Source organism: Aedes aegypti, chromosome 2 (assembly GCF_002204515.2).
Source record: "Aedes aegypti strain LVP_AGWG chromosome 2, AaegL5.0 Primary Assembly, whole genome shotgun sequence".
NCBI lineage: Eukaryota > Metazoa > Arthropoda > Insecta > Diptera > Culicidae > Aedes > Aedes aegypti.
Window position 1 is genome coordinate 288,999,988 of NC_035108.1, and position 953,408 is coordinate 289,953,395.

Here is a 953,408-nt window from a genome sequence, read left to right on the forward strand (position 1 = left end):
GTTGTGTGGAGCAAAAACGATATTTTAAACCACCCTAATGGCTCATATTTAAAACACTCGACTTTTTATAGCGATTTTTTAACACAACAATCAAAATTTCTTCACAGTTTGATCAATCCTTCTATTATTCTAGTCCTCTACATTTAAAAGTTGTGAAAATATCAATTCAAAGTCGCCACTGTTCGGAATATGAGTCATTTTCGTAATTTGAGTCAAAAGGTATATTTGCGCAAGGAACCAAATGTTCAAATATTGGAGTTCCAATTCTAGGTACTAATCAATATCGGCGCCGGCTGCGTCGTAATGCAGGGCAATTTGGGATAGGGAGGAAATGTTAACGTGTTACTCGCGTTAAGGAAGCAAACCTCTGAACCGCCACGAGAAAATACTGGAAGTTTGGAAAATGGGAGAGGATTGAGGGTTCGCTTACACAAACGTCACGCTAAATTATAAGGCCCCTAAGGGCCATACAGAAATAACGCATCATTTTCAATGGTTACACGGACTCCAGTCATAGTAACGTAAACATCGATGCCTCAATTGAAAAAGTAATCTATCCATCTGTGCAATACTTGACTGAACGCACAATGTGTCGTTCTTCGATGACGGACCATTCAAAGATTTCGCATTAGTACCAAAAAACATCTATCAGTTTTTAAAGCAAAAGTCAACACTTCTAGTGACGAACTATCTAAAGATCTTGTATTGTTTTGAAAAAATAACGCATGTTGCATATAAACATTGTGCAAAACATGAAATAAGGTTTGTTCCGACTATTCACCGTTTGTTTAACAAATACATAAACGAAGTATCCTCTTGCCTGTCTCGATAATAATGCAAACAAAAAAAACTAACCCACTTGCTTGGGCTTTGCAAAGCGCACTCCCATACAATTTTTGTAAATTTTATATAGAAAAATAAACTGCTAAGATCAACAAAGGAATCCAACAGAAATAATTCAAGGAATTTTTCAAGGGCTCGATCAAAAGTTTCACTAGAAAAACCTGTGAGCATTTCATTGCCTAAGACAGGGATTCCCCAAGTAATTTCTAAAAAAAATCTTCATTTGTGATTTGAACATGTGAAATTGAGCTACTTCCAAAGAAGTGTTAGATATATCTCCCATAACTAGAATATGTGAAGGAATTTCCCCTGTATAATTTTTTTCGAGCTATTCTTCCCAGATTATTGTTTAAATTACATCAGGAATTACAAAAAAAAATTGCAGATAGAAATTTCTGCAAACTTTTTTGTATACGTGAAGTAATTTCCAGTATTTCCAGGCTATTTGGAATTGCATAAATGATTTTGGAAACTTTCAAAAGTACCTTCGGAAAAATTACTTGCTTCAAGTGATATAATTAGATTTCCAACAGAAATCATATCTAAAATTTATCGCAAAAAAAAATAAAAAAAATAGTTCCAGTTATTTCCCTTAAAAAAAAGTCTTATAGTTTTTCGTAGAATTCCTTGAAATATGCAAACAGGAATTCATCCAAAGGTGTATTAGGAAATTTTTTCATATTTTTTTCGAGACTTCGTTCAATGCTTTCTTCAGGTTTTAGTATTAAGAGATATTCTAAGAAAATAATCTAGTCAAATGCTTGGAGGAGTTCCTGAAAAGTTCTACATGGAAATTTATAACTCCTGAATGAATTTTGAAAGCACTATTGGGAAAACTTATTACTGCAACAATTCTTCAAATTATACTTAAAAAAGTTCTAAGGAGAACTCATGGGATATTTTTTCAATTTTAGAGCAGTTTCAGTGTTTGGATTTTGATCAGAATAAGCCGAATGAACCATATTCGGAGAGTGTAACAATTCGCGAACCATAACAGTTCGTGGCACATCGCAATCGGAGAGCTCTATGAATGTAAATATTCACTCTCTTGTTTGGAACGTGGCACGAGAGCGTTCAAGAGCAGCAACTCACACAGACTGCAACAGTATCGAACCATTCGGTTGATTTAAGTATTGCATGAAATTGGTAATAACTTTCATATTTTCTGGTAATGCAGCCTTTAACAACCTAATTATTATTATTTTAATAATTTCTTTATTAGTATCATTCAAAACATTACATTCTGTTCGGTCTCACCGCAACGACTCTCCCATTCATTGCAAGCAAGGCGCAGTAAGGTACAGCAGCAGCGAAGCAGTGCGTATTCAATTTTTCTCCTTTCGCCCCAGCTAGCAGCAAGCAGCACAATTCCTTTCATTCTGTTGCTTTGGGCTGCGTGATGCTAGCTGTCGGCGCACTGTATCTTTGTAACAATGCTACATGTAAAGCGAATATTTGCTACCTCTTGCATATATAAGCGACGCCCTTGCCTGTGATATTTAGCTGTAAGCTGTGATTGTAATCGTTCCGTACAGTATCCCCCACCGAGCAGGAGCACTGCCTCTCGGTGGTGGGTAATAAATTATCGTACAAGTAGAAGTCGTTCGTTCATTCGTCTGCCCCTTCGGGACCATTTAATAATCACAACGTAGGGCATGGTCAACCCTGGACGAAACACATTCATTTCTTATATCTAGGTGTTCTGTGTTATTAGACAACACTATCATCCTTATTTGGTAAAACAAATTTAAGATTTTATTAACATTATGTTAACAACATATTACATTTCATTTGCCGAAGCAGTTCAGATAGTTTACAGGTGAGTTGATTTCACCTGCTTATAAGAGAAAAAAAACGTTTTCAATTTACTTAACCTAACTCAACCTAAATATATAACGCATTAATCGTAGCAATCGAAGATTGTAACAATTTTTGCCTGAAATTATTAATTATTTTATTTGATATTTGTTCCAATGTTTCAACATTAGATATTCTATGTAACTCATTAGTACTGTACCAGAGAGGAAGCCTCAGAATCATTTAAAAAATTTTTATTTTGAATTCTTCAGAGCTTCTTCCTGGTATTACAACAGCTAGTCCATATTGGTACAGCATACAACATGGCTAGCCTGAAAATTTGTTTGAATATCAACAGCTTGTTCTTAAGACAAAGTTTTGATTTTCTGTTGATAAGAGGATAGAGATATTTTTCATATTTGTTACATTTGGCTTGAATGCGCTCAATGTGATTTTTGAAAGTTAAATTCTTATCTAGCATGAGCCCTAGATACTTAACTTCATCTGACCAATTTATTGAAACCCCCCTCAAAAAATATCCAAACTTTTTTGCAATCGACTACAGATGACACGCAGACTTCGTCCTTTGGCGGAGAGGCCTGTGTCATCCGCAAACAATGATTTTTGTCATCCCTGAGGTAACTCCGGTAAGTCAGATGTGAAAATATTGTATGATATTGGCCCCAAAATGCTGCCTTGGGGAACACAGCTCTTACAGGAAGTCTTTCAGATTTGGATCATTGAACACCCCTTTGGTTGCAAACATAGCACAGAAAATGGAAAATATTCGCCTCTGATCGACCCCATACTGTGGGTAATGTGTGTCTGTCTTGTTTTCGTTCATGGTTCGTTAACTTCCACGAACGATAAATGTTATGCGTGTTGTATGAATGCAGGCGGATAAATGGGATAAAATTATGGCTCGTTTGTCAATGATCGTTAAATTTTCCAAAGCCTGAGCAGTTTTCAAAGAAATCCGTGAACAAATTCCTATGAAAATCTCTGTACGAATATAGGTGATCAGAAAGAAATTCTTAGACTCGGTGCTGTTGTTGGTGCCAATTCTAGAAGAAACCTAGGAGTCATGAAGAATTTCTGTAGGATATACTGAAAGAATATTTAGAGTTATTATCAAAGATGTCTCTGTGGGAATTTAATTAAGTATCTTAAGAGAAATTCCTCAGAAAAGAGATCGATAAATGAACTCTTGATGGAATTCATAAAAATCCAGGAAACCTTGGAACCAGGAGTAATGTTAAAAGAAATATCGTGAAGATATCTTAAGAAAAATTTTAGATGAAATTTGAAAAAGTTCCTTCCAAAAATCATGAATTGATTCCAAGAAATGCTAGGTAATATCTCCCAATCGAGCTTCAGAGGAATTTCGAGTTTGTTTGCTGAACAAACTCGAGAGGTATTATTTGAAGGCTTCAGATGGGATGCATCGTTAGTTAAACTCATAGAAAAATACTAAGTGGAATCCAGGCAAAAATAGAAATCATTGAACTACTTTACGGAGGAATCATTGCTACAAATTTTAGTATAAAACGTATGTATTGTATCTTTCAAGCAATACATGCAATGGAATACCCTCAGTAATATTCAGACATATTATTGAGAGAGGAATACTTGCGAGATGCCTGCAGAAACTCGGGAATTATTCCTGGACGTGATGCAGGTGGAATCTATTTTAGGTAATACCTGGATGAACTGTATAAAATCTTATAACTGGCTATGATGCTGGTCAATTGAACATTTACCAATCGAAGCTAAAGACTTTTCGCCAATCGACTAAGATTCGAAATTTTGTAAGGCCTTTAAGTAACGATACTTTATTGTCCATCAATGGCAATTGAGTAATACCTCATGTACTACACTAAGGTCCTACCACAATAGATCTAAAAACTGGTCGCAGTTGCGTTTCAAATAGGAGTATAAAAGCTCGTTAACTTTACACAGAATATTTCTGTTTTATTATATATTTTTTATTTTATTATTTATAGAAATGAGCTACTATATGCAATGCAAAAAACTCCTAATTCCCTATTGTCTACATATGTCGATTATCAATTACGCAGTCCACTTTGGTCATCATTAATAATTCAATCAGCTCGGACCGAGTAATACAATGCGCAAACAACGATGCATACCGCGTGAAAACAACGCGACTACGACACCGGACCGCTATCACCGATACAGAACGCGAAACTGAAGGTGGAGATCAATGCGCATTGCCAATTCAATTCATCACAACGCGCATGGCATCCTAGAGTAGATGCGCCGGTTTTGCTCGTAGTACCAATTATTACTACAGTAGATTATGAACCGTTTGAACCGTCTGAAACAAATCGGCATTGATCACATCGTCACAGTATATCGCATTCTCATAACTTACCTAGAAAATAAAACGAAAAGATTCCTCTGTTGTAAGATTGATGGCGCCATATGTACGAAGTCCACTTACCCTGGAACTTAAAAATAGTATGTCTTACGACAAATGATCGAAAAACATTTGATCGAAAGCATATGGGACATGGTGAATTTAAAAATTGACGATAACAAACTTCTCAATTAAGTTTTGAATTAATTACACATTACTCTCATCTAGACCCGACCAAAAGATTACAAACATAATTTTTCTAAGATCATTTTGCCAGGAAATAAGGAATATTTTCGAGAACTTCTCCGAGTATACCAGTAATTCCTCCAAGGATTTCTTCAAAGAACTCATCAAGAAATAATTTAAATACAACCCCCCCCCCCCCCCCCAAATTCCTCCAGAGAATACTGCAGAAATTCTACCAAAGATTCGTTAAAAGAGAATCTTCCGAAAATTCCTTTAAGCATTCACCAAGCCTTCCTCCAGGAATTCCTCATGCAAATGTCTCCAGAGATACCTCCACAGTATTCCTCAATAAAATCCTTCAAGAAAAAGAATTTCTCTAGGGAAATTTCGCCAAGAAATAAATATCTAAGGATTTCAGTAATTCTTTCAAAGATTTCACCTAGACCTAGACATAATTTAGACATTTTCCAGAAATTTCTCGACGTATTCTTCCAAAGACTTCTCCAAAAATTTCTCAAGAATTCCTCCAGAATTCCCCCAAAGATTCCTCCATCTACAATTTCTCTCTTTTTTTCAATTGCACTAAAGAAGAACTCTCAAAAGGATTCCTCTAGGTATTTGTTTTAGGGTTCCCTCAGAATTCCTCCAAGAGCTCCTTCAGAGATGTTTAAACGAATTTTTCCAGTAACATTTCTCCAGGTAATATTTCAGAGATATTTTCGGAAACTTCAGGGTTTACACTACTAAACCTATTGTTATTATTCCAAAGATGTTTTCAAAGATTTCTCAAAGAGATTCCTCAATTGATTTCCTCCAGACACCCCTAAAGAAATAATTCAGGCATTTCAGATTTCACATGCACATATATCTGAATTCGATTTCTAGAAATTTCTTCAAGAATTCGTCCAGAGATTCCTCCAAGAGTTCTCCATTGCATTCCTTCAGAGTTCCTCAAGGGATCCCTCAACGATTTTTTTTTAGAAATTTGTCCTAGGATTTTCTCGAGAATTACTCCAGAAGCATCTACAAGGAGTTCTCAACGATTTCTTAAGAAATAATTCAAAAGGAAATGATTAAATCACGTTTCCGAATCTAGAGAATGCTTTATATCCTTCATACAATTTCTTCATACAATTTTCCATGAAATATTTGAGATATTTTCGAAAAGGTTACACTTTTTCAGGAATTCTTCCGAGAAATCCCAAAGGGACTCCCCATGGTCCCAGCATTTTTTTTTTTCAGGGATTCCTACACCGAATTGTTATAACTCCTCCAGGAATTTGTCAAAGAATTGCTTAAGGGAAATTTCACCGCTAAATAAAAAAGAGTATTTTCTTCGAAAAATTTCTTCAGAAACTCTTCCAGGGATTCCTCCGAGAATTCTTTGGATTTTCCCCAAAGATTCTCCCAGAAATTCTCCATAAGTTTCTTAATGTATTTCTCGTGGAATTTCGACAAGGAATAAGAGATATTTCCGAGTATTTCTTCAAAGATTTCACCAAGAAAGAAATTCAGATATTTTCCAGAAATTCCTCAGGAGACTTCTCCGAGAATTACTCCTGGGATTTCTCCCAGAGTTTCCACAGTAATTTTGTCAGGGATCCCCTCAGTAAACACTCTACAATTTCTCCAGAAAATTACTTCTATGATTCCTCCAAATAACGGCCTTCCTCAGAGTTTCTCTATGTATTTTTTTCAGGAATTCGTCTAAAGCTTCCTCCAAACATTTCTTCAGGAGTTTTGCCAGATAATCTTTAAGGAATTCGACTTAAATCTCGATATATAATCCCACCAATAACCTCAGGAACCCCAACAGAAACTTTTCTAGCAATTTCATCATGGATTCTTCCAGAAATTACACCTGGGGTTCTTTCAGAAACTCCACCAGCAATAGCTCCATTATTTCTGCCATTAGTTCTTTAGGGAGTTTTGCCAGTAATTTCTCGGGGTATTCCGCCAAAAATTCCTCGAGAAAATCCGTCAATTATCTTTTCAGGAATTCTTCCAGGAAAACTGCCAGTGATTTCTCTAGGAATCCAGGAAGCCACTCAAGGATTCTTACAACAATTTACATAATGATTTCACTATCAATTGTATCAGAGATTCCTCCAGAAGTGCCACCACATATTCCTGAAGAAATTCTACCAAGTGTTTCCTTCATTAATTCTGCCAAGGCTTGTTACAGTAATTTTACCAGGGATTGCTTCAAGAATTCCATCAGTGATTTTTTAATTTCTTCCTCAATTTCTAAAGGATTTTTTTCATTGATCCTTTTGAGAATTCCACCGGGCATTGCTCCAGGAATAGCACCAGAAATTCTACCAAAATGCTACAAAGGAGTTCTACAATTTTTTTCTGTTTACATTTTTACAGTTATTCACCCTCTCCAGATACCGCTCCTGGATATCTTCTATGGTGTTTTTCAGATATTTATCTTTGAATTTTTCAAAAGAACTTCTCCAAGAATACCTTCAGAGAATTTAAGAGATTTACTCCAATATTCCTCCAGAAATTGTAGATTCCTTCAGAAAATGTTCCATGTGTTCTTCTAAGGACTTCTCAAGTTTTTCCTCTAGATATTCCTCTTGATTTTTTTCCAGAAATCCGTCTAGTTTTCTACAGGTATGTATCAATCAGGATTTCTTTTAAAGATGCTTAAAGTACATACAACAAACCCGAGCACACTCATGTTTTATGTTGTATCTTTTTATCACATCACAGTCTTGGCTATTAATCTTAAATTACCGTTTAGAACATGATGTTACACTTATAAGAGTCTGCCAGGAAATCTTCAAGTTGTTACTCTTAGCTTTCTTGAAAAGTACCTTGAAAGTTTTCTCCTAGAACTACTTTTGAAATTCCCACATTATTTCCTGTAGGCAATTCTTCGGGAATTCCCCAAGTTATTATATTTATTCAGGAAGTCTTCTTTGTTCAAAAATTTCTCCAGGAATTCCTCCTGGGTTTCATACAGTTTATTCTTTTGAAATTTCTTTAGAAAAGCCGTCAGGAATTATTTGAAAAATTTCTTTCCCAGTGATTCCTCTGGGCATAACTGTATGATTTCTTCCAGGTTTTCTTTTTCATAGTACAATTTCTTCCATTAAAAATATAGAATTATCCAGAATATTCTTCTGGTATTTCTCCAAGAACTACTCCTTGGATTCTTCCAGTATTTCATCCAAGAATTTTCCAAGGTACCGTTTTGATCCATATTACGGACATTTAAGGCCTCAGGGAAGTATAACACAGCATAGAGCACACAAAATAAATCATTATGTATGATTCTTCAGCGTTATCGAGCTTTGGAAACCCTTATCTTTCAAATGGTGGATAAAGAATATGCATCCGCAACTTGAATAATTTTAAATAAATCGAAATGCATGGCCTTTTCATGATTCTTATTCCAGACTCTTCTTCACTTTTGCCTCACATACCGGACTTTGATTCGAATTCCTGACAGCTCATGAAAATCAGTAGTAGAAAAGTCAAATAATCAATTGAAATCGTTAACTCACTAAAGAGACCTCTAAGGCAGTTGGGCATTATAAATTTGCATAGATATTTAAGGAAAAAGCTTATCAAAACGAGCATCGAAAGAAACTTTTGAGCTACACAAATTGAAACATTTCGTGTGAAATGTTTCCCATACAAAGTCCGGAATTAGCTGTCCGTAATATGAATCAAAACGGTATTTTGATAGTGTTTTAAAATATTTTTTATTTCCAGGAATTTTTCTAGTTACAATGACAACGTATTCTGAGAGACTACTCAGGAAACTCTTCCAGAAATTTGTTAATATATGTTTATAGAAATTTCTCTTGGAAATCTGTCACAAATAGGGATGCTTCAAAGATACCTTTGAAATAGCTTCTTCTGGGAGAAATTCTAGAGGAATTATAAGAGAAACTCTTATATGATTTCCTGCAGTGATTCTGTAGGTAAATACTAGAGATGGTCGGGTTTCACATTTTTCAAACCCGAACCCGACCCGTACCCGACTTATTTTATTCCTTCAAACCCGGGCCCAACCCGAACCCGAGACAAAAATTTAAAAGCAAACCCGGACCCGACCCGAACCCGAAAAATTTTCGCTGTTCAAACCCGAACCCGACCCGAAACCCGAGAATTTTTTCTAAGAAAAACCCGAATAGAACCCGAGCTCGAAAAGATGATAAATTCATCGTTTCTGATGCATAGGGAAGCTTTTCGGTTGTTACTTTGTGAACAATTATCCCCAAACTCGACCCAAACCCGGCTAAACCCGCCTTTTTTAAGCCCGAACCCGACCCGTTCCCGATATTTTTTAACCTTCAAACCCGACCCGAACCCGAACCAGAAAAAATAAAAATTTTCAAACCCGAACCCTGAAATAGCTTCTTCTGGGAGAAATTCTAGAGGAATTATAAGAGAAACTCTTATATGATTTCCTGCAGTGATTCTGTAGGTAAATACTAGAGATGGTCGGGTTTCACATTTTTCAAACCCGAACCCGACCCGTACCCGACTTATTTTATTCCTTCAAACCCGGGCCCAACCCGAACCCGAGACAAAAATTTAAAAGCAAACCCGGACACGACCCGAACCCGAAAAATTTTCGCTGTTCAAACCCGAACCCGACCCGAAACCCGAGAAATTTTTCTAAGAAAAACCCGAATAGAACCCGAGCTCGAAAAGATGATAAATTCATCGTTTCTGATGCATAGGGAAGCTTTTCGGTTGTTACTTTGTGAACAATTATCCCCAAACTCGACCCAAACCCGGCTAAACCCGCCTTTTTTAAGCCCGAACCCGACCCGTACCCGATATTTTTTAACCTTCAAACCCGACCCGAACCCGAACCAGAAAAAATAAAAATTTTCAAACCCGAACCCGACCCAAACCCGTCGGTTTCGGGTTCGGGTCGGGTTTCGGGTTTGAAAACCCGAGACCCGACCATCTCTAGTAAATACTGCATAAGAAGCGATCAATGCAAGAATGCATGGATGTTTTCATGTATCACTCCTACAAGAATCCTATGCTAAATCGATAACGGAAGTCTTTGAAGATCCTTTGGAAGAGAGAAGGCCTGGAAAAATCTTGGCAAAACTCACTGAGAAATCATTGGAAAAAAAAAATGAACAGTACTGAACAAACTACATGAAGTCATTACACTTAAGACGAATGCTTCATACTGTTACTTCTATGATTTTTTAGTTTCTTCTTCGATTTCTCTTGGGATCCCTGAAAAAAAAATAATCCAAAAATTCATGCTAGAGGTAAATATAGATACATAACCGTGGGAGAAATTATGGATGTTTTGTTGCAGATTTTTATACAGGAAATTTAGGATGAATCGACGAAGGGAAACCCTGAAGATCGTTAGGAAAGGAAAGAAAGTAATCGCTTGAAAAAATATGAAAAACGGTAAACAAACATTTCTACAAGGAATACATGAAAAAGTCCCTAGAGAACTCTCCTAGGTTAGTCCCTAGAGGACCTCTTCAAACAAATATTCCTCAGACAACAAGAATTTATGTAGTCATCGTTGAAAAAGTTATTTGTGCAATCCGGAATAATATTTTCAGTGAAAATAATGAACGAATCACTAAAGGAGTTGTTACCAGTATCTGTGTCTATTGGCCAAAAAGAAGGAAAGGTAAATCAAGAATTTTATTAAAGAATACATATTAAATAATTAGGTAATTGAAATATCTTTTGAAAACAAAAGTGTATCTCTATTACACCCTACCGGAGTTAAAAGTAGCACGAAAAAATGCTAATTGAAATTCCGGAGAAATTGTATATGAAAGTTCTAGGGAAATCTATGGGTACCGTAAAACGGGGTGACGTTGATCAGCGGGATAACATTAGTCGGAATGAACCTCATCGTAAAAAGTGAGAATCAACATTTTTCGATGGAACATTTTCAATGTATGAATGGTGTTTCTCATTCTTATGTTTATGAGCTTATGAGAATTGGGATTTTTGCAATAATTCAATCATTCAGTTTCAGTTCAATCAGCAGGGTAACTTAAAGCTGCGTAAAATTAAATCATGCGTAACATTGATAAAGAAATATTTCAAATGAAATGTTTCTCCTCGGATTCTTTTGCCATGTCAAATGAGAAAATTATAATCTAGTTGTCCACAGTATACGTCAATAAAATAAGGTACCGTGGGGTAAGTGGATACAGAAAAATCAATAGTTAACTTCATTGTTATGTACAGCTAACATGAATAGTTTAACTCAAACTTTTTTCTGTTGATAACAAACAAGGGACTATTATACTTCAAATCGTCATTTATTTCGATTTTTCTGATTGTTATGTGTTGAGAATGAGAGACTTAAAAATTTGCGCCAAATGATCCACTTGCCGCACCATGGTGGGGTAAGTGGATCACCATTAAAAAAAATCTGTTCTCGAAACAAATATAGTATGATTATGTTTAATAAGAATGATATTACCCTCGCACTTGTTATTAGTGCTAATAATGTTACATTTTATTACTTTAAAATTAAAAAGTATCTTTATTTAATCAAAATATAATAAAAAGCATGTATATATTAGTTCATACTAATTAGAACAAAAAAAAAACATTGTAACAAGAAAAATTTGGAGAAAAGTCATCCATTTATACGCATAAGTTATACAGAAGTATTGTAGGATTATTCCTAACGATATTTTCGAAAAGCACTCTTGGTTTAAAAATATTAGTTACATTTACTTTTGAATAACAAATTGAAATCCTTCTGTTTTATTTATGAATATATGTGTATCATCTGTCTAGAACAATTTATATGGTCAAATAATGTACGAGACTATGCTTTCGATTGGAAAATTAGTATATTTTGCTCTTTTACAACTCAGCTTAGATAAACCACGAAAAGTTTCGTGTGAATTTTGAAATTATTATTCTTTTTATATTTTTTTTTATACCAGAAAGGTTAAAAAAAACTTTTAGGTGGATTAATTCAAATTTTCTATGGTCAATTTAACAAATTCAAGCTGGGAATGTAACAAAATGAAGGAAAACAACATTTGCGGGTATTGAAGCTTATTAAAATTCTTCTAATCAGTCTGCCAATAAATGATAATTATTCTTGATCCACTTACCCCACCCCACTAAAAAGTAGGGGTAAGTGTACCATGTCCAATATATTTGTATTTATTCATAAAAATGACATATTTTTCATTGTGATTCATTCAATTAGAACTGAAATGCTCACTATGTGTCGAAAATAATAATAGAATTTGATTTTAGACAGAGATACAATGGATTTTTGATTGATGGAAAACAATTTTCAAATTAATCTAAAAAAATGTGTCTTACACTCTTAGACGTCTGAAGGTCGTAGCTCATAAGATTTGAAATAAAATCGGACACATCTTGGTATTGAAACCGATGTGATTTGAAGATGTCTGGGTTTTATTCTGTTTGAAATTCAATACTTTATTCCATCCCTTAAAACGTAAATATCAAAACAATAATTCGAATGCTTCTGGTGATCTCATTCAAGGTATTTAAAAGGGAGGTAATCCAATGAGTCATATTTACCATTCCGCCATTTTGAAATGCCAAGTGACAGCTAGCAAGTTTGTTTTGTTCATTAACTATCACTACATACATAGACACATCATCCCATAAAACTTTATTATTCAGCATGGTTCGCTTGTCAGGATCATAACTTGACCAGTTTTCGGTTACATTTCACTAAATCGCTTCATAATTCACGGATTATCAGGCACAAAATACGTATTGAATGTTCCTTTAGACTCATAAGGTACACATAACCGGCGATTCTTCACCACCTTTCAAGCTCGTGATAACACTAAACAGTCCATCCTTAACCTTTCCGTATTTTGGAAGATATTGTTCTCCACGGAATCACGTTCTTCTGCTATTTAAAAAAACCGGAAGGAAAACTACATTAACGATAAAAATTCAATTCGCGACAGAAAAGCCCATCAATGCTGGAGAAAATTTTTACTTCACTGTTATGTTTATTGGAGTAAACATTCCCTAACAACCCCATAGAAACGGAAGAATGAAACACAGTGTACACAAACCCGCCAGCTAGCCAACTCGCCAGCTGTCACTTCCATCTTCCCCGCAGCCAACCACACCGCGCACCCACTGACTACTTAGCTGGTAAACCTGTCATTGAAAAAAACCTTGATCTCATTAATGGACCGATGCACGAGTTTACTAATTTGACGTTCGAGCGGTGCCGAATTCACTCGTTGCCATGGTCACGTAAATAACACGGCACCGCTCAAACGTCAAATGGTGAACTCGTGCACAGGTCCATTGAAACCAATGGCTTGTGATATCATGCATGACTTTTTCTCACATTCTCACCGTAGCTTATATCGTTTTCTTAATCTGCGCGTTTCGCTCATTAAAAATGGAACCAGCTTGGATTGAGAACGTTTCTAATCAGACATTATGTACAGTTATATGCTGCCATAGGCTAATGTTGTGATCCAGTTTTTTTTCGTTTATCAACATGTTCCGATCCATTTGTTTATTTGTAATCTTGACGGTTGTCAAGACCACCAAAGGGCTCGTGGATGAACAAATGAACAACTTCCAACAATCTGAAATGTTTCATTCGCAATTTAATCAATTGCATGAAATATTCAAGATACTCAAAGCAATTTACACAATTCATGGTGTTTTAAATTCGAAAATAACTGAAAAACTAAATTACATAGGAGAAGGTATCGACCGTGATTGTGCCTCCTGTATTTTGCCTGTGTTGGTAGCAAAGCTCAAAGCTTTGAGCCAACCCTTTTCCAGTAGAGAAGCTAGGCAAAATACAGGACGCTTCGATGCTTACTGACTTTAAAATGGCTTGCTCAATTTTCACCACCTAATTAAAAATTTTCAATCTTGTTGCTCCCTTGCGACGCCTATGCACCTATTCGTTTCCATCATTTGCTTCTATAGACTCCCTTTAGCTTTGAGTCGCATGACCGCTATAGCCGTAAAACAAAATAAAATATAAACTAAATTACTTGTAAGATTTTGGCTTTCATATTCTACTTCAGGGGCCAAGATTTTAGTAAGTAACGATATTTTCAATATTACCGAACATTGCTTCCTTGGGTGATCAATGTTATCCCATATCAGCTAAATCAAAAAATCGCCTAAAACAATTTTTAAACATGTTTGAAACATGTTTGAAACATGTAGAAAACGAAACACAGTGTACAATCACAAGCGATGAGAGCCAGTATTTGTCTTAAAAAATAAAAATTGCAACATTTGCTATTTCAAATAAATTTTTTTTGTATTATTCAAAAACTTCATCAATGTTACCACGGATTACAGTATTTCCTTGACCAAGATGACCTTAACCAGTTTTATTTATTTAAACCAGAACTATTCGAAAATCAAATTTAGAACGCCCCGGGGGGAGATGCAAAATTTTGGTTTGGTCTATTTAGCTGCCAATATTCAGGATAGACCACGACCGCTGAAACCGACCTAACCATACAAAAACAAGCGTCTAAAACTTTAAAAGATTTGTATTGTTGTTTGTGACTAGATGTTTGGCACAAATGTAGTTTTGAACTGATAACCAATGCATAGAGGCGTGGGCGCTGTAGGTGAAAGATACGGCATGAATGACAGTAAAACTGTGAAAAAATGCATCGGTGTCCCTTGACTAGATGCCGACTCACGGGACCATACTGAAATCGAGATTCGTATCATCATAGCGTTTTCAATGTAATGTACAGTGTACTCTAGGGCTCCAGATTGATATTGCTCTATATATACGGTGCATAAGTACAACTGAATGGATTGTATAGGAAGATAGCACCTTATAATCACATGTTTTTGTTCTCGTATTAGATACCCTAATATTTGAACTAAACTTAGCTTAGCTAAACAAGTTGATTCATACTAGTCTCTTGCTAGATAGATAGATGTAGCTTTCTTGAGTTGAAAAAGGTGGACTACTTTCAAGCACAGATAGACTTCGTGAAAAAAATCCGACAATTGAACCATTAAAAATCAGCTCATGTGACTGCTCTGCAACGTAAAGCTTTTGTTTGTCCTTGCCAAGTACCACATTGAAGCAGAAGTCTGTAATGCGATATCAAATTTACCAGCTGCTACGTTCCCCGTACAAACCAATTCTGTCTTGTGGTGTTGCCAATAGTGATCCCATAGCTCTAATTCCAGTGCAGCGAAAGCGCAAAAAACGATTACCGAGACGAATAAAAAAAAAGATGGAGTATCGTAAAGCTCTTGCGGTGGGGTTTCGGTAGCGCATGCCCGCGATTGTCGCTTTCACGACCACTGATAACAACAACAGTCGACCCGAGGAAAACCCATACCCGAGAATGCAGGAAAGCTTGCGCATTTCGAAAATTCCCAAAAGAGCTCACATAAAGCTCTTGTGCCGTTTTTGCTGGACCACCAAAAGAGAGCAATCTTAGCACAGGGAGAACCTAGGAGAAGCTTTCAACTTGATAGAGTCATCAATCTAAAGTGGAGCAACGAGACTTACGCTTACACAAGTAACACATTGACATTGCTCACGAGACGAATTTAAAGAATAACAAATATCCAACAATACATTTAAGCAAATCCTCTGTGAATGATAAGTATGTTATTGGTTCAGCGTTCTAGAGACTAGGGCGGTAATGGGAGATGAATAATTAAGTGAAGTGATTTATAATTATAAAGATTGTTATCGAGTACAGCATTGTTGAAAGTTTATTATTATACACAATCATGGTTAATTCATAAACCGAAATTATATGAACGCATTTGCGGGCTTCCACTGAGAAAGGAAACAATCACGTTTGGTCACTCCTTTTTTACAACATGCCGGTTAGGGTGGTCCCATCTTAAATAAAAACATAAAAAATACAAAATCCAACCCTCAAAGTTTAATAAGGACTCTATAAGCTACTGTTATATTTATAGTTATAGAGACGAAGAAGATACTTAGCGAATTTAAAATTGGTTTGGACAGAAATTACATGATTTTATATTTTTAAATTACTTTCTTCACAAACCTCGATTATAGACAAAGTTTTCATGCATAAATATCTTATGTTAATTTTTTAATTTGATTATCATTCCGTGTTTACAAAACATTGCAATAACTTGAAAACCATGTAATTTACAATCCCGAGCAAATTTAGGTCCACCCACTAAAAAAAAACAAAAGTGTTTTGTCCATATCTCTGTAATTACACGTCTAATTAAAACTCGTTATAGAGCATTCGAAAGGCAATAAGTTATTCTTACTTCGTATGTCTTTTCCGAAAACATTTTTTGAATTTTATATACTAAATTTTTACTTTAAGTCGTGACATTTTCCAAAAAACACACTGGAAAAACATGGTTAATTTTCTCAGCAATTTTAAGTCAATGTGTTAGAATGAAATTAATCGTAATCTTATACTCTTTTGTCGAAATTTTGTCGAAAAAATCTGAAAACTATTTAAAATAAATGAAACAGCCATTCAAGTCATCGTGTTTGGGTTCACCCCTCAGTATGGTGTATTGTGCAAAAGTTTGGGTACTCCTGAACTTTCTTAAAACACGAATTTTCTATGAAATATCAAATCAATCATGTACGCGACATTATTTACGTTTGAAAAAGCTATAAGCTATCAAATTCAGTTGAAAAATGACAGAGATGTCAATGGTGTCTAAATAATTTGCGTGTGGCTCACTGCCCATAACTGCATAACAGTCACATTCGACATTTTTGACAATTTCGAGTTAATACCGGGGAGAGTCATCAAATGACAAATACTTTCGATCAACTTACTAAAATCTGTGAGATTGTTCTAGAAAATTCGAAAAAATACCAAGTTGTTTTGTCACATTGGCAATTATAACCGCATAACAGTCACATTGAGATTATACATGAGCCTCGTAATGCAGCGGTAACGAAATTTCTATCAAAATTATTTTCTGACTATTCACCCAATAAGCGATGTGAGTTTTACAAAATTTCAGCCTCAAATAAGCACTTTTGAATTCTTAGTGATTTTTTGAAATATCAGTTTTCTCCCATACTGCAATAAAATGCAAACTTGGTATCCCATTTACTCAATGCCTACTTTTGTCGAATGTTACAAATATGCAGTTATGGGCAGCTCAGGTGATACCAAACTTTTACACAATTTGCATCATACTAAAGGGTGAACCCAAACTTTTGCACGATGACTTCAACGATTGTTTCATTGATTTTGATTGGTTTTCGGATTTATCCGCCCAAATTTCGTTAGTGCTCTTCAAAGAATATAAAATTACGATTCTAATGACACATTAATTTAAAATTTTGGTCGATTCAACGCTGAGGAAATTAGGCATAGTGTGTTTTTGGGAAAATGTAACAATTTTAAGTAAAAATTAGTAAGGTACCCCGGGGCAAGTGAGACATAAAAAAACGATAGTTCAAACAGATTGTTCAATATAATTTTTAAATGTCAATGTTTTGCAAATCCAACAACACAGTCACATTTTGGCAACATATATGCTGGTGTGTGCATGAATTTGATCGAATAATTTCGAAATTGTGAAAACCTTAGAAGAAAGATGGACAATGAGCCATTAGACGCAGTTACCGTGCTAAACGAGGCAAGTGGGAAACATCCAGTTTCATGCGTCAAACCACATCAGTAAGTCAACCGTTGCAATGATAGCATTGATAAATCATAGGTTTTTAATTTTGAGTACATATTTGATGTACATAAGGGATCAACCATAAAATACGTAGCGTTTTAGGAAGAAAACGTAAATTTTATGTTATTTCACAACACATTTAATTTTAACTGAAAACTCCTCACTAAAAGCGTAAAGAGGTATAAAACATGTTCAAAATATCTCATTTATAAGTTATCAATCGAAATGCACCACGTAAACTTTCAATAATTAAATTTTCAAATATATTATTATTTGTTATTACTGTTATTCATGGCGGAAAACCACTTAATGGGATGGAACTGTTTTCCGCAGAAATATCAAATAAAGTTCAATAAAAATAGTAAAGTAATCGTTCTCATGATGTATTTTAAATGTTATCTCTGTCTTCGTTCAATTTCAAATTCATATTTCAAAAATAAAAATAGAAAAAAATATTTTGAAAAATTAGGCATATTTTCTCCCTATTCAACAATTATGTGATATAAGATTGATTTTTTTTTTGATAAAAACCATTCGTTTGAATGTTTTAGTCCTACTTTCTAGGAAAATGTTTGAAACGTGTAGGAAAAGTTTTGATTCTGGTGCTTGTTTCGATAGGTCCCACTTACCCCGGGTATAAATATATTTCGGGGTAAGTTAGACTATAGAAATTTTCATATGAAATGAAAACAAAATACCTGTTTATCATAAGCAGCTTGTAACAATATTGCTGTTTGCATTTGAGATGCAAATCTTGACTAAATGTCCTCCAAATGCGGTAACACAAAACAATCGAAGGACACCTAGCAACGATTATAGAAATCACCGCCGCCCTAGCAAGAAAAATCTTTCTTTGACATCACATTTCTTGTGAAAAATCTTACCGCATTTGGTGTTCCCAAATTTGATTTTTGCATTTCAAACGCACACAGCAATACTTAAAGTTGTAACTTCTTCTTCTTATTGGCATTAACGTCCTCACTGGGACAGAGCCTGCTTCTCAGCTTAGTGTTCTTATGGGCACTTTCACAGTTATTAACTGAGAGCTTTCTTTGCCAAAGTTGCCATTTTCGCATTCGTATATCGTGTGGCAGGTACGATTATACTCTATGCCCAAGGAAGGCAAGGAAATTTCCATTACGAAAAGATCCTGGACCGACCAAGAATCGAACCCAGACACCTTCAGCATGGCTTTGCTTTGTAGCCGCGGACTCTAACCACTCAGCTAAGGAAGGCCCCTGAGTTGTAACTTACCGATGGTAATTCGATTAATAGCACAATTATTTTTTGCGAGCCAATGCAGAACGTGAAACGTGTCACAATTTATCATGCAAGTTGAAATGGTGCTGAGCTGACAACATGGTATTGAAAATAACAATATTTTTTGTACTATACACTTTCCTTATCATCAACTTTCTAGAAGAATACCCCCATGAAAAACTTTCCCTAAACGAGCTATGACGGAATGTCCCACTTACCCCGTATTCTTACTTGCCCCGGGGTACCTTAAACAACGTTCTTGGAAAAATACATATGAAGAAAGTATTATTCATTGCCTTTCGATTGCGCCATAGAGAGTTTCTATTGGACGTATAGTCACAGAGATATGGACAGAATACTTTTGTATGTTTTTTTTAAGGGGTGAACCCAGGGGTGCACGTACGTACACATCCCGAGCAGAAGCGAAGCTCTGACCATCGAATCGAGATATTGACTTGATCGACATAAGAGATTAAAGATCTGAAGATAATATCAAAATTTTATTCCAAAAACTTCTGAGGCATAGCAAAATTTGATATTTGCTGATCTTATGAATAGCTTTTGGTTAAACCTTTTTTTTTTTTTCTTATCTTTATTTGGCTAGCCACTCGTCCACTTTGGGCACCACTGAGTTGAATTGCTTTACGACTATTACTATTGTGTATTGTATCAGCCTAAGTTCTATTTACATTATGTGTACTCTTGTTCTTAGTCTCATCACGAGATGCGGAGAGTGTATCTGTTCTTTGTAGCTGCTGATGTGGGTTGTGGTTGTCTACCTATCGGACGGCGAAGTCTGTCTATTTTACCAAGCCATAGTCCATTGTTCGATGCCTGGTTTGTTTTGCCGTTTTATCTGAAAATGTGTGCAGGAATGCCTTCGAAAAGGGTCATTTTGCATCAGTCGCTCTCCGACCACAGTTGAGGATTAATGTGGGGGCTCCATCATCGCTCAATATTGTGGATCAATGAGCAACTAGGCATTTTTTTTTTGTTTGAGGGGGCTGGGATTTGGTTAAATCTTACAAAAGCTAAATATGATATGCTAATATTCCAAGAGTAAATATTAGATATCGTTTTCAAATCTTTTAGCTTAGCTTAACTTAGCTTAGACTGACTACACATATCAATGGTTGCTATTCCGTGATTGACCGAATTCAGTGAAGATGTACAGTATGGCCCATAAAAAAATGCGAAAATTCATTGAACGTGAATATAGCATCCACAAGCGTTATTTTCATTGTTTTTGCGAGTGAATATAATTTCTGATTATTGTAGTGTATTGTGAAATAACTTCGCTATCCAGGACAATTTTTGTCATATTTCTCTTACTGTGCTAAATAATGTAATAAAGCAAAGAAGCTCAAAGGTTTTGTCCGCCCAAAGCAAGAAACAGCGTCTGATTGTCGTATACTCTGGTGATAAATTTTCTACCTTAAAAAATAACACTTTATTGTTGAAAATTTTAGGTCGTTTGGTATCAGAGGATGGAGAAGTTCTTAGAGAACGTGTTTTTCATGATCACAATAAAATATTTTGCCAGGGTCATAGTTTTGAGGGCATTTGCGGCTTATAGGTTTGATATGACTTTATTTTTTGTTAAAGCTGAATAAAAAATAAATACAGAGGCATATAACAGATTTTTGATGATGAAATTTGTTCCTTCGGTGAGAGACAACTTGTATCAATACTAGCTCATTGTTTTTGAGCAAAACGGAGCCGCTTATCACACTTATATGAAGGTTCAATCAATTGATATGGGCATATGCTGGAGACAAGGCCTGTGAAGAAGCTGACGTCATCGTTGATGTTTTAGAAGCTTTCATCACACAGATATTGAACTCATTGTCAGCATGATAAAATTTGAAGGTATGCTTCGAATTCCTCTCTAGTAAGGTGAAAGTAACAGATAAAAATCATGTCCAAAGCGAAAAACTGAGTCTAAATAGATTGTACAATACAAGTAATGAATAATATTTATGTTTCATTCACATTTTCTATGTAAAAACTATCATAAAACATGATATGACGATTTTCGCATTTTTTTATGGGCCATACTGTACTCTTTTTATACAGGGTCAATAACGGCGCCGGCTACGTTCTTGTTAGTAATCCTTTATAAGAGAGATTCGCGGAAGCTGATATTTCTGTCAAAGTTTGAGCCAATCGAGCAGCGAGAGCTGTCAAAGTGTGCGCCAAACGAACATGCGTTATGTTTGTTTTGAACTTTTCTTGAAGAGTAATGTAATGCGCTTGAAATTATTTCGGTAAAAGTATTTTTGCATGAAGCAATAAAATGAAATATTTTTCTTTTTAAAATTTTTGTCAATGCGATTTTAGCTGTTGATTTTTTCGACTGTTTATTAGTTTGGATTTGTAGCTCAAAGATCTATAACGAAACAAAATACACTTTTGAGCAATGAGGAAGTCATGTCAAGTGGGATTGGGGGAAGGAATGTTAGTGTATAACCTTTGCTATTTGGAGACCGTGTTTGCCTTTGCATCTCCACAAAGATTACTGGGAGGGATGTTTGTTAACGGGAAGGATCGTTGGGTCATAGGATTCACTTTGATAAGCGATTAGAAATTATTTGTGAAATATAAACATGCCTCCAAATATTATATTTTTAATTGATTTGAAAAATTTCCCAGTGGGAGAAAATAAGGCCAACACTTAAAGTGACGAACCATTCAAAGTTTGTTGCAGAAAGAACTAAACGCACCATACCTGAAGCTGATCATATTTTATTCATATGAAAAAAATTCGATTGGCTGGACCATCACAGAACAGTCTTATGCCGACACTTACAGTGGCAACCCATTAAAAGTTCGTTGAATAAAGTAAAACTTTTGAATATCTACACTCATAGTGTCGAATCATTCAAATTATTTCTTTAATAACAAAATAAAAGTTAAAAGGAAAGGGGTGTCTAAATAAAACATGCAAAACAAATACAGTACTGACCCGATTTTGTCAGCCCCCGATTTTGTCTGCCCCCGATTTTGTCTACCCCCGATTTTGTCAGCTTTTTGACCCGATTTTGTCAGCCTATTTTAAATTTGTCAAAAAAATGTTATCGTCATGTTTTACCACGTTTACATTAAAATTGATGATGATGTTTGATGTCATGCACGCATGGGCGTAGCCAGAGGGGGCAATGGCAATGCCTTTTATTAAGTGTTAAAAATCGATATTACCATTATAAGGGAGGGGGGAGCTCCTGATAAAAAAAACTGGCTACGGCCATGTCCATCGCCCTCTTAAAAGTCCATTTAACCATGTAACACATCAAAATTTATAAAACAGGAATAAAATAAAATGACCCGATTTTGTCAGGTTCCCCATTTCGTCAGCCTAAAATACATCGAGGGGCTGACAAAATCGGGTCCTTACTGTAGTTTATAAATAAGAGTTTATGGCGTCACTCATTGTGACGAGTCATTCAAAGTTTGATGAGAAATCATATTTACGACTCTCCGCTGAACGATTTAATGTGGAGTTATACAAATTTTACAGATTTAAAATAAAAGCATGAAACGAGCTCATCAATTGATCCTTGATCCTTGATTGAGCAGCTTCACTTAACGCAACAATCCGGCGACGCAACGACATAAACTTCTTCTTGCTCGGGCGTTTCAAATCTTTTATCTCTCAAATCTATCAAGTCCATATCAAAATTTGCTATCACTAAGCTTTTTTTGCATGCTCGGGATTTGATCATGTTTTTTTTTTGTGACTTCGAATTGTGACAATACGGTTAACAAATCCGGTTAACAAATCCGAATACCAAATCCGAAGTGAACACTATCTTTGCAGTGTTGTTGTCCAGCGCTCTTGCAACATGTCCTGCCCATCATATCCTTCCAGATTTGGTAACCTTCTGGATACCCTGTGGGTTCGCCGTAGAGTAGGGTGAGCTCGTGGTTCATCCTTCGCAGTCAAACACAGTTTTTTCTGCACACCGTCAAAGGTAGTCCACCCGGCGTTTGAAGACTACAAGTGCTTGTAGGTCCTCCTCGAGCATCATCCACGTTTCATGCCCGCAGAGGACTATCGGTCTTATTGGCGTGTTCATGGTACATTTAGAGTGGAGGTGAATCGTTTTTTTTACCGCAACTTCTTGTCGAGACCATAGGACTTCCACTAGAGTGTCCATTTCCCGGCCATTTTGCTTGTCCCGGGATTCGGGATAAAAATTGATGATTTTTATATTACCATTAAAATCAGTATTTTTGCCGAAATGCAAGGAAAATTTCAGTCCTACAATATTTTATAGCGCGTTACGCACATAACAAGTGCGATTAGAAGTGCGGGATTGCGAATAAAATTGCAGGATTACATCGGATCAATTTGATGTCTTATTTATACTTATTCAGTACGAGATGACGAATAAGTGCGATGAAGATACCAGACCGATCCAATGTTATCCCGCATTTATATCTGCTATTTCGCATTTATAGGGAGGTCCAGTTAGCAATGCAATTTATGATAATGATTGAATTTAAAGAGAAAATAACTTGCCCCAAAAAATTAATTATAACATATTGGATTAATTTTATTTCGATGAAATAAATATTATTAAATCAAAACTTACCTTGACTAATAATGAGTATACTTGGGATTTGTTAAACATTTCATTTATAAATCTTCGAAAAGTAAACATGTTGTTTGAAGAGCAAATGTACTGTAGGGGATTATGTCAAATTTGTATAACTGAAAATTATCGACTGTAGACAGGTGTACTTTCCGATTGGTTATCTCGGCCTATAGGCTTGTAAAACAACTAATGTTATAGAGAAAAGCAAAAAAGAACTATGTAACTAGACTAATAAAAATATTTGTTACATAGTTGATAATTTGATCTTTTTATGAAATTTCCTATTAATTCTCCATCTATGTTGCTTTTCTATTTTATCGAAAAAAAGCTTGATCATAAGAGAAAAGTCATTGTTTTGCACACAAATTTAGTGGTTTTCATGAAACTTTTCGTTCATGTTGGGAATCCCGGGATTCCCGGGACTTTACAGCTTATATCCCGGGAAACGGGAAATCCTTAAAACTCTTAAATCCCGGGATATTTTGTCCCGGGATGTCCCGGGATGGACACTCTAACTTTCACTGATAATGCGCTTACGTATTTTACGACTAACATTATTTTCAGCCGTCGAATCAATGACAAAAGATCGAAAGACAAAAGGTCGTACAAAAAAGAAGGGACAAAAGCAAAAGGTCGAAAATCTTTTTTCAAAGAAGGAAAAAATTCCCATCAAGCAAGTAACTTTCGTCTTCTTGTCCTTTCAACCTTTTGTCTTTCGACCTTTAACCCTTTCGACCTTGTCGTAGTTCCCGGCGAGATACACATACACCGGAATGTTCGCCTGAAACCTTCACAAAATTTTGCACATCTTTCATCGTCGCTCTTATCAGTCTCGTGAGCGTCCCGGGAAAGCTGTTCTCGTCCATGACTTTCCATAGCTCTACGCGGTTGATACTATCGTATGTCGCCTTTAAATCGATGAAAAGGTGCGCTGGAACCTGGTATTCACGACATTTTTGGAGGATTTGCCGTACAGTCTGGTCTGCTGTCGAGCGGTCGTCAACGAAGCCGGCTTGATAGCTTCCCACGAACTCGTGACAGACAACGGAAAATGATCTGGGATAATACTTTCTAGGCCGCATTTAGAATGGTGATCGCTAGAAAAAGATCTCACAATCTAAATTGTCGCCCTTTTTGATAGATGGGGCATATTGCCCCTTCCCTTCACTTCTCCGGTAGCTGTTCTGTTTCCCAGATATTACCTATCAGCAGGCGCAGACAAATGGCCAGCCACTCCGGGCCCATCTTTATGAGTTCAGCTCCGATACCATCCTTACCAGCAGCTTTATTGTTAGTGAGTTGGTGAATGGCATACTTAACCTCTTTCAAAGTGTGGGCTGGTTGGTTTCCATTGTCCGCGCTACTGACGAAGGCATTTCCGCCGTTGTCTCGACTTTCATTGCCTGTGCTCTCAGCGCCATTCAGGTGTTCGTTGAAATGCTTTGCCCACCTTTCGATCTCCTCACGCTCGTCCGTCAAGATGCTCCCCATCCTTATCCCTGCTCATCCATATTCGCGCCCTGGGCTATTTCATCTCGAGACCAACGGCTTTATTTCCCTGCCGAAGGATGTTGTCACTATGACTTTTTGCGTCATAAGTCGTCTATGTCGGGGATGGGATTCGAACTCAGGTTCTTGGCGTGAGATGCGAGTGTTCTAACCACTGCACCAGGTCCGTCCCCCACGATGAGCTTCTGATACCGCCGCAGGCATCATCAATATCTATGATTTATTCTATTCACAAGTAGCTACTCTACAAATAACCTTAACAGTGAAGCATATGCATAGATAGATAAGAGGAACATTTGACGATTCCATGCATATAACGGACAAACATAAGTTTGTGCGAATGGATGTCACCAAGCACAAAAGAAAGCGCTTCGGGCGATGCTCCAATAAAAAGAGTCCTACGGTGCCAATGACGAGAGCCACTATAAAAATTCTTCCACGACATGTAATAGTCCTGGGATGTAGTGAAATAAAGCCAAAAGACAAAGACCAAATGAAAAGAGTTTTTTTTTTGCCGCACTTCTGCCACCAACCATTACACATGATGTGATAGAATCTCAAACCACTGACTGTTGGATCAGAATCGCAACCCTGAACTAACATGTTCAAAGAGCATCATTTTTATATAGGAGCCACTTGGGGGGTAAGATTTATTCTCATTGATTTCTCAATTATGATAAGAGTAGTAGTCCAGCTCGAAGGAGCAGATAGATATAGCTTTACGCGTCGTCTGGTCTGTTCGAATGGTTAGAATATAAACACACCTACAGATATCTTAGTCATGGAAAGAGAAGCAGTAAATTTGATACTGAATTCATTTAGGATTATTGAAATTGAAAATATGTGTATCTTTGTCTCAAATCAAAGGCACACAATATCAATCAATCAAACTCATGAAGAATAATCAGACACTAAAGAAGGCACATTTGTGATTCAGGAGCCCAGATAGCCGTAGCGGTAAACGCGCAGGTAAAATGAACATCTTAAGGATATCATTCTGTTTCTGATAGAAAAACGAGGAATTTGTACAGTTTTATCATTGATATTTTCACTTCAATTGACCTCTGTATTAACCCAAACACTCCGATTTATGCTCTAAATCGTCCGTGCGAGATAAAAATTCATTGAAATGTGTTTTTTCTTGGTAAAAGGCACGGTGTTCATTTTACCACCCCTGTTCATTTTGCCATCACTTCCCCTACGAATTTCGATCCCGCACCAGTCTTCAAAGATCATCATTGTTGCACAGATACTTTGAAAAGCATGCTTTGAAAAAATCAATGCTTTGCATTGGATTCACGCTTTTTGCATTTAATTGCTCCTGTGCTCACTTGATCAAAAATAATGCATAATTGATTCAAATAATTTCAAAGCAAACTGCATACTCTAGACCTCGGTAAGCATACATACAGTGTACAATTACGGTTTTCAGTTGAAGGTGTCTGCGATCGAGCCTCCTGGTGATTTCATTGATGTTCCTGGGCGTAGAATCTCCCACAGGTTATCACCCTTATTCTTGTTTACGGCGTATCCAACTTTCAATAGAATCTTATTCGTTCGAATCCGTGTCCCATAATATTTTGCTGACGTAAACGGCGAAACGATTTTCGATCGAAAGTGAATTCAAACGTCAACAAGAATAGGGAAATATAATCGTACCGTAAAACGGGGTAACTTTGATAATGCGGGTAACTTTGATAGTGCGAGACCCACAACATATTAAACGAAATAACGAAGTTTCTGTAAATCGGTTAAGCAAAACGAATGCAGAAGTAAAGAGTATTAGTATGACACATTATGTCAAAGATATTTTCGTTGGAATCAGGTGCATTTAAGGATTTTTATGCAAATATTAAAAATTTACCAGATTTTACCATTTTTGCAACGCTTACAAACAATCTGTTCTACGATCACTAATTGATGGAGTCATAATGAGTTCGTCGCTTATCCTTGACAGCCTAGTTATAGTAGAACATGAATTCGGTCTCAAATCTCTTATCGAAAGCCATTTTTACAAACTAGGACCATTTTTGTAATCTAAGTCAGAAATTTCCATATAGCGTTAAACGCCTAGAGGTATGTAACGCCCTATAAATGTTCCGGAATCCATTCAATTTTGTTCGATTTATACTCCATTATCAAAGTTACCCCAAAACTGAAATCCGACTTTCGATTATATGAAAAATAATATATCTATTCAGAATTAATATTTTAGCAATCTATCAAGTGCAATCGATAGCTAGGATGGCAGTACTTGTTTTAAAAATAAAAATTGTAATTCTTAGCATCAGCATGCATAAATATTGAAGTTTTCTTCGAAAAAACTATCAAAGTTACCCCGTTTTACGGTACCTGCAATATACAAAAGCTAAAAATGGTAACTTCGACAAAGAACGTTCTCAGTCAATAACTGTAGAAGTGCTATTAGCACACTAAGCTGATAAGCAGATTTTGTATCAATGAGGACGTAATACCAAGGAGAACAGAAGGAGAAAAATAAATTGGTGTACCTATCATGAGTGAAAACTAGTAATTTCTTTGAGTAACATAAATCGTTAAAAGATTACCTATATCTGTGAAAAAAAATAGTTTAGTTCAAAATGTATAATTTGTATGTAACGTTACTAGTCGAACTTGACAACTGAAACTGTTTGTGGCTGTAATAAAAAAGATTATATTAACGTCTATTTAACATGAGCGAATTCAACTGGTACTCAACAACAGCGTAGATCAACAACCCTACATGAGTTGAATTCTGAATATTTAGATGTTTCGGAAGAATCACTCTGTTCACTCAAGATCGTTTACCATGTTGAGAAATATTTCCACTTGTCCATTGACACGCACTTAGTGAAATCGCGATGAAAAGAAAACAGTATTGGTTGCTAGGCCTACCAACAATGTTCGTGACCCATCTATCGCATAGTCCACTTTGTTGAATGAGCCACAAATGATTCAAATAAATGATGCAGTATTTTCACAAATCAAAGCCTTGTTGGATTGAAAAATTAGGATCGCGCATTCTCCTTCTCCTTGTTTTGTGAATCAAAGCAACGCAAAGCAAAGGTAATTTTGAAGACTGTCCCGCACAATAGAGCGCTGCATATGACGAGCCTAACCTCACTTGGGCTTATTCTACGACTGGCGTGAGGTGACAATTGTCGGCGTCGTATAGCGAGGTGACAATTCTCGACTCGAGTGAAGTGACTCTCCATTTGATTTACACGGCGAGTCACTTCACTCGAGTCGAGAATTGTCACCTCGCTATACGATACCGACAATTGTCACCTCACGCTAGTCGTAGAATAAACCCAACTTATTTGACAGCTGCTCTGCCCATAACTGCATAACAGTCACATTCGACATTTTTGACAAAATGGAGTTAATACCATGGAGAGTCATCTAATGATAAATACTTTCGATCAACTTAATGAAATCTGTGAGTTTGTTCTATAAAACTCGAAAAAAATACCAAGTTGTTTTGTCACATTGGTAATTATAACCGCATAACAGTCACATTGAGATTATTAATGTGCCTCGTAATGTAACAGCAATGAAATTTCTATCAGAATTATTTTCTGACTATTCACCTAGTATGCGATATGAACTGTACAAAATATCAGCCTCAAATAAGCACTTTTGAGTTCCTGGTAATTTTTTGAAATTTTAGTTTCCTCCCATACTGCAATGAAATGCACACTTGAGTGATTCCAAGCAACAGCACCAAAATTTGGTAAAATTTTTAATTCATTTTTTTCTATTGAGCTGAAACTTTGCACAGTTTTCCAGTTCCATCTAAATCGTCATTTTCCGATATCAAATCTTCAAGTTGAGTCACGACTAACTTTTCAAAAGGGTGTATGTGAAAATGGTTCAAAAATATTCAAAAAGCTGCACAGCAAAAACGGTTCGTTCGATTGTTAGACAACTAAAGAAACAAAGTTAGACAACTAAATAAAGATTCCAAAAAAAAACACACAGTAAAAAAAAAAATTTTTGCATTAAAAAACATATTTTTTGACACAAAAAATCATAAAACGGTCCATTATACTAGCTATCTACCATAAAAATTTGGTGATGGTAAACCAATAAACAAAAAAGTTATGACATTTCAAACATGTCACAATTTTCACATTTAGTAGAAAACAATATTTTTTTTCGGTTTAAATTATTACGGGAACCGCAGTTTGTTGCTGATTTTATTGTTAAGGGCCTTGCGTGAATTAAACAAGTCGTTTTCATGTATTCATTAGTATTATGTATATTATATGTATAAATATTATGTATATGTATAAATATTATATGTATATGTATATATGTATAAATTAAAATGAATTAACAGATTACACGAAAATAATTTTTTTTTTTACCAGGATATTTTTTTAGAGTATGATCGATGAGTTTCTAAATGTTATATATAAACTTTAAAAGTTTTGGATTTGGGTATGCGTTATGAGATCATGAAAACATTTTATTAATACTTATTTATTTATTTATTGTTATTCAATTTTTTTACAATATCGAACACTTTTGCATCATTATCAGTACAGTTCGAGTAGTTTTGCTTTAATTTTATTTTCTGACAATGGAATGAAACAGTGAAATTTTTGGGTTCTTTGGATCGTTTTCGCGTTATTATATTGCTCGCTGAGCTCTGATGCCGTTAATTCGTACTCTTCAGTAGTAGTAAAACAAAATGATAATTTTGTTAAATCTTCTTCTTTTCTGCGATTCGCCCAATCAAATAGTTCTTTTGCAGTTTTAATTGGATGCTCACGTTCTTTGGCTAAACTTGCTCTTGTGGCCATGCGCTTTATGTTTCCTCCAATAGCATCACAAGGACCTTTGCCATGTGACGTAGCAAAGAAATGCCATTCTGCATCAATTCCGTACTTTGATTTAAATTGACATAGGCTCCAAAAATTCTTACGGTTTTTGTACTGCGATGCTGCTCCATCAGACATGAAATATATCTTTCTGATTTCTTTATCCTTATCAACGCGTAAAAAGTTAATCATTTTGGCAATGAACAAATTTACAGATACTGAGTCGTGTCTTAAATCTTCGGAAATTACAATAAAACTAAAATGTTCAATTTGCGTACTTCCATTGAAATAAATAACGAATGGATGAATTGTAGCTTGTTGTACGTTCCAGTGATGGGACTGCACTTCATCTTGCAATACAAAGCTATAGTTTTCAGAAAAATCACAAATGACTAAAAATTCACCATCTTGTAATGTATTTTTCGTATTTTTTAAAAAGCGGGATTGCTCTGTTTTAATAAAGTCGTGAGGAATTAAACTTTCTAATTTCAAGCAAAAAAATTACACAAACTCATCTACAGGTTTTACAATAGTTTCTAGGTCACGCCTATACGTGGTCACCCATTGCTCAAATGATAACTGATCAATATAATTTTCTTCAAACTCAGCGAATAAAGTATTTTCCAATGATGAAGAATCTGGACAATCCGAACAAGATCGTAGATAGCAATTTGATGTTGTATTTTCACACAAAAGACTACCAGTTAACATTTTAATATCCTTTGATAAATTGATTCTTTTCAAACTATGTAAGATTAGGTTAATATTTTCGTGTGTTGTGCACACACAAACATTATATGTTCCTGAATTGGATAGAAGCTTGCATTGCCTTGGACGAAGGCTTGCAAATGAGGAAAAACCTACCTTAATATTTTCGTTAATTTCCTTGAAGCGTGTATACGCTTCTTTCAAAGTAGTCATCATTAATCGTTTTTGGATTGCTTGACGCTTTCCATCTTTTTTTACAGATACATAATCTTTTTGGCCAGGCATAGCTCTACTTACTTCATCGTCTTCAAAATATTGAATTATTTTTTCTTTTGTCTCATCTGTTAATGAAGTACTCGACCTAGCATTTTTGGTTGCAAGACAGTTATTTTTTAATTGTTTTGCCTCTTTTGTTGTATTTCTATTGGTTTTGAACTCATCAATGGCGTCTTGAATAGACCACGAGCTTGGCAGCATCGACAAAATCAATAATTTTTCTTTCCTTGTCGTGGCTAGATTCGAGAACCTTTCCTTCATATTCATAATTACCTCATCGTAGTCTGTATTTTCCACATCCTCAGGTCCTAATTGGAAGAGGTTTCTTCGTACAGCTTTGTTGATTTCACGGTATTTTTTCTCGGGATAATTGACGTAACCCATCTTCGTCCATTTAATCGGAGTCACTTTTATTCCAGCTATCCCTTCGTTGAAGCGTTCGATGTTGACCTTCTGGATGCACTCATCTTCTGATTGATTTGTTGAAACAGATGTCGCTGATGGTACCGTGGCAAGACTATCTGCACTTGGTACTTCTGGTAACTCCTCAGTTGTTGTCGGTGCATCTAGTAATTCCTCAGTTGTTGTTGTTTTCGAACTTCCTGCAACCTGATCCACCGATGATGTACAGATTGCCCGTTTGTCAACGTTTAGACATTGGAGCATAACCAGCCGCTTTCAGTTTATCTATGGTGCTTTCGGTGAGATTTCGTAGCTCTTTCGAACACTTTTTTTCTGCAAACGGCCTGCAACAGTTGAGAAAGCGACTACTCATGTTGCTCGTTAGATTTTAATAAACAAAATCACTTTTAAGTTTTTACTGACTAGTTTGCTGTCGTTTGCTTGACTGAAGAAAAATTTTACAATTAAATCTTTTATAACCATAGTGGTAGTATATTTTTAGCTTTTTCGTGAGTATGTTCATGGTATGTACCTATCATGTTTTTGATGTTGTTGAAGTTACTCGCTTTCTCCCAAATATTAACAGATTTTAACTTTGTGGAGAAAACCAGCGCCGAGAAAACCGACCTGCTTTACGTATACTAGATCACCTGGGTATAGACCCGCCTTGTTCTCTACGAGGTAAACTTTTTGCAGGTAAACTAGTCGTATACCTGTAAACTTTTTTTGTAGCTTTTGTCTTCAATATTAGATTTCTTATAGGTTTCTTTTATCAAAAGGTTTCAACACTATTCGAGAGAATTTTTCTTCAGTTACGTACAATAAAAAATATGACACTATCAAGACTTTAGATCACAACACTGGATCGCGTCTAACTTTCTAATAGATGCTATAATAGTTATGAATAATTAAATAAAATATCATGAAAACAACTTGTTAACCTCATGTGGTACCCTTAACAAAAATTCAGCAACAAACTGCGAACCTAAAAAAAATTAACAATGAAAAAAAAAAAAAATTCACTAAGTGTCAAATTTGTGAAATTTTTGAAATGTCATAACTTTTTTGTTTATCATGAAAACAACTTGTTAACCTCATGTGGTACCCTTAACAAAAAATTCAGCAACAAACTGCGAACCTAAAAAAAATTAACAATGAAAAAAAAAAATTTCACTAAGTGTCAAATTTGTGAATTATTTGAAATGTCATAACTTTTTTGTTTATTGGCTTACCATCACCAAATTTTTATGGTAGATAGCTAATATAATGACCCGTTTCTCTCAAAAAATTACGTTGGTATTCCGATAGGGTTTTGAGATATTTGAGTTTTTGTGACAAAAATGATGTTTTTTAATGCAAACAAAAAAAAATTTTTACTGTGTGTATTTTTTTTGGAATCTTCATTTAGTTGTCTAACTTTGTTTCTTTAGTTGTCTAACAATCGAACGAACCGTTTTTGCTGTGCAGCTTTTTGAATATTTTTGAACCATTTTCACATACACCCTTTTGAAAAGTTAGTCGTGACTCAACTTGAAGATTTGATATCGGAAAATGACGATTTAGATGGAACTGAAAAACTGTGCAAAGTTTCAGATATTTTTGAAATGGTCGATCAGAATCGACTTGCATGCCTCCGTGGAATCCCTCACTTGGTATTCCATTTACTCAGTGCCTACTTTTGTCGAATGTTACAAATATGCAGTTATGGGCTGTGCTGGTCCTGTTGTTTACGTTTCGGACTTAGTCGTTTTTTCCATCATTTTTTCATCTTCGCATTTCTATCACCAGCATGCTGATGGTGACGATTTTCCACGGTAGGAAGATAGAATAATACGATCCGTGGGTATCTGCAGTGGATTTGACCTCTCCTCGCAGCAAACTTTCACGAAATTAAGAATGATTCGAAAAAAGTACTAACTCCAAACTGTAAACAACAGGACCAGTACCTGTCAAAATTGATGCGTGACGTCACAGTGCAGTGGAGTATAGAGATAGAAAACTATAGAGGACGAATGTCGCTATTGTTCCCTTTGTTCTCGTTCAGAAACATGTCGGGTACATAAGGGTCAAACAGCATACTTTTTCGCGTTGACATTTATAGTCCCACCTATCTCCGCCAGTAAAAGATGTTCCTGCAGCGACGCCAGCGACATTCTTCCTTTATAGTTTATTACCTCTATTTCCCGCACGGTATACCGCAGTAGCACAATATTATCCGTATATCACACTCAAAAGTTCGAAATTTCATTAGTCATATTGAATGTAATTGCTAAATATAATAGTAATTGCATACCGCAATAATAGGACGAAATACCGCAATAACAAGACAACGGAAGAGCTACAGATGTTGCTTTGATTACAAAATTTATTTCACTGTACTCCAGATAAAGGATTGTTTCAACGCTTCGCATTGCGAAATACGACAGTATTTAGGTTGTGGACACTGAAATACGATTTAAATTTCAACACCTATGCACTGGTACCCGCTGATGCAAACATTTGCCCCACTATGGGCCAACATTGGTTCCCTAACATTTATGTAAAAACTAATACATCTCAAAACTTCCTTACGATAGGCCTAGTTAAATCCTTACATAAACAACTTTTTTTATTTTGTTTTATATAATTAAATTTCGGCAAAAAAAAACTATTTTCATGGCTAAAAATAACAAATCGCTGTAACTTTCCCAAATCTCCATCGATTTCCATGACATTTGGAGTGAAAGGCCCTTACCTGAATACCATTCGAGCCACCATAACATTTATAACACTGTTCTTAATTAAGCTAGGAAACTCGAAAAGAAACTATTGCCCCACTTTACTCTACTCTTAAAAATCCATCGTTGCTTTTGAACTGTTGAAAAACACATAACAAATATTTAGCATTTAAATTACTTTTCAATGATTTGTTTTTAAGCAAATCGGTGCATGTCTAAATAACTGAGATTGTCCCTTTTAAATTTTACCATTTTGTATGGAAATTCCAAAAGTTGCAAATGTCTTGCCCAATACTTTATAAACAGACTAAGAAAAAATGAGAATATATTGTAATTTGTATAACGTTAATGCATCTTCAAGTGAATGCAAATATTTACTATTTACACATGTAAGAGGAAAACAATATTCGGCACACTTTACCATAGCAGTGCGTTGTATACCCGTGCCCATATAAGAAGCCACAAACTCTCCGTTAGCGGTGGTGGAGACTAGTGATCCTTTATAGAGAGATAAGCGGAAGTAAAATGGAATTATTTGGCAACAGACCAGCAGTGCTGAATTTGCTCGGCGTCGAGAATAATATTGTAACACGGACATGACTTCCTCATTGCTATAAAGTGTATTTTGTTTCGTTATAGATCTTTGAGCTACATATCAAAACTAATAAACAGCCGAAAAAATCAAAAACTAAAAATCGCATTGACAAAAATTCAAAATAGTAAAACATTTCACTTTTTTGATACATGCAAAATTACTTTTACCGAAATAATTTCAAGCGGATTACATTACTCCTCAAGAAAAGTTCATAACAAACATAACGCATGTTCGTTTGGCTCACACTTTGACAGCTCTCGCTGCTCGATTGGCTCACACTTTGACAGAAATGTCAGCTTCCGCGAATCTCTCTTATAAAGGATTTCTAGTGGAGACGATCGTGGAATAATTGATTGATACAAGTGAAGGAGAAAAAAAGGAAGATTGCTTTTTCCCGTGTATGCCGACCGTTTTCTTTGGACCGCCGACCCATTATGGTCAATTCGGTCACGTTTTTTTCCTGTCTCCGGTCATTCGTGTACATAAATATAATTCGAAGATCCTATATAATACATCTAGCTTTTCATGCCGCCCTGTCGTTGCTACAACTGCGGTCAATGAATGGGAGGCGTATCTTTCAAGGTTAACGGCTATTTACCTACGTTGTCATCTTCGTTCATCATTGTAATAAAAAAAGGACCATTGACCACCGATAGTCTGTTTTATGGCATACATATAGTGCCACCCACATTTCAATAGCGGTGTTGCCCTTCAATCCAGGTTGATGCCCAGCCATGAATCCCAGTTAAGACAATTTCACACTTGCATTTAAATGTGAGGAGTTTTACAAAGATTTGATTTGTAGTTGAAAGTTGGCACAACAATAATTTTTCATATAATCCAAAGTCGATTTTCGGTTTTGAGGTAACTTTGATAATGAGTAGGTAAACACATGGAAATCCAGAACAAAACTATCGTTTACCTTATTGCAGTTAGAACTGGATTAGATAATGTTAATAGAAAACATGGATTAAATTGTGTTCATTAAAGTTCAGAATTCACCTACAAAAGTGATTTAAGTTGCAACAAACATGACAATCACTATTATCTATCTATAGGAATATGAATAGTTATATTTCTGAACAGATATCCATTGATTCTCATGTTTGAACATTGAATTCAACATAGATCAATCTTTTTTTCTTTGAATATAAATTAGTATACAGCTTCCCCAGGAGGGAGGGAGTTGTTAGAATAAAAAATTCTTTCCCCTTTAGAGCCAAAAATTTATAAAGATTTTTTTGGTATAAAACGACATGGAATTTGAAAAAAATTCGGCAGCGTCGTCCTTAACAACACATTTAACCAGTATTAGATGATTTTTTTGTAATGGTTCATTACGCGAAGCTTTCTCATTACGCAACTGTTTTGAGTAGCGTAATAAATCATTACAGAACAATTTTTCAGAAATCGTAAAATAATGGTGAATGCATTCCGATATAATTTCTGATACCCAGCCGTAGCGTTGCCTCATGACGCCCTTGGCAAACCCTCATTTGAGTGCCCCCTAGTCAAAGTCAAAACTTATATTTTAAGTTCTTTTTTCGTTAAGGTGAAGATGAAACGAAGCCAAACTTCAAATTTTCAAGAGCACGAATCTGGAGAACCAATCATCGGTTTAAGATGAAAACTTAATCGATTGGTCACCACCAGCTAGTGATTGATCGAGTAAATTTTCATCCTAAACGGATGTTTGGTTCTGCAGATTCATGCTCTTGAAAATTTGAAGTTAGGCTTCGATTCATCTTCACCTTAAGGTAACACGGAAGACCGTGTTATTTTCCCTATCTTTTGTCTCATTCTAGCAATTATCATCAAAACTTTGCAAAAGCAAATCTCGAATTTCAGTGGTCCGATGAAGCTGCAAATTTAGTAGGTTGTACACTGCATATATACAATTATTAGGACACTTTTTCACATCGATAAATGGAGTGGTACTTGAGACTTGCTACTTCAAGTGGATAGGATGATTACAATGACTTCCCGTGCGGCCTTAAATCATTCAAAAAGGTTTAAGAAAGTCTATAGCGACTTCAATATGAACTTTTCACAGAAATCATGAAGAATATCTTATAAAGAAACTTAAAAGTAGATGGAGTACCGTGTACTTTTTAATTTCGCTCCTAAAGGAGGAGCGGAATTAAAAGGTACACGGTACTCCATCTACTTTTAAGATTCTCTATTTGAGATTTTGCTCAGAGGATTCGAACATTCATTAAAGAGAAGAATATCTTGTTAAAGCTTAAGAAGTATTTACGTGAAACTGTTGGTTGGAGGCTCAGATAGCCGTAGCGGTAAACGCGCAGCTATTCAGCATGACCATGCTGAGGGTCGTGGGTTCGAATCCCGCTGGTCGAGGATCTTTTCGTAAAGGAAATTTTCTCGACCTCCCAGGGCATAGAGTATCTTCGTACCTGCCACACGATATACACATGCAAAAATGGTCAATCGGCAAAGAAAGCTCTCAGTTAACTGTGGAAGTGCTCATGAGAACACTAATCTGAGAAGCAGGCTTTGTCCCAGTTGGGACGTTACGCCAGAAAAAAGAAGAAGAAGTTGGTTAAACATATGCAAAAAAGCTAAAAAATTTATTTAAAAGAACTGTTTACAAATTGTCTTATACGACAAAAGAGAATAACAATACAGAATATATGGGTTTATATCACAAAAAACAAACCCGCATAAACTACAAGATGCATTAGGTAAACATTACCATTTTAATTTTTAGTAAAATGTATTATGCGGTGTTTTGTGGAGGCTCAACAAATGTAGAAATCTGAAATTTCTAGTAAGAATCAACAGATAATCTCGTCAATGGAATTCTCAGTAAAAAAAAATCATTTAGCTCTGAAAAATAAGAGGTTTCATCGTAAATTTGTTGAAAATTTACCAATAATTTTTAAAATTTATTAATGTTTATGGTTTAGTTAGCCGTAACTAATCTTTTTCAACTTCCAGCGGTTTTGCGTCGTCCGATTGATTTAGCTGACGGATTCGCGCGTTTTCGTTGCCGGAGAATTTTTTCCCCCTGTTTTGGAGCGTCTTGCTGGGTAGTGCTTTGTGAAGCCCAAGCAGGACAGTTCGGTTTTGCGTCGTCCGATTGATTTAGCTGACGGATTCGCGCGTTTTCGTTGCCGGAGAATTTTTTCCCCCTGTTTTGGAGCGTCTTGCTGGGTAGTGCTTTGTGAAGCCCAAGCAGGACAGTTCGGTTTTGCGTCGTCCGATTGATTTAGCTGACGGATTCGCGCGTTTTCGTTGCCGGAGAATTTTTTCCCCCTGTTTTGGAGCGTCTTGCTGGGTAGTGCTTCGAGAAGCCCAAGCAGGACAGTTCGGTTTTGCGTCGTCCGATTGATTTAGCTGACGGATTCGCGCGTTTTCGTTGCCGGAGAATTTTTTTCCCCCTGTTTTGGAGCGTCTTGCTGGGTAGTGCTTTGTGAAGCCCAAGCAGGACAGTTCGGTTTTGCGTCGTCCGATTGATTTAGCTGACGGATTCGCGCGTTTTCGTTGCCGGAGAATTTTTTTTTCCCCCTGTTTTGGAGCGTCTTGCTGGGTAGTGCTTTGTGAAGCCCAAGCAGGACAGTTCGGTTTTGCGTCGTCCGATTGATTTAGCTGACGGATTCGCGCGTTTTCGTTGCCGGAGAATTTTTTCCCCCTGTTTTGGAGCGTCTTGCTGGGTAGTGCTTCGAGAAGCCCAAGCAGGACAGTTCGGTTTTGCGTCGTCCGATTGATTTAGCTGACGGATTCGCGCGTTTTCGTTGCCGGAGAATTTTTTCCCCCTGTTTTGGAGCGTCTTGCTGGGTAGTGCTTCGAGAAGCCCAAGCAGGACAGTTCGGTTTTGCGTCGTCCGATTGATTTAGCTGACGGATTCGCGCGTTTTCGTTGCCGGAGAATTTTTTTCCCCCTGTTTTGGAGCGTCTTGCTGGGTAGTGCTTTGTGAAGCCCAAGCAGGACAGTTCGGTTTTGCGTCGTCCGATTGATTTAGCTGACGGATTCGCGCGTTTTCGTTGCCGGAGAATTTTTTCCCCCTGTTTTGGAGCGTCTTGCTGGGTAGTGCTTCGAGAAGCCCAAGCAGGACAGTTCGGTTTTGCGTCGTCCGATTGATTTAGCTGACGGATTCGCGCGTTTTCGTTGCCGGAGAATTTTTTCCCCCTGTTTTGGAGCGTCTTGCTGGGTAGTGCTTCGAGAAGCCCAAGCAGGACAGTTCGGTTTTGCGTCGTCCGATTGATTTAGCTGACGGATTCGCGCGTTTTCGTTGCCGGAGAATTTTTTTTCCCCCTGTTTTGGAGCGTCTTGCTGGGTAGTGCTTTGTGAAGCCCAAGCAGGACAGTTCGGTTTTGCGTCGTCCGATTGATTTAGCTGACGGATTCGCGCGTTTTCGTTGCCGGAGAATTTTTTTCCCCCTGTTTTGGAGCGTCTTGCTGGGTAGTGCTTTGTGAAGCCCAAGCAGGACAGTTCGGTTTTGCGTCGTCCGATTGATTTAGCTGACGGATTCGCGCGTTTTCGTTGCCGGAGAATTTTTTCCCCCTGTTTTGGAGCGTCTTGCTGGGTAGTGCTTTGTGAAGCCCAAGCAGGACAGTTCGGTTTTGCGTCGTCCGATTGATTTAGCTGACGGATTCGCGCGTTTTCGTTGCCGGAGAATTTTTTCCCCCTGTTTTGGAGCGTCTTGCTGGGTAGTGCTTCGAGAAGCCCAAGCAGGACGGTTCGGTTTTGCGTCGTCCGATAGAGTTTGTTGACGGTTTCGCGCGTGTTTTCGTCGCCGGAGATTTTTTTTTTTTCCCTTTGTTTTGGAGCGTCTTGCTGGGTACGTATTTGGGAAGGCCCAAGCAAGACGGTTTATTTTCGGGACGCCAAGAAGTTTTGCTGTCAGTGTCAGTTTTGTGTTCAGTCGAGAATGGATGGCCAACTGGTGAGTTCGTTTCATGCTTATGATAACACATATTTTCTTGAAAGCGTAACTTTTATGTAATATTAAAACAAACTTTGTATGGTTTGTCACTATAGGTGTCGGCATTATGCTTTTTTCTTATACAATTTGAATATACATATATTTTTCTCTTTTTGACATTATTAAAAATTATCCTTTGAATTGTTCGACATTGTGAATGTTGACGTATTTTCTAAAACTTCTACCATATCGAGACAAAATGCACAGTAATACTCATATGTAATTTTCAAACAAACTATGTATGGTTCGTCACTACAAGTGTCGGCATTATTCCTGTTTCATATAAGTTAAAATATATACATGTAATTTTCAGTTTTCGTCATTAATAAAAACGTCTTTTGAATTGTTCGACATTATAGATGTTGACGTAATTTTTCCAAAAACTTCTCGAGACAAAAATACAAAACTAGCTTTAAATACAAGTCGTATATTTCCCCCTTGTCCATGGATCGCATCACCGACCAGAGGTGACTCCCAGATCTTTTCCTTCCTCACTAATAAACACCCTTCCCGTGGTGATTGTGGAGATGCAGAGGTATTCTCGGTCTCTAGAAGCAACAATCATTACACCCTAACATTCCTTCCCCATCCCAACTGACTGTAAGGACTTGGCCGGCGCCGTTATTGATCAATAATATTAGATCTGCTAAAATTGCACTTCGAGAGTAAGCGGAAACTCCCATCCCTTATTCATTTGGATCGTAGTGCAATTCTTACCAGTTCCGATCAATCACGGAGTAGCAACCATTGACATGTACAGTCAGTTTATGCTATGCTATGCTATGCTATGCAAAACACCCCTTTCTTTTTACCTTTATTTTTGTAATAAAAAAACTTTGAATGGTTGGACACTACAAGTGTAGACTTCCGAAAGGTTCACTTTATTCAACAAACTTTGGATGGTTCGTCACTGTAAGTGTCGGCATAAGAATAGGAGTGTTAGGAATGTTTCATTTAGGTATTTGTTCAACAAACTTTGAATGGTTCGTCACCCCAAGTGTCGGCATAATCATGTTTATATCTCACAAATAATTATTTATCATGGTCTAATTGCTTATCAAAGTGAATCCTGTGACCCAACGATCCTCCCCATTAACAAACATCCCTCCCAGTAACCTTTGTGGAGATGCAGAGGCAAACACGGTCTCCAAATAGCAAAGGTTACACACTAACATTCCTTCCCTCAATCCCACCTGACTGCAAGGACGTGGCCGGCGCCGTTATTGACCCTGTATAAATAGAGGCACTGAATTATGCACACTGAAGAAGATTATGGCCAATCCCAGTCAAACTTCTAGTTGATTCTTTGTGCATTTTCACTGACTTCGGTCAATCACGGAATAGCAACCATTGATATGTGTAGTCAGTCTAAGCTAAGCTAAGCTAACTAATCTTTTTCAACTTCCATGATTTTTCGTAAAGTCATATGTTGTAAAACAGTCAGTTCTGGATTCTTAAGGTAAAAGTGTCAGGATCTTGTGAAAATTCAGTCTACACTGAAATCGAACGACATTCAATCAGTAGAATTTACAATGAGCAAATATTGTCAAAGTTACTATAAAATCAGTTATAATGACCTTCATTATATTATTTTCAGAATTTGCTCGGTCATTTATGTATGAACACAATATCTTCAAAAAGTCCACGCATATTTTATTATTTTATGGGTCAATCCACTATATTCATTGTTGAATTTAGAATGTATTATGGTTCAATTCTCAATTCTACAATAATTAGAATTATAACTTCGAAGTAAAAATTTCCATTCGCTTTTGTTTACGTTCCACCATTTTATCATTCATCTGTATCCCTAATATTTACAAGTGGCAGAGAAGAAAAATTGTTTTGCTTCCGTCTTAATAGCATATAAAACCACTGTTATTTGTGAGAATAATAAGCGCTGAACTGAGAGCATAGAAGATTATATTGGGTAAGTCAACATTTCACATAAATTACTGTTTTCTTCATCTGTTTGCTGCTGTTTGCATCTCCAGGTTATCCTGCGAACAAGTTCGTGAAGCACATCGATTGTACGTAATATGGTTTTAAGGCTCAACGGATCCTAATACATAAAAATACCAGCTGACGAAATACCGTAAAATATGCGTATAATTATGGTTAGGTTTGTGTAAAATTTATCAATGTTTAATCCTGTTGTTGAGCATAAAATAAATATAAATAGTTTTCAATGACACAGTATTGAAGTTTTTTTTTTAAGTGATTGAACGCCATGAACTATGCAGCAGTTTCATCAACACAGTTCAAATAACAGAGTTGTCTAGTATATTTAACTAATCAATAGTAATATAGTATTCATTAGTGAAGCCAACAACCTCGACAAAATTCTTTCATAATAGTAAAAACTACAACACTTCTTCTTATGGTAATCATGAGATCACTTCGGGAGAAAATCGTTGGTGCGAGTCTGTCAATTGTAACCCCTATTGTAGTAATTTTCACTTCAAAGCTGTTTTCAGTGTAGGATTTCGTCAGAAAATTGGGTGGGATTCTTTGAAAATTGTACCCGGGACAAGAAGAGAATGACAACCGGGATTTTCACATTATTTTGCTCAGAAATACATCAGAAGTACTCATGCTAGTATTCTGTCAGAACTACACCAAGTATTATGTTAAAATCCATAGATATTGTGATTACTATGGTGATTGAGGTTGTGGTAATTTTGGCAATTTTGTTCTTTTGGTCATGCACGGATCTTTAAAACCGCTCTTAAGATTCGCATTTTCTGCATTAAAGTTCACCCCTCAGTCTTATATCAGATGATTTTTTATGCGAAAACCTTCATTACAAAAAATGCCGAAAATTCACAACTTCAATCCTTGCTCAAGATAATGTAAAAACTCTGCCCAAGATATTATAAAAACAGTATTGTATCTACGGTGAAATGTCTTCCAGGATTTCATTTGCTTCGTACTCAAGATTCTTTGAATATATATTTAGGATTTTTTTATAAATCTAGCCTATGATTCAGTAAAGTTGTGTTTAAACAACTGTAACGGCTGTAACGCGTTTCTTTGAAAGCTTGTGAAATAAACATAAATAACCATGTTCATTCATTCTCGGTTTCGAATCTTAAATCTAATTACATATTAGATTTATTTGTAAAACAGTAACAACGCCTATTCAATCTATGAAGAAGCATGCGTTGAAGCCTGTTGTTTAACATATTCATGTGCCAACTTCTGAAATTCATAAATTCAACGAATTTATATCGATAATTTCAAGAACATCTTCCAGGAGTTTCCAAATTAAGTTTTTTTATTGTTTTTTTTTTATTATCTAGCCGTACATTGAATACTGTCCTACTGTCCGAAGCTCACGGAAAGATGGCTTCCAAGAAGACACTATTGCGATCTGTCTCAGAAGGTTGCGGTAAAAAATGGGAAAAGTTTATGTCACACATTCACTTCACTTCACTCATACTGTCATAACTATCAAATCCCACTTTCACTTCACTTGATAAATATCATCGATATCACCAACATTAGAACCACGTCACTTTTATTATTACCATCACCATCACCATTATCTTCTTCTTCTTTCTTCTTTCTGGCGTTACGTCCCCTCTAGGACAGAGCCTGCTTCTCAGCTTAGTGTTCTTATGAGCACTTCCACAGTTATTAACTGAGAGCTTACTATGCCAATGACCATTTTTGCATGCGTATATCGTGTGGCAGGTACGATGATAAGGCCTGTTCATTTAAGAAAGTGGACACGTGTTTTTTACAGTAAACTGTTTATTTTCGAACAAATTCATGAGTTTACCTAAAATACATGGAAATCAACGTAATTTCGACCAAATTCACATAAATTTGAACATTTATTGAGCATTGCTGGAGAATGCTCTTACTTTTCTCATTATACCTCCCATAAGGTTCTGCACAACTTTTTTCGGAACTTTTCGTTGTGCTGCTGTTCGTTGTGACCACATTTTCTTGAAAAAATCGATGGAGCTTGCTTCTCTTCCATCCTTCTTAAGATGTCGTTTGATTATTGTTCAATATGTTTCAATGGGGCGTAGTTCTGAGCAATTTGATGGATTCGATCATTTTTCTACAAATTCGACTTTTTCCTTCTTGAGCATCTCCAAAGTAGCTGAAGCATAGTGAGCCGATGCTAAGTCTGGCAAAAACAATGGAGGCATGGTATGCTTTCAGTAGATGGGCAGAAGCAATTTTTTAATGCATTCAGTTCTGTAATTTTCGCTGTTGATTGAACCCGTCGTGAAATATGTAATATTTTCATACTGCAGGAGCAAATTGCTTGCCATAACAAATCATTTTTCCCAAATTTTTCTGTTGGGATGTATCGTACGTCGTCAGGCAGGAATATCTGTTTTGGCCGAAGCGTTGAAAAAATTCAATTTGGACACTTCGCGATTTTAGCCAAATCTCGGAACGACAGTTTTTCTGTACACCATTTGTGCAGAAAAAAATTGCGAGTCGCCATGTCAATTCGACCCATCGCTTGGAATTTATAGTTTTTTTATGTCAACTTTTGTCTGCTGTCAAAATAAACACTTGGGTACACACTGAAACAAAATTTTATTTGTTTTTTATGGAATTTTCACACCAAAATGTTGATATTTAGGTGTCCACTTACTTAAATGAACAGTCCTTACTTTTATGCTCTGGGAAGTCGAGAACATTTCCAACCCGAAAAGATCCTCGACCGGTGGGATTTGAACCCACGACCCTCAGCATGGTCATGCTGAATAGCTGCGCGTTTACCGCTACGGCTATCTGGGCCCCATTATCTACATCACTTTTATTATTACCAGTTAGGCCGGAACAAATCTTAAAATCTTCTTTTGTCACCTTCCATCAAAATGTGTCGAGGGGGGGACAATAAATAATAAAATGGAAGTTCTGGTTAATTTATCTTTTTTTATTCTCATATGTTGCAATACTATATGTTGGCTCATAGAACCGTCAAGTCAATATGTTTTGAGCAACAATTACGTGATTTTTTATTTTTCATTACATTGCTCGCAACATTTTTTATAATATGATTTTTCTTCACACAATGCTTTTTGAACCGTAATCTTGTGTTTTTATGAGAGAATATAAAAATGATTAAAATTAAACAAAACCAAAATTATGCTCAAGCAATTTACTATTTCAAGAACACTGCGAAAATGTTGCACTTATTTGCAACTTAAAATCAAATTCATATTAATTGAATTTGATTTAACATGTGTGTAACATTCTTTTAGTAAAAAATATTCCATTTGAATGAAATTGAAGAAAATTGCCACTGTGAAATATATTGCCCTTTTACGCCCACTTGTTCTTTGTAAATCTTAGCGACTGTGAGATAAATATGCATAGAACTTCAGTATAATAGGTTGTAAGTGTCCTGAAAAGCTGCTTTGAGGGCACTTATTCTACATACAATTTTATATTTATGGAGCAATTTCTGCCAATTTCTTTTTTTTTAACAAAATGAAGGCAAGATACAGTAGCACATTTGATACGCAGTTTGTGGATGATGATTACCAAAATTATGCTTTCAATATTCATTCATCAATATAAAGAAATTCATTAGGAAAACATGTATTTAAAAAAAAATAAGAATCTGAAATTGAATTGATTTCGCAAGATGTTCATTGAAGGTTTAAACTTTAAAGAATAAATAATTCATGAACATCAGTAAAATATTATATTTACAAAGGCTACACCACATACAAAGTAACAGTAAAACAAACAGATGTTGGAATAATCATCCAATAACACCTGTTATCTCATGTATTATTGTAAGGACGAATTACAAAGGTAGCAAAAAAAAGATGAAAAATAATGAAAACCAACACTAAAAACAAGATACTTTATTTATTTTCCCCTTCTCACTTTTTGAAAATTTTGAAGGGGGGTTGACAAAAGAAAAATTTTGAATTTGTTCCGGCCTTATTACCATCACAACTATAAATCAGCCACAACACAATACTATTGCTTCATCTAGATTTAAAAAAAGACACCGACACGTTTATGCTTCCAGTGGACGATTAAGTCACTCAAAATATAACAATAATCTATTGAGATTTCGAAAAATTATGACATTGTACAACACAATAACATTTTACACGTACCCCGAGTTCACTTGCTGAAACTCGCGGACCGGCCTTCGATGTTCAAGGTGGACTGGAACAACGACTACAAACACCGGGAGGCTTAACCCTCCAGTCGTCGCGTGGTTTGTCACCGTCAGAACCACCACGCTGATGCTATGTACGACAAGCGAGGTTTTTTCACCACTGTTATACAAAATACAACAGCGCGACGACTGAAGTGTCAATACTCGCGTATACTAATGGAATTTGGTATTAGCACTTTGAACAGATTCGTTTTATACTTCGTGGTAGGTTTAACAAGACAGACTTTATTCAAGAGTGGCGGTTCAGGTAGAGGAACAATATTTTAGTGTTAGTATTAGCCCAGTAAACACACCATCGTATATGATGGGATATAAGAGTACAGATGTGGAGGCGATATACGTACATCTTGCACAGAGCCTTATGGCGCGTGTGCGTATATCGCCTCCACATTTGTACTCTTATGCGCTATCGTATACGAGTTTGTGTTTACTGGGAGAATTGTTATAGCGTAGATAAGTATTATCTTTGCAATATAAAAATGATTAAAACACTATATAAGGCGTAAAACAATCAAATTTACTACAGTGAAACTTACATGACTCGATATTGAAGGGACTACCGACTCATGGAAATATCGACTCATAGAACAATTGCCAAAATTATTTATGTATGTGTTATTAAAAGATTAGGCAAGAAACATTTTATATCAATAAAAATATTAGTAAATCACAATTATTTAATATGATTGATTTGAAAGAATAGTTGTATTTCATTTTTAACTTTAAGAGCACACAATTTGCAATGTGATATTACCAAAACAGTACTAAACTGTAGTGAATTGAAAGCATTAGATTTGTTGTTTTATGTATTTTATAACTCTTAATTAAATATTCGATATTCAAAGAAAATAACAAATTAAAGTTGTCGATGGGAAATGTATCGATTGGAAAGAAACTGCTCAACTTTAAAACAAATGTTCAAACATTTTGATTGGAACATTAATTGTTGAATGTAATAGTGACTACAATTAAGTCGATTCTACAGTTGCTGCAGTAACCTCGAGTGGTGGTTCTGAAGACTCCACACGGCGTGTATATGGGAAAGGTTTATCACAAAAAATAGGCATCGCTAAATCCTTCACCATTCGAAAATATAGGTTTTTAGCTTTCATTTGACGTGTGCCCCAAAAAAATCCACCGAATGATCCCGAACATTTTTTTTTATTTAAAATTTTTGTTCTTTAGAGTACATTATTTTTAAATGTAATCATTGCAAAAGACAGCTTCGTTGGATAAAAGTTTTATTTCCATATAAAAGTTCATAAAATAAATATATATACATATCTATTGAGTTTCATTTTGTAAAAAACAAAACTGTCCTATGTGATTTTGAGGATTTATTGAGCTATAGGGCACTTACTCGATTAGATTTTTGTAAGTTCGACTGTTCACTTATTCATACTGTGGAAGTATATCTAACCGAGCACTGTTTCTTTTCATGGTTAGAATACATTAAATTAATTCTTCTTCTGTCTGGCATTACACCTCTGCTGGGACATAGCCTGCTTCCCAGCTTAGAGCTCGTTGAGTACTAAGTTATTGATTGACAATTTTCTTTGCCAATCAACTGTTAAAGATTAAAAGTAGAATGGATCAACATTAAAACGGCCTACGAAAGTAAATGGAATATGCTTAAAAGCCCTGTTACTTAAGCCTTAGCAAAAAGCTTAAAAAATCCTCATTAAGAATATTATCCAGGCACCCGGAGTACGTGACACTACACAGACTTTTTTAATAGTATTGAAGTTATTTTGATGTTTTTAGCTTGGAATTTCAAAATTTAATAAGAATATAGTGGAAGATATTTCCTGTTAAATCAAATCATAAAAATAATTCCACCGTGAAAGTGGTTCTCTGATAAGCAGAACAACAATAATACAATTTTCACAATTACTGCAGTAATAAAAACACGTAAGTAGCTTACAAACAAGAAAGTTTTATCATTTTATACTTTTTCTAGATTGATATCATATTCATATAATATATGTTTTCAACATGAAATATGGTTAATTATGTGATTATTGGCAACGGTAAGTATTATGAGGAAGAATAAAAAGTTAAATTTCATGTGCCCACTTCCCCGTAGAGTTGAGTAACTGCAATTTACAGTAGATTTTTATGACTTTATTCTAAGGGTTTCAATATCTCGAAGAGATACCTTCCCATTCGTGCGGACATCAGCGAATACAGGGTGCAATTTTTGCAATTTTTTGGGCTATTTCATGAAAGCAACATCAATCAAGTGACTGCATTTATTGGTCGTAGCAAAATGAGCTTCATACAGCATGCATTTTACATTACCTTTTGGAGCTTTTTGGGGGGTTTTGCGATGATAGCGACTCAAGAATCTGCCTTGAGCTCTGCCTCTGTTTTTACAGTAGCTCCATAACCTTATGTCAGGAGGAGTCAAATTAGGATCTCCAAATTCAAATCATGTGTCCCTTTTTTATGTCAGATTTCCATGGAATTTCCGTTGCAGAGACATAATGAACAAACTTCCAAAGATATCGAATTTATCGACTGTTTCGTACTGTTTGAAAAAAAAATGGACTCAATGATTCTTTTGGTCTAGTCCAAACTGTTAGTACTTACTTGGTCATGGAATGGCGTTTCTTGAATCTTGAATAGATTTTCTGTTCCTCAAATGTGGCATTTTTGCTTATTTATGAAGCCAGATTGTGCCTGTTGACCACGATATTGTTAAGGATATAACAGTTGAGTTAACACAACTGCAAGACTATTTTCAATTCAAAGAGTCACTATTTTGGCGTGTTGTTTTTTTTTTATATCATATTAATTGTGGAAAATATGACAATATTAACCCAGTGGCGGAATCTTCCATTTTTGGGTGTCTATGGACCAATGCACGAGTTCACTATTTGACGTTTGAGCGGTGCCGAATTCATTCGTTACCATGGTCACGTAAGTAGCACGGCACCGCTCAAACGTCAAATAATGAACTCGTGCATTGGTCCATGGACCAATGCACGAGTTCACTAAATTGACGTTTGAGCGGTGAAAAATTCATTCGTTACCATGGCCACATAAATAACACGGCACCGCTCAAACGTCGAATAGTGAACTCGTGCAAAGGACCATTGGCGAAACAGGTAACTTCACCGACATCGATGGTAGAACAAGGAACTTAGAAGTACCAGAGAATGCAGACGCTCTGGATGAAAACTTAGCGGCAACACCTTTGTCGGTGTGGAGGGTAGCCTCGCCAATACAAGAAATTACTTTAATTGGGGAAATGTTACAGCGTTGCAATCTTAGGCATAAGGAACTTGTAATAAAATTGTTTGGAGAGCCGGAATCTAACAGACAGTGTGTTACAATTTTGTGTCCTTTCATTCCATCAATTTTTACAAGTGCAGTCCGAAGAATTACAGTCATCGGGACACTAAGCTTCTCACAATTCATCATGCTTTTTGGAGCATCGATTGCAGGTCTTCCATGGACACGTCTGAGCTGAATGATCAACCCTTCGAAGACAGTTAAAACAAAATTCTGGATTTGGGCGAATGAAACAAAAAATGATCTCCATGACACATATCACAATCTTTTCGAAAAGAAGCGTTCTTAAAAGGAGAGATTCCATGGATAGACGAGTTTGTAGATCTTAGTCCAGGATTACGATTAATCTTGATCGGGCCAACAGGCTGAAGCACTTTCGCATAGTTTTGCAGATATTTTACCATAGACACGAACGACGGTAAGAATTCCTCATCATCCTCCTCTTCATCAGCGGTACCACCCAGAACGGCTACCACGTTGTCGAAATCGAGACGGACGCAATGATTCTCTGATTCCCTCAAGGTGTTCGGATCAAGGCGAATGGACAGCTGGAAAACTAACAGCGAACTCCAAGCCGCTTAAAGTGATAAATGCTGCTCGAAACAGTCGACAAGCTTAAGCAACTCTTCTGCCGATTCTCGTTTCATCGGCGGGGTATCAAGCAATGCTTTAATGTGGCAACGAATTATCTGACGCTTATTTTCGTAACGCAATTTCAAAACTCTCCACGCATCCACTATTCTCGACATTCGACTATTCGACAACCAAAGGCGGAATCGAAAGCATCTCGAAAAACACACCAGTCTTCGAGCCTTCCACTAAATCGCGGCAAACTTAACTCAGGATACCGAATGTGCGATACTGCTTGCGCGTTTCGTGTGGATGTCGGAGTAGGGAAGTTTTTTGTAGCTTTATAATAATGCCACGCATACCATAGTACGACTTTTCGAAGCTCAACTGTTCAATGTAGTAGTTCAATTCAGGGTGGGTGGGTGTCAAAAATGGTCATTTTTTGCGTTATGAAATAAATGAATGAGCCCTTAACTCGTCTCCTTTGTCATATATTATTGTTTTCAGTTGCTAAAACGATTCTAGCAAGTTCTTTTTCGTTCCCGCAAAAATACGGGATTCGAATCGAGATCAGTCTTTGAGGGTACACGAAACGGGTTGTTGCTTCCCGGGTCAACACGCGGGTCGACACTACCGATCCGGGACGAGCGACGAAATATCGAGTCACCAATTATTGAGTGGCTGTACGCGACTGCCGTGTGCAAAGAACAGGCATTGCAGAATTTGCTCTCATTTGAGTATGAAGCACGATCAAAGCAAGCGAAGAAAAACATCCCATCTGTTGCGGTCCACGATCGTCATTGTATCGCAAGGTGTAACAAGTCTGATAAAAGCACGGTAATCTTCATCCGCTCAGAAAAGAGTGCCGAGTACACAAAATCCAAGGTGGCGCAGATCATTGATGCGTGCCACTAGTTCTCTCTTTCATTCTCCCGCTGTTCTTTTTTTTTTTTTTTTAAGGCACTCCGTGCTTGTGGCCACTACTGTGCCGGAATCAGTTTATCTGTATCTTCCTTACCGATACAGCTCTATTTTTAACTAATCTATATTTACTTCTGCTTTTCACTCTCTTCTGCTCTTTTGCTCTCACACCGAGCAGGTAGGATAGTGCTCTGCTGTTGGTCCAATCGATTTCCATAAGCCATAGTCCATTGCTCTCGCGGTGGTTCGTTTTGCCGTGTTCCTGAGTCGTTTGAGGCTAGCTGCCTGCGAAGTGGGTCAGTTTGTCTCAGTCACCATCTGAAACTGACGGAGGATGGATGTGCTCCCCTCCTAAGCACGGTCCTCCGTGCGGCGTCTTCTGGTGGCTGGACGGGTTATTTTTTGGAGGGGCTGGGAATTGAATCCATGACCTTCCGCTTATGAAGCGAAAGCGTAACCTCAAGGCTACGCCCCCCCCCCCGCTGTTCTTATGCAGCGCAAATAGTGACGTCACTATTTGCGCTGCATAAGAACAGCGGGAGAATGAAAGAGAGAACTAGTGGCACGCTTCAATGATCTGCGCCTCCTTAGTAAAATCCATCACATTGCACAAAATCGGCCTCTCTTCATGCAGCCAGAGCTGCCAGATGATTTGATAGAAAATCTGTATCCACGAGGTTAAAAAACCTGTGTCCCATACAAAAAAATCTGTGTCCATACAAAAAATGTTAATATAAAATCTGTGTTCCATACAAATTCAATCTGTGTCAGAATAAAAATATCTGTGTAATACAGAGAAATCTGTACATGTGGCAGCCCTGCATGCAGCACAGATTCTGTGCAAAGGGGGCTGTACCAGGGTTGCCAGTAGGTTTTGGAAAATGTCTGGCGAGTTCAAAATAAAAAGTCTTGCAAAATCTTGCAGACACCATTGTGCAGGTATGCTCATAGATCCATATTGTACTATAACAAAAAATATAAAACATAGACAAATTCATCTAAAACTAACTTTGTCACTGAAACTTGAGCTTGGCCTTATTCAAATGCATGAGGCTGTATTGGAAAACATTCTAGTATTTTATCTATGGTATTTATCTAATAAATTCTTTATGTTTTATTAAGATCTTGGCACATAATATTAAAGACAACACGATGAATTTATGAGAAAATTTAGCAATGCCATACGCCTGTTTTCAAAAATCTGTATGAACTTCATAAATGAGAACTACGCTCTAGTAGAGTTGATCTGCATACAGGTCAACCCTTCTAGTGGCAATATCTTTTTCAACCAGAAACCAATATTTTAATTGCCATGATTAATTTGTTTTTCGATATTTTTGTACTATTTTTTTCACCAGCTGTCACACTTAAATTATTTCACCGACCTCAGTAAAATTTTTCGCCGAGAACTCAACAGCTGAGAGCTCGGTAAATTTAGACGCCGAATCTCGGTACTTATTTTTCCAATTCCAAATTTTTTGCCGAGATCTCGGCGAACGTTACCGAGATTCGGTAAACGTTTACCGAGATCTCGGTAAAAGTTTTACCGAGAATCGTCAAATTATTACCGAGATATCAGCTGTTGGGTTCTCGGCGAAACCGTTTAAGTGTGTAAAACAAAATTGTTTATTTATGGAATCTGTGTCAATATTGATCATTGATTACTTGGTTTATAGAATATTCCGAAATGCTTTGAGAGATCGACATCCCCTATATAAATCACCCTAGGCCACCAATTAGTTTTTACTCAATACCGAAAAAAAAAATTTAGCTAAACAATGGCAGGTCTCTCCAAAAATCATAAATATCGGTTGAGTTGTCCTAAAGAAAACTGCGCATTACAAAATACGCATAATCGATGATCGATGAGCAGAACCAAATACCTAAATATTCATTACTCAAAAATGGTTGCACCAATTTGCTTAATTTTTCACAACAGGCTCTCATCGAACTATAGTTTTGAGAGCAAGTCACCGAACATGGGAAAATTCTAAAGCCTGCGATGTCAATGTTATGAGTTATGACTAAGCGTCGGTCAGTAAAGTCTTGTTGGATTTGAAAAAGTCTTGCAGAATGAGTAGTTTGTCTTTTTCTCTTTTCGTCGATTAAAAGTCTTGCAGTGCCAGATTAATCTGGCATAATGGCACCCCTGGGCTGTACACAGTTTTGTGCAAACGGTGGTAAACAAACCGAATGAGTGAAATGCGCACAGAGGAGGAACGCTTGGAATGCGGAATTTGCTTCCATGTTTGTTTTGCTTCTGAAAACATTAAAAAAAACATTCCGATTTTAAAGTTTTTCAGAGATTTTTTCATTCGAATAGCCGAAGCGGAAGCAAATGGGGGAAAAACTTTCTCATTTGCGACCATCTTCCGGCTTTTCGCTGGAAAAAAATCCCTGAAAACTCCCCATCTTACCAACGGCCAACTGTTTGCTGCCTCGCGGGAGATAACTGACAGTTCCATTTCCATCGATCCGCGCACAGCCAATGGCCAACACATTGGTTACACATAGCATGAGTGCGACTTACACAGAATTTTCACTCAGCCAGAGAGTCCTGCATTGGTTGCCTCATTCTGTGTAGTTTTAACACATGCGCTGCGTTGAGCAGGCTTAGCGTGAGGAAGCAGCGAGCGGGAGCCCCAAAGAGAGAGCGATGATAAAATCCATTTTTCTCGCTTGTTTACCGTTGGGGATAGGTGTTTTTCTTTACTGGCACGATAAACAATCCACGAACTTCCAATAGCAATAGTGCCCCCCAGGCTTGGAGCATGTTTAGAGGGGTTTTATCATGCACTACTATCCCCCCAATCTGATCAAAGTTGTTGCAGTATACGATAAACAGTCTCTCATAATGTGCAGCATGTTATGAGTGTTACAGAGAGCGATAGCTGAGAGATTCTCTCAATTTTCTCAGGATTCAATCCCTGGCAAGGAATAAAAAAAGCAGGGTACTTACGCAGCTGTTGCGCTGGTGATGAAACGCTGATGGCCGCTCTCTTTGGATGAGGCGGCGCGCAAAAACTGGATGCCAGCTAGCGGAAACGAGTCTACTGTACACGCTGCAATGCCGGTGATAACACCACCACAAAAATCTCTGAATCACTTTGTCTCTTCAGCCTTCACTAACACTGTGGTTCCAACCGTTGCACGTAGTAATTCCGGGTGTCTTGTGGTGATCGTCCGGGTTTCTGATTCCACTCACAAAACCAGCGAAGCAAAATACGATCCCCACCAAGCGAGAAAATAACTAGGTACTACGGCGAGAGTTCCGAAATTCACTGCTGATAATTCAGCCACAGCGACTACGACGAATTAGCGAGTACACAACGAAACGAGACAAGTTCACTATCACTGTTGGCGCATAGAGGTTCCGGGTTTCTTGTAGGGTTCGTCCGGGTTTCTGGCAAGGTTCCAAATAATCGCATCGGTGAACACTCATCTCGATTTTTTGGCTGATAAGGATCACACATCTCAACGCGCCTTGTTTGATCGCTCCGGCCACGAACACAGCTGTCATATTTTTGCAGCTGTGAGCTTTCGTCGGTTTCAGCATGGTCTTATCCACGGGTGTACTAAACTTACTCGGTCGAAGAATTTTGACACTAGAGCGGGTCCAGATCACGTGGGGATCATACGGGAGCGTGCCCCGCTCAAGTGTCACAATGGTCTTATCCACTGGTGTACTAAACTGACTCGGTCGAAGAATTTTGACACTAGAGCGGGTCCAGATCCCGTGGAGATCATACGGGAGCGTGCCCCGCTCAAGTGTCACAATTTTCAGATCGAGTGAATTTAGTACACCGGTGGATTAGACCATTCTCAGACCGAGTGAATTTAGTACACCGGTGGATTAGACCATTGCCCGTAACAAAAAAGCTCTCGGACATTCATTCTGGTTCATTCAATTGTCAAATCTATCGGTCTCTCAATCGGCAATAACCAACGTTCATTCTCAGTGAAAATCGGGAACTGATTATCGCGGTTTATTTTTTTCACATAAACAGGTGATAATTAGTTGCCATGAGTGAAAACGGACAGTTTTTTAGAGATAGGTATTGGCAGCGTTACTGAAATATTGATTGGTCAGCTGGATAGACGCTGTAACCAATACCCGAACGACAAATACCCGAATGCGATATTCATTCGAAATTCTAGATAAAATCATTTTGGTTTCAATATAATCAGAAATCTTACCTGGAGTTTGATTTTATGGACTTCGAGTTAATTTTCTGATTTGAGTGATCTATTGATTACTGGATGGTTGTGATCAATGCATCGAATATTCAGAGTGATCGGCTGTGTGGTTATTTAGATTGAGTCTATAAGAAATACCCGAATATCATTTACCCGAAAGTGACATTTCCCTGAATTGTATATGGTACACACTTAAACATAGGATCATAGGAGTTCGGTAATGAAAATCACCGAAAGCGATCGGTAACTTATGAAATTACTGATGTTTCGGTAATTGGTTGATTTTTGACATTGCCGCTTGAACAAAATAGCTGAAGTTCGGTAAACTAGCATGGAACTGTCAAAAAAATACCGAAAAGTCTGTAAATCATCGGTATTACCGAAGGCGGTATATATAGAACCGAGTTTTCGGTAATCGTCCTATCAAGTCACCGAGTTCGGTAACTTGGCAGATTGAAAAGTCAAAACATGACACTTCCTTCAGATGTGTGGTGCGGTGAAGTGCAGATTCTACAGCAGAGGTAATTGAATAGCAATTAATAATTTTTCAACTAAACTGTATTGCTTGCAGCATGAATAAAGCTAACGATGGGCATCGTTCCGCTGTGAAGGCACTACAGGCTCCGCATTACTGACATAACGATGATATTTTTATTCTGGAATCAATTATTTCTGAGTGCAATTCCACGTATTATTTATATGAAATAAATCATTGCAGTAATCAAATGCCGTGGCTTCTACCTTTTTTCTCGATAAAAAAAAAACAAAACCCACCAAAAATACCGGTGCATCAAGCTGGGCACCGTATATCGATAAGCAATTACCGAACGGTCTGTAAATTTGACAGTTGCTCACCAGAATCCAATTTACAGACTGTTCGGTAATCTGTGAGTTTACCGAATCGATTGAACGAATCATGAGGTTACAAATAGTTTGATTGTCAACAGTCAGTTGACTAACTCCCGTTTTTAAAGTGACAACGCGCCTTATTTGACCCTCGAAAAGAATTAAGAGCCCTTAGCTTGAATCTACACTTTATAATAAGACTTTTAGCCGATGGCTAAATCGTTTCCGAACTATCAAATAGCAGAAAATCTTTCGAATTCTGTTGTAGCAACAATTTATAATATTAGAACTGACCTATGGTTTACGATCATCTCACCCTATGCAAAATATTTTGTACAGAATCTGTAAAATATGAACAAAGACGATTCTCCATCCTCTCTCCTCTTCTGTCTTGTTATATATGGTCTTCCATAATATGATTTATTATCTAGAATCACGGGGACCTCATTCGGATTATTGTCGCATTTGGGTGAATGTAGCATTCGGGTAAACGTCGTTCGGTTATTTGTCTTTCGGGTAAATGGTTTTCGGGTATTTTTATTGAATCATTTAGATTGATGCAGGAATGAGTCAACTTGGAGCTATTTGTTAGTTCATTATTAGTTCAAATGAAACAGAATCAAAAGGTTTATTATGAGGCAGAAGTACTAGTATTTGAAGATCGTGTCTGATTCACAATACTATATAAAATTTGGGTAAATGTTGCATTCGGGTAAATAGAATTCGGGTAAGTGTCGCATTCGGGTAAACGGTTCATATAATCATAGAATCGCTGGATAACATAGATAGAATCACTGAAAGCCATTGAGCGGCTACGAGCAGAAAACATTTTCCTAATTAATTTTTCTGTTCACAAATCAATTTAAAATTCCGAATCTATTTTTGATGTTTAATTAGTGATTGGCAAGAAATAAGCCTACAATATGCTCGAAACAACTTCACCTTGTAGTACTGGTGATATTTTCATTATGAGTGATAATCAGAATGAATGCTGAAAATCATTACGATAGAATCGGTCGATGAATATCCTATACCCAATGAACATTATTGCGAGTGAGGAAACTTATGATTCATCCCAAACAGTGAACTAGTATCTCACTGATTCAGAAGGAGTTCATTCATCTGTCTCATACATAAACAAAGAAGCTTTCATTCTCACCATGAACATTCACATCATTTGACAATGACAGTTGGCAATCGCTCTTCGTGCGCGACATACGTTTTCCATCAAAGCTCCCGATTTCGTGATTTATTTTGCGGTAGAATTTTGTGTTCTACCCAAAATGTCTACTCATCGTAAAAACACCTTGGTAGTGGATTTCAGTACCCTACCAAAACGTCCGACTCTAGATCAGGTTGAGGAGTTCCTGAAAAACAGAATCAACCTCGACATGGCCGACGTCAGAAGTATTCAACTTCCTCACCTCGAGAACTGCGTGTTCATAGAAATGAACAATGCAGGACTAGCACCGCGTCTACAAAAACTACACCATCTAAAACATTCCTTCATTTACGAAGGAGTTGATTATTTCGTCCCGGTGTATGTGGATGGCCCCAACACCATCGTAAAGATCCACGATCTGCCACCACAAATGCCAAACACGGTAATCGAGAATCACATGCAACAGTATGGGAAGGTTATTTCGATTCAAAACGACGTTTGGAAGAACTATTTCCCTGGGATTCCGAACGGCGTTAGAGTACTTCGTCTGCGAATCGAAAAACCATTACCATCATATGTTGTAGTCGACGGTCATCGTAGCTACATCAGCTACCTGAAAAACGATACCAATCAACAACAACGTACATCATCGAGCACAAATAAAAAATCGACAACGCAAGGCACCGGCAAAGAGAACGCAAACAACCATTGCGACGCACCATCGGCTCATCCCGCCGATTCAAGTGACGATGACGATGACGATGAGGACGAAAGCGATAACGATGACGACGGCAACAACAATAGCGGTAACGTACATGCGAACGAAACAGTAGAATCTACCGGGAAGAGACGGTTGTCGACTGAGACTAGTTGTGGAACAACAGACGACAACAATGAGCCGAAACGATCTTGTAGCCAGGGTGGCCAGAAAACCGGCGGTAAAAATGAACAAGAATGGAAAGTGTACCAAACTCGGTCAAGGAAAAAATGAATACGAATTTATTTGTAATGTTAACATTTTATTCATTACAGACACGAATGCACTTAATAGTGTAAAGTGTCTCTAATAAAAAAAAAAAAAAAATTGACAATGAACCTAATCTTGCAGCTGTAGTGAAAATTATCACGTATCATCAACCTTGGTTTCTGGTTCATCGAACAGAACCAGCGAAGAAAATGTGATCACCTACCGTAAGGACGCCATTCACCGCTCATTTAACAGCATTTCAACACATTAAATTCTGTCAAAAATCGGGTTTTCGTATTTTTTCGCAACTTTTTGCGCTAGACGCAAGATAAAACATTTGTTTTTGTAGGAATGAAGTTGAAATGTGAACAACGAATTATGGTACCGAATAACACGTATGCCAATGATACATGTGTAGGGCGCCATTCACCGCTCATCCTAAGTATGAGGCTATATATATACACAACTAGTTGGAATTAATTTACTTTCATTAGCTGGTTGTTATCTTTGTACTATAGTACAACACCATATTAAAGCGTGGCAGCTAAGAAGCATTTTTCAATCTGCCATAATAAAATCATTGTTCAACTCATGATAAGGAGGAAAAATACGACTTAAACTTAAAGCTAGTTTCGCATTTTGTCTCGAGAAGTTTTTGGTAGAAGATTTAAAAAATACGAAGATACGAAGATAAAAAAATAGACAAAGTTGTAGAATTGTCAATTTGAAACAACTTTGTCGAAGACACAATTTTTCTATCTCTTATACTTTTTGAGATATATGCCGTTGTATGTGAATGGCCCCTAAAAATCATATTTTTTATCATAACTTTTTTCCAAGGTTTTTAACATTTTTTGTGTTTTCTACAAAGTTGTTTGTCATGAAAAAACCCGTGTTTTTGCTGAACATATCATCACCCTATCTTTTGAAATAACAAAGTTATTCATGAATTACTCTTTTTTCAAGGGGTAGTTTGGGCCTCTATAACTGGCTACGGCGCAAAATGGCGCAGACAACTCTTACAAATCATGAAAGTACCATATCTTCCCTTTCGGCAGTTGATAAAAACTTTTGTCTATAAGCGTCTTTGCATGGGTTTTTACTATCAAACAAATAAGCCTTATTAAAACGAACTCGACTGATATTTTTTTTCCTTAAGAGATAGAGAGGTGTAATGTTCAGCAATAACACGCGTTTTAAGATATTTAACAACTTTGTAGAAGACATGAAAAATGTTAAAAATTTAAGTAAAAAGTTATGAACAAAAAATATTTTAAACGAATTTTTTCATGCAAATTTGTGTACTTTATTTTAAAAAATTTGTAACTCTTTTACAAGATTTTTAACATTTTTCATGTCTTCTACAAAGTTGTTAAACATCTTAAAACGCGTGTTTTTGCTGAACTTCGCACCTCTCTATCTCTTAAGGAAAAAGAATTATCAGTCGAGTTCGTTTTAATAAGGCTTATCTGTTTGATAGTAAAAACCCATTCAAAGATGCTTATAGACAAAAGTTTTTATCAACTGCCGAAAGGGAAAATATGGTACTTTCATGATTTGTGAGAGTTGTCTGCATGTTGGAGCATGTTTAGAGGGGTTTTATCATGCACTACTATCCCCCCAATCTGATCAAAGTTGTTGCAGTATACGATAAACAGTCTCTCATAATGTGCAGCATGTTATGAGTGTTACAGAGAGCGATAGGTGAGAGATTCTCTCAATTTTCTCAGGATTCAATCCCTGGCAAGGAATAAAAAAAGCAGGGTACTTACGCAGCTGTTGCGCTGGTGATGAAACGCTGATGGCCGCTCTCTTTGGATGAGGCGGCGCGCAAAAACTGGATGCCAGCTAGCGGAAACGAGTCTACTGTACACGCTGTAATGCCGGTGATAACACCACCACAAAAATCTCTGGATCACTTTGTCTCTTCAGCCTTCACTAACACTGTGGTTCCAACCGTTGCACGTAGTAATTCCGGGTGTCTTGTGGTGATCGTCCGGGTTTCTGATTCCACTCACAAAACCAGCGAAGCAAAATACGATCCCCACCAAGCGAGAAAATAACTAGGTACTACGGCGAGAGTTCCGAAATTCACTGCTGATAATTCAGCCACAGCGACTACGACGAATTAGCGAGTACACAACGAAACGAGACAAGTTCACTATCACTGTTGGCGCATAGAGGTTCCGGGTTTCTTGTAGGGTTCGTCCGGGTTTCTGGTTCATCGAACAGAACCAGCGAAGAAAATGTGATCACCTACCGTAAGGACGCCATTCACCGCTAATTTAACAGCATTTCAACACATTAAATTCTGTCAAAAATCGGGTTTTCGTTATTTTTCGCAACTTTTTGCGCTAGACGCAAGATAAAACATTTGTTTTTGTAGGAATGAAGTTGAAATGTGAACAACGAATTATGGTACCGAATAACACGTATGCCAATGATATATGTGCAGGGCGCCATTCACCGCTCATCCTAAGTATGAGGCTATATATATATACACAACTAGTTGGAATTAATTTACTTTCATTAGCTGGTTGTTATCTTTGTACTATAGTACAACACCATATTAAAGCGTGGCAGCTAAGAGGCATTTTTCAATCTGCCATAATAAAATCATTGTTCAACTCATGATAAGGAGGAAAAATACGACTTAAACTTAAAGCTAGTTTTGCATTTTGTCTCGAGAAGTTTTTGGTAGAAGATTTAAAAAATACGTCAACATGCTATACTGCCCATAAACGCATAATTGTCCCATGTGAATAGGAAATCCAGCAAACATGGGACTGACATGCATTTATGGGCAGAATATGTCGAACCATTCAAAAGATGTTTTGACGTTAACTACGTCTTACGGCAATATACTGGGTGTCAATTGAAAATCTAAAATGTTGCGACCGTCACGAAATTATGTAAGATTTTGAATGGTGATAACTCAGCCATTTATCGGTAGATTTTCAATATTTTCCCACCAATCGGTCGTAAATTTATACAACATTTTACTTAAATGGAGAAAACTTTTGAATTTTGACGATAGACTGTCGAAAATTGGGAAAATTTCGACCCCTTTCTTACGCAACCAAACTCGTTCATATTGTCTTCCACGATTCTTTTGGGTTGGGAAGCGCACTATAAAAGCAGACCATTTTCAGCTTATTCGCTCATTCTTCTTTTGATGTTAACTACATCTTACGGCAATATACTGGGTGTCAATTAAAAATCTAAAATGCTGGGACCGTCACGATATTATGTTAGAGTTTGAACTAAAGGAAGGCTGCAACTATGAAAATCGACTAAAATTCAAATGCAAAAAATCACTTGGCGTAGTTAACGTCATGCGGTCGTGTCTTGTACACAACCCCCTCTGATTTTTAGTAATGGCGAAAAGAGAAAAATATATGTATATATTTTAAATAATATGAAACAGATATGATGCCGACACTTGTAGTGACGAACCATACAAAGTTTGTTTGAATATTACAGAAAATTAATGCTGCCATGAAAAAATGTGTCATTATAAGCATGAAACGAGCTCACCAGTTGGTATCCTCACACAACGCGAACCGTAAAACTACTCGGCGTCCCGAAAACGAACCGTCTTGCTTGGGCTTTTCGAAGCACTGCACAGCAAACGCAACAAATAAATTTATATGAGCTTGTTCTACTGGTCTCAAACTAGAGAATCATCACTACTTCCGCGGTATAAATTATATTGGAGACGTTAAAATTGAATTGCAATTGACTGCCATTTCCTTGTTATTTGGTGACATATTTCAGCGAAACATTTCAACCAAATCGCCATACAAAAAACGAGTGTTCGGAATATGAGTCTGTTCGGAATTGGAGACAAAACGGTACACGGTGCCCCGACAGACCGTTATTATGTAAAAAAAATGTCCATCAAATCTGAATACAGGGCTCGATTCCTGAGGTCATGCTGCACGTCTGGGCAAATTCTTAAAAAATCCTAGGAAGAATCTCGAGAACTGATTTCAAGCTTTTGACAAAGAAATTCGATATAAACCATATTAAAATTACGCAATAGCACTAAAAAACCTACAAAATCGATTAAAAAGTTGGCCAAGCTGCTCTTAACTAGTATACAATTGTTACCGTTGTTATCATTAGAAATATTGACAATTGACTTAACTTACCGGAGTGGTTTAAGTAGAGGTTCTTGTCCCGGGAATCCCGGGACAAAATTCCGGGACAAAATTCCGGGATCTTAAAAATCCCGAATCCCGGGATATTTTCGAAAATCCCGGGATTTCCCGAAATTGTAGGTTGAACAAAAAAATACTGTAGTATTATTTTCTAATGATAGCACAAAACAAGCTGCATGTTTTAATGGTGACTGTTGATGCAAGAATGTATTTTAGTTATTGTATTTAGCTTACTCAAAAGCGTTTTTATTGATAGTGATTGGTATCACCTATACCTATACCTTAGGTTTCAGGTTTGAATTTCGTTTCAAATTAACTTTTATGAATGCCCATTGATAGGGGCCCAGATAGCCGTAGCGGTAAACGCGCAGCTATTCAGCAAGACCAGGCTGAGGGTCGTGGGTTCGAATCCCACCGGTCGAGGATCTTTTCGAGTTGGAAATTTTCTCGACCTCCCAGGGCATAGAGTATCTTCGTACCTGCCACACGATATACACATGCAAAAATGGTCATTGGCATAGTAAGCTCTCAGTTAATAACTGTGGAAGTGCTCATAAGAACACTAAGCTGAGAAGCAGGCTCTGTCCCAGTGAGGACGTAACGCCGGAAAGAAGAAGAAATGCCCATTGAATTCAACTACATACAGGTGAAATATTACTGAATGAAATCTAAGATAGCATTGTTTTTATCTATTTTAATTCGACCTAACCTTCAAAAAACAGGTTTGGTTATAATGAAACTGCTCTATAAAACTAAATGTTGCTTCAAAACCCGCTACGGCCATTCTATAGTCGTTTTGGAAGCATTTGATTTTTGTCCCGGGATCCCGGGATTTTGAAAAATAAAATCCCAAATCCCGGGATTTTTTCGAGTCCGGGAGGTCCCTCTAGATTTAAGTATGTTTTTATATGGCTCAAATCAGTAAGTTTAGTTTACTAAAATAAAATCTAAGAAAAAAAAATCAATATGATATTGATGATTTGTTCGATAAACGTGAATCATTCAATGAAGGTTAGTCGCTGTTACACTTGCTATCTTTTCCACAAAGTAGTGTGTGGTTTTTCGATTCCATGGCATGCTCCTCCAGGGCACTGTGTTTTATTTTCTCGATTTTATGCGCTTTTTGAATAGCGCCCAAACCGTTGATTTTAGCGATATAGTTTGTTCGGAGAAGTTTCTTGGTATATTAAAGCGCAACTTTTGACGAAAAAAGTTTTGTGATCAATCCACCTAGCAGTGAGATCGAAAAACTATTTTTTCAAAACATTTAGATAGACATATGGTGTCTTCGGCAAAGTTGTAGAATTGTCAATTTGAAACAACTTTGTCGAAGACACAATTTTTCTATCTCTTATACTTTTTGAGATATATGCCGTTGTATGTGAATGGCCCCTAAAAATCATATTTTTTATCATAACTTTTTTCCAAGGTTTTTAACATTTTTTGTGTTTTCTACAAAGTTGTTTGTCATGAAAAAACCCGTGTTTTTGCTGAACATATCATCACCCTATCTTTTGAAATAACAAAGTTATTCATGAATTACTCTTTTTTCAAGGGGTAGTTTGGGCCTCTATAACTGGCTACGGCGCAAAATGGCGCAGACAACTCTTACAAATCATGAAAGTACCATATCTTCCCTTTCGGCAGTTGATAAAAACTTTTGTCTATAAGCGTCTTTGTATGGGTTTTTACTATCAAACAAATAAGCCTTATTAAAACGAACTCGACTAATATTTTTTTTCCTTAAGAGATAGAGAGGTGCAATGTTCAGCAAAAACACGCGTTTTAAGATATTTAACAACTTTGTAGAAGACATGAAAAATGTTAAAAATTTAAGTAAAAAGTTATGAACAAAAAATATTTTAAACGAATTTTTTCATACAAATTTGTGTACTTTATTTTAAAAAATTTGTAACTCTTTTACAAGATTTTTAACATTTTTCATGTCTTCTACAATGTTGTTAAACATCTTAAAACGCGTGTTTTTGCTGAACTTCGCACCTCTCTATCTCTTAAGGAAAAAGAATTATCAGTCGAGTTCGTTTTAATAAGGCTTATCTGTTTGATAGTAAAAACCCATTCAAAGACGCTTATAGACAAAAGTTTTTATCAACTGCCGAAAGGGAAAATATGGTACTTTCATGATTTGTGAGAGTTGTCTGCGCCATTTTGCGCCGAAGCCAGTTATAGAGGCCTAAACTACCCCTTGAAAAAAGAGTAATTCATGAATAACTTTGTTATTTCAAATGATAGGGGTATGATATGTTCAGCAAAAACACGGGTTTTTTCATGACAAACAACTTTGTAGAAAACACAAAAAATGTTAAAAATCTTGGAAAAAAGTTATGATAAAAAATATGATTTTTAGGGGCCATTCACATACAACGGCATATATCTCAAAAAGTATAAGAGATAGAAAAATTGTGTCTTCGACAAAGTTGTTTCAAATTGACAATTCTACAACTTTGCCGAAGACACCATATGTCTATCTGAATGTTTTGAAAAAATAGTTTTTCGATCTCACTGCTAGGTGGATTGATCACAAAACTTTTTTCGTCAAAAGTTGCGCTTTAATATACCAAGAAACTTCTCCGAACAAACTATATCGCTAAAATCAACGGTTTGGGCGCTATTCAAAAAGCGCATGAAATCGAGAAAATAAAACACACTGCAGGGGGGTTAGTGGTGAACTCGCCAAGGGCGAAAAGCCACTCTAATAAAGATAAATAATACACAGTGCAGGGTGAGCGACAGAATCAAGACCAATCGTGTTGCGTGGTGCGAGTGCGAAAAAAATCGCGTTTCTAAGTTGGAATGTTTGCAAACATAACATGCATTAAGGTGAAGATTAATCGAAGCCAAAGTTCAAATTTTCAAGATCACGGATCTGGAGAACCAAACATCCGTTTGAGCTGAAAATCTAATCGATTGGTCACCACCAGCTGGTGACCAATCGATTAAGTTTTCAGCTTAAACGGATGTTTGGTTCTCCAGATCCGTGCTTTTGAAAATTTGAACTTTGGCTTCGATTCATCTTCACCTTAAAAGTATATTTTCGCGAAAAGGTAGTTTTGACCGGTTTTGATCACATGAAATTTTGGCAAAGCTTATTTTTACTTCCAAAGTCTTATAAGATTTTCATATAAACGCCAATGTTTTATACTTTCGTGAAAATATTAAGTGTAAAATCAGATTTTTGCACGGTTTTCACGGTGGTGGCACGATGAAGCATCCTTTATGAAGTTCTAAAGTTATCGGGGTCAAAATTTGCTTATCAAGTTCAAAGGTGGTTCCTATTGCCCGCCTATTCCTTTCTTCAAAGGCCGATTTATTTTTGGATTGTTACGTCAAGCTCAATTCATTTTCGTTAGATTTTATAATGAAGGTTGAAAAAGGACGATGAAGAATAAACTAGCACTGCAGATAAATACTTTGTTATCAGATACACAATAAGCATGCTCATCTCTTGTTTGTCGGTTTCGTTAGTTTTAACAGGTGTTTTTTTTTCTCCACAATAAAGTATAAATACCAATTATTCATTTAAAATTAACTTAAATTTATTTCAATGTTGTCTTACACCACAAGATCAATTCGAATCTACAACCTCGTACTTCGGAAAAGGGATCACATAACCCTCAGGCAGCTCATGGTAACCTTCGGGACCAGCAACGCGGGAAACATTCGGTACCATTCCGCAGGTGTCTTTGTGGGAACGTTTATGAGCTTGCAAATTCGATACGCAGGTAAATCTTTGTCCACATCCAGAACACATAAACCTTTTGACTCCGGTATGCGAAGAACGATGCGTTGACAAGGATTCACGATGAGCAAACGATTTTGGACAGAATTCACAGTGGAATGGTTTCTCACCCGTATGCTGTCGCTCGTGAACCTTCACTTGGCCTTTAGTGCGGTATGCTTTAGCGCAATATTGGCAAGAGTAAGGAAGCTCATCAGTGTGCAAAGTGTAATGATTTTTCAAAGACGAAGCGGTATGGAAACTCTTTAGGCAAACTTCGCATTGATATAACGGATTACGACCGCAATTAGATCGCTCATGATCGGAAACTGCTGCTCTTGATGAGAAACTTTTACCACATGTTGGGCAAACGTAATGATACTTTTTTATGATTTTTTCTCCAACGTGTTGATGGTTGCGATGTCTGACAAGTTTCTCATGTTCCCTGAATACTATGTCGCATTCGTAGCATAGTAACCGGTCCGGATGTTCCACTTTTCCATGATACAGCACTTCTTCTTCGGTTTCAAAATGTAACGCACAACATTGGCACTTGTGAATGAGTCGCCCATCTGGTCCGTGCAATATCACGTGCTTCTCGAGGGCCTTTTCGTTGGCATACATGCGCTCGCAGTACCGACATTGGTACTTCCTTTCCCGCGTGTACTCTCGGTCGTACTGTAGCGTCTTAAGCAACTCCTTCAGCACAATGCCGTGCTCTTTCTCCAGATGTTTCCCCGCAAGGTACGGACTGACGTATTGTATCGGGCAATGGTTACAGCGATAACAGTCCACGGAGATTGTCGTTACACTTTCCTCGTAAATGGCTCGCTGCGCTTCTATTTCACGTCTCTGTTGTTCAAGATCCAAAACAACGCTGAAATGATAGAGAAACACATAACATTAAATTCTATGTTCGACTGATTATTCTAAAATGCCGCCTGTTTTAATCTGTTATTGGAAATGGCATAGCTCTGTTGGGATTTCAGTTCGATATCACTTTCACGTTGGAATAACAAGCCTCACCTAAATACAGTTTCCACTTCAAATGGTTGTGTTATTGTCAAAATGTAAGCGAATAGGTGTTGTATTCAAAACAATTTCTGAGCCATCCAAGAACTTCCTGGAATATACCTAATAAGTAAGATCAACATTAGGGAGCTTCGAATACTAAAAATGTTTGAAAATCTAATCCCCCCTATATTCTTTACAATAATTACGATAAAAATAGTGTTCTGTGAAATTTTAAGCATTTATGTGGTGGTTTAAATACTATGCAGAAATTTTGAAAAATATTTCTAACACGTTAGTACTGTAATGTAAGTTCAAATTTATTATAGTGAAAGCCCATTCCTCAAACCTTTATAAAAGATGTTGCAGAAATAAATCTTTTCGAAGCTAATTTTGTTTGGGATTCATGCAGGAGTTTTCATGAATAGCACTTCTCCCATTCGTCGTATTGAATTGCTATCTCTAACAACTACCTTTACTAAGCTTTCAAGAACGAGTTTCCACTGAGATGATAAGTTTGCACTTACATTACAGTTCTGGCATATTAGGGAAATGTTCCAAAATTTCGCCATAGTAATATCCATATGAACCTACATCGTCTTTGGGCAACCTTTCAATCAGCTCCGAAAAAGCTGAAAATTTCATAGAATACTATTTTTATCATAAGAAATGCAAAGAAGGCATAGGAGATTGGATTTTTAAATTTTTTTGAATTTTGAACCGCCCTGATCATCATGTGTAATATCTTACATTTTGGAAGATTTTTGATGTATAGTATATGCGCTTATAGTAGATCATAAAATTCAGATAGAATTTGATGGGGAAAATGTTTGCGGACAATCTTGGTCATCCAAAAACACTCAGAAAATGTTTTTGCAGTCGTCAAAGTGAAAAATAAAATTTCTACCCGTTTTTCAAATCACGTAATATAAGAGAATACAATTTTATGTTCAGAAATGTAACAGTGAAAAGTGAAAAATGAAAAAGTGATTTGGTTGACTTGTGTCCTCGGTACAGTGAAACAGTTGGTTTTTGGCTGCCCCAAGCTCAACGAACCGTCCAGAAGTTACAGGCAACACATGATTTGAGTGAATCAATCCGATGATTTTGTTCCAGTATGATACTATTCCTTTTGTAATCCTTCCGGACCGTATTTTTTCGTGTCGTGGAACTTTTTTTTCAGTTTGCGCGTTCTTTCCGGCCGGGTGTTACGCAGTTAACAATCGCTTGTGGGAGCTTTTTAATGGTTCGATTACCCTGGAGGGATCGATTCTGCTTTTCATAGAATTCTGAACAGAAAAACAGACTGTGTAATCCTCGGGTGTTTGGATTGAACGCGCTTTCTTTTATTTCGACTATCCGTATAAATACCGTACCGCCGGGTTTTTTTTTTTTTTTTTTTATCTTATCATTTATTTAGCAGGCTCAAGCGCTCTTAGGCATTACGGAGCCGGATTCTATTGATTTATTTTACAAAATCATATTTGCTTCTTATTATCTAGGTTAGTTTTGGGGAACCGTAAAACTCGCGGTTGGGTCGAGGTTAAGGAGAACAATCATTTTTGGAAGGGATGGGAATTTTGGGTTTACTTGTTGATCTTCAACAGCAGCATATTGTAGTGGCGTTATTGGTGCTGATCAACGCAGAGTGGACATGACGACAACCTGTAACGGTACAAACAAACGGGTTTCGAGGGAAACAAGGTGGACATCCAAAAAACGGGAAGGGGTAAACGAGGTGGACAAGCGGAACAAAAAGCATATTATCAAACAAAAACGTCGATTTGCTTCAGAAACTTGTAAACAAGTAACATGTAGTCAAAGTCCAGTCTACCCAACACATCTCTAATGTCTTCCTTGTCTGGTTTTCCTCGGGCCCTGAGAGATATACATAGATTTGATCTGGCAATTCCGTATTCGGGACAGTACCAGACAACATGGTTGATGTCTTGGTAACCAGCTCCACAACCACATCGATTGTTATCTGCGAGCCCTATTCGATAGAGATGCGAGCCTAACGAGTAGTGGTTGGACATCAGCCGACACATTATCTTGATAAAGTCGCGACTCATGTTCATCCCTTTAAACCACGACTTCTTTGACACCTGCGGGAGAATGGAATGTAACCACCTGCCCAAATTCCCTTTATCCCATTTTTGTTGCCAACTGAGCAAGGTCTGCTGACGAGCAATTGTGAAAAATTCTTCAAAGGCGATTTGTCGATCATAAATATCGCCTTCCATAGCGCCCACCTTGGCGAGTGCGTCCGCTTTCTCATTGCCCGGAATCGAGCAATGCGAGGGGACCCAAACCAAGGTGATGGTATGATTCGACAAAGCACTCAATTTAGATCGTATTTCACTGAGAAAATACGGTGAGTGCTTTACCGGCCTCATTGAACGTATAGCCTCGATGGAGCTGAGACTATCCGTAAAAATGAAATATCGATCAGAGGGAAGAGAGGCAATTCGCTCTAATGCATAGTGTATAGCCGCTAATTCTGCGACGTATACTGAACAAGGGTTCTGAAGTTTGTGGGCGGCGCTATGAAATTCGTTGTATACACCAAATCCAGTGGAATCATTTGTTTTTGACCCGTCAGTATAAAACGTTCTGTCGCTGCTGACCTGGCCGAACTTGTTTGCAAAAATTAGTGGTATGAACTCCGATCGGAGTAGATCTGGAATTCCATGGGTTTCTCGCCTCATGGTCAGATCAAAACCTACAGTGGAGTTGAAGAGATTTGGGAAGCAACTACGATTGGGAGCATTCAAAGAAGGATTAATCTCCAGACTCATGTACCAGTAGTACAGTGTCATGAATTTTGTTTGAGGATTTCTTTCGATTAGCTTTTGTTACGTTTAGATATGATTTGCCGCAAAAGCCGTCGTTTGTATGCATCTAGTCAATAAGTTATCATGTTAGCAACATATAAGTTCCAACAAATATGATGCACAACGCAAAAGTAGTTGAGCACCCCTGTCAGAAATCTCTACACATTCCATCCATCGACCACATCTCTGCTACTACCGTTGCACGAGCAAAGAGCGTCCATCCTAATCGAGCAAGCAAACTCACACCGAAGCACAAATCCAATACCATACGGCGAGGGAGAGTGAGATTACGCTCGCAGTCGGCAAATGACCCCTCTCAGCATACCGGCGCAATACTCACACAAGCGAAAGCTGTGTGTTGACGATTGGTGAGAGAACAGAACAGTGGTAGTTCGAGTCAGTCCGGCTTGATGTGCGGATCAGTTTCCGAAAAGTGAAAGTTGTTTTCGTGAATTGCGGTGGCGGATTTCAAGTGCACATCTCGGTGCAGGTGCAGAAAATAGTTGGAAGTGGCAGATATCACGCCGATCAGGATCCACATCCCACGCAGGCCAAAAGATCATTGGCGATAAAGTGCGATCAGTGCAGGTAAATTTAACAAAGTAAGTTTGCCAAACACGTGCTAAAACAATGGCGTTCCACTAGGGTGTTGACGGACAATCCGCTAGAACCGAGCGCGGCATAATCCCGTTCCGCTCCATTGGCATACGGTGGACACGAAACGCCACGAGGAAAGTGAATCACAGCGGCCGACAGGAAGCGCAAAACGGATCTCCCAGGCAGTTGACGTTGATTAGCGAGGAAGCTTTAGGTGAGTCAAAAACAAAATGGTGGTCGATCAGCTTGAGCTTGAATGTGGGATAATTGCAGCGAACCGGCCTGTGGAAGACCGACGCCGAGAGAGACCGACCAACAGCTCGAAGGAGAAGAGACATCGGAAGGCCCCTTTAAGGGTGAGTGAACGAAAATGAAGCCGAATAAAGCACATCCGACTGAAAGCGTAATTACATCATTACAGGGTTTTTGTGTTCCATTTCTGGAACCACTTTTGCCATTGTTGGGCAGTCGCTCAGGCCGTCCGAGTACTGGGTCATCTTTCTTCGGATCCGAGGTGAGGAGAACTCCATCAAGGCAAGACCGTGTGATATTGTGCGCTCAGTTAACGACGGTGGTTGGATACGGCCCGAAACGCTTCAAGACGAACTCGGCCAGCGGCCGAAGGCAGCGCAGTCCCAAGAGACGGTCACCGTGAATCCCATTCATGCTGGGCCGCCCCCCGCCGGTTGAGGGCAAGTTCTTCAGCATCCATCAGTCAAGGAAGGATGAGCTGGCAGGATGGTGCATCAGTCGGGAGCGCGCGGTCGGTGTTAGTGCACAGAAGCGGTGCCGTGAGTACCAGCGCCTAGATTAAGCCAAGTTACGATGATTGGGACGGAGGTATTATGTTAATCTAGATATAAGACAAGCGAAGCTAGAAGTAGGGATCAGGTGTGATGCAATCATAATGGCAATCAATACAAGCAATTAAAATTATCACTGCGTGTTTGAGATTATGTTGGTGCCTTAGCCTTTCAGTGTCTGCTCTGTGGTTCGCTCCGGTAGTTCTGCTCTACCCATACCGGGAACTTTGCAACACTGGCGCCCAACTGAAAATCCACAAATTTTGTACTGCCGTTAGCGAATTTTTGGTTTGTGATTTAGCAAATTTGGTGTTGTGCTTTTGATTATCCGGCCTTGATAATCAACAAAATTTTTAGCCCTTACGCATAAGTTAAGATATGGATTACACACATTTGACGGACGAAGAGGTGACGTATGAGTTGGCCCTGCGTCATGTAGTTAATTTAGGACCTACCACCCATAGAGGCAAGGTCTTACGTCTCAAGGCACTCATGCAGGAGGAGTCCTTGCGAGACAACCAGCCCACAAGCTCATGCCATGTTATGAGTTCACAGTCAAACATTGAGCACTGTGAAACTCAAATACAACAGTTGCACATCAGCACGGAAGCGGCTATTCGCACTAACGATAGTGCATCCTTGAATAAAATCCGGACACGTCTTAATCACTATCGCGACCGTTTGCAATTGATCCGCCCTCCGGTCGAACTGCAGGAAACACACGCTATGTTGTCCATGCATGTTAACGTGCTGTTAAGCAAAGTGAATGGTACTAGTGTAGTGAATGGTGTACAAATGGGTGAAAGTGCGATGAGAAACACAACATCAACTGGAGCTGTGAGGAGGAACAACAACGACTCTGAAGGAGCTGTTGGAGGAACAGCGGAAGCCACAATCCCAGTTGGAAGCACCTCCATCCAAGACAATTCACCAACCCCAGCACCGCAACCACCTCTGATGTCATCGTTTTCGTGTGGACAAGGAAGAGGACTACTGTTTTCCAGTTCTTTCCAAGCAGACCACGAAGACAGACGACTAGCGGACGACAGACGACGGCAAAGCAGTTCACCACCCCCTCCCTACCTGGCCAGGGAGTATGCAGGATGGAATCAACAGGCAAGAGAAACACCATCACAAGAAGCGCTGGAAGTGAGAATCAGGCAGATGCAGGAGAGAGAAGAGCGGATGCGAGAAGAATGCTACAGGATGCGAGAAGAACTGGAGCGGCTGATCCGGCGAGAACGACCAGCACCGGAGCGAGCAGACGAGAGAAGGATGCAGAAAGCAGTGCATAACTGGCCATTCAAGTTCCGAGGCGAGAAGGACACAACCTCACTCAACGTTTTCCTGGATCGAGTGGAGACGTTTGCAAGGTCGGAAGGCATGAGTGATGCCACACTTCTGAGCTCCATCAAGCACCTGCTGCAAGAGGATGCCATTGATTGGTACGCACGAGCAACTTCTCAGCAACTACTGCCTACCTGGGACGATTTCAAGAAAGAGATTCGAAGAGAGTTCTTGCCTAGTGGCTACTCGCAAATTCTGCGATTGGAGGCCAGCTTCAGATTTCAAGGAAGAGAGGAATCGTTTGCGAAATACTATCGCGACATTTCTGCGCTCTTTCGCTTTGTGGATCCACCGATTCCAGCCGATGAGAAGTTCTTCCTGGTGAAGAAGAACATGAACGAAAACTATGCGGCCATCGTAACAGCAGCCAGACCCCGCTCATTGGAAGAAATGGTTGAAGTGTGTACCGGATACGACGAGACGAGGATGCTTCTGAACAGACAGCGTAGGATCCCGATTCCACACAGTGCGTTGCTGGAACCGAACTTCGCTACGCCTGTGGCGACCAACAGACCGGCTCCAATACAGCAACAACAACACCATCAACGCTTCAGCAGAGTCCATGCGGTGGAAATTCAAGATAGCGCTCCTAGATTAGAGACACCAGAAGATCAGGACGAAGACCATTGGCAGCACAAAATCGATGAGTTGGCAGAGCAAGTCAACGCGTTGAAGATGAACTTTGAGCGGAGAACTACGCGACAAAATTTCACGCCAGGAAACGGAAGGCAGCATCGGTTTCCGGATAGGTTCAATCGAACTGAAGGGGACAGCCCGTCTGGAATGCGAAAGCAGTTGAGAGACACGCAAATACCCGTACAACAGCAACGGTCGCAAGCCACTCCGTACCAGCCACGGCAACCAGAGCAGCAGCAAGAGCAGCCACAAAGGATGCAGAACTGGCAGACGCGACAATGGAGACCAAGCTCGCTGGAAGAGTCGCAAAACTACAACCAGCGAAACAACTCGTTTCAGCAAGAGCCACTAAGACTGGTAGAAAGCCAATCGGAAGAACAGCAAGAGGCAGAAAACCAGCAACGACTGGTATTGGTTTGCTGGAACTGCGACGAGGAAGGCCATAGGTTTATGGATTGTCCAAAGCCGCAAGCGATCCTTTTCTGCTATCGGTGTGGACGAAAAGGCTACTCGTTACGCAGCTGTTTTACGTGCCGTTCAGGTGCGGTAAACTACCCAGCGGAGAACCAGCAATAGAGGGGAGCAGCTCTCCGCACAGTATCGGAAACCCCTCCGATATTCCAGAATTTCGAAACCTGAACTCGTTAATCATCAATCCCGGAAGCGACAATCGACCGCACGCCGTCATATCTGTGTTGGGGAAGGAGTTAACCGCCTTGCTAGACAGTGGAGCAAACTGCTCTCTGTTAGGAGGAAATAAGGTCAATCTGGCAGAGGAGTGCGGACTACAGAGAGGAACCGTCTCTGGCGGAATAAAGACGGCGGACGGCACGAAACACAAAATCAACAATTTCGTGTACCTTCCCATAGTCTACAATAATCGTAACGAAGTCCTTCCAGTACTGCTAGTACCTTCGATTCCAGACTGCATCATCCTAGGAATGAACTTCTGGGACAAGTTTGGAGTGAAGGCTGTGTGCTGCACTATGGAAGCAAAGCAGGACGGAGAAGTCGTCGAGGATCATGCGATGAAGCAACTGACGTCCGAACAGCAGAAGCAACTAGAACAAGCGATCCGGAAATTCCCAAAAGCGGTAGAGGGCAAGCTAGGCCGTACAAAGCTGTATGAGCATCGCATCGATGTGGGTAACGCCCCACCTCGCAAGCAACGGCATTACCCAATGTCACCGTATGTTCTGCAGGAGGTGAACAAGGAGATCGACCGGATGATCGCCCTCGACGTCATTGAGGAGGCACAGTTCTCTCCATGGAACAACCCATTGGCTGCTGTCAAGAAGAAAACCGGTCAGTATCGCGTCTGCTTGGATGCTCGTCACCTCAACTCCATCATGGTGAACGAGGGATATCCTATCCCGCAGATAGCAGTGATCACAAACAATCTTCGAAGCAGCAAATACATCTCGTCGATCGATCTCAAGGACGCTTTCTGGCAGTTGCCACTTCATCAGACCTCAAGACCATTGACAGCGTTCACAGTTCCATCCAGAGGCCACTTCCAGTTCAAAGTTGTGCCTTTTGGACTGTGTACAGCGAGCCAAGCCCTAGCGAGACTCATGACTCATTTGTTCGCCGATTTGGAGCCGTTGGTATTCCATTACCTGGATGACATCGTCATCTGCTCGGAAACCTTCGAGGAGCATATCGCTCTGCTGGAAGAAGTGGCCCGCCGACTGCGACAGGCGAATCTCACGATATCGTCGGAGAAATCCAAGTTCTGCCGAAAGAGCATGAAGTATCTCGGCTACGTGATCGACGAACAAGGCTGGCGAGTGGATGAAGAGAAGATCCAAGCAATAGTACAGTTTCCGACTCCAACAACACGAAAAGAAGTGCAGCGATTCCTGGGCGTTTGCAACTGGTACCGCCGATTCATCGCCGGATTTTCACAACTAGCGGCACCGTTGACAAACCTGACGTCTGGTAAGATCAAGTTCCGTTGGAATCCCATTGCTGAAGAAGCTTTCCTCAAGCTAAAAGCCGCTCTGGTCTCGGCACCGGTGCTAGCGATGCCGGACTACAGCAGACCGTTCGCAATAGCGTGCGACGCCAGCGACACAGCGATTGGAGCAGTACTAACGCAGGACAATGAAGGCGATGAACATCCGATCAGCTACTTTTCGCAAAAGCTGTCAGCGTCCGAGAGGAAGTATTCGGTCACGGAGCGAGAGTGTCTCGCGGTGATCCGAGCGATCGAGAAGTTCAGAGGGTATGTAGAAGGAATAAGGTTCATCGTCTATTGCGACCATGCGGCGCTCAGCTATCTAAAATCTATGAAGAATCCGACAGCGTTGATGAGCCGATGGCTGTTGCGGCTGAACGCGTTCGACTTCGAGATCCGGTACAGGAAAGGATCGATCAACGTCGTACCGGACGCACTCTCACGAACGGTAGCCGAAGCAGTGTTCGTGGTAGACCAGGTGCAGGATCCGTGGTACAGAAAGCTGGTTGAGAAAGTGAAGAGCGACGGCGACCAGTTTCCAGACTTCCGCATTGCGAACGACACCCTATACAAAAACTGTCGCTGCAAGGACGAAGTCGGAGCAGTATACCACAAGTGGAAGCAAGTCGTTCCGAGAGAAGAGAGGTTGCAGCTGATCCGTCGGTATCACGATGAACCTGCAGCAGCGCACCTTGGCTTCTACAAGACGTGGCACAAAATTCAAGCCCACTACTACTGGCCACAAATGCAGCAGGAGATTAGCGATTACGTGAGGAGCTGTGTGACCTGCAAGGCATGTAAAGTGCCAGGAAGGAAGATGATGCCGCAGATGGGAAACCCCAAGCCAGCGAAGACTCCGTGGGAAATGATATCGGTGGACTTTGTCGGTCCGCTCACACGTTCCAAGCGAGGAAACACAGTGCTGTTGGTGATAGTAGACTGGGTCAGCAAGTATGTGATCGTCAAGCCCATGCGCACAGCGGATTCCCAGAAGATGGTGGAGTTTCTGGAAGAAGAAGTTTGTCTGAAGTTCTCTCGTCCAAGGCTGATATTGTCCGATAACGGGAAGCAATTCGAATCGATGGTGTTCAAATCATGGCTAGCAAAGCACTGGATTGGCCACATGAAAACAGCGTTCTACTGTCCGCAGGTCAACAACGCCGAGCGCGTAAACCGCGTCGTAGTAACTTGTATCCGAGCATTACTAGATGGCGACCATCGTGAGTGGGACGAAAAGTTGCCGGCAATCACAGCAGCGATAAACGGAGCGAAGCACGAAGCAACGGGAGTAAGTCCTCACGAAGCAAACTTCGGACGAAACCTGCTGTTGCACACGGACCTCTATACGCAACAAGAACTCAACACACCAGACGATCCGAAGGTAGCACAAGATCTCAGGCTGTCGGCAACTCGCCGAATCCAGAAGCTCATAATCGAGCGAATCAAGAACAGCCACCAGCGGGCGAAGCAGCGGTACAATCTTCGTACAAGATCGATAGCGTTCAAGGTTGGAGATCTGGTGTGGCGCCGTACATTCGTTCTCTCCTCAAAAGTGGATCAGATTACTAGTAAGCTAGAGCCGAAATTTGTTCCGGCCATCGTGAAGGACATCCTCGGGACGAACCTGTATCTGTTGGAAGATGTTCTGAGTGGTAAGAAAGGAAGATTCCACGCGAAGGACATCAAAGCAGACTAAGCGTAATAGTGTAAAGCTATGTACGCAGGCAGTGCCTGTCATACAAGAAGCGAAAGCTGACAAAAACACCAAATGGGAGCAGTGTCAACGAGCAGAGGCGAGCACAGTATCCACAATTCTGCTTCGCCTCAGCTATACCGATTAGGAGATTTCTGTAAGGATTTCCGTTCAAACGAACGAGGTTCCGAAACGTTCAAGCTATGTACACAGGCGGTGCCTGTTAACCAGAATCAGTAGCTGTCGAAAACACTAATCACCGGGAGATTTGACCACGAATGCTGAGAGTGAGAATCCGCTACAACAACGCTCCACTTCAGCAACCCCAATCAAGACTATGGCAAGGATTTCCGTTCATCCGAGCGAGGTTCCACAACCATAAAGCTATGTCCACAGGCATAACCTGTCAACAATTAGTACCATACTCCAAAACACGTACCAAGCGGGAAAATGGCAAAAGCCAGGTGTGATGAGCAAAAACTTCTTAACGACTACCTCTCCACCAGGACGTTTCGTCAGCTTCGTTGTAGCCCATAATCTTCACCAAAACTTGATTTGCGTCCACATTAGGCAGGGAAGAGAACCAAAATACGGTACACAAACACTTCCATCGCGCCAGGAGGTGTACCGTGCGCCGTTCGCGAAGCGGGAGAAATCGCACCCTACGTCACTGGAAACGGGGAGTAGGGATCTCGGCAATGCACCAGATGCATTCTCTGATAGGAGGAGTGGAGACCCGGAGATCGACGACCAAAAATCGGTTCGACGCGGAGTTGAAGCTTACGGCCACTATCGGGCGCAGTGAGACAGCAGCTGGAGGGCATTGCGAGGAGGAGGACGCAAATAGAGCCTACGGAAGGCACGGGAGATTGGAACCCTGAAAACCATAGTGAGTAGGGAGACTCCAAATACCATCATCAAGAAGCGGACAAGCAAGCAGCCTACGGAAGGCACGGGAGATTGGAATCCTGAAAACCGCCGTGAGTAAGGAGGCTCCAAATACCACTTCGAAGAAGCGCAAACGCAAGTAGCCTACGGAAGGCATGGGAGATTGGAACCCTGAAAACCATAGTGAGTAGGGAGGCTCCAAATGCCATCATCAGGAAGCGGACAAGCAAGTAGCCTACGGAAGGCACGGGAGATTGGAACCCTGAAAACAGCCGTGAGTAGGGAGGCTCCAAATACCACTTCGAAGAAACGCATACGCAAACAGCCTACGGAAGGCACGGGAAATTGGAACCCCGAAAACAGCCGTGAGTAGGGAGGCTCCAAACACCATCATGATGAAGCGGACAAGCAAGCAGCCTACGGAAGGCACGGGAGATTGGGACCCTGAAAACCATTGTGAGTAAGGAGGCTTCAAATACCTTCAGATCGAGCGGAAGAAGCACGTAGCCTACGTCAGGCATGGGAGGCTGTGACCCCGAAGTCCACAATAGGGAGACTCCAGACACCAGAAATAGACAACGAGTGAAGCGCACCGTAGACCGCGATCAAAGGCAAGCAACATCATTAAGCTATGTCCGCAGCGAGCTGCCAACCAAGTAGAGGAAGCCCCACATCACCGCACCACCACCACACACCAAGTGGTCATGCCGTTCGTCGAACGAGATAAATCGAGCCCACCAACAAGATTCGACCACCCACTACACTACAAGACTGGATGAGTGCACGCAAACCCTCAAGTGTTTCCAGTCGATTCAAACGCGTGGCCAAGGGTTAAAAATCTGGGGGTCGTCATGAAATCTTCATCCCAAGGTAACGCGACCAGGGGCGCGGTAAAACTCCATTCTCGGGCTCATGACGATTTAGTCGCGGAAATGCTTCTTTTCTCAGTTTTTATGCACAAACCAATACAAACCAACTTAGTCCTTGTAAAAAGTCTGTAAATATAGCTTCTATGTTTAGTGTGCGATTAAGCCTATTTTAGTCAATATAATAGGCTAGAATCCGATTTGAATGTTTTGCCGTAGTTTGCTCGGATTTGTGGAAGCTGGACAAGGACTGGTCAGAGACGATTTGAGAGGTCGAAGATTCTGCCAGGCGCAGCTGGCGTGAGATTGAGTCTAGGATTAAGATTATGCAGTTCAGGCGATAGTGGTGATTTGATTTGGCAAGCAACCAAGGCTTGCGTATATTGGTTATGATGTATAAGATTGAGGAACCAGAAGTAACTTGAGGTCTGCTCAAGAGTTTAGTTGACCGACTTGTCTCTGACCATCATCCTAGGAGGATGATTGAAGATTTTGTGAATTTTTCATAAATCGCTTTATCATCGATTTATGAAAAATTCTTCCGCTACGGTAAAGTTGTGTTACGTTTAGATATGATTTGCCGCAAAAGCCGTCGTTTGTATGCATCTAGTCAATAAGTTATCATGTTAGCAACATATAAGTTCCAACAAATATGATGCACAACGCAAAAGTAGTTGAGCACCCCTGTCAGAAATCTCTACACATTCCATCCATCGACCACATCTCTGCTACTACCGTTGCACGAGCAAAGAGCGTCCATCCTAATCGAGCAAGCAAACTCACACCGAAGCACAAATCCAATACCATACGGCGAGGGAGAGTGAGATTACGCTCGCAGTCGGCAAATGACCCCTCTCAGCATACCGGCGCAATACTCACACAAGCGAAAGCTGTGTGTTGACGATTGGTGAGAGAACAGAACAGTGGTAGTTCGAGTCAGTCCGGCTTGATGTGCGGATCAGTTTCCGAAAAGTGAAAGTTGTTTTCGTGAATTGCGGTGGCGGATTTCAAGTGCACATCTCGGTGCAGGTGCAGAAAATAGTTGGAAGTGGCAGATATCACGCCGATCAGGATCCACATCCCACGCAGGCCAAAAGATCATTGGCGATAAAGTGCGATCAGTGCAGGTAAATTTAACAAAGTAAGTTTGCCAAACACGTGCTAAAACAATGGCGTTCCACTAGGGTGTTGACGGACAATCCGCTAGAACCGAGCGCGGCATAATCCCGTTCCGCTCCATTGGCATACGGTGGACACGAAACGCCACGAGGAAAGTGAATCACAGCGGCCGACAGGAAGCGCAAAACGGATCTCCCAGGCAGTTGACGTTGATTAGCGAGGAAGCTTTAGGTGAGTCAAAAACAAAATGGTGGTCGATCAGCTTGAGCTTGAATGTGGGATAATTGCAGCGAACCGGCCTGTGGAAGACCGACGCCGAGAGAGACCGACCAACAGCTCGAAGGAGAAGAGACATCGGAAGGCCCCTTTAAGGGTGAGTGAACGAAAATGAAGCCGAATAAAGCACATCCGACTGAAAGCGTAATTACATCATTACAGGGTTTTTGTGTTCCATTTCTGGAACCACTTTTGCCATTGTTGGGCAGTCGCTCAGGCCGTCCGAGTACTGGGTCATCTTTCTTCGGATCCGAGGTGAGGAGAACTCCATCAAGGCAAGACCGTGTGATATTGTGCGCTCAGTTAACGACGGTGGTTGGATACGGCCCGAAACGCTTCAAGACGAACTCGGCCAGCGGCCGAAGGCAGCGCAGTCCCAAGAGACGGTCACCGTGAATCCCATTCATGCTGGGCCGCCCCCCGCCGGTTGAGGGCAAGTTCTTCAGCATCCATCAGTCAAGGAAGGATGAGCTGGCAGGATGGTGCATCAGTCGGGAGCGCGCGGTCGGTGTTAGTGCACAGAAGCGGTGCCGTGAGTACCAGCGCCTAGATTAAGCCAAGTTACGATGATTGGGACGGAGGTATTATGTTAATCTAGATATAAGACAAGCGAAGCTAGAAGTAGGGATCAGGTGTGATGCAATCATAATGGCAATCAATACAAGCAATTAAAATTATCACTGCGTGTTTGAGATTATGTTGGTGCCTTAGCCTTTCAGTGTCTGCTCTGTGGTTCGCTCCGGTAGTTCTGCTCTACCCATACCGGGAACTTTGCAACACTTTTCAAAATTTTCAATTACCAATGGATTCAATACTTCACATCGGATGAGGAGCCTGAGTGACACTTCCGCGAAATGATCTGATAAAGGAAGAACTCCTGCTAATACCTCCAAACTCATTGTATGAGTCGAGTTCATGCAGCCTAACGCAATCCGAAGACAGCGATACTGGATACGCTCAAGCTTCAGAATATGTGTTTTCGCGGCGGATTGGAAACAAAAGCTACCGTATTCGAGGACGGATAGGATTGTAGTGCGGTACAGCTTTATCAGATCTTCCGGATGGGCTCCCCACCATGTTCCGGTGAGAGTACGCATGAAGTTGATTCGTTGTTGGCATTTCTGATACAGATACTTAATGTGCTTTCCCCAGGTGCATTTAGAGTCGAACCAGACCCCTAAGTACATATATGAAAGATCCTGAGTTAGTTCCTTACCCACCATTTGAAGCACTACCTTTGCTGGGTTATGCTTCTTAGAAAAGACAACTAACTTGGTTTTCTCCGGAGAGAATTCGATACCCAGCTTTAAGGCCCAAGTAGACAAATTGTCTAGAGTATCTTGCAATGGTCCTTGCAGATCTTCCGCCCCTGATCCTGTTACAGAAACAACGGCATCATCCGCAAGCTGTCTAAGCGAGCAATTTTCCATGAGACAATCATCTATATCTCTGATATAGAAATTGTAAAGAAGGGGGCTTAAACATGAGCCCTGGGGGAGACCCATGTAGCTAATTCGTGAAGTTGTTGAGGTTCCGTGAGAAAAACTCATTCGTTTCTCAGACAACAAATTATACAAATAGTTGTTCAATAATGGTGAAAGTCCACAATCATGGAGTTTGTCTGAAAGGACGTCAATACATACTGAATCAAAAGCTCCCTTAATGTCCAAAAATACTGATCCCATTTGTTCCTTTCGAGCATAGGCCAGGTGAATTTCTGTTGAAAGCAGCGCAAGACAGTCGCTCGTTCCCTTGCCTCTGCGGAAACCAAATTGAGTAGCTGAAAGAAAGCCATTAGATTCAACCCATTTATCAAGCCGATGGAGAATCATCTTCTCTAACAGCTTGCGCAAGCACGACAACATCGCAATAGGGCGGTACGAGTTGTAGTCGGACGCGGATTTTCCGGACTTTTGGATGGCAATCACTCTCACTTGTCTCCAATCATCCGGAACAATGTTGTCTTCCAGGAACTGATTGTATAAGTTCAACAAGCGCCTCTTCGCGACGTCTGGGAGGTTTTTAAGCAAGTTGAACTTAATTCTATCCATTCCTGGAGCAGAGTTGTTACATGAGAGGAGAGCAAGTGAAAGTTCGAGCATCGAAAAGGGACTATCGATTTCGCTTCTCTCTGTTAAACCATCGCGAACCGTTCCATACACGGGTACGGAGTCAGGACATACTTTCTTGGCAAATTGGAAGATCCACCGAGAAGAGTGTTCTTTATCTTCATTTACCGCTGACGCGTTGCGCATTTTTCTCCCGACGGTCCACAATGTAGTCATCGAAGTTTCTCGCGAAAGCCCGTTGACGAAATTTCGCCAATATCCTCGTTTCTTCGCGTTGACGAGACTACCAAACTTGCGTTCAAGAGAGGTATAGCGCTCGTAGTTTTCCCTAGAACCACGTTTCCGGTATTCTTTAAACGCGGCGGATTTTTCCCGGTACACTGCGGTGCACTTCTCATCCCACCACGGGGTGGGTGGCCGACGTCGAACTTTCGATCCCGGTATTGGTCGACGCTGCGCTTGAAGAGCACTGTTGATGATTAACTCGGATAGGAACTGATATTCTTCCAACGGAGGAAGAGCATTGACCGACTGCTCGCCATCGGAAATCGCCTCGGCATATTTTCCCCAGTCAATGTGTTTCGTGAGGTCATATGCGACGTCGATCTGGCGGACCTGACACGAATTATTGGTGATTGAAATTTTGATAGGCAGATGATCACTACCATGGGGATCCTGAATCACTTTCCACGTGCAATCCAATGATAGCGAATTCGAACATATTGAGAGGTCTAAAATACTTGGAGGAGCTGGAGGTTTAATTCGTGTTGCTTCCCCAGTGTTCAAAATAGTCAAGTTGAAGTCGTCGCATAGGTCATATAACAAGGTTGAACGGTTGTCGTCGTACATTGACCCCCAGGCTGTACCGTGTGAATTGAAATCACCTACGATCAAACGTGGGGCTGGCATAGCGCAGCAGATGTCTGCTAGGTCTCTGCGAGATATCCTGGCACTCGGCGGCAGGTAGACGCTTGCAATGCTAAAGTTTTTCCCTCGTATAGTAACCTGGCATGCAACTACTTCAGTGCCTGTCATCGGGGGAAAATCAATCCTATAAAAGGAGTGGCGCTTATTGATCCCCAATAACACCCCTCCATAACCGTCCCCTCGATCGTGGCGAATAATATTGAAATCGTGGAAAGGGACATTTTTATCAGAAGTAAGCCATGTTTCACAAAGAGCAAATGCGTCACAGCGTGTGCTATGAACTAAAAATTTAAAAGCTTCAATATTTTTAATAATGCTTCTACAATTCCACTGAAGGATTTCGATCATATCTCCGACCTCGTTGGTTGAATTATCCATCGAAAGATATGAAAGATTCAAGAATCGGCCATTTTGAAGTCACTCGCTTAAGAAAAGGTTTTACTAAAGAAAGTGCCATGTTTATTAGGTTTCTTATTGCGGGTGAGACTTCCATTGTATCGAAGATGATTTCCACAATCCCAGAAAGCGTTATTTTGTCGGAAGTTTCGACACGTTCTTGTAGACTTGTGAAAATGTTTGATGGGTGTCTTTCCGAGCGAAAAACTGGGACATCTGGGGTTTTAGATGTTCCCGGAAGTGATGGAAAATCTCCAGGTTTCAATTTAAAGCCTGGAGGTATTTTTTTAGATGTATTTCCATCACCTCTTGACTTTTTCAGGGAGGGTGGAGAATTCTGTTGAGCAACAGGGTCATGGAAAGCTTGCTGACGGTGCCTTCGTGCTATAGCTCGTTTTCGCTTTGTTCCTGTTTGTATAACACTAAATTCTTCACCTGCCTCAGAGTCAGAGCCTTGATCATCATCAGGCAGGGAAGTAAAGAGGTTATGGTTGCGGGCTGGTGGAACAACAGTAGGTGCAATCTTCTTTAGCATTTCTGCGTAAGATTGCTTTGACCGTTGTTTCAGAGAGCGTATTTGATGTTTCTCCCGCTCTATAAACTTCGGGCACGCAGTAAGCTCATGTGGAGCTTGACCACAGCATGCACACTTGGGTTCAGAACTGCAGGCACCCTGCACATGTAGCTCACCGCACTTTGCGCACCGTGGTTTGTTGCAGCAGAAAGGTGATGTATGACCAATTTGCTGGCACTTATCACAGTGCATAACCGTCGGTTTATAGAGGCGAACGGGTAACCGAAGTTTCCCGATCACCAGGTAATCTGGAAGCGCCGATCCGGAGAAGGTTACGCAAAATGAATTCGAGGGCTGTTTTTTGCCATCAGGAGCCACCTGGTTCATTTGTCTGGCATCAAGTATGGCGACTGGAGGGACGGCACGGTTTTTAAACCCTCCAACACCAGATTTGATGTCAGCACAACTTAAATACGGTTCGGTGACCACTCCTGCGATCTCAATTTCTCGACTTGGAAGGTATACTCTGTACTCCATCGAGAAGAGTTTGTAGGCAACAATCTTATTGGCCTGTTCACGATCACTAACCGTGACACGCAGTTTGTCACGGCTGGGAGCATCTACTGATTCGATGCCCCGAAACGACTTTGCCAGATCTTTCTCAATTTGTAATTTGTTCAACGGTTTGCCTTTGGACCGGAAGAAAACCAGAAAGGGACCCTTAGATCCGGGTGGATAAGCTTTCAGGCGGGGGGTCGCTTCCTTAACCGTACCAGAAGAAGAGGAAAGCACCAGGGGTTGATTTGTTTTACGAGTGATGGAGGACGTATCCATTGGCACTTGATCATTGGTCAAAATTTCGTAAGAAGGAGATTCAATAGATTCAACATCTTCGGAAGGGTCAATGCTGGATGAACTGTTTGCGTGTTCTTCCGAGGCGACTGGAAGAAATGGAGAAAGGTTAACTGTATCAGTCGTCTCCATTTCGGCAATATGCAGCGGAATCAATTTTGGGACAACGTTAGAATGTTTCGTACTTGATTCATCATCCGAGGAAATTTCGAAGCGCGACGAACCCCCGCCTTTGTCTTTTGGTTCCATGGGGTAGTATTACCCCTTCAAAAGACAGTTCAAAATATATGTGCAAATAAAATAATATAGTGGACCAAGAAATGTGAACGGTGTTTGGCTGGTTTGCACTTAACGGTAGTTTTAATACCAATGAAAATAATACTAATTGCAAATAAAGGTAATTACAAAATATTTACAATAAAAAAAGGGGAATGCAAAATGTGATTGCACTTTGGGTAAATTAACCACAAATAATGTACGGATTAATAATTATAATAATAATGAAAAAAAAAATGTACAGCAGAAAAAAAAATAACGTTAGAAAAAAAAAACAAAAAGCAAAACAAGGGAATTGCCCTTTAGGGGACTTAATACTAATAATAAATTTATTATGAAAAATGAAAACGAAATTAACGATGAGAAAAAAAAATAGTAAGAAAAGTAATTACCGATGGTAGGTGAATTGATCACCTGCTAACAACGTCGGAGAAAGGACAGACCGTAGACAAAGAGATCGGCACAACGAAGTAAATACTTATTCAATGCATCCAATGTATGCTTCTCCGGTGCTGTTGTTTTCGATAAGCACGTGCTGGTCAGCAGATGGATGTATTGTCCGGGTGCTGCTAGGAATGAAGATTGAGCAGCCGGTTGGCAGCAAACGGCCGCCTGTTGATGTATGGCCTCTGGTGTGCTGATGATGATGGCACAGCGGATGGCCTTGGTTAAAGTTGAACAGTCCAGCCAGAAGACTAGGCTTAAGGCTGGCTGCTTCCGTGGTCCGGAACGCGGGTAAGCGATTATATGCACTATAAAAGTAACCGTAAAAAACCACGCAACGTGGGGAAAAAACAGTTCACTTTGCTGCAAGAATCACTTCACTTGACTCGTAGGTAGCAAGAAAACACGACCGACTCTGGCTAGCGTTCGGAGAGGAATGGGGTTTTTTTTTTGTTACGTGCTGTTTTAAATGTTTGTGTTTTACAATCCAATGACCCTGGAGGGATCGATTTTTGCTTTTTACTGACTATTGAGCAAAAAAATATTACTGCACAATCGTCAAGCATTACGCGAAATACTATTTTTACAAAAAATAAACTATTCTTTCTTTTTTGATTCCCGGCATTCAAAAGATTTAATTTGGAAACACTTAAACAACAAATGTTTACGGTCTATCGCCAGCTTTCTTGGCGAATCCTGATCGTATACCTCCCCCAACCTCCAACTCCGTAGCACTTATGGGGGTGTCGCTGAGTCGGTGGCCTCCAATTAAGTAAGAACTACAACATCAACATTTCCTTCCTCTATCCCAAGTTATGGTAAAGATGGGCGTGGCCGGGAAAAGCGATATTCATGCTTTTAGTATTCTTGTTTATGATTACAACAACTGCCTTGTTCATGAAAGCAGTCAGGATGAGACTATTAAAAAGAAACTTGAATATTGCCACTTTCCAATCTACTAAGTATATTGTAACTACGCTAACGCGAACTCTAATCTTGGTCATCCAAGAACACTCATTAATATATGAATTGTAATATTCCATGTGCGTGGATTTATGTCTGTTACGACTGGTTTCCGACCAGAGTGTTGCGTCAATTCCCGATTTTGTTTGTTTATCGATTTCGTGTTTCCTTTTCAATGTTTTGTTTCAGTGTGTAAGATTTTTGAAAAAATGACTAGAGCTTAGTGACATTTGAACACACGTAGACTAGCATACACTCGTCATACACAGTTTGTTTTTGTTTTCCTCAAAGAAACTTGCACACCCTTTCCAGACTCATCAAAATGCATATGGAAATATTACCCAATTTGAAAAATTTACACCCGGATTCTGGGTGTTTTTCGAGACAGAGTGCATATTGTTTTCCTCTAAGGTTCACAACTACTTCTACACTTGGGCACCCATACCATTGGGCGTGATAACCACTATTGGCATCCCTGGATAGAGGTGATTTTCAAAGTAAAACACACTGAAACAAAAAATTGAAACAGAAACACGATAATCGATAAACAAACAATATCGGGAATTGACGCAACACTCTTGTCGGGAACCAGTCGTCAAGATTTTGAAAAGTTGTCGCTCATATCGTATATGGAGTATTGTGCTCTGCAAGATAAATCCACGTAATGCGGAATGGAGCTTCCAGATTTTTGTAAAATGAGGCCTAAAAAAACTGGAATATTCTAGACAAATCTGGAAGGTGGCTCGTTGCCTCTATCTTGACACACTTCTTGCATCATTATGAGTTTGCTAACCGACACGTTCAGACGCGGAAAAATAAAACGTTGTAAAGTTCAAGCGCGTGTTTTATTCGGACGCCATTCCTACAACTTCAGAAGCGAAATCGAAGAAGTTTTGCTAAAAATGGCAGAAGGACGAATAGAAGAGCTCCTAAAGTGGCTTCAGAAGCACGAAGTTCGAAGTATCAGAAACTGCCTTTATTCGACACCTACGTGTGCTATACGATAGTCATCCGGCCAATTAGATCGCAAAAGAGCAAAACATCGGAGAAGAGGAAATATTGAACAAGTAGATCCGGACTCTCAAGAAGAAAAAGCAAATTGCTGATCTGTGGCTGGAAACGAAGTACTGTATGAAATGCCGAGTTTCGGCTAAAATGTATACGCAGATTGATGGAGCCAGGTAGGAGGGCCGAATGGTTTTTTCGTGTGGTGCGCTGAGTTCCACGACAATTTCGTGGGAAACTTTGGCCACACATTCACAGTGGCAGAAATTATCGATTAGCTGAGGAAAACATTCTCCAGCTGCTAGACATCAGTGATGGGTTATATTCTCAAGATGCAGGAGATTACTTCGCGTACTGACAGCTCGCCCGAAAGACTTAAAAAAACTATAAAATAAACGATTTCCGAAGTCATGTTCTACGATGTTGACGTATATGACGATGGAACTCAATGCAATTATCGTATTTTGTACAACAAAGAAATAAGTTTTCAATGGTGGTAGGCCATTTGGCATAAAGTCGTTTGGCATAATGGTCGTTTGGCATAATAGTCGTTTGGCATAACGAGTCTGAAACCAAGAATTTCTCAATTTTTCGTTTTTCATTTCTATAGAATCTTTCTGTTGACATCAGGCTTGTTTTGGAGTCAATTGGTACAAAATGACACTTTATTCAACAATCATTCACTCTTGAATAAATGTAAGCATATTAGGAAAGTTATTGCCAATAGTATTTTATTATTCATCCAGAAATTACCCTTCTTTCAAATAGTTTGAGTTTCGCTATTGGAACAAACTTTTGGATTGAAGAGCATATATTAAGCACAAATTTACCCTTCTTTCGAAGTCTCTTTTTTCCAAATATGATGTAATCATGATTATAGGTATGAAAACTGTTGATTTAAAATTTCAATAAATTTCTCCTTCTTTTATGCATAAGCTGTTCTTTGGAGCTAAATTTTCTAAGTATTTTTTCTAAGTGCTACTTTTCTCCTAATGTCGTTTCCCCCGAACGCCAGTTCCCCGAATATCCCGTTTCCCCGACTAGCCTCCTTCCCGGACAAGTTTTTAGCACTCATAATTGTCGTAACTTTATACATTTTAAGGTGGTGAACGAACACCCTTCTTTATTTAATTGTCAATTTTACCGTCCTCAGCATTTTTGCCAACATGCGTATAGCCGAGAATGACAGAATACTTCCTTTTTTTATTGCTTATCGTTCTTCCTCGTTCACTATCCAACCACTGAAGATTATTATAGCACCTATTTGAACTGCACCACTTTTCGTGGAAACCGGTCATTCGAGGACTGGTATTCGGGGAACCGGCATTCGGAGAAACGACATTCGGGAAAAGGTATCACAATCACTTCGATGAATCTGAACGCAATTGTTAATGTGTTTTCGTTTTCTTATGCCACAATATTTTTGGCGTCCAATCGTCGATTGGTTTAATCATAAAATTTGCCTTCTTTTAAAAATAGGCTGTTCTTAATATTTATACTGTTTTAAATTTTATCATTTAGTAAAGCTAAAAGTTAACCATTTTTATATTTTGGTGTTTTATCAATTCTTACAATACGTGTTGTTCTTCATCGAGATACGCTGGAAAAAAATATTAGCTCAATCACAAATTTTCTATTATTTCGATAATAGACGGTGTTTTTGATGTACACTCCCAAAACTAAAATTTATGTTGAATCATTGAAAAGTTTTGCCACAAATATTTTCTTTAAAAATGTGTTGTTCCTTTGAGTTATGCTGTGAGAAGATTTTTTGCGTTTGAACCTTAAACATTTTACACGAAAAATAATATGCTCTCGTATATAGCCTATTTTTGCATTATTATGCAATAATAAACCTTTGGATTAGAGCTTTGATAATTTGGAAATAAATTTCCCTTCTTTTATCAAGAAATTAACATCAAGTGTTACGTCCAAACTGGGACAGAGCTTGATCTGCAGCGAAATATTTATGGGCGTTCCCTTTATTAATGGATGCGAACTTTGTTGCCAATTTACTATTCTCAAATATGTATATTCCAACAAGCGAAAAGATCTTCCACCAGACCCATCACCAGTTTTATTTAGTAATGCTCTCTAATGTCACAACAATTTTTGACATTCATAGCTTGAAAATCTCTGAACGAACGCCACGTTTGTTGAGATCCCACCAAAAAAAATAATAATGGGCTCGGTGGTGTTGATCTCGGTAAAAGCTTCAAAAATGCCGATATTCATTATAAGTCAATCATTATGCCAAACGGCCATTATGCCAAATGACCATTATGCCAAACGGCTTTATGCCAAACGACCTTATGCCAAACGGGGTACAATCGTTTTCAATGGTTGGTGTTCTCTTCGAGTCAAATGAAGAATAAGAGTATTAACCCCTCTACCGGCAGCTTCATTTTTTACCGCTAAAATAATATTCAAATCGCGATTTTGTTTCTCGTTATTTTTGCACCATTTTTTCACAAGACCTCCAAAAACTCCTTTAGTTTAAGAAGCCGTGTCAATATTAATCATTGGTGATCTGGTTTTGAAGATATTCCGAAGTTCCTTGGGGGACCGACATTTTCCATATAAAATGTATCTGGCGGTGATTTTGTTTTTGGTCAATTTATCAAAAAAATAAAATGTGTACTATACAATACCAGTTAATTAGGAGCTACTCTGGAAAATTCATACAAATTGGTTAAGTATTCTTGGAGAAATCTGAAAATTACGATATGAGGTTTTTTAGAGCTTTCAAGATCTTTATTTGTCCAGGGTGGTACAGGTCGGACTGGATTATCCGGAGTATCGATTTTTTTTCACTCCGGATAATCAAATCCTCCGGATAATCGAATCGCTAAGGAAAACAAAATTGAAATCTATGACAAAAGCACTTAAATATTATCTTTTTTCGTTTTTTTATTTATATGATGCGGTGGTGTTAGCGTTAGCGTTAGCGTAGTTACGGTATACTTCGTAGATTGGATACTAGCAACATTCATGTTTATTTTTAATAATCTCATCCTGACTACTTTCAGGAACAAGGCAGGGGAGTATACCTTGTTCAAATCATAAACAAGAATACTAAAAGCATGAATATCACTATTCCCGGCCACGCCCATCTTTACCGTAGCTTGGGATAGGGGAAGGAAATGTTGATGTAGCACTTACTTAATGAGAGGCCACCGACTCAGCGACACCCTCATAAGTGCTACGGAGTTGGAGGTTGGGGAAGGTATATGGTCAGGATTCACCTAGAAAGCTGGCGATAGACCGTAAACATTTGTTGTTTAAGTGTTTTCAATTTAATCTTTTGAATGCCGGCAATCAAAGAAGAAAACAATAGTTTATTTATTGTATAAATAGTATTTCGCGTAATGGTTATCGATTGTGCAGTTTTTTTTTTTTTTTTTTTTTTTTTTTTTTCAATAGCCAGTAAAAAGAAAAACCGATCCCTCCAGGGTCATCGGATTGTAAAAACTAACGCGTAAAAAAACAAACATTCAAAATCGCCTGTTAAGATAAACAATCCCGGCGGTACGGTATTTTCAAAAAGAAAGGAAGCGCGTTCGAACTAAACACTCGAGGATAACACAGTCGGGTTTTCTGCTCATAATTCTACGAAAAGCAGAATCGATCCCTCCAGGGTCATCGAAAGGTTAAAAAGCACCCACGACCGATTGTTTGTTGAGTAACACCCGCTCGGGCAGAACGGGCAATATGAACAAAAATATCAAACTCCGAAAAAAAACATTTTCCGTCCAAGAAACGACCAGCAGTTCTACGACGCGGACAAAAACCATCCGGAAGACTTTCAAAAGAAAAAAATATCATTCTGGAACAAACTCACCGGATTGATTCTCTCAAATCATGTGCTGTCTGTCTTTTCCGGATGGTTCGGTGAACTTGAGGCTGCCAAAAACCAACTTTTTCACAGTACTGAGGACACAAACCAAACAAATCACTTTTTCATTTATCACTTTTCACTATTTCATTTCTGAATATGAAATTGTATTCTTATATAACTGGATATTAAAACGGATAGACAATTTTATTTTTCACTTTGAAGACCGTAAAAACATTTTCGCGTCCGATTTCTATTTATATGATGCGGTGGTGTAGCCAGAAATTTTTTCTTCGAACAGTAGGGGTCTTTTTACAAGAAAAAAAAAATTGACCGGCATACACAAAAAACCACTTTTACTAACTCCCCTATTCTTAAATACGTTCTAAACTGCAAAACCATTCATGTTGTATATTGCAATACCAAATTATCTCAGATTTATGCATAAAAATTGAAAAACAAGAACATCAAAAAACAAATTCCAGATAATCGAGTTTAAAATTCCGGATAATCGAGTCCCCGGATAATTGAGTCTCCGGATAATCGCGTCCGACCTGTACCAGAAAAATAAATGCTCATTACTCAAAGACGGCTGCACCAAATTGCTTCATTTTTTCACAACACACTCGCATTAATGTATCATTTCGAGGAGTGAATATCCAAATACGACAAAAAATCGGTAGCCTGAGATATTTACGTGGGTTATGGCTACGTGTCGGTCCCCCAATGAATTTTGGGATATCTCCGGATCCAGATGACCAATTATCAATATCGACACATATTCGAAAACTAGATGAGTTTTTTGAGAACTTGTGAAATAATGGTGCAAAAATATCAAGAAACAATAAGTTATCGCGACTTGAATATTTTTTTTAGCGGTGAAAATGAAGTTGCCGATTGAGGGTTTAATTTAAGTGAAAAAAATATGCCGTCCATTTTGGACGTTAAAACGTCATCTTGATTTTAAGTAGTAGAATGAGTATGAGATCACCTTGTTAGCACTTAACATGTTGTCGACATTCACTTATCGCTATCACTTACGTACCTCTGTTCCTATTCTTCTTTTTCCTGACGTTACATTCTTACTGGAATCAACCCTGTTATTCAGCAACGTTAGTAATACAAACTGGTTATAGAATAGGAATTCGCTGCTTACTTGTTGGAAAATAATGTAGAACACGTAAAAATGGCAAGTGCTTCTGATCAGGCGATTGATAGTTTTTCCAAGTAATTTTGTGTATTTTTCGTAGCTTGGAAATTAAAATGACTTTGTTTTTGATTTAAACCTTGGACCTGGGAGGGAGGCACCGATACTACACACGAAATATAGAACAATGTTTGTTTGAACTGCAAGATAACTCCAGCTTGCCAACAACAATCAAGGCAGGCTTGGGGAAAATCGCTAGTTTTCTTTTGTTGTGTACTTTCGATTTTTCCTGACAAACATGGAAAAAGGGCCACAGTTTTCTATGCACTAAATATTCATTCATATTGGAAAAATTAAATCGATGCGTTTTTCAATGCTTTATATTCAATCCGATTGAAAGGTGCTCACGTGACATTACTTGCATTGTGTGCATGAATTGCTTTTCATTCGATTTTTGTCACTTTTGATGAAATACGAAAATGTGTTACGCGCTTTTTCCATGTTAGTCCAATGTTTCAGATCTGGGCTCACAGTGACAGTTCGTGACAGCGGAATCCCGGCTCACTATGACGTACAGAAATTTTGTATTGGTTTCTCCCTCCCAGCCTTGGACTATAACACGCATTCCTTATATGTCGTTTAACTTATTAAAAATAAGTGTAAAATTATGCCGAAAATTTGACATACATTTCGGCAGTCTAGCGCAGATAAAATCATATTTAAACGTATTTATGAAATTCATAAGATAAATTATTATGATAACACTGGAGGAAGTTTCGTTTAGCATACAACAAAATAAGTTCAGCTAAACTAAATTGTAACATGGAGTATAACTCAATGAACCATTCCCATTCACTGACTATTGTAGAGTAAAAGCAAACATAGTCAAGCATATCACAAATCCTACTTACACTTTTTCTGGGTCGAGCGGTGGTGGCGGAGGTTTCTTTGGGCGACCGCGGCGTCTCTTCTCCGTCACAACGGGCGGTTTCTCCGAAAATGTACGTCGTATGCCCTTTGAGTCGTACATCGGCAGCTGGGGTTTGTAGTCATGTTTATCGTCGTCATCGTCCTCTAGTTCTACAAATTCATCTGCTTCGATGACGGTCTCATACAAAATTTCTTGCGATACATCTTCGACTACTTTGAAATCATTTTGATCATCGTCTTCTTCGACTTTTACTTCGACACAATCAATCGTCTCATTTCTCTGTAAACAGGAAAATTCGTAGCTAGATATATGAGGAAACAAAATCGAGCTTGTCAATCATTACCTGTTCAAACTCAGATTTAGAGTTGCTGGAGTCATCATACCTATCATCTTCATTACTGCTGTGCTCTACTTTCAAGTTGACCAAGCTTTTGGCTTTTGATGTGTTGGGTTTATACACCTTCGTATCATCATTCGAAGAATCACTGTCCCCATATTTGTCCATAGAAGTAATTCGTTCAGCTGATTGCTTGACCACCACTGGCTTTATATCCTCTCTGTCATCTATAGTAATACTAGGGCGATTACGTGGCCTTGGTGGTCCTGAACGTTGAAGCACCTTGCTGACATACACTTGACGATCAGTAAGATTTGGCATAGCTATAACATGGACATGCATTAGTGATAAATTCAACTTTAGAGTTTGTCTACAGTATTTACTTTTGATATTCGGCCTTGGTACAATTTTGTTAGTCAGGCAATGCTGTGGCAATCCACACGTGTCGGGTCGAGCTCGTCGATGTTTTAGAAGGTTACCTATTATTGTGTGATAGAGATTAGTAAAATCTAATGCAGACATACATTAAACCCGTATTACCGATGCAGGAGAAACGACTTCCACAGTAGCTGCAGTGGTAAGGTTTAATACCACTGTGTGTTGTAGAGTGCGTGATCAAACTTTCTCGGTGGGCAAACGCTTTGTCGCATTGCTGTAACGGTATAAATAGATATTTAACATAACGCATAACGTAACTTGCATAACATAACAATTATAACGTTCTTTCATACTGGTATTTCTTGTTAAGTCAATACATACATTACACTTGTAGGGTTTCTCTCCGGTATGCATTCTTTCGTGCACTTTGAGTTGACCCTTGTTCAGGAAGCTGGCTCCGCAATAGTTACACAGATGGCTCTTCTCTCCCACATGCTTTATCATGTGGGCATTCAATGAAGCCTGGGTTAGATATAACGAATTACACTCGCTGCATTTGTGCTTTTTCTCCGTTCCGCATTTGGACCCGATGTGTACCCTGTAAAAGAACGATTTTTGGTTTACCTCATAGATAATTTACTATAATTTCGTATAAATCATATTAATCATCTATGTCAGTGGCTCTCAGCATAACATCAAACGCAGGCTGCAAGTTGTAAATGGCTAGGTATCTAAAAGATTTCTATTTTTATGGCTTCTCTGAAAAAAGCATCAGAGGGATCAAACTTCAAGGTTAACATTAACCCACTCTTTCCAATGGTAGCATCAGAGCTCCATTGATTTTTGACGAACTTACTAGAATATAATTCCATACTCATCAGATCAATCCAAGAGTCAACCAACTGTTTCGATAGTAAAGCTATTGATGAACAATCAAAAAAAACAAACTGATTTCGAAAAATTTAGTCCATTTAAAACATTGTTTGTTCAAGCACTTTATACAAAAACTTGTTTTTTTTTCTTGAAGAAATAGTTGTTCAAAGTCGTGGGAAAGAAAGGGTCAATTGAGGATCTGCAAAGTGTTGTAAAACTTTATTAACACAGTCAAAACTTAAACAATAAGTACATCTAGGAGAAACTTCTTGTCTTCAAACTCCCCTCCAAAACAAGATACATCCTTTCATTTAAAGGCAAACAAAGCTTAAGAAAAACGCTGCTTTACAGTACTCAAATGCCTTTTACAACCTGAAAACAACAGTTTTCACAAGACTATAAAATCATGAAAAATTGTAGGAAATCCCGGAATCCTTGGTCTACCAAAGCTTTCTTTTCGGGTTCGAGAAGAAAATCAAAACTGATTTCTTTGACAGATTACAAGCTGTTTCTGATTGTGAACAGATTCAGCCAATTTCAAATTAATTTCAGATAATCATTTGAATGCTCAACGAGGAGAAATACAGAGAGCCATTGTTTACAACGCATATAGGAAACTGAACTGAAATAAAATATAAGACCAAACAGGAAACTACAAGAAACTCAACAGGAATCAGGAGATAAAAGTCTTCCTAAGGATTCCGAAGAGAATCCCACCGGATATATTTCTAAGAAGGGAGCGGACCTGGTGTAGTGGTTAGAACACACGCCTCTCACGCCGAAGACTTGGGATCGAATCCCATCCCCGAGATAGTCACTAAAAATTTCAGTGACGACTTCCTTCGGAAGGGAAGTAAAGCCGTTGGTCCCGAGATGAACTAGCCCAGGGCTAAAAATCTCGTTAATAAAGATAGACAAAAATATTTCTAAGAAGTTTTTTTTATAAATTATTCATGGTATTACACGTTGGGCGTAGTCAGGATTTCCATCAGGGAGGGGCAAGCGACCACGAAATTTCATTGACGGATATCACGTAAACACGATCATTATACACAATCTCTGCAATCTGTACCTTTCTACATAAAACGTCAAACTATCAAGGACATCCATCCTTTTTTTTTCTTTCGCGATGAGCGACAATGAGTTCGAAACGCGCCTTGGTTCCATCTGTTGGCTGAGTAACGCGTTCTTTAACAAAAAATCATGAATAGAAAAGTTTTTACATTTCGATTAATAGAGTTCCTATTGACTAGCAATTTCGCCCTGGCCAGTTATTGACACGGGTTATAAAAAATTCATTAAATTCCTCCATTCTTAACATAGCATATAACATACGATTTATGACATAGATTCCACTAAAATCGCTTCCGGGAATAATTTCAAAAATTCTCCAAGCGACCCTAAAATAGTTTCCGAAATATTTCTCCAAGAAATCGGTCTCCAGAGATTTTTGCAGGATTTGTTTTTTTACAGCTATTTTTTTTTTTACACTCTTTATTAAGCAGCTCTTCCAGAAATTTACCAATGTTTTCTATCAAATGTATACCTTCAAAAACACAAGGCGAGTGAAAAGATCCCTCCGTAATTCTCAATATATTTTTATATACATTATTCCTAGTAGTTTTTCTGGTACTCTGCCATACATTTTCGATGAATTCCATTAATAATTCTTCTATCAATTTCTTTGGAAGAATTTCTTAATAGATTCCTCATAAAAATGTACCAAGAACTTCTTCAAAAAATATTTTAGAGATAATTCTGAGAAAAAAAAAATGCTGAAAATCCTCGTGATATTTCCTCTATAAATTTGCTTGGATTCTTTCAGAGTTAATACCAATAACAAATTCAACAACTAGGGGGGCAACGTGGCGTAGTTGGCTACACGTTCGCTTCATAAGCGGATCGTCATGGGTTTGTTTCCCAGCCCCCCAACAAAAAAAAAATTCTTCGTCAGTTCGCTTGAAAACTACACGAGCTCCACCCGTCCAACACCATGGCCGTCTGAAAGCGCACTGACAACTGACCCTCTTCTGAGGCTTCTGAGCGAACATGCTCTAATGTACCTGGATAACATGACGATCGACCAACGGCAAGGAATAATGGACGTCTCTCTGGACTCTCTCTGGAAAAGCAACATCACAGGTAACGTAGGATCACATCACAAATAGGTTTCATCGATAAAGCAGATAGGTATATGGACAATGTACTAAAAAGAACAACTGTCAAATTTGAATTCGCTCTTCTTCTTCTTCTTTTTTGGCATTAACGTCCTCACTGGGACAGAGCCTGCTTCTCAGCTTAGTGTTCTCATGAGCACTTCCACAGTTATTAACTGAGAGCTTTCTTTGCCTAAGTTGCCATTTTCGCATTCGTATATAGTGTGGCAGATACGATGATACTCTATGCCCAGGGAAGTCAAGGAAATTTCCATTACGAAAAGATCCTGGACCCACCGGGAATCGAACCCAGACACCTTCAGCATGGCTTTGCTTTGTAGCCGCGGACTCTAATCACTCGGCTAAGGAATTCGCTCTAGTGATGCCCAAGCTGGCGAATAAGAGCTCAATAAGTTATGTAAATGGGGAATGAAAAAAAAACAAATTCAACAAGCCAAAATTACGATAGGAATTCATACATGACTTACTCCACGATTTCTTCAGAAACTCTTCCCAGGTATTTTCTCGACAAGTCTTCTTGGAATTCATTTGAATGTAAAATACACACACTGAAATAAATTGAACAGGCTAATCTATCAGAAATTGTATATAAGCTACACACTGAAAAAAAATTACGGATTACGGTGAAATTTCACCGTAATCTCAACAGCTGAAGTTTCGGTGAAAAATCACCGAACAATCTGTAAAATCGTTGAACACAATCATAAAGAAAAACAAGAAAATGGTTCAACCGGGAATCGAACTCCTGACCTGCCGATCAGGAAGCAGGCTTGCTACCACTAAGCCAGCTTATACTGCTTGAAAGTGGTGTGCAAAAACTGAAACAAAAGGAAGCTCATGCCTGCCAGAGCGGCTGTCACACGATTTCACAGAAGTTCGGTGAAAATAATGCTTTTACCGAACTGTTCGTTAGTATTTCACAGGGTTACAGTAAAATGGTTTGTTTCACGGATTTTTTCCGGTAAAATAGTAGATTTCACCGATTTCTCCGGTAAAATAGCTGATTTCACGGGTTTTGTCGGTAGAATAGTAGATTTCACAGGAAAATCTGTAATTTTACTGTTTACAGTTCAATTTCGGTGATTTATTTTACAGGATACTGCGATTTATTTTAAGTGTGTATACTGCCGTGAATCGCAAGTCAGTCCCATCTGCATTTTCGGCAAAATTGAGTTGAGTCAGATAACTTGACAGGTATTGCAAATTTCATTATACTTTCCGTTGGATCATATTATTGGAAGGAGACTCTCTAATTCCCGCGGCTTTCGCGTAAGTGTCTCTGCTTACGGGTCCGCCACACCCCATTTTGGCCCTTCATACAATGGTATGTTGAATTCAGATTGATAATGAAAATTGACTGTACTGTTAAGTAGAACCGCATGCAGAGCAAGACTCAAGCTAGGATGGTGATCGTAGGGAAAAACAAATTGTGAAAGTTTCATTAAAATTTGAACATGTTTAGATCGTCTGGAATTTTTTGAAAATTCGTATGGAAAACGAGTTTGGAAACTTCACAGTCCATTTCCTCAATGCCTACTTTTTACAGATGGGACTGACTTGCGATTCACGGCAGTATAGTTTCTGCGCAACATGTACATTTCAGAAGCACCTCTGTACTTCTCATTCTTGAAGCTTTTCGAATATAACAATAGTCAAATAAACATTAACGATGCTGGGTTCATACGTGAGTCATATGCTGCAAGCATTTACCTGGTATATGCTTCGTATTTAAATTTTTAAAACAGCCTGTCTCGTTAAATGTTATATGTTGGTATGTGCTGTAAAAAATAAGATCAAGATGCCTGTAGATAAAATCGTCCCATTGATGCTACAACTAGATAACTCGAAATTTGAAATTTTTGACTTCAATATGCCAAAACTTTTTTCTTAATTAGATCTGTAAAATACCTACAGCTCATAAGGGATGGTACACAAATTATGTCACGCTAAATGTCAACCTTTTTGACCCCCCCCCCCCCCTTTGTCACACTTTTTGTATGAGTCCTCTGAAAATTTTGTAAGGCTTGTCACGCTTGGCTCGACCCCCTCCCCCCCTTGGAGCGTGACGTAATTTGTGCATGACCCCTAAGCGTGTGATTCAAAATACACAAGTTAAAGTTTATTTTTGAACCATATCCTCTGCGATTAACCGTCACCTTGTAAAACGGTCTTATTTTCAAAGTTGCACATCCCAAAATTTTGATTTTCGAGTTATCTAGTTGTAGCATTAAAGGGACGAAATAGAACATCTATACGTAAAGTTCTGTTTTATATCATTGACATCTTTTTTAAGGTAAATAAATCATTAAAATGCTAAAACACAAGGAATTTTTAGATAAATAACATTTAGAAATCTATTTTCCAGATTCGTGTCTTTTTTTCCAAACTGGAAGACAAATACAATCGAAACACAACATCAAATCGAGTAACAGTCTTTTCAAAGGTAAACGTTATTCAGTAGTATAGACGGGATTCTGAGAAAACACATTTTATTCCTCCGCGACAGATTCAAGATTTCCTTCCGGTGGGCAAATGCAATTGAGGACCTAATCATATGAGTTGCATATAACTTGAAGTTACCTCGTCCGTTCTCAAGTCAATACTTTATGCGAATCCTATACTGCCCATACTCGCATAACAGTCCCATATTATATGGGATTTCCTATATAAATGGGACTGTTTTGCGAGTATGGGCAGTATAGTGCACAAATATATGCGTTACTAATAGCGTGTAATATCAGAATTAGCCCAGTGTAGGAAGCATTGGATTTAATATGGGGCCCAGATAGCCGTAGCGGTAAACGCGCAGCTATTCAGCATTGACCATGCTGAGGGTCGTGGGTTCGAATCCCGCTGGTCGAGGATCTTTCCGTAAAGGAAATTTGCTCGATTCCCAGGGCATAGAGTATCTTCGTACCTGCCACACGATATACAAATGCAAAAAAATGGTCAATCGGCAAAGAAAGCTCTCAGTTAATAACTGTGGAAGTACTCATAAGAACACTAAGCTGAGAAGCAGGCTCTGTCCCAGTTGGGACGTAACGCCAGAAAGAAGAAGAAGAAGAAGGAAGTATTGGACGAATTTTTGAAAGTCTCTGATCCATTTCCTAGTGTATCCTTGTGAGATTTACTGTCAAATTTTAGGAATTCTTGGAAATTTTCTAAATCTCTTTGAGAATATTTGAGGAACCAAATCTTTAATTAATAATAATTCGAGAATTAATGCTTAAATAAACAACCCTAAACAAAGTAGAAAAATGAACATGAGAAAATCCTAAATAAATTTCAATTATCAAAGGTGTTTTGCAAGAAGCCCAATCAACATTCCCGGCGGAATTCCTAGGATAATATCTTAAAAAATATTTGGTAAAATACTGGAAGAGTCCCTGGATTTCTTATGGAATAAGTGCCTAAGATGTTTAAAGATGTTTGAAGATGTTTAAAAAAGACACCAACACGTTAATGCTTCCAGTGGACGATTATCCTTTGAAGAAAGCACCAAACTAGACAACGGACTAGCATGCAACGCCCAGTGGCACAGTCGAAATACGTTCCTGACGAAAAGTTTTCCGGACTGTAGCGGGAATCGAACCCACACTCCTTGACTCGATGCGGCTAAATGCTTGGTAACACTAACCGCACGGCCACGAAGCAGTGATCTTAATAATATTCCAGGTTTTTTGTAAAATCTGTCTAAATTGAAGAAGGGAAATTTGTGTGTGTGTTTTTTTTAAGAATCTCTAAAACAGTTCTTGGAGGAGTTCTCAAAGGTACGTCTAACCAACTTTTGGATTAGTCAAAGGTTACATTGCACCAAAAAAAAAAACAGAGAAAAGAAATATAAATATTTTACGAATCTTGGAAGGATTTTATGGCGTTTTTCATGTAATTCTTAGGAATTATTTTAGAAGAAAATCCCAACCTAGTTCGAGAATGACTGCATGAAGAAATTTCTTGAAATATGTGTAGATGAATATTTGGAGGAATCACTATTAAATTCTCATTACGTGTTTTGCTAAAGTTGCTAAAACGATTTATGAAGCAATCCCATATATTTTAAAGAAAGTACTGTCAGGATTTCACAGATGAATTCTAGGAAGTGTGTCAAATTCCGTTTTGATTTTTTTTAGAGATTTCATGGAAATTATCTGAGGAATTCATGAACAAACTTCTGGAAAAAATCTAAGAGGCAAAAAATCTTGAAATATTGCTGAGTACTCATTGGCGAAATTAGAGGTATTCCCAGAAATGTATTGTGGAATAAATCCTGAAATGATTATTGAAAAAATCGTAAATCGAAATTATTATTAAAAAATTCGTGAAAAATTTATAGAATCTAGTGGAAAATATGAATGATTCCGAGTAGAAATTTCTGGCATATATGTGGAGTTATTCCTTATCTTATTTCTCAACAAACTCTTCGAAGAATAACTAGACAAATTAATTTTAGGATAACTTAAAAGATAGTTGGCAAAGACCTTTTGAGTTCCATACTTGATTTTTGGCAAGATTTATTGGAGATTGTTAAGAAAACCTTTCAGTGATTTTTAATAAGATCTTTGGAATCTCATTTTGAGTTGAACTCCAAGAGCTATCCAATTAGTTATTATGACGCAATTAATGCTGAAACAATCTTTTAAGACTTTTTTATCTTTGTAGTAAATCAGGTGTTTTTTCCCGTCGACCAGGATGTAAATTTCAATGATTTGCTATAGGAATTTCATCAGAAATTCTTTCAGGTAGTTGTCTAGTTTCCTTTAGATATCACTTCGAAGATTTTTTTTTTCAGGAGTTCATATAGTGATTCTCCTACGGCCTTCTTAAGGAATTTCTTTCACAATAACTTCATAAACAAACCCGAGATACTTTAGGGATATTAATCCAGGATTCCTCCAAAGATTATGTCAGAAATTTAAAACGAAATTCTATCATAAATTTATCCAAAGATCCTTAGATCAATTTCTCTAGGTTTTCCTACAAGATTTCTGTTTGAGACACTACAATAATTCAACCAGTAATTTCATCAGAAAGCTTTAAAAAAATTTCTTATGATTTCCTTCGAAATTATGGTTAAAGATTTCTTCAAGATTCAACCTCGAATGTCTATACTATAAGGATAAATTTAGAATCTACCATTCGTTCTTTCCCAAGAAAATTATCAAAAAAATGTCCAAGAATGCTTTCAGAGATGTCTCCTATAAATTATTAAAGAAATTCCTGAACAATATCCGGAACTTATTTCTAGAAGATATGCAAAAGTAACCTCTAATGAAACTTTTATAAAAAATCCTGATGAACTCCTGCAAGGATCTCTGGAAAAGCTCCTGGACTCTCGAGAAAGTCTTGGTTGATTTTATCGGAAAAATGATATAAAAAATATTTCTTTATTAAAAATGTTTTATTTTTTATGCAATATTCCATGGAACTACTTGCTACAGATATATTTCATGGTGCTTCTATGAAATCTTATCAAATATTAGCATAATTATTGAGTTTTATTCAAAAAAGTATTGCGTGGAATTAGGCCACGTCTTTTTTCATAATGCCCTAATTCCGCGCACTGTTCTTCGCATAACAACAGACAAGTAAAACATGCTATATCCGTCTTAACATCTGTCTACTTTTCTGAAAAGTAACTTTATGCATACATACGTTTCATGTACAAGCGGAATATCGGGAAAGCCCACTTAGGTAGCGTCCATAAATGACGTAGCATCTTTTGACCAATTTTTGACACCCCTTCCCCCTTCGTAGCTTATTTTCCCATACTTAATACATGGTTCGTAGCAAATTCGTAGACTCCCCCCTCCCCCCTAAAATGCTACGTCATTTATGGACGGTCCCTACAGGGAAAAATACCACGTGGTTTATGCACAGCCCCAACAAAATAGTCTATAGACACTTAGATTGTTTTCACGAGCTCGGCTGTGCGGATCTCGGTTGAAATTAGCCGAGATTCGGCATTCTAAATTAAGTGTGTACATCTGTGCGCACAAAATTTACTTAGCATAATGAACCACACATAACATTGGCAATGTATACTTGTTTATGATTCTTATTTATATTATACTATCCATATAGAATTATTGTAAAAAACAACATATCGTACACATGTTCAACAGGTCGTAATTTGTAGAAGACCCCACAAATTACGACACACTCTCGGGAAATGATTCACGGAAACTTTACGATCTCTACATAATTTACGAAGCTCCATACAAAAAGTATGATAATACCCTCCATACAAAAAGTATGATAATACGGGGAGAGGGATTGAAAATGGCCATATTTTGTGTGACGTAATTTTTGGATGACCCTTAGGTTCTTCTGAGGTTTCTTTTTGCTTAAAAAAATAAGTTTCAGTTACCCGTGGCATTAGTGGATACCATTAATTGATTTGCTTAAAACCCTTTGATTCCAAGCAATAATGCGAACTGGTCCTTGTATTGTATGAACAGTGCAGTTTGCTACAAAGCAAAGCCATGCTGAAGGTGTCTGGGTTCGATTCCCGGTCGGTCCAGGATCTTTTCGTAGTGGAAATTTTCTTGACTTCCACGATATATACGAATGCAAAAATGGCAACTTTGACAAAGAAAACTTCAGTTAATAACTGTGGAAGTGCTCATAAGAACACTAAGATGAGAAGCAGGCTCTGTCCCAGTGAGGACGTTAATGCCAAGAAGAAGAAGATGAGGGTTTTTTTCTCGACCGAATTGTCTAAAACTATGCAATAAGAAGCATATTTAAGCCAAATATGAGCTAGCTCTATATAGATTTCAAAAGAGTATTTCATTTCTAAACTTTCCAGTTCAGTGAATAAAATAATTAAATTGTTAGATTCTATGGGATAATTTCACAACATATAATAGGGTGCTCATATCACCCCATCGACGAAAAAATTCATTCGTTTTTTTTTTTTAAGACGACGGAAATCGTGCGTATCTAGTGTATTGATCTAAAAATTTCAATTATTACGACTTTTCTTAAGATGGCCAAATTGCCCCACTTTCCCCTAGACGAAATTTACACGTACCAATGCCACGATTTTGGTTATCTTTATTTCATGTGATAGACAAAAAGTTAATAAAAAAAAAACTGAACGTAGACTAAAAAGTTACGGTTCATACAAAACTCTACGTTTTCTCTTACAAAAAGTATTACGGAAGGGGAGGGGGTTGAAAATTTTCAATTTTAAGTGTTACGTAACTAATGGATGCAGACCCTTATCAAAATTAATGTTAATTTGATTGTTTCATGAGTGCGCGGAATTAGGCATTCTTCTGCGCGGAATATGGAAAAGCGTTTTAAAAATGCGCGGAATTAGGCAATTTCAACGAGTGAACTATTTAAAAAAAATCACAATTGTAAATTATGAATACAGTCTAGTTTATATTTTTCCCATAATCTTGAATAGATTTGCTAGCGATCCACCCATAAAGCTTTTTTGTTGATGCAATACTAATTTTCAATTAACAATTTGAATCGTTTTATTTCTTAACTGCGCTGAATTACGGCACTTTACGGTACAATCCTTGGATAATATTCTGTTAAATTTTATGAATGAATTCCCTGAAAAACATCGATCGTCTTACGTGTAAAAATTTGTGTAGGAATGATCGGGTGATTAGTATTCGCAGGTGTAAAACCTTGAAAAAACTATTGAAGATTCAATAGAAATGGGAAATTACTAGAAAAATATTTGGAAGAACTGCAGGAGTAGTCCCGAAATGAAGTGATTAGAAAATTCAAATGGAACTTCATGAGAAACTTATTGTAAAATTCTTGGAAGAATTCTTAATAGATTCCTTGGACAGAGGCTGGATGATTATTTTTAAGCAACCGTGGATGAACTCTTAAGGGAATTCATATGAAAATTGCTGGATACATAACTAAAAAAATACTGAAACTCAAAGGTATTCTTGTCTATTCTCGATCTTGTAATCTCTGAACCAATGACAAAGATTAAATAATTCGAAAATCCATAGTTTTGGAGAAAATTCCTGGAGGAACATTATCAGAAATCATTGAACGGATTCAAAGAAGTATCCTGGGAGAATATATGTCATGATTCCTGGAAAACCTTTCTGTAATAATTCTTGGGTACATACTCAGAAGTCTAAGGGGGGTCTGTAGCCTTGAGGTTACGCTTCCGCTTCATAAGCGGAAGGTCATGGGTTCGATTCCCAGCCCCTCCACAAAAAACCCGTCCAGCCACCAGAAGACGCCTCACGGAGGACCGTGCTTTGGGAAGCACATCCATCCTCCGTCAGTATCAGATGGTGACTGAGACAAACTGACCCTCTTCGCAGGCAGCTAGCCTCACTAACAGCAGAGCTCTCTCCTACCTGCTCGGTGTGAGAGTAAAAGAGTAGGAGAGAGTGAAAGTTGATGTAAATATAAATAAGCTAAAAATAGATCTGTATCGGTAAAGAAGCTACAGATCACCTGATTCCGGCGCATTAGTGGCCATGAGCACGGAGCGCCTTGAAAAAAAAAAAAAAAAAAAAAAAAAAAAAAAAAAAAAAAAAAAAAAAAAAAAACTCAGAAGTCTAAGTAAGGCTGTCTTTGTAATTAGAAGTACATACGAGTAGTTTGTACAATTACAAAATCTATAATACCTTTCAAATGATCCTGCAACAAAAAAAAATCCCGATTGAAAAATATATCCAGCTTTTTCCCGCAATGTTCCAAATGGTTTTTAATTCCCAAATTTGTCCTGATATTTCCCAAGTATGTTGCCACCCTGCATATGGTGGTCATGCTGCTTTATACCCCTTTTAAAATATGAAAATTGCACTAAAAATTCATTCGAATATTCCTCTTAGAATTCCTTCAAAAATTCGTACGGAAAATCCACCACAAACGCCGAAATTCAGTATACACGCTCAAATGATCAGAATGGATCTAGAATAATGGCTATTAGCCTGTAAATTAGCCAAAGAGAAAACTGCCCATAACTGCAAAACAGTCACATTCGACATTTTTGACAAAATGGAGTTAATACCATGGAGAGTCATTAAATGATAAATACTTTCGATCAACTTACTGAAATCTATGAGATTGCTCTAGAAAATTCGAAAAAAATACCAAGTTGTTTTGTCCCATTGGTAATTATAACCGCATAACAGTCACATTGAGATTATAAATGAGTCTTGTGATGTGATAGCAATGAAATTTCTATCAGAATTTTTTTCTGACAATTCACCTAGTATGCTTTATGAGTTGTACAAAATATCAGCCTTAAATAAGCACTTCTGAGTTCCTGGTAATTTTTAGAAATTTTAGTTTCCTCCCATACTGCCATAAAATGCACACTTGATAATCCATTTACTCAATGCCTACTTTTGTCGAATGTTACAAATATGCAGTTATGGGCAGAAAATTGATGGAGACAAAACGATCACTACAGATACGCCCTTATGCTTTTGAACGTGAGAAATGTATCTGTGACGAATTGGTATCATGTTACGCTAATAAGTAATCACTTTCTCCCTGCAAATACTTACTTGAGCTGGGTAGACGACTTGAATTGCTGTCCGCACGTCGGGCATATGTCGTACTCGCAGTCGCGTCCCTCATGTTGCTGCTGAATATGGTTCTTGAAGTCCGCTTCAATGGGATATTCCGCGGAACATATACGACACCGGTAGACACTATGCTCGTCACGTTTGTGTCTGCTCCGATCCCACTCGGTAGTAAACGTCTGATAGCACAAACTGCAAACGAATCCTCCCGGAGGCTCATGCCTCTGCGTATGGCGCAAAAAGTTCGCCTTGTGAAGGAAAACTTGGTCGCATATCTGATGGTAATAGAAAAGATGCCTATTGAGTGAAGGTTAGTTAAAAGGACCTCAGAGCTGGTAGCAAATAGTTATGCCAAAAATCGTTACTTAAGTGATCAGATTGAAGAAAATAGTGACGAGTTCTCAAAAATGTGACTTGGGAATCAAAAACACAATCTTACGGTGAAGAAAAAAACAACCGAGGTGATCTACTTCATGTTTTAGGTCTAGTCAAGTGCTGTTGATAAACAAATTTGGAATCACTTTTTTTAAGTGCTTTATTAAAATTATGAATTAGCCATTGCATTATCATGTTTTAAATTAAGCAATAAAAAAAAATCACTACAGTTCCACGCAATTTATGATAATTTCTAACTTAGTTATTGTTAACACTACAGTAACCGCGTTTAGTTCACCACATTATCCAAAAATTGGTTTTTATACACAGAATAAGCGCGATAGATTTGAAAGGTTCAATACTGCGAAATAATATATATTTTTGAACCGTTTTCAATGTCTAGAACCCACAATACTTATATTGATATTCAGGCACTATCATATGAGGTTTTTTTTCTAAATATTTGAAAACTTAAGAAATCGTTTGACAAATAAATTATTCGTGAAAGTGTACACTAACATAGTAAAAAGTTTATAAGCAAAATGTTAACATTTTGGAAGTACTGTAGAGTAGAAAAGTGACTCACCAACAGCCCTGCTAAAAAGAGACTCGCTACCAGCCCTGGATTTCAATTCGACATGACTTACCTCGCAAGCATAATGTTTTCCGTCCAAATCATCATCAGAACCTTTTCTCACCTTCCGGGGCGGCGATTCCTCAGATGTCGACAGATGACCGCGCTTTTTCATCTGGGAACTTGGTTCGTCCTCTTCGGAGCTCATTGTGAGACAACCCTATTTTTACCTATTTCACAAAGTAAGCGTCACTTTTAACCTTTTTAACCTCATAAAAGAATGTTTAAATTTTCCTACCAAATTCAACTGTTAGGTAAATTTTCACGAATCTTTTTCATTCACCGCAAACTTTTCCGTATCGGATCGACTTCAGTTTACCAACTTGTTACAAACAATGAATTTCGGGGATTTATGAGCCAAAATTAATAACACTGTACATTGTGAAAATTTTCAGAATCCATGTTGGCTTGCAAACGCGAAGAAAAACGAGCGAAAGAGCAGAGGTAACTGAAAAAGACAACATCACTAGCAGCACACACACACACACTACTAGACGAAGTAAACAAACGGGGGTGTCGGTGCCGTGAAGTCGAAAATGAAAACTTCTCGCGTTACAATTGTAAAGGGCCAATGATCACAATGTAAAAATACCCACTTTTTTCTGCACTGAACAAAATCGCCCGCCTTGAATTGAATGATTTTTGCTTCATCAGAGCCCCATGCATATTTTCAGACACGTTCAGGATGATTTTCATCTATGTCAAAACCATTTGTTTACAAATCACACTGGATGAAAATCATCCGATCTTGGAATGACTTTGATCGTTCCAAAAGATGTTCAACATTGAATGATTATCATACATAGATGTAAACAACCCAGTTCCATCCTTTTTATATTTTCAAGAAATTAAAGTTGAAAGTAAACAATTTCCAAACAATAATGGTTTTTCATGCTTAACTACATGCCTGCATTTAAACATCATGATATTTTAGTTTTTTATTGATCAATATCAGAAGTATTCCCATGTGCATTGCAATTTCGGATTTGTAAGTACTGGCGTCTCCTCAAAGCGTGGCCCGCAGTAAAAATGTCGTGATCCATGATTTCTGTGCACTTTATTCAAATGGGCGTATCTGACAAAAATAAACAAATTGAGTTAGAGTGTTTATTGGCATCAGTTCGTTCTCAAGTTTTATGAAATGTCATAAAATTCCAATATTATTGGTTTTAACATCAAGTAAACCATAAAAAACAAATAGGCGTAATTGAATTATGAGTTGATTTCTTCTTGAGTGCTATTTCGCCCTTTCTCCTACACACCAAACAGATGGTGACAAAAGGGCTTATTTAAACTTCTAATTCAATGTTGGGCATTTTACACGTTTGTGCTAATTTTTTCACATAATTTAACTTGTTATTAGTTTGGTAATGATAATTAAGATCCTAATGATTGATTGCATTGTCAATTAAACCCCAATTCCAAACTTTTTACAAATAAAATTAAAGGCTACATGAATCGACCTGGTGCATTATTAGCACTTGCCATGAGTTGAAGACAAAGTGCAGAGAAGTCATCAAATGCATTTCATTCGTAGTAAAGCGCGGTCCACAAATTGCTTAACCCTCCAGGGGGAGGGGGCCCGATCAACCAGCCTTCCAATTTCTTTATAGATCTTTGTCCAAAGATGACGATCGCTATCGAAATTACTGACTGGTTGACCAAGGAGTAGGCTCAAGCGTTAAGGCTCATACGAAAATTTGATTTTTTGTTTTTCATACAAAAACTGTTACAGAGAAGGGGAAGGAATCAAAAATTGTCAATTTTAGCGTTATCTAATAAATGGACGCTGCCTGATGTACTTTTTGCTGATTCCATTGCATTCCACTAGTAAATTTTGATAACATGATTTACATGTACTTACGGAGTCCTCTGAAGAGAGTCGACAATCTGGAAAACCTCGTCGCGGTGAGAGCAGCTCACCGACGTATCCTTTCACGGAGAATGTTGCCCGAATCTGGCTAATCATTTCTGGAGAATTATTGTATTACCAAGCATGATTTCCAACCGACTACACTGAACTGGAAGTTGTGCCAGCCGGATTCGCTTGCGGATTGCAGGGTTTATAGTGAACTAATTTTGAACTAGAGCGGGTTTCCTACGCAAGTAAAACTTTATCTTGGAGTGGTTGTCTTCCAGGATTACGGAAATCTTGGCCTTCAGTGGGTTCCTCGAACCCCTCCAAATTGTAGGCGGCAAACGTTTCGGAGCAATCCTATTCACCCATCTACAAAGTGTTGATTTATGCAATTATCGAAAAATTTGCTGCATTACAATGAGTATCAACTTACCTGCGACTATAATGTAGGCCTTGATGTAATAATATCACTTGGAAAGTACTTTTTAGCTTATAATTATTGAAAAAACAATCTAGTGCAGAAGGGCGCAATTACAACTGCAGAGAACAAAACATCAAAACAAACAGGCTTATTTGACAGCTAATTTTCCAATTGGACTAGATTTTTGGGCGAAATTACTTCATGTTTTGACAGCAGGCGAATTCAACAAGGGCGCATACATGAATGATGTTCAAAGAAAGGCACAGCCTTATTTTTATTAAATAAAGTTCCAGAACAGAACTAATTCATTGTGGGATATTGTTAAATTGCTAAAGCGAGTGATATTTAACATGACTAAAGATAATGCGGGTCAAAAATGAGTACTATAAGAAATAGAGAATTGAATTAATGTGTGAGAAATTCGATCGTCGATTTCTCATCTTCGCGTCGAGATCAATATCGCCCTTTTGAATAAAGTGCACAGATTTATGCACCAACATCACAGGGTAGAGCACGTTGTTGTTGTTGGTATTCTTGGAAATACTAAACAGATGCTAGAAATATCGATAAATATTGGTAATTATACACTTACCTATGACATACACGAAGAAATACCCAAAGCCACGTTGCTGGAGCCATATTTGTTTATTGTTTACAAAAATAATTTGACATCTACGATCATTATCTTTTCACACGACAACTCAGACGATAATTGAATGATTTTTGCTTTGGTACATGTGATAAGATAAAATCAGTCGAAAGTTGTATGTTTTCCATTTGTGTCACCTTAATTCAATTATCTAGTTAATGTCATACAGATGTGTACTAAAAGTCATCGTAGAATTGGATGATTTTTGTTCAATAGTTAGTAGATGCAATGCATCATACTCTTATATTTTCATTCAAAATAGGGAATATGCAGGTTTGCAGCCGAGTGAATTATGAATCATTCAATAAAGGACAGTAGTTTTCTTTCAGTGTGATATTGTCGCACTACCACCAAACCGGATCGCGCCAGTGAGACTCGCGACGCGCCTCAACTCGCGCGATTTTGTAATCAGTTTTTTTGTGTGGCGCTGCATTCTTACGATTTTTATGAACACAGCGCACTATTCACATATTAGCTGCGACGCACGGGGCCCGAGAAAACAATAATTATAAATAAATGTTGGTCTTGATTTCTACCGGATACATAATATATGAAGGTGTCAAAAATAGGGGTATTTAAAATTTTTGCATAATGGGTAAATTTTGCCCATTTGTTAGTACCAATGGTTTACTCTTTAATGAGTGAAAAAAATCTTTATCTTTCGTTGCGACCGAAGTCGTATCCTGATTGCAGGTTATTCAGCAGCATCTTGCAGGTTAGTGATAAATCGATATTTGTTATCCATCTCGTTCCTAATTAAAGATATATTGATATTCTTACAGGCAGGTGTGATATGGCATTGAAAATCCTCATTACGGCCTGGAGCGAGACGCCGCACAGAAAACTGCGACCATGTCCGAGGGCTAATTATATGAAAGGAGGCATGTCCAGAAGAACGTTAACTAGTTGTTAATTAATAATATTTATTTAAGAAAATCCTAATAAACCTCAAAACAAAACGCCCAATGATTATTCATTATTCATAACTATCAATTAATTTCATATATGATATATATAATAATAATAATATATATAATATATAATATATATAATAATGAAGTCATAAAAGAGAGTAAAATTTACTCTCATTCCAAACAAAATTCATTCGGAATAAAGGGTAAAAATCACTCGTTGATTTGACGTACAAGCGGTTTACTCTTTAAGGCCGGTTTGCTACTGACAAGAAAAGGAATCGCCTATCTCGATGCGTGGAAAATTTCTCCCAAGAAATGGTCAAGAAAATCACTTTTTTCTGATCGCAGTACGCAGTTGAGAAGAAATGTCACTTCAAAGGGGGCTCTCTGTAGGAAATTTCTTGACCCTTTCAGTCAAGGAATTTCTTTACTTTTCTTGAGCAAAACAGCATACTTAGCTTTAATGAGTAAAGGCCCTTTACTCTTTTTATGAGTTAAGCGAAGTATGCACTTCAACAGAAAAGTAATCGCCTATTTCGATGCGTGGGAAATTTCTTGCAAGAAATGCTCAAGAAAAGAATTTTTCTTTGATCGCAGTACGCAGTTGAAAAGAAATGTCAATTCAAATGGAACTCACTGTAGGAAATTTCTTGACCATTTCTTGGGCAGAAATTTTTACTTTTCTTGAGCGGAACAGCATACTTAGCTTTAAACTAGTTTTTCTCAAAGAGGGTACTTTTTTACCCTTTAGCTAAGTATGCTGTTTCGCTCAAGAAAAGTAAAGAAATTCCTTGACTGAATGGGTCAAGAAATTTCCTACAGAGAGCCCCCTTTGAAATGACATTTCTTCTCAACTGCGTACTGCGATCAGAAAAATGTGATTTTCTTGACCATTTCTTGGAAGAAATTTTCCACGCATCGAGATAGGCGATTCCTTTTCTTGTCAGTAGCAAACCAGCCTTTAAAGGGTACTTTGGTCTTACAGTGTGGGTGTACGGCTGTCAACTACAAACAAAGCTCGCCCAACAATCATCTCTCAGGTTGCTGCCATAGTAAACGCGTCTTGCGACGCGTGCGCGTGTGCGAGCCAGCAAAGCAGAATACCAACAATAGGAAATCCTTTGATCGCAACGCGTTCGCGCACGCAGACGCGTTACTATGGCCGCACCGTCACGCGGGCCGGCCCAAACAGCACAGGTCGAAAACGCGGGCCAAGCCAGGCAGCAAATGCTGATGCTTTTCAACACTCAAACAGCGGTATGTCTAGCAGCATTGTGAGCCACACGAGCATACCCACAAAACATGAACGGTAGGCGCACCTCGCTCCTCGCACCTTTTGCACTACCGAGGGACCAAATGCAGTACTAGAAGTGGTACCCAATCTGAGCCCGAGTGCGACGGACTTGTACGGACTTTACGGAGCACTTATTCAATTGCAGCGAGTGTTCAATAAAGTCGCATCATTGTTCGACTTCAATACCACCCGAGAGATGCCTCGCCTAAGGTTTTTACCATTTTTTTGACGAACGAAGAGTTTAGTTTAAGTTTTATCTCTTGACTGTTTAGTGTTTTTGTTATATATTTTAGGCATCAATGGGGCTTTGGTGGCATTGGGGCATCATTTGCATGTTGATGTATTTCAAATGAATAAAGAAAAACGCAAGTTTGTCAGTATTTTTTCACCTCAGGACGCAAGATTGCATCGCTGCCTAACGTTCTGAAGTGAAAAATACTAACAAACCTGCATCTTGTCACTTTTATTCACAGAAGAGAGGATAGACGAGAGATATCGATCATGCGACTCATGCCTTCATTTTAGCACACATATTGCGTAGTATGCACCTGAAACTTAAAGCGCTTAATTCTCTTTTTTGCCAAAGTAATTTTGACAGCTGATCCAGTATGGGCTCATTCACAAATTTCATAACGCTGACGGGGGTGGGTGGGTGTCCTGAAAATGTTACAGCTCATACAAAATTTAAAAAATACTCATACAAAATGCGTTACAAGGGGGTGGGTGGGTGTCAAAAATTGTCATTTTAAGCCTGGTATCCACATCCTAAGTAGAGCGGTCAAGTACAATTTGTTGCTAATTCCAAAGTAATTTTGACAGCAGATCCAGAATGAGCGAAGTGTCACTTTTACTTGCGGAATAAATGAGCGGCACATTTTTCCGTACGGAATAGTGACAGTTCCATTTGATTTGTACGGCAGGCGTTACCAATGTTACGAAATCAGCTCTACTTGTCAACTGGATACAACTCAAGTAATTTGGACAGCTGAAGTATTTCTTGGCCATTACTTGTCCTATCCTTTTGCACAGTACTTACGAAGTGGATACTACCCATTAGGCGTTATGAAATTTGTGAACAAACCCTATGAGCGAAGTGTCACTTTTACTTGCGGAATAATTGAGCGGCACATTTTTCCGTACGGAAAAGTGACAGCTTCATTTGATTTGCACAGCAGACGTTACCGATGTTATGAAATCAGCTCTACTTCTCAGCTGCGTACAGCTAAAGTAATTTCGGTAGCGGGATCGTTCCTTGACCGTTTCTTGTCCTATCCTTTTGCACAGTATTCATGATCAGCGTACCAGCCAATAAGCTCGCCCATAAGAATAGGCCTATTCACATGACGTTCAAAAACAGCTGATCGGGAAGCTCTTTGACAGTTCTTCTATGAAAATGACAGCCTCGTGTATGCACCGGTCCTCCACCGATGTAAGCAAATGCATAGACGGACCTGTCACATGAAAAGGCCTATAGTAAGGGCCCATTCACAAATTTCATAAAGCTAGAGGGGGTGGGTGGGTGTCCTAGCGATGTTACGGCCCATACGAAAATTGAATAACATTCATACATAAAGCGTTACAAGGGGGTGGGTGGGTGCCCAAAAAGGCCAATTTCAGCGTTATGAAATAAATGAATGAACCCTAAGGCGAGATTTTACTGAGGAATTTCACACGGGGAAAAATTCTGTGGTAAAAATAACTATTTTAGCTGATTACGCCCATTCTTAAAACTACCATGGAAATTCAGACCAATTTACTATGTTCACGGTATACCCCACCGCATTACTGGTACATTTGACAGAAATAATTTCCAACAATCTGATTCCAACTACAGACATGGTAAAATCAAGCGCATTTCTGGTCTGCTGAAAATTGCCGGTGCGAGCGCTTAAGGTGAAAGTTCACTGCGTCTGCAGTAAGGCAGTTCGTAGTATTCGTGAGATAAATTAAGTTTATTTGCAGTATATGTAGTAGTGACATCTTAGTGAGACTGACAGCCACAAAACATACATACCGGAGTAATATATTCGATTCCGTGAGAGCTTTTAACGCATAGTTTGTTCGAGCACAAAAGTGACGAATTCTAGCGTAACATTTGAAAAGGGCCTATCTGCAAAACGTAAACATTGAGAAATTCTCAATTGAAGATTCCGTACCATATTTAAAATTCCTATTTTAAACCCATTCGCATTTTTACTAGTTTCATACCTGTGTTCGACACCCATTAAAGTCTGTTGCGTGGCCCATTATGTTTCTAATCTCAAATAACACAACAACTCGTAAAAATTGTTGAATTCAAACATCATCGGCAGATAGGCCCTATTATGAATCTTCAAACCAGTTAGGCCCTTTCAGTTAGGCCCTTTGATTGAACATGGTTTCAGTTAGGCCCTTTAATAATTTGCTAATTTTATTGATTTTTGAATTGGTTTGCATAAATCTTGAACAAAATTTAGCGATTATGTGAATAAACACTATATAATAGCTAAATATTGGAAATTTTCGGTTGAAGATATTTATTATTCCTATTTCAAACCCATTCGATTTTTACTAGTTTCATACTTGGGGAAGATCCAAAAATGACGTCCATCGTTTTTCGGGATTTCTAGAACCCTTCTACCACCTCTGTCACGCTTTTTCTAATACCCAATCCATGCACTGTCACATTTTCGTACATCCCCCCATTGGGGGAGGCCCCAATTGATGGACGTCATTTTCGGATAACCCCTTGTGTTCGACACTTATAATGGTCTATTACGTGGCTCACAACGATTTGAATTTGAAATAGCACAACAACTTGTAAAAATAGTTCAATTCAAACATCATCCGCAGATAGGCCCCTTAACGAATTTTCAAACCAGTTAGGCCCTTCTTGAATTTGCTAATTTTATTGATTATTGAAGTGATTTGCATAATTCTTCGACAACATTTGATGATTATGTGAGGAAACAACACAATATCATACAAGCTAAATATTGGAAACTATTCTATACAAAATCAGCAACATATTGATTATTGATTTTTTAAACCCATTAACTTTTTTACTAGTTTTATACTTGTGTTAGACACTCATTATGGTTTATTACGTGGCTCACAACGATTTGAATTTGAAATAGGGTAGGTGTACCAGTTATGGACATAGTGGTTCCCTATTTCGCCATACGGGATTACTGGAATGTTTTCACATTTTGAAAAGTTGTGTGTGTTCTACTAGTAAGATTTAAGATATTTCTTGATGTTTAAACATTCAAAAATATTTGAAATGTGAAAGTTATCGAAATTTTACGTATGGCCAAATAGGGAACCACTATGGCCATAACTGGTACACTTTCCCTAGCACAACAACTTGTAAAAATAGTTCAATTCAAACATCATCCGCAGATAGGCCCCTTAACGAATTTTCAAACCAGTTAGGCCCTTCTTGAATTTGCTAATTTTATTGATTATTGAAGTGATTTGCATAATTCTTCGACAACATTTGATGATTATGTGAGGAAACAACACAATATCATACAAGATAAATATTGGAAACTATTCTATACAAAATCAGCAACATATTGATTATTGATTTTTTAAACCCATTAACTTTTTTACTAGTTTTATACTTGTGTTAGACACTCATTATGGTTTATTACGTGGCTCACAACGATTTGAATTTGAAATAGCACAACAACTTGTAAAAATAGTTCAATTCAAACATCATCCGCAGATAGGCCCCTTAACGAATTTTCAAACCAGTTAGGCCCTTCTTGAATTTGCTAATTTTATTGATTATTGAAGTGATTTGCATAATTCTTCGACAACATTTGATGATTATGTGAGGAAACAACACAATATCATACAAGATAAATATTGGAAACTATTCTATACAAAATCAGCAACATATTGATTATTGATTTTTTAAACCCATTAACTTTTTTACTAGTTTTATACTTGTGTTAGACACTCATTATGGTTTATTACGTGGCTCACAACGATTTGAATTTGAAATAGCACAACAACTTGTAAAAATAGTTCAATTCAAACATCATCCGCAGATAGGCCCCTTAACGAATTTTCAAACCAGTTAGGCCCTTCTTGAATTTGCTAATTTTATTGATTATTGAAGTGATTTGCATAATTCTTCGACAACATTTGATGATTATGTGAGGAAACAACACAATATCATACAAGCTAAATATTGGAAACTATTCTATACAAAATCAGCAACATATTGATTATTGATTTTTTAAACCCATTAACTTTTTTACTAGTTTTATACTTGTGTTAGACACTCATTATGGTTTATTACGTGGCTCACAACGATTTGAATTTGAAATAGCACAACAACTTGTAAAAATAGTTCAATTCAAACATCATCCGCAGATAGGCCCCTTAACGAATTTTCAAACCAGTTAGGCCCTTCTTGAATTTGCTAATTTTATTGATTATTGAAGTGATTTGCATAATTCTTCGACAACATTTGATGATTATGTGAGGAAACAACACAATATCATACAAGCTAAATATTGGAAACTATTCTATACAAAATCAGCAACATATTGATTATTGATTTTTTAAACCCATTAACTTTTTTACTAGTTTTATACTTGTGTTAGACACTCATTATGGTTTATTACGTGGCTCACAACGATTTGAATTTGAAATAGCACAACAACTTGTAAAAATAGTTCAATTCAAACATCATCCGCAGATAGGCCCCTTAACGAATTTTCAAACCAGTTAGGCCCTTTTTGAATTTGCTAATTTTATTGATTATTGAAGTGATTTGCATAATTCTTCGACAACATTTGATGATTATGTGAGGAAACAACACAATATCATACAAGCTAAATATTGGAAACTATTCTATACAAAATCAGCAACATATTGATTATTGATTTTTTAAACCCATTAACTTTTTTTACTAGTTTTATACTTGTGTTAGACACTCATTATGGTTTATTACGTGGCTCACAACGATTTGAATTTGAATTAGCACAACAACTTGTAAAAATAGTTCAATTCAAACATCATCCGCAGATAGGCCCCTTAACGAATTTTCAAACCAGTTAGGCCCTTTTTGAATTTGCTAATTTTATTGATTATTGAAGTGATTTGCATAATTCTTCGACAACATTTGATGATTATGTGAGAAAACAACACAATATCATACAAGCTAAATATTGGAAACTATTCTATACAAAATCAGCAACATATTGATTATTGATTTTTTAAACCCATTAACTTTTTTAACTAGTTTTATACTTGTGTTAGACACTCATTATGGTTTATTACGTGGCCCAGAACGTTAGTAATCTCAAATAGCATAACGACTCGTGAAAATGGTTGCATTCAAATATCATCAGCAGTTAGGCCCTTCAATGAATCTTCAAACCAGTTAGGCCCTTTCAGTTAGGCCCTCCGATTGGACATGGTTTCAGTTAGGCCCCTCCAGTTAGGCCCTTTTATTAAAATTAGTTCCAGTTAGGCCCTTTTGGAATTTGTAGATTTTATTGCTTATTGAAGTGATTTTCATAGTTTTTAAATAAAATAAAGCGAGAGAAAAACAATGTAATAGTTAAATGTTGGATATTCTCGGTTGAAGGTTCAGTACCTTATTGATTATATCTATTTCAAACCCATTCACTTTTTTACTTGTTTTATACTTGAGGGCCTTCCTTAGCCGAGCAGTTTAAGTCCGCGGCTACAAAGCAAAGCCATTCTGAAGGTATCTGAGTTCCATTCCCGGTCGGTCCAGGTTTTTTTCGTAATGAAAATTTCCTTTACTTTCCTAAATATAGAGTACCTTCGTACTTGTCACACGATATATGAATGCGAAAATGGCAACTTGTCAAAGAAAGCTCTCAGTTTATAACTTGGAAGTACTCATTGAACACAAAGCTTAGAAGCAGGCTCTGTCCCAGTGAGGACGTAATGCCAAGAAGAAGTATAAGAAGAATTCTTGCAGGGCTGTTACAAAAACAAACGAATTTGTTTTTGTGAAAATTGCGACTTTTGGAACTCGATCCACAACTAGAGGCAACAAATAAAAATTATTCAAAATTTTTAATGAAATTGATTTTTTTTCAGGATAAAAAATCAGTTTTTCAACTAACTTCGCATTAAGATTATGATAAAACTAGTAAAAAAGAGAATGGGCTTGAAATAGGAATCAATATAGTACTGAATCTTCAATAAAGAATTTTTAATAATCAATGTTGATTTTCTCACATACCTAATCGATTGATTTTGATCTAAAACTTTGAAAATCACTTCAATAATCAATAAAATTAATAAATTACAAAAGGGCCTAACTGGAACTAAGTTCAATAAAAAGGCCTAACTGGAGGGGCCTAACTGAAACCATGTTCAATCAAAGGGCCTAACTGAAAGGGCCTAACTGGTTTGCAGACTCGTAAAAGGGCCTATCTGCCGATGATGTTGGAATTCAACCATTTTCACGAGTTGTTTTGTTATTTAGGATTTAAAACGTTATGGGCCACCTAGTAGACTATCATGAGTGTCGAACACATGTATAAAACTAGTAAATAGGAGAAAGGGTTTGAAATATGAATAATCAATATAGTACTGAATCTTCAATAAAGAATTTTCAATATTCAATGTTGATTTTCTCACATAATCGATTGATTTTGTTCTAAAACTTTGAAAATCTATTCAATAATCAATAAAATTAACAAATTCCAAAAGGGCCTAACTGGAACTATGTTAAATAAAAGGGCCTAACTGGAGGGGCCTAACTGAAACCATGTTCAATTAAAGGACCTAATTGAAAGGGCCTAACTGGTTTGAAGACTCGTAAAAGGGCCTATCTGCCGGTGATGTTTGAATTCAACATTTTTTACTAGTTTTTATGTTATGTTAGATTTAAAACGTTACGTGGCCCAGTAATAGACTATGAGTGTCGAACAAAAGTTTAAAACTATTAGATAGCAATGAGTTTAAAATAGTAACAATTAATATGTTACAGAATCTTCAATCGAGCATTTCTCAATTTTCACGTTATGCTGATCACTATACAAGGGCTAAATATTGAAAAATATGAAGAAAAATTAAAAATGCACGGAAGGGCCAATCTGATTTTGATCGAAATTTTCAGTTAGGCCCTTTTATGACCAGTTAGGCCCTCTTAGTTTTATCATTTTCAGATAGGCCCTTTTAAATTTGAATAAAATTACCATTAATAATGCATTTTGCATGCCCGTAAGAGTATGTAGGAGTAATTTACGTAAAAAATGATACGAATAATGAATAATCAAGTTTGTTTACATTTTGCAGTTAGGCCCTTTTCAAATGTTACGCTAGAATTATTATATTTTCGCGTTGAAAAACAACTCCAGTCAAAAATGTGAAACATATAGAGTATTCCATCAAGATTTCATAGTGCTGCGATGTGTGGAAGAGCAGGTATAAACGGAAAACGTTTGTGTTTTGAAAGGGTACAAATGTTGTGAGAGAATTAGTGCATTCGCGAAGTGATTTTAATTCTTCACAAAACTAGGGATATATTGATAGTAGAGATCCAGAATGTGTCCGGATGCAAAGAATATACACTGTATTGATATGAGTAGCAAAATATACTCATTCTAAGCAGGTTAGTTGGTACATTTTACATTTTTCTTGGACGCTTTCAGTGGCTGTGGGAGAGTATGGATGAGGGGAAGCGTTTGGAGGAAAGGAAGCTGAGAGAGTTGACGGGTGCCATATTGACTGCCATCTTTGTACAATTGGGAAAATGTCCTTAAGTTAACTCCCTAAAATGGTACTTTTTACCGCACAATTTTTTTTGCGTGTATGATAAACTTATCATATTTCGACCATCACCAGCCAAACCCTGTGACTTTTCTGTCGTCATGTGCGTTTTGTTTGCAAACAGCCGGTAGCAACTCGTGTCGTGTTCACATCTGAGACGTTCGCATCTTTCACATAACTTTTTTAAATGTTATTTAATGTAAAATAATGGTACAACTACATAATTTTCTCACAGCCTCTGCCAAAAAAGTAGGTAATCATGAATTGAGTATTCAACTATTTGTACATAACTATTATTTTTTATTTGTAGTACATTAGAAGTCATTTACGTGGAAAGTTCCTCGACAGTTTACGACTGGCCGTGCGAGGTGGCCACGGAGGTAACGGATTACCAAAGTACGGCGGTGTTGGCGGCCAAGGTGGAGCAGTTTATTTCATAGCCAAAGAGGGCAAAACCCTAAAAGATGTCTTGCACAAGTATCGTGCCAAAAAGGTCACGGCGGGTAACGGAGAAGAAAGCAGCAAAGCTCGAATTCTGGGACGCCGAGGATTAGATGAGCAAGTTGAGGTCCCAGTGGGGATTCGAGTGTTGGAAGACGACGGGGCTTTCGTGGCTGAACTGGATGAGGAAGGAAAGACTTGCTTGGCGGCCGGAGGAGGAAGTGGTGGCTGTGCTGGAAATTCGTTTCTAGGGAAGGCTGGACAAACGAGAACTTTGAAGTTGGATCTCAAGTTGATTGCCGATGTAGGATTGGTTGGATTTCCAAACGCGGGTAAAAGTACCCTGGTGAAGGCCCTTTCGAATGCTACGCCAAAGATTGCTTCATATCCCTGTAAGTATGGGTGGTCTACAGTGACTCAATTTCATGTTCGTAAAGGGTACTTTTCACATCAAGGTGACGATAAACTATACAATGATATATCGTATTCAAAATATTTTATCAATAATGAAGGAAACAGTTTATCCATTTACTTTCATCTTGAAGGGGTGGTAGAAGATCTCATTTTAGATATTTGATCGTTGTATTGTGTAGTGTTGATTAGAGGTTGCATGATTTTCAAGATAATGGCAATTTTTTTATTATAATAATTAGATATTTTACCTTCTGATCTGTTTTTCAATTCCAAACATTACATTAATTTCTTATATCAAGGTGTTCTGTGTTGGAAAACACTATCATCATAATTTGGAAAAACTAAATATTTTGTTAACCACATTTCATTGGCCGTAGCAGTTCAGAATTTTTACTGGTGAGTTGATTTCACCAGAGAAATCAAAGAGTCAGAGAAAAAAAAAAACGCTTGCAATTAATTTATCCTAACTTAACCTAGATATATAACGCATTTATCGTGGCAATAGAAGATTGTAACGATTTTTGTCTATAAAATTTATTTAATTAATTACCTGAATTAATGAATTACCTGAATTGGTTTCTGTTGAAATTCCTGGAAAGCGTCTTGGAAACAGTTTATGATTGACGATGAATAGTTGACACATATCTCGCATAACTTCTGATCTCGCCCTAAAAGCCATTGGTAACCATGTGTGTAGCTCATTGTTTCTGAGGATTTGAATGTATTTTCATGTTATTTAACAACGCTATGGGGAAGAAAATATCATTATCTACCTGTCCGTGGTATTGGTTTGGGTGTTTATTCTTTCATTTGCTCAGAAACAACGAGCTACACACGTGGTTACCAATGGCTTTTAGGGCGTTATCTCAGAGTATGCGAGATATGACCTTCATTATTGATTGAGTATTGTAAATTCGATATCCCTGCCCTAGGACGTGTAATCTTGCCGCGATGGGTGGGCTTACCCCATTAGCACTTATATGGGAACCAAAGACATGTCCAGTCGTGGTGGTATCACATCAGGAAATATTTGTTTAATGCCGCGTGATTCTATAACATTCCCCAGAAAACCATTCCCCCGAAAACCATTCCCCAGAATTCCGTTCCCCAGAATGAACCATTCCCCAGAAAATCGTTCCCCAGAATGTAACATTCCCCAGAATTCCATTCCCCAGAATGCACCATTCCCCAGAAAGCTATATGAATATCCATTTTTTTTTTCTTTTTTTAATTATTGCTTTGCGTGAGTCACCTTATGTGGGGGCGCAGATTGTCGTAGCGGTAAACGCGCAGCTATTCAGCAAGACCAAGATGAGGGTCGTGAGCTCGTATCCCACCGGTCGAGGATCTTTTCGGGTTGGAAATTTTCTCGACTTCCCAGGGCATAGAGTATCTTCGTACCTGCCACACGATATACGCATGCAAAAATGGTCATTGGCATAGTAAGCTCTCAGTTAATAACTGTGGAAGTGCTCATAAAAACACTAAGCTGAGAAGCAGGCTCTGTCCCAGTAGGAACGTAACGCCAGAAAAGAGGAAGAAGAGTCACTTATGTGACAGGCTAAGGTCTGATGTGACAAAACAAATATGTAGGTAGGAGGGTTAGGGACATAATGAACACACGGGGCGAAATGGACACCCCCTTACTCTCTGGGAATATGCATATTTCAGCAAAACTTTATAAACTGTACGAAATCTGTATTGTATATGAACGTTTTGACGGTATAAAAGTTTACGCTTTGCTTCATTTGTCCTCTGAAATTCTACTATATTTTTTTCTCAGCTTCAAATTAGTTTATAAGCAAAGCAGAGGAAGCGGTGGATTTATTTTAGAGCAAAGAAACATATTTCCATTCTATGTAAAATAAGCATTTACCTAATGTGTCCAATATGCCCATAATCCCCCTATTCATGAGTATTTTGCATATTATTATAATACACCCTTTTTTTAATACATTCCCATAAAATATACAGACTATATGTTTATTTTTGCATATATAGTGATGCACCCTTCTTTCAGTGTTATCTCATTAATGATATAGGCAAAATATATCGATGGAGAGCCCATATAGCAAAAGGTCACTTGGCATAAAATAATTTGGTATAAAACCATTTGCCATCCAGCCATACTTATGCTCCTTCTTTTCAAAAAGGATGTTCTTCATGTCATGCCAAATGGTCATTGGTCAAATAACCATTATACCAAATGGTCCTTGATCATTTAATCAATCATGCCAAATGCCTTCTTTCCATTTGGTATTCTTACGGAAAATTTTGTCTATATCGTCAACAGGATAAGACTGAAAGAAGGGTGTATCACTATTTTGTGCAAAATTAAACAAGTCATTTGTAATTTAGACTTGACGCAAAGAAGGGCGTATCATTTTAATGTGCAGAATAGTAAGTTTTTATTCTGCCGAGTTTACGTAATCATTATATCGGAAACGTATAATATGATACTACGAACGTCTTTATTCTAATCGGTGTAGCCCTAAAAAGTAAGAGGTGATGCACCTTCTTAAAACATTGATGAAAAGCTGCATACATCACTACATTTGATAAAAATTGGACATACATGTGAAATTATACATTTGGAATCTACTATACCGAAAGAAGGGTGTAGCTCTATTTTGTGCAGAGTAGTGATGAGTTGTTCTTCTTCTTCTTTCTGGCGTTACGTCCCCACTGGGACAGAGCCTGCTTCTCAGCTTAGTGTTCTTATGAGCACTTCCACAGTTATTAACTGAGAGCTTACTATGCCAATGACCATTTTTGCATGCGTATATCGTGTGGCAGGTACGAAGATACTCTATGCCCTGGGAAGTCGAGAAAATTTCCAACCCGAAAAGATCCTCGACCAGTGGGATTCGAACCCACGACCCTCAGCTTGGTCTTGCTGAATAGCTGCGCGTTTACCGCTACGGCTATCTGGGCCCCTTAAGTGATGAGTTGTATATTCTTTTAAATAAATATTGGATATTGTGTTTCCCCATAGACTGATCTATCAGTTTTTATAAGTGCCAATAAAAGTGAAACTACTGTGATAGTTCATTTGCAAATGAAATTTGAATTATGCGTTAAGTGTTCATAATTAGTAGCACCAATGCTAATCTTCTCATGTACTTGTAAACAACTTTGTATGGAGTTTAATTTTCAAGTTTTTTAAATAGATTATTTCAAAACTTTAAAGTAGGTATATAATTTTCTGGGGAATGGTCCATTCTGGGGATTGGTTTTCTGGGGAATGGTTCATTCTGGGGAGTGAAATTCTGGGGAATGGTACATTCTGGGGAATGAGATTCTGGGGAATGGAATTCTGGGGAATGGGTTTCGGGGGAATGGTTTTCTGGGGAATGTTATAGAATCATGCCGCGTCATCAACCATCTGGCATAGATGCATCAATCTTACGGATGTGATCCAACGGTTATCCTGTTACCAGGCATCGGGGTAACAGGAGCCGTAGCCACGCTTCGATGCAGATAGGTTAGATTTTGTTTAAATGGTTATAATATTGACTAATGAGGAGAATGACTGAGGATCCATCGAGTAGAATGTGACACAAATGTTAATTTGTTATGCTTCTCTTATTAGAATCATAATAAAAAACCACATTTATTATGTTGGTATCATAAAACTACAACAACTTCATTCTCGCAAAATTATAATAAATAGATAGGGCTTACTATTTCTTTATTATTTCTAGTATAGTTTTTAACACATAGAAATGTATTTACGACGATTCTAAATGAAAACAGACGAGACCAGATTTGAATATGAATAGATGTATAAAACAAACTGATCAAAATCATTATTGACCAACATGACAAAAGTAGTAAACTTAAAATATTCAACTTGTCCAAGTACTAATAAACATGTTAAAAAGGACCTTTAGCAATACTGACCAACGGGACTGAGGAAAAACTAGATCAACAGTCAACACATAAAGTTTCCGATGTCGTTGACTATAATCAGCGATGTAGTCAAATGTAATTCAATGAAAACTCACTAAATCCTGTTTATTCCTAATACTAATAACTTTCTTTCTTTCTTTCTTTTCATGTATAACAACTAACAACAACACCATCACGAGGGAGCAAGTCGTCTGTCGTATGTATCAAACGTCGTGTTAGGAGCCGAAGCACATAGATCAGCACGGACACGGATCGAATTACCATCAAACTGAGGTAAAAACGATCCATATGCATTGGTGGGTATACTAATGTCGTTTTCGATTATTCCCGACGGTGCACCGCGCGAGTGTAACAATTGACACCGGAAAATAGAACGGTTTCGGTGCAATGTTTTGATAGCGTATGATGGTGTTTGTGAAGACGTCAATCAAAACAAAATGTCATTTTTCAAACAGTTGCTGTTATTCATGATTTTCTGTTTGGGATTCGAAAATATCAGATTCGTTTGTATTTTGTGTAGTTTGTTAACGGTGTTTACAACACTGGCTATGATCATTACTATGCCGTGGACGAAAATGAATGTTCGGTATATGAAAATAAATTAATTTTTCCTGGGAATTGATACCATAATACATGTTTCGTAATTCAATAAAACATGTTTAAAATTCAGAATTTTCTTATTTCAATACTGTAAAAACTTATTTGACTTCATCGATCCTCTCTCTCTGGGTAATAACTTCGCCAAAACTTATACTTCCGCAATGTTTCTAGCTCACAATACAACAGATGAATCAGTTTTTTTTTGTAATAATACGTAAAAATCAACTTAATTCGATCATTGCATTACAACCCTAATGAAAAATCAATGTGGATTCTTGTCAATCGATTTTTTTTTAAATATAGTACTAGAGATTCTGTGATCCCAGTTTAAAATATGAGATCTTACAACTCCAGCCGCTGCTGATTCTATTTTGTTGACACCCATGTTTTTTGTTGGTGGCTGTGCGCAAATTTCGGAAAATTTGACTTAAATAAAATGTTTTTAATATAGTACTTACTGGTATACATGTTATCCAAATATCTGAAAGAAGAATTCAATTTTCTGACATAAGCTGCTAAAGTTCATACTGATAGGACATTGTATTGTATTTTTGTATTATTTATAAATGCTTAGAATAATTCATCTTTAACTGAATAAAAATATTGAATTCTGAAATAAATCCATTTTATCCACGCAGTCGAAAATGAGCATAAATGAAGCATCTTGTTTGTTCGTTACCTAAAACAATCAAAACAAGGATGCCACTGACAGCTAAGAACCATATATGTATTGGTAAAAAGAGTGCATTACCTGCTACACCCATCTCGATCAGGGTGTAGGATTTTCTGCACCGGTGGCGATCGAGTGTAAAAACGGTGTGCTACCTGCGTAATAAAAGAACGGTTTGGGTGCAACTTTTGCTACACCGGTGGGAAAACGGTGCAGGCGGTGCAAATAAAGAAAAACGACATAAGAAAGGGGTAAGTAACATTTTTAGTTCTTAGCGAACACATATTGTATATCATTTCAGCCCCCTATATATTCATAATACCGTACCAATAATACCGTACCAATAACTTTGTCTATCCAAACTGTAAACTAACTTGAGACATTATTCAATTGAATTCTCATTTTGAGAAGACCTCAGAACAATAACAATAAGACGAACATAAAGCACATCGATGACCACACCAAACACATTTACTGTACATTTAGATTTGATACAGTTAAACCTCCATGAGTCGATGTTCTATGACTCGATATCGACTCATGGAACCATACTAAAAACGAAATTTCATGGTTACTACGATGGTCCCTCGAAACAGCTTTTCAAAGGATTCTTGTGACTCGATATTTCCATGAGTCGATGGTCCCTTCAATATCGACTCATGGAGGTTTGACTGTACTTCTCCTCATATTAATTATCTACAACTTGGATTCGGTACTACAAGGCAACATAGACAGTCATCTCTCCTAGAAAAGTATTGTATTGATTAGCATTCCAGTACGACCTTCGGAAGATAAAAACTATTTAAAACCAAAAACTTGATTCATATTTTGAAATTTATTCATATAGTATAACACATCACATTTCAGACTAGTAGCATAAACGACTAAAATACTAGAGAATACATGACGTACAATGACGAGGCACTTCAGATAGTTCTTGTTCGCGTATAGATGGAAGTACATTTCATGTTTTTCATTTCAATAACCTTCATTCATTCGGGAAAAAAGGTATCGTTTGATATACGACCGCATTCTGTATAATTAACATTTTCTGTCTATCATTGTCAAAAGATGCTTGGAGATGACATCTGTGCTACAATTTGTCAACATAGACTACTACAACATAGCTCTGTATGTTATTTCCAAGAAATGCATTAATTAATAACATATATTTTCATGTCGCTTCTCCATGCGTAAACAAGAATCCGAATTGCTCAGAACAATAGGATGACTATACAAACATGACTACGGGTGGGAAACTGAAGCAAAAACAATTTAATAAAACTACTTCTGCACAATATTCATCCAAAATAGTGTTAAAGCGGGCAACATAGCCTATTCCGTCTAAATATTGGCAAAAGTAGAGGTAAAAATTTGCACTACGGGGTCCAGCACAGACAACGAAGCTGTCATACAGCTCCAGCTGAGTACACCATAAAAAAAAAAAGTATTGTAAATTCGATATATCATTTGATAGTTTTTTTACCAACTTGACATGAAAAGAGTGCTCTTTAAAAATATGAGTCGTTGTAATTAAAAATTGATAGTTGATTTCCAAATAAAACTTGATTTTCCGCAGTCACAACGATACGGCCACAAATCGGTACTATTGAGTATGAAGACTATCGGCAAATAACGATAGCCGATTTGCCCGGGCTTATCGAGGGAGCACATGCCAATTTTGGAATGGGTCACAAGTTTCTGAAACATGTGGAGCGGACACGGCTGCTGTTGATCATAGTGGATGTTTTTGGGTTCCAATTGAGCCAAAGCCATCGGCGGCGAAACTGCTTGGAAAATATCTACGCGTTGAATAAAGAGCTTGAGCTCTACGATAAGACCTTGCTGGAAAAGCCATGTGTACTGCTAGTGAACAAAATGGACAAAGATGGTGCAATAGAGGAAATTTGTAAATACGATAAATATTTTGGGAAGCTGGAAGGTAGGTTTCAAGCTATAATGGTCTTACATTATTAAAGATTATTATTTTTATTGTAGATGGTCTTCAGCACTGCCCTGAGGAGTTGATCCCTAACCAAATAATCAACTTTGAGCGAATAATACCGATTTCCGCTAAAAGTGTCACGGAAATCGACAAAGTGAAAGTCGCTGTGAGAGAAGTACTGGACGCAAAAGCGGAAGAACGATTACGCAACGACGCAAAAGACAGCGATAATCTAGAAGCGCTTCGGGGGAAACTGCACGAGAGAGGGCCAAAAGTGGGATAGACTCTCTAGGATTAGGATCAATGTAGGAAAGTGGGAAAAATGTCCTAAGTGCTGCGTAGGGATGAATGAAAATATATTTTAGAATTAACACTTGAAGATGAAGGGTTTTACTAGAGTATACCAGGGTTGGTATCTGGTCTCTTTTCAGAGCCTCGGTTAGTATTTTAATGAAAGAAGTCGTCCATTAATTATAATTTAGTTTTAATTTTCATACAATAAGTCTCACCATGGGGGGAGGGGTGAAAAATGCTCAAAATTGTCTTACGTAATAATTTAACAGCCAAAGTTCATATTTGTAATGGATGGGAGCTCATTCCTTGCTGTGCGCTTGAACAAGACAGTTCAGTCTTTGGCAGACGGTATCAGGTATCAGAAGGCCGGCTCCAAAGGCACGTTCCCCACCAGTTGGGAGATTTGTGCCATCGCCATATTTGAGCCTATTTCATCATCTACCCGATGGGAGAGGAAAGGGAAGGGAAAGATGGGAGGAAATAGGAGTGGGGTCCCTTGAAGAGGGAAGATCGCATAAGCGAAATGAGAGCATGTAGCTCCATACCACAATGGGTTCGAACAGCGCACAGTGGCGGCCCTTTTAAACAAAGGTCGGACAAAACCTCAAATACGTCCCAAATCGCTTGATAATGGTAATCTATCAACTATCTTGGATACCTGATATCATCCCGTTGGAAACAACTGTCAAATTGAAAATTCGATTGTCTAGTGAAATTTGTCAAAACTAAGTTCTTTTATACAATCGAATAAAAAGGCTTTTATTACAAAAAAAAAAAATGATTATAATGTAGAAACTTGTGTATAAACCTAATTTAGAGATACATATTTAAGTTCCGTGTAGTAATTTCAGTAAAGTTTCAATTGAGTTAAGACACATTATACAGATTTTCATCATTCAAATCAGATAAATTATAATGAAAAATGAAAATTGAATTTTCACCTCTAGGGGCAAAGAGGGGCAAGAAAAATATTGCACGTTAGAAAGTATGGATGATTTGCTGCTTCATAGTGAGTGACTCATTTTCTCGAAACACTTCACATAAAACGGACGAAGTTTTGAAAATTTATCAAAATTTTGAAGAAAGATTGCAAGCAACATTTTTTGCTACAAATAACAACTTAATATGTTGAAATTTATGTTATTATAGCCAAGTCTAAGGCTTAATACTACGCTTTCAAATTAAGCCTAATGAGCCTAAATCGGTTATGATTTCGTTGAGATACAGCTATTTGAAGTTTGTTAGGTGACCCATAGTTGATGAATTTTGTTCCAAACGAAAAGCGTTCAGTGTAGCAGCGCCGACTCGCATCGCCCAATGCTGAACGCAACGATGTGCGTTTGGAAAGGAAGTAGAGAAACGCGCGAAAACGACGACACAACGGAAGAGGAGAAAGCGAGGGAAAAGCGAATGCGAACGCCATTATTAGTTCACCCGTCTACCGAACAGGAAGCATCGCGACGCGTTCGTGCAAGTTTAAATAAAGTTAAGTTTGTTAAAGTTAATTTCGACTACCGATTCATTTCCGACCGCGATCCGAAAGGAAATCCGAAATTCCGCCCGATAAGAACCGTACTCTGGAAGTCCCGAAAATACAGTCTACCGAAACACGATTTTTTCCCGACCGAACATATGGTCCGAATCGAACCGGATTGGACTTCCCGAGAGCGTGCCGCCCCGAAATCGATTCACGAAACGTGATCCTGCTGAGGCAGAACAGAGCAAAAAGTGAATTCCTGCTGCGGCAGAAAAGTGCGAAATTCCTGCTGAGGCAGAACAGTGCTAAAAAGAAGATTTCTGCTGAGGCAGAACAGAAAAAAAGGACGAAAACAAAATGTCGGAGAACGAATTCCGTGGGTTTGACGAAAACGAAATGGCTTCCGAAGAAACTGGCAAAGGTGCCAGCCAAGTACCCGTCGTAACAGATCCCGTTATAGCAGCTCGGCTCAAATCGCTGAATCGCCAGAGAAATCTGGCAATGAACAAGGTTCTTCGCATCTACGAAAACGTCAACGTCCGGCTTCCGATCGATTCAGCTAACTTGAAAGTGTACGCATCGAAACTACAATCTGCGTATGACGAATACTCGAAATACCACAGCGAAATTATCGCCATAGTCCCGGACGATGCGGTGAGTGCGCAGGAGGACGAGTACATTCGCTTCGAGGATTATTATCAACATACTTCCGTCGCAGTCGAATCTCGCCTCATGCGGCAACCGGTGAATCAGGTGGCCCCTCCAGCGCAAGTCATCGTTCACCAGCAGCCATTAAAAGCTCCGATCCCCACTTTTGACGGTGAGTACACTAAGTGGCCAAAATTCAAAGCCATGTTTCAGGACGTAATGGCACAATCCCGCGACTCGGATGCGATAAAGCTCTACCACCTCGATAAGGCGCTGGTGGGAGCAGCGGCAGGAGTATTGGATGCGAAGACCATAAACGAGGGCAATTACACGCAAGCATGGACACTTCTATCCGAACGCTACGAGAACAAACGAGTGATTGTTGAGACTCACATCCGTGGTCTACTTTCACTCAAGAAAATGGCAACCGAATCCCACAAAGAGCTGCGATCCCTTCTCGATGAGTGCATCAACCACGTCGAAAGTCTCGAGTACCTAAAGCAGGAAGTAACTAGTGTGTCCGAACTGATGATCGTCTACCTACTAACTGCAGCTCTGGATAAATCGACCCGAAAGCAATGGGAGCAGACTCTGAAGCCAGGCGAGTTGCCACAATACAAATCCACGATGGCCTTCTTGAAGTCGCAGTGTCAAGTACTGGAGAGGTGCGAATCTGCATACCCACAGACAACAACGAAACCCGTTCCGAGACAGCAAAGTTCGATACCGAAGGTCACCAGTCAGCGGTCACATGCAGCAACGACAAGCTCCGAGAATTTTATCGAGAAGTGCGATTTCTGCGCAGCCCCGCATCGAAATTATCAGTGCAACAAGTTGAACTCGCTCACCAGCGCTGAAAAGTTCGAGAAGGTTCGATCGGCAGGCATTTGTTTCAAAGGCCTCCGAAAGGGTCATCGTTCCAATGCTTGCCCATCTTCGAAGTCCTGTCAGAAGTGTCACAAGCGACACCACACCCAACTGCACGATGATGAATCGAACCCGAAACCGGAATCCACGACCAGCAACGTAGCAACTGAACCGAAACCAGAAGGTCAAGGACAATCGTCTACAGCGCCAGTCCCTCTGGCAATCCCATCGTCAGAAACAAACGTCACGACAACCTGCCACGTGAACAACGCCCACGCTCCGAAGACAGTGCTACTGCTAACAGCGGTGGTCCTTGTCACCGACAGTAACAACCAAATCCACCAGTGTTGAGCCCTACTCGATAGTGGATCGCAAGCGAACTTCATCACCGAAAGCATGGCCAACACCCTTGGCATGGAAAAGAAGCGAGCCAACGTACCGATTTCCGGCATCAACAACGTCAGAAGTCTAGCACGAGACAAGGTGGAAGTGCAATTCCAATCTCGGTGCAGCGACTTTCGTGCCTCACTGGAGTGCCTGGTGACTCCGAAAGTCACTGGAACCATACCGACAACCGACATCGATGTTACCAGCTGGGTGCTACCAGACGGTATTCAGTTGGCCGATCCTTTGTTCTTCAAAACGGACAAGGTTGATATGCTGATCGGCGCAGAGTTATTTTTTGCGCTAATGACTCCAGGACTCATCAGACTCGACGACGATTTATCAGAACTCCGCAACTCACACCTGGGATGGCTGGTCACTGGTGCCTACCGGCCAGTAAGCAACGATGAAGCGATCCAGTATTCCCATGTTGCATCTCTCGATTCTGTCGAAGGAATGATTCGACGGTTCTGGGAGACCGAAGAAGTTCCAAACGCAGCCACCATATCATTCGAGGAGCAGCAATGTGAAGACCATTTTTCGTCCACCTACTCACGAGACAACACAGGACGATTCGTGGTTCGATTGCCGCTTAAAGAGAACGCCGACCAGATAGACAGCTGCCGAAACCTAGCATTGCGACGCTTTTTCATGCTAGAAAATCGGCTCCAGCGAGATCCCGAACTGAAAGACCAGTATGTGGAATTCATACGAGAGTATCTGCATCTTGGTCATTGCCGAGAAGTGGATATAGCCAACGACAATCCAAACCTGAAGCCATACTACTTGCCGCACCACGCAGTATTACGCCCAGGCAGCTCGTCAACCAAGTATCGAGTTGTCTTCGACGCAAGCGCCAAATCTGCTCCTATGAACCTGTCTCTCAACGAAGCCCTGCTGGTGGGACCAGTAGTCCAGAGCGACATCCTCTCGATCATGATTCGATTCCGTCAACATCGATACGTCTTCACGGCGGACATAAAGAAAATGTATCGCCAAATCGTTGTTCATCCCGACGACACGCATAAGCAACGCATCTATTGGAGGGAGCATCCGAATGAAGCCTTGAAGATTCTGGTACTGATGACCGTTACGTACGGTATAGCTTCCGCACCCTTTCAAGCAACTCGAAGCCTGATACAACTCGCCAACGACGAAGCTGAAAATTTTCCTGTAGCAGCGGAAATAATCAAATTCGACTGTTACGTTGACGACGTTTTGTCAGGGACTGCTACGATCGACGAAGCCATCGAAGCACAGCGCCAACTGAAGGAGATGTTAGCACGTGGTGGGTTCCCAATCCACAAATGGTGCTCCAACGCCCCTCAACTGCTAGCACTCATCCCAGAGGACGAACGAGAATCGTTGAAACCGCTTGCAGATCGTCATGTCAACGAAGTGATCAAAGTTCTCGGCCTGCTGTGGGAGCCGACCTCCGACGAACTTTTGATTGCTGAATGTTCCAAGCCAGAAAATGAACGAGACCAACCCGCCACGAAGAGAATCATTTATTCAGAGGTTGCCTAACACTTCGACCCACTAGGACTATTTTCACCCTCCATTCTAGTTGCAAAGCTGCTTGTACAACGCTTGTGGCAATGCAAACTGGATTGGGACGAACCTGTGGACGCAAGAGCTCAACTCGAATGGAACGAACTCAAGGATGCGCTCCCCAAACTGCTGCTAATCAAAATTCCCCGCCAAGTAACGTTCCATGGCGCAATCTACTACGAGCTACATGGATTTGCGGACGCTTCCAATGTGGCATACGGAGCGTGCGTGTACATCCAAAGCACACTGGAAGACGGATCGGTCAAGTCTCGATTACTAATCAGCAAGTCCAAAGTGGCACCGATTCACCCACTCACAATACCACGCAAGGAATTATGTGCTGCACTTTTGCTCGTCAGGCTGGTGTGCAAAGTGCTACCCGTCCTCACCATTCCGATTCGAAGAGTCAATTTGTATTCCGACAGCGAGATCGTTTTGTCGTGGCTGAAGAAGCATCCTTATCAGCTACAGACGTTCGTGTGCAACCGCATCAACGAGATCCAGGTCAACTCGGAAGGGTTCTCATGGAACTACGTTCGCTCACAACACAACCCAGCAGACATCGTTTCTCGTGGGCTACTTCCTTGCGAGCTCATGGTTAGCGATCTGTTTTGGACAGGCGGTGAGTATATCAATTCACCTGTCGTCAGTACCGGAGCAGCAAACGAAATTCTGGACGATGATCTTCCGGAATTGAAAGCCAACGTGGTATCAATGCCGGCGCTCATCGAAGAGCCACTGGAAATCTTCGAGACGTGTAGTTCTTTTCGACGACTCCAACGAACGATCGCATGGGTATTGCGGTTCAGTAACAACACTCGCAAACCGAAGGAAGACCGCATCACCAGTAGTCATCTCAACGTTCAAGAACTTCGAAGCTCGATGATCGTTATTGTAAGAGTAATTCAGCACGTCGAGCTTGGAGACGAAATCCTTCGAGTGAAAACGAAAACGCCTTGCAAACGAATTGGGAATCTTAATCCGATTCTCACCGACGACGGCGTGCTAAGGGTCGGCGGACGACTCAAGCACTCCAACTTGCCAATCGAATCGAAGCACCAACTGATTCTCCCGAATGCAAGCCCGGTAACACGCTGCTTGATCCGTGATATGCACCAAGAGCTTCTTCACGTTGGACCTGCTGGACTTCTTGCTGCAATCAGACGTCGTTTTTGGTTGCTACGCGCCCGATAAACAATTCGACAGGTAAGTGGATCGTGTGTGAAATGCTTTCGCGCAAATCCAACCGACATTACGCAGCTCATGGGGGACCTACCAAAGCAACGTGTAACGCCGTCTCCCGCCTTCAACATCACCGGTGTGGACTATGCCGGTCCGATTTTGGTCAAGCAGGGTACTCATCGAGCCAAGGTGGTCAAAGCGTATATAGCTGTGTTCGTTTGCATGGCCACGAAAGCCATACACTTGGAATTGGTGTCCGACCTGACGACCGACGCTTTCCTTGCTGCGCTCCAACGCTTTGTGAGCCGTAGGGGAATAGTATCGGAGATGCATTCCGACAATGCAACAAATTTTCATGGCACGAATAACGAGCTACATAAGCTGTACGAGATGTTCCGAAACCAGCCCGACGTCGATCGAATCCTGCAGTTTTGCCACGTGAAGGAAATCGAATGGCATTTCATTCCGCCAGATTCGCCCGAGTTTGGCGGCTTGTGGGAGGCTGCAGTGAAGTGCACGAAGACACACCTGAAACGAGTGATAGGCGATAAAACGTTAAATTTCGAAAAACTGGCTACGATACTCTGTGAAATTGAAGCAGTTCTCAACTCGAGGCCGCTTTTCGCAATATCGGGAGATCCAGCTGATCCCGAAGTAATTACTCCAGCTCATTTTCTGATAGGACGCCCTATGACTGCGATACCCGAGCCATCATACCAGGACCTCAATATCGGCCGGCTTGATCGCTGGCAGCATCTTCAACTGCTTCGAGAGCAGTTTTGGAGGGCCTGGTCCCGTGATTATTTGAGCAGCCTACAACCCAGAAAGAAGAACTGGAACACCTCCGTCAACGTTCGACCAGGAATGATCGTCCTGCTGAAGGACAAGAACCGACCGCCTCTACAGTGGAAGCTCGGCCGCATCACATCTGTCCATCCCGGTCACGATGATCTGGTTCGAGTTGTGGAAGTTTTCAGCGAAGGTAAGACTTTTACGCGATCGATTTCCAAGCTGTCAATATTGCCAATCGAGGAAAACCAAGGCCAACCTGATCAACGGAAGAAAGTTGAACCGCGACGCTTCAACCCGGGGGATGATGTTCCAAACGAAAAGCGTTCAGTGTAGCAGCGCCGACTCGCATCGCCCAATGCTGAACGCAACGATGTGCGTTTGGAAAGGAAGTAGAGAAACGCGCGAAAACGACGACACAACGGAAGAGGAGAAAGCGAGGGAAAAGCGAATGCGAACGCCATTATTAGTTCACCCGTCTACCGAACAGGAAGCATCGCGACGCGTTCGTGCAAGTTTAAATAAAGTTAAGTTTGTTAAAGTTAATTTCGACTACCGATTCATTTCCGACCGCGATCCGAAAGGAAATCCGAAATTCCGCCCGATAAGAACCGTACTCTGGAAGTCCCGAAAATACAGTCTACCGAAACACGATTTTTTCCCGACCGAACAAATTTGAAGCAGTCCAATTTTGCTGACCTTCTCGCACTTACGATGCTGCCAAAAATCGAAAACAAAACAGATCAATCTCAAATTTTGAGGAATCGTCACTCAATGGTAAAGAAGTCTATAGAAAATAATAACAAGTGATTTCGAGAACATGAATTTTTGAGGTTTTGTCCGGCCATGCGCCACTGTGCAGCGCCCTAAAAAGGGCACTGCAAAACGCATGAGCGTAAAGAGAGCCTATAGCTCATTACCACAGCGGGTTAAGAATAACAGGATGTCCTGAAGATTCAGGCTTCTGTATTCAGTTTCACTTAATAAGTGTTTACCAAGTAATTGGAATCGCATTTGCGCAAAAACTGGACAGTTACATATCAGGTGATACGAAGTTCCATAATCGGAGTCACAACTATCACACACAAATGAGTCAGCACGCTGAATATTTGCCATGTGATAGTTGAGTCGGCAGTGGCCTGTCAACCCTCTGACCAAAAGACTGCAATTCTGCTTTGACAGATTTGTTAAATACTTCGCCACCTTTGGAGATGGCTCAGTAATATACAATTTTGTTTGACGACACGACTCCAAACTATTCCAATATTGCTTGTGCTGAGTTGCCGCCCAAGAGTTTATCTGAAGCTTCACCCAGCACTTCGAAATTGGAATAGCCGGCTCAGGGCCAATGAAGTCATGCGATGCTCCATCGCGAGCTAGCTCATCAGCCAATTCATTTCCAGCGATGGAAGAATGGCCAGGTACCCATACAAGGTTTACAGAGTTGACTGAATTCAGTTCCTTAATTTGAGTTCGACATGCGATAACAAGCTTCGACCTTGAGTTGGCCGAAGCAAGAGCTTTTATAGCAGCCTGACTATCTGAACAGAAGTATATGACTTTACCCATTACGCGCTGTTGAAGTGCTGATTGCACTCCACACAAAAGAGCAAATATTTCCGCCTGAAAAACGGTGCAGTTTCTACCAAGTGAGTAAAACTGATTCAGCCTTAGCTCACGAGAGTATACTCCTGCACCAGCTCTACCTTCTAGAAGGGAGCCATCAGTGTTACATACTATATTGTTAGATATACTTCTTTCCAAATAGCCAGACGTCCACTCTTCCCGTGAAGGGAATTGTGTGGTAAATGTCCTGTAAGGAAAGTGACAAGCAATTGTGAGATCACTTGGAGCAAGGGCAATTTTGTCCCAATTCACCAAAAGTGGAAACAACGAAGTGTGTGTAGATCTACGATTCACTGGATTTTTCTCCAATAGATCCAGTACCCACAAACGGTAAGAGCAAGAAAGTGCTTCTTGTTTAAGATGTATGTGTAGGGCGCAACGTCGAAAAGGGCCTCGAGCGCTGCTGTGGGAGTTGTAGAGAACGCACCAGACATCGCCATCAAGCACATCCTTTGGAGATGGCCCAATTTTGATTGGATTGTTCTCACTTCGCCCTTTTGCCACCACACAAGACATCCATATGCCAATATTGGTCGAACAACTGTTGTGTAAATCCATTTGATATATTTGGGTTTGAGGCCCCAAGTTTTACCAAAGGTTCGCCGCCATTGACCGAAGGCCATACAAGCTTTTTTGACTCTGAAATCAATGTGAGCTGTCCATAAAAAGTTTGGAATCTAGAATGACTCCGACATATTTTACTTGATCAGTCACATTAATCTCAGTGCCAAAAAGACGTAAAGGTCGAATTCCATCGCGGTTTCGTCTTTCCGTAAAAAGAACAATAGATGTTTTATTCGGGTTAACCGAAAGGTCATATTGGCGACACCAACTCTCGACTACCTGAAGAGCACTTTGCATCAGGTCGAATAGGGTGCTTATGCACATACCAACTATCAGATCTAGATAGTCGTCGGCAAATCCATAAGTTGGAAAACAGCAATTATTGAGTTGCCTCAATAGCGTATCTGCTACGAGATTCCACAAAAGTGGTGACAAGACTCCCCCTTGGGGGCATCCACAAACACTCAATTTTAGAATCGCTGCTTGACGCAATGTCGAGAAGAGATGTCGGTTTTTGAGCATTTGATGAATCCAATTGGTAATCATTGTAGGTAGCCCATGGTTTCGTGCGGCTTCCAATATGGCATCGAAAGACACGTTATCAAAGGCACCCTCAATATCCAAGAAAACACCCAAGCACGATTGCTTCTGAGCGAATGCTTTCTCGATATCGTAGGGTCAGTGTTCCCTTAGTGGACAGTCCCCTATAGTCGCACTAGTGGCTTTTTATGGCCGTTTTGCTATGAATCTTTTCAAAATATTTTTTGACATGAAGGTCAGGAGCTATTTATCAAAGTACCATTGATACACAGCTTGATTTTGTTCAAAAATGATCAAAATAATTAGTTTTGCTTAAAATTTGAGCTCCCTTGCGCCTATAGTTAACCTATTGTTCCTATAGTAGCACTACTGAGAGAAACTATTTTTTATTATACGAAATAATCAATGAATTATGTACTTTTTTTTTTCATCAAACGAAAGCTTTTGATCCACACTTTGAAGGAAAAATATAGAAGCTTTGTAAAAATACGGTTTTGATAAGTATTTTGCCAACGCCGTGATGCTAGTGCTACTATAGGAACAGAAATAAGAAATAGTGCTACTATAGGCACATGTATTCCTATAGTGGCACAAGCGATAATAAATGCAAACATATGAATTTTCGCAGTTTTCATATTTTTCCCACAAAACCAAGATAAAAAGCTTTCAGATGATGTAAAAATAATGACGCTAGCGTTATTTTTCGATTTTATACGAATATTTGTTCTTAGCTATGCGGCTATTGGTACATCGACCCTATACAACTTTGTGTAAAAGAGTCACAGTGGACTTTCCAGATTGGTAAGCATGTTGATTCACATGAAGAGGCATGTTTGCCAAATAAACATCACGGATGTGATGATCGATAATGCGTTCCAGACATTTCAGAAGAAAAGAGGTCAGACTGATTGGTCTAAAACTCTTCGCTTCCTCATACGACGCACGTCCTCCTTTTGGGATAAACTTTACAGTAATATCACAGACAAACAGACGTAACACTTAGAACAAATATCTTCAAAATTCATCGCCCAGTTTACACCATCAGCATGTAGTGAGCATGTTACACGAAAAGGTGTTTCGTGCAACAAGACCGGCAGATGGCGGTAGTGTGAAACGTCAAACGCGAAGAAAAACGATGCGCGCGCCTCTGGTTGTGAGATTTGTAACATAGCTAATTTGAAATGATCATTAAATTAGTGGTCGATGGACATTTCGTCAGTGTTACGTCTGTTTGTCTGTGGTAATATCACGCCAGGATTTGGGAATGTACCCGGTAGCAAAACTGCTTACAAGTAGCTTTTTCAAAACATGTTTGATAGACTCAAATCCCTTTTGGAGCAGAACAGGATAAATCCCATCCGCTCCTGGAGATTTGAAAGGAGCAAAACTATTAAGTGCCCATTGAATCGATTCAGTAGTTACGATACTGCGAGCCGAGGCCAGAGACTCGTAACTACATGAAAAGACATTTGGTTCATCCGTAGATGCTATGTCCACACATCCGGGGAAGTGTGTATTGAATAAACATTCTAAAACTTCTTCATCGGAAGAAGTAAAGTCACCATTAGGTAAGCGAATTTCGTTCACTTGGAAATCCTTAGATTTTGCAAGAATTTTGTTCAACCGACTGACTTCACTCAAACTGGAAACATTTGTACAAAGGTTTTTCCAGCCGGATCGTTCAGCAGAACGAAGAGCCTTCTTGTAAGCCTTGCGAGCCGACTTGAACGACTCTGATCCAGCTGAACGGCGTCTGTTCCAACTCTTTCTACATTGTTTCCTGAGTCTAGTCAGATCGGAATTTCACCATGGGGTCCCTCTTTTAGTCTTTACAGACCGCAGAGGACATGCTTCTTCAAAAGCTTCCATAATGTAGGATGTTGTAGTATCAACGGCATCATCCAGATCACTTGGATTTTCAATGGACGGAGAATATCCATGAAATTTGGTCGCAACCAATTCAATGTAGAGTTCCCAGTTTGTTGACCGGGGATTCCTAAAACGCAAAGTCTGCGCAGTTACATTTGAATGTTCAAAGAAGATGTAGCGATGATCAGATAATGATTCCTCATCTGATACATGCCAATTCGTCAACTCGTGACTGATTCTATTCGAGCAGAGCGTTATGTCTAACACTTCTTCTCTATTAGAAACCATGAAGGTTGGGCGATTGCCTATGTTAAGTAATCCAAGGTCTGTACTACTTAAGTATTCCATCAGACTGGAGCCTCTCAAATTGATATCCGAGCTGCCCCAGATGATGTGATGAGCATTGGCATCACTGCCCACAATCAGCGGAAGGCCTTTTGTTACGCAGTGTACGACAACTCGTTTGAAGTCATCCGTTGGGGATGGTTCATCATGTGGTAAATATACCGAACAATAGACGTATTTCCTGTTGAGGTCACCAACAGAAACATCGATTGTGACAGCACATACATCTCTGGTAGTTAACTCAGAAATGAGTGTAGCAACGATTGCTTTATTAACGAGCACGCATGCGCGGGGCATGGAGCGCGAGTTTGCCATTTCAAGCTTGCTAAAAGTAGCAAAAACTGGGTCCACAAGGTTACCTAGATAGAAGTTCCCTCTACGAAAGTAGGGTTCTTGAACTAGCGCCACTTGGGCTGCACCATTTTGCATGAGTCTGCAAAGATTGATCGTTGCTGTTCTTTTATGCTGAAGATTGATCTGAGCTAACCTAACCGTAGCCACTACCCAAACTAGGCAGGATTAAGCTTTTTGCAATCTCAGCACGAAAAAGACCAGCAACGAAAAAACCAGATCGGTATCTATTTAAAGTCGCCAAAGGCGAAAGAGCACAGAATACACTGTGTAAAACGCATAATGCGAATCCATATAGGTGATAATTTAAATTAAATGTCAACATATTCATAATCCCACCCTTATTAAGCCTCAAGATAGAGACTGAAGAAGGGCACCCGATTATCTCGGAGAAACACAAGGTCACCTGCACCATTGCTCCGGGTAGCACAGGAAGGACTCAATACTGTGGAGGGCGCCCTGGTACCCCACAGGCTCCGTTTGCGGTTAGGTTTTATTTAGACCCCCCTAACCATTCATTCTTAGGCACGGTACGCATCACACCATAAATTAGGGGTCACCTGTGATGTGGACTTTTACCACCGGAACAGGCAGTCCGTAGTGTTAATTCTTAGCCAGTTGAAACAACCGCTACCGACACTACGCGGCTATCTAGGCTGCTCGGGAAAAGGAGGTTAATATTGATGATTAACCCCTGACGTGCCCAAGCAGCCGCGTGTCACCATTAATTATAATTTAGTTTTAATTAATTATAATTTAGTTTTAATTTTCATACAATAAGTCTCACCATGGGGGGAGGGGTGAAAAATGCTCAAAATTGTCTTACGTAATAATTTAACAGCCAAAGTTCATATTTGTAATGGATGGGAGCTCATTCCTTGCTGTGCGCTTGAACAAGACAGTTCAGTCTTTGGCAGACGGTAGTTTTTTTTGTTTTTTTTTCTCCCACCGCTTGTGTGGGTTTTTACCAGTGCTGTTTACCTCTGTAGTGCTATAGACCGCGCACCGCGAAGGAAGCGAACCAGATTGGCAAGGGTCAACTGGTATCGTGCAACGAGAAGATATTGTCACCATCATCCCCCGGTGATTGGATCCCCCGTTTGCATCAGCAGCGAAAACGACACGTTTTTTCTGCCTACCTACGGTGTAGAATACCAGCTGCGGTCATCGAACGGGAACGGATAAGTATCAATTGTATACCTACTCCACATCCTTTTGAATTGTTTTCGCATCTCCGAACAAACAAGGTTGAGTTCAAGGTTGTTTTTCGGTTCACTTCTGTCTCTCTCCCGGTGCAAGTTTTGCCCGAATAGGGAAGGCTTGTACAAAACAGTCCACTGATCGGTTGAGTTTTTTTCCCGATATATTTTTTAGTATTATTTTTTTTTTGCCCGTATAGGGGAGGTGTGTACAAAATAGTCCACTGATAAGTTAAGTTTTAGGCATTTATTTTTGTTTTATTATTTGGTTGCGGTCGATTTTTATCCCGCATGGACGAATCGGATGGAGGCGATACGCCTCCTAAAGATCTCGTTGCTCGAACGCGGTTTTATCAACCGTCTTCGGCTGGGCCTTGGGTTGTCTATTTCCGGCGCAAAAATAAGATTTTAAATGTGCTCTCGATCTCTAGAGAGCTGACGCGTAAATATCCTGGGACTGTTATTCGTCAAGTGAAGCAATCCAAGCTGCGTGTAACTGCACCTAGTTACAAAGCAGCGAATGAGATTGCTCAGCATGAGGCTTTTACTGTGGAATATTATGTGTATATTTTGGCCAGAGAGGTCTAGGTGGAAGGGAAAATTATCAACGCGAGTCTGACATGTTAAGACATTAAGACTGGCAAAGGCGTTTTTGAGAACCGGTCCATTCCTGATGTGGCTATACTGGATTGTAAACAATTACAATCAGTTTCCATGGAAGGAAATGAAAAAGTGTTTTCGCCGTCAGCCTCGTTTCGTGCAACTTTTTCTGGTTCCGTTCTCCCGAAATTTGTTTGCATTGATAGTGTTTTTTACCCAGTGTGCCTTTACGTGCCGAATGTATTCAATTGTACCAACTGTACCAAATGGTCATAGTGCTAGCTTTTGCGACAACAAGCCCCGTTGTGGTAAATGCCACCAAGCTCATTTAGAAGATGCTTGCACACAGGAAACTGAAAAATGCAGCTACTATAGTAAGGATCTGCATGACTTGCAGAAATGCCCGGCATACAAAAGGCGCATTCGAAACGAGAGTCGCTCAATTGTGAAGCGCTACAAGAAGACGTATGCGGAAATGACGAAAGCTTTAAATCCGCCTGCAAAAGAGTCTTCATCAGCCATCCCAGTTGGTAACTCTTTTCAAGAGTTGTCTTCCGATGAAGCGAACGACGACGAAACCGATGGGGGAGATTCTTCGGAGGTACACGCACCTGGTAAAATAAAGTCTCCATCATCTCCGGGACTGCGCCGTAAGGTATTGAAATCTTCCCTCAGAAGTTTGCCTAATTCCAAAGGAGGTGGGGCATATTTGAAAATCCCGAAAAAACAGGTCTTTGATGCTTCCGTTCCGTGTTGCAGCAAAGATCTGCCGCCCCCGCCTCCACAGATAAAATACACTTCGAAAAGAAGCTCTAGACAAGAAAGCAAAAGAAATGCTACTGAAGTCCCTCGCTCTTCCTCGAAAACCGCCCGGGCTAAGCAAGGACTGATAACTTTTACGGCCCTTGTGGATCGCATATGTAATGCTCTCGGAGTTTCAGACTCATTCAGAGGCATACTCGACCTTTTTCTCCCCGCAATAGAAGAATATCTCAGGGAATTGACTATCTTATGGCCCCTCCTTGCTTCGATCATATCTTTCGATGGCTAATTCATCAAGTGAGGTACAAGATATGATCACTGTGCTACAGTGGAACTGTCATAGTCTAAAACCTAAATTAGACACATTTCAATTTTTGCTTCACAATTCCGATTGTGATATATTTGCACTCTGTGAAACATGGCTTTCTTCTGAAGATGATCTTAACTTCTACGATTTTAACATTATACCAGGCATAGAAATCGTTGCTTGCCAAATAAACGTAAAGGGTAAAGATCTTTGCGTGACACGTATTTCATAAGACGGCAAAGAAAGCCGTCTTGACCTGTCTTTGGGATCAAGTTCACTATCATTCGATTACATGTGGAAGGTTATCGATGATCCCTATGGTAGTGATCACTTGCCCATAATAACCTCTATCAGAACTAATTGTGAAAGGTCAGAACAGTCAATTCAGGTTCCTTTTGACCTCACTAGGAATATCGATTGGCAAAAATTTGCATCAGCGGTAACTTTTGGTATCGAATCATTCAACACTCTCCCACCGTTGGATGAGTATCGATTCCTAACAGAATTGATTTATAAAAGTGCATTAGAATCTCAAAAGCAACGAGTTCCAAGTGCATCCTTCAAAAGACGACCAGACACACCTGGTTGGGATGATGAATGCACTCAGTTGTATCGAGAAAAATCTAATGCCTTTGAAGCTTTTCGTAGATATGGTACCTCAGAACTTTATTTAGAGTACTCGAAGCTCGAAAGAAAGCTGAAGAATCTAATCAAAGCGAAGAAGCGTAGTTATTTGCGTCGTTTCATTGATGGCCTCTCGAGAGAAACTTCAATGTCGACGCTTTGGAGAGTGGCTCGCAACATGCGAAACCGCTCATCTTCAAATGAGAGTGATGAATACTCCAACCGTTGGATATTCAACTTCGCAAAAAAGGTCTGTCCAGACACAGTACCAGCTCAACCGCCTTTCTGGGAAACCCCAAGAGACGATCCTTTGGACAGACCATTCACTATGTTGGAATTTTCTATGGCTCTTGTTTCATCAAACAACTCCTCTCCGGAACGCGATATGATTAAGTTCAATCTTCTTAAAAATCTCCTTGATATCGCTGAAAGACGGTTGCTTGACCTGTTCAACTCATTCATGGAACACAACATTGTTCCACCTGAATGGAACCAGGTCAAAGTAATAGCTATTCAAAAGCCTAGGAAACCAGCGTCTGATTATAATTCGTACCGCCCGATCGCTGTCATCATGTTTAAGGAAATTGTTTGAAAAAATGATCCTATCGCGACTCGATCACTGTGTCGAAGCAAACAATATACTTTCCAGTACTCAATTTGGCTTTCGCAGGGGTAAAGGAACAAACGATTGTCTAGCGTTGCTTTCATCAGATATTCAACTAGCCTTTGCTGACAAGGAGCAATTGGCTTCGGTTTTCTTGGACATTAAGGGCGCTTTTGATTCTGTTTTCATAGAAATATTGTCAGAAAGCCTGCACAATAGTGGACTACCCGGAATGTTGAATAATTTCTTGTACAATTTGTTGTCAGAAAAACACATGAGCTTCACTCTCGGTCAACTGACAACTTCCAGAATTAGCTATATGGGTCTTCCCCAAGGCTCATGTCTAAGTCCCCTGCTTTATATTTTTTATGTTTAAGATATTGACAACTGTTTGGAAGAACCATGCACGCTTAGACAACTTGCAGATGATGCTGTGGTCTCTATGAAGGGCCCACGAGCAGAAATCCTGCAAAGAACATTGCAAAATTCCCTTGATAATCTATCCACTTGGGCTAGAAACTTAGGGATCGAGTTTGCTCCGCCAGAAACTCAACTGGTTGTATTTTCTAGGAAGCGGAATCCTGCCCAACTAAAGCTTAAGCTTTTGAGAACAGACATCGACCAGTCTTTGACTTCAAAATACCTTGGGGTCTGGTTTGATTCAAAAGGCACTTGGCGAACTCATATTAGGCATTTAACGGAAAAATGCCAACAAAGGATCAATTTTCTACGACCAATTACCGGAACATGGTGGGTAGACTGGCCCTTAAACAAAAAAGTTGTAAATCTCAACGGGGCACCCCCTAGATATATGCCTTAGGATAAGAAAAAAAAAAGCTAAGCAGTATTGCAAATCTACTTCAGATAGTTAAAACACCAACTTTCTTAATTTTAATCATGATACAATCTTCTACAATATTGTTCGCTATGGTATCAAGTAGTGTTTTTGACATTCTGGGTTCAATTGAACTTGATCAATAGTTCTCCTGAACCAAACAGTAGATGATATGTGGTTTCCTATATGTTTGAGCTTGAAATCCCATATTAATTTCAATTCAAATGCGCCAGCTCACGGAGCAACCGAATGAGCTGAAACTTTCAGGAAGTCTTTCTTTTACTCCAAAGAATAATCCTGGAGGGTGGGCTCCCATACTGAGATGGGCCAGTGGTGGGGTGCTCACCGGAAGACCTCATAAAACTCTATAAAACAACTATTTTATCTGTTCTCGAGTATGGCTCTTTCTGTTTTCTCTCAGCAGCAAACTGCCACCTGATTAAATTGGAACGAATTCAATATCGTTGTTTGGGGGTGTATTAATGATCCTTTATAAAGGATTTCTACGCTACACGTAAGAGGTACGTGGATTTTCCGGTAGCCTTTACGAAGCGTTTCAATAGGATCTAGATGGTTTTGCATTAAATTTAACTGTAATAAAGGCCAACCATATTTCTAATAGGCTTTGGAAGAAAACTAAATCCCAATTGGAAAATATAAACAAACTTAATGGATTGTGATATTATTATATTCAATCTGAGTATATTGAATCCTGTTTCCCAATTTGTGTGAGTTTGGTCTGTCTTGTTGTAGCCTTCGCGTGCTATAATTGATAGAGGTTATAAATCAGGTATAAAATATGGAGTAATGCTGGGATTCTTCGGTATTCAAAGCATTATTTACCTTGAAATCAATCTTACACAGGGTTTAAAGTTCAGCAGCTTCTGAAGTTATTCCAAAATCAAGCGGGCGCCATCTTAAAATTTGAGCTCAACACCGAATGTACGTACAAAATGCAGATGTCAAAATGAACTTAGGCACCTACGTGAATTTCACGTAAGTGCGATAGGTAACCTCAGTAACAATTACCGAGTCACTATTTGGTGGTTATGAATGGCTTAGTGATCTTTATATTGGTCAGGTGAAATGGAAGTGAAATGAATTTGGAATGATCTACGTGATTTTTCACGTAGCAATGACGTTTGGATTATTTTGAGTGCGGGATTGATGTTGATGATATGGGTCATTTCCATTTGAATTGCTTCTTGTGGAGCAGTGACTAATAATCACGATTAGGTGACCCATAATAGTGTGTACACGATCGATCGTATCATCAGATTGGCAGTCGGTCGCTTATTTAACGAAAACTTTATTTAGGATTTTAAACAACACAGTAACTGTTGTACTTTTATTGAGGAAAAGGTCATGTTTCCCATTTTATTCGCTTTTTTTCTACTACTAGAAACTTGCATAAACAAAAATCAATCACTTAAATCGAGTCTTAAACAACTAGCAAGCCCTATAAGCTCTGCAACAAACCGAGAATATAGCTACCCAGGTCTTCATCCTGGTTAACCCACGACACGCTGCAAATTTTGTTCAGTGTTGGGGCGTTTGGTGGTGGAGGAGGAACCGAAGCCGATCCCGCTGGTCCTGCGATTGATTCGTCTCCTTCGATTGTGATGTTGACCGATTCCACATTGATCGAGCCGTTTTCATTCATCGATACGGTCCAGCCCGATAAGCGCTCGTTCAGCAAATTGTACAGCTTTTCAATAGTCCGCAGAGTAGGGCCGGGATCGTCAATTTTCACTTTCGAAATGAACCTGCAAGTGGAGGAGGGTTTGAGTAACGATAATGTGTGAAGTTGATACAAGTAGACAAACCTGATAACGTGACGATTGATTCCGCATTCGCTAAAGATTTCATCGATGCTCATCAGTGAGATTTTGTTGTCCTTCATTATCAGCAGCCCATGGATGACACGTCTTCGCTTCGGATCTGGTGGTTCTGCATTGTACTTCTTAGCTTCTTCTTTCAAAATAGTCGTAGATGCTTCTACTGGGATCTTGATTGGGGTATTTATCACGCAGGTTTCTCCGTTTGCTGGTGTGTAACATTCGATGTGGAATTCTTCTTTGATCTTCTCCTTCAAGAATTCCATTTTGACCGCTTCGCCATGAACCAACATTACATTTTTGGGCTCACAGTATTGAATGAGCTGCATGATACCCTTGGCATCTGCATGTGCGCTGAAACTCATGTACTCTACAGACATTTTCACTTCAACCACCTGGCGGTTCTCAAACTCGACCTTCTTAGCACCTCCGAGAATTTTATGCCCAACAGTTCCCTGGACACAATAACCAGGCATAATTACCATGTTATTTTCGTTAGGCGCCCATTTCTTAAATATTTGCAGGGACAGCCCAGCGTGAAGCATTCCAGGCGTTGCAAAGACAACCATCGCTCCCGGATTATCAATGTAGCCCTTATCAAACGGTTTGATATGCTTGAAGTCGAACATGTTGCGTTGTACGAAAGTTTTGCGTATCTTCTGGTTGGTCCAGGTAATGAACATTTTGTAGTAGTTGTTGGCCTTTTCCGTCAATCCCACAGCGAAATAAATCGGGTATTTGAGGTTCATTCGCTCCCAATACGTTTCGAGTAGAATGCATAGCTCTTGTGCACGCCCCAATGCGAAGACCGGAATTAACACTTTCCCTCCTTTAGCGACGCATTCATGTACCTGGATGTAGTAATTAGAAAAGCATTAGTTGATCCACAGGATAATCGTTATTTAATGAATGGAGCATGAGTCCTCATTAGAGCGGGTAGTCCATTACAGGGCTGGTAGCTGCCAGACATATAATATAATCCATTTATTTATCTTTTGATAATATACATTAAATACGTACAAATTCACTTAATTATCAGGGGCGACTCGTAACCTCACTTTTTACCTGTTCTACAAAATTACAGATTTACAATCAAATGCAACAAACAATCATTAATTTTAAATATTTTCTACTTAATAGATGCATATTAAATATTAAATATTAAATATTAAAAATTTTCTTGTGAATATTCATGAATTTCTAAACGTAGAACAGGTAGATTTGAGGTTAGGGAATCGCCACTGTTGATTATTTACACTTTTTCTTTTTCCACATTGCACAATTTCTTTTCAATTCTGATACAGATCTTGCATTTCTAACTTTAATTGGTAATTCATTAAAAATTCTAATTCCATTATAATAAATTGATTTTTGAGTACTTGTCATAGTAAACGGCACAACACGTAAATCATCTCTTCGTCTAGTTCTATGGTATGTATATTTTGTCCTCGTATGATACTATTCGTCAAGTATTCTGGCAAGAGTTCATTGGTCAATTTGAAAATAATAGTTACAGCTAATGCTCGATAACTGGGTGCTATTTAACTGGGCTGCTTTTTAACTGGGTGCTCGCTAACTGGGCTGTAGCCCAGTTAAAAAACAGTTAAACGTCAAAAACTTTCACCATCCCGTAACTGACGAGGGGCGTGCAAATGCAAAATAAGGATTCGGCATTATTTTTTTAATTGTAAATTTGTCTTTTTTCATTTAGATTTTATTTTTTTTTTTCAATTCAATGTGCAATATGTCGAAATGAGAAATAAATCACAAATAGTTATTATTGCTTTGTTCTTAACTGGTTTATTGATATTCATACAAAATTCATGTGTGTACTTTAGAAAATTCATTTAAAAAAAATCGCTGCACTGGATCTACAAAGCTCGCTTGCGCCATTCGTTTTCGATCAGCTTTGTTCTCAATGACCTCAAGCGGCTTACATCGGCAGCATCATTTTGCACGAAGTGAAGTAAGTAGTCCAACGAATGCGTTTGCGGTTGGTGCCCGGTGGGATGTCCATTGCAGGAACGAAAACTGTTTTATTCACCTCAAAATTTACAAGACGGTACGATTAAAACGCGAATTCAATGATGGAATGACACGAACACGACGCGATTCCAAAACCGAATGACGCCAACCAAAACTTTGCATCTAAGTCCCCCTCGATTTTTATTTGAATGTGTGTGTGCGTTGGAATGGCAGTCCAGTTATCGAGCACTGCTCGCTAACTGGAAGGTTCTCTCAGCTCAGTTATCGAGCATAAGCTGTAGCACATTGAAAATTATACGCTCTTTCACAGAAAGCCATTGAAGCGCCTCTAACATGCTTAATATTGGAGTATACCTGTTACAATTTAAAATCAATCTCATTATTTTATTTTGTAGTCTTTGCAGTCTGTTTAGGTGCGTTTCACTAGCCAAGAATAGCACTGAAGAGCAATAATCAATATGTGGGGTCACTAAGGTTTTATATAAAAATAGTTTGCAGCAAACCATATTTTTTTGCTACTTTTTTTACTACGTTATCTATATGCGCTATAAATGTTAATTTTTGGTCAATTAGGACCCCAAGGTATTTAAAAACATCAACTCTCTCAATTTCATCTCCTTCGATACAAATTTTTAATTCTGAATTTGATTGCTTCCTATTACTTATTACCATCGACTTAGTTTTTTGGACGTTTAATTTAAGCTTTTTTATTTTCAACCACTTATTCAATAATTTTATATCACTTCTAATTTTCTTAATTGCTATCTTTCTGTCTTTATTTGCAATAAAAATGACAGTATAGTCTGCGAATAAATTAATATCACAATGCTGAATAGCTTTCTTCATGTCATTGATACATAAAATAAATAGAATCGGTCCTAAAACGCTACCCTGTGGAACTCCAAGCGGCACTGATTTTGGCGAAGAAATATGATTTCCGTATTCACATACTTGTATGCGATCAGCTAAATAAGACTCAAACCATTTGAGGACATTTCCACCCATACCATATTTACTCAAAGTCTTTATCATTTCCGGCCGTGATATAGTTTCAAATGCACGCTTAAGGTCTAAGAACAAAACAATAATAGTTTTCTTTTCTTCGATCATTCGCTTCCATTTTCCGATTTTGTCAACCCTAAATGCAGCATAGGGCTGACAAAATCGGGACATTACTGTATAATAGATATGAAACATCACCTAGGGACAGAGTATACTTAAGGGGACAGAATCCGTCATGGACTCCGAAATTTTCAAAATCAAGCAAATTTACACGAAAATGTGTTCACTGCATTCTATTTTCCAACCGAAACATAGTGAATACAAATTCATCGAATAATTTTAAGTTTGAACAGAAAAACTGCTTTTGAAGTTTCGATGATTACGATGACGCATTTTTGAACGTTAAACAAATCTGGTAAATCTTGCACGGGACGAATAAAAGATGGACAATCTCGGATTTCAACCATTTGAGAAGAGTTTCTATAAATTCAAAATTCATAAACTCTGAAGAGAAAAAATCGTGAAATATTAATGTCTTCTTCTTGGCATTAACGTCCCAACTGGGACATAGCATGCTTCTCAGCTTAATGTTCTTATGAGCACTTTCACAGCTATTAACTGAGAGCTTTCTTTGCCTAAATTGCCATTTTTGTATTCGTATATCGTGTGGCAGGTACGAAGATACTCTATGCCCAGGGAAGTCAAGGAAATTTCCATTATAAAAAGATGCTGGACCGACCGGGAATCGAACTCAGACACTGAACAAATTAAAGCATAAAAGCATAAGCATAGATGACCTACAATTCGTAGTTGCTACTCAATGATTAACCAGATCAATCGAAATTGCACAGAGAATTAATAAATGGGGCTTGGGATTAGCGAACCATTCTCAATGTGCACAATTCGAGAGGTCAACTTTTAAAAAGTTAATAACGGCGCCGGCCACGTCCTTACGGTCATCAGATCAGGGAAGGAAAGTTGATGTGACATTCATTGTTACTAGAGACCGAGATCACATCTGCATCTCCATGATTGTCACAGGAAGGGATTTTCGTGAAGGGAAGGGATAAAACATTACATGTTCAGGATTTACTTTGGTAAGGAGTGTGATCCATGCAACCTACACTTATTTAGACCAACTTTACGTAAAGAAATACTGTTCTATTTGAAGAACGATTCGAATCGAGAACATGCCGTAATTTTTAGTGACGAACTTTACTATGGTTAACGTGAGTTAAAAAAAATTATAAAGGAAATAAAAATACGCCGTCATCAGCAATCACGAACTGGTCAAAGCTTTGGATAAATACAACAATGGTGCAATAAAATAAGAATGCAAAAGAATGCAACATATTCTAATTTGGTTATCTTCTTCTCTACACTACGGATGTTTTCGGGAGCTGCTATCGGATTGACAACCTATTTGTTCATGCCTGCGTAAACATTAAAGGTGGCGGGTGATACATATGTTTAAAATACAACGTTCTGCAAATCTCGTGGTACAATAATCAAAAGGACATCAACCTTTTCATATGTAAATCTAAACAAATTGAAAGTAATTACAATTTATTTATCAATTCTGATTTTGGGAAGCTTCTGCCATAAACCTTTACCTGTAATTCAAAATTGTAAAAACTGCACCTTTTTGCAGTAAACAAGTTTTATTATGATCAACAGTATAGTTTTTGAAATGCTCATAAGCACAATTGACCGCAGATTACGCAACTTTTCGCTTCTGAGTTGATCGGAATAAATCCGATCACCTACCGTTTTGATTCATATTACGAACACTTAAGGCCCCAATGAAGTATAACCCCAGGAAGCATATAAAATAAAACAAACTGTATTATTTCTCGGTGTTATCAAGCCTTCAAAACACTTAACTTTCGAATGGTGGGTGAAGATTTTATTTCTGATACATGAATAATTTTAAATAAATGGAAATGTGTGGACTTTTTATGATTCTTATTCCGGACGCTTCCTTACTTTTGCCCCATATTCCGGACGCTTTGATTCAAATTCCGGACAGCTCATGAAAATCATAATAACACAAGTCATATCATTATTTGGAATTGCCAAATTACTAAAGAGGCGTCTAAGGCAGTTGAGTATTATAAATTTTCATAGATATCTATCGCGAAATTTTGATTAAAATGAACCTCAAAAATGTGAACTTTTGAACGGCAAAAATTGAAACATTTCATGTGAAATGTTTCCCATACAAAGTAGAGTGTCCGGAATAAGAAGCTGTCCGTAATATGAATCAAAACGGTATAGTCCTTAATAAAACACAGGCTATGAGAGACCCAATTGAAACGAACTCACCGGATCCAACATTCAACTGATAAGTTCCGTCGTGTAGAAATCGTTCAAGGGGAAACACGAGCGCGCTGACAAACCAACGTGTAGCGGTAATTCTTAGTGGTGGTATTGCTGCACAATATATTGTCGCGCGCCCACCAAATCGGAACGTGCGTGTGGGACACGCGACGTGTGACTCGTTCCCGACATAACTGTCATAATGACATGTGTGGCGCTGCATTCTTACGATGTTTATGAACACAGCGCACTATTCGAATACTAGTCGCGACGCTTGGAGATTGAGAAAAAATATATTAAATGTTTGTCCTTATTTCTGTCGGATCCATAATAACTTTCTCTGTGATATAACGATTGGCACATCAAATGAACGTACTTGAATCAACACGAACTAACTTGAATATTTTCAAATGATTACACACACTTATCTTCACGTATAGAAAACAAAATAAAACTTCAAATAGGATTTCAAAAAACTCAATCGAACCTAGACACTGGAAAAAAATCGGATTAATTTAACCCTTCAGCCGTCGCGCGGTTTGCCACCGTCATAACCACCACGCTGATACAGTGTACGATAAGCGAGGTTTTCACCACTGTTGTACAAAATACAACAGCGCGACGACTGAAGTGTTAAATAATTTTTGGTTGAGAAGTTTCAGACTTTTGTCTTGAAAAACTTGTTTTGAGCTTTGATCAAAAGGAAAGTCAAAGATTCCTACTGACTATAAACCGGAGATTACTTCAGGAATTTCACTATAAATTTAGTTAGAATTCGTCTTGGTTTTCTGCCAAAGCCCATTCAAGTACCTTCGCCAGAAAATTCAGGAGGCATTAAAATTTCATAACTTTGCTAGAAGTTTGATCACAAACTCCTTTCAAAATGTAACAAACTTCAGACAATCTATCAGAAATCTCTGCAAAATATTCAAATAAATTTTTCCAAAGGGTGAATCGGGGATGAACCAACTTCAGGCTGATTTTTTTTGATCAAATCTCGCGTAACTTTTCAAAAGGTCCTAAGTAACAAATGTAAACAAATCAAGATAATTAGTACAGAGCATTGCTTTTCAACTATAGAACGATGTACAAAAACACTTATACAGATACATTATTAACAAAATGAGAAACATAGGCTTACCAAAACTTCCTATGTACAATTTCCCATTTTTTTCAAATTTAGATGTTACATAAGACCTTTGGTTCGAAAACAATCGAACGCCCTAAGTAACGAACTGAACAAGCAAAATCCTTAGAGTACTTAAGAACTTATTAACTTAAGCTGAATTTAGGTGTTCTAAGCCATAACAGAAGTCATAAAAAGGTTGGTGATTTGAGTAATTTCATTGAAATAGATGTGTGACCAGAAAAGAGCATGCTATTGCTACGCAAACAAATACGCTATCTCTTTCAGCGGATCCCTCTGTTAATCAGCAACCAATCGCACATATTACTTTAAAGTTGTGGATTTGAAACTGAGATTTGCTGGTTCTTTTAGACATATTTTGTTGTAACAAAACTAGTCACTCTCCTCGGCATGAAAGCATTCTCAATTATGAGTATACTTCGCTAAACATAATTATCATCCTCTGTTAGAAGTAACGTAATTAAATACATACCTGCATGCCAAATCTCTTTACAAAACAAACGTACGGTTCCCCAACGACAAAAACAGCTGCAGACCATGGTCTGATTACTAATGATTTTCGATGATTTTTTCCTCAAAGAACATATTTTGTGTTAGAAAAACAATGCCCCACAAGAATAGCAATTGAAGCAGCAACAGAACAGAGCAGAAATAATGGTAACGATTCTGTTAATTCGTCCTGAAAACAAAAATAGAACTTAAAATTAGCAGTTACCGTGAACACGAAGGAGTGACCAATGTACACTTTTCCCTTTGTTTTGTTTCATTGTCAAGTTGGACATTCGGCGCCGCGACGCCGCTCTCATCGTATGTAACAATGTAGCCCGCAGAATCCGGAGCTGGACATAAGACGTTTTATAGTTATTTGCATTTACTGAATTATCAACTAAACGGTGTTGAATTGAAGCCTACGGTAATGTAATATGCGAAATTATAGAATGTAGGGTGTGTTGGGCAGAGGTGGACACACCACAACGCAGAACAGGGTCACCGAAGCGGAACGCGGAACCAGGATTTCGGTAGGAAAGAAACATCAACAACTCACTCAACTACTGTACGCAAGAGAACTTTAATAAACACACGTATGAACGGATCGAACATCACATTACGGATGAATGGCAAACTTTCCATTCTCCTTTCTTCCTTTGCTATTTGGCGCGCTCGCCGACTGCCCTGCCGGCGCATGCGTCATTCGCCATTCTCTACACATCAGTGTTGCCGCTTTGCTTACGAGGCACAACCATTGCATACTCCAACACTCCTCCTCAATGTTGTCCTCGTACTCGTCCGCATCCTCTCTGCCTTCCTTGCCGGGTTGATCTCCTCCTGCTTCAAACAACGTAATCAACCAACCGGCTGGGTCGTACTCCACGATTACTCCTCCTGGATCGCTGAACTTCCCTCCAGTCATCAGCATCCGAATCTGAGCTTCCACTGTTGGACTCTGCCACTTGCAGCGGCTCCACTTCCTCGCTTGAAGTGTCCACATCGAAATATTCATCATCTTCCTCACGTTCTTCGGCTTTATTCGGCTTCTTCTCCGAATACCAGCTCACAACATTGAATGGTGATCTTCTTCCACTCGTCGTCTCCTTTTCGCCGATTATCGGCCGCTGGCCCTCCACTTTCTCCTTTACTATCGCCAACTTCAGCCGATACAACGACCCTGACTTTTCTCCGATCACAACTTTCTTCCCGGATGCATTGCAAATGTCACAACCATCCTTCTTAAATTTCACCGAAAACTCTTTCGCCGTCAATTTGTCCACTGACACGAGTCCACTTGCCAATGACGGAACATACAACACGTCGGTAAGCTTTATTTCAACTTTGCTTCCGTTTCCGTCCACGCCATACACAACACCTTCGCCACAACCAGCGGCGGTAACCACTTTACCATTCGCTAACACTACACTCGGGCCTTTTCTTCCTTTCAGTGCCTTGAAAAAGTTCCTGTCGCCCGTCATGTGCCGACTCGCTCCACTGTCAATGTACCAGCACTTTCGCTGATCCAGTCCCGCCATGAAGCACACACTGGCACCCACAATTTCGTTATTCACTTGTTTCGCATTTTGATTCACAAGCACTCTGTCGTCCGGCTTCTTCTTCTTCTCTTTACACTCTCGTTCTAGCTCCTGCCTTGCTAGCAAGTACGAACGACAGTTGCGACGCAAATGACCGGGCTTGTCGCAAAAGTAGCATCTTCTCACTGGTGCTCTATTGCCGAGTCCACCCACGCTTTGCACTTCGTTTCGCACTACCACACTTTTCAACGCTTTCGTTTCACATTGCATTTCGCCGGAACGCTCTCTCCGACGCTCGACCTCATCGATCAGCTTCGATTTCACTAGCTGCATCGTGATGTCCGCATCGGCACGACTCTCCAACGCCGTGACCAAACCACCGTACGAATCAGGCAAACTGCGCAGGATCATCGCAATCCGCAGCGATTCCTCCAGCTGTTGGCCTGCATTCGTCAAACGGTCGAACAAATCGTCCAACACCACCAGATGATTCTCAAGGTCACCTTCTTCCGCGAGATTTAACGAGCACAGTTTCTTCAGCAAAGATACACGTGACGTTACCGTGTTCTTCTAGTGATAAGCACGCAACTGATCCCAAAACGCTTTTGCACTGTTTGCTTCCTTCACCAGTGCAAACTGGTTATCATCAATACACAATCCGATAGTGGCACGAGCTTTCCGGTCGTCCTTCGTCCACTGATCGGTCACTACAGCCGGCCTCGCATCACCGACCACATACCATAGTTCCTCTCTCGTCAGGAGCATCTCCATCCTGAATTTCCATATTTGCCAGTTTTGGTTATTTAACCTGGCAAACGCAAACTTGTTCACATCCGCCATTTTGTTCTTGCAAAATCACCACCGCGGAGAAACAACGCACACACACTCACACACGGCGTGATCACTTTCGCTCTCTCGGAACCTTTTTCCAACGCAATCCGGATCCTTCCCTTCAGCACTGCTGGGCCCATAACCTGTTGGGCAGAGGTGGACACACCACAACGCAGAACAGGGTCACCGAAGCGGAACGCGGAACCAGGATTTCGGTAGGAAAGAAACATCAACAACTCACTCAACTACTGTACGCAAGAGAACTTTAATAAACACACGTATGAACGGATCGAACATCACATTACGGATGAATGGCAAACTTTCCATTCTCCTTTCTTCCTTTGCTATTTGGCGCGCTCGCCGACTGCCCTGCCGGCGCATGCGTCATTCGCCATTCTCTACACATCAGTGTTGCCGCTTTGCTTACGAGGCACAACCATTGCATACTCCAACAGGGTGCCAGTGCCATTAGTGGACTACCTAAGCTATTATAAATCATAACAAAATAACGAAAAGCCCTAACTGAGATCTTTTGACGTTAACAGAAAGATTTCAACCTCTACTATATGGGAAAAATATAAAAAGAGTGATAAAACTAATTTTTTAACATAAAATCGCTTGAGCCACTATTGGTACACGTGTTCCAGTAGTTGCGCTATTGCTCCAGTAGTAGACGTTCGGGAATGATACAAGGAATTTTGAACAAAATGGTAAATTTTTACATAGGTTTAACATTTTTCCCTCGGAACAGCAACTAATATCTTTCGAATGAACCATTAAGATCATCTCTGGGACTTTTCTTCATTTTTATACATCCATTTTAAAAACTGCTTCCAACCGTTGATCCACTACTGGAACACGACGGCTACTATTGGTGCAAGGGAGCCAATTTTTTACGTAAACTTAATTATTTATATGACTTTTTGATAAGACAAAAAGCTGAAATTTGGCAAATCGACTAAACTAGAGGCGATCTATCCACCAAAAATAGCACATGTCGTTTTTATCGAAAAATGTACGTTTTATTCCATAGTCCAATCTACTGGTACATTACAACCATTGGTACCGGCACCCTAGTTAGCGTAAGACCCAATGCTGACAATTTAAAATCAATATATTAACAAATTGAACTAAAATTTAAAACGCCTAACATTCAGTTCCGAGCTACGAATGCTGCACTGTTACATAAGACGTTTGCGACGTCGCAGGATTTCATACGTCTGAAGTGACATGATAAACAAAACAATGAAAAAAATGTACAACGGTCCTTTGGAGAACGGTTTTGCGAAGAACGTTTTCTTTGTTTCCGGATGTGTTAAGCCATCAAAAAGTGAATAACTTTTGCGTCGTATTCCTTAGTTCGGTAAGTCCTTCTCCTGCAAGTCGGCGTGATAGAATAATTTGCCAAGCAATAAAGAGTTCTTTGACCATTGCAGACATCAATCGGCAGGAACGATACGGAACCTTTTTACTTGGGGAAAACTGTAAGCAGACTCCTGAGAAGATAATTCAGATAGTGTGGGGATACCGCACCAACGACGACGCACAGACATTACCCTTGGCCTTAGACCCCTTGAATATTTCCCCGGAACCATTTTACAGTATTATTCCGGGGAGAGGAGGGGAAACTAACATAAGTTGGCTGAGCTGTTACGAATAAGGTAAGTGTAATATTTCAATAATTTTACGCGCGCGCCGTCATACAACATTACGCATGACGGTTCACCCATGGAGTTTGTAACTATTGAGAACCAGCGTTTCCATTCCAAAACCATGATAATAGTCATCATGATACTGCATTGAGCCGGCACCGTCAGAATTAAGTAGGATCTTCTTTAAACTAGTGGTAACATTCGCAGCTACAAAGCAACACCATACTAAAAGTGTCCGGCTTCGTTTTCCGGTCGGTCCAGAATCCTTTCGTAATGAAAATTACCTTGGGCATAGAGTACAGTGTTCACACTATTACGTTCCTCCCACTATTATGGGTCATTTTCATTAGTATTCGATGTGGAACAGTGTGATTAATAATCGTGACTAGGTGACCCAAAATAGTGTGCCCAGTTTAAATACAAATGCGAAGATGGCAAAATTTGCTGAGAAGCAGGCTTTGTCCCGATAGGGTCATAATGCCAAGAAGAATAAAAAATCAGTATTATGTCGCTAATACTACCCAATAGGTAACTGAGAGACGATATGTGAGTTTTTTTTACCAAAAGAGTATCAATTGTGGCAAAAAAGCATCAATGTTCCATATGAAATCCCAAATCCACATCTTTTTTCATCAGCAAATATCATTGAACTACAGTGGGATTGCAAATTTATATGAAATACTCGCATTACATGTACTTGTATAAAATGGCCAATGTACTGGCGATTGTGACTAAATGTCCTATGTCACGTGTCCAATGTACATTGTAGTTGTGCAGAAGGTCTTATGTGATATTTTTGAGATTTATACCTATACATTCCGATTAAAATGGCACAGCAATTACTCTTCATGATAATACACCAATTTATCTTGCTAACAGCGATAACAGGGTTTTAAAATTGTACACCACATTGAAACAGTTTCAAATTGTTCATTCTATTTTTTTGAATGCGTTTTTCTCGGCAAGACCAATATGTTAGATTGGACCTTTAGAAAAGTTACGCGAGAAATCATTAGTTACCACGGCCACATAAATAACACGGCACCGCTCAAACATCAAATTAGTGAACTCGTGCATTGTTTCGTATAGTAAATCAATCAAACCAGAGAGTGAGATAAAAACTTTCGTTTCCTCAATACTTTGATGTTCAGATCGAATGTTTGTATTAGAATAAAAAAAGACACTAAAGTTTAACTATCCTGCTATTTTAGTTTGAGAAGCTGATCCAGATTATCGTTGCTTTATCTCCAGATACCGAACATAATAATTGTGACTTTAGTATCTAGGTAAAAAATAGTGAAATGACTAGAAAGTAATTCGCTACCAGCCCTGTAATTGGCATCGTTAAGTATAGGGGAGCCAAAGCTTTACAATTGGCATCAGTCTTTTACCCACCCTTGTGCTTATGTTCTATCTGATATTTGATAGAACTACCAGAAAACTTACCTTCTTCAAAAAGTCCCGCTCCCGACACCGCTTTGAATCCCGAATCGTCGTCGCATACGTACTCTCCGTTATCAGCAGATCCGGCTTGCACTTATCGATCCAGGCCGCTCCCAGATGGCGATCCGGGGTCATGTTGTAGTCCCCGGTGTAGACAACCGATTGCGACCCGACCCTGATCCAGAACATGGCCGCCCCCAGCACATGGCCCGCGTAATACGCCTTGATCTCCAGCTCACTGTCCACCATGACGCTCTGATGCAATGTTACGGCAATCACCTTCTTCATGCAATCCTTTATCATCTGCGTGGTGAAGAAGTTGCTTTCACCTTTTCTTTCCACCGCAACTTTTCGCATGTCTTCCAGCAGAATCGGGGCAATGGCCTTCGTCGGATGGGTCATGTAAATTGGCCCCGTATAGCCGATCATCTCCGTCATATAGGGAAGGGCTCCGCAATGGTCCAGATGGAAGTGCGATATTATGACGCAGTCGATGTGGTTTGTGATGGGACCCTCCGGAACGATGAACGAGAAATCCGGAAAGCGGCGCTCATCGTTATACCCCATATGCATGCCGCAGTCCAGCATGATATTTTTGCCGCCCATCGACAGCAGAATGCAGCTCCGACCCACATCCTGGCCGGCCCCCAAGGGCGTAATCTTGATATCGGGCATAATCACATCCACTAGCAACAAACACTGCACAAGTCCGGCGTTTCAGCAGCTTATGGAAAATTCCCAAAAGCCGAACTGGTTTTGGCTTCAGACGAAAATGTGTCTCCAAAGAAGCGATTAACACTCATCTATTTATTTGCAAATAGGTATTTGATTGAATATTAATATTCGACCGATGAAGAACACTTTGTCGGATCGCTAATTACTTGTGGCGAAAGGCACGAATAAGTACCTTCACGAGTACCAGCAAGTTGAGTTTTACGCAGGAATCAAAGCAACTTAAACGACTTAAACCGAACGCGAGACGGATGGCGACTGACGTCTTCTGAAGGCAAGAGCAAAGTATTTAAAACCCGAAAGGTGAAGTAAATTCTATATCTTCGCATTCGCACCCACTAGGGTTAGTGTACCTGGAGTATTGGTGCATTTTACTCTAAGGCTGTGAACCGTTTCACCAGTTCGTTTAACTTTTAGTTAAAACGCAGACAGACGTTTAAGCAGGAACAAATTTATTCAAAATTCCTGTGTAAATTCTACCGTGGTGTCACCTAGGGAGCAAATTGCTGCAGTACAATGACAGTTCGTAAAAGCACGTGGCTTCATCTTCTCGCTTACCACCCAGTCCACCACCCACTGAACAAAAATATCAAAACAATCACTTTAAAAATGATTCACACAATTGTGATATTTTCACGTCAATTTATTTTACATGAGTTACGATCATTCAAGGGTGTTATACTAGCATGAATCTGTGAGTAAATTAAATGCCAACTTGTGGTAAAAATTACAATGGATTTAATTAACTTTGTCATGAGAAATTAGAACCAAAAGGGAACATCACCCACCCAGCGCGAAAAAAAGGTGCATAGTTTTTAGCGTTGAGCACGTGGACTGAGGGAGCGGTTGTGTGTCATGCTGTCAACGAAATGTGATCAGGATGGTGGCGAGACGCATACGCCACGAACGCCATCTGTTAGCTTATTGCCACTTGGCGATTTGTGGCGGCCATGTTTTTACACAAGTGGCTGAGTCTAACTTGAACGTCTGTCTGCGGTTAAAATTTGACAGCTCGATAGTTATTTCCCCTTCGGTTAGAAATAACCCTGCTCTGGAGCATGGTTAAACTTGACAGTTCGAAAGTTATTTTTTGCTCCCGTGAATTTGAGAATAACTAACCATCTGTCAACTTTGTTCTGAAATAACTACTCGACTGTCAAAGCTCAAATGGGTCGACTGCGATGTTCAATTTAACCATGTGAGGGGAAAATAACTATTGAAATGTCAAATTTTAACTAATAGTTAAACGAACTGGTGAAACGGTTCACAGCCTAAAGAAGATGTGCAAAAATGAAGACCAAAACAACATGTCAATATATACTTCCGGATAAAAACGTACCATTCATTGAATGGAATAAATCATTATTGTACAATATACCGTATTGGATACAATACAACGTATTGTAATTGAATGTACCAAGCGTAAAAACACACTAGTCATTGACTTCAGTGTGCTTCCCGTTCGGCCAAGTCCGGGAATTCTCAAACAATTTCTTGACGAGAAGCTTCATCTCGACATGACTTCCGTCAAGAATCTCCAACTACACACAATTCGTAATTGTGCGCTCATCGAGATGCGCAGTTTGGAAGCAGCCGAGCGCATCGCCGCGTCTCATCATCTCAAACACTCTATTGTAGCCGAGAAGAAAGGTTTCAATATTCCGGTCTACATGGAAGACAACGCAACAGACGTCCGTGTGCACGATCTTCCTCCGGGTATATCGAACGCAGTTGTTGCCGATGTCATGCAACAATATGGAAAGGTGAAGTCAGTAGCACGAGAACTATGGAGAAAGTTTTTTCCTGGTATTCCGAATGGAGTTCGTGTGGTGCGGATGGAGCTGGATAAGAATATACAATCCTACATCCGCATTTCGGATCAGGTCTGTACCATCACATATCGATCGCAAGTTTCTACATGCCGCCAGTGCAAACGTATACACGCTTAAATAATTAAATACTGAAAAGCTTATAAGTCATTCTAAAACCATATTCGGTCTACTTACCCCATGCGGTGCATATCTTTGGATTAAGCATCCTAAGTATAAACTGCGTTTATCAATCTTAATGCATATTAGCATGATATTAGTCTTGAATGTTTAATATTGCAGTACGCTTTTGTTTACATTCAAAGTATTACGGAAAACAAACAAAAAGTCAATTGAATGAAACAAAATGATAAATATTAATTTATTTCATCATGCAATTTCTTTAGGGTTACATTTTATCACTAATTGAAAGCAACTATGAAAACGCTTGGATAGTGCACAAACTGCTGCACCTGCTGCTGTCCCAACTAGATGAAGTTGTTATCCTCCTGGAGTCCTCTTGGTTGTTTCCGACTGATAGCTGAGCTTTCGAGGATACTTCGTTGATAATTACGTTCTCCTGCACACGAATGAAATGCCAGATAACCGGGAAACGAAAGGGAAGTCTGAAAAAGTTGCAATGGAGTTGATTGGTGCGACGCTGATTGTATATTACTTCGGAACATACCGTGTTTTCGCGGGAAGTACTTTCCGACACAAGTTTGTGCACAATAGCCTGCTGCTTGCCACTTTAATCTTTTCAACGACACGTTCATTTTAAAGCTACAATTATGAAAATTCTAAATTTTTGCTCCTCGTCGATAGAGTTGCAGCCAGGGAATGTCTGAAAACTCAGTGCAGTGCCAAAAACATGCGGGTCACTCAGAAATTGATTGTGCGTCTCCCATTCTTTGCGAGTAAACTCAAAGCAAGGCGCAGGAGACAATTTGTTTTTGTGCGAGACAAGCAAAGCACAATCTCTACTCTTTCAGTCTCTTTCGTGAAAGCACATAATCCACTCTAGAATATTTTCAACAAAGTATGCATTGAAAGCGGACAAGCTCAATAAGTGCTTTGCAAAATCTTATTGTTGTGGATCTTGACATATTTGGTAAAGTCAGAAACATAAGGTGGTGACGAATTATGTTCAATGTGTTTAACAGTTTTGACAGTCACATATTAATGAAATGAATTCAAGTGAATTTGTTTACGCGTGTACGAAACGCAAAGAGTGAAAATGAGACAACTCGATACTATGCATCCCAAAGCACATTGCGAGTCAGCACAGCCAGGGTGCAGTCCAGAGAAAAATACTCCTGCACGTCTCTTTCGAATTTTGGGTGCTATCTCGCAGCAGCGCGTGTAGCACCGAAAGAGATTTGAGTCGCACCCAATCCCTGGTTGCAGCATCAAAACAAAAACAAACAAAAATAATGAAGTCCAAAGTTTAGCGCTGATCAACACAAATGCACGGCCATTAATAATTTCCGTAAATGCATAGTCAAGTATAAAAATAAATTTGGTGATGCATATTGTATATGATGACCAAAGATTAAAAAGCTTAAATGTGGTAGATGTGATAATAAGTACCCTAATTAGTATTTCCATTCTTCTCCGTGTATCTCATCTAGAAATCCTTTATAAGAGAGATTCGCGGAAGCTGACATTTCTGTCAAAGTGTGAGCCAATCGAGCAGCGAGAGCTGTCAAAGTGTGAGCCAAACGAACATGCGTTATGTTTGTTTTGAACTTTTCTTGAGGAGTAATGTAATCCGCTTGAAATTATTTCAGTAAAAGCAATTTTGCATGAAGCAAAAAAATGAAGTTTTACTTTTTTGAATTTTTGTCAATGCGATTTTTAGTTTTTGATTTTTTCGGCTGTTTATTAGTTTTGATATGTAGCTCAAAGATCTATAACGAAACAAAATACACTTTATAGCAATGAGGAAGTCATGTCCGTGTTACAGTATTATTCTCGACGCCGAGAAAAAATCAGCACTGCTGGTCTGTTGCCAAATCATTCCATTTTATTTCCGCTTATCTCTCTATAAAGGATCACTAATCTCATCCAAACAAAAAGTGCTCCGATGTATCGGGCGAGCCCAAAGAAAACAATCCACAATCATCGATTGTGCTCAGTGAGGCTGACAACCGACTACCGATGGACGTTACAATCGAAGAGCAGCAAAACGTACAACAAAATAAGCGTTCTGTGAGCAGTAGTGCCGCAGCAATTAAATCGCCACCGAGGAAAAGGCAAGTCGTGCGATTGAATGAGATCGAACACGTCACACTACCTGCAAATCAGCATACGACAACAGTGACTGACAAACAGAGTGAAATGGACAGGAGGAATGATGGAATGGAACCTCAACGCAACGTGGACGAAGACAGTAGTGATTCGGACTCCAGCCCTGATCCAGCTTACGATGACGTCGATGCGTGGACAATCAAACTAAATAAACGTTCGAGAAGGCAAGATAAGCGATTGCAGAAAATATTAGGAAAAATTCATGCAGTTTTTTTTAAATGTAATTTTATGCCCGACATGAATGCACTATCTCAGTGTAAAATGTCGTTAATAAAAGAAGAAGATACGGAGATGAACCAGCCAAGGGCTGAAAATCTCCCTAATAAAGATAAATAATAATAATAAAGAAGAAGAAGAAGAAGAAAATACATCGTTCGTATAGGGGTTCATTTTTAATTTGAACATCTAGTCACCCTGGAAATGTGTTTCTGGTTACCTCTTTCGCTGTTTTGTTTTGATTCTGCGTTCCGTTCCACAGCGTTCCATCATCTCACTTCACTCCGTTCCATGAGCTAAATGACGTTTGAACCATTTTTAATCTGAACGATGTGCAAATTAGCGGGGTACATATTAAAAAGTGTTCAGATTAAATGTGGTCAAACCGACGGGGGTACCCGGTACAATAATCGTTTCACCTTTCATAAGGAAAAATGTATGAATTCGATAGTCTAGTTCACAGCCACAGCGTGTCCTGCAGATCGTTCTCGATTATACGACAAAAAATATGTAAAAATAATTCGCGACCACGAAACAAAAAGAGATTCACAAAGCACTCACGGAAAACCTCGTAAGGAACTCGTAAGAAACATCAGCAGCTTCCTGAAGAAATCCTGAAGCAAAGAAAGCACCATGGAAGATGAACTGAAAACAAAAAATATCTATTCACATAACACTCGATTTCTAATCACTACTTTTTCGATCTAGTTTCCTAATTGCTAGTAATTTACGTTTTTTATTATTTTCCATACGTTTTGACAGCTCTCGATTACCATTCTTCCATGCGCTTGTGTTGGAAGCTTGAGAAATTTTAGAATCTAGCGTAGCGTGATCAGTGAGTGGAAACATCAGTGTCGCTGCTCGGTGGCCAGTGAGAGAAACTGCATGTTCAAAAGGTCTGTACTTTTTGCAACTGGCGCCAACTGTTAGCGATTATGAACGAAATAAACAGTCGTTACACGGAGAAATCAGACTACCCATTAATAAGTTCTTTAAACTCAAATTTTGGTAAACTGCATTTAGTTTTTACCCACGGTTGGGTTGTTTTGCCTCTCTCACAACAGCAATGTTGTCAAAAACAGAGAGAGACGCACTGACCCATCGTCGAAGTTCAATGGAATAAGCCAAATTTGGGTTCTTTTGAGATTACCTAACGTTAAGTTGTTTTTACCCATTGCGGAGACTTCGAAAGCTAACGCTGGGTTGATTTTTTTTGCACTGGGTTGTTTTTTTTCGCTGTTGTCAAACGGAAACTACCTAATGATAGGTATATGTCAGTTACCCGAAATTTGAGTTATCCCACGGAAGAGCCGAATTGCGTCAAAAGAAGTCAAAATTGGGTTGATTTGCAGCAAAGACACATTAAAGACCTTCATGTCCAAGGTATCTAGAATCTTGTTCATGTCCCTTGCAGTTGCCCACAATTTTATGGCTCATGAGGTAATCTAGAATGCCGTGAAAAGTGTACTGCGATCTGTCAAACTTGGGTACCTTTTGCACTACCGATGGACCAAATCTCGCATAACTTCTGATCTCGCCCTAAAAGCCATTGGTAACCATGTGTGTAGCTCAATGTTTCTGAGCATTTGAATGGATTTTCATGTTATTTCACAACGCTATGGGGAATAAAGGATCATTATCTACCTGCCCGTGATGTTGGTTTGGATGCTTATTCTTTCATTTGCTCAGAAACAACTAGCTACACACGTGGCTACCAATGGCTTTTAGCGCGTTATCTCAGAGTATGCGAGAAATGCAGTACTAGAAGTGGTACCCAAGCTCAGCCCGAGTCAGACGGACCTGTTTGCAGCTCGTGTACCCTATTGCCGTGATTGAATAGCGGTTTCTGCGCTCGTGTACATACACGTTACATGTCACCAACACTACTTAAAAAGTGCTGGTTGAAAATATAAACAAAGATCAGCTGTTCCCAGCAAAATCAATGGCAGTATTTTCAACCAGCAAATTTACGCACGTGTTCGTGCAAGGGGTGGATCACTTGTTCAGTGTACATCGAATGTACATCAAATTGCATCAGATGCATTTTTTCGACATTCCAATCAACTTAGCCCTGATCTGCACCATCCTGTCGTGCTATAGTAACGCATCGTTGTTTGTTGTGAAAGGATGAAAGTCTAATTTTCTTTTCTATTTTATTTATATTCTGCAAATAATTAAATAAAAACTTCATTCATTTCAGATTGCTGAAGAATGGAAAAAAACATACTATTTTCGAAATGCATGCATGTTCGATGCCGTTCATAGGTCTTTGAGGCATCAAGTTCCTGATTACAGTGCTGTTTAGAGCAGGAGTAACCGGAACATCTTTCCCGAAAAACTCATAGTCTGCGCCTTACTGGTGACGGATGGAATTCCACATCGAGCTTTTCAATTACAATCTAAGTGGAAATATAGCAACAAAAACTATGTTAATTATTGTTAAGTTTGTTTTATTTCCTTCAATGTTGATAGAGGACAAGTAGGGTACGATAAACTCTAGAGTCTAGGCCCACTTAACGCCACGTTTCACAACCAGGGATCCGCAGGCTCCCGGCCATGTAGAAAACTCGCTGAAAAGCAAGTCAACCTTCCGTGGTCGCCCAAGTTAGAAAACATGACGTTGATATGAATTATACCTATCAGATAAATCTTCAGGAAACATTGCCTTGAACTTTCCATTTATTTCTCTTTAACCTTCTCATAAATGCCAGCAAGTGGCCAAACAATCATTAGGCTGGCGGGATGTAACGGTATTTGATTATCAGGGTCATAAAGCACGTAAAACAGTCACTTCCGGATGCAGTCCTGCTTATAACAGACATAAAGCTGCGTTTCCCCGTAACTGAACTGCATACTACCCACGGAGAGATTTAACCCGTTTTGATGAAGCTGTTACCCAAATACCGATATCCGGTTCTCAATTTACTTTAAGGTACTGAATGTGTTTAGTTCCTCTGGTCAACCGTTTTTGAGTGAGTATGGAATAATGAGTTTGACACTTTCACAAAAACAACAACGAATTGTTGGAGCAAGCCATGAATTGAAAATTTGTCGAATGTGCATTTACGTGCATTTAAATGCATGAAATTATCCCGATGCATCAGATGCATCAGGAGTGATCCACCCCTTGTGTTCGTGACACCGCTCGGCGAGAGCTCAATATTATATTGCGCAGTTCCCACCTTATTGGACCCCGCACTTCAGAAGTGCGGGCGGGTTCATAAGTGCGGAAACGTCAAACCCTTTGTTTTCGCCGTTGGCGGGCAAGAAAAGGCAGTGAAGCGGTTTCGCGCCAACGAAAATTGTTTACGTTTTATCAAAAGCATGTGCTCTCAGCAGGGTTGCTAGTTTGTTTGTTTCATTTGTTTCACGAAAACTTGCTTGTAAAACATTTGTAAAAATATGTCAGCCATTTGAAATAGGCTTGTTCGATTATAATTAATTGTGACAATGATGCAGTCAAGTGCAAATCTGCATTTGGATAGAAAAACCAGTGTAATTTGTCGCGTAAATGTACATTTGAAGAACTTTCCATTTGCTTAGAAACATATTGGAACCACTGCTTGGTGACCTTCGAAGTGCGATACACAACATTCCCAATAATCCATTTATCAAAGCAAAGCACAATAAATTTAATTTACAACAGTGTTCTTCATAGTGGGTAAAACTGCGCACTTTCTAGCGGGTGCGTTTCATCAGTTTTATCCTAGGACAGGACGTGACAGCTCAACTAAGACTGCCCCATAGGCCTTTTCATATGACAGATCCGTCTATGCATTTGTTTACATCGGTGAAGGACCGGTGCTAACACGGGCCTGTCATTTTCATAGAAGAACTGTCAAAGTGCTTCCCGATCAGCTGATTTGAGACGTCATGTGAATAGGCCTATTGTTTTTCAGTCGATAACCTTGACGATGCAAAAGCCAGTGCTACCAGAATCCTTTTTAGGCAAATCTTGTGAACAAATTCAAAAATCAAGGCTCATAATTTGATTGTTTCTTGCACGTATCATTCATTCAATGCAATAGCGGATGCTAGCTTTTTACAAATCAGGTTTATTTTTAAAACCGACGTAATTTTTGGAGAAAATGGACGCATTTTCCATTATTTTGCTCTTAATTAAGTATTTTGTATATATTTTAACATTGTAGGAGCACATGCGGTAAACTTGACATCGAATATTATACGATTTGAAACAAAAACCGGCATAGAAAATCACAGTTCGACTTACTTTCCAAACCGTACGGTTTTCTTAACTGAAAGGGTTAATGTACCCTAAACTGTTGCTTTATTGCTGAATAATATGAAACCAGAAGCCTTCAACTATATATAACACTTTTTATTACATATGCAAAACAGTGACAGTTAATTGAACTGTGCACATAATGTTGAATGATATAGGGATGAATGTTCGCACAAAATAGTTGCAATATAACATTACAATTTGTCGAATGGTTTTAATTTATTCTTGCTGATCACACCAATACATGGCCGTTTCACTATATTTTACAATAAATGAATAGTTTGGCAAATTGTCATGCGCTCTATGTATTCGTCAACTCACATCGTGGTTACGTATATTCAATTTTACACTTTTCAGTTGCATGTGAGAAAAAAAAACAAAATGTGAAACTGAAAAATCTCAAGTGAAATACAAATATTCGTGTTGATCCGAAGAACAACAGCTACCGGAATTTGCACAGATACGTAACAAAATTGTGAAATAGACATCATCGCTGAAAGTGAAAAATTGTTGTGGAAATAGCTCAAACAAAGGTGCTGCTAGTGCCATCACGAACCTCTCCTACAGCCACAAAATGGGAAAAATGCTATACAGAGTTCGATTCAATTATGGAAAAGCTAGACCGGACAGGACTGGACTAGTTGAATCTGTCGGAAACATCAAATAGGTAAGCTCACGTATTCAGTTATAAGGGTTCATTCACATATCTCGTAATGCATTTTGTATAAATATTTTTCTGATTTTGTATGAACTGTAAAAACTTCAGGACACTCATCCACCCCTTTCAGCGTTACGAAATTTGTAAATAGACCCTGAAACAGAATGAGATTCAATTTAAATGAAGGAAGATTCGTCTTTCTTTTTATACGTTTATAGTTTTATTGCTTCTTATTCGGCATATAATACTTTGCGTCAGAAAATGGATAAACCAAAGTACCAAAGAGTATTTTCATTCATTTTGTCGCATTTTAAACACAAAAGGAATGGCAATGTGACAAAACAAGTAAAAAGTCGATTTTTGCTGGTTGATTAATCATTTTCTTACGCAAAGCAGTATATATTCATCCATTATTTCCATACAATGTAAACGTAACAGAACAGTAAGTAATAGGGTTTAAATACCATATGGCACCATAAATAAAGAGTTTCACTTACAGTATTTGTTTTTGTTTAATTTTTACATTTCAACTGTATCAAACCTGTTTCGTTGAAGGTAAATTAGTCAAAAAATGGATAGTATGTCTACCATTTGGCGAAATGTAAACGAAAAATTTTGTTCGAGAAAATCGTCATTTTTAAATGGTGACATAACTTAACCGCCTATTCTCCATATTGTTATTTTCCCGGTTACTGTTCACCAAATTGTAAGAACCGTTTGCTGTACTGTCGATTTATTGTTATTTTTGATGTTGTTCGATATTATTGATATATTGTTGCAAATAGTTGTGCACACTTTGGGATACAGTACGAATAGAGTTCTGGATTATGCGGGAAGGTTTCATGAAAAATGTTCAAACTTTTAGTAAAAACATTGATATATGAACTAGCAACACGGCCTGGCTAACAACAAAGTGCCCTGTTGCAATTCAACTCAATGGTGTGAAAGTAGGCCTTTGCCAAAACGACCAATGAGAAATGGTCTTTTTTGACAGGCAATTGGTTTCGTTTTTGTACTTCTATAGCTGTGTTCAACGAGCTGCTCGAACTTGGTTGCAACCACTTGCGAGTCAGCTTTTGGTGTTCATTGAGCCACTCCAACCTACTTCGAGTCGCTCGGGTTTGTGTTCATTGAGCCGAGTCCAACCAACTCCGAGTCGCTCGAAACAGGTTGGAAGCTAGAGTCCGAGCTAGTTCAACCAGCTCGCAGTAGCTCGTGTTTTTGACGTTTAAAACGTAAACATTGAGAAAAAAAAGCAAAATTCCGAAGCGATACGGATTGTTAAGTGCGCGAATTTTTTTTCACGTGGAATTCCGGTAAATTAGTAAAAAGAGTAAAAAGAGCGTTCATTGAGAAAGCAGCTTGGAGTTGCTCGAAGTAGCTTTGACAGTTATTTGTTGACAAAAAATACGAGCTAGTACAACCAACCCCGAGCAAGTTCGATCAAAGTCATTGAACACAGCTTATATATACCTGACACGTCTTAGTCCAGTTGTTAATTACACCTATCGTTTGTCTGGTGAGTTGCAAGCTTACTGTCAATGATGATGTCACGCTACACGATAAGTGTTCATCTGCAACAACCAGACAGCTCACCAATCCACCGCGAGGTGGATCGTGCTGAGTTGTTGAGTTGAAGGAGAGCGAAAGAAGGAAGGCACAAAAGTCTGTTTGACAGCTCTGCAGAAAGCGCGTGCGCACGGACAGAGCGCGTGCGCACGGACAGAGCGCGTGCGCACGGACAGAGCGCGTGCGCACGGAAAGAGCGCCAGTTCGGCTCGATTTGCAATGATCGGTTATTATTATTATTTTTTCGCTATTGGATATTCTATGGTTTGGTTGATCGATGTTAAAGTTTGTTTTAAAAGCAGCTCCACTTATTTTGAAACATATTGCCGTGTACAATAGTAGACAACACAACTAATTTAATTAAAATAATTTGAAATTATAATTAGTACATATACAAAAGGGGAAGAACGTTTAGGCTGGTTGTGCATTACGATAAAATTTCTTAACATAAGCAATGCTTGTTGTTGGTTCTTGTGGAAGGATCAACATGTTCGGCTTAACGAATCTTATTTTAAATATCGAATAACACCACATGCAATTGAACAAAAAGGATGTGATTACAACAGACTTTTGATATTTTCAATTCTGAACCACCGCAAAAAAAAATATTGGGAATCAAAATTCTCCTGAGAGGGATGATGTGGGGGAGGCTCATTCTAATTAATATTGTCGTTCAATTTTGGGGATAAATTAAAATTGTTATTGTTCTATACATACTTATTTATTATAATTACCTGTAAATATTGATACAGCACAATTCAAGTATTTAAATATCAAATAGCAAACATAGATATGGTCGGTGTTCAGACAGACTGAACCAAGTGTTTTTTTTTATCGAGTAAGAAAAATGTACCCCAAACATGTGAAACATCAAAATATTATAGATATTTACTATAATAATGGAACTTATCTATTTGATGATACATTTGTATCAAAATAACATGGAAGATTTAAAATTGATGGAGTTCTTTACGTATCCTTAGAGCTCCAAAATTCATCTAGTCTGGTCTGTCTAAACACCGACCATATGATTCTCAAAAACTCATGAGAATGGTATTTTACTCTTTGAACTGTTATTTAATTTGGATGTGTTTAAAAGATTTATAAATTTAATTTATTATTGATGTTACGAGCTATGTCTGTAGTTAAACTTAATGCTACACAAGAAATATATTTGAATCAAAGTATTTTTATATATAAATCATATGAAAAAAAAATGTTCCAGAAAGTACTCTAAAATTCTTTGGGAGCGTCTCCCGGGATTCTTCCTTAAATCATTCATGAATTCTTCAAATCCTCTCTGGGATTGTTCTGCTGAAAATCTTGAGATTATTTCTGAATTTTCTTCCAGATATCGCTTTGGGATTCATCCAAAAAAAAACGTTACCATTCCGGTATTACTTCTGAGATTCATTCGGATATCCCATTGCGATTATTCTGGACATCTTTTTGGATTTTTTTTTTGCAGAACTCTGTATGTGATTTTGCGTGTATCTCCTTAAGGATTACTTTTGAAATCCAGGAAATTAAATTCTTTGAAATTCTTGAAAATTGTTTTCGAAATACTATGGAAGATTTTACCATAAATCCTGATGCAATCCATTTGGATATTTAAAGAGGATTTTATCAAAAAATGTACGACTCTACTAGAAATTCTTCGAGAATTCCTCCGAAAATAACTCTAGATTTTTATCCGGAAATACTTCTGGTATCCTTATGAGAATGCCTCTGGTATTCTTCCAAAAATGACTTGAGATGCTTTCGGAAATCTTTCTGAAATTCTTCAAGAAATTCCACTGAGATTTTTACGCCAATATCTTTGAAATACTCCTGGGACTCTTACAAAAATCCTGTTGGAGTTTTTTTTTTTTCGGATATCTTTCTATTCTAAATTTTTCAATAAATTTTGCTGAGATTGTGCTGTAAAACCTGCTAAGATTCATCCAAAAATACGACTGTCATTCTTCCGGATATCATTCAAGAATTCCACCGGAAGTTTTCGTGAGATTCAACCGTAAATCGTGCTGGTATTTTTCAGAAATTCCATTGAGATTCTTAAAAATATCCTTCTGAAAAATTTTCTGAGAATTGTTTTGGGATTATAGAAGGATTTCCAGAAGAATTCCAAGGCGATTCACAGAAACATCACTTCTGTATGAAGGATTATCGTTAATATCTGAAATAATCCCATGAGAATTCTAAATCCAAATTACAGTGATATTCAAAAGAATCCCAGAAGTTATTTCGCCAGAATCCCTGAAAGATTTAAAGGATATTCACAGACATCCAGAAGATTTCATGAATATTTTCCAGAATAATTCCGATGTCCAGATGAACTGCAGAAAGATTCATGGAATAATTTCAAACGGGATTTTCGGAATCATTTGAAAGTAACTTTTAGAAGATCCTCAGAAAAAGAAATCAGTAATCAAAGTAATCGAAAAAATCTCATTATTTCAAGCAATGCTCGTTGGTTCATGTCGAAGGATCAACATGTTCGGCTTAACAAATCTTATTTTAAATATTGAATGACACCACATACAATTAAACTAGTATGTGATTACAATTCTGAATCACCGCAAAAAAATATTTAGAATCACAATCCTTCTAAGAGGGATGATGTGGTGGATGCACATTCTAATTAAAATTGTCGTTCAATTATGGCGATAAATTAAAATTGTTATTGTTCCATAAATACTTGTTTATTATAATTACTTGTAAATATTGATACAGCATATAAAAAGACATTGGTCCAGAAATTACTCCAGAATTCTATGGAATTTCCCTCCTGGGATTCTTCCTTAAATCACTTATGAACCTCTCTGGGATTGTTCTGGAAATCTAAAGATTATTTCTGATTTTTCTCAAAGTTCTTCTGGAAATCACAGAATACTTACAGATATCTCATCTAAAAACATCGTTAGCATTCCGGTACTATATCTGAGATTCTTTCGGATATCCTTTGTGATTCTTCTGGACATCTTATTAGAATATTTGCATAAATCTGTATGTGAGTTTGCGTTTATCTCCTTAAGGATTACTTTTGAAATCCTGGAAATCAAATTCGAATCGAAATTCTCGAAGATTCTTTCGGAAATTCAATGGAAGATTCTAACAAAAATCCTGATGCAATTCTTCTGGATATTTTTAGAGGATTTTGACAAAAAATGTACTACGACTCTACTACAAATTCGTCGAGAATTCCTCCGAAAATAACTCTGGCCTTTTTCCGGAAATACTTCTGGGATTATTATGAGAATACCTCTGGTATTCTTCCGGAAATCACCTGAGATGCTTTCGGAATCCCTTTAGAAGACTTTCGAGGATGCTTCCGAAAATCTTTCTGAAATTATTCTAGAAATGCCACTGAGATTTTTACGTCCATATTCTTGAAATTTGTCTGGGACTCTTCCAAAAATCCTGTAGGAAATCTTCCAGATATCTTTCTAGCATTCTTTCGGGAAGCCTTCTGGGATACTTTCGAAAATCTTTCTGAGGATCCTTCAAATCCTTCTGTTAAGGATTCTTGCAGAAATTCTTCCCGAATTACCTCTAGACTCTGGGAGTTTCCTGAATTTTTCAAGAAAACTGTTATTATTTCGACTATCTCTCTAGGATTCTTTCGGAAATTCTTCTACAATACCCCCAGATTTCTTTCTGTTATCCTGCTGGAGGACTTCAAAACATCTTTCAAAGATTCTTCCAGAAATTTTACTGGAATTTTTCAAGAAATTCTGCTGGGATTCTTCCGTAAAACCTGCCGAAATTCATCCGGAAATACGACTGGAATTCTGCTTGAATGATAAGCATTCAAGAATTCCACCGGAAGTTTTTGTGGGATTCAACCGTAAATTGTCCTGGTATTTTGTTTAAATACATTGAGATTCTTAGGGAAAAATATACAGGATTCTTAAAAATATCCTTCTGAAAATTCTTCTGGAAATTGCTTTGGAATTAAAGGAGGATTTCCGGAAGAATCCCAGGTCGATTTACAGAAGAACCACAGAGAAATCACTAAAATATTATCAGGGAGATTTCTAAAGGAATTATTTTAAGGATTCTCGTAAATTCCTGAAACAATCTCAGGAGAATTTCGAATGGATTTTGAATGTTTTTTTACAGTGATATCCAAAAGAATCACAGAAGTTATTTCGCAAGAACCCCTGAAGATTCAATGAAAAGTCACAGACATCCAGACGATTTCATGAATATTTTCCAGAATAATTACGATGTCCAGAAGAGCTCCAGAAAGATTTACGGAATAATTTCAAATGGAATTTCCAGAACCATTTAAAAGTCCTTTTCAAAAGATGCTCAGAAAAAGAAATCAGTAATCAAAGAATCTCATAGGTATTTTTTTAAAGTCCCAGTGACTGTCCGGTAGTTTTCTTGGAGGATTTCCATTTGAAGTCAAGAGGGATTTCAGAAAATTCTGCCAAGGATTTAAGAAAATTTTCAAGGAGAATCAATGATAAATCACGAAAAAAATCGAAAACACTTCCTTATGAATTTCCAGAAGAATCACAGAGTTTTTTTTTCTCAAAAAATCTTAGAAAAAAATTCTAAAGAATCACGAAGGAATATTCGGAATAATTCTGGATATACAAAATTATCTCAGGCAGAAACAATAAAATCAATAGCAATAAATCTGTAAGAATATAAGAAGGATTTCTGTAAGAATATAAGGAGGATTTACAAACATTTACAGAGGAATTTTCGGATGATTTCCATAAATAAAGATTTAAAAAAATCCCCGCCATCTGGAAGATTCTTAGCAGGATTTTCGGAAGTATTCCACAGGGATTTCTGGGAGAATTCCATTGGGATTTACAAAATAATTCCAGAGGAATTTCCGAAAGAATCCCAAGAATTTGCAAGGAAGAAAGTGAAGTGAAATAATAGATTTTTTTGATTATAGTCTCAGGCGTCTTTCCGAGAGTATTCTAGAATAATAGGTATAATCTAAGACATTTTTCGGAAAGAATCTCAAAGGGATTTTGAAGAACTTTCAAAGAGTTTCATGGAAGAAATACTGAAAAATTACGAGGAAAATATCATAATTTAAATAATAATTTCGATTGGATTTCCAGAAGAAATTTTGAGAAATTTTGTGAGAATCCCCGAACCCAGATTTTTAAAATAGATTCCATTACACTGGAAAGTAATCATTAAATCATTTTCGGCAGAATTCCAGAATTTTACGGCAGAATTCCAGAATTTTACAGCAGAATCCTGAAAGGATTTCCATAATAACCCAAGATGGGTTTCTGGGATAGTCCAATAGGAAGTCCCAAGGAGGTTATTGGAAAAATCAGAGCGATCAAAGAAATAACTACATATAATAATTTCAGAAGGGTTTCTGAAAGAATCTCAGTGAATTTTCAAGATGTCCTCTAGCAACACAACTAATATATACTAATATTTACAACTCAATACTTAATTATAAATTGCGTTAAGGTGATTATAGAACAAAGCCACACCTCAAATTTTCAAAAGCACAAGACTTGAGAACCAAACAGCTCTCACCGTTGAAAATTTATCCCATTAGTCACCACCAGCAAGCAAGCAGATTGATTGGTTTTCAACGCAAACTGTTGTCAGATTCTCCAGTCCTGTGCCCTTGTTTGGCTTCGTTTTATAATCACCTTAAGCTGAGTGTACGCCATCCAGTTTGGGGGCGGAATGACGGTATCGAAGTGGATTAAAAACAATTATAGGAGAACGTGTGGAAAATACATATGAACTGCGCAGAATATATCAGACCGATTTAGCATTGCTGCGCACTTCTAAAAGCATTTTATTTTTATTAAAATGTTTGATAATAGTAGAACGACAATGATCATCAGTTGATTTTCCGCTACTGTTTTTTTTAAATCACAATTGTTATTTCTTTCCGTGCAAGCGCTCGGGAAATGAATCTGGCCATGGTGCAACAACCGCGCTACATTCGATGAATCCTATGCGACAAAAATTGTCGGCGCTATCCGTCAAATTCGCTCACCAAAGCTAGTTTGGTGACTTTAACATCACAGCTCTTGTTTTATCGTTCCGACAAACGTCAAAACAAATCAGAAAAAAATATTGACGTGTAAGTTTTCCTGATGGGAGATCTGCGGCGGTCGTTTTCCAAAAACTCGTAGATTTCGAAGTGGAATTGAAGCTTTCTGGCGAAGATATTCAAATATTTGGCTCAGGCTGCAGCTGACGACGATTAATGAACTTTCTGAAAAGTGGTCTCCAAACGGTGCTGGGCTCGCAAGAGCCTGGCACCCTCCCAACGGGAGCCGAAACCGTAAGTTGGATTTGGGATGGGGGCTTATCAGTATCAGTGTACATATTAATTCAATGTTGTCTTATCACTATCCTAGGTGGAACGATTGGTCGAGCGTGTCAGCTCATCGACGTTGCTGGAAGACCGACGGGATGCTTGCCGAGCACTGAGGGCCTTGTCGAAGAAGTACCGTGTGGAAGTGGGAGTTCAAGGATTTCCGGCACTGCTGCAAGTCATGGAAATGGACCGTGCCGATCCGGAAATTATCGGATACTGTTTAGACACATTGTGTCATGTTACGTCAAGGGAACCGTTTGAAGAGGAAGCAGACAACCCCAACATAACGGTTAATATAGGAGAGCAATTTACGGAAATATTCATCAAATCCAGTGAAAACGTAACACTGGTGCTGAGCTGTTTGGAGGAATATGATTTCCGTGTGCGATGGTCAGCGATTAAACTGCTGACTGGGCTGTTAGCGAATAAGCCTAAGGAAATTCAGGAAATTGTTCTGGTTAGCCCTATGGGAGTGTCGAAGCTGATGGATTTACTAATTGATAGTCGGGAGGTGATAAGAAACGATGCTCTTCTACTGCTGATTCAACTGACAAAAGGAAATGCAAACATCCAAAAGATTGTAGCGTTTGAAAATGCATTTGATCGGTTGTTTGACGTCATCAAAGAAGAAGGAAGCTCAGATGGTGGAATCGTTGTTGAGGATTGCTTGCTCTTGATGCTGAATTTGCTGAAGAACAACCCGAGTAATCAGCAATTTTTCAAAGAAGGATCTTACATACAAAGGTTGGCACCGATGTTCGTCATTCCACCAGAACAAGAAGAAATAGGAATGACTCCTCAGAAGATTTCAAATCTGTTGCGCATGCTTCAGATAGTGAGGGCTTTGGTTAGTCCCAGCAATTCCCAACAGGTCGTTTCATCGTGTCAGAAAGCTATGCGAAGTTCCGGTCTTTTGGAAGGTCTGTGCAACATAATCATGGGCAGTGGGGTGTCTCCAGATATTCTCACCGAAACGATTAACACGGTGGCAGAAGTCATACGCGGAGATGTGAATAATCAGGAGTATTTCAACTCGGTAATGGCGCCAAGTAATCCACCACGACCAGCGCTCATTGTTCTCCTAATGTCCATGGTTAACGAGAAGCAGCCCCTACCGTTGCGTTGCGCCGTATTGTATTGTTTCCAAAGCTTCTTGTACAAAAATGAATCTGGTCAGAATGCACTCGTTCAAACATTACTACCGTCGACAGCGCAAATATCGTCACTCACATCTGGCCAGTTGTTGTGCGGAGGTCTCTTCAGTACAGATCCTCTATCCAATTGGTTTTCAGCCGTTTCATTAGCACATGCTCTGCTCGAAAATCCTACGCAGAAAGAACAACTGCTTCGCGTACTGTTGGCCACATCCGTGGGAAGCACCCCAGTGTCGCTTCTTCAGCAATGTACTCAGCTTTTACAGCAGGCCAACTGTAAATTCCAGAGCAAAGTCGCTCTACTCATGCTTTTAGCTGTTTGGTTAAGCCACTGCCAACTCGCTGTTAAAACATTCCTATCGTCTCCAGGAAGTGTAGCATATCTGATTGCGCAGATAGCTGCCAACGAGCACGACGACAACGAATATCTGATTCAGGGGCTTTGTGCCTTTTTGATGGGAATTTGCATCCAGTTTAACGATAACAGCGTCCAGGGTAGCAAACGCGAAGACCTCTGTCAGTTGCTGATCAAACGCATCGGACTGGAAACGTTCAGTGCCAAGTTGGGCGAAGTGTCCAAGCATGAGAACTACAGTCGTTCGGCGAAGCAGCCACAAATTAGGATACGATCCAGCACGGATCTGCTGCTGGATTATGAATTTTGCAAATTGTTCAAGGCACTGGAATGTAAGTGTTCAGTTCAATCAATTCGAACCGATTAAACATAATATTTTAACAATACGTTTCAGCCGTTATTACCATTACGGTAAATGGCTTTGGCAGTGGAGCTGACAACATTAACGAGCTCACCCTTAGTCAGGAAGCATCGGGACTGGTTGGACAGTATAAGGATATCATACGGGATCAGGATAGCCGATTACAAAAACTTCAAGAACAGATGAAAAACTTTGAAGCGGAAAATGTGCAATTGAAGGTATTTACCACCGGAAATGTTTATTTTTATTTTTCTAGTGCGATAACTTTTCACAGCGACGATCATAAAATCATTTCAATCATTCCATTAAATTCTTATATCAAATTTGCTTGTGTTGGGCAATGGTAAAGATTAAAACTATTGTTCATAATTCGATAATAAATAAATCGCACTCTCCCTGCGCGCGTGTATAGTATACATGAGATGGATGGATATGTGATATGAGAAGGATCTGCGTAATCTGTGGGGATTTGAATTCGAAAGCTTAGTTGGTTAAGCACTTGTCTAGCATACAAAGTCCTTTATCCATCTTTACCACGCGTAATGAGTTAATAAATTTGATTTGAAAGTTGTTGATGTTGTTAGAAGATAACCGCGCGAAAAAGATTGCGTTTTACACGAAAAATCAAATTTTGCACTAGTGAGCGATAATTGGGTTGTTGAGTGATGAAAAAATCACAGTTTTTAAAAAGTTTCATCGAAAGAGCACATTTTACTAAGTATAACACGACTTTATTGCGCTTCAATATCACAATTTTGATATTATAAATAATTATTAAAGATTTTATTCCGTCGATTCAATAACATTCCAATTTACACAATGACAGCTCGTCCCGAAGCAAAATTTGCCGAGGGGTGATTCAAACGTGATTTACATACTAATTTCAAACGTGTTTGGAAAAAAAAATCCAAGTCACAGCATTAATCGTAGCAATAGAAGATTGCAACGATTTTGCCTAACATTATTATTTATTTTATTTGAAATTTGTTTCAATGTCTCGACATTAGATATTATATGTAACCCCTTAATACTACCAGGGAGGGAGTTTCAGAATCATTTTCAAAATTTTATTTTGAATCCTCTGCAGAGATTTCTTCCTGGTATTACAACAGCTAGTCCATATTGTTACAGCTGGCCTGAAAATTTGTTTGAAGATCAAAAGCTTGTTCTTAAGACAAAGTTTTGATTTGCTATTTATAAGGGGATAAAGACATTGTACATAAGGACTGTTCATTTTATAAAGTGGACACCTTGTGCATGCTGTATCTTTCTTATTAATCAATGAAATTTCAATCGGTTTTTTGCACATCGTTCGACTAGTATTGTACAATGTTGTGATAATAAAAATTCTCCAAAATAATTAAATTTCACACGAATATGGAACAACGATTAGATCGGTCGATTTTTTTAGGTTATCAAAATCAATGATTGTAAGAAATTGGCTGGAAAATTCGACAATTTATATTTTTTACTTTCGAAAAAGGCTTGTTCTTCGAAAGCATCATCAATCAGAAGGCTGATGGAAAAAAATCAAGTTCTTTTTGAAACAATTATTTTACAGATACAATATATTTTTTAGAGAAAACTATTTTAAATTTGGAGGGAACTGATATATGTATTTTTTTTTGGTTTAAAGTACGTCCTGACGGAAGTCCTAGTAGAGTATTAATATGAAAAATAACTTACGCCTTCATAGAGTTACTTAGTAAGTCCCCACGCCACATTCAAAGCACAACAGAAACACAATTGTTTTATTCTTAGAAGACCTATCAAAGTACATTGACAATCATCAAAATTGGTAACACTGCTGTAATAAAATCGATTTTATTTTCCACATATTATTTTCATAATATGTTATTCTGAGATCACCAATTGAAAAATTCGGAGAAAACTGTTTACAATTTGCTGTAGATCGATAAATATGCGTACATGATTTTAAAAGTATGAGACTTTTTAGTAAAACTACCATAAACAGTAAAATTTATACTTAAGACTGTAGTTTCATCTCACGATTTAGCTTTCGTTTATACTAATATAGTTTCTTTAGTAATCCAAACTAGTTTTGAACACGCTTTTTACTTTTCTCTTTTGCTGGGAGTGAAAGGATGGTGTATCAGCAAATTTGGCCATAAATGGGTAAATCACTAAAGTTACCTAATGTCATAGAGTGGTGGAATATAATTGATATTTTTAAAGCTTTATTTTTAGTAGAATAGTAAAGGATACAAACATACAATTTGTTCATAAAAATAAGGATTTTTGTTTTGCGAAAAATAATGTTAAACTTTGACGGACAGCTTTTTTTAAGAGTTTTTGGAAAAACTATTTAGCTCTTCAACCAAAAGCATTTTCAAAGATTTTATATTTTCATAGCATTTTAGAATAATAGGTCAACGATACACAGAAAACCGATTACGATTTTATCAATAAATAAAAAAGATATAGCATAAACAAAGTGTCCACTTTATAAAATGAACAGTCCTTATTTGTTACATTTGGCTTGAATGCCCTCAATGAGATTTTTAAAAAGTTGGGACTAGTAAGTCCTAAATTTAAATTGTGCGCGCTTTCAAATTGCATAGTAATTTTGGAGCTTTTTCGCAATTGGTTAGTAATCATTTGTTTTCCTCTTTCAATGCCGGTATTGGCGTCTGAGGTTTTTTTCAAAATTTTAGATAATTTCCAAAAGGGCTTAGAGCCAGGGTCCAATTGAGTAATTTTATTTCAAAATTTTTGTTTCTTAATTGTGAAAAAGGTTTTTTTATTTCTTTCGGCAAATCCTGCCATATAATTTTCATATCAGGATTGCGAGTGCGTTAAAATTGCCTTCTCCTCACGTTTTTAAGACGGATCAAGAGTTTAAGATCATCGTCTATAATCACGGATTCAAGATTCTTATTTTGGAATTGCAATGCTCCTGGCTTTAACAATGGAATTTGTTAAAGTTTCAAGAGCATTGTCAATATCAAGTTTTGTTTGTAAATAAATGTTAACATCAAGATTGGAGTCAATATATGTTTCATATATATTCCAGTCGGCTCGAAAATAATTGAAAGTGGAGCTGATAGGATTGAGAATCGCTTCATGGGATATTTGAAACGTAACAGGGACATGATCAGAATCAAAATCAGCATGAGTAACTAATTGGCTACAAAGATGACTAGAGTCGGTTAAGACCTAATAAATCGTCAATGGATTTCTAGAAGAGGAAAAACATGTAGGGCTATCAGGGTATTGAATTGAGAAATATCCTGAAGAGCACTTATCAAATAAAATTCTGCCGTTGGAATTACTTTGAGAATTATTCCATGACCGATGTTTGGCATTAAAATCACCAATGACAAAATTGTTTGACTTATTGCGAGTAAATTTTTGCAAGTCTTTTTGGAGAAAATTAACTTGCTGTCCAGAGCACTGAAAAGGCAAATAGGCAGCTATGAAAGTTTATTTACCAAACTGTGTTTCAACATAAACACCTAAAGTTTCAAAAACTTTAGTTTCAAATGACGAAAACAGTTGATGTTTTATACGCTTTATACGCCTATGGATGATGATTACAACTCCCCCACATGCCCCATCAAGTCGATCATTACGATAAACAAAAAAGTTAGGATCTTTTTTAAGTTTGGATCCAGTTTTTAAATATGTTTTAGTTATAACTGCTACATGGCTTGCTTTAGTCATAGTGGTGGCTTTGAACATTGCCTCAAACATTAGATTCAATTGTTCAGTTAGAAAATTAAAATCAGAGGCAGACATATCACTTGAAGTGGGTACATTATCTGATGATTTTCCGTTTCGATAGAAGAAGAGGCGAAGTAGATGTTACCTGTGACGGCAGGGTTTTTTTTGCCATTTGATTTGAAACTATTAGAACGGGTACTCGTAGTATGGAAAGGGGAGGAGTTCAAATGACCTACGTTATGCTTATGCTACGATATCGGCAAAGGATTTTCCTTGGGTAGCTTTGGGTAGATACATTCGAAATTAAAAGATTCGAACGGCTACCCGACGGATTAAAATTAGTTTGTGAATGAGCATGATTATAATCTTCCTGATGGGTATGATTCCTAATCAAGCGATCGTTAACCTAAAAATGAGCATTGTTCGAAACTCTACCATGGAAACTCCGGACCGTTCATCTGCCTGGCACGAGCCTCGACGACTCGCCTACGCGATTTTTAGACTTATGATTGCACCGCAATTTGCGCATATGAACTTATCGGTATCTTCCTTCACTGGACAGACGTCCTTGGCGTGAGAAGAACCTCCGCAAATCATGCTTTTAGCATCCTTGCGGCAATTTTTTGTACCATGACCCCACTTTTGGCACCGGCGGCACTGAGTGGGGTTCTGGTAAATTCCTCCAGGTTTCTGGAAATGTTCCCATGTCACACGGACATCGACCATAAGTCTAGCTTTTTCTAAAGCTTTCATATTATTTAGATCTTTTTTGTTAAAGTGAACTAAATAATATTCTTGAGAAAACCTTTCCGAACAATGCCAGATTGGGTTCTCTTGTTCATATAATGATTACTTGGAATGGGTAAAATCCAAGTAAATCATTTATTCCATTTTTGATCTCTTCAAGTGACTTATAGTCACTTGAGAGACCTTTCAAGACGACTTTGAACAAACGTTCGGTTTTGTCGTCATAAGTAAAAAAAAAAATGTGCATCTTCTCTTCATGATGTTTGAGAAGAAGTTCGCGATCTTTGAGAGTTTCCGGCAAAACGCGACAGTCTCCTTTCTTTGCGATTTGGAAGGATACCTTGATTCCTCTAATGGAGCTCAAGATCTCCTGCCTAAACCCCGCTAATTAAGAACAACTGATCACGACAGGCGGCACTCTTTGTTTCCTCAATTGAATCAAAAAGCCTGGGCTAGAGACTTCATCGATTTGGTGTTTGTAAAATTTGTCTAGAGTATCGAACAGATTGCTCATTTCGATGCAATTATCAACATTACCCATTTCACCCTTGGAAGAAAGTTCGTATTCCGGAGAAACGTCCTTTATTCCTTTCTTGCCACGTTTAGCTACAGTTTTAAATCTCTATTTTTTTGGAAGGAAGTTGTGAATTCAGAGATTCACTCTTCCTTTTGTTTGTGATTGCAACCACCTTCTTTTTGCCATTAACGTCCCCACTGGGACAGAGCCGGCTTCTCAGCTTAGTGTTCTAATGAGCACTTCCACAGTTATTAACTGAGAGCTTTCTTTGCTTTGTGGCAGGTGCGATGATACTCTATGCCCAGGGAAGTCAAGGAAATTTCCATTACGAAAAGATCCTGGACCGACCGGGAATCGAACCGGCCGCGGACTATAACCACTAAGAATTGCAACCATGTTTAGTGAATAAAAAAGACGAAAGAAGACGAGACCTCCTAAGAGGTTCTTTCTCAAAACGGTGTCCAAGAAGGATTACCACCGCTAGCTTTCGCCAACAGGTCCAACGAAAAATCGAAGGCGCGGGTCCAAACAAGGATCATAAAGGGATCAATAGTAGAAAAAATAGTACTGAAAAGTACTGTTTTAGTAGCACTGAAAAGTACCGTTTTTAATTTTAGCACTGAAAAGTACTGTTTTATTGCTTTAGGTTGTTTTTTATAGAAAAACTTCCAAGAGCAGAGAGAAATCGTGTAAACACACTAATATCAAACTCTAATAATCATTTTCTTCTAGGTACAACTTGAACAAGCGCACAACACCAACGCTCAGTTGTCGGATCAGAACATATTGCTTAAGGCTCAACTACAAGCGGCCTCAGATCTGCAGAAAAGCCAACAACAATCTCCATTCCATTTACTTCCTACTCAAGGCGAGAACGTAAACCAACAAGTGGAAGCACTCGAAAGCAAGCTGGCGGCAGTCACCATCCAACAGCAAGATCAGCAATCGAGAGCTAGCTACTTTGAAGCGGAAAATAGGCGATTGTTGGGCGAACTGGAACAACTCAGGCAACGGGTAACCGAGGCGGAAAAATCCGCCGAAGAAGGTAAAAGCGACCTGGAAAAATTGCAGAAGGATCAGGAAGATTTGATGGAACTGCTAACCGATCAAGAGAACAAAATGAGAAGCTATCGGCAGACGTTGAAAAATCTGGGACACAAAGTTGACGACGACAGTGAAGAAGACGAACCAGATACCGATGGTAATAAGAACGTGGACCTTTTGCAATAAGTATTTCTCCAAACAAATTGATAGCTTGTTATTCCTTGTTTTTTTGCGTATACATTAACATAGAAATGTTGCATGTTCGACCTTGGTAGCCACATTGATAAATCAACAATATGCAGAACAGAAAACTTGCATATTTACCATCCGCTTATTAAAATAAAGTATTTCAACCCAAGTTTATTCTATTCAATAACCTGATTGAGAAAATCCATTTTGTTACAGGCTTTCTTTTCCTCTACCTCGATTAACGTTTGCTTCAAAATATTAAAACTTAATGATTATTTCTTACCTCATCATTTTGATCAAGGGAAATGTCGGATAAGTATTGCAGACGCCTCAAGCGCGCTGGTTGATAACTGGCATGATTACATTGAGCATCTGTAAAAATATTCAACACAAGAACTTCAAATATTAGCTTAATTCTTAAACTTTTATATTCATCAAACAGAATCTTACCTTTGTTTTGGTATTGAACTGGGCACTTATGCGGGACCCATCAATTTGGTAATCCACAAATGCATCCAACAGGTAGCCTTTCTTTCTGGCTTCCAGCAGGATTCGATCCTCGCCAATATCCAAGGTGATTTCTTTCGCCGAAGTCTGCAAAGTTGATCGTTTGTAAGTGAAAAACGATAGTCGTAATTTAAACAAATCTCGTAACTTACGCATTCCGGCAAGTAGAACTCTCCAATCAGTGTCTTCACTCTACCACTTGCAGGCTCACGGAACAATCGACAATCAGGTTTCTTGGAAGCAGCTTGCGAGATGGCAACCTTTGTCGGATCCGGCACGTACTCATCCTTGCCGGATAGCTTATTTTTGACGTCTTTCATTGTTTTAATTGTCACCGGATCAATCTCTTCAATTAGTTTCTTTTTAGGCTTATCAATACCCAGCTGCGGTGTTTCCAGTTCCTTTATTTTGCTCAAATCGCTTTCCGTCGGATATTTGTAGCTTTCCAGGACCGTTTTAACATCTCGGTTTTGGATGTTGTGGGCGGTTAGTTTGTCAACGAACTTTTTGTTCTTAAGCACCCGCCAATCTGTCTCATCGAGCGCGATGTTATACTTAGAATCGATCCCCTCCAAGACAATCGTAATTAGGAAGTCGCGCATCAATCCACCTGATTCAATTTTCTTAAAGAACGTCGAATTGACCGCAATGTCACAAACTTGACATTGTTTGTCTAGGTGGTCCTTCATGAAGCGGGGCTGGGTAATGCTCATGGGAATTTTAAAGGAACTCGGTGTGCCGTCATTCAAAATGGCCATCAGTTGATCCTCGGTGATGTCTTCCGGTGCCGGAATACCGTCAGTTTGGCAAACGTTTATGAAAAACTTGTTCCGAGTGTCTTTCCGAAATGCCTTGATGCAGAATCCTGACGGTAAAGCAAAAAAAAATGTTCATAAGAGTAATTCATTAACCCTCCATTACCCAATCCCGCCTTTAGACGGGGCACACTATGGTCCTTTGGAATGTTGTGTATATTTTCTTAGCTTGGGAATTAAAATGATTTTTTAGCTTAAACCTTGGGCCATAACACGCGTATTACGGAAGTTTTACCTATATGAGTTTTGGAACATTTATATAATTTTGGAAAATATTTGAAAAATTGTATTATTTCATAATTGTAATTGAAATTGCTCAATCCACACCCTGGCAGACAATTATCCGCCAATCTAGACACGGGCTGGGTGAAAACCTACCAAGCCTCCCCCGTTAACATGTCCTATACCGTTTAGCACACCGGGATCTTCCACAAGCAGGCGCCGAAATTAACGCGGTCCCACAAGTTTCAGATACATTAAATAGATATAGTCTCTCTGGCACTGAACCGAATGGCGCCCTCCGCTAGTACTGACTCTCTGCACGCCAAACACAATATCGAAAGTAGCGCGTTGTATAGCAAATCAGATGATTTATACAGTACACCACCTCCGACAGTATGCCAAATGTACAGGAAAGACAGCGCCAGTAAAAAAGCGGAAGGCGCATCCATTTGAAGAAGCAAATCTCAAGAACTACTCCATATATCAATGCGAAAAATTAATCATTTTATTCTATATATGTAGTATACAACCCATAAAATTTTCAGCTTCATCGGTTTACTAAAACTCGAGATTTGCTTCTGCACAGTTTTGATGATAATTGTTAAAGTGAGACAAAAGGTAGGGAAAATAACACGATCTTCCGTGTCACCTTAAAGTGCTTTTCATGTACTTTCAAGTCCCTGAGTAACTTGTAAACTCCTACGCAATTATGTTTTGTCGGCCTATACGTTACCTAACACACAATCTTTATTTAGCAAACTATTTGGATCCGAGATTTTAAGTGCAAATTTAGCATGTTTAATAAAACAAGCATCCAGTTTTCAGTTGAAGAAGTTGATGATACTGTTATTTATACCAGCTATATACAAGAATCCACTATTAATGTACTATACGGATATCAAAAAAAATCAACGCGCGGTTATGATACTTCAGTATTCGAGTTGTTGTATCGGTGTATGTAGTGGGAAACCTTGCTTGTCGTACATGGTATCAGCATGGTGGTCATCTATCAGCCTAATTTAATAATACCTACATTGGGTTGCAACAAGCATTTTGATTTTGAGATATTGATTTGCCTAATAAATGACAATAGTCACATGCTTACTATCCCATATGACAGTGTTGATGATTCTATTGTCTATCGCTCATCAGTTTCGCGTTACCCGGCAGGGACTTGGTCCACTGTACCCAATACTCTGCTGTGTCTTAACTTCACGCAATACATTCTTTAGATGTGTGATATAGTTTGCGGAATATTATGATTTGTCACTTCATTCAGATGAGAATTTCTGTTATGGGACCATATTCACATATCAGATAACTCCCACCTGAAACGATGTAATACATCGGAGACATGCAGATTTAGATATATGTGTACGATCTATGCCTAGTTCGGCTTTGATCGACAGGCAATCAATGTATTCAATTTTTCAACTAGCTTGAAGCGATGAACATTTCAAGACAAGCTCTCCACTATATCTGCTAGCAATCACCGGTCGTTGATAGACATTTCGGTTCTTTTCTGGTAAAGAAAGATCCGATTGTATGCCATGCTTTTCAATGCAGCTGGAAAAACAAGAACTACACCCAGCACCAAATAGTATATGTAACTATGAGGCGGACCGGAAGATTTGATGAGTAATCCTCACCTATTTGAAAAATTGTACTATTTTATAACCTACAAAAACCTAGGTCTAATTTGCCTGGTAAAAAATTGTGCATTTTATATTTTTCTACAATCGGTCTATCACAGAAAAAGGGTTTAGTGGAATTGGAAAAAAATCAAACCGGTTTTACGAAAAAAATTAAAATAAAATAAGTCTCAAAAAATAATAAATTTAATATTTTTAAAAGTACCGCAAACACTCAACTTATTATTATTGTCAAAAATCGATTCAATCAAGGAAATAAAAAAAACATATTGTTTAAAGTCTCTCATGTTTAGGAATCCCTTTATTTTCCAAGAAATTTCCTCAGGCGTTTATTCTTGAACTCGTTTAGAGAACAACATCCGACATTTTTTTTGGGATTTTTCATGAATCATTGCAATACATGTTTCGAAAATTCTTAATCCCATAGATATCAATATCAATTAGATAAAATCCAAAAACTGTACAGGCATCATTCCAAAAACTTCTTAGGAATTTGCTCAGAAAGTTGTCCAAGAAATTGATTGATCAGTGATTTTTTGTATTACTTCTTTTTTGAATCCATGTATTTTTTTGAATAATTTGTCTGAGAGTTTTCCCAGGAGTTCTTACTATGGTTTTACCATAGAGATCTTAAGGGATTCGTCCTGATTTTTTTCAGACATTGCTTCTCGATTTATATCAGGAAGTTTTCCAGCTATCACGTGCAAACTACTAAAAGAATATAGCTAGAAATTTCTCGAAAGATTTATGCAAGTATTTTTTTTACATATTTTTCCTATAATGAAGAAAGACTTTTTCTTCTAAGAATATCACTTGTATTTTTTATGATTTTGAAAGCATATCACTTTAAGCAAATAAGATTGAAGTTTTCTATGAAAGCTTAATCATCATAAGTGTGCTCAGATCGGGAAGAGGTATGGCAGTAATTGCAAAATCGTAATGGAAATTGACGTGATCGTACCTGCCACACGATGTAGGAATGTGAAAATGGCAGCTAAGAGCTATGAATAACTATGGAAGTGCTCATTGAACACTAAGCTAAGAAGCAAGCTTTATTCCAGTGAGGACGTAATGCCAAAAAGAAAACAAAGAAAAACGGTGAAAGATTTAACAGAAATAAATCTTGTCCTTTAAGATGTTTGTCCAATTCCTAATATCAGAAAAACTTAAACTTTCATAATTTGGTCATAATTTGGTTCGCCTCTACAAAAAAAACAAAACATGTCTGCTTGTTGGTCGCTCCTCCCTAGATGTTAGGCGCACTCACACATATTTTATTGGCCTTTACTGACCGGACGTATCGTGCGGAAGACCGATGATAGCGCTGACATGATGATCCGCTACTAGCACAAGCATTCGTAATTACTCCGTCATCGTTTCGTTGTCATTCGTCATCGAATGCCTCAGTGCTGCTCAATGCAATGCAATACGTATTCCGTTAGGCTGATCCACGCTTACACTTATCAAAAGATTGTGACTAACCTTACGCAAATGTTTTGTGAATGGTAAATACATATCATGAAAATACGAACTTTAGAGGCTTCCTGACTGAAAAAAAAACAGATAAAAGAGGGAACTAGGAGATAGGACTTTGATATCTTATACAATCTGACCAGATGATTCTCTAAGAATACTCTTCACGACTCCACTACAAGTACTACTGTTTTCTCCAGGAAGTTCTCAAAAAATGTTCAAGTATTGGATCTAACTTTCCTTCATATTACTTTAAATATTTTTTAGGCATTTCATTTACTTTTTTACGGACTGCCTAAGGAATTTATCCAAGAATTTTGTTGTAGATACCTTCTAGAATTCAACATTGACTTTTTTCTAAGGATAACAACAGAAATTATCTCAGAGATTACATCAAAAAATCCTCCAAAGATTTTCTCAGGAATTTTTAGAGAAAATCCTGAATATACAAGATTTTATCCAGTGATTTTCCTATGAGTTGCTACAAGATTAGAACATCTTCAAAAATTCAACCAGTAACTTCTCCAGAGATTTCTTTAACCTGTGTAATAGACCGGGCCAGCTCAGTATGGGAGAAAAAAAGTTGTATAATTCCACGGGGCACCCTCCAGGTCCTTGGGGTTAGAGGAAAGCTTCTTGAAAATTTCAGCTCATTTAGTAGTGTCATGAGCTGGCGTATTTGATTTGCAGGTCATATGGGATTTCCAGCTCACATATGGGAAACAGTACATCATCTACTGTTTCTGTTTGGTTCAGGAAAGTTATTGAACGCGTTCAATTGAACCCAGATTAACAAAAACACTACTGGATACCATAGCGAACAATATCGTAGAAGGTTGTGTCATGATTAAATAAGCATAAGCATTGATGACCGTATAATTCGTAGTTGCTACTTCGTGATTCGCACAAGGAACCAATTAATGTAGCGTGGGAGTAGCTTTTCATCTGTACACATCTGTACACTTTCGAGAACTCCAAACATCAAAAAGTCAATAACGGTGCCGGTCACGTCCTCACGGTCATCCATGAAGGGAAGGAATGTTAGTGTGACTTCCATTGTTACTAGAGACCGAAACCACCTCTGCATCTCCATGGTTGTCATGGGAAAGAGTTTTGTTAGTGGGGAGGGATCATAGCTGCATATCTAGGGGGTGCCCCGTTGAGTTTTACTACTTTTCCGTTTAAAATTATCTATGATGAAACTTGTGCATGACGAATTCCTACAAAGATGGTTAAAACTCTTCTGGAATCTTGAGAGAGTATTAGAAAAATGATTAGATATATTGCAAAGCCAGTCAAAAAAATATTAATAGACAAAATCACCTGTACAACAGTCAAATCTCCCTTATTCGATATTTCGTATCTAGATATCGAGTTAGTAACCATAGTAAAAATTGTATTTCCATATGATACGGAAAAATAAAAAAAACTGCTGGGAATACAGTCGACTCCCCACAACTCGATATTCTGTAACTCGATATACTCTGTAACTCGATGGATTTTTCAATCCCTCAAAATTTCCATACATCGTGCTCTCCGTAAGTAGATATTTCTATAACTCGATATCTCCACTAGTCGATGCCACGTGAGAGTTAAATTTATCTCCATAACTTGATATCTATTTTGAAATCCTTCTTATTCGAGGAAGCTTGGACTATTTTTTGTTTGGAAATGGCAAGTTATAATAAAATGTGTTTGAAAAAAATGTCAGTAAAAATAACGTGATTTTCTTTAGCATTTCGAAAAAAAGTTTTCAAATACTGTGAAACCTGCATGAGTCGATATCTGAAGGGATCATCGACTCATAGAAATATCGATGAATGGAACAAAAATGCTTTGAAAAGTTGTTTGAGGGGACCATCATAGTAACCATGAAATTAAGTTTTAAGTATGGTTCTATGGGTGGATATCGAGTCATGGAACATTGACTCATGGAGGTTTCACTGTAATATTTTTTTCAATACTATCAACAAAATAATACAGTCAACTCTCCCTAACACGATATTGAAGGAACCATCGAGTTAGGAAGATATCGAGATACAAAACACGTATTTTTTATTTTTTGAAAATTTCAATATTTTGAAAAAAAAAGTTCAATATAGTAATTTAAATGCGAAAAACAGTAAAATGTTAGCACCTTTATCAATGTTTGAATCATTTTCAAAAACATTCAAATCTTATCACTCTGAAATGGCTTATCGGCCTTTATTTACTATCAGTATAACCATAATTATATTTTTTTTGGAATTTTTATAATTTGATATTGTTTTGACTAACAGAGGGATCAAAGTATACTAGATTGAATTCCATCGAGTTAGAGGAAATATGGAGATACAGAATATCGAGTAAGAGAGAGTTGACTGTATTGCTTTCTTGAAGAAGTGATCATATATGTATGTATTGGAAATAGAGAAATTTGTTCCTTTGATTTAGGGATTTTTGTGTCGATATATTCTATAGTTTGATAATTCTATAAATCGATGCTCCCTTGAATATCGAGTTATAGGGAGTCGACTGTATAATAGAAAAAAAATCAATCTTCTTAAAATTTGCACCTTATTTCGCCATGGTGTTCCTGAAATCGCCACCCTTCATAAGAAATCAACATAGGGGGAGATCCCCCAGTACCGAACAGCACCCAATACCGGACAAAATGGAAAAATCATGGTTCAATTAGAATTATGTGTTAGAAGAACTATTACAGCTATTACAGAGAGTAATGTTTGCGTAGAATAACACATCATTGAAATATGTATGCCTTTTTTAAAAAGTAGAGATTTTTGAAAATCACAAACAAATTTACGTATCGTTTTATATTTGAGCATAATTAGTAATTATTTTGAATATAGCAAAATAGTTTGGATCTGAGAGAGACTAGCGAAGAGGAAAAATGTCAACGTCATATGCAGCCCAGATTCCGCTGTCACGAAACGTCAAATGCAGCCCATCGTTTCTATGGCTAAAAAAGTGAAAAGTATTGTATTCAAAATAAAATATCATTAAAAACCTCAGTCAGCGGAGTAGTTTTTCCTAAGATGCTGATAAATTTGAACACAAGACTAATTATTTATAATGTCTGCTACGTTTCCTGACATGAAATTTCACTCAAAATGCCGTTTATGCTTCGGTGTGATGCAAACACAATAGTTTTTTTTTTTGCTGAGATGGTCATGTGAAAGCTTGAACGGTTTGCGCAAAATTGATGTACTGAGTGGAATAAGAAAAGTGCAAGTGGTCCAGTATTCGTCACCCCAATTTTTAGTACAAAAACAAAGTTCCTGTCCAGTTCTCATATTTTTCTTGCTGAACAGGAATTGAAAGCTTCATTTTAACGTATTTAAGGTAAAATGTACACTGGTACAAAAACGTCGTAAGTAATTAAATAAAACAGTGTATAATTTTGTCATTGAATTTAATAGAAATTTCCTAGTTTTTAAACGTGAGCTGAAAGCATGCAAAGCAAAATTAAGGCAATTTACACGGCGAAAAAATGTTAAACATTTTTAAAAGACAGGTTTTCATCCTTTTTAAATATTTTCTCAAAATCGTTATGAAAGTTACTTACGTTGATTTGAAAAAAAATAATCGAAAAATAATAAAGAAATAAAAGTCACATAATTGAACTACCCATCAATTCAATTTTAAATTTCGAAGAGTTTACATCTGTAAAACACCTTATGTGCCAGTCTGTCACGCTATAGGGGGCACCGATTCACCATCGTAGCTAATCACAAACATCGAGCTGCCGCGCCGGTTGTTCTTACATTACATTGCTACGTATGTGAACCACGACGCGCACGCAGAGAGAACCGACGAATACTCAAAGCTAAGCGATTGGCAGTGACATTCAGTTATTCGCTGGAACTTGCCGCGAACGGTTCAATCCCTCGATTCGTCCATTCCCCCAAAAGTGTAAGTACAATATAGCAATTCAAGCCTTATAACCGGCGATCTACAATTCGGTTGACCCAAAGGAAACAACGCCGACCACGAGAGGAAATTCAAATTTCAAAGTTCGAAAACGGGGAATACATATTCAAGGGGAGCATTAATTGGTGGAACACGCAGAACAGCGCCAGAAGATAACTACTAAGTAAGGACTGAGAATGCGGCTGAGCGGATGATTTTCAGCAGCATCTAGACTTGATTGATTCGCTAGTAGTATATTACGTAATCGGTCAATTGCATCGCCGGCGAATGTAAATATAGAAGCCCGACATCGTTTCAGTAGGTTGATTGAAGTGATTCGGAGTGATTATTATTTTTAATTAGTGACGACCCTTAATGGAATGACCCGTTTGTAGGGTACGGAATTTTATAGAACGGACCATAAATCGCGTTCTATTCAGCATGTTCATAAAAGTGTGACCCTGGTGGATGAAGATAGCGAGTTAACCGTGCGAACTGGAAAAGAGGCAAATGAGAGTCGAAACAGGTTGTTTAGTGACTGTTTTTTTTTTGGAAGAAGAGACCAATAAAATGAGAATGAGTTGAGATTTGAGGAATGGTGACGTGATGCTGTTCATTTGACCAAAACCGGATTCTCTTAATTTGGTGCAAGTCACAAGCCGCGAATTCCGAGCACGAGTTTATGATTCTGAAGGCGTGTGTACACCTTACAAAGTGCGTAATGAGTGGATAATTATGTGAATGGAAAAGGCACAGCGTGGATTGAATGGACCTGTTGAGTCTTGAAACCTACATAGATTTGTAAATGACTCATAAGAGAATGACAGTGCAAACTATCTTAATTTCGTCGTGTGAACTCGTTTCAATAAACAAATATTGACTCTACTCGAGGTGCTCAGAAGAACGAATACAAGTTGTGAATGCGTTTGTTTGTTTTGCTAATATATAGCTGCCTGTGATTTGAATTGCTCCGTACGGGTTTCTGTGCGATATTGAAGGGCGTATATCGACGATTTCGATTGTGCCAGCGCTGTATTCAAGGGCGTATAATGCCAGCACCGGAAGAATAACAATACAGCAGCAGATTGATAATGCAGCCTACGGAATTCTCTCACAATCAGTTATGATGGAACACACATTCAATGGCCAGTAAGCACGTGTTGCTTGGAGTCAGATTAATACCCTCACTATAACCGATTTTTGTTATCGGAGCGATGAGTGATCATTCAAATTACACGATGACTTGCCAGATTGAATAGATTCACATATTCAATTCATGTGAGCACAAGAGACGACAAGTTTAACAATTGCCAGTTGTTGTGAAATTGCTTTCCACTAACTCCAACCGCATCTGCGGACATTCAAATCAGATTGTAAAATTATGGGGAGCTGAGGTGTGCACCGAAGCATATTCTACCGGCGACGACCGTGTACCCTTTTTTAACGGCGGTGGTGTTGATCGATGTAGTTAAAACAAACATTTAGCTAATACGAATAAGCTTTTCATTTTCTTTCGAGTTTGGTGAATTTCCCGACAGATTTATGATTTATCCCAGCAAACTACTACATGACTACAAGCAAGATCTTTGATTGTTTCCTTGCAAGATCCATAGTGTGATTCAGATGAACTTTTAGAAGTCTTCCTGACGATTTGGAGAATTTCTAAATTTGAAGATTATTGTGTAGATTCCGACAGAGGTATACAGAGGAATTACACAAAAAATTCGTCAAGTATTTGAAAAGGAATTTGTCAAACATTCACTTATAAATCTAATAAAGATCTCATATTAACCCTCCAAGCTCCGGGACAGACCTTTTATTTTCAATCGACGGGTGCTTCGAAACGAATAAGTTTAATCAAACTCGGTTTTCACTGATCAATGGGACTTTCTGTGAGTGGGTCGTTCAACCCGGAAGTTCAGGTCTGAACATGTTTTTCAACCGGAAATAAGTGTTCCCTAGTCACAACTTTAGCAACGAAACTAATATTTAAGATAGGGTTCTTTCTGGATGTTTGGACCTTGACGAAGTAAGCCACTTTGCATACCGTTTTGTCTCAAATTCCGAACAGACTCATATTCCGAACACTCGTTTTTTGTATGACGATGAGAATGTTTCGCTGAAATATCTATTTTATACCTCGAGAGTTATGATGATTCTCTAGTTTGAGATCAGTACAACTAGCTAAAATAAATTTATTTGCGAAACTATTTACATGGATATGATTTATTCATGGTGTTCGGAATTTGAATCGAGGAATATGAAACAGAATGAATGAATGTTGTTCGGAATTTGAATCAAAATGTTGTTCCATACTTTTACGTACAACAATACTAAACAAGTTTAAATACTTGTTTTTAATTATGAGTCGTGGTTTACGGCTAACCAGCCGAATGGAAGTTAAACAACTACCGAAAAGCTAAACATTACATATAATTTGCAATTGGATTAGATGGACAAATTGATGTGAAGATTTGCGAAAAAAGTTACACGTCTTCTCAGTGAGAATCGAACTCACGACTCCCCGATCTCTAGTTGGGGCGCGTTACCACTACGCTATGAGAGGACTCATGAACGCAGAAGTTAACCTGAATTCGATTTTAGCTCAATAATCACGTGGTCCTTTTTCGCAAAGTGCACCTCTTTCGGAAGAATTAGAATCCAATTGCAAATTATATGTAATGTTTAGCTTTTCGGTAGTTGTTAAACTTCCACTCGGCTGGTTAGCCGTAAACCACGATTCATAATTAAAAACAAGTATTTATCGAGCAACGGACTCATGTTCCGTAACCGGTCGTTTGAGAACGTCGCGACCCATTGGAAGCCCTCACAATAGAAACCTCAGCCAGTACAGTTGCTGGCTATTGTTGTGTGCTATTTCATTACCTAAAAAATAATGCGCTCTCGGGCTAGGCTTTGGATATTAATAGAAAGCGTTGTGTTTGGATGGGCATCTAATTCTTCCGAAAGAGGTGCACTTTGCGAAAAAGAACCACGTGATTATTGAGCTGAAATCGAATTCAGGTTAACTTCTGCGTTCATTAGTCCTCTCATAGTGTAGTGGTAACGCGCCCCAACTAGAGATCGGGGAGTCGTGAGTTCGATTCTCACTGAGAAAACGTGTAACTTTTTCGCAAATCTTCACATCAATTTGTCCATCTAATCCATTTGCAAATTTTAAATAATGTTTAGCTTTTCGGTAGTTGTTAAGTTTAAATAAACATTTTCATCGGCACACCCAACAGATAACAGTTAGACTTTGCAAAGAAATCCAAATTTTCACAAATGTGAGCTAATTTATGCCCCCCAGATGCAGTTGAAGTCACTGTTGGCCTTAAGTTTTCGGAATATGAGTCAAAACGGTACATAGTTTTTCCAAAATTTATCTGGAATATGTTTTGGAAAGGGCGTAACTTTTTTACCCGATATGATTCAAAATAATCGAATCGAAAAATGACAACTTCTATAAAGTGTTGTATGGATGACTTATAGATAATTGTCCTAATTTTTAAATGAAAATACGGAAAAAATCTTATGTCATTGTCAAACAAAACTAAACCAATGAATGTCACAATCATCTCAGAACTCAATTCAGCTAATTAAACGAGTCATCAGTTTACTTTAAAATATCGAGAATTCCATATAAAAATTATCCCATTTGTGACCTACACTAAAAAAATAAGATTTTCAAAAGTGACCTAAAAAGTTTTGTGACCTACACTAAAAAAAAGATTAAAGTCGATTAAAAAAAATGTACAGTTTGTACTTGGTTGACTTTTTTCTCAAGATAGGTAACTGTGTTTTATTTTTTAATATTTCTGGTGATATATCGGCTATAACATTTCGATATCGAAGCGATAGCCGGTAATTGAAATATGAAAAAAAAAAAAATTTCTCTCACATGTTATCACAATTTCAAAACAATAAAGGAATAATATTTTCGATAAGGTATCATATCTATTTTTATTTGTACTCTAAGAGTGTGGTGCCAACTTCGAATATAATGTGGCGAGAAACGCGTCCTTTTTATAAGGAAATCTCGATAATTTAGAGTAAACTGATTACACAAAATTGACGCGCTTATTGAGCTGAAGCTGAGATAAATGTGATTTTAACTCGTAAGGTTTATTTTTTGGAAATGATACGCTAAAAAAATGTATTTGAGAAAAAAAAGTTTTTGTTAGAAAAACTAGTTTTCCTTAAAAGTGCCCATCTAGCGATGTTTCGACGGTCGATAGAAGCCATTGCCTAACTTGAGACGCAATTTCATTAAAATAAAAAATAAACAATCGTTTTGGAACGACTAAAATATATTTTTTCAGTGTAGGCCGGAAATGAGACAATTTGTATATGACATTTTCGATAATTTAAAGTAATCTGATTAGACCAAATTGACTCTCTTATTGAGCTCCATTGAGTTCTGTGATAATTGTGACTTTTACAATTTGCCCTCGTACGCCAGCTAGCTAAACAGTTCGCGACAAAACATTTTTTTGGTAATTCTCCAGGTATTTCTTCACATGATGTGTCTTATATTTCCCATGGAACACATAGCAAGCTTAGTGGCATCGTATAGCGGAAGGATATAGCTTTCATCTAAGAATTGAAAAAAATGGCGGCCATTTTGAATTAGGACGCCATTTTGAATTTTGTTACAAAAACTGTTTTTCCACCATTAGCGCACCGCTCGTTTAGAATTCTGAGGTCACCATCAGAAAGCTGAGAAAAAACTGAGTGACATAGGCTACAAAAACTACGTGAGCAATGGTACCCTATGAAATGAAAGATTTTCTAAATCAGTTAGCCTTTCTTACTCAGTTCTTTTCTCAGATTTCTGATGGTCACCTCAGAATTCTAAGCAAGCGGTGCGCTAATGGTGAAAACACGGTTTTTGTAACAAAATTCAAGATGGCGGCCAAATTAAAAATAACCGCCAAAATGTTTTTAGTCTCAGATGAAAGCAATATCCTTCCATTAAATCTTGGAACGCTTAATTTATCAAAAATGGGCTTTTTCGCAAACTGTTTAGCTAGCTGGCGTACGAGGGGTCCACCAATTTGAGAAAATCGAAAGGACCACCCTTTAGTTATAGCATATACTAGCGATCAATGATATAAAATTGGAACTCTAACGATGGGTGCCGATGCCGGCCTGGTTTCAACGAGAATTGCTCATTCTGAAAGAAAAAAGAATTCTTAGAATCGCTAATAGCATATCACGAGCATGTCGAGGATCTTACTAGGAGTTTATCGGAGAATTCTCAAAAAGGATCTCGCTCGGGAAGAATCAAGCATGTTCTTCTTACAACTTCCTTGGGGGTCGCGACCCACAATTTGGAAAACTATGCTCTAAAGTATCTTGTTCGAGTAAAATTGTCTACAAAGTCACATTTTTTACATTCTTTGAGTAAAATATTGCGGCTTTAAAAATTTCTTTGAAACAATGTCACAGTTTCTATAGAAATACATTCTTAGAATCCTCGAAAATCCTCAAAAACTTTTTAGAGATTAGTTCAGGACAATATTCAAAGATTCCTCCAAGCCATCTAGAAATTCTTTTACTAATTTCTTCAGTCGTTTCCTCAGAAAATTATCCTAAAATTGCTCCAGTAATTTCTGAAGCAGTGCTTAGAAGCATTTTTTTAAGAATTTGCTCTATGAAATCCTTAAGGTGCAAGAAAAATGAAGCAAATGTCAAAAATTAAAAATCAGTTTTTGTCCTTGAAATTAACAAATCGAAAAAAATAAAAACACACAGCCTTTTTATTTTGCAAATAAAACAGCTGTGTGTTTTAATTTTTTTTTTCGATTTGTCGATTTTAACGTCAAAAACTGCTTTTTCACTTTTAGCATTTGACCCCTTTTTACTTGGGCCTTAAACATTTGAACACTAAACTTCAATGATCTTAACTCCAAAAGTACTCACAGGAATTCTTCCACCTATTCTCTAGGATATCTTTCTAATATTCCTAAAATTATTTATAAAACATACACAAGGGTTCGTTCTGGTGCTGCAGAAATTCGTTTAGGATTTAATCCAGAATATCCCACGAACATTTTTCGAAATTTTCTTACGACGACATTTTTATTAGTTCTTCAAGCTATTTTATAGGAATTTCTTTATAAATTCATCCATGGTTTGCCACATAAATTTTTCTACTCACTATTTCACAAACTATTAGGAACCCTTTCACGAATTCCTCAATGATTTTAATCAGATATTGCTCATGAAGTTTCTCCTAAAATTTCCTCCTGAGATGTTTCCAGTATTTCATCCGCGAATCCCCGCCTTATGGATTTGTCGACCACTATCTAGCTTTGATAGTTGGTATGTGTATAATCATGTGGTCAAACAAGCCTTAAGTAAAGTGCTCTTCAAGTAGTTGAGGGTGTGTGTGGCTAACTTGGCGTTTCGGTTAACGTTAACTCGATTAAAACATCTATTGTCTATTCACGTAAACACGAAACCGCGAAGAAATTCAACATTTACACCTTTTTTGGACGGAATCATTGTAGAATCTAAACTTTTCAAGATTCACCTTGCACGATCTTTGGTCAATGCTTTTGGTAAAACTTGGGCCTCGAATCCTAAGTATATCAAATGGTTTTACACAACTGTTGTTCGACCAATACTTGTGTGATGGCGAAAGGGCAAAATATGAACAGTGAAAAATTAAGCCATCTACAAAGAATAACAATGACAAAAAGTGTTTTTACGACTCTACTCCATTACACATGAATTTCGAAAAAGAAGCACTTCATTGGTCTTACCGTTTATGAGTATCTACTTTCGTAAGCTAAGGGTTCATCAATTTTACTCACTTGGTAATTACAGCACCGTTTTTAGATTGAAGTATGTGCTCTTATGTGTGGAGTGCAATCAATACTCCAACAGCAAGTAATGGGTAAAGTAATATACTTCCAAGAGTGGAAAATCTGTTTAAGTTGATTGCAGTATCCAGGCTGGCCACTGACTACACAACTATTACATGGTAAATACTTTGCGTGGTGACTTATTTATTTGTGAGTGATTGTGAATACGCTAATGAAACTGCTCAAAGTGGACGAATAATTCTATCTTTTAATTATGAAAAATCCAATATTATATCCAAAAGTTTAGATCCATAGGAAAACATTCAATTTCAAATGAAGTAATTTTAGCGTTCCTGATTTTAGTGTCTGTTACGCGCTCCAAAATGATAACCGATTGTTAAATATCACTGAATTAAATCATCTATTATCATTTTTGCTACCGCAAATTTTCTTAACATTGGCTTAACATTGGGTCAACGGTGACCACCCATTTATCTCTTTATATTTGGCTACAACCTTGAAAATAATTTACCAGCCATATAATCTGTTACCGAGAGCGTCGAAAAGAGAGGAAGCTACGATAAATGCAAGTGATAATGAAACGGTGGATAAAGTCATTCCATTAGTAGGAATGTGAATCTAGCAAATTAGTATCCAAAAATTATAATTTCTTGGCTATATTAGCTTAGACTAATATTGACCAATACTGGTCAAGTGAGTTGACTTCTTGCCTAATTTAAATCTAAATGATCGTCCTGGAAAGAACATTCTTTGCGGCATTTCAATAAATGATTAATGAGATTTTTTTTTATTTTTTTTTATTATTTTTATGTTTTAAAACAAAACAGAATGCAATTTATTTTGATTCAAATTCAATCAACAGATATTGATCACAGGGGCCCTACTTAGCCGAGTGGTAAGAGTCCGTAGCTACAAAGCAAAGTCATGCTGAAGATGTCTAGGTTCTGTTCCCGGTCGTTCCAGGATCTTTTCGTAATGGAAACTTCCCTGAGTATAATGTATCTGCTACACGATATAGGGTAAATTGGTATAATGCGCCCCAACCGGGCAATACGCCCCACTTCATTTTCTAGGGATTAAGGCTTATTTGACACGTAAATATGGTTACACACCTTGAATATCCGCGAAAAACTGATGTTGCACATATAAGATCTTTGAGAAGTATGAACAATCAATAAAAATACCGAAAACATCGAAAATCAGCTTTTTGGCGTAAAATTTTGGGTCCGATAGGGAAGCCTCGTTGTAAATGAAGCCCATCCTTTACTATTGTACTTATTACAAAAGCTTTTATCGGAAGAAGACTGCTAATAGACCCTTTAAAGCTTAGCAAATGTTGGAATTCTTCTTGAAAACATTTCTACAGCGCGAAACGTTTTCTACGGGAGTAGCATATTGCCCGGTTTGTTTTGAAACGTCAAGATTTGGACCGTATACAGAAAACGTCTTGTACTCTTTTTAGAAGTTACCTGGCAAGAGAAAGTTGCATGCAGAGCATGACCAACTAAGTAAACAACACTTTGACACCAATAACAATAGAAGTAATCCATTTTCCACTGCGATAGAGCAAGGGGGCGTATTATACCGGTTTACCCTACGAATGCGAAAATGGCAACTTTGTCAAGGAAAGCTTTTATTTAATAACTGTGGAAGTGCTCATTGAACACTATATTGAGAAGCAGGCTTTGTCCCAGTGAGGCCAAGAAGTAGAAGAAGATATTGATGACAACCAGGAGTATACTCTATCCAACAAGTTACACTTACAGCAAACCGACTATTGCTGGAAAAGTTTTCCCTTCATAATAAAATAAACAAAACAAAGCTCGTTTCTAGAAGGGTTTGTAGTTTTCTCGTTCGCCGTGTATGTTGCTTATACAGTTCTCTCGGGTGAACATGATGATAAAACGTATAGCTTTATCGCGATCCCCAATATAAACAACGATAACGGTCATATATGCGTGCTCCCCAGTGGAGGAGCTTCAGCACAGCAATACCTAGATATCAACAACACGCAGCACTTTTGCCAGTCATCACATCTTCAGGCAATCAGCTGATGGCATGGTAGCTGAAAGTTGACCGAAGTGATAAGGCAGGACCTTAGCTGCCATCCTCTCAGTTGAAGTGGCAGCTATCATTATTGTTGGGTAAGATAAGAGCAGTTTCGGTTCAACAATGTTCGATTTGAAGGCTATCGTCTAAATTTGACTGATAATGTTTGCTGACACTATACAGTAGAGTGGTTCAAAAAATCGTTTTTGCTCCACACCGCTCATTCGATTCAAGATCAAATTCTGAGTGTCCTCTCAAAATTTGAGCTCATTTGGATGAAAATTGAGACTACATAAGCCCTTCAAAGTTTATATAGGAATTACTATGGGAAAAGCAAGCAAATCATTCAATCGGTCATAGTATTTACCCATATGGTCTTGGGGATTAGAGCTACGTTGAAAATTTAAGATACATTCATTGCTATTCAGCATGACCATGCTGAGGGTCGTGGGTTCGAATCCCGCTGGTCGAGGATCTTTTCGTAAAGGAAATTTTCTCGATTCCCAGGGCATAGAGTATCTTCGTACCTGCCACACGATATACACATGCAAAAATGGTCAATCGGCAAAGAAAGCTCTCAGTTAATAACTGTGGAAGTGCTCATAAGAACACTAATCTGAGAAGCAGGCTTTGTCCCAGTTGGGACGTAACGCCAGAAAGAAGAAGAAGATAACTTGTGAGCTCGCCCTAAACGAGTGTAGCTCCTTGTTTCTAACCAAATGAATGGACGAAAATTATCACCACTGGGAGAAAGAGGAGGATCTTCTCCTCATCGTAGCATTGTAGAATAACGTGTAAATCCATTCATTTGCTCGATAACGACAAGCTACACACTTGATTATTAATGGCTTTTAGGGTGAGATCTCAAGTTATGCGAGTTTGGTCAGGTATTTTCAAATTTATAAAGCAATTTTTCTGAAATTTTCTCCAGAAATTTATTTGCTTCTGAAATTTCTATATCAATATTTGAAAAATGTCGAAAATGATTTAAGGGATTCCAGGGATCCTTCAAGGAGATGTTCATGTGATCATCCATGTTTTTCACTAGAAATCCCACCTGGTTTAAGTTGAGGAACTTTTTTCAACGAATTCATCCCAAATATGACTTTAGGATCCTTCTCGGATCTCGTGATTTTTTCTCAGGAAAGGATTCATTAGGTAGGGTGCCGGTGCCAATAATGGTTGTAATGTACCAGTTCCAATCTACTATGAAATAAAACGTACATTTTTCGATAAAAACGACTTTTTTTGGTGGATAGATCGCCTCTAGTTTAGTCGATGTGCCAAATTTCAGCTTTTTATTTCATCAAAAATTAATATAAATAATTAAGTTTACGCAAAAAATTTGCTCCCTTGCACCAATAGTTGCCGTCGTGTTCCAATAGTGGATCAACGGATGGAAGCAGTTTTTAAAATTGATGTATAAAAATGGAGAAGAGTCCCAGAGATGATCTTTATGCTTCATTCGAAAGATATTAGTTGCTGTTCCGAGGGAAAAATGTTAAACGTTTGTAAAAATTTGCCAATTTGTTTAAAATTCCTTGAATAATTCCCGAACGCCTACTACTGGAGCACTAGCGCAACTACTGGAACACGTGTACCAATAGTGGCTCAAGCGATTTTATGTGAAAAAAATAGTTTTATCACTCTTTTTATATTTTTCCCATATAGTAGAGGTTGAAATCTTTCTGTTGACGCCAAAAGATCTCTGCTAAGGCTTTTCGTTATTTTGTTATGATTTTTTATAGCTTAGATAGTCCACTAATGGCACCGGCACCCTATCTCTCATATGACTTCGCCGTAAATTTCCATTGTTCCGAGCAATTCTTAGGGATTTATTTCAAGACAATTCAATGAATTTTTAATTTTTTTTCAGAATTGTTTCCAGGATTCCCGCAATATTTTTTCCAGAGATTCTTTCAACTTCCTGTAGGATTAATATATATTTATTCTGCCCATAAAAGCTTAACTGTCCCATATGGAATTTCAAACCAACCATTTTTTCATGGTCAATTGGCATAGAAAGCTCTCAGTTAAAAACTGTGGAAGTGCTCATAAGAACATTAAGCTGAGAAGCAGGCTTTGTCCCAGTTTGGACGTAACGCCAGAAAGAAGAAGAAATCCGAATTAGGGCTCAAAAATCTTACAACTTGTTGATAAATCGGTCAATGTTGTGTTGAATGTTGTGAATTACAGAATATACCACATTAAACGCCTAAAGGTATGCAATTTTCCTTGAAATTAGCAACTTACTCACAAAAAGAGCATGTTTTTTCTCTGAAAATGAATTTTTATCCATAATGCAAATTCAAAATTGGGTTCACAGTACATGCCTGGAATGTATGAAACAGATTATTAAAATGGTGTCTTCATTTAGCCTTGGCAACAGTCGATGGTTTGGAGAAAAATCCTTCAATAGTTCATAAACCATTACCGTAATCCGGGGTAACATTGATCAGTTTTTGAGATATTTCTTAAATTTTTCATTTGAAAACACAAATGTCACAAGTTTTATATTTTTAAAACAAGTACTGGCACCCATAGTTCATGTCTATATACTGTATTTCTGTTTTCAAAAGATTTAAGGATGTTTAAATAAATGTTTTAAGTGATTTTTTGATTTAGCTGATATGGGGTAACATTGATCACCCATGTAAACCACGTTCGGTAATATTGAAAACGTCGTTACTTACTTAAATCATGGCCCCTGAAGCCGAATATGAAAACCAAACTCTTACAAGTCATTTACTTTTTGAGTTATTTCAAAAATAAAAACACCTCGAACCTCGGAATACGCCTAAAGGTAGGCAATTTCCTAAGGAAATTCTACATTCTTAACAGTTATTCGTCAATGTTGCCTAACTGCACATTCTTATGAAAGTTTTGACAACAGAATCGTTTTCGACAATGCCATTTTTAGCAATGCCGCTTGCACAACTTATATGAGACATGAATCTTCGGTAGTGTCATCTTTAACCATTGAAATCGTTGTTTCAAAAAGTTGTTAAATTTACGCATGAAGTAAATGCAATTTTCGAAAATATTTTAATTTTCATTAGCTCATGAATTTAGGAAGGAGAAGCGCAATTCATGCTTTGAAAATATTTCATCAATAAATGATGATACGAACTGTTTACGAGATGGGTACCCCGCTGATCAATGATAGACCGGATTACGGTACCTAAAAAAATCCGTTTTCCTATGGTATAATTATCTTGAATGTCAAAACGAATTTCAAAATCGATTAACAATGAATAACACAGCGTAACAAAAATGACAGTTTTGCGTGTCTCAAGGATCAAATTATGTATCTCTTATAGATTTGGGGTTGCTGTATCTGATGCCGTCCTCAGAAATATTCCAGCACGTCACAATTTTTGTATAAAACCTTGGTTTCATTGATGTTTACATTAAATTTAAAATATGATTTTCTCATACTTTTGTGTGATCTAAACCACCAAGCATGCAAAATAGGACTTAAACTTTCAATTAAAAAACAATTTACCTGAAATTGTACGATAAAATTTAGATTCAATGGATTTTTTCAACATGCTTGCAGTCTCCATAAAAAATTCTTCTTTTCTTTTATATGACAAAATACGTTACTTTTCGAAACGATCAAAAAAGAACTTTAAAAAATCGAAAATATCATAAAATTTGTTGATAATAATTGGCATGCACATGCAGTTTGAATTCTGTGGCAAATTAAGCGAATAAATTGCTATACAAGCTGGCAAACTTGCATGCAAGTTGGCTGAAATAGACTAATTTCGAATTTCCAACAGTCAACATCTCAAAAACTAGACGTGCTATGATATTTTTAAAAACGGCAATTAATTCAACAACACTTAATCTAGCGGTATTTTGGTGCTTGAGACAAAAACGTGTTCCGCAGTATAATCAATGGAATTCTACGCTTCCGCCCAAACATTTTGAAAATTTTCAAATGACGTCTTCATCTTCTGTGTGAAACGGGTTGTTACGGTTGCATGGGTGAACCGATTGAATTTAATTGATTTCAGTCAAAATAAAGATATTTTCCATGCACAAACGGTTGATGCAAGAGAAAAGAGTTCTATCTATCCAAAGGACATGGAAATGAGATGGTCTTTTGATTTACACTGGGAAATTTGTTGGAAAAAGGCCCAGAGGGTCCAAAATATATAGAGGTCCAAATTATATTGTTGTCCCACCTTTTAGGGTTAGGCAATCAGATAGTTTATTTATTTATTTATACACCAACAGACAGTAAGCCCCAATGATGTTTTAAACTAAAAAATACAGTAAAATACTAAGTTGAAACTTAACAAAACAAGGCAACAAAATGTCAAAAAAAAAACAAATGAAAGTCACAAATATTCACACAGAGAGTCGGGATAAAATTTCTACATAGTTACGACGTATTACTTGACGGGACAGGTGAAAATCAAACCATGCAGCAACCCTATTGAACACGCGTTGAAGACCGACCATAGCACTGTTTTGGCCATAGTTAGTTCGTCGCAATGGTAACCTCAACATAGCATTGTTACGCAACGTCCTGGAGTGAGCACTCGCATTGATAGATTCCAGGAGCGCAGGACAGTCTATTCTTCCTGAAAGCAAGTCAGCCACTACCATCGCTCTATTGACGTCTCTACGGGTCTGCAGTGATTCCAGTTGAATGAGTTGACACCTACTTTGGTAGCTAGGCAACCGGAACGGGTCTCGCCATGGAAGTCGACGGAGAGCATAACGGATGAAGCGACGTTGCACTGACTCTATCCTCTCCACGCCGTTACGGTAATACGGATGCCAAACTGCGGAGCAATATTCAAGTGTGGCTCGAACTAATGAGCAGTACAAAGATTTGAGACAATATGGATCCGTGAAATCCTTGGCAATACGGAAGATAAAACCCAATGTCCTGGAGGCTTTCTCGATGACATAGGACAGATGGTGTTTGAACGTCAACTGAGCATCCAGAATAACGCCAAGATCTTTAACATCTTCTACTCGTTGAAGCACCTTTCCCTTGAGCTGGTAACAGAACAGGATGGGCTGCAGTTTGCGTGAGAATGAGATAATCGAGCATTTCTCAGGATTAACTGTCAATCGATTCATGTCGCACCAAACTACAAAAACATCTAAATCATGTTGAAGAGCAACGGCGTCGGCGATGGTACGGACCCGCAGAAACAGTTTTAGATCATCTGCATAAGATAATCGAGGTCCTTTAATTACTGTGTTGACATCGTTGAAGTACAGCAAAAAAATCAGGGGTCCCAAATGGCTTCCTTGAGGTACTCCGGAAGTTGCCGTGAAAAATTCGGAAGTGAATCCTGCCAACTCCACAGTCAAGCGACGATCAGTCAGATACGAGCTGAACCAGCGCAACATTAGGCCCCCGACACCGAGCCTTTCCAACTTTTTTTTTTTTTTTTTTTTTTTTTTTTTTTTTTTCAAGGCACTCCGTGCTCGTGGCCACTACTGTGCCGGAATCATTTGATCTGTAGCTTCTTTACCGATACAGATCTATTTTTAACTTATCTATATTTACATCTGCATTTCACTCTCTCCTACTCTTTTACTCTCACACGGAGTAGGTAGGAGAGAGCTCTGCTGTTAGTGAGGCTAGCTGCCTGCGAAGAGGGTCAGTTTGTCTCAGTCACCATCTGATACTGACGGAGGATGGATGTGCTCCCCAAAGCACGATCCTCCGTGAGGCGTCTTCTGGTGGCTGGACGGATTTTTTTTTGTGGAGGGGCTGGGAATTGAACCCATGACCTTCCGCATATGAAGCGGAAGCGTAACCTCAAGGCTACAGACCCCCCTATCCTTTCCAACTTAGCGACAGTTATTGCGTGGTTTATTTTGTCGAACGCAGCGGTCAAGTCGGTATAGATCACATCCGTCTGGGCTCGATCAGCAAAGCTGTCGGCAATGTGTGAAGTAAGGCACAACAGGTTGGTCGTTGTGGAACGCCCCGATACGAATCCGTGTTGATCCTCACTAATGTAGTGTTTACAGTGGAACAGCATTGGTTTCATGACTATTAACTCGAAGAGCTTAGAAATACAACAAAGTGCTGAAATTCCTCGATAATTATTGACATCCTTACGATCGCCTTTTTTATGCACAGGAAACATAGTAGCAGTTTTCCAGGCCGCAGGAAATCGTCCACTATTTAACGATAGGTTGAATACATGGCGTATAGGAACCAGCAAATTGACGATGTGCGCCTTCAGCAAAACAGATGGAATTCCATCGGGACCGGGGTTCAACGATGATTTTAACCGTGCAGCCGCCTCGATGATCATATTATCATCGACAGTGAGCATGTTGAACGTTTCACCGAACAAAGGTACGTTGTTTGCAACATTCGCAACGTGTTCTTTGGATAACTCCTCTTCGCAGAAAACGCTGGAGATTTTTTTAGCAAAAAGGGTGCAGATATCATACCAATCGGAACCTACCTCTTCATCTAGCTTCATAACGGAGGGGAATAGGAGTTGTACCGACAAGAGTATCATGCAGTTTATCAGTTTATCAGCCACCAGAAACTCCACCTCAGGACTCACTTTTTTTATGGTGTTCAGTTGGAGCTGCCAGACAGCTTAACTTGTCAAGGCTGAACCCTCGGTCTGGCTTTTGCCAAGTTTCCCCTCTACCAGGACCAATACTCAGACGAACTAGGCTATGGTGCCCACATAAACACTGTTTTTATTAGTATTGTGCGGTGGTAGTTTTTTAAAAATACCCATATTCCCTTGCTTCTGAGAAAAGAAAGCATTGTGAAAATCAGCAGCTCCATCAGAATATTTTGAAAAAGTAGTGTAGTAGTGTCATTACTAATACTGTCTAGTCGAAATGGTTTTGAATAATTTGTCATTTAAGTGCTATTCTGATTACTCCTGTCTTTTACGTAAGATTAGAGTCTTAAGTGTCAATTGTCGTCAAGTCTTAACAAAATTAGGCTGTTTAGTAGTAATTCTAGTTAATTTCAGGTCTTTACATTCATATATCCTTAAAGAAAAAAGTCACTTTCCTTGTCTGTTCAACAATTTCTCGAAACTAGCAAGTGTACCCTAATGATCAATCACAGCGTCTTACTTTCCATAGTCATTTTATAGTGAATATTCAAGATTAAAGTTACCTTAGGCTTTTATTACAGTCTTCTACAAGATTAACTTTTCGGTGGCAAATGCAATGCTTCACAACGCCTACTTTCTACTTGTAAATTTTGCGAAAATGAAGCTGGATCAGATTATTTATACCGTTGTTACAAAAGAGGTATTTCTTATTATGGCAATTTAAAAACAACATTGTCGCCACTTATTTCTACTCAGTGTATCTACTAGTCATTTTCCTCAGAGTAATATTCCCTACGTCGTACATGATAACAATGTGTCTAGCTAGCTAATAGTAAGAGTGGGTACGGATCATTCAGGTTAGCAAAAGGCAAACTGATCGTCACCAATAGTATTAATGTCCACTTCGAATAGACTAGTTATTTGAAATGGGCATCAATTCTATCAATGACGCAGAATGTCCGTTGGATCACATCCGATATATTAATGCGTCTATGCCATATAAATTATGAAACGGCTTTAAGCAAAAAATGCCAAAATGTGATACCACCACTACAGGTCACGCCTTTGGTTTCCATCATATGGGCTAATGGATTATGCCCTCCCATCGCGGCAAGGTCGCATAACCAAGGGGAGGGAGGACATGACTCACTTTCTGCATGTTTATTCTACAAAAAAGATTTTCTGCACATTACAGTGATGCAGTTTCTTTAAAGGATGCATTAGGTACAGCATGTGGCAAACATAATATTTTACCGATATTACCATTAACAAAAAAAAAAAAAGAAAGAAGAATGTACCACTGTATTTGCAAAAACTATGTTAATCATCTTTTCTGGGGAATGTATTTAATTCTAGGAGACGGTTTTCGGGAAAATAGTGCTCAGATGAATGCTATAGAATCATTATCTGCATGTAAAGATATTATACAATTTGTGTATCAGATTATGTTTTGAATGTATCTTTTTTGAAGAACCTTGCCCTGGTCTCTGTGAGAATAATGTCAAGAACATAAGAATTTTAAAAAATATATAAGGAATCCAGGAAGAACTTTCGAAATTCAATTTAATTTATTACAAATTCTGGCCATTGTACTTTGCCAAAAATTTGTAAGATTTTTCCTTAACATTTCGCCTGTCCTGTTATGTGGAGAATTCTATCAACGATTTTAGAAGAATCGTGCTCAGAATACTCTCGGAAGTTCAACTAGGAAAATGCAAAAACGCTGCCCTGGATTTCGTTAGAACTTAATCACAAATTCGGTAGTAACCATACCTATGACTCTGTGGAATTGTGATTAAGATTCTGTGAGAATCTAGCCCAAATTGTGCTGGAAGAGTCGTGCGCAAAATGTGATTGGGAAATCAATTTGCCTAAATTTTATTATCATGCGTAAATTCCTCACACAATTGAGCACTATTCGAATATAGAAACTAAACATTGAATTCTTGAAATGTAAAGAATCACCAAAATAAAAAGTAAGAGGTTGTTTCCGAGATACGACCGCCAAGTTGACGTTGGATAACGTTAGCTTCTTCTATTTGCTGGCTTGAGACAGTCACAAACTTATGAAACATTTCTTTTGTTAAAAATCCAATTAATTTTCACACTATTTGTTGCATGTCAATTCTGATATATTATAGACATTGTGTGTTATTATTTTGTGTTAATACAAAATAATCACTTTACATGTATTCAGAACTTAGGCGATTATATTGAAGAATTGTTTTTCAAATGTATTAATTCAAAATAACTCTTTTTCATTGATTTTGTGGCCCTGAAAAGGGGAAATTAGGGAACATTACACAATCAACTCTTTAAAACACATTTGTTGGCTCTGAAAAGTGCCGATTGAATTGTTGAATTTGCGTAACACAGACACACTTTGACGGCGCACTGGTTTCAATCCTCCTTGCCCGATGAGATTTGCGGTGCGGATGACGATGTGCGCTTCAACAAGCGGCTTTGGTCGATTTTCTTCAGCCATCTCGTACAAATTAGGGAATATTACACGGACGGTGACGGCTGTGCCGCTCGATCTAATGAACCAGAATGACCGCGCTAGCCTCCCGCATGGCAATGACAGCGGAGCACTGGCTGGTAGCGACGATTTCTGGCCGAAAACGATTATGCTGGCTGGTGCACTCAAATGAGCGGCTTCAGTTGCTGCGGCTCCGAAATGCGTGGTTCTTCGGCTGTAATGCGTGTTGTATTCGCGTCCTATTGAAAACTGAACTGAAGACGCGAATGACTCTCGAAATTTTCTCGCCGACCGTGTTCACAGTCTGACGGCAAAAAGAAGAATGAGGGAAGAAGCAGGGTGCGGTGCGTTTTTATAGTGGGAAGCGGAACCAAAAAATGTGCTTGAACGTGATTGGTTAGATAAGAAAGGGGTCAACGTTTTACGATATTTCAATAGTTTGTTGCTAATAATCAATAGTGTCCTCCATTTGGATCGACGCGTAGATAAATTTCCAATCGATTCATGGATAAATATTGAAAATCTATCGATAAATGACTGAGTTATTAGCGGTCAAAACCTGACCATTTTTCGTTACATGCTCAATTTTTCGTTTTTCTGAATTGTACCCCCATATGTTGCCGTAAGACGTTATCCAACGTCAAAACTGATCAAAACGGGCAAGATATGAGACAATCATGAAACTCTTCGTGGCCCGCACAAAATGAAACCGGATGTGACCAACGGCCGTACGATGAGCATAACACCCTAACTACGCAATAAAGATCACACAAGATTTCACTTACCTGGCGTGGGCTTCACAACTTTGGATCGCCCGCTGCTGATGTCCTGGGCTTGTTCCACAATCGGTCCAAACATGCTGTTGAACTGTTCCTCCGTCTCGTCCTGAAAGTTACAAACAAACAAACGCTAAAGTGGAGGCATTCCCTTTTGGGCACCTTTTTCTACTCACCCGTACGAATCGCAAGTTCCTATCCATCAGCGATGAATCCGCCTCGAGAAAAGTGGACCGAGATCGCGACATTTTCACGAGTTTTCCGGAGTTTTACTACGAAAAATGGTTTTTGTTTTTGCACCACCAAGCAAAAGCACCACGCAATGTTTTCTGATTCAATCTCGGGAGCTAATGTCAAACTTCGGATTCGAACGATGTTTGCCGTGGTTTGTGCAAGATTGTTGAGTACCGTCGCGACGCTTTTCTCAAGTGGTGTGTGTGAGAGGCGAAGTTTCCAGAATGAGGTCCAATTTGTTTACATCATCAATGTTAACGAAATTATTATCAATTTACTTCGGCTTTAGAGAAAACAAATGCTTAAAAGTAGTTAAATTTAATTCTGGTTGCTTGAGTAAAATCAATTATTAATTACTTGAACTTTTCATTCATTCCAGACCCAAAAATAAGCGGCTTACTGTTTGTATACACAACCGAATGCGTTGGGATTGGTGCTGTCGACACACACTTGTTGCTGCTCAGCCGAAGGAATCCGAACAGCAAGCAGCCACTCAGCCGAGAAGAGTGACGCATCGTAATCGGCAGCAAAGATGGAAGCCCATCCGATGGACGAGTTTTGCGGTTCCCGATTTTGGGTAAGTTACGGCGGAAAAGTGACCAAATCGTGCGTGAAAATAGTGCTAATTGATACAGTTGTTGCTTGTGAATGTAGAAATGTAAAAATAGTGCGGTAATTCTGATGTTCAGTGACGAATATTCGAAGTTAAAATATCCATTGAATCTGGATGTAAGGTTATGTTGCTGGCGATAGACGTCAGTTTGCGTGACGAAGTTAAACTCCGAACGCCGAGGGGTGATTCGTGGTGTTGCTCGGCTCGAAAAGAGTAACGGGACTGTTCGTGAGTTACCACTCGTGGTATTGTTTGGGTTTGTGAAAGTACCGTTCAGGGGACGCGCTTTTGTTTTGCTTTCATTCATCAGCTGATCGCGCCGGTATTTAAAAAGCTGTACACACTTTCAGCAGCAATTAATGGTTTTATTGTATGCTGGGATTGTAATCGTGAATGACATTATTTATGATCTTTTTATTGCACAAGGTCATTTAGATTCTTGCATTACAAGGTGTAAGTTTCGTTTTGAACTTTTTCGATTTTCTGTACAAAATAAATGGTCAACTTTGGAGGCTTAGGGAAACTTGCAAATGTTGTAATGATGTTCCAATTTTATTGAATACGAGTTTTCTGGTCTGTTTTTTTTTTTTGAACTGACTAACAACCTGATTTGAGCTGTTCCAAATCTGGTTTGACACGCGTTTGTTTTCTAGTTTTTTTTACCCTGAACTTGGTAGTCTAGGATGGCGTTTCCAGAAGAAAGGCGATCATGAGGATTCCTGCAGGAATTTCTCCAATGATTCCACCACGAATTTCTACGGGATTAAATCTGAAGATTCCTCAATGAAGTCATCCAATAGAAATATCCAGCAGCTCTCTCAGGAATTCTACCGAAGTTTCTTCGATGTGTCAAACAGAATTTCCACCAACTCCTTCTTGAGTCCTTGGATTTCTTTCAGGAATTGCTTCGGCGATTTTTTTCCGGAATTCCTCCTGGGATTTGCTGCTGGAATTGCTCCGAGGATTTCCTCCAGGAAACCATACAGGTATTTCCATCACAAACTTCTCCGTGGATTTCATCCAAAAATTCCTTCGGAGATTTCCTCCAGAAAATCCTTTTAGGATTTCCACCAGGAATTTCTCCGGGGATTCCCTGTAGAAATTTCTCCAGAAATGTCTCTGGGGATTTGCAATTTCATCAATTCATTAAGAAATTTCTCTGCGAATTTTCTCCATAAATTTCTTTGGGATTCTTTTTTTTCCAGAAAATTTATCCATAGACTTCCTTAAGGAATTTCTCTAGGGATTTGCACCAGATTTCCTCAAGGGTTTTCAAGGATTCTTCTGGGAATATCCCTCAAGAACTTCTCCGGGAATTTCGTCCAGGAATTTCTATGATGGGTCTCACCAGGAATTCCTCTGGGAATTTTCTCCAAAACTTCCTCTGGAGATAATACCCAAGAATCCTTCCAAGGATTTCTCCCAAGAACTCTGCCAGGAATTTCTCACAGGATTTTCAAAATCAATTCCTGCGGGGATTTCGTCCAGGAATTTCTGTGGAAAATTATACCAGGAATTGCTTCTGGGATTTCTTCCAGAAACTCCTCCGAAAATTTTCTTCAGGGATTCCTCAAACAATTGCTCCGGAGATTACCTCAAAACATTCAGGGGATTTTGTCCAGAAATAATTCCGGGCTTTTCTTCAGGAATTGCTCCTGGGATTTCCTCCAGACAATCCTCTCAGGAATTCCTCCAAAAATTCGGGGGATTTCTACCAGAAATTATTCCGGGGCTTTCCTTCAGGAATTGCTCTGTGGATTTCCTCTAGAAACTCCTCCGATGATTTCTCCCAAGAACTTCTCCAGGAATTTTTCAGGGATTTTAAAAAATCAATCCCTGTGGGGATTTTGTCCAAGAATTTCTCTGGGGATTTCGTCCAGAAATATTTCCGGGGTTTCATTTAAAAATTTCTCCGTGGATTTTTTCAGAGAATTCATTCGAAGATTTCCTCCAGATATTTCTCTGGGGATTTGCAACAGGAATTACTCCGGAAATTTCCTCCAGGGATTCCTCCGGGAATTTCAAGGATTCTTCCGAGGTATTCCACAAAAACTCATTTGGAGATTTTTTCCAGAAATTTCTTTCTGGATTTTGTTCAGAAATTATATTTGGACTTTCCGTCAGAAATTGCTCCGGGGATATCCTCCAGAAGCACCTTCGGGGATTTGCCAAGGAATTTCTCTGAAGTTTTCCATCGGAAATTCCTCCACGGGGTTTTTTCCAGGAATTCCTCAATAGATTTCTAATAATTTTTCGAAGATTTCATCTAAGAATTTCTCTGGGGATTTACAGCAGGAATTTCTCCGGAGATTTCCTTCAAGAATTCCGGAGATATTTCCCAAGTACTCCTCCAAGGATTTCTTCCACGAATTCTTCCGAAAATTGCTCCGGAGAAAAGGTTTTCTGGGGGTTTGCTCTAGAAATTTCTCCGGAGATTTTTTTCCAAGAATCCCTTCAATGGTTTGCACCAAAAACTCCTCTGGAAAGTTTCTCCAGGAAGTTCTAAGGGTATTTTCAAAAGCATTTCCAGCGGGGATTTCGTCTAGGAGTTATACCGGGAATTTCATTAAGAAATTCCACCAGGGTTTTTTTTCAGAGAATTCATACGGAGATTTTCTACAGGAATTTCTCTGGGGATTTGCACCAGGAGTTTCCCGGAGATGTTCTGTAAGAAATTCTTTGGGAATTTCCTCCAGGAATTCATCCGAGAATTTCCTCCAGAAATTCATCCGAGAATTTCCTCCAGAAATTCATCCGAGAGCTTCTTTCAGGAATTTATCCGAGAATTTTCTCCAGAAATTCCTCCGAAAAGTTCAAGGTTTCCTCCGGGGATGTTCTCCAAGAACTACTCAGAGGATTTCTAATTGCATTTCCTCCTGGGATTTCGTCCAGAAATTTTTCCAATGATTTCCTCCGGGGATTTCATCAAAATTCCTCCGGAAATTTTTTGTAGAGAAATAATCCGAAGATCTCCAGGAATTTGCACCGGCAATTTATCCGGAGATTTCCTCCAGGAATTTCTCAGAGAATTTTTGCCGGGAATTCCAAAGATTCTTCCGGGGATATGCCCCAAGAACTATTCTTACAATTAGAACTTCTTTCAAGGATTTCCTTCGGGGGTTTCATTGAAAAATTCCTCCGGGAATTATCTTCAGAAATTCTTTCGGAGATTTTTTCAGAAATTTTATCCGGAGATTTCCTCTAGAAATTTCTTTGGGGATTTGCACCAGGAATTTCTCCGGAGCTTTCCTCCATGAATTCCTCCGATGATTTTGAAGGTTTCCTCCGGGGATATCATCTAAGAAATGCTTAGGAAACTTTCTTCAGGAATTCCTCAGGTGATTTTCAAGAGCAATTTATTCTGTGATTCTCTCCTGAAATTCCTCCGTAGATTTTTTTTTCCAAAAAGTTCTACGGGGATTTCCTCTAGAAATTCCTCAAGGGATTTCCAAAAGCAATTAATCCGGTAATTTCTTCTCATTCAACTCATTCAGATTTCCTCCGGGAAATACGCCAGAGTTCCCTCGAGAAATCTTCCAGAGTTGATCTGGGAATTCCTCCAGAGCTTCTCCAGGAATTCCTTCGCAGCTACTCCAGCAATTCCTCCGACGATCCTCTGGAGGTCCACTGGGAATTTGTCAGCAGTTCTTCCGAAAAGTCTCCGGAGCTCAACCGAGAATTCCTTCGGAGCTCTGCCGGAAATTCTTTCGGAGCTCCTCCGCGAATTCCTTTGGAATTGATCCGGGTACTTCTTCGGAGTTCTTTCTCGTCATAAACATAAGAAATTCGCTGGTTAAATCATTTTTTTTTGTTTTTGTTGATCACATTAGAAATGGTTCAAAAAAATATACAATAACCGGTGCATACGCGTGCGGTTTGGTCTATTTTTACCGGTCTATTTAATTTTGACTTGTCCAATTTTGGTGCAAATTTGAACCAAAAAATATACCATCGGTAAAGTTGCCCTTAGATCTGAGTTATTTATTGACTGAAACTTTCATACTTGTCCAATTTTGGTACAAATTTGAACCAAAAAATATACCATCGGTAAAGTTGCCCTTAGATCTGAGTTATTTATTGACTGAAACTTTCATAGTTACACAGTTCAGATATAACTTGTATATAACGTCATCACTTCTGAAGTTTCACTGAGAATCCCTTCGGAGCTCCTCCGCGAATTCCTTTAAATGAAAAAATACGATTTTTTCTTAAGAAATTTACACAAATCTGTGTTTAGTTTTACTATGGCCCGGAAAAAATAGATCTCCCAAGAGCAATCTTTGAAAACGCCACTATCTTTGATAGTATTTTTTACTAGAAATTGGGTCAAGGAAACTTAACATTGTTTAAACCACATCTATATACATTTTTCTAATGAATATTAATGTTTCAGGACCTAAATCTAACCTGGTATACGGAGGATCCGGATTTGACACCGTGTTTCCAACAGACCGTGCTCGTGTGGGCGCCCTGCGCTTTCCTCTGGGTTTTCTCGCTGATCGAGCTGTTTTACCTGCGGAACAGTCGTAACCGCAATGTTCCCTGGAGCGTGTTGAATATCACAAAACTAGCTATCGTTAGCGCGCTAATTGTGCTAACCATTGTCGATCTAATCAAAGCAATCTCAACAGACGGTACGGTGGCGCCGGTCTACTTTTACACCCCGGTGATAAAAATTGCCACTTTCGTAAGTATGAGGTTTTTTTCAAAGGGTTTTCAACAAACATTTGAGTGAGAAGCAATCAGTGATTACAGTTAATTACTTCAAATAAATAGGTAATCAGTAGTTAATTTCTGAGTAATCACAAAATAATTAATTGAAAGCAATGTGAATTGTGAAATAAGTAATCGAAGTTATCAAAATAATCAGAATTAATCCTTTAGAATTATAAGCAATCCAAAGATTACATATTTTATTTCTTTTTAAAAAATAATCAAAAATCAATAGTAATCATGAGTAATTATAAGTAATCAACAATAATAAATGTGTAATTAAAACATTATCAGGCAAGTGATGAAATGATTTACAGTATTCAAGAGTAATTCACTGTAATCATCAAGTAATCAGTATTAATCTTGGTAATCATAATAATCTTGGTAATCATTGAGTGATGAGGGTATTTTTTATGGAGGTGACAAGTAATCAACTCTGTTGGAAACTCCTTGTTTTTGCCGTTTGTCGTTGTTCTAACAACAAAGTCTATCTTTATTACAGGCTTATGTTGCCGGTCTAATATATTTAAACAAGTTCTACGGAATGCGAACATCCGGCTTGATGTTCCTCTTCTGGGGTCTCTTGGTTATCTGCAGCATTCCGCGCTGTCGAACGGAGTCTCGTGCCCACCAACTGCGCCAAGAAACTGACTCGTGGGCAGACTATCATTTTGTCAGTTTCTTCATTTTCTTCGCCGGTTCGTGCCTGATGTTCCTCACGAACTTCCTCATCGACAAACCGCCCCAGCAAACAAAATACGAAATAACAGATAAGGATTGTCCTGAACTGTCAGCTACTTTCCCGTCGCGACTGGTTTTCGGGTGGTTCGACAAACTGGCCTGGACAGGATTCAAAAAACCCCTGGTAAACGAAGATCTCTGGAATATGAAACCAGAGGATGCTTCTAAAGAAGTGTCTCCTCTATTCATGAAATATTGGAACGAAACTCTGGAGAAAACGTATAAAACTCGAGAGGTGCACGACGTAACAAGTACTGCTAGTTTCAAAAAGCAATCGGCTCGTGTAGATTTCAAGACGATCAAGACGAAAAAAATTGCGTCAATTCTACCGGCTCTAATTAAAGCTTTTGGTCCTACATTTGCTTTTGGATCATTTTTGAAACTAGGGCAAGATGTGTTGACTTTTGCATCTCCTCAAATCCTGAGGCTCATCATCAATTTCGTTGGCGGCGAGGAACCCCTGTGGAAAGGCATTTTCTTTGCACTTTTACTGTTTTTGGTAGCCGGAACGCAAACACTATTTTTGGCACAATACTTCAACCGGATGTTCTTCGTCGGATTGCGAATCCGTACGGCGCTGATCAGTGCCATCTACCGAAAGGCATTGATCATTTCAAACAGCGCACGAAAAGGTTCGACCGTGGGTGAAATCGTTAACCTGATGGCGGTCGATGCTCAAAGATTCATGGATCTGACCACCTATATTAACATGCTGTGGAGTGCTCCGCTGCAGATTGGCTTGGCGCTGTTTTTCCTGTGGGAAATTCTGGGACCGTCCGTGCTAGCTGGACTGGCAGTGATGATTATCCTGATTCCCGTCAACGGTGTCATTGCCAATAAAATCAAAACGCTGCAAATTAAGCAAATGAAGAACAAAGACGAACGTGTCAAACTGATGAACGAAGTGCTCAGCGGTATCAAGGTGAGTTTGGCAAGTTGGGTTCATATTTCTACAAGTTTAATTGTTCGTATTCTATTTAGGTCCTGAAACTATACGCTTGGGAACCAAGTTTTGAGCAGCAAATTCTGAAAATTCGTGACAAGGAAGTCAAAGTTCTCAAGTCGGCTGCTTATCTGAATGCTGGAACATCATTCATCTGGTCATGCGCTCCTTTCCTGGTAATGTATCGCATTCTTTTTCTTGGAATGATTTTATTGTTTCCCAATATGCCTCTTCCTCTGATATGTTCAGGTATCAACAGCTCTTTAAATGATTTTATCAATGGCTAGTGAGAATTATTTCATCCAACCCTCTATTGTTGGGATAATCCAATTTTGTGTATTCCTCTACCAAAGGTTTCCCTTATCACATTTTCCGTGTATGTACTGTCCGACGAGAAAAACGTGCTGACCCCCGTGAAAGCATTCGTTTGCCTCACGCTGTTCGATATCCTTAAACTTCCTCTGGTGCTCTTACCCATGTTGATCGTGTACATGGTAGAGGTAAATGACCTTCGAACATATTCAACTATGTTCCAAAAATATGTGAATGTATCCCCCCGTACATTATGCGCACGTGCTAAAAAGAGGAAGAGAGTTGCATTTCCCACCTAAAACCACGTTCAAAATTCTAACCAAAAGTTTCGTTTTCTGTTTTTCCGCATCTGTTAATCCAACCCATCATTACCATCATCGATCGAAACCAATCAAACCCACATCCTGCACAGGTATCATTAGTTACCTTCGCAACCTATGTCATGGTGGATGAGAATAACGTCCTGAATGCTACCACAGCTTTCGTCTCACTCGCACTATTCAACATCCTTCGGTTTCCGCTCTCGATGTTACCTATGCTCATCTCTAACATGGTGCAAGTAAGTGAAAACCCCCCGATATTCGAACTTCCATTGGACGCTTTTAACTATGCTGTTCCTGCTTATCTAAATATTTTTGTATCTATACTGACGATTCTATACAGATTTTCATTTAGACAACTCACTCAAGGACACGACAGTAGAATTGAAACATCTCATTCTGTTAGCTATCACACATTTTTCATTTTTTATTCATTTTTCCTCTCATTGAAAAGAGTTAGCAATCAATAGGAAGTTTTAATTGTTTGAAGCACACAACAAACGATATCTCTGTTGCTTTGTTGGATATGTATAGATTAGATACAGTCAGTGACATAAGTTAGTAACCAAATGCTGTTTTTCCATACAAAATGCCCAAGTTTGGGGTGCTGTATCTTAGTTTCTGGTAGTCCGAATTGGCTGAAATTTGGATGACGAACTACAAATAACTTGAAGTTTTGCCTGTAAGGGAATTATTACATTGCAGTCATTTTACATAGTTTCAGAGGGTTGTTCGAAGACAAGTAAGTAACCAAGAGACTTATTAATTTAATTCTAAAACGGTAAGTTGTGGATTGTTGGTCTGTTCCACAAAGTTGTTCAATTTCAGAAGTCACACAAATTTGCAGAACGCACCAACTTTCCACGACTTACCGTTTTCGAATTAAATTAAAAAGCCTCTGGGTTACTTACTTTTGTCTTTGAACAACCCTCTGAAACTCTATGTACCTCAGGTCTACTATTTTTCATAATGTCGTTTGGTATACATCGTTTGTTTGGATTCTACGTCACTAGCCCGAATATAACGTTAGCCTGAATTACACTTGCCTGAAACATTCCTCTACTGTCTAGCGATACGTTCGTGGGACAGAGCTGCTTCTCAGCTTAGTGTTCTTATGAGCACTTCCATAGTTGTTAACTGAGAGTTTTCTTTGCCGATTAATCATTTTTGCATGTATATATCGAGTGGCAGGTACGAAGGTACTCCATGCCCTGGGAAGTCAGGAAAATTTCCAACTCAAAAAGCTTCTTGACCGGTGTGATTCGAACCCACGTCCCTTAGCTTGGTTTTGTTCGAAACATAGTCCTAGTTTATTCTTCGGAAAAACGATTTTAAACTTTGACATTGTTTTTTTCTTTTCTTAATAATCGACTGTTCTTTCTGTACTCAAACTATTAAAGAGTTAGCTGAAATTGTTTCTCCTTTGAAACATATGCTGTTGTTTCGTGTTACATTTGTAGCAATAGTGGCATGAGAGCTTCTTATACTATAGTTAATGGTATTCGAGCTAGTATTGTAGAATCAATCCTAATGAATGATACCAAACTAAGGGACACGCCAAACCAATTGACACAGGAAGTGCTTGGCAACAAGGTCTAATTTAGATTTCAAACTGCGGAAGCGGCATGAAAGGAATCAATGAATACCATCAAACTTACTCGTTCATTACTCTGGAGGTTAACTCTTCTCATAATGTTTTTTTTTTTCAATTGTAGTTGTTTCCCAGGCAACTCCAATCCCACTGTAGTTTTTCACCCAAGACATTCTTCAAATTCTAGTTCTGAGTGTGCTTCCGAAAGCCCAAGAAAGCGAGTTCAGTTTGTGCGTCGCCGGAATGATTTTTTTTTCTCTCGGGCAGTGTTTTGGAAAGCCCAAGCAAGACGCCGAGAAGTTTTGCTATTCGCGCTGTGTGAGTGCAAACATTTATTCGTGTTCAGTTGAGGACGGATTATCAACTGGTGAGCTCGTTTCATGCTTATGATAACACATTTTTTCAAGAAAGCATTACTTTTATGTAATATGCAAACAAACTTTGTATGGTTCGTCATTACAAGTGTCGGCATCAAGATACATATATTTTTCTCTTTTTGACATAACTAAAAATATCTTTTGAATTGTTCGCTTTTTAAGAATTCCGGAAGATCCTTTGGAAGTTCCTTCACAAGTTTCCCCAGGAGTTACTCCGGAAGTTCTACTGAGAGTTTCACCAGAAATTTCAATGAGATTTCTTCTACAAGTTCCCTAAGACTACCTCCAGAAGTTCAACAAGGATTTCCTCCGAAAATTCCACTTGGAGTTTTTCCGAAAGTTTCTCTGAATGCTCCTCTAGGAGTTCCTCCAGAATTTCCCATAAGTTTTGGTCCAGAAGTTTCGCAAGAAGTTACTCCTGAAGTTCCACTGGAATTTTCCAAGAGTTTATTCTGGAATTTATCCTGAAGCTCCTCTAAGAATCACTCCGCAAGCTCCTCTAGGAGTTCCCTTAGAAATAGCTCTGAAAGTGTATGTAGATTTTTTTTCGAAAATTCCTCTAAGTTACGCAACGAATTCCTTCAGAAATTCTCCAAGGAGAATCTCTGTAAGCGAATATCTTCAGAAGATTCCGCCGCAAGTTTCCTTCAGAATTCCCCTGGAGGTCCTCCTCAAGTTTCCCCAAGAGTACTTCCGAAAGTTTTGCTTTTTGGTTTCTCCTGGAACCCATTAGGAAGCTTCTTCAGGATTTCCTCCGGAAATTTTCCGAGTAGTTTCTCTGGAAATTCTGATAGAAATTCCTCCAGAAGCTTTCAGAGGATTTCTGCTCTAGGATTTTGTTTAGAATCTCTAGGAATTTATTTGGAAATCCCTCAAAGAATTCCTAGAGAAGTTTCCAAGAGATTTACCACATAAATTACTGGAATGATACAAATAAAATTCTCGAGGCAATTTTTGGGGGAATTCTCGGAGCAATATCTTAAAGAATCTCTGGAGGAACTCTGAGAGAAATCCTTAGGGAAATTACCGGAGCATGTAGCTGTTTGGGGCATTGCACAGAAATCCCAGTTAGAAATTCAGAAGTGTTCATGGACTAATTCACTGATAAATATTCTGCAATAACGCAAAACAAAAAATCGAAGTAGTATTTCCTGAAGGATTCGCTGATTAATTCGCGGAGGAATTTTAAGATAATTCTTTGGCGAAATTCCGGAGTAGGTCTTGGAAAAATCCCCAGAGGAGTTTCTGAAGAAATTCTCGAATACCGAAAGCAATTCTTTGGAATATTTTTAGAAGTATTATAAGTAATAAATTACAATCCTGTCTAAAAAATATCAAGAGAAAAAGATATATCAGGGATGATTCCCACAGGATTCTTTAGCGGAATCCCCCGTAGTCGTAACGGAAATATCATTTAAGTATTTTCTGGAACTTCACCTAGAAATCCCTATATGTTTTTCGGAATTTATAGGGAAGCTATAATATAACAATTTATATATGTTCGTGAACAACTAGAAGGTGCGCAGTGGACCTTAATAAAATTGACAGCTAGTATAAAACTTTCTTCATCCGCCATCATTACTTCCGTTAGATCCATAAAAACATCCTTCGCCTCCAGCTCACTCAGCCATGGCCACCGCCAGCTCCATACGAACTACCTGCAGTTTTCCCTGGTAGGTACTTCAGATTCATCGTTGCTTAACTGTTCCCGCGGGCGTAACGGGTAAAAAAATCGAAACAAGAATGAACATAAACATGCAGAATTGCATTTCTATCAAATACTCGTAGGGTTGCTGCAAAATTTGTTTTCGAGCAATTTATATCATTATATTTAGGGCGGTCCATTTATTACGTAAGACAATTTTCGGGCTTTTTCAACCCCCCCCTCCCCCATGGTAAGATTTTTTGTATGACCCCCCCTCCCCCCATAAGCCCTTACGTAATTAATGGACCGCCCCTTATAATATCACGTTCAAAAGGTGATATTGTAGCTGTTAAAAATGTATGGGAACATCACGTTCCAGAAACCCAATATCATGAAAACCGCTTGTTTCATGATACAATTCCGTAGTCTGAACACAGCATTAGTCATACAAGACACTAGGAAATGGATTCACTCATAGTAACTAGTTTTGGACATTGTAACACCAACTAAGTATATTTGACGAAAAATTAAGCACCGACACGACGGACAGCAAACATGTAGGAAGACATACTTTAGATGGCACCTTATTAACCAAAGTTGATAGATTAACAGATTATCGCCATGCTTTGAACAATTCATTCAGCACCAATTTTTCCTTCCTTTTTCCGCGAATAGACCAGCGTTTCTGTGAAACGTATCAACAAGTTCCTGAACCAAGAAGAACTTGATCCAGACAACGTTACACACGACGAGAAAGAATGTAAGTTATGCTTTTTCAAAATACTCCATATAAAAGTTATAACCCTTTCTCCGCTTTCAGCTTGTCCGCTGGTAATTGAAGATGGTGTGTTCTCATGGGGTGAAGAAGAAACCACCTTGCGTAACATAAACATTAAGGTGCAGAAGAATGAACTGGCGGCTATCGTGGGTACCGTTGGATCCGGTAAAAGTTCGGTACTGTCTGCATTCCTTGGTGAAATGGACAAAATTTCCGGACGGGTCAATACGATAGGAAAAATAGCCTACGTCAGTCAGCAGGCCTGGATCCAGAACGCTACTCTGCAGGATAATATCCTGTTCGGTAAACCGATGGATACCAAGTTGTACAATAAGGTCATCTCGGCATGTGCATTGAAACCCGATATTGAAATGTTGCCTGGTGGCGATCAGACTGAAATCGGAGAAAAGGGGATCAACCTGTCCGGTGGACAGAAACAACGTGTTTCTTTAGCCCGAGCTGTATATAGCGATGCAGATATATACTTCTTGGACGATCCGTTGAGTGCCGTAGATTCTCACGTTGGAAAGCACATATTCGAACAGGTCATCGGAGAAAACGGATTGCTAGCGAAGAAAACTCGCGTACTGGTAACGCATGGTATTACTTACTTGCCGAATACAAATGTGATATACGTCATGAAGGACGGAGAAATTTCGGAATCTGGCTCTTACCAGGAGCTGATGGAAAAGAAAGGAGCGTTTGCAGACTTCCTGATTCAACATCTACAGGAAGTAAACGAAGAAGAGGAGGACATTGATGAGATAAAAGCCCAACTGGAATCTAACGTTAGCAACGAGGAACTAAAACACAAATTTGAACGTGCCATCAGCAAACGATCACGAAGCGGCAGCACGTCATCTGGAAATGAATCGTTCTCCAGGCAAAACTCTGAAATAAGTGGAAGCCAAACTAGTTTGAGACGACGAACTCCCGAAAAGAAACTTCCAGAAGAGCCACAGAAGAACAAGTTGATCGAACAGGAAAAATCCGAAACGGGAAGCGTAAGTAATCGTTTATGTTCTCTTACCATCATCTTTCAAAATTTGCATTTTCTTTTAAGGTGAAATGGGAAGTCTACAAACATTATCTGAAAAGCATTGGCCTAACGCTTTCAGTGGCTACAGTTTTTCTGAATATGATATTCCAAGGTTTTTCGATAGGATCTAACCTATGGCTGTCCAGATGGTCGACAGATGAATCAGCCGAAAATGATACCAGTGTTAGAGATATGTACTTGGGAGTGTATGGTGCTTTCGGTGCTGGACAAGGTAAGAAACGTGTATCCGGTGTTGTATCTATTTGTTAAGTTTTTGCTAATTTGATTTGTTATAACATAGCCTTCCAGTTGTACACACAATAATCATTTCAACTGTGCTCCAACAGGTCCCCGCTGAAATGGTTATTACTTATTATACTCCCACACACCCCAAAACATTAGCACATCAATCCTCCACATAGTTAACAGCACACTTCTAACTTGATTTCTCCTACTTTAGTTTTGGCTCAGTTTGTTGGTTCACTAACATTTGCACTAGGCGCTCTACTAGCGGCCAAAGCCATGCATGAAGCCTTACTCACGTATGTTCTCAAGTGGCCGATGGCAACATTCGATACCACTCCGCTCGGCCGTGTTCTGAACCGGTTTTCGAAAGACGTGGACACGGTAGACAATGTCCTGCCGCAACTTGTGCGCTCTTTTCTGCATATGTTTTTTTCGGTAATTTTGCATCCCTTACTAACTTATTTCTGTTTTCCTTTTTTCTTTTAGTTTAATTTCCTGTAAAATAATAAATTATGTATTTCACTGTAACAACCTATCACAGTACTGCATGCTATCAATTATGTTTGCTTTTTCTTACCCTGATGAAAATCATTATATTACTATTTATTTTGTTATTATTATTTTTCCGTACTAACAGTAGCTTAGTTTCACAAAACAGCACAGAAGCTTATGCAAACTATTAGTTTTAGATAAAATGTTAAACAAAAGATACAAACCTAACAGAATGCACTTCTTTAACCAACAATCATCACAGTGTTGGCCACCTTTGCCGCTTCGATATCATTCGCACTGGGTGCGCTCAAGGCATCCAGAGAAATGCACATCCTTCTATTGCGATACGTACTGCGTTGGCCGATGGAGCTGTTCGATACGACACCCTTGGGGCGAGTGTTGAACCGGTTCGCCAAGGATGTGGACGTCATCGATAACACATTGCCCCAGGTGGTGCGGTCGTGTCTCGTGATGATTTTTGCGGTAACGTGTCCCAAACTTTATGGAGTTCTATTGTGTTTCATGCTAGGGAGATGGATCGAGACTTTATCGTATTTTGTTAATTTATAGATTTATGATATAAATGTAGAAACGAACTACAGCCGAAGCTTGTTATAACGACATCGCAAGGGACCGTCGTAATAGAGAAATGTCAGGGAATAGTTACAACATTAAAATATTTTTCAAGGGACCAAAAAATGTCGCTATAGAGAGCTTTTGTCGCTATAAAAGTTGTCGTTATAACGTGCTTCGACTGTATTCTTTATCTATCGCTCTTATTATTATAATCATTTTTCATCATTGGGATTTCTTCCATCAAATTATTTTCTACACTACTATGATGTATGATGAATGGTTCGAATTCGCTTCATAATTTACACGATAGAATGTTGTATTTGTTAGCAGTAGCCGAATTTAGGACATGCTATTTTTAATCTGGATCCATCGCTCTAGCGGGAACAATTTTTCTTGTTTATAAAACATTTTCATAAGCATGCAATACTGTGTAGGATGCTTGTTGTAGGTTTGTCATCTAGATCGTATTGTAACACAGGCCTTGAATTTGACTCGAGCAGAAGGAAAGTGCTACTGAATACCAAATTAAGGTTTTCTATACCAGATAATTTTCTGAATGAGGTATGAATGAGTCCTGCATAAGGGTTCATTCGAAAATTACGTAACGCAAAATTGGTCAATTTTCTCACCCCCACGTAACAGCTTTTGTATGAACCGTAACACTATATAAGATTCCCTCCCTTCCCTGTTGCATTACGTAGTATTTGAACGGTCCCTACGAGGTAAAATACCTCAAATAATATCTCATGCATATTCTACAAACACCATACTTATAATTAGACCAGGTATTGTAATACCTAAATAATACATGATGGATTTTCATATACATGTGAAATTTTTCAATAGTATTTCAATACCTCCAGCAGTCCTCAATAGCTATCGAATACCAAAATTAAGTATTTTATATAGTTTAAAACATGTTTTTCCAATACCATTATAATACCAAAATGTGGTATTAACAAATGAACAATACCTAATTATAGTATGTGTCTTAAATATGGTATGCATAGATTATTGCGAGTTATTTGTCCCTCCTCGGGAAAGCTTGCAGGAAGAAAAATAGGTCAATTCGATTCGACATCTAAAAAATATGACCAGAGTATATTTTTTAGATACAATTTAAATGTTATTTGATACTTGCGGATTTATTTGTGGTGTGTATAAAGTTTACTTCATGTAATTCGAAACTGCCCTGTCTTACAGCTCGGATTAAACTGATTAAATCAAGCATTTATCAAGGTAGAAGAACGAAAGGCAGAGGCGTCACCTGACCTAATTCACTACCTGTGTACTCGTTACATAACTTCATCTCCTTTCTGCAATTTTGTAACAGTCATGCTATGTTTTCGAGTGAAGAAGGGGTAGTTGCCGTTCTCAAATATGTTTTATTCTCAGTCTTTCAATACATTATCAACATGTCGTATTTTAGTGGCTAACCGGGTTATTTGATTCAATGTATCATTTGAATTTAATAAGGGTACCCAGTATTTTACATTTTATGATTCTAACGTTAAACCGGAATCCAACATTTTTCGTACCCTGGATCTATTTTAAGACTCGTTTGGAATAGTAATGACATCAGTTTACTACTGGGCAAGTTGTCATTTGAATTAAGATGCCATTGAGCTTGGAAATTGAGATTGAAACCGTTTTTGGTTATCTAGACTTTAGAGTATCAAAATTAAATTTTCATATCTTACCAGTATAATAAGGTCCCGATTTTAGGGTTGGCAAAATCGGGAAAGAGCTAAAATTGGGAAAAAATGTCGACTGGTCCCAAGTTTTATTTTAACTTAGTTTTATGATTTTGATAATATAAACATTGTTTTTTTACTTCCATTATCTATGTACCGCAACCCAAGGAAACATTGACCAGTTTCTTGGATGATTATTGAAAATTTCAAATTTAAAAAGTTCGGTCTTTAGATGATTGTATAGACTTGGCCAAGGTCGTAATTGACTTTATGCACACAATATTGCCAGCATAGACGTGCTTACTCTGATTAAAATGAATTTCTATTGTAGGTTGACAAAATCTGGCAAAAAAGGATGCTGAAATTAGAGGTAGACAAAATCGGGTCAAAAGGGTGCTAAAATCGGGGGTAGACAAAATCGGGTCATTACTGTATTGTAAAAAAAAATAACAGCGCGACTGCTGAATGTCAACTCGTTAGCCGTTCGAAAAATCATGCCTGCGCTTCACATCACAAGCGGGATGTTGCTGAAGGCGCGAGGGCCACAAGAGAGCAGGGAAAATTGATTTCTCTCATGGATTGATTCCTTTCTTGTCTCTCCCATTCGCATGCTCGCACTAATCGAGTTGGTTGCGGTAGCGCTGAGTATATTGATAGCTATCAAATGTATGCTATTCACGACTGTACATTAGCGTTAGTGAGTTATGAACTTGTTCCGAATTTGTATGGAATTTGCAGTGTTTTAGATCAAGTTCAATAAATTTAGTTATAAGGGATAACAAAATATCGACAACTTGGCAGCATAATTAGTTATTTATCCGAGAGAGTGGTCATTTCATGAATTTCTTTTATTTGTGAGGGGTATTTTTCATGTTTCGTGACCCATTACCTCCCTTATGTTGCACATGTGGACGCGACGCCTGCTAAAAGGAAAGTATAATTATTTTAAAAGTCGAAAATCATTGATAGCTATAATACTGCAATTGATTCTATTACATGCTCCAGAAAACCATTTCCTAGAATAAACCATTTCCCACAAAAGTATATGTACAGTATCGGACATATAAAATGCACCAAAGCCGTTTTCCCATATAAAATGGCCAACTTCAGAGAGCTAATCTCCGTCGTTTCTCAACCGATTCTTTTCATTCTTTTTGTGATGAACTAAAAATTACTTGAATTTTTGATAACTGTTGAAAAATTTGTGTGAGAACTATTGATTCAAAAGTTACAGATAGGTTGAATTTTGACAAAAAAAATGCACCAAGACAAAAAGTGTTGTAGCAGACAAACTCCCGAGCAAAGTTGAGTAACATAACGATAACCAGTTATCCGATAACAAGCATTTGAAAACTTATTTTGTTTTCATTTTGGTTGAATAAGCAGGCAACATAACAAACGTGATAACAAAAGTTTATACTGAAGATATCATACAAATATCTCATTGTGTTATCATTTGAAACAGGTTGATAACAGGTTTTGTTATACAGCCAATTTCCATCATTGATAACTCATTTTATTATCCATTATAGTTATAAAGATCGATTTATGATAATAAACAATTGACGTCCTTCACCCGTCGGTGGCATCCGCGATCTGACAGCTCGAAATTCGTTGATAACAAGAGTCTTCCTATTGATAACAAAAAATAGCAAAATGAATTCATAATCTATATCATGCTATCACTATGATATGCGTTTGTGATTCGACTTTGCTTGGGTAGACCAAGCTGATGCTAAGCATAGTTTTCTTGCTGCATCATTTGCTCTGTATTCTTCTGGAGTAACTTGGAGAATTCCCCTAGATTTCTTCCGGGAAATACTACAATGTTCCTTCGGAAACATTGTACAAAGAAGAGAAATCTCCCAGAGTTTCTCATAGAATTCCTCTTTCAGACTGGAGTTCCTCCAGGAATTCCTTCCTTCCAAAATGTTTCCATAAATTCTTCCCGAGTTTCTCCTGCAATTCCTCGATATTTTCTTTGGAGCTTCACCGGAAATTCCTTCCGATTTCCTCCTTGGTTTCTCCAGGAATTTTTCCGGAGTTCCTTAAGAAATTACCTTCGGGAACATTGTACAGAGTTCCTCCGGGAAATCTACCAGCTTTCCTTTGGAAATTTATCAAAAGTTTCTCATAGAATTCCTCCGAATCTCTTCCAGACTAGAGTTCCTTCAGGAATTCCTTTCTTCCTTTAGCAATTCCTCCGAAGTTTCACCGGGAATTGCTTAAAAATGTTTCCATAAATTCTTCAGGAGTTTCTCCAACAATTCTTCGATAGTTCCTTTTTAGCTCCACCGGAAATTCCTTCCGATTACATCCTTGGTTTCTCAAGGATTTTTTCCGGAGTTCCTTTAGAAATTACCTTAGAGTTCGTACAGAATCGCCTCCGGAGTTCTTCTAAGAATCGCTTCGGAGTTCCTCTAGGATTTTTCTCAGATATCTTCCAGTGTTTTTTTTTTCAGAGTTCCTCCGGAAAGTACTTTGGAGCTCCACCGGTAATTCATTCAGGTTTTCTCCGCGGCTCCTCCAAAAATTCTTCCATGGTTCCTTCAGTAGTTTCGCTGAAAATTTCTTTAGACTTGCTCCGGGTAATCCTCCAGAGCTGATCTGGGAATTCCTCCGCCATTTTTCAAGGAATTCCGTCGCAATTCACCAATGCATTCCTTAGGAGGTGAAATATTAATGGAAAAGAAAACTCTAGGTATCCCTGGTGAAATTTTTGTATGAATCTCTACTACTTTTTATAAGTAAACACCTGGAGAAATCCAGAGTGGAATTATTGAAGGAATTGGAGATATCCCCAGGTAAATTCTAGAAGATACTGGAATAAAATAACTAGAGAAATTACAGTTAAAATCTCTGAATGAAACTCTAACAGAAATACGGGAGGAATTCCGATAGCATATTCTGGTAGCATTTCTCAAAGGATCAAAGGAATTCAAAGAAACTTTTGGATAAATCTCTGTACAAATTCTTTAAGAAATATCAATACGAATGATCGGAAGAATTTCTGAAACAAACCATAAAGAAGTCACTAGATCAATCTCTTCAAGAATACCAAGAATTTCTGACTGAATATCACGAAGAGTGATCCCGCTGGTCGAGGATCTTTTCGTAAAGGAAATTTTCTCGATTCCCAGGGCATAGAGTATCTTCGTACCTGCCACACGATGTACACATGCAAAAATGGTCACTCGGCAAAGAAAGCTCTCAGTTAATAACTGTGGAAGTGCTCATAAGAACACTAATCTGAGAAGAGCAGGCTCTGTCCCAGTTGGGACGTAACGCCAGAAAGAAGAAGAACTGCTGAAGAAATAATGGGAAGACAAAACCAGAGCCATCTCTTGAAGCATTTCGTAAGTAATACTTCAAGGCATTTATAAAGTAATTTTAGGAAGACACTCTGTAAGTATTGCAGGAAACATTTCTGGAGGAACCCTGGATGAATATTTTGAGGAAATTTTATAGTTATTCACGAAGGAGTTCTGGAGCTCACGGAGGTTTCTAGGAATAATGAATGGAAATATGCCTTCAAAAATTTACGTTTGTTTAACAGTTTTTCTACCTGAAACAGACACCGTCTCTAGTTTCTATTCATTTGAGGCAAGTGAAAACAGTAACCATATTTCATCACTGCTGTTTTTTAAACAATATGTATTCCTATGGAGAATTTGGTTGTCCTCAATTTCCGAAGTGAAGGTGTAAAAGTTAAGAGTGATTTTAGAACGAAGGCTTATTTCTCCGGGAAAATTCTTCAGGAATTTCTGCAGGAATTCGTCCAAGGATTTCACCACGAATTTCTACGGGAATCCATCTGAAAATTACTCAACGAGTACAAAAAATCTTCCGAGGATTTCCTCCAGAAATTCTACCGAAAATTTCGTCAAGGAATTACACCAGGAATTCTTCTGTGGTTTTCTTCCAAAAATTCCTCCGGTGATTTTCTTTAGCAATCTCTCCGGGGATTCGCTCCAAGAATTCTTCCAGAGATTTTCTACAGCAATTTCTCCAAGGATTTTTTTCAAGAATTCCTCCGGGGATTACCCCCAAGAACTCCTCCGGTGATTTTGACCAGGGATTCTTGAGGAGATTTCCAAGAATTCCTCCGGAGATTTCGTCCAGGAGTTCCTCTGGGGATTTCGTCCAGAAATTCATTAAGAAATTCCTCCGCAGATTTTCTTCAGAAATTTCTTTGGGGATTTTCTTAGAGAAATTATCTGTAGATTTCCTCCAGGAATTTCCCTAGGGCTTTGTACCAGGAATTTCTCCGGAGGTTTTCTCCAGGAATTCCTTTGGGGATTTTCTTAGAGAATTTATTCGGAGATTTTCTCCAGGAATTCCTTTGGGGATTCCCTCCAAAGGATTCCCAAATGCAATTCCTGCGAGGGTTTCGTCCATACATTTCTCTGCGGATTTTGTCCAGGAATTGCTCCGGGGATTTCATCCAGGAGCACCTCCGGGATTTTCTTGCGGAAACTCCTATGGGGATTTCGGCTAGGCATTCCTCCAGAAATTCTTACGGAAATTTGCTCTAGGAATTCCTCTGGGGATTTCCATCTTTCCTCTTAAGATTTTCACAAGGAATTCCTTCCTTTTAAAAACTTCAAAGTAGGTGTATAGTTTTCTGGGGAATAATGTGTTCTGGAGAATGAAATTCCGGGAAATAATACATTTCTTGAGAATGAGAATCTAGGGAATGAAATGTTATCCTGCTATTATTTTTAACAGATAAAGATGTGCATATTAGATATTCAACTGGAACAACAAAATGCGGGTCCACTTATCACATGTTTCTGAACCTTTTTTAATTTGACCAGGTCGGTACCAGATAGCATTTCCTTTCAAGGATGCTTAATACTTCGTTGGCATCACATACATTTAATGTTTTCTAGTTTATAGATGTAAAACGATGATTTTAAACTATTTCATTTTTATTAAGGTCAGTTTTGCATAGAAATATTCACAGTTTTTGAAGGTGTTAAAAATAATGTTGGAAATGTCAGGGCTAAACAATCCGCTAGTGCTAAGCCTGCATGCAAAATTGCATACATTTAGGCGTATTATGCAGATTTACAAAGTTTAATTTTGCAATGAAATGATGATATACATGAGTTGTAAGAATTTTGACATCATTTTCAGATTCAGGAGACCCAAATTTAGTAGATAGTTCAAAAAAGTTTTAAACCATGTTCCAAAAGATTTCTTTTAAATAGATATCGAGTTATGGAGTGAAATTTACTTCGCACGTTACATCGACTTGTGGACATATCGAGCTATAGAAATATCAACCCAAAGAGAGCACGTTTTATGGAAATTTGAACGGATCGAAAAATCCATTGATTTATAGAGAATAGCGAGTTGTCGACTGTATGTTTGAATTTCACAAGAAAGTATACAAATTGTGAAGATATGTTTAATATTCTATTATCAATGTTGAGTTTTAAACAAAACAATCAAGACAGAAAAACGTCCAACAAAACCAAACCATTGTAATATTTGTTATGGAACCTCGACTAAAACCAAGCGTGTGCTAGTATAAGGGCGTAAGTCGCATCATCGATTTCTCTTCATCGATCCTCTGTTCTGGGAATAAAGGTGACAAGATGCAAGCTTGTAGGCATTTTTTCACCTCAAGACGTAAGGTTGCATCGCAGTTAAGCGGTCTGAAGCGAAAAAATGCCAACAAACTTGCATCTTGTCACCTTTATTCACAAAAGAGAGGATCGATGAAGAGAAATCGATCATGCGACTTACGCCCTTATTCTAGCACACGCTTGAGATGTATTAACCATTGTCATAAGTAAAATTTTAAATGTACAGTAATTGTCATATAAATTCTCCAAATTTAATTAATATCGCGGCATTTCGCGGTATTCTCTAAATTTCGCGGCAAAGGCCAAATTTCGCGGATTTTGCGGCTTCCGCGAAATCGCGAATTTCCATTGACCCTATTCATTTGTAATTAGAAAGTCTATTAACTAGAGGATTCATCTTGCCCCATATCACCCTTGATTAATTTTCAATCTCTAATCTATAAAACATTAAAAAACAGCCCTTTTTTCTAAATTACACATGTTCTGTAACACATTCGTAAACCAAAAGCAAAAGCAGTTTTAGTGGTAACATCACAGTTTTGAGAGCTTTAATCACAGTCCTTCCATTTTCGTGTTCCATTTATGATTTTTTTATCAGTGTTCAGATTGTTCGCTGATTTCTCACCAATGTTTAAGGGGACACGGGAGACCGTGTTATTTTCCCTGTCTTTCGTCTCACTCTAACAATAATCATCGAAACTTTGTGGAAGCAAATCTCGAGTTTTAGTGAACCGATGAAGCTGAAAATTTATCGGGTTGTGCACTACATATATAGAATCATAGTGATACATTTTCGCATCGATATATGGAGTGGTTCTTGAGATTTGCTTTTTGAAATGGATAGGGTGATTATGATGACGTCCCGTGCGGCATTAACTGTTGAGATTTCGGTAAATTTTTACCCGAAATCTGCAAAATAATCTAATTTGGGAGCGGTTCGTAGTACAGTCTATGATCTTTTTGAACTGGACTTTTCCCCCATATTCTTTCGCATAAAATATCATTACCTAGTTGTCAACATTTTTATGACGCAGCATTTGTTTAAATAGTAAATGTGTTGAACGAAAAACTGCAAATTGAAAGATACATTGAAATAAAAATTACTTTGATTTCAATGTTCAATTAATTTTTACAACTTTCCTACACATAAATGAATCTTGTATTGAACGGGGAACGTTTTTGACTAATTTTAAGACAATTATTTGTTGGACGCTTTAGATATTCTGTTCGATAAAAGAATAACTGCTGTTAGATCCAGTCAAATATTTGTTACATGTTTTCAATACTTCCAAGATGACAAACACCTATCAAGTATGTTGTAGTGAGAGTAAAACCTTTTGAATTTTGTATTGTGTATGAAATTTATGTCATATTCTTTCTTTTTCGAATAAAATTCGTTATTAGGTAAAAATGAGAACGACACTGGTGTATGTGTGCATGTTTGCTTTGCGATTGATTTTATGGTTGTTGCATGTGTCGCTATTAACATCTCTTACCCATCGTGCTTCCATTGAGAGCATACGTCCCTCTTACATTAAATCAATCAATGTGTACGTGTTGTATAACTACGTTACTGTGGTATTGTCAGTACCATTTTATGTTTCCCCATTGTATTTTACATTTTTGTGTACATATGTGTTCGTTGCGTGTACTTCCGGTTCATAGTGTTTTCGGTGCTTCTGTCCACGTTGGCCCTGTATGTCGGGGCTTTGAGTGCATCACGTATCCTGCATAAGCAGTTGCTTCAAAGCGTGCTCCGTGCGCCATTGGCTTCGTTTTTCGACGTTACGCCGCTGGGTCGGGTGTTGAATCGCTTCAGCAAGGACGTCGACACGACCGACACTGATCTACCGGCCACACTTCGTGCCTGGAGTGCCTGCTTCTTCGGGGTACTGTGTGTTTTATGTACTATTTATTTGGAGTGTTGGGTATCGTTTGAGGTGCTGGAAGCTTCCATGGTTTTGGGTCTATTGATTGGCGGATAAAACTAATCTAGAGTAAACAGTAAACCTAAGGTAGAATCAATTCTGAACTAATGCATTTGCGTTTGCGTTTCTTACCCTCCTTTGTCTACATACATGCGTGATATTAAAACTCTAGTGGTGTCGCTGTATCTCGGAGTGCTAACCGTAGTGATGGGTGGAATCAAAGCCGCACTTGCCTTACACCAGCGTCTGCTCAGCAACATGATGCGGTTGCCAATGACGTTCTTCGACACTACGCCGAAAGGACGTATCGTAGCAAGGTTTTCCAACGATATTAATACGCTGGACTACAGTTTGCCCTTTAATATCAAACAATTTATACCGGCTGTTTTTAGGGTACGTTAGTACAGATTTGAGGTTTTCATTTTTTGATGTAGATTGTTGATAGTATTTTTAAGGTGAAGCAAAGCTGGAACATCGCCTTAAATGTTGTTTTTGAATTATTTTCGTGATTTTTGTTGCATAAATCTAGATTTTTTACATTTCAATAGTGGGTGACCCAAAAAATAAAACAAAAGTTTTCAAAATTGTTTGTTTTGCGGGAATAGTTTTGTGTTCTCCGGTTTTGCTTAGCCTTAACTTTTTTGTTAAGCTTGTATAATTGTAACGAATCAAATGTATTTTGTTTTCTACTAGAAATTGAAAAAAATAATAGCTTTAGCCACTAATTTTATGGATGTGTTGAATTCTGCCCGCAAAATGTTTGTTTACGGTTATGTTTAAAAATATTTAAAAAGAAAATTATATAATACAGTGCCTCCGATACTTCCTATCAGTTACAATACTATTGGAGTTCACAGTGTCACAGTTGCATACCTGACAATCAGTTTTTATATTCACGTGTTTTACAGAAAATTTCATATGGTTTTTATTATTGTCCTGTATACTTACATATTTCAGCCTTATTTGTCCTTTTTTTATTTAAATTCAACTGAAGAAACACAATGTCAAATGTAATTCTAGCGACTTTAACGATAGGAACGACCTTTTCAATTATGACTCATGGAATTGCTACACAATAACCAGAAATAGAAGTTCTGGACATTTTTTTTTTTAAATCTGGACTCTATCTTATGAAGCCAAATCACCCAACGCTGATGGTCACATTCCACCGAATCATTACTATACTATCTCTCTTACCATTACACATTCGTTACGCTAACATTCTCTCATCACTTTTGCACTGTAATAAAATAACCTTCAACGAAAGGTGAAATCACAAACGCTAAGGAAAGGGTACATTTTTACATCATCCCACCATCTGATTACCACTCTGTGTTTCTTTTGCATTCTAGCCATAACATCATTCTTCTGCGACTTGGCTCCCCAGCTGGGTGCTTGGAATGCGGCGGTTCACTTGCACAACTCATTGCTTTCTGCCGTTTTCCACCTGCCGCTGGTGTTTTTCGATGTGACCCCGATCGGGCGCGTTTTGGCAAGGTTTTCCAAAGATATCGATGTCCTTGATAACACACTACCCATGACTGTTAGCGAGTTGGTTTACTGTTTCTATGAGGTAATGCGTTTGCGCAAACTAGTAGCGGCTCGTTTTCTCTGTTGAGCATACTGCTTGTCCTCTTTTCTCTCCTAACTACTACTACTGCTGCTTCACTTGTTGATGGAACTTTCCGTGTAAGAAGCTGTAAGTTTGATAATCATAGCACAAAATAATTTCATGTTCGAATCATCTATTGTATTTTACAACATTATATAGCCTTTGCGTTACTATAAAATACAGTTACTTAATTGAATATACGTACCGAATTCATTAAATTGCTGTTAGAAAAAATAGAAACTTCGAAAATATAATGAAGCAATAGTTGCAACTATTTGCAAATGATTTAGATTTACTTGATATGTTTTATATTAAACAGCAATATGTTTCGTCCCTTTCCTCTAGTAGGCGTGGCCAGCAATTGAGGCTTCATTGCTTTTTTCAAGTGTGATTATGGTTAAGCAATAATTCGACAACCTCACACCATAGTTATGCAATGCTAAGAGGACGAAATACTTTATAAATAATGGATCGCATCAATGCCATTGAAAGGACTCAACGATAAAGCTTTCAGCACACGCTTTTCCAAATATCAATCATTTATTTAGCTCTGTATCAATCCATGCCAAATATTTCCCATCGTGTACTGATAGCTTAAGAATGAATTTCAATTAGATTCAGATTGCCAGTTTCCCAAATTACAAATCTAAAAGTTTCATTTATTTCACAAAATCGTGGTATTCATTCTAGCGGTCGCATCGATCACCAGTGATTTAGCGTCAGAGTTGGGTGCTTGGAAAGCGGCAAAGTTCTTTCACAACTCATTGCTAGCCGTTGTAATGCATTTACCTTTGGCGGTTTTCGATACCACGCCGATTGGACGTATTTTGGTGCTTTTTTCCAAAGACATTGATGTGCTGGACAATACACTGGCTGATACAATGATTGAAGTATTTGCCTGTACTTTTGAGGTAACGATTTGAACTGTTTATTTTCTTCGGTGAAAGATGCACCATTCGACTCATAAAGCACTTCCATTGTTTGTTTGGATGCTGGTAGGTATTCAATGTTTCTAGTTTTGGATTACATTTATAAAATCGCAAGTATTGATTGTCTGTAATCAATTCATACAATTTTCTGCACACCACATCTCCAACCATCGATTAAAATAAAAAGCGACCGTTACCTTTTTTAGCATTCTGGTGCGAATTCTAGAGGCTCTAGAGAAACCACACATTTCTAGAAGAAAATCAGAGAATGTTCTTCGAGTTTTGTTATCTCCAAAGATTTCTTCTGTAATACCACTTTCAAGGACTTTTCCAGGAATCATTTCAGAAATTCCTCTAGAGATTCCACCACCAATACTCCCAAGAATTTGTCCACAAAATTCTCTAGCAAATTATCAAGGGGTTTTAAGAAGAATTTCTCCAGACAATCTAGCCCCCCCAATGCTACTACTTCCACTACTACTAGTTTCCAGACTCTGAAAGATTTCTCAGAGATTATCTCAGGATTTCCTCCAGGAGTTTTTTCACTAACTCTTCCACCGATTTTTCCAGTTGTCACGCTAGAAGATCTTAAAATGATTCTTACAAAAGTTCGCTAAAAAAATCCTCAAAGGTTCACTCCAGAGTTTTTGAATAATTTTGATTTAGATTTTTCCAGGAATCTATAATAATTTCATCTTGAGTTCCTACGCCGATTACTCCAGTTATCCAACCATTTTTCTATGGATTCCTTCTATAATTCATCAACAGTTTCTCCCATAAATCATCCAGGGATCATTGAAAAAATTTTCTCGACCACGAATTCCTCATGAAGTGTCTTCAGATGTTTGTCCACACTGAAGATACGTTGCCTAAGATTTTCATTAGACCGTTCTTTTGCAATACTTCAATAGAAAACCGTATGTTATTTACATCGGAAAATATTTGGCGCACTTTCATCATAACTAAAAAGTGGAGAATACATCCTTCCTACCTTGTATCTGGATGGCTACAGCGTGGCGTCACGCCATTGTCGGGCGTATTGTAGAGTTCCATCTTCTTCGGTTTTTTGGCGTTACTTCTCCAGTTGCCTTTCATCCGACAATCGCACTAAGTGACCAGCCTACTGAAGTCTGACTTATTTCACACGCTCAATATTATTCGCATCTATGTACACTTTGACTCGTGATTCATTCGTCTGCGCCACACACCATTTTCCATTTTCCCACCGAGTGTTGTCCGCAGCACTATACGCTCGAAAACACCGAAGGCTTCCCGGTCTACCTCTTCTACGTCCACGCTTCGTGCCCGTGGAGAGCCACCGGAAGAATCAATGTTTTATACAGGGCGAATTTTGTTTCCGTTTGCAAGTTGCGGCACCTAAGCTGGTTACGTAGTCCGTAAAAGGCTATATTTGCAGACGCAACACGTCTTTCAACTTCGCGGGAAACGTCGTTGTTGCATGTCACAAGCAGGGATAGGGTGCGACTCAAAACTATTTCGGTGCAGCACGCGCTGCTGGGAGACAGCACGTTCAATTTGAAGGAGACGTGCGGGTGCAATATGAAGTGTGTTGCACCCATCCTTTTTTGTGTGCTAAAACTCCCATGTGCCGTTTCTATTTTGCAGAGAATCTCTCTGATCATTAGGCAAAGCACTCTCTAATAACATCACTTTGCATTGGTGACGGAGTACGGATAGACGCCACTCTACAAACGAACCACACAAACGTGTGTTTACTTCATACATGATTTCCCTTACACATATTAAGATAATTTCGACGACTTCGGTATACTTGAGATGCGAATTGCGAAGCGGCGAAGTTGATCAATTTTCAACGCGAAGCAGTATACATGTAACAAAATTTTCGCATAATTATTGTATTTATGTTACTGCTGTGTGCGCTTGAAACGCAAATATCAAATACCAAAAAGACCAAAAGTGGTATAAGATTTCTTACTGAGAAAGCTCAGTCAAGGATCGCTTTTCTTTGCTTGGTTGGCGGTGAATTTGATAATGGTTGTTGAGTGTCCTTTGATTATTTAATGTTGCCGCATTTGAAGCCCATATGAAGAGGATTTGCATGTCAAACCCAAACAGCAATATTGTACACCAAGGACTGAATTGCATTCATGTGACAGTTAATGCACCGCACTGCGTGTGACAATACAGTTTCACAAAGCATTAACATATTCACTTGTGCTTTTAAGAATAATACCACATCTCGCCCTTGACAGCAAAATATGCATTGAAGATTGTTCATCTGTTTCGCCACGAGGAAATGTCAATAATTTTGTCAGTTTTTTGACACTCGGCTCTCCCGTGGGAAAATTTTTTGTACAGTCAGGTCTCCTATTAGACACTACCACCCACTTTACGCCCATCGCAATTCTTCAGCTGTATTCCAATCGATTCAGGTGAAATTTTGCAGGTATAAAGCTCATAGTATGTGCTAGCCACAAACAAAAAATCAGCATCATCCTATTCAAATCTGCTGAGAAATTTCCGTGGGAGGAAAGTGGGTGGCAGCGTCTTATAGGAGACCTGACTGTACGAAAATTTGTCTGACACGTAAGAATCAACTTCCTCCCCCTCCACATAACTCCTTATGTAATTAATGAGCGGCTTCAAATTACAAAAGAATTTATGATCATTGTAAGAAATGTACGTCCTAGTTTGGAATTCACGTACTTGCGTGAAATGTGTTTAAAGTGTAGAGCAAGCAAAAAATGGTTCGACACCGCCGTCAGTCACATTCGTTGTTGTTGTTGTTGTTGTTTGAGAGGGACTTTAACCCGAAGGTCCTCAGTCACATTCGGTCTCGAATATGTCTTCTATGAAAAGCACCAAACGAAGCACATTGTGCTTTACTCTACGAGTTTCAAAGAGTAGAGCTGGAGCTATATTTTGTCTCTCACACAGTTGCAGCAGTACTCGCACCTTCTTTTGAGTCACTCAACAAAACCAGGAGACGCACGCAAAAGTCGGGTGCAGCACACGCATGTTTAGCACGGCTCCGAGTTTTCTGTCATTCTCTGGTCACAAGTGTAAAAAAATTCTCCCCACATCCCCATGAAACACTACCTTACCAGGTAAACATCTGGTCCGTTGTCAAGCGGCCCTCACGAAAACCAGCTTGATTTTCGCCGACGAAGGACTCCTCGAACAGTCTCAGTATTTTGTACGACGAATTCAGCAGGATAATTCCTCTATAATTGGCACACTCCAGTCTGTGCCCTTTCTTGTAGACTGGGCGTATGAGGCCATCCAACCAGCCGGTGGGCATTTCCTCGTCCTCCCATACCTTCAGAAGTACTCGGTGGATGGACTGGTAAAGCTGCTCACTTCCGTGCTTGAAAAGCTCGACTGGGATCTCGCCCTTCTTAGCAGCCTTACATTTCTTCAGCTCGCTAATAGCCTTTTTAATCTCTCCTATGGTCGGTGAGTCCACAGCTAGGTCATCCTGTTTCTCGCTACATTTCCATTCTAACCGTTCAACAATTGCTGAAAGTGCTCATTCCACCTGGCAGCCACCGCCGTTTTATCGGTCAGCAAATTCCCTTCTCGATCATTTCACATGGCGGGCAATGGTACGGTATTGTGCCGAGCGCATTGATCGTTGCATACAATTTTCGCATATCGTTCCCGTTCATGCTAACTTGAGCTTCAGCTACCACACTTTCTTCGTGCTGCTTCTTCTTCATTCGGTGGATTCGCTTTTCGTCGGCTCTCGCTGCTCTGTGCAGCTCTCTGTTCTGTCGGGACCTGGCCACAAGCATACGGCTTCTGGTGACATTCTTCACATCTGTCACTCTCTGGCACTCTTCATAGAACCAGTCGTTTCGTCTTAGTCGTTGACCAGTGCCAATCACTTCGTGCGCCGTTGTTGTCAGAGATTCGTAGATAGGGTCCCACAGACTGTTGACATCTCCAGAACGTTGATTCTTCCCAATTGTTCGTGTAGCTGCTGACAGTGCTGTGCAGCTACCCCATCCGTCGACAAGCGTTGGATATTGAAGCGCAGCGTTCTGTTTGTTCTGGAACTCGTGACGCAGGATAACTGCACCTGTATTTTAGCTGCAACGAGAAAATTATCCAAGTCGATATTAGGGCCTCGAATCGTCCTGACATGCGCAGTAGGTACTGCTGATTGCCATCCCTCTAGAAGCAACGAAGGTTACAAGCCTCAGACTAACGGAATGAAGGCTTTCCGTTCCAATGACGGGTCGGAAGAAGTCTTTTTTCCCAATCTATGCATTTGCGTCGCCGATGACTATCTTTGGGCACTCTCCGTAGGCCTTATCTAGGCTCTCATAGAACTCATCCTTCATGTCATCGTGCTGATCGCTCGTTGGCGCTTATAAGCTGATCAGGCTGTAGTTGAAGAACTTACCCTTCAAACTCAACTCACAGGTTCGGTCACTCATCGGTTTCCACCGAACAACTCGCTTCATCTGCTTCCAAATCACTATGAAGCCAACTTCACGTTCTGCTCTGTCGCCGCCGCTGCAGTAGATTTATTTATTTATTTGGTTCTATATCAATAAACTTGATAAAACCAAGAGCTCGCGGGTTCTCCTCGAGTATAGTCCACGTTTCGTACGCGTAGAGGACTATCAGTCTTATGAGCGTTTTTTAGATCGTGCATTTGGTGCGGGGGTGAATTTTTTTTGACCGCATTTTCTTCGGGAGCCCATAGAAGCACGACTTCGACAGATAATGCGCATTCGTATTTCCAGACTAACGCTGTTGTCAGCCGTCAGTAAGGATCCGAGGCAGATGAACTAATCGAAAGTATCTCCGTCTATCACTCCTTCCTAGGCGCTCAGTTCTTTGGTTTCGACGCATTTGCTTCGCGTTTCAGGCCACCGTTTCAAATTTTCTCCCAATAATATCCATGAAAATCGAACCTCGACTGTTAAGTCCGGCTCTCTGCATGACACCTTTGAGCGCAATATTGTACAGCAGGCACGAAAGTCCATCGCCCTGTCGTAGGCCCCGGCGAGACTCGAAAGAAACGGAGTGTTCGTCCGAGATCTACACGCAGTTTTGCACACCGTCCATCGTTGCTCTAATCAATCTTGTGAGCTTCTAGGGAAAGCTGTTCTCGTCCATGATCTTCCATAGCTCTACACGGTCAATACTGTCGTATGCCGCCTTGAAATCGATGAGCAGATGGTGCTCACGGAAAAATTCTGGCTGGTGACGTAGCCATCACCGTCGCTGCCGTGACCTTCTATGCCTGTGTTCTCTGCACCATTGAGGTGTTCATCGTAGTACTGCTTCCACCTTTCGATCACCTCGCGTCCGTCCATCAAGATGCTCCCATCCTTATCACATGCTCGCGCGACGAAACATTTGCGGGATGCGTTGAGCTTCTTATAGAACTTCTGCGTTTCTTGAGATCGGTACAACTCCATTTCTTGGTATTCCACCTCTTCCAGGCGGCGCTTTTTGTCCAGGAATAGACGGGTTTGTTAATTCCGCTTCAGTCTGTATCGTTCCACGTTTTGCCGTGTACCATGCTGCAGCTTTGCCGCCCGCGCTGTATTCTTCTCTTCCAAAACCTCCTGGCACTCTTCGTCGAACCATTTGTTTCTTGAACTCCGTTCAACTAATGGCTGATTTGACTGTCCTCTCTATCGAGGGGCCTTATCGAGTTCGGCTTCATCCGACAACGCTGCCTCAAGATGCTGCGCATACGCATTGGCGACATCTCGTTGTTTCAGTCGCGCTAGATTGTATCGAGGCTGGCGTCGGTAATGTGCATTGTTGATGATGGATAGTTTTGGGTGCAATTTCACCAGCGCCACGATAGGTTCTGACATCGGTTATACCGAAGAAGTGCCGTGGATCGTTCAAAACGTGGTCGATTTGCGATTCTGTCTGCTGAGGTGAACTCTAGGTGTACCAATACGGGAGGCTGCGCTGGAAGTAGGTGCTATGCGTGGCTATATTCTTGGAGGCGGCAAAATCTATTAGTCGTAGGCCGTTCTCGTTTGTCAACCGATGGGCGCTGAACTTTTCCAATCGTCCAATATCGTCATATCGCCCATCACTATAAAAGCTGTTCCCAGCTAACGCGTGTTGCCGCATCTCTTGTAGATGGTATGGTTACCTCTAAACGTTCGCACCATTGTCCCTGTCCAGCACACCTCCTGCAGTGCTACTATTCCGAAACCGCGGATCTTCAGTACGTCGGCGAGTATGCGTATGCTCCCGATGAAGTTGAGAGATTTACACGATTTACAGATCCACGTACCATGCTTCCAATCGCTAGTCCCTTTACGTCGCTGTGGTCTTCGCTGATTGTTCTGGTCCGTATTCTCTCGTTGACGTTCCTGTGGTGATGTATCTTTACGGGTGGCTTGCAGGGCCTGACACCAACCCCCTAGATTTCGGGAGGACCATTCTCCATAAATGTTCTGAAGGCCATAGTGCACAGTTTAGCAGAGTCCTTCTCTGGTACTCGGACGGTGATCAGCCGCCCCTGACATGGGGAACAGACGCTGTTGTGAGCCGCTCCTAACATGGAGTACAGACGCTCCAGGTTTGCAGAAGCGAACCCTCCCTTCCCTGTCAGCATACGGTCAAAGTTCCCACCGGGTTTGATAACCCGATCTTCCCTAAGGTAGCTCGTACCCCGGCCAGTACCACGAGGAGGTAGGGATAGGAGTTGCTGGGCAAAAGGCTAAAGATCACACAAAGGGGTACCAATGGTACAACATGTACAGCATTTACCGTGCCCTAGGATACTTTAAGATTGCTAAAACTGTATGCACCTGTATGCTAATATCATGCAGATTTTTTTGTCAAAATCGAACAATAGGGTAAAGGTCCTCTTGGGTACTACTATGATTCACTTTGACATGAAAATTTTCTCGCGGCCTAATGATCTGAAACTTTGTAATAAGGACCACTTCTATACGATCCCGATAGCTACTAAAACCCAATTCCGAAGTGATTTTAAAGTGCCAAGAATAGGATGCGACTCCCAATATTCGAATGAGACACTTTTTTAAAGTCGTACGTATCGGCGGATTGCGAGTTTATGAATTGTGAGTATTTTTTTTAACCAAAGTGAATTGAATGTGTAACGATTTGAAATAGAGTGAACTTCACTGGCCCATGATATGCGAAAGAAAAGAATCTACTATATTATCTCAAAGTATTGAAATTGAAGCATGGATCTTACTTGGCAAGACAATAAAGGTCTGATGGAACTACTTTTTTTTCTTACGTGTAATGTGATAACAGTTCATCGTACAAACATTTATCATAAGACACAAACACACACAGTACAACGACATCGGCTATACGAGATCATACGCAATTGGCGCCTTCCCAAATCATATGCACTGACTCACTACTTTCAGGTATTGTACGCATCGCTTACGACATTACCCTATTTCTGGGATGCTGGGCCGCTGCGGTTAGGGTACACGAATTTTTGTTGGACGGAGTGCTTCATTTGCCCATGCATTTTTTCGACACAACACCGACCGGACGCATATTGCAACGTTTTTCCAAAGACGTAGACGTTCTGGATACGAAGCTACCGGAATTGATTTCCGATTGGGTTATTTGTGCTGTCGAGGTAACATGATTGGTAGTTCGCATTTCGGCGGCTGCGGTTCTACCGGAAGCTGCTTGACATGTTTTGTTTCAAAATTTTCAATCGATTTACATTACATTTGTTACCTGTCATACAGATCACGTTTTTCATTGAATTTCATCTAAATTTCAAACATTATACCAATCATCCTAAGACTTTATGCATAAATCTTTTCTATGAATCATTTATGTAAAGAAGCGATTCTTGGTATCTAACCTAGATCTCACAAACCATTATTTTTAAGTAAATATAGCAGACGACAACGTAAAAACCACTTTAATTGACCGTAACAGCGAGATACAACTCAAATTAGCCATTTGTTAAGATATTGATGGAACAACATGAACATTTAAATTAGTAACTTTGAATTGTGTGATATCTAATGTTCAGTTCAATGGGTAATTTCCGCCCTTTTTCATGTAAGCGTGCCATTTGGCATAATAGCCATTTGACGTAACGGTCAGTTGGTAAACCAGAATCATATTCCTTCTCTCAAAATATGCCTATTCCTGATGAAAAACTGTTATGCCAAATGACCATTATACCAAGTGACCGTTATGCCAAACCACCTTCATGCCAAATGGCGTTATGAAAAATGGCCTTATGCCAAATGACTCAGAGCCATCTTATTTGCGTTTCTGTCCAACATATATTTTTACCATAAAGAACTATTGGAAAACTGCGGATTCAATTTGTGCGTTTTTTTATTATTATCTTTATTTAGTTGCTCTTTGGCGAGTTCCCCATTAATTTTTGTAGAGTTATTGTACTTAGTTCAATTTTCCGTTTTTTCCTAAGGTTCCATCAACATGTGTGTGCTAAGTTCATCATCCTGGTACTGACTGTCGATTTGCACTTATGTTTAATGCATGTGTTTTAGACATTGGTCTGTGATTAAGGGCCGTTCACTAATAACGCTCAAACAAATTCGAACTGTGTATATTTCGCGAAGTCATTTCATTAATAGTGGATGGCCCTTGGCATGACATTCGCCAATATCTGTTTCAGAACTTGTGTCGTTCTTTGTAGTCCTGTAATAGTATATAACAATTTCGAAAAAGAAAGAGTATAATTACCGATGCTTCTCGTAGAAAAAAACTTAACAAAGATATCAGTGATTCCACTGAATGTATTTGAAGTAGTATTGCTTGCTAGTTAGTTTGTTGTTAATCACCTGAAACATATTACATAATAATCTATTATTTTAATCTACAACTCCGTAAACCATAAAGGTGGTAGCCACGTTGGTGGTCATCAGTATCTCGACGCCAATTTTTGCCACCGTAATCCTGCCGATCGGTATCCTGTACTATGCCGTGCAACGCTTCTACGTGGCCACATCGCGGCAACTGAAGCGTCTGGAATCGGTGTCCCGTTCGCCAATCTACTCGCACTTTGGTGAATCAATCCAGGGAGCACAAACCATTCGTGCCTACGGTGTTCAGGATCGGTACGTTTCTCTTGTTATATTCGCTTAAATCATTTTATGCAATGTTGGCAATTGTAGGTTCATTGTCGAATCGGAATCTCGCGTAGACTTCAACCAGGTCTGCTACTTCCCGAGTATCATCGCCAATCGGTGGCTGGCCGTTCGTTTGGAGATGGTCGGAAATTTAATCATTCTGTTTGCCGCTCTGTTTGCTGTGCTCGGACGAGAAACAATGAACCCAGGTTTAGTGGGTTTGTCAGTTTCGTATGCATTGCAAATCACTCAAACTTTAAATTGGTTGGTGCGGATGACATCGGATGTTGAGACGAACATCGTAGCAGTGGAACGTATTAAAGAGTATGGAGAGACGAAGCAAGAAGCCGCGTGGGAACTTCCGAACAGCAACTTGCCACGAGACTGGCCGGAACAGGGCCGTGTAGAGTTCCAAGACTTCCAGGTGCGATATCGGGAAGGACTCGATTTGGTCCTGAAAGGCATCTCTTTTGCGGTAGACGGCGGTGAGAAAGTTGGAATCGTCGGTCGCACTGGTGCTGGAAAGTCTAGCTTGACGTTGGCTTTATTCCGAATTATTGAGTCTGCCGGTGGAAAGATCGTAATTGATGGGCAAGACATTTCTAAGCTCGGTCTGCATGCCTTGAGATCTCGATTGACGATCATTCCACAAGATCCAGTTCTCTTCTCGGGAACGATGCGAATTAATCTGGATCCTTTCAATGTGCATAGCGATGAAGATATCTGGAAAGCATTGGAACATGCTCATCTGAAATCTTTCGTGAAAGGTAAACTAAACGCTATTAGAAGGAAAAAAAACATTAAAATTCACACATTTTTGATCATTTTTAAATAGGTCTAACGGCTGGTATCAATCACGAGGTCAGTGAAGGCGGAGAAAATCTGTCCGTTGGCCAGCGGCAGTTGATTTGCCTGGCGCGAGCATTGCTGCGGAAAACTAAAGTACTTATTCTGGACGAAGCTACTGCTGCTGTTGATCTGGAAACTGATGATCTAATTCAGGTTGGTATTCGTTTTAACACTCTGCAATTTTGTCATAAACTACCCAAATCACAAATCAACTTTCCTTACACAGAGAACCATTCGCACCGAATTCAAGGACTGTACGGTGCTGACGATAGCCCATCGTCTCAACACTATTATGGATTATGATAAAGTGATCATTCTAGATAAGGGTCAAATCTCTGAGTTCGCTTCACCAAGTGAACTCCTTCAGAACAAATCGTCGGCTTTCTATAGCATGGCCAAGGATGCTGGATTAGTGTAATTATCTGTTTTATCGTTTTGTCTGTCTGTGACAATTTTTCTTGAACAATAGTTTAGGACAAATATTTAAACTAACATCTTCAGAGTGACGTTTTTGTTATCGTTCATTTCCGGCTACTAATGATTTCTCGTCACACTTATTAACCGTGATTCGTTTGAGCATTTATTTCATTCCTGTTGAGGGTTTCAACATCATAAACGTACTTATCAAGCGGGTAGAATTTACAGTATTCAGAAACATTAGAACGAATCTATCAAATTGGCTGCAACTTCGAAACATCATACTTAATTTCACATCTAGTACACTTAGTTTTATGCATGATATTTTACGATGTAATACTTAAAAAGTGATACTTACCGTTACGTGCAACCAACATCTCAATGCCAAAACGCGCCATCCGTATATAGGACTTCACTAGGTACCACTAAAACGTAGAACAACACTCTTTCAGTGGAATCGTTCTGTTGATTAGTAAGAAGTTTCCAAATGTGTTCAGTACAGTACACAACATTCGAGATATATACAATAGTGTAATAAGTAACTTTTACAATATCCCTTTCTACTCCACTAGCAGAAGAAGGTTAAGAATGAACAAAGAAGTAACTTAAACATTCAAGACGAAGCTATTTTGGTTTGGCTACGAGTTTACGTTCAGCAGCAAGAAAAAAAACTTGCACACTTTCTCAGGATACTCCACTACACACGGCTACTTGTGGCAGAGTTGGTTTGCCTTGGTCCGTCAGAATTGTACGGAATCCACCGGAATTCGTGCGGTTCGGCGAGCAATACGGAACAAGTTACTAAGTACAGTGTCTCGTGCTTTGTGTTTGATTTTAAAGTGCCTTTGTCGAAGCATTACTATTATGTACGTTAATATAGAGAAAATAACTGTCGCGTAACAGGTTTATACTTAACATATATTTGTTTGATGGCAAATAATTGTGTCTCTATTGGATAGAAATAAAGAATCTTTTTTGCAAAATAACTTATTTCGTTTTTGTTTTTAGCTTTACTAACCGTTTTGTGTGGAAATGCAGTGCAAATAGAGCTAACATTATTTTTCTTTTCCAGGAAATATCACTATTAACTTACGGGAACTCCGAAGAAGACTGCCTCTTGTTAAATATTAAGGTCAAGTTATTCAAATAAATACAACATTGATGTACGATCAGTTCATTCCTATTATGTTTATATTTTTAAAACTTCTTCTCAATTTACCTGATTCTTCTGCTGCGCTTAACACATTACATAACTAGGGAGATTTACGATATCGATAGCCCGAGTTTTCTCGGTTATGAAACTGATCATTTACAGATGTGTTCAGAATAATCGTAGTAAAAGCCGATTTTCATTCAAAATACTCAAATTTGACATGATTCAATGATTTTTTACAATTATTTATTACAAACTATTACAATTTTGGAAACACCTGCTGAAAAGTTTAGCATCAAGTAAAATTACTCAAAGTAATAGTAGTTTTAATAATTCAAATTACTATTTCAGATTGGTATTATTTTTGCTCATCATTTGCACATTTTTACCTAAGTTAGAAATGTATTAACAAGTCAATTAAAAAAATGTATTTGGATTTTTTTTTCAAATAGATCGCCGTCTATTTATTACGTAAGGTTTAATGGGGGAGGGGTTTGTATAGTACCTATAACAAAAAATATCCGATTGAAAAGCTTGTGAGTTTTTTTTTCGTAACAAAACGCAGGAGTCACCATTTTTCTGTTTTGATGCTGCCACGTAGAGGAAGAACATAAAACTACCATTTTAAATGTGGTATTACTACCTTCTCATGGATCTTATATCGATCTGTTTCTTTTAAAAGTTTTTGATAACTTTCCGTAAAGTGCGCTAATTTAATGTATTGCCTAATTCCACGCATTTTGTCCAAAATTTTACGAATTTCTAGAAAACTTAAACATTTGCTTATTTCGATACCTGTTTGTGCTGATTGCTCAACTTTTGCCTTTCTTGACTGGTGAAGAGTCTTCGATAGGCCACCTAACCAGGTGCTACCTACATCGTGCTAGAGGGGCTGCCTCCTCGGTGCTGACACGATACAGCAATGTCCGTTTGTTCTTTACATGATGACCACGGTCGTAGCCATCACAACCATCCACCTTCATCAGGGCTTTGGACCTGTAGCTCTGGTTCTCAATAGTTTCAAGTTCTTTCGGACATGCTACTATGGTGAGCCGTCATGCCCTAGCGGTGTCGAAGAGCAGGTCAGTGGAAGAGATCTTCGTGCCTCTGAAGACAGCGAGGATAGGCCTGACCATTAATTCTACCAAGACGAAGTACATGGTTGCAGGTAGAGATAGAGTCAGGCATGGTGGTGTTGGTGCTGAGGTAGTGTTTGATGGGGATGTGTTTGAAGTTGTTGAAGAATTTGTTTACCTTGAAACACTTGTGACATGTGACAACTACGTTTCCCGCGAAGTGAAAAGACGTGTTGCGGCTGCGAATAGGACCTTTTACAGACTACGTAACCAGCTTGCAAACGGAAATAAAATTCGCCTTGTATAAAACATTGATTCTTCCGGTGGCTCTCTACGGGCACGAAGCGTGGACGTTGAAACAGTCAGACCGGAAAGCTTTCGGTGTTTTCGAGCGTAAAGTGCTGCGGACAATATTCGGTGGAAAACTCGAAAATGGTGTGTGGCGCAGACGCATGAATCACGAGTTGTATCAAGTGTACAAAGATGCGAATATTATCAATCGTGTAAAATACGGCAGACTTCAGTGGGCTGGTCACTTAATGCGAATGTCGGAAGAAAGAATTGCGAAAATAATATTCAGCAGGGAACCAGGTAGAGGTCGGCGGCTTCGGGGAAGACCACGAATACGCTGGCTGTACGCAGTGGAAGAGGACCTGGCGACCCTAAACGTTCGGGGCAACTGGAGAAGTTTCGCCCAAGACCGACGAAGATGGAGCTCTACAATACGCCCGGCAATGGCGTGACGCTACGCTGTAGCCATCAGGGTATCAAGGTAGGTTGTGATAATTATACTTCATATTTTAAGAAAATGCGCGGAATTAGGATCTTTCCTGCGCTGTATTACGGCACATTACGGTACTTTCCATCACTTCTGCATTTATTGACCGAGAGATTTCTTTGCCATTTGCCTTTTTCGTCCAGTTTTTTTCACTCATTTTTGTGTAATACCTAGTGGATTAAGGGTTTACACATGGATGTGTGACCTTGGACACAAAAATGAGTGAAAAACTGTGAGCGAGCGACCTTAAGGTAAAACATCTCGGAATCATAGCGATCCTAATGACCAGCAATTTCACCCTGGCCAGTTATTGACACGGGCTATAATAAGTTCGAGGCTTTCAAAGGTTCCACCAACATTTATTCGTAAACCTTAAAAACACAAAGAACAAGTTCATAAATTCTATATCAACATTTGTTGCAAAGATTGCTCCGTGAACTACTCCAAAGATTGTTACCGTATGTTGACTTCAGTAAGTTTTGCATGAATCACAATGCAAAATTTATTAGAAAATGTAGAATTTTTAAGAAAAGCAACCTTTTTGTGAAACCATTGCAAGTACTCTATGGCCTCTATGACCGGACAAGTGAAAATGTTATCCTAATAACTGGGATCTAATTCATAATTCGTTTTTTTTCATACATTTAGGATACAATAAACGAACAATAACAAAAATGGAGCAAAAACAACAAAACTGTCGGTCTTTGGAGGCCTATTGAAAAGTGCTGTAAACATGATACATTTAAGGCAAATGAGCTCACAAGATATGATAAACAATCTTCTTTCCATAACTCGATAATGAAGGAACCATCGACATAGGAAGATATCGAGTTACAGAACACTATACCAGTGAAAATGCGATTCAATGGGGCCTTCTTAGCATTGTTTTGAGTATTATTTAACACTTCAGTCGTCGCGCTGTTGTATTTTGTACAACACTGCTGAGAAAACCTCGCTTTTCGTTCACAACAGCAGCGCGGTGGTTCTTACAGTAACAAACCGCGCGACGACTGGAAGGTTAAAAGATTCCTCCAGAGTGTTATCCAGAGATTTCTACATAAATTCTCCAAAAAATATTGTGCTCTGCAAGAAAAATCCACGGCAATATCTTAAAATTTTGATATACCGTCGCAGTGATTATAAAAATCATCAAATGTTTCAGATTTAGCAAATTTGGAACATTCTCGTCCTTGAATAACGAAAAAATCCGAGCCTACTTGAATTTTGACGTTGCGTTTAAATTTCGCGCTTATTATCTGCGCGTTACTGCCGCCGATGGATGTGGATTTAAAAGCGCCGCAATATCTACACAATCCGAAGGAGTTTCAACAGGAATTTCTGCTAAATATACATCAGAAATTATTTCATGAAGTCCTCGAAGTTAAAAAATCCTGGATCGATTTCTTTGCAACAATTTATAGAATCGAAGAAGAAATATCTAGAGAAATTTTCTTTGGATTCTTTGGCATAAAGTCGTTTGGCATAAAGCCGTTTGGCATAATTGTCGTTTGGCATAATAGTCGTTTGGCATAATTAATCTGAAACCAAGCGTTTCTTAAGATGACATTCATTTTTACGTTACTATTGAAATCCGATGACATCAGGCTTGTTTTGGAGTCAATTGACACAAAATGTTACTTTATTCAACAATCATATGCTCTTGAATAAATTAAAGCATATTGCCAGCCAACTAAGTTATCGCCAGATGTATTTTATTATTTATCCAGAAATTACCCTTCCTTCAAATATTAATTCTTCTTTTGAGTTACGCCTTTGGAATAAATTTGTGCACTGAAGATTTTGATATATTTAGCACAAATTTAACGTTGTTTGTTATTTTTTCTAAATATGCTGTAACCATAATTATAGGTATAAACATGTTGCTTTGAAATTTCAATAAATTTCACTTTCTTCTATAGATAAGCTGTTCTTTGGAGCTATATATTTTAAATATTTTATTGTTTCCATTTGACAAAATGGCGGCATTCGATAACATTGACCTGCTCAAATTTTAAGCACTCATAAAAGTCGTAACTTTATACATTTCAGGGTGGTGAACGAACTGGCCATCTAATATGCACCCTTCTTTAAATATTTAATTGGCGGTTCTTTCGAGTTTTACTGTCCTCAGCATTTTCAACATGTGTATAGCCGAGAATGACAGAATACATACCTCCTTCTTTTGATTGCTTATCATTCTTTCTCGTTCACTATCCAGCCTCTGAAGACTATTGTAGCACCTATTTAAATTATTCTGGGAAATGGCATTCGAGGAAAAGGGTCATTCGGGGAACTGGCATCCGGGGATCCGACATTCGGGGAAAAGTAGTACAATCACTTCGATGATTCTGAGCGCAATTGTTGATGTCTTTTCGTTTTATATGCCGCAATAATTTTTGGCGTCCAATCTTCTATTGGTTTAATCATGAAGTTTGCCTTCTTTTAAAAATAGGCTGTTCTTTATATTTACACTTTATTTGGTTCTATGCAGTTCGACCAAAAATTATAATTTTCTCCTCTAAAAACAACAACTAGCCGTAACTTTTCCAAATCTCAATCGATTTTTATGATGTTTGGAGTGAAAGTCTCTTAGTTGGGGGCTTTCCTTAGCCGATTGGTTAGAATCCGCGGCTACGAAGCCCGATTGGTACAGGACCTTTTCGTAATGGGAATTTCCTCGACTTCCCTGGGCATAGAGTATCATCGTACCTGCCACACGATATACGAATGCGAAAATGGCAACTTTGGCAAAGAAAGCTCTCAGTTAATAACTGTGGAAGTGCTCATAAGAACACTAAGCTTAGAAGCAGGGGTCTGTACTAGTGTGGACGTAATGCCAAGAAGAAGAAGAAGGGTCTCTTAGTTGAATAGGCCTTTTCATGTGACAGATCCGTCTATGCATTTGTTTACATCGGTGGAGGACCGGTGCAAACACGAGGCTGTCATTTCCATAGAAGAACTGTCAAAGTGCTTCCCAATCAGCTGATTTGGAACGTCATGTGAATAGGCCTTTAGAACCACTACGACATTTGTAAGTTTAGTTTTAAAATAAGCTAGAAATCTTAGGGCAGGGGTTCTCTTTGGAGATCGCAGCAAGTCGTGCGCGAGGGCGGCTGCGTTTTGAATTTTCTGTCACGTTTACCTCGGTTCCGCTTTATGTAATTTTTTGGAATTCAGCTTGTGCTTTGAAACAATTCTTTCCGAAACAAAGCTTTGCGTAGTAAAATTTGATTAAATTACAATTAGGGGAGGTGTACCAGTTTTGGCCACCCCAAGGAAAAATATTTTTTATACATAAATCAAACGACCTTTGGTTACTGTCAATACATTAAACGAAAGCTTTCAATCCATGCTCAGCAGGGAAAATATAAAAACTAATCAGAAACTTTGTTTTTGTATTAAGAGCCAGTTCGCGAGAGCCGCAACCCCTTCTTGTATTGATGTTCTCCGATCAGGCTGAAATTTTCAGGGATTGTTCTACTATATAAAAAATGATGTTTTGCAAAATTTTAGATTTTTATATTTGGGGGAAGTGGGACAAAATGAACCCCAATGATTTCATGTCACTAAACATGCAAAATCACAAAAACTGATATAACTATAGTAAAAGTGCACGGATCATGTTGAAATTTTGCATGAATACTCTACGTTATATGAACTTTGAGATTGGCATGGTATATGGATTTTGAAAGTACTTCAAATCGAGAAAAATGAGTTTTTCATAAAAAATTTAGTGATTTTCAAATCGATTTTTTTCTTACCAACCGAACTAGGTCAAAAAACTAAATATGACGTTTTGTAGGGTAACTCATGGGCTTTCATTTGAGGTGTAATCCAAATATGCCGTTTCAAAAATTTTCGAAACATTTTTTTTCCGGGGTAGTGTTTGAACTTAAGCCATTTTGCGAGTACCGCAACCGCCTTGTCTAGAGAGGTTGTATTGATGTTCTCCGATCGAGCTGAAATTTACAGGAGTTGTTTTCCTATATAAAAGAATATATTCCGCAAAATTTCAGATTTTTATATTAGGGAGAAGTGGTACAACATAACCACTAATAATTTAATATATAAAAACATACAAAATCAATTAAAGTAATAGCGATAGTAAAAATAAACGAATTTGCATGAAATTTGGCATGTTTAATTAACGTTACTTTATATGAACTTCAAAATGAACATGGTATTTGGATTAGAAATGTGTTTCAAATTGATAAAAAAAATCTGTTTTTTTTTTAATAAAATTAGTTTTTTTTCAAATCGACTTATATTTTTGTCAATCGTACTAGTTCAAACAACTAAATATGAAGTTTTGTAGGGAAACTCAGGAGCTTTCATTCGCGGTGTACCGTAGTGAATCAAAATTCGGACGGTACCAATATCCGGACGCTCTGATAATATTTACCAATAAAATGCTAAATTGACAACATTTATACAACTATATTGAATGAAAAAATAGCTGTTTTTGTAGTTATTACGACGTATTGGCCTTTCGGAGGTCTGTTCAACAAACTGAACAAAAACACACAATTTTCCGAGGAAATATGCAATTTTTAACAATCTTCGTCTCTCTTTTACTCTCTCGAGAAATTTGCAAACATCAAGGCTAGTAAAAGTTAAAATTCCATTCAAGATATAAACAGTACAGTGTCTCATAGCAGCCATATGTGCAGTCAGTCTAAACTAAGCTAAACTCAATTATTTACAAATTGATCTCTAGCAAACATACCATCATACACACATACATGTGACCCTCCTAATCAAACCCATCAAACATTATCCAAATTAAAAAAAAAGCGGTAGTTGATACCCATCCAAACAACGTGAGAAGAAACAACGCTTACTACTGAACCGCCGAAGCTGCTAACGAAAACATTGGTGCAATGACTTATTGTTATCCACATCATCACTTTTGCAAGAAAGTGACATTTCTTTCAGATACGGCAGCGGCAACACGGTATGATATAATCGGTATTACAACTACCGACAAGAGGCCTCCATACGCTGCTTATACCGCCCGGATTTTGATTTACCACGGTACACCGCGAATGAAAGCCCTTGAGTTGTCCTACAAAACTTCAACCTAGTTCGGTTGACAAAAATAAATCGATTTGGAAAAAAAAAATAATTTTACAGAATAACAGGTTTTTCTCGTTTTGAAAACTTTTTTATCCAAAATGATCATTCATATAACGTAAAGTAAACATGCCAAATTTCATACAAATTCGTGCATTTTTACTATCGCTATTTTTCTTCTTCTTTCTGGCGTTATGTCCCAACTGGGACAAAACCTGCTTCTCAGCTTAGTGTTCTTATGAGCTCTTCCACAGTTATTAACTGAGAGCTTTCTATGCCGATTGACCATTTTTGCATATGTATATCGTGTGGCAGGTACGAAGATACTCTATGCCCTGGGATGTCGAGAGAATTTCCAACCCGAAAAGATCCTCGACCGGTGGGATTCGAATCCACGACCCTCAGCTTGGTCTTGCTGAATAGCTGCGCGTTTACCGCTACGGCTATCTGGGCCCCTACTATCGCTATTATAGCAGTTTAATTAATTTTGTATTTTTTTATATATTAAATCGTTAGTGGTTATTTTGTACCACTTCTCCCTAATATAAAAATCTGAAATTTTGCAAAATATCTTCTTTTATATAGGAAAACAACTCCTGTAAATTTCAGCTCGATCGGAGAACATCAATACAACCTCTCTAAACAAGGCCGTTGCGGTACTCGCAAAATGGCTCAAATCCAAACACTACCCCGAAAAAAAATTTTTTTTCGAAAATTTTTGAAACGGCATATCTGGATTACACCTCAAATGAAAGCCCATGAGTTACCCTACAAAACGTCATATTTAGTTTTTTGACCTAGTTCGGTTGGTAAGAAAAAAATCGATTTGAAAATCACTAAATTTTTTATGAAAAACTCATTTTTCTCGATTTGAAGTACTTTTAAAATCCATATACCATGCCAATCTCAAATTTTATATAACGTAGAGTATTCATGCCAAATTTCAACATAATCCGTGCACTTTTACGATAGTTATATCAGTTTTTGTGATTTTGCATGTTTAGTGACATGAAATCATTGGGGGTCATTTTGTCCCACTTCCCCCTAATATAAAAATCTAATATTTTGCAAAACATCATTTTTTATATAGAAGAACAATCCCTGAAAATTTCAGCCTGATCGGAGAACATCAATACAACTTCCCTTGGAAAGGGGGTTGCGGTTCTCGCGAACTGGCTCTTAAAAATGGGGGTGGCGAACACTGGACCACTTGCACTGCCGTTATACGCATAATTGTCCCATGTTCCAAAATATGCAATCGACAAAAACGCGTATGCACTTCAACAGAAAAGTAATCGCATATCTCGATGCGTGGAAATTTCTTGCAAGAAATGCTCAAGAAAAACATTTTCCTTTGATCGCAGTACGCAGTTGAAAAGAAATGTCAATTCAAATGGAGCTCACTGTAGGAAATTTCTTGACTATTTCTTGGGCAGGAATTTTTACTTTTCTTGAGTGGAACAGCATACTTAGCTTAAAGATTTTAACACATTTAGGCCTCGTGTTGACCAGGTATGTAGTAAATTACATTAAAATCTTTACAATAGTATAAAGAATAGCGTGTTTATTAGAGCCAAGAGTTTGTATTACGGAAATAAAGTAAATATAGCTGCGAAATTCAAAGTGGCATTGTTATGCCTAGAAATACGGGGTTTTTAATGAATTTCTACGCATAACAGTCCCACTGATAGTAGTGACCAATTATGTGCTAAGCGTACTGCTGTAGATGACCGTTCTTAAGTATAGATTGTACCGAATGTAAAGGACGCATATCCTCAAGACTATGTTAAGGCACTTAATGAAGGCTCAAGTGACATGTGCCAAACGGAGCCACGTGTGGGGAAGAGAAGAAATACGATTTTATAGTTTGGGATGGAAAGGAAAGTTTTCTGTATGCGTGATAATGAGGAAATGTATGAGTTAGCGCAAGAGTGGATGAGTAAGTAAGAGAGTTAATAAAATGTAATAAACTCCTATATCGACTCTTCCAGCTGAAGGTTTGACCTAGGGTTTGACAGAAACTCGTCTGCGAAGGTTATTCTGCGGAGTAAATATTTAACTCAAAATTCACGACATAAATCTTCACACGATTTGACATTTCTTTGGACTTTGTTTGCAAAATCAATGCAAAACATTGCAAATTAAGTTTTAGAATCACCAACATATTTGCCACTTGCACCGAAGAGCCAATTATGCGGAATAACCCAGTATGTGGACAGGTCATCCAAAACCTTTTGAACTATTCTTCTTTTGACTTGACTTTGACTTCTTCTTGACTTCATCAAGTTTGATAACCTATCTCAGGACCGCCAATATAATGGCCACTTCCCCTGGGGAACAGGGTATCTTAAACAACCTGGCATGTTATCAAGTCATCCAAGAACCTTTGAAGTACCCTTCTTTAGCCTTGATTTGGGAATTTATGAAGTTTGGTAATGGGTTTCAGAACCAACAGTTTAGAGGCCATTTCCCCCAGGGAACCGGGAATTCGGAACAATCTGACATGTGGTCAAGTCATTCAAATACATTTGTACCACCTTTAGTCTTGAATTGCAAATTTATGAAAATTGATATGTCGCAAGCCAGGTTTCAGATTCGCCAATATAATGGCCACTTCCACCAGTGAACCGGTGTTCGGAATAACCCAGCATGTGGCCAAGTCATCCAAAAACTGTCGAACTATTTTTATTTGGACTTGGTTTGTTAAATCATGAAGCCATGGACTCGAAATTAAAGTGGTTACTGATTCTTCAAGTGGGATTACTTCAGTACTCCCCGTGATGAATCCAAAATTACGGTGAATTTCTAATCGTTGACCGCGGTTCCAAAACTAGAAGAATTTTGTGATTGACTCTGAAAATTCAACTGAAATTCATTGATAAACGGGTGTAAAATAATATTTTGATATTGCAGCGAATTGAGCGCAGCGAATTGTATAGTGTGACAGTTATGCGTAGAAATAGAGTAGTGGGACAGTTTTGCGTGGAAATTCAACAATGGGACAAATTGACTTGGCTTGCTTTTCATTGAGTTTCCGAACAAAGTTAATTTTTGGAAAGTGTTTTCTAAAATTATACGTAAAAACAAACTGTTTGATGACAAAAAGTTAATATGCACAAAAAGTAACATGGGACAATTATGCGTATAACGGCAGTGAACCAGTATTCGCCACGATTTTAATTTCGGTTCCTGAATTCGCCACCTACGTTGATTTCTTATGGAGGGTGGCGAATCAGGAACACCATGGCGAAAAATAGGCGCAAAGGAGCAAAATTTTTTTAAGGAAAATGATTTTTTTCTATTATTCTTTGATAAAATTTTGCGGTTTCCAAGAATGTTTCCGTATCATCTTAAGAGGAAAATAACCATCATCGTTTTATGAATTTTCAAAACCAGTTTTTTTGCTCAAAATCAAAACATTGTTCATGAAAATCTATCACTACATTACACTGGCTTCCCGAAATGCAATGATAGATTTTCATGAGGATTGCTTTAAATTTGGACGCAAAAACTGGTTTTAAAATATTGATGGTTGCTGATGACTGAATGATGGATTCTTGAGACTTAAAGCAATTTAGAGAACACTAAACAATTGGCAACCATATATGTCGTAAAACGGCATATAATTCGGGGTGGCGAATAACTGGAACATGGCGAATATTCCCTAGTAGGGTAAGTGTACCAGTTATGGCCATAGTGGTTCCCTATTTCGCCATACGTGATATCTTGAATGCCTTCACATTTTGAAAAATCTTTTGTGTTTTAGCAATAAAATAAAGGATAAATCTTGATGTTTAAACATTCAGAAAGATTAAAAATGTAAAAGTTATCCAAATTTTGCATATGGCCAAATAGGGAACCACTATGGCCATAACTGGTACACTTTCCCTAGTTAAAAAGCTACATTAGTGCAAAAAAATGTGAATCGGCAAAAGTGGAATAAATGGGCACCTGACGTGTGATCGATCATGAGCGTTTTCTGGCATGAGCGAAAGGGGATGGAAGCCCAGTAGATGGAACCTTACATGGCGATGACAGCTCCACCGTGGCCTTCAATCAACTGAGTGAGTGAGTTGCTCTGATTTTTATTATTATTGTTTTAAGTTTTATTTGCATATCAAAACAAATAGGGAAAGTGGTCCAAAATGCCACTAGATTTGTGGAGTTTTCGCGTGTGTTCGTTGTGATTCACTTTCAATTTACATACATAAATTGCTGAATCAGAGTACCTTTTATTTTCGTTTCAGAGAGCGAGTAAGGGCGCTTAAGGGGACACGGGAGACCGTGTTATTTTCCCTATCTTTCGTCTCACTCTAACAATAATCATCAAAACTTTGTGGAAGCAAATGTCGAGTTTTAGTGAACTGATGAAGCTGAAAATTTATCGGGTTGTGCACTACATATATAGAATCATAGTGATACATTTTCGAATCGATATATGGAGTAGTTCTTGGGATTTGCTTCTTGAAATGGATAGGGTGATTATGATGACGTCCCGTGCGGCCTTAAGCCCAGGCATCCTGGAAATACTGAAATTTCTTCCAGTATTTTCTTGTCAGCATTAATATTTGCAGCAAATCAATGATTTGATACAAATAATAAAATGGCCAGGCCCACTGTGCAGACTTGGGGTTTGAAGGTACAGTCATCTCTCCCTTACTCGATATTGAAGGGACCATCGAGTTAGGGAGGGATCGAGTTACAGAACACAAAATCAATGCAACTGCGATCCAAGGGACCATCGAGGTAGCCATGAAAACCAACTTTTACTATGGTTCTCTAACTCGATAAAGTGGGGATTCGCTCGTTGGGGGTCCGAATAAAACAGAATAGAATAGAATAGAAAATGAGCTGGACATCTTAAAAAGAAACTCTTGTCCCCGTTTCTCTACAGTTGGAACGCTTGAAAAGTACAGTTTGGAATAAATATCATAGAACGATGTTTTTTTTTCTTTTAACGTTATCTCTGAAGTCGTTTTTATGTTTTAAACTCAACTGTAATGCGACTGTATCATAAATCATTGCATTTTCATAAACATCGAGTTCTACAGTGGCGCCATTCATGCTTTGTTAGAGCTGGGAGCTATTCGAGATGCTTTTCTCTCGGGAGTATGTTTGACGTTTATTTCTAATGTTTTGTTGATGTTTGTTTGAAAATGTACGCTACTGATGTACATTTTGCAAACATTATGCATCAACGCCGGTGATACAAAACTCTAGTGATATTTTTTTTTAATTCGTTATAGGTAGAAATGAATACGCTGGTAAAAATGAAATAACACATAATATCATGTAATGATCTTTTACTAAATTAAAGAAATATAATTTCAGAAATCTAAACCACTAGTAGCGCCAAAGATTTGGAAGCGGGATGAAATTCTCACATTTTTAGATATCTTTGAATCAACCTTCCACGCTTCGGTTGAGGAACCCTTCGAATCGGAAGAGGACATGTGGAAATGTGTGGCAGATAAATTGTTGGAGCAGGGCATATCAGCCTCCGTTCAACAATGCATAAATAAGTGGAACTTTTTGTACAAAACATACATCAGCAATCAGAATCGACAGGGTGTTTTCTACGCGAAGGTGAAGCGAATTGTTGAATTCTCACAGGAACTCAACGAGCAACAGGAATCGGTGGAAACGGTAGCCGATGAGCAAGTAGTAGAATACGACTCGGAAGCATTCATCAAACAGGAGAAGCCATCTCACGATGCTGAAAGGGAAGAAATAGAAGACCATTTGAATGAGCATGAAGAAAACCACGATCATATTGAGGAGATCGTCACTAGTCACGAAGAAACGTTGGAAGAAAATACTGCATTGGACTTACATGATGTTCAACCTGAGTCTCAGTGTGATAGTGTAGCAGAAATGACTTATGCTGAAACACCTGCAAAGAAAATAAAATTATCAGACGATGTGGATACCGTTACTGGTAATTCTAGTCAGCAATCACCCAAACATTTCACCGAAGAAAATACAAATTTACGGGATATTCTTCAAACGATTCTCGGTAAAATAAATGCAATTCAAGATGAGCAAATCCGGCAAGGGCACCGAATTGCTGATATAGAAAAACGTCAAGACGAGCATAAATCCATATTATTGGATATAAAGAAGCACATTGGATTCAAGTAATTTTGCATTGTATCTTGTTTTGTAATTCCTCTTTATATGAAGGTTTTTTTCAATGTATGTTCTAGTACATCAAATAAACTATATTGTACCTGTATCTAGGTGTTTTTTGTATGAATAGTATTTCACGCAATAAACCAATGTATTTAACAAAACAAATCTTTATTTTTTTTTTATTTCTAGATTATTATTCTTGTTCTTATTACTTAGACCCCTGCTAGCGCTCTACGCTTTGCTGAATATATCAACACTTTAATTGCCTCTTGTCAATCCATGAGCGTTTGTTGTGCAAGCGACCTCAAAAAGTCATTCACAATAGTGGATTCTGCGCTCGTGTACATACACGTTACATGTCACCAACACTACTTCAAGAATGCTGGTTGAAAATATAAACAAAGATCAGCTGTTCCCAGCAAAATCAAACGGCAGTATTTTCAACCAGCAAATTTGCGCACGTGTTCGTGACACCGCTCGGCGAGAGCTCAATGGACCAATGCACGAGATCATCATTTGACGTTTTAGCGGTGCTGTGTTATTTATGTGACCATGGAAACCAGTGAATTCAGCACCGCTCAAACGTCAAATTAATGAACTCGTGCATCGGTCCATGGATTACCTGCTTTGCTCTTGTCTACAGTTGATCATCAGTAGTTTTCTCGTTTTATTTTGTATGGAGAAAGACATTTAACCTCAAATTTCTCGTAAATGAAAGCATTAATCATAAAATATTTGGTAGGCGTGATATTCGTTAACATAACGTACAATCAGAACCAAATATTTTTCCAATATAGTTCTCAATTTTGAGAAATCAGATACATTTCGCCATACAAATATTTTTCGGTTACCTATGTAGAGAAGGTATCGACCGTGATTGTTTTTAATATTATTTGTTATGGCTATAGAGCACATTGAAGCCTCCTGTATTTTGCCTGTGTTGGTAGCAAAGCTCAAAGCTTTGAGCCAACCCTTTTCCAGTAGAGAAGCTAGGCAAAATACAGGACGCTTCGATGCTTTACTGGTTCCCCTATGGCTTGCTCAATTTTCACCACCTAATTAATTTCAATCTTGTCGCTCCCTTGCGACGCCTATCCACCTATGCATTTCATCATTTGTAAAAAATCTTCTATAGACTCCCTTTTCCTTTGAGTCGCATGACCGATATAGCCATAACAAATAATATTTTTCGGTTACCTTTTAGAGATTTTTCGTGCATAGACACTAGCGCAAGTGCGTTACTATGTAAAGAGTAGCGAATCAGGCCATGTATGTAACCCATTATGAAGAACAATCGCCAATATTTTTTACAGTAAATTCTCCGATCGATTTCTTGCCTGAGGAATTACTCTAAAGGTTCGCAATGGAATTCATACAAGGATTATATCAAACGTTTCTCCAAATATACATCTGAGAAAAAACTCGAAAAATTCTTTTTCTAGTTCCTACAGAAGATCATCATGGAAAATCTTTTTTAAACTTACACCAACAACTACACTTAAAGAGTTATGTGCTTAGAAGATGAAATGTAGTTAGCGGTTGAGATCGTTTTATAACAGACCTATCTACATAGGGACGCTCGTCTGTATGGCGTTAGTGAGTGATATATTATTGTCGCACCGCCACCAAACCGGATCGCGCCAGTGTGACTCGCGACGCGCCTCAACTCGCGACATTTTGAAATCAGTTATTTTAGTGTGGCGCTGCATTCTAACGATTTCTACAAACACATCGCACTATTCACATATTAGCTGCGACGCTCGGGGCCCGAGAAAATAATAAATTCAAATAAATGTTGGTTTTGATTTCTACCGGATGTAAACATTTGATGCGATCAAATGTGATACCGACGTGATTTGTTCAATTGTGATACCCATAATCTTAAGAATTTCTGATCGTTATACTTTCATCTCAATAGAAAAAAGTATGTGTAATGAATTAAATAGATTCTAAAATTTGCATTTTTGGAAACATATGACCGAATAGTCCTTAAAAACGCATGAGAATAAGAAGAAGAAGTTTACATAAGAAGATCGAGTTTGAATTACGAAAAATCTACGCGTCCTCTGCTTTGGGGTGTGTACAAGTCATGTAGCATTCTGTAAAACAAGATAAAGACCATGCTGAAAAACGTATGATCGAATCCTGCCTGCCCAGGATCTTTTCTTGTGATGCAATTTTTTTCGACTTCCCGGGTCATAGAGTATCTTCGGGGATTTGTTTTGCTGCGCCATCGGAGTGATATTTTTTTCGGTTCCACATTTTTCTGGGCAGTGCTTTGCGAAGGTTCAAGCCTAATAATTTGTTTCCGCGCGTCATCGGAAAGATTTTCTAATCCAATTTTTGCGTGTTGATGCTAAGATTATGACATCAGTCGAGGATGGATTACCAACTGCTGAGCTTGTTTCATGCTGTGATAATACAAATTTGTATCGTGGCAATGATACATATACCTATTCAATCGTAATACAAATTATGGATGGTTCGTCACTCTAAGTGCCGGTATAAGCTTTTGTTCCTTTAAAATAATCAGATGCACGTACCTATTATTTTATTCATTCGTCACAATTACTCAAAATAACCCTAGAATAGTTTGGCATCAAACATTTCGATGCACTGAACTTTTTGAATTTAGGCTACATAAATCGCATCACTTACCAAGGTAAATCCTAATCATGTAGCTTTTGCACCCCCCCATTAATAAAACTCCTTCATGTAAAAACCATGGATGAGCACAGGTGATATCGGTCTCTAGTAGCAATGGATGTCACACTAACATTTTTTCTCTTCATCGATGACCGTAGGGATGTGGCGGGCGCCGATATTGACATTACTAAGTTCGCAGTTCTCCAAATTGTATTTTGAAGTTGGTATGCTATTGCCAAGCTGCATCTGTTGATTCCCTTACAATTTTGATAATTCCGGTAAATCATGAAGTAGCAATCACGAATTCCACGGTCATCAATGCTCATGCTTAACACCAACAAATGCACAGGAAGAATTTCTTCCAGATCACCAAAAATTCTACAAAGATGTATTCCTTGAATGATTCCGGAGGAGTTTTGTCTCGGAATTCCTCAAGTATAATTTGAAAGAATTCTTTCCTAATTCCATCCAGGGTTTCTACATAAATTTTCCCAAGAATGTTTCAAACATTCATGTAGGTGCTTTTTAATAACTCAGCGTAACAAACATGACATTTTTGAGTGCCTCAAGGATTAAATTATGTGTCTGGGGTCACTGAATCTGATGCCGTTCTCAAGAATGTCCTTGCACGTCACAATTTTTGGCTACAGGTCGCCAAAGTTGTATTTGAACACTGTTTTCTTTGATGTTTATATGAAATTTAAAGTATGATTTATCAAACTTTATTATGATCTAACCCACCAAGCAGGTAACATAGGATTTCATTTCAGAAATAATTCGGTTGAAATTGCGCGATAACATTTAGAATTAATCGATTTTTTCAACATGTTTGTAGTCTCCGTTTCTCTTATATGGAAAAATACAATACTTTTTGAAACCATAAAAAAACAACTTTTGAGCATCGGAAGTATTTTTATCGAATTTTACAAATGATTTTTTGGTGTACTAAGTGATTTTTATAGATAAACGATAGTGGCACCTTAAGTAAGCATTAGATGAAGTACTGAAAATATTTCTGAAATTGCTAATGCATTTTAGTAAGAATTATTATTTGAATTTTTAAAGGGATCCTGAGAAAAATAATTCGACCTTTTCAGGGGTGACCCATTTCACATAAACCAGTTCCAAACTACAAGAGCAGATAACATTTTAAAGAACGCTTATAATTCTCATTATGCCAAACGTCCATGAGGAGAAACGTCCACCCATAATAATATGCGAAACGCCCCACCCCCACTTTTTTCTTGGGAAATAACAGGATTAATTCCTGGAAATAAAAAATACGCTTTTGATGTCATTACTGAGTGAAATCAAAGTACACTAAGGTCTTTTTTACACGTTCCCCGTGCCGTGCAAAAAAATTCCGCGCAAAAAAAACCGTGCTAATTCCGGAATCTGTGTAAAAATAAACCATGTTAGTTCTGGAATCCGTGAAAAAAGTACCGTGTTAATTCTGAAATCTGTGTAAATAAGAGAAAAAAGCTGTGTTAATTCCGAAATCCGTGTAAATAAGTTAAAAAACCGTGATGATTCCGAATTCCGTGCAAAAAAAAGTACCGTGTAAATTCCGAAAGGCGTGTAAAAAAAGCCGTGTAAAATAAAACATGCAAAAATAAACGTGTAAAAAAAAAACTTTAGTGTATATCAGTTGAGTTACCCCTGATTTACTTCTAATATTTTATCCCGAGGGAACTTTTCGAAGGAATCCTGGATTGAATTCTTGGAAAAATCTTTGATAAAATCCTAAAGATTTGCTTGGAAAAACTTCTGCAGGAATCGCCAAAGGATCTTTTTATGTAATACCTCGAGTATTCAAAGTATAACCCTAAAAGGAATGTTCAAAAAAAAAAAAAAAAAACGGAGAAACACCCCAAAGAAATTTAAATTATCAGGTAATTCAAAGACTTCTTTAATAAAAAAAAATCCTAGGACAGTATCCAAAAACTATTTAAGGCAAATTACATTTAGAAAAATCTGGAGCAACTTATTGGGAAATCTCTGCTTAAGGTAATGCTTTTTATTCCTAATGCTATTCCTGATTGAATCCTGATATAGTTACTGTAGGAATCCTTTGATATAGGGTGTCCCATAAAGTACGGGCACGACTTTGATAATGAAAATCATGGTAATTTCCCAAATAATCAAATATTTTTATATTTTTGTATTTTTCTATAGGCTATTCCAATCATTATCTGTGATAAATTTGTTTGATTTAATAATCGTTTACATTGAAAATTTTGATCTTAGAAAATAAATTCTTATCTGGTCAGCACAGACATTTCGATTTTATTAACAAATAACTAGTAAAATATGTTTTTATCCAAATCTTTTACCGTAGTGAGTTCAAGTACATTGTTTCAAGGGTGTTGTACATATTTTTTTGTTAACAATTGAAAAATGCTAAAATTCGAAAAATATCGTATTTTTCTCAACACATAAGACAACATTACGAAGTTATAACTCTTCAGGCATTTTAAAAAGTAACAAAAATAATACATTTCAGATTTACGAAAGGTTAATCCCTATTCTCTTGGATAGGCAACTTTTAATTTTAATTAAATCATGCTTCTACGTAAATATAAGGATAGGTTTTTTTACCATTTTCAACTCGACCACGGCTGAAATCGAATTTTTAAATTCAATACAAATTTTACATGCCTAAAATTAATATTTTAATTTGAATAAGTGATAGTTCGATCAATTATCATATCTTCGCAGATAAATATATTTTTTCAGATTTTTATTATACTAACTTTCTAATATAGAACAATTTTTGTAAAACAAAGTCGCTCAAAAATAACGCGATTTGTGCAGGACTGATAAGAGATGCATCAAAGAAATGTTACGTAATCAACACATTAATAATTAAATTATTCAATAAAATTCGCAATCTACTCTTGTTGGATACAGTAATGAAATGTGTCAAAATCAGATTTTTATCTTCACTAGTCTTGAAATGGCAGTATGGTGAAGTCGTGCCCATACTTTCTGGGACACCCTATAATCTAAGTTTATGGTGAAATTACTCTGAATAATCATTCAAAATTGAGTTTTGTTTAAAATCTGTACCGTCAAATGGGGTAACTCGCAACAGGGGTGAAACTTGCAACACTTCGGCATGTATCCCAATTGTCGCTTCGTTCAGCATTGAGTTAAATTATTATAATTAATTCCACCATTTATTGACCTCAGGTATACAACAGAAGATTTTGGTGAGGATTTGGGTATTGTTTCTCTTTTGGTTGGTTTGCTGAAGGTGAAAATCATATTACAAGTTGGATTGTATACCATTAATGCTGAAAATCGTTCTTCGAACCACACAAATGGTAGAAATGATTCAACCCCATTACCCCGAATCCCATTACCCCGAATGCCATTAATCCGAACGCCATTACCCCGAATTCCAGAACCCCGAACGACCCATGCCCGAATGACATTACCCCGAATTCCAATATCATGGGGAAATCTCATCAATCATCATGTCAAGATAATTGTAAATTCGGGGAAATAGCATTCGGGGTGATGGAATTCGGGGTAATGGTACATTCGGGGTAATGAAATTCAGGGTGACGGCATTCGGGGAAATGACATTCGGGGTAATGGGGTAGAATCGGTAGAAATATGTCATTCGAAGCATTTGCTGTCAGTTACAGTACTTACAAGGGAAGGTCACGATGGTGTTACACGGGGTTTTCAACCGGACTATTTTTGTTAGATTCTACATGTCGAAATATGAAAAACCCCAAAGCCTTTCGGGTGATGGAACAGTGGTGTAGCCAGGAGAAGCTCTGAAAGGGGCAATTTTGTACGTATATTATATTATTAGGCTAATTGGAAATTTGACAAAAATATTTTTTCAATATATATTGTGATGGTAGAGAACAGAATTGACATTAATTTATGTTTAAAATGTATTTTCCATGCCATAGGCGCAATCGGGATGGGTTTAGTATTGGTATACTATTCTAATAAAACCAAATTTGTTTTGGTGTCCATATTCCATGATGGTTACGCCAATGGCATGGAAAATACATTTTAAACATACTTTAATGTCAATTCTGTTCTCTACCATCACAATAGATACTAAAAAAATATTTTTGTCAAATTTCCAATTAGCTCAATAGTATAATATACCTACAAAATTGCCCCTCCTGGCTACACCACTGGTCCATCACCCGAAAGGCTTTTGGGTTTTTCATATTTCGACATGTAGAATCTAACAAAAATAGTCCGGTTGAAAACCCCGTGTAACACCATCGTGACCTTCCCTTGTTAGTAGTGTACAAATTGACAATATAAAAGTTTTGATAATTTGAAGCTCAAACACGTTTTTGACTCCCTTTGTGGGGTAACTTGCAACAGAAATTTTGATCTCATTTGTTTGATATTTTTTGCCGTTTGTCATCGGAAACACATGAAAAATGGAGCAAAAAATTGTTCAGTAACATTAAAATTTCTCTACCTCAATCAATTCAATACACGTTTGGTACTAATTATAAGAAAATTTATATGAATCGCATTATCATTAGATTTAGTTTTATTTTCTTCATGAAAATAATGAATAATTTTAAAAATTGTATAAAAATTATTTTGCAGTTCTGCCATTAGGAACTTTCTGCATGAAATATTAAGAACGTTATGTCAAAGCACCACGAGAGACCATTTTCAGCCATACATATTAATATGTGATACGTCACTTCGATTTATCTGTGTATAGAAAATAAGTCTTGTAAAATTTAGCCTAATCAACATTATATTTTATGGGGGTCCGTAGCCTTGAGGTTACGCTTTCGCTTCATAAGCGGAAGGTCATGGATTCAATTCCCAGACCCTCCAAAAAATAACCCGTCCAGCCACCAGAAGACGCCGCACGGAGGACCGTGCTTAGGAGGGGAGCACATCCATCCTCCGTCAGTTTCAGATGGTGACTGAGACAAACTGACCCACTTCGCAGGCAGCTAGCCTCAAACGCAGGAACATGGCAAAACGAACCACCGCGAGAGCAATGGACTATGGCTTATGGAAATCGATTGGACCAACAGCAGAGCACTCTCCTACCTGCTCGGTGTGAGAGCAAAAGAGCAGAAGAGAGTGAAAAGCAGATGTAAATATAGATTAGTTAAAAATAGAACTGTATCGGTAAGGAAGATACAGATAAACTGATTCCGGCACAGTAGTGGCCACAAGCACGGAGTGCCTTATAAAAAAAAAAAAAACCATTATATTTGTAGAAAAGTTGCATTAAAATGTTTTAATGGCTTTCCAATAACTATCAAGACTTATGATATGCTATAATTTCCTCGTGTGGACGACCTATGCAATGAAAATTGAGTTTTCAATCGAATTGGTTTAATACTCCTAACTCAATCAATGATAATTAGTTTTTTTAAGAGTAGAGCAGCCTGTTTCATGCTTTTACTGCAGAGAATTATAAAATGATCATTATAAAACGATATAGGTTGAGTTTTTGATAGTGTACTTTAGGTAACACTGTGTGTTGCATATTACCCCACATCAGGGGTAGCATTGAAAGTGATTATTTTTCGTTTCTCCTGATCTGCCCATAACTGCATATTTGTAACATTCGACAAAAGTAGGCATTGAGTAAATTGAATACCAAGTGTGCGTTTTATGACAGTATGGAAGGTAACTAAAATTTCTGAAAATTACCAGGAACTCAAAAGTGCTTATTTGAGGCTGATATTTTGTACAACTCATATCGCATACTAGGTGAATTGGCAGAAAATAATTCTGATTGAAATTTCATTGCTATCACATTACTAGGCCCATTTATAACCTCAATGTGACTGTTATGCGGTTATAATTATCAATGTGACAAAACAACTTGGTATTTTTTTTCGAATATTCTAGAACAATCTCACAGATTTCAATAAGTTGATCGAAAGTATTTATCATTTGATGACACTCCATGGTATTAACTTCATTATGTCAAAAATGTCGAATGTGACTATTTTGCAGACTATGGGCAGTGATCCCAGAAAACCAAATGATGATAAAAATGTTACTGCGTGGTATTCTTTACGTGGTGATTAGGGTACCAGATGGTTTTGTTTCATCTGAATGCTAAAATTTTTCATCCACATAGCTTTGAAGTTGGAAAATTGTTGCAAGTTACCCCGTTTGACGGTAACAAATATTCCAGGAGAAAATATCTATATTTCTATAAGAATCTCTGAAAGATTTCTATAAGAATCTTTGAAAGAGTTCTTGGTGGAGTTCTCAGTGGTATTCTTGAACAATTTATTTGATTAGTCTAAGATTGCATTTCATCAAAATTTTCAGAGAAACTGATAGAAAAAAGGAAGGAAGCTTATAGAGTTTTTCATGAATCCCAAGAGAGTTAACAGGAGCAGTTTCTAAAGGAATAACTGAAAACAACTAAAGAAAAAAATGAAGAATTTTAAAAGAAAGAACAAAACTCTTGAAGAGGTTTCATGAACATACGTTATTTATATAACGAAATTCCCGGTATAATTTACGAAAAAAAAACCTTAGAAAATCTCAACAATTTTAACAAACATATTTAATGAAATTATCCACTTATTAACCGAATATCAAAACGTTGTTTTGTCTTAAAACCAAGCTCTTGAACTTCAACAAATTTTCAGGCCAGCTTTGTTGTACGGTGTACCAATATGGACTAGCTGTTGTAATTAGGGACGTTCCGATATATCGAATCATTTTGACCAACCAATTTCTTTTTACTGTTCGTGAACGTTCACTTTGATGTTTGTGCGTCATGCAACATTTTCTACCAATAGTTCAACGTACAAGGATTATCATAGTGATAAAAAAATGTTGGAAAACATTATTTTACTTTTGGTTTTTCGTATGATTTTCTTCCGATATTTTTTGTTTCGATATATCGAAAGAAAAAAATATCGAAAGGATTCCAAAACACAAACTTTTATTTTGTTGCGTAGGTTTATATTATTTCAATGCTTTTTAACAGATATGATGATCATTATTCATTACTTTATTGGATTGTAATATTAATTCTGCCAATCATATCGATTTGAGAAGCAGGAGCACGGAAAAAGGAACTAGTTGATGAAACTGATTCGATATATCGGAACGTCCCTAGTTGTAATACAAGGAAGAAAGCTCTGCAAAAGATTCAGAATAAAATTTTGAAAATGATTCCCTAGGCTCCCTGGTACAGTACTAATGAGTTACATAGAATATCCAATGTTAAAACAATGGAGCATATGTCAAATAGAATTATAAATAATTTTAGACAAAAATCGTTGCACTCTTCTATTGTCACGGTTTATGCGTTATATATTTAGGTTAAATTAGGTAAAGTTAATTGAAACTGTTTTTTTTCTTATAAACTAGTGAAATCAACTCATCTGTAAAAATTCTGAACTGCTACGCCAAATGAAATGTAATATATTGTTAACAAAATGTCAATAGAAGCTTAATTTAGTTTTACAAAATTAAGATGATAGTGTTTTCTAACACCGAATATCTAGATATAAAAAATAAATGTAATGTTTGGATTGATACAAATAAAAGAACTAAAAAGAAAAAAAAGCGACAAGAATACGATCATCTTTCAACCCTTTCCCCAACATGGTTTCGTACATTTTTGTCATTAACTCAATTATGCAACGAAATCCGATCCACTCCAGTCGCTCATGAACATCATGAAACATTTTCGCAAGAATCGGCCTTACATCGCCGGCCACGAGCGAACACCACACACAAGAAAACTTTCGATAACCAAATAACAGGTCCAATCGGTGGTGCCCACACGGTTGTCCGGCATTGGTTGTGATTGCAGCTCGTTTTAGTGAATCGATTATGATTCAGCGCACGTTTATGATGCTGGGTGCAGTTCAACATTATACACGTCATGTTTGGTAGGCAGGCACACGCGACAGCCAGTGAGTAAAGTGCCTTTCATTGATCAGGGCTGCACGTATGGGTCATGCGAAATTAGGCTTCATTTTTCGTCGTCGTCATATGGGTGCAAATTTCAGCGGTGCCAGTTTATGATAAATATGTTCAACAGGTCCAGAATGAAAATTCAATTAATCTTTGGGCCATGAAGGAAACTATCGAAAAATATAGGGGGCTGGGGCCTTCCTTAGCCGAGTGGTTAGAGTTCGCGGCTACAAAGCAAAGCCATACTGAAGGTGTCTGGGTTCAAATCCCGGTCGGTCCAGGATCTTTGCGTAATGGAAATTTCCTTGACTTCCCTGGGCATAGAGTATCATCGTACCTGCCACACGAGCTGAGAAGCAGGCTCTGTCCCCGTGAGGACGTTAATGCCAAGAAGAAGAAGAAGAAGAAGGGGCTGGTCTGTGGGTTGGGCCACCTCGATATTTTTCATTGCTTGAATGAAAACCTTTAATGTTTTTATGGCATATGAGTAGTGAGCAAATCTCGCTGAAACCAGGCTGCCATCGGCACCCATCGTTAGAATTCCAATATTATGTCACTGATCGCTAGTTTTCGATAAAACTTAAGGGTGATCCTGTCGGTTTTCTCAAATTGGTGGACCCTCGTACGCCAGCTAGCTGAACAGTTTGCGAAAAAGCCCATTTTTGAAAAATCTTGGGTATTTCTTCACGTGATATGTCTTATATTTCCCTTGGAGCACATAGCAAACTTAGTGGCATCGTATAGAGAAAGGATATAGTTTTCATTTGTAGTAAAAAAAAAAATTGGCGGCCATTTTGAATTTTGCCGCAGTTTTGAATTTATTTTTAGAAAAATTGTTTTTTCACCATTAGCGCACCGCTCGTTTTGAACTGCGTAAGATAGGCTAAAAAAACTAGGTGAGCAATGGTTTAATTTATTATTATGCAATCAATGCATACTTTATATTTTGTAAAACCAAGAAACAAGTTTTCAATCGTTGGTGGTTTATTCGAATCGAGTGAAGAATAAGAGTATTATTTTGAGTGATAAAATCTGTTGGCCATCTTGGATTTTGATGCCATCTTAATTTTAAGTAGTAGAATTAATTTTACACCTTGATAGCACTCAACATGTCGAATTTAGAGAAAACCAAGAAAAACAAGGTTACATATTTCTACTTATTATTATTCTTCATTTTCCTGACGTTACTTCCCTCCAGAAACCGATCCTGATAATCAGCTACATTAGTTATAAATATATGTTATTAAATAGCAATTTTCTTTTATTATGTAACTTTTGATAACAGAATAATCCTTCGACATATCTTTGAATTCAGGAATAATGATTGTTGACGCACAAAGCGAATAGGTCCTTTGGATAGGTAGGACTGAACAGATCCACTATAACAACCTGACAGATTGCATTTTCTATAGAGGAGCAGAGAAGAATAGCTCACATGTTTTTGCCACAAACTTTGCAATATAATTAGTTTTTTCCTTATTATTTGAATATAATTGTTAGCTAAGTTGCTTCTACTATTAAAATAACCTCTTGAGCATTATATCAGGTAAATATTGATTACATTGAATTCGTTATGTTGAACTAGATGTGGTATATCAAACAAAGTTTACAATTATGTATCAATTTAGAAAGAATCACGTTTATTTGGAAGAAGAGCATATTTGAGTACCCTTACGAACTTGCGATCAGGTGTTAACCGTGAGTAGCAGTTTGTATTGTAAAATGTCTATGCATTACATTGAAATACACAGGTATCTACTACAAGCTGTCCTAGCACATATTTAAGGTCGATTTCTACTACACCACCTTAAAACTTAATTTTAAGTACTAATTTTGTTAAAACTACACATTATTAACATGCAATTTTTGTCAGTCGAGTCTCGCTTCGCTCGGACTACGGAAAAGTTTAACAATGATAAAACAAATTCAATAAATGAAAACATTGACTGAAATAAGCAAACTTTTTTACCATATGCATTGTTGTTCATCGAATGAAGTTTATAGATTGCGCGTTGGGACATTAGTAAGTCTTGTGGTAATATCTGTAGTTTTAACGTAAAACATTGCCAAAAGTGCGGTACCGTAGTGCATTAATGGGACTCTTAAGGTGAAACATCCATCACAATGGCCGACTTGTGCCCCTACTCACGTTTTCAAAGGCACAAAAATGGAGAAATATTTGGCAAACGTTTCTGATCTTCTTATTTTAAGCTTTCTGCTTGTACACAAAGCCAAATTAAAAAGTTCACTGTTGTTGGATGCTTTCTTCGCGAGATTTGTGCCTTTGAAGTTTTAGTGCAATCTTAGAAGTTGATTCTAAACTGTGTCACCTTAAGTGCTTGAGCAAAAAAATCTTTGATTTTCTGAACCATAAAGTATCGTTTTTGCTACCGCCCAACTTACATGTAAAAAATAGCGAAATTGAAAGATGATAAGCAGGCTTTGTTCTAATTTGGACGTAATGCCAACACGCAGGTGTATAATTTTGAGGTTAAAAAATCCTGCGGCCATTTTGAATTTCGACGGGTGCGCTAATGGTGAATTATCGATTTTTCTTACAAAATTCAAGATGGTTGCCAAATTCAAAATGGCCGCCAAAATTTTTTTAACTTCAAATGAAAGCTATATCCTTTCTCTATACGATGCCACTAAGTTTTCTATGTGTTCCAAGGGAAATATGAGACATATCACATGAAGACATACCCAAGATTTATAAAAAATGGGCTTTTTCGCAAACTGTTTAGCTAGCTGGCGTACGAGGGGCCTACCAATTTGAGAAAACCGAAAGGACCACCATTGAGTTTTATCGAAAACTAGCGATCAGTGACATAAAATTGGAATTCTAACGATGGGTACCATTGGCGGCTGGTTTCAGCGAGAATTGCTCAGTACTATAATTTTCATTTTTTTTACTCAAGTTCTTTTTTTTTTTTGAGCGAATTCCGAAGACAGTCATTGTTGGCATTACTGGAATGACCGTTCGGGTCGAATCGCGATTGTGCTCGCAGCGCACACTATAAAACACATGGAGGGAGTCAGTCACATGTACGACAGGGGACAATTTTTGCGCGAGTAATTGCAAATCATGCATGTGCCATCGGATCGACCTGGTTTGGCCTATGACACTATATACCTTACCCAGTGAATCAGTCAGTCCGCCAGATAAGGGTTGCATACGGTCTTCGGTTGATTGCACCGGAGCCGGGTTTGAAGTGCCAAAGAGTTCAAGATCTGCGCGAAAAAAAAAAAAACTTTATAAAACACGTTTTCAAGTGCATAGTAATGGGTAATTATCGAATCGCGAAAGACGCGCGACGTATGCACTGCCCATATTCACGTAGATGGCGTAAGCGCCACTGACGTTTTGAGGATCTTGAGGATTATCGATATCAAATTTGCAATCCAACGCTGAATAATGAGGGATAGATGTAACAGGCATAGACATAATAATACCTTGTTTCGATATAGGGGAACTTACGTATTCTCGACAGCTTAAGCCGATGCCGTGCTTCTTTTGCAATTTTCTCGGACATCAGCAGATAAATTCCGTGTTTGTCTATTTACATTTATGCGTTGCTCAATCCTCTATCGATTCACACCGAAAGACTTGTCAAAATGCTTTTGCAAACGTTTTTACAACGCTGCGAACATCGCTTGTCAGTGTGACTATTGTCGGCAGCCTCATTCTCTTCGGCAACTTTCCCATAACAACTGCTGGTGAATCACTTCGGCAGCTCCAAATCAGTCGCATTTTGAGGCGTGCTCATTTGAATTGATGGTATCTCCGGCGATATCGTTTGTTTAGTCTCGGAAATCTCGCCAGCGGGAAGCGAGCAGAACAAAGAATCATCTGAATGTTTCCACTGATGTGTTTTGATAGAAAAATACTGTGTATTTGGCGTTTGAAATTTGGTTGCCGATAATAGTCGAATGGTGCCGAAGCCGTAAGTCTCCCTACGTGTTTATTCAATTGTTTTCATATTTTGATTTATTTCACATTAAACCATTCAAAAAGATCTCAAACGTGAATATTTTGGAAATTTCACATATGGATAACAAAGAAACAAAATAGCAAAAACCAGTACACTATCCCTAGCTGGAATTCACAAAATTGACAATGGCGCTTACGTCGACTTTGCCAATATGGGCAGTGCACGCACCACTAGCAGCAAAACTGTAGCGACCCTCGCGTAAGGCTCGCCGTTTCATTTTTTTTACATTCAATAGATGTGAACGGTCTCGACCGGTTTTAGAGCGATTGGTGCGGGTACTGTTGCTATTTTTCTCATGTCGCATTATTAACGGCTATCCTTTGGAGTTTTTATTTTGGATTGATCACTATCGCAATAAACAAAACATAGGTTTTTGCTCCCAACAGAATCAACCATTCAATTGAGTGATGTAGGTGATATTTGCTGTATTTATGTGTGGAAATGTAAGGCGTAAATTATACAATCAATGATCGATAATTGATCAGCCACAAAAAGTAGAAAATTTGAAAAAACTACATTCACATAAAAGAGTAGAACAACGGTATATTCGGTAATATGATGGGTCTGAGAAATTAAAACTGACTGAGACATACTGCAGTGGTACTAGTCGAAATGCAATTACATCCAAAATCATTTTTCTAACGCCTTCCTTTACAAATTTACACACGTCAAAGAGTTAGAATATAGTCAACCAAAAGTTACGAGACCGCATCCCAGTCGCAGAGCTCGCTTGATTTGGCACCATAAATTAATCTACTCGAGCTGTAATTTGTAAGATTTGTAAATGCCGGTTTTCTTTCTCATGTCAATTCACTTTAAAACACAGTGGTGCTTAAGGTTGGAATTGTGACTCCTTCATGTTAGTCGGCTTCTTGTACAGGTCGGACTCGATTATCCGGAGTATAGATTTATTTTTCACTCCGGATAATGGAATCCTCCAAATAATCGAATCTCTAAAAGAAAAATTAAAATCGGCGATAAAATAACTTAAATTTATTTTCTTTTCGTTGTTTTATTTATACAATGCAGTGGCGTAGCCAGAAATTATTTCTAGGAGCATTTGGGCTCTTGAGAAGTAAAAAGTAAATTTGACCAGCATACACAAGTATAGTGAAAAAACCTCGAAAAATCTAACACAATTTATATTCGAATGCAATACTTTAATAGCGACTTGATTTCATCAAGAATTTGTTAGCCAGCCTTGGAAAACTGATTTTTGTATCGAAAATTAGTTTTTCAACAATAGTGATGCATTCTTATAATTTTCGAACTGAACAGAAAATAAAAAAAGAAATAATAAATTTGCTTCAATTTTATTGACAATTTTGAAATCAAAATTTCCACAAAATCGAGGTATACCTGTAGTCGAGCACACACTGGTATTTTTTGTAGACAGTTGGTATGGAATGAACCGTAGGTGGTGCACAACCTTATAAATTTTCGGTTTCATCGAGTAAATAACCCAAGTAACCAATAGCCCGCTAATTCGCCTTTTTGACTCTATAGGGCTATTGTACGGCTAATATAAGACATATTAGGTGTATTATAGCACTATATTAGCACATAGGGCGAATTCAAGTGCTATTTGATTACTTGGAAAAACTCGGGGATTGCTTCTGAAAAGTTTCTATGATAACTGTTGGAATGCGACAAAAAGAAAATTGGAATATTTCGCTGATTTGATTATAATTTTACCATGTATACATGTACACGACGATGTATGTGTCAACTGAACATCTCATATATCCGGAAGAAGTTTAGACTGTGAAATGATGATCCCATGTGGATCCCCCGAAATGATGTGATCCCTATAAATTTGAAAGGAAATTAATATAACTTATCATGCTAAAGGAATGGAGGGAGATACCCGTAGATCTATATATTCTTGTAGAACATTTTATAATGGCGTTGATATGTTGTATTTTGACCACTCACTATATCACAGTGAGCCGTAAGTTGTGAGACGAATCTGAAAACTGATTGCGAAAAAAATGAAAACGATACGACGAATTGAGAATACGGCAAGATGCAATTTCATTGCATTACACAGCGTAACAAAAATGACATTTTTTCGTGTCTCAAGGATCAAATTATGTGTCTCTAGTAGATTTGGGGTCGCTGAATCTGGTGCCATTCTCAGAAATGTTCCAGCACGTCACAATTTTTAGCTACAGGTCGCCAAAGTTGTATAAAACACTGGTTTTATTAATGTTTAAATGAAATTTAAAGTACAATTTACCATACTTTTTTGTAATCTAATCCACCAAACATGCAAAATAGAACTTGAACTTTCATTTCAGACATAATTTGATTGAAATTGCGCGATTAAATTTCGATTAAATCGATTTTTTCAACATGCTTGCAGTCTCCATACAAAATTCTTCGTTTCTTCTATATGGCAAAATACAACAATTCTCTAAACCATCGAAAAATAACTTTTCCGTATCGAAAGTAACACAAACTTTGATGATAAGTATTGTTATACACATAAAGTTTGAATTCTGTGGCAAATTAAGCCAATATATTACCTTACAAGCTGGCAAACTTGCATGCAAGTTGGCTGAAATAGTCATTTTTTGCATTTTCAACAGTCAATATCTCAAAAACTAGACGTGCTATGATATTTCTGAAAACGGCAATGGATTCAGCAACCCTTAATTAAGTGAATAGTGGTATTTTGGTGCTGGAGACAAAAACGTGTTCCGCAGTGTTATTTGCAAAAAGACGATCAAGATTTATCAAAATCTTATTGAACAATGCGAAAGCCGTTTTGGGAATGAATTGTTTGGTATCGGTTTGTATCAGCATCATTCACTTATATTGGGAAAAATGCAGGTTCTCACTGATCAAAGCTTAATACGATGGATACTAGCACATCACCCTAAATATTTATGCTGTTTGACGCTATGATAAACAAGCAGATCGAGCTACAATGAAAAATAAATGGAAAAAAAGTACACGAGAATATATCAAAATTTACATTTTATGGACATAACTTCATTGAAAAATGTATGTTCCAAGAGAAAGTAAAAAGTTCTCGATTTTAGTTTTCGAACCACCGTGTGGTATTGCAGGCGTGGATGGACTCCGGCGTCTCCAGCTCTCCAATTTTGGCTATCTCGGTCGTTATTAGTGGCTCCAAGTGTCTCGCGCTTGTGCATTTTTTTCGGTACCTTTTCCATACTTTTACTGTGTGTAGTCAGTGGATGCCATTTTTCGTTCGTTCATGTTCACATCAACTTTATTGTGTGCCATATTAGGCATGAAGTACGTACCTCCAAGTTGGCGACGACGACGACGACGACGACGATGGCTGCAAAAGCTGCAAGATAAAAGTGCAAGATACCACCACGGACTGGTCGTCTACGGACCAGTACGCCATCGACTGCCAGGGGCCGCTCAAACAACTCTATCAAACTTTTGAACACAACAGTTGCCAGACAGTCGAGATCCAGCTTTGCTGACCTCGACTTACTTAGTGTTTATTGGAAGGTAAATTTAGCCACTTATGGACAGCAATAGCATCCAAATAGTTGATGAATGAATCGAGGCCGGCGAAAATAAATTCATTCATTCATCTGTTCGTGGTTGGTATCACTATATGTACTCACAGTTGTTGAGAGGTTTTCCAGCGAAAAAAATAATTGAAAATAAATGACCTACACTACCCCTAACGGCATAACTATCCCATATAGAAAAAGTAGGCATTAAGAAAAGTTTAAAGTTTGTCTTTCAATACAAATGTTCATAATTTTCTATTTCCGAGTAGGGTAAGCATTCCCTTAGTTGTGGGTGTTCCTATAGTTGCGGTAGTGCCGTTTTCAATAATTTTAATGCATTAGCCACAGAACCAACACTGCAAATCGACGTTTTGGCTTGTTGTACACGGAATAGTTGAAAAAAGCGTTCAAATTGCCTTAAAACTGATGAAATATCACTAAAATTGCTAAAACTTTTCTTGCTTGTACCAATAGTTGTGGTAAAGTGTTCCTATAGTGGAGGATCCCATAAGAAAGCAACGGATACTGCAACTATAGGAACACATATTAAAAATAAACCGCAACAAAAGGAACAGCGTACCAATAGTGGAGGTATTATTTTTCACTGACATGCCGTCGATTACTGCGATGAAATCATTTTACTCATTAAGTCAATGGTCGTTACTTCCCGTTACAACATTTACTTACTTACTTATTTGGCTTTACATCAATTATCTTGATAAAGCCTCGCCAACAATATTACGCCAATTCACTTGGTTCATGGCCGCTTCTCTCCATCCTCGACTGTGACCCATGCTCTCCAGGTCCTGGTGCACCTGGTCAATCCACCTAGCTCGCTGCGCCCCACGCCTTCTTGTTCCGACCGGATTCGTAGCGAACACCATCTTTACAGGGTTGTTGCCCGGCATTCTTGCAACATGCCCTGCCCAGCGTATCCTTCCAGCTTTAGCTACCTTCACGATACTGGGTTCGCCGTAGAGTTGAGCGAGCTCGTGGTTCATCCTTCGCCGCCACACGCCGTTCTCCTGTACGCCGCCGAAGATCGTCCTTAGCACTCGGCGTTCGAAAACCCCAAGAGCTTGCAAGTCCTCCTCGAGCATAGTTTCATGACAGATTGGCGTGAATCAGCCTATTACGATCAGAAATTGCAAAAAACATTTTTTGATATTTTTTACAAGACCCTCAAGGGTGTCAGAAATCATCCCAAGTAACCTAACAGCACTTTGATTCGCCCTCTGTGCTAATATAGGGCTTAGAGTGGTTCAAAAAATCGTTTTTGCTACTAGATCAAATTCTGAGTGTCCTCCCAAAATTTGAGCTTATTTGGATGAAAACTAAGACTGCACAAGCCCTTTAAAGTTTATATGGGAATTACTATGGGAAAACAATCAATTCATTCAATTGGTCATAGTGTTTGACCATGTGCTCTTGGGGATTAGAACTATGTTGATACTGTGAGATACAATGATCAGCTACAACTTTGCCGAAGACCGTTTTTGAATCGGACGCCCCGGTTATTAGTTATTGATTTAGTCAACAAATTCTTCAGCAGTGCAAATTTAACTTCTGAACATCTCAAATTTGATCTAGAATCGAATGAGCGGTGTGGAGCAAAAACGATTTTTTGAACCACTCTAATAGGGCTATTATAGAGCTGACATGCCCTATATTAGCCGTATAATAACCCAATAAGCCTAGTTGTTACTTGAGATATCGGGATGTACTTACCACTATTTGGCAATTTCTAATAATAGTTGGGTAATGATTCATTACGCAACACAAAACAAATGCGTTGCGTAATGACAATTACCACACTGCTGTTCAATTCAGTGTAGGAAAGTAGGCTGTTCCATGACTGATTGACGTGATGGGAAACAGAATAGCAAGAAAATGTGTTTTTTTTTTTTGCAATTTCTCATCGTAATAGGCTGTTTTTCATCACGCCAATCTATCATGAAACAGCCTACTTTCCTGCACTGAAGTATGCAGTGCGTGAATAGTCATCACGGAACTTAAACCAGTGCTGTAATGATTTATTACGCAACGCTTTCTTATTACGCAACTGTTATAGGTTGCGTAATGAATCATAACACAACAATTTTTCAGAAATTGTAAAATAATGGTGAATGCATTCCGATACAATTTCTGATACCTTCAAGTGATCATCTACGAAATTGCAAAAAATGTTGTACGTAACTCGTTGCAGAACTAGATTTTTACAGCACTCGTCGTAATTATCCTACCCGGCAAGCCTGTAGGATAAATTTACGATTCGTGCTGTAAAAATCATAATTCTGCAACTTGTTCCTTAAACTTCTATTGTGATTTTTCATCGTAACAGGCTGATTTAATTACGTCAATCTGCATTCAACGGCCTAGTATCCTGCACTGGATTATGAAGTGCGGTAATAGTCAGTTGCGTAACGACATATCACCTCAGATAGAATATAACCTCACCTAGACTTTTTTGTGTTTATTATAGAGGCTTTAAATTATTGAATTCATTCGCCTCTTCACGACCTCACCTTGATAAAAGTTCTCCTTACGAGTGTAAGGTTCTTGAACTAGCATTACTTGAGCTGTACCATTTTGCATGATTATATTGCTGTTCGTGTTTGACGTGTAAATGTTAAACTTGGCTTCAAATGCGGTAATACAAAGTAATCAATGGATGCTATGCAACCACGATCTATATCACCGCCAACTTAGCAACCTGGTGTTCCCGCATTTGATATTTGCTTTTCAAACGCAAACAGCAATACAAAGATTGATCGTTGCTGATATTTTATGCTGAAAATTGATCTAAGCTATCCTAACAGTAGCCACTACTATCCAAACTAGGCAGGATTTAGCTTATTGCAATCTCAGCACGAAAAAGACCAGCAGCGAGAAATCCAGTTCGGTATCTCTTAAAAGTTTCCAAAGGCGAAAAGCACAGAATACACTTTGTAAAGCACATAATGCGAAACCATAAAGGTGGATATGTAAACTAAATTACAATGTTTTAATAATTCCACCCTTCTTTTGCATCAGGCTTGAGACTAAAGAAGGGCAGCCGATTAGGGATCGTTCAAATATTATGTAACGCAACAGGGGGAGGGAGGGGGTCATACATAGTGTTACGGTCCATACAAAAATTTGAAATTTTTCATACAAATGTTGTTACGTGGGGGAGGGAGGGGTCTAAAATTGGCAAATTTTGCGTTACCTAATATTTGAATGAACCCTTATCTCTCCACCTTTATAATCGGTCTTCTTTGGGTCTTAAAGAGGGCGCCCTGATACTCCACAGGCTCCGTTTGCGATTAGGTTTTATTAGGTTATAATGAGAGCGCCAGGAATTACACATTGAAGATGCTACTAATCCTAAGGCTGTGAACCATTTCACCAGTTCGTTTAACTATTAGTTAAAATTTGTCATTTCGATAGTTATTTTCCCCTCAAATGGTTAAGGGGTCTATTTTGTAATTCGAGCGAATTCACGTGACTCGTCTGAAGTCATAGTCGATCAAAGTAAGCATGCATATTTCAGATGTCACCCGTCGACTCCCATAGTAATCCAGTCACATAGAGTGACGACTGTCTATAAACTCGAGTGACAGAGCCAAGCCGAGCGAAATTTTTAGTCGACAGTGACTCCAGTCGAGTCGTTTTTGATCGACTCGACTTATAAAATAGGGCCCTAAATTGAACTTCAAGGTTGACCCATTTGAGCCTTGACAGTCGAGTAGTTATTTCAGAACAAAGTTGACAAATGATTAGTTATTCTCAAATTCACTGGAGCCAAAAATAACTTTTTGCAATTCCGTTATATATTGGCCTACTTTTCATCAAGAAGATAGACTACATAACGGCCTACTTTTCTTAATCAAAGAAACAGTGCTGAAAAGTGCTACTTTTCAGCACTGTTATCGGTGCTGAAAAGTAGCACTTTTCAGTACTGTTTTGGTAATCCTCAACTAAATATCGAAGTGTCCGTGAAAACCATTCATCGAATTGCTCTGGTTTGTTCAATGATTGACATTTTATTTTACATCCGTTGAACGATCCAAATCCAACTCAGGAGACCGTTTCTGATTCGGAATAGGATCGTCTAGCAAAAGTAGATGAGGCAATATATTAAGCTATTTTACCCCTAAAAAGTCCGGCGCTTATTGCGTCTAAACCAAAGCTTCCCAAACACGGTTCTCGTGGTGCACCAGTCGTTCGCAGGATCACTTTTTCGCGCCGCGAAAACCGAGTATGGGAAGCGCGGGTCTACATGGTTCAGGATACAGGTGTAAGCAATTTGGCAAATTAAGAATAACTTTATAATTTATCCGATATCTTACCTGGCTTCTCTCGAAGTTTTGGTCATTTTAGCTTCGATGATGAAAATTTGTGACAGTCATGTAGAATGCACGAATCACAGCCTACCTGATTGAAAAATATTGAGTCTATACCAGTCTTGGGAACTGTGACCACAATTCACCACAGTTCATCGATTCTGCCATTCCACCAAAACACAAAGGAGCAGTAGCATCAATACCATCAGGCGTTGCGCTGCCAACGGTTCACACACTGCTTGACTGTTTTTGTCTCTCCACTATGACCATTTTCGGGCAGCCATTCCAAGCTGAATGATTGAAAAAAGTGTTAAATCATTCAATCGCTAATATTTTGCTTGTGTTTTCAACTAATTGAAATCTATTAGCTCTAACAGAAAGACCACAATCATTCCGTTACGATACATATAAACAAGTTCAATTTCATACTGCCTTTATCGAGCAAAAATGCAAAACCCCGAAAACCGCAAAAATCGTGTCACCACTGTGCTCGAGTCATTTCGCATTCGGGGTTGAAAAACGTTAGGAAGAAGAAGTTTACATTTTTGAAGAGCCGTGACATTTTTTTGTTTTGAACCGTCATGGTTTGCTTTGGATTTTGATGGTCGTGTAGAAAGATGTAAATGTAGAGGCGGTAAATGTTTGCTCCAGTACTTTTCTCATCCCTGGTCTATACTACGCATGTACGTCCACATGGGTTTTCTTGAAGCATGTTTGTGATCCTATATTCAATCCGAATGAAACGGTATTTTTTCATAATAGCAAAAAATGTTGTATGCAACTCGTTGCAAAACTCGATTTTTTCAGCACTCGTCGTATTTATCTAACTCGGCGAGCCTCGTTGGATAAATGTACAACTCGTGCTGAAAAAATCATTCTTTTGCACCTTGTTGCATAAATAACTATTCAAACTGCCAATTTTAACATGCTCTAGAACAGGGTTATTTCTAACCGGAGGAGAAATAACTATCGAGCTGTCAAATTTTAACTAAAAGTTGAACGAATCGATGAAACGGTTCACAGCCTAAGTAGCATCTCTTGATTCCCTGTGTAAGTACAGTTGTTCTTGCAATAATGGAGTAGCAACTGCGGGTGGTCAATCATGCTCATACTCATGCTCATGAAACAACAAAAGAACTTGCTCTGATATTCCCCGATTTTTTTAATTGAAGTATTTATCATATAATAACCTCAATCAATTTAATTAACCTTAACCTTTAACCCTAATTAATCATATAATAAGAGAAACCTTAAATCGTCCACTGGAACGTTTTATTGCAAATACTTTCACTTGGAGAAATTTTTCTCAAAATGTTCTCAAACCTACAAACAACTTTTAGTACTTCCTCCAGAAATTATAGATTCTCGAAAAAGATCGTTCTTATACAGTTCTATGGAAATTCCTATGGAACTACTGTATAAAAATTCCAAGAGTGTACTAAAAAATTACACAAGGAATTCCATCAGATTTTCTAACCGGAATTATACTACTTATTTTTCTAGGAATTACACCACATTTTCATCAAAGTATACTACGAAATATCTCAAATTTAACTTTGGACTTATTCTGTTTGTAAATACTATAATGAATCCAAGAACATTTAACTCTTTTTATTTTCCTTCTTCTTGGCGTTACATCCCCACTGGAACAGAGCCTGCAGCCTAGCTTAGTGTTCAATGCGCACTTATACAGTTAAGAACAGAGAGCTTTCTTTGTCAAAGTTGTCTGTTTCACATACGTATCTCTATGGGTAGGGAAATCAAGGGCATTTACATTACAATTAGGGGCTGTCCATTAATTACGTAACACATTTTTTGTGGGTTTTTAAGCCCCCCCTCTCCCGTTGTAAGTTTTTTTATTCTTCATCTCTCTGGCTTTATGTCTCAATCGGGGGAAGCCTCCATCTCAGCTTATGTGCATTTCCACAGTCAAAAACGGAGTACCTACTTTCTTTGCCAATTGACATTTTTTTGCAATTTTGTATCGTAAGGTAAACACGAAGACACTCCTATGCCCTGGAGAAACATGAGGAAATTTCCTTTACGAAACAATTCTTGACCTGTGGGATTTGAACCTACGATTCTCAGCTTGGTCTTGCTAAATGACTACGCGTTTACCGCTATAACTACTTTGATACCGTCTTGAATGCGAAATTGCAAGGTAGATATAATATCGAATCAACAGTGGTACGAACCCTTTGAGTTATTGAGTTGTTTGTGCATTAATACGTGTATAAAGAATTGCGTTGGAATACATAATTCAAATGAACATGAATGGGTAGGCACCGTGCAGTCGATTGAGAGTAATTTCCGAGGCGTCATCATTGCGATGCGATATCGTCACCACTCACTATAAGGGCTAGGGCTTGGAGGTCTTCGTACACACGTCGTCGACACATAAGTATGAATGAATGGAAAGCAAATGTTCCACACGCCAATCAACCAGCAACCACAACAACAAAATCAACAGGACCATGTGATATTTCGGCTGTTTTGGAACGATTCTCATGCGACCGGTCTATCTCTCTGTATGTTGTATGTTGGATATGTGGCGAGGGAACGCGAGAAAAACCTAGCATAATAACGGTGAGAGGAAAATGCGCTCGCAGTTTCTCAAAATGTGGAAAAGGTAAGTGAGTGAAAAGTGTTTTCGACGCATGTGCAGTTGCTCTTGTAGTCACCCGCCATGGTAAGTGCGTGCTAGCTGGCTGGTGGCAATGCATTTTTTTAAAGTTTACAATGCCTTTGTATTAGAATTTGAGCAAATTATCAACTCAAAGATCAATCTAGAGATTTGGTATTGTGGACCAAAATAATATGAAATGATTTAAGTAAATACATTGATATTAATTCATATTCCCAGAGAAAGGGGTTGATCCCTCAGTACCGGACACCTAAACTGATAAATTCATAATTCTAATATTATTGACATTGTGTGATTTTGTAAAGTGCTAGAATCAATTTGAAAACATAAATATTAATTTTTACATTCATTTTTAATTATGTATTTAAGTACCAAATTCAGTTATCATAGAGGCTACTTTTAAGCCAATACCGGCCATAATCTAAAATGTCTCTAAGTTTTTAAATGTGTACATCATTGAATATTTTTACTCTACGAATGGTAATCCATTGCCAATTGGAAGCTTACTTGATATATTTAACAAATGTTTTCAGTTGGCATATTTTCCTCACAAATGGAAAAATGCTAAGGTTGTACCAATGTTAAAACCAAACAAAAATCCTGCAGAAGCTTCTAGTTATCGTCCAATCAGTTTGCTTTCCTCCATCAGAAAACTTTTTGAAAAGGTTATTTTGAATAGAATGATGGCCCACATCAACGACAATTCAATTTTTACCAATGAACAGTTTGGATTCCGCCATGGATATTCGACCACTCATCAAGTTTTACGTGTAACAAAATTGATTCGTTCCAACAAATTTGAAGGCTATTCTACTGGTCTTGCTCTTCTAGACATAGAAAAAGCATTCGACAGTGTTTGGCATGAAGGCTTGATCGTAAAGTTAAAAAAAACTGTAATTTTCCAACAAACTTTGTTAGAATAATCTGAAGTTATCTGTCAAATCGTACACTTCAGGTTAATTATCAGAACTCCAGATCTGAAAGACTTCCTATAAGAGCTGGTAATCCTCAAGGCAGCATTTTGGGACCAACATTATACAATATTTTCACATCTGACTTACATGAGTTACCTCAGGGATGTCAAAAATCCTTGTTTGCGGATGACACAGGCCTCTCCGCCAAAGGACGAAGTCAGCGTGTCATCTGTAGTCGATTGCAAAAAAGTTTGGATATTTTTTCTTCATACTTGCAAAAATGAAAGATTTCTCCTAATGCTTCCAAAACTCAACTAATAATATTCCCACATAAACCAAAAGCTCTTTATTTGAAACCTTCAAGTAGACATGTTGCCACGATGAGAGGGGTTCCAATAAACTGGTCAGATGAAGTTAAGTATCTAGGGCTCATGCTTGATAAAAATTCACCTTACAAAAATCACATTGAGGGTATTCAAGCCAAATGTAACAAGTGTGTAGAATGTCTCTATCTTCTTATTAATAGAAAATCTAAACTTTGTCTTAAGAACAAGCGTTTGATATTCAAACAAAATTTCAGGTCAGTCATGTTGTATGCTATACCAATATGGACTACTAGAATATACTATACGCCTATGAATGATGATTGCAACTCTCCCACATGCCCCATCAAGTCGATCATTACGATAAACAAAAAAGTTAGTATCTCTTTTGAGTTTGGATCCAGGTTTCAAATGGGTTTCAGTAATAACTGCTATATGCATGTTATTAGCTGTAAGAAAATTAAACAGCTCGTCCTCTTTACCGTTCATAAAACGAGCATTCCAATTTAAAATTTTTAAATTTTTATTTATTTGATCCATTAGAAAAACGTAATCCAATAACAATTTGATTAGTAAATTTTACACCATCTTGAACTGCTTCAGTTATAGTGGTGGATTTGAACATTGCATCAATCATTTGATTCAATTATTCAGTTAGAAAATTAAAATCAGAGGCAGACATATCACTTGAAGTGGGTACATTACTTGATGATTTTCCGTTAAAATTTTCGGTTGATTAAGAGGCGGAGTAGATGTTACCTGTTTCGGCGGGTTTTTTTTTCCATTTGATTTGAAATAATTAGATCGATCTGTTTTGGAGCGTCTGGCTGGGTAGGTATTTGGGAAGGCACAAGCAAGACGGTTTGTTTTCGGGACGCCAAGAAGTTTTGCTGTCAGTGTCAGTTTTGTGTTCAGTCGAGGATGGATTACCAACTGGTGAGTTCGTTTCATGCTTGTGATAACACATTTTTTCTTGAAAGCGTAACTTTTAAGTAATATTAAAACAAACTTTGTATGGTTCGTCACTATAAGTGTCGGCATTATGCTTTTTTCTTATACAATTTCAATATACATATATTTTTCTCTTTTTGACATTACTAAAAATTATCTTTTGAATTGTTCGACATTGTGAATGTTGACGTATTTTTTAAAACTTCTACCATATCGAGCCAAAATACTCATATGTAATTTTCAAACAAACTATGTATAGTTCGTCACTACAAGTTTAGGCATTATTCCTGTTTCATATAATTTAAAATATATACATGTTATTTTCAGTTTTCGTCATTAATAAAAACATCTTTTGAATTGTTCGACATTATAGATGTTGACGTATTTTTTAAAGCTTCTACCAAAAACTTCTCGAGACAAAAATACAAAACTAGCTTTAAATATAAGTCGTATATTTCCCCCTTGTCCATGGATCGCATCATCGACCAGAGGTGACTCCCAGATCTTTTCCTCCCTCACTAATAAACACCCTTCCCGTGGTGATTGTGGAGATGCAGAGGTATTCTCGGTCTCTAGAAGCAACAATCATTACACCCTAACATTCCTTCCCCACCCCAACTGACTGTAAGGACTTGGCCGGCGCCGTTATTGATCAATAATATTAGATCTGCTAAAATTGCACTTCGAGAGTAAGCGGAAACTCCCATCCCTTATTCATTTGGCGTAGTGCAATTCTTACCAGTTCCGATCAATCACGGAGTAGCAACCATTGACATGTACAGTCAGTCTATACTATGCTATGCATTTGATTTGAAATAATTAGATCGGGTACTCGTAGTATGAAAAGGGGAGGAGTTGAAATTACCTTCTACGGTATCGGAAAAGGATTTTCCTTGGGTAGATACATTCGAAATTAAAAGATTCGAATGGCTACCCGACGGATTAAAATAAGTTTGTGAATGTGAATCAGTAACGGACATAATCGTTCATCTGCCTGGCACGAGCCTCGACGACTCGCATACGCGAAGGGCAAGTCCAAAAATTAGACTTATGATTGCCTTCACAATTTGCGCATATGAACTTATCGGTATCTTCCTTCACTGGACAGACGTCCTTAGCGTGCGAATAACCTCCGCAAATCATGCATTTAGCATTCATGCGGCAATGTTTTGTACCATGACCCCACTTTAGGCACCGACGGCACTGAGTGGGGTTCTGGTAATTTCCTCCAGGTTTCTGGAAATGTTCCCATGTCACACGGACTCAAACATAAGTTTTGCTTTTTCTAAAGCTTTAATATTATTTAGATCTTTTTTGTTAAAGTGAACTATATAATATTCTTGAGAAAGCCCTTTCCGAACAATGCCAGATTGGGTTCTTTTTCCATAATGATTACTTGGACTGGGGAAAATCAAAGTAAATCATTTATTCCATTTTTGATCTCTTCAGGTGACTTACAGTTACTTACAGACTTACAGTACAAGTTGTTAATTGAGAGATACACCCTTCTTTTTGTTAGTAGTTGCAACCATGTTTAGTGAATAAACAAAAGCAGACGTAACCTTCGAGAGGTTTTTTTTTTTCCAATACGGTGTTCAAGAAGGAATACCACCGCTAGGTTTCGCTAACGGGTCCAACGAAATATCGAAGGCACAGGTCCAAACAAGGATCGTAAAGGGATCAATAGTAGAAAAATAGTACTGAAAAGTACTGTTTTAGTAGCACTGAAAAGCACCGTTTTTTATTTTTGCACTGAAAAGTACTGTTTTTGTAGCACTGAAAAGTACTATTTTATCGCTTTAGGGTAGTTTGTGAAAAAAACTTTACAGAGCAGAGAGAATTCGTGTACGCACAGCACGGAGCTACGATGCGCACTGAGGAGAATGATATCACACCTCAGTTAACCCTTCTGCGATAAATATGTTTTTAATAAGAATATTTATGAGGGAATTGGTTGGTAACTGGCTAGTGTTACCTGTCTAGATGTTAACTAAATAAATGATGAGGGAATTATAAGCCATAATTCCAATGAAGTATGAAAAATATTAAAATATGAAAGAACATCCTATGATCAAAAGAAGGAAAAATCTCTTATACAGTACTGGACAGAATAAAGTACGCATTGGCCGTTTTTCCATACAAAATGATCAAGTTTAGAGTCTTATATCTCGGTTTCTAGTTGTCCGATTGACCTGAAATTTTCACCGCAGCTTGAAAGTAACCTCAAATTTGCTAGGCTAGAGATTCATAGTTTTTCAATAACGAACTTTTAAGTTATCGCAAATCTCAAATTTTGATAAAAATGACAAAATTTTAAAGTAAAAATAATTTTTATATGAAAATATTTAGAGCAATATGTCCTTCTGCAAAAATGTACAATTTGATAAGACACACAAATTTGCAGAACATCATTTTTCGGTAAAACTGATTGTTTTCAAAATATTTTCAAAACTAAATTTTGCAATTTTTTGCAAATTGAGAGATTTTCAATAATTTAAAAGATTGTGTTTCAAATGCAGTGATATTTTAATTGAGTAAAATCTATGTTATATCTAGGCTGTGGTGAAAATTTCAGATCAATCGGAACACTAAAAGCTGAGATTCAGATCTCCAAACTTGACCATTTTGTATGGGAAAATGGCCAATGCGTACTTTATTCTGTCCAGTACTGTAAATATTCAAGCAAGTGTAATGCAAATAATTATTATAATTGTATAACTACAAAGAATTACCAAGGATAAAAGAAGATAAAATATCCAAATAAAGTATAAGCCTAATTATCGCCAATAGTTATGGAATAATTACAAATCGTAAGAATAGCCTATGTTTAAAAGAAGGAAAAAATTCTGATGAAAATCGCTTTAAACCTTAGCACACCGCTCGTAACCCAGAAACAAACCAACCATCAGCTAAGAGCCTTGACGGGAGTGCACAACTTCGTTCTGAATCAACAGATCGTTTTGATTATTGTCATGGAGTACTAATGTAGCGACAAACATGACGCTCGACTACATCATAAAAATCAACAAATTGATTAGCTGAACAATTATTAAGCCACCCTTATGAATCCTACTCATCAGCGTTGAAGCAATTTTATTATTTTTGTTTGTTTGTAATCCGGCCAAACGGCATTTGGTCAAACGACCCGTTCGATCAAATGGCATTTGGCCAAATGGCATTTGGCCAATTGGCCGCACACCCCCTGAAAGCTACGTAGCTTAGCTTTCGGGGTGTGCACATCGTCACAAATTGTCAAACATCCTCCTTAAAGGTACGTCATTTATGAACGATCCCTAAGTAAATGAAACCCGAATATAGTACTATATTTTTATAAGGTATTTGGTAGGATTTCTTACATTATGTGCAAGGAAACTGTTTATGTTATTTAAAAACGGTTTTTAGATGCTAGGAATATTAAAATGTGGGTGTAGGAGTTGGACCTGACAGCACGGATAGTTATTATGCCCATTTCACCCAAATACCCCATTTTATCAGCTTTTTCATATGATTCATTATATTATACGCAGGTAAACCGTTCATTCACTATCGGCCCAACGTTTTCAAAGCGGTAATAGCCTAGAGAAGCGAGTGCATGAATTAAAACTTTTCAATAACTCATAAACAGTTTCCCTGCATATAAAATGAGAAATCCTATCGAAAACCTTATAAATGAAGGAATTCGGGTACAATGAGCTTGGTACCAATCAGTACGGTTAGTTTTAATTTATGCACTCGCTTCTCTAGGCTATTATCGCTTTGAAAACGTTAGGCCGATAGTGAATGAACGGTTTACCAGCGTATAATATGGTAAATCATATGGAAAAGCTGATAAAATGGGGTATTTTGGTGAAATGGGCATGATAACTTTCCGTGCGGTCAGGTCCAACTCCTACACCGACATCTTAATATTTCTTTCATCTGAAAATCGTTATCTTAATAGCTCATACACAGTTTTCCTGCATATAATGTGAGAAATCCTATCAAATACCTTATAAAAATGGGGGATTTGGATAAAATGGGAATTATAACGATCCGTGCGGACATCAGGACCACTTACATTCAATTCCTTAGATATCTTTACATAACACAGGTATTTTCTCAAGGATTGCTCGTTGCGTTCAGAAGATACAGAATTCTTCGTCGGTTTGTTATCTTTTTTTCCCACTGTGGCATTGGGAGGGAAGGGGATGGAACATGGTCCATGTTTGACAATTTGATTTAATTTATGGACTGTCCCATTCATTGTTTCATTTATTTACGACCGGGTTTTTTCAGCCAAATATGCATTTGAAATAACTTTGTCCAAAAGCCTATTATGGACTCCACCTGTGTCCCCATAATAGAAATGCTTACGGATTTTGACGTTTCTTATTATGAGCCTATGCATGCTATAAAACTTTTGACTTTTACTGTACGCCCTGTTTTCAAGATGCCCGTGAAAGAGAGCGAGACAGCACCAACACACAGCGCACAGTAAAAGTCAAACGAACAAAGGAATGTATGGCACGTACAGAGGCTCATTGACCATTCATTTGACTTCCTGTCACGCAGCCGATGATGACATTTATGAATACACCAGGAAAAGCTAATTATGGATCCTGTTGGGTTGTTTCCTATTACACAATTGTTAAAATAACTATACTGACCAAATATTTTGCTGGAACTGCTGCCTCGTAGTACAAGTAAAGTGCTCCAGGTGAATGTTTCTATGGAAATTGTGTTTGGAGTGTGTATTTTTCGTTTTTCTTTAGGGGGTCTAAAGAATCCATAACCGGCATCGACTCCCTACGAAGTAAACCATAACTACGCTAAAGCTACATACAGGATTCTAAGCACAGTTCTTTTTCTTATTATTATTACCATTACGTCCGCACTGGGACAGAGCCTGCCAGGTTAGTGTTCAATGAGCACTTCCACAGTTACTGAGAGCTTTCTTTGCCAATTTCGCACTAATATATCGTCAAGGAAATTTGCAATTCTGGACATCCCGGTCGAACCCAGACACCTTCAGCATGGCTTAGCTTTGTTGCCGCGGACTTTAAACACTCGGCTAAGGAAGGTCCCCGACAAAAAGGAGTTTATTTGATAGCTTCGAAGTACCAACGGCACGCAATGTCCAGCATTTGTCAATAAAAACCTAGTTCGCATGTCGTGATTTATTCAAAATCATGTTTGGATCTAGCAGTGCCCACGTGGTCCGTACTCTCTCGTATTCTTTTGCGCGCAATCACGACTCGTGAGTTCCATTATAAATTCCTCTCTCTCTCTGTTCACAAGTACTCGCCGTTATTGGAGAAAAGTGCGTAATTTGTTTTCATTTCGGCACATACAGCTAGGGCTTGAGAACCCAAATACGTTGATGCTGTGTGTACAATCCGCAGCTGAGCAGTTGAGATTCTCTCCGCGCGTCGTCGTATCCCGCTGGCACTATGGTCGGGTAGGTAAGTGGTAAGAAAATCGCACCAAACTCCAAGCAGTGGCACCACTAGCAGCAGCTGTTTTGCGCCGCTGCTCGGCATTTGGTACTTACCCCAACTATGTAACGAATGGTGGCGGCACCGATTGGGGTGTCCTCTCACGTTCAAACCTTGGCCCGCCAAGCAGACAACAGCACAGAGCCAGTACCGAGTAGAACCAAAGTGAGTGGCGAACGCTGCTAAGTGTAAGGTATTTCCACTAAATTCGCCGACTTGGGCAGGCAGTTGTGTTCGACCATTCAACCAGAACGGTTTACTTACCAGCGAGCGAGACTTAATTGCGGCGAGTAGTGCGCGACCCGCGGATTTGTACTGTAAATCCTTCCTCCCCCTTCTTCTTCTTCTACAGCTTAAGTTTGGTGTAGTTTGATCCCCTCTTGAGTTCCCCCTCGGTGTGGACCCCAAAAATGTGTGTTTTCGCCCTTCTGAATCAGGTTGTTTTGTTTGGGGCTTTGGACCGGAGTGGCTTCCAGCTGATGCTGGATCTGTGACGGGTAGTTGTGATTGGTTGATTGTTGGGTGAAGTGTAGAGCGGATTACAAGTGACAACGTCCTTCCTTAATTATGGCAGGTTTCAAGTGAAGTTTTGATACCTCCGATCAGGATCCAATCCGGTGACTGGTGCTGCTACAAACAACAATGTTTCATGTGCTTAAGCCAGTTTAGGGGGCAAGGATTTGTCGGTTCACGATCGAAGCTAACGGATTGAACAGCTCCGTCGCAGTTGTTGTAGAGAGAACTGAACTGTGCTTATTGAATCGCCGTATAATAACTAGTAGTGAATGAGAACTTTGAAGGAGGACACGGATCAGAAACTGGTTTTCCACGTTCGAGTAGTGCTGTTTAAAGTGTTTTAACAGGACTGTAAAAGTTGAGTGTGGTTCAAATTAAAGTTCATTAAAAATTAATAGCCTGAACGAGGCAGGCTGCAACGAAAACATGTCTGTCAACGGTTAAAATGCAACTTTCGCTCACATGTGTGGCCTATCGTTCGGTATTGGCATCAGATCGCGCACCTATTCGCTGCAGCATAAAATAAAACAGGCTCCAGAGCGCGATCTGTGCGTGGAATATGTCAATGGGCACTGTAAACGGTTCATATGAAGTAAGCAACGTGTGTTATGCAATCGACGGTCTTTCCTTCGATCCTTAACGTGCGCCGACCTTAACGTCGTCGAAAGCAAGTACCATTCATTGATGTTAGCAATTATTGTCAAGTAAATGTTATAATGGAGACAAACGAGAAAATCGAAGCAAATGCATGAAAAACGCAAAGTTAATGCAGTGAATAATTCATATAAATTTATTAACGACAATGAAACGAAAATAAGCGAACAGCGAGGATCAAGCGAAGAATGATGAAATATGAGTGAAGCGCAAAATCGGGAGAAATGAAGCATAAATAATCCCGAAAAAGAAGAAAAATTACGAACGTTCAGTCAAGCACCTAGATAGTTGTGTGCCAATAGAGAAAAAGCATTGCACTGCCTTGTGCGATTTTATGAATGGATGAGAGTAGATGAATAATAAATAACCCCCAAGTAGTGGAAACACGTGTGCATCGTGGAGGTTCCTCTGATTCTCAACTCAGTGTCATGTATGCTAATTGTACACCAATTTATGCACATAATCCAGTGTCGTATGTGTACTAGCAAAGTCCAAATCGTGTTTGTGTGTAAAATTGTAAAGTTAGTTTAGAGAAGCTGGCGTGGGATAATCCATGCAACGAATTGAAAAGAAAGAAGCCACTTGGCGAAGATTTTCCAGCCCTCCGTGAGAAGATTGAAAATAGGTGAAAAACACGTGCAATGCACTGAGAAAATCGCTTCTATGCTGTGTGTGGTTTGAAGAAAACCGACGATTTGCCGGTACGGTGAGCGTGTGGGGTAAATAAATGATGATTGAAATGGGCGAGGAGGTGCCGAAGTGAATTAATGCTGACAGATGTAGAGAAGCACACCGTGAACAACTGGAGAAGAATCTATGGGAAAATTTGAGTGTTTGGTGAAGTTGGTGCTGCTGGCGATGAAGCTGCATCTCATCTGGAGCAGCGAACTCGAGCATCCGACGGTGCGGTTGAATCCGATCAAGTTGGAGCTGTTTGTTTTGGCGGTGTAAGCGATTAGTCAATTTGAAAGTAAGTTACATTGTGCTGTTGGATTGGTGGGCGAGCGAGCGGGCGTTTGTCTGATTCCATGCATGAATCACGCAGATTAATTTATTTTCATTTCGCTTCGTCAGTTTCGTTGGTAGCAATTAGGTATTGGAGGATTCATTAAAACTAATTGAGCGGATAAGTATTTCAACTAATCATCATTAGGTGGTTTTAGTTATGGTTTTTAGATTAAATTATCCTTTTACCCAGTGGTGCTCAAGTATATTTTTTATCAGAATTACGGGTCATGAAATGGATTGTGCTACTACAATTCATATGCGTTTGAAATTGATGAACTCAGCGTAAACATTCGATAAATTTTAAAGAAATTGGCATGTCACATTATATTTTCATACACACATACACTCCCGTGCATAAGTTTGGGTTCACTCCCTAAAAACATGCAAAAGTGTTCAGTCCATATCTCTGTGATTACACGTCCAATTGAAACTCTCTAAGCCGAATTCGAACGAAAGGCAAAGAGTTATTCTTACTATGTATTCTTTGAACTTTGTATACTGAATTTTACTTTAAGTTGCTAATAGCTAATTTTCTCAGCATTGGATCGACCAACATTTTAGAACAAGGTTTCATTAGAATCGTAATCTTATATTCTTTGAAGAGTTCTTACGAAATGTTTGCGGAAAAATCTGAAAAGTATTCAAAATCAATGGACTGTGTCAAGCCATCGTGCAAAAGTTTGGGTTCACCTGAACTTACTTTAATCAGTGAAACCTTAGGCAGAGATATTGACAAAAAATATGTGCGTGCGGCTCAGGTGAACCCAAACTTTTGCACGATTTGCATCATACTGAGGGGTGAACCCAAACTTTTGCACGATGACTTGACTGACTGTTTCAACGAGTACTTTACAAATTTTTCCGCTATTGTTTCGTGGGGTTTCTTTAAAGAATATGAGATTACTATTCTAATGACACTTTGATTTAAAATTTTGGCCGATCCAATGCTGAGAAAACTAGATATGATTTTCCAGTGTATTTTTTGGAAAATGTTACAACTTCAAGTAAAAATTTAGTATACAAATTTAAAAAAATATTTTTGGAAAAATACATACGAATATAGCAAAAATAACTATTTGTCTTTCGAATGCGGTTTAAAAAAGTGTCAATTGGGCTGGTAATCACAGAGATATGGACAGAACACTTTTGTATGTTTTTGAGGGGGTGAACCCAAACTTTTGCACGGGAGTGTATATGCATAATATATTGCATATATTATTATAATCTCAGAGAAGTTGATCATATGTAAAGTTATGAAAATAAAAATGCAAAAAATGCTTTTTGGTAACGTTTGTGTGTTATTTGTGGTGGATTTATTTTATCCCTCTTGAAGAAATTCGACGCATAGTATGTTTGCTAGAACACGTTCTATCTTGATGCATTTTTATTGAAAAAAATTAACCTATCTGAAACCTACATTTGAATAAAATATTTTTACGCAATTTTTTCAATAGTTATCAAAAATAGAGACAATTTGTAGTTTGTCACAGGAAAATTGAAAAGAATCGGTTCAGAAACAGCGGAGATATAGCTATCTGAAGTTGACAATTTTATATGGAAAAACGGCTTTGGCGCATAGTATATGTCCTATACCGTATACCCAAACGATTTTTCTACTTGAAGAATATTTATAAATGCAATGTCATGTAACATCTAACATTAAGTCATATTTAATTTAAGAGAAGTGTCTACTTTATAAATTTACAACGTATTCTTTAACGTATGATTGAAATAAAATTTCCAAGTATTCATAGCATGTTTTTCAAACACAATGTTTGAATTTGATGTGTTCCAAAAGTGCAGCGACATTAGCATTCTTAGGTTAATGCTTCTACTATCGTGGCGAATACTGATGCAAGTGGTCCAGTATTCGCCACCCCAATTTTGATACAAAAACAAAGTTTCTGATTAGTTTATATATTTTCCCTGCTGAGCATGGATTGAAAGTTTCGTTTAATGTATTGACAGTAACCAAAGGTCGTTTGATTGATGTACAAAAAAAAATTCCTTAGGGTGGCCAAAACTGGTACATCTCCCCTATTATGTGCCATAGTAACTACATCAGTCCTAATAGACATAGGGGAAGTGTTGGTAAAATGAACAGGGGTGGTAAAATGAACACCGTGCCTTTTACCGAGAAAAAACAAATTTCGATGTATTTTTATCACGCATGGACGATTTAGAGCATAAATCTGAGTGTTTGGGTTAATACGTAAGCCAATAGGGTCCTAAAGCCCTGTCCCAATTTTAGTGCCAAACGCTTAAGTTTAGGCCAATAACACATGTTTACTCAATTTTCTAATGTTTTCCGTTGGTTTGAGTCCAAAAAACATTTTTTTTAGATTTTGTCACACTCCTTGGCTTAAACTCAAATTTTGGGTGTATTTTGTTTTCCGTGTCCCTTCCGAAATGTCAGATAGGAACAACCCCAGTGGTGAAACTAAAACCCCTGTGGTGTTTTTGTCGACTAAGCGAACGTCAAACATGATCTTAAGTGTCAAGGTTCATTTATGGATCCAATGTTTAAATTAAAGTTTAAACATGATATAGCCGTTATTTGAGCGGGAAATATTGCTAAAGTAGTTGCAGTAAGATGCTCTTTCTTGTTATTGAATAAAAACAAGATTTCATTAAAAATTTTAGGACCCAATTGAAGTGAAAATACCAAAGAAAACAAAGATTTTAGAAAACCACGTTTGAAAATTAGAACTGACGTAACTTTTAGCTCGAAAGACTTGAGGTTTTTCAGTGAGGTGAATATCGTTATGATATGATGTCAAATTTGATACCTATTGAATTCTTTTTGAATGGGTTACAATCATTAATGGATGTATTTTCGGTGGGACATTAAAAATTTTCAGAAATATTTGTTTTGCTCACGCTTTTTGCGTGGTGTTCATTTTACCACCAACCGCTGTTCATTTTACCCACATAGTGCAGGTAAAATGAACATTTGCATCGCTTTTTGATAGCGATGAAAATATGTGAAAATGTAGCTATTTTAGTCTGAATCCATGTCACTGCTTTAGATTACATCCCTATTTTTGATGTTGTGCGATAGAGCTATACACATTCCTTGTTTTTCTATCAGAAACAAGATGATTTCCTTAAGGTGTTCATTTTACCACCCCTTCCCCTACAGATATAACAGAGTTTTGTTTTACATTAGAGTAAGGTTCGACATTTTACATTTTTAGAGTTTTACATGGTTCGACATTTTTATAAAAAAAACATAACAATCGAAAAAAAAAATACAGCGTTGAGGGCCGTTTTACTACTAGTTACAGTTTCCAGAGCAATGTTATGTCAGATTATTTATTCATTTTCAATGGAAACGTTCCAAAAACTGATTATCAATACACACTGAACTACAATGAACTTTTGCTACATGAGTTTGAGACGAGTATGGAGAAAAACTTTGCTGATTATAACACAAGATGTTAATATTTATGTGACGGTCTTCATACTAGCCATAAAGTACTGTTTGCATAAAAATACCTACAAAACTTTGATCAGAAATTTACTTAAAAATTTAATTTTACAAGTAAGGTTGGACGAAAGTTTCCTTTGAAGATTTCTAAATCGATTCAACGCAAACACTATGAAGGTGGTGCAAATGCTGTTTGAGAATGACCTTTTCATGCCAAACAGTATATAAATCGATTGAGATTTGGAAAAGTTTTAGCTATTTGTTGTTGTTTTGATCTGACGTGAAAATTGTAGTTTAAGATCAAATTTCATTGCATGAAACAAAATGACATGGAAACCTTTTCGATAATTTTGGAAGTGCGTAGCTAGGCCTATATTGGTTAGTTTTCTTATCAAAACATAGTTTGTATTTTATACATTTACTTTATCTATATAAATAAAAGTGGAATGGTGTTTGTATGTCACGAAATGGCTTTAGAACGGGTCAACGAACTTGCACAAGTATTTCACTGTTGTATTTATATAGGGTTTTGACGTGATCGTGTGAAGACAAAGTAATCCTGTCATTTTGTATAAGAGATTTCATGGCGCTTTTCAACAGCCTATTTGATGGTAAGATAATATTTGTTGACACTGCTACTGTCCATAAAAGCCGAACTATCCTGTATAGATTTTCGAACCAACATCTTTTTTATCGCAACATTCATGTTTCATCATATACTTTACTACGCATATAAATCCAGGGACCATCGAACTAGGGAGGTATCGAGTTGACTGAATTAACACATTTGTTAGACAGTGATGTGGAAAAATATGAGGGTGGTAGATTATTTGGCAGAAAGTCGTTTGGCATAATGGTCGTTTGTTTTAATGGCCATTTGGCATAATACTCGTTTGGCATATTGAGCCTGGAACCAAGGATTTCTTAAGGCGACATAAGGCTGATTTTGGAATCAATTGTAAAAAATAACTCTTTATTCAACAACACCATGCTGACGATAATACTAAGGCATATTTCCTAAAATATTACCAATGAAATTTTATTTACTCAGAAAAAAAAACCTTATTTCAAGCATTAGTTATTTTTTTAGTTTAGCTATTGGGATAAATTTTGGCACTGAAGCTTTCCATATATTTAGCACATACCCACCCTTCTTTTAAACTTTGGATGTTCTCTCGAAATATGATGTAATAATAATTATAGATATTAAAACTGTTAATTTAGAATTTATATAAATTTTAACCTTCTTTTAAACATAGGCTGTTCTTTGGATCTATATGTTTAGGTATTTTTTTCCAACTGGTGTAAGGATGACAATCGAAAACGAGTTATCAGTGAAAAGTTCCCTTGATTACAACGGTCACTTCGATGATTCTCAAACGCAGTTTTTGATGTCCTTTCGTTTTTGCAATCATTTTTGTCGTTCAATCTTATTATGTAATTTGTTTTAATCATAAATTTTGCTTTTTTTAAATAGACTGTTCTTTTTATAGTAAAAGCTTATTGTTATACTTTTTATGCTGTTTTATCAATTCAAGCAAACCGTGCTGTTAGAATATTCTTTACTTTGAATCATACTAATATTTCAACATATTTTTACAAACGTAGGATCTTGTCTGGAGGTATACTGGAAATATTAGTATTTCAATCACAAATTTTCCCTTCTTTAAAAATAAAAGATTCTTTTGAATTTCGCTTCGAAAATTGAAACTAGAAAAAAATCCTCTCTTGTATATAGGCTATTCACACAAGCTCAAAGACACTCTACATATGTTTTTGGAAGTAGAGAAAATTATTGTTAATTAAATTAAAGATCTATGACCAGACCCGTAACGACTTTTATCCAACAATGCTTTTTAATTATCACTTGAAACCTGTTCTTTGATATATTTACCTGTTATCAATTAAAGTAAACCCCGTCGACATGTAATGCTGCAAAAATTTTGACATCACTTTATTAAATTATGTTAAAAAACTATTTTAGAAAGTAGATTTTTTGTTTAAAATGTTCAAAGCACCAATGCCAAAAAATCTCCACACTGCATAATTTGAAAGAACAACACATATTTCAAAGTAAGTATTTCTATAATTTAATTTATGAAGCTAACCATAACAATCGTTTATTTTTGAAAGAAAGGAAAATTTGTAATTGAAGTAATCATTTTCGAGCATATCTCGAAACAAAATCCAGTGTTTGTTAAAAATAAATGTTTGTTGAAATATTTGTAGGATTCAAAGCAATAGTTATTCTAATAGCAACGCTTGCAAGAATTATTCTCGAACAGCAAAATGTGAAATATATTAAATGGGGCTTCGAAAAATATTGTCCTATAACAATATAACCCTGAAGAACAGTTTATGTTTGAAAGAAGGCCAAATTAATTAATTAAACAATAGAAGATTGGACGCCAAAAACAATTGCAGCATGGGAAAACGGAAGAATAGTAAAAATTGCGTTGAATATCATCGGAGTAACTGCAGCAAACGATTTCATTTTATTGATTCTCCTTGCTGATAACCTGGACAGATTAATGCACTCATTTGTTACCTTTATTTCAGTAGGAAGTCTAATCTCAGCTACAATACCAAAAATTATTGGAACAATATAGCTCTAAAGAACAGCCTATGTTTAAAAGAAGGGTAAATTTATTTAGATTTCAACTAACAGTTTTAATAACTATAATTGTTGTTACATCATATTTCGAAAGAATAACCAGTATTTGAAAGAACGGTATATGTGACTAAATATATCAATAGTATCAGTGCCAAATTGTATCCCGACAGTGCAACTCAAAAGAATAAGTAATATTTGGAAGAAATGCAATGTGACCCTAATATATTCTTGATTTCAACCTCATTATGCCAAACGACTATTATGCAACATGACCGTTATGCCTAATGACTTTATGTCAAATGATCATTATAGCAATCGAATTCATGCCAAACGACCTACCACCGTTTGAATTTGCTTTTTCAAGATCGCTCATTATGTCAAACGACTTGATATCATGATAATGAGATTATGCCAAACGGCCTTATGTCAAACGACTTCATGCCAAACGGGGTACAATCAATATGAGATTGGTGGAATTGCATTGAAAAATAAAAACATAAAAGTTTCTGTATGAGCTTAAGACCCAAATAAAAAAAAATGTTATTGTGTTCATATATATATTTTTTGCTGATCAATAAAAGCAAAATAAATTATCTGTGCGGTGGTGCTAAACTATATGGCATATAGATATGTAATAGAAATTATGAACATTTGTATGAGGAAACAACCTTTGAGAACTATTTTCTCAATGCCTACTAATTTCATAGGTGACAGTTATGCCTTTATGCCTCTTTGACTCGCTGGTGGAGCAAAATAATCGAACAATGAATTTTGAAACTGTTTTAAATAAAAATAGGTAAATATTTTGACACAAGTTTGTTCAGCAAATTTTTAGCAAATATGCTGACGATCCACTGTGTGGTTTTTGTTTTCGTTATAGATTTTCTGAAAATATTGGTTATTCTATGGAAGTCGGACCTTTGCCCGAGTAAAATAAGAGTTTTAGAAAAACAAGGAATTTAAATGTCTTTTTTTTGTGCGATCAGGAATAAGTAAATAATACCGTTTTGTCTCAAATTCTGAACAGACTCATTTTCCAAACACTCGGTTTTCGTATGGCGATTTGGTTGAAATGTTTCACTGAAATATAACATCAAATCGCCAGGAAATGGTAGTCAATTACAATACTATTTTTACGTCTTCAAATCTATTTTATACTTCGGGAGTAGTGATTATTCTCTAGTTCGAGGCCAGTAGCACTAGCTCAGAGGAATTTATTTAAAAAATTATTCATTTAAATACGGTTTATTCGGTTGTTCGGAATTTGAATCAAGGTGTTCGGAACATGAGACAGAATGAACACAGTGTTCAACATTTGATTCAAAATGTTGTTCCATACTTTCGCGTAAAAACAATAATAAACAAGTTTAAATAAACAATTTTATCAGCAAACCCAACAAGTAACAGTAAGGCTTTGCGAAGAAATTAAAATTTTCACAAATATCAACTAATTTATGCCTGTCAGATGCATTTGAAGTCACTGTTGACCTTAAGTGTTAAGGTAAGTACATTTTTGACAATTTCGGTTTTTGTGAGATAGAACATAGCTCAAACATGTTCTCTGCTGATTTGCACTTTTGCCTTTCTTTGAGCTAAAATTTGATATTATTTTTTGCATTTATGTAAATCTAATGTATCTCAAAGCATCTTTGCAATAGGTTCAGTTACGCCAACATATAAATCAAATAGGCTATCTTTTGTATTTTCTGAAAACAGTAACATTCGCATTTGGTTAACTAGGTCCGAGCTCTAGAAAGACAGCAAAGAAAAATAAACATTCGCATTTGTGTCGATTAAGTTAATCTCGCTTATGATCAGCATATCATATGTATTTAGTTAAGGAAACCTGCAAGTTTTTTTTTCTATAGAAAAATCAAGAAATATGCCAAGTTGTTTTGCCGCTCTAGGACTTTTTAACGAATATAATCGATTTACATTTAACATTTTCTTGTTCACAACAAACACAACAGGATGCTGTATGCTGATGTAACATTTTTTTTCCCTAAGTTTTCAAATAGTCGGTGTTGAATCAGGCTATACCAAGTGCTTTTTAATTATTTAAAAAAAAGTTCTCTTAGCATTCGGGATCAGAGAATATATTGTAACTAATCTACTTGATAAAACATCTGTTCCAAAATAATCTCGATAAGATAACAAATCTTAGAGTCTTTGACTGATTGTTAAAAGATTTAAATTCATCTATTTTTTTTCTTCAATTTTTCTGAACACTGATCATATAAACACGAAAACTCGCATGAAGACAAAATTACTTGATGTTTTTTCGTGTCTACTTTTTGCAATTGTTACTGATATGCGATTATGAACAGTATGTCATGTAACCTAAAGTCAATTTTTATTTTAGGGTAACTTTGATATTGCAATAAGAAATTCCAGTATTTCCAGGATGCTTTTCAATATTGGCTGTGCAAGCGCTTAGATAAGATTAGGGTAACTTTGATATTGCAATAAGAATCAATTGAGAGAATCATCTTTCACTCAGATTTTCTACAACTTCAAAATAATAATTTATATGAGAGACAAGAATGTGAGATTTTAAATTTTTATTCATGCACTTTGAAGTGAGACTTTTATGAATAAGACTATTCAAAAGGTTTCATTTACTAGAATTCGTAAATGATTTATCAATAATAAATTACTAGCAGCATATCTTGATGGTGTTGATAATTGCTAGGAATCGTTCATTTAAGTTTTATACTAATATTCCCATTTTTCAGACATCGATAAGTCCCAACTAACGTTACGTATTCTTTTCTTCTACTTATTTACCGATATAAATGGGGCTCCATTGCCAAACAAAAAAAAATCATCGTTTGAATTCAACCCAAAAACATTAAGTTATTTAAAGACTCGCAATGCGATTGCATCAACATAAGGGGCAACATAATGGCGCTGACGTAATTTTCCCAACATGTATTCAGCAGCCTGGAGCGAATTTCAGTGCAACAAAGAATCAATGTTAGAGTAAGCAACTGCAAGTCCATGGTGTCTGCCAACTAGCAGATAGGCGCCGACCTGGATTGTTTTGCGGCATCAAAACGCATTTCCTTTCCTTTCATACGTACCTATACCGATGGCCCCTTCTTCGTACTTTTCGGATAAAATAGAGGGAAAATCGATTCCCCATCCCATCTGGTACCGTTTCCATCCGTGTAGGTCAAGTACATGTACGCAACCAGGCAAGGTTTATGCTCTGCACACGGAAGCAGTGGTAACTCCTACTGTAGCTTTTTTGTTCACCGGGGAAAAACCAAACCCCCGAGAGCAAAATCCCACTTCTCTAACGACGTTCAATCTGGCTTGGTGTTGACGTTAAATGTAACCTACTTATAAGCGATCATGCAAACGCGACGCCAGATTAAAATAATTTCCTCCAACAGCCAATGTCAGTTCTTCACCGACAGACCCGGGCGATCCCCCTCATAAAATATCATCCAAGCAAAATAATGACTTATGACTGGGTTTCTTCCCATTTCCTTCTCAGATTTAGGTTTATGGGGTGTGTTTGTAATTACAGTACAGTCGCAGAGCGAGGCAATGTGTAACTTGCTTTTCCTTCAAGAGGGACTTTCTTTATAGCATTGGTATCTTAGCGGATTACGGTGTTACCCGGTCCGACTAAGAGCAATGAATAATCGGAGTTCACTCTTTGAAATTAGAATGATGAGTCCTTTCTTTATTCAAATCATCTGTTTATATAGCGATGGGTCACAGTTGTGACATCGCATCGTTCTGATTTAACAATTAGTACAAAAGAAATAGACACCTGGAGCGACATTTTAATGTATCATACATTTTACGTGGGAACCAACTTGGACATTTTCATTTCGCCGAAGTCAGCAGAAAATGTCCACACCGGAACCATCTACACTGGTCGCATATTGCACCCGCGGTTGATGCTCATATTACTTTCATTAAGAGGTGCAATGTATAACGATGGTCAATGATAGAACAAACAATGATTTTGCATATTTTTATGACAATGATATTTTAGCAAAAGATGACGATCGTGGAGACCAGCACAAATGGGTTATGGGAAATTTGGCTGGGTTAATATTAGGTTTAGCCAGATGTACTGTATTCCATTATGCTTCTTGTAGTTTACTTGGATAATCCAGAACAGCCACATCTTTGCTGCATATGATAAAAACTATGTTTCGATGAATTTCTGCACTGTCTATAATCCTAAAACAAAATCTATTGTTGAGGCAATTGCATGAGGATTATAATACCAAAATGTGATGTAAAGTTCAAATCCGTGATTATAGACGATGATCTTAAACTCTTGATCCGTCTTAAAAACGTGAGGAGAAAGCAATTTCAACGCACTCTCGATCCTGCTATGAAAATTATATTGCAGGATTTGCAGAAAGAAATTAAAAAAACATTTTCTCAATTAAGGAACAAACATTTGGACAAGTTTGGACCCAGGCTCTAAGCTCTTTTGGAAATTATCTAAAATTTTGAACAAAGCTCAGAAGCCAATTCCGGCATTGAATGAGGAAAACAAATTATTACTAACTAATTGCGAAAAAAGCTCCAAAACTTGCTATGCAGTTTAAAAGCGCGCACAATTTTAATTAAGGGCAGTCCAATAGAAAATCAAGTTACTCAGGGCATCGAAAATATTTTCAATCAAAAGAACGTTTTCGAAAATTCCTGGGAAACTGATTTGGAAGAAGTGAGAACTATTATTAAAAAATTCAAAAATATGAAAGCCCCTTGCGATGATTGAATTTTCTACGTCCTCATCAAGAAACTTCCAGAAAGTAGCTTATCATTCTTAGTTGATATATTTAACCCGTATAGGCCTGAGTGAAAGCAAAAATACTGAAACCCTCACCGCTCAGCAAATTCGTAACGGATTCAAATGATATTTTGTCAGTTCACTGGCCCACTTAGCTAATTTCTAGAAGTAGCCAGAGGAACTCGGAAATATTCCTGTGGCCGGAGTTATTCTGGTGGGTCACTGGGTCAAGTCGGGTAAAAAAAGGCTATTTTTGGGACGTGCCAAGTTACCTTTATTTGTTTGCAATGATAACCATTTTAATTTGCATAAATCATTAAAATTTTATATTCAACATTAGAAATTTAAGAGTTTTACACCGTTTAAAATATACCAGATGTGGCCATTCGGACGTAATGCCCAGAAAAACCGGCAATAGATTTGTTGGATACTAAACCGTTTCAATTCTCGAAAAGTAGAAATCAAACATAATTGTGCACTAAAATGCATTCCCATAAGCTTGGCACCGATGTTCAGATACAAATTGGCCACTTTATCGTAAGTTTGAGGCGTCCTGATACCCGAAAATGGTTATTTGTAGGATTGGTCAAAAGAAAAACTCATAGTTATCCCATTCAACCGTTTCTCAAAAGGTTTACGATGCAATTTTCTTAAAATTCCGCCATGTAGTGGCCACATTATAGCCGATTCTGGAAATTATCTTTAACTTGAAATTTGCTTACCTCCAGGGGCACAAACGCACAGTACCCTTCTCACCCGACCTGACCCAGTGTATGCTTCAGAATAACTCAGGCCACATGAATATTTCCGCGTTCCTCTGTCCACTTCTAGAAACTAGATATGTACGCCAGTACACTGACAAAAAATCATTGGAATCCATTTAGAATTCTCTAAGCGGTGAAGGTTTTAGAATTTTTGCTTTCACTCAGGCCTATACGGGTTAACTAATGTTTTCAACAGGCATATTCCTCCTGACAAATGAAAAAATGATAAGGTTATACCAATTTTAAAACCAGACAATATTGCTGCAGAAGCTTCATGCTATCATCCAATCAGTTTGCTTTCCTCCATCACTAAACTTTTTGAAAAGGTCATTTTGAACAGAATGATGGTCCACATAAACGAAAATTCAATTTTTGCCAATGAACAGTTCGGATTCCGCCATGGACATTCGACCACTCATCAACATTTACGTGTAACAAATTTGATCCGTTCCAACAAATCTGAAGGCTATTCTAGTGGTCTTGCTCTTCTAGACATAGAAAAAACATTCGAAAGTGTTTGATTGTAAAATTGAAAAACTTTAATTTTCTAACATACATTGATAGAATAATTTCCATTTTTGCAAGTACGAAGAAAAAATATCCAAACTTTTTTGCAATCGACTACAGATGACACGCAGACTTCTCACATAAACCAGAAGCACTTTATTTGAAACTTTCAAGTAGACATGTTGTCACGACAAAGACAATGAAGGTTTATATGAAAATTATTATGGAGAAATTTTGAGATATGTTCCAAACACGCTAGTACTGTAATGTAAGTACAAACTGATTATCCCATATTAAAAACTCATTTTCCAAACCATAGTAAAGAAATTTGCTGAAGAGAGAAATTAAATCCGTCGAATAGCAGAAAAGATATTCATGAGTTTGTTTGCTATTATATAACTTAATATGGGATTATAGCCCTGCTAACATGTGCAAAAATCCCAAACAAAATTAGCTCAAAAGGGATTTGTTTCTTCCGAAACATGCTTCATTAAGGTTTGAAGAATGAATTTTCAATATGAGATGATAAGTTTCTGCCTCGTTACAGTACTAGCGTGTTTGGAACATTTCTCAAAATTTCTCCATAGTAAATTCCATATAAACCTACATTGTCTTTGGGCCACCTAGAAAGCTGAAAATTTCACAGAACACTATCTTCATGGATACAATGGTAAGAAGCATATGGGAGATTGGAATTTTCAAATATTTTTAAAATTTGAATCGCCCTACTCTGCACCCTATGTAGTCGAAACCTGATTGATGTAAATGATTTCTGTCGATTTTTTCGTTTCGATTAATAAATTTTTTGAATGGATGTTTGGGTCACTTAATATCGGATCGATCGATTTTTATCGATTACGATTTGTAACCAAAAATGAAAAGAATTGCTGTATTCTTCTTTAAGAGCTCGGCAGATATAAAAGTGATGTGAAGCAATCGTGCATCAACTCAAAAGGCAGGTTCAATTCCTTCAAACAAATATTTGAATTGATTTCAAATCATATTCACAAGAAAAGAATTCCAATATTCACAGATGATGTCGCTACATTATAGATGATTGTGTATATCTGTGACACAGACACTGAAATCAGAAATGAAGAATCTTCTAGATGATTATTTATTCATAAAACATAATTCACTCATTCCCAAACAGTTTCCAGCAGCAAAGCCGATTAAGTACAAATGAATCTGGAATAGCCACTCACGTTCCTATGCTACACTCGCATGGTATATCCACCACCCAAGTTGGACGTAGACACGTAGACTGGCAGCAACACCAGTGAGTGGGGTGTTGATTTGCCTCCGACTCCCGAATTCAATTAAGAGCCAGTTCGCGAGAACCGCAACCCCCTTTCCAAGGGAAGTTGTATTGATGTTCTCCGATCAGGCTGAAATTTTCAGGGAATGTTCTTCTATATAAAAGATGATGTTTTGCAAAATATCAGATTTTTATATTAGGGGGAAGTGGGATAAAATGACCCCCAATGATTTCATGTCACTAAACATGCAAAATCACAAAAACTGATATAACTATAGTAAAACTTCACGGATTATGTTGAAATTTGGCATGAATACTCTACGTTATATAAACTTTGAGATTGGCATGGTATATGGATTTTGAAAGTACTTCAAATCGAGAAAAATAAGTTTTTCATAAAAAAATTAGTGATTTTCAAATCGATTTTTTTCTTACCAACCGAACTAGGTCAAAAAACTAAATATGAAGTTTTGTAGGGTAACTCATGGGCTTTCATTTGAGGTGTAATCCAGATACGCCGTTTCAAAAATTTTCGAAAAAAAATTTTTTTTCGGGGTATTGTTTGAACTTGAGCTATTTTGCGAGTACCGCACCCGCCTTGTCTAAAGAGGTTGTATTGATGTTCTCCGATCGAGTTGAAATTTACAGGAGTTGTTTTCCTATATAGAAGAAGATATTTCGAAAAATTTCAGAATTTTATATTAGGGAGAAGTGCTACAAAATAACCCCTAATGATATAATATATAAAAAATACAAAATTAATTAAACTGCTATAATAGCGATAGTAGGGGCCCAGATAGCTGTAGCGGTAAACGCGCAGCTATTCAGCAAGACCAAGCTGAGGGCCGTGGGTTCGAATCCCACCGGTCGAGGATCTTTTCGGGTTGGAAATTTTCTCGACATCCCAGGGCATAGAGTATCTTCGTACCTGCCACACGATATACATATGCAAAAATGGTCAATTGGCATAGAAAGCTCTCAGTTAATAACTGTGGAAGTGCTCATAAGAACACTAAGCTGAGAAGCAGGTTTTGTCCCAGTTGGGACGTAATGCCAGAAAGAAGAAGAAGAATAGCGATAGTAAAAATGCACGAATTTGTATGAAATTTGGCATGTTTACTTTACGTTATATGAACTTTAAAATTATCATTTTGGATAAAAAAATATTTTTAATCGAGTAAAACCTATTATTTTGTAAAATAAGTTTTTTTTTTCTCAAATCGACTTATTTTTGGTCAACCGAACTAGGTTGAAGTTTTGCAGGGCAACTCAAGGGCTTTCATTCGCGGTGTATCGTGGTGAATCAAAATCCGGGCGGTATGAGCAGCCGGTATGGAGGCCTCGTGTCGGTAGTTGTAATACCGATTATATCATACCGTGTTGCCGCTGCCATATCTGAAAGAAATGTCACTTTCTTGCAAAAGTGATGATGGTGGATAACAATAAGTCATTGCATCAATGTTTTCGTTAGCTGCTTCGGCGGTTTCTTCTCACGCTGTTTGGATGGGAATCAACTACCGCACTTTTTTAATTTGGATAATGTTTAATGGGTTTGATTGGGAGGATTACATGTATGTGTGTATGATGGTATGTTTGCTAGAGATCAATTTGTAAATAATTGAGTTTAGCTTAGTTTAGACTGACTGCACATATGGCTGCTATGAGACACTGTACTGTTTATATCTAGAATGGAATTTTGACTTTTACTAGCCTTGATGTTTGCAAATTCCTCGAAAGAGTGAAAGAGAGACGAAGATTGTTAAAAATTGCATTTTTCCACGGAAAATTGTGTGTTTTTACAAAAAAATTTTCAGTACAATCCGTTTAAACGTTACAGTTGTTCCTGTGATTTTGTGTGTTTTCCGACACAAAAATATTGGGGGTCATTTTGACCCACTTTTCCCTTATAAAAAGTGTAGTTCTACCAAATGGGTTTCTTTTTAAATAGTAATGAACACATATTGTGTAAGCAATGTTTGTGATTTAGTTTTTTGGACAGACATGTTGGTGGATTAAACTGCAATCATCACTGATTGGTTCAATGAACGACGCACAGTATTGTTCTTATTACATATTGCTCATGTGTTGATGATGTTCAAAGTATTATTCCAGTTTTATTTGAAAATTGTGTACTTACGGCATCGAAACATACAATTCCAATACAATGTTCGGATTCAAAAACATTGGGCTCCAATGCCGGACAGCCTCTTTTTACTATTTTAAACTATATTTACAGCATATTTTTTCAATGTGGTGTCACTAAACTTTTAAACTATAACTTTGTGTATTATTATGTTACAATCACTACTGCTGCGACGATTGCCTCCATCTAAGCGCCCCTCGAACGCATAGATACCATCCATATGAATGAGTGAGGGAAATATCTAGTGGGGGAATGAGAATTGAAAAAAATACCTTCTCATTGTTGATTGATCGATGTGAACGCAAAAACGTTTATTAAGTTGATTATCATTTATATATTATTACTACATGCTTATTAAAACTGAATAATTACAGATAGCGCCCTGAATTACCCTAAATTAAATTTAAAAATTTGAATTTGTTTGCCTAGTAAGAGACCAAATGTAAGTAATAAAAATATGCTATACGATTATCTTTAAACAATAAATTTATACCTTTGAGCTGATCTCATCGGGGACATTGATGAGTTTGTTGAACAGACCCACGAAAGTCCAATACGTTGTAATAACTACAAAAACAGCTATTTTTTCATTCACTTTAGTTGTATAAATGTTGTCAATTTAGCATTTTATTGGTAAATATTATCAGAGTGTCCGCCCAGACAAACAGAAATCGCATGAAAGTTCACGTTACAACTCGTTCATTCATACTAATTACATCAAACCCGCAAAATATAGTGGATAATATCGTCAGATTGATGAGCTTCCTCGCATAAAACACTTCTTTTCTGAGTTCATTTGCACATTTTGTTTCGTAGAATATTTATTCACTCGCATTGTATGTTATTATTCATCACATAATATATGCACGCATATCGCCTCCACTTTTGTACTCAGAAGGGCTTTTTGCGACATTTTATAAGTGAAATGTTGCACATACAAAGCCTCCAGGCGATTTCGTTATACGTACATTTTGGTTGTCTGAATTTTGATTCACTACGGTACACCGCGAATGAAAGCTCCTGAGTTTCCCTGAGTTGAAAAAAAAACTAATTTTATTAAAACAAAAATAAAACAGATTTTTTATCAATTTGAAACATTTTTCTAATCCAAATACCATGTTTATTTTGAAGTTCATATAACGTTAAGTAAACATGCCAATTTTCATGCAAATTCGTGCATTTTTACTATCGCTATTATAGCACTTTAATTGATTTTGTATGTTTTTATATATTAAATCATTAGTGGTTATTTTGTACCACTTCTCCCTAATACAAAAATCTGAAATTTTGCGGAATATATTCTTTTATATAGTAAAACAACTCCTGTAAATTTCAGCTCGATCGGAGAACATCAATACAACCTCTCTTAACAAGGCGGTTGCGGTACTCGCAAAATGGCTCAAGTTCAAACACTAACCCGAAAAAAATTTTTTTTTTCGAAAATTTTTGAAACGGCATAACTGGATTACACCTCAAATGAAAGCCAATGAGTTGCCCTACAAAACTTCATATTTAGTTTTTTGACCTAGTTCGGTTGGTAAGAAAAAAATCGATTTGAAAATCACTAAATTTTTTATGAAAAACTTGTTTTTCTCGATTTGAAGTAGTTTTAAAATTCAAATACCATGCCAATCTCAAAGTTTATATAACGTAGAGTATTCAAGCCAAATTTAAACGTAATCCGTGAAGTTTTACTATAGTTATATCAGTTTTTGTGATTTTGCATGTTAAGTGACATGAAATCATTGGGGGTCATTTTGTCCCACTTCCCCCTAATATAAAAATCTAATATTTTGCAAAACATCATCTTTTATATAGAAGAACAATCCCTGAAAATTTCAGCCTGATCGAAGAACATCAATACAAGAAGGGGTTGCGGCTCTCGCGAACTGGCTCTTAAAATACCCACCCTCTGACTGCACGCTTTCTTGACCTATATAAATCGGTTTTGACGGTTGGCTGGCGGTTACGACACGGACAGTCAGCGAAGGTGTCGGCGGCAGTTTGCAAACTTTATATCGCATCCCTTGTTAGGGTGGGGCATATTTTCAAAAATCTTTCGCGGTCAAAATTTACAAAGTGAAAAATTATCAACAGTTTCAAAATAACATCCTGAAAAAAATGAGAAAATTTGATTAAGGTTTAGAAGTGGCACAAAGATCGTAAGTACCGTTTTGACTCATATTCCGAACACTTAAGGCCAACAAGGTCTTCAAATGCATCTGATTGTCATAAATTGGCTGATATTTGTGTAAATATTAATTTCTTCGCAAAGCCTAACTGTGAGTGTACCGATAATAATGTTGATTTAGTAAGTTTTAGTATTGTTTTTACTCAAAAGTATGGAACAACATTCTGATTCAAATGCCGAATCAAATCCAAATTCATTCTGTCTCATATTCCGAACACCTTGATTCAAATTCCGAACACTACGAATAAATCGTATTTAAATGAACAATTTCGCAAAAACAAATATCTGAGCTTATTCTACTGGTCTCAAACTAGAGAATCATCACTACTCCAGTGAAATAAATTATATTGGGGACATTAAAATTGAATAGCAATTGACTACCATTTCCTTGTTATTTGGTGACATATTTCAGCGAAACATTTCAACCAAATTGCCATACAAAAACCGAGTGTTCGGAATATGAGTCTGTTCGGAATTTGAGACAAAACGGTACATTTTTGTGATTTTGATTAATTCTTCTCAATTTTTGTACGCTTTTTTTGATTGTTTCGATGATTTTAAAGCGCTCGAGAACAAAAAAAGTGAAATAGGGTAGATGTACCAATAGTGGAGGAATTAAGCACGATTTACTTTCATATAACCGCCTAAATTCAAAAAGCGCAATTAATTTACATGTTAATATTTTAACGGGAAGTTACGGCCATTGACTCAATGAGAAAAAATAATTCATCGCAGTAATCCACGGCATGTCAGTGAAACATATTACCTCCACTATTGGTACACTGTTCCTTTAGTTGCGGTATATTTTTAATTTGTGTTCCTATAGTTGCGGTATCCGTTGTTTTCTTATAGGATCCTCCACTATAGGAACACTTTACCGCAACTATTGGTAGGAGCAAGAAAAGTTTTAGCAGTTTCAGTGATATTTACTCAGTTTTAAAGCAATTTGAACGCTCTTTTCAACTACTCCGTGTATCAACAAGCCAATACGACGATTGGCAGTGTCGGTTCTGTAGCTAATGTAATAAAATCAGTGAAAACGACACTACCGCAACTATAGGAACACCCACAACTAAGGGAACACTTACCCTATACACTCTTGAGGCGATTGTTGACCAAACATTTTCTAAAAAATATTCGTCCTTAAATAGGTTGCAATGTTCTTTGCTAGTAGAATGGAAAAAAATAGTAAAGAAGAAGACTTTACTATATTTTTTAAGAAACAATTTTTTTGAGTTAGGTTGAGAAACGGCAGTAGAATTGAAATATCTTCAAAAATAGTTAAAATTTAGTGTAGTGCAAGAGTCATCTTAAGATGGAAGAGGTGGTTCATTTTGTAGGTTGAAAATCTCTTAAATAAATTAAAAAATAAGCCTTCAAAGTTCCGCCAGAATTATCTATTGAACTTGTGACAAATGTTTATGCAGGAATTCTCCCAAGAAAAATATGAAGAGCTCACTACTTACGCCAAGACCTTCACCAAAAATTCTCATTTATTCAATTTGGGATCGATGATAATTTTCCACTTTTCCGAAAGATTTTCGGAAATAAGCCCCACCCTAATCCCTTGTGCGTCCATCGAATGAGTTGCCAATTGGAATCTGTTGCGGCGCGGGTCCGGCGGATAGAAGCTCGAGGGGCTAGTCCTTCTAATAAAGTTAGCGAAGATTTTTTCCGGCATCCGACAGCAATATGGCATTTTCTCTTTGTGAGTACATTTTCTTCAAGTCGTTCGCCTCGCCAACACCCGCGAAAACGTGATCGCAGCCCATCTGAACGAGACTTCTTGGCTCGGTTGGCTCCGAGTTATTGTTGTTATCAGCCCGGTGGATTTCCTAATTAGAGAAAGAAGCGGATAACCGTAATTAAAAAAGCATCGTAAATGAAAATCTTTCTTGTTCTACGGAACCGGTTTCATTGGGGGTCATTACTTTTGCCGTAAATGCTCCAGAATGGATGTTGGTAGGAGGGAGCTTCCCCAGAAAATTGCCGAGCGTGACTGTCTACTAAGGCCGGCGATAACGTATTTCACACGGATAAGAGCGGAAAATGTAGGGTGGGGGGATCACAATATGTCATGCAACTAAATGAAATAAAATTGTGGCTGACCCGTAATTGCTTTAAGCATCTTTATGAGATGATGTAATCGGTTTATCTAAAGTACATGAAGGATGTCGTTCTCTTAACGGTGAAATAGAAATCATTACAAAAGCATCACAACGTACTGAGCTCTAAAAAAATTAGACCATGTATTTTGAATTATGTTCGCACCATTAATTTGATTTCAAATAAGTCATAGATAATTGGAATTTGTCAAATATGGCAGAGATAAAAACAAAACTTATTTTCATGCGCCGCAGGTGATTCCAAACTATTGGATGATATATTAGACTGCTGGATTATGCTTAAACGGTGTCAATTATGTTGAAAATCATCCTCCATAAGTTTTAAATGATTTGGAAGAAATTTGACCGAGGACAAACCATTTGAACTTTATGTGAACATTACTATGAAAAAAATCAACATTTTGTGATCAGTTCTCTAACTGCTTGTTATTATGTTCTATGGAATATTGAGCAATCTCTTCTCAAGTGGAATCTTAGCAACCACAACTTTGCCTAAGACTACATTTTAATTGATTAGCATAAGCATTGATGACTAACAATTTGTAGTTGCTACTTCGTGATTGACCAGAATAATCGAAGTTGCACAAGGAACCAACAGATGTAGCTTGGGAGTAGCTTTCCATCTTCGATGTACACTTTCGAGAACCTCAAAAATTATAAAGTCAATAACGGAGCCGGTCACGTCTTTATGGTCATCGGGGAAAGGAAGGATTACTTATTTTTACTAGAGACCGAGGTCACCTCTGCATCTCCATGGTTGTCACAGGGAGGAGTTAAAGCTACATAATCAGGATTCACCTTCACGGAGAAAAAAATATGGTAAAGACAAACAAACTTTAGTTTATTTCAACCAAAACTTCACTTTGAATTTTGCACAAACAAAAAGTTAGTTTGCTTTTACTCAGCGCGTTGGTTGAAATAAACTAAAAGTTAAAGTAAATGCTGTAGAGACCTTCCAGTTAAATTCAACCAAAATTTGTTTGCAATAACCATACAATTTGTTGTTTCATTTTGACAGTTCCTAAAACAAACCAAAATTATGGTTGTTTCAAACAAATCGAATAGTTTGGATTGACCAATATTTGGATTGAATCAACTAACTTTGTTGTTTGAATCAAACAATGAACATGTTTATTGAAAAGCGTCCCCTCCATCTTTTGTTTGTTTTTGTTTGTAAATGATTATGCAAAATCGATACTTCTTCATCATTTTATTTTTAAATCGGCATAAAAACTCATAATGAGAGCGTAAAAACATTAATTTTGATTTCAACATGAGTTTACATGAGAAATTCTATGTGTGATGCCACGGCGGCCTTTATGGGAAATGTTGTTCTCATCTGAAATGCAATCGAAAAACATAAACATTATTTTCATATCAAAATAAAACAAAATATGCAACCAACCTTGTTCAAGGTTCAGGGTAAAATTAATTGGCCGACACTTTCACGTGTTTTACCTCGAATTGGTGTCACAAGCCTGCTGCATCTTCATTCGGTTCCCGAACTAGTAACCTACGATAAATCATTTAAATTTACTATTATCGAATACAATTTTGGCTAGCGAGCTAAAAACTACTTACATGAAAGCAATTTGTTTTTGGTTTTTTCCACAAACTTCAATTATTATTCTAATTTTGGATCAGAGCACGCTATTCTTCAACACGAATTAAACATAACAAGTCGAATAAACCATGATGAGACAATGGAAATTGAAGCCTGCTCTGTACAAACTACAAATTGGGGTTGATTTAACCTTTGTTCTGGTTTGTATTTTCTTCAAACAAATTATCGATTTATATTAACACAGTGTTTTTGTTGAGATAAACTAGAATTGTAGTATGAATCTCACAGCTCTGAACAAATTGAAATATGGTAAAAACAAACTAGATTTTAGATTGAAACAACTAAATACTTACTTTGAAGCAAGCTTATTTTTTTTGTTGACATGACAAAAATTTTGAGTAAAAATAACCCAAACATTTAGGTTGTTTCAAACTAATGGCATAGTTTTGAAACAACAAAACAATAGTTAGAAACAACTAAAATACGAGTTTGTAAATCAACCAAAATTTTGGTTGTTTCAAACTATGCTCATTTTTCTCCGTGTATTGGTAAGTGATGCGATTCATGCAGCCTCAGTTAAAAAGTCACTGATAAGACATTGAAGACAACGTGAACCTATTATAAGTCGAAATTTTACTGTGTCAAAGTTGTTTCTGTAATGACAAGAGAGAAAGTTATAAGAGAAGGGGGCGAATCATTTATATTTGGTTGTTAAAATACATTATGTGTGACGTCCCTATCGTTGTCATGATTCAAATTTGTTTCTAGTTATTAACCATTTAAGATAAAAGCATGTAACGGGCTCATCAAATGTATTATCCATCCGTGACTGAGCAACCATAAGCGAAACACACACATAAATTCACTCCGACAACGCTAAAACCCGACCTAGTTCTTTTGGCCGTCAAAAAGCACTCTTTTTTGGACGTATATCTTATTAGTAATGCAAAGGATCAAAACGCACTCCCCGAATCACAATCGGCCACTACATTTTGATTGATTGTCTAGAAATTTTGTTATAACTGATTCCAAAGTCTATGCCGATATTTCAGTTACTTTCATATTTAGCAACACTGCTTTTTATATTAGAACATAGTTTGCTAGATTATTTCGATTTATTCTCACCGCCAGGAGCTGCATTATTGTCTGCCGAACATTAGTGAAGCATGTTACATGCAAATCCATTTTCTCATGATGAACATCAAATTATCTTGTTGCCTTCAGTACAGTTTCAGATGGTAAAATTTCTTTTTAGGAAGCTTGGCCTTTTCCATAGTAATTTTCATGTAAACTTCAAATGAGCTGTGCACGTCGACATTTCAACAGTACCATTTAAAGCTTTGGAAAGATGCTGTTCCCAATAGCTAATATCGTTTGTGCATAGGCGAACCAAAATTTGAAAAAATGCATAAGTCTAAATGATACATACTGCCCATAATTGCAAAAACATTCGACAAAAGTAGGCATTGAGTAAATGGAATGTGTGCATTTTATGGCAGTATGAGAGGAAACTAAAATTTCTAAAAATTACCGGAAACCCAAAAGTGCTTATTTGAGGCTGATATTGTGAATAGTCAGAAAATAATTCTGATAGAAATTTCATTGCTATTTCATTACGAGGCTCATTATAATCTCAATGTGACTGTTATGCGATTATTATTACCAATGTGACAAAAAAAAATTGGTATTTGTTTCAAATTTTCTAGAACAATCTCACAAATTTTAGTAAGTTGATCGAAAGTATTTATCATTTGATGACTCTCCCTGGTATTAACTCCAATTTGTCAAAAATGTTGAATGTGACTGTTATGCAGTTATGGGCAGCATACACCACACTAAAATGGCGACCCCAAACTTTTAAACGATGACTTGAATAACTGTTTGGTTTTTGAAAAAATCACAACTTCAAGTAAAGAGATTACATGCATTTTGAAGACCCATTAAAATTCTTTGATATTTGTCCATGAAATACTTTATAAAATCATTTGCCTTTCATTGATTTAATCAGAAATTTATCCAGAGATTGCTAATTGAAATTTTGCAGGAAATGGTTTATTTTTTCGCTGCAATTCTTTAAGGAACTTTCTTTTTACAAGAGGTTTTTTTTAATAAAGATTTTCGCAATATCTTTCCGAAACATTTTTCTAGTATCTATAATATATAGAAAAATTCCATGTCAAATCGGTCAGTCACAGAACTTCGATTTGGATTAAATTTTACACATGTTTCCAATATGGTATAATAAGTGTTTTACATAGATAAATCAATCATTTTTACTCTAGAATAACTTTTTTTTTTATTTCAAAAATTCTGGTTCTGAAACTGTTGATTTTAGAAAAACATATTCTATGTAGAAGTTGTAGTAAACTGTTTGAACTACAAAAAAAAACATGCACTGAAAAAATATTTTATTGATGATGATGATGATGATATAAGCTGCCATCTATTGTAGCAAGGTATCCACCGGTAGCAATGGCCTGTTCTAACAAAACAATTTGTTCAAGATTGTATGACTATTTGTATTCAATCATACTCCTGATTGAAGGGCCAAAAACGAATGGCGGACCCGTAAGCAGAGACACTTACGCGAAACCCGCAAGGGAAAAAGAATCTCCTTCCAAAAGTAAGTTCACACAAACAGTCGTACAATCAAGCCCTTGCTTGTCAGAAAGACCCAATAGATGGGAAGAAGAGCCCGCCCTTTTTCCACGAAATGTTGGCAATAGGAAGTTGACAGTTTCACTCTTCCTATCCATCTCGCTTCAATCGGGTGCCCTGATGGTCCCGCCCAACCCAAAATGCATGAAACATTGGAAATATAATCAAATAATACAATTCATCATGAAAAGATCTCACCGATTTTCTTTATCCTTGTAGCTGGTCGTCAAAACGATGTCGTCGAACAATTCCACCGTTAACTATAGAGTATTATTTATGCGAGTTACTACGAAATTGTTCAAAACCCGGGAAAAAATAAACTCCCACTCCTGCGATAGGGCGGTACGAAAATCGGATCCACTTGCTGATCTTCTCGAAAATCGAAAAAAAAAAGGCCAGAACACTTTGCTTATGCGAAAACTGTACCCGCTTGCTGGGCTTCTCGAAATGAAGATCGAACGGTTAAGTTGCGAAAATCAAACGGGCACTGTATCAATATGCAACACTCCAATTGAACACCATTGTACAAGCCCAGTTTTCTAATCGTACCATCATCTTGCTCATACCCGCCTCTCTTTCCCCCTTCCTAGAGATCACTTTAGTCTGTTGGTGTGGGTAAGCCTCGCAAGCAGCAATTCTCGCGTAACTTTTCAAAACGGCCTATCTAACAATTCACACATTTTGAGTAAATCGAGCTTAAAGGTTGTGAAAATATATTTTGAAACTGTATCAAAATGAAACAATTTTTCCCCACTGTGTTGCTTGTAGAGGGAAGCAGTGTAATAGAGTTCAACGTATGAAATGAAATTTTGTCAATTTATTTGGAAATTACACTGAAATCTATAAAAACATCAGATAGGACGTTTTGACCAAAAATACGTACATAGGATAAATCACATAGGTCGTTCTGTTTCAACAATTGTTACATTGGACATTCATTTCTATCATTTTGTTTCAGTTATAGTAACATCGGATATTTTGATTTTAGCACACAACAATCATGTTTTATTTCATTTTGTATCCACGTGCGTTGAACTGCTTCAACATTCAAGTTGAACTGCTCATTTTGTTGCGGTGTGATAATCGCAGGCACCAGCTGATGCACTGAAAAAATATTTTATTTTATCAAAAACTCTAAAACAAAACTTAAATTTACACAAAATCCGCTTTTTGAATATTTATAAAATTCTCATAGTTTTTAAGTATTATCATAGAAATTTTTAATTCTCAGGACAACTTTTGCCAGATTTTAAAAATTTTGTTTTTTTTTTGTAAAATAAATGCGTTTTGATGATTAAATAAGAATGTTAAAATTATTCTTAACCATTAGACAGTTTCACAAAAATCAAAATTTCTGGGATTCAACCAGTCACCCCCTAGTCCTAGTTGCAATACTAAAACAAACTACCAGACAAATTTTCATCCAATTTGGAGAAGATTAGGAGGTGCCTCAAGTCGAATTTGTGTTTTTTGGCTATTTTTTACATTAAAAAAATCTAACGAGAATTTGGAAAAACGAAAATCAAAATAAATACCACTAGTTGAACGTATTATTAGTACTTTACAACTTCTGAGAACACTGTATGCCGATTAGAGATGGTTTTGACCTCATAAAATTGATTTCTGTTCATTAAAGTGCCTGTAAAACATACATTTCTCTACAGTTTTTGTTCTACAAGATTCTTAACCTCATGCCTAATCATAAAAGTTCAACCGTAGTATCATTCCTTTGTTATTTCTGAACATTATTGTAGTACATCATTTTTGTATCCGAATTACAGATAAATTGTAAAAAATCGTCGGAAATACGACATTTGTCATTCCCCTGCATTTAGAGTTGCTGCCAAATGGCGCAATTGCTGACATGCTACAAAATTGAACATAGTAGCTTTGCTTTTTCAATGATGGATGATGATTGAAGAAAACAGCTATCAATTGTCATCAACGCAGTCGTGTTTCAAACAACATTCGCATTTGATGCCAAGCAAATTACATATGTGATATAGCCCCGAGGTTAAGCTTCTCGACTACCGATTTTGAGGATCGGAGTTCAATTATGATTCTTTTTTTCGAGTGAAACCAATTATTTTTACAGAGACGAATGCTCCGTCAAGGCAAAGTCTCTTAAAAAGAAAAAATAAAAGGTGAAACCAATGTTTATTATAAGCAGCATAGAAAAAGGACTAAAGGCGCAAATCACTACTTGAGCATTTCTCTTCATTCACTTAGAAGTGGGAGATTTTTGTGATTAAGACTCAGACACAAGATGCACTTTTGAACAATGAATCGTGATGATTATTTTTGGCCTCAGGTCATTTGGTCCATGGCAAAAAACAACACTCTCAACGAACTCCCGTAATCAAACTCTGATCCTCAAGATCAGTAGTCGAGAAGCTTGACCTCGGGGCTATATCACATACGTGATTGCTTAGCATCGAATGCGAATGTTGTTTGAAATACGACTGCGTTGATGATATTTGATAGCTGTTTTCTTCAATCATCATCCATCATTGAAAAAGCAAAGCTACTATGTTCAATTTTGTAACATGTCAGCAATTGGGTCCTAAAGCCCTGTCCCAATTTTAGTGCCAAACGCTTAAGTTTAGGCCATAAACACTTGTTTACTCAATTTTTTAATGTTGTCCGTTTGTTTAAGTCCACAAAAATTTTGTTTATGTTTCTTATTAGATTTTGTCACACCCCTTGGCTTAAACTCAAATTTTGGGTGTATTTTGTTTTCCGTGTCCCTTCCGAAATGTCAGATAGGAACAACCCCAGTGAAAAAACTATAACCCCTGTGGTGTTTTTGTCGACTGAGCGAACGTCAAACATGATCTTAAGTGTCAAGGTTCATTTATGGACCCAATTTTTAAATTAAAGTTTAAACATGATATAGCCGTTATTTGAGCGGGAAAAATTGCTAAAGTAGTTACAGTAACATGCTCTTTCGTGTTATTAAATAAAAACAAGATTTCATTCAACATTTTAGGACCCTATTGCGCCATTTGGCAGCAGCTCTAAAAGCAGGGGAATGACAAATGTCGTATTTCCGACGATTTTTTACAATTTATCTGTAATTCGGCTACAAAAATGATGTACTACAATAATGTTCGAAAATAACAAAGGAATGATACTACGGTTGAACTTTTATGATTAGGAATGAGGTTAAGAATCTTGTAGAACAAAAACTGTAGAAAAATGTATGCTTTACAGGTACTTTAATGAACAGAAATTAATTTTATGAGGTCAAAACCATCTCTAATCGGCATACAGTGTTCTCAGAAGTTGTAAAGTACTAATAATACGTTCAACTAGTGGTATTTATTTTGATTTTCGTTTTTCCAAATTCCCGTTAGAATTTTTTGAATGTAAAAAATAGCCAAAATACACAAATTCGACTTGAGGCACCTCCTAATCTTCTCCAAATTTGATGAAAATTTGACTGGTAGTTTGTTTCAGTATTGCAAATAGTACTAGGGGGTGACTGGTTGAATCCCAGACATTTTGTTTTTTGTGAAACTGTCTATTAACCATATTGATTATTATGATCACCTATCTAAAAGAAGTCATTTTCGAAATATTTCAAGTTAATTGCAAAAAAAATATTATTTAAATAATAACATAGGATTTTCATTAGTAATTCGCGATTCTTCATAAAGAACATTTGGTTTTCGAGAGTTCATTTTCATTTATTAGGTTAACATCTAATCATACAACACTGAATCAACATTTTTTCGAGAGCATAGGCCATATTTGTGTGTAATTTTGTGTAGTTTTGTGCAAACATATGTTTTTGATTGGTATAAAGTAAGCCTTTCTCCTGTATCGTTTTTTTTGTGTTTCTGACAGCATAATTTTGTGCCACACTAGATTCGACCTCTTGCCCCACTGGTGGGCAACAGATCGCTCAAGAAATCAATCTTTAAACTTGTGTAACTAAAAATGGGTATTAGCCCACTATATCCTATTCTTGGCAATTTTGATTCACTTCGTCAGTGGTTTTTTTTGAAAGCTACTGAGCCACAATGTGCGTCGTATCGAAGTGCTTTATATTGCAAAGTTTCAAACTTTTATGCTGATAAAAGCTCCCTATGCCAAAGAAGTGCCCAAGTAGCTCTGTACCCTAAATATTTTAATGGAAAGCTGTTTGTGGAGACATAGAATTTTTATAGAGGTCAATGGGCGACCTCTGGCGATTTTTCTTTACAAAAGTAAGTTTTCCCATAGTAAATCCCATACAAACTTTGAACGGCTGGCGCTAAAATATAGTTCCTCCGATCGAGCTGAAATTTTGCACAGTTGTTATAGGACCTAAATGCAATCCAAAAAGTTGTCTGGAGCGAGAATCTAAATTTTGTCCCACACTAATGCACATGCTCTTTCTGCCAAAACAAGAATGAGAATAGACCGAAGCCATAGACATAATAATGGTGCTAAGCCTGATGAAATGGATGATAGAGTAAGGTGGGGCAAAAGTTCGAGTGGGGTAAGAGTTTCTTTTTAAGGTTTCAAACTCAATTCAAAACGAAACTTATAAATGTCATGGTGGTTCGAATGCTGTTGAAGTAGGAGACTTTCACTCCAAATATCATAAAAATCGGTTGAGATTTAGAAAAGTTATGACTATTTGTTGTTTTTTGACGTGAATATTGTAATTTTTGGCCAAACTTTCGTTTTACGGAACCAAATCAAGATAACATCTTTTTCAATATTTTATGTAAGGGCGTTTCTAGGCCTACCATAAGGATGCTTTGAGGTGTATTAGTTTTTGCATAAATGCTTGGAAACAATTTTTGGCCCATAGTGGGGCAAAAGTTCGAATCAGCGGGGCAAAAGTTCGACCCATGTATAAAATCACGGAAAAAAAAATCAAATTGCTCAAAATCCACATATCATCTTCAAATTTAGCGAAATTTGCCTGATCATGCGAAAAATATCACCAAAATTTTACATTTTCACTTAGTTTTGCGAAAAACTGCTATTTTTGGGTATATTAAAATCAACCCTGTTTTGGGCAATTTTTTGATGAAAATTTAGTGTGTATTTTTCGGCAAACATAAGTTTACGGCTGGTATAAAGAATGCCTGTCATAAAAGTATCAATATTTAGTGTTTTAGCCAGCGAACTTTTACCCCATACTTGATTCGAACTCTTGCCCCACCGGTGGGGCAAAAGTTCGTTTAAGACAATCAATTTTAAAACTGTTATAACTAAAAATGGGTAAATATTTTGACACATGTATGTTCAGCAAAATTAAAGCCAATATGTTGAAGGTTCACTGTATGGTATTTATTTTGTTTCAACTGCTATTGGTTTTCTGGAAACTTCGATTATACCACTAAGGTCGAACTTTTGCCCCACCTTACTCTACTTGCATTGAGGCAGGGTTACATTTGAAATGTTTATGGACCGGTTTGAATGAAATTTATACAGTTCTTCAAACCTTACTTAAATTTTTTAGGGATTTTTGAATCATGAGTTCAAAGCAATAAAAGTTTAGCCATAGTGAATTTATTTACAAATTGAAATCGTGCAAATCAAACATTAAAGGAATAACTTGATTGACATGATATTTTCAGCAAAGTTGAAGATTTAGACGATCATCATGGTTTTTTGTGCAAGTCTTTCATATTTTTGGATGATTTTTTTTGAATTTTTCGTCTAAAATATCACATTAGTCTAATTCTTGCATAAGTTGTGATCTCACTCTAAAAGCCATCGGTAGTCGAATGTGTAGCTCCTTGTTTCGAAGCAAATGAATGCACCAAGATAAAAACTATCACCACTGGGAGATGGAGGAAGATCTTCTCTTCATCATTGTTGCATAAATTTCATTCGTTTGCTCGGTAACAACAAGCTACACACTTGATTACCAATGGCTTCTAGGGAGAGATCATTAATTTAGCGATATTACTTGTGAAGTGGTGGTTAGAAAAATTGGAGTGTTTGCTTGACTTTACGAGAAGAAGCAACCTTGCAATGAATCACGAGAATGAACAGCGCGTGGATAAATGAATCCTACGAGTGGAAAGGCTTCGCGAACCACTTATCGGTGTGTTCATTTTGCTTCTTCGGCGTTGCATCCGTTCGCTTTCTGCGATGCTCTTCGTGACGCAAAAATGAAAAATGAATTTTGGCGAATGTTGGATCGCGAAGATGCGTCGATCATTGTTCACGAAGAAGTTCCATCGCAACACTGGTTGCTACTTGTGTTGCCATTTGAAACGACTGTTACACATCGTAACAAAAATGACATTTTTGCATGTCTCAAGAGCCAAATTATGTGTCTCTAGTAGATTTCGGGCCGCTGATTCTGATGCCGTTCTCAGAAATGTCCCTGCACGTCACAAACTTTAGCTACAGGTCGTCAAAGTTGAATAAAACACTGGTTTCCTTGATGTTTACATGAAATTTAAAGTATGATTTATCAAACTTTTTTGTGATCCAATCCAGCAAGAATGCAAAATAGGACTTCAACTTTCGTTTTTGATATAATTTGGTTGAAATTACACGATAAAATTTAGAATAAATCGATTTTTTCAACATGGAGACAGCAAGTGCATACAAAACTCTTTGTTTCTTTTATATGGAAAAATACAAAACTTTTTTGAAACATCAAAAAATAACTTTTGAGCATCGATAGTTTTATGAACTTTGCTGATAAGTATTGTTTTACACATAAAGTATGAGTTCTGTGGCAAATTGAGCAAATAAACTGCTGTACAAGCTGCAAACTTGCATGCAAGTTGGCTGAAATAGTCAAATTTTGTATTTTCAACTCAAAAACTAGATGTGCTGTGATATTTTGTAATCTGTGATCATAGTAAAAAAAATTTTAATGTAATTTTTTCATGTATTGTTTCATGAGTCGATATTCATTACTCCATTAAGGTTGAACTTTTGCTCCACCTTACACTATGTGTAAACTCGACCCACGATTTTTCGGCAATTGGTTTCTGGAAGTAATCCAGACTTGGATCCTAGAAAATTCTGCTAAAGATTCTTTGAACCGTAACCACCCTTCGCATGAAAATCATGCCAAAGAATTTTAGAGAAGCTTTCCTAGGAGTGCATCTTTCTTTGGAGTGAATAAAATTCATGCTCAAGATTATGATTCCGTGGTATTATGTTTGAAAAAAAAGGTCTTTCCATACTCATTTCTGTCCAAGTTTGATAGAAATTCAAATTTGTTTATCAAAAACTAGAAACTATCATGGGATAGAATATTATTCCTTGGAATTGATCTAAATAACTTTTGAAGTTGGTAAAAGAGTCGGATGCAGATTTAGCAGCCCTGATTTATATCTATAAATCTTTGAAACATAGAGAAAAACTACCTTCACCTTGAGGATATTTTTCAATTTTCAAATCGATTTTTTATCCAATGCATTAAAATCGCCTGTAAACGTAAAATTTTACTTTTTTCTCTATTATTTTTACTTGAACTGTTTTGCAGATTGACGAGTCACCAAATGTCAAGCACGAAATTTTCCACCCGGACCGGGATTTGAACCCAACCACCATCATTAACATAATGCTTTGTAGCTTAGCTTATCCGACTGAGATAAGAAAAGTCCCATTTTTTTCATTTGCATACCAGAACCTATTCGAATATATCTGTGACTGAACGTGCAATAAATCTAAATCTGGAGCTGTCAGTGACCTCCCATTATCACAGCTTATCCCAAAAATTCAACGTTTGCCGACCTAACACTAGTGACGGGGATCGTAATTTGATACCATCTCTGGCGAATCGATTTCCTGTTTCCTGATATGTGTTTCGGTACCGTATCGCATACGGAACCCATGTTTCGGCATCCTATCTGCAAACAGAAATTGAAAGCAATGATGTGAAAACTTGTGACCGATACGGTGATATCGGGAAGCCCAGACAGAACTAGCGAGAGAATGGATAACTCACACGGACTTTGTCTTACTCCAAGGCGAAGCTTAGTGGTTCGGATGTGGCCAAAACCATTGAAATCAAAGTAGTTTTCAAAACAATAATATTTTTTCGGTTGCCTTTACATTTTTATTGTTTAAATCCAAAGCTTAACGCCAATTCATTTGATTTTGAAGTATTTTAAATTTCTCATCGTAATAGGCTGTTTTTCATCACGCCAATCTGTAATGAAACGGCCTACTTTCCTGCACTGAAGTTTGCAGTGCGGCAATAGTCATTGCGCAATTGAAACCAATGCTGTAATGATTCATTACGCAACGCTTTCTCACTAAGCAACTGTCTTGAGTTGCGTAATGATCATAACATGACAATTTTTCAGAAATTGTAAAATAATGGTGAATGCCTTCAGACCAAGCATGGTAAAATTCACTCACTCACCCGAACGCTACCGATAAAATATCTGCAAAGTATCTGCTGCCACCGAATGTTCAATGACTGCCGAACGCTACTAGGGTGAGCGCAATCCCGACGAATCGTAAACGATTGAGATAAACCGAAAATGAAAAGATATACGGAGCGGAGAGAGCACCTATCCTCTCTTAAATTGGAGACTCGAAAGAACGCGTTCGCCATTCGATCACTGAAAGCTTCCTGCGAAATGTACAGATTTTGCGTTCACTGAAACATTTCGCCTTGTGTATTACCAGTCAGTGAACGCTCTTCAGCTCTCAAATACGAATGCCACTCGTGCGGAATCGGAATGTAAAGAATCATTCGCTACAGCAATCGGATGCCTTCGGCACAAAGAGTCGGTAGTGAACCATTTTGTTGCCGTTTTTGTCTAACTTGTCGCTCGGCGAACAAGAAGAAAGCGCATTGGAAATTGAAACACTTAGCTTGGTCGGAGAAACGGCAATCTCGCTCTTGACCGCTTGTGGATGTGAGCGAGAGAAATGCAATATTCGAGTGAATGTTTCCCATGCTTGCTTCAGACATAATAGGCCAGGGGAAGTGGTTCACCCAGAGTGAATTTATGTCAAAGAAAAAGTAGATTTTGTATGAAAATTGACAGCAAAATGAATGACAAGTTCATCCACTTCTCCTGGCCTATTTCTGATGCCCTCAAGTGGTCTTCTACGGAATTGCAAAAAATGTTGTACCGTAATCCGGGGGCAAATTGATCACTGGGGTGAATTTGATCAGGTCGGTACCGAATAGCATTTCCTTTCAAGGATGCTTAATGCTTCGTTGCCATCACAGATGTTCCATGTTTTCTAGTTTATAGATTTCTAATGATGATTTTAAGCTATTTATTTTTTATTAAGGTCAGTTTTGCATAGAAATGTTCACTGTTTTTGGAGGCGTTAGCAATACTGTTGGAAATGTCGGTACTAAACAATCCGTTGGTGCTAAGCCAGCATGTAAACTTAGAGTGTTAAAAATGTTGTGTAACCTTCAGTGTGAACTGCTGCACTCATTTCTGAAATCGTACAGTATAACAAAAATAGTTGTTTGCTCACAAAACCGTTTATTGTTGACTAACGTGCTTATTTCAAGGGAAATTGCATACATTTAGGCGTATTATGCAGATTTACAAAGTTTAATTTTGCAATAAAATGATGATATACACGAGTTGTAAGAATTTTGACAACATTTTCAGTTTCAGGAGATCTAAATTTAGTAGATAGGAAAATTTTACATTCTAAAATATACTTTATTATAAAGTGATCAATTTCTCCCCAATATGTAATTTTCAATTTTTGATATTAAAATCAATTTTATGAAATGTTAAATTTTATTTCATGAAAAAATGATTACATAAACTGATAGAGATCAATGAAGTACTGATTTTACCGAAGTAAATTTGACAATTTTTGAATTCCAATGGAAAACATGACTAAAAGTTGTGAAATAGTGATCAATTTGCCCCCGGATTACGGTACGTAACTAGTTGCAGATCTCGAATTTTACAGCACTCGTCGTAGTTATCCAACTAGACAAGACTCGTGAAAATCATCATTCTGCAAGTTGTTGCGTAAACTACTATTGTCGTTTAGCAAAATGAACACCTTCAACAATCCTTTCCCATATACATACTACCAGTGTTTTCTTGTGAAAGTGCAGACGACTCCGTTTACTGGTTCCCTGTGTAAGAACAGCTGTTTTTGAAATATAGGAGTAGCAACTGCAAGCGATCAATCATGCTCTGCCCAAGTCAAGAAATATTCGAAAATTCAAATAAATTAAGAAAATTAAATTAAAATTAGTTAAGCAAAAATACAACAATATTTACCAGCTGAGTTTGATTTCGATCAATCCACTGTGCGTAGAGTTTCCAGACCAGTCAGAAGCATTCATGCAGCTAAACCGTGTGTCCTTGTACTGGCATAGACACAACTTTGTACCACTCGCTAAGAGAAAGGAAATCGAATGTAAACAAACCAATAATTCTTCTCGGAAAACGATTGAAACTTTTGCCATCCACGACGGTTGCTGCTGCTTCAGAGGGGAGTAGCTGACAGAGTTCCCCAAAGGATTTGTTTTACGGTATAAGATTTGATTTTTTATACTTTCAAACTCATTCACTACAGCTCGACAAATCTGTTCCCAAATTGACGGACAATGGTACTTTCAAGGGTATTTCTTTTCGATGAGCAATAACCGGAAAAACAGATTGATGAAAACACACATAATGGTCAGAGATGTTGGCATAAAATCAAATCGATGGTCGAAATGGGCCGCCCGAAAAGAACAAAAGTCTCATGAATATACAAGCAGAGCAATCATTGTAGGAAATACTTACGGTAGCCAAATTGTCAAGCATTTAAGGAAAGGGAATACTCTGTGTTTTATCGAAAAGTAGCCAATGAAATAATTGGACATCAGAAAAAGTTTGTATAGTGCTTCTTCTTTTTCTTTCAGGCGTTACGTCCCAACTGGGACAAAACCTGCTTCTCAGATTAGTGTTCTTATGAGCACTTCCACAGTTATTAACTGAGAGCTTTCTTTGCCGATTGACCATTTTTGCATGTGTATGGCAGGTACGAAGATACTCTATGCCCTGGAAATCGAGAAACTGTTCTTAACGAAAAGATCCTTTTTTTGCTTTTTGAGATTTTCTCGGCGAAAAATATATTCTGCCGTAACAAATATAAAAACTAAATTTTCGCTTGTTTATCAATTGGCTGTTTTCGGATGAACTAGTGATGGGTATCCTTTTCCCAGGGCATGATAACATTGTTCCCAATACTTACATATCGTGCTTTAGTCTCACTTCGTTTTGTCTTACTGTCCTACTTATCTCTCACTACAGCACCACTTATCTTAGGATATCGATTTTGGTGTTCTCTCTTTTCGATTCGATAGCGTTCGATAGTGCCTGTTGTTCGTGGTATTGGATCGTGGTTGACAAGCGCTGACGACGACGACGACCGGGTCGTAGCTCCGTTGGTGATAAAAAGGTTACGATTATCGTTTTGACCTTATTTTCTTTGCAGTAGATTAAGCACGAGGCAAAACTAGTTTTGGCGCTGTGGCTGCCCGTTGTAAGAAACTGGAATGCCGGGAGTACTGGGTGGGTCACAACCGCGAAGGTGGACAAGACTTCTTATGTAAACGTTGGACGTGTGACGTTCACGTATTTACCCAGATCCTCCCTTTTTCGGGGTTCGAAGAATGTGTCAGGACGAAACCAATATTCTGGAGTTTCGTAATCGGCCAAGCCTTGAGTTTTTAGATATAACGAAAACTGCCAAACCTGGATGGTTCCTTTCAGCACTCCAACACTTCCATTTTTGTGTGATAGTGCTAATAAATTAGATGGATGTAGTTATGAATGGCACTATTTGCTAGTAGTAATTGGTAGGTTTGATCCAAGACATCTATCTACGGGGAGGCCTGTTGAATATGATTTCATCGTAATATGTAATACCTATCGTCTTAATTACGATTTTATAATATTTTGTTTAGGTCTGGACGCAGAAAATAAGCTGTTGCAATTTAAACGTTTTTTTTCTCTGAATAATTCTCGCTGAAACCAGCCCGACGCATATCTTTTTAATTCAATTTATTAGTTGCTATAGCTATATATTGTTTGAATATGTCAACACTAGAGGAGAACCTTTGTGGTTAACTTAAATTGGTGGATCCCTAAGAAGCAAGCAAACTAAACAGTTTGCAAGAATGCCCATTTATGATAAATCTAGTATTTCTTCACGTGATGTGTCTAATATTTCCCGTGAAACACATAAGTTCTTATTGGCATCGTATGGAGGGTGGATGTACAATTAGAAACACGGAAAAACACAGAATTTTTTTTTTGTAATTTATGACTATTTTCTATCTGCCACACTTTCATTGTATTTAATGCTATTTGTAAATTTGTATTTGTTCACTTATTTTCATTTGTTCGCTAGCTAATCCTTTATCGATTCATATTTTCGGAATTGCCTAAAGTTGTTTTGGAAGTTTTTTGCAATGCTTCCTACTTTTCATGTGAGTGCGACTTTTGTCGGCAGCCTCATTTTCTTTGGCAACCTTCACATAAGAACAGTGAATCAGTCTGTCTAAGTAACCACTAGCCCGCTCATTCGCCTTTGCGAGTTTATTGGGCTGTTATACGGCTAATATAAAGCATTTCAGTCCTATAATAGCGAATTATTAGCACACAGGGCTAATTAAAGTTCTATTTGATTACTTGGGTATTGTTTTATTACTAAAGTTGCATGCTTTTGACTGTTATAAGTTGCACCGGGGATTTTCTCTCAGCCTCAACGACAATCAAAACTACAAGATTTCTTCTGTGCCCAACGATTCGATTGTATTGAAAAAGATTGAAAATACATTCAAAACGTTGGGCGTAGAAGAAATCTTGTAATTCTGAATGCAATTGAGACTGAAAGCCGGTAAGAAAATGCCCGGTTGTGCTATTTCGGGAACTAAAAATCAACCGCCTTTTGAAATTTGGGAATAAATTTGGGAAATTGTATCAAGGTTCAAGCTATAAGAACAAAGCATCATTCGCATGTATTCGTTGGAGTTTTTTTTTTATTATTATTATTATTTATTAGCGACACTTTACCATTCGTTTGGCATTCGTGTCGGCTTCGTTGGAGTATTTTGATAGAAAAATACTGTCAATTTAATGTTAACGTTTTGATTGCTTATTTTAGTCGAATGGTACGGAAGCAGTTTAGTGCCCTATTTATTCGACGAAACGAATGCTTTTCTAAAACAAGTTGTGCGTTTTTGATGTATTGCTGTGTGCGTTTGAACCGTAGATATCAAATGCGGGAACATCAAACGCGTTAAGATTTTTCTCAAGTAATGCGATGTCAGAGATAGTTTTTCTTTGCTAGGTTGGCGGTGAAATCGAAAATTGTTGCTAAGTTTCCTTTGATTGTTTGGTTTACCCAGGGAAGGTATACGCAACGAGGTGCGCCTACTGTTCATGTTTTGTGGGTGTGTTCGTGTGGCTCACAACACTGCTAGACATCCCGCTGTTTGAGTGTTGAAAAGCATCAGCATTTGCTGCCTGGCGTGGCCCGCGTTTTCGACCTGTGCTGTTCGGGCCGGCCCGCGGGAGAGATGATGCTGTTTGGGCCGGCCCGCGTGTGAGATGATTGTTAGGCGAGCTTTGTTTGTAGTTGACAGCCGTACACCCACCCTGGATTTACCGCATTTGAAGCACATTAAATTTATTTATTTTAGTGCATTTAGTAGCTGAAACGCACACAACAATAAAAACGTTATAAAAGATTCTATTCAAACAATTGCCTTTAAGATTTATAATATCCATCTTTCAAAATGCAATTCTGTAAGAAATAATTGTGCAGCAGGGTAAAGCAATTTTGCTTGTTCATGAATATATTAAGAACTCTTGCTTCAGCAGCTGCCAATAAATAATACCTACAGGTTTTGGCTAAAGTTTTTTCATGGCTAGACGAAAAGTTGAGACAGCCCTCCACCGTTTCCAAAACAGCAGGAAAGCAGAGGAAAGCAAAATTTGCACGTAATATTTTCATCTAGAAAAATATCAACACAAGAAGCTTTAAAACACTTCCTTCCTTTAGTTTCGTCACTCACCCGCTAAAGCAAGAAAACATGAAACGTTGTCTGGTATCAAGATTCATTCTTCATCCGTAGCAAAATGGCATTGCAACGTACTGCATTACCTAGTCCTTTCATTTTTCTACAAGTAGCTACGGTTCCGGGATCTGGAATCTGGATCCACAGTGAACGACGACGACGACGAGATGAAATATTATGAATGAGAACGCTTTTACTCAATCAAATTGCATAATGAAGCAGAAAAGTGGAGATAATTAATTACGGTAACAAGAGCAGCAAGCACAGCAAACTGCCGGCAGAAGCGTTGATGGATGCGACTGTGCTCGGTCGGGATATACTTCTGGGTTTGGTTTGGTAGGTGGGACCGAACGAACTGCCAGCCCCAAGATGCGGATGATCTCTTCAAGTTTGCTCCGAGGGCTGCCCGTTGCTTCGTGCATGCACGGATATAGGGCACCAATCTCGAGGTGATCAAGTGGAAAACTCTTCATCGAGATGACGATGGTACTTGGCGGAGTGTGCTGCTGGTGATGTTTCCATGGGCGGAACCAGGATTTTCGGTGGGGGCGAGTGACCTGAGGTATGATTTACGAGTTGAGTTGAAACAAAACTTGGTAAATATACTTTCTTTTATTTTCTTCTTCTTAGCATTACGTCCTCACTGGGACAGAGCCTGCTTCTCAGCTGTTCAATGAGCACTTCCACAGTTGTTAACCCAGAGCTTTCTTTGCCAAAGTAGCCATTCTCGCATTCGTATATCGTGGGGCAAGTACGATGATACTCTATGCCCAGGGAAGTCAAGGAAATTTCCAATACGAAATGATCCTGGACCGACCGGGAATCGAACCCAGACACCTTTAGCATGGTTTTGCTTTGTAGCCGCGGACTCTAACCACTAGGCTAATGAAGGTCCCCCAATATACTTTCATAGCTACCTATTTCCCTTTTCAATGCACTGGGCAGCATGTTTTGCTTCAGAAGTCAAATTTTGTGTCATAGCTGACTTTAACACCAAAGATCGCTCATGGAATAATGATGCTCAAAAACTTGCTATGTAGTTTGAAAGCACGCACAATTTTAATTCAGGACTCACTAGTTCAATTGAAAATAAAGTTACTCAGGATTTCGAAAGTATTCTCAATCAAGAGAACGTTTTTGAAAATTCCTGGGGATTCCTGATTTGGAAGGAGAGAGAACTAATATAAAAAAATAATCAAAAATGTGAAAGCCCCTGGCCATGATGGAGTATTTTACATTCTCATAAAGAAACTTCCAGAGAATAGCTTATCATTCTTGGTTGACATATTCAACAAATATTTTCAGTTGGCATATGTTCCTGACAAATAAAAATATGCCAAGGTTGTACCAATTTTGAAACCGGATAAAAATCCCAGCTATCGTCCAATCAGCTTGATTTCCTCCATCAGTAAACTTTTTGAAAACGTCATTTTAAGCAGAATGATGGTCCACATCAACGAAAATTGATTTTTTGCCAATGAACACTTCGAATTCCGCTATGGACATTTGACCACTCATCAACTTTTACGTGTAACAAATTTGATTCGTTCCAGCAAATCTGAAGGATTTTCTACTGGTTTTGCTACTCTAGACATAGAAAAAGCATTCGACAGTATTTGACATGAAGGCTGGATTGTAAAATTAAAGAAAAAAAAAACTTTAATTTTCCAACATACATTGTAAGAATAATCATATCGTACACTTCAGGTTAATTATCACAATTCCAAATCTGAGAGACTTCCTGTAAGAGTTTTTGTTCCTCAAGGTAATATTTTGGGACAAATATTGTACAATGTTTTCATATCTGAGTTACCTGAGTTACCTCAGGGATGTCAAAAATCTTTTTTTGCGGCTAACACAGGCCTCTCCGTCAACGGTCGAAGCTTTTGTGTCATCTGTAGTAGATTCTATCTACTATTCTATCAGGACTGTATCTAGGAATTATTCTACATAATTTACCTAGGTAAAGGGGTTTTAAAAATATTTTTTTGAAGAATTGGACAGAAATTCCCCAGCAGTTCGTCTTGGAATGCCTATAAAGTTTTTTTTTTCAATTATCCGTCACGGTATTTCGCACTCATTGAGGATTTCCTCAATATATGTTATCAAATGTATTGGTTAAAAAAAGAACTAGGTCATGTCTAGCTAATAAGTTTAAAATTAGATTTGTTTGAAGAGATTCCTTCTAAACTACTCTGAGGAGATTTCAAAAACAATTTTTAAAGATTCCGTTATGTATTTTTCTAAAAGTCCCACTAATTTAATCCAGGGTTTTCTCAACACACGTCTTTAAATGTTTTCTCTGGAATTCCGTCAGGAATAATAACTCAGTTTTTCACATAACAAGTACTTCAAATCAATTCGGAATCAGATCAAGATTTTCTCCAAGTTTTTTCGAATTTAACCTAAGTTAGGAAACTTCCACCTTTGCCATAAATATTTCACGAATACCATTTATCCATTAGTCTCTTTCCAGCGGATTTTTTTAGGAGATTCTTTATGAAATTCATCTTAGATATATCTCTGATAAATCCTCTAATAATTCTCTACTTCTCAACACTGAATCTAGTGAGAAAATTTAAATTTGTTCCTAGATCACCGAAATTCTTACAGAGATTCATATTGAAATTGCTATTTTTTTTTATTTTATCTTAAACTCGTCCAAAATGGCAATATTAATTGCCATGCAAGCTCTACTTGGAATTTGCTCAACCATAATTTAAAAATTTCTCTAGAAACTCTTCCCGAGATTTCTGTATAAATATTCTCAAAAATTGTTTGAAAATTCACCCCAAGGTTCCTTGAAGAATTTATTTCAGATTCACTTCAGAATTTTTCAGGCACTTTTTTTTAATATTGTTTCAGTTATTTTTGGAATCAGAGAAGAAATTTCAAATATTTGGTATGTAATATGTTTTAGATAAATTTGGCTATCCTGGCGGAAGATAAAATAGAACACTTGGAGGAATACTGTAAAAATTTTGAGTAACATTTAAAGATGTTTTCAGGATATGAAGAAAAATTCGTAAATCTGGCAACACCACAGAAAAAAAATAAATAGCAAAATTTGTTTTTGGAGAACCCTTATCAAGGCAGCACTTAAATTCGGTTTTAGTGAAATTTCTTGTTGGATTTTCGAAAATCTCGTTTTCGTTCATAATAATCGTTCGATTTTTTATAGCAATTCTGTATGAATTCAAGTTGAAAGTTTAAAGGAATTAAAAGGAATAAAAGAATCTCCAAGACAGTTCTTGGATGAGTTCTTACAGGTATCAACACAATTTTTCTTTTATAAATCGTAAGCTGTATTTCGGCAGAAACTTCCTGAAAAAAAAAGCAAAGGTGTTGTGGATGAATAATCTTCAAAGTTTATGTAGTTGTTCATGGCATAATCACAAAAAAAAAAACAATCAGGAGAAACGAAAATCTCAAAATACAACAGTATTTCTAAACGAGATCAAGAGGAGTATTAATTGCAAGAATTCATTGAACAATTAATGAATCAATTCCTTTCGAGTTTGAAACAAAAAAATCCGTCAGGTTTACATTCGTTATTGTTATAGTCATCTTGAGAAAAAATTTGGAGGAAGTAATTAATGCTTCACCTTTGGATGAGGAATTTCAAAATACATTCAAGTAAAGAATATGCAAATTTCATCAAAAATTCTTGAACTACATGGAAGCTGTATTGTATGTGAACTGTTTGACGGTATAAAAGTGTATTTTTTGCTTCAATTCTGTGCTGTTATTTCAATAGGGCCTAACTGACATGAGCGATTTCTCTTTATCGATCCTCTCTTTCGGTTATTTGCGGTTTTTTTAAATCTTTGCTGAATTTTAAACTACTCGCTAAATTTAAAAAAATCTGTAATATTTCTTGTTAATGAAGCAAGATGTAGTGATTCTTCATCCTAAAGAACAAAAATAAGTTACGAAAAGGGAAAAAGCTTTCTGCAATAAAACAAAGAGAGCAACGATGAAGAGACATTGATAAATGCAGATAAGCCTTTATGAAAAAATGCTGATTTTTTCTCATATTTGAATTAGAACATAAGTCAGACAGTGGAAGTGTCTTTTTTTAGAGCAAGGTAACAATCCGTAAGACGATTTTTTCTGCTTATATGATTGTTGGGGTGCTCTTTTAAATATTAGTACAACTGACGCTCACCAATATTATAACAATCACCATTTCCGTGAAAGTGTTCAATTCGCCTCCATGCTTTTTTTCCAGCCTGTATTCCGACCCAATTTTCTATTTCGTTTTTCTGACATTTGATATAATTTTTATCACCATGAGTAACCGTAGCACATCGTACTAACATGAAACATGAAAACTAAGCGTAGGTAGCAAAAAATATTGCCATTTTATGTTCTTAAAATCAGTATTTGCTTAATGAGTCCATTATTCCCTTAATGCTCCTACTTATGGAGAGATTTTTCAACAATCTGATGGTTTCAATGGATGCCAAAAGTGCTCCAATAATTGTATCATGACGCAATCATTATTTTTTAAGGTTGGTTTTTTTTAGATTCAAACATAATATTAATTCCTGCAGTTTTTTTCCCTATCGGCCAGGGCCTCTGACTACGCCCATGAATGTTTCGTGTCAGAGTGGACTTTCGAAAGGTTTCATACAACGATGCAGACCAGGGATTGAATCCTGAGAAAATTGAGAGAATTTCTCACGTATCGCTCTCCGTAACTATCATAACATGCTGCACATTATGAGAGACTGTTTATCGTATACTGCTACAACTTTGATCAGATTGGGGGGATAGTAGTGCATGATAAAACCCCTCTAAACATGCTCCAAGCCTGGGGACACTATTGCTATTGGAAGTTCGTGGATTGTTTATCGTGCAAGTGAAGAAAAACACCTATCCCCAACGGTTAACAAGCGAGAAAAATGGATTTTATCATTGCTCTCTCTTTGGGGCTCTCGCTCGCTGCTTCCATTTATCAGACTTGTTACACCTTGCGATACAATGACGATCGTGGACCGCAACAGATGGGATGTTTTTCTTTGCTTGCTTTGATCGTGCTTCATACTCAAATGAGAGCGAATCCTGCAATGCCTGATGCAGACTATTTTCTTAGTTTGAGTAAGATATTCCAGTTGGCTGTTGGTGCGTCCCACTTCATCCAAGATTGAACCACGGCAAAACACATGTCAATAACCGAAAACACTCAATCTTCTGCATAGAAACTGATAGTTACGAAATTCGACAAAAATCGTTGCGAAGTCGAACGCAGCATTTTTTTTTGCACTGACATTCTCAAGTAGTTTCGTTCCCATGTCTAGGCAAAACAAAACAGGCATGTCAGAGCAGCGGCTCTACTCATTTCTCCCCCATGGCTATAAACCGTTTGATTTGAATATCACTTAATTTATTTTTCTACCACCGCATTGCTTTTTTACATCAGATTTATTCGTAGATATTTTAAAACAGGCCCATGAATAAGTATAGGAGTAAGTAAGTAGGAGAAAAAAATATCTCCTGAAGTAGACGAACAGCAATGTTCGATCCCCTGGGGTACGTTATCGTGTTTAGTTGCCCAAATGTTTGTTCTGGTTGTGGCGATAATATTATGGATTGCACGAAACTTCATCGTTCCCTTCGGTTCCGAAGGGCAATCGAAAACAAAATGTTCGTTTTTGGTACCTACTTGACCTACTACGCAGCTCGCTGGAAACATGATTTGTTTCCACGAGGGAAATGTTTACAAAGAGGGAAAAAATAGTAGGTTCTAGCTGAAGCTGGAAGTAGCAATCAATAGGGATAAATGGAATGCGTAGAAATTTCAACCAGTGGTTACACCATTAACTGACCACTTCTTATTTCCGTGAAAATTTCTCAATCGTTTAATGCTTAAATATATTTTTAGTTCAATATCGCCGTTTTGTTGCTCCATAAACATTTATATTTGGTTTAATTTCATGAATTCTTTTGTAGCCATACTTTTGAATACTGACTATGAAATATGCGGAATAGCACATCCTGTTGGGAAAATCCTGAAACTTTTGGCATGATAGCCTTTGAGCTCCTGAACATTTTTTTTCGAAAACGCCGTCTTTCTAAGTGGTAATGATCCCAAGATATTTGCAAAACAAATGCTTTATGTTCACTAGCGCCACCTCTGTTGGCAATATCTCGAATCTCTTGACTCAAATAATAGCCATTGAACTACTGAACAGCTACTTACAGGACCTTGATAAAAGAATACACACTCAGACAAGCGTAGGGTTAGTATGGCACTAATGAAACAATTGAAGTTAATCGATCCAATCTCTCATTTTGATCGCCTTCAATGCTACCTCCAGGTTAATTGTAATGCATAGTTGACCATTTTCCTCCAATTCCAGGTTCCGTATCATGATCATTACAGTAAATCAAAACAAACAATGATTGTTATAATGTACGAAACATTTCGTTATCGAAATTCGTTTGTTTCGTATTCAGAACGAACATTTATACGCGCTTTTTCTTACCTCCATCGGCTGCGGTCGTGTCATGTTGTATTTTACGAAATGTGTCTACGAAACTTTTAGTTGCAGAAAACAACGAATGATTTCGTAGATTAAACGATCAGTTTCGTAATACGAAACAGTTCGTAATACGAACAACACGATAACGCACATCTACGAATTGTATATCGTACATCTTACGATTATTTCGTAAAGGCACTGAATCGCGAAATTCTGTCAAGTACAAATAATTCGTACAATGAATGAAAATAGCGTTATATGTACGAAATCTTGTTTTACGAAATGGATTTTGGATAAAATACGAAGAGATGTTTTCAGTGTAAATAACACGGCACCGCTCAAACGTCAACGGGTGAACCCGTGCATTGGTCCATTGTTTAAGTTTACTAGACTAGATTTTAGGGGCTCAAAGCAATTTGCGAAGACGAAATGACGTCTGTTTGTTTTCAATTTTCCTGGTAACGGAGTGATTTCCAATCTAGTATGGTCGGTGTTCCCTTAGTGGACGGTCCCCTATAGTCGCACTAGTGGCTTTTTATGGCCGTTTCGCTGGTAATCGTAGCAAAATAATTTTTGACATGAAGATCAGTAGCTATTTATCTAAGTACCATTGACACACAGCTCGATTTTGTTCAAAAAATGATCGAAATAAATAGTTTTGCTTAAAATTTTAGCTCCCTTGCACCTATAGTTAACCTATTGTTCCTATAGTAGCACTACTAAGAGAAACTTATTTGTTATTAAACAAAATAGCATAGCATAGCATAGCATAGACTGACTGTACATGTCAATGGTTGCTACTCCGTGATTGATCGGAACTGGTAAGAATTGCACTACGATCCAAATGAATAAGGGATGGGAGTTTCCGCTTACTCTCGAAGTGCAATTTTAGCAGATCTAATATTATTGATCAATAACGGCGCCGGCCAAGTCCTTACAGTCAGTTGGGATGGGGAAGGAATGTTAGGGTGTAATGATTGTTGCTTCTAGAGACCGAGAATACCTCTGCATCTCCACAATCACCACGGGAAGGAAATTTATTAGTGAGGGAGGAAAAGATTTGGGAGTCACCTCTGGTCAGTGATGCGATCCATGGACAAGGGGGAAATATACGACTTGTATTTAAAGCTAGTTTTGTATTTTTGTCTCGAGAAGTTTTTGGAAAAATACGTCAACATCTATAATGTCGAACAATTCAAAAGACGTTTTTATTAATCACAAAAACTGAAAATTGCATGTATATATTTTAAATTATATGAAACAGGAATAATGCCGACACTTGTAGTGACGAACCATACATAGTTTGTTTGAAAATTACATATGAGTATTACTGTGCATTTTGTCTCGATATGGTAGAAGAAAATACGTCAACATTCACAATGTCGAACAATTCAAAAGATAATTTTTAATAATGTCAAAAAGAGACAAATATATGTATATTGAAATTTTATAAGAAAAAAGCATAATGCCGACACTTATAGTGACGAACCATACAAAGTTTGTTTTAATATTACATAAAAGTTACGCTTTCAAGTAAATATGTGTTATCATAAGCATGAAACGAACTCACCAGTTGGTAATCCATTCTCGACTGAACACAAAACTGACACTGACAGCAAAACTTCTTGGCGTCCCGAAAATAAACCGTCTTGCTTGGGCCTTCCCAAATACGTACCCAGCAAGACGCTCCAAAACAGGAAAAAAAAAATCACCGGCGACGAAAACACTCGCGAAACCGTCAGCAAACTCTATCGGACGACGCAAAACCGAACTGTCCTGCTTGGGCTTCACGAAGCACTACCAGTAGACCGTCTTATATACTTTGCATGAAAAATATGATTTGAACCATTTTGAAAATTTTAACCATAGTTACAGTTGATGTTGTTAAACATCCTTATTTGTTATTAAACAAAATAGTTGATAAATTAGGAACTTTTTTACATCAATCGAACGCTTTTGATCCACACTTCAAAGGAAAAATATAAAAATTTTGTAAAAATACGGTTTTGATTTGTGTTTTGCCTATACCGTGAGGCTAGTGCTACTATAGGAACAGAAATTAGGAATAGTGCTACTATAGGCACATGTGTTCCTATAGTGGCACAAGCGATAATAAATACAAAAACATGAGTTTTCTTATGTTTCATAATTTTTATGATCTAAAAATAATTCCGCAGGCTTTATTTTTAGATTTTATACGAATATTTGTTCTTAGCTATGCGGCTATTGGTACATCGACCCTATTCATTAAAAATTTGTTCAATGCTCGATCTCTCCCTATCTCGATGGTCTCCTCGATATCGAGATGTAGAGAGGCGATTGTATATAGAAGAAGAAGATTATTTTTCTTTGAAGTGTCAGCTCTACTTGTTAGCCAGTGTTGTGCTGAATACCAAGCTGAAGTATTTCATGTCAGATAATTTTTAATACTTACTACCTGAATGAGGTATGAACGAGCCCTGCACAAGAGATGAAATACCTCCAATAATATCTCATGCATATTCTACTACAGGGTGGCCGCAAATTATTCGTACAAACTTTGAAGGCATGGCTCTATACAATCAAGAGGAATAAATTGAGTATTCTTACATGGTTTGATACATTGACTTATTATATTCTTAAGAAGTTAAAACAAATTTTCAACTTCTATTCATTTCTCTCGTCGCTCGTTTGCGATTCTATCCATCTTGTTATTTCATTACTTTCGTTACTCCCTTTCACTCTGAGTATAGGTATTGTATTCACCGAAAAAAGCCAATAAATTTTCATAATAATCTTATGAAGTAAGTTTGACACATTTTCGATTTCAAATATTTGTAAAACCAAGCCAAATGTGTTCAGTTGTCTTAAAGAGTGTCGTTTTTTGAGCTCTATGGCGAAAGAGAAATGTCCAAGGAACTCACTGGATTGGAACCGTATAATTTTCTTTTTCCAGTCTAACTTGAAGCCAATAAAAATAATTTGGATTAATCTATTTTAGATTTAAGGGAGTAAACATCTCTAGTATGACTAGCAGCCCTCAGGAATAACGTCTTAAAATGTATGTTTACCCGTCTCAGTCAGTAGGAATAATTTCAAAATTATTTAAAATTCTATTAAAGGGCGAACACGAAATTATTGCCAATTTTTTTTATTATAATGTTTAGAATCAGACCAAAATTTTAGGGTAGTTTTATACATATATTTACTTCAAAAATAAAAAGAAAAGGTAATCGATGGAGCCTTGAGTGTAAAATTGAAATCATTTTCGCTTGATGCCCTCCACAGTGTCATCCGGTACCAGTTTCTCAGTTTTTTTTTCTAGTTTCTTAATGTGTCCTTCTCGTCTTTGACTGTCTTCTTGCTCTTTCGAAGTTCCCGCTTCATCGGACAGTTTGGCGGATTCATGTCCTTTGGAACAAAATGGAATGAATTGGCCTTATATAACTCCAGGACACTTTTAGAATAGTGGCATGATGCCAAATCTGGCCAAAATAGCAGAGCTTCGTCGTGCTGCTGCAAGAACGGCTAAAGGCGCTTCTCGAGGCACTTAGATTTGTAGATCTCGCCATATCACACAGCAGCCATATTTTGTCAGCATCTTCTCGTAGAGCTTCCATGCCCGAGTTTTAGCCGTCGATTGTTGCCGCTCATCGCGGTTTGGGAAGTTCTGTACCTTGTATGTAGTCCAGCTCTCTTCTTTGCATTCAGGACGTAGCTCTGCGACATGCCGATCTTTTAAGCTAAATCACGGCTTGAGACGTTGGGATTTGTTTTAATCAGCCGCTTCACCTTTCCCTCCGTCTTTTTGTTCTCCGGTCCCAGTTTTCTTCCAGCTCCTTTGACGTGGTCCAACGTCAACCGCTCCTGGAACCGCTTCAACACTCTGGAGACGGTTAAATGGTGAATGTTCAACATTTTTCCCAACTGCCGGTGCGACAGGTCAGGAAATTCCAGGTGTTTGGAAAGAATTTGTTTTCTCGACTCGCGTTGGTTCACCTCCATTTTCGTTGAATCGGAAAACACGACTTCGAGTTTGACAGAATGTAAACAATACACATCAATGAGAAAGTGTGCAAAATTTTGTTGATTTTTACCCAATGGTAGAGAAGTTATGCCCTGTTGAATGTGTCACAATAATTTCGTGTTCGCCTTTTAAAATTCTAACATAGGTGTAGAATTTTTGAAAAAGGTATATGCACATTGATTTTTTATTGTTTTCAATAGGAGATCAGCTTTGCCATATTTTGTTATTCGGATAATTTACAAACACCCTGTACACCAAATTGCTAACAAGATCAGGTATTGCAATACCTAAATTATACATGATGAATTATCATCTGACAAATTCCACTCAGAATGAGTCGAAAAAATGAAACTTGTACTCGATAATCTTCGATTTGGATTCAATTTTGCACATGTTTTTTTTTATTTTTTATTTATTTGATTTCGTCTTCGATTGATTCGTACAGACTGATTCAACGAAAAATTATACAGAGTTTGGAACGATATTGAAAACATAAAGAAAACAACGTGAATCACCAAAACATATAAATAAACAGATTCAACAGAAGTAATGCTAACAGCCGAAACATTCATACATATAGTTTTGAACACAACGAGAATTATTTAGATCAATTGTTGAGCAGTTGACGGTCTCCAACGGGCCAGCTTGAACTTCTCGTTGCAGTACTTCGGAGTTGTGCGTCGACGGTTACTTTATATGAAACGTAGTCCAATGTTGAACTATTCGCCCCATATGCCACTAAACGTTTGATGCTCAATACTTCTCTTGCACCTATGGACTCGTACACCATATCCTTAACTTTTTGGTATGGTAGAGAAAGTGTTTTCCGTACAAAAATTGATTATTTTGAATCAAGAGTAAATTTTGAGCCAATAAATTTTTGCATGCAACTTATTTGGCTAACTGTTGATTATAGAGAAAAATATTCTATGAAGAAGTAGTAGTGAACCGTTTGAACTATAGTAAAACCTACATAAGTCGATGTTCCTTGACTCGATATCGACTCATGGAACCATACTAAAAACAAAATGGTTACAAACGGCTTTCCAAGGCATTCGTTTCCACGACTCGATATTTCCATGGTTCGATGGTCCCTTCAGATATCGACTCATGGAGGTTTGACTGTATTAAAAAAAATATACACTGAAAAAATATTTTATTTATTTACGTTCAAAAATCAAATAAAAAACTTAAATTTTAAATGGCACAGAAACCCCATTTTTATTTTTTTTTTCATTTTTCGCAATAGAATCATGATAGAGAACAGAAGTTTGGGAGAAAGATTCAAGATGGAGAAATTTTTAATAAAAAAGTTTTTCTAAGAACTACTTTTATTCGATTTTCAGTTTTTTTAATACCTCAATAATACCAAGTTGAAGTGTTGATTACTAAACAATACCTAATTATGGTATACTATCGAGTTAATTGTTCCTGCTCGGGTTATGAAGATCATTATTTAATTAATTTTCAATAATTCTAATAATGCACTTAAACCAAACAGAATAGTCCGAAAGCATGTAACAACCACTTCTTCAATACGTTTTGAGCTTCGATACACATCCAATTAGCATAGGTGCATCGACAACCTATGTCACATCACAAACATATTCAGGAGCACGAAGCATTACAATGAGAAGATTGATGTGAGTTTGGATGAATTCCCAGTGGCAGCAACCCAGGCACAACTCGATGTGGTTACTAGTGGGGGCGTACCACTTTCGACGAGTGTTTCTTCAACTAGCTTCGAAAAGCAATCACGGCATACTAGAGGTTGAGAAGGTGTGTGAAATATTGGTTCAGCACTCCACTCGCTAGTAGTTGACTGGGGTGTTCGTGAACGCACATAAGCAGCGGGGAGAGTTTGGATCTCTTCCAAGCGTAATGTTGTTGAACCATGTCAAGTCAAATGACGAAACGTGCTGCCTAAATGAGTCCACTAATTATCTGGCGCATGAACAACCGCCCACTCGATACGGAAGCTCTAGCTTAAGATAATTTGCGTCTAATTGATATTCACACACCACGAGGGAGAACTGTTTTGAAGGAAAATAGGTTTTTTATCTTTTTATTCTCTAGTATCGTTCCAAGCATGACATTTATTCGTATAATCAGGTATTTTTGTCAATGATATAGAAACACTTCTTTTGTCGCAGCTTTCGTGTTTATTTATTTTTTTAAAATAATTTTAACACAATTAAACATACACTTATAGGTAACGTCAACGATTTTTCCCTAAAATTGCTGATAATTTCATTCGACGTTTTCTATAATGTTTCAACATTAGATTTTTTTTGTATAGTTCTATACCGAGAAGTTTGCTTTAGAATCAGATTTAGAGTTCTGGTAATCAACATGGAGTGTAGGATTTAACAGAAAACTTTGAATTTATGATGGAAAATCTAAGATTCAATACAGTCTTCATCACCTACATACAGGCATTGCAGAATTCGTTCTCATTTGAGTAGGAAGCACGATCAAAGCAAGCAAAGAAAAACATCCCATATGTTGCAGTCCACGATTGTCATTGTATCGCAAGGTGTAACAAGTCTGATAAATGGAAGCAGCGAGCGAGAGCCCCAAAGAGAGAGCGATGATAATATCCATTTATCTCGCTTGTTTACCGTTGGGGATAGGTGTTTTTCTTTACTGGCACGATAAACAATCCACGAACTTCCAATAGCAATAGTGTCTCCCAGGCTTGGAGCATGTTTCATGCACTACTATCCCCCCAATCTGATCAAAGTTGTAGCAGTATACGATAAACAGTCTCTCATAATGTGCAGCATGTTATGATAGTTACAGAGAGCAATACGTGAGAGATTCTCTCAAAATTCTCATGATTCAATCCCTGCCTACATATCAAAATGGTGTTGAGTCTTGATTGAGTTCAAGGTATATTGAATTGGAACCATATTTTCGTACACGTTTCGTACCAACACTCGATTTTTGATGGTACGATACAGCTAACTGTTTTTTTTTATCTTGTATTGTAAAGTAAGTGTCGAAAGATAAAGAATCGGTAGATTAAGTTCTTTCAATTAGATTCCAAATCAGTTCAGTAGTTGTCTATTTACAATTATTGTGTGCTTACTTTTAATCCACTTAGATAAGTAACGAGCGATTACGACTGAGATAGCGATAGTGAGGCTTCTAAACGTCTGCGGAAATTGTGACCTGACACGATTACTGATACAAATAAATTATTGTAAAACAAAATATTGTAAGTCAAATGGCAATTTATGCCAAGGTTTGCCAATATCCAGTAACCCCAAAACAAGTGCTAAACAGTTTGTAACCTGTAAATGTACCTACTTCTAGAAACATCTCCCCTTTTATTTTGATTTTTAACTGAACAATTGAATCAAATGATTGATGCAATGTTCAAAACCACCTCTATGACTGTAGCAGTCTAAGTTGGTGTAAAATTTACTAATAAATTTTTCATTGGATAACGCTTCTCTAATGGATTGGAATGCTTGTTCATTGAATGGTAAAGAGAACGAGCTCTCCATTTTTTTTAAAAGCTCATAACATACACATAACAGTTACTACTGAAACTTATTTGAAACTTGGATTCAAACTCAAAAGGGATCCAAACTTTTTTGTTTATCGTAATGCTCGACTGAATGGAGCATGTGGTGGCATAGGCATATACAACATCAACCATTTTCGTCATTCGAAAACAAAGTTTTTGAAGCTTTGGTGTTTTTGTTGTACCTCAACTTTGTGAAAATACTTCCATAGTTGCCTATTTGCCTTTCAATGCACTGGACAGCATTTTGATTTGCTTCAAACTAAGTTGCGGAAATTGACTTACAACAATTGAAAAAAAAATTGATGGCTTCAATGTCGCTCATGGAATAATTCGCAAATCAATTTCAACCGCAGAAATTTATCTGATGTGTGCTCTTCAAGATTTCCATTCAATATCCTGATAGCCCTAATTGTTTTTCCTCTTTTTGAAACCCTTCGAGAGTAGATTTGGTCTTATTCGACTCTAATCACCTTTGTAGCCAATTAGTTATTGAAGAAGAACGAAATGGAAACATACATCTATGGTTATCTTGAGGTTAACAGTTCTTTGCAAACAAAACCTGATATTGACAATGCTCTCGAAACTTTAACTAATTCCATTGTTTAAGCAAGGGGCATTGCAATACCTAAATGTGAAGTAAAATTTGAATCCGTGATTATAGACGATGATCTTAAACTCTTAATTTGTCTTCAAAACGTAAAGAGAAGGTAATTTCAACGCACTCGCGATCCTGCTATGAAAATTATATGGCAGGATCTGCAGAAAGAACTAAAAAAACGGGTTTCTCAATTAAAAAAAAAAAACAAAAATATTAAAAATATATATTTTTTTTGGACCCTGGCTCTTAACCCTTTTAGAAATTATCAAAAATTTAAAAAAAGAACTTCAGAAGCTAATTTCAGCATTTCGGTCATACAAGCTGTACGAGTAGAGGTCTTCCTAAGCCGAGTGGTTAGAGTCCGCGACTACAAAGCAAAGCCATGCTGCAGGTGTCTGGGTTCGATTCCCGGTCGGTCCAGGATCTTTTCGCAATGGAAATTTCCCTGACTTTCTTGGGCATAGAGTGAAAGCGTACCTGCCACACGATATACGAATGCGAAAATGGCAAGTTTGGCAAAGAAAGCTCTCAGTTAATGAAGTGCTCATAAGAACACTAAGTTGAGAAGCAGGCTCTGGCCCAGTTAGGACGTTAATGTCAAGAAGACGAAAAAGAAGAAGCAGCTGCTCGTACAGCCTTCCGTATATACTTAATGTGGTGCGCTCAAACTTTCACAATAGGGTTTAAATGACCAAATTAGGGGGTAGTAACCTATGATTTTTACAAGTTTTTTCATATCAAAGAAATATTAGCCGCTTAAATATTATTGTAATATTGTTCATGCAAATGTTTTCGTCTAGATTTGATTGTGCATTTGTTAAAGGTTCTATTCTAAATATACCTATTAAATCTCCCAGTATCGACCTGTACAAGTCTGCTCCTAGGGACCCTCTCGACAGTTAACAACTTCATGCTTCCTCGGGGGATCGACGGAGTGCCTGACATAAACTGAAACATAATTTACAGTGGATGTTACATAGGTTTATAGCATCAGGATGGCAGGATGGGTGCCGAGAAGAAAGATATTCCTTTGCACCATCCAGCGCCGACGCTGCAAGTAGGATAATGTGGAAGTATTGTCCTCATCTCTATGAGGAAAGAATAGATAGGACAGGCATCAGAAGGTAACCGTGTCGTCTGGATAACTTGTACCTTGCAAATTATTTAACAGTTTGTAACTTGTACAAGTGCAAACCTCTACAATGTTTTTAAATCCTCATTACCACTACATTTCCTGTACTGTTCAAAGCCACACACCTGCACAGTACTCTTCAAATGACACTGGCCAGTCTAGCCCCCAGTCTCAGCCACTGGAATGTGTGCCAGGCGAAAGTTGAGCGAAAGGAACAACTGCTGGAAAAGTTATTAAGGACAATGTTTTATATCCTAGATCTCCTTCGAGCAATGCTCGATGACGATGGTATTTCCTCTTCCTCGCTGCTGCTGAAGTGTCGAGCCGGGTGCTCTGGTTGCTGCTGCACCACCGATTCCTACACACACTCGTGCATGTAGTGCATCGCAGTTTACTGCACCTCCACGCTCGGATTGAATAAACTACTTTTGAACTAGGGTATGTGTGCCAGATATGGAAAAAGGTTTTTCTCAGCTGTTCAACTCAAACGAGAAATTTTCAGAGACACATGCCCTCATTTGAGGCGTGATGTTCCATGAATATTTTCAAATCGAATTATAATTATATGACACAAATTTACACGATTTTATTGGGGTTTTTATGACTTTTAGCTTACATTACATAACATTACGTGTATTCTTCATCAATTTTAACAGTGTTTATTATGTGTATAAATATTAAGGTGGTTTAACTCTTGAAACTAAGAGCAATGCTGATAGTATTAGAAACATTCATCATCTACAACTTTGCTGAAGACTGCTTTCACATTGGATGCCTAATTGATTAATTATTGATTTATATCTAACCGGAAATTCTTCAACAGTGCTAATTTATCTTTTGAAAAGGCAAGATTGATGCTGCTAGTGCCAATGATAGTACACGCAAATCATGGTTGCCATGTTCGCTGTATATATCTAGTGCTGCCTGCAGAGCAGCTCAGCTATTACAGCCAAAGATTTGCAACTTCCTTAAAAATCAGTAACTAATTATTGAGGCGACCGATTTGAAAACGGTCGTCGGCAAAGTTGATGAATGTATTCAATAGTATCAGCATTGCTCTTGGCCTCAAACGATCCCTTCACAAATGAGAACTCACGTTATGGGTGGAAAGTGGGCTCTTCGAGCTGTCGGGAAATCTATCTGACGACAGTGCGCCTTCTTCACTTCGCCGGGATCGGACGTTTATCTTTTCTGTGCAGTGCAATTTAACTATTGAAGTTTTAAGTATTTCGTGATAATAAAACGATTTTTGATCAAGTGTTCGCCTATAAACTATACATATACTATTGTAAAACGCGTTGATGTGTCTTAGAACTGCGAATTATAAAACCACTCCGAAAGCTAACAGTGATAGCAACGCTCGCGCTTAATGTCGTCGATGGAACGAGAGATTTCGTTTTGGATGTATGTAAGTCTACTCCTCACCCTGACCGCTACAGGCTACAACATAAAAGCATATTGCTGCATAGTTAGTGCATATATACATGTATAAAGCTCTTTTAATTTGTTGAACATGATTAAAATAAATGATTTTTCCGTAGGGCAAATAGCACTGCATACCTAGTTTTTGTAGCTGCTCCGTGCTTTCATACTAGGAAAACATATTGGCTCAACTACGAAAAAAACTTTCTTAATTTTTTAAAGATATGATATTATGAATGGTTAAACCAATTGATATTGTTTGAACGCAAAGTAATATATGAAACATACTTGGAAAAAATATATGATATAAAAAAATCGCTTCGGAAAACTCACGAAGAATCTTTTGAGATTTATAGAAATAAACCATCTTAAAAATTTGAAGTTTTTTGAGCCTCAAAAAAAAAATTCAGATTTCAAGTAAACATATCGCTTAATTCAAAAATGGAATATCGCTTTTTAAGTGATTTATAAGTGAAATGCTGTTTGACGATTGCACTAGATTCCAATATATTCCGCTATGGTTTTGTGTTAGATGAATAAACGGATCTTTTAAACAAATTTCCTCATACTTTGAACTGATGGTTAAAACTGGATAATACATTTTTGTCATTATCTAATAAAACTTTTTGGCTCAATATGAACACGAGGATGAACTGACGGTCTTAAAAGCATATGAATTGAAGGTTTTATCGAACTCTAAACTTTCACATGTTTCACCGAACCTCAAGAGTTCTTTGAGATAATTCGATCAATATTCTTGCCCTCGTGCTAAAGTATATGCCAAACTTTCAGCATAATTCTGCTATTCATACGAGTTCAGACTTATTTGGTATTAAGATGGTGATAGTCCGGAGTTAAGGAAACACTCGTCTACCGCGTTCTCCAACAACTTTTGGTAACATTCAATGTCATAAAACTCACTGTTACCTGCATGGATTTGGCTTGTCTAGGTTTATACGTAGAATTTTCAATATATACAAGCTCTAAATTTAGTACTTCACAAGCCCCCTTAGCGCCCACGTGTTTTTATCTAAGGATCTCTCCAGTTAATTGAACCCTATTTTTTTTTAAATAATAACGAATATTAGAGATCAAGTGCATATTATTAACGTGTGAGATAGGGTCAAAATACTCCTTGCTTTTCTTTACAGGGCGTTAAGACAAAGTAGCCCGTCATTCGTGTTGGCAGCCATGTTGATTTTGCAGCTTGCAAGTTCAAAGTGATAAAACTCAGTCATTATAAGTGATATTGATTCAGAGCAGTATTACCACTAACGCTTACATGCAGAAAGTATGCTAATACTTTTTCAGCTATGTCAGTGCAGAACCAAGAGATTTTATTAGCCACCATCATCGATGCCCAGTATAAATTTAAATGATGGCCTACTTCACCTTAAGCTGCAGCAGATCTACAAGAGACAAGGTCAAATTACTCCTGGGTGCTGATGCAGCTTGATAATTACTAATGATGTCAACCATCGCGTTGAGATGAACCTGATCTACATTGGATAATGCCAAATTATTCCATGGTGTTGGTGAAGCTTAAAGAGCGTTAAGATGCATCTGCTCTACATTGAAAAAGTTTAAACAATTTGTAGGCGATCATATAGCTTGGAATTTTCAATCGATGTTTTACAGAGCATTAAGAGGAACTTGACGCGAGACAAGGTCAAATTACTCCAAATACAGCTTGACAATTTCGATTGATGGCATGCAGGGCGTTAAGATGCACCTGATCTATACGAATCTATACAATTCCGATTGGTTTTCTACAGGATATTAATATGATCTGTGTGGAGTAAAGTCAAATCATTCCAGGGAGTTGATACAGCTTGCAAAATAGATTGATGTCATACAGGGCGTTGAGAGGGTTTTGATCTACATGGAATAAGGTCAAACTACTCTAGGGCGTTGGTAACGCTTAGAATTTTAAATTGTTGTTCAATAGGGCGTTAAGATGCACCTGATCTACATGGGATAAGGTTAAATTATTCCAGGGCGTTGATGAAGCTAGGAAATTATAATTGATGTTCTACAGGGCGTTAAGGTCTAATTACTCATAGACATTGATAGGGATTCACTTGATCTACACCAAACAAGGTAAAACTACTCATGGTCGTTTATACAGTTTATACATAAATTTTGATTGATTTTCTACATGGCATTAAGATGCTCCTAATCTCACAGATCTATGCGAAATTAAGTCTAATTACTCCAGGGCGTTGATACAGCTCGGTAATTTAGATTGATGTCAGGGCGTTAAGAAGCCTGATCTGCATGGAACAAGGTGTAATTACTGATGTGCATTGATATAGTATTGATATGGTGTAATTACTCATGGCCATTCCGGGCGTTTGCAATTTCCAATTGATGTCCTATAAGGCATTAATATGTACTTGAAAAAATAATGATTTTTTAACCTACGTGAAACGAGGCCAAATTGCTCCTAGACTTTCAGGTTACAAATGAGTGTAAGTGGAAATTGTAGAAAAAATCTGGGAAAAGCTTCTTAGTCGTCGACTTAGCACGATTAAATAGGACGACAGGGCTGAGTTTAACATGATATGTAGTATAAATTAGGGTGGTAGATGACTGGACATTGTGTACCAAAGGTTTTCCCGGTACCTGCAAGTATAAAACAGACCCCATTTGTGATCCTTAGCCTGATTGGGTGGAGGTCAATCGACAACCAAAAGTGATGGTCGAAGATCAGAGGCCATTTCTTCAATATCAACATAACCAACGTGCACAGCTTTTACCCGGTAAGTAACGATAACGAAAAGGACGCTTTCTACGCGCAGCTGGGACGTGAATACGGAAGCTGTCCTATCCATGACGTCAAATCGTTATCGGAGATCTCAACGCTCAGGTTGGCCAGAAGGAGGAGATTAGACCGATTATAGAGAAGTTCAGCGCTCATCAGCTTACGAACGGAAACGGCCTTAGACTCAATGATGTTTCCGTCTTCAAGAACATGACCATACATAGTACCTACTTTCACTACAGTCTCTCATATTGGTACACCTAGAGATCGCCTCAACAAACTGAATCACAAATCGGCCACATTTTGATTCACAGGCCGTTGTGAACAACATTTGGTACGGGCGCCCGCCACGGTACAATCTGGAACGACTCAAGCTACCCGAAGTCACAACTGATTACGTGCAAAGCCTTGAAGCAGCGTTGTCGGATGAGGATGAGAGCCTCTTGAGGACTGCTGACGTAGTGTCAAAAAATAACTGCAACTCATTTAAAAATAAGTTAGTGAAGTTATGTTCATATCGAGACCACCCACCCTAGTGCCGTTCAGAGCTATTGGCCTGTAGCGAAGAGTGCGAAATACATTCCGATCGCTCCATCCTCGTGCTGTATCCCAGGATATCGGTTACGAAGTCACAAAGCGTAGTTTTATTATGTGTAAAGTTTAGGTAAATGAAATTATTGTGCTCCCGGCGTTTGTTGGTGACGTTGGGTTGGTTCGTAGTTGAAAATGTCATCAATATTTTATGATACTTGCTCACCCTCTCTGATTTTCACCTTCGTTTCCCTACAATCCGGTCCCCCCCGAAACGGTGGCAAATGGTTTAACTTTTTTCTTCGTTTGCCATCATTTCCGCTGGCGCTATGCATGTGCTCTTCCACCAGCGCTGAAATATTCATGAGATTGCAACACAGTCCGAACCGAAAGTGCACAGCTGCAACGGCATCAACCGAAGCGACACATACGCAACGGCAAAACTTAAGACTTTTGCAACCCCGAAGAAGTTTTATCTGTGTCAATTGATTTTCCAATGCATTTTCTATCATAGCCATGGACCTTCAAACCAACTGCGCGCGCGTTGTCGTTAGATGGCTATTGTTTAATATTTCCTGCGCAAATCAAACTACCTTGAAGTTTTCGATGATTCAAGATATATTTTTTTGCGGGCTTTTGCTGCCAGAAAAATTCAGTGACAGTTTGTCTGCATCCATGCTCGATTTGGAAGATATAACAAAATAGCTTGAGGTATTGATTTGAGAAGATTTATTGTTTCGAAGACCATGCAGATCACACAAAAAAAAACTGCGGAGTTTTATCTTCATTTTTTTTTAAATTTAACTCATCATTTTTGTGATTTCAACAATCAGGGTTTATTGGTTCTGTTAATAATACTGACGAGTATTTATTATTTAGATGGACTGCTAGCATTGCATTATAAATTTTTCATTTGGTCTAACGATAGGAAACTTTTTATATCAAAGAATTGTAGAGCTTATTCCGTTTTACGAGATTTGCTACATTATATGGTAGAACTATTATGAGCCTAAAAGAAATGTAAAGTTAATATTTAACCGGTAAGAATTTTAAAAATTATAAAAAGAATTACAAAGGGAACAAACGTTGCTTCAATTTGAATATGTTCTCCAAATCGGGTACTTCCCCCGATACAACCGTTGCTGGGACTGTTCGATCGGCGTACCGCTTGGCCAAGTGGAGCGCACATTTAGTTTAATGCTAGTTTTATGTAAATTCGATTGCGTGCGGTTCGCTTTGAATGGCAAAATTTGGCGAACACATGAATACGTTAACTTTCAATCGATAAAGCTAGCGCGGCGCCATATACGTTCGAAGGGTAATAAAATCATCGTTAAGGTATGTTGTGCAAGATCCGATGAAAAGTGTTTTAATTTATATAGCCGGCTTGTGGGCCTGAGGTGCGGTACATCAGTCAAAATTGCCCTTCCAATGTCACGTCCATACATGATTGTAGCATAAATCGGATTGAAGTTGTAAACATTGGGAATGATCAGCAGAAGAGATTTCAACTGCATTTCGGTAATTTTTCCCAATTTCAACATTTCACTAGAGAGTTCAATTTTGAGAGACACAGTAAGGATAGATTTGTTGGCCATCAATTCTGTCAAAACGAATAACATGGTTGCAGGTAGAGATAGAATCAAACCGAAAACCAAATCGACCACGTTCTAATCGACGGAAAATTCTTTTCTGACATCACCAATGTTCGCCCATATCGCAGTGCGAATATAGATTCGGACCACTACCTAGTTGCTGTATGTATGCGCAGCAGTTGGAAGTGGCCCTACCAACGGAAGCGCAACTGAAGACGGCTGGAGACAACGTCCCAGTCAAACGCCGAACTCGTTGGTTCAGGCGGTTTCGTACTCTCATTGCACTCAACCCCCTGAAGTAAGCGCTAGTTCTTGAAGCCAGCCACTATCTGCGTGGCGCTAGTGCTGAGTAAACAAGTTCAGACGGTTTGACCAATGTTGACTCCACCCCCAACTTAGTCAACATGATTTATGTTTATGCAATCGTTTGACCGACTGTCAAAGCTCATGAGCTCAAAGCTCATGAGTTCAAAGCTCAATGCTCACTATACTACATTTCTTCGCATGTTTTGAATGATCTCAGCAAGTCTAGTGGATATGTGATTGTTATTTTTTCGAATTCTGTACTGGCTATGATTTTTGGGCAGTAATCGTAGTAAGAAAAAGCAGCACTTTCAAAATTAAGGTATCGGAACAAATAAATATTGATGAGGAATTCCAGTTACAATATGTACGAAGTATTCCGGCAACACTCCAAAATTATAAGGGGTCTCTGTCGAGGATTATTCTGAATAGTCATCAATATGGGAATGATTATTGGAATTTCTTTAAACATTCTTTCTGGAATCTTTCAATGGTTTCCTCTAGTTGTTCATTGAATGCTTTCTTCAAAAACTCCACCAAAAATCCTCCAATGGTTTATTTTTAGAATAGCTCCAGTGAAAAATTAGGAATTTTTTAACTAATTCAATCAGGATTCTTACTTTTCTTGAGATTCCACCGAATTTCCTCTTGAAATCATGAAAGATTGCTCAAGGAACCCCACCCAAGAAACTAATGCGGGAACCACCAGGAATCTTCTATTGTTGTCCCTAAAACTTCCTCCACAGATTCCTCCAGAAAATCCATCAGCAATTTACCCAAACATTCTACACGATTTTCTCTAGAAATACCTTCAAAAATTCCTACTGAAATACTGGTAGAGATGTACTCCAGGACCTCTTACAGTGATTCTACCCAGAATTTCTCGAAGGATTCCTCAAGAAGTTCCTCCAGGGATTCCAACAAGAATTCTTCCGAGGATTTCACCAGAAAGGATTCAAAAGAATTCATAAAATCTTCCTACACGGGACTCCACCAGGAATTCCTTCAAAGATTACGCTTACATTTTTTTGAGATGCTACCACAGGTTGTTCTCCGGGGATTCTTCTCGGGATCTTCAATAAATTCTTTTATTAATTCCTGCTTGTATCCCCGAAGAGACCCTACGAGGCATACGTCTTGGGATTTCTTCAGGAATTATTTCAAGAATCTACCAGAAATTTCTCCGAAGATTCAAAAATAAATTTATCCATCAATTCCTTTCAGTATTTTTTCAGGGAGTTCTGTCTGATCTTTCAACCTTGACGCTTGCTCCTACGGGAGCCAGCGACGAGGGCAGGATCAAACATGTCGCGCGTCGGTCTAGTAAGTGAAAAAGTGGCGTGATCGGTTAGTTCTTTTTGATCCTTTGACCTTGACGCTTGCTGCTGGGCAGTGCGTCAAGAAAGCCAAGTTTTTTTTTTCCTTTTCGGGTCGCGCGCCTATTTTTTTCTGAGTGCTTTTATATAGCCGAGCAAACGAGTGAGGCTGAGAGTGGATTGTGGCTGCACAGTGAAGGATAAAGGATCAATTGGTGAGCTCGTTTCATGCTACTATTTCTAATCTATAAAATATGTATGACTGCACATTTAATCGTTACAATTGTGGGACGTAAATATGAATTTTCAACAAACTATGAATTGTTCGTCACTGTGAGTGTCGACACAAACTCTGATTCATGAATTATTTATGTTTCACATTTTTTTTTTTATTTTTAGAACACCCCTTTTACCTTTATTTTTGTAATTAAAAAAAAAACTTTGAATGGTTCGACACTACAAGTGTAGACTTGCGAAAAGTTCACTTTTTTCAACAAACTTTGGATGGTTCGCCACTGTAAGTGTCGACATAAGAATAAGAGTGTTCTATGATGTTCCAACCAATCAAGTTTTTTTGTTTCTTTTCAAATAAGTAAAATATAATAACACATGCTTTCGTCCTGACAGCTGTAGGAATGTTACATTAAGGTATTTGTTCAACAAACTTTGAATGGTTTCGTCACCTCAAGTGTCGGCATAATTTTCCACTACATAGAAATTGTCCATATCAAATGAAAATACAGGTTTGTTCCGTTTTTATCACGTTCCGATTTTGTCACGCGCCGATTTTGTCACGTTCCGATTTCGTCAACAAATTATTCCGTTTTTGTCAACACACAAAAATTGTTTGTTCGTTTTTTTTTTCAAAATGTTTAGAATATAAGCTAAATGCTTATTTTGAAGCAATTTAAATGCTTTTCAAAAGCCTCAGAGTTGAATTTTCGTTGATTTTGTTGAGCAGCTACGATACATGGTAGGTGTCTAGCCATATACGATTCAATAAGGTTTGACTCCTTATTATCCACTAATCAATTGTAGTTTTCAAACTAAGCATGGTCTGTTGGAGAAGATTGACCCATCCTCCAACAATCGGGAGTTGCTCTGGCCACGTCCTAGCAACAACTGGAATTTGTGATTATTCGAATACGTACTTAAGAGAGTTGCAGAGACCTCTCCTTTTTCTTATATAGCATGGCATCAACTTTTTTTCTATATAATTTGATAGTAATGAACATTAATTACGTAAGACAATTTTCGCGGTTTTTCGACCCTATGGTGTGTTTTTTTTTGTATAAATATAGAAAATAATTTGTATGGCACACCAATAACCCCTTACATGATTTATGGACAATTCCATATATGTTCAGTTCTTTTTTATAAGTGATGCACATGGGAATGCACTGAAGAATGTTTGGGCAACGGCAAGAGACGTGATTTATTTTTGATAAGACTGTCGATCCCGTCATATTTTGGACACTATTTTCTATCTCCTAAACTCGATAGCATTGCACAAATTATAGCAATCAGCCATTGATAAGATCCTGTTCCAAGGGGTAGGGGAAGAGGTTCAACTAAGCAATCTATAGAAAATTAAGGAATCTCCATATAATAAGTTCGCATTGAGGAAGAGGGTAAAGATCTGAAATGGCTGACAATTTTAAAAACTGCTGATACTGGACGTTCCCACGTCACGCACGTTGCCATCCCAAATTTACTGGGATCTTGATCTTTGAGCAGACACGATCCACTTCCCCACATGGAGACTGAAAGGTTAATTATGGGTCTTATGGCTAAGTAGACCGTCATTTGTTTTGGCAGCCATGTTGGTTTTGCAGCTTGCAATTTCAGAGTGATGAAACTCAGTCATCTTAAGTTATATTGATTCAGGCAAGTATCGCTACTTGCGCTTACATGCAGAAAGTATGCTGATACTTTTTCAGCTATGTCAGTACAAAACCGAGTAATTTTATTCAATTCGCAATCGTGAGACGAATAAGCCACAATCATCGATGCCCAGTACAAATTTCAATAACGGCCTACTTCGCCTTACACCAACGCTTATTCATTAATCTCTACAAAGGAATTTCTTACCAAAAAATTTAATTTGGTGATGCTTGTTCTAGATTTTGAACACTTTTATGTTTTTGATGAACTTCTATTTAAATATAAATGGAATGGTATTTGTACTGAAAAAACAACTGAAAACTAATCTATTGTTTTGTATGGAAGATTGTATAGCGCTGTTCCAGATTGGCGATAAGTGCATCCCTGTCAAAGTTGGTAGTAATAACTTAAGAAGCAAGATTACCACAATTATTTGAATGATAAGGAAACCGTTAATATTTATTTCAGTTTGCAAAACTTTCACAACAAAACTCCACTTTTAATCGCCAATCTGCACACTTAAATTATTTTACGGATTCCTGTAAAATCTCAACAGCTGAACAGTTCGGTGAAATAAATTAACGGAGTACGGTAAATTTTTACAGTATTCGGTGAAAAATCACCGGAATCCGTGAAATTTCGACGGAATTACGGTGTTTTATTTCACCGAACTGTTCAGCTGTTGAGATTACGGTGAAATTCACCGTAAGAGCTTAGTGTGTGGTGTGACCAAAAATACAAAAAATGAACCTTGGTAAAAAAGCTCTCAGTTGATAACTGCGAAAGTGTTTATAAGATCACTAAGCTGAGAAGGAGGCTCTTTCTCAGTTGGGATGTAATTTCATAAAGAAAAAGAAGCAAAAGGATTAGGATGAATAGTAAAAAAAGAAGTTGTTTCTTGTTTAATATTTATTAAAAAAAAATCGATGATCAGCTTGACCCACTTTCTTGTAGTAATTTTTACAAATATGACGTACCTTATGGTGCAAAGGACATTTATGTGAGTAGGGGAAGACGGGGTAAGAGCGCCCGCCGGGGTAAGACGGACCTTCAGTTTGGCATGAAAATGGCGGTTTTCTTAAAAGTTCACCAAGCACTTTCCATGAACACAAATTTTTTGACATTCCGAACCATTTAGGGAGATATTTACATTATTTTTTTCATAACAAATATCAAAATTAAAGTTTCTGCTTGTCGATATTGAATTTGATCTAAATTTAACAGATGCTCTCTCAAGCATTTCGGAAGGGATTTTTTTGTAAAAACATAACAAATTACCCGTCCATGCATCAACAGAAATGTGAAATATGCTTCAGTGAAGTGAAATATGAATTGTAAATATTTAGTTTTGAAATGAGGCCATAGTTGTGAAAATTGTGCAAACGGGGTAAAACTGACCACTGTTGATGGGGTAAGACCGCCACCCCTAATTTATACCAAATAAAATGGCTAAACCATTCTAAAAATTGTAACTCCGATTTAAATTACTAATGAAGTAAAATGAAATCAACTTTCTTACAAATACAAGCCAAATCCGTATATTTTTCCAAAATATGGGTGTCTTAAGGTGGAAATAAGTAAACATCTAAGTTTTTTAATTGATTAATCCTAAAAATGTTTCAATATCCCCGTTAATCAATGTAGAATTCATAAAACATTATACTTTTTAGAATCATAGGGAACTGATATATTTTTTCGCAAAATTGTGTACGAAAATCATGGTGGTCACTTTTATCCCGTGGGTGGGCGGTTTTACCCCGTCGCTAAAAATAATCGTGATAAGACATCACTTTTTCAAGCGTCAAGAAATAAATATTTTTTTACAAATACAACACCTGTGATATTTTTTGGTCATGCCTAAGGCTTCAAAAAACAACATGCTGCGTGGAAAAAGGATTTATTAATTCTTGATTTCGATATATGAATTAATATGCTTAAGCGGGCGGTCTTACCCCGTCTTCCCCTATTGTTTTATTATACTATATTACATTTATTGTTAATCCTAACCAAGAAAACTAAAAGTATTAATGATTTATTTCAAAATCAAATTGCTTGATAGGAGTGTGCAATCAGCTTTCATTTCGAACCCTTAAGAATGAACAATCTAAATACTCCTCACAGATCCTAAACATCAATACTGTGCATTTATATGATGAAAATGTGTACTATCCTGACGAAACTGCAATTTTATTTTCAAATTTGTAAAATTTTTTGTCTAAGAAAATTATTCCGTTTTTATCACGGTTCCGTTTTTGTCAACTGAAAATTGTCGATCGTGTTGATAAAAACGGAACATACCTGTATTATATTTACAAATAAGCATGTATATATCTCACAAATCATTATTTATCATGGTCTAATCACTTATCAAAGTGAATCCTGTGACCCAACGATCCTTCCCATTAACAAACATCCCTCCCAGTAACCTTTGTGGAGATGCAGAGGCAAACACGGTCTCCAAATAGCAAAGGTTACACACTAACATTCCTTCCCCCAATCCCACCTGACTACAAGGACATGGCCGGCGCCGTTATTGATCCTGTGTAAATAGAGGCATTGAATTATGCACATTGAAGAATATTATGGACAATCCCAGCCAAACTTCTAGTTGATTCTTTGTGCATTTTCACTGACTTCGGTCAATCACGGAATAGCAACCATTGATATGTGTAGACAGTCTAAGCTAAGCTAAGCTAATTCCTTTCAGTATTTTTTCAGGATTTTTTCCAAGGAATTCACCAGGAATCAATTTAGAGAATCTTTTAGGAGCTTTTTCAGGGATCGCTTTAAAGTTCTATCAGAGTTATACAAATAAATTTCTCCAGGGAGTTCTCTGGGAATTTCTCCAGTCAGTTCTTTGGTTATTCCTCCAAGGATTTTACTAGAAATTGCTCCATAGATTTTACCTGAAATTTTCCCAAAAATACTTCCACCTGAAGGCATTAAGTAAAATGTTTCGTTAAATTCTCTGATTTAATATAAGTGCAATCTCTGAAGGAAAAATCTTTTGGATCTTTGTAGAAGATTTCTGATGGAATACCTAGAAAATTTATAGGTCAATCCTTCGTGGAATTCCTCATGGATTCTCTCGTGGAAATATTGATGTTTTTTCAGAAAAAATATCTTGTGGACTCTTTGGAAATTTTTTAATGAATTCCTTGGAGGAATTTCTGATAACTCCAAGAAGAGAAATCCTGGTAAAACCTTTAAAGTATTTTCTGGTAGAACTACTGGTGAATCTCTGGTATATTTTTATGATGGAAATTCTAGCGAAGCTTTGGTAATTTTCCCAGTGTCAACCGTAAAGAAACTACTGATTAAAATCCTTAAAAAACTTTTCTCTCGAGCGGTGAAATAATCAAAGGAAATACTGATGACATATGTTGAGTAGTTACTGGTGGAATCTTTATAGGACATTGTGTCAAATCCCTGAAATTCATTATGGCATTCTTGGAGATCACGTTGAAGGATTTTTTTCCAGAATGTTTTAGAAGGAATAGAGGATTTCTTGAATGCCCGGTAAAATATTGGTGGAGTTTCCGAAAAAAAAAAAAATGTAGTGAAACCCCTATGAGAATTTCAGCTGAAAGCCTTGGAGGTTTTCCTGATGGAAATCCTGGGTGAATTCCAGATGAAATCCATGAAGGAACCTGTGGTGGAATCCTTAGAGGAATCCCTGGTGGATTTATGTAGGGGAATTTTAATTAGAATCCTAGTTAGAATTCCTGTAAGAAAACCAATCGCAATTTTCGAAGGAATTTATGGTGAAATTACTGAAGGAACTCTCGGAAAAATCCATGAAGGAATTATTATATTTTGAATCCCAGGAGGTACTCCTGATAGAGTCATTGGAGGATATACTGGTGGATTCTCAAGTTACAGGTCAAATTCTTATGAGAAATTTTTAGTTAAATCGCTGGAGGACCCTCTGAATACCCCCAAGAATATCTGGAGATGTTCCACGGAAAATTCCTTGAAAAAATCCGGGAGGAACCTCTTGAGGATTTCCGAGATAAATTGTTAAGGGAATTCCGGGAGGAATCCCTTCATGATTTTCGTGAGGACTCCATTGAAGAATTCCGGGAGGAATCTCTTGAAGAATTCCCTAGAGAAACTCCTGGGAGAAAATTCTGGTAGAATCCCTCAATAAATTCCGGAAGAAATCTATAGTAAATAGCCTGATGAGCTCAGAATAACCTTAGAGGAGTTCTTGAAGGAACGTTTAGAATAGAATCCCTGACAGAACTTCTGATGGAATCCCAGAAGGTGTCCATAATGAAATCCCAGAAGGATTTTATAATAAAATCTTATGAGTATTTCAAATGGAATTTTCGGTGGAATCTCTGAAGGATCTCTTGACGGAATCTCTGGAGGAACTCCTGATTAAATCTCCAGAAGAACTCTGATGGAAGCCTTGAAGGCACCTCGGATAGAATCTCTATGGTAACTTCTGATGAATTACTGATGAAACTCCTGATGGAATTCCTTGAAGAGCTCCTTATGATATCCCTAGAAGAAATTCTAATGAAATCCTCAAGGTTATCTTGATAGAATCCCTACAGGAACTCTTAATGGAAACCTTGAAAGAACTCTTGATGGAATCATTTCGTTGGAGGGTGTGATAAGAAGAGCGTGGGTAGAAACGAGTGGCACGAGCTTCAGAAAGTTCGTTCTAGCTGGTTTCGCCGACGACATTGATATTGTTGCACGTATCTTTGAGACGATGGCGAATTCCGACTAAGGGCTGAAGCTAGGTGAATCGGTCTGAACATCAATGTGCTACATCAAAGGCGAAGTACATGATAGCGAGAAGCGAGAGGCTGAAGAGAAGACACGCGACGCCCCCCACATCGAGTTCATATTGACGGTTATGAAATCGACGTTGTCGAAAAATTCGTGTACTACTTGTACCACCGACAACAACATCAGCAGAGAAATCCAGAGAAACATCGTTGCATGAAATCATGCCTTCTTTGGACTCCGCAGAACTCTTCGATCGATCAAAGTTATCCATCCCACGAAGTTAACCATCTATAAGACGCTGATTAGACCGGTACTCCTCTACGGGCACGAAACATGAACCGTATGTGCAGAGGATCAACGCACCCTAGGTGTTTTCGAACGGAAGGTGTTGCGGACTATCTACGGTGGAGTGCAGATGTTAGACGGAACGTGGAGAAGGTGAAAGAACCATTAATTGCACCAGATAACCTGGGTGCTGGGAGAACCAACCATCGTCCACCTCGCAGAACGTCGGATAACAACCCGGTGAAAAAAATTCTTGAAAAGTCCGACTGGCACAAGACGACGTGGTGCGCAGCGAGTAAGATAGGTCGATCGAGTTGAGGACGATCTGCGGACCCTCAGGCAACTTAGGTCTTAGCCTGACTGGTAAGTAAGTAACTTTTCATGGTGTTTACACACGATTCCTGAATGAATGTTTCATGATTTACTGATTTGAAATTGCCATTTTTTCACTAAAACATGCCAACGTAACGTAGAGCTGGCGTGACAGTAAACAATTCATGGTTTCATGACTCTTGTTCATAATGTATTTTCATACCATAAATGCCTATTTTCAAACAAAACAAATCGACTCACCTCGAACAGAAAAATATGGAATTTGTAAACAATTATATTTAGTTGTATAATACTCACAAGTGAGAGGTTTTCAACAGAGAAGCAGCACCTAACCCACCACATTCCAACATAATCGAGCGATGACCACCATCAAATCTTCCAGTTCATATAACGTATCGGTTAGGTTCAGATGTAGCTCGTTCCTATGTGCTGGGGATCACATTCATGCATCCAAAAGAGCTCCCCGTCATCAATGAGATACAGCAGGAGCTACATCCCAAAAGATAACGCCACCGACCGTCGTTCCTAACCGGTTGCATAGGGATTCAGCATAGTCTTGGTAAACTTGTACGTGCAGAGAAGCAGCCCAGCTCTGACTGAATCTAGGCATCACGACGATCATCGTATCATGGAGCGAGAGTTTTGCTGATGCTTTCCGCATATAAGTCGAAAATTAAAATTCTTTGTGTTTTGATTTTATGAAAGCAAATTTTATTACTTTGAGGGGTCGTAAAATTTTAGTTTAGTTACATTTGGAGTTTGCCAACGGCGGAGGACGGCGATGGACAGCGGAAGGAAGAGTGCGCTCTTCATTGCTTTCACTGGTACACAGAGGTACAGTTTTCTAAAAAGTTGGCAAATACTTAATTTCCAAACATGTTTTTAGTTGAAAACGAGCTCTATTATTCTTTTTTTTTTTTTTTTTTTTTTGTATGGTATTCAGTTGGAGCTGCCTGACAGCTTAACTTGTCAAGGCTGAACCCTCGGTCTGGCTTTTGCCAAGTTTCCCCTCTACCAGGACCAATACTCAGACGGACTAGGCAATGGCGCCCACATGAACACTGTTTTTTTATTAGTATTGTGACGTGGTAGTTTTTGAAAAGTGCCCATATTCCCTTGCTTCTGAGAAAAGGAAGCATTGTGAAAATCAGCAGCTCCATCAGAATTTGTTTGAAATAGTTGTGTAGTAGTGTCATTACTAACACTGTCTAGTCGAAATGGTTTTGAATAATTTGTCATTCAAGTGCTATTCTGATTACTCCTGTCTTTTACGTAAGATTAGAGTCTTAAATGTCAATTGTCGTCAAGTTTTAACAAAATTAGGCTGTTTAGTAGTAGTTCTAGTTAATTTCATTTTTTGTTGTTAAAAGTGTATATTGGTCATTACGTTCATATATCCTTAAAGAAAAAAGTCGCTTTCATTGTCTGTTCAACAATTTTTCGAAACTAGCAAGTGAACCCTAATGATCGATCTCAGCGTTTTACTTTCCATAGTCATTTTTATAGTGAATATTGAAGAGTAAAGTTACCTTAGGCTTCTATTACAGTCTCCTACATGATTCACTTTTCGGTGGCAAATGCAATGCTTCACAACGCCTACTTTCTACTTGTAAATTTTGCGAAAATGAAGCTGGAATTAGATTATTTATACCGCTGTTACAAAAGAGGTATTTCTTATTATGGCAATGTAAAAACCATATTAAAATAAGATTGTCGCCACTTATTTCTACTCAGTGAATCTACTAGTCATTTTCCTAAGAGTTCCTATGTATTCCCTACGTCGTATATGATAAAGATGTATCTAACTAGCTAATAGTAAGAGTGGCTACGGATCATTCTGGTTAGCAAAAGGCAAACTGAACGTCACCAATAGTATTAATGTCCACTTCGAATAGATTAATTATTTGAAATGGGCATCAATTCTATCAATGACGCAGAATGTCCGTTGGATCACATCCGAGATATTATTGCGTCTATGCCATATGAATTATGACGCGGCTTTAAGCAAAAAGTGCCAAAATGTGATACCACCACTACAGGTTACGCCTTTGGTTTCCATCATATGGGCTAATGGATTATGCCCTCCCATCGCGGCAAGGTCGCATAACCAAGGGGAGGGTAGTTGAAAACGAGCTCTATTATTCTTCTACTATATCAGATTGTTATGAACACGTACAAATATTGCAAAAGACAAATATTTTTGATCTTAATAGGCACAAAAATCAAAAACCTTAATTTTTACTTAGAAACTGAATAATTTTAGCTGCACAAAAACTCGTGCAAACTTAGTTTTTTTTTTTACCATACATTTTCTGGTTGGAAATGAGAAATGAGTGATTTCTACGTAGATTCAGCATTACCGGATGCGAATTAATTAGAGAACAGATATTAGAAAAAAAAATCTCTCACCAAAGAAAAAAAATGGGTCTGCAACTCTAGAACATGTTCCACAACAATTGTCAAGATCAAAATTTGTAAAATATTAAGAGTGCGTTAGTTTTATCTGGACCACTGTGTATGTGAAAATGTGACTGTGTGTGGTCGGCGGTGACAGCGTTTGGAGCACCAAGTGACTGCCCCTCCGACCGTATGTAATACATGAAATTTCCAGTGAGTGCTTTTAAGGGTGCCCCATTAGATTGTCCTTCAGCCGGGCGAGTGGAGAATCGATGGCGAAAGTTTGGTGCTTCTGTTCCAATCTTCGAATGTGGGTATCGGCGAATTATTACCGCCGCGCTGTTGTGCTTTGAAGGGGTCCCTCGTTGTTTGAGGAAGGTAAGGTCTGGAGTATGGAGAGAATTTTTATGGCATTATGCATATTAGATTGCTCGTTATTACGGACAATGGCGGTATAAAGATAATCTGAGTATGGGGAAAATCATTTCATTGAATGGTAGTTTTTGAGTGGGTGGGAGGTAAGAATACATATAATAATATTCATTAAATACGAGGAAACTGGCCAACGTTTGCGGTACTGTTTCACTTGATTTTACTCGATTGTATTCTGAATAAGATTTGTGTCTGCACATTTTCTTCTTTAAAGTTGTATGTAATCAAAGTTCAACCAAGCCAAAATAAAATTTGTCAAAATATGAACTAAAGAAATCCATTAGTTATTGATGAACGTGCAAAAGATTATACTTCTCCATTACTGTTTCATTGCATTACGTCCACTGAGGTTGAACCTGCTTCGCAGCTTAGTGTTCAATGAGCACTTCCACAGTTATGAACTGAGAGCTTTATTTGACAAAGTTGCAAATTTTGCATTCGTATTTCGTGTGGCATGATAAAACCAGGGAAGTTAAGAAATTTTTCATTACGAAAAGATCCTGGACGGCCAGGTAATCTAACCCGGACACCTTTAGAATGGATTTGCTATGTAGCCATGGATTATATCCCTATGCTAACAAAAGTCCATTTTTGGACAATATATCAATTTCGTACATTTAGGTGCACTGTGTTAAAGGGTATACGGAATCAAATTGAGACACACACAAATATTTGGCAAACTTCGCACGTTCAACTAATCATCTTCAGACTTTCAGAGAGTAAAATAAAGCATGTAATGAATATTTTCCCATATTTATTTTATTTATTTACAATTCCATATCCCAATGACGTTGCAGTCCATTTTTCTTCCTCCTCTCTTCCTTGAGATGAAAAAAAAAATGAAAATTAATTAAACCAAAATTTCCTATCCCTGGAAATTGACAAATGGAGCACGTGGAGAAAATGTAAGATTAATTGCTGTAGTATTTTGTAGCACGACTTCCATTTGACGTGTTCCCCAAAAAAATCTATCGATGGATCCCGAACATTTATTTTTATTTTGAAGTTATGTTCTTTAGAGTACATTATTATCAAATGTAGTAATTGTGAAAGACAGTTTTGTTGATCTTAAGCTCGATGAAAGTTTGAATTCCATATAAAAGGTTATACAATAAATATACAAACATATATATTAAGTTTCATTTTGTAAAAAAAAACAGAAGTGTCCTATGTAATTTTGAGGATTTAATTAGCTATAAAACCTTAATCGATTAGATATGTTGGAAGTTCGACAGTTCACTTATTCGTACTATGGAAGGATATCGAACCGAGCTCTGTTACCTTTCTTCTTCTTCTGTCTGGCATTACACCTCTGCTGGGACATAGTTTGTAAGTTTTCTTTGCCAATCAACCGTTATTTCATAAATTACTATCCGTATTGGTTTAGTTTGAGATTCGTAAAAAGCTGAATCGATCAACATCACAACAGTCTGCAAAACGAAACGGAATATGCTTAAACGCCCTATACCCAAGCCTTAGCAAAAAGCTTTTAGGACATATCTCCATCAGTACCAAAATGGCCTCTAATATGGCACCTTACTTCCCCCTTCACTTTCCACTCCCGCCTCCCACGCTTCTCACAGTGTTTTGGAGAGCGATCACAAAAAAATATTATTTGAAGCTACTAACCTTATTGTAGAGCGGTGGTTTTTTAACTGAAAGCATTCCATAATGTGTTTTTCACAAATTACCTGTTTTTGAATGCAAACAAGTAGTTATTGCTGTGATTTGTGTTGTTAAATATCACGCACTACCGAATCACTTCTTTTTCACGCACCGTGTTGTTGTTTGAAGGCTTTTCGGTGCCTGTTCTAAAATTCACTTTTCATGGTATTTCTACTCACCGTGACAATTCAAAAATCTTTATGTTTTCTCGCGCCGTACTCCTGGGAGCAATAAAACACTTAAATTCACCGATTTGTGCTCGAAAAATATCACCGGAATACGAATTCACTGGGCCAACATTGTTTATGAATCGGATGCGCAGCTCTCACTGATTGGAAGTGATGTCAGTTTTTATGTTTGGAATTAAAATTGTTTGGATATTCATACACTTGCTACAACCACGTATTTTACAATTTCATAACACTCAGAAGGTGTACAATGTCACAAGTGTTGCAAAACATTTTTAAGCATGAGAAAAACAATGTACGACGCAATTTAACAGCAAAAATGAATATTAGATATTATACAGTACAATTGACTGTAGAATTCAAATGCATAATGATGGCAACATTCTCCGTCCGTGAGAAGCGTGAGAAGAGAGGAGAAAACTGCCAAAAAAAGTAAACAACACACGCATGGTGTGAAAAATGCTCATAATTTTGGTCAAAAATCATGTTTCCACTACCAAATGAAATAAATTGTAATTTTGAGCTTTAAGGAAGTTGTTGAAGAATTCATATCGACAATAATACATTTGTATGAAACGTGTGCAAGTAATACTGCCTTAATAATTCTGTAGGTCGAGGTATACATGGAACATGATGATTTATTTTTGGCCGACGCACATAACATTGTGCTCCGCCGTGTTGGGTGGCTCGAGAGGGTGGTTTAGCGGGTGGCTCGAGTGGGTGGCAACATTATGTTTACGTGCTCAATGGACCTTCACCTTAAAAATCCTCAATAAACATATTATTGAGGCACCACGGAGTAAGTGACAATCTAAAGATTACATCAACATAGAATTTCAAAATACAGCAAAAATATAGTGGAAGATATTTCCTATTCAAACCTTAAACATAATTCCACCGTGATAGTGGTTTTCTGACAAGCATAACAACAATAACATTTTTTTTAACAATAACGTAAAATTAAATTCATTAAAACACGTAAGCAGCTTAACAACAAGAACATTTTACCATTTTATATTTCTTTTAGATTGATACCATATTCGAATAAAATATGTTTTCAACTTGAAATATTATTATTGCAATTTACAGTTAAGACTTTTTTCTAAGGGTTTCAATATCTTGAAAAGATATCTACCACTCGTGCGCACATCGGCAAATACAGTATGTGCCATCCTTTACGTCGGTCAATTGCTATATATGAGGTATTATTATTTAATTTAAACATTTGCAATTTATTTGGGCTATTTCATGAAAACAACATCAATCAAATGGCTGCATTTATTGGTCGTAGAAAAATGAGCTCCTTTTGCTGCATTTCCCATTACCTTTGGAGTCAAAAAATCATGGATGAGTTGGCTCACCTTTTTGACTCATTGCCTCGTATTTCCACAGTTTACTCACACACGGCAATAATTTCTTGTTAGTCTGGTAAAATTATAGTAGGGTCAGTGTTCCCTTAGTGGACAGTCCCCTATAGTCGCACTAGTGGCTTTTTACGGCCGTTTTGCTATAAACCTTTTCAAAACATTTTTTGACATGAAGGTCAGGAGCTATTTATCTAAGTACCATTGATACATAGCTTGATTTTGTTCAAAAAATGATCGAAATAATTAGTTTTGCTTAAAATTTGAGCTCCCTTGCGCCTATAGTAAACCTATTGTTCCTATAGTAGCACTACTGAGAGATACTATTTTTTATTTCACAAAATAATTGATTAATTAAGAACTTTTTTTACATCAAACGAAAGCTTTTGATCCACACTTTGTAGGAAAAATATAAAAGTTTTATAAAAATACGGTTTTGATAAGTATTTTGCCAACGCCGTGATGCTAGTGCTACTATAGGAACAGAAATTAGAAATAGTGCTACTATAGGCACATGTATTCCCATAGTGGCACACGCGATAATAAATACAAACATATGAGTTTTCGTAGTTTTCATATTTTTCCCACAAAACCAAGATAAAAAGCTTTCAGATGATGTAAAAATAATGACGCTTGCGTTATTTTTCGATTTTATATGAATTTTCGTTCTTAGCTATGCGGCTATTGGTACATCGACCCTAATTCTTTCTAACGTAAACAACAACAATCGGGTTTCTCGAGTTTTTGCCGGGTTTTGCGACTGAATCATTTTTTACGGTTTGAGTTGATTTTGCACCAAAATCTCAAGCGTGAGATTTGCGACGCAGATCTCTAATGAGTTTGCTCTCACGGGAGAGCGTAATGATTGAGATTTGAGTGTGAGTCTATCGACACTGGTCAGGAGGAGTCAAATTAGGATCTCCCAAATCAAATCATATGTCCCTCATTTTTTATATCAGATGTCCATGAGATTTCCATTGCAAAGACATAATGGGCAAACTTCCAAAGATACCGAATTACTTACGACTGTTTGGTACTGCTTTAAAAATATTACACAATGATTTGTTTTGCGCGAACACTGTCAAAACTGTACTTGAATTATTGCGTTTCTTGAATTTCGAATAGATTTTGTGTTCCTCAAATGTGGCATTTTCGCTTATTTATGAAGGTGCTTGTTGACCACAATATTTTAAAGGATATAAAATGTGAGTTAACACAACTACAAGACTATTTTCAATTGAAAGAGTCACTATTTGGCATGTTGTTTCCGTGTAAAGTTATTCATGGTTAAAAGTGCACTGAATTAAGGTTTTTAAAACATGTCAAACCTAATCAATCGATTAATAAATGTTATTCAATATTCACACACCGACATAAAAGATGGCGCAGCCTGTATGCTATCACAAGGTGACTGATCCATTAGATATTAAAAATATTTGGAACTGAAAATTGGAAATTTTACTGATTTACTTATAAGTTCCACTTGCCCCGCCCATTTACTAGCACATCAACTGCTCTTCTATGCTTACTTGTACCATGTTCTATGTAAACCTTATACACTGCGGGACAAATATGCGTAGAACGTCAGTCAACCATTATACAAAATGAAAAACACAGGAAGGATGCATGAACGATTTATTTCCTCTCTTATTGTCTTACTACCAAACTGGTAAATCAAACATGGTTGTATATTACATTGATTGTGAAAAAGATGAAAAAATGGTTTAAAAGAGCTCTATTTCGTATTAATCGTTTTCAGCTTGAATTTGTACGGAATTCTACATTGAAATATGTAATTGAAGGAAAAGCTACGTGAAATTGTTATGGATCACGTAATTTTATTCAGGATAGTTGGTTGGACCTCATTGGATGATAATATTTTTCTTGCAGACAATATGAAAAAATTCAATAATGAACGATTGACAACAATTTCTTAGTTAATGAATAACCGAAGAACTCTTATATGAGAAGCTGGCTTTGTCTCAATAGGGATGTAATTCCAGAAAGAAAAAAAGAAAGTGCATGTATTCTAACCATGAAAAGAAACAGTTATACACTAGAATCAAATACACACTTAAATCAGAATGCCGATCTCAGCTGTGCAAATCTCAGTTGAAGGTCGTTTGCTGACATTCCAGTAAAAGTGACGTTTGATGTCTGAGACATCCAAAGGTGCTGCTTTAAATAAATTTGATTTTTTTTGCTGACATATCAGTTAAAATTAATTTGCTGACCGCTCGGCTGTGTGGATCTCGGTAAATTAAAACTATTTGAACTCAACTGAGTGTATCCTTCACTGTACGCATAAGTGTCCTATGGCATACTAAATCCACAAGATCACATAGGACAGTTTTGTCCATTATAACATGTAATCTTATATATCTTTGTTAAATCAACTTTCATTTGAAATTTGGGCTACCATCGAGCTAGAGAGTAAAAAAATACCTTTTATCATGATTACATTTGAAAATAATGTACTTCAATAAAAATTGAAAAAAAAAATTTATAATACTTTCGATGCGGAAAAGTTATTTTTTGATGGTTTAGAGAATTTTTGTATTTTTCCATATAAGAGGAACGAAGTATTTTCTATGGAGACTGCAAGCATGTTGAAAAAATCGGTTTGTCCGAAATTTTATCGTGCAATTTCAATCAAATTATATCTGAAATGAAAGTTTAAGTTCTATTTCGCATGCTTGGAGGATTAGATCACAAAAAGTTTGATTAATTTTACTTTAAATTTTACGCAAACATCAATAAAATTAGTGTTTCTTTGGCGACCTGTAGCTTAAATTTCTGAGAATTGCATCTACTAGAGACACATAATTTGATCCTTAAGACACGCAAAAATATCATTTTTGTTACGCTGTGAAATTTATGAACAAATCCTGGGGTATTCCTGGGAATTCCTGGGAATTTTTGAAGAATTGGTTTTGAAAACTACTGTAAGTATTCCTGAAAAAAAAATCAAGAAGAGCTTTTCAAAGAATTCTTGTATAATTTTTCGAAATAATTTTTATACGAATTACACTAGTCCTAGAATATACTTTGTGTTTATCCTGGAAAACAATTTTAAAGGAATTTTTTCAAGGTATCTCAGTGTAAAATCTGGAGAAATCATTACGAGATATTCCGGAAAAATTTCTGAGAGATTTTTTTCTCAAATAACTTTTAAGGATTTTTTAGATGAAATCCTGAGATAATTTCTAGGCGAATCTTTATAACAATTTCTGGAGAGATCCCCGAAAAAGTCTTTGTACGTATTCCTGAAGAAAGTTCTCAATCAATCTCTGGAAGAATTCTTGAAGATGAAAATCTATGAACCTATGGAGTAGTCGCGTAGTAGTCTCAAGAATTTACATCAAGATTCATTGCAATGCGAAAAAAAGGATTTTAGATACTGTTTTCCGTAAGAAAGAGACTTTAGAGACCTATATTTGTCTTTGTTCGCGTTCTTAAAATATGCTGTGGTACTTTTTAAGAATATATTTAATATTGTGTACATATATTCATTTCGGCTTGGTTTAGTATATGACTTATAATAAAATGGTTATTATAAGATACAGTGTCAGTTCCTTCGGGGTTATGGGTCTTTCGGGGATTTGGAATTCTAGGTAATGGCATTCGGAGTAATGAGATTCGGGGTAATGAGATTCTGGGTAATGGGTAGAATTGTGCATTTATTGTGAAGATTTATTAATTTCTATCCGTAGAACAGGTAGATTCTACGACATTTCCCGGAAAATCATAACCTTATTACTCAAAAGAATGGTTAGTTTGAAAGAAGGGAAAATTTCTGATGTTTAATATTAGCAGCCTTCTTGCCAAAAATGTTTCTGTCGGTATAATTCGGAAGAATAGCAAATTTTCAAAAGAAGGGTGATTCTCTATGAAAATGGCAGTAGGTATAACTGAAATTTATGTTGATGGATTTGTTTATCAGTTTGAATTGAACATTATTAATTGTACAAATAGCATAGCTCGAAAGAACAGCCTATGGATGGAAGAAGGGCAATTATTCAATGAAAATGTAGACAGTTCTGACAATAATAATTATACAGAATAACACGACAATAGACCGGCCCTAAACTTTCCCACAGTCTGCACAAAAATTATATAGAGGTTTGAAATTAATATAACAGCTGGAAACCTTAAGAAGGGTAATGAGATCTAGAAAATTGATGTACATGATCTATAAAAATAGACTTAACTAAGCTTGCAATCAGATTGTTTGAAAATAAAAAATTATAATCAAAAAATTTCGATCTATTAAAACAACTAAAAATATGATGGATAGCATCGTTATTATATGTTACTAAAATTTATTTCAAAATTACTTTTGCAAACATTTTTTCTTGGCTTTTGCAGGAATATGTTTAATCAATATATTACCAAATTAGCCGGTGAAACTGCTTTTCATGTCAGAATATCAAATATAAGAATAAGAGCTAAAATCACTTTGCCTGTTTCTAAATTTTTAAACTTTCAAATAGTTTTATTCCACATAAAAATGAGGATGCAATTAAGCGTTGTAGCATCAATGAAATATTACCGCCATACGGGGTGACATTGGGCATAGGGGTGACTTTGAACATTCTTTTCAATGGTTGGCAGTGACTTTGAACAGTTCTTTTCGTGGTTGGCATGAACGTCGAAAAATTAATCTATAACAATATAGTGGCTCTTTACAAAGTATTCTTGGACCTTGCTATATTGTTTTCATGGTTCTGATATTACTTTGCTTTAAAAAATGGTATAGAATCGGAAATTGCTTATTTTATTTATCATTGAATAGCTTTCCGGGAAATGGGTCATTCCGGGAAATGGGGCACCCGGGAAATGATTTCCGGGAAATGTCTTTCCGGGAAATGGTATAGAACCGAACAGGTAGATTTAAGGTAGTGAAATCGTCAATTCTAGAAATTTAGCCGGAGAGCCCTTTCTTAGCCGAGTGGTTAGAATCCGCTGCTACAAAGCAAAGCCATGCTGAAGATGTCTGGGTTCGATTCCCAGTCCCTCCAGGATCTTTTCGTTATGGAAATTTCCTTGACTTCCCCGGGCTTAGAGTATCATCGTACCTGCTACACGATATATGAATTCAAAAATGGCAACTTTGGCAAAGAAAGCTAGCAGTTAATAAGTGTGGAAGTGCCCATTGAACACTAAGCTGAGAAACATACATTGTCCCAGTGAGGACGTAATGCCAAGAATAAGAACATAAGTGAGATTCTAAAACGTTTGTTTTTTCCAAGGCAGTGTTCGACAAGGATATCCGTCGCTTACGAAACTTTACTTCCGTCAACAAGTCTAGCGAAAAGCAAGGCACGTTTGTACCCGTAAGGGGGGTAAGAAAGGATTCAATAAGTATAAAAAAGAGGTACTGTTTTATTACTTTAAGAAGCTTCAAAACTTCTTCCAGCAGAAAGAATTTGAGTACGTACAGTACGAAAGTACGATGTTAAATGACGACTTTAGTCATTCAATTCATTTTCATCTTATTGCCCCTAGACAAATTTTTATGAGTTCCCTACATGAAATCATTTTCTATATCACCCTTGAAAAATATAACAATTTATGGGTGTAATATCCTAGCGAAGCCAAATTTCTATATATTACAAAGCATTACATCCGTCCCCGTTTAGGCTCTTCATTGGCCAATCACTCGGTTCGGTTGTAGCCATTATACTGCTTCCAAGCGATGCCATAAAAAGCGTACCCAAATCGAATCTTCTACTTGTTGTCCTAATCCTCCTCGGCCTCTGGCTGTTATCGACCACTGCTGCAATCTCTGTGAGTGGCCTTTTTGCTGCTGCGACTGCTGTACAAACAAGTCAGTATTAAAAAGTCGTAAAATGCTTCAATGCAGGTCTATTTACCTCAATTACAGTCGTTTACCAATCCATATTCTGCGCCTCCTGTGTGTTTATCTAATGCAACAGCGCCATCAAATAGCACCATCCAGCTGCGTGAGCTTTTCCGAGAGCCACTTTACCCCACACTCTACCTATATCTCTAGCTCGCTGCACGGATTTTGCCCCTTTGAATCGATTCCAAAGGCAATGGTGGTTGTTGTCAGTTGCACTGGACGGAAGGCATCAGAAGGCACGATGACGCTGGCGCAAACACATATGGGACTTGGCCCTTTTCCCTAGATAGTAGGAACCCGATCGTTTGGATATAACAAATCTCATTGAACTAGCATTGAACAATTGCAAACAAAATCACTCAAAAATTGATTGGGGTACCGTTTTGACTAATATTCCAAATACTTGAATAGAGGTTTTAGTGTACATACAAAATCATTCAAAAATCAATCCTTTCATTTCGTAAATTGTTGGAAAACTTTGGAATTTTTCAATTCAGTATTTCCAGTTATTTCCTATAAGTCAGGCTTTGCCTGCGAGATAGATCCCCGTATGATTCGAGTTCTGCATACATACAAACTCCGACTAAACTTCATCAGCCCGGTTCCAACTGTTGCATGCCCGGTTCGTTGGCAGTCAGTCATTTTCGAGTTTCCATATATGTGTCAATAATCATACTCTACGCTTTATTATTTAATGCACTTATCTCATTAAGGAGCTCAACACGCCGAACGAACGAACGAACGAACGAGCTCAGCGAGTACATCATCGCCATCACCATTGCCTGTATTATCATCATCAGCATCATCATGATCATCATGAGACTGACTGGCTGGTCTAGTATCAATGGATATGGCGACGCCACACAAGAGTAATTTGGGCCAATGATGGCCGAAATCATTGTTGGCCCTTAAGATGATTATAGAACGAAGCCACACCTCAAATTTTCAAGAGCACAAGACTCAAGAACCATAAAGCGATCCGCGTTGAAAATTTATCCCTTTAGTCACCACCAGCAAGCAAGCGATTTGATCGATTTTCAAAGCGAACGGTTATAAGATTCTCCAGACTTGTGCTCTTGAATATTCAAAGTTTGGCTTCGCTTTATAATCACCTTAATGTTCTGTTTTTGCTCAAATATTGTCTACAAAATTGTTAGCTTAACTTTTCAGTTGTTGCGCGAATTTTTGTACTTTGTACAAACACGCTTAGTTTTGCGAATATCCAAGGAGCCTGACTACTTAGAAAGATGGCGTCTTCGCACTATGGGCGATCAGGTGGTCAATTAACGAAAAACTGACTTGTTCTTATAGGTTCTTCTGGTACATCAATACATAGTAAACACTTATATTAAGATATTCCTGGAATACTAGAGCAAGATCCTTTGTAGTTTAATTGATACAGTATGCCAAAGTTAGAGTTTTTGAGAAAATCGGAGAATTCAGTACAAATACAAGGTATACGGTGATGGAATATACTGCAGAATCGTAATATGGAATTCCACAAGGAAGCCATCTCGGACCTCTATTTTTCTCGATATACTTCAATGACGTGAACCATGTGTTGAAGGGGCCTAAGCTCTCGTTCACAGACGACCTGAAAATATTTCAGCAAATCCGTACGACCGCCGATGCAATTACGCAGCAAAATGAGTTAGATCGTTTCGCATGGTGGTGCAATCTAAACCGGATGCTAGTGAACCCAAACAAGTGCTCGGTGATTTCTTTCTCCAGGAAAAAAGAGCCTGTTCGATTCAAGTACACCTTTTCTGATGTGGAGATATGCCGGGTTAACCATGTGAAAGATTTAGGAAAAATCATGGATTCCCAGTTTACCTTCAAACAGCATGTAGCGTACGTCGTCGATAAGGCCTCGAGAACATTAGGCTTCATTATGCGATTATGTAAAAATTTTATCGATCTTCACTGTTTGAAATCGCTGTACTGTTCGTTAGTGCGTCCTATTCTTGAATTCAGTTCACCTGTATGGAGTCCAATTTACCTTAATGGTACGGAACGCATCGAATCGGTTCAACGGAGGTTCATTCGATTCGCATTACGCAGATTACCATGGCGAGATCCTTATCGTTTGCCGAGCTATGAAAGCCGTTGCTTATTGATCGACATCGAGACACTTCGAAAGCGATGTTCGCCGCCGACGTTCTACAAAACAGAATAGACTGTCCAGCGATTCTCCACGAAATTGACCTCAATATTCAACCTCGAGCACTTCGTAATAATTTATTGCTACGACCTTCATTGCGCAGAACGAACTACAGGATTAGTAGAGTTCGATTACCACATGCCCCGGACTACACTACGCCGTCTATTCTCAGATGTTCTGACTGAAGTTTCTCTGACTTAGTAAATCATGCTCTCTGTTTATCGTTACGTTCATTTTAATTGTTGACAAGCAATGTATGTTTCTTTTAAGTATTTTAATATTAGGGCAAAACCATTGGGGCCACTGTCGGCCTGTTGGTATATCTAGATGAATGAAAATAAATATTTCATACATATTCTTTATACACTTTTCTAAAGCTTATTAGCTTATTAAAAATATAATAGAAAAATAAAATGAAATAAAAATTCGTACTTTAGTTCCGGTAAATGTGGGGACTACAATGAAAAAAAAAAACATATTCGATTTTTTACCGAAACTTTACACATCCCATACTTTTTGTCCCAAGTTGTCCCAGGCTAAAATTCATTTCCAAGGTTAATTAAAGATGTAAACTAGAGGATCGTGAAGAATTTAGCTGCACATATTTGCACTTTTTTCAGTTAGGGCTCATTGATTTTTTTTCAATATTTTTGCGTTTTTTTTTCTTGAATATCCGCTAAAGATAATTTCAGGGGATAATTGAATATCGCTAAATGATTCATATAATCATTATTATGTAAGTTATATTATTTTTAATGGTTTTCACAACGTTAATTGCATAAGTGGCTTATGTGCGTCATAAGTGAAAACGTATTTTTTCGCTATAAGCCCTTTTCAAAAGTTGGTCTCAGAAACTTGTTCATTAAAACAAAATATCAAATTTGTATCACAAAACTCATAAATATGACATGAGACGGCAAAAATATTTTTGGCCGCCATTCTATATGGAAACCGCCCATAGTGCTTCGTCAAAGTTGTTCAGGGGCTCAAGTTAGTTGTTTCTTAATTATGCCAACAGGTGACGCTAGTGAGCATGAAATATTTGTTGCAGATCAAACTGTTTCTGGACACATAGGGAAAGTGTACCAGTAATGGCAATAGTGGTTCCCTATTTGGCCATATGCAAAATTTAGATAACTTTTACATTTTTAATCTTTTTGAATGTTTTAACATCAAGATTTATCCTTTTTTTACTGCTAAAACACAAAAGATTTTTCAAAATGTGAAGGAATTCAAGATATCACGTATGGCGTAATAGGGAACCACTATGGCCATAACTGGTACACCTACCCTACCTACTTATCAGTGAGTAATTACATAAACTTAGATTTTTTCCACGATGATGTTCGGGAAATTTGGTCTGAAGTATCAAACCAATTACTCATTTCGAAGCAATTATCAACATCAACCATACCACCCTTGGAAGAAAGCGCGTATTCCGATGAAACGTCCTTTCTTCCATTTTTGCCACGTTAAGGGCAACTTCATCGGTTGTCCAGATCAATGGTTTTCTCAGAATTTTTGGACCATGTTAAAAATTGGAGCTCGCACCGGTGTTGAGAATGATGTTCCAATTTCATTTTATACTAGTTTTCTGGTCTATTTTTTGGAACAGGCTAACTGCCTGTCCATTTTTGGTCGGATTTGAACCAAAATTGGGGTTGTTTTAAATCTAGTTTAAGGTGAAGATGCATCGACGCCAATCCTCAAATTTTCAAGAGCACAAATCCAGAGAACCAGACAGCGGTTTGAGCTGAAAACTTAATCGATTGGTCACACGCTGCAGAGTTCCTGAGTTCAGAATTCTTGTAGGATTTTTCTTAAGTTCTTCTAGAAATTCTTCCTGATTTCATCAGGAAATTCTGCTGGATTTCATCCAGCAATGCCTCGAGACTTCTTCTGGATTTCCACCAGGAATTCTTACAGAGTTTTTCCAGAAATTGCTCTAGAGTTCCTCAAGCGGTTTCTCTGGATTTTATCCAGTAATTCCTGGAAAGTTCTCCCAGAGCTCCGTCGGGAATTCCTTCGAATATTTTCCATAGTTTCATCAGAAATTTCTCCGTGGTTCCTCGAGAAATAACCCCGGAGTTCTTTCAGAAACGCATCCGGAGCTTTTCCAAAAACTGCTCCAGAGTTCCTCCAGGAATTCCTTTGAAGTTCCTCTAGAAATTCCTTTGAAATTCATCCGAGAATTCTATCAGAACTTCATCGGTAATTCCTTTTGAGTTGCTCTAGAAATTTCTCCGGAGTTATTTTAACAATTCTTCTGGTTTTTATCTAGCATTTACTCCGAAGTTCCTCCAGAGCTCCATCGGGAGTCCCATTGAAATTGATCCGGAGGAGCTCCTCCAGGAATTCCTAAAAAGTACCTCCAGGAATTTCTTCAGAGTTCATCCGGTAATTCGTTCAGAGTTGCCTCGGGCATTCCTCCAAGAATATTTTCGGAGTTCCTTCTGAAATTCCTTTAAAGTTCCTCTAGAAATTCTTCCAGACTTCCTCTGAGATATTCTCAAGAGCTCTGCCAGGAATTCCTCCAGAGTTCCTGCGATAATTTCGTCAGAATTACTTCGGGCATTCCTTGAAGAATTTCTTCGGAATTCCTCCAAAATTTGATTTCGAGTTTCTTAAGGAATTCCTTCGGAGTTTCTCCAGGAATACTTTTCGGTGTTCTTTTAAAATCTCGGCCAAAAATTCTTTCAAAACTTTAGCCGGAAATACATTTGGAGCCCCATCTGGAATTCCTTCGGATTTCCTGGATGGATCCTGTAGGAATTCTTTGGAGTTCCTCCAGAAATTCCTCTGAGCTCCTCCAGATTTTTTTTTGAATATGCTCCAGAAATTTCTGCAGAGTTTCTCCGCGATGTCCTCCATAGTTTCTTTAAGAATATCTCCGGAGTTTATAAAAAAGAACTATTCTGTAGTTCTTCCAGCAAATCTTTCGGAGTTCTCCTCCAAGAATTTCTTCAGAGTTCCACATGGATTTTCTTCGGAGTTGCTCTGGGAATTACTTCAGGTTTTCTTCCGGGAATTCTTTTGAAGCTCCGGGAATTCCTCCAGTGTACCTCGTGTAATTCCTCCGGAGTTCTTCTAGGATTTTTCTTAAGTTCTTCCAAAAATTCTTCTTGATTTCACCCATTTATTCTGCTGGATTTCATCATGCAATTGCTTGAAACTTCTTCTGAATTTCCACCGAGAATTCTAATAGAGCTTATAGAGCCCCACCAGGAATTCCTTCGGATTTCCTCCATAGATCCCGTAGGAATTATTTGGAGTTCCTCAATAAATTCCTTGGAGTTCCTCCAGGAATTCCTTTGTATATGTGTCAGAAATTTCTGCAGAGTTCCTCTGAGATGTCCTCCATAGTTACTTCAGGAATTTCTCCGGAGTTTATAAAAAAAAAAAACTGTTCAGCAGTTCCTTCAGCAAATTTTTCGGAGTTCCCCCAGGAATTTTCCTCCAAGTATTTCTTCAGGGTTCCACATGGATTTTCTTCGGAGTTCCTCCGGTAATGCCTTTAGATTTCCTCCGGAAATTCTTTTGGAGCTGCATCGGTAATTCCATAAAATTCCCGCCATTATTCCTCCAGGAATTTTATCGGAGATTCTCCCGAGTTCTTCCAGTAATTCCTCAGAAATACTCCGAAGTCTCCTATGAATTGTTCTTGAGGTTCTCCGAGAATTTTCCTAGATCCTCCAAGAAATCCTCCAGAGTTCCTCCGGAAATCTCAAGAGTCCTAGAATGTCTCCTGAATTCCTTCAGAGTTCCTACTGGAATCCCTCCGGAGTGTCTTCCCAAAATTGTCCTGGATCTTTTACAATAATTCTTCTGCATTTCTCCCAGCAACTTCTCGGAAGTTCCTCTAGAGTTCAACCGGGTATTGCTTCGAAGTTGCTTCCATAAATTCATCAACAGCAGCAGTTCCTTTACGTATCAGTAAATATCAGGTGAAAAATAATAGCTGTGGGCAATAAACTTTAGAATTTTGCTGATTTAATACTTTTTTTTTGTTTTTTGTTGTTCACATTCGAAATGTATAAAAAAAGAAAATACAACAACAGCTGCATGCGCGAGTGGTTTGGTCTACTGTTACTGATCTATTTAATTTTGATAAGTGCACTTTTTATAAAAATTTTGACCAAAAAATGTACCACCGGTGAAGTTGCTCTAAGTTACAGTTTTGAGATCCACTTATTTTTCAAAGGAAAATGTGAATTTAGAAATGCTCTCGTGGTTTCAACCATAGACCATTCCACGAGACGTTTAAAATCAGTTGATCTAGAAGCACTTTGACAGTTCTTTTATGAGAATGACAGGCCCGTGTCTGCACCGGTTCTCCACCGATGTAAACAAATGCATACGTGGGCCTGTCACGTGAAAAATCCTGTTTTCAGAGAATAAACGAAAGTAGAAATGGCATTCTGAGAAGTTTCTACCCAAGACGGTGGTCAAGAAAGACTACCACCGCAAGCTTTCGCTAACGGGTCAAACGAAAAATCGAAGGCACGGGTCCAAACAAGGATCAAAAATGGAACAATATGTCTTTAAAACTAGCATTGAAAAGTACTTTTTGTTAATCTTAATTTTTCAAATTTATAGTTATGGCCACTACTTTGTTCTAGTCACTCCTCTGTGGCGACGTCGGCAGCACCAACCCACCGAATGATTCCCATAATCATCTTATGGGTTTCACCCGCAGCCTAGCTGAGCTGCCTAGGCTAGGTTGGGAGATTGGTTTGGAAAGCTTCTCGGTGGGGTTTCTGCTACCCGGCCCGCCTTTGCTGGATGGTAATGCCAAGTAGCAAGCAGCTGATGGGGGTAGAAAATGCGATTCGCACCCTTGGCAAAACTAGCACGCTTGGTTTGTGCGGTCAGAAATGCGCTGCGGACAGTCGGTTGAGGCGTGTGTGCATTTTATGATTCGAGCCGAAAGTAAAAGCAATTTAGGAATGTTTGAAGCAATGTGGCCTTATATGGGGGAACTCGTAAGAATAGGCTCCGAGGTAAATTAAGCGCGGTATAAATTAAAACGGCGGGTGACAAATTGATTTAGAAACTGGCATTGCTCATCTCTCGATATGGACTGAAGTGGATTCCAGTGATTGCGAGCTCGTCGTTTGAACTTTACGCTCTGCTTATAGAGTAATGCTGAATAAAATGCCCATGTGTTTAATTTATGAACTTTATTGATGTCATTATGACTACCATTTTCTGATATCCTTGAACATATTTAGTTTTGCACAGAAATCAAGGAACACTGAACTGCCTTTTGAATATTGAAGCGTATGTTGGAAGAGTGATACACACATTTTATATATTTCTGACACTTTGCTTGAATGCACTCAACGTGATTTTTATATTTATTGGATCCCCTCTCATCGTGACAACATGTCTACTTGAAGGTTTTAAGTAAAAAGCTTTTGGTGTATGTAGACATACTATAAGTTAAGTTTTAGGAGCACTAGTATAATACTTATATTTAAATAGTATGAGGAAACAATATCCAATCTGTTTGCAATCTACTGCAGATGACAAGCCTGTTTTGTCCTTAGGTGGAGCCAGTTAAGAATTTTGGCATCCCTAATGTAAGTCAGATATGCACAAATATTTCACAAAGAAGATCCCTGAACGCTGTCTTGAGGAACACCAGCTGTTACGAGAAGACTATCAGACTTGAAGTTCTGATAATTAAGCTGAAATATATAATTTGACAAATAAGTTTGAAATTTTCTACCAAAATGACCACATTTAATATTTTTGATAAATTGGAAGGAATAGAAAATGGCGATTAAACATATTTCATATACATATTTATAAACTCTGTTTATCGTCAGTACTTACTCCTGGATATGAACGAAAAAGGCATTAAATTTTTGTACCTTCTATTCATAAAAAAAACCCTGATCTGTTATTTGAAGCCAAAAACTAACTAGTAAACAACAAATAAATTTCAATCCAGAACGTCTGCCCTGAAGCTAATCTTATCTCCCCCTTACCCACCGCAGAAAATTGGCATTACCCTTAACATTCAAAAATCATTATCTGTTTATCGCTTCAACCATAAAAGTCTCAAAGCACAAAGAAAAATCATGAGTTGGCAAATACCCCCAACCTTTGCCACACCCCCCACCCTTAAGATTGCCGAACACTCTCCATAGGTTCACTTCATACCGGATTGCCCATCGGGTGAGGTGTCATGGGTGTAGCCAAAGGGGGACCCCTTCGGGAATCTTTGGAAATTGCGCCATTATGAAATTTTTGGAATCTCTTCTTCTTCTTGGAATTAACGTCCACACTGGGACAGAGACAGCTATTCAGCGTAGTGTTCTAAGAGCACTTCCACAGCTATTGAATGAGAGCTTTCTTTGCCAAAGTTGCCATTTTCGCATTCGTATATCGCGTGGCAGGTACGATAATACTTTATGCTCAGGGAAGTCAAGGAAATTTCCCTTACGCAATCCTGGACCGACCGGGAATCGAACCCAGACACCTTCAGCATGGCTTTGCTTTGTAGCCGCGGACTCTAACCACTCGGCTAAGGAAGGCCCCTGGAATCTCAACGATGTAAAAAAATGTTTTTACCAAAGATCATTCGAAGATTTTATCATTTATAGGAAATCTGCTAACAATTATTATTTCGTAATTCACTTGAATTTTGCAGCAGATCTAATAGTTATGATTTCATGTTAAACTTTTTAATAAATAAATCCATTCAGGAAAGATGAACGATGGGTTTGTTAAATATTTCATTCTCAATTTTCCTCCACACGTTTTTCTTAAGATTTTCCCCGAATTGATTTTCTCGATTTTTTTCACATGCTTTCCATAAGACAAGAATATTACTTCTTAAACCTTTCCAATAATTGTTACATTGATTCCTACAAAACACATTAGAAAATTTTGAATTCATCCAACTATGCGTCTTGCAATTCTACAAATGCTGCGTAAAGGCAGTTTGCATTTTGATTAAAAAATTAAAAAAAAAAATCGATCTAAAATTCGTTTGGAATTTACAGCAATAATTTACATATCATAAGATTTTTAACCCTGGTCTTCATCTTGGAACAAACAGCTTTACTTCCCTTCGGAAGGAAGTCGTCATCACTATACCAGGCCCGTACTCAACTCTCAAAAGATTGATTAGAATGTTTAACTAACAATATCTTCAGTTGAAACTTAATACATGATAAAATGTTTAAAAATCCGCTTAAGATATTTCTAGATAAATAGTGATGTGTGTTTCTACAAATTATGAAATAATTATTGAATGGACTACTAAACAACAAGATTCCTTCCTGTATTCCTTCTGAGAACCTGATTTGGATTACTCAATGAATTCCTCCTAAAATCTCTACACACATGTCATACCTGATGTTTTTCCCAAAAAAATGTGATGAAACCGTCAAACTCATCAAAAAATTTGCCCCCCAGATAACTCAGAGATATATCTTTAAATAAGCCTATTGAATATTCTTCCAGATATTCCACTTATATTGTGTATTTTAAAACAATTTTACCAGGAATATGTACGAGGGCTCCTGAAAAATTCTCTCAAGAGCCTGAAAAAAACTATAATTTAAAACAACATTTTTAATTTTACATAATTGTACAGAAGTTCCTCTTAAAACAACTTTCAAATTTGTCAAAACACGGTGCAAGAAAATGCAGTAGAAATTTTAGACATATGTTTAAAAATTGTATCACGAATACATAGGATTCGACCAGGATTTTTTTTAAGAACGCCTCAAAATATTTTTGTAGGTAAGGATGTTTCAAAAATTTCTGGAACATATTCAAGCATTACTCCAGGGATTTTGGAAGATTCTAGGAGCACTTAGAGCGGTTCTTGAAGGATTTTTTTCCAGGAGAACGATTCCAGAGTTTTTTTTTCCAATTGTCTTTGATGAGAATATTTCCTGAAGTTCTCTTAAAATATATATGTAGGACATCAAACATTTATTAGAGGTATTTTTGAAATAGATCCATTTTACACAAAATGTTTTAGCGTACTTTATTCAGAAGATTCTTTTATGATATCTTTAGAATTATGTTTCCAACAATGCAGGGTTTTCTTCATGAATTAGTCGAGTGAGAGTAGAATAATATTTTGAAAGTTTGAAAATTTCCCAAAAAAATTAAACTAAAAACTATATTACTCTTAAAAAAGTTCCCTGGGTTTAATGAAATGTTACTGTAGAAACGACTATTAAAAATCCTGAAATAATTCTGGAGAAAAATGGTGGAAAAATATATGAAGAAATCTCTAAATAATTTTCTGAACCTTTGATTTCTAGAAAATGCATATAGAAACCCTAAGAGAACGAAGATATGGAAACTAGTGTATCACTGTATCAGCCATTCCATGAAAAAACGGTCTAGTGGGTGACCGAATTCCGTAAAAAATTGCTTTTTGTTCCTTATCCGAAATAAGGATACACTTGTTTTTGGATTTTTTTATTAGGATGACCATTTTCGAAATAGAGTGACCAAAAAAATCGCGAGTTTGCAAAATTGTTATTTTATTAAAAATTATAACTTTTGAACCGCTTGACCGATTTTCATTTTTTTTGGACGAAATGAAAGCTAAAGATTTTGAAATTTTTAAAATTGTTTTATTTTTACATGAAAAAATAAATGAAAAAAAATCGTTTTTTCGTATTTTGAAGGCTTCGGGAGAAAAAGGGCTATTGTTGTTCTCATTTTTTCTTGAAATTTTACGTTTACTGTCAAATTTTCAGCGATACATGATTTTACATTTTGAGATATATTTTTTTTAAATAAAAAAAACTGTCATTATTTATAAGCACACACTGTAGGTCTCAGCGCATTAGATTTTTTTTATTAGAAAAAAATCATAACTTTTGAACAGCTCAATCGATTTCCAATATTTTTTTTTATAAATTTCAACTTTTCAAAAAAATAAATATAAAACTAAAAATAACTTTTTTACATGAAAATGTATAAAAATTTCTAGTTTTTTTTTATATATTTTTTATGCAAAAAATTTTTTTTCTGAAAAGTCTTAAGCTTTTATTTCATAAAAAAAGAGATGTAATGTTTGAAGGAACATTGTTTAAGATATCTTAGGATGATTAAGCTACTGTTCCCTGAACGTCGGTTCCCCGAATGTTATTTCCTCGAACGAAAATAAATTCGAATAAAATTTTCCCGAATGACCCATTTCCCCGAAAAGTGATGCAGATTAAAAAAAGTGCAAGAGTTATCTTCAGTGATAGGGTGATGCACTAGAAAGAGCGATAAGTTATAAAAAAAAGATATATTTGCTCATTATCGACTGAACACCTATTGTCAAAGATGCCGAGGAAGGTGAAACTCTAAAGAAACGTTAATCAAATTAAGAAAGTTGCATATCGAACGACCGGTTCTTCCACCACTCTGAAATGCATGCAATTATGGCAATTGTGAGTGCCAAAACTTTTCGGGGATATTGGGTATTCGGGAAACTGGCGTTCGGGGAAACGACATTTAGGGAACCAATATTTTGGGAGAAGTAGCACAACCCTGAATACAAGTATTAAATCAATGTTGAAAGATATTTTTGTCAAAATCCTAAAATAAATAGTCTGTTGAGTGTAATGTTTGAAGGAAGAAGCAAAACCTTAAAGTATCTGAGTTCATAGAAGAATGATTTGTGAAATGCTTAAATGCTTCTGGATCTTTCTTAAAGTATTTAATGAAGAAATCTTTATCTGAATTCTTGGATGAAATTTTGCAATAATTCTGTGTGCTCTTATCCTTCGAAGAACTCTTTGCATGATACCTACATATATTCTGGGGTTATTGATTCCTTAGGTTGATTTCAGGCCGCTTTTGTCGCCGACAGTCAGGTTTTTCAAGTAGTCCAAAAACTGAGCCCGTTGCCTAAGCGTAACATTGAATTGAATCGCATTTAACAATCCATATTGTCACCCTTAGAAGCACTGGTTTTGACTTTAGTGCCAATTTAAGTCACAGTGGGTTAAACATTGTTTTATAAAGCAAATCAGCGAGAATCATTTCGTGTTGTATGGACCACATTAGATTATAAAGCTAAGTTAATTTATTCTCTTGAATTCACTAAAACAATTCTGTCAACAACTCAGCTTTGAAATTTCGAAAGGTATTTTGAGATTTCCGTAGATATTTTGATACTTCGAAATTAATTTTAAGATTTCGGTAAGGAATTTTGAATTTATTTGAGGGATCTGGTATTCTTTCTGGCGTTACGTCCCAACTGAGACAGAGCCTAATTCTCAGCTTAGTGATCTCATGAGTACTTACACAGTTTTTAACTGAGTGCTTTCAATGTCAATTGGGTCCTAAAATGTTCAATGAATTCTCGTTTTTATTCAATAATACGAAAGAGCATGTTCTTGCAACTACTTTAGCAAGTTTTTCCGCTCAAATAACTGCTATATCATTTTTTAACTTCAAATTTTAAAAATGGTTCCAAATATCAACCTTGACACTTGTGATCTTGTTTGACATTCACTTTTTCGACAAAAATGCCACAGGGCATATAGTTTTAACACTGGGGTTTTTCCTATCTGACATTTCGGAAGGGACACGGAAAACAAAATATACCCAAAATTCGAGTTTAAACCAAGGGGTGTGACAAAATCTCAAAAATCATAAAAAAAATGTTTTTTGTACTTAAACCAATGAAAATCATTTAAAAATTGAGTAAACATGTGTTTCTGCCCTAAACTTAAGCGTTTGGTAATAAAATTGAGACAGGGCTTTAGGACCCTATTGACCATTTTGCATGGGAATATCGTGTGGCAGGTATGAAGATACTCATTACGATAATTATGTTAAATCTGGCATTACGATAATTATGTTGTTTCTTAGGAATTCTCTGATGTCGGATGGATTTCAGCTAATTATAAAGTAATTCTTAATTTTATGTAAGAATGACTGACTGACTGACATCCCAGATTCTCTGATTTCTGGATTTCCGATAGGCATTCTAGATTTGTTGTAACAATTTTGGGATTCTGCAAGCTATTCTGGGATTCTTTTGGGAATATTGTAAATCCAGTATTGATCTGGCTATTAATCTTTTGAAATTATTCGGGTATCTTCGGGCGGTATGTCTGTAAGAAACTCTGAGTTTTCAGTGAGATTCCTGCAAACTCTGGTCCGAATCTTTGGAATTATTGTAAACTTTAAATCCCTTGATTTCCAGTTCCGTTGGAATTTCAGAGGAAATCTTCAATTAAAGTATAAACCTTTGAATGCCTGAATGTAAAAATGTAAAAGAAAATCCTTAATTCAACCACTTTTGTGAGAATTTATTTTTCTTCCAGGGATACTACCAAGAAACCTACCGAAATAACAAGAATACCCCAGAAATACTAAGGAACTTTATAATTCCCCAATTGCTGTTATCTCAAGATTCCTTCATAGGATACAGATTTCTAGCTAAAATTCCAAAATTCTCAGAAAAATCCTTGTTGTCAAATCATTACAAAATTCACATGCACTTAAGGGGAATGGTTATCGCAAATTTACACTTAAAATCGTTTTAATTTTCATTACCTACATGAATTCGTGTTCATGATCGATTACGCGATGCATAACAGGAATGTAGTAATATTCATATTTTCACATGATTTGTCGTGTGAATATGCGACAAATTTGACATATATGCATGAATTTATTGATTTTAAGCGTCACTATGAATGGAATTTTCTTTACGTGCTGCATCACTCTGCATTCTGAATAGAATTTTCCTAACATGCATCATCAGTCACTGCTCATGTTCGAAAGTAGTAGGTACTACATGTTCGAAAGGTTTTTTATTCATACTAAAAGTGTAGTAAACTTTGCGGATTTTGTTTTTGAGTAGATGCTACATGTAGTAAAGTTCAACGCTTTTTATTCACATCGCCCAATGTTGCACCCTTTGATTGTCATAACAATTTTGCTTTTGGTTGTATCCATATCCGTAAAAGTTGGGACAAACGGTTTTGAGCGAGCTTGCTTTGTTAAACAACGTCTGTTTTGATAACAATTTGATTCACTGTACAAAAATATAGGATAACCACATAAAAAGGGATTCGGAAAGCCGCGTTGTCAATTTGTTAGAATTTAATGAACAGTACCTTTGAGGCTGTTCGCCTCCACCCCCTCTTTGGGAATTCTGTGTAGCCACTGAAGTCTACTGTAAAATTAAATCAAATTCGTGTGTTATTACAGAATCTTTTTAATTCAAATTAATATATATTTAATTCTCAACTAAAAAAAAATGGTTGTATATTACATGATCGTGTAAATTTAAAGTGAATTCAATTGCAAAATAATGGATTGGTCGTTGAAATTTACGTTTATTTTGATGCTCCAAACATGTGCATGAAAATAAACTTAAATTTACAACATAGTTTTAGCTGTGCATGTACATGGTTCTATCCTTTTGAGTCGAATGCAGTTAGGCCGAATGTCGTTAGGCAGAAGGGCATTAGGCCTGCGAAGGTTTTCAGATCGAAAAGGTTTTCAGGCAGAAAACAGCTGCTATTTCTAATGGGTCAGAAGACCGAATGGATTTTGAGGTCGAATGGGTTATTAGGTGTTAGGTGGTTAGCTTTTCATTACTTTGAAGCACGCAATATCCGCTTTAAGATATAACTACATACAAAAAAAATCTTCAATATTCACGGCACTTAAACTTTTCTGGCTGTCATATAAATTGATCAAAGCTCAATAATCATCAATAATGCTTGCAATCTTTAGTGAAACTGAAACATTTCATGTGCTTGCATCCAACATTCGCCAATATTGCATGCTTTTCTGCATCTTGAAAGCGAAATTACAAAATATAGCTCTGTTTACACGAATATACGCTAAATAGTTTGTCAAAAATAATGTGCATTATTGATGATTGAATATTCAGCGTAAATCCATGTTAAACGAGCGGGTTTTCTTACAACATTTTTTGAGAAAAGACGTTTTACGTTCAGCATTAAGGATTTTGTTACCAGTGTTGGACATAATAGCTGTGTTTGTAGGATTTACCATTGAATAGATCTAAGTTTTTTTTTTGTGTAGTTAGTATTTTCACCGTAAATAGGCAAATGTTACTTCGGCCTAACGACCCTTCTGGCCTTACAATCTTTACGGCCCAAAATCCTTTTCGGCCTAACGGCATTCGGTTTGGCATTAGTCTGCTTAACGGCCTGCTCCCATAATGCTTTTCAGGCCGGACACCCCGCTGATAGAAACCCTGGCTACGCCCATGCTCTCCGTCATATATGGTACCGTACCCGCACTCAACTCATCACTGCTCCCCGGCTAGTCTCTAGGTTGTTGACTGAACGGAGCATTTCTGTGTAATGGGTGGTTACACTGCGCATCATCATCCTTTGGAATTTCTTCACCCTTGCAGACGCATTTGATGGGAAGAGCTTTTCCGATGATTTACTTTTCAACAGGGATTTATGCTGCTAGACGTTATGGATGTAGTACTGTAGTAGGAGTTTAGATATTTTCCACTTTTCGCATCTTATCCATATGCTACACCATACAGGCACCGTAGACTCGATAGAAACGATGGACGGATGCTTGACGGCATGTTGCAATAGCAGACAGAGAGATAAGTTCGTGCAACTGGTGATTGTTCCTGGGTAGGTAGGTATCTCTAGGTGGGATGGTTTTCGTCATTCATCAGTCAGGTGTCGGGTTAGGGGTAGATTATTCAAGGAGTTTAGCTGGAAGCTATCCATTTCTTGATTGTTTGTTGGGTGCTTCATTTGATTAGCGTCAGTATTCGGAGTGTGAAAAGGGTTCGGGGTGTTGCTACTAAGTACGGTCTAATTAAGGGTTTCCTTGTTATGTCGGTTGGAGCACGTTGCATTCGGTATGGTGTTAGTGTTGAACTCAAAACAGGAAAATGTTTGTTTGTTTACAATGTAAATATTGATAGACTAATTAGTGCTATAGTTTATCCGGTGATGGGTGGTTGAGTGTTATACAAAATTTGAATTGGCAATATTCTTGTAATATATTTGTCATTGATGTAATTAGGTTTGTATCATACAGAAAAGCTATTTAGTATGCTGAGGAAAACGAAAATGTCTCGACTTTCTCGGACAGTGGGCGAAAAGTTTCTTCTTGGTCAATTCAGAACAAATATTTTCTTTGTCTTTGTGGTTTAAATGCTATTAAGTAAGAGAATTTTATTTATAATCTTATTTAGGACTGAACCAATCTATTCCACTAGAGTTTGATTTTATTTACTAACAGGTATTGCATGTAAGGGAGTTTCATAAAAATGCTTGTAGGTGTATTAGTTTTTGAATTTATGTTTGGAAACCACACAGAAAAACATTCTATGTAACATTCAGCATTCAATATTGCACAGTAAGGGAATGTCAAAATTGAATCGTCGTGTAACGTCGTGTAAAATTGAACCATCATCATGTAAATTTATACGAAAGCGGAAATTTCATGATGTTAATGCAATTTTACACGATGTGTTGTGTAAATTTGCGAAAAATCTGACATTCCTTATATGTGCATTAATTGCGGTGAAATTTACAAGAATTTTACTTTCTGTAAATTTTCGACTCATATCTTGTGAAAAAACTTGCAAATTGCGAAACTATATTTAAGTTACACAAAAAATTATGAAATATCTGATTTAGCGAAAAAGTCACCAAAATTTCATAAAACTAAGTTCAATTTTGCGAAAACTAATATTTTAGAGTAAATTTCAATTATTTATTTTTTTAATTATTTTTTTTTAATGCAAGGCACAAGCTCATTAAAGTATTGGTATTTTTTGTTTTAGTCAGTTCTAAGCTCGAACTTTTGCCCTATTTCTATCTATCAGATAAACAGATTTAAAAATGGACAGTTTTTGAAGAAAGCTCTTAGTTAGAATTGTACAATAGTTCATAGAACGCACACAGATAAGAAGGATGATATGAATCATTAGGGACGTTATGAAGAAACAATTTTATGAATTTCTTGCAATTCTGTAATGCATCGTCAAGCATTTTGGTTTGAACAGTGGCTCGGCTGCATTCTTGACGTACTTTGAAGTTATCTAGTTTGTATCAAATTTGATTAGCTCTCCATTTTAGGAGAAGAGATTTGTATTCAATTTTAAATTTTAGCTTAGACTGCTGGACATGAACCCTTAAATATGGACATGCATAAATCTAAACTCTTTCGTTGTTAAAAATTTGATGTTTCGAACTCATCTTACGACATACATCTTTATCTCTGATCAATCCAACTGAAAAGCTGGTCAAACTAAATTGAGAGTAATGCGACGCTTTTAGAAGTTTTTAGCCTTCGAGCTTAATAGTATGTAAGACTGTAATAATAATGTTTTAAAATAATGAAAAACCTTGAAACATAATTGTAGTTGCTTTTAATTGTAGAACACTTTTTGATGTCATTCTAATATTTTAATTTTGTTTTATCTATTTCAGGTAAGCGTTAAACGAAGAAACAAGCGCGTGTAAAAGAACACCTTTTGAAAGTAAGGTATGAGTATTCGTGCTTTGTATATAGTATCATTCAATAAAACTATGTTAAACGATAAAAAAATCTTAAATGACAGTTTGTTTCAACTCAAGAATAAAATTATCTTTTGAAACTAATCAGAGTTGTCAATTGTTGAAAATTTGACTTACAATTGCACTGAATAGCAATGCAAAAAGCGCAAGAGGCGAAATCTGTTTGCAACATACGAAATTGCCTATTTGATGCAAAATACTTAAAAGAAAAGAAAGGAAAACAAAAATATGAACGAGAATCGAACTTCCGGCCTCAAGATCACCAATCTTCTCTTCTACTCACTACTCCACCAGCTCTTCAAACAATTGCTTCGTCAGTGCTCAATAATCAAAGCCTGTTATAACTTGACTGCACCCTTTGGAATATAAGTTCCTTACTGGCGAAATTACGCCACTCTTCAAATAATCTGAACTTGTCGCAAAAACTTCCGCGCAACACGTTAGAAATACCTTTGAAACAAACAAACTGTTGCTGGACCATGGTTTTGTTGTTAGATGCTACGTAAGGTGCAACTCAACCATATTGCAACTGGATAGAAACAAACAAACTTCTAGCTGTCATACACGTAGTTTAGTGCAACTTTCTCGCAACTGGAATGAATCTCCTTGAGTTTGTGGGTATGGGAACGAAAATTGAATGCAAGTTGCGGATGCTTTAAATGAAAGTAATTTGATACATAACATTAAATCTGGCATTTTGGGAGAAGTTTCAAGAGTTTGTTTGAAAAGTTGCTGAAAACTTCTTGATAAATTTGACTTCATTGCTATTTGCAAGGGACATTTGCAGCAAATCTTGTCCTTTCGAAAATGTCGAACGTCAAACAAGGAGTGAAATGCATGTTCATTGGAACAGCAATGAAACTTTATGGGCCTTGATATTGATATGCAATCGAACTAGAGCCAGGTAAGTTACAGATGCTTTTATTGATACGCGATTGAAACCATTTTGGAAAAGCATCACTTTGGAAGATGTTTCGCGTGCTACTTGATTGTATCTTGTTGGTCTGGTCTACCACTTATGTTCACTTGTTTGCGAGCGACAACATTACATTTCAGTTACACAGCGTAATATAATTAACATTTTTGCCTGTCCCAAAGATCAAATTATCAAATTTGAGTTGCTGAACTTAGAGTGCAACTGGAGGCTTTTCCGTTGGTTCCGCTTCCAAATTCAAATTTTCTTGGTAGTAGTGAGTTCATCCTAGTACCGCTATAATGGAAAATATAGGAATGCATTAAGGTGAAGATGAATCTAAGCAATACTTCAAATTTTCAAGAGCACAAATTTGGAAAACCGAACACCCGTTTGAGCTGAAAACTAAATCGATTGGTCACCAACAGCTAGTGATCAATCGATTAAGTTTGTACTCTTGAAAATTTGAAGTTTGGCTTCGATTCATCTGCACCTTAAACGGGTGGACATTTACGAAACAACTACTCAAGGAACTGTAATAACTTACTTTAGGCTAAACGACCATGGTAGCGTGACACAGTGGGCAAAACCCCATATATTTTGGTCAAATCATCTATAACCTATAATTTCTGGTTAAATTTGGTGTGGTTCTAAGCCGTTCAACATTGGGTGAATTGTCCTAAATCCAAAAATATTTTTGATCTGATTGAGGATCACAGAGAAGTTGAGGATTTCCTCGTTGATTAATATTTTGGGATTCTGATATCTGAATATTCGGAATAACAGGACAAATAAGAAAATTTGAAGCATGACATAAACTATTTGAGGATGAAAGAGATCTTACAGATTATTTTTGAATTGTTGTTGCATGCTTTGCTATTCTGGTAGTTTGCCTGGACATATTGAAAATTATGACTGATAACAAGTAATTCCTAGATTATATCTGAATGAATTCAGGACCACAGAAATAATATAACATATAAGATTAATTTGGGATTGTTTGGTGAATTTTAAGAGAATATTTGAACAAATTGGGAATGTTGAAGATTAATGACAATCCCCTAGAATTTTCTGAACTTCAATTAGTTCTGATTTTTCTCAACAGATTTCTCGAAGTATTTATGAATTGTTGGCAAATGCTTGGGAAATTTGAGAGATTTTTTGGAAAAATTTTTAATGTTGAGGGATAACAAAAAACTGTAACTTTTGAGGATTACAGAGAAGTATTAGATTATTTTTAAGTTGTTTTTAAATACAACCTTGGTATTTTTAGAGAATGTCTGGAACAATTTTGAATGTAGACAGATAGCGAGAAATTCCTGGAATATATCTGAACTGATTGTGGATCACGAAGCTCTCTGAGAGTATTTGAAAATTTAAAGACGAATAAGTAAGCGGCTGAAAGATTTTTTTAAAATGAAGAAAATTCATCAATTATTAATTTATTATTTATTAATTGATGGAGAATAATTTGGAATTCAAATAAATCGTCTGAACAAATTGGAAATGTTGATGATAACTAGAATTTTTTAGAATATTTTTGAACTAATTGGAGATCACACGACGGAAACCGATTTTGAAATTACAGTCGCCTAATACACAAACAGACGTCATTTTGCGCTCCTAATTTGTTTTGAATCCTAAAACATTGGTCTAGTCCTTCGATATTTGTCATTTCGACATACGGAGAGAAAATTGAAAACGAAAAATCAACAGAAACAAATCGAGACATGGAGATATGGAGATGAGGAGAATATCGAGATATGGAGAGTGAAAATGTATGCAGACTGAAGGGACTTATGAAATCATAGACATAGGGAGAGATATCGAGATGTGGAGAGTCGACTGTAATAATTCAAAAATACAAAAAAAAATCGTGAAAGCCAAACATGGAAATCCAATCCAGTTTGACCTTAATGCCGTTTTCAGAAATGTTTCGGCGCATCACCATTTTGAGCAATAGATCACTAATGTTGTATAAAATACTAATTTTATTGACTTTTAGTCAACTATGAAGTTTTTCAATATATTTTTGTAATTATATCAGAGTTTGCAAGTTTGTAAAAATCTACTCATACTAACATATAAGCTTTGATTTGGTAGAAATTGTTTGTTTAACAGTTGTTGCAGTAAAATTTTTGAACCTGCTTGCAGTGATCTGGCTGGATACAAACTTTTCCTAACCATCAAAAAGTACCATTCTAACGTCGGGAATATGACAAGCTCCGTTAATTTGTATTATTTAACAAATAACAACTTATTTTTGCGGTAAATTAGGATCATAAATCAGAATACAAGCTGGTCAACTTGCATGCAAGCTGATAAAATCGTTTCGTAATGCGCTTTCGATATCCCATAGCTCAAAAACCTTCCGTACTAGGATATTTTTAAAAACGACAGGGATTTAGTAACTGCAAAATGAGCAATTAGCAATATTTTGGTGCTTGAGACAAAAAATGTTGCACTGTGCTAAAAGTACTCAAGTAGTATCATATCATATTGAAGCTTTGTTGACATTAGAAATATAGGGATTTCGCAAGTCCCTGATCCCGCGATATTTACGAAAATCTTCCCGAAATTTTAATGTCAATTTCAGTCAAAATATATCAGAAATACACATTTAAAAGTTTTTGTAGGACCTACGTTTTTTTTCGTCCTCTATCCCTTAACAGCAATTTTGAACTACACTCAAACTTTCAGGAAAGTTTTAAGCATTCTCCAACAGTGAAGTCCTGATTTAATCACTAGGATATGAAAGAATAGTTAGTTAGATGACTTCTGAAAAGGCTTCCAGAAACCTTTAGATTATCGCCTATTAGATTAGATCTCGTGATCACCTAGAGTTGTTCGATGAGAAAGTTGTGGCCATAAGATTGATGAACTATCAGAAGTTGGTTTCATATTTCATCGAAATTCAATCATGTTCCTCTACATACTCAATACTTAATATTTTTTTATAAATCTTTTTTTATAGAGTTGAGCATAACTTCATAAAGCAAAAGTGAGCTGAACAGTAAGGAATATTGCTTATAGGGTAGAATGCGCACTGGGGAGTCAAAAACGTGACAAGGATAGAAGAATGTTCTTAAACGTCTATCGCGTCTTTATAAAATAATCTGGAAAAGTTAGGCACGATTGAATCTTATAAACAGTTGCGTAATAGGAGAAATCTCTATATATGTTTTAAAGTAGTTCATTATATGACAGATTTATAGAAAATATAGTTGCGCATAATTTTGAAAACATAAGAACAAATGAAATAACATATAACAAAATCCAATTTCATATGACAATAATGAGATTTTTTGTGCAAAATCTTTAAAAATTTCTGCAAAACTTATAAGGATGTTTTCAAATTTTCAATTATGGCTCTTTTGAAGGTCGAGCACGTTGAGCCTCCCGTTGGATGCAGGAGAAGCAGGCTCTGGCCTATTGAGAACGTAATACCAAGAAGAAAAAGAAGATACTTGTTGATAAATCAGTTTTGTAGATTTAGAAATTTTTCGTATAGCAGCCAGAGAAGAAAAATGCCATCAAACCACTGACTAAATTACGTGCTCCGTTTTGCAGCAGTAGATATCGATCAACTGAAAAGGCGAATGAGATTAATTTTGGAACATACCATGCATGGAAGTTTATGATGAGGAACATAAACACACCATAAATTATTATGATTGAGAACTACCCGAGAGTACGTTGGCGTCCCACAAATGCAGCTAAATCATTTGTTAATTCAAGGTAGCTCACGGTCGAGCCGTCTGAGGCTGAGAGTTCCATCCCAGTTAAAGCTGTAATGAATGGAAGCCGACGCGCCGCAGCGAACGAATGTCGCCCATGTTTACTATCTTCCACATGATTCAGTGCACGCGTTGAAAAGTTACGATACTACATGCCACATCGTTGTTAAATTCTGCTTCCTGCGCATTTAGATCGCAATCTACACCCTCTAATTCGCGCGGTTTTCTGACACTCGTCTCTAATTTATAGTTCACTTTCATCTATAAATACGAGCAACGTTTTTCGTCGCTAATTTAATGTTCGAGACTGCGAATCTAAATTTTCTTTCACATCTCGTTCGTTGGTACCTGCAGCGTTTTCAGTTTTTCCATCATCAGAGAACTGTTTTCACAACTAGACAAAATAAGCATGTGACGTTACTAGAGCAACGGGTCATTCTCCACCGCATTGTTCCGACAGTTCATTTTGCCTACAAGCTAGCCTCCAAGCTACCCGATCAGTGGGTAACGACAGATTTGTAACAGATTTCATTACTTCGTTACCTAGTTGTTCTTTTTGTTTACAGATTTTTTTTTTTAATTTTGGCTTGTTAGTAATTAATCTAACAAGGATTGATCTACACTCCCGTGCAAAAGTTTGGGTTCATCGCCTCAAAAACATACAAATGTGTTCTGTCCATATCTCTGTGATTACACGTCCAATTGAAACTCTATAAGCCGCATTCGAAAGGCAAAGAGTTATTCTTACTTCATATGTATTTTTCAAAAAAAAAAAAATTTGAATTTTGTATACTAAATTTTTACTTAAAGTTGTGACATTTAAAAAAAAACACACTGAAAATCATATCTAATTCTCTCAGCATTGGATCGACCAAAATTTTAAATCAAAGTGTCATTAGAATCGTAATCTTATATTTTTTGAAGAGACCTCACGAAATTTGATGGAAAAATCTGGAAAGTATTCAAAATCAATGAAACCGTCAGTCAAGTCATCGTGCAAAAGTTTGGGTTCACCCAAACAAGTATACAAAGTTCAAAGAATATTTTTGGAAAAATACATACGAAGTAAGAATAACTTTTTGCCTTTCGAATGTGGCTTAGAAAGTTTCAATTGGACGTGTAATCACAGAGATATGGACTGAACACTTTTGCATGCTTGTTTTAATTATGAATCGTGGTTTACGGCCAACCAGCCGAGTGGAAGTTTAACAACTACCGAAAAGCTAAACATTACATATAATTTGCAATTGGATTAGATGGACAAATTGATGTGAAGATTTGCGAAAAAGTTACACGTCTTCTCAGTGAGAATCGAACTCACGACTCCCCGATCTCTAGTTGGGGCGCGTTAACCACTACGCCATGAGAGGACTCATGAACGCAGAAGTTAACCTGAATTCGATTTCAGCTCAATAATCACGTGGTCCTCTTTCGCAAAGTGCACCTCTTTCGGAAGAATTAGATGCCCATCCAAACACAACGCTTTCTATATATATCCAATGCCTAGCCCGAGAGCGCATTGTTTTTTAGATATAGGAATAGCACACTACACTAGCCAGCAACTGCGCTGGCTGAGGTTTCTATTGTGTGGGCTTCCAATGGGTCGCGACGTTCTCAAACGACCGGTTACGGAACATGAGTCCGTTGCTCGATAAATACTTGTTTTAATTATGAATCGTGGTTTACGGCCAACCAGCCGAGTGGAAGTTTAACAACTACCGAAAAGCTAAACATTACATATAATTTGCAATTGGATTAGATTGCGAAAAAGTTACACGTCTTCTCAGTGAGAATCGAACTCACGACTCCCCGATCTCTAGTTGGGGCGCGTTAACCACTACGCCATGAGAGGACTCATGAACGCAGAAGTTAACCTGAATTCGATTTCAGCTCAATAATCACGTGGTCCTCTTTCGCAAAGTGCACCTCTTTCGGAAGAATTAGATGCCCATCCAAACACAACGCTTTCTATATATATCCAATGCCTAGCCCGAGAGCGCATTGTTTTTTAGATATAGGAATAGCACACTACACTAGCCAGCAACTGCGCTGGCTGAGGTTTCTATTGTGTGGGCTTCCAATGGGTCGCGACGTTCTCAAACGACCGGTTACGGAACATGAGTCCGTTGCTCGATAAATACTTGTTTTAATTATGAATCGTGGTTTACGGCCAACCAGCCGAGTGGAAGTTTAACAACTACCGAAAAGCTAAACATTACATATAATTTGCAATTGGATTAGATGGACAAATTGATGTGAAGATTTGCGAAAAAGTTACACGTCTTCTCAGTGAGAATCGAACTCACGACTCCCCGATCTCTAGTTGGGGCGCGTTAACCACTACGCCATGAGAGGACTCATGAACGCAGAAGTTAACCTGAATTCGATTTCAGCTCAATAATCACGTGGTCCTCTTTCGCAAAGTGCACCTCTTTCGGAAGAATTAGATGCCCATCCAAACACAACGCTTTCTATATATATCCAATGCCTAGCCCGAGAGCGCATTGTTTTTTAGATATAGGAATAGCACACTACACTAGCCAGCAACTGCGCTGGCTGAGGTTTCTATTGTGTGGGCTTCCAATGGGTCGCGACGTTCTCAAACGACCGGTTACGGAACATGAGTCCGTTGCTCGATAAATACTTGTTTTAATTATGAATCGTGGTTTACGGCCAACCAGCCGAGTGGAAGTTTAACAACTACCGAAAAGCTAAACATTACATATAATTTGCAATTGGATTAGATGGACAAATTGATGTGAAGATTTGCGAAAAAGTTACACGTCTTCTCAGTGAGAATCGAACTCACGACTCCCCGATCTCTAGTTGGGGCGCGTTAACCACTACGCCATGAGAGGACTCATGAACGCAGAAGTTAACCTGAATTCGATTTCAGCTCAATAATCACGTGGTCCTCTTTCGCAAAGTGCACCTCTTTCGGAAGAATTAGATGCCCATCCAAACACAACGCTTTCTATATATATCCAATGCCTAGCCCGTGAGTCGTGAGTTCGATTCTCACTGAGAAGACGTGTAACTTTTTCGCAAATCTTCACATCAATTTGTCCATCTAATCCAATTGCAAATTATATGTAATGTTTAGCTTTTCGGTAGTTGTTAAACTTCCACTCGGCTGGTTGGCCGTAAACCACGATTCATAATTAAAACAAGTATTTATCGAGCAACGGACTCATGTTCCGTAACCGGTCGTTTGAGAACGTCGCGACCCATTGGAAGCCCACACAATAGAAACCTCAGCCAGCGCAGTTGCTGGCTAGTGTAGTGTGCTATTCCTATATCTAAAAAACAATGCGCTCTCGGGCTAGGCATTGGATATATATAGAAAGCGTTGTGTTTGGATGGGCATCTAATTCTTCCGAAAGAGGTGCACTTTGCGAAAGAGGACCACGTGATTATTGAGCTGAAATAGAATTCAGGTTAACTTCTGCGTTCATGAGTCCTCTCATGGCGTAGTGGTTAACGCGCCCCAACTAGAGATCGGGGAGTCGTGAGTTCGATTCTCACTGAGAAGACGTGTAACTTTTTCGCAAATCTTCACATCAATTTGTCCATCTAATCCAATTGCAAATTATATGTAATGTTTAGCTTTTCGGTAGTTGTTAAACTTCCACTCGGCTGGTTGGCCGTAAACCACGATTCATAATTAAAACAAGTATTTATCGAGCAACGGACTCATGTTCCGTAACCGGTCGTTTGAGAACGTCGCGACCCATTGGAAGCCCACACAATAGAAACCTCAGCCAGCGCAGTTGCTGGCTAGTGTAGTGTGCTATTCCTATATCTAAAAAACAATGCGCTCTCGGGCTAGGCATTGGATATATATAGAAAGCGTTGTGTTTGGATGGGCATCTAATTCTTCCGAAAGAGGTGCACTTTGCGAAAGAGGACCACGTGATTATTGAGCTGAAATCGAATTCAGGTTAACTTCTGCGTTCATGAGTCCTCTCATGGCGTAGTGGTTAACGCGCCCCAACTAGAGATCGGGGAGTCGTGAGTTCGATTCTCACTGAGAAGACGTGTAACTTTTTCGCAAATCTTCACATCAATTTGTCCATCTAATCCAATTGCAAATTATATGTAATGTTTAGCTTTTCGGTAGTTGTTAAACTTCCACTCGGCTGGTTGGCCGTAAACCACGATTCATAATTAAAACAAGTATTTATCGAGCAACGGACTCATGTTCCGTAACCGGTCGTTTGAGAACGTCGCGACCCATTGGAAGCCCACACAATAGAAACCTCAGCCAGCGCAGTTGCTGGCTAGTGTAGTGTGCTATTCCTATATCTAAAAAACAATGCGCTCTCGGGCTAGGCATTGGATATATATAGAAAGCGTTGTGTTTGGATGGGCATCTAATTCTTCCGAAAGAGGTGCACTTTGCGAAAGAGGACCACGTGATTATTGAGCTGAAATCGAATTCAGGTTAACTTCTGCGTTCATGAGTCCTCTCATGGCGTAGTGGTTAACGCGCCCCAACTAGAGATCGGGGAGTCGTGAGTTTGATTCTCACTGAGAAGACGTGTAACTTTTTCGCAAATCTTCACATCAATTTGTCCATCTAATCCAATTGCAAATTATATGTAATGTTTAGCTTTTCGGTAGTTGTTAAACTTCCACTCGGCTGGTTGGCCGTAAACCACGATTCATAATTAAAACAAGTATTTATCGAGCAACGGACTCATGTTCCGTAACCGGTCGTTTGAGAACGTCGCGACCCATTGGAAGCCCACACAATAGAAACCTCAGCCAGCGCAGTTGCTGGCTAGTGTAGTGTGCTATTCCTATATCTAAAAAACAATGCGCTCTCGGGCTAGGCATTGGATATATATAGAAAGCGTTGTGTTTGGATGGGCATCTAATTCTTCCGAAAGAGGTGCACTTTGCGAAAGAGGACCACGTGATTATTGAGCTGAAATCGAATTCAGGTTAACTTCTGCGTTCATGAGTCCTCTCATGGCGTAGTGGTTAACGCGCCCCAACTAGAGATCGGGGAGTCGTGAGTTCGATTCTCACTGAGAAGACGTGTAACTTTTTCGCAAATCTTCACATCAATTTGTCCATCTAATCCAATTGCAAATTATATGTAATGTTTAGCTTTTCGGTAGTTGTTAAACTTCCACTCGGCTGGTTGGCCGTAAACCACGATTCATAATTAAAACAAGTATTTATCGAGCAACGGACTCATGTTCCGTAACCGGTCGTTTGAGAACGTCGCGACCCATTGGAAGCCCACACAATAGAAACCTCAGCCAGCGCAGTTGCTGGCTAGTGTAGTGTGCTATTCCTATATCTAAAAAACAATGCGCTCTCGGGCTAGGCATTGGATATATATAGAAAGCGTTGTGTTTGGATGGGCATCTAATTCTTCCGAAAGAGGTGCACTTTGCGAAAGAGGACCACGTGATTATTGAGCTGAAATCGAATTCAGGTTAACTTCTGCGTTCATGAGTCCTCTCATGGCGTAGTGGTTAACGCGCCCCAACTAGAGATCGGGGAGTCGTGAGTTCGATTCTCACTGAGAAGACGTGTAACTTTTTCGCAAATCTTCACATCAATTTGTCCATCTAATCCAATTGCAAATTATATGTAATGTTTAGCTTTTCGGTAGTTGTTAAACTTCCACTCGGCTGGTTGGCCGTAAACCACGATTCATAATTAAAACAAGTATTTATCGAGCAACGGACTCATGTTCCGTAACCGGTCGTTTGAGAACGTCGCGACCCATTGGAAGCCCACACAATAGAAACCTCAGCCAGCGCAGTTGCTGGCTAGTGTAGTGTGCTATTCCTATATCTAAAAAACAATGCGCTCTCGGGCTAGGCATTGGATATATATAGAAAGCGTTGTGTTTGGATGGGCATCTAATTCTTCCGAAAGAGGTGCACTTTGCGAAAGAGGACCACGTGATTATTGAGCTGAAATCGAATTCAGGTTAACTTCTGCGTTCATGAGTCCTCTCATGGCGTAGTGGTTAACGCGCCCCAACTAGAGATCGGGGAGTCGTGAGTTCGATTCTCACTGAGAAGACGTGTAACTTTTTCGCAAATCTTCACATCAATTTGTCCATCTAATCCAATTGCAAATTATATGTAATGTTTAGCTTTTCGGTAGTTGTTAAACTTCCACTCGGCTGGTTGGCCGTAAACCACGATTCATAATTAAAACAAGTATTTATCGAGCAACGGACTCATGTTCCGTAACCGGTCGTTTGAGAACGTCGCGACCCATTGGAAGCCCACACAATAGAAACCTCAGCCAGCGCAGTTGCTGGCTAGTGTAGTGTGCTATTCCTATATCTAAAAAACAATGCGCTCTCGGGCTAGGCATTGGATATATATAGAAAGCGTTGTGTTTGGATGGGCATCTAATTCTTCCGAAAGAGGTGCACTTTGCGAAAGAGGACCACGTGATTATTGAGCTGAAATCGAATTCAGGTTAACTTCTGCGTTCATGAGTCCTCTCATGGCGTAGTGGTTAACGCGCCCCAACTAGAGATCGGGGAGTCGTGAGTTCGATTCTCACTGAGAAGACGTGTAACTTTTTCGCAAATCTTCACATCAATTTGTCCATCTAATCCAATTGCAAATTATATGTAATGTTTAGCTTTTCGGTAGTTGTTAAACTTCCACTCGGCTGGTTGGCCGTAAACCACGATTCATAATTAAAACAAGTATTTATCGAGCAACGGACTCATGTTCCGTAACCGGTCGTTTGAGAACGTCGCGACCCATTGGAAGCCCACACAATAGAAACCTCAGCCAGCGCAGTTGCTGGCTAGTGTAGTGTGCTATTCCTATATCTAAAAAACAATGCGCTCTCGGGCTAGGCATTGGATATATATAGAAAGCGTTGTGTTTGGATGGGCATCTAATTCTTCCGAAAGAGGTGCACTTTGCGAAAGAGGACCACGTGATTATTGAGCTGAAATCGAATTCAGGTTAACTTCTGCGTTCATGAGTCCTCTCATGGCGTAGTGGTTAACGCGCCCCAACTAGAGATCGGGGAGTCGTGAGTTCGATTCTCACTGAGAAGACGTGTAACTTTTTCGCAAATCTTCACATCAATTTGTCCATCTAATCCAATTGCAAATTATATGTAATGTTTAGCTTTTCGGTACTTTTGCATGTTTTTTAGTGCACGTTTATGCACGGTAGTGTATATTAAAAAAGATAATTTAACCAAAAAATATTGCATTTTGTTATTTTGTACCACAAAATTTTTGAAAGTTGTTGTTTTCCATAACTGTGTTAAAATAAAATTTGTTATTTTGCTATTGCTCTTAGATTTTCATCGGAAAAAAGTAATATCATTACGTTTTGAAAATTGCGTATTTTTATTATAACTAATTTTGTTTGAATTATGTAATAATTCCAACTCAAACTGTTCTAACAAAAATTAAACCATCTTTGTTATTAGCTAAAAATGTTGTTGTAATCCAATGGTCCGGTTAACCGCACCGGTCAATGTCGCCAGTAGAACGTAGGAAGGAAGGATGATACCTAAACGACGTTTTCCTTTTCAACCGCAGCGGTTAATGGAGTGCAAGGGAAATTGTTCCCAAATGCTATTCGCACACCGAGTGAGGGACAGTGATCTTGTGTTTGTATAGACATTTTGTTTGTTGGGAAACCGCTCGCACGGAGACAACTGTCGGAGGTTGGTTGGATTCACGTTTAAGATAAAGGATAGTTGAAACGCATAAAAGGTATACTTGTAATGTAATAGCGTTATTCAATCTTTCGGAATTGTTAAAGTCAAATTCAGGTGGATGTGGAGCTTAACCACATCTTAAATTTTGAACAGCACAAATTTGTAGAAACAAGCAGCCACTCACAATGAAAAATGAATCGATCCTTCACTGGTAGTATCGTAATTGCCCCCGATTCGATCATTAGGAATGCTTTGATAAGGTCTGTACCAAACAGTATTTCATTACAAGGATCCTTAATGTTTTGTTGGCATCACAGATCCAGACGTTTCTCATAAATGCGTGCTAATTATGGACTATCAATTATTTACACTAAATGAACTCAAATACCATCCACTGCGCATCATAATGCAACGCTGATAAGTAATGAAGTGATTGCTCACAACATTTTCTAGAAATGTGTTAGATTGATATTATGTCAATAATGCATTGATGGAAGAAAGCATTAAAAGAGTAGTTAAAATGTGGGGAAATACAAAACAGCATTAACGATCGCACATTGTCTTCCCGGTTCATATTTTAGGAGAAAAAAAGAGCAAAAATTCATAAGTTGAATAACGTTGAAACGCAACCTTGCGAACGTTTTCGAACTTGTGATTGAAAAATCCAAGTAATTCAGTACAAAACATAAAGATAATGCCTTGCTGAACCGCTTCGTCATGGAAATCATTCATAAATAAGCTTCATTAAATTACTTTTATTTCACTGGATAAAAAAATGTAGGGGAAGGAATGGTAAAATGAACACCGTGCCTTTTATCGAGAAAAAACAAATTTCGATTAATTTTTATCACGCATGGAAGATTTAGACCATAAATCGGAGTGTTCGGGTTGATACTGAGGTCAGTTGAAGTGAAAATATTAACGAAAACTGAGATTTTAGAAAACCACATTTAAAAATTAGAACTGACGTAACTTTTAGCTCGAAAGTCTTGAGATTTTTCAGTGAGGTGAATATCGTTATGATATGATGTAAAATATGATACCTTTATAATTATTTTTGAATGGGTTACAATCATTAATGGATATATTTTCAGTAATATAATGAACATTTTCAGAAGTATTTGTTTTGCTCACGTTTTTTGCACGATGTTAATTTTACCACCAACAGCTGTTCAGTTTACCTACATAGTGCAGGTAAAATGAACATTTGCACCGTTTTTAGCTAGCGATAGAAATATGTGAAGATTTAGCTATTTAATTTGAATTCGTGTCGCTGTTATAGATAACATCATTAATTTTGATGATGTGCGATAGAATTTTACAAATTCCTCGCTTCTCTATCAGAAACAAGATGATATCCTTAAGGTGTTCAATTTTACCACCCCTTCCCCTAAACAAAACGCATCCAGAGTAACGTTATATAGATTCTCATATACTTTTTGTAACAGTTATCGCCATAGTGGATATAAAAAAGATTTTCAACTTTAAACGGTAAATTTGATGGCTCATCAGAAACATTTTTTCCTTTGTTATCATAAGTCAACACACATTCAACGGCTTCGGCACCGTTCGACTATTATCGGCAACCAAATTTCAAACGCCAAATACACTGTATTTTGATGTCAAAACACACAAATGAAAACATTCAGATGATTCTTTGGTCTGTCAGCTTTTCGCTGACGAGATATTCGAAACTAAACAAACAATTTTACCAGAGATATCATCAATTCAAATGAACACGCTGCAAAATGCGACTGATTCGAAACTGCCGGACAGATTTACCTGCAGTTCTTATGGGAAAGCTGACAAAGAGAAAGAGGCTGCCGACAATAGTACTGATAAAAGATGTCTGAAGCGTTGTTAAAACGTTTCCAAAAAGCTTTTAACAAGTCTGTCAATGTGAATCGATAGAGGATTTTTCAGAGCATAAATGTAAACAGACAAATGACAGACATTCAAATTTCGACATTATTTTTAGATTCAAAAGATCTACTAAAGAAACATAGAAAAAAATCTGATTCGCAAATCATGATCAATTATGGTTCCTGAAGTCATAATCTTCCCAGTAAACACAAACTCGTATACGATAGCGCATAAGAGTACAAATGTGGAGGCGATATACGTACATGCGCCATAAGGCTGCGTGCAAGATGTACGTATATCGCCTCCACATTTGTACTCTTATATCCCATCATAAACGATGGTGTGTTTACTGGGTTGATTCCTCATAAGCGTAACATCCAGAGTGTCAACACTAAGCGGTGCGGTTTTCTTCTAATGATTCGTATCTATCACACTCAATTCAATACGGTGTATTAATTATGTGAAGGAATACATGGCTCTTAATTCGCTCTCGCTCTAGCTATTTTTTGTTTTGTAGATTGTAAACGGATTCGCGAGTCATGGACCACTTAGCGTCCACGTACGAACTTCAATTTTTTACGTGATTGTTTTCTTACCTAAACAAATACTTTAAAATTACGAACAATGTAATAATTTCACATTTCCGAAAAATAAGGGACGGGAGAGCCGCTCCTTGAGCGAAAAGGGAAAGGGAAAAGCGAAAAGGGACATGTCAATCTATCCAGCAGGATACTTTTCACAAAAATGAAAACTAATACCGTATCGTGCGTGTACCAACTGCGTACCATAGCGTACCTCGCGGGATTTTGAACGTACCTCACGTTTTCATCAAAAACGGTGATCCTGCTGAATAGATGGTCGATTTTTAGAAAATCTAGGCAAACCGTTCCGATTTTTTCGGAAAATGCATGTACCAACGACGTACCTTCCGGATCTAACCTCGGTTTTAAACGTACCTCAAAATTTTCCATACTTTCTTATATAAACTTTTTTAAATCGCTTTATATGTTTAATAATTGCACAGAATCGGATTCCTTATGAAATTTTAGCCCGAAAACATGTAAAAAACTTTATACTTAAGTTGAATTTTGACAACTTTATAGCAAAAAACGTAATCGTATTACGCTATATGTGAGATTTCGAATAAACCCCTTAAAGTATACTACAAGATGTGTTCATATAATTGCCTGGATGTATGCAACAGTCAACATTAAACATAGAAGTACATACCAAATATTAGCCGTGATGTGAACGGGTTTAATATGCAATCTATAGTAAATATATGATACCTAGGGATACATAAGTAGCAACTATGATATATTAGGAAAGTTTAATGTAATGCAGTAACATTTACTAAAATCATCTGAAAATCATTCCTAGGTTTGTTAACTACATTCCCACTGTACTCACATTGAACGTACCTCGATATATTTCATATTTTATGAATAATTTGTATGCATATGAAGAAACACCCATATATAGAAGTTTCAGCCAAAATTGTTATAGTACGTTGTATATTTCTTACTTAAATGTACTTAAGTCACCTGAAAATCATTCCGAGGTTTGTAAACTACATTCTCACTGTACTCACATCAAACGTACCTTTTTATATTTCATATTGTATGAATAAGTTGTATGCATTTGAAGAAACACCCATATATAGAGGTTTCAGCCAAAATTGTTTAAGTACTTTGAATAATTGTTACTTAAATGTACTTAAGTCACCTGAAAATCATTCCTAGGTTTATAAACTACATTCCCACTGTACTCACATTGAACGTACCTCGATATATTTCATATTTTATGAATAATTTGTATGCATATGAAGAAACACCCGTATATAGAAGTTTCAGCCAAAATTGTTTAAGTACGTTGCATATTTCTTACTTAAATGTACTTAAATCACCTGAAAATTATTCCAAGGTTTGTAAACTACATTCTCACTGTACTCACATCAAACGTACCTCGATATATTTCATATTTTATGAATAATTTGTATGCATATGAAGAAACACCTATATATAGAGGTTTCAGCCAAACTTGTTTAAGTACGTTGCATAATTGTTACTTAAATGTACTTAAGTCCCCTGAAAATTATTCCTAGGTTTGTAAACTACATTCCCACTGTACTCACATTGAACGTACCTCGATATATTTCATATTTTATGAATAATTTGTATGCATATGAAGAAACACCTATATATAGAGGTTTCAGCCAAAATTGTTGAAGTACTTTGAATAATTGTTACTTAAATGTACTTAAGTCACCTGAAAATCATTCCTAGGTTTGTAAACTACATTCCCACTGTACTCACATTGAACGTACCTCGATATATTTCATATTTTATGAATAATTTGTATGCATATGAAGAAACACCCATATATAGAGGTTTCAGCCAAACTTGTTTAAGTACGTTGCATAATTGTTACTTTAATGTACTTAAGTCACCTGAAAATTATTCCTAGGTTTGTAGACTACATTCCCACTGTACTCACATTGAACGTACCTCGATATATTTCATATTTTATGAATAATTTGTATGCATATGAAGAAACACCCATATATCGAGGTTTCAGCAAAAATTGTTTAAGTGCGTTGCATAATTGTTACTTAAATGTACTTAAGTCACCTGAAAATCATTTATAAGATTGTAAACTACATTCTCACTGTACTCACATCAAACGTACCTCGATATATTTCATATTTTATGAATAATTTGTATGCATATGAAGAAACACCCATATATAGAGGTTTCAGCCAAAATTGTTTAAGTACTTTGCATAATTGTTACTTAAATGCACTTAAGTCACCTGAAAATCATTTATAGGTTTGTTAACTACATTCTCACTGTACTCATATCAAACGTACCTCGATATATTTCATATTTTATGAATAATTTGTATGCATATGAAGAAACACCCATATATAGAAGTTTCAGCCAAAATTGTTTAAGTACGTTGCATATTTCTTACTCAAATGTACTTAACCCTCTCTTTCCCACGACTTTGATCGACTATTTCTTTACGAAAAAAGCGTTTTTATCAAAAGTACTTGAACAAACAATGTTGCAAATGGTCTTAATTTTTCGAATTCGGTAAAAAAGTTTTTGGTTGTTTTTCAATAGTAAATTGATTGTTTATCAATAGTTTTAATATTGAAACAGTTAGTTTACTTTTGGATTAATCTGATGAGTATATGAACATATTCTAGTAACTATTACTAAGTATTCATCTAATTCGGGTTGTCTCCAGTTCGTCGAAAACTAGTGGAGCTCTGGAGCTACCATGGGAAAGAGAGGGTTAAGTCACCTGAAAATTATTCCTAGGTTTGTTAACTACATTCTCACTGTACTCACATCAAACGTACCTCGATATATTTCATATTTTATGAATAATTTGTATGCATATGAAGAAACACCCATATATAGAGGTTTCAGCCAAAATTGTTTAAGTACTTTGCATAATTGTTACTTAAATGTACTTAAATCACCTGAAAATCATTTATAGGTTTGTTAACTACATTCTCACTGTACTCACATCAAACGTACCTCGATATATTTCATATTTTATGAATAATTTGTATGCATATGAAGAAACACCCATATATAGAAGTTTCAGCCAAAATTGTTTAAGTACGTTGCATATTTCTTACTTAAATGTACTTAAGTCACCTGAAAATTATTCCTAGGTTTGTAAACTACATTCCCACTGTACTCACATCAAACGTACCTCGATATATTTCATATTTTATGAATAATTTGTATGCATATGAAGAAACACCCATATATAGAGGTTTCAGCCAAAATTGTTTAAGTACTTTGCATATTTGTTACTTAAATGTACTTAAGTCACCTGAAAATAATTCCTAGGTTTGTAGACTACATTCTCACTGTACTCACATCAAACGTACCTCGATATATTTCATATTTTATGAATAATTTGTATGCATATGAAGAAACACCCATATATAGAGGTTTCAGCCAAAATTGTTTAAGTACAATTTTCAGGTGACTTAAGTACATTTAAGTAACAATTATGTAACGTACTTAAACAATTTTGGCTGAAACCTCTATATATGGGTGTTTCTTCATATGCATACAAAATATTCATAAAATATGAAATACCGTCAAACGGGGCTTCTTTTGACATTATTTCCACATTCTCTAACTTTGAGGATTTGTAACTCTTAGAATTATGGATAGATGTTGATAATTTTTACCTATATTTAAGTTGTATCTGTACGTAACAAATGTGCAAAATATGAGGCAAATCCATCAAGAAATAACAAAAATGCTTGAATAGCGAAAAAAGTGTGTCCTTCAAGACAAAAAACGGGCTACTTTGGACATTTTCACAATTTGCTAATGAAATGATTTTTCCTTATAGCTTTCAAACTGATTCAATAGATTGTCGTCCACTGTGATGTTATGGAACGTTTTTCATTGATAAACTTAATGCAGAAAATTGCAAAGCTAAAATCAATTACGCATATATAACAAATTTCAACGAAACATGCCATAAACTATTCTCAGTTTGCAGTATGAAACTTAAATTTTCAACTTCCTCTTAAATGAAACTATCAGTTACAAATGCTCGATTTTCAAGTTGACATAAACGAACGACGTAACTACTAGGTACTGCGATGATAAATGAGTTATGTACAAAAACTCTTTTTTTTTCTTTTCCTACTGTTATATGAACGATATGTTGGATCACATTAATACCGGTCACTTATTTAATACCAGTAAGTAATTTTTTTTACAATCTATGAAGTAAAGTTTAGCAAGATCGTAAGAAGTAAGTTTGCTTTTGTAATATGCTTTAGGCTTCTTAGCAGTTTAGAGCTGGCTTAAGAGTAGTTTAATTTAAGCATTTGAAGGATGCAACTGTTCTGTACTACAAATTCAAGTAAAATATGACGAACAATAGTTTTTTAGAGATTATGTTGTGAATTTGACATTGGTACGTATTGAAATATTTGTGTTTAATATCTATTCACTTTTACAAACATTGATTTTATTTTTTTATGTTGTAAAATACACATTATAATAAAATAAAAGTCGCAAAAATAAGACCTTTGATCAATTATTTTAATAAAACAACAATTTTAAGCAAAACAAATCACAAGATTTTCATGAAACATGACGATTCGATAGTTTTGTGATGCTCCCAATAAGTTTCCACGACCTGGGTAAAATTCAAACAATGTTTGTATAGCCAATGTTTTATACCTTGTGAATATTTATTCTAGCTTTTTTGAAATGTTTTCTTGTTTATTCTGTTATTGTTGATGTTGTTCCAAGAAAAAATCATGCCCAGTGGTATAGCATATATTGGTTAATAAAAGTGCTGAAGACACAAAATTGCTCAGATTAATATTTACGCTTCTAATAAATACAAAAGGTGAGTGTCCAAAGTAGCCCCTGGAATCAAAAGTAGCCCCGTCCGACGGTATATCGAGGTACGTTCAATGTGAGTACAGTGGGAATGTAGTTTACAAACCTATAAATGATTTTCAGGTGACTTAAGTACATTTAAGTGACAATTATGCAAAGTACTTAAACAGTTTTGGCTGAAACTTCTAGGTATGGGTGTTTCTTCATATGCATACAAATTATTCATAAAATATGAAATATATCGAGGTACGTTCAATGTAAGTACAGTGGGAATTTAGTTTACAAACCTTTAAATAATTTTCAGGTGACTTAAGTACATTTAAGTAACAATTATGCAACGTACTTAAACAATTTTTGCTGAAACCTCTATATATGGGTGTTTCTTCATATGCATACAAATTATTCATAAAATATGAAATATATCGAGGTACGTTTGATGTGAGTACAGTGAGAATGTAGTTTACAAACCTATAAATGATTTTCAGGTGACTTAAGTACATTTAAGTAACAATTATGTAACGTACTTAAACAATTTTGGCTGAAACTTCTATATATAGGTGTTTCTTCATATGCATACAAATTATTCATAAAATATGCAATATATCGAGGTACGTTTAATGTGAGTACAGTGAGAATGTAGTTTACAAACCTATAAATGATTTTCAGGTGACTTAAGTACATTTAAGTAACAATTATGCAACGTACTTAAACAATTTTTTCTGAAACCTCTATATATGGGTGTTTCTTCATATGCATACAAATTATTCATAAAATATGAAATATATCGAGGTACGTTTGATGTGAGTACCGTGAGAATGTAGTTTACAAACCTATAAATGATTTTCAGGTGACTTAAGTACATTTAAGTAACAATTATGCAACGTACTTAAACAATTTTGGCTGAAACCTCTATATATGGGTGTTTCTTCATATGCATACAAATTATTCATAAAATATGAAATATATCGAGGTACGTTCAATGTGAGTACAGTGGGAATGTAGTTAACAAACCTAGGAATGATTTTCAGATGATTTTAGTAAATTTTACTGCATTACATTAAACTTTCCTAATATATCATAGTTGCTACTTATGTATCCCTAGGTATCATATATTTTCTATAGATTGCATAATAAACCCGTTCACATCACGGCTAATATTTGGTATGTGCTTCTATGTTTAATGTTGACTGTTGCATACATCCAGGCAATTATATGAACACATCTTATAGTATACATTAAGGGGTTTATTCGAAATCTCACATATAGCGTAATAAGATTACGTTTTTTGCTATAAAGTTGTCAAATTTCAACTTAAGTATAAAGTTTTTTACATGTTTTCGGGCTAAAATTTCATAAGAAATCCGATTCTGAGCAATTATCAAACATATAAAGCGATTTAAAAAAGTTTATATAAGAAAGTATGGAAAATTTTGAGGTACGTTTAAAACCGAGGTTAGATCCGGAAGGTACGTCGTTGGTACATGCATTTTCCGAAAAAATCGGAACGGTTTGCCTAGATTTTCTAAAAATCGACCATCTATTCAGCAGGATCACCGTTTTTGATGAAAACGTGAGGTACGTTCAAAATCCCGCGAGGTACGCTATGGTACGCAGTTGGTACACGCACGATACGGTATTAGTTTTCATTTTTGTGAAAAGTATCCTGCTGGATAGATTGACATAAAAGGGACCATGAGGGAAAAGTACTGGAGCAAACATTTACCGCCTGTACATTTACATCTTTCTACACGACCATCAAAATCCAAAGCAAACCATAACTATTCAAAACAAAAAAATATCACGGCTCTTTAAAACTGTAATCTTCTTCTTCCCAACTGCTATTCAAACTCGAATGCGAAAAGACTCGAGCCACAGTGGTGACACGATTTTTCCGGTTTTCGGGGTTTTGCGGTTTTGCCCGATAAAGGCAGCATAAAATTGAACTTGTTTATATGTATCGCAATGGAATGAATGTGCTCTTGTTGTTAGCGCTAATAGATTTAAATTAGTTGAAACAGTAGCGAAATATTAGCGATTGAATTATATGACATCTTTTTCAATCATTCACTTCGGGATGGCTGCCTGAAAACGATCACAGTGCACATTGGTCTCAAAGCTATATCTAGGAAGACAAAAATGATTGCGCCTAAACCGCCAATTTTGGATAAATGGTGTCTTTGGCAAAGATTCTCCATATTTTTAAAACATTATTTTCAGTGATGTGAAATTAGGGTGGCCCACATGGTTTACGGCCATTTAGGCCTATACAATGTTCTTCAATGTTTTAAACCAACCGATTTGGAGCAACTTTTCCGAAGAACCCAAATTTCTATCTCTTATGGTTCGCGAGTTATGACTTTTTTTAACAAAAAAGTTAGGGTGGTACTGAAAAACCAGTTATTTCTTAATAACTTTTTATACTATAATTTCTCGAAAAAAAAATTGTTCCGAGAACTTTTAGAACTTTTGATTGTGAAACATTTTGCCGAAGAAACTACTGTTCTATCTCTTATGGTTACAGAGTTATCGGAGATTTTCTTCGCAAAAATGATTGTTTTCAAATGCCGGTATCTCCGAAAGGCGCAAACGGATTTTCAATCTTTTGTCGCCATAAGAAAGATTATCTTCTGCTACAGCTCTGATTAGATCAGGGGGATAACAATGCATGATAAAATCCATCTACACAAGTTCCAATCTTGGGGGCAGTCTTGCTATAGGATGTTTGGACATTGTTCATCATGTCGGTAAAATAAAACACCTACCCCCAATGCTAGATATGCGAGAAAACGAGTTATATCATCGCTCTCTCATTGGTGCTCTCGTTTGCTGCTCCTTTTTTTATCAAGCTTGTTACAGCTTGCAAAACATTGCCGATCATGGATCGATACTGAAAGGATGTTTTCCTTCGCTTGATTTGATTGTACTTCAAAATCAAATGAGAGCTAATTCTGCAATGCCTGATCATGAGTCCAAATCATATATATAAAACCCCAGAGTTGTATGTCTGTCAGTAACGCTTGACAATGTTTTATTGAGCGCTACTACAGCCATTCACGAGCCCTAAAACAGTCAATTTGAATGTTGGAACATAACAATTACAAATTGTGGAGCACTACAACAGCTTTTTGATATAATATTTTGGAGATTATTAGAATATCGTCGATTATTAAAACGTAAACAAGCCAACTTCAAGCAAATTGTAGTTCGGTCGAACTAAAGTCGGGTTGGGATTCAGAACAGATTTCGCCAGTTCCTACATAGGGTCAAAAACGAATTCCACATATGCAAAAACTAGATAAACATGAATAAGATGAATGTACGCCTGATACTTAAGTTTTTTTTTATTTACTTTGAAACCTCCGTGACGCGATATCGACTCATAGAACATGTTAACTGATAACAAAAATTTTGAGATATCTATGATGGTCCCCTTAAACAGCTTTCCAAGGCATTCCTGTTCCATGCTTTAATATTTCCATGAGTCGATTGTGCCTTCATTACATCTGTGATTACGAAAGATGACAAAAAGTTTTAGAACACAGCAGCAGCTATTCAGCAGAATAGTAGGATCTAAGAAAGCGTTTTTTTTTTCTGATTACAGTATGCAGTTGAAAAGAAATGTCAGTTCAAGCGGGAGTCGCTGTAGAAAATTTCTTCACGGAATCGGCAAGAATTGCCTTGAGCGATTCCTTTTCAGCAGCAAATTAGGCTTTATAGGGTCCTCAAGCCCAGTTACCAAACGCTTAAGCTTAGGCCAGAAACACATGTTTACTAAATTTAAAATGATTTTCGTTGGTTTAAGTACAAAACATTTTTTTAGGGTTTTTGATTTTTTTTGGTTTAAACTCAAATTTTGGGTATATTTTGTTTTCCGTGTCTCTCCCAAAATATCAGATAAAAACAACCCCAGAGTTAAAACTAAAAGCCCTGTGGCATTTTTGTCGACAATGTGAACGTCAGACATGATCAAAAGTGCCAAGGTTCATATTTGGAACCATGTTTAAAATAAAATATTTAGATATGTTTTAGCCATTATTTGAGCTGGCTAAATTCTTGTTTTTTTTAATTATGAATCGTGGTTTACGGCCAACCAGCAAAATATATGTGATGTTTAGCTTTTCGGTAGTTGCTGGCTAAATTGCTAAATTTGTTGCAAGAACATGCTCTTTCTTGCTATTGAATAAAAACAAGAATTCATTAAACATTTTTGAACTCAATTCATTGAATATTCTGGAACTTTTAAAATGTGTCACAACTTAACAACAAACACTACAACAGCATTTAAGGCTGTTAGCACTGCAATCGTCGCGCGGTTTGCAACCGTCAGAACCACCACGCTGATGCTTTGTACGATAATTGAGGTTTTTTCACCACTGTTGTACAAAATACAACTGCGCGACGACTGAAGTGTTAGTACTTCAGATCAGAACATCATAACAGAACTACGTGCTTTAGGAGAGACGATAAATAAATTTAGACGATTTTGCGGTCATTAGTATTATGCGCGTTTTCGGGTCATGTCAATGATATTGTAACCATTATCGTCTACTTCTGACATTACATCTCCACTGGAGGATTCAACAAAGAAATGTATTTGTCCATGTCAGGGCCGGATTTACAAATGATAGGGCCCTAGTGCCGTTGTCTTATGGAGGACCTTCTCCCAGAACAACATTCTGATACTCTAGAATATACTACATACCTTAATGTTCTTTGTAAGTTTTGCATTATCAGAAGTCAAATTATTTTATAACGTTTAAAAAATACTTTAAATTCCTTATGAATGTAAACCATTTATTAATTTAAATTTATGTAAATAATGTTCAATATTTTATATATCTATGTAGATTTTAATTGTTTACAGGTTAAACTCAATGTCTTTTGGGCTTGTTCGTCATCAAAATTCATTTGAGGATTCTCTTGGATGGTGCCTTAATTCAAATTAGGCTTATTCTGTTCATGTTTTAACATTCACATTTTCTTGAACATACAGATTTATTCGATAGTTTTGAGTTGAAGAAATTTGTGTAGGGCTGATAGCAGGTCTTTTTCTAAAGACTTGGTCTCTTTTTGAATTCAAGTCTCCAGAAAGTCTCTAATCTCAATGGAAGAATTCTAAGGTATCTTTTTAAATCAAAATGGTCTCTAAAGTCTCTTTTTCCTTATTCTGATGGCAGAAATCCTACAAGCTCCACAGAAAAATTCAAAGGCTTTAACGCGGCTATTCAGCCGGTTATTTTATTATCTTTTTATTTTTGTCCAGAGATTTCATCTGGAATTCTCAGGGACTCATACAGGGATCTCACTAGATTTTTTTTCAAGAGATTCCTCCACTAACTGTCTCAGAAATTTTTGCAGCAATTTTTCAAAGGATGCTTAGAGGATTCTCTGAGCACTCCAACGATACTACTTCCAGTTATTTCCTCGGTGATTACCCCTGATTTTTCTAGAAGTTTCTCCACATAATTTTGTTGTTACTCATCCCCTAGAGTAACAACAAAATTATGTGGAGAAACTTACAAAGATTTTTTGAGATGTTCTTAGCGTAAATCTGGAGGGTTATACTAAGGAAATCAATTGAAGAATCACTGGAGTGCTTAGGACTTCCTTGAAAAAATATCTAAAAAATCTAATCTTTGGAGAAATATTTGATGAAATCTTCTAGGTAATTTCTATGGGTTATCCTTAGAAAAATCCAGATTATGTTCTTGAGATATAAAAAAAATGAAAGAATTTCACGGGAAATAATCACTTAATGAACTCCTGGAGAAATCTTCCGAATTATATCTGAAATACCTATATTCGCACGACATTGCAAGAGAAAACCATGAAAATATACATGCCTGAATCTATGATGAAGAATCGAACTCCATGAGATAGGTTCCTTTTAGATTACGTTTTGTTTTTCTGTTTGATCAATTTTTGGTCTCTTTTTGGTTCCTGTCTAATCTTTTTTTCCAAGTTCTCTAAAATTCCTTTATTCAAGGCACTTAAATACTACCAGCAATGCAGTGTGATCGACAGAGAGATTTTCAAAATCAATATTCATATAGAGTAAGGTGGGGCAAAAGTTCGACCTTAATGGTACAATCAAAGTTTTCATGAAAACAATAGCAGTTAAAACAAAACAAAAACCATACAGTGAACCTTCAACATATTGGCTATAACTTTGCTGAATAAACTTATGTCAAAATATTTACTCATTTTTAGTTATAACAGTTTCAAAATTGATTGTCTTATTCGAACTTTTGCCCCACTGGTGGGGCAAGAGTTCGAATCTAGTGTGGGGTAAAAGTTTGCTGGCTCAAACACAAAATATCGATCTTTTTATGACAGGCATACTTTACACCGGCCGTAAACTTAAGTTTGCCAAAAAATACACACTAAATTTTCATCAAAAAATTGCCTAAAACCGGGTTAATTGTAATATACTCAAAAATAGCAGTTTTTCGCAAAACTAAGTGGAAATGTAAAATTTTGGTGACAGTTTTCACACGATCAGTTAAATTTAAATAAATTTGAAGATAATATGTGGATTTTAGGTAATTTGCAAATTTTTCCGTGATTTTAGACATGGGTCGAACTTTTGCCCCGCTGATTCGAACTTTTGCCCTACTATGGGCCAAAAATTGTTTTCAAGCATTTATGCAAAAACTAATACACCTCAAAGCAACCTTATGATAGGCCTAGAAACGCCCTTACATAAAATATTGAAAAGATTTTATCTACAATTAGTTCCATGCAACGAAAGTTTGACCAAAAATTACAACATTCACGTCAAAAAACAACAAATAGCCATAACTTTTCCAAATCTCAATCGTTTTTTATGATATTTGGAGTAAAAGTCTCTTACTTGAATAGCATTCGAACCATCATGACATTAATAAGATTTGTTTTGAATTGAGCTAGAAATCTTAAAAAGAAACTCTTACCCCACTCGAACTTTTGCCCCACTTTACTCTAATTAAGTTCTATTATTTGATCTGCAGATATATAAATTGCACTCGAACCTTCCAGAGGGAAAAAATGCGGTAAAAATGACTCCTTGACTACGCCCATTTTGAAACTACCATGGAATTCCAGACCAATTCACTATGTTTACGGTATATCCCACCACATCACTGGTAGATTTGTCAGAAATCATTTTCTTCAATTTGATTTTTGTGCAATATTATGTTTATTTCTTTTAAATCACTGTATAATTTCAGAATCATGTTCGGTGTGGTGTTGACAGACATCAAAAAACTTCTAATTCCAAACAAGGGCTTACACATGGTGTCAGCCTGGTAGTTTGTGAGGATACTTAAAGTATATCCCCATAACAGATTCTATCTTCAAAATTTATACCTAATTGCTTATTTTGTTAAAATAATTGAAGTTCTGTTCGATATTGTCCTACATTAAGGGAGTTTCTGAGGTATTCTCAAAACGTATTTATTTATTATTTCCATAAATATTGTATTTTTGAAAATTTGACTTTCAGAGAATTTGAACACAGTACAGTACAGTTATTTTCAAAACTAACAATAATGACATTGCCAAATAAACAATTTCTCCACGAATCTAACGGGATTTAACGATTTTTTTTTCTATTTTAAGAAATTAATTTCAGCATTCAAAATAACATACATTACAAAGTTTCGGTACATGAGCCCATGAGGATTACCGTGGTTCTTGTTTTCCTGCATTCAGTTGTTTGGTATTGACAAAAATTTAGAAAACAAATCTGAGATTTTGAGAGTTTTAACCACACTCTAAAGTAAAAAAATACTCTTTGTGATTGTTTTATTTAAAAATCATATAATTTTTAAAACATGTGCGTTGGTCCTATTTTGTTCAAAATTAAATTAGTTCGGTGCATTTTTTATTATCATAACATCGTACAATATTAGTTGAACGATATATACGAAACCGATTGCAATTTCATTGATAAAAAAATATATAAAATGCACAATGTGGTGTCTTTATAAAATGAACAGTTCTTAGCCTCAAATGTAATTAACTTATAAAATCTTAGATAAGTCGCATGTCGGGTTTCATAACTTATTTGTTGATGACCTCTTTTATGGAATAAGGTGCCTGATAGACTTCCGGAACGTGACCAATGTAACCAAAAATGTTCGAAGTAGACTTCCATAAACTTGAACCAAAAAATCTTGAAGATTTATTTGTCGCAAGCATGGACTTTTGTCCTCTCGACCTTTTGTCATAGATTCCAAAGTTTACACGTAGTTGTTGAATCTAATCATTTCTTTGAACATCGGAACAGAAATTTCTTGTAATTTTTATAAGCTTGATAATTGCACACGGACTAGTTTTCCATCGGCAATAAATGTCGAAGATGTTTTAACCACTATTTTATTGAGGGTTAATATGTCTGCAACATTCCGTTTTTGATTACAAACCTTCCACTATATGCTTCACCGCTACTGTACAAAAATGCCAATCATTGCATTTGACATTCTCCTTCTTTCGAAAAAATAACTCAAAAGCTTATATTTCATTCCTACGAAAACACTAGGTTCACAAATCATACGGCTCTAAGGTCTCGTTTGTTCCCGAAGGCATTTTGCTTGCCTCTAGCTAACCTTCTGCTAAAGCACCATTCCATTATCCAGCCATATCTTAAGTGCACGCTCATAATCGTAAAGTTTTCCACCTTGTAAACGCCTGGATTTTCTATACGAACAGTGCCAAGACCGCGAGAACGACACACGACATTTCACACACACACAGGTACTTAGTAACCAGAACTCCCGCAGCTCCTTGCATCCTGCACTGCCAACGCCGACAGTGTTGCCGTGATTTGTTCTGCAATTCGCATAGCTAAGCTCACTCATCGTACTAACCTCCCCTAGAAACTTAACGGCAGTCGCGCGGTATGTCGCCTGGGACCTGAATTCCAACGGGGACTATTTTAAACCTTACTTCCTCACTTCCGCCCGTCGTCTTCGGGAAATGCAATTTGTCGAGCGGTAGAGCACGTGTCGTGGAAGCAAGAGGTTAAATATTTCTGTGCCTTGGGAAATCAGAACCCCCTTTTTCGCGTGCAGCACTCTACCAGGCTACCTAGGCGAATGTCATTCTAGTTCCAAGAAAGTGAAGCGGGGGCCATGTCTGAGTGGAGAAACAACTTAAGAAATTGTTTTAAAGGTCATCAAAAGTTTTTCGCGAACCATCTGTGAAGCAGTAACTAGAATAGTTTGATGTCTGTGGGAAGATGGTCGAATACACGGAGAGGGAGGCGCGGTAATTGCTTTCGGCGCACTGCTAGACTGTGGTTTAAACTCGGAAAGTGCAACAACAAGAGTTCGCAGAATGGAAAGTGTCGAAAGAGTTTTAATTACTAGTCCTGTCGAACGTTGTTTGACACGCGGGCAAAGTAGCTAGACGGAGTGAAAAAGGATGGAGGGACGACCAGCCGACGACATTGGCTAGGCAGATGAGCAAAGTGTCGAAGAATTTCAATTGACATTCTTCGGTGAGATTCCGGCGATTTGTAGATGGGTTAGATTATTTGCTTTGGAAGAAGGGGGAGGGGGTCTGAAGTTGGCAGAAGTGCCATGAAATGCAATTAAATTTGAGTTCGTGAAATGGAATCTTGATATTTAGTAGAGGGTAATGTAGGTGAAGGTTAGCATCAATTAGTGTATGTGGTTTTGGAAAAAGTATAACGAAAAATAATAGTCAAAAATATAATAAATAAGCTTAACGCAATGCTTTCAACCTGCAATTTTAGAAAAACGAATTTTGGTATCCAAAGGTCTTTCGATGGTTTTACAACTATGATGTATGCTACTAGAGAACTATTTTCTCGAGCATAATCATGAGCATAGATGACCGTGTAATTCGTAGTTTGCTGCTCCGTCATTCACCAGAACAATCGAAGCAGCACAGAGATTTAATCAATGGGGCTTGGGAAATTGCTCACCATTCTCTATGAGCACAAATCGAGAGCTCAACATTTTTTTATTATCGTCGTCGGCCACGTCCTTACGGCCATCGGGGAAGGGAAGGAATGTTAGTTAGATAACCGTTGTTACTAGAGACCGAGTATACCTCTGCATCTCCACAGTTTTCATGGAAAGGATATTGGGTTAGTGAGATTACGTTAGAATCTAGGAGTAACCTATGGCTTATGATACGATCCATGATTGCCCCTAACCAGATTCACAATATTATCCTGATAGCATAACCCATGCGTCACAGCCAAAGGATCGAATACTACTCCCACTACTGTTTACCCAAATGCAGAAAGGTGAGACACCATACACTTGTCAGCACAATATCAAATCCCCTAGATTTAGAAGGAAAAAACTAAAACTATTGGAATACCACCAAGTTGAAACATTTCAGCATAATTAGATTGTATGTTAGCCGTTTTTCTAGCAGTGGAAAATCAGTAGACTGACGAAATTGCGCACTACAGCTGGCCCACAAAAACCAACCCATACTTAAACTTTTCAAAGCCTTTCAAAACCAAGTTTTTTCACTCAAACTGCTTCACGTCTTACAATCTAATATAAATATATTCATTAAATTAGTTTATTCATTGCAGAAAAGATGGACCAATTATGAGCCAAATTATGGAAAAATCCACGTGCCCAAGTGGGATTTGAACCCACGACTCCTGTATGCTAAACGAGTACTTTACCTACTAGCTTTTGAAGCTCAGAAGGTTGCGAGTTTCGAATTCAACTTCCAACGGCTCATGTAGATCTTCTTCATTATTCATATCCATGCATCCATGTATGCTCAAGTTGTAGGTGGAGGAAGGCTATCAACGTATTGCCTGCATTCAAAGGCTACGTCGCTTCCACAACAACTGTATTGTGGAAGAGTAAAGATGTGGGAAGGCTATCAACGTGTCGTTCTCACTCAAGTGACGACATGACTACTACAGAGAGGCAGTAACACTCTAATATAAATTGATACTTATATTGAGCTGTTCGGTAATCCAATCCGCCTCTCTGTAGTAGTCATATCGTCACTTGAGTGAGAACGACACGTTGATAGCCTTCCCACATCTTTACTCTTCTACAATACAGTTGTTGTGGAAGCGGTGTAGGTACGATAGACAAACAGTTTCAACACTAAATAAATCGCACTCGCTTTTTCCGCGATGGATGGATATGGGTTATGAAAGGGGTCCGCCTGGTCTGTAGGAATTTGAATTCTAAACTTGTAACCAACTAAGTTATTGGGTCACTAAGTGGCTCGGTAGCTTAGTTGGTAAAGCGCTCGTCTAGCATACAAGAGTCCTAGGTTCAAATCCCAGCCGAGCACGTGGATTTTTTTTTCATAATTTCACCCATAATTTGTCCATCTTTACCACGCGTAATTAATGAGTTAATTAATTTAATAACCATGCGGATTGGATTACCGAACAGCTCAACATAAGTATCAATTTATTTTAGTTCCAGACAGAATAGTTCAGACGACCTGACAATGATATAATTTATTCAAATTTTGTTCTACAGATGTCATCAGTGACATTTTTAGAAAGCTTCTATTTTCAATAGCCTGATAAGCTAGAAGGTTGATATCTTCGACAAATAATATTCAGACGGCTACAATCTACCTGACAGTGAATCATTTTGTTCGATTAACACCGACGTTTCGGCATTCGATTTTTTGCCTTTCGACGTTCTGTCTTTCGAAATTTTGTCCCTAAACCATTTTTAGGAACATTTCTATCTAAAGATACTTATAAGTTAGAATCAGTAACAAACAGGCACAAGACTCCAATTTATTTGATTGTACAGCAAAATAGCAATGAATGATAATAATTTGTAGTGAACCAGGTGGATTTAATGTTCGCAGTACTTTAATTTAATTTGATAATTGTTCTAACTGTTTTGTTTGTTTTCCTATGCTAGATGTCCGCTGTTCCGCAAAACCAAAATTATGTTTTTTGTGTGTAATTTCAATATAAGTTTTTCAGACGAACGTTTCAATGCTCATTTCACCCATTTATTAAGTTAACATCTACAAAGATAGCACTGAATCAACAATTTACCGCCATAATACTCGGTTAGTGACCGCATCTCTCCATCCTCGGTTCTGTCCCACGCTCGCAAAATCGATACGAACTTGATCCGCCTTCCTAGCTCGCTGCACTCCATGCCTTCTGGTACCAACTGGATCCGAAGCAAACACCATATTTGGTGTCCAGCATTCTTGCAACATACGTTGCCCATTGTATCCTACCAGCTTTGGCCACCTTCTGGATACTGGGTTCGCCGTAGAGTTGGGCGAGCTCGTGGTTCATCCTTCGCTGCCACACACCGTTTTTCTGCATACCACTAAAAATCTTCCTAAGTACCCGACGTTCGAAGACTCTAAGTGCTTGCAGGTCCTCCTCGAGCTTCCACGTTTCATGCCCGTAGAGGACTACCAGCCTTATGAGCGTTTTGTACATGATACATTTGGTGCGGGTGTGAATCTTTTTCGACCGCAGATTCTTGTGGAGACCAAAGTAGGCCCGACTTCAACTGATGATACGCCTCCGTATTTCACGGCTAACGTTATTGTCTGCCGTCAGCAAGAATCCAAGGTAGACGAACTCGTCGATCACCTCGAACGTATCCCCGTCTATCGTAAAACTGTTACCTAGGCGAGCCCTGTCGCGCTCAGCCCCACCAAAAGTAGCATGTACTTCGTCTTGGTGGCATTCACCACCAATCCAACTTGTGCTGCCTCGCGTTGCAGGCGGGTGCACAGATCTACCACCTTTTTAAATGTTCGGCCGACAATGTCTATATCATCCGCGAAGCAAATAAATTGACTGGATCTCTTAAAAATCGTACCCCTGCTGTTAATCCCGGCTCTTCGTATAACGCCTTCTAGCGCAATATTGAACAACGGGCACGAAAGTCGTAGTCCTCCTTGTCGTAGTCCTCGGCGAGATCCAAACGAACTAGAGTGTTCGCCTGAAACCTTCACACAGTTTTGCACACCTTTCATCGTCGCTCTAATCAGTCTCGTGAGCTTCCCGGGAAAGCTGTTCTCGTCCATGATTTTCCATAGCTCTACGCGGTCGATACTACCCAGTTAACACAAACTCGTATAGGATAGCGCATAAGAGTACAAATGTGGAGGCGATATACGTACTTGCTCCATATGGCTGTATGCAATATGTACGTATATCGCCTCCACATTTGTACTCTTATACCCTATCATATACGACTGTGTGTTTACTGGGTATCGTATGCCGCCTTGAAATCGATGAAGAGGTGATGCGTTGGGACCTGGTTTTAACGACACTACAGGTGACTGACGACAGAAAATAATCTGGGATAATACTTTGTAGGTCACATTTAGAATGGTGATCGCTCGAAAGTACTCACTATCTAACTTGTCGCTTTTCTTGTAGATAGGACATATTACCCCTTCCTTCCATTTCTCCGGTAGCTGTTCTGTTTTCCAGATTGTGCCTATCAGCCGATGCAGACAAATGGCCAGCCTCTCCGGGCCCATCTTTATGAGTTCAGCTCCTATATCAGCAGCTCCATTGTTCTTGAGCTGGTGAATGGCATCCTTAACCTCCCTCAAAGTGGGGGCTGGTTGGTTTCCATCATCCGTAGTACTGACGAAGGCATTTCTTCCGTTGTCTCGATATCCATTGCCTGCCCAGACAACCAGAAATTGCATGAAAGTTCACGTTATAACTCGTTTATTCATACTAATTAAATCAAACCCGTTAAACACCGTGGATAAACTCGTCAGATTCATGAGTTTTCTCGCATAAAACACTTTTTTTCTGAGTTCATTTGTTCATCTTGCTTCGTCTCGTACACTCGTACAAAGTAAGTCGAATCAATCCGTAGAGGCTGTCAAATCAACATTTGTTAACATAAGTTTAGTCGCATAAGATCATAGGTTAGTTCGGTAAAATATGTATACACTCGCATTGTATGTTATTATTCATTACATAATATATGCACGTATATCGCCTCCACTTTTGTATGTAGAAGGCCTTTTCGCGACATCTTGTAAGTGAAATTTTGCACATACAAAGCCTCCAGGTCATTTCGTTATACCTACATTTTGATTGCTTGGGTGTGCTTTCAGTGCCATTTGAGTGTTCGTCAAAGTGCTGCTTCCACCTTTCGATCACCTCACGCTCGTCCGTCAAAATGCTTCCATCCTTATCCCTGCATTTCTCGGCTCGCGACACGAAGCAGTTGCGGGATGCATTGAGCTTCTGATAGAACTCACGTGTTTCTTGAAACCGGCACAGCTGTTCCATCTCCTCGCATTTCCTCCAGGCGGCTTTTTTTCTCCCGAAAGAGGTGGGTCTGCTGTTGCCGTTTCCGTCTATAACGTTCCACATTTTGTCGGGTCCCTTGCTGCAGCATGACCGCCCGCGATACATTCTTCTCCTTCAGAATTCGCCTACGTTCCTCGTCGAACCAATCGTTCCGTTGACTCCGTCCCATGTACCCGACGTTGCTTTCAGTTGCATTGTTGATGGTTGTTCTTACTGTTCTCCAGCAGTCCTCAAGAGGGGCTTCATCTAGCTCATCCTCTTCCGGTAATGCAGCCTCGAGGTGCTTCGCGTACGCAGCTGCGATATCAGGTTGCTTCATTCACTCTAGTTCATACCGGGCGGTCGTCGGTACCGTACGTTCTTAACGACGGAGAGTTTTGGGCACAGTTTAATCACCATCACCAGATAGTGGTCAGAGTCGATGTTAGTGTCACGATAGGTCCTGACGTCGATAATGTCGGAGAAGTGCCGTCCATCAATCAAAACGTGGTAGATTTGTGTTTCTGTCTGCTGTGGTGATCTCCATGTGTATCGGTATGGAGAACTGTGCTGGAAGTAGGTGCAACGAATAGCCATATTTTTGGAGGCGAAATAAATAAGTCATAAGCCGTTTTTGTTCGTGGGCGATGGGCGCTGAACTTTCCAATAATCGGTATAAGCTTCTCCTCCTGGCCAACCTGAACGTATGATGATTTTGAAGTCGTGATCGCCTGATCACGCGCCTCTGCATATAACCCGTCGCTATAAGAGCTGTTTTAGGCTCACGTGTGTTGCCGTAGCTCTGGTAGATGGTATGATTATTTCTAAACCTTCGAACCATTGATCCCTTCCAACACCTACCTGCAACGCTACGATAACAAATCCGCGGTCCTTCTGCACGTCGGCGAGTATGCGTGTGCTCCCGATGAAGTTGACCATTCCCCCTAAATGTTCGGAGGACCATAGTGCGCAGTTAAGCTTAGAGTCCTTCTCTGGCACTCGGACGATGATCAGCTGTTGACGCCGCTCCTAACATGGAGAACAGACGCTCCAGGTTTGCAGGAGCAAACAGCCCCCCTTCCCTGTCAGCATACGACCAAAGTTCCCACCAGGGTTGGTTACCTGATCTTCCTTAAGGTTGCTCGTACCCCAGCCAGTACCACGAGGAGGTAGGGATAGGAGTTGCTGGGCAGGAGACTAAGGACCACACAGAGTGGTCTATTTTGTTCCTTCAGGTACGCGAGGTACCAATGGTACGCCATGCCAGCCATTTACTTCGGTTCCTGAATTGGCCAATCACATTGGTTTCTTTTGGGAGTTGGCAAATTAGGAGTACCCTGGCCAAAGAAGGTATATAGAAGTTAAAATTATAAGGAAAATTAATTATTTTCCTTTTTTCAATCGATTTGGATGAGTTAATAAATTTAGCACTACCATGTGAATGTGGTCTATTGTGTATGTATGTGTATGTAGGTAGCCACCAATCCTTGCTTGAGTCTTGCTCTGCATGCGGCTCCACTCAACAGTAAGGTCAAATTTTATTACCAATCTGCATTCAACATACCGCTGTATGAAGGGCCAAAAGGGGGGTGGCGGACCCGTAAGCAGAAACACTTACGCGAAACCCGCGGGAAATAGAGAATCTCCTTCCAGCCATATGATCCAACAGATTGAATATTAGAATTTGCAATACTTGTCGAGCTTTCCACGGAATGGTTTGTTAGAAGAAGGGCGCGTCAAATCTTTTACAACTGTTGGAGAGAAAAGTACTAGACGCGAACGACTAGCACTTTTCCTCCTGACTCCGATTGGCACTCCACTTCATTGTCCAGTTGTAAATTCAATGATGCCCTGATGCTCCCCTCCTCCCCAAGACATGGTAATTTTAATTATAGTAACATGTTATATAGTAGAACAGATTATAATATATAATAATAATATGGTAATAAAATATGAAAATAAAATGGTGTAAATAATCAAATATGACGCGGTTAAACAGAATTTGAATGCATGCATTATTATATCGGCCAACACATATAATTCTTTTGAATATTTGTCCTACTGATGATATTAGGCTGGTCGAGTGCAGAATGGTAAATGGTAATGGTATGGTATGGTTAAACAAATAATTTTAATAAAAATTAAAATTCATCGGTTTGTTAATAAAGTTTCCGGATACATTAAAAACAACTTTCCAGCTTCCATATGCTTAGGGAGGACAGAGTCATAATCAAATTTGTATCAACCTAAAAATAAAAATTAAATCACAGAGATCCTATAATATAAATCAATATAACAAAATAATATATAGTGCATTATGATACCAAAAAAATAGTAAAACAAAATTTCTGCATATAGAATGACTGCTGTTCGAGTAATCGCGCATTTTTTGAAACGAGTTGTTCGAATTGAGTCGTGCCTGATGTGCTGTTCATTTTCCTGAAAGGTTTTATGATGAATTTGAAGAAATATGTGTATTTTGTAATTGTTCCATTTTCTGTACATCCCCTATACGAAGCTTGTAAAATTTACAAAAGTCATCAGGCATAATACATTTTATATAATATAACATTATGGCATACAATATAAAAGAATAATACAATATAATATAATGTAATATAATGCGATATAATATAATACAACAAAATATAATATAATATAATGCAATATAATATAATACAACAAAATCTAATACAATATAATATAATATAATATAAAATAATATAATATAATATAATATAATATTATAAAATATAATATAATATAACATAATATAATATAATATAATATAATATAACATAATATAATATATTATAATATAATATAATATAACATAATATAATATAATATAATATAATACAATAAAATATAATATAATATAATATAAAATAATACAATACAATATAATATAATATAATATAATATAATATAAAATAATATAATATAATACAATATAATATAACATAATACAATATAATATAATATAATATAATACAATATAATATAATATAATATAATATAATATAATATAATATAATATAATATAATATAACACAATATAATATAATATAATATAATATAATATAATATAATATAATATAATATAATATAATATAATATAATATAATATAACACAATATAATATAACATAATATAATATAATATAATATAATATAATATAATATAATATAATATAATATAATATAATATAATATAATATAATTTAATATAATATAATACAATATAATATAATATAATACAATATAATACAATACAATATAATATAATATAATATAATATAATATAATATAATATAATATAACATAATATAATATAATATAATATAATATAATATAATATAATATAATATAATATAATATAATATAATATAATATAATATAATATAATACAATATAATATAATACAATATAACATAATATAATATAATATAACATAATATAATATAACCTAATATAATATAACCTAATATAATATAATATAATACAATACAATATAATATAATATAATATAATATAATATAATATAATATAATATAATATAATATAATATAATATAATATAATATAATATAATATAATATAATATAATATAATATAATATAATATAATATAATACAATATAAAACAATATAATCACCCTCATTCCCGTTTAAGGTCGATCAAACTTTCGATCGAATTCACGGCCCACTTGATTTTTCTGGCGTAGACGGGAATGCAAAACGGTTTTTGATCTAAGGAGCACTCGAACGCAAACTAGAATAGGAATAAATACAATATAAAATAACATAATATAAAACAATATAATATAACACAATATCATACAATATAATATAGTATAACTGAATATAATACAATATAATACCGCAATAAAACATTATTTAATCTGTAGAAGTAAAAACGTAATTTGTTTGTAAAGATTCATCTTCCAAATGGATTACCAAAACAACATATTATTCTCCACTGATGCATGCCTACATGAACCTGCAAGGAAACAGTTTAGATAATTTGTGATGGTGATAAAAAATGCGTTGCAATCTCATTTGGAGGCAGTATAAGGTCAGCTAGAACACCTAATATAATTTAACATGATAAACTTTTATAAAATATAATATGGTGTTATATAATATAAAAAATATAATACAATATAATCCCATTGATGCGCCTATGATGAAGATTTGATGAACAACCGTGTAGCTGTGGTAGGAAGTTAACATTAATGAATCTCTTCAGTGGCATGTTACATAATTAAAAGTGTTGCCAAAATTATTCATCATATACAACTTTTCAATTTAAATATGTATATAATCTGCCAACTATAAAGAATGCCGCAAAAAATAAACATAAGAATTACGGAACATAATAATGAAATTGTGTTTAATAATCAGCTGTTAAGAAAACATTTTCTTACAACGCAAAGAAATAACATGAATTTAAAACTAAGAATAAAAAAAATATATGAAAATTTACCTACCATACCATTCCGTGTAATTCAAGTAATGACGTCACTACAATATGACAAACGCTCACACGGAGCACGCGTCCAAGTTGCACATATCTGCATGAAGTTAGTAAACAACAAGGCCAGTAAACGTCAACATCCCACACATGATCAAAACTGTACAGAATCCCACAGCTACACATCTTCGTACCCCCATCCCTTCCTCACCCACAGCTCCTCCACTACTCTCCGTGTAATATTGGGCGAAGGGTTCACACATAGATGTGAGCATACCTTGGTCCACAGCCACCGGTACAAAAAAAATGGGTGAAACAACTGTGGGAGAAAAAGGGATGCGTATATAAACATGCAATCACACACATGCTCCGTATAAACGATTTTGAGAGTGTATTTGCGGTTCAACAGGAGAGCATGAGAGAATTAGCTGCGCGCAACAATCATCAATCTGAGGCATTCGTGTTACTTCAATGAATCTCACCCACCCGCTGCCTTTGTGTCGTCCAAGCTTTCGTTACATTCAAAACAAACACTATCAAACCTGCTCAATAACGAGTGCATTGCCGTCGCCTTTGTGTCATTTGTGTAATAGCATAAGTATCACCTTGATGACTGTGGGATCTAAGGCGGCCAAGACAACGACATAAATTTAGTGGAGCTGAGAAACAGGGAAAAAAATAATCTCTTCGTATCTTCATCATCATTCAGCACCTAATATTTCGTCACTATAAACATAGCGCTCCATGCCAATGACACCCTCCTATGACATGCCGCACGACCCTGTCCCCGCTTTCCAAAGAAGAAAATTTCTAAAGTCAATCACATTCTCAAATCAAAATCTAGAACACGAACATTTATAAGAGAAATGAAAGTATAAACTTAGCTGAAAACTCCGTCGTTTGGCTGTCCTGGTCTAGTCTTGATGCTGATGAATGTAATGATTACTCAGTGGCTTGCGTTCACACCACTACACTTGTAGAGTACTAAACGTTTCAGTTACAAACACCTACCACTCTCCACAAGTATGGAATTACAAACTGCTGAATTCACACCACTACCGAGTCAGTATGACCAAACTGTATTTTTGCACATTTCACAATACTGATATACACAATCAACAAGGCACTAACACCCCAGTAGAAACCACACATATTCACACAAACAAAGAGCATGAGCTGGAAAAAAAACATGGCGACTCAACCAAATCAAACTGGGCAATGGAAACTGAAAATTGAAATTCTAACACTAAATGCACATTTTCATGACGAACTCCGTATTATTTCTAGGCACATTCACTTATTCTATTACACTACGTGAAAAAGTATAATTTTGAAGAGTTATATACACTGTATTTCAAAATTTACTTCGCATCGCGATCAATCCGCGCCTACAATTGTGCGGGGTGACCATGTGAATGTGGTCTATTGAACACAAAATGTTTCATACTGATAGGCGATATAAAACATTGTATAATCCACTATGGCTACGACTGGCGTATGAAACATTGTAACTCCAAAATAAATTGTAGAACCTTCATCTTCCCGGGTACTATTTATGCTCTTGAAATGTAAAATATGATGTTCTTGTGATATGATGAGACTTCTTGGATACACTTTAGTATGAGGGAAGTTATTTACCCATTTTGCATCGATATTCTAGAAAATCTTGGATGACCTAGAACATCCTTAAAATACCTTTTTCAGCATATTTTGCTCTTATTGTGACTTTATGGTTCATTAAAACAGAAAAAATTAAATTCATACGTTAAATGTATATACAAAAAAGTCGTTATGAAAGCGTTATAACGTTGCATAGCAGTGTAAATTTTCACTGCATTGTGTTTATGATTTCGCTGTCATTGACAACGAGGTCACGTTGTATGTATGACGCGGCGTCATTGACGCCGAGCTGATCAACCCATCCATCGCGGATTTCAGTGCAACTGTCAACCGCGACGCGATTGTTAATATTGCTGGCTACTCCGCCTACGTGCCCTAATGACCGTCGATATGCATTCAATCTCCATTTATGCCCAATCAGAAGCTGTAGCATTTCGACTTTTTTGTTCGCGCTCTTCATAATTATACAAGTTAATGCATTTTTTTTTGAGTGACGCCACCCAATAACCACAGATTGTTCTTTTCGCTTGCCACCGCGTCACGATTCATTCGACGCAAAATTTATATTTAAATGCATATTCGGGCAGACTGAAATGACTCCTGTTGATGGCACTTTTGGTATACAATCGATATATCTGGCTATTGAAAAGGGGGGCTTTGAATGCACATTCCGTTTAAGGAGTGCTGTTTTCCATCAACTTTGTATGCATGCCTGCCATTCAAATATCTGAATATGTACACATAGCATGATGCATGCATGCCATTGAGAGCTTCGGAGGTCAAAAAGCCTGTCTCTGCAATCGGGAGCAATGGATCATGAACTCCACTCAATCATTTGCTCATCTTTGTCAAATGGCATGATGTAGCACATTCACTTTGACGTGAAAGGTACATTAATCTGCCAGTGCTTTTTAGTAGTTTCTCATGTGTTTCATTGAAATGCGATAGCATCATGATTGCTTCTTGGACGTAGAAGATTTACCTTCTTGGCATTCTATTCCCACTGGGGAAGAGCTTCCTTCTCAACTTGGTGCTTTGTGTTCACTTCACTATAAAAATATGAAAAATTGCAAATGAAAATAATATTTATTTATGATATTTAATCACCTTCAAGATTTACTTTGACATGGAATGTTTTTGTTGTGACTCCATGGTGCTGAAAATGGGGTTCCTTTCTACATCAAGCGTTTTTTAAGCTCTTTATAAATATCATTCTAAACATTACATTCATTTCTTATATCTAGGTGTTCTGTGTTAGAAAGCGCTATCAACCTAATTTGGTAAAACTAAATGAAGCATGTTTTAACATTTTGTTAACAACATATTACATTTCATTTGCCGTAGCAGTTCAGATTTTTTTTTACCGGTGAATTGGTTTCACCTTTATAAGAAAAAAAAAAAACGTTTTCAATTATCTTAACCTAGGTATATAACGCATTAATCGTGGCAATGGATGATTGCTACAATTTTTGTCTAAATTTTTTAATGATTTTATTCGAGATTTGATCCAATGTTTCATCATCGATATTCTATGTAACTCATCGGTACTATACCAGGGAGGAAGCTTCAGAATCATTATCAAAATGTTGTTTTGAATACTCTGCAGAGCTTACTTCCTGGTATTACAACAGCTAGTCCATATTGGTACAGCATACAACATGGCTGGCCTGAACATTTTGTTTGATGATTAAAAGCTTGTTTTCAAGACAAACGATTTTCTGTTAATGAGTGGATACAGATATTTTATATATTTGTTACATTTGGCTTTAATGTCCTCAATATGATTTTTGAAAGTTAAGCTTTCATCTAGCATGAACTCTAGATACTTTAAGATCAATTTATTGGAACCCCTCTCAACGTGACAACATTTCTACTTGAAGGTTTCAAATAAAGTGCTTTTGGTTTATGTGGGAATATTATTAGTTGAGTTTGGAAGCATTAGGAGCAATCTACCGTTTTTGCAAGCATGAAGAAAAAATATCCTAACTCTTTTGCAATATACTACAGATGACACGCAGGCGTCGCCCTTTAGCGGAGAGGCCTGTGTCATCCGCAAACAAGGATTTTTGACATCCTTGAGGTTACTCAGGTATGTCAGATGTGAAAATATTGTATAATATTGGCCCCAAAAGGCAGCCTTGAGGAACACCAGCTCTACAGGAAGTCTTTCAGACTTGGAGTTCTGATAATTGTCCTGAAATGTACGATTCGACAGATAGCTTTGGATTATTCTAACAATGTATGTTGGAAAATTTAAGTTTTTTAATTTTACAATGAAGCCTTCATGCCAAACACTGTCGAATGCTTTTTCTGTGTCTAGAAGAAAAAGACCAGTAGAATAGCCTCCAGATTTGTTGGAACTAATCAAATTTGTTACACGTAGAAGTTGATCAGTGGTAGAATGTCCATGGCGGAATCCGAAATGTTCATTGGCAAAAATTGAATTTTCGTTGATGTGGACCATCATTCTATTCAAAATAACCTTTTCAAAAAGTTTACTAATGAAGGGATGCGCGCTTTCAAACTGCATAGGAAGTTTTTGAGCGCAATAAGTTAGTTCAAATTTGTTTTCCTCTTTCAATGCCGGTATTGGTTTCTCAGGTTTTTTCAAAATTTTAGATAATTTCCAAAGGGGCGTAGAGCCAGGGTTCAATTGAAAAATTTTACTTTCAAAATTTTTGTTTTTAATTATGAAAAACGTTTCTTGATTTATTTCTGCAAATCCTGCCATATAATTTTCGAAGTAGGATCGCGAGTGCGTTGAAATTGCCTTCTCCTCACGTTTTTAAGACGGATCAAGAGTTTAAGATCATCGTCTATTATCACGGATTCAAATTTAACTTCACATTTTGGAATTGCAATGCTCATGGCTTCAACAATGGAATTTGTTAAAGTTTCAAGAGCATTGTCAATATCAAGTTTTGTTTGTAAAGAAATGTTAACATCAAGATTAAAATCAACATATGTTTCATGTATATTCCAGTCGGCTCGAAAATAATTGAAAATGTTGCTGATAGGATTCAGAATCGTTTCATGGGATATTTGAAACGTAACAGGGATATGATCAGAATCAAAATCAGCATGAGTAATCAATTGGCTACAAAGATGACTAGAGTCGGTTAAGACCGATTGTTCGACATTTCCCTGAATGCAATTTCCTCGAATGACGTTTTCGTTTTCGAATGAATGAAAGAAGGGAACATTTCTGATGGAATCAGTAGCACCTGTAAGTAGAACAACATTAACACAGCAAAGCTTCAAAGAACAGCCCACGATGATAAGAAGGCTAGAAGTCCTTATCCGCAACAGTTGTGACAAACGGTTGTGAGCGAGCTTGCTTTGTTGTTTGTTTTTCGTCTATTTTGATAAAAATTTGATTTACTGCTGATAGACAAAATAAAGTGCCCACCTTACCAGTTTTCGAATTTCTCTCATTGATTTGGTTCAAATTAAAATTAACACATTTAAATCTTTTTTGATATTTTATGTTTGATATTCTTGTTTCATTATTCCGTTGATTTTAACGAGGCTTCCTACTCCACCCCATGAAAAACACCCCCAGACCATCACATTTCCTCCTCCATGCTATCAGTGTGTGATTCTTGATCAAGCGATCGTTAACTGAAAATGAGCATTGTTCGATACTCTACCAGGTAAATTCCTGAAACGACCGTTATCGTAACGGATATTATCTTTCATCTGCCTGGCACAAGCCTCGACGACTCTCCTACGCGAAGGGCGATCCCAAAAAATTGACTTATGATTGCCCCCGTAATTGGCGCATATGAACTTATCGGTATCTTCCTTCACTGGATAGACGTCCTTAGCGTGAGAAGAACCTCCGCAAATTATGCATTTAGCATCCATGCGACAATTTTTTGTACCATGACTCCACTTTTGGCACCGACGGCACTGAGTGGGGTTCTGGTAATTTCCTCCAGATTTCTGGAAATGTTCCCATGTCACACGGACATTGAACATAAGTCTAAGTTTTCTAAAGCTATGATATTATTTAGATCTTTTTTGTTAAAGTGAACTAAACAATATTCTTGAGAAAGCCCTTTCCGAGTAATGCCAGATTAGGTTCTCTTTTTCATAATGATTACTTGGATGTAATTCTATTTTTGATCTCTTCAGGTGACTTATAGTCACTTGAGAAACATATCAAGACGACTTTGAACAAACGTTCAGTTTTATCGTCATAAGTAAAAAAAAAAAATGTGCTTCTTCTCTTCAAGATGTTTGAGAAGAAGCTCGCGATCTTAAGAGTTCCTGGCGAAACGCGACAGTCTCCTTTCTTTGCGGTTTGGGAGGAGACCTTGATTCCCCTAATAGAGTTCAAGATCTCCTGCATAATCCCGCAAATTCGGAACTCTTTGTTTCCTCACTTGAATCGAAGAGCCTGGGCTAGAGACTGCTTCGATTAGGTGTTCGAAAAATTTGTGTAGAGCATCGAACTGATTGCTTATTTCGATGCAATTATCAACATTATCCATTTCACCCTTGGAAGAAAGCATACCGGAGAAACGTCCTTTCTTCCATCCTTGCCACGTTTAGTGACAGTTTTAAATCCCACTTTTTTGGAAGGAAGTTGTGAATTCAGAGACTTTCCCTTCCTTTTGTTTGTAGTTGCAACCATGTTTAGTGAATAAACTAAAGAAGATATGACCTTCGAGAGGTTTTTTTTTTCTCAAGACGGTGTCCAAAAAGGATTACTACCGCTAGCTTTCGCTAACGGATTCAAAGAAAAATCGAAGGCACGGGTCCAAACAAGGATCGTAATGGGATCAATAGTAGAAAAAATAGTTCTCAAATGTACTGTTTAATTGCTTTAGGTAGTTTTTTTTTTAAAACTTCCAAGAGCAGAGAGAATTCGTGTAAGCACAGCACGAAGATACGATGCCCACTTCGATGTACCCTAATTCGCATGAATGATTTATGCGATTTACATTGTTTTCCAAAATTAAGCTTATAAGGATCGCTACCAAAGGATTTTTGGTCTATATTGTAATTAAGACACCAAATGGATAAGCGACATTCGAGAAAAAACCTTTATTGCAACGATACACAAGCTCACCCTTGTCTGATTTGAATTAGAAATTGGACGAAGTTTTTTGCAATGATTGCTTTTTCTTTTAACAATTTGCAATACATGGCAACATGTTAGAAATTAAATGCTTGACTTTCTGCACAATCAAAGATGGTTATTATATATTTGCCGTTTTTTATTCGAAGCTGCTTGCCTTTTCGACTTTTTGCTTGACAAAGCTAAATCCAAAGCCAACGTCAGAGTGGCAAGTCGAAATGAATGTCTTTGCATGCAGTTTCTTGATTTGATATGATTATGCAGCACATGGCAACAGGGCTTTGTATTATGCAGATAGCAATAGAATGTATAATAGCATTATTGTGTACAGTCGTATGTTTATCCGTAGACAGATGTACAGTCTGCTACAAGCAGACATTTACCATGGTTTTGTAGTGCAGCATGTGAATTTGTTTTGTCATTCTCATTGGGTTCTTTCGGAATTTATTATATCGTTTGCAGCTACAAACCCACATCGAATTATTGTTCTCTTAATATGTTGGTCCATTTTCATGTTTGTACGAACTACCGTTTACTTATATGTTTTCCAGTAAACGTAAAACACAACTATAAACTATTGCATGTTATTCGAACAAATATCATCAATCTTGTCAATATAATTAAAAACCATTGAAAATCATCAAGCTTACAGCCCCGGTCATGACTCTTGGCAGCGAACGAATCATCTTTCTCAAAAAACCGATCCTCCAGGTGTAAAACGTCTCACATTTCACGACGCGCGACGATTTACGACTTGACTTGGCCAGCCAAACACGGCAAACAACAACGCCGCGCATCACACCAATTTGCAGGATCCATTCCATTCGGATTGCACACATTATTTTCTGCAGCATCGTCTCTTCTTCATCAACCACTCGCCGGTTTGTGGGATGTAATTCGTTTTAAACAGCGCAATAAAATGCAATTTTCGCGACACCCGGGATAAACAATTCATTCACCCCGTTTGGCTGCGTGTGGATTACAGTTGCAATACTTTCCCGAGATGGGGGTTCCCAAACTTTTGGCAGTTATTCATATTTTTAATAGGTTCAACATAATCCGCATGTAAAAGGCTCACCGGGAGTAAACAGAACACTCTTAAAGAAATGTAGATAATGGACGTCCACATCCGGATTCCGACATGGATATTCGACCACTCGTCAACTTCCAAAAAATCTGAAGGCTATTACTAGTCTTGCTCTTCTAGACATAGAAAAAGTTATCTGTCATATCGTACACTTCAGGTGAGTTATCAGAACTCCAGGTCTAAAAGACTTCCTGTAAGAGCTAGTGTTCCTCAATTTTGGAGCTAATATGATACAATATTTTCACATATGACTTACCTGAGTTACCTCAGGGATGACAACAATCCTTGTTTGCGGATGACACAGGCCTCACCGCCGAAGGACGAAGCCTGTGTGTGATTTGTAGTAGATTGCTAAAAAGTTTGGATTTTTTTTCTTCATACTTGCAAAAATGGATGATAAATCAAGAGCACTTTATTTGAAACCTTCAAGTAACAATGTTGTTACGATGAGAGGTGTTCCGCAACTTTCCCCAAGTTGAGAACATCTGCCCACAAAGCATGTGCACTGCATCGGGATAGAAGTTCATTTTTGGGACCAATCCGAAAGCGTCAGCCTCAGTCTGGCTGGAGCATTGTTTATGACTACCGCCCTCGGGCAAAGGGGAGAAAATGCGTTCGCTTTACGGCCAATAAATTTTAGATTTCGATATATAACTCTTGTATTAATTCGCACGTCACTAGAACAGTTCGCGCTTCGGCAGGGACGGCGGCGACTAAGAATTTGCTGGGACGATGAGTAAAGGGCAGCAAATGGTAGACACTGCTCATCAACGTGGATGCTCGAGTAAATTGTTCCCTCCCAGTAACTGTTTATTTACGGTGGAAATTCCGTAGGACTTAAGGCTGTCCACTTAACACGGCACATAACTCAATTTAATCTCGGACTACGTCCTAAACTTTGCGAAATAAAACGTGCCGTGCTGCGAAGTCGTAAAGTGGGATCAAACACTAGCCACAATGTTGTTCCAAATCGTCATTCCGAGCGAGTGTTGTTGGCTTATAGTGCCAAACAAATGTCCAGCGTGAATGAACTGCCGCGGTTTGAAATTTGAAATGAATTTTATGTAATCAAACCATTTCTCATCGGAACTGTGGAGAAAGTAGTTTGTTTCTCTTTTATTATTTTCAGTAGTCATTAGATACAGAGTTAGCGACTATAGAAGTACATTAATTCTTCGATTTAGAATGTTATTGACTTCGAACACTGACGCATTAATGATAATTTCAGTTACAACATACATTTGATTTCAGTGCAATGTGTAAAGTAGAAAAAAGTAGATTCCAGAAACGTACATAAATCGAAAGACCTTCAAACATTGTGACTGTTTTGAATTTAAAGCCATCTACATAGTAAGGATATTCCCAAAACATTATTTTTGCTTAGGAAAATTATCATAAAATAAAATATGCTTAGAAATAGTCCAGCGACTCATTCTTGTTTATTTTTAAAGTATTTTTTATTCAGGGTATTATAATTCACATTTATTATTCCAAAATTAACCCGTATAGGCTTGAGTGAAAGCAAAAATACTGAAACCCTCACCGCTCATTGAATTCTTAACGGATGCAAATGATTTTTTGTCAGTTCAGTGGCCCACATATCTTGTTTCTAGAAATGGCCAGAGAAACTCAGAAATATTTCTGTGGCCGGAGTTATTCCGGTTGGTTACTGGGTCAAGTCGCCTAAAAATAACTATTTTTTGGGACATGCCAAGATACCTTTATTTATTTGCAATGACAATCATTTTTATTTGCATAAATCATTAAGATCTGATATTCAACATCATAAATGAAGAGTTTGCACCGATTAAAATATACCGGATGTGGCCATTCGGACGTAATGCCCGGAAGAATCGGCTGTAGATTTGTTGGATACTAAACCGTTTCAGTTCTCGAAAAGTAGAAATCAAACATAATTTTGCACTAAAATGCGTTCCCATGATCTTGGCACAGACGTTCAGATACAAATTGGCCACTTTATCATAAGTTTGAGGCGTCCCGGAACTCGAAAATGATCATTTATAGGATTAATCAAATGCAAAACTTATAGTTATCCAATTTAATCGTTTCTCAAAAAGTTTACACTGATGCAATTTTCTTAAAATTCCGTCATGTAGTGGGCACATTATAGCCGATTCCGGAAATTATCTGTGACTTGAAATTAGCCTACCTTGAGGGTCACAAACGTACAGTACCCTTCTCACCCAACCTGACCCAGTGATCCACCGGAATAGCTCCAGCCACAAGAATATTTCCGCGTTCCTCTGTCCACTTCTAGAAACTAGATATGTGTGCCAGTATACTGACAAAAAATCATTTGAATTCGTAAAGAATTCGCTGAGCGGTGAGGGTTTTATAATTTTTGCTTTCACTCAGGCCTATACGGGTTAAAGAGATATAAATTGGACCAGAGGGATGAAGGGTGATCTTTAGGTGGAAGCAGTACTCCGGTGAACATCTGAATAGCGCATAGAGCTTAGTGACATTTGAACACACGATGCATATGGAAATATTACCCAATTTGAAAAATTTACACTCGAATCCTGGGGGTTTTCGAGGCAGAGTGTATATTGTTTTCCTCTCAGTTTCACAATCACATCTACACTAGGCCACTCATACCATTGAGCGTGACAACTACTCTAGGACACAAGAATATTGGAAAACATTCCTATGCAAGCATTGCAACTTCAAGGAAAGTTAAGGATAGGAGTAATTTAACATCAAAAGAACACTAAGGCAACCTGAAATAATAAGCTTTTATTTACTTCAGCTCTTATAACAAATCATGATAGGCTTTTTAAACATAGCAATACTTCTGCACCAGCTGATTTGTGTGCATTAGCCAAAATCTGGTAGACGGAATAGTTGCCGGAGAGGTGAAAATAAAGGTATGTAATAAGGACGACAAAATTGTCCCTCTTATATCGCAAAAATCCAATGAAGCGATTTTCAAATCTACCAGTTACATTTTCAATTATTTAAGAGTTGACTGAACAATTAGGTCGACTCAAATTGCAAAAACATTTCAATTTCCATCTCACATATTTTTCTTATCTTTATATTCTTATATCCTTATATTTTTTTGATAAAAATAGCGTTCCGCCAAAATTTCATATATTTTTGTGAAAATGTGCAGGTAGCTTAAAGACGATGAAGGTTTATGCGAAAATGTTAATGAAGCAACTAAAATAATATTTATAACACTCTTAACCTTCCTTGTGCATTAAGATTATTTTTGGCCAATCGGCACTCTAAATGAGCTGTAACTTTGTAGAGAAAAGAGATATAAATCTGAAATATGTTGACTCTTTCTAACTTCTGAAAACGAACATTTTCAGGTCTTACAAGGGCCTGAGCGAGCAAATTAGTTGGTTTGGCATGTTTTCCTCATTTTGCGCGCGATTTGCCGGGTGTGCGGTACGAAAGCCCAAGCGCTCGAATTCGCTTTCGTGCGTCCGGTGTAATTATGTTTATTTTTCTTTTCTTGGTTTGCGCTTTGTTCGTTTCCGAACGGAGTCTGTATGCTGTAAAGAAGCTGAAAGTGGATTGTGGCTGCTTGGTCGAGGATGAAGGATTAATTGATGAGCTCGTTTCATGCTTTTGTTATGAATTACTAAAATATGTATGACTACACATTTAATCATTACAACGGTGGGACGTAAATATGTAGTTTTGTAGTTTTGTAGTTTAAAAAAGAACTTTGAATGGTTCGACACTATAAGTGTGGACTTGCAAAAGGTCCACTTTATACAACAAACTTTGAACGTTTCGCCACTGTTAGTGTCGGCATGAGAGTTTCCTGTGTTGGTCTAGCCAATCCAGTTTTTTTTCTTTTCAAATGAGTAAAATATGATAACACATGCTTTCGTACTGACAACTGTAGGAATGTTGCGTTTAGCTAATTGTTCAACAAAGTTTGAATTGTTTTTATCATGGCCTTATCACTTATCAAAGTGAATCCTGTGACCCAACGACCCTCCCCATTAACCTTTGTGGAGATGCGTAAGCAAACACGGTCCCCAAATAGCAAAGGTTACACACTAACATTCCTTCCCCAATCCCACTTGACTGCAAGGACGTGGTCGGTACCGTTATTGACCCTGTTTAAATAGAGGTACTGAATTATGCACACTGAATAAGTTTATGACCAATCCCAGCCAAACTTCTTGTTGATTCTTTGTGCATCTTCACTGACTTCGGTCAATCACGGAGTAGCAACCATTGATGTATAGTCAGTCTAAGCTAAGCTAAGCTTCTGAAAACGATCGCTTTTACTACAAGAAGCTTTCAGTGACCTCTAGGAATGGCGCTACAAAAAAGTGACACATGCATTAAGGGTTAAAAATGGCTCATGACCTTGAAATGCTCTCAAAAATCTATTTTTGAGCCGATTTTTGGTCTTTTAGCTTTATATGAAATATATGAAACCGGTGGACAGAACCCTGGACATTTTTTGTAAGTATGACCACTCTGGACACAAAAGCCAGGTTCCTCCTCAATAATCTTTACTAGGATTCCTCCAGGAATTTCTCTAAGGATTTCTCCGGGAACTTTTCAAGCTGCAGCGATTTCTTCAAATGTTTTCTCCTGATAATCCTATAGAGCATCGTCCAGAAATTTCTCCAAAGACTAATCCAAGGATTCCATATGGAAAATCTTTATAAAAATGCTTGGCTTTATCTAGGAATTCCTCCAGGAATCTTAAAGAATTACTCCTGTCATTTCCTCAGCGATTTCTACAAAACAATCCTACAAGCATACCTGTAGAAAATGCCCCAGGAAGATCTCTCGAGATCCCTCCAGAAAATATTCCGGAGATTTCTTTAGAGATTGCTCCAGGTATTCAACCAGGATTTTTTTCCGAGTTTCCACCAGGAATGCTACACGATTTTCATTAAATAATTCTACTTGGGATATCTTTTAGAAAATTGCCACATGAAATACTCCAAAGATTTTTTTCAAGTTATCCTCCAGAAATTCCTCGCAATTTTTTTTTCTAGAGATTCGTTATTTCTGTACAAATTCCTCTTGAATTCCTCCAAGGATTGAATCGGAAGTTACCCTTAAAAGTGTGTTTAAAATTTTCATCAAGGGATGGTACACAAATTATGTCACGCTAAATTTCAACTTTTTCGACCCGCTCCCCCCCCCTTTGTCACACTTTTTGTATGAGTCCTCCGAAAATTTTGTAAGGCTTGTCACGCTTGGCTCGACCTCCCCTTGGAGCGTGACGTAATTTGTGCATGACCCCCAAGATTTTTTCCTGGAATTGCTCGAGGAACTCCTTCACTGAAGAAGTTTTGAAAAGCCCCTTGATAAATTCCTAAAAGAATCGCTGGGGAAATTCTTTGAGCCATCCTTGGAGGAACCGCTAGAAAAATTGCATGAAGAAATCCTCAGAGTAATCCCTAGACATCCCAGGATGATACCTCTAGAAAAAAATATGGTGACCCTAAGAGTGCCTCCAGCGATTCTTTTAAGATTTTTTCTAGGAATTGCTTAAGGAAATCCTTTATTGAAGAAGTTTTTGAAAAGCCTCTGGGTAAATTCCTGAAGGAATCACTGAAAAATTCTTCGAGTCATCCTTTTAAGAATTTTATGAAGTAATCTTAACAGAAAAATCTGGGAAAATCCCTTGCGGAATCCTTGCCTTATGAGATTCCTTGGAAAATTCTTTAAAAATCTTGCAGAAGCCTCGGGATCAATATCCGAGAAAATCTCTGGAGGAATTCGTGAAGAAATAACTGGAACAATTTTGATAGGAACCAATATTGAGATTTTTCTGAAGTTATTCATGGAGAAATTTCTGAAGAAATTTCTGTGTAATTCTTTGGAGGAGTCCATAGAGAAATTTTCCTGAATTTCTTGGATCCTTGTATGAATCAATGAAAGTTTACCTGAGGTAATCGATGAAGGAATCTTTGTATGTAATGACCTGGGTAAATTGTTACAAGATTCCCTGGAGTTATCTCAGGAGGAATTACTGGAGAAATTCCTGGAGTAATCCTTGAAGGAAGTCGCGCAAGAATCACTGTGAAGATTATTCGGGAGGTATTTTTGGAGAAATATATGGAGGAATCCATAGAGGGGTTTTCCTAGACGAGTCTAGGTAGAAATTTTCCTAATGTTATCCCTAAAGAAATTCTTAGAGTATTTTTTGATAAAATTGCCGTAGGATGATTCGATGGTGAATATCTTGGGGAATTTCTAAAGAAATGAATTCCTGGAGGAATTTTTAGAAAGCCAGAACGAATGATCTGAGGGAATCCACGAAAGATTACCGGAAAATTCATCGGAGTAGCAATTTTCCAGGAGGTATTCCTTATGGAATTCCTGAAAGAATCCAAAAAAACGTGAAGTAATTTCTTGAAGAATTCCTGATGTAATTCCTTGAGTGATCCCTGGAAGAATCCATGGAGCCCTAAAGAGGACTACCTGGGGATATTCCTCTATTTTGATGGAATCCATGGAGAAATTTCTGATGAAATATCTGGAATAATTCTTGCAGAGATTGTTATAAAGCAACCCCTGAAGAAAAATTTGGAGACATCTCTGCATGGATTCCTAAAGAGTTTTTCTGAAAGAATATTAGGATTAACCGCTTGGGTTTCGTGGCCTTGCGGTTAGTTTTACCAAGCATTTAGCCACATCGTATCAAAGAGTGTGGGTTCGATTACCGCTTCAGTCCGGAAAAGACTCCAATCCGGAATTTCGATTGTGCCACCGGGCGTTGCATGCTAGTCCATTGTCTAGTGTGGTGCTTCCTTCAAAGGGCAAATCGTCCACTGGAAGCATTACGTGTCGGCGTCTTAAAAATTCTTGGAGGAATATCTGGAAGGATTCCTGGAAGAATCCTTGGAGACGTTCCTGGAGGTATCCCAGTAAAAATGTTAGTTGAGGAATCTATGAAAGATTCACTGGAGGCGTTCTTGCGGAAACAAATTAAAAGTTGTAATAAATCTCTTGAAAAATCTTCGGTAGAATTCCTGGAGAAACCTCAGGAAGAGTGTCTGGAAACAATGTTTTTGAAGATATATCGAGAGGAATAGGGGGAGATCCCCCAGTACCGGATAGCACCCAATACCGGACAAAGTCGAAAAATTGAGATATCATGGTCCAATCAAGATGGTGTATTAGAAGAAAAGAAAGCTATAATGGAGGCTAATGTTTGCGTAGAATAACATATCCTTGAAATATGTATGCCTTTTTTAAAAAGTAGAAAAGTTTGAAAATCTTAAAAAAATTGAGGTATCGCCTTAATTTTGAGCCTATTTTGTAATTTTTTTTGAATATGAAAAAATACTTGGATCACGCAAGCATGATCGAATATAATCCTAATTTGATAGTATGAATGTATTTTGTACCATAATTTAACAAAATATGGACAAATTACAATTTTTGTTAAGCATCTTCTATCCCCCAGTTTCGGACAGCTTGATTTGCTATATGATATCTTTGTAATTATTGCACCAGTGTTTCTAAATACATTCATTTTTCATGATTTTCGTCGATCATGGCATCAAACATGCAATAAAATTAAGAAGAATGAACAATCAGAACAACATCGTAAAATGTGCTATTTTTCATCATATAGGAAAAAAATTTTTGATGGACATCTTGCAAATTAAGAAAAACTCAAATTGTTCTTGTAAATGTTGCAAATGCATTGAATTGGCAATTATATAATATTCCTATAGTAAAAACATTCAATGATGCTCAAATTTACAGAATTCGAGGCATTTCCAGATCGTGTCCGGTATTGGGTGCCACCTTTCAAGATCGATCATTTTGGTACTTAAATACATAATCAAAATCCAATGTCAAAATTCATATTTCTGTTTTCGAATTTATTTTTGTACACTATAAAAATGATAATATTTATCATAAATGGGTAACACGAGCACATAAAAGCAATATTTTTCGAATTATGAATTTAGTGGCTTAAGTGTCCGGTACTGGGGGATCTCCCCCTACCTGGAGTAACCATTGGAGATTTTCCTAAAGGAACTGGGGGATTTCTTGGAGTTATATTTAAAATGGTTAGATTTGTAATATTATATGCAAAGAAACCATTTGTTGGCTATTGAAATATCGTTTTCTAGTCGTACTAGTCTAGATAAGGGAGTGTATGAATTGAAACTTATCGCACGGATGGATATCTAGCTCATGTTACCCAAATAATGATTTTTTTTCATATTAAATGCAGGTTATTAGATTTTGACATAGTGTTTTGTAAGCGATAATAGTCTAGTAAAAGAAGTGCATGAATTTACACTGATCACACGGATCGTTATCATGCTCATTTTACACAAATTCCCCGAATTACGAGACTCTTTTTAGAATTTCTCATATTATTTGCATGGCAACTGTTCATAAAGTATTGAAATAACGTTTTCTAAGCTATAAAAGTCAACGGAAGTGACCGAAATAATTACAATTGATCGCACGGATCGTTATCATTCTTAATTTACCCAAGATCCCCATTTGTTAGTCTATTGATTTCTCACATTATGTTCAGGGAAGGTGATAATTAGCTATGCTATTATGCTTACTAAGCGATAACAGTCTAGAGAAGAGAATCATGCACTTATTCATCAGGATTAGATTGTTTCTATTATATTCAATGGAACCTCTTATGAGTTATGAAGGTAAAAAAAGACAATTTAAAAAGACAATTTACACCGTCTTCAGCACAATGGCTGCATAGACTGAACAATCACTGACACTAGGCAACGGACAACACGAAACACCCAGTAGCCCAACGATGAATTTTTCGTTTGACGAAAAGTTTCTACCGACTGGAGCGGAAATCGAACCCACACCTCGTGACACAATACGCCTAGACGACCGACGCCGCTAACTGCAAGGCCACGAAGCCCACAAAGTTATTTAAGCAACAACAGTCAAAAAGAGATTGAAGATGAAGAGTAAACTAAGCGAATGAATTCTTGAAATGCTCATTTTACCCACATTTCCTTTTTTAATCACAAATGTAAAGTATTTCTCCCACAATGTTGAAGAAAACATATTATGGGATATTGAAATATCGGTCTCTAAATTAATCGACTCTAAGCAAATGAGTTTAGAAATAGATACTGATCGCAAGGTTCGTTTTAATGCTCAATTTATCCATATTTCTCATTTTATGTTTTCATAAAAACAAATAGATATGATGAAAACGATCTACACCGTCGGTTAGAATTACTGTACTCACTTCCTTAGACTATTGTCGTCTTGATAACTTTATTTCAATAGCTTCAATAATAACAGTAATACTTTTTTAAATTATCAATGTAAAAAATGTAAAATATGGGTAAATTAAGCATAAGACGATACGTGCGATCAGTTTCACTACCAGCAGTCATTTATTTAGACTGCAGGCGCTTAAAAAACATCATTTCATCAACATCAACTGTTTTTATATGAATGAATACTAGAAGTTTTCCAGAAGCAGGATCGTATGAGGAATTTGAGTAAATTGAGCATAATACCGATTCATGCGGTCAGTTATAATGCCAGCACTCACTTACTTAGAACACTTTCGCTTTGATATCTTAATTTAATGTGAAGATGAATCGAATCCAAAGTTCAAATTTTTAAGAGCACGGATCTGGAGAACCAAATATCCGTTTAAGCTGAAAACTTAATCGATTGGTCACTAGCTGGTGGTGACCAATCAATTAGGTTTTCAGCTTAAACGGATGTTTGGTTCTCCAGATCCATGCTCTTGAAAATTTGAACTTAGGCTTCGATTCATCTTCACCTTAAATAGCTCATATACACAGCTTCCCTGCATACAATTTCCTTGTACATAGAATGAGAAATCCTACCAAAATACTGATAAATATGGGGAATTTGGATAAAATGAACATGGTAACAATCAGTGCGGTAAGTTTTAATTCCTGCATTTACTTATTCAGACTAATATGATAAATCTTATGAAAAACCTGATGGAATGGGGAATTTGGGTGAAATGGGCATGATAACGATTTGTGCGATCAGATTCAACTCCTGTTCTCAGATCTTTATATTCATATCATCTAAGAAACATTATTTGAAAAGCTCATACTTTGTTTCCCTGCATTTATTGTTAGAAGTCCTATCAAAAAGTAACAAAAATGAGGAATTTGGAAAAAAAATTGGCATGCTAACAATCTGTGTGGCCATCAGAACAACTTTCATTCGATTCCTTAGACAAATTACACATAAGATACAGGTATTTTCTCAAGGTTCACGCGTTGCGTTCACAAGTTATATAATTCTCCATCGGTTTGCTACCTTTTTTCCCCTTGTGTAATGGGTTCAAAGCTCATTTCACATGAGCTGTAAAACAAGATGAAGTTATATGTTTATTTTACGATACCCACTTATCCCGTTGTACACTAACTTAGTTGCCACAAGGATCTCAAAAACCGTAGGTTGCATGTAACCATTTTTTTAAACCTGCGGTAGATTCAAATAAATAGAGTAGGGTTACTCCTTATACTTCTTAAACTCAACATACAATATTTCCACATAAATCAAAAACTCTTTATTCGGAACTGCTAGTAAAATTAGAGATTCAGCAGCGATTAGTCTTACTGTATGGCAATTCGTAGTAATTATTTCCAGCACAGCTCCCCGTATCGGTATACTTGGAGTTCGTCTCAATAGACAGAATCGCAAATCGACCACGTTTTGATCGACGGATGGTATAATCGATGGTATAATCGACGTCAGATCCTATCGTGACGGCAACATTGATTCTAACCACTACCTGGTGATGGTGAAACTGCGCCCAAAACTATCCGTCATCAACGATGTACGGTACCGACGCCCACCTCGGTACAATCTAGTACGGCTGAAACAACCATGTGTCACCGGGACTACGACAGGGTGATGGACTTTCGTGTCTGCTGTTCAATAATACGCTTGAAGATGTCATGCGGACCCGAGCAGAAGCGAAGTTCTGACCATCAAATCGAGATATTGATTTGATTGACATAAGAGATAAAAGATCTGAAGATAATATCTAAATTTTATTCCTGGAACTTCTAAGCCATATCAAAATTTGATGTTTGCAGATCAAATTAATAGCTCGCTGATATTGGTTAGATCTTACAAAAGCTAAATATGATATGCTAATGATATTCTAGGAGTAAATTTTAGATATCATTTTCAGATCTTTTATCTCTTATATCTATCAAGTTAATATCACTTTTAGATGTCCATATCAAAATAAGCTATTGCTGAGCTTTTTTCACCTGCTCGGGGAGGACCGGACTTAACAGTCAAGACCAGTCTTCAAAAAATCCCTCTCCAAGAGCTGCTAAGATCAAAAACCATCAGAGCAAGATTTATTCCGCGCTCATATTTCGTTCAAATCTAGGCATGCAATGAATCATGCCACGTGTATGAGAGGATTGAATCCCAGGATTCAATCCTTGATCGATTGTTAGCCGGGTGAATGAATCGAGTAAGCATTGGTATTTCATTCCATATCGGTTGAAATCTTTTGCCTGACAGGACACACTTGGAAGGTGACTGAAAGATTTTATCATGCACTGCTGCCAGTAAACGGTATCTGGAAACCAAAAACAAATTTTGTTAACGTTCTGACCTAAGGTAATGATTTCTCATGTAGACGGGACTTCCAGCTCTTCAACAAAAATAATATGAATCAGGTGTTATCAGGAGTTTTAGATTGAATTTCCACATGTCTGGAACGAAGCTCTGGCGTTCAATTCTTTTTCTTAACTAATTTCTCCTTGAGTGGAAATGAACGCAATGCAAATTAGCTGTGGTATAACAACATTTATGGTCTATTTTTACAAGCTGAATTTCAGTGGCCTGCATTTTTTTTCATCTCCCCTTCGATATGCAGGTTTTATTTGTCCCAATCCTGAATGAAACGTTAAGTATTTCAGACGAAGAACATTTTACCTTCACTCGATTGTCTATGAGCGTAATGAGAGAGATTCAATCATGGGATTGAATCCTTGCATAAATCACGCTCGCGGAGATTGGAAAACTCAGGATTCGAAACGATCCCGCGCATTGAGATGTTTTCAAAGCATGTTTTTTCAATTCTGGGAGCAGAAGGATGCTCTTAGAAGACTGGTCAAGACACGATTTTCACGGGATTCAGAACGGCGATTTTCGACGGCGTGCAGAAGTATGGTGTGTACACCACATATGGCGGCGAAGCTTGAATCACGAGCTAACCCAGCTCTACGGCGAACCCAGTATCCTGAAGGTGGCTAAAGCTGGAAGGATACACTGAGCAGGTCATATTGCAGGAATGCCAGACAACAGCCCTATAAATATGGTGTTCGTTTGAAATCCGGTTAGAGTAAGGTAGCGTGGGCGCAGAGAGCTTGGTGGATTGACCAGGCGTACCAGGACCTGGAGAGCGTGGGTCGCAGTCGAGGATGGAGAGAAGCGGCCATGAGACGAGTGAATTGACGGAATATTGTTGGCGTGGTTTTATCAAATTAATTGATGTAGAACCAAATAAATAATAGTCATCTTCACCTTAAAGCCCTAAAAAAATATCTTGTTGTGAAGTTTTCTTGTTTTGAATACATGACTTAAACTAACTGATATTTCATTTTCGAGGTATTGCAATATCCAAGCATTTTCGTTTTTGTTTAAAATTGTTTTATATCAGTTTTTTCGCCAGCATCAACATTAGATGAGTGGCAGCGATATGGTGATGAGGTTGAATGAACTGTTGTTTGTCCAACATTTTTGCCGTCTGTGAGTTTGCCATTTTTGTACCAGACAATTTAACTCTTTCGCAGCAATGTCGAGGAAAGTTTATTCTTGTGGTCTGATTGTTGATTCAGCCGATGAGTATCGTTCGGTTCGCAGTCAGGAGGAAGTCGAGAGCAGTTTTTACTATAGTGGTTGTATCATCAGAAGATATTTTCTATTATATACATATATATCTTCTTAAAACAATCAATTTGCTATCTGATGTGGCTGTACATGCAGCAACCAATATTACTGATTGGATATGCAGGCTATGAGTTCCTCCCATCAAAACTTCAAAAGCATGTGAAGTTTGCTGCACGTAACAGTTGCAACCAAACCATAAACCCATACAACCCATTCATTATTTATGCACGATTGCCAATGTGTCACATGGTCTCGCCTCCAGCTAGCGCAAGTGGTGCTCCTCGTCACCCTTTGCCCATTAGCCGGTGAGCGCGTGCAGGTTGGGTAAGTTGCAAATTAATTGGTTTGTCACTTTACACAAATGTCAACCGACAGGGCCAAACGCCTGCCTGACTTTGGTCGTACATTTCGCTTTGCATCACATCAGCCATCAACCAACCGACCGAGCGCGAACGTCATCATCCCCTTCGATCGGTGTGTGTCAATCTTTCGGAATCTCACGAAGAACATCTGTTGCTGCAATATCGGTGAAGCTGTGACGAGTGGCATAGAGCTCCTCTATAGGTTCTGACCCGTCACGTTTGAGATTGCGTATAGCTTGCTACTCAATCAATATATAGGTACGTAGTGCACGGTGGCTTTGAACCCTTTATTATTCAATAAATCACAATCAATTATGCACCTACGATTAGAAAGATTTAGTATTCTCCCGGGTAGAGATGAATAATAAAATAATAATAAAATAAGAACAAATTCCGCAATCATGTTTACATATAACAGTTAATTTGAGTAGCAGTTCAGAGTTTTGAATGGTGAGTTCATTTTACATGTTTATAAGAAAAAAAAGAACGTTTTCAATGAACTTAACCTACGTGTATACTGCCCATAAAGGCATAACTGTCCCATATGGAAACAGTAGGCATTGAGAAAATAACGCTCAATGTTTGAAGCTTGCCTTCTCATACAAATGTTCGTACTTTTCTAGTAAATTGACGCATGCCAAAATCATTTAGCATAATCGCAGAGAATACTTATTTTATTACTATTGATCAGCAAAAATTATATTTTTTTTTTGAATTCAAAGTTCATATAGAGACTACACTAACTTTATATTTTTCCACGACATTTTTAAACAAAGTGTGTTTATTTTTTCATGCATGATAAAGTATACATTAAAAATTAAATGTTGTAATGGAAAAAGGTGTTGGTTCGAAAATCAATATGGGACAGTTATGCTTTTATGGGCAGTATAACGCATTTAACGTGGCAATAGAAGAACGCTACCAAAAAGGGAGCTTCAGAATCATTTTCACAATTTTACTTTGAATCCTCTGCAGAGCTTTCTTCTTAGTATTACAACAGCTAGTCCATATTGGTACAGCATACACCATGGCTGGCCTGAAAATTTGTTTGAATATCAAAAGCTTGTTCTTAAGACAATGTTTCGATTTTCTTTTAAAAGGTGGGTAAATACAGTTAACATACTCATTACATTTGGCTTGAATGCCCTCAATGTTATTTTTGGAAGTTAATTTCTTAGCTAGCATGAGCCTTAGATACTTTACTTCATCTGACCAATTTATTGCAATCCCTCCCATCATAACAACATGTCTACTTAAAAGTTTCAAACTGTTTTGCAATATACTAGAGGCCTGTATCATCCGCAAACAAACATTTTTTAACATCCCTGAGGTAACTTAGGTAAGTCAGATGTGAAAATATTGTACAATATTGGTCCCAAAATGCTGCCTTGAGGAACACCAGTTCTTACAGGAAGTCTTTCAGACCTGGAGTTCTGATAATTAACCTGAAGTGTACGATTTGACAGATAACTTTGAATTATTCTAACAACGTATGTTTGAAAATTAAAGTTTTTTAGAAGAGCAAGACCAGTAGAATAGTCTTCAGATTTGTTGGAACGGATCAAATTTGTTTCACGTAAAAGTTGATGAGTGGTCGAATGTCCATGACGCAATCTAAACTGTTCATTGGCATTAACTGAATTTTCATTGATGTGGATGATGATCAAAATAACCTTTTCAAAAAGTTTACTGATGGAGGAAAGCAAACTGATTGGACGATAGCTAGAAGAGTCAGCAAAATTTTTGTCTGGTTTCACCTTATCATTTTTCCATATGTCCTGGAAAGATGCCAGCTGCAAACATTTGTTAATTATATCAACTAATAATGATAGTTTCTTGATGACGACGTAAACAATTCTTTCATCGCCAGGAGCATTCATATTTTGACTTTTTAAATAATAGTTCTCACTTCTTCCAAATCAGTCTCCCAGGCATTTTCGAAAACGTTCTCTTGTATGAGAATGTTTTCGAAGTCCTGAGTATCTTGATTTACTATTGGACTAGTAAGTCCTGAATTAAAATTGTTAAGTTTTTTGAGCTTTTTCGCAATTAGTTGGTAATAATTTGTTTTCCTCTTTACCGAGATGAGCCAGCCTCGGGCTGCAAATCTCGTTAATAAACATAATAATAATTGTTTTTCTCTTTCAATGCCGGTATTGGCTTCTGAGGTTTTTTCAAAATTTTAGATAAATTCCAAAAGGGCTTAGAGTCAGGGTCCAATTGAGAAATCTTATTTTCAATTTTTTTGTATCTTGATTGTGCAAAACGTTTCTTGATTTCTTTCTGCAAATCCTGCCATATAATTTTCATAGCAGAATCACGAGTGCGTTGAAATTGCCTCCTTCTCACGTTTTTAAGACGGATCAAGAGTTTAAGATCATCGTCTATAATCACGGATTCATTTTACTTCACATTTTGGAATTGCAATGCTTTTGGCTTCAACAATGGAATTTGTTAAAGTTTCAAGAGCATAGTCAGGAAGCTTTGTTTGTAAAGGAATATTAGCATTAAGATTAGAGTCAATAAATGTTTCATATATATTCCAGTCGGCTCGAAAATTATTGAAAGTGGAGCTGATAGGATTGAGAATCGCGTCATAGGATATTTGAAACGTAACAGGGACATAATCAGAATCAAAATTAGCATGAGTAATCAGTTGGCTGCAATGATGATTAGAGTCGGTTAAGACCAAATCAATCGTAGATGGATTTCCAAAAGAGGAAAAACATGTAGGGCTTTCAGGGTATTGAATTGAGAAATATCCTGAAGCAGTGATGCATTTTGAACTGAACGCGAGCCAAAAGTGAACTGAACGCGTTCTGATTTTGCACGAGAACCTAGTAAGCATTGAACTCTCGTGCAAGATTCTGCACCTGCTCAAGAACGGCCCGTTCACTTCAAAATGTACAACGCAGCTGAAAACATTAAAAAAAACTACATAAGAACATATTGAGTTCATGGTATTACAAATATATGGAACCATTAAAGTTTCTTAACATCTTTGCTAAACTTCCGCATTCAAATATGTCGTGTATCTGCCATGAAGACAGTTTTCATTACACGTTCAGTTTTTAGCTCGCACGGGTTCAAATTTTCGAACTGCTAATTGTTCAAGCCTACTTGATCCCTCGTTCAAAGGTTTGAACTGGAACGCAAACTGAACGCGTTCAAATGCAACACTGTCCTGAAGAGCACTCATCAAATAAAATTATGCCGTTGGAATTACTTTGAGAATTATTCCATGACCGATGTTTGGCATTAAAGTCACCAATGACAAAAAAAATGACTTATTGCGAGTCAATTTTCGCAAGTCAGTTTGGAGCAAATTAACTTGCAAATATGCAGCTTTGAAAGTATATTTACCAAATTGTGTTTCATTCTCCATTGGTTCATCGATTGGTTTTCGCCGAAAACCAATCGATGAACGAATGGAGAATCAAGTTCGCGACGATTGAACCATAGAAACCAAGTTGTGTTTCAACTGAAACACCTAAAGTTTCAAAAACTTTAGTTTAAAATGATGAAAACAGTTGATGTTTAATACGCCTATGAATGATGATTGCAACTCCCCCACATGCCCCATCAAGTCGATCATTACGATAAACAATAAAGTTAGGATCTCTTTTGAGTTTAGATCCAGGTTTCAAATACGTTTCAGTAATAACTGCTATATGCACGTTATTAGCTGTAAGAAAATTAAACAGCTCGTCCTCTTTACCATTCAGAGAACGAGCATTCCAATTCAAAATATTTAAATTATTATTTGGATCCATTAGAAAAACGTGATCCAATAACAATTTGATTAGTAAATTTTACACCTTTTTGGACTGCTTAAGTCATAGTGATGGCTTTGAACATTGCATCAATCATTAGATTAAATTGTAAATCACTTGAAGTGGGTACATTTGATGATTTCCCATTAGAATTTTTGGTAGACGAAGAGGCGGAGTAGATGTTACCTGTGGCGGTAGGGTTTTTTTTCCATTTGATTTGAAACAAGTAGAATGGGTTACTCATAGTACTGTGGTAACTTTCACTCGCAGAATCAAAATCAAAAGCGTCTGCTCGCCGCAAAATCCGTATATAAACTGAAGCTATAATGATCAAAGCTCAGAATGATCACGGCGCTGCGTTCTCGAAATGAAGAATCCACTCATACCACCATCCAAGAACCAGCCTAGTCGGCAGTGTTGCCACAAGTACAGATTTATCTGAAAAGGTACAGATTTTCTGATAGTTTTTGGTACAGGTTCTGTACGGTACAGATTACAGATTTTCACGAAAAAGTACAGATTGGTACAGATTTTTGGAATTGGCGATTTTCGTAACATAAAATTAAAGAGATGCGTGAAATTCAGAACTTATTTTTACAAAACTATTATTGAGATATACTGTTTCCATAGAATTTTAAAATAATTATATAATAGGTGAAATTATTTCAATATAAACTATGCTAAATTCCCAAACTATTTAGGATTTTTAGGGTTTCTTTGCAAACTTTATTGTGGGTGTGGTACAGATTTTTAGAATCTCTGGTACAGATAAAAAGATTTTTGAGCCTTCGGTACAGATAGAAATGTGGCAACACTGCTAGTCGGTCTCGTCTTTTTTCATGTTCTCGCTTCCCATTCAGGCGTTGCATGATGGTATGTGACGCGCCTTGCATTCTCGCACTCACCAAATACTATCGAATAATGCGCCTGGTCACATTCTATGAGCGTGATCACGAACCGATGGTGCAAAAGAAACCCAAACCGAAGATGAGCTTTCGCCAGTTCATATGTCAAATCGCAAGCTCATTCCGAATAGGCTTGGTCGTGTGCAATGATACACTCAGAGAAGTATTTTATCACAATTCGTACAACACACATTCTGTACCAACGTATTTTGACAGCTAACAAAGGTACGCTGCATTTTTGTTTATCTTACACGAAAATACTCACACAGATAAAATAGTTTTGAAAATCCGTCAGATTTGTACTGAAATCGGAATATAAATTCAATTTATTCAATTGGCTTGTTTGGGAATATCAAGTTTTTTACATATCATGATTCTACGTTAAAAATTGAGCCAGAATCCAAAGTGTCATAAGTTTCCGTGCCCTGGAACTATTTTCAAAACACATTTGAAGTTAGTGTGGAAATCGCCTTTGAATCATTGCTCGGCAAATGTTAGTACGGGACGAGCTGTCATTATGTAAACTGAAATGTCATTGATTCTACAGATTTAAATATTCATTAATCATTTTTAACAATTATATATTATTAACAAAATTAAGATATTGAAGCGCTTTCAAATTATATGATACCTTAGAATTATTAGAATTTTAGTTTTAGTTTAGTTTTAGAATTAGATTATAGGTACTCAAGCAACGAAAACTTTTTAAGTGCCAGTTTTCACCTGTTTAGAACTAGAAAAGTGCTTAAATTTCACCATCAAAATGGTGTGTAATATTCCGACAAGCCGGAGCAAATTATATTCGAAGAAACCCTAAAACAGAACTATGTGAACCGGTTACGTTTCATAGTTTCTCAACGAGCAATGTGCAGAGAAACCGATGGCTAACATTTTTGGGCTTAAACTTGCAAACGAATACCACGAATCTTTCCGTTTGTTCCAAGCCGAGAATCAGATAGCAGGAGCATAGCGGAAGAAAATAAAGAAAATCCTGATGTAAGTTTTGAACAAGTATCGAAAGTTAAATTACACTGCACTAAAAAAAAACAAGAAGCACCTTGTGTTATTTATTATATTATACCTATCTAAAATAATCGAAAAGGTCGATTGAAAATCTTCCGAAAACACTGTTGTAAAGCTTGAAGCTTTTCAGTATACATCACTCAAAACCGATCTAAATGTCACTCTCATTCCTTGGTAATTTGGGCCCCTCATGTGATATAGACATTCGGTCAAATTTCCCAAATTATATCAGATTCAATTCCTACATTCCGTACAATAAGGCCTTTCTATGTACATATAGTAAATATATTCTTGTATATAAAATAAAAACAACTTGCACGACTAGTTATTTCTGAGGGAGGTAATGTGTTGTGATGAGAAACATGAAAAATACTCCTAATAAATAGGACAAATGCATTAAATGACCTCCCAATAGGATACGTAACAAATTATTTTGCTGAAATATCAATATATTGTTATCCTAAATACCTAAATTTACTTAAATTGCATTAAAATATAACAAATGCCATACAAATCCGGAAAAAGTTCATAATTATCTACTAATACTAATGCACAGTTGTGAATAGCATACATTCTATAGCTGTCAATTTAGGGTGTCAATGCTAGTAATGGACCCCTTAGTAGCTGAAATTCATTCTCGACGCCTTTCCGCAATTATATATCAGGCGGATATACGTTTTGTGGAGTCTTATAACAAGTTCAATGTCTTTACTTCACAGTACACCCATGCAACATACAAAATTCTACGATTTTCCCAGAAAAATATACATTTGGAAAACTGTTGTCCGAATGCCTATTATGGACCCTCTCGGGGTTCACAATAGGATTGTTTACAAATTTGACGTTGCGTATTATGGACCCTCCATTTGATTCCCATGTAATCCGGCTCGCTGCCGACGTGCCTATTATGGACCCTCTTGTGTGGTTTCATTTACAAAACTGTTCAAATATCTGTATTTATGCGCCTCAAACCAAATATTTTGCCTGAAACTGATGACTAACAATGCAATCGAAGTTCCCCCGGTTGATTTTCATAGGAATGAGGTTGCTTTGAGTGTTAATTTTATGTTTTTCTGTAGGGGATCCATAATACGCAAAGGGTCCATAACCGGCATCGACTCCCTACTTAGATTCTGTACACCACAAGTACGAATAGGGGAGGAGTTCAAATTACGTGCTACAATATCGTCAAAGGATTTACCGTGGGTAGATACATTCGAAATTGAAAGATTTGAAAGGCTACCCGAAGGATTAAAATTAGTTCGTGAATGAGCATGATTATGATCTTCCTGATGGGTATGATTCCTAATCAAGCGATCGTTAACTGAAAAATGAGTATTGTTTATTTATTTGATTACTTCATCTGACAGTTGTCAACATGAATATAGTTATTGAAGTTCTTCCAAGGGTGAAATGAATAATTGTATCGAAATGAGCAATCAGTTCGATGCTCTAGACAAATTTTCCGAACACCAAATCGAAGCAGCCTCTAGCCCAGGCTCTTTGATTCAAGTGAGGAAGCAAAGAGTGTCGCCAATCGTGGTCATTTGTTCCAAATTTGAGGGATTAAGGCAGGAGCATTCCGGGGAAATGTCCTTCCTTTCATTTTTGCCACGTTTGGTGACAGTTTTAAAACCCACTTTTTTGGAAGGAAGTTGTGAATTCAGAGATTCACCCTTCCTTTTGTTTGTTGTTGATACCATGTTTAAAGAATAAACGAAAGAAGACGTGACCTTCGAGAGGTTTTTTTTCCCAAGACGGTGTCCAAGAAGGATTACCACCGTTAGCTTTCGCCAACGGGTCCAACGAAAAAATCGAAGGCACGGGTCCAAACAAGGATCGTAAAGGGATCAATAGTAGAAAAAATAGTACTGAATAGTACCGTTTTTAATTTTAGCACTGAAAAGTAATGTTTATGTAGCACTGAAAAGTACTGTTTTATTGCTTTAGGTAGTTTTTAAGAAAACTTTCAAGAGCAGAGAGAATTCGTGTACGCACAGCACGAAGGTTCGATGTGCACTGTCATTTTGAAGTTTTGATTCATAACATTCACTGGACATCTGTGGTACCCAGGCTTGATAATTCTCCTCAACATCATCAGAGTTCGGTGACATACTCTAGATCAGCATGCTGCCTTTGCCTCTTTGCGAGGGAGCGAAAAAATGCTAAGCAGAGAGGCAACGAAAAATGAGCGAGGAAGATGCAGCACAAAAAAAAAAAACGAGTAAAATTCCATCAAAAGAGGGTGCTCTCACAACTCCCCGAGGACTGTCTGTTCGGGCGGCAGACTCGAGAGTTCGTTTGAAGTGTGAGTGATGGTGAGCATCGCAACAAAAGAGAGAGAGTGCCTGAAAAAATCCTCGCATTTTTCTGCACTCTCACTGTTGAAAATTTTGAGTTTAGTTTTTTCTCCTCAGAAAAACGGCAAAATCGCCTCCTCTTAACATCGCAGAGGAGTTCCTATCAAGCCTGGTGGTACCCTTTCCCACTTTTTATAGTTTCTGATTGTGGTTGCGCAGTAATACTTGCTTTATATACATCGTATTTATGCGTAAATTGCAGGTTGAGCTACATAGCTACTTGAGTATATACATTAATTTGCGGGGAAAATGCAAAATTTATCTTCTATCGAACGTTTCATGCGGTTGTTTGCTAAGTTATTAAATGGAAAGTAATTCCTAGTAGGTAGTTTTGTCTTATATTTCGAACATGATTCATATTCCAAAAAGTGGCGATTTTATAGGAAAGAATTGATGTTTTCACATCTTTCAAATGTAGAGGACCTAAAATAATAATTCTGTTAACATATTTGAGCGTGTTTTTAAACATCACTATAAAAAGTCGAGTGTTGGAAGTATGAGTAATGTTTGGAATTTGAGATAAAATGGTATGCGAATGTTCTTCAAATGGTCCTGAATATACAAATCACTAGGATATTAGGTACCGTTTTGTCTCAAATTCCGAACATGACTCATATTCCGAACAGTGGCGATTTCAAAGCTTAGTATTGATACATATACAGTTAACTCTCCCTTACTCGGTATTCCGTATCTCGATATCAAGATAGAGCATCAATATCGAGTTAGGGAGAGTTGACTGTATTATCAACTTTTTTGTAAGGGACTCTAATCATAGAACAATTGAACATCATGTGCAGAAGTTTGTATGTTTTTTTTTGAAAAATCGCTATAAAAAGTCGATGTTTCGGAATATGAGCCATGTTCAGAATTTGAGACAAAACGGTTTATTTTTCGAATGGTTAGTGCAGAATTTATCGGATTGTTTTAGTCGCTAGTAAACGGTTTCAGCCACACCGTGAGTGCTTAGAATTGAGAAGTCAAATGACAGCGGTGCATAAAGTGTGAACGATGATGCCGATGGTGGCGTAGTAGCAGACTCTCTTCTCGGGGCCATGTTGGGGGGTCGGTATCGGTGATGGGAAGGAAGCTGATGGGTTTGAACCGTGCGTTGATGCGCAGAATCTCAGTGCGTGGACCGGGATCGAACATCGAACATCGAACATCACCGGTGAGTGTTGAAGGTTAACCTGTCAGGCCTACCATTACCTGCCCCCCAGGCAAGTCGGTTGAGCAATGCTGATTATTTAGAGCGTAAATGTCAGAAAGGCGACGCGTCGGAAGGAAATTGAGCAATTATGATCTTGTTTATCATTAGCACCAGATGGAACTCTGTTCGGCTAGCTGGTGACTTATGTCGATGAATCATTCTCATGAGGTATTGTGGTTATTGATGTCTCATTTAGAGATGATAAATTTGAGTTATGAATGAAGTAAGAAACTCTGTAGAGCTATGTGACTCTGGTTGACTATTGTTCATGCATCAACGAAACCTTGCTACACTTGGCTATTCAATGCATTTTTATCGTATCTTATGAAAAAGCACAGATAAATTTTTCCTCGAATCAAGTTGTGCAGTTCTAGGACCCATCGGTGCTATAATACGAAGAATTTCTCAGGGGAGTTGTCATTACTCAAGATCTCCACTCCTCTTGCAATTCCGTTAAGTCATATCGTAAAATTTCCGAGAAACTATAATACTGACGTAACAACGGCCTCTTTATCACGAAGTTTTTCTCTGTGACGGAGGGTTGTTCGTCGGTATGCAACACTTCCATATCCAGGAAGTTTGTTTAGTATTCACTCTCTGGTTGACATTTCCACTGTTTTGTCGATCTTCACATGGTTACCCAGGGATGTCTACGTAGTAGTTTTCCATAACTTCGGTCTAGGCCTTCGGAGGCTTCAAACAAATATATTATATTAACAATATGGTTCACTTCCCCTTATCCCATACACAAATTTGGCGACCCGTTTAGCATTGTCAACAGCACCATCTGTTGACGAAAAAGGTGACTAAACCATGCTTTGGTTAATTACTTTTGATCGTGTACACTGGTTTGACGTCCCTCGGTGACATTTCTCATTGTTTTGATTTTAGATTTGCAGAGTTCAAGCTTAACATTTGAAAGCGTACCGTAAAAACACCGTGCACAATTGGTTCATAAACGGAAATTAAATAAAATATTGATTCAACTTTTGATAACGTGAAAAGTAAGGCGCGTTATGTTTTTCAATTAGGACATGACCGTTGAATAACTCCCTATAATTTTCATAATCTTAGCTATTGTTGCTTTTCACGTAAATGTAAAAGATGTATATTGATACTTTTTTAACTATGACAGTGCATCATTACTTCGATATATTTAGACACGTGCAAAATTCAACGGTGGCATACTTTATTTTATTTAAAGCCAAGTAGCCCGTCTTTCTTTTAAATAGACCGATGTACGAGTTCACTAATTTCACGTTTAAGCGGTGCCGAATTTACTGGTTTCTATGGTCTTATAAATAACACGGCTTCGCTAAAACGTCAAATACTGAAACCGTGCATAGGTCCATAGCCATGTTGTTGAAGTCCAATTTCAAAGTAATGGAAATCAGTCTACAAAGCGGATAGCGATTCGAAAAAGTATCACTATATGCGATTACTTGTAGAAAATATGATGATACTGATATTAATTCAACATCATGAGATGAGTTAACACAACAATCATCAACGATGCGCACAAATTTCAATGACAGCATACTTCGCATAAAGAGCTTTAGTAATATAATCAATTTGATATGATTGATTCCCATTGATTTTTGACGGCATGAGCACGAGCAAGTGGTTGTACATCAAAATTGAGTGTGAGTCTACCAACACTGTCGCTGTTTGTCATATATTGCCAGATATAATACCTTTCAAAATCATTAAAAAATAGCGGTTAAATAACGAAATTAAAAAATCTTAGTTGTTTCGTATACATTAACACCTAAAAACAGATTTCTGCAGTAAATTAGTCACATCAATCAGCCTAAAAGCTGGAAAACTTACAAAGCTGTCTAAAAGCGACTCATAATGTTGTCGACCTTTTTGACAACGGCTAATGATTCAGCGACCTTCCACTGTGAAATCGATGCAAAGGATTCGATCATAATACTAACGCCTTCATGTATAAACTCTTATGAAGCACGGTGTATAAATTACGTAGTACTTGATTTGACTGTTAATTTGTCCCTTTTTAAAGTCTGTACAATGTTCCAGAACATATTTTTTTTAAATAATACAGAATCGTCTTCTATCGTGTATGTACAAATAATTTTGAAACTTTGAAAAAGTTCATCCAGATGTTAGCTTGGTACTTTTCATATTTTTCGCTGGATATGATATGAAGTGTCACTAGTGTCACTTTGATGAGCTCGAATTTTTAGAGTGTATTAGTTGCCACGTTTGCCTTGTGTGGCGTTGCAATCACAGAAAAGGGGGTCGCCAGAAATATATGAGAGTGACTCATATTGTTAATATAGAATATTTGCTTCAAATTTAACTTTCGATTCTTCACAAACTGCGCAGAACTTGATGAACATGTGGGCAGAAATAGGGCCATTCATAACGAATCGATGAGTGAGCCGATATTCTTGTCAAATGATAAACGATGGCCACCTCTCTCTGCCGAAGGTGACCGAAGTACTGTCAGGTCTTTTTATTAGGACTTAGTAAGTGAAACTCATTTCACAGTCGCAGCAGTTTTCCAAACTACTAAACATCAGTGTACTCTTGCCCCACATTTACAGTGTGGCCCATAAAAAATGCGAAAATCGTCATAACATGTTTTATGGTAGTTTTTAAATAGAAAATGTGAATGAAACATAAATATTATTCATTACTTGTATTGTTTAATCTATTTAGATTCAGTTTTTCGCTTTGGATATGATTTTTATCTGTTACTTTCACCTTACCAGAGAGAAATTGGAAGCATACCTTCAAATTTTATGGGGGTGGGATTCTTCTCAGGGCTTGTTTCCAGCGTACGCCCATATCAAATGATAGAATAGGTTCATGCCTGGGTAATTTAAGACTTAAACATATTTTCGAGAAAACGGTTCATTTTGGAGAGCTTTGATTGAACGTTCATATAAGCGTGATAAGCGGCTCCGTTTTGCTCAAAACCTATGAGCTAGTATTGATATTGATTATCTCTAACCGTAGGAACAAATTTCATCCTCAAAAATCTGTTATAGTCCTCCGCATTTAGTTTTTATTCAACACTAACAAAAAATAAAGGCATATCAAACCTATATGACGCAACTGCCCTCAAAAATTTGATCCTGGCAAAATATTTTATTGTGTACATGGAAAACACGTTCTCTAAGAACTCCTCCATCCTCTGGTATCAATCAAATTAAAATTTTCAACAATAAAGTGTGATTTTTGAAGGTGGAAAGTTTATCACCAGAGTATTCGACAATCAGACGCTGTTGCTAGCTTTGGGCGGACAGTACATTTGAATTTATTTGCTATAAGGTACCCCGGGGCAAGTGAGAATCCGGGGTAAGTGGGGCGTTTCGTCATAGCTCAACTAGGAAAAGTTTTTCATGGGGGTATTCTTCTAGAAAGTTGAAGATACAATGACAAGGAATGTATTTAGTACTAAACATATTGTTATTTTTATTACCATGTGGTTCATGTAACAGTCGTCAGTTCAACGCCATTTTCAACTTGCATGACAAATTGTGACATGTTTCACGTCTTGCATTGACTCGCAAAAAATAAATGTGTTATAAATCGAATTTCCATCAGTAAGCTATTATTTTTAGTATTATTACAAGCTGCTAACGATAAACCAGAATTTTGTTTTCATTTCAAATGAAATTTTCGATGGTCTATCTTACCCCAAAATATATTTGTACCTGGGGTAAGTGGGACCTATCAAAACAAAAACCAGAATCAAAACTTTTCGTACAGGTTTCATACATTCTGCTAGAGATTAGCACTAAAACATTCAAACGAATGATTTTCATCAAAAAAGATCAACCTCAAATTACGTAATTGCATAAGAGGGAGAAGAAAATTGTTATTATTCTTTATTTTTTTAATTAATTTTTATATTTGAAATACGACTTCAAAATTGAGGGTTTTGCGTCGTCCGATAGATTTGGCTCACGGTTTCGCGCGTGTTTTCGTCTCCAAAGATTTTTTTTCTGTTTTGGAGCGTCTTGCTGGGTAGGTATATGGAAGGCACAAGCAAGACGGTTTGTTTTCGGGACGCCAAGAAGTTTTGCTGTCAGTATCAGTTTTGTGTTTAGTCGAGGATGGATTACCAACTGGTGAGTTCGTTTCATGCTTTCAACACATATTTTCTTGAAAGCGTAACTTTTAAGTAATTTTAAAACAAACTTTGTATGGTTCGTCACTATAAGTGTCGGCATTATGCTTTTTTCTTATACAATTTCAATATACATATATTTGTCTCTTTTAGACATTATTAAAAATTATCTTTTGAATTGTTCGACATTGTGAATTTTGACGTATTTTTAAAAACTTCTACCATATCGAGACAAAATGCACAGTAATACTCATATGTAATTTTCAAACAAACTATGTATAGTTCGTCACTACAAGTGTCGGCATTATTCCTGTTTCATATAATTTAAAATATATACATGTAATTTTCAGTTTTCGTCATTAATAAAAACATCTTTTGAATTGTTCGACATTATAGATGTTGACGTAGTTTTTAAAGCTTCTACCAAAAACTTCTCGAGACAAAAATACAACACTAGCTTTAAATATGAGTCGTATATTTCCCCCTTGTCCATGGATAGCATCATCGACCAGAGGTGACTCCCAGATCTTTTCCTCCCTCAATAATAAACACCCTTCCCGTGGTGATTGTGGAGATGCAGAGGTATTCTCGGTCTCTAGAAGCAACAATCATTACACCCTAACATTCCTTCCCCTTCCCAACTGACTGTAAGGACTTGGCCGGCGCCGTTATTGATCAATAATATTAGATCTGCTAAAATTGCACTTCGAGAGTAAGCGGAAACTCCCATTCCTTATTCATTTGGATCGTAGTGCAATTCTTACCAGTTCCGATCAATCACGGAGTAGCAACCATTGACATGTACAGTCAGTCTATGCTATGCTATGCTATGCTATGAAATACGACTTCAAAATTGAACAAACACACAGCTGAAATTTGAAATGCATCATGTGAACGATTACTTTTCTATGTTATTTGAACTCTATTTGTTATTTCTACCAAATTAAGTAGTGATGGAAAACAATTCCATACCATAAGGTGGTTTTCTGCCATGTATATAAATAATAACAAAACATATTTATAATTTCCTCAATTATTGATTGTTTATGTGCTACATTTTATTTAACAACTTATAAATGATATATTTTGAATATGTTTAATTCCTCTTTACGCTTGAATTGAGGAATTTTCAGTTAATATTAAATGTGAGGTGACATACTATTAAATAAAGGGTTTCTTCCTAAAACGTAACGTATTTTATGGTTGATCCCTTATGTACATCAAATATTTACTTAAAATTTAAAATCTATGACTTATCAATCCTATTATTGTAATGGTTGACTTACTGATGTGGATTGAAGCATGAAACTGGATGTGTCCCACTTGCCCCGCTTAGCGAGGTAACTGCGTCCATTGGCTCATTCTAAAACTTTCTTCCAAGGTTTTCACAATTTCGAAATTATTCGATTAGTTTCATGCACACACCAGCAAATATGTCACCAAAACGTGATTGTGTTGTTGGATTTGAAAAATATTGACATTTGAAAATGTTATTGAACAATTTGTTTGAACTATCGTTTTTTTCGTTCCCACTTGCCCCGCGGTACCTTAGTACATTATTTAGGACAGTAAAAAAATATGACAAAAATTGTCCTGGATAGCGAAGATGTGTCAGAATATACTACAATAATCAGAAATTACATTCAAAAACAATGAAAATATCGCTTGTGGATGCTATATTCACGTTCAAACAATTTTCGCATTTTTTATGGGCCATACTGTATCTGTATGTCAACAAGTGCCGATCTGATTAGTCGTAGTTGAAATCTAATGAGTAAACCGTCAATGATTATATATGCGCACAATACATTTTAACATTTACACAAAAGTTACATAATATGTCGCTTTTAACACAGTTCACTTGAACACGATGCTTTAATTTCTTCCATTTTTATGGCCTCTTCAAAAAGAGTATGGCCGTTATCTAGTGCACCATTCATCATTCGTCTCAAAATGCATCATACCAGAGTCCATTAGCTGTGTTGCGTTGAGCCAGTTTTACCACCGCATTTTAAGTCAAAATGTTCTACAAATTGATAATTTAGCACTATGCTTAGGATGGTCGTTTTGGGATATTTTTATCGTTTTTCAAATAAATCCATCCACTTAATTAGCTCCAATCAATTCATTTTATGGAGTCTGCCTTCCATCAATCTCTGTGTAGATGAATGGAGAAAAGAGCTCAAACACATACACCTTCAAAGGTTTGGCCGTTTCTGCGCCAATTTGTGCCATTTATGCAAACACTAGACGGGCCAAATCAGAGCGGTTAAATTTTATGACCACTTATTATGATGTCTACAGAAGCATCGAGCGGCTTCGTTTTGTTGCTTTTGAATGTTTAAAATGTATCGGTTAAAACGAATTAGCACAAAGATGAATGGCTCGTATAGATTTGTCGTAAAGATTTTTTTCTGAGTTTTATTATAATTTGAATATTTCTGACATTCACAAGATATGTTCATGGCTAAGCACGTAAGAGAATGCGTGTCAAACAGTTTAATAAATCAATATAACAAAACTTCTGGCATTGGATACACAACCTAAACCTATTTACTATTTAGGTACCGACAACCGCCGATTGGATTGTGTCACACATCCATTTCCGCTGCCAATAAACGACTGTGCTCTGAATTGCTGCGCTCCACCCATATTTGCATTCACCACCAGCCAAGCGACATATGATTCAGGCAGGACATTCCCGACCTTCTGGCTCGACAGTCCTCTCGTGTCTCGTGCTCGCAGGAAATTAATCAGAAAGCTCATAAATCTTGGCTGTAACACTTTTCGATTGCACACGCAGGAGGTGCCTTTCGCTACCTTCGACAGCACTAGAGGTAGTAGTTTAACTTTTCGCACGAACCTCTGTCACCCAGGGAGGAGAGGAGACTATACGGCGTTAGTTGCTTGCGTTGCACTGCACAACGGGAAAGTTGATAAGATTTTTTCAAATTAAAAAAAAATACACTGACACGTTAATGCTTGCAGTGGGCATTTATGCCCTTTGAAGGAAGCACCACACTAGACAACGGACTAACATGCAACGCCCAGTGGCACAGTCGGAAAACATTTCTCACGAAAAGTTTACCAGCCTGAGGCGGGAATCGAACCCACAGTCCCTAGCACGATGCGGGTAAATGCCTGGTGACACAAACCGCACGGCTACGAAGCCCACATTAGTAAATGTTAGGTCAAAAGCTTAGTATTTCCCTAATGACTTCGGCTTTCAACTTTATACATGTGATTTTTATTCGATATATGTACGCTTTAATGTCTTTTAACGACGCTTTTTTTATTTATTTAATTAACATCTAAACACATCACACTGAATCAACAATTTCACGCCACCATACTCGGTTCGTGGCCGCATCTCTCTATCCTCGGTTCTGCCCCACGCTCGCCGAATCGATACGCATTAGATCCGCCCACCTAGCTCGTTGCGCTCCACGCCTTATTGTACCAACCGTTTCCGAAGTGAACACCATCTTTGCAGGATTGATGTCCAGCAGTCTTGCAACATACTCTGCCCATCGTATACTTCCAGCTTTGGCCACCTTCTGAATACTGGGTTCGCCGTCGAGTTGGTCGAGCTCGTGAATTTGTCACCACACACCGTTTTCCTGCACACCGCCAAAGATCGTCCTAAGCACCCGACGTTCGAAGACTCCAAGTGCTTGCATCGAGCATCGTCCACGTTTCATGCCGTAGAGGATTACCGGCCTCAGGAGCGTTTTGTACATGATACATTTGGTGCGGGTGTGAATCTTTTTTGACCGCAGCTTCTTGAGGAGGCCATAGTAGGCCCGACTTCCACTGATGATACGCCTTCGTATTTCACTGCTAACGTTATTGTCAGCCGTCAGCAAGGATCCAAGGTAGACGAACTCGTCGACCACCTCGAACGTATCCCCGTCTATCGTAACACTGCTTCCCAGGTAAACAAACTGGAATGTTAGCTTGAAACTTTTACACAATTTTGCACACCTTCCATCGTCGCTTTTATCAGTCTCGTGAGCTTCCAGGGAAAGCTGTTCTCGTTCATGATTTCCCATAGCTTCACGATATTTTTGGAAGTTTTGCCGTACAGTAAAGATCTGGTCCGTTGTCGATCGGCCTTCAACGAAGCCTTGATAACTTCCCACCAACTCGCTTACTATAAGTGAGAGACTACGGAAGATGATCTGGGATAATATTTTGTAGGCCGCATTTAGAATGGTGATCGCTCGAAAGTTCTCACAATCTAACTTATCGCCTTTCTTGTAGATGGTAGCTGTTCTGTCTCCCAGATTGTGCCTATCAGCCGGTGCATACAAATGGCCAGCCTCTCCGGGTCCATCTTTATGAGTTTAGCTCCGATACCATCCTTACCAGCAGCTTTATTGTTCTTGAGCTGGTGAATGGCATCCTTAACCTCCCTCAAAGTGGGCGCTGGTTGGTTTCCATCCTCCGCAGTACCGTCAAAGGCATTTCCTCCGTTGTTCTGACCTTCATTGCCGGTGCTCTCAGCGCCATTCAGATGTTTGTCGAAGTGCTGCTTTCACCTTTCGATCACCTCACGCTCGTCCGTCAAAATGCTACCATCCTTATCCCTGCACATCTCGGCTCGCGCCATGAAGCCGTTGCGGGATGCGTTGAGCTTCTGATAGAACTTGCGTGTTTCCGTCTCCTCCAGGTGGCTTTTTTTTTTCTCCCGAAAGAGACGGGTCTGCTGTTGCCGTTTCCGTCTATAACGCTCCACGTTCCGTCGGGTCCCTTGCTGCAGCATGACCGCCCGCGCTGCATTTTGCTCCTCCAGAATCTGCCTACATTCCTCGTCGCACCATTCGTTCAGTCGACTCCATCCCACGTACCCGACGTTGCTCTCAGCTGCATTGTCGATGGCTGCCTTCACTGTTCTCCAGCAACCCTCAAGAGGGGCTTCATCCAGCTCACCCTTCCGGTAATGCAGCCTCGAAGTGCTGAGCGTATGCCGCTGCGACATCCGGTTGCTCAAGCCGCTCCACAGTGGCGCATGGCCGGACAAAACCTCAAAAATTCATGTTCTCAAAATTATTTGATATTATTTTTAATTGCTTTCTTTACTATTGAGTGAAAATTTCTCAAAATTTGAGATTGATCTGTTTAGTTTTCGATGGCAGTATTATAAGTGTGGGAAAGTCAGCAAAATTGGCTTGCTTAAAATTCGTCAACTATGGTTCACCGAGCAAACTTCAAACAGCTGTATCTCAATGAAATCTTAATCGATTTGATCTCAATAGGTTTCATTTTAAAGCGTAGTTTAAAGTCTTTAATTTGATCACATATTTTTCAACACATTAAGTTGTTATTTGTAGCAAGAAATGTTTTTAGAAAACTTTCTTCAAAATTTAGTAAATTTCCAATACGTCGTCCGTTTTATGTGAAGTTTTTCGGGAAAATGAGTCACTCACTATGTACCAGCCAAGCATCCATACTTTCAGACGCGCAATAGTTTTTCTTGCCCCTAGAGGTGAAAATTTAATTTTCATTTTTCATTATAATTTATCTCTTTCATCATTCAAATCTGTATAATACGTCATAACTCTTATGAAACTTTGTTAAAATTTCTGAAAGGAAATAGAATTTGTGTCTCTAGTTCTGGTTTATGCACAAATTGCTGCATTACAAGCAATATTTTTGTTATACTAGCCTTTTTATTCGATTGGATAAAAGAACTAAATTTGGACAAATTTGACTAGAAAATCGAATTTCTAATTTAAAAATTATTTCCAACGGGATGATATCAGGTATCCACGATAGTTATTAGATTACCATTATCAAGCGATTTGGGATGTATTTGAGGTTTTATCCGACCTTTGTATGAAGGACCGCTACTGTGCGCCCTAGGTCGTACCGTGGCGGCCGTCGGTACCGTACGTTGTTGACTACCGAGAGTTTTGGGCGTAGTTTAACCATCACCAGATAGTGGTTAGAGTCGATGTTAGCGCCACTGACGTCGATAATGTCGGAGAAGTGCCGTCCATCAATCAGAACGTGGTCGATTTGTGATTCTGTCTGCTGCAGCATGCTGTGGTGATCTCCAGGTGTATCGGTATGGAAGGCAGTGCTGGAAGTAGGTGCTATGAATGGCCGTATTCTTGGAGGCGGCGAAATCAATTAGTCGTAGGCCGTTTTCGTTCGTCAGCCGGTGGGCGCTGAACTTTCCAATAGTCGCTTTGAACTCTTCCTCCTGGCCAACCTGATCGTTTAGATCTCCTATGATGATTTTGACGTCATGGCTTGGGTAGCTGTCGTACTCGCGTTCGAGCTGCGCGAGAAAAGCATGCTGAAGTTGAAGAACCGGCCTTTGAGCATCAACTTGCACATTTTCCCATTGATCGGTCACCACCCGATCACGCGCCTCTGCATATCACCCATCACTATAAAAGCTTTTCCCAGCTCGTGTGTGTAGCCGCAGCGAATCCACGGTCCTTCAGCACGTCGGTGAGTATGCGTGTGCTCCCGATTAAGTTTAGAGATTTACAGTTCCACGGCCTGAGCTTCCAATCGCTAGTCCCTTTACGTCGCTGTGGTCTTCGCCGATTGTCTCGGTTCGCATTCTCTCGTTGATTATTTGTTGCTTGATTTTTCTTACGGCTGGCTTGCAGGGCCTGACACCAACCACCTAGATTTCCGGAGGACCATTCCCCCTAAATTTTCGGAGTACCATAGTGCGCAGTTTAGCTTAGAGTCCTTCTCTGGCACTCGAACGATGATCAGCCACCCCTGACATGGGGAACAGACGCTGTTTTGAGCCGCTCCTAACATGGAGTACAGACGCTCCAGGTTTGCAGAAGCAAAAGCAAACCTCCCCTTCCCTGTCAGCATACGACCAAAGTTTCCACCGGGGTTGGTTACCAGATCTTCCCTAAGATTACTCGTACCCCGGCCAGTACCACGAGGAGGTAGGGATACGAGTCAAGAAACAAAGGGGTCTATTTTATTCCTGCAGGTACACGAGGTATCAATGATACGCAATGCCCAGCCATTTACCAACCACCTTACATACAATTCCAGGGGATTAAGGTCCGGGGAGCTGGGAGGCCACAAAGTCTTATCGAGAAGATCAGTCAAATTCACTCGACACCACGCTTGGACGATATTTGCCGTGTGGGTAGGTGCACCGTCCTGTTGAAAGACGTAATGTTCCTTCCCGTAGAGATTCCTAAGTGTTGGGACCCCAACCTACTCCAGTACCTGATCATTTTGGACATTGTGCGGCTGTTGCAAGACACGAACGAACTCCAGACCTGCGTGCTGCGAAAGAATCAGTTTGGTTCTGTCCATCCTCTTTTTCGTTGCAGCCTTCGGTGCTCCATGAACCTTGTAATTTTTGTACGGCTTGTATCCCAGGTCCGGGTCGAGCGATTAATTTTTCGGCGAACCCGCTCCCTCGCCACCTTGATGGCTGCTGGCGTTCTCGCCGAACGTGGCCACCCGGATCGCATACGGTCCTTGGTAGCAGTGATGCATTTTGAACTGAACGCGAGCCAAAAGTGAACGGAGCCCGAGCCAAATTTGCACGAGAACGCAGTAGACAATGAACTTCCGAGCAAGAGCAAGCCGCTGCTCAAGAACGGCCCGTTCAGTTCACAATTTAGATTGGAGCTCTTACGTGAGAAATGAATGAATTGATTGTCTCAAATTTCCATGAACAGAAAAATCATACTGCTCTTGCTGTTTTAAATTTCTAAACATAGCTTTGACATAGATTTCTGTCGTGTATCAGTCAAAGTCAATTGGGTTCAGTTTTTGGCTCGCACGGGTTCATTTTTTTGAACTGCTCAATGTTCAAGCCTACTTGATCGCTGCGTTCAAAAAATTGAACGGGAACGCGAACTGAACGCGTTCAAATGCATCACTGCTTGGTAGAGCCCGTCTCCCGGTACCGACGGAGGGTGGTATTAAAGAAATTCCGCTTCATCCCGTGATATTTCAATCGCCGGAGTATGTCACTTTTTCGCTCACCTCTCGCAAACAACTTAACTACTACGGCGTGGTACTTTTTTATCGTGCGACAACAAATTACAGCAAGTCGGCATCATACGCATCGGTTAGCCTATATGCGAGGCTAAAGCTGACACCAATACCAATACAGAATGCACATGGTGGGCACCTACACAAAGACGAAAAGTTATATTCGATCTTATTGAACACCCTGTAAAAGAGTCACTATGGACTTTCCAGGTTGGTAAGCATGTTGATTTACATGCTTCATACGAAGCCTGTCCCCCTTTCAGAATAAACTTCAGATTCAGAATTTTGCCACCAGGCGACGCTAGTGAGAATAAAACATTTGTTTCGCAAATATCTTGGGAGCCTTATCACTTAGAAAGATGGCGTCCTCGGCAGAGTTGTTCAGTAGCTCAAATTCTTTCTTTGTTTAATCCTTAAAGTTCGAGATTTTGCAAAATAATGATAGTCTCTGAGCTTCTGAACCACTTTGCCAAAGGTGCCTGTCTAAAAAGTCAAGATCCTGCAGTATTCGCAAAACAAAAATTCCATGCTCACTAGCGCCATCTGGTCGCAAAATATCCTATTTCTTGGCTCAAATAATGATAGCCCTTAAGCTGCTGAACTAATTTTCCGAAGACACTATCTTTTGAAATGGTCAGGCTCCTGAGATATCAGCATACAAAAGTTCCATGCTCACTAGCGCCGCCTAGTGGCAAAATTTTGAATCGACTTGCTCGAATAATGAAAGTCCTTAACTTACTAAACAACTTTGCCGAAGACGCCATACTTCTAAATGGTGAGGATCCTGAAATATCTGCAAAACAAAAGAAAAACTTTCATGACCGCTAGTTCCACCTACACAGCAAAACAATCTTAAATTTACATGGCACGTAAACTTTGATGATTGTCATGTAAAACGAAAAACAACTGAATATTCAACGTTATAATTGTGTACAGGCATTGTAGAATTTGCTCTCATTTGAGTATGAAGCACGATTAAAGCAAGCAAAGAAAAACATCCCATCTGTTGCGGTCCACGATCGTTATTGTATCGCAAGGTGTAACAAGTCTGATAAATGGCAGCAGCGAGCGAGAGCCCCAAAGAGAGAGCGATGATAAAATCCATTTCTCTCGCTTGTTTACAGTTGGGGATAGGTGTTTTTCTTTACTGGCACGATAAACAATCCACGAACTTCCAGTAGCAATAGTGTCCCCCAGGTTTGGAGCTTGATCAGAGGGGTTTCATCATGCACTACTATCCCCCCAATCTGATCAAAGTTGTAGCAGTATACGATAAACAGTCTCTCATAATGTGCAGCATGTTATGATAGTTACAGAGAGCGATACGTGAGAGATTCTCTCAATTTTCTCAGGATTCAATCCCTGATTGTGTATTATCAGCTGATATATGACCAAAATTAGTCATAAATTAATTGATAATACACAATTATAACATGTGTGTTGCTACACAGCAAAACAATCTTAAATTTACATGGCACGTAAACTTTGATGATTGTCATGTAAAACGAAAAATAACTGAATATTCAACGTTATACTTGTGTATTATCAGCTGATATATGACCAAAATTAGTCATATATTAATTGATAATACACAATTATAACATGTGTGTTGCTCGTGGAGTACGCATGCGCGGCGCATGAAACGCGAGTGTTCCATTTCGTGTTCACTGAAAGTAGCAAAACTAGGTCTACAAAGTTACCTAGATAGAAGTTCCCCTTACGAAAGTCTTGAACTAGCACTTCTTGGGCTGTGCCTATGCATGAGTCTCCATGAGATTAATCGTTGATGTTCTTTTATGCTGAAGATAGTTCTGAGCTATACTTAGCTACTACCCTAACTAAGTAGGATTAAGATTTTTGCAATCTTAGCACGAAAAAGACCAGATCGGTATCTATTGAAAGTCGCCAAGGACGAAAAGCACAGAATACACTGTGTAAACACATAATGCAAAACCATATAAGTGATAAATTAAATTAAATAATCCCACCGTTATTCAGCCTCAGGCTAGAGACTGAAGAAGAACAGCCGATTATCTCGGAGAAACATAAGGTCACCTGCACCATTGTTCCAGGTAGCACAGGAAGAGTACAATACTGTCGAGGGCGTCCTGGTTCTCCACAGTCCACGGGTTCCGTTTGCTGTTAGGTTTTATTTGACCCCCCTTCCTAGGCACGATAAGCATGGAGCAGCATCACACCATAAATCGGGGATCACCTGTGAGATGGACTTTTACCGCCGGAACGGTTATGTAGGCTTACCGGGAAAAGGAAGTTTATATTGATGATTAACACTTGACGTATCAAAGCAGCCACTCATTCGTGAAAAAATAATAGTAACAATAATAAAAAAGGTCATTGTATCACAGTTCAAACAAATCTCGCCATTTTTTTGCATCGTTTCAAAATTCGATATTTTTGTTACATCCTCTATTTGAAAAAATGAAATGCATTGATAGATTTTTTTCTCTATTGCCGTTCCCACTGTGCACCCGGTCCGGTCGTAGGTGACCGTATCAAATTTCATGTTCTGCTGCCATCAAGGTGTGTAGAAAATTGAACAATAAAAGCACATTTGCCGCTCTCTGGATTTCATTTGCACTGTTGCAAGTCACCGCTTGCTTGCTTGACAGGTACAAGTAGCTTGCGAACAAATCGTTTTAACCCGTGTGGTCTTTGTCGGATGCGCGTGGTGGCACGCGATTCCGATGGGATGGTGCACAAATTGTTCCCACAGCTGTTTGCTGAAAATGAATGCTTGTTATGGAACTCGAGTCAAAATATGCCAAGATATATTTGCAATAAGTCGTTTATTTTAGAGTGAATATTTCAAAAAGTCAAGAATTAGAAAATCACGTAGATAACTAACGGGAACAAGTTTTTGTCCCAAGCACCAGAATACTATCAATAACTTGTCGCGCTATTCAACAAGACCAAGCTAAGGGTCGTGGGTTCCAATCCCAACGATCGAGAATCTTTTCGAGTATGAAATTTTCTCGACTTCTCAGGGCATGGAGCATCTTCTTACCAGCCGTACGAAATACACATGCAAAATGGTCATTCTGTGGATGTGCTCATAAGAACACTAAGCTGAGAAACTGACTATATTTCAGTTGAAACGTAAAGCCTGAAATGAAGAATAGGTCGCTGAATCTATTGCCGTTTTCAAAAACGTTATAGCAGGTCTGGTTTTTGAGATATAGGCTGTTGATAAGGTATCATTAATCGATTTCAGTTAACTTGCATGCAAGTTTACCAGCCTGTTTGTTGATTTATTTGCTTAATTTACTACAAAACTAAGTTTGTAGCTACCGTAAAACGGGGTAACTTTGATAATGCGGGTAACTTTGATAGTGCGAGACCCACAACATACTAAACGAAATAACAAAGTTTCTGTTAATCAGTTGAGCAAAACTAATGCAAAAGTAAAGAGTTTTAGTATGACACTTCATGTCAAAGCTATTTTTGTTGGAATCAAGCACATTTGAGGATTTATATGCAAGTATTAAATATTTGTAAGATTTTAGCATTTCTGAAACGCTCACAAACAATCAGTTCTCCGATCACTATTTGATGAAGCCTTAATAAGTTCGTCACTTATCCTTGACAGCCTAGTTATAGTGGAACATAAATTCGGTCTCAAATCTCTTAACGACTACAATTTGTATAAACTGGGACCATTTTTGTAATCTAAGTCAGAAATTTCCATATAGCGTTAAACGCCTAAAGGTATGCAATGCCCTATAAATGTTTCATAATCCATTCAATTTTGTTCGATTTGTACTCCATTATCAAAGTTACCCCAAAGCAGAAAACCGACTTTCGATTATATTCAAAATTATACATCCATTCAGAATGAACCTTTTGGCAATCTTTCAACTGTAATCGATAGTTAGGATGCCAGTACTTGTTTTAAAAATATAAATTATAAAACTTTGAAACAGCATGCATAAATATTCAAGTTTTCTTCGAAAAAACTATCAAAGTTACCCCGTTTTACGGTACTAAAGAATACGAATGAACAGTAGTTTGTGATACATCATTGAAAAGGTACATTTTGATGGTATGGCAAAGTATTGTATTTATCCATGTAAAAGAAATGACAAACTTTGTATAAAAAACATGTTTCTAATCTTCGACTCAATCGATATTGATACTGAAAATTTCAATAACACTTTCAATAACAGTTTCCTCGAATGTTATTGGTAAAGCTAGATTGACTCCGTTCTGTTATTTATATCACATGACTCATATATATATTAAAAGCCAAATTCAGATGATCTCAAAAAGCAAAACATGAAAAACCAACAATAAGTCAAGAGGAAAGCCGATCGCAAAAATTAAACAAATCCACTGTTTTACAATTTATCTAAGCGCATAACAATAAAACAAACATACCGCGTCTAATCGCCTCCAAAGCATCAGATTGCGTCAGGCCGCCGCAGACAGCTGCCATGGCAAATTCGTCAGGCAAAATAAGCGAACTCTAAAGATCAGAGAGCAGCACCTTGACGGGAACGGGGGATAGCTGACATTCTCCAAATAAACAGCAATCGCGGGTCGGTCCTCGATTTGCTTGCCGCACCATCGCCACGACACGCCGCTTGCAACAATATACAGTCAGGTCTCCTGAAAGACGCTGCCATCGTCTATCCACCCACCGTAATTTCTCAGAAGTTTTTCTTTCATGGCTGAGATATCATATGACCTTATTTCTTACCGAATTTCACCTTAATCGATTGGACGACAGCAGAAAAATAACGGTGAGCGTGAAGTGGGTGTCAGAGTCTAATAGGAGACCTGACCAGTGATGCATTTAAACGCGTTCAGTTCGCGTTCCAGTTCAATTTTTTGAACGCAGCGATCAAGTAGGCTTGAACATTGAGCAGTTCAAAAATATGAACCCGTGCGAGCCAGAAAATGAACCCAATTGACTTTGACTGATACACGACAAAAATCTGTGTCAAAGCTATGTTTAGAAATTTAAAACAGCAAGAGCAGTATGATTTTTCTGTTCATGAAAATTTAAGACGATCAATTCATTCATTTCTCACTTAAGAGCTCCAATCTAAATTGTGAACTGAACGGGCCGTTCTTGAGCAGCGGCTGGCTCTTGCTCGAAAGTTCATTGTCTACTGCGTTCTCGTGCAAATTTTGCTCGGGCTCCGTTCACTTTTGGCTCGCGTTCAGTTCAAAATGCATCCCTGGACCTGACTGTACAATTTTCCAAGCCATCTGAACCGATTCATCAAGCGTGCCGGCTGCTCGTACTCTCTAATTCGTAGTTACGTAGATGGGCGTTTCTAATGTAACGGCCCTCATTTCAAGACGCACAAGCTGTTCGGGTTAGAATACATTGTTGCTAGTTCGATGGCATATCAACGAAGAATACTTCTACAAATGTGTCACCACTGAAAACATGACATTTTAAGTGAGAATAACATTATTGTCAACACCCAAGCCTCTAAAATAATCTCTGAGAATATAACCTGGATAGATTTTTTTTATGTTAGGTTATGTAGGTCACAACCCAGGTGATTGAGAAAAGTACTTATGGATCAGGCTATAAGCCTAACAATCAGTAAAATTGCAGCTCATAAAGAACTAGTGATTTTGGCAAACGAAGAAGACTGCCATTTCAATAAGGAGGTCAATGATATAATTTACTAGTACCTAATTCTGTGTGTATTTGAGCGTAATGCATATGTACCAGGAGGAAGTTTGTTCACAGCAGTTGTTCGCTTGGGTTACCTTCCTTGTACCTTGATGGCTACAGCGTAGCATCACACCATTGCCGGGCGTATTGTAGAGCTCCATCTTCGTCGGTCTTTGGCGATACTTCTCCAGTTGACCCGAACGTTTAGGGTCGCCAGGTCCTCTTCCACTGCGTACAGCTAGCGTATTCATAGTCTTTCATGAAGTCACTGACCTCAACCTCTCACCTTCTGACTATTATTTTCGCAATTCTTTCTGCCGACATACGCACTAAGTGACCAGCCCACTGAAGTCTGCCGTATTTCTCACGCTAATAATATTCGCATCTTTGTTCACTTTATACAACTTGTGATTCATGCATTTGTGCCACACACCATTTTCGAGTTTCCCATCGATTATTGTCCACAGCAATTTACGCTCGAAAACTCCGAGGGCTTTCCAGTCTGCCTCTTTCAACGTCCACGCTTCATGCCCGTAGAGAGCCACTGGAAGAATAAATGTTTTATACAGGGTGAATTTGGTTTCCGTTTGCAAGTAGCGGGACCTTGGCTGGTTACGTAGTCCGTAAAAGGCCCTATTCGCAGCACTAAATTTCACTTCGGGGGCATCATCGTTGTCACATGCCACAAGTGTTTCAAGGTAAACAAATTCGTCAACAACTTCAAATAAGATTGACACCTCGTCAGCAATCCGAACACTTGATTTCGAACCATCCAGCGTAGCACGTATCCCGCCTTATTTGTTTCGCCGGAAAACCATGCTCAAACATTATCTGCCACAGCCCATTTCTTTTCACTGAATCGTATGCGGATTTGAAATCAATAAACAGATGGTAAGTTTGAAAGTTATACTCCCGGAATTTATCTAGGATAGCAAGGATTCGCAAGATTAACATCTGGTCCGTTGTCGAGCAGCCCTCACGAAAACCAGCTTGGTATTCGCCGACGAAGGATTTTTTGAGTGGTCTCAATCTGTTAAACAAGATGCGTGACAATAATTTGAACGCCGAATTTATCAGCGTAATTGCTCTATAATTGGCACACTCCAGTCTGTCCCCATTTTTGTAGATTGGCCGTATAAGGCCATCCAACCAGCCGGTGGGCATTCTATCGTCCTCCCATGCTTTCAGAAGTACTCGGTGGATCGACTGGTAATGCTACTCATATCCATGCTTTAGAAGCTCAACCGGGATCTCTGCCATCCCAGCAGCCACGCAGTTTTTCAGCTCGTCGATAGCCGTTTTAGCGATGAATCTTCAGCATGGTCGTCATAATCATTGCTCATCCTGTTTCTTGCTACATTTCCATTTTCACCGTCCAACAATTGCTGAAAGAGCTCCTTTAACCTGGCAGCCACCGCCGTTATATCCGTCAGCAAATTTTCGATCATTGCACATAACGGGCTCTGGTATGGTATTTTACTGAGCGCTATTGACCGTTGCATAAAATCTCCGCTTATCGTTCCGGTTCATGCTATTTTGAGGTTTGGTTGTAGGTCATTTGGCATAAAGCCGTTCGGCATAAAGTCGTTTGGCATAATGGTCATTTGGCATAAAGTCGGTTGGTTAATAGTCGTTTGGCATAATGGTCGTTTGGCATAGTGAGTCTAAAATCAAGAATTTCTTAAGATGACATTCGTTTTTTACGTTTCTTTTGAATCTTTTTGATGATATCAGGCTTGTTGTGGAGTCAATTGATACAAAATGTCACTTCATTCAACAAACATATACTCTTGGATAAACTAGAGCATATAAGGAAAGTTATTGCCAATAGTATTTCATAATTTATCCAGAAATTACCCTTCTTTCGAATATTAATTCTTCTTACGAGTTCCGCGATTGGAATAAATTTTTGCACTGAAGATTTTGATATATTTAGCACAAATTTACAATTCTTTCAAACATTCTATTTTGTTTTTAATGTGATGTAACCATAATAATAGGTATTAAAAATGTTGATTTGAAATTAAATAAATTTCACCTTCTTATATACATAGGCTGTTCTTTGGAGCTATATTTGTTTAAGATATTGTTTGCTTCCAACTGACAAAGTTATCATCGAAAAGAGAAATCGATTACTGCAGTTACCGTACGCCAGTTCCCCGAAAAGTTTGTGGCACTTATAATTGTCGTAACTTCATAGAGTAGTGTTTGATCCTTCGACCTTGACGCTTGCTCCTGCGGGGGTGAGTGATGAGGGCAGGATCAAACATGTCGCGCGTTGGTTGCTAGGAGTGAAAAAGTGATCGGTTCGTTAGTAGTGTTTGATCCTTCGACCTTGACGCTTGCTCCTGCGGGGGTGAGTGATGAGGGCAGGATCAAACATGTCGCGCGTTGGTTGCTAGGAGTGAAAAAGTGCGCGGTCCGTTAGTAGTGTTTGATCCTTCGACCTTGACGCTTGCTCCTGCGGGGGCGAGCGATGAGGGCAGGATCAAACATGTCGCGCGTCGGTAGTGAAGCAGTGAAAAAGTGATCGGTTCGTTAGTAGTGTTTGATCCTTCGACCTTGACGCTTGCTCCTGCGGGGGTGAGTGATGAGGGCAGGATCAAACATGTCGCGCGTTGGTTGCTAGGAGTGAAAAAGTGATCGGTTCGTTAGTAGTGTTTGATCCTTCGACCTTGACGCTTGCTCCTGCGGGGGCGAGCGATGAGGGCAGGATCAAACATGTCGCGCGTCGGTAGTGAAGCAGTGAAAAAGTGATCGGTTCGTTAGTAGTGTTTGATCCTTCGACCTTGACGCTTGCTCCTGCGGGGGCGAGCGATGAGGGCAGGATCAAACATGTCGCGCGTTGGTTGCTAGGAGTGAAAAAGTGCGCGGTCCGTTAGTAGTGTTTGATCCTTCGACCTTGACGCTTGCTCCTGCGGGGGCGAGCGATGAGGGCAGGATCAAACATGTCGCGCGTCGGTAGTGAAGCAGTGAAAAAGTGATCGGTTCGTTAGTAGTGTTTGATCCTTCGACCTTGACGCTTGCTCCTGCGGGGGCGAGCGATGAGGGCAGGATCAAACATGTCGCGCGTTGGTTGCTAGGAGTGAAAAAGTGCGCGGTCCGTTAGTAGTGTTTGATCCTTCGACCTTGACGCTTGCTCCTGCGGGGGCGAGCGATGAGGGCAGGATCAAACATGTCGCGCGTCGGTAGTGAAGCAGTGAAAAAGTGATCGGTTCGTTAGTAGTGTTTGATCCTTCGACCTTGACGCTTGCTCCTGCGGGGGCGAGCGATGAGGACAGGATCAAATATGTGGCGCGTCGGACGAGTAAAGTGAAAAAGTGCCGCGTTCGATTAGTCCTTATATGTATATATGATTTTTCAACAAACTATGAATGGTTCGTCACTGTGAGTGTCGACATAAACTCTGATTCATGAATTATTAATATTTAACTTTTTTTTTTTCAAAACACCCCTTTCTTTTTACCTTTATTTTTGTAATTAAAAAAAACTTTGAATGGTTCGACACTACAAGTGTAGACTTCCGAAAGGTTCACTTTATTCAACAAACTTTGGATGGTTCGTCACTGTAAGTGTCGGCATAAGAATAGGAGTGTTAGGAATGTAACATTTAGGTATTTGTTCAACAAACTTTGAATGGTTCGTCACCTCAAGTGTCGGCATAATCATGTTTATATCTCACAAATAATTATTTATCATGGTCTAATCGCTTATCAAAGTGAATCCTGTGACCCAACGACCCTCCCCATTAACAAATATCCCTCCCAGTAACCTTTGTGGAGATGCAGAGGCAAACACGGTCTCCAAATAGCAAAGGTTACACACTAACATTCCTTCCCTCAATCCCACCTGACTGCAAGGACGTGGCCGGCGCCGTTATTGACCCTGTATAAATAGAGGCACTGAATTATGCACACTGAAGAAGATTATGGCCAATCCCAGTCAAACTTCTAGTTGATTCTTTGTGCATTTTCACTGACTTCGGTCAATCACGGAATAGCAACCATTGATATGTGTAGTCAGTCTAAGCTAAGCTAAGCTAAGCTTATAATTGTCGTAACTTCATACATTTCAGGGTGGTGGACGAACTGGCCATCTGATATGCACCCTTCTTTATTTAACTGGCGGTTCTTTCAAGTTTTACCGTCCTCAGAATTTTTACCAACATGTGTATAGCCGAGAATGACAGGAAGGTATTCCTTCTTTGGTTGCTTATCGTTCTTTCTCGTTCACCATCCAGACATTGAAGACTATTATAGCACCTATTGAAAACTGCACATTCGGGGAAATGGCATTCGGGGAATCGACACTCGGAGAAACGACGTACGGGAATAAGAAGCAAAATCACTTCGATGATTCTGAACGCAATTTTTGATGTCTTTTCGTTTTATTATGCCGCAATAATTTATGGCGTCCAATCTTCTATTGGTTTAATCATTAATTTTGCCTTATGTTTAAAATCGGCTGTTTTTTATATTTATACTGTCTTAAATTGTATTATTTAGTAAAGCTAAATGTTAACCATTTTTATTTTTTGCTATTTCATCAATTCTTGCAAGAGAATATTAAACTTTTTTTTTGCGAACACAAGATCTCCTTCCGAGATATGCTGGAAAAATATTATTTCAATCACAGAGTTTTCCCTTCTTTCGATAATAGACAGTGTTTTTGATGGACATTTTTAAAATTTGCATTATGCTGCAATAATAGATCTTTGGATAAGAGCTTATATATATTCCAAATAAATTTTCCCTTCTTTTTCCAAGTAATTTTCTTCAAGTGTTACGTCCAAACTGGGACAGATCTTGATCTGCAGCGAAATATTCAATGAGCGTTCCCTTTATTGATAAATTAGAACTTTCTTTGCCAATTTACTATTTCCAAATATGTATATCGCAAAAAGCTCAACGATACTCTATGTTCTGGGATAAGGAGAAAAATATTATTGCGAAAAGATTTTCCACCAGACCCGTCACGAATTATATTTAGTTATGCTCTCAAATGTCACTACAAATTTTGACATTCATAGCTTGGACTATCTCTGAGCGACCAGCAACTACCGCACCTGAGAACGTACGAAAAATTTTTGCTGTGGGGTCGGTGGTGTTGATCTCGGTAAAAGCTTCGTAATTATGCCAAACGACTTTATGCCACCCTAATAAAAAAAAATCAATTACACGTGTATCCTTATTTCGGCTAAGGAACAAAATAACAAATTTTCACGGAATTCGGTGACCCACTAGATCGGTTTTACATGGAATGGCTGTATATATATATATATATATATTAATATGAATGCAAAACTTGTTTTCAGTAAGAGCCGTATTTTTTCTCTTCCATGTTTCTCCTCACCGCCTAAAAATGACTCCCAGATCTTTTTCCTCTCTCACTAATAAACACCGTTCTGATGGTGATTGTGAAGATACAGAGGTATTGTCGGTCTCTAGAAGCAACAATCACGACACACTAACATTCCTTCTTTATCCCAACTGACTGTAAGGACTAGGCCGGCGCCGTCATTGATCACTAATATGACAGCTGCTTAAATGTACACTTCGAGAGCATTGGGAAAGTCCCATTCCTTATTCATGTGGATCGAAGTGCAATTCTTACTAGTTCCGATCATTATAACACAGAATAACACATATGATGTGTTGATCCAGAAGAGCTCGATGTTGTGTTACTTTATTTCAAAGATTATTGGTTAGAAGCTCTTCAAGAACTCAAGTCAGTGTTAATTCGTAAACAACTCCAGTAGGAAAATTAGATATATCTCTCGGAGACAGGCATTGCAGAATTCATTTTCAAATGAGTTCGAAGATCAAACTAAGCAAGTGAAGAAAAACATCGCATATATATCGTTCCATGATCCGCAATGTTACGCAAGTTATAACAAGCTTGATAAACAATAGCAGCAAAGGAGAGCCTCAAATATAGAGCGAATCCTATAGCAATAGTTCTCCCCAGGAGCTTGTTAAGACAGGTTTTATAATTTAATGTTCACATAATATATAATGTCAAAGCTATAAAATTAGTAGAATTGAAAATTGAGGCCAAGAGAGCCGTAGCGGTTATTCACCAAGACCAAACTGAGGGTAGTAAATTCGAATTTTGCCGGTCGAAGTTCTATTATGGTTGAAAATTTCCTCGACTTCCCAGGTTATAAAGTATCCTCGTCCCTACCACACGTTATAAATATGCCAATTACTTAATCGGCATAGGAAGCTCTAAGTTAACTGTGGAAGCGATCATAAGAACACTATTAAACTCTTTTTATAATGTGAAGAAGAAGAATTAAAATTGCACCATAAATTTAAGTAAATAAATATTAATCAAAACGGGAAATTGGGTCGTTTTAACCCGACCTCACCCAGTGGCCCATCAAATTAATTTAAAATAACTTTCTAAAAATCCCAAAGGTTCCCGTAAAACTTGGCGTTCAAACGATTTCATCGGAGTTAAAATTATGTTACATTCATTTGGGAAATCTGAATAACTTATGCAAAAACTATAGATCCAAAAGGCTGCTTATAATAGAGTACTACAAATCATATGGGACATGTTCCGTTTTCGATGAAACAACTTGACGAATCTTCTCTATCCTCCCCGTGTTTCAGCAACTGAATGAACACGCACTACATATCTCCGCCTGTCTCGGGAATACCACCTTGGTCGCCGTCATCGGTGGGATAAAATTAGTTTGTAAACATCTAATCCATTAAGTAGCGTGAGAGTCACACCAAACGAAAGCCGAACCCGACAGCAATGGAGTCGCGGCGCTACCTTTCCTTCACTGTTGACCCGACCACCGCACAGTGGTGCTGATTCGAAAGAATCATGCCAAAAATTGTGCATTCTCGCTATTTCAAGTGTTTTTTTTTATTTTCTTAAAACAAAATTGCTGTTTTTCATACACTTTGAGGCAATAAACGGTTTTTTGAATCCATTGCTGTTTTCAAAAATATCATAGAACGCCTAGTTTTTGAGAAATTGATTATTGAAACGATTTCAGTCAAGTTGCATGCAAGTTTACCAACTTGTATGATGATTTGTTTGCCACAGAAATTATATTTCATTTGTTGATTAAAACCTATCAACAAAGTTCATAATACTTCCTATGCTCCAAAGGTTATTTTTGATGATTTAGTAGTATTATAGCATGCCATATTAAAATTTTGTGTGGAGACTACAGACATGTCTAAAGAATCGATTTTAACAAGTATTGTAAACCAATCTTTATTCCACATAAAAGTTCAGGACATCAGATTTAGCAACCTAAAATTTACTAGAGACATATGATATGGATTGATATTCAACATACCTGCATTATTAGTTTAATAATGTTAATGACAGATGAAAATAAGTTTTCATCTAGGAATGCTGAATTTACTTGAATATAAGTTACCGAAAAAAAGAGTATGATGCTGAAAACTAAAGTTACACGAGTTTTGGAAAAAAAGAAATATTTAGATTTAATTAAGTTTTCTTTGACAATTTAAGCCTGGTTCGCTGCTGACAAGTAATTTCTTGGCCTATCTTGATGCATGGGAAATTCCTGCAATGAATCGATCAAGGAAGCGCTTTTTTCTGATCGCAGTACGCAGTTGAAAAGAGATGTCAGTTCAAACGGGAGTCGCTGTAGAAAATTTCTGCAAGGAATCGGCGAGAAATTTCTTTAACGATTCCTGTTGAGCAGCAAATCAGGCTTAGGGTCAAAACACGAAGAAAATTAATTTTATTTTAAAATTTTCGTACATGTTTTGAACTATCTGATGTGTTAGTTTTTGGTTTGAAATCTGGGGTTTGTCAGCTTTTAAGTAATCTGGACTGCTGCGCACCGGGTGATGATGGAGCGTGCTAGAACGTATGATATGGTTCGAAACATTGTTGCTCCTAAGCCAGAGTGACGCACTCGAGATCTGTCTAGGAAAAAGCTAGGAACGGAAAATTTGAAAATGGATGTTCGTTTGCAAAAAGCCGAGAATTAATTACACAGCACTTATGAAGAATGCGAATTTTTCGCGAACGCACGATTATTTTTATTTCTGCGGCTTAGATGTTTAGACGGGTTTGATTTTCTCTCCACTCCTCAGACCTGGCGTCATTTCTAGTGGATTTTTTTTTTTGCGAAAACGTGTCGGTCATTTGCTTACCCCGATGGATGGGTAGAGGAAATGATCCAAGCTTAGGTTTGTTTGTTTGAGCACCGATTAAACGTCGGGAAATATGTTTCTCTTCCACTCGGTCTTCTGGGATGTCAAGCGAAGGATGATGATGCTTCCGAATAATTTATCACAAGAGGAAGAGTTTCCATGTGACACAGTTTCCGAAATAGCTTGGTGCCGGTTCCGATATGGGTGGTGTGGTATATATGCATGGCGACGTGTTCGATGGGAGGTGTCACGGGTGATGTTATTTGATCTATGTTATAAATACCACTTTGATTTTGTAGCGCATGCTAATGACCGTATAACTTGTTGGTAATTTGGCAGAACAACTTGAAATAGCTTGGAAAGTTGTGTTTTATACCCTCTAGGTGCACATAATTACTCAGTTCTGTTAGAGCTCGTACTCTCGTGCTGTGCGTACACAATTTTTTTGTGGTGTCGAAAGTTTTTAAAACTACTCAAAGCAATAAAACAATACTTCTCAATGCTATTTTTTTCTAACTATTGATCCTTGTTTGGACCCGTGCCTTCGATTTTTCGTTGGACTCATAAAACTAGTGGTAATAATCATTTTTGGACAACGTCTTTTGAAAAAAAAAAATCTTAGTAGATAACGTCTTCGTTTATTCACTAAAAATGGTTGCAACCACGAACAAAAAGAAGGGTGAATCTTTGAATTCACTAAGGTACCCCGGGGCAAATGAGAATCCGGGGTAAGTGGGGCGTTCTGTCATAGCTCACTTAGGAAAAGTTTTTCATGGGGATATTCTTCAAGAAAGTTGGAATGTATTAGGTACAAAATATATTGTTATTTTCATTACCATGAGATTCATGTAACAATTATCAATTCAGCACCATTTTCAAGTTGCATAATAAATTGTAACACGTTTCACGTGCTGCACTTTGGCGCAAAAATGTAATGTGTTATAAATTTCCATCAGTAAGCTACAATTTTAAGTATTATTTTAAGCTGCTAACGATAAACCCGTGTTTTGTTTTCATTTCATATGATATTTTCGATGATCTAACTCAAAATATCTTTATATCCGGGGTAAGTGGAACCTATCAAAACAAAATCCAGAATCAAAACTTTTCTTTAACGTTTCAAACATTTTCTAAGAGAGCAGCACTAAAACATTCAAATAAATGATTTTTATCAAAAAAGATTAATCTCAAATTGCATATTTACATAGGAGAGTGAAAAAATGTGTAATTTTGCTATATATTTTTTTTATTTATTTTTTATTCTTAAAATACGAATTCATAAAATTAACAATCAGAGGTGAAATTTGAAATGTATCATGAGAACGATTACTTTTCTATTTTAATTGAATTTCCTTTGTTATTTCTACGAAGTTTAGAAGTTACGGAAATCAATTCCACCCCATTTAGTGGTTTTCTGCTATGTGTATGAATAGTTACAAATTATATTTATAATTTCATAAATTCTTGAAGTTTATGTGCTACTTTTTAATTAATTACTTGTAAATGATTTATTTTGAACATGTTTTATTTCTCTTTACGCTTTTATTAAGGAATTTTCAGTTAATATCAAGTGTAATGTGGCATACTTAAAAAAAAAGTTTTCTTCCTTAAGCGTTACGTATTTAATGGTTGATCTCTTATTAACATAAAAAATGTACTCAAAATTAATAATCTATGGTTGACCAATCCTATTATTGTAATGGTTGACTTACTGATGTGGATTGACGTATGAAACTGGAAGTGTCTCACTTGCCCCGTTTAGCAAGATATCTGCACCTAATGGCTCATTCTAAAACTTTCTTCAAGGGTTTTCACAATTTCGAAAATATTCGATCAATTTCATGCACACACCAGCAAATATGTTGCCAAAGTGTGATTGTGTTGTAGGATTTAAAAAAATATTGACATTTGAAAGTTTTATCGAACCATTTGATTGAACTATCATTTTTAGATACCGTTTTTTTTCCGAACAGACTCATATTCCGAACACTCGGTTTTTGTATGGCGATTTGGTTGAAATGTTTCGCTGAAATATGTCACCAAATAACAAGGAAACGGCAGTCAATTGCAATTCAATTTTAACGTCTCCAATATAATTTATACCGCGGGAGTAGTGATGATTCTCTAGTTTCAGACCAGAAGAACAAGCTCAAATAAATTTATTTGCGAAATTATTCATTTGAATACGATTTATTCGTGCTGTTCGGAATTTGAATCAAGGTGTTCGGAATATGAGACAGAATAAACACAGTGTTCGGCATTTGAATCATTCCACACTTCCACACTTTGAAGTAAAAACAATATTAAAACTAATTGAATCAACATTATTATCGGTACACCCAACAGCTAGCAGTTAGGCCTTTCGAGGAAATTAAAATATACACGAATATCTGCCAATTTATGCCAATCAGATGCATTTGAAGTCACTATTGTCCTTAAGTGTTCGGAATATGAGTCAAAACGGTATCCCACTTGCCCCGGGGTACCTTACTTGCTGAGATGATTTTAAACTGTCACTGAACGTGGCAAAAAATGAAGACGGGACGTTTCTCCGGAATGCGCGCTTTGTTCGAAGGGTTTAATTATTAATGTTGATAATTGCATCGAAATGAGCAATCAGTTCGAAGTTTTTATCAAATTTTCCGAACAACAAGTCAAAGCAGCCTCTAGTGCTGCCAATCGTGGTCAGCTGTTCTGAGTTTGGATGATTTAGGCAGGAGATATTTCACTCCATTAAGGCAATCAAGTTTTCGTAAAAATCGCAAAAAAAGGCTTTAACGGAAACTCTTGAATTCTTCTACCAGCGGCCTCATTTTTTCATCACAAAAAATATACTTAAATTGAAGTAAATTTTTTGCTTTCCGATATGTTTGAACTATTTTTTCACAAGTTTTCAAACTCTTCTTCTTTTAGAATTTTTGTCGATTTTGATCATTGATCATCTGGCATGGGAGAAATTTCAAAATTCCTTGGGATGTTGAAATTTAAGCTCCTTTGTACCCTTGTTTTGTATCTATACATAACAATTAAAATATCTTGTTGCCGGGCTGACTGAGAGAAGAATTATGAACGTTTTTATATCGATAATCACTTGATAAAAATAAAATATTAAAGCTATGGAAAATTTCACTATAAAATTGAGTTTTTCCTGCGCCTTGAAAAAAAAAAAAAAAAAAATTCTCATTTTACTGTAACATAGATGTTTCATACTTTTGTTCTATTTTCTCGGAAAACCAAGATCAAATGCTTTCTGAGAACTTGAAAATCGCTTGCTTTATTATTCGATTATTTTACATATATTTTTTATGACTAATCAGCTAATGATGCACCGACCCGACGTATAAAAATTTTAATGATGTTATCGCCTTTGGTGATCTCATTTTAAGTTAATTTTAAGTAAAAAATAAGGTTTAGGGAACACCGTTTACGAAATTAATGTGTAAAATGGATGTTTGATAAGACCATTTGTAAATATACGGCTCAATGAGTTAAATGTTTTAAAATATAATATTTTGTTAAACCATTTAAGCTTCGAATATGTTACAACTAAGTATGTTTATTTGTTGAATTCATGACAATTATCAAAGCAATCAATCTTGCCAAATTCTAGAGTATAAATATTTCATTCAAAATTTAATGTTCTTTTTTATTTTCGTATTACATGTTTTTTGGCATCAAAACGCTCACCTTTGGGTTCAACTCTAAACGCGTCTGAGCGTTAAGCTGTTTGATTGGATAATGTTCGATAAATACGATGGAATCTAGAATTCTGAAATACAAAAATATTCACTCATTGATGAAAAAACTGGATTTATTGATGAATTTGAAAAAAGCATACTCCGCGACGTAAAAATTGATATTCTTTTATAGAGAACTTGAAAGTTTATTTCATTTTAATTTGGTCAAAATCCGTTACTATCGTTTATATGCCATATCATGAATATGGCGTAAAATTATCAATATACTATGGTTCTTCCGAAGCTCACAGATGTTTGTTGTCCCACACAAGCATTTCAAAGTGCAGCTAACCATACATACTTCCAAATCTGTGCGTCATGTCATCAGCTGTTTAACATCGCTGCTAATCCGTTTCGTCATTTGGTTGTTTTCCATTCAGTCCCGCGACTGGGCGACGGACGACAAAAGGAGTCGAACGATGTTCAACTTTTACAGCTTGCGCAACGGAATTATCTGCCATTGAAATTTGTGTACACCGTTGAATGTTCCCTCGTGTTAAGGCGAAACAGCTTGGAAACCAACTTCCAAGATTGTACTATAACTTCAAATGTACCGTAAAATCGGGTGTAATTGATCAGAAGGGTGAAATTGATCATCGTATCACACGATTTTATTTATTCGTAATGGAGCACAAATATCAATGTAAGCTGCAGTAAATGAACGATGCTTGTCGTAACTATTGTAGAATTGTGTGTTGTGAAGTTTTTTTGCGTTGAAGAATGTTTATTACTATGAAAATAATGTAATATTTCAAAATCATGCACGGTGCAGTATTGACAAACAGCTATGAACTTCTATTTATGAGCAAGGATTTGAACATGGTATAAACCTAAATTTTGTGAGGATGCTTGAGATATATCCCCAAACCAGATTTCATCACCAAAACTCGTACCAATTAGCTCATATGGTTGAAATTATTGAATTTCTGTTAGATATCATTGAATTCCTTAGGAAATTGCATACATTTAGGCGTTTTCCGCGTAATTCTTGAAATTTAACTATTCGTTATTTATATAAATATTGCATTGTTAAGAATTTTACAAGCATTTTTGGATTCAGGAAGCTCAAATTTATCATATAGAGTTGTATTGGAAACTAACAATAATGGAATTGACAAGTGATCAATTTCACCCCGAAATGAGATCCTCTGATTTTTTATTTTAGAGGTATTTGTTAACACTAAAATGACATTTGTTAGAAAATTTCGGTACATAAGTCGATGAGGCTCACCTTCGTACTTGTTTTCCTGCATTTATTTGTTTGACATTGTTAACATTATAGAAAACAGACTAGAAAAACCGTGAAAAATGATCAATTTCACCCGAAATTACGGTACTAATCTTGCAATGGAAATATCCATCAACAGATCACTTTTCATTTTGGCTTTGTGCACTAGCAGAAAGCATAAAACAAGAAGATCAGGAACGGTTGCACACTATTTCTCCAGTTTAGTGCCTTTGATATGTTAGTAGGGAGGGGCCCTAGTCGGTCATTGTGACGAGCATCATTGGATTTCAAAACGTTTCACCTTAAGCCTGTATCCGGCAACCATGAAGCGCACTCAATGCCCCATCGAAATCTTCGCTTCTAGCTAACGATGGGCAAGACTGCAGAAGATATAAACGTGTCCTCAGGAATGTAAAACATGACTAATGTTGGAGAGTTATTAATAAATATCTGGTCCCTGGTCTCCCAAATGAACTTACGTGAACTAAGTCAGAAGCCATGGTTGGATTGGGTTGGATGGGAGGAGAGTGACATAGTAGACCTTCAAAGAAAACGTGAACCAGATCAGACCAACGAGACTCTTGACTTGGGTTGTACAAAATTAGAAGTATTTAGCAAATTGACGGTGTGAAGTGACAAGATGTTATTTCATCCACATACATATAGCTACTAACATAAGACGTTGGTGACTGCGCTTTGAGACGCCGTGAGAGAAACCAGGTCAGTAATGGACCAATCCCTGGCCGATTCTAGAAATGTTGTTGACTGTGGATGACGGATCGGTTTCTGAGCAACGATCTCTCAAATCCTCCTAGACATGTTTCAAGATTTTGAAAAAAAAAAAAAACAGTTCACATCAAACTAGCTGGATCATACAGAGCAAGATCAATCTTAAGTTTTTTATCTGTATCAATGATATTTAGGTGCTGCAAAATCATATACTGCCCATGTTCGCATAGGCGATGACAGCGCCAATATGATCTAAATGCATTTTTTTTTCATTGCAATGCATTCTTAACCTAACAACACACTCCACAATGGTCGGGCTCCATATAAAGGAGCGGCCAAAACTACCAAAACACTTTTTTGAGATTTTCATGGTTTTTATTTTTTGAAAACATACCTCATGTATCATACTATTATGATTTTTAATTGAAATTGAACTAAAATTTAAATTTCTTTGTCTTTTATGACGTCAAACTGACTGAAGTCAAAAAATTGAAAAATGTAACAATAAAATAAAGTACAAAATTCATATTTAAGGAATGCAATATTTTCCCAAAGTTTCACACTATCTAAAGGCTTATGGTTCAACACTTTTATCAAGCAAGAGCATGGAAAAAAAATTTGGTTGAAGCTTTAATACTGTTCAATATTACACTTAAGTAATTTTGATGATTTTGAACATGAAAAACAACTCTTGTCGCGTCATGTCGCCGCCATTTCGAATATTGCACTTTAAAATGTATCCTTAGATCTTACAAAAAACGTTTAAATTTTTTGCAGAAATTTGCTGATTTGCAAGTTAGAGCTATTTGAATAATTCAATATTTTCATACATTTTGACAATATTTCTCATACAAAGTTGATATAAAATATATTTAACCACTCTTCATACATATTTTGATCAAACTCGTTAAAATACAAACAAAATTTGTGCTCTCAGCCAAATTTGATTGCATTTCTAATAAAAAAAAACCTTTTAAAAAAGGCTTGACGAAGATTGCATATTTCATCGATTAAGGCAAAACTACTAATTATGGCCAAACTTCGTTTTTTTAAACCATTGTGCACTCGTTGGACAGGCGAACAGCACTTATTCTTTAGAAAATATTTGAACTATAAAGCAAAGTTTGCTGTTCCGCTCAAGAAAAGTAGAACTTTCTATGAAAGGAATTTTATTAATTGGACACCTTGGCCCATGTTCGCATATTCGAAGTTACGCCAATATGACCAAAATGCTTTTTTGCATTGATATTCTCGCGTTCAGTATCATTAGGGCGTAACTGCATTGACTGATTTCTCTTCATCGATTTTGTCTTTAGCTAATTACTTGGACAGGAGACTGATTTCAACTGATTTTTTCAATTCAGTAGAAAGCACTCATCACCCTTCTTCATAAAGATTCGCAAAATGGGACAAAAATCGTTTGATTTTTTGGTACTTACCTAATGATACTAAACGTGAGATAGTTTATATAATAATTCACTCGTTGGACACGCGAACTGCAATTATTTGTTCTGAATTATTTGAATTAGAAGAAAGAAAAACGGATTGACATGAGCACATACACCAACTTATCACCGACACCCGGTTTGCCTAGTGTTTATTCGGATAGTTTAGCGTATAAAATAGGTTACTAAGACAGTTACCTGGTGTTTAGGGCAATTAATCGACGTTAGGTCGGAGTGGACCAAGTGGCATATTTCATATTTTGTGAAAAATTGGCATAAAGTCTAACACTTTGGAATCATTTAACTCGTGGAAATTTTAATCAAATATTTCCACATATCTTTGTGCTAAAAACGATAAAATGTGAAGTAATAATCATGGAGAAACATAATCCAAACTTTTAATAGAACGATTTTTTGATGGACTAAGAGGACTTCCCGAGCAACACACATGTTATAATTAAGTATATCAACCATAATATGACTAAATTAGGTTATATATCAGTTGATAATACTCAATTATAACATGTGTGTTTTTGGGTTGGTCCAGTCTGACTGAATCAAGGATCACTGTTCAGTGATTTGGTTCACTCTGACTGAATAATTTCTTTGAAAATAACAACCATTTAATGCTTGGATGGTCATAGACGAAAAATTTTGCCCATGTTTTTGGTGTGGTAGAATAAGTGTTTTCCATAGAAAAATTGATCATTTTGACTCAAGTGTATCATTTGAAAATGGCTTATAAAAATTCTAACTCCGAAACTGTTGATTTTAGAGAAAAATGTTCTATGAAGAAGTTGTAGTGAACCGTTTGGACTACAAGAAAAAAATATACACTGAAAAAAACTGTTATTTATTTTTATAGAAAAATCAAAAATAAAACTTGAATTTTTAATTACACAAAAACCCCATTTTTAATATTTTTCAAATTTTCATCATAGTATCTTGATAGTAAAAAGATGTTTGGGACAAAGTTTCATGATGGAGAAATTTTTAATAAAAAAGTTTTTCTAAGAACAACTTTTGGTCGACATTCAAAATTTTGATTTTTTGTCAAAATAAATACGTTTTGATGATACAGTAAGCATCTTGAAACGATTCTAAGCAAAACCGTAAAATGGGGTGTTAAGGACTCGTGGGGTTTTAAGGGATTGAACTTCTCAATCAAGTTTGACAAATCACAGAAACCTCGAAAATCGATATATAAGTCATCTGAAATGCTCGATTTGTTCAGAGGATTGTGAACTGCATTATGTAATAGGAGCTGTCTATTAATATGAAGTATTGTGGTTTCTAGAATTTGAAAACCTTTCAAAACATTTTTGTTCGAATTTTATGGGCTAAAAACATTTATCTACAAAACCATGAAATATATTTGAGAAAAAATCGCGAGTAAAGTAGAAGATAAGGAAATTTAATTGAGATCATAGTACAGACAAAAACTTCATAAAATTATGTCTGGGTTTCAATTTTCAGAAACTTTTATGAAAAAAGTCTCGTTTTGAAAATAAGTGGGGTGTTAAGGAATTATCTATTCTAACTTTTCTAAGTAACTAAACTCATTAAATTTATGCCGTAATATATTTCAATATAGTTTTGAGTTGTTCCGTCAAGTTGAACTACAATGTAAAGTTAAGGGATCTATTTAGTAAGTCACTAAATATCTCCAAAAATGACTTATTTCAAAATTTGGTAAAATTGGTAGGAAAATCTAAATAAAAACTGATTAATGTGAATATGGTTTTTTTTTTTGATAATATTTTCATAAGTTGTTCGATCACATTGGAGAAAAGTTTGCATATAGGAATGATTATCTTATTTGAAATGGTTTAGGAGCTATTAATTCTTTTAAGTTTTGAGATTTTTTGGCGTAATTTTGGTCCACGGGTTACGTTAATAAACAATCGTTTTGATTAAAGCCGGCGTTTCGAGCATTTATTTGCTCATATTCAGGGCAAACTACAATTTACAAAAATATATACTATTTGTCTGGTCAAGTCCGAAACATTAATTAATACTACTTACATCATTGATTTGTTTTTAAGTCAAGTGGGTTTGGACAAACATTGATTGAACGACTAACAACATTACACTGCAATTACAAATAAATTTCGGACATGTTAACTTAACTCACATAATTTTAATTTGAACGGAGCACAAAATTACACAGCTTTCACCCGAGCACATTTAAATGCGGTATAGTGTGAGCGATTCCGCTCTGTATTGAAAACTTTTCGTTAGGATTTTTCCCGATCATGCCACTGGGTGTTACATGCAAGTTTGTTATTTGGTGTGGTGCTTTATTTAAAAGGTAAATTGGACACTTACCCTATTCACACTTAAAGCTTGTTGGAATTATCCATCTTTTGACAAGTCATGACAAGATTGCTCTGCACTGTTCTAAAATACGAATATTGCATATAAGTATAAAAATCTTTTCAAGACAATTGTGCGATGCTCTGATAGCTTGCTTGAAAATAGAATCAATAGGTATGAGAGATTTAGCAGTTAAAATAAAACGATTAGCGTTTTCAGGAGTTCCAACTTGAATTATATTGAAGTAATATCATCTTTAGATTCAACAAGACCTTTAGAGTTGAAGGGACACATCAACGATGTTGACCAAAATAATATTTTTTTTGCTGTTGGCAAAATATGGTTTTATATACAAAGCTCAAATTCTCTAACACCCCATTTTGCATTTTCGTCAAAAATCACACATTTTTATGATTATCTCAGAAACCTGCCATAGGATCGTCTTCGTTGTAATTGGCTTTTGATATACACGCCGGGAGAATGGTAGGACTGTATTTTGTTCAATTATTGGCATACTAGAAGTTGCTCGAATTTTAAGTGGATTTATTTTTTTTTTCATCCCTTAACACCCCATTTTACGGTAGTGATTATATGAATAATTTCTCCAGAAGTTGCCATTTTCGAATTATATCGAGTTTAATGCAAAAAATAATATTTAAATATTTAAATAGGTCATTTTCATTAGTCATTGCGTTCCGTGTTCGTTCTGGCGTCTCCACGCGCAGTATTTGGTGGTGGCGATCCAAGTCAGCATGCTCGCAACAAAGGCTTGTGAAGCAGATGAGGGAAAAGGCTTTTTTCGGATTTACTCGGTTTTGTTGTCCTGTAGATTCCTGTAGATTCATATAGCCTTTCCCGGCCCATAAAAAAATCAAAATATCCAGTAACGCCTATGAGAGGTCGTAGAGCTCTCTGCTTCGTTCTTAGGTAGGTGTTCAATTAATCATTCCTTCCCATTTCTCAGCATTTGCCAGGACGTGACCAGAACAACTCTACACTGTATGAGAATGCTTCAATTAGGGTCAATAATTAGTCTCAAATCTTTCACTTTGGTAACGGACGGGATGGAGGTCATCCTCATACAACGGTCTAGGACTGCATCACCTACGAATTTGTGCGAATTGCTCAACGCTAATGATTGTATTTGTATTATTCTTACCTACATTTTCCAAAGTTTCTTCTTCATATTTGATTCTTGAAAAGCTTACTACTTACTTTTTTGAATCTGGTTATTTTTTCAACTTATAAAGAAAAACTTATTATTTGTAATAACAATAATGAATTGTTCAAACGGAGTTCTTCGGCCAATTGAACCTTTCGGCCAAATTTATTTCCCATGGCATTCGGCCAAATGAACCGGAACCGTTAAAAACTATACGATGCTGTTAACATTTAGAACTGTTTCGTTGATTAACAAGTCTTCCGAGTTGATTTTTGTATATATCACTGGGAGTTCTCATAAAACTACTAGAAGAAATACAATAATTTTATTAGAAAACCCTTAAACAATTTCCCAAGATGTTCCATCAGAATACTAACCAGATTACCTTTTGCATCTGCCAGAAATTCTGGTGAATATTTCCGCCATAAATGCTGAGGCTCATTCCATCTAAGAATCTTTTGTGGATTTTATGTGGAATTTAGTATTTCGAGAAAATTTATTTCAGAAGATGAGCCAGAAAGGGCCTTCCTTAGCCGTGCGGTTGGAGTCTGCGGCTACAAAGCAAAGTCATGCTGAAGGTGTCTGGGTTCGATTCCCGTTCAGTCCAGGATTTTTTCGTAATGGAAATTTCCTTGATTTCCCTAGACATAGAGTATAATCGTACCTGCCACACGATATATGAATGCGAAAATGTCAACTTTGGCAAAGAAAGCTCTCGGTTGATAACTGTGGAAGTGCTCATAAGAACACTAAGCTAAGAAGCAGGCTCTGTACCGGTGAAGACGTCAATGCCAAAAAGAAGAAGAAGAGCCAGAAACTTCAATACAATTTTTAAAAGCAATGTCAGATACGACTGTAGGATTTTTTGTATTTCTTGTAATGTCATCAAACAGTATATTGTAACTTAATTTGAAAACTAGATTGTTCCAGGAATGTTTTCATAAGAAAAATATTTTAAAAATGTATTTTTCCTAAAAGTCAGCAAAATTTATCCGAACACTATATTTGAATAACAATCCATCCAAAAATCCAAGGAATGGAAATTCTTAATGAAATATGTCTGAAATCCTTGAAACATGTTTTAAATAATTACAAACAAAACTTAACATACCAGCAAAACAACGATATCTTTACAGCAATCAACAATCTATGAAGATTTCATTAGGAAAATTTGTAAAATCTTTATATTAAGTTTACAAGGACAAATATAATTTTGCAGAAATTGATCCAGTAAATTTCGGCAGATTTATTTTTATTATTGAGTTAAAAAGCTTTAATAAAATATTTTTTAGTTTCTTATCAATGTTACGGGAAAACACTCTGTTGAAAGCCCATGGCGGAATTCCAAGAGGTCTTTCTGGTAATTTTATGCAGAATCCAAAAAAAGAAGGAATTCCGACATATATATTGGCAGAGTTTGTAGAGCAGCTGTAGACAAGCTGTAGATTTTTTGTAGTTATTTTGGATGAAACAATCAAAGAATGTTTCTCAAAAAAAATCAGTAGGAAATCGTTGAGTAGTTCATTGCAATGGCCCCTGGACCCGCACATTTGAATAGCCCTCTCAAATTACACCAAAATAGTTATAACACAGCGGAACAAAGCAAAACCTTCTCGTATGTTTAAAAAAGACCAAATTATGCTCTAGTATTTGGCATTACTTCCTCATTGGGACAGCATAGTGACCTATTAGCACTTCCACAGTTATTAACTGAGAGCATATTTCGCCATATTTCACCATTTTCGCATTCGTATATCATTTGACATGTTCGAGTATCATTGAAAGCACAACCCGGGTAGAAGAGAATAGAGATACAGTGGAACCCCCACGAGTCGATGTTCCATGACTCGATATCGACTCATGGAACCATACTAAAAACAAAATTTCATGGTTACTATGATGGTCCCTGCAAGCAGCTTTCCAAAGGATTGCTTTCCATGACTCGATATTTCCATGAGTCGATGGTCCCTTCAATATCGACTCATGTAGGTTTCACTGTAAAAAAAAACAAAAATAATAACTGATTTTGTATGGCATAAAAACTAAATCATAACATATTTTGCCAATATAATAACAAAACAATAGCAAAAATATAGGCAACCGTAAATAACATGTTATTATTTTGATATTGATAACAAAATAATAATTAAATAAGCTATTTACGAGTAGTTCAAAATAACGGTAATTTCTTGGACTTTAAGATCAAAATTTAGCTTTATTCATGCTGCTAAAAAACTTTTGCTTTTTGAATTTTCAATGAATATCATACAAATAGTAAAATGAGCTATAATGGCTAAATTTGATATTGGTTTGTTCTCATGAATTATTTAAATAAAGTTTTCAAACATCAAAAAAATAATGACATATTTTACGATGTTTGTTATTCTTTAGATATTTAATGTTTTTAGTATTTTTGCACAAATAACAAATTTTACCATGATAGTATATTTTGTTATTGATTAGTTATTACATGAATTTCAAGTATAACATAACAATGACAAATTTTGCTATGCTAGTATGTTTTGCTATTGATGAGATATTTAATGTCACATATTAATAACATAATAATGGTTAAACTAGACATGATTGCAAAATTTGTTCTTATTTTAATATTATTTTGTTATTCACATATACCCGGGAAGGAAGCCAAGGGGAAATCCTGAACCGACCGGGAATCGAACACCTTCATGACTTTTCTATGCAGCTGAGAATTTTTCAACTAGGATAGAGAAGACAAATTACTTGAGACACGTTAATTTGATATTTCTGAATCCATTGACGCCCTCAAAAATGTTCCAGCATGTTACAATTTTGTGCAAAAGGTAGTCAAAGTTGTAGAAAAAAGAACGATTTTATTGACATTTGAATGAAATTTTAACTATGATTTTTTATGTTTTTGGTATTTAAATCCTTCGACCATGCGAAAAAGAACTACTATGAAACACAGTTTGATTGAAGTCGCATAATGTAACATCGATTATTTGAATTTTTGAACATGCTTGTGGTCTTCATACAAAATTCGTAGTTTTTTTCATATGATACAATACTATTCAGTAAGTATCATTTTAGCAAGAAATCATTGCAAGCTTCTTTTATTCGTATTTTAGCACCTAAAAACTGATTTCTGGAGTAAATTATGCACATAGCACTTAAGCTGATAAACTTCCATGCAAATTGACTGAAATCGATAAACAATGCCATTTAGACCATTAGTATCTCAAAAACTTTCTATGAAATTTTTCGGCGACATGAAATTTAGTAAATAGTGGATTTTTGTCAGACAAATACTTGTTCACTTATGGAACCAAAATAATTGGTCGGTGTTATGTAAGTTTTTTAAATGTCTTAAGGAAAACATTCTAAGCATTTGAAATTACCTTCTATCCAGCTATTTAAACATATGTATCAAATTTGCATCGAAAATATCTGAATCGATAGAGCTTTTGATTGATTTGCACAATGCCAAAATATCGTCTATACACCGGTCTGTTAGAGACCGATAAAGTGGTACAAACGTTTTTGATCACATCAAAAAATCTGAAGGATGTAAGGCCAATTCCTAATATGAAAAATCTAAGCGATTCGAATAATTTTACATGATTTTTACAATACAAACTCAAAGCAAAATTCTGAAACCAAATATTCATAATTTCATGAAAAAAAAAATGATTTAACTCCACAATTTCAAATACACTTTGGAAGAGTCACATATGATAATCATCCCCTCTACCGGCAGCTTCATTTTTTACCGCAAAATTCAAATTCAAATCGTTATAACTTTTTTGTTTTTCAATATTTTTGCACCATTTTTTCACAAGTTCTCAAAAAACTCTTCTAGTTTCAAAATTCGTGTCGATATTTATTATTGATCATCTGGTTTTAAAGATATTCCGATGTTCCTTGGGGGACCGACATTTTCCTTACAAAATGTCTCTGGCGGCCATTTTGTTTTTGATCAATTTATCAAAAAAATAAAATGTGCGCTATATAATGCCAGGTAATAAGGAGCTTTTCTGAAAAAATCATACAAATCGGTTCAGTATTCTTGGAGATATCTAAAAATTACGATATGATGTTTTTTGAAGTTTTTAAGATCTTTACTTGGCCAGCGTGGTTCCAGAAACCTAAATGGCCATTACTTAAAGACGGCTGCACCAAATTGCTTCATTTTTTCACAACATACTCTCATTAATGTATTGTTCCGAAGAGTGAATATCCGAATACGATTAAAATTCTGTAGCCTGAGAAATTAACGGGGGGTTCTAGTTACGGGTCGGTCCCCCAAGGAATTTTGGAATATCTACAAAACTAGATGACCAATGATCAATATCGACACAGATCCTTAAACTAGAAGAGTTTTTTGAGAGCTTGTGAAAAAAATGGTGCAAAAATATTGAAAAACAAAAAAGTTATAACGATTTGAATTTGAATTTTGCGGTAAAAAATGAAACTGCCGGTAGAGGGGTTATTGCTACAATATTAAGTAAAGATATTTCTATAATTCAAGAAAATAGCTTATATACTGAATAGTGAGAGATCCAACATTAATGAGAAATATTTCCCAATTCTAAGTAAATTATGTAATATCGAATAACGACTAAAAAATCACACTAACGGTTCTAATTGTTACCAAAAAAGTTATAAGAGGAATCACCTTTACGACCATATACTACAGCATCGAAAAACGTTTCTGGGAAAAAGACCCCCTCACTTATAAATTCGACCCTGCAAATATTTATCCATGCATGAGATAAATTTTCAATTTATGAAATATGACCTGCAGTGAAGTCTTCATGTCTTTGATATTTTCTAATCAATTTTGAAGCTCTTAGCATCATTTTCTTCAAAATGAATTTATTGAAAGTTTGAAGAATGTTAAATTTGTCTTAAATTAATACTTGTATTTGTTCTGTTGAACAATTTTCTTAAAGTTTTTCCTCTTTTTACTAAAAAAAAATCTTTATTTGACCATAACTTATTAATACTCAATCGATTCCTAAAATTTTTAAATAATTTTGAAGCAAATTTTAGACTGTGTAAACAACAAATTAATTTAAAAATTGTTTTGACAAAGTTATTTAACAAAAACGGCCCAAAAAATTTTTTTTTAATGAAAAAAATCTGTTTTTTTTTCGAATTGCAGATTTATTTGCTAGAAAAAATTTTAGGTATGTGTGTTATAAAATGTATGAAAAATTGCTCTAACGAATGATAAAAACTAGTTTCACAACATTAAGTATTTACGTTTAACTGACAAATTTCGAAAATATAATATTTTCCGTTGATTTTAGACAAATATGATATCCTACAAACTTCATAAATTTAATTTTGAAGAGAATGGTGCATAGAACTAAACTTCATAATTGTTTTGGAAATATCAAAGTAATGAAGATTTAACTGAAGGCCATATTTCATTACTTGAAAATTCACCTTTAAGTCGTTTGCGCCATCTTTAAATATTGATATTTTGGGATCATTATTTAAGGCTTCCCTGTTCTTGTGATATGACTTCAGAAGAGCATACGATTTTTTCTTGGTTTTCAACCATCGAAAAATAAGCCGCACTCTAATTAGCATGAGCATGGCTGACCGCTCGCAGTTGATACTCCGTTATTGCAAGAACAACCAACGGATACTACTTGGGATTATTTACAGTTTACACCCTCTGTGTGCACGTATTGGAGTTCCCATTCTTTGTACCAAACAATACCGGCGCTGACTGCGTACAAATGTAGGTCGATTTTGATATGGGAGGGAAATGTAGACATGTTACTCGCTTTAAGGAGATCGTTGAGTCCTCTGCACTTCCACGAGAAACCACAGCCAGTTTGGCAAATAGGAAAGGGTTGAATTACAAGACTCATCTTGATAAATGACATGCTTAATTGTAAGGTCTCTAACGTCCATAAAAAACGCATCATTTTTACTGGTTACACAGACCCCAAACATAAAAAAATCAATAACAATTTCCCATTTGAAAGTCATTCTTTAGGCGATTTATTTTAGTTTTATTTATTTAGAGATTACATTAATTCGTGTATCTCTCAAAATGCTTATGTTTTTGGAGAAATCTGTGAATTTTGGCTTTGATATATTGAATATTTTTTACGTAAACAATTGAAATTAAACGAGCATTTTCAGCAGACATATTCTATTAACTACTAATTCGCATCATTGAATGATCATATGGTTGCTAGTTACAAGCTGATATTCAGTGACTCATGTTTATTGCTGAACAGGAAATCTCGATTCAAAACCCTTAAATGATTCCCTCGAAGCATATGTGTTATCTCCTTTATTGCCGCTACGATTCCTTCCGCTACCTTCCAAATTGGAACCAGTTCGAGCGATCAAGGTGATCAACTCGATCCGATACACACACTTTTCGTTCATGTTACCAATCGATCATTATTTTACTGACCTTTCTTTTGTTTACATTTTTGGTCAATCAAACTATTTCAGTTCACATACACTTATGTATACCTGTAGAGCAAGGTGGGGCAAAGGTTTCATTTTGAGATTTCTGGCCCTATTCTTACCAAATATTACTCTTGTTCCACCGGTGGGACAAAAGACCGTTTAAGGCAATCAATTTTACAACTGTTACAACCAAACAACTAAAATTTGTTCCTTAACATTGTAGTGAATATGTTGAAGATGATTTGAAAGTTGAAGAATATGAAGAATGCGCATCTTTCCAACTACTATAGTTTATCTGGAGTCTTCCTAAGCTGAGTGTTTAGAATCCGTGTCTACAAAGCGAAGCTATGCTGATGGTGTCTGGTTTCGATTGCCGGTCGGTCCAGGATCTATTCGTGATGTAAATTTCCTTGATTTCCATGGGCATAGAGTATCATCGTACTTGTCACGATACTACACGATATACGAATGCGAAAATGGAAACTTTGGCAAAGAAAGCTCTCAGATAATAGCTGTGAAAGTGCTCATTTACCTCTAAGCTGAGATGCAGGCTCTTACCCACTAAGGACGTAATGCCAAGAAGAAGAAGAAGAAGAAAAAGAAGAAGAAGAAGAAGAAGAAAGAAAGAAAAGTTTATCTAGAAATATTGATTGTTTCGCTAAGGTCGAGCTTTTGCCCCACTTTACTATTTGCGGTGCGCGTGGAACTGAATCTCTGTCGTTGGATGCTGTGGTTTTTCATTGAGATGCCTGAAAGTAAGAAGCGATATGAGCAGGCATCAAAGCTTATACCTACACAAGGTTTGACCAGAGTATCCAGATTGTTGGAGGAACCGCTCTGTGGCAGCCCACATCTACCATCGTGGCGGGTCTCTTTTTTGGACAACTACTGCTGGTACATGAGCTGAGACATGAATTGAGTGAGTAGATTACGTTATGCCGTCTTGATTCTTCTTTTATTCGTCTGGTCGATCAAGATGCACCGGTGAAGCAGTGGTGATCAGTGTCATCAGCTTGAACACACTTTAAAGTTATCATTTTGGAATGTTGTGATTCATGCAGACATGATACTGAAAGCTAATTTGAAAATAACTCAACATGGTATTTGTTAAAAATTGAACATCCCAAATTTTCAGCAACATTACTTCAAGTCAGACCAATGATGATTAATTGCCCCATGGCGCCAATGTAGCTGATTGTAGCTAAATTTGGGGACAACGTATGTAACGGAGGCGTCTGTCTCGGTGGCGTCTTGTACAGACATACTTGGGCGTAAAATATAATTATCCCGCAGACGCCACGATAATCTACATCACTTTTGCCAGTCTTCTTCGAAAGCAAAGGTATAGATAATTGCAGACACTTTTCATTCCAGATTTACGCGCAGTTTTACATGCATTCCAGTGGTTGATTGGAGATGCTGTTTAAATATAAGCCGCCGCCAGTCAGCATAGGCGAGGTTGTCTCAAAACGGTAGCTGATGTACCAACGCGTCCTTGTCGTGACGCAATTAAAGTTGTCATTCAACAGGCTTGTAATAGTTCACTATACTGCCAAGCAAGTTGATTTATGGAGTGGCATAGCAGGTCCCTATTTTTATTATTTAAACTTTTATGGATGCACTTTCGTGTAATCACGGTGTCTTTTGAGAGAAGGATAAACTACACACATCTTACAGAAGTATGGTACACCATGAACACACACAGTGTATGAGTAAAATGTGATGTTGACTATAATAACATAAGATATGAAAGACCAATAAAAATTTTAAAAGAATCCAATTTCCAAACTACAGTTCTTACAATTTAAAAGAATAGCTCGCTGCAATTGATTAAACCTTACTGAATAACCAACTGCAAACTAAGTATTAAAAAAATCACTAATTTTTGAATATTCTTTCGGACCCTTCATCTCCTATATCCTATACCCTAGGCCATTGTCATTTTCGACATTCACATCAAATATGATTAATAATTAGCTTTTTTCACACAGATCATATATTTTTCTCTACATTTTATTCATTGTTAAGCAAAAATATATTCACGTAGACAATTGATTAATAATGACTACGATAAATTGCTGAATTGGACCTAATGTATGCTAATCGAGCAATAGAATTAGTCTCGCAAATCGATCTCTGCATTTGGCCAGCTCGCTGGACTGGGTTTCCAAATTCGGCCACAAATCAATCAACGAACAACGCCAACCCAACAGGTAGTATCTTTGTATACCTATACTACTTATTTGCGGTCACTGCATCCAATTCGATCCATGATCACAACGAAACCCCCCTAATCCTAAGGAAGACCAATCCATCACCGTCAGAAAACGCCACTCTAGGCTCCGGATACCGGTTCGAATCACTGTCATCTTTACTGTCATTTGTTTGGCTCCGTCACGGACGGTTAGGGGTTTGGTTCTCTCGTGCGTCAAAATAACAAAACAACGTGGTCGAAACCGTTGTCGTTTCCCAATTTGAGCTGTCGCGCGCTTTGGTCGAAGCAAAACAAAACCATCATCGGGCATGGCCTCCACACCAATCATCGATCTGTCGTCATCAATCAATGGAAATAGGGGAGCAACCAGGGGACACCACCAGTAACATGCGCTCCCTAGTTTGCCGGCTAGGGGTATGTGTTAAGCATTTTTTTTTTTCAGAAATTCAGAAACGAAACGATACACAGATTTTATTGATTACAACGAAACGTTATGTTTCATTATCCTTTGTATTGGTCTGTGAAATTGACGAAATCTGCCTTACGGTGTAACATGAACCGCATCAAAGCCATAGGGGGAGATCCTCTAGTACCGGACAGCACGTCACCGGAGAAAGTCTAAAAATTGAGAAATCATGGTCTAATTAAAACAATGTTGTAGAAGAAAAGAAAGCTAATGTGGAGAGTAATGTTTGCGTAGAGTAACACATCCTTGAAATGTGCATGCCTTTTTGAAAAAGTAGAGATGTTTGAAAATTGTTTAAAAAATGACGAATGGCCTTTGAGTTTAATTAACAATTATTTTGAATCAGAGGCACGTACACGTTCAAAACCATAGGTAGAACAAACGTTGGCAAATATTTTGTGCACAGTGAAGCTAAGAAAAAAGTTTTCCCTATTGATTCCTTAACTGGAAATAAGTTAACTGTATTTAAGGGATATTTAAGTAACTATATTTAAGGGACACAAACATGAAGGGTGTCAGTCGATACCACAAGACTTAGAAGGCTTTACGTCTTTACTGGGCGAAAGAGAGTATTGAAGACCTGTTGCCAAGGAAACAAAAAGGATCCAAAAAAGACCAAACTTGAAACAAGAAAACAAAACGAAGCCTGATAGGGGCGATCCATTGATTACGTAAGACAATTTTCGGGGTTTTTCAACCCCCCCTCGCCCCATGGTAAGATTTTTTGTCCGAAAATTAAAAATAAATTGTATGGCGCGTAAGAAATCTCAACCCCACCCTCCCCCCATAAACCCTTACATAATTAATGGACAGCCCCATAGGAACCAGAAATTAATAGTTTGATTCTTTATACAGTGGGATTCCGTTTTTGGCAACAAAGTCGAAATTTTCAGTTGCCAAAAACGGAACCGTGCCAAAATCGGAACCCATATTTTAAATTTTATTTTTCAATTATTGCTTTTAAAAACATCATGGGAATGTTATTACAGCATTTTTATGGAATCATATAACATCCAGACTTCAGAACGGTCCACTTGGAAGCTGATTCCTATAGTATTGGACTATGCTATGAATATATATCCCCGTAATGTTAATTGTGACATACGTTCTACATAATTTTAATCGCTTAAATGTTTTCAAGGATGTTTTATAAGCTTAATGCACACTATTTATATATGTGGGCCATGTGAAATCAATAATCGCATAAGTGACCTTTATTCAATAAATGGATATATCCTTGAAACTGTGTAAGGATGAAAACAAAAAAATAATGAAATATATTACTGTATTATTTAAGTCCTTGTAAGAAAAGACATGCTTTGGATATTACAAAATTGTATAATTTTGATTTATTGAACGTTAAGTTTAGGTTTAAGCCATAAGCGTAAAATAAAAAAAAGAGGTCAGTTAAGAATGGCTCCGATTATTTATCTTTCTGACAAAGTAAAGCATCTCAATGGATGATTGACTGCAGTCAAAAGGACAAGCAAAAACAACTAAAACATAATCCATGACCTTTCAAAAATCCTCAAAATTTTGTCAGAAATTTACAATATCCCGATAGGAATTCACAGGATGCCCTAGAAACTGTAAGAGTTTATTAGGAATCACCAGATTTCACACAGCGTTCCCAATAACCAATTACACATTCTCAGGATCCCGCAAGAAACCCCAGTGTCCACTAGGAATCTTCAGAATCCGTTGAAATTTCTGAGATGCCCCCTAATCACATGAATCCCCTGAGGTTTCTCCAGAGTAAAGTTAGGAAAGCCCCAGCTAGTAAGGAACATTTGGTAATTTTATGGGACCCGTATCTTTGATTACAAATTTTGTATATAATGTTGAATGGTCTCCAAAAAAGAACGTCTTACAGAATCTCTAAAACAATAAATTTCGTTAGTGAACTGCATTAAGGTACCGTGGGGTAAGTGGATACAGAAAAATCAATAATTAACTTCATTGTTATGTACAGCTAACGTGAATAATGTAATTCAAACTTTTTTCTGTGGATAACAAATGAGAGACTATTATACTTCAAATCGTCATTTATTTTTATTTTTCTGATTGTTATGTATTGAGTATGAGAGACTTAAAAATTTGCGCCAAATGATCCACTTGTCCCACCATGGTGGGGTAAGTGGATCACCAATTAAAAAAATCTGTTCTCGAAACAAATGTGGTGTGATTATGTATAAATAAAAATGATATTACTCTCGTTCTTGTTATTAGTGCTAGTAATGTTACATTATAATACTTTAAAATTAAAAAAAGTTCCTTTATTTAATCAAAATATAATAAAAAGTATGTATACATTAGTTCATACTAAATCTAACAAAAAACAAATAGACTCTAGAAAAATTTGGAGAAAAATTCATCCATTTATACGCATAAGTTATACAGAAGTATTGTTGGATTATTCCTAACGATATTTTCGAAAAACACTCTTAGTTTAAAAATATTAGTTACCTTTACTTCGGAATAACAAACTGAAATACTTCTATTTTATTTATGAACATATGTGTATCATCTGTCTAGAACAATTTCTATGGTCAAATAAGGTACGATACTTCAGACTTGCTTTTGCTGTGCGAATAGAACAGCCAAATCGTTCAGCATGTGCGATATATTTATTAACACTGTCGAGTTTCGTTTCTCGACAGATGCCCCCCGGCCGTCGTGGCTTGAGATTGCCGAGTTTGTGAAGCGGTTACAAACTGATGTGTCCGATGTGGAAACTGTCTACAAGTTGACTGAGAATCGTAGCATTTGCATCAAGTTTAAGTCTGAATCCGCAATGTTAGAGGCTTTGCGACTAAATTCGGAACCGAAAAATTTCCTATATGCATCCGGGAAATCAGTGAAAGTTTGCATGGTAGTTGCAGGTCGCAATATTGAATACGTTCGAGTATTCGACCTGCCACCGGAGATCTCCGATGACGACGTGTCGCTAGCGTTTGAACCATACGGAAAGGTGGATAGGATAGACAGAGAAAAGTTTCCCAGCAATCTTGGCTTGAATCATGTGTACAATGGTGTGCGGGGTGTACACATAGAAGTGGAAAAGGAAATCCCGTCTTCGATTGGAATCAAGAACCGGAAGGCAAAGGTTTATTATGATGGTCTGAGGGACAAGTGCTTCGCCTGTCAGTCTCGAGGACATCGGATGAACGCCTGTCCAACGAGGAAAACTACGTACGCTGCAATCACCAAAGCAAAAGAAGCGGTAGCTGTGGAAGAGGAATTGATCGTCACCGAGGACGACATTGTGGAAGTTATTGAAGAAGAAATACTTGAAGAGCCTTTCGAAGTCGAGAAGGAAAAAACCGGAAAGAAACAGCAGACTGATAAGCAAAAACCGGAAATCGACGATGACTACATCCATCGGACGTATGGTATTCCTAATGCCACGCAATTGGTGAATAACTTTAACGCCGTAATGGAAGAGCAGAAGAAAAAGCTAGTGGCAAGCCAGCGTCGAGCCCAGTTTGCCTCTTCAGGATCCGTCGACCGCGCCCCTCCGAAGAAAAGTTCACGCAAGGGATGATAGATAGCTAAATAAGACATTGTGGAATAATTCTTGTGTTATTCTCTAGATAATCGGCTCCGCAAAGGTTTCAGAAACCGTATGAGCCTAACAAATAAACGATTGGTAAAAAAAAGGTACGATACTAAGCGTTCAATTGGAAAATTAGTATATTTTGCTCTTTTACAACTCAACTTAGATAAAACACGAAAAGTTTCGTGTACATTTTGAAATTATTATTCTTTTAATTTATTTTTTATGCCAGAAAGGTTAAAAAAACTTTTAGGTGGATTAATTCAAATTTTCTATAGTCAATTTGACTAATTCAAGCTGGGAATGGAAGAAAATAAAGGAAAACAACATTTGCGGATATTAAAGCTTAAGAAAATTCTCGTAAGCAGTCTGCCAATAAATGATAATAATTCTTGATCCACTTACCCCACCCCATTAAAAAGTAGGGGTAAGTGTACCATGTCCAATATATTTGTATTTATTTATAAAAATCACATATTTTCCATTGTGATTCATTCAATTAAAACTGAAGTGCTCACCATGTGTCGAAAAAAATAATAGAATTTGATTTGAGTTAGAGATACAATGGATTTTTGATTGATGGAAAACAATTTTGAAATTACCTAATTTTTGCAGCTAACAAGTTTGCTTGTGTTAGTGTACGTGTAGTACCAGTTTTGCAATAGTATCAGTGTGGGCATAAGGATATAACCTAAAACGAAGCAATGGTGCGAAAACATTCAACATATTCAAGCATTTATGCTTTATAATGACAAATGATCCACTTACCCCACTGATACACTTCCCCCACTGTACCTTATCATTAACAACGCAATTTACGCAATATTAAATTCGTTAAAATTTAAGATACACGGCTTTTTGCTTTATTTGTTTGTATTTCTGCGGTGTATTTTTACACACGCTTTACGTTTAACAATTGTGAGGTAAAAACTACCATTTGAGGGGGTTAACTTAAGTGCTCGCACCGGCATTTTCAGCAGATCATAAATTCACTTGATTTTACCATGTCTGTAGTTGAAACCAGAGAGATGAAAATGAGTTCTGTTCTGTACCAGTGATGTGGTGGTATATACCAGAAACATAGTAATTTGTTCTGAAATTCCATGATAGTTTTAAAAATGGTCGTAGTCAGCTACAATAGTAAGTTTTACTATAGAATTGTTTCCAGTCTAATTCCATAAAAATAAAAACAGCGAGCTAAAAAAGTGTAACAAAATTGATTGAAACTCTGTGTGAGCCATACACTCATTGTTGCTCTTGTGTAAGTGCTTGTGCTTTGTTCAAACTAGCAGTTTCCAAATCTGAAGAAAAGTGGTTATTATTAAGTGTATTACCTACTGGCAGACTCAAGTGGGCTGGTTATACAGTATGAATGCCTGAAAGAAGAGTTTGGTCTCTACTTGAAATACTGGTGGAGATTAATGAACCCATGAAACGTTCCGAATGCATGACCAATGAGCGCGCACGTGAGCCCATAGTATATGGTGGGATTTGAGAATATCGCAAACGATGGAGCTCAGGAACATAGTCGGTGAGTAGTTGACCTGCTGTTTAATTAACTTAACCAAAAGACACGAGAACACTTACAAAAATTTCCTTATTTTGGTGGTATTCAAAAATGTTGCCAAAAACGGATCCATTTTGTTGCCAAAATCGGGTGGTGCCAAAAACGGAGCATGCCGAAAATGGAGCATGCCAAAAACGGAATCCCACTGTATCACCAGAGCAGATGTTTCTCAAAGATCTAAGACTTTTTTTTGAGAAATCATCATGACATTACGACAAGTATTACTGCTCGTATAACTGTACACGCACAAAAAAGAGTTCTGAAAACATGAGCTGTCAAAAATACACCATGAACTACCATCATGTTTACACATAAACATGATCTAGTTCACGGTGTATTTTTGCTTGTTGACGAGTTCACGTCTGCTGTTCACGGATACGAGAACGGATTTTTTCTGTGTATATGTTTTTTCATGATCTTCTCTAGGTATTTCATCAGAAATTATTTCAGGTATGTACAGATATTTCGGAAATTTCTTAAAGATTGCATTAAGCTATTATCTCCCAAGGAATTTCTGCACGAATATTCCTAGGGAATTTCTCCAAAAATTTTGCTAAGGATATCTCAAGAATTCAGCCTGGATTTTCACAAGGAGTACCAAAGTTAATCGGAAATCTTGAAATTTCATGCAAAAATTCTTTGAGAAAATTTCCACAAAAGTCTTAATATCTACAAGATTTTGTCCAGTGATTCATTCATCCTGGGACATCCTCCAAGATTTCTGGTCCTCTAAAATCCAAACCATGATTTTTTTCTATGAATAAGTCTTTCAGGATTTGCATAAGACACCAACTAGAAATTTATTTGAAGATATCTTCAGCAATTCGTCCAGAGATTCTTTCCAAGATTTACAGAAATACAGAACACTTATTCAATGAGATTTTCCTAACCTAATCCTGAAAGTTTTTTTTTCAGGATTTCTTTCAAGAATGTATTTTGGGAAATGCCAAGATTTTTTCTCTGAAAATCCGCGAGGTCTTTTTGAAGAAAATCCTTAAATTACCTTTGATAAAACCTATGTAAGTTTTAAATTCATCCTTAATGAACAAGAATTCCTGTATTTCAGAAGATTTCATAGATAATTTGCTGAGATAATAAGAAAAAAGTCAGTCCACTCTCGGGATAGTATTTTATCGGATTTTCTAAAAGAATTTCTTGAAAAACATTGGACAGAATGTAGAAAGAAGTTGTGCAAGAATGATTGGAGGAATTATTGGGCAAATTGTTGTGGTATTAACTAGTGTAAAACCTTTAATAGACTTTGCATTGGATTGCATGGAATTGTTTTAAAAAATATTATAAGAAATATTTGATAAAACTGTAAGGGCAATATTTGGATTGAATGCTGGAGAAATTCCTAGAAAAAAAGGTTTGTTCGAAGAACCCCTCAAGAGATTTCTGGGTCCTTGAGAGGAAACGCGGAAGAATTCTTGCAGGAATCCACAAGTTAAAAGTGAAAAAATATCTGGAGGAAAATGTAGGATATTTTTGGAAAAAAAAAACAAAATATTACATGAGGAAATTAGCTTTGGAGTTCTCATGAATTTCCCGGAGCAAATTCTGGAGAAATTCTTCTTAGCATGCATTGGTTGGAATCTTTGGAAGAATTTCTGAATGAATTGGCGGAGAAATCTTCTTCTTCTTTTTCTGCTTCTTGGAATTACGTCCTCACTGGGACAGAGCCTGCTTCTCAGCTCAGTGTTCTCATAAGCACTTCCACAGTTATTAACTGAGAGCTTTCTTTGCCAAACTTGCCATTTTCGCATTCGTATATCGTGTGGCAGGTACGATGATACCCTATGCCCAGGGAATTCAAGGAAATTTTCCATTACGAAAAGATCCTAAACCGACCGGGAATTGAACCCAGACACCTTCAGCATGGCTTTGCTTTGTAGCCGCGGACTCCAGCCACTCGGCTAAGGAAGGCAGAGAAATCTCTAGAACAATTTTAGGAAAGATCCTTCTAGGAGACCCTGAAAGTTTTAAATAAAATCTTTATGATAAATTCCGAAGCTTTTCCTCGGTTAATCTGAGACGAAACTCTTGAAGAGCCTGTCAAACTCGATATAGTCTACAGAATATATACAGGGTTGGTCGTTGATAGTTTTAAGAAACCATCTATTGATTCATTCAGAAATGCCATTGCTTCAAATGGATTGCTTCATTAGCTAGTGTAACGATTAATAAAGTTTCTTGAAACAATTCTTACAGTTAGTTTCCCAAGATTCTCACTATGAATAATCTCAGTCGTTCTTCACACGAGCCAAACTATGCACGAACTATGTCGCGCTTCACAAGACATGAGATACCTACCATGAAACACTTTATCGTATCTTCCATTCACCATAAAAATACGTACAGCGTTGATCGAGTTGCTTTGTATATTGAACAGATAATAAATTGTTTAATTTATTTTTCAAGCTTTCTGCTGATTTTGTTTTTGTTGAGTTGTGGGTAGGACAACCCTTTGACTGTCCTACCCAAGTTTTTTTTGTGCGCAGTACATGTCCTACCTGTCTTACCCACTTTCCGCGTCACTGTTTTGAATCTGGTAGAATTGTTTGAATCACACAAGCATGACCGAAAACAATCATAATTCAAAAAGGAAGGATTTTTACCCATAAATTTGATACAAAATCGTGATTCGCAAATTGGGCTCGAAATGTGGGCTCCGTGGCCGTGCGGTTAGTGCCACCAAGCATTTAGCCGCAACGAGTCAAGGTGTGTGGTAGAGATGGTCGGGTTTCACATTTTTCAAACCCAAACCCGACCCGTACCCGATAGTTTTGTAGCCTCCAAACCCGACCCGAACCCGAAAATTTTCAAATTTTAAAACCCGAACCCGAATCAATAAGTTTTGATTTTTTTCCTCCTAATACAGGACGCTCTTGCAAGAGCCAACTCTTGACACAAGTGAATGATTTTGAATGTCGCTTGGTGTGCTCACTGAATGGCAATACGCTCGGTGGAATGATTCAGTGAGTACGAAGTTGTTTCTTCAGCTGAATGCATTCAGTGATTAAATGCTGAACGGGTTCGCTCATGTTTCTCAGATACGGAGTTTGCTATATCCGCTATAGTGGATTGGTTCTCACTACACCTGGCTTTTATTGCAATGTGTCAATTTACTGTGCACGATCAATCGAAACAACTAAACTTTATGGTAAAAAGCGAGCTTACATAACTTTAGATGGGATCGAAGCGTGCGGTGCTCAGCAAAAAGACGTAAAAAATGTTCGTTCGCCAAATTCAAAAATTTAAATTCATTTCGTAGTTTAAGTTTTAAATAAATGCATCAAGCAGTAGTGAAAATTGTTCTCACGAGAAGATTTTTCGGGGAAATGATATAATAGGAGCAATGTTAATTTTGTATAGACAACTAGAATCCATTGACGGAGACTAAAAATCTCTATATTTATAATCACAACCTAACCTACAATAATTTGGAACATTCGTTGCTGCGGAAGAAAAACAGAAAAGAACGTTCGGTGGCAAATACTGGAACACTATGGATGTGTTGTCATTTCCGTGTTTCGAGTGTTGCTGCTGTTTCCGAAAATGGTGCACTTCCGTCATTTTCTGAGCCCGAGTTCAGGCGAAGGAAGTAACCTTGGCTTGTGGATAGACCAACAATCAGTCTTGGTAGCGGTTTATATATATAGCGGATGGGACAATTCGTCAATAGCCCAAGGCCCCCAGAAATGAAAAATTCAGTCTTTTTGACTACAGAAAAACTCCCGTCGATTGCTTCAAGCGTAACTTACAATGATTGGCGGAAAAAGCGGGATCTATGATCATTGAATACAAAACCATCAAACGTTGGTGTTCAACTGAAATCTGGTGAGATCTTTATTAATACTTTCTCAATTTGCATACATGGTCTCACTTTTGATAGGTTAAACCATGTTAAAATATTCTTGTTATTCCTATTTTATTTTTACAGAAAGCTTTTGTACAATTATTTTATAAATTATGTTCATTATATTGCACATATGTTTTTAAATTTATGGGTAACGGTTTCGATTTCTGTATAGTGGGAAAGGAGCATCTCGAGAGAGCAAAGGCGCTTTAACCAAGGCTCTAGAGCCAAGGCATGTGGAAGAAATGCCTATGTCCCATCTCAGCAGAACAACAATGAAGTGTGCATTAACTTTCTTAGCAACGTCACCTTCAACGATTTTACCGATAACCCTGAATCGGAACGGTTGGTACGGTTGTCTCCGTTTCTTCCTTCTTAAAATTGAAAATTTTGCCTCTGTCGGTTTATTTATGCGTGAATAACCTAATCGTCATGATTTTTTCAATCTTCTTCAACACCAAAGTCTGCACAGTGGTTCTGGCCATTTTAATATTTGTGTCATATCGTTGATATTCTGCAAATATTAATACTGACAAGAAAATACCTGAATAAATCTAGGTATTTCCAGGATGCTTTTCAAAATTGCATGTTGTGCATGCGCTTAGACTAGATTAGATAAGTGAGCTGTCATAACGTTATCTATCGTTCAATGTGTGAAATGTTAATGTTGAGCACATTTAGTGCTATATTGGATTTGATATTTTTCTTACAAAAAAACAGCCTAAATTAACTACGAAAAAAAGGATTCTGGATTCTGGATTTCATGATAGGGAGCAAGCCCTGTCGTCTAGTTTGGTCGCACGTCGACGACTAATAAGCTCTTCTCATTTTTTTTTTTAATTTTTCCCAAATTGAAAAAAAAAATAGTTAGTGGCTGTTTTACGAATACAGGTCAATTTGGGGATGGGTGGGATATGTTGACGTGTTACTTGCTTTATGGAAGCAGAGAAGTCCTCTGCACTTCCACAAGAAAACACTGAGAGTTTAGATATGGGAAAGTTACGCGAACTGGACACAATCCTGATTTCGTTGCTCGCTCCATAGTACCATGCAACATATTCAACGGATCTAACACTAGCAAGGTTCCAAATTCTCACTCAGTCTCACGATAATGGATTTATTCCTCAAAACAATTTTCAGCGATAATCTCCCTTACGATTTTATCCGCCAACAAAACAATGCGAAAATACAGTCGCCTCTCCACATCTCGATATCGAAGGGACCATCGAGATGTGGAGAGATCGAGACAAAGAACAAGTTGTTGATGAATACTAGATTGAAAAACACTCCGTTTCCAAGAAAGTAATACACAAACAGACGTCATTTTGCGCTCCTAATTTGTTTTGAATCTCTAAATTTTGGTCTAGTAACCTTCGATATTGGTCATATCGACATACGGAGAGAAAATTGAGAACGAAAAATCAACAGAAACATATGGAGATATCGAGATAAGGAGGATATCGAGATATGGAGAGTGAAAATGTATGCAGACTGAAGGGACTTATGAAATCATCGACATAGGGAGAGATATCGAGATGTAGAACATCGAGATGTGGAGAGTCGACTGTAGATAATTGCACATTTCCACAGCTGTGAGAAGTATGTTTTCTTTTTTTTTTTCCTATCCATGGAGAACTTCTGTATCCATCGCCACGAGCAGCAGTTGCTTTTATGCACCAAATTATCCACTACTTCCGTCAAGTTGGTGTGGTAGCATGGTTAGCATGCACGCATCGCTGTAGTTTTTAGCAATGTTCTAGGTTCGAATCCAGTCGCCGGAACTAGTTTTTTCTTCATCCACATCCGGACACAAATAATCCGGATTCCGTCACTCGCCCACAAAGAAGCATGCAACCAATTCAACAGACCAAACACTACTCTGATAAGCATAGTAGTGTTTGGTCTGTTAGATATCTGACAATAACAAAACTAAACTAATCAATCGATTGACAATGGAAAACCAAAGAAACTCTTCGCTCTTAGTTCAGAAATTTGAAAAAAGTTTTTGTTTACATTTGAAAAACTTCTGACGGCTTCAATTTATGTGTGTAACGTGTTGTAACGGTTGCATGGATGAACCGATTAAATTAAATTATTTTCAGATAAAATAAACACATTTTCCATGTACAAACAGTTGATGCAAGTGCGGAATAATCCAATCTTTCTAAATGGCATGCGAATTGAGTTGGTCTTTCGATTCAAACTGGGAAATTTGCAGGAAAACGACCCAGGGGGTCCAAAATATATAGAGGTCCAAAATATATCGGTTACCCTATATCTCGAAATTCTGAGAAAATACAAATATCGCATAAAGACACTACACGTTATCGCATACCCTTACTGCTAGCACCTTTCAGTTCGTGTCGTAGGCCCGTATCACTTTTGAATGGGAGGGAGAGAAAGGATAAATCCGCAAACCTGTACACGACATCGTTAGCGCTTTTCGACTAACGGGTAGGTATTCCGTGCATGACAAAACGGAAGGTCAAAAATCAAGGCAACAGGCGTAAGGCATGCGGTTTTCTAACGTTCTCTCTCGTGGGGATGATGGTTGGTCACATTGTTATGACCCTCGAAGCTTGGAATCTGGCCCGGTTAGACGAAAGAGAAAGGCGAACAAAACGTGAGACATTTTTGCCGTCCGAGAACACGAATCAAAGGAGTAAACCGCTCTCCTCGTCTATCGTCTCAGCCCTTTGGTTGTCTGTGCGGTTTCTTAGACAGGCAACTCAAGATGGGGCCGTTGTAGATATGTCGCCAAGTGTTACCTTTTTGACACGTTCGCTGCGATAACAAATTGAATCAGATTTGTTGGATGGCTTAAATTAGGATTGTGCCGTCTTTGTAATAGAATAGAAATCCGGAGGACGGAGATAGCTAACATCTTGGATCATGTAACCGGGGTTATCTTTGAATGGGGCTCGGTCTTTGTTTGACCTTTTAGTTTTCGCGAGGTTCGCCACCTTCGGAACCACTATACTGCAGTTTCCAGCAAGGTTTTCCAGTAATGTTGTACAAAATACATCAGCAAAGATATTCTATTGGATGGACTATCAAAGTTAATCAAGTTTTTGCCCAATATGATGAGTAAGTTCTTTAACTACTTTTCAACAATATCAGAAGTTAATTTGCCGAAACACAAAGGCTCTTAATTTTTCAAACATAATTTTCTATTACCAAACTTCTCTAGTTAGAACTCTAGTTGACTTTACACATCTTAGGCACAATTTTCTGTCGATCATTGGATAGGTTGGAAATAACTTTTCAATTCTTGAAAAGTTGTGTTTCGGTTAGGACAAATCACCCTCCAAAAATGAGATTTGCCCAAAACGCGTTTTCTATTTATTTGTATGTTCTTCTTCTTCTTCTTTCTGATTGAAGCCGACGTCTGTCAGCTTCTGTGATGGCCCAGTAACTCAGACTATATGGCCATATTTGTATGTTACTGCTTACACCATAGAACATTTGTTTGTCTCAAGCACCAGAATACCGTTATTTACTTAATTTACATGCAAGATGCCAGAATGGCGATTTTTTTTTGCCTAGTTTATTACAGAATTCAAACTTTATGTGTAAATAAATGCATATCAATAAAGTTCACAGTTCAACAAAACACAGGTTTATAGATTTTTGCGAACTAATATGGAAAGTTCTTTCACTACTTCTCGAGCAGATTAGAAGTCAATTTGCTGAAACACGAAAGTTCTCAATTCTTCAAATATGAATTTCTTTTAAAAGCCACGTAGTATTTTTAATCGGAATTTCTGAAACCCCTTCGTGGTCATTTGTGTATACCAAAAATGCATGGACCGTGGTTTTTGACCAGACCAACCCCTCCCTCATAAATGACCACGTGAGTAATGGACGACTCCTTACAAAACTTTTGCAACTTGAACTCAAGGGACACTTTACTCAACGCACCTTGAAAGGAATGTTCATTCAATCATTAGATAAGTTGATGTTAACACATTCATATATTCATCTGGTCATTGATTAATTACCAATGCAGTGTGGGTTACACACCCAATGTGGAAGAAATCTTGCCTTGCTTAGATGTGATATCATATCTGAAACATACGAGCCAACGTGATTCCGACTGCAACGTAATCATTCAGTATAATCTAGTACAATCAAGATCTGTCCTTGAGCAATTAGGACCGGATCTTGTCATTTATTATGGTTTAACGATTACTGGGTTGAACGATAGTTAACAAAAGTAGCTGCATTCCATTAGGGAGAGATCCCCCAGTACCGGACAGCACCCAATAACGGACAAAGTCGAAATATTGAGAAATCATGGTCCAATCAAGATGGTGTATTAGAAGAAAAGAAAGCCTCCATTATAGGCTAATGTTTGCGTAGAACAACATATCCTTGAAATATGTATGCCTTTTTTAAAAAGTAGAAAAGTTTGAAAATCTTTAAAAAATTGAGGTATCGCCTTAATTTTGAGCCTATGTAGTAATTATTTTGAATATGAAAAAATACTATGGATCACGCAAACATGATCGAACATAATCCTAATTTGATAGTATGAATGTATTTTGTACCATAAATGAACAAAAATATGGACAAATTACAATTTTTGTTAAGCACCTTCAGTCCCTCAGTTTCGGACAGCTTGATTTGCTATATGATATCTTTGTAATTATTGCACCAGTGTTTCTAAATACATTCATTTTTCATGGTTTTCGTCGATCATTACATCAAACATGCGATAAAATTAAGAAGAATGAACAATCAGAACAACATCGTAAAATGTGCTATTTTTCATCATATATGAAAGAAGTTTTTGATGGACATCTTGCAAATTAAGAAAAACTCAAATTGTTCTTGTAAATATTGCAAATGCATTGAATTGGCAATTATATAATATTCCTATAGTAAAAACATTCAATGTTTCTCAAATTTACAGAATTCGAGGCATTTCCAGATCGTGTCCGGTATTGGGTGCCACCTTTCAAGATCGATCATTTTGGTACTAAATTATATCATCAAAATCCAATGTCAAAATTCATATTTATATTTTTGAATTTATTTTTGTACACTATAAAAATGATAATATTTATCATAAATGAGTAACACGAGCACATAAAAGCAATATTTTTCGAATTATGAATTAAGTGGCTTAAGTGTCCGGTACTGGGGGATCTCCCCCTATATTTGTTTCATGCTTTATATCCACTTTCTCGCTGGTCCACCTGATACTTAACCCATGAAATCATCTTCTTCACAAAATCCATTTCATCTTAAAATATCTAGAATTGTCTATCGTGGATTTAAGATAACAGGAATAAGATAAAATATTCACGACGTTTTGCTCCCGAGATAACTACTATAGGTTTGGAAAATTTCTTAACATACATGTATTAGGGCAGCTTTTGTACAAAGGAGTTGGGCTGACAATGAATACCCAAGGATGGGAATCTGGTGATCATGACAAAATTCACGAAGTATCGCGGTTGATCTTTATCCTGCGATCATAACAACAATGATTAACCTTTTGTCGTCAAGTAATTACTACAAACTACGCTCCGCGAATAATGCATCGTGTAGCATGTGTACTAGCGATTAATTGTTCGCGAATCAATGTTTATCATATTGTAGATTTTTCCATATTTTATTAGTGATATGCTGTTTGTGTGGGCATGAGCTGCGTGAATACGTTATGATTCATGTTTATCGCAATTTGTAACAATATCCGATAAACTCTTTGTTCCACGACAAACAGTGAATCAGATGTTCCAAGTATCTGAGCTATACGCGCGAGGTGAGGTGTTGAAATCATGCTACTGCAAGAGCGACGGCCCTTTTATATCGTTCAAACACTGTGTTGTTTGTCGTTAGAGACGATTTTTTCCATCCTTGCGGATAGGGTGCAGAGCTACTTGGACACTTCCATGCTTCACTTGAGCACGGGGGGTTTTTCCCGGCCGAATTGTCTGAAACTTTGCATTAAGAAGCACTTTGATACGATGCATATTGTGACCAAATATGAGCGCAGTAGCTTTCAAAAAAACGCACTGCCGAAGTGAATCAAAAGTGCCAAGAATAGGATCCAGTTCCCAACTAAATTTAGTTACCTTATTCGGTCATTTGAAAATAGATTCGTAGTTGTGTTTGAAAGTTCGCTTTTCACAGCATTCTAGGCTTTGTTCTACCACTTAAGGCTAAGTAGCCCGTTATTCGTTTTGGCAGCTATGTTGACATTGCAGCTCTCAATTTCAAAGTGATAATACTCAGTTCTCATAGTTCATAATAATCCGGAAAAGTATCACTACATGCGCTTACATGCTGGAAGTATGCTGTTACGTTGCGTCAGTGCAATACAAACTGATTTTCTCCAATTCCAAATTATGACATGATTTAGTAACAATCATCAACGACGCGCACACATTTCAATGACGGCCTACTTCGCCTTAACTCCATTTACCGGCATCATCAATTTTTACTGAAAAAAGTTGAATCGTGATAAAATTTTCGACGGAGATCGTGAGTCTGTTTAGACGTGACTTTGCTATGGGCATAACCAACCAGAGATGACTCCAAGATCCTTACTATACACCACTAACCCAATATCAATTCTATGACAACTGTGGATATGCAGAAGTAAACTCGGTCTCTATTATTAGTGGTAGTCTAACTAACATTTGTGGCCGTGACCGGTACCGTTAGTAACGTAAAATTTTGAGCTTGATTTGTGTATTGTGGTGTTTATTGTTGAAATCGATAATGTTGCTTTCAGGTTTCGGAAAACATGTATGTCTATTATTGTTTTTGTTTAATACATTCGACATTCTGCTTCACAGTGAAGTAATTTGATCCGACACTAGTCCAAATTTATTAACTGTTTCCGTGAAGATTATCGTGCTTAGTAAAAGCGTAGATGGCGTTTGGGGTTACCATAGAAATGTGACTTAATTCTTTGCAATAATATTTAGATCTTTCTGTTAAGTATTTTAAGAATGTTTTCAGTACAGTACCTGCGGATGGGGGAGTAAATAATGTTGAATTTTGACACATGGTAGAGTGATTGAATTTGATTTTAAAATAAAATTAGTAAACCTTTCACTGATGTACCGTTTTGACTCATATTCCGAACACTTAAGGCCAACAGTGACTTAGAATGCATCTGATTGGCATAAATTGGCTGATATTTATTTACATTTTTATTTTTACGCAAAGTCTAACTGTTAGCTGTTGGGTGTACCAATAATAATGATGATTTTATTAGCTATAGCATTGTTTTAACGTAAAAGTATGAAACAACATTTTGATTCAAATGCTGAGCACTGTGTTTATTCTGTCTCATATTCCGAACACCTTGATTCAAATTCCGAACAGCACAAATAAATCGTATTCAATTCAATAAATTCACAACAAAATGTATCTGAGCTTGCTCTACTGGTCTCAAACTAGATAATCACCACTACTCCCGTGGTATGAATTTTATTGGAGGTGTTAAAATTGTATTGCAATTGGCTGCCATTTTCTTGTTATTTGGTGACATATTTCAGCGAAACATTTCAACCAAATCGCCATACAAAAACCGAGTGTTCGGAATATGAGTCTGTTCGGAATTTGAGACAAAACGGTACTTTGAAAAGTATACTTTAGGCCAAGTCGACAGGCAGAAGTTTATGGTTGTCAGAACTAGCCGTTGCAATAACACAGTGGAGTTAATTGTTCTGATAATTAGGCAAAATTATTAAAAAGTTTCAAAACAGTATTTAAAGAATATTGTTTCAGAAATTTGTAGAAGACCATAATAGCTTCCAAATGGTGGACCAACAAACCTGTAGAGCTGTTATACAATGAGGTAATTGCTCTTAGTTTTTAGGTTGAATTTGTTATCCGTCCCTTTGATATTTTTTGAAGATGGTGTTTCTGACTACGTTACGGAATTTTGTCGCACAGGGGTGTAATTGAACCTGATATTAGGCCAATAACATAGTACTATAAAGATCATGTTTTTAGCAAAATTGTTGAGAACGTTTATGGTCTCAAAATAGTAATCTGCATATCATGGAATTCTGTCGCACAGAGGAGATAGTAGATCAGATTATTAGGCTAAATTGTAAATACATTTTAACTTATAACATGGCAGAACGAACCTATAATTTTTAAAACGCTTGCTTCTAGCAATTATCGAACCGATTGTTTTAGCTTTTATTGAAGGGAAATAGTTGTTCCAGCTTTAAGCACTGGCGCAATTCGTCTGAAACCTTCCACGTTTTTGTGAGATGCAAATATATATTTTCTTTATTTTTTTTGTTTGTACAAAGCTGGATTTTGGTCTGATTTTTAGAAATGACCCAAATCTTATTGGAAAGGTGTCGGTCGGTGAATGGATAGCCTCATACATGTTGGGGACTACTTGGCTTCAACCTCATTCACTGGAAAATCCGAAATCTCCATAAAAATTATCAATTCTTTAAAATCATCCAGATGCAGTTTTTTTTTGCAAACTTATCAGAATTCCTTGATCACCAAAGTTCATTACAAACTTTTTAAAATTCATTATTATACAACATAAGGGATGGTTTTGACATCAATGGACAAATGTCATGACTAGACATCCAGAAAAAAACTACGTATGAACAATTTAAATCATCCGTTAAATTTTAAAACTATGATTTCTGATATGTTTGAAAAAGACCGCAGTGGTCTAGGATAAATTTCACGAAATAATCATTTTTACGGATGTTCCGGATCTTTCAGATGCCGTTATTTTGACCATCTAGGTCCACAAACCATCCTAATAATCTATTGCGTTCTAAAATAAGGAATTCTGATGAGTTTGCGAAAAACCGAAGCTGTCTTGGATTGTTTACATTATTTACGGATGCAGAATAAATTTCGGTTACAATTCACGTAACGCGTCATCAATACTTTGCACCTAGTGAAACTTTTTGAAGAATGGTCTGATTTTAGATTTTTTTTTATGGAAACACGTATCTTGACGAGTAGGAAGAGCATCCAAAGTACAAGAGTTCTATAAGAAGTATTAATTTTACAATGTAAAAATTAGGCGATTTTCGTAACGAGACACCATATTAATGTGACTATTTGAAAAAATACGTTTCAAAGAACTAATAATTCGTTCAAAGCAATTAAACCCGCACATAACAATGCCATCAAAAAGCCTCCTAGTTGACGTATAAGAGATTCATATGACACTTGATAAGCAGTGACATAGTACTTTTATAAAAATGTTGGTAATTTCTCAATTTCACAAGAATAAATTATATCAAGTTTATATAACTTTTCAGGTATGTTTGTTAATCATTTTCAATCAAATTTATGTTTTTTATACAATCCAACATATTGTCTTTTATTTTTTGCATAGCATTGGAATTATTTCAGAGTTTAAAATTTTGATATCTTGGCGTAGATGTGCGTGGAATGTGTCCTAAGCCGTGTTTTTTGAATATATGTGCAACTTTGATTGTTTTCGTCAAAAACGGAGTAGCAACTACAAGTTGTGCGCTCATCAATGCTCATGCTCATATTATAGAACTTCTCTATTCTTAAAATATTCTTCAAAAAATATCATTGCCCATCACCTGAAGCATCTCGCTGATGCTGTGTATGAAAATAATGGTTTTCCCACATGTGATGTAAAAAATACAACCGCGACTACTGACTACTGACTACTGACGTGTTAAAAGTGCAATACAGTGGGATACCGTTTTTGGCACCCCCGATTTTGGCAACAAAACGGATCCGTTTCTGGCAGCATTTGTGGATGCCATTATTTGTATTTTTTAAATGCTATTTTGGTTCAGACATTTAAAATAAGGTCAGTTTCACACCAAGCACATTCCAGAGCACCTACTTCGAAGATATTCACCGAAATCCTATATCTCAAACAGAGTTCTTTTCTCAGGCATCCATAGTGTGTGACCAGCCCACTTGAGTCTGCCAGTAGGTACACTTAAAACCATTTGTTTTCAGATTCAACACGTTCGAACAAAGCACAAGCATTGTCTCACCACAAGGCACACATTTTGTCTCGGCTTTTCAGTCAGCAGTTCTTATCATGCATTACATATGTAGAAGTATACCGCAGTATTAGAAACAGATGAAGCAAAAAGCATTATTAAATTAAATTTCCGAAGTGTCAACATATGATCCATAATTTATACAGACGCTAGATAAATTGACGATCCACGATTTTTTTGGCCTACACGTTATATCGCTTGTTTCGTCACTTAAAATTCTTCAAAAACATGAGCAAAATCGATGAATATTATGAAATGCCCGAAATAATACGATGAATCTAAACTGAAGCTAGTGAAACAAAATGTATCCGATACATTACTGAGTTTTACTGTTTGTCTGTGTTATGAGTGTGTTTATTAATCTATCTGCGTTGATTATTGAGAACAACATTTCCTTTTTGTTGGAAATTCTGTAAGGCATTCGATTTTCTAAGAAATTATCCAACATTCCATACTAGTGGTTCTCGGGCAGGAATTTATGACGTGCCATAGCATGATTTTTAATCAAGGATACGTGCCCATAAAAAATGGTGTAGATTATGTTTGTTACATTACCGTGAGGTTGACGTAGGAGTACTATGGACACAACTTCGATCAATTCTGGGTCAGACTTTAACAACAGTGGTGCAGTAGCTTTTTGCAGATAATAGGATGTTTCACGATAGGTGATAGGTGCTGTGATTATGAGTATTCAATTACGTTATGATTTTAAGGGAGATCTGTCATTTGGTTTGGAAGCTTTTTCAGAGTTTAGGATTTCAAAGTAAAATACATAAAAAATCAATGGGGGTTGTACACAAGACACGACTGCATGACGTAATCTACGCCATGTGATTTGCTGCATTTGAATTTAGGTCAATTGTCATAATTGCAACCTTCCTTTAGTTATAGTTCAGAATATAATCGTTTGTGAATTTAAGAACAGTGAGGAGCTCTCCGTTCGGAGAAGTGCCCCAGTCATAGATATCCTCATCGCCACCGTAAATTTCAATTTGCCGTATCGTCAGTTTTTCTTCTTCTTTTGGCATAACATCTTCACTGGGACAGAGCCTGCTTCTCATCTTAGTGTTTAAAGAGTATTCCCTCAGTTATTAACTGAGAACTTTCTTTGCCAAAGTTGCCATTTTCGCATTCGTACATCGTGTGGCAGGTACGTTGAGACTTTATGCCCAAGAAAGTCAAAGAAATTCCAATTACGAAATGTTCCTGGACCGACCGGGAACCGAACTTTCAGATGTACCTTCAGCATGGCTTTGCTTTGTAGTCGCGGGCTCTAACCGATCGGCTAAGGAAGGCCCCTATTGGCAATTGGCAATTATTTATAACAAATCAGATATTGTAAGATGCTACGAGAAGAATTAAGAGATTAAAGGGGAACTGGGGATAATTTGCCCATAGGGGGCAAAACGCGCCATCCTCGATTTGGACGAACGATGTGTTTTAGAATGCTTTTTCTTACCCTAGGTCATAGAAAATGGGTAAAAACGCTTCTCCTAATATATTTTTCTGTGTTTTTCTTTAGAAAATCGTTAAAAACGTATAAAAACGTTTTTCTTTGCAATTTTGTGCGATTTTTAAGGTCATTTTTAAGTCGGTAAATAACCAAATTTCTGAAACTTTCTACGAGAGCCAACTTGTGCATTGTCATAGTTTGTATTACATGCAAAACATATGTTAAATTTGTCCTTAAAAAGCTTATTGAAGGACCTAAACTTTAAGCAACTCATGGGGCAAAACGCCTACCCCTATTGTTGTTGTTGTTTGTGAGGGACATTAACCCGAAGGTGGGGACGGACCTGGTGTAGTGGCTAGAGCACACGCCTCTCACGCCGAGGACCTGGGATCGAAGAAGATAGAAAAAAAAAATTAACCCGAAGGTCATTCGTCCCTAAACCCACCCCTATTTCATAACACCAAAACAGTCGTTTGAATTCAAATTCTACCAAATGTAATGCCACATAGAAGTTTCGCGCAAATTGGAACATTACAAATGAACATTTTTCATACTATTATCACAGAGAACAGACGTTCATCTCTTCTCGTCAGCGTGTGTAAAGCATTGTACTGGACATTTCAAAGTATGTCGTTATGCTTCTGTTACGCGGCGCTGTCATCAAATTGAGAACGCTACAAATTTGCCGCTTTTTACACTTTGGCGCTAGTGTCGATAACAAAAATTGCCACTTGTCGCTAGTGTTACTTTGTGTGCTAATGCATTTTGATGTTCACTAGTGACATCGTGTTGTCGAAACGAGTTTGTATGTCGGGCTGTCTGCGTTGGCGGCGCTGATGTTTGATTCGAACCTTTACACATGGTTCAGATGAAATTTTGTTCGAACCTCCATGTCTGTTCTCTGTGCTATTTTTGAACAATGACATCTGAACAAACGCCCGGATGTATGCAGCATATAAACAAGCATGATTGTGTGCGTACGTTTTCAGCACTGCTAACGCCGAACTCAAGCGGGGCGTTTTACACCGCAAAACAAAACATTCCAGCACAAGACTGGAAAATCTGACAACAGTTCGCGATGAAAATCAATTAAATTGTTTGCTTGCTGGTGGTGACCAATGGAATAAATTGTCAACGTGGAGCGCTGTTTGGTTCTTAAGTATTGTGCTCTTGAAAATTTGAGGTGTGGCTTCGTTCTATAATCATCTTAAGCAAGCATATTTTGAAAATTAATTTGTGAACCCCAGAAAAGCTAAAATGGATAGCTGTTTCTATTATTTGGAAAAAAACATGTTTGTTTATCCGACCATAATTAAAAAAGGGCATGAAACAAAGTTTTTCAATCTAAAATCACAATGTTTCTAAACGTGGGCAAACTACCCTCAGTCCTCCTAGCAAGTATGAGGTAAACACATTGAGAAATATTACATAAATAACTCTTTAGTACACATTTGTTGGCCCAGAAAAAAATCCGACTGAATTGTTGAATTCGAGTAATACGAACACATATTTTGACGGCGCCCATGTTGGAATCCTCCTCGCCCGATAAGGTTTGCGGTGCCGATGACAATGGGCGCTTCAACAAGCCACTTTGGACGATTTTCTTCAACCATCTCGTACAAATCTTGCGTTAGCGCACCGATTCCTACAGGGCCTATTCTGGAAGCGCGAGTCAATTTAGAAATCTTGAGCGATTTCACAATCCGGACGCTGGATTTGCAGCAGCTTCATGATCAAGAGCTCTGTTGCACAGGTAGCGAGGAGCTGGGCAGGTTCGGCGGAGCTCTTACCAGCTCGATAGCGAAAATAGAATGAAACCGAATTCAACTTTCTGATCTGGGAAATAAGCTATATGAAACTGATGTCTTGGAAAGGGATGTACAAGATGAGCATTATGCTGTTCCTTATCCTCATCCTCATCTGTAACTGAGTAAAATCCTGTAAAATCCTCATCTGAGCCTTTTAACCACTGCTTCCATTATTTAGGAATATTGTGGTATGATGCTGTTATATTGTATCCCGACGGCCCTGCAGTAGCGTCGTCTGAAACATCCTCAAATTGCCGTAATGTCGATTATTCGTAATACAAAAGGGCCGATTTAATTGTTGCATTCGAGTAACACGGACACATTTTGACGGGCACTGGTTGAAATCCTCCTCGCCCGATGAGGTTTGATGATTCTCGAATGCCAGCCACAGCCACTGTTTCCCGGGATTTCAGTTCACTCTTGCCAATCTTACCGACATCGCAGTTTTAGTTTCCGCCGATGTATTTCTCGATCACCTGCAGGGAGGACTCGTTCCGTTCGTTTAGAGCTGCAATGGCGGCTGCAACCATCTTATTCTCCTGTGGACTGCTTCCTCTTCTTCTTCTTGGCGACGGCAGCGGTGATGGCTTTGGCTTCGGACGGCATCTTGTCTCGGTCGGTAGACGGTCAGTATGAATTGTGCGAAGTAAGGCAAACGGGGAGTCCTTCGCTATCGATGTCTGTGCCTGAGAAGCACGCCCGGTCAGACCAAGCCAATCTGTTGCCTGTTGAGATGCGATCCAAGCGGAGAGTTAAAAGCAAATGACGTCAACTTTTCTCTAGCACCCCTATTTATAGATTTGCTTGAAATCAACGTCCTCTTCTGAAACAATTATTAAACTAGGTAGGTAATAAGCTTATAAGTATGTCTCAGCCACAAATAAAAAATCAGTTGCATCCCATTAGAAACAGCTGAGAAATTACAGTGAGAGGTAAATAGGTGACAGTGCTTGATAGGAGATCTTGCTAATATTTTTTCTCAAGCGTATACTTAGAACTTCATGTCCTTTGAAAAACTTCACTTCAATTTTATTATTGAAACTGACTCTCCACAACATTTAGTACCTATTCTACATTAATAGCTTATTCAGCACACATAAATGTTCAATTATTCCAAAGACGTCTGAAAAATCATACCATTCAGATTCAAACGTCGCATTCATTAATCTGATTCTCGTTTTTGTCTCTCACTAGCTCACCACTTTTTTGTTGTCTTTTTTAATTACAGATCATTTAGTGGAGTGCCGCTACTACATCAACTACCATATGTTGGCTGGGTTACTATCTGCCGTGTGTTGAAATTGGACCCTTGAGTGGTCACCGCGTTCGTGTGTATACTCTTTTAGTTTTCGCGAGCTGTAGAAGAACGTGCTCAGCAGCAGAAGTGTGTAGTGAAGGAAGGTGCGGTTGGCTCGTGAAGGAACAAAAACACGTCTAGTCGACAGTTCGACACCCGGCCCGGCCAACTAGGGGAAGAATGAATATGAAAGTAAAATTTCGGCCCGTTTCGATACTGCTCCCCTTCGGTAGTGGCAGTGGCGATTACCGGTGCTGCAATCAGTATCGTTTAGTATACATTTATAACAAGTGATTTCTGCTCTCGAGTGGGTGCAGCGTGTGAAGAATTTGTTCGTGTTAAAGAGGTAAAATTGCGGTGCTTGGGAAAAGAACGTTCGGTGCTTTGTGCGGTGCCATGGCGGTGCGATTTACCAACCACCTGACGATGAAGGGCCACGTGGTCCTGGTGTTGCTAGTGTTGTTACTGTTCCAAAGTTGTACAAGGTGCGAGGGGTATGGTCTAAGTCCAACGCTGCAGACTACCAGTCAGACGAAGATGGTGCTGAAGGAAAGTTTGCTGATTCCTTCGATGGATCCGGAAAAGGAAGCCAAGGCAATGTACGAGAAAGCGTTGCAGCAGTACGGGATTGTAGGTCGAACATTGAAGGAGATTTGCAAACCCTGGCAATCGAAGGGTTGTCAGTGTACAGGGTCTTCGGAGGAGGTGTCCCTGACTTGCCGGGGCATTGGACTGGAGGCGATTCCGGTGAATTTGCCGGCGGAGCTGGTTAAACTGTAAGTAGGCTTGTTTCTTAGGGAATTATAATTATAATTATGGATTCTTTGATTAACTATGTTTTCAAAATCATTCCTCTTTCGAATTGAACTAAATTGAAAACAGACTCTTGGATCTATAAGCCATAGAGATTGATGAATATGCTTTATGTTTAAGCATTCCAAAACAAATATATTGATATTATATGGCCGCATTGACGGGGCTCCCACAAATCTTGACAAACATATACAGTGAAACCTCCATGAGTCGATATTGAAGGGACCATCCACTCATGGAAATATAGAATCATGGAACAGAACTCCTTTGGAAAGCTGTTTCAAGGGATCATCATAGTAACAAAGACATTTTTTTTCTAATATGGTTCCATGAGTCGATATCGAGTCATGGAATATCGACTTAGGAGGTTTAACTGTATGTAGTTAAACTTTTACGAATAATTAGAATCAATGCAATATTACATACTTTTTTGAATCGCATCATATGATTTGAAAGATTCAATTTTTAAAGAAATCCGTAATAATGGGCGAATTCTAGGCAAATAAAGTCAAATGAATTACTAAAACAAAATATTAGAACATTTAGAATGAGATTTTGCTGACTTCATGAGAAACAAGTAGATTAAAAAACGATTTGGATAAACAAGTTGAGTACAACCCTTTTTGTTAAATTCGTAACGATTTTCTAACTTGACATTTCCAACTGTTACCAAAGCTTTCTCAAAGAAATTTGAGAAATGGTTCGAATGTTATCAAGTAATAGAACTTAATTATTTAAATATTAATTTGACAATGAATCTATCGATCACACTGCAGGGCTGATAAAGTTTAAGTTCCTTGAATATAGGAACTTTTGAGACATCTAGCTTTCAGAAAGAGACCAGACAGAAGCCAGAAAGTGACCTAAAATTCATCAAACAGAAAAACTAAACGTAACCCGATAGGAATCAGAAGATACGAGTTTGATTCTTCATCATAGAATCAGGTCAGACATTACTCTTTTTTGTAATTTCTCGTAATAATACGATAGTATTACTGCTCGTATTACTGTTTGTAAATTTTCTCTAGTAATTTCTTCACAATTTGGGTGTTTTCCCAAAGATTCAGAGATTATTCCGAAAATTTCTCCAGATACTCATTATGGTATCCCGGTGCAAGTGAGAATCCGTGGGAACTGGGACATTACGTCATAGCTCTTTAAGGAACTTCTAGTATAGTCTTTGGAAAAAAAATCAGGGTATCTTTGAGGAAATTACTGGAGGTAATATCGTTAGAGTGCTCAAGGATTTCCTGGAGAAAATTCTAGCGAAAATCTAAGCATCCTTTGAAAAATCGCTGGAAGAATTTCTGGGAGAATCGATAAAGGAATCTCTAGTAAAATTTCTAGAGAGATCCCTGAATGAGTCGCTAAAAATAATCCAGATGAAATCTCTGGACAAATCACAAGAAAATTCCTTGAAATTTTTCCTCGAGTGAGCCGCACTGAAGTCTTCTTACTTTTCTCAGGAGCCTGCAGGATTTTGCATCAGGATTCAATTTAACCAGAACAAAAAAAAATAAGATACCATTTTGATTAAACTAGAGACCTTAGGTGTCGTCCATTATTCACGTGGGGGGAAAGGGTGTCTGGTCAAAGCGATGGTCCAAACATTTTTTTGTATGGGGAGGGGGTGTCTGAAAATCTAAAAAAAATACCGCGTGATTAATGGACAACCACTTGACCTTCCATTGAAAATAGAGACTTGCATAAAATAGAATCATAATTTTCTAGAAAATGACCTGCTACCATCCCTACATAAATTTCTTCAACTCAAAAATGTAAAAAAAATATGTATGTGAATGAATATTAAAACAGGAATAGAATGAGCAAAATTTGAATTAAGGTACCAATAAGAAAAGATTTTATTTTTAACGAATAAGCCCTAAAATATTAAATTTAGTCTGTAAACATATAAACATGTGTTATAATGAAATCCTTACAAAATATATTAAAATATTTAATCTACTCCAAACGAACAAAGTGTGTTTCTTAGTAAAGGGCCCCCACAAAACAATGGCCCTCGGGCCCCCATATGCATAAATCCGGCCTTTTATGATATCGAGTATGAGTTTACACATTTTTTAGATCATTCTACAAGCATTGTTGAGTTCTGAGAGCCCGAACTCAAGGATCACAGATTCAGCTAGGTCTCCTAGGGAACGTAGAAGCGTAGTTAGAATCAAACCCTAATAGTGCATAATTATATGGATTTTTGTTAGTACTATCCTTATCAATCAATCTTAGGGATTTTACTGATTAAAGTTGATCTGAAGGTTGATTCTCACCGTTGTTCTCAGATGACTTTCATCAATCGTTAGATTCAAAATTTTAAAGAGTATGAACCTTTATTGGTTTAGATTAAAGAGTCTAAATTATAAAGAGACGAAATCTGATCATATTCAAAATAAATCAGCTAGCAACTATGCCAAATCTATTACGCAGCACTGCCAATGTTGAATCCCACGCTAAAAGTGAGTCACAGGTTTTATGTGTTGAATTTTCACAGGATTGGGTAACGAATGAAAAATTGACTGAATGTGTGGAAAACCAATGTAAAGAGTAGAGCATTCTTTATACAAAGCATGAAAATTGCAACCGACACTCATGTATTCAGAAAAAATGCTACGTCAGAAAAAGCAAAATTTTCGTGGGCGGTAACATTTTTGTGTTAGCCTTTTTCAGCTTGTGTGAAAAAGTGTTTGATAAGTCTCCTGCTCGATTGAAATGACATTGACAGTAAACTTGGAATTCCAATTGGAACATTTCGCTTCTTTGCTTTTAGTTTCTTTAGTTTAGATCTTTTCCATATACTTCAAGAGATAGTTGAACATTCGTAGATCTGATAACCTTTTACTTCAAGACATAATGTACCTGTAACAGTCGAAGAACTTAGGACTTTACAAAACATGTTTTAATAAAGCTATATGCGTATAAACCTACTAAACATCTTCGGGTTTGCAAAAGCCTTAACTCAACACAATACTTGGATAACCTTAAACAGTAGTTGTGCTTGACTTGACCTAACCAATTTTTGTACTAAATTGCTCATGAACCTTCTAGTTATCACTGGATACGCTTGTAGATCTGAAGACCTGTTTTCAAGACCTGTTTTCAACGGAGTTCGTTACTGATCCTTAACACCGAGACAAATTAACATAAGGCAGCGTCCATAAATGACGTAGCATTTTTTGGATATTTTTGACACCCCCTCCCCATCGTAGCCTATTTTTTCATACCTAATACATAGTTTGTAGCAAAATCGTAGACCCCCCAACCCTCCTAAAATGCTACGTTATTTATGGACGGTCCCTAAGCTGCTTATAGCTGTTTTAGCTTCATAAAATTTAGGTCAATTCCAAAAAAGAAGAAGAAGAATGGTGTTGGGTTACCGGACCCTTCCCAACATCGAGTAGGGAGGTAATTTATTGGTCTGCCATAAGCGAAATTGGGTTGCCGGTTTGGAGCCAGTCCATTCCTTGCTTGGGGTCCAAAACTTCTTCTCTTGTCCACAATAATAGCACACATAGTCCAACATCTAACACATATTATTCACTATCAAGTTTATTACTAAAATCCACATATATTTACAGGTATTCTACAGCTAACACATAACATAAAACACATTAAAATCCGTTGGCTCCTACCATACTGCCTTAAGAGTTAGAGCCTACTGAGGAGTAAAGATCCAAATTAGGTGACGATCAAATATTCCTAGGAGAGGTTTCAATCATTTACCAATGATGTAGCTAGAGTGGATGGGCTCCCAAACAAATGGGTTTGTTGCAGCGTGTTGGTTGACAATTGATTCACTGTTCCCGACCAATTATTTTAATGGTTGATTCAATGTATACTATGTATATTGATAATGTGTTAATTCCATAAGACATTTATAATTGTTCGCCTACCGTATAGTAACAACAGTTTCAATTCATGGGTATCTATTTCAAATTTAAACCAAATGAATGGCAAAGACACTAATATGCTCATCGAATTGCGTACCCGTCATACGTCATATTATATCACGACAGCTCAGCAGCAGCAGCAGCAAAAAATATAGTGAGTGAGTGCGGCACAACCATTTCGGTAAAGAGTTTCTTCAAAACTCGTAAAGACATGCTGGCGTCATAGCAGCGCACTTTGCCAGCTTATGGTCGTCGCCACTCTCTCGGTGTCGCATCGGAAGCAAACAAGCGTTCAGCGTTATGGGGCGAGAGTCGAAAAAAAAAACATTTGAAACCATGCTTAGTCGGTCTATATGGTTCAGTCATACATTTTTTCGAGGCTTTTGTCGAATCACATTACTTCAATGTGTTAACATTCAAAATACTGATCCCGATGCATCTCAAACGAGCGTTCAATTGTTCCGAATATACATTCCCCACATCTGTCAATGCCGAGGTTCTTGTGTCCTAGTTGAAACACTAATCGAACACCACCGGTCCAGGAGTAGAGCAGGGGGAGATGGTTCAAAATAGCAACTTAAGATCAATTGCATTGTACAGAATTTTTCATAGTGTATTTGAAACCTTCAAGTGGAAGTGTTATAACGTTGAGAGGAGTTCCAATGAACTGGTCAAATTGAAGTTAAGTATCTAGAGCTCATGCTAGATAAAAATATAACTTTAAAAAATCACATTGAGGGTATTCAAGCCATATGTAACAAATATGTAAAATGTCTGTATCCACTTATTAACAGAAAATCGAAACTTTGTCTTAAGAACAAGCTATTGATATTCAAACAAATGTTCAGGCCAGCCATGTTGTACGTTGTACCAATATGGACTAGCTGCAGTTATACCAGGAAGAAAGCTGTGCAGAGCATTCAAAATAAAATTTTGGAAATGATTCTGAAGCTCCGCTCCATGGTACTAATGAGTTACATAGAATATCCATTTTTTCTCTTATAAACAGGTAAAATCAACTAACCTGTAATTTTGAACGGCTACGGTTTATGAAATGTAATATGTTGTTAACGAAATGTTAATAAAATCATAAATTTATTAAATTAATAAATTAAGATGATAGTGTTGTCTAAAAACACAAAACACCTAAACATAAGAAATGAATAAAAAAATTAAAAAAAAAACATTGCTCCCTAGATGAACTAGCGTAGGGCTAAAAATCTCATTAATAAATATAAACCAAACAAACAAAAACTTTGAGTTGTGTTTGATCCTTCGACCTTGATGCTTGCTCCTGCGGGGGCCGGCGATGAGGACAGGATCAAACATGTCGCGCGTCGGTCGAGTGAAAGTGAAAAAGTGGCGTGATCGCTTAGTTGTGTTTGATCCTTCGACCTTGATGCTTGCTCCTGCGGGGGCCGGCGATGAGGGCAGGATCAAACATGTCGCGCATCGGTCGAGTAAAGTGAAAAAGTGCCGCGTTCGATAAGTTCTTTTTGATCTTTCGACGTTGACGCTTGCTCCTTGGCAGTGCGTCAAGAAAGCCCGAGCAGTCGTCAGTTGTTTTCCCTCTCGGGACGCGCGCCTATTTTCTCTGTGTGTTTTCATATAGCCGAGCAAACGAGTGAAGCTGAAAGTGGATTGTTGCTGCTCAAGGATGACGGATCAATTGGTGAGCTCGTTTCATGCTACTATATCTAATCTATAAAATATGTATGATTGCACCTTTAATAATTTTTAAACAAACTATGAAATGTTCGTCACTGTGAGTGTCGACATAAACTCTGATTCATAAATTATTTACGTCAAATTTTTTTTACTCAAAACACCTTTTTCCTTTTACTTTTATTTTTGTAATTAAAAAAAAACTTTGAATGGTTCGACACTACGAGTGTAGACTTGCGAAAGGTTCACTTTATTCAACAAACTTTGATAAGTTCGTCACCTCAAGTGTCGGCATAATTTTTCTCTACATAGATATTGTTCACACCAAATAGAAAATTTTATATTTACATATAAGCATATTTATAGCTCACAAATAATTATTTATCATGGTCTAATCACTTATCAAAGTGAATCCTGTGACCCAACGATCCTCCCCATTAACAAACATCCCTCCCAGTAACCTTTGTGGAGATGCAGAGGCAAACACGGTCTCCAAATAGCAAAGGTTACACACTAACATTCCTTCCCCCAATCCCACCTGACTGCAAGGACGTGGCCGGCGCCGTTATTGACCATGTATAAATAGAGGCACTGAATTATGCACACTGAAGAAGATTTTGGCCAATCCCAGCCGATCTTCTAGTTGATTCTTTGTGCATTTTCACTGACCTCGGTCAATCACGGAATAGCAACCATTGATATGTGTAGTCAGTCTAAGCTAAGCTAAGCTAAGCTAAGCTAAGCTAAGCTATAAACCAAACAAACAAAAACTTTACTTCTTGAGTGCATTTCGAACAACTTTGCCCTAAAGCTTCTCTGAAGCGGATGCGACACCAACCGATGCGATGCCGGATAGAAAGTCTCTCTCTTTGTGTGAGTACCTATGCCGTCGAATGGTTGCCATCAGAAGGAAATTAACCTATTTTCTACTCCGCTTTGAACGAGAGCAGTAGTTACACGTTGCCAACATGCACCTAGGTGGTTCTTGTGGGTGAGGACATCAGCACTCGGCAGCCTTGAAGCTGGCTTTGCAGCAGATTTGAAGGAAAGTGGGCAATGATGGTTTTCTTCGGTACGCACCGAACGTGATTCTTTTAGCAGGACTTGGCACCGGGCTGCGAAATCAAGTATTTCTGCATGATGCGAGCTTCACACTGCTGGATGGATATGTAAGGATGTGCAAGGTTTTATCCTAAAGCGATGATTTTTTTACAATTCCTTCATTAGTTTCATTTCAAACATCACATTCATTTCTTATATCTAGGTGTTCTATGTTAGACAACACCATCATCCTTATTTTAAACTCTTATTTATGTTCGAATCCTCTGAGCAGAATCTCAATAGAAAAACTTAAAAGTAGATTGAGTACCGTGTACCTTTAGATTCCGCTCCTAAATGCTTATCTTTGACAGATACGCGTATTTCGACTACCACTTGCTGTCTTCTTCAGTGTCAGTGGATACGAGTAACTGACACTGAAGAAGACTGCAAGTGGTAGTCGAAATACGCGTATCTGTCAAAGATAAGCATTTAGGAGCGGAATTTAAAGGTACACGGTACTCCATCTCCTTTTAAGTTTCCCTTATTTTAAAATTCTAATTTAGTTTACAACATATTACATTTCATTTTCCGTAGCAGTTAAGAATTTTTACAGGTGAGTTGATTTCACTTGTTTATAAGAGAAAAAACGCAATCAATTAACTTAATCTAATTTAACCTACATATATAAGACATTTACCAAGGCAGTAGAAGATTTCAACGATTTTTGTCTAAAATTATAAATAATTTTATTTGAAATTTGATCCACAGATTCAAAATTTGATATTCTATGTAACTCATTTGTACTAAACCAGGGATGGAGCACCAGAATCATTTTCAAAATTTTATTTTGGATCCTCTGCAGACTTTTTTTCCTGGTATTACACCAGCTAGTTCATATTGGTACAGCATACAACATGGCAACATGTGTTTGACGATCAAAAGCTTGTTCCTAAGACAAAGTTCCGATTTTGTGATAATAAGGGAATATAGACATTTAATATATTAGTTACATTTGTCTTGAATGCCCTCATAAGCTTATTCTACTTGAGCTGATAAATCAGCTGTGGACTAAAGACTCCTACCCGCCGGAATGGTGAGAGAACTTCGTTGTTGCAATCGCAAATCCCGGCAATGAAGCTCGAGAACCTGCAAACTATGGTCCAATTGCACTCACCTGCTGCCTTTCTAATGTAGTAGAGCGAATGGCAAACCGTCGACTTACGCATCATCTCCAGCAACGCGGCCTGCTGGACCACCGGCAGCACGCCTTTCGGCCCGGTTATGGTACTAATACCTACTTTGCGGCCATCGGCGAGGCTCTGCAGGAGGCAAAACCCTTGGATCACCATACCAAAATTGTTTCATTGGATATCTCAAAGGCTTTTAACAGGGTTTAAACGCCACTCGTCCTGGAAAAGTTAGTCAGCTGGGGCTTCACCGGCCACGTTCTGCACTTCGTAAAAAACTTTCTCACCAATCTTACCTTCAGGGTGGTCATCGGAAACACCAAATGCAATCCATTCAGTGAAGAGACTTTATTCCTGATAATGATGAATGGCGCCTTCCAAGACCTCCCAAACGGCGTCAAAATATTTGTCTACGCTGACGACATCGTAATTGCAGTATCTGGACCTACAATCGCGGCTATACGAAGGAAAGCCCAAGCTGCTGTTACCAGTGTAGTCAAGTGAGCTTCCTCCGTCGGCTTCACTTTGTCAGCTTCTAAAAGTGTCCGATGCCATGTGTGCTCATCCAGACACAGGAATAGTGGGCCTCCAATCAACATCAACAACCAAGCCATCCCCGTCCGTAAAGCGGCAAGAATCCTTGGTATCACCATCGACCGAACCCTGGCCTTCAAGCCCCACTATGAAGGAGTCAAAGCCAACTGCCGAAGTCGCCTAAATTTATTGAGACCACATCACTGCAACAACCGGAATATCCGATTCCGTGTAGCCGCTGCCATCATCGATAGTCGCCTGCTCTACGGATTGGAAATCACATATCTGGCTGTGAGCAACCTCATCGACGCGCTATCCCCGATCTACAATCGATTTGTACGAATTGTCTCGGGGCTCCTCTCTTCCACTTCGGCCGACGCTGCATGTATGGAAGCCGGACTCCTACCTTTTTGCTTCATCGTCATCGTGACTCTCTGCACGACAGCAGCCACCATCGCAGAGAGAACCGCGGGAAACCGCAGAACTCCCTGTCGCGAATTCTCGCGTGAATTTTCGGGATTCCACTCTTCCGCAACATCCTTATGTTTGCGGGCCACAAGCACTGCCACGGCTGCGTCTATCTGCTTCATTTCCACGACCGTTAGATAACGGGAATAGATATCCACGATCACTAAAAACTCCCCTGATCCAAAACCCGGCATGGAAAGGAAGTCTATCTGAATTATTTCCCAGGTGTTTTCCGGCATATCTCTACACGACAAAGGCTGTGGTGGACCTTTCCGAGCTAGTAAAATGCAAGTTTCGCAGGTCTTTACGTATCTCTCTACTTCTTTTGCCATACCCGGCCACCAGAAAAACTCCCTCATAGTACGTTTCATATTCACCTCGCCAAGATGCCCACCGTGTGCAGATGACATAGCTTGTTGTCTTAAGAGAGCAGGTAAAACGACTCTTTCGTTCTTCAAGACGGTGTGACCAAGAACATACAAGTTCTTCCTCTGAGCTTCGAACTTCCGTAATCGTTTTGGCCAAAAACCTGAACTAACTGCTTCGCACACTTCTTGAATTTCGCTGTCGTTTTCTGAGCATGTCTCGATATCGTCCCAAGTTATTTCTAGCACTCCGCCGTCTAGTGCATACAGCAAATTGCCAGAATCTTCTTCTTCGAATGGGACAGCTTCTTGTGATTCGTTTACCAACCTCGACAATGCGTCGGCCACGTTTAGATTTCCAGCCACTCGTTCGATTGAAAAATCTAAGTATGTACCGGTTGGGTCCTCGTAAGTCAATTACAAGTCGAATGTCGTCCTTACCTTTAGGGACGACAAGGTATCGACGAACAAAAGTCGGTGGACATTTGATCAGACACAGGTTCAATGATTCCTGTGGCGACAAGCTTACGTAAACGCTGCTCTACGATAGGTTTCAAAGCCTGGGGAATGTTCATAAAAATATTTCTACATGGTGGTCTTTCCTTATCGTAGTTCAGTTTCACGGGTGGTATGTTGAATTTTGGGAACGGTTCCTCGCACCAAACGCTCAATATTTCCCCAGTTCCCCACTGAATCGAGGGGTTTCGAACGGGCACTTCCAAGCCAAGCAGCAGAACACAGTATCTTATCGCCGTTGACCTTCCAAGAAGAGCACGTCGATCTTAAACAACGTAAAATTTTTCAAGCAACGTCGGTCTATCGGTTGAAATGAACAGAGGTGCTTCAAAAGTTGCTGAGACCGGAATCTCTTTATCGGAAGCGTAGGCTTTTAAAGGATGATCCGAGCCGATCTGAATGTTAATCATCTTGCTGCTGTATCTATCATTTCCCTGCATATACTGGAATAACGACTTTGTGAAAGTGTTCACCTGAGCACCGGAGTCGATCAAAAATTCGCAAACCATTCCGGCAACCTCTGCTTTGATACACCCCTCCTCTTGGAAAGATTTTACCGTTACAACAGTAGCGACCGAGTTGCTGTTCATAGAATTCTGCAAATGTAACAAAATGTAAACAGGGTTGATTATGATTTTTGTAGTCAAACGTGTAATGTTTTATTCTTTCGAATAAGAGTAGCAAAACCAATGATAAACATCATAACGAGTTCATTTCCGTTTAATTCAATCAAAAAAATAATACATACTCAAAGAAAAGTCGTTAAGCGAATATCGAAAGCTTTTTGGCTAACTGTCGAAAAATTCAATTAGAACTCACGGTGTCATTCTGAATTCCACGCTGCGTTGTATCCTCTACGATGGCGATGCGTTTCGCAGGTGGTCCAGATGTCGGAGCTTCCAGCTTCAGTCGTTTCGATCCCGCTGAGGATTCGGCTTTAGGCTGCGGTGATCAGCACGCCCTTTGTATATGGCCCAAGCGACCGCAGTTTATGCAAATTTTGTCAGCTGCAAAGCATTTATCAGAACGATGGAAGACACTGTCGCATCTCCAACATCTGACACCCTGTCTGATACCGTTCGTTTCCGTTGCCGCTCTGGCACCTGCCCGATAATTCGTCCCTCGACTTCCAGATTGCACCCTCGGTTGTCCGCTGTCTCCTCGAGAACTGACGTACCCGTGACGACCTTCGTCCGCTCGGAACACATTATCCGTCTTTGATGGCAAATCCGCTCGAATGGGAGCGAGTATCGCGGCCGGTTGTTTAAAACTTTTACGTTCGTAATATTCTTCGTTGATACGTATTGCTTCGAGTTCTCTAACTTTATCGACGGCCTAGGTGCAGTGCTTGTGGCCCGCAAACATAAGGATGTTGCGGAAGAGTGGAATCCCGAAAATTCACGCGAGAATTCGCGACACTCCCTTCATGGACGAAGCCGATTACCTGCTAGAGAACACCACCGGCTTGCATCTCCCACCAATTACCAAAACACCCTGGTGTGGTGAGAGAGACAGCTCAAATCTTAAATTTGATGACAGAATAAAAAACAGCTTTAGAGCAGGAGACTCATCCATTCGGTTGCGAAAAATCGTCGCCGAGATTCTACGGAAAGACTACTCAGCACATTCAGCGTCGATACACTGAAGGATCGCTATCCGTACGAGGTGTTGGAATAGGTATACCGAATGAAAACCTAGCAACCAGTCTCGGCCTCCCTGGATAGTGCTCAATCTTCTCCGCCGAAGCAGCATACGCCATCACTGCACCTACTACTAGCCCAATAGTTATCATCACCGATTCAGCGAGCTGCTTCACAGCACTCCAGTCTGAAGTCCCTCGTCACCTGTGGATCCAGGAGATAATAAAAAAGCTCCGAACGACGTCACCATAATGTGGGTCCCAGGACATAGTGGTGTTCCTGGTAATGCAACCGCAGACTTTCTAGCAGGATCCGGCCCTTCTGGCCCTCGTTACAGTACTAAAGTGCCCCTTGCCGATACTCGACGGTGGGTGAAATCAACCATACGCAGGCGGCGCTTATCTCGTTCATAAAGGACGCCAGATTATATTTTAAGATTTAGAGTTAGCGTCCTTGAAAAATTTTACGTGATCGTAACTCACTATCTGTTGTAGTCCTGTGATGTGCATGTTTTGTAGTAGTTTTAAACTTGTCGGATCTTTTGTCCGTTCTGAGTGTTAGTCACAAACGAAACGTGTATATATTGTGCGTCTAGCTCTTTGTTGTTTTAATTCGTTTCAACTTATAAACTCTGTGTAACAACTCTGTGTCCTTTATTTAAGTTACAACACTTTTGTAGTTTTTTTTCTTAGCTGGCTCTTCAGGCTTGTTCTGTTTTCTTTTTTTTTTAACCTGATTGGGGATGAACCTGCCTACGGCAGAAAATCCCTTCAATAAAAAGTAAATTTTACAATCAAGCCTTCATATCAAAAACTGTCGAGTGCTTTTTCTATATATAGAAGAGCAAGACCAGTAGAATAGCCTTCAAATTTGCAGGAACGAATCAAATTTGTTACACGTTAAAGTTGATGAGTGGTCGAATGTCCTTTAGACTGATGCAAATTTTGAAGTTTTTGCTCCCCTATGCTAAATTGGTGTCAATTATGATTAAAAGGATCCTCCCAAAATTTGTTGTAATTTGGAATCCACTTTATGATGATGAATAACAATTTATCTAGACGTCCAATCTAAAAGTGGTCTTCGGCAAAGTTGTAGCTAGAAGGATTTCTTTTTTTTTCATTTCAGATTTCATTCATAAAAAAAAAATTATAATAAAGAGATAGAGGGCTGAACACAAAATATTGGCATTTTATATAGTAATCTTCATATACATTTCAAATTGCATCCTAATCATTTCAAACTTTGGGAGAATGCTATTTACCATAAAAGAAATCGTTTAAGCATACTTACTTGATACTTGATGGGCTACAATTCGCTACGATGAATCTGCGCCGAACGGTCCACTTCTCCACTGGGCCAATTGCTTCCAGTCGCCCTAAACGTTAAGTGCCCTTAAGTCCTCCTCAACCGCAAAAAGCCATCGTTGCGCGACCTACTCGTCTGGGTTCTGTTGTTGAATATTATCTTTGCTTGTCGTTCTTCCGGCATACGGGCAACGTGATCAGCCCAACGCAGCCTGCCGTGTTTTATGCGCTTGACAATATCCACCTTTTTGTACACTTGGTACAACTCGTGATTCATGCGACGCCGCCAGATGCCGTTTTCTAGTTTACCGCCGAGTATTCTTAGCAGCACTTTACGTTCAAACACCCCGAAAGCTCTCCGGTCGACTTCCTTCAATGTCTATGATTCATGGCCATATAGGACAACCGCGAAAGATCAGTGTTTTATATAACGCGAATTTTGTTTTCGTTTGTAGGCTACGGGACTTCAGCTGGTTACGGAGCCCGTAGAAAGCCCAACTCGCAGTTGCTATACGTCTTTTCACCTCGCGGGTAATATCGTTATCGCATGTCACAAGTGTTCCAAGATACACTCATTCTTCCACCACTTCAAACTTTTCACCACCTAGCACCATTTCGCTACCACTAACACGTCCGGACCCACGTTGACCTCCAGCTATCATGTACTTCGTTTTTTGTGGTGTTGATCGTGAGCCCGATCCTCGCTGTCTCGCTCTTGAAAGGCACATACGCCTTTTCCACTGCCCGACGGTCAATCCGTCGATGTCGATATCGTCCGCAAAGCCATGGAGCATATGAGAACGTGTGATAATGGAACCGCTTCTCTGCACACCCGCTCTCCTGATAGCACCTTCGAGCGCTATGTTAAACAGCAAGTTAGAAAGAGCGTCACCCTGTTTCAATCCATCTAAGGTTACGAACGATGACGAAATTTCGTCCACCACCCGCACACTTGATTTCGACCCATGAAGCGTTGCACGAATCAGTCTAATCAGCTTCGCCGGAAAGCCATGTTCGGACATAATTTGCCACAACTCGTTTCTTTTCACTGAATAGTATGCTGCTTTGAAATCTACAAACAGATGATGAGTCTGCAAGTTGTACTTCCGGAATTTATCTAGGATTTGACGCAGGGCAAACATTTGATCCGTCGTTCATCGGCTTTCTCGAAAACCAGCTTGGTATTCGCCGACAAAGGACTCCTCATACGGTCTCAATCTGTTGAACAGAATTCCAGACATGATTTTGTACGCCGAATTAAGAAGTGTTATCCCTCGAAAATTGGCGCACTCCAGTCGATGCCCTTTCTTGTAGAAAGGGGAAATGAGATCTTCCAACTAACTAGTAGGCATTTGTTCTTCCTCATATCCTCGAAATGATACGGTGAAGGAGTTCGTGCAGCTGCTCACTTCCGTGTTTGAGAAGTTCGGCCGGGAGCTCGTCCTTCCCAGCAGCCTTGTTGCAGCCCATTGATAGCTTTCTTCACCTCATCTAGCGTTGGAGTTTCCACAGCCTGTCCATCGTCATCGATTTGAATTCTGCCACCAGATCCACTTCCGTTATCTCCGTTCAACAATGACTCGAAGTACTCTTTCCACCTGGCGGCCACCATTGTTCTATTCGTCAGCAAGATTCGCGGTCGTTGCACATGGCGGCAAACGGCGCTGTTTTTCTCCGCACACCATTTACGGACTCGTAGAACCGTCGCATGTTGTTCTGTTCCATAGCTTCTTGCGCCTGAGCAATTGATGGTTGATCTTCGAGCAACCTACCACTTCTCATGCTACTGTGCTCACTCTCAGGTGCTCACCGCTCCGTGGACTGACTCCCACAGATCGCTGAATTGACGCTTTCGTCGATTTCGCTAATCCGCTCGTCGAGTTTTTGATGGTAGTCCGCTGCTACACCATCTGCTGACAGGCGTTGGGTATTGAAACGCAACGATTGTCGATTTCTAGAACTCGAAACGTTTGATAATCGCGCTCGAATTTTGCTTACAACGAGATAATGGTCTGAGTCGATATTAGGACCCCTGAAAGTTCTAACATCGATGACATCGGAAATATGTTGACCGTCTACCAGAACATGGTCGATTTGGTTGCAAAGTTCGCCATTTGGGTGTTGCCAGGTGTGCTTGTGGATATCCTTGCGTGCAAAGTAGGTGCTACTGATGGCCATCCCCCTGGTGGCAGCAAAGTTAACTAAACGTAGGCCGTTATCGTTTGTAACAGAGTGATGGCTCTCTTTACCAATGATAGGGCGGAAGAAATCGTCTTTTCCGACCTGTGCATAAGCGTCGCCGATGACAATTTTCTCGTCGTGTTTTGGGCATTCTCCATAGGTCTTGCCGAGACATTCGTAAAACGCGTCCTTCTCGTCATCGGGATTGTCGTTAGTCGGTACATAGACGTTGATCAGGCTGTAGTTGAAGAACTTGCCCTGAATCTTCAATACGCAGATGCGCTCGCTGATCGGCTTCCACCTAATAACGCGCTTCATCTGCTACCCGATCACTATGAAATCGATTCCGTGTTCAGCTTTTCCGCCACCACTGCGGTAGATGTTGTATTTGAATGCGGTGTTAGTGACGGGGTCCACCGCTCGGAATTCGCGTTCTCCATATCTTAGCCAACTCACTTCCTGCGTAGCACACTCCAACTTTTCGCAATTCACGAGCCAAAAGACTCACTCGTCCAGGTTCATTTAAGGTCCTGACGTTCCATGTACCGAGTTTCCAATCATAGTCCTTATTTCGTTGCCAGGTCGGTTGCCGTTCGTTTTTTCTTCTTTCTCCATTTTTCGTGGTGGATAATTTATTCTGCACGCTACCTTACCGGGGTCGCGCTACTTTCATCACGTTGATGGGACTGCCATCTTAGTTGTGGTTGACAGCATTTCATACTCAGCCGCTGGATGTCAGAACAGACGTTGTTTGAGCCACACCTCCTTATGTACAGACGCTCAGAACGTACCTCCTCACTCTAGCTGATGTCAGAAGGACAACAGTGCCCAGGCTGCACTACCAGCTAAGTACGCAAGCCTCAGCTAGCGGTCTTTGTCATCATTTGACACGTGGAAGCGCGAGGTGGGAACTTGTCAGGAATCGTTTAAGCATAGGGGAGCCAAAATTTCAAAATTTGCATCACTCTAATGTCCATGTCGGAATCCGAACTGTTCATCGGCAAAAAACTAATTTTCGTTGATGTAGCCCATCATTCTGTTCAAAATAACCTTTTCAAAAAGATTACTGATGAAGGAAAACAAGCAGATTGGACGATAGCTAGATGTTTCTGCAGGATTTTTGTCCAATTTTGAAATAAAAATCTAAAAAACTAAAATTTATAAATTTGCAAAAAAAAATCCATTAGATGGTGAAAATGATGTTTAGATTGATAATATAAATTTGCGTATTAAAGGGTCAAATATTAATGTTCTTAATACAGACTCAAAAAAGTAAAACCTCGTTTGACAAACTAAGCTTCCTCGTTTTCTGAACTGATACAATTTACCAACCCCAGATTATAGTTTGTAAATTTTAATTCCAGTGTATTAGAAAGTAATCAAAAGTTATTAAGTTTATCTTTTGAGTTTGAAATGCGAAACTGTGTAACTGTTTTACCGTTTTGAATCATATTACGGACAGCTTCATATTCCGGAGACTCTACATTGTATGGGAAACATTTCACACGAAATGTTTCAATTTTTGCCGTTCAAAAGTTCTCACTGTCGAGGCTCATTTTAATAAGCTTTGTCCATGAAAATCTATGCAAACTTATAATGTCCAACAGCCGTAAACATCTCTTTAGTGCCTTGAAGACTTCAACTGATGATTTTACTTTTCTGGTAATGATTTCCATGAGCTGTCATCAGACTTATCAGCATCTTTGATAGCATCTATAGCTGTAATGAGAGACATCCCGCATTCCGGTACATATTAATAAAATCGTTCCACAAAGCCAAATCCTGCCTTTTTCGTAAAACTCCATCTTCTCAAGGAAGGTCAACCCTTGCTTTAAGTGCAATCCATTTTGATTGGACGGTGTTTGGAGTGTGATTTTCGCGGACAGTCAGACTGATTAATTTACCCCACAGGAACACAATACGACTTATTGTATGATGTAGTGCCCAGCGAACAATACAAAGTGCGATATCCAAGCTCCAATAACGTCAGCAGCAGCCATAACAGAACTATATACAGTCCATCGAGATGAAAGTCAATGGAATTGATTTTGGCTTTTATGGTTAATAACCATTAATTTATTGCACCCATCTGGAGTGCTACTTGGCACCTTTCAGCTCAGTCACTCACTTCGTCAGCGGTTCAAGGAGTGTTGCGTAGTCATCATCGTCGTCGTCTTGGTATCCTTTAGTAACGGCATAGTCCAGGCATTTCCAAAGTGGAACGAAATATTGGCACTAAATTTCAACGAGAGCGATCGATATCAATATATTTCTCCACGATATTCCATATATACTTCAAACTTACAGATATTTCATCAACTCTCTAGAGTTGTTTAAGATAATTTGATTGATATGTTTTCACTTGTGCTAAACTAAATATCAAAATTTCACCATAGTTAAGCTTTCGATACAAAAACAGTGATTTATATACCATTTCGATTTCAAAACTTATTGGTCTCAAAAGGACGATAGTCCGAAAAAGTTTGGGACCCTCTGGATAGTACATCATGGGCGCATTGTTCCACTTGTTGCCTCTAGAGATGAATAAGTGCGCTGCTCGGATACACTACACACATGATCAGAGATCGTCTTTCGGATTCGGTTGTAATGCTACCCATTTATGGGAGTCTGGTGGATACGGATGGCTGCACTTGATGGCCAGACATTGTGGGCGATGACTTTTATTATTATTATTACTGATGAACGATGCATCATCCTCGTCTCGAAGAATATTTACACTAAATCGTTTGTTGGATTGGAGAATGAGGTATGTACTATAAAGGATTTTCGAGGCGATTCATAAAAATAAAAATGTCAACTGAGCTTTATTTACAGACCGTATAGAAAACTCTTCATACATTATCCCATTTTTTTTAATTTTTGAATCGTTATCCATTATGAACCGCACAAGTTCGTATGCCATGAACTAATTTTACTATATTGTGTTATCGATAAGATGATACTCTTGCAAGTACAATAATTAAGTGCAATTATTACACTCTCGTTCTGTTCATGCATAATTGTGTTTCGAGGTTTTAGTTTCGATGGCATTCATTGAGTCTTTTTTATCAAGTTTAAGTTTCATTTTGATTAAAAGAGTACTTTTTCGTCACTGTTCAAAACATATCCGCAGTTTTAGGTGCTTGGAAAGTCCCATGTTACTTATTGATACGATGTACAATTATTTCTCAATAACAATAATGTTGCTTTCTCAACCGCGACGCTACATCGCAGATATTTATTACTACAACCGTGTCGCTACATTCATAATGATAACTTTTTATTATGTTCGTATTTTCTCCAGACGTAGACACGTCTCCCTGCATTTCCCAACCGCTGAGAAAGTCACTCAAAGTCCTTCGCTCACACCACCCATTCCGGTTGGCATTCCGGAACTGGGCAGCAAAAAAAAAAAAAGAAACACGGGAAGCGACAGCAATTTGCTCGATGACCGCGGTCCCAATATTATAAATATTTTTTTATGTGCATAATAATTGCGCCAAGTGCATCATAAAAATGAATAAATTGCAAATTCCCACATGTAGCACGGTCCCACTGATGGGCTACGGCATTTCACTAGCATTTTGGGTAGAACAATAGGGTGTTCCAGGATAAAATATATATTGGAATGTCATTGCGCTAAACTCTGGAAGGAAAGGTATGCTTATTTATAGTTATGTTTTGAAGAACAATTCAACATTCTAAAGCATCGCTTAAAGGTTCCGCCTGATACATTTATGAAAAAAAAACTTAATTAACATGGAAATTTACGTATTTTAAGGTTTTTTTTTGTAAAGGTTTTTAAAGTATTGCTCTAATATTTGGAATATATGGATTTTCTTGTCTGGAAAGCTTTTTAAAATCTGTAAAAAAAATATTTCTTACGAAATTTTTTGATTAACATTCAACCTTTTGTATTCCAAAACATGAAACCTCTATTGAATAGTTCTATTTAAAGCAGTTATAAGCATAACAATATCGACATGACTTTATGGTCATTGATTATTTTTTGGGACACCCTAGTATCACATGCTTCCAATTCGAAAGCGAGAATCATTCCTCTTAATTTTTCGTGAATTTTTATATGCCCATTTTCACTCAACCACTTTTCGGTCACACGAGAAGTGCATGTTGGCTGCATACCGCGGGCTGTGATGTGACTACAGTTCACACATGCTGCCACTGCCGTTGTTCAGAGGATGTCGTGGGTGTTCCGTTCGTGTCCGTGGGGACATGATGATCGAAAAGTGGAATACTGCGGAGGAAAGGTTCGACGATGGGTGACTGCACTTTGACTGCATCACCTCATTTGGAGCTCGTAATGTCTTCTTTATGGTCTTCTTCGCGGTCTACGATTGCTTCGGAGTGTGAAATGATTTGCATGAGTGATTCCATAAATAAATGTAATTTACTGGCAAATAAAAAATTATATCTCAGGAGGAAAGTTATTAAGGCATCCATTTTTTAACGCTTCGCTCCCACTTATCCTTGACTAATTGGGAAATTTTACAAAAGAGCGATGAATCAACTTGGTTCATTTGTTACATTTTTATCTGCTAAGAAATGATTTTATTAAATTCAAGGTTTTTGAGTGTAATGCAAAAAATATCGTAGCATCTATTTTAGTGAAGGTTTAAGCTAAGTTAAAGTTGTTTTGCAATTAGGTTTAAACATTCATAAAACTAAAAATTTAATTGGGTTTTCTAGCTAAAAATGCATTTAAACCCGATAGGACTGAGCAAAAAAAAAACAAAACACAAACTTTCACAAATCAGCGAATACGTAACGGATTTCAATTATTTTTTGTGAATATACTCGTACACGTATCTTGTTTCTAAAAATGGTGAAGGATCTCGGGAATGTTCATATGGCCTGAGTTTTTCCAGTTGGTCACTGGGTCAGGTCGGTTGAAAAGGGTTCTGTGATTATTTGTCCCTAGAGGTAGGCAAATTTTATGTCCCAGATGAGAATGTAGCCATTATACCGTTTTGATTCATATTACGGACACTTAAGGCCTCAGTGAAGTATAACCCAGCTTGGATCATACAAAATAAATCATTCTGTATGATTTTTTAGCGTTATCGAGCGTCGGAAGCCCTTAACTTTCGGATGGTGGGTAAAGAATACGCGTCCGCAACTTGAATAATTTTAAATAAATCAAAACGTGTGGCCTTTTCATGATTCTTATTCCGGACGCTCCCTCACTTTTGCTTCATATTCCGGACGCTTTGATTCGAATTACGGACAGCTCATGATAATCATTAATGGAACAGTCAAATCATAAATTGAAATCGTTCAACCACTTAAGAGACGTCTAAGGTAGTTGGGCATTATAAATTTGCAATGATATTTATGAAAAAAAAAACCTAATAAAACGAGCCTCGAAAATGAGAACTTTTGGATGGCGAAAATTGAAACATTTCGTGTGAAATGTTTCCCATACAAACGAGAGTGTCCGGAATTTGAAGCTGTCCGTAATATGAATCAAAACGGTATCAAAGAAATTTCAGAAAAAAAACCATCACAGTGAACCTTTTGAGAAACAATCGAATTGCATGTATCCTGCATTTGTTTAATCCTGCAAATGCCCATTTTCGGGTCCCCGAGACGCCTCAAATTTGCTATAAAGTGTTAAATTTGTATATAAACTTTTGTTCAAGTTTATAGAAACGCATTTTCTGGACTATTATGTTAAATCAATACATTTCGAGAAATGGAAAAGTTAAGTATCCAAAAAATCCAAAAAATATATAACCGAATCTTCAGGAGATTAAGCCCGAAAGGCCACATTCGGTACATTCTAAACGGTCCAAAACTCTTCGTTTATAATGTTGAATATCAGATCTTATCTAATATAACACAGAGCTTAGCTTAGCTTAGACTGACTACACATATCAATGGTTGCTATTCCGTGATTGACCGAAGTCATTGAAAATGCACAAAGAATCAACTAGAAGTTCGACTGGGATTGGCCATAATCTTCTTCAATGTGCATAATTCAGTGCCTCTATTTGAACAAGGTCAATAACGGCGCCGGCCACGTCCTTGCAGTCAGGTGGGATTGGGAGAAGGAATGTTAGTGTGTAACCTTTGCTCTTTGAATACTGGGAGGGATGTTTGTTAATGGGAAGGATCGTTGGGTCACAGGATTCACTTTGATAAGCGATTAGACCATGATAAACAATGATTTGTGAGATATATACATGCTTATACGTAAATATAATATTTTCATTTGATATGAACAATTTCTATATAGTGGAAAATTTTGCCGACACTTGAGGTGACGAACCATTCAAAGTTTGTTGAGCAAATACCAAAATGTAACATTCCTACAGCTGTCAGGACGAAAGCATGTGATATTATATTTTACTCATTTGAAAAGAAACAAAAAACTCTATTGGTTGGGACATCACAGAACACTCTTATTCTTATGCCGACACTTACAGTGGCGAACCATCCAAAGTTTGTTGAATAAAGTGAACCTTTCGCAAGTCTACACTTGCAGTGTCGAACCAAATTCAACCAAAATTCAAAGTTTTTTAATTACAAAAATAAAGGTGTATAAGAGGTGTTCTGAAAACAAAAAAAAATGTTAAACATAAATAAATCATGAATCAGAGTTTGTGTCGACACTAACAGTGACGAACCATCCATAGTTTGTTGAAAAATCATATTTACATCCCACCATTGTAACGATTAAATGTGCAGTCATACATATTTTATAGATTAGAAATAGTAGCATGAAACGAGCTCACCAATTGATCTGTTATCCTTAACTGAGCAGCCACAATCCACTTTCAGCTTCACTCGTTTGCTCGCCTATAAAAAAGCAATCAGAAAAAAAGGCGCGCGACCCGAAAAGGAAAAAAAAATCGGACAACTGCTCGGGCTTTCTTGACGCACTGCCCAGGAGCAAGTGTCAAGGTCGAAGAATCAAAAAGAACGAACCGATCGCGGCACTTTTTCACTTACTTTAACCGAACTCACCGATCACGCGACTTTTTCACTTACTACACGGTGTGTTTCGTAGAACAAGTTTATTACAAAAAAATAGGTAAGTCTGAAACTTCTCCACAATAAAGTCTAGGTTTCTCGCGTTAATTTGCTGCTAAAACCAAAATAATCGGTCGGGGGGTCCATAGTATTTTTTTTTTATTTCGAGAGACTTGCACATATGTTTGAATTTGCCTATCTATGTGTTTATGTACATTAGGGCGGTTCAAAATTAAAAATGTTTGAGAATTCAACCTCACATATGTTCCTTACTATCTTTACTATAAAAATAGTGTTCTGTGAAATTCGCAGCTTTCTAGGTGGTGATTTAAGGTGGCCCAAAGACAATGTAGGTTTATATGGAAATTACTATGAAGAAATTTTGAAGTATGTTCCAAACACGCTTGTACAGTTATGTAAGTACAAAATTATTATCCCATTGTTAAAGCTCTTTCTTAAAACCATAATAAAGAAATTTGCTGAAGAGAGAAATTCAATTCGACAGATAGCAGAAGAGGTATTCATGAGTTTGTTTGCTATTATTTAGCTTAACCCCTCTACCGGCAGCTTCATTTTTTCAGCACAAAAATATATTTGAATCGCGATAACTTTTTTGTTTCTCTATATTTTTCCACCATTTTTTCACAACTTCTCAAAAAACTCTTCTATTTTTGGAATCTATGTCGGTATTGACCATTGGTCAACTGGTTTTAAAAATATTTCGGTGTTCCTTCGGGGACCGACACTTCCCATATAAAATATCAATATGATGTTTTAAGAAATTTTCAAGATCTCGTTACGGAGTGGTACCAAAATTATAAAAGCTCATTGCTCAAAAACAGTTACACAGATTTGTTTAATTTCTTCACAATAGACTTTCATTAAAGTTCAGTTTTGAAAAGCGAATAACCGAATATGAGAAAAAATCTGTAGCCAAAGATAATTACGAGAGTTATGGCTATGCGTCGGTCCCCCAAGGAATTTTGGAATATCTCCGAACATAGATGACCAATGCTCAAAACCAATACAGATTCTGAAAATAAGAGAGTTTTTTGAGAAGTTGTGGAAATTTTTTTCAAAAATATTGAGAAACAAAAAAGTTATCGCGATTGGAATATTTTGAAAAAATGAAGTTTCCGGTAGAGGGGTTAATATGGGGTTATAGTACTACAAACAAGTACAAAAATCCCAAACCCATTTTAGCCTCATGATGTTAGTTTCTGATCTTTTAATAAGCACTGTGCCATTAAGAAAATAACATAAAAAATATAAGATTTGAAACTTCTCAAGTACCATCCAAATTAGCGTATTTTTCAGCACCATGGGGCAAGTATATTATATATATGCCTTATAACAAGGTTTATCACATGAGAAGCCCTCTACTAGTTAATTCGAATAACTGAAATTGTGTTGTTTGAAAGGTGGATAAGTCACTTTTGTATCTAGGGGTCATGCACAAATTACGTCACGCTCCAAGGGGGGGAGAGGGTTAAGCCATGCGTGACAAGCCTTACAAAATTATCGGAGGACTCGAGAAGCAGACAACCGGCAACTCACTGGTCACTCGCTGGTGGCGACTAATCAATAAAATGTTCAACGCAAAAGGTTGTCAGGTTCTCAAGATACAAATCTACAAACAAGCTCTTGAAAATTCGAGGTTTGATATCGATGCATCTTCACCTATTAAAAATATTTCCTAATAACTTCTTACATCATTATAACCAATTTAAGTACGATTTTCAAGGTTTTTCGTGGACAATAACTAAAATGAAGTTTGAGACAGTTTTGCAATTATGCGTATATCATATGTCATATATGCTTATTACAGCTCTTTTGAGCAAGAACAACTTTACCTTCCAAGCCAAGGTGTTCAAATTGTTTGATCTTGCAGTTTGTCCCGTATCTATGTTCAACGCAATGTGTGTCGGTACAAAAACACATATCCATGAATACTTCACACAAAATAAAAAAAATGTTCTGGACCCCCCGACCGATTATTTTGATTTTGGTCGCAAATGAAAGAGCAAAGTCTAATTGTTTTTAGTCCGAAATTTCAGACTTACCTATTTTTTTGTAATAAAGTTCATCCACAAAGACACCGTGACTAGACCGGCGCGACATGTTTGATCCTGCCCTCGTCGCTCGCCCCGGCAAAAGCAGCAAGCGTCAAGGTCGAGAGATCAAACAGAACTAACTGATCGCGGCACTTTTTCACTTACTCCAACCGAACTCACCGATCACGCCACTTTTTCACTTACGAGACCGACGCGCGACATGTTTGATCCTGCCCTCGTCGCTCGCTCCGGCAAAAGCAAGCGTCAAGGTCGAAAGATCAAACAGAACTCTAGATCTTATCTAATATAACACAGAGTAACAAAAATGACATGTTCACGTGTCTCAAGGATTAAATGATGTGTCTCTAATAGATTTGGTCGCTGAATCTGATGCCGTTCTCAGAAATGTCCCTGCACGTCACAATTATTAGTCACAGGTCGACAAAGTTGTAAAAACACTTGTTTAATTGAAGTTTACATGAAATTTAGAGTATGATTTATCAAACTTTTTTGTGATCTAATCCAGCAAGCATGTAAAATAGGACTTAAACTTTCATTTCAGACATAGTTTGATTGAAATTTCACGATAAAATTTAGATTTAGTCATTTTTTTAAACATGCTTGCAGTCTTCATACAAAACTCTTAGTTTCTCTTATATGGCAACATACAATACTTTTCTAAATAAATAAAAAACAAAAAAAAAAATAACTTTTCAGCATCGAAAGTATTATGAACTTTGCTGATAAGTATAGTTATACACATGAAGTTTGAATTATGACACAAATTAGGCAAATAAATTGCCATACAAGCTGACGAACTTGCATGCAAGTTGACGTATATACAGTGACTCAATCTCATTTACGTACGGGGTACTGTTTCCATATCAAGTTGGTATAAATCTATTAAATGGTGCATGGACTTCGATATACTTTATCAATAATGAAGGTTATAGGTGTCATCTATTGTTTGGCAATGACAAACTGTATTCATTTGCTTGAATCTTTGGAATAATGGAAAAGTATTGAGATTGTGTCTATAATTGACCCAATTCCATATTCGTACACCTAACAAAAAAGAAATATACAGCATTCAAAACTAATTTCTAATGGACTAGATGATTACTTAAGCTCTTCGTTGTGTTGTTCAAATGCAGTAGAATACATTTGGAAAATTTAAAAGCGGACATATTTGAAACTTAAGTAAATTTAAGAAAAATACCAGTTTTCCCATGTTTTTTGCTAAAATATTCGGTAAGTCGAATAAGAAATTGCATTTTTTTCAACATCACTTCCTTAAGAATGATAACTGCGAATATTGCACAAGTTTCAACAAATTATAATCAGCTTTAGAGTAGCTAGGAGTGGGTATCGACAACTTATACTTTTGAATCTTAGGTAGTATAACATTTATAACAAATCCAAAACCAAATATTTTAGTCAATTTCTTTATGTTTGGCTCCTAAATGTATATACATAATCCATAGTTAATGCTCCTATCAAAACATTGCGTAATTATCATTTTTAATTTACATTTTACTACCAAACATGATTATAGAGATTTAAAGAATAAATATTATTGCCATAACCGCAACACAAACGTTTTTAAAATGATGAAAAAAACAGGATATATTCTATTAAATAGTATATCAATGCTCTCTGCTCATTCAAGTTATTTTGTATTTTTCTTATAAAATCAATAAATTGCAAAATAGGGTGCTATTTTGAATATAATTTGAATATTATTTCAAAGATAATTGAAAATTACGACGACATCAATTATGTGGAGGTATGTACAGCGTAGTTTAGAGTACTTTATTGTAAAACGAAGTTCGTAGTTCAAATTATTTTTACAGACAAATTCAAAATTAGAATTTACCTGTTGTTTAGAATGAAAATTTGGTTTATATTGATTAAAAATATCATTTTAGAAGAGTTTTGAACTTATGGCACAACAATTTTCTGAACTCAAAAGGGGAAAAACTGTTTATGATATCTGTAAACTATATATATTTCAACTAAATTTCTATCGGAGCTTACGAGTATAATCTATAGATTGGATCCAATGACAAAAATAAACGTTATTGTTCGAATTATAGGATTTAATAGCAAAAATCATTGGAAAACTGGCATTTCTCATAACTTTACCTAAATTTCATATATGTCCACTAATAAATTGTCCAAATGTATTTCACTACATCTGAGCATCATAATAAAGCATTTCAGTAATCAAATAGAGCTTCTAAATTTAGTTTTGAACGTTGTGCGTATGAATTTTGGTAGGTGTACGAATATGGAATTGGGTGAATTTTAGACATCAATTCAATACTTTTCCATTAATCCAAAGATGAATGTAAATGGAAACATTTTGGGATTGGCAAACAATAGATAACACCTGTTACCTTCAATGTGGATAAAGTATTTGTAGCTAAATACTTCATTTAATAGTTTTTTACTAACTTGATGTGGAAACAGTATCCTGTACGAATATGAAATTGAACCACTGTAATAGAGTAAAATTTTGCATTTTCAACAGCAAATATCTCCAAAACTAGACGTGCTATGTCATTTTTGAAAACGGCAATGGATTCAGCAACTCTTAATTAAGTAAATAGCGGTATTTTGATGCTTGAGACAAAAACGTGTTCCGCAGTGTAATTATGTCAAGTAATTATTTTTATTATTTTTTTTTTATAGGAAATGCAAATTGCGCAAGGATATCTAAAGATAAGCTTACCAATGAACATTGTGTTACATCATGGTAACGAAGCTTAAGAGCACAATTTAAAAGTAATATTTCACAATTTGCTTGCTGCTTTCGCATCGAATGGTGAGTGCTGCTCCCAACAGAAAAAAAACGAGAACAGAGGGAATGGTCGGTGGTTTAATTAAAGTCATAGGTTTATCGACGCGGCACGATACTCTAACAGATGATCCGTTCAATTACCATTGATACCCGCCATTCGTTGCTCGCATTCCAGTAGGTCAATGATCAGATTGAAAAATCTAATTGACGTTGCCATTAGGTTAGCAGACCATTAAATGTGCAATCGAACGTGACATGCAAGTTAGTTAGTTGTTTTACATCGAACCACGTAAAGTGTGGCTGGGAAATTTATTATATTTTTAAAACACAGTTTTTCCGTTCGCTTTCCGTGAAATTGCGTAGCAAAATAAAGAAAGCTCAGTTGTGTTAACGTTTATTAAATCAAAAGAATGATGTGCTCAATCGGAATGAATTTGGATATGGACTTTAGTTTATATAAGAGGGTTGACTAGGGAAGAGTTTTTTTTGAAGATAACACCCTTTGGAATAATAATATGCTTGTACAATCCTCGAAAAACCCAGAGGTCATATTAATACACACAGCAAAAAATAACTTTAAATCGGCCAACAAAACGTGTAACTATGGATCAATGATCTATGTATTTATATTCGGTCAATTAAAGTTTCAAACAAGTAAAACGTAAATGGATTATTTGAATAAAAATGAAAAAATAACAATCTCAATCTTGAACACAAAAAATGAAACTCATAATTAACCTAAAATGAACCCTTACTGAACATATTTCCAGAAAACTGTACTTAATTAATAACTAGCGAAAAACTAAACATTACATATAGTTTGGAATTGAATTAAATGGACAAATTGATGAGAAATTTGCGAAAAAGTTACACGTCTTCTCGGTGAGCTGATGCTCGGACAACGCTCGGATGGTAAGCCGTAAACCATGAATCAAAATTAGAAAGTGTACTTTATTGTTAGAAGATAAAGGATTTTCTATATAAACTCATGAATAGCCTAGAAATCCATATAGTTTTTGATGCTACCCTAATTAATAAATGTGTTCTTATGTTTTTGTCTTTCATTTTTTCAAAATACCGGTTTTTAAGATATCTTTCTCGTATTTGGCAATACTACAACAATACTTGAATCATTCATGTACATTTTAAAACTGAAATTGCTTTTAATTTGTTTTGATAATAGTTGACCCGACAAACCTTGTGGGATCGCAGTAGGTAGCGCGTGCAAACGGATGTGTTGAAAATTGATCCGTCACGTTTTTATCATCTCCGCGAATTAATAGATTCGGCGGGTGAAATAAATCGGTTTATTCTAGACGTGTTCTACAGGGCAGTGCATCATTAAAGCCCAAGGAGAAGGTGAATATGCATCGAAGCCAAACCTCAGATTTTCGGGAGCAAGGATCTGGTGAGCCGTACAATGCACGCTCAAAAAGAGTTCTGGAAAACGTGAACTGTCAAAAATACACCGTGAACTACCATCATGTTTACATGAACGTTCTCGGTACTAGGCAACGCGTGCACACAAACATGATCTAGTTCACGGTGTATTTATGCTTGTTGACGAGTTGATGACTGCTGTTCACGGATGCGAGAACGGATTTTTTTCTGTGTGGCTCGGACTGAGGGCTTGATCAATTGGACACTCACTGGTAGTAACCAATCGTTTAAGTTTTCAGCTTGAACCGCTGTCTGGTTCTCTTGATTTGTGCACATTTTTTGCGTCGTCGCCGAAGTTTTTTTTTGGTTTTAGTTTGCGTTCTGAATACAATCGAGTTCAGGTTTTCGCATCGCCGGAGAGATATGTGCTTTTGTGAAATGAACGTGCTGATTAAAATAGCTTTCAGTTGCTTAATCAAGGAAGGAAAATCAATTTGGTGAGCTCGTTTCTTTAATGAATTTATTTAACAAAATATGAACAGTTCGTCATTGTAAGTGTCAACATAGGCTCTTCCCAAGTAACCATTAGCACTAATAATAAACCCTTAATCAGCATCAAATGCATACATGCATCATAATGGCACCACAAAAGCTTACACGCATAATAAAACCACTTCTACTGCATAGAAACCCTATTACTGCATCATTAATGCTTCTAAGCCTGATGCATACAGGCATTTAATAAGTACTTCATTGGCTCTATATTCGCATAAACGGCATGTTCAAATATCCTCCAGTGTTTTGATAGATATACCACGTGCTTTGTGTTTGCATATAGAGGTAAGAGGGAGTCAAAAATGAATCTTCTCATACAATCGCAAGTTTTATGACGGGGTAAAGTGATGGTTTAAATTGGTCACTTTTCTTCCTAATAATATTCATCTTATTTGGCCGAAGGAGCAAAGGAGCAGGACTTAAACAACTCAACAATACGGATGTCGCAGGTTCGAGACGCAAAATGAGGAATTTCCATCATTATGAAACAAGGATCAAAATGTGGCAATGGCAAACCCTCAAAAGCATAAAAACCACCAATATGAATAAATCTCATACAGAGAAGTACTATCTGTATCATTTTATTATATTTTTGCATACTATTCGAGGTATCCATTTTCATTCATTCATTTATTTACCTCGAGTACCAGCTGCTTGGCCGCATACGCGAAAGCTCTCTGGCTGCGTACGCGAAAGCACAAGATATTCGTCCTAAGAACCTGGCGAAAACAACAGACTTTTCTCTCGTGGTCTTATATTAGCATTAGTGGTGCAGAGAAGCACGGTTATATCTTTGCATTATATTGGCACGGTATTTCGCCTTTTCTGGCATTATAACAGCATTATTTGCATATATAAAACCGACATCTACCAAATGATTACCTTATATGCGCATATAATGCTGTTACCGTGCCGCATTATCGTGCTTACTGGTTACTTGGGTCGTACATTAACATTAAAAACCCCGTACTTTTCCATTGTCGACTTACCATATATTCACGTTGTCTCTAGAGTACGGATAGGTGATTTTTTGAACTGAGGTTGCATGAATCGCATCACTTACCAAGGTGAATCCTAACAAAACTCCTGCCCGCGACAACCATGGAGAATCAGAGGTGATCTCCGTCTCTGGTAACAATGGATGTCACACTAACATTCCTTCCCTTCCCTGATGACCACAAGGACGTGATTAATGTTTGGAGTTCTCGAAAGTGTATTAAAGATGGAATACTACTCCCAATCTACATCTCTTAGTTCTTTGAGCAACTTTGATTATTCTGGTTAATCACGGAGTAGCAACTACGAATTTTACTATCATCAATGCTTAAGTATGCTTTTGCTTATGCTAGTACCCGACAAACCTTGTTTTTTTACGCAGTAGGCTGTCTGATATTGTGGAAAAAAGTTCGTCTAAAAAAGAGTCAGTTTTCTTACTCTGTTTTTCTTGCGTTTTCCTTGAAGTTTTTCGACTTTTTGTACCCGAAAATGCAACGGAACACTTCAAGTATCTAACTGTGAAAGAATTAGGAAAATCCGTTGACTTGTTTTCGAGCCATTTCGTGACATACAGACGCCATTCCGTTTTTATTTATGAAAATTATTTTTAACAACTCAACTGAAAAAAAAATCTGGAATGGCCCTTTTAGTTTATTATATAAATCCCCACATCAGCAATTCAGAAAAAAATCAATCTCTGCACCTGCAGCTTATTTTTTTATCACTTAATAACACTCAATTACTCCACTGAGTTTCAGTTTCCCTAGGTATCCCTTAATTGTGTTAGATAAAACCAACTTTGCTAGATTGATTTCTTATGCTTGTCCTAATACAGTCGACTCTCCGCAATTCGATATTCTATAACTCGATATATTCTATAACTCAATGGTATTTTTGATTCCTTCAAATTTCCATACATCGTTGTCTCCATAAGTCGGTATTTCTATAAATCGATATCTCCTCTAGTCGATATCTCCTCTAGTCGATGTAACGGGAGAGGTAAATTTCTCTCCATAGCTCAATATCTATTTTGAAATCATTTTTATTTGGAGAAACATGGCCTAATTCTCGTTTGGAGGTGAATAATACTGGCAAGTTGTAATAAAAGTGGATAAACATGAAAATAAATTAAAAAAAAATGTCTGTAAAAATAACGTGATTTTTCGAACATTTTAATACAAGTTTTTAAGAAATAGTTTGTAAAATACTATCAACAAAATAATATTGCTTTCTTATAGAAACAATAATATATGAATTGGATTTACAGAAGTTTGATTGTTAAACAATACATCTCAAATACCTGAATAAAGATTTATATAATTAATGCCATATTGATGTTACGAGTTGCCTCTACAGTGAAATCCAATGCTACACAGGAAATTTATTTGAATCATAATATTGTTCTTAGAACAAATCCTTAATTGTTCTTAATCAAATTGTGCCTCTGTCATTTTTTTTTATCAATATCCTTATAATATAATACTTCTGGGGATCTTTCGAAAATCCTGTTGGAATTCTTCCGGAATCTTTCGGAAAATTTCATGGGATTCTTTCGGAAATCTGTCTGATGATCCTCTGAATTCTTCCTACTAGATTTTTTGATAAGTTCTTTCAAAATTACTTCTAGGATGCTTCTGGATATTCCTCTGGGATTTTTCAAGAAATATCCGATTATTCTTTCGAGAATTTTCTTAGGACTCTTTTGGAAATCCTGCTAGAAGGCTTCATAATATATTTTAAAGATACTTCCTTCTGAAATTATTCCTGCTATTCCGTAAAACTTTTGAAACACATCCGGAAATATAATATTATCCAGATATCATTCAAAGATGCCATCGAAAGTTTTCCTGGGATTCTACTGTCAATCGTTCTGGTATTCTTTCGAAAATAATATTGAGATTCTTCAGACAATAATTCTAGGACTCTTCCAAATATCTTTCTGGAATTCTTCTGAAAATCCTTCTGGGAATTTCTTAGGGCTTATAGAAGGATTTCCGGAAGAATTTTGCGATAATTTATGCGATAATTCTGGAATAATTTGCGAAAGAATCGCAGAGAGATTTCTAAATGAACTTTAGGCGGATTTTTGAAAAAAACTCTAGGTTTTCCGTAAAAATCTGAAAAAGTTCCATGAGGATCTATGAAAGAATTACAAAGGGGTTTTTTGAATGTATTCCATAGTGATATCCAAAAGAATCCCAGAAGTTATTTCGAAAAAATCCATGTAAGATTTTTAAGAAATTCCCGGGTTTTGGGAAGAATTCACTCAGACATCCGAAAGAAATCCTTAAACTTTTTCGGAATAATTCCAGAGCGATGTTCGAACTCCAGAAATATTTACGGAAGAACAAACGGAATTTCCGGAACTATTTCAGGGTAACTTTTGTAAGAGTATTGAAAGATTTTCGCAAGAATCTTAGTGGTATTTTTTAGATTCCCAGAGGGCTTTCCGGAAATTTTTAAGGGATTTCAATTTTAACTTAAGAGGGATTTTCTAAAGATTCTACCAAGAATTTTAGAAAATTTCCAAGAAAAATAAATGATAAATCACAAAAATAAAATCAAGAACATCTCCTGAAAAATCACAAAGAGATTGTATAAGAATATTAGAATTTCAAAAAGATACTCGAAATTTTCCCAAAAATATTTCTGGAGAAGCAGATATCCTAGAAAAGGGCCAGGATTTCCCAACAATTTCCAAGGAGTTTTTGGAAGAATTCCTGAGAAAATTTTTGAAAAATTTCGGATGGATTCCCATAGAAAAGAATGCTAAATAAATCCACGAGAGATGTCTGGAAGGATTTTCAGACAGGATTCCCGGAAGTATTCCATAGGGATTTCCGAAAGAACACCAAGAATTTGAACGAAATTATCTGACAGTGAAAGAATAGACTTTTTACTAAAGTTTCAGACGAATTTTCGGGAGACTCCCCGAAGAATCGGAATAATTCTGAGACAATCTAAAAGGGATATCCAAAAAGTTCCAGGGACAGTCTTGGAAGAATTACAGATGGTAAAATTTCAGAGGGTTTAATGTAATAATTTTGGATGGATTTCCGGAAGATCCTGAGGGAAAAAAATCCTAAGGAATCCTGAAAGAATTCTGTAAAAAATCATCGGAAGACGGAAGAAACCTGGAAGGTTTCCATAAACATCCAAGAGGTATTTGCGGGATAATTCAAGAGAAAGTCTCAGAAAGATTTTTGGAAGAATCACAGAGCGTTCAGAGAGATAACTATAATCATTTCAGAAGGATTTCCGAAATACACTAAGAAGACATTCCGAGATTTTTGGAAGAATCCGAGAAGGGTTATTCGGAAGAATCCCACAGGGATTCTTGGAAGGTTCTCTGAAAGATTTTCTGTAGTATTATAAGAAATTGCAAGAGGATTCCCAGAAGCATTTCCAGAGTAAGGAACAGATCGAGATAGGTTTATGAATGAACTACAGAGGGATTTCCCGATAAACTTCAGAAGGATTTCGTATAAAGGATTTCATGTGGTTTACCGGAAGAACTTCAGAGAGGTTTTTGGGATAATTCCATAGAAATTTACGGAAAAATTGATAAAGGATTACAGGAGGAATCTCAGAAAGATTTTCCAAATAATCTCTAAAGAATTTTCACAATGTTGTGATGAATTCTAAAGTGATTCAATTTATTATCTTAGATTATCTTCCGGAAGAATCCCAGAATAAATGAAAGAAGAATAGTAAATAGTCATTAATGCATAAACTTGCATTCGGTGCCTATTTTTTTCTTAGCGTTATTTTTTCCGTGTACGCGATCGAGAAATTAATGGACATGGTGCAACAAGAGCGCTACATTTGATGAATCCTATGCAACAAACGTTGTCGGCGCTATCCATCAAATTCACAATTCCATTCAACGGGCAGTACATAATCGAACCTCGCACAATGGATCATTAAAATAACCAAAACGGCATGAAATGCATAGATAGCGCCACCATACTCTTGTGTGTTTGACAGAACAGCAATGCTGTCACAATGTTGAATCCCATATACGGTGGTGCCGCTGTTTTGATACGGTGAGTGCCAAATGAGAGACCTCAATGATCCATTGGTATTGCATACAAACAAATAAAAATAACTTGGCATGTCACGAAAAGTAGCACTTTTTACCCGACTTGACCCAGTGACCCACGGGAATAACTCTGGCCACAGGAATATTCCTGAGTTCCTCTGGCCACTTTGGGAAACTAGATATGGGTACGAGAATTCTCATAAAAAATATCGGAATCTGTCAATTATTTGCTGAAAACTAATGAACCCTAAAAAAAAGAATTTTCAAAACTAATACTTCTAGATATTTTTTTTTATTTTAAAAGACACAGTGCTTTCAAGAAGATGTCAGATGAAGAAACATGACAATAAATTGGTGGTTTTGATGAGCATTGGACAAAATAAGAGAACACATTTCTAAAGGTTGAACACTTGCTCCAAATTCCGCTAAAATAAATAGAAATATTTTATTTCATGGAAGCACTGCTAGACAGTCATTCCAATTCCCAATACAAATTGTTCATTAAGCAAACAACCTCACGTGCGTACCTATGTGACTAAGCTCAAAGCCAACAAAGCCGTGCTCGCCGTCAAGTACACACTCATTTTTATCACTGATTAGCTTATCAATCCATCCGGGGCAGATAGCCGCAAATGTTATTAGTCTACTATCAGTCAGCTTTCCAGTGCAGCGTACACTCAGCTGAGGAATCACTTTCAGTCACACCTGGTCAGCTGAACAAGATGAATCTAACCAAGGGCAAACGTTACCACAAGGCAGCACGCGAAAATAACTTGCAGGTGCTCCAGGAAGCCAACCGATGGGAGGTCAATACGGTAGACGAAAACGGTTTAATCCCACTGCATTGGGCGGCACATGAAGGACATCGGGAAGCAGTACGAATTTTGCTGAAGCGGAAAAGCAAAATCAACAAAATGGATAACTTTGGCAATTCTGCGTTACATCTTGCGGCAGCTCGAGGACATTTGGAATGCGTGGAGTTATTACTTAGCAAAGGTGCAAACATCTACGGATTAGATGGTGGACAACGGACGGCTTGCGATTTGGCCCGTATTGGTGCGTGGGATGAAGTGGTGGATTTCTTGGTACTAAGGGTGACAATGTTGGAGGAGACAAGACCGAAACTGGTACTTAAACTGAAAGTTATGGCCAAACAGCATTTCCTAAAAATAAAGGATAAACCAGTTAATGGTGCAATCAAAGTTGATCCACAAATCAATTTGCTTGAAGAAAACGAATCTACTGCAGTTAGTCATGTAAGTCCAGATGAGTTCATAAGTACAACGAATACTCCAGAAGATGTTCCTACTGAAGAAGATTTGTATCAACAAAACTTCAACTTATTAGGACTAATGCAACACAAAACCAGTGGTACAACATCCAGCACAAGCAAAAGTGCTGCTCGATTCCATTTGGTGTTTTCAGAGCTCGTCAAGGAACAGTCCATAAACCAAACTATCGTCAACAGTATCGAATCCCGTCCTCAACGAAAGTCCATCAAACCAGTCCATTCCACCTTGGATGACAAAGATTCTGACGAGGAGACAGATACACCCACAGTCTCGACGCAAAGCGCCCTTCGTTCGTTTCTCAAAATTTACGACCTTCAGCGGTTTCATCAGCAGCTCCTGGATAAGGGAATTGATTTGGATGGTTTGATTTTGATGACGGAGCATGACCTGAAGGCGTTGGGCCTCCCATTGGGTCCCCACCGAAAGCTGTGCGTAGCTCTGGAAGAATATAAGATTGCCCGAAAATGGTATCAAGCGTAGCAAAAGCAATGATGTTAGATTTACTCCCACAGCAGCAAAAGCAAAGACAGAGTACCAAAAGCAAAAAGTTCCATCAGAGCACATCGGTAAGCTTTTCTTCAAACATCATAAAACCATTTATCTCTGGCTACTTTGAACGCCCGGCATCGGTGTCAGTGTCATTTTGTTCTCGTCTTGTACCGGAACCATGATAATAACGCACTTTCTCCACCACCATCGGACAAGGATAGCCCATAGGGGGCGGTGCAAAAAGAAAATTGAAAAAGGCACGCATACCTAAATTGTGACCTCAATGCTACTGGCAAGGACCCGAGCCCAGGAACGCTTCATCATTCTCATTGAAATCCGAACCGAAGCTGCGGAGAGTCCTCCAACAAAGATACATCGGATTACTCCAACTGTTGGCATTTTCGAGGAAAAATCTACTGTGTCATAGTGAGTCGCTTGGCTTGTGCTGGTGCTATCACTGCTGCTGTTCGTGCCCGATAGGAGTAGTAGGGCTATCGTGGTCGGATGGAATATTTCCCAGATAAGGCGCACCAGACGAAGTGAAGCGAGCAGATGTCATGCCAAACAAAGAGACCACCTACCATAGGACTGCTTCAGTGCACCTACCCTTCTTATACATAATACTCAACGTTGGTCGTGAAAATCCAGCTTCGTACGGAGCGGCAAAACAACGATGAAGCAGCTAAACCACTTTTCGTGCTCCAGTAACCACGGGACCGAAATAAGGCCGGTTCGTGATCTATTGTAATTTCTGGGTTTCGCTTCCATATTTATGGAAGTTGTCTAGTGCCAAACCAAGGAATGGATGGATGATGTGTGCCGTAAATTGAGTTGTCAATAAATTGATCCTATGGCAGACACCGTATTTTCATGTTTCAATCAGAATCCCCGAGAACGATAAGTCCATGTGTTATGGTGGATTCATTCTGTCTACTTCGCGTAGGATTTGGGCTCCATTACTTGTAGAGCTAAGCCACTAGGGGTGTTTTTGAAAAATAAAATGCTACAGGTTTCTCTTACAGACTGTGTCAAAAGTCATATCATCACAACATTAAACTTTTTTTTAAATATGTTGGGAACTCTATGGTGCTGGTGCTAATGGTTGTTAATGCACCAGTAGATTAGATTTTAGAATAATACATATATTTTCAATAAAAAAAGACATGTGGGCATTTTTTTTTTCCTGAAAATTTGCCTAATTTCAGCTTTTATATCTGATCAGAAAGTCATATAAGGTATCATAAAACGTGGTAACATGGATCAGAATGTACATCCTAGTTAGAAGTTCGAACTACCTTTAATCGACGTAATAATTTGAATACATTAATAGTATTTCTTTTAATTATTTTCATGAGCTAAACAAAATGAGGGATTTTGTAAAAAATAAGTTTTATACATGCGTAATTTTTCCAACTTTTCGAAACACTACCAAAGATTCATTTCTCACATGAGTTCGGAAAATGATTCAACCTTCCTAATTTTCGACCCATTCCTTCCTAATTTTCGACCCATTCATACGATTTTGGCCTAATTTGTATGAAAATTCGAAAATTGGCACAGATTTCTTGTAGGTCGAAAATTGGTGCTTTTCCCCTAGACTGACTGTACATTAGCCTGGGACACGGTTATATGAAAAATTTAGATTCTCACTCCAGTCCACTTTTTAGATTGCATCTAGGTCCCATAACAACTGTGCAAAATTTCAGCTCGATCGGTGAAACTATATTTAGGCGCCAGCCGTTCAAAGGTTGTATGGGATTTACTATGGGAAAACTAACTTTTGCATAGAAAAATCGCCAGAGGTCACCCATTGACCTCTATAAAAATTTTGAACACAGATCTCGATAGGTTTTTCTACGATGAACAAAATTGCTGAAGACCGCAAAGCAATCCGATACTTGTGAAAAAAGTTATTAAGCATAGACTATTCGGAAATTTGGCCCGATTTTGTTATTATAATAATTATTGTTATTCCTTTACGTGTTAATGAACGTCGCCTTGCCAATAGGTCTTCATTGAATAACTTTTTTCACAAGTGTCGGTTTGTTTTGCGGTCTTCGGCAATATTCTTTATCGTAAAAATACCTAGCGAGATCTGTGTTCAGAATTTTTATAGAGGTCAATGGGCGACCTCTGGCAATTTTTCTTTGCAAAAGTAAGTTTTCCCAAAGTAAATCCCATACAAACTTTGAACGGCTGGCGCGTAAATATAGTTTCACCGATCGAGCTGAAATTTTGCACAGTTGTTATGGGACCTAAATGCAATCCAGAAAGTGGATTGGAGCGAAAATCTAAATTTTGTCCCATACTACTGTACATGTCAATGGTTGCTACTCCGTGATTGATCGGAGCTGGTAAGAATTGCACGTCGATACAAATGAATGAGGGATGGGAGTTTCCGCTTATTTTCGAAGTGAAATTTCGGCAGATCCCATATTATTGATTAACAACGGAAGTAAAAAATGACAAATTATGCATTAATGGTCAAAAATGACCCATGACTTTGAAACGTTCTCAAAAATCCATTTTTGAAACGATTTTCGTTTCTAAGTTCTATATGAAAGATATGAAACCGGCGGTTGTAAGTATGGCAACTTTAGGCACTAGGGCACGTGGAACCTGTTTCAGAAGGAACTAGTACATATTTTTATGCAGAAGTTTCATACGCATGTATTTTACGACGAATAAAATTTCATGATTTTTCATTACGATTTACAAAAGCACCAAAGGTACCGTAAATTCGGGTGAAATTGATCGGTAGGGTGAAATTGATCACCGTGTCATACGATTTTGTTACTTACTAAAAGAGAACAAACATCGATGCAACCTATAGTGAATGAACGTTGTTTGTCTTGGCTATTGTCAAATTATTGGTTGTGAAGTTTTTTGTGTTAAATAATGTTTGTTTCTAAGAAAATAATGAAAAATTCCAAAATACTGTTCGGTGTGGTATTAGCAGACATCTATAAACTTCTAGTATCAAACAAGGATTTGAACATGGTGTCAACTTGAATGTTTGTAAGGATGCTTAAAATAAATTTTATCATCGAAATTCGTACCAATTTGCTCATTTTGTTGAAATGATTGGATGTTTGATAGATATCAAAAGATTCCTTTGGAAATTGCCTACATTTAGGCGCTTCCCGTTGTATTCTTGAAATTTAATTGTATATTATTTCCATAAATCTTGCATAGTTAAGAATTTGGCAAGCATATTTGAATTCAGGGAGCCCAAATTAAATAAGTAAAGTTGTTTCCAAAACTAACAATAATCATTTTGACAAGTGATCAAATTCACCCCGAAAAGGGATATCTTGATTTATTATTTTAGAGACGATTTTCAGCACTAAAATCACATCTGTATGAAAAATTCGGTATATGGGCCAATGAGGGTCACCGTCGTACTTGTTTTTCTGCATTAGGTTGTTTGACATTGGCAACGTTATAGAAAACAGACATAGAAAACAGTGAAAAATGATCAATGTCACCCGAAATTACGGTATCAACAATTAGAGTTGGCCAGCCGGAAAATTCCCGAACCGGTTCCGGTAGAGTGTGACGTGGACATTTTCAGACCATCAATTAGTCCCGTGGTCTCAAAATTCATGATTTTTCATCAAGATCTAAACACCATGCCAACTCTTCTTCTTCTTCTTGGCATTACGCCCACATTGGGACAAAGCCTGCTTCACAGTTTGATTTTCAATGAGTACTTTCCCAGTTATTAACTGAGAGCTTTCTTTGCCAAAGTTCCGTTTTTTCACATTCGTATGTCGTGTATCGGGTACGATGATACTCTATGCCCAGGGAAGTCAAAGAAATTTACATTACGAAAAGACCCTGTACCGACCGAGAAACACAAACACCTCTAAAGAAGACCCATGTCAAATACCAAACATAAATTTCTTCGTCTTATTCTTGGTGTTACGTTCCAACCGGAACAGTGCACGCTTCTCAGCTTAGTGTTCGTATGAGAACTTTTATAGTTATATACTCAGAGCTATCTTTGCCTATTGAACATTTTTGCATGTGTATATCGTGCGGAAGGTACAGAGATATTTTATGCTCTGGAAAGGAGAGAAAATTCCCAACTCGAAAAGATCTTCAACCGATGGGATTCGAACACATGTCCCTCAGCTTGGACTTGCTCAAAAGCTGCGTGTTTACCGCTACGGCTTTCTTGGTTGTGAGGCCAATGACACAACATCATTATGTCGGAATTCCCATAACCGGTTCCGTTCGACCAGTTAAAAAAAATGATAATATAACAAATTGACATCATTTGACAAGTCATTGTCCATGTTTTGAGACCAGCTCAAATATAGCTGCAGGGAGTGCAGGTCGTTAGGCTGAATGCCGTTAGGCCGAATTTCGTTAGACCGAAGGCCATTCGGCTGAATACCGTTAGGCCGAAAGGTTCGTTAGGCCGAAATAATCATTTGGCCGAAATAACATTTGATCATTTACTTTACTCACATGGCTAACACATTCATTAGTGTTTTCCCCTTCTTTTAATCAAAGGCTGTTCTTTCTAGTTATATTTCACAGCGAATATTGGGGCTTCTTGGTAATGCAAATTGTCCTTATAAAACAAGTAACAATCCATTCGACCTGAAAATACTTTCAACGGCTTCTTCTTCTTCTTCTTGGCATTAACGTCCCCACTGGGACATAGCCGGCTACTCAGCGTAGTGTTCTTATGAGCACTTCCACAGTTATTAACTGAGAGCTTTCTTTGCCTAAGTTGCCATTTACGCATTCGTATATCGTGTGGCAGGTACGAAGATACTCTATGCCCAGGCAAGTCAAGGAAATTTCCATTACGAAAAGATCCTGGACCGACCGGGATTCGAACCCAGACACCTTCAGCATGGCTTTGCTTTGTAGCCGCGGACTCTAACCACTCGGCTAAGGAAGGCCCTCAACGGCTTCTAGGTAATGCAAATTATCCTAGCCCATCCCTGTTAGTAACCGATTCGGCCTTGCGGTTTATCCGAACTATCAGCCATTTTCAGCATAATGACTCTTTCGGCCTAACGACCCTTTCGGCCTAACGACTCTTTCGGCTTTAAAGCACTCGGCCTAATGGCCTTTGGCCTATCGAGATGGAACCGCTGCAGGTACTCTTTCAAGATAACCTTCCATCAAGAGTTTCTCCCGAAATATCTCCAATGTTTCCAGCAGTCATTTCTTCAGATACTCTTCCAGAGATTTCTCCAGGAGTTCCTTCCTAGAATCCTTCAGGGTTTGTATCTAAAATTCTTCCAAGATAATCTCTATCGTGAACCCTACTACGATTTCCTCAGGAATTCCAATGGGATTTCGTCAGAGATTGCTCCAATAATTCCTCAAGGAATTCCTCCAAGGAAAACTTTTGATCGTTACTAGATATTTTAGACCGGTTCCAAAAAGGCAGAATACTTTTGGCAAATTATCAAGAAATCCTGTCAGGTGTTTCTATAGGAATACCTCCAAATATTATTCCTGGGATTTCTGCAGGAAAATCTCTACATGGATTTTTCTAGAGATTTTGCGAGTTATTCCTCCAAAGGTTTCTCTAGGAATTTCTCCAGAAGTTTTTCCAGGAAATTTTCAAACAAATATACCAGGAATTGCTTTAGGGATTTCTTCAGAGATTTCTTCAAGAATTCTTCACACTTTTTCTCTAATATTCCTATAGAGTTTCCTCCAGAAATCTTACAAGAGACTCCTGCAAGGATTCCACCAGGAAAATTTCTACATAATTATTGGTCTATCCAGGAATCCCTGAATGGATCTTAAAGAATTACTTCTGTTATTTCTCCAGTGATTTCTGCTGAATAGAGGGATTTCAACATATTTGCAAGAATTTCCCCAGGTAGACCTCTCGAGATTCTTCCACGAATTATTCCGAAAATTTCTTTAAAGATTCCTACAGGGATTCCATCTGGAAGTTCCACCAGGAAGTCCTCACCGAGTTCTACAAGAAATTAATTCAAGTTTTTTCTTTCGAGAGTTCTCCCTGGCATATCTCCAAGAAAATCGCTACATGGATCATTTTAAAGATTTATCCAAGTAATTCTCCAGGAATTCCCTAATAATTTTTTTTCCAGAGATTCTTTATTGACCTCTGAAAATTCTTGTTTCAATTCCTCTAGAAATTCCTTCATGAATTCTTCCAAGGGTTTACTAAGAAATTACCCTTAAAGTGCGTCCAGGGATTCATCCAAGATTTTTTTTTCCAGAAATTACAGGAATTCCTTTACTGAGAAAGTTTTTGAGAAGCTCCTGAATGAATTCTTGGGGAAATTGCTGGAGAAATTCTTTGCAATATCTCTGGTGGGAATTCTAGAAAAAAATCATGAAGAAATCCTTAGAGTAATCTTTAGAGAATACTCTAGATGATCTCCTCAAGAAACCAATATGGGGAAATGCTGTAAAATTGCATGAAGAATTACTTAGAGTAATCTCTAGAAGAAAATCAGAATCCCTTGAGGAATCCTTGCCTAATCCCTGGAAGATTCTTTGGCAAATCCTTTGAAAAAAATCTTCCAGGAGTCTATGGATGAATACTCGACGAAATCTCTGGAGTAATTTTTGAGGAAACCTCTGGATCAATTTTTAGAGGAACCCATGTAAGTATTTTCCTGTAGTAATACTCCTTAAAAATGCTGGGAAAATCTCTGAGGATATTCCTTTAGAAATTGTCTGGATGAATTGCTAAATGAATCAAAGAAAGGTTACCTGGGTTAATTGATAACGGAATCTTTGAAAGATTAGCTGGGTAGATTGCTGAAGGAATCCCTGGAGGCATTGTTGGAGGCATCCCTGGAGTAATTCTTGAAGGATTTCTGGAAGAATCACTGTGATTATCATGCGGAAAGGATCCCTGAATAACTTCCTATATAAACATTTCTGGAGAAAACCTGGATGATCCTTAGACGAATCTAGGGAGAATTTTTTGGAGAAATCAATGGAGAAATATCTGGAGGAATCCATGTAGAGATTACCCTAGAGGAATTTAGATATAGATTTTCCTAATGTAATCCCGGGAATCTCTGGAGCGATTCCTGATGGAATCCATGGAGCGCTGATCGGGACTACATGGGAAAATCCCTGCTTGTATCCTTGGAGTAACCCATGGAAGAATTTCTGATGAAATATCTTGAGTAATCCTTGAAGAAATTGTTCTAGTGTTACCCCTGGAGACATCTCTGTAAGGATTTCTATAGAATTTTTCCTAGATGAATTCTTAAACGAGTCTCTGAAATAATATCAGGATGAATCGCTTGAAGAATTGGAAGAGGAAAATTTGGTAGGATTCCTGGAAGTTTTCTTCAGAATTTCTACAGAAAAGCTTCCAGGGATAACTTCAGAAATTCATACTGGTTCTAACTCAGTAAATTTTCCAGACATACCTTCAGGAGTTCTTCTAGCGATACATTGGAATATCTGAATGCAATACCTGAAGAGTTCCAGCAGAATTTTTTCCTAGGGTAGCTCTATAATTTGAAACTCCTTCAGATAATAAATCTTCGAGCTGTTTAGTGGAATACATAGTAGATGAAAAAACCGAATTTAGCACTATACCATTTAATTCCACTAGAGTTTGTATCCTATGACAGATACGCATATCTCGACCTCAACTGTAAGGCTGTCTTCAGTGTCGTGTACTAGACTCGACTTGAAGGAAACCATCGTATGCACACATTATATATTCTAGGTATAAACGTATTTCCCTACCCATTTTTTTTTAAAGCTCATTTTAAGTTTAAAAAATGGATATAGAATTACGGTTATACCTAGTCTTAATATATAATGTGTGTTAAATTCTATAGTACTAAATTCGGTTTTTTCGTCTTTAAGATGTTTCTTCATCAACCCTTTTATGAATTTCTCTGCAAAAAATACTTCCAGGGATTCTTCTGGACTTCTACCAGGGATTTGATTATTGTCTATCTCTTTACATTCCGAGATGTACACTACCGTTGCGTAGAAGTCGATGAATAGTAAGCTGCTTCACAAACGCGAACATAAATTTTCTAAATCCAATTCGTAAATAACAAGGCCGTCAAACACTTAGAAATTTTTACACCGCGGCGTGCAATCCCCTATGCACGACATAAAAATTAACAAGGCAGGCTCTTTAGGCTGGATAGGAATGACGTCATGAAATAGCTGTCAGTTTTAGGAATATATCACCTTCTTAATATTATACACCGTGCCCTTATGGACCTATGCAAGAGTTAACTATTTGTTTTCCATAAGATTTTGCCGTTTCGCGATCAGTGAGACCGTTTGATTCACAGGACTGAAACGGCTGTCATCCACGAACAACTGGAGAGAAGCCAAAAATTTGGTGCTGATTTGACAGCTCGTTCAAAAATATCGTTAAAGGCACGAAACATACTAGTTTTCAAATGCGACATTCATATTTAATTTATCATTCTTGAGTTATGTTCGTATTACTTATGTAGTTTTCTTAAGGTGAAGATGAATCGAAGCCAAAGCTCAAATTTTCAGGAGCACATATCTGGAGAACCAAACATCTGTTTAAGCTGAAAACTTAATCGATTGGTCACTAGCTGGTGATGGCCAATCGATTAAGTTTTCAGCCCAAATGGGTGTTCGGTTCTCCAGATTTGTGCTCTTGAAAATTTGAGGTTTGGCTTCGATTTATCTTCACCTTAAGTTAAAAGATAATTTAGCCACAATTTATTAAGCAGTGATAATCGATTATCAATAGTATATTTTTTTTTTCTCATGCGACATTTGTCGCTACCGCGCGGGGTTTGACGAGGGCAAAGCCTAAATTTGTTTACTCAGCACTAGCACCACGCAGATGGTGGCTGGCTTCAAGAACTACCGCTTTCTTCAGGGAGTTGGTTTGATTACAATCTTTTAAAAAATGTAACGCTCTGACAACACTCGCATGTTTTGCATTCCCATTCGCTTCGGTTGCATGTATTATTGAGACTAATGTTTGCCTAGAATAGCACATCCTTGAAATATGCATGCTTTTTTGAAAAAGTAGAAAAGTTTGAAAATCTTGAAAAAATTGACGTATCGCCTTAATTTTGAGCCTATTTAGTAATTCTTTGATCATGAAAAAAATTTTTGGATCACGCAAGCATGATCGAACATAATCCTAATTAGATAGTATGAATATATTTTGTACCATAATTAAACTTAATAAGGACAAATTACAATTTTGGTTAAGCACCTCCTGTCCCCCAGTTTCGGACAGCTTGATTTGTTATATGATATCTTTGTAATTATTGCACCAGTGTCTCAAAATACATGCATTTTTCATGGATTCCGTAGATCATGGTATCGAACATGCAATAAAATTAAGAAGAATGAATATTCAGAACAACATCGTGCTATTTTTCATCATATATGTAAGAGGTTTTTGATGGACATCTTGCAAACAAAGAAAAACTAAAATTGTTCTTGTAAATGTTGCAAATGCATTGAATTGGCAATTATATACTATTCCTATAGTGAACACATTTAATGATGTACAAATTTACAGAATTCGAGGTTTTTCCAGATCGTGTCCGGTATTAGGTGCCACCTTTCTAGATCGATCAATTTGGTACTAAAATACATCATCAAATTTCAATGCCAAAATTCATATTTATATTTTCAAATTTATTTTTGTACACTATAAAACTCATAATATTTATCATAAATAGGTAACACGAGCACATAAAACCAATATTTTTCGAATTATGAATTTAGTGGCTTGAGTGTCCGGTACTGGGGGATCTCCCCCTACTTTTAGCTGCCAGTCCTATTGCTAAGAGTCCTCATGAACAGCCTTATTCTTCAGTTGACATTCAAAGAAATGGATTTTTCTAATTGTATTTAGGTGATACCTACTGGTTAACAGGCCGGTTATTACCTTGAAATTTCTTTGACTACGATTTATTCGGGTATGACCCGAGCTTTTGCTAGACTCGGCTTTATGAATCTTTTTGCTTACTCGAATGAGTCGATGTCATTCCAACTGGATTCTACCGTTCTATCTCGAATTCCAAACATGACTCATATTCCCAACAAGCGACTTTGAACAGTGATTTCAATTGAGTATTCGAAATTTGTGCATAGTATGATCAAATCTTGTTCAATTTTAGTCATTCATATTAGATGATATAGTGAATATTTATTTAAACGTTTCAAAAATTACTGCTATTTGGAATATAAGTCATGTACAAGATGTGAAACAAAACGGTACCATGTATAATATTGTATAATTATAATGTTTTCAGTTTAAACATCTACTTCAACAGGTTTTAAATCTCCAAAAAAATGTTCTGAGACTTATTACCTTCTTGCAAAAATGAATCGTTAGACCATTTATGACATCATTGTTTCACTTGGTAAACATTTGCTAAACACAGTTAATATTTGCTCTGGCCACTTTAACATGACAATATGTCATGTGCATGTGATTTTTCATCGAACTGATTGCGTGAACGAAAATGCACAAAATGTAAATTGCTTTATCTACATCGGGCATGTTGTGCACTCGACACGATCACGCGTCAGCTCCACCCACTTTACTCTCTATTGGAAGGAAACTTCATGCCTCACTCTATAGTCAGCTTTCAGAGGAGTACTTACAACCATCCGTCCCCCGTACGGGCTGGTGTCTGCAATCTGGTCCTTCAGACCCTAATCAAACGCATATAATTAAATGGAACGTAATACAGGTAGGTACGTGTAGTGGTCGTATGGTCAGGTCGAAGTTTTAATTACTTTTCCAATACCATCGCCGATAGGATCTGCCCCAGATCCCGGTGGTAACCAATTGAACCGTTCGTTCGGTCGTGCGTTAGCATAATGACATGTAACGGCTATGTTGCCCATAAAAGCATAAATGTCCCAAATGAAATTTTCGAAGCAACACTCTTTTCGGTCACAAAATTCATATTTCAATACAGTCCCATATTGATATATGAAGGCATACATAACAGTCTTTATATGAACTTTTATCCCTAATATCAATTGCAAAACGTTTATTGAGTTCAATTTAATATTTTTTATGAGCAAAAGGAACAAAATTAATTATCTTTGCGGTGGTTCTAATTGAATATGACATGCAGAAAGGTACTACAAAACTCGAGAAGAAAAACTTCAATCTTTTAACACGATTTTCTCAATGCCTTATTTTTCCACACGAGTATAAATTAGAATCCCAAACTCATGATTGTGGTGAATCATGATATCATGATTCCAGTGTAATTTCGTCTTATTTTTTGCCTCTTGTAACGCATTACACGTGTCATATCAGTCAACATTTTGGTTGGTATATCTTTAGTTATATATAATTCTATATGAATCAATTCAATCGTATAGAATGCACGGAAAGGCTATTTACCTACGAAAGTGGAGGCTATATGTGTACTTGGCACGACTTTTTCAGACTTTCTGCGATTAGAAATACGATGCCACAAAATTTGGATGAAAATAAAAAAGTTTCCAACAAGCCTCGAACGTGATACCTCTGATATAGGAATCGGAAACTTTACCACTGTACCACCAAGAGTTACTTAACCAAGACGTGATTATTTGCCTATAATAATGCATATTTCATGTACAGCGACACTTGCTTTGTTGTTTTTTGAGGCCCATAGTCAGCAGATACCAAATTTGGGTGGCAATTTTTGCTAAGTTATTGCGATTTCATATGATGCTTTCTGGATTGATATATAATCTGTCAGTTTATACAACTTAACGCGATTCTACGCTGCACTATTTACGACATGTTTTGCTTTCAACACGGGTTGAAGTTTGTGAATCGTATATTCAACTTGTGTTGGCATTAATAACGCCTAATTTGGCATCTTGTGCGATTCTGGTTTTTGACGTTCGAATATGTGATTTTGTGTGCACATTCTTATATGGTATGTGGTTCACTGGGATGCATTTATTACTCATTGATCAGAATCATGAATCGAATGCATAAAATTATGACTGGCACATCCGTTTACGATCGACAATAAAAAAAATACAAAATGGAGGGGGATTTAAACTTAGAGTGTCCAGATCTAGAGCCACGTACTGTAGCACATTACCACTTCATCATGCTGGATTGGTGGTGATGGATACAAATGAGTTAATACAAAACGCACTGCTTTTTTGTTGCCACTCTGGATGTTACGCTTATGTAAATCATGACTCCAGAAATCATGATTTATCGCCATGATATCATGATCTAAACAATTCATGAATCTTATGACATGTAAATCATTATCTAAGAATCAGATTTATCAGTGCATATGGGACAGTTATGCTTTTATGGACAGTATGGGCTCAGGCAAACGACAACCACGTGCGGGTCGATAACGGAAAGTGCAAAATTAAATAATTTCGCCACTGACTGGGTGGTTAATTTCCGATAAGAAGCTTGACCGGCCCCCTAATCTAAAGTGGGAACTCAACTGGCTGTAACTGTCCTTTGCTCGGATCCGCACACTGAGAGCAAACAGGTCCATGATCCCGATTGGCTTCCTCCCACTTGGGGAGCGACGGCGGATTACTTTTATTGCTCGTTATAAAGCTGGGATTTAATTGCGTTCGGTTACTTCGAAGTCGGTTCAGCACTATGACTACTGTGAAACTAAGCTCTGGTCCGCTGAAAACGATGCAACGGGGAGACGATGGAAGTAAATCAAGAGGAGATTTATTTTTATGGTAAGCATATTTTACGCTATATAAAATGCATTTAATTTATGACAGGGCTATTTCAGGGTCTGCTGCAGTCGGCACTTTTACTAGAAGGGAACGATTTTTTTTTCTTATCCAGGGCATGGAAGCGATGAAAGGCCAACCAACCGGATGGTGGGAAAAAGTGCATTTCCGATGTAAAGTTGTTAGCTGGCCATTTGTTAGAAAAATTACATATGGAAAGCTTATTGCCTCGAAGCAGGTGTCTACTTTATTTATTTATTTATTTATTTGAACATCAACAGGCTTCTAGCCCCAATGATGTATTAATTGTTGTCGTTTACATTAAAACAATAAAAAAACACAATCTTACTGTCTAACTTAATGAGTAAGAAAACCTATAGCGAAGCAAATCACGGGACACATTAAAATCAAAATCAATTGCCACCCTATTGAATACTCTTTGCAAGCCTGAAATTGCACTGTTCATTCCGTAATTAGTCCTGGAAGTGCGAGGACGCAGCAACGCGTTGTTCCGCAACAGTGTTGGCTGGACGTAGAGATTTATCTGCTGCAGAATGTAAGGATAATCAACACGGCCCTGAAGAATGTCGGATACTAAAACAGCCTTGGCTACATCTCTACGAGTGCTGAGGATATCCATACTGATTAAACGACACCGGTTCTCATAAGAAGGGAGACGAAGCGGGTCATGCCAAGGCAACAGACGAAGAGCAAAACGGACAAACTGTCTTTGAATTGACTCGATTCTCAAGACTCCATTTTGGAAGTAAGGACACCATACGGTTGAACAGTACTCCAAAGTGGACCGAACTAATGCACAGTATAGCGTCTTTAAGCAGTAAATGTCCGTAAATGATTTAGTGATACGAAACATTAAACCAAGTGATTTGGAAGCTTTGTCCGCTATGTATGATACACGTTGTTTAAATGTCAATTTAGAATCGAGAATCACACCTAGATCTTTGATTTGATCTACTCTACTCAAAAGCACGCCATTGAGGTCATAACTATAGGCCATAGGGTTCTTCGAACGAGAAAACGTTATTATAGAACATTTTTCAGGATTCACAGTCATGCCGTTCACATTGCACCAATTGGCAAATTGTTGCAGAAACTGAGCATCAGCGTCAGAGCGGATTTTATAATAAAGCTTAAAATCATCCGCAAAAGAAAGTCTTGGTCCTTCGAGCACATTGTTGACATCATTGAAATACAGAAGAAACATCAATGGCCCTACACTCAGAAACACGGATAGTCACAGAATGACTAAATTTTAGTAATTTATGACTATTTTCAATCTGCCTTTCTTTCATCCTGCAGGGAATTTTATTCCTATTTGTCAATTCGCCTGGGTTGAAGCATCGCTAAGCTTCAACCCAGTCGAAATGACATTTAGTGTAGAAATTCACAGCAGAATGAAAAAGAGGCAGATAGAAAATAGTCATTAATGCATAAACTTTAGTAATTCTGTGACTATTTTTATTTCTGAGTGTAGATGACTACCCTGCGGGATTCCAGATGTCATTGCAAAATCAGCGGAGAGACTGAATCATCTATCATAACTTTTGATCGGCGATCATATAAATAGGATTGAAACCAACACAATAAACTGCCGTGTATGCCCAACTTTGCCAGCTTTGCTAAGAGAATTTGGTGGTTGACCTTATCGGAAGCAGCAGAAAGATCCAGGTAAATCACATCAGTTTGTGCATGTTCGAGCATACTGCTAATACTTATAATGACATGGGATTTTTTTACTTCGGGACGTAGCTAAATATGATTTCCTTTGATAAAGGATGTTTTTCATGTACAACTCATACGATGTTATCCCCATATATCGATGATAAAACATATGTTAGCTTAATATAATCGTACTATACGATAGCTCTAGCATTTTTAATGCCTCTTATGTAAACAGTTTTGCTACTTTGTACATAAATATAAAATAGAATTTAACAACGATTTTAGCAACTTTGGGCTCTATAGTCAGATAAAAAGCTCTACACGAGATAAAAAGCGCTATAATATTGGTTTCTTCCTTGCATTTGATGAAACTGAAATGAATACATACTTAACAAAGAGTTCAACATTTTTTCCTGCATTTACAAAAATTGGAAAACAGTTGGATTTTACAGTACATTTTATTAAAGCAATTTTGATGTGTTTCACTCCTTACATATATCCAAGGTGCAAACTTCCCCTATCCTACGGTATTGCTCCAGTAACAATCCACTAGTATATTAAGAAATTTCTAAAAAACAACTTTACGAGTTTCTCTTGATTTTCTCCCTTAAGGTTAACATGAATCGAATCTACTCCTGAAATCTCCAAGAGCACAAATCCCAGAGAGCACACAGTGGTTCTCCTATATGTCATAAATCCAAAAATTCGACTTCAACGAAATTGTGATATTTTTCTAACGATATCATGTCAAATGCTTATAGAAAAAGGTTCCATAATTGTTTTTGCTAAACTTTTGCTTCTACGATTCGATATGGGTCACTCAAGTGAGATGAGTCCAGTGGAGATGTAAATCATAAAAATCTAAACATTTTTAACACGTTCATTACGCTGTCAGAAATGTTAACGATACTTGATAAGTACGCTATCACTGGCACTGGGTTTCAATAAGGTTTTAATCGATCTCTATGAAAAATCAATATCTAAATTTGCATATTTTGTTTGCCTAAATTCGAAAATACTCGATATTCTAGAAATATTCACTGAGCCGAAAAGAATGTTTCCCCTCCAAATCCCTTTATGCGTTCTTCTATGAATCTTACCTGTGTAGTTATATTAAATTTTGCATATAAATGCAGCTGCGACCGTTTGCGATCAGATTGGTAGTAATAGCTTATGTGTCGTATGTTCAGTTTACCAAAACATAACTTGATTAACAATAAATGGTAGCTGTCAAGTGTTCTAATTTTGAGTTTTAAATGTATAATTATAGTAGGCTACTCAACAATACACGTTGAAAGCCTTTATTGTACAGCTTCTGCAACATTTTTCACTCTGCTGATATTTGTAAGTGAATACATCTGAAATTATTCTAAAATCACTCAAGTCAATATGTGGAGGAAGAGGGGGTAAAAACCTTACCACTTTCCCCTCTTATCAGAAGAAATGCTTTGAATGTAGAACACGAATACATATCAAATAGCATGAACTTATGACTAATTTACCGACATTCGTATTTATGACCGCCTTCCTATGTAGCTGGAACCACAGTGGAGCGGTTCGAAATTACAACCTTCGATTATCTCTTCGATTCATCTTCAATCCTCCACGAAAATCTCTGAGGATTCAAGATTAAATTTCTCAATAGATTTAGATTCAGGTGTTTAAGCAGACAATCATTCCGTTATTCTTTTAAAAATTCCTCCTTAGATCCACCCAGAAACTTCCGCAGCAAGTGTTTTAAGGAGTTATACATTTCCATCCATAAATTCCTGCAAAATATACAGGATCAGCAGTAATTAAGTTCAAAAAGTTCACTGCAATTTTTCCATATATACAGAGGGAGTCCCAAGATACAATGTTGGACGATTAATAAACTTGTCTGCTTAATCAGTGTTTCACATAAGCTGTGACTGTTGAACAAAAGTACATGTTGTATAAAGTGATGATCAAATGTTGCATAATCTAAGCAGAACTTTAGTTCCACACTTTCACGTTCTAATATGAAGCTAACAATGATGCAAATTCTAGGATTTCGGCTCCCTAATGCTTTAATGATGGTCATTCTGGCCAACAGCATCCCCCAAAGAGTTCCCCCAGGACGTGACAGCTCAACCAAGACTGTCACGTTGTGTTTCAGTCGATTACTTTGACGATACAAAAGCCAGTGCTACCAGTACATTTTTAAGCAAATCTTGCGAACGGTGATATTTTTAGAAAAAAAAAACCAATTTCCATTGTAATATTTTTCTACTTTGACCCGACACGCCTTTACGTTTTTCTACTATGCCCGACACGTCTTGACTTAGATTCAGCCCTTTAACTCTGCATCATAATATTCTGTGGAAAAGCTCATTTTACTCTCCCAAAATCAAATCTTCCTTGCTACAACTTTGCCGAAGACCACATTTTGATTGGTCGGCAAGATAAATTGGTCGGCGTTAAGTCAGAGTGGACCAAGTGACATTTTTCATATTTTGAGAAAAATGGGTTTAAAGTCTAACGCGCTGTAATTTATGAACTCGTTTAAATTTTGGTTCAATATTTCTACACCTCTATGTGATACTTTCAAACAATATAATGTGAAGTGATTATCATGAAAAATCATAATTCAAACCTCTGGTAGAACGATTTTTTGATGGACTATGAGTACTTGGTCCATTCTGACTGAACTATAGACCACCGTTCAGTGAGTTGGTTCACTCTGACTGAACAATTTCTAGGAAAATAACAATCATTGAATGCTTGCATAGTCATACTGAGTGCATATCTCTAAAATAAACAGATTATCAAGACCCTTCGACACCAGTATAGTAAATTCTTCAATAATCCATATAGTGAATACCGAAATCATAGCTTGAAAATTAGGGTTTTACAGGGTCAGGGCATTGAAGACCATAAATATTCAAATATGCGTTCAGTCAGAGTGGACCAAGTGAAAATCTTGAACACTGATCAAAATATACTGGTCCAATAGGCGGGTCCTAGGACATTCCATGCATACACCATAGAACTACCATAATATTCTATCGGACTCTGAAAATGTTTATTGCTTTTTAACACTTGGTCCGCTCTGTCTGCACAGAAATTGTTGCAATTTCTGACCACCCCTCCAAATATGGTAAATGGTCAAAAATCAAAATCAAATGCATCGAATCAGGTGATATTTATAAATTTCTATTGATGGATAAGTAGAAGAATCATTCGATGTCGAAAAATCTGACAAATCTCTTGAAATGTTTTGCATTTCCTCGCATTCCTCGGCACGCTGATCATTTTCGATGTTATGGTAATAAGCACTTGGTCCACTCTGACTGCACAATTTTATCTGTTTTTATTGATCATCCAAAGTAAATTTATTGCATATCTCTCGCAGTTTACAGCATTCATGAAATCTGATCAAAGTGAATGGGAGGTAAGGTAATTTCGCATCTAATGAGAGAATAATCCAATTTTCCCAAGTTTTGCACTTGGTCCCCTCTGACTTAACGCCGACCAATTGTTATTCAGCATTATAAAAATGGTTAGCATTTACATACTTCATCCACTGTTTGGCAGGCAACAGTGGAGCTCCTGGTGGGAATAATAGATTAAAGAAATCCAGGCTACTTTGTTATACTGAAAAAAATAAACAGTGCTGCTCTGAAATTAATTGAATGTTTATTATTATTTATTAACGTGAATTTTAACGCATTTGGCTAGGTCTTCACTCGATAATTAAATAATCATCTTCGCATGGTTTAGACTTTGGAATCAATAATTACTAACTATCCAGACATCCAATCAGAATGCTGTCTCCATTAAAGTTGTGGCTGGGAAGATTTTTTTTTTTTAAAGAGTCAGTAAAATTTTCCATAAAATATTCTGACAAGGAGTCCATGGTCCATGGACCTATGCACGGGTTCACTATTTGACGTTTTAGCGGTGCCGAATTCACGCGTCAACGAATGAACCCGTGCATCGGCATATATTGGCAAATGAACTCGGCTCAGTGCTCCCGAACGAAGATTCGCCCGTTATGAAGAAATCGTATTTGTTCGTCATGACGTCGAGTCTATGTGATCGGATCTCTGCAGCAAATCGTCATCCGACGCTGGTTGAGTGACGATGACGATGCTTCTTTTGGTTCCGTCGCTGACTTTTTCCATTTGACGGTGACGATTGTCTAGCCTGTGTTTTATTTTGTACTAAACGGTTTTTATGTGATTTGTTTGTAGCCGGTGAGTCTGATATTCACAACTTTTGATTTTCTTAGGGTAAGTTTACTCATTAAAAAGGAAATTTCCATTATAATCTTAATCTGTTTCATTTTAAATAATTAAGAAAATTTCGTGTTGGACTTTCCAGCGCTTAGCGCTTTTTGGGTAGGGCTGGAGTTCGAGAGTCGACCGGTGTCGACGTAGATTATTTTGTGGAGTATTCTGAGTCCGTGCAACCGTCAAGGCCCGCCCTTAGGGGTGGCTAAACGGAGTGTGGTGTTTCGCCAGAAAGTGGAGCGAAGAACGACCGTCGATCGTCAATTAATCGACGGAGGTCCCTTTACGACAACTCTAACGGACCACAAGATTGGAGAGCGCGGATCGTGCGTTGCGTCGCCAATTGTGCACCACGATTCCGGACCTGATCCAACGGTAAGGGTTCATTCCATCACGGGCGGTCAGAGCGCAATAGGCAAGGCAGCACGGAGGAAGACGGTCAATTCCCGGGTCGCACGACATCAGTCGTAGCGAATCACTCTCTGGAAGAAATCGGAGGCCATCCGTCCAGTCGCCACCCACTTTGCAACTCTAATTTCGGCCATACCAGCACGGAATCATTTCGCTGCGAGCTAATCCGGCAGCGAAGGCGAATCGTTCCCCTTTACCGCCATTTCAACGAAGGTTCTCGCCGCCATCGCCGAGGTTCCTGGCATTTTCAAGTTGTCAACGAGCAACAAGTTGACGAAGAAAAACCCTGCGCAGGTAGGGTAAATGATGGCTTCGGCACCCTGAAGGTATTTTCGGCAACACTAACTTATCGTTTTTGTATCTACGGAACAAGGGTTACCTTCAATGTACTCAACATGTTCCTTGAACTATAATCTTCCATATAAATCACATCCTTCACAAAAATATTATATAACATGGATTTTATTATTAAATGAAATAAATGCTTACGAAATCATCGTCATTCGTGAGCTGCCGAATAGAACAACACAAGAACAGCTTAAGAAAAACTCACCACTTCGAAAGGTCCAATTCTCCACTCCAATGCTATTTTTTTCACAAAATCTACGCACCGATCACAAATGCACAATTAAACTTTCGATTGGTCTATAAAGCACTCGAAAATACTTAATTTTTATACTTCAAACCACAAACTAAAATTAATGAACTTTGTTTTCCTCGGCAATCACTTTTTATTACTGCACCAGGTTGCCAGAAACCCATATTCAATTGCGGTGTAATTTTTATTCACGATTTAAATTCACAGAAAAGATCGAACGCAACTAATTAATTTATTGGAATTAGGCAACAAAGCATGCATGGATAATAATTAAGCCTTTCAATGCCTTCCTTATTTGAAGATTGTGGCGCAAAAACTTCATTATACACTGTAACCTCAATTTACGAACTAGATCGGGGGTGCGCAAATTGAGTTGGTGCGTAAATTGAATCAGTGCGTAAAACGAGGGAGCTCAGTTCGTAAAACGAGGTTTTGCCAATTTATCATTTCTATGTAGAAGAATGTCTCACAATACTGGACCCTAGAAGATTGTTATATTTTTAAGAAGCGTTTGTATTGTCAGATCCAAGTTTTGGTAATTAAGTGAGTACAACATGTGTTCTAGTTCATCCAAAAACTTCCTGGAATATATACCTGCAATGTACTGGCATATTTAGCGATCCTTTGATGTTTTTTTAATATGGCACAGGCCCTTATCTATTCATAGTAGTGAAATGAGTATTTTTATAATTTGTGCCGATGTCCTAGGTCCTCCAAGGACTCCATTGAATATAGGCCTTGGGATCTACGACCGTAATTAGAGATTAGAGGTTACTTTTCAATTACTCCACAGGCCCCTAACCATTCATGTGAGTAAACGGTGTATTGTAATAATTTGTGTGGATGTGCTAGGTCCTCCAAGGACCCCATTGAATATAGGCCTTGGGATCTACGACCGTAATAAGAAATTAGAGGTTACCTTTCAATTACTCCACAGGCCCCTAACCATTCATGTGAGTAAACGGTGTATTGTAATAATTTGTGCGGATGTCCTAGGTCCTCCAAGGGCTCCATTGAATATAGGCCTTGAGATCTACGACCGTAATAAGAGATTAGAGGTTACTTTCCAATTACTCCACAGGCCCCTAACCATTAATGTGAGTAAACGGTGTATTGTAATAATTTGTATGGATATCCTAGGTCCTCCAAGGACTCCATTGAATATACGCCTTGGGATCTACGACCGTTATAAGATATTAGAGGTTACTTTTTAATTACTCCACAGGCCCTCAACCATTGATGTGAGTAAACCGTGTATTGCAATAATTTGTGCGGATTTCCTAGGTCCTCCAAGGACTCCATTGAATATAGGCCTTGGGATCTACGACCGTAATAAGAGATTAGAGGGCACTTTTCATTTTCTCCACAGGCCCCAAACCATTCATGTGAGTAAACCGTGTATTATAATAATTTGTGCGGATTTCCTAGGTCCTCCAAGGACTCCATTGAATATAGGCCTTGGGATGTACGACCGTAATAAGAGATTGGAGGTTACTTTTCATTTACTCCACAAGCCTCTAACCATCCATGTGAGTAAATCGTGTATTGTAATAATTTGTGTGGATGTCCTAGGTCCTCCAAGATCTATATCGAATATAGGTCTTAGGATCTACAAGCGTAACCAATTATCAATAGATGCTTTTTTGATATGGCACAGGACCTTATCTATATGTAGCAGTAAAATGAGTATTGTTATAATTTGTACCGATATCCTAGGTCCACCAAAGACTTCATTGAATAGAGGCCTTTGAATCTACAAACGTGATCAATGGTCTGTAGGTAGTTTTTTAATATGGCACAGTCTCTTAACCATTCAATTAAGTCAACGGAATATTTTATTGATTTATGCGGATGTTTTTGGTCCTCCATAAAATAAGCATAAAATATAAACTCTTAAGGCTAAGTAGCCCGTCATTCGGTTTGGTAGCCTTGTTGATTTTCCAGATTGCAATTTCAAAGTGATAAAACTCAGTCATCTTAAGTAATATTGATTCATAAAAGTATCACTTACATATAGAAAATATGCTGATACATTTTCAGCAATGTCAGTGCAAAACCTAGTGATTTTCTTTAATTTGCATTCGTGAGACGGTTTGGCCACAATCATCGATGCCCACCACAAATTTCAATGACTGCCTACTTCGCCTTAATGTAAGCAAATGGATCAATGTACTGATCTGTACTGATGTTCATGAATTTACTTCGTTAAACAAGTGACGTCTATTGAATTTGCGTAAAAACAGACTTCGTTGATTTAGGTTTAGTTGAATTTAATTTAAAAAATGGCGTCAGACATCGATTTTCGTCAACAATATTCTTCAAACATAGGTTGCCATCTTGGATTCCGAAATTGCATCAGACATCAATTTTCGTCATCCCCTCGTCGTGCCCGTTCTGAAAATACCCATATTGCATGGGTTTCCAACGATTTTATCCAACCGGAGGTCACCATCTTGGATTTCAAAATGGCATCGGACATCGATTTTCGTCATCCCCTCGTCGTGTCCATTCCGAAAATCCCTATAATGCATGAGTTTCCAACGATATTTTCATACCGGGGGTTGCCATGTTGGATTCCAAAATGACGTCGGACATCGTTTTTCGTCATCTACTCGCCGTGATTGTTCCGAAAATACCCATATTGCATGAATTTCAAACGGTTTTCCCAAACCAGAGGTCGCCATCTTGGATTCCAAAATGGCGTCGGACATCGATTTTCGTTATCCCCTAGTCGTGCCCGTTCCAAAAATACTCATATTGTATGGGTTTCCATCGATTTTCCCAAACCAGAGGTCGCCATCTTGGATTCCAAATTGGCGGCGGACATCGTTTTTCGTTATCCCCTAGTCGTGCCCGTTCCAAAAATACTCATATTGTATGGGTTTCCATCGATTTTCCCAAACCAGAGGTCGCCATCTTGGATTCCAAAATGGCGTCGGACATCGATTTTCGTCATCCCCTAGTCGTGCCCGTTCCAAAAATACCCATATTGTATGGGTTTCCAACGATTTTCCCAAACCAGAGGTCGCCATCTTGGATTCCAAATTGGCGGCGGACATCGTTTTTCGTCATCCCCTAGTCGTGCCCGTTCCAAAAATACCCATATTGTGTGGGTTTCCACCGATTTTCCCAAACCAGAGGTCGCCATCTAGGATTCCAAAATGGCGTCGGACATCGATTTTCGTTATCCCCTAGTCATGCCCGTTCCAAAAATACTCATATTGTATGGGTTTCCATCGATTTTCCCAAACCAGAGGTCGCCATCTTGGATTCCAAATTGGCGGCGGACATCGTTTTTCGTCATCCCCTAGTCGTGCCCGTTCCAAAAATACCCATATTGTGTGGGTTTCCACCGATTTTCCCAAACCAGAGGTCGCCATCTTGGATTCCAAAATGGCGTCGGACATCGATTTTCGTTATCCGCTAGTCGTGCCCGTTCCAAAAATACTCATATTGTATGGGTTTCCATCGATTTTCCCAAACCAGAGGTCGCCATCTTGGATTCCAAAATGGCGTCGGACATCGATTTTGCTCATCCCCTAGTCGTGCCCGTTACAAATATACCCATATTGTATAGGTTTTCAACGGTTTTCCTAAACCGGAGGTCAATGATTTCCCACAGAATTGTCAAAACTCAATTTACGCACTGCGTAAAAAAAGTGACTTAAATTGAGTTTACTTCGTAAAAAAAGTGACTTAAATTGAGGTAGCGTAAAAAAAGACTTCGTAAATTGAGGTTTTAGTGTACTGAGAAACATAAAATATACGTCTTTTAATAGGTAAACTATTTTGGCAACACTCCTGTTGTTCTACAGGCAATTAGTGGATGATGTAATTGTGTCAAATCAAAAGTGAGTAGATTTGAAAAGGGTCTATTCTGATTTTCTCATACACTGAGAATAATATGAACCTTAAAAATTACTGGCAAGGTTTGGATTTTGATCCGAATTAGCTGATCGAACCATATTCGGAGAGTGCTATTCAAAAACCAAAAAAAAAAAAATCCTGGGACATCGCAATCGGATTTTTTTTTAATACATCCCAACCTCTTTTTACGACCGTTATCGGGGGATCGTAAAAAAAATCGGTCGTAAAGAAATCAGGGTAATAATTATGTTTTTGAAAAATGCAACGTCTATATGCGGAAATACTGATTCGAGATATTCGGCAAAGTTGAAGCATAGGTTGAGAACTTTCAAAAATGGCCGTTCAAGTTTTCATATTTTGGTAGTAGATGGCAACACTGCTCGATTGTTATCAAAAGAGCCAATTTTATGGGGGTGTGATATGCAAATACCAAAAAAATTTAAAGATGACGGTACCGAATGTTCACCAAAGTTGAAAGAAGTGTTGCGTGCTATACAGTCGCCGAATCACAAATGTACATGTGGCTGGCAACACTGTTCAAGGAGAAAAAAGCAAAGATCAACACCATAAAACTTGAGCGGAACAGAAAAATAGAATGCTTAACAACATAGCAATACTCTTCAACTGTAATCCAGTTTTTCATGAAGGGTTCAAAATTTTGTCGTAGCTGGCAACACTGCTGAAGTGAAATTGCGTCACCGGCAGTACAAGTGTGCATGCAACTTTTGTTTTGCGGATATCTCAGGATCCTGACCACAAAGTATAGTAAATTCCACAAAGTTGTTCAGTAGTTCAAGGACTATCATTATTCTAGCTAAAAGATTCGAGATTTGGCCACCAGGCGGCGCTAGTGAGCGTATAATTTTTGTTTTGCGGGTATCTCAGGATGCTGACCGCTTAGAAGATGGCGTCTTCGGCAAAGTTGTTCATTAGCTCGAGGACTATCATTATAAAAGCAATGAGATTCAAAATCAGGATCCTGACTACATAGACATGGCGTCTTGGGAAAAGCTGAGCTTCTCAACAAGTTTATCGAAGACGCCATCTTTCTAAGTAGTCAGGATCCTGATATATCCGCAAAACAAAAGTTTCATGCTCATTAGCGCCGCCTGGTGGCAAAATTTTGAATCTCATAGCTTTTGCAAATGCTGAACAAATAATTGAAATTTTCCTTTAAATAGGAATCATTTGAAAATTGGCCCAAACTCACCCCTTCGAGAAGGTGACATTGGGCCAAACAAACTACACTTACGAAAACGAACTATCGATAAACATCGACACCCCGAATTTTCACCACAAGAAATCGGATTGAAATTCATAAATTTACGTCATGGAACCGAAATTTGAAATCTAAAATAGTTTTCGCGGATTTTTTTATAACTTGAAAGTTCATCTCCAAGACGCTTGCGCCACCTTTAAATTTTAATATTTTTGGCTCAAACTTTGAGGTTTCTCTACTAATATGATTCGAATTCAGAAGAGTACACGAATTTTTGGTTTTGAAAAATAAGCCGCAGCCTAATAGACTGTAGCGCATGTGCGAGTAGCGAATAGGAGCATGCATGTATCCCATTTAAACGCAACTCTGAAATTCAAGTAATCGGATAATCGCGTTCCGTGGATTTTTCTTGCAGAGCACAATATTATGAATTAATTAACCATGACGTCACGCTGCAACTTCTAGGTTGGATTCGCACCTGCTGCAAGTTTAAAACCATGGCATGGCAATTTTTAAAGCCGAAATGCTGCCATAGTAAGATTGAATACAAAAAATATTCGATAAAATAAATGAAAACGAAATTAGGCAGCGTCCATTTATTACATAACGTTAAAATGTACAATTTTTGACCATTTCCTCTCCGCAACGGTCTTTGCATGAAAAAAAAAATGTGTTTGAGCCTACTCCCCCTCCCCTTAGAGCGTTACGTAATATGTGGACGGCGCCTTACTCTGCATAAATTAAGTGGCGTTGTGCATTCAATTTGACTCTCCGCTATTCTATTTATAACTGCAATTCTTTTCTCAGTGTGGTCTGTATTTTCTGCATTGGCCCTTTCAACGAGTAGAACATAATGAGTGACGTTTAATTGCAGGAATTGTCAACAAATACGAAATGTTACCAATACATAAACTAGTTTTTGCGCAGTTTTGGATTGCCGAAGTGAACATTTTTGTTGCCGACAATAGTACCGTTTTGATTCATATTACGGACACTTAAGGCTTCAGTGAAGTAAATGTCTTCAGAAAGCATATAAAATAAATCATTCTGTGTAATTCCTTCGCGTTATTGTGCCTTCAAGACACTTAACTTTCAAATGACTGGTAATTCTGCAACATAAATACTTTTAAATAAATAGAAATGTGTTGACTGATGATTCTTATTCCGGACGCTTCCATACTTTTGTCCCATTTTCCGGACACTTTGATTTGAATTCCGGACAGCTCATGAAAATCATAAATAGAAAAGTGGAATCATTAATTGAAATCATCAAATCACTAAAGAGACGCCTAAGGCATCTGGGTATTATACATTTTCATAGAAATCTATAGAAAATGCTTATGAAAATAAGCCTTGAAAGTGGGAACTTTTGAACGGCAAAATTTGAAACATTTCATGTGAAATGTTTCCCATACAAAGTCGAGTGTCCGGAATTTGAAGCTGTCCGTAATATGAATCAAAACGGTAATTGCATTGCCGATAAAAGAACAAGTGCCTCGTGACTTTGGTGAGGAAAAATAGAAGATTTAGAGAACGAAATAGTGTTTTATGAATAACAATCAATAAACGAAGAGTGCTCAAGTGTAGTTCAGGTGTCTCCTGCTAATGTGTTGTTGCTGCTGTTGCGTAAAACTGCGTTCTTAAAAGTTCAGCTGCTTAGGCTGCCGACAATACGTAAGTTCCCCTATGTGTTAGAGTTACACATGGCCATGATCTAGTGAATCGCTATCCTGTCCAAACCCAAGTTATAAGTCCAACCCGAAGTTCAATAAATGATTTATCAATTTGTGATTGTTTTATCAAATTGTGATGTTTTTGAAAATCGAGTAGTTTACGTTTTTTTATTCCGTTTTCGTTTGGGTGCAATAGAGGAAATCATTCCAATTGCTCTTAGTTTTCGTTCCGTACACATTTCGATTTTTATCTCCATTTTTAGTTTTTTTCGTGAAGACCAGCGGGTTGAACGAGTCTCAGTGGGCCCGTTGTCTGGAGTGGGAAAGGCTAGGTCTTTCGTAATTTTGCGGTTTGAATTTGAGTTTGAGCCAGCGACCGTTCGAGGACCCCTGAGGTTAAAAGTCATCAGTAGTCGGGCAAATAAAAATCGACCGGTAGTCTCTCGAATTCGAGAGTGGCGCTAAAGCCACCGGTTGTCACAACAGCTCGAGCATTTTCGCCGAACGGTTACATACTGTTGGTAAAATTCTTCGAAATAATAGGATTGAAAAAAAAATCTGCATTACATTGACTTCTTAAATTTTATATCACTCATTACAAAACTACTATTATTTCAGACGATTTCACCTATAGTATTTCACTTTCCAGCTGATACTGGATATTTGGATTTTTTGGAAATTGGATATTTAACTCTCTAATACCCATCCCCGCCTTCAGACGGGGTACATTTCGCAATTTTGTGTATTTTTTCGTAGCTCGGAAATCAACATTATTTTATTTTGGCTTAAATCTTGGCTCAATGCCCGCATATATAAGGGGAGTTTTTTATGACTTTTTCAACTTGTTTCATGTTTTGCAAATCATGATTGATACAGAGAGCGATTAGTGAGAGATTTTCTCAAATTTCTCAGGATTCAATTCTTGGGCGTTGGTATTCCTGAGACTCAATCCACCATAAACGCATTGCATCCAGTTTCGTAAAGTAAAACTGGAAGATTGCAGATAACATAAGCCATAACTAATGACAATAACTTAGCTTAAGGTGAAGATGAATCGAAGCCAATCCTTCAAATTTTCAAGAGCACAAATCTGCGAACTAAACACCCGTTTAAGCTGAAAACTTAATCAATTGGTCACTAGCTGGAGGTGACCAAGCGGCTTTCCAGATCTGTGCTCTTGAAAATTTAAAGTTTGGCTTCGTTGCATCTTCACCTTAACTGCACTGTTTCACGTTCACCTGTGATGATGTGGCTAACCTCCCCAGGATTGAAACTCGTCATCGTCACTATCTGCCTGACTGGTACACGGTACATTCTCGACATGTATGCGTCACTTTTTATTGCAGCCTCACAGACTTTGCCCTGTCCCCAAGTGAACGCGATGGCAGCCTGTTGAATGCTGGAAAGAAAAAGAGAACGGCCATCGTCATTCGGGGTTTTTAAATTCTCGGAATCTACCGCTAACTGATGTGATTAGTGCTTCTTGGTTGGATATTTTCAGCACGTGCTCATGCCTGACTCAGGGTGGCGATGGGCGGACATGGCTGTTGATAGCTGCCACCAAGGATTCCGCCACTGAAGCAACAGGTGGTCAGCTCTGGTGTGTGTTTGCTCATGCTGCCTTGGTGCGAAGCCGTTCAACTGGCCCATAAAAAGGGTTTCTGTTGCTACACGATGTGCATGTAGATAAAGATTAGGCAGCCTCCGCTAGATAATTCTAGGAAATGCTAATTTGAATGGTGCAATTTCCCCCTCAGTTTGCACCAGAGGTTTTCAATGAATGTTAATTAGGAGAACGGCGTGGGCAAGTCCGTGATGGAAAATCGATTTTCTGCGAATATGAACAAGGGAAGGTTTGCTCATTGGAAGGATTCGTGTTTCATGTACAATGTGTATTATGAATGTACTAATAAGGATAATTGTTTCCTTTGAATATCCATTCATAGCAAAACATATTGCGTTAATTGGACACGGTTTACTTTACAAACTTCATGTAATTGTTAGGTTTTCCGTAAGATGCATCTTAAAGAAGCAGTCCAAACGGTGTAGATTTATATTAGATTTTGACAACTATCAGTAAACGGAAATAATATATTGGCATCATTTTCACAGATTTTGATATAAATATTAAGATATTACAATCGATTTGCTTTTTCTTCTGCTCGGATTACGTTGTGTTCGAACAAGGCGATGACAACTGTGTTATCGACCTGCTTCCCGATGATTTATAATTATAGCCCAACCTTCCGGTCCCAATAGGAGTTGTCCAACGCGTTCGATAATCCGTGACCGATAGCGTCCATTAACTTCGTAGGTCATCGATGAAGAAGCCTTTGTGGTTTTGCTTCCATTGGCTGATTTCCACTTCGGCGTTCGGCGATATTGCAGTTCATCGTTGTCCTTTGCGCAGTTTTCCACCATAGATTTGTGGATTGTGCTTTGAAGAAGCAGCACAACCCATTGTTGCCATGCACCGATGCATATCTGGCACATTATGCTTCCCTCAATAATATTAATTTTACTCATAATTCATATTCCACGATGCACACAATAGTACCGAGTGTCTCACGGGAATAAATCATTAAATATATTCAATGGCCCAGAAACCTACTGGGGTAATAAACTACACACGAAAAGGGCTCCGTATCCCTCTGGCTTGGCTGGTTGTTGACGGTCTAGCAGCAGCAGCAGTAGCAGCAATACACCATTTGTCGACGGTCGGGACATCGCCGGGTTGTTTGATTCCAAAGTTTTTCGCTTCAGCTCACATGCTAACTAACTACTAGAACGTTAGGGACGACTTCAACAATGTAATGTGGCCCAAGTGGAGCGGGATCTGTGTTGAGGGAATGCGATATGTTTTTTTTTTCATGTCGGTACGAAACGAAACGATAGACGGAATTTTTAGCATTGCTAATGAAGAAATAAAACGGAATTTGAAAATAATTCAACGAAACAACGATTCGCAAGTATTTCCGAAGGAAAACAAGTGGTTTTCAAAGCGTTCTTGACCAGTGAATTACAACAGAGGTGTACAGATTTTGTTACTCAGTTAGCGCATTTTTTTTAGCAAAATATGTTATAATTTTGGTTGGTTAATATTGATAACACAATTTCTTCTACACTAAACCAAATTTGAACAAAATATGTCATAATTTGAACAAAAATGTAACTCATTATGTTAAAAATAAAACAAAAAAGTAACTCATATTGTTACTTTTAATAAGTGAATAATAAAATATGTTATTTGTTTTTTGTTCCCAAAAGATTATCAGATGATTTTAAGAGGTCACCAAGGCTTTAGGGTTCTTAGATGTACTCAGGGTTTACTTATAGCCTCTCATGATCTCTCCTACAGAATCTTTCAAATCAACTTTGAAATATTAACATTCAATAACTCCTTTCGATGAACAGGAAAATTGTGGATAGCACTTTGAAACGCTAGAATCTTGAATCCTCTAGAGAACATATTACATACCTTAAGAACTCTTGAAGAGTAATGTTTTTGGGACATCCGGAAAACTTCAAACTTTCTCCAGGAAACTTCTAGGAACTTCTTGGTAATCCCTGTGACTATTTCTACAATCCTAGGCTTGACAGAAACTCCTCTACGATCCAAAAATTAAGGGAAAAATTCCCAAAAAAAATCACAACACAAACAATTTAAACAAACATTTAAAGTCAGAAAAAAAGGTGAAATGCGAATATTTTTCCTGGAACTCTTTATCTCTTGCTTCTATGCTCACCTTTACACACACTTAAAAAGAACTTTTAAGTGACTCGCCCGAACAAAACAGGCCTCGTTTTTGTGATGGCACTTTTTTGACGTTATTTTCCTCCGTTGTGTTTTGTGCTGCATCTTCCTCGCTCATTTTCTATTGCCTTTCTGCTTTTCGCTTCCCCACAAAGAAACAAAGACAGCATGCTGCTCTGAAAGTTGTTACCGAACTCTGGTGATGTTGAGGAGTATAATCAAGCCTTCCGAAATCCCACGAAAATCATCAGGCATCGTTTTCATAGGGGTTGGGTGACTAAATGTCGAAAGAAAAAACGTTGAAAGGACTAAACGTCAAAAAAAAAAAAAAAAAAAAAAAACGACGCAAGAACAAAAAGTCGAAAAGATAGAATAGAAAGATAGAATCAGTGAACACTTTAGGAACCCCAGTGGTAGCTATTGATACGCCCTGAAAAGCTCTAAGGTGATCCTAGGAATTCCATGAAGGCCAATGGAAACCTCTGCGAACCGCTAAGAAACCCCTGCCAAGCTCTTCGAGTCCGATGGAAACGCTGTGGAAAGCCCCAAAAGATTTTAGAAACCCCTTAGGTTCTCCTGGTAACGGTCTTTGAAAACTGTGGGGGAGCTAAATAGAGATCTTTATGATATTAGAAATCTCTCGTGACGACCATGGGACATGAAAACCATTAAACATTCTTGGTTATAAACCACAAGGTTTATGGTTTTCGGGGACATGAAAATTTATTTATTTATTTATTTATTTATTTGGTGGTGTATTCATCCGACAATGTTGTGTGTCTTAATGAATCTATAGTTTGAGTATGAACGTCAATATTAAATAAAATCTATGTTATGATACATTCGATTAAAAACGTTTATCATTGATCGAATTGGCTCGTTCGAATCGTAGGCGTGGAGTCGTCGTGGTAAGCGAAAGAAATCATTGGAGCGGAGCGTATATGCTGGCACGTTTATATCAAACGATCCCAGTAAGTTAGGAGCATCAAGTTCCCCAGTCAGGACCTTCGAGATGAACACAGCCTTGGCATTTTCTCTGCGTAGTTGTAATGGTTCGATTTGTAGAAGCTGGCATCTAGCTTCGTACGGAGGAAGGTTCACAGCATCATTCCAAGGGAGCAGCCGTAAAGCAAATCTTAAGAATTTGCGCTGCACAGCTTCAATTCGGTCAATCATTGTTGCATGATAGGGATCCCAAACAATAGACGATGATTCCAGTATAGGACGGACCAGACCTACATACAATGATTTAAGAGTGTATGGGTCGCGAAATTCCTTTGTTATTTTGGACATAAATCCTAGTTGACGACGAGCTTTTTTCACGACTTCCTCGTAATGATACTTAAAGGTGAATTCGGTGGCAAGAATAACACCCAGGTCACGTAAAAAGTCCACACGTGAAAGAAATTCTTCACCGAACGCATACCTGACCATGATCGGTTGTTTCTTACGATGGAAACTAATGATAGAGCATTTAGGAACACTGAGTGTCATTTTGTTTGCCTGCCCCACACCACTCAATAAGCCGGTCAAGAAGCGATTGTAACTCGTAACAGTCAGAAATGTGCTCAATAATCTTGTAAATCTTCATATCATCGGAGTAAAGTATGCAGAAGTCTTCACCGAGAACTAAGACGACATCATTGATGAAAAGGGAAAACAATAATGGGCCAAGGTTACTCCCTTGATGAAATACCTAAAGAAAAGTAAATCATTTGGTAGTCGATTTCAGGTTTATGAAATTCCAAACCAGACATATTCCATGTATACGTTTCAACGTCACAACGCGTTATTCAAAAATGTACGGTATTGGTTGCAGATCATGAACAGAAAAATGGGGTACATGAGGAGGAAAAATATTCTCGACATTCCGCAATTAGGTGTTGATTAGGTGTTCAAAGTTGGACCATGCGGTTTATAAACCAAACCAACCGAAACAAGATTATAGCAATATGTGTTTTGATATGAGTTTTCATATTACCAGTTATTATGCAGCATGTACCGTTAGTAATTGAAAAAACATTATTTCCTTCAAATAAAACAAGAAAATGACGGTGTGAATAAAACGTTAATAACAAAAAACCAAATGTGCAAGAGTTTGGTACTAAAAATTCGAAAAACATAGTATTCAAACATCTTCTCCGTGAATTTAAAAATATTTTAACGAAGGAATGAATAGTTATCGTGATTTGAAAGTTTTGGGTTATTATGGAAGGGATCTCAAATTTCCCCTATCAATCATCTCCCCCTAAATAATTGTTTTAAATTTGAAAATATAACCAATTAATCATCAGGTTTGCAGCAATCATTCAAAACTAAGGGAGGATAAGAGAGTATCGCTCTCTGTAACAATCATGATCTGCAGCATCTGCATTATGAGAGTCTGTTTATCATAGTCTGCTTCAGCTCTAATCAGATCGAGGGATAACAATGCATGATAAAACTTATTTGACTAAGCTCTAAAGTTGGGGGACAGTATAGCTATCGGATGTTTGGATATTGATTATCATACCTGTGGAATAAAAAAGATTCAACCCCTTTATCCCGAGTGCCTTTACCTCGAATTCTATTAACTCGAATGCCTTCACACCGAACGAATCACATTATTACGATTTCCGATTTCACGGAACAACGTCATTCATTGAAATTGTACATTCGGGGAAACAACATTCGGAGTTGGGGTAATGGATTTCGGAGTAATGGGGTAGAACCCCTCAGGATATGTTATTCCATTAATGCCTCATTCTCCCGGAAATGCCTCCTAGAACACATCCAAACGTTTGTTCGAAGTTACATATGTGAACATCTTTGAGAGTTCATCTGAGACTTTCTTCTTGAATTCTTTTAGAATTAATTCATGTCAATATTCCAGTTATAAACCTTTCTGGTCTCTTTAATTCCTCCAGAAATTCATTCTTAGAAGCTAAAATAAAGTATAAACGTAGTCCAAACAACGATTTCAACATGATCTTACAACTCCTAGAACTCCTAAAATAATGACAGAGTTTTTAAAAAGTTTATTAAATTACTCCAGAATTTCCGATGCAACATTTTATGAAATCCAAGAATCTCCTTCGTTGGGTTTGAGTCTAATGTATTTTAGAGGGATCCCGGTTGAATTCTTTGTTTATTAGATCGTCAAAATATGTAGCATAAATTACTAGGGAAATCGACGAATTAATTCGTCTTCTGCATAAAATTACGGAAAAACGTCGGTATAAATTCTGAATGAAATCAAGACAAAATTTTCCGAACAATACCAGAAAGCTAACTTTTTAATTAATTACTGGAAACGTTTCCAAAACAAAACACCTATTCAGAACATGAATAAACTATTGAAAAAAAAAAACAAATTTTTCAACAATCGAGGAAAAAATCTTAGATGAGACTCTTGCAAAAACTTCTCATTGCAGCCATTGGGAAAATTCATACATTAACTTTTTGAGTAGAACTTTTTAGATGTAATGCCTGAATGAACCCGAAAAGATACAACTTTAAAGACATTCAAGAAAAAAATCAACATTGTGAAGAGAGAGCTAAAAAGAATTTCTGAAGAAGTTTAAAGATGAAACCTAAAAATTTTAAAGAGAAATTCAGGAAGAATAGTTCCATTAATTGCCAGAGTAATCCAAACAAAAAAACTTAAAAAATTCTGACGATATTTCTTAGAAAATCTTTGCCTAGATAAAGGCTCGAAGATTTAGTTGATGAAAAGAATGACATATAATATGTTATATAATATTTCCAGAATTTCTTCAGGATTTATTGTAAAATGCTGGAACAAATTGATGACTTTTCGTATGATGAAGTGCTTCAAGATTATTATTGGTCTTAATAAATTTGTGTTTGCTGTCCTAAGTGCAACCGGCTGCTTAATTTACCTCGAGAAAAAACATTCAAATCACGATAACTTTTTGTGTCTTGATATTTTTGCATAATTTTTTCACAAGTTCTCGAAAAACGCTTCTAGCTTAAGAATCCGTGTCAATATTGATGATTGGTGATCTGGTTTCAAAGATATTTCAATGCTCCTTGGAGGACCGACATTTTCCATATAAAATGTCTTAGGCGGCCATTTTGTTTTACGTCAACTTATCGGAAAAATGAAATGTAGGCTATACAATGCCATGTATTAAGAAGCAACTCTGAAAAAATCATACATAAAGGTTAAGTATTCTTAGAGATATCTACGACATGAGGTTTTTGAAGTTTTGAAGATCTTTATTTGGACAGCGTGGTACCAGCAACATAAATGATCATTACTCAAAGACGGTTGCACCAAATTGCTTCTTTTTTCTCAATATACTCAAATTAATGTATTGTTCTGAAGAGTTAATATCCGAATACGATAAAAATTCTGTAGCCTGAGATATATACGTGGGCTATGGCTACGCATCGATCCCCCAAGGAATTTCGGAATATCTCAGGATCCAGATGACCAATGTTTAGTGTTGATACAGATTCTGAAACAAGAAGAGTTTTTTGAGAACTTTTAAAAATTGTGCAAAAATACCGACATACAAAAAAAATCACGATTTGATTTTTTTGCGGTAAAAAATTAAGCTTCCGGTAGAGGGGTAAAAAAAGAAAAATATTCAAAAATCCTCGTTGTTATATTTAGTGGAGTTTTTTTTTAAGAAAACTCTTGAAAACTGCAGGAGCAAATAAAAACGAACTTTAGAAACTTCTCTAGAGGCTTTCCTACAGATTTTCCGAGGGTATTCATTGAAATTTTCTGGAAAAATTTTAAGTCAGAAATCATTGAAGTTGCCCTAGCAACACAGAAGCAATTTTCATTATATTCAAAGAAATAATCATTTAAAAAAATGTTATTATTACAATTGCTATACTTGAGACGAGTTCGACAAGGAATACTTGAAAAGAATTCGTAAATAATATTTAATTAGTGGAATTGTAAGATGAATATTGGGAAAAATCGTTTGAAGAATCGTTAAACGTATCGTAAGCGAATCTTAACACACATTATTGCATAACCTAATAAAGTAATTTCCTTTAGTTATTGAAAAAAAATACATCTTAGAATTTTAAGTGGAGTCATTAGGAAAACCTTGTGAGAGTTCTGCAATTCATTGAATTCATTGGGCTCATTTAATTCGGAGGAATATTTAAAAAAAAAACCCTTGACAGACTTCTTGATGAATACATCCTTCCTCAACGGATCTCTTTGGAGTCACTAATAGCTATGCTGACAATAATCTTGGCAGAATAGGGTCCTAAAATGTTTAATGAATTCTTGTTTTCATTTAATAACACGAAAGAGCATGTTACTGCAACTAGTTTAGCAATTTTTACTGCTCAAATAACGGATATATCATATTAAAACTTTAATGCAAAAATTGGATCCCTGAATGAACCTTGACGCTTGAAATCATGTTTGACGTTCGCTTAGTCGACAAAAATACCACAGGGGTTCAACTTTTTAACACCGGGTTTGTTCCTTTCTGACATTTCGGAAGGGACACGGAAAATAAAAAACACCCAAAATATTGAGTTTATACCAAGGGATGTGACAAAATTAAAAAAAAAAATTAAAAAAATGTTTTTTGGACTTAAACCATCGGAAAATATTAGAAAATTGAGTAAACATATGTATTTGACCTAAACTTAAGCGTTTGGCACTAAAATTGGGACAGGGCTTTAGGACCCTATTCTCGAAAATACTGGAGATTTGATAACACTAATATTTTTTTTTTCAAGTTCCTTGCATGATCCGCTGTTTGGATTCTTAATTCTTTCTTTGTTAATGATATCAAGTAAAATATTTGCCCAATCCTGCCCTCCTCTGGCTACGCCCATGAGCTTGTTACACATTGCAAAACCTTTCCGATCATAGACCGATACAGATGTAATGTAAATCAAACGAGTATGAATTCTCGCTAATCGAGTTTTTTTTTTTTCTTTTCATCTGACTAAAATATGACAACACATGCTTTTTTGACAGTTGTAGGAATGTTGCCATTAGCAATTTGTTCAACAAACTTTGGATGGTGCGTCTCTTCAAGTTTCAAGATTATTTTCTTCAGCAGGAAATGTTTCATATCAATTGAAAATATATTTATAAGCATGTTTCTTTCTCACAAATAATTGTTTCCCTCCCCCACCCCACTAATTATAACAAAGGTACATTACTGATCTCTAAAGTAAATTCCATACATATAGAAATAACTGTAACTTCTGATTTTCTCAACAAAACTTTGTCAAATTTACAGAGAAGAGTCTTGGATATTACACATTATGAGTACAATTTAGGTTAATTATAAGAACTCCAAGTCTGGAATACTTCCTGTAAGAGCTGGTGTTCCTCAATGCAGCATTTTCGGACCAATATTATACAATATTTTCACAACTGACTTTCCTGAGTTACCTCAGAGATGGCAAAAATCTTTGTTTGCGTATGACACAGGCCTCTCCGTCAAAGGACGAAGCTTGCGTATCATCTGTAGTAGATTGCAAAAAAGTTTGGATATTCTTTCTTCATATTTACAAAAATGATTTCTCATAATGCTTCTAAAACTCAACTAATAATATTCCCACATAAACCAAAAGCTTTTTGTTTAAAACCGTTAAGTAGACATGTTGTCACGATGAGAGGGGTTCCAATAAATTGGTCAGACGAAGTTAAGTATCTAGGGCTCATGCTAGATAAGAATTTAACTTTCAAAAATCACATTGAGGGCATTCAAGCCGAATGTAACAGACTTTGCCGTTAGAGCAAGCTTTCGAACGGCATAAAATTTTTCAGGCCAGTTATTTTCTATGCTATACCATTATGAACTAGCTGTTGTAATATCAGGATGAAAGCTCTGCAGAAGATTCAAAATAAAATTTTGAAAATGATTCTGAAGCTCCGTCCGTAATTTTGGACCTCTGAATCTTCTATTACCAAGATAAATGCGTTGTGAAAGCATTTTGTTTCTCTTATAAGTAGGGGAAATCAACTCGCCTGCAAAAGCTCTGAACTGCTTCGGCAAATGAAATATAGTATGATGTTAACAAATTGTTCATGAAAGCTTTATTTAACTTTACCAAATAAGGATGATAACGTTTGAATTTATACCAATAAAAATAAAGAAAAACAAAAGTTTATATTTTGGATCTGGATATCGCATACCATCAATCAGTGTGGTGTCGACATGAAGCACCATACAATCATGGCCCCTCCAAAACGGGTTGGAAATATCGGCGAAATTTACATATACATTATTCGATCCATGTTGTGCAGTTTTTAGTGCACCTGAGGGACACTTTTTCCGCTGCTGGTCGCATAATGTGGTGTACGGCCGTTTGCTCGCTCATATGGTCCGGGGCAAATCAGTCAACAGAGCTCGAGGGTGTCCAGGGTGCCATTGTATTAAATTGCTTAAAGCGTTCGTAAATGGGCTCAGCTAAATCATGCTCCGGGGGTTGTGCTGTTATTAGTTTATTGCATGATTGCCAGTGGTCTAACGATTGAAAAACTCACTAATGTAACCATATAGCATTAGTTCACTGGAGCAACAGATATCCATTTCAGGTGAATTCTAAATTGTTGGGTAGCAAAAACAACAATGATTTAATGCTAATTACGACTTTAATTGGCTAGCTCCATTAGCTATTTGGCGTATTAATTAATTCGTGATACGAAAAATTTCATCTTTCACCAGTAACTCTGATTACATGGTGAAAAACAGGGTGATACGTCTTTAGATTAATTGTTCAAATTTTGTAAATAAAGTGTATTAAAACTCCAACCTTTTCCTTACACACAAAAGTTCTTTCGAAAAACAACATTATTGCACTCGAGAAAAGGATTATTGCAGAGTTTTTTTCTCTTTGACATGTATTTTTGCAGCAATTAGGACACAGCATAGGATAACATGATACTTAGTACATCGTTCTCCTGTATGAACGTTCACCATGATTGGATCTAAAACAACTTATTTGTAATGTAGGAAGTAACAACATATTGACAAGTTTGTATCATGTAACTTGCAATAATGGCCAACCCCATTTTACCACTTGAAACTTCTGATAGTAGTATGGTTTCGATTCGAGCAGAGCAATAACGGTAAACTGCATTTCATACGTTGAAGACAGTATCCTTTCAATAGAGTAATTCAATAGGTTGACTAAGGGAACACGCGTTGAATCTTCTTCTTCTTTCTGGCGTTACGTCCCCACTGGGACAGAGCCTGCTTCTCAGCTTAGTGTTCTTATTAGCACTTCCACAGTTATTAACTGAGAGCTTACTATCCCGAGCAGAAGAAAATAACTACTGAATTCCAAATTGAGGTATTACATACCAGATAATTTCCAATACTTACAACCTGAATGAGGTATAAATGAGCCCTGCATAAGAGGTAAAATACCTCAAATAATACCTTTTGCATATTCTACAAATACCAAGCTGATAACTAGATCAGGTATTGTGATACCTAAATAATACTTGATGGATTTTCATATAAAAGTGAAATTTTTCAATACTAGTTCAATACCTTAAGCAGTCCTCAATAGCTGTCGAATACCAAAATGAAGTATTTTTAATTGTTTTAAACATTTTTTTCAAATACCATTATAATACCAAAATTAGGTATTGATAACTGAACAATACCTAATTCTGGTATGATACCAAAATATGGTATGCATAAGTTATTGGCGAGTTATTCTTTCCTCCTCGGGATGCCAATGACCATTTTTGCATGTGTATATCGTGTGGCAGGTACGAAGATACTCTATGCCCTGGGAAGTCGAGAAAATTTCCTTTACGAAAAGATCCTCGACCGGTGGGATTCGAACTCACGACCCTCAGCTTGGTCTTGCTGAATAGCTGCGCGTTTACCGCTACGGCTATCTGGGCCCCTGAGTCGTATGTGACTAATATAATGACAAGGCAGTACGAAGCGCTGAAGAATGACTTATACTTCTTTCGAGTGTCGCAACATGTTGAAAACCATGTTTTTTCTTTCTTTTTTTGATAATAAAGTCCTCACTGGGACAGAGCCTGCACCTTAGCTTAGTGTTCTTATGAGCACTTCTACAGTTATTAACTGAGGTCTTTCTTTGCCAAAGTTGTCAGTATCGCATTCGTGTATCGTGTGGCAGGTACGATTATACTCTATGCCCAGGGAAGTCAATTTCCTTTACGAAAAGTTCCTGGACCGACCGGGAATCGAACCCAGACACCTTCAGCATGGCTTTGTTTTGTAGCCGCGGACTCTAACCACTCGGCTCAGGAAGGCCATATATGTTGACGCTAATGTTGAACTTAACTCATCTACTAGGAAATTTTTAACCTACCCTGTACCCAAAAGTTGCTAAGGTCCAATAAAGGCTATAAATACGGAAAAGTCTTCACAGTTACTCATTGCAATCGTAACAGTTAGTATTATTTATAAAATATTGATATAGCCCAACTAGCTGTCCCCTGGCTGTTCCGGCTAACTTTGTGCTGCCCTAGAATTTAAACTTCTATTGTTGGGTAATGAATTATTGGTCACATTATCGCACTCTAGACCTTTACCAATACTTTTGTGATCATTTGTAGCATACATTACTAAATTTATATTGTTCACAAACCTACCATTTTACATGTGGCATTTCCGGTCTTTTGGTTGTCAAAACCACGTAAGAGTCCCAATTCCCAATAACCCATTCTCAAGCTAACTCGTGAAGAGGAAGCCTCAATGCTTAAAATACGTTAAGAATAGTAAGATAAATTTGTTATTGTTTGGATTCATTTATTTCAAAATCATAACACTTGCGGAGCTTAATTTTACATACCCTCTTTAAAAATCAACACTCGAATCAAATCTTTCTTCAAAAGATTCTTGCACATAACCCTGCTAATCTATCTACCATAACAGGGTTTGATTCCTACACAAGTTGATTATTCATCTGTAAACTTTCATTTTTTCGATCGAAAACTGTACCAGTGAAGTTAAGACGGTTGAGTGTTAATGATGCTATAATTAGTGAAGACAAACGAAAACAAATCATACTTTGGGAGCTAAACAAACGTATCCAAGATAACAATGACAAACATTTAAAATTAAGCTCTATAACTGCTGCGATTTGCAATTCCAATAAATAAAAAAATAATAACGGATGTTCTGAACTTTGCATTATTATCTTCCATTTTGTAATGTTGCTTTTACCATCGTTAATTTCATTTAATTCCATACCCTGCTACCCATAACCAAAAATTAAAATTGGGGACGGATCTGGTGTAGTGGTTAGAACACACGCCTCTCACGCCGAGGACCTGGGATCGAATCCCATCCCCTAGATAGTCACTAAAAATTTCAAATGACTTTTTGGAAGGGAAGTAAAGCCGTTGGTCCCGAGATGAACTAGCCCAGGGCTAAAAATCTCGTTAATAAAGATAAAAAAAAAAAAAAATTAAAATCGGAAAGTATTGTCAACCTGCGTGTCCATGTACATCATGAATTGCATGTAAAATAATCTGAATCGTGAGAACATCGGTTCTCCAAACTATCCAAAATATTGTTGAATAAAAACTAATTTGCTTACATGAAGAAATTTTCTCCGTAATGCATTATAACACTATAGTTAAGTACAATTTTTCAAATTGATAAAAAACTTTTTTTTTCGAACATAAAATTATATAAATAAATATAATAAAACGTATATTTAACATTTAAGAGATTTTTTCTTAAGAATTTTTAAAATTGACCTGGCAAGTACGACACAAATTTAAGCTGAACTAAGACTGTTAGTGTAATGTTGATTTAAAAACAATAATTGTTCCATCGATCCATAATTAACATTTTTTTAAGTAATCAATTTTAAAGCTTTTTCTTATTTGTATATTTTGAAAAACTTTCAATGTGTGTGTGTAATTGGGTCATACACTGATAGGCAAAATGAAGTGCCCACCTTACCAGTTTTCGAATTTCTCTCACCAAATCGGTACAAATTAAAGTTAACACACCTAAATCTTTTGTGATATTTTATTTTTGATGTTCTTTTAAAGTTGCACTTACGAAATTTTGATAAAAAAAAAGAATTTTACTTAAAGGAAAAAAAATCAATTTGTATTGAAAAAAAAGTAGTGACAAAAAAAGTGCCCACTTCCTTCTTGGCTCCAGAAAAGATGATTTAAGAAAAATAAAAAGCAATTTAATAGTTAATGTGTCCTCCTTTGGCCTTAAGGACTTGCTGGAGGCTCTTCGGCATGCTTCTCACCAGGTTTTGTAGGTGTTGTGGATCTAGTTCTTCCCAGGCACGCTCCAAGGCTTCAAAATAATTATTTTTGTTGGTAACACCAGTTTTGTCAACCCTGGCATCGAGAATCACCCATAAATTCTCGATGGGGTTGAGGTCCGGGCTTTGTGGAGGCCATTCTAGCGGTTTAATTCGACAAGACCGGAAGAAAGACTTGGTCTTCTTGGCAGTATGCTTCGGGTCGTTGTTCTAGAGAAATATGAATTTCTCTTCAAGGCCCGTCTGGATCAGCGAAACCTCCAGATTTTCCCGCAAGATGTTAATGAATCTATGACAAAAGGACGAAAGACAAAAGGTCGAAAGGACAGAAGGTCGAAAGACAAAAGGTCGAAAGGACAAAAGGTCGAAGAACAAAAAAGAAGGGACAAAAGGTCGAAAATCTTTTTTCAAAGAAGGAAAAATTTCCACCAAGCAAATTATTTTCGACGTTTTGTCTTTCGACCTTTTGTCCATAAGCCATCTTGCCATTCGCTTTGCGGATCACCACAATAGGAGCTGTCCACTCCGGACGCTTCGGCCGAAACACAGGGGCCATCTCGGTCTTCAGCTGGAACTGCAGCTTCGCTTTCTTGCAAAGTCCAAGACTACCTGCGAACACTTTCGAAAAGTCTGCTTGAAGTTTGCTCACGGAGGCTGGAGTACTGCTGACACTGTTGCAAATCGTTTTGAACGGGACCGACCACAATCCGAACTTATGGATCATGCCAGAACCCAGTAGATGCAACTTCTCTCTCGTCACTCGGACTACGCCACGCAAAACTCATCCATTGATAGAAAGATCGCATACAAACTCACCTTCAATCTGCAGAGGTCAACCACTAGCTGACTTGGTGACGACCATTGACACAGACGTTGAAGGGCTGCCAATCTCCCTTCACGATTCCGAAGAAATGATGGTGATGTTGGAACCGGTATTGATTTGAAGGTGCACTGGTGATCCATTGATTCCAACCGGAACGTACTTCCGACGATGTTACACGCTACAGAAGTTGACGGCCACTATTTTCGTTGCCACTGCATTCGGGTTCCGTCGCCAGGGCTTGACCCTCGCTGCGGTCCTGCAGTAACCCACTTTATGGCTAACACTCGAAATATATAACTATTTGCATTCAGGTACCGTGGGGGAATTGTACCAGTGAGGTAAGTGGATCATTTCTCCATATAAACTATAATTACTTGAATATTTTGAATGTTCTTGCACCATTGTTTCTTTTTAGGTTATGTTTTTGCGTTCACACTGGTACTACTGAAAAACTGGTATTAAACGTGACCTAACACAAGCAAACTTGATGACTGCAAAAATCAATTAAATTTATTTTCTGGCAATCAAAAATTCATTGTATCTCTGCCTAAAATCGAATACTTTTAGTTTTTTTCAACACATACTAAACATTCCAGTTCGAATTGAATGAACCATAATGAAAAAATAAATGATTTTTATAAATAAATACAGATATATTGAACATGATACACTTCCTCATACTTTTGGACGGGATGGGGTAAGTGAATCGAGTATTATTATCATATATTGGCAGACGCGAATTTGAATAAGTTAAAATATGTTGTTTTCCTTTATATTTTCTCATTCCTTGCTTAAATTTGTAAAAATGGCCGAAAAAAAAACTAATCCACCTTAAAGTATTGTACAGTCTTTCTCTGCCGTGAATCGCAAGTCAGTGCCATCTGCATTTTTGTCAAAATTGAGTTGAGTTCAGTTTCCAACATATCTTCCAATGCCCCTTCAGCTGCACTAATCATACAATATAATTTGTTCCGCAGCGTGTAACACAAAAATGAACCGTGTTCTGATTATTTTTATATTTTTCTCGGATAGATATCATAGTGAAAAGTAAATTGTGGAAGTTTCATTAAGATTGGATCATGTTCAAATCTTCTGGATTTTTTTAAATAATCGTATGGAAAACGAGTTTGTAAACTTCGAAGTCGATTTTCTCAATGCCTACTTTTTACAGATGGGACTGACTTGCGACTCACGGCAGATTCTGGTATAAGAAGTAAATTTTCAAGTCGCTCATACTCAATACATCACAATCAGAAAATTCGAAACAAATAACGGTTTGAAGTATATTAGTCCATCATTTGTTATCCACAGAAAAAAGTCTGAATTACATAATTCACATTAGCTGTGCATAACAATAAAGTTGACTATTGATTTTTCTGTATCCACTTACCCCACGGTACCTTATTTGCTGAAATGATGGAACACATATATTAGATGCTACCTCTGTATGAAATTAGCTTCGAAAATATCCGAATTGATGTAGTTCTTATCGTAAAGAACGCCAAAATACTATTCTGCTAGAACACTAATCAATTGGAAGAGAGAATCATAACAAAAATGGAACAAAATTTAAAATTGCAATAAAATCTTTTGAAATTAGTTATTATCGAAATAACAATTATTGCTAAGATTGTCACAACGCATCAGAGTTCATTTTATAATACATGTGAATCGGGGTGTCTCCAATTAAAAGGTAAACGTGAAGTAAATATATTGTCAAATACCGTTTTGATTCATATTACGGACAGCTTTTTATTACGGACACTCTTATTTGTATGGGAAACATTTCACACGAAATGTTTCAATTTTTGTCGTTCAAAAGTTCGCACTTTTGTAGCTCATTTCAATAAGCTTTTTTCATCGATATCTATGAAAATTAACATTGTTCAACTGCATTACACGTTATTTTAGTGGTTTGACAATTTCAATTGATGATTTGACTTCTCGATTTATGGTTTTCATGAGCTGTCCGAAATTTGAATCAAAGTGTCCGGAGTTTAAGGAAAAATTAAGGAAGTGTCCGGAATAAGAATCATGAAAAGTCCACACGTTTGTATTTATTAAAAATTATTCACGTTGCGAAATCAAAATCTTCGCTCACATTTCGAAAGCTAAGTGTTTTCAAAGCTTGATAATTCGCAGGAATCATACAAACAGATTTATTTTATATGCTTTATGGTCAGTTGTACTCCACTGAAGCCTTAAGTGTCCGTAATATGAATCAAAACGGTACTCATTTAACTGCATCTTGTACATTTAAACTTGCTTTTTCAAGTACGCTTAAACTTTTTCCCGTGTCGCATATATTTGAAATGAAAGCATTAACATAATTTTGCAAAAAAATATTGATGCGTGCAATTGCTTGAACTTTGGAGTATACATTTCTGCACAAGTTTGTATTTAGTTCAATCAAATAGCAAATTTTGCTCTAATTCAGTTAGGGGAAATAACATTGTTTGTTGTATTTTAGTAATTCATCCAGGGTTTAAATTATAACATATTTCGTTCAAATCTTGTTTAATGTAGAGGAAATCTTGATATATATTTTGCTAATTTTGCTTAAAAAAACGTTTAGGTTAACGTATTTAATAAACGCTAACGTTATTATCAAAATCTGTCAACTCTGTCGTAATACGCTGGTCGGGAAATACCACGACCATGGTACGACATTTGCTCAACATATACCAACCATTTATTCATTTATTGGTATTACATTGTTATCACAATAAAACTGTTTCAATCCTCTCATGCGATACCTATTTTATACTATTGGAGAACTATTGATCATCTAAATTGGTTGAAGATATTTATAAGTTTAATAATATGGCTTTCCTTTTCTTTTCAGGTAAGTGGAGTAATAATCAATCGTGAAACAAACTGTAGCTACAGGTATTTATTGATTGGAAAATATTTAACTTGTTGAAATACCAATTCAATTTTCACTTAAAGAAGCTTATGAGCGATGATATTAAAAATGCGCAGCCTAGTCGCTCCATTTACAACTTTGTAAGACCACAAACGATTTGTTCAATTAGTGATCATGCCCCCGTCATATGTCTTGCTCACGATCGGTTGTGGGTAGCCGCTAGCACGAGTGCAAGCATTATGCACTTTTAACTATCGCACTTGCTTTTCAACGAGATGCAAATCGACACTGTGTTTAAGATTTTCGCTCATTTCCTTTTCCGTTGCGGTGTGCCGCCGACTAAACGGGTGGAATAGTACCCAGGTTGGAAGAAAATGCAGCCTTGTGGGGTGGTTCATTCCAAAGAAAATGACTAGTAGTGAAATGCTACACAAAGCTACGTGGGCTCTAAGAGATGGAAATTCAATTAAACTTATTTTAAGAGAACGTTACTTAGGGATCTGAGATTTCGAGAAATAAAAACAGCATAGAACTTTGTAATAACGTTTATCTTTGAAATGGCTCATTACTTTTAAAAGCAAGACAAAGAACCACCCTCATAACAATTTTGTAGACTAACTACCAACCGCACAGCTACTCGACCACACGGTTTCTCCGTGTACTTTGCGGTTACCCCAGGAGGGTAATCAACCGCGGTAATATGAGAATCCTAGTTGCTTTATGTGCTGCTTCTGGTTGTTTGTTCATTGGGCTGCAATTACACGACAACAGCTTCCACTGGTGTTTGCAAAGCATGTGAAAATCATAATCATAACACCAGCTTGGCTGGCCAACTGGCAATCTCCCTCATTCGTCGGACGTCTAGACTCTAGACAGTATGGAAAGTGGTTCGTCTGCGGATTGCATCGATTTTGGGACCGGGATGAGATTTATCGTTGTCGAGCTTCAGATTGGACCAAAGGGAAAAAATGTTTTCAGCAATATCTAACGCCATTGTTCCAACTTCGAGCCAGACATAGTCTATGCCGAGAGATTCCCGAATTCTACACACGCAGACAATCGCCAAATGATACATTTTTGGCACACTGCTACGAAGCAGCAGTATTCCGCACAGGAAGTAGCAAGTGTAGTAAACGGGGGCCGAAAAAAAGTTCATTGAAAGGTTGTGAAACTATTGAGCTTATGATACTAATTTTTGACAAATCTTTTTCTAGGATTAGCAATGCATACTGTCGATTCTGACAAGCTCAGCTATTTTTTTTTCTATATTCTCGCTGTTATTTTGCACTTTTTGTTTCCTCGCTTGAATCAAAGAGCCTGGGCTGATGGCTAATTCGATTTGATATTCCGAAGATTTGTCTAAAGCTTCGAACTGATTGCTCATTTTGATGCAATTATCAACATTAACCATTTCACCCTTGGAAGAAAGCGCGCATTTCGAAAAAAAAAACGTCCTTTCTTCCATATATGCCACGTTTAGTGACAGTTTTAAATCCCACTTTTTTGAAAGGAAGTTGTGAATTCAGAGATTCACCCTTCCTTTTGTTTGTAATTACAACTACAGGGTGATTACTATATCCTGTCAGTAAAATAAGTAATCATAGAAAAAAAAATGGTTATATGAATTTTAATTACCAGTGCATATCCAGTTCAGGACATCTATAATATTTGTTTTCACTATACATAGATATCAAATTATTTTTTTACCTCAATTTCCAGCCACATGCATTGTTTTAGAAGCATTACAGTTAACACGCACGTTATTCAAAAGCATATATTTTAACCAAAAAATACATATTTTTTTCGCTAAAATTTTCCATAATCAATCTCATTCTATTCCCTAGTAAGTCTAAAAGATTGTGGTAATATGCTGTTTCAATCAGGCAATTTTTTCAGCGAAGTTTAATCAAAAATACATATCTGTGGAAAACGTGCGTGCCAGGTGCAATGCCTTTAAAACAACACATATGACTAAAAACTAAGGTAAATGAAAAAAAGATTTAATCTTTACTTTGTCAAAACAAACTTTATAGATGTGCAGGAACAGGATACATCTTTTATCTACGAACATTTACTTTACTGACAGGAATTAGTAATCACCCTGTATATTTAGTGAATAAACCAAAGAAGGAGAGACCTTCTAAAGAGGTTTTTGCTAAAGAATATGTCCAAGATGGACTACCACGCTTAACATTCACTAAAGGGTTCAACGAAAAATCGAAGGTAGTGGTCCAAACAAGGATCAAAAAGGGATCAATAGGTTGAAAATACGATTTTTGTAGTACTGAAAAGTACTGTATTGTAGCATGGAGAAGTACTGTTGTATTGCTTCAGGTAGTTGCTATAACTTCTGAGAGGAGAAAGAATTTGTGTACGCATTGCATGAGGGTACGATTCGCACTGAATCGATTCGCAGTTACTTTTCAGCAATGAAGCATAACCTCCTTTCAGCAGCAACTAGAAATGCTCATGATTCTAATAGTCCCCACTGGCAGACTCCCCTCTTCCCCCAACAAGCACGAGGACATTCGCCCACGCACATTGGAACTATGTGGAAAGTTATAAATCAAAGTTATACGGTCCAGTAGCGCGCTCATCGTCCATGGCAAATGCTTGAGCCTTTTCCGCCTTCTTTACCGGAGACACATAACCCGAACGACCGTTCGTTGCTCCTCGCAGTTCTAATAAAGCAGCACGATTGGTTGAGAAAACTACTCGTGGCGCATTTTAAGTGCTGCAATCACTTAATTGGCTTTTGTTCTGATGCTTTCTCAATGGAACAGATTTTGTAGACATTCATATCTATTGTCTGAAATTGAAAACTACTCTGTAGGATATACATTATTGCACTGTGATTTTGGAATTAAAGCCATCGTAACATTAAGTTGAGTAGCAGACTCTGCTCCAATGAGAATGTAATACAGAGAAGGAGAAGAAATTCAGATTCATTTTCATTAAATTAGTTAACATCTAAACCGATAACATTTAATCAACAATTTCACGCCACAATACTCGGTTCGTGGCCGCATCGCTCCATCCTCGGTTCTGCCCAACGCTCACCAAATCGGTACGCACTTGATCTGCCCACCTAGCTCGCTGCGCTCCACGCCTTCTTGTACCAACCGGATCCGAAGTGACCACCATCTTTTCAGGGTTGCTGTCCGGCATTCTTGCAACATGCCCTGCCCATCGTATCCTTCCAGCTTTGGTCACCTTCTGGATACTGGGTTCCCCGTAGAGTTGGGCGAGCTCGTGGTTCATCCTTGGCCGCCACACCGATTTCCTGCCAAAGATAGTCCTAAGCACCCGACGTTCGAAGACTCCAAGTGCTTGCATGTCCTTCTCGAGCATCGTCCACGATTCATGCCCGTAGAGGACTACCGGCCTTATGAGCGTTTTGTTCATGATACTTTTGGTGCGGGTGTGAATCTTTTTTGACCGCAGCTTCTTATGGAGGCCATAGTAAGCCCGACTTCCACTGATGATGCGCCTCTGTATTTCACAGCTAACGTTATTGTCAGCCGTCAGCAAGGATCCAAGGTAAATGAACTCGTCGACCACCTCGAACGTATCTCCGTCTATCGTAACACTGCTACCTGGGCGTGCCCTGTCGCGCCAGGCCCCACCAGCTAGCATGTACTTTGTCTGAGCCGCATTCACCATCAATCCAACCTTTTTGCTTCCTCGCGTTTCAGGCGGGTGTACAGGTCCATCACCTTTTCAAATGTTCAGCCGACAATGTCCATATCATCCGCGAAGCAAACAAACTGACTGGATCTCGTATAAATCGTACCCCGGCTGCTGATCCCGGCTCTCCGCATAACACCTTCTAGCGCAATATTGAACAACAGGCACGAAAGTCCATCACCTTGTCTTAATCCCCGGCGGGATCCAAACGAACTGGAATGTTCGCCTGAAACCTTCACACAATTTTTCACACCTTCCATCCATTTCACACCTCTTATCAGTCTCGTGAGCTTCCCGGGAAAGCTGTTCTCGTCCATGATTTTCCATAGCTCTACGCGGTCGATACTATCGTATGCCGCCTTGAAATCGATGAAAAAGTGATGCGTTGGGACCTGGTATTCACGTTATTTTTGGAGGATTTGCTGTACAGTAAAGATCTGGTCCATTGTTGATCGGCCGTCAACGAAGCCGGCTTGATAACTTCCCACGAACTCGCTTACTAAGGTGACAAACGACGGAAGATGATCTGCGATAATACTTTGTAGGCCGCATTTAGAATGGTGATCGCTCGAATGTTCTCACAATCAAACTTATCGCCTTTCTTGTTGATGGGACATATTACCACTTCTTTCCACTCCTCCGGCAGCTGTTTCCCAGATTGAGCCTATCAGCCGATGAGTTCAGCTTCGATACCATCCTTACCAACAGCTTTATTGTTCTTGAGCTGGTGGATGGCATCCTTAACTTCCCTCAAAGTGGGGGCTGGTTGGTTTCCATCCTCCGCAGTACTGACGAAGGCATTTCCTTCGTTGTGCTGACCTTCATTGCCTGTTTTCTCAGCGCCATTCAGATGTTTGTCGAAGTGCTGCTTCCACCTTTCGATCATCTCACGCTCGTCTGTCAAAATGCTCCCATCATTATCCCTGCACTTCTCGAATCGAGGCACGAAGCCGTTTCGGGATGCGTTGAGCATGTGATAGAACTTGCGTGTTTCTTGAGACCGGCACAGCTGTTCCATCTCCTCGCACTCCGTCTCCTCCAGGCGGCGTTTTTTCTCCCAAAAGAGACGGATCTGCTGTTGCCGTTTCCGTCTATAAAGCTTCATGTTCTGCAGCATGACCGCCCGCGCTGCGTTCTTCTCCTTAAGAATCTGCCTACATTTCTCGTCGAACCAATCGTTCCGCCCCACGAACCCGACATTGCTCTCAGCTGCATTGTTGATGGCTGCCTTCACTGTTCTCCATCAGTCCTCAAGAGGGGCTGCATCCAGCTCACCCTCTTCCGGTAATGCAGCCTCGAGGTGCTGCGCGTATGCAGCTGCGACATCTGGTTGTTTGAGCCGCCGTAGGTCGGAGAGTTTTGGGCGCAGTTTTACCATCACCAGTGGTCAGAGTCGATGGGTCCACGATAGGTCCTGACGTCGATAATGTCGGAGAAGAGCCATCCATCAATCAGAACGTGGTCGATTTGAGATTCTGTCTGCTGTGGTGATCTCCAGGTGTTTCGGTATGGAAGGCTGTGCTACGAATAGCCATATTCTTGGAGGCGGCGTAATTAATTTGTCGTAAGCCATTTTCGTTTGTCAGCCGGTGGGCGCTGAACTTTCCAATCGTCGGTTTAAAATCCTCCTCCTAGCCAACCTGAGCGTTTAGATCTCCTATTATGATTTTAATGTCATGGCTTGGGCAGCGGTCGTACTCGCGTTCGAGCTGCGCGTAAAATGCGTCCTTGTCATCATCAGTGCTTCCGGAGTGTGGGCTATGCACGTTGATGATGCTGAAGTTGAAGAACCGGCCTTTGAGCCTCAACTTGCACATTCTTTCCTTGATCGGCCACCACCCGATCACGCGCCTTTGCATATCACCCATCACTATAAAAGCTGTTCCCAGCTCACGTGTGTTGCCGCAGCTCTGATAGATGGTATGATTACCTCTGAACGTTTGCACCATTGAACCTGTCCAGCATACCTCCTGCAGCGCTACGATGCCGATACCGCGGGTCTTTAGTACATCTTAGAGTATGCGAGTACTTCCGATGAAGTTGAGAGATTTGCAGTTCCACGTACCGAGTTTCCAATCGCTAGTCCATTTTCGTCGCTGTGGTCTTTGCTGATTGTTCTGGTCCGTATTCTCTCGTTGACGTTCCTGTGCTGGTGTATTCTAACCCCTAGATTTCCAGAGGACCATTCCCCCTGAATGTTCAGAAGGCCATAGTGCGCAGTTTAGCTTAAAGTCCTTCACTGGCACTCGATGATGTTCAGCCGCCCCTGACAATGGCCTGACATGGGGAACAGACGCTGTTGTGAGCCGCTTCTATCATGGAGTGCAGACGCTCCAGGTTTGCAAAAGCAAACCCTCCTTCCCTGTCGGCATATAACAAAAGCTCCCAGCCGGGATTCCGCTGTCACGAACTGTCACTGTGAGCCCAGATCTCAAACATTGGACTAGCATGGAAAAAGCGCGTAACTGATCAAAACACATTTTCGCATATCATCAAAAGTGACAAAAATCGAATGAAAATCAATTCATGCACATAATGCAAGTAAAATCACGCGAGCACCTTTCAACCTGATTGAATCTGAAGCATTGAAAAACGCATCGTTTTACTTTTTCCAATGAAAATGAATATTTAGTGCATAGAAAACTGTGGTTCTTTTCCCATGTTTGTCAGGAAAGATCGAAAGTACACAACAAAAGAAAAATAGCGATTTTCCCCGAGCCTGCATTGATTGTTGTTGGCAAGCTGGAATTATCTTGCAGTTCAAACAACCGTTGTTCTTTATTTCGTGTATAGTATCTGTGCCTCCCTCCCAGGTACGCCACACAGTGCTTCGAATGTATGTATGAGGTATCAGAAGGCCGGCTCCAAAGGCACGTTCCCCACCAGTTGGGAGATTTGTGCCATCGCCATATTTGAGCCTATTTCATCATCTACCCGATGGGAGAGGAAAGGGAAGGGAAAGATGGGAGGAAATAGGAGTGGGGTCCCTTGAAGAGGGAAGATCGCATAAGCGAAATGAGAGCATGTAGCTCCATACCACAATGGGTTCGAACAGCGCCCTAAAAAGGGCACTGCAAAACGCATGAGCGTAAAGAGAGCCTATAGCTCATTACCACAGCGGGTTAAGAATAACAGAATGTCCTGAAGATTCAGGCTTCTGAATTCAGTTTCACTTAATAAGTGTTTACCAAGTAATTGGAATCGCATTTGCGCAAAAACTGGACAGTTACATATCAGGTGATACGAAGTTCCATAATCGGAGTCACAACTATCACACACAAATGAGTCAGCACGCTGAATATTTGCCATGTGATAGTTGAGTCGGCAGTGGCCTGTCAACGCTCTGACCAAGAGACTGCAATTCTGCTTTGACAGATTTGTTAAATACTTCGCCACCTTTGGAGATGGCTCAGTAATATACAATTTTGTTTGACGACACGACTCCAAACTATTCCAATATTGCTTGTGCTGAGTTGCCGCCCAAGAGTTTATCTGAAGCTTCACCCAGCACTTCGAAATTGGAATAGCCGGCTCAGGGCCAATGAAGTCATGCGATGCTCCATCGCGAGCTAGCTCATCAGCCAATTCATTTCCAGCGATGGAAGAATGGCCAGGTACCCATACAAGGTTTACAGAGTTGACTGAATTCAGTTCCTCAATTTGAGTTCGACATGCGATGACAAGCTTCGACCTTGAGTTGGCCGAAGCGAGAGCTTTTATAGCAGCCTGACTATCTGAACAGAAGTATATGACTTTACCCATTACGCGCTGTTGGAGTGCTGATTGCACTCCACACATAAGAGCAAATATTTCCGCCTGAAAAACGGTGCAGTTTCTACCAAGTGAGTAAAACTGATTCAGCCTTAGCTCACGAGAATATACTCCTGCACCAGCTCTACCTTCAAGAAGGGAGCCATCAGTGTAACATACTATATTGCTTGATATACTTCTTTCCAAATAGCCAGACGTCCACTCTTCCCGTGAAGGGAATTGTGTGGTAAATGTCCTGTAAGGAAAGTTACAAGCAATTGTGAGATCACTTGGAGCAAGGACAATTTTGTCCCAATTCACCAAAAGTGGAAACAACGAAGTGTGTGTAGATCTACGATTCACTGGATTTTTCTCCAGTAGATCCAGTACCCATAAACGGTAAGAGCAAGAAAGTGCTTCTTGTTTAAGATATATGTGTAGTGGCGCAACGTCGAAAAGGGCCTCGAGCGCTGCTGTGGGAGTTGTAGAGAACGCACCAGACATCGCCATCAAGCACATCCTTTGGAGATGGCCCAATTTTGATTGGATTGTTCTCACTTCGCCCTTTTGCCACCACACAAGACATCCATATGCCAATATTGGTCGAACAACTGTTGTGTAAATCCATTTGATATATTTGGGTTTGAGGCCCCAAGTTTTACCAAAGGTTCGCCGGCATTGACCGAAGGCCATGCAAGCTTTTTTGACTCTGAAATCAATGTGAGGTGTCCATGAAAGTTTGGAATCTAGAATGACTCCAACATACTTTACTTGATCAGTCACATTAATCTCAGTGCCAAAAAGACGTAAAGGTCGAATTCCATCGCGGTTTCGTCTTTCCGTAAAAAGAACAATAGATGTTTTATTCGGGTTAACCGAAAGGCCATATTGGCGACACCAACTCTCGACTACCTGAAGAGCACTTTGCATCAGGTCGAATAGGGTGCTTATGCACATACCAACTATCAGAGCTAGATAGTCGTCGGCAAATCCATAGGTTGGAAAACCGCAATTATTGAGTTGCCTCAATAGCGTATCTGCTACGAGATTCCACAAAAGTGGTGATAAGACTCCCCCTTGGGGGCATCCGCAAACACTCAATTTTCGAATCGCTGCTTGACGCAATGTCGAGAAGAGATGTCGGTTTTTGAGCATTTGATGAATCCAATTGGTAATCATTGTAGGTAGCCCATGGTTTCGTGCGGCTTCCAATATGGCATCGAAAGACACGTTATCAAAGGCACCCTCAATATCCAAGAAAACACCCAAGCAGGATTGCTTCTGAGCGAATGCTTTCTCGATATCGTATACAACTTTGTGTAAAAGAGTCACAGTGGACTTTCCAGATTGGTAAGCATGTTGATTCACATGAAGAGGCATGTTTGCCAAATAAACATCACGGATGTGATGATCGATAATGCGTTCCAGACATTTCAGAAGAAAAGAGGTCAGACTGATTGGTCTAAAACTCTTCGCTTCCTCATACGACGCACGTCCTCCTTTTGGGATAAACTTTACAGTAATATCACGCCAGGATTTGGGAATGTACCCGGTAGCAAAACTGCTTACAAGTAGCTTTTTCAAAACATGTTTGATAAACTCAAATCCCTTTTGGAGCAGAACAGGATAAATCCCATCCGCTCCTGGAGATTTAAAAGGAGCAAAACTATTAAGTGCCCATTGAATCGATTCAGTAGTTACGATACTGCGAGCCGAGGCCAGAGACTCGTAACTACATGAAAAGACATTTGGTTCATCCGTAGATGCTATGTCCACACATCCGGGGAAGTGTGTATTGAATAAACATTCTAAAACTTCTTCATCGGAAGAAGTAAAGTCACCATTAGGTAAGCGAATTTCGTTCACTTGGAAATCCTTAGATTTTGCAAGAATTTTGTTCAACCGACTGACTTCACTCAAACTGGAAACATTTGTACAAAGGTTTTTCCAGCCGGATCGTTCAGCAGAACGAAGAGCCTTCTTGTAAGCCTTGCGAGCTGACTTGAACGACTCTGATCCAGCTGAACGGCGTCTGTTCCAACTCCTTCTACATTGTTTCCTGAGTCTAGTCAGATCGGAATTCCACCATGGGGTCCCTCTTGTAGTCTTTACAGACCGCAGAGGACATGCTTCTTCAAAAGCTTCCATAATGTAGGATGTTGTAGTATCAACGGCATCATCCAGATCACTTGGATTTTCAATGGACGGAGAATATCCATGAAATTTGGTCGCAACCAATTCAATGTAGAGTTCCCAGTTTGTTGACCGGGGATTCCTAAAACGCAAAGTCTGCGCAGTTACATTTGAATGTTCAAAGAAGATGTAGCGATGATCAGATAATGATTCCTCATCTGATACATGCCAATTCGTCAACTCGTGACTGATTCTATTCGAGCAGAGCGTTATGTCTAACACTTCTTCTCTATTAGAAACCATGAAGGTTGGGCGATTGCCTATGTTAAGTAATCCAAGGTCTGTACTACTTAAGTATTCCATCAGACTGGAGCCTCTCAAATTGATATCTGAGCTGCCCCAGATGATGTGATGAGCATTGGCATCACTGCCCACAATCAGCGGAAGGCCTTTTGTTACGCAGTGTACGACAACTCGTTTGAAGTCATCCGTTGGGGATGGTTCATCATGTGGTAAATATACCGAACAATAGACGTATTTCCTGTTGAGGTAACCAACAGAAACATCGATTGTGACAGCACATACATCTCTGGTAGTTAACTCAGAAATGAATGTAGCAACGATTGCTTTATTAACGAGCACGCATGCGCGGGGCATGGAGCGCGAGTTTGCCATTTCAAGTTTGCTAAAAGTAGCAAAAACTGGGTCCACAAGGTTACCTAGATAGAAGTTCCCTCTACGAAAGTAGGGTTCTTGAACTAGCGCCACTTGGGCTGCACCATTTTGCATGAGTCTGCAAAGATTGATCGTTGCTGTTCTTTTATGCTGAAGATTGATCTGAGCTAACCTAACCGTAGCCACTACCCAAACTAGGCAGGATTAAGCTTTTTGCAATCTCAGTACGAAAAAGACCAGCAACGAAAAAACCAGATCGGTATCTATTTAAAGTCGCCAAAGGCGAAAGAGCACAGAATACACTGTGTAAAACGCATAATGCGAATCCATATAGGTGATAATTTAAATTAAATGTCAACATATTCATAATCCCACCCTTATTAAGCCTCAGGATAGAGACTGAAGAAGGGCAGCCGATTATCTCGGAGAAACACAAGGTCACCTGCACCATTGCTCCGGGTAGCACAGGAAGGACTCAATACTGTGGAGGGCGCCCTGGTACCCCACAGGCTCCGTTTGCGGTTAGGTTTTATTTAGACCCCCCTAACCATTCATTCTTAGGCACGGTACGCATCACACCATAAATTAGGGGTCACCTGTGAGGTGGACTTTTACCACCGGAACAGGCAGTCCGTAGTGTTAATTCTTAGCCAGTTGAAACAACCGCTACCGACACTACGCGGCTATCTAGGCTGCTCGGGAAAAGGAGGTTAATATTGATGATTAACTCCTGACGTGCCCAAGCAGCCAACAGTTGGCAAGCTGGAATTATCTTGCAGTTCAAACAACCGTTGTTCTTTATTTCGTGTATAGTATCTGTGCCTCCCTCCCAGGTACGCCACACAGTGCTTCGAATGTATGTATGAGGTACTTACAAAGAAAAGAAATGAGAATTATCGTAAGGTAAACATGCTGCAATGAACATGTGGTCACAGTACTTCAATTAATCTTCATTGATTCTCGCAGGCATTTTCTCAGACATTTCTCTGCAGTCTTATCATAGCATAGCATAGCATAGCATGACTGACTGTACATGTCAATGGTTGCTACTCCGTGATTGATCGGAACTGGTAAGAATTGCACTACGATCCAAATGAATAAGGGATGGGAGTTTCCGCTTACTCTCGAAGTGCAATTTTAGCAGATCTAATATTATTGATCAATAACGGCGCCGGCCCAGTCCTTACAGTCAGTTGGGATGGGGAAGGAATGTTAGGGTGTAATGATTGTTGCTTCTAGAGACCGAGAATACCTCTGCATCTCCACAATCACCACGGGAAGGGTGTTTATTAGTGAGGGAGGAAAAGATCTGGGAGTCACCTCTGGTCGGTGATGCGATCCATGGACAAGGGGGAAATATACGACTTATATTTAAAGCTAGTTTTGTATTTTTGTCTCGAGAAGTTTTTGGTAGAAGCTTTAAAAAATAGGTCAACATCTATAATGTCGAACAATTCAAAAGACGTTTTTATTAATGTCGAAAACTGAAAATTACATGTATATATTTCAAATTATATGAAACAGGAATAATGCCGACACTTGTAGTGACGAACCATACATAGTTTGTTTGAAAATGACATATGAGTATTACTGTGCATTTTGTCTCGATATGGTAGAAATTTTAAAAAATACGTCAACATTCACTATGTCGAACAATTCAAAAGATAATTTTTAATAATGTCAAAAAGAGACAAATATATGTATATTGAAATTGTATAAGAAAATAGCATAATGCCGACACTTATAGTGACGAACCGTACAAAGTTTGTTTTAATATTACATAAAAGTTATTATTCACAATTTTGTCTTCCAGAATCTTATTGTGTTGCGTTGCGTAGTAACGGAGTACACCCGATTCGGTTTTTGCACGGGGGATGCGTACCGTGCAAAAAAAGTTTTCAGTTCAAAATTTCAAAAACCGTGCAAGTAACACCATTTCTCGACGTTTCATGCAATAATGCCTCTAAGGGAGAGTCTTATCATCATTTTTGTGTTACAGCTAGGCTACCGAAGCGGTTCTCAAACTTATTGATTCGCTGTCAAGTGACAGTTGGTAGGTGCATAGGCGCTCTGTTCGACCTGAAGCAAAATTCTCGTATGGTAGTTGAGAGTTTGTGTCGACCATATGGCCTTTCAGTTAAATTGTCTTTCTCTTAGTGAGGTTCCCGTTTTGAAAGTATAGAGCTGGTGGGTGCTGGTATATATTCGGTTTAATTCTTGGGTGTTTACTCAGCACAATCAATACTGGAATAGTTTGGAGCAGAAGCGCGTCCACATTCAAAACCAAGGGTAGGAAAAAAGTTGGCAAAATTTTGACTTGATTGTTTTATTTCAATGTAAGTCTGCAAGAGTGTATATTTTTGTGCGGAAGGTTTCTAAAGTCTGTATTTTGACAGAAATGGTCTCTGAAGTCAATTCTTTCTTTATTCTGCTTGTAGTGAATCCTGCAGCCAAATTTATAAGGTTCTAGAGAAAACTTCAAACTTCAAACTTCAGATTCCTCGAGAAAGAGTGTCAGGAATGCTGCTGGTGTTTTCTTTTGAGATTTCCTCTTCCTTACTTTCTGGGACTACTTAAGAGATCCATCCAAAAATTCCTCTTCAGATCTTTTTACCAAATTGCTAAGGAAATCTTCAACGGCAGTGATGTGAAAAACTCAATTTTTCATAACACACGCTTGAGATTTTTCATGCGTGAGTTGTCAATCACGCAACTCAGCAGTCGTAACATCATAGATGAGTTGGCTTATCTGTTTGACTCATTGTATCGTATTTTCACAGTTTACTCACAAACGGCAATAATTTCTTGTTAGTCTAGTAAAATTATCAGGTATCAGAAGGCCGGCTCCAGAGGCATGTTCCCCGCCATTTGGGAGATTTGTGCCATCGCACAATGGTCGGAAAAAAGTGAAGTTTGGCCAAAACTATTTTTATCGCCTTAATCGATGAAATATGTAATCTGAATATGTTATTTGGCGTTTTTGTTGTTTCAGAAGGGATTATTCTCAAATTACGTAACTTTGAAATAAATATTTTTTTAAAATTAAAATTGTTATCAAACCGGGCTGAAAGCACAAATTTTGTTTATATTTGATTGAGTTTGATCAAAATGTGTATGAATAGTGGTTAAATAAATTTTAAATAAACTTTGTATGAAAAATATCGTCAAAATATATGTAAAATATTGAATTATTCAAATAGCTCTTACTTGCAAATCAGCAAATTTCTGCAAAAAATTTAAAGGTTTTTTGTAAGATCTAAGGATGCTTTTTGATGGGCATTATTCGAAATGGCGGCGACATGACGCGACAAGAGTTGTTTTTCATATTCAAAATCACCAAAATTATTAAAATGTAATATTGAATAGTATTAAAACTTAAACCAAATATTTTTTTCCATCCTCTTGCTCGATAAAAGTGTTGAACCATAAGCTTTCAGATAGTGGGTAACTTTGGGGAAATATTGCATTCCTAAATTATAAATTTTGTGCTATATTTTATTGTTACATTTTTCAATGTTTTGACTTCAGCCTGTTTGCCGTCATAAAAATCATAGAAATTTAAATTTTAGTTCAATTTCAATTAGGGATCATGATAGTATAACACATGAGGTATATTTTAAAATTAAAAAAATCATAAAAATCTCAAAAAAGTTTTTGGTAGTTTTGGCCGCCCCTTTATATGGAGCCCGACCATTGTGCATCGCCATATTTGAGCCTATTTCATCATCTACCCGATGGAAGAGGAAAGGGAAGGGAAAGATGGGAGGAAATAGGAGTGGGGTCCCTTGAAGAGGGAAAATCGCATAAGCGAATTGAGAGCATGTAGCTCCATACCACAATGGGTTCGAACAGCGCCCTAAAAAGGACACTGCAAAACGCATGAGCGTAAAGAGAGCCTACAGCTCATTACCACAGCGGGTTCAGAATAACAGAATGTCCTGAAGATTCAGGTTTCTGAAATCAGTTTCACTTAATAAGTGTTAACCAAGTAATTGGAATCGCAATTACGCAAAGATTGGATAGTTACATATCAGGTGATAAGAAGTTCCATAATCAGAATCACAACTATCACACACAAATGTATCAACACACTGAATATTTGCCATGTGATAGTTGAGTCGGCAGTGACCAGTCAAGGTTGTTACCAAGAGACTGCAATTCTGCTTTGACAGATTTGTTAAATACTTAGCCACCTTTGGAAGGGCTCAGTAATGTACAATTTTGTTTGACGACATGACTCAAAATTATTCCAATATTGCTGGTGCTGAGTTGCCGCCCAAGAATTTCTGAAGCTTCACCCAGTTCTTCGAAATTGGAATAGCTGCCTGAGGGCCAATGATGTCATGCGATGCTCCATTGCGAGCAAATTCATAAGCCAATTCATTCCCAGCAATGGAAGAATAGCAAGGACCCATATAAGTTTTACAGAGTTCATTGAATTCAGTTCCTCAAATTGAGTTCGACGTGCGATAACAAGCTTAGACCTTGAGTTGGCCTAAGCAAGAGCAGCCTGACTATCTGACATATTCCTTTACAAATAGCCAGACGTCAACTCGTCCCGCGAAGGGAGTTGTGAGGAACAAAGTGACAAGCAATTGTGGAATTCACTCGAAGCAAGGACAATTGTGTCCCAATTCACCGGAAGTGGAAACATTCAAATCACTAGGATTTCCAATGGACGGAGACCAATTCCCAGTTTGTGGAGTATATGTTCATATAGAGATGTTGCGATGATCAGATGATGATTCATCATCTGATACATGTCAATTCGTCAACTCGTGACTGATCCTGTTCAAGCAGAGCATTATGTCTAACACTTCTTCTCTGGCAGATACCATGAAGGTTGGGCGATTCCCTTAAATAAGTAATCTAAGATTTGAACTACTTAAGCATTCCATCAGACTGGAGCTTCTCAAATTGATATCTGAGCTGCTCCAGGTGATGTGATGAGTATCAGCATCACTACCCACAAATCAGCAGAAGGCCTTTCATAGGCAGTGAACGACAAATCGTTTGAAATCATCCATTGGGGATGATTCATAATGTGGGAAATACACCACAAAACGAAAGACGTATTTCCTATAGAGGTCATCAACAGAAACATCAATTGTGACAGCACATACATCTCTGGTTGTTAACTCAGAAATGAGTGTAGCAACGTCAGCGCTATTTATGAGCACGCATGCACGAGGTATAGCACGCAAGTTTATCATTTCATGTTTTTTTTTTTGAAAGTAACAAAAATTGGGTCCACAAGGTTACCTAGATAAAAGTGTACAAGTAAGGTTTATGCGCCATTTGAACTGTACCATTTGCATGAGTCTACAAAGATTGATCGTTGCTGATATTTTATGCTGAAGATTGATCTAACTAAGCTATCCTAACCGTAGCACCTACCCAAACTAGGCAAGATTAAGCTTTTTGCAATCTCAGAACGAAAAAGACCAGATCGGTATCTCTTAAAAGTCGCCAAAGGCGAAAAGCACAGACTACACTGTATAATACGCATAATGCGAAACCATAGGTGAAAATTTAAACTAAATTACAACGTATTAATAATCCCACCCTTATTTGGCCTCAGGCTTGAGACTGAAGAAGGGCAGAGGATTATCTCGGAGAAAGACAAGGTCTCCTGCACCATTGCTCCGGGTAGCACAGGAAGGGCATAATACTGTAGAGGGTGCCCTGGTACTCCACAGGCTCCGTTTGCGGTTAGGTTTTATGTAGACCCCCCTAACCATTCATTCTTAGGCACGGTAAGCTTAAAGCCGCATGAATTAGGGGTCACCTGTTAGGTGGATTTTTACCACCGAAACAGGCAGTCCGTAGTGTTAATTCTTAGCCAATTGAAACAACCGCTACCGACACTACACGGCTATCTAGGCTGATCGGGAAAAGGAAGCTAACATTGATGATTAACTCCTGACGTGCCCAAACAGCCCGTCAATCACGCAACTCAGCAGTCGAAACATCATAGATGAGTTGGCTCATCTGTTTGACTCATTGTATCGTATTTTCACAGTTTACTCACAAACGGCAATAATTTCTTGTTAGTCTAGTAAAATTATAGTAATCTTTCTAACGTAAACAACAACATTCGGGTTTCACGAGTTTTTGACGGGTTTTGCGATTGAATCATTTTTTACCATTTGAGCTGATTGAGTGATTTTGCATCAAAATCTCAAGCGTGAGATTTGTGAAGCAGATAATCTCTAAGCAGATCTCTAATGAGCGGTATTTCAAAGGGTGCTTTAAGGAATTACATCAGAATTTGCTACAGGAATTACTTGAACACTCTGACGCTCCAGTAACTTCCATAAAGATTATGGTTAAAGTAATTCTTAGTAATTCCTCCATTTATTATATATATTTATTGACTAACTCTAAGAATTTTGTTCAGGCATTTTTGTAGGAAGATCTACAAGAATTCCTACGCCAGTTTCTCCAATTACCTTTCCTGACATTTTCGTATAAATTGCAACGAAAATTCAACCACATTTACCCAGGAATTGCTGTAGTATTTTCATGGTTTGATGCTGCAGTTTTCCCAAGCAATTTCTCGAGTTATTTCTCAAGTCAAATTTTACTGCGTGGTTCGAAAAATAATTTTAAATTTCTCAACAGAGAATACTTTTCTTATCATTCCAAAAAATCCTCCAATCTACCTACACAATCTTTTTCAGGGAATCCACCCGATAATTTTCAAGGAATTTCTGCAGGAGAGTGTGAGGAAATAATTAAGTGTAATTGAATTGACAAGCAGGCCAAGAAAATATCAGTATGAAAACCAAGAACAATAATTCTGTAAGTTATTGTTACATTAATGACGCAGCCGTTAGAGAAAAGAATATCGGGCCCCTGGCAAGGCTTCTGTAAGATACACATCTATATTCTAAACAAATAAGCAATTTGTTTATGAAATCTTCCAATATTTTTTTTGAGAGCTCAGTAGTTCTTATACAAACCTTGTGGGAGTTATTCAAGGGTTACTTTACAATCCAACCAAATTTCATCAGATTTTGTTTTTATAAATTCATCTCGCATTAAAAATTCTAAAAAAACATGTAACTTTCCTCCAGATATCCGTGAAATCTGCCGAATTTTTTTTTAAGAATTTGAGAAATTTCTCAAAAGTTCCCTAGTAGATTTTTTTTATGGAATCCTTAAGAAACCTTCAACGAAAATTTTATGGAATTCCTAGAATATTCCTGGAGTATGCTTGTTGTGCTAAACGAGAAATATAGAAAAGAATGGTGGAACCATTGGATAAACTCTCAGGTTTTTTAAGACTGTCTTGAAAAATATCCGATATAATCTTTGGAGGAATTCTCGATGATACCTCTGAGGTAATTTCTTTGAGCAAATAGCTGAACCAATTCTTGGAGGAAATAATGTAGAAATTCATACATAAATACGAGCAGCTATACTTGTCGTAATTTCATGTGGAATTTCCAAAAAATATCTTTTAAATATTCTTAGTGAAAAGTCTGCCAATATTATCTGGCTCTGAGGAATAACAATCTTATCTATTTGTTCTTGTTAGAGTTATTTGCGTAATATTGGTTCGTTTTTTGACCTCTTTTTCGGTTCTTGTCTAGTTTGCTTTGGTCTCTTTTTTCAAGCAAGAGGTCTCTAAAGTTCTTAGTTAAAAGATACTTAGTTGCTACCGGCCCTGTTAAGAAAGAAACTAATAATTGTTGTGCTGAATTATTGTTGCATCTGAAAAATCATTGGAAGATATGTTGAAAACTGATATCAACTAAAACTACTCTTTGTCAATGGTTCAACGTGCAGAAACTCCTTGAAATATTTCGCTGGAATTTCTTTAACAATTCTGCAAGCATTTTTAGTGTATCCGACAAGAATATTTCAGAAATTCTCCGAAATATACTCTATTTTTTAGAGCGTAGATAGCCGTAGTGGTAACCACGCAGCTATTCAGCAAGACCAAGCTGAAGGTCGCGGATTCGAATCTTGCCGGTCAGAAATCGTTTCGTAAAGCAAATTTTCTCGACGTCCCTGGTATCTTTGTACATGTCACACAATATACATATGCAAAACTAGTCAATTGGCTCAGAAAGCTCTCAGTTTATGACGGTGGAAATGGCTGTAGAAATTCTGTAGGAATGATGTCACTTCGTGTTGAATCATGCGCATCAAATCCCAATACCCTTAAGAAGAACTTTGTAAATTTATTTGAAGCTGCCCATTGTCCTGACGCATACTTTTTCGAAATAAGGCAGATTTCATCTTGATATTACGCTCAGAATAAGAGAGCACATGCAATACTGCGTTATTACGAATCAATGACCAACAATTTCATTATCCTGCCCGAGAATTCTGTTGACGCAGAAAAATACCCTACCAAATCAAACCCAGAGCCCGTTTTTCACCGTCATCAAAATATCACCATAATCCACCCTAATACATATGTTCATCCTGCAGTGTCGAACTGTATAGCTCACGTCTAGACACATTCTCGCAAACACTTTATCATTTACGGCTTCAGTTTTCCCATTTAGGGCACTATCTGCACTCTTACCCGCCAAATCTCGCACAATATCCCTTCCAATTCCAAAGTTAGTGTGCATAATATGCGATTTCATTTGTTTATCTCCGTCAAAGTTCCCTATCCTCCCTCCATACAAAGTCGAGCTTTTTTGATCCACTCTCATTGCTCTATGCGCTCCCTAGCCCACACTATCAGCGACACCGCAAACATCGGCTAGCCGAGTAGGAGTGCAGAGATTACGTGTTTTACTGCTTCACAAAATTCCAGAATTGGGGTTTTTATTGCACTCCCTCACGACAGTTGTATGTAGCAGAGCAGCATCGTAGCACAGGCAGCGCGTCATAACCCAACCAGCCAAGAAGCCGCATCACTGATTGTAGTGCCGACTGGAAAGGGGTTTAGATTCAACAACAAGCGAAAAAAGGAGAAATTAGCGTGTCTGAGCTTCATTTTCGTGACGACGGTGAAGTTGACACAATCGAAAAGAATCTCTGTATAAGTGTTAGCCGAGATTGGAACTGCACCACCGGCAACTAGGACTTATCTCATCTATTCAATTAACTAGTTTCACAGTGACGATACGAAGCTTTCCACGCTCTACGAAGGTTGGAGCAGACTCTGGTAAACATCTCGTGTAGTCTGCCGTAAAAATGAACTTTTTAATTATCGATAGTTATGGGTAGCGGAGCACTAAGCGATGGACAAGTTGACACTAAGCTCCCTTTTATGAATATGGTCGTTGTCTGGTCTGAAACAGTCATGGTTGTATAACTGTCATCAAATTTGTCTGGGAAATTTCCCTCAATCTGGAATGGTGATCGTCTGTCATAATTTACATGTGTCACTAATAAAAAAATAAATCTTTGTGAAAAGGGCAGCTCTCGATTTCAACATTGTTTAATCCGAAACAAGGTTAATAGGATTTTTGAAATTAAACCCATAAAAGAGTGGTTCATTACCAAGAACGTCCAGAGAGAAGCTATCATCCACCATCACCTTCAGCCATTTTCATGAAACAGGAAAATTTATAACTGCTTTAAACTGGTAATTAAGACGCAGGCAATTATACTCATTCATTTTGAACTTAATGCATTTATGCACATTGTCTGTGTCAGAGCTTGAGTAATCGTTGAAATTTATGTGTTTTGTTATGATGAATTCTCAAGAAGAAATTCCAAACAGAGCTTTATTCATTTCAGATTACCAGACCATCAAAGATAAATAAACATTTACACAAAAAACTAAGACCTAAGAATGAAGTTAATCCCGACCTCAACACTCACGTTTCCGTACAATATCGCACACTACTTGGTGCTTCTCGCCAGATTTACATACCGTTCACATCCATCATTCTAAGCCCAAGTTGGGCATCGCGTGCAAATGTCTAAATAAATCAATTTATCATCGGGTCCCTTTTAGCATCACAATCACAACACATGGAACATCAAGTGAAAAAGGTACGGAAAGGATCTGCTTTTCCCGGCGACATCTATGGGATTATGCTTACGATGAGGATCGTCCATTTGCCTTGGCGTAATAAAAATGAATTTAGGTTTAGAATGGAGTTCGTCTTTTTTACGATTTGTACGTTTTCTTGTTTTTGCAGAAGTAAGGTTTAAATATTGATTAGTTTGGAATTATATGGAATGTTGCAGCAAATTGGAAGGCATTGTGCTTTACTACTAGTGGTGTAGCTAGGGGTTTTGGGGCCCGGTGCGGTGTTCTATTACTATATATAAGTGAACGCCGTCTAAATGTAAGACGTTAATGCGAAACCGACTATTGATTTGAACATTGAACAAAGAGCTCTTGTAGAATTACGACTTAAGTGATAAACTTATGTTAAAACTTATGTGTCAATTGATGAGCCTACAGTTCTTCTTTTCTTAATTTTTGTTTGGAAACACATTAGTTTACTGAAAATAATCCAGAGGACTTCTAGTGAAGTAACATGGAAGTGGAAATATTAGCTGGCGAAGCAACGCTTGAAAGTAACGATTCATTACAGCTTTAATTAGGTTTTCTAAGGAAGTTTGGACATTTCCTCAATTTTGTGTTTTAAGCTCGGGATTGATTTTGAAATTCTTGATGAAAAAAATGCCTTTAAGATCGATAAATTTGCTCAAGGTTTGCTTCAAATAATTTACCAAATGAATTGCAATGTATTCTTCAGGATTTCATGTTGCGATATTCACTGACTTCCTTAAGATGTCGTAAAGTCCTTTTTTAAAGGGTACTTATAGAAAAGACCTCAGAGGTTCCATCATTAATTCATTCAAAGATTCTTCCAGAATTTTTTCAAGAAAATTGTAAGTGCTCAATGAATGTATTCAGTGTTGCATTTGAACGGGTTCAGTTTACGTTCCAGTTCAAACTTTTGAACGTGGGATCAATAGACTTGAACATTGATCAGTTCAATGTTTTGAACCCAAAGGAGCTGAAAAATGAACGTGAAAGGTAAATTGTTTTAATGGCAGGTTTAAACCCAGTTTCAATGCAGAATGATTCACAAAAGACATCAAGGAATATTTGAGGTTCCATACATTGTGCATGATATAAATTGAATATAGTTTGAAGTAGTTTTTTTTTTAAGTTTAGTGCTTTACCATGTCATTTGAAGTGAAGTGGCCCTTCGTGAGCAGCGGCAGAATCATGCACAAGAGTTCAATGTTTACTGCGTTCACGTGCAGAATAACAACGCGTTCAGTTTATTTTTGGCTCGCGTTCAGTTTAAAACGCATCACTGAATGTATCCAGCAATTTTACCATCATTAAAAAAACTTTCATCAAGATACTCGTTTACATCTTCGAGATTTCAACTATTTCTCCTGAAATATTCGAGAATTTCCATTCACAATTATCGTTTTGTTTACAACCAGAGAATTCCTTCAGGAATTACTCCAGTGATTGTTGCTAGAATTATTCTAGAAATTATAGAAAAAAAGATATCTTTGAAGAATTTCCCCAGTTATTTTCCCAGAAGGAGATCTAGGATTTATTTTTTCAGAAATTCAGGAAATATTTCAGAAGGAAATCTCAAAGTAACATCTGAAGAAACTCGATTTAGTTTGAAAGTAACCCTTGATTAACTCCCATAAATTTCTCTAAAAGTATTATTGGGCTCTTGAGCGAGTCTCGAAGGAGTTCGTAAGTGATTGGAATGACTAGAATATATACTGTAATATTAGCTGTAGTGTGGAATCTCAGATGAGCTTTGGAAGAAGTCATATAGACTTTACTTGAAAAAATACACGAGAAATTGCTGGGAAGAACGCAGGAGTAGTTTCGCATGATCTGTTTGAGAAATCTGTAGAAAAATTTCCTAATGAGCTCCATGAAGAATCCCAGGTCGAATTTTAAGATGAATTCCTGGAAGAGTGTTAATTATATATCCTCGGATAATCCCAGGAGGAATTTTAGAAGCAAGTTCTAAGGAAAATGTGGATGAATGCTTGAAGAAATCCATATAATTCCTGAAAGGATAAATGGAAGAAATAGAGACTTGCATTAAAATAGAGACTAAACTTCTAAAATGAGATCTACTACTAGTATTGACTGTGTACAAACCATGTCTCGGAGATGATAATTGATTTTAATGAAAATCGACTTGTTTAGGAATACCTTCATACCTTCATATCAGTTCCAGATACAATTATGGGCCCCGCATACCAAACTTGAACCGAGTTATCGAGAATTAATTTTGAATAGGTATTTAGACAATATTATAATATTAAATGAAATTATTACCACAATTTGAGGGCCCCTATGAACTTGGGGCCCGGAGCGGACCGCACTCACCGCACCCCCCTAGCTACGCTTCTGCTTACTACGATATAAATAGCATAGAATTAACTTAATGTGTTATACCATAAAAAAGCATTGCAAAGCAAATCTTAATTGGTTAGGAACAGAAAATATCATTATCAGTCAAACCTCCAAGGATGTCTTGTTTATCAACTTTTAAATCTTGTTTGGGAATTATTTGTAAAAATATTTAAAACATTTGATCAATAAACAACCAAGACAATGTTGAATGAAGATTCTTATAGTGAAAATATGTAAATTCGTTTAAAAACTATACTTTTTCAAATTCTACTCAATATATGGTTTTATTAGTCTTCATTCACGAAAACGCGATGAGAGACAAGAGAACTATAAGTGTTATGTCTTGTCTCACGTCGCGTTTTCGTGAATGTCGTGTTGTTCTTACGTTAGCACAAATCACATAAAATTATAGTTATTAGTCTTCATTGTACCATTCCATAAATTTCAGATATTGTTTCGATTTTAAAACCATCTTAAAACCGAAAAATGGTCTGCTAAACCATGATAAATGTGTATTAGACTGACTCCTAAACAAAAAAGGTGTCAAACTCAACGGGGAACCCTCAGATAAGGTATGTTAGGGTAAGAAACAAATATCCCTTTAAATCTGAACCCACTTGGTTGTTTTACCAGTTGATGCATTTGAAGTGTTTATGGGATAATTGTTTCAAGTAAAACAAAAATCGATCCAATGTCACTGTTCCGATCCGTTTAATAGGTGATATCTCGAGCAACACAGATGTTATAATAGAGTATTTTAAAACTATATATGACCAGATTTAGTCATATATCAGTTGATAATGCACGATTATAACATGTGTGCTACTCGGGATAGCTCTTACCATACTTTGGAGCCCCTAGCGCACTCCCTAGCTACGTCACTGTAACTACATTCCCGAAACTTTGATATCGTAGCGCTGCACAAACTTTTTTGGACTTTATTGACGCATATATTGAGCTGTTCAGTAATCCAATCCACATGGTTTTTAAATTAATTAACCATTACGCGTGATAAATATGGATTCATGTTAAGGATTTTTTTTAACTTGTAGAAAGGTAATGAATAGTGAACGCACTATTAACGATTCGAGTAGACTACGATTTGGAATCGATATATCCTAAAATCCAAATAATTTCGAAACATGGGGTCTTCAGTTAAGTTCTTCTGTAAGTGGAGCGCTAACTAATGGTACCTCATTTATTTCGGAATTTGACCGCTAGGTGGTGCACACTAGCATTAAACTTTTACTTTTGTTTTGCACAAATCTCAGGAGCCTGTCCATTTAGAAAGATGGCGTTTAAGACAAAGTTGTCCAGTAGCTTATGGGATATTATTGTTCGAGCAAGTTGATTCAAAATTTTGCCACAAGGCGGCGCTAGTGAGCATGAAACTTTTGTATTACAGATATCTAAGGAGCCTGTCCACTTAGAAAAATGGCGTCTTCGGCAAAGTTGTTCAGTAGCTCGGGCTGCTGAGATATTTTCAAAGCAAATGTTTCTTGCTCATTGACGTCACCTGATGGCGAAATTTAGAATCAACTAGATCGATCAATGATTGCCCTTGGCTTATTGAACAAGTTTGCCGAAGATGCATTTTTATAAGTGGTCAGGATTTTGAGATTGCGTAACAAAAGTTTCATGTACCTAGTGAAAACATCTAGAATCTTTTGGCTTGAAGCCCTTGGCTTATCAAACAACTTTAACAAAAACGCCATCTTTAGTCAGGCTCCTGATATATCTGAAACATAAAAGTTTCGTGTTCACTAGCGCTGTCTGGTGGCAACATTTTGATTCAACTGCCTCTAACAATGATAGGCCTTAAGCTACAGAACAACTTTGCTGAATACGTTATCTTTCTAAGTGGTCATGTTACTGACATATCCGCAAAACAATTTCATGCACACTAGCGCTGCCTGTTGGCGGAATTCCGAAACTGAATAATCACCGCATGTCAGCCCTGGATCTCCTAATCAACTTTGTCGAAGATGGTTTTGCTATATTGAATCTATATCGCGACATAACATAACATGAAATATGTTGAACATGAAAAACCAAGGGTGTTTTTTCAAACTACAACGCGCGACAACCAAAAGGTTAATGAATTTTGTAAGCAATAAAATCGACTCCGTAATGCCTTATATCACTCGAGCCTGTACACAATCAGTTAATTATGATAAGTTCCTGTAAAATTGAATAATTAAATATACATCGGGGATTCGCTGGTTGGAACACGACTGCCTACCGTTTAGCGAATCCGACCCGTTAGTTGGAACTGAAAATGCTCCATACTCACGCAGCCGGAGAGCAAATCGTCAAGATTCACACAAAGGGATGTTGCACAAATTATGTCACGCAAAATTTCAACTTTTTTGATCCCCTCCCCCCCCTCTAGTCACGTTTTTTGTATGAGTCCTACAAAAATTTTGTAAGGCTTGTCACGCTTGGCTTGACACCTCCCCCCCCCTTAGAGCGTGACGTAATTTGTGCATGACCCCATATATATGCGCATTTGTTCTTTATATGGAGACTTCAATGCGACGGTGCTCAGACGTCAAAGTCAGTGCTTTTAGACTAAAAAATTTAGTTGGAATATTTTTCAACCAACGAACATCCAACCATCGAGTCATTTCATGTAGCGGAGCTCCAACGAGCATATCCCCGGTATTAAAATACATTATAAATTAATCAAAATCACCGTTTTTGACATTTACGCCTTTAAAGGGCGTAACCAAAGATGGTTAAAAGGAAAAAGACGAACGACTCTTTATTTTGCCATATATTTTACCGGCGACATGCTATTCAAGTAACGCTACTGCCATATGTTGAGTGAAAAGCGCGTAAACATTATTTACGGCTACATTCAAATCATCGTGCAGTTAAAAAACGACCATAAAGAGGAATAAATCAAAACAATCACGCTTTAAATAAGTCACACAGAATTGAGAACGCAAAATTAGGCTCTTATGAATCAACACAAAATTTGTGTTATTTGTACACATGCTGGAAAAAATGCTCCTGTGCTAATTTCTTCCTCCTTTCCTTATATTTTACGGCATTCAGAGCTGATTGACAATATCAAACAACCCCATGTTAGCTGTGTAACTTATTTTGAGCGTGAATATCATAAACGAACACATAGTCATCTGGTGGACACTAGAAGAACGTTACGTATTAGTTTGCTTTTGACTCACCAGAGCGGCGCTCTTCATGTCGCCATAAAAAGACGAGAGTCGGTTATCTTTTTCCTTCTAACCATCTTTGGCGTAACTCAAAATAATGGTGAATGAAGCACCGTGGGTATTAGATTTAGATCCAAATTTGTTGGGGTACATAGGGTATTTCAAAATGGAAATTAAATTAAAGAAGTAATTGAATATCGCATCATGAATTACAGGGCGTTCAATAAGTTCGAATACACTTTAAAAATGTGTTTATAAATGAAATTACAAGATATTCTTTTCTAAATCATTTTCTATTGGAGCGATGTTTAGTGAGAACGTTTAGAGCATATTATCTGGGATCAAACATGACCCCCCAATTTGTGCTCTATGACAAAAAATGGCATACGACATGCACCTGGTCCGTCGGCATCTCTTCCCAGATCATGGGAATGAACTTCTTAAATTGGTCAATAGTGCTCACTTGATTTTTCTTCTGCTTGGCTAATGTACGACCATACATACAGGGGATTAAGGTCTGGGGAGCTGGGAGGCCAAAATGTCTTATCGAAGAAATCAGTCAAATCCTCTCGACACCACGCTTGGACGATATTCGCCGTGTGGGCCAGTGCGCCGTAGAGGTCCCGAAGGGATGGGGTCACAACCTTCTCCAGAATCTCGGTCTTATAATACGCTGCGTTGATTTTCACGTTTTTCTCGATATAAAACAATACAAATAATAAATAACTTTTTTGTTTCGTATCCATTTTCTGTATAAGATCTAACTGATACGATGATGTTGTACTGGTTGGAACATTATCTGGTGTGCACATTTTCCCTGTATTTATTGAAATTCCCGTATATTTCCAGGTTTTCACCCTATGTTTATGAGGGACGGGGGCACCCAAGCCATGGCTGTTAAACATCATGACCGGCTTGCGAAACTGACGAAACGAGTCTTCTCACTGTCACTAGTCGAAGCTATGTTCCAAGTGTTCACTTCATCAAGTCGCAACGACGGATCACTTCTTATGTTGTTTTGCTATTAAAAGTTCTATCTCATTTTGGAGAATTTCCGGAAGTAATTGTATTTAATACGTTCAGTGTTCTACGATTCCAGCGATATAAACAACTATTATACCACGAAAAACGGAAAAAATAATAATCTTGTTTGCGATTCCGTCACACGCCGTAGTGACGAAAAAATGAGAGAGAATTTGAAGAAAATCTCAGTCATTGTCTCGCCGTCCAATGACAGTGAGGGAAGCATCTATGTAAAAGTCGCGCGACTATATAGAGAGTACAATGACGCTTTTCAGCCCTGTGCATAGTCGATCATTTTGGACATTGTGTGGCTGTTGCAAGACAAAGAGTGTCTTTTCTCATAAAAAACACGAACTAGGGCTCTGTACAGCCTCATTTTCGTTGTAGTCTCCGTTACTCCTTGAACCTTGCGTTTCTTGTACGGCTCATGTTACGTCTGAACCAGACGATTATGAAAATCGAATGTACATCGAAGTTTTTCTCGCCATTTGGGTTATATTTTGGTATTTGGGTTATATTTTCATAATCGGAAAATTTTAAAACATTCCATCGAAGGAATTTTGATTTTTTTTTACACTTTTTAGCTATTTCTCATACTAAAATCTATGAAAGTCCTGTTTTCAACGCATTTCAACCCATACAAAATGTATGACAAATAAAATTCCCCGATAGAATACGTTAAAATCTTTTGATTATGAAAATGTAGACTAAATACTGATTTCTAGCTAGAAAAAAACCCGATTCGATTTTTATAATTGTCTGGTTCAGACATAGCGTGCGGCTCGTATCCCAGGTCCTCCGTCATTATGGTGTAAGCCAGTGCTTCCCAAACTGTGCGCCGCGGCGCCCTGGGGCGCCTTAAATCTTTTTCAGGGGCGCCGTGGGCCGATTAAAAGTAAGGCCTGGCAAACCTTCTCAACTTATGTTATAATTGTATTACATTGATCGAAAGCATCAGACGAAAGTTGAATACGAAAATTGAACAAAGAAGACAATTAAGCTGCTCGCCACAGAAGTTGAATGCAACTTTTTGGGAGTGAAAACATTAAGATAGCTTTGAGATATCGCTCACCAGTTCAAAAAAAAAATAATATCTATGTTCAAAGTTTTTCAAATTCCATGTTCCAAATTTATGTTGACAAACATTGTAAAGGTATATACAGTAGACGTTCGGTAACTGCAACATGTTTACGTTTCACTTAACGAACGAAATTCGATAACTGCAACGACTGACAAACGTCAACAACCCATCAACTGACGTAAAATGAACTGTTCGTTTGGGCTAACAGGAGCTAACATGGCGCACCATTTTGACGTTTGGTGGTGCGATAACTGGAGAATTGTTGCAGTTACCGGACTTGCAGTTAAAAAGCATTGCAGTTAAACCGTTTGCACCGACCGAACGTCTACTGTAATAGAGTTTTCTGTAGGATTAGTTAGAACTTTCTCAGAGTTTATATATTGATGAAGTTCTGAAACAACATCCTCTATAAATGATATCAAATTGTTATTACGCTATAGTCACAACCTTGCTGGTAGGGATCTCAGTAACAAACAGATCTTCAGGCTGGATGGAGTTACATTGTGTTGTTAAAAGCTCCACTATGATTTTTTCATCTTGCTTGCTTGCTCTTCCTCTGTTTACCTGTGTTATACTACACATTTTCATAGAAACGGAAGAACTTATGTTATTAATTGTTTAAGAGAATTGCAGCCCTAGGCTGGCTCATTTCTGCGATCATATGTCAAAAAGTAAACTAACCTGGAAAATGCCATAATTTTTATTCTTCTTATCAAAATTAAAGTCGCTTAGTTATATCGAGAAGGGGGTTTCACAACACTGGGAGAAACAATTTAACTTTTCTTATTTCTTATTCTGATGCAAAAATATTAAAATCTTTCGCAAATGTAAAGACATTTTTATAGCCTCGAATTGAAAGGAATCCTTTGACGACTTTTTTTAAATCCTGTTTCGATCAAAATTTGTCGTTTTTTTCTATTTTTATGCTTTTACAATACAAGCGGCGCAAATTTAGCAAGAATTTAAAGTTCACTACAGGATCCAGAAACACCAGAAACTGTGATAGTTCAAAATATAATTTAATATTTTTTGCAGATTCCTATTTTTGTAAAAAAAATGTGCAATTGTTTTTCATATCAATAATTTTATTGAATTATCAAAGAACGTACTTTTTGCAAAAGTAGATTTTCTTCTAGCATGAAAAGTCTGGCAGAAACTTTGTCGAAAATATTCATATTTTTGTATAAAATGATAATAGTGCGCCGCGCTTCTGATAAAAAATGTCAAAGGGCGCCGTGATTACAAAAAGTTTGGGAACCCCTGGTGTAAGCAGTCCCGATCGACAGATCCTGGTCAGCACCGGTCTTCCGGATCGGGCGGTTCATTTTTCGATGAACCCTTTCCTTCACCACCTTGATGTCTGCTGGCGACCTAACCGAACGCGGGCGCTCGGATCTCACACGGTCCTTGGCCGAACCCGTCTCTAGGTACCGACGGATGGTGGTATAAATGAAATTCCCCATAACCCCGTGGAATTTCAACAGCCGCTAGGTACCCCAGCAACCTAGGGTGCCGATTTCATTAGTGATTTTTCCTAGAAACTTCATAAGAATCGATCAAACGATGGTGAAGTTACAGAACTTTAAAACTTCGATGTCGGCATCCAGAGCTGTAAAGGTTAATAGGTTTAAAAAGTTACACTGAGAATTATTGTTTTATTTATTTGGGTAGCATCTAAACTTTCTTAAGCTAAATTTGTGTATGCATGCACACTGTGCGGCTTCCTTGTTAGACTAACGTTGAACGAAAGCTCAAGTAACGTCATGCAAAGATCGATACGTTTTTATTCTGAGGAAATCGACTTGTGTAAGATTTATCGTGTATTGGTATTCGTTGCAGTTTGCTTGTAGACCTCTATTGTTGCAGACCATTCATGCAATTATTTACCTTCTTTTGTGAAAGCGAAAAAAACATCCCTTGCTGTTTACTTACCAACAGTTGTATTCCAACTCATTCTGATACATGCCTCGTACGAGTTATTCAAGTGCAGGAATTTACAAGCTGTTGACAAAAATATGTCACTTGGCTGAAACGGTTCAGTAAATAATTTAACAGTGACCCAGACGCAGCGAATTTTCGTTCCAACGCCACCGGTTAGTAGTTGTGAACAGGCGCAAAAACAAGCTGAGATGAGAGCGTGGCAAAAAAAAAGATGGATTTATGATGACTTAAATCCAACCGATTCATCGGTAGCGGGCGGTACATTTCGTGCAGTGAATTTCTTTTTTTTTATAATATGCTAAGAAGTGAAAATTTTGGGGATTAGAGAATGATGGAAGAAAGGAACGATGCATTCTGCTGATGTCAGATTTCGGTAATGGACCCCCTCGAAAGCAATTATAATGTGAACATAAAAATTAATCATTTTTTATTGCCGTAGGTTAAGTGGTAACCATGCACTGCAAATGTGACACGCTTAATATGAGGATGTTCCTTATTTTGTCAAATGTTAAGCAACCTATTACATCCATCAGTGAATATTACAATTTCGCTTCAAAGAACAGATAACAACGCGATCATTAGCAATGAAGGTCTCCCTTTTCCATCGATTAATCATTTTTCTCCATTGAAATGTCTCATCCATCATCACAGTTAACAGCGGAAGAGAGATATCGCTTTCACCAAGAGCTCATTACCGATTTAAAAATCATTCATCAAACATCGTAAATCGCTTTCGCAGCTCGTTTCGTTTTCCCCCTGTTGATATCGCAAGGCCTCGAATGGTTCAAAATGAAAATGGAAAACGCTATCGATGAGTGCAAATCAAATAGAAGGTAATTCACTCTCTAAATCCTTGCCGTTTGATGAAACCGGATGGGGCCTCTCGTATGGCATCACACAAAACCAGCCAGAGGCCCATGTTGCACAATGGGACCATTTCAGAAAGATACGATCAAATCTTCTTAGATGCCAAATCGAAGTTCTTAGATGCCATTTGGGGCCTTCCTTAGCCGAGTGGTTAGAGTCCGCGGCTACAAAGCAAAGCCATGCTGAAGGTGTCTGCGTTCGAATCCCGGTCGGTCCAGGATCTTTTCGTAATGGAAATTTCCTTGACTTGCCTGGGCATAGAGTATAATCGTACCTGCCACACCGATATACGAATGCGAAATGGCAAATTCGGCAAAGAAAGCTCTCAGTTAATAACTGTGGAAGTGCTCATAAGAACATTAAGCTGAGAAGCAGGCTCTGTCCCAGTAAGGACGTTAATGGCAAGAAGAAGAAGATGCCATTTTACCATATTTTCTACCTTTGTGCAAAATTATTTTAAGGTTGCCACAAGGTAAACTCGACAAAAATATATTTTAGTGTAGTTGTAGAATGCTGAAGATACTAATGTGCTTTGACGTTATTTTCGACAAGAAAATCTTCATCATATTAGGGAAGCTGTACAAACATTATTCAATACTAGCAAAAAGGCTGAGAAAGCTATTCTTTGAATATGTTATAAAGCTTTGTCCTATAATAGTCGAGAACAAAGCTATGATAGCTATGATATGATCTGCAAACACAGCTTACAAATGGCTGAGTAGATTTTCCAAATTTGTTGGTAAAAGGACCTCGTAGTTTGACCTTAAAATAATTTAGTAACATCTAGAAATATGCGATATACGTTAGGTCTGAACCAGGAGATTATAAAATTCAAATACAAAATCTCGCTGGAGATTAGTTTATTGATATATTAGTATATTATAGTAGATTAATGTAAGACCCCTTGCACGTTTTGATCGCCGTTTCCTGAAGCAGTCCCATTGTGTGTGTTGGGTTCTCAGGAAAGGCACGTTGACTGGCATACAGCGGCTCACATTACCCGGCTACAATTGATTTCCTGCATCCGTCTTCTTCTTCTTCTTGAGCTGGAAAGGGGGTCGAGTGGATGCTGTTGGGAGTGAAATTTAACAAGTGGCACACTGATGATGAATACATTTCCGGTGCGGTATGCAGCATGTGGTCGGTTCGGTGCGACGGAAGCAGTTCCTATTGTGTAAATGAAATAGGAGATAAAGCTCGCACTTTTCGCATATCATTGTCGGATCCCTCCCTGATGAATGGTGAAAGGAAACATGATCTATTTTGGCAAATAAAGTGTCTGGTGTGCGTCTGCCGGGTTTGCGGAAAATATATGCTTGCTCATGGTGCTTTCCGACTGTCGGCCCCCGAGAATGATGATGGGTGCCAGTCGGTGGGATGATGCCTTGGAAATAGGAAACGCAATCGGTGGGTTACGGAGAATATGATAAATTGAATAGAAATGATTGATGGCGTGATGAGTTCCTTTACAGCTGAAGTAGATTGAATCTTTAGTTACCATAAGCCAGGACGAACGCGCGCTGATGAAGGAAGTTGGCACTTGATAGATTAAAAATATTTTGTAGCTTACTTACTGAGCAGTAAGTGGAATAAAATTTGAATAGTTTGCATAAGTAATAAAATATGTTGCCTCTCATGAACTCCTGTACTGCCACAATCTGTTGGAGTGACAAAATTTTATTTTAATTTACGAGTTATTTTGCCATGGACGAGTGGGACTTTTAAAAACTATTGAGCTTATATTTGGCCACAATATTTTTCATATTGTAGTGTTTCTAATTGCAATGTTTATTTGAAATGCCCGAGTAGTTCTTTCATTCCTGCAAAATAAGACAAAAATTTTGAAATTTTGTAACATGGAGCTACAACAACTAATGGAAAAAATATGAATAAACATACAACACATCCGCGTAATCACAATGCGTTCATAGCACCACAAAGGTTCAGGTACATCAAAACTATGCGGACGCATGGTTGATTTTCTTTCAATTCCTTTGTTAGTATCATTTCAAACCACGGTTTACAATATTTGTAAGGTTAAATATTCCGTTAATTACTTGACGACGTCATTCCTATCCAGCTAGAACAAACTTGTTGAAAAAATAATCTAGTGATTCATATCGTATATGCTATAATACGAATGACGTCACATGTTTACAACCAAATTTGATGCTCACACATGTTAAGAGACTGCCTTGTTTATGTATGCCGTGATTTCAAACATTATATCAGTTTCCTTTTCTAATTTTTAGGACCAATATTCGAACTTTCATACACTGTGGTCCAAAATCGTATGAATGGGTTGAAAACTAGTGGTGTATCGAAAATGTGTGCTCTTCCTCTACAATATAACTATTACATTTAATTTAGTGTTGTGGCAGTGAAGTGAAATCATCTAGTCTCAAATTTAGTGAAGTAAAGATTTTTCTGATGATTTTACAGAGTAGGTACCATTTTTAAATTAATACACCCGATTCGGGTATTGGCACGGATTTTTTTGTTTTCTATACTTTTTTTTCGCAAAAATCTTATTTTTGCATGAAACTTTGAGAAATGCTTTTAGGCACGGTTTTTGAAATGTTGAACTGAAAACTTGTTTTGCATCCCCCGTGCAAAACCAAAATCCAATGCACACAGTGATTGAGGCATTGAAAAATGGGAAAGCATATAATGTACGTGCTATTACTGGAGGTAGCATATGCTATAATAACACGATTAAGCGCAAGAAATCTGCATTGGTGTACTGGTAACTTCAGGCCGTCAATATGCGACAAGTTAGTCACCTAGACTTCCCCACAAAACCGATTGAGCTCTTGCGTTGTATCAATTAATTATCAATCGAAGTCATTGACATTATCACCGAAGCCGCATGTCTGCCCAAAAAATGTAATTAAGCTGGAAGTTATAATAACTGATTCAGCATGAGTAGGAAAACGTATTCTACCGGCGGATTTTCTGATGAAATTCGTCAAAAGCGGTGACTTTTATCATGGCCATCAAAATTGGCTCATATATTATTAGCCTTCCTTTGCCTAGTAATGAGAGTCCGTGGCTACAAAGCAAAGTCATGCTGAAGGTATCTGGGTTCGATTCACGGTCGGTCCAGGATCTTTTCGTAATGGAAATTTCCTTGACTTCCCTGGGCATAGAATATCATCGTATCTGCCACACGATATACGAATGCGAAAATGTCAACTTTGGCAAAGAAAGCACTTACAGTATTGGACAAAACATTTGCAACTTTTTCAATTTTTCATACAAAATGACGAACTTTGATAAACTATATCTCAGTTATTTATGGACCGATTTGAATGAAATTTTCACAGAATATCAGACATAACTTGAATTTTAACATATATTTTTGAGTGATTTTTCCAATCACATGTTGAAAAGCAGTAACGGTTTGACTAAAGTGAATTATCTGACGATTTTTTATAATTGACATAACTGACCATATTGAAGGAATAGCTTCATGGTATCTTCAGCAAAGTTGTAGATTTTGACGAGATGAATAAGTTTGCTGAAAACAGTTTTTGTATAGGGCTATCAGATTTTGAAATGAAAAGTTTTGAATTTTTCGTCGAAAATTACACTTTAGTCAAACCGCTTATAAACTCGTGATTGGAAAAATTATTCAAAAATATACGTTAAAATTCAAGTTATATCTGATGTTCTGTGAAAGTTTCATTCGAATCGATCCATAAATAACTGAGATCTAGTTTACCAAAGTTGGTTATTTTGTATGGAAAATCAAGAAGTTGCAAATGTTTTGTCCAATACTGTAGTAACTGTGGAAGTGCTTATTGAACACTAAGCTGAGAAGCAGGCTCTGTCCCAGTGAGGACGTGATAGATTTTGCGCGCCGACACGTGGAAAATCCGACTGTGAGCATGAGATGGGTCGGAAGACAACTGGGAATCACCCATACACCTGTCTCTCGGGTGGTAAAATCTTTCAAGGAGTGCCAGACGACCGAGCGGCGGGCTGGAAGTGGAAGAAAATCGAAGACAGCCGACCCTGTGAAGGCCCGGAAGGTGTTGGATTATTTCATGCGTAATTCGAACCTTTCGATTCGCGACGCGGCTCTAAAGGCCAAGTGTTCCGCCTAGTTCGTTCAGCAAGCCATGAAACGAGTGATCAATAAAACGCGCTGGCCGAATCCCGCGCAAGGAAGCTGTATCGTGAGTGGTTAACGAACCGAAATGTGTGGTTATGGATGACGAAACCTACGTCTAGGCAGACGCAAAGCAAATACCGGGGCTGAAGTTGTACTTTGCCAAATCACGGTTTGATGTTTCAAAAGACGCAAAAAAAAGAAAAAAAATGTGCAAATTCGCCAGAAAAATACTTGCTCTAGCAGGTAAACCATACCGTAGTAAACCGTACATTACAACGGGTACCATTAACAGCGAAATATACCGCACCGAGTGCCTCCAGAAGCGTCTATTGCCCTTCCTGCGGTCTCACGGAGGCGAGACATTATTTTGGCCGGATCGTAACGTAATTGCAATAGAAATCATTCAGTCTAACCGAAAATTCAAAAAAAAGGTTGAATCTAAATATCTTCGAATGCTTCTATCAGATGAAGATCAGCAGTTTATTACGAAGAGTGATGTAATTTAAAAAAAAACAATAAATTAAAACAATTACAATTGTTTTCTTCATTGTACTATAAAATAACTTTTTGAGCAGTTTTGAAAAAATATGGTATTTTAAAAGAAAAAATTATTCGCAAATGTATAATATTTCAGTCAATGATGATGATGATGTAAGCTGCCATCTATTGTAGGAAGGTATCCACCAGTAGCAATGGTCTGTTCTAACAAAACAATTTGATCAAGATTGTGTGACTATTTGTACACAATCATGCACTTGTCTGAAGGGCCAAAAACGAATGGCGGACCCATAGGCAGAGACACTTACGCGAAACCCGCAAGGGAATAAGAATCTCCTTCCAGCAGTAAGTTCACACAAACAGCCGAACAACCAAGCCCTTGTTTGTCAGAAAGACCCATCTATCCATCTCGCTTCAATCGGGTGCCTTGTTGATCCCATCCAACCCAAAACGCATATAGTATTAGAAATATAATCAAATGATACAATCCACCATGAAAAGATCTCACCGGGCTTTTTCATCCTTGTGTAGTATTTTAAAGCTGGTCGTCAAAACGATGTCGTCGAAATATTTCTCCGTAAACAATAACGTATCATTTTAGCAATTAACTAAAGGGCGAACACGAAAAAATAGTGACACATTCAACAGGGCATAACTTTTCTACCATTGAGTAAAATCAGCCAAATTTTACACACTGTCTCATTGATGTGTATTGTTTACATGCTGTCAAACTCGAAGTCATGTTTTTCGATTCAACGAAAACGGAGGCGAACCAACGCGAGTCGAGAGAACAAATTCTTTTCAAACACCTGGAGTTTTCTGACCTGTCGCACCGGCAGTTGGGAAAACATTCACCATTCAACCGTCTCCAGAGTGTTGAAGCGGTTCCAGGAGCGATTGACGTTGGATCACGGTAAAGCAGCTGGAAGAAAACCGGGACCGGAGAACAAAGAGACGGAGGGAAAGGTGAAGCGGATGATTAAAGCAAATCCCAACGTCTCAAGCCGTGATTTGGCTAAAAAAGGTCGGCATGTCGCAGAGCTACGTCCAGAATGCAAAGAAGAGAGCTGGACTACATACACACAAAGTACAGAACTTCCCAAACCGCGATGAGCGGCAACAATCGACGGCTAAAACTCGGGTACGGAAGCTCTACGAGAAGATGCTGACTAATTATGGCTGCTGTGTGATGGACGACGAAACGTATGTAAAAGCCGATTTTATTTAAGCAAATTCCGGGGTTGGAGTTTTTTCACTGGCAAGAGCAAGTTTGATGTAAACGACAAATTTAAGAAGAAGAAAATGTCGAAGTTCGCCTCCAAATATCTCATTTGGCAGGCCATCTGCTCTTGCGGACTGCGTGAGCCTTTCGTGACAAAAGGCACAGTAAACGGCGAGATCTACAAATCTGATTGCCTCGAGAAGCGCCTTTTGCTATTCTGGCAGCAACACGACGAAGCTCCGCTATTTTGGCCAGATTTGACATCATGCCACTATTCTAAAAGTGTCCTGGAGTGGTATGATGCCAATTCTGCCCATTTTGTTCCAAAGGACATGAATCCGCTAAACTGTCCGGAGCTGCGCCCGGTAGAGCAGTACTGGGCAATAATGAAGCGGGAACTTCGAAAGAGCAAGAAGACAGTCAAAGACGAGAAAGACATGTTAAGATAAGGTACCCCGGGGCAAGTGAGAATCCGGGGTAACTGGGGCGTTTCGTCATAGCTCAACTAGGAAAAGTTTTTCATGGGGTATTCTTCTAGAAAGTTGAAGATACAATGACAAGGAATGTGTTTAGTATTAAACATATTGTTATTTTTATTACCATGTGGTTCATGTAACAGTTGTCAGTTCAGCGCCATTTTCAACTTGCATGATAAATTGTGACACGTTTCACGTCTTGCATTGACTCGCAAAAAATAAATGTGTTTTAAATCGAATTTCCATCAGTAAGCTATAATTTTAAGTATTATTACCAGCTGCTAACGATAAACCAGTATTTTGTTTTCATTTCATATGAAATTTTCGATGGTCTATCTTACCTCAAAATATATTTGTACCTGGGGTAAGTGGGACCTACCAAAACAAAAACCAGAATCAAAACTTTTCGTACACGTTTCATACATTTTCCTAGAGAGTAGCACTAAAACATTCAAACAAATGATTTTTATAAAAAAAGATCAACCTCAAATTACGTATTGCATAAGAGGGAGAAAAAAAGTGTTATTATTCTTTACTTTTTAATTTATTTTTTATTTTTGAAATACGACTTCAAAATTGAACAAACACACAACTGAAATTTGAAATGCATCATGATAACTATTACTTTTCTATTTTATTTGAACTTTATTTGTTATTTCTACCAAATTAAGTAGTGATGGAAAACAATTCCATCCCATAAGGTGGTTTTCTGTCATGCATATAAATAATAACAAAACATATTTATAATTTCGTCAATTATTGATTGTTTATGTGCTACATTTTAATTAACAACTTATAAATGATATATTTTGAACATGTTTAATTCCTCTTTACGCTTTTATTGAGGAATTTTCAGTTAATATTAAATTTGAGGTAACATACTATTAAATAAAGGGTTTCTTCCTAAAACGTAACGTATTTTATGGTTGATCCCTTATGTACATCAAATATTTACTTAAAATTAAAAATCTATGACTTATCAATCCTATTATTGTAATGCTTGACTTACTGATGTGGATTGACGCATGAAACTGGATGTGTCCCACTTGCCTCGTTTAGCGAGGCAACTGCGTCCAATGGCTCATTCTAAAACTTTCTTCCAAGGTTTTCACAATTTCGAAATCATTCGATTAGTTTCATGCACACACCAGCAAATATGTTGCCAAAACGTGATTGTATAGTTGTATTTGAAAAAAATTGACATTTGAAAATGTTATTGAACAATTTGTTTGAACTATCGTTTTTTTCGTTCCCACTTGCCCCGTGGTACCTTAATGGAAAAAAAAACTGAGAAACTGATTCCGGATGACACTGTAAAGACTTTGATGGAGGGCATCAAGAGAAAATGCCTTCAATTTTACACTCAAGACTCCATCGATTAACTTTTCTTTTCTATCCTAGATATTTGCATAGCTTCAAATCACAAACAAATAGATGTATAAAGTTTAAAAATAGGATAACATGCACTCCCGTGCAAAAGTTTGGGTCCACCCCCTCAAAAACATCCATAGGTGGTGTGTACATATCTATGTAAACATGTGACACATTGATTTGAAATTTTGGTCGATCTTCAACCAAATGCTGAGAAATTCAGCCATGTTTTTATGTGTATTTTTTGAAAAATTTCACAAGTTAAAGTAAAAATTTATTAAGCAAATTAAAAAAAATGTACATGTGAAAAAACCTACTTCGTTCTAAACATTGTCATTGTCTCTCACGCGCTACACGGGTAGAAATCAGAATCAAAAAACAAGATTATGACTCATGATATCATGATTCTAGTGTGTTTTCATCTTATGAAAATACACCATGATTTGGACTCATGATATCATGAGCCAGATTGCCGTAACGCAACTGACGCGTTAGGTTTTTGTTGCTAATTGCTCGGAATCATGATTCAAATGCCAAAAATGCTGAGTCGCGCATGCGTTTATGATCGACAAAATAAAAAAAGTTAAAAATAGCATACATTGAGTTTCGAGCCAAGAACCTTCCGATTGTAAGCCACGTACTCTACCACTCAACCGCTTCGTCAGCTGTAATCAGGAGTGATCAATACAAATGAGATGTAGCAAAGTGCGCCGCTGAGTGTTTTTACACTGGATGCTACGCTTATTATTATTATGCTTTATTAGAGACACTTTACCACATAGCTACGCTTATGAGGAATCATGATTATGACTCCAGGAACCATTATTTGTGATCCTGATGTTATGACCTAACCAATTTATGAATTTCATGATTTGTAAATCATGGTGTGGGGATCAGATTTTTATCCGTGTACAAAGAGTTTCAATTGGACGTGTAATCACAGAGATATAGTCAAACCACTTTAGTATGTATTTAAGGGGATATCTAAACTATTTTACAAGAGTATAAGAAGTTTTAATGATGCATTCCAACTTTCGTGCCATGTACCGGATAGATAACTTGTATCATGTACTATGTTGTTACATTTAATCTCAAGTGATTGTATGTGGGCTTCTGAGTTGAAACACTTGTATGTAGACAATCGATCCATAACTCACTTTGTTCTATTATATCTTGAACATTTAATCGAGTACCAATCGAAATTGACCATAAATAGGCAAAAATGTTCAGCCATCAGCTAACTGCTAGATTCATAACGATGATTTATAGGACATGTTTTGACCAGCAGTCTTTATGGCTGTCCGGTCTTGTCCACTGCCTCTTACAACGATACCCTTCCAAGAAACGACACAAGCCTTCGCCGGCAGAAGGAATAAATCTTCGCCTGATTTACTCCAATCGCAAAACGATTCGGTTTAATTAAGCCGGTAATTGGGAGTTGATTAGCGCACGTAAATCACTATGTGTCTCCATTGAATGGAACAACGCAACGTAAGATCTGCCGCACTTTGCTACCATCATCCAGTCAAAAGGCAAAGTAGTCAGCTCTCGATGTGGACGAAATGCATAAATTTCCAATCAGGTTCCGTTTCTTCGGTACACTTTGTATAACGTCGGCAGCTTCAGGCTCCAGCAACAGAAGCGCTTTAAGGGCACCATCTATCTGGGTGAAGAGCACCCGATAATGCTATTATTCACCATAAATCCCGTCGATGAAACTGACTCAGCAGTGCATATAAGAGTGCGGGACTACTTTCTGAGCACATTGCCATGTCTGCCATCTGCCAGATAGACGAGAATATGATTTATGCTTTCGTGTGATAAGACGCTCAGCTCGACTTAAAGCGAGTGCAAAAAAGTTTTATCGTTGCACTGACTTTGAAGTTTTCTATTTCTGAAGTGTATGCATTAGCTTCGATGGAATTCGCACAGTGCTTCCTTAGGCCTCAATTTGGGATTGAAATTGTTTTATGACTGAAAAGTTAGCTTTAGATGTATAAAGCTTTTTGGGATGTAGAGACCCTTATTAAGAAAGTTTTATTTTCGTTTTTTTTTTTAAATTCCCTCATTAGTATCATTCCAAACATAACATTCATATCTTATATCTGGGAGTTATCTGCTAGAAAACACTATCATCCAAATTTAATGACACTAAATTAATGTTTCACTAACATTTTGTTAACAACATATTACATTTCTCGCGAAACATTACAAAAGGACCTACGTACAAATGAGAGGCTCTCATTGTTTACTTTCTCTTTGATCAATAACTGAGTCACATTAACCTCTTCTGTTGCGTTTTTTGTATGAAACGCTAGTCAAGGAAATTGCCTTTCGATTTGTAGTGAAAAACTTCCCAAAAGCTTTACTATTCCACTGTTATAATCGAAAGAGAGCGAGAGAGGAGAGAATCTCTCGTTTGTACATAGGTCCTTTAGTAATGTTTCGCGAGATTTATTTTTCCGTAGCAGTTCAGAATTGATTTCTCCTGTTAATAATTATTCTCTTGAATTAACTCAATTTCAACATTTGATATTTCATATACCGTCGATGGGGGTGACAATGGGTCTAGGGGGTGAGATTGGGTCAAAACGGAAAAATATGTTTTGTGAAATATTTCAGCTAATTACGCTGATATTACTTAAATTAATAATTCATATGTTAGGGAACATGTTATTACACATAATTCATAACAATATGCATTTTTAGAAATAGTAGTTTTTGTTTACTACATCAATAAACTTGCATGTTGAAACTAGATAAAATTTACAACATTAAATTTCTGCTGTACGAAGTATCACGCATGTACTCTAGCCTCTATCGTTGAATTAGTAGAATGTTGAAAGTCTTTTCATTACACATCACAGGTATTTTACGGAATCTATTTGATTTTCCCACAAAAAAAATATTTTTTTCGGTACGATGTCTAAAACATTGAAAATGGGGGTGAGATTGGGTCAAGCAAGAACGATAGAAAATGAAATTCCAAGTCAACTTTTTAGACATTTTACGGTGCCGGGTGTTCTCTTTTTCATTAAGGTGTGTTTATTCTTTCTAAATACAGCATCTCTGAAACATCAAACAAGTCTACTTGAGTATTCCGTGCATTGAATAACAATAAGGTACCGCGGGGCAAGTGGGAACGAAAAAAACGATAGTTCAAACAAATTGTTTAATAAAATTTTCAAATGTCAATATTTTTCAAATCCAACAACACAATCACATTTTGGTAACATATTTGAGTGTGTGTGCATGAAACTGATCGAATAATTTCGAAATTGTGAAAACCTTGGAAGAAAGTTTTAGAATGAGTCATTAGCCGCAGTTACCTCGCTAAACGGGGCAAGTGGGACACATCCAGTTTCATGCGTCAATAAACATCAGCAAGTCAACCATTACAATAAAAGGATGGATAAATCATAGATTTTTAATTGAAAGTACATATTTGTTGTACATAAGGGATCAACCATAAAATACGTAACGTTTTAGGAAGAAACCCTTTATTTAATGGTATGTCACCTCACATTTAATATTAACTGAAAATTCCTCAATAAAAGCGTAAAGAGGGATTAAACATGTTCAAAATATACCATTTATAAGTTGTTAATTAAAATGTAGCACATAAACAATTAAAAATGGACGAAATTATAAATATGTTTTGTTATTATTTATATGCATGGCAGAAAACCACTTAATTGGGTGGAATTGTTTTCCATCACTACTTAATTTGGTAGAAATATCAAATAAAGTTCAAATAAAATAGAAAAGTGATCCTGTTATGATGCATTTCAAATTTCATCTTTGTGTTTGTTCAACTTTGAAGTAATATTTCAAAAATAAAAAAAATAAAGAATAATTACACTTTTCCTCTCCCTTTTATGCAATTACGTAATTTGAGATTGATCTTTTTTGATAAAAATCATTTGTTTGAATGTTTTAGTGCTACTCTCTAGGAAAATGTATGAAACGTATACGAAAAGTTTTGATTCTGGTTTTTGTTTTAATAGGTCCCACTTACCCCGGGTACAAAGATATTTTGGGGTAAGATAGACTATCGAAAATTTCATATGAAATGAAAATAAAATACTGGTTTATCGTTAGCAGCTTGTAATAATCCTTAAAATTATAGCTTACTGATGAAAATTCGCTTTATAACACATTTATTTTTTGAGAGTCAATGTAAGACGTGAAACGTGTCACAATTTATCATGCAAGTTGAAAATGGCGCTGAACCGACAACTGTTACATCAACCACATGGTAATATAAATAACAATATGTTTAATACTAAATACATTCATTGTCATTGTATCTTCAATTTTCTAGAAGAATACCCCCATGAAAAACTTTCCCTAAGTGAGCTATGACGAAACGCCCCACTTACCCCGGATTCTCACTTGCCCCGTGTTACCTTACAACGCATTTTGACAACTTCTCAAACCAGCAACTGTGTTTCGTGCGCAGCAACATCGTAAATATTTATCAAAAGGGTGTTTTTTCTAAATTTGATTATTTATCAGTGTTTTCATATTATAGAAACATCTCACGGAAGTACAAATGAGTTGGATCGCTGAAATTATGGGATTATGACGTCAACTTCTGCATGAAATTTATTGATCGTGGAATGTCGCACCGAAATTTAACTATTTGCGAAGGTTTAAAATAATAACTGTTTCAGTACACCTTTGGGGAAACTGAATGGGCTTTATAGCAATGGGGATGAGACTTTGAAGACAATTTGAGAGAAACACCAAGAAAATTTATGTAAACTTGACGATAAATGTTGGGTTTACATATTTTTTCTCATAGCTCTTCAATTTTCAGTATAATCTTTCTTTTAAGTGGGTTTATCATACTTGTGAAACATCTTAGATATCTTTTTGTCTTGTTTGCATCGTTTTTTATCAATATTTTTCAGTTGTGAATGGTTTTGAAATCATATTCTCAAAAACAAGTTATTTCAATTAAAGTGACCCAATGTCACCCCCTCTATGGGGTGAGATTGGGTCATTATTCATTCACTTGTGGTGCCGCTGTGAATAAATATTTGTCTTTAATTTTTTGAACAGTTGTTAATGTACCATCAAAGTACTTACACACCAAATTTGAAGTTTATTGGAGTTAAATTGCGATAGTTATTCAAAAAATTAATCGCACATATCCCTTTTTGACCCATTGTCACCCCCAACGACGGTAGCTCATAAGTAATAGGGAGAGAGCTGCCGTATATTTTTTAATATTTTAAATTGTGCGTGCTGTCAAACTGCACTTTTTGAGCTGTTTTCGCAATTATTTGGTCACTGAATCTGAATCAAGTCTCAAAAATCTTACAACTTAATGATATATCGGTCAATTTTAAATTTGAATGTTGGAAATTACAGAACACACCACATTAAACGCCTAAAGGTATGTGTTGAAGCCTAAAGTTGAATTTAGATCCACATTAGAGAGGTTTGAATGTACGTTCGGTAAAATGTAACAATGTGACAATTGAAACAGTAGGCAATAATTGATCATGTACATAAGCACTTTCTTCAAACAGAACAATGAGATGTAAGGTTGAATAGTCAGTCTAACAGTATTTAACCCCAGCCATATTCTAGACCGAATCAGTATCAAAATAGTATACAACCGTGCCGTTATTCTGTCCCGCGTCTGATCATACCAATTTTGTGATAGTTTGTGATATTAAACGTCAAGAAATATATGTCCAAGAGTTAAGTTAAGTACTTGTGTAGATGTTCAGACTATCCGTGTAATTCAGACTTGACTTAACAGACCAATAAACTTCAGTTATCAGACATTCAGACCGCGTACTTCCAAGTGATTATCATTTGTGGAACTCCAGTGATTATTTAGACACCGACAATCCATTCAGACGCTCTTATGTGCGCGAACATAAAATGGTCCTTCGAACCAGATATGTCGGTGTGTCGTTCGTCGCGGTCAGAAGATTCGAGTGGAAAAAGTGTCTGTTCCAAAACTTCCAAAAGTGATGAGATGTGAAGTGATGTCAGCTTTCCGGTCAGAAAACACAGTGAAAAGCCTAAGAACAACCTCGCAATAGGCCTTTTCATGTGACAGATCCGTCTTTGCATTTGTTTACATCGGTGGAGGACCGGTGCTAACACGAGCCTGTCATTTTCACAGAAGAACTGTCAAAGTGCTTCCCGATCAGCTGATTTGAGACGTCATGTGAATAGGCCTATCGTCCCGTAAATGATCGGCTAATGAGAATGAATGTCCACAATAACATCTACTGTTTGTTATGCAAATGCAACATAATTCGCCACCTCGAGCACTGTGAAAATTCTTGAACAAAATTTGCACGTTATATGTCAACTCTCCTGTTCTGTCCGAAGAAATTCTGTGAAAGTGTATGGGAATACAGAATTGATGCGCCATATAAGTGTTAAGTGTTAAATTCTGTCCATCAAAGTCATCTTTTTCTTTGAAAGCATCGGAAAAATCCTACTCTCCAGATCAAAATCAGCCATCCTCAAGAATATTTGACTTGAGTCGAAAATTCTTACCGTGCAAAACAAGGTGCAAATCAACTGTGGCTTTATGGCGAAAAAGGTGACAGCGAGCGAAAGCATAAAGTGAGGTTTCAAACAAGTGACAGTGCGTCATTGTTTTGATTCTATCGACGTCAGCGCTGTGTCGTGTTTCTTAACTTACTCGGTTTAGTGCAATACGCTTCCAATCGCAAAACGCAACATACTGTTAGCCATCTATACTTTGGTAGCGCAACTAGCCAGATGATGAGAGATTTGATTTTTCACGCATCCATCACATGCCGCTGTGGGGAAAAATGTTTTATTTTCCTGATATAAGACGGTTCACAGTGAAACAGTTAGGCGGAAAAGGTAGGAATATCCATTCTCTATGTTCTACATACGTTTGTTTTTTGTATCATTGCACTACTTTCATAAAAATTGAGATCCGGCTGGTAGGAGCACTAGTTTGAGGTTGGAAAACCAGGATATGTGAGGTTAGTTTCATTGGAACTTTCGCCTGAGCGATTTTTGGGCTTCAATAAAATACGCTTCGGGACATTCTCCGCTGCCCCTAAAAATACCATTGGGTAGATAAATGAATTCTCTACCATTGGATCTCATTCAATTTAATACATAAGTGAAGTAAGCGGTGAAAATAAATATTTTGTTCCGAATGTTTTGAAACCATGAATTAGTTTGACATTGCTCTCGTCAACCATCATCACGACGACAGCAGCACACCCCACCGGACGAATTGTCGTATTGGGAGCGAATTCCTCAAGTTCATCAAAAAATGGAAGCCCAATTTGCAATTCCGCTAGAAGCCATTATTTCGACTGATACACCGTTACTTGCGGCAGTTATTAGGTTTGCGGACTGCTTGAATATCAGTGGCGAATCCATAACAGAAAAGGAATTCCGCTTCGCTCAAGCACTCTATGAGCTGGCAGGCGAGTTCCGTGAGCGGATCGAGTAAGATTGCAAGAAGCAGAATCTGGACACCATCGAGGCCAAACGCAGGATGCAACCAGTGGACTATGCGAACTTCTGCGCTCTTCAGCCGTTATTCAAGGCATGGAGAGGAAGGATGAAGAAGGACACCAGATCTGTTCAATCCCAAACTGAAGTGGATTTGTCAGTATTTTCGAGTCAGTCAGCAGTTCAACCCCAAATTGGGGAAACCAAAACCAACCGTCAACGAAACCAAAAACGAACCAGCTCCAAGGCCACCGATATGTTATAGGTGCGGAGAACGCCACTTTGTTTACCGTTGCGGCAAATTCAAACAAATGACTCCACTGGTACGACTGAAGTTTGTTCGGAATAATCTGCTCTGTGAAAATTGCCTCAATCATCGCCACGTAACGAAGAATTGCCCGAAATCAGCCAGATGCATTTTTTGCGACGACAAACACCATGCTGAGCTCCACACGGGTCTGAATCACGAAAGGGAACGGAAGCTGAAAGAATGTGCGACGGAGTCAGCTGAGAAGGACGATGGAAGGCCAGAATGAGAAGTCAGACTTAGGTAAAGATGACAGACAGGACGAAGAAAGAAGATAAAAAGTGAATTGGTTTTAGTGTTGAATTAAACTTTGGACTGAAATACTTCGTGTTTGTTTTAATTTGTTGCGCATTTCCCTTAAAATTGAACACTCACACAGCCAAACTTTTAAGATAGTTCGTTAATGAGATTCCGGCAAAAATGAGTATTGTCAGGGATAATCAAGCACCAATAGGAGTCTAGGCGTCAACGGAGGCCAGGAGGTCTCCGTTCCAATATTGATTTGCTCTTGGGAGTCGAAGCAGTCCGCTTTGATTCTCGATTGGTTCGGCTCAGACAAATGCATCAGAGAGTTTGTGCACTTAATCAACCTGACCATGGAAAATTCTACTGTGCATGAATTTAGTAAAGGATGATTGGAGTTTTAGACATTGAACTGGTTCAGTCAAATGGTGGCTGGACATAAGGGTGCGGCTTATTTTTCAAATGTTCTCAAAATCAAAAAATCGTGTGCTCTACTGAATTAAAATCACAATAAAAGAGAAACCTCAAAATCTGAGTCAAAAATATTAACATTTAGAGGTGGCGCAAGCGTCTTGAAGGTGAATTTTCAGGTTATGAAAAATGACCTTCAGTAAAGTAAACATAACTTTGTTATTTTTCAACCGATTTTGAAACTTTTAGCATCAATACCTTCAAAAATAAATTTATGGAAACTTTGTGAAACACCGAATTTGTGTAAAACCAAAACAAGTTTTAGTTAAAAGTAATTTATTCCAAATTGTTCCTCATTTTACTAAAATTTCAACTTCGTTTGACCAAAACTTCATGATTACTCAACCGATTCCAAATCTCTTTACATGCTTTTGAAGCTAATTTAATTGTTTTCAAATCTTTTCTACATCACATTCCACTAAAAAATGTCTTGACCAAGTTATTCAGCAAAAACTGCACAAAAACACGATTTTTTAACGAGAAGTAACAGTTTTTTCAATTTTCTGCCAATTAAATATTGTCTCTAAAGCTGAAAGTGCTTTTTCTCATTTGTTAAAGATTTGAGAAGGACTTCACAACAATTTTTAAATAATTTTGAAACAAATATATGTTTGCATATGTTAAAAAATATATGCACTATTCAACTCGTAATTAAGGCAAGGTGATTTATTTATTAAAGTTTTATAGAAAATATGTAATTTCCGGCAAAAAAAAAACTCAAATAATCCAAAGAAATTTGATTTTTTCAATAAAAAATCATGTTTTCGGGTAGTTTTTGTTGAATAACTAAGTCAGAGCCATTTTTTAGAAAAATGTGATGTATGAAAGGTTTGGAACCAACTAAATTTTCTTCAAAAGCACGTAAAAAGATTCGGAATCGGTTGAGTAATCATGAAGTTATGGCCAAACAAAGTTGAAATTTTTAATAATATGAAGAAATTTTTTGATAAAAGTATCTTAAGACTAGTTTTGATTTTAGACAAATTTGATGTTCTACAAAGTTTTCATAAATTTAATCTGGAAGATAATGGTGTTGAAAGTTTCAAAATAGGTTGAAAAATAACAAAGCTATGTTTACTTTACTGATAATCATTATTTATAACTTGAAAATTCACCTTCAAGACGCTTGTGCTACCTCTAAATGTTAATATTTTTGGCTCAGATTTTGAGGTTTCTCTTTTAATGTGATTTAAATTCATTGGAGCGCACGAATTTTTGGTTTTGAGAACTTTTGAAAAATAAGCCGCACCCTACTGGACATTTTCGATCCAACACAGAGACGTCTGTTGGAGACCTAGGCGTCTAGTCTAGTTTAGGCGTACCGTAAAACGGGGTAACTTTGATAGTTTTTTCGAAGAAAACTTGAATATTTATGCATGCTGTTTCAAAGAATTATAATTCACATTTTTAAAACAAGTACTGGCATCCTAGCTATCGATTGCAGTCGATAGATTGCCAAAAGATTTATTCTGAATGGATATATAATTTTTCATATGATCGAAAGTAGGTTTTCTGTTCTGGGGTAACTTTGATAATGGAGTATGAATCGAACAAAATTGAATGAATAATGTGCATTTGTAGGGCATTGCATACCTCTAGGCGTTTAACGTTATATGGAAATTTCTGACCTAGATTACAAAAATGGTCCCAGTTTGTGAAAATGATTTTCGCTAAAAGATTTGAGACCGTATTCAAGCTCTGTGATAACTAGGCTATCAAAAATAAGTGGCCAACTATTCAAAATTGCATCAAATAGTGATCGTAGAACAGATTGTTTGTAAGCGTTTCGAAAATGCGAAAATTGTGTCAATTTTTAATATTCGTATAAAAAGCCTCAAATGTTCTCGATTCAAATGAAAACCGCTCTTACATGAAGTGTCTTACCAATATTCTTTAGTTTTGCATTCGTTTCGCTTAACTGATTAACAGAAATTATGATATTTCGTTTAGTATGTGGTGGGTTACGCACTATCAAAGTTACCCGCATTATCAAAGATACCCCGTTTTACGGTATTCGAAATCCTTGGATTTGTATGGAAGTCAAGGTGTATCAATTGGTTTCCGTTTGTTGTCAGTGCAACTGCACTTTACAGTCTTCGACAGTCTGTTGGCCATCCAGGGTTCAACATTTTCCGAGCCAACGGTTAAAGGTCCGTTGGTGCCTCATGTGCATCAGCCAGCAGTTCAGCGACAACGGTCGTTGAAGCATGAGGAATAGTTTTGGAATGGTACGATATTTTACCACCGATTCACTCAGCATGAGGTCAGCAGCTAGTTTGAGCACACAAAGGAGCGCAACCGATATATTGTTACCTACCAATTAAGGCAGACATGCCTTTCGTCGTCGAAGATTCGTAAGCGTCAGTACACTCACAGTATGTGCGCGAACAGTATACAATTTTCTTTGAAAGTAGCAGCTCGCGCACAAAAAAATAAATCTTTTACTCAGAAAGTGATTGTTCATCCACAATGCAAATTCAAAACTGGATTTACAGAACATATCTGCAATGTAGGAAACAGTTTATTTAAATGGAGTCTTTATATAGTCTTGTCAAAAGTCGATTGTTTGGAAAAGAACCCTTCAACAGTTCATTAAACATTTAATTAAAAAACTGTTTTTCCATGTTATAATAATCTAGAATGTCAAACCGAACTAAGGAACATCCAGAGCAGCCATCAGGTAATACGACATCACAGAAATTGTGCTAAATGAAATCGAATCATAGCTCTCTTGACAGTTTATACATGTGGGTACGTGAATGATCAACTTCTCCCCACTGATCAACTACAACCCGAATTACGATAATGGTTTTACGTTTTTAAGACGGATGAAGAGTTTAGGATCATCTTCTATAAGCACGAATTCGAATTTCACTTCACATTGTGGCCTCTTGCATCAACAATGGAACAAGTTAAAGTTTCGAGAGCATTGTCAATATCAAAGTTTCGTTTGCAAAGAAAAGTTAACATCAAGATTACTTTCGATGTATGTTTCATATGTAGGATTACAGTCGGCTCGAAAATAATTGAAAGTGGAGCTGAACATCAAATCAAGAGATATGTGAAATGTAACATCATTATCCGAACATGATCAGAATCAAAACCAGCGAGACTATCCAGTTGGCTCAAAGGTTTCTAGAGTCGGTTAAGAACAAATCAATCGTAGAAGGGTTTCTGAAAGAGGAAACATAAGTAGGGCTATCTGGGTATTGAATATAAAAATATCCTGAAGAGCACTTAGCGGAAAAATAAGAAATTATGGCGTTGGAATTGCTTTGCAATGACCAATGACAAAATAATTTGACTTATTGCGAGTTAATATTTGCAAGTCAGTTCGAATATTATTTTTGTCATGCATTCCCCAAGTGATGAGATAGACTTTAACTATTTTTTTTTACAAAAAGGAGATACAGCAATAGTTTCACTCCATTAGTCGATTTTCCATTACTCGATATCGACTCATAGAACCATACTTAAAACATAAAGCCATGCTTACTATAATGGTCTCTTCGAACAGCTTTCTAAAGAATATAGGTAATTGGGGTAAAGTAGGCACATGGAGATTTACACCTGTACACCCAACTTATAAAGTAATTTATAATTTTATGTGAGAATTCGGTCATCCCAGATTCTCTGATTTCCTTTGAAATTCTGGAAACCCTATAGTATTTATGGGTCTCTGCAAGGCATTCTAGATTTGTTATAACAGTTCTGGGAATCTGGAAGCCATTCTGGGATTCTTTTCGGAAAGTTGTAAATCCGGTGTTTGATTAATAGCCAGATCTTTTGAAATTACTCGGGTATCTCTAAGACGGTATTTCTGTTGGCATATCTGAGATTTCAGTGAGATTCCTGCAAATTCTAGTCAGAATCTTTGGAATTCTTGTAAACTTTAGATCCCTTTGATTTCCAGTTCCGTTGGGGTTTCAGAGGAAATCTTCAATTATATACATGGGAGAAGGTATCAAAAATAATTTAAAAAAAAATCACGATCGATACCTTCTCCTATGTACTTAAAATTTGGTCAATAAGAAATGCAGTTTTAACAGGATCATGTCACTATGGGCGATTTCCATACAGACTGGCGGCCAAAAATATTTTTTCAATCTCATGTCGTATTTATGAGTTTTATGATACAAATTTGATGTTTTATTTTCAAAAACAAGTTTTCGAGACTAACTTTTGAATAGGGCCTATAGCGAAATATTAAACTTTGTTACTTATAATGCATATAAGCCATTTATGCGATTAACGTTGTGCAAACCATTCTAAATATTAAAACTTACATAGAAATGATGATATGAATGATTTAGCGAAATTCAGTTATTTTCTGAATTAGTTTTTAACTGTTTTCAATAGAAAATGGTTAAAAATATTAGCAAAATTCAAAAAGCCTTATATTAAAGAAAGTGCAAATTTGTGCAGCTAAATTCTTTACGATCCTTTAGTTTACATCTTAAAGTACCCTTGGAACTGAATTTAAGCCTGGGACAACTTGGGACAAAAAAGTACTCGATGTGTTAACTATAAGCTTACTCGATTTTTTTAACCGCTTTATAAAAACATCATAAAATCCATTATTTTGAAGTTTTTTTTTATTTTTTATTGTTTCTAGGAATCCTTTTTTGTAAGCTTCCAAATGGTGTAAAAACATTTTACGCAAGTATTATAGAAAAAAAGTTATATTCATTTGAGTAAACCATAGTTTTTGTCAATAAAAACAAGTTTTTCTCCATAGGCTCAACTTTGGCACCTCATATCTGAGTGTGCAATGCAAATCATGCCCTAATATTTTGAGGATTTCTTAGCAGACATGTTTACAATGAAATGGCGAACAAGAATTAAAATTTGGGGCACATCACTTTTTTGATTATTGGCCACCTGATAAGCCATAGTGGCATGTGGTGGCTGGCGGGAAGAGCACACATGATAGATAGGGTCAGGTGGGGCAAAATGAGCACCCTAAGTATATGCGCGATTTAAGTCTACTTAAACGTTCCTACTTTGGTAAAATTGGTAACCATTCTTAGCTTTTACATTATTAAGGTACCCCGGGGCAAGTGAGAATCCGGGGTAAGTGGGGCGTTTCGTCATAGCTCAACTAGGAAAAGTTTTTCATGGGGGTATTCTTCTAGAAAGTTTTTACCAAGTGGTTCATGTAACAGTTGTCAATTCAGCGCCATTTTCAACTTGCATGATCAATTGTGACACGTTTCACGTCTTGCATTGACTCGCAAAAAATAAATGTGTTTTAAATGGAATTTCCATCAGTAAGCAATAATTTTAAGTATTATTACATGCTGCTAACGATAAACCAGTATTTTGTTTTCATTTCATATGAAATTTTCGATGGTCTATCTTACCGCAAAATATATTTGTACCTGGGGTAAGTGGGACCTATCAAAACAAAAACCAGAATCAAAGCTTTTCGAACACGTTTCATACATTTTACTAGAGAGTAGCACTAAAACATTCAAACAAATGATTTTTATCAAAAAAGATCAACCTCAAGTTACGTAATTACATAAGAGGGAAAAGAAAAGTGTTATTATTCTTTATTTTTTAATTTATTTTTTTATTTTTGAAATACGACTTCAAAATTTAACAAACACACAACTAAAATTTAAAATGCATCATGATAACTATTACTTTTCTATTTTGTTTGAACTTTATTTGTTATTTTCACCAAATTAAGAAGTGATGGAAAACAATTCCATCCCATAAGCTGGTTTTCTGCCATGCGTATAAATAATAACAAAACATATTTATAATTTCGTATAATATTTATTGTTTATGTGCTACATTTTAATTAACAGCTTATAAATGATATATTTTGAACATGTTTAATTCCTCTTTACGCTTTTATTGAGGAATTTTCAGTCAATATTAAATATGAGGCGATATACTATTAAATAAGGGGGGCTACTTCCTAAAACGTAACGTATTTTATGGTTGATCCTTTATGTACATCAAATATGTACTTAAAATTAAAAATCTATGACTTATTAATCCTATTATTGTAATGGTTGACTTACTGATGTGGATTGACGCATGAAACTGGATGTGTCCCACTTGCCCCGTTTAGCAAGGTAACTGCGTCCAATGGCTCATTCTAAAACTTTCTTTCAAAGTTTTCACAATTTCGAAATTATTCGATTAGTTTCATGCACACACCAGCAAATATGTTGCCAAAACATGATTGTGTTGTTGGATTTGAAAAATATTGACATTTGAAAATTTTATTGAACAATTTGTTTGAACTATCGTTTTTTTCGTTCCCACTTGCCCCGCGGTACCTTACTTTAACCTCCAACCATTTAAAGTTTCGAAAAAATATAAATTGTTTTCTAAATAACACATTAAAAAATAGCTTTTTTTTCATCGGTTAAAAATACTCCGGGGCAAGATGGGCACCCCCATAAAAAGATGAAATTTACTAAAGAAAACTATTATTTTTCAATGCTTGTAAAATCCGAAGATATTATCTTCAATTTCTAATGGTATTTATTTTCAACTAGCTTAAATTTTTAAGCTTTTATCAAAAAACAAATAAATTTTAATAAATTACTAAGATTTTACTTAAAATAGGATCAAATTTATTGTTTTTTAATATATTTCTTAGAAAAATAGTTTTGTACAAAGCGGATACCGTAAATCAAGCCCACAGCTAAATGTGGTTCTACAATTTATCACTCTAAATTTTGAGCATGGTGGTCATGTTGCTCCAAGGGTGCAAACTTTTCAATTTAATCAAAACAATTGAAACATTTTTGTAATTTGATAAAAGTTTTGCTCCAAATGATCTACAGAAGATTGTTCTATAACTATACGGCCAAAAACATATGAATAAATTTGTTTACGCAACTAAAATATCACATTGAAATTATCAAATCTTATATGAAAGGGTAAATTTTTTGACAACGATGTATTTTTGACAATATTCACGTTTTGTTGTTGATTTTTTGGTTGAAATGTATGGCCGTCATACCAATTTAATGATATTCATCAGAACCTCAAATATTTGTTTGAAAAACTTCGGTAAGAACGACACAAATAAGGGATGCTCATCTTGCCCCGGGTGCTCATCTTGCCCCACGTTCCCCTACGAACTCTCTGACTGCGTGTTAATTCCCAATATCAGTCATCGATCGATAGAGCCGTTCGGTTGATTGCCGTTAGGCAGCGTCCATTCATTACATAACGCTGAAATTGGAAATATTTGATCCCCTCCCCCCCCCTCTGTAACGCTTTTTGTACGAAAAATTTAAAATTTTTGTATGAGCCGTAACGCTTGAGCCAACTCCCCCCTCCTCCTAAAGCGTTACGTAATTTGTGGATGCCGCCTTAGTATAATAGCATATTGAAGTCTGTATTCATAGCAAAGCTCAAAGCTTTGAGCTAACCCTTCTCCGGTAGAGAAAGCTAGCTAGAATACAGGACGCTTCGATGCGTACTGACTTTAAAAGGGCTTGCTCAATGTTCACCACCTAATAAAACTTCAATCTTGTCGCTCTATGACGCCTATCCACCAGCTTCGACTGAAATTATGTTATTGAACCAATGTTGGCTGAGCAGTCTTCAGGGAATTAAAAACGCTAATTTTTTATTTTTCCCGACGTTTCGGTCCATTTTGGACCTTTTTCAAGGGTTCAATCACTACGGTTTTCTAGTCAAGATGGCTTTGCTAAACGCTAAAATGTCATGCGGAAATATCGGTATCGATTAAGTCCGACCGGTTCTGAACCATCGTGGGGTGGACAATCTCCTACCTAGCGAGCGGTCTGGAATTCGGTGTCCTATATTTAGATCTTCCACGATTACTATTAATTTGTAAAAAAAATTCTATTGACTCCCTTTACCTTTGAGTCGCATGACCACTAAAGCCATAACAAAAATAATTCTTCAATTATAGTATAAAACTTTGAATGTCTGAATGTAAAAATGTAAAAAAAATCGTTCATTCAGACACTATTGTGAGAATTCATTTTTGTTTCTAAGAATTCCAGGGATATTACCAGGAAACCCACCGAAATAACGAAAATACCACATAAATACTAAGAATCCCATATCCATCATCGGAGTTTTACATGCTGTTTTTTTTAAACCCACAGAGGAAGGTCAAAATTCTACCGCTATAAAATCAAATTATCAGTATTGGAATTTTGAACATGCTAGGAACTTCATAATTCCATAATTTCATAATGACATTCTACCTAAAATTTTGAAATTCTTAGAAAAATCTTTGTTGTCAGATCATTAAAAAATTCGCATATGCATATGCATAAAATTACATATCTACATGAATTTATGTTCGATGTGTAGCGGGAATTTGGTGGTATTCATATTTTCACATGATTTGTCGATATAAATATGTGACAAATTTCCCTTTTATATGCATGATTTTATTGATTTTACAAAACTTCTCAGAAGACGAAAAACAAATTTAATCACGAATTTAGGACGCAGGAAGCACTGTCAATGAATCGGGGAAGAAACTGACTTTTAAGCACAACGCCCGAACTATTTTTGTACCATCTCGGAAATGGAAATGTTCACAAATAAATACCGAAACTTGCGAAGGCGCTGCCTCTTGAATAAAACATACATAAGCCGAATTTGTTGTTGCCGAGCCGAGGCGCCACTTGGCGTGGGCGTCAGCTTGAAGGATGGCGTTATCGCGTGTGTTGCGTGTGTCAAATAAAATTGTTTATTTCCAATCACCTAAAGTTATGGCCCGAGACATAAAACGTGAAGATATGGAAGCATCTTAATCAATGGAAGGAAAAGAAAAGCCGCGCCAGACAAAATGACGACGACGGCTACGAGAATGGTGATGATGCAGATGACGAGACGCTTGAGAAAAGGCCTGTTGCCGCAGGAAGAGACGAATTGAACTATGATCGTGTGAAGAATACTAATCATAGGATTGAATTAATGCCAACCGTGGGTGATAAGATGCTTGATGGCACGTGGGTTTCTTTTTCTTATATTCAGCAGGCAAAAATTGTTGCATAAACATGCAGATGGCTGAGAAATTGTTACATATTAGTTCACATGAATGCTGAATATAACGTATTTTTTCTGGACAGATATTCCAGATTTTGCAGCCTAGTGATGTATGAAAGTCGTACAAATATGGAGAAAAAAGGTAAATGTTGTCTCTATCAACCACTTTTGCTGAATATAGAGCTTATGTAAAGATTTTCAATTAAACAACATTGACTTCAATTACTACAGTCTTCTGGAAATCGTATCAATTCAAACGTTCCATCAACGCTTCATCAGCTATGCTTTTTGTAGGTACTTCCACAGTTATTAGCCAACAGATTTCTTTGTCAAATGATCATTTTTGAATTTTTATATCGTGTGGCAAGCACGGCTGAGTTTTGAGCTTGTTACCTTCAGCATTGCTGAATGCCGGTTCGTTCAACACTACGACTTTATGAACTTCTTGTTAGTAAGCCAAATTCTTACAACAAACGATTTTTCATCAACAAAGTTTACATTCAGCCAGGTGTTATCGATTACCGTCCTGCAACGGGATGTTCATGTTAATCTTTTGATATTATTTTTACAGTTATGGTACCAAAATGAGCACCAATAAGGCTTCCCTCTAAGAGAATTTCTGCCTCAGATTAATTGGAAATCTTCTAAATCCTCATACACTCATGGCGGTAGGCACAATCCAAATTGCAGCAATAACAATTAGCACCAGACTCCCTCAAAACGCTTAAATTCAGGACCACCATCTGAAACGCTAAACTGTTGATGGCCGTGCGCTGTTACTATTTATGAAGCGTATAATGCCGCCAAAGAGGGTGGCAGACAGAGCAGAAAGCACAACATGGCCTCATTCCGATGGGGCCCGGGAAAAAGGCTGCCTCGGTGGGCGAAATGAATACCAAGCATCGTTTATTTTGATGGAACATAATCGCGATCGTCGAAAGCTGCTTCTGTGGTGAAATTACACAATCATCATCATCAACGCCGACCATCCCCCTGCCTGGCAAACACCGTCGCGAGGATTCCACAACGAATACCCGAAAACCATTTACCCGAAATACATGGTGCATCATGTATCGTGAGATGAATTGGCCACAATCATCGATGACCACCAGTACACATTTCTTGACATTACATATGTAATGTAGTAGACACAATGACTGTCTACTGCACCTTACTTTTCTTGACGATTCAATTGTCTATGAAGACCAAGTTCTCCTAAAGGGAGTTCTTGTGCAGAATGAAGATTTTTTTTGCATTTATATGGCTTGGAGTTGAACATGCCAAAAAAACTGGAGTCAAAACAAATTCTACGGCTTTCGGAACACTCTTAAGTGCTATGCTTTCAGGTATAATTATTCATTTGCAGTACTATACCATTTGAGTAAGTGTCGAATTCTGATAAAAGATTATCGGGTAAACGTCTTTCGGGAAAATGGTTTTCGGACAACTATTACAGGATCGACGCGCCGGGTGCCCACGAATTGATGCCGCCTTGATGAAATCGTTCTCTTCGGGGGGTACCGGTTTTCTGCTGCCGGTTTGCCGCTTTATTTTCCGATGATTGTTTCTCGAGCACGACGCTTTTTCTGGACTGAACCGTTTTTCCTCAGTAGATAAATATTCCAGTCATGTTTTAAAGAAAACTTTGGGTAAGCAATGCCAATAATTTCTGGCATCCAAAAGCAGACAAGCTCATAATTCATTACCATTATAATATGACCAGACTTGCTCCGTACTCGGTACAGGTTTTGTGTGGGGAAGGGGGGGGGGGGGTTTCTAGGTGGCATGGTCAAATGTTGAAACCCGGTTGATGCGCCACTGCTACTGCAAAATTCAGTAAACCCGAAAAATATTTGTGAATCGATGATTTATGACTGTTTCGAGCGGGAATTTCTGAGAATACACAATGGTTGGGTACCATACAAGAACCGGACAAAATTACCAAAAAACAAATTTCAGATTTTAGTTATTTTTCAATATTGTATAATATAACTTATGTTTCATATTCTTATTTCTCAATTGAAATTAAACTGAAATTTGAATTACATTGACTTTCAATGTCGTGAAAAATCAAGAATTATAAAAAGGAGATATTAAATTTCTCATTTTAGGAATGAAATATTAAGCTAATAATATGCGCTTTCTTAAAGTTTATGCTTCAACACGTTAGTCACGCAGTAGGATAAAATAGTTTTACTTAGTACTATTCAGTATTAGACTTAAGCATTGTTGATGATTTTTAACTTGTAAAATAACTTTTGTCGAGTCAATTGAGAGGAAATTTTCAATTCTCGCGTACTCAATATAAAATAATCTCCAAGGCGTCAATCGATCGTCATTGATATTCCTTAGATGTATTTATATGATATTTATAACAACATGAGATTGTACCACTTAATTAATTGACGGCCTATTTCTTTTATTTCACAGGTAAGTGCTTATGACTTAACATGGAACATCTTATTGAGGAATTCAACCAGCGATGACGGTTCTATAAGTTGGTGATGTATAAAAAAAACATTCATTCTCATAACAGAATCATTTCGAATCACTAACAATCGTAAGAAGAAAATTGTCCCATCTCCAGATAAAACTAGCAGCAAGATGAGAAAGTCCTAGAGCTATTCACATTAGTAAGCATCCTTTGATCTCACCAAAATCGTTTAATTTCTTGTAAAAATTAGCTGGTTCAAAAAAACGAGAGCTATTTGAGACATTTAATATTTCACATACCGTAAGGTGGGGTAGCTGTAACAATGCTGGTAGCTACGATAATCCAGACAGCTTGCGAGACTAAATTTAAAACAACATTTCTAATAAGCCGTTAAACAAAATGAATATAGTACACCGGGGCTAGTTGAACTGGCTGAGGAAATATGAAAACAAGGTACCATAGTGAAATATTGTAAAGAAAAGAAATTGAACTTCCGGAATATTATGTTAACATATGGAGCCAACTTTTTAAGAAGAAGAATATGTTAACATTTATTTGAAAGTGCGCATTTCTCTTTGCCCCACTCATTTCTGCTTGCCCCGTTGAACCTTACAAGAATTAATTGAAGAGATTTAAAGCTTTTTCTATGAAAGAGCCTAATTTCAAATGATGATATTTTAGCGTTTCAAAAATGCCTCCAAACAATTTTCTTAACCTACCGTTTTGTCTCAAATTCCAAACAGACTCATATTCCGAACACACGGTTTTTGTATGGTGATTTGATTGAAATGTTTCGCTGAAATATGTCACCAAATAACAAGGAAATGGCAGTCAATTGCAGTTCAATTTTAACGTCTCCAATATAATTTATACCACGGGAGTAGTGATGATTCTCTAAGTTGACACCAGTAGAACAAGCTCAGATAAATTTATTTGCGAAATGATTCATTTGAATACGATTTATTCGTGCTGTTCTAAATTTGAATCAAGGTGTTCGTAATATGAGACAGAATAAACACAGTGTTCGACATTTGAATCAAAATGTTGTTCCATACTCTTACGTTAAAACAATAATAAAACTAGTTTATTCAATATTATTATTAATATACAGTTAGACTTTGTGAAGAAATTAAAATTTACACAAATATAAGCCAATTTATGCCAATTAGATGCATTTGAAGTCAATGTTGACCTTAAGTGTTCAGAATATAAATCAAAACGATAACTGTTTTGCTATTTTTTGCTGGTTTCAACAACCATAGATCCATACCGAAAGAGGCAAGGATTGACCTTGAATTGCTTAGCACAAAAGTGTTTTACCATTTGCGTGCAATTTTGTGCTTGTAGTCGGGTGTTTCATACATAGTTAAAACGCCTATGTGATAAACGGTTGGGTGACAAAACGTCGAACAACAAAATGTCAAATGCCAAAATGTCGAATGCTAAAACGTCGAATAAAAAATAAGTCGAACAAGAGAACACATCGAAAACAAAAGAAATGCGAGAATATCTGACGCAACGTCAAAATGGAATAAGGAATACTTAACGTCAAATCAAGAAACTAAACAATAATTGAACAGTTAAGACATTGCGAAATATAGTATTTTCTTATGTTATCACCGTGATACCTTAATTTTAAGCTGATCTTTGAAGGGATAATTTAAAAAAATTCAAGCGAGTTGAATGTGTGTAAGATTTTTTACATAATTTTCAGACTATAAAACAATGATCGGAGTCTCTCATCAAAGACCTACTTTAAGTCAAACATTGAAAGGGGATGCGAGAAGCGTGATAAAAAAAACTTTCAATGGATGCTCTTATTGTTGTTAATATCTGGTGTTTGTACGATTGATTGATTGATTTGACTTTATTAACGAGATTTTTAGCCCTGGGCTAGTTCATCTCGGGACCAACGGCTTTACTTCCCTTCCGAAGGAAGTCGTCACTATAACTTTTTTACGTCATAAGTGACTATGTCGGGGATGGGATTCGATCCCAGGTCCTCGGCGTGAGAGGCGAGTGTTCTAACCACTACACCAGGTCCGTCCCCAAGATTTGTACGATACGATAAAACTACACACTAAGCTCATTTTACCAGAATTCGGCGAATTTCACCGTAATCTCAACAGCTGAACAGTTCGGTAAAATAAAACACCGTAATTGCGTCGGAATTTCACGGATTACGGTGTATTTTTACCAAATACTGTAGACATTTACCGTACTCCGTTAATTTATTTTACCGAACTTTTCAGCTGTTGAGATTTCACAGGAATCCGTAAAATATTTTAAGTGTGTATACACATTTTCAACGCAAAAAGAAACTCAATGTATAGAAGTCTGTTAAATACTCGATGCTACAAAAATATGGATATTCTGATGAAGAATATTTGTTTCTAAAAATCAAATCAATAAATCGAATCATTACTTACTTTTTCAATAAAAGAATGAGTAAATTTTCGAAGAATAAATAATTCAATAATTACCAAAATACGACTAATTTGACGTTACCAGAGTCTATGAATGGAGAGCTGCACGAAGAATGATACTAAATATACCTATCGAGCTGTCAAACCGTCTACCTACATATCGAGCACACCATCAAATCAACCAAAAAGATAGGGACTAGAAGTCTGTATAAGTGAGTATATTTAAAAAGAATAAAAAAATACTCTATTTTTCAACAGATAGCATAACCAGTAATTAATTCAATGCACATTCAAAAAATAAACTTCAGCGATGGTTGAGAAATTAACCAAGAAAAAATATAATAGGAAGACATCTTTTTTTAAGTAAGTTTTCAACGCCGCGGCGCGCCGTTCGCAATTTTTTTTTCTTAGCTACACTAGTTATCTTTAATAACAAAAATCTTCGGTTGAAAATTCACTGTTCTCGACGTTTTGGGTTTCGACATTTTGTCTTCAGATATTTTGTCCCTAAACCGTGATAAACGCATCGTTCTCCTTTGTTCCCAGGCTTAGAAAAATATAACGATCATTGACACAAGAGCCATAATTTCATCCCATTTATTCGCCTGCATTCATACAACACGCATGACATTTATCGTTCGCGGAAGATAACGAGCCATGAACGAAAACAAGACAGACACATACCACCCACTGTTTGGTGCCGATTACTTTGTATCACCACTTGCAACATTCGCTGACCCACTCTCATTCTGATCAAGAAACAGAGGAGAATATTTTCAATTTTCTGTGCTATGTTTACAACCAAAGGGATGTTTGATGATCCAATAGATTATAATTTGATTGTTAAAGGCTGAATTACTAGAAAATATGAAAGTTATTACCAATCTTATGCAAATCATAATTCACTCGAATGACTCGATACTGTTGTAGTCTGTGAGAATTGCTGCTCTTGAACGCTCTCGCGCCACGTACCAAACGAGAGAGTGAATGTTTACATTCATAGGGCTCTCCGATTGCGATGTGCCACGAACTGTTATGGTTCACGAACTTCGGAACAACTTTGGTTATTCGGAACAAAATCCAAACACTGTGTAATCCTTATAAACTAAAAACCGTTTGAAAGAGCTTTAAATCGACTTTTTTTTTATACTTTTTTATAAGAAATATTGATTTTTTCACTAAGGCCGAACCTTACTCTACTCAAAAACCAAAAACTGACTTTAAATTACACAAAAAATCGTATCATATCATTAGGAATACTGAATGCCAATCATTTTTAATGAGCTTACATATACCAAGTGGACACATCAGATGAAGAAGATTGTCATGAAGAACAAACAGGTATTCTTAAAATTTGAATTAATAGATTTCTTCATAATGTTTCATGAAGTGATCTCTACAAGATTTCACTGGAAATGAAGCCAATCTTTGAGCTTAAATTAAATGAACGTGTGATTTTGAGGCAGTGTTGTAAACATTCGAGATTTCTCACAACGTTCGTTTCGCTAGCAAGATCAGCAGTCAGTTGATTTTTCTACCTTTCCTACTGTCAGCTCTCACAAACAGTACGAGAGGTAGAAACAGCGAGAAAAAAAGGTAAATGAATGTCGTCTGACACGAAGACATTTTCATATAATTTAAGTTTTGCATATATTTCAGAGACCTTCCTTAGCCATGCTGAAGGTGTCTGGGTTTGATTCCCGGTAGGTCCAGGATCTTTTCGTAATAGAATTTTCCTTGACTTCCTGGGCATAGAGTATAATCGTACCTGCCACACGATATACGAATGCGAAAAATGGCAATTTGGCAAAGAAAGCTCTCAGTCAATAACTGTGGAACTGCTCATAAGAACACTAAGCTGAGAAGCAGGCTCTGTCCCAGTGAGAACGTTAATGCCAAGAAGAAGAAGATATATTTCAGAGATGACCAATCGCGAAATTTTCCGCAAATCTGTCCGTATTTTTTCACAAAAAAATCTCTAAGTATTTCTTTAGACTTCTCTAGAAATCGAATCTATGACGAAAGGTCAAAAGACAAAAGGTCAAAAGGACAGAAGGTCGAAAGACAAAAGGTCAAAAGGACGAAAGGTCGAAGAACAAAAAAAAAGGGATAAAAGGTCGAAAATCTTTTTTCAAAGAAGGAAAAATTTCCCACCAAGCAAATCGTTTTCGACCTTTTGTCCTTTCGACCTTTTGTCTTTCGACCTTTTGTCCTTTCGACCTTTTGTCTTTCGACCTTTTGTCCTTTCGACGTTTTGTCTTTCGACCTTTTGTCCATAAACCATATAAAGATATGTAAATATAAAATAATATGTTAATCAGTCCACGGTCTGGAAAGTATATCTTCTGCGCATACAGCAATTAGTATTTATATATAGCCCAGAAATCACGTAAGTACGAACAAGTAAAATGGTACCAGAATCATAAGGTAGAATATGGAATTCCGCTTGATACATAATATAGCGAAATTCGTTCACCTGTTCTTTCAAAGACTCTCGCGCGAATATATGTAAATATTTCCGAGCAATTTGTTCAGGGGTTTCTTTATATTTTATTATTGTTTCCCCTGAGATGTTGTCCAAAGATTCTTCAAAAAAAAAAAAAAAAAAAAAAATACCAAGGATACATCCAAGTTAAAATATTGTTTTTTTTTTTTCTTTAAACAACACCGGCGATTCTTATGAGGATTATTTAAAGAAGTTTTCAACGGATTTATTGAAGGATTTTGCAGTTTATTTTGAAAAATTTTCAAAAACTTGTAAAGAATTTGCGTTAGGTATTATTTTATGTTCCAAAAATTATTCCATAAATTTTTAGAAAAAATCTTTGATAACATCAAGAAATCTCTTTTTAATGTATTCGAACGTTTTGACTAGAATCTCAATAGAGAATCAAAAAATGTAGATTTGTGTACCTTGTTCCTAATAATTCCGCCCTATTTGCTTATCTTTGGCAGATACGCGTAACGCTACAAGTGGTAGTCCAAATACATGTATCTGTCAAAGATAAGCAATTAGAGTGGAATTAAAAGTTACGAGATACTCAAATCTACATTCTTTGATCTAGATATCAATTCATTCTTAATGTTTTGTTCAAAAACTACTCTAGGAATACCGTAATCCGGGGTAACATTGATCAGCGGGGTAACATTGATCGGGATGACTCATCTTGTTAAACGTTCAAATAAAGATTTATTGATGAAACATTTTCGAACCATGAATGCTGCCTCTCTTTTGTATATTCATAAGCTAATAATAATTAAGGTTTTTGCCAAAATTGCGTTTAGTTCATGCGCAAATTTGTTAACTTTTTGAAATAATGATTTCTATCATTTTCTCTGACACTACCGAAAATTCATGTCTCACATGAGTTCTGCAGACGATGTGATCAAGGAAAATGCGGGTGTTACTAAAAATGGCATCGCCGAAAACGATTCCATTGTCAAATCTTTCATAAGTTTATTCAATTAGGCAACATTAACTAATAACTACTACGAATGTAGAATTTCCTGAGGAAATTGCCTACTTTTAGGCGTATTCCGCGGTTCAAGGTGTTTTTGATTTTGAAATAACTCAAAAAGTAAATGACTTGCAGGAGTTTGGTCTTCATATTCGGCTTCAGGGGCCCTGATTTTAGTAAGTAACGGCATTTCCAATATTAGCGAACGTTGTTTACTTGGGTGATCAATGTTACCCCATATCAGCTGAATCAAAAAATCACTTAAAACATGTATTTAAACACGTTTAAATCTTTCGAAAAACAAAATAAAGTACATAGTTAGGAGCGGTGGGTGCCAGTACTTGTTTTAAAAATATGGAAGTTGTAATATTTCTATTGTGAAATGAAAAATTTAAGAAAAACTAAAAAAAATGATCAATGTTACCCCGGATTACGGTACCTCAATTAGTTTTTTTTGGATTTCTGTACAAATTACTCTACGAATCACTCCATATCCAGTTTATATCAGTTTTCTAGAGTAATGCTTGTGTAAGTAATGATAAAAAGGTTTGGTGAATTCGGAGGAAATACTTAACTCCTGTCGAAAAATTCAAGACGTACAATTTATACTGAAGGTATTTTTATCTAACATCTTATAAAATGGTGGTCAATGAAATAACAAAAGGTAGGGTCGGTGTTCCCTTAGTGGACAGTCCCCTATAGTCGCACTAGTGGCTTTTTACGGCCATTTTGCTATAAATCTCTTCAAAACATTTTTTGACATGAAGGCCAGGAGCTATTTATCTAAGTACCATTGATACACAGCTTTATTTTGTTCAAAAAATGATCGAAATAATTAGTTTTGCTTAAAATTTGAGCTCCCTTGCGCCTATAGTAAACCTATTGTTACTATAGTAGCACTACTGAGAGAAACTATTTTTTATTCTACGAAATAATTGATGAATTAAGAACTTTTTTACATTAAACGAAAGCTTTTGATCCACCCTTTGTAGGAAAAATATAAAAGTTTTGTAAAAATACGGTTTTGATAAGTATTTTGCAGACCCCGTGATGCTAGTGCTACTATAGGAACAGAAATTAGAAATAGTGTACTATATGCACATGTATTCCTATAGTGGCACACGCGATAATAAATACAAACATTTGAGTTTTTCTAGTTTTCATATTTTTCCCACAATACCAAGATAAAAAGCTTTCAGATGATGTAAAAATAATGACGATAGTGTTATTTTTCGATTTTATACGATTTTTTGTTCTAAGCTATGCGGCTATTGGTACATCGACCCTAAGTAATTATTTTTAATCTTTTGTCTAGAGGTCAATAATTACTGGTAAATAATAATTACAAACTAAACTACTCGAGAAGTCCACTTAGAATCTTTTTCAGATATATGCCTTGAAATCTAGCACAATTCCTTCTTTGACTTCTGGATTCCCCAGATTTCTACCATGAAAATAGCCTATAAAATTGTACTTTTTCTTGCACATTTCTTTAGAAAAGTCCTTATAAATCACGGTCCCCTTCATAGTACTGCTGTTAAATGTTTCTCCATTGATTCCTTCACCGCTATGCTGATTCCGAAAACTAAAGTATTCCCGGGGTTTTTAACAAATTTCCTCTGAAGAATCGAAGGTAACTGACATTTAGAAGACAGTTTTCGTAGATAATTCTTATATAATCCGGGGATTTGAAGCATAAATCCCAGAAAAAAAAATTGAACGACTTCTGGCGCAATGTGTGATGCATCATAGAAAATCAAAATCAGAGGGAGACATATTACGGCAAGTAGGTACATATTCTGATGGTTTTCCACTGAGATTTTCGGTTGATGAAGAGGCGGACTAAAAGTAACCTGCGGTAGCATAAACACAGGTGTTTCCATTTGATTTCAAACAATTCGAACGGATAACCGTAGGAAGAAAGGGGAGGATATGAAGTTACCTGCTACATTATTCGCTTAGGAGATTTCACGGGTATTTCTCTTCAGATTGAGAAGTTTTGATCGGTTACCTGATGGAACAAACGGCTACGAAATGCGTTGCCGTTCATCTACCTGGTACGAGCCTAAACGATTCGTTTGCGCGGAGGAAAATCCCACAAGTTAGATTTATGGTTGCCCCCGCAATTTGCACATACAAACTTTTTGGTATATTTCTTTACTGGACAGACGTCCTTAGCGTGAGAAGAACCTCGTTATTGTAACCATGTTTAGTGAATAAACGAATGAAGAAGAGACCTTCTAAGAGGTTTTTTCACAAGACGGTGTCCATGAATGATAACCATCGCTAGCTTTCGCTAACAGATCAGACGAAAAATCGAAGTCACGGGTCCAAACAAGGATCGAAAAGGGATCTATAGTAGAAAAATAATACTGAAAATTTATGTTTTTGTAGCATTGTAGCAGTCTTACTGTTTATTTTTTTCGATAATACTGAGAAGTTTTGTTGTATTGCTTTAGATAGATTTGATAACTTTCGAGAGCAGAAAGGATGTAAGTACACACAGCACAATGTTACGATGTGCATGTGAAACCTTTAAGTAATTTGTGGACAGTCTCTTTTCTAGAAATTCAATTTGCCAACTCTAGATTCTAGATCATCTAGAGTTTCTGCAGTCTCATTATCTTTCAATAAATACTTTTTGTGTGATAAACATGTGTTCGCCTCAGACTTTTTCTTTCAAAGTCACATGCTTTCTGAATAGTCCTTTCTTAAACATGAAAAACACCAAATGGAATTCGAAGATTGAGTATTTGTTCCATAAAGGCGATAAAACTATTTTTGACCAAATTTCACTCTTTTTCGATCATTGTGCAACAAAACGGTGGTATTTTAGGGCTGTGGTTTAGCTTCGGTTCGTCGAAAATCCATTTACCTTGGGATTGGTCAACCGTGCCATGCTGTGCTTGTTGCAATGTTTGCAAAGCAGGGATCCAAAAAAAGTTTATAAATTAAATAATAATTTCACTGCACGTTCCCGATGCGCTTTGAGTTGAAATCGTGGTAAAATACAACAGGAAGGAATTAAATTATCAATTTGGTGTATGAGTTAGCTCGCACAAATCCGTTACACGAAACAATAGTTTGTAGAATAAAATCCAATAAAGCAGTACAATGAGAAAGTTAATAAAACAACAAAACAATTCCATGGCAAATAACATACACAGGCAAAATATTCCACGGAAAGCCTATTTCGTTTATGGTGCGTGTGCCTTTATTGGAAGCAACCCGAACAAACTCAGTCAGCAATTACGGAAGTGGCAATCGACGTCCATGGTCGTTTGCCGAAAGCATATGCTGTTCAGTTGGGTGTATCCTTTGGTTGGAACTTGGAATGGCACCACGGTAGGGCAGACCGGAACTAAAGACCATTTATAAGGTTTTCTATCAAGATAGGAGCAGCGAGTGGGCCATTTGGTAAAGCATAATTGTTCGCTGGGACGTGGGCACTCATTAAGCGCTTAGGGGTATTTCCTGCTGGTTGACATTGTGTGGCCTCTGGTCAAACGGACAATGAACTTTGTTCATAGTAAGGGCTATTTTATGGCAAGGTTTTTTAGCAGTCAAATTTGCATATCGAAAAATATTCTGCCGACTCAAAAATTCTTATTCTTGACATTACGTCCTCACTGGGACAAAGCCTGCTTCTCAGCTTAGTGTTCTTATGAGCACTTCCACAGTTCTTGACTGAGAGCTTTCTTTGCCAAAGTTGCCATTTTCGCATTCGTATATCGTGTGGCAGTTACGATGATACTCTATATCCAGGAAAGTCAAGGAAATTTCCATTACGAAAGGATCCTGGACCGACCGGGAATCGAACCCAGACACCTTCAGCATGGCTTTATAGCCGCGGACACTAACCACTCGGCTAAGGCTCAGGGCCCAGAGGGTATAAATCTTATGACTATTTTTAAATTCTGAAGTGATGTTATGGATTGAAACTTCAGTCATGCATTATTTTGTCGACTACGAGACGAAATCCTGCCAGAGTTGTTATACTGGATGACGATGACTTTTGTTTAATTATAATCATTGATTTTGATCACATCCAAAAATCGACCGTTCTAAACGTTGTTTAATTCAATTATTTTGGTGGCTTTTTATTATTAAAACATATAAGTCGAACGATGTAAGAAAACCGATTGGAATACCATTAATAAATTTTAAAAAATATTACATGTACAAGGTGTCCATTTTATAAAATGGAAAGTCCTTACTCGAATTGAAAGAATAAGGGCCCATTCACAAAAATCATAACGCTGAAGGGGGTGGGTGGGTGTCCTCAAGATGTTACAGTTCATAAAAATTCGAAAAATATTCATACAAAATCCGTTACGTAGGGGTGGGTTTGTGTCAAAAATGACCACTTTTGGCGTCATGAAACTTGTGAAGAAACCCTAAAAGAAAATTGTCTAAATACAAATAAGAAAAAAATAACAATAAAAAATTGCAACATTACCCTTTGCATTTAAACGTCTCAAGAATCGTGTTTTGAAATTGCATTTCATAACAGTATAAAATAAGACATTTTATGTCACCCAGTTGTGAGCCTTTCCCGAATCCAAAAACGAATCGTGTATGACAAGAAAACGTCCTGAATAAAATTCAACTATGGCAATAACGCCTTGTTCCTCCATCTGAAATGTTCGCACAGCGACAAAATACGATCACAGATCACAGGATTCAAAGCTTCACACCCATTCTGCACCACTCTCGAATGCATCGTTGCCGTTCACAAAAAGGCAAAGAACTCGCTCTCGGGATGCAACGAACGCAACCGAAATAATTAATCTTGTCAGGGCGGTGGTAATTGTTTTCGCTTTTCCTCTTCGGATTTTTTTTTTCTGTTTGTAAACCAGCTATCGCGCGCAGTGAAATGTCATAATATTTTATGTCGAATCATTGTCAAGTGTCTTTCCCTCGATGGTGGTCGGTCATCTAGAGTTTCGGAAAAATAAAGGGAGGTGACAACGACGATGTTGACGTTCAACGAAGACGGCAAAGAAGACTGCCGGAAATAGGGACGGGTCATTTCAATTAGTCAACCGCTCAAAAGGGGGCGATGATGACCGTTTCGTTCAACGGTTAAGAGTTTCCATTTCTCTGGGCATGAGATTACTTTTTGTAGCATTACCACCTCCTTGTTAAGATCTTTCAAGAACCCATTTTGAGTTGTTGCTTCAAATGGTAGTAATTACACTGAGCGATGAGAGTCTTGATGTGGTTTTAAATGCTTCGAAAGACTACTGGGCAGTAGTTGGCCAAATTGTTACCATTGTATGAGATGTTGACATTGGAAGCCTTCTTTGACTCTTAAAAAATATTGTGCTAAGCAGGAAAAATCTACAAAACGCAATTATCTGAAAAGGTCGACATACCGTCTCATTGATAATAAGAATCATCAAATTTTGCAGATTTAGCAAATTTAGAAAATTCGCGTCCTTAAAAATCGAAAAAAATCCATAGTTTGTTGAATTTAGACGTTGCGTGTGAATTACTCGTATATTGTCTAAGGATTACTGCCACCGCTGGATGTGGATTCAATATACGCGTCTCAATACTTTTCATAAAAATAACCAACTTATTGTGCATGGTAAAAATTTCAAATAATGAAAAATTAAATCTTTTTGCTCAGGTGAGATTTGGCCCCACGACTCTTGCCTGCAAGACTTGCGCTGCACTGTGTTTTATTTTCTCGATTTCATGTGCTTTTTGAATAGCGCCCAAACCGTTGATTTTAGCGATATAGTTTGTTCGGAGAAGTTTCTTGGTATATTAAAGCGCAAAAAAGTTTTGTGATCAATCCACCTAGGAGGGAGATAGAAAAACTATTTTTTCAAAACATTTATGGTTTTGCATTTTGAGATATTTAACAACTTTGTAGAAGACATGAAAAATGTTAAAAATTTAAGTAAAAAGTAATGAACAAAAATGATTTGAAACGAGTTTTTTCATACAAATTTGGGTACTTTATGTTAAAAAATTCGTAACTCTTTTACAAGATTTTTAACATTTTCAATGTCTTCTACAAAGTTGTTAAACATCTTAAAACGCGTGTTTTTGCTGAACATCGCACCCCTTTATCTCTTAAGGAAAAAGAATTATCAGTCGAGTTCGTTTTAATAAGGCTTATTTGTTTGATAGTAAAAACCCATGCAAAGACGCTTATAGACAAAAGTTTTTATCAACTGCCGAAAGGGGAGATATGGTACTTTCATGATTTGTAAGAGTTGCCTGCGCCACTTTGCGCCGAAGCCAGTTATAGAGGCCTAAACTACCCCTTGAAAAAAGAGTAATTCATGAATAACTTTGTTATTTCAAATGATAGGGTGATGATATGTTCAGCAAGAACACGGGTTTTTTTCATGACAAATAACTTTGTAGAAAACACAAAAAATGTTAAAAATCTTGGAAAAAGGTTATGATAAAAAATATGATTTCTAGGGGCCATTCACATACAACGGCATATATCTCAAAAAATATAAGAGATAGGAAAATCGTGTCTAGGACAAAGTTGTTTCAAATTGCCAATTCTACAACTTTGCCGAAGACACCATATGTCCATCTAAATGTTTTGAAAAAAAAAGTTTTTCTATCTCACTGCTAGGTGAATTGATCACAAAACTTTTTTCGTCAAAAGTTGCGCTTTAATATACCAAGAAACTTCTCCGAACAAACTATATCGCTAAAATCAACGGTTTGGGCGCTACTCAAAAAGCGCATAAAATCGAGAAAATAAAACACAGTGCGCTGTGACCAACTATGCTACTGAGTCATGCGGAATGGATAACCGAATAATTCTATATGTATCAATATACCATAAAACGGGGTAACTTTGATAGTTTTTTGGAAGAAAATTTGAATATTGAATATGGCAAAATGCAGTGCCTTAAAGATTTTTATTTCATATTTTTAAAACAGGTACTAGTATTTCAGTTATCGACTGCAGATGAAAGATTTCATAACGATTAATTTTGAATGGACCGACAATTTTCCATATAATCGAAAGTCTATTTTCAGTTTTGGGTAACTTTGATAAGGGTTAAACAAACACATAAAAATCGAGATCTAAACTACTGCTTGGCATTATTGCAGTTTGAACTTGATAGGGGAATGTGAATAGAGAACGTGGATTAGATTTTGTTCGTAATATAACTGAATTTATAGGATAATTTACCTACACTGCCCATAACTGCATATTTGTAACATTCGACAAAAGTAGGCATTGAGTAAATGAAATACCAAGTGTGCATTTTATGGCAGTATGGGACGAAACTAAAATTGCCAAGAACTCAAAAGTGCCAAGAGTGATTTGAGTATGTTAATTGAAAGTATTTATCATTTGGTGACTCTTCCCGGCATTTACTCGAAATTGTTAAAAATGTCGAATGTGACAGACATGCAGTTATGGGCAGTACAAAAGTGTTTTTAGTTCAAGCATGTATAACAAATACCATTATAAGTATGTATGAATTGGTACAATGTAATACTCTTTAAAAAAAAATGATGTTCACGTTTCTACATTGAATACAACATAAAGCAAACATTTTTGGAATATAAAAATGTAAAAAAATGTATGAGACTGGATTCACGTTCTACTTTAACTGGAATGTCATGAATAAGCGACGAATTCTTTTAAAATTCATCAAATAGTGAGCGTAGATCAGATTGTTTTTAGGGGTTTCAGAAATGCTCAAATCTCATAGATGTTTTATATTTTTATATAAAGCTTCAAATGTTATCGATTCCAACGAAAATAGCTCTGATATGAAGTGTCATACTTATACTCATTACTTTAGCATTCGTTTTGCTTAACTGATTAACAGAAATTAGGTTATTTTGTTTAGAATGTTGTGAGTCCCTCCGTTTTTAGTTTATTTTTTCGGTATTTCTGGGCACTAATCTTAATATTGTTACAAATGATATATTTGATCTATTGTTGAAAATGCTTGGAGTAAGTTCATATGAAGACCAAGTGTTTTTTGAATAGAGTAAAAAAAAGTTCGACCTTAGTGGTATAATCAATTCTTCCAGAAAAAAGTTAAAACAAAATTAATACCATACAGTGAACTTTCAACATATTGGCTATAATTTTGCTGAACAAACTTGTGCCAAAATATTTACCCATTTTAAGTTATAACAGTTTCAAAATTGATTGTCTTAAACGAACTTTTGCCCCACCGGTGGGGTAAGAGTTTGAATCTAGTGTGGGGCAAAAGTTCGCTTGCTAAACATATTGATACTTTTATAACATACTTTATGTCAGCTGTAAACTTATGTTTGCAGAAAAATACACTCTGAATTCTCATTAAAAAAAATCCCTAAAACAGGGGAAATTGTATTATACCCAAAAAAATGAAGTTTTTCGCAAAACTAAGTGAAAATGTAAAATTTTGGTGCAAATCACCCAGCAAATTTCACTAAATTTGAAGTTTATATGTGGATTTCAGTTTATACATGGGTCGAAATTTTTCCCCGCTGATTCGAACTTTTGCCCCACTATGGGCCAAAAACAATTTTCAAGCATTTACCCCTCTACCGACAGCTTCGTTTTTTGCCACAATAAAAATATTCAAACCTCGATAACTTTTCGGTTTCTCAATATTTTTGCACCATTTTTTCACAAATTCTCAAAAAAAAATTCTTCTAGTTCTAGAATCTGTGTCAATATTGATCATTGGCAGGGCTGGTAGCAAAAATAGGTACCGAAAAATGTTATTTTATTGTCCAAATTTGAGAAATAAGTGACTAAAAAGTGACTTTCGTTTCTCGAAAAAAGGGACTTGAAAATCAAGTGGTAATCAATTTTATTTAAATTCTAGTATACTGTTTTACGATCGATATCAAATATGATAGGGAATATTCCATATGATCTTCTGCAGGTGGTATGTCTAGTTGAGTACCATATTTGGACATAATTATTGTGCTTCCAAAATTACAAGATATTGCCTACATTTGTTTTAAACTTCATAGTTAATATATAGGTACATAATCCTTTTTTAGCTGATCTTCAATCTTTTCAAAATTTTGTGTCTTTTGTATTACCAAAGCATGTTATTTTGTAAATTTTAATAAGAATTTGGAACATTGGTAAAATTAGAATTTTTGTCATATCACATTTCCATTTAAACTCCAGCTCTTCTACCTCATAAAATTAATATTTTTATGCATGAATCAATATTTCAAGTAAAAAATGATGACAGAAAATCGAATTTGTTTGTAATACTGCTTAAAACCGCGTCCTTCAAACGCAGACTAAGGAAGAAAAATGGTTGATATAAGCCTGAGTGACAATGAAATATTTCATCAGTAAGTTTAATGGGAGGGTTTCTTTTAAAAATGTCGATTTTTTTCGAGAACTCTGCAATAAACCTTTAGGGAAGAACTTTTGTAGGACCTGCGGGAAAAACCCTAGAAGTAACGCTTGGAGAAATCTGTTAAAGAATCAGTGGGAAGACATCTGGAGGAAATACTGAGATTTTTTCTTCAGAGTAATCCCTGTGTAAATTACTGGAGGTAGTAGCGCAGGAATGCTCTAAAATGTTTAGTACCAAATTCAGAGGAAATTGAAAAATTGCTGATGGAGTTCTTGAAATTATTCCAGAAGGAATCTCTGGGTAAATAGGGTAAATGATGGCTTCGGCAACCTGAAGGTATTTTCGGCAACACTAACTTATCGTCCTTGTTTAAATGTATCTATGGAACAAGAGTTAACTTCAATGTACTCAACATATTCCTTGAACTATAATCTTCCATGTAAATCACTTCTTTCACAAAAATATTAAATAACATGGGTTTTATCATAAAATCAAATAACTGCTTACGAAATTATAGTCATTCGTGAGCTGCCGAATAAAACAACACAAGAACAACTTATAAAAACTCACCACTTTAAAAGGTCCAATTCTCAGCTCCAATGCCAATTTTTTCAAACAAGCTACGCACCGATCACTTATGCACTATCGAACTCTTGATTTGTGTATAAAGCACTCGAAAATACTTAATTTTTATGCTTTGAATCACAAATTGAAATTAATGCACTTTGATTTCCTCGGCAATCAATTTTTATTGCTGGACTAGGTTGCCAGAAAACCATATTCAATTGCGTTGTATTTATTATTCACGATTTGAATTCACCGAAAAAATATAACACCACTAATTAATTTATTGGAATTAGCCAACAAAGCATGCATTGGTAACAATTGGTAACAATCCTTTCAATACTTTCTTATTAGTAGATTGTAGGACATAATCTTCAATATACTGAAAAACATATAAAAGATACGTCTTTCAATAGTTGAACTATTTTGGCAACACTCCTGTTGTTCTACAGGCAATCAGAGGATGATGTTTTTGTGTCAAGTCATAAGTGAATTGATTTGCAAAGGGCCTATTCTGATTTTCTCATACACTGAGAATAATAGGAACGCAAATCAATTTTACTGGCAAAGTTGATCCGAATGGATCGAACAATATTCATAAACCAGAAAAAATCGTGGAACATTGAAAACAAATGTGCAAGTACCGTCGTTGGGGGTGAGATTTGGCCAAAAATGCGTAAGTCCTCATTTATTTTTGAACAAATTTCGCAATTTGACTTGATGTGTTCGGCTAAAAAAAAGTGTATTCTCATTGCAAAAAATATATTTCACGGGCAGGCATCAAACAACTGATACTACCAGTTCAGCCAGATGATACTATCACTTTTTGTCCATTCTGATAGTATCACTGAGAGAATGGTTCCTATCAGAGAAAGAGGATAGAGTGTTAGTATCCCTATCCCAAAAAATTCTTATGATGATACTATCAGTACAACATCTCTCAAATAACAATGATAGAGGTTCTATCTTAATCAATTGATAAAAATAGAATAAAAATTGTTGGACGATGGGTATAGAAAATTAACTAAATTCCATATTTAGCAATCCAATGTGGCGGCTTCAGGAGTGTAAGAATTGTTGGAAACCCATACAATATGGGTATTTTTGGAACGGGCACGATGAGGATATGACGAAAATCGATATCCGACGCCGTTTTGAAATCCAAGATGGCGGCCTCCGGATTAGTAAAATCATTGAAAACCCATGCAATATGGGCATTTTCGGAACGGGCGCGACGAGGGGATGACGAGAATCGATGCTCGACGCCATTTTGAAATCCAAGATGGTGGCATCTGGTCAAGGAAAATTGTTGAAGACCCATGCAATATGGGTATTTTCGGAACGGGCGCGACGAGGGGATGATGAAAATTGATGTTCGACGCCATTTTGAAATCCAAGATGATGGCCTCCGGATTAGTAAAAGTACAGAATATACTCATATTGCATGGGTTTTCAATGAATTTACCAATCCGGAGGCCGCCATCTTGGATTTCATAATGACGTCGGATATCGATTTTCGTCATCCCCTCGTCGCGCCCGTTCCGAAAATACCCATATTGCATGGGTTTCCAACAATTTTCCTTGACCAGATGCCACCATCTTGGATTTCAAAATGGCGTCGGATATCGATGTTCATCATCCCCTCGTCGTGCCCGTTCCGAAAATACCCATATTGCATGGTTTGTCAACAATTTTCATTGACCAGATGCCGCCATCTTGGATTTCAAAATGACGTCGAGCATCGATTTTCGTCATCCCCTCATCGTGCCCGTTCCGAAAATACGCATATTGCATGGATTTTCAAGGATTTTACCAAACCGGAGGCCGCCATCTTGGATTTCTAAATGGCGTCGGACATTGATTGCCGTCATTCTCTCGTCGTGCCTGTTCCGAAAATATCCATGAGAACATACCTTGATTTATTTTTATTGGCCTTTTCCCATTATGCGCAAGATTTTGGTTTCAGTATTTGTATCAATGATAGGATAGATAGGGATAGCTATAGAATTTTGCAAATAGTATATTTTTACCCAAAGATAGATGATAAAGATATGCTTGATCCAACAGTGATAAAAAATGCTGATAGTATCTCCATCCGTCTATCAATTGATAGAGATAATATAGTCTATCTTCTATTCATCAATTTTCAAGAAGTGTTAGTATCCCTATCACTACCCATAGTGATAGTATCAAAAGATAGACGTGATAAATGGTAAATGAGAGGGATAAATTTGTAGCCTGTTACCTGGAATCGAACCAAGAACCTTGTGATCGATAGGCTCGTGCGCACTCCCCTCGTCTATCGGGTTTATGGACAAAAGGTCGAAGGACAAAAGGTCGAAAGGACAAAAGGACGAAAATGATTTGCTTGGTGGGAAATTTTTCCTTCTTTGAAAAAAGATTTTCGTGCCTTTGTCTCCCCTTTTTTGTTCTTCGACCTTTTGTCCTTTCGACCTTTTGTACTTTCAACCTTTTGTCTTTCGACTTTTTGTCTTTTGACCTTCTGTCCTTTCGACCTTCTGTCCTTTCGACCTTCTGTCCTTTCGACCTTTTGTCTTTAGACCTTTTTTCATAGATTCCGTCTATCGACGCCTTGATGTGGGGTGATGCTAAAACGATAAATAAAGCTTTCGTATTGCAATCGTTCCATCTTTCTTAAGGCAAAATGTATGAATTTCTATAGTCCAGATCGCCGCATGTATAATTGATACGCAATAAGAACAAATCAAGAGAACCGTGTTCGACCATTCCTCCCTCCGCAACAGTCCTTGTATGAAAAAGTAAATTTTGTGTTTGAGTCGCAACGTTTGAGCCTACTCCCCCTCCCCCTAGAGCGTTACGTAATTTGTGGACGGCGCCTTAGTCTGCACAAATTTAGTGACGTTGTGTATTCAATATGACTCTCAGCTATTCTATTTATAACTGCAATGCTGTTCTCAGTGTAGTCTGTATTTTTCTGCATTGGCCCTTTCAACAAGTAGAACATAATGAGTGACTTTCAATTTCGGACATTGTCAACAAATACGAAAAGTTACCAATACATAACCTAGTTTTTGTACTTTTTTGGATTGCCGAAGAGAACAATTTTGTTGCCGACAATAGTAATTGCATTGCCGATAAAAGAACAAGTGCCTCGTGACTTTGGTGAGGAAAAATAGACGATTTAGAGAACAAAATAGTGTTTTGTGCATAATAATTAATAAATTAAGTGTGCTCAAGTATAGTTCAGGTATCTCCTTTTAATTGTTGTGCTTTGTTGTTGTGTATAATTGCCTTCCTAAAAGTTCAACTGCTTAGGCTGCCGACAATACGTAAGTTCCCCTAGTTACGTAATAGTCTCTGAAGGTTTCTCTGGAGCCTCTAGAATGTTGCACCAGAATTAACTGCAAGCAGATTAACCATCTCTTTTTTTTTCTTTATTATTGAGACTTCCAGTCCAAGGCTGGTTCATCTCATCAAAACCATCTCTTTCCGACGACTTTAATAGACAGTTCCTTTATGAAAAAGCGTTTTAATAAAAGAATTACTTTTTAAGGAATGTTTCAAAGAGTCTATTTTTTTCAAAACAAGTTTAAAATTTGTTGGTTGTTTTGCAATCGTAAATTGATTGCTTACCAATAGTTTTACAATTCAAATACCGTGTTGATTATAATGTCTTTGGAGACCTTAACTAAAAATAAACACTCTTTTAGATATGCATTGAAATAGTATCCAAGCCTTAAAAAAGATCTGCTTTCCTGAAAATATACTATTTTTCGTACCTGTTGTAAGCTTTATTCTTTTCCTATAAAATTATTTATTTCATATGGAACTGGGAATCGTACTTGCCTTTTCCATTTTAGCAATTCTAAGTCCTACTTCCTTATTTAAACAAGTCTTATTCGGAATAATAAAAATAACTTATAATTAATTGACTGAATATCTCAAGTAGTGTTGTAATAGCGGGGCAGCCGAAAATTTTTTTGATTGAAGAAATTTTGTTTACAAAAAGGACATATTCTGCCATTATAATTACTGGTTTGAAGTAATTTCCCTGCGTATAGCCGAAATCCGTTGATAATTCCAGGTTGAATAAAATTCCCTGATAATTCCAGGCTTTCCAGGTTTTACCAGGTAGTAGACACCCTGCTAACTTAAAACTTAGCTTGAATCAAAAAGGCCGATTCATAATTTTCTCCCGAAAATTTAAATCAAAATAGTGGAAAAAAGTGACTTTTTGACGAAAAAAGTGACTTTAGTTGAAATGGCATCAAAGAGAGATTAGACATTAAAGACATTAAAGTGAGTTGCCGCAAAAAAGTGACCAAGTCGCTAAAAAGTGACTCGCTACCAGCTTTGCATTGGTCAACTAGATCCTGCGATTCCTTAGGGGACCGACGCCTAGCTATAACCCACTTATATATCTCAGCCTACAGAAATTTTATCGTATTCGGACATTCACTCTTCGGATCAATGCATTCATGAAAGTAAGTTGTGAACAAATAAAGCAATTCGGTGCAGCCATCTTTAAGTAATCAGCATTCATGTGTTTGGTACTATGCTGGCTAAATAAGGATCTTTAAAGCTTCAAAAAACATCATATCGTAATTTTCAGATATCCCCTATACTTAAAAACGGACGCCAACGACATTAATATGGAGAATGTCGGTCTCCCAAGGAACATCGAAATATCTTTGAAATGAGATCACCAATGACAGATATCGACATGAATTCTTACACAAGAAGAGTTTTTTGAAAACTTGTGAAAAACGGTGCAAAAACATCGAGAAATAAAAAAGTTATCAATGTTTGAATATTTTTACTGTGGTAAAAAATGAAGCTGCCGGTATAGGGATTAATGCAAAGACTAATACACTTCATAGTATCCTTATAATAGGCCTAGAAAAAAATATTGAAAGAGATTTTATCTTCAATTGGTTCCATGAAGCGAAAGTTTTACCAAAAATTATAATATTCACGTCCAAAAACAACAAATGGCAATAAGTTCCCAAATCTCAATCGATTTTTATGATATTTGGAGTGACAAAAAAAATATTTTAGATCTCAGAGGAATGTCTGCTCTGATGCTATTAAGAATCAAACTCTTATATCATAGCTTCAATTAGGGTTCGTTTAATTTTCTGGGTTTCTGTTTAGTCTATTTTCGGCCTATTTTTTGGTTCCTTCTGGGTCTATTTTTGGTCTCTTTTTTCTGGCAATAGATCCTAATTTCCTATTTTTAAGGCACTCAGTCGCTACAAGCCCTGTAAAGACGAAAAGCACAGGGGTTCTTCTTCTTCGTCTTCTTCTTGGCATTGCATCCTCACTGGGACAGAGCCTGTTTCTCAGCTAAGTGTTCCTATGAGCACTTCCACAGTTCTTGACTGAGAGCTTTCTTTGCCAACGTTGTTATTTTCGCGTTCGTATATCGTGTAGCAGATACGACAATACTCTATGCCCAGGCAAGTCAAGGAAATTTCCATTACGAAAAGATCCTGGACCGACCGGGAATCGAACCCTGACACTTTCAGCATGGCTTTGATTTGTAGCCGCGGGCTCTAACCAATCGGCTAAGGAAGGTCCCTGAAAAGCAAAAGCGTGTCAGTGACAAAACTTATTTTTGCGAACATCTACTTTAAAGTTATTTTTCAGTAATTTTTCATTCTATACTAGATGCATGGGAAACAAAAAAACAAGTCGGTCTTCTAATATTGTTTTATTTATTTTTTCTGTTGAACGGAAAAATCTACTGATAATATCGTTAGAATTCTTGGAAACCGTAGAACTTGCTCAACTCAACTAAACTCAAAACCTATCAAAATGTCACTTACACTCATTTGCATTTGAGCCCCTCAAATATATACACTTTCAATTCCCAGTCCAGAGATAAAAAAATTTTCAGCTTCCCTGTGCACAAAATATTGGCACACCCATGGTTTCGAACGTGGACGTGCCTCTGATTGACATTGAGGCTTATTCTAATAGTCGATTGTCACGACAAATGTGAAAGTGTCAGTTTAAGCACAGACAAAAAGACGTAAAACTTGTTTAAATAGTATAATAATACAGTCGACTCTCCATATCTCGATATCGAAGGGACCATCGAGATAGGGAGAGATCGAGACAAAGAACGCATTTTTATTGAATACTAGATTGAAAATCATCACTCCGTTGCCAAGAAAATCAAAAACAAACAGACGTGACTTTGTCTTCGCAAATTGTTTCGAAGCATATTAAAAAAAATTCTTGCTGAACAAATTCTGTAATCTTTTAGAAACAATATTGTGAGAAAATTTGAGACTGAATTCTTGAAGTACCTGGCAGTAGATGAATTTTGTAGAGGAATCGTAAAGAACACTAGAATAGTATTTCTGGAAGAAATCTAGGAAGCATTTCTATGAGCAACATTCACAAGATATTCGAATATTGCTTAAAAAACTACTAAAATGTTAATAGATCGTTGAGCATCCAGGATTAAAGAATCCTTAGGGTAAGCTTTATCTATTCCCACGTAGAAAGATGGCGTGTAGTAAGTCAATAAGAGTCACTACCGATTGGCAGTGTCTCGTTTTTACAGCGCAAGAATGAATCAAAAAGTGAGAGTTTCACGCTACACAGAACGAACTGAGTAGAACGCTTTCACTTTCATCGCATCATCGTCGTCGAATTGGATGTTAGGAAAACTTGACGTTCTCACGCTACCGAATCGTTAACTAATAACCAGTATGGAGCCAAGTCGCCAGTCTACGGTTTATTAAGACATAAACGATAAGTATCAGATAAACTGGCTCATAAACTACTGTGGGATAAGCTTGAGAGGAAAAACGGGGTTAAACTTGTAAATCGAGCTGTATTGTCTGGTGGAGTGTTCTCGAACACCAAAATTAATCACCATTCGACAATTTTACCACCTGCATCAATCTAATGAATTCAATTCGCTAATTAATAAGCATCCTTTGGGCTTCTGTTTCTACTACAAGCAGTCCATAGAACGTAGTGTGGCTCTTTGGACAAGGAGTAACTTGAAACATTTCCTAATGAAGACACATTGCATTGGTTGTTTGCAGTAGAGACTCGTTTAAAGCGATACAAAGTTGTAGACGTTGGTACAAGGCTTTATTTAGCTCTGCCTTAATTAGTGACTTGGAAAAGATGGGCGATAACAGCGATTACTTACTATGACTATGAGGAGGACGACGACGTCAACATCAGTTGTGCGACTGAAGAAATGTAGAGCACCTGTAAGGATGGTTTTCTTTTCCAGCTCAACTTTGTAGTAAGTACACGTTCTCTTCTTCCAGCTTTGCCTTGACTTGACCTACATTATCTGGGCACATAAGCTGACTGGATTTGTAAATAACGAACCCTTAATTGATTTAGGATGCACCTTGTTGTAACAGCACTGAACACAGAGAGCTTCACACGGACAGTTTACGCCATTGAGGAGCCGAGTTGTGCCTCATGATCTGGTATCTTGAGTTCCGAGTAATATCAAATCCATCGAACATCAAAATACCAGAGCACAAGTGTATGTGTTTAGTACGGCTCGGTCAAGTTGTTTTTCGCTCCGTCTATTTCTTCCTTTAGTCACTGTATTTTCCGGAATTTCCGATATTCGGCGTTTTCGGTATTCGAAGTGCGGTCCGTGGAAGGCGACTCCGGTGAAGATTGCGTTAATATCAGTCCGATTCCGCGTTAAAAACTCTTCTGATATTTTTTTTCTGAGGATAACCTCAATGTGTGAAAAGACGAACACTAGCGTTTCTCCGCGCCGCGAGCCCAATTCCAATTGGATTTGTTGCTGATTGTGAAAGTATCACCAACACCATATGGCGAAAGACATATGCGGAACCTGTGGACAGGAAGAACCAACACAAGCAAGTTGCAAAAAGCGCTGTAAGCGGAAAAATCAAAACATCGGCTGGATTTCATGTGACAGCTGTGACAAGTGGTTCCACACCGTTTGTGTACGTGTCAGCAGTCTACTACTAGCGGATATAAGTAGCTACTGGTACTTTTGTGAAAATTGCACCGTTCGCGGAACACTCGTTCAGAAGCAGGTTTCCTCTCCCACTGGCCCAACGAGCAGCGACCTAGCGAAAATCACGAGCACCATCAGTGAGCTTTCGGAGGAGCTTGTGAAAGTGCAAACCGAGCTGGAAATTTGTCGGTCTACGTGCAGGAAGCAAATTGATAAGCTGAGGAATCAGCTCCAAACGTCAGAGCAGTTGAACGACAAGAATTCAGCGCAGCGTGAACTTGTTGCTGACATTGAGAAGAAATTGGAAGTGATTGAATCTGGTGCCAAACTTGCGAACACCTGTCTGCGAAGTGTGAACGATCACAGGATCGCTATTAACAAAATTCCCTTTTGCGAGGGAGAGAACGTTAAAGTGCTAGTGAAGTGTGTTTTCCAGTGCTTGGGCATCGACGAGGCAGACTCCTGCATTTCCAGCTGTTTCAGGATTCCGGTGAAGGCCTCAAAGTGGTCTGACCGTTCCATTTCACCAACCATTGTTGTCGTGTTCAACTCCAAAGAAGTGAAGGAGAAGGTTCTGAAGCTGTATTTCGAAAACTTCACTAGGGCCAAACTTTCTGCACTTCAAACAGGTCTTGCTCTGGAATACAGGTTTACAGTTAACGAAGTTCTGTCTCTTCATTCCTTCCGAATCAGGAACCTTGCGCTAAGGCTCAAGCACAGGAAACTCGTTGACTCTGTGTTTGTGCGGAACGATTCAGTATCGGTTCGGCTACCTAACCATAAACGATACACTGTGGTTTCCAGCAGCGATCACCTTCTAGAATTGACTGGTCGAAACACGATTGGTGAAGTTGCTGCTGTCGACGAATCGTCCCTCTTCTTCGACGCCGTTTCTGCCAACAGCTCAGCCAGATCGCAACAATAACGACAGCAATACCTCAATACAATACCATGACGAACAGCAACAATCTTCGAGTTGGCCATCTGAACGTACGTGGGCTCGAACGGCACATGGATGGAATAAAACTCACGCTCAACAAAAAGCAGTACCATTTTTTCGGACTCAGCGAGACCAAACTCAAATCATCCGCTCCGGTGGGCCCTATAAAGGTACCGGGCTACAACTTCATTCGTCACTCGTTGCCTGCTGGAAGGGGGCGTGGAGCAAAAACCTGTGGAGGAGTGGGTTTATACGTAGCGAAACATATCAAAGCCACACCAGTCATTAAGTCATCCTTCGACGCTGCTGTTCCAATTGCTCAAAGGTTGGAATACTTGGTAGTCAAGGCAAAGATCAACTATTGTGACATTGGGATAGTAGTTCTCTACAACCCGTCATCCAACAATCCTAGTTTTATCCAAAACTATGAAAAACTCCTGCTGGATCTGCTTGAACTCAACTTCGACAGAATCTACATAGTAGGCGATTTCAATATTAATGTCACGGCGACCCAGTTGTCATTCAACAATTTGGCAGTAAAAAGGCTACACGACGTGTTCAATTTGACTGTTCTGAATACGCCACCCACTCGGATTACTGACACCACCGCGACGACTATCGACCTCCTAGTCACAGATTCTCCACAAACAATTGTAAAATCAACTACCGCAGCGGGTAGTTCTATCTCGGACCATGAAATCGTCTATCTCATCGCCGACATGCGCGTAAGAAAACCCACCCCGCAAAGGGTAATTTTCCGGAACTTTCGAAGAGTGGACCAAGTACGTCTGCAAGCTGACTTTCAATCCAGAAACCATCAAGCAATCCTGGAATGCGAAGACGTTAACAGGAAAGCCGAGCTGGTTACGAGCGAATTACAAAGTCTCCTGGATCGCCACGTTCCGCAGACAACAGTCTTCGTTCGTGATGAGCGTACTCCGTGGATAACCAACGAAATCGTCCAAGCAGTGACACTCAGAGACCTGGCATTCAAGCTGTACTCGAGGAATCCGAACCGAGCCCGGGGAGATCGTCAGTGGCGGGACTACTGTGTTAAACGTGATCGAGCAAGTACCCTAGTGACCGCGGCGAAGCGACGGTACGCGGACAGAAATTTCTCCCCAGACCTTCCTGCCAAGAAGCTGTGGTGTAATTTGCGGAGGGATGGGGTTCACAACAGTTCAAAGCAGACCGCATCTGATACTCCTATTGACGTCGAACAACTGAACCAGTACTTTTCCGAAGGCCATGTACAGTTGACTGGTGGACAGCCGTTGGACCGCTCTAATTTGAGAAATGGTAATGCCGTAGATGTAGGATCCAGACCAACGCTCCATCGTTTCAGATTCAGGCATACCGACGCAGTGGACGTAGCCAAGAAGATGTTCGAAATTGAAACCAATGCAGCCGGATCCGACAACATCCCAATCTCATTCGTTAAAATGCTATGCCCGTTTGTCTTCCCTATCCTCGTGAACCTGTACAATGCAACAATCGATGCCAGGACTTTCCCCACCGTGTGGAAAAAAGCTATCGTCACACCATTGCCTAAAACTTCCAATGCGACCGAACCAAAAGACTTTAGGCCAATCAGCGTGCTTCCGGCGATCTCGAAGGTTCTAGAGAAGGTCCTCCTGGCCCAGATCACCGACTTCCTAGACTCAGCAGATCCATGCTTGCTCGCTAAACACCAGTCCGGATACAGAGCCCACCACAGTACCACAACAGCGTTGACGAAGGTTGTACACGACATTTACAGCAACCTTGACAATAACTGCTGCACTGTGATGGTCCTCGTGGACTTTTCGCTGGCCTTTAATTGTGTGAGGCACACTAGGCTACAGCAAAAACTTCGACAAGAATTTGGTTTTGACGAATCTGCTGCCCAGCTGATTGAATCCTTCCTCGGAAACAGGAGCCAAGCAGTCAAACACGGCGATGGGTTATCTACGGATAGGAGACTGTTCGACGGCACTCCGCAGGGATCATGCCTCAGCGCGCTGCTGTTCGGCATGTACATCAACAGCCTACCCTCGGCGCTAAAATGTGAGTACCACTTGTATGCTGATGACCTTCAAATTTACGTGTCTGGTCCTACCGAGAACGTAGATAGGCTGGTCCAAGCTATGAATGAAGACCTGGCGGCAGTAGCGAACTGGTCATCGGTCAATGGACTTTCTCCCAACCCAAGAAAAACCCAAGCGATAATATTCAGCAAAGACGGCCAGGTGGTTCCGGGGGCTGAAATCAAGTTCTGCGGACAAACGATCACCTTGAGCACTACAGTTACCAACCTTGGCCTGCTGCTGGATAGCAATCTGAAATGGAAGGAGCAAGTCAATCGAGTAACCATGAAGGCATACAACACTCTGCGAACTTTCCGCCGTTTTGGATCAGTTCTATCCCAACCAGTGCGCCTCAAGTTGGTGCAGGCGGTGATAATACCAATGTTCACATACTGCGACATTGTGTATCATCCTGGTCTCACGGTTGCATTAAAGGAGCAACTGCACAGGTGCTTCAAGTCATCCATTCGATTTGTGTTCAAAATGAATCGGTATGACACAACTGCAGCTGTTCGCAATGCGGTACTCGGCCACGACCTACCGGAGAACTACCATCGTCGGATATGTTGCTTCCTGTACAACGCGTGGAACAAGAAACTTCCCGATTACATCCTGGAACACCTGCAGCGAGGTCAAATGGAACGAGCGAGAGCATACCTGCTTCCCAGGCACACCACCAGCGGAAAGAAAAGCGTCCTAATTTCTGGGATCCCCTTCTGGAACCAACTGCCTGCCGATGTCAAAGGCAAAACATCGATCCACTCATTCAAGGAGTCCCTCAGACGCTTTCACTAGTGATAAGAATTAGACGTACTTGACAATCAATTGTACTTCGATTAATCTTCCTTTGTATTTTTCAAAATGTGTTCTTCCTTGACCTGATTTAAAGTGTAACTAACAGGCCTACGTTATGTTAATAAATTACAATTACAATTACAATTACAATTACAAAGCATGCAACTGATTACATTGAACTGTTTGGAGATCTGCAAATTAACAATTTACATAATATACGAAAAGCATGTTCTTTCAAACTTATTTCGTATTCAAGTTATGATTCTACTGTTTATCCCTTTACGATCCTTGTTCGGACCCGTGCCTTGGAATTCTCGTTGGACCCGTTGGCGAAAGCTAGCGGTGGTAATCCTCCTTGAACACCGTCTTGGGAAAAATTTCTTAGGATGTCTCGTTTTCTTTCGTTTATTCACTAAACATTGTTGCAATTACAAACAACAGGAAGGGTGAATCTCTGAATTCACAGCTTCCTTCCAAAAAAGTGGGATTTGAAACTGTCATTAAACGTGGCAAGAAAGGAAGAAAGGACGTTTCTCTGGAATGCGAACTTTCTTCCTAGGGTGAAATTGTTAATGTTGATAATTGCATCAGTTCGATGCTCTAGACAAATTTTCCGAACACCAAATCGAAGTAGTCTCTAGCCCAGGCTTTTTAATTAAAGTGAAGAAACAAAGAGTGCCGCCTATCGTTCTGAATTTGGGTGATTTAGGCAGGAGATCTTCAACCCCATTAGGGGAATCAAGGTTTCCTTCCAAATCACAAAGGAAGGAGACTGTCGCGTTTTGCCGGAAACTCTTAGAGATTTCGAACTTCTTCTCAAACATCTTGATGAGAAGAAGCACATTTGTTTTACATATGACGACAAAACTGAACGTTTGTTCAAAGTTGTCTTGAAAGGTCTCTCAAGTGACTTTAAGTCACCTGAAGAGATCAAAAATGGAATAAATGATTAACTTGGATTTTCCTCAGTCCAAGTCATCATTATGAAAAAAAATCCCAATGTGGCATTGTTCGGAAAGGGCTTTCTCAATAATATTATTTAGTTCACTTTAACAAAAAAGATCTAAATAATACCAAAGCTTAAGAAAAAGCAAGACTTATGTTCGATGTCCGTGTGACATGGGAACATTTCCAGAAACCTGGTGGAAATTATCAGAACCCCACTCAGTGCCGTCGGTGCCAAAAGTGGGGTCATGGTACAAAAACTTGTCGCATGGATGCTAAATGCATGATTTGTGGAGGTTCTTCCCAGGCGTCCTTCGTCTGTCCAGTGAAGGAAGATTCCACCATGTTTATTTGCTCGATATGCGGGGCCAATCATAAGTCAAATTTTTGAGATTGCCCTTCACGCATGAGAGCCGTTGAGGCTCGTGCCAGGCAGATGAAAGATAATATCCGTTACGATAACGGTCGTTTCCGGAATTTGCCTGGTAGAGTATCGAACAATGCTCATTTTTCAGTTAACGATCGCTTTATCATGAATCATACCCATCAGGAAGATCATAATCATGCTCATTCGCAAACTAATTTTAATCCGTTGGGTAGCCGTTCGAATCTTTTAATTTTGAATGTATCTACCCACGGAAAATCCTTCGCCGATATCGTTGCAGGTAATATGAATTCCTCCCCTTTGCATACTACAAGTACCCGTTCTAATTGTTTCAAATCAAATGAAAAAAAAAACCCTGCCGACACAGGTAACTACTACTCCGCCTCATCGTCTACCGAAAATTTTAACGGAAAATTATCAGATAATGTATCCACTTCAAGTGATATGTCCTGTGAAGTAAAATTTGAATCCATCATTAAAGACGATATCATAAACTCTTGACCCGTCTTAAAAATGTGAGGAGAAGGCAATTTCAACGCACTCGCGATCCTGTTTTGAAAATTATATGGCAGGATTTGCAGAAAGAAATCAAGAAACGATTTGCACAATTAAGAAACAAAAATTATGAAAATAAGATTTCTCAATTGGACCCTGGCTCTAAGCCTTTGTGGAAATTATCTAAAACTTTGAAAAAAACATCAGAAGCCAATATAATAGGAAAACAAATTATTACCAACTAATTGCGAAAAAGCTCAAAAACTTGCTATGCAGTTTGAAAGCGCGCACAATTTTAATTCAGGACTTACTAGTCCAATAGAAAATAAAGTTACTCAGGACTTCAAAAATATTCTTGGAAAAAGTGAGAACTATTTTTAAAAAATTCAAAAACATGAAAGCTCCTGGCAATGATGGAATTTTCTACATCCTCATCAAGAAACTTCCCGAAAGTAGCTTATCATTCTTAGTTGATATATTTAACAAATGTTTTCAATTAGCATATTTTCCTGACAAATGGAAAAATGCTAAGGTTGTTCCAATTTTAAAACCAGACAAAAATCCTGCAGAAGCTACTTGTTATCGTCCAATCAGTTTGCTTTCCTCCATCCAATTTATTGAAAAGGATATTTTGAACAGAATGATGGCCCACATCAACGAAAATTCAATTTTTGCCAATGAACAGTTCGGATTCCGCCATGGACATTGGACCACTCATCAACTTTTACGTGTAACAAATTTGATCCGTTTAAACAAATCTGAAGGCTATTCTACTGGTCTTGCTCTTCTACATATAAAAAAGCATTCGACAGTGTTTGGCATGAAGGTTTGATTGTAAAATTAAAAACTTGAATTTTCCAACATACATTGTTAGAATAATTCAAAGTTATCTGTCCAATCGCACCCTTCAGGTTTATTATCAGAACTCCAGATCTGAAAGACTTCCTGTAAGAGCTGGTGTACCTCAAGGCAGCATTTTGGGACCAATATGATACAATATTTTCACAACTGACTTACCTGTGTTACCTCAGGGATGTCAAAAATCTTGGTTTGCGGATGTTACAGGCCTCTCCACCAAATGACGAAGTCTGCGTGTCATCTGTAGTCGAATGCAAAAAAGTTTGGATATTTTTTCTTCTCACTTGCAAAAATAGAAGATTTTTCCTTATGCTTCCAAAACTCAACTAATAATATTCCCACATAAACCAAAAGCTCTTTATTTGAAAGCTTCAAGTAGACATGTTGTCACGATGAGAGGGGTTCCAATAAATTGGTTAAGTAAATTGAAAACGTTTTTTTTCTCTAATAAGCAAGTGAAATCAACTCACCTGTAAAAAATCTGAACTGCTACGGTAAATGAAATGTAATATGTTGTTAACAAAATGTTAGTAAAATTTGAAATTTGTTTTACCAAATCAGAATGATTGTGTTGTCCAATAACACAGAACACCTAGATATAAGAAATGAATGTAATGTTTGGAATGATACTTATAAAGAAATTGAAAAAAAAAGAAAATTCAATCTGTACTAATGCCACAGTTCAGATTCCGGCATGGACATTCGACCGCTTATTATAACGATATTAAAAATGTATGTTTTTTTTTTGAACGTAACTAAGAAAGGAATGAAAAATATAAATGTTTGACTTGACAGGTAATATAGATATAAGTCGACAAGAGCAATATTGTTGTACTGAAAATATGAATTTTAAATAAAAAAAAATCAAACTACTAAGTTAGAAATACAATGGCAAAGGACACTTTACATTCAAGAGCATCTACACATTTGATTCCAGAAAACATTCCAAGAAAGAACTGGTGAATGCAATACACTTCATCCCACTCAGATGTCCTTTTATCGGCAAATAACTTCCGGTTTAGTGCATCGAACAAACATGAACCTCCTAACCTAAGCAACCAAGCACATAATATTGAATCACGCTGCCTTGTTGGTGGGTTCCGATGCAGAAACCATATGTTTGATACTCGTTTCACCACCAAACCATGCAAAACCGATCACTTTATCCTGGGCATCCGTTCCGTACTAGTCGTATGCATGTATGGGGTGTGTAGGTGGATGCTCGGTACCTACTTAAGTTTGTGCATTCCGTATTTCCCAAGGGGAGAGGAAGGTCCCTCGATTGGAAACCAATGGCCCACCGTCGCACAGTGGGCAAAAATAGAATCAAACCGCAACTTATACACCGCTTTGGTTCAAATTCCAGACAGCTTCAAGTTCCGGACACTCTACTTTGTACGGGAAACATTCCGTATGAACTGTTTCAACAACTTCTGTTAAAAATTTCTCCTTCTAGAGGCTTGTTTTAAGGATAAGGACAAAATGAAATGAAATCACGCACTTTCTAAAGTCTGCACAATACAAGACTATCACCAATTGATTCCTCCTAATTTTATACACGAAAATAAGTTTGTCTAGCCTTCCTTAGCCGAGTGGTTAGAGTCCGCGGCTACAAAGCAAAGCCATGCTGAAGGTGTCTGGGTTCGATTCCCGGTCGGTCCAGGATCTTTTCGTGATGGAAATTTCCTTGACCTTCCTGGGCATAAAGTATCATCGTACTTGCCACACGATATACGAATGCGAAAATGGCTACTTTGGCAAAGAAAGCTCTCAGTTAATAACAACTGAGAAGCAGGCTCAGCTCCAGAGGGGACGTAATACCAACAAGAAGAAGAAGTTTGTCATACTGTTTTCAGCCATCGAATTTTGAAAATAACAGTTTTGGCCCCGGTTTTGCCCACTGTGCCTCGATTGTACAGTGTGTAGTGAAGCATTGCCAGCTGGGACGCTAGAAACGAACTCCAAAGTGACTTCCTTTGTGTCCCTCAACAATGCTTTGAATGTTGAAAGCAGTGTTCCCTGAAAAAAAGCATCAGCGTGCTACGATGTAAGGAATGACAAATGACTCTTCCATTTTCAAGAATATCCTCAGAATAATGACATTTTGATGAGTCGACCTTATATCCGAAACGCTTGATTTACATCAAATGATCCAAACCCATTTAATCTGCCAACCCGGCTGCTGTGGCATCATTATCAGCAAATAGAATCTCGGCGGATGCTATCATATGCATAACCCACGCAGTTTGTGAGTTTATTTTGTTGGCATGCGAACTTTACTGACTCCCACATTCGTGTTCCGGGCACCATCGTGGACGTGTATGTGGCCCTGCAAGAAAACTACTAGTTCGCTCCCATGTAATCGCGCGAGTATTGCATAGCATTATGGGAGATTCACTCTAAATTCCAATTTGAGCGCTTCCCTGCTCTTACTTTCAATTTTACGCTTTCTTGGTGTTGTTGTGCCTTTACTTTACTTCATCGATTGTTTAGGGGATATCCATGTACAACGAGGACATGAAATTAACGTAAGTCTATACATAATTAACAAGATGTCATACAGTGGACAAAAATGGTCATATACGGCTGATATAATACTGATAAACTAATGAGGGATTTCTTTCCGGGAAGTACTTAACACATTTTTCAAATGTTTCTCCAGGAAAATTATCAGTAATTTTCCCAGACGTCCATTTTCGATGAATTTAAAGGTTGTTTCAGAGATTCTTCAAATGATTATTTTAGTTGATTTTCAATGATTTTTCCTAGAATCCTTCTCGTGATTCCTCCATAAGTTACACCAAGAATCTCTTGAAGGAACTTTATGTTTATGTTTTGGAATTATTCCAGGTATTCTTTAAGCATTTTTCATTACTGTTTTCAGTAGAATACGTGGGGCAGCTTCGCGCAGGTGAACATATCCCGCCGGAAGGAGGAACATCATAATTAAATTTTGCCAAGACGTCAATCGATCGACATTATTATTCCTTAGATGTATTTATGTGCACCAACATGAGATTGTATCAATAAATTAATATAAGTTTTTTTTCTATTCTTTTCCCAGGTAAGTGTTTATGACTGAACATGGAATGACTTATTGAGGAATGCGACCAACGATGACGGTGCAGCTAGTTGGTGATGTATTAAAAACATTAATTCTCATAACAGAACTGTTTCGAATCACCAACAATCGCACGAAGAAATTTGTCCCATCTCCAGATAGAACCACGGCAGAAGACTGGCGCCTTGTCGACTGTGCTGGCGTTTGCCTAAAAAAGCACCCTTTCTCTCATCATACCGTACTGGCTGCGTAGCTAAGTGTTGTTCATTTCCTCACGACTCCCACCGACCCATTCCACCCAAATATTTGCGTCACTTTGGAATCGTGTCAACATCACCTCTTATACCTAAAAAACAGTCACGACCACATGGCAATATTTATGTTAAATGCTTTACTTCTCACCTTCGGTAGGCATAAATTAAGTCGCCCGAAATAGGATTATCTTACTATCGGATCAACAGGGCCCATAATTCCTGAACTTGGCGACAAGCTCCATAGGCTGCCGGTAATGGTTATAATGTGATGAGTTGTCGAGGGCCGTGCCGTGCCACGGAAGGCAAAATCTAGTGCTTGTTTTGCTCCAGTTAAAATGTGTAGTATAATAGTGGAATCGATTATTATGTGGTGTGCATAAAGCAACCTCGGACACTTTCTCTGCATTGTAAATTATTCCATGAGTGTTGTTTTGGATTTAAATCAGAAATGATAAAAAAATTGCCTTATTGCGATTCAATTTCCGCAAGTCAGTTTAAAGTAAATTAACTTGCTGCCCAGTGCATTGAAAAGGCAAATGGGCAGGTATGAAATTATGTTTACCAAGCTATGTTTAACAGAAACACCCAAAGTTTCAAAAAGTTATTTTTTTCAAATGACGGAAAAAGTTTTATACGCCTATGAATGATTGTTGCATTTTCTCCACATAATCGACTGGATGGAGTCGATTATTACGATAAGCAAAAAAGTTTGGTTTACTAACAAGTGATTTAAAAAACTGAATAGGACAATTACGATACACTCGATTTTGATGTCCTCATTATTATTCAGGCTATTCCACGAAGAGCATTGATCAAAATAACAAATAAATCGATGAGCTGACTGAGTGGAGATTTCTTGCAAGTTGCAACATTGAACGCATAAGTCACTAAATAAATATCTTGTTTTATCATAGCTTCCTTGACCTTGTAAGAAGTTTAAAACTAATAGGTAATCGTCACAAATAAATAAACATACATACATACTATAATAACGTTAATATTTGCCTCAATGAGTATATTGTATTATTTTGAAAAAAATAAGCTACAATAGAAAATATGAATAAACCTAAAACGGGTATGTTAACAAATGGGAAAACAATGTTTTCCATTGACTAATTGAATTTTTAGTTTTTTTCGTTTAAAAATTAATTAATATAGGGGAAGGGGTGGTAAAATGAACACCTTATGGATATCATCTTGTTTCGGATAGAAAAACGAGGAATTTGTATAGTTCTTTCGCACAAAATCAAAAATAGGGATGTTATCTATACCATAGACACGTATTCAAACTAAAATAACTAAATTATCACATATTTTGATCGCGAGCAAAAAAGGATGCAAATGTTCATTTTACCTGCACTATGTGGGTAGTTCATTTTAGCTATGGGTGGTATTTCCAAAAATATATCCATTAATGATTGTCACCCATTCAAAAAGAAATTTAAAATATCTAATTTGACATCATATCATAACGCTATTCACCTCACTGAAAAACCTGAAGATTCCCGAGCTAAAAGTTACGTCAGTTCTAATTTTCAAACATGGTTTTCTAAAATTTTAGTTTTCGCTGATAGTTTCACTTCAATTGACCTCCGTATCATCCCGAACACTCCGATTTATGCTCTAAATTGCGTAATAAATATCCATTGAAATTTGTTTTTTCTCGGTAAAAGACACGGTGTTCATTTTACCACCCCTGTTCATTTTGCCACCACTTCCCATAGACTTGAGTACAATGGAATAACAACATATCTTTTTAAACCACATAAAATCTATTTGATTTCATAATTTTTTCGGTTTTTAATCAGCGCTGGGAATATTCCGTCCACTACTCCTGCAGATTTGTAAGGCTGAAAAGATCTTATAGCGTGTTTCACTCTTGCATTTGTAAATATTACGTCTGCAAGATCTGGTTCAAATATTACTGTTCTTTCAGAGTTAAGTGTTCCACCAAGGCACGTCTCTACTAGAAGAAGATTGCTTCAATAAGACAATTAGTATGGAACGAATGAATAAATTTTCCATGACTTGAGTTTTTGAATAGAATCATTTTTTTTCATCCTTCGACGGGTTTGGTGGTCTAATGGCTACCGCTTTTGCTTCATATGTTAAAGGTTATGGGTTCAATCTCAGGCCCGTCCCTTTCCTCGTACTTTGTAGTTGTATCATTCACTTGCTTCTATCTTCCATTCTCCTCAATCTATCAAACTCTCACCCTATCCGTTTATAGCAAACGCTAGGACCAGAGACGGACAAGAAATCGTTTCCCTACACTTTTACTCTACCATCATTATTGTATATGCCTTTCCTTACGCCTGATACATAGGTAGTCTGCTAACCAAAGAGCAAACCTCTCTGCCATGCCTTTCCCCAAACGCATACACTCCCGCATGAACTGGCGTAGATGCAGTGGTATATACGGTCTACGTGGGAGCCAGTTTGATGCATCATCAATTCCTCCCTCTTCCCTCATTGGTCTGCATTCTGACGTGGCAGGCGCCATTGGTGCCTAAGAATAGAAGATCACCAGCACTTATATACTGATGGTGTATATTAGTCCCAAGCAGTCATTCGATTGGTTCCTTGTGTAAGTGCAGCTGATCTGGCGGTGGAATAGCAACCACGGGCGGCCAATCAAGCTTAAGCTCATCATTTTTTTCATCCCTCGTAAATGAGTTGGAATCCAAGCACTGTGCATATGGTTCACAGTTGGATTTCTTGGGATCTTGAAAAGCAATACGCGGACAATCACCTCCACTCCACTCGAACATAATGTGCTTATGATCGGACAGGGAAGTTTCTTCTAACACGTGCCCGTTTGAAATTTTATCATAAATTACACAATGTCAAATCCAAAACCTCCTGTCTGATTGCATTTAAAAAGGTAGGTTCATTACCCTTATTACATATACAGACATTCCATGAAAAACCGATCTAGTGGGTCACCGAAATCCTTCAAAATTTGCTATTTTGTTCCTTATCCGAAATAAGGATACACGAGTTTTTGGATTTTTTTTTTACGGTGACCATTTCCAAAATAGGGCGATCAGATTTCCAATTTTCTTGGAAAAAATCTGCCAATTTCCAATTTTCTTGGATATAAGCTAAAGATTTTGACTTTTCAAGAAAAAAAATTACAAAAATTAGATGTTTACATAAAAAAATCAATAATTTCCGTTTTTTCATGTTTTGAAGGCCTCGGAACCAAAGGGGCTATAGCTGTTCTCATTTTTTCTTGAAAGTTCAGTAAATTTTAAGTTTACTGTCGAATTATCAGCGATGTATGTTTTATTATTTTTGAGATGTATTTTTTTTGAAAATAAAAATATCAGTCAGTTTTCATCGGCACACACTGTTGGTCTCAGCGGAATAGATTTCTCGATTACTTTTTCAAATCGACGTAAGTAACTTTCATACGGTTTTGAGATAACTAATTGAGAAGAATCACAACCTGTCTTCTAAAACTGTTTTAAAATGAATCACCTTTTTAACATTTTTTCGCCGTGTACATCGCTAAAATTTTGCATACAATCAGATCGCGTTCAGAAACTAGGTAGTTTCTATTATTTTCAACAAAAATAATTATAACAAAATGATAAGCCGTTTCACACAGTTACTTTCGACGTTTTTCTACCAGTGTAAAATCGGCTCAAGTAGTGTTTTGTTTTGATTCGTGGTTAAGTCATTTTGTCTCTCCATACAGCGGGGCGGCGAAAGTAGTGGTTAGGTTGCGAAAGTTGAAAATCTTACTTTCGTTGTTTTGTAAATCCGAAAATTAAACGTTCTAAAAGAGAATAATCGAGTTATTTCAGAGCGAAACGTGTAGAATTTCGTCTGCGAAACACGTAGGATCGATATAGTAAGTTTGTATACTTTTTTGACTTGAGTCTATATGAATAAGTTTTCGAGATTTTTATTTGAAAAAAAAAAATCATAAATTTTGAACAGCTCAACCGATTTCCAATCTTTTTTTTGAATGAAAGCTTCTTTTCAAAAATAAATAAAACTCTGAAAATTTTTTGTTTTTTACATGAGAAAATATAAAAACTTCCAAAAAACCTGGATTTTTTAATATATTTTCGCGTATTTTTTTTTTCGGGGTTTCATATTTTTTTCTGAAAAGTTGAAATCTTAAGCTTTCATTCCATAAAAAATTTTGGAAATTGGTTTAGTGTTCAAAAGTTATGTTTTTTTATATAAAAAATCTATTCCGCTGAGACCTACAGTGTGTGCCAATGAAAAATAATTAATTTTTTGTTAAAAAAAATATCTCAATCAATAAAAATTATACATTGCTGAAAATTTGACAGTAAACGTTAAATTTACTGAACTTTCAAGAAAAAATGAGAACAGCAATAGCCTCTTTGGTCCCGAGGCGTTCAAAACAAAGTTTTCACCGAATTCGGTGACCCACTAGATCGGTTTTTCATGGAATGGCTGTATATATATGTTACTAGAACACAGATAGACCAGAAAACACTCACCACGGCTATTAATATCCGTACTACCCCAGACGATATAATGTGCATTAGCATCACAGCCAATAATTAACGACTTATTGATTTTCCTGCAATGATTGACGAATGAAAAGATCTCAGGAGGATGAACCTCTAAAGCGTCACCAGGGAAATAAGTTGAGGCTTTTACAACCTCTGTATTTCCTCTAGCGGTCGGTACCTCAGCCATGACCGCAACAATGTCACGCTGTATAAATTCAGTTAAAGGATAGCATTTAAAAGTGTTACAAATGAGAACAGCAGTTATGGGTGAATTCTAATTATCATCATAAAATGAGTTGCACTCATCGGTTTCAATTCTAAGTATTTTTCCTTTATTTCACCATGGCTCTTGTATTAGTGCCAGATCCAATCCCTCCTTTCTGAACCTTCGACTCAAAACAGAAGATGCACCTTTTGCATGATGAAGGTTCACCTGCATGATTTTGATGAACTCTATGTTTGTGAGTATTTATGTCACATAAGGTGTTTTATTGTTGTATGTCATAGGCAAACTTTATGACATAATACTCTTGAAAAATTATGACCCACCTTGTCACCTGTAACATAACTTTTGAAACTAATAAAGATGTTTATCATCCAAAATAAAAAAAATGTCAATAAGTAAAAAAAATATATAAAGAATTTAATATAGTTTATGGATTACTCTAAACTGTTATCAAAAACAAAAAAAAATCACTTCTTAATTTATTTTATTTGTATCACCGCCTTCGACATAGAGTCGTACAGACTGTATAACTTAAAATTATGCTTTCAAATGTTCTAATGCGTTCTATTCTATTGCGAGCAACATTTACTGTGATACATACAATATTCGAATTAAAAACAAACAGGAGCACGAACTTAAAGCAAAAACAGCTCAGTTCTCTTCGGTAAATCAAAACAGAAACACTTTTCAACTATAATCTAATAACAATCAAACTGTTTCAAAAACCTCAAAACATGAATTAATACCACAACAACATTTCTTACATTATCAAATCCAGCAATCACAATTCGAAATTAATTTGGAACATATTATAGTAAAACAAACACATACAATCGATTCGTCAATCAAAATCATTAGAGTTAACATTTAAATAGAAGGCTTCCACGTTTCACTCATCCGGTTACGAAACTCGCGAAATTTAATTCCCTTCGGCCATGTAGAAGCGCTCAATGCTAGTGGTTTTAACTTCACATTCAAGAGAACTTTGAAAGATACGTAATCCAATGTGTTCGTGTTCTTGTGTTTTGAAACAAGCTTCACTACTTCCTTACAACAAGAAATAGGAATACGCAATGAGCGTGATACCATCTCATTTATAACATTCTCAGTTACGCTTCTATCGATATTGGTGAGGTATATCGAAAACGATTCGCTTTCAGGCATCTGTTCGGAACACTGCGACGGCTCCGTTGGTAGTCTTCCACATGAGCTGATTTCATCAGATCCATCCAAAACATTGGGCGATGACGTAGGTGTAGAATGACGAAACGGAGTTGCTGCTTCTAGTTCCCGCACGACATTCGCGAGGGTTTTGGAAATTTCTGCTACGATGGACTTGAGATTTTTTTTTTTTAATTTCTTTATTAGTATCATTCTAAACATTACATTCATTTCTTATATCTAGGTGTTCTGTGTTATTAGACAACACTATCATCCTAATTTGGTAAAACAAATTTAAGATTTTATTAACATTTTGTTAACAACATATAACATTTCATTTGCCGTAGCAGTTCAGATTTTTTACAGGTGAGTTGATTTCACCTGCTTATAAGAGAAAAAATAAAAAATATACTTAACCTAACTTAACCTAAACATATAACGCATTAATCGTGGCAATAGAAGATTGTAACGATTTTTGCCTGAAATTATTTATTATTTTATTTGACATTTGTTCCAATGTTTCAACATTGGATATTCTATGTAACTCATTGGTACTATACCAGGAAGGAAGCCTCAGAATCATTTTCAAAATTTTATTTTGAAATCTCTGCAGAGCTTTCTTCCTGGTATTACAACAGCTAGTCCATATTGGTACAGCATACAACATGGCTGGCCTGAAAATTTGTTTGAATATCAAAAGCTTGTTCTTAAGACAAAGTTTTGATTTTCTATTAATAAGGGGATAAAGACATTTTACATATTTATTACATTTGGCTTGAATGCCTTCAATGTGATTTTTGAAAGTTAAATTCTTATCAAGCATGAGCCCTAGATACTTAACTTCATCTGACCAATTTATTGGAATCCCTCTCATCGTGACAACATGTCTACTTGAAGGTTTCAAATAAAGAGCTTTTGGTTTATGTGGGAATATTATTAGTTGAGTTTTGGAAGCATTAGGAGAAATCTTCCATTTTTGCAAGTATGAAGAAAAAATATCCAAACTTTTTTGCAATCGACTACAGATGACACGCAGACTTCGCCTTTGGCGGAGAGGCCTGTGTCATCCGCAAACAAAGATTTTTGACATCCCTGAGGTAACTCAGGTAAGTCAGATGTGAAAATATTGTATAATATTGGTCCCAAAATGCTACCTTGAGGAACACCAGCTCTTAAAGGAAGTCTTTCAGATCTGGAGTTCTGATAATTAACCTGAAGTGTACGATTTGACAGATAACTTTGAATTATTCTAACAATGTATGTTGGAAAATTAAAGTTTTTAATTTTACAATCAAAAATTCATGCCAAACAATGTCGAATGCTTTTTCTATATCTAGAAGGGCAAGACCAGTAGAATAGCCTTCAGATTTGTTGGAACGGATCAAATTTGTTACACGTAAAAGTTGATGAGTGGTCGAATGTCCATGGCGGAATCCGAACTGTTCATTGGCAAAAATTGAATTTTCGTTGATGTGGGCCATCATTCTGTTCAAAATAACCTTTTCAAAAAGTTTACTGATGGAGGAAAGCAAACTGATTGGACGATAGCTAGAAGCTTCTGCAGGATTTTTGTCTGGTTTAAAAATTGGAACAACCTTAGCATTTTTCCATTTGTCAGGAAAATATGCTAATTGAAAACATTTGTTAAATATATCAACTAAAAATGATAAGCTACTTTCTGGAAGTTTCTTGATGAGGCTGTAGAAAATTCCATCATCGCCAGTGGACTTGAGATCATTAATTTCATCTTCAGTCGATCTGAGTGATTCTGTGGTTGTAGACACATCGACCGAATACATGTCGTCATACTCTCTTATTCTAAAAAACAACACCATACAAGCATCGCAGATCCAAATAATGTTGGTCGATAGAGCACACAAGGCGGTTTCTGTGATACCAACACAGGTGGCATGAAACAATTTGGCGCAATTAATTGACTTTTATTTTAAGCACAAAATTTTCCAGCAAAACTTGCAGCACTGAATTGATGCAAGTTTCCTACATGCCATATCATCCAAGTTTTGACAAAATGTTGCATGCAATTTACCATCCAAGCATATGCCATTTGTAAGAAAACTGCTGCTGTCACTATCATCATGCATGATGGCCGTTGTTGCGACGAAAACCCTTACCACGGCAACACTGTTGAGTCCGTACACTTAGTTTGCCCTATTGCTAACAACCAAGAACCGTCATCAGACGTGAACAACAGAAAACCACAACAATCGGTCGCTAGTGATTCATAGTCGATTGTCTCTACGTCTAATTATCTATCCTACGGTGAAATTATTCTATTCATGAAAAATAGTTTATAATACTTATACTACTATTTACAGTTATTTACAGTTCCTAAACCTAATCCTACAAACTTCAGTGTGAATTATAACACTTAAAAATAAGCTATCATCATTGTAAGTACGGGAAGCAACATAATTGAACTTATCTGACTAATGTTGCTATGAACTAGATCCACGTTATTCGGAGTGGGAATTCACTGCAATCCAGCACCACTTTCAGAGTAGGAACATCAAATATGTAAGTAAATTAAAATCTAAAATGAAAATAAGTGAATTCAATAAAATCCTATTTGTAGTTCAAAGCACACCAATATACAAAAGTGTTTGCTAAACCGAGTTGGTGACTTAACCTAAAAACCGTGTTCTCTAATCGTTTTATTGAGCTCCACACCAGATTTTTGTATGAGGAAATGTCGTTTTTTTTCACTGTTTCTCACTCTTACACACGCGAAAATCGTAAAGCGGTGTCTAATGCACCTTTTGCGCTGACGCTCACGATTTTCATACCGGTAATTACACATAGAAAGTCAATTTATATGTGATTTGGATAAACCTTTGTGCACTGTGCACAGTGGGCCAGAGAACGATTCGTTTACGTGGAGGGTAATTTCAAAAGTTAGACTTATGATACCTGCGCAATTTGCACACACATACTTTTTGGTATCTTCGTTCACAAGACAGACATCTCTATCGTGAGAAGAACCTCCGCAAATATATCTAACATTCATGTGGCAATGTTCAGTACCATGACCCCACTTTTGGCACCGACGGCACTGAGTGGGTTTCCTGAAATTTCTTTCAGGTTTTCTGGAAATGTTCTCATGTCGCACGGACATCGAACATGTCTTGCTTTTTCTAAAGCTTTAATATTATTTAGTTCAGTTTTGTTTAAGTGAACTTAATAATCTTCTTGAGAATGCCCTTTCCAGCGAATGCCAAATTAAATTCTCTCATTTTTCATAATGATAGGACCGGGAGTCTGGGGACGGACCTGGTGTAGTGGTTAGAACACTCGCCTCTCACGCCGAGGACCTGGGATCGAAGCCCATCCCCGACATAGTCACTTATGACGTAAAAAGTTATAGTGACGACTTCCTTCGGAAGGGAAGTAAAGCCGTTGGTCCCGAGATGAACTAGCCCAGGGCTAAAAATCTCGTTAATAAAGTCAAACCAACCAACCAACCGGGAGAAATCCAAGTAAATCGTTTATTCCATTTTTGTTCTCTTATAGACCTTTTAAGACGAACTTAAACATACGTTCAGTTTTTTCGTCATAAGTAAAAAATGTGTGCTTCTTATCACGAGCTTTGAGAGTTTCAAAACGCGACAGTCTCCTTTCTTTGCGATCTGGAACGAAACCTTGATTCCCCTAATGATGTTCAAGATCTCCTGCCTAAATAGCTCAAATTCGAAACAACAAAAAACTCCAGCTTTTTTGGATGGATTTTGCGGAATCAGAGATCTACCCATCCCTTTGTTCGCACTGATGTATACTCCTTATTCGGTTTAATCAAGGAGTGGTAACTAAAGCTGTGTACAGAATTTCGTAAATTAAAATAATTTAGTAGTTCAGTTAAAATTCTTTCGAAATCCTTATCAGCAGCAAGAATCCAAACAAAAAACAACGTTCTTTCTACATCATTCGGCAGTAAGTTTATAACCTACCTTCACTTGAAATCCGACCAACCATACTAGCGACAACACTTGAAAAACTACAGTACTGCCTTCCATTATGCGCTTGAAACAGAATCCTTCCACATAAAAAGCTATTTCTTCCAGGACCCGCTCTCGGGAAGCAACAGCTGTAGCAATAGAACGCAGAATTTGTGGTCTACCATCTGCGCATCAGTGTGCACTTTTTTTTTCTGCCAATGAATTTCGATGACAATTCTTGGCGCTTCTGGGTCATGAAATTCTCATGCAGCACTTCGTTGAAAAGCTGGACAATAACGTGAGCAGCACCATGCTACAAGTTCTTTGTACTTTCCCTCTTTTGAGTATGTGGGACGAGAAGTGGTCACCAACCAGTGATCATCCATGTAGCCAAGGGCCACCGCCGCCGCTTTGGAAGATACGTGGCGAGAATTTAAAGATATGAAATGCATGGTCTAGAAAAGATGTTCTTTTTTCCATTCGCTGCTCAGTGCCCATCCCTCTCCTTGGAGGCAAAGGGTGGAAACCATGAAATGCTAACCATTAGCTGTTAGTTGCTACCGGACTTGTGGTGGCACTTGTGGCTGACTGGCCAGGGTGGGGGATGATGTCATCACAGGAACAACTGTGTGGGCAAACGAATCGAAAAGCAACACATTGAAATGACGCAAATAAATGGTTATGATTATTTGAAATCGAAATGCACGTCCAGTTTCGCTTTCACCGGGGCAGCAGAACAGAAGACCCATCTCAACTGTCGGGTTTCCCAACAGCATATATAATAACAGTGGTCTTTTATGTATATCCAGTAGCCAAAACCCTTATCGACTCATTGTCGTCGTCGTCGTCGGTCACCCCGATAGTTGACACCATTAGCCAGACGGAGCGGAAACGAAATCCAATATAGTGGAAAATAATTTATCATTACGGGGATGAAGCTTTTAATGGCATTGAACATAAATATGAATCGTAAAGCTCTCGAGCGGCGACTTTTGACGGGGTGGAACAGTGTCGAAGATTTTCGAGCATCGATTATAGCAAGATGGCGTGAATTATAGTTTGATGCTTGGGATTTATAGTTACGATGATTAAAAATGTGGTTCTGTTGCGCAATACACAATAACACTTCACTCTGCTGTGTCTCAGTAATTACTTTACGAATAGATACTTAAATCGGTTCCCTGTTACATGTCTTCTAACATGTCTACGATGAGGAGATGCTTTACGCTAAGAAGAAAAAAATACGTATGTTGTTGAATGCTTAATTTAACATCTTTTTACTTTCGCATAGATTTTTTGCTTCGACACTAATACAGTAATTTCCCGATTATATCACGGACCCAAAAATTTTTGGCGTGATATACCGAAACGTGATATAATGAAAATGTATTTTCTGCCATATAATTTTCATCAAAATTTGAGCTTTGTATTGCAAAAATAAAGCTAATGAAATGAAAAGCACGTAGGGGTTGGGCCAAATGAATACATGTTGCTTGTTTGGAGTTGTTTTTCAATGTAAAATGTATGAATTTCATATAATTATTGTGGCGTAATAAAATCGAACAGAAAACCGTGCTAAAATCGAGAGTGATATAATGAAGCGTTATTTAAACGAGCAGTGATAAAATCGAGAAACTACTGTACACGTCTAATTGATACTCTCTATTGCGCATGCGAAAAACAATGATTTAGTTTTACTTCGTAGGTATTTTGACAAAAACATATTTCGAATTTTGTTTACTTAATTTTTCTTAAGGTTATGACATTTTTATATGGTCTTGAGGGGGTGAACCCAAACTCCCATGCAAAGAGTGTATATCTGTCTTATACTTTGAGTAAAATAAGAAAAAAATCAGATTAGATGCATTTATTTTAGAACTTGTCAAAACTTCCCTCACGATGTGTTGTTTCAGAAAACTTGTACAAATTCGTTTTGGCATGCATTGACTATGTTGACCATTATTATCGTATCATTTCCGTGATTACATCATCAATAACTTGTTGCATCGCGATGTTGTGAAGAAGAACAGAGCAGCGCAAACCTTAATTGTCCAGTGAGTATGAATAATCGTTTGAATCTTCAAGATCATCAGCAATCGCGCATGTTCTTCCAAGAATATAATTAGTGTTCTCGCTAGCATACCAACTACAATATTTATTGGAATATGAACCCAATGAAAAGAATGAAAACCGCGTGTAGCAGTATGCTTCTGTTGGCCTATTGCCGACACCAATGTAGAGATGACGGTTCAATCTACACACCGGACTGTCGCCTTCGTCTGTTAGTTACAGCTGCAACCTTGAAGTTAACTTGCATTGCTTCTGTTGCTAAAGGGTTAACATATGCTATGATAAGCTCACACGTTGTATGATTACATCACGTAGTTATTTTTTGCTTCTTGGCTGTTTAACAAACCTCTAGAATACGTACTTTGATGGAATTATAGTGAGAGTAGAAACGACTTCAATATTGAATCTGAAACAATTAATTCGCAAATTTGACACCATGATTGAACGTGTTAACTGCACTGACTTGTCCACTCAAACATCTGACATAATTAGTACAACCGCTAAAATGATCCAATAATCAATCAATCAAATTTCCTAAGCTACCGTATGCTTTTGGTCGGAAGTGGTATCTTATCTTAATGCCCCTCTCGCCGGTATTGGTGGTCATTTTCAGAGAGTACAGCCTATCTAACCTATTCATAAACACCAAAATGAAAATTGTAATTCTGCCTTTCGCTAACTGTGATTTATAACCGTCCACAGTTGTGTCATGCGTTTATCATTAGCCGTTACTTTTTGTTACTTAAAAAAAGTTTTCATAAATCTATAAAGCACTTATCGTTCTCTTCTATGTGTTCTCTGTCTTCTCTGTTTTTCCTCTCTTCTTTGTCTTTTCTGTCTTCTCTGTCTTCTCTGTCTTCTCTGTCTTCCCTGTCTTCTCTGTCTTCTCTGTCTTCTCTGTCTTCTCTGTCTTCTCTGTCTTCTCTGTCTTCTCTATCTTCTCTGTCTTCTCTGTCTTCTCTGTCTTCTCTGTCTTCTCTGTCTTTTCTGTCTTCTCTGTCTTCTCTGCCTCTCTGTCTTCTCTGTCTTCTCTGTCTTCTTTGTCTTCTCTGTCTTCTCTGTCTTCTCCGTCTTCTCTGTCTTCTCTGTCTTCTCTGTCTTCTCTGTCTTCTCTGTCTTCTCTGTCTTCTCTGTCTTCTCTGTCTTCTCTGTCTTCTCTGTCTTCTCTGTCTTCTCTGTCTTCTCTGTCTTCTCTGTCTTCTCTGTCTTCTCTGTCTTCTCTGTCTTCTCTGTCTTCTCTGTCTTCTCTGTCTTCTCTGTCTTCTCTATATTCTCCGTCTTCTCTGTCTTCCGTTCTATCTTCTATCTTCTATCTTAACCATTCCATGAAAAACCGATCTAGTGGGTCACCGGATTCCGTGAAAATTTGCTATTTTATTCCTTATCCGAAATAAAAATACACGTGTTTTGAATTTTTTTGATTAGGGTGACCATTTCCGAAATTGGGGGCCAGAAAAATCGCGACCTTGCAATTTTTTTATTTAAAAAAAAAAAATATAACTTTTGAAACGCTTGACCAATTTTCAATTTTCTTGGACGAATTAAAAGCTAAAGATGTTGACTCTTCAAGAAAAATATGAAATTTCACAAAAATTGGTATTTTACATGAAAAAAAACGTTTTTTCGTGTTTCGAAGGCGTTGGGACCACAGGGGCTATTACTGTTCTCATTTCTTCTTGAAATTTCACGTTTGCTGTCAAACTTTCAGCTATGTTTGTTTATTAGTTTTAGAGATATATTTTTTTGAAAATAAAAAAAAAACATTTTTTATCGACATACACTGTAGGTCTCAGCGCATTTTTTTATTTTTAAAAAATCATAACTTTTGAACAGCTCAACCGATTTCCAATCTTTTTTTATGGAATAGAAGCTTAAGATTTCAACATTTCAGAAAAAATATAAAACTCTGAAAAATAAATCAAAATCTTTTCCTAATTTTAAGTCTACAGTTATAAAATTTATCTCAACATGAATACATAATTCTTACCTTGGCTACTACATGCAGCTATTTAAGGGAATTTCGAGCAATCTATTTCGGTTTAACTCTCTCCATTAGTGGTAACATGATTTTGGGATGGACCAGCAATACAAGTTTGCTTAGGATTATACAGCTCCAAGTAGCAAGTTTCACATATGTAAGAAGTTTTGTCATAGAGCTTTTTTTTTTTAATTTCGGCGTGGTATTGTAAGCTATGATTAATAGCCCTTATAAAGTCCCGTTTGAACCACAATTCACACTTGCCACATATTACACCTATTACCTATTACAAGGTATAATGCCGTATATATACCTGAACCATAAAATTCTTAAACGATTGAACTGAAAACATGAAAAGAAAGCTGCATGAGGTACCAGGTATTGAAAAAAACCCTTAATGTTGGGTGTCTGATTGCGGGATACCTGATTTTTAAATTTCAAAACAATATATCACAAAAACTAAAGAACATACATCGCTGAAAATTTGAGGGTTTTTCATGTGATTTTTTTTTTTCAGAGTTTTATATTTTTTTCTGAAAAGTAGAAATCTTAAGCTTACATTCCATAAAAAAAATTGGAAATCGGTTGAGCTGTTGAAAAGTTATGTTATGCGCTGAGACCTGATGAAAATGACCGATTTTTTTTTAATATATCTCAAAACTAACACATCGCTGAAAATTTGACAGTAAACAGCCCCTTTTGTCCCAAGTCCTTCAGAACACGAAAAAGCGGATTTTTGATTTATTTTTTATGTAAAAAAGTAAAAAAGTAAGAAATTTCATATTTTTATTTTTGAAAAGTCAAAATCACTAGCTTTCATTTTAACCAAGAAAATTGAAAATTGGTCAAGCGGTTCAAAAGTTATAATCTTTTAAAAAATAAAAATTTTGCAAAATCTCGATTTTTTTGGTAGCCCTATTTCGGAAATGGTCACCGTAATAAAAAAAATCCAAAAACACGTGTATCCTTATTTCGGATAAAAAACAAAATAGCAAATTTTCACGGAATTCGATAACCTACTAGATCAGAACTTCATTGAATGGCTGCAATAATATCCCAAGTATTTCATTCGGAGTTTCTCCAAGGATTCCATCAGGAGTTCATAAAAGGATTCTATTAAGAGTACCTTTAGGGCTTTTATCAGAGTTATCATGGGAATTTGATCAGGAGATCCTCCAGCGAAATCATCAAGAGTTCCTTCAGAGATTACACCTGGAATAACTTTAGGGATTATATCAGGAGTTTATTCGGTAATTACATTAGGAGTTCCTCGGGAAATTCCAATAGAATTAGTTCTATTGACATCATAAGGAGTTGCTAAGGATTTTATTAGGAGTTCTATGAGGAATCTTATCAGGAATACCTCCAAGAATTTCATCAGGAGATCTTATTAGGAATTCCTCCAGGGAATTGACTAAAAAATTCTACAAGTGCACAAGATTTTTTTCCGGAATTTCTGAAGGATTTTTTTTTGCAGTTTTTCTTGTGGAGTTCCCGGTTGAATCCCTGGAGAAATTCCTTGATGAATCCTTGGAGACATTTTTGGGTAGAATCACGGTAAGAGTTCCTGCATGTATAGATCGCAGGAATAGATTCTGCTCCTGATGTTTCGCTAGAGGAATTCTAAAATAAATCTTTGGAGGATTTTTCGGTGGAATTATTGAAAGAAGCATTGGATGAACCATTGAAGAAATCCCTTGGCAAGTACTTGGATTAATCCCTGGAGGACTCTACAAGAAAAAATCGCTGAAAAAAATCCTTTTGGAATGTATGAAGCAGCTTTTGGTAGAATTTAAGAGTCCTTTTAGAAGGCCTTAAAAGAGTCCTGGTGAAATCCTTGGGGGAATTTCTGGCGATGTATTTCTTGAGAAGTATCTGAATGAATTCGTGATGTGATTACTGAATGATGAATGATGGAATCCTTGGAACTAACTTCTAGAAGAATACCTGAACGAATCGAATTGTTATAGCAATCACTGGAGGAACTATTGGAGGCAGTCTTAAAGTAAGTTCTGAATAATTACGAAAGATCCTCAATCTTTTGGATTGATCTTTGAAGAAATCAGTGGAGGAAATCCTGATATATTAGTAGAGGATCCTTTGAAGGAATCTCTGAAAAAATGCCACCTGAAGAATATTTCCCGGACAAATTTCTGGTTGAATCTGTGGATAAATTTCTAGAGGAATTATTGATAAAATTTCTGGTAGAATCCCAGGAAGAATACTTGGTAGAATCCCATAGATTCTAGGAAAAACTTCAAAGCAGAATCTCTGCTGAAATCCTTTGATGTATTTCCGTAGGAATTCCTTACGGTACCTAAAGAAGTAGTTGGGAAAAAAAATCGAAGAGGGAATTCTGGACTTATCTCGAGCGGAATTCCAGGAAGAATCTCTGAAATATTTTCAGAGTAATAGCTGGGAAAAATTCGGTAGAAATAACCGGAAAAAAACATGAAGTAGCTTTTGGCTATTTTCCTAATCGTGGATCATTCTCAAAAAAAAAAAAAACATGGATGAACTCTTGGATGATTCACTAGAGAAAAACCTACAGAAACCCTTAAAGAATGTTTTAAAGCAACACAAAGGAAAGTTTTGCTGAGTTTGAATTAAACAAACAGCTTTTAGATTATTCCAGTTCAATATACTAATTTATATATAAATTCTTGAGGGATTCTGAATAAAAAATCAATGATGGAACTTTTTGGAAAATTCATGGGAATATCTAGTTAATTCTTCGAAGTAATTTCTGTAGGAAAGATTGTTAAATTTCAGAAGCAATCTCTGAAGGAATTCTTGAAGGAGTAAGTACTTTCTGATATTATATCTGGACGGATTCCTGGTGAAATTATTGGAAAACCCCTTGCTGCGATTCCTGGAGAAATTCCTGAAGCAATTCGTATTGACGGAAAACAGCCTGATGGAAATATTACTGGATGCAATACTAGAGGAATTGCTGTAGGAATTTTTGAAGGATCTCTTAGAGAAATTTCTGCAAAAATCTCTGTTGCACTTTATGTATTCATCACGTAGGAATCTCTGAAGGTTTTTTTGGGGGAATCATTGGCATGATTTCCTGAAGAAGTTCTTAAAAGATTTTTTGCGAGAATTTTCTGTAGAATTTCTAGAAGAATTCCTGGAGAAATGTCTAAAGAAATTACTGTAGGATTTTTTGGAGATTTTTTTAAAGGAATAGAAGAATTCCTGGAGACATTCCCAGAGGAATATCAGAATAAATTCAAGAAGATGTTTCTAGTGGAATATCTCAAGGAATTTGATGGGAAACACTTAAAAAAAATCCCGGAGAAGCTATGTAATTGTTTATATAGAAGTTCTGTAGTTAATTTTTAATATATATGTTTTTGGATTTATCTTTGATGTTAATTTCTGGAGGAATCTCCGATGAAATTTCTTAAGTAATCCCTGAGAGAATCTCTGGAGGATTTTCTGAAGGAGAGCTGGAGTTTTCTGAATAAATTCTCAGAGAAATTTTTGAACGAATCTACGATGGCAACTTCTTTAGGAATTACTGGCGTCATTTCTGCAGAAAATTATGAATGAATCTCTGAATCCTCGGAATATATCAAGAGTGAATCTCTGGAAAATTATGTATATGTGGATCTGAAGGGATTTCTGGTCAAACCCTTGACATGATAAAGGAAAGAGTTCCTGGGAAGATATTCTGGAGGAATCCCTGAATTTCTAAAGGAGGAAAACCTTAAGGAATTTGTTGGGGAATCCTTGAAAGATCACCAATAGAAGAATGGCTGGGAGATTTCACTGAGGAAATCCTGGTGGAATAGGTGGATGATTTCCTGGTCGGAGGAATCCTAAAGGAATCTTTGAAGGTTGCTTCTGGTGGAACTTCTTTAGGAATTCGTGGCGTAATTTCTGCAGAGCAGTTAATTATTTATATAGCCGTTCTGTAGTCAATTTTCAAAAAAAATCTCTGAAGGAATTTCTCATCCCTGAAAGAATCACTGGATGACTTTCTGAAGAAGAATTGGATTTTGCTGGATGAATTCTAAGAGAAATTTCAAACTAATTTTGAACGAATCTCGGATGGAATTCCTGGCGTAATTTCTGCAGAAACTACAGTATAAATCTCTGGAGGAATCACCAATAGAAGGATAGTTGGGGGATTTCACTGAGAAAATCCTGGTTGAATTTTTTTATGATTTTTGGGTGTAATATCTGGTAGGAATCCTAAAGGAATCTCTGATGGTCGCTTCTGGTGTTCTTCTGCAGAAAATTCTGGATGAATCCCTGAAAAAATTTCTCGAGGAACCCGAAGTTGAATTATTCGATGTCTAAAACAGACAAACTTCAAGGATGTTGGGAAATCTCAAAAGAATTTGTGGATGATGCTCCTATGATTATTTCTGAAGAGATCGCTGGTGGATTGTTTGAAATATCCCCAGAAAATTTTGGAATTTCAGAATTTCTCCTGGAATCACTAAAATTCCTGAAGGAATTTCAGGTGAAATCTCTTGTAGATTTTCTAGAACAATTCTTAGTAGAATTTCTCAAGAAATCTCATATCTCAAGTAGTAATCCATGGTGCTATTTCTAAATGAACCGCTGAAGGAATCCCTGGTGGATTTTCTGGATATATTCCTGATGAAATTTTGGAAGATTTTCTAAAGGAAGAATACCTTGATGAGGGTCCTTTAATGAAATTTCTGGAGGAAATTCTGATGTAACTATCTGGAGAATTCCCCGGTGAATTTTTAGGAGAAATTCCTGTATTAAGTTCTGGCAAAACATTTGCAGGATTTCTTTGAGAATTCCCTGGTGGAATTTCAAGAATTCCTGACAATTTTTTTTTAGAATTGCTGAAAAACTCTCTGATGTTAACTTCTGTCTGAATCGGTGTAGGATTTTCTGGAGTAGTGCCTGGTGAAATTGTAGGAAAAAAATTTGAAGGAATCTCTGGGTGAGTTTCTGTACAGATTCATGGACGATTCCTTTTAGGAATTCCTGGATAATCCTAGAGGAATCACTGGGAAAAAATCGTGGAGAGGATAAATATTCTGGAGTACTTTATTTTGGCAGTCCAAGGGAAATTGCAAAATTGAATAATAAATTCCACTAATGCCTTCGGGACTACTCCTTGCAAAAAACTTGGATAAAAGTGGGGTTAGGAATTTCCACTTGATTACTTTCTTGTTTTATCACTTTGAAAATCCTATCGGCCTAATTTTCTGAATCCAGCGTCCTACATGTTTCCAATGATCAAACACCGGTGTTTGATAATGAGCCACCACAATAATCGCGTGCCAAATTGTTCAAGAGTCACTATTTGATTGCAATCTGATACCTTCTTCTGCTGCATCACATTCACGGCACATTCGAAAACATCCTCTATTCCGGATACTTCCGGCTGCCCCAAACAACCAGAAATCGCATAAAAGTTCACGTTATAACTCGTTTATTCATACTTTTTACTTCTAACCCGCAAAACACCCTGGATGAAATCGTCAGTTTGATAAGTTTCCTCGCATAAAACGATGTTTCTCTGAGTTCATTTGTACATTTTGTTTCGTTCCGCACACTTGTACAAAATAAGTCGAATCAATCCGTAGCAGCTGTCAAATCAACATTTGTTATCAAAAGTTGAGTCGCATAAGATCACAGGTTAGTTCGGTAGAATATGTCTACACTCGCATTGTATGTTATTATTTATCACATAATATATGCACGTATATCGCCTCCACTTTTGTACGTAGAAGGCCTGTTTGCGACATCTTATAAGTGAAATTTTGCACATACAAGGCCTCCAGGTGATTTCGTTATACGTACATTTTGGTTGTCTGGGTGCATATTCACATCTGCACTATACGAGCAGAGATCACTCGAAATATGGTGAATAATGTTGGTGCAACATCTCTGACAGTTCGTCAAGCGGTCGCACGAAAATAACCTGGATTGACTAACTTGGGGACGGAGTCAATGTTTGTCAAACCGTCTGAGTGTCTGTGGGCTGCATGAGACGTCGTTAACGTCTAAACCGAAGATCAACAAGTCCAACAAGAATTTGAGGGCACGGTTTCTAGTATGCATCGGATAAAGTTCAATGGGTTTAAATATAGCACTGATGAGTACTGTTTCATAAATCATGTAATTCATCAACAAAAATAAATTGTGTGCGCATAGCACAAGAGTACGAGGCGCACTGACGGATAGAACAATATTCGATTAATTTCACCAAAAGTTTTAACTCTTAATTTCGATGATTCTGACATTTCAGCCGAAGAAAATAATGTTGAGCCTTGGCTAAGAGACTCGACAAGAAGGGAAGCGCTCTGACCATCGATTTGATTTGATTGGCATAAAAGATAAAAAATCTGAAGAATCAAAAACCAATCCAAATCCAATCCAATCGGAGAGCTCTCTCCAGCCATTTTTTTACAACAACCGCACGGAAAACTCTCTTTCCGGCATTTTTTTTTCTCCAATTAGTGCACGTATAACATTCTCCGGTATTTATTTTTTCATTGATTGTCTGAAGAACTCTCTCTCCGGCAGTTTTCATTTCAACTAGTGGTTGGGGAACTCTCTCTCCGGTCATTTTTTTTACTATAATCGCACGGAAAAATCTCTTTCCGGCAATTTTATTTTCAATTATCGCACGGAGAACTCTACTTCCGGTATACCTATTTTAATGGTACATTTACCATTTATCTCCTATAGACATAAAATACCGCCAATCGCACTGCGCCATGTAGTAATCGAACTTCAATCAACTCTACGCGTTCGAAGCTCTGAATTAAATTCCATCCCTCACGAAACTACTTTTATGACTGAATGTCTTGTCCTACTCTCGACCGCAAACCAACCCGATAATCTCCCTTCCTTTCTAGCACCTACCATTTGGATTAGTCAGTAGTCCCTCATCGTCATCATTCGTTTCATTCCTGTCAAAAAGGTTTTCTGGCACTCCTATAAACTTTCGGCTAGCAAACTGTGCACACTCAATGAATTGCAACAACTTATACAACTCATTCACTATAATAATATCGAAATTTCATTCCTGGAACTTCTGAGCCACAGCACAATTTTGATATTTGCAGATCTAATAAATAGCTTGCTGATATTTGTTAGATCTTATAAAGTCTAAATATGATATGCTACTGGTATTCCAGGAGGAAATTTTAGATATATTTGTCATATCTTTCATCTCTTATACCTTTTACGGGACGAACCAGCCAAGGGCTGAAAGTCTCGTTAATAAAGACAATAATAATAATAATCTCTTATACCTATCAAGTTGATATCACTTTTAGATGTCCATATCAAAATTTGCAATAACCAAGCTTTTTTCACCTTCGGGGATGCACAAATTATACTTACCAAGGGAACCATGAGTCACGCTACGACTCTGAGTATCGATAGTATCAACGCGATTTTCCATTTCCTCCTCCAGATTTATAGAAACATGAGGTTAATTGATTCTATCAATGTCGAATTTTACTTTTACACACAGCATATCAGAAACAAGATCTGAGAACATTCGCTAATCACACGATATTTATCACTGAAATCTTTTTTCAAACCTTCTGTTTTATAGTTAGATGTGTCGTTTCCCACTATTCACCACTAAAAAATGGTCCGACGGTTTACGTAGTTTACATCAGAGTGAATCAACGATCCTTTGTGATCACCGTTCTCGCGATATATGTCGTGGACAATGACCGCATGGAAATCTGCCAGCTTACGCTCTCCCAGTTTAGAGAATAAAAAGTTAAATAAGAGAAATAGGAGAAATTGACTGAGCGTTGAGTTAACTCTCCCAAAAAAAAAAAACGAATGGTGCGATTTTCACCTTGATTAACTACCAACTCTGCACATATGCTAACTTAGAACAGCTGGGTTGGAATAAACATTGAGATTGTTATCATCGCGTTTGATAAAACTTTTTCGAAACGTGGCTTCCAATTGTTCGATAAAAACGTTTTTTTCTTAGCATATTTGTACCATTTCCTCTGGCGATGATTGTTGATTGCTATCGCATGGGAAGCTCGGTTAGTTACCTCGAAATAATCCTTCGTTGCATCTGTTTTCTTGGAAATCCCATCCAACCAGTTCACTCTCACCGGTATGTCTCTTCGCTATAAGATTCCCATCAATTTATTGCATCACCCCGTCACGCCACTTGGGTCGCACTTTGGTAGTGCAAATCGAGTTTTAAGTATAGAAAAAAGGCCAAAAATAGAATTCAACGGGATCTGACCTCACGCCTACCTTACTGATATCACATTATTACTCGTTAACTGCACTCATCTGTCCACCGAAATAACTTCCTAATAGTTCCCCGTTATCAAACTGATACGGCGATCAACCGAACCCGGTTGACATGAGTAAAACTTGTAAACACTGTTCTTCTGGTCTAAATCATCACCACCGTTTGTTTGCATCTTATCTGGACGCCCCACTTCTAGTTACTGGCGATCGGTATCCGAGAGTTTAGCCTCTGCCGGTCTAGTAAAGTACCTACGCTACAGTGCAGTGGGGTGAACTTGCAATCTCGTTCTCTCCACACTATTCCGCGTGCTAATAAAACCGTGAGCAGCAGATTGTATACGATGCGTTTATTTTTACCCATCGATTGCGGTTACTCGTGCAGAAACTTTGCGTCTTGGCAATTGCGGTACGGGAACGGGATGTTTTGTAAATTTGCTAGGCACGAGTTTACTCCCAGAGACAGTACTCATTGATGAAGGTTCGCGTTCGCTGTTCGACCTGTTTGCATGCGGATATTCAACGTAGAGGTATGCGGTGTGGTATAAGACTTAAACAGGTTCAGGTAACGTATGTTATGTAATCCAAAAATTTGTTTTTGCTCGATTTAAGGAGATTTTTCATGAATTTAGTTACTGCTTCCGTAACGGTGCAAAGCGACGCTAAAACTTTCAAGCAACTTTGAACATTATTTGTCGCTGTATTGCTGCATTTATATTGAAATGGTCGAAAGCTTAATAGTTGTATAGTTCATTGTTCTATTTCAACATTGGATATTCTATGTAACTCAGCGGGAGTTCAAGAATCTTTTTCAAAATTTTATTTTGAAACCTCTGCATAGATTTCTTCCTGGTATTACAACAGCTAGTCCATATTGGTACAGCATACAACATGGCTGGCCTGAAAATTTGTTTGAATATCAAAAGCTTGTTCTTAAGACAAAGTTTTGATTTTCTATTAGTAAGAGGATAGAGACATTTTACATATTTATTACATTTGGCTTGAATGCTCTCAATGTGATTTTTGGAAGTTAAATTCTTATCTAGCATGAGCCCTAGATACTTAACTTCATCTGACCAATTGTGGGCTTCGTGGCCTTGCGGTTAGCGGCGTCAGTCGTTTAGGCGTATTGTGCCACGGTGTGTGGGTTCGATTCCCGCTCCAGTCGGTGAAAACTTTTCGTCAAACGAAAAATTCATCGCTGGGCTACTGGGTGTTTCGTGTTGTCCGTTGCCTAATGTTAGTGATCGTTCAGTCTGTGCAGCCTACGTGCTGAAGACGGTGTAAATTGTATTTTTATTGCAACCCATCTCATGGTGGCAACATGTCTACTTGAAGGTTTCAAATAAAGAGCCTTTGGTTTATGTGGGAATATTATTAGTTGAGTTTGGGAAGCATTAGGAGAAATCGTTTATTTTTGCAAGTATGAAGAAAAAATATCCAAACTTTTTTGCAATCGACTACAGATGACATGCAGGCTTCGTCTTTTGGCGGAGAGGCCTGTGTCATCCGCAAACAAGGAGTTTTGACATCTCTGAGGTAACTCAGGTAAGTCAGATGTGAAAATATTGTATAATATTGGTCCCAAAATGCTGCCTTGAGGAACACCAGCTCTCACAGGAAGTCTTTCAAATCTGGATTTCTGATAATTAACCCGAAATGTACGATTTGACAGATAACTTTGAATTATTCTAACAATGTATGTTGGAAAATTAAAGTTTTTTAATTTCACAATCAAACCTTCATGCCAATCACTTTCGAATGCTTTTTCTTTGTCTAGAAGAGCAAGACCAGTAAAATAGCCTTCAGATTTGTTGGAACGGATCAAATTTGTTACACGTCAAAGTTGATGAGTGGTCGAATGTCCATGGCGGAATCCGAACTGTTCATTGGCAAAAATTGAATTTTCGTTGATGTGGGCCATCATTCTGTTAAAAATGACCTTTTCAAAAAGTTTAGTGATGGAGTAAAGCAAACTGATTAGACGATAGCTAGAAGCTTCTGCAGGATTTTGTCTGCTTTCAAAATTGGTACAACCTTGGCATTTTTCCATTTGTCAGGAAAATATGCCAATTAAAACATTTGTTAAATATATCAACTAAGAATGATAAGCTACTTGCTGGAAGTTTGTTGATGAAGATGTAGAAAATTTCATCATCGCCAGGAGCTTTCGTATTTCTATTTTTTTTTTTAATAATAGTTCTCACTTCTTCCAAACCAGTCTCCCAGGAATTTTAGAAAATATTCTTTTGATTGAGAATATTTTAGAAGTCCTGAGTAACTTGATTTTCAATTGGACTAGTAAGTCCTAAATTGAATTGTGCGCACTTTCAAACTCCATAGCAAGCTTTAGAGCTTTTTCGCAATTAGTTAGTAATAATTTGTTTTCCTCTTTCAATGCCGGTATTGGCTTCTGAGGTTTTTTCAAGATTTTAGATAATTTCCAAAAGGGCTTAGAGCCAGGCTCCAATTGAGAAGTTTTATTTTCAAAATTTTTGTTTCTTAATAGTGCAAAACGTTTCTTGATTTCCCGCAAAGGCTTCGTGCCGCGAGCTGAGATGTGCCGGGATAAGGATGGGAGCATCTTGACGGACGGACGCGAGGTGATCGAAAGGTGGAAGCAGCACTACGATGAACGCCTGAATGGCGCAGAGAACACAGGCACAGAAGGTCAGGACAGCGAAGGCGATGGCTACGTCAGCACAGCGGACAGCGGAAATCAACCAGCTCCCACGATGGGGGAAGTTAAGGATGCCATTCAACAGCTCAAGAACAATAAAGCCGCTGGCAAGGATGGTATCGGAGCCGAACTCATCAAGATGGGCACGGACAGGTTGGCCGCTTGTCTGCATCGGCTGATAGTCAGAATCTGGGAAAAGGAACAGCTACCGGAGGAGTGGAAGCAAGGCGTTATATGCCCTATCTACAAAAAGGGCGACAAACTGGAGTGTGAAAATTATCGTGCAATCACCATCCTAAACGCCGCCTATAAAGTGCTATCCCAGATTCTCTTCCGTCGTCTATCACCTATAGCAAACGAGTTCGTGGGAAGTTATCAAGCAGGTTTTATCGACGGCCGCTCGACAACGGACCAGATCTTTTCCGTGCGGCAAATCCTCCAGAAATGCCGTGAGTACCAGGTCCCTACGCACCATTTGTTCATCGATTTCAAGGCGGCATACGATAGTATCGACCGCATAGAGCTATGGAAAATCATGGACGAGAACAGCTTTCCCGGGAAGCTCACAAGATTGATCAGAGCAACGATGGACGGTGTGCAAAACTGTCTCGGGGGGGCTACGACAGGGCGACGGACTTTCATGCCTGTTGTTCAATATTGCGCTTGAAGGTGTCATGCGGAGAGCCGGAATTAACAGTCGAGGCACGATTTTCACGAGATCCGGACAATTTGTTTGCTTCGCGGACGACATGGATATTATTGGGAGAAAATTTGAAACGGTGGCAGATTTGTTCACCCGCCTGAAACGCGAAGCAATAAGAGTCGGGCTAATGGTGAATGCGTCGAAAACAAAGTACATGCTGGTTGGCGGAACTGAGCGCGACAGGGCCCGGCTAGGAAGCAGTGTTACGATAGACGGGGATACCTTCGAGATGGTGGACGAGTTCGTCTACCTCGGATCCTTGTTGACGGCTGACAACAATGTTAGTCGGGAAATACGAAGGCGCATCATCAGCGGAAGTCGTGCCTACTATGGGCTCCAGAAGAAACTGCGGTCAAGAAAGATTCACCCCCGCACCAAATGCACGATGTACAAAACGCTCATAAGACCGGTAGTCCTCTATGGGCATGAGGCGTGGACTATGCTCGAGGAGGACTTGCAAGCTCTTGGGGGTTTCGAACGCCGAGTGCTAAGGACGATCTTCGGCGGCGTGCAGGAAAGCTGGAAGGATACGCTGGGCAGGGCATGTTGCAAGAATGCCGGACAACAACCCTGTAAAGATGGTGTTCGCCACGAATCCGGTCGGAACAAGAAGGCGTGTGGCGCAGCGAGCTAGGTGGATTGACCAGGTACACCAGGACCTGGAGAGCGTGGGTCACAGTCGAGGATGGAGAGAAGCGGCCATGAACCGAGGGAATTGGCGAAATATTGTTGGCGAGGCTTTATCAAGATAATTGATGTAAAGCCAAATAAGTAAGTAAGTAGTTTCTTGATTTCTTTGTGCAAATCCTGCCATATAATTTTCATAGCAGGATCGCGAGTGCGTTGAAATTACCTTCTCCTCAGTTTTTAAGGCGGATCAAGAGTCGTAAGATCATCGTCTATAATCACGGATTAAAATTTTACTTCGCATTTGAAAATTGCAATGCTCCTGGCTTCAACAATGGAATTTGTTAAACTTTCTTACTTTGCGTATTACTCCATGACCGGTGTTTGACATTAAAGACATCAATGACAAAAACAAATTGACTTATTGCGAGTTAATTTTCGCAAGTCAGTTTGGAACAAATTAACTTGCTGTCCAGAGCATTGGAGAGGCAAATAGGCAGCTATGAAAGTATATTTACCAAGCTGTGTTTTAACAGAAACACCAAAGTTTCAAAAACTTTAGTTTCAAATGACGAATTCAGATACGCCTATGAATGATCAAGTCGATCATTACGATAAACAAAAAAGTTAGGATCTCTTTTGAGTTTAGATCCAGGTTCTATATACGTTTCGGTAATAACTGCTATATGCACGTTATTAGCTGTGAGAAAGTTATACAGCTCGTCCTCTTTACCATTCAAAGAACGAGCATTCCAATTTAAAATATTAAAATTATTATTTGGATCCATTAGAAAAACGTAATCCAATAACAATTTGATTAGAAAACTTTACACCAGCTTGGGCTTCTTCAGTCATAGTGGTGGCTTTGAACATTGCATCAATCATTAGATTCAATTGTTCAGTTAGACAATTAAAATCAGAGGCAGACATATCACTTGAAGTGGGTACATTTGATGACTTTCCGTTAGGATTTTCGTTAGATGAAGGGGCGGAGTAGAAGTTATCTATGGCGGCAGGATTTTTTCCATTTGATTTGAAACAAGTAGAATGGGTACTCCTTGTACGAACACATTTAAATTATTTTACGGATTCCTGTAAAATTTCAACAGCTGAACAGTTCGGTGAAATAAATTAACGGAGTACGGTAAATTTTTAACAGTATTCGGTGAAAAATCACCGGAATCCGTAAAATTTCGATGGAATTACGTTGTTTTATTTCACCGAACTGTTCAGCTGTTGAGATTACGGTGAAATTCACCGTATGAGCTTAATGTGAATAGGGGAGGAGTTTATATTACCTGCTACGATATCGGCAAAGGATTTTCCATGGGTAGATACATTCGAAATTAAAAGATTCGAACGGCTACCCGACGGATTAAAATTAGTTTGTGAATGGGCATGATCATAAACTTCCTGATGGGTATAATTCTTAATCAAGCGATCGTTAACTGAAAAATGAGCATTGTTCGATACTCTACCAGGGAAATTCCAGAAACGACCGTTATCGTAACAGATATCATCTTTCATCTGCCTGGCAAGAGCCTCGACGACTCGCCTACGCGAAGGGCAAGCCCAAAAATTTGACTTATGATTGCCCCCGCAATTCGAACATATAAACTTGGTGGTATCTTCCTTCACTGAACATACGTCCTTAGCATGAGAAGAACCTCCGCAAATAATGCATTAAAGGCAATGTTTTGTACCATGACCCCTTTTTTGGTACCGACGGCACTGAGTGGGGTTCTGGCCATTTCCTCCAGGTTTCTGGAAATGTTCCCATGTCACACAGACATCGAACATAAGTCTAGCTTTTCCTAAAGCTTTAATATTATTTAGATCGTTTCTGTTCTTCTTCTTCTTTCTGGCGTTACGTCCCCACTGGGACAAAGCCTGCTTCTCAGCTTAGTGTTCTTATGGGCACTTCCACAGTTATTAACTGAGAGCTTACTATGCCAATGACCATTTTTGCATGTGTATATCGTGTGGCAGGTACGAAGATACTCTATGCCCTGGGAAGTCGAGAAAATTTCCAACCCGAAAAGATCCTCGACTGGTGGGGTTCGAACCCACAACCCTCAGCTTGGTCATGCTGAATAGCTGCGCGTTTACCGCTACGGCTATCTGGGCCCCATCGTTTCTGTTAAAGTGAACTAAATAATATTCTTGAAAAAGCCCTTTCCGAGCATTGCCAGATTGGGTTCTCTTTTTCATAACGATTACTTGGACTGGGGAAAATCCAAGTTAATCATTTATTCCATTTTGATCTCTTCAGGTGACTTATAGTCACTTGAGAGACCTTTCAATACGACTTTGAACAAACGTTCAGTTTTATCGTCATAAGTAAAAAACTTGTGCTTCTTCTCTTCAAGATGTTTGAGAAGAAGTTCGCGATCTTTAAGAGTTTCCGGCAAAACGCGACAGTCTCCTTTTTTGTGATTTGGAAGTCAAAATAATTTAAATTTACTGCAAAGATTAAAAGCTTTTTAGAAGTTTTCAAGATCCTTTGAACTAGATTTTATCTTTAAATTTACAGTTTATCGCATACCCTCAATTCATTCGACGAAATCATTCTCAGAGAGCACCCGACCAAGTGTCTACCGAGTGCGACTTGAGACGATTGTGTTTGTATTCCTCATGAATCATTCACCCGGCCGGATCATCAACGGCACTAGCACTGGGCAAAGATCATTGAACACGAGCCAGTTGCAATGTGAGAGTGCTACATTTGCTTGTAGGCATGACAGTCAGTAAGGCAAACTATGTTTGAACGGTCGCGTGAAAGATCGCGCGACCAAAGTGCCAAGTGCATTCTAACTGTCTGTGTATAGTGCTGCGTCAAGTGATTCAAGGTCTTGCCGGGTAGTTGCTGTAAGAAGCATCTTAATTGGGTTTCTCTTACTGATTTGCGTAGTATTTTGCATCAGTAGGATGATTTGTATCATAGGGGCTCCAATTTTATATCATTACGATGATATGTATCATAGGCGCAACCCCCCTCCCCTTAATCGACGTAAAAATAGAAAAATCAACTAATTTTCTACATTTTTGTTTGAAGTTTTCAAAGTTTCTCTTCAACATTTATTCATGAAGACACTGAATGAAATTCTTATATTCCATTTCAATAAGGCTGAACATGTCGGTCAGTAGGATTTTCAACAATCGAATCCCCAGACCCTTTTCAATCTGATTTTTTTTTCAAGGCCGTTACTCAGTCATCAAATTGCAGTTTCGGACTACCGTTTTGACTCATATTCCGAACACTCAAACCCACCAGTAAAATGCATCCAATATGCATAAATTGGCTGATATTTGTGTAAATTTTAATTTCTTCGCAAAGTCTAACTGTTAGCTGTTGGGTGTACCAAAAATAATTGATTTAATAAGTTTTAGTATTGTTTTTACGTAAAAGTATGGAACAACATTTTGATTCAAATGCCGAACACTGTGTTCATTCTGTCTCAAATTCCGAACACATTGATTCAAATTCCGAACAGCACGAATAAATCATATTCAAATGAATAATTTCGCAAATAAATTTATCTCAGCTTGTTCTACTGGTCTCAAGCTAGAGAATCATCATTACTCCCGCGGTATAGATTATATTGGAGACGTTAAAATTGAATTGCAATTGACTGCCATTTCCCTGTTATTGGGTGACATATTTCAGCGAAACATTTCAACCAAATCGCCATACAAAAACCGAGTGTTCGGAATATGAGTCTGTTCGGAATTTGAGACAAAACGGTACAGCAGCAGTTGTCAGTATTTTTCACGCAAATGCCTCTGCAAACGGGATTGTCCTCCATTTTCTCAAGGAGATCTTTATTTGCTCGTTATGAACAAGCAACGCCATTTTCGTCTCACGTTTTTATCGTGCCCAAATTGGGTAAAATTGTTAGTTTCATAAACAATCCCATCCACGCTAAGTGTCGCATCTTAATCTGGACAAGAAACGTACACCGCACAACATGCTTCCGCTGCGCTCGCAACGGGATGCTGTGGGATATAAAATTCTCGTCACGATTAGATTAATTTTTGACCGTTTGCTGCCAGTGGGAGGTCCATGTCACGTGCTAAAAACCACAAGTGGTCCTTTGGTAGATTCAACTGCTATGTTGGTATTGTGGACGGACTGGTGTTCAGCTTGATGGAAGACGATGGAAAGCAAACTATACCGTTTTGTCTCAAATTCCGAACAGACTCATATTCCGAACACTTGGTTTTTGTATGGCGATTTTATTGAAATGGTTCACTGAAATATGTCAACAAATTATCAGAAAATGGCAGAATTTGCCCCCCCTGGATCATGTAATCCAGAGAATAGCCATGCTAAGGCTGACCCATTATTACAAATATTCAAGCCGGCTTACAGAAACAGCTTGCCTGAGCTATTCTGTTTAAATATTGTAACCTCTAGATTATTAGATGAATTACATCTTCTATAAAATGTGTTTTACACTTCTTTCGATATTCAACTACAAAATAGTCCAATTTTGACAAAACAACAAATTAGCTTTCCAAACCCCCTATTAACCGAAAAAAACACAAGCCACCACAATAATAGAGTGGTGGTTCCACTATTCCGTGGATTTATTCCACTCGATGCCACATCCAGACATCTTAGAGCTCTACGGAGAGCCATACCCAGAGTAGTGTCCTCCGCCTGGTTGCCGTCGTCGATTTATGCAAGAAGAATGGCCAAAGTTTGTACCCTAAAATGCATAAATTTCTGATGAGAACAGTCGCTATGTAGGAGAAAGTTTCCTACCCCGGTTTGCTCTGCTCAGCTTCTTGTCGTCGTCGTGATCCACTTTTACCGATACGGTTTTTATTTGCAAAGTTTAGCCGGTAAATCTTTCTCGCCTGCACTATATTTTGATTTTCTGTGTGCAGCTTTCGTCCGGCCAAAGGAAGCAGCTTAAGGAAGCTTGCGTTTTCTCAAACCATTTTGTGTGGCTGTGAAGGAAAAAAAAGGAGTGCAAATTGAATTGTCATGATGTTAGAAGCGTCGTGATTTTGCGGTTGTGACTTCTGCTTAGAGCAAATCCGGCAAAGATGATTTATTTGGTCGCATGACCATTGCGTCGTAAAGAATTAGCCTGCGCTATGCTCGGATGCCGGAAGTGGTGATGATAAGCGTCGTTATGTTGCTGGTACGCGGTTAGTTCGACATGTTTTCCACATAAATATAATTTAGTGCAAAACTTTTCGGCACGAGCGGATGGATTCAAAATTTCGTTAGAGGTCGTTCTGAGCGGTGAGATTTGATAGGCGATTTGATGATTATTCTCTAACCAAGTTTTGTGCGGAACCTAGATAGTTTAACGACGCGTTTTCGGTTGGGATCATTTCACACACATTCTATTCAGCCACAGTGGCAAATGGGGAACCAGGAGGACATTATGGCAGCCATCATCACCGGCCAGTAGAGCGAGGTGTGTCGGTGATAAATGATTGTTTTTCTTCGCCTGGCTTCCTCGCATTTTGTGTGACCATTTGTTTTCCGCTCTAGTTTTTCGTTCTTATCGCAAATGACATCCTTTTTCCGTTCATTTATTATTTCGGAGGCTTCAGCTTGCCTGCTGCTGATTTCTCCTATCTTGGTATGGGGATTTTTTTGTCCTCTGCAGAAACATTAGAGCGTGTCATAAACATGCAAGTTTAGAGCAATTTATCGCATATTAAGTGGATGGTTATTTGGTTAGGAAAATGTTCACATGATTATGACATCTTAGAAGAGGGCTTCACAATTTGTGTACTACAAAGAAATTATTGGTACACAGCCTTTCTGATTATGAAATCAAAAAAAAAAAAGTGAAAAAAAAAGTGAATTTATAAGACGGGGTTGGTGGTCTGATGGCTACCGCTTCTGCTTCATATGCAGAAGGTCATGGGTTCAATCCCAGGCCCGTCCCTTTCCTCGTACTTTGTAGTTGTATATCTCTCACTTGCTGCTATCTTCCATTCTAAATATATCACACTCAAAACTATTCGTTCATAGCAAACGCTAGAACCAGAGACGGACAAGAAACCGTTTCCCTAACGCTTCCTACTTCCACGCGCACGCCTTTCTTACGCCTGATACATAGGCAGTCTGCTAACCACAAAAGCAAACCTCTCTGCCATGCCTTTCCCCCAATCCATACACTCCCGCATGAACTGACGTGGATGCAGTGGAATATACGGTCTACGTGGGAGTCAGTTCAATGCATCATCAATTCCTCCCCCTTCCCCTCATTGGTCCGCATTCTGACGTGGCAGGTGCCATTGTTGCCTAAAAATAGAAGATCACCAGCACTTATACACTGAGGATGCCTGTTAGTCCCAAGCAGTCATTCGGTTGGTTCCTTGTGTAAGTGCAGCTGATCTGGCGATACTGGAGTGCATCCACGGGCGGCCAATCAAGCTCAAGCTCAAGCTCAAAAAAAAAAAAGTGAATTTATAGCTGCTAGCATCAAATGAAAAAAAGAAGCTCATTTCGTTTTCATAGACAGTAAACCCTTTTTGGTTTGTTGATAGATTTCATGGTTTCAATGTAAAGAAATATAGAGGTCACTTACCTTACTTTTAAAGGTGCCACGTGCTTAAAGACATGCGCCACATTTGTGACGCCGACTAACTCGGTTCTTGGCTGTTTGCCTCCAGTATCTGTATCATCACACACTTCCAAGATCCTGTTCCACTAGGTCAAACCAGTTCAACCATTGCATCAATTTTTATTTTGTACCGCTTTCGATGGGGGATTGTTGTCCGGCAGTCTCACAGCGTGCCCCGCCCATCATACCCTTCTAGCTTTGCGGACTTTCTGGATTCTGGGTTCAGTTGCGACATTCTAGATTCTGGATAGAGTGGCGCAAGCTAGTTTATTCTTCTCCACCATACGCCGTTTTCTCATACGCCGAAGATCATCCCAAATAAACGTTGTTCAAAAACTCCTAGCAGGTCCTCTTCATGCATTGTCTACGTCACCATGTCTCATGATTGTAGAGAACTACTGGTTTTTTCAGCGTCTTGTGCATGGTACAATCAGCAAGTTTACCAACCCGAAGGATCTGTTGGATTCATTCATTTATTTAGTTAACATTTCATCAGATAACACTGAATCAACCATTTCACGCTTCAATTTTCGGTTCGTAACCGCATCTCTCCATCCTCGGTTCTGACCCACGCTCGCCAAATCGATACGTACTTGATCCGCCTACCAAGCTCGCTGCCGCACGCCTTCTTGTACCAACCGGATCCGACGCGAACATAATTTTTGCAGGTTTGCTGTCCCTGCCCATCGTATCCTTCCAGCTTTGGCCACCTTCTGGATACTGGGTTAACCATAGAGTTGGGCGAGCTCGTGATTCATCCCTCGCCGCCACACACCGTTTACCTGCACACCGCCAAAGATCGTCCTAAGCACCCTACGTTCGAAGACTCCAAGAGCTTGCATGTTCTCCTCGACCATCGTCCACGTTTCATGCCCGTATAGGACTACCGGCCTTATGAGGTACCGTTTTGATCCATATTACGGACACTTAAGGCCCCAGTGAAGCGTTACTCATCAAAAAGCATATAAAATATATCAGTTTGTATGATTCCTCAGCGTCATCGAGCCTTAAAAGCCCTTAGCTTTCGAATGGTGGGTCAAGATTTTGATTCCGCAACATGAATAATTTTAAATATATGAAAATGTGTGGACTTCCTATGATTCTTATTCCGAACGCTTCCTTACTTTTGCCTTGATTTCCGGACACTTTGATTCTAATTCCGGACAGCTCATGAAAATCATAAATAGAGAAGTCAAATGATCAATTGAAATCGTCAAACCACTAAACAGACGTCTAAGGCAGTTGGGCATTGTAAATTTTCATGGATATTCATGACTCCGGAAGCACTGATGATGACAAGGACGCATTTTACGCGCTGCTCGAACGCGAGTACGACCGCTGCCCAAGCCACGACGTCAAGATCATCATAGGAGATTTGAACGCTCAGGTTGGCCAGGAGGAGGAGTTCAGACCGACGATTGGAAAGTTCAGCGCACACCGGCTGACGAACGAGAACGGCCTACGGCTGATAGATTTTGCCGCCTCCAAGAACATGGCCATTCGTAGCACCTATTTCCAGCACAGCCTCCCGTATCGGTACACCTGAAGATCACCTCAGCAGACTGAATCGCAAATCGACCACGTTTTGATCGATGGACGGCACTTCTCCGACATAACCGACGTCAGAACCTATCGTGGCGCCAACATTGACTCCGATCACTACCTGGTGATGGTGAAACTGCGCCCAAAACTATCCGTCATCAACAATGTACGGTGCCGACGCCCGCCCCGGTACAATCTCGAGCGGCTGAAACAACCGGATGTCGCCAATGCGTACGCGCAGCATCTTGAGGCAGCGTTGCCGGATGAGGGCGAGCTCGATAGGGCCCCTCTTGAGGACTGCTGGAGGACAGTCAAAGCAGCCATTAACGACGCTGCCGAAAGCGTTGTCGGACATGTGGAACGGAGCTCAAGAAACGATTGGTTCGACGAGGAGTGCCAGGAGGTTTTAGAGGAGAATAATGCAGCGCGGGCTGCAATGCTGCAGCATGGTACGCGGCAAAACGTGGAACGATACAGACTGAAGCGGAAACAGCAAACCCGCCTATTCCGGGACAAAAAGCGCCGCCTGGAAGAGGTGGAATGCCAAGAGATGGAGTTGCTGTACCGTTCTCAAGAAACGCGGAAGTTCTATCAGAAGCTCAACACATCCAGCAAAGGCTTCGTGCCGCGAGCTGAGATGTGCCGGGATAAGGATGGGAGCATCTTGACGGACGGACGCGAGGTGATCGAAAGGTGGAAGCAGCACTACGATGAATACCTGAATGGCGCAGAGAACACAGGCACAGAAGGTCAGGACAGCGAAGGCGATGGCTACGTCAGCACAGCGGACAGCGGAAATCAACCAGCTCCCACGATGGGGGAAGTTAAGGATGCCATTCAACAGCTCAAGAACAACAAAGCCGCTGGCAAGGATGGTATCGGAGCCGAACTCATCAAGATGGGCACGGACAGGTTGGCCGCTTGTCTGCATCGGCTGATAGTCAGAATCTGGGAAAAGGAACAGCTACCGGAGGAGTGGAAGCAAGGCGTTATATGCCCTATCTACAAAAAGGGCGACAAACTGGAGTGTGAAAATTATCGTGCAATCACCATCCTAAACGCCGCCTATAAAGTGCTATCCCAGATTCTCTTCCGTCGTCTATCACCTATAGCAAACGAGTTCGTGGGAAGTTATCAAGCAGGTTTTATCGACGGCCGCTCGAGAACGGACCAGATCTTTTCCGTGCGGCAAATCCTCCAGAAATGCCGTGAGTACCAGGTCCCTACGCACCATTTGTTCATCGATTTCAAGGCGGCATACGATAGTATCGACCGCATAGAGCTATGGAAAATCATGGACGAGAACAGCTTTCCCGGGAAGCTCACAAGATTGATCAGAGCAACGATGGACGGTGTGCAAAACTGCGTGAAGATCTCGGGCGAACACTCCAGTTCGTTCGAGTCTCGGCGGGGACTACGACAGAGCGACGGACTTTCGTGCCTGTTGTTCAATATTGCGCTTGAAGGTGTCATGCGGAGAGCCGGACTTAACAGTCGAGGCACGATTTTCACGAGATCCGGATAATTTGTTTGCTTCGCGGACGACATGGATATTATTGGGAGAAAATTTGAAACGGTGGCAGATTTGTTCACCCGCCTGAAACGCGAAGCAACAAGAGTCGGGCTAATGGTGAATGCGTCGAAAACAAAGTACATGCTGGTTGGTGGAACTGAGCGCGACAGGGCCCGCCTAGGAAGCAGTGTTACGATAGACGGGGATACCTTCGAGGTGGTGGACGAGTTCGTCTACCCCGGATCCTTGTTGACGGCTGACAACAATGTTAGTCGGGAAATACGAAGGCGCATCATCAGCGGAAGTCGTGCCTACTATGGGCTCCAGAAGAAACTGCGGTCAAGAAAGATTCACCCCCGCACCAAATGCACGATGTACAAAACGCTCATAAGACCGGTAGTCCTCTATGGGCATGAGGCGTGGACTATGCTCGAGGAGGACTTGCAAGCTCTTGGGGTTTTCGAACGCCGAGTGCTAAGGACGATCTTCGGCGGCGTGCAGGAGAACGGCGTGTGGCGGCGAAGGATGAACCACGAGCTCGCTCAACTCTACGGCGAACCCAGTATCGTGAAGGTAGCTAAAGCTGGAAGGATACGCTGGGCAGGGCATGTTGCAAGAATGCCGGACAACAACCCTGTAAAGATGGTGTTCGCCACGAATCCGGTCGGAACAAGAAGGCGTGGGGCGCAGCGAGCTAGGTGGATGGACCAGGTACACCAGGACCTGGAGAGCGTGGGTCTCAGTCGAGGATGGAGAGAAGCGGCCATGAACCGAGGGAATTGGCGAAATATTGTTGGCGAGGCTTTATCAAGATAATTGATGTAAAGCCAAATAAGTAAGTATTCATGTAAAATGCTTATTAAAACATAATTATTATTATCAACATTATTAAACGGCAAAAATTGAAACATTTCATGTGAAATGTTTCCCATACAAAGAAGAGTGTCCGGAATTAAAAGCTGTCCGTAATATGAATCAAAACGGTACATGGTACATTTGGTGCGGGTGTGAATCTATTTTGACCGTAGCTTTTTGTCGAGGCCATGGTAGGCCCGACTTCCACTGATGTGCGCCTCCGTAATTCACGTTATTTTCAGCCGTCAGCAAGGATCCAAGGTAGACGAACTCGTCGACCACCTCGAACGTCCCTAGTAGTACTGGTAACAAATGCCATATTTTAGAAAAATAAAACAAACTACATTGCCGTTGCATTTCAGATAATTTGTAGCATATCTTATTGACGATTGGTTGCTAAGCTATTACATTGTAACTTACGCTTTGTTTGCATTACATAGGTGGTGCATTTTGACTTGCATTTAACTTAGCCTAGAGCTGTCAAAATGAATAAGTTACATTGAAATTAAATCTGTGGTTGCAAAGAAACAAACAACACACTAGGTTACATACAGATTGCTAAGTCACATGTGTGTAACAGCATGAAGTTTGTTTACCATGTGTCATAGGGGGAGAGGTAAAAAAATGAACAGGGTGGTAAAATGAACACCGAACTTGTTACACATGAACAACAAATTTCAATAATTTTTATTACGCACGGATGATTTAGAGCATAAATAAGCGTGTTCTTGTTGATGCGGAGATAAATTGAAGTCAAAACCACGTTCAGAAATTTAAAGTGATGTAATTTTGGGCACGGAGGTGTTGAGGTTTTTCAATGAGAAGAATATCGTAATGAAATGGTGTCGAATCAGAAACCTTTAGAACTGTTATCGAAGGGATTATAATCATATATATATGTATTTTCGGACCGTGATAAAAATTATCAAAAATGTTTGTTTTGCTCGTGTATTTAACCACCAACATAAAATTAACATTTCCATATATTTCAATGACAATAAAAATAAGTGAAAATTAAATTATCTTAGTCTAAAATCGGTCGCTGCGTTAATATTTTTTTCTCTATTTTTGATGTTGTGCGATAGAACTAGTCATAATAAATAAATAAATTAATAAATGAAGGACAATATCGCGAGTAGACATATCACAGAACATCGAGTTACATTTGTAATGTTCTTTTTACTACTTTTGTGGGGAACGTCAATCTTTGAGCCGATGACACGGAATGACGAGTTTTCGTTTGAGGGGCAGGATCCGTCATCACCTTGATAATTTTCAAAAGCAGTTTTTTAGTCCCAAATCATGAATATTTTCATGAAAATGTATTCACTGTATTTTATTCACCAATCGAAACACAGTGAACACATTTTCGACGAGTAAATTTCAGTTATGAACAGAAAAATGCTTGTTGAAGTTTCGATGATGACGATGACGGATCCTTGAACGTTAAAGTGTTTGGGTCCTCTAGTCAATTTGTAATCAAACGTCAACATCCCACCGCAAAATCACTAGTGTTTTCAAAATTTCGAAATCATCATCTCCAACTAGGGATGGTACACAAATTATGTCACACTAAATTATAAATTTTTGGACCACCTCAACTCCTCCCCCCCCCACCTTTGTCACACTTTTAGTATGAGTCCACCGAAAATTTTGTAAGGCTTGTCACGCTTGGCTTGACCAATTTTAGACCCCCCTCCTCCCTAGTGGTCATTTGTCCACACACAAATTTTAAAATTTGTATGGACCATGGTCTTTGGGCAGAACCTGATTTATCAACCCTAGAAATATTCAAATGGATGGATGTTGTTTCTCCAATTTGATAGACAACATATTTGTATATCCAATCGTTATTAAAAAAGAGCATGTTTTTCACATCTTAATCTCTATTTTCCTTGTCATGGGCATATTACACTCAGTCCCTAAAAATGGCACAAATTAATAAATTTCTAAATAATTTATTTGCCTCTTCTGAGCACGTCACAAACCATGTGATTTCTTGGAGGGAGCATTTAATTTCCATACCTTTGTAAGGTTCCAGTCATTTGGCTTAGTTATTTATCGCAAATTCATCGTTTTTCCCATTAGAAGCAAGACGAGGTGTTCATTTTAATACCCGTTCCCCTATTGACAGCAGTGTAATTTATTGGCAGTTTCAGTATAGTTACACATCAGTTTCAAAATAATATAAGATTTCTAGATAACTGATGTGTAACAAACGAGTAACTTGCTGACAGTGGTCAACACTACATACCAAAAGTTTTCATACGTATTGTGAACTTTGATATAAGAACTTTACTATTTTTTGACCAGTTATTGTTTTCATAGATATTTTTCCAGTGATGAATTAAAATGGTTGGATTCATAATATGCAGCCTCTCTTACAACTTTTTAATTGTTGTCATCATTTTAGATTGGCTGTCTTCAAACAGTTATTCGGAAGTGTATGAGCAGCAAGATGAAATTAAATGGCGGTTTATGATAGACAATCAAGAAAATACGACAGCGGGACACGAAAAACGTGATTTTGGAATCACAAATAATAAAATACAAATGAGGAGCACTGCTGATTTGAGTAACAGTGTTAATTTCCATTTTGTATGGCAGTTACAATGGCATACTATAAAAGCAATCCAGGTATCATGCAAAATTCAATTTCAATTTATAAGCTATTTCATAAGCGCGTCAATTTTGAATAAGTAAAATGATTGATTTCACCACAAATTTCAATCTGCATGTTAAATTTAATATGTACTTGTGAATAATTACGCGCTCGAAGATCATACCTATAACTTTTGTTGACATTCAACTCTATAATGGTTCGGTTTCAAAACTGTCAGAATGAGAGAATAAATTCAACGCAGTTGCTATTATTTTGTCGCAGGAAAACCCAACAAATTGCATATCCGGAGCCAGCAAACTTCTTATGTAACGACCAACAAGTTACATAAGGCTCGACTTTTTGCTCTTTTTCGGTTACATAGCAGTATTTTTCCATGTTACAATATTTCATAGTGTAACTATTGAACATGTTAAGTAGTCGTTGCTGTTACTTACTTGTAACAATGTGTGCTGCTTGGGGTATCCCAGTCTATCGCAACACTGCTACCTAGGCGAGCCTTGTCGCGCTCGGCCGCACCAGCTAGCATGTACTTTATCTTGATCGCCTTTACCACCAGTCAAACTTTTGCTGCCTCGCGTTTCAAGCGCGTGCACAGGTCTGCAACCTTTTCAAATGTTCGGCCGACAATGTCCATATCATCCGCGAAGCAGTGACAGACGACGAAAGATGATCTGGGATAATATTTTGTAGGCCGCATTTAGACTGGTGATTGCTCGGAAGTTCTCACAATCTAACTTGTCGCCTTTCTAGTAGATGAGGCATAAATATTACTCCATCTTTCCACTCCTCCGGTAGCTGTTCTGTTTCCCAGATTCTGCCTATCAGCCGATGCAGACAAATGGCCAGCCTCTCCGGACCCATCTTTATGAGTTCAGCTCCGATATTATCCTTACCAGCTTTATTTATCTTGAGCTGGTGAGTGGCATCCCTAACCTCCCTTGAAGTGGGGGGCTGGTTTCCATCGCCCGCAGTACTGACGAAGGCATCTCCTCTGTTGTCCCATCCTTCATTGCCTGTTATCTCAGTGCCATTCAGGTGTTCGTCAAAAATCTGCTTCTACCTTTCGATCACCTCACGCTCGCTCGTCACCAAATCGTCCCCTTAATGCTACAACTAGATAACTCGAAAATCAAAATTTTGGGATGTGCCACTTTGAAAATATGACCGTTTTACAAGGTGACGGTTAATCGCAGAGGATATGGTTGAAAAATAAACATTAACTTGTGTATTTTGAATCACACGCTTATGAGCTGTAGGTATTTTACAGATCTAATTAATAAAAATGTTTTGGCATATTGAAGTCAAAAATTTCAAATTTCGAGTTATCTAGTTGTAGCATCAAGGGGACGAAATGTAACCGGACGTCCGAACGTGGTTTCCGGTAATATTAGCGGATGGCTTGAGCGCCACTCCGATTGGAGACCATCCATCTGTTTTCAGGGTTGCCCAGCCTAAGACCTCTCAAGGGAAAGGGTTTTGGGGTCCAATAGTGAAGAAAAGCACGAAGCACGGTTGGCTACGTTTTTGCAACAAGAAGACTCCCCTTTAAATTACCGTAGACTGTTAATCCGAGAAAAGGAAACCTAGCCGATAGTCCAGACTACTTTCGCACCTATTCTCATCACTGGCTGGCTGTACACGTAAACCTCAAACTGAACCCGAAAGACTAGAGAGTGTTCCTTGGTTGGATTCGGAGCCAACCTCCCCAGTAAATTAAAATATAATTCGCTCCCAAAACGAAAATTCGTCCGGTGGGGTGTGCTGCTGTCGTCATGATGATGGTTGACGAGAGCAATGTCAAACTCGTTCATGGTTTCAAAACATTCGGAACACAATATTTATTTTCACCGCTTAAGTGAAATAATGTATGAAATTGAATGAAATTCAATGGTAGAGAATTCATTTCTCTACCCCATGGTATTTTTAGAGGCAGCGGAGAATGTTTCGAAACGTTTTTTATTCAAGGGCAAAAATCGCTCAGGCGAAAGTTCCAATGAAACCTCACATAGTCTGGTTTTCCCACCTCAAACTAGTGCTCCTACCAGCCGGATCTCGTTTTTATGAAAGTAGTGGAATAATATAAAAAAAAAACAAACGAATGTTGAACATAGAGCACGGATATTTCTACCTTTTCCACTTAACCGTTTGACTGTTGACTCTCTTTTATCAAGAAATTAAAACATTTTCCCCACAGAGACATGTGATAAATGCGTGAAAAATCAAATCTCTCATCCACTGACTAGTTGCGCTACCAAAGTATTGATGGCTAACAGTATGTTATATGTCCTTCACCAATCCCACCTGACTGCAAGGACGTGGCCGGCGCCGTTATTGACCCTGTATAAATAAGTCACTGAATTATGCACACTGAAGAAGATTCTGGCCAATTCCATCAGAACTTCTAGTTGATTCTTTGTGCATTTTCACTGACTTCGGTCAATCACGGAATAGCAACCATTGATATGTGTAGTCAGTCTAAGCTAAGCTAAGCTAACTCAGTAAACACCTGGAACGTTCCTTTGAAAACGTCCACGTCGTCAGCAAAACAGATGAACTTAATGGATTTATTGAAGATCGTGAAACGCATGCTTGTCGAATTCCTTTACGTTTTTCGAACGGAGTTCTCTACCGCACCCGATATCGGTACACAGCACTGCACAATATCCACCATTGTTGCCTTCATCAGTCTAGTCAGTTTTCCGGGAAAACCAATTTTGCTCATAATTTTTCATAGCTCTTCGCATTCGATAGTATCATATGCCGCTTTGAAATCAAAGAATATGCAGTTCGTAGGAACTTGATACCGTTTTGATTCATATTACGGGCACTTAAGGCCTCAGTGAAGTATAACTCACAAATAAGCATGTAAAATAAATTACTCCGTATGATTCCTCCATGTTATCGAACCTTCAAACCCCTAAACTTTCGAATGGTGAGTGAAGATTTCGATTCCAAAACATGAATAATTTTAAATAAATAGAATTGTGTGGACTTTACATGATTCTTATTCCGGACGCTTCCTTACTTTTGCCTCATAATCCGGACACTTCGATTCGAATTCCGGACAGGTCAAACAAATCATAAAAAGAAAAGTCAAATCATCAAATTGAATAGTTAAACCACTAGAGAGACGCCTAAAGAAGTTGGGTATTATAAATTTTCATAGATGTCTATGGTGAATGCTTGTTAATACGAGCCTTGAAAGTGAGAACTTTTGAACGGCAAAAATTGAAACATTTCGTGTGAAATGTTTCCCATACAAAGTGGAGTGTCCGGAATTAAAAGCTGTCCGTAATATGAATCAAAACGGTACTCGCGACCGTTTTGGAGGATCTACCGCAACGTATTTTGTCGGTTGTTGATCCTCCGTCATACTACTTTCTCTTTCCACTCCTCGTATAGCTGTTCTGTATCTTAGATAATGACTCGGTGCAGACGTGTAGCCTACCTTCCTTTTATTCTTTTTCTTGACCTTCTTCCTCTTGGAATTACGTTTTTAATGGAACGGATCCCGCTTCTCAGCTTAGTTTTCTTACGAACACTTCCACTGTTATAAACTGAGAGCTTTATTTGCCAAATTTGTCAGCCGTACCGATGAAGCCTTTGCCCCAGCTTCTTTTTTTCTCTGTCTCTATAGAATAGAGGTGTTCGTCGTAGCGCTTCTTCCACCTTTCTATCATTGTGCAGTGTGCAACGTGAACAATCCGAGGGAAGACCTCAAAGATTCTGCTACTAGCTAGCAACCAAGGCGGGTTCTTGAGGTGACACATTATGCTCACTTTTTGGAGTGAACCAAAAAGGGTTGGTGAGGAAAAACTGGCCGTTTTGTTTACAAACATCTGAAACCGGTAGTCGGACGATTGACTTCTGATTGGTTGGAGAAACAGGTTGTCAAGAATTATTCTAAAACGGTCGCACCTGCTCCTTGTATGCTCTATACAGTGGCTCAATTTCATTTTCGTACGGGGCACTGTTTTCATATCAAGTTGGTATAAAACTATTAAATGGTGCATGGACTTCGATATACTTTATCAATAATTAAGGTTATAGGTGTCATCTATTGTTTGGCAATGACAAACTGTATTCATTTGCTTAAATCTTTGGAATAATGGAAAAGTATTGAGATTGTGTCTATAATTGACCCAATTCCATATTCGTACACCTAACAAAAAAGAAACATACAGCATTCAAAACTAATTTTTAATGAACTAGATGAATACTTAAGCTCTTCGTTGTGTTGTTCAGATGCAGTAGAATACATTTGGAAAATTTATAAACGGATATATTTGAAACTTAAGTAAATTTAAGAAAAATACCAGTTTTCCCATGTTTTTTGCTAAAATATTCGGTAAGTCGAACAATAAATTGCATTTTTTTCATCATCACTTCCTTAAGAATGATAATAGCGAATATTGCACAAGTTTCAAAAAATTATAATCAGTTTTAGAGTAGCTAAGAGTGGATATCGACAACTTATACTTTTGAATCTTAGGTAATAAAATATTTATAACAAATCCAAAACCAAAAATTTTAGTCAATTCCTTTATGTTTGGCTCCTAAATGTATATACATAATCCATAGTTAATGTTCCTATCAAAACATTGCGTAATTATCATTTTTAATTTACATTTTACTACCAAACATGATTATAGAGATTTATAGAATAAATATTATTGCCATAACCGCAACACAAACGTGTTTTTAAAATGATGAAAACAACAGGATATATTCTATTAAATAGTGTATCGATGCTTCTGCTCATTCAAGTTATTTTGTATTTTTCTTATAAAATCAATAAATTGCAAAATAGGGAGCTATTTTGAATATAATTTAAATATTATTTCAAAGATAATTGAATATTACGATGACATCAATTATGTGGAGGTATGTACAGCGTAGTTTAGGGTACTTTATTGTAAAACGAAGTTCGTAGTTCAAATTATTTTTACAGTCAAATTCGAAATTAACATTTACCTGTTGTTTAGAATGAAAATTTGGTTTACATTGATTAAAAATATCATTTTAGAAGAGTTTTGAACTTATGGCACAACAATTTTCTGAACTCAAAAGGGATAAAAACTGTTTATGATTTCTGTAAAGTGTATATATTTCAACTAAATTTCTATCAGAGCTTACGAGTATAATCTATAGATTGGATCCAATGACAAAAATAAACGTTATTGTTCGAATTATTGGATTTTATAGCAAAAATCATTGGAAAACTGGCATTTCTCATAATTTTACCTAAATTTTATATATGTCCACTAATAAATTGTCCAAATGTATATCACTACATCTGAACATCATAATAAAGCACTTCAGTAATCAAATAGAGCTTCTAAATTTAGTTTTGAACGTTGTGCGTTTGAATTTTGGTAGGTGTACGAATATGGAATTGGGTGAATTTTAGACATCAATCCAATACTTTTCTATTAATCCAAAGATGAATGTAAATGGAAACATTTTGTGATTGGCAAACAATAGATGACACCTATTACCTTCAATGTGGATAAAGTATTTGTAGCTCAATACTTCATTTAATAGTTTTTTACTAACTTGATGTGGAATCAGTATCCTGTACGAATATGAAATTGAGCCACTGTATACTTCTATCTCTCTTTTCTAGAATTTCGTCCGCGCTGTTGGCAGCTCGATTAGTCTCAGTTTCAGCATTTTCCAGGTCAGGCAGTATTTTTTGTAAACAAAATGGCCAGCAAGTTAAAGATGGCCTTCTAGCCACTTTCGCCAAGTGGTACCACCTTATTCTGGCTACAGAATACAACGCAGACACCAACAGATCAGAGATCAACAGTCAATGCTATGCGAACCGATATCCACAACGCACTACAGTGGGATTTAAAATAGATCGAATCGCTGGGACTGCCAAAATCTCTCATTGGTACTCTAGCAGCGGCGGGATTGACGATGGCTTTCAACCGGTTGTCCGTATGCTATTAAACCGGTGGCCGCAGCAGACTACCACTGGTGGTACCTGCCACAGAGTTTGAATTTGAGCTCGATTGGCCGTCCATGCTTGTTACTCCAGAATCTCCAGATCAGCTACACTTACACAAGGGACCAACCAGATGACTGTTTATGACTAACAGACATCCTCAGGGTATAAGTGGTGACGATTTTCCATTTTTAGGCTACAATGGCGCCTGCCACGTCAGTAATCTGACCAATGCGGGGAAGGAGAAGGAATTGATGTTGTATTTAAAATTTGCCCTTGGTAGACAGAATATACCCCTGCATCTACGCCCATTCATGCGGGAAGGTATAGGGGTAAGGTAATTTTATGATAGAGAAGTTTGCTTTTGGACAGCAGACTGCCTACGTATTAGGTGCAAGGAAAGGCGGCTATAATTATGAAAGAATGGAAGCGTAGGGAAACGATGTCTTGTCCATGTCTGGTACTGGCGATTGCTTTGAGCGAATACTTGAAGTGTGATAGATTAACCCCTCTTCCGGAAGCTTCATGTTTTAACCACAAAGAAATATTCAAACAGCGATAACTTTTTTGTTTTTACGATATTTTTGCACCATTTTTTTCACAATCCATCAAAAAACTCTTCTATTCTAAGAACCTGTGTCGATATTGATTATTATATCTGAATATCTTAGAAACCATATGAACAATGATCAATATTGATACAGATTCTAAAAATAGAAGATTTTTTTTTTTTTTTTGAAGGCTTGTGAAAAAATGGTGCGAAAATGTCGAAAAACAAAAAAGTTATCGCAGTTTGAATATTTTTTGTGGTAAAAAATGAAGCTGCAAGTAGAGGGGTTAAGAGTAGAAGATAAAGGCAATAGAAAGATCGACCGCCAAACACGACTTGTATTATTGTACCTGCACACGATATACGAATGAGAAAATGAAAAAAGCTTTCAGTTCATATGCATTAAAGTTCTCATAGTACACTATGCTGAGGAATAGGGAACGTAATGCCAAGAAGTAAGAGGTCTTACGATGCACTAGCGTAATAACTGATTGATTATTTTTTTGAGAGCTTCAGTGGGCGATTTTCTTCATTCAATTGTATCCTGGAACATGTTCATAAAAACCACGTATGCAATAAGTGCCTTGGCGTATTTGCAATATTTTGCAACTATCAATATATCACTATTTAAGTATTTCTCGGAAGAGCACCTGTACAGAGTAGTGTTTGATCCTTCGACTTTGAAGCTTGCTGCTGCGGGAGCGGGCGTTAAGGGCAAGATCAAACATGTCGCAAGTCGTTCGCGTACACGGGTAGAAATCAGAATCCAAAAACAAGATTATGACTCATAATATCATGATTCCAGCGTGCTTTCGTCTTATGAAAATACACCATGATTTGGACTCATGATATCATGAGTCAGATTGCCGTAACGCAACACACGCGTTAGGTTTTTGTAGCTGTTTGCTCGGAATCATGATTCAAATGCCAAAAATGCTGAGTTGCGCATCCGTTTATGATCGACAAAATAAAAAAAAATGTAAAAATAGCATACATTGAGGTTCAAGCCAAGAACCTTCCGTTACGGTTATGAGGATTCATGATTATAACTCAAGGAACCATGATTTGTGATCCTCATATTATGACCTAACCAATTTATGAATTTCATGATTTGCAAATCATGGTGTGGGGATCAGATTTTTATCCGTGTAGTGAAATGAAAAGGCGCTGCGAATCGTTACTAGTCTTATCTATTGATCTCATCGCTTGCGGGGGCGAGTTCTTGTTCGGCGTACATGCGAGTATCGAATAATTTCGCGAATCCGGTTAGGTAGTGATTATATCATGGATTGCATCACCAAACATTGGTGACTCCCAGATCTGTACCTTATCCCACTAGCCCAAATTCCTTCCATGGCAACTGTGGAGATGCAGAGGTGATCTCGGTCTCTAGTAACAACGGTAGTCACATTAACATTCCTTCCCTTCCCTGATGACCGTAATATTGACGCTCGTAGATTGTATTCCTTTTATTCTGTGGAGTCCTTGGAGGACCAAGAACATCCGTACAAGTCAATATAGTATTTCATTTTGCTTGTATGAACAGAAGAAGGTGAACAATATCTGAAAACAATCAATAGACCAGTGGTTACGCTCGTTTTTCATAAGGCCAATATTTCATGAATTTTACGAACCAATTCAATCTACGAATCCCCTATCTATTACGTTAATTATTGTAAATGGCACTTCTGCGCCCATTTAGTTGTAGCTACTTGATTGTTACTCGATTTGGTCATAAATGACTTTTTGTAACCAGTCAGTGTTTACACCAATTCCTTGTACTATATGGTACTTACAGACCTCAGTGATTCCCGATGAATCATAAGAAGAATGTAAGACTTTTTTTATCAATTTAATTTTGGACCGCGTAAATAACGACCTGTCTCTACTTAGCTTTCAACTTACTACCATATCACTGCCCATGATCCTGGTATACTTCATTTGTTTTTACTTGGGTTTTCGAGAATACGATTCTAGCGATAAAGACCATAGATTTACCTCCGATCAGCTTTAATTCTGCCCCAAATTCCCTGCTCCATTTCAAGTTCACAACTCAATTAACCGTTTTCCGTAACAAGACAGGGAAGTGTCATCGCTAACGAAAATGTCCCCTGCGAGAACACACAATTTCAATGGGCTGGGATCCTTTGAAAACAAAAATCCCGACAGGGGCAAACGATAATGTTTCCACGTTTCTTGAATCAACTGAGCAAAAAGAAAGCCAGGAGATAACGATCCCAAGAAAGCACTACAACCAGCCACTGGCTGGCTGCATCTATAAAAAAGGGCACCGAAAACCGCGTTCGTGCGTGAAACGGGTCTCGAGATCTGAACCAATTTATCATTCACAGCGTCACACTTTGGAATTCCACCCACCACTTCCTTGAACATCCCACCAGTATCTTCAACAAGCCTTCTTCACGATACCTAGTTATTATCCTAAGAATTGGTCATACGCGAACACTGGAAAACTCTTCGCCGGGTTCGATGTCGGTTTTTGTACGAGTCATCTTTATTTTTAGAAATCGCGAAAATCGATCCAGCAACGCCTTCAGCTTCATTGCTACCGGAGGTTGTTCCAGTAGGAGATTAAAATGCTACTACAGGGCAAAGTCAAGCAAAATGACGACAACGTGGTTGAGAAGTTGCAGTAAAGATAGGGAAGCTATCGAGGTTTTTTTTCGCCGACAGGCTACGCATTCAACGGCAGTAAATCATCGAGCGTCAACCGATGACAGGCAGGCCGCTTTTTACGCTGATTCCGAATATAACGCGATATGACATTACATGTCACCAAAAGGAAGAACATAGAATAGAGGTTCAGCAGCCGAACTCGGATGTGCTCGCACAGAAGAGTAACTAGGACGAAATTTTCGATGCAACTAATCACTGGTACATTGACAGGTTTCTCTCAATGAGTCGAAGTTAAACTAAACCGTTATTTGTCAAAAACAGGGTGTGAGCAGATCACATTGCTGCCAATGTTGATTCAAATTACTCCTGTGTGCGCCGCGGGATGTGAATGGGCGTGAGTGGAATGTAATCGGAGGTCTGTTTTATGACGTGCCAAAGCCCGTCACAGTTTATTGGCTCTCGTGTGTGTGTGTTTCTATCGGTGGCACGTGGATTGGACATTCCGTGACAGGGCAGGCGTAAATCTATGCTGAACACAGCTAACAGTTGGGCGGAAGTTTGGATGCCGGCCGGCTTAGGCCGGTATGTCTAGGACAGAATTTGACTGTAGCCATAAACATTACACGATTCTCGAAAGGACATTCCGGAGCCCATCACGAAGCCACAGCGCCACATATGGTGAACGAAAGACGTTAGGCATGTTAATTTGCCTTCTCGCTGATGAGTAGGAAATCTAATGCTGAGCCTTCCAGTAGCATTTGGTGATGATGGAAATGTGGTCGTAAAGAGCGGAGGTCATTGACCTCTGACACGTGAAATTCTTTTCTTCTCTTCGCCAGATTTTATGTAGATTGTTTCGATGGAATGTCTTTTATAGGCATTGAAGTTTATTGAAGCTTAAAGGATCCTCCGAAACAACATGATTATTTTTTTCACAGCGCCGGGAATATTTTTTTAGTTTCGTTTAGTTATGAATGTTTCTGTTCGTTATTTTACAACAGAATATGAAGGTATATCGTTAAGTGTAAGAAAAAAGAAAGTTTTACTAACTGGAGCAAAATTATAGCAGGTTTTGATACGACTATTTCAAATATATATTTTTTTTCGTTATGAGTGGTTTTTGGCGACCAAATCTTTTGAAATTATGCAGCAAGATAGACTTATGTGCTAAACAAAATGATTCAAATTTTGTTCTCAGTAAATTCAAGAACGCCACCCAAGACGAACAGAAATGAGCTGCCGAAAACACAAGTCACCTTTGTAATACCAATTTAAAATAACTATATTATATAATAAATATGACCTTCAAGTTGATACATTAAAACTCACCAGGACCGATTTGTGGATTTATTTAAAAAGTGTAGTGAAATATAATGAACTCGGAGAGTACCAACCTTATCAGATAACCTTCTTTTATGCAAGATAGTTAATATTACAAAAATCATACATCAGCGAATCAAATGTAAAGACTTTTTTTTCAAATGAGAAAGATAAGGTTTTTTCTTATAAAACCTTATCTTCAAATCATCTCAGTTTGAATGCATCACGTCGTGAACCCAATGAAACCATCCACCAAGCTCAGTCAGTTAAAAGTTTCCCCTTCGAGTTTGCTCCAGTTGAAGCGAGAAGCTCGATTTTTCGGCGAACTTATCAGACACTACCGCATATTGGATTCCCGTTTTATCAGTGCTTTTATGAGCTGGTTGCTTTTCTTTGTGTTTCTGCTATGTAGTCCGAAACATATTCTCCGAAGCGATACTCTTTCGATTTTCGGGATTGACACAGCGGCGTGTTTGCGAAAATCGGATTACACAGGAATGAGCAGCGCTTTTGTGATGGGATCAGAAGCAAACTGTTGGTTGAACTACGTAGGAACGAGAGCAATAAATAACGAAACAGAATGAAACTATAATCCTTCAAATCAAACAATTCAGTATTGTGGTGGTTGAGGGCCATGGTTTGATGTTCTTGGGGGAAGCTTTTCTGGTGAATCATGGTGGATTATGTTGCCGGAATCGAAATTCTTGTTTGCCGTTCTGATAAGGATCTTTACTATCAGCAAGCGGTCAGGAGCTGGCCACAAAATATAAGATGTTGCATAATACGTACCGTTTAAGGCGAAGTAGGCCGTTATTGAAATTTGTACGCGTCATTGATGATTGGTGCTAATTCCTCTCACGATTTCGAATCAAAGAAAGTCAGTTGGTTTTACACTGACACAGCTGAAAAAGTATCAGCATACTTTTTGCATGTTAGCGCGTACAGTGATATATTTTCAAGTCGATATAAACCATCAAGACTGAGTTTTACCACTTTGAATTGCAAGCTGAAAAGTCATCATTGATGTCAAAAGGAATGACGGGCTACTTAGCCTTAAAAATATAATGTAGGATGATCCAATGTACAGAATGAGTGAGATTGTTTGAAAATGAACTAATTAAGCATCTCCGGTTCTATTCTAATTGTATCACGATAACCCGAGATGAAAATTGCTGCTAGTACACGATACTGAAGACGGTCTTACAGTTAAGGTCGAAAAACGCGTATCTGTCTAAGAATACAAACTCTAGCGGAATGAAATGGTAGAGTTTATTTATAGGTATTCCACTAAACAGCTCGAAGACTTATTATAAACCCTAAATAATACCTAATTGAGGTGTGGCTCAGCTTTGCATGCAAGATCTATAATACCAATATATGGTATGCATAGATAAATACGAGTTATTCGTGCCTGCCTGGGAACTGTTAGCATTGGTGTTTTTATTTTAAATAAAATTTTCGTACTTCTTGGCAAGCTTGAAACTTTCACCTGCCCCGGCTATCTAGGATGCTGAGGGGGTTTAGGCTCTGTGGTTTTCACTCAACGGTCTATTACGGATGCACGCTTTGAGTGTGGTACAGAGAAAAAAAAAAGGGAAATACGACTCTGTACCACGCCACCATTATTTGGCTTGGGCTACAATTCCGATATCCCCCAGGAACAATCTCATGGTATAATTTCAGGGGGCTGAGGGTTTGTTGAAGCCTCTACGCCATTTCGTCGCCTCAGCCACTTTTCGCTCTAACTTCGATTTGACGGAGCACATATATTTTGGGGCCAGCCATACGCCTGGGTCATGTGAGACTTTTTTCGATAGATGCTGCTGAGCTTGTTGGTTCTCTGGACTTTCTTGCTCGTTGTACTCTTCGGGTGGACCGGTTTGATGCCAAGGTCGGTCTTGCGATTCCGGTTGAGGGGTGGCTTCCGGTAAGCAAGAGCCTGGAAGACCCAAAGCCGGTGATTCGTGGTGATCGATACCTGAGACTCAGATTGATACTACTTGGCGTAGCTCCCGATGGTGAAGCTAGCCTACTCTGATGGAGAATTTTCCGACGGAGGAGTATCTCTCGGAATCGGTAACGTAAGTCGGCCTAGCGATTCCGGTTGGAGGATGGCTTTTGGTTCACTGGCGCTTCGAAGACTCAACCTTCGGAGTGATCCAGTGACTTGCCACGGACTACTCAGAATATTCCCCGACGGTGGATATATCCTACTCCGACGAAGATTTCCCCGACAGCGGAAGATCTCCCGAACCGATACTGCGTGACGCTCGAACTACTCAGCCTAGTCCCCGAGGGAGAATCTAGCCTAGTTCGATCGTGGCCCACCGCCCTTTGGTCTTCTCGCCATTTCTGTTGCAGCGACGACATGGTATGCGTTATCGCTCTGTTCACCACGTGCCACGTACCTACGTGTTCACATATTTTCTGCACAAAGTTGTTCTGCACAATCTACGGAAATACTTTCTGAAACATCCATGACCTGATAGGAACTGTGTCAGGCAGAAATTTTGACTCATTTCAGCACACTAGAGTGGCTTCCCTGGTTTTAGCAGCAGTACTACGCATATGTGGCACCACAATCTAACTTTTTACTGTGACGTTCTAGAGACTTGACATGTTCGGCAAAGTTGTTGATTTTGATAAAATAAACCACTCTCTCGAAGACGTCAAAATTACACAGCCTACTGTTTTCGAGTTATTGGCAAAATTAGAGAAAATGAGTGCAAAAAACGTTATTTTTCACCGAATTTTACATTTTTCCTAAGAACCATGTCATATAATATTTTTTGCTGATAAATATATAACAAACACAAGCTCTGGTAGAAAAATTTTAATAATACGACGCATAGAAATTAAGAAATTATGCAATGATGGATTCCCTTCCGTTTCTCTGAAATGTGCTAACGAAGCCTTCAAATCGTACATCTACCGTCGCTAAGGCTTCCTGATCCACCACTGAACTGCTCGACCTCGGAGCTGCATAAAAACTGCATACTCTTGCATCGCGAGACTTGAACCATATCATGTAGGCCATCTAGACACCTTCATATTGAGGCGAAAATAGTTGTAAAGGTTCTTCGTTACTAAGCAATTGTTTCACAACTTGGTTACCGATGGCGAGCCGTAGCGCCGAGCAGCGCATGAGACGAGTCTCCCCGAGAGCACATCACGTAGCGCACGCTTTTAGAATTTTCGTGAGCCTCCGTCTAGCGCAGCACACTAGGATTCCGATGAGCTGAGAGACGGTTTGTTTGGAGGCTCGTCAGTATACATTTATGTGCTCCTGAGAAACATGTAACTCTACGTGCAATGGCGTTCATACTGCGCATATCTCTTGGAGCGACGTCCCTAGTATCCTGTTACGTCTGCTTCTTGGATTCACCGAGCCTTCCATCTCCCGGCGATGTTCTGTTTCTCTTTGGATCCATGACTCCAACTGGTGTGTTTTCCACCCCCCACTAACCTCTCTGTCGTCCGCTTATCCTATGTAACAGTGAGAGCAGTTTTAGCAGTCCCCAATTGCGTACTCCGCTGTTTCGACTTTCACCACTGCCATATCGTACTCTTTTACCGCCTATGAGAGGGCCTTTAGCATCCGTACGGTCATGAACTTTATCTCCTTGTGGAAGTTGTTCTTATTGCCCACGTAATCGTGGAGTTCCTCCTCAAGGCACTTCACCACTACCAGGCATTGCAGAATTCGCTCTCATTTGAGAATGAAGCACGATCAAAGCAAGCAAAGAAAAACATCCCATCTGTTGCGGTCCACGATCGTCATTGTATCGCAAGGTGTAACAAGTCTGATAAATGGAAGCAGTGAGCAAGAGCCCCAAAGAGAGAGCGATGATAAAATCCATTTTTCTCACTTGTTTACCTTTGGGGATAGGTGTTTTTCTTTACTGGCACGATAAACAATCCACGAACTTCCAATAGCAATAGTATCCCCCAGGCTTGGAGCATGTTCAGAGGGGTTTTATCATGCACTACTATCCCCCCAATCTGATCAAAGTTGTAGCAGTATACGATAAACAGTCTCTCATAATGTGCAGCATGTTATGATAGTTACAGAGAACGATACGTGAGAGATTCTCTCAATTTGCTCAGGATTCAATTCCTGACCACTACTAACTTCGACTTTTGTGGAACTACGTTCAACCAACTGCACCCTGGAATCTGTGGTACTGCGTCTTCTGTCGTTGCTGCTACAGCTGTTACTGTACTTACCCCTGCTGCAACTGTTGCGACTGGTTTTTATATATACTGCTATATATACTGCTATATATACTGCTATATATACTGCTATATACAGTATACTGCTGTTAACGTTGAAGGTGACCTCAGTAAACCACTTCTTGCGAACGGATTCGCCACATTCACTACATTGTTGTTGTTATCTCCTGTCATGCTGTAAGATTCTCCTCCAAACCGCTATCTCTACTCGTGATAAGTAGTCGCACTCGTGATTCCATGGTTGTCTATGCAAGCAGTGATCCCGAATAGTGGCACATAACAAAAACATAATAAAATTTTATCAGAATATAATACGCATATTGATAAAATTATACGCATTATGATAAAATTTTGTTAGACACCGTTATTCAAAGAAAATATCAAAACAAGAATACCGTCAAGCTACCATTCACCGTGCATTTTAGAAAAATTTGCACTTTAAAAAATTATACAGCTTTTCCAAATAATTTGAAGCGCACTAGAATACCACTACGTAGCGTGCAATTACATAATAAATCAGGGAAAAGTCTTAAACTAGTGATGCATAACAAAAAATTACTCAAAATTATGTTTGAAAATGTAATGTTAAGGTCGCCTCGTACCATTCTATGTCACCATTTACCGTGCACACTAGTGCACCATTCACCGTGCGTATAGTTTTCGTCATGATTTAATTTTGTACCTCGAAGAAACGTTGTTGATAGTGCAACTATGTTGCTAGTAGTGTGCGCACTCATTTTTAAGAGTATCCAAATCATCATTTAAACTAAAAACCATAAAAAAATAAAATTGTCTAAATCATTTTGTTTTCATTAAAACCGTAATAGGAGGTTTGACTGTATTGTCCAAACCATTCCATATTCACTCAAAAACTAAATATGAAGTAGTTTAATGACAACATAACAATAAATCTAATATTACCGAATAGTTTTATGCCTTTTACACTAATGCACGCTAATAGGAACCATATATCTCGAAGACTTATTCAAACAGACTCAAGTCAGAAAACTTAACAAACTTACTTTATCAATCCTACGTGTTTCGCAGACGAAATTCTACACGTTCCGCTCTAAACCAACTCGATTTTTCACTTTTAGAACGTTTAATTTCCGGATTTACAAAACGACGAAAGTAAGATTCTCCACTTTCGCAACCTTACCGCTACTTTCGCCGCTCCGTTGTATGGGAGACAAAGTGACTTAACCACGAATCAAAACAAAAAACTACTTGAGTCGATTTTACACTGGTACAAAAACGTCGTAAGTAACTGATTGAAACGGCTTATCATTTTGTCATACAATTTTTGTGGGTAGTGTTTGAAACTACTTTGAGTTTTAAAGCGAGTTGATTGCATGCAAAATTTAAGCGATGTACACGGTAAAAAAATGTTAAAAAAGGAATTCGTTTTAAAACAATTTTAGAAGAAAGGTTGTGATTCTTCTTAATTAATTTTCTCAAAACCGTATGAAAGCTACTTACGTCTATTTGAAAAAGTTATCGAGATATGTTAAAAAGGGTCCATTCACCGTGCATTTGGGTTTCGACTGAAACAAAATAAAAAAAATCTAATTTGCATAAAATCTTATTGCTCATACGATGAAATACATCTTACTTATAGTATCCACAGTGAAAACTTGTTGAAATTAAAAAGAAATCATACTCTATCTTTAAAATGAAAATATGTGATTTTTTGGCATTTCTTCTAAGAGTGTTGAAAAATATCATAATCAAACAGAATACACATGATTTTGACTACATAAACTAGGTTTTTCAAAATGCTTTGTGACAAAACTACTTGATTGCATCAGTTTTATCTTATTTTGCTGACAAAAGAATAATTTGTGAAAATTATATGAACATTCTGTAGGAATTTGTATATGTGCACGGTGAATGAAGGCCGCACGGTGACTGGTGACTTAACGGTATAACATAATATGTTTCTCCTTGTTTATTTTTAACAATTCAATATAGAATTAAACACCTACATATCTATGTATTTCAATAATTATTAATATATATTGATAAATATTCCATTTTTCTAGGCGTATGATTATTGATTTTTTTTTCATGTGTTTTCATTCAGATAATTTCAATCAACTTGAGTTTTTGATTTACAAAGCGAAACTTATATTTTTTTATTTAGGGAATACCTTTGAAAGAAAAGTCTCTATGAGTTTGTTGAACCCTCCAAGCGGTAACAAAGTTTAATTTAATTTTAATATTGACTAATTGCAGGTGATTGAAAACTGATAAGTTGCAATATAAGCCCAATTTTAAATTGCTTGTTTTATATAAAAACATATATTTTTCTGTCTTTTGCTCCAAATTTAAAGTTTTGTCAGAATTTTCATATAATTGATCAAAAAACTTGTAACTAAATGTGTTATCCCGTATTTCAGACAGTATTATAGTTTTGATACTTTGTATCAAACATTAAAACTAGGTTAAATATATTTTTGATAAATAACAACATATTTTTAATATTTATGTTACAATTCATACAACATTTTGTTATGTTCTAGTTATTTTAACAACATCCGGCATCAAGTTTCGCGGAGCTCCAGGATATAATAGTCTATATTTCATCGACGACTGAACCGATTTTCGAAATTCTTTCACGTAGGGTGCAGAGCTACTTAGGCATTTCCATGCTACTTTGGCATGAGCGTTTTTTTTCGGCCGAATTGTCAGTAGCTTTTGAAAAACCCCACAGTCGAAGTGAATCAAATGTGCCAAGAGTATATTCACGTTTGTTCGAACGGAGAAAAATGTTCCTAGGGGTATTCAAATTTCATTTAGAACAATTAAACAAATATATGTTTTTTTTTCGTTTACTGAAACTGCATGAGAATCGTGTCAGATCTTATCGAAAAAGTTATCGTTTTGAGTTTCTCAGATTCGAATAGTCGAGAATTACAAAAAACATAACACATGTGTTTGAAAACAAATATTTCGAAACGAAAAATTTATGTAGGTCGCTGATTTCGACTGTAAGAACACCTAGTTATCTGGATATTGCATACTAGAGGTTTGGAATCTTCGACAAAGTATTTTGGAATAAGTTGCAGTAAAATTTAATCCCTTTGGTTTTGATCAAGATTACTTGTAACTGATCTAGATCAGTTGTATATTATGAAATTGACACTTTTTCGATATAAATTAGTTTGTATAAGTGCAGAGAACATGTTCCACATTTTTAATTACACTCAAAACTCATTTTACTAAAAAGGCTAAGAAATACCCCTTTTCTTAACTGCATGCATATGAATTGAAATTCAAAGCAATGATATGTAGTTTTATTTGACATATATTGTATTCCAGTAGTCCAGAGAACATTTTCGGGTAGTATTGGAAACTTGAAATTACACTCAAAATGTATTTTAATTAAAAAACAAAAAGATATCCTATCTTTTGAACATGTGTGCCTAAAAATCAAGTTTCAAAGCGATGAAATGTAGATTTTTTGACATAAACTTGATTGTACGTGTCCAATGAACATGTTTGAGTAGAAACAGATATTTTGGATTACACTCAAATTTATTTTATTAACAAACATACGAGAAACCCTAAATTTTCACCTCATTTGTCTGTCTGTGTTCAAAGGAAGAACATGTAGTTTTTGTGGCATGAATTATTGTGTAGAAGTTAAGTGAATTAATTTGGGCAGGATTTTTTTGCATACTCAACTTATTTAACTAAAAAGAAAGGAAAAAACTTATTTATTTAAAATACGAGCCTTTAAAACGAGTTTCAAAGCGATTACGTGTAGTTTTTCGACAAAAAAAATGATAGTTCAAGAAAAGTATACCTATATTTAACCAGAAAGAGAAACTCTGGATAACATTTAAAATTTCTTTTACTTCAAAAATTTTAAAAATCTCTAGTTTTAGAAACTGTTTAACTACAAATCACTATACTCTAAATTTGAATCTATGACAAAAGGTCGAAGGGACAGAAGGTCGAAAGACAAAAGGTCTAAAGGACAAAAGGTCGAAGAACAAAAAAGGAGGGACAAAAGGTCGAAACCTATTTCCAAAGAAGGAAAAATTTCCCACCAAGCAAATCATCTTCGACCTATTGTTCTTTCAACCTTTTGTCTTTCGACTTTTTGTCCTTTCGACGTTTTGTCTTTCGACCTTTTGTTCATAAACCCTAAATTTCATCAACTAAAAACACCAAAAAATTAGTTGTTTCAACCTGTTAAGTTAAATTTAAAGCGTTTATTTGATAATACTTAAATTTCTCACTTCGATAATGCATACATTCGTTTAGGAAAGCGACTTTCATAATACTTATAAGTAGCAATGAAACCAAATACTATTCAAAATTAACGTACACTTATAAGTTTTCAAAAATCGACAGTATATCTCACTGAGTTCTAAAGTTATTGAAGTAAAGGCACTTCTTAGTTTTATCTAGTACTTTTTTGCACAAATTCAACAATGCAACACCATTCCAAGCGCTGAAATATTTTCTGATAGGTTTTTTGATAGTTTTAAATTTCTATTGAACATTTTTGGAAGACGAAACAAATTTTTAGAGTTAGCTAAACATTCGCTTTACCTTAAACCAATATTTTTAACCGGTTTGCTTATTAACCAAGCTCTAATCCAATGACATGCAGATTTTTTTTCGACATGTATTCAGTTGTGAATGCTCAGTGAACATATTTAGGAAGAAAAATAAATGTTTGATCACAATCCGAATTTATTTTAATTAAAATAATGCGAAAACCCATAAATTAAACCTGCTTGCCTATATTTCCATTTTAAAAGGATGACATGTTTTTTTTTTCATACAATTTATTCTAAAAGGCTTGTGAATATGTTTGAAAGAAATCCAAATTTGATTAAAATATTATTTTACCTAAGACAAATTCCATCCAGAATGAGTCAAAAAATAAATCGGGGTCGATAGTCTTCGATTTGGAATAAATTTTGCACATGTTTTTGCCATGGTAAATTAAGTATTTTCCATAGAAAAATTGATCATTCTGACTCAAAAACAACTTTTGAAAATGGTCTATAATTTTTTGCATACAACTTATTTGAAAAATTCTTACTACGAAACTGTTAATTTTAGAGAATAATGTTCTATGAAGAAGTTGTAGTGAACCGTTCGGTCTAGAAAAAAAACACTGAAAAAATATTATATATATTTTCATAAATAAAAAATAAAAAATAAAACTTAAATTTAAAACTACACAAAACCTCATTACACAAACATTTTTAATATTTTTTATTTTCACCGTAGAATCTTGATAGTAAACAGATGTTTGGGGCAAGTTTTTATGATGGAGAAATTTTCAATGAATAAGTTTTTCAAAAAACAACGTTTGGCCGATTTTCAAAATTTTGATTTTTTTTTATCAAAATAAATACGTTTTCATGATATAGTAAGAATCTTGGAATTATTCTGAACCATAATGATTGTATGGATAATTCCTCTAGAAGTAGCCATTTTTGAATTATATCGAGTTTAATGCAAACAAATATTAATTATTTATTATAATAGGTTATTGTCAGTAGTTATTCGCGATTCTCCATCAAGGAAAACAATTAAGTGGAAAGAGATATGGTATTTACTCTTTAAAACGTATTATTAATGATAAAGAATCGCGAATAACCAATGAAAATGGTCTATTTTATAATTAATATAACATTTTTTGCATCAAACTCGAAATAATTCGGAAATGGCTTATCGTTATAGTCATTATGGTTTAGAATCATTTCAAAATTCTAATTGTATTACCAAAACGTGTTTATTTTGACAAAATTTTTGAAAATCGGCCAAAAGTTGTTCTTAGAAAAAAAAATTATTGAACTTTGTCCCAAACATCTGTTCACTATCAAGATTCTATGGTGAAAATAAAAAAAAAAATAAGAAATGAGGTTTAAGTGTAATTAAAGTCTTATTTTTGACTTTTTCATGACAAAAATAAAATATTTTTTTGTGTATTTTTTTTCTTATAGGACAAACGGTTTACTACAGCTTCATAATAACACATTTCTCTCAAAAATCAACGGTTTTGGAGCTAGAATTTTCCAAATATGTTGCATGCAGAAATTTATAGGCCATTTTCAAAAGTTATTCTCGAGTTAAAATGATCGATTTTTCTAGAAAAACACTTATTGTATCATACCAAAAACATGTGCAAAATTTACTGCGAATCAAAGATGGTCGAGTTCTGTGACTGACCGATTTGACATGGAATTTGTCCTAACAAAATCTACTTAAACCCCTATTTTTAAACCTCTTTCAGGAATATCAAAATTTATAGAGAAGACGTGTAATTTTTCTACATAAATTGGCTTGAAAAAAATCAATGAACCTTATCGCGTAGAAACTATATATTTTAATTGCTACGGTTTTCTACAATAGAATATACGCATATAAAAACTATGCAAACTTAAATTATTTCACCGACCTCAGCAAAACGTTTCACCGAGAGCCTAACAGCAGAGATTTCGGTAATTTTTAATACCGAATCTCGGTACTTATTTTACCGAGATTTCGTTAATCCTTATTTTAACCGATCTCGGCAAACGTTACCTAGATTCAGTTGACATTTACCGAGATCTCAGCAAAAGTTTTACTGAGATTCGGCAAATCATTACCGAGATATAAACTGTTGGGTTCTCGGCGAATCCCTATACCGAGGTCGATTTTCAAATTTAAGTGTGTATGTTGTCTCTTCAAATTTGGATTTACAGGTAGTTGTAGAAAAAAGAATTTTACTTAGTTTTTTTTCTGTAAAAGAAATTATGAGTGTAATCAATTCTTATACCATATCCCAAACATTCGTATTTGTAGTTGCTTTTATTTATGATTTACTAGCAATCAGGCAAAATTACAATGTCATTGCATTGGAAATTGATTTAGAGGCAAACAAGAGGAAAATTTCGTGTTTTTCGTGGGTTTTTGGTTAACGAAATTTTGAGTGTAATCCAAAACTTATATTTTTACTCAAACATGTTCGTTGGACCCGTACAATCCAGTTTATGCTACATGTTACTGCATTTTAATTTTGTTCATAGACAAACAAGTTAAAACACAGGAATTCTTGAAGCTTTTTAATCAAAATAAATGTTGAGTGTAATCTTCAGTTTTAAGTTCTTAATTAATTTTTGTTCTACTAAAAATGTTTTCAAGACTACTTACATCAAATAAGTGTCGAAAAATTTACATGTTATCGCTTTGAAATTTGATGTACACCCCAACCTCTTTTTACGACCGTTATCGGGGGGTGGTAAAAAAATCGGTCGTAAAAAAAATCCGAGTTATAATTATGTTGTTGAATAATGCAACGTCTAGATGCGGAAATACTGATTCGAGATCTTCGGCAAAGTTGAAGCCTGGGTTGAGAACTTTCCAAAATGGCCGTTCAAGTTTTCATATTTTGGTAAAAGATGGCAACACTGCTCGATTGTTATCAAAAGAGCCAATTTTATGGGGGTATGATTTGCGAATACCAAAAAAATTTAAAGATAACGATACCGAAAGTCGAAGGAAGTGTTGCGTGCCATACAATCGGCTGAATCACAAATAATCATGTGGCTGGCAACACTGTTTAAGAAGAATAAAGAAAAGATCATAACCATCAAACTTGAGCGGAACAGAAAAATATAATGCTTAGCAACATAGCAATACTCTTCAACTGTAATCCAGTTTTTCATGAAGGGTTCACATTTTTTTCGTTGCGCCACCAGGCAAGTGTGCATGCAACTATTGTTTTGCGGATATCTCAGGATCCTGACCACTTAGAAAGATGGCGTCTTCGGCAAAGTTGTTCAGTAGCTCAAGGACTATCATTATTCTAGCCAAGAGATTCAAAATTATGCCACCAGGCGGCACTTGTGAGCATGAAACATTTGTTTGCGGATATCTTAGGATCCTGGCCACTTAGAAAGATGGCGCCTTCGGCAGAGTTGCTCAGTAGCTCAAGCGTTATGATTATAAAAGTTATGAGATTCGAAATTTTGCCACCAGGCGGCACTAGTGAGCATAGAACTTTTATTTTGCGGATAGCTCAGGATCCTGACCATTTAGAAAGATGGCGCCTTCGGCAAAGTTATTCATTAGCTCAAGGACTATCATTATAAATGCTATGAGGTTCAAAATTTTGCCACCAGGCGGCGCTAGTGAGCATGAAACTTTTGTTTTTTGGATATCTCAGGATCCTGGCCACTCAAAAAGATGGTGCCTTCGGCAAAGTTGTTCAGTAGCTCAAGCGCTACACTGAAAATAATCCACACGTTTGATCCTAATTATTGTCAACGTGGATCTGTCGTGTCGAATGGCAAGGTCAAATGACGTATAAAACTTGTGATTCTGTGAAGGATTGACTTAGGTTCGATAGCAAAGTCTTTTACACATGATTTGAACGTTTTTTACAATGGCGATATCCATCACTAAGAACAAGTTTTCCTATTATAACAAGGTCTCACATTTGCCGTTCATGCGTGACAGGACATGTTAAATTTGGAGAAACCGGGTGCCCGTAATGGGTTTCTGGAATCAGAAAATCAAGCAATAAAATTTTGAAATGATTCTGAACCTTCCTCCCTGGTATAGTGCCAATGAGTTACATAGAAAATCCAATGTTGAAACATTGGAACAAATGTCAAATAAAATAATTAATAAAATCAGGTAGATGAAAAAACCGAATTCAGTACTATACCATTTAATTCCACTAGAGTTTGTATCCTTTGACAGATACGCGAATCTCGACCTCAACTGTAAGGCCGTCTTCAGTGTCGTGTACTAGACTCGACTAAGTCTAGATACAAACTCTAGTAGAATTGAATGGTATAGTACTTAATTCGATTTTTTCATCTATTTATAGGTATTCTACTAAACAGCTCGAAGGTTTATTATCAATAATTTCAGGCAAAAATCGTTACAATCTTCTATTGCCATGATTTATGCGTTCTATGTTTAGGTTAAGTTAGGTTAAGTATATTCAAAGCGTTTTTTTTTTTCTCTTATAAGCAGGTGAAATCAACTCACCTGTAAACAATCTGAACTGCTACGGCAAATGAAATGTAATATGTTGTTAACAAAATGTTAATAAAATCTTAAATTTATTTTACCAAATTAGGATGATAGTGTTGTCTAATAACACAGAACACCTAGATATAAGAAATGCATGTAATGTTTGGAATGATACTAATGAAGAAATCATAAAAATAAAATAAAAATCAAGCAATCGCTAATAAATCCTACTGCAAAGTTTACGATAAATTGTAAATTTACGTGTTTTAAATTTGAATTTGGAGCCGATAGCGACTGGTTTTACACCATCGTTTGATGAGTTTTACAATTAGTGAAAATTCACGTGTGAAACACATTGATCCAACTTGTAGAATGTTTTCAGTGTATCATTGTAAACGTTATAAGATTTAAAATTTTGCCACCAGGCGGCGCAAGTGAGCATGATTTTTTTTGCGAATATCTCAGGATTCTGACCACTTAGAAAAATGGCGTCTTCGGCAAAATTGTCCAGTAGGTCAAGCGCTATCATTATAAAAGCCATGAGATTGAAAATGTTGCCACCAGGTGGCGCTAGTGAGTATGAAACTTTCGTTCTGCGGATATCTCAGGATCCTGACCACTAAGAAAGATGGAGTCTTCGGTAAACTTGTTGAGTAGCTCAACTTTGCCCAAGACGCCATGTCTATGTAGTCAGGATCCTAATATATCCGCAAAACAAAAGTTTCATGCTCACTAGCGCCGCCTGGTGGCAAAATTTTGAAACTTATAGCTTTTATAATGATAGCGCTTGAGCTACTGAACAACTTTGCCGAAGACGCCATCTTTCTAAATGGCCAGGATCCTGAGATATCCGCAAAACAAAATTTTCATGCTCACTAGCGCCGCCTGGTGGCAATATTTTGAACATCATAGCGTTTATAATGATAGTTCTTGAGATACTGAACAACTTGGTGAAAGACGCCAGCTCTCTAAGCGGTCAGGATCCTGAGCTATCCACAAAACAAAAGTTCTATGCTCACTAGCGCCGCCTGGTGGCGGAATTTTGAATCTCAACTTTGCCGAAGACGCCATCTCTAAGCGGTCAGGATCCTGAGATATCCGCAAAACAAAAGTTTCATGCTCACTAGCGCCGCCTGGTGGCGGAATTTTGAACCTCATAGCGTTTATAATGATAGTCCTTGAGCTACCGAAAAACTTTGCCGAAGACGCCATCTTTCTATGTGGCCAGGATCCTGAGCTATCCGCAAAACAACATTTTCATCTACCGAAAAGCTAAACATTACATATAATTTGCAATTGGATTAGATGGACAAATTGATGTGAAGATTTGCGAAAAAGTTACACGTCTTCTCAGTGAGAATCGAACTCACGACTCCCCGATCTCTAGTTGGGGCGCGTTAACCACTACGCCATGAGAGGACTCATGAACGCAGAAGTTAACCTGAATTCGATTTCAGCTCAATAATCACGTGGTCCTCTTTCGCAAAGTGCACCTCTTTCGGAAGAATTAGATGCCCATCCAAACACAACGCTTTCTATATATATCCAATGCCTAGCCCGAGAGCGCATTGTTTTTTTTAGATATAGGAATAGCACACTACACTAGCCAGCAACTGCGCTGGCTGAGGTTTCTATTGTGTGGGCTTCCAATGGGTCGCGACGTTCTCAAACGACCGGTTACGGAACATGAGTCCGTAATGCGCTCTCGGGCTAGGCATTGGATATATATAGAAAGCGTTGTGTTTGGATGGGCATCTAATTCTTCCGAAAGAGGTGCACTTTGCGAAAGAGGACCACGTGATTATTGAGCTGAAATCGAATTCAGGTTAACTTCTGCGTTCATGAGTCCTCTCATGGCGTAGTGGTTAACGCGCCCCAACTAGAGATCGGGGAGTCGTGAGTTCGATTCTCACTGAGAAGACGTGTAACTTTTTCGCAAATCTTCACATCAATTTGTCCATCTAATCCAATTGCAAATTATATGTAATGTTTAGCTTTTCGGTAGTTGTTAAACTTCCACTCGGCTGGTTGGCCGTAAACCACGATTCATAATTAAAACAAGTATTTATCGAGCAACGGACTCATGTTCCGTAACCGGTCGTTTGAGAACGTCGCGACCCATTGGAAGCCCACACAATAGAAACCTCAGCCAGCGCAGTTGCTGGCTAGTGTAGTGTGCTATTCCTATATCTAAAAAAAACAATGCGCTCTCGGGCTAGGCATTGGATATATATAGAAAGCGTTGTGTTTGGATGGGCATCTAATTCTTCCGAAAGAGGTGCACTTTGCGAAAGAGGACCACGTGATTATTGAGCTGAAATCGAATTCAGGTTAACTTCTGCGTTCATGAGTCCTCTCATGGCGTAGTGGTTAACGCGCCCCAACTAGAGATCGGGGAGTCGTGAGTTCGATTCTCACTGAGAAGACGTGTAACTTTTTCGCAAATCTTCACATCAATTTGTCCATCTAATCCAATTGCAAATTATATGTAATGTTTAGCTTTTCGGTAGTTGTTAAACTTCCACTCGGCTGGTTGGCCGTAAACCACGATTCATAATTAAAACAAGTATTTATCGAGCAACGGACTCATGTTCCGTAACCGGTCGTTTGAGAACGTCGCGACCCATTGGAAGCCCACACAATAGAAACCTCAGCCAGCGCAGTTGCTGGCTAGTGTAGTGTGCTATTCCTATATCTAAAAAAAACAATGCGCTCTCGGGCTAGGCATTGGATATATATAGAAAGCGTTGTGTTTGGATGGGCATCTAATTCTTCCGAAAGAGGTGCACTTTGCGAAAGAGGACCACGTGATTATTGAGCTGAAATCGAATTCAGGTTAACTTCTGCGTTCATGAGTCCTCTCATGGCGTAGTGGTTAACGCGCCCCAACTAGAGATCGGGGAGTCGTGAGTTCGATTCTCACTGAGAAGACGTGTAACTTTTTCGCAAATCTTCACATCAATTTGTCCATCTAATCCAATTGCAAATTATATGTAATGTTTAGCTTTTCGGTAGTTGTTAAACTTCCACTCGGCTGGTTGGCCGTAAACCACGATTCATAATTAAAACAAGTAACATTTTCATGCTCACTAGCGCTGTCTGGTGGCAAAATTTTGAACCTCATAGCGTTTATAATGATAGTCCTTGAGCTACTGAACAACTTTGCCGAAGGCGCCATCGTTCTAAATGGCCAGGATCCTAAGATATCCGCAAAACAAAAAAATCATGCTCACTAACACCGTCTGGTGACAAAATTTTGAACCTCATACTGTTTATAATGATAGTCCTTGAGCTACTGAACAACTTTGCCGAAGACGCCATCTTTCTTAATGGCCAGGATCGTGAGCTATCCGCAAAACAAATGTTTCATGCTCACTAGCGCCGCCTGGTGGTAATATTTTGAACCTCATAGCGTTTATAATGATAGTCCTTGAGCTACTGAACAACTTTGCCGAAGACACCATCTTTCTAAGTGGTCAGGATCCTGAGCTATCCAGAAAACAAATATTATATGCTCACTAGCGCCGTCTGGTGGCAAAATCTCGATTCTCTTGGCTAGAATTATGATAGTCCTTGAGCTACTGAACAACTTAGTCGAAGACGCCATCTTTCTAAGTGGCCAGGATCGTGAGATATCCGCAAAACAAAATTTTTATGCTCACTAGCGCTGCCTGGTGGCAAAATTTTGAACCTCATAGCGTTTATAATGATAGTTCTTGAGCTACTGAACAACTTTGCCGAAGACGCCATCTTTCTAAGTGACCAGGATCCTGAGATATCTGCAAAACAAAAGTTTCATACTCACTAGCGCCGCCTGGTGGCAAAATTTCGAATCTCATAGCGTTTATAATGATAGTCCTTGAGCTACAGAACAACTTTGTCGAAGACGTCATCTTTCTAAATGGCTAGGATCCTGAGATATCCTCAAAACAAAAGTTTCATGCTCACTAGCGCCGCCTGGTGGCAAAATTTTAAATCTCATAACGTTTATAATGATAGTCCTTGAGCTACTGAACAACTTTTCCGAAGACGCCATCTTTCTAAGTGGCCAGGATCCTAAGGTATCCAAAAAACAAAAGTTTCATGCTCACTAGCGCCGCCTGGTGGCAAAATTTTGAATCTCATAGCGTTTATAATGATAGTCCTTGAGCTACTGAACAACTTTGCCGAAGACGTCATCTTTCTTAATGGCCAGGATCGTGAGCTATCCGCAAAACAAATGTTTCATGCTCACTAGCACCGCCTGGTGGCAATATTTTGAACCTCATAGCGTTTATAATGATAGTCCTTGAGCTACTGAACAACTTTTCCGAAGACGCCATCTTTCTAAGTGGCCAGGATCCTAAGGTATCCAAAAAACAAAAGTTTCATGCTCACTAGCGCCGCCTGGTGGCAATATTTTGAGCCTCATAGCGTTTATAATGATAGTCCTTGAGCTACTGAACAACTTTGCCGAAGACACCATCTTTCTAAGTGGTCAAAATCCTGAGCTATCCGGAAAACAAAAATTATATGCTCACTAGCGCCGCCTGGTGGCAAAATCTCGAATCTCTTGGCTAGAATTATGATGGTCCTTGAGCTACTGAACAACTTTGTCGAAGACGCCATCTTTCTATGTGGTCAGGATCCTGAGATATCCGCAAAACAAAATTTTTATGCTCACTAGCGCTGCCTGGTGGTAAAATTTTGAACCTCATAGCGTTTATAATGATAGTCCTTGAGCTACTGAACAATTTTGCCGAAGGCGCCATTTTTCTAAGTGGCCAGGATCCTGAGACATACGCAAAACAAAAGTTTCATGCTCACTAGCGCCGCCTGTTGGCAAAATTTTGAATCTCATAGCGTTTATAAAGATAGCCCTTGAGCTACTGAACAACTTTGCCGAAGACGCCATCCTTCTAAGTGGCCAGGATCCTGAGATATCCGCAAAACAAAAGTTTCATGCTCACTAGCGCCGCCTAGTGGCAGAATTCCGCAATTCAATGACCACCATATGTTAGCCCTTGAACTACTGAACAATTTTGCTGAACATCATGATCCTCTATTTTGAATAGTTTTTAAGATAATGATTGTATATAAAAACGGTCGTTAATCTGAATTTCGGTCGTAAAAAAGTGGTCGGAAAAAGAACCGTCGGTAAAAAAAACGGTCGTAAAAAGAGGTTGGAGTGTATAAGTGTATAAGGAACATACATCGGTCTAATAACTGGTCACTGCCCAAGCAGATACCACTTATACAAGATCGGTGTCGTCCAAAACACAAATTGCCGTTTCTGTGACGAGACGGACGAAACCTCACAACACCTTCTCTGCTCTTGCAGTGCACACATCCATCGTAGGTTCAAAATATTTGGCAAGCACTACTTACAGCCAGCTGATATTTGGAACGCATCCCCCAGGGAGGTGGTTAGCTTTATTAGGCTGATCACGCCAGATTGGGGGAACTACAACACTGCAACCTAGGACTTCTGCCCATCAATGGCAGATGGTTCAAAGTTCAGTCAAATGCGCAAAGTATTCCGGAGGCACATCTGCTACTGGAAAACATTGTGTACATAGAGTAATAGGGTATATCACAATAGTCCTAAAAAATGGACGCAGTGATCCCACACCCGACAGAAGAAGAGATTAGGTACCGTGGGGGAAGTGTAGCAGTGGGGTAAGTGGATCATTTGTCCGTAATAAGCATAAATACTTGAATATTTCGAATGTTTTCACACCTTTGCTTCATTTTAGGTTATATTCTCACGTACACACTGATACTACTGCAAAACTGATACTACACGTGCACTAACACAAGCAAACTTGTTGACTTCAAAAATCAACTTATTTTAAAGTTGTTTTCTGTCGACAAAAAGATCGTTGTATCTCTGCCTAAAATCGAATACCATTAGTTTTTTCAACACATGGTGAACATACCAGTTCTAGTTGTATAAATCACAATAAAAAAAAATGTAATTTTTGTAAATAAATACAGATACATTGGTCATGGTACACTTACCCGCACTTTTAAATGGGATGGGGTAAGTGGATCAAGTATTGTTATCAAATATTGGCAGACTACTTACGCGGATTTTAATAAGTTTTAGTGTCATCAAGCATTGTTTTCATTTTACATTTTTCATTCCTAGCTTGAATTTTCCAAATTGACCTGAGAAAATTTTAATTAATCCACCTAAAAGAGTTGTCAGTCTTTCTAGTATAAAAAAAAATTAAAATTGAATAATTCAAACAACATTTTTCGTGGTTTATCTAAGCTGAAATGCAAAGAAGCAAAATATACAAATTCTCCAACTGAAAGCATACTATCGTACGTTATTTGACCATATTGATTGTTTTGGACAGAAGATAAAAATATTAGCATATATAACAATATGCCAATAAAATAAAAAGATTTCAGTATGTTAAATAAAAGTAAATGTAATTATTATTTTTCAACTACGAGTGTCTTTCAAAATCATCGTTAGGAATAATCGTCAATCCTTCCGTATAACTCAGGTGTAAAAAATGGTTGAATTTTCTCCAAAATATTCTGGTTACAGTGTTTGGTTTTGTTCGAATAAGTATAAACTAATGTACAAATATTTATCATAATAGTTTAATAATATAAAGATTTTTTAATTTTGAAGCCATCAAAATGTACAGCATAGCACTTATAACAAGAATGACTGTAATATCATTTTTACTATAAATGATTACATCAGATTTGTATTGAGAATAGAGTTTTTTTTATAGGTGATCCACTTACCCCACCATGGTGGAGTAAGTGGATCATTTGGCGCAAATCTTCAAGTCCCTCATACTCAATACATAGCAATCAGAAAAAATTGAAACAAATAACGATTCGAAGTATATTAGTTCCTCATTTGTTATCCACAGGAAAACAGTTAGGATAACATTATTCACGTTAGCTGAAATTAACTATGAAGTTGACTTTTGATTTTCCTGTATCCACTTACCCCACGGTACCTTATACAAACGAGGTAAAAAACTAGGGTTTTTATTCAAAACAAATTTAGTGTATTTTTGTATTTCTATTATTACTCAAAAATGTTCTCTAGACTATTGCAATCAAATAAATGTTGAAAAACTGATTTGCTGTTGCTTTGAGTTTTAGTTCATAGGCAGTTAAATGAAAAGGGTATTTCTCTGTTTTTTTCAGTAATTTAAACCTTGAGTGTAAACATAAATTTATATATCAGGTCAAGCATGTTCTCTGCAATTCTACAAGCAAATGTGTTTAAAAATGTCAAAAAAGTTTCATTGAATAACACGTCCTTTTTAAGAGATAAAACTGATCTAGATGATTTATAAGTTAGGGGTCATGCACAAATTACGTCACGCTCCGAGGTTGGGGAGGTTGTCAAGCCAAGCGTGACAAGCCTTACAAAAATTTCGGAGAACTCATACAAAAAACGTGACAAAGGAGGGGGGGGGGTCAAAAAAGTTGAAATTTAGCGTGACATAATTTGTGTACCATCCCTTATCTAGATCAAATCCAAAGGGATCAAAATGTAGTGCACCTTATTAAAAAAAAACATGTCGAAAATTCCAAACCCCTTGCATGCATATCAGGAGCACTGAATGTTTTGACATGCGAAATCAGCGATCTACACAAATATGCCCCGTAAGGGATGCTCGAAATATTTGTTGTCTTAATATGCACTATATGTCTAGTCATCTAGAATCACTCGGGTTTGGAAAACCTTAAATTATAGCAATTGCGGTAAAAACTGACATTATTCTCATGGCGCTTTAGTGTATAAGTGCGAAAAAATATTATATGTTTAATTGCTCTAGGGGAAATTTGAACGTCCCTAGGAACATTTTTTCCCTATGGAATATGGACATGAGATACGTGAAAGAATTTTGAAATCGGTTGAACCGTTGTTGATATTTGATCCCCGGGCTCCTAGTGTTAATGTCTGTTATGGAAAACTTACATTATGGTAATCGTTCATTATAGCATACGTCTGTTATGCCTAACATAATTATGACAATTGTCTATATGTCAACTATCCGTACACAGAAAGCTAAATCCATGTTAATTTCAGCGTAAAATCATGCACATGAAGGGAATGCCAGATGTGTCGCAAATTCACACGTCATATCGTGTAAAATTACAATAACATCATGTAAGTTTCCGCTATACATCGTGTAATCTAGCATGGGCTCTAACCGGTTACATGATAATTCGCATAAATTAACATGATGTTGATGTAAGTTTACACGATGTGTCATGTAAATTTGCGACAAATCTGGCATTCCTTTTATGTGCATGATTTTACGCTAAAATTTACATGGTTTTTCTTTCTGTGTAAGGGTAACTTATGCCTATTGTTCCGTCTCTATTTTAAAACACATAACGTTACAAAAAATACGCAACAAATTTTGATATATTTTAATTATAATTGGAACATGGTGTAAGCATCCTTTATTATATTATCTAAATTATAACAAAGAATGTTGTGATAACGGTTTAGTACATGTCCAGTAGGCCGTCCCTTATTTTTCGAAAATGCGAAATGTTATAAGTTCGTCATTGTAAAATGCTCATTTTGGTAAGAAAAAAATCAGGTAAAAATTTGAAGTCCGTACGTGGACGCTAAGTGGTCCCCCAACGGCCCTGAAAGTATTAGGCGTAGATGACCCCGTGCGCAAAATCGAGCTCGCTGCTCTGGTGCACGCAGCATGAGTACGAAAAGCCACCCGTAACAAATTGTCCTGCGCGCATTGATAATCAGCATAGCAGATTGTTTTCTTTGGGATTTTTCAAATATTACGTAACGCAAAATTTTCCAATTTTAGACCCCCTCCCTCCCCCACATAACAGCCTTTGTATGAAAAATTTAGAATTTTTGTAAGGACCATAACACTACGGAAGACCCCCATCCTCCTGTCGCGTTACGTAATATTTGAACGATCCCTTTGTAGTTATAAATTTTATGTCAGCGTGCTGTGTTATAAAGATATCCAAAGTATTAAATATTATTCTACTTAAAATTCTATGCTGATAATCAATTTGTTACTTGTGGCTTTTCGTACTCATGTTGCGTACACTAAAGCAGCGAACTCGATTTGGCGCACGGGGGTCATCTACACATAATACCTTCAAGGTCGTTGGGGGACCACTTAGCGTCGACGTACGGACTTCAAATTTTTACCTGATTTTTTTCTTACCAAAATGAACACTTTACAATGACGAACTTATAACATTTCGCATTTTCGAAAAATAAGGGACGGCCTAATGTCCAGGTCCAAAACTTGGTGATGGATTGTTTTTATAAAATCAATGTTAAAACCTTTTTTGTGTCAGTCGTTAACTAAAAATCTAATTGAGCCCTAATTTAATTTTATCCACAGCGGTGTTTGAGCGGGACGGCTTAACTCGGGATTCTTTTCTGAACAAGAGTCACTTCCTTGATAATAGCGTTTATGGGTACTGGGTTTACTAGAAATAAATATACCATAAATCTTAGTTCAACACACATCATTTTTTAAATTTTTATTGAATTGGGACAACACTGTCCTTGTTGCAAGTGGTATTATTATTACTTACAAGATTCCCTATAGGAAATTTTCCACAAAATTCCGTTCACGGTTCCGTAGAGATAGAGCTAGTACCGGTGTATATTATCGTGAGCTAAAGTTGCATCGGTTCCACGCGCTTGGTAGGCCCTGCACCTTTTTTTAAGGCAGATGTTTTTACTCTAATGTGTGGAGTTCAATCAGCACGTACCCAGACAACCAAAATGTACGTATAACGAAATCACCTGGAGGCTTTGTATGTGAAAAATGTCACTCATAAGATGTCGCGACAAGGCCTTCTACATATAAAAGTGGAGGCGATATGCGTGCATATATTATGTGATGAATAACAACATACAATACGAGTGAATAAATATTCTACCGAACTAACCTGTGATCTTATGCGACTTAACTTATGATAACAAATGTTGATTTGACAGCTGCTACGGATTGATTCGACTTACTTTGTACGAGTGTACAGGACGAAACAAAATGTACAAATCAAGTCAGAAAAGAAGTGTTTTATGCGAGGAAGCTCATCAATCTGACGAGTTTATTCACGGTGTTTTGCGGGTTTGATGTAATTAGTATGAATAAACGAGTTGTAACGTGAACTTTCATGCAATTTCTGGTTGTCTGGGTAATGGGTGAAGTAATGTTCTTCTGTTCAGATAGTCAGTATGCTATCAAAGTTCTTCTTCTTCTTTTTCTTGTCATTAACGTCCCCACTGGGACAGAGCAGGCTACTCAGCATACTGTTCTAAGAGCACTTCCACAGTTCTAAACTGAGTGCTTTTTTGCCTATGTTGCCATTTTTGCATTCGTATATCGTGTGGCAGGTACGATGATACTCTATGCCCAAGAATGTCAAGGAAATTTCCTTTACGAAAAGATCCTGGACCGACCGGGAATCGAACCCAGACACCTTCAGCATGGCTTTGCTTTGTAGCCGCGGACTCTAACCACTCGGCTAAGGAAGACCCCTATTAAAGCTCTTCCTTCGGCCAATTCCAGGTCGAGGTTAGTTATCGTATGCCGAACTGAAATTGAGGACTATTTTGATTATCTTGCATGCCTGGAAATGAATTTACTGATATGTTAGCGCACACTTCATTGAAAGCTAGTCCAATTTCGAAATGCGGAGTGAAGTCTCATATCACTTTTTCAACTGATCACAAACAATGCTGAGATAGTTTGGCGTCATGTTGTCAAACAAATTGTACATTTCTGAGCCATCTCCAGGGGTGGAAACGTATTACCAAAACTGTCAAAACAGAACGGCAGTCTTTTGGTCAGAGCGTTGTCTTCGTCCGATTGTTTTGACACTTAAACGACATTGAGAGAATGCTAGGCAGGCAAAACTCGGTTATGGAGCATTAACATAATTATGATACATCCAACTGCGAAGTAAATTAAGCAACACATGAAGCAGAATATAGAAAAACAATTATCTGACCATAACCACAAGCTTCCTCATTTCACATATGTTACGATATCCTTAATCGTACAGTAAATACGCATCACACCCCACCACCAACGAAGCTTCGGTATTTAGGTCAGATCAATTATAACCATTCGTTGAGTGCTATTCCAATCGAACCCATAAATTAGTTCCATAATCGGCTGAGTTATGAACAAATGATGATTAGGCACATTTCCGTGCTCTTACTAATCTAGAGATCTGCCCGTTGTCGAAATATCCGCATTACTCCACCCTTGACCCAAAACACTAAACGTTTTTCCGTTTTGCTTACTTTTCCATTGCAGGGACATCAGCAGCAACAACATCTCTAGTCTACCAAATAAATCGTTCGATATGCTGCCAAATCTGGAGGAACTGTAAGTATCACCCCTTCGCCCTCATAGATACAAGCAGAACTTGTGTCTGATTGCGCTCCGGCTCGTCCGAGATTGGATAAATTTCCGACATCGATTAATCAATTTCATTCCTGGTAAAGTGGTGCCGGTCTTTGCGTTGGGATTATTTCTCCCGAGAGCTATTCATGATCGAGGCAAAACATCCTCCGGATGAAACTATTGGGACACGTTGATCACAAAAATATTTTTGTAATTAAAACTTTTTCACTTTGCTCGGTCGGTCAGCTGTAAATATTTTCATCAAATCTGCTTTCGTAAGAAAAGTCCGAGAAAAAGCCACTGATTGCCGGGTGGCACGTTTTCGTTTCCTTTCTTTCCCGGAAAATTCATGGGTTTTGATTCGTTTGAAGCTGGCGGAATTCATAATGGTTGCATAAGCGAAACCGAGGAAAAGTCTTATTTTTGCAAACTGCTGTATCAAAACCGAGTCACGCGCCATGGTTTAATAACGTTTTGGCAGAAACTCAACTTCTTTTTCAAGGAATAAGTAGAGATCTAATTGGTTTCCAAAACCTCCACAGCAGACTTTCGCTGTACAGATGTGTAAGAAATTTTCATACTATGTACTGACAATCCAGTACTTGAACTTTCGATTGATAACACTTTGAAGTACTGTTGTACGTTTTTCTAACATTAAAAAAGTATTTAATTGATTTTAATTTCTGACTGCGAACTTTTTTTTCAGATTTTTTGTAATACGTACAGTTTTTGGATTGTTACAGTTGTTCATATTTTCATGGAAATTTTACTGTTTTGTTTCACAATAGTTGATTCCATCTACTTATCGAATTCTAGGATACGATTAAAGCATTTCAAGATATATTTATTGTAAATAAAAATAAATTAGCTCATTCAAATTCTATAGATTTTCGTTTCCACAAAACACCATTTGTTATATTATTGCAATGGACATTTGTTATATTATTGCAATGGACATTTTCAAAAATATTTGTTTTACTTACGTATTTTGTATACTGTTCATCTTACCACCAACAGCTGTTCATTTTACCCACATAGTGCAGGTTAAATGAACAATTTCATTTTTTATATGGGCAAATTCAGCTATTTTAGTCTAAATTCGTGAAGCTGTTTCAGATAACATCCCCATTTTTGATTTCTATTAAACAGAAGATGACAACCTTAAGGTGTTCATTCTACCACCCCTTCTCCTAATAAAAAAAAATGAATAAATCTACTACGTCATTTTGCTATATTTTATTACATTATGTTATAATTTCAAAACAATGTATATTCGTACAATTTGAGCGCGAGCGCAGTTTTTTTCAATAAACCTTCATATTCTATTTTACTTCCAGAATCCTCTCCCACAACAAGATAGAGCACATCGACAGTGAGGCATTCTTCGGTCTGTCTAATCTAAAGAAGCTGGTGCTCCAAAACTGCGGCCTCGTACGGATACCAGCGGAAGCGCTGCGTCGAGTTCGCACCATCTCATCCCTGTAAGTATGGCATATCAACCGACCCCTAAAATGTAACATCAACCCTTTCTTAGAAACGGGTCCACCCTTATTGGGCCACCGCAATTTCGATTCAAATTTAATTCGATCTTTGATTTGTTTTGCTTCGGATCTCTTACAGGCAGTTGGACAGCAATCTGATAGCCGGGGTGGAAAACGTAACCTTTCGTGGGTTCAACTATCTGAAGAGTTTGAGACTGGAAGGCAATCTGCTGCAACGGGTCCCGACGGAGGCGTTGATCGGATTGAGATCATTAGAAGCTTTGTAAGTACTGTCGACGTAGGACTACCTAAATGATGGATTCGGTTTTTGCTTAGAGTTAAAGTAAGTGAATATCCAGTTTCTAGAAATGAGGTTATTTTCAATTGTTTGCCCATTTTAAAGCTAAATAACCGTATTATAAAGATTTCAAGTAAACGGATGGATCGGGTGTAGTGGTAAGAACACACTCGTCTCACGCCGAGGACCTGTGATCCAATCATATCCCCGAGATAGTCACTTATACATAAGCATAAGCATAGATGACCGTACAATTCGTAGTTGCTTCTCCGTGATTGACCAGAACAATCGAAGTTGCACAGAGATTTAATAAATGGAGCTTGGAATAAGCTTACCATTTCCAATGTACACACATCGAGAGTTCAGATTTTATAAGTCAATAACGGCGCAGGCCACGTCCTTACGATCATCGGGAAAGGGAAGGAATGTTAGTTCGACAGCCGTTGTTACTAGAGACCGAGATCACCTCTGCACCTCCACAGTTGTCATAGAAAGGATATTGGGCTAGTGGGATAAGGTACAGATCTGGGAGTCACCAATGTTTGGTGATGCGATCCATGATATAATCATGCCTAACCGGATTCGCGAAATAATTCGATAATCTCATTGAACGCCGAACAAGAGTTCGTCACTCGCCCACGCAGGAGCAAGCGACGCGATCAATAGATCAAACATTACTAACGGATCGAGCAGTTTTTCACTACTGTTGTACTAACGACGCGCGACAAGTTTGATCCTGCCCTCATCACCCGCCCCCGCAGGAGCAAGCGTCAAGGTTGAAGGATCAAATACTACTCGATCCCCGGGATAGTAACATATGACTTTAAAAGTTATAGTGACGTTTTTCTTCGAAAAGGGTAAAAAATCTCGTTAATAAAGATAAAAAAGAAATCGCTCGCAATAGCAAATTCTTCCACAGTGCTCATTTATCTTCTGAACAGGCAACATTGCTGCATCTGGTGTGAAAGATAGCACTCTCAAATCATGGCTGCTATGTTTTACTGCAGGTATCCAGTGATGCCTGCAGATCAGTTCAATTATTATAGCCAAAGTTTTTTTGACTCATATAAAATCAATAGCTAATTACTGATGGGTCCGATTTGAAAACGGTCTTCAGCAAACTTGTAACTGATGAATGTATCTTACATTATCAACGTTACTCTAATCCTCAAGAACACATGGGCAAACACTATGACCGATTGAATGATTTGCTTGCTTTTTCCATAGTAATTCCCATATAAACTTTGAAGGGCATGTGCATTCTCAATTTTCATCCGTATGAGCTCAAATTTTGGGAGGACACTCAGAATTTGATCTTGAATCGAATGAGCGGTGTGGAGCGAAAACGATTTTTTGAACCAATCTATTATGCATGTTGTTTACGATCTGATATGTCAGAATTCTATGCAAAACATATGCTTTATGCTCTGCCGTTATACGCATAATAGTCCCATGTTCCAAAATATGCAATCGAGAAAAACGCGTTTTAAGATTTAACACATTTAGGCCTCATATTGACCAGGTGTGTGGTAAATTGAATTGAAATCTTCACAATAGTATAAATAATAGCGTGTTTATTAGAGTCAAGAGTTTGTATTATGGAATAACGTAAATTTGGCTACGAAATTCAAAGTGGGACTGTTATGCCTAGAAATACGGGTTTTTTTGTGAATTTCTACGCATAACAGTCCCACTGAGAGTAGTAACCAATTATGTGCTAAGCATACTGCTGTGGATGACCGTTTTTACGTATAGATTGTACCGAATGTAGAGGACGTATATCCTCAAGACTATGTTAAGGCACCTAATGAAGGCTCAAGTGACATGTGCCAAACGGAGCCACGTGTGGGGAAGAGAAAAAAGATTTTACAGCTTGTGATGGAAAGCAAAGTTTTCTATATGTGTGATAGTGAGAAAATGTATGAGTTAGTGAAAGAAAGAGTGGATGAGTAAGTAAGAGAGTTTATAAGATGTAATTAATTCCTTAATCGACTCTTCCTGGGGACGGACCTGGTGTAGTGGTTAGAACACTCGCCTCTCACGCCGAGGACCTGGGATCGAATCCCATCCCCGACATAGTTACTTATGACGTAAAAAGTTATAGTGACGACTTCCTTCGGAAGGGAAGTAAAGCCGTTGGTCCCGAGATGAACTAGCCCAGGGCTAAAAATCTCGTTAATAAAGTCATACCTACCGACTCTTCCAGCTGCAGGCTTGACAGAAAATCATCTGCGAATACAAGGTTATTCTGCCGAGTAAATATTTAACTCAAAATTCACGACACAAATCTTCACACGATTTGACTTTTTTTTGACTTTGTTTGCAATACATATCATGATACGTTTGATACATCGCAAATTAAGTTTTAGAACCACCAACATATTTGCAACTTGCACCGAAGAGCCAACTATGCGGAATAACCCAGTATGTGGCCAGGTCATCCTATTCTTCTTTTGACTTGACTTTGACTTCTTCTTGACTTCATCAAGTTTGATATGTCGCAAGATAGGTCTCAAGACCGCCAATATAATGGCTACTTCTTCTGGGGAACAGGGTATCCAAACCAACCTGGCATGTTAACAAGTCATCCAGGAACCTTTGAATTACCCTTCTTTAGCCTTGATTTGTGAATTTATGAAGTTTGATGTTGCCAGCTAGGTTTCAGAACCGACAGTCTAGAGGCCATTTCCCCCAGGAAACCGGGAATTCAGAACAATCCGCCATGTGGTCAAGTCATTCAAATACATTCGAACCACCTTTAGACCTAATTTACAAATTCATGAAAATTGATATGTCGCAAGCCAGGTTTCAGATTCGCCAATATAATGGCCACTTCCACCAGTGAACCGGTATTCGGACCAACCCAGCATATGGCCAAGTCTTCCAAAAATCATGAAGTTGATTTGTCGCAAGCCATGGGCTCGCAATTAAAGTAATTACTGGTTCTTTAAGTGGGATTAATTCAGTACTCCTCGTTATGAATCCAAAATGATGGTGAATTTCTAATCGATGACGGTGGTTCAAAAAAATTTAAAATAAATGTGATTGACCCTGAAAATTCAACTGAAATTCATTGAAAAACCGATGGGAAATAATATTATTAAATTGAAAATGTCAATCAAATTTGACGTCAGACTCGCATGAATGACGAATGCATCCCGATAAACACATAACACGGGTTGTGTTCCACATGGGATGTAAAGCCAACGTAAGTAGATGTTCAAAACGATTTTCACAAACACCAGCTAATTCAAAATTCACAACTAAATATTTTGTTCAAGATTAGCGCAGCGAATTGTATAATGTGACAGTTATGCGTAGAAATACAGTAGTGGGACGGTGGTAGGTCATTTGGCATAAAGTCGTTTGGCATAAAGCCGTTTGGCATAAAGTCGTTTGGCATAATGGTCATTTGGCATAAAGTCGTTTGGCATAACGGTCGTTTGGCATAATGGTCGTTTGGCATAATAGCCGTTTGGCATAATGAGTCTGAAACCAAGAATTTCTCATTTTTCGTTTTTACCTTTCTATTGAATCTTTTGATGACATCAGGCTTATTTTGGAGTCAATTGATGCAAAATGACACTTTATTCAACAATCATTCGCTCCTGAATAAATTAAAGCTTATCAGGAAAGTTATTGTCAATAGTATTTTATTATTTATCCAGAAATTACCCTTCTTTCAAATATTAATTCCTCACACTCAGATTTTTTTTTCACGATCTCGTCTGTGCGAATCTCAGTTTCCAGATTTTAACCGAGACTCAGCTAACAAATTGTCCGGTTGCTTAGCAACGCAGCATGATTTACTGAACTCGGCTCTTATTTGCTGAGATCCTAGGAAATTTGTTTGCCGATTACTCGGTTGTGCGGATCTCGGTTAAAATTAGACGAGATTCGGCATTTTAAACTAAGTGTGTTCTTTTGAGTTTCGCTATTGGAACAAATTTTTGCACTGAAGATTTTTATATATATGTAGCACAAATTTACCCATCTTTTAATTGTTCTATTTTTTTCTAAATATGATGCAACCATAATTACCGTTCTGATTCAAATTCCGGACAGCTTCAAATTCCGGACACTCAACTTTGTATGGGAAAGGTTTCAATTGAAATGTTTCAAAATTTGCCGTTCAATAGCTCACAATATGGAGACTCGTTTTATTTAGATTTTTACATAGCAATCCATGAAAATTTACAATGCTCAACTAGTTTTGACGTTTTTCTAACGGCTGGTAGTGTTTATTTAAAGATTTAACATTCCCAACTTTGCTTTTCACGAGCTGTCCGGAATTCGAATCAAAGCGTCCGGAATAAGAAGCAAAAGTGAGGTGATGTCCGGAATTAGAATGATGAAAAGGACACACATTTCTATTTATTTAAATTTATTGGAGATGTGGAATTCAAATCTTCACCTTCCATTCGAGAGGTAAGTGTCTTGATAGCATAACAACGTTGAGGTATCATATAGATTGATTTAATGTATATGCTTTAAGATGGCTAACACTTCGAAAAGGGCTTAAGTGTCCGTAATATGAATCAAAACGGTATAGGTATGAAAATTGTTGATTTTAAATTTCAATAAATTTCTCCTTCTTTTATGCATAGGCTGTTCTTTGGAGCTATATTTTTAAAGTATTTTTTTGTTTCCAACTGACAAAAGGGCGGCAATCGATAACATTGATCTGCTCAAATTATCAACGAAAAGAGAAATCGATTACCGCAGTTACTTCGATGGGTTGTGCTACTTTTCCCCAAATGTCGGTTCCCCGAATGCCAGTTCCCCGAATATCCCGTTTCCCCGACTAGCCCACCTCCCCGAAAAGTTTTAAGCACTCATAATTGTCGTAACATTATACATTTCATGGTGGTGAACTGACCATCTAATATGCACCCTTCTTTATTTAATTGGCGGTTCTTTCGAGTTTTAACCTCCTCAGCATTTTTACCAACATGTGTATAGCCGATAATAACAGAATACTTCCTTCTTTTGAATGTTTATCGTTCTTTCTTGTCACCACTTTTCGGGGAAACCAGTGATTCGAGGAAATGATATTCGGGGAAAAGTAGCACAACCACTTCGATGATTCTGTCTTTTCGTTATATTATGCCGAAATATTTTTTTGCGTCCATTCTTCTAATGGTTTATTATAAATTTTGCCTTCTTTTAAAAATAGGCTGTTCTTTATATTTATACTGTTTTTAATTTTATTATTTAGTAAACCTAAATGTTAACAATTTTATCAATTCTTGCCAGATGTGTTGTTCGAATGATAATTACTTTAGAACCTGGCAATTTTCAACATATACTTTTTTGGGGCAAACGCGTGATCTCCTTCCGAGGTATGCCGGAAAAAATATTATTTCAATCACGAATTATCCCTTCTTTCGATATCAGACGGTGTTTTTGTTGTACACCTTCAAAATTAGAATTAACATTGAACCGTTGAAAAGTTTCGCCACAAATATTTTCTTTTAAAGATGTGTTGTTCATTTGACCTGTGAACAGACTTTTTTGCGTTAGAGCCTTAAGCATTTTAAACGAAAAATAATCTGCTCTCGTATATAGGCAATTTTTGCATTAAGTCGCATTGATAGATCTTTGGACTATAGCTTTAGATATTTTGTAAAAAAAAATCCATTCTTTTATCAAGTAATTTCATCGAGTGTTACGTCCAAACTGGGACAGAGCTTGATCTGCAGCGAAATATTGTATGAGTGTTCCCTTGATGAATAACTGCGAACTTTCTTTGCCAATTTTTTGTTTCGAATTTGTTTAGCACAACAAGCTCGAAGATACTCTATGCAAGAGTTGTATTTGATCCTTCGACCTTGACGCTTGCTCCTGCGGGGGTCGGCGATGAGGGCAGGATCAAACATGTCGCGCGTCGGTCGAGTGAAAGTGAAAAAGTGGCGTGATTGATGAGTCCTTTTTGATCTTTCGACGTTGACGCTTGCTCCTGGGCAAAGCGTCAAGAAAGTCCGAGCAGTCGTCAGTTGTTTTCCTTCTCGGGTCGCGCGCCCATTTTCTCTGTGTGTTTTTATATAGCCGAGCAAACGAGTGAAGCTGAAAGTGGATTGTTGCTGCTCAAGGATGACGGATCAATTGGTGAGCTCGTTTCATGCTATTATTTCTAATCTATAAAATATGCATGATTGCACCTTTAATCGTTACAACGGTGAGACGTAAATATGATTTTTCAACAAACTATGAGAGGTTCGTCACTGTGAGTGTCGACATAAACTCTGATTCATAAATTATTTACGTCCAATTTTTTTTTCTCAAAACACCTTTTTCCTTTTACTTTTATTTTTGTAATAAAAAAAAACTTTGAATGGTTCGACACTACGAGTGTAGACTTGCGAAAGGTTCACTTTATTCAACAAACTTTGAAAGGTTCGTCACCTCAAGTGTCGGCATAATTTTTCTCTACATAGATATTGTTCATACCAAATGAAAATATTATATTTACATATAAGCATATTTATAGCTCATAAATAATTATTTATCATGGTCTAATCGCTTATCAAAGTGAATCCTGTGACCCAACGATCCTCCCCATTAACAAACATCCCTCCCAGTAACCTTTGTGGAGATGCAGAGGAAAACACGGTCTCAAAATAGCAAAGGTTACACTCTAACATTCCTTCCCCCAATCCCACCTGACTGCAAGGACGTGGCCGTCGTCGTTATTGACCATGTAAAAATAGAGGGACGGAATTATGCACTCTGAAGAAGATTATGGCCAATCCCAGTCGATCTTCTAGTTGATTCTTTGTGCATTTTCACTGACCTCGGTCAATCACGGAATAGCAACCATTGATATGTGTAGTCAGTCTAAGCTAAGCTAAGCTAAGCTACAAGCTCGAAGATACTCTATGTTCTGAGATGTAGAGACCCGTCACGAGTTTAATTTAGTAATGCTCTCTAATGTCACATTAATTTTTGAAATTCTTAGCTTGGAAAATCTCTGAACGAACACCACGCTTGTTTAGAACCTACCAACATTTTTTGCACCGAACCCATGGTGGTGTTGATCTCGGTAAAAGCTTAAACAATACCGATATTTATTTTAAGTCAATCATTATGCCAAACGACCATTATGCCAAATGACCATTATGCCAAACGGCCATTATGCCAAACGACCATTATGCCAAATGACTTTATGCCAAACGGCTTTATGCCAAACGACCTTATGCCAAACGACTTTATGCCAAACGGGGTACAATCAGTGGGACAGTTATGCGTGGAAATTCAACAATGGGACAAATTGACTTGGCTTGCTTTTCATTGATTTTCCGAACGAAGTTAATTTTTGGTAAGTGTTTTCTAAAACTATACATAAAAATAAACTGTTTGATGACAATAAGTCAAAATGCACAAAAAGTAACATGGGACAATTATGCGTATAACGGCAGTAAAGCAGTGACATGGATTCACACTAAAATAGCTAAATTTTCACACATTTTCATCGCTATCAAAAAGCGGTTGGTTTTGTAAAATGAACACCACGCAAAAAAAAAACGTGTGCAAAACAAATATTTCTGAAAATTTTCATTGCCCCACCGAAAATACATCCATTAATGATTGTAACCCATTCAAAAAGATTTCTATAGGTATCAGATTTGACATCATATCATAACGAAATTCACCGCACTGAAAAACCTCAAGTCTTCCGAGCTAAAAGTAACGTCAGTTCTAATTTTTAAACGTGGTTTTCTTAAATCTTGATTTTCTTCGATATTTTCACTTCCATTGACCTGCGTATCAACCCAAACACTCAGATTAATGCTCTTAATCGTCCGTGTGTGATAGAAAATCATCGAAATTCGTTTTTTATCGGTAAAAGGCACGGTGTTCATTTTACCACCACTTTCCCTGTGTGTTCCGAACTAAGTGTTTAGTCGATTTTCCAAATTTCAGCTTTTTAGTTTATCAAAGAGTCAACGCAAAAAAATTGCGCAAAAAAAAATAGTGGATCAACTGACGGAAGCAGTTTTTCAAATAGATATATAACAATTAAGAAATACGAAATATTTTAGTTGCTGATCCGAGGGAAAAATATTGAATCTGTGTAAAAATGAACTATTCTGTTTAAAATTCATTGCATCTTTCCCGATCTACTGGAGCGCTAACGCAACTACTGGAACACGTGTACCAAAAGTGGCTCAAGTGATTTCAAGCTCAAAAAAGAATTATATCACTTTTTTTTATATTTTCCCATAAAGTAGAGGTTGAAATCTTTTTGTTGACGCCTAAAGATCTCGGTTAAGGCTTTTCGTTGTTATGATATGATTTTTTATAGCTTAGGTAGTCCACTAATGGCACTGGCGCCCTAACTCAGTTTTCTCCGGAGAGTATTCGATGATCAGCTTTACAGCTCAAGAAGATAATTTGTCTAGAGTATCTTACAATGGTCCTTGCAAATCATCCACCTTTGCATCTGTAACAGGAACAACGACATCATCTGCAAGCTGTCTTAGTGAGCAATTTCTCATGAGCAGAGTTCTGAATTTTCGTATCAATGATGCGAAATCCACGATTTTTTGCACGTAGGGGAACTGGGGGTAATATGCCCAAAGGGGGCAAAATGCGCCACCATCGATTTGGCCGAACGATGTGTTTTAGAATGCTTTTTTTCACCCTAGATCATAGAAAATGGATAGAAATGCTTTTCCTAATATGTTTTTATGTGGTTTTCTCAACCATATCGATAAAATCGTATAAAAACGTTTTTCGCTGTTTTCGTTGCAATTTTGTGCGATTTTCAATGTCATTTTTTAGGTCGATAAACAACCAAATTTCTGAAACTATTGCCGAGAGCCAACTTGTGCACTGTCTTAGTTTGTATTACGTGCAAAACATATGTTATATTTGCCCTAAAAAAGCTTATTGAAGGACCTAAACTTTAATCAACTCTGGGGGCAAAACGCCCACCCCTATTTCATAACACCAAAACAACCGTTTGAATTCAAATTCTAACAAACGCAATGCCACGTTGAAGTTACACAAAAATTGGAACCTTACAAATGTACATTTTTCGCATCAGCATGTATACTATTATTGAACAATAACATCTGAACAAACGCCCGGATGTATGCAACTCATATACAAGCATGATTGTGTGCGTTCGTTTACAGCATGGCTAACGCCGAACTCAAGTGGGGCGTTTTACCCCGCAAAACAAACAGAAAAGTTAAAATGGATAGCTGTTTCTACTATATGGTAGAAAACATGTTTGTCTATCCGACCATAATTAAAAAAGAGCATAAAATAATGTTTTTCACATCTAAAATCGCTGTTCTCCTTAACGTGGGCAAACTATCCCCAGTCCCTCTAAGGTGAATGCTTTTTTCGCTCACACTAATTTTCCCAGGAGCTACGATGGAGGATAACCGGAAATCATTTCACTCTGGGGATAATTTATTTTTCACTCCATCATATTTTCGCTCACCAACTACTCCCGAGAATTATCACTATGTGGATAAATAAAAACTAGTGCCGGCGACGGGATTCGAACCTAGAATAATGCTAAAATCAATCGCGATGCGTGCACGCTAACCATGCCTCCACACAGACATGACGAAATGAGTAATTAATTTGGTGCATAAAAGCAACTGCTGCTCATGGCGATGTATACAGGAAAAGTTCTCCATGGAGCGGAGAAAGAGAAACAAAACTTCTCACAGCTACGGAAATGTGCAATTATCTATTATCGCTTTGTTTTGTGGACGGATAAAATCGCAAAGCAGCTTATCGCTGAAAATTGCTGTGAGGGATAAATCCATTGTCGTAAGAGTGAGTGAGAATTCGGAAGCCTGCTCATGAGACAATCATCGATGTCTCGAGCGTTAAAATTGTAAGGCAGCGGACTTTGACACGAGCCCTGGGGGAGACCCATTTCCTTAGATATAAGCTCACTTCTAGAAGAATAGTTATTCAAGCAACAAGTTGCAAAATGATGATTTTTTCAGCAAGAGTCGTACATTTATCCAACGAGACTTGCCGAGTCACACATTTTCACACTTCCAATGCTCATTCAACTTTCAAAGAAAGATCCGGTAAGACGCCGCATACAGTTTTCAGTTATATTATAAGTAATGCGTCCCTCACAGTCAACTAGCTCCTGATTCTACATACAAATCTACGATTCGAATCCGCCTCAATTCGGTTCGTCAAACGGATGTAGAAACAGATCCTAGTTGACTAAATCAAATCAAAATTCAGAACACTTTAATAAATTAAGTATGGATGCAATACGCAGGGTTGGGAAAAAAATCTGAAATTCACTCTACAGTAGCCAAACGAAGCCAATCACAGTCAGCGAAGCCAGTGAAACTCACGCCCATCGCTGCTGTAGGCAAAAAGCCTTGAAAATAGCAAAACACCCGTTGCTAAGGGCAACCCAGAACTACTGTAGAAAAATGTTCTATTTCCCGCTGCATTTCCCGCATTTAGAGCCTTCAATGACACTCATGATTTAGAAAATTCGTTCACCCAACATAGGCTACTTGATGAGATTCACGTTTTTGAACTACTGTACTGGGAGAGCCTGGTGATATTCGCGAAAATTCAAGCCTACTACTATTACCATTCCCAACACTGACAATACGACGTCATCATGATAACTCCCAAAACAGTATTGAAAAGTGCTACTTTTCGATACTGATATTAGTGCTGAAAAGTAGCCCTTTCCAGCACTGATTTTTCGGTAGCAAAAGTAGGCCGTTATGTTGTCCATTCTCTCAATAACAAGTAGGCTTATTTGCAACGGAATTGCATAAGTTCTTTTCGTTGTTTAAAAGGATTGCACTTTTAAAGGAAAAAAACCTAATCGTTTTATGTGGCTTATTTTGCAATCAATAAAACTAATTTTATAAATTTATCGACTAATTCACCGGCTGTCAGATTATTTAATCTTGATGCGGATTCATTGTATATAAACCTGGTCAACCAGTCGATGATTTAGCGAACATTATCGTTGGACAAAGATCTATAAAGAAATCGTAACACTGTTAAGTCGGGAATTGAATGAAACAAAACTTTGTACTTTTCGTAACCTATTGCAGCAATCAACTACAGAGTGCAGTACGAAGGCCCAAGCTCTCGAGTTCGATCTCGCGTGTGTGTCTGGTGTGTTTTTTTTTTGTTTTTCAGTTTGCGCTTCGTTTGGCTTCGCGCGTTCGGAATGATTTGTTTTTTTTTTCTGTATGTATTATTTGTGCATACTCACTTACTTCGGTCAATAACGGAATAGAAATCATTGATATGCATAGTCAGCCGAAGCTTAACCAACTGCTTGGGCACGTCAGGAGTTAATCATCAATATTAACCTCCTTTTCCCGAGCAGCCTAGATAGGCGCGTAGTGTCGGTAGCGGTTGTTTCAACTGGCTAAGAATTAACACTACGGACTGCCTGTTCCGGTGGTAAAAGTCCACCTCACAGGTGACCCCTAATTTATGGTGTGATGCGTACCGTGCCTAGGAATGAATGGTTAGGGGGGTCTAAATAAAACCTAACCGCTAACGGAGCCTGTGGGGTACCAGGACGCCCTCCACAGTATTGAGTCCTTCCTGTGCTACCCGGAGCAATGGTGCAGGTGACCTTGTGTTTCTCCGAGATAATCGGCTGCCCTTATTCAGTCTCTATCCTGAGGCTTAATAAGGGTGGGATTATGAATATTTTGACATTTAATTTAAATTATCACCTATATGGATTCGCATTATGCGTTTTACACAGTGTATTCTGTGCTCTTTCACCTTTGGTGACTTTAAATAGATACCGATCTGGTTTTTTCGTTGCTGGTCTTTTTCGTGCTGAGATTGCAAAAAGCTTAATCCTGCCTAGTTTGGGTAGTGGCTACGCTTAGGTTAGCTCAGATCAATCTTCAGCATAAAAGAACAGCAACGATCAATCTTTGCAGACTCATGCAAAATGGTGCAGCCCAAGTGGCGCTAGTTCAAGAACCCTACTTTCGTAAAGGGAACTTCTATCTAGGTAACCTTGTGGACCCAGTTTTTGCTACTTTTAGCAAACTTGAAATGGCAAACTCGCGCTCCATGCCCCGCGCATGCGTGCTCGTTAATAAAGCAATCGTTGCTACACTCATTTCTGAGTTAACTACCAGAGATGTATGTGCTGTCACAATCGATGTTTCTGTTGGTGACCTCAACAGGAAATACGTCTATTGTTCGGTATATTTACCACATGATGAACCATCCCTAACGGATGACTTCAAACGAGTTGTCGTACACTGCGTAACAAAAGGCCTTCCGCTGATTGTGGGCAGTGATGCCAATGCTCATCACATCATCTGGGGCAGCTCGGATATCAATTTGAGAGGCTCCAGTCTGATGGAATACTTAAGTAGTACAGACCTTGGATTACTTAACATAGGCAATCGCCCAACCTTCATGGTTTCTAATAGAGAAGAAGTGTTAGACATAGCGCTCTGCTCGAATAGAATCAGTCACGAGTTGACAAATTGGCATGTATCAGATGAGGAATCATTATCTGATCATCGCTACATCTTCTTTGAACATTCAAATGTAACTGCGCAGACTTTGCGTTTTAGGAATCCCCGGTCAACAAACTGGGAACTCTATATTGAATTGGTTGCGACCAAATTTCATGGATATTCTCCGTTCATTGAAAATCCAAGTGATCTGGATGATGCCGTTGATACTACAACATCCTACATTATGGAAGCTTTTGAAGAAGCATGTCCTCTGCGGTCTGTAAAGACTACAAGAGGGACCCCATGGTGGAATTTCGATCTGACTAGACTCAGGAAACAATGTAGAAGGAGTTGGAACAGACGCCGTGCAGCTGGATCAGAGTCGTTCAAGTCGGCTCGCAAGGCTAACAAGAAGGCTCTTCGTTCTGCTGAACGATCCGGCTGGAAAAACCTTTGTACAAATGTTTCCAGTTTGAGTGAAGTCAGTCGGTTGAACAAAATTCTTGCAAAATCTAAGGATTTCCAAGTGAACAAAATTCGCTTACCTAATGGTGACTTTACTTCTTCCGATGAAGAAGTTTTAGTATGTTTATTCAATACACACTTCCCCGGATGTGTAGACATAGCATCTACGGATGAACCAAATGTCTTTTCATGTAGTTACGAGTCTCTGGCCTCGGCTCGCAGTATCGTAACTACTGAATCGATTCAATGGGCACTTAATAGTTTTGCTCCTTTCAAATCTCCAGGAGCGGATGAGATTTATCCTGTTCTGCTCCAAAAGGGATTTGAGTCTATCAAACGTGTTTTGAAAAAGCTACTTGTAAGCAGTTTTGCTACCGGGTACATTCCCAAATCCTGGCGTGATATTACTGTAAAGTTTATCCCAAAAGGAGGACGTGCTTCGTATGAGGAAGCGAAGAGTTTTAGACCAATCAGTCTGACCTCTTTTCTTCTGAAATGTCTGGAACGCATTATCGATCATCACATCCGTGATGTTTATTTGGCAAACATGCCTCTTCATGTGAATCAACATGCTTACCAATCTGGAAAGTCCACTGTGACTCTTTTACACAAAGTTGTATACGATATCGAGAAAGCATTCGCTCAGAAGCAATCGTGCTTGGGTGTTTTCTTGGATATTGAGGGTGCCTTTGATAACGTGTCTTTCGATGCCATATTGGAAGCCGCACGAAACCATGGGCTACCTACAATGATTACCAATTGGATTCATCAAATGCTCAAAAACCGACATCTCTTCTCGACATTGCGTCAAGCAGCGATTCGAAAATTGAGTGTTTGCGGATGCCCCCAAGGGGGAGTCTTGTCACCACTTTTGTGGAATCTCGTAGCAGATACGCTATTGAGGCAACTCAATAATTGCGGTTTTCCAACTTATGGATTTGCCGACGACTATCTAGCTCTGATAGTTGGTATGTGCATAAGCACCCTATTCGACCTGATGCAAAGTGCTCTTCAGGTAGTCGAGAGTTGGTGTCGCCAATATGGCCTTTCGGTTAACCCGAATAAAACATCTATTGTTCTGTTTACGGAAAGACGAAACCGCGATGGAATTCGGCCTTTACGTCTTTTTGGCACTGAGATTAATGTGACTGATCAAGTAAAGTATGTCGGAGTCATTCTAGATTCCAAACTTTTATGGACAGCTCACATTGATTTCAGAGTCAAAAAAGCTTGTATGGCCTTCGGTCAATGCCGGCGAACCTTTGGTAAAACTTGGGGCCTCAAACCCAAATATATCAAATGGATTTACACAACAGTTGTTCGACCAATATTGGCATATGGATGTCTTGTGTGGTGGCAAAAGGGCGAAGTGAGAACAATCCAATCAAAATTGGGCCATCTCCAAAGGATGTGCTTGATGGCGATGTCTGGTGCGTTCTCTACAACTCCCACAGCAGCGCTCGAGGCCCTTTTCGACGTTGCGCCACTACACATATATCTTAAACAAGAAGCACTTTCTTGCTCTTACCGTTTATGGGTACTGGATCTACTGGAGAAAAATCCAGTGAATCGTAGATCTACACACACTTCGTTGTTTCCACTTTTGGTGAATTGGGACAAAATTGTCATTACTCCAAGTGATCTCACAATTGCTTGTAACTTTCCTTACAGGACATTTACCACACAATTCCCTTCACGGGAAGAGTGGACGTCTGGCTATTTGGAAAGAAGTATATCAAACAATGTAGTATGTTGCACTGATGGCTCCCTTCTTGAAGGTAGAGCTGGTGCAGGAGTATATTCTCGTGAGCTAAGGCTGAATCAGTTTTACTCACTTGGTAGAAACTGCACCGTTTTTCAGGCGGAAATATTTGCTCTTATGTGTGGAGTGCAATCAGCACTTCAACAGCGCGTAATGGGTAAAGTCATATACTTCTGTTCAGATAGTCAGGCTGCTATTAAAGCTCTCGCTTCGGCCAACTCAAGGTCGAAGCTTGTTATGCATGTCGAACTCAAATTGAGGAACTGAATTCAGTCAACTCTGTAAACCTTGTATGGGTACCTGGCCATTCTTCCATCGCTGGAAATGAATTGGCTGATGAGCTAGCTCGCGATGGAGCATCGCATGACTTCATTGGCCCTGAGCCGGCTATTCCAATTTCGAAGTGTTGGGTGAAGCTTCAGATAAACTCTTGGGCGGCAACTCAGCACAAGCAATATTGGAATAGTTTGGAGTCGTGTCGTCAAACAAAATTGTATATTACTGAGCCATCTCCAAAGGTGGCGAAGTATTTAACAAATCTGTCAAAGCAGAATTGCAGTCTCTTGGTCAGAGCGTTGACAGGCCACTGTCGACTCAACTATCACATGGCAAATATTCAGCGTGCTGACTCATTTGTGTGTGATAGTTGTGACTCCGATTATGGAAGTTCGTATCACCTGATATGTAATTGTCCAGTTTTTGCGCAAATGCGATTCCAATTACTTGGTAAACACTTATTAAGTGAAACTGAATACAGAAGCCTGAATCTTCAGGACATCCTGTTATTCTTAACCCGCTGTGGTAATGAGCTATAGGCTCTCTTTACGCTTATGCGTTTTGCAGTGCCCTTTTTAGGGCGCTGTTCGAACCCATTGTGGTATGGAGCTACATGCTCTCATTTCGCTTATGCGATCTTCCCTCTTCAAGGGACCCCACTCCTATTTCTTTCCATCTTTCCCTTCCCTTTCCTCTCCCATCGGGTAGATGATGAAATAGGCTCAAATAGGGCGATGGCACAAATCTCCCAACTGGTGGGGAACGTGCCTTTGGAGCCGGCCTTCTGATACCTGATACCTGATCGATCTCGCGTGTGTGTCTGGTGTGTTTTTTTTTGTTTTTCAGTTTGCGCTTCGTTTGGCTTCGCGCGTTCGGAATGATTTGCTTTTTTTTTCTGTATGTATTATTTGTGCATACTCACTTACTTCGGTCAATAACGGAATAGAAATCATTGATATGCATAGTCAGCCGAAGCTAAACCAACTACACAGTTCGAACGAAACGTGTAAATTTCTGAGACATATAATGCACATAATTGGAGCGTGGAATATCTTTGATATTTACATGATATGTCATGTAAACTTCAATTATATGTCATGTAATCTAGCAGGATCCTGAGTGATTACATGACATATAACACATTTTTACATGATTTCTAACTGAAATTTACATGACGTCATGTTTACATCGCATAAATGAAGTTTACATGACGTGTAATCTTCATTATTTTTAACTGTGTATAGTTATTAACTTCACCTTGGAATCAAAAACTTCATGTTTTCACATCTAAAAATATTTTTGTTATTATTATCGCATTTTCACAGATATTTTTTGTTAACGTATTTCGATAAACTTCCCATCAGTACAGGTTTTCTACATAAAATATGCGTCGAACCAGATATTATAGAACATAATCGTTCATTAGTGATCAACTTTGCTTCATTTTACGGTATTAAAATTGAAAACCATAGAAAATTATGCTTGTTTTAATTTTTTATTAGTTATCTAACGAAAATAATACACTACTTAACTATATGTTGGTAAAAAAGAAGAAAAGTTTTAAGGTGATTATAAAACGAAGCCAAACTCTGAATTTTCAAGTGCACAAGACGAGAGTATCTGACAACAGTTCGCGTAGAAAACCAATCAAATTGATTGCTTGCTGGTGGTGACCAATGGGATAGATTTTCAACGCGGACCACTGTTTGGTTCTCAAGTCTTGTGCTCTTGAAAATTTGAAGTGCGGCTTCGTTCTATAATCACCTTAAAGTAGACCCTCTTCTCTACATTATCCATTCAACGATGGATGCTTCCAATAACGGCTCCGATTCATTCGATCGTGTCCGATTGATGATAATGCTTTCGCCGAAATGGGACACACGCCTCGAACGGAACGATTTCTTTCTTTGTGTATTGTTTCATAGTTGGCCTCTGTGCCCAAAGTGTCCACCAGAATGACAAATGTAGAACGTGAGTGTCACAAATTTTTCCTCCGGAAGCGCCAAGCATGTGTATCGGATTTGGATCTGGCGAGTCGCCAGCAAGGCGACTTTTTCTGGGAGGTCTGTTCGTTTTTCTCGAATGAAGAGTTATGAAAACGGCACGTTTGCGATTAGTTGCGAGCATTACAGTAATGGGAATGAGTGACCGGTTTTCCGGCTGGGGTTCATTTTTTGGAGAGGATTATGTTTGACAACAATTTATTTAGTTCGATGTTCAGCTGAACTTATCTAATGGCGTTTTTTCTTCTTCTTTTTCAGAAACTTAGGAAATAATTTATTAACTACAATTAAGGCAGGAGATTTTCCGCTTTTGGAAAGTTTACACATTTTGTAAGTATTTTCTCATCTATCATTCAAATGAATCACATTAAACAAACCTCTTTTTCAATTTCAGATTAGTTAAAAGGAATCAGATAAGTGAAATTACTTCCGGTGCTTTATCAAATTTAACTCGTTTAAAAGTTCTGTAAGTATCGAGCAGTAATGATGTGCAATCGAGAAAACAAAGTTCCGATAATTTCCTGAGAGTTTTCACCTTTCCGCCCTATTTGCCTACAACACTCCAGAGTTAATCATGAAAAGCTTTCCACGAATAAGATCCTATGCTTGAACTCCTAGGTGTTTAACGGCATGAATACGAAACAACACAAACTTGCGGCATGCGGTTACGCTTCCTGGTACCTAATGCGATTATAACTTTGTTTTCTCGACCTTCGGCACGTAACTTCCTTTAGAAGAATGGACTTTTTCCTTACCTTTATCTGGCACCTTTCGGTCCTAACTAAACAGATTTTTTTTTCTTCTTTTTCCACGCTTTTGTTATTCATCTCGTTTCCGGTTCAACACCCGCAGAGAATTAGATGATAATGTGTTAAGTTCAGTGCCTGTTGGCTTGGAGAATCTCGTGATGCTGCAGGAACTGTGAGTATAAGATTATTTATTATGGGTGATTGATTTATCGGGGATGCCATGAATACTTGAAGAGCAACTGTATATCTGTAATTACAAGTTTGATGTAACAGTAGTTTACGGAAAACTTGCAGAATGATGATTTAAACAGCATGAGTCGTAAATTTATTTAACGAGGCTTGCCAGGTTAGATAATTACGACAAGTGCTGAAAAAATCGAGTTCTGGAACGAGTTACGTACAACATTTTTTGCGATTTGGTAAAAGACGACTTGAGGGTATCAGAAAACATTTTGGGATGCATGGACCATTATTTTGCAATTTCTGAGAATTATAGTGCTGTAATTCATTACGCAACTCAAAACAGTTACGTAACGAGAAGGCGTTGCGTTGTATCAGTTGCGTAATGTCTATTACCGCACTGTATGACTAAGTGCAGTAAAGTAGGCCGTTTCATGACAGATTTGAAACAAACAGCCTAATACGATGAGAAAATAAAAAATGTGTTTTTAATATTCCGCGATTTTTAATATAGGCGATTCTCCATTTTAAACGATTAGTTTACGAGAGTTAATATCATATTTCCCACTACCAACTTAATGTTCTTGACGATGAATTAGGATTAACTAATAATAATGGATTGACTTGAAAAAAAACTTGAAAATTGCGACTTCTAACGAAGTAATCTACTAATCCTAGTATTCAGAATAATTTAAAGATTATCATTCCATCATCAAAATGTATTTATATCGACAAAAAAGACGACCTTTTTAAAATGTTCTTAGAAAAACTCCTGTTTTTTTATTTCGTCATTATAAAACCTAGTCCCAAACATCTTCCTTTGTCTGTGTTGTGTTTGTATGGGTCACCTTGTCACGATTATTAGTCACTCTGTTTCACACGTATTTCAAATGGAAAGGACCCATAATAGTGGGTGACCCACGATAGTGTGACCACTGTAATACCGTATCTAGGAGCAACCTTAGTATCCGTTGTGTTCCTGCATAAATAGATGTAATACATATTCATTCCTTGTTCAGAGCTCGGCATAAAAATTAACAAGGCAAGCTCTTTTCTGATGTAAATATCAAGTTTGACGTCACTCCTATCGTACCATATACCTTCCGGGCCACTAGATCATTTTTTTTTAATTTGTTCGAGGTGGAAAGAAATGACGTCGTCAAGTATTTGTCAGTTTTCGAAATATATCACCTTCTTAATATTTGTACACCGTGGTTCAGACCAGGCACTCTCTTTACTTGTGTAAACATAAAATCTGGTTGTAAACATATGACGTCATTCCTATCGTTGCATATGAGATCCGGATCAATTGATTATTTTTTCAATGAATTTGTTTGAGGTTTTTAGAAATGACGTCGTCAAGTAGCTGTCAGTTTTCGGAATCTATAATCTTATCAATATTGTAAACCGTGGTTCAGACATTGACCACGACGCAAGTGTTTTATTTCCTGGTTATGGGCCCAGAGTTGGTCATACTCTGAAAAGTACGAGAAGCGCATTTTTTTTTATTTGGAAGCCATGATCCCGAGAGGCGATGAGCAAACAGTTGATTCTGGAAGCGACACGAGCGGAAGTACGAGGACGGCATCTAGTGGCGTAGGATTACCGACTGGTGGTGATGGACTGCGATGCGGAGGTGTTGTGCGTGCCTACGGAAACCATGTGAACCTTTCAAACATGGAGAAGCTGATGGGAAAATTACGCATCATGGGCCTTCGCTATGAAAATGACACTGACATGAGAAGGATCCTGACGAGCTGTGAAGCCATCAGAAGGGCAGGCAGTTGATCCGGAGACGACTCAACGCACATTGGTTGCAATCTGCCTGAGCATTGAGAAGATCATCTATAGCTTAGTGAAAAACGTTGAAACAGCGAAAGAAGCATGGGAAAAGCTCCAGATGACGTTTCAGGATAACGGACTGCTTCGACGTTTTGGATTGCTGGACGTCAAGGCGAAATTGGAGGAAATCGATTCCGTTGAAGATTACGTCGACGAGCTGATAGCCACGGCGCTGAACCTGAACGAAATTGGATTCGTGATAAACGACCAGTTGCAGTGGTTAGATCTTGTTAATGGGTTTGCCGGAGTATTACAACCCCATGATAATGGGGATGGAAGCTTTGGCCATCGAGCTGCCGGCTGACCTTGTGAAGGTGAAAATACTTCAAGATGTGAAAAATTCCGGAGCGGAGGGAGCCATGTACACCAAGCAGAACCACAAATCATTAAACGCGAAAACTGAAAAGAAAACCCGAACATGCTTCAATTGTAAGAAACCTGGACACTTTGCTGCACAATGTCCGCAGAAGCAGCCAACGAAAGGCAAAGGTAAGGCGTTGTGCACAATGATGGCCATGGGCAAAGGAAAAGAAGATTGGTACTTTGACTAAGCTGTAAGCAGCCATATGACCAGAAGCGAGGAAGGTTTTAAGAAGCATGAAACTGAGGTGAATTCGATAGATACAGCAAATAATCATTCCATTAAATCACTCACCAGTGGGTTTGTCGAGCTGGATCTCAAATAAGGAAGCATCAAGGTGCAGAACGTACTGCTTTTGGGGCTGTTTGGGCACGTCAGGAGTTAATAATCAATGTTAACTTCCTTTTGCCGATCAGCCTAGATAGCCGCGTAGTGTCGGTAGCGGTTGTTTTAACTGGCTAAGAATTAACACTACGGACTGCCTGTTCCGGTGGTAAAAGTCCACCTCACAGGTAACCCCTAATTCATACGGCTTTAAGCTTACCGTGCCTAAGAATGAATGGTTAGGGGGGTCTAAATAAAACCTAGCCGCAAACGGAGCCTGTGGAGTTCCAGGGCGCCCTCTACAGTATTATGCCCTTCCTGTGCTACCCGGAGCAATGGTGTAGGTGACCTTGTGTTTCTCCGAGATAATCGGCTGCCCTTCTTCAGTCTCAAGGCTGAGACTAAATAAGGGAGGGATTATTAATACATTTAATGTAATTTAGTTTAAATTTTCTCCTCAATGGTTTCGTATTATGCGTTTTACACAGTGTATTCTGTGCTTTTCGCCGCCTTTGGCGACTTTTAAGAGATACCGATTTGGTTTTTGTTCGCTGCTGATCTTTTTCGTTCTGAGATTGCGAAAAGCTTAATCTTGCCTAGTTTGGGTAGTGGCTACGGCTAGGATAGCTTAGTTAGATCAATCTCCAGCATAAAATGTCAGCAATGATCAATCTTTGTAGACTCATGCAAATGGTACAGCTCAAGTGGCGCTAGTTCTTTTGTAAACTTTTATCTAGGAAACCTAGTGGACCCAGTTTTTGCTTCTTTCAGAAACATGAAATGGCAAATTTGCGTGCCATGCCTCGTGCATGCGTGCTCGTAAATAGCGCTGACGTCGCCATACTCATTTCTGAGTTAACAACCAGAGATGTATATGCTGTCACAATTGATATTTCTGTATGTGACCTCAATAGGAAATACGTCTTTCGTTTTGTGGTGTATTTACCACATGATGAACCATCCCCAATGGATGATTTCAAACGAGTTTTTGTTCACTGCCTATGAAAAGGCCTTCTGCTGTTTGTGGGCAATGATACCAATTTGAGAAGCTCCAGTTCAAATGCTCCAGAGAATGCTTAAGTAGTTCAAATCTTGGATTACTTATTGTAGGAAATCCTCCTACCTTCATGGTATCTGCCAGAGAAGAAGTGTTAGACATAATGCTCTGCTCGAATAGAATCAGTCACGAGTTGACGAATTGGCATGTATCAGATGATGAATCATTATCTGATCATCGCTACATCTCTATATGAACATTAGAATGTAAATTCGCAGACTTTGCATTTGTTATACTCCACAAACTGGGAATTGGTTGTGACCAAATTCCATGGATTTTCTCCGTCCATTGGAAATTCTAGTGATTTGGATGTTTCCACTTCCGGTGAATTGGGACACAATTGCCCTTGCTTCGAGTGATCTCTCAATTGCTTGTTACTTTGCTTGTAGGAAATGTTCCTCACAACTCCCTTCGCGGGACGAGTGGACGTCTGTATATTACTAAGCCATCCAAAAGGGTGGCTAAGTATTAAACAAATCTGTCAAAGCAGAATTGCAGTCGCTTGGTTACAACCATGACTGGCCACTGCTGACTTAACTACCACATGGCAAATATTCAGTGTGTTGATACATTTGTGTGTGGTAGTTGTGATTCCGATAATGGAACTTTTTATCACCTGATATGTAAATGTCAATTTTTCGCGTGATTGCGATTCCAATTACTTGGTAAACACTTATTAAGTGAAACTGATTTCAGAAAACTGAATCTTCAGGACCTTCTGGTATTCTTAACCCGCAGTGGTAATGAGCTATAGGCTCTCTTTACGCTCATGCGTTTTGCAGTGCCCTTTTTAGGGCGCTGTTCGAACCCATTGTGGTATGGAGCTACATGCTCTTAATTCGCTTATGCGATTTTCCCTCTTCAAGGGACCCCACTCCTTTTTCCTCCCATCTTTCCCTTCTTTTTCCTTTCCCATCGGGTAGATGATGAAATAGGCTCAAATATGGCGATGGCACAAATCTCCCAAAAGGCGGGGAACGTGCCTCTGGAGCCGCCCTTCTGATACCTGATAAGGAAGCATCAAGGTGCAGAACGTACTGCTTGTTGCTGGCCACAAACTTGTTATCAATCAGCCGAATTTGCAAGAAAAGATTTAAAGTTGTTTTCACGGCGAAATGTGAATTTCTGGACAATGAAGACACGGTAATCGCGTCAGGTACGGAAGAAGATGGGCTTTATCGGTGAATCAGAGAACAGAGAAGTCGTTTCTAACGGCGGTTTCCAACATTTGACACACCTGAAGAGTATGATGAAGCTTTTGTCGATGACAGATAAAATCGTACTGAAGAAGGAAGCTCTTCAAGGTTGTATCGCTTGTCTTCAAGGTAAGCATGCGCGAGAGACGTTTCGTTCCAGTCACTAGTCGAACGGCAATCTGGCAGGAAGTTGAAGCTATTGCGGACGGATAATGGCATAGAATACGTCAATTCAAGAATGCGGAAAAGCATGCAACGAGACGGTATCGTGCCCCAAACCAGTTGTCCTTATACACCTCAACAAAATGGAGTAGCCGGGTGGATGAACCGCATGTTAGTGGAGAAGGCAAGATGTATGCTGAACGACGCTCAACTTCTTCTTCTTTCTACTTTCTGGCATTATGTCCCAACTGGGACAAAGCCTGCTTCTCAGAGTAGTGTTCTTATGAGCACTTCCACAGTTATTAACTGAGAGCTTTCTTTGCCGATTGACCATTTTTGCATGTGTATATCGTGTGGCAGGTACGAAGATACTTCTATGCCCTGGGAATGGAGGAAATTCGATGTGAAGTCCAAAGAAGGCATTTTCGTTGGGTATGCAGATAACTCGAAAGGATTTCGTGTTTTCAACCCGGATTCTGGCGACGTGATCATCACTAGAGATGTAGTCATTGTGGATCAGCGAAGTTTCTGAGGAGGCAAGAATTAGTTGAATTCACGGAATTTTTTTTCTGGGTTGAAACAACTGACGATAACCTTCAAGCTGACAGTCCACTAAGGGTCCAAGAAGAAGTAATGGTCCCGGTCGATCAAGCCAACGAAGATGTCCCAATCAAGCCAACATTTTCAATCGTTCTTCGGGCATCGTGTTGCCTGATCTTGTGCTCCCATCGCAACTTACAAGGCCAATTGATGTGCAGCAAATGTTGAGGCGCAGCGGTCGGGAGCGCGTATTCCCGGGCAAGTATTCTGCTTTTGTATGCTTCAGTACAACTGCTGTCCAAAATTTTTTCGAACAGTTCGATCTTAATGATACCAACGACGAAGCGATTGATGACGACGGTGGAGAAAAGCGATTCGGAATAAATGAGTCTTCAAGACCAAACGACGAGCAGATGGCGAAATCGAGCAGTATAAACCAAGGCTTGTTTTAAAAGGATGTTCTCAACGGGCCGGCATCGACTATAATTAAGTTTATTCCCCGGTAGTGAGGTAGTTGGTCCCAAGCAATAAACTTGACAAGTTAATTTTCCCCAAGACGTCAGATGAAGTTGCAGATATGAAGGATGTCCCTTTCAAAGAAACAGTTGGTTTTCTGTTATATGCAGCGCAAGCTACAAGACCGGACATCGCATTTGCTGTGAACATGGTAAGCCAATTTTTAGTTAATCCAGGACGTCAACACTGGGAAGCTGTTAAACGGATTATGCATTCCTTGCGTGCCACGTGTGCCGCAAAGCTAGTGTACACGAGAGCTGGTGAGTTTCAGCTGACTGGTTATACAGATGCGGATTGGGGAGGAGAACCTGATACGCGCAAATCTACGACGTTTTCAAGATGATGGAAGGAGCCATTTCGTGGAGCGTGAAGCGACAACCTTCATCGCCTTATTTCGAACCACACAAGAGGCGCTCTGGTGGCAGCAACTTCTCTCGCAGATCTGTGGTGAGCAGCCAATACCTATCTTTTGTGATATGTATGACAACGACGGAAGGATGAAGTTGAGAAAGGTAATATCGAAATCGAAAGATGCATTTCGAGCTTTAGAATGAAACATTAGACGAAAACGGTCTTCTACAATTTTCTTTGTATTAGTGAGGCCCTTTTTGGTATTATTAAACATTATCTTCATAGAAATTGTATAACTAACTTTTTTATTTGTAGAAATCGTAGTATACATGGTTCTAGAAAATTATAGGCATTTCAAAAAGTAGCTCCTAAATTGAGCAATTTAAAGCTTTTTCGTATGGTGAGATAAGGTGGTCCAAAGAAAGCTGGTTTTGTGGCTCCAGCGTTTGCAGTTATTAAATCATTTCAAAGAAGTTCTTGTAACACTCGCTATCTCTTTCCATTTGAAAGTTATTGTTGGTTTTCAAACTTTTTTAGCTTAAATTTCTTCCCGTCAAAGTAGTCTACGAACGACTTTAAGAACTTGAGAAAACGCATGCACAAATATTGTCAATATCTAATTTTTTTCAAAAGTAATAAAAGTTCTTCTGACAAAAAAGGCATTTTACTAGTTACGGAAAAAAAATATCTGTAATTTTTTAATATAACATACCAATTTATTTTGTCTTTTGAATGCTGTCAAAAGATATATTTGTATGTTTGTCCCACTCAGAGACATTCACATTTAAATAAGGCGTGTTTTTTCTGGAAAAAAAACAACAATAACTCTCAAACAGAGTTAGGGGCCCAGATAGCCGTAGCGGTAAACGCGCAGCTATTCAGCATGACCATGCTGAGGGTCGTGGGTTCAAATCCCGCTGGTCGAGGATCTTTTCGTAAAGGAAATTTTCTCGATTCCCAGGGCATAGAGTATCATCGTACCTGCCACACGATATACACATGCAAAAATGGTCAATCGGCATAGAAAGCTCTCAGTTAATAACTGTGGAAGTGCTCATAAGAACACTAATCTGAGAAGCAGGCTTTGTCCCAGTTGGGACGTAACGCCAGAAAGAAGAAGAAGAAGAACTCTCAAACAGAATGAACTAGCGAGTTCCTTTACTCACCAAATCACGTATTTTATAAAGATTTAAACAGAAGCGTCTCGTCAGCCTGTTCAACCTGTTCATAGAACAGGTAGACCGTTCGTTTCCAAATTGTACACAAATATTCAAAAAATCAAACCAAATTCAACAGATAGCAAGAGAATTTTCAATAAAGTACGGGTAATATGAAATATGAAGAAAGATGTGTACATTGTGCTCTGTAGTTAGAGTGAAGTGAATGCGTGTTCTTGATGGAAAGTAGCTTGGCATTTCTCTCAAGACGAAAGAAAGTGTTCCCGTCGTGTACACCAACCATGACAAAAGCTCGCTTTGCATCTACAGAACGAGCGTGGTGCAACGAAAAAGCTGAAGAACCATTCCCTTGAAAAACTTTACCGTGTGTTAAACTGGTTCTACTGCCCCTGTTGAACCAAATCTCATATAACTAAGCTCTTACATACATTCACAGCTTCGTTATACGTATACGCTCCGAATTATACATGTGTGGAACCAACCTATTCAACGAATGAATTGAACAGTTTGTACCTACTTTTTCGTTAAATTCGTGCACGCTAAAAAGTTTCCTAATAAAATGTACTTTACTCGAAGCAAATCGCGTGTTCATCTACTAACTTAGAAGCATATCCATTTTTTTAGCTTGGAAGGTTCTAATAATCAAAATCAAAATTAAAAAATTAAAATCATATTTTGTACCTTTACGTAAATTTTATTCAATACCAAATTCTGGTCTTTGGTGAAGACTAACTAAGTTAGTGCAGCCAATATGGAATGTTCTGAGAGTGTAAAGCATGCAAGGATGATGCAAACTTTCATGCAATACGATGTCGGCTTCTCTCGCTTCTCTCAACACGTTCAACCAGCCGCTTGAACAGGCTGAGGAAGATAATAAAAGCTCAGGAAGAATTTATTTAAATAGGGTAGCGCAATGTTTGCTTTCATTGTACATTGGTCCGGCCATCATGTTTTGTGTAATATTTATTTTTTTAATAGATTATGCTCTTGATTGAAGAAGGGTTAACAATTCCAATAGAAATGTGCGTTCGAACTTGCCTTGATTTTTAATTATGTTTAAACATGTATCTGTATTCTTAAAACTTCCAAGTACACTACATATTCAAATATTAGTTCCAATGCTTGGGGAACGAGAAAAATTTATTTGAAACTAATGATTTTGTCGGATTCGCAAAAAAAAATGTGCAGCGAAATTGTAAAAAATCGATCGCTACAGCTTGCTAAATGCAAAAATGCATATTCACACGTATTGATACATTGTGTTATTTCGGATAAGTTTTATAGCTGGTTAATATGAATAATATCCCTAAAAATAGTTCATGTAGAATAGGTGGTTTGTTTCGGCACGCGACGCCTCTGGTTCTAAAAGTGTTAAATAGACTACTTTTATAAAATATAAGAATTGAAAACGCTAAAGCCAGAGAACCAGTTTTCGTTGGGGCACCCAATGTCACCATTTGAGAAAATGCTTATTTTCGCAAAATTGCTTGAAATTGAAAAGTCCACTACTTAGCTATAAACTATATAATTTCTACAAATAGTAAATTTAGTCATGCTATTTGTATGAAAATGTGGACCACTCCAATTTTGAATAACACCAAACAAAGGGCACCGTGGGATTCCTTTGACAAAATTGTGTAACGGGGTTATATAGCAGTGATTAATTTGATTGGGAATTTATCTGCTAGGTGGCGATAATAACAAATTTTCAACAATTTTCTGTATCTCGAGTTCCGCATAAGCTAAAAAATCGGTGTTTTCGGCAAAATTTTTCAGCAGATAAAGTGCAGTATCAAATCTGATTCGGATTCGGTGGGTCAGGTCAATTAAAAAGGGGGCTATTTTTTGGGACATGCCAAATTATCTTAATTTATTTGCAATGACAATTATTTTAATTTGTTTAAATTATTTAGATATGATTTTCAACATTATAAATGAAAAGTACTGAACCGTTTGGAATGTACCGGATGTGGCAATTTGGACTTAATTTTCTGGTGAACCGGCTATAGATTAGTTTGATATTTAATTTTCTCCATTCTCGAGAAGTAGAGGTCAAACATAATAGTTCACAAAAATGCGTATTCATAAGCTTATCACAGATGTTGAGATACAAATTGGAAACTTTTAAGTAAATTTAAGTCGTCCCGGGACCCGAAAATGGTCATTCGTAGGATCAATAAAATGCAGGATATATGGTTATCCAATTCAACCTTGTCTGAAAAAATTGACACCGATGTGTTTTTGTTAAATATCTTAGATATAGTGGCCAAATTAAAACCGATTCCGGGAACTATATGCCCAAACGCAATGATAGCGGAACTGCAACGGAAAGCGGAATCGATTAACCAGCACGAACTATAACATGTACGTCAACTTAGTGTGGTTCACTTTCATTCGTTGACAGCTTAGTCGAGATATTGTGATCCATTCTGGCCGAACTGGTTCCGCTTCCGTTGCCATTCCGCTATCATTGCGTTTGTACCTTATCTGTTACTTAAAATTTGTCTACCACCAGGGGCACAAGAGCACAGCACCATTTCCACCCGACCTGACCTTGTGACACACTGTAATAACTCTGGCCATGGGAATATTCTCGAGATACTTTGGCCACTTTCAAAAACTAAATATGTGTACGAGTATACTGACAAAACATAATTGAAATCCATAAAGTATGTGCTCAGCTGGGGGAGTTTTAGTTTTTTTTCACTCACTCAGGCCTGAAGGGATAAAACACAATAAAACCATCAATGACGAAATGAGTCCCACATATCAAAAACGAAAACTAGAGGTGCTACTCTTTTGAGGATGCTCTAAGTTAATGTTTGTTTTGAATTTGAATGTAAAATAACATGAACAACATTGTATTTGTAAACTGAGATGAACGCATTTGTCGAGGAATTCAACACGCTCCATTAGAAATAAAGAAAAAATACTTTCCAGTTTTGTATTTACTCAATTTTAAAGTAATTCGCTTAGGCCGCAGACTCCTCTATCTCATTGAAATGGGAACGTTGTTGCTCCTTCACTTCATCACGGCACGCTCATCGGCGGTCTTCCGTAACTTGTGACCTCTTTTTGTCGCCAGCCTGAAAGAGTTGTTCCTCCAGGAAACGGTTTCTTTGTGTGATGCTGCCGGGGCTCCGTTTCGAGCGGGAAAGACGTTTCACGTTTTTCTCAACCCGACGGCGTTGTCCTTTCTCGGCAGCCAACAAGCCAGCGTGGTACAATTAAATTTAATTTATGTGAAATTTATGCTGCTAACCCTATGGCAAACAACACGGTCAGGGGTACAATTTTCCACCACGGGTCCTGTTTCCGTTCGGAGGCAAACTCTCGTTCGAATTCTTACTACGAAATCTTTTCTCTGCTATTAGCCAAGAATGCGAAAATTTACTGCCAGAACCTGAATTAGATGCTTCGTTTGCTGACCGTTCTGCTGCCGTCTTATATTTGGGTTCGGGCCGAGCGCTACCGGATAGTTTAAGCGCGAAACTACTCATTCATTATTCATAAGCTTTCTTCACCATCGAAAGATTTATCTTGGGGCCTTTGTTGGATATCTCGAAGAAAATTGCGGTTGCCAAAGGGAAATTTAAAAACTGCTTCATCAGCTGATTTGAAATCTTTCTTGATTCTTTGTTGCATGCTCTATTTATTTTCCGACTTTTAACCAAATCGACAACAACATCCACCCACACAGGTCAGCATCCGGAAACCGTATCCGATGGATCTCAAAGGATGATTTCCCGAAAAGTCTAGTCACACTTGAGCTCAAATCTAATCCGTTAGTTGGCATCAAACCTGGTGCTCTGCAGAATATGCCACGACTCCGAAAGCTGTAAGTAAAAATATTCATCAATGTAGACGGATTTCATAAAACTCAACTTTTTTTTTTTCATTCATTAGAATACTTTCCGATGTACGGGGCCTCCAAGAACTACCTCCACTAGATGGCTGCACTTCGCTCGAAGTGCTGCGGATCGACAGAGCCAACCTTACCAAACTACCTGATCATATTTGTAAGACTTCACCACGCTTAAGGAGTTTGTAAGTATCAAACTTAATAGCAATGTTTCCTATCACACTATTTCAGACTTGTCATTGAACAATACGTACCTTGAAGCAGACTTAGGGTTTCAATGCTAGTAATGGACCCCTTAGTAGCTGAAATTCATTCTAGGCGCTTTTCCGCAATGATATCTCAGACGCATATACGTTTTGTGGAGTCTAACAACAAATTCAATCTCTTTACTTCATAGTACGTCTATGAAACATACAAAATCATTCGATTTTTCCAGCGAAATATGCATTTGAAAAACTGTTGTCCGAATGCCTATTATGGACCCTCCCGGGGTCCATAATAGGATTGTTTACAAATTTGACGTTGCGTATTATGGACCCTCCATTTGATTCCCATGTAATCCGGCTCGCTGCCGACGAGCCTATTATGGACCCACCTGGAAATGCGTATTATGGACCCTCTTGTGTGGTTTCATTTACAAAACTGTTCAAATATCTGTATTTATGCGTCTCAAACCAAATATTTTGCCTGAAACTACTGACTAACAATGTAATCGAAGTTCCCCCGGTGGATTTTCATAGAAATAAAGTTGCTTTGAGTGTTAATTTTATGTTTTTCTGTAGGGGGTCCATAATACGCAAAGGGTCCATAACCGGCATCGACTCCCTATATCCAAATTGTTTATTTGAACAATAGTTTTAGATGTTGATATGAATTGTATCATATCAAATTGCATGAATTAATGATTAATTTACACACTTTCGTATTGGCTAAAATATTAACGTCCCATAAAAAATATAAAATTTCCATAAAAAATGCAAAATTTGCCAGTAAAGAAACAAGGGTAAAATCAACAGAAAAGGTAAAAATTTACATAAAAAAATAAAGAAATGCATAGAAAAAACAAAATTTTCCATAAATAAAAAAAATTTGAGCAATAAATAGATTCAAAAGTGCAGTAGAATCGACAATAATCTCACTAAAAAATATCGAATTTTGCATTTAAAAACCTCAAAATGTCCCTATTTTCTTCACAAAAAGCAAGAAATAATTATAAATTTTCCACAAAAAAAGCCAAAATTTGCAATAAATAAATAATAATTCGCCCACAATAAATCAAAAATTTCCATTAAAAAAATCAAAAAGAGCAATAGCAGTAAATGCAAAGTTGCAATAAACAAACCCAACTGAGCAAATCAAAATGACAATCAATACATGAAAATGTTCTAGAAAATTCCAATATTTAAGTAAAACTTTCCATAAAAATAACGTAATTTTCCAATAATGAGTAATAATGTGTGTAATGGATTTCATAAATTTTCAGTCAAACTGAAGCATTGTTTCACACAATTGGAGCTAATTAGTCGTCGTATGTAGATGTAGTAATTGCATTTTAGAGTTCGATAATTAATTACGTAAGAATTTAGGGGAGGGGAGGGGCCGGGTTTGAAAAAATATTTCTTGCCATATAGAAAAAAATAATGTTTCATACAAAACATCATACATGGAGGGGAGGCGAGATTTCGAAAAATCACAAAAAAATGTTTTTTAATACACCCCATCGTTAGGCGCTACAATTTAAATTATTTCGGCAAAGTTGAAATGAAACATATAACATGGGATATCTAATCTTCCAATATTAGGAACACTTATGTCACTGCTTGGGTTATGTCCAACTACATTGATGGTAGAAGCTTATGCTCTCATGCCCCACCAGCCAGGGAACAATTGTGAAAACAATGCTTCAGTTTGACTGAAAATTTATGAAATCCATTACACACATTATTACTCATTATTGGAAAATTACGTTATTTTTATGGAAAGTTTTACTTAAATATTGGAATTTTCTACAACATTTTCATGTATTGATTGTCATTTTGAATTGATCAGTTGGGTTTGTTTATTGCAACTTTGCATTTACTGCTATTGCTCTTTTTGATTTTTTTTTTGGAAATTTTTGATTTATTGTGGGCGAATTATTATTTATTTATTGCAAATTTTGGCTTTTTTTGTGGAAAATTAATAATTATTTCTTGCTTTTTGTGAAGAAAATAGGGACATTTTGAGGTTTTTAAATGCAAAATTCGATATTTTTTAGTGAGATTATTGTCGATTCTATTGCACTTTTGAATCTATTTATTGCTCAAAATTTTTTTATTTATGGAAAATTATGTTTTTTCTATGCACTTCTTTATTTTTTTATGTAAATTTTTAACTTTTCTGTTGATTTTACCCTTGTTTCTTTACTGGCAAATTTTGCATTTTTATGGAAATTTTATAATTTTTTATGGAACGATTAATTGTCTGCCCTTTTGTATTATTGACTGCCCTCCTATGTAGCCTCAAACTGCTGCATGTGCACAGTGGTCATAGCCACTGGAGAAGCCCACGGGCCCGAATGGATGTAATTCCTCGTTGGACTCCTTGGAGCGTTGGAGCGTTTTTTTTTTCAAGGGATTCGTTAACCTATCAAATGCATAAAAATAATATTTTCTATGCTATCCCATGTGAAAATGTACAAAATTGGCCACCATCCAATAGAACAGTTGTAGGAAAGGAGATTTTTTAAGTGTAATTTTACCAGTATTCATCTCGCAAGTCTTTTTCATGGATATTTCAACACATATCTAGGAATTAATCTTGGATTCTGTCAGATATCGCTAGCTTTTCCCTTCGGAGCATTTTGCGAAAAAAATATCTACGTTTCGGTCACAATTTTTTCTTAGGAATTATTTTTCGATTCATTTCAAGATTCCTTCACTAAAATTTTCAGTAAAAAATTGATGTTGTGGATGTTTTCATTGAGAACATTTTGTTTCAGAATAGAACAGAGCATGGACTGTTCAGTGCTCGGTTCAGTACCACAAAATTAAAAAGTTGGTGATAAAGGATTGAAATGAGGACCGTTTGAGCAGAAAAAGAACATTAAAACTTTGCAGAACTGCACTTGAAATCCATAAATCATAAAAAAGTCAAATTGAACCAAAAACTATTGTACTCATGTGTCTGGTAAGCGAACCTTGTCAAAGAGAATGAATGTTTGTATGATGTTGTATCTAGGTAGTATCAGTTAGATGATAACCAGAAATAACTCGCAAGCTGTCCCTTTCAATTTCAAAATGGCAGAATGAGGAATCTGATAGACTGAATTACCTCCTTTCTAGATACCTTGATCTGAACGTCGTATTAGGCATTTGGAGTTCTCTCATGTGTTCTATGGTTGAAAACCATTATCTATAAATTAAGCATATTCGAGATACTCACTCATTGAAAGTCTACCTTTCATTTGGCGGAAAAAAAATGTATGGAAACTTTTTTTGCACGGCCGTTTTAAAAAAATCCGTGCAAAAACAGAATCGGGTGTAAACCGAAAACGATACTGACTGGGTACATTCGATCAACACCGCCAGTAGTCAAAGCATCAAAGGAATCAATACACGTGAAGGATGTTTGGATGGTAATAGGGTAATAGGGTAAGCACACCAGAATATCTTTTCATTCTTGGAGTACCGTATTCCGATTTCATGTGTTTTAGTTCAATTACTGGTTCAGATGGTTCTACAGACAATCTGATCGAGACCGATGAAACTGCCATGCGAGAGGAGATACAAGCGTTGTCTGAAAAAGAAACCTGGGAGTTGAAAGGCGATTAAGAACAAATGGATATACAAGACGTTAACGTTCCCAGTGAAGTTTATTCCCCAGTCGTATGTTACTCGACAATTCGTTATCTGGTGTTCCTGGCAGCTCAACACAACCTAGACATGGAATAAATGGATGCAGTAACCGTTTTTTTACAAATAAAAATGGCCGATGAAGTCTTCTTCATGGAGCAGCCTGAAGGTTTTGTTCAAGATCTAAAGAAAGTATTCCGTTTGAAGAAAGCGTTGTACGGTTTGAAATAATGGTAACCTCCTATCAAATAGCTACCGCTTCTGCTCCATAAGCAGAAGGTCATGGGTTCAATTCCAGGCCCGTCCCTTTCCTCGTACTTTGTAGCTGTATATCTCTTATTTGCTTCTATCTTTCATTCTTAATCAATCACACTCAAAACTATTTGTTCATGGCAAACGCTAGAACCAGAGACGGACAAGAAACCGTTTCCCTAACGCTTCCATTCTTAAACGCGCACGGCTTTCCTTACGCCTAATACATAGGCAGTCTGCTAACCACAAAAGCAAACCTCTCTGACATGCCTTTCACTTAATCCATACATTCCCCGCATGAGCTGGCGTAGATGCAGTTGGACTCCACTGTCTACAGTGGATTAGTATAAGTGCAACATCATTTCCTCCCCCTTTCTCACATTGGTCAGCATTCTGACGTGGCAGGCGCCATTGTTGCCTAAAAATAGATGATCACCAGAACTTATGCGCCGAGGGTGTCTGTTAGTCCCAAGCAGTCATATTCGGTTGGTTCCTTGTGTAAGTGCAGCTGATCTGGCGATACTGTAGAAGCATCCACGAGCGGCCAATTAAGCTGACGCTACTCGAAAGAATCATAAGGAAGTGTTCTGTATATAATTATATATAATAATATATCATTGCTTAACCCTGCTTTTCAACTCGCGGAGCACTTTTTGAAACTAAAATGTTGCGCGGAACACCTGTTCTACATCACCAATCCGTTGGAAACCCAGATTTTTTACACGCTTTAAATTCACCGTTGTCTCAACAGCTCAACGTTCGGTGAAAATCTGTAAAATAAAAAAAAACTGTACGACAGGGAATTGAACTCCCAACCTGACCTACCTATCAGGGAGTAGCTTCATTCTATTAATGTCAATTCAACCTGATCAGAAGAATAAGGAAGCAGGCTTATTAGACTTAAACTGTGGCAAAACGGCATCTTAATATTTTCTTTATTTTCATCAAATATTTTAAAATGTGTATCTTGAATTGGTTTGATTAAAGAAATTTTCCGACTTTTGTTTTGGTTCAAACTTCCTAGTGAAATATTTCTTTTTTAATGTGTTTAAATGGAATAACCACAAGTTCAACACTCACATAAATACTCACAATTGTGATAAATCTCGTGGAATATTTTGTATCATTGTGTCCAAATTTCTATTTTTATCGAAGATCCTGACAAAACTTTCACTCCCTGCATGTTTTAAAATATTCTGATGAGATCAATGGATCATTGAAGGGAGTTTTTGTTAGTGCTCTGCATCAAAACAAAGGCACCTCTGTAAATTGGGTTTAACATTGTGACAGCATTGCTGTTCTGTCAAACACACAAGGCTACGATGGCACTATCTATGCTTTCCATAGCGGCCGTTTTGGTTATTTTAATGATCCATTGAATTTCTTCAACTCTAAGAATTGTTTTCCATACTCAATTCAAGAAAACCCTATTTTTCAGCTTTAACTTTCCCATAAAAATGCATTCCATTTACAAAAGTGTAGCTTAAATGCTGAACGTTTTTGTAAGAACAAGGATGGAAAAAAATCGTCTCTTGCGACAAACAACACCGTATTTGAATGGTCCAAGACGGCCGTCGCTCCTGAAGCAGCATGATTTGAACACCTCACCACGCGCGCATTGTACCGACCACGGTGCTCCCCTGACCGTTATTATCAGAAAAAAATCTCCATCAAATCTGTGCTCACCAGCCGTTTTCTATAGCTATACTGCATGTCTAGGCAAAATTTCAAAAAAATCGTAGGGCCCGTTTTGAAGTTATGCCCTTTTGATTGCTTAAGTCCAAAATTTCAAAGGAAATCTGGGTTATTTCAACGGGTTTGTTTTGTCCATGTTTATCAGATGAAATATACCATCAATATTTTATTTTAAATTTGTTTATTTGGTTATTTGCAACTTATGAGTAGAGTTTTGAATGAGAAAATCGCGAAATATTGAGTTACGCCCTTTTGGAGGGGTAACAGTGAAAAGCACTAATTATAAATAGATTAATTATGCATTCGAAAACAGTTAATCATGTTCAAATGTTTTCAATGATACATTGCACTTCCATGCCGCAAAACTATTTAAAAATTAACTGGTTTTCCATAGGCTCAAGCGCTATAAGGCATTACGAAGCCAATTTCGTATTATTATAATTATTCATAGAATATTGTTACAGCCCAACTAGCTGGCTCCTCGGTTGTTCCAACAAACTATGTACTGACCCAGAACTTAAATTTCGATTCCTGAGTATTGCTTTATTGGCCAAACTATGGCACTCTAGACCATTGTCAATATTCTTGTGATCATGTACAGCATACATTATTATATCTAGATTTTTCACAAATTAACAATTGGGGGACGGACCTGGTGTAGTGGTTAGAACACTCGCCTCTCACGCCGAGGACCTGGGATCGAATCCCATCCCCGACATAGTCACTTATGACGTAAAAAGTTATAGTGACGACTTCCTTCGGAAGGGAAGTAAAGCCGTTGGTCCCGAGATGAACTAGCCCAGGGCTAAAAATCTCGTTAATAAAGTCAAACCAACCAACAAATTAACAAATTTACTTGTGTGTTTCCCGTGCTTATCGATCACTCAAACACGCACGAGCCGTGGATAAATACAATAGTGTACGAATTGTATGAATCCATTAACTCATTTTCAAACAAAAATTTCCTGAAATTTCCTTTTCTCGGATTCATTAGCATGAATTCCATCACCTTGAACACACACCATTACGCCGAAATCTATTGCCCTTAATATATAGTTACCTTGAATGACATCGCCACGTGATAATGGACTTCGTGATAATGCTGTTCTAAGAACTGAAACTCGAGGTGATGATCCTCAGGTTTATGGCATTCGTGGAAATGAAATTCAGAGTTGAAAGGTGTTATTTCAAAAAGATATACGAAATATATTAAATACCAAGTTTGTTCATAGATTCTGTGTATTTTCCAGTTTTTGATAACGGAAAATCATAATTAGTTTTGTGGCCCTGTTACCATAACCTGGTTTGAATCCTACACAAAATGAAGATTTCTCTGTTAACTTTCATTTTATCCGGTCACAAACTTCGCATGTGTAGTTAAAACTCACCAGTTGCTATAACCAGTGAAGGCAAATGAATAAAACATTCTTTGGGAGCTACACAAAATTTTCCAAGCTGACGACACAAACATTTTAAAAGTAATGCTACAATTGGTCTACACTTTGGATAATTTTCTAGCATTTTGTATCGCTGCTTTCTACGTCGTTGATTTTTTTTTCTTTCTTACAGTACTCCATATACTACTAATAAACTGACCAAGTATGTTATATGTATAAGTATGACGAATTGCTACTTGTAACAGAAACTCAAGCCTAAAAGTATTCTTTGACGTATACTTACTAGAGTAGTTCAAAAATTCATTTTTGTTCCACACCGCACATTCGATTTAGGATCGAATTCTGAGTGTCCTCCCAAAATTTGAGCTCATTCGGATGAAAATTGAGACAGCACAAGCCCTTCAAAGTTTATATGGGTAAAGCAAGCAAATCGGTCATAGTGTTTACCCGTGTGCTCTTGGAGATTAGAGCAACGTTGATACTGTGAAACACATTCATCAGCTACAAGTTTGCCGAAAACCGTTTTGAAATCGGATGCCTCAGTAATTAGTTATTGATTTTTATATGAGTTGTAAAACTTTGAATATAATCTGCAGAATATATGCAGTCAAACATAGTAGCCATGATTTATGTGTGCTATCTTCAGCGCCAGATGCAGCAATGTTGCCTGTTCAGAAGATAAATGAGCGCGTAGAAAAATTTGCGATTGGATATAAATCAATAACTAATTACTGAGACGTCTGATTTGGAAACGGTCTTCGGCAAAGTTGTAGCTGATGAATGTATCTTACATTATCAACTTTAATCCCCATGAGCACATGGGCAAACACTATGACCGATTGAATGATTTACTTGCTTTTCCCATAGTAATTCCTATATAAACTTTGAAGGGCTTGGTCTCAATTTTCATCCGAATGAGCTAAAATTTTGGAAGGACACTAAGAATTCGATCCTGAATCGAATGAACGTTGTAGAGCAAAAACGAATTATTGAACCACTCTAGTACTTACATTTCGGTACCAACGAGTTGCGTGTAGAATAATTTGAATCGTGAGATAATGGGCTCACCAAACTATCCAGAATATTGTGCTACAAAAACTAATTTCGTTACATGATGAAATTGGCTCCCCAATGTTTTATAGCGCTTGAGCCTATGGAAAATCAGTCAATTGTAAAAAAACGCAATGGCAAGTAAGTGCAATGAGTCATTCAAATAATTTGAACAAGCCTAACTGTTTTTAGAATGCATAATTATTATATTTAAAGTTAGTGTTGTTAATTATTATACCTCCAAAAGGTCGTAACTCCAAATTTCGTAATCTTCTGATTCAAATCTCCCCTCATATGTTGCAAATAACCAAATAAACGAATTTTGAACGAAATATGGATGGTACATTTCATCTAATAATCACGGCCAATGAAAACCCGTTGAAATAACTCAGATTATCTCTGAAATTTTGGACTTAAACAATCAAAAAGGCGTAACTTCAAAAAATGAAATTTTGCTTAAACATGCAGTATAGCTATAGAAAACGGCTGGTGAGCACAGATTTGATGGAGATTTTTTTCTGGTAACAACGGTCAGGGGAGCACCGTGCCGACATATGGAGCATCCGATGCACTGTTTGTCGCGGGACAAAAAGTTTTTCGGATGTTGTTACAAGTAGCGATCAACTTGAATCATGGCGCATTCGCGCTATTATTTTTCGCTAAAGCCATACCCGAATGATTTTAGACTCTCAAACAATATGTCCGAAAGGAAATCAACAGATAAAAATTGAACAATCCTCAGAATGATAAAACAATGACTCGCGAACACTTAATCGCTAGCATACATTTAGAACAATGCATTAATCGCGGAGCGTAGTTTATTGTAATATCTTAACGACAAAAAGTTAATCGTTGTTGCTATGATCGCACGATAAAGAACAACCGCGATGCAACGTGGATTTTGTCATGATCACTAGATTTCCATCCTTGTGTAAGAATGTCCGAGGTAAGAAAAGTTCGATAATGATCGAGACTTTGGCACCATGTGTATAAGATTCGTAAAAACTTTTTTTCGTCATCTACCATCACGTCTAAAATCAATGTGATGTGCGTAAAGCTAAGAAATAAGTTAAAATAAAAGAAATACCATCTGGTTTTAACATCGACATATTCTTGAAAAAAATTTGATTTTTTCGATTTTGTGCTGCCTAGGGAAAGTCTTTGAAAAATTAGTGCACAGTGCTCTGTATAATGTAGCAGCTTCTCTCATCTCTGATAGTCGACATGGCTTCATGAAACATAGATCCACTTCGACAAATCTAATGGTTTATGTAACTGCGCTTTCTCGTGAGTTAGAGATGGGAAATCAAGTTGACTCCATATACATAGATTTCGCCAAGGCATTTGATACTGTACCGCATAAAGCCATTATCAGCAAAATGACGCACATCGGATTCCCTAACTGGATCACGGAATGGCTGCTGTCGTATTTATCTGATCGGACAGCATTCGTGAGTGTTAATTCAGCGAAATCTCGCTCGTTCAGCATTACGTCTGGCGTACCCCAAGGAAGTGTCCTGGGTCCGCTGCTTTTCAACATCTTTGTCAATGACTTATCTCTACTGCTCAAATCATTTAGTCTTTCCTTCGCTGATGATTTGAAGATGTACCGCACCATAATTTCATCAGTCGATTGTGTAACGCTGCAAGAGGACGTGAACACTGTGCTGATCTGGTGTGGAAACAACGGAATGAGTGTCAACAGTAGCAAGTGCAAGGTCATATCCTTTACTCGCCGGAGTCGTTCTGTCAGTCACGACTATTTCATCGGATCGGTTATAATAGAGCGAGTGGATTCAATCTGCGATCTGGGAGTAACCATCGATGCGAAGCTCAAATTCAACGATCATGTGGGAGCCACAGTAGCGAAATCCTTCGCTGCTCTAGGCTTCATTCGCCGTCACGCTGCTGACTTCACCGATGTCTACGCCTTAAAAACGCTCTATTGTTCCTTGGTGCGTAGTATTGTAGAGTATGCTGTCCCAGTTTGGTGCCCCTACTACACCACACATATCCTTGCCATTGAACGTGTGCAGAAAAAATTCATACGGTTTGCGCTGCGCACTCTTCCGTGGAATGATCCGTCAAACTTACCGCCCTACCCTGATCGATGTCGATTGATTGACTTGCAAACATTGAGGAGTAGACGCGTAGAAATGCAGTGTCTCTTTATTTTCGACGTCTTGCAAGGGAACATTGACAGCCCTGCACTATTGGAACAGGTCCCGCTGAATATTCCACCACGGCAACTACGGAACTACCCGTTCCTGGCCATACCGTATCACAGATCAAATTATGGTCAGAATAATCCGTTCGATGCCTGTCTTCGTGTGTTTAACGTCAAAAGCAATGTATTTGATTTTAACTTGTCTAAAAATGTATTTCGTGGTAGAATTAGAGTTAATATTTAGAATATGCAGTACAGTAATTCAGTCTGTGTGACTTCATGTCAAAGACGGTGGAAATAAAATAAAATAAAATAAAATAAGATTATCAATGGTATTGTAAAAGAATTCATGGATGGAATTCGGCAAAATGTTCGAAAAGTCAACTAAATAGCAGAGATATTTTTTTTTCTTATATTTTTCCTTAGAGCTCAATAAAAATAGTACAACATGATACACTTAGATCTTTTCCTCTTGGAGAAATCACTCATTTTGTGCTGCCAAATACTAAGTGGAACAGACTTCACACATATAATTTACATACATATCGCATTAAGAAGTATTTAATCATCTGAAGAATTTGAATATAAGTCTGCCAGAATTGATCCATTTTAATTGACAGCCAACTAACTGTAATTCATAATTCTATTTCCACAGAAACTTGAAGTCCAATAGATTGCGAATCATTCCAAATGTGACAAACTGTCGTGATTTAAGAGTTTTGTAAGTTGGAACTACGACAAACGAAGTCCCGCGTCATCGCCAGTGAATGATAACCGTCATTTTTGTTCCACTTTCAGAGATTTAGCCGGTAATAGCATAAGCTCACTCCACGGAGCCCCCTTCTCTAGTCTCAGCCAGCTGCACGATCTGCTGCTGTCGCACAACGAAATCGAATCAATTCCGCACGATGCATTCGTTGGCCTCTTTCGATTGCAAGTCCTGTAAGTAAGCAAATAAATCACACCCAAGAGCAAAAGGAAATCTCCAACACGAGAAACAGACAGGGAAACAACCGCGCGAACCAAGCGAGATTAAATTGAATTTCTTCTTATTTGTTGCTCTTTCGTTTCATGACAACCCACGCCAATTTCCGTTTTCTCTCTGGGGGCCATTGGGAAAACGACAGCGACATGGAAGCGAACCATATCTACTTCATCCACCAGGACGCCTTCAGGCCGCTAATCAAACTGGAAGATTTGTATGTGTCTTGCTGTTTGAGATTCACTATAGCAAACACTTTCTATTGACAAGGATACCACAAATCACTTGACTGGTTTTTTCCTTCTTTTCTCTTTTTCAGAAACCTGGGAAATAATTTGTTTCCCAATCTTCCCACGGCAGGGTTGGCACGTCTGCTACACCTGAAAACGTTCAACAACCCAAATCTGAGGGAGTTTCCGCCACCAGAGTCCTTTCCCCGCATTCAGACACTTGTGCTCTCCTACGCTTACCACTGCTGCTCGTTTCTGCCGCTTGTGGCCAGTGCTCCAAAAGTTCCTAAGCATCATCCTATCAAGGAGGAGGTCCTTTTCCCGACTGACAACGAGTTCGATATGAGCTTGTGGAACAATAGCTACAATGACATCTGGCCACAGTTACGTGAGTAATTTATGGTGACATATGCGTTCTAACTGGGAGATAATTACTTTGTGTCTCTCCTCTTTTCACAGATAATTTAAGCAAAAAGTTTGGAACGCAGATTAATGAACTGCTGCACGCTTATGGTCCTGAGTACTATCCAGGAGGAATGCCAACCTATCCGGAAGAGTACTTTGAAGAGGAAGGCGGCGTCAGTCATCCCATTCCCACATCACAACCGGGAACGATTCAATGTGTACCAGAGCCGGGACCTTTCATGCCCTGTCAAGACCTTTTCGACTGGTGGACCCTTCGTTGTGGCGTTTGGGTTGTGTTCCTGCTGGCGATGCTCGGGAATGGGACGGTGGTGTTTGTGCTCATCTTCTCCAGATCAAAAATGGACGTGCCACGGTTTCTGGTGTGCAACTTGGCTGCTGCGGATTTCTTCATGGGAATCTACTTGGGATTTTTGGCAGTAGTAGATGCTTCAACACTCGGGGAGTTTCGCATGTACGCAATTCCTTGGCAGATGAGCGCCGGGTGCAAGCTGTCTGGATTTCTGGCAGTACTTTCATCGGAACTATCAGTTTACACCTTGGCTGTGATTACTCTGGAAAGAAACTACGCTATCACCCACGCCATGCATTTAAACAAGAGACTATCGTTAAGGCATGCCGGGTATATCATGACAATAGGATGGACCTTTGCTATAACAATGGCAATACTACCGTTGTTCGGAGTTTCAGATTACCGTGTATTCGCTGTATGTCTTCCATTTGAAGTTACAAGTGGAACCGGTAGCTTAGCCTACGTTGTATTTCTGATGTTCATCAACGGAGTAGCGTTTCTCATATTAATGGGATGCTACTTAAAAATGTACTGCGCAATCCGAGGTTCCCAAGCGTGGAATTCCAACGATTCCCGAATAGCAAAGCGAATGGCATTGCTAGTCTTCACGGACTTCATCTGTTGGTCCCCGATAGCGTTCTTCTCGCTGACAGCCGTTTTTGGGCTGCATCTCATCTCTCTAGAACAAGCCAAAGTCTTCACAGTCTTCATTCTACCTCTCAACTCCTGCTGCAACCCGTTCCTTTATGCCATTCTAACTAAACAGTTCAAGAAAGACTGCGTCCTCATCTGCAAGGCAATTGAGGAATCACGTGTAACGCGTGGCATTGGCCGCTGTCGCCACAGTTCTAACTTCAGCAACCGTCATACACCTGCCAACACAAATTCACTGGTAGAGAGATCCTCTCGTGAACTGCCGCCACTTCTACCAGGTCAAACATGTAACTGTTCAGCGAAGCTAATGGAACAGGAGAATCTCCGTCGACGTCTCCAACAGCAGAGTACATTTTCCAAAACGTGGCGCAGGTTACTGTGCAACCTAGGGCAACGTAACGATGGCCGTCGTGGAAGACGGAACGGTGATCAATATGCGTACCAAATCGCAGAAATCCAACAGAAACAGCACAAACGGGCCGGATCGGTATCGTCCAGTGAAAACTTCAGTTCATCTCGGTCCGACTCGTGGCGACACGCCCAGCATCATTGTGGAATTCCTCTGCGGTTGCTGGATCCACGGCGGAGGCACACTTCGTGGTTGATCACAAGAAAAACTTCCCAGGATTCGAATCTGTCCAGCTCGAGGAATGATTCGTCCGGATCAACCGCTACGCAGAGTACGGGAACGTGGCGAATATCACGGTCCAGTGCCAGCAATTCGGTAGTTCTGCCCGGGGTGAAAATCGATGGCGTACCCCATCCACATCATACAAGTGAGTGATTTTATTAACCCTTATAGTCTGCACTTATAACTAATGGATCACAAAAAATATCATAGGGTCGATGTACCAATAGCCGCATAGCTAAGAACAAATATTCGTATAAAATCGAAAAATAACACTAGCGTCATTATTTTTACATCATCTGAAAGCTTTTTATCTTGGTTTTGTGGGAAAAATATGAAAACTACGAAAACTCATATGTTTGTATTTATTATCGCTTGTGCCACTATAGGAATACATGTGCCTATAGTAGCACTATATCTAATTTCTGTTCCTATTATAGTAATAACCTATTAAAAGTAGCATCACGGCGTTGGCAAAATACTTATCAAAACCGTATTTTTGCAAAGCTTTTATATTTTTTCTTCAAAGTGTGGATCAAAAGCTTTCGTTTGATGTAAAAAAAGTTCGTATTTCATTAATTATTTCGTATAATAAAAAATAATTTCTCTCAGTAGTGCTACTATAGGAACAATAGGATAACTATAGGCGCAAGGAAACTCAAATTCTAAGCAAAACTAATTATTTCGATCATTTATTGAACAAAATCAAGCTGTGTATCAATGATACTTAGATAAATAGCTCCTGACCTTCATGTCAAAAAATATTTTGAAAAGATGTATAGCAAAACGGCCGTGTAAAGCCGCTAGTGCGACTATAGGGGACTGTCCACTAAGGGAACACTGACCCTAACTCCTACAATTCTGCACTGAATTTACTCGTCGACCCGATAAAAGAACCGATAACGTCTCTATTGTATTGGGGTACGATTTTTCATCTGTAAAAATAAAAAATAATAAAAATACACTTATGTTTCGGTTCTGAGGCCCAGAGTGCTTCATGTCAAACTGTATGATTTTAAGGAAAGAGCAAAGTATCACAAATTGAGGTTTTTTGACCACATATCAACACCATATCTAGGACGACGAAACTGTTTGTGCCTAAATGGTCAATATGTGATTTAAGGACTGGACTCGAAAAAAATGAGGCACACAAAAATGATCACCAAAAATCATTGTGAATCGAACACTTCTCAAATATTCAGGGATTAAATAACTACATATTAACTATGATTTGGCAAAGTTTTTTTTTAGTTTATTCCCCCACTGCTCATGGTATCTTGGGCGAGGTTTTGCCTATCTTTCTCACACAATTTCTTCCAGTTTTTCTTCAAAGCTTCATCGGTTTTTAATGTTTTCCGCTTTTCTTCAATTTCTTCTTCATTATCGCCCAAAACTTTTCGATCGGACGAAGTTCTGGTGTATTTGGCGGGATCGCCTCCTTCGGTACCACATTAACGCCCTTCGTTTCGTACCAATCCGTTACAGGCTTGGCGTAACGGCACGAAGCGAGATCCGGCCAGAACAGCTTGGGACCACGGTGAGAGCGTAGGAAGGGCGGCAAGCGCTTCTGCAAGCATTCCTTGCGATAAATCTGCCCGTTTATGGTGCCGGTTGTAACGAACGGCTTGCTGCACTGTCCGTACTCATAGATCGTCTGCCACAATAGGTAATTGTTCGCGAATTTGTCGATCTTTATCTTCCGGAACTTATCCGGAACCTCCATGCGGGACGTACCGACAAAAAACTCGAGCAGGAGATTTGTTTGGTGTCCGCCTTGATGTATGTCTCGTGCCCAAGACAAGACAGCCTGGATTGACCAGCCACTCACGGCACTGTGTTTTATTTTCTCGATTTCATGCGCTTTTTGGATAGCGTTGATTTTAGCGATATAGTTTTTTCGGAGAAGTTTCTTGGTATATTAACCTTCCGCGGATGTTAAGAAAAACAACTTAATAAGATACTGGGGTCATTATGACCCAGAAATGTATACCCCTATAAATCAGCGAAATATCAACCGAATAATGAAATTTATGCCGCATTCGAAAGATATACTCCTCAAGATTCTGATCACTACCTGGAATACCGGTTCCGGATCCAGTGGCCACCGGGAATCGGCTACGAAGGGGACCATGTTGGCCACGTGAAATTTCAGTACACTCAGTCCAGAAATCTGCAGTCATCACCAAATTGTGTAAGATGCAGGCCATATAGGAATGTACTGTCTTCAGCAAACTTGCTTCGGGGACCAAGAACTTCCACATGGGATACAATTTAGTTCAGAACTTGACCACCGCGTGGCGCTAGCGTCGATATGAACTTCCGGTAGGGGCTAATTATGCAATAACTCGAGATTGCGAGCACATAGAAGGATGCTGTCTTCGGCAAAGTTGCTCAGGAGGATAAGGACTTGCACATAAGATACAATTTAGTTCAGAACTCGACCACCGCGTGGCGCTAGCGTCGATACGAACTTCCGGTAGAGGCTAATTATGCGATAACTCGAGATTACGAGCACATAGAAGGATGCTGTCTTCGGCAAAGTTGCTCAGAAGGATTAGGACTTCCACATGAGATACAATTTAGTTCAGAACTCGACCGCTGCGTGGCGCTAGCGTCGATATGAACTTCCGGTAGGGGCTAATTATGCGATAACTCGAGATTGCGAGCACATTGAAGGATGCTGTCTTCGGCAAAGTTGCTCAGAAGGATTAGGACTTCCACATGAGATACAATTTAGTTCAGTTCTCGACCGCTGCGTGGCGCTAGCGTCGATACGAACTTCCGGTAGGGGCTAATTATGCGATAACTCGAGATTGCGAGCACATAGAAGGATGCTGTCTTCGGCAAGGTTGCTCAGGAGGATAAGGACTTGCACATAAGATACAATTTAGTTCAGAACTCGACCACCGCGTGGCGCTAGCGTCGATACGAACTTCCGGTAGAGGCTAATTATGCGATAACTCGAGATTACGAGCACATAGAAGGATGCTGTCTTCGGCAAAGTTGCTCAGAAGGATTAGGACTTCCACATGAGATACAATTTAGTTCAGAACTCGACCGCTGCGTGGCGCTAGCGTCGATATGAACTTCCGGTAGGGGCTAATTATGCGATAACTCGAGATTGCGAGCACATTGAAGGATGCTGTCTTCGGCAAAGTTGCTCAGGAGGATAAGGACTTCCACATGAGATACAATTTAGTTCAGAACTCGACCGCTGCGTGGCGCTAGCGTCGATATGAACTTCCGGTAGGGGCTAATTATGCGATAACTCGAGATTGCGAGCACATTGAAGGATGCTGTCTTCGGCAAAGTTGCTCAGAAGGATTAGGACTTCCACATGAGATACAATTTAGTTCAGTTCTCGACCGCTGCGTGGCGCTAGCGTCGATACGAACTTCCGGTAGGGGCTAATTATGCGATAACTCGAGATTGCGAGCACATAGAAGGATGCTGTCTTCGGCAAGGTTGCTCAGGAGGCTAAGGACTTGCACATAAGATACAATTTAGTTCAGAACTCGACCACCGCGTGGCGCTAGCAGCGATACGAACTTCCGGTAGAGGCTAATTATGCGATAACTCGAGATTACGAGCACATAGAAGGATGCTGTCTTCGGCAAAGTTGCTCAGAAGGATTAGGACTTCCACATGAGATACAATTTAGTTCAGAACTCGACCGCTGCGTGGCGCTAGCGTCGATATGAACTTCCGGTAGGGGCTAATTATGCGATAACTCGAGATTGCGAGCACATTGAAGGATGCTGTCTTCGGCAAAGTTGCTCAGAAGGATTAGGACTTCCACATGAGATACAATTTAGTTCAGTTCTCGACCGCTGCGTGGCGCTAGCGTCGATACGAACTTCCGGTAGGGGCTAATTATGCGATAACTCGAGATTGCGAGCACATAGAAGGATGCTGTCTTCGGCAAGGTTGCTCAGGAGGATAAGGACTTGCACATAAGATACAATTTAGTTCAGAACTCGACCACCGCGTGGCGCTAGCGTCGATACGAACTTCCGGTAGAGGCTAATTATGCGATAACTCGAGATTACGAGCACATAGAAGGATGCTGTCTTCGGCAAAGTTGCTCAGAAGGATTAGGACTTCCACATGAGATACAATTTAGTTCAGAACTCGACCGCTGCGTGGCGCTAGCGTCGATATGAACTTCCGGTAGGGGCTAATTATGCGATAACTCGAGATTGCGAGCACATTGAAGGATGCTGTCTTCGGCAAAGTTGCTCAGGAGGATAAGGACTTCCACATGAGATACAATTTAGTTCAGAACTCGACCGCTGCGTGGCGCTAGCGTCGATATGAACTTCCGGTAGGGGCTAATTATGCGATAACTCGAGATTGCGAGCACATTGAAGGATGCTGTCTTCGGCAAAGTTGCTCAGAAGGATTAGGACTTCCACATGAGATACAATTTAGTTCAGTTCTCGACCGCTGCGTGGCGCTAGCGTCGATACGAACTTCCGGTAGGGGCTAATTATGCGATAACTCGAGATTGCGAGCACATAGAAGGATGCTGTCTTCGGCAAGGTTGCTCAGGAGGCTAAGGACTTGCACATAAGATACAATTTAGTTCAGAACTCGACCACCGCGTGGCGCTAGCAGCGATACGAACTTCCGGTAGAGGCTAATTATGCGATAACTCGAGATTACGAGCACATAGAAGGATGCTGTCTTCGGCAAAGTTGCTCAGAAGGATTAGGACTTCCACATGAGATACAATTTAGTTCAGAACTCGACCGCTGCGTGGCGCTAGCGTCGATATGAACTTCCGGTAGGGGCTAATTATGCGATAACTCGAGATTACGAGCACATAGAAGGATGCTGTCTTCGGCAAAGTTGCTCAGAAGGATTAGGACTTCCACATGAGATACAATTTAGTTCAGTTCTCGACCGCTGCGTGGCGCTAGCGTCGATACGAACTTCCGGTAGGGGCTAATTATGCGATAACTCGAGATTGCGAGCACATAGAAGGATGCTGTCTTCGGCAAAGTTGCTCAGGAGGATAAGGACTTGCACATGAGATACAATTTAGTTCAGAACTCGACCACCGCGTGGCGCTAGCGTCGATACGAACTTCCGGTAGGGGCTAATTATGCGATAACTCGAGATTACGAGCACATAGAAGGATGCTGTCTTCGGCAAAGTTGCTCAGAAGGATTAGGACTTCCACATGAGATACAATTTAGTTCAGTTCTCGACCGCTGCGTGGCGCTAGCGTCGATACGAACTTCCGGTAGGGGCTAATTATGCGATAACTCGAGATTGCGAGCACATAGAAGGATGCTGTCTTCGGCAAAGTTGCTCAGAAGGATTAGGACTTCCACATGAGATACAATTTAGTTCAGTTCTCGACCGCTGCGTGGCGCTAGCGTCGATACGAACTTCCGGTAGGGGCTAATTATGCGATAACTCGAGATTGCGAGCACATAGAAGGATGCTGTCTTCGGCAAGGTTGCTCAGGAGGATAAGGACTTGCACATAAGATACAATTTAGTTCAGAACTCGACCACCGCGTGGCGCTAGCGTCGATACGAACTTCCGGTAGAGGCTAATTATGCGATAACTCGAGATTACGAGCACATAGAAGGATGCTGTCTTCGGCAAAGTTGCTCAGAAGGATTAGGACTTCCACATGAGATTCAATTTAGTTCAGTTCTCGACCGCTGCGTGGCGCTAGCGTCGATACGAACTTCCGGTAGGGGCTAATTATGCGATAACTCGAGATTGCGAGCACATAGAAGGATGCTGTCTTCGGCAAAGTTGCTCAGAAGGATTAGGACTTCCACATGAGATACAATTTAGTTCAGTTCTCGACCGCTGCGTGGCGCTAGCGTCGATACGAACTTCCGGTAGGGGCTAATTATGCGATAACTCGAGATTGCGAGCACATAGAAGGATGCTGTCTTCGGCAAGGTTGCTCAGGAGGATAAGGACTTGCACATGAGATACAATTTAGTTCAGAACTCGACCACCGCGTGGCGCTAGCGTCGATACGAACTTCCGGTAGGGGCTAATTATGCGATAACTCGAGATTACGAGCACATAGAAGGATGCTGTCTTCGGCAAAGTTGCTCAGAAGGATTAGGACTTCCACATGAGATACAATTTAGTTCAGTTCTCGACCGCTGCGTGGCGCTAGCGTCGATACGAACTTCCGGTAGGGGCTAATTATGCGATAACTCGAGATTGCGAGCACATAGAAGGATGCTGTCTTCGGCAAAGTTGCTCAGAAGGATTAGGACTTCCACATGAGATACAATTTAGTTCAGTTCTCGACCGCTGCGTGGCGCTAGCGTCGATACGAACTTCCGGTAGGGGCTAATTATGCGATAACTCGAGATTGCGAGCACATAGAAGGATGCTGTCTTCGGCAAAGTTGCTCAGAAGGATTAGGACTTCCACATGAGATACAATTTAGTTCAGTTCTCGACCGCTGCGTGGCGCTAGCGTCGATACGAACTTCCGGTAGGGGCTAATTATGCGATAACTCGAGATTGCGAGCACATAGAAGGATGCTGTCTTCGGCAAGGTTGCTCAGGAGGATAAGGACTTGCACATAAGATACAATTTAGTTCAGAACTCGACCACCGCGTGGCGCTAGCGTCGATACGAACTTCCGGTAGAGGCTAATTATGCGATAACTCGAGATTACGAGCACATAGAAGGATGCTGTCTTCGGCAAAGTTGCTCAGAAGGATTAGGACTTCCACATGAGATACAATTTAGTTCAGAACTCGACCGCTGCGTGGCGCTAGCGTCGATATGAACTTCCGGTAGGGGCTAATTATGCGATAACTCGAGATTGCGAGCACATTGAAGGATGCTGTCTTCGGCAAAGTTGCTCAGGAGGATAAGGACATCCACATGAGATACAATTTAGTTCAGAACTCGACCGCTGCGTGGCGCTAGCGTCGATATGAACTTCCGGTAGGGGCTAATTATGCGATAACTCGAGATTGCGAGCACATTGAAGGATGCTGTCTTCAGCAAAGTTGCTCAGAAGGATTAGGACTTCCACATGAGATACAATTTAGTTCAGTTCTCGACCGCTGCGTGGCGCTAGCGTCGATACGAACTTCCGGTAGGGGCTAATTATGCGATAACTCGAGATTGCGAGCACATAGAAGGATGCTGTCTTCGGCAAGGTTGCTCAGGAGGATAAGGACTTGCACATAAGATACAATTTAGTTCAGAACTCGACCACCGCGTGGCGCTAGCGTCGATACGAACTTCCGGTAGAGGCTAATTATGCGATAACTCGAGATTACGAGCACATAGAAGGATGCTGTCTTCGGCAAAGTTGCTCAGAAGGATTAGGACTTCCACATGAGATACAATTTAGTTCAGAACTCGACCGCTGCGTGGCGCTAGCGTCGATATGAACTTCCGGTAGGGGCTAATTATGCGATAACTCGAGATTGCGAGCACATTGAAGGATGCTGTCTTCGGCAAAGTTGCTCAGAAGGATTAGGACTTCCACATGAGATACAATTTAGTTCAGTTCTCGACCGCTGCGTGGCGCTAGCGTCGATACGAACTTCCGGTAGGGGCTAATTATGCGATAACTCGAGATTGCGAGCACATAGAAGGATGCTGTCTTCGGCAAGGTTGCTCAGTAGGATAAGGACTTGCACATAAGATACAATTTAGTTCAGAACTCGACCACCGCGTGGCGCTAGCGTCGATACGAACTTCCGGTAGAGGCTAATTATGCGATAACTCGAGATTGCGAGCACATAGAAGGATGCTGTCTTCGGCAAAGTTGCTCAGAAGGATTAGGACTTCCACATGAGATACAATTTAGTTCAGAACTCGACCGCTGCGTGGCGCTAGCGTCGATATGAACTTCCGGTAGGGGCTAATTATGCGATAACTCGAGATTGCGAGCACATAGAAGGATGCTGTCTTCGGCAAGGTTGCTCAGGAGGATAAGGACTTGCACATAAGATACAATTTAGTTCAGAACTCGACCACCGCGTGGCGCTAGCGTCGATACGAACTTCCGGTAGAGGCTAATTATGCGATAACTCGAGATTACGAGCACATAGAAGGATGCTGTCTTCAGCAAAGTTGCTCAGGAGGATAAGAACTTCCACATGAGATACAATTTAGTTCAGAACTCAACCACCGCGTGGCGCTAGCGTCGACATGAACTTCCGGTAGGGGCTAATTATGCGATAACTCGAGATTGCGAGCACATAGAAGGATGCTGTCTTCGACAAAGTTGCTCAGGAGGATAAGGACTTCCACATAAGATACAATTTAGTTCAGAACTCGACCACCGCGTGGCGCTAGCATCGATATGAACTTCCGGTAGGAGCTAATTATGCGATAACTCGAGATTGCGAGCACATAGAAGGATGCAATCTTCAGCAAAGTTGCTCAGGAGGATAAGAACTTCCACATGAGATACAATTTAGTTCAGAACTCGACCACTGCGTGGCGCTAGCGTCGATATGAGCTTCCGGTAGGGGCTAATTATGCGATAACTCGAGATTGCGAGCACATAGAAGGATGCTGTCTTCGGCAAAGTTGCTCAGAAGGTTAAGCATTTCCACATAAGATACAATTTAGTTCAGAACTCGACCACCGCGTGGCGCTAGCGTCGATTGGGACTTTCGGTAGAGGCTAATTATGCGATAACACAAGATTGCGAACACGTAGAAGGATGCTGTCTTCGGCAAGGTTGCTCAGGAGGATAAGGACTTCCTCATGAGATACAATTTAGTTCAGAACTCGACTACCGCGTGGCGCTAGCGTCGATATGAACTTCCGGTAGGGGCTGATTATGCGATAACTCGAGATTGCGAACACATAGAAGGATGCTGTCTTCGGCAAGGTTGCTCAGGAGGATAAGGACTTCCTTATGAGATACAATTTAGTTCAGAACTCGACCACCGCGTGGCGCTAGCGTCGATATAAACTTCCGGTAGAAATTACACAGATATTGTCCGTGCATCAGAATTATAGTCCCTACTTCTTCAAACTAGAGAATCAAATGAATGAAGAATTATGAAACAAATTGTTCAATTCGACTTCATTTGGTTCCTTGTCTCGATCATTGTCAGATCATTCTCGGCAACTGAGAAAACCGAGACTTGTCACTTTCAACAAGGTTTAAAATGTAATAAGGACTAATAAGTGTTCCTTTCATTACTCGAACATCCTGTTTTCTTCGTTTGAAGCAGTCAGGACTAGGGTTCATTGGTATATCTTTTCTCCATAACGCACCACGAAAATGTGACGTACCCGCGTTATGGGTCATTTAGAAGGATGCTGTCTTCCACAAAGTTGCTCAGGAGGATAAGGACTTCCACATTGGTTATAATTTAGTTAAGAACTTGACTACCGCGTAGCGCTGGCGTAAGTATGAACTTCCGGTAAGGGCTAGTTATGCGATTACTGGAGATTGCGTGCATATAGAAGGATGCTGTCTTTGGCAAAGTTGCCCAAGAGGATATTTTTTTGTCTCTTATAATGAGATTTTTAACCCATAGCAAGTTTATCTCAAGACCAACGGCTTTGAGATCAAAAGTGACCATCAAGGGTATGTGATTCCTGGTCTTCAGCGTGAGAGGTTTGTGAACCAACCACAATATTAGGGTCCGTCTCACAAAAGAATAAGGTATTTCAGTTTAGAATTCGACCACCCGGTGGATTTGACGTCGATTTGTATTTCCGATAGAGGTTAATTATTAGAGGGCGGTTCCACATTTTTTGAGCTCAAACACGACCCGTACCCAACTTACTTAATTTTTTTAAGCCCGGACCCGACCCGTACTCAGACCTGACCCGAACCTGAAAAAAAAATCCACTGTTCAAATCCGAATCTGACTCGAAACCTAAACATTTTTTGTAAGAAAAGACCGAGTTTTAAAAATAGATAAATTCATCGTTTCTGATACATAAGGAAGCTTTCCGATTGTTACTCTTATCATAACTCTTACCAAAGTCCACCTTAATCCGAATTTTTACAAGCCCGATTCCGACATACTCGAAAAAAAATTTCTAGCCTTCAAATCCAACCCGAACCATTCGAGTTTGGGTTTGAAAACCCGAGACCCGACTTATAGAAGGATGCTGTCTGCGGTAAAATTGTTCGAGAGAATAAGGAATTAGTCATGAACATACGTTCAAAATTTAACCAGCATTTGGTGCTGGCGTCTATATGTATTTCCAGAAGGAACTCTTTTTTGAAGGTTTTATCTTCGGCAAAGTTGTTCAGTTTTTTTTTAATTCTGCGTAGTAAATTCCTTGTGACACTCGTCATTATATTGCTCGACATGAAATATATGTTACGATATAAACTACAGTTGACTCTCCATAACTCGATATTCAAGGGATCATCGACTTATAGAATTATCGAATAATAGAATATACCATCACAAAATCGAAGGAACAAATTTCTGTATTTCCAATATTTTTATTATCATTTTTGTAAGAAAGCAATATTATTTTGTTGATATTTCTTTACAAACTATTATTTGAAAACATTATTCGAAGTGCTAAAAAAATCACGTTATTTTTACTGACAATAGTTTTTATCATTTTCATGTTATTACAACTTGTAAGTATTTATTCACCTTCAAACAAAAATTAGATCACGTTTCCCCAAAAAATAAAAAAAAAGAAGAGAGAAATTCACATCTCACGTAACATCAACTTGTGGAGATATCGAATTACAGAAGTATCGACTTATGGAAAGCACAATGTATGGAAATTTGAAGGAACTGGAAAATCCGTCTAGTTATATAGTATATCGGGTTATAGAATATCGAGTTGTGGAGAGTCGATTGTATATAATATAAAATGAGCTCTATCATATGATATGAACTATATTGTAGTCACTTCTAAAATTCCAACAAGAGTTCAGATACAGATAACGTCATGAAGATGCAAAAAAAAAATTACTTCTAGTTTTTTTAGAAGTTGTTGCAGTATATGTGCACTTTAGTTTTTAATTGGATCCGGAGGAATCTTATGACTTTATACCAGTATTTCCTTCTGGATTTCCTCCAAAAAGTTATCTGGATCTCAAGTCGTAGTTCACATCGGAGGTATTCAAAGGATAAAGTCCAGTAACCTTAAATGATGTGTATGATGGATTCAACAGTTATTTACCGAGAGCTCATCCGATGGAATACAAACCCATGCCCTTCTGTCCTCATCCTCTCGAAATATCTCCAGAGACTCCCTCAGAGATTTCTCCGGGAAATCTTTGGAAGATTCCTCCAAGGATTTTACCAGAAAATAATCCAAGCTATTCTTTACCTTAAGGTCTACAATGATTTCCTCTGGGGTTCCCTAGGACTTTTGCCAGAGATTCTTTCAGGAAGAACTTTTGTTCGCCATGCATGGAATATCTTCCTCCAGGGAGTTGACATCGAACTTTTGCAAGGATTCCTACAAGAAAAAATATGTGTAAGGATTTCTTTAGAGATTTTGCAAAGGTTTCCAGCAGAAATGTCATTACTGATTCCTTCATGGATTCCTCCAGAAAAATCTTTATTGGGATTCTTTCAGGATTTTTTCCAAGGATTCCTCCAGGATTCGTTTCAGGAATACTTCGAAATTTCTCCAGGGATTTTTTAAGTTATTTCTTCTGGTATTCCTCTATAAAATTTTCCACAGACTTTTGCAAGGATTCCTCCAGGAAAGTGTCTACAAGGATTCTTGCACAGATATCCTCAAGGCAATCTCCAGGAATTCCTCTTGGAGAAACACTTAAAACAATTTCTTCAAAGATTACTAAAGATGTTTCTCTAGTGATATCTTCAGAATTTCTTTTGAGGATTCCTCCACCGATACGTACAAAGATTTCCCCAAGCAGTTCTCTCGAGATTCGTTCAGAAATTATTCCGGGATTCCTCCAGGGATGATCTACGAGAAAATTCTACAAGGATTCCACAAGGAATTTCTGCAGGTGTTCTGAAACTCACGAAGTCCTCAAGGAAATTCCATGAAACGCCTCAAGAATTTCTCAAGATAATCTTCCAGGGATTTCCCAAGAATTTCTCCAGGGATTCGTACTGGGTCTCCAATAATACTCCATGGATTCCCCCAAGAGTTCTTCTTGAAATTTCTCTAGAGATTCTCCCATTAATTCCTGCTAGAATATTATCAGAACTTATGCTAAAATTTCTCCATGGTTTTCATTAAAAAAATCTCTACATATCCTTTTATAAAATCTCCATAATTTTTTTTTTTTTTTTTTGAAAATGTATTCATGCATTTGTTTAGCTATTTCTCCTTAGATGTTTCGAGAATTTTTCCATTTAAATATTCCTATAAGGATTTATCCAACAAAAATCTACAAAGGTTTTTTTCCAGCAAAAACGCAGATGAACCAGCCTAGGGCTGAAAATCTCCTTAATAAAGCTTTAATAATAATTTCCAGCAAAAAATCTACAAAGGTTTTTCCAGGGATTTCTCTAGCGATTCCACCAGCAAAATTTCAACATCGATTCTTCCTGGGATACCTCCAAGGATTCATCAGTGATTCCTCCAAAGATGTCTCCAAGAGTCCTTCATGGATGCCTACACTGCCCATAACTGCATAACAGTCACATTCGACATTTTTGACAAATTGGAGTTAATACCATGGAGAGTCATCAAATGATAAATACTTTCGACCAACTTACTGAAATCTGTGGGATTGTTCTAGAAAATTTGAAAAAAAAATACCAAGTTGTTTTGTCACATTGGTAATTATACCGCATAACAGTAACATTGAGATTATAAATGAGCCTCGTAATGTAACAGCAATGAAATTTCTACCAGAATTATTTTCTGACTATTCACCTAGTATGCGATATGAGTCGTACAAAATATCAGCATCAAATAAGCACTTTTGAGTTCTTGGTAATTTTTAGAAATTTCAGTTTCCCCCCATACTGCTATGAAAAGTACACTTGGTATTCCATTTACTCAATGCCTACTTTTGTCGAATGTTACAAATATGCAGTTATGGGCAGTACAGGAGTCTATTCAAAGACTCCTACAGAGATGTCTCTAGGCAAATCTTTACAGGAATTCCTGCAGAGATTTCTCCAGCTTTTTCTTCAGGAATTTCTCCAAGGATCGCTTCAGAAAAATTTCTACATGGTTTGCTGTAGATATCGTTTCAGGAATGAACTGGTAGAGATTTGACTGTATATATAAATGAAATATGAGTTTCGTCTACGCAGTCTTCATTATAAATAGAACGTTGAAAAAAATAAAGACTGCGTAACTGAAAAGCATATATGATTTTTCGGGGATTTTTGTAAGGAATTCCTCCAGAGCTTTCCTCGAGAATCTCTTCTTGGGCTCTTGCAAAAATTTCTCCAGCGATCCCTATAAGAACTCATTAAATAATTTCTTGTAAAATCCCCAATTGAATGGTAGAATCTCTGGGATAATTCGTTATAGAATTCCTGGAGCGATCCCTGGAGGAAATTTTAGGAATAAATCCTAGAGGAATCTTCAGAGGACTACCAGTGGAATGTCTGGAGAATTCACTGTGGAAATATTTTAAGTAATCCTTAGAGAAACCTCTGACATTCTGCAAAAATCTCTGTAGAGATCTTCTTGAAGGAATCCTTAGGGGAATCTCTTATTTTTTATTAGAGGAATGTCAGGAGAAATCGCTTGAAGAATTTTTGGAAGAATCGCTGGAGAAGTGCTTGAAGTAATCTATGCAATAATTCCTGGAAAAGTTCCCTGAGGATGGATTGATTCCCAGAAAAATCTATCAGGAGTGAATTCTTCAGAGTTTTTGCAATTCCCTCACATGTCTTTTTTTTTATTGAATTCTTCTACGATCTGATATAAAAATTGTTTTCGGTATTTCTCAAGTTATTATTTTTGGATTTGACGGAATAATAGTCTGATTTTTTTTTCTAATGGATAATTTTGAATTTTCTCAAGAGGATTTTTTTAAAACACTTCAGAGTACTTTTTGATAATGCGTCCCAATGAAGCTATTTCTGGGATTCCTCCAGCTGTTCTTTCTAGTTTTAGTCCATAAAATATTTCCAACATTCGTTCGAGTTAATGTATGAATTCCTCCACGGTCATTTATTCAATTGTTCCAGAAATCTACTGAAGGTCTCCTCGAAGTTCTACATGAGTCTAATTTGATTCTTCTAATACTTTATTATGGAATTCTACGAGAAATTTGGATTTTTGGGATTTTTTCATTGGTGTTTGCGAAATCGCTTAATTTTTTTTTTTTACAAATCTTTTTTCAAGATAATCTGACGAAGTTTTTTGAGTTCTTCCTATTGTTTTAATACAAAACCTTTAAGCAAATTCTTGTACGCAAGATTTGTTGAAATTTCTGCAGAAGCTGATTCTAAAGAAATGTCCAGAAGTTAACGAAGAAGAATGTTTTATGTTGTCGTTACTATACTGTTAATTATTTTTACTTACGCAAAACTAATTGATTCTGAATCAAATCAACTACTTCAGCACTAAATTTTACGTTAAATCAAATTCACACACTCTATTGATTTTACAGTGATACCTTCATGAGTCGATGTTCCATGACTCGATATCGACTCATGGAATCATAGTAAAAACAAACTTGCATGGTCCCTAGAAGCAGCTATCCAAAGGAATGCTGTTCCATGACTCGATATTTCCATGAGTCGATGGTCCCTTCAATATCAACTCATGGAGGTTTCACTGTACTATAAACTTTATTTATCTCAATAATAATATTGAAAATTATCACTATCCGAACACATTCACATCTTTATACTTCAAGTCATGCTCGCAAATCTACTTACTCTAACTTGCGAAGAATAGTGTAGGTGATAATCACAACTCAAGCAGAGGATTACGTTCAAATTGAAGTTTATGACGTGCACTTTTTTAAGTAGGGGTAAAAAAATGTAGGAAGTTTCTTATGAAATGTGCTCAAGAGTTTCTTTCGGAATTCTATTTCTTATTTCTTCTAGGGATACGCCCAGAATTTTTTTCAGGGACATCCTTATAAATTATCTCCTAGGAGAGACACCCCTAGTACTCCTCAAGGCGTAAGTTTGTCAATTTATTTATTTATCCAATGATTTTAAAAATTTCTCCTTAAACTACTGTTTAGGTCTTTTTGGAATTTCTAACGAATTGCTTTCAGCAATTTGTTTATTTGTTTTCATTTAAAATTAGCCACGTGGTAGTCGAGTTCTAAACCAAATTGTTTCTTATGTGGAAGTCCTCATCCTTCTGAGCAACTTTGCCGACGACAGCATCCTTCTATGTGCTCGCAATCTCATGTTATCGCATAATTAGCCCTTACCGAAAGTCCATATCGAAGCTAGCGCCACGCGGTGGTCGAGTTCTGAACTAAATTGTATCTTATGTGGAAGTCCTTATCCTCCTGAGCAACTTTGCTGAAGACTGCATCTTTCTATGTGTTCGCATTCTTGTATTATCGCACAATTAGCCCCTACCGGAAGGCCTTATCAACGTTAGCGACACGCAGTGGTCGAGTTCTGAACGAAATTGTATTTCATGTGGAAGTTCTTATCCTCCTGAGCAATTTTGCTGAAGACAGCATCCTTCTATGTGTTCGCAATCTCGGGTTATCGCATAATTAGTCTCTACCGGAACTTCGTATCGAGGCTAGCGCCACGCGGTGGTCGAGTTCTGAACTAAATTGTATCTCATGTGGAAGTCCTTATCCTCCTGAGCAACTTTGCCGAAGACAGCATCCTTCTATGTGTTCGCAATCTCGAGTTTTCGCATAATTAGCTCCTACCGGAAGTTTATATCGACGCTAGCGCAACGCAGCGGTCGAGTTCTGAACTAAATTGTATCTCATGTGGAAGTTCTTATCCTCCTGAGCAACTTTGCCGAAGACTGCATCCTTCTATGTGCTCGCAATCTCGAGTTATCGCATAATTAGTACCTACCGGAAGTTCGTATCGACGCTAGCGCAACGCAGCGGTCGAGTTCTGAACTAAATTGTATCTTATGTGGAAGTCAATATCCTTCTGAGTAACTTTGCCGAAGACAGCATCCTTCTATGTGCTCGCAATCTCGAGTTATCGCATAATTAGCTCCTACCGGAAGATTATATCGACGCTAGCGCCACGCAGCGGTCGAGTTCTGAACTAAATTGTATTTCATGTAGAAGTTCTTATCCTCCTGAGCAACTTTGCCGAAGACAGCATCCTTCTATGTGTTCGCAATCTCGAGTTATCGCATGATTAGCCTCTACCGGAAGCTCGTATCGACGCTAGCGCCACGCGGGGGTTGAGTTCTGAACTAAATTGTATCTTATGTGGAAGTCCTTATCCTCCTGAGCAACTTTGCCGAAGACAGCATCCTTCTATGTGCTCGCAATCTCGAGTTATCGCATAATTAGCCTCTACCGGAAGTTCGTATCGACGCTAGCGCCACGCGGTGGTCGAGTTCTGAACTAAATTGTATCTTATGTGGAAGTCCTTATCCTCCTGAGCAACTTTGCCGAAGACAGCATCCTTCTATGTGCTCGCAATCTCGAGTTATCGCATAATTAGCCCTTACCGGAAGTTCGTATCGACGCTAGCGCCACGCGGTGGTCGAGTTCTAAACTAAATTGTATCTTATGTGGAAGTCCTTATCCTCCTGAGCAACTTTGCCGAAGACAGCATCCTTCTATGTGCTCGCAATCTCGAGTTATCGCATAATTAGCCTCTACCGGAAGTTCGTATCGACGCTAGCGCCACGCGGTGGTCGAGTTCTGAACTAAATTGTATCTTATGTGGAAGTCCTTATCCTCCTGAGCAACTTTGCCGAAGACAGCATCCTTCTATGTGCTCGCAATCTCGAGTTATCGCATAATTAGCCCTTACCGGAAGTTCGTATCGACGCTAACGCCACGCGGTGGTCGAGTTCTAAACTAAATTGTATCTCATGTGGAAGTCCTTATCCTCCTGAACAACTATGCCGTCTCCTGAGCAACTTTGCCGAAGACTGCATCCTTCTATGTGCTCGCAATCTCGAGTTATCGCATAATTAGTACCTACCGGAAGTTCGTATCGACGCTAGCGCAACGCAGCGGTCGAGTTCTGAACTAAATTGTATCTTATGTGGAAGTCAATATCCTTCTGAGTAACTTTGCCGAAGACAGCATCCTTCTATGTGCTCGCAATCTCGAGTTATCGCATAATTAGCTCCTACCGGAAGATTATATCGACGCTAGCGCCACGCAGCGGTCGAGTTCTGAACTAAATTGTATTTCATGTAGAAGTTCTTATCCTCCTGAGCAACTTTGCCGAAGACAGCATCTTTCTATGTGCTCGCAATCTCGAGTTATCGCATAATTAGCCTCTACCGGAAGTTCGTATCGACGCTAGCGCCACGCGGTGGTCGAGTTCTGAACTAAATTGTATCTTATGTGGAAATCCTTATACTCCTGAGTAACTTTGCCGAAGACAGCATCCTTCTATGTGTTCGCAATCTCGAGTTATCGCATAATTAGCCTCTACCGGAAGTTCGTATCGACGCTAGCGCCACGCGGTGGTCGAGTTCTGAACTAAATTGTATCTTATGTGGAAGTCCTTATCCTCCTGAGCAACTTTGCCGAAGACAGCATCCTTCTATGTGCTCGCAATCTCGAGTTATCGCATAATTAGCCTCTACCGGAAGTTCGTATCGACGCTAGCGCCACGCGGTGGTCGAGTTCTGAACTAAATTGTATCTTATGTGGAAGTCCTTATCCTCCTGAGCAACTTTGCCGAAGACAGCATCCTTCTATGTGCTCGCAATCTCGAGTTATCGCATAATTAGCCTCTACCGGAAGTTCGTATCGACGCTAGCGCCACGCGGTGGTCGAGTTCTGAACTAAATTGTATCTTATGTGCAAGTCCTTATCCTCCTGAGCAACCTTGCCGAAGACAGCATCCTTCTATGTGCTCGCAATCTCGAGTTATCGCATAATTAGCCCTTACCGGAAGTTCGTATCGACGCTAGCGCCACGCGGTGGTCGAGTTCTAAACTAAATTGTATCTCATGTGGAAGTCCTAATCCTTCTGAGCAACTTTGCCGAAGACAGCATCCTTCTATGTGCTCGTAATCTCGAGTTATCGCATAATTAGCCTCTACCGGAAGTTCGTATCGACGCTAACGCCACGCGGTGGTCGAGTTCTGAATTAAATTGTATCTTATGTGGAAGTCCTTATCCTCCTGAGCAACTTTGCCGAAGACAGCATCCTTCTATGTGCTCGCAATCTCGAGTTATCGCATAATTAGCCCCTACCGGAAGTTCGTATCGACGCTAGCGCCACGCAGCGGTCGAGTTCTGAACTAAATTGTATCTCATGTGGAAGTCCTAATCCTTCTGAGCAACTTTGCCGAAGACAGCATCCTTCTATGTGCTCGTAATCTCGAGTTATCGCATAATTAGCCCCTACCGGAAGTTCATATCGACGCTAGCGCCACGCGGTGGTCAAGTTCTGAACTAAATTGTATCCCATGTGGAAGTTCTTGGTCCCCGAAGCAAGTTTGCTGAAGACAGTACATTCCTATATGGCCTGCATCTTATACAATTTGGTGATGACTGCAGATTTCTGGACTGAGTGTACTGAAATTTCACGTGGCCAACATGGTCCCCTTCGTAGCCGATTCCCGGTGGCCACTGGATCCGGAACTGGTATTCCAGGTAGTGATCAGAATCTTGAGGAGTATATCTTTCGAATGCGGCATAAATTTCATTATTCGGTTGATATTTCGCTGATTTATAGGGGTATACATTTCTGGGTCATAATGACCCCAGTATCTTATTAAGTTGTTTTTTTGTGGCGCCATCTTAGAATCACCTTAAGAAAAAAATTTTTTGGTCTTGCGCTTCGTTTCCACAAAATATTAAAAGTCAGGGAATTTCAGAAAGATCCGTTTGATATCAACAGAGATATTGCAGGTTGAAATTCGATTTTGGGTCATTATGACCCCAGTATCTAACTAAGGTTAAGGCGCAACTTTTGACGAAAAAGTTTTGGTGATCAATCCACCTAGCAGTGCACAGTGGTCAAGAAATCAGTTTTACGCGGAAAGATGCATTTTGAGCTTTAGAATGGAACATTAGACAAAAACGGTCTTCTACAAAGTTGTTTGTATTAGTAAGGCCGTTTGGTAAGGTGTTTGGTGTTATTGAAAAATAGGGTGGACCACATTTTCATAGAAATTGTGTAACTAACTTTCTTATTTGTAGAAATTTTATTATGCATGCTTCAGCAAAGTTGTAGACCATTCAATTTCAAGCAACTTTGCCAAAAAAATTTTTTTGTATCTTTTAAATTGACCGATTTAGAGCTTTTTTCCTACGGCGACATAGGGTGGTCCGAACAAAACTGGTTTTCTGGCTCTAGAGTTTTCAATTCAAATTTCTCATCAAAGTAGTCTATGAAACACTTTTAGAGCTTTGAAAAATGCGTAATTTGGTGAATAAAGAAACTCTCTATTTTCTTCCGTTTGTGAGTTATTGTTGTTTAACTCTCAAAAACATGCCTATTTTGATGGAGAATATCTCTGATTGGGGAAAACATAAAAAATATCTTTTGACGGCATTCAAAAGACAACATAAAATTGTATATTATATCAAAAAATTACAGATGTGTTATTTTTGTAACTCTAATAAAATGCCCTGAAAAATAAAGGATTTTAAGCAGAAAAACTTTAATAACTTTCGAACTAAGATAGATATCATCAATATACTTGCATAAAAATTTGCGTTTTGTTGAGTTCTTAAAGTCGTTCATAGTCGTGGGCTTCGTGGCCTTGCGGTTAGCGGCGTCAGTCGTCTAGGCGTATTGTGCCACGGGGTGTGGGTTCGATTCCCGCTCCAGTCGGTGAAAACTTTTCGTCAAACGAAAAATTCATCGCTGGGCTACTGGGTGTTTCGTGTTGTCCGTTGCCTAATGTTAGTGATCGTTCAGTCTGTGCAGCCTACGTGCTGAAGACGGTGTAAATTGCCTTTTTTTGTCTTTTAAAATGTGGTCCACCCTATTTTTCAATAACACCAAACAAAGGGCCTTACTAATTCAAACAACTTTGTAGAAGATCGTTTTTGTCTAATGTTTCATTCTAATGCTCAAAATGCATCTTTCCGCGTAAAACTAATTTCTAGACCATAGTGCAGTGAGATAGAAAAACTATTTTTTCAAAACATTTAGATAGACATATGGTGACTTCGGCAAAGTTGTAGAATTGGCAATTTGAAACAACTTTGTCGAAAACACGATTTTTCTATCTCTTATACTTGTTGAGATATATGCCGTTGTATGTGAATGGCCCCTAAAAATCATACTTTTTATCATAACTTTTTTCCAAGATTTTTTAACATTTTTTGTGTTTTCTACAAAGTTGTTTGTCATAAAAAAACCCGTGTTTTTGCTTAACATATCATCACCCTATCTTTTGGAGTAACAAAGTTATTCATGGATTGGAACCTAAAATGTTTAATGAAATCTTGTTTTTATTTAATGACACGAAAGAACATGTTACTGCAACTATTTTAGCATTTTTTCCCGCTCAAATAACGGCTTCATCATATTTAAACTTTTATTTTAAAATTGGGTCCGTAAACGAACCTTGACACTTTTGATCATGTTTGACGTTCGCTTAATCGACAAAAACACCACAGGGCTTTTAGTTTTAACACTGGGGTTGTTCCTATCTGACATTTCGGAAGGGACACGGAAAGCAAAATACACCCAAAATTTGAGTTTAAGCTGAGGATTTTGGCAAAATCTAAAAAAATGTGTTTTGGACACAAACAAAAGAAAAACATTTAAAAATTGAGTTAACATGTGTTTTTGGCCTAAACTTAAGCGTTTGGCATTAAAATTGGGACAGGTCTTTAGGACCCTATTACTCTTTTTTCAAGGGGTAGTTTAGGCCTCTATAACTGGCTTCGTCGTAAAAGGGTGCAGACAACTCTTACAAATCATGAAAGTACCCTATCTCCCTTTTCGGCATTTGATAAAAACTTTTGTCTATTAGCGTCTTTGCCTGGGTTTTTACGATCAAATAAGGCTGATACAAATATTAATTTTCTTTTATGTCACCCCCCCCCTTCAAAAATCCGAAAATTTTGAAGGGGAGAAAAAAAAAGATTCATCAATTTTTTGGCATCAGTTGGGATTTTTTAATTTTCGAAGTAAAACACAGGTAAAATGATGGTCCAGAGGACGATTGAAAAAAGTTGAACAACTATCGTTCAAAATAAAAATTCGAAAAAATAACTTTTTTTCTATTTTTATTTTTTTGTTCCTTATTTATTTTTATCCCCCCCCCTCGTACCTTTCAAGTGGTCTCGGACATAAAAGAAAATTAATATTTGTATCAGCCTAAATAAGCCTTATTAATACGAATTCGATTGATAATTCTTTTACTTCAAGTGATAGAGAGGTACAATGTTCAGCAAAAACACGCGTTTTAAGATGTTCAATAACTTTGTAGAAGACGCTTCATTCGAAGAATTGACCTTGTTGGATACGTCTCGGGTAGAAAGATTCGGGTTATTCTTAAACTACAGGTAGAATGGTGGATTGCATGCCTTTTGCTGATCCATCTGTTCATCTGACCAGGATAATCGATCATCACGCCCATTCTTCTTGTTTTGAATGCATCTTGAAAACTACTTAGGGGCGGTCCATTAATTATGTAAGGGTTCATGGGGGTAGGGGGGGGGGGGGTCTGAGATTTCTTACGCGCCATACAATTTATTATAAATTTTCATACAAAAAATCTTACCATGGGGGGAGGGGGGGTTGAAAAACACCGAAAATTGTCTTACGTAATTAATGGATCGCCCCTTAACAGATCGCGATAAAATTTTGCACATATAAGCATAACACTCTTAACAAGTATTACCCAAAATTTAATTATTTTTTACCCACGTGATGAAAAGCTACACCCAAAACCAAGTGTCGCATTTTTTTCCGAGTCCAATCTTTATTGTATTTTTGGGAAAGTTTTTCTATACTTTACAGATATTAAGTGATGTGGCTTAGCAATACAAATACATCCGAAATTCTGGTTGTTCAGTGAAAACAGTTTATCATATACAGTCAACTCTCCCTTACTCGATATTCTGTACCTCGGTATCGAGTTAGAGAACCATAGTAAAAGTTGGTTTTCATGGCTAACTCGATGGTCCCTTGGATAGCAATTGCACTGATTTGTGTTCTGTAACTCGATACCTACCTAACTCGATGGTCCCTTCAATATCGAGTAAGGGAGAGTTAACTATATCCACACTAAAAGGTACCCGGCAACATGCTAGCCTTAAAGATTTTACATGACAAGATCGAAGAGGGATAATTTGAGAGATTTCGGCTACATTAGACACGCACTGAGTTGTCCCGTTTCCCAGTGAAAATTGTCACATTTACATCTGCTTTCAAAGCTGCCTTGCGACATACATCATGATAGATATAAAAGCGGATGTGAAATTGCCAACCTTACCAGATGATCCGGGTTTGGAGAATACACCAGGAAGTATCTAACCTGGCCCAAAATTCTTAAAATAGTTTTCCTATATCATGTTATAAAAGTTACCCATTTTGAACCATACACACTTTGAACAGTATCCTGTGAAGTAAATTACCGAATTTGAAATGTAAATAACAAAAACACAGATTTTCCAGTGAAATCTATTATTTTACCGACATTTTACGAATATCTACTATTTTACCTGAAAAAAAATCCGTAAAATAAACAAATTAACTGTATTTACTGGTGAGTTAAAATAGCCATGGGAATTTTTTTAAACATTCTATCCATACTTTTTTGATCCGTTGCATGCTCCTTTGTGGGCAAGCGATGGAATTCGGATCGTGTCCGGTTCGCATAGTAACGTCACCATCGGTATCGATTATCCGTGTATATGTTCACGTATTCATTTAAAATTACATCTTTATCGTTTACCAAAACAAATCCTTTCCCATATCCAAACTCCCAGTATTTTATTGTTGAAGTGCAGAGGAGTCCTCGGCTTCCATAAAGCAAGTAACACGTCAACATTTCCCTCCCATTCCCAAATTGACCTGCATTCGGACGCAGCCGGCGCCAGTATTGTTTGTATTAATAATGAGAGCACCAGCACTTACACATTGAAGATCCTGAGCACGTGTTGGTTCCCTTTGTAAGTACAGCTGTTCTTGCAATAACGGAGTAGCAACTGCGGCGGCCAATAATGCTCATGCTCATTCTATCCAGAAGCTTTTAGTGGTTTCCACTTGTTCTTCTACTTTGAAGTTTTTCCAGCAATATATGGATTATACTAGGGATTCCATCAAACATTCTTCCTGGGATTCTACCAGGACTCTCAGGACAGGAAAATCCTTCATGCATACATTCAACTAGCATTCTTTTAGAGATTCCTTCTATTCAAATTATTCAGGATTCCCTCTTCTGATTCCTTAGAAGATCAATTAAAAAAAACCTCAAGTAATTTCTTCAGTTATTCTTCAGAGCTTACTCAAAGGCTGCCTCCAAGAATTCCTCCAGAGATTGCTGTAACAATTTCTTCAAAGATTCCTTCAGAAATTCCTCTTGAAGTTAGTTCCAAGGATTCCATCACGCATTTCCCAGGAATCACATCATAATTTGTTTGAGATTTATTTAAAAATTCCTGCAGGGAAACTTCAAGAATTTTTAAACAGATTCTATCCGATTTTTTTCCTGCTATTCAACCAGGAACTCCTCTAGGAATTCTTAAACAGATTGCTCAAAAATCCCATCCAAGAAATTAATACACAAATTCCAACGAAAATTCCACCAAGAATTTTCACCAGGAAAAAGATTGATTCCAGGAACTCTTACAATGATTATACCCAGAATTTCTCAAAGGATGCATCAAGAAGTTCCACCAGGAAGCCTTCAGGGATTCCACGAGAAATACTGTAAGAAAATTCATCAAAACTTCCCACACGGGATATCACCAGGAATTCCCTTATAGATATTCCGCTTGCATTTTTTGAGAGGTTTCCTCCGGCATTCTTCTAGGGAATCTTCAAAAAAATCTTTTATAAGCTCCATAAGGGTTTCCTTCAAAGATTCTTCCTTGTATCTCTGAAAGGACCCTTCAAGGCATTCGTTATAGGATTTCTGCAGGAATCACTTCAAGAATCTACCAGCAATTTCTCCGAGGGTCCCTAAACGCATTTATCCATCAATTCATTCCAGTACTTCTTGATGAATCCTGCTGTAATCTCTAGAAAAACTTCTGATGTAATCCCTTGAGGAACTCATAATGGAATCTCTGAAGAAACTCCGGATTGAATCCCTATAAGAACTCCTTATGAAATCCCTGGAGCGATTCCTGATAATATTCGTAGTTGAACTCCTTATAAAATCCCAAGAAAAGATCCTGATGGAATTCCTTGAGGAACCCCGGAGAGGAATTCTCGAGATGCAATCTCCGAAGGAACTCTTGATGGAATCCCTTGAAAAACTTTCTAAAGAACCCCTGTAGTAATTCCAGGTGGAATTCCCGATGAAATCCTTGGAGGAACTATTGCTGTAATCTCTAGAAGAACTTCTGTTCAGTTGTTTTCGCCAGGTTTTTCGGGCGAATATTTTGTGCTTTCGCGTACGCAGCCAGAGAGCTTTCGCGTATGCGGCCAAGCAGCTGGTACACGAGGTAAATAAATAAATGAATGAAAACGGAAACCTCGAATAGTATGCAAAATGTAATAAAATTATTGAGATAGTACTTCTCCGTATCAGACTTATTCATTTTGGTGGTTTTCATCCTTTTGAGGACTTGAAATTGCCACATATTGATCCTTGTTTTATGATGATGAAATTCCTCATTTTGCGTCTCGAACCTGCGACACCTGTATTGTTGAGTTGTTGAAGTTCTGCTCCTTTGCTCCTTCGCCCACATAAGATGAATAATATTGGAAAGAAAAGTGACCAATTTAAACCACCACTTTTCCCCGTCATAAAACCTGCAATTGTAGTAGTGAGAAGACTTATGTTTGACTCCCTCTCACCACTATATGTAAACACAAAGCACGTGGTATATCTGTCAAAACACTGGATGGCATTTAAACAGGCCCTGTATGCGAATATAGAGCCAATATAGTGCTTATTTAATGCCCGTATGCATCAGGCTTAGAAGCATTAATGATGCTGTAATAGGGTTTCTATGCATCGGAAGTGCTGTTATAAGGTGTGTAAGCATTTGTGGTGCTATTATAATGCATGTACGCATTTATGATGCTGATTAAGGGCTTATTATTAGTGCTTATGGTTACTTGGGAGAGTATCATCGTATCTGCCACACGATATACGAATGCAGAAATGGCAACTTTGGCAAAGAAAGCTCTCAGTTAATATCTGTGGAAGTGCTCACAAAGAACAGTAAGCTGAGAAGCAGGCTCTGTCCCAGTGCGAACGCTAATGCAAAGAAGAAGAAGATATTGAAGGAATTCCTCGGGGAACTCCTGATACAATATATAGAGGGACTTCTTATAGAATCTCCTGAGGAATTCCAGATGAAATCTCAGAAAGAACTCTTGATGGAATCCCTGGAGAAACTCCTAGTGAAATCCCCAAAAGAACTCTGTTGAAAGCCTTGAAGGTACTCCTGACGGAATCCCTATAGGAATTCCTGATTAAATCCCCAGAAGAACACTGATGGAAACCCTAAAAATGAATACTCCCTGACTGAACCCACAGAGAAGCTTCTGGTGGAATTCGGGGTAACTCCTGATGGAATTCTTGTAAGCATTCCTAAAGATATTCTTGAAGGAACTCCTGATGAAATCCCTAGAAGAACTCCTGAAGGAATTAATTAATTAATCGACTCTTCATTATGGGGAAATTCAGCCCGAGGCTGGTTCATCCCCGAACTCCTGAAGGAATCCGTGTAGGAATTCCTGATGAAATCATTGGAGGAACTCTTGATGGAATCCCCAGATGAACTTCCGATGGGATCTCTAGAGGAACTTCCGATCTAATCCCTAAAGGGTTCCTGATGAAAACCTCGAAGGAACTCCAGATGGAATCCTTCGTAGAATTCATGATTGAATCTTTATCAGTACTCCCTGGATGAACTCGTGTTAAATTCCCAAGAATTACTCATGATCCTTAGAGGAACTACTGATGGAAATCGTGTAGAAACTCCTCATGGAATCCTTTGAGAAAAATCTGATGGAGTTCATGGTGGAACCTTTGAAGAAATTCCTGATGGAATCCGCACAATTACTTTTGATGGAAACTTTTGAAGTTCTCCTGTTGGAATCCCTGGAAAAACTTTTCAAGAAATCCCTAGAAGAACTCCTGATGGAATCCCATGTGGAATTCCAGGTAAACAATCGGAATAAGTTTCTAAAGAAATTCTCACGGGAATTCCTTGTTAAATCACTAGATAAAATCTTGATTGAATTTCTGGAGGAGCACCTGGTGGAACCATGATGAAATCCATGAAGGAGTTTTGGTAGAATTCCCAAAGAAATTCCTGACCTTCGCAAACAATGATTTGATGTAAAAATATTATATATTATTAGTCGAAAAATGTTGCCTTCAGTTTTTAAATTTGCATGCCAAACACTGTCGAATGCATTTTCTATGTCCATGAAGAGCAAGATCTTTTCGTCCTCTTTACCATTCAAAGAACGAGCATTTAAATTTAAAATTTTTAAGTAAAATGTTTTTGGATCCATTAAAATATTATCCGATAAAAATTGTGTTAGTAGATTTTACATTTTCATTTCCTGATGGTTTTTTGTTGGGATTATCCGTTAACTTTTCGGTCGTCGCGCGAATTTTTGTAACGCGAGTAGTCGTGCGATGTACTTAGTACAACACCGTTGGTGTTGCGAATATCCCAGGAGTCTGACCACTTAGAAAGATGATGTCTTCGGCAAAATTGTTCAGTAGCTCAAGGGCTATCATTGTTATATCCAAGAATTTCGGGATTTTGTCACTAGGCGGCGCTAGTGACCATGTAACTTGTGTTTCGCTTATCTCTGGATCCTGACCACTTAGAAAGATGGCGTCTTCAGCAAAGTTGTTTAGTAAGTTAAGAACCATTATTGTTCGAGCTAGTTGATTCAAAATTTTGCCGCTAGGCGGCGTTAGTGAGCATAAAATTTTTTTTCGCAAATATCTCAGGAGCCTGATCACTTAGAAAGTTGGCGTCTTCGGCAGAATTGTTCAGTAGCTCAAATTCTTTCTTGTTTTAATCCTTAAAGTTCGAGATTTTGTAAAATAATGATAGTCCCTGAGCTTCTAAACAACTTTGCCGAAGGTGCCTGTCTAAAAAGTCAAGATCCTGCGGTATCCACAAAACAACAACTTTAAGCTTATAAGCGCCGCCTGGTGGCAAAATGTCCTAATTTTTGACTCAAATAATGATAGTCCATGAGCTACTGAACTGCTTTGCCGAAAACACCATCTTTCTCAATCAGGCTCCTGAAATATCTGCAAACAAAAGTTTCATGCTCACTAGCGCTGCCTAGTGGCAAATTTTTGAATCAACTAGCTCGAACAATAATAGTCCTTAACTTACTAAACAACTTTGCTGAAAACGCCATCCTTCTAAATGGTCAGGATCCTGAAATATCTGTAAAACAAAAGTTAAACAACTTCCATGCTCACTAATGCCACCTAGCGGTCAATTTCCGAATCAAATGAGGTACCATCAGATAGCGCTTCACCTCCAGAACAATTTTAATAAAGACCCCAAGTTTCTATATTATTTGGATTTTGAGATATACCGATTGCAAACTGTGGTTCACTCGAACCTTATATCGTGCGTTCATTATTATGCGACTTCCATGTACATTTGTTGATTTTACCGGGCCATACTGTAAATAAAAATTGTCGAGTATTGTTCTTTAGAAGATTCTTGAGGAATACATTTTGGTTTGGTTTCGATAGATATCTTTGTTGCAAAATGATAGCATAAAAATCACAACTGTTGTACAAAGTACAACAGCGCAACAGCCCGAAGGTTAATAAAGAGATGTAATAGGAGTTTCCTGTGGCGGCCGGTGTTTTCCATATGTATTGAAACAATTAGAACGGTTATCCGTTGGAAGACAATTTGAAGATGAGGATGTGTAACTGCGTGCTACAATATCGGCATACGAATTTGCTTGGGTAGGTCCATTCGAAATTAAAAGATTCTAATGGCTAACCGACGAAAGATAATTAGTTTGTGAATGATCATGATTATAATCAACCTAATGGGTATGATTCTTAATCAAACATTCGTTAACTGAAAAATGAGCATTGTTCGAGACTCTATCAGGATAATTACGGAAACGAGAAACATTACGGTTCATCTGCCTGATATGAGCCTCGACGATTCATCCACGCGAGGAGCAATCCCAAAAGTTAGACTTATGGTTGCCCCCGCAATTAGCGCATACAAACAATCGGTATCTTCCTTCACAGGACAGAAATAATATTCTTGAAAAAGCCCTTTCCAAACAATACCAGATTGGGTTCTCTTTTTCATAATGATTACTTGGACTGAGGAAAATCCACGTAAATCATTCATTCCATTTTTGATCTCTTCAGGTGACTTATAGTCACTTGAGAGAGCTCATTTCGATGCAATTATTAACATTAGCCATTTCGCCCTTCGAATAAAGTTCTCATTCCGGGGAAACGTCCTTTCTTTCATTCTTGCCACGTTTAGTGACAGTTTGAAATCGCACTTTTTTGGAAGGAAGTTGTGAATTCAGAGAATCACCCTTCCTTTTGTTTGTAGTTGCAACCATGTTTAGTGAATAAACGAAAGAAGACGTGACCTTCGAGAGGATTTTCCCCAAGACTGTGTCCAAGAAGGATTACCACCGCTAGCTTTCGCTAACGGACCCAACGAAAAATCGAAGGCACAGGTCCTAACAAGGATCGCAAACGGATCAAAAGTAAAAAAAGTAGTAATGAAAAGTACTTTTTTTATTTTAGCACTTAAAAGTACGGTTTTTTATCACTGAGAAGTAATGTTTTATTGCTTTAGGTAGTTTGAAATTAAACTAAATCGTGTACACACAGCACGAAGGTATGATGCACACTGAGTATTAACTTCTGATTTGCCCAAACAATCGGTGAAATATCTATATATATATATATATATATATATATATATATATATATATATATATATATATATATATATATATATATATATATATATATATATATATATATATATATATATATATATATATATATATATATATATATATATATATATATATATATATATATCTATCTTCTATATAAATAAAAATGGAATAGTGTTTGTACACGGTGTTCAATAAGTTCGGATACACTTTCAAAATTTGTTAAAAAATGAAAACATGTTTTTTTATTTTTTGGATTTATGTTATTGAAAGCTATGTTTACAAGGAACGTTTACAACATTTCTCTTGGAATGACCCCCCCTTTGTACTCCTTAACGAGCTTCAAACGTTTCTCGAACGCGTCGCAAGCGGCACGCACGGACTGCATGGGCATTTCGTCCCAGATTTTGAGAATTACCGTCTTGAAATGGTCCAAAGTGCTGACCTTGTATTCGTTCAGCTTCGCCATCATATAGGACCAAACAAAAAAGTCGAGAGGATTCAAGTCCGGGGAGCTGGGAGGCCACAAAGTTTTGTCCAGAAAGTCGGTTAAATTTTCCCGACACCAGGCTTGAACCACATTTGCCGTATGGGCTGGTGCACCGTCCTGCTGGAACACGTAGTGCTCATCGCCGTAGAGGCTTCGGAGACTGGGGACAACAACCTTTTCCAAAACCTCAGTTTTGTAGTACGCCGCGTTGATTTTGACGTTTTTTTCAATAAACACCAAGGGTAGCTTACCACGTTTGCATACTGCCCCCCAAACCATCACCGACGCGGCACTTTGGAACCGAGGGATGTTTATATTGGATTCAGGAATGCTGTCCCTCGATGGCGCCCACACCCGGTCATTTTGCACATTGTGCGGCTGCTGCAGCACGAACAGTTTCTCGTCCGAAAAAACAAACTCCTGACCAGCGTGCCGAGAGAGGATCCTCTTAGCTCGATCCAACCGCTTTTTGCTGGTAGCCTCCGAAACGCCATGGACCTTACGTTTTTTGTAAGGCCTGAAACCAAGGTCCTTGATGAGTATGGTGTGAGCGGTTCCAATGGAAACGTTGAGATCTGCAGCCGTTTTCCGGATTGAGCGGTTCTTTTTGCGCCGAATTCGCTCCCTCACGATCTTGATGACCCGTGGCGTCCTCGCTGAACGCGGCCGACCGGATCTCGCACGGTCATTGGTCGAGGACGTCTCCCGGTATCGCCTGATGGTCGTGTAGACAAAGTTCCGCTTGACCCCATGCGATTTCAGCAGCCGAAATATATCGCCGGGTCGCTCACCGTTCAAAAAACGCTTAATAAGCCATTTTACGAGACATTCGGTTGACGTTTTCTGGAGGGCCGCTCATTGTTATTGTTTTAAAAACTAGCATGATATGTGAATGGCGCTGGTAACATTTTTGTTGATGATGACGTTTTCGTCTCTTTCTGGCTATTTTTCTACGCGGTTACATATCTGACCAGTAGCAAAAATAAATAATTCTTCCCTGCCTGTTAATTTTAATTTTACTGGGGAAGATTGAGAAGCTTGTTGCATGCCATTAATGAATTAGCTCCTCCCAAATGTGGCGCTAGAAGAAACGTAAATAGATGGGCCCGCCAGAAAGTTTCAAAGCTGGTAAACAAACAAAAAACATATGACCTGAAACGTCTTATAAAATGGCTTATTACGAAGTCCCGATACTCTTTCATCGCGCGTAACAAACGAACAACAACTAACAGAATGTCAACACCGTGCACATTCGGTAGCGTATGAATGAAGCTAAAGCTGACACCAATACCAATGCAGAATATGTACATGGCGCATACCTACGCAATGATGAAAACTTGTATTCGAACTTATTGAACACCGTGTATGTCACGAAATGGCTTCCGAACGGGTCAACAGATTTAAATGATTATATTTTCGTTTTGTTCGTCCAGTGTTCCGACGTGTTTGTGTGCATAAAAATCCCAGGATATTCCCCGGGAAAGTTGGAAAAATGAACGTGAAAGGAACTTTCGTTTTGTATGGGACGATTCATAGCGTTTTTGAACAGCCTACTTGATGGCAAGACGAAGTTTGCCGGGACCACTAGTGTCTAAATAATTCTGTATATTATCTATCTATATCTATATATATATATATATATATATATATATATATATATATATATATATATATATATATATATATATATATAAATAAAAATGGAATGGTGTTTGTATGTCACGAAATGGCTTACGAACGGGTCAACGGATTCGGATGATTTCTTCTCCGTTTTGTTCGTCAAGGGTTCCGTCGTGTTTGTGTGTATGAAAATCCTAAGATATTCACCGGGAAGGTCGAAAAAACGAGAGTGAACAGAACTGTCATTTTGTATGAGACGATTAATAGCGGTTCTCAACAGCCTACTTGATGGCAAGACGAAGTGTCTAAATAATTCTGTAGGGGGAGGTCCCCCAGTGCCGGACAGCACCCAATACCGGACAAAGTCGAAAAGATGAGAAATCATGGTACAATTAAGATGGTGTATTAGTAGAAGAAGAAGCTATTATGGAGAGTAATGTTTGCGTAGAATAACACATCCTTGAGATATGCATGCCTTTTTAAAAAAGTAAAAAAGTTTGAAAACTTTGAAAAATTTGACGTTTTGCTTTAATTTTGAGCCTATTTAGTAATTATTTAGGATATGAAAAAAAAAATTGAATCACGCAAGCATGTTCGAACCTAATCCTTATTTGATAGTATGAATGTATTTTGTACCAAAATTGAACTAAATATGGACAAATTACAATTTTGGTTGAACGCTTCCTGTCCCCCAGTTTCGGACAGCTTGATTTGTTATATGATATCTTTGTAATTATTGCACCAGTGTCTCAAAATACATTCATTTTTCATGGATTTCGTCGATCCTGGTATCGAACATGCAATAAAATTAAGAAGAATGAACATTCAGAACAACATCGTAAAATGTGCTATTTTTCTTCATATATGAAAGAGGTTTTTGATGGCAAACTAAGAAAAACTCAAATTGTTCTTGTAAATGTTGCAAATGCATTGAATTGGCAATTATGTACTATTCCTATAGTAAACACATTCAATGATATTCAAATTCACATAATTCGAGGCATTTCCGGATCGTGTCCGGTATTGGGTGCCACCTTTCAAGATCGATCAATTTGGTTCTAAAATACATCATCAAAATGCAATGTCAAAATTCATATTTATATTATCAAATTTATTTTTGTACACTATAACAATGATAATATTTATCATAAATGGGTAACACGAGCACATGTTACCAATATTTTTCGAATTATGAATTTAGTGGCTTAAGTGTCCGGTACTGGGGGATCTCCCCCTATATGTAGCACATTGGAGATGCATTAATGACATTGTTCAATTAGCGATCCATTAGTCTCGCAATTCACATCGCAAATTTAAAATAATTAGAAGAGAAGACATCGATCAATGCCTCATGCTTTCAAAAAAAGATAATCTATCTCATCGAATAATCTTCTTTTCCACCTCTTCCCTCTCTCCTCTCACCCAGGTGGCGCACGCCAATCAATCCCAGGTGGAAAGCCCCGTCTCGTGCGGCAGTCAGCCGTTCAGGATGATTCACAGGAGCTGTCCTGTTCACCGCCCCGATTGGGTGTACGTTTCTTGCCCACGATTCCGTCGGCAGCCGATAGCAGTATTCAGCTGGACGACGACACGGCCGAAGCCCGCTCCAGTCCCTCGTCGTGTCACAGTGAACCCGCCATTTGCGATGTGGATGTGGAAGCGGCAGGAACCGGAACCAGTGCCGAAGGTGCCCAGCAACAGCAATCGCAGCAGCAAAACATGTCTCCCGCCCCCTTCTATGCCATCCTTCACGGGAGCAATCCTCAGGCAACCGTTTCTAGTCTCAAAGATAAAACCAAGCCGCCGTGAGCAGTCGGGAGGCGGCTTTAGAGTTAGGAACAGTGCTTAGATCAGTTCACTTCCTCGTTCTTCTCGTTTTGTGTTCCAGTTTCTGGAAAGTGCTTACTCAGAGATGTTTAATTAGTCAAAAAGGTCCATTAATTGAATTTCTATCAGTGATGGAAGAGCGCTCAAAGTTAAGCTAATTTTCGAGACATTCGATTATCCGGCGATCGATATAAATTTTACCTACTACTAGCGATAATGGAAATCCGAACCAGTGTGATACTTGAAAGAATACTTTTTACTCATAGGATAAATTGGTAATAATTTATTGTAAAAAAATAGGTTAGATAAATTACGCGACAAATGGGGCATTCATAGAGAGCAAACAGAACGGGTGGAATCGTTTGGCAGCCTAGGTTATTTCTGAAAAGCGGAAAACTATCATTCTTCTACTTGTTTTAAATAGAAAACAATTCGAAATTAATAATTGGGGAAGTGCACTATCATATACACTCCCGTGTATATGGTCAACGTCTGTCCCAAATTTGTAGCGTAGATCAGCTTCTCAGCAGTCTGTACAAGCATTCTGCGAATTGCATATTATGCGCATTGGTCTCCTAATAAGTACTGTTAAACGTATTCTTCATGCCAATCATTAATACCGTTTTGACTCATATTCCGAACACTTAAGGCCAACAGTGACTTCAAATGTATCTGATGCGCATAAATTTGCTCGTATTTGTAAAAATTTGAATTACTTCGCAAAGTCCAACTGTTAGGTGTTGGATGAGCCAATAAAAAGGTTTATTTAAAATTGTTCAGTATTGAGTTTAAGTGAAAGTATAGAACATCATTTTGATTCAAATGCCGAACACTGTGTTCAATCTGTCTCATATTCCGAACACCTTGATTCAAATTCCGAACAGCACGAATAAATCGCATTCGAATGAATAATTTCACAAATGGATTTATCTAAGCTAGTTATACTGGTCTCGAACTAGAGAATCATCACTACTCCCGTGGTATAAAGTAGATTTGAAGATTATTAAAATGAATTGTAATTGACTGCCATTTCCTAGTAATTTGATAACATATTTCAACGAAACATTTCAACCACATCGCCATACAAAAACCGAGTGTTCGGAATTTGAGACAAAACGGTACTCAGACAACCAGAATACATGTATAACGAAGTCACTTTTTGTCTTATACTATGCTTATAAGCACAAAAATTCGTATAAGATGTCGTCAAAAGGCCTCATACGTAAATAAATGGAGGCGATATAAGTGCATATATTTTATAATGAAAATTGGCATACATTTTTTTTAGTAGTTTGTGTATGGCTCAGAGTCGATTGCATCTTCTCTACTGCTGCTAAAGGCATCCAGTCTTTTCTACGTTTCCATTAAATTTTCGGACGACATTCAACGTCGAGTTTTTTTTGCGGAAAAACTGGGCTCCCGAGTGTATCTAGAAAAGCATTTAGGCCTGTAATGCACTACATCCTTCGGTAACTTTTCAGGTTTATACCACATAATCGACTTTACCAATTATCAGAATTTTCCATATTGAAAGTGGCTTTAGATACTAATTTGTCTAAAAAATCGAAAACACTTTAATAGAATGTATTTTGATATCTAAGAAATTACCCAAATTGTATTTGAGAATTTCACGCAAAAACGGTAACTTTTTGACAACATACACAACCGTTTTATATTATTGTTTTAAGATTCCTCATGGCATCTAACATTATAAAAAACATCCTACCTATGTTTTCTATCACAGTGGACAAAGTAAACATTGAAAAATCAATTGGTGGCAGTTTTGCCATGGGCAGTTAGAGACGTATGGGAATATGAATTCTTCATACACAACTGTTAGATTTGACATATGCATTTCATTTAATTCCTTCACATTAGCATTTCTTACATGAATAAATTTATATATTCTTCGAAGAGAATTTTGATAAAGATGAATCTGACATGAATTTTAAAAGCAATTATACCAGAATTCTTGTAAAAAATCCTCCAAGAATCTTTTCAGGTAAACCTTTAGGTACCGCCGTGCGGGGTGACATTGGGCCTAGGGGGTGACATTGACCGCCTCTTTCGATGCATCTTATGGCTAGCAGGAACGTCAAAAAACTAATGTATGACCATCTATTGGCTATTTATCACGTATTCTCTAAGCTTGACACATTTTTTTCATTGTTCTGGCATTAGCTTGCTGTAAAAATATTGGCCCAAAGTTACCCTTATGGGCCAATGTCATCCCGCCTTACGGTACTTGAAATTTTGCTAGTTTTTGTTTAAAGAAATTTACACTAGCTATAAAACTGAAGGGGGTGATTCATTTTGATGTTTATTGTCTACTGATTTTATGATTTGATCTAAGTAAGCGGTAATCTGAAATTGTTGACTGGTCTGTCAACATTTTTTATTATTTGTTTTGTAGTTAGAAATCGTTAAACTGGGAACTTTATTGTCTAATATTTATCGTTTATTTTTAGTTAATTGCAATAATTTTACTTTATTTAAGGCACCCGGAACTATTTGCTTGAAGACAGATCCATTGAGACAGTACCAACTTGCACCGAATCATAGAGCTAATTTATACTCTCCGCCATTCATCGTTAGCTTGCTTATTCACAGCAAAAGGGGGCCAAACGGAACGAATGTTAAATAGGACTGATTGAATTATAATTTTGAAGGCGAAACTTCCTCAAGTCTATTCAAAAGATGGCTAAAATGTATATCTAATAAAATTATAGAAAAAAGTCTAAAACGGGAGATGTGATCTGAGAAGTTTAAAAATTAATATATACCATCTGTAACCATGTAGACCAAGGTTATTGAAAAGTGCCACAAACACATGGCTTACTATGTGTGTACGGGAATAGTTCCTGTGGGAATTTAAAGAAGGAATTCGGAACCCATCATGATTATTTCTGGAGTATCGCAATATGATAAGAGAATACGAAAATCGTCATTCAAATTGAAATCTACGATCACATTTTTATACAGTACACAGTGGGTCATATGCACTGAAAATATTAAAAATTAAACGGATTTGTTTATTTCGCACATGCACAACACATACACATATTTTCCTCTTCTATTTTACTACAGGATCGTTAATATCAAATTGTTCCGGGATACATAAAATATCCACATAAAATTTACACGAATATACTTAGTAATATTTTGTCGAAAATTTATTTTAGTATTTATTCCCACAGGAATCTTGAAAGTTTCTCACATAATTCCAATAGGAATCCAACAGGATTTCAACAGTGTTTCAACAGGATTCTCAAATAATATCCACTGGATTCTCACAGAATTTCCATCTGAATTGAACCAGGATCCTCATTGAAAATACACGGGTTCTCACAATTCCCACAGTATTTCTACACAATTCTCACAGAATTCGTGAAGGTTTCGCTGAACGAGCTCAGAAAATTCTCACGTGATCATAACTCTTATGAATTTTTAACATGATTCCCAAAGTATTTCCACTGGTGTCGTTCAGAAATACTTTCCCATTCTTTTTTCATGATTTCCTAAGCTCAAAGCGGATTTGTACAGGATATTCATAACGACCCCTGCTTTCACGTGAGATTCCCAATGTACTGCTTCCGCAGTATCTCCATAACATTTGCACAGTATTTCAATATAACTCTCACAGAATTCCCACAATATTGCCACTGAAAGCCAAAGATTCTCACAGGAATCATAGGACTTCCGTTTGAAACACAAAAGGATTGACACTGAATGTCACAAAATTCTGGGCAAGGTTTCCACATATTTCTGGGTAGATTTTTTAACGAACTCTTAATAGGATCCATATAAAATTCTTGACAAATATCTCATAGATTACAGATAGGGTTTAATAATGGAGCTCTTGAGGCTATCCTAGAAAAAAAAAATCAAATTATGGTGTATGAGATTGTGACAAAATTCTCAGTAGGATTCTTGTAACATCTTTTACGTGTTTCTAGTATGAAATTTGGAGCGGGATTTTTATCGACGATTGAATTATTTTTTGACATAATGTTGATCGCAACTTCTTCGAAAGATCATTATAGAGTATTGTGTGGGATTCTTAACGAATCCTTATGAGGGTAAATTGACGCTCAATTTCACCCATAATTTGTCCATCTTTACCACGCGTAATGAGTTAATTAATTTCTTATGAGGGTGTTTCAAAAATAAAACAAAACGGTATCCCCCCAAATTTCCCAAAAGAAATTTGGTTTTTCTTATCCGTTCAAAAAATTTGAAAAGTTTTGGTCCGCCGCGCAATATTATTTTTAAGATAAAGCCCACAGTTCAAAAACGTTCAGCAGGTCTGTCTTAGCTCTTTTCCAGTTCACCTCTGAAATAGCTTATTTCCCTTCCGAAGGTCATAAGTGATTATTTAGGGAATGGGATTGGTCCAGGGTTATTAGAAATCAATAGATGGTATTAATTAAATCCCAATGGGTGTGGAAGAAGCGGGTATATCTTAGTAGAACTTGGGAATTTGAAATGGTTCTAAAAGGACATAAGGTTGACATAATATGTTTCACCAATGAAGTTGATCTTATCAATAATAATCTTGATAAATTAAGCTACCTCTGTCTTGTGGTAACGTCAGATCCCATAAAAAAAACAGTTACACCCGATTCTGTTTTTGCACGGATTTTTTTTACACGCTGTGCAAAAAAAGTTTCCATTTTTCCGCCAAAACCTTATTTTTGCATGAAACGTCGAGAAATGGTGTTGCACGGCTTTTGAAATTTTGAACTGAAATTTTTTTTTGCACGGTACGCATCCCCCGTGCAAAAACAGAATCGGGTGTATACCGAAAAGTGATTGATTCTTTGTACTGTCCAGATTCTCTTCATCGACTTCTATGGCTTACAAACGTCTGCCCTACCCACTGCTTGGAATGTCTACCCGCCTGTCTGTTAACATTCTGAATCAGAATGTCTGATAATCTGATGAACACGTGAAATTTCGAACTAGTTAGTGCATTATTTTGAATGAAAGGATAAGAATCACGCAATTTAACATGATTTGATTATGCGGAGCTTTCCATTTATCCAGTCTGTAAAGTTCCTCCTCTTTTGATGCAAGTGCAAGCGGTAAATTCTAGTCAAATTCATCACGAAATCCAGTATGGCTGCACGCCAAGCATGTTGCGTGCAACCACTTGCACGCGATATTTGAGGGGAGCTTTCCAGCCCACTTTGGGTGGAAACCTTTATCCTGGCATGGAAGACTAGAATAAAATCAACATCACCTAGGCTGTCGTACTTTCCACCCCAACAAGATTTTTTCCAGCAATCAAACAAGCAAAAAGTGTACGATGAAGCTCAACATACAGTTCAAACTAAAATGAATAAAAACGGAAAATCTCAAAAGTTAAAAAAAAAACAAATCACCGTCCACAGACAATAACTCAAAAATGATGGAAAAGGAACAAATGTTTTCCCACGTTCGCCACACGAAACATTGAACTATTCACAATCCAATGGCACTGAAAATGTGGAGCAGCCCCTACTTAAGTGTACAGTATATTTTATATGTAAGTCTGACGAAAATAAACAAGGATGCTGCCAAATAATATAAATACAAAATTGTAAGACAAACGGATTTTTTAAACAGTAACCAATCTCTACGATCAACACTGCCATTCGAATCAAAATTAGCATTTTCTATTAGATAAGCTGAATAGATTTCTTGAATAACGGCGGAAAAATGTGTTCGCGATACCAAAAGATGAACAATATTATTTTTCGGAGCGCATTTGGTATGCATGAGGATATAGTTATAAGGATAGAATCGATTGTACAGCAGTATTATTTTGTCAGAGATTGAATGTTTTATGTATGGTCGCGAACCAGATGAATAGGAAATTTTGAACAAACAAGTTGGAACAAAATGAAGCGGAAATCAAACAGATTGTGTATTCTACGGTGTAAAACAACTTCTAACACAGTTTATACTCGTTGCATGTTTTTATTGTCCGAGGGAGAGGATCTATAAGAAAAAAAACTAGGTCGAGCATGTAAGACCTCAGTCGAGAACTGGTGCTCTGCGAAGGACGCGTTGAGCTCAGTGTGGCAGTGGGGAAGATAACGATGCATGCAGAAGAAAAGATAGATATTATATATTTATTCCAAATACTAACTTTACAGGTCCACCCCGTAACTTTGAAAAAGTTATTGGAACAAATTTACATACAAGTGAATAAAGAAACCATGATAATATTGAAATACTGTCTAATGTCCTGGCGAAAGACTAACGATGACTTCCATGTAGGGGAACTGGGGGTAATATGCCCATAGGGGGCAGAACGCGTACATATTTCAGCATATTTTTTTTCATCAAGAATGAAGTCAATTAAGAATTTACTTGAATAATTACATCAAAAACATACATCCATAGATTAAAACATATAGTCACGACATGAACCAGCCACCACAGGTGCAACGTCACATGCACCGTCATCACCTTTGGATCGGACCACTGCCACGTGCTATGCAACGTCAACACCTTTATGCCCAACAGCCGGAATTGCTAGGTCAGCAGTTCAATTCTACAAAACCACCGGACTGACCGTGACCGGTGTTCAGTTTATTTTTATCCGTGTTTCATTGCGTTTCGGCTTAAGTAATAAAGTGATTTAGTGAGGAAAATCAGTTAAGTGTTTTTTAAAAAGCCCGAACCGCCAGCAAACCCAGGATTGGCGCAGCCGTGCAGTGCTCGAAAAACAATTTCGCGAAAAACAGTGTAGTGACTCTGGTCTACCAGCCAGAATCGAAGTGAACCCGCGAAAGCATTCGCTAACATCGAGGGTGCAGCGGAGTTGAGGTTCCACCGCGTGAAGTTGGACGTCGAGAGAACCCACGCACAACGATTGCAAGGTGAGTGTTTTTTTTCTTTATCCTCTATTCCACACCGAAATACGAGTGAAAGTGAAAACATCGCCTAGGTTGGCGTTTTATTTTTCCGTGAGTTTGAAGCCCGTTCTAAGAGAAAGGCTCGAACTCATTAAGAAATTAAAATTTGCTAAACCCCTGGAGTGAGAAGAGTTCTAAGAGAGCTTCCCCTCCAACCGAAATTGTGAAGTTCTAAGAGAATTACATTTCGGGAGTCATACGAGTTCCGAGAGATCGTACGGCTCAAACAAACAAAACTATAGCTTGCTTTTATCTTCTAAGTGCATGTCATGCCAAAGGAGCATAAAGTAAGAAACAGTCTGAAGCAAACTCACCACTTGTTATCTAAAATTAGAAACAGCGCGTGCGTGTCTTCAGATTCAGACAGCTCTGAGTCTACCGATTCGGGAGACTTAGCACATATTCCAATAAAGAACATCCCTTCACTAGAAATCCTTTCTCTAAACGACAACAACAATATGGAAGAAGTCAATGCCAAACTGCAAACGATGATGCAGATGATGGAGGCACTGGCAAAACAACAAACAGAACATGCCACGTATTTCAGTCAAATTCAAACGCAAACAAATCAAACTCAAGAAAACGTTATCGCACATCAACCTATAAGTGACATCGACCAGCTATTCAAAATTCCAGACCCGATCAAAATGATCCCCATATTTGACGGCAATAGAAAACAATTAAGTTCGTGGCTGGAAACAGCAGAAGAAACCCTTAATGTATTAAAACCACATGTATCAGCTCAGCAGTTTAGAATGTACTTTACTGCGGTATCTAATAAAGTCCAAGGCAAAGCAAAAGACATTCTTTGCTTAGCCGGAAATCCGGACAAATTTGAAGATTTAAAAGAAATATTGACGAACGCGTTGGGAGATAGACACGAATTGTCAACATACAAGAGCCAATTATGGCATTGTAAAATGACCGAAGATATGTCTATCCATATTTACTACAAAAAGTCCAAAGAAATAATTCAAAATATTAAGACTCTAGCAAAACAAAAAGATACATACAAAAATCATTGGGACGCCATTAACGAGTTCATTGAAGAGGATGCGCTAGCAGCCTTTATATCTGGACTCTCAGAACCGTACTTTGGTTATGCACAAGCTGCACGACCAAAGGATATTGAGGATGCATACGCATTCTTATGCAAATTCAAATCCAAACAAGTTGTAGCTCGAAACCTGAATCAAGACCAAAAATTCAACAAAAACAAAATATTTGAAAATAAATCCCAAGGATCATCAAATTTCAATCAAAATAAGAAACCTTTTATAAAAACCGAACATAAAGATACAACTGAACCAATGGACACAAAAACTACTCGGAGTCGGTTAACCATAAATAATCATGTAACGGAAGAAGAGGAAACTCAATCACATTTAAATTCAGAAACTGAATCTGATGAAGAAGTAGATCTAGATCTAAATTTTCACTTGGTCAACCCCACACAAAAAACAACCTAAATTACCTCCCATATTTGAAACTGAATCATCCTAAAACAAAAAAGCAGCTAAAAATATTAATCGATACTGGGGCAAACAAAAATATTATTTCACCAAACATAATAGAATCCGTTAAAACCGTACCGAATACACAAATCAGTAATGTTTGCGGAGTCAACAACGTCACTTCGAAAGGAGAACTCGATCTTTTCGGAAATACGTTTAAACCTTTGCAATTTTACGTAATGAAATTTCATTATTTCTTTGATGGAATTCTGGGGTCAGAATCCCTTGCAAAACTTAAAGCACAAATCAACTATGAGAATGAAACCATTACGTTAAGGGATAAACAATTTTCATATTCAAAATTCTGCCCTGCAAAAAAACTTTACAATCATTTCATAACTATCGATACAATGAACAACGGAGACTGGTTGGTACCCACATACCAAAAACTTCATAAAAAAGTTTTCATTCAACCAGGACTATATAAAGCACATAATAATAAATCGACCATCCATGTTATTTCTGCAACCAAAAACATAGAAAATCTTCCAAAACTTCAACTGACAGTAAACAATTTTGAAACAATTCTCCCAGAAAAGATTGACTCTCAACATATTTCCAAAAATGATATAGAGTCTATAATTAGAACAAATCATCTTTCGAAACTAGAGAAACAAGAACTGCTTTGCACTCTCTTCAAACACCAAGAAGTGATCCAAAAGAAAGGAGAAAAACTTTCATGTACGTCAGCTACAAAACATAAAATTATAACAACAAACGATTCCCCCATTTATACAAAAAACTATCGCTACCCACACCACTTTAAAGGCGATATCCAACAGCAAATTGAAGAAATGCTAGACAATGGCATCATTAGGCCTTCGAAAAGCCCATACTCTTCACCGATATGGGTAGTACCGAAAAAACTTGACGCGTCAGGCAAAAGAAAGGTACGCGTCGTAATAGATTATAGGAAGCTGAACGAGCTCACTATTGACGACAGATACCCTATGCCTCAAATAGAGGATATTCTGGATAGCCTCGGAAAGTCATCGTACTTCACAACGATCGACTTAAAGTCTGGTTTCCATCAAATCCCGATGGATCCTGCCCACATAGAAAAAACAGCTTTTTCAACGGACAAAGGACATTTTGAATTCACGAGAATGCCCTTTGGCCTAAAGAATGCTCCTGCTACATTCCAGAGAGCAATGAACAATATCCTAGGAGATTATATCGGCACCAAATGTTATGTCTATCTTGATGACATAATTATTATCGGATATAATCTAAAAGACCATTTAGAAAATCTTAGCCTTATCCTGAAACGCTTATCGGATTTCAACTTAAAAATCCAACTCGATAAGTGTGAATTTCTCAAGCGAGAGACCGAATTTCTAGGGCATATAATTTCAAATGAAGGTGTCAAACCTAACCCCGAAAAAATAGATAAAATTCTGAAGTGGCCTCTACCAAAAACGCAGAAAGAGATTAAACAGTTTCTGGGTTTAGTAGGTTATTACAGAAGATTTATTAAGGATTTTTCAAAAATAACTAGACCTATGACCAAATATCTCAAGAAAGATTCATCAATCAATATAAATGATTCATCGTATCACACAGCATTTGATACGCTCAAAGGGATAATTGCCACAGATCAAGTTTTAGTCTATCCCCAGTTTGATAAGCCTTTCATCGTAACAACAGATGCTTCAGGATATGCATTAGGTGCAGTTCTATCTCAGATACAAGACAATATAGAACGCCCAATCGCCTTTGCATCCAGAACACTAAACGATGCAGAAACCAGATACGCTACCAACGAAAAGGAAGCGCTGGCAATCATATGGGCCGTGAATAAATTCAGACCATATCTTTACGGGACTAAATTTACTTTAGTAACTGACCATAAACCTCTGACTTTTATTAAAAGTTCAGAGAAAAATCAAAAAATTTTGCGATGGCGCCTAGATCTGGAAGATTATGACTACGAAGTCAAGTACAGAGAAGGCAAATCAAATGTAGTAGCAGATGCACTAAGCAGAATGCCTGTTGAAGTAAATATTAATGAAACCAATAATGATGAAATTCCTTATTTTTCAGGTTCCGAAGATCTTGAAGATGATGCAGATTCCATTGCCAATAACTCCCCTGAATCCCATGATTCCCTTGATTCCCAAACTGTTCACTCAGCTGATGATTCAGCTAATAACTATATTCATTTCACGGAACGCCCTTTAAATTATTTCAAAAATCAGATAATATTCCGTTATTCCCGTATAGATACTATTATCCAAGAAACCCTTTTCCAGAACTACCATAGAACAATAGTATCTCAGAAAACCTACACAAAAGAAAATATCACACATCTTTTGAAAACCTTCCACAATGGTAGACAAACAGCCCTTATGGCACCAGAAAATCTTATCCAGACGGTACAGGAGTCCTTTAAAAAAAACTTCAATCAAAAAGGTCATTTCGTTTTTACTAACAATATGGTCGAAGACGTGCAAAATGAAGAAAGACAGAATCAAATAATAATAAATGAACACAATAGAGCTCACCGAGGTATAACTGAAGTCGAAGCCAAAATTAAAAGATCATATTTTTTTCCAAATATTTACTCAAAAATCAGAACCTTTATAAACTCATGTGAAATATGCAATACTCACAAATATGAACGCAGACCATTTAACATAAAAATTTCACCCAGGCCAATAACAGAAAAACCATTAGATAGAGTCCACATGGACATATTCATCATGGATAAATGCAGCTTCTTATCTCTAATAGATTCATTCTCTAAACATTTACAGTTAATAGTTTTGAAATCGAAAAATCTTGTACATGTGCAGAAAGCACTAGGAAAATATTTCAGCTCCTTTGGAGTACCCAGAGAAATTGTCACCGACCATGAAACCACTTTTCAATCAATTCAACTAAGAAATTTCCTTAGCCAGCTAGGAGCACAAATTCATTACGCCGCTTCGTCAGAATCGAATGGACAAATAGAGCGTACACATTCTACTATAATAGAAATTTTTAATACCAACAAGCACAAATTCAGAGGAATGGGTACAAAATCAATTGTAAAATTATCCGTTGCATTATATAACAACTCTGTACACTCTTCAACTAAATATACTCCAAATGAAATATTGTTCAACCAGAATAATATTGTTAACCCGGAAGAAATTATAAGAGACGCCCAAGAGCTATTCCTTAAAGCAAAATTGAACATGGGTAAAGCACAAAAACAAATGATTTCTCAAAATTCTAATAAGGAAGACCCTCCAATTATAAATGATGGGCAAGAAGTTTATGTTATTCCAAATATTCGCACAAAGACTCAACCCAGAGCCAATAAAACAAATGCAAATGAAGTCACAGACAGAACATTCAAAAACAACCGTCACATTAAAAGACATAAAAACAAAATCAAAAGACCGAAAAAAATGTAACACCATTTACTTTTATAACTTTTTGCTTCCAGATGCTTCACTACTTTATCACATTCACCCTCATTCTCACAAACATCTCATGTCAAGACCTAACTATCAGGAATCTTCATAATGATTTGATAATGATGCAAAAAACAGCCTATGTAGAATTCAGACAGGAAATATCCGAGTTGTACACCCGATCAACCTAACAGACATAGAAATTACTATCAATCAACTCACAAATTTGGTGTATCGTAAACAAAATAATAACGCTTTATTTGAAATTAGTAAATACAAGATACGAGAATTGTACTCTAATTTTATGCAAATCAAACCAATATCGCACAAACGGTCCAAAAGATGGGACATCATCGGCACAGCGTGGAAGTGGATAGCCCAGATGCTCAAGACCTACGGATAATCGACAGAAGCCTCAATGAACTTGTCAACGAAAATAATCATCAAGTAAAAATTAATCACCAAATCGGCAAAAGAATTTCGGAACTTACAACCACCATCAACGAACTAATCGAAAAACAACAAATCAATCAAATCATTCTCGATGAACTTGACGTCATCACCACCATACTGAACATAGATACACTCAACAAAATTCTAACAAGCGTTCAAGAAGCGATACTCTTTTCTAAAATGCACGTCACAAACAGCAGAATGTTATCTGGCAAAGAAATTCATCTGATCAAGGATATACTCAGAAATCAAGGAGTCCAGCTAGACATCCCGGAAGAAGCACTCAATTTTGTTACACCAAAAATGGCAACTAGCGAAAATACTTTACTCTACATATTACATGTTCCAGAATTGGAGACAGAAGAATCGACAATCATGCGAATCCACCCATTGAGTCAAAATGATTCGATTATTAAGACTTACCCTCAATTCCTTATCAAACAAGCAAAACAACTCTTCACCACTGCAAAACCAGACGACTACGTCCAAAGACACAGTTTTATCAAAGAATTCAAGGATCTGTGTATTTATCCACTCATCATGGGAACTGAGCCACAATGTCTCATGGAAATCAACGCAGAAACTACAACCAAACTAATAACCAATAACAAAATTCTTATCTCAAATGCAAAAAACCAAGAATTACGCTCAAATTGCGGTCCTAGCGACAGATACTTATCTGGAAATTTTATAGTATCGTTCTCAAATTGTACAATCGAATTTATGGACCAAAATTTCACATCTACCGAAAAAATAAGTGAAAGCGAGTCTATTCAAGGAGCATTACACAATCTGCAGATAAACAGCGAGATTTTGCAAAATCATGACGTTGCAAAAATAGAAAAAGCCACCCTTCTGAACAGACGCAAACTGGAAAAAGTATCTCTTCAACACGAAACCGACCAGATTTGGAAATGGAGTCTATTAGGAGGAACCGCTCTGATGTCGACTCTACTATTCTTCACCCTTTACCTTATCTTCATTCATTTAAGGTTTACCCACAAAAGGACATCGAGAAAAACCCACCAAAGGAAGCCTGAAACCAAATCACCAGGACATGGTAACCAGGAGCTGAGTATCGAGGACGACACTTCTTCACCCCCCGGAGGAGTCACGACATGAACCAGCCACCACAGGTGCAACGTCACATGCACCGTCATCACCTTTGGATCGGACCACTTCCACGTGCTATGCAACGTCAACACCTTTATGCCCAACAGCCGGAATTGCTAGGTCAGCAGTTCAATTCTACAAAACCACCGGACTGACCGTGACCGGTGTTCAGTTTATTTTTATCCGTGTTTCATTGCGTTTCGGCTTAAGTAATAAAGTGATTTAGTGAGGAAAATCAGTTAAGTGTTTTTTAAAAAGCCCGAACCGCCAGCAAACCCAGGATTATATATTTTTAACAATTTTCAAGTTACTTCAGAATCTATTTTTGCGAAATTTTAGGGACTACTTTTGAAAAATTTAAATTTTCAAAGATGAATCTTCAGAATCTTCATTAAATTGCATAGAAATTCTTTAGGGGATTCCTTCGAAAAGTTTGCCTGTAATTTGAATTGTTGAATTATTTTCGGAGATTTTCTTCGAGGATGAGAAGAAATTTAAGTAAACATTTAAAATTTTTAAAGCGTGTTGTACGCACAGGCCAGTCGATCGTAAGATTCTTGGTTCGATTCCAGGATGCCATGATAACCATGCTGAGGGTCGTGGGTTCGAATCCCGCTGGTCGAGGATCTTTTCGTAAAGGAAATTTTCTCGATTCCCAGGACATAGAGTATCTTCGTACCTGCCACACGATATACGGATGCAAAAATGGTCATTGGCACAGTAAGCTCTCAGTTAATAACTGTGGAAGGGCTCATAAGAACACTTATCTGAGAAGCAGGCTCTGTCCCAGTTGGGACGTAACGCCAGAAAGAAGAAGAAGATGATAACTTTTGTTTTCAAATTTTAGTTTTTTTAGACAAATTTTATGAAATTCAATTCAATTTCTTGTGGTGAAAATATTTAGCTGAGTGTGGATATGCTGTCGAAAAATTTCGAGAGGATTTTTGTTTCTGCAAAAAATGCTGTTAGTATCTTCATCGTTTTTTTTTTCAGAAATCATTGTTGGAATTTCTTTCGAACAATCTAAAGCAGTTCTAGTGATATGTTCAGATAGAATGTGCTTTCATGTCAGGAAAATATCTGGAGTATTTCCGAAGAAATTTCGTGAGGCATTCCTGAAGATGCCCTTAGAATGAATGGTGATTGAGACAAGACATGCATAGAAAAAAATCTGAATAAATTTTCGTATAACCCTGGAATGCTCCCAGAATGACTATGCGCAAAAATAAATCTTTATAATCAAATGCTCGTGGAATTAAAACTTGTTTTCAAATATTTTTTCAGGTTATGCAATTTTTCAATTATGATTTTTTTTTAAATTTAAATATATCAGATGCAAATATACGACAAATTTCTTCTTTCCCAGAAAAAATATCTCCAAAAAGTAATTCATTCAAAGATTCTTCCTGGATATTCTCAAGAGATATTTTCCTCCAGAAACTACCACAACTTTGGGGTTTCTTTCTCAAAGAATTCATCCAGGAATTCTTCCAGAGATTCCTCCAGGATATTTCAGGATCAAGGAATTCCTCCAAGCGCTCATCGACGGATTCATACAGAAATAGTGTGAATGATCACTCCATACATTTTTTCAAGTAATATGTCCAAGATTTTTTTTCCAAATTCCTTTCAGGGATTCCTCAAAAAACTCTTCTAAGAATTCCTTCAGGGGTTTTTCAGTAAATCGTTTATAAATTTTCCACTTGTTCCTTCTGGGATTCCTCCAATTATTTCTCCAGGGGTTCTACTGCATATTTCTCCCGGAATTTCTCCAGATTTTCCTCCGAGAATGTAAGAATTTTCTTTAGGAAGTCCTTCAAGATTTCTTCTAAGGATTCCATCAAAAAATCCTCCAAGATACTTTAGAGAAATTCCTTAAGAAAAATCTGGAGGATTTCTCAAAGAACTACTATAAGGAATTCCTGGAATAGTTCCCTAAGAAATAATTTGCGCACCTACCACCCAACCTCAAAGACTTCAAGGATTTCTATGGGAGCTTTTTCAGGTATTTATCTAAGAAATTCCGGAAGAATTCTTGAACAGATTCGTTAAGAGGTTCCCGATGGAAAACCTAGTAGAACTCTTATGGCATAGCGATTCCTCAAAGCATTCATCCAAAGATTTCTAAAAAATCTTCCAGTGTTCCAGGATTTTTTCTAGTTTTTTTAAGGGTTGTTTTGCAGATTTCATTCCAGGGATTTCTTTATGAACTCTATCAAGGAACCTTTCATGATACTCTCCACGCATTTCTCTACGGGTTTTTCGGTGATTTGTCTGAAGATTTGGCAACTTATTCCGTCAGGAATTCCTCCAACAATTACTCCAAGTAACTTGGGATTTTTTTTCCAGGAATTCGTCCAGTTTTTTATCTAAATCAAATTCTAATTTTTTTCTAGTGATTCGTTCAAGATTTTTTCCACACATACCATCAGAAAATCGTCGAAGGTATCATACAGGAATACTAGAACTACATGGAGAAATTTCCGGGGGAGCTGTTTGAGTTGCTGAAAGCACTCCTTCGAAAATTTCTTCAAGTAATTCTTGAAGGAATTCATTAAGAGGTTCCCGAACGAATTCCTGGGGAAACTTCTGATGGAATTTCTGAAGGAATCCCAGAAAAAAAACTTATGAAGGAACTCTTTGAGGAATGGCTGAAATTAATCTCTGAAGGAGCTCCTGGAGGAACCTCTGAAGAAGCTTCAGGAAGCATGCTAAGAGGAATCCCTGAGAGACCTCCTGGAGGTATTCCTAAAGGAACTCCTGGTATAATTACTAAAGCAACTTCAGGAGAAATTCCTGAAGGAACTCCTAGAAGAACTACTGCAGGAATCCATAGAGCAAAATCTCTGGAGGAACTCGAGAAGCAATTCTTTAAGGGAAGAACTCCTTAGGGATCTCTATTCTTCGAGGAACTCGTGGAGGAATCGCTGGAGAAACTCCTGGAAGAATCCCTGAAAATTATCTTAGAGAAATTCCTAAAGGAACTCATGTAGGCTACAAGTACTGTTGGGTGAATCCATGCAGGTGTTCTAGGAGTTCTTTAGGGAAAGCCTCCAGGAGTTCATTCAAGAAAATCCTTCAGGAGTATTTTTAGAAAATCATCCAGGAGTATTTTTAGAAAATCCTGAAGGAAGTCCTATAGGTATTCTTGGAAGAACTATAGGAAGAATCCATGGAGGATCTCCTGGAGGAATATTTGGAGTAATATTGGAAGGAAAACCTGGAGGAACTCCTTGAGGAACTTTCGAATAAACTCCTGGAGGAATTCCTTAAAGAACTCCTGGAGGAAATCCTGAAAGGATTTCTGGAGATATTACTGGGAAAAACTCCTGGACGAATTATTGGAGATACTCCTAGAAGAATTCCTAAAGGAACTTTTGAAAAACTTCCTGAAGGAACTTCTGAAGGAATTCCTGTAGGAACTCCTGGAGAAATTCTTTGAGGAACTCCTGGAGGGATTCCTGAAAGAACTCTTGGAAGATTTCCTGAAGGGTCTTTTGAACGAATTCCTGAAAAATCTCTTTTATGTATTACTGAAAAATAGTCCTGAAGGAATTCTTGGGGATACTCGGGGAGGAATTCCAGAAGTAACTCTTAGAAGAATTTCTGAAGGAACTCCTGAAGGAATTCCGAAAGGAACAGCTCCTGAAATAATTTTTGAAGGAACTCTTAGAGGAAATCCTGAAGGAACTCTTGGAGGAATTCCTGAAGGAACTCCTGGAGGAATTCCTGGAGAAAATCCTAGAGGAAGTCCTGAAGGATCTTCTGGAGAAATTCCTGAAGAAACTTTTAAAGGAGTTCCTAAAGAAACTTCTGAAGGAATTCCTCAAGGAACTTCTGAAGGAGTTCCTAAAGGAATTCTTGGAGAAAGTCCTGAAGTTATTCCAGAAGAAACTCCTGGAGGTACTCCTAGTGAAAGTCCTGAAGTGTTCCTCAAGGAACTGAGGGCGTTCCTCAAGAAACTCTTGGAATAATTCCTGAAAGATTTCTTAGAAGATTTCCTAAAGGAATTGCTGGAGAAACTCCTAAAAAATTAAATGGGAATTGAAAATTTCCTGAAGGAACTCCTGGAAAAATTCCTGAATGTTTTCTGGAGCAATTCCTGAAGGTACTCCTGGAGAAATTCCTGATGAAATGCTTGGAGGAATATTTGGAGCAATTTCAAGAGAAAAACCTGGAGGAAGTCCTCTTAGAGGAACTTCTGGGGGTATTACTGAAGGAACTCCTGGAGGTATTCTTGGAGGAATTCCTGAAGGAACTCCTGGAAGAATATCTAAAGGAACTTTTAAAGAAATTCCTGCAGGTACTTATGGAGAAATTCCTTTAGGAACTCCTAAAGGTATTACAGAAGGAACACCTGGAAGAATTCCTGAAGATACTCCTAAAGGATTTTCCTGAAGGTTTTCTGGACGAACTGAACGAACTTTTGTAGTAATTCCTGAAGATGCTTCTGAAGGAACTTCTGGAAGAGTTCCTGAAAGAATTCCTGGAGATACTTCTGGTGGAAGTCCTGAAAGAACTCCTGAAGGGTATTCCTGAAGGATGTAACTAATGAGACAGCCCCCTATCTGGCATCAATGAAACCCCCTTCTATAATTGTCTCAGGATCGGCATATGCGCTTGATTAATCGTTACCAAGAAAACACCTGAACATCAGTTTTGCAACATTTCGACCCACTTTATTTGCTTTCTTGCACACAGGTACCTTTTGGCTTCCCACTTCTTTACTGGCTATCTCCTACCTTCCAATCTCTCTCTTCTTCCTTCTTCTGGTGTCGGGGCCCCTTCTCCGTTCCTCAACCTCACCACCGTCCTTCCCTCGTCGCCGTTGACTCGCTCCACTTTTCGGATGGACTGCGACCGCGACTTCTCTCAACACTGGCTTCCTGTTCCTTCTATCCTTCCTTCACTTTCCTCGGACAGCGTCGCAACTAACAAAATGGCGATCACTGACGCGGCCCAAAGCACTTTCTCGCACGTTTTTCAGACTCGAGCGTGACTTACTAGTACTGCATCGTACTTCGAGGCAGTAGGACCACTCAAGGTCTTCGGGTCTACTACTCGCACTCCGGCCTACGATCAACGGCAAGGCAACGGCAAAGGTCACTCCAAGGTCATTAAGGGTAACACCATGGGTAAAATCAAGGGTCCTGCGGGTAGGAGGACCTGGAGGGCAAATGGGGGGTGTTTTGGCCCCTCTACCGGCAGCTTCATTTTTTACCGCTTAAAACATATTCAAATCACGATAACTTCTTTGTTTCTCGATATTTTTGCACCATTTTTTCACAAGATCTCAAAAAACTCTTCTTATTTGGGAATCCATGTCGATATTTATCATTGGTGATCTAGTTTTGAAGATATTCCAATGCTCCTTGGGGGACCGACATTTTCCATATAAAATGTCTTTGGCGGCCATTTTGTTTTTGGTCAATTTATCAAAAAAATAAAATGTGTACTATACAATGCCAGATAATAAGGAGCTACTCTGAAAAAATCATTCAAATCGAATCAGTATTCTTAGAGAAATCTAAAAATTACGATATGAGGTTTTTTAGAGTTTTCAAGATCTTTATTTGTCCAGCGTGGTACCAGAAACATAAATACTCATAACTCAAAGACGGCTGCACCAAACTTCTTCATTTTTTCACTACATACTCGCATTAATGTATCATTCCGAGGAGTGGATATCCAAATACGATAAAAAGTCTGAAGCCTGAGAAATAACGTGGGTTATGGTCAACGCGTCGGTCCCCCAAGGAATTTTGGAATATCTGGATGACCAATGATCAATTTCGACAGAGATTCTAAAACTAGAAGAGCTTTTTGAGAACTTGTGAACAAATGGTGAAAAAATATCGAGAAACCGAAAAGTTATCGTGATTTGAATATTTTTTGACGGTAAAAAAAATGAAGCTGCCGGTAGAGGGGTTAATGATGGGTGCGAACGGGCTCTGGTCGAGGGACTATTACCTGTATGTTCCTGAGTTTTTCGCTTCTAACACTGTCTACCACTAAACTCAAATTTTCAGCTTTGGCTTTGTAAACTTTCTCAGACGTCTATCTTGTTCAACTTTGGCTTGATAAAGATCCACAGCAATGGTGGATGTCCTTTTCTGAACTCTAGACCTAGAGTTTCCTGCAATATGATAAATTCACAATTGGGACGTTACTCCAGAAAGAAGAGGAAACATCCGAATCACATTTCCAAAGCTTTCAAGATGCTCTCAGAGATTCTGCGATATCAGATGTTAAAAACAAGTGAGAAACAGTACCAGTAGATTCAGTAGATATTGCAAATATTGTCATTAGAGTAATTTATAATTCATAGTACAATCAATAAGCTTGGAAACAATTATTTTTAACTATAACGGAGATTTGTGATCAAGTATGGATATGTTTACAACATTTCATTGCAATAATAAGTTTAGTTGCGTATATAAACTGAAACCCACAACTTCAGTATGTTCTGAAGACCTTGAGATTATCAATATTCATAGCAGTACTGTAAATATGGCTCAAATGAAGCTTTATGGATAGGAACGGGAAAGTTTCAAGAGAATTGTGTTAGTATAGACTGTAGTAGATTTGGTAGATCATAAGGACCTGAATTCCAGGACGATTTGGATGACTTCCAATATCCAATTTCTTGTCAAAATTTGTGGACATGTCTGCTAAGGCTAAGTGAGTGCTGTAAACCAACAAACGTAGACATCAATCTCTAAAAATATCTTATGAACCTGTGTAGATTATGGCAAAATTTTTGCACGACGCTCAACAGATGCTAGTATGCGAACCTTTAGAGATTACTATAACATTAATATGACTGCTCTGAGTGATGCTACGTTGAATATTAGCTGGAATCTACTTTATAGTATAACTGATCCTGATCTTGCCTTGAACTTTTTCAACAACTGTTGAACTGAACTTTTCAATTCTTTTGTTCCGTTAAGAACTGCTAAGCCCAAGAAAAATCCTTGGTTTAATGATGAAATTTGTAGTGCAATGATAGACAGAGATATTTCTTATGCTCATTGGAAACGTACGAAGAATATCAATGACTTCAATAATTATAAGCGATTGCGTAACCGAGTGACTCATTTGATTAATACTGCCAAATCAAATTATGTATCAAATCACCTAGCATCTTCTAACTCGAATAAAGACTTGTGGCATAAACTGAAGCAGATTAATGTAATAAGTGGTTCTGACCATTTGGTGGAAGTGACGAATAGCGCTAATGAAATAAATGACTATTTTGGTTCGAATTTTACTGCATGTGATCAGAATCTGTCTATAATTCCTTCTCAGTATAACAATTTTAGTTTTTCAACTGTTGTGGAGAGTGATATTGTATTTGCAATCAAGTCCATTAAGTCGAATGCAGTTGGGATGGATCTGATTCCACTACGTTTTATAAAACTGTTGCTGCCCTTAATAGTTTCTGAGATTCGTTATATTTTCAATTTAATTTTAACGTCCTCAAAATATCCACAAGCCTGGAAAGTTGCAAAAATAATTCCTATTAAGAAAAAGCCTAGAATAAATTGTTTGGAAAATTTAAGACCAATAAGTATTCATTGCGGTTTATCGAAAGTGTTTGAAAAAATTATGAAAAATCAAATTTTCCAATTTGTTGAATCATTTAATTTACTCAGTGAATGTCAATCTGGTTTTAGACCAGCGCATAGCACTACATCTGCGATTCTGAAATTAAATGACGATATTCTTAAGACAATTGATAGGAGAGGTGTTGCGTTTTTATTGATGATTGATTTTTCAAAAGCCTTTGATCGCGTCTCGCATGTTAAACTTGTCAATAAGCTTACTACTCAGTTTTACTTCTCGCGAAATGCATCAAATTTATTGCGATCTTATTTATCTGGTCGAACTCAAATTGTTAATATTAATAATACAGCTTCACAACCAATTCCTATTATTTCCGGAGTGCCTCAAGGGTCAATATTAGGACCTCTTCTTTTTTCAATATTTATTAACGATCTCCCATCCATGTTACAATATTGCAACGTCCTCATGTTTGCCGATGACGTTCAGATATACTTGAGTTCTGCAGAACTTTCTGTTGCCTCGATGTCTGAACTAATAAATTTGGATCTGAAACGTCTCATTACTTGGTCACAGGCAAATTTTCTTCCTATTAATGCAGACAAAACCAAAATTATGCTTATTTCAAGATCTAGATCGGAGCATGTCTTACCTAACATCTATTTGGGAGAAGATGTCATTGATTATGTGACGGAAGCTAATTTACTTGGTTTTGTCGTACAACAGAATCTTGAATGGGATTCTCATGTAAATTTCCAATGTAAGAAAATCTACATGGGCCTTCGCCAGCTTAGGTTATCTTCGAGCATGCTTAAATTTGAAACAAAAATGCAGCTGTTCAAGAGCCTTATTTTGCCTCATTTTATGTATGGGGCGGAACTTCTGTTAAATGCTTCGGCGAGGTCCTTGGATCGTTTGAGAGTAGCTCTCAATTGCTGCGTACGCTATTAATTCAATCTGAATAGTTACTCTAGAGTAAGCCATCTACAGTCACAGCTATTAGGTTGTCCTTTCTACGAGTTTGCTAAGCTTCGTTCCTGTTTGCTTTTAAATAAATTAGTTAGTAGATCTTCTCCAGCATATTTGTTTGAAAAGTTGAATCGCTTTCAAAGTGCAAGAACTCGTAACTTTCTTATTCCTAATTATAACACATCTCATTACGGTAACACCATATTTGTAAGAGGAATCGCTTACTGGAACCAGCTACCAAATGAATTAAAGAATGTAAATTCCGTGGATATTTTCCGGCGAGACTGTATTGCGTGGTTTAATACGAGGAATTAGAATTTTTGTTAGTGTAATGTTTAAGTTTTTTTTTCATAATTAAGCAGTTGATGAATTCTGATGGACTCAACTTATGTAGTAATTTAAAAGGGGTAGCCCTTACTCTACAGATTTATGAATCAATAAATAAATAAAATAAATAAATATTCTGGAGGCCTTAGTCTTACTGTAGGTTAATTATAAATTTTAAAAATATCCTGAGCCTTCGTAACTTATTACAAATAACGGGTCTGTTCATATTTTATATGAAAACATTTCGTTTCCAAATGATAAATTGTAACAGGTACGCCTAGCGTACGTTACTTTGTATATATTATTATTATTATTATTATTTTTGTGTATTGAACTTGTATATATAATCTTGAATTAGATTAAATGAATTGAGAAAATACAAATGAATTCAAACCAATCATACCAATTTGTACAGCACTGTAAATGATATGCTTAAGAATTAGAACTTCGCCTTGAGGTTATGCAACCAGTAACCATCGTTACGCAACAGAATTCGCGAGGTCAAGGAGAGAAATTGTCGTTAACGGCTATGATGCTCGGATCTAAGTCCGAAGGTCATCTTCACTTCGTGTCCTTGGATTTGATGGGAAAGTGGGAAGGCAAGATCTGATGTAGCCCGCATGAGCGAGATGCGATTCAATCTTGGGAGTATGAATAGCCAATTTTATCGTACTCGTTCGGCTGGAGTATTTCCGGCTTATCCATCTTTCGAGGTTTCTTATCTGAGGACATTACAGTCACTCGTTCATTTTCCTGGAGACTCGAAAACGTTTAGGAAGTGTGGCTCTGCCAATAACCGCGGTGTTCGAGGTAGTGAAGTTTAACAGTCTGAAATCTTTTGAAGTGCTAATTCCCCGTATTTCATTGCAGTATTCTGTTAGTCAAATTAAAGCAGAAGTTCGATAGCAAGTTACGTTTGTGCTCAGAAAAGCCAAAGCAGAAAGGTAAAGAAATCATGTGCGTGCCATGTGCGTTGTCCTTATTATCTCGTTTTCGTACAGCCGTACGACGGCTTTCTGTGTCCAATTTAGGAACCGCTCGTCCAATCCGTGAGCTACAACTCTCCATCGAGTCCGTCCGTTGGCAAATTCCCTGGCCGACGGTCATCCAACGGTCAGAAGGGGCCGCGCCGTCACCATCGCGCCCAGGTGGCAGATCGATTGAATCCACGTGAAGTAGTCGAGGCATAAGGACCCATTCCGGCTCCGATCCGCCCTGCTAGGTGAACACCGACATCACTAGCAGCGAGCAGCAAGCGTTTCCACCAAGCCCCATCTCTCCACCAACGACACCATCCGTCCAGCAACCCATCGTCTAGCATGCCGTAGCTGATCCCGCTGCAAAGTCGATCGCAACAAAATATAGCAGGCCTGTAAGTAGAACAAAAGAGCTCTTTTTTTCGTCCGTGTGCACACGAGATAACTCGTCAATGAACCCCTAGCAATTCTGTGGTGTTCCCGAATTTCAGCCTACGGGCTATATTTGTAGCGCTGTTGTTTTCGGGAGTTGATATGAGAACGATGGAAACGAGAAAGTAGAAAAGACACGCACATGTAGGGATAGATATGATTAGGTAGAAGTGAAGCTGATTAGAATTGAATTCGATTATTAAAAATGTAAGTTTGTGAACTCGATTATATTTTTTTTGAATTCCTCATTAAAACCCTTTTAGATCCCTATCCGTTTTTGATTCATGGGGTTGTTAGCATGGTGAAAGATTTCAGGTCGCGCGCTTAGTTTTGAAATTTGAATTCACTGAAAGTGTGAAGTGTAGAGTGAAGGGCGAACCGGTTCCATGACGGTGTCGACATCTGGTGTATTTGGCGGTGACTTCCAGTGATGATAACCGAAAGTTTCCTCGGAAAACTTCAGTACCGTTTCGTTTAGGGTGATTTTGGCTATTATGCTCCTTTGATTGGAATGCAAATCAGTAAGTCTGATGTGGGTGAGTTTGGGGATTGCTGGACCATTTTCCTATCCTTTCCAAGGAACGAATTGAACCAAACCTTAGGTTAGGTCTCATGCCGGGCAATTTAACATTGGCGAATGGTCCTCATTAGAGGTGGCGCATAAGCTATTCGCTTAACCAACGGAAAATGGCCAGTAATCCATGTTTGGAGAGAAAAGTTTAGTTCTTTCGGAGTAGACCGCCAGTCGTTCCCGAACGACAAATTGGCGTGCTACATTTTGGCGCCCAACGTCAAGTACGAATCCAAATATGTGTAATTAGTTTTTTTTATTTCGGCTTATTGAGTTATTTAGAGTTATAATTAAGGTTGTGAATTCGGAATGTAATATATTTCATGCTTAAGTATATTTGGGATTTTGCTTATTCGGATATTCAGGACATTGAACTATTTTTTGAAGTTTTTATCTAAGTGCGTTTGATAAGTTAAATTTTCTTTCTTATAATTTATTTCTATACATTTTTTTCATTTTCTTTATTACATTTGATTTAGTTTATTATTGTCTATACATAAATTTATATTGATAATAACCTTGAAATAACATTGAATTTGATAATTTTTCTTAGCATAATGGGTGCAAAGTTTCCTCACGCTGATCATCTGCTTGATGATGAAGTGGATTATGAACTAAAACTGCGAAACTTTGTGGAGGATTTAGGAAAGGATTTGAAGGTTAAACAAAGGTTGCTGAGAAGAATTTTTCTTAAAGATGCGAAGGAAAATCGTGAATATCGATCTCCGTATTCTATAGATCAAGAATTTGAATTGATTGCGTCACGTGTCAATGGCATAAGATGTAAATTAGTTAAAAACTCCTATATAAAATTGATCTCTCGTTTAAAACATTATTATTGGCGTGTACAAAGGTGCAACGCAGATAATGAAGAATCAATGAAGATGAAAGAATTGTTGTTCGGCAATATTTCTAATCTACTGTCGGAACAAAAAGCACTTGAACCATTATTGAATGCCAATCCTGATGACAGTGGGTCACTAGAGGAAACGGACACGGAATTTTCCGAATCGGAGAAGGCTGTTGGTGGCACCAGAGTAATACAGCCTCCCTTATTGGAACCTCAATTGACAAACCCTAATAATCTGTTAACTTTCGCAGATATGGGAAAATCCCAGAATACTAAGGCTACAGGAGCGATCAAAAAAGGGACCGTTGAAAATAATTTGGTCTCGATAAATAACGATAGGGATGAGGAAAATGAAACGCAGAGCATGAAAACTAGAATAGCCGAGTTAGAAGCTCAACTGCAATCTTTAACTGCACTTTTGACAGCGTCAGTAGGTCAGCAGAATCAAATGCAGTATGAACGAAATGAAAGACCGGAGTTGAGACAGCCAAACTTGGGCGATCTAGGAAGGCCAAATATCGAAGAGAGAGATGACAACAGTAGCGAAGCGTTCAGTCAGAGAGGAATCCGATCGGCAATCAGAGAGGATAGGGGTCAATACGACAGGAAAATGGAAAAATGGAATCTTCACTTCAGCGGAGATTCTAGGTCAACTTCGTTAGAAGACTTCATTTATAAAATCAGAATTTTGGCTAGTATGAACAGGATACCGGATAACCATTTACTTAGTAACATTCATTTGTTACTAAGGGGAGAAGCGTCCAATTGGTTTTTTACATATTATCAGCCAACGTGGACGTGGAATATTTTCGAAACAAGAATCCGATTCAGGTTTGGCAACCCGAATCAGGACCAGGGTAACCGGCAGCGAATTTACGATCGGAAACAACAAAAAGGCGAAACATTCATTGCTTTTGTTACAGAGATCGAACGCCTGAATAAATTATTGACTAAACCCTTGTCGAACCACCGAAAATTTGAAATCGTGTGGGAAAATATGCGGCCACACTACCGCTCGAAACTGGCATGTTTTTCCATAGGGGATTTGGATCAGTTAATCCAAGTCAATTATAGAATTGATGCCAATGACCCATCATTACATCCGGTAGGGCCGAAGTACGCAGTACACAACTTGGAGAATCATGTTGTAAGCGATTCGGATGATGAGGAGGTCAATGCACTAGGCAGGCGACCAAGTAGATCTCAAAATCAAGAAATGACACAAAACAGAAATTTCCAAACCGCAGGAAGAGCAGGACAGCCAGAAACTAATACAAGAGTTCCAATGTGCTGGAATTGTAGACAACAAGGCCATTTTTGGCGCGAATTTAGGGAACAGAAAACCACGTTTTGTTACGTGTGTAGAAATCCGGGGAAAATTTCGTCCACGTGCGATAAACACCCACGACGAGCCACGGCAAATCTAGTGGAAACGGCCACAACAAATTCGGGAAACTAAGAAAGGAATGCGGTAACGGGAACACTAGCATTCCTACCAATCCAAGCGTTCCCTCTCTTAATTCGATTCCGTTCACAGACCCACTTGAAAGTCTTTTAGAAATCAAAATCCAAACTAGCCGTTGTCCTCACATCAAGTTTAAGATTTTTGAAGAAGAAATTGAATGCTTATTAGATTCAGGAGCTAGCATTAGCGTGACAAATTCTAAGCAGTTAATAGAAAGCCATGGACTAAAAATCTTGGCCTCTCCTATTAGAATCTGCACAGCTGACAAAACCCCTTATTCCTGCATGGGCTATGCAAATGTCCCAATTACTTTCAAAGGAGTAACAAGAATAGTTGCGGTAGTTATAGTACCCGAAATAACTAGGAAGCTTATTTTAGGAGTAAATTTTTGGGAATCCTTCAAAATCAAACCAATGATGAACGGATCAAATGGTTTAGAGGAAGTGGCGGAAATGAATTTAGTAGAGGAAATGTTTCCCCCAGATGCATTTCACTTTTTCGTCCACCCAATTGACACCTTACCGATAAAAGGGAATTCAGCACCAGATGAATCCCTAGATATACCGAGATTAGATCTTCCAGAAGCGTCCGTGACTACACCGGGAACGGTAGAAATAGAACACGACCTAACCTCAGACGAGCGTCAGAAATTAGAGGACATAATTAGGTTGTTTCCGTGTACAACCGATGACCGTTTAGGACGTACGACATTATTGGAACATGAGATTGTACTGCGAGAAGACGCGAAACCAAGAAGACAACCAGTCTACAAGTGTTCGCCGACAATCCAAGCAGAGATGGACAGGGAAATAGAGCGATACAAAAAACTAGACGCTATAGAGGAATGCTCAAGCGAATGGGCCAACCCTCTAGTTCCAGTTCGCAAGGCGAACGGGAAGCTGAGAGTGTGTTTGGATTCGCGGAGAATAAATGCCTTGACGAAGAAAGACTCATACCCTATGCGTGACATGAGGGGAATCTTTCATCGTTTGGGTAGCGCTAAATTTTTCTCGGTTATAGATCTGAAAGACGCGTATTTTCAGATTCCTCTGAAGGAGGAATCTCGTGATTTTACAGCGTTCAGAACGTCAAAAGGATTGTATCGGTTTAAAGTTTGTCCGTTCGGTTTGACTAATGCTCCATTCAGCATGTGTCGATTGATGGACAAAGTAATAGGGTTTGATTTAGAGCCCTATGTTTTTGTCTATCTTGACGACATAGTCGTTGCAACTAAAACACTAGCCGAACATTTAAGAATGTTAAAACTGGTAGCAGAACGTTTGAGAAAGGCTAATTTAACAATTTCACTGGACAAGTCGCGATTTTGTCGCAAACAAGTGACCTATCTTGGCTACCTATTGAACGAAAAAGGAGTCGCCATTGACAGTACAAGGATTGAACCAATCCTGAACTACAGCAGGCCCAAAAGCGTGAAGGACATTAGACGCCTTCTTGGCTTAGCAGGGTTCTACCAAAAGTTCATTAGGGACTACAGTAAGATAGTTGCACCAATATCAGACCTCCTTAAGAAAAATCCTAAAAAGTTTTTGTGGACAGAAGCCGCCAAAGAGGCGTTCCAAACCTTAAAATCGGCACTGGTTTCAGCACCAATTTTAATGAATCCGGATTTTTCCCAACCTTTTACCATTGAATCCGATGCATCGGACAATGCTGTGGGAGCAGCATTGGTTCAAAAGGTAGAGGGAAACACAAGAGTGGTTGCGTATTTTAGTAAAAAACTAAGCAGCACGCAAAGAAGATATGCGAGCGTGGAGAAAGAATGTTTAGGCGTATTGCTAGCCATTGAACATTTCCGCCACTTTGTGGAGGGAACGAGGTTCAAAGTAGTAACCGATGCAAGAAGCTTACTTTGGCTTTTCACCATCGGTATTGAATCCGGCAATTCAAAGTTATTGAGATGGGCCCTCAAACTCCAATCCTACGATATAGAATTGGAGTATAGGAAAGGCAAGCTCAATATAACTGCGGACTGCTTATCGCGATCACTAGAAACGATTACCACAACGCCTCTCGACCCCGACTATGACGACCTAATTAAACAAATCACGAAAGATCCTCAAAGTTTTCCAGATTTTCGAGTGATTGATAACCGTGTTTTCAAACTGGTTAAAAATCAAGGAAAGATAGAAGATTCACGGTTTATGTGGAAACAGTACCTTCCACCATCCGAACGCGAATCGATCACCGAAGCGATCCACAATAAAGCTCACCTGGGATTCGAGAAAACCTTGGCAACAGTTAGGGAGAAGTATTTTTGGCCAAAAATGAGCTCACAGGTTAAAACATTTTGTCGGAACTGTATTACCTGCCAAACTAGTAAAGCCACAAACGTTAACACAACAGCTCCCCTAAATGCTCAGAAGAAGACTGCAGAATACCCTTGGCAATTCCTTACTATGGATTATGTAGGTCCACTACCAGTATCAGGAAGGGGTAGAAGTACATGCCTTTTGGTTGTAACTGACATTTTTAGTAAATTTATAATAGTTCAACCGTTTAGACAAGCAACGGCCGAATCATTGGTTCCGTTTGTTGAAGATATGTTATTTAAATTGTTTGGGGTCCCAGAGGTCGTATTGACCGACAATGGAACCCAATTCATATCAAAATCCTTTCAAGATCTGCTTAAACAGTACCACGTTACCCATTGGCGAACGCCAAACTACCATCCTCAAGTTAACGATGCGGAAAGGGTCAATCGCGTTTTAACAACCGCCATTAGGGCGTCCATAAAGAAAGACCACAAAGATTGGGCAAATAACGTCCAAACGGTAGCAAATGCAATTAGGAACTCCGTGCATGAGGCAACACGCTACTCGCCCTATTTCATAATGTTCGGGAGAAACATGGTATCGGACGGTAGAGAATACCGACATATGAGGGATAACGCGCAAGGAGACGTGAGCCTGACCAACGCGGATAAGGACAAGTTATACACGGAAATCAGGGAAAACCTAAAAAAAGCTTTCGAGAAGCATTCCCGTTACTACAATTTGAGGGCAAACTCAAATTGCCCTACTTTCGAATTGGGAGAGAAATTACTCAAAAAGAATACGGAGTTGTCGGATAAAGGGAAGGGCTATTGTGCCAAGCTGGCCCCTAAATACACTCCAGCATTGGTGAAGAGAAAGGTAGGAGAACACTGCTACGAATTAGAGGACGAAAAAGGCAAGCGTCTTGGCATTTTCAACTGCCGTTACTTGAAGAAGCTCGCCTCATCGTCCAAATAAGCAGGCTGAGTTAGAGCTATGCAACCTCTTGGAGGTAACGATGCGTCTTAGAATGCTTCAAAACACATTTTTGGCATCAAATCTCACTCCTTGATAGAGCTGAGATGGTGTGGGAACAAGCTATGGAACCTTTTCGAAGGACACTATGCACTAAAAGCAGTGCACTGAAATCCACACTGTGGCATAGTGAACCATCTCCTCGAATATCGAGTTGAGTTCCTTGGATGTAAAGCTATGTATACTCGCAGAGTGGACCAAGCAGTTAAAACCTGCACAAAAACACAACCGGCCATTCTTGAAGTGCTCCTCGTTGAGTTGAGCCGTCCCACAACAACTATTATTTACTGGTGACGAACTTCAAGAATGTGTTTGGACAAATGGAACATTACTCCGAAGATTTAGAGAAGGGGTAATCGAGAAAAGCAGTAGAATCTCCGAAATAGAGCTATGAACCAAATGCGACAATGAGATGAGAGCAAAACCCTGACGAGGCAACGAATTTAACCGGATTGGACAATTTGGACGAAGGAAGGTGAAGGGTTGTCCCCAGTGCTGGAAAAGTTCGCATCACGAAGCAGCTCACGAGTGTATACCAACGCATAACAAACATCACAGACTCGGGATCTGGCTAGGTGTGAGTAAGCCCGCACCCGTCTGCTCGGGAGAACATGTCAAAAGAAGTAGCAACAAGCTCGCGAGCGTTTACTCGCGAGTAACCGAGCAAGGTGTGATTTATTATGGTTTTGACAGACAAATTAATTGTATAACCATCATATCGATAGTAAACTACTAGTTTGTAGTCAAAAGCCCTTAAAAACCATAAATCTCAGAGGGTAAGCAGCTTTTTTCCCAAAAGCACAATATGACTCTGAGCAGCTCCGAACACGTTCGCGAATCACTTTTAGCTTCAGTTACTCGGGAGTCGACAGATGCGAGTAAGCCAGCGCTCTGACGCTCGGGAGCGTTTGGATTTGTTTTTGTTCCAGTTCAGATGAAGCGTTCGCCACTTTCCATCACTGGTTGTCCCTGCCTAACCTGATAATATTCGAATATTAGTCGTTAATTCCCCTACACTTACATACTATATTAGTTCTTAAGATTAGTATTAGTAATTAAACTTAATTTCATACCCGATTTGTAAATATTTCCATTACTCTTCAATGAATTCCTCGATTAGTTGTAAATCCATGTTAGTTTTGTCCTTGCTTCTTCGTTGTATATAGAATTCCTTTGTAAATAGTACTTCGTAAGGTTCTGCGGTGGAATCTTCATCGTCAGGTCATTTTTTCTTCCATGGTCCAGAAATCTTGTTTGGTTTCGGTACCGTAATCTCTCCAGCAGTTCATGGTCTGCACAATTTCCATCGAAATAAGCTCACCCATTCGTCAGCCATAGCCATCGTCCAGTTATTCTTCATCCTGATTGGTACAATAGCCCGATTCCTTTTTTCGTCACGATGTTTTCATGCAGCAACATTTACAGCAAATCCACCACGAAATCCCTCGTCGCAGCTCCTAAAAACAAAAACACAAAGCAATTAGTTCATTATAAGGAGGAAGTACGTTGAATACTCCCCCCGTAAAGTACCATACACCAATAATTCGTGAATAAATTCACGGTTTTCCGAAAATATTGCAGCCGATCGCTGCGAACACGCACGTTTTCCCGATTTCACTTTCACTTTGTTTTGTTTTGCCACTTGAGTTTGACAGTTTGACCCGAACCGGTTCTCGCGCGGTGCGTTTAGTACTTGTACCGGTATGAATCAGTGTGAAGTTAATGTGAAGGATTATTTAAGGGGTATGTTGTGAGTTTATTTCTTTTCAAATTTCGCCTTATCAGATTTAAATCTGGTGTAGAAGTTTGATTAAGATTTAGTGATTACGTTATTCAGTAGAAGTGGACAAATTGCCTGAAGAAAAGATTTGGGGTGGGCCAGTTCTCTGTTTAACAGTTTTATGCGGTAAATTCAGTGAATGCATCGGTGCTCAACGCAATGATTGGGGTAGATCCAGAAACTGAATGAGCCTGTTTCTGAGTTATTTGGGGTTATGTTTGTTTTCATTCAGTTCAGATGTAACTGACTTGAAGACATTATCTGGGAAGTTTGTTTGGAAGATTTTCAGTAGAGGTACATGGTACAGAGCGTACCGTTCGTTGCTGTTAGGGGAAATCCGTCATTTTTTCGATTAATTCCGTTCACTGTATTGAGTATCCGACAGTTTCAATATAAATGTGGTATGTTTCGAGATCTATGTAAGTAGTTAGCATTCGCTGGAGACCGGAGTCGAAAGATGCTGATGGTCAGTAGTAGGCACGATCGTTAGAACGTGTTCTATAAGTAGAGGAGGAGTCAACTCTCGTAGTTGATGATGATAACATATGACCCCGAATGTGAACATACTTTCAGAAATTGAGTAACTTACCGAGCAAGTGTAAATATTTAATTAAATTTTCCCTACGAAAATTTAGTTAAATCAATTTAACTAAATTTTCGTACTTAAGCATGGAGTGATGTAACAGGTACGCCTAGCGTACGTTACTTTGTATATATTATTATTATTATTATTATTTTTGTGTATTGAACTTGTATATATAACCTTGAATTAGATTAAATGAATTGAGAAAATACAAATGAATTCAAACCAATCATACCAATTTGTACAGCACTGTAAATGATATGCTTAAGAATTAGAACTTCGCCTTGAGGTTATGCAACCAGTAACCATCGTTACGCAACAGAATTCGCGAGGTCAAGGAGAGAAATTGTCGTTAACGGCTATGATGCTCGGATCTAAGTCCGAAGGTCATCTTCACTTCGTGTCCTTGGATTTGATGGGAAAGTGGGAAGGCAAGATCTGATGTAGCCCGCATGAGCGAGATGCGATTCAATCTTGGGAGTATGAATAGCCAATTTTATCGTACTCGTTCGGCTGGAGTATTTCCGGCTTATCCATCTTTCGAGGTTTCTTATCTGAGGACATTACAGTCACTCGTTCATTTGCCTGGAGACTCGAAAACGTTTAGGAAGTGTGGCTCTGCCAATAACCGCGGTGTTCGAGGTAGTGAAGTTTAACAGTCTGAAATCTTTTGAAGTGCTAATTCCCCGTGTTTCATTGCAGTATTCTGTTAGTCAAATTAAAGCAGAAGTTCGATAGCAAGTTACGTTTGTGCTCAGAAAAGACAAAGCAGAAAGGTAAAGAAATCATGTGCGTGCCATGTGCGTTGTCCTTATTATCTCGTTTTCGTACAGCCGTACGACGGCTTTCTGTGTCCAATTTAGGAACCGCTCGTCCAATCCGTGAGCTACAACTCTCCATCGAGTCCGTCCGTTAGCAAATTCCCTGGCCGACGGTCATCCAACGGTCAGAAGGGGCCGCGCCGTCACCATCGCGCCCAGGTGGCAGATCGATTGAATCCACGTGAAGTAGTCGAGGCATAAGGACCCATTCCGGCTCCGATCCGCCCTGCTAGGTGAACACCGACATCACTAGCAGCGAGCAGCAAGCGTTTCCACCAAGCCCCATCTCTCCACCAACGACACCATCCGTCCAGCAACCCATCGTCTAGCATGCCGTAGCTGATCCCGCTGCAAAGTCGATCGCAACAAAATATAGCAGGCCTGTAAGTAGAACAAAAGAGCTCTTTTTTTCGTCCGTGTGCACACGAGATAACTCGTCAATGAACCCCTAGCAATTCTGTGGTGTTCCCGAATTTCAGCCTACGGGCTATATTTGTAGCGCTATTGTTTTCGGGAGTTGATATGAGAACGATGGAAACGAGAAAGTAGAAAAGACACGCACATGTAGGGATAGATATGATTAGGTAGAAGTGAAGCTGATTAGAATTGAATTCGATTATTAAAAATGTAAGTTTGTGAACTCGATTATATTTTTTTTGAATTCCTCATTAAAACCCTTTTAGATCCCTATCCGTTTTTGATTCATGGGGTTGTTAGCATGGTGAAAGATTTCAGGTCGCGCGCTTAGTTTTGAAATTTGAATTCACTGAAAGTGTGAAGTGTAGAGTGAAGGGCGAACCGGTTCCATGACGGTGTCGACATCTGGTGTATTTGGCGGTGACTTCCAGTGATGATAACCGAAAGTTTCCTCGGAAAACTTCAGTACCGTTTCGTTTAGGGTGATTTTGGCTATTATGCTCCTTTGATTGGAATGCAAATCAGTAAGTCTGATGTGGGTGAGTTTGGGGATTGCTGGACCATTTTCCTATCCTTTCCAAGGAACGAATTGAACCAAACCTTAGGTTAGGTCTCATGCCGGGCAATTTAACATTGGCGAATGGTCCTCATTAGAGGTGGCGCATAAGCTATTCGCACAGACAAACAGACGTCACACTCTCACTGCTGTCCATCGACCAACTTTTTAACGTTCGATTCGAATATATGGTAGGTGGTCAATCGACCACCCGCAGCGCTCGCGTCGTTTTTGTTCGTGTTTGACGTTTACACACTACCGCCACCTGTTGGTCCATCGTCCACCTACAGTGTTTTTAGCATTGGGCGTACATGTTTTCGCGACTATGATTTTGATCGCGATTTGTTCTAAGTGTTACGTCTGTTTCTCTGTGCTATTCGCTTAACCAACGGAAAACGGCCAGTAATCCATGTTTGGAGAGAAAAGTTTAGTTCTTTCGGAGTAGACCGCCAGTCGTTCCCGAACGACAAATTGGCGTGCTACAAAATGAGTTCTAAAAGGAAGTTTATGTGATTTTTACCCTACCTGACCCAGAGGTTTTCTGGAATAACTTTGTCCACAATACTCCGGAGCTATACCTTCCCATCACTTATGAAACTACAACTAATAGTGAATCAATCCTCAAAATTTCATTGAAAAATATGGAGATATGCCCAAATACGAGCAATTTGAATTTTGTACGTCAGCCCCGTAGCCTACGGGTTTAAGAACAAATTTAACATATGTTTTGCATGTAATACAAATTATGACCTTCCTTAGCCGAGTGGTTAGAGTCCGCGGCTACAAAGCAAAGCCATGCTGAAGGTGTCTGGGTTCGATTCTCGGTCGGTCCAGGATCTTTTCGTAATGGAAATTTCTTTGACTTCCCAGGGCATAGAGTATCGTCGTACCTGCCACACGATATACAAATACGGCAACTTTGGCAAAGAAAGCTCTCAGTTAATAAGCTGAGAAGCAGGCTCTATCCCAGTGTGGACGTAATGCCAAGAAGAAGAAGAAGAACAAACTATGACAGTGCACAAGTTGGCTTTAGGCGATAGTTTCAGAAATTTGGTCATTTATCGACCTAAAAAATGATCTTGAAAATCGCAACGAAAACAGCGATAAACGTTTTTATATGTTTTTAACGATTTTCTTGAGAAAAACACATAAAAATATATTAAGAGAAGCATGTCATTCGTTAAAGTTTTGGTGTTTTGTGTAGTTTTTAAAATTTCCACTAGCAAAGCATAACCTATGCAGTAAAGAAGATATGTTCCGGAAGATAGAGTTTCTTGTCATATTATGTGACACAATATGCGCTACGTTTCGTAGACATCCGGTGAAGGATGGATTCGTTATTTTTTTCAACTTGCACATCCTGAAGGGGGCTTGCTATTTTTTGCTTTCTCCATCTAGAGCTTCGCAGCACTCTTTTCTCTGATGCTGCACTTCCGGGGCTCGCCCCATGCTCGATGTTAAATAAATAATGAATACCATGTTGATGGGTAAGTGGATATGTGGGTGCCCGTGTCGTGTTCTGTTTTGTCTGGGTCTCAAAATGCGCCGGAAAAGCTTTTATGAGCCTCGAGAAATTAAGTGCTGGATTCTTAAGAGGGTTGTGGTACTTAAACTGCTCTTCAGTTGCAGTGATGCCGGCGGAGATTTGCTCAGTGCTTAGATTAGATACACAGTTCTAGCTACAAACATATAGCGATTTTGTTTCCGTTGCACACGTGAGATTGTGATTGTTGACCAGCAGAACGAGCATGTTTAACTTCCTGGTTCCCTCCACTTCCCGGTCAACCAGTCAGTGATTTTCGATAGCGATCGATACCGATTCGTTTTGAATCTTTGACGATCGCCATCGTTGGACAAAGATCTATAAAGAAATTGAAGGACTGGTTGGTCGGGTTGAGCTTAACATTGTTCAAGAAGTATAAACACTTAAGAATATGTGTGTCAAGTTGCTCTTTACGTGTGGGTGTATAATGTTATTTTATGTCTTGTTTTTATGAGAGCTGTTGTGGACTGTAAAACATTCAATATGTAGTGTAGGGATGATAGAGATTTTGACCATCTTTTCGATGAAGAACATTACAGTTGACAAATCGATTCAACAACATTATTGGAGTTATTCACAATGATTAAAACAATAAGGATAAAAGTACTGGTATACTTTTCTTGATAACATCAGTTTTCAGCATTATTTTTTTTTTTCAAATAATGGAAAGAAGTTGCAGTTTTTTTTTCAAGAGCATGAATCTAGAGAACCAAAAGCTCAATATCGCAATTTATTTCATATTGTAGTGGAAACATGTTTTTTGACCAAAATTATAAGCATACTTATGAGTGTGTTGTTTACTTTTTTTTGTAGTTTTCTCCCCTCTTTTCTCGCTTCTCACGAACGGTAAAAGTTGCCATTAATAGGTATGCATTTGAAATGTACGGTCAATTGTAGTGTATATTGAAGTTATATTCAGTTTTGCTATTAAATTACGTCGTTTATTGTTTTTCTCACGCATTAAAATTTTTAGCAACAGTTGTGGCATTGTACACATTTTGAGTGTTTTGATATTGTAGAGCACGTGGTTGAAGCAAGCGTATGAATATCCAAACAATTTTAATTCCAATCACAAAACCTGACACCACTTCCAATCAGTGAGAGCTCCGCATTCCATTCATAAACAATGTTGGCTCAGTGAATTCGCGTTCCGGTGTTGTTTTTCGAGCACAAATCAATAAATTTGAGTGATTTATTGCATCCAGGAACACGATGCGAGAAAAATTGAACTGTTTCAAGTATCGCATCAGATTTTTGAATTGCTGATGAGTGGGAATACCATAAAAAGTTAATTTAAGAACGGGCACCGAAAAACCAGCAAGCAACTTTACGATGCGTGAAGAAGTAGTGATTCGGTAGGTTTGCATTTAAAAACTGATAATTTGTGAATAACACCTTATGTAATGTTTTCAGTTATGAAACCAAACTCCCTCTGATTTTATTTTTGTAATTGAACAATTGAATCTAATTATTGATGCAATGTTCAAAGCCACCACTATGACTGAAGCAGTCCAAATTGGTGTAAAATTTACAAATCAAATTTGTTATTAGATTACGCATTTCTAATGGATCCAATAAATGATAATTTAAATATTTCAAACTGAAATGCTCGTTCTTTTAATGGTAAAGAGGACGAACCGTTTAAGTTTCTTACAGCTAATAACGTGCTTATAGCAGTTATTACTGAAACAGATTTGAAACCTGGATTCAAACTCAAAAGAGATCCTAACTTTTTTGTTTAGCGTAATGATCCACTTGATGGGGCATGTGGTGGAGTTGCAATCATCATTCATAGGAGTATAAAACATCAACTGTTTTCGTCATTTGACACCAAAGTGAAACTTTAGGTGTTTCTGTTGAAACACAGCTTGGTAAATATACTTTGATAGCTGCCTATTTGCCTTTTCAATGCTCTGGACAGCAAGTTAATTGGCTCTAAACTGACTTGCGCAAATTAACTCGCAATACTACAAAAATGTTTGACATTGGTGCCTTGAATGCCAAACATCGGTCAAGGAATAATTCTCAAAGTAATTCTAACGGCAGAATTTTTTGTTGAGTGCTCTTCAGGATATTTCTCATTTCAATACCCTGATAGCCCTACATGTTTGTCCTAGAAATCCATCTTCGTTTGATTTGGTCTTAACCGAATCTAGTCATCTTTGTAGCCAACTTATTTCTCATGCTGATTTTGATTCTGATCATGTCCCTGTTACATTTCAAATAACCCATGAAGCGATTCTCAGCTCCGCTTTTAATTATTTTCGAGCTTGGAATATATATGAAACATATATTGACTCTGCTCTTGATGTTAACATTTCTTTACAAACAAAACTTGATATTGACAATGCTCTTGAAACTTTAATATATTTCATTGTTGAAGGCAGGAGCATTGCAATTTCAAAATGTAAAGTGAAATTTGAATCCTGGATTATAGACGATGATCTTAAACTCTTGATCCGTCCTAAACACTTGAAGAGAAGGCAATTTCAATGCACTCGTGATCCTGCTATGGAAATTATATGGCTAGATATGTAGAAAGAAATCAAGAAACGTTTTTCTCAATTAAGAAACAAAAATTTTGAAAATAAAATTTCTCAATTGGACCCTGGCTCTAAGCCCTTTTGGACACATCTAAAATTAAAAAAAAGCCTCAGAAGCAAATACCGGCATTGAAAGTGGAAAACAAATTATTACTAACTAATTGCGAAAAAGCTCACAAACTTGCTATGCATTTGAAAATGCGCACAATTTTAATTTAGGACTTACTATTCCATTTGAATATCAAGTTACTCAGGACTTCGAAAATATTCTCAATCAAAAGAACGTTTTCGAAAATTCCTGGGAGATTGATTTGGAAGAAGTGAGAACTATTATTAAAAAATTCAAAAATTAGAAAGCCCCTGAGCAATTCTTGCTGAAACCAGGCCGCCATCGGCACCCAGCGTTAGAATTTCAAATTTGATGTCACTGATCGCTAATTTTCGATAAAAAATAAAGGTGGTCCTTTCAGTTTTCTCAAATTGGTGGACCCCTCGTACGCCAGCCAGCTAAACAGTCCAGTTTTTGATAAATATTAGGTATTTTTTCACGTGATGTCTCATATTCCCCTTGGAACACATAGAAAAATTAGTGGCATCATATAGAAAAAGGATATAGCTTTTATTTGAAGTTAAAAAAAATTGGCGGCCATTTTGAATTTGACCGCCATCTTGAATTTTGTTAGGGAAATCGCTAGTGCACCGCTAGTTTTTAATTCTGTGATCACCATAAGAAAGCTGAAGCAAAATTGCGTAAGATAGGCTACAAAAACTAGGTGAGCAATGGTATTTACTCTATGAAATGAACGATTTTCTAAATCATGTTCTACGATTTTGACGTATATGGCGAGTGCAATCAATGCAAACATCATTTTTTGTACAACAAAGAAACAAGTTTTCAATCGTTGATGTATTATTCGAGACAGATGAAGAATAGGAGGGTGGTAAATGACTGGACAATGCGTACCATTGGTACTTCGCGTACCTGCAGGTATAAAATAGACCCCATTTGTGGTCCTTAGCCTCTTGTCCAGTAACTCCTATCCCTACCTCCCCGTGGTGCCGCCTGGGATACGAGTAACCGTAGGGAAGATCGGGTAACCAACCCTGGTGGAACCTTGGTCGTATGCTGACAGGGAAGGGGGGCTCCTCTCTTCTGAGGGTGTAGCTTATCAGAGCGTCTGTTCTCCATGTTAGGGGCGGCTCAAAACAGCGTCTGTTCTCCATGTTAGGAGCGGCTGATCATCGTCCTAGTGCCAGCGTGGGACTCTAAACAGTGCTGTGCACGATGATCCTCCGGCGAGACAGGGGGTTGGTGCAGGCCTTACAAGCCAGCCGTAAAAATCATCAGTACAGGAAGCATACAATGTAAATTCGGACCGGAACAATCGGCATAGACCCAGGCATCGAAAACGGACTAACGATTGGAAACTCGGATCATGGAACTGTAAGTCTCTCAATTTCTTGGGAAGTACCCGCATTCTTTCCGAATTATTGAGGGTCCGCAAGTTCGACATCGTAGCGCTGCAGGAGGTTTGCTGGAAAGGGTCGACGGTACATACGTATAGGGATGGTTATACCATCTACCAGAGCTGCGGCAATAGACATGAGCTGGGCACAGCTTTTATCGTGATGGGCGAAATGCAGAGGCGCGTGATTGGGTGGTGGCCAATCGACAACAGAATGTGCAAGTTGAGGATCAAAGGCCGTTTCTTCAATATCAGCATAATCAACGTGCACAGCCCTCACCTAGCAAGTGACGATGACGATAAGGACGCTTTCTACGCGCAGCTGGAACGTGAATACGACGGCTGCCCAAGCCATGATGTCAAAATCGTTATCGGAGATCTCAACGCTCAGGTTGGCCAGGAGGAGGAATTTAGACCGATTATAGGGAAGTTCAGCGCTCACCAGCTTACGAACGAAAACGGCCTTAGACTGATTGATTTCGCCGCCTCCAAAAACATGGCCATACGTAGTACCTACTTCCAGCACAGCCTCCCGTATCGGTACACCTGGAGATCACCCCAACAGACTGAATCGCAAATCGACCACGTTTTGATTGATGGAAGGCACTTCTCGGACATTATCGACGTCAGAACCTATCGCGGCGTAAACATCGATTCGGACCACTACCTTGTGACGGTTAAAGTGCGCCAACGACTTTCCGTTGTGAACAACATTCGGTACCGACGCCCGCCCCGGTACAATCTGGAGCGACTCAAGCAACCCGAAGTCGCAACTGAATACGCGCAAAGCCTTGAGGCAGCGTTGCCGGAAGAGGGAGAGCTCACCGAAGCCCCTCTTGAGGACTGCTGGAGTAGTCTCAAAGCAGCCATAAACAACGCAGCGGAAGGTGCCATTGGGTTCGTGGAAGCAAATCGACGGAACGGTTGGTTCGACGAGGAGTGTCAGACGGTTTTGGACGAGAAGAATGCAGCGCGGGCGATGATGCTGCAGCAAGGCACCCGTCAAAACGTGGAACGATACAAACAGAAGCGAAGACAGCAAACCCATCTATTCCGGGATAAAAAGCGCCGCCTGGAAGAGTTGGAGTGCGAAGAGATGGATCAGTTGTATCGTTCTCAAGAAACACGTAAGTTCTACAAGAAACTAAATGCATCCCGCAAAGGCTTTGTGCCGCGAGCCGAAATGTGCCGGGATAAGGATGGTGGTATCTTGACGGACGAACGTGAGGTGATTGAAAGGTGGAAGCAGCACTACGATGAACACCTAAACGGCGCAGAGGAGGAAGATCAAGACAGCAGGAGGAATGGCTTCATCAGTACGGCGGATGAGGGAGACGTGCCAACTCCCACAATAGGTGAAGTTAAGGATGCTATCAAACAGCTCAAGAACAACAAAGCAGCTGGAAAGGATGGTATTGGAGCGGAACTTATTAAAATGGGCCCGGACAGGTTGGCCACTTGTCTGCACCGATTGATAGCCAGGATCTGGGATACAGAACAGCTACCGGAGGAGTGGAAGGAGGGAATAATATACCCAATATACAAAAAGGGTGACAAGTTAGAATGTGAGAACTATCGAGCGATCACCATTCTTAATGCAGCCTATAAAGTGCTTTCCCAGATCATCTTCCGCCGTCTATCGCCACTGGCAAGCAGATTTGTTGGAAGTTATCAAGCCGGATTTGTGGACGGGCGATCGACGACAGACCAAATCTTCATGTTGCGGCAGATCCTTCAAAAGTGTCGCGAATATCAAGTCCCTACGCATCACCTATTCATCGATTTCAAAGCGGCCTATGATACCATCGACCGCGAAGAGCTATGGAAGATTATGGACGAGAACGGTTTTCCCGGGAAACTGACTAGACTGATCAAAGCTACGATGGATAGTGTACAGTGCTGTGTGAAGATATCGGGTGCTTTATCGGACCCGTTTGAAACACGCAAAGGACTTCGACAAGGCGATGGTCTTTCCTGCCTCCTGTTCAATATTGCGCTAGAAGGTGTTATGAAACGGGCGGGCTTCAACATGCGGGGCACGATCTTCAATAAATCCAGCCAGTTCATTTGTTTCGCTGACGACGTGGACATTGTCGGAAGAACGTTCCAGGTGGTTGCTGAACAGTATACCAGGCTGAAACGTGAAGCAGATCGGGTTGGATTGAAGGTAAATACGTCGAAGACGAAATATCTGCTGGCTGGAGGAACCGAGCGCGATAGAGCTCGCATAGGCAGACGCGTGACGATCGACGGGGATGAGTTCGAGGTGGTGGACGAATTCGTCTATCTCGGATCATTGATAACGTCGGATAACAACTGCAGCAGAGAAATTCGAAGACGTATCATCGCCGGAAGTCGTGCTTACTATGGACTCCACAAGACCTTGCGGTCTGGTAAACTTCACTTCCGTACTAAGTGTACCATGTACAAGACGCTAATAAGACCGGTAGTCCTCTACGGGCATGAGACGTGGACAATGCTTGAAGAGGACCTGCAAGCGCTAGGAGTTTTTGAACGACGTGTGCTTAGGACGATCTTCGGCGGAGTATGTGAGAACGGCGTATGGAGGAGAAGAATGAACCACGAGCTTGCGCAACTCTACGGTGAACCCAGTATCACGAAAGTCGCCAAAGCTGGAAGGGTACGATGGGCGGGACACGTTGTGAGAATGCCGGACAACAATCCCGCAAAAATGGTGTTCAACTCAAATCCGGCCGGTACAAGACGAAGGGGAGCGCAACGAGCTAGGTGGTTTGACCAAGTGGAGCAGGATCTTGGAAGTGTGGGGCGATCGAGGAATTGGAGGTTAGCAGCCATGGACCGAGTTAGTTGGCGTAACATTGTGGCGCAGGTCATGTCTTGAAGGACGTAGCGCCAGCAAAAGTAAAGTAAGTATGAAGAATAGGAGTATTACTTTGAGTGATAAAATCTGGTGGCCATCTTGGATTTTGACGCCATCTTGGTATTAAGTAGTAGAATGAGTTTTCACCTTGTTTGCACTCAACAGGTTGAATTTCAATGCTACCGTTACACTCACTTTTCTTCCTGTTTTTTCTCCTGACGTTACGATCATACTGGAACAGAGCTAGCCTCTCAGCTGGTAATACAAATTATTAAATAGGATTTTTTAACGCTTATTTGCTACCTGGATGATTGTTCTGCATATCTTCGAGTTGAAAAAATAGCATTAATTCTTTCATTTATTTGGTTTAAAATCATTAATAGTAATGAACAATCAGTTGAACAGTTGAGATCAGATAAGAAAAAAAAATTGATAATTTTTTTAACGGAGGCCTTATAATTAAACATGATGAGCACTGAGATGGTAAAAAGTCATTCAACTGGTGTCGAAATCCAAGATGGCCGCCAGGTTTCCCAACCTCAAAATGATACACCTGCATTTCGGCATTACGTCCACATTAGAACAAAGCCTGCTACTCATCCTTCAATTTCGCTATTTTTCACATGTATGGTGGGCGGTAGCAAAAACGATACTTTATGGTTCAGAAAATCAAGGGTTCTTTTTGCTTAAAGATTTAAAATTCCAAATTAATTTACTTTTGGCAATGTTTTACGTTAAAACTACAGATATTACCACAAGACTTACTAATGTCCCAACGCGCAATTTATAAACTTCATTTAATGACAAAAATACATATCGTAAAAAAATGTTTATTGGATTGATGATTTTGGACGGTTTTCATTCATTGAATATAAATTCATCACTACTGAATTCAAAGATATTTCTGAAGAATAATTCTGTTATTAAAAATCACATTATAAGAGAAAATTCCTGTTTAATAACCTGCATTTATAACTTAAGCTGAGTATCAGGCTCGGTTCCGGTAGAAACGTAACGTCAGGAAAATTAAGAATAGTAAGGAGAAGGGTATACGTACCCTTGTTTTTATTGGTAGCCTCAAAATTCAATATACTGAGTGCTATCATGGTGAAAACTCATTCTAATGCATAAAAATAAGATGGCGTCAAAATCCAAAATGGCCGCCACATTTTATCACTCAAAATAATACTCCTATTCTTCATCTGACTCGAATAATACATCAACGATTGAAAACTTGTTTCTTTGTTGTACAAAAAATGATGTTTGCATTGATTGCACTCGCCATATACGTCAAAATCGTAGAACATGATTTAAAAAATCGTTCATTTCATAGGGTAAATACCATTGCTCACCTAGTTTTTGTAGCCTATCTGAGGCAATTTTTCTTCAGCTTTCTGATGATGATCACAAAATTAAAAACTAGCGGTGAGCTAGCGATTTTTCTATCATAATTTAAAAAGGCGGCCAAATTCAAAATGGCCACCAATTTTTTTTTAACTTCAAATGCAAGCTATATTCTTTCTCTTTACAATGCCACTAAATTTGCTATATGTTCCAAGGGAAATATGACACATATCACGTAAAGACATACCTAAAATTTATCAAAAAATGGGTTTTTTCGCAAACTGTTTAGCTGGCTCGCGTACGAGGGGTCCACCAATTTGAGGGGTCTATTTTGTAAATCGATCAGATTCATGTGACTCGTTTTTGGTCACTGTCGATCAAAGTAATTATGCATATTTCAGATGTCACCAGTCGCCTCCCATAATAATCCAGTCACATAAAGTGACAACTGTCGAAAAACTCGAGTGACAGAGTCGAGTGAAATTTTTGGTCGACAGTGACTCCGGTCGAGTCATTTTGATCGATTCGACTTATAAAATAGACCCCTGAGAAAACCGAAAGGACCACCCGTAATATTTATCGAAAACTAGCGATCAGTGACATAAGATTGGAATTCTAACGATGGGTGCCGATGGCGCCCTGGTTTCAGCGAGAATTGCTCTCCTGGCGATGATGGAATTTTCTACATCCTCATCAAGAAACTTCCAGAAACTAGCTCATCATTCTTAGTTGATATATTTAAGAAATATTTTCAATTAGCATATTAAAGTATTGGGACGGAGGACGAAATAAGATTATAACCACTTGGAGTTTCACTTGAGCACTAACTTTATTGTTTCACTTTTAATTAGGGAGACTTGTTACACTTGCGTCCGTTCGGGTGAACGGTCGGAACCAAAAGAGACTGATCGTAGTAGTTCGATCATTAAAGAAAGCTACGTGCTATAATTTTTATCTATTGCTATAATAGTTATCTAGATACTACAATCTCTCCCGGCTTAACAAATTTAACAGTATTGTACAATCCAGTTTTCATATTTTTTCGTTTTAACAATGTTCAAATTATTTAGGGTATTTAAGTCTTGGTTGTCCCTTTAGTCGATCTGATCGTCTAACTTTTGGGGACTTAGATTCACTTCTTCGGCGTTTTGTATGCTTCTTTTTCTTGCCCTGCTTGCTTTGTTGGCAAGTTCCTGCTGGTTTCTGAACCTCGGGTTGAGGATCAGTTCCTTTTTGACGATTCAAACGATCGTCACCATCAATGATCTGCGATGAACTCGGTAGAGCGACAGGCAACGAAGGGTGGAACTTATCGGACAGATTTGAAAGTCGGATTTGGTTAACATGTACCATACGAACATTTCCTTCGATACTGATTAAGTATGTTAAAGGACTGAGCTTTTGAAGAACTATCGCAGGTACCCATCGTACGATGTCCTTGAAGTGATTGCGATACAGAACTTTATCTCCCGGCTTATACGTTTTATTAACCGTAACTTCAGTTGCAATTAACTTAGGTTTCTCAGCATCTGAAGGGGGTGGCGTTGGAGGACTGATTTCTACTTTCCGGGGATTTACCGAATTCATTAAAGTTCGAGGTGTGTAAGAGAAAATCATGGAGGATGGAGAACGATTTGTTGTTGTAGTCGGAGTATTCCGATAATTAATTAAAAATCGATTAATTTTCCGAGCTATCGATAACTGCTTACATCTTTCATCTAAAAGGTACTTCTTTAAAACATCTTTGACCGTACGCACACCTCTCTCCGCCAATCCATTTGATTGTGGGTGGTAGGGTGGCGTTTTGGAGACCTTGACGCTATTAGCTTCCAAAAATGTAATGAAAAGTTCGGCATTAAAGGGTGGACCGTTATCAGTAACGACTTCTTCGGTAATCCCAAAGACAGCGAAAAACGACTCGAGTTGTTCGATCAATTGAACACTTGTAGATCCTTTCAAAAAACGAACATCGATGAATTTCGAGTAGGCGTCAATAATGATTAAGGCTGTCTGCCCTTCAAAATAAAAAAGATCCAGGTGGAGCCTTTGAAAAGGTCTTTGACATTTTGGCCATGCCGTATCTACCTTTTCTTGCGGCACCGTTTGACGCTGTTGACAGACATCACAAGTTTGAACGAAATCGTTCAGATCCTTGTCAAAACTTTTCCACCATACGTATGTTCTCCCAAGCATTTTCATTCTTACAATACCGTCATGGTTAACATGAGGACATCTTCTGATTTATGCCTTATAAACTCATGTTAAGATTTTAGATGAACTTAGCTTCAATTTTAGACATATTTCATCATATTGCCACTTTTATATGTTTTTTGAATGCCAATTCTGAGCACTATTATTGCATTTAATGTTTGTTCTTCAAATGTACATCCTCTTACATTCGTAGGTTTCACAGATGTTCTGTTGATAGAATTTATAATTTAGATATTTTTGAAGCCTATTTGTAATTGTTAAGAAAACGGTCATCAGTAATAAGTAGCGTTGTATATTAGTAATGCAATACATGATTTCTCGTACATATATTCCTCACCATCTTATTGGAAATGAGCATAGAATGACCAGCCTGTCCAAATTATATGCATGTCCAAATTATATACGTTACCCTAATTTCATCGCAGAAATTCATGGCACGTCAGTGAAAAATAATACCTTCACTATTGGTACACTGTTCCTTTAGTTGCGGTATACTTTTTAATTTGTGTTTCTATAGTTGCGGTATCTATTGTTTTCTTATGGGATCCTAAACTATAAAAACACTTTATCGCAACTATTGGTACAAGCAAGGATAGTTTTAGCAATTTTAGTGATATTTCATCAGTTTTATGGCAATTTTAACACTTTTTTCTACTATTCCGTGTACAACAAGCCAATGCGTCGATTGGCAATGTTGGTTGTGTGGCTAATGTTATAAAATCAGTGAAAACGGCACTACCGCAACTAAGGGAACACTTACCCTAGCTGTTGTTATACCAGGAAGAAAGCTCTGCAGAGAATTTAAAATAAAATTTTAAAATGATTCTGAAGCTTCCTCCCTGGTATAGTACCAATGAGTTACATAGAATATCCAATGTTGGAACAAATTTCAAATAAAATTAATAATAACTTCAGGCATAAATCGTAACAATATTCTATTGCCACGATTAATGCGTTAAATGTTTAAGTTAAGTTAGGTTAAGTAAATTGAAAACGTGTTTTTTTTTTCTTTTATAAGCAGGTTAAATCAACTCACCTGTAAAACATCTGAACTACTACGGCAAATGAAATGTAATATGTTGTTAACAAAATGTTAGTAAAATCTTAAATTTGTGTTACCAAATTACGATGATAGTGTTCTCAAATAACACAGAACACCAAGATATAAGAAATGAATGCAATCTTTGAAATAATACTATTGTAGAAAAAAATAATATGACATACTTTACTATTAAGGGGCCTATTTTGTAAATCGAGCAGATTCATGTCACTCGTCTGTATTCATTGTCGATCAAAGCAAACATGCATATTTCAGATGTCACCCGTCGACTCCCATATTAATCCAGTCACATAGAGTGACAACTGTCGTAAAACTCGAGTGACCGAGCTGAGTCGAGCGAATTTTTCGGTCGACAGCGACTCCAGTCGAGTCGATTTGATCGACTCGACTTATAAAATAGACCCCTAAAGCACATTGCAACTAGGGATGTCATGTCTATTAACACATTGTTTTATTACGGCTTAAACCAGCCGACGGTGCTCCGCTTTTGTTATTCATAGTCGTATTCCCATAAATTAAACCTTATTTCACCAAAAAAATTCAAGTCTATGGTGGGGATCCAAAAACTTTCTTGAAAGTGTGTCGTCCATATCTAGCTGTTCTATAAGTTTATTTTCGAGATTAATTAAATATATTTTCATGCTTTTCGACCCATTACAATGTAAACAAGTTGAGAAAAACTGCAGGTGAAGGGTAATTCATAAATTACGTCACGTACAGAAGAGGAAGGAGGGGGTTACAAGGAAACATGACTACCCATTACAAAAATTGAAATTCATACAAAAAGTGTGATATAGAGGAAAATTGAGGAGGATGAATATGGCAAAACTTTGCGTGACGTTATTTATGCCAAAAAAAAAAATTAAAAAAATTGCAACATAATGAATAAAAATGTCAGAGCCGAAAGATGCATGCCATAACTAAATCATTCAGTGATATCAATTCAATTTTCTGCTCTTCCACGTAAATAAGATACAGACATACATACATTTCGATACATGTGCATGTACAATTATGCACACTTACACTCTTTATACCAAAAACAAAATAAAATCTTACGTCATATATTTTGATTATAAAAAAAAAACCTACAGATGTTTCAGAATAGTCTTCAAAAAGATTCTATAAAACTTGCCAGCTGATAATGAAAACATAACTATCAAAATAAGTTTTCTGGGTCAAGTTATTAGTATAGAATGTGGCTTGGATCTGACAGCGATCGAAATCTATGGGCCTTATTTTATAAGTCGAGTCGATCAAAATGACTCGACTGGAGTCGCTGTCGACCAAAAAATTCGCTCGACTCGGCTCTGTCACTCGAGTTTTTCGACAGTTGTCACTCTATGTGACTTGATTACTATGGGAGTCGACAGGTGACATCTGAAATATCCATGCTCACTTTGATCGAGAGTGATTACAAACGAGTCACATGAATCTGCTCGATTTACAAAATAGACCCCTATATTTGGCAATATCAGGATTTCGTTAGTGCTAATCAAAAGTTAGTCCTTCAGTCCAATGACAGTCAAATATTTTACTCCACCCTTCACCCTTGGAGTTCAGTTCATGGATAGATAAGTCAATTTGTCGGTTTTTCGTTCTTCACTTGCTTCAAAAGATCATTTTCTTCATTCGACGGCTAGAAAACATGTGTTTTCATTTTTTAGCCTTCAATAAATGGTGTCAAGGTTCATCTAAAAATGTAAGGAGCATTGCATCCGAAATAAGCGATTGTTGCTCGAATCGATAGTAAATATCCATTGTTTTGATCTAGGCAGACCATTTTCTTATTGGTTGTTTCCTTGATGTTTCGCACATAAAAGCAATTCCTAGCTAATATGTTTTTTTTTGCGAAAATATCTCCTTTAGTTTTCGTTTTGGGAGATACCACATTTTTCATCACTGGACTTCAATATAGTCGAATAAAATATTTATCGACTAGTGCCATCCTGAGAATGACTTCCGAACTAAGAAGGTTTTAGGCGAATAGCTTTCTTTGGATTCAATCAGTGGACTGATATATAAACGAATAAAATGTGTACCCAATAGTGCCATTTAGGAGGTTTCCGATATAATAATTTTCCAGGCGAATAGGTCTCATTTAGTTCTTCAACTTTGTCAAAATCACTAACTTTGTATCTAATCACTGGATTGCGATATAAGCAAATAATATGTTTGTCTACTAGTGCCACCTTTGGAGAGTTTTCAAATCTACTATATATCTGGACCAGTGAATCAATTGTCACTCAACACGCGGCAACAAAGACATTGTCATCTCCTATTCCTGTTGCAACAATTTTATTCCGCAACATCACTTTATCATCACTTGAACAGAATATGACAAAGATCGATCACCACGTGCGCAGCGATTATGTGGGCTTCGCATTACAATTTTCGAGAACTTTCTTCATGTTGGTAAACATTGACACACTATCGAACAGCATCCATAAAAGAAATTTGGTTTTGTGTTTAAAATAACTGATTAATCGTGAGCTGAAAAGGTTGCAACAATGTTGCGCCCTGTTATTGTCATGACAATTTTGCTTTGGATTGTGTCCTTATCCACAACAGTTGCAACAAACGGTTGTGAGCGAGCTTGCTTTGTTGTTTATTTTTCGTCTATTTTGATGACAATTTGATTCACTGATCTGGACGAATAGATCCCATTTAGTTGAACACTTTTGTCGAAGACACCAATTTCGAATATCATCGCTGGACTGAGATATAAAAACAAAATAAAATATTTGACCACAAGCGCAATCTAGTGAATGTTTTCCGAACTAATAAGTAACCGGGCGAATAGATCTCATTCAGTTAAACACATTTTTCGAAGACACCAACGTTGTATATCATCACTGAACTGAGATATAAACAATCAAAATGTTCGCCCATTAGCGCCATCTTGGGAGTGTTTTTCGAATTTATAAGGTTCTATGCGAATATTGCGAATATTATTTAGTTGTTCAACTTTGTCGAAGACACCAATTTTGTATCTCATCGCTGGACTGAGATATAAAAGAAGCAAATATCTGTACGCGCGCTGGAAAGATCTTTTATATAATGCTTATATATGTGACATTTGTTGGCGTCTGTACGCCACCTGGTGAGTTAATTATGAATTAAAATAGTTACCATGTGGAAGTCAGCAGTCCTGTGATCAACTTTGCAGAAGACAGTTTTCTCCTAAACCTCTTTATTTTCAAGATATTTGCACTACAAGTACTGTCCTATTTATAGGAAGCTGGGCGTTTGGGGCTTCTGTCTGGCGGATATGGGTTACCACAGAACGGTTAACGATTCTGCAGCGCAATCGGCCAACCTGAAATCAAAGTCCGTCACGACCTCACATTCTCCTTCACAATCGAAGCCTGCATCGAAGGCGGACCTCAAATTTTCAGGAGTGCGGGTCTGGAGAGCCGGATAGTGGATCGGGCTGTAAGTATGATCGATCGCTGGTGGTGACCAATCGATCAAGTTTTGAACTTGAGCCGCTGTCTGGCTCTCTAGATATGTGCTCTTGAAGGTTTAAGTTTTTGCTTCGTTTCATGATGAATGAATAAGAACTAAGACTTGTTCGTGACCCACCTGCTGACCCCTTGGAAGTCGCAACCCACATTTTGTAAAACTATGATCTAGTTCTTTACTCTCTTATTTCAAAAGAAACAAACAAAGCGGTTCAAATGATTTATATCCAACAAGATTTAAAATAACAACTCGAATCAAATATAACAAGGGTTATAACAAGCAGTGGGTGCACATTGGGTCGGGTAGCAAACATTGCTCGGCTGATACGCACAAACTGCGGCAACCGGTGGGCAAATTTGACTCGGAGCACAAACATCTGGTCTTCTGCATAGATCTTTCATTATTAAAACTTGACCTCCCTCCGGACGGTGGATGTTTTGCGACCTGAAAAAATAAATTATTGTAACTCATATCTCAAGAAAAACAATTGTTATGTTTGTATATTCGTCTGGTACAATGTATTCATAACATTTTAGATCTAAATGTATTAAATATACTGATTGAAAAATAATCACTTGTTTGTTGTTCCTGCGGCCCCTGCTTTTGCTCCTCCAACTCCAGCTTTGGAACTAGGTCCAGTTTTAGCTTTTCCGCCAGCGCCGGCTCCTACACCACTGCCTGCACCGCCTTTGCCCTGTCCTTTTCCATCCTTTCCTCCTTTTCCTCCTTTACCATCTTTGCCAGCTTTATCCCTAACTTGTCCTCCTTTACCTTTAAGGCCTTTGCCGACGTCATTAGGATCCTCTCGACCAGGTTTGCATTTCAACTTGTCGGCTGGCACCTGTACTTTGTAGTCATCCACCGAGTACTGAGTTTCCGTACATACGACATCCGGCTTACGCTGTCCGGATTTGAGCATAGCAGATGGTGGTGTGAACTCCAGGTCCAGCTCAGATTCACTATCAATAGGGACATCTTTGAGCTCAGTGGACTTGGGAAGACCCAAACATTTCGCCAACTTTCGCAGCTCCTTCCGGAGCAGTTTCTTTTCTTTCTCGCTTTTATGCTCACACGATTCTAGCTCCGAGCAGCCACACATAGTGAATCCTTTCACTTTTAGCGCACTTCGGAGTTGGTATAATTTCCCTACGTTTGGGTCTTTGGCCAGTTTGAACCGTATTGGCTCACAATTTAAATATGGATCCTGAGCCGTTTTTAACGAAGCTGAATCCTTCAACGGGTTCATGACAATACAATACTCTCCATTCTTCTTCACGATTTGAAGTGTCGGTTTCTGCTTCGTATGTTCTGAACCGTCAGCAGGAATTTTGAGATTCCGTCCTGTTTTCTTGCTGACCGGAATGTTGTCCAGCGGATAACTAACCAAAAAGTGCTGCATCAGCTCCTTGATCGGTTTTTTCACTGCGCCAGGTCGCCATCCTTTACGAATTTTGTTGATTCCTAGTGTTTTAACGTTCCACATCCATCCCATGTGAGGCGGCACTTGTCTTCCCTGTTGGATGCACTCCCGATGGCCAATGACAATCCCTGGATATCGTTGTCCATAGCGGTACGAATATTTTCCACGATTTTGTTTCTTAATTCGCTGTAACAAGCTGCGTTGATTTTTTCGAATTTGCGCATGAGTGGGAGAATCACACTTTTCAACCGTTTTGTTATTCCGATCAGCTTCTCGACTGGACTGCACTTTCCGCAGCTCAACGCTTTGAATACCCCCTGAAGTGATTTTTCTTTTATGGGTATCCGTCTTTTTCAAGATTTCTTCAACGTTGAGCGAAACTATCGAGCTTTTGGTAGACCGTCGCTGCGATACTTCGTGAGGATTGGTGTCTTTATCTCCGTAGGCTTTGTAAAGATCAGACAACCTAGTAGCTTTGTCGATTTTTTTAGGGAATATATTAAATCTATCGCGAAGAGATGGTCTTGTTTTGGGCCTTTCCATAACGCGCCGAGGATGCATTTCGGAGTCAGAAGTTGACGATTGGGTGGTGGAGTTTGGATCTCGGTGGTTTTGAGCCGTAGATGCTCGTTTTTTACAGTCCGGGCAACATCCACCACGTAGCCGACATATAGGACAAGGTTTCATCATTTCGTTTAGTGAAGTCGATCGAAGGGTACCCGTGGAAGGACGCTGTAGTTGAGGCTCTGGAAGTTCCAAGCTTCCCATCCATGAGTTGAGGCGGTTGGGAGTGGTTTCATGTAAAGTTGAAGGTGCATCGTTATGACATGTTGCAGGATTCTTGAAGCCACACTTAGGGCAGCCACTGTGAAGAGGTAGCCAATCCATATTGAGGCCGCAATGATTACAAAACCTGATAAATTGAAATTAGTTATTAGAATTATATGTACTGATCTACTGTGCACTAACCTATGACCAACGGACTTTGGACAAAGAATACTGGTTGTTCGTTGCTGAATAGGATGCAATGGTAAGCTTTCCGATCGATCATGAGTGAATCTGGAAAATAAATATTCCTCATAAAAGTTAATTTATCCGTAAGGTAATATTTTGTCTTAAACCTAGTATGAAAGCCAAAAGTAGTCTGCAGAACATGGTTATCCGCTAATGCTAACGATCATATAGGTGACATGTCTTCTACTTTCCTTAGCACGACACTTTATTAGTAGCTCGTCTGATGATGAGAAGGTTTTTCAAGTGTTAATGTTGAAGAAATTGTTGATGCTACATTGAAGCATCCAATCCATGGAAGATTTCTCTAGGAATTTGCCCAAGAAATTTGAAAAAAATTATTGGAGATAATTCCAGAAGGAAAAACCCGGAAGTTATTTCTTAACAAAATCCTCAAGATGTCATTGATAAAATATATGATAAATGTCTACCTGGGGGATGCGACTTGGAAATCAACAAGAAGCCAGGCTGCTGTCAATCTTACATTTTCGTAAAAATGATCTGAGTGTGCATAGAAATGTGCGGTCATGATTTCGTTACGCTAAAATATCTTGTATTGCTGTTTGCGTTTGACGTGCAAATCTTGTTCAAATGCGTTCCAAATGCGGTAACACAAACTAATCAAAGGACACTTAGCAACCATGATCCATATCACCGCCAACCTAGCAAAGAAAAGCTATCTTTTTTTTTTAATTTCTTTATTAGTATCATTCTAAACATTACATTCATTTCTTATATCTAGGTGTTCTGTGTTATTAGACAATACTATATGGTAAAACAAATTTAAGATTTAATTAACATTTTGTTAACAACATATACCATTTCATTTGCCGTAGCAGTTCAGAGAAAAGCTATCTTTGATTTCGCTTTCCTTGTGAGCAATTCCACCGAACATGACGAATTTTTTTTAATTTTTTTTTGTATTTTTTGAATCGCCTGAAAATTTGCATACAGATTTTTATGACCAAAAATGCCATTTTGCACCTTCAGACCGCCATTTTGAACCTCGCCTTATTTTTGAGAAGGGCGTATCGGAAAATGCATAGCAAATCTTTAAAAACCTGTAACTCGAAAACGGTTTGTCCGATCGATTTGAGATCTTCTACAAAGTTGTAGGTATTGCTTAGGACTATATGGAGAAAAATATGCACGGTAAAAAAAGTTACAGATTATTTTTTATTTCAAAAAGAAATTTTAAAATCGATTTTCTCCAGAAACGCAGTTTTTATTTTTTTTTTATTTTTGGATATGTTTTAGGGGACAACTTATGTGATTTATTGCACAATGTTTCAAAATGGAAAAATTATGGACAAAAAAGTTATGATTTTATTTTTAAAATACAGATTTTGAAAAAACTCGAAATAGAGCAAAACAATAATATTTTATGTAATTATTTGACAGAAAAATTGCAATCGAAAAGAAATGAAGTAAATTTTTTCTAGGTTGCCTCAATTTCGAGATATACTCATACTTATATAAAATTATCAAATAAAAAAAGTAAAACATATTTGATTTTTAATTGCCAAAGAGTTGAAAAGTTCTTCCTATTTTTATACTGTGATGCAGCTCCGTCAGACATAAAATATATCTTGTTGACAGTTAATTTGTGATCCAATCGCAAAAAATCTATCATTTTAGGTATGAATAAGTTGACAGATACAGAATCGTGGCGCAAATCTTCTGAAATTACAACAAAACTTAAATGATTGACTTTGCCATCTTGACGATAATATATTACAAACGGATGCAGAGTAGCTTGTTGAGCATTCCAATAATGGCTTTGAACTTCATCTTGAAGAATAAATGTGTAGTTTTCCGAAAAATCACAAATTACCTGAAATTCACCTTCTATCAAATTGTTTTTTGTGTTATTTAAAAATGTAGCTTGCTCTTTTTTGATGAAATCATGAGGTATTAGTTTCTCCAATTTACGAGTAAAATATGATACAAATTCATCAGGCTGCTTTAAAAAAGTTTCAATATCACACCTGTCGGTTGTGACCCACTGTTCAAATTGAAATTCGTCAATGCCATTCTTTTCGATTTCTGATAACAAGCATAGTTCAAAGGTAGTAGAATCTGAACATTTTTAACAACAACGTAAGGTGCAATTCACTGTTTTTGTTTCACATAGTAAACTATCAGTAAAAAATTTAAATCATGCAGTAAATTATATTTATTTGAACTATGGATTATCAAATTAACATTTTCGTGAATAGTACATACGCACGCATTATGTGTTCCAGAGCTAGTTAACAATTTACAATTCTTCGTTCTCAATTTTGCAAAAGATGAAAATCCTATTTGAACACCACTATGTAATTCAGTAAATCGATTAAACGACTCTCTTAATGTAGTCATCATTAACCTTTTTTGAATTGCCAGCCGCTTTCCGTCTCTCATTACAGAAACATAATCACGTTGGCCAGGCATCACTCGGCTAGTTTCATCATCTTCGTAAAAGTTTACTACAATTTCTTTTGCTACATTACTTAGCCCGAAAGTTGTACGAGATTTACTTGTTCCTTCTAATGTCTTTAGCTTGTGTTGCCAAATACCTGGATGTATTAAATGTAGCCATTATTTTCTGAACCGTCCACGACCTCGCCAATATTGAAAGTAATTGGAGTTTTTCGTTCCTGGTGATACCGTCTTTAGAAAATTTATCTTTAACTAGTGGTCCCGGCAAACTTCGTCTTGCCATCAAGTAGGCTGTTGAAAAACGCCATGCAAGTCCCGTGTAGAAAATGACAGATTAGTTTTCTCCTGTTTTCCCCACTATCCCGAAGACTTTCCTAAACTTTTTTTTCGCACAAACACGTCGGAGCTCTGGACGAATTCAATAGTGAAAGAATCATGTAAGTCCAATCACCCGTTCTCAAGCCATTTCGTGACATACAAACGCCATTCCATTTTTATTTATATAGATTTGTGCAATCATTTCATCAAACTCGTTAACCTTATCTCTGTCGATTTCATCAATTGTATTTAACTTGAATATTTCTCTTCTTATTTTTTTATTAACTTCTTCATATTTTCGCTTTACATAATTTATTGGATTCATTTTTTTACGATCAATTGGAGATGTTAAAATACTGGAAATTGATTTGTTAAAAATTTCAATATTTACACTTTGTGAACATTCACCTTTTCAGAATCAGTCGTATTGACCGAGGTCATTGACGGTACAGTTACCAAAGACTCCTGACTTGGAACATTCATTTCAGTATCAGAAGTTACATGTTCATCTCTGCTGATGAGTCATCGCTACTAGATAGTTGAGTACAATAAGACAGTTTTAAACGACAAGAATCACAAATTTTAAGCTTACTATGTAATTTATTCTGTTCAGCAAATCCCAACAAAACCAATTTCTGAATATTATCTTCCGTAAGATTTCGACAATGTTTAGAACAACTTTGTTTGAACACTTTAATACATCTTGAACTGATATAACTCATTGCGCAAAAATTATATTTGTACAGCTTCACGCACAACAAAAATAAATACCTCTGTAAAACGCCTCCTTAATCCACAATATAATGCTGTATCTTCTTTCGTAGCACGTCAATTTCACAAGCAAATAAACGTCACCTACAATCACTGAACAATCACTGTTGATACAACACTAATGCTCTCACGGTTTCAGACTTACTTTATATACTACATAGGTACTTCTCACCACGAAGTTTTTGTACCGCATTTTTTTCAATGATGATTGCTGCAGTGATAAAACTTGACAACATAGCGCATTATTTTTGTACCCATGAAGTACGTTTAAAAAAAAGCATCGTTTTTCTTTTATTCATTTACCATGTCCAAATGTATGGGTATGAAAACATTTGTGGAGCCTGTTTAGTAGAATGCCGGTAAATATACAAAAAGATGAGTAGTACCGTTTTGATTCATATTACGGACACTTAAGCACTCAGTGAAGTTTAACTTATCAAAAAGCATATAAAATATATCATTCTGTATGATTCCTCAGCGTTACCGAACTCCTAAACCACTTAACTTTCGGATAGTGGGTGAAGATTTTGATGCCGCAACAAAAAAAAAATATTGAAATAAATGGAAATGTGCATACTTTTCATGATTCTTATTCCGGACGCTTCTTCACTTTTGCCTCATATTCCGGACACTTTGATTCGAATTCCGGACAGCTCATGAAAATCATAGTTGGGAATGCCAAATCATCAATTGAAATTACCCAACCACTAGAGAGACGTGTAAGGTAGTTGAGCATTCTAAATTTAAATAGATTTCCGTGAAAAATGCTTATCAAAACGTGCCTCGAAAGTGGGAACTTTTGGACGACAAATATTGAAATATTTCGTGTGAAAAGTTTCCCATACGAAGTAGAGTGTCCGGAATTTGAAGCTGTCCGTAATATGAATCAAAACGGTACTGTTCCTTTTAATTCTACTATTGTATCCTTCGACAGATACGCGTATTTCAACCTCAACTGTAAAGCCGTCTTATGTACTTGACTTGGTTTGTGTTGTTGGAATCAAAATATTTTTTTCCGGAATGGAGAAACACGAAATATGTTTGAAAAGGGCCTATTTTTCTTTTATTATTGAAAATTTTATATAAGTATGAGTATATCTCGAAATTGATGCAACCTAGAAAAAATTTACTTAAATACTTTTCGATTGCAATTTTTCTGTACTTTCAAATAATCACATAAAACAATATTGTTTTCCTCTATTTCGATTTTTTTCAAAATCTGTAATATTTTAATAAATCATAACTTTTTTGTCCATAATTCTTCCATTTTGAAACATTGTGCAATAAATCACATAAGTTGTCCCCTAAAACATTTCCAAAAATAAAAAAAAAAATCAAAAGTGCGTTTCTGGAGAAAATCGATTTTAAAATTTCTTTTTGAAATAAAAAATAATCTGTAACTTTTTTTTACCGTGCATATTTTTCTCCATATATTCCTAAGCAGTGCTGGGAATAGTAATAGTAGTAGGCTTGAATTTTCACGAAAATCACGTGGCTCTCCCAGTACAGTAGTTCAAAAACGTGAATCTCATCAAGTAGCCTATGTTGGGTGCACGAATTTTCTAAATCTTGAGTGTCATTGAAGGCATTAAATGCGGGAAATGCAGCGGGAAATAGAACATTTTTCTACAGTAATTCTGGGTTGCCCTTAGCAACGGGTGTTTTGCTATTTTCAAGGCATTTTGCCTACAGCAGCGATGGGCGTGAGTTTTACTGGCTTCGCTGACTGTGATTGGCTTTGCTTGGCTACTGTAGAGTGAATTTCAGATTTTTTCCCAAGCCTGGTCCTAAGCAATACCTACAACTTTGTAGAAGATCTCAAATCGATCGAACAAACCGTTTTCGAGATACAGTTTTTTAAAGATTTTCCATACATTTTCCGATACGCCCTTCTCAAAAATAAGGCGAGGTTCAAATTGGTGGTCTGAAAGTGCATAATGGCATTTTTGGTCATAAAGAATCTGTATGCAAATTTTCAGGCGATTCAAAATATACAAAAATAATCGGGTTTGCGAAACGACGTGGAACCGCTCTTGTGAAAAAACTTACCGCGTTTGGTGTTCCCGCATTTGATATTTGCATTTCAAACGCATTTCAAACGCACACAGCAATTTAATTTATATAACACAAAGACCACCAACGGTTAAGTTGTACTTGGTCTAAATTATGAATGGGTATTTTACAACTTTTCTTTAATATGTTTCTAACTAACATACGGCTATCAACTTTCTGATTTAGTATATTTATTGGGTTAGTTGCCTACACCGAAATGATGAAGATTTGCGTGGAGTATTTTAACCCTTTGGGGCCTGATTTTTTCCAAGAACTATTATACAGTCTTTTGAACGCCTTTCAATAGTTTTGGTGCTCAAAATGCTAAACATAACAAGAAATGATGACAAATATTTTTTCGGGAGGTGCTAGGTCTTCCAAACTGCTCTTGAGTTCATAACTTGAAGTCTATGCTTGTAATAATAACCTTGTTCATCATACAAGGTGATGAACTGTAATCTACCGTATATTCTGAACCTTCCGAGTGTTCAGCAAATATTATCAGATCATTTCGAATGTTTTAGATTATCTAACTTGTCGGGATGTCCAGTACATAAGATCAACAACGCGATGAGAGTCAGGATTTAGTGGTAATAAATTAATAACCACGAAACGAAGCACTTCCGAAACATGGTGTATTCAACAAAGTTTCCAGTCATAATTAGCGACATCTATTGGAAAGCATCCATAAATTATGTCACGTAAAAATATACTATTTTCAACCCCCCTGCTTTTCACCTTGTGTTTGAGAACAATTTGTGAAAATGAAAACGTCAGTAGAGTCTAAATGCGTAAACGAGTAGAAACACGTTTTGAATATATGTTTTTGTCAACGAATCTTCTTCTTTTTTCTTGGCATATCGTTCCCACTGGGAGGAAGCTGGCTTCTCAGCTTAGTGTTAGTTTAGCACTTCCACGAATCATTCTATGGATATTTACTCCTCTTTATTGATGTTAATCAAACCCTAGCAGCAAACCATGCGACCAGAGCCGACCCCCAGGTTCACAGATTTCGATTGGTTATGTAAGCGAAAACAACTGCTGTTACGAACTAGGCTACGACTGTAGATTTCAGGGACTGCTGCAGGGCATTGCGGATGACCCTGAGTATCTCAAAAGTATTTAACAATACCATTTGATCACACGGAAAGTTCACCTGGTAGAATCTTCTTATTCTTCTTCTTGGCGTAACGTCCCCACTGGGACAAAGCCTGCTCCTCAGCTTAGTGTTCTTTGAGTACTTCCACAGTGTGGCAGGCACGAAGTTGAAGGGTGTCCACGATAAAATTGCCACACGCAAAATTGATTCGCAAAATTCGAGTTTTCATCCGATTGCCATCAAATTTTCAGAGATTGAGAAATAACTATTAAACTTCATTTTACCATTTTGCTCGTATTTTATTAACAGTCCATACGGAAATGCCTGCACCTTGACCTTAACCCCGGCCATGAGATTCTGCACAACCTGTGAATCGACCGTTTTTTGCATGTGAACCCATACTTTCTTCAGTTCCTCGACTGTCTTCACTACCTTAGGTCGTTTACACACGAACCGGATTACCGAGAATCCAACAGCCGAATCTCGGTAAAATATTTGCTGAATCTCGGCAAAGAGTGATTTCGGCAAACCATTACCGAATCCCGGTAACGTTTGCCGAAATCTCGGTAAAAAATTTGGTTTGCCGAGATTCGGTAAAATTTTAACGATATTTTGGTAAAAAGTTTACCGAGATTCGGGAATTTTTTTACCGAAATCTCAGCTGTTGGATTCTTCTCGATGGAGCGGAGCTCCGGAGTGTTGGAAGGGTTGAACATTTTCGGCACGAAATTGACCTTATTATCCGAATACCACTTCAGCACGTCCTTGGAGTAGTGGCATGAGGCCAAATCCGGCCAGAAGATTGTTGGGACGTTGTGGGCCTTCAGGAGAGGGAGCAGCCGCTTCTGGAGGCACTCTTTCATGTACACTTGTCCGTTCATCGTGTCCTAGGTCACGAAAGGTGCACTCCGCTTCCCACACGTGCAGATGGCTTGCCAAACAAGGAATTTATTCGCAAATTTGGACCTCTTCTGAGTGCGGACATGCTCCGGAACGCTGAACTTATCCTTGGCCGTGAAAAACAGGTTGCCGGGGATCTGTTTGAAGTCGGCCTTCACATATGTTTCGTTGTCCATGAAAGTATGGGTTCACATGCAAAACACGGTTGATTCACAGGTTGTGCAGAATCTCATAGCCGGGGTTGAGGCCAAGGTGCGGGCATTTACGTATGGACTGTAAATTAAATACGAGCAAAATGGTAAAATGAAGTTTAATAGTTATTTCTCAATCCCTGAAGTTTTGATGGCAATCGGATGAAAACTCGAATTTTGCGAATCAATTTTGTGTGTGGGAATTTCATCGTGGCCCTATATAACCTGGTAGATTATATAACTGAACTTTATTTAGCAAAAAAAAAACACTGCCACAAGGGCAGATTTGAAGTTTTGAGCTCCAGGATAGTTTGGAAAAGCTTTTCAGATTCTCAGAGGTCTAGATTCCGTTTGAGTTGAAAATATTATTATATGCAGCGTTGCCAGATCTACGGAATTGAGCACTTTCTACGGATCCGTGAGATAATTCTACGGAAAATGTATATTTTGTACAGAAAGCTATGGAAATTCTCATTATTCTACGGTAATTTACGGATTTTTCCAACGGAAATCTACGGAATTGCAATGCCGGGGATCTCCCCCCCGCTTATCACTTTTCGTCTACGGAATGATTTCCAAAGAAATCTGGAAACGCTGATTATTTCTAGCGCAAGCAACTACTGCTGTAAATTTCGAGAATTGAGCTTCGGGATAGTCTGAACATCGTAGAATATCCCAGGACATGAAAAGGCATGTGAAGCAGCGTTTTTTGACATAATAGATACAGTATTGGACAAAACATTTGCAACTTTTTCGATTTTCCATACAAAATGACCAACTTTGGTAAGCTATATCTCAGTTATTTATAGACCGATTTGAATGAAATTTTGACAGAACATCAGACATAACTTGAATTTTAACACATATTTTTGAGTAATTTTTCCAATCACAAGTTTAAAAGCAGTAACGGTTTGACTAAAGTCAATTTTTTGACGATTTTTTATAAATGACATAACTAAACATTTTGAAGGAATAGCTTCATGGTATCTTCAGCAAAGTTGTAGATTTTAACGAGGTGAACAAGTTTGCTGAAGTCAGTTTTTGTGTAGGGCTATCAGATTTTGAGATAAATAGTTTTGAATTTTTCGTCGAAAATTAAACTTTAGATAAACCGTTATAATTTATAAACCCGTGATTGGAAAAATCACTCAAAAATATATGTTGAAATTCAAGTTATATCTGATGTTCTGTGAAAATTTCATTCAAATCGGACGATAAATAACTGAGATCTAGCTTACCAAAGTTGGTCATTTTGTATGGAAAATCGAAAAAGTTGCAAATGTTTTGTCCAATACTGTATGTATTACCAAGTACGAACATCAAATGTATTCACAAAAGGCATTTTTAGCTACTTTTATACTAATTTTTCTTTTTGTCAGACTTCTGCATGTTCAGGATGTTCTAGGTTGCCAAGTAGGACATTAAGGCATACACCTAAAATTTTTCCCTGACAGGGAAGTATATTTTTCCGAAGACAGTAAATTTTATTCATTGGTTCTTTTTATACAGCCATTTTCCGACTGCGGTCATAAATGACCGTGCCGGCCTCAAAGGGAAAACTTTGATCATTTTAGCGAGAAAAGTTACTGGAACAAGGGTAGACCTGAAGTTCTGAACTCCAGAGTAAATTGGAGGGCCTGGAATATCACCAACGTTCCTTGAAATAGCCAATTGGTCTGTGAGAAGGTTTAGTGAACATGGTAGATTATATAACTTCACTCAGTTTAGAAGGAAATATTACAGGAAAAATAGTAGACCTGAAGTTCTGAAGTCCTGGGGAAATTTTGAAGGATCTGCAATACCTCAATCGTTCCTTGAAACAGCATATTGATCCATGAGATGATGAGGTTCAGTCAACATAGTAGATTATATAACTTCACTCAGTTTAGAAAGAAAAATTACTGGAACAAGGGAAGACCTGTAGTTCTGAACTCCAGGGTAATTTGGAGGGCCTGGAATACTCCAAACGTTCCTTGAAATATCTTTTTGATTCGTGAGAAAGCTCAGTGAACATTAAATAACTTCATCGTTTAGTAAGAAAAATTACTAGAATAATTGTAGATCTGAATTTCTGAACTCCGGGGTAATCTGGGTGGCTCGGAATACCCCAAACGTTCCTTCAAACAGCTAATTGATCTGTGAGAAAATTCAGTGAACATGTTAGATTTTATAATTTCACTCAGTTTAGCGAGATAAATTACTTGAACAAGTACAGACCTGAAGTTCTGAACTCCAGGGTAATTTGGAGGGCCTGGAATATCCCAAACGTTCCTTGAAAGAGCTTATTGATCCATGAGATGGTTTAGTGAGCATGTTAGATTATATAACTTCACTCAGTTTAGTGAGATAAATTACTGAAACAAATGTAAACCTGAAGTTACGAACACTAGGGTAATTTGGAGGGCCTAGAATACCCCAAACGTTCCTTGAATTAGCCTATTGATCCGTGACAAGGTTCAGTAAACTTGGTAAGTTATTTATCTTTACTCAGTTTAGCAAGAAAAAATACTGGAATAAGTGTAGACCTGAAGTTCTGAACTCCAGGTTATTTTGACCTATAATATCCCAAACGTTCCTTGAAGCAGCCTATTGATGCAAGAGAAGGTTTAGTGAACAGGAAAGATTTTGTAAATTCACTCAGTTTAGCGAGATATATTTCTGGAATAAGTGTAGCCCTGAAGTTCTGAACTCCAGGGTAATTTGGAGGGCCCGGAATACTCCAAACGTTCTTTAAAACATCCTATTGATACGTGCGAAAGTTCAGTGAACATGGTAGATTATATAACTTCACCCAGTTTAGCAAGAAATACTACTGGAATAAATGTAGACATGAAATTCAGATTTCCAGGGTAATTTGGAGGGCCTGGAATACCTCAAACGTTTCTTAAAGTAGCCTTTAGATCCGTGACAAGGTTCAGTAAACATTGTAGATTATATAATTTCACTCAGTTTAGCGAGAATAACTACTGGAACAAGTGTAGACCTGAAGTTCTGAACTTCAGGGTAATTTGGAGGGCCTGGAATATCCCAAACGTTCCTTGAAATAGCTCTTGAGATTCTCAGAGGTTGGTAGATTCTATTTGAATTTGTAATGTTATTGTTTTTAACCCAAACAATTACTGTTACGGTTGTAGATTTCAAAGAGTGTGCTTCAGGACAGTTTGGACGTCCTAGAACATCCCAGGACATAGCAAAGCAAGTGAAATAGTGTTTTCGTTAAAAGAGTAATTCTGTATTATCTAGCCTGAACATCATTTATGTTCACAAACAGTATTTCACGCTTCGTATGTACTTATAGGTCAATTTTCCAAACTTCAGGATGTTCAGGATGTTCTAGGTTGTCAATTAGGTCATAAAGACATATACTTCATATTTTTCTCTGATAAAAGAGTATATTTGGGACAATTTTGCCAAAGATAGTATATACATTTGTTCATTGGTTCTTTTTTTACAGCCATTTTTGTACTGCGGTCATATATGACCGCGCCGGCCCCAAAGGGTTAAGGGTGCATTTTTACTATTGTTTCCAGCGAGATAACCAAACAAACAACGGTTAGCACTCGTGGAAAAGTTTGTGTTCAATTTGAATAACCTAAATGTTCAAGTCTGCACCCTCTAGTAGAAATACTAGAGAGAAGTCCTAAAAAAATCTCCAGATCCCTTCTAGATTCTTGAGAAAGTGGATGAGTTTCCAGAAGTAGGGGAAGGGGTGGTAAAATGAACACCTTAAGGATATCATCTCGTTTCTGATAGAAAAACGAGGAATATGTATAGTTTTATCGCACAAGATCAAAAACAGGGATGTTAGCTAAAGCAGAAATACGAATTCAGACCAAAATAGCTAAATTTTCACATATATTTATCGTTTGCAAAAAAACATTGAAATGTTCATTTTACCTGCACTATGTGGGTAAAATGAACAGTTGTTGGTGGTAAAATGAACATCATACAAAAAATGTGAGCAAAACTAATATTTTTAACAATTTTTGCTGCATTCCCGAAAATATATCTATAAATGATGGTAACCCATTCAAAAAGAAATGTAAAAGTTTCAGATTTGACATCACATCACAATGATATCCCCACCACTGAAAAACCTCAAGACCTCCGAGCCAAAACTTTCTTCAGCTCCAATTTTCAAACGTGATTTACTAAAGTCTTAATTTTCGTTGATATTTTCACTTCAATTGACCTCCGTATCAATCTGAACACTCGGATATATGCTCTAAATCGTCCATACGTGATAAAAATTTATTGAAATTTGTTTTTTTCTCGGTAAAAGGCACGGTGTTCATTTTACCACCCCTGTTCATTTTACCACCACTTCCCCTACTAATGAAATATGTATTGGAAAATTTTCCAAACCCACATTTTTTAGAGGAAATTCGTAAGAAATCTCGAGTGGAACTCTTTGGAAAAACTCCAAATGTTTGGAGACATTTATTAGGAATCCCTGGTTGAATTTTCGGTGAAGTTTCTGGAAGAATTTCTAAAATTTTTGTGGAATAATCCCTGAAAAGATTTTTTTTTGTATGGTATTCAGTTGGAGCTGCCTGACAGCTTAACTTGTCAAGGCTGAACCCTCGGTCTGGTTTTTGCCAAGTTTCCCCTCTACGAGGACCAATACTCAGACGGACTAGGCAATGGCGCCCACATGAACACTGCTTTTTTATTAGTATTGTGACGTGGTAGCTTTTGAAAAGAACCCATATTCCCTTGCTTCTGAGAAAAGGAAGCATTGTGAAAATCAGCAGCTCCATCAGAATTTGTTTGAAATAGTAGTGTAGTAGTGTTATTACTAATACTGTCTAGTCGAAATGGTTTTGAATAATTTGTCATTCAAGTTCTATTCTGATTACTCCTGTCTTTTACGTAAGACTAGAGTCTTAAATGTCAACTGTCGTCAAGTCTGAACAAAATTAGGCTGTTTAGTAGTAGTTCTAGTTAATTTCTTTTTTTGTTGTTAAAAGTATTTATTGGTCATTTCGTTCATATATCCTTAAAAAAAGTCGCTTTCCTTGTCTGTTCAACAATTTTTTGAAACTAGCAAGTGCACCCTAATGATCGATCTCAGAACCTTACTTTCCATATTTTCCATTCCATTTTTTATAGTGAATATTGAAGGGTACACCCAGTAAACACAAACTCGTATACGATAGCGCATAAGAGTACAAATGTGGAGGCGATATACGTACATGCGCCATAAGGTTGCATACAATATGTACGTTTATCGCCTCCACATTTGTACTCTTATATCCTATTATATACGATGGTGTGTTTACTGGGCAGTTACCTTCTATTACACTATCCTACAAGATTCGCTTTTAGGTGGCAAATGCAATACTTTACAACGCCTACCTTTTTCTTGTAAATTTTGCGAAAAATAAGCTGGAATTAGATTATTTATACCACTGTTACAGAAGAGGTATTTCTTATTATAGCAATGTAAAAACCATATTAAAATAAGATTGTCGCCACTTATTTCTACTTAGTGAAGCTACTAGTCAATTTCCTAAGAGTTCCTAAGTATTCCCTACGTCGTATATGATAACGCTGTATCTAGCTAGCTAATAGTAAGAGTGGCTACGGATCATTCTGGTTAGCAAAAGGCAAACTGAACGTCACCAATAGTATTAATGTCCACTTCGAATAGATTAATTATTTGAAATGGACATCAATTCTATCAATGACGCAGAATGTCCGTTGGATCACATCCGAGACATTATTGCGTCTATGGCATATGAATTATAACGCGGCTAAGCAAAAAAATGCCAAAATGTGATACCACCACTACAGGTTACGCCTTTGGTTTCCATCATATGGGCTAATCGATTATGCCCTCCCATCGCGGCAAGGTCGCATAACCAAGAGGAGGGAATCCCTGAAAGGATTTATGCAGCAATTTCTGCGATAATCTGTGATGAACGTTTTGAAAAGTTGGCTCTGAATACAACTGGGAGTATTTCTCAAAAAATGCCATTAGAGTTTTTTGAGGAATTCCGCGGTGTCTTTGTGGAGTAACTTTATTACAAAAAAATAGTTAGTCTAAAATTTCGAACTAAAAACAATTAGACTTTGCTCTTTCATTTGCGACCAAAATCAAAATAATCGGTCGGGGGGTCCAGAACATTTTTTTTTATTTTGTGTGAAGTATTCATGCACACTACGAAAAAATCATGTGATTTACGTCTTTTAGGATGCACATAAAAGAAGCGAGCCGAATGACGTAAATTTGTGTCGAATTTAAAATACGTTAGTGTCTGATTCGGGAAATATCGATCACAGTTCTATCGTTTTCGTATCCATTCGCATGTAAAATTACATTTTTTGCTCAATACATCTTCATGGACACATTTTTGTGTCGTTCCATCACTTACATCATGTGTCATTCAGTCATAACCAGAATTACGTCCACAGTAATTTTCATTATTTTTAAGAGTGTGGATACGTGTTTTTATACCGACGCACATTGCGTTCAACGTAGATACGGGACAAACTGCAAGATCAAACTATTTGAACACCTTGGCTTGGAAGGTAAAGTTGTTCTTCCTCAAAAGAGCTGTTATAAGCATAAATGACATATGATAGACGCATAATTGCAAAACTGTCTGAAACGGCATTTTAGTTATTGTCCACGAAAAACTTTGAAAATCGTACCTAAATTGGTCATAATGATGTAAGAAGTTATTAGGAAATAATTCTCGCAAAACTTATGATCTCGTCCTAACGTGAAGATGCATTGATATCAAACCTCGAATTTTCAAGAGCTTGTTTGTAGATTTGTATCTTGAGAACCTGACAACTTTTTGCGTTGAACATTTTATTGATTAGTCGCCACCAGCGAGTGACCAGTGAGTAACCGGTTGTCTGCTTCTCTAGACTTGTGCTTTTGAAAATTCGAGGTTTGGCTTCTATGTATATTAACCCTTAAAACCACTGATAACCGAGTGTGTAGCTCGTTGTTATTAAGCAGATAAAATAAAAACTGTCACCGCTGGGAGACAGAGGAGGATCTTCTCTTGTGAAATAAAGTGTAAATCCATTCGTTTGCTCAGTAATAACAAGCTATAGCTTTTAGGACGAGATCATAAATTATGCGAGATTTCTCTTTTTACTCGTAAATAAAAAAGTGACTTATCCGCCTTTCAAACAACACAATTTCAGTTATTCGAATTAACTAGTAGAGGGCTTCGCATGTGATAAACCTTGTTATAAGGCATGTAATATACTTGCCCCATGGTGCTGAAAAATACGCTAATTTGGATGGTATTTGAGAAGTTTCAAATCTTATATTTTTTATGTTATTTTCTTATGGCACAGTGCTTATGAAAAGATCAGAAACTAACAACATGAGGCTAAAATGGATTTGGGATTTTTGTACTTGTTTGCATGACTATAACCCCATATTTACCCCTCTACCGGCAGCTTCATTTTTTCAAAATATTAAAATCGCGATAACTCAATATTTTTGAAAATTCTCAAAAAACTCTCTTATTTTCAGAATCTGTATCGGTATTGAGCATTGGTCATCTATATTCGGAGATATTCCAAAATTTCTTGGGGGACGACGCATAGCTATAACTCTCGTAATTATCTCTGGGTACAGATTTTTTCTCATATTCGGTTATTCGCTTTTCAAAACTATATTTTGATGAAAGTCTATTGTGAAGAAAATAAACAAATCTGTGTAACTGTTTTTGAGCAATGAGCTTTTATGTTTTTGGTACCACTCTAGCCGTAACGAGATCTTGAAAACTTCTTGAAACATCATATTGAAATTTTATATGGGAAGTGTCGGTCCCCCAAGGAACACTGAAATATCTTTAAAACCAGTTGACCAATGGTCGATACCGACATAGATTCCAAAAGTAGAAGAGTTGTTTAAGAAGTTGTGAAAAAATGGTGGAAAAATATAGAGAAACAAAAAAGTTATCGCGATTCAAATATATTTTCGTGCTGAAAAAATTAAGCTGCCGGTAGAGGGGTAAACTAAATAATAGCAAACAAACTCATGAATATCTCTTCTGCTATCTGTCTTATTGAATTTCTCTCTTCAGCAAATTTCTTTATTATGGTTTGAAGAATGAGCTTTTACAATGGGATAATAAGTTTGTACTTACATTACAGTACAAGCGTGTTTGGAACATACCTCAAAATTTCTTCATAGTAATTTCCATATGAACATACATTGTCTTTGGGCCACCTTAAATCACCACCTAGAAAGCTGCGATTTTCACAGAACACTATTTTTTTAGAAAGGATGGTAAGGAACATATGGGAGATTGGATTCTCAAACATTTTTTAATTTTGAACCGCCCTAATGTACATAAACACATAGATAGGCAAATTCAAACATATGTGCAAGTCTCTCAAAATCAAACAAAAAAAAATTACTCTGGACCCCCCGGTCGATTATTTTGGTTTTAGCAGCAAATGAACGCGAGAAACCTAGACTTAATTGTGGAGAAGTTTCATACTTACCTATTTTTTTGTAATCAACACGAAACACACCGTGATTTCTATATGCTTTCTTGAAATCATTTTTAAACGAATTTTTTCAATGCTAAGATAAACCTTTGTTATTTTTCTAGAAGAATTTGTGTAGAAATATTTTCTAGATAACTCAGTGTAATGAGGCCTGTACTCGAGGAAAATGCACCATTTTCATCCATGTGTAACTTTTTTGTCCGTGGGCACAAATTTATGAAAATCTGGGTATAACTAGATTGGAGTATGTTGTTTACATGCGCAAAATTTCATAACAACCGGTTCAGTGATTATTGAGATGGCATCGAAACAAGAAGACAATGTGTCCGTAATACAGTAAGGACCCAATTTTGTCAGCCCCTCGATGAGTTTTAGGCTGACAAAATCGGGAATCTGACAATATCGGGTCATTTTATTTTGTTCCTGTTTTTCAAATTTTGACGTGTTACATGGTTTTAGACTGGTTCAAAAAATCGTTTTTGCTCCACACCGCTCATTCGATTCAAGATCAAATTCTGAGTGTCATCTTAAAATTTGAGCTCATTCGAATGAAAATTGAGACTGCACAAGCCCTTCAAGTTTATATGGGAATTAGGGGGCTATTTTGTAAATCGAGCGGATTCACGTGACTCGTCTACAGTCATTGCCGATCAAAGTAACCATGCATATTTCAGATGTCACCTGTCGACTCCCATAGTAATCCAGTCACATAGCGTGACAACTGTCGATAAACTCGAGTGACAAAGCTGAGTCGAGCAAAAATTTTGGTCGGCAGTGACTCCAGTCGACTCGTTTTTGATCGACTCGACTTATAGAATAGGGCCCTTACTATGGGGAAAGCAAGCAAATCAGTCAATCGGTCATAGCGTTTGGCCATGTGTTCTTGGGGATTAGAGCTGCATTGATAATGTAAGATACATTTATCAGCTACAACGTTCCCGAAGACCGTTTTTAAATCGGACGTCTCAGTTATTAATTATTGATTTATATCAAATTGCAAATTCTTCTACAGTGCTCATTTACCTTCTGAACAGGCAACATTGCTGCATCTGGCGCGAGAGATAGAACAGCCAAATCATGGCTACTATGTTTCACTGCATATACTCAGTGATGCCTGCAGAGCAGCTCAATTATTATAGCCAAAGTTTTACAACTCACATAAAAATCAATAACTAATTACTGAGGCGTCTGATTTGAAAACATTATCAATGCAGCTCTAATCCCCAAGAGCACATGGGCAAACGATATGACCGACTGACTGATTTGCTTGCTTTCCCCATAGTAATTCCCATATAAACTTTGAAGGGCTTAAGCAGTCTCAATTCTCATCCGAATGAGCTCAAATTTTGGGAGGACACTCAGAATTTCATATTGAATTGAATGAGCGGTGTGGAGCAAAAACGATTTTTTGAACCACTCTAATGGTTATGTGGACTTTTAAAAAGGCGATGGATATGGGCGTAGCCAGTTTTTTTTTATCGGGCGCTCCTTCCTCCCTTATATCTATATAAATAAAAATGGAATGGTGTTTGTATGTCACGAAATGGCTTACGAACGGGTCAACGGATTTGGATGATTCTTTCTCCGTTTTGTTCGTTAAGGGATCCGACGTGTTTGTGTGTATAAAAATCCGGAGCTATTCTACGGGAAAGTTGGAAAAACGAGAGTGAACGAAACTGTCATTTTGTATGAGACGATCTATAGCGTTTTTCAACAGCCTACTTAATTGGCAAGACGAAGTTTGCCGGGACCACTAGTTGGTAATATCGATTTTTAACGCTTAATAAAAGGCATTGCCATTGTCCCCTCTGGCTGACAAATTTAAATTAGGCTGACAAAATTGGGTCAAAAAGCTGACAAAATCGGGTCAGTACTGTATGAATCAAAACGGTACCAAAACTAGGCATGCGACGGCTCAATATTCATGATTTTGAATACCTGTGACTTTTATAGTGCAATTGTAGCTGAATGAGCACTTTTGATCTTTTGTCTCTTTGTGACCACCGAACTAATCCAGGAATGGCCACCGAAGAAACCCATATTTTGGAACATTTCAGTTTTTGTACCAAAAATTGGCACGCGAAGGCTCAATTTTCCTGGTTTTGTGAAAACTTGACCCACTTCACACAATAATGAATGGATGGCTAGTCTGGTCCTATGGTGTCACTGAAATTACCCAGGAATGGTGACCAAAGAATCCCGGATCGTGGGGTACATTAATTTTTGGATGGGGACGGACCTGGTGTAGTTGTTAGAACACATGCCTCTCACGCCGAGGACCTGGGATCGAATCCCATCCCCGAGAGAGTCACAAAAAAAATCAGTGACGACTTCCTTCGGAAGGGAAGTAAAGCCGTTGGTCCCGAGATGAACTAGCCCAGGGCTAAAAATCTCGTTAATAAAGATAGAAAAACACCATAGCAAGACATTTGGCGGCTCTATCTCACCCATGCTCATTCAAGGATGGATGATCAATTAGGTGAGCTCGTTCGATGTTTTTATTTTGAATGTGTCATATTTCTGAAACACATTATTATCGTGATAGTGGTTGTAATGTTTCTTTACATATTTATTGCACAAAACATGAATGGTGCGTCAATAAAGGCTAGCCAAATCAGGTGATTCTACCTCCCTCTTTTTTGATAAATGTTTCCCAAAATTTATATAGAAAAATGACCATAGATCATTTTTATGTTAGCACATTACCTTTCTTATTTTTGGTCGATAATAAATGAGCGGCCCAAACGCAAAGGAGTGTAGGTGACATTTTGGCTGGTTTGTGTAGAGTATACTAAAAAGTTTACTGTATTCAAACTTTCCATCGGTATTTTTATATGCTCTCTCGGTCCAACAGTTCAAATAACATAATTCGTACAGTTACATCGTACATTCGATAGCGACTCATGGAACCAAATTAAAAACAAAATTTCATGCTTACTATGACGGTCCCATCAAACAGCTTTCCGTAGCATTTCTGTTCAATTTCTCGATATTTCCATTAGTCGATGGTCCCTTCAGATATCGACTCATAGAGATTTGACCGTGGAAGATTTGCTTGTTTTTACGGCTCCCATACAATTTGTATGGAATGAAAAATTGTGTAAAAAAAGCTTCAAAGTCGATTTTCTTAAAACTAGGGTTTCGTCACATACATCCCTTTGCTTCTAACCCCCTCAAATATCTTAATAGACGGATTTAGGGTGAAGTCGTCATTGTGAGAGAAACAATATTTACCTCGTTTCTGTGGCCCTGGAAGAGGAAAAATTTGGTTCAGAAATTCGTGCCACGTTTTCTGACATTCCCATAGCAGCAATTGTACTGAAACTAATCACGTCATGTAAAATATTACTAACTAAAATCAGTTAAACATCAATCTTACCGCTTCGCTGATCCTTCCGGATATCGAAACTGAGCCTCCGACAGTGGAACGTCAACAGCTTGCATCCGATTGGTACACGTGGCACCGGTAATTGAATAACCGCCACAACCATCGCAAAAACGATGATGAGCAGGTTCCTTCGGTGGTGGTTGCTCCTTACCAACCGGATACAACTTGGCTTCCCATTCAATTTGTTCAATCTTCCTCTTCATGGTTTCCAAATCGGGATCTTTTCTCGGATATTCCTTATTCACCAGAATCCCATCAATCAGTTCGTATTGGTAGCTCATTTCACTGGGACTTCTGAGCGCATTACACTTCTTACATGTGAGTAGCTGTCTCATGATATCGTCCTGGAACTCATTGGACTGACGGGGAGAAGCATCGTTCACGATGTACAGCATGCTGTCCTCTTCTTCCGGTCCATCTTTGGGCCCATCCGGTTTCGGGGGTGATTTGGTACGATCGGTTTTTAAGGCTAGATCTATTTTTCCGATAGGTTGGGACTCATGAATAATCGGAAAGGCATCATTGATGATAATTGGTTCAAATGCAGGGGGATCAAACGAGGCAAGATTGGTAGCAGCTAGCGGGATGTTAGTTTGGCCTAGTACTTCCAAGTCGGTTCCGATTGTTATGAGCAATTCATGACTGGTCAGATACCGTTTGAACTCTTCAGAATTCGACGTAGGAACGCTGGATGGAAAAATATATGTATGTAAGTTAATCATCCGTGGTAAATTGTAACGAAATACCTAATAGCCGTGCCATGGCGTTGCCCATTAAAGTCAGCTAGAGTTCCATTGAGTTTGGCTTCGGTTTCACCAAGTAGCAAGCTTATGTCCAGCGTCCGTGGGTCATCGTTTTCCACGTTAGCCAACACTAGGGATTTGAGCACAATTACCAAAGAATAGCTTTCCTTCTGGATCGAGCCGTTTCGATCAGGATCTTGTACGACGACATCACTGATGTTACTTCCAGTGGCAGAAGAGATCGAAGGTTGCTCCATTTTTTGAAAAGGATCACAAAGGAAGCTTGATCGAAACCAAAGGCTGCACAAGGAATGTATTTGACGTTACTCTTTTAAGATATGTAAGGTTACTGCGATTCAATAATAGTTTATTATTTTAAGTTTTATTGTTTCGGTACCTTCAATAAGATAAAAATTAGGATAGCATATATAAGATTTTGACTCTGGTAGAAAGGAGTTGTGGGTTCCATGAAAGACTCACATGTAATATATTTCTTGTTGTTTACACTAGTGGTTTTGAATCATTTTATTCCATGCAAACCTTTTAAAATTTTTACAAACCGTTGTCCCCTCAGATGAAAATAACAATATTTTTGAAACTTAATCAAGGTTAATACTCGAAATCGATTTATTTAACAACGTTGTGCATAAAAATGAAAACAAAAGTAAAGTTTGAAAATATCTATACAGTTAACTCTCTCTAAGTTGATATTGAAAGACCATTGAGTTGGAGTCGAGTTATAAAACACAAAAGGTAGCCATGAAACCAACTTTTACTATGATTCTCTAACTCGATATCGACATTCAAAATATCGAGTAAGGGAGAGGGGGAAAACAGTATGACCAATTAAATGAATTGCTTGCTTTTCCTAAAGTTATTCCCATGCAAACTTTAAAGGGCTTGTGCTGTGCAGTCTCAGTTTTCATCCAAATCAGTGCCGAACCCCATTTAGTTTAATCAAAGAAAGATGTTAGTACTGCCCAACTTTTGGGATCCTACAAATAAAAATAAAAACGAAAAACAATACACAACTTCCACTAAAATTTTACTCTTTACTTTGATGTTTTAGGTTGAGCTCAAGAAACAGTCGATAGAAAGTATTCTGGGCATATTTCAACATGAAAATGTTTTTGGATTCACACGCATATTGGCAACATAAACAATTCATACTTATGTTGCTACCCAAATCATAACTGCCGAAACCCCCTCATAAGCAACCTAATAAAAGCCCGCTATCTTGCCCATCTGATAGATGACTTCCAAGAGGAAGCGAATAATCTTCTCTCACCATAACCAACCCAATTCTCAAATTAGCCCCATATCCTGGTTCCCATTGCAGCCATAAATTCACCCTTATCATCTTCATTGTCTGCTGATAGATCCCGCCTATCCCAGCCATCAGCCTATCCAGTCGCATTATTTACGTAAACATCGTTTTCCCACAAGCACCCACTCACATGCTTAGCTTGAAATTTAAGTAGCTCACCACATACTGTCTCTGGAATCTGTAACTCTGTCTGAAGCAACTCTCAATGGCGGTGGTGGCACGGCAATTCTTCCGAACTTTGGCTCCTTCAATGATTTTTTTTCTTTTGTTGCAGGAAAGGTTTTACGTTTTTTTTTACGATTTTGTTTACATAATTCATTAAATTAATATCAAATAGACTACAACAATCAAGACTCGTTTGACAAAGTCTATGCAAAAAAAAATGAAATAAATATTTAATAAACACAGAAAAATATATTTAAATTCAAATAAAGTGTAGTAAAGTTGAGTTTACTACATTCTCGGTAGCAAACGCTACATGTGGAACACGAGTGGAACATGTTTGGGTCATTTTCCTTTCTACACTTTTCGAACATCCCAAGCAGCACAGTTTGTTTCAACTCAGGAATAAAATCATTTCTTGACACTAATTAAAGTTGTCAATAGTTAAAAATATTACTTACAATCACACTGAATAGCAACGCAACAAGCGCAAGAGGGGGAGTCTGTTTGCAACACATTTAAGTTATCTCAAAATATCTGATTTGTTGCAAAACACTTAAAAAAAAGAAAAGAAAAAAGAGAAAAAAAGTGTAAACGAGAATTGATTTTCCGACATTAAGATCAGTAATCTTCTCCTCTACTTACATTTACTACTCCACCAGCTCTTCGAACAATTGCTTCGCCAATGCTACCACATTGTCTAATAAAAGCTTGTTGCTTACAACTTCACTGTACCCTACGAAATACAATGTCATTACTGGCGAAGTCAACGCCTGAAATAATCTAAAGTTTTCGCAAAAAACTTTTGCCCAACACATGAGAAACACCGTTTAAGCAAACAAACTGTGGCTACACTGAAACAAGCGTTGCAGTAATGAGAACCATGAACGTGTTTTTAAATTTACTATTCCAACCACGATTGAGTTATCATGAACGCTTTTTATTTGCATTTTGTTCCCTCTCTATCCAACCTCGTCGATAGCCGAGCGGCTAGCGTTCGCGCTCGAGAATCGCCAGATCCTCGGTTCGATTCTGGTCTGCTGCAAGTTTTTAACCATGATATAGTAATTTTTACTATACAAATGGTGCCATGGTAAAATTGAATGCACAAAATATTCTAAATAAATGCGGATTTAGTCTGCACAAATCAAGTGGCGTTGTGTATTTTATTTAACCCTCTGATATATTATTTTCAACCGCAATGCTGTTCTCAGTGTAGGTTCGTTATTGGACACGGTGCGCCAGAAACCGTTATCAACGCAAAATGTCCAAGAATTTAGCACCTACCTGGGAGGGAGAAACCAATACAAAATTTCTGTACGTCATAGTGAGCCGAGATTCTGCTGTCACGAACTGTCACTGTGAGCCCAGATCTCAAACATTGGACTAACATGAAAAAAGCGCGTAACTGATTAACTGAGGCTTTAAAGCCTGATTTGCTACTGAAAAGGAATTGCTAAAGAAATTTCTCGCCGATTCCTTGCAGATACTTTCTACAGCGACTCCCATTTGAACTGACAGTTCTTTTCAATTGCGTACTGCGATCAGAAAAAAGCGCATTCTTGATCGATTCCTTGCAGAAATTTCATATGCATCAAGATAGGCCGAGAAATTACTTGTCAGCAGCGAATCAGGCTTTAAGCGAAGTATGCACTTCAACAGAAAAGTAATTGCCTACCTCGATGCGTGGAAAATTTCTTGCAAGAAATGGTCAAGAAAAGCAATTTTCTTTGATCGCAGTACGCAGTTGAAAATAAATGTCATTTCAAATGGAGCTCACTGTAGAAAATTTCTTGACCAGAATATTTTCAAATTCACGAAAAAGATGCTTGAATACTATATCTCTTAAATGGTAGGTGCCAAATTCTTGGACATTTTATTGTGTTAATAACAGCTTCAGGCACGCCGTGTAGATGATAAGTAATGTGCAACTCAAACATATTGCAACTGGATTGAAACAAACAATCTTCTAGCTGTCATACACGTAGTTTAGTGCAACTTTCGCGCAACTGATATGAATTTTCTTGAGTTGTGGGCATATGGGAACTTGAATTGAATACAAGTTGCGGATGGCTCAAATGAAAGTAATTTGAAACATAACATTAAAATAGATATTTTGGAAGAAGTCACAAGAGTTAGCTTGAAAATTTACTGAACACATCTTGATAAACATGACTTCATTGCTTTTTGTACTTGCCAAGCACTTCTTCTTCTTCTTTCTGGCGTTACGTCCCCACTGGGACAAAGCCTGTTTCTCAGATTAGTGTTCTTATGAGCATTTCCGCAGTTATTAACTGAGAGCTTTCTTTACCGATTGACCATTTTTACATGTGTATATCGTGTGGCAAATATGAAGATACTCTATGCCCTGGGAATCGAGAAAATTTCCTTTACGAAAAGATCCTGCCAAGCACAGAGTGCTTCGTGAAGCCCAAGCAGAATGGTTCGTTGTTTCGTCGTCGGAGAGGTTTTGTTCTCGGTTTCGCGCGTGTTTTCGTTACCGGAGAACTTTTTTCCCTGTTTTCAAGCGTATTGATGGGTTGTGCTTCGTGAAGCCCAAGCGGGATTGTTCGTTGTTGCGTCGTCGGATAGGTTTTGTTCTCGGTTTCGCGCGTGTTTTCGTTACCGGAGAACTTCTTTTTTCCTTGTTTACGCGCGTCTTGCTGGGAAGGTATTTGGGAAAGCCCAAGCAAGACTGTTTGTTTTCGGGACGCCAAGAAGTTTTCTGTTCGCACAGTGTGAGTGCGAAGATATATTTGTGTTCAGTCGAGGATGGATTACCAACTGGTGAGTTCGTTTCATGCTTATGATAACACATTTTTTCTTGAAAGAATAACTTTTATGTAATATTAAAACAAACTTTGTATGGTTCGTCACTATAAGTGTCGGCATTATGCTTGTTTTATACAATTTCAATATACACATATTCTTCTTTTTGACATTATTAAAAATATCTTTTGTATTGTTCGACATTGTGAATGTTGACGTATTTTTTTAAAACTTCTACCATCTCGAGACAAAAATGCACAGTAATACTCATATTTGATTTTCAAACAAACTATGTATGGTTTGTCACCACAAGTGTCAGCATTATTACTTTTTCATATGATTTAAAATGTAAACATGTAATTCTCAGTTTTCGCTATTATTAAAAACTTATTTTGAATTGTTTGACATTATAGATGTTGACATATTTTTTTAATCTTCTACCAAAAACTTCTCGAGACAAAAATACAAAACAAGCTTTAAATATAAGTCGTATATTTCCCCCTTGTCCATGGATCGCATCACCGACCAATGGTGACTCCCAGATCTTTTCCTCCCTCACTAATAAACACCCTTCCCGTGGTGATTGTGGAGATGCAGAGGTATTCTCGGTCTCTAGAAGCAACAATCATTACACCCCAACATTCCTTCCCCTCCCAACTGACTGTAAGGACTTGGCCGGCGCCGTTATTGATCAATAATATTAGATCTGCTAAAATTGCACTTCGAGAGTAAGCGGAAACTCCCATCCCTTATTCATTTGGATCGTAGTGCAATTCTTACCAGTTCCGATCAATCACGGAGTAGCAACCATTGACATGTACAGTCAGTCTATGCTATGCTATGCTTTACGAAAAGATCCTGCCAAGCACATTCGCTATAAATTTTGTCGTTTCAGTGAAGTGCATGTTCTTTGGAATAGCAATGAAACTTTATGAACCTTGATATTGATATGCAATCGAACTAGAGCTAGGTAAGTTACAGATGCTTATATTGATACGTGCTTGAAACCATTTTTGGAAAGCATCTCTTTGGAAGATGTTTTACGTGTTACTTGGGATACTATGAACAACGCTTTGATATGATTAAAGGTAGCATTTACTACAAAGTTACTGATAGTTAGCTTCAAAGGTTTCATGTTTTGAAATTGTTTGTAGAAATCACAAAACAGATCTTGCTTCAGTGAAGTACAGAATCAGAATAATGTTTATTTCCTCATCCTAATTTGACACTCTTCTCTAGCCTACTTGATTGCATGAAATACCACAATACTACATCTCTCCCTTTTTCCATAAATCGAAATTATTAATAAATTAAATTTACAAAATCATAGACAGCCTAAGTATTACTAAGTGAAGTAATTTCCATAACTTAAGAATATACATTGTGAACGATTCGCTGGACGCAAATTTGGACGAGCCATCCGTAATTTGTCGCATCACTTCTAATGTGTCTGGTATTTCGTATGTAACGCAAAACGGTCCATGTTTATTTGATATCTAAATGAAAAAGGAATCAATTATTGAAATTTAACAATATATTAACCATCGTCAGTATACTTAGCCTCTATTATTCCTTCTTTTCTCACATTTGGTTTTCAAACAATACATTACCGAATAGACCTTCTGTTTACAGCCAAATTATAGGTTGTCCTTAGTCTATTCTTCTTTCTTGAATCTCGGATGTTGTAACGCCTCATCTTAGTATGTTCCGTCAATCCAGGTAGTATTCTCCTTCAGAAACTATAAATATTACTTTTTTTAACATTGAAATTATATTTAGAAACTTATCATACAAAATCCCTTTATCACTAGATGAAAAGTTTCAATTGACTGATAAACTTCATTAATTCTATGATAGACTGGACTGCCAAATAGACTGAGATGAATCTCCTATATCTGGTCTTTTTCTTTTTAGGCAGACTGAAACATTTTGTTTCTTGTGCATATCCATTTACCATAGATGGACTGAAGACATAATTCCTACATCTCATGGTAGACTGGACTGCCAGAAGGACTGAGACACATCTACATCTGGTTTTTTTAAATTACAGACTGAAACTTTTTGTTTCCTTTGCTTATCCCTTTACCATAGATGGACTGAAGACTTACTTCCTACATCTCATGGAAGACTGGATTGCCAGAAGGACTGAGACTGATCTCCTACATCTGGTCTTTTCAACTGCAGACTGGAACATTTCTGTTCCCTATGTATATCTCTTTATCACTTATTAAGATGGGCTAAAGATTTCAGGCTTCCTTCATCAAGTGATACATTATTATTACGCCAAATGAACTGAGTATAACTCCTTCATTTTGGTCTTCAACTGACTGGTACCTTCTAAGGTACCCTTCGTTCACGAGAATGGACTAGGGTTCGTAATCCCCTTCATTCAGTCATATTTTTCAACTCCAAATAGACTAGGATAACTTTATCCCCTATATTTGGATACAGAAACGGACTAGAACATTCACAACGTTCCCTACGTTTCTTACTAGGAATTAGACTAAAGTTCTTTGAACCTCCTATAATTCCGTATGACCGTCTGGAATCCGTAATTCCCTTCAGTGACAGGTGGATTTACTTCAATATCTTAATGATAGTATGGGATGATACTTTTCCAACAATTGATATTTTTTTCCAATTCCAGTAATACATTTCCAACTAAATAAATGCTTATTTTATACTGAGATCATACCTTATGTGCTTTGCATCGTGGTCTTGAACCTTCATTTTAATTCACACGATTAAACATATGTATGGTCTCATGGTCAATAGTGTGTCTGATTTTCAAGGTTTTAGATGTTAAAAACTAAAATTCAACAATGTGTTAGACCAATACATAATTTTAAGTTGAACGAGTGAATGTCCCTTTTATTAATGTAAAACTTCAAATATTTATTTAAAAGTCAATAGTTACTCGCGTCGCTCGCATACTTTTTGTTCTTATGTGATATGTACTCACTACCACCTTCTGATGCCAGTGTATGCATTACTGGTTATTCGTTTTTTTTCTACAATTTATCTGTGCTACAATTATTTGGTCTTTAATTTTACATCTGTTCTCTGTGATTAAACATTACCGCTTGAACATTTCAATGCAGAAATCAATTGTTTGTTATTCACGCATTTATAATGATATTCATTCCTGCTTCATAGCATTTCTTCTTAATAACTTCAACATGGAACAGTTACAAATAAAAATTACTATTTTTAAGTTTAATATGGTAAAATTATTTATCTTATATTAGCATTTTTTTACAATGTTTTTGGACTTATTGCGGATCTTTTTAAATTTATCCGTCCAGCGAAAGCTGCAAAATTCATTGCATTATTTAATCAATTAATTGCATCAAAGCATGCTTGTAAGGTACAAATTGTGGAAAAACAGCAGTCATCGGCGCCCTAAAAGCCATTGATAACCGAGTGTGAAGCTCCTTGTTCCTAAGCAAATGAATGGACCAGGATGAAAACTATCACCACCGGGAGATAGAAGAATATATTCTCTTCATCTTAGCATTGTTGAATAACATGTTAATCCATTCGTTTGCACGGTAACAACAAACTACACACTCGGTTACCAATGGTTTTTAGGGCGAGATCACAAATTATGCGAGAATTGGTCCAAGCTGCAAAGCAGGACTACGAGAAGGCCAAGGAACAATTTGGCAGGGTAGAAGGCAAAAGAGACACTAAGTCGTGTCAGACCGAAGTGTTTTACTTCACAGGCAATGCGAATATATCTGATGATATTATTCGATGCGCGATGCGAAAGATGGGATCTTCCGAGGATTAATACGTGGCCAAAATACGTATGGTGCCTGAGGGGAAAAGTTACCTACGCAGCCGTACTCCAGAGCGGACAAATTGGCACGAGCCAAGCTCCGCGATCAAGAGGACATGGCAACAAAAGAGAGGCCAACATCAAGCCTAAGGCCAAAAAAGCCAAGAAAAAAGAGCCACGGGATAGCCCGAATCAGGCAATGCATCTACAGGAACCACAGGCGCAAGGCAACAGCAACCCGTGGATACGAGTCGAAAAAAAGAAAGAAAGAAAGAAAGAAAGGAGAAAAACCGAAAACGGAGCCCTAGAAGAATGCTAAACCGAAAACAGGAATTCAATAGGAATTGCTCAAGTACAGTGCATGGGCTGGTTCTGGTGGGTCGTCGTGGTTGCAGCATCCCCACACTCTCTGAGTTACCTTCTCAGGGGGTCTGTTTGCAGATTCCCCCCTTGTAGAAATCAAATAAAAAGCTTCAATGTTCCGGGCATAAAAATCATTTATAAGAATGTACCAAACTAGAGCGTTGTTGCCCCTAGTGCATAGAAATTACATTTTCTTAAAAAAATATATACATATATGAAAATCCATACCGAAACTGAAACAAAAACGTGGTCCTACTGATAGAGATTTAGTGGCTGCTTGGGCACGTCAGGAGTTAATCATCAATATTAACCTCCTTTTCCTGAGCAGCCTAGATAGCCGCGTAGTGTCGATAGCGATTGTTTGGCGATTGGCTAAGAATTAACACTACGGACTACCAGTTCCGGTGGTAAAATTCCACCTCACAGGTGACCTCTAATTTATGGTGTGATGCGTACCGTGCCTAGGAAGGAATGGTTAGGGGGGTCTACATAAAACCTAACCGCTAACGGAGCCTGTGGGGTACCAGGGCGCCCTCCACAGTATTGAGCCCATCCTGTGCTACCCGGAGCAATGGTGCTGGTGACCTTGTGTTTCTCCGGGATAATCGGCTGCCCTTCTTCAGTCTCTCCTGAGGCTTAACCTTTCGGTCGTCGCGCGAATTTTTGTAACGCGAGTAGTCGCGCGTTGTACTTTGTACAACACCCTTGGTTTTGCGAATATCCCAGGAGTATGAACACTTAGAAAGATGACGTCTTCGGCAAAATTGTTCAGTAGCTCAAGGACTATCATTATTTGAGCCATGAAATTCGGGATTTTGCCGCTAGGCGGCGCTAGTGAGCATGAAACTTTTGTTTCTCAGATCTCAGGATCCTGACCACTTAGAAAGATGGCGTCTTCGGCAAAGTTGTTCGGTAACTCTAGGACTATCATTGTTCGAGCTAATTGATTCAAAATTTCGCCACCAGGCAGCGCTAGTGAGCATAAACTATTTGTTTCGCAAATATCTCAGGAGCCTGATCACTTAGAAAGATGGCGTCTTCGGCAGAGTTGTTCAGTAGTTCAAATTCTTTCCTTGTTTAATCCTTAAAGTTCGAGATTTTGTAAAATAATGATAATCCCTGAGCTTCTGAACAACTTTGCCGAAGGTGCCTGTCTAAAAAGTCAAGATTCTGCAGTATCCTTAAAACAAAAATTTCATGCTCACTAGCGCCGCCTGGTGGCAAAATATCCTATTTTTTGGTTCAAATGATGATAGCTCTTGAGCCACTGAACTACTTTGCCGAAGACACTATCTTTCTAAGTGGTCAGGTTCCTGAGATATCTGCAAACAAAAGTTTCATGCTCACTAGTGCCGCCTAGTGGCAACATTTTGAATTAACTAGCTTGAACAATGATAGTCCTTAACATACTAAACAACTTTGCCGAAGACACCATCTTTCTAAATGGACTGGCTCGTGAGATATCTGCAAAACAAAAGTAAAACTTCCATGCCCTCTAGTGCCACCTAGCGGTCAAATTCCGAATTAAATGAGGTACCATCAGATAGCGATTCAACTTCAGAACAACTTTACTAAAGACCCCATGTTTCTATATTATCTAGATTATGAGATATAACGATTTGAAACTATGGTTTCCTTGAACCGTATATAGTGCGTTCATTATTATGCGACTTCCATGTACTTTTGTTGATTTTACCGTATTATAAAGGGCCATAGTGTAAATAAAAACTGTCGAGTATTGTTCTTAAGAAGATTCTTGAGGAATACATTTTGGTTTGGTGTAGATAGATATCTTTGTTGCAAAATGATAGCATATAAATCACAACTGTTGTACAAAGTACAAGTGTTTTGTTTGCTCTTTTGCCTTTAGCGACTTTCAATAGATACCGATCTGGTTTTTTCGTTGTTGGTATTTTTCTTGCTGAGATTGCAAGAAGCTTAATCCTGCCTAGTTTTGGGTAGTGGCTACGGTTAGGATAGCTCAGATCAATCTTCAGCATAAAAGAACAGCAACGATCAATCTTTACAGACTCATGCAAAATGGTACAGCCCAAGTGGCGCTAGTTCAAGAACCCTACTTTAGTAGAGGGAACTTCTATCTAGGTAACCTTGTGGACCCAGTTTCCACTGCTTTCAGTAAAAGTGAAATAGCGAACTCGCGTGTCATGCCCCGTGCATGCGTGCTCGTTAATCGTTGCTACACTCATTTCTGAGTTAACTACCAGAGATGTATGTGCTGTCACAATCGATGTTTCTGTTGGTGACCTCGATAGAAAATACGTTTATTATTCAATATACTAGTGGTCCCGGCAAACTTCGTCTTGCCATCAAGTAGGCTGTTGGAAAACGCTTTTGATCGTCCCATATAAAATGACAGTTTCGTTCGCGCTCGTTTTTCCAACTTTCCCGGTGAATATCCTGGGATTTTTATACACACGAACACGTCGGAACCCCTGACGAACAAAACTGAGAATGAATCATTCAAATCCTTTGACCCGTTCGTAAGCCATTTCGTGACATACAAACAGCCTTCCATTTTTATTTATATAGATTTACCACATGATGAATCATCGACAACGGATGATTTCAAACGAATTGTCGTGCACTGAGTACCTGTTTGGGGTGTTTTTCATGGAGTGGAGTAGGAAGCCTCGTGAAAATCGACGGAATAATGACGGCAGATTCCTACATCAACATCTTGCGGGAAAATCTGGAGGTTTGGCTGATCCAGACGGGCCTTGAAGAGTAATTCATATTTCTCTAGAACAACGACCCGAAGCATACTGCCAAGAAGACCAAGTCTTTCTTCCGGTCTTGTCGGATTAAACCGCTGGAATGGCCTCCACAAAGCCCAGACCTCAACCCCATCGAGAATTTATGGGCGATTCTCGATGCCAGGATTGACAAAACTGGTGTAATCAACAAAATTAATTATTTTGAAGCCTTGGAGCGCGCCTGGGAAGATCTAGAACCACAACACCTACAAAACCTGGTGAAAAGCATGCCGAAGCGCCTCCAGCAAGTCCTTAAGGCTAAAGGAGGACACATTAACTATAAAATTGCTTTTTATTCTTCTTAACCCTCTAATACCCAACCCCGCCTTTAGACGAGGTACACTTTGGAATTTTGTGTATTTTTTCGTAGCTCGGAAATCAAAATGATTTTATTTTTGGCTTAAACCTTGACTCATAACACGCATATGAGAAAAGTTTTTTATGACTTTTGAAACTTTTTTGTATTTTTGGAAATTGTTTGAAAAATTGTATTCTTATATAACCTACAAATACCTGGGGTTTTTTTAACGTGTAATATAAAAAATCGTACCTTTTATATTTTTCTACTATTAACCTATAACAAAAGAAGGGCTTGGTGGTATTAAAATAATTCCAAACCTGTGTTTCCGTTAATTACACGGAAAATAATAATATTTTCAGAAAAATATTTGAAATTTATTATTTTTGAAAGTATTGTGAAAACTTGAATTTATATTGTTGCCAAAAATCAGTAACTAGAAGAGGCTTCAAGGATAAATGAAAAAGGATAGGGATGTTCAAAAATAAAAATTATAAAATTCAAAAACCAAAATTCATAGATTTGCGAATAAAAATAAATCATTGCCCAAAACGTGTTAAGAACGATTTTAGATAACTAAAAATGATATTTAGATCAAAAATAAAAATTTGGGTATTAGAGGGTTAAATCATCTTTTCTTGGGTCAAGAAGGAAGTGGGCACTTTATTTTGTCACTATTTTTTTTTTCAATACAAATTGATTTTCTTTTTCTTTGAGTAAAATTTTTTTTTTATCAAAATTTCGTAAGTGCAACTTTAAAAGAATATCAAAAATAAAATATCAAAAAAGATTTAAGTGTGTTAACTTTAATTTGAACCAAATCAATGAGAGAAATTCGAAAACTGGTAAGGTGGGCACTTTATTTTGCCTATCAGTGTACGCTATTGAGGCAACTCATTGATTGCGGTTTTCCAACTTATGGATTTGCCGACGAATATCTAGCTCTGATAGTTGGTATGTGCATAAGCACCCTATTCGACCTGATGCAAAGTGCTCTTCAGGTAGTCGAGAGTTGGTGTCGCCAATATGGCCTTTCGGTTAACCCGAATAACACATCTATTGTTCTTTTTGCGGAAAGACGAAACCGCGATGGAATTCGACCTTTACGTCTTTTAAGCATTGAGATTAGTAAAGTATGTCGAAGCCATTCTTGATTCCAAACTTTCATGGACACAAACATCAATGTGAGATTGATTTCAGAGTTAAAAAAGCTTGCATTGCCTTCGGTCAATGCCGGCGAACCTTTGGTAAAACCTGGGGCCTCAAACCCAAGTATATCAAATGGATTTACACAACAGTTATTTGACCAATATTGACATATGGATGTCTTGTGTAGTGGCAAAAGGGCGAAGTGAGAACAATCCAATCAAAGTTAGTCCATCTCCAAAGTATGTGCTGGATGGCGATGTCTGGTGCGTTCTCTACAACTCCCACAGCAGCTCTCGAGGCCCTTTTCGACATTGCGTCACTACACATACATCTTAAACAAGAAGTACTTTCTTGCTTTTACTGTTTATGGGTACTGGATCTACTGGAGAAAAATCCAGTAAATCTTAGAACTACACAGACTTCGTTGTTTACACTTTTGGTGAATTGGGACAAATGTGTCCAAGTGATCTCACAATTGCTTGTCACTTTCTTTACACTACATTTACCACACAATTCCCTTCGCGGGAAGAGTGGACGTCTGGCTATTTAGAAAGAAGTACACTCCAACCTCTTTTTACGACCGTTTTTTTACCGACGGTTCTTTTTCCGACCACTTTTTTACGATCGAAATTCAGATTAACGACCGTTTTTATAAATGATCATTATCTTAAAAACTATTCAAAATAGAGGATCATGATGTTCAGCAAAATTGTTCAGTAGTTCAAGGGCTAACATATGGTGGTTATTGAATTGCGGAATTCTGCCACTAGGCGGCGCTAGTGAGCGTGAAACTTTTGTTTAGCGGATATCTCAGGATCCTGGCCACTTAGAAAGATGGCGTCTTCGGCAAAGTTGTTCAGTAGCTCAAGGACTATCATTATGAACGCTATGAGGTTCAAAATTTTGCCACCAGGCGGCGCTAGTAAGCATATAATATTTGTTTTCCGGATAGCTCAGGATCCTGGCCATTTAGAAAGATGGCGCCTTCGGCATAGTTGTTCAGTAGCTCAAGGACTACCATCATAAACGCTATGAGGTTCAAAATTTTGCCACCAGGCGGCGCTAGTGAGCATGAAACTTTTGTTTTGCGGATATCTCAGGATCCTGGCCACTTAGAAAGATGGCGTCTTCGGCAAAGTTGTTCAGTAGCTCAAGGACTATCATAATGAACACTATGAGGTTCAAAATTTTGCCACCAGGCGGCGCTAGTGAGCATATGATATTTGTTTTCCGGATAGCTCAGGATCCTGACCACTTAGAAAGATGGCGTCTTCGGCAAAGTTGTTCAGTAGCTCAAGGACTATCATTATGAACGCTATGAGGTTCAAAATTTTGCCACCAGGCGGCGCTAGTAAGCATATAATATTTGTTTTCCGGATAGCTCAGGATCCTGGCCATTTAGAAAGATGGCGCCTTCGGCATAGTTGTTCAGTAGCTCAAGGACTACCATCATAAACGCTATGAGGTTCAAAATTTTGCCACCAGGCGGCGCTAGTGAGCATGAAACTTTTGTTTTGTGGATATCTCAGGATCCTGGCCACTTAGAAAGATGGCGTCTTCGGCAAAGTTGTTCAGTAGCTCAAGGACTATCATAATTCTAGCAAAGAGATTCGAGATTTTGCCACCAGGCGGCGCTAGTGAGCATATGATATTTGTTTTCCGGATAGCTCAGGATCCTGGCCACTTAGAAAGATGGCGTCTTCGGAAAAGTTGTTCAGTAGCTCAAGGACTATCATTATGAACGCTATGAGGTTCAAAATTTTGCCACCACGCGGCGCTAGTGAGCATGCAACATTTGTTTTGCGGATATCTCACGATCCTGGCCATTTAGAAAGATGGCGTCTTCGGCAAAGTTGTTCAGTAGCTCAAGGACTATCATTATAAATGCTATGAGGTTCAAAATTTTGCCACCAGGCGGCGCTAGTGAGCATATAATATTTGTTTTCCGGATAGCTCAGGATCCTGGCCATTTAGAAAGATGGCGCCTTCGGCATAGTTGTTCAGTAGCTCAAGGACTACCATCATAAACGCTATGAGGTTCAAAATTTTGCCACCAGGCGGCGCTAGTAAGCATATAATATTTGTTTTCCGGATAGCTCAGGATCCTGGCCATTTAGAAAGATGGCGCCTTCGGCATAGTTGTTCAGTAGCTCAAGGACTACCATCATAAACGCTATGAGGTTCAAAATTTTGCCACCAGGCGGCGCTAGTGAGCATGAAACTTTTGTTTTGCGGATATCTCAGGATCCTGGCCACTTAGAAAGATGGCGTCTTCGGCAAAGTTGTTCAGTAGCTCAAGGACTATCATAATGAACACTATGAGGTTCAAAATTTTGCCACCAGGCGGCGCTAGTGAGCATATGATATTTGTTTTCCGGATAGCTCAGGATCCTGACCACTTAGAAAGATGGCGTCTTCGGCAAAGTTGTTCAGTAGCTCAAGGACTATCATTATGAACGCTATGAGGTTCAAAATTTTGCCACCAGGCGGCGCTAGTAAGCATATAATATTTGTTTTCCGGATAGCTCAGGATCCTGGCCATTTAGAAAGATGGCGCCTTCGGCATAGTTGTTCAGTAGCTCAAGGACTACCATCATAAACGCTATGAGGTTCAAAATTTTGCCACCAGGCGGCGCTAGTAAGCATATAATATTTGTTTTCCGGATAGCTCAGGATCCTGGCCATTTAGAAAGATGGCGCCTTCGGCATAGTTGTTCAGTAGCTCAAGGACTACCATCATAAACGCTATGAGGTTCAAAATTTTGCCACCAGGCGGCGCTAGTGAGCATGAAACTTTTGTTTTGTGGATATCTCAGGATCCTGGCCACTTAGAAAGATGGCGTCTTCGGCAAAGTTGTTCAGTAGCTCAAGGACTATCATAATTCTAGCAAAGAGATTCGAGATTTTGCCACCAGGCGGCGCTAGTGAGCATATGATATTTGTTTTCCGGATAGCTCAGGATCCTGGCCACTTAGAAAGATGGCGTCTTCGGAAAAGTTGTTCAGTAGCTCAAGGACTATCATTATGAACGCTATGAGGTTCAAAATTTTGCCACCACGCGGCGCTAGTGAGCATGCAACATTTGTTTTGCGGATATCTCACGATCCTGGCCATTTAGAAAGATGGCGTCTTCGGCAAAGTTGTTCAGTAGCTCAAGGACTATCATTATAAATGCTATGAGGTTCAAAATTTTGCCACCAGGCGGCGCTAGTGAGCATGAAACTTTTGTTTTGTGGATATCTCAGGATCCTGGCCACTTAGAAAGATGGCGTCTTCGGCAAAGTTGTTCAGTAGCTCAAGGACTATCATAATTCTAGCAAAGAGATTCGAGATTTTGCCACCAGGCGGCGCTAGTGAGCATATGATATTTGTTTTCCGGATAGCTCAGGATCCTGACCACTTAGAAAGATGGCGTCTTCGGCAAAGTTGTTCAGTAGCTCAAGCGCTATCACTATAGAAGCTATGAGATTCAAAATTCCGCCACCAGGTGGCGCTAGTGTGCATAGAACTTTTGTTTTGTGAATAGCTCAGGATCCTGACCGCTTAGAGAGCTGGCATCTTCGACAAAGTTGTTCAGTAGCTCAAGCGCTATCATTATAAAAGTTATGAGATTCAAAATTTTGCTACCAGGCGGCGCTAGTGAACATAGAATTTTTGTTTTCCGGATAGCTCTAGATAACGACTATTCAAAAAGGTGGCGTCTTCGGCAAAGTTGTTCATCAGCTCAAGGACTATCATTATAAAAGCTATAAGATTCAAAATTTTGCCACCAGGCAGCGCTAGTGAGCATGAAACTTTTGTTTTGCGGATATATTAGGATCCTGACTAAATAGACATGGCGTCTTGGGCAAAGTTGTGCTACTCAACAAGTTTACCGAAGACTCCATCTTTCTTAGTGGTCAGGATCCTGAGATAGCGGCAAAACGAAAGATTCATACTCACTAGCGCCACCTGGTGGCAACATTTTCAATCTCATGGCTTTTATAATGATAGCGCTTTACCTACTGAACAACTTTGCCGAAGACGCCATCTTTCTAAGTGGTCAGAATCCACACTAATTGTAAAACTCATCAAACGATGGTGTAAAACCAGTTGCAATCGGCTCCAAATTCAAATTTAAAACACGTAAATTTACAATTTATCGTAAACTTTGCAGTAGGATTTATAAGCGATCGCTTGATTTTTTTTATTTTTATAATTTCTTTATTAGTATCATTCCAAACATTACATTCATTACTTATATCTAGGTGTTCTGTGTTATTAGTCAACACTATCATCCTGATTTGGTAAAAAAAAATTAAGATTTTATTAACATTTTGTTAACAACATATTACATTTCATTTGCCGTAGCAGTTCAGATTTTTTACAGGTGAGTTGATTTCACCTGCTTATAAGAGAAAAAAAACGCTTTGAATATACTTACCCTAACTCAACCTAAACATATAACGCATTAATCGTGGCAATAGAAGATTGTAACGATTTTTGCCTGAAATTATTTATTATTTTATTCGACATTTGTTCCAATGTTTCAACATTGGATTTTCTATGTTACTCATTGGAACTATACCAGGGAGGAAGCTTCAGAATCATTTTTAAAATTTTATTGCTTGATTTTCTGATTCCAGGCACCCATTACGGGCACCCGGTTTCACCAAAAATAACATGTCCTGTCAAGCATGAACGGCAAATGTGAGTCCTTGTCAGGATAGGAAAACTAGTTCTACTAGTGATGGATATCGCCATTGTAAAAAACGTTCAAATCATGTGTAAAAGACTTTGCTATCGAACTAAAGTCAATCCTTCACAGAATCACAAGTTTTACACGTCATTTCACCTTGCAATTCGACACGACAGATCCACGTTGAAAATAATTAGGATCAAACATCCACACGTTTTTCAGTGTAGCGCTTGAGCTACTGAACAACTTTGCCGAGGACTCCATCTTTCTAAATGGCCAGGATCCTGTGATATCCGCAAAACAAAAGTTTCATGCTCACTAGCGCCGCCTGGTGGCAAAATTTTGAACCTCACAGCAATTATAATGATAGTCCATGAAATACTGAACAACTTTGCCGAAGACGCCATCTTTCTTAATGGCCAGGATCCTGAGATATCCGCAAAACAAAAGTTTCATGATCACTAGCGCCGCCTGGTGGCAAAATTTTGAACCTCATAGCGTTTATAATGATAGTCCTTGAGCTACTGAACAACTATGCCAAAGACGCCATCTTTCTAAATGGCCAGGATCCTGAGATATCCGCAAAACAAAAGTTTCATGCTCACTAGCACCGCTTGGTGGCAAAATTTTGAACCTCTTAGCATTTATAATGATAGTCCTTGAGCTACTGAGCAACTCTGCCGAAGGCGCCATCTTTCTAAGTGGCCAGGATCCTAAGATATCCGCAAAACAAATGTTTCATGCTCGCAAGTGCCGCCTGGTGGCAAAATTTTGAATCTCTTGGCTAGAAAAATGATAGTCCTTTAGCTACTGAACAACTTTGCCGAGGACGCCATCTTTCTAAATGGCCAGGATCCTGTGATATCCGCAAAACAAAAGTTTCATGCTCACTAGCACCGCTTGGTGGCAAAATTTTGAACCTCTTAGCATTTATAATGATAGTCCTTGAGCTACTGAACAACTTTGCCGAAGACGCCATCTTTCTAAGTGGTCAGGATCCTGAGCTATCCGGAAAACAAATATCAAATGCTCACTAGCGCCGCCTGGTGGCAAAATTTTGAACCTCATAGTGTTCATTATGATAGTCCTTGAGCTACTGAACAACTTTGCCGAAGGCGCCATCTTTCTAAATGGCCAGGATCCTGAGATATCCGCAAAACAAAAGTTTCATGCTCACTAGCGCAACCTGGTGGCAAAATTTTGAACCTCATAGCGTTTATAATGATAGTCCTTGAGCTACTGAACAACTTTGCCGAAGACGCCATCTTTCTAAGTGGCCAGGATCCTGAGATATCCGCAAAACAAAAGTTTTATGCTCACTAGCGCCGCCTGGTGGCAAAATTTTGAATCTCATAGCGTTTATAATGATAGTCCTTGAGTTACTGAACAACTTTGCCGAAGACGCCATCTTTCTAAGTGGCCAGGATCCTGAGATATCCGCAAAACAATAGTTGCATGCACACTTGTACTGCCTGGTGGCGCAATTTCACTTAAGCAGTGTTGCCAGCTACGAAAAAAAATTTGAACCCTTCATGAAAAACTGGATTACAGTTGAAGAGTATTGCTATGGTGCTAAGCATTATATTTTTCTGTTCCGCTCAAGTTTGATGGTTATGATCTTAATTTATTCTTCTTAAACAGTGTTGCCAGCCACATGAACATTTGTGATTCGGCCGGTTGTATGGCACACAACACTTCCTTCGACTTTGGTGAACATTCGGTATCGTTATCTTTAAATTTTTTTGGTATTTGCAAATCACACCCCCATAAAATTGGCTCTTTTGATAACAATCGAGCAGTGTTGCCATCTTTTACCAAAATATGAAAACTTGAACGGCCATTTTGGAAAGTTCTCAACCCATGCTTCAAGTTTGCCGAAGATCTCGAATCAGTATTTCCGCATCTAGACGTTGCATTTTTCAACAACATAATTATAACCCTGATTTTTTTTACGACCGATTTTTTTTACGACCCCCCGATAACGGTCGTAAAAAGAGGTTGGGGTGTATACCAAACAATATAGTATGTTACACTGATGGCTCCTTTCTTGAAGGTAGAGCTGGTGCAGGAGTATATACTCGTGTGCTAAGGCTGAATCAGTTTTACTCATTTGGTAGAAACTGCACCGTTTTCAGGCGGAAATATTTGCTCTTATGTGTGGAGTGCAATCAGCACTTCAACAGCGCGTAATGGGTTAAGTCATATACTTCTGTTCAGATAGTTTGGCTGTTATAAAAGCTCTTGCGTCGACCAACTCAAGGTCGAAGCTTGTTATCGCATGTCGAACTCAAATTGAGGACTAAATTCAGTCAACTCTGTAAACCTTGTATGGGTACCTGGCCATTCTTCCATCGCTGGAAATGAATTGTCTGATGAGCTAGCTCGCGATGGAGCATCGCATGACTTCATTGGCCCTGAGCCGGCTATTCCAATTTCGAAGTGCTGGGTGAAGCTTCATATAAATTCTTGAGCGGCAACTCAGCACAAGCAATATTGGAATAGTA

General features: G+C 37.9%; 9 protein-coding genes and 4 long non-coding RNA genes across 29 annotated transcripts; 7 read left to right on the forward strand and 6 right to left on the reverse strand.

Annotated features, from left to right (window-relative positions):
- Positions 1 to 65,514: 65,514 nt before the first annotated feature.
- LOC5565385 (zinc finger protein 665) lies at positions 65,515 to 107,872 on the reverse strand. 2 transcript variants are annotated; one of them, XM_021845301.1, is made up of 9 exons: positions 107,666 to 107,872; positions 107,419 to 107,579; positions 106,379 to 106,671; positions 94,204 to 94,420; positions 93,985 to 94,096; positions 93,828 to 93,923; positions 93,451 to 93,767; positions 93,088 to 93,386; positions 65,515 to 66,595 (listed from the first exon to the last, which is right to left on the reverse strand). In XM_021845301.1, the coding sequence occupies exons 2-9, from the start codon at positions 107,551 to 107,553 to the stop codon at positions 65,566 to 65,568; spliced, it is 2,499 nt and encodes an 832-aa protein (XP_021700993.1). In that variant the 5' UTR covers positions 107,554 to 107,579; positions 107,666 to 107,872; the 3' UTR covers positions 65,515 to 65,565. The 2 variants fall into 2 exon arrangements, with proteins under 2 accessions (XP_021700993.1, XP_021700992.1); XM_021845300.1 differs by having other exon boundaries at positions 107,419 to 107,575; positions 107,644 to 107,872.
- Positions 69,572 to 71,012, forward strand: LOC110676640. Its single transcript, XR_002500593.1, has 3 exons — positions 69,572 to 70,151; positions 70,209 to 70,374; positions 70,434 to 71,012. It is a non-coding gene; the product is annotated as an uncharacterized LOC110676640 (long non-coding RNA).
- LOC110676639 lies at positions 78,846 to 80,341 on the forward strand. The gene is made up of 3 exons (XR_002500592.1): positions 78,846 to 79,480; positions 79,538 to 79,703; positions 79,763 to 80,341. It is a non-coding gene; the product is annotated as an uncharacterized LOC110676639 (long non-coding RNA).
- Positions 107,873 to 109,543: 1,671 nt separating the features above from the next.
- On the reverse strand, positions 109,544 to 110,315 carry LOC110675690. The gene is made up of 2 exons (XR_002499715.1): positions 109,697 to 110,315; positions 109,544 to 109,632 (listed from the first exon to the last, which is right to left on the reverse strand). It is a non-coding gene; the product is annotated as an uncharacterized LOC110675690 (long non-coding RNA).
- Positions 110,316 to 120,388: 10,073 nt separating this feature from the next.
- LOC5565352 (GTP-binding protein 10 homolog) lies at positions 120,389 to 128,654 on the forward strand. Its single transcript, XM_001649684.2, has 4 exons — positions 120,389 to 120,542; positions 120,604 to 121,126; positions 127,910 to 128,272; positions 128,329 to 128,654. Exons 1-4 carry the CDS (start codon positions 120,501 to 120,503, stop codon positions 128,556 to 128,558), a joined length of 1,158 nt encoding a protein of 385 aa, XP_001649734.1. The 5' UTR covers positions 120,389 to 120,500; the 3' UTR covers positions 128,559 to 128,654.
- Positions 128,655 to 147,027: 18,373 nt separating this feature from the next.
- On the reverse strand, positions 147,028 to 160,946 carry LOC5565386 (integrator complex subunit 11). Its single transcript, XM_001649685.2, has 3 exons — positions 159,939 to 160,946; positions 147,520 to 148,382; positions 147,028 to 147,459 (listed from the first exon to the last, which is right to left on the reverse strand). Exons 1-3 carry the CDS (start codon positions 160,608 to 160,610, stop codon positions 147,153 to 147,155), a joined length of 1,842 nt encoding a protein of 613 aa, XP_001649735.1. The 5' UTR covers positions 160,611 to 160,946; the 3' UTR covers positions 147,028 to 147,152.
- Positions 160,947 to 162,828: 1,882 nt separating this feature from the next.
- On the reverse strand, positions 162,829 to 164,152 carry LOC110676641. Its single transcript, XR_002500594.1, has 2 exons — positions 163,164 to 164,152; positions 162,829 to 163,101 (listed from the first exon to the last, which is right to left on the reverse strand). It is a non-coding gene; the product is annotated as an uncharacterized LOC110676641 (long non-coding RNA).
- Positions 164,153 to 177,528: 13,376 nt separating this feature from the next.
- Positions 177,529 to 186,019, forward strand: LOC5565370 (general vesicular transport factor p115). Its single transcript, XM_001649686.2, has 4 exons — positions 177,529 to 177,763; positions 177,840 to 179,640; positions 179,703 to 179,887; positions 185,350 to 186,019. The coding sequence occupies exons 1-4, from the start codon at positions 177,686 to 177,688 to the stop codon at positions 185,845 to 185,847; spliced, it is 2,562 nt and encodes an 853-aa protein (XP_001649736.1). The 5' UTR covers positions 177,529 to 177,685; the 3' UTR covers positions 185,848 to 186,019.
- A 1-nt stretch (position 186,020) lies between these two features.
- LOC5565384 (PIH1 domain-containing protein 1) lies at positions 186,021 to 213,501 on the reverse strand. Its single transcript, XM_001649687.2, has 5 exons — positions 213,314 to 213,501; positions 213,147 to 213,246; positions 186,510 to 187,222; positions 186,301 to 186,444; positions 186,021 to 186,222 (listed from the first exon to the last, which is right to left on the reverse strand). Exons 1-5 carry the CDS (start codon positions 213,383 to 213,385, stop codon positions 186,181 to 186,183), a joined length of 1,071 nt encoding a protein of 356 aa, XP_001649737.1. The 5' UTR covers positions 213,386 to 213,501; the 3' UTR covers positions 186,021 to 186,180.
- Positions 194,286 to 251,037, forward strand: LOC5565387 (multidrug resistance-associated protein 1). 15 transcript variants are annotated; one of them, XM_021845304.1, is made up of 15 exons: positions 194,286 to 194,431; positions 213,751 to 213,948; positions 218,378 to 218,671; positions 219,200 to 220,360; positions 220,420 to 220,557; positions 220,735 to 220,881; positions 225,302 to 225,386; positions 225,447 to 226,408; positions 226,468 to 226,675; positions 236,711 to 236,934; positions 248,359 to 248,576; positions 248,634 to 249,355; positions 249,424 to 249,590; positions 249,664 to 249,851; positions 250,927 to 251,037. In XM_021845304.1, the coding sequence occupies exons 2-15, from the start codon at positions 213,904 to 213,906 to the stop codon at positions 250,940 to 250,942; spliced, it is 4,575 nt and encodes a 1,524-aa protein (XP_021700996.1). In that variant the 5' UTR covers positions 194,286 to 194,431; positions 213,751 to 213,903; the 3' UTR covers positions 250,943 to 251,037. The 15 variants fall into 15 exon arrangements, with proteins under 15 accessions (XP_021700996.1, XP_021700998.1, XP_021700997.1 ...); XM_021845306.1 differs by lacking the exons at positions 220,735 to 220,881; positions 236,711 to 236,934 and adding exons at positions 221,106 to 221,252; positions 226,904 to 227,124; XM_021845305.1 differs by lacking the exons at positions 220,735 to 220,881; positions 236,711 to 236,934 and adding exons at positions 221,106 to 221,252; positions 227,444 to 227,664.
- A 12,012-nt stretch (positions 251,038 to 263,049) lies between these two features.
- LOC5565376 lies at positions 263,050 to 264,169 on the forward strand. The gene is made up of 2 exons (XM_001649690.2): positions 263,050 to 263,198; positions 263,266 to 264,169. The coding sequence occupies exons 1-2, from the start codon at positions 263,187 to 263,189 to the stop codon at positions 264,073 to 264,075; spliced, it is 822 nt and encodes a 273-aa protein (XP_001649740.2). The 5' UTR covers positions 263,050 to 263,186; the 3' UTR covers positions 264,076 to 264,169.
- Positions 264,170 to 296,906: 32,737 nt separating this feature from the next.
- LOC5565389 (leucine-rich repeat-containing G-protein coupled receptor 5) lies at positions 296,907 to 860,653 on the forward strand. 2 transcript variants are annotated; one of them, XM_021845321.1, is made up of 17 exons: positions 296,907 to 298,630; positions 298,677 to 298,886; positions 535,167 to 536,011; positions 782,561 to 782,632; positions 783,988 to 784,131; positions 784,271 to 784,414; positions 801,652 to 801,723; positions 801,788 to 801,859; positions 802,246 to 802,314; positions 813,550 to 813,687; positions 813,756 to 813,896; positions 824,761 to 824,826; positions 824,904 to 825,047; positions 825,233 to 825,304; positions 825,407 to 825,705; positions 825,777 to 827,462; positions 859,923 to 860,653. In XM_021845321.1, the coding sequence occupies exons 3-17, from the start codon at positions 535,632 to 535,634 to the stop codon at positions 860,303 to 860,305; spliced, it is 3,882 nt and encodes a 1,293-aa protein (XP_021701013.1). In that variant the 5' UTR covers positions 296,907 to 298,630; positions 298,677 to 298,886; positions 535,167 to 535,631; the 3' UTR covers positions 860,306 to 860,653. The 2 variants fall into 2 exon arrangements, with proteins under 2 accessions (XP_021701013.1, XP_001649742.3); XM_001649692.3 differs by having other exon boundaries at positions 296,907 to 298,886.
- Positions 860,654 to 911,008: 50,355 nt separating this feature from the next.
- On the reverse strand, positions 911,009 to 933,933 carry LOC110676642. The gene is made up of 6 exons (XM_021845322.1): positions 933,607 to 933,933; positions 932,852 to 933,547; positions 932,707 to 932,796; positions 913,192 to 913,281; positions 911,378 to 913,135; positions 911,009 to 911,246 (listed from the first exon to the last, which is right to left on the reverse strand). Exons 1-6 carry the CDS (start codon positions 933,858 to 933,860, stop codon positions 911,057 to 911,059), a joined length of 3,078 nt encoding a protein of 1,025 aa, XP_021701014.1. The 5' UTR covers positions 933,861 to 933,933; the 3' UTR covers positions 911,009 to 911,056.
- Positions 933,934 to 953,408: the final 19,475 nt, after the last annotated feature.

What these genes read in the sequence shown, in the direction of transcription:
- LOC5565385 (XM_021845301.1), bottom strand. Translation starts at nt 107,553, where the DNA reads ATGAGCTCCGAAGAGGACGAACCAAGTTCCCAGATGAAAAAGCGCGGT. An exon ending in AGAAACCCTACAAGTGTAAT is followed by an intron (nt 94,097 to 94,203) that starts GTATGTATTGAC and finishes ATACCGTTACAG; the next exon opens with CAATGCGACAAAGCGTTTGC. An exon ending in CCGCTCGACCCAGAAAAAGT is followed by an intron (nt 66,596 to 93,087) that starts GTAAGTAGGATT and finishes CTATCATTTCAG; the next exon opens with CGTTGTTTTGGATCTTGAAC.
- LOC5565370 (XM_001649686.2), top strand. Translation starts at nt 177,686, where the DNA reads ATGAACTTTCTGAAAAGTGGTCTCCAAACGGTGCTGGGCTCGCAAGAG. An exon ending in TCCCAACGGGAGCCGAAACC is followed by an intron (nt 177,764 to 177,839) that starts GTAAGTTGGATT and finishes TCACTATCCTAG; the next exon opens with GTGGAACGATTGGTCGAGCG. An exon ending in ATTGTTCAAGGCACTGGAAT is followed by an intron (nt 179,641 to 179,702) that starts GTAAGTGTTCAG and finishes AATACGTTTCAG; the next exon opens with CCGTTATTACCATTACGGTA.
- LOC5565352 (XM_001649684.2), top strand. Translation starts at nt 120,501, where the DNA reads ATGGTACAACTACATAATTTTCTCACAGCCTCTGCCAAAAAA. An exon ending in TCACAGCCTCTGCCAAAAAA is followed by an intron (nt 120,543 to 120,603) that starts GTAGGTAATCAT and finishes TTTTATTTGTAG; the next exon opens with TACATTAGAAGTCATTTACG. An exon ending in ATATTTTGGGAAGCTGGAAG is followed by an intron (nt 128,273 to 128,328) that starts GTAGGTTTCAAG and finishes TTTTTATTGTAG; the next exon opens with ATGGTCTTCAGCACTGCCCT.
- LOC5565386 (XM_001649685.2), bottom strand. Translation starts at nt 160,610, where the DNA reads ATGCCCGATATCAAGATTACGCCCTTGGGGGCCGGCCAGGATGTGGGT. An exon ending in AGCGGGACTTTTTGAAGAAG is followed by an intron (nt 148,383 to 159,938) that starts GTAAGTTTTCTG and finishes TACTACATCCAG; the next exon opens with GTACATGAATGCGTCGCTAA. An exon ending in ATCAATCGTCACGTTATCAG is followed by an intron (nt 147,460 to 147,519) that starts GTTTGTCTACTT and finishes CTCCACTTGCAG; the next exon opens with GTTCATTTCGAAAGTGAAAA.
- LOC5565387 (XM_021845304.1), top strand. Translation starts at nt 213,904, where the DNA reads ATGGAAGCCCATCCGATGGACGAGTTTTGCGGTTCCCGATTTTGG. An exon ending in TTTGCGGTTCCCGATTTTGG is followed by an intron (nt 213,949 to 218,377) that starts GTAAGTTACGGC and finishes TTAATGTTTCAG; the next exon opens with GACCTAAATCTAACCTGGTA. An exon ending in AAACTGATGATCTAATTCAG is followed by an intron (nt 249,591 to 249,663) that starts GTTGGTATTCGT and finishes TTCCTTACACAG; the next exon opens with AGAACCATTCGCACCGAATT.
- LOC110676642 (XM_021845322.1), bottom strand. Translation starts at nt 933,860, where the DNA reads ATGGAGCAACCTTCGATCTCTTCTGCCACTGGAAGTAACATCAGTGAT. An exon ending in CCGGAAGGATCAGCGAAGCG is followed by an intron (nt 932,797 to 932,851) that starts GTAAGATTGATG and finishes TGACGTGATTAG; the next exon opens with TTTCAGTACAATTGCTGCTA. An exon ending in TCCAGGGCCACAGAAACGAG is followed by an intron (nt 913,282 to 932,706) that starts GTAAATATTGTT and finishes TTTATTTTCCAG; the next exon opens with ATTCACTCATGATCGATCGG.
- LOC5565384 (XM_001649687.2), bottom strand. Translation starts at nt 213,385, where the DNA reads ATGTCGCGATCTCGGTCCACTTTTCTCGAGGCGGATTCATCGCTGATG. An exon ending in AGTTGTGAAGCCCACGCCAG is followed by an intron (nt 187,223 to 213,146) that starts GTAAGTGAAATC and finishes CTTTACCGTCAG; the next exon opens with GATTCTGCATCAAGGCATTT. An exon ending in AGTTCTACTTGCCGGAATGC is followed by an intron (nt 186,445 to 186,509) that starts GTAAGTTACGAG and finishes TCAACTTTGCAG; the next exon opens with ACTTCGGCGAAAGAAATCAC.
- LOC5565389 (XM_001649692.3), top strand. Translation starts at nt 535,632, where the DNA reads ATGGCGGTGCGATTTACCAACCACCTGACGATGAAGGGCCACGTGGTC. An exon ending in GTTCGCACCATCTCATCCCT is followed by an intron (nt 784,132 to 784,270) that starts GTAAGTATGGCA and finishes GATCTCTTACAG; the next exon opens with GCAGTTGGACAGCAATCTGA. An exon ending in TTGAGATCATTAGAAGCTTT is followed by an intron (nt 784,415 to 801,651) that starts GTAAGTACTGTC and finishes CTTCTTTTTCAG; the next exon opens with AAACTTAGGAAATAATTTAT.